The sequence below is a fragment of the Bos taurus genome, chromosome 15 (genome assembly GCF_002263795.3).
Source record: "Bos taurus isolate L1 Dominette 01449 registration number 42190680 breed Hereford chromosome 15, ARS-UCD2.0, whole genome shotgun sequence".
Lineage (NCBI taxonomy): Eukaryota > Metazoa > Chordata > Mammalia > Artiodactyla > Bovidae > Bos > Bos taurus.
In genome coordinates, this window is record NC_037342.1 from 26,228,650 (window position 1) to 27,382,082 (window position 1,153,433).

The 1,153,433-nt window shown below is 46.0% G+C and overlaps 1 long non-coding RNA gene and 1 other non-coding gene across 2 annotated transcripts; one reads left to right on the plus strand and one right to left on the minus strand.

Moving 5' to 3' along the window:
- Positions 1–5,078: 5,078 nt before the first annotated feature.
- LOC101901976 (uncharacterized) lies at positions 5,079–8,718 on the plus strand. The gene is made up of 3 exons (XR_237478.5): positions 5,079–5,306; positions 5,648–5,749; positions 8,302–8,718. It is a non-coding gene; the product is annotated as an uncharacterized lncRNA (long non-coding RNA).
- A 669,103-nt stretch (positions 8,719–677,821) lies between these two features.
- LOC112441716 (Z6 small nucleolar RNA) lies at positions 677,822–677,912 on the minus strand. Its single transcript, XR_003029574.1, has one exon. It is a non-coding gene; the product is annotated as a Z6 small nucleolar RNA (small nucleolar RNA).
- Positions 677,913–1,153,433: the final 475,521 nt, after the last annotated feature.

Here is a 1,153,433-nt window from a genome sequence, read left to right on the forward strand (position 1 = left end):
GAAGAAACAGTAAAAGATGAAGATGGGAAAGAAGGTCTGTCTCACATGTCACCTCCTCCAGGTTGTTGCTGTTCAGTGGCTCAGTCGTGTCTGACTCTTTGTGACCCCATGGACTGCAGCACGCCGGGCTTCCCTGTCCACCATCTCCCGGAGCTTGCTCAAACTCACGTCCATTGAGTCAGTGATGCCATGCAACCATTTCATCCTCTGTCGCCCCCTTCTCCTCCTGCCCTCAGTCTTTCCCAACGTCAGGATCCCTTCTAGTGTGTCGGCTCTCCAACCTCAGGTGGCCAAAGTATTGGAGCTTCAGCTTCAGCATTAGTTCTTCCAGTAAATATTCAGGGTTTATCTACTTTAAGATTGACTGGTTGGATCTCCTAGCTGTCCAAGGGGCTCTCAAGAGTCTTTTCCTAGCACCACAGTCCGAAGACATCAGTTCTTCGGCACTCAGCCTCTTTTATTGTCCAGCTCTCACATCTGTACATGACTGCTGGAAAAACCATAGCTTTGACTATACAGACCTTTGTAGGCAAAGTGGTGTCTCTGCTTTTTAATCTGCTGTCGAGGTCTGTCATTGCTTTTCTTCCAAGGAGCAAGCATCTTATAATTGCATGGCTGCAGTGACCATTCACAGTGATTTTGAAGCCCAAGAAAATAAAGTCTGTCACTGTTTTCATTGTTTCCCCCATCTATATGCCGTAAAGTAATGGGACCAGATGCCATGATTTTCGTTTTTTGAATGCTGAGTTTTAAGTCAGCTTTTTCACTCTCCTCTTTCACCTTCATCAAGAAACTCATTAATTCCTCTTCCCTTTCTGCCATAAGGGTGGTGTCACCTGAGTATCTGAGGTTATTATATTTCTCCCAGCAATCTTGATTCCAGCTTGTGATTCATCCAGCCCAGCATTTTGCATGATGTACTCGGCATATAAGTTAGCTAAGCAGGGTGTCAGTATACAACCTTGACGTACTCCTTTCCTCCTTTCCCAATTTTGAACCAATCCATTGTTCCATGGAGAATCCCAGGGACGGGGGAGCCTGGTGGGCTGCCGTCTATGGGGTCGCACAGAGTCGGACACGACTGAGCGACTTCACTTTCACTTTTCACTTTCATGCATTGGAGAAGGAAATGGCAACCCACTCCATTGTTCTTGCCTGGAGAATCCCAGGGACGGGAGAGCCTGGTGGGCTGCCGTCTATGGGGTCGCACAGAGTCGGACACGACTGAAGCGACTTAGCAGCAGCACCAGCAGTGTTCCATGTCCAGTTCACCTCCTCCAGGAGTCTTTCTCTCACCCTCTCCAGCTTCCGTTTTCCTCATCCACAATTTGAGGTTTTGCGATTAGCTTATTTTCAAGGTCTTTCCCAGCTCTCATATTTGAAGACTCTTGATTCATTACTTCATTCATTCCTTTATCTTTATTTACTGAGCATCTACTATTTGCTAGGTGTTCTAACTACTGTAAACAAGACACAGGAACTCCTTGCCCTCTTGATATTTGCTTTCTAGGGGTGGCAGAAGTGGGACATACACAAAACATGACAAACGAATGCATTATATAATAAGTTAGAAGTCGTCAGGTGCTACGGAGAACTGGAAAGCAGGGTGAAGATGCTGAACACTGGGAGAAGGGTATTTCAGTTTTAAGTAGGGAGGTCAAGGGAGGTTTCCTTCAACAGGCTGCCTTTGGGGCAAAGACTTAAAGGAGGTCAAGAGTAAGTTGTGCTGATAGCTGGGAAAGTCTAGATAGAGGGAACAGCCAGAGCAAAGGCCCTGAGGCTGGAGCCAGGCTGGCATGGCGTTTCCAAGCCCATTCTCACTGAAAAAAAGAGCATGATACAAAAATGCATTCCCCTTGGGTGACCAGGAGAGGACTCCTGCTGAGGTCCATCACCCCTCTATGGACCTGTGTCCCCAGTCTTCCTGTGTCTTATCTTGGCCAAGCTCTCCTGCCTGAGAATAGAGAGTGTTGAGGAAATTTCCTTTTAAATGGAATAATTTAAATGTTATCAAATCCTTTGCTGGGCAGGAAGGATTGAGGAGCAACTGCTAATTATGCATCTTCACCCAGGAGCAAGCAGCAGGTGAGGAAAGTGGCAGGAGCGGGCAAAAGCAAAGCAAGTGCAGTACCGCCTCCCACTCGGCTCCGCCTTGTGGTGGGAGGAGGACTGGACAGGGATCAGGACACCTGATTCTCACTGAGACCCCGCTGCCAGCTGGGAAACCTGGCTCAAAACATTTCACTCCTAACTTCTGTTTCGTCCTCTCAATGGCTTGAGGTATCTGATATTCTCCAAGTCTAGCAGCCATGTGCCTGCCTTTCCCACAAGACTCTAGACTCTAAGAAGGGCAAGTCTGATTCATCTTTAATCCTCAGCATCTATATCGTGGGGACCACGTTTATACACAGATGGAGGGCTTGGTCTTAAAGGAAAAGGCCTGTCTAGAACCTGGGGCCTTTGTCAAGCAGGCCTTTATTGGGAAACAGGCCCAAGCTCAAGCCCTCTGCCTGCTCTGGCCTTAGACAGCCTGCCTGACTGCCCGTTGACCCTTTCTGCCACAGGACCTTCTAGCCAAGGGTAGCTGATGGGAAAAATCAGTTTGTTTACTTTTCATTAACTTCCCTCCAGTGGTCTGTGTAGGGGGAGAGGAGGATGCCGCGAGCTGGTTAGACAGGGAGATGGGGTGCGGCAAGGGGAGGCAAGCCTGGGGTCAGCCTCTTCCTCTGAGAGGCCCTCTTAGGCCAATTCACCCCCTCATTCTCCTCACTCCTCTTGAGTTCAAAGCTCTTCCTGGGAAGATGCCTCCCAGCCCCCAGTCGTGGGTGTCTTCGGTCTTGCTCTGGTGTCACTCTGAGACTGGCTGCCCTAATGAAGGGAACCTCTGCTCCTGCATGCACCCCATGCTCCTCCGGAGGGAGGCCCGGCCAGCTGCATGCAAGGCCCGTAATTGCCCTGCTATTGATCTGTGGATGGTGATTCTGAAGCCACCATGGCTACTCCATAGGGAGGTGGGGGTGGGATATGGTGCTTCTGGAGGAGTGGCTTTGACTGCCGAGGAGCCTCTGGGAAGCTGCAGTGGCCCTCATGTCTGCATGGCTCTGACAGGGCTCTTGGGGCTTAAGCCTGTTCACCTGCTGCTCCCCAGTTTGTGGTAGCCAAGAGGGTGGGGAATTGGGGGAAGGGTCTCATTCCTCATTCTGACTGGCTGGCAAAATGGGAGGGGGTGAACAGGAAGCAAACTCTTCAACCAGGACCTGCTCCGCCTTTTCTCATCAAAGAGCCGAGGTATCGTTGGTGACCCGAAAGTGACATTTCAGGCTGGTGTCTCAACTGAGGTCCTTTCCCATGGGAAAAAAGGCTCCAGACGATGGGGCCACATCCAAGTGGAGATCCAAGCAGAGAGTGCCTGGGCCACTGACTTAAAAAAAAATAATGAAGGTAAAGAAGATAATAAAGCCTAACTTCAGCACCTTATTTACGCGGCCTCAGTCCCACGCAGAGAAATCCTCTTAAGCCCTCACTTGTCTCCCCAAGACAAGGCTCTGAGATTCAGGGTAAAGATACGGGGCCTGGAGCTTTAGGTGTTACAATGACAACTCATGAGACCTCTGGGGAGTTCTTCACATCATCTGGGTCTCTGTTAGTGCGTTTGAAAATGGGGATTCCGACAGAACAGGGTAGGTGAGAGAATTATGTGAGAAAGCAGATGGGAAAACGTTTTATAAACCATAGAGCCTGAACAAAAGTTGGCTATTATTATTTTGTTCGTTTTTAGCAGCTCCCAATAAGCAGCCTTTCAAATCAGGATTTGTAATATGAATAAGGTTTTTGTACCAGGGTTGCAGAAGCCCACCATAATAATCTCTGCCCCCAAAAGGCAATGAGAGTTTAGAAGGTTTCAACAGCTTCCTCAACGCCCCACCCAACACCAGCTCACATTCAGGCCCCTATGCCTTGCAGAGAGCTCCAAAAACCGTGAGCAAGTGACCTGACCTCCATGGGTCTCACCAAATTGAAGCCCTGTGAGCTCTGACATATACTTCACTGGAAGATGCGTTTCTATTATCTTTGCCACTTCTCTTCCCCCACTCCAGTTCAGTTCAGTTCAGTTCAGTCGCTCAGTCGTGTCCAACTCTTTGCAACTCCGTGAATCGCAGCACACCAGGCCTCCCTGTCCATCACCAACTCCCGGAGTTCACCCAGACTCACGTCCATCGAGTCAGTGATGCCATCCAGCCATCTCATCCTCTGTCGTCCCCTTCTCCTCCTGCCCCCAATCCCTCCCAGCATCAGAGTCTTTTCCAATGAGTCAACTCTTCGCATGAGGTGGCCAAAGTACTGGAGTTTCAGCTTTAGCATCATTCCTTCCTAAGAAATCCCAGGGCTGATCTCCTTCAGAAAGGACTGGTCGGATCTCCTTGCAGTACAAGGGACTCTCAAGAGTCTTCTCCAACACCACAGTTCAAAAGCATCAATTCTTCGGTGCTCAGCCTTCTTCACAGTCCAACTCTCACATCCATACATGACCACAGGAAAAACCATAGCCTTGACTAGACGGACCTTTATTGGCAAAGTAATGTCTCTGCTTTTCAATATGCTATCTAGGTTGGTCATAACTTTCCTTCTAAGGAGTAAGCGTCTTTTAATTTCGTGGCTGCAGTCACCATCTGCAGTGATTTTGGAGCCCCCCAAAATAAAGTCTGACACTGTTTCCACTGTTTCCCCATCTATTTCCCATGAAGTGATGGGACCAGATGCCATGATCTTCGTTTTCTGAATGTTGAGCCCCTGCTCCTACTCTTCCCCAATTCAGAACCTTTCCTTCTCCTCTCTGGGGGTCTACCCTGGCCCCGCTGAAGCTTCCCTTTGCTATCCTCACCCACAAGCCCCCTTTCTGCATATTCTTTGGTGTTTGCGCGGAAGAGATTGGTGTCCTTTCCCCAGAGATGTCCCTGAGACTTCTTAAAGTGGCTGGGAAGGGGAAAAGATCTCATGTATTTTTGGTACCAGAGATAATCAGGTAATTGTGCAATTAGCAGTAATTTGATCTCTCCTGTAATTTCCTTTTAACAAGAGCCCCCTTTTAAAAAAATAAGAGGGATTACTTCTTTTTTCCTTGTTGTTGTTTTGTCTGGAGTGTCTGTCATCAGGAATTTGGTCTGACTCCCACGCACTCTGCGAGGCAGCGAGGGAGAAGGGAAAGATGCGGGAGGCAGAACTCCTCAGGGAGACGATGTGCCTGGCGGCCCCGGCTCCCCACCTAGCGCAGGCGGCGGGAGGGACCGCGGGAGGAGGCTACTCAGGTATCCAGAGATTGACTCCCTCTGCCTGCCGCCCCACCCCCTCCACCCGTGCCCCTAGGTCGCTGGGAACGGACCCTCAGGAAAGACACCAGAGGTTGGGAGGGTGCAGCCGGGCTCACGCGGGCTTGGTGAGGAGGCCTTTCTATTCTACGTCGCGGCCAGGGTGCAGGGGCCAGCGCTCCAGGGTCAATCTCTGGCCAGGGCTCAGCACCACTCGCCCCTCACTCCGTCCCCAACCCTGCCCCGTGGGCTGTGGCACAGAGGTGACAAACACCCCAAGGCCTTGTGCCCGGTAATTACCAAGCAAATTCCCGGCGACTTCCTCTTCCCACCCCCGGCAGCGCCCGCCGCGTGTTCCCTGATTCGGGTCCTGCTGTGTATTTAGCGCCCGGGGCATCTGCGGGGACCCGTAATTGCTCTGGATTTGCCCGGGACTTTGCAAGGTAAGCACGCGCCGTGCTGCTCCTCGGCCTGGGGCGCGCTGATCGCTTGGCGCCCGCCCTGCCTCCCCGGGAGGATGCGGTGACCGGAGGCTGCGGAGGCTGCGGCGGCTGCGCGGAGCCAGGTGGGCGAGCTCCGTTTCCGCCAAGCTGAGCCGGCTGCCACGCGCTAATGGGGCCGGGATGCGGGAAGCCGGTGGGGACGGGGTGCCCTGCGGCGGGAGAGGGGCCACCTGGTCACGTCCCCCGGGGAAGATGGTCTTGGAGGACCTGGGCTCCTCCTTGTCCCTTTCCTCCGGTGGAGAGGCGCCTCATTGATGAGGCTTGTCATCATCCTTCAAGTGTAATTTTTTTAAATTGCAAAAATCTTACAGAGCTATTAACCTCAAAAGAGTTTAACATATGGCAGACCGAGTCTCCCTCTTACCCTAATTATAAGGCTTGCAGTAATGGGGCTGTCTTTTACGTTACAGCTGCTGCGCTTTTGGCTTTTGCTAACATTACATCCTATTAAAGAGCTACATTAAATGCATGCAAATTGCCAGAGCGACCGCGCTCTCCCGACCAATGAGGGGGACGGATTGCAGCCGAGGCGGCGATATCGAGGGTCAGACTCACCCTGCTGCGAGCGCCATATGATCTATCAATCAAACTCCTCTCATTAATTAACTAATTCATTAAATATCTTTATATATGAAGGCCCGGCCAGGCGGAACATTGTGTTGACAGGGACGTCCCGTCAGCACTTAGCCCTGCGCGCTCCCCTCCCCTCCCGCACAAATAACCCCATGACTCAGAGAGGTCAATTTCCCAGTGTCTGCAGGGACAGACGCAACCGCTGTGCCGGGGCCCACCCCTGGAGGCGCCCTCTTTGGCCCACCCTGCTACTGACCCTGTTATGAGCCCTCCCTGCCCTCTCCCTGCAGGGTTGTGATGAGCTGTATTTATGGGCCTGCTGTGTTGGCTTCCCTGGCACCCTGGAGGGCTGGGAGTGGACCAGATATGGTTCATCTTGGAGCCCCAGTGCCTAGCAGAGGACCTAACATCTGGAAGATGCTCTAAATATTTGTGGAGGGAAGCCATGCTGTATCAGAGCGCTTTCCTCTCTCCAATAGTGCTGGAGAGGCACTGCTGAGCATTAAGGAGGCTGACAAGCTCTCTGACCAGTTCAGAGCTGGTCATCCACCTAGTCACAATCTCAGACACTGAGGCAAACGCTTGCAAGAAGAATGAAGCAATGTCATTCTGTTAACAAGAGAGAGATGTTTTCGAATGGAGGGTGGGCTTCCTTAGTTGTTCATGAATGTACATACATACGTATTTTGGAGGAAACTATATGGTCACTCCTTTCCCATATTATCTCACTTAATATTGACATCCACTTTGCCGGGTGGTTATTTTTTACTTCCTAGGTTAGGGAAGAAGAAACAGAGACTCAGAAAGAGTAAGTAACTTGTCCAAGGTCAAGCGGCAGAGCCAGAATTCATTCCCGGGCTCGCTGGATCCAAGACCAGCGCCTACTGCTCTGTCACCGGCATGTGAAAAATAACGCTTGAGAGATCAGTGGATGTGCTGCTCTCCTCAGTCTCCCGCTGTTCCCGCTTTGTTCCCACAGTTGTCTTTCTCTCCTTGCTTTGCAGCAGTCACTGTCACCGCTGCCTTCTCTGCTGAACTGGTGGGTCTTTGCTCTGTGTTTGGGGAGATGGAGGTCACAGCACACCCCATGATCAAGGCAGCTGGCTCTTGACTGTGCTTAGAATGGCTTGGAGTGGTTTTCCATATACAGCACCAGGGCAGACAAAGCCTTAGAGCTGTGTTATCTGGCAAAGACCTGGGCCCTGAGCAGCTGGGTGCAAGGAATGGGGGGAGGGGATGGCCGCCCCCAAACCAATTCCTGGAGAACACTTCCCTCTGAGGCACTGGCCTCTATTAGAGAGCGGAGTCACAGGTGAGAGCTGCAGATCGAAATCCAGAGGATCTCTGCAGATTTTAGACTTGGTTCCTGCTCTTCGGCTCATGTAAGTTCCCAAGCCACCCAAATGAAGTGAGCTGTGCCAGGAAACTCCCAAAGCCTAGGAATTCCTGGGAAAGCTCATGCCCAGATTCTTCTCTGTTCCCTCTCGCTCGCCTCTCCCCATCTCATGCACTCTCTTGCCCTCCTGAGGATGGGCTAATGGACTTTGGCTGTTAGCACCCGGGATGTTGGGCACCAACCTCGCTGTGGGTCTCTTGAGCTTCCTCTGGCCCCCTTGGTTCCCAAGAATAGTTTTGGAATGGGGCGTGCTGTGCTAATGGGGGTTAATGGTAACCTCGGAACCAATTTTCCCTCCCAGAAGAAAATTCTCCGGGCTTAGGCGGCACAGACTGTAATAGTGAAAATGGCTCTAGATTTTAAAAATTGGCACGTTGTAGTCCAACAAGGCAATTTTTGAATTGTTCCATGCAGCTGTGTGCCTCTGGATGCTACGCTGCTGGCGTCCTAAAGCTACGGGATAGAGAGCAACTTTCCAGCCAAAAACAGCTCTGATGCGTTTTTTTTTCTTTTCTCTCCCCAGCCTGAATTCACTGTATTGTTCGCCTGCCCCCAGTCCTTGGAACTTTGGTGTCTGCCTTAGCAGCTGCCAGGGCTATTGGGTGAGAGAGAGACATGGCCTTCTGTAGAACCTCTCTTCTCAGGGCAATGGCCTTGGGAAGAGGGTTTCCTGAAGACCAGAGAACTGTGCACAGGCTGTGAGAAGAAGCCTGGACTTTCAGAGCCACAGCTCCCAAGCAGCCTTTCCTCGACCTTGTCAAAGCTGGGTCTCTTGGACCCAGAAGTGGAAATGTCTGCTGTGCATGATACTTGATCTTGATGTGCTGTGTTTCCTGTATTATAGCATGCAAACCATTTTGCCTTGTTTTTATAAACATTAAAATGCAAAGCAAGCCTTCTTAGAATAAAAATATATGATCTATATTTCGAGTAATAGAACAGCAGAATGGGAGAACTGCAAAGCAGCTTACCACTTACTTAGTGAATGTCCTCATTATACAGATGGGGAAATGGAGGTGTCCTAAAGTCACGTATCTGGTTGGTGGTGAAGAACTTGCTCTCATTGTTGGATGCTCCAGGCTTTGGATTATGGTCCAAGTGGCCAGGGAAACCTGTTGTTGTTTGATTTCTCTCTTCCTGGGGCCAGAGCTGTCTACTTTCAGCTTATTCCCCTTCCCATGAGTTCTCCTATTGGCGGGCCTTGTTTGGTGACTCAAGATTAGAACCACATAATGGTTGAAGGCCTTCCCAGGTGGCAGTAGTGGCGAAGGAAACCCGTCTGCCAACGCAGAAGACATATGCGATGCGGATTTCATCCCTGGGTTGGGAAGACCCCCAGAGGAGGGAATGGCAACTCACTCCAGTAGTCTTGCCTGGAGGATCCCATGGACAGAGGAGCCTGGTGGGCTGTAGTCCATGGGGTCTCAAAGAGTCAGACGTGACTGAAGTGACTTAGCATGCTTGCAGGCACGCAGTGGGTTGAAATGCAACTCAGAACGAGTGCTAAACTGGGTCTTGACCTGCTAAGTGGTCTCCTTGCACTGCTCCACCCATACCCACCCACCACCACCCCTCAAGCCCACTTCCCCTGTGACCTCTGCATGCCTGTGGATCCTGTGATCCCTTGACTCCTCCAGCCCAGGCTCCTTCCTATGGCTTTTTGTGCCTGTGTCTCCAGTCTCACATCTCACAACCATTGGCCTTCCTCCTTGTACCACCCTGTCTTCACCCCATCCGTTGCAGGAAGGGGGACCCCTTCTACGGCCTGAGAGCGAGCTCTTGTCTGACACTTGGAGATGAATTGTCCGAGGAGACACACGTGCAGACAAAGTAAGAGACTTTATTGGGAAGGGGCACCTGGATGGAGAGCAGCAGGGTAAGGGAACCCAGGAGAACTACTCTGCCGTGTGGCGCTTAGTCTCGGGTTTTATGTTGATGGGGTTGGTTTCCGGGTTTTCTTTGGTCAATTACTCTAGGGTCTTTCCTGGTGGTGAATGCATTGCTCAACCAAGATGGATGCCAGCAAGAAGGATTCTGGGAGGTGGTAGGACACGTGGCTTCTCCTTTTGACCTTTCCCGAATTTTTCTGGTTGGTGGTGGTTTATTAGTTCCGTATTCCTTACTGGGACATCCTGTCATAAAATAACTCATGCAAATGGTTACTATGGTTGCCTGGCCAGGGTGGGCAGTTTCAGTCGGTGTGCTTCCTCTAATATATCCAAGTCTGAGATGTTGCATCTTCCCCGCGTGCACCTTTACATTCCTTATTTGCTTTCGCACATTCAGTTACAACTCAGTTATACTCTCCTCCTAGAAGTCTCTGTTTTCCCCAACCTGTCTCTCTCCTTCCCACCTGCCTTCACCTGGCTAGATCCAACTCCTCCTTCCCTCTCAGCCGAGACACCAGATTCTCTTCCCAAGCCTGCATCGGGAGCTCTCCCTGTGCACCCCGAAGGCATCCTTTCCTTCCCCTGTGCTGTCGCTCTCCACTGTACACCACTATACGCTATATAATTGTCTGAGTCTTTTCAGTGTGAATCTTCCATGAGAGTAGGAGCTCCAGAAGGGCAGGGCTGTGTTCTGTTTACTGTTTGTGCTCAGCACCCTAAGACTGTCTGGCTCATGATAAGCCCTCCTTGAGTAGTTGAGCGATGTATAAAAATGCTGCTACTACTACAACGAATAACAACCAATGTTTATCGAGCACTTTTTCCTGTGCCGGAAACTATGCAAAGTGCCTTATGTGCATCGCCTAATTTATATTAGTTCTTGTATGAATTGGACGAGGCGAGAAACAAGAGATTGTAATCCTGGCTTTGTCTCCAGCTGCCTATGTGATTTTCAAAAATCCCCATGGTTTCCTCATCTTCAGAATGAAGGCGAGAGAAGGGGGCAGGCAGGCTTCATTTCTCAGTTCTTTTTCCTAGGCAAAAAGGGAATTAAGAGTCAGTCTACGCGGGCCTGGGGGAATCAACACTCAGGATTCAGAGAGCCGGCAGACACAGAGGGTCAACTTTCTAGTGCGGGAGCAGGAGAGTGATCTGGCCGCGAGGCTGGGAAGGGCAGCGGGTTGCTCTGCCATGCTGCGGTAGAGCTTCCACATAGAGAAGCCCGCTGCTAGCTGAGTCATTAACGCTGGTCTCCTCGCCGTCACCTCGGGCATTGTCTGATTTAAGTGTAATAGCTTGTTTGGTGGATTTCGCCTTCTATAGAAATCCCCCCAAGAGTGAAGTGCGCATTCAGCCGGGAGAGCACAGGCCTTTGTGCGCTGATGGCCGGGCCGCGACTCAATGTGTTTGGAGTTGGTTATCAAAGGGGAGGATAAATTAGAGCGCAGGGCTGAGAAGAGAGGAAGAGGGGGCCCTTTCATGAGCGGGGCTGAGCACTTAGGCAGCTGACTTGGGGCTGGGCAGCCCCCGAGGCTGGCCCTCTCGCCTTTTGGCAGTGGCGGTGCTACAGGCAGGCCTGGCTGTACCCTGGAGGAGCCTAAATTCTGATATCTCACCAAGCCTTGGGCGGTGGGGTGGGAGCCGGGCAGGAGGGGGCTGAGAGTGGTGCTGTTACCAGAACAGGCTCCAGGGCTTGGAGGAGGGTTTCTGGGGAGCTGGTGAGCCCAGCACCTTCCCTCCTTGCCCCACTTTCTGCCCCCTGCCCTGCCTCCTCCCTGGATTTATTGAAATCATGTTCTGATGGTACTGAAAACTCCAAAGGGCCTCTTAGTCTTGCAGATGCTGCTTAGGGACTCCACCATCATCTGCCTCCCTCCGGTCCCCAACACACACTTCCTAGCTGGCTCTCAGGACAGTTTTATGGAGTGCAGTGGCCAGCCAGAGCTATGGAGTTCCCAAAATAGGAGATCCTGGGCACTTGACCTTCCCTCTGGTCATGGCTTCTGATGTCCAGATTTGGAGGCCGAGCTGGGCACAGCTGTCAGCTGAGCCACAGGCTGGGCTGCCGAAATAGTAAATTACACCGGGGCCCTGTTTTTGCCTGTGAGAATGCTTCCCTCTGTTCTTCAGTGGGCCTTCCCTCATTAGTGTCCCTGAACCCCTCACTGACAGCTTGTTGCCGTGTGGGATCTTGATCAACAAGCTCACTGCTCAAGGAAGCAGAGAACTTTTGTTTGCCCCTTAGCTCCTAAACCTCAGCAACATCTTAGGTACACATCATTTTCTGGTTGGAAGGAACCCATGACATAAGGTGTAGATGTATTATGAGAACCTGTTTAGAGTTGCAGATATTTTAAAGAATTGTCTGAAACTGACCCCTCGGGCTTCTCTGGTGGCTCAGCTGGTTAAGAATCCACCTACAGTACAGGACACCAGGGTTTGATCCCTGGGTTGGGGAGATTCCCCTGGAGAAGGGAACAGCTACCCACTCCAGTATTCTGGTCTAGAGAATTCCATGGACCGTATAGTCCATGAGGTCGCAGAGTCGGACATGACTAAGTGACTTTTACTATGATGTCTTACCCCAGAAACACACACCTATTCTCACGCATACACAAGTTTAGCTGCCATTTCTAGGGGTTACATCCTCTGAATTGATGTATACACCCCACCCTGGCTGCACATTTGAATCCTCTGGCAGCTTTTATAAAATTCTGAGGCCTGGGCCTTACACATAGAGACTCTGATTTACATGGTCCAGGGTGGGATCTGGGCATCTGTTTTTTCTACAACACGTTAGGAGATTCTAATGCAGTCAGGATTGAGAATCATTGCCCTAGGGCCTCTTAGACTGTCCTCCTCCCTCTGATTAAGAGCCCCAGCTGTGGACAGTCAGAGTCTGTACAGAGAGACACGTCGGAAGACACATGCTGGGGTGCTTGTAGGGATGGGTTAGATGCCATGAACGGATTTATTATTTTGCCCACTGCGTTTAAAATCCTTTCCTTCTTTCCTCACCCCTTGAGGGGTGCTTCCTTGGTGTTCATTTAAAATAATTTTAGCACACCACAGTGGGAAGGGAGCCTGGTTGCCTTGATGTGCTTCTGTCATTTCAAGGAGCTCAATAAAAATTTCGTTTTGGTGTTCATTCAAGGCAACTTCCACATAGAGGTCTTATGTTGCAAACCAGAGTTCTCTTTTCATCTGGTCACCCCTGGGGGAAATTGTGTATTTGAAATTCAAACAATATTTGGGCAAAAAGCAGTTTTCATTATATGCGGTGGAGAAGGCCAATGAGAGGAAAGCACGGGGAAATGATTGAGTGACATTTCTATTTGCTGGTTTGACTTTTCCGCCAGGGGCTGCCGTGCTTTGGGCCGCAGGAGAACTTCAGCTTCCTGGTATGGACTGGAAATGCCAGACCCCTGGAAAAAAGAATTTGGAGGAGAAAAAGTGTGAGTGGGCTGGAAATGGATTTGAGGAGTCAATGTGACCTCATGCTGATGTCTTGATGAGATAGGGAGAGAATTGTGTTTTGCACAAATTCTCTTTAGAAAGAGATTGTTGAAGAGAGCTCAGAGATCATCTGGATCTATCTCCTTTGGTAGGTGGGTCCCCTTTCTAACATTTAAATTGACCCTGGTCAAGCATTTAGATGAATTCGTACCTTTATTCGTTCATTGATGGAGCACCAGCAATGTTGGGCACTTGGCAAGTAGTGCGGGAGAATGCAGAGACCGATGGGTTATCCTTGCCCTTAGATAACTTACAGTTTCCTGAGAATCTGAACAGCTGAAATGCCAGGGAGACATGATGAAAGCTGTGAGGGCAAGAAGCTGGGAGGGTAGGGGGTGGATGTTAACCTTTACTGAGGGTCCACTAGGAGCCAGATGCTCTCCCCAAATCACTTCCTTTAGCTATTGCAACTCTGGAAAATAAAATACTCTTATCACTCCCATTTTATAGACAAGGAAACTGACACTCAGAGAGGTGAATTTGCTTTCTTAAGGTGACGGAACCATTAAGGAGATTAAGTATTTTAACCTGGTAGGCCCCAGGCCAATCCTCCTGCCATTGTAACCACCTAAGAAGAGTTCAAAAAGGGCAAAGCCTGACTTTTGGCTGGGCTGGAGGATGAGAAGGGAGGGATTTGGGCACGCAGAAACGGAGTGATAGAAGGCACACTGAGAACAGGTTTCCCAGGCTCAACAGCACCTGGGGAAGAAGATGCAGCAGCTTGGGCTGGAATCTGGGGGTGAAGAATGAGAGTAGGAAGGTAGGTTAGGACAGGGTTTTGAAGCCGTAGAAGCTAAGGAGATGGATTTGGAGTGAGAAGGCAATGGCAACCCACTCCAGTACTCTTGCCTGGAAAATCCCGTGGACGGAGGAGCCTGGTAGGCTGTAGTTCATGGGGTCGCTAAGAGTCGGACGTGACTGAGTGACTTCCCTTTCACTTTTCACTTTCATGCATTGGAGAAGGAAATGGCAACCCACTCCAGTGTTCTTGCCTGGAGAATCCCAGGGACGGGGGAGCCTGGTGGGCTGCCGTCTATGGGGTCGCACAGAGTCGGACACGACTGAAGCGACTTAGCAGCAGCAGTAGCAGCAGCAGACAGTGAGAAAACCCTGAAAGTTTGCTGAGTAAAAAGAGAGTGTAATGTGACCATTGCTACTCTTAGGAGAAAGAGTGGAGATTTTGATTCCTGGCTGTATCGTTGCTTAGCTTAACTATGCACCTTTGGGCAGGTTATTTAATCTCTCCGTGCCTCAGTTCCTTCATCTGTAAAATGAGAATGATAAACAGTACTTACCTCCATGAAGTTGTTGTAAGGATCAAATAAATCATGTCTGTGGAGTGCTTAGAATAATGCCTGGCACATGGTCAGCTCTTTGTAAATGTTGAGTATATAATAACTTTACCCTTTGTGAATTTAATTCTGATAATGGTATAGGTAGAAGAGGGTGAAGTGGGGGAGAGCTAGAAGTCCCAGAGGTGAGCAAGGGGGCCTTTGTAACAGTCTGGGCAAGATGGTCTAAGGGCTTCTCCTTGACTGGTACCCATGGAACGTAGGGAGACATGGGGAAGGGGAATCAGTGTTACTCAGCTTCTGATTGACTGTGAGGGCGCATCAGGAGTCTCTCAGCTGGAAGAATGCCAGTGTCAGTCCTAGACCTTAAGGCACCTGGAGAAGCTACGGGTGAGCAGAGGAAGATGAGAATGTTGATTTAAACCCGTATAAACCTAGAGTGGAAAGCAACCCCAGAGCCAATAGAGGAGCTGGAGTGGGGGGTGGGTAGCCTAGCCCTGCCCCTGCCTTATTTTACATGGCTGCTCTGCCTCTTTGTCCCCCACGTGGGTCCTAGGAAGCTCCACCCTCATGCCAGCCTTGGTTCTGGTGTTGTCATCTCCTCTGGGCCTTTCCTGAGCCCCCCACATGAACCTCTCCAGCTACTTCTCCAAATGGTCAGGCATGGTGATCCCAAGATCACCTGTTAGGCAGACCATGTTTCCTGCTGTTGCCTTGGGAGACCAAATCTGAGGGTTGGGTGGGCAGAATGCCCAGGCTATGCAAACCAGGAGGAAAAAGGAAGGATTTGGGGGATGGTGGTAAGTAGCAGCAGAAAATATGTATTCAACCCCAGGAGGAGGACATTGATGAGTGACCAGCTCTGGGGGCTTTCAAGGGCTTCCTGCTGCTGCAAGAACCGCTTGATGGGAACCCAGTGCCCTTCTGAATCCCCGGCACCTGTCTTGCTGCTGGGAGGGATATGGGTACCGGCTCAACACCTGGAAAGGATGCTGAAGGAGGCTGGAGGGCCTCTGGTGGGTGTGGGGGCTCACACCTCTCACCCCTGAGCCCCCCCATCCTCCATTCAGTTCCATCCTGCCTGTGGGCACAGGAATTCAGACAAAAGGAGGCTTGCAAACAGAAGGGGGGAGTCTTATAACAAAATTACCAGCCTGCTGTCAGCCAGGCACTCCGCCTCACAGAACAGACTCCAGACAGGCTGCAGCGTATCAGGCCTGGGCCTGCCTGGGCCTGGCAGGGGGTCCTGTGGGCAGACAGAGTCAATTACCCAGAAAGGTTCCACTTAACTTCCCCTGCTGTTTGCACACCCTGCCCCAGCCTCTGTGGCCTCACTGGGCTCGGCCAAAGCCCCATTGGCCTGCTCTGGAGCCGGCTGCCCGCCAGCTTTGTCCTCGGACGTGTCCGGGGACCACCCATCCAGGAGTCCAGGCTCCTGCCCTCTTTGGTCCTAGGGCTGCCTGCTCTGGCCCTGGGCCAGTGGATTTCCCTTTGTCCCCCTGCAGACCCCGCCCGAGCCTCAGGTGGGAGGGGCATCGAGGAGCTGCCTCCTCTCCCGTCCCTCTGCAGAGGCTCAGCACTCCACCTGCCCTCCCACTCAGTCACCTGTCTGAGTTCAGTGGGTGGTGACCGTCTGCCTTCTGGAGTCGGACTGACATGGGTTTGTGGCTGGGATCAGCACCCGCTGTATTGGGACCTGGCGTGTTGATTTAACTTCTTTAAACTACAGTTCCACCATCCGTGAAACGAAAATAGTAATAATAATCTATATCTCGTAGGATTACTATGAGGATCAAAGAAGACAGTGGGTGTCAAGTGCCTGAGATGCTGGCCCAGGATAAATGCTCACTGAGTTTCTTTCCTCCCCCCAGCCCCCGCCTCTTCATCCCCCTCTCACCATTCCCTTCCTCCTCCTCCTCATCTTCTTCCTATTTTTCATTGAAGAGTCTCACTTAACAGGAAGTTTGTTATTTTGGTTCCTCCTTTCTGCTACAGAATCCCAAACTGGGAGAAAAAATCCAGCTTTTAGTCCAGGCTTAGCTATCAATTTCCATCATACACAATCAAGTCTATAACACCAAAATACATCATGAAATTACAGTATGTTTTTTTCCCAGTGCCATTTAACCAAGGTCAAGGACTTTGGGTTAAATTCTAACCATCCCTGGCTTTTGCCCGAAGTTTTGTATTTCACAGACATTTCCTTTCTGTGCAACCCCTCGACCAACCCAATCATCTTCCACATGTTTAGCATTAGTTAGAAATGCCCACTGGAGAAGGCAATGGCAACCCACTCCAGTGTTCTTGCCTGGAGAATCCCAGGGACAGAGGAGCCTGTTGGGCTGCAGTCTATGGAATCGCACAGAGTCGGACACGACTGACGAGACTTAGCAGCAGCAGCAGCAGCAGAAATGCCCATATGATGCGGTTTAGAGCTCCTGCCGGTATGAGATTTCAGCTTCCAACATGTGCCCAATGGATGGAAGGCAGAACACTGTCATTTGGTCATTAAGTCATTCAACAAATATTCACAGACAGCCTACTATGTGCCTGGGAACTAAGGGCAAAGAGACAAGGTAAAAGCAAATAGACAGTCCGGCCCTTCAACAAGTGAGCAGGCTGCTGGGGAGGTGGGTGAGCAAACAGATATTTAGAATCAAATGTACTGGGTGCTAAGACAGGAGTAGGGCAATGTGACGGAAGATGGGTTGGAGAGGTTTCCGGGAGGAAGTGGGAGCTACTTTCTGCAGCACAACTAGGACTGAAATGGAAACGTGGACACCTATACTGGCCTCTCCAGCTCTCAGGAGGACAGCAGTGTTTCAGGATGAAAGTGACCGCTTCCCGTGGGCCCCACTCCAGCTGCCAGCCATCTTTCTCGAGTTGCACTCTTGTGTTGCAATCTGCTCACAAGGCCCTCTGTCTTGAGGGGCCGCGGCTGGAACTGAGGTCCAGCGCCCCCCATCCATCCCCTCTGCCACACAGGTGGGTGGGTGAGGTGGGTCTGACGGATTCTGTGAGCAGTGACTACACCCTGGCACTGCCCTAATTGTGCTAGACAGGACTGTTTAAATACCACCAGACAGAATATTACTCAAATTAAAAATGAGGCCTTAAATGTCATTATTTGTGTCATTATTAATAGCCCCTAATTGTGTTCTCTAATCATCATGAAATTATGTTAGTATTAATATTCACGTCAAAGCTGCCTAGGGAACTCGGAAGATTTTAAAAAAAAATTATACCATATGTCAGTTCCCATGAATGTGAAGCAGAGGCTGGTTTTAGTGCTTTAGTTACTGGAGTGGAGATGGTGGTCTCCACGGCCAGGGGGTAGCCCCCAACTGTAAGGGCCTCCTTACTTTCCACCCCCTGAGTCACTGAATCCTGGACTCCTCTGCCTGGCAAGACCCTTAGAGGCGTGAGTGGGACCTGTCCTCAAGGAATACTCTGCGGGTCTCCTGCCAGCTGCCCTCGCTGGTGAGGGGATTGGAGTCTGCCCTCGCTGGTGAGGGGATTGGAGTCTGCTCTCACTGGGAAGTGTTTGGTGCTCTGGGACATGACAGGTCTTGTCTCCTGCAGCCTCGAGACCCGCCTGTGTCTAGACACCATAATAAGAAACACGAGGCAGGCCCGCCTGTCTTCACTCTCCATCTCGGAGACGCCACCTCCGTGCATTTGGGATTCCGCCCAAACTGCCCTTCCTGGCTCAGGGAAGTGATGCCAAAAAAAACCCCAAAACCCAAAGTTGGAGTCTCCCAGAGAAATGTGTTGTGTAATGTAACACACAAGGAACTTTTGGAAAATATACTTAGGGATTCGGAATTTAAAAGTACCTATGGGGTGTCCATACAATCTGGAAACAGGTGAATTTAGGTCTTCAGGGATATCTTTGTCTTGGAAGGTAGCTGTATTTCTACAGTTTTTGGACTGTCCTGGATTTTGCCTTGTGGTGGTGGCCAGTGGTAAAGAACCAGCCAGCCAATGCAGGAGACGGAAGAGACTCAGGTTCGATCCTTGGGTCGGGAAGATCCCCTGGGGGATGGCAACCTCCACTCCAATATTCTTGCCTGGAGAATCCCATGGACGTAGGAGCCTGACGGGCTATAGACAATAGGGTCACACAGAGTTGGACACGACTGAAGTGACTGAGCACACACAAACAACCTTGCTGGGGCTTCTTTGGGGGGAAGCATTGACCCCCCCAGGATGAGGATGGGTCCCCTCTGGATGTTTCCTTTTCTTATCAGAGGCATCGGGAATGAGAGCCTCCATGGCTGATGAGCTGAGCGTGCTGCTCACGTCACCTGGGACTTGATTCTGCCTCCCCCTCAGACTGACATCAGCTGTAAGAGGTGGGGTGGTTGACAAGGCAGGCGCTATTGCCAATTAAGAGATTCCCTCCCTGTAGGGATGTGTGGGGCGAGTGCCCTGGGACCCCCAGAGGCATCAGCCTCCTGCTGACATCACTCACTGACTCCTCTTCATCGTTTCTACAACATTCCTTTAGGCTGCCTGCTCACTGCCTCAGTCATCCGCTAATGGAGTCCACGTGACCGCGATGTGTCAGACAAATCTGGGGCAGCCGCCTCACTCTCTTCCCGGAGCCCTTGGAATTCTCTGGAACCGAGAATATTCAAATGCCTTTCTTGGTGAAACAGCAGGCTTCCAACCGCACACCCCCCCTCCAAATATTATGACTTGAGTTAAATATAACCCAGAGCATGAAAATAACGGCACAACACGGGGATCGGAGAAGCCGTGGAGTGAGCATCTCACAGTCACACTGTCACCCTGGGGGTGGCGGGGCGTCTGCAGACCCCATGGCCACTCAGGCAGAAAGCCCACAGAACCATGCAGGGGTCTGGTCCCTCCTGGGCCGGTAAGTAGCTATGTTGGCCTGAGTGGGCCTTCATGCTGCTGGTTTCTGCACACATTCTCCTTTTTCCTAATCAGATGTGGTGTGACTTCAAGGGTTGGGGAGGATCTGTCTTAACTGATGTGTGGAAAGGGAGACTTGCCTGCTTTTTCAGACGTGAAGGGAGGATCAAGGTAGGAGGGGGACCCACAGGCGGCAGCAGTTGTGGCTGGCATGCTGATGTGGATATCCAAGGGACACACACGCGCCCCTACTCACTGGCACGTGCACGCTCAGTCATGTCCAACTCTGAGACCCCATGGATTGTACCCCACCAGGCCCCTCCGTCCATGGGATTTTCCAGGCAGGAATACTGGAGTGGGGTGCTGTTTCCTTCTCCAGGGAATCTTCCCAGGCCAGGGATCAAACCTGTGTCTCCTGCATTGCAGGCGGATCCTTTGTCACTCAGCCACCTGGGAAGTCACTGGACCACCTTTTACAATAATTGAGAAGGAGAAGCTTGATCTGCGGAGGGGAGGGAGGGTTAGATGCACATTTGGGCCCATGAACCAGGTTCTCCAGACTCCCTCATAACCTCATGCATGAGTGTATGGTGAAAATTCCGTGGGTTGTAGATAAGCCAAACGTCTTCTGAAAGTTAGACTCTCTGAATTCCAAGCCCAATGATTACCATAGTGGTTGGGCTAGGACTGGATTCAAACTAGTGAACCTAGAGCTAGTTGAATAGGCCTTCTCTCAGAGCCCTTCTGCCACCGAGTTAACCAGCAACCACCACGTGGCTGCCCCTCTCTTTTCTGCTTTGGGTCAAACAGTAAATAGCTCAGGTCAGACCAGAAAAGCAGATACATGGGCATCTTTGCATTACAATGCTTTATACATGTAGGAGAACTTACAGTGTTTGTAATGTGCTTCTACTTAAACTGCCTTTGGGATTTGCTAATTTGGGGAGGGTCTGGGAGAATGAGGAGCAGAAAGCGGTGTTCTTTGATTCCCATAAGGTAAGTAGGACAGCTGTAATGACCCCCAACTTTACAGATGAGAAAACTGAGCCTCAGTGCAGATATCGGCCAAAAGCTAACATGGCTTACAAGTGATGGTGGGGTTGATTCCAAGTCTTCTGGTTGTCAGGGCTACAGAAGAATAGGCCCCTCCCCTCGAATACACCACTCTCTGCCCCCCGCCCTCTCAGGCAGCTTGGAAATTGTGAGAAAAATCAAGGGGCTAGCTAGACCATGAGTTCTATAAAGACAGCAGCAACAATATTATTGAGTTCTCTGCCCTTCCCCAAATCTTTTCTTTTTTTCAGCTGTATCTCATGTATGTGTGAGATGGGGTCCAGAGAGATGCGTGGGAAGGTGTGAAAGGAAGGCAGTGAGAAAGATTTTACCCTCTCAGAGTCTTTGCTTCTTCTCTGTGGTCCTTCCTCGAAGATGAGTCAGTGGAATGAGCCCCCAGTCCTCCCGGATCTGAAAACAAAACCACAGAATGCCTCCTCCTCATTCTCCCAGACCCTCCCCAAATTAGCAAATCCCAGATGCCTTCTTTGAGAGCTTGGGTTGAGGAAGGGGGTTCCAACTTCACTTGATGCTTCATGTGAGGGTCTTAGGAAGATATAAGAGCCATATTGACACCTACTCTGGACTCCTACCCTAGCTGCCTACCTGCTTCTGCTTGAAGAAAAGAGGCATAAAGCCTTGTTGGCGGGACTCTCAATTCTGCACCCTCTTCCATCTTGAGAGCCACTGTCCAGCTTTCCACTTCTGTGCCCTCTGATCCTTCTTCCACCCCCACCTTCCGGTCTACAAAGCCCCCGCTAGAAGTTGACAAAGCTGACTGGCTGCTTAATGTGCTACAGGTGTTGTTGCTAGGCAACCACCCCACTCTGCGGCTCAGGCTCTGTCAGCCCAGCTCAAACCCCTGGTAGCACTTAACCCTATAACTGCTTGCCACCAACGCTAATTACCCAGGCCCACCGAACAGCACATTCATACCCTGTGATCAAGGAGTGGAAGGACTGATTCTTAGCACCTTAGGCCTTCAACCAACATGGCTCACCAGGTCGGGCTGCCCCAAACATGATGCGGAGGTCTTTTGTCTCTAAGTGTCCATTCCTCCTTTCTGGTCACATGCAGTGGATGCTGAATGTAGTGTTGGCCATTTCTCTTCATTGGATGGGCTTCTCCCAAAGTCAGCCAAACACCTTGACTGCCCTCGGTCTCCAGGAAAGAGATGGCAGACTTGTTTCTGCACTTTAAGCTATGTTCAGGTTGACATTTTTGACCCCAAACCTCACAGTGATGAATGACATTCATTCTTTGATGTCTGTACCCAGATGAACCGGGGATGATGAAAAATTCTGGACAATTCTTCCAACTCTCGAGTATTGCATCCTGTTCTTGGCCTTTGCCTCCCTAAATGGACTAACTCATAGTCCTTTAGGTTGATCAGGAGTTACAGGAAGCTTTAAACATGCGTAGATGGACACTTATATTAGCACATTAACCAAACTCCAGAACTGATCTGTTCCTGAGTTGGCCTTCCCCATTCCCACGTGGTCATACTGCTGGACTCATCAACTATCGGTGAACGCATGAACACACCACATTTATATGTCTCTTTTCTAAATCACAGAATGGGGTTGACAGTGATGGAGAGACCACTAAATACCAAAGCAAATTCTCCCTTCCTTTCTAGGAAATTCTAGCAAAGTTCTAGCAAATTCTCCCTTTCTTTTTTTCTCATGAGACTAACCTTGGCCTATGAGCCAGATTATAGGAGATTCCCACATGGGGTCGAATCTCCTTTCTCCTGGTGAGGTGCCTGATTGTGAAGGGCAGGTCTAGGCTTGCTGGGTCATGACAGTGGAGATTCTCACTCATTCCTGAAAGCCATCTCCTCCCAGGCGGTCTGGGCACCACCCCGCGATGCCAGAACCCTGGAAGGGGTTTCCAGGGGTTACTTCTGCTCTCTCTTCTGGGTGGGAAAAGCCCTTAACCCTTTCCCCCCCTGGCAGTTATGTAATTATTCACAGGTGTAGGAGCTGAGAGAACTTACTGCCATTGATCATTTACATTCATTGTGTATTTCGGAGCAAGTATTTCAACCCCAGGGCTCCACTGCAGATTGAATATCCTGCTGCCTGTGGATGGAATGCGTCAGGTGCTGGGACAGTGCTTCTGTGCACATTCTCATCTAACCTTCATCATAGCTCCAGCATATGGACAGAACTATTTCTATCCTATGTGCGAAAAGCTGAGGTTCAGAGAGGTGGAATAACTTTCTCAAGTTTGCACAATTAGTAAGTGGTCCAGCTGGCATTCTAAGCTATGCTGTATCCTGGGAGATTTGAAAACCATGGCTCCGAGAGGTTCGGCGACTTGCCTGAGATCCCACTGCCGGTTGTGGGGTTGGCATTCTCATTGATCTTTCTCTTAAGTCCTTTTCATGTTTGGTCCTCTACATCACACTGTTTTTTTTAGTCATTCCTCCAGTTTCTGTGTTGATGGTGCCTCCACAATGGCGAGAAATCTGTGTCCAGTATGGAGAAGAAGTGGGTTCTAGGGAACAGAAAAGACAGCATCATGAACAGGCAGTATTTTGAAATGAGAGTCCCTGTGTATCTATTTTTTGTTTCTTTGAAAGGACAACATTGGAGAGAGAGAGAGAGAAGGAGGAGGAGGATGGAGGGAGGGAGGAAAAGAGAGAGAGGAAGATAGAAAGACATATACCCAGAGACAAAGACAGAGAGAGGGAGATGGATAAAGAGAGAGAGACAGAGACACAGAGACAAAGAGAAAGGTGCGCGCGCGTGCACGCACACACACACACACACACACACACACACACACAGCCATCTTGTTCCTTCAGCCCCATGGCCCTCAGCTTCCCTCCTCATCCTGAGACAGTGATGGCTTGGCTTTGGGTTAAGCCACTTGTTGCCAGTTGGTGGCATCAAGAGTTGGGAGTGCTAGTCCGGTCACAGGTGACAGGATTTGGAACATCATCGTGGCCCTGGCTCCTTCCCAGTAGACCCAGTGGGTCATGGAAATGGGATTCCCCAGTTGGAGAATTGACTGGGGGTGAAAAGAGATGGCAGATGGTGGGTCCTAGTGGGGAGGGGAGGGGTGAAGGGCTCGCCCCATGAGTTTAACACTTTGATGCAAGTGGTTTCTCCATAAAGTATTAATAATGTTCCTATAATTGATACTTCAGGGCAATAACCTCTGACAAAATGGCCCTGATTAGCAGATAATTGACTGTGTTGGATTGTGTCCTGAGAGAACGGAGCGCCAGGCAAGGCCCATTAGCCCATCATAATGACCCCTTTTGTCAGGTATTAGTGTCATTAAGAGCCTGCTCTCTGAAATCAGTCCCTTTATTTAACTCTTTTCCCTAATTATATGGATCATTTTACAAATCAAAGCAAATGTTTGCATACAGCCCCATCGCGCAGTGGAGTGAGGAGCTCGAAGAGCAGGCTGGAGAGTTCTGAGTGGAGAGTCCTTGCTAAGGGAGGCACTTGTGGTCTCTGAGAGATGGGTCCCTGGGAAAGCGCTGGGCAAGAACGTGGTGTGCCCAGGTACCTGCCAGGGGAGCATCTTGATGCGGATGCCTCGTCACGAGAGCCCGAAGGCCACGCACAAGTCACCACCTGTGCCTCTGAACCCATCTTGGCAAAACATCTGGCCTCCTGGTCTCGGAGTAGTTGGATCCATGACACGGAGGATGCCAGCATGGAGCAGGTTGGCACCTGAGCCCAGCCGCAGAGCCTCAGAAGACACAGACCTCCTGAGCTCATCATCTGCGTTTTGCCCAGAGCTGACTCACATTTCTGTCAGGACACAGGGGCCTCTGGGAGTGGCTGCAGAGGCTAAGTAGGGCCTGAACCCCCCAGGTCTGGGAAAAGGTAACCACCGTGGCTGCACATCCATACTTAGGGCTGGCAGCTAGGTAAGCAGCCAGGGCTGCTGGGACTCCAGGGGGCTTGGTGCCTGATCAGCCCCCAGGCCACACACACAGAAGTTGACACAACAGGAAGCTCAAGGGACAGAAGGCTGCTTCTGTCCTGTTCTCCCAAGCACCTTCTCACTCATTAAAAAGTAGAGACAGTGTCCCATTTCTTCGAATCCACTCGCTGCCTGACACCTCTTCCACCCTCCCAGCTCCGTACAAAGCCTTTTATTCCAGGGCAGGTTCTGTGTGGGTGAATCAGAAGGAGGCCTCAGTCTCTAGAATGAATTGCTTAGAGATGAGGGACTGATAGCTTGTTGGCAGCTACGAAGGGTATATTTTTATAGATACCAAAGATGAAGCTGAAAGGATATCATCTATTACAGGAAAGGCCCAGAGGTTGCTGAGCTGGGGATAATTTATTTATTTGGCAAAGTGATGGGTGAATTTCCCAAGAAGAGTTAGGACCTGCGCTGGGTCCTGGGGTGGAGTGGCTGGACGGTACCTCCTGTTCCTGCCCCATTTCTGCAAAGGGAATAAGGCCTCTTGACTCTGCTTTCCCTTGTTTGAATCATGGAGGAGTTGTGCTCCCGTGATTTGCGTTGGGCCTGGTGAATTTCCCAGCATTGGCCTTGGGTGGAGAGCTGCCAGCCGTGCAGAGAAACTGCCAGGGTTTCTGCCGAGGAAGCAGAATTTTGGTGGTAGAGTGTGACATTCTCTTCTCAAAAATAATACCTTTCATTTAAGGTAGGAGAGGAGGTTTGACATCCCGTGAAAATATGATTTTCAGCCCTGTTCTGCTTGGGGCAGACTTTTTCTGCAGGGCGTAGTTGCTGAAGCAGGGAAGCCCAGAGCTGCAGTAGGAGCGATGGTCAGGAGAGCTGTGCCCCGAGGGTTCCTCTCAGGGTGGGGCCGGACAGGCGGGAAACTTTCTTTCAGGCTGCAGCTCCCTCGCGGATCCAGTTCTGTTCACTTGCCAAGGAATGCTGCTCCCAGGGAAAGAAGTGTTCACCTCACCTATTGGAATATGAATAGAGTAATATTATGCATGCTTAGGGGCTTCCCAAGCGGCCCTAGTGGTAGAGAACCCGCCTGCCAATACAGGAGACAAAGGAATATGGGTTCCATCCCTGGGTTGGGAAGATCCCCTGGAGGAGGGCATAGCAACCCACTCCAGTATTCTTGCCTGGAAAATCCCATGACAGAGGAGCCTGGGGGGCTACAGTCCGTGGGGTCACAGAGTTGGACATGACTGAAGCGACCTGACACACACATGTATGTTTAGACACAGAAATTAGCAAGCATTTTATGTTATGCTAATTTCTAATCAGTAACCTAGAATTCTGTTTGTTCAGTCAATAGACATTCTTTTTTAATATTTGTTTGTATTTATTTATTATTTGGCTGTGCTAGGTCTTGGGTGCAGAGCGTGGGATCTTAGACCTTTGTTGCGGCATGAGCGATCTTTAGTTGGAGCACGCGGGACCTTTTTAGTTGGGGCTTGTGGATTCTAGTTCCCTGACCAGAGATCGAACCTGGACCCCCTGCATTGGGAGCACAGAGTCTTAGCCACTGGACCACCAGTATTGCCGCGGGCCTGGAGTGGGCACCGCGTATATGCCGATGAATGGGGCCTGGAATCTACTTTCAAGTGGCTCAGCCTCCTGCATTTGTGGTGGTGGAGTGGGGTGTACACAGGCACTAAATCAGCCTAGTGTTCTGATGCTGTAACAGACACGCGGGCTGGGTGTTGTAGGAATACACAGGGGAAATAACTAACTACCTCTGGCTGGGAGACACAGAGGAGGCTTTCCTGAAGATGTAATACTTAAGCTGAGATTTGAGAGTTTGTTAGATAAAGGAATGAAATAAAGTGCCATCACAACAAAGAACAGCTACAATTTATTAGGGATTCTGGTGTAATAATCATAATACCCAATCTTATAGAGCAATTACTATATGCCAAAACACTTTGCATAATTTATCTCATTTGATCCTCACTGCACCCTCTAAGATAGGTATTATTGATACCCTCTCTTTACAATTAAGGAAATAGAGGTTTCAAGGGAATTCACAGAGATTAAATACTCTGTTGGGGTCACATAAGTCTTAAGTGTTGGAAATCAAAATTGTAACCCAGACTTCTGAAGTCAGAGCATAAGCTTTTTTTTTTTTAATTCACTGTCCTGACTTCCTAGGCAGTGTACAAATGTTAATACATTTAATCCTCACATGACCCAGAGAAGCAGGCATCTTTCTCCTCATTTTCAGGTGAGAAAATTGGAAGTGACACACAGTAGGAAGAGTTAAAAGAGGCAGAGGATATTAGAGAAATCTTCAGAGATAACTTATGTGATTTTCTGTAGATCCTCATTCCTGAAACCCTGGTTCTTCAGAACAATGGCTCAAAGTCTCGAATTCTTTGTGGTTAAAATGTAGACAGGACCCTACTCTGTGCTCTGTGGTGACCTAAATGGGAAGGAAATTTAAAAAAGGGAGTTCCATGTATACATATAGCTGATTTACTTTGCTATACAGTAGAAACTAACCCAACATTGTAAAGCAACTATAGTCCAATAAAAAAAATTTTTTTTTTTAATGTTGAGATTGGAATAAGAGGTAGAGGGAAGTGAGATTGATGGTAGGGAGAATAATGGTTCTCCAAGGGTACCATTGTCCTAGTCCCTAGAACCTGTGGATAAACTGGGTTATGTGCCAAAGGCATTGCAGATGGAGTTAAGGTTGCTAATTCGTTGACCTTGGGGTGGAAGATTATCCTGGCTTGTCTAGCAGGACCCAGTGAAATCACAAGGGTACCTATAAGTAGAAAGAGGAGACAGAAGAGAGAGAAGCAGAGAGAAGGCAGTATGAGAAGGACTCGACCACCAGGCTTTGACATGACCACATCGTCACATTGTCCTGGCTTTGATGGAAGAATGGGGCTTGACATGAAATATGCGAGTGGCCTCTAACAGCTGGAAAAGGCAAGGAGATAGAGTCTTCCCTTGGTCTTCAGAAGGGAATGTGGCCCTGCCAACATCTTGATTTTAGCCCAGTAAGATCCATTTTGGAATTCTGAACTCTGGAAACTGTGTGCTGTGCTTAGTCACTCAGTCGTGTCCGACTCTTTACGACCCCATGGACTGTAGCCCGCCAGGCTCCTCTGTCCATGGGGATTCTCCAGGCAAGAATACTGGAGTGGGTTGCCATGCCCTCCTCCAGGGGATTTTCCTGACTCAGGGATCGAACCCAGGTCTCCCTCATTGCAGGTGGATTCTTTACTGTCTGAACCAGCAGGGAAGCCCAAGAATACTGGAGTAGGTAGCCTATCCCTTACGCAGGGGATCTTCCCGACCCAGGAATCGAACTGGGGTCTCACATTACAGACGGATTCTTTACCATCTGAACTACCAGGGAAGCCCAGTGTTTCTAAGACAATCAATTATTTTAAGTCGCTACATTTGTAGCAACTGTGTATAGGAGCAGTGAAATTGGAAAGCAGAATGGGTCAGCTTGTGAAAGACTTTACATATTCAACTGAATTTGCTTATTAATCAATTAAAAAAGTAATAAAAAGGCTGAAACCCTGCTGAGTCTGTCTGTGGCCCAGAGCAGGTCAGCCTTAGAGATGCTACCCAAACTCCCCCATGAGCCAGGCTCAGACAGCCCATTCTAGGTGGTCAAGACTTGCAAGTTCTTCTGAGAGTTCAGAAACAAAAGATCGCTGTTACTTGGTCATAACCACATCAGATGGGAATGAAGGGATAGGGAGATGCTAAGCCAGTTTGCTGCAGGCTGCATCTGCTGATCATTGACGTTATATTCTGGGGAAAGTGGTTATTTTTTCATTGGATTGTTCATTTGACGATTATCCACAGTTGATGTATTATATGCCAGATGCTGTGTGCAGGAGATACAATGGTGAGTGGTTGTGTACTCCTCCATGGCTGTCATAGAGCTTATGGTTCTGTGGCAGTGAGATATTAAACAAAAGTCACAGTAGAAGTATATTTACGAACTGTTGTAAGTGCTACAAAACAAAATAACAGAGTGTGATAAGATAATACAACAGGAGGACCTTAATTACATTGGAGGTTTCATGGAAGGTCCCTTGGGAGGTGACATTTAGGCTTGGACCCATGTGTAAGAAAGACTTTGCAGAGTAGAGTGTGAAAAGAACATTCCAAGTAATGGGAACATCACGTCGGAAGGCCTGCGTCTGGTTAAGAGAGTGGCGCAGTGCAGGACCTCCAAGAAGAACTGTGGGGCTGGAAAGTGGTGCGTGAGCAGGAGAGACACAGAGGATGCTGCTGGGGAGGTTGGCAAAGACTAGACTGCAGAGGGTGTTGTACACAACCCTGAGCTCTGTGGGCATCCTTATGGAGAAAAAGGAGTGGCATGCCCAAATGGGCCTTTGTGAAGATGTTCCAGAAGATAAGGAAAGAAATAGAGAGAACAGAAAGGAAGCCACGGGAGAAGTCTAGGCAAGGGACGACGGTGGCTTAGAGAAAAGTCACAGCATTGGCGATAACTGAGTAGATTCAACATTATCTTGAAAACAGACTCATCCAGACTTGACCATAGGTTGGATATGGGAAGCAAGGGAGGGAGCAGGAGTAATTTCTAGATTCCTGACAGAAGTGACAACATGGATGAAATGAGACAGGTTGGGGGAGGAGAGATAGGGTGGTGGGAGAAGAGCTCCAGGGGGTTTAAATTGAAGAAGCTTTAAAAATATATTTATTTTTTCAGTATATTTTTTTCTTAAGAATGTATGTGTGTGTGTACACACACACACATATATATAACTGAATCACTTTGCTGTATAGCAGAAATTAATACAAGTTTGCAAATCAACTGTAAATAAATGTTAAAAACATTATTTTTTGAATGAAAGATTCTTTAAATTCTACAGGGCTTCATACACACATGATTTCATATAACCCCATAATAACCCCTTTTTAACGTCTCCTACGCCTATTTTGCCCCTCCCCCTCCCCCTCCCCCCGGCAGTCACTAGTTTGCTCTCTGTATCTGTGATTCTGCTTCTTTTTTGTTTTACTCACTAATTTGTAGTGTTTGTTTTGATACCACATGCAAGTGCTACCATACGGTGTTTGTCTTTCTCTGTTTGACTTATTTCACTTTGTATGATGCCCTCCAAGTCAGTCTATATTGCTACAAGTGGCAAAATTTCACTCTTTTAATGGCTGAGTAGTATTGTTCTGTATATATATACATAGTATATATATATATATATACACAGTATATATATAAATGCAGTATGTATATATGTATATATACAGCATATATATATATACAGTACAGTACAGTAGTACTGTATTGTACTGAGTTTATTCTACTGCATATATATTATAAATTTATATATATATTATATTTATAATATATATATAGTATATATACACAGTATATATACATATAAATGCAATATGTATATATGTATATATACAGCATATATATATATATATACAGTACAGTACAGATACTATATATGTATGTATATACAGTATGTATATAGGTATATATACAGTACAATACTACTCAGCCATAAAAAGAATGAAATCTTGCCACTTGTAGAAAGATATATATATATATATACAGTAGAATATATACATACATATATATACATATGGAGAAGGCAATGGCACCCCACTCCAGGACTCTTGCCTGGAAAATCCCATGGACAGAGGAGCCTGGTAGGCTGAAGTCCATGGGGTCACTAAGAGTCGGACACGACTGAGCGACTTCACTTTCACTTTCCATTTTCATGCATTGGAGAAGGAAATGTCAACCCACTCCAGTGTTCTTGCCTGGGGAATCCCAGGGACGGGGGAGCCTGGTGGGCCGCCGTCTATGGGGTCACACAGAGTTGGACATGACTAAAGTGACTTAGCAGCATATATACATATATATACCATATACATATATGTATACACCGTATCTTCTTTATCCATTCATCCATTGATGGACATTTGGGTTGCTTCCATATCTTAGCTATTGTAAATTACACTACTGTGAACAATGGGGTGTGTGCACCTTCCTGAATTTCTGTTCTGGGTTTTTTTTTTTTGTATATATATCCAGATATGGAATTGCTGGGTCATATGGGAGAAGGCAATGGCACCCCACTCCAGTACTCTTGCCTGGAAAATCCCATGGACAGAGGAGCCTGGTAGGCTGCAGTCCATGGGGTCACTAAGAGTCAGACACGATTGAGCGACTTCACTTTGACTTTTCACTTTCCTGCATTGGAGGAGGAAATGGCAACCCACTCCAGTGTTCTTGCCTGGAGAATCCCAGGGACGGCGGGGCCTGGTGGGCTGCCGTCTATGGGGTCGCACAGAGTCGGACACGACTGAAGCGACTTAGCAGCTTAGCAGCATGGTACTTCTAGTTTTAGTTTTTTGAGAAATCTCCATACCATTTTCCACAGTGGCTGCACCAATTTACATTCCCACCAACAGTGCAGGAGAGTTCTCTTTTCTCCACATCCTTGACAACATGTGTTACTTGTGGTCTTTTTGATGATAGCCATTCTGACAGGTGTGAGGTGATATTTCATTGTGATTAATTTGTATTTCCTTAGAAGGCAATGGCACCCCACTCCAGTACTGTTGCCTGGAAAATCCCATGGATGGAGGAGCCTGGAGGGCTGCAGTCCGTGGGGTCGCTGGGGGTCAGACACGACTGAGCGACTTCACTTTCACATTCCACTTTCCACTTTCATGCATTGGAGAAGGAAATGTCAACCCACTCCAGTGTTCTTGCCTGGAGAATCCCAGGGACGGGGGAGCCTGTTGGGCTGCTGTCTATGGGGTCGCACAGAGTCGGACACGACTGAAGTAACTTAGCATAGCATAGCAATGATTAGTTGGCCATCTGCATTTCCTCTTTTTGAAGAAGATTTTGAGGTACACTTTTAAACAATATCAAGTAAGCAGACAAGATTGTAGCTCAGAAATGAGGCTGGGGTCTGGGCTGAAACATCCATTTGGGAAGTCTCAGTATGGAGATAACCAAAGCCATGGGAACAGATGAGTACAGAGTGAAGAAAGATGAGGGCCTAAGACTGAGGCTGGAGAAGCTCCAACATTTAAAGTTTATGGTTGCAAGTAGACTTATCTCGGTAAATATGCCATTTGCTCCCCAGTATTCCCCATCCCCTCACAGTTAAGTGGGACCCTGTGACTGGTTCTATTTGAGGAAATATGAGTAGAAACGATGGAGAAAGCCCCAAATATGATTCCCCAGTCTTTTCCTTTCCTTCCTGAAGTTATAAGATGGCAGGACTTTTATTGCCAGGTCCTTGTGGCTGTGTGGAGAAGATCCTTCACAGATGTTTTGGATAAAAACCATGAGATGGAAATAAACTCTCATTCCATTAAGCTACTGAGATCTTGAGGTGGTTTATTGTTGCAGCCTATTCTATTCTGTCCTCATTAATATCATCTGTTAAAGAGACAGCATGATGTAGAGACCAGTAACATAAATCAGATCCTAACTGTCTGTTCAAACCTTGTCTTTTGCAATTCTAGCTAAGTAAGCTAGGGGAAAGTTTCTCTGTGTGTCTTGGTTTTCTCATCTAGAAAACAGGGGAAAAACTATCCATCTCATAGTATTGATTGGAGGATTAAAGAAGTTAAAATATAAAGTGTTTGGAATTGTGTAAATAATAGGGAGTCATGTTCGTTCAAGAAAAGGAAGGCTGCAAAAAGCAACAGCATTAGGAGGAAATCCAGGGGAATGAATGTGACATCATAGGAACTGAAAGCAGAGTGTTTCTAGAAGGAGGGAGGGATTCACTGGTTAGATGCTATTGAAGAGTCAAGAGAATGCAGATACCACAAACTGCATGGGATTCACCCACCTGGAGGTCACTAGTGGTGCTAGTGGTAAAGAAGCTGCCTGCCAACGCAGGAGACATAAGAGACGTGGGTTTGATCCCTGGGTTGGGAAGACTCTCTGGAGGAGAGCACAGCAATCTGCTTGATACTCTTGCCTGGAGAATCCCAGGGACAGAGGAGCCTGGCTGGTAACAGTCCATGGGGTCGCAGAGAGTCAGACATGACTGAAGCGACTCGACATGCAGCTCGCAGGTCACTGGAAGTCCTAGCAAAAGCAGTTTCCGAGGTATGTGTGTTGTGTGGTGTGTGGGGGAGGGAATGTGGAGGACGCAGTGGGAGGGAGGGTGAAGTAAGACAGGGGGAGAAGCATCTGGATCTGAGGCTTTGGGGGCAGTTTGGCTGTGAAGGGAGTAAATACGGAGATAGGACGATAGAGGTGGATGTAGTGTCAATGAAGGATTTGATTTTTAAATGGGGGATTCTAGAGCATATTTGAATAGTGATGGGAAAGTTTGAGTAGGGAAGGGAAATTGACAATTCGAGGGTGAGAAAGCATAATCAGTGCAACAGGTCCCTCACTCAAAATCAGTGTTTTGAGTGAGATCTGAAACAGAGGGAGGGCTGGTCTCTACCTCCACTGGGATGGGAGGGAGGCAGGGAGGGTGCAGGTGCCAGGGAGCTGCTGGGCAGGAAGAAGGGGCAGGGCTCTACTGGAAGTGTGGAAATGTGGTGAATGGGAAAGCTTGCTCCTGCCATCCTTAGGTGCTGGGCATGAAGCTCCAGGGAAGGAGGAGGCAGGGAGATGGCCTCAAGATGGAGGCTGAACAAAGCCCTGCGGCCCAAGGGCCATGGGCAGCCACCTGGGGGGATCTGCCACTAATCCCCATCTGAGCCTCAAGGCTCAACTCAAACCCAAGGTCCCTTTGTCATTACTAGGAAGGTCAAGGACGAGGGTCTCTAATAGGACAGAGTTCAGCCTGGGGCTCTGTAGTGGTTGTTTGGCCCTCAGTTTACATTTGCAAACAGGTTTCCCATAACTCTTCTTTCCAGCCAAATGGTTCTTTTCAGTGGCTCTTGAACTCTTTCTGGGTTTTTCTGACCAGATCTCCTGTCTCAGGGGATTTTACTCACTGCAATGTCTTCTGCACCCATCTCCTTCCAATTCAACCAAATCATCCCAAATCAACCTTCTAAGCTGCACTCAAGCCCCACGGCTTTGGTGAAGGCTTTCCATCTCTTCACCCCACAGTCAGCCCCTCTTAATCTACAGCTCTTGGTGCTTCTCCTGTTGTGAGTAACACTGGCAGGGGGCATGGGCATGGGCATCACCCCCAGAACAGCTGTGCTGTGCTCCATGTGAATGGATCCCCCAGTTTGCACCCGTGTAGCCACCAGTGTCGGAGAAGGCAGTGGCACCCCACTCCAGTACTCTTGCCTGGAAAATCCCATGGACGGAGGAGCCTGGTAGGCTGCAGTCCATGGTGTCGAGCCGAGTCGGACACGACTGAGCGTCTTCACTTTCACTTTTCACTTTCACGCATTGGAGAAGGAATGGCAACCCACTCCAGTGTTCTTGCCTGAAGAATCCCAGGGACAGGGGAGCCTGGTAGGCTGCCGTCTATGGGGTCGCACAGAGTCAGGACATGACTGGAGTGACTTAGCAGCGGCAGCAGCAGCAGCAGCCACCAGTGTGCCCTGGTTATATCTCCTCAAAAAGAAAGTGTAAATTTCTTTAAGTGAGAAGGGGTGTCTCATCTTAGACATCTGTGAGTCTCTGGTGATGCCTCATTCATTTGTAATAGGTGCTTATTAAATACTAGTTGATGGATTTGCTGCAGTCAGTAGGTGTGAAAAAAGCTCAAAGATGAGGATGTCCAGACTCCACTTGGATTTATTCTCTCACTGCCAGCATTTTCCTTAAGCTCTGAGCCCTGGTTGCAACATCTTCTATTTGGGAGAGGAGCAACTCCATTCATACCTGCCCTGTCCAGAGGAGAGGGGCAGAAGAGGATCTTGCCTATGGGGCATATGGTGATCTTGGGCAGAAAGCCTGGGATGACGGAAGATGTTATCAGTCCTAATAAAGTTCCTGCGTGTTGGTCAGGGCTTGCTAATTGCCAGCAAAGCATGGTAATGGGAAGACAGTTCTAGGCAGGAAAAAAAAAAACATGTTTGTTCAGGGTCAGGGGCAAGATGTGGGTCTCTCTGGCTGTCAGGCTGAAATCTTCGTCTCTCTGCTGGTCTCCCTGCCAAGATTCTCCTAGGAGCACTGCGTAGGCATGCAGTTTAAAATAACAGTGTGTTTGTTTGGCTTTGAAAGCAGTACCCTGGAGATGTGTGGCAAGCATGCCCACCTGGAGCTGGTCTGGAGCCTGGCATCATCTCCGGTTGACTGAGTACATGCAAGTGAGCTGGGGTGGCCATCCAGGTCTTCCAGAGCTTAGCCTTCACCTTCAGGGGTGCTAAGGTCACCCAAAGCAGAAGAACCCTCAGAGACTGGCTAATGCTGGGGACAAAACTGATTCAGGCAAGAATCTGAGCACTAGTTAAGACATGGTGTCCATCACTCCTCTTCTTTGCTTCCATTTCTGCTCTTCCCTTTGCGTCCCCACCCACAGCCCCACTCCCACTTCACTCTCCAGAGCCATTGTTCTCCAGAAGTGGAACCCTATTGTGTGCGCATGTTAGTCACTAAGTTGTGTGCGACCTCATGGACTGAGGCCTCCTCCTGTGTCTGTGGAATTCTCCAGGCAAAAATACTAGAGTGGGTGGCCATGCCCTCCTCCAGGGAATCTTCCTGACCCAGGGATTGAACCTGCGTCTCCTGCATTGCAGGTAGATTCTTTACCATCTGAGCCACCAGGGAAGCCTGGAATCCTATTAAAAAAGAAATAGACATTGTTCTAGCAAGGGAAGAGGTCCTAGGGTGGGGGGAAGAAGAAGAAAGCCCAGAGCAGTTGCCCCATGACTTTACTGAAATGAATTGAAAAAAGGCAGGAGCGCTGGGCCCCGGCATCAGAGGGGCACTGACTGGTTCCTTTAGTGGATACTCTGCTTTCAGAAAGGAGTTCCTTAAGACGGAGATAAAAGGAATTGCTGATTGGGAGTTGTAAAACCTCTCTGTCAGTTCTTTTAAAAAGAGAATTTCTTTCTTCTACGGAGACCGCCACTTAGAGTGAGAAGGGCCAGTGTGCAAGGTGACTGGCTCTTTAGCCCTGGCCCTTCGCACAATGATGACGTCATCGCCTGCTGCCACACGCTGCCTTCTAGCCATGCACGTGCCTCTCTCCCCTCGTGCTCCAGAAGGTCTACAGGCTGTCTCTTACATTTTTGTCTGTTTCCGCTAACAGGTCTCTGACAGGCAGGGTCCTTCCTTTGCAGGAAGACTGCCGTGTCCACAGCGAGGCTGCCTCGGATCTGCTTGGAGAGTCCTGAACTCACGAATTGGAGTCAGGTCTAAGGTTAATGTGACCACACCCCAGGGTCCAGCTGCTAGGGAACCTGCTCAGACTTGGAAGGAACAATTTGGATCGCAGATGGAAATTACTTAACTTTCTCTTCTTCTTGATCCCTTGTGTGCATGCTCAGTTGCTTCAGTCATGTCTGACTCTTTGCAACCCTGTGGACTGTAGCCCGCCAGGTTCCTCTGTCTATAGGATTCTCCAGGAAGGCTACTGGAGTAGGAGCCATACCCTCCTCCAGGGGATCTCCCTGACTCAGCGATGGAAGGTGAGTCTAGGTGAGTCTTCTGCACTTAAGGTGGAATCTTTACCTCTGAGCCACCGGGGAAGCCCTCTTGATCCCTTACTTACATGAAAGAAACAGCGAATTTGGAACTGGTCTTTCCTAAGAAGGTGAACTGGCTCCCAGACTGAGAACCAGAGTTCATTTGAAGCTTGGAATTCAATTGCCCCAACAGTGAGGGGCCTTGGGGGAAGGCTGGGGGAATTCTTTGGGGATTTGTAGCCAGTGCTTTTCCCTGACTTGCGGTCGCTGCCAGTCTGGGAGTCTGAAATGTGTTTTGACAGCAGACATCCTGTGTGTCCTGACTATAAGTAGTGATCTGTGGGTCTCCTGACTTTGTCTCTTCCACTGGCAGCTCAAAGAGTGAAGCAGACAGCAGGAGACACGAGGGAAGGGAAGAAGGGGTTGATGGGTGTGTCAGAGTGAGGCCTGAAGTTCCTTTTTCCTCCGTTCCTCTTTCGATGACCTCATTTATTATGGAAAAGGTTTACCTGATATTGAGTCATAACTTGCAAGAAGGAGAAACAGCCCAATCGATACCTCTCAGAGCACCTGGGGAGGCGCATCACTGGAGGTAGGGTGAGGAGGAAGCAGAGAGGGAGGAGAGGAGAGTAGTTAGAAGATGATCTGGCTTAAGAAGTGGCTCTGGACCGTCTGTGCTTTTGTTAACCATGGAACGTGCGCATCTAATCCCAATTAACTTCTGCCACCATCTCCAATCTCAGCTTCTCTGTTCACGCCAGTGACAAGAATTTAGCTGTGGGTTGAGAGTCTAGGAAGACCTCACGTTACCTAGGTGGGAAGAACCAGATGGGCCCTGCCTGCTGGGGCACTGGTGGTGATGGAGACCAGGCAGAAGCAATCACTGGGTTCTCGCTAGTTCTCTGGTAAGAACCAGAAGAGAATCTTTTTCGCAATAGTTCTTAGGCCTTACAAAGGGCCTCTGTCAACATTCCCAGGAGTGAAACCCCCTGACAGGCATTCTGTTTATGTACCCAGAAATCTATACAGGATGGAGTCTTTTTTTTTTTTTTTGCCATAGCGCAAGGCATGTGGGATCTTAGTTCCCCAACCAGGGATGGAACCCACGCTCCTGCATTGGAAGTATGGGGTCTTAACCACTGCCGGGGAAGTCTCAGAAAGGAGTTTTAACATGCTGCCTGTGAAGGCCATTGCATGAGCTTGGGTGATGTCCAAGGGCTACTTCTCTGGTCCTCGGTTTCCTCTGCTGGACCAAGAGAGAATTTGACTAGGTGGTCTATAACTGCACTGTCCAGTATGGTAGCCACTGGCGACGTGTGGCTATTTGAATTGAAATGAATGGATATTAAATACAAAATTCAGGTGCTCAGTCACAGAAGTCATTTCAAATTCTCAATAGTAAGATGTGGCCATTGACTAGTGTATCAGGCAGTATAGATATGGAACATCTCTGTCACTGCTGAAAGTTCTACTCGGGTCTCTGGCAATTCTGCCATTCTGTTCTAGAATTCTCTGCTATCAAGAGTCCTGCAGCATTAGTTCCATTGGCCCCTTGGGTTTCCACCCCACTGGCTGCTGTCATCCGCCACCACTTACACTGCACACAACACATAGCAACGTGTGCACACAATACACAGCAATGTGCATACAGACATGCACACCCAGGCCACATACCCCGGGCACATGGTGCTTTCTTCCATGAAGCAGTGCTGAGAAGTTTGATATCCTGACTTGAGAATAACTGATTAATCAGGTGCACTCCTGACTTCTCCTTACATTTCAGAGACTTTCTTTGTCATCTAATTATTCACTGCACATCGTTTCCTAGATGCCTACTACATGCTGGGTACTGTTCAAGAGTACCAGTGGAAGGTGGAGTTTGGGGATGATCCTTTATGACACCAAATTCTTTTGTGGTAGAGGAGGCATGACCACCATGAGCATCAGATGCTCTCTGTGTCCACTCCTGGTTTTGCCCCTGAAGGGCTTGCATCACACAAACAGCCCTTGCTTTGTAGATACTTGATATAAGCAGATGGGGGCTGGGAGGAGGTAAGGAACATGCTTGTGATCAGTACTTGACCAGAGGCCTGGACAGCACATTATAGGGACAGAGGCGAGACAGTGACATCCCCCTGCCCCTGGGGCCTCGATTTCCCCAGGTGAACAGAGAGCAGGCCTGGCCCTCTCCGAGGTCTCCTCGTAGCCAATACCTTCTCTGCAGGAGTCGAGATCTCTGAGTGCTCTTTGAAGGAAAAGCCTCACTGGGTGAAAAATTCAGGTGGCACAGGTTTTTCTCGATTTCCCATCAGTGCTGCCCTTTATTCTTTTAAATCCTGAGCATGACTGAGGCGCCTTCCCTCCCCCCCACAGCCCTCCCTCCTTCCAGGCTGCACAACCCCAGCCCAGTTCTTGTCATATTTCCTACTGGATCGGGTGTTTAATTAAAATCATAATTAAAATTGATCTCCTCATTAGCATGCACCTGCTCTGCCTCTCACATCCTTGCGTTCCATTATCCACTGAAGATGTCAGGGCTGACAGGCGAGAGCCAGACCCCAGGCCGGCCCCGCCTGATGGGGTTGGCCGACGACAACATCTGGACAGTGAGGACTTTGGGGGAGAGGCTGCCTCAGCTGCAGAACAACAAACAATTAGCAGCAGGTGGGCTCTCTGGGGAGTGACCATGCTGCTGGAGGCCTGCGGGCAGCTGGCTACGTCTGTGGTCCTACTGGAAGGACCCCTCCCTCTTCTACCTTCCCACCCCTATGCTGTGTGTGTGTACACACATGCACATCCCTCGAGTGATTGTGATGAGCCAACAAACTCCTGGCTCCAAGAGTCTGGAGGGGTGAGAACAAGAAGGCCTCTGGTTTCCAGAGGTGAACTGGAGCTGTGCCTTCAAGGAGCCTCCAGTGGGGCTGTGATGACCACTATCCCCCAGGATAGTGGAGGTGATAACTGGCTGTGATAACTCTCCTCCAGGGGTTGCCAGTGAGAGTGAGCAAACAACAGGGGGTCAGGAGAGGAGCTGGCCTGACCCTTCCAGTTTGTTGAGACCTGGAGGCTCTAGTGGTAAAGAACTCGCCTGCCAAAGCAGGAGACTTAAGAGACGAGGGTTCGATCCCTGAGTTGGGAAGATCCCCTGGAGGAGGGCATGGCAACCTGTTCCAGTATTCTTGCTGTGAGACTCCCATGGACAGAGGAGCCTGGTGAGCTACAGTCCATAAGGTGGCAAAGAGTCGGACACAACTGAAGTGGCTTAGCACGCGTGAACACAAAGAAAGTGGGGGTATCAAGTGTGAGTGTGCAGGGCAGGGCTATGAACCTTGGTGGCTGCTTAACTTCCTGCCTGACCCCTCCCACTCATGGAAGGGGAAAGGAAGGGAGAGGTCTGGGAGGAGAAAGTCAGCAGGGCATGCACTCAGTGCAGGAATGGAAGCTCCATGAGAGCGGGGGATTTCTTAAAAAAATTTTTTTTAAATTTTAAATTATGTAAAGGACACATAAAATTTACAGTCTTTACTGTCCTTAAGTGTACAGTTTAGTAGTGTCAAATATATTCACACTGCATCTTTAGAAGTTTTTCATCTGGTAAAATTGATGCTCTGGATCCATTAAGCAATAACTCTGCAGCCCTTCTCCCCCAGCCCCAGGCATCCATCATTCTATTTTCTGTCTCTATGAAGTTGACTACTCTAGGTGCCTCATGTAAGTATAATCATACAGTATTTGACTTTTTGTGACTTGCTTATTTCACTTAGCATAACATCCTCAAGGGTCATCCATATTGTAGCATGAATCATAGTTTCCTTCCTTTTTAGGACTGAATAATATTCCATTGTATGTAAATTCCACACATTTTGTTTGTTTATAGTTGGATGGACACTTGGGTTGCCTCCACCTCTTGGCTCTTGTGAATAATACTTCTGTGAGCATGCGTATGCAAATATCTCTTTGAGATTCTGCTTTCAATTCTTTTGGATAAATACCCAGAAGTGGAATTGATGGATCATACGATAATTCTGTAACAGAACAAACCTGACTCCATGTTGGATATATTGCTTTAGCTCTAACCCTTGTGCTTTGTGGCCTGGGCTTAGTCATGCTGGCTCTGCACCTTTGTAAAAGAATGTTGCCTGTAGCCTGAAATATACAGGGCAGCCTATGCTCAGGGCTCTGACCTTGAAAGGTATAACCCTTTCTCATTCATACAGAGACAAAAAGTTGCAGAATAGAGAATAACATTTGTCTTGATTGAGGAATGTTATGACCAGATCGACATGGACAGCTGCAAGAACAAAGGATTCTGGCACCAAGAAATTGTCACCCACCAACCACACCCCCTACCCTTGTAGTATAAAAGAAGCCTGAATTCTGACTCAGGTGAGATGGTGTTTGGGGATGCTAGTCCATCATCTTCTCTGTCTGCTGGATTTGCAAATAAAGTCGCTATTCCTCGCCCCCCTAAATGTATCTCTCAATTTATTGGCCGGTCCTGTGGCAAGTAGTACAGGCTTGGACTCAGTAACGATTCTATTTTTAATTTTTGAGGAACTGCCACACTGTGTTCTGTAGGGGTTGTACCAGTTTACATTCCCACCAGCAGGACGCAAGGGTTATAATTTCTCCACATCCTCATCTGTTTTTGTTTGTTGGTTGGTTTATTTGGTAATAGCCATCCTAATGGGCGTAAAGTGATTTCTCATTGTGGTTTTGATTTGCATTTCCCTGATGATTAGTGATGTGGAGCATCTTTTCATGTGCTTATTGGCCATTTGTATTTCCTCTTTGAAGAAATATCTATTCAAGTTCTTTGCCCATTTTTTAATCAGGTTATTTGTTTTGTTGTTGTTGAGAGAGTAGGGCATTTTATCTGTCTTGTTCACTGCTGTATTCCTGGCACCTACAGCAGAACCTGGCGTAGTGTATGCACTCAGTTTACTTACTGAACATTTGTTGCATTAGTGAGTACCTTTCACTTTCAGAAATCACTAAGTGAAATGGGATTCTTCCAAAGGGGTGGTGAGGCTATGGATGTGATATGAGATGTGATATCTCACTTGTCTCACATTTTTGTAAATCCTGTGTGAGTTCTATAATAGGAGGGTAGGTCAAGTCAGGGCTTTCTGGGTGGCTCAGTGGTAAAGAATCTGCCTGATGCAGGAGACTCCAGCTTGATCCTTGGGTCGGGAAGATCCCCTGGAGAAGGAAATGGCAACCCACTCCAGTATTCTTGCCTGGGAAATCTCATGGACAGAGCAGCGTAGTGGGCTATAGACCATGGGGTTGCAAAGACTCAGGCACAACTTAGTGACTAAACAACAACAAGGTCAAGTTGACCTCACGTCTAAGGGAGTTTTGACTAAGGTGGACATCCCATAGTGAAGGAAATTTAGGCTTTTGGGTTAGGCCTCAATTCATATCCCAGAACTTTGTTACTTACTGGCTATATGGCCCTGGGCAAATTACCTCTCTAAGCCTCAGTTTGCAAATACATCAAAGTGAAATTGAAAGTGAAAGTTGCTCAGTTGAGTCGGACTCTGCGACCCCATGGACTATACAGTCCAGGGAATTCTCCAGGCCAGGATACTGGAGTGGGTAGCTTTTCCCTTCTCCACGGGATCTTCCCAACCCAGGAATCTAATCCAGGTCTCCTGCATTGCAGGTGGATTCTTTAGCAGTTGAGCCACAGGGAAGCCTAAGAATACTGGAGTGGGTAGCCTATCCCTTCTCCAGCAGATCTTCCTGACCCAGGAATCGAACCAGAGTCTTCTGCATTGCAGGCAGATTCTTTACCAACTGACCTATCAAGGAAGCCCATCAATGGGAATAATAATGCCTACCCAATAGGGTGGTCACAAGGAAGATGTGAGGTAATAAAGTCCTGTCACTGTTCGATCATTCCCTTTCTTGCTCTCCTTCCATGTGATTCTAAAACTCTATAACATCCTACAAATGACCAGAACACCAGGACTCACACTGACCCTCATATTAAGCACATGGTATCTGTTGATTACATTCTCTGTGTGTGATACTGCTCTTAGGAGGGAGGAGGCTCAGACATGTGTGGGGCATGGGTCCTACCCTGGGAACAAGGCTGGGGGGCAGATGAACTTGAGGCCAGAAGAACACTGGAGTGATCCTGAGCTGGCTCTGCAGGAATGGTGGGGATTAGATAGGCCAAAAGGGTGCCCTGAAGTGACAATGACAAGGGCATGGCTATATCAGATTTAAGTTCCTGCCTTTGGACTTCCTCTCACCCACTGGAGGCCACCCAGGAGGTCCGAGCAGGGGAAAAGCCAGGTGAAAACTGGTGAGGGCTGCTGGGCTGCAGAAGGAGGCATGGAAATTATCTAGGGATGCAAATCCTCCTCACAATGAGGAAGTCGTTCCCCTGGGTTACTTAAATGCCTTCTGCTGGAACTGAAGTTTGTTTTTCTCTTCTGCAGCCTTTGGGGGAAAGAGAGAATTGCTAATGACCTTCCTCCATTACCCAACATTGATCTGTGGGAGGGAAGGCCGTCGCCTGGTCTTCCTGCCTTTCCCTGTGTGTATCCCTCTGGATGTACTAACAAGGGCTTAACCAGAGATGAATAAGTGCCAAGGCATTTCCAGCTTACAGCACTTCTCCAAAATCCCTCCTCCCTCTCCTTCCTCTTTTCCCTTTCCTCCCCACCCCTCTATGTCCCCAGCCCTGGTCCTTGGGGGCTCCGGGCAAAAGTCATCCTCCTGGAGGAGATGATCCTGCAGTCCTGCCCAGGTGGGCTCACCTCTGCTCCTCCCTGGGAGCTGCCAGCAGGCAGCCTGGGAGCCCAGGGATGTCAGGTCAAACACAGACGATGTAGGAGCAGGAGCTGGGGGCAGCGAGGCGGGGTGTCCACCAGGGAGGTGATTAGCTTTGCAGCGTCTCTAATAATAATCTGTGAGGCTAACAAACAGCACTGCGGAGGCGGTGAGGGCAGGCTGCGTGCTGACTGTCTCTGTCCTTCTTAAGGTTAGACCAGGAGGGAGACCTTGTTAATTGCAGACTTATCCTGATTACTACCAGCTCTCAGCCAGTGAGCCACAGGAGGCAAAGCCAAGGCTTAGTGGAGACATTTGGAGCAGCTGGAGTCTGCTGGAGTAGGGTTTCCTCCTGACCCTGGGGACCCAACTTGGGAGAAAGCCCTGGGATTCAAAAACTCAGTTCATCTATCGGTCAGTATTGGCTGGCTGCAGTGCGTTCTACAGAACATTCAAAGGAGTCCTGAATTTCATTTTTTGAAAGATACGAGTTGAACCAACAAAGGTAAGTCTCCATCTATCCCCTCAGAGAATCCCTCAACACACACACACACACTCACTCACAGGTTCTGAGCCTTCTGGTGTTAGATGCTCTATAAATATCCATTGCATTGAATTAAACTTGAAATTGGACCCAGAGACTAGGGGTGTGGCTGATCTCCCTCTGGCTTCCTTGGCTTCTTTGCTGCTTGACCTTGTAGCTGCTTGGGAAAAAGGACAACATAGAGTGAGGTGGGGACACCTGCCTCGGCTAGGAGGTGGCTGGGGCCGTGAGGGGCAGCAGCAAAGGCAGCATAGGGGCCGGGCTGGCATCAGGGGCTGCGAAAGCAGACAGAGGACACTAAACCCAGCTGTCCAGCAAATGCAGGGTGGGATCGTGGCCACAGCAGGAGCCCTGGTTAGCAGAACACGCCCAGGCTGAGCCCCATGAACTGGAGCCAAGAGGACAGACAAGGGAGATGAGCCGTGGGCAGGCGGTTTGCCAAAGGTCAATACCAGAAAATCTTTAAAAATGCAGTTTTCTGAGGCTAGCCTTCTGTAAGAACAAGTGGCTCTTACCCCGAGACCACAAAGGAGCTCCTGGAAATAAGCTTTATGGAGGATGCTGGGCTTCTCTGGTGGCTCAGCTGGTAAAGAATCTGCCTGCAATGCAGGATACCTGGGTTCCATCCCTGGGTTGGGAAGATCCCCTGGAGAAGGACATGGCAAGCCCCTCTAGTATTCTTGCCTGGAGGATCCCATGGACAGAGGAGCCTGGCAGGCCACAGTCTATAGAGTTGCAAAGAGTTGGACATGATTGAGCGACTAAGCACAGCACATGGAGGATGCTGGAAAGAAGAGGGTAGAATTTCCTCCCTATTGGGTGGAAGCTTGCCTTCTGCAGAGAGGTCCCAGTTGGTCTCTCATATCTGGGCAACCGCATGGGGACAGCAACCCTGGTTCTGAACTGCCCCATCTTCCGCAACTGTTAGAATTTTCTTTACTCCTGTCTCTTCCTTGTTGCCCCCTCCATTTTCCTCTGAAGACCTCATGGCTATGTGCAGTGGCCTGGAACCCACCCCTTTCCAAGGCACCGTCTCCTGACACCCCTCTAAGATCTGATCTACGGCGGCAGGACTAGTCATGGCACCATGAAATAATAACGATAATAATGAACGATAATAATGAAGGATAATAACACATGGCTGGCCATGTGTTAGGTTCTTTGATGCGCCAGGGCCCTGAGCTCAGTGCATTATTTCATGGAATCCTTTTGTCAATCTCATGAAAGATTGTTTAATCATTTTATAAGACCTGATTTATAAAAGAAGAAACTGAGGCTCAGAGAGGTCACACAACATGCCCAGGGTCACTCAGATAGCAAGCTGCTGTGATGGGATTCAAACTCTGCAGGGGGTTGCTCTTTCTCCCCCAGAGAAGACTAGGGAGTGGGAAGAGCAAAGCCCGCAGCCCCTCCTTCCCCTGCTGCCACAGGGCTCAGGGTGTGCCGGCCCATCAGGCACCCCCTCCCCCACCTCTGTTCCATCTGAGATGGCCAGAAACAGGGTTTCATCCCCTTGGTGAACACCCAAAGGCCCATTGTTAGTTCTTAGACTTGGTCTTTGTCTGTTTTATGTGAAACAAACGAATAGAGACATTGAAGGAAGTCACTTTAATCCCTTGATCCCCTGTGTTGATGGGAAAAAAAGAAGGATCAACTCGGAAAGTGTTTCCTTCAAGGATGTCAGCGGGGCCCTGTGCTCTTTCCTAGTTTCTCTGGAGCATTCCGTCAGCAGGAAGTCCCTCCCACAGGGCACCATGGCAGTGCCCCTGGGGACCAGAGTCCCTTTCCAACTTTTTCCCAGCCTCCTGCCCTGCTGGTCTTGCCCCACCTCCTGAGTCCTCATCAGCTCAGAGCTGGTGGGGGTGGAAGGGGCACTTTCCCACAGCCCTTCTTCTCTGGGTTGGCTTCTATAGTTCCTGCTTATTAGCCCTTGGTGCTGTTCTGAATGCCTTATGGCTACCAATTCATTTCATCCTCCCAGCAATCTGGTAGGGTGTGTACCATTCCCATTTTACTGATGAGCAAACAGAGGCCGGACAAGATGAGTGACTTGTTCAGGGGCACAGCCTAAAAGTGCTGGAGACAGATGTGAACCTCCACAACCCGAGTCCATGGCTCAAACTCCTCCTTCTTGGTACAGGATGCTGGGGACACTTAACTGATTTTGTGTGTGTGTGTGGGCAGGGCGGAGGCTGGATTAGGAAACTTTCTACTGTGAATAACACTGCTTTACATGCCAAGTTCCAAACAGCTGACGTATTAATGAGCATAGCGGTGGCCTGGCTGGTCTTTCGTGTCCCCCTCAGAACTTGAACAAAAGGCACACTTGCCAGGCACTGGGTGGGTGGTTGATTGATTGGAGTTTCAGCCACAGGAAGCTCCACTGGCTTTCACAGTTGCTGGGGTTGCAGCAGGAAAGGAGGGAGGAGGAGCGGTGGTCCAAGGGAATGGGTCCCCCTGTGAGCTACTCAGTCCTGGGGTGCTTGCTGTGCCTCTTCCTTGGGTAGAGTACCAAGCAGACATGGTGGGTACCCATGAAGGTGGCAAAGCAGATGTGTTCCCATCTCCCTCTCCTCCTAGGGGACTCTTCACCCCTCTTCTTCAGCCTGAGAAGTGGGGTGCCCCAGGAGCCTGCAGCGTGAGCTAAATTGGACTTTGCTTACAGGAGGATAATCTGTAGGCCCAGCTGTGCTTGCTTTTCTCAGGCTGCCTTGGGATGAAGGCATGGATCTCCCAGAGGAGGCTTGACTCCTGCCCCCAAACCTGGGAGGGAGGTCAGGCTGTACAGGGAGACACACAGGTTAGTTCTAGAAGGCATCTGCTTTTCGCCTTCAGCTCAGAGTGCCCACATCTGCTGCTACGTGTCCAGGTACCCCACCTGCTTGATCCCCACTGGGGGAGGCTTGGGACAGGAAGACTAGGGGAGAGCTGGTAGGAGGGGAAGAAGATGTAATGTACTGAGCTGAGACCACTCGGGGAAATAAAGGATCTATTTTTTTTCCGTTTGTTCTCAGCAAACATTTGTCATTTAATTTCTTCCTAATTGCACAATTACGTAATTATGTAGTATTAGTAAAATAAAGCCTAAAGACGTTTGAGTAAAGAATTACTTAAGTAAATAATGTCTGACTAAAGTAATTATTTCCCGGGTTTTCTTTTTTAAAGTAGAATTGGATGAAATTAGTTCAGGCATTGTTGCGGAGCTGAGTGGGGGTGGGGGTGCTGCACAGGCAGGGGGCAGAGATAAGGGCCCCCCGGTCCCCCTGGGGTTCGGCTCCCAACATCTTGGAACTTTCCTGTCTCTGTGGATGAGTCTCTGATGGCAAATTCCAGCCCTGCTACTGGCTGGCGGCTTGGGCTGCTTCTGTTTTGAGCTTCACCGGGTCCCTCAGAAAGGCTAGTTCTTACCTCAGTGGGAGGGGAGGAAGTTCAGCGCAGGGGAAGTACTTAGTTACTGAGGGCTGTGACTCGGTATCTCCAGGTTTGCGAAGAGGCAGCCAATCCTGAGACCACCAGGTCCATAAAGAAACCAGCCCTGAGGGCTTCCCTGGTGGCTCAGTGGTAGAAAGTCTGCCTGCCAGTGCAGATCCATGAAGATCCTACATGTCAAGGAGCAACTAAGCCCATGTGCCGCAACTACTGAGCCTGTGCGCTAGGGCTGCGGAGCAGCAACTACGGAAGCCGTAGTGCCCAGAGCCCATGCTCCGCAGCTAGAGAATCCACCACAACGAGAAGCCCACACACGGCAACTGGAGAGTAGCCCCCACTAGCTGCAACTAGAGAAAAGCCCCCTGCAGCAATGAAGACCCAGCATAGCCAAAGAATACATTAAAAAAAAAAAAAAGAAAGAAAGAAACCACTCCCCCACCCCAGCTGCAGGATGAGAGACTAGGTCCTATGAGAGATTGGGGGTGGGGGCGGTTGATGTGATAAGCAGAGGTGGAGCGTGGGTCTCAGGGCTGCGGAGCCACCAGGAGACCTAATGTGGCAGGCCCCTGGGGTCAGGTGCAGCTCACTCTGGGAGTTTCCCTCTTGGCCTGAAAGGTTGCAGAGAGAGCAGGCTCCTTAAAGGTTGGCAGTCAGCTCCCCAAAGCCCTGGTGAACTTGGACCTGGCCGTGTGCTTGAGCGGGGAGGAAGTTGGCCTCCCAGAGGGGGCTGGCCGACCTGGGAGGAAGGGAACCCCTGGATGGGGCTGGTGGTGATGCTGCTGAGTGCCTCCTGGATGCCTGGGACCGTCAGCCCTTGATAAGACCAGAGGTCAGTTCTCCAGACACAAGCCCCTTTCCCCATGCTTCAGGGTTTAGGGATGGACTGACCCAGCAGCTTAGTACAGAAGGTGATTCCTGGGGGAGCAGGCTGCCCTGTGCTCCCTCCATCTCTCTTCTACTCCCGTCCCCACAGTGCTTGTCCATCCTTCAGAAGAGAGTCACTTGTTCCTCTGATCTGGAGGACTTGTGACCCTCTGAGATCCCCCTACCACAACAAAGCCCCAGACAAGGTACGTCCTTAAAGACTTTTTGACTCTCCTTAGGAGAGTAGAAGCAATATATTCCTCCCCTGGAGCTATTTTTGAGCTACTTGAGGACTCACAGCCCCTGCTGAGGCCCCGGGGAAGCCGAGGTACGTGTCGCTGATCTTCTGTACTCCTGATGGTGGTGGGTGTCAGGTTGAGTTGCTTATCACGGCCCCCTGCCTGCTGCACATCTTCGAGAGCTCAAAAGTGACCCGCTTGAACATGAAGCGGGTAAGACTTCTTAGCCTTCTCATTGGGACCTGGCTTTGGGCCTTTGATTGACGGCTCACTGACACCAGCACTCTTTGAGAAAGGAACACAAAAGAGGTTTCTGGAAAGTTACCAGAGACACAGGAGAGTATTGGAAAGGAATGCTGACACCGTCGTTTTGGCCAAAAAACATAAGGTGGGTTAAAAACATTAGCTTTTCTTGAGTGGCTTATCTGTTGCCATTGAACTACAAATGTTTGGAAGTATTTAGTAAAGTTAAAGATACATCGCCCTACAGTTGGGCAACTGTACTGTAGGCATATGCTGTAGAGAAACATACAGGTGCATAAAGAGACACGTACCAGAGACATCATAGCGCTATTGTTTGTAATAGCAAAACAGGCAAACAAAAACACAAAAGATGGAGCAACCAAAATTTCTAACAACAGGACAATGAAATGAATAAGTTGAGTAAGTTGTGAAGTACTCATTCAATGGAGTTCTTCTCAGCAGTAAAAGTGAATGAAGTGGAGTTACATGTATCAACATGGATGATTCTCTGAAACATCACAGAGCTAAGGAAGCATACTGCAGAAGAGTATATCCACTGTGATACCACTTATAAAAGCTGTAAGCTATGCAGAACCAAGCCAGGTACTGTTTATGAATAATGCATAGGAATACAGACACCAAATTCAAAGATGGCCAAACTCAAGAGCCTGGAAATAGGGAATGAGAGGGAGGGTGGGCAGGAATGGGAGGCAGTACAAGGGCATCCAGCCTTATTGGTCATGTTTTATTTATGACACTGGGATGTATGCATAAGGGTGCTTATCATATTATTCCTTAATTTTTTTTGAGTGGTTGAAATATTTTAAGAAATTTTTTATTAAGAAAGAAAAATGTAGAAATCCAAACAAAAATTAAAGGCCCCCTTGGTTTTTCATAGAAGTGCCAGAACATGGTATGCATGTGTGTGGGTGGGTGGGTGTGTGTCCATGAGTGTGTGTGAGTCTCAGATGGTGGAGGCAGGTGGTGAACAGTTGGGGTAGAGAGCGGTGGTGAAGACCTCGGATAGACTAGGTCATATAGCTGGCTCCTGGAAAGTTTTCTGGGTTGAATGCTTATTCAGGAAAGTTCCCCTCTTCACAAAATATTTGCCTATGTAAGAAGCTAAATATTCATTGAGTAATTAGCCAGTTCAAATGTGTGGTATGAAAAGACAATTCCTTCTAATTATAGGGATGTCAGTTAAAAGATGTCACGCTAGGATGCCATTCACTGCCAAGACAGCTTTAATAAAATTCTCACTGTGATTTAGATTCAAAAAGGTAAAAAAAAAAAAAAAAAAGACACTATTATTTTTGATAATTAAATATTTACCAGAGTTGAGAAAATAAGTCACACTAATGTTTCAGGCTAATCAAAAGCTCTTTTTAAAAGTTCCAATAAAGATATTGTTGCTCTCACAGCTCTGCTGCCGGGTTCAAAGATTCTCTGGACTGACTCTACTGGAGCATCCCCAGGCCAGCTCTGACTATTCCTAACTTCACATGTGGGCATCCATTCCTCCTGGAGACATTATTTAACTTGTTGTTCAGTCAGTTAGTCATGTTGGACTCTTTGCGACCCCGTGGACTACAGCACGCTGGGCTTCCCTGTCCTTCAGTAATCTCCTGGAGTTTGCTCAGACTCATGTCCATTGAGTCGATGATGCCATCCAACCATCTCATCCTCTGTTACCCCTTCTCCTCCTGCCCTCAGTATTTCCTATCATCAGGTCTTTTCCAGTGAGTTGGCTCTTCACATCAAGTGGCCAAAGTATTGTCCCACTGCTGTCTGCTCCCTCCCTGCCGATTCCAAGTTCGATTCCAAGTGTCATGACTACAGAGCTGTGTCTTTTTTATGGGGTGGAGGTAGGGATGGGAGAGGAGATATGTCACCTCTAATTCAGTTTTCTCTATAATAAGGGAAGCTCAATAATGAATTGAGCTTGACAAAAAGTTAATGCAACAAAAATTGCACCCTGACTCGAAATTTAGCTCCGATACTCCCTGGTTAGGTGTCATTGGGAAGTGACTTAATCTCCCTCAGTGTCAATTTTGCTTCTGTAAAATGGGGATATTACATAAATACCCTACAGGATTCTTTGTTGTTGTTGTTGCAGTATAATTGACTTACAATATTCTGTTAATTTCTGCTATACAGTAAAGTGATTCAGTTATGTGTGTGTATATATATATACATTCTTTTTTTACGTTCTTTTCCATTATAGATTACCTTAGGATATTGAATATAGTTCTCTGTGCTATACAGTAGGACCGTGTTGTTTATCCATTCTACATATAAAAGTTTACATCTTTTCAAGCTGGTTTTAGAAAAGGCAGAGGAACCAGAGATCAAATTGCCAACATCTGCTGGATCATCGAAAAAGCAAGAGAGTTCCAGAAAAGCATCTATTTCTGCTTTATTGACTATGCCAAAGCCTTTGACTGTGTGGATCACAATAAACTGTGGAAAATTCTGAAAGAGATGGGAATAGCAGACCACCTGACCTGCCTCTTGAGAAACCTATATGCAGGTCAGGAAGCAACAGTTAGAACTGGACATGGAACAACAGACTGGTTCCAAATAGGAAAAGGAGTACATCAAGGCTGTATATTGTCACCCTGCTTATTTAACTTATATGCAGAGTACATCATGAGAAACGCTAGGCTGGAAGAAGCACAAGCTGGAATCAAGATTGCTGGGAGAAATATCAATAACCTCAGATATGCAGATGACACCGCCCTTATGGCAGAAAGTGAAGAGGAACTCAAAAGCCTCTTGATGAAAGTGAAAGTGGAGAGTGAAAAAGTTGGCTTAAAGCTCAACATTCAGAAAATGAAGATCATGGCATCTGGTCCCATCACTTCATGGCAAATAGATGGGGAAACAGTGGAAACAGTGTCAGACTTTATTTTGGGGGGCTCCAAAATCACTGCAGATGGTGACTGCAGCCATGAAATTAAAAGACACTTACTCCTTGGAAGAAAAGTTATGACCAACCTAGATAGCATATTGAAAAGCAGAGACATTACTTTGCCAACAAAGGTCCGTCTAGTCAAGGCTATGGTTTTTCCAGTGGTCATGTATGGATGTGAAAGTTGGACTGTGAAGAAGGCTGAGCACCGAAGAATTGATGCTTTTGAGCTGTGGTGTTGGAGAAGACTCTTGAGAGTCCCTTGGACTGCAAGGAGATCCAACCAGTCCGTTCTGAAGGAGATCAGCCCTGGGATTTCTTTGGAAGGAATGATGCTAAAGCTGAAACTCCAGTACTTTGGCCACCTCATGTGAAGAGTTGACTCATTGGTAAAGACCCTGATGCTGGGAGGGATTGGGGGCAGAAGGAGAAGGGGACGACAGAGGATGAGATGGCTGGATGGCATCAATGACTCGATGGACGTGAGTCTGAGTGAACTCCGGGAGTTGGTGATGATCAGGGAGGCCTGGCGTGCTGCGATTCATGGGGTCACAAAGAGTCGGACATGACTGAGCCACAGAACTTAACTAAACTGAACCCCAACTTCCCACTCAGTCCCTCCCCCAGTCCCTTCCCCCCCTTAGCAACCAGAGTCTGTTCTCTGTGTCCATGAATCTGTTCCTGTTTCATAGACAAGTTCCTTTGTGTCATATTTTAGATTCCATATAGAAGTGATTTCATATAGTATTTGTCTTCCTCTTACTCGTTTACTCCACTTAGTATGATTATCTTAGTATGATTACCAAGATTAAGGTAATTTAAACCCAAGTCTTCTTATAGTAGACTTGCAGACATTGTCTACTTATTTCTGTCTTTACCTCTACGACCTGCTAGCCCTCCCTCTGTGGGCAAAGGTCAGCATGGGACCCATCTTGTCTCCCCCCAGCTCCTGGTTTTCTCAGAATATGCTCCCATGACCATAGCTGCTTGGTTGCAGGGATGGTATCTGACCCAGGTTGGACTGATCTGAGGACTTTCCAAGGATTTTCAATGAAGAGCTGAAAAAGCTAGTCAGACCATCTCTGCTTAAAGTGAGAAGTGAAAGCAAAATAGCTCAGTTGTGTCCTACTCTTTGCCACCCCATGGACTGTAGCCTACCACGCTCCTCTGTCCATGGGATTTTCCAGGCAAGAGTACTGGAGTGGGGTGCCATTTCCTTCTTCAGAGGATCTTCCCAACCCAGGGATCGAACCCGGTTCTCCCGCAGACACTTTACCGTTTGAGCCACCAGGGAAGATATCTCTGCTTAAAGATAATGTAAATAGGAAACACCCTAATTGTGGTATAACAGTTAAGATTGGATTTTGCTGCATTTAACTGAAACCTCCACCACCCATGCCACACACACACAAAAACTAAACTAAACAAAAATAGTAATTAAATAAAATGGACATATATATTGCTCTTCTGCAAAAGCAGTGCAGAAGTAGATTGTGCAGGACCAACTGAGAGCTCCCAGGTCAGGCCCTGATCTTTCTGCTTCTCCATCCTCAGAGCAAATTCCAACCTCCAAGTTATCTCCTGTTCTATTAAGAGTGCAGGAACTTCAGTGACCTTATTTGAATACCATGCAGTTGGAAGGACAAAAGGGAGAAAAAGGCCCTCCTTTTTTAGAAGGCCTAACCCTTCTGCTTACATCTCATTGGCCTGAACCTAGTCACATGGCCAAACCTAACTGCAAAGATAGCTGGGAAATGTAGTCTTTTGGCTGGTAACCATGGCTGCCCAATGAAACCAGGATTCTGTCACTAAGGAAGAAAGGAAAAAAATGCACGTAGGACTAGGCTGTCAGTAATCTCTGCTCCGTGGAGTAATTCTGTCACATGGAGAAATCTGGTCTGTTATCACATCTCTATATTTCCCATGGCTTGGTTATTTAATCTTAGCTCTGATTATGGGAGATTCTTTTAATAAACTCCTTCTTTTCTCCCTTTCATTAGAAAAAATGTCAGTCACAGCCATGAGGATCCTACTATTCCTCTCCTTTAAGATGCCTTTACAGCTCCCTGTGACACTGGAGGGACTCTAATAGCCCTTGCAGGTTTCGTGGTTACTTTAACTAGAGGCTCCCATGTGCATTCATTTGTGAAAATGTGGTGTTTTGCTTTCTCAGTTACTCTCTGCCTCTTTGGTCCTAAATCCGAGACTCTTGGGCTCTCTTCTGGGTTGTGGGTCCCAGAACATTACAGGGAACTTAGAGCTTTCTGCTTTCTTGTTTCTTCCAGTGTTGTCTGAAATTACTTTTGTTTCTCTTCTCCACTCAGAAGTACTGGAAGAGAATTTGAGCTCCAGTGACTCAAGCTATAACACCGCTTCCTCTCCTCCTGCCTGGCAGGACCCCAGAAGAGATCTCCAAGACATTTGTCTGTCTGCCTGGCTTGTGCCAGGACTCAGCACACCCTCTTAGTTGGGCAGAGAGCAAGGTAGGAATTAGGAGAAGAGTCTACCCTTGGTCCTTCTCTGGAGAGTCACTTGTGCCATAATTCTGGTGACATCCAACCATGGGGTTTGGTTGACCTTGGGAGACCCTGGAGGTATATTTTAAGAGGAAGACTAGGCATCCTGAAGATTATTTTTTGACAAACTCAGTAATTGCATAAAAACAGGAACCATTTCACCCCACCCCCACGCCCTATCCCAGAGAGGCTGGAGGTGGAGCTCAGAGCTGATCATGGGATTTGCAAGGGCAGGTCATTGTGGTTAGTTGATGGGCATTTGAGAATGCATTTTGTGCTGAGTCTATGGGTAAAAAATACTCCTCTATGAGCTGATTTTATTGCTGCAATGAACCTCATCTCTGTGAGTCAGAAGGTCGTCCTCTGAGCAACCATGTGACTGGGAGTCAGAGAAAAGAGGAATCAAAGGGCCTCCAGAAGTAATTTTATACACCTCTTGCCTCTATTCTATTAAATCCAATTGCCTAATAGCTAACAATGATTGAGCACTCATTATCTGTAAGTACCATGCTAAGAGTATGTATAACTTATGTAATCGCCCCATAACCCTCTGAATTCAGTAATGTTAACACTCCAGTTTAGCAGATGGGAAAACTGAGGCTCAGAGTCATTCATAAAGTTGTCAGAGCTGGGATTTAAATTCAGGGATAGTTGGATTCACAAGCTTATCCTCCTACACACCACCCTTTACCACCTTCTGCAGCATTTACTGAAGGTCTCCACTGTGCCTAAGCTGGTTTCTAGGTGCCACGGGCAGGACCAGATCAAGATGGAGGCTCCCATTACCATCTCCTATTTCCTGCTTTCCTTTCCATTAAGTGCCCATCTGTCATCATCATGCGGAGCTACTGCTAAACAATTCAATGGAAATATATTGTGAGCCACGTATGTATTTTACGTGTTTTATGAGGTATATTAAATGAGATAAAAAGAAACAGAAATCACTGAAACTCATGCCATCTGTAAAAAATAGTTTAAAAAAAATCACATTACAGTGGTATATCAGTGTGTAGAAAACAAAATCCTTCCAACTAAATCATCCATTGACTCTGACAGCATTGTTTTTCTTTATTTATGTTTATCTGTATCTTCATTTTTCATTGAAGTATAGTTAATCTACAATATTGTGTTAGTTTCAGGTGTACAGCAAAGCGATTCAGTTATATACACATATGTATGTGTATAATATCTTATAAAAACCTATAAGGGAAAAGGATATGAAAAAGAATATGTATATGTATATATAGATATATCTATTTATATGTATATGGAGATATACATATACATATATATATACATATGTGTGTGTATATAGAAAATTATGTATATATATACATAATTTGAAAAAGAACATATGTATATGATACACATGTTCTTTTTCAAATTCTTTCCCATTATAAGTTATTATAAGATACTGAGTGTATTTCCCTGTGCTATACAGTAAGTCCTTGTTGTGTATCTAAGTTATATGTAGTAGTTTGTACATGTTAATCCCAAACTCCTAATTTATCCCTTCCCCTTTTGTGTTGTGTTTTTAATACTAGAAATGATACATGTTGCTGACCCATGTACTACAGTACAGCAATAATATGTTATGGAATATGATGGTTAAAGTGAAATGTGTTTCTACTAAACTTTACAATAAAGCTGTATCTAATGTCAAAATATTTTATACTAATGCTTCTGCCTTTTAATCTAAATCAAATTAAAAATTCAGTTTCTCAGTGGCTTTTGCCATATTTCAGTTGTTCAATAGCCATGTGTGGCTAGTGGCTACCATTTCCGGCAGTTTAGGTCTGGCATCTAATTGAAGTTTTTCGTGATACAAATGCACTTAAAGCATCCTGGCCAGAGAGAAGACAAACCAGGCTGGAGCAGGCATCTGTAAGAGAAGCAGAGGATGAGGCTGGGATGCCATGTGGGTCCACGGGAAACAGAAACCACCATCAGTTTTTGAAACAGGATAATATAATGGGAATGGTGCTTTAAAAAGATTAGTCTGGATGCCCTGGACAGAATGGGGTGTGAGGACACAGATTAGAGGCAGGAAGATCACATTATGGGGAGGGGAGATGGCGGAGCTGTCAACTACAGTGAAAGTTGCCAGGAAAGGAAAAGCTATCTCTGAGAAACATTATGAAGAGTTACTATGAAAAGACAGGCTCTTCAGTAAATAGTGCTGGGAAAACTGGGCAGCTACATGCAAAAGAGTCAAACTGGATTGCTTTCTCATAACATATATAAAAATAAACTCAAAATGGAATAAAAACGTAAATGTAAGACTTGAAAACATAAAAATTCTAGAAGAAAACACAAGCAATATGCTCATTGACAGTGATTTTAGCTGTTTTTTTTTTTTTTTTTCCCCTAATTTGTCTTCTTAGGCGAGGAAAACAAAAGAAACAAATGGGATTATGTCAAACCAAAAGGCTTTTGCACAGTAGTGGAAGCTGTCAACAAAATGAAAAACAGCCTGCTAAATGGGAAAAGATATTTGCAAACAATACACTTGATAAGGGGTTAATATCCAAAATATACAAAGAACCCATACAACCCAACATCGAAAAACCAAATAATCTGTTTAAAACATTGTCAGAGGACCCGAGTAGAAAGTTTTCCAAAAACGACATACAGATGACCAATAGGCATCTGAAAAAAAGTTTAACATTACAAATTATCTGCAAATGTAAATCAAAACCACACTGAGATACCAATTCACATCTGTCAGAATGGCTATTATAAAAAATACAACACATAACAAGTGTTGGCAAGGATGTCTTCCCAGAAGAGAACCCTTGTGCACTATTGGTGGGATTGTAAATTGGTGTAGCCACTATGGAAAACAGTATGGAGTTTCCTAAAAACAGAAAAAATTAAAAAGTGGAATTACCCTACTCTGTCCATGCACAAGCAGCAGAGAAGGATCGCGACAGCACCCAGCAAGATCGCTAGCTGTCTGCAAGCCAGGAAGAGGGCCTTCAGCAGAAACCCAAACTGTCCACACCTTGCTCTTGGACTTTCCAGCCTCCAGAACTGTGAGAAATTAATGTCTGTTGTTTAAGGCACCCAGACTATGGGATTTTGTTACAGCAGCCTGAGCTGACTAAGACGTCCTATCACAGGGGTGCCTTGACTCTCTAACTCTTTCTGAAGGACTGGCTCTTCACAAAGTGGGTGGCTCCCCTGAAGCCTCTGGGAGGTTTTTCCTTCCACAAATGGGGCTGGGGACCAACGAAGGGCTGACTGCCTTCTTCCTCCTGGCCGGCCGAGTGAGAGGCCAGATGGAGGGTGCTCTCCTCCTGCACCTCTCCTCATTGTTAATTGAGCGACTGCTCCCAGGGATCTGTTTTTCTGCTCTGAATGTTGTGTTTTGATGGTGGTGTTCTAATATAGTTACCTACCTGCAAGTACATACCAGAAAAAAAGAAAGAGTGGGGGGCTTTCAAATGGAATAGGAGCCGGAGGAGGCCACGGAGGGGGAGGAGATGGGAAATATTGCCCTGCTCCTGTACAGCAGCTCAAGGGATTTACTCTAGGCTTTCAGAGCCAAGTGAATATTGCTTATTCATGTGCAATCTAATCCTCTACGCGGCCTGGGGCTGAGGGCAGCAGGGATGACCTGGTTACAGAGGGGCAAGGAGGGGCTAGAGTGCCCGTCTCTGGGCGTTGTGGCATGGACCAGGCATCCAGTGCACTGGGAGGGCTGGCATCGGGAGTAGGCCCTTGAATGGCTCTGATACAGGGGCAATGGCTGGGAGGAAGTGAGTACAGGCTGGAGGTGGGATTGGTGATCAGACTCAGGATCCCTTGGTGGATCCAAGGTACAGAGTGTGTGGCACAAATATTCAGGGATCAGAAATGCCTGGCACCCTCCGCCATGCCCCTTGGAAAGGACAGCTGAGCGGCAGATTGATGCACACTCCCGGGCAGAGGATATCTTAATCACCCACTCGGTGGCTGATGGATCATCAGAGGAGGAGCGGCAGAGCCGGGCCACCCCGAAGCTCTGACTTGATAACATGTGATAATTCACTTAGGGGCACAGGGAAGGAAAAGCTTTCCCAACTGTGGCTCACCAGCACTGAAGACCTGAAAACAGCCACTTGGGACGGCTTTTATGTTCAGCTGTCAGCTTAGAAGCAGATGTCTAAGCGAACCTGGACACGGATCAAACAAATATGCTGGGAGCCGCATGCAATGCACAGATCTGCTCTTACATCCTGCTGAGGGCCTGTGTGCCCGGCCTGCGCCACTCCAGCCACACAGAAGGGGAGACACAAGAGAAGGCAAGACCTCTCTGTGACATCTGATGAAGTGTGGGGGGCGATTCTAGTACACAGCCATCATGAAGCAGCAGGCAGCAGCCTCTGCAGGGCACAGGGTTGGAGTGGGGAAGATAAAGTAGGTCCTCTTTCGACCAGTGGAAGCTAAGGGGCTGGTGACCTGAGACCTGTTCTCTGGCCACAGGGGCTTATGACAGTTCAGAGTCTGGTTACAGGAGACTCCTGTTTTCTAAAGGGAAGGAAAACATTCCCTAGGAGCCACTGGGTGGAGGACAAAGACAGCTTCTCGACTTACCCGTCTGTTCTCACTCTCTCTCCACTGCCTGCCAAAGAAATAACCTGCAGTGGTTTTGTTTGAACCAAAAGCTGAATTCCCCTGGGGAGGTGGAATCCTGTAGTTATTCTCATCATGGGAAGAGGTAATGCCACCCTAACTGTGTCCCACCTAAGGGGCAGAATCATAGGTGTCTTTCACCAAGAACACCTGTGCTGTCCTTTAACTGAACAGGTGTAACAATAATAGAAATACCAGCAGGTATCACTACGCAGTGTTTGCCCTGCGTTCAGGCCTGGACTAAATACTCCACGAACGTAGTCACTTCTTCTGATCCCATGTTAGCTCTTCCTGCTGCCCTTCTCCTCTGACCTCAAAAACCCTCACAACCACATTCCCCAGGATTGAAGCATTTGGGAACTCAGACTGAAAATAAACCCCAGGTAATCTCTGAGCAGGTGTGTGTTACCTTGGGTTGACTCCAGGTAAATGATTAATTGGTTGATACCTTTATTGGCTGGACTGTGGCAGGTGGGGATGGGAAGCAAGTAAGTAACTGGACAGGTCAGAGGTGATGAGACATCTGACAGTGAGTTTAGAACTGTAGCCACACTATGCAGTTTGTAAAAAGTGCTTGTCCTTGTGAAAATACTCTAGGGCAGCAAAAGCACATAAGGAGGGGAATGTTCTTAACCTCCATTTTACATACGAAGGAACCGAGGCTGGACGTTGAGGAGTGATTATTCCAAAGTCAAACAGCAAGTAAGTTGCACAATCAGGATTTGAACCCATGTCTGTCTCACACCAAAACCACACCTGTCCCTTTTGAGACCAGCTCAGAGGAAGACATGAACAAGACCATGATGAATACAGAGGAGACATCCAGCCTAGCACAGTTTATATGTGCTAGGTCACTTCAGTCGTGTCCAACTCTTTGTAATCCTATGGACTGTAGCCTGCCAGGCTCCTCTGTCCATGGAATTCTCCAGGTAAGAATACTGGAGTGGATTGTCATGTCTTCTTCCAGAGGATCTTCCTGACCCAGGGATTGAACCCAGGTCCCCTGCTTGGCAGGTGAATTCTTTGAGTGAACTCCGGGAGTTGGTGATGGACAGGGAGGCCTGGCGTGCTGCGATTCATGGGATCACAAAGAGTCGGACATGACTGAGTGACTGAACTAAACTGAACTGAGTGCAACCTGGGAAGCCCAGAGTTCATATCTTTGAATAGATATTGCATGAGGATAAATAAGGATAGAAAGTTCTGTTGCTCTAATAGAAAACACCTTTATAGACTGGAGAGGCATTTCCTACACCAATTTCTCTTTCTCTTGGAGACTCTCGGAGATAGAAGGGACAATGGAAGACATCTAGTTCCATCCTCTTCTTTTACTGAAGGAAAAGGGATCCAGACAGAGGAACCAGGCTGTTCAAGGTCACACAATTTGTGAATGACATGACTGAGCCTAGAATTCAGGAATTCTCACTCTTATTCCCAAGCTCTTTCCATCATTCTGTGAAATTTCATACATCTTTGGGTCCTTCTTACCATGAATAACACATGACAACTTGCTCCAATCTCATTAGTCTGAAGATGAAACTTTTATAACACATTTTTCTACTCTCTCCCTATTCCTTTTCCTCTTCCCACCCAACTAACTGGAAGGATGACTTAGCACCAGCATGATCTACCTGGGACAAGGGAGGGGGCACAGATTTCCTGGTTTGGAAAGATATTGGTATTGGTTTCTTTAAAAGTATCTTGAAGACTTACCTAAAACTGTAATAATAAAGATAGTGTTCTACAGGTGAAATGATAGAGAACTAGACTGTTTGAACATGGCATAGTCTAGAATCAGACCCCCACACATATTCAGTCACCTCATTTATGATAAAGGTGACCTTCATGTCATGGGGGCAAGGATGACCTTTTTCAGTGATGCTAAGTTGACTGGATATCCTTATTTGAAAAAAAAAAAAATTAAATCCCTACCTCACATCAGACAGATAAATTATAATTCTAAATGAAAAAGGGAAAATGAAAGCTTTTAGAAAAAAAAAAAAAACATGGAAGGATATCTTCTGGATCCAGGCTAAATACAGATTTCTTCAACAGGGCACAAAATGCCTAACCATAAGGGGGAAAAATCTGATGTATTAAACTACATTAAAATTAATAACATCAATTGATAATAAAAAGTAAAACCACACAGCTAAGAAAGCAAAAAGGCAAGCTACAGAGTTGGAGAAGATATTTGCAAAATACATATCTCAAAGGACTCATATTCAGAATATGTAAGGATCCCTGTAAATCAGGGAAAAGGCAGATAATTCATTAGAAAAAAGGAAAAAAAGATTTGAACTGGCTTTCTCAAAAGAAGATCTCCAAGTGACCAATAAACATATGAAACAGTGCTCAACTTTGATAATCAGGGGTATGTAAATTAAAATCACTGTGAAATATCACTACATTTTCAGCAGAGTGCTTAAAAGAAAGAAGAGACAATACCAAGTGTTTGGTGAGGCTATGGAACAATCAGAACTCCAACACTTCTAGTAGGAGTGAGAATTGGAACAACTATTTTGGAAAACAGCTTGGCAGTTTCTACTGATGCAAAACATACATTTCTTAGAACTAACAGAAAAACATGTAAGTTTATCAAAAGACACACAGGAGAATGTTCAGAGCAGTATTTTAGTAAAAGCAAAACACTGGAAACAAAACATATTGATCCACAATGGAAATGATAAATAAATTGGGTATATTCACACTCAGGAAACTATATGGAAACGAGAGGACAGACTATAACCGACGCAGCATTGTGGCTGAATCTCATAAATACGGTGAGTGAAGCAAGCAGACACAATGGAGAATATACCAGATGACTCCATTTATTTAAGTCAGAAGCAGGTAAAATGGATCTACAGCATTAGAAGTTAGGATAATGATTACCTTTGAAAGGACATGGTAACTGGGAAGGGAGGGAGAGGGGGGCCCTGGGTGGGATGAGTGGAAATGTCCTTTTGTCTGATTTCAGGGTACATTTTGTGAAAACCATTGTGTTGTACAATTATGTTAAGCTACCATAAAACATAGCTTCAATTTATTTTTCTCTTGTAAAATGGAAGAAAGTCAAGAAAAAGGGAAGTAACATCAATTTATACCATACTTCAAGCCTGCTATCTTGCTAAACTTTACAGGCACTAACTCATGTAATCCTCCCAACCATCCCATGAGATAGGTGTTAGGTCCTCCTTTTCACAGATGAGGAAACTGAGACCCCAAAAGGTTAACTGTCCAAGGCCATGCTATTAGCAAGTGCTGGAACAAGATGTGACCTAGGATTTGAATCTACGTTTGCCTGGGCCAGGAGCCCATCTTCCCTCCACATCATGGTGCTTTCAAGGAAAGAACATGAGTGTTGGGGTTAGAAAATTTAGTTTTGAGTCCTATTGCTGTGACTCACATGTCGTGCGCTGGCAACAGTTGTAGTTTAGTTGCTAGGTGGTATCCAACTCTTGCGACCCCATGGACTGTAACCCGCCAGGCACTTCCTGGGAATGCCAAGGAGTTTTCCAGGCAAGAAACTGGAGTGAGTAGCGATGATTTCTTTCTCCAGGGGAGCTTCCTGACCCAGGTGTCCAACCTGTGTGTCCTGCACTGGCATGTAGATTCTTTACCACTGAGCCACCAGCAAAGCCCCACATGTTGTGTGACCTTGGGTAAATCAATCTAGCTGGTTCTCGAAGTTTGCATCAGTGTTTTGGGGAATTTGGGCAGGGGTGGGGAGGTGATGCTGGTTGAAGGCTCTGGTAACGTACATGAAATCACATTACAGAACCCCACGCTCAGCAGATGCAGAATCCTTTTTGCTTCATCTAAACCCTATGAGGCATTCATGCCCTTCCTGGCAGGGGTGTGGAGCTCAAAGCAAAATTCACCGTGCCCCTCTCCCTGTTGTCACTGTTCTAGTAAATTCAGATGAAAGTGAACATCAAGGGCAAGGTTGGTGGGAAAAAGGAGCCATGTTCAGCCTGAGGGTATATGTGAAAGTGGGCAGAAGGCCTTGCTCTGGTGTTGAGGGAGTTTGCTGGCAACCTTATGAAAATGAGCTTCAGGTCTGTGGTTTTAACACCTGCCGGCAGAGCTGAGTCCACTGTCTCCCCTTGAGTTGCCTCCTTGATAGGAGAGGTTGGAAACGTGGAGAAGGATCTTCCCAAACCTGCTAGCCTCACTCTCTTAAACACAGCAGATTCCGCAACCTCCTTTCACAGCAGAACTGAGTTAAACTTTTTTTTTTTTTGAGTCCCCCCTAAGAATAGTCAGAAAAATGGAAGGAGGGTAAATGGCACCTGTATTTGTTCAACACAATGTCACCTGTCCCCACGTTGTTCAATGTCTGCTGAGGAATCGGAAACTCCTTGGGTTGGGAGGGGGAGTGGGGACCTGAGCTCTGTGGGGTGCCCAGCAGGGCAGGACATATGGATGGATTTTCTAGGAACTTATGATCATGGTCCTGTACTCCACGTGAGGCACATGAAAAGATGCTAGTTCTGGGCAACGTGGAAGAGTTGTCCTTCTGTGTTCATGCCTCAAAGACCTTCTCTCCCTTTTAAAGGCTCAGAGATCAGTGCTACAGGGTGGGTGGGGGTAGAGGGGGAAAGTGAGAGTTTTAAAAGGGAGGGATGGGGGGCAGTGAGTGGGAGCCAAGCACCACCCCCCATCCCCCAGCCTGCGCCCTCCCTACCCAGCTCATCTTCACCGAAGTCTTCATTTCTTTGTTCCTAAATTGCACACATTGATCTGCTGTGTACAAAGTTGCAAAGCAAGTTGGCAGGAGCACTGGAGTGTATCAGGTCTATGAGGGAATAAATATACTTGGGTTTTTAGTTTAAATGAGTTGAGAGCCAGGGAATGGCTTGACAGTCATGGGGAGACCAAGTGTCTGCTTCCCACCATGTAAGGCCCTTTGTAGGTTGCAGCTGTCAGTCAAACACTGCCCCATGGATACCTGCCCTTGGGGACATATGTCCCCCCGACACACACCAGTGGCCTGTCGCTGCAGAGAAGAGGCGTGGGTGGGAGAGAGGCCCGAGTGATTGGTGGCCAGTGGCTGGTGGCTGGGAGGGGTGTCTTTTTAAGGCTGCCCCGACCTCCCTCCAGTCCGGGTCTTGTCCCTAGCGCATAAGCTTTTCTGCAGGGGAGGGGATGGGCTGAGAAGGTCCCAGGCTCTGGGTTCTTGACGCCCAGCCACCTGGGCACAGCCTGTCTGCTCTGCCACCTTTTCTAATATTAATATCTTGATTAATTCCAGACCAATTGTTCTTCTTTTTTCTTTCTTATTTTCTAGCCTTTTCAAACCACCTACTCCTCTGTAAGAGTGACTTTGATTGAAGTTTGAAGTTTTCAGGTTCAGCTGTTTTCTAGTTACTTGTTATTAGAAAATGTAGCAATTTCCCCACCCCCACCCCCCAGAAAAGAGGGAAAAGGTCCTTCTCCCTTCCCCCACGCCCTCCTGGCGTCTCCTATTGTGTCATAACGTAAAAAAAAAGCCTGCGAGATATAGTTATTTATTCTTCTCCATCCTTCCTTCAACTCGATTTTGGTCTGAGGCCAAAGCATGGGGGAAACAAAGGAGCAGCCGTCCGAAGAGTCTCCTTCAAGGCAGAAGTGCTTGTTCCTGTGACCGCTGCCCTCCGGATGCTGCCGTCTGGGGTGGGGGCGCGATGGGGGGCAGATAAGGCGGGTCAGGGGTGCGCTCAGCACCCGCCCCTGCACGGGCCAGCCCTGAGGCTTATGAAAGACCTTCTTGTGTTGGATAAAATCAGCACAGAGAGAGCCTGCTCAGAAGGTCACTGCCTCCTCCCAGGGTCGGCCTTGCTGAAACGTATAGCTCCCCTCAATAAATCTATTGTGCGGCTCCTTAGGAAGCCGTGGGAGTGGGTTAGCGCTTGAGGACCTGGGGAGGTGGAACCCAGGCGGGGAACAGGGGACAGGCAGAGAAGCCCGCGATCCCTCCCTCCCCGCGTCCTCCAGGATGGGCCTCGTTTTGGAAGGAGGACGTGGCTACTTGCTCACTCTCAGGGATGCTCAGAAGCTTGGCTCTGAATCTCTGCTCCAAATGAGATGAGGAGGCCCCAGAAGGGAGGTTTTGCCTGGAGAGACCCTGTGCGAGGCGCTGCTCCCCAAAAGACAGCAGGGATTCTTTCTCCCAAATGAGCCGCACCTCATTAGTGAGTCAAGCCAGAGGTTCTTTCCTGTCCACTGTTACTGGGGCTTTTTTTCCCCCCTCCTAATTTATTTTATTGCTATTCTGAGAAGGAACATACACACGCACCAGCAACTCAAAGGCATAATGAAAAAAAAAGATTGGTTTCAAAAAGCTGAGAAGGTCTGAGCACAGGCCCCAAATCTAACCTAAAATTTCCCTGTGGGGCAGATGAGAGTCGTGGAGCGCCCACCCTCACCGTCCCCAGCTCCCCTGGCTGATCCCAGCCTTTGGCCCTCCCCAGCCTTGCTCCAGTCTTTCTGGGAGAGTTTGAATAGGCTCTGGGAGTTGGTGATGGACAGGAAAGCCTGGTGTGCTGCAGTCCATGTGGTCGCAAAGAGTCGGACAAGACTGAGCAACTGAGCTGAACTGAACTGAGGCTGAGGTCAGGAGGCACTGCCAGAAGCAAGCAGCTGAAAAGGCAGGCTGGGACTCTGCTGGGGGAGGGTGGGGGCCCAGGAAGACTTCAGGCTTGGGTGAGCAGGCTGAAGGCGAGAAGGGCTTGTAGAGTGGGGTGTTTGAGCAGGGGACAGGGAGACTGAGTTTAGATGGAGGGTGGTTGAAGGGCTCAGTCCAAGCTCCAGGCTGTAAGATCCCTGCTCAGAGAGGTCCCTGGGCTGGGGTGGGAGGGGCTGACCAAGGGGACCCAGACCCTTCAGAGAAGCTCTGGGAGGCCCGGAGATGGACAGGTGCTTAGCCTCTCTTCTGCCTTGCCGTGATCAACACATCTTTGTCCTCTGCCTCAACAAGGCTCAAATTAATCACTCCTGCCTCAAAATTAAAAAGGAAAAACTATAAACAGTTCAGCTCACAGCCTCTGCAGCAGCTGCCAAAGGGAAGTCACAGTGTACTCCCAGCTGGGTTTAGGCAGAAGTGACCTGTACATGTAGATGCTGTGTCCCATGGCCGATTTTGGTGTTCTAAGGGGTATATTTGTTAAATTCTTGTCAATATCCAAGGGGCCCTGTGTTGACTCCATTAGGAAACCAGATGGAGCTAATCAATGCTGGAAGGACTGTAGTTAATTCCTGAGGGAAGGCAAATATAAACAGCAGCCTTCAAATCGATGTAAAATCCACCCCCCACCCCCACTACATTTGGTTGGGGGTGGCTGCCAGCAGGCCTCTGCAGCAAGTCTGGGCTGTCACGGGGGACAGGCTCCTCCTCCCTGGAAGGCAAGAGTGGACAGGGGACCTCTTGGGAGTCAGCGCCTGGCTGACTTCTTAATGTGGGTCAGGTTCCATGTTAGCTGTGGGCCTTGGGCAAGTCAGAGAGCTTCTCTGGCCCTCGGTCTCTTCATCAGAAGGGAAGTCACTGATGTTTAAATGCAGTTCACAGCTCATCAAGGGTTTCATCATCTTACTTGATATTCTTCACCCTTGGAGGTGGGCATCATTATTTCTATTTCACAGGTAAAAACAGTACAGCTCAGAGACATTAAATGACTTCACTAAGGCCACGGTCAGATAGAACAATAGAGCCATAAATCCAGGCTCTCTGGCAAGTCCTACATGCTTTCTTCCTTCTAGGCCATACCATTCTGGAAAAACTTTACACAGTATTACCTCATGCTGCTGCTGCAGCTGCTAAGTCACGTCAGTTGTGTCCGATTCTATGCAACCCCATAGATGGCAGCCCACCAGGCTCCCCCGTCCCTGGGATTCTCTAGGCAAGAACACTGGAGTGGCTTGCCATTTCCTTCTCCAATGCATGAAAGTGAAAAGTGAAAGTGAAGTTGCTCAGTCGTGTCCAACTCTTAGCGACCCCATGGACTGCATGCAGCCTACCAGGCTCCACCATCCATGGGATTTTCCAGGCAAGAGTACTGGAGTGGGGTGCCATTGCCTTCTCCGGTATTACCTCATACGATCTCTCTAACCCCATAAGGTGGTTACCATTGTGACCACTACATTATCAATTACGAAATAAAACCTCCAGATTCAGAGAAACAAGAGACTGATTCAAGGTCTTATAGATTATGTAAGTCCCTACAGCCAACACCCCTGCTTGTTCAGATCATCCCAGCCTTGGGGAGGATTGGGAGGAGCTGAGATCTGAGGTCTTTTCTTTGTAAAACACGTTGTGTGACTTTCACCTTCTTTTCCAAGCTCACCTGCTTAGAGAATTCCTTTCTTCATGTATCACCAATTAGCCTGGTGCCTCCAGATGAAAGAGCATTGGGAATGAGATACGGAGAGGCTGGGTCTGGGGGTGGGGGGTGCACTGAGAGGAGTCAGAGTCTCTTCTACCAGCTCCCTGGAACCTTATTTGAATGACAGATCTAGGGCTTTGTGAGGCCGGGGTTACACATCTCACCAGTAGCCAAAGATTCCATTTTAGGGTGGCATGAGTGCTAAGTCACTTAAGTCATGTCTGACTCTTTGAGACCCTATGGGGTTAAACTCTGCCTTTTATTCTTCCAGTTGTGACTGAGCTTATCTGTGCAGTGCTGGATGGTTTGACCCAAGTCTCAGGAGAGGCCCTACAAGATTTACTGGAAAGAAGATTTCTCTCCCTTTTTTGCAAAGGGGTCAGCCAATAGGGACCTCCTTCCCCAGCATCACATCCTAATGTCCATTTCTTTTAAAAAATTGATTTTTAAAAATTTACTTATTTTTGGCTGTGCTGATTCTTCATTGAGGTGCCCTGGCTTTCTCCAGTTGCGGCGAGTGGAGGCTACTCTTTGTTGCAGGACATGCGCTTCTCATTGCGGGGGCTTCTCTTGTTTCGGAGCACGGGCTCTAGGCATGGGAGCTTTAGTAGTTGTGGTGCACAGGCTTAGCTGCTCCTTGGCATGTGGGATCTTCCCAGACCAGAGATCAAACCCAAGTCCCCTGCATTGACAGGCAGATTCTTAACCACTAGACCAACGGAAAGCCCCTAATGTCCAATTTTTTGCCTTACATGGGGAGACTGGAAGAGATAGCTAGGACTCTGGGATTACTATTAATAGTGATTTCTTACATACACGGATTGCTTCACATGTATGTAGTTCACAGACAGTGTTTACCTACATCATCTTATCTAATTTTCAAAATCAATGTAGAGTCCAAGATTACTTTGCTTCCTATCCTTTAAATAAAGAAACTGGACTTGAGAGAGTCTAGGTGATTTGTTCAAGGTCATGAACTAGAAAAGAAGCCGAGCAGGGTCTTCCCAACTCTTGGTCTGGACCTTTATTCACTTAAGTGAAGTTGTTCCTCCAGCTGTCTGTGAAATATGGTGACAGCGATTCTTGAAAGGCAGTGTTGGTGGAGACTGTGGGGTCCTGGTGGTCCACGTCCACGGGATAAGGAACAGGTTGTGGTTTGGGAGGTGAAAAGGTCTAGGAGGCAGTGGTCTCTCTGCTCCCAGGGTGCAGGCAATGCTTCTCAAGGAGAAGCCCCCATAAATGTTTGATGTCTAAATGAAAGAATGAATAATTGAGTGACTGGGTCTCAGTTTTCCCGATTCCTAGTCAAACGTGCCTCCCAGGACACCACTCTCATTCCAGCACTTTCATTGATCTGAAAGTCTAAAAATCAGTTTTCATACCTTAAAAAAAAAAAAAAACCACACATGGGCCTTTTGCTGAGGGGAAACACAAAAAGAAGTTTGAAAGAGGGGAGAGGAAAGAGATTTTTGAAGTGGAGAAACTGAGGCAGGGGCCTGCCCGGGCTTGCGGCTGAAGGGCACCCAGTGCAAGGAGCCACCTTTGACGTCTCTTGATGGCCTCTGGGGTCTGAGAGGCGAGAGCCAACCCCATCCTTGCTGGAGGGCCCTCTGGACACGCAGACTTGGCCTCCAGCCAGAGCCCAGGCTTCCAGCGGAGGAAGACCACTAAGCAGGACATGTGGCTGCCTTGCTCCAAACCTCCTCTGAGTTTCATTTGTGACAAACCACTCTTCATAAACCCCAGAACTGCCCATCGTCACTGGGGTGAGGGAAGCGATGCTGCTGAGAGGGAAAAACAATTAGAAATACAATTAGTGTTATAAAAGCAGGTCATAAATATTTGAGTTCTCTCTCTGGAGAGGAGGGACAAGATGACAGCTCACAATTCCTTGTATTGACAAAAGAGGAAACAGTCCATGAAACTGGTCATTTGCCTGGGCATTTTTATCTATCAGATCCAAGAGTCAGAACAAGGGAAGCATGAATGATTGGATTAGCTGCCCAGCCTTTATGTGCTTCTGCAGTATCAGCAATATGCAATGACTGCAACCCTCAGATGTGGGCTTGCACATGCACACACGCGCGCATGCGTGCACACACACACACACACACACACACACACACACACACAAGCCAACGTGGTGGACACACTCCCACACAGCCAGGCAGAGGTGACCACTGGCTCAGACACTCTCATCCAACCGCAGAAGAGGGTGAACTTCTCCACTAAGGGCAAATGTAGAAAAACACGAGGCTCCTCCCCCAGAGTTCCTCCTCTGCATTCCTGGAGGAGGATGACACAGCCCAAGGCATCCTCTATTACCCTATGTCTCTCTCTCATGGGCCTGACCCTGTGTGATGCCCTCTGAGTTGGTGTGATTCGTGCCTCAGCCTTTCCTTCCAAGCGTCCATTTGGCTGTTCCATGGGTGGTCTTGGCTCCATGGCCTGCTGGATGCGGCAAGGCCTGTTCACTTGGCAGCCCCAGCCCCTCCAGCGCCTGGCTTCTGGGTTAAACTCTCTGTAACTTTGGGGCACCCCCACACCCCAGGTTGGGGAAGGTGGGGGGTGAGTAGGATAGAGGGTGAGCATGGAGACTGCAAGTGTCCTGTGCTGTGTGGGACCCAGGCCTGCTCTGCAGGCATATGCAACCACCTGGCACCTACACCCACCAGCAGGAAGCAGAGCTCCCGTTGCTGGGGGCACTGTGCCAGCATGGCAGATGGGCATGTGTGTCAGCTGCCAAGGGACCTCAGCTAGGATCCAAATAGGTCTGCATTTTTGGAGGGCAGGACATTCTCTCCTTAGCTTCCCTTCTTAATGCAAGGCCAGCTGATGAAACCGACTATCTGTGTATTGCCCTGGTTCCTGGTGCATGTAACTCCACTTACCCCCATTACTGGGGAGGGTGAAAGGATGGAGGGGGCACACGGGCCCTTTCCATGTTCATACACACCTACGTATGTTCTGAGGAGGTGCACCTGTGTGTACTTGTGAAGCACGTATGCTGAGAAGCATGGGATCCCAAAATCGACTTGCTGGGGATTTTCTTTGGCTTTCTGACAAATGACTGCACAGCTTGATCGACCTGAAAGCGCTGGGAAGCCCACTGCCTCATGGGCAGCTCCTCCTTTGCTGGCTAAGAGTGGTTGTTGGACAATTTTATTCCATAATACAAAATCTGCATCCAGATTAATTCTGGTTCTGCCCTGCAGCAACTGAGAACAAATCTACCTTCTCTTCCTATATGACAGCTCTTCAAATATTTTAAACCAACGTTCACATCCCTAAAGAATCTTTGCTTCTCTAGGCTAAGTATTTCCCGTCCCGTCACTTCCTACAGTCATACCTTGAGTGACATAGGACCCAGATTGCTTGTTAGGATTGAGTAGTGGATTGTTAAAAAAAAAAAAAAAAACAGGCGCTGAAATCAGACCTAGCTGAGTGTGAATCACCCTCATTGAGTAGAGTCGACTGAACAGAGACCTGGTGTTTGCAGCTAAATTGCAATTGCCATCTTGCAATCCAATTACCCACACATTTGGATTAAACAGGATTTATTGAGCTGTTACTAGGTGATATGGGATCTATCCTTATCAAACGTACGTATTATCACTTCTGTTTTAGAAACATAAAAAACTGGTGCATAGAGGTGACCTACCTTCCCTTGGGTCATACAGCTAGTCTATAAAAGCAAGGATATGAACCTATTATGGGTTTTGTTTCCAAGTCAAGTACGTGTTTGTATTTGGAGACTGACTGGGATACTGGAGATGCAAATGATTTGCATATGTAAGTATATCTGGGGATTCCCTGATAGCTCAGTTGGTAAGAATCCACCTGCAATACAGGAGAGCCTGGTTCAATTCCTGGGTTGGGAAGATCCCCTGGAGAAGGGATAGGCTACCTACTCCAGTATTCTTGGGCTTCCCTGGTGGCTCAGCTGGTAAAGAATCTGCCTGCAATGTGGGAGACCTGAGTTTGATCCCTGGGTTGTGAAGATCCCCTAGAGAAGGGAAAGACTACTCATTCTAATATTCTGGCCTAGAGAATTCCATGGACTGTGTAGTCCATGGAGTCACAAAGCTCCCATACTTTTGGCTGTGTGGATCACAACAAACTGTGGAAAATTTTTTAAGAGATGGGTATACCAGACCACCTTACCTGCCTCCAGAGAAATCTGTATGCAGGTCATGAAGCAACAGTTAGAACTGGACATGAAACAACAGACTGGTTCCAAATTGGGAAAGGAATACCTCGAGGCTGTACACTGTCACCCTGCTTATTTAACTTATATGCAGAGTACATTATGAGAAATGCCGGGCTGGAAGAAGCACAAGCTGGAATCAAGATTGCCAGGAGAAATATCAATAACCTCAGATATGCAGATGACACCACCCTTATGGCAGAAAGCTAGGAGGACCTGAAGAGCCTCTTGATGAAAGTGAAAGAGGAGAGTGAAAAAGCTGGCTTAAAACTCAACATTCAGAAAACTGAAATCATGGAATCTGGTCCCATCACCTCAGGACAAATAGATGGGGAAACAATGGAAACTGTGACAGACTTTATTTTCTTGGGCTCCAAAATCACTGCAGATGGTGATTGCAGCCATGCAATTAGAAGACACTTACTCCTTGGGTGAAAAGTTATGACCAATCTAGACAGCATATTAAAAAGCAGAGATGTTACTTTGTCAACAAAGGTCTGTCTAGTCAAGGCTATGGTTTTTCCAGCGGTCATGTATGGATGTGAGAGTTGGACTATAAAGAAAGCTGAGCACCAAAGAATTGATGCTTTTGCACTGTGGTGTTGGAGAAGACCCTTGAGAGTCCCTTGGACTGCAAGGAGATCCAACCAGTCCATCCTAAAGGAAATCAGTCCTGAATATTCACTGGAAGGACTGATGCTGAAGCTGAAACTCCAGTACCTTGGCCACCTGATGTGAAGAACTAACTCCTTGGAAAAGACCCTGATGCTGCAAAAGACTGAAAGCAGGAGGAGAAGGGGATGATAAAGGATGAGATCGTTGGATGGCATCACCTACTTGATGGACATGAGTTTGAGTAAGCTCTGGGAGTTGGTGATGGACAGGGAGGTCTGGTGTGCTGTAGTTCATGGGGTTGCAAAGAGTTAGACATGACTGAGCAACTGAACTGAAGTATATCCACCATGGTGGAAGGCCATCTTCTCAACAAGAAAGTTCCTGGAGAAGGGGTTTGGGTAGGGTTTCCCCTCTGCACTCTGCGTCTGCTTGAATGTCTTAAAGATGACAATATTTTCAAATTATTCTCATGTACTTGAAACACAAATAAGATGATTTAGACTGTATCTTCAAGTTGGTTAAAATCCAATGGGTGGGGCAAAATATGCATGCATGTGTGCTAAATCGCTTCAGTTGCGTTCAACTCTTTGCCTGCCAGGCTCCTCTGTCCATAGGGTTCTCTAGGCAAGAGTTCAACAGTGGGTTGCCATACTCTCCTCCAGGGGATCTTCCCGACCCAGGGATTTAACCTGCGTCTCTCATGTCTCCTACATTGGCAGTCAGGTTATTTCCTACTAGTGCCACCTGGGAAGCCCGAGGCAAAACATACTTAAGTATAAATTCCCAAGTGTTGGAGGCAGTATGGCCTGATGGCTAAGAGAATGGGTGCTGGTGCTCTAGAGTCTGGATCCCAATCACAACCTACCACTTATTGGCTCTGTGACTTTCAACAAGTTAATTAATCTTTTTATTCCTCCTTTTTATCATCTGTAAGATAAAGATAATTTTCAGTACATATCTCATAAGTTATTTGTCAAGAACAAAGAGTTCCTTCAACTTTTTTTGGACTGAGGTGTACCCTTGGTAGAGTTTCACTGAGCGTACACCTTTTCCCTGTAGAGTTTTATGAGTTTTGACAAATGCATGAAAGTGTTAGTTTCTCCGTCACGTCCGACTCTTTGCAACCCCATGGACTGTAGCCTGCCAGGCTCTTCTGTCCATGGGATTCTCCAGGCAAGAAGCCATTCCCTTTTCCAGGGGATCTTCCTGACCCAGGGATTGAACCTGGGTCTCCTGCACTGCAGGCAGATTCTTACCATCTGAGTCACCAGTAAAGCCCTGACAAATACATAAAGTCATGTAATCGCTACAACAATAAAGATACAGAACAATTCCAGCAACCCTCCATATGTCTCTTGAGTACCTTTTCATTCAACTGCTCTCCCATCCTCAGCCCCCTGGCAACTACTGATCTGTTTTTGTTCCTACAGCTTGCCTTTCTCAGAGTATCCTATGAATATAATTGTATAGTATGTAGTCTGAGTCTGGCTGTTTCACTTAACATAATATTTGAGACTCACCCACGTTGTCGTGTATGTCAGTAATTCATTTTTCCTCATTGTTGAGTAGGACTACACTGTATGGATATACTACAGTTGGTACACCCATCCACTAGACCTTGAGTTGTTTCCAATTTTTGGTGATTGTGAAAAAACTTTCTTTTAACATTCATATACAAGCTCTGGATACATGTCAGTTCATTTCATATGGTAAATCCTTAGATTGGAATTGTGAGGTCATACGACAAATAGATATTTAAATTCATAAGAAACTGCCAAACTGTTTTCCAAATTGGCTGTATCATTTCACGTTCTCATCCACAATTATAGAGCATCCTCGTTGTCCTGTATCCTCCACAGCCCTTGGTATCATTCATTCATTTGTAACTTTAGCCACTCTAAGAGACACGCAGAGTTATCTCACTTTAGATCATAGAGCATCTTTTCACGTGATTGTTTGCCATCTATGCATCGTTTTTTGGTGAAATGCCTGTTACTCATTTTTTTAAAAAATGGGCAGTTTATTTTCTTATTATTGAGTTTTGAAAGCTCTTTATGTAGTCCTGATTCAAGTTCTTTGGCAGATATGTGTTTTGGAAATAGTTTTTTGTCTGTGACTTGTCTTTTAAGTCTTTCAAGACTGTCTTTTGAAGAGAAGTTTTTAGTGTTGATAAAATCCAATCTGTCAATTTTTTCCTTTACAGGTCGTAATTTTGGTGTTACTTAAAGTCACAAAAGTTTTCTATTTCTTTCTCAAGGTTTTATAACTTTAAGTTTTACTTTAGCTTTTACATTCCTTTTGGTGTGGCATCTTGTATATGGTGTGAGGTAAGGTTGAGGCCTCTGATGCGACAGCTACTGATGGGCTCTTTGGATCTTCCATCTTCCCTTCAGTCAGGCTGTTTGTATCCTTTAGAGACTGAGCTGGTATTTATAACTCTGCTTAACTAGGCTGGCTGCTGCTGCCCTGAGCATTTCTCAAGACTCAAGAAGGATGCAGTTGCAATCTTTCCAAGCCATTCAGTAATTATTTTCCACTCAGAGCACAAGGCATGCTAAGAGTTGGAGATTGCTTAGTGTGCAGGCTGCCTGAGGGTTGTCCTGTGAGAGATGTGCTGGAGATTGCTTAGTGTGCAGGCTGCCTGAGGGTTGTCCTGTGAGAGATGTGCTGGATCTAGCTTAGTCACACATAAGTCATAGACTGCAGCCTTGAAAGTTGGTTAGTCACATTGCGTTCTGGGCTGGGGCTGGATGACTCGTCTCTCCTTCCACCCTGGGCCTTTGGGTGTGACCCTCTGAGCAGAGCTGCCCACCAAGCAATGCTGAGGCTCTGAGACGTGGCCGGGTAGCGCAGGAGGCGAGGGCAGACCAAGTCTCTGAGGCAACGTGTGCTAGTGTAGCAGATACAGGAGTCTCTTGTCAGGAGCTGGCTTTCACTCTCTCCTTTTCCTGATTGTAAAGACAAACAGCAGTTCTAGAGCACCTGGGAAATGCCTGTGGTGTGAACTCAGCAAAGGCTCCAGATGATCACATTTCTACCCAAGGCACCAAAAATAAGTCTCAGCTACCTACATTTGGGCAAAAGAAAATAGAACCATTGGAGTCCCTAGCCTGAAAACATGCCTGGAAAATTCCTTTGTCCCTATCTTCCTGCCTCTGAAAGAAGAGCCCTCAAAGATGGTGCAATCTCCTTTGGTTACTAGCTCAAATGTTGACCTAGATTTTGGCATTTTGGTATTAGTACTGGTATTTAGGCAAATGGGGTCTATGGAAAGGGAGCTAGCTGGTGGGCAGAGGCAGGCTGCTGTGGGATCCACAAGAGACCAGAGATAGGGTGGAGGTGAGGAAGGAGGGATCTGGAAATGGGAGATCCAAGTGCTGATGCTCTAACCCTCTAGGGATTCAAGGAGAGAAGGTCTCACTTTGGAGCAGACAGCTCAGGGGTTCTGCTAGTTTTCTTGGCCAAATTACTACATTCTCCTGGGCTGCTATTTTTCATTTGTAAAACAGGGAAATTACTGCTTTTCCCCCTCAACTACAACACCACTACTAAGGGTCCTTACACAGAACTCACTCTAAGTGATCCAGGAACTAGATTTGGCCTCTCTAGGCACCCTGCTTATTTAACTTATCTGCAGAGTACATCACGAGAAAGGCTGGGCTGGAAGAAGCACAAGCTGGAATCAAGATTGCCAGAAGAAATATCAATAACCTCAGATATGCAGATGACACCACCCTTATGGCAGAAAGTGAAGAGGAACTAAAAAGCCTCTTGATAAAAGTGAAAGAGGAGAGTGAAAAAGTTGACTTAAAGCTCAATATTCAGAAAACTAAGACCATAGCATCTGGTGATGGGGAAACAGTGGAAACAGTGTCAGACTTTATTTTTTGGGGCTCCAAAATCACTGCAGATGGTGATTGCAGCCATGAAATTAAAAGACACTTACTCCTTGAAAGGAAAGTTTTGACCAACCTAGATAGTATATTGAAAAGCAGAAATATTACTTTGCCAACAAAGGTCGGTCTAGTCAAGGCTATGGTTTTTCCAGTAGTCATGTATGGATGTGAGAGTTGGACTGTGGAGAAAGCTGGGCACCAAAGAATTGATGCTTTTGAACTGTGGTGTTGGAGAAGATTCTTGAGAGTCCCTTGGACTGCAACCAGTCCATTCTAAAAGAGATCAGTCCTGGGTGTTCATTGGAAGGACTGATGCTGAAGCTGAAAGTCCAATACTCTGGCCACCTCATGCGAAGAGTTGACTCATTGGAAAAGACCCTGATGCTGGGAAGGATAGGGGGCAGGAGGAGAAGGGGACGACAGAGGATGAAATGGCTGGATGGCATCACCAACTTGATGGACATGAGTCTGAGTGAACTCCGGGAGTTGGTGATGAACAGGGAGGCCTGGCGTGCTGCGATTCATGGGGTCGCAAAGAGTTGGACACGACTGAGCGACTGAACTGAGGCTTCATTTTCATTCCAAGGTCCTTGCCTTCTATGATTTTATTTTTTAAAGAAAATTTTTTAATTGAAACATAGTTGATTTATACCTCACATGATTTTATAATTCTTTTTAAAATTTTTTTAATTCTATGCCTTCAAATTCCTGAAGAGATAGGAGACTGGGTAAAATTACTGGAGATTCACTGGTGCTGAGAGAAGCTTGAGAAGATGCAGTCTTTGGTTATAGTGAAGGGACAGAATTTGGACTGTGGCTACTTCCCCACTTCTTTCTGCTTCTCTATATCTTATACATTTTTCAAGACTCTTAGTTCAAGGCCCATATGGTCTGGGAGGCCTTCCAGTTCCAGCTTGGTAAATGCACTCTTTTGTAAACATAATCTGTGTGTGCAGCGCCATTTGAGCTGTATTAATTAATTCATTAACATACTTAACTTATAGCTGCCTTGAACCAAAGTGGAGTTCTGGCGTCTTACACAGATATGTGAAACAGAGTGAGATAAATATATACTAGAAGCAAATGGGAAAAGAAAATATGACGGCAAAGGAAAGACTGTCACAGGGGATAGGACAGAGGATACTAGAAGCATAAAGAGTTTGAAACTCCAATAACTGAATTAGTTTCACGATTATAGTGCCTCTAAGATGGGAGAGAAGAGATGGCAAGAGTGAATGTCGACATTCTAGGAAGCAGCGAACTGAAATGGACTGGAATGGGTGAATTTAACTCAGATGACCATTATATCTACTACTGTGGGCAGGCATCCCTCAGAAGAAATGGAGTGGCCATCATGGTCAACAAAAGAGTCCGAAATGTAGTACTTGGATGCAATCTCAAAAATGACAGAATGATCTCTGTTCGTTTCCAAGGCAAACCATTCAATATCACAGTAATCCAAGTCTATGCCCCAACCAGTAATGCTGAAGAAGCTGAAGCTGAACGGTTCTATGAAGACCTACAAGACCTTTTAGAACTAACACCCAAAAAAGATGTCCTTTTCATTATAGGGGACTGGAATGCAAAAGTAGGAAGTCAAGAAACACCTGGAGTAACAGGCAAATTTGGCCTTGGAATATGGAATGAAGCAGGGCAAAGACTAATAGAGTTTTGCCAAGAAAATGCACTGGTCATAACAAACACCCTCTTCCAACAACACAAGAGAAGACTCTATACATGGACATCACCAGATGGTCAACACCGAAATCAGATTGATTATATTCTTTGCAGCCACAGATGGAGAAGCTCTATACAGTCAGCAAAAACAAGACCAGGAGCTGACTGTGGCTCAGACCATGAACTCCTTATTACCAAATTCAGACTTAAATTGAAAAAAGTAGGGAAAACCACTAGACCATTCAGGTATGACCTAAATCAAATCCCTTATGATTATAAAGTGGAAGTGAGAAATAGATTTAAGGGCCTAGATCTGATAGGTAGAGTGCCTGATGAACTATGGAATGAGGTTCGTGACATTGTACAGGAGACAGGGATCAAGAGCATTCCCATAGAAAAGAAATGCAAAAAAGCAAAATGGCTGTCTGGGGAGGCCTTACAAATAGCTGTGAAAAGAAGAGAAGCAAAAAGCAAAGGAGAAAAGGAAAGATATAAACATCTGAATGCAGAGTTCCAAAGAATAGCAAGAAGAGATAAGAAAGCCTTCTTCAGCGATCAATGCAAAGAAATAGAGGAAAACAACAGAATGGGAAAGACTAGAGATCTCAAGAAAATCAGAGATACCAAAGGAACATTTCATGCAAAGATGAGCTCGATAAAGGACAGAAATGGTATGGACCTAACAGAAGCAGAAGATATTAAGAAGAGATGGCAAGAATACACAGAAGAACTGTACAAAAAAGATCTTCACAACCCAGATAATCATGATGGTGTGTTCACTCACCTAGAGCCAGACATCCTGGAATGTGAAGTCAGGTGGGCCTTAGGAAGCATCACTATGAACAAAGCTAGTGGAGGTGATGGAATTCCAGTTGAGCTATTCCAAATCCTGAAAGATGATGCTGTGAAAGCGCTGCACTCAATATGCCAGCACATTTGGAAAACTCAGCAGTGGCCACAGGACTGGAAAAGGTCAGTTTTCATTCCAATCCCAAAGAAAGGCAATGCCAAAGAATGCTCAAACTACTGCACAATTGCACTCATCTCACACGCTAGTAAAGTAATGCTCAAAATTCTCCAAGCCAGGTTTCAGCAATATATGAACCGTGAACCTCCTGATGTTCAAGCTGGTTTTAGAAAAGGCAGAGGAACCAGAGATCAAATTGCCAACATCTGCAGGATCATGGAAAAAGCAAGAGAGTTCCAGAAAAACATCTATCTCTGCTTTATTGACTATGCCAAAGCCTTTGACCGTGTGGATCACAGTAAACTGTGGAAAATTCTAAAAGAGATGGGAATACCAGACCACCTGATCTGCCTTTTGAGAAATTTGTATGCAGGTCAGGAAGCAAGAGTTAGAACTGGACATGGAACAACAGACTGGTTCCAAATAGGAAAAGGAGTCCGTCAAGGCTGTATATTGTCACCCTGTTTAACTTCTATGCAGAGTACATCATGAGAAACACTGGACTGGAAGAAACACAAACTGGAATCAAGATTGCCAGGAGAAATAACAATCACCTCAGATATGCAGATGACACCACCCTTATGGCAGAAAGTGAAGAGGAACTCAAAATCCTCTTGATGAAAGTGAAAGTGGAGAGTGAAAAAGTTGGCTTAAAGCTCAACATTCAGAAAACGAAGATCATGGCATCTGGTCCCACCACTTCATGGGAAATAGATGGGGAAACAGTGGAAACAGTGTCAGACTTTATTTTTCTGGGCTCCAAAATCACTGCAGATGATGACTGCAGGCATGAAATTAAAAGACGCTTACTCCTTGGAAGGAAAGTTATGACCAACCTAGATAGCATGTTCAAAAGCAGAGACATTACTTTGCCAACAAAGGTTCGTCTAGTCAAGGCTATGGTTTTTCCTGTGGTCATGTATGGAGGTGAGAGTTGGACTGTGAAGAAAGCTGAGCACCGAAGAATTGATGCTTTTGAACTGTGGTGTTGGAGAAGACTCTTGAGAGTCCCTTGGACTGCAAGGAGATCCAACCAGTCCTCCTCTCTGAAGGAGATCAGCCCTGGGATTTCTTTGGAAGGAATGATGCTAAAGCTGAAACTCCAGTACTTTGGCCACCTCATGTGAAGAGTTGACTCATTGGAAAAGACTCTGATGCTGGGAGGGATTGGGGGCAGGAGGAGAAGGGGACGAGAGAGGATGAGATGGCTGGATGGCATCACTGACTCGATGGACATGAGTCTCAGTGAACTCCAGGAGTTGGTGACGGACAGGGAGGCCTGGCGTGCTGTGAGTCATGGGGTCGCAAAGAGTCAGACACGACTGAGCGACTGATCTGATCTGATCTGATCTGAAGATGGGAGAACAAAAAGGAAGGAAGGAAGGGAGAGAAGGAGGGAAGGGAAAAGAAGGAACAAAGAAGGGAGGGAGGGAGGAAAAAAGGGAGAAGAGGAGGCAAAAAGAGAGGAGATTGTTTAGGAGAAACCCACCTCTGCCAGTGCTGACCCAGGAAGGTGCTTCCCTGGGGTCGTTTCTGAAGGGAGCTCTGTATGACCAGATGGTCAAGGTCCTCAACAACAGCCTCACAGCAGACACAACTCCTCTTTTCTTTAGTCCGCTCCTTACAGCATCGTCCTTCCACACAGGCCAAACTTTAGCTCAGGAAAACAGGGGGCCAGAAGGACCCGGTCCCCTGCTGACATGGCTTAATCCTGAGGCCCTCTGTTTGCATGGAGTGAGTACACATGCTTCAGTCACTTCGATGCATTTTCTTTCTCTCATCTAGGCTTTTGATGGACATTATGTGGCAGTGCGTTGGAGATCATATGCCCTGCCAAATACCTAAAGAGCAGCTATTGGGTTGCCAATTAAGTACAAACCCATACGCCTCACACATACACATACACGGTTAGAATCTGTCAACCCTGGGGTAGGGCTGTCATTCTCTTATGAAAATTGATGCACCTACCCACAATCTGGGCTGGCTCACAGGGCCACCCTCAGCTCTGAGCTGGGCTGAAAGGGTTTTCAGGGTGACTGATCCCCTCCCAGGCCAAGCATGTCTGTACTATAGGATGGAGTGATTTCTCCAGGAGTGGAGACGCTTGGATTCTGCCCTTCCTAAAATGAGAGGCTTTGTCTATATGATTTCCAAGTTCCCTTCTGGCACAAACATTGCTAATTCCAGAAGGAAAATGCTTTGTGAGAGAAGGCTGTTAAACACTGGAGTGGTCTACCATTGGAACGGCAAAATTGCCTGCCTCAGAGATGTGGAGTCCCATGCTGTCTGGGGTAAATTGGAACAGATCTGCCTGGAGGCAGGGGGCTGGACAGGATGGCCTCTGGAATGTTTATCAAGGTGTCCCAGCAGTGGGTATTCAGCTGGCTTATCCATCTCATCTCAGAAGTGTGTAGGACCTGCTTGGGTCATTTACGTTCTCTGGGCTCCCGCCTCCCTCCTCACGGGTCGGGGGCGGGGGGCACATGTGTGAGCTCTGGTCCACGCTGATCTTGCTCCTCCTGCTCCTCCCCCATTAGCAGCTGCGGCCCCGGAGCCCCCTCCACAGAATCTTTCCTGGGAAATGTATTAGGCAGCACAGCACTCCGCTCATAAAAATACAATAAACGGCCCGGCAAGCGGTCGGCAGAGTAATGACTCTAACCCAGTGGCATTCTTGGAAGGGCCTCTTCAGAAGCAAAGCTGAGAAGACGTAAGAAAAATCTCGGGGGGTAATTAGGTTTCTGGAGTGGGGGAACTTCTTAAATCATGAGACCCAGAGAGGCCCTGGTCTCTAAATCATACATCAGGCCAGACTGAGCCCTAGGGCCCCTTCCACGGCCACCCACCCCCTTCCTCAAATGGGGAGCAGCCCCTCTTTTCATGTTCATATGTCACATCCAGCCCTCTGGAGACCCACATGAGAAAAATATTCCTGGTCCCAGAGGGGCTTGGGAAGGCCGAGGTGGGAGGTGGTCTTACTGCCTGAGGTGGGGCCCTACCAGCTGAATAACTGCTTTTTGTCTGGGTGGTGCATAGGTGGGGAGATATGCATGGCAGCAGAAGAAGGTTGGCGGGGATGACTGAACAAAAATGCCTTTCAGCCTCGTGATCCCTTCAGGGGCTGAAAGGAAAACTTGCAACCGACTTCCTTCCAATTCCCCAAGGCCTGGCTGGTACAGAGTGTAAACAGTTGGAGCAATAAGCTAGTTTACCTTCTTTTCTGGTGTGGTTCTCCGGCCCAGCCCACGAGCCCTTCCCCACTTCCTCTTAGACTGAGCGGGAAGTGAACTCACCTCTGTTCTCTGGGCTCCTGGAGTCCTAGCTCCCCCCGCTACTCCTGCCCTTGGGGGCTTCTGTGGAGGGCCAGAGCTGAAAGGCCTATTCCTACCAGCACCGCCTGCCTGCAAGCTGGGTCAGGCAGCAGGGAAGAAGTAAAAAGTAACTGGGGAATTCTGGGGCCTCTGTGGCACGCAGACCTTCAGGGCATTTAGGGAAAGTAGATTAAGAAATCTTTTTCCAGATAAGAGAGGCCTGTAAAGAGGCCAAAGAAAAGGAAAACCACCCCCCTTTGATCACAGGGGATTGTAATTACTCAGATATTGATTGGGATAATAAGTTTGCCAAAACTCCAGAGAAGGAAAGATATTCCTCCAGGTATTTTGCTTTTGCAGGATTTGCTGAGCTCTCCTGTGAAGTCAAAGTCAATTTGAAGGCCTGGCCCTGACCTGGAAGCCAGCAAAATGGGCCTTGGAGGCCTTTTCCTCCAGTAGAGGGCTCAATGCCTGGTGCACCACCGGACCTCCCAGGGCTCTTCCCTTTGTTGTTATTAGCATGATAGGGTATTAACAGGGCTGCTATTAATACCCACCCCCGGGGGTGGCTTAAGGCAAAACAGAGATAAGAACTGAAGCTGTCCCCTCCATCTAGACTCTAGAATCTTCTTCAGTAGTTTCCTACTTCTCTTCTTCAAACTTCCTCTTTCAGATTTACCCCTGCACTAAATGCCTGGCATGTGCACGCACATGCCTACGTTGCAGACCTACGCTTCAGCCACACTGGTCTTCTTCTCAATCCCACGTGTCCCCACCAGGCACACACAGTGTGGGATTGTGAGTTCTGGCTTTGGAGTCAGAACGATCTGAATTCAAGTTCTGCTCGGCTACTTCTAGCCCTGTAATCCTGAGCATGTCCCTTTACCTTTTGGAGCCAGAGGATTATTGATGGAATGGAAATATTAGTAGCACCTGTCTCCACAGAGCTGTTGAGAGAGTTAAGTGAGATAACATGAAACATTGGAGGAAGCAATTAATGAAAATAGAAGCCATTGCTATTGTTTTTATCCAGTTTCTCTCTGAGATTTTGCAGGAATATTTGCTTCTGCAAGATTTTATCATGTCAGAGTTAAGGCTCTTCTCAATCTCACAGGCTCAGCCTGCACCCCAGTTTTGCTCCACCCCAGTGCCATGCACCCTCTCCTTTTTGCTCCTGCTGCAGCTGCCTCTATCTCTTAGAGCTGCTATCATGCTCCCTTTGAGTTCTGATTTTGAACTGGAAGAAGCCAGGGATTATATCTTCTTTATCTTTTCATCTTTAATACCAGAGTTTAATACTCTACATACCTTATATATAGTAGGTCTGCAATACATTTTTGTCTATCTTTTCAAAAAATAGATACCATTTAGTGAGCAATTACTATGTGCCTCTTTCTTTTCCTTCTCTCATTTAAGCTTCACACCAACCCTACGTAATATTGTGATTACGTTTTTATTACAGATGTGGAAAGTAATGATCTGGAGAGATTAAATTATTGGCTGGTTACAGGGCTGATAAGTGGCTGAGCATTGCTGTAGCTCAGAACTGTTTCCAAAGCCTCTCTTTATATCTAGGCAAGGCTAAACCTGTGGCTTCCCAGGTGATACAATGGTAAAGAATCTGCCTGCTAGTACAGGAGATGTAAGAGATGTGGTTTCGATCCCAGGTCGGGAGGATCCCCTGGAGTAGGAAATGGCAACCCACTCCAGTATTCTTGCCTGGAGAATCCCAAGGACAGAGGAGCCTGGTGGGCTACAGTCCATGGGGTTGCAAAGAGTAGGACACGACTGAGCGAGCACGCACACAGGCTAAACCTAGCATGACTTTCACTGGATGTAACCCAACCCCCAGGCAGCCTGCGCACTAAGCAACTTCCAGCTCTTAGCACGCTTTGTGCTCTGAGTGGGAAAAGAGCTACTGAATAGCTTGGAAAGATTGCAACTCCATCCTGCATGAGTCTAAGAAATGCCCAGGGCAGCAGAGGCCAGCCTAGTTAAGCAGGGATGTAAATGTTAGCACAAGCATTATAAGAAAGGTCTTTAAAGAATACAAACAGCCTGGCCGAGGGAAAGATGGAGACTCCAAGGAGTCCAACAGCAGCCGTTGCATCACATGTGCTTTGAAGAATATGTGCCAGGAAGTCTGTCTGTCAGGGAGGGACTCCTCAGATTTATCCAGGCTGACAGAAGGCAGGGGAGAAGATTGGTTCCATTACAAGGAAGTGCTGGTGGGGAGGTGAGGAGCCAATGGAGGCTTGGCATTAGAGCTGCAGAAGACAGGAAGGATGGAGATGAGGGGATATATCCATAAAAGATTGTCATCCATAAGGGCTTGACAGTGTGAATACTGATGCTGATGACCACGCGTGGTGATGATATTGATTGAAGATGTGCTTGCTATATGCCCAGTACTGTGTGATGTACAAAGTGACCAGCTATCTAGTCTCAGCTACGTAAACATGATTCTTTCAGAACACAAGGGCACTCCTTTTCAGTCTTTCTCTACTGCTGACACCCCAGAGATGTCCAACCTTTTCTTATTCTCTCAATGGGCATTTATTCTATGCTCCGTCTGTGTTTGCCCCCAGGATGGACTCTGGGGAGATGAATAAAACCTCTGCTCCAACCTGAAGGACCTCACAGTCTGATGAGGGACAGGACACATAAATAGCTATGATGCAGAGGGATGTCTGTCATTCGGAGGTATATTCAAGTGTTTGGGGAAATTGGAGCAGAAATCCAGAGAAGAGGCAGTATTTGAGCTGGGAAGACTTTTAAGGATGGGAGGATTTAGGTAGGTAAAGTGTGAGGGGAGGACATTGTGAGTAGAAGCAGCAGGCTGGTGAAATCTTGGAGGCGTGAGACTGTATGGTGTGTTCAAGGTGGGTTTCATGGAGGCCCCTGTGTGACGAGGGTTGGATATGTGAGAAGTTGCCATAGATGAGGTCTGAAGGATATGGTGGGTGGATGGTTAATCCACCCAAGATGGCTGTTCTCATGCTGTCTGTACATACCCTGCTCCACCAGTGCCTGCTTCTGCTGCTGCTGCTGCTAAGTCGCTTCAGTCGTGTCTGACTCTGTGCGACCCCATAGACGGCTTGTGTAACAGCTACTGGGGCTCAGCAGATAGCGCCTTTGGGACATGCTGAGGAGTATTGTGCCCCTGCCGCCCGCCTGTTTGCGGGAGGTTTGAGGAAACAAGAAACGAGAGATTGTAAAGGTCCCTCCAGCCATAGGAGCGAGGACCTCTTACCTTAACCGGAGGTCTTCTGGAATCTGAGACTGGGCCACGTGAGCTTTCTGCTGAGTTCGTTTTTCGCTGTCCCGGTTTCCAGCACGATGGGCCTTCCCCTGCGCTGGGTTTCTTCGCCTTTCGCTTCTAGCGCAGGAGCTTCGCTGAGTTGGGCTCCTGCTGTGCTTGGCCTCTTCCACGCAGAGGTTGTTTCAGCCAGGTTAAATCCGAGTCACGGCACCATAGATGTCACGCGAGTGTATGTTCCTCGGTTCTTTGTCTCATCACAACAAAGATTTGGAGCGACGGACATTAAAGCCCTCGGCGCGTCACAGCTCTTGGGTCTTGGACAAACCGTGCTACAACTCTTAGGCAAATCAGTGTTACAGCTCTACTTTATTTAGAAGATAGCAGGAGAGAGAGAGAGATAGAGAGAGAGACAGAGTGAGAGAGAGGGAGAAAAGAGCGCACGCACGCGGGAGAGAGAGTCCCAGAGAAAGCGCTTTGGCTCCTCCTTTTATATGTTTTTTCCTCCACCTGGGCCTGCCCTATGCAAATTGAGTTTAGCCAGGAGTGCTGTTTGTTCTGTTTGTTCTGCCTGAAGTCTTCACTCTGGTCCTCGGACCTTCCTTGTCTTTTAGCCACGGCCATTTTGGACTCCTTTTCCCTATTCTACCTACCTAACAGCTGTTCTCATGCTGTCTGTACATACCCTGCTCCACCAGTGCCTGCTTCTGCTGCTGCTGCTGCTAAGTCGCTTCAGTCGTGTCCGACTCTGTGCGACCCCATAGACGGCAGCCCACCAGGCTCCCCCGTCCCTGGGATTCTCCAGGCAAGAACACTGGAGTGGGTTGCCGTTTCCTCCTCCACTGCATGAAAGTGAAAAGTGAAAATGAAGTCACTCAGTCATGTCTGACTCTTAGCGACCCCATGGACTGCAGCCCACCAGGCTCCTCGGTCCATGGGATTTTCCAGGCAAGAGTACTGGAGTGGGGTGCTATTGCCTTCTCCGTGCCTGCTTCACCTGTACCTTATTCACAACTGACCTTCCTACCTACTTGGCCCACCCTTTCACTCCCATTACTGATTGTTCTAGTCTTTAGACCCAAATGTCTCCACTGTGATAGCTTATCAAAGGGACAGTGAGGGGCGTGCCCCTCTGCTAGTTTCCCCGGTAACTGATGAGCCAATCTGCTGTGAGTTCTCTCCTAAAACCGGTCATGTCCCTCCCCCTGGGAGGGAAGCCTACTCCCATGCCCTCCTGCCTTCTGCTGCACACGGCGGGGGCGGGGGGGGGGGGGGGGGGGGAGGGTGGCTCTTGCTCCAGGACCTTGTCTTAGACATGTGAGCTCTCCCAGCCATTAACCATTAATATCTCTATCGCTGACTCTGGGCTCTTTCTTTAGTCTTGAAGCTGTGCTTGTAGACCTTGTAGGCTTGTGGGGTGCAACCCAACAGTGGGATAAAATTGTGAGAGATCTTCAAAGGACATGTTGCTGAATCAATCAGCAGATTTGTTTATTGAGCATCTCCTACGTGCCAAGTATGGGACTTAGCACTGGGACTCTAACGGCAAGAAAATCAGAGTCAGTCTCTGTTTTCTACGTAGGATGGCCATGTGTCCCAGTTTTGTTCTTGTCCTGGAATAATTATGACTAGCACCTCTTTTGAGTTTCAAAAGTGTTTCTGTTTATACTATAGACTATATGGTCATGTTACCTATAGAGCTTCAGTTCAGTGCAGAAAGACAGATATTAATCAAACAATCTAAATACAATATAGAACTTCAAATTGTGCTAGGTGCTATGAAGAAAAGCTACAGAATGCTGATACTGCAGGCACTGGGGAGCAGCTCGTCTCCAAAGGAATTTAGACTTCTCTTCAGGCAAAACGAAGGCATAGAAGGTTTTTAAGTTGGAGATCAGATCTCAGTTTCAGAAGTCATGGGATTTCTATGTTTGTTGAAGATTTCTCTCTGTCTCTTTTTTTATATCTCCCAGTTATTAACAATAAGGATCGAAACAGAAAGAACACTTTCATCACCTAGTATTTCACATTACAAATGGGTTTTCACAGGTATGTTTTCTCATCAGAGGGGCAGAGTGGAAAGTGCAAAGAGTCAGATGAAGTTAACTTTCTGGCTTTGTTCTGTCTCCCACCAGCTGCCTGCCTGTGCCTCACCTGGCTGTACCTCAATTTTCACAACTTTAATCAGTGTGTGTGTGCTTAGCTGCTCACTCGTATATGACTCTCTGCGACCCCATGGACTGTAGCCCGCCAGGCTCCTCTGTCCATGGGATTTTCCAGGCAAGCATACTGGAATAGGTTGCCATTCCCTTCTCCAGGGGATCTTCCTGACCCAGGGATTGAACCTGGGACTCCTGCATTGCAAGTGGATCCTTTACCATCTGAGCCACCAGGGAAACCCTCTTTAAGCAGGGATGCGTTAATTCAAAGAGCTACACAAACCCCAGGATTCAGAGCAGCACCATTTACAACATCCAAGACATGGAAGCAACCAAAGTCAATTAACAGATGATTGACTTAAGAAGATGTGGTATGTATATATGTATATGTGTCCATTGGAATATTACTCAGCTATAAAAAGAATGAAGTATTGTCATTTCCAGCAACATAGGTGCACCTGGAGAATATTATAATTAGTGAAATAAATCAGACAAAGACAAATACCATATGATATCACTTATATGTGGAATCTGAAAAATAATACAAATATATATCCAAAACAGAGACAGACAGACTTAGAAAACAAACTTATGGTTACCAAATGGACAGGGAAGCTGGAGGGACAAATTAGGAGTTTGGGATTAGCAGATACAAACTATTATACATAAAATAGAAAAGCAACAAGGATGTACTATATAACACAGGGAATTATACTCTATGTCTCACAATAACCTAGTGTTGTTCAGTCACGAAGTTGTGTCCTACTCTTTGCGACCCCATGAACTGTATGTAGCACAGCAGGCTTCCCTGTCTTTCACTCTCTTCCGGAAGTTGCTCAAACTCAAGTTCATTGAGTCAGACATATAATGGGATATAATTTTAAAAAAAAGAGAGAGATAAAAACAGAGTCACTCTGCTGTACATCTAAAACTAACGCAATATTGTAAATCAACTATACGTCAATGGCACCCCACTCCAGTACTCTTGCCTGGAAAATCCCATGGACAGCCTACCAGGCTGCAGTCCATGGGGTCGCTAGGAGTTGGACACGACTGAGTGACTTCACTTTCAAGAATTATTCATAGATGTGCACACCAGAAAAGGTCAGTTTTAATGGTTGACAATTTTTTAATAAAATAAAAAGTTTTTAATTAAAAAAAATTTTTTGGTCTCTCTGAGGATCTTAGTTCCCCCATCTGGGATGGAGCCTGTGCTCCTTGCAGTGGAAGCAAGGATTGTTAACCACCGGCCCACCAGGGAAGCCCTGAAATAAATATTTTTAAAATAAAAAAAAAACAAAGAAGAGAGTGCTTTTTCCCATATTCAAGGGTGACTGAGAATCAGAAGTCATGTAAATAAATGGCTAGCACAGTGTCTGGCACATTGTAGGCTGTTGAAAAATGCTACCAACTATTATACGTTTTCTGAGCTTGAGGACTCTTAAAGGAAGGGGAAAGACTGATAGTGATTTAACAATAGAAGTAAATTGGGCTGGGAAATCCCTGGAGGTCCGGTGTTAGGACTCAGTACTTTCACTGCTACCGGCCACGGATCAGTCCCTGGTCGGGAATCTAAGATCCCATAAGCCATGTGGCCTGCCAAAAAAAGAAGGAAATTGAGCTGAATAACAAGGGAGGCTATGCATATGGGGTGGTAGGGTGTATGGGAAATTTCTGCATGGTCCCCTCAATTTTGCTTTGAACCCAAAACTCATAAAATGTCAATGAAACACACACACACACACACACACACACGCACAAACGAACAGCCTCTCTTTTCAGCCGGACTCTCCTTGTCCCTTAAGGACAAGAACCTGCTTGCCTGGCAGGAGAAGAAGGGGAGAGAGGAGTAAATTTTCACACCCAAGCTGTGCTGCCTTCAGCTGTCCTGAATGTCTGGGAAACCAGACAGTGTGGCCTTGACAAGAGTTTACTTGGTCCCATCTTTTCTCCTTCTCTGGATGGCACGGGACCCTCAGTGGCTGGAGGATGGCTCCTAGGAACAGGGATGCTGGCAGATGCTGTGCCAAGGCAGGGGGCGATGGACGGGCAGGCCAGCCGCCTTGATCAAAGAAGGAACCAGGAGCCTGGCACTGATTCAGAGCTGGAAGTATTTTAACCACATCCATCCAAGTCTGCCTGTTTTCTTGACTGGGAGGCCAGACTCCTGGAGTCTGTATCTCATTTTCCTTGCTCTTTGCCCCTGGTGCTGTTCTGCTGCGTATTTGCTGGGACCGCCTTAACAAAGCACCACAGGCTGGGTGCCTTCAACAATAGAAATTTCCTTGCTCACAGTCCCGGAGGCTGGAAGCCTGAGATCTGAGTATCAGCAGGTTTCTTTCTTCTGCAGCCTCTCTCCTTGGCTGGTAGGTGGCCATCTTCTCTGTGTGTGTTCATGCAGTCTCCGCTCTGTGTGTCTGGGTCCTGATGTCCTCTTTTTATAAGGACACCAGTCTAACTGGATTAGTGCTCACCCTAATGACCTCATTTAACCTTCATTACCTCTTTAGAGACCCCCAAATCTCCAACTACAGTCACATTCTGAGCTGCTGGAGGGAGGGTGGGAGCTGGCCTTCAACTTACGCGTTTGCAGGGCTGGGGTGGGTGGAATTCAGGCTCAAGCATACAACTTGGCAAGTTGCATTTTCAGTCGTAGCCCTTTGGGAGAAAGGAAAGTGGCTTGGATGGCCTTCTGGCCATTGCCCCTCGCAGAGGAGTGAAACTGGGAACCTGCTAGGTTTTTGAAGCAGTGCAAACCCTCTCTAAATACTCTTGCCTTTACCCTGAGTCACTGGGTAATCCACCACCAGCGTTGGGGTTCCCGAACCCCTGCCTCTCACCTCCTGAAGGCTGCCATTAGGATGGGGATCTGTTTCTGTTTCTGGCTGAGAAATAGGTGTCTCTTCTGAGGTTTCCTTTCCTCCGGAACTGTGATGATGTGTTTGTGTTTTGTAGATGTTCCTTTACCTGGAAAGAGCTGTCAGATTCAGAAAGCTCAACGACTGCAGAATGAGGGGGCCGAGGAAGTGACTGTTCTTACTTTCCTTCCACCCCTTCTTCACTCTGTAGGGGAAGGCAGGAGACCATACCTGTGCCTGTAATATCGCAGACCTTCTGGGATCCGCAAATGTGTCATTAGCCCCCCAGGTAGCACACAATGACTGCATCTGAAGGTGATTTAACAAAGGTAGACTTACAGATGGGCAGGGTTCCAAAGACTTGCCTGGAAATTAGTTTCTATGAATTGGGAACACTGTTCTCTCATAGAAAAAAGTGGTAAATGGAGGGAGAGGTTTTCCGGGAACTCCTTGAAAATCTATTTAACTCACACATAACTAATGTACTAACTATGGTCATTTCTATCCCCAGCAACCAAATACCATGCATATTAGCCTTTCAATGGGAGAATATGTTGTGAGTTCCAACTCTGTGTGTCAAGACAAATGCTTCTTCTTCATGATGTAGCTCCCCTGACAGTGGCCTTGTGACAAGGATGTGTTACTGGGTCAGGTAATTTGGAACATCCGTAATGTGTAAAGAGTGTAAAATATTCACATTTAAAAATGCATGCTCACATAATTGATTACATTTAAGTCTCATAGTAACCCTACAAGGTACGTGTTATGATGTCTGCTCCAGAGAAATGGGAGTATGGGACTCAGAGATGTCAAGTGATTTCTTCAGGGTCACACTGCAAAGACAGTTGCAGTTCTCAGAATGCGATGCATCTGATACCTGGGTGAGTGCCTCTCCAGCTCATCTGTGTTGCGAACACAGGCTCTGGCTTTTAATGAGTCTGGTGCTCCCTGGATAGTCCATCCTGGCTGAGGGCATAGGCCCACACTTCACCAGGCATGACCATGACCTTGGGGGGAGGCGCTGGAACAGGGGAGTTGATGCTGCTGTGTGCAGATTAGGCAGAAGTTTGGAGATGGTGGCAGCCCGTGCAGATGGCAGAGTTGTTTGGATAAATGGTGATTTTCTTCCTAGGTGATTTCCCAAGGCCACTGAGGCCTGACAATTCTGGCAGGAAAACCAAATTTAAATGAGTCTCTTTTCAAGTCTGCCCGAGGGGGAGGCATTAGTCAGAGAACTAACCACCTCACCTGACTGTTTCCTGTGTTCTGCACACATAGATGGAGGTCTTGAAGAAGCATAGTCGTCCATTCGGAGCTGCTTTCTATTTCGACAGGAGAAGACAAACAAGAAAGCACAAATCTTGTGCAAACCGATGGGAAATGAAGAGTAAATTCCTCTCCCTGTGAGGACTTCAGAGGGCGCCTGTGGACCTCAGGGTCGGGGACAGCCTCACTCAGGAAACTTCTGGGAGTTGGACGCGCGATAGAACGTGAGAACTGGAACGGTGTTTCGAATTTTAATTCAAGCCGTATATTTTCAGACAGAACACTCAGGCTCAGGGAGGCTCTAGGCTGGCCTGCAGTTCTAAACTCTTGAACCAGAGAGTCAGGAGTAGAATTCAGGTTCCTTTCCTCTGTGTCCAGTGGCTCTTATGATTACACTGGAAGGAAAGGCAGAAAGGACTGATTGAAAACCATGTCAGAGGCAGGGAGTAGGCAGAGTGGACTTTATAGATGGGGTCCATGTTGATGAGGAGAAGTGAAACATCAGGCAGAAATGTTGAAGAGGGCAGGTGGCCAAAGACCCTGAAGGGAACAATTTTTTTTTTTTTTTTTCCATAAATGGCAACATGGGACAGAGGGATAGACTTTCTCTGTCTCCCATGGGTTTTTGCTAATATTATTTGCAAAATGGATTTTTCTACAAATACCCTACCTTTTAATAGAAGCCCAGAATGTTTCAGCCTGTTGAGTTCACTCAGTTGTGAGCTCCCTGCTCCACAGTGAAAGGTAAGGCATAGGGTCCCAGACCTTGTGGACTCTGCAAATAGAGCCTCTTGTTTTGTAGCTTGGCCAGAGCTAAGGACTCTTGCAGAGAACTGAGTTGCCATTGGCCTGGTCTCAGCCGGCCCTTCTTTTTCCCCTGAGTCATGGTTCGGACCCCACAGGGTCCCTTGAAGCTGCAGCCTTGTGTATGTGGATGCCGGACAGGCACAGAGAGGAAAGGAGAGGGTGAGGAGTCTGCAAGGAGGCCAGGAGGATACAAGGCCTGCCGCTGACCTGCCGCTGGCTGCCACTGGCTTGTTGCTATTGCAGAAACAGGGCTCCAGCACCAGGGGAGGATGTCAGGGTCACGAACTGCAAACTGTAAACCACAGTGAAGTGAGATGAATCAATCTGCAGTGACCTAATAGACAGGAGGAAAGCCTGCTAACAGGAGGCTTAAAAAAGGCTCCTAGGATGGGCAGGCCTGCAGGAGATCACTGCCACGCCAGCTCTGTTCGCTTGGACAACTAGGTTCTGGTCTTAGGATTGCTCAGGGTGGACCAGGCAAGTCAGGACCAGAAAGCATCTCTGAAGCCACACCCTAAGAGGTCAGAGGTGAAGAGGGTTCCTTGGTGCAAGTCTGTCTTTTTCACTATCTCAGACCCTGGAGAGGAAAGCATCACTTTCATTTATGTGGTTTTCATTCTTTTCCAACTATAATACATGTTTGTTATTGGAAATATAGCAAACATACAAAAGAAAGTAGGATAACACAATCACATCACTAAAGATAAATTGCTATTCATATTTATCTTTGGAGAAGAGAGAATTGCCCTCCTGTCTGTTTTTTTCTATGTGTACAAATTTCAAATTAAAATTGGAATGACACATTACATTTGCATTTTTATAATCTTTTTTCACTTACGATTACATCACGAGCCTATTCCCATCCTATTAAATATTATTCTAGTAGGTTCATAGTATTTAATTCTGTGGATGATTTAATTCTGGGGATAAATGATTAAATATATTTAACCAATTATCATTGATAGCTTGCAAATTAGCACTATTGTAAATACTACTGCAATGAACATCTTTGCCTCACGATAATATTTGACCACATTTCTGTTGATTTTCTTAGGGTACCTTCCTAGAAGTGGGATCAATGTTTCAAAGACTCTTGTTAAACGTTGGCTAATTGCCTCCCTCACTCCCTCCGGCCCTCCCCGTCCACGGAAATGTTATCCCAATTTGTACTTCCATTAATCAGTGGCTATGACAGTGCTGTCATTTCACTGCCCACTTGCCACAAGTGTGAGTTATTATATTCTTTCAAGTGGAAGGTCATCTCTCCAGAGCCACGCTCGGCTTACTGATGAGCTTCAAACATGGCAGCTGATGCCTTTGTGTTTATTGACAGAATTCAGCCCATGCACATGTGAGGGGAGTCAGAAAACTTGGGAAGAAAAGAACATTTGATCCACAAGCAGCATTAAGTGCTGGGGAGGGAATGAGGGGCCCCCTGTGTGAGGTGGGGCTCAACTCCTGCTTTTCCAAAACTCAGTCTATTGAACTGCCATACATAGCCCCTCCTCCCAGAGCCCCCGCCAGGGAACGCTCCCTGACTGATCAGGAAATGAGAGAACAAAGCAAGCCAGACAAAGGCAGGCTTAGTGGTCTGGAAGGCCAGCGACGGGCAAAGCCCCTGATGCTAAGCAGAAATGAAAACGTTAATGGTGAGACACCCAAAGAAAATGTATTCCATATGCACAGGCCTCTGGCAGCAAAGGAATACAAATGCACCCGGACTTCAGCCAGAGGAGCGGGAGCAGCCGCTGGTAACTTTGGACCAACTTGCTTTCTCACCCTTAGGTCTGTTTCAGCTGAAGGTACTTGAGGTGCTGACTTTGACCTTTTTCCTGACTCCAGTGACAGATAAACCTATCACTATCGTAACTTATTTTAAATAATCGCCAGAGCCACCATTTATTGTGTGAGCCCGATAGAACAGCAGTCCCCAACCTTTTTGGCACCAGGGACCGATTTCGTGGAAGATAATTTTCCCATGGACGGGGGTGTGCAGGATGGTTTTGGGATGATTCAAATGCATTACATTTATTGTTTACTGTATCTCTATTATTATTACATCAGCTCCATCTCAGATCGGGCATTAGATCCCGGAGGTTGGGGACCCCTGCTAGAGGACCAGGTGCCTCCTTTCCACACATGCAAGTTGCTTTTATAAAACATAATTAAGACTCAGACTGGTTTTCTGAAGCAGGAATCATTATCCCCATATCCCAGATGAGAAAACTGATGTACAATGAGATTAAGTCGCTTGCCTAATTCATCCGAGTGGCAGAACCTGGATCTTAAATCAGGCTTCACTGGCTCACTGCCTGTGTTCTGGCCACTCTGTGTCTGAGTGGGGCCTGATTTCCAGATTCTTCGGTGTGGAGATGGGGCATGACGAGCCCTTGCAGTCCATGAGCCAGAAAGGCTAAGCCTAGCAGTCTTCGGGAAGGCTGGCTGCCCAGGCTGGTATGAGGGGACAGGCTTCTTAGGTGGTTTGCCACACCCTGCCTGTAGTGAAGTGGCAGAAGTAAGAGTGAGTGTCCTTAGGGTGATAAATGGCCAATGGGTCTTGACGTGTCCTTCCCGTGACTGTTGAGCCAAGTCCCTTTGGGCAGGACATTCCCAGAAATCACCTTGGTGGTGGGGTGGGTGGCTGGTGAGATAACCCCCACTTTTCCTGCAGTGGTAAGCCATGTGCACAGAATTCCTGGAAGACAGGCTGGCAAGCAGTGTCCAAGGGAAGGGTTACAACCTGGCTGTCCTCAGACTCCAGGCTGCGGCCGGGAGAACCAGTTTTTCTGGAACTGATTTCTCTCAAGTCCTCTGGCCTGTTTTTTTACAGATGGATTCTGTGGGTGGCAGGGAGCAGAGTCAATGCAGAAGGAAAGAGAAGGAATTATTTCTAAGGAATCTCTGGAACACCTGGAAATTGGCTAGTTTCCTAGCCAGTTCTTGACTTCTCTTCTCATTAGGGCCCCCCTCCAACTCCCCCAAATTCCCCCACTGCAACATACGTTTTGCTGACCAAGGAGAATTCTTAGTGCTGACTCGTGCTTTTGCTGGAAAAACACTGGACAGACAAGAATAGGAATTTTTTTTTCTTTCTATTTAAAAAAAACAAAACAAGACAAAAAAACAAAGCACAAAGCTTTTAAGTTAAGTGCTGGGGGACTGAATGCTCAGGGCAAAATGGGGGATGGTTATTGTCTAGCTGAGAAAATCCAGGGTTTGCTGGTGCAGTGTGGGAACAGTCATGGGGAGAAAGTTTTGTATCCATGGTTTTGCTCAATCTCTGTACCTAAATGTCGAGGCTCCAAGGTTTGGGGCACCTAATGTTAGCATTTACTGAGTCCTTTTAGGTCTGAGGCTCATAGGTCTTAGGGCTGGCTTCCCAGGTGGCGCTAGTGGTAAACAACCTGTATGCCAAGGCAGGAGATTTAAGACACCCAGGTTCAGTCCCTGGGTCAGGAAAATCCCCTGAAGGAGGGCATGGCAACCCACTCCAGTATTCTTGCCTGTTCCATGGACAGAGGAGCCCGGCGGGCTACAGTGCATAGGGTTGCAAAGAGTCGGACATGACTGAAGTGACTTGGCACACTGGCATGCTTAGGTGTCGGACATGACTGAAGTGACTTGGCACACAGGCATGCTTAGGTGTTAAGCTCATTTAATTCTCTAGGCATAGGTCCTGGGGTATATGCCCATTTAGCAGATGGAGATACTGAGGTTTAGAGATGTGTCGTGCTTGTTTATGTTTTGTCAGGGCCAGGGGTGGGATTCAAACCAGGCACTCCCAGACCAGAGTACACACTCTCAACCTCTTCCCTGTTATTCTGCTTCCCAGGGATCAAGGGCTTATGTTCCAGAAAGGAACACGTATTTGTTTGTTTTTGCCTCTTGGTCCTTGAGTATTACAAATAAATACTCACGCCAAAGCCCCGGGGAGGGGCTCTCAGTTCAGCTCGACGTGCTTGATAAGGATCTATAGGACAGTTGGTCCAAGGCAGGCTACCACTTCGTCTGCTTTCTGTTCTTGATGAAGAAACAGCCTCAAGAGGGGTGATTCCGGTGGGTACCACATCCACCCTCCCCCTACCACAGAGTCTAACGATGAGTAGGTTTGAGAGGGAAATCCTTGTTTGGCTGAAGTAGGAGGAATCACGAAAACACACTGGGCTTTAGAAATGTAAATATCTGCACAGTTCGATGGATGAGGACGATGGATAGATGCCAGAGGAAGCCTGGATGTGAGAATGTGGCAGACAGAGATGGATGTGAGGAAACACAGGGAGTGAGAGAAAAGCAAAAGGCAAAAAGCCACATGCATGGGTGGAGAGAGATGCTCCAGAGTGGCCGGGAGGTGGGAAAGCGGCAGGAGCTGGGCCGCCGCCAATCGGAGGAGAGGGGGAGGCGAGCCTGCTGGCTTCTGCGGCTGGAGCGGAGGGAGGCACGACCCCTGCGGTGACTCAAGGGTGAGATGCATCCAATATAGAGGGAAACTTGCTTCCTTCACGCCCCAGGCTGCTTGGAGAGGAGTAGGTAAGACGCATGCATGCAGAGTGGTGGTTCTCAAGGTGTGGTTCCGGGACCAGAAGCATCAGCATCACCTGGAAGCTTGTTAGAAATGCAGACTTCAGGTCCCACATCAGACTCTGAATCAGAAACTGTGGCTCAGTCCAACATTGCGTGTTTTCACAAGCCCTTTGGGTGATACACACTTGGGTGATATAAGCCCTTAGGCTTCCCTGGTGGCTCAGATAGTAATGAAGTGTGGGAGACTTGGGTGCAATCCCTGGGTTGGGAAGATCGCTGGAGAAGGAAAGGGCCTTCCACTCCGGCATTCTTGCCTGGAGAATTCCATGGACAGAGGCTCTTGGTGGGCTATAGTCCAAGCGGTCGCAAAGAGTTGGACACGACTGAGTGGTTAACACACAGAGGTTGAGAATCAAGATGGTGTAGAGGGATAGGGAGAATGAGGAGGTGAGATCAAGACGGCATAGAAGTCTGGAGGCAAGTTCAGTGTCAAAGGGAGCAAAAGACAGAGGACAACAGTTTTGTGCTAGCAGGACAGGTGCATGGTGCGTGGGGTCAGAGGAGACTGAAAGGCTGGGAGGAGGCTGGAACATGGAAGAAGAGAGGGCAGGCTAGCAGGAGACAACACGAGCCATCCCAGGATGGAAACAGCCCATTAGAGGGCCAATGAAGGGTGCTGATGGTGCTGGAGCTCTTACCATCCTCCCCAGAAACTGGATGTCAAGCTTCTGTCAAGCTGGGGAGAGCATGACTGCACAGAGGAGACATCACAGGAGGGCACTACAGAGATTCGGGGTCCCCCGCATGGTCTCCACTCCCATTTTCTTGTTGCCATGGTAGAAATTCAACCAGAGGTCAACATGCCCAAAGATCCTTTTGTGTGGATGTTAACTTTTCCTTCTTCCCTCAGCAAGGGAGGCTCTGGTAAGCTCTAATTATGAGGGTCTGGGAGGCCAGAGTTACCGTGTACAGAGTGGAGTGCCACTGAGCCCAGGGCTTTGTGTTGGTGCCAAAAGAGCAGAAGAAGGAGCCGGCTCAGGGGAGGGAGGTGGGCTGACCCCCGGCCTTCCAGGTCTCTGTGTCTACATAACCAGTGCATGAATGCCTCCTCCATCTTCATCAATTTTTATTTTACTTCTTTGTCCACCCTGACATTGGAAGGAGATGGATGGACTGACAGCTGGAGACATTTCTCTCTGAACCCTGACATTTGGTTGCCTTACTTACAGCCAATGCCTCGACACTTTGCACAGACAGGATTCCCAGAGACCCCAGACCTCAGGGCAGCACAGAAAGGCCCAGCTGTGGGCATCTCCTAGTACTCACTTACTGGTACAAAAAAAAACCCCTTATAATGGTCCAGGGAAACCTTTGCCTATAGTAAGTAACCATTAGTATACTTACAATTTTGAAAATGTTCATTTTGGGCCTTTTGAATAGAGATTCAAATCTGCTCTGGAGATTGCACTTGAAGAAAAGGCATTTTCTATGACTTTCCATTTGAATTAGCAGGCAGACCGCCTGGAGGCCTCTTAAGGCCACACTTGGAGACCCTCTGTGCTGGCAGACAGCATGGGTGGAGGTAACGCTGCTGCTCCCGCTAATAGATCAGGAGAAACTAGCTAATGATTTTGAGGAGGAAAAAAAAAAAAAACACTCAGTTGAAAGCAATCTCCATTAGCGTAACACACGCAACACAACCATGAATTATTGTGTTGATTGGAGGAGACAAGCCATAAATTTCTCCCATTAAAGTTCTTGACTCTCAATATCAGGCAGAGACTAATGACTTAAAAATAATATGTGCAAATGTTATCAGAATGCAGATGACCTGGGCTGTGGCTCCAGCAGGGGAAGCTGGTCTGATGTCCTGGAAAAAGAAGAGAGAGTCCATTTAGGGGCTGGGGCAGGATATTTTCTGTAGATAGTGGGAATGTTTTCTTTTCAATCAAAGGGAGGTACTCCAAAGACGTGTGAAGAGACAGTATTTGCTCTTGGGGGCAGTTTGAAATTAAAGCTGAAGCTCCAGGAAAGGAAATGCAAGGAGACCCTCGGTGGAGGGTTCTGGTTCCCACTTGCTCTGAGTTGACATCACTCGCAGGACGGGTTCCAGCCAGGCAAGACCCTGGTGGGAAGGCAGTGAGCACAGCCTGGACTCCGGAGGGGTCCTATCCTCCCCACTTGGCACCTTCTAGGGGGAAGAGCTCCTTTACTTTCTCTGTCTTTATTCTTCTCTGTGGCCGCTTCCTCTACTTCAGAAGGCTCCGACCAGGCTCTGGAGCTGTCCTCGCTGCCTCTCTTTGGACTACTTTTTCTTTCTCTATTAATAAGCTCCCGCATCAGATGCTCTATCCTTTATCATTTAGGCAGCCCTTTAAACCTCACCGAGCTTCCCTGGTGGCTCAGATGGTAAAGAACCTGCCTACAATGCAGGAGACCTGGGTTCAATCCTTGGGTTGGGAAGATTGCCTGGAGAAGGGAATGGCAACCCACTCCAGTATTCTTGCCTGGAGAATCCCACGGACAGAGGAGCCTGGTGGACTACAGTCCATGGGGTCGCAAAGAGTCAGACACGACTGAGCGACTAACACTTTCACACTTTAATCCTCACCTGCTCAGCTTTCCTGGATTAGCAGCCAAGAAGTGTTGTTTTTCCTTACCCCAGTCATCCCTGTCCACACATGAAATCTGGTGCCTCTTCACTCAGCCTCCTGTCAACTCACCAAGGCACTTACCCCCAGATGGGAATCAACCACACGGTATTCTATTTGTATATTTGGAAGAATTAAAATATTTACTACGAAATAGCCTCTGCATATTCTTCCTGCCAGCACGGCTTTAATTTTCTAATGGGAATTCTCACCCCTGTGTTTCTTGGCTCCCTCTGCTCTTTGCTTCACCCCTGCCCCCAGTCACTTTTGTGACTCACAAGGGGCATTAACTAATTTGAGTGAGCAGATGAAGGAACCCTTGGTACTGTCTTTGAGAGAAAGAATGAATGTAACTTCTAGGGATTTGGGGCCCATGTTGGAGAAAAAAATAGCCTTTGATATATCCCAGCCTCATATTTTCTAAGCAACACAGCTACCCGGAGCGACATCTGGCTCTTAGAAAACTGGGCCTGACTCTCTGAATTCCAAACTTGCCTCCTTTATGCCCCCATCCTCCCACCCCTTGATACTCTCCAGGAGGCAGTATCCAGCTGGCCTTGAGGGAGCGCTGTCCACCACTATGCAATCCACAGTGTTTTAGAAAAGAAACATACTTGAGTCTGTACTTACCTGTTCTTGCTTCCGTGGGCTTCCCTGGTGGCTCCGTGGTAAAGAAAAATTCTGCCAACGCAGGAGGCATGAGTTTGATCCCTGGGTCGGGAAAATCCCCTGGAGAAGGGAATGGCAACCCGCTCACTGATCTTGCCTGGAGAATCCATGGACAGAGGAGCCTAGCAGGCTGCAGTCCACGGGGTCACAAAAGAGTCAGACAGTGCCTTAGCGATTATACAACAGCAAAGCTGGTTACAGGTGCCACCGTGGAAGATTAGCCCGGGTTTTCGTGCTATTCCCATTCCATTCCTCATGGAAGTGGGGCCTTGACTCAGATCTTGACACTGCAGGACACATCCCTCCTTTTCACCTCTCTGCCCCAGGCCTCAGAGGCCTCTTGCTGGAGAAGGGAGCATCTAGAAACAGTCTCTCGAGGTTCTATGAGACCATTTTTCCTCCCTCCCTGCCCCCTCCCCACTTTTTTATTTTTTATTAACAAGGATGAAAGTAAATGTGAACTCGAAACAATAAGGCATGGAAAATCACAGAAATAACTTAATTAAGTTTTTAAAGATTTCCATGCTTGAATAAATTAGCCTTCCTGCAAATGTCACAACATTCAGAAAAAAAAATTGTAATCAATGGAGCACAATGCTTGCCTGCTCTTTATTTAAAGGAAAGCTTCATTGGTGCGTTTCCTGTACCCCCTGCTCCTCCCCTGCAGCTGTGGCTCTGGGCCCCTGGCTGCTGGGCTGAGGGCAAGGGCACAGCTCTCACATCAGCATATTCTGGCTGAGGCTCCAAACAAAGGAGGGGAGGATTGACAGTGGGCAGAGGCGGGGAGGAGGGGGGTGGAGTGGGAGGACTGGGAGGGGGAGACTGTTCTTGGCCAGAGTGAGGGCTTGTGATGGTTCTGGTTCTCCTTTGAAAGGTAGCAAAACCTAATCTCTCTTTGTGGGTTGGGAGTGTTCATGAATTCTTCCCTGATGGCTCAGACAGTTAAGAATCTGCCTGCAGTGCAGGAGACCTGAGTTTGATCCCTGGGTCAGGAAGATCCCTTGGAGAAGGGAATAGCAACTTGCTCCAGTATTTTTGCCTGCAGAATTCCATGGACAGGGAAGCCTGGCGAGCTACAATCCATGAGGTCGCAGAGAGTCGGACACGACTGAACAACTAACGCACTGTGTGTTGTTATGAAAGCTGGATTAGGGAGCTCAGGCTTCCCTGGTGGCTCAGACGGTGAAGAATCTGCCAGCAATGTGGGAGACCTGGGTTCGAACCCTGGGTTGGGAAGATCCCCTGGAGCAGGGCATGGCAACCCACTCCAGTATTCTTGCCTTGAGAATCCCTGTAGACAGAGGAGCCTGGCTGGCTACAGTCCATGGGGTCAGAGAGTTGGGCACGACTGAGCGACTAAGTACAGTTCCCTGTAAAGCCAGTAAGGGAGTGTTGATGGGGGATCAGACCACAGGGCCAGCGGGTAGAGGCCAGTCCCCTGCCATTCCCTCCAGTGCTCCCCTCACCCCCACCCCCCAGTCCTTTTCTCATAGCCAGGGCTGCCGGAGACTGTAAGGGGCTGGAGGGAGGCAGGGAAAGAGAAGAAGGATGGAGGGGGAAGGCAAGGGCCCAGGTGTCCTGCCTGCGGCCACACAGACAGCTTTCTATGGCCATCAAGGCCCAGGGTGATCACTGAGCTAATGAGTACGTGCCTGCTGCCGCGCTGCTGCCTCGGACTTGAGTAGTGAGTGATGTCATGCTGGCTGCCCGGCCGGCCCTGCTATAATGCAGCTGTCAGGGCCCCATGGGGAAAACTTGGGGAGAAATACGAGAAGCCTAAAAAGCAGCAAAAGGCCCAGTCAAGTGAAGGGAAATGGAATTACAGTAATGCTGAAAGCCAGCACACTGGAGAATTAAAACACTTTGTTTTGGAACCAGATTCGACTCAACCCAGGTTATTAAATTATTTATTGTTTGCATCTCCAGTAATGGGAGAGAGTAATGGGGGAATGCAGTCAGCCAGGGCAGAACTTGTTTTAATTATCAGGCCTGTTTGGGGGCCAACCTGGATCTAGCCTGGTGCCCCCGTGAGTATGGAGCTGAGTGAGGTGGAAATGGAATGTTCCATGTTTAATCAGATTAATCAGATCTATCGGCTGTAATAACCCAGAGGCGGATTGTTTGTGTGTGTGTGTATCCTCCAGAGTTGCCATGGGGGATGTCAGCCCATTGACAGGGACGTTCTGTGACCCTCAGCTGTTCTGCTTTGGTGAGAATTGGTGTGCACCTTCATCGCTACCCTTGCTGCTGCAGTAACTCGCACCCAGTCAGCACCACTGGGTGTGGAGAGAGCGTGGTGACAGGCCTACAGGAGGCAGGAAGTCTCCCTCGGTCCATCCTGGCCACTCTTCACCTTTTGGCCATCTGGGATAGCGCGATGATGATGATTTCTGATGCCTGGTATGAGTCAAGGCTTGTGATGAGCATTATACATGCATTCTTTGATCTTCACAATAACCCTTTTAAATAGGATGACCATGCATCATGATCTGAACATGGTCATCCTGTGCCTGTTGTTTCTGAGTCAATTTTAAGCCCCTTCCCTTTTATTGTTAAACGAGTTCTTGTTTGGACCATAAATGATTGTACCCAGCTTGTAGATGAGGAGTTGAGGCTTAGAGCTTTGCCTAAGTGTCCCCAGCTGGTCAGGGGCAGACCAGGTTTTACACTGGTTCTGTTTGGAATCTGAACTCTTGATGCTCCTGCTTCTGGGCCGGTAGGGAAGAGGAAAGGCAGGGGACTGATGCTGAAGGGGAGGCTGAAGCAGTTCCAGTGCTCCTCTGATAGGTAGCAAAATGGAATCTCTCTGTAGGGTCCGGAAGGCAGAAGTTGGGGGCACCCAGCTTAGGAAGTAGTTCGAAGATGCCTGTTGACTGACTTGTCAACCTGATCTCTGGGGGCCTTGGCCTGCAGTGGCTCCAAGTAGGGTTTTGGCTCCAAGCCAGAAATTGAGGCCGGGATGCGGCAGTGAGTACCAAATCCTAGCCACTAGACCAGTGGTCAGTGACAAGGCCCTGGCCCTTTGGATCTGCAGAAAAGAATTCCCACAAAGAAGAAAAGTAGTGAAACAAATAAAATATTCATTAGGAGGAAAAAAAGAATACAGTACGTGTGGATAGACACATGGGCAGACTCAGAGAGTGCTGCAGCTTTAGTTTTCATCACTTATACGGGACATTTCTTCCAGGTTTCCTTTGGACCATCCTTTGACCTGCCTGATTCAGAGTCTGTATCTGGTATATCTCAGGATCCTCCCATATGCATACATGCGTCTCTCAGCCAAGATGGGTTCCACGGAGAAGGCCTATGGGCAGCCTTGACACCACTCCCGTTTCGACTTCCAAGGAACTCTCTAGTCAGGAAGGTCTCCTTGACTTCAAGAATGAGAAATACGTGGTCTCGTATCTTTTATCTGTGCAGGGCCCAGCCTCCTCTCTCAATTGTCCTGCTATCTTCATCTCACAGTTTCCATCCACAGGGAATGAACTCCAACTGTTCACCATGGGGTAGATGAGGGCGGGGGTTGGCATCTACCTCCTGCATCAAACCTATGGCAGCTGAGAAAGAGAGTCTGCCCTCTGAAATCCAACTCCTGGATAAACTTGTTCAAGGCAGGTGCCAGGGGAACTTAGATGGGGACTAAGTGTTGTTCTTTGCCAAGAGGTGACCCACATGTGCCTGGCTCTTCTTAAAGTCCAGATGTCTGGGCACAGAACCAAGAATCTGAGTCTCTGTTTCCAGTCTTTGGCCTCTGATCTGAAGCTAGAAGAAGCGACAATAAGAAAATCCCCCTCCAGTTGGCTGCCTTTAACACATCCTGTCCCATCCCATTTGTGGAGGAGGGAACGGCTTGGTGAGCCTGGCTACTGCTCTTGGAGGCTATAAAGTCGGTGCCTGAGAAATGAAAATTGTTGTTATTACCATGCAAACTGTTGATGTAAAGGGCTGGTCTGGAGTACTTTGCTTCCTTAATTAGAGCTGATCTTTCTTTTCCTGCAAATTTGGGGACTATCCTGTTATTAATGACCTTTTTGGATCCATGCCCAGGACTTAGAGATATTGTCTTTGGATCCAGGTAATGAGGTCGCTACTGATCCTGAACAAATGGGGAAGTGATTTAATAATTACTCTGCACTGTCTGTGGGTGACCTTTCATTTGTCAAGATGAGAGGCATCTGTTTATCATCACCCCCATGTGGAAGATTTTGATTTGGGGGGATTAGTTCTCCTGGACGGAATCCATTTCAGTCTCTGCCTTAGTAGAAGTTTGCCTGGAAAGGTACCATGTGCCACAGGCGTGTGCAAGAGCTGCAGTGGCAGAGACAGAAGCGGGCCAGACGGGCTGACCACATGGGTTCAGTGAAGGATTGACTCCCAGGGTGCGCAGACTTGTGCATTGGTGAGGTGGACCAGTGGTTTAAGAAACGATGGTGTGTATCCTCTGCTTTGCACTTTCAGTGTTAAAGTTCTGATACTGAATTCCTGTGTGTGTGTGTGGAGGGGGGTGGTTCCCACTCACCAGGCAATTAGCACAATTCTGACACTGTCTACCTGGGGATAGGGTCAGATCCCACACGCTGAGGGCGCAGTCTCAGTCTCACAAGTCTCTATCCCCCTCTTCAGCGCCGACGGCTCAGTCTCGGTCTCACAAGTCTCTATCCCCCGCTTCATCGCCGGTCTCAAGTCCAGGTTGTCACCTGTGCTTCTGATGGACCGGAGTAGACAGATTCCGAGGACTCCCTCCCTGAGTTCAATCAGTGGCTAGAATAGCTCACGCACTCAGAAACATTTGACTTACTAGAGTACTGGCTTATTAGAAAAGGACTCAGGAACAGCCAGATGGAAGAGATACATGGGTCAAAGAATGGGGAAAGAGGGCTGAGTATCCACGCCCCCTCCAAGTGCCCTCCTCTCCTCAAATCTCCACGTGTTCACCAGAAGCTCTCATCCTTTGGGGTTTTTATGGGAGGTGATTGATATAGACATGATTGATAAAATCATCGGCCGTTGGTGATTAAACTCAGCCTCCAGCCTTCTCCCTTCCCTGTGGGTCAGGGAGGTGGGACTGAAAGTCCCATCCCTCTAATTACATGATTGGTTCCACTGGCAAACAGCCCCCATCCTTAGGTGGTGTAGGGGTTTTCTAAGAGGCAACTCATGAACCTAACTTTTCAGCATTTGTCACTTAGGAAATTCCAAGGGTTTTAGAAGCTTGGTGACAGAAGGGGACCAAGACCAAATGTCTATTTCTTATTGTAAATCACATCGCACAGTGCAATGGGAGAGATGGCCCTGTGTGCCTGGGTGAGATGTGCTGGGTCTAACCAGGGGAGAACTGAGCGTGATCAGGGAGCTTGTGCTTCGAGGAGGGACCAGCTCCGCTCAGTGCTCAGGGAGGCTGAGTCTGTCCTGGCCGAAATCTCTCTATTACTGGATCTTGAGGGACCTCTGGAGGGCTTGCTAGAGAGTCAGGGAGAGGAATAACAAGGACTGAAGGTTGGGGAAAGAAGGCAGAATAATCTGAGATGCACAGCAAGTCAGGCAATGTCAAGTGTGGGCAGTGTCTCAAAGACCTTGGGGCTTGCTCTTTACTCATTTCTCCATGGCTACTAAGTCCATGCTTACATGTCTTCCTTGGGGAACTCACCCTTCCTTCATGTCCTAAAGGCCTCCATTCAATTTCCAGTCATTTAAAAATAAAATTCTTTTTCAAAAATCGAGACAAGAGTATGTTCTTGACCATTTGCCCATTGACTTTCATTCTTATTTTGGGGCCATCAGTTTGTATAGGTCCTCTTCCTTAGGACAATTTTTTAAACTTTGGAAAAGAGCGCTCTTATTTACCCTGCATCTTCTGGTTAAACATCCCATTTCTTTATATGTTCGTCATGAGTTATGGTTCCAAGTATGCCCACCACCCTAGTCACCTGCCTATGACCAAGGCTTGTTTTATGTATCTCTGAATATGTGATGGAACAGGTCTCTCTCCTTTCTTTCAAAAAATACTGTTTTATAATGCAACCTAAGAAATAGAAATTTTTTAAGGGAGTAGAAGAAAGCCTTGGGGTTCCTTCTGAAGAAGAGGTGGAAGAGATCACAGAGAAACATAATGTTTTGGGGAGCAGCTCTGGGTGAGGGGACACAGGCAACAGCTGATGTGGGAGGGACTCTAAACCTCATTGTGTTGATCTCAGAACAAGTCTTGAGGGGAGAAGTTCCCCCCGAGCTTCCTGGTGAGTCAGCACAACTTGATCACACCCCAGAATGTTCTGCATCTCCACGCTTCTCCCTTGCATCCTACGCAGAACCATGTGCTCAGCTCCTGACTTCCTCATGGTCTCTGAAGGCTGGGTCCATGTACGTCTTTCTCATGATCCCTCATGCACAGAGCCTAGTACAGAGTGCAGCAACAATGCGCTGGATGAATGAACCAAGAAAGAATCAGTGGATTCAGATCGTGCCTGCCCTGAGGTTTCTGTTGATGGCTTCCTTTCATTGGCCTGTTGGGAAACTCTTGTTACTCCTTTTCTTAGTTGTGACTGCCTTTCTCCTACTGAAGCGAACTCCCCATTATCCAGCAGTGTTAAGCAATAGGAAAGAATCACAAACACATAACATGATTCCAGCTGAAGAGAGCTTTAGAAATCTCCCCAGTTTATTGAAGAGAAAAAAACTTTTATTTTCTCTGCATTCCCACTCCAATAAATTCCTTCCTTTCCTTTCCTTCTTTCCATAACCCAGCTCTACAAAGCAATTCCCTTGCGAACACCCCTAACTCCCATTATCCTCCCTTCCTCCACTGCACCCACCAGAAAAGCCCACCCACCTGCTTACTTTATATCTTCTTTAAAGTGGTTCAGCTGGAATGCATCTTCCTCCCCTTGAGATAGATCAACTGAACTCCAAGGAACACATCCTTGGCCCCACCTCATACTGTGATCTCTAGTAATGTGGCTTCTGCAATCTGAAGGTCCTGTCCTATTTCTGTTGCCCATTTTAAAAGAATATGTTTTGGAGGACATCTACCTGGGTGAGTTTTCTGCATATCTACTCTCTAGACTTGGGCTGGAGAGAGTCTTAAGGATCAGCTGATCTTGTACATTTCAAGGTGTTGCTACCTTAAAGTGGGAAACCTTTTACATAAAACCATTGGGGGCTTCCCTGGTGGCTTAGACAGTAAAGAATCCACCTGAAAGGCAGTGGACTTAGATTTGATCCTTGGGTCGGGAAGATCCCTTGGAGAAGGGGATGGCTACCCACTCTAGTATTCTTGTCTGGAGAATTCTGTGGACAGAGGAGCTTGGTGGACTACAGTCCATGGGGTCACAAAGCGTCAGACATGTCTGAGCTACTTAACACTTTCACTTTTCATTATTTACAAAAGAGATGAGTGTGAGGTCTTGCTGAAGAGGTGCTGAGGGGCAGGGTCCTTCAGCTTGGACCATCCATTTCTCCTGAAGCTCCATCATTTGAAATTGCTGATTTAGCCTGAGAGGCTTGTTGTCAAGGTGAGGGGACCAAGGTGCAGAGAGGCAAACCACTTACCCGAAGTTACACAATAGACCCAAGACTAGGAATGTTTACTTCGGGGCTCTTTTCACCAGAGCAGGGCGCCTCTTGCTCTGACAGCTGTGCTTTTTAGCCTTCCAAGCCTGACTCTGGCCCATGGTGAGCTGTGCCGTGACCACCCTCACCTCCTATTTGAACCCTGAAGGTCAGTCTTGCTGGCGGACAGATGGGCTGGCCGTCCCGGGGCCATGTTCCACCAGCTCAGGGGTACTGCCACCCTCCCACCTCCGTCCTTTCTAGGGATTGCAGCCAAAGCCTCTTACAAAACTGTCTTCTGAGGGCCCCTTGGCTGTCCTGTTTGTAAAACCATTCACAGTCAGCCTTGCCTTTCATTTCCTTAATCTTAAATTGCATCAAAAAGGGAGAGATTAGAGGTAAAACCTCAATAAAGGACTGAACAAAAGCCGGCTCCCACATTGGATTCTCACACCTAGCTTTGCCTTTTCTCCCCTCCCTCTTGTCTGACAGACAGAGTGTATGAACCTCTATTTTTTTTTTAAACTTAGATTAAAACACTATTTAGCAAAGGCCCGCGAGTTTGAAGTCACCTCTGGTTCATACATTAAACATCAAATGTACATTAGCTGTGAATTATGGTCATGAAAAGTAAATCCTTTAATGCCGTTTTCTGTGTTCCGCTGCTGAAGCTTAGCATTAATGGCCTCTTAGCGACTCTGTCAATGGGTGGACTTCTTATTTTCCAGCTTTCACCACCCCAAAGTCTTCCCTCTCTGGGTACCTGTAAACAGACAGCCGTGGGAAAAGATCCTAGGGCAGGTTAAGCTCAGGAGCAAACCCACCTGGGTGGTATGAGCCATCACTCTCCAAAGGGCAGGTGGCTGCACCTTGCATAGGGCACCACTATAGCTCCTTTACAACTGTCCTGGGCTTAGTTCAGTTCTGTTTGCAACATTAGGTTCTGGGGCTGTAATTGTTAGGAAGGTGTCTAACCAGCATGGAGATCAAGTTGTCGATCAGAAATCCTGGCAGTAGAGAAAGAGAAGTGGTACACAAAGAGCTTCTCTTTCTGTAGAAGAGGCAGATGCAGAAGTCAGGTATGGGTCTTGGTGTGGAAGTCACACTCTTGCCTTTCTGAGCCATCTGTCATTTTCTGCAGGACCAGGGTGAGCCAGACCAGGCAAAGAGTGGGGTGATATATATTCAAAGTTCTTACCCTTAGGAGAAGGACCTTTCCCCTCTAAAACTGTAGGAGCACTCCCTGTAGGAGCAAAGATGCAAGCCACCTACAAAGGCTTTTTCTCTAATCTGATCTAAAGCCTGGGAGGCCAGAAACCTGCTGGAGTTGTGGACAAGCCTTAGCAGGTTTTGAGACAAAATTAGGAAAGTCAGAATGAATTACTTCTCCCAACCTACGTTGCGACCAGATTAGATAAAGTCAAGATAATGATAGAAAATGATTTAAAAAGGCATTGAATTGCATTTCAGTGTTTATGCACCTTTAAAGCTTGCACTAAATTGTACAAGTTATTTAAATACATTCTTTAATATTTATGCTTTGTTGTTTTAATAAAGACTTCTATTTTTAAATAAAATGCATAATTAAGTGGAACGGAATATTTTCCTCTTTGACACGCTTAATCACTCCTCTGGGAAGCTTAAGTTGTTCCAATTATAAAGTCCAGACACTACCATCTACCATGGAGCACCCTGCACTCAGTAGGTCTTCAATAAATATTTAATTATCAGCTATTCTGTGCCTGACACTGTGTTACATTCTGGAGACACAAAAAGAGAGAAAAAAATGATATGGTTCCTACTTTAATGGAGCTTGTATTGTAACACAATGACAGAGTCAGACATTAGTTACACAAACATGGGGAAAGCTTATAAGATGGGATCGTCTCAAGAAGCATGGAAACACTGTCTGCTGACAGCTTATCCCAAACGAACTTGTTGAGTTGGACAGGGGGAGAGATCAAGCAGGCTTCCGTGAGGATGTGATGGCTGAGCTGGGATTCTGGGGGAGAAGTTGGAGATCACTGGGTAAAGAGAGAAGGCAGGAGAATCCCAAGCAGAAGGAGTGGCATGAGCAAAGCCTACTGGTAGGAGGCAGCACGGTGGATTTTGGGGGAACTCAAAAGGCAAGGATGACTGGCCCAGCAGATCAATGCTGTGCTGTGGGCACAGGTGAGTAGTGGGGCTGAGGAAAGTGCATAGGGAGCTGACATGCAGCCCTGCTCCACTTGCCAAGCTAGAGTCCCATGAGCAGCTGTGTCAGCCCACAGGAAAGGGCATCTTTTTTCAGTGGGGCTGCCTAGAAGGAACACCTTTATCTTATCCCGTCCAAAGTGCCCTGAGTGCTTTCAGCCTGGTGTCTGGACCACAGTAAGAGAGAGAAAGAGAGAGACCAGGTAAGGCTGGAAAGGCAGCCAGACTTGAAGCCCCCTTCTGTGGGCCTTTATCCAAAGGACAATGAGAAGCTAATGGGTTTTAAGTGTGTATGTGTGTGATGAACAAATTTGCATTTTGAAAAGATCACTCTAGTTGCAGCATGGCAAACTGATTAGAGGGGCATCAGAGTGGAAGAGGGGTTTGGTTTTGGGCAGAAGATCATGAGTTTGGTCTTGAACTATTGAGTGTGATGTGCTTTGCAAGCACCCTAGTGGAGCCGTCAGGTAGGCAGAAAGCTCAGAGAAATTGCATGTATAAAACTTAGTTTGCAGTTGTCATAATATCCAGGCATTGGCCACAGGGCATGCAGCAACTTAATCTATGGGTCAACAGGGAAAGAAAGAGAAAGAAACTAACTCCAGGCAGGGTAGGGAGTAGTGGAGTCTGCGTCCGTGGTAAGGCAGGCTCTTAAGCTCAGCACAGGGAGACTCCAGGCAAAGTGATGGTCATGCTAAGGTTAGCGTCGACACAGTTCATCTCCTGGTACAGGTGGCGGCGGCACTGTGGACACTTTGGCGATGATCCAGGCCAAGAAGTATTGCTCGGTTGGGCACTGACATAGAGTTCAGTTTATCTGGAAAAAGGACTGGCATAAGATGGATAAATTGGAAGGTTCTAGAACAGAGATTTAGAGGCAAGGTGACAGTTCCAGAAGAGGTTGTTGTTGTTTAGTCATTAAGTCGTGACTGACTCTTTTGCGACCCCATGGACTGTAACCTGCCAGGCTTCTCTGTCCATGGGATTTTTCCAGGCAAGAATACTGGAGTGGGTAGCCATTTCCTTCTCCAATCGTCCTTACCCAGGGATTGAACTTGTGCTTCCTGCATTGCAGATTCTTTACCATTGAGCCACCTGAGGATCAGAGTGTAAATTTAGAAGTGGACAGAATCCAGCCATGCTCGCTGGGAGGACAAGGTGAGCACTAGTGGGAAAGGTGAAGCTCATTGGACTTTAAAAGCCTCATGGGTTTAGCTCTGGGACCACTGGGTACCTGGCTTAATGAAACGAGATCAATTATCTCCTCTCAACTGCAGGTGGAGTTGGTTCCCTAATAAACAACTGGGCTTGGTCGGGACAGGGTTAGGGACATGGCAGGTCTGAGTCTGCCAGCTGAAAATTTTCAGTATCTTTAGGTAGGCAGGGCTGGAGATGGCAGAAGCTCACAGGGATAAGATCAGAAGCTTTGTGAATATAAACCTATAAATTATGAGAAACACGGTTTCCTCTCTCTGTGGGGTTAGTTGCCAGGTGTTCTAGTGGCCTTATCAATTCTGTGAGGAGGAGCAATTCCTTACTAGCCTGGGATAAATGTTGCACAGGTTAAAAAAAACTTGGGGTCAACTAGTCCAGAAAAGAGAAGGCCAGGAAGTAGAATCTCCTTCTTAGCTGGCAAGACTTAAACTAAACATATTCTTATTAATAATAATGTCAGGCACTCTTCTAAACAATTTATGTGGATCGACTAATTTAATTAACTCAATAACCTCACAATACCTCTGGGAGGTCAGCTATCACTCACCACACTTTACAGATAAGGAAACTGCCACACAGCTGAGAGGTTACGCTTCCTGCCCAAGGTCTCATAACTAGTAAGTGTTCTGACCAAGAGTCAATTCCAGATAGTCTATTCCAGACCTTCATGCTTAATGTCTACATCATATTGAACATGATGAGAAAATCACTGCGTCCTCAAGGGCTGTTTCATAGAAATGGCTTTAAAAAATGCTTGACATTCTGGAGCCTAGAATTCAGTGGGATCATTCCTGACTTCCTTTCTTCCTAGGAAGCCATGTAGACCAGGTAAGGGATAGCTGAAGATGGAGGGCAGCTGGAATAATTATTCTGATGTCTAAGAAGTGAGTTTCTGAGGGGATCTAAACTGGAGAAGGGTGGCAGAGTAGGGGGTGAGCATGGCCATGAAATTAGGGCTCCCAAAAGGAAAGATAAAAGCATCTGAATGCAGAGTTCCAAAGAATAGCAAGGAGAGATAAGAAAGCCTTCCTTAGTGATCAATGCAAAGAAATAGAGGAAAACAACAGAATGGGAAAGACTAGAGATCTCTTCAAGAAAATTAGAGATATCAAGGGAACATTTCATGCAAAGATGGGCTTGATAAAGGACAGAAATGGTATGGACCTAACAGAAGCAGAAGATATTAAGAAGAGGTGGCAAGAATACACAGAAGAACTGTACAAAAAAGATCTTCACAACCAAGATAATCACAATGGTGTGATCACTCACCTAGAGCCAGACATCCTGGAATGTGATGTCAAGTGGGCCTTAGAAAGCATCACTACAAACAAAGCTGGTGGAGGTGAAGAAATTCCAGTTGAGCTATTTCAAATCCTGAAAGATGATGCTGTGAAAGGGCTGCACTCAATATGCCAGCAAATTTGGAAAACTCAGCAGTGGCCACAGGACTGGAAAAGTCAGTTTTCATTTCAATCCCAAAGAAAGGCAATGCCAAAGAATGCTCAAACTACCACACAATTGCACTCATCTCACATGCTAGTAAAGTAATGTCAAAATTCTTCAAGCCAGGCTTCAGCAATACGTGAACCATGAACTTCCAAATATTCAAGCTGGTTTTAGAAAAGGCAGAGGAACCAGAGATCAAATTGCCAACATCCCCTGGATCATGGAAAAAGCAAGAGAGTTCAGAAAAACATCTATTTCTGCTTTATTGACTATGTCAAAGCCTTTGACTGTGTGGATCACAATAAACTGTGGAAAATTCTGAAAGAGATGGGAATAGCAGACCACCTGACCTGTCTCTTGAGAAACCTATATGCAGGTCAGGAAGCAAGAGTTAGAACTGGACATGGAACAACAGACTGGTTCCAAATAGGAAAAGGAGTACGTCAAGGCTGTATATTGTCACCCTGCTTATTTAACTTCTATGAAGAGTACATCATGAGAAACGCTGGACTGGAAGAAGCACAGGCTGGAATCAAGATTGCCGGGAAAAATATCAATAACCTCAGATATGCAGATGACACCACCCTTATGGCAGAAAGTGAAGAGGAACTCAAAAGCCTCTTGATGAAGGTGAAAGACGAGAGTGAAAAAGTTGGCTTAAAACTCAACATTCAGAAAACAAAGATCACGGCATCTGGTCCCATCACTTCATAGGAAATAGATGGGGAAACAGTGGAAACAATGTCAGACTTTATTTCTTGGGGCTCCAAAATCACTGCAGATGGTGACTGCAGCCATGAAATTAAAAGATGATTACTTCTTGGAAGAAAAATTATGACCAACCTAGATAGCATATTGCAAAGCAGAGATATTACTTTGCCAACAAAGGTTCATCTAGTCAAGGCTATGGTTTTTCCTGTGGTCATGTATGGATGTGAGAGTTGGACTGTGAAGAAGGCTGAGTGCCGAAGAATTGATGCTTTTGAACTGTGGTGTTGGAGAAGACTCTTGAGAGTCCCTTGGACTGCAAGGAGATCCAACCAGTCCATTCTGAAGGAGATCAGCCCTGGGATTTCTTTGGAGGGAATGATGCTGAAGCTGAAACTCCAGTACTTTGGCCACCTCATCCGAAGAGTTGACTCATTGGAAAAGACTCTGATGCTGGGAGGGATTGGGGGCAGGAGGAGAAGGGGACGAGAGAGGATGAGATGGCTGGATGGCATCAATGACTCGATGGACGTTGGTTTGAGTGAACTCCGGGAGTTGGTGATGGACAGGGAGGCCTGGCGTGCTGCGATTCATGGGGTCGCAAAGAGTCGGACACGACTGAGTGACTGATCTGAACTGAACTGAGCTGTTGAGGAACTGAGTCTTTTGTTTGTGAGGGCTTTTGCTCAGGTGGTATTTCTTTTTATTTTGAATTTTCTCCCTTGTTAGAAGGCTGGAATGGGAGGTGTATTGAAAGCACCTGGCTAGACCCAACCCTCATTTTCCTTACGAAATATACTTGCCCATGAAACATCATGTTTCAAAGGACAGATGAGATCTGCCTGGCTACTGTGAAGCCCTTTAGTGAAGCCAAGAGCAAGAAGTCCAGAACAGAAAACAAGACTATGGTCACTCGCTGAAAATCTTAATCAAGTTGGAAATCTCAGACTGTGATGGGAACCTGGATGATCATTCTCTTCCAAACTCCCATTTCCATTTGTCCTTCATCCTCTCTCTTTTAGATGATAGACTCCATCAAAGATGGGGAATGATGAGCTGGGATTACATATCATTTGGGATACAGCTGAAGAGTTTGATGCTGCCAATTTAATTTCTACTGCCAATAAAAAATCAAAGGAAATCCCCTGGGATAGGAAGGGATTCATTGGTCCCTTACATGAACAAAACACTGTGGAGAAAGTGAAGAAAAGAACTCTGAGAAGGTCCACTCTGGAGGGGCCCCATAGGTGGCACTGGAAACATTTCTCTGAGCATCTCCCTTTTGTCCCCGTCAGGCCCAACACACAGTGCTCCATTTGGGCTCAAGAAAGAAACAAAGAGCATTCTACTTCCTCTTCTTCTAAGTCCTTTATGAAAGAAAAGCTTTGCATTTTTTAAAAGGACCGATTCTAAAACTGAAAGACGCTAAAAGGGAAATGAAGAAAATACAAAGACGCACAGGGGATGAGATGGCTGGATGGTATCATCAACTCAATGAACATGAGTTTGAGCAAACTCCGGGAAATGGTGGAGGACAGGGAGGCCTGGAGTGCTGCAGTCCATGGGGTTGCAGAGTCGAACATGACTGAGCGCCTGAATGAGAACCACGACAATGCACAGTGTATGCAGGCTTCCCGGATGGCCCAGCAGGTGAAGAATTTGCCTGCAGTGCAGGAGACACAGGAGATGCAGGTTCAATCCTGGGTCAGGATGATCCCCTACAGGAGGAAAATGGCAACCCACTCCAGTATTCTTGCCTGAAAAATCCCATGGACATAGGAGTCTGGCAGGCTACAGTCCATAGGGTTGCAAAGAGTTGGACATGACTGAGTGACTGGTGTACCCAGGCAGGCTTAAAATACAAGCATTTGTGCAATAAACCATACTTGTTATTACACAGCAATGTCCAGCTTCACTCCATACCCAATTCTAGGAGTCCCTCTTTTTCGGTACTAGAGCCATTTCCCCTCCCGTTCTGGGATGATGTTCTAGTTAGGTCAGTGTCTGGAGGGCTCTTATAACTAAAAGTGGGAAAGTGAGCTGCCAGCCCTTCTCCAAGGAATAGGGCACCCCTTAACTTCCTCTAGGACCCCACTTACATGGAGCAGATGTGAACAGTCTGGACACACCATCTGCTACCCACAGCGAAGGGCCAAAGCGCTCCTTTTTTTTCCTAGGGACCCTCCACAAATTCCAGCCAAGTATCCACAGCACTGTAGACCATAGCAGTGTAAACCACACATGAGGAAGTTCCAGCTCACGCCAGTAGTTCTGTTTATTTCAGCACCTCCTTTTCTGCAGGCATCAGGTACACTGCAGACAGGGAAACTGGGTTTCAGAAATAGCACCTGTCAGAGAGTGGCAGGCACCGCCTCCCACCCCCGTCACCACCAAATGGTCTTAATTAACTTTGGACACTTCCTCACCTCACACTTTATTTCTGAATGTTATTGAAAGTTGTCAGAACTTGTCTCACTCTTTTCTTTTATTATTAATGTGTAAATACAATGCCTCAGGAGTGTTACTAAAACACAGAATCTAATCCCAGGAGATTAATTTATGAACGCAGCATAGGGTGAAGTTGCATCCTGGTGACTGCAAATTGATGTTGGTAAGAGCCACAAGCATTGGCCTCTCTAAACCCACAGGGATCCAGAGGGCCAAGGTGGCTGGAGGGAAGCAGGGACAAGGGGAGGGCTGGGCTCTGCTGATTTTTGAGACAGCCCGAGGACACAAGACCTTAGTTTACTCCTGTCAGGGAAGAGTAAGGCCATCTTTCTCTCTCTATGGGACAATGCCCCCCTTGCAAGTCCGTGCATCTATTAGCCAAGTCCATGGGCATTTATTGAGTGCTTACGCTACATCAGGGAAGTGCTTAAGCTTCCCTGATGGCTCAGAGAGTGAAGCGTCTGCCTGCAAGGCAGTAGACCTGGGATCGGTCCCTGGGTTGGGAAGATCCCCTGGAGAAGGAAATGGCAACCCACTCCGGTACTCTTGCCTGGAAATCCCATAGATGGAGAAACTTGATGCGGGCTACAGTCCATGGGGTTGCAAAGAGACCTCCACTACTGAGCGACTTCACTTTCACTTTACCATACATCAATCTAAGCTCAGCTTCATGGGAATCAAAACAAGCAAAGCGGTAGTTATTGCTTGTGAGGACCTTACTTTTCCCTGGGGGAGTCACACACAGGCACTTGAAACTCCTGGAGAACAAAGCTAGAATATGCTTGTAGCAGCATGGCCTCCCGTGCAGCAGATCATCAATGCATAGGTTAGGGGAGCATCCCTGCAGACTGCAGTGACCAGGTAAGTCCTCCAGGTGGGGGAGTTGCTGGGGTGGGGTGGACCAGCTGCAAGCATAAGGTAGTGTCCTTAAAGATGGGTGCTCTGGGGCCTTCCTCAAGAGCTGGGAGACCTGGGTAATATTGCAGTGATGCCTTTATTTCTTCAGAGCAGCTGAGGCCAGGCAATCTGGTGGGAAGGTGGAAAGAGGCCTTTAGGTAGAAGCTGTGCTTAACACAAGCTTGAGAAAGCATCTGTCTGTCCTTGTCAAGAACCGTGTGGGACATCACTGATCTGCACCCCCTGGGAACTCTGAGCACGGGGACGCCAGCCTTCGGAATTTGGGGCACAAAGAGGCCATAGCTGCCCATAGGCAAGGGGAGGAGCAGGACGGAGGGGGTCCAACAGGGTGAGCGAGCTGGGAGCCGGGGAGAGAGGAGAGTGGCCTTCCCTTCTGGGCTGCCGTTAATCGGCTGTCTTTTCAGCGGACGGGGAGCAGATGCCGGACTAGACGGCGGAGGTTAGCTCCTGTCCCCTCCCGAGGATGCCGAGGGACCTCCCTCCGGTTTCGCTGTGTCTCTTTCCCCAGCTCGCCTCCCACCTGCTCTTTGGGCTTCGGCTCGCTGCTGCGGCTTCTCCCTGCCCCTCCCGGGAGCCGATCTGTGTGTGTGACGGCGGGGTGGGGTGCAGACCCCGAGGGGAGGCCTGAGGTCGCACGGGGCTCCCCCTCCCAGAGCTGAGGCGGGGGCAGAAGGCGGGTGAAGGCAGCGGGCAGGCTGGGCGCGCGGGTTGGCAAGGGGCTCTCCGCGCGCTTCCCTGGACGCGGCGCCGGGACGGATGCGCCGTCCGCCGGGCGCTCACTACGGCAGGAGGCAGCCGGGCACCGCGGCCGCGGCAGGAGCCGGCGGCCGGGCCCGCACGCCCGTCCGAGGGCCGTCAGTGTCCGCGAGCTGACAGGTCCCCGGGACCTGCCCGAGCAGCGGCCGGTGATTAGAAGCGCCGGCGGAGCCGCCTGCCGGTTCGAGAGGAACAGCCTCGCCGCGGCTGCTCGCCCTGTTCGCGCCGGCGCCCTTTTCTCCCCTTTCCCTCTGCGGCGCTTCTCTCCCTCCCTCGGGGAGGTCCTCGGGGACAGCGGCGCGCGGGCAGCCCCTCCTCGCTACCCACCCGCCCCCTTACCACCTTTGTTGCCCACACCCGCTCCCAGGGCTCCTCCGGGCCTTTGCGGAGATGTGCGGGGCGGGGGGGCGGTCCTCACAAGGGACCCACCAGGGAAAGGCTGGCGTGGCGGTGGGTGTCGAGGGATGGGGGCCGCCCGGCCTGGCAAAGGAGACCCCCCTTCCTTTTAGAAATCGAGCACCCAGGGAAACCAGAGCTTGGTCCTGTGCTTGAGCAAATGGTACATTTCAGTCTCACTTTCCATCCCTGCCCTGGGGGCCCTTGGGATGTGCGTGCGTGTGTGTGTGTGTGTGTGTGTGTGTGTTGTGTGTGTGTGTGTGTGTGTGGTGTGGTGTGTGTGTGTGGTCTCTCAAATGGGATGGGAACTGCTCAGATTCCATGCTCCCTGTGTTCCCAAGCAGGTAGAGACAGACTCCAGTATTTTTGCCTGGAGAATCCTATGGACAGAGGAGCCTGGTGGGCTACCCTCCATAGGGTCACAAAGATCGTTCTCAACTGAAGCCACTTAGCGTGGGCACAGGGCCTCAGGGCTTAGGAGAAAGGGTAGACCGTGTCTTGTCTCTCCTCTCCTCTCACCACTGGGCACCCTACTTCACGGCACCCCCACCATGCATAGAATCTATAGCCCAAATTAATGGCTGGACAAAGGGCTGACTGAGCCTGGCCCCCCAGCCCTTTACCCTGGGGCTGGTGAGAGTGGCAGGAGGCAGGGGAATGAGGAGGTAGGATGTTCTGCACATGGTAGGCGCTGAGGAAACATGCAAGGGGTCAGCCCCACAGACTAGGCGGAGTCCGGGGTCCGGTGGCTGCTGGGGAACTGAGATTCAGAGCAGCAAACCAGCACGGTTAGCCGGGAGACAGAGGTGGTGGCCTCCGCAGCTCAGCCCCATTAGCTGGGCTGGTGGGAGGCGGCTGGCGCGTTTGAGGGCTCAGACAAGCCCAGTGATTGAAGGGCCGGTCTTTGGAGCTGCTGCCAGACTAATCTCAGGCCGGCAGCCCGTGCTTTTCCTTTAGTTTCAGCCCACTCGCTGGCTCTGCCCTGCAGAGGAGGCCCCCACCTCCTCCTGGGGCTGCGGATTAACCCCTAAAAACTGAGTTTTGTTTGCAGAGCTTTCTCCAAAGCCGAGGGAGCCTCTGGAGCCTCCTGTTTTTGCTCCTTGTTGACTAGGGGGATCCGTGAGGTCAGATGCTGCTGGCAGTGGCTCAGTCCCTGGCCCTGGACACACACTCAGTCTGGGAGTCTGCCAGGAAGCCTTTCTCACACGGCCAGCCTGTCGTCCTGCCTTCCCCAGCCCCGCAGGGCGCAGTCACCCAGGCCTTCTCCTGAGGTGCGTCAGGCCTTAACTGGGCTTGGTGGGTACCAGCATCTCCATCTTACCGGCAGGGGCACTGCTGTGCTCAGATGTCTGCCCACAGGCCAGGATCCAGTTCACTGGGGAACAAACGCCCTTCCCTTGATTGTTACTAAAGTGCCCGATTCATACCACTGGGATTCTGCTCAGTTTCCCTCTCAGCTCTCCTGCCCCAGAGCTTCAGTCTCACCCGACAGGTGCTAGGACTGACCTCCTCTCTGACCCTTTACCACCCCCATCCCAAGGAGCTGAGCCTGTTCCTCTCGCCTTCTTGACGCCACTGGGGTCCTGTTCTGACCAGGATGACCATCCGAAGCCATAGCCGTGTTATCCATCTGCCTTTGAGGGTATCTACTGTCAGCTCCTCACTAATTAGGCCTCCCCCTTCCCCATGAATACCAACCTGATCACGAATCAAGTCACATCGCCCCTACCTCACCTCCTTTCCCATTAGCTCAGTTTACATCCTATAGCCTGTTGGGCTCCTTGTATCCTCTCTGTGTCTGCCTGTTCTGTTCCTGTGGTTTGTGTGTTCCTCCAGCTCTGTAAGCCCTCACCTGGACGGGTACCTGCCTTTTCTGTAGCTCTGACCATGAAGCTTTTCTTGAGAATCTGGGGGTAGCTACACCACTTACCAGGGCAGTTTCTTTGTGCCAGATGCTGTTCCAGGTACCAAGGATTGAGAAAATGGAAAGATAAGGTCCTGTTTGCTCCCAGAGATTTTTCTTTTTAGTGGGGAATCTGGAAAACCATATGAGCTACAATATGAGAGAAACTGTAGTAGAAGCACATTCTAGCAGAAGAGGGGGCTTCAGGGAACATTTTGCCTTGAGTTCATTGGGCCACTAGTCTCTATGTGTCTCCCCCCTGCACAGATGTAATGATCAGGGGAGGAAAAAGAAGAGAAGTGAGCCAGACACTGGGAGCCAGTGTGGGTCTGGAATCATCTCCTATGCGAGTGGATGTCCGCTTATGCTCCTGGTGCTGTGAGGGGTATGGAGGTGAATAAGACCTAATCCTTAATCTCGAGAGGCTCTGTTACAATGGAGCAGATAGACACTTGGAGTAGGTAACTCTAATAGAAGGCAGATTGAGAAAAGTGCCATGAAGGGTGTAATCAGTATATTACTAGTATATGGAGAAGGAGATTCTTTGCTGAATAATTTTTTTTCAGGGGGAGGGGGAGAACTTCATGGAGCTTTCCTTTAGTACACATTGCTATCAAATAATCCTTCTCTTGCACACAGAGGAGGATGGAAAATTATTATTTGCAGTGAATAGCTCTATATTTGAACCCCTCATGGGCTCCCTGCCTGCTGCTTCTTCTCTCTCTCTTTTTTTTTTTTTTGGTAATGATATAAATTTCCTTTGGGAAAACATCTTTTATGCAACTCTCAGTGCTTTGACATAGGTAGAGCTCCCTCCCACCCCCACTCTTCCCCTCCAGGTAGAGTTTACCAGTGATCACATTCCAAGTCCAAGGGCATGGTGATTGGCTCAGGAATGACTCAATTCACACGACGTGTGTCCAGCTCAGGACTTAGGTGAGTCATTAAGGGGAAGAACAGCTCCTTCTCTGTTGGGCTTGGGATCCTGAGGGTGCCATTCTGAAGCAGCTGCTGCCATCTTGCTGCCACCAGGTCTTGTATGACATGGAACTAGGACAGAGGAATGGAATGTTGAGGGAGAAACTGTCCTGGGGACAGTCCCCAAGTCCCCCTCTATGTGTCTGAAGCCAGGCTCAGCTCTATGCTTGTCAGTTACACCATCCAGTACATTCCCTCTTTGTTTAGGCACTTTGGTTGGAGATTTGATCCCTTGTAACATGTAGCCAAAATGAAATTAAAAGACTCTTACTCCTTGGAAGAAACGTTATGACCAACCTAGAGAGCATATTAAAAAGCAGAAACATTACTTTGTCAACAAAGGTCCGTCTAGTCAAGGCTATAGTTTTTCCAATAGTCATGTATGGATGTGAGAGTTGGGCTATAAAGAAAGCTGAGTGCAGAAGAATTGATGCTTTTGAACTGTGGCGCTGGAGAAGACTCTTGAGAGTCCCTTGGACTGCAAGGAGATCCAACCAGTCCATCCTAAAGAAAATCAGTCCTGGGTGTTCATTGGAAGGTCTGATGTTGAAGCTGAAACTCCAATATATTGGCCACCTGATGCAAAGAGCTGACTCATTTGAAAAGACCCTGATGTTGCGAAAGATTGAAGGCAGGAGGAGAAGGGGCCGACAGAGGATGAGATGGTTGGATGGCATCACTGACTCAATGGACATGAGTTTGGGTAAACTCTGGGAGTTAGTGATGGACAGGGAGGCCTGGCGTGCTGAGGTTCATGGGGTCACAAAGAGTCGGACATGACTGAGCGACTGAACTGAACTGAACTGAGCTCTGTGCTCACTATTTTTAATTACAGCCTCTATTTTGATAGGTGGCAGTTACTGTTTCCATCTTTCCGATGGAGAATCTGAGGCTCGAGAGGTCAGGACTCAAGGAGTTGGGAAGGCGGGCAAAGATTTAAGAAGCTCAGGCAGGGTCTGAAAGGCTCCTTACCTTCAGGGGAAAAAAATACTAAGTCTCAGTAAAAAAGAGAAAGTTCAATCAAGTGACAAGTTCCTCTTCTAAAATCTCACCCCTTCCTTCCTGCAGTTCTTGGCATGGCTTTTGGGCCTGTCAGTGCATGGCAATAGACATGATTCATTTTGTGGATAGATATACAAATTCTGTGGGCCAGTGGATGTGTGGCTCTGTTTGCAAAGCTGTAGTTATTTCTGCAAGAGGTCAGCATAAGGAGACACAAGGTCATTCAAACAGGATGAGGGGTAGGTGCATAAAGAGGGAGAGATGCTTGGAGTAATCCTGCCAGCCCTGGGAACCTACTGCAGGCTTGGCTGACAGCGGGCGAGCTTTCTAATTCTGCTCTCAACCTGCCCTGGCCATGCCAGGGGATGCTCTGGGCAGGGGAGGGTTAATGACCAACCTCCTTCAGAAAAGAAAAAAGCTCGGGTAACAAAACCCAACAGCATGGAGGGAAGAGACACAAGTTACCAGCCACAGAAGCTTAAAAAGGAACCCACCCACAGCTCCCGCTACAAATGCTTTTAGCCGCACGTTAAATCTTCTCTCTAATGGCACCCCCTGTTAAACGAGATATGTCACCCGACCTGAGGAGGCTGACTTGAAAGGCAAATAGTTGGAAGTGATTCCACACATTATTAGTGAGAGCTATTCTCACATTTCCGGCAAAAATAATGGAGCCGAGGTCTGAAGGGATGACTAATACCTCCCCATTACTGACCCGAGGCCTGGCATTACATTGTAATCCTGGCCACTCAGTGACCCTTCAAGCCTCTTTTTTTGGTGCTTGTCCTCTGAGTTCTTTCTGCTGGTGGCCGTGGTCATGTTAACCTGGGCTCCAGCCTGTTGAAATGAAAAGGCTCCCCTTCACATCTCCTTGGGGGCAGGGGAGGAAGCAGGGGGCCACTCAGAGAAGAAGTGACCTGTCTTGAGATTTGGATTTGTCCTCCGCTTCAAGAAAGGGCTGTGTCCAACCTGTCCCAGACATGCAGGAATCTGTTCTGATCCTAATTTCATCCAGGATTCTATCATCTTCTTTAATAGCTTTTATGGGTGTTTTGCAGGCCTTCCTGTCAGGAAATTCTTTGGGTTTAATCGTAAAGCTCTCCTGTTAAAATGTTAGCCTATGTCTCCTCCCACCCTGCCCCCCTTCAATAGAATAGGAGAATATTAGATTTAAAGACCTGAGAGAGGGAATTTAACAAGAGCCAACATTTATAGAGGTCTGGTTATGTGCCTGGCCAGCTTCCCTTGTGAATCAGCTGGTAAAGAATCCGCCTGGAGTACAGGAGACCTGGGTTCCATCCCTGGGTTGGGAAGATCCCCTGGAGAAGGAAAAGGCTACTCACTCCAGTACTCTGGCCTGGAGGATTCCATGGACCGTATAGTCCATGGGGTCGCAAAGAGTCAGACATGACTGAGCGACTAAGCACATGCGTGTGCCTGTCACTGTGTTGAATGCTTTGATACGCAGCAGCTTAGGCCATGGCCGCTGGTTGGTGGTGTTGTATCTGTCTAATGGATATTTTTTATCCCTTGTTTCCCTTGATGGCTTGGCGAAAGTCCACCCCCTCGATCAGTCTCTCTAGTTGAAGCACACATGGCCCCCATTCCCTGTGATGCTGTGTTCACTTGGATTCTTTCTCCTGCTTAGGGACTTCGCCATCTCTTCTTTGTGCTCATCCTTCCCTGCCATCCCTGCTCCTCAAGACTTGGCCCTGGTTTCTTCTGATTCTGTACTCTATCCAAAGTTGACTCCCCGTGGGATTGGCCTCAGTCATCATCTCTGTGCACTGGCTCCCTCATGGGCCTCCAATCCAGACTTCTCTGTCCTCCCCGCAGCTGTCTTTCCAATGGTGTACTTGGAACTTCCACTTTGCTATCTCAAAGCTGCCTCTAACTCAACATTTTCAAAATTGGAACCCATGTCTTCAGTCTTGGCCTCTCCCACTGCTCTCTTTCTGCACGTACAGAAAAGCTGGGATTCTGTCCATACAAGCTGGGAAACTGGGGCACTCCTCCCCCTCTGAAACCCTCATCCAGTTGATCACCATGTCCTTGCTGATTTGACTTCCACATTATTTCTTTGTTTTCCTTTGCCCTCGGCCACCACCTCTGGTGATGTAACCGCTGGTTTCAACTTCTGCACTCACCTCACACAGGCTGACCCTCCAGTTTGTTCTCCATCCTGTGGTCCAAGAGCAATTTTCAAAGTTCCACTTTGGCCATGCTGTCCTTCTAGGTTGAAATCTTGCATTGGTTTCCCATTGCTCCTAAAATGTAGATCGTAATCCTTACCAAGGCTGTGCACAAGCTGGTTAGACTAGTTCCTTGGTCTTATCATGCACTATTCTCCCCTCACCTCTCAGGCCCCAGCATATGCTCTTCCCTCAGTTCCTTAATCCAGTCTTCCTCTTGCCCCAGGATTTTTGCACAGGCTGTTCTCCTGTTTGCCAAGCTAACCTTCTACTCCAGCTCTTGATCTGCATCAAATTTCCATGATCTCTCAGATCAAATGAGGTCTGTGCCATGCAGCTAGCTTTCCCCCAGTGCGTAGAACTGCTCTGGCCCCTGTATTCCACTCTGCACCATTTGTTGGGTGACCTACCCCTTCATCATGCACTCAACCATCAGCCGTGAGGGTCACACCTCAGGTCCTCTCATGATGCCCTAATTTTCCTGGCTAGAATCGGGGAAGAGGCTACCCTCTCAGTGATCAGGTGAAAGCTCAGGCAAGTTCGGCGTTTTCAGTCCCTATTTTGCCCTTAGGGTGTGGGTCTCTCTACAATTTTCCCTGCTGCCTGAATTTGAGTCTTGTGATCTGTCCTGGCTGTTCCCAACCAGTGCTTCTAGCACTTTGATGCAGATGTTCAGGTCCGTCCTATTGGAGTAAGAAAGGCTCGGAGGCTCGCCCTGTCTGGGGACGCCACACACACTCCCCCCGCTCTTCTGCGCCAGCCACCAGGACCTTTTGTCACCCTGGGTCTGCTGGCCGGGGGGGTCCTCCAAGGACTATGCTGGCAGCCAAATTCTCCTTTTTGGCAAATTCTGGACTCCTTTTGCAGAATCTAAGTTGATTTATTTGTTCTCTTTAGAGCATTTACTTTCTTATATATAAATATTAGGCTGTGGGGTTGGAACTCACGCTCTGCAGACAAGAGTGGTGACAGCCGCGACAGTAGGTTTATTTTTAAATAAAAATTGGGAAGTTACAAGGCTCCTGAGGTTTTCTGCCTTTTTATTTTTCATTCAAAAGAAAAAAAAAAAAGGCAGGGGAGGAGAAAAGGATGAGGGTGGAGGTGGGGAAACATGGCCTGCATCTCTGCTTCCATTCTTCAAGGCTTCCTGTTTTCATCTCTTTCTCCTGCCTCTGTTCCCTGGCATTTGGCGTCTCCATAAAGAAAGGGAAGGAGTGATTACTTCTGAGAAGGGAGTAGGGGATCTGTTCAAGCTGAGCATTAGGCATGCAGCCCCTGAGCAAGTCGCATGCATGGTAAAATATTACCTTAATAACACACTCGCAGAGAGCTATGTGTAAATGGTAACAGCTGCTTTTGTGATGACCGTGTTATAAATGATTGCAGCCCTGGTCATTAATAATGCATTTGAACAATAACAACTTGATTCCGAGGAGGAAGTACAGCCTTTCATTTTTCCCTGGCATGCGAATTCACTCTTGCTCTTGTGCAAAGTAACCGGACCCAAGGATTGAAGGCCCACACTGGGGCTTCAGAACCAAGAGGTTTTCAGCCCATTCCTGGCTCCCAGCCGGGAAAACAGGGCTTCTGGACCCCACCCTACATTCTGCTACATCAACAGTGTTAACCCTGCAGCTGGCCTGCACCCTTTAAGCCTCTCTGCCTCCCCTTGGACCTCAAGCATGTGGAGCCTGCCACTCTGATGGTGGCTGCAGGATGGGCCACAACCCTGCCCCCCCGCCCCGCCCCCGTGAGATATCAGAATCCTGGAAATTTCCCAGCAGGTGATGCTGATTACTCGAGGGTCACTTTTTTTTTTTTTTTTAAACATGTCTGAGATTTCTGTTCTGCCTGAAAGACAGTCTAAACTCCCAGATATCATATTAGGAAACATTTTCACAGTCCAGCTCCAAAGTTGGTCACACCTCCTGCTACTCTTATTCCACACTATTCTAATCATTTCAAACTTCTCATAGTTTCAAAAACATCCCCTTCTTTTTAAGGCCTTTGTACCTTGGTGTTTGCTATTCCCTCTGTTCTATCTGTACAACTCCTACTCATCCTTCAAAACCCTGGCTAAAAATGCCCCTTTCTCTACCTTCCCAGGGCAGGGTTAGTTGTTCCATCCCCTGTGATCTTATCTATACTGTAGCATTTTGTGTAACTCTGGCATTAATCACACCACACATTATAATACTTTGTTTACTCAGAGATTTCCTCCCTGATCTTGGAGCTTATTAAGGGCAAGAAGTATGTGTTAATATCTTTTATATCTCCATTCCCTACTGCAGTGCTCAGTAATCATTAAATATTCAATAAGTATTGAATGAAAAAAGGGACAACCATTCAATAAATATTTTTCTCTTTTCTTATGTTTGATGATATTTTGGGGCCCTGGATTGTGAGCTGGAATCAGACACTCTTATGAAGACTAGTTTATACCCGCTGAGGTGCCTGCATGAAGCATTGTGATCTTGAGTTGGGGCAGCCCAAAGGTGTTTAGCAGTTACTAGTATCTGTGGGAGTGTAGGCCATGGGCCCAGGCAACTTCCATGCTTCACAGGTGATAGTCTGACACTCTCTGCCCTTCTGAAGTCAAGACTTTCTCCTAAGTAAGGGAGAAGGAGAGATAAATTAGGTGTATGCTGCTGCTGCTACTGCTGGAGTATGAGCTTAAGCTTAACAAACTACTATACATAAAATAGACAAGCAACAAGGAATTACTGTACAGCACAGGGAACTATAGTCAATATCTTATAATAACTTATAAAGGAAAATAATCTGCAAAATATATATACAATGCAGGAGACATGGTTTTAACCCCTAGGTCAGGAAGATCCCCTGGAGGAAGAAAATGACAACCCATTCCAGTATTCTTGCCAGGGAAATCCCATGGACAGAGGAACCTGGTGGGCTACAGTCCAAAGGATCACAAATCATCAGAAATGACTGAGTGACTCAGCATGGCATATATATATATATATATGAATTGTTTCACTGTACACCTGAAACCAACACAGTATTGTAAATCAACTATACTTCAATTAAAAAAAAGTTTCTCCTATAACTGCTTTGCTCCCTCTCTCCACCTCTACTCTAGTACTTAAACTTCACACAGTTTATAACTATCCTGAGACGGACCTCAATGTACCAAAGTTACAGGCACACATATTCAATTCATTTGGCGTGCCTTCAATATGGGGCAGATTTCTATTATTGTTTCCGACTCTCCTTCTTGTTTACTCTTATTTTAACCTCCAATTCTAGCCCAGAGGCGTTTCTTTAGTTTTCTTGATCATTGGGAAGGTAAGGTCTTTTTCCCCTGGACCCTAAGTTCATCCCTCCACACAGCCTTCTGAACCCACCAGGAATCCTTCTGTACTGGAGCCTCAGAACTACAGTGCATTAGGACCTCCCTTCTCTGGGTATAAAGACCCCACGGTTAGTTCTCTGTAACTGCCCCTGTTTTAACTACTTCTTCCTGCTCTAAAAGCTTTTCCTTGCCTTCTGCCTTTTATGACTACACTCTAAAACCACTCTCATTTCTTCCTGTTCTAAAACTTCATCATCCTTTCTGAATCCATGTTTTCTCTGCAAGTCCTAATTTTTTACAACTCTGACCTTAGAGCATCACTTACTCCATATGTTCTTTCTGGCCCTGCTTTCTATCAGAAGTGCCAATCCAAGGACTCATCGTTCAACCCAATTTCTCTTCTCATCTTAAAAAAAAATAGTCAGAAAACATTTGCACATCCATAGATTCAGGAATTTATCTTATTTATTTATAACTTGTCTTCTTACCAAAGGATTTAAAACAGTTTGCAAAGATGCAAATGATATGGCAAGATAAAATAAACAAAAAATTGGTTTGAAAAAAGAAAAAGATGCTAAAGTAAAACAAGGTTAGGAGAAGGTGATGAAACAAATGTGAGGTTCCCTGTGGGATCATAAAGTCCCATCTATCTGTTGGTGGTGGCCATGGATTTTGTCACGGGTATCCCATGGTCAACACAAAATGAGATTAATTACAGAATTCGGTATCCAGGATACAAAAATGAATCTAAGTTTCTCATGAAAACTACAAACATTTAAGGTACCAATATTAGAGACAGATTTTTTTCTGAGTCTTGAGCTAGGTTCTCCTAATAAAGTAGGCTCTCCACAGTGATCTTAGACTAAACACTGATGAATGTTCTTTATGAAAACTCGTGCTATTAGAAAAGTTTAGTAAATTTCAACTTAGTAGCAATGTTGAGAGGATAGTCAAACACTGGACTGGTGTTTGAACATAGTGATCTTGGAGCTTCCCTTCCACTTGAGTTTCCAGGTGCGGTGATGTTTATGCAGCCAGGTAAGACATGGTCCTTACCCTTGGGGAAATTACAGTCTCACAGGTCTGCTGCTGTCAGATCTGAATGCACAAGTCACTGGGGTACATGCTGAAAATGTGGGTTCTCTGGGCATGGTGCCAGAGCGTGTTTTGGTTTTTTGCCATGCCACATGGCATGTGGGATTTTGGCTTCCCTGAGCAGGGATCAAACCTGTATCCCCTGAACTGGAAGCACAGGGTCTTAACCACTAGACCCTCAGGGAAGTCCCCAGAGCCTGTATTTCTAGCGAGCCCCTTTGTGATTCTCATACAGATGCTTCAGGTAAGAACTCTGATGATGGGGAATCAGAACACAGGTCACTGATCCACAATGCAAAGCATCAAATCCAAATGCTAAAAACAGGATTCTAAAGGGTGGAGCAATCACTTCTGGCAGGTGTGTTAAGAGGAGATGGTGATCATGTTTGAACTGAGCTCTGAGACATGAATAAGAGCAGACACAGGACAAGTGGGGGGCATTTTCATGCAGAGGAAATGGAGTAGGCAAAAACTCAGAAGTGGAAAATTGCAATGCTTGTTTAAGGAAAAATAAATAGATCAGGTTGACTGGAGTATAAGGTCTATGTAGAGGAAATAGTAGGGAATAAGTCCAGAAAGGTAGGTTGGGGACAAATTATGGAGGACTTTGAATGACAGACTGATGAATGGGAGCTGTACTTAGTGGGCAATGGGGAGCCATTGAAGGCTTTAGCGCCCCAGGATGATGTGATCAAAGTAGTACTTGAGGAAGATGAATTTGGTTATAGTGTTTGGAATGAATTAGAGAATGTGAAGATTGCACAGGGTTTGGTCTATAAAAGGCACCCTGTACTGTAAATGCTTGTTGAATAAAATGTTTGACTGCTGCTGCTAAGTCGCTTCAGTTGTGTTCGACTCTGTGCGACCCCATAGACGGCAGCCCACCAGGCTCCGCCATCCCTGGGATTCTCCAGGCAAGAACACTGGAGTGGGTTGCCATTTCCTTCTCCAATGCATGAAGGTGAAAAGTGAAAGTGAAGTTGCTCAGTCCTGTCTGACTCTGAGCGATCCCATGGACTGCAGCCCACCAGGCTCCTCCGTCCATGGGATTTTCCAGGCAATAGTACTGGAGTGGGGTGCCATTTCCTTCTCCAAATGTTTGACTAGAGCAAAGAAAAGATTGTTGCAAAAGTCTAGGTACAAGGTGATAAAGACATTAAGGAACTAACAGTGAGAAATAAAGAGCCCGGGAAGAAGGTTGTGACATTCACAGAAGAAATTACAGACCAGGATGACCTGCTGTGCAGGGAGAAGGGAAGAAAAGAGTCTTTGTTGGCTCTCAAGTTTGGAACCTGAGTTACTGGGGGAGCTGTGGGTTCACTCCCTGTACCGAGAAATTCAGGGAAGGCTCTGGATGTGATAAAAGGTGACGAGTCTTTGAATTAGGAGTGGGAATTGGAGCTTTCAAGAGGGATCAGGGCTAGCGATTCTCGCTCAGGAGGAGTGGCTTCTGCAGAAACGTAGGCTGGAAGGGAGGATCTGGAGCCGTGCCTATACTTGAGTGTTGGGAGAAGAAAAACAGCCATCCTTGGAGACACAAGAATGGTCCTGGCACTATGGGGATTAGGTTAGCACAGAGTCTGGAATTCAAGGGAGAGGGGCATTTAAAGAAGGAAACACTAGGACTTCCCTGGTGGTCCAGAGGTTAAGACTCCCCATTCCCAATTCAGGGGGTCCAGGTTCGATCCCTGAACAGGAAACTAGATCCCATATGCCACAACTGAAGATCTCACACGTTGCAACTGAGATCAAAGATCCTGAGTGCCACAACGAAAAGTTCTTGTGTCACAATTAGAGATCCCACATGTTGCAACTAAGACCAAATAAATAAATAAATGTATGTGTGTGTGTTACTCACTCAGTCATGTCCGACTCTTTGTGACCCATGGACTGCAGCCTGCCAGGCTCCTCTGTCCATAGGATTCTCCAGGCAAGAATACTGGAGTGGGTTACCATGACTTCTTCCAGGGGATCTTTCCGACTCAGGGATTGAACTTGGGTCTTCTACATTGCAGGCAGTTTCTTTACCATCTGAGCCACCAGGGAAATAAATAAATATTTTTTTAAAATAAATAAAATATTTTTAAAAATAAGAAAAGAAGCACTGAGAATTGTGCTCTAGGATTGTAGACAGGTGGGGACACATTGCAGCTGAGGTTGTGCTGTAGGATTAAGCAGTTAGATCGTCACTGTTGACCTTGGAGAGAGTAGTTTCAATGAGCAGTGGAGTGTTATTTCAGTTCCATTCATCAGACCTCAAATTAGAGTAGGGGTTTTCAATCCTTATGCACCATTTTTGAAGATTTCTCTCCCACCCCCCTTTTTTTTTGCTCTAACTCTACCTGTTCCTTCCATGGTTGGCTCTTGGCTAGACTTACCCACTCCCTCTTCCAATTCCATAGGGCACAAGAGAGCCCTTGGGGCTACTGACCTTTGGTAAAACCTCAAGGAGCAAGAAATCCCATCACCCAAGTAATAAAAGCATATGCAGCCCAGATCAGTTTCTTCTAGGCCTGCTATCTGCTGTCCTCTGTGGTCAGTTCAATGCCAACTTAAACAGCTTGTTTTATGTTTGACAGTCGGCTGTATGATTCTCTCTCACTATATTTATTAGGACTATTTGGATGCAAGTAACAAAACTCAGTTTGAATTATCTTATTTTAACAAAGGGAATTTACTGGCACATGTGTCTGAGAACTTCAGCTTCTACTGGATTAAGGAACTCAGACGGTGTCACCAGGATTCTTTTTCTCTATGTCTACACCCTACCTGTCTCTGCTTGGCTTCATTATTTCCTGCTGCAGAGAGGTCTTTTTCAGGTGTCAGGGAAGGTTCCCATCTCTAGCTACACCCTCCTCCACAATACTTGGACTGGAAGAAATCCCAGGAAAGAACAGTGATTGGCCAGACACGGTCCGAGGCCTGTCCTTGAACCATCGCTATGCCCAAGGGCATGAGGAGCAGTAATTGGCTGGACCTGGATTGCACACCATCTCTGCTCTTTGGGGTTATCAGCAGCCCATTAGAATCACACAGCTGATGTGGCAAGGAAGCGGTTTCTCAAAAGGAGGAGGAGTGATGGTGGTAGGTGATGGTGCTGGGGGGTCAGTTCCAAACAACAGGCTGTCCAACGACACCCCAGCTACTGGGCTTACAGCTGTCCTGTCATCCTAGTGAGACTCTGCCTGTATTTCTCACATTCCCATCACTGCCCCAATTAGTGGGCTGAGACGTAAAGATGAAACCGGATACTGCGGCTTCCCCTCTTCCTCCTCCTCCTCTCTGGGCTCGCTTCGTGACAGCCATCACCTACCTGGGCAGGTGTCTCCTGATTTCCAGAGGCCCCAGGCTGGGGGTGGCAGGGGAGGCTTAGATCAGGGCAGTGATGGGCTGGCTGAGCCGTGTGGGAGCAACGGCAAAGCCAGCCCAGGCTGCTGAGGCAGGCAAGATGAAGGTGCCGTGAGGCAGATGCCCGAGGGCACGTTGCCCACTCGCTGCCTGAATCTGCAGGAGGACTTGGTGCTTTCTGAGGGCCTGCGCTGACGTGCTCCGTGACCTTAGGCTAGACACGTAATTGCTCAGGGCCGCTTCCCCTCACCCTCCATCTGGAAAGCAGAATAATGACACAACAGAGGGGGCAGAAGCTGCCCCTTTGCAGGTGGGAGTTATGCAGGCTCTGGCTTAGAGGTTGGTGCTCTGGGAAAATGGCTCTCCAGCCATGCTGCACCCCTGAGTGTGGGCCCCTTGGGTCTGCCCGCCCCCCACCCCCACACTGCCTGCTCAATAGAGAGCAGGTCTCTGAAGAGCTTTGGTTTGAGGTTCTTTGATTTCAACCTCCTGAACTATTTGCTCTTGGAGCTGGGCTGGGAAATGGATGACCCTTTTCACACTAGGAGTTGGGAGTGGGCGTGTAGATTTCAAGGTGCTTTAAAAACATGTGCTTTCAGAGCCTGTGGTGTCTAGTGTCACAGAGACCTTAAGCAGTGGTGTGGGTTTAAGGGATTGGTGGGGTTTTTATAACTGCTGTTCCCTCTGCTCCTCACCTCTCCATGTTCAGCACCACAAACAGCTACATGAGGCCCCGGAACACAGACGCACCAGAGTGTGTGGCAGGGAGGTGGGTAACAGGTCAGGATACAATCAAGCCAAGGGGAGGATTTCCCTGCCAATCAGGTATGCATCTGTTTTTACCCTTTGTCCTGTCAAGCCATGGAGCATGATGCTCAAACTTCCATGCACTTTGCCAACCACCAAGAGTGGTACAAAGAAATGCATATTCCAGGACACCACCTCTGGAGGATATGAATCAGTGGGTCTGGTGAAGGGTGCTAGAAGCCTGCATTTTCAACAAACAGCTCAGGTGATCCTGATATTAATGGGACCAGATTCTGAGTGAGGGAAGAGGGTAGGTCTCTGGGTCTTCCATCTGTTTGATTGGAATAGCTTCACTTTTATCTACGTTGTACATTGAGGCTCTGGACAAACGTACATTAGAACAAACAGTCTCATGATCTCGAAGTAACTTGAAAGCCACTAAGCAAAAGCTACCTAATCACCTTGGCAAATTTTGAGTCCAGGCTTCCTAGCCTTGCATTCCATGATCCTTACTCTCCTCAGGGAGGTTTTAGCCACAAGCAGATCTGAATCTCCCAAACATGCTTCCTACCTACATCCTTGCCCCACAGTCTTCTTTTTACAGGAAGTCTTCCAGGACTATACTAGAAAGCCAGGATCCCTGAGAGTTCTGGGAAGCACATCTGGAGGACAAGGGATGGAAGGGGTGCTCTCTCAGCACATCCTTCTAAAATGTTACCTTTTAGTGAAATTCACCAAGGTATCATCTTGACATGATGGAGGTCTAGAGGAAATGGTGAAAGTAAGAAACAGGGAGACTGGAAGTTAAATGGTGTAGAAAGACCCTCCCTTCCCCACACCCTGTCCCTGGGTCTCTCCTGGGGACCTCATGATGATTCCGGGCAGGGGGAGTCAGGTGTTTGTCCGATCAAACCATCCAGGAGGGTAGAGCGGGTAGACGCTGCTTCCCTCTGCCCAGCTTTCACACCATGCCACTTCTCCCAGGCACAAGCCTGGGCTCTGCACACTGGCTTTCCCCCAGCAGCATGAACATTGGCTGGGCTGAGTACCGGTGAGTGAGGCTGGAGGGGCCCACCTGCCCCAGTGCTGGGAGAGCTGGGTCTCTGGATCTGTGCCCCTTTCCTTGGGGAGGAAGCAAGGAATGGGAGCTGGGAGCACGGGTTCTCTCATCCTGAGAGCTGTCAGCCTGACCAGAGCAGGCATTCATTTTCAGAATAAATAATCAACTCAAAAAATGTACCAAATTCATTTTCAAATTGGCTTGTCAGATGCACGTTTGCCCAGGACGAGTCGGTTGAATAAAATGTATCTTGGGGAGCAAGGTGAGCCAGCCTGTCTCATTCCCTCAGGGACATCTTGTAAATAAGGGCCATTCTGGAGGCCGGAAGCAGAGAATTCCCCAGAACAGATTGAATTCTGGCTTTGTCTTAATGAACGTCAATATTTATTACCAAAGGCGTTGTGCTCCTTGGAGTGATAGAGCATTTTACCATTTCAGCTCTCGCCGGTTGCCTTCCCAGGTACCAAATGCTATGTAATTGCTGCTCATAAAGGCAGCAGACAATATTGCCAGAGAAACTCACTTCTGGCTGTAAATCTTCATCATCAAAACCAGCAGAGCTTTGCTTGCCGTTTGGACAGAGCGTCCCTGAGGGCAGGGCCCACCCCACCCAGGCTTTCCAGTTGTCCTGCTTCAGCAGGGGAACTCCCGAACCCCTCTGGGGAGAATGGGGTGCTCTTCCTGGGGTCAGAATGAGGACATTAGCCAGAAGGCTGGGAAGGCTGAGAGGTGATGGAAGTTCCAGCCCCCACCCCCACCCAGCATCGAAGGAGAGAGTGTCACTCGTCACATAGTTGGAAGGGCCTGTGAGGTTGTCCCGTCAACACTCTCCTCTGCAGTGAGGATGCTGAGGCTCAGAGAGAGGTGGTTTTTGTCAAGGTCACACAGCTCTCAGACCAGTGCCCTTCACATTCAGCCACGCTGTCTCCTGGGGATTAAACATGGAGTGCCAAAGGACTCCTTGGGCCAGTGGCTGCCTGCTGGGGTCCATGGCTCCCAGTTGGAGATTCTCCTTGACCCCTGGTAGGTCTGGGGCCCTCCTGTCAAGGGGCCTGGCTTCCTGGGTCCTTGTACGGGGGAACTGCTTCTCCTAGTTGGTATATGACTACGACCTGCTCTCACCTGCCCTGGAGAAACCTATGGAAACCAACTTCAAACTGTACCCCTCAGCCAAATTGTTGTTTTGAGCCACAGTCCCACATAGAGAATTTGTACCGGGAAGTAGATTAGCTTCAGCTTTTCCTCAGTGAATAATCCAGTTGTTTCCCGTAGGACCTTCGTCCTACTAAGGGTAGAGGCATATGCCTCTCCAAAATGGGGTTTGGAAGGGCCAAGGAGAGCCTGAAATGCGTGAACCCGGGACACCGGGCCCGGCCAAGGTGCAGCTTCTGGTTCTGCTTCCTTTCCTCTTGCCAACTTGCTGAGGACAGAGAGGCCCTGGGGCAGAGACACAAAATGGGTTTTAGAGAGTGATGTCATGTGGTTCCCAGACACCAGATCGCTCTGCAGAAACTGCCTGGCTGCTGTTATGGGAGTTGTGTTGGAGAGAATTATAACTTTTGACAATGGACATCTCATCTTGCACAGATGCGTCCTTTATAGAATCTGCCAGCAAGATTACAGAGGCATCACAGTGTAATGGGAAGAGGAGTCAATAATTCTGGGGTTATTGATTGTAACCAGACCCATTCTTCTTTTTTAATTTATATTTTATCCACTTTTTTCAATCTGCTTTTTTTTTTTTTTTTAAATCCATACTCACAAAAGCACCTGCTGGATCAAATGCAGTTGATTACATTTTAAAAATGATAGGAGTCATTTGTTGCCCTTAGGAGAGTCTGGGACGTGGCAGTATGTAGCCGGAAGGGGAGGGGACCTGCATTGCATTTGGGGGAGTAGAAAAGAAGGAGGAAAGCATGGTCGGGGAGGGCGCAGAGCAGAGCAGGGGACCCCTCCTAGGCCCCCACCACTATCAGCTGACCCCGAGCTCCCCAGGCCAAGATCTGACGAAGACATCACCAGATGTTCGGATCTCCTGCAGCTTCAGGCCTCACTCGGGTTGAGTGCATCCCAGAGGATAAATGCTCATCTCGCAGGGCTTACTTCCTCCAGGACATTATTCATGACAAGGCAAGTGGAGATACTGGGTGAGTCAGGGCAGGAGGACTGTGCACACAAACATCCAAGCACATGCACTCACGTGTGTACTCTCATGGGCATCTTTTTAAAATTTTATTAGGATATAGTTGATTTACAATGTTGTATTAATTTCTGCTATACAGCAAAGTGACTCAGCTGTGTATATATAGTATATACTGTATATACACAAAATATATTATACATGTATGTATATATACCTTTTTTCATTAGTCTTTCTCATTATGGCTTATCACAGGATATTGAGTATATATTTATATTGATATTCCCTGTGCTATATAGCATGTGAAAGTGTTAGTCGTTTTAGTCATGTTCCACTCTTTGAAACTCCATGAACTGTAGCCCACCAGGATCTTCTGTCCATGGAGTTCTCCGGGCAAGAATACTTGAGTGGGATGCCGTTCTTTTCTCCAAGGGATCTCCTCAACCCAGGGATCGAACCCGTGTCTCCTACATTGCGGGTGGATTATTTACCATCTGAGCCCCAGGGGAAGCCCTGTGCCATATAGGAGGACCTTGTTGTTATCCATTCTATACATAGCAGTTTACTTCTCCAATCCCAAATTCCCAATCCTTCCCTCCCCCACCTTCACGTACATCTTCATTACAAAATATTTACGTATAGGACATGGCAGACAGTTTGATATTTGTGATTCTTGGGTTGGATTGTATGGGGGGAGCTTGTAAGCTCTTAAAAAATTGATTATGCCTTTTTGATGTCCCCAATACCCCTTTTGTCTCCAATCCTTTATGCGGTGTAGCATGATAAAGCCAGTGGGCATTTGCTGAATAATCTGTGGTGAGTTTCATGGTTACTTGAACATTTTCTTCTTGTAGAGAAGGGACCAGGGACTTTCCCACTCATCAAAATAAGCACATCATGACCTTGATTCAGTATGTCTATTACCCTCTGATTGCATTTTCATCGGCTTCTCTTCCAGTCAAGGAGAGCCCAGCCTAATCAGCAGAACAAGATCTGTGATCATGAGCTAGGCCACAGAAGGCCCAAGTTCAGAGACAGCTTAGAGATTGGCTCCTCCACATCTGTCATTGTCCAGAAGAGGAAATTGGGTCACAGAGAGATGAAAATGACCTGTCCAAAGGCCAACACCTGGTTTGGATTTGGGTTAAAATCAGGAGCATTTCAGTGTATTTGCCTCACATACAATCAGTCTCTTTTCTTCCTCTTACATCATTTTCTTCTGTGGGCAACAACAGGGCCTGGTCACCAATGTCTCTCTCCATGTCTCCAAACTTGCTCACAGCTGAGTCTCTCCTGTTTGCTTCTAGATGGATTAGAAAACAGCAGGGGCTGGAGGAAAGTATAAGAGGCCCCAGTGGAGCTAGATTTAGGGTCTTCATTGCCCCCTGACTCATTTTGTGCAAACCTGGACCACTTCTTTTCTACACTGGGGCTCATACTGACATTCTGTGGGATGAGGTTTTGAGGTCAAGTAAAGAGAAAGGATGAAAGGTCATCATGTCAGTTTGTTTTTTGGGGCAACAAAAATACTTCCACAAGAATTCTGGATTGTATTTCCACATGTAGAATGTGGGGGAGGTTTGGGAAAGGATGAGAAAGAAAGAGGGGTACATAGAATTTTTTTTCTCACTCTAATGCTTCATAATATGAAACCTATAAGAATGACCATGAACTGCTGGCTGACCTTGACCTTGACCTTTCATCTGTCCCTATCAACGGCCCCTACTGCCAACTGCTCTGGCTGTTAGACAGAAACCTGCACTGTCTTTTTTCTTTATCCTTGTTCTCTCTGAGATGATAACATTCATTTTAAGTTGAAAGGCCTGAGAATGAAACTAATCTCTTACACTTAATAGCTATGTGATCATGGGCAAGTCACTTAATTTCTCTAAATCTCAGTTATTTCATTTGTAAAGGAAAGGTAAAGATGCCTATTCTCCCTACCTTACTAAGGCATCGAGGACCAACACTGATTGAACGATAACATGGCTTGGGCTGGACTATATCCCATATAGCAAGAGAGTTATAAAATCAAGCTGTTTATTTTAGAGCAGTTTTAGATTTATAGAAAAAGATGGTTCAGGGAGATCTCACATAACCCACACCTGGTTACTTCTATTATTAACATCTTCTATTAGTACGGTGCATTTGTTACAATTAATGGCCCAATATTAACAAATTTTTATTATGAAGTTCACAGTTTATTTGAATTTCCCTAGCTTTTATCTGGAGAAGGAGATGGCAACCCACTCCAGTGTTCTTGCCTGGAGAATCCCAAGGATGGGGGAGCCTGGTGGGCTGCCGTCTATGGGGTCGCACAGAGTCGGACACAACTGAAGCGACTTAGCAGCAGCAGCAGCAGCAGGAGGGTTTCCCAGGTGGCTCAGTAGTAAAGAATCTGCCTGCAGATGCAGTAAGTACAGGACATGCAGTTTCGATTCCTGGGTTGGAAAGAGCTCCTGGAGAAGGAAATGGCAACCTATTCCAGTATTCTTGCCTGAAGAATCCCGTGGACAGAGGAGCCTGGCAGGCTACAGCCTATGGTGTTGCAAAGAGTCAGACATGACTGAGTGACAGAGTGTGCATGCACGCAATGCTGTTTGGAGTTATACTTTGTCATTAAGAAAGGGACCTCCTCATTTAGAACCCTCCCCAGCCATGTCTGGGTCACACCAGCCCCTTCTTGTCCCTGGAATAAGACTCTTGATAGGGTTTTCTTTGAAATGCAAGAGGCTCTTTCCCTCTGGTCCACTGAGTCTGTCTTTCTGGTCATCTGGGCCTGACTCTAATGAGCTGTTAATAACATGACCATTACCTATGCAAATGAAGGAGCTGGACTGGGGCAGGAGGTACTGCAGTGACAGCCGGTTCCCTTCGAGTGCTAAGTAATAAATCATGTTGCTGTGGTTATTAACCGCCTTAACTAAAGTGTCCCAGGAGCTGACCCCCTCAAGGGCCCCTGGGTTCCTGGTTTATTTACATCAACAGCCCGTCTCCCAGGAGATGTTAAGCATGTGGGGGGGTTAAACACCTCAGCTCTGTATGAAGGGAGCTGTGTGGTGTCAGGAGAAGGCAGTGGCATCCCACTCCAGTACTCTTGCCTGGAAAATCCCATGGACCGAGGAGCCTGGTGGGCTGCAGTCCATGGGGTCACTAAGAGTCAGACACGACTGAGCGACTTCACTTTGACTTTTCACTTTCATGCGTTGGAGAAGGACATGGCAACCCACTCCTGTGTTCTTGCCTGGAGAATCCCAGGGGTGGGGGAGCCTGGTGGGCTGCCGTCTATCGGGTTGCACAGAGTCGGACACGACTGAAACGACTTAGCAGCAGCAGCAGCAGTGGTGTCAGGAGCTACAAACAAACGAATCCAACTCTCCACTTGGGTACCGACTCCTGTGTGTTCTGAGACAGTTACTCAACTTCTCTGTGCCTCAGTTTCTCTTCAGGAAGCCTGTATGTGGTGGCTCTTGTGAATTTGCTTCTTCCTTGCTGGGGAATGGTGATGCAGGTGTAGAGTCTGGACTGCCTCATTCTCAGTTAACCTGTTCCTGACTTGTGGGACGGGGTGATAGGTTGAGATTTATGGCCCCAGGAAACGTTGGAGGGTATTGGAGTTGTGACAGACACAGGCGTGCTTGTGGGTGGCACGCTCACGGCCACACACAGCCTAGTCCTCCCTATTGTAAGAAGAGGTGGAGGGATCAAAAAACAAACAGAGACGGAGGGAGTTTATGGTTGGATGGGATATGGAGGAAAAGGCCTTCTTACAGTAATAAATACCCCAGTTGTTTGCTGTAGCAGCTATACCCTTTCCAAAATCAGGGTGAACATGAGGTGTAAAGGAGCCTTTAAATCTCCAAGACAAGTGACACGCTTTGTGCTTTTCCTCCCTTGTATTAAAGTGTCCTAAGTGTCAGGTGCCTGCAACTACCCAAACCAGTTTTCTGTTTCCTCTACATCCAAATTGTCAGGGCATAAGGGAGGTGCACCTTAGGGTGGCTGTCTAACTGAGAGTGGTTTTCACAACTTTGGTGCCAGATCTCAGAATAACAAGTGGCATTTGAGACTCTAATAAATCAGAACTCTCCTCTCTGAGTTCTGAAACAAGTGGAAAGGAATCAGGGATCAATATGTTGGTTTTGTGGGTGGTAAAGTTGAATAGGAAAATAAAGTTTGGATCTGAGGCTTAATGAAGTTTGGAACATGAGTTTTCTTTCCTTCCCTCCTGGATTGAAATTTCCTAGTCATAGGTAGAAAATGGAGCGACGGCTGGCCTGCCCTGGTGAGCTTACTACATGGAGGAGACAAGAAATCTTGTGACCTCTGTGTAGGAAGATGAGAAAAGGTGAGATGTGAGAGAATATGCATGTCAAGAAGGATATCAAAACTTTACTCTCTATCCATCTCATTGGTTCCCAGTCCCTGTGCAGATATACACTAGGATGGCCTCATGATACCCACCCCTTCAGGCTTATGCTCTGTATAACCCTCTCCCCTTAAACGTGAGAAGGACCTGTGACTTGGCTCTGGTCAGTGGAACACGATGAAGGTGAAGGGATTTTGCAGAAGTAATTAAGGTTACAAATCAGTGGATTGGGAGTTAATCAGAAGGGAGTGGTCCTAACTTCAATAGGTAAAAGCTCTTAAAAGAGAGGCTAAGCTGTCCCCATGGAAGAAAAGCTATGGCAAACCTAGACAGTGTATTAGAAAGCAGAGACACCACTTTGCTGACACAGGTCTGTATAGTCAAAGCTATGGTTTTTCCAATAATCATGTATGGATGTGATAGTTGGACCATAAAGAAGGCTGAGCGCCAAAAAATTGATGCTTTTGAACTGTGGTGCTGGAGAAGACTCTTGAGAGTCCCTTGGACAGCAAGGAGATCAAACAAGTCAATCCTAAAGGAAATCAAGGCTGAGTATTCATTGGAAGGACTGATGCTGAATCTGAACTCCAATACTTTGGCCACCTGATGCAAAGAGCTGACTCATTGGGAAAGACCTTGATGTTGGCAAAGATTGAGGGCAGGAGGAAAAGAGAGTGACATAGGATGAGATGGTTGAGTGGCATCACCAACTCAATGAACATGAATTTGAGCAAACTCTGGGAGATAGTGAAGGACAGGGAAGCCTGGCAATGCTGTAGTCCATGGGGTCACAAAGAGTTAGACATGACTGAGTGACTGAACAACAACAATAAGCTGTCCCCTGGGAGAGAGATTTCCCTTGCTGGCTTGATTTCCCTTCCTTCACCACACTGAAGGAAGCTTACAGGGCAAAGTTGTGGGATGGCCTTAACGATATGTGGGCAACTGACGAACAGCAAAAATTCAGGGTCCCCTGTCCTACAGCCACAAAGACATAAATTCTGCCAACAACGTGAATGAGCTTAGAAGCTTGTTTGTCCCCACTTGAACATTCAGATGAAAACATAGCTCAGCTGACACTTTGCTGCCTATGAGATCACTAGCTGAGGACTCAGTGGAGCTGTGTCTCCTGACCAACAGAAACACGTGAATTAACACATGCACTTTGTTTGAGGTCACTAAGTCTCTGATTATTTGTTCTACAACAATAGAAACTAATAGTGCCTCCTTGGAGGGAAGTGAGAAGGGTCACAGTAAATGGTGGAGAATACAAGTTGATGTTTCTGTTATGGAAACAGTTCTTATTTAATGGACCCAAACTGCGTGGGAAGAGAAAAGATATTCTTCCTCTAGTTATACACAGGGATAACTAGTTATACGTAGGGATATGTTACTGACCTCAAGCCATTCTGATTCTTTTTGAATGGGATTTTTTGAAACAAAGAGAAACAGAATTTGATTGGAAATCAGAAACTAGCCATATTAATGTCTGCACCTTGCATAAGGTTCCATCAACTCACATAGTTGAGAATCCTGAGTTTTGATTGCCTAATTTTGCCTTCTGTTCAGTGAGATATCCCAACTATCTTTCTACTATATCTTCCATCCTGTCTTTTAAAGGAAAAAATTTAAATTAGCCAGAGCTGATTGTTCTCACTTGCAACCAAGAGAATTTTAATACCTGGTAGGACTTCCTGCTAGCCTAATTGCCCTAAATTAGTCCCATCAAAGTGCCCATCCACACAATTTCTCTTCTGGAATTAGAACTTCAGAATCTTCTCTGATCTCTTTGGTCCACTAATCCTCTGCCCTCCTACTGTCCTTGTTGCTGATGATCACACAGAGATCATTGCCTGCCTAGTCCTAAATTTTTGGCTGAAGGCTGTTTCCACTGGTAACCCCAAATCTGGCTTAAGTGAGAGGGACATCCAATCTTCTCTTGGCTTCTTCTTAACCATGGGGCTTAGCTTTTCCTAATTCCCATCAGCCCAACTGAGGTCAGACTATGACTTTTAATAAGCATTAATTAAAGCACTCAGTGTAATAGCAGTTCATTGCTTCTAGCATTGGTTGTCCTCAGAATCCATGAGCATGAACCCAAATTCATAGCACTGTTCTCGGCTAGATTCCTGCCCAGCTGTTTTTCTGTTTCCCTGGAAGGTGCATGTCTTTCCCATCTTTCCTGATTCCAGACCAATTGATTCCGATTTTTCAAATGGTAAAGGATGAATTTTCTCTTCCACTTCAGTCTTTTCTTTTTCTTATCCCAAGATTGACTTTCAGAGGAAATTCCCAAGGTTGCCTCTGTCTACATAATCCCAAACACCAATACAATGGTTCCACAAGGCAATAACCAAAGTCTCTTTTGTTCAGTATTATATAATTATATAGGTCCCAGTTCTTCTTCAAGCATCTTAACGTGTCCTTGTTTTAGATTTGCATTGGTAAAGTGTTTCTTTTGATGATTTTTTCCAAACAAAGGTATATTTCCCCCCAAAGTTAAGTTCCAGTCTCCAGTGGATTCCCATTGACATATGGTTGGCTAATTGGTAGGTTGGAGAGAACTTTCTACTGAAAGAAGAATGAATTCCAGTTCTTTCTCTATCAAAGACTAGTCATAATAGCTTGAGCAGTCATTTAACCTTTCTAGAAACTTTGTTTTATCTGTAAAACGAGATGAATTATATGTTATTTTCTAGCCCTCTGCTTACCTAAGAGTTAGTAGACAAGATGTGATGGGGCAGTGACACGAGGTATAAGAAAATCTAGCTGCACTATTTGCAATAGGCAAGACATGGAAACAACCTAAGTGTCCATCAACAGATGAACGGATGAAGATGTGAGATATTATATACATATATATGTATATATGTAATATATACACACATATACATACAATGGAATACTACTCAGCCATAAAAAAGAATGAAATGTTGTCATTTGTAGCAACATGGATGAACTCAGAGATTATCATACCAAGTGAAGTCAGACAGAAAAAGACAAATAGCATATGATATCACTTATATGTGGAATCTAAAAAAATACAAATGAATTTGCTTACAAAGCACAAATATACTCACAAACATACAAAACAAGCTTATGGTTATCATAGGGAAAAGGAGGGGGAGGGATAAATTAACAGTATGGGGTTCAGTTCAGTTCAGTTGCTTAGACGTGTCTGACTATTTGCGACCCCATGAACCACAGCACACCACGCCTCCCTGTCCATCACCAACTCCCGGAGTCCACCCAAGCCCATGTCCACTGTGTTGGTGATGCCGTCCAACCATCTCATCCTCTGTAATTCCCTTCTTCTCCTGCCCTCAATCTTTCCCAGCATCAGGGTCTTTTCCAATGAGTCAGCTCTCCACATCAGGTGGCCAAAGTATTGGAGTTTCAGCTTCAACATCAGTCCCTCCAATGAACACCCAGGACTGATTTTCTTTAGGATGGACTGGTTGGATCTCCTTGCAGTCCAAGGGACTCTCAAGAGTCTTCTCCAACACCACAGTTCAAAAGCATCAATTCTTTGGCACTCAGCTTTCTTCACAGTCCAACTCTCACATCCATACATGACCACTGGAAAAACCATAGCCTTGACTAGACGGACCTTTGTTGGCAAAGTAATGTCTCTGCTTTTGAATATGCTGTCTAGGTTGGTCAAAACTTTCCTTCCAAGGAGCAAGCGTCTTTTAATTTCATGGCTGCAATCACCATCTGCAGTGATTTTGGAGCCCCCCAAAATAAAGTCTGACACTGTTTCCACTGTTTCCCCATCTATTTGCCATGAAGTGATGGGACCGGATACCATGATCTTCGTTTTCTGAATGTTGAGCTTTAAGCCAACTTTTTCACTCTCTTCTTTCACTTTCATCAAGAGGCTCTTCAGTTCCTCTTCACTTTCTGCCATAAGGGTGGTGTCATCTGCATATCTGAGGTTATTGATATTTCTCCCGGCAATCTTGATTCCAGCTTGTGCTTCCTCCAGCCCAGCATTTCTCATGATGTACTCTGCATATAAGTTCAATAAACAGGGTGACAATATACAGCCTGACATACTCCTTTTCCTATTTGGAACCAGTCTGTTGTTCCATGTCCAGTTCTAACTGTTGCTTCCTGACCTGTATACAGGTTTCTGAAGAAGCAGGTCAGGTGGTCTTGTATTCTCATCTCTTTCAGAATTGTCCACCATTTATTGTGATCCACACAGTCAAAGGTTTTGGCATAGTCAAGAAAGCAGAAATAGATGTTTTTCTGGAACTGTCTTGCTTTTTCCATGATCCAGCAGATGTTGGCAATTTGATCTCTGGTTCCTCTGCCTTTTCTAAAACCAGCTTGAACATCTGGAAGTTCACAGTTCACGTATTGCTGAAGCCTGGCTTGGAGAATTTTGAGCATTACTTTACTAGCATGTGAGATGAGTGCAATTGTGCAGTAGTTTGAGCATTCTTTGGCATTACCTTTCTTTGGGATTGGAATGAAAACTGACTTTTCCAGTCCTGTGGCCACTGCTGAGTTTTAACAGGTAAAATTATTATACATAAACTGTATAAACAATAAGGGCTTACTGTAAAGCACAGGGACATATATGCAATGTCTTATAGTAACCAGATAATGGAAAATAATCTGAAAGAAGTTATATATAACTGAATTACTTTACCATATATTTGAAACTAAGACAATGTTGTTAATCAACTATACATCAATAAAATAATAAATACAAAAAAATAGCAAAAATTTAAAAAGAAAACCCAGCTGCTTTCTCAAGCTGTAATGCAATAGGAATCAAAATCTTCTTATGCCAGTTGTTCTGCTGATGCCTGTGGATCTGAATGGAGACTGACATGCACACTCATTGGGATGTTTATATATGGTGGGATTTACCCTCATTGGTGAAGGTACTGCCATTTCTCTTGTTCAGTCCAGTGCCTTTAAATCATCACTATCCAGGCAGGGCTTGTCTGTTATGCAAAAAAAGGCTGGAAGACTCAGCATCAACTGTAGGTAAGTATTGTCCAAAATCACTACAGATGGTGACTGCAGCCATGAAATTAAAAGACACTTACTCCTTGGAAGGAAAGTTATGGCCACCCTAGATAGCATATTCAAAAGCGGAGACATTACTTTGCCAACAAAAGTCCATCTAGTCAAGGCTATGGTTTTTCCTGTGGTCATGTATGGATGTGAGAATGGACTGTGAAGAAGGCTGAGCACCAAAGAATTGATGCTTTTGAGCTGTGGTGTTGGAGAAGACTCTTGAGAGTCCCTTGGACTGCAAGGAGATCCAACCAGTCCATTCTGAAGGAGATCAGCCCTGGGATTTCTTTGGAGGGAATGATGCTGAAGCTGAAACTCCAGTACTTTGGCCACCTCATGCGAAGAGTGGACTCATTGGAAAAACTCTGATGCTGGGAGGGATTGGGGGCAGGAGGAGAAGGGGGCGACAGAGGATGAGATGGCTGGATGGCATCGCTGACTCGATGGACGTGAGTCTGGGTGGACTCCGGGAGTTGGTGATGGACAGGGAGGCCTGGCGTGCTGCGATTCACGGGGTCGCAAGGAGTCGGACACAACTGAGCGACTGATCTGATCTGATCTGATCGTCTGCCCCATTCCAGCCCACCAAACTCTGCATTTGGGTTGTGTCTTTGCCAAACACTCCATGTTGCACATGGGTTCTCTCTGCTCATAGGGTTGTCTGGTCTTCCTGTTTTTCCCTGTCTTTGGGCCCTGGGCTGTGTCCTCTTAGTTTCTTTCTCCACTGTTGGAACTCTCTGAACACTGCTGCCTGGCTCATGGGGCCATTCCAGCCTGAACCCTTCTACCTCCACGCCCTGCTTTCCCAGGTGGCACTTCTTACTTTGCCCCACATTGTTCCCCAGGCAGCAACTCCTAGCTGCAGGCAGGTCCAACTGTGTCAGGGCCCGAAACTGGGGGTCCAAGACCAGCTAATGTCACTCCTGAGTCTGCTCCACAGCCCTTCTGTCACAGGTGGGGTCCCCCGGTATCGTGTTGGCAGAGGCTGGCTTATGAGGGCGTGTCCTTCCTACCTGCCTGTCCAGCTGTGTTTGCATGTACACATGATACAGTGCCAGACAAGCAAGTTCAGAGTCACTTTGGGAGATGATCAGACGTCCCAGTGAGTTTGTTTGAGTCTATCAGGGACGGCAATATCAAACAGAGGGGTTTTTGCCCCAGCAACAGGCCTTGGCATCTATCCAGGTCACTAAAAGGAAACAAACTGACTCATTGGAAAAGCCCCTGATGCAGGGAAAGATTGAGGGCAGGAGGAGAAGGGGACGACAGACAATGAGATGGTTGGATGGCATCACTGACTCAATGGACATGAGTTTGAGTAAACTCCGGGAGTTAGCGATGGACAGGGAAGCCTGGCGTGCTGCGGTTCATGGGGTTGCAAAGAGTCGGACACGACTGAGCAACTGAACTGACTGACAGGTAGTGATGGAAAGAAATGAGATGGTGGACATGTAAGGGGCACACTATTTCTTCCTATTCTCCAGTTGTTAGACTCCCACAAGGAAGGGAGACTTGAATGCCTACTATATGTTGAGTTCTTTACTACACTATTTCCGGTCTAACATTTCTTCTCTCCTCTATGGTACCTTCATTCACCCAAGTCATTATAGAGATTTTAGCTTCATCTCAAACACCTCCTGTTTTCTCATTCCCCTAATAGTCATTCATTTCCTAAGACATATTTATTTTCTTTCTACCATGCTCATAGGTTGTAGATATCAATTACACTTATGGATAAGGAATGAAGCTCAGAGACACAGAAATCTTGCTGAGGCCACAGAGAGATTGTAGAGCAATGTTTTAATCTGGTTTCTCTTCTTCCACTGTCCTTGGCAATTTACTGATCAGTGAAATGCAGGAGACCCTGGTTTGATTCCTGAGTTGGGAAGATCCCTTGGAGAAGGGATAGGCTGCCCACTCCAGTATTCTTGGGCTTCCCCTGTGGCTCAGGTGGTAAAGAATCTGCCCCCAGTGTGGGAGACCTGGGTTCAATCCCTGGGTTGGGAAGATCCCCTGGAGAAGGGAAAGGCTACCCACTCCAGTATTCTTGCCTGGAGAATTCCATGGACTGTAGAGTCTATGGGGTCACAAAGAGTCGGACATGACTGAGCGACTTTCACTTTCAGACACTCATCGGCCAACAGTGGTGCTAGGTGCTGGAGGACAAGCCATGATCTTTACTCAGGGTCCCTGTAGTCCAGGAGTGGGGGGATATATATCCCTCAAAGCCAGAAATCAGTGGAGGAGTTGCATGGTTTTGTGAGAACACAAAGAGGAGCTTGGCTAACTGCCAGAGGAAAGTTAGGAAAAACTTGGTGAAGGAGGTGACTTTGGAGCTGATTGTGAGAAGTTAATCAGTTAGACTAGAAAGGAAGGAGAGAGAACTTGGTTTGGGGAACAAACACAGACAAAGCCATGGACATAAGACAGAGTATGTGAGGAAAACCACAAATTCCGCCATCTGGTGATGTCACGAGGGTGTCAGGAAATCACATGCTGGGTGAGGAGTCTCAGCTTTTTCCTGAAGTCAGTGGAAAGGAGATGCAATCACAAGGTGCTTTAAAAGCAAACTGGAAGGCGTGCAGAGTGTATGCATGTGTATCTGTGTTGTGTCCTGTGCTCAGTGGTGTCTGACTCTTTGTGACCCTATGGGCTGTGGCCTGCCAGGCTCCTCTGTCCGTGAGATTCCCCAGGCAAGAATACTGGAGTGGGTTGCCATTTCCTCCTCCAAGGGATCTTCACGACCCAGGGATCGCACCTGCATATCCTGTGTCTCCTGCATTGGCAGGTGGATTCATTGCTGCGCCACCTGGGCAGCTCTGAGGATTTGTGTATTTCTGAGGAAACACTAAAGCTATGGAGACCAATTAAGAGGCTTTTCCCACAGATTATGGAAGAGATGATAAGGGTCTGGACCAGGCAACAGTAGCAGGGATGGTGAGGAGGGGCCGGAGTTGACAAATCACTGAGTTAGACAACAGAACAGACTGAGTTGAATGCATGGGTGGGTGGGGGGGGGGGAGGGGTGGGACGTGAGGAAAAGGGAGGTGTTTGGGATTATGATGAAGTTTCTAGTTAAATAACTTGGGTGAGTGATGGTACCATTAAGTCAGATAAGGAAAAGGAGAGAAAAATAATGAGGTCAGTTTGAGAGATTTTGGTGAAGAGCTTCATGTGGGTGCCGCTGCTTTCTGAGCATAATGAGAAGGAGGGAAGACAGAGTCGGGGCAGTGGTCAGAAGTGGTGGGGGGCTCCCAGGACATGGTCAGGGCCCGGACTAGTACTCCTGGCCAGGAAGTCAAGGTTTGGATTGGAAGAAGCTGAAACGCCATCTGCAAGACCATTCCATGTTTCTGGGCCTCTGGTCACGTTGACGCCCTCCTCTACTTGTCATGAGTCAGGCCCTGACAGTCTCAATGGTCCGGGCGATTTATCAGTGAGTGGAAAAAGATAATTGACCATCATCTCACCTCGCCTCGCCTCGCCTCAGTTGATAGAGAGAAATTTAACTGCTTCATCCCACCATAATTTTATATAATTCTCCATCTTTTTCTTCCGAGTTTTTACTTAGAAGTTTACACAGGTGATGGATGATTCGCTATCAAATAAAAAAAGAAGAAGAAGCTAAAATATCATTGGACAGTTTAACAGCCTTTAAAATATAATGGTCTCTCAGGCTGGACATCCAGAGTAGCCAGAGAAGCCCAGAAGGTCAAGCTTTAATGAACTGATGAGAATTAGAGGAGGAAAGTGGAAGTGATCAATGCTCAGAGCCAGCTCCACAGTCCACTGACCTTGGGGGAAGAAGAGACCTCGAAATGTATGGACACCCCTTCCCAGCCCTATCCCCAACTCAGAAATGTTCATAGAGTTACCACTGGGGAGGGTGGTGGGCTAGGCTTGTGCTAGGGAGTCGGGGTCCTGGTCATGAGGCTGTTTGCTCTTAGTCTGGTCCTTGTTTATAAACCCTCAGCATCATCCAGGCTTTGAGGTCTCAGACCCCTTAGCCAGACTCCCTCTGAACATCTGCCTTGGAGAAGGCCTGCCTCTGACCCATTCAGAGAACTCAAATGCTCCCCTTGCCTTCAGTTTTGTTTCCTGGGACCCTCTGACTTGCTCACTGCATCCCTTTGCTTCATCCTTGGAAGTGGAGACTTTGTAGCCTCTTTGCACATAAACCTCTAAAGGTATCACTGAGACATGACAGGCTGAGGAGAGGCGGGGCAATTAACTTCTGGAAGTCTCTGACAGTGTGCCGTGCATTCTTCTAAGCACTGATCTCAACACTGTCATTTGACTCTTTCCCCCGGTGCTCCCTTACAGATGAAGAAACCGTGGTCAGAAGATGCTGTGGCTAGCTGCCATAGAGGCTCCCCAGGATCCCTGCTCCCTGGCACTTATGTCCTTGTATAACACCTGTCCCTGGAGTGTGGACTGTACCTTGAAACTTGCTTCTAACAAACAGAATACGGCAGAAGTGATGGGGTGTCACTTCTGAGATTAAGTCATGAAAAGACTGTCACTTCCGTCTCGTCTTCTGCTGGTCCATCCTGATGGAAGCCTGCCACCGTGTTGTGAGCTGCTTTATGGGAAAGTTCACATGGCAAGGGACGGAGGGAGGCCTCCAGGCAATAGCTTGGGAGGAACTGCATCCTGACAGTAATCACGTGAGTGAGCTTGGATGCATGTCCTCCTTGGTGGAGCCTGGAGAGATGACACGCTGATTGCAGCCTGGGGAACCCTGAGCAGAGGCCTAGCTAAGCTGCATCTAGATTCTTGACCCACAGAAATGGAAAGATAATAAAAGCATGTTGTTTTAATCCACTTAAGTTTTGGAGTATTTTGTTATGCGACAATAGATAAATAATACAAATTGGTCAAATAAAAGTTGATAAGTGGTAGAATTCTGACTCAAACTTGGAACTGCTTGATTTTGAAGTGTTGCAATCTTTTCATGACACTATTTTGGCTAAAAAGAAAAAAAAAGAATGACATGCCTGCAGCTCCAGAAGGAGCTAGAATAGGAGGTAAATTACATCTGTTGGGCAGGTGGATCCTGAGATATGCAGAGGGCCAGGCTCTCATATAGGAAATGTGTATTGTCTTTACCTATTGGTGGGCCTGCCCAGGGTTGCTGCAGAGTGACAACCCTCCCCCAAAAAGGTCTTTCCCATTAGACAGATTGCACTTAGGAACGTCTGCCCAGAAGCCCTCCAGTTGATTTAAGCATCTTTGCTTTTAATTTTTGGTAGCTTTCAGGGGGAAAGAGAAAAATAAGGTTAGTTTCCTGAAGTGTAATTGTTTCAGGCAGTTATTTATTGATGAGAAAGAACAACATGCCAAGGAGGCCGGGTTTGGCTGTACAACTCATGTTAGCCAAGGCGCAGGTTAGAGGGAAGGTAAGCCCGCCGTCAGTCTGCATTTGTCCAGCTCCATAATTAACCTGTGCTCCAGGCCTTGGAGTGGGGACAGGCTTTGCTTCCTTCCCACTGAGGGTTGCTGAGCTCCATGGGGCAGGGGGATCACCCTCTCTGACATGATGCCTCCCATGGGGTTCTATGGTCCTTGGAGCTTCCTCTAAGGTTCTAAAAACTCTTGAGCCTTAGCCACAGCACAGGGAAAGGGTAAAGCTGGCGGCTTCCATTGTTGATGATACGGGGTGCACAATTTTAACCTGAGTTGCCACTGAGTTATGTAAAAGTATTGTATTTGGGTGAGTGCATGCATGCTCAGTCATGTCCGGTTCTTTGTGACCCCATGGACTATAGCCCACCAGGCTCCTCTGTCCATGCAAGAATACTGGAGTGGATTGCCATATCCTTCTTCAGGGGAATCTTCCCTACCCAGGGATAGAACTTGTGTCTCTTGAGTCTCCTGCATTGGCAGGTGGATTCTTTACCACTAGTGCTACCTGGGAAGCCCATTGCATTTGAGTGAGATCATGGGAACTCACTTTAAGTTTCCTCATGTACAAAACAGGGGGAATTATAGAACAACAAATCTCACAGGACTGATGGAGGAATCAAATGTGATAATGTACGAGGAAATTTGTGTGATATAAAGCACTCTGCAAATTGTGTGTGGGAGTGTGTGTGTGTGTGTGTGTGTGTGTGTGTATGTATGTGTTCCTGTGAACTTGGTCAAGTTGGAGTTATACTCGTGGAGAGGACCCAAAGGAATCAGGCGATTAATCTGATGAACCCACTTGACTAGAAATTAGATTGGTATGTGTCAGAGAGGTTTTCAGCAAAACTTTCAGCAAAATTCCTGCCTAAATAGGAATTTAAATTCTTGAAGACACAAGAGATTCCTTCACTGAGATGATCTCACAGCTTTATATAGTTCTGAAATATTGTTCCTAAGAATGTGCATGTGTTACTTTTCAATTAAAAAAAAAATCTAGCTAGAAGTGTGTCACGATGTAAACATACTAGTCATATGCAGATCTGGACCCTAGCTGTACGTTCATAATAATGTAAAGAATTAAGGCAGTTCAATTTTTAATTTGGTATTATCATTTAATTAAATATTTCTGTGTCTATGTGTTAACAAGGAATCAGGCACGCCGCTGTCCTTGATATGTTGATCTTTCATCCTCATTCTTGCCTCTTCATTATCATTATATGGCTAACAACTCCTCACTCAAGACAGGAAGAAGAAAGAAATCTGTCCATTTTACATTGGAAAGCAAAAAAAAAAAAATCCCAGAAGCCCCTGTTGAGAATTCGTCACATGTCTGCTCATATTGTGTGAGCACCTGAGAAAATAAGCACAGGTCTTTTTTCTCTTTTTTCAACATCAATAGCAGTTAGAGGGCTAGAGAGAAAGGAGTTAGAAATGTCTGTGTTAGCACACCAACCAGGTTTTCCACAGGGTGTCAGAGGCAACTGGTATTAGAACAGGAAGGATCTGATTTAACCTCATAAAAAGAGACAGGAGGCCCAGAGAGGCTATTGCTTGTCCAAAGTCACAAATGAAGTGAGCAATACCTTCTGTGCTTGAAGTAGGTATCAGTGGATTGTCTCCATCTTTCACATGGGTGATGAGGCATTTGAGGAAAGCTCCCTTACACAGAATGCCTGGAAAGCTTGAGTTTCAAAACACATCTGTATTTTCTTTTTAGATAGTTATGTGGTTTCTAGAATATAGAAGTAAATTAAGTTATAGAGATAAGAGGGGAAATAGAAGCGATTGACTACTTAGGGTTGTCTCCTTGGCAGGTGGTCAGAAAGGTTTAGGGTAAGTAAGCTTGTGAGTGCATGCTCAGTCACTTCAGTTATGTTCGACTCTTTGCAACCCTGTGGACCACAGCCTGCCAGGTTCCTCTGTCCATGGGATTCTCCAGGTAAAAATACCAGATTGGGTTGTCATGCCCTCCTTTAGGGGATCTTCTTATTCCAGGGATCAAACTCGCGTCTCTTGTGTCTCCTGCATTGCAGGTAGATTCTTTACCACTGAGCCACTGGGGAAGTCCGAGTAAGCTTACTGAAGCCCAGAAAACCGTGTGCTTCTTCATTATAAAGTCATGTAACTTTGGCACTGTGTGAAGGGGTTGAGTGGGGGATTGAGGGGTTTAATTCAGGCCCAGCAGCAAATAATTGGTGTGTGCCCACACTTTGCCCAGTATTGAATTCGGTCCTGTGATGGAAAAAAACAAGTGCAGTTCAATTCAATTCTGTTCACCATGACCCAACAAACACGTATTGAATGTGCTTATTCCAGGCATGATAAATATATAAAGATAAATAAATGATGCTTTCCCTCCAAGTGCTCATGAATAGAATGGACAACTGAATAACTCACTAAAACACTGTAAAATACTTGCTGAAATATGACATGAATGAAAGATAGTGAGAGTTCAGTGGACCCAACCAGAGAGGCACTTATAATGATCATTCCAGAGTCCAACGGGATGGAAAAGAGATTTATATCATAATGCTGTCAAGTTCTCCAGAATGAATAAACTTATAGACTGACCAATCTGGAGTAGTTGGATATGGACATTTCAGAGAATACTATGGAAATTAAGAGGAAAAAATGTCAACCAAGACTAAGCTCACTCAAAGGAGACTTCCTGGGATTGTGGACCTTGTGCTGAACTTGGCAGATGGTACTTGAAAGATACAAGGAAGGATAAGGGATCTGTGGGAAGTGAGCTGAGTTAAGGAGGTGGGAATAAGCATGATGTGTTTGGAAGCCTTGCCTGGTCATGAAGAGCCCTGGGCAGCCTCTTTTCTACTTCCTTCAAGATCCCTGGGTTCCATCCCTGGGTTGGGAAGATCCTCTGGAGAAGGGAATGGCTACCCACTCCAGTGTTCTGGCAAGGAGAATTGCATGGACTCTATAGTCCCTGGAGTCGCAAAGAGTTGGACACAACTGGAAACTTTCACTTTCACTTTCAAGCTCCAAGTCACTGAATTCTAAAGTTTTCTCACATAGTCCTAAGCCAAATGATTTCACTTGACCTTTGAGTAAAGGAGTCTATCCTTATGTTCGTTCCTTAGAAAAAAGTAGAATGGTCAGGGACCCTGTGGAATGGCTCAAATCCTGGGAAGTGACTCACTTTAACCCTGATCTCAAATCTGGAAATCACTTACAAGTGATTCTTAGCTTCTTCACTCCACACACACCCAGAAGGATAGATTAGAAACCAGAAAATTAAGACTCTTGCCAGTATGGGGAATATGCCTGTGTCATTCCATACAGAAATCTGCCTCCAAAGAATTTTTCAGAATTCAGTGTTCATATCCTACTCTGTGTAATTTTTAGATTTCTTCTTTCAGGGTATCTCAAGATATTGAAAGTTCATGAAAAGTTCCAGATAAAGATACAGGATGTTGAAGAATCAATAACATTTGTTGAGTGCTTACTAAGTGCCAGGCACTGTTCTCAGGACTTTCCATGTACAACTCATTTAACAGGGAGAAGACACTGTTGATGAAAGTCTTGAGCCTTCATTGCCTGTAGCTTAGAAATAGTGTGCTGATAAAAAAGAAGGAAATCATGCAGTTGGCAGCAACATGGATGGATCTAGAGATGATCGAACTAAGTGAAGTAAGTCAGAGAAAGACACACACCCTATGATATTACTTATATGTGGAATATAAAATATGACGCAAATGAACCTATCCATGAAACAGAAACAGATTCACAGACATAGAGAACAGATTGCTGGTTGCCAAAGGGGCGGTGGGGTAGTGCAGAGATGGAACGGGAGTTTCCGGGTAGCATATGCAAGCTATTATATATAGAATGGATAAACAGCAAGCTCCTACTACATAGCGCAGGAAACTGTAGTCAGTATCCTGTGATGAACCATCATGGAAAAGGAAACGAAAGACAGTGTATGTAGACGTATAACTAAATCACTTGGTTGTACAGCAGAAATCAACCCAACATTGTAAATCAACTATACTTCAGTAAAAGAAATGAAAAAGAAACCAAACAAACAGTGGGCTGGCAAAATGCAAGAAGCTATCTGTGCAAACACAGCTCTTGATAATGGTCAGGAAGAGACATGACCATTGGGCCCATGTCAAAGACTTTATTGATTTCACCCAACATTTTTGTTCCTGCCCCTGTAGCCATTTTCGTTTTCTTTCATATAGAAGCCGAAGCTTTCCTGTCCCCGTGAACCATTTAGGCTGCAGCTTGAAAAACCATCACTCACACCCACTTCCTAGAAAGCTCTTCCCTGGGCAAGTGGCACTGTTTGCTGAGTTTCTGAGCGGAGCATACTGAGGCCAAGGTATGGCCCAGAGCCAAGGGCAGGATGGCAGTCGACAGAACAATGTCTGATTGTCACGATGGCATGTTGGAGTAAAGATACCCTCACTCTGCCAAAAGAGAACCTTCTTCCTGTCTCCAGTAATCATGCAAACTAGACTCTTAAAACAAGATTAGGCTGAAGCAGGACCAAAGTTGGAGTCCCAGTTGTTCTATGACTTCATTGAAAGCTCCAGTGCCAGCAGGAAGAAAAAAGAAATCAATACTACATTTCCTTCATCATCAATTTTTGCTTTTTGCTAAGTGAAAATGCTTTTATTCCCTTTCTTGTTCCCTCTGCCATTGAAGATGTTTTCTCTGCACATGTACTATCCTTACCCCGTACTGTCATGACAGTTGTGCTCATTCAAAGAGCTCCATGGAGGACGGTGTATGGTATGCCTTTCTGTAATAAGCATTTAAACGGCAGAGGATGCCATCTCAATGCCCCAAAGATTTCCTAGTACAATGGTCCTTGCTCGGCAGGACTTTCTGCCACTGCAGCAGGGCCCTAACATGTACTGCTCCATGAAACTATTGGCTGCTCCGATTTTTCTGGAGTCAATAGCGGCACACTTACTCTAAGCAGCTCTCAAGGCCCCAGGGTCCCATCCCAGCCCCATGCACTGTGCCAGGCTGTAGCACTGTGTCTTGTAGAAGGGAATCCAATAGGTGAGGCGGGCCTGTCTTGAACTCATTCATGGGCTTTGGTTACAGGAGCAGCAAAGGGACCTCATTATAAGCTGTTCTCACCTGTTCAGTTACAGAAGAGCTGAAAGGGTTTTGCTGAACAATGCAGTGAACTGGCTTGCGATGCAGTTCCGAAGTAGTGACCTTTATGAGCTCTCAATGAGCTCCCGTTGCTATTGGCTCCAAGACGGTCCCCATCCAAGACTTGACACACTTGGCGAGATTTGGAAAGAAAGAAAGAAAAATTTGCAATAGAGGATAAAAAAAAAAAATACAGCTTCACGGGCTGAAAACTCATTTCCTGAGGAGCCAGGGGCACATCGCAAGCTCTCTGGGACTCACCGAGCTCCAGGAAGCTCGACCAGTCACTTAATAAGTCATTGAGGACGTGTGGTTTAATTAACTCGCCCAAAATTCCTCCTTTCCCTTTCTCACTTTTGCTATTAATATTTTTCGATATCTGATAATGCAGTGTAGTTAATTCTTTCTGGCTCTATAATGAACACTGCCATAATGAAAAAGGTTAGCAGTGCTTCAGGCAGCTTTTAATTATCCAGCCGAGCAGGTAAAAGCACTTTATTCTTCTCTTTTTTCTCCCCCTTACGTAGCAATTAATGGAGGAGCTCAGTGGCACTTACTGTACTTTTTTGTTTTCTAATGGATGATGCTGCATGGAACAGGGAGGCCTTCCTATACCCTTGTTCCTACCAGCTGGGAATGTTGCGGGAGGTATGGCTGTATCTCAGGCCTCTGGCTTGTGGCATGTAAGTGCTTCTGCTGCTGGCTGAAAGTTTATCCAAGTTAAAAAATCAAGTTAACTAGAGTTGTTGTCATTGTTCAGTCCTTCAGTCGTGTCTGACTCTCTGCGACCCCATGGACTGCATCATGCCAGGCTCCCTTGTCCTTTTCATCGTCTCCTGGAGCTTGCTCAAACTCATGTCCATTGAGTGGGTGATGCCATCCAACCATCTCATCCTGTCATCCCCTTCTCCTCCTGCCTTCAATCTTTCTCAGCATCAGGGTCTTTTCCAATGAGTTGGCTCTTTGCATCAGGAAACCAAAGTATTGGAGCTTCAGCTTCAGCATCAGTCCTTTTAATGAATATTCACGGTTAATTTCCTTTAGGATTGACTGGTGTGATCTCTCAAGAGTCTTCTCCAGCACCACAGTTCAAAAGCATCAATTTTTTGGCACTCAGCCTTTCTTTATGGTCCAACTCTCATTTGACTCCTGGAAAAACTACAGCTTTGACTATATGGCCCACATGGACCTTTGTTGTTGTTACCAGCTGCTTGTCTTGCTGTCTTCTGCCTTTGGACCTGTGCCCAGAGATCACCCCGCTTCCACCAAGTACTTTGAGAGCTCACTTGGCTTAGCTTTATGGTAGACGTTTCCTGGTTCTATAATGGGACCATCTTCCTTCTGCTTCCCATGATAACAGCAGACTTGACATTGCTCTCCTTACTTTACAGATAGGGAAACTGAGGCCCAAAGTCAAAGCAACAGAGATTATTACCTCCCTCTTTAAAGCAGTGTTTCTCACCTAGAGAAACACTGATATTGATAACACCTGGAAATATTTTTGTCATCATAACTGGGTGGCCGAGGGGACACAGTGCTACCAGTATCTGGTGGGTAGAGGCTACAGATGTCACCAAACTTCCTATAGCACAAGAGACAGTCTCCCAAGACACAGAATTATCTAGTGTTAAAGTGTGGAGGTTGAGAAAACTCTGATGCAAGGACATTGTCTAGAGGAGGAGCTGGTGATTTTTAAAATTGATGTCACACTACTATTCATGGTAACATCTGCTACTTGTTGAGTATTTACTGAGCACAGTTCTAAGTCATCACACTCATTGACTCAGTTCTCAAAACAACCCTGAGTGGCAAGAATTATTACTCTAACTCAGAATGAGGAAACTGAAACTAAGGAGGTACTGAAATTTGCCAAAAGGCTCCTGGCAGAGGACATTCCTGGTGGCTCAATAGGTAAAGAATCTGCCTGCAATGCAGGAGGTCTGGGTCGGGAAGATCCCCTGGAGAAGCAAATGGCAATGCACTCCAGTATTCTTGCCTGGAAAATTCCATGGACAGAGAAGCCTGGTGGGCTACAGTCTGTGAGGTCGCAAGAATTGGATGGCTTAGCAGTTAAACTACCACCACCCTGGGCTTCCCTTGTGGCTCAGCTGGTAAAGAATCCACCTGCAATGTGGGAGACCTGGATTCAATCCCTACATTAGGAAGATCCCCTGGAGAAAGGAAAGGCTACCTACTCCAGTATTCTGGCCTGGAAAATTCCATGGACTGTATAGTCAATGGTGTTGCAAAGAGTCAGACACAATTGTGTGACTTTGACTTTCACCCTGGCAGAGTGAGTGATGGGACCCGTGTCAGCTCAGCCCTGGGCTTCTCCTGCATCCCCCTCTCTGCACGGCTTCCTGCAGCCCCACTAGACAGGAAACTCTGTCTTGCCTGGGTAGCACCAAGCACAGAACAAGGAACCAGTTACTTTTTAGATGGTCAGAAGCCTCAGTTTCCAGAATTGCCAAAGAAAAGTAATTTCCAAAATCCTGCCATTTGTGACAACATGAAGGAATCATGGGGACATTATGCAAAGTGAAATAAGTCAGGGAAAGACAAATATTGTATGATCTCACTTATATGTGGAATCTAAGAAACCAAACTTGTAGAGACAGAGAAGGGAATGGTAGTTGCCAGGGGCAGGGGTAGAAGGTAGGGGGAATGGGTGGAAGTTGTCAAAAGGTATGTGTGTGTTTATGTAGAGTAGTTTCAGTCATGTCCAACTCTTTGGACTGTAATTTTCCAGGCTGCTTTGTCCATGCAATGCTTCAGGTAAGAATACTGGAGTGGGTTGCCATGCCTTCTTCCAGGGGATCTTCCCGACCCAGGGATCAAGTCTGTGTGTCCTGGTTCTCCTGAATTGGCAGGCAGATTCTTTACTGGTAGCACCATCTGGGAAGCAGATAGTACAGACTTCGAGTTATAAAATAAAAAAAATATCCTAGAGATGTAATGTACAGCATGGTTATTATAGTTAATAATCTCTATTGTACATTGGAAAGTTGCTAAGAGAATAGATCTTAAGAGTTCTCACCATAAGGAAAAAATTTGTAACCATATGGGGTGATACATGTTAACTGAACTTACTATGATGATCATTTTGCAATATATATGTACAGCAAATCATTATGTTGTACAGCTTAGGATAAAACAATGTGATACATCAACTGTGTCTTCAATAAAACTGAAAAAAATAACCTTGCTTCCTTCTTGTTCTCTCCAGGGTTAAATTCAAGATTCGAGTCCAGTGGCTTCAAATATTTCTATTCATTGACATATGCTCTTTCTCCCCTCTTATACCTATGGAGAAATCTCTGACATGCACACACACCATTCATTAATTTATTCATACACTCACTCAAAAATATTTGTCAAGGGTTGAAGATACAAAGGGGAAAGAAATATATATAGTCTCTATTCCAAAGTTACTAACAGTCTATCGGGTCAGAAAAGCCAAAAAAAAAAAAAAAATCATTCTATTACAATGTGCTTAGTTCAATGATGGAGATGTAACCAGGCTATTAAAGAAGTACAGAAAAAGGGCCCCTGGTCAGCTTCTAGGAGCCTGGGAGTCATGCAAGTCTCCCACAAGATGATAACTGTGCAGAGTGTGAAAGGCTGAGATGGAATTAGTCAAATGGAGAGATAAAGAAGGGATCATGTGAAAATTCAGTCTCAGAAGAACATCTGGAAAAAGTGAAGTAGTCCTGTGTTATCAAAAGGCAAGGCACACAGTGAGGATAAGAAGGTAGAGGAGTAGGCTGAAGCCTGAAAGGGGAGCTTACAAATGCTAGGGAGACACTGATGAGCAGAATGGGCTTTAGTGTTCAGGTTATAACCCTTAGGGAAAGCTATGCTTAAACCCTCATGGAAGACAGGCTTGAGGGACATGAGGCTGGAGCCAGGGAGCTGGGCCAGGATGCTGTTGCAGGAGTCCATGTCAAGAGCCTAAACTGTTTTGGAGTTAAAGTCAGCAGACATAGGGTATTTAGATCTAAGAGCTAAAGGAAAAGGATATGTTGTTTTGGGACTGGTTGCATGAGTTATTACCTGAGGCACATCGGGTAGATCTCTCTGTCCAGTGGACCATGGACAAAAATGAACTTGTAGGGAGAGAGATGGGATGGAGACACAGATTTTGGAATCATCAGCAGAGAAGTGGGATTTGCAACAATGGGGCACAGCTGAGTGAATTGGCCCAGTGTCTTCTTCAGTCCACTGGTCTGTGACCAAAGCACTGGGCTGATGTACAGACAAGGCAGTGGGGAGGCCACCCATGGAAATGACAGGAGGGCATTCAGAGAACTCACTGCAAGCTGGCAAGCTGAACAAACAGCACCCCAATAAGGCAAGTGCACATGGCAATCTAGCTTGCTATGCTCTGGATGATCACTGTAGAGGCTCGGTGGGAAGCTGCCATTTGTCCTCCTAATATGAAGGGGATGGCTGTTCATTGCAATACAAGGTCAACTGTTGGCCAGCTTTACAGTGCTCATGGCTTAGACTTGAACTACTGTTAATCGGAATATTTACTGCAGGGCTGTGAACCACGGGAAGCTCTATCTGGCATCTGTAGTCCTGTCCCAGGATGGAAAGTTGTTGGACTTTCCATATCATCCTTCTGTCTACTACGTCCTGCTGCTGCTGCTGCTAAGTCGCTTCAGTCATGTCCGACTCTGTGCGACCCCATAGACGGCAGCCCAATAGGCTCCCCCATCCCTGGGATTCTCCAGGCAAGAACACTGGAGTGGGTTGCCATTTCCTTCTCCAATGCAGGAAAGTGAAAAGTGAAAGTGAAGTTGCTCAGTCGTGTCTGACTCTTCATGACCCCATGGACTGCAGCCTACCAGGCTCCTCCATCCATAGGATTCTCCAGACAAGAGTACCAGAGTGGGGTGCCATTGCCTTCTCCGCTACTATGTCCTGGTCCTTCCTAAATGGCAGAATGTGGTGTCCACAGTCACATGCTCAAGCATGATTGTGATCATGTAAACACATACATGTCCACACCCCCACTAACATACGCACAAGCTTTGAGTTAGAAAAACACGCCCTTCCCTATTAACACCTGGCACCTGGTATGATATAAACCCAGCCTTAGTAATTATTCAAGGGCTTTTCAGCAGCTTTCTTCTGACCAGTGTTGATGGCTGGTGCCAGTCACCATAACTAGGTGTGAATTAACGCAACAGCATTCATGCCTCACAGCCTCCTGGGCTTGTGTTTGAAACACAGGGCTGTGTTTTAGAGCCTTGGATAAAGTTCATTAATAGGTGCGAGCACAGTTCTCAAAGGGCAGTTCTGCCATATTTCCAGTCACTGTTCAGAATTCTCATTAGCCAATTACCCTGCTCCTGTCTTTCCAGCTCCTGCAGTAATGTGTATTTTAAAGCCTCTGATAAGACACAGCATGTTTTAAATATACCTTAATGTATTGGAAATGCACGAGCCCCCTTCGGGTTTATATATCTTAACCACGGCCAATTTTGTAAAGTTATAAATAAATGTTACAGGCATCGGCCGCAGTAGTAGAATCAGCTGGGGATATTTAAAAGCCAGTCCAAAGTCTAACTTACCTCTAATCTGAGGTATAAAGCATGGTGAGCAAAGCAGGCAGGAATATGCAGATGATTTCCTGGTAATAAAATTGACAACCTCGACGTATGAAGTGAGATTGAGTGGGTATAGGCTTGGTGGGGGCAGCAGCTTGGTTGAACTAACAAGCATTTATGCATTGTGGGAATAAAAAAGAAGAGAACCATGGTTCTGACTGGTTTATAAACAGGACAGAAGGGTTGAAGTGAACAGTCCTGCAGGAGGGCAAACTGTTATGGGGGACAAATTGGGAGGATTCAGATGACTCTCTGAAGAGCTGGCAATTGAGGTGGACTTTGAAAAACGGGTCTGATTTCATGGCAGATTGGAAACTAAGCGGTGGGAGACAGGGAAACACAGGACGTTTCAGTGTAGGGTGGACAGTTCAGATGGGTGGGAGGAAGTATCTGGCACATGCAGCCGAGCAACGGAAAATAAGTCTGAAAGGGTGGGTTGGGGTCAAATTGTATGAGGTCTTGAACTTCTTGAAAGAAGTTGTGGATGAATTCACTAGGAAATGGAGAGATAATTCAAAGCTTTTAATCAGAGGAAGAATAAGGTAAGAGTTACATTTCAGGGGAACTAAGTTGGCAGCAGAGTTTACAAAGGACAAAAATGGAGACACGCAGGAATTGAGAAGACCAGTTGGGGAGCTTTTGAAATAAAATACAAGAGAGAGCAGGAAGGTCTGAATTACGGACCTGAATTAGTCTAGCAGTGGGACTGCAGAGAAATAAGTGCCTCTGAGAGATATTAGGAGGGAGGATTAACATACAGGACCGTGGGCTTCTGATTGGATATGATGCATGAATACTGAGGGCCACTAACGCGGGCAGAGTGTCAAAGATGGCACCCACATTGTTAGTCCTGGTAACTGGTACCATGAGCTGAGCCTTGAACAGACCAGAAGTAACACTGCCCCAAAGATAGACTGACTTGAGAGTGGGCCATGGTGTGGAGGATGAATGAAATGTTCCAGTCTCGAAAGACCTACAACTCCTGCAAGGGCCTGAGTCCACAGATAGTCGCTTGTGAGGTAGGAGAGCAGATGAGACCCATAAGGGGCAGAGGGTAAAGCAAAATGAGAAGGCTAAGACGGAGATGCCATTATTCAGGAGGCACCCTGCCTTTTTGCCTCAATGTAGCTCCTGTAAATGGGGAGCTCTTGACCAGCACTGGGAATATCTAGTCATTTTCAAGATCTAATTTTGCCATTGTTGTTCTTCTGTAGGACAAGAGAAGAGAGGAAACAAGGGAGCCAGAGTCCACAGAGAGGTCAAGACAGAATGGAAGCTGCAGGTTGTCCAGGAGGTGGTGAATGGGGAAGCAATGGAAGGGAAGGGATGAAATAATATTTTTCTCTGAGGATTCCTTCTACAGGGCCCTAGGAGTCAGTCTGAAGATATTCCCCACCCCCAGGGGAGGCGAGAGATATATTAGTAGACATGGCTGCTATGTGAAAGAAGATTCTTGAAGATGATGGTTAGCCAGAGAAGTAGACCATTAAGAGGGGTGTGTGTGTGTGTGTGTGTACATACATGCATTTATGTATGCACTTATGTACATGCATATACATATACTTGCATATACTCAGATATATGCACATATATACATATATATGCATTTATATCTACACATCTCTATCTCTCCATCTATTTGTGTACCTATCAACCTACATGTCTAAGTGATTTATTACAAGAGTAGGACCTTACACAATTGTGGGAACTGCTTAGTCTCTGTAAGGCTGCTAAATTTCATCTGATGCTGGAGCCTCATGTCCACAGGAAGGCAGCTGTGAAGGGAAAGAAAGTGAAACTAGCTCGGTCATGTCCGACTCTTTGCAACCCCAAGGACTGTAACCTGCCAGGCTCCTCGTTCCATGGAATTCTCCAGGCAGGAATACTGGAGTGGGGTGTCATTTCTTTCTCCAGGGGTTCTTCCTGATCCAAGGATCAAATCTGTGTCTCCTGCATTGCAGGTAGACTCTTTACCATCTGAGGCACCAGGGAAGCCATGAAGGGAAGAAAGGCATAATGTGGGGAAAGAAGGACAAATCGAACTTCCAAGAAAAGCTGGAATCTGCAAGGATGGACCAGCTGGAATCTGTGCTCATTCTCACCACCTCCAGTCATGAAGAAATAGGTAACCCACAGCAAAGGTGGCTACTCTCATGATGGGGTAAAAAATTACCGGATCCAGTCGCTGGAGGAGCTGAGGGAGGGCCCAGAGGAAGGTGCCCAGAATCAAAGAGAGGTGAGAGCAGATAGCGAGTGAACCCAAAGATCTCCTGTCCCAGTTTCTGAATGTCAAAACCACCATGGCTGTGGCTCCATGCCTGCCCACCAACGCTTTAAGGAAAATCCGTCTCGTGGCTTGTCTAACCAGAGACATACAGAGAGGAGTTCTGGGAAATGAGGCTCATTTGATCTAGCTGATCTGACACGTGCAGAGCCACCATGGCCAAGGGGAAAAGGGGAGCAGTCTGAGAGATGAATAGACTAGTGTTCTGTCTTCTCTAGTCGTCAGGATCCAACTCGCCAGTGTGGATCTGGAGTTTGACTCAAAGCTCCCTAAGTCAAGGTTTACATCCCATCTCCCTTGTTCTCTCCCACAGCATGTAAGGACAGGCTCTTGAGTACTGTTAGTCTCCAGGGACTGTACTATTTTATATGCATATATATTTTCTTTGCGCATGTGCTCAGTTGTGTCCATCTCTTTGCAACCCCGTGGCTTGTAGCCCTCCAGGCTCCTACGTCCATGGAATTTTCCAGGCAAGAATAATGGAGCAGATTGCCATTTCCTATTCCAAGGGATCTTCCTGACCCAGGGATTGAATCCACATCTCTTCCATCTCCTGTATTGATGGGCAGATTCTTTACCACCGTGACACCTGGGAAGCCCTGTATTTTCTTTACTATTCAGCATAACCTTAAATAGAGAGTAGTATTACTCCCATTTTACAGACAGGGAAACCAAGGCTTTGGGTGGTCAAGTAAAGGGTTAAAGACCACACAGCTAGAAAGCCGACAGAGTCTGTATTGCAACCTCAGTTAATCTGACTCCAGGGTTTCTGGTTTTAAACACTACAGACTCGAAAGCATCCCAAGTTTCTAGCAGATTTTCTGATGGTAGGATTTCAATAAATTGTAATTAAATGAATGAGTGGGTTTATGGATGAGTGATGGGCAAATGGAGGGATGAGTGGACAAGTGGTGGGTGGATGGATAGATGGTAGAACTAAGGTATCTGGGAGAAATGGAGATTGCAGGAGAGAGACAGGCTCAGGGGAGAATTTGTGTGGTATTTACGAAAGGTTGTCTTTGATCAGGTAGGGGAGAGAACCAGAGGAAAAGCCAGACAACTGTTGAGCCCAGCTTTCCTTTTGCCACTGAATTAATCCACAGACTCTTCCATGAAAAACTATGCTTCCAGTGGGTCATCACTCGTATTGAATATTATTTACCAGGGCCCATGTAAGTGGTAAACCACGGATCAAAGGCCTGATTCCTAAATCTGCCTTCATAAGCAACTTGCTGTGAACTTGAGCGTCTAATTCTGCCTCTGTTCCAAGTGTTAATGGTGCTTGCCAGGCCATTTTGCTGGGTTCTGGTTTTGACTCTGTGTCCTGAGACTTGACCTGAGGAAAATTAACCCATCTTTTTATTTCTCAGTTACTTCCGAATGACAAGCCATTAATATAGGAGCTGTACCCCTTAGAAGTAGGAGTAGAACCTGGGCCCTTCTAGATTGCTTCCGGAAATGTGTGCATTCTGTAGGACAGGTCTCACTGGAGCCCTTCCTTGGCACCAGCCTCTCCCAGCTGGGGAAGTGGTGCCTCCGCATGGGAGCTCATTGCAGAGAGGCTTAGTCTGCCCTCTGTTAGAAGCTTCCTGGGTATGGGAAGTAAACAGCTCCCATCCACATCCTCCCTCCTCCTTGGCAAGCTGCTGTCTCCTGTCATTGTGAGGTCCCAGGAGCCTGTGACATAATCTGCTCTCTCCCAGGAGAGACTCTGGACCGCAGTTGTGAGCCCTGAGATTCATAAACATGCAGGGAGGGCTCCTGTGCCAGACACGGGGGCTGCTGAGCTAGGATGATGGGCTGGGCTGGACCAGCCTTGCCGGGCGTGGTTAGCCAGGGCCTGGACTGGGGGGATTTTTCCCAGGGTCTGAGCACCCTGGGACAGAAGCCCAGCACAGGGAGACCCGTTAGCCATCCTCAGGAGTGAGGAGCTGTCATTGGTATGTCTGCATTCTCCAGCAGTGTGGACTCCAGAGTCTTAGAAATTCCCCTGGCAGCTGAGCATCCCACTGGCCACAATTAACCTGCTCAAGACTAGGTCAGCAACTTTGCAGGGAATGTTTGCTGATGGCATTCTACTGGGTATGCTGGTAGTACTGACTCTGGTCCCCAGAAAGCCTGGCATGTCTCTAGTGGCAGAAGAAAGCTAGGAGCAAATTCTGCCAGCATCACAGAATCCTTAGGCTAAGTGTGACATTTAGAGGTCACCTGGTCCAGCCATTTGCCCGCAGGCATACTTGGACATAAACCAGCTGAGACAGATGAGAATCTGTTCTCTCTCCCTGCCTTCAAAAACCTTCACACACAGAAGGACGTTTCATGTATAGCCTTAGTATCTAATATTCCTCAACCCTGAGACAGTTGTTTCTGAGCGCTCATCTGTATTCCACTTGCTCCCAAATGATTCTCTCTTTGATTTATATCTCGATAGAGATGGAAGGAAGAACCCTTTGCATGTTGTATGCAGTAGGCCTTGGATCTTGCTCATGAAGACATCTCCAGAATTCACTGTGCTTCTTCTAACTCTGCATTAAGTGACATCACTTTGGTAGCTTGAAATCAGCCATGGTGGACTTCTCAGATGACTCAGTGGGAAAGACTCTGCCTGCCAATGCAGGAGATGCAGCATATACTGGTTTGACCCCTGGGTTGGGACGATCTCCTGGAGAAGGAAATGGCAATCCACTCCAATATTCTTGCCTGGGAAATCCCATGGACAGAGGAGCCTGGCAGTTGACAGTCCATGGGGTCACAAAAAAGTCAGACATGATTTGGTGACGAAACAACAATCAGCCATGGTATTTACACCATGGAAACGGGCGAACACCACAGATTAGGGCTTTCTTTCCTCCCAGAAACAAATAGGGGTTTAACATTTCCCAGCACACAGCTGGTCTTGGAGAGCAGTAGTCCCCGGAACTTGGGGGTCGACGCTTCTGTGTACACGTCACCTTAGTGCTCTCAGGTGAAGCTCACTCTCTGGCACGACTGTAATTTTGCAGCGAGCAGAGGCTGTGACTTGCATTCACCCCCTGCCCAGGACTTTTTCTACAGCAGCTGCACGTCTGCTGTATGCCAGAGGAATGAAGGACACATATCAGATCATCAGGCTGAATGACTCTAGTTTTCATCGTCTTAGTCCTAATGCGATCCCACGGTTGGAGTCAGATTTGCCAAGCAGGAGATATGTTTATCTCAGTTGACTTCAGAGTTGTGCAATTCAATTCGAGCAGGGTTTGAGAGACACCTTCTCCACGTTCCCCGGGTTCTAGGCTCAGGAGGAGGGCGTGTCTGTGAGCTGCTACAGCCCATCACTTCTATTCTCAAATACATTACAATTTGATTTGTAAGTTATGCATACCAGCAGAGAGCGAGGGCTCAATATTAATATTCTGGAAGACTTGCGCTTGAGGGATTTTGAGTGGTCATAAAGCATGGTGGTAAGAATGTGGGGCACTGGGGTCAGATTGCCTGTGTTCTGACTTCAGATCACCACTTAGTATCTGTGCAACCCTGGAAGAGGTGCCTGCCATCCTGCACCCTGCGCCACCCCATCTCAGATTCCTCATTCCAAGAGTACAGTGAAATCTAGCTCACACAGTCATTATCAGTCAGTGCTTTAATGCTTATAAAGCACATAGCACATGGCCTGGGATGTAGCAAGTGTAAAATATACAGCAGTTGACATTTTAATGGCCTCTTTTTAAAAAAGTGAATAAACTAAGGCCCAGAAGTGGAAAAATGACTGTTCACTAGTGGCGGAACTGGGATTAGCAGCAATAACTGATTTAATCAGTAGAGGAAGGTACATCCTTCAGTGACAAACTCCCAGATCTCAATGGCTTGGCATAAGGAAGGTTGTTGATTGTTTATGCAAAGTCAGACGGGGACCAGGGGACTCTGCTGCATTCTGGGGCTGTGTCTTCTGTTACTCGTGGTGTCCAAGGCTACCACGGGGAGGCAGGTAGAGCTGGAGGAGCAAGCTCCTACTGTCTTGGCCAGTCCATTGGTGAGAACCAGCTACATGGCCCTACCCAAGAGTGGCGGGCATCACCGGCTGGCACGGGTCAGTTGGTGAACACAGTGCCTGGCATACCCATAAGACAAAAGCCAACACATAGGGGGAACCTGGTGAAGCGCTTAATTGCAGGACAGATACTATGTGTGATGGTGATTAAGTGTCTACTGAAGGGTAGAGACAAGTGTTATCAGAGATTAGAGGAGGGCAGATAAGAAAGGACGAAAGGGCAAAACAATGCTTGTTGAGAGGGTAATACTATCTCAGGCCCTGGGACAAGAGCAAGTCGGAGAACCATGCGTAGATCAGTTGTGGAGGGGAGAGAGTCCCTGTGAAATCAGCATGGACAAATGGGGGAGCCTTTCTGCAGTGATGGTTGTGATCCCCAGCCTTGGTCACCAGGGTTCAGGGTGCAGGCAGAGGAGGACATCACTGTGAATAATGACAGTTCCCCAAAGCTCAGGCTCCTGCCCCCTACTCTGACACTCATCTGGGGAAACTTCCAGAGAGCTCAGCTTCCTTAATGAAAGTGAGAGTCACTTAGTCATGTCCAACTCTTTGCAACTCCATGGACTATACAGTCCACAGAATTCTCTAGGCCAGAATACTAGAGTGGGTAGTCTTCCCCTTTTCCAGGGGATCTTCCCAACCCAGGGATTGAACCCAGGTCTCCCACATTGCAGGCGAATTCTTTACCAGCTGAGTCACAAGGGAAGCTCAAGAATACCAGAGTGGGTAGCCTATCCCTTTTCCAGCGGATCTTCCCAACCCAGGAACTGAGCTGGGATCTCCTGCATTGCAGAAAAATTCTTTACCAACTGAGCTATAAGGGAAGTTTCCTTCATAGACCCTGAAGTAAGTGCTGTCTGGTGAAGCTCAGTGTGGTGGGAAGAAGGCTGGACATGGCATCAACAAATGCACATCCCACCTTTTTCTGTTCCCACTTTGGCCCCTGACTGCTGTGTGACTCTGAGCAACCTCTCCACCTCTCTGAGCTGTGGTCCCCATTGGTGAAAAGAGGAGTTCCTGCTGGCCTTTTACAGATCTGATTTTCTGGGGCTCTCAGCCTCCCATAGCCGTCACTGATAGGATATTTTGGTGGTAAAATTTTTTGGAGGGCCAATCTGGAACTCTCCTCTGGAGGAGATTCAGAGGAGGGGAAGATCTGACCAGGAGATTCAGAGGAGGTGAAGATTTGACCAGAAATACAGCGATTTAGACGGTGAACAAGATGGAACATGGCATATGCAAATCTTCGGTGAGGGGCCAAGCTTACATCAGAAAAGACTCGGGATAAGGAGACAGCCCTGGAAGCTGGGCCCGGCCTCATAAATCTCAGCACTGACATATCAATCAGTCAGTTCAATCAGTTGCAATATTCTTTTCTTTTGGAAATAAATAAAGATGAAGGCAAGAGATACCACCCAAAGAGGAAACCCTGGAGCAGCTTGCAGAGTCTTACTGCCACTGAATCCTGGAGCTGGGTTCTGATGAATGGCGCAGGCTGCGTTTGATAAATCATGTCCCTCAATCCAGCGGGTTTAGGCTCTTGTTTCCTAAATGGGAACTTAATGCTGTTCACTCATTCATAGGTAGGAGGCTGCATCAGAAAGTTAATATATAAAGCTGTTATTTACAAGGGTCTCCATGTTTGCTTTTTAAAAAATAAACTTATAAATCACTTGCATCTCAGATAGAAACTTTTCTGGTATAAATTGTCTCCCTCTTCCTATAAATCTCACATTTACAATCCTTCCTGATCAATCAGACCTCACACGTCCAGGGAGGGAGAGCTAGAAATAAAGAAGCGGGACTGTGACTGGGAGGCCAGGAGGGGTGGCTTAGAGGGGCTGGAGGCACAGGGCTGATTTGTTCCTCTCTTTGCCTTGGAGTCTTTTTATTTATTTATTTTATATTCTTTCTGGCTCTGGGAGTCCACTGATGAAAAAAAAAATTTCAAGTCAATAAAATATGCAACAGGAGATGGATTCTGGGCTGGTTTATTAGGCAGTTTCCTGTAGAGCTCCCAGGGCGGGGAACTCACAGACCTCCACACCCTGCCTGGTTCTCATCCCACATTAACCCTTGGGGTGCCGCCAGCCGACCTCACGGGGCACAGGAGCCTCCAGCACCCCCAGGGCCCTGCTGTAGTATCCACTGGCTCCTCTTCCCACCCCGGAGGTGTCCGCGGACCTCCCGATGGCTGCAGTGTCACCACCGTCCCCTCCCTTCCTGCCTCTATTTCTTTCAGAAGCCACCTCCTCCAAGAAGTCCTCTCTAACTAACATCACATATAAGAATTTATATTAGGTCGGTGAAAATGTGCATTCAGGTTTTTCTGTAACAGCCTCTGGGAACCCAAATGAACTTTTGGGCCAAGCAATATTAGCAAACAGCAACAGCAAACCACAAAGCAGGTAATTTACCAGAGGATAAATTAATAAAGGAGTGGCTTGTGTTCTTAGGAGTCACTCCCTGCTCATACGTAGACAGACCGGGTCTTTGTGGATGAGGAGGGGCCCGGGACACTGATGTTTCTCCTGGGGTGGACTCCCCGAGGGTTCCCCTGGGTTCTTCCCTCTTTCTCGGGCACCAGACCCTCCAAGGTCCTCGTTGTTCAAAAGGGCTTTTATCTACTTCTGCCCCAACTGCCCCTGTGCCATCCACCTCCCTCTAATCCACCAGCCCTGAGGAGTTCACACCTTCCTCTCTGTCCTGGCTGACTTTTTCAAGAGGGAATTTGTTTCAGAGAATGTCTTCATTGTGGAATTGAAGTGGTGTCATTTTAACTAGGGGGGTGCCTCACTTAACACACTGAATAGATTTCTGAAATGTAAGTGAAATGAAAAAAAAAAAATCCTTTTAAAAGCCCAGAGATGTTCTACTTAAAGCAATCTTATGATAAGTCCTTTCATGAAGAGTTGCTCTAGTCCTGAGCAGCAGATTTGCAGTTCTGTCTCTGCTGGACATGTCCACCTGCTTAATAGCAATACTAACAGTACTGTCAGATTGGCTGTTTGTTGTGTGCCAGGCACACGCATGGGTGGGTGTGCCTGTGTGTAATTTTCCCACCACAAGCTTGTGTATAAATCCTATATTATCCCCATTTAACAGATAAAGGGGGCTTTTCTGGTGGTCAGTGGTAAAGAATCTCCCTACCAACGCAGGAGACATGGGTTTGCCCCCTGGGTCCGGAAGACCCACTGGATAAGGAAATGGCAACCCATTCCAGTATTCTTGCCTGGATAAACCCATGGACAGAGGAGCCTGGCAAGCTGCAGTCTATGGGGTCACAAAGAGTCAGACACAACTTGGCATATAAGCAACAGCAACAGGTAAAGAGACTGAGACAAAGAAATTCACACGGGTCACAAGTGATGAATTAAGATTCAGTTTGACAGCTCAAAGTCAAGGTGCATAAAGTCAGATGCGTCCTATTCCCACCTTAGTCTGTGTAAACCTACCTTTCTCTTACCTGTTTGTCTAGCACAGTTCTCCCATTTGTGGGCAGGGCTAAACCTTAGAGCAGAATGTTTCTTCTCACTTCTTTTCCTGCCCTGCCCACTCAGTCAGTTGTCAAGTCTGTTGATGTGACCACAATTCCACTCTTGTCACTTCCACGTTCCTTTGTCCCTCCTCTCCTCCCTGCAAGGACCTCTCTTGTTTTCTTTTGCAGTAGCTTACCAACCAGCAACCCTACCCAGTCTCCTTGTGCTGTGCCCACCCTGCCCACTGTTTGCAGAGTGGCCCTCCTAAACCATCAAGGCTCCTGTGCCGTGTTCCCTCTTCAAAACCAACCAGGATCCCCTGCCACAAGTAAAGCCTGCCTTCTTGCTCTGGCCTGCAGCGTCTTCCAGTCGGTCCTCCGTATCCACCCCTGCCTCCCCCATGCAGTCCTCACCGTGCATACTCCCTCCACACCCTGCTTCCACCGTTCTTTTTGCTTAAGTAGGGGCAACCATGGCTCTCCCTGTCTCCCATTGTTAACATTGTCCCTGGACTTCCAGGGAATGCTCTACCCCTCTGGAAGACCCATCACTTTCTGCCCTGAATATAAACTTGATCCATGTTTTGTCTCTCTTTGTCAGCCCCCTGGGAGCTGAGATCTGCCTTATCCAATTCGACTGATGCTTTGTGCAGTGCGCATGATAGGTCCTGGGATACTGAGGTGTGTAAGATTGTGACTGGGCTCTGAAGGAGGAAGCCTTTTGTGGGGAAGAGAAGCCAAAAAGGCACAATTACAATCCAGCATATTGGAGTAAAGCCAGAGGTCTTTACATGGATTTGCAGGAAGCACAGGAGGGGAGGTTATTGTGGCCTCGGCCCCTTGTATCCTGTGTGTGGGTGCTAAGTCACTTCAAACATGCCCCACTCTTTGCAACCCCCTGGACTGTAGCCAAGCAAGCTCCTCTGCCATGAGATTCTCCAGGCAAGAATACTGGAGTGGGTTGCCAAGCCCTCCTCCAGGGGATCTTCCTGACCCAGGGATAGAACCTCCGTCTCTTACTGCTCCTGCCTTGCAGGTGGACTCTTTACCACTGAGCCACCAGGGAAGCTGCTTTGTATCCTGTAATACAGACCAAAGTGCCCTGCCTTTATTGCGGCTGCAGGAAATGTTTATTTAATTGAATAAGTCCTCAGTGACTCATTTGTTAAAAGTGATTTTTAAATATTTGGTTGACTTAACTGAACTGGGGTGTATATATATACATATATCAGGTGTTCATGCATTCTATTATGAGCTAAAGAATGATTGTTGGTATATTGTTCTGAAAAGCTTCTCAAGACTGCTAGGTATGTCCCACGTGTACATTATGAACTCCTCAAGGATTTCTCTGTTCCACTTCCTTATTCTCCAGAGAACAGTGAGTGACGGACTAAAATCCCACCCATATTCTTACATCCGAGTAAGGGGGTCAACCCTTACCTTAGTGCGTGTGGGCGTGCTAAGTCATTCCAGTTGTGTCCAGCCTTTTGCGGCCCCATGGGCTGTAGCCCACCAGGCTCCTCTGTCCACGGAATTCTCCAGGCAGGAATACTGGAGTGGGTTGCCATGCCCTCATCCAGCGGATTTTCCCAATCCAGGGATCAAACCTGTATCTCTTATGTCTCCTGCATTGGCAGGCGGGTCCTTTACCACTAGCCTTTACCCTAGATGCTCACCTAAACATGGATGACCTTGGCCTGATTTTCCACTTTGGAGGATAGAAGACTGTAGAGATAACTAAATCTTACTCTTTAAGACCTTTCAAAAGCCAAGATGTAGATGATGATATTGTTTATTCATTGGTGACCTTGGATAGGTCCATTCAAGCTTCCTGAACCCAGTCTGTTTATCTATAAAATAATACCTACCCTCAAGGGTTGGTGTGAGAAGTAGGTAAAACAGTGAGTGTTATTTGCCTGCTACATTTCCTAGTGAAATGAAGTTGCTCAGTTGTGTCCGACTCTTAGTGACCCCATGGACTGCAGCCTACCAGGCTCCTCTGTCCATGGGATTTTCCAGGCAAGAGTACTGGAGTGGGGTGCCATCGCCTTCTCCACACATTTAAATTAAACAGATAACAGGTATTATGGCAGAAATACTATTATTGAGTATAACCATGGACAGAGGAGTCTGGCCAGCTTTGGTCCATAGGGGTGCAAAGAGTCAGACATGACTGAAGTGACTGAGCGCGCGTGCACATGGCAATCACTGGGCTAGGTAGGCAGTGATAATTAAGACAAATTTATTTTTTGCTCTCAAAACAATCACAGTCTAGTATGGGAGAATTAAAGATAAAGGTGATTCGAGTGCAATGTATCGGGGAGGGAGCCCAGGGACCACCCAGAAGGCCATCCTGTAGGAAGTGGCAGTTATACTGAGTTGGAGAGTGGCTGTAAGTTAACCAGTGAAGATGCGAGGGAGGGATCAGCAGGGAGGTGTTCCAGACAAAAGCAGTGGCAGTTTTCCAGCAAATTTTAGTGTTCCTGTAGAAGGAAAGACTTAGGCTAAACTTTTGACCAGGCAGAAAAATGATGGAATTAATGGCGTAGGGAAGTTAAGACATTTCTCTCTTTAGGGCTCTCAGCCAAAGGGATGAGTCGCTTAAGCATGGCACTGCTTGATGTGGCAGGAGTGGCTGGGTGGGGAAAGGCTGGAACACGAATACAGAGTTCGTAGTTTTCAAACTATTTTAAAAAATCCATCATAACCATCTCTTCAGATGAAAACTTTCACAGAAAAAGAAAATGAAAGTAGTGCTTCTCTGGCTGGAAGACAGCACTGTTTCCAGACTCTTGCAGAGGGGCTCCCTTGAGGCCTTCTCTCATAACACAACGGCACTTGGGACACTTCTAATGGATCCGCTGGATTTCTAAAACCAGATCCTGAAAAGCCTTATTTGAAAGGCAAAGAGTTGGCTGGCCAGAGAGTGAAATGATGTTCTCCAAGTCTAAGAACCAATTCTGGCATGAAAGCCAGTGATACTCTGGCCCCTGCATAGTTCTCTGCTACATGTGTCTGCGTGTTTAGTCACTTCAGTCATGTTGGACTCTTTGCGACCCCTGTGGACTGTAGCCCACCAGGCTCCTCTGTCCATGGGATTCTCAAGGCAAGAATACTGGAGTGGGTTACCATGCCCTACTCCAGGAGGATCTGGATCTTCACTACCCAGGGACTGAACCCACGTCTCCTTCATCTCTTGCATTGGGAGGTGGGTTCTTTACACTAGGGCCACTGGGAAGCCCCCTTTACTACACAGAGCTTCCGAAAGTGTCTTCCGTCACAAGGTTGTCTATACCTTTCTAAGATGCTACGGGAGCATCAGTCTTCTTGCTGCTATGGTGCAGTAATTTTTGCTCATCTCAGTTCAGTTGCTCAGTTGTGTCTGATTCTTTGTTACCCCATGGACTGCAGCACGCCTGGATTCCCTATTCATCACCAACTCCCAGAGCTTGCTCAAACTCATGTCCATTGAGTTGGTGATGCCATCCAACCATCTCATCCTCTGTCATCCCCTTCTCCTCCTGCCTTCAATCTTTCCCAGCATCAGGGTCTTTTCCAATGAGTCTGTTCTTCCCATCAGGTGGCCGTTGGAGCTTCAGCTTCAGCATCAGTCCTTCCAATGAATATTCAGGACTGATTTCCTTTAGGATTGACTTGTTTTATTTCCTTGCATTCCAAGGGGCTCTCAAGAGTCTTGTCCAACACCACAGTTCAAAAGCAGCAACTCTTTGACGCTCAGCTTTCTTGATGGTCCAACTCTCACACCCATACACGACTACTGGAAAATCCATAACTTTGCCTTGAACACCCCATGAACAGAACAGTATGAAAAGACATTTTTTGCTCAGGGTCTGTCTTTACTCCAACAGGAGAGACAAGTAGATTGTCCAGGGATGTTTCCTAAAGCTCAGATCACCAGGGAATGAACCAATGACAGCAAGAGCTCCCTTCTTCTAACAGGAGGGGCTGGGTTTTAACTCAACTTCCTATGGGACTGGAGTCCCTGTTCTCCCAGCAGCCCAAATCCACCTTTTCACAAAGTTTTCAGGTGCTAACAACTGGCACTCTTAGATAACTCCCTACACAGCTGGCACTTATACACAGTCTGCCTGGCACCTGGGTCAGCCTGTTTATCCCGTTACCGTGCTGCTCTGCTTGTACTGGAAGCAGCCTCCTTTCCTTAGAGCATGACTCCGTAGTCTGATCCAAGGTGCCTTGACCCGTGGGAACTGCAGGGCTTCTTTTGCTGGCTTTGACTTGTAAGTTTTTCCAAAAAAAGTTGATCCTTCACCTCTATGATGTGATATTATAATGTTTACCTTCTCCCACCTTGACCTCACATCCCATTTCGTTTTCTAGCCTTTCCAGTTAGCATTTCCAGTAGAGATTGGGGGTAAGTATGTGGGGAGATGCAATCAGGGGGTTCTTCACTGGAAAAGTCTTCAGAGTCAGACAGACCTCTCTGTCTCCCTCTTTCTTTGACCTTGTCCATCTTTGGAAACACCATTTGCCTTCTAAGAGGACTCCTCCAGACCACCACCCCCTCTGTCTTTTTGGATCAAAACCATAGTTTATTTGTAAACATATTGCATGTGTCAGTAATCCAATTAACAATGCTTTAAACTTTTCCTTGTATAATATTAACATCATACCAGAAACAAATTCCACCATACTCAGTTACAGTTTTGGTGTTTTAAAATCTTTAAAAACAAATGGTATTGGAAACACTGAACATAAAAGAGAAACACAAATGGCAGAGAAAACTGGAAACAACTAAAAGAAACTGATATTCTCCCAAAAACAAAATCATCTGATTACATATTTTATTATTTAATTTTTAAAAAAGATTTAATATGAATAATTTCTTTTTTTTCCACTTTTTCCTAATTGACATACAGCACTGTATAAGTTTAAGGTATACAGCATAATGATTTAACTTAAGTACATCACAAAATGATTATCACAATAAGTTTAGTAAACACCCATCTTCTCATACAGATGCAAAAATTAAGAAAAAGTTTTTTCTAGTGATGAGAACTCAGGATTTTCTCTCTCAACAATTTTCATATATAACATATAGCAGTGTTGATTTTATTAATCATGTTGTACATCTTACCTCTAGTATTTACTGATCTTATAACTGGAATTTGTACCTTTTGACCATCTTCATGATTACATATTTTAAAAGCAGAAAAGCAATCAAGGAAATCAGAAGATCATATATTTTTTAACAACATAAGGTTACATTTCTTTAGACCAATGTGAGAGGTGAAATTGTACCATATTAAATTCTATGTCCGTTTTTATATTTCTTATTTCTCAAGTTTGTCAATGGTTTAAGCTACATTAAATGCAGAAAGAGGCTTCCCAGATGGCTCTAGTGGTAAAGAACCTGATTGACATATCCTCCTTATGCAGGAGACATAAGAGATGTGGGTTCAATCCCTGGATCAAGAAGATCCCCTAGAGAAGGGCTTGGCAACCGACTCCAGAATTCTTGCCTGGAGAATCCCGTGGACCGAGGAGCCTGGTAAGCTATGGTCCATACAGTGGCAAAAAAGCAGACACGACTGAAGAGGCTTACCTTGCACGCACAAGGGCAGAAAAGAGGGGAGGTCAGATGCTTTTCTGAGTGATGCCTTCAAATAACCAGAGTCTCGCGAGAGAGGTGTCCAGGATGGAGGGCTGGAAGAAGTCTCTTGCCGACTTACCCATCACTCCTGTAAGCACCCCTCCCTCACTTGTGACATTTCCCACACTGCACCTAGTTTGTTGGCCGCTTACAGCTTCACAACCATCGACAGCCTCTGAAAAAGCTGGGACAGTATTTGTTTCATCTGTCCCTGTACAACAGACCTAAGATAGTCCTAAGTCACCACAGTGGCCTACAAGACCCTACCAGTTTGGCTGTCCCATCTCCCATCACCTCTCTGATCTTGCCCCTGTGTCATTGTCCCTTGCTCATCCTCATTCAGCCACAAGTTTCAACTGTTTTCTGAACGTTTGGGTCCACCGCTGCCTCAGAGTCTCTGTACTCGTTGTTCCATCTGCTTCCATGCACTTCCCTCCCACAAGTATCTCCAGAGTTGGCTGTCTCACTGTTTACTGGGCTTTCGTCAAATGTCACTCTTTCTAGAAGGCCATATCTGACTACCCATTAAAAAGAAAAGGTACAATCTCTTTGTAGGAGGTATATTAAGTTAATCTTAATGCATTCCAATACACAGTAGGTACAGACAAACACTATGATTCCATTTATACAAGGTACCTAGAAGAGTCAAATTCATAGAGTCAGAAAGTACCCTGGTAGATGCCAGAGGCCAAGTGGGGGATGGAGTATTGGGGAGGGGAGATTGGGAGCTAGTATTTTACGGGGACAGATTTTCAGTGAAGGAAGGTGAAAAATTTGGGAAATGGATGATGTTGAGTTGCACAACAATGTACTTAGTGTTACTGAACTGTAGAGTTAAACATGGCTAAAATAGTATGTTTTATATTATGTGATTTTCACCACACACACAAAAATCATTAAAAAAATCAGTACCACATTCCATCCCCTGCTGACTAAATTTATTTTTCTCTAAAGCACTTATCCATTAGTGTGCTATATATTTTACTTGTTGATTTTGTCTTCTCGTTACTAGAATGCAGGCTTTCAGAGGGCAGGAATTTTTGTCTGTTTTCTTCTCTGTCCTACCCTTAATGCCAGAACCATGCCTGGCACATAGCACATAGTAGTCTGTTGATCAAGTGCATGAATTCTTCTGAGAATTAGAGTAGACTCCAGGTCTCTTTTCTGTCTCTTTTTTTTTTTTCTTTTCCCCCTGGGGTTTAGGGAACTAGATGTACAAGACTTGCCATGGAAGACCAGAGCCAGCTTGTTTATTCTTCTTCATTTTGGTTTCCTTTCATTTCTTACTAAAACACCCAAATAGGCTCTATGTTTAAGAAGTGCCTTCCCTCCCAGCATCACTTAGTAGAGAAAAATATTTATTTGGGTTTGAGGTTGGCAATACATCAAAATCCAATAATCGTACCCTAGTGCAATTGCACTGAAGGGTGTGAGATCCATAATGTAATAACATGTAATCTGCACATCAGGATCACAAAGGCGAATCTATAATTTCATTTTATTTATTTTCTTAAAATATGACAATCCCACATGTTGCTTGAAATGATGGAAGCTGGGACAAACAGCAATGTGGGAGATTTATGAGCTGTGTCAACTCGGTCTTAGGGATTCCTCCCTGGTCCGTGCTTGGAAGATAGGACTGAACAATTTCCCCTTTTACTGCAGCAATATCTTGTCTGCATTTGGGAGAAAGACCCCCGACCCGTGAACATATTAACAGGCCTGTCTGTTTATAAGCGTGTAAATTTCTCACAGTGTATGCCTCCTGGGTCTTGGGGGTCTGTTTATTGGTGTGAGCTGTTCGGAGGCTCGGGTGTATAGCCTGTGTAGGAGAAATCTTCATTGTGGTTTGGACTTGTGCAAAGTGGAGAGGGGGAGATGGTCTGGAGATTTTAAAAAGCAGCAGACTTTTTTTTTTCCTGAACACGAGGCAGGAGCCTGCTCAGATGAAATAACAAAACAAATTCAAAGGCCTGTGAGCTGTGGTCCCAGATTCAGGGTTGGACAGATTGTATCTCCCAAAGCCATCTGAGAGGGTCTTCACTCCCCAGGGGAGACCTCACCTGCTTCTCCCCACTCTGCTCCTTCATTCCTTCCCCCAAGGATTTGGCTCTGTCTTCTCACTGTTCTAAGCTTTCTGTCCCTTGCTGAGTGACTTTATGTTAAAGGTAGCAATAACCATTGTTATTTGGCAGAAATGTAACACTGTCTTATTAAACACTCTGCAAGGCAGGTGTGCAGTCTCAGATTTGTCCAGGAGGAATCTATGACTGTAAGGGTTAAATGACTAAGACAGCAAGTGTTAAAGCTAGGATTTGAGTCTAGGACTGTGTGGTTGGCTTCTGTTCCAGTGTTTTAGGGTCATCAGACCTTCAATGGTACTGTCATTGGTCCCAAGCCACCAGGACTCTGGGCTCCATGCTCAGAGGGCTCAGCACTGGCTTTTATTACAAGACATGACACACCCCTGGATCTCACACCCCTTCTTCAAGACCAAGTTCCAGATCCTTAAGGCAAGGACTGGAATTTAGATACGTGGTCTGGGATAGTCACATACTTTCATGAGGGCCACTTGTCCTGTAAGTTCAGTTCAGTCACTCAGTTGTGTCTGACTATTTGTGAACCCATGGACTGCAGCATGTCAGACCTCCCTGTCCATCATCAACTCCCAGAGTTTACTCAAACTCATATCCATTGAGTCGGTGATGCCATCCAACCATCTCATCCTCTGTCGTCCCCTTCTCCTCCTTCCATCAATCTTTCCCAGCATCAGGGTCTTCTTAAATGAGTCAGTTCTTTGCATCAGGTGGCCACAGTATTGGAGTTTCAGCTTCAGCATCAGTCTTTCCAATGAACACCCAGGACTGATCTTCTTTAGGATGGACTGGTTGGATCTCCTTGCAGTCCAAGGGACTTTCAAGAGTCTTCTCCAACACCACAGTTCAAAAGCATCAATTCTTCAGCACTCAGCTTTCTTTATAGTCCAAGTCTCACATCCATACATGACTACTGGAAAAACCATAGCCTTGACTAGACAGGCCTTTGTTGGCAAAGCAATGTCTCTGCTTTTTAATATGCTATCTAGGTTGGTCATAAATTTTCTTCCAAGGAGCAAGTGTCTTTTAATTTCATGGCTGCAGTCACCATCTGCAGTGATTCTGGAGCCCAGAAAAATAAAGTCTGACACTGTTTCCCCATCTATTTTCCATGAAGGGATGGGACCAGATGCCATGATCTTAGTTTTCTGAATGTTGAGCTTTAAGCCAACTTTTTCACTCTCCTCTTTCACTTTCATCAAGAGGCTCTTGAGTTCTTCACTTTCTGCCATAAGGGTGGTGTCATCTGCATATCTGAGGTTATTAATATTTCTCCTGGCAGAGAGAAATTTGATTCCAGCTTGTACTTCATCCAGCCCAGCATTTCACATGGTGTACTCTGCATATAACTTAAATAAGCAGGCTGGCAATATGCAGCCTCATTGACTTATAGGATGAACCAAGTGTTGAAAGAGGAGATGGGTGTGCAGCTCAGTAAGGCTCCTTCCTTAGGACTCTTGCTGCAGGGCCCACAGATGCCAGGCTTGCATTTTCATCATCATGACGTCCTGAGTGTGTAGAGCCTCTGGAGCATTTCCATTGCATCCATCCACTCTTTGATATTCACTCCAACTCAATGACCGGAAGAATATGAGGATAAGGGAGAGTTCTACCCCCAGACTTGTCCTCCAACCCCCTCTGATCTCTCTCCAGTGCCCGCTCAGGCCTGTCATGTTCTTTGTGGGCCCTCCTCCTTTCTAGCATCCTCCTTGCACAAGCCATGAAATTGGCCTGTATCTCAGGGATAAGATCTTTGAAACTTGCCCCTACTAATCAGGTCCAGTTTGGCTAAACCGATAGACGTATCCCCAAGAACATGGAGACCTCAGGGGGTCTTCCTCTGCAGGCCAGCTGTATATTGTCTGTGATTTGCTGGTCAGATCACAGAGAAAGTTGGAAGCTGGGGGAAAAGCCATCTGCAGTAACTAGATACCCAGCATCTTCTCACGGCTGTCTTCTCTTTGGTCTTCCCTCTTCTGGGTCCACAATGGCCTGAGCTCTCATGAAGCAATAGGACCTGATTACAAAGACTCCCTGAATCCCAGAGCAGGCTCCTCTTGGAATGACTGAGACTGTTCAGTGTCGGGCATGTGGAGTCTACAATTCAGGCTCTGAGCCTGCCTCCTACCACTCCTCCTGCACCTCCTGCCAACTCCCCAGTTAGACTCAGCCCTAGATAGGTGGATTTCTTCATAGACCAGTCTATATAGTTGGTCTCTCTCAAAATCTACGTCTTGCTTGTACCATTTTCCTTGCTGAGCATGTCCATTCTCCTGTCTCTCATTTTGTGTGAGCTTTGCCCATTTTTGAAGCCCTTGGCAGTTGTAAGTCATGCCATTTTAGGTCAACTGAAGAATCTATAGTTGTTTTGGCAAGAAAAGAAGGACAATTCAGAAGAAATTTGTGGAAAATGATGCAAAATATGGGAAGGAAATCGTCTGGTAGAAGAGGTAGAGGACCTAGCGTATTTGATCTCAGAAGGCAAGTCAGAGCCACCAGAGTTTCACTTCAGCTCAATATGGGAGAGAACCTCCAGGCAGTATCAGAAATCCAGACATGGATTGGACTGACTTGGACAGTATCAAGTCTCTGGTCAGATACTGACTGTGTTCACCAGGGGATCACTTCCTGTGGCTGATGCAGATGAAATATAGGGTCGGTTTACAAGGTCCTACATTTCAATGACTACAGTTCAATGACTCCCAAGGTCCCTTGGACCCTGAGATACAAAGTTTTCTAGCGTCACTTCTGTAATATCTTCTTTGTCCATTGCTACCTTCAGAGATATTTCTTTCTCTGGGCCACTTGGAACCAAGAACTCCATCTTTAGTCCTGATTTTAGTTACCTTGTCTACCATTAGTTACCCTAGGTAGAGCAAAAATTCCTTGAAGTTAAGGACACTTTCTGAGATAACTGTTCTTCTAGAATATAGTAGGGGGCTCAATATACATGTCTTTTTAACTTTTTTGGATGATAAAATATATTTCTGCTTATTAAAAAGAGTCTAGAAACTGCAAAGCATGCAGAATAATATAAAAATGATCCATCATCCCAACATCCAGAAATAACCACTGACAAACATGTTCATGCATTTCCTTCCAGTCCTCAATATGCATTTATTTTTTGAAATGATGAGGACAAACTTGTGGGAGAATTTTGTATTTTTCAAACTCAAAAGCTAGTGGTAACCAAGAAGCTCAGTCAGCCTTCTGGGATGGTGCAGTTCAGTCCAAACTTTCTGTTGTTGGTTCCTCCTTGGAAGCAGGGTAAGGGGGAGGAGGGACTCTCTAATCACTGTGGGCTACTGGCTATTCCAGGCAAAGTGCCCAAGAGTCTATAAGAAGGTGTATTTTTTGGTGCAGACAATGCACCAACCAAAATCCAAGTGTTTGCCTTCCAACCCTAGGATATTCCTCGTGGTCAAATGTGCTCTCATTCTTCACAGTTACCAGGGGGTCTCCGCAGGGAGGATTAGCCTGGCTGGAGATGTCCGTGTGTGGGCGTGTGTGTGTTTTCCTTTCTCCCTAACTCACTGAGAGCTTGGCAAGGCCAGGAGAGAGGCGGCTGATTATTTTTAGCCCCTTGTTCCTCAGAATGGATTGTGCATAACAAAAGAATGCTAATGCTCAGTGTCTTTATGAAAGCACTGGAGTTCATCAGCTTTGCAAAGAAGTGAAATTAAATCAAGATTTAATTGGGATATGCATGTTTTATTCATGCTACTAACCACAGGAGAAGCCAGCAAGCTGAAGGTAAAAAAGAGGGGAAAAAATCTTTTGAAAAGTTGTTTCTCTCTGATTAAATAGAGATAGTTTCCAACTTCAAAGGCAGCAGGCCTTTAATGTATTTTAAATGCTCAACTATGCCTGGTCTGGCCAGTTCAGTTGCTGGTTGGTGATAGCAACCCAGGCATGCCCGGCTCCTGGCTTCAGATTCTGGCACCAATGCAAGTATGTGGCCCCTTGCCCTACCATCTATGCTTCAGTATGGGCCCTACAAACAGCTGTCCCAGGACTCTGGGGAGAAGTGAGCACAACTCAGGGGATCTAGAGTTACCCCTCAGAATATGAGTAGCCTCTATTGCCCAAGTCTGTAGTACTGAAGAATAAGACTTTTCTTCTTCATCAGAAATTTCTCTTCTGGAAGGAGATACTTGGGGTATCAAGCAATGTTAGGTACAAAGATAAGGCAGTCCCAGCTTAAATCTCTTGCACCTCACAATATAGAACAAGAGATTAAAGAAAGAGCCAAATAATATGGGAAAAAGAGAAAGGCAAAGTTAGCTGGAAAGGTTTCTGAAGCTCTGAGAGATCAAAGGAAGGAGCAATCCGGTAGGAAGACCAAGAAGAACTTAACAGAGGAGGTGAGATTTGAGCTAAGTTTGAAAAATATCTAGAATTTCTATGTGTTTAATTGGGAGCAAGTGTTCCAACCAGTGAAACTCTGAATCAAGTTGCTGGAGATGGAAAGCTTGAAAGATGTTTAGGGGAGGACAGAGTCTGATTGACTAAGGCTTGTGGTACATATGGTGTAGCAGCAGGAGAGTCTGGCAGTATCGGTTGGGACAAGACCAGGGAGAGTCTTAAAATCAGACTGAGCAGTTTATAAAATGAGAGGATTAGCTGAAGTTTAGGGGGAAATGGGCTTTTATATTAATAAATTCAGAGGGCCATAGAATTGGAAGAGGTTTTCAGAATTATCTGGCTCAAGGATTTCTCTTCCTGTGGCTAACCACCTCCTGTGACCATGGTAGACATCACTCATCCATATTGGCTCTCTTCTTCTGAGCTCAGAATGAAGCTTGAAGTCTTTTTGAACAAAGCAAACTAGTATCCGCTGCTAGATTCTGGCTCTCTCAATTCTTTTCCCGACACTCATAAATATATCACATGTCAAAATATCTGCATGAAATGGATGGAACTGGTACTCTTAACTCTCTATAATAATGGGCTAGGTTATATGGTTCTAATTACCTGTTGAGAGAAAACTACAAGTCCTCTTAAATGTATCAAGTAGGTAAGAAGTTAGTATGGAACTACTGAGAAAATTAGTTAAAGGAAAATGTGAGAGGTAAAGCCAACACAGAAGACATTTTTTGCCTTAAGAGCATTGGCCAGTCTGGTGAATTCTGAACTTTTCTTTTGAATTCATTATGAAAAGAAGGGGAAAGAAGAGAAAATCCAATATCTGAACAAGATTTGAAGTTTAATAGTTGATATGTTCCTCAACAAGGTGGTATAAATGTGAACCAGAAGGAATCTAGCCCACCTACAGTTATGCAATCTAGTTTCAAATCTCCTGGATGGTCCAAGGAGCCTTTGGGCATAGATTCAGCATAGGGTGGCATATATCCATGGCACTCGAAAGAAGCAATGCAAATTGGCTCCAAAAGAAAGCAACTACTTCCCTTTGTCCTCAAATATTACAAGTAATTATTTCAAGTGTAATGGGTATCATAAAGTCAAAGATAGTCAAATTGCAAAGAACAAAATAAGTGTAGAAAAGCAGAAAACAAACAAACAAAATAATAGAAACATATCAACAAATAATTCAGTATCTTGACCAGACGGAAGTTATAAAACAACAATGTTTAATCTGAATTGCAGCCTGGATTCTCAGGGATGTAGACTCTGAGATGGATATTAAAGTTAGAAAGCTTATTAGGGATCAATGTCTGTGGGGGAAGAAAAAAAGTAGGATTGAGAAGAGGAAGAAGCCAGACTGAAATTCAGTCTCATTAGACTTCAGCAAACACTAGGAGAAACTGAAGGTAGGATGGCTCTTCAGAGATACCCTGAATTGGAGGGAGGAATTTAGGTTGTTAATTCCCATTACAACCAATCCTTGGATATGGCTCACCTGTAGGAAGTACCTCTTTTTAACTGAGGTAAGGAATCTCTTTTCAACCAAAGCAAGTTCCAATGAGATTGTCAGACAACAACATTCTCGTCAACTGGGTAAGAAATCTCTTATTCCTGGAGAGGGAAGTGTAGCATAACATCCATAATGCTCTGTTTAAGGAAATAAAAAAGAATTGTGAACATATTTGTATGAGAAGGAAACTATAAAGACTGACAGAGTGGGGTTTTTTTTTTTAATAGAATTTCTAAAACTGTAAAATCTAACCATTACAATGAAAAAAAATGGGCTTAATTACAGATTAAACACAAATGAAGAAAAAATTAGTAAACTGGAAGATATGTCAGAAGAAAGTAGCCTATGTTTGACATGAAGAGACAGAAAGGTAGAAAATAAAGTAGTCAGATGATACACAGGGTAAAATGAGGCTGCTGCTGCTGCTGCTAAGTCGCTTCAGTCGTGTCGACTCTGTGCGACCCCATAGATGGCAGCCCACCAGGCAAAGTGAAGCTAACATGCATTTAATCAGAATCCCAGGAGAGAAGAGTGAAACTAGGACAGAAGCCATGTTTGAAGAGAGTGTGGCTGAGGATTTTCAGGACCTGATTGTGTATCATTTATGAACGTCATAAATTATACATTCAAGGAGTCTTATAAATCTCCAAAACGCTTAAACACAACATAGAACAACACAAGAGAAAATCTTAATAGAAGATTTAAAGAAATACAGATTATTTTCAAATGGATCAGAGTTAGATTAAGTACTGACTTCTCAACAATAATCAAGGAAACTAGATAGCAAAGAAATAACACTTTAAATACGTTGACAAAATTAATAGCTAGTGAACAATTCTACACTTAGTAAAATATCTTTTAATAATGAAGACAGCAGCTCCTTGAGAATCATGATGGGATCCAGGCGTGGCCACAGTGTCTCTTGTACAGGTCCACGCATGCTCCATGTTCAAAATATGTGAGACACTTTAAAATCATGTGACTTTTTTGGCAAAGGGACAACCCTGCCCCCCCAAGCCCAGGGCACTCGTGGTGATCTCTCTTCTTGGCAGACTCCCATTCCTGTCTTAGAAGGACCCCAAATGTAAAGCCGAGTCCTCTGAGACCCCAGAGATGAAGCAAACCTTTCAGGATGTCTGAGTGACCAGCTGAGGAAGGTGCCCTTGTTCCAGACCCAAGAAGTTGCCCAGCCATCTCTTGGATGCCTTTTACCCAGACTATTGCAGATCAAGCCCTGAACCTTTAGAGTGGGAGCACTGACTCCAAGACCCTAGACTACCAGAGAACTAACCCTGCTGCTGCTGCTGCTGCTGCTAAGTCACTTCAGTCGTGTCCGACTCTGTGCGACCCCATAGACGGCAGCCCACCAGGCTCCCCCATCCCTGGGATTCTCCATGCAAGTACAATGGAGTGGGCTGCCATTTCCTTCTCCAATGCATGAAAGTGAAAAGTGAAAGTGAAGTCGCTCAGTCTTGTCCGACCTTCAGCGACCCCATGGACTATAGCCTACCAGGCTCCTCCGTCCATGGGATTTTCCAGGCAAGAGTACTGGAGTGGGGTGCCATTTAGGGAGTGTCAAATAGTGAGAACTCACAGAAAGGAAGCCACCTGGATACAAGACCCAGCATCATCCAACCACCAGTAGCACCCTGTGCTGGATGCCTCATCTAAACATCAAACAACACAAAAGTACAAACCCAATCATTAGCAGACAGGATTACCACCTCACTCAGCCTTGCCCATCAGAGGCAAACAAACAAACAAACAAAAACTCAGCACAAATCTCACCCTATGCAAAGCTTATACAAACCACTGGACCAACCTTAGGAGGGCAGAAACCAAAAGGAAGAAAGAATTCAACCTTGAAACCTGGGAAAAGGAGACCTCAAACACAATAAGTTAAAAAAAATTAATGAAAAAGTAGAGAAATACTACAAAAATGAAGGAACAAACAAGAAACACAGAAGTCCAAATAAATGAAGAGGAAATAAGCAAACTATCTGAAAAAGAATTTAGAATAATGATAGTAAAGATGATCAAAAACCTTGAAAACAAAATGGAGAAAATGCAAGAATCAATTAACAAAGACCTAGAAGAATTAAAGAATAAACATACAGAGACAAACAACACAATTACTGAAATTAAAAATACTCTGCTGCTGCTGCTGCTAAGTCGCTTCAGTCATGTCCAACTCTGAGTGACCCCATAGACGGCAGTCCACCAGGCTCCTCCGTCCCTGGGATTCTCCAGGCAAGAATACTGAGGTGGGTTGCCATTTCCTTTTCCAGTGCACGAAAGTGAAAAGTGAAGTCACTCAGTCATGTCTGACTCCTCACAACCCCATGGACTGTAGCCCACTAGGCTTCTCCGTCCATGGGATTTCCCAGGCAAAAGTACTGGAGTGGGTTGCCATTGCCTTCTCTGTCAGAATGGCCATCATCAAAAAGTCTACAAGCAATAAATTCTGGAGAGGGAGTTGAGTAAAGGGAACTCTCTTGCATGGTTGGTGGGGATGTAAATTGATACAGCCACTATGGAAGATGGTATTGAGAGTCCTTAAAAAACTAGGAATAAAACCACCACATGACCCAGCAATCCCACTCCTAGGCACATACCCTGAGGAAACCAAAATTGAAAAAGACACATGTATCCCATTGTTCACTGCAGCACTGTTTACATTAGCTAGAACATGGAAGCAACCTAGATGTCCATCAACAGATGAATGGATAAAGAAGTTGTGGTACATATACACAATGGAATATTACTCAGCCATAAAAAGGAACACATTTGCGTCATTTCTGATGAGTTTGGATGAATATAGAACCTATTATACAGAGTGAAGTGAGTCAGAAAGAGAAAGATAAATATCGTATTCTAACACATATATACGAAATCTAGAAAAATGGTACTGAAGAACTTATTTACAGGGCAGCAATGGAGAAACAGACAGAAAATAGACTTATGGACATGGGGAGAGGGGAGGAGAGGGTGAGAAAGAGTAACATGGAAATTTACATTACCATATGTAAAATAGATAGCCAATGGGAATTTGCTGTATGGCTCAGGAAACTCAAAAAAGGGCTCTGTATCAACCTAGAGGGGTGGCATGGGGAGGGAGATGGGAGGAAGGTTCAAAAGGGAGGGGGTATATGTATACCTATGGCTGATTCATGTTGAGGTTTGACAGAAAACAATAAAATTCTGTAAAGCAATTATCCTTCAATAAAAAAATAAACTAAAAAAAAAAAATGAGGACAAAATAAAGACATTTTAGGTAAACTAAACAGAGTTTTTATCAACAAGCCCTCAGCAAAATAAATTCTAAATGATGTCTTTCAGACAAAAAGAAAATTATTCCAGATGGAAGATATGAAATGCAGAAAGGAGTCAAAAGAAAGGAAAGTTGTAAATAAGTGGATAATCCACATGAACAGTGAATATACAAAAGAATAAGTATAAAAATCTTGTAACTTAATTTTAGAAATAAGAAATTAATGGAGTTAGTGTTGTAAGATCTTTGGGTTATGTGATATGAAGATTAGGTTATTCACATTTGATTTTGATAACTTAAACATATATCTTATACATTTTAGAATATATTGTTCATGATTCAGCACAGAAAAACATAAACAAAATATTTCAATAAGGAAAAATATAAATACAAGGAATTAGGAGTTTATTAAATCATTGGAATGATTGAGAACAAAATTTGGAAGTGAAAAAGTATCTGGCTGCTGCAAACTTCAAGATTTTTACAACCTGTACATCAGCCATCACCACTGTCAAAGAAAGAAAAGTATTTTCCTCAGTCTTGCTCTCCAGATTATATGTATTTATTGGCAGAACACAAATTGCATTTCAAAGTCCAGTGTTAAAGAGTTTGAGAAATGTAGGTTATAGGTTTCTAGTCCCTGAGATCTAGAGACAGGCACAGAAGAAGATAGAAATGAAAGATGATTACCACTAAACATTATTCAGCACCAAAAGAATAAAAAGCGTGTATAATATCCAAAGAAGTAGATTTGCCACTATGTTTTATACTAGAATCATCATAGTTTTTACTTTTACATTTATGTATTTGTTGTATACTGTATTTAGGTATATGTTATCGATTTTAAATTATTTTTTACATATTGATTGGAATTCATCTTTTTTTTTTTTTTGCATTGTGGATATCCAATTGTTCCAGTACCATATGTCAAAAGACTATGGTTCTCCACTGAATTGCTTTTGGTATGTGTGTGTGCTCAATTGCTCAGTTGTGTCCAACTCTTAGAAGCCCCAGGGACTGTAGCCCTCCAAGTTCCTCTGTCCATGGGATTTTTCCAGACAAGAATACTGAAGTAGGTTGTCATTTTCTTCTCCAGGGGATTTTCCTGACCCAAGGATTGAATGCATGTGTCCTTCATTGGCAGGCAGGTTCTTTACTGCTAGCACCACTTGGGAAGCCCCCCTCGCTCTTTTGTCAAAAATCAGTGTGTGTGTATGCAACTTTTAGATTCTCCATTCTGTTCCATTGCTAGGACAGTCTATCTGATGCCAACATTACACTGCCTTAATTGCTGTACCTTTATGTTAATTCTAAAAACAGGTAGAGTTAGTTCTCTATTTTGCACTTCCTTCTAAAGTTTATTTTGGCTATTCTACCTTTACAATTCAATATAACTTTTAGAGTCAACTTGTCTAAATCTACAAAAAGAAAAAAAAAAACCTTATGGCATTTTCAGTAGAGATTCTTTTGAATTTATTTGAGGACAATTGACGTTTTAACAATACTGAGCCTTTGAACGTATGAACAAGGTATTGAATAAATGGATTCTGGTCTTCCATTTCTTTTGGCATTATTTTTTTTGTAGTTTTCAGTGACAGATTTGGCATATATTCTGCCAGTTTTATACCTAGTCATTTCATATTTTGGTGATATTATCTCTTAAAAATATTTCAATTTATTATTTTCATTGTTAATATTTAGAAATACAGTTAAATTTTGTATATTGGTCTTGCAACCTGAAGTTCTGCTAAATTCATACATTAGTCTCAGTAACTTTTTTTTAGATTGCATCCCATTTTCTAGATGTACAATCTTATTGTATGTGAATTATTTGTGTATGTATTCGAAAATACTTCTACTTCTTCCTTACCGGTCTGGATGCCTTTTATTTCTTTTTCTCGACTTATTGCACTGGTTAGAAATTCCAACATAATGAATAAAAATAGTGAGACTGGATATCCTTATTTTGTTCTTGATCTGAGGGGGGGAACAAGTTTTCTAAGAGTTTTTTTTTTTTTTTTTTTTTTTTTAATGAAAAATGGAAGTTGGGTTGTCTCAAATGCTTTTTCTTCATCTATTGAGATAATTATGTGGTTATTCTCTTTCAGTTTGGTAATATGGTGACTTATATTAATTCTTTTAAAACGTTAAAGCAACTTTAACACTGATTCATGGAATAATTCATGTGATAAATCCTATTTGGTCAAGACATGTTATTATTGATTTGGTTTTCTAAAATATTGTTTATAATTATGGTATTTATGTTTATGGGGAATATTGTTTTGTAGTTTGTTTTTTTTTTGTAATGTCTTTGCATTGTTATCACTGTATCAACTGTGCTAACTTTCAGATGAGTTGGTGCATATTCCCTCTTTTTCAATTTTTTGAAAGAGTTTGAGTAGAATCATTTTAATGTTTTTGTTCAGTGTTTGGCAGAAATCACAGATGAAGTCACTTGAGCCTGGAGTTTTCTTTGTTGGAAGGTTTTTATTTACAAATTCAATATCTGTAATAGATGTAAGACTATTCAGGCCATTTCTTCTTGAATGAACTTTGATAGTTTGTGGTTTTTCAAGGAATTTTACATTTCATTTAAGTTAATAGATTTATTGGCATAAAATTGTTCATAATAATTCCTTCTGACCCTTTTAATATCTGTAGACTCTGTAGTGACATCACTTTTCATATCTGATACTGGTCTCTTGTATCCTCTCTTTTTTCCCCCTTGATTAGTGTGGTCAGAGGTTTATCAGTTTTATCTTTATTAAACAATATTTATTGTTTATTACTACATTATACATATACATATATTTATTTTAAAAGCTGCTAAAAATTTTTTTTTTTTACTATGATCCTTTGATCTGTATTATTTCTTTTCTTCTATTTGCTTTAGGTTTTTTTTTTTTTTTTCCAGTTTGTGAAGGTGAAAGCTGAGGTTATGTGTTTGAGATCTTTTTTTTTTACTAAAATAGATCTTTAGTGATATAAATTTGTTTCTAAGTACTGCTTTAATAATCCCACAAATTCTGATATATTGTGTTTTCATTCAGTTCAAAATGTTTTTGATTTTGTCTTTTGGTTTCTTCCTTGATTCATAGGTTATTCAGAAATGTGTTATTTGGTTCCCTAATTTTTAGAATTTGCCTTATATTTTTCTGTTTTTGATTTCTATTTACTTCCATTGGGGTTCCCTGGTGGCTTAGATGTGCTCAATGTGGGAGACTCAGGTTCAATCTCTGGTTTGGGAAAATCCCCTGGAGAAGGGAATGGCAACCCACTACAGTATTCTTGCCTGGAAAGTTCCATGAACAGAGGAGCCTGGAGGGCTACAGTCCACGGAGTCGCAAAGAGTTGGACATGACTGAATGACTAACACCTTCACACTTACTTCCATTTTGGTCAAAGAATATACCTTATATGGCTTGAATCCCTTTAAATTTATCTAGATTTATTTTTTTGGCTTTTGGTCTGAATTTGGTCTACTTTGACAATTGTTCCTTTTACATTTAGAAGCAATGTGTAATTTATTCTTGTTGGAGGGAATATCTTATGGATATCAGTTAGATCAAGTTGTTTGACAGTATGTTTAAGTCTTTTATATCATTGTCAGTTTCCTGTTACTTATTTTTTCAAGTATTTAAAGAGGAAAAGTTTCCAAGAGTAATCCCCAGCTATACCTTTGGATTTGTCTATTTCTCTTCTTAGGTTTATTTTTCTTTGTTTCATGTATTTTGAAACTCTATTATTATATTCTAAACGTGAATGTTTAGAATTGTTATACTGTGGATAGATTAGGGCATCTCTGGTAGCTCAGATGATAAAGAATCTGCCTGCACTGCAGGAGACCCGGGCTCGATCCTTGGGTCAGGAAGATCCCCCAGAGAAAGGAATGGCTATCCACTTCAGTGTTCTTGCCTGAAGAATTCCATGGACAGAGGAGCCTGGCAGGCTACAGTCCATGGGGTCACAAAGAGTCGGACATGACTGAGTGATTCCCACAGACATACACACACACACTGATAGATCAACCCCATTAATCATTATGACTTAAAGGTCTATCTCTTATAGTATTCTTTGCTATGATTCTAATTGTCTAATTATAATACAAGCACTCCAGCCTTCTTTTAACTAGTGTTAATTTTTTCCTTTTGATTATTTTTTAAATAAAATTTGCTATCCATTCATGATAAATAAAACATTTAGCAAAATAGAAATGGAGGGGAAACTTCTTTGTCTTGATAAAACATATCTACATCATACTTAGCAAACATAGCAAGTACCATATTTAATGGTAAAGGTCCATATACTTTCCTCTTGAAAGCAAGAACAAGACAAGGAATTCTGTTAACCCCACATCTATCAATTCAATATTGTACTAGAGGTTTTGGCCAACACACAAAACACCTTCCTTCACTACCTCCAGAAAATGATTGAAAAGGAAAAAAAAGTCATCACTTAAATATAACTGTGCATGTAGAAAATTGAAAAAATTTCCATAGATAAAATTTTAAAAAAGAAGAAAGTTCTAACAAGTTTGTTGGGTACAAAATAAATATAAAAACAACATTTGTTAGAATATTTACACCACCATATATCAAGCCCTACTATAAATAATATGTTAATTAGGTTGGTGTTGCACTGATGCAGTGATAGCAAAATGGAGCAATGCCATGAAATAGCAAGCCAAGCAATAGACTCTCGATACAGTGCAGAGGTGATCCTGCAGAGAATTAGATAAAAGACAGACTTTTCAAAAATGGTGCCAAGAAAATTGGATATCCATATGGGAGGAAAAGAAATTAGATATCTGTCTCACATCATACACTAAAATCAATTTCAGATGGATTAAAGACCTGATTATGAAGTCAAAATTATATTGCTTTCTGGAATTTCAGTTCCAGAACAAGATACTATAGACTGACATTTTCTTGCTCCTTCTCTCTCTAAATATAGCTAAATACCCAGGAATTTTTAAACAGACAATGATAAAAGGACTCTGAAAGCTGGAAAGAAAAGTCAGACTGGCTAGAGACCTCAGGACTTGAGGAATAACAATGTGATGAGTTCCCTTGGTGGGGGGTGGGGGAGGGGCTGGGTGGTTTGTTTTTGTTTCATTTGCTTTGTTTTATGTCTCTCATGTATCCTTATACTGGGCACTGGAGAAGCCTACAGCCCAGAGCCACTGACAGGCATAAACAGAGAAAAACAGAAAGACCTTCTCTCTACTGCCAAAGGACCCAAAAGAGGCAAGCCCAACAGAGATCTAGTGGGGAACCTCCACTCCTGCTCCATCACTAGGAAACCAGCAGTGGCAGCAATAAGGACTCAGCCCCCTCAACCCTGCTCCACAACCAGGATGCTGGTGGGTGGGCTACTCTGCTTACAGCAGCAGCAGAAAGTCCCCAGGCCACCCAGCCCTTGCTCCACAAGCCAGGCCCAGTGGGTGACCTAATCCATGGGAAATAGTGAAGCCCTGAGCTGTCTAAGCCACCACCGAACAACTGGAACACTGGCGGCTTATCCCATCTGTCAACAGTGGCAACAACCATGAAGATCTGTGTCTCCCTGCTTTCCCTTTAGAGGTATAGGGAGACCCCGGCTCAGGGATTTTCTTCTCTGTCAAAGGTCTCTCAGTAACAGGTGGCCTAAGGGAATACCTTCTGCCACTGCAAACAGTGCTAGCAGGCCTTGAGCAGGTATTTCAACAGCACTAGAGAAACAAAGCAAGTGAAAACAACATTGCAAGGACCCAGAAAACTGAACTTTTATTAGAAGTAAAACCACAAAAGTAGGGCAGAACCTATATGTTAAACTTCAAAAGCGTAACTTTCTGCAAAAGTAGATTTAGATGAGATCAAAATTTCTTAATTTAATAACCAAAATATCCAGGATGCAATAAAAAAAATCACCCTTCATAACAACAGAAGAACCACAACTTGAAAAAGAAAAGACAATCAACAGACACTAATCCTGAGATGCTGAATTATTTGACAAGACTTTTAAAGCAACTCAGACAAAATGCCCTGTAATCAATTACAACTTCTATCGAAACAATGAAACATAGAAAATCTCAGCAAAAAAATAGAAGTCATAAAAAAGAACCAAAGAGAAATAAACTCAAAAATACAATAACTTAAATGAAAAGCTTGCTGAATGGAATCAATAGCAGAGTGGATATGACAGAGCACTAGATCCATGAACTTGAAGTCAAATCAATAGAATTTATTCAATCTGAACAATAAAGAGAAAATAGACTAAAGAAAAAATAAAAGTATCAGGGATTTATACAACAAATATCTAACGTGTATATCAATGGAGTCCCAGAAGAAATAATAGCTGAAAACTTTCCAAACTGGTGAAAAGCAAAAACCTACAGATCCAAGAAGCTGAGTGAATCCCAAATAGGATAAACCAAAAGAAATATATACCAAGAAATATCACAAACTTCTGAAAACTAGTGGTGAAGGGAAAAAATCTTAAAAACAGCCAGAGATAAATGACATATTATTAAAACCCACCAATTTGAATGACAGAGGATATCTTATCTGAACCCATGAAGCAGACAGAAATGGCATAACATTTTTCAGTTCTTAAAGAAACGGCAACCTTGAATCAACTGAAACAGGTATCAGGGCTTTTTGTTTTCTTTTGTTTGTAGACACATTCAAGTTTATTTTTTTTTTATTTTAAAATTTATTTGCATTGGAGTATAGTTAATTTACAATGTGTGCTAGTTCCTACTGTATAGCAAAGTGAATCATATATATATATATATATATATATATATATATATACACACACACACTCTTTATATCCTTCCCCTATGTAAGTCATTACAGAGTATTGAGTAGAGTTCCCTGTGCTATGCAGTGAGTTCTTATTAGTTACCTGTTTTATAATAGTAGTCAGTTAGTAAGTTCAGTCTCTCAGTCATGTCTGATTCTTTGTGACCCCATGGACTGCAGCTCGTCAGGTTTCCCTGTCCATCACCAATTCCCGGAGCTTGCTTAAACTCATGTCCATTGAGTCAGTGATGCCATCCAATCATCTCATCTTCTGTCGTCCCCTTCTCCTCCTGCCCTCAATCTTTCCCAGCATCAGGGTCTTTTCTAAGGAGTCAGTTCTTCTCATCAGGTGGCCTTGTTAATCCCAATCTCCCAATTTATCCCCCTTATCCTCCTTGGTAACCATAAGGCTGTTTTCTACATCTGTGACTCTATTTCTGTTTTGTAAATCAGCTTATTTTTAAATTTATGAAAAGAGAAAAGCTCTAGAATGGCCAAAACAATTTTGAAAAAGAGGAATTAAGTGCTAGAAATAATTTTTCCCAATGTTAAGTCTTACTATATGGCTAGGGTATTCAATGGGCTTCCTAGGTGGTGTGAGTGGTAAAGATCTCGCCTGCTAATGCAGGAGACATAAGAAATGTAGGTTCGATCCCTAGGTTGGAAAGATTCCCCTGGAGGAGCGCATGGCAACCACTCCAATATTCTTGCCTGGAGAATCCCATGGACAGAGGAGCCTGGCGGGCTACAGTCCGTAGAGTCACAAAGAGTCAGGTTTGACTGAGCACGCACACAGTATATTCAATTAAATGTAATACTAATAGGGGGATAGACATATAGATCAGTGCCATAGAACAGAGAATTCAGAAATAGATCCACACAAAAATACCCAACACATTTTTGATAAAAGAACAAAACTAACTAAAGAAGAGACAGCTTTTTAACTAAGTGGTACTGGGGCTATCCATAAGCATAAAATGGACTTTGATTCTAAACCATGCATTTTATGTGCAAATAAATAAAAATGAAGCATGGGCCAAATCTTAGGGAAAAAAGCATAAGAGAAAACCTTTGAGTTCCAAGATTATGTAGAAAGTTCTTAGACCTGACACCAAAAACACAATCCATAAAGGAAAAATTAGAACTTATCAAAATTAAAAAGCTTTTCTCTCAAAAGATCCTCTTAAGTGGACAAAAAGACTGAAAGAAAGTGTTTGCAGTATTGTGAAGAATTTGTATCTAGACTACATAGAGAACTATCAAAATTCAGCATAAAAAAAAATCCAGTTAGATAGTGGGCAAAAGACACGCACAGACATTTTATCAAAGAGCATATGCAGATGACAAATAAGCACATGATGTCCAACATCGTTAGCCATTAGAGAAATGCAAATGAAAACTACAGTGAGACAGTACTGCACACCTATCAGAATAGTTGATGTGAAAAATCACACCGAATACTAACAAGGATGTGAAGAAACTGGTTCACCTATATATTTCTAGTGCCAATGTAAAATGGTACAACCACTTCAGAAGATACTTTGATATTTCCTTTATAGTTAAAAATTCACACAACAACCAGACAATTAGGCATTTATTCCAGAGAATTGAAAACTTGTTTTCACACAGAAGCTTGTATAAACATATTTATAACAGCTTTATTTGTAATTGCTCCAAAACAGAAACTATCCACTGTCCTCAATTAGCTGAAAGATTAAATAGGCAGTGGTGCATTTATATTCTGGATTACTACTCAGCAGTAAAAAGGAATAAACTTGATAACTGCAACAACTTGGATGAACCTAGAGGAAATTACACTGAGTTTAAAAAGTTATGGTTGAAAGTGTATATGCTGCATGATTCCACTTATACAGCATTCATGAAATAGCATAATTACAGAGATGGAGAGCAGATTAATGCTTACCCAGAGACAGGGATAGAGAGAGGAGGAGGTAGCTATTGGGGTGTGGCATGAAGGGAGTCTTGTGATAACTATACACTTATGTATAGGGATTGTGGCAGTGATTCCATGAAGCTACACTTGTAATAAAACTGCTTGCTGCTGCTGCTAAGTCGCTTCAGTCGTGTCCGACTCTGTGCGACCCCATAGATGGAAGCCCACCAGGCTCCCCCGTCCCTGGGATTCTCCAGGCAAGAGTACTGGAGTGGGGTGCCATCACCTTCTAGTGATACAATACACATTCATGTATGTACAGGTGCGTATATGTGAGTGCAGTGAAATCTGAATATGCTCTGTAGATTGCAGTGATGTCAATTTCCTGGTCCTGGGATTTCACCCCAGTTCTACAACGTGTTAACATCGGGAGATGCTGGGTGAAGGATGCATGTATGGAGATTCCCCATATATTTTTTTTTTTAAAAAAACACTAGCTTTGTTATTTTTCAGTTGCTAAGTCGTATTACTTTGTTATTAATATAATGGTTTTTATTGTTACCCTTTTGCATGTTTAAGAGGCAGAAACATCTACCTGATGGCCATGACTATGGGATAGAAGGGGAGAATGTTCTTTTTGACCCTCTTTTGCTTACAGAGGTGGTTGGTGGGGAGGTTCCTCTTGAAAGTTTGAACTGGTGGCAGAGGAAGAAATACCCTTTACGCCCTGTAATTTCTAAACTGCTGTTTTTTAAAATTTATTTTTAAATGGCGCATAAGTGCATTACAATGCTGCATTGGCTTCTGCCACCCAACAGTGTGAGTCAGCCATGAGTATACCTATGTCCCCTCCCTCCGGAGCCTTCCTCCCCCACTTCCGCCCCATCCCACCCCTCTAGGTAGTCACAGAGCACTGGGCTGGGCTGCCCGCGTCATTCAGCATCTTCCCACTGGCTTAGAGTAGAAAGCCGCTCTATTTTACACATTGTGGTGCATATGTTTCAATGCCACTCTCTCAATTCATCCTTCTTCTCCTTCCCCCTCTGTGTCCGCATATATTTTTTAGTGCCTCTTGTGGCTCTACAATTATTCCAAAATAAAAAATAAAGATTTAAAAAATTATTTTGTTTTTAGATGACAAAATAAAATAACCTCATCACCTCAAGGTAGGGAAGAATTTCTTAAACAAAATACAAAATATACTACATACAAAAGACATTTCCTCAGTTTTCAATCTTACTCAAACTTCTTGAAGCACTTTATATTATTCAATATTATTTACCTTGAAATCTAGCTTTGATTATTTTCTAGCTTGGCTTCTATGGATCTTCAGTTCAGTTCAGTCGCTCAGTTGTGTCCGACTCTTTGCAACCCCATGAATTGAAGCACGCCAGGCCTCCCTGTCCATCACCAACTCCCGGAGTTCACCCAGACTCATGTCCGTCGAGTCAGTGATGCCATCCAGCCATCTCATTCTCTGTCATCCCCTTCTCCTCCTGTCCACAATCCCTCTCACAATCAGAGTCTTTTCCAATGAGTCAACTCTTTGCATGAGGTGGCCAAAGTACTGGAGTTTCAGCTTCAGCATCATTCCTTCCAAAGAAATCCCAGGGCTGATCTCCTTCAGAATGGACTGGTTGGATGTCCTTGCAGTCCAAGGGACTCTCAAGAGTCTTCTCCAACACCACAGTTCAAAAGCAATTCTTCGGCACTCAGCCTTCTTCACAGTCCAACTCTCACATCCATACATGACCACTGGAAAAACCATAGCCTTGACTAGATGGACCTTTGTTGGCAAAGTAATGTCTCTGCTTTTCAATATGCTATCTAGGTTGGTCATGGATCTTAAACTTATCTATAATTTTCTTTTACTTCTCAGAATTTATTCACTTTGTTAAATGACTACTGAGCACCTATCATGTGCCAAGAATTGTTTTATGCTCATTCAGTCATGTTCAACTCTTTGCCACCCCATGGACAGTAGCCCGCCAGGATCATCTGTCCGTGGAATTTTCCATGCAAGAATTCTGGAGCAGGTTGCCATTTCCTCTTTCAGGGGGTCTTCCTGACCCAGGGATTGAACCCACATCTCTTGCATTGCAAAAGAATTCTTTACCACTGCACCACCTGGGAAGCAGGCTATAATAGTGAACAAAAGAGGTTTTTCAAATAGATAGCTTCCTATCCTGATGGGGCTTACAGTTTAGTGCTAGCTGGTGGTTGAGAAGACAAAAAAAAAAAGTATAAATAAATAAGTAAAATATAGTAGTATGTCAGTTGGTGATAAATGTTACAGAAAAACTATAAATCATGAAAAGGGAATAAAGATGCTGGGGAGAGATAAAGTGTGCAGTTTTAAATAGAATGATTAGGGAGTTCCTCACGGAGGTGTCTTCTGAGCAGGGAATTAAAGGAGGTGAAGAATGTGCTGCGAAACTACCCGGGGGCAAGTGTTTAGAAAAGAGGTTTGAGCAGGAAGGTGTATGCTTGGCTCAAGGGTGGGTAAGGGGGCCACGGAATCCAGAACAGACTAAAGAAAAAAGTAACAGGAGCTGAGGTCAGGGTGGTAATGACACCGGATCCCAGTGTAAGGCCCTTACTTTCCCTCTACATCAGTGGTCTTGAAACACAGTCCTCACCCAGCAGCATCAGCATCTCCTGGGATGGTGTTAGAAATGCTCAACATCGCTAGTTATCAGAGAAATGCAAATCGATATTACAATGTGATATCACCTCACACCAGCCAGAACGGCTATCATCAAAAAAGTCTACAAATAATGAATGCTACAGAGATTGTGGAGAAAAAGGAACCCTCCTACACTGTAGGTAGGAATGTAAATTGGTGCAGCCACTATGGAGAAAGCTTTGGAGGTTCCTTAAAAAACTAAAAATAGAGCTACCATATGAACCAGCAAGCCTACTCCTGGGCTTATATCTGGAGAAAACTTTTGAAGAGGTATGTGCAACCCAAGGTTCATTGCAGAAATATTTACAATAGCCAAGACGTGGAGACAACCTAAATGTCCATGGACAGAGGAGTGATAAAGAAGATGTGACACATGCACACAATCGAATAGTATTCATAAAAAGAAGGAAATAAAGCCATTTGCAACAACACAGATGGGGCTAGAAATTATCATAATAAGTTAAGTAAGGCAGACAAAGCCAAATATGATATCATTAAGATGTAGAATCTAAAACAATGACACACATGAGTGGAGGTTGCCATAGCCAGGCATCCCTGGGGAGGAAGCCGCGGCTCCTCCCTGGAGCTCAGGCCACAGCCGCCTACGTTCGCACCGGTGAGTCGCCCGGAGGGCCCGGCTGCTCAGGGCCTCCAGGTGGGCGGGAGCGGGCAGGCCAGGTGTGTGAGGGGGCTGGCCCAGCTTCCCAGGGGCCGCGACTAGAGAGGCGCCCCCATGCCGTTCACTTTCCCTTCACTCTGGTCCAGGCAATGCACTCCCGTCCTTGGCCCGTTGCTGGCTTCCTGGGCCCTGGGGCCTGCCGGGCCTCCCTCCACCAGTCTGGCCTGGGGAGGGTCTGGACATACCAGCAGCCTGATTGATGCCGCAGTTCAGTGCAGTTCAGTTCAGTCGCTCAGTCGTGTCCGACTCTTTGCAATCCCATGGCATCCCACTCCAGTACTCTTGCCTGGAATATCCCATGGGCAGAGGAGCCTGGTAGGCTGCAGTCCATGGGGTCGTGAAGAGTCAGATATGACTGAGCGACTTCCCTTTCACTTTTCACTTTCATGCATTGGAGAAGGAAATGGCAACCCACTCCAGTGTTCTTGCCTGGAGAATCCCAGGGATTGGGGAGCCTGGGGGACTGCCGTCTATGGGGTCGCAGAGTCGGACACGACTGAAGCAACTTAGCAGCAGCAGCAGCAGCAGCAGAACTGCAGCACGCCAGGCTTCCCTGTCCATCACCAACTCCTGGAGCTTACTCAAACTCATGTCCATTGAGTTGGTGATGCCATCCAGCCATCTCATCCTCTGCCATCCCCTTCTCCTCTGCTTTCAATCTTTCCTAGCATCAGGGTCTTTTCCAATGAGTCAGTTCTTCACATCAGGTGGCCAAAATATTGGAGTTTGGTCTCTCCAGGGAGACTGTTAACCACCTGCCCGCCTGGGGCACCTCAGGCTGGAGACCACTGCCTTGCAGTTGACACTGCATGGTCAGGAATTTTTTTTTATTAAAAAAAAAAGTGACACAGATGAACTTATAAACAAAAAACAGAAACAGATGTATGGGTATAGAAAACAAACTTTCACCTGTGTCTCTTTTGCTGTCTTGCATATAGGGTTGTCGTTACCATCTTTCTAAATTCCATATATATGCGTTAGTAGACTGTATTGGTGTTTTTCTTTCTGGCTTACTTCACTCTGTATAATAGGCTCCAGTTTCATCCACCTCATTAGAACTGATTCAAATGTATTCTTTTTAATGGCTGAGTAATACTCCATTGTCTATATGTACCACAGCTTTCTTATCCATTCATCTGCTGATGGATGTCTTAGAACAGTCTTTTGGACTCTGAGGGAGAGGGAGTGGGGGATGATTTGGGAGAATGACATTAAAACATGTATGCTGCTGCTGCTGCTGCTAAGTCGCTTCAGTTGTGTTCGACTCTGTGCGACCCCATAGATGGCAACCCACCAGGCTCCCCCGTCCCTGGGATTCTCCAGGCAAGAACACTGGAGTGGGCTGCCATTTCCTTCTCCAATGCATGAAAGTGAAAAGGGAAAGTGAAGTCACTCAGTCGTGTCCGACTCTTCGAGACCCCATGGACTGCAGCCTACCAGGCTCCTCTGCCCATGGGATTTTCCAGGCAAGAGTACTGGAGTGGGGTGCCATTGCCTTCTCTGGTAAAACATGTATAATATCATATAAGAAATGAATCGCCAGTCCAGGTTCAATGCAGGATACAGGAAGCTTGGGGCTGGTGCACTGGGATGACCCAGAGGGATGGTATAGGGAGGGAGGTGGGAGGGGGGTTCAGGATGGGGAACACGTGTATACCTGTGGAGGATGCATGTTGATGTATGGCAAAACCAATACAATATTGTAAAGTAAAAAAAATAATAATAATTAAAAAATTAAAAAAAAAAAGAAAACAAACTTTCCATTACCAAATGAGAAAGGGGATGAAAGATAAACTGTGAGTTTGAGATTAATATATATATCAGATCATATATATATACCAGTATATATAAGAAATAATCAACAGGAACCCACTATATAGCTCTGAGAACTATACTTAATATTTTGTAATAACCTATAAAGGAAAATAACCTGGAAAAGCATACATACATACATATATATATATATATATATATATATATATATATATATATGTATCAGTTCAGTTCAGTCGCTCAGTTGTGTCCGACCTTTGCGACCCCATGAATCGCAGCATGCCAGGCCTCCCTGTCCATCACCAACTCCCGGAGTTCATCCAGACTCATGTCCATTGAGCCAGTGATGCCATCCAGCCATCTCATCCTCTGTCGTCCCCTTCTCCTCCTGTCCACAATCCCTCCCAGCATCAGAGTCTTTTCCAATGAGTCAACCCTTCGCATGAGGTGGCCAAAGTACTGGAGTTTCAGCTTTAGCATCATTCCTTCCAAAGAAATCCCAGGGCTGATCTCCTTCAGAATGGACTGGTTGGATCTCCCTGCTGTCCAAGGGACTCTCAAGAGTCTTCTCCAACACGACAGTTCAAAAGCATCAATTCTTCGGTGCACAGCTTTCTTTATAGTCCAACTCTCACATCGATACATGACCACTGGAAAAACCATAGCCTTGACTAGACGGACCTTTGTTGGCAAAGTAATGTCTCTGCTTTTCAATATGCTATCTAGGTTGGTCATAACTTTTCTTCCAAGGAGTAAGCGTCTTTTAATTTCATGCCTGCAGTCACCATCTGCAGTGATTTTGGAGCCCCCAAAAATAAAGTCTGACACTGTTTCCACTGTTTCCCCATCTATTTCCCATGAAGTGGTGGGACCAGATGCCATGATCTTCGTTTTCTGAATGTTGAGCTTTAAGCCAACTTTTTCACTCTCCTCTTTCACTTTCATCAAGAGGCTTTTTAGTTCCTCTTCACTTTCTGCCATAAGGGCGGTGTCATCTGCATATCTGAGGTAATTGATATTTCTCCCGGCAATCTTGATTCCAGCTTGTGTTTCTTCCAGTCCAGAGTTTCTCATGATGTACTCTGCATATAAGTTAAATAAGCAAGGTGACAATATACAGCCTTGACGTACTCCTTTTCCTATTTGAAACCAGTCTGATGTTTCATGTCGTTTTAACTGTTGCTTCCTGACCTGCATACAAATTTCTCAAGAGGCAGGTCAGGTGGTCTGATATTCCCATCTCTTTCAGAATTTTCCACAGTTTATTGTGATCCATACAGTCAAAGGCTTTGGCATATCAATAAAGCAGAAATAGATGTTTTTCTGGAACTCTCTTGCTTTTTTCATGATCCAGCAGATGTCGGCAATTTGATCTCTGGTTCCTCTGCCTTTTCTAAAACCAGCTTGAACATCTGGAAGTTCACAGTTCACGTGTTGCTGAAGCCTGGCTTGGAGAATTTTGAGCATTACTTTCCTAGTGTGTGAGATGAGTACACTTGTGCCCTAGTTTGAGCATTCTTTGGCATTGGCTTTCTTTGGGATTGGAATGAAAACTGACCTTTTCCAGTCCTGTGGCCACTGCTGAGTTTTCCAAATTTGCTGGCATATTGAGTGCAGCACTTTAACAGCATCATCTTTCAGGATTTGAAAATATGGAGAAGGAAATGGGAACCCACTCCAGTATTCTTGCCTGGAAAATTCCATGGCCAGAGGAGTCTGATGGGGTATAGTCCATATGGTCGCAAAGAGTGGGACATGACTGAGCACACACATATACATAATGTAATAATATATATATAATATATTGAATAATATATAAATAATTGAATCTCTTTGCTGTACACTTAAAACTAACACATTATAAATCAATATATTTCTTTTTTTTTTCTAATTTTATTTTATTTTTAAACTTTACATAATTGTATTAGTTTTGCCAAATATCAAAATGAATCCGCCACAGGTATACATGTGTTCCCCATCCTGAACCCTCCTCCCTCCTCCCTCCCCATACCATCCCTCTGGGTCGTCCCAGTGCACTAGCCCCAAGCATCCAGTATCGTGCATCGAACCTGGACTGGCAACTCGTTTCTTACATGATATTTTACATGTTTCAATGCCATTCTCCCAAATCTTCCCACCCTCTCCCTCTCCCACAGAGTCCATAAGACTGTTCTATACATCAGTGTCTCTTTTGCTGTCTCGTACACTGGGTTATTGTTACCATCTTTCTAAATTCCATATATATGCGTTAGTATACTGTATTTATGTTTTTCCTTCTGGCTTACTTCACTCTGTATAATAGGCTCCAGTTTCATCCACCTCATTAGAACTGATTCAAATGTATTCTTTTTAATGGCTGAGTAATACTCCATTGTGTATATGTACCACAGCTTTCTTATCCATTCGTCTGCTGATGGACATCTAGGTTGCTTCCATGTCCTGGCTATTATAAACAGTGCTGCGATGAACATTGGGGTACACGTGTCTCTTTCCCTTCTGGTTTCCTCAGTGTGTATGCCCAGCAGTGGGATTGCTGGATCATAAGGCAGTTCTATTTCCAGTTTTTTAAGGAATCTCCACACTGTTCTCCATAGTGGCTGTACTAGTTTGCATTCCCACCAACAGTGTAAGAGGGTTCCCTTTTCTCCACACCCTCTCCAGCATTTATTATTTGTAGACTTTTGGATCGCAGCCATTCTGACTGGTGTGAAATGGTACCTCATAGTGGTTTTGATTTGCATTTCTCTGATAATGAGTGATGTTGAGCATCTTTTCATGTGTTTGTTAGCCATCTGTATGTCTTCTTTGGAGAAATGTCTATTTAGTTCTTTGGCCCATTTTTTGATTGGGTCGTTTATTTTTCTGGAGTTGAGCTGTAGGAGTTGCTTGTATATTTTTGAGATTAGTTGTTTGTCGGTTGCTTCATTTGCTATTATTTCCTCCCATTCTGAAGGCTGTCTTTTCACCTTGCTAAAAAAAATAAAATAAAATAAATCAATATATTTCAATTAAAAAAACCCCACATATTCCCAGGCTTTTCCCACTACCTGCTAAATTAGAAACTCTAGAAATGGGGCCAGCAATCTGTGTTGTAACAGCCCTGTTGGGTGATTTCTTTTTTCTGAGCCCCCATGGTGATTTTCTTTAAACTTATTTTTTAAAATTAATTTTGATTGAAGTATACTTGGCTGACAGTGTTAGTTTCTGCTGTACAGCAAAGTGAATCAGTTATATATATAAATATATATTTATAAAAAAGTCAGTTATACATTTACATATATACCTAAATGTCTATATCTATATCCACCCTTTTTAAGATTCTTTTCCCATATAGGTCATTACAGAGCATGGAGTAGAGTTCTCTATGCTATAAATAGCTTCTTATTATACATTTTTTATGGTATATGTCAATTCTAATCTCCAGATTTATCTTTTCCCCCTTCCTCCTTGGTAACCATAAATTTGTTTTCTACATTTGTGATTCTATTTCTGTTTTGTAAATAAGTTCATTTATCCCTCTTTTTTTAGATTCCACATGTAAGAATGTCACTCATATTTATCTTTCTCTGTCTGATTTCACTCAGTGTGACAATCTCTAGGTCCATCCACGTCACTGGAAATGACATTATTTTATTCTTTTTTTATGGTTGAGTAATGCAACAAAGGTCCGTCTAGTCAAGGCTATGGTTTTTCCAGTAGTCACGTACGGATGTGAGAGTTGGACTATAAAGAAAGCTGAGCACCGAAGAATTGATGCTTTTGAACTATGGTGCTGGAGAAGACTCTTGAGAATCCCTTGGACTGAAAGGAGATCCAACCACTCCATCCTAAAGGAAATCAATCCTGAGTATTCATTGGAAGGACTGATGCTGAAGCTGAAACTCCAATACTTTGGCCACCTGATGACTCATTGGAAAAGTTCTTGACGCTAGGAAAGATTGAAGTTGGGAGGAGAAGGGGACGACAGAGGCTGAGATGGTTGGATGGCATTACCAACTCAATGGACATGAGTTTGAGTAAGCTCCGGGAGTTGGTGATGGACAGGGAAGCCTGGTGTGCTAAAGTCCATGGGGTTGCAAAGAATCAGACACAACTGAGCAACTGAAGTGACTGACTGATATTGTTCTCCATAGTGACTGTACCAATTTACATTCCCACCAACACTGTAGGAAGGTTCTCTTTTCTCTGCACCCTTTCCAGCATTTATTGTTTGTAGAGTCTTTAATGATGGCCATTCTGACCAGTGTGAGGTGATACCTCATTGTAGCTTTAATTCATGCAGCTCAATATAAACAACAACAACAAAAAAAACCAATCAAAAAATGGGCAGAAGATCTAAATAGAGATTTCACCAAAGAAGAGATATGGATGTCGAAAAGGCGCTTGAAAAGCTTCTCAACATCACTACTTATTAGAGGGTGATTCTGATGCACACTAGAGTTTGAGAAACACTGCTCTAAATCATATGGAAACCATCTGAGAGCCTTGAGCAGAAGACTGGGATGGTCTGATTTACCTTCTGGCTTCTCTGTTGAAAATATTTCACAGGTGTGGACACAAGGAGGCCAGCAAGGAGACTACTGCAAAGATCTATGGGAGACTTGATGGTGGCTTTTTCTAAAGTCATAGTGGTGAAGATAGAGAGGGGGTTATCACCACTGATTTCTCAAGGATTGGTTTTCCATGAGTTATTTTCTTTTGAGTTTGGTCACAAGGTTTCACATGTAATTTGCATAAGAAGATGCTCAGATCCGTGTATTCCTGGGCACCTTGCAGGGCTCCCTATCCCCTATATTCAACTCCTTTTAGGATATTTGAAAGGAAATATCACCAAGCCTTCACTCAGTGGAACTACTCTTCATGTTTTGGTATCTGCAGTACATGTGTTTACACTGATAAATTCCCAAAGAATTAAAAATAAATTCATTTCTGGGCTTTATTAACCCCCATAGGACTGAGGTCCCGTCACACCTATGAATTAGGTTACTCTGTCTCCAAAACCCACTAAAAATATTTGACATCTGTGCTTGTGTGCATGTGCTCAGTCACTCAGTCATGTCTGACTCATTGCGAACCCGTGGACTGTAGCCTGCCAGGCTCCTCTAGTCATGGGATTTTCTAGGCAAGAATATTTGAGTGGGTTGCCGTTTCCTCCTCCAGGGGATCTTCCCCACCCAGAGAATCAACCCTCATCTCCCATGTCTCCTGCACTGCAGGCGGATTCTTTGCCACTGAGCCATTGGGGAAACCCATCCTGTCACCTAATATTCTTAAGAACTGATGTCCAGTCTAGGATGACAATTTTGTCATTTTGCAAGGGTTAGGGTTTATGTTCCCAAATGTTGGGTTGGTTCTTGTGGGATCACTACAGCCAAGGAATCTGTAAGCCTCTAGTTGGTTCAGTTCTAAATGTTGATAGTGACAGATGATAAGAATGAGATGAATGTTTGTAAGAACTGCATGATCTCTGAGTGTTTATTTATTTGATCTTATAAAAATTAATCTTAGAATTTGGACTACATGTAATGCTAAACACATGTCACTGATTCCAAACTTAATACGGTGCATGGAAATGTTAACAGGAATTAGAAGTACTTCAGAGTCTGTCACGGGGACAGACTATTGACACAATCTGCTTATGCCTTCTGAAACCTATATTTAGTCACGGACAATTTTATGTAACTCTTTTAAGAGTTTAATGGCTAAAATCATTAGTCTCGTGTCTAAGAAGAATGAGATTGTTAATTGTGTTTACAATGAAAGATGTGAATAAATAAACAGAGTATGTTAATATTTTATTATAACTGTTAGGATTTGCTAGAACAGTATTTAATACATTGGGTACAACTAGTAGATTTTATTTCTCATGCTAGGATCCTATGATTGCTAATGACTGCTTGGAGCTCTGGGCAAAGAGTTCTGAGGCTGAGTATGGTTACCTCAAGAAAGAGGGTCACGTCTGATATAAATTTTCTGCTGTTGGAGTGGGTCGTGGGCACAGGGCTGGTGGGGGGGGTGGCTTTAGAGCCTCATATTGCCTGACTCTTCCACAGAAGCAAAAACTGTCAGCTTTATTTGGATAAAATCAACATTTCCCAGCCTGGATGGGAACTCCCGACTCCTCAACTATCCACTTTGAATGTGCTTATCTTTCTCATCTTTGCATTTTTCTCAAGAGCCCACTGCTCATCCAGCTGCTGTTCTATCTAGCATGAGATTCTCTGTTTAGCTTTGAGGGTTCTTATGATCTCCTTCCTCCCATTCTATGCCTATCATCCTCCTAAGGTCCTTTATGCATACCCTTCTTTCTGGTTAGCCTGGCTTCCTTATTGTCACAAGTGGAAAAATATTGATAATTTTGTCTCTGAACATTTGGTTAAACCTTCCATTTGAGTCTGAAATGTCCACTCTCCTCTCTATTTAATTTCTATCGTCTTTCAAGATGTGTTATAAGTCCTTTGTAGACTGTGGAGTCTTCCCGCATTGCCCTGACCCCTCTCCCCAACACTGCAGTTCTTGATCTAATAGAAGCATGGAGTGTGCTGCAGAAATCATGATATCTTTCTTAAAGCAAAACAACAGAACAAAACATAAAAACCAATGATGAATTACAGAGAATTGGGTAACGTTGGAAAGTTTGGAAGAGCATGCCCTAGGCTGCGCTTTTAGAAAGACTTAAAGAATGTCAAGAATTCGTCCACTTGGGAAGCTGCTTCCTAGATCCAAGAGGAAAGGTTAGGGATTAGGAATAAAAACCCTAGAACACTTGGTTTTAGGGACATATCATTTTAGGTAAAGTCCAGGAATCAGATATTGCCAGTATCGTAACTGTTGAGTTAAGAGCCACATCAGTCCTGCCAGAGTACACTAGGAAAAAGGCTGCCCTGTGCCCAACATTTTGGCATCTGAGAATCGAATGACTGGATGATGGAATACGGGGCACAAATGCCCTGCTTCATGGTCATGCTTGCCAGCGGAAGACAGCAGATGCCTGAAAGGATGCCCACCTCTGCCTTCTAGATCTTGCCTGAGTAGATGTGATTGCCTCAAGCTAAATCTTGAAATCCAGCTGGAAAAGCCTAGGGAATGCAGTTCCTGGCATTCTACCATCTACCATACAGAAAGATACACTAGAAAGAGAGCGGGGTTGACCTTGGTGAGGCAGCAGGGAGTGGTGGTGTGAAGCAAGATCTTAATTTCCTGCCCAGGAATTGGAGCTGGGTGGCCTGGATGAGAACCAGGAATCCTAGCCACCAGACTAGCAAGGCTACTGGCTAGAAGCTATTTTTCCCTGGATCTTTGCCCCCAGTAAAAAAATGTATTTATCACGGAGGCAGAAACTGTAAATGCAGGTAAAGTTTATTATTAGAGACAAAGCGCAACAACAAGTGGGGGAGCGCATAGAGAAATAGTTTGTTTAGATGAGATAGAAGCAAGACAGAGATGCACATGTGGAGAGAAATGGTGTGGGGATCCCCCGTAGTGAGGAGGAGGGCAGTACAGCGGCTATTAAGTCATTTATATAAGGCAGTTCTTCAGGCATAATATCTGGTTTCTTTTTCTACATCTGACCTCCCCTGGGTGTACACTTACCCCTCAGCCTATATAAATCTTGAAGTGAAGGCTTCTGGGAGGAACAAGGCTCACTGCGGCCTGGAATTATCCCCTCGCTTTTGACCGACAAGGATCTGTGCATGTGTAACGTCTCCCTTGTCCCCAAAAGAGAGGGGAGCAAAGATTCCTTAATCCTTTACTCAAACAGGCTTTGGCCCCTCTTTGTCCTTGCCATGATTATTACCTTAGAGACAAACACTGGCTATTTACCCTGCTTCTCTTGTTACTTCCATTTTGGAGGGCAAACAGGAGGCTGATTGTAAATGCCTTAACAGGAGCCCATCTATCTTTTGTCTCAGGAAGTGCTAACGGTTATAAGTATCCAGCCTGAAGCCCACTTCTTCAAGCCCCATGAAATGCAAACAGGAGGCCAGTTGTAAATGTCTAACCTGGAGCCCATCTATCTTCTGCATCAGAATGGGTATGGACAATCTGCCATGTTTGCCATAAGCATCACAAATTGCTATCTCTTTCTAAAAAAATTAATTTATTTTAAATTGGAGGATAATTGCTTTACAATGTTAAGTTGGTTTCTGCCATATATCAACATGAATCAGTCATAGGTACATGTATGACCCCTCCTTCTTGAACCTCTCTCCCTCCTCCCATCACATCCCACCCCTCTAGGTTATCACAGAGCCCCAGATTTGAGCTCCCTGCATTATACAGTAAATTTTCACTGGGTATCTAATTTTACACATGGTAGTATATATGTTTCCAATCTCCTCTCTCAATTCATCCTACCCTCTTCTTCTCCCACTGTGTCTACAAGTTTGTTATCTATGTCTGCATCTCCATTGCTGCCCTGCAAATAGATTCATTAGTACCATCTTTCTAGAGTCCATGCTGCTGCTGCTGCTAAGCCGCTTCAGTTGTGTCTGACTCTGTGCAACCCCATAGACGGCAGCCCACCAGGTTCCCCCGTCCCTGGGATTCTCCAGGCAAGAACACTGGAGTGGGTTGCCATTTCTTCTCCAGTGCATGAAAGTTGAAAGTGAAAGTGAAGTCACTCAGTCGTGTCTCCTCTTAGCGATCCCATGGACTGAAGCCCACCAGTCTCCTCTGCCCATGGGATTTTCCAGGCAAGAGTACTGGAGTGGGATGCCATTGCCTTCTCCGTCTGGAGTTCATATATATCCATTAATATATGATATTTGTTTTTCTCTTTCTGACTTATTTCACTCTGTATAATAGGCTCTAAGTTCATCCCCCTTATTAGAACTAAGTTAAATGTGCTCCTTTTTATGGCCGAGTAATATTCCACTGTATATATGTACCACAACTTCTTTATCTAATCATCTGTCAAAGGGCATCTAGGTTGCTTCCATGTCCTAGCTATTGTAAATAGTGCTATGATGAATATTGGGGCATGTGTGTCTTTTTCAATTATAGTTTCCTCAGGGTATATGCCCAGTAGTAGAACTGTTGGGTCATACGGTGGTTTTATCACTAGTTTTTTTTCCTTTTAAGACATCTCCATACTGTTCTCCATACTGGCTGTATCAATTTACATTCCCACCAACAATGCAAGAGGATTCCCTCTCTCTGCATCCTCTCCAGCATTTATTATTTATAGACTTTTTTGGTAAACTTAAAAGATTTTGCACAGTGAAGGAAACTATAAACAAGGTGAAAAGACAGTCCTCAGAATGGGAGAAAATAGTAGCAAACAAAAGAACTGACAAAGGATTAATTTCCAAAATATACAAGCAGCTCATTCAGCTCAATACCAGAAAAACAAACAACACAATCAAAAGTGAGCAGATCTAAACAGACGTTTCTCCAAAGAAGACATGCAGATGACAAATAGACACATGAAAAGATGCCCAATGCTGCTCATTATTAGAGAAATGCTAACCAAAACTGCAATGAGGTATCATCTCACACGGGTCAGAATGGTCATTAACAAATTGCTATCTTTAAACACTGCTAATCCTGTCCTGCTATTTCCCTCTTTAAAACCACTCGTTGCCTCTTAATAGCCTGAAGCTGTACTCCTTAGCATGGCCATAGGCTTTCTTCTGTGCCCAGGAGTCTAGGAGAGTACAAATGTAAAACAGAGTTTATTAGGGGAAGGTGGCTTAGATAGCTTTTCTAGCTTCTGGGCAGTAGTATCCTCTCCTTTGCTCTTTTGCAAAGTCATAAAAAACACTGCTTTTGTTTTGATTTCATACTTTTCAAAATACGACTGTTTCAACCCCTCCCTTTTCTTTTAAAAAATTGGGGATATATTTGCTTTAGAATGTTGTGTCAGTTTCTGCTGTACAACAAAATGAATCAGCTATACGTGTGTATATGCATATGTATATATCCCCTCCCTCTTGAGCCTCTCTCCAACATTGCCTGTACCACTGCCCCCCATTTAGGTTATCACAGGGCACCAAGCTGAACTCCCTGTGCTGTCCAGCAGCTTCCCACTAGCTATCTATTTTATACTTAGTAATGTATATGTTCGGAGAAGGCAATGGCACCCCACTCCAGTACTCTTGCCTGGAAAATCCATGGACGGAGGAGCCTGGTAGACTGCAGTCCATGGGGTCGCTAGGAGTCGGACACGACTCTGTAACTTTCAAGTAGACAACCTGAGTGACTTCACTTTCACTTTTCACTTTCATGCATTGGAGAAGGAAATGGCAAGCCACTCCAGTGTTCTTGCCTGGAGAATCCCAGGGACAGGGGAGCCTGGTGGGCTGCCGTCTATGGGGTCGCACAGAGTTGGACACGACTGAAGCGACTTAGCAGCAGCAGCAGCAGCAGCAATGTATATGTTACCCAGTCTGGAAGTAATTGACTGGGAGTCCATTCCAGTCTCCCAGTTCATCCCGCCCTCTTCTCTTCTCCCCTCCCAAGTCCACCCTTCCTTTTATTGGAAGCTTCCTCTTCTTATGCCCCTATAGTCCTTTGCTTGCACAGTTTGGATTTTTACTCCCAGAAGTTTCTTGTTGGTGTAATGCTTTGCCTCAGAAGCAAGATTTAGTTGGTTAGCTCCAGGTTTTAGGGTCCAGACTGGTTCAGCACCATCTGTCATGATTGTACTCACCCACGTTGCACAGCCAATATGGCATTGTCTCTTCGCACTCACCCACAAATTGGCTCCTGTACAACTCCTCCCCATTATTGGCCTCTGTTCTCAGACTGGGCCTCCAGAATTCTAGCGAATACTTCTGGCATCTTAAAGTTCTCATATTCTTGGGGCCATGAGAGCTCAACTGGCTTTCCTTTTTACCTTTAGCACAGATGCTAATATCACTTGTTTTGATGATATTAGACTATTCTTTGAAGGTTTGTTCCTACACACTGGGTATATAACAGGATTTCATGATTTCTCCTTTTATTATAGATGTTTTCCATGATTCTTTGATTTTGATATCCCAGTTGCTATGTCGTTTTTTTAAATGGGAAAATTAATGGAAAAAAATGAAGATCATCCCATTTTTGTCTCCATCTTCTTTTAAAAATATTAAATGAATAAATAAAAATCACTGATGACTCTGAATTCACCCCTACTTTTGTTAGAAAAAAAAGGATCTTAGTAAAGTCTTGATGTCATGAAGAATGATGGATTTGCAGGGATTTCGTCAGCAATAAGCCAGCACCCTCACTGAGTTGACAGTTTTGGCTTGGGTCCACCCAAAGTTTCCTTAGTTGGGCCCAACGCAGCCTCTTTCTACTCATTGCCCTTTTCCTGTGGAAACAGATGCCACTTCTGATGCTCTTGAAAAAATTGTAGGTGCTTCCTGTGGCATTACTAAGAACAGAAGCTGGGCTTTGTCATTGATGGTGTAGATGAATTCTAACTACCTTTCATTTTCTTGTCACTTACTCAAGAGTTAAAATCGGGTGGGGAGGTTAGGTGCACCTTACTGGCAAAGTCTAGGCTTGTTCTTGTGATTTCCTCCCTAGGGAAGAGAGGATGAAACTGATATTTCAGTGTCAGTAGTATAAGAGGTTAAGACTGCATAATAGGTGATTCCTTTACAATGAGAAAGGAGTTTGATGTTGGAAAGCAGCGGGAAAAGCTAAATCCCTATTGCAGTCCATCCTTTTGGTTGGTGAAAATCTATTTACTGTTCCTTAAATCTTAAAATTTTGTCAGGAACAATAAAAATAAACAAAGGAGGAAAACAAGAAAGAAAGACAAGCAATAAAACACATCTATCTTTTATACAAATGAAATGTCTACTTTTGATCAAAGATGGACTACGATCTTGCAGTTCTTGCAGAACTTGCAGTTTTAGGTACAGGATTTTGGTGATGCTGTCTTAGTATTGGCTCACCAGGTTGTGAAGTTTACCACCACCAATGCACATTATACCAAATCATGAAAAAAAGAAAAGAAAAATAAAGTGAAATGTATTTTACCACAAATAAAGAAAGGTAAAGGCTATGTCTGTTTTTTCCAAAGCTGATTATGACACTATAGTTAATTTTTATGACTTTCTTTCTCTATTACCAATTCCTGTTTCCATGGACTTTAATTAGAACCTTAACTAGTTGGAATTCCTTCCTGAGTGAGGTGGTGCATATGACATTCATTCCTGAGGGCATGAGCTCTTGATAATCCTGTGTGTAGAGCCTCCTATGAATTTTCACCATTGCAAACAATACTACTGGGAGGAGTACTAGAAGATCCTCTGAATTTACTCCTTTCTTTTTCTTCCTCCCCTTCTATAAGTCACTCGGTCGTGTCCAACTCTTTGTCATCCCATGGACTGTAGCCTTCCAGGTTCCTCTGTCCATGGAATTCTCCAGGCAAGAATACTGGAGTGGGTTGCCATTCCCTTCTCCACCCCTCTTATAGCAGAAACCTTATTTATTTCATCTTGATACTGAGAATTAACCATCCTATCTAACACTACAAAATTATTATTGTTTGCATGTTGTCTCAGGAACATGAGAAACCCAAAACATCCAGGAGACAATTACCACTTCCAACTTGGTTAAATAACTGTTGTATTTCCTCATGGAAACATTCCTCCATCGAGAGGTATTGTAGCATAGTGGGTAAGGGCCTGAGCCCTCAAATTCCAGCTCCATCACTTACCACACTGCAGTCAATTTCCTAATGTGCAAAATGTGGACAATATAGTACTTCAGTGGAGTCGTCATGATGACTAAATGAGATGTTCCATGTAAGTCACACAGAACAGTGCCCATCATACGAGTGTTTTTAAAATACAAACTGTTACCACCGAGGTGCTAAACATGCAGAGTACAGTTACAAGGAGGGGAAACAAACAAAATCAAGATTATGGGTGTAACTGTGAACCTTGAACAGCCCCTCACTACTTTATGTACATATATTTTCACACCTTCATTTCTTCATTATGTTGATAGTAGACATAGCACCATATATTTGTTGCCCACTCAAAGCACCCAATTTACCCTATATCTCGTGCTCTAATCTCCCAAGATTCCCCCACAACTGGCACTGATTTTTATAAAGATCCATATTCTTGTTCCATAAAGTCACCTATTTCTGGGTGATGCGTGTATGTCGTGATCAATGAATCCCATGGGTATCGATCCAGTGTCAATTCTTTTCTGTACAAATATCAATTATTAATACTAGTATTTGAATTATTTGATAAGAAATAGCAATGTGTGACTGTCATTATGATGTATAAGGCAACAATAAGATCATAGATGACATGTTAAGAAGGAAAGAAAATCTTAATCCAGAATAACTTTCTCTTCCAAAGGGGTAAATCATGGCCCCCTTCATAATATAAGTGTTCACTGTAATCAGCCTGCCAACAGGAGGCTAGCTGGTCCCTTTGGTATACCGTATTAGGGGATAGGGATGTTGGTTGCTGCTCTACAAATTGTTGAGGATACATCCTTATTCTTAGTCTGTGTTCCTGTCAGCTCTTGGTCCCATGCTTGTGTGGATCTGGTGTTCCATGTGTGAAATAGCACTCTATCAGTTCAGTTCAGTTCAGTTCAGTCGCTCAATCGTGTCCGACTCTTTGCGACTCCATGAATTGCAGCATGCCAGGCCTCCCTGTCCATCACCAACTCCCGGAGTTCACTCAGACTCACGTCCATCAAGTCAGTGATGCCATCCAGTCATCTCATCCTCTGTCGTCCCCTTCGCCTCTTGCCCCCAATTCCTCCCAGCATCAGAGTCTTTTCCAATGACTCAACTCTTTGCATGAGGTGGCCAAAGTACTGGAGTTGTCCACTTATTCAGATCATCAGAATGTACTCTGTAGAATCCCAATAACAACTTTGCTTTGTTCATAAAAATAATAAGCAATGTTTAATTTTCTAATGCTGTCATAAAAATTACCAGAAATTTAATGGCTTGAAACAACACAAATTTTTAATCTCACAGTTCTGTAGGTCAGAACTCTGACATGGGTCTCAGGTATCTAAAATCAAAGTGTCAACATGTCTGTATTTCTTTTAGAGGCTCTAAGAAAAATCTGTCTTAATGCTCATTCAAGGAGTCAGTAGAATTCAATTCCTTGAGGTTGTAGGACTGAGGCCCCTACTTCCTTGCTGGTTGTCATTTGAAGGCTGTTCTCAGCATTTAGAGGCCCCTGTATTGCCTCCTCTATCCATCTTCAGATCTAGTAATTGTGAGTTGAATTCCTTTCACACTTTGAATCTCTCCTGCCTCTTTTGTTACATCCCTCATACTCTTCTTTCAGGAAATGTTCTCCACTTTTAAGGACTTAAGTTATTTGATTGGGTCCACCAGGATACTACAGGATAATCTTCCAGGCTCAAGATCCAAAGCCTTAACCACATCTGAAAAATTCCTTTTGCTAAGTAGCAAAACATAATAGGGTCCAGGGATCAGGGCATGACCATCTCTGAAGACCCATTATTTTGTCTACCACAAGCAAGCATTGTAGAAGAAAGCTAATATCGTCTGACTCTCTGCAGTAGGAAACTTTGATGATTATTCACAAGAGACATAATACCATCCTTTCAATCCCCAAATGTTGATCCTTCTAACTTATAAATAATTTGGCCAAACCATTAGCAAACTCCTAGTTCCTTAACTCACTTTATCACTCTTTCCAGGCAAAGTGGAAAAAGAGATGTCCTAGTCAAGGAGAGTTGAGACATCTCTGAGAAAGTCATAAAGGTGTACATTTGTCCCATCAACGGAAAGAAAATTGCTTCTAGTGTCCTCCATTTGTTGGAAATTGAGGAGAAAAAAAGCATTTGTCAGATTAATAACTTCATACTCAATATCAAGGGCTGTACTGATTTGTTCTAATAAGGAGACCATGAAAGGAAAAGTACCTGCAGTTAGAGTCATACATTATTAAACTGACAATAACCCACTGCCATTCTCCAAGGTTCATCTACCCTTGGCAGGATAAACCAAAGAACCAAATGGGCCTGTGAATTGGAGTGCTTTTCAAGTATTTTATGGTGACACTGATTTCCATGATTCTCCTAAGGATGTGGTTTATGTTTTGGCTTATTTTTTTGGTAGGAAGCACAAAGTGCAGAGGCTTCCTCTTGTCTCTTTCTGTCATGATCTCCCTCCCTCCACTGGTAAAGGGTACTGATAGAGGATCAATGCTGTGTATATTTATTTCATTTATTGACATATGTTTTGATTACCATTGGCCCACTACCATGATTTAGTTCAAAACTCCACTTGTCACCTGTCTTGTGTAAGCTTCCATTCTGGGTATTAGATCACTGTGGTTTTCTGAGAGCATAAGCAGTAGTGTCAGTTTAGACCTGATGGATAATGTACATAAAAAGTTTAGATACCTATCTATTTCTGAGGATAAATATCCATATCTACCTTTGGAGAAGAATAAGGGGGAAGATTCTAAGTGAACACTTGGATATTTTTGCAGGATATCCCCTCAAGTGTACCCAGTCTTCATTTGCAAGTTTCTGTTTCTTTGAACTTGAGTCTAGGAATTGCATGAAGGATCAGGATCGTCATAACCTGGTGACAGTTGACGTCAGGCCTCCAGTTATTCAGTAATATCCATAATGTAGGACTTCAGTAGGTATGGCAGAAAAAGTAATGCTCACAAGTATTCTATATGGTCTATCCATTTCCCCTTCCCCTTGCAGTTAAGTGCTGCCATGTGATTAGCTCTGCTCAATGGGCTGTGAGCAGAAGTGACATGTGAAACTTCTGGCTGAAGCCCAGAAAAGCAGGCATAAGCTCTTGATACAGTCTCTTCCCCTACCATGGAAGCTAAGAGATCAGATCACAACACGAAACAAGCTTGGCCTCTAGTCACTGTATGATCAAAAGCCCAAGGGAGTCACTCAGACCTATAGCAGACTTATGTACAAGAGAAATAAACTTTTAACTGCTAAACCACTGACACCTGGGGGTCATTTTTATTAGCATAGCATTTTCTCATTCATTGGGGAACCAGTCCTTACAGTCAAAGGATCCCATGAGCAATCAACCATCATCAATGATCTTGTGGTTTAGACCATTTTATTTACCATAATGATACTTCCTTCTGTTATGATAATCAAGCTCATTCTACCTCTGCCGGTTAAGTGTCTCTGCTTTTTTTTTTTTCATTCTGAAATCCTTGCATCACACTGAAACCAGGGGGCCTATTTTAACCGCAACATCTTCCTCAACATCTTTGGGCTACACAGAACAACCATCAGAGTGTTTCTCAAAGGTCTCATACTTCTTTTACCAATATTGATCTCAAGGTTTCATTGAGGAGAGATTTTTTTTTCCTGGGCCCTCCCTAGGGATTTAGGAAGTGGGTGGTTGCATTCTGATTAATTTCAGACTTCCTATATCCCTCCAAATTAAAGTTCCTTTATATACATTAGATCAAAATATTTTTGGTGTTTGAATTTTATTTAGTGAGGGTCAGCTAAGAACATGGAGGCAAATGTAAATTAACCAGATATACAAATTATTACAATACATACCAGCAAGAACACAAAAACTAGGCTGTCTAGTAAGTCAATTCATATTGATAACTTGAGTCCAGTCTAAAGCTATGTTTCTTCCAATTTGGTGTGTGTGTGTGTTCATTTGCTTAGTCATGGTCGACTCTTTGCAACTCCCTGGACTGTAGCCAGCCAGACTCCTCTGTCCATGGAATTTTCCAGGTCAGAATACTGGAGTGGATTGCCATTTCCTACTCCAGGGGATCTTCCCAACTCTGGGATAGAACCTGCATCTTTTGCTTTGCCTACACTGGCAGACAGATTCTTAACCACTGCACCATCTGGGAAGCCTCTTAATTGGTGAGAACCCTCTTAATTCATTTCCACACACATTCCAAAGAACTTTGCAAATAAAATGAAAGTCCTGCAATTCTTTGGAATAGATTCCTCTCTTTGATTTTATTTATCATTTTCTCCTTAGGGTATGCTGTGATCTAATTTAATTGTAACTTTGGAGAAAAGAAGGGTGTGTGAGGGGTTAGAGAGGGTAGATTGAAAGATAAAGTGGTTTGTTGTTGTAGGGTAACTCTCTCATTCATGGGCACAGGAAGATTATTTCCAAGAGCATGGGAAGTTCAGTGATGGGTAAGGGTTCTATATACCAAGATATCTCCTAATCCTGCGACATGCATCTAATCCAGTGTTTCAGTGTTCTCTTTTTTCCTGATACATGGCCCTACTGAAGAGACATTACAAGCTGGTTAATTCAACAGATGTCGCAATTTGGCAGTCCACAGGGGAAAAAAATAATCTCTGATAAATTTGGTATTCACTTATCTCAGTCCTAAAGATGCAACTAAAAATTTATTCTTTCACAGTGTTTGTAGAAAGCCTGAGAATTTAGAAATTTAAATGCTTCATTTTCTTTTTTAAAAAAATCATCAAATGCCAAGATAAGTAATTCCTTTACCCTGTAGTCTTTGCTTTAGCAACAACAATCTCCCAAGCTTTGCCCTCCATGAACACTTAATTCCAGTAACTCTGGGTAATCTTTAACTATTTTGCTGCTGTGTGCCATAAACTAGAATTCCGTCCTGGAATTGTAATAGGATGCTCATTGCTTTCTGCTGTATCTAGGCTAAATACCCAATCCCAGCTTTTCTATACTTTATTGGAGACGTGTTAATTACAACGTGCTCACTTTGTGCCAGGCGCTGTTCCGAGTCGTTCTCACACATTAACTCTTTAAGCATTAAAACAAGCCAGTGAGATTGGCACTGTTATTACCCACACTCAAAAACGAGACACTGATACATCTACAGGCTAGTTCACAGAGCTTGTAAGTGGCAAAGCTGGAGATTTAAATCCAGGCCGTCTGACTCCTCCGTGTGCTTTGCTGCTTCTCAGTTTGAAAGTGGATTCTTATCAGTTAGTTTGCTGTCATCTTGTGAGAAATAGAAACTAATTTTTGCTATCTTAACAAAATGATGTTTTATTGGAATGTCATCAGAATTGACAGAAAAGACAGCAAGAGCAGCCTTGGGTAATAAACAAGACGGAGCTGAGGTCTTATAGTGGGCCAAAGAAAAGGAAGGCAGTAACTATTCTACTGAGAAAACAGTCTGGCCAGGACACCGCTCTTTTCACTACATCTGCCATCACTGCTAACTTCATGACAGAGTTCTAATCACTCCATCATCGTATTGCCACTGACTCGAGTGCCAAACGTCAGAGCAGAAGCCTCTGATGTGCTGAGCTTACTCACCTGCCTGTATTGTGGCTGCCAAAGAATGAAGAGAAGGAGGACTGAAAGTTTTTGGCTTTCCTAATGGGAAAGAGATGAAGCCCAGCTTCACAATGAAACTAAATACAATGAGGAAATCTTACAAATCGTAAAGGGGTTGATTAACAGACATCAAAATACTAACTGATCATTGAGATTTGTAAAGATCTAAAAGGATCGGTACCCTACAATCTCATTTGTGTCTGAAAACCAAGAAACCAAGGAACAGATATTGCTCAGCCTTCCCACTCTTCAAATCTCTCCTGGCTCCACTGTATAGTTGGATAGACTTCACCGAAAAGAAGTAAACCAGCTCTCCCTAACCTCATCTCTGAAACACGGCAAACTAGATTCAAATTCTAGGCTCAGATCACTTAATAGGAGGCTATTTTTTCCTCCCAATTTTGCAAACCTAAGACACACCCTAGTCTATTCTGAGCTTGGGGCTGTTTCTCACATTCCTTTGTAGAATTGGTTACCCACAATCTCAGTAGTCCCAGACCAAGTCCCAAACCACTGAATTTAGCCCATCAGACTTTCAGATAAAATTTGGTATGGTAGAAACAGCCCTAAGCAGTCCAATTTATCAAAATAGGTAAGTCCCTTACACTTTCTTTGCTCAACCCCAATCTCCCAGGAAATACTGTAAAAGGAAACAAGAAGACATAAACTTGATAGGTGAAGCTGTAGATAGATATAAAAAGAAAATGAGGAGAGAGTGAGAAGAAAGAATGCAGCTCCATTCAAAAGAAAAATGCTTCCCAAATTACTCCATCTCCAGAGTGCTGCCCTCTTATTTTGGAAAATTTCACTATTCCTAGCCTGCCTGCTTCAGAGAAGGCAATGGCAACCCACTCCGGTCCTCTTGCCTGGAAAATCCCATGGACGGAAGAGCCTGGCGGCCTGCCGTCTATGCGGTTGCACAGATTTGGACACGACTGAAGTGACTTAGCAGCAGCAGCAGCAGCAGCAGCAGCAGCCTGCCTGCTTGCCTACTCTTTACCCAGAAAGCCTGCAGATAACTGCCTATCAACATTTGCAGTAAATCTTCCCCATGTGCAGTTGCAAACATAAGGATTGGACTCATGAAATCTACATCAGCTTATTAAACAAATGGATGGGGTTCTTCATTCTTAAGTATTAATAAACAAGCACTAGATATATGACTGAAACCTATGATAGGAAATAAATGTGCACGGTGAACAAGCAGAGCTGACCATAGATGAAAGAGAGATGATAATGGAGCAGAAGAGAACTCAATATATCCTTGAGAGGTCATTGCAGCCATAAAAGGATGCAATCAAAAAGCAAAAAAGAGTGAGCAAATCTCTTATTAGTGTTAACTATGAAGGGAAAATCAACGAACCAGTAAATAATAAAATGGACAAAGTCAGTTGGGTACTTATGGATAAAAATTGAGAAGATCAATGATAATATAATAAATGGATTATATTACATTACAGGAAAGTTGAGACTGGGTGAATAGAATTCTGTTCTTAATAAAAGAATTTCTGTGGAAAAAAAGAGTGGAGAAAATATCAAAGATACACAGAAAAATGGTTTCCAGAGCCAAACAGAGACATACACTAGCAATAATTTTGATTTTTCCGTGTTTTCTTTTTTCCTTATTGTGAATGTATCTCATTCCTATTTTCTGTCCCTTTAATTATCTGTTTCTTCTGTGGTTTGTTCTGTTTACTCTGTAAGTGTGAGCAAAATTGATTTTAAAAGACTACACCTGAATTTCTGGTTCCAATCTGGTTGCAGTACCTTCCATAAACAACTTTAAAAGCTAGACAAAAAATATAAAAACTTTTGTTTCTAGGCATTAGAGAACAATTATAGCAGAAGTATAGTATAGGAAGTGAACACTTCATTTATACTCACTTTGTCCCCAAACCCAAAGGCATTTTCTAAACTGAGGTGCAGGGAATCCACACAGAGAGTGGTGGTTTATTCAAGCAGAAGAGACATTCATTGTTTAGATCTGCCAAGAGAACCTTAACTGAAAGATTATAACAGTAAAGGAGAGACCTGCAGTTAAGTCCCCCAAATCTGTATTTTCCTAGTACTTTGAATAATTTCTAAATTATTTGTGCATAAGGAGAACCTCTGGAAAAAGAGCCACAATTTGGGAGGTAAAGATTATAATTTTGACATAAATAGAATGGAAATATCTTGGTAAACTCCATAGACTTTCAGTGAAGAGCTAAGAAAGGTCATATCCTAATAAGTGGCAAATGTTAGGAGTCCTAGCTACATCCTCAGAGTAGTATAAAACTGAAGTAAACCTACTTAACAAATCCTAAAAGGCCTCTACAGGATAAAAGTGATCTTCCAGTAGATTTTTCTCTTTTAAGTTTAAAATAATTTTACTGACATTTAATTTACATACAATAATGCATTTTAGCAACTGGTTTGAATTGTAAAGCTTCATGACAAACGCTTACATCCATATAATCACTACTCCGAAAAAGATACACATGTTTTCTATCACCTCAATTTTCTTTTTTTAAAAAAATTCTATCGATACAGAGTTGATTTACAATGTTAATTTCTTCTGTTTAGCAGTGTTTTGGTTATACATATATATTTAATATATATATATATATATATATATATATATATATATATTCCTGCTCATATTCCTTTCCATTATGGTTCATCATGAGATATTGAATATAATTCCCTGCAGTATACGATAGGACCTTATTGTTCATCCATCCTGTATATAATGGTTTTCTTCTCCTAATCCAAAACCTCTAATCCTTTCCTCTCCTGCCACTGCTTCCCTTTGGCAACCACAAATCTGTTCTCTATATCCGTGAGTTTGTTTTGGTTTCATAGATATTACTTTGGTGGTTTGTATTATATTTCAGATTCCACATATAAGAGATATCATATGCATTTGTCTTTCTCTTTCTGACTTAACGATAATCTCTAGGTCCGTCCATCTTGCTGTAAATGGCACCAAAAAGAATGAAATAATGACAGTTGTATCACCCTAAATTTTCTTTGTGATTATTTGCAGACAATGACCCCTCTATTTCCTCTAGATTCCTCTAGAAAACTACTAATATGCTTTTTATTAGTAGATAAATTTTGCCTTTTAAAAAAGAACATCCTTTTGTGTCTGGTTTATTTGACTCAGCATAATGTTTTGAAATCATATATATTGCTGTGTGTATTAGAACTTTGGTCCTTTTTCTTTCTGAATAGTGTTGCATTATATAAATATACTACAAAAATTTACTTATTGGTAGGCATTTAGGTTATTTTCATTTTTTTGCTATAGTAAATAAAGCAGCTATAAACATTTATGTATAAACTTTTCTTATGAGCCTTTTCATACTAGTCAAAGCTATGGTTTTTCCAGTAGTTATGTATGGATGTGAGAGTTGGACTATAAAGAAAGCTGAGTGCCAAAGAATTGATGCTTTGGAACTGTGGTTTTGGAGAAGACTCTTGAGTCCCTTGGGCTGCAAAGAGATCCAACCAGTCAATCCTAAAGGAAATCAGTCCTAAATACTCTTTGGAAGGACTGATGCTGAAGCTGAAACTCTAATAATTTGGCCACCTGATGCGAAGAACTGACTCATTTGAAAAGACCCTGATGCTGGGAAAGATTGAGGGCAGGAGGAGAAGGGGACGATAGAGGATGAGATGATTGGATGGCATCACCGACTTGATGGACATGAGTTTGAGTAAACTCCAGGAATTGGTGATGGACAGGGAGGCCTGGCGTGCTGCAGTCCATGGGGTCACAAAGAGTCGGACACAACTGAGTGACTGAACAAAGCTGAACTGAATGGGTATGGAATACTTTTCTATTTGGTTTTTAATTTGCATTTCCCTGGTGACTAATAATATTAAGTACGTTTCAGATGGTATTGGTTATTGCATATCTTCCTTTGTGAAGCTCTGTTCAAATATTTTGCCCATGTTTTAAAATGTAGCTGTTTGTGCTTTTATTATTGAGCTATAATGCTTCTTTATATGCTTTTGATGCAAGTTCTTTATCAGATATATATCTGTATCTGTGTGTGTCGTGTGCTTAGTCGCTCAGTCGTATATGACCCTTTGTGACCCCCAGGCTCCTCTGTCCATGGGGATTCTCCAGATCAGAATACTGGAGTGGGTTCCCATGCCCTCCTCCAGGGGATCTTCCCAACCAGGTCTCCCACATTTCAGGCAGATTCTTTACCATCTGAGCCACCAGGGAAGCCCAAGAATACTGGAGTGGATAGCCTATCCCTTCTCCAGGGGATCTTCCTGCCTCAGGAATTGAACCAGGGTCTCCTGCATTACCTATATATATATATATATGTGTGTGTGTATACACACACACACTCACACACACACACACACACACATAAAATATCTTCTCTGAGTGTATAGCTTGTCTTTTAACTTTCTAACTGGAATCTTTTGAAGAGTAGAATTTTAAAATTTTGATGAGGTTATATTCATAATTTTTTATTTTCTCATTTGTTTGTGTTCTATCTAAGAAACTTTTTCCTATACTTGGTTCACAAACATTTTCTCCTCTTTTGTTTCAGAGGTCTATAATTTTATTTTTTACAGAGGTTCATGTATGGATGTGAGAGTTGGACTATAAAGAAAGCTGAGCACCAAAGAACTGATGCTTTTGAACTGTGGTGTTGGAGAAGACTCTTGAGAGTCCCTTGGACTGCAAGGAGTTCCAACCAGTCCATCCTAAAGGAGATCAGTCCTGGGTGTTCATTGGAAGGACTGACGCTGAAGCTGAAACTCCAATACTTTGGACACCTCATGAGAAGAGTGGACTCATTGGAAAAGACCCTGATGTTGGGAAAGATTGAGGGCAGGAAGAGAAAGGGACGACAGAGGATAAGAGTTGCAAAGAGTAGTACACAGCTGAGCGACTGAACTGAACTGAACTGACAGAGGTTCATGATCCATTTTGAGTAAACACTTGTTCATGTTGTGACTTAAGAAATGAAGTTCATTTTTATCCAAACAGATATCCAGTTGTTTCAACACCATTTCCCCACTGGATTATCTTGTTGAAAAATCAATTGAACATGTGTAATTTTTCCCAGTGAACTTTTCATGTTCCATTTGTTTCTATTTTAGAATTTCAATAATATAATTATTATGGTTACAGTTTCTATAAATTCTTGAGCTTTTTAAATAAAAGTGTTTTAAATTGTTTTCTAGTTACATCATTTTTCTTATTCCTGACTATGCTTTGTTAACTGATTTTCTCCTGATTATGAGTTGTATTCTCCTACTTCTTGACATGTCTATTAAATTATGATTGTAGACTAGACACTGTGAATGTTACATTGTTGAATGACTGGATTTTCTTAATGTCCTTAAAGAGCATTTGTTTGGGGCGGGGGGAGAGTGGAAGTAGCTAAATTATTTGTTGTTCAGCTTGATCCTTTTGAGATGTTTCAAAGACTTTTGCATGTACACACCTTTAGTTTACCTACTAACAAATGATTCTATTGGGATCCCTATTTAATATCCTGGGTATTCAATAAATTCTCTCTACTGTGCTTGGCTAGAATATAGATATCTCCTAGTTCTATGTGAATTCTAAAGTTTTTTTTTTTAACTTGTAGAAAACTAAAGATTGTAATTTTCGCAGCATCAAGGAATTTCACTTGATGATATGTAATAAATACTCAGCTAAGAAATCAAGAATACTCCAAGGCAGATATCTGAAGCTCTCCGTCTGCGTAGTTCTCTCCTCTACAGTACTATGCCCTGCAAATTCCAGTCACATTATTCTCCAACAAATCCTGTTTATGTCTTCCCAAGTCAGCAAAACCCCTTTTGTCTGCTTGAGTTTCTTTTCCTTTGAAAAAGTCTAGAAGTCTCTTCCTGGAAGAAGGCTAGAATGAATAGAGTTTAAGAGACACGAAGGTGTCTAAAGTCATATATGTATTTGATTCACCAGAAGTGAGGATATATAGTGAAATGAGGCAATATTTGAAGAAATAGCACTCAGAAATTTCCAAATCTGATGAAAGTCATCAACCTATAAATTCAAAAAAACTCAGAATACAATTTTAAAAAGACTTCGTCTAAGCATGTACTAGTCAAAATGCTGAAAACCAAAAATGAGGAGAATATCTTAAAATATTCAGAGAAAAAAGACAAGCAAAAACAACAATAAACTGATCATTTTTCAACATATACTGTAAAAGCCAGAAGGCACTAGAGTGACATATTTAAAGTGCTAAAATAAATAAATAGAACTGCCAACTTAAAATCATATACTCCATGAAAAACATCCTTTAAACATATGGACAAAATAAAGATGCTTTAATATAAAATAAGATACCAAAATATTAATTTTTAGCACACTCATACTATAAAACCTACAGGAAAATGATAGAGATGAAAGTCCAAAACATAAAGAAGGAATAAAGAATATTAAAGGACTAAATAGGTAGCTCAGTTCAGTCGCTCAGTCGTGTCTGACCCTTTGCAACCCATGGACTGCAGCACGCCAGGGTTCCCTGTCCATCACCAACTCCTGGAGCTTGCTCAAAGTCATGCCCATCGAGTCAGTGATGCCATCCAATCATCTCATCTTCAGTCGTCCCCTTCTCCTCCCTCCTTCAATCTTTCCCAGCATCAGGGTCTTTTCCATGGAGTCAGTTCTTCACATCAGGTGGCCAAAGTTTTGGAGTTTCAGCTTCAGCATCAGTCCTTCTAATGAATATTCAGGACTGATTTCCTTTAGGATGGACTGGTTGGATCTCCTTGCTGTTCAAGAGACTCTCAAGAGTTTTCTCCATCACCACAGTTCAAAAGCATCAATTCTTTGGCATTCAGCATTTGTTATGGTCCAAATCTCACATCCATACATGACTACTTGAAAAACTATAGCTTTGACTATATGGACATTTGTTGGTAAAGTAATGTCTCTGTTTTTTAATATGTTGTCTAGATTGGTCATAGCTTTTCTTCCAAGGAGCAAGCGTGTTTTAATTTCATGGCTGCAGTCACCATCTGCAGAGATTTTGGAGCCCAAGAAAATAAAAGCTGTCACTGTTTCCATCGTTTCCCTATCTATCTGCCATGAAGCAATGGGACTGGATGCCATGACTTTAATTTTTTGAAAGTTGAGTTTTAAGCCAGCTTTTTCAGTCTCCTCTTTCATTTTCATCAAGAAGCTCTTTAGCTCCTCTTTGCTTTCTGCCATAAGGATGGGGTCATCTGCATATCTGACATTACTGATATTTCTCCCGGCTCTCTTGATTCCAGCTTGTGCTTCATCCCACCCGGCATTTTGCACGATGTACTCTGCATACAAGTTAAATAAGCAGGGTGACAATATACAGCCTTAACATGCTCCTTTCCCAATTAGGAACCATGTTCTGGTTCCATGTCTGGTTCTGTTGCTTCTTGACCTGAATACAGATTTCTCAGGAGGCAGGTAAGGTGGTCTGGTATTCTCATCTCTAGAAGAATTTTCCACATTTTGTTGTCATCCACACAATCAAAGGGCTTCCCTGGTGGCAGGTAAAGAATTGGCCGGCAATGCAGGAGACCTGGGTTCGAACCCTGGGTTGGGAAGGTTCCCTGGAAAAGGGAATGGCTATCCACTCCAGTATTCTGGCCTGGAGAATCTCATAGACTGTATAGTCCATGGAGTCGCAAAGAGTCACACATGACTGAGAAACTTTCACTCACACAGTCAAAGGCTTTAGTGTAGTCAGTGAAGCAGAATTAGATGTTTTCCTGGAATTCTCTTGCTTTTTCTATGATCCAAAAGATGTTGACAGTTTGATCTCTTGTTTCTCTGCCTTTTCTAAATCCAGCTTGAACATCTGGAAGTTCATGTACTATTGAAGCCCAGCTTGGAGAATTTTGAGCATTACTTTGCTAGCATGTGAGATGAGTGCATTTGTGCAGTAGTTTGAACATTCTTTGGCATTGCCTTCCTTTGGGGTTGGAAGGAAAACTGACCTTTTTCAGTCCTGTGGCCACTGCTGAATTTTCCAAATTTGCTTGCATATTGAGTGTAGCACTTTAACAGCATCATCTTTTAGGATTTGAAGTGGCTCAGTTGGAATTCCATCACCTCCAATATCTTTGTTTGTAGTGATGCCTCCTAAGGCCCACTTGACTTTGCACTCCAGGATGTCTGGCTCTAGGTGAGTGATCACACCATCGTGGTTATCTGGGTCATGAAGATCTTTCTTGTATAGCTCTGTGTATTCTTGCCACCTTTTTTTTAATATCTTCTGCTTCTGTTAGATCCATACTGTTTCTGTCCTTTATTGTGCCCATCTTTGTCTGAAATATTCCCTTGTTATCTCTAATTTTCTTGAAGAGATTGCTAGTCTTTCTCCTTCTATTGTTTTCTTCTATTTCTTTGCATTGATCACCGAGGAAGTCTTTCTTATCTCTACTTGCTATTCTTTGGAACTCTGCATTTAGATGGGTATATGTTTCCTTTTCTCCTTTGCCTTTTGCTTCTCTTCTTTTCTCAGTTATTTGTTAGGCCTCCTCAGACACTTTTTTGTATTTCTTCATCTTGGGGATGGTTTTGATCACCACCTCCTGTGCAATGTTATGAACCTTCATCCATAGTTCTTCAGGCACTCTATCTATCAGATCTAATCCCTTGAATCTGTTTGTCACTTCCACTGTATAATCATAAGGGATTTGATTTAAGTCATACCTGAATGGTCTGCTACTTTCTTAAATTTAAGTCTGAATTTTGCAGCAAGGTAGTTAAATATAGTCATATTAATTTTTTTAAAGAATTTTTTAAATGAGGACCATTTTTAAAGCCTTTATTGAATTTGTTACAATATTGATTCTATTTTATGTTTCAGTTTTTTGGCTGCAAGGCATGTGGGATCTTGGCTCCCAGACCAGAGACTGTACCCGCACCCTCTGCATTGAAAGGCAAATTTAAAACACATGCCAGATTTAAAACATATAGAACTAAACTACTGGACAACAGTAATACAAAGAGAATGAAGGGGAACTCATTGAATTAAACTGTTGTAAGGGTATTGCATGGTTTAAAAATTCACATAAGCATTAATTTAAATACACTGTAATAAATTAAGGATAAATACTGAAATATTCAGTATTTAAAAGAATATAAAATCATTTTTAAATCTCCATATAAAAGAATAATAAAAGAATATATGAATAAAAGAACAAAAAGGGAGAAAAATTGAAATATGAATAAACTTGATTGATTTAGAAGGGAGCAAGAAATTAAGAATAAAAAACAAATGAAAACATGAAACAGAACACAAAAACCAAAATGACAGTGCTGACTAGATTGGTAAGCTATATTAGGGATAAATAATTTAAAGAGTTACATTACAAATGAAACCATTAAGTAGTATAATTAAAACTGAACTTGTAAGAATGGATAAACAAATAAACTTCAGCTACATGCTATTTATAAATGGTATTCTTCATTAAAAGCCACAAAAATTAAAAATAGAAATATATAAAAGGATATTCTAAGTAATCACTAACTCAAAGAAAGCTGGTATAGTTAACTATATAAATATCAAGTAAAGTAGACTTTAAGGCAAAATATTACATTATAAAATATGTAATATAATATGTAGCGGTGGTGGTTTAGTTGCTAAGTCATCTCCGACTCTTGCGACCCCATGGACGGTAGCTCACCAGGCTCCTCTGTCCATGGGATTTTCCAGGCAAGTATACTGGAGTATATAGTATATATAATTAATGTCATTTCATTTTGTAATAGTAAAAAGTCCACATTAAAAAAAGATGGAAAAATATTGCATAATTTGTGTGCAATCAATAACAATTTCAAAATATTGGGTTGGCCAAAAACTTCACTTGAGTTTTTCCACAACACCTGAATTTTTAAAAAATGTTATTGGATCTAAATGTAAGACCAAAAACTATAAAATTCCTAGGGGAAAACATAGGCAAAACACTCTCTGATATAAATCACAGCAAGATCCTCTATGACCCACCTCCCAGAGCAATGGAAATAAAAGCAAAAATAAACAAATGGGACCTAATTAAACTTAAAAGCTTTTACACAATGAAGGAAACTATAAGCAAGGTGAAAAGACAGCCTTCAGAGTGGGAGAAAATAATAGCAAATGAAGCAATTCACAAAGAATTAATCTCAAAAATACACAAACAGCTCATCCAGCTCAATACCAGAAAAATAAACGATCCAATCAAAAAATGGGCCAAAGAACTAAACAGACATTTCTCCAAAGAAGACCTACAGATGCTAACAAACGCATGAAAAAATGCTCAGCATCACTCACTATCAGAGAAATACAAATCAGAGCCACTATGAGGTACCATCTCACACGGGTCAGAATGGCTACTATCAAAAAGTCTACAAGCAATAGATGCTGGAGAGGGTGTGGAGAAAAGGGAACCCTCTTACACCGTTGGTGGGAATGCAAAGTAGTGCAGCCACTATGGAGAACTGTGTGGAGACTCCTTAAAAAACTGGAAATAGAACTGCCATATGACCCAGCAATCCCACCTCTGGGCATACACACTGAAGAAACCAGAATTGAAAGAGACACGTGTACCCCAATGTTCACCGCAGCACTGTTTATAATAGCCGGGATGTGGAAGTAACCTAGATGTCCACCAGCAAACGAATGGATAAGAAAGCTGTGGTACATCTACACAATGGAGTATTACTCAGCTATTAAAAAGAATGCATTTGATTCAGTTCTAATGAGGTGGATGAAACTGGAGCCTAGTATACAGAGTGAAGTAAGTCAGAAAGAAAAACACCAATAAAGTATATTAATGCATATATATGGAATTTAGAAGGATGGTAAGGATGACCCTATATGTGAGACAGCAAAGGAGACACAGATGTAAAGAACAGACTTTTGGACTCTGCAGGAGAAGGTGAGAGTGGGATGATTTGAGAGAATAGCATTGAAATATGTATATTGCCATATGTGAAACAGATCACCAGTCCAAGTTAGAGGCATGAAACAGGGAACTCAAAGCCGGTGCACTGGGACAACCCAGAGGAACGAGATGGGGAGGGAGGCGGGAGGGGGTTCAGGATGGGGGACACATGTGCACCCGTGGCTGATTCAGGTCAAAGTATGGCAAAACCCACAATGTTGTAAAGTAATTAGCCTCCAATTAAATAAATTAATTTTAAAAAGTTATTTATTTTTAATTGAAGGATAATTGCTTTTCAATATTGTGTTGGTTTCTGCCATCATCAATATGAATCATCCGTAAGTATACATATATCCCCTCTCTCTTAAACCTCCCTCCCACCATTGCCAGGATGAACTTTTTGGTAAACTCAGTATATAAACGGAGAAGGCAATGGCACCCCACTCCAATACTCTTGCCTGGAAAATCCCATGGATGGAGGAGCCTGGTAGGCTACAGTCCATGAGGTCGCTGAGGGTCAGACACGACTGAGCGACTTCACTTTGACTTTTCACTTTCATGCATTGGAGAAGGAAATGGCAACCCACTCCAGGGTTCTTGCCTGGAGAATCCCAGGGATGGGGGAGCCTGGTAGGTTGCCGTCTATGGGGTCACACAGAGTCGGATACGACTGAAGCGACTTAGCAGCAGCAGCAGCAGCAGTAGTATATGAAGCCAAAGTTGACAGAACTAGGAAGAGGTAGATGAACATACAACCAGCTATCAGTGGGAGAGATTATAATCAACAACCTAGCAGGTAAATAAGTCCACTTGAGAGGGTAGCACCACGGCTGGCCACAGACCAGAGGCTCTACGCCTACCATGATTGCCCTGTGAGCCCTGGAAGGTAGATAGTATTGTGGGAGAAGGGTTCAAAAGGAAGAAATCTAGAGTTACTGACCTTAAACCTGAATTACTGAGTGAACCCTAAAATGAGATTACTAGAATTGACAAGCTTATCTTCCCAGTTGCCACACAAATTGAGGAATTGAAATACAGATTACTTAGAGTTACAAAAAATAGTAGTCACTAGTTTTGAATAATCCATTGTGTGGCTATAAAATTCAAACCCTATATAGATCTCTAATTAAAAATGATAGGTTATGATACACTGACAAAAGGGATTACTATAGTAATACAGTAGTTTAAAGAGTAAAATATATCTGTAGGTACTAACACAGGAAAGATGTTGACAAGATATTAAATTTTGAAAAATTTGCATAATGGTATAATATACTAGGATACCTAATATGTAAAAACATACATAGATGTGTATTCATGTCTTTATATGTACACACACATACACAAGCTTTTAACCATGTTGATTCCTGAGGAGAGGTATTTGAGGGGAGGTATGCCAAGACAGGGTATCTTTACTTTTTAATAATGAATTTCTGTACTGTCCCTGTCTCCTGTACAATGTCACGAACCTCATCCCATAGTTCATCAGGCACTCTATCTATCAGATCTAGGCCCTTAAATCTATTTCTCACTTTCACTGTATAATCATAAGGGATTTGATTTAGGTCATACCTGAATGGTCTAGTGGTTTTCTCTACTTTCTTCAATTTAAGTCTGAATTTGGCAACAAGGAGTTCATGGTCTGAGCCACAGTCAGCTCCTGGTCTTGTTTTTGCTGACTGTATAGAGCTTCTCCATCTTTGGCTGCAAAGAATATAATCAGTCTGATTTCGGTGTTGACCATCTGGTGATGTCCATGTATAGAGTCTTCTCTTGTGTTGTTGGAAGAGGGTGTTTGTTATGACCAGTGCATTTTCTTGGCAAAACTCTATTAGTCTTTGCCCTGCTTCATTCCGTATTCCAAGGCCAAATTTGCCTGTTACTCCAGGTGTTTCTTGACTTCCTACTTTGGCATTCCATCCCCCTATAATGAAAAGGATATCTTTTTTGGGTGTTAGTTCTAAAAGGTCTTGTAGGTCTTCATAGAACCGTTCAACTTCAGCTTCTTCAGCATTACTGGTTGGGGCATAGACTTGGATTACTGTGATATTGAATGGTTTGCCTTGGAAATGAACAGAGATCATTCTGTCATTTTTGAGATTGCATCCAAGTACTGCATTTCAGACTCTTTTGTTGACCATGATGGCTACTCCATTTCTTCTGAGGGATTCCTGCCCGCAGTAGTAGATATAATGGTCATCTGAGTTAAATTCACCCATTCCAGTCCATTTGAGTTCGCTGATTCCTAGAATGTCGACATTCACTCTTGCCATCCCTTGTTTGACCACTTCCAATTTGCCTTGATGCATGGATCTGACATTCCAGATTCCTATGCAATATTGCTCTTTACAGCATCAGACCTTGTTTCTATCACCAGTCACATCCACAGCTGGGTATTGTTTTTGCTTTGGCTCCATCCCTTCATTCTTTCTGGAGTTATTTCTCCACTGATCTCCAGCAGCATATTGGGCACCTACTGACCTGGGGAGTTCCTCTTTCAGTATCCTATCATTTTGCCTTTTCATACTGTTCATGGGGTTCTCAAGGCAAGAATACTGAAGTGGTTTGCCATTCCCTTCTCCAGTGGACCACATTCTGTCAGATCTCTCCACCATGACCCGCCCATCTTGGGTTGCCCCACGGGCATGGCTTAGTTTCATTGAGTTAGACAAGGCTGTGGTCCTAGTGTGATTAGATTGACTAGTTTTCTGTGAGTATGGTTTCAGTGTGTCTGCCCTCTGATGCCCTCTTGCAACACCTACCGTCTTACTTGGGTTTCTCTTACCTTGGGCGTGGGGTATCTCTTCACGGCTGCTCCTCACAGGGTCACAAAGAGTCGGACACGACTGAGTGATTTTCACTTACTCACAAGCATTATTTAAATGTACTTTTTTTTTTTGGATTAGTCAGTGTGCATGACATAGAGTGGTGGTGTTGGTTTAGTCATTAAGTTGCGTCTGAATTTTTGGCAGCCAGGCTCCTCTGTCCATGGGATTTTCTAGGCAAGAATATTGGAGTGGGTTGACATTTTCTTCTCTGGGGGATCTTTAGGTCTGAAGGATTGAACCCTCGTCTCCTGCATTGCCAGGTGGATTCTTTACCACTGAGCCACCAGGGAAGCCTGTATTACACAGAGTAGGCAGTCAATAAATGATAGCTACTATTTAAAGAGGGTAAATTTTACCCAGCTTACTATGCGTCAGGAATTAGATAAATAATTTGTACATAAACTGTCTCCTCTAACCCTCTCTAACAGCTAATTGTGAGAACTGACACCAGGATTCCACTTCTGGGCCCTCATCTGATTTCTTCCTATTACATCTTCTTCAACCACAGGCAAACCCCAGATTTCTGTGGCTGCTCTAACTCCGCAAAAAGAGTCCCTTTGACATGACACCAGCCTCTTCTGGGGAGAGAGTGGAAGCCAGAGGAGCACTGGCACTGCCTGGGGGGACAGAGGTGTGCAGGCAGCATGCCCAGTGCAATTAGAAGCGGATTAAGAGGGAAACAGAGTGGGGGCCAGGCGTGATGTGTTTTTGCCGTCTTGTCTGGGATTAGTAGTAATATATCTGCTGGTGTGATGGACACATCTGCTTTCGTTTATTCTGAGCCCTGTCAAGCTCACAAGCCTGGATTAAAGCAAAATCACGCTGAGTGAACATTGCTAATTTAGCTACTTTTTTTTCCTCTCTTTTTCTTCCTCATCTTCAAATTTTAATGTGAATGCTGCAAGAAGTCATTTCTTTCCAACCAAATGATTTGGGAAAGGAGCCTCAAATTCATAGATCCTGAAGGGGAGAGGGATGAGGAGATTTGGACCAGAAGGTGGAGCCTGGGGAATCATGTCCATATTCAGATGAAAAGGGGAGAAAGGAGAGACTGTAGGATGGGAGGGGAGTAGAGGAAATGTGAATTTCCACAGTACTTCCTGGGTTGAATAGATTTGGAACACTTCCCCTTAAAGCGAAAAAAACCCATCTCCTCTTGCAGTGAAGAAGAAAACCCATGTGTATTTCAGTTCACAGTTCTCTTCTACCTCCCAGAGCATCTGACTTTTCCTCTCTGTAGCTCCATCCTTGAGATTGGCTCCTACTTCCTCAGTCTCTTCCTTGCCGGATGCATGCATGCATGCTCAGTCTCTTCAGTCATGTCTGACTCTTTGCAACCCTATGGACTGTACCGGCCAGGCTCCTCTGTCCATGGGCTTCTCCAGACAAGAATACTGGAGTGGGTTGCCATGCCCTCCTCCAGGGGATCTTCCTGACCCAGGGATAGAACTCTCGTATGTCTCCTGCATTGGCAGGCAGGTTCTTTACCACTAATGCCACGTGGGAAGTCCTTGCCTGATACTTCCCTGTAAAAGAATTTCACCGCAGTGTGAGCTGCTCATGGTACCTCAGTTACAGGTCCACTGTCTCATTTCTGAAGCTCAGTTCTCAACAAGTTTGCATTTCTGACTGGCTGCCCAAATGCTGCTTCTAAATGCTGAGTCAAAGAACTCCCTTCGCAACCTTCAGAATATGATCTTAGAGATTCTTTTCTTAGTTTCTGCCCAGAGCCTATACATCAGAGTCATGTCTTCAGGTACTTTTTGTTGGTCTAGACAAGATCTTGGGATTTCCCCTCTCTCCACCCTAGTTAGGTTTTTTTCATAGACAAATAAGCTCCTTTTTGCTATCTTTGGGTGTCTGATTTGCGTCAATTCATTTGGCCGATTCCTCTTCCGTTTCTTGTACTTTTCTCAACTTCCCTTTCCTTTTAACATCTTTGAGACAGCAACATCTTTATTTACCAAGAAGAAACATTATAGGAGAACATATTTCTGGCTTTGAAATGTGATAGCCAGATGCAGAAATAGTAAATAAGCTCTAAGAATAAATGCCAGGATGCCAGATAAAGGGGATTAAGGTATGAACAGTCTTTAAAAGCGTAATAAAATCAAGCTGAAAGTCAGCACAGTGTCTTGGGACAAAGGGAAGGGATGTCAGGGATTAGGCTAAGATTAGAGGTTCAGAAGGAGAGACACAGCTGATCTCAAACCAGGAAGTGGAAGGGAGAGGCAGGAGGCAGGCTGCAGCCTACCTCTCCAGGAATCAGGCAGGTTTTGGGTCAAAGATAGTAACTGAGGGATTGGATCTCTTTTACCCTCTGCAAGGCTTGGGACATCGACAGCCCCAGAGTGCTGTTTGCCTATTCCCCAACCCTGTCTAGGAGGGCAGGGACCGTTTAGTAGGGCAGTCCCTCTGGCTACTGCGCCACGCCATTTCCAGCAAAACAAAAAGCACTTGAAAAGGGCTAAATCAAATTCACCTTCAGAGCTAGAAGAATCTGGCTAATGTGATTTCAAGCTCCCCCTCCCTTCCCCCAAAGCTCACCACCTTCTTACTGAAGTCTCAAATTCTTTTTAACAAGAGAAAAAGTCTTTCATGCCACAATTAGGGATAAAAGACATAAAATGCAAACGCCTGGCTGAGCTCCAGTTGGAGAATAATCAATCAATCCTTGGAATATAAATTACTAATATCAGATTCTTTCCTGGTATGACAGAGGGAGGAGGGTTAAAGACCAGGATGATAGTGACACCTGAAATGGAGGTTGCCAAGGAGATGGGAGCCGAGGAGGAGGGGGCAATCCCTTCTAGGTACACAACACCTTAAGATTTGAAGAGTGTGTGTGTGTGTGTGTGTGTGTGTGTGTGTTTTGAATCACTACTGCTCACAGCCCTGGGAGGCAGGCACGTGTGTCCTTTTCATCAAGCATAAGAGGAAACTGAGGCTCAGAGCTGTCCAGAAACCATTGCCAGGACCAAAGGTTGCCAAACTAGAGATCTTTATCTTATATTTGAACCTAAGGTTCTGATTGCAAGCCCAGTGATCTTTAAAATATATCAAAGCTGCAGAATGAAACTGACAACAGAAGAAATATCCTACCAACTTTCACAATTTTGGCTGAGACTTGTTGACTTTCAAATGGGGGAGGACACATGACTCTGTGTGTGGAGTAATTTTAGGATGGAGCTGCCAAGGCAAGTAGCCTGCTTTGCATGATTTATGAAGACTTTTAAAAAAAGAGAAAGAGGTTGTGTGTTGACTTTGTTAAAAAGGAGCTTCATTTTCTGGGAATTTACTATTTGAAGTACACCCACATCTTCATGAATTTATCCTCTCCTCACAAAACTCCATTGACCTTTTCTTTCCCATCCATGGAGGTAGTCCAGAGTTTAAACTATTTCTAGTTCAGTATGGATATTCATGCTTATTTTTCTTAATTTTTAAAAAATAAGCATGTGAAGTATAATACTCATACAGAAATATGTACACAACATGGAACTATAGCTCTGTAAATGATCATAAAACAAATCTCAGTGAAGCTATTACCCAGATAGGAAAATAAAACACCTGTAGTACCCCAGAAACCTTCTTCTTAATCCCTCCTCATCACAAGTCTCTCTTCTCCCTAAAGGTTACTCTTATCCTCACTTCTGAGATCACAGGCTGGTATTGCTTGTTTTGGGGACTTTAAATGGAATCATACGAAGTATATTAGATGCACTTGACTTATTTTGATCCATATCACACACATGAGGGGCTTCCGGCGCTAGTGGTAAAGAATCCACCTGCCATTGCAGTAGAGGTAAGAGACACAGGTTTGATTCCTGGGTCGGGAAGATCCCTTGGAGAAGGGTATGGCAACCCATTCCAGTATTCTTCCCTGGAGAATCCCATGAACAGAGGAACCTGTCAGGCTGCAGTCTATAGGGTTGCAAAGAGTTGAACACAACTGAAGTGACTTAGCACATGCACATACATGAGAGATTCATTCTCATTGTTGAGTACAGTTGTAGTTGATTTTCATTGCTGGGTAGTATACCATTGTACAAATATACCACATTTACCTGTTCTACTGTTGGTGGAGTTTGAATTGCTTCAGTTTGTGCTGTTATGAGCAATGTCACTGTGAATATCCTTGTGCATGTATTTTTATGCATAATGCATTATTCTACTGTATACATACCTGGAATTGAAACTGCTGGGTCATAAAGTATGCATAAGTTTAAGTTTAGTAGGAAGCTGTTTTCCAAATAATTCTACCAAAGTACAGTCCCATCAACAAAGTATGAGTGTTCCAGTTGCTCCACACCCTTGCCAACACTTGTTATTTATTACCAGTCTGTGTAATTTTAGCTGCTCTGGTGGGTATGTGGTGGTATTTCACTGTGGCTTTAGTCTTTATTTCCTTAATTACTAATAAGCTTGATCATTTTCATTTGTTAACTGGGCATTAAAATATTCTCATTTATTAAGCATCTTTCTCATCTTTTTTTAATAACTGTACTTTCCTTATTGATTTATAAGTTCTTTACATATTTTGGATTGAGTCCTTTGTCAGTTTATGTGACTTGCAAATGTTTCTGACTCTGTACCTGTTTTTTCTCTCTTAATAGTATCTTTTGATGAATAGAAGGTCCAATTTGTGCAGTCTAATTTATCCATCTTTTTCTTTATGTTTAACATTTTTGTGTCCTTTCAGATAATTCTTTTTTTGTTTCTTGCTTTTGGGTCAGGAAGATCCCCTAGAGAAGGAAACAACCGCCCACTGCTGTATTCTTGCCTGGAAAAGCCCATGGACCATGGAGCCTGTTGGGCTATAGTCCACAGAATGGCAAAGAGTTGGACATGACTGAGTGACTAACATTTTCATAGAGGTAATACCTTAGATTGTCATGTAGAAACTTCATGGCGTTGCCTTTTACTTTTAGATAAATAAGCCATCTAAAATTGATTTCTATATACGATATACTATAAAAATCAAGTTTTATTTTGTTCTATATGGATATCCAAGGGTCTAACAGCATTAAAGAAAACATTGTGTTATCTCTACTATTCTGCAGTGTCAGACCCAATGATCATATATACACAGCAGTTTCTGGACTCTTTTCTGTTCCATTGGCCTATTTGTCTATCTTTGTGCTAATACTATGCTGTCTTAATTATTGTCACTTAATGATATGTTCTACTTTTTTGTTCTTTGTCAAGAATATCTTAGCTTCTTGATCTTTTGCACTTCCATATGGATTTTAGAATAATATTTTCCATTTCAAAAAGAAAACAAGAAAGAAGGGAGAATTCACTGGCATTTTGATTAGGATTAAATTGAATATATAGCTAAACTTGGAGATGATATCATTGCACACTTTAGTTTTTAATCCTTGAAAACTTTTTGTATCTCATTGAATTTAGGGGAGCTTCTCTGGTGGCTCAGTACTAAAGAATCCACCTGCAGTCCTGGAGATTGGGAGATGTAGGTTCAATCCCTGGGTCAGGAGGATGCCCGGAGTTGGAAATGGCAATCCACCCCAGTATTCTTGCGTGGAAAATTCCATGGACAGAGGACACTGGTGGGCTACAGACCAGGGGGTCTCAAAGAGTCAGACATGACTGAGTGACTGAGCATGCTTTGGATCTAGGCCCGTTTTCCAATAATGTTTTAATAGGGATTTCTTTTGGTATGTCTTCTGCTTGTTGCTTTGTTGTTGATGGTAGTGCTTTGCATGATATATGTATACGTAGAAGTCTTTCATATCTTTCATTAGCTTTAATCGTAGGTATTTTGTTTGCTGATGCTGTTATGAATGCCTTGTAATTTTCTGAAAAACAATTCATACTCTAACTCTTTGTTTATATTATACAAGCATATAATTGATTTTTGTATATTGTCCTTATATCCAGTCACTTGCTAAATAATTTTAGAATTCTGATTATTTATCTGTATACTCTTTCAGATTACCTATGTACAAAACAGTATTAAATGCAAATGTTATCTCTTTATAGGTTTAGTTATCACTTTATAATTGTGATCTTTTTTTTCTTATCACATTAGCTAGACAATTCTATTACAATTTTTTAAAATTGTTATTATTATTTTTACTTTACAATATTGTATTGGTTTTGCCATACATTGACATGAATCCTCCATGGGTGTACATGTGTTCCCCATCCTGAACCCCCCTCCCACCTCCCTCCCTATCCCATCCCTCTAGGTCATCCCAGTGCACCAGCCCTGAGCACCCTGTATCATGCATTGAACCTGGACTGGCAATTCATTTCACATATGATAATTTACATGTTTCAGTGCCATTCTCCCATATCATCCCACCCTCGCCCTCTCCCACAGAGTCCAAAAGACTGTTCCATACATCTGTATCTCTTTTGCTGTCTCGCATACAGGGTTATCACACCATCTTTCTAAATTCCATATATATGCATTAGTATACTGTACTGGTGTTTTTCTTTCTGGCTTACTTCACTCTGTAGAATAGGCTCCAGCTTCATCCACCTCATTAGAACTGATTCAAACTATTACAATTTTGAACGGACGTAAACCCTTGCTTTATTTCCCTTTCCAAAGGGTCAAAAGGAATATCTTCAGTATTTTCCATGAGGAATGGTGCTTGCTATTTCTGCCTTGCAAATAAGTTAACCTGTATCCTTTTTCTAGATTTCACATATAAGCAATATTTTATGATACTCTTCTTTTCCTGATTTACTTCACCCTATATGACAGTCTCTAGGTCCGTCCACATCTCTGCAAATGGCACAATTTTGTTCCTTTTTATGAGATACAGATATAGAAAATGGATGTGTGGATACCAAGGTGGGCGGAGAAAGGATGGGATGAACCGGGAGATTAGGATTAACGTATGTACACCACTATGTATAAAATAGATAACTAATGAGAACCTACTGTGTAGCACAGGGAACTCTACTTGGTGCTCTATGGTGACCTAAATGAGAAGGAAATCCAAAAAAGAGAGAACGCATGTATATGTATGGCTGATTCACTTTGCTGTACAGCAGAAACTGCAGCAGAAACTAACATGACAGTTTAAAGCAGCTATACTCCAACAAAAATTTATTTAAAAAAGGATGGCGATTGCTATTTTTATAGTTATTTTTTCTCATAAAATAATTTAATTCTGTTTCTGTTTTGCTTAGAGCTTTTATCATCAATATATTTTAGATTTTATTAGTAATTGTTCTTGCTTCTATTGAGAAGATTGTATAAAATTTCTTCTTTTTTTCTGTTATTATTGTGAACTAGAATTGTTTTCAAATATTAAACCAGCTTTTCATTTTTACAGTAAATATCCCTTGGTCTTCCTAGTCTCCTTTGAATATATTCCTGAATTCTGTTTGATGAGGCTACTTAGGATTTTTGTATTGGTGTTTGTGAGTCAGATTAATTTAGACTTCCTCTTTTGTAATATCCTTGTCAGCTTTTAGTATCAAGGCTTGCTAACCTCTTAAATGAGTTAGGAAGTATTCCCTCTATTTAGGGACTTCCCTGATGGCTCAGGCCATAAAGAATCTGCCTGCAATATAGGAGACCTGGGTTCGATCTTTGGGTCAGGAAGATCTCCTGGAGAAGTGAATGGCTACCCACTCTAGTGTTCTTGCCTGGAAAATCGCATGGATATAGGAGCCTGGTGGGCTACACTTCTTGGGGTCACAAAGAATTAAACTCAACTAAGCACACACACACACACACACACACACCCTCTTTTTAAAGTTTCTGAAAAAGCTTTGTAAAATTGTTGCTTTAAATTTGTAGGTTTCAATACAAAAGAGACCTAGGTCTGAAGTGTGTGTGTGTCAAAAGTGTGTGTTTTTAACTATAGATTTGACTTCTGATTAGATGTAGAATTATCATATTCTCCTTCTTTTTGTGTTAGTTTTAATAAGCTATGTTTTTAAGGAATATATTCATTACCTCTATAGTTTCAAATGTATTGGTATAAAGTTTTTATATTAGCTTCATGTTTTTAGTCCTGTAGAATCTGTAATAATAACACCTTTTCAGATACTGTTCTTTTATCAGAAGGAGAGGATTTTTTCAGATCCGAGGCCTTAATAAATGAAGAAATGTTGACTTTGTGTTACTATTCCCAGCACCCAGTTCTGATCTCCTAGCATCATCTTCAGATAGCAACTTCAGGCTGAAAAAGGTAGATGGAGTCTTCCTTAATATTGATGCTCCAGGCCAGCATCAACAATCCCTTCAATTCTAGTATTTTTAGATGAAAATTTATGAAAGCATAATATATATACACAAAAGTGTATATATCACCCAACTCAATGAATTCTGAGAAACACATCTATATAAGTGATTATTCATCTATATAATCAGTGCACATATTAAAAAATAGAACATTACTAGCACCCAGAAATCCTTCCCATGCTTCCTTCAAATTATACTTCCTGCAATCCAGACTTCAAACATCATGAACTGTTTGCTTTCATGTAAATATCTGTTGTCTTTTATTCAAAATTATGAGAATTTTGAATTCTCATAATCTTGAGAATTATTCCTATTGTTACATACATACAATAGTAGAAGATTTATTCTCTTTATTGTATAGTATTGCATTGTCTTAACATACCATAATTTATCTATTGTACTATTGATGGATATTGGTATACTATCCAGATTGGTATCATAGTTCTACGATAAAAACTCTTGTACATATTTTTTGCTGAATATATGTACGCATTTTTCTTGGTTCTGTACTTAGGAGTGGAATTACTAAATCATGGTTTGCCTATGTTTCACAATAGTGTAAATACCATATCTGCCAAAAGGTTTTAAAAAGTGATTCTATGAATTTACTCCTTACTATCAATGGACAAGAGTTACATTTGTTCTTCATCCATGACAACACTTGATATTTTCCATCTTCTTCATTTTACCATTTGGCTGCCTGTCTAGTGGAATTGCACTGTGAGTTTTAAAAGGTGTTCTCTTGATTTCTAATTAGGTCAAGCATCTTTTTGTATGTCTATTGGCTACTTGGAGATCTTCTTTTGTGTTTATTCAAGTATTTTGCTCATATTTCTATTGGGCTGATATTTGTTTTATAATGATAAAATAAGGATATTTTATAACATTTATGTTCATGATAGAAAATTTGGAAAACACAGAAGAGTATCAAAGCGACATTAAAAAACCCTATGAGTCCAATAATATTTAAATAACTCAATATTATAATTTTACCACATTATATCATATAATGTAGTAGTTACAGTTGTAAAGTAGTTATACAATAATATAGTAATGTGCATACTCTTTGAAACAATTACATTGACTCCTATTTTATCTAAGGCTCTCCAAAGCACACAGATGGGACACGAAAGGAGGTACTCCTTTTCTCTCAGCCTTAAAAGGGTTGAAGATATTAACCCCTTAATCTCATCCCTCATCAGAGGAACATCATTAGCTGATCACAAGGTCACTCCTATTCCCAGCATCTCTGGAATCTGAAAAAGGCACATTTGGGGATCATTTATGTCAAGTTTGTTTCCTCTCTGAGTTCATGGCATCACCACCCTCCCTCTTTCCTGAGCCAGACACCCAAGTCAAGTCTTATTCCTTTATTTCTCAAAGCTAAATTTTCACTTAGTCCAAACCCTCTTCTTTCCTGCTGCTAGTTCCCTGGTTTGAGCCTTATCTGTCCCCCGAATTACTTCCATCCCACTTGCCTCTTGTTCTTGTTCTTGCCTCTATTCTTACCCTACTGCTTGCCTCCCCTTCCACTCCAGGCCATTCTTCAGATGCTAGGCAGATTTTCTAAAATGCAAATCTGACCATGTCACTTCCCTGCTTACACCCTCTAAGAGGCTTCCCAATGCCTTCTGATAAGGTCCAACGTCTTTGCATCGATTGCTTGCATGCTTCTAATCTGGTTCTTGCTTTCTTTAGCCTCATCTCCTGCCACTGACAGATCATGCACTTCTAGGCATCAGAGCCTTTGTTCAAAGTCTCCCTGTTAAAATGCCCTCTCCTGGTGTCTCTGTCTTGGAGACATCCTGTGCACACTTTCAAGGCCGGGCTCAAGTGCCATCTGAGCTCCTAGACAGGATTCTTCTGTCCCTCTCAGTTGGTTGTATAAACCACTCAGCTCGTCGAATTGCTATAGTATCTTTCCCATCCTTGCCATACACTGCATTTCTCAAATCTTTCTCTCTTGACTTTCAAGTGCTTGGCACAAGATCCAGCTTATAATGGACGTTCAATAAACATTGAAAGAATACCCAAAGGAATTAATCAAAGGTAAAAAAAAGGAACAACATTTGTTAGAAACTTGCCACATAGCAGACACTTTTCCTATGTTCTCTCTTTTAAACTCCCCCAACAGCCTTATTAATTAGATGGTCTTATGTCCATTTTTAGGAATGAGGAGATAAAGGCATAGATAAATTTAATAATCTTTTGCTCAAAGTTACACAGCTAATACATAGCAGAGCCAAGATTTAAATCTGAGTCTGAAAACAAAGCTGTTTGTTTATGCTTAAACAGGTTATTATAATAATAATCATGATTATTTTAATGATGGTACTAAGAAATGGTCAGAGCCCTTTACATGCATTTCTCAGTGGTTAGTTCATAGATCACTTTCCCATCCATTATTGTTATTGAGTCCCGTCACAAACAGATGGAGTCAGCAGAATTAGCCCCCAACTCTGATAAAGACAGTAAGTATGAGGGTTTAAAGTGCCTCATCTGACTTACTTCACCTACTGTGATAATCTCTAGATCCATCCATGTTGCTGCAAATGGCATTATTTCACTCTTTTTAATGGCTAAGTAATATTTCATTGTGTATCTATACCACATATTCTTTACCCATCCTTCTGTCGATGGACATTTAGGTTGCTTCCATGACTTGGCTAGTGTAAACAACACTTCAATGAACACTGGGGTGCGTGTATCCTACGGTATAGCACAAAGAACTCTGCTCAGTATTCTGTAACAACCTAATGGCGAAAAATTTTTGAAAAAGGATAAATAGATACATGTAAATGTATAACTGAATCACTTTGTTGTACACCCGATACCCAGCCTTGTTAATCAACTATACTCTAAGATAAGATAGCAAGTTAAAAAAAGATAAATCAATTGCCTCACCTAAGGTCACACAGTCTTAGCAAGCAGTGTGGCTGGATCTCAAATCCAGGTCTTCCAGCTCTAAGTCCAGCGGGGGCTGGCGAGGAGGACAGAATCTCAAAGGAAGGAACGCTTTGAAATAGTAAGCTGGCTGCTCACTCTGGCACATATCCTGTCCGTTTCCCTTTGCAAGTCTGCTGGAGCCATGGCAGCTTCTAGAAGGTGGAAAAAAAAAAAAAAAAATCTCAGGCTGAAGTGGTCCACCATTTCGGGAGGATTGGGAATTCTTTGCATGAGAGCCATTGTTTGACTTGGCAAGAAAAAAAAATTTTTTTTTTAATGAAGCGAAGAGAAACCAGTATATATAAACATTCTAAAAAGCTGCATGGAGCCCGGACCAGTACAGCAAGAAGAAAAGCTCTCTTGGGCTGCTGCCCTGTGTGAACCACCCCCAGGTAACCCCCTGTAGGCACTGCCCACCAGGCCTGCCTAGGGAATCTCCAATCTCGGGGAAGAAAAGGATAAAACAACATGAATTCTCCAGGAGCCTCATTATTCAAACAGTTCCAGAGGCAGTGAGAGGACAGCGGTGACTTTGGGAGAAGCACAATCTTATCTCCAGGGTGAATAGGACCATTTGTTGTTTATGTCCAGGAAAGCGGGCCCCGCACAAAAAGAATGGGGGAGAACTTGGAGGAGAAGGGCGCCAAAAGCCAGCGGCTGATCTAAAAATCCTCTGCAGAAACAATGGCTCCTCCCGGGATGAGCCGCAGCCTCTTCAGAAAACAAAAGCTCTCGCGGAGGAAACTGGTCTTTTGCGGCTCTGGCAAGAAGCGACCCAGATAAAGCTAACCTGGCCTGACCCTCTCCCTTGCAGCAGAGGAGACACAGAATTTGTGGGGAAGTGGGGACACTTTGGCGGAGCGTCCTGACTTCTATCTGCTCTTCCAGCTTCCTGGGTCCTTCACAGGGACCTCCACTCTTTTCGCAGCAAGGCCCCAGGACATCCTGGTCACCCACCCCCAGCCCGCTTTCTGTGTCCCTCTGAGGCGTGTGGTTTCTGTCCCTCTCGTTCCAGCCAAAACCAAAAGCTGCTGTTGGCCCTGGAGCCCTTGCGAGTTTTTCTGACAATTTTTTGAGCTTGGGCTAAAAATACACTCTGGCCTGGGACTTCGAAGCCAGCCCAATCTTGCCCTAACTTGAACCCATTTGGCCCTTTTCAGCCGGCCAGCAGAAGCCCCCAAATTTCAAAGGGAGCCCAGCTGGGACACGGAACAGGCTGCCAGCCAGCATCTCCCCCACTCCTCCTGGGTCACCAGGGTCCCTCTGAGGGCCCACGTTCCCCTTTGTACCCTAAGACCTGGCCCTGGGGTGGCCTTTGAGCTGACTCTGCAGAATTGTTTTTTATGATACTTCCCACATTTGGATTTAGATAGGACTTGGAAGAAGTAATCTGTTTAGAAGAGCATCCTGAAGACCTTGTCTTGAGATGATGTTTGCTTCACAAGAGAGTGGTTTTATATTTAGATTGCTGGTCTAATTGGGGAAATTGCTGGGGGATGAAGGCCAGCAGAGGTTTCCAAGCCACCCGTCCGCAGCAGTTTCTATTAATGACCACGTCAGTGGCAGGGAGGGGAAACCACACTCAGGAGCAGAGCAGAATTTATCCCGCCCATAGTCTGGGGGAGGGTCGGGGGAAGCCAGGCTTTTCCTAAGGCTTTTGTGGGGAAGCGCTCAGGCACCTTGATGCCTTGGGCAGCTTTGGAGAAGGGAGAAAGAATCATTTCTTCAAGGAAATGCTGAGGCTGCTTCTCTGCCCTGGGAATGTGGAGGGGAAGCCATGATGGGTGCTGCCTCTGGGCACACAGGACAGTGACCAGACTGAATCAACCAGTGTTTGTCAATAATAGTAACCAACTTGCACCTTATTCTTTGGAGCTAGTGAAGTACTTCCTCATACTTTATCTTATAAAGTTCTTCCATTAAGAACATGAGGTAGTAAGAATATAATCACAGCTGTTTCTTATTGAGTACCTACTATGTACTGGGCAGTGTTCAGTGCTTACAAAAGCAGATTTTAGCATAGTGAAGGATGGACTCCCCCAGTAGAGCTAGAATGGACTTCAGGGTCTCCGTAAAGAGTTGAAATTCCAGGAACAATCTTGCATTTAAGCAAAAATGACTGAACTCATTTCTGGAGTGAAAGGCCATGGCTTCCAGCATGTTCTTAAAGGCATTTAGGAATAATAAATGATCAGAGCCACTGCTTTAGAAACAGGATTTCAGGTTCTATATTGGTTTGATACCAGGGTCAGTCCCTCTTCTGACAGGTTTATAAACCTTATTTCCGTTCTCACATTGCACTTTGCACGTGCCTTCATTGGAACAATAATAAGTGTTTATTGTATTTTAAAGGGCTCTTTTTGAATCCTCACCTTTTATTCATTAGACTACAAATTTTTGAAGTCCGGAATTGCATCTTTTTTAAAAAAGTCTCTATTGAATTTGTTACAGTACTGTTCCTGTTTTATGTTTTGATTTTTTGGCCTCAAGGCATGTGCAATTTTAGCTCCCCAGGAACTGAACCCACACCCCCTGCTTTGGAAGGTGAAGTCTTGACCAATGGACTGCCAGGAAAGTCTCCAGGTATTGTATTTTATTCACAATTTTTATCTTTGATGCCTAAAGTAAGTTCAGGTACTTAGTAAATGCTCAATAAGATTTCAATGCGTAAAATTAACACAACATTATAACTCAACTATATTTCAAAAAAAAAAAAAAGATTTTGGTGCATGAATGACTGAATGAATATAAAGGCCCCGGTAGAGAAGCTGCTTGCTTGTAAGTATGTGAATGTGTAGGAGAGTGCATTGTGGGTGGAGAACGTTGGGCCCTCTCAGACAAGGTGACAGAAGGTGAGTATGTGGAATGACTGGGGCTGGTTTGCGGGAAACCAGAGGCAGCCTCAGTGTTGGGCACAGAGCCAAGGGAAGCTGTGTCCGTGCATCCTGGTGGCACTTGGATTTGGCTCCAGACTGGAACATCTCAAGCGCGCCTCTCCCTGCCAGCACCCCTGTGCCTCCACTTTCCTCGGCATCTATTAATGATAAAAGTCCCTGTGGTTTATAATTACCAGTTTGACAAGTTCAGGAGTTCTCTGTTAATTATTATAATTAGCTTTCACTCAGTGTGACTTCGGGAGTTTAACAACAATATTAACAACGGGAGGATGACGATCAGGAATTGACTACAAAGAATTGACTAGAAAGACTTCCTTCTGCTGTCAGGGAAACTTATTAATGAAGGCAGAACCTGCACAGCAGCTCCCCTCTGTCCGTCTTAACTCAGTGATCAGATCTAAATCTGCCTTGGGGAAATGAAAACAATGGTTGTGGCCAGTGCTTGCAAACCCCAAGTTTAAAAGTAACCAGGGAAGAAAGAAGAAGCCGCTGAACTGACAGCTGTGGGATACTCCTTGAGCAGAAATCGAGCAAAGGCGGCGGCCAGAGAGGAAAGCACAAACCAAAGCTGCCAGCCGTGGCTCCAGATCTGGTTGGTAGGGACTGCAGACGTGTCCAAGGTATCATGGGGGGAAAGGAGGGCAGGGCTGGGCATTCCCGGGGTCAATCAACTTACCCTGACACTGTGACAGGGAAGGCCACTTTTTCTGCCCATCTCTCAATGCTATTCATTCCCACAGCTATTCCCTGAGTTATGACCCTCAGTCTCTTTCACCTGGATGTTACTGGACTTAATTGGTTTCCACTCCATTTTCCAAATCTGCTTCAAGTTCACAGACTTATCAGATTATTCATCCTTAAGGATGGCTTTGGTGACTTCAACTTCTCACCTCCAAAGTCTTTGATGGGTTCTAATTGCTCATCAAATACAACCTAGAGTCCTCATTTTGGCACCAAAGTCTACTCAGTATGGGTCCAACTTGTCTTTCCAATACTGTATGTGTGTTAATTGCTCGGTTGTGTCTGACTCTTTGCAACCCCGTGGACAGTGTAGCCCGCCAGGCTGCTCTGTCTATGGAATTCTCCAGGCAAGAATACTGAAGTGGGTAGTCATTCCTTTCTCCAGGGGATCTTCCCAACCCAGGGGTCAAATTGAGGTCTCCTCCATTGCAGGCAGATTCTTTACTGTCTGAGCCACCAGGAAAGCCCCTTTCCAATACTATCATCTAATTATTCTCAGTCTGTCACTCAGACAATAAACACCTACTCAATATCAGACGGTGTTTCAGATACTGCAGCCTGAGCGGACAACAAGACAGATGAGTATTTGCTTCAACGGCTTTTTAACTCTAGTGCATGACATCAGAAAATAAACAAATACGCTAATAAATAGTGTCATCCAAGGAGATGAAAAGTCCTCCATTGTCATCTTAACCAAAAAGCTAAAGGCACTGAGCCTGAAGCAGGGAGTTCCAAAGAAACCAATGTTTATTCAGCCTCTATCATAGGCCAGATGTGATGATAGCCCTTTGAGGAAGCTATTCCCCTTTAGGTTAAACAGGTATTTTTCTACCTGCTGTTTTCCAGCCTCCTCTCTGGCATGCTCCAGTGACCAGGAAAAGAATAGAATAGAGAAAAAATAGGAAAAGAAGAAATCCATGGCGACAAAGGGATCAGAAAAGTAGGATGGCGGAGCAAAGAATGAAAGATATCAACAATTTTTTGACAATGGATAGCAGGCTGGAGTGTTAATGATGAGCAGACTGAAGAGCTGACATCTGAGAGCCTGCAGAGGGGTTTGCCTCTGAGAAGTGAGAGGCAGTCCCTGGAAGCCTTAGGTGATCGTGAGTACCAGAGTCCTGAGAGCATGGATCAGGATTGAGGTGCACACAGGGAGATGAGTTAAGGAGCATTGGACCCCCAGATCTTCTTTATTCTGTGCAGCCAAATGACTATACTTCTCCAACCTGGCAAAAAGCTTTGTCTTCTGGAGAAATTAAGTGAGGGAAGTGCTATATTAGGGACAACAGGTGAGGGTGAAGGTAAAGAGATGCATTGTGGAAAAAAGATATGATAAAGTACACTCAGAATTCTTCCAGTAGCTACTCCTCTTCTCTATTCCCTCAACTCTGTCAGGAGCTGGGAGGACTGTGCTCTGGGAAAGACTATCCCCAGAGAAGAGCCCTGTGGACACTGACATCTGACAGTCTCAAAGATGTGGGTCCTGCCATACAGACTAGTGGGCCCAAGATGTTGACAACCCACATATATGGAATTTCCAGTCAGATTTTAGTGCCTCATCCTAAAGGACCACCGAGGATCACCACACATTTGGGGAAAACTTAAAAGCAGTGCCCAAACTATCAGGGAAAGAAATTCAGAGGAAAAGAAAGCAACACAGGGAGCAGAAGAAAAATATGAGGGAAAAGAATCCCTGTCAAATCTGTGGAAAGAGAATACTTTTCATTTCTTGTATTTCAGAAACAAGAACAGGATACTATTTTTCTTCCTAAGGAACATTATCGTAACAGGAAAGAACTCTTGAAAGATAAAGTTATTGTGACCAAAATTTTAAAAAGATCAATTGAAGATTTGTGAAATAAAAAATGAATGTATTTCCTATAAAGTGTGAAAGCAGAAGAAAGTGAAATGGAAGGGAAAAGACAAACATATTTGAAGTAAGTGACTGTATTTTATTGAACCATTACAATAGCTGTGTAGGTTAGGTGGAATTTCTTCTATTTTGTCAGAGAAACTGAGGCTTCGGGGAGCTTTAGTAATCTTCTCAAGATCACACATAGTGAAATGGCAGAGCTGGAATGTGACCCAAGTCTTAGGACTCCAAAGCCATGTGCGTCTGCTCAGCTGTCCCTCAGAAAAGCAGTGGAGAAGGCAATGGCAACCCACTCCAGTACTCTTGCCTGGAGAATCCCAGGGATGGGGGAGCCTGGTGGGTCACCGTCTATGGGGTTGTACAGAGTTGGACACGACTGAAGCAACTTAGCAGCAGCAGCAGCAGTATAAAAGCAGACTCAGCAGAGACCTGGAAGGTGGGTTGGGAACTGAGACAGCAGTTTTAGTGAAAGGCATAATATTTACACCTTTCTGCTCCATGGTAACTCTAAGACCCATGCTTTCCCAAAGTTTTTTTGTGATTATTTAAGAGAGATATCACACATAGTGTACAGGGCCCCAAAATATGGTTCTTCTCTTTTCTTACCTGCAGCTGAGCTAGAATCCCAGTAACTCTTTGTCCTGGGATTCTATCTGATAAACTTATGAGCATTCAAAACACACAGTTGTCCTTTGATCAGACTTAGTGGGGCATTTTCATAAAGTGACAGTGGCATCTAGAAGATGGTTCTATATCAGACCTTTCATCCAGGTGGATTAGGCATGTATTCATGCCTTGACATGTATTTTAAGTCAGGGGAAAATGTAGTGTCAGAGGAAGCATAATCAATGACAACTGGGACTGGCATGTCTTCTGATTTACGGGCCCCAGTTCAGCTGCTGATCATGGACAGTGGAAGGAGATAAGACCCTCAGCAGAACTGTCTCTCATTTCCTGGGAGAAAAGAGAATGGAAGAGAAAACTCAGGCTTCTTATGGATCAAAGGAGGCCTAATAAGATAGATGGTGTGAGGTTCTACAGTCCATAGAAGTTTCCACTCTTCTGCCTTTCTTTCCTCTGTCTCCCTTCCTTTACTCCCTCCCTCCCTTCTTCCCACCTTCCTTCCTTCATTTTTTCCTTTCTTCTTTCCTTTTTTCCTCCCTCCTTCCCTCTTTCCTTAAAGGAGGCAGAAGACAGAGCTCAACACAATCACCTTGATTATCAATACAGATTAGTTTGAGGACATGACTTATATACATGACAGCAATGGGCTTCCAGACACTGGCCTAGAAGAGAGAGACGAGATGGATCTCAGAAGGGTTGGCTGGCTGATGTATCATTGAGTCCGTTCCTGGGGCAGAGACGTCATCCACCCCTCCTGTCTAGGGAAGAGTGGGTAAGGAAAGGAGGAGGCATGCTATGCTAGTCAGTGCTCCTCCCCACAGAAGGAAGCCTCAGAAGTGGGGACTACGGTCCCTCTAGGTTACAAGTAAACATTGGCATAAAAGATATTTCATGGGGTGGGGTGGAACATTGTGAAGTACCCGGGAGACAGGGCTTTTGCTGAGGGATGGGTAAGAGCACTGGGGTTTTCGTTTTCTTTTTGCTCTGTTCCTGGGGTATGTTTTGATAAATGCTTGGCAACTCTGAAATGATTAATTTCTACTTCTTTCTACTGTTGCTGCTGCTGCTAAGTCGCTTCAGTCATGTCTGACTCTGTGCGACCCCAGAGACGGCAGCCCACCAGGCTCCCCCGTCCTTGGGATTCTCCAGGCAAGAACACTGGAGTGGGTTGCCATTTCCTTCTCCAATGCATGAAAGTGAAAAGTGAAAATGAAGTCGCTCAGTCGTGTCCGAACTCTTAGCGACCCCATGGACTGCAGCCTACCAGGCTCCTCTGTCCATGGGATTCTCCAGGCAAGAGTACTGGAGTGGGGTGCCATTGCCTTCTCTGTCTTTCTACTAGTAGCTGGGAATCTTGTAGATATCACTATACCATCCCCGGCCATTTATTCTATCATCTTGAGTTCCATCTGGCCTGTCTGGAAGCTGGGCATAGCTCTGGCTGCCTCGTTCACCTTCCAGGGTTGCTGTAGGGATCAAAATGCAACGTTGCTGTGAAAAAGCATCACAAACACTTAATAATGCCGAAGATTGTCCCAGTGGTATCCAGTATGGCTCCAGACTTCTCCTCCACAGCTCTGTTCACGGATACTTCTGCATATGTGCTTCCTGTCTGGTCCACAGAGACTCTCAGGAGAACACCCTCCATGGCCTTCCATGGCCACAGAATAGGCATCCTCTCATCCATGGCCACAGATAGGCATCCTCTGTCCTCCATTCTGCCCCCGCTCTAAATACCTTGTGCTTTGGTAATAGGGAGCAACCTGCCCTGCTACAACCAAAAGGAAAGAAAGAAAAAGAGAGATAAGAAAAACACACAGAGACAAACAAACAAAAAAACCCCATATTCTGTACCTCTAGTTCAGAAATGGCACAGAGAGGGAGGTCTTAAGACAGAGAGATTAACTTTCTCCAAAAGCCAGTGTACCTGGGAATACACAGCAAGACACAATAGGCTGAGCAAATATTAGACAAATATTCCTTTTCTGTATGGCCCACTTTGCTGGAGATGAATGGCTCGACTTCTCAAACACTCTCAGAGCAAACCCAGCCTGCCTGGCCTCAAGATCAATATCACTTGTCTTTCTTTCCTTCCCACCTCTCCCTCCTTTTCTAATTTCTAAAGCAAATGTATACAAAATATTTATCTAGAATAGAGGCACTTAGAAAAGCAAACTGTGCAGAGTTGATGATCTGAGACCCCAGTCTTTATTTCTCTGTGGGCTGGTACCTGTCTGGGCTCCAACCTGGACTTGCAATGCAGAAATACCTGGGGAAGGCTTGTGGCACTTCCCTGGTTCCAAGATGATGCTCTTTGGAGCCCTTTGACTCCTCCAGGCACAGGTGGGGAGGATGGGGTTGGGTAAGGAGCTATGGACTCAGAAGAGCAGAGAGCAGAGATGTGCTCTAAGAAAAAGCTTAGTGGATTTAGGTTGAATGTGAAAAAATGTTGTCCAGTGGATACTGCTTGACTCTGAAATAAAGTGAAATGTGAAGGAAGGCTGTAGAATGACTTCCTGAGGTCCAAAGAGAGAAGGGGGAGGGGAAGGGTCACGGGTGAGAGATGGTGCCTACAAATAAATGAAGACAGGATTGTCTTGGGGCAGGAATACATCCACTGTGACCTTTAGGTGTCCCTGTCTGCTGGAACCAGATCGTGAGAAGCCGTCACTGGATGGTACCTTATGGTCGTAGTGCTTTATCAACAGTTGAGGGAAAAGGCTCAGAGACATAAAGGGAGTTTTCTGGTGTCACATAGCAAGGAAGTGATGCGGCTAGGATTGCAGGCTTGCTCTGAGCCCTAGCCTGCCCAGCTGAGTCCTAACTGCCTGTGCCTTCCCCTTCTGGGCTCAGTTGTCTCTGAGCTCCCAGCATAAGCTGGTTCTGCCCTGAAAAGACTGGTCCCCTGGGTCAGGAGCTAAAGGAATGCTCTAAGTTAGAGCATCCCTATGCATCACCCCAGCCCAACAACACAATGTGTGTTACATGTCTTCATGTATTGAGATGCTGCTGCTGCTGCAACCAAGTCGCTTCAGTCATGTCAGACTCTGTGCGACCCCATAGACGGCAGCCCACCAGGCTTCCCCGTCCCTGAGATTCTCCAGGCAATAACACTGGAGTGGGTTGCCATTTCCTTCTCCAATGCATGAAAGTGAAAAGTGAAAGTGAAGTTGCTCAGTCGTGTCTGAACTCTTAGCGACCCCATGGACTGTAGCCCACCAGGCTCCTCCATCCATGGGATTTTCCAGGCAAGAGTACTGGAGTGGGGTGCCATTGCCTTCTCTGATTGAGATGCTAGTCTCTTCCAAATATGCTCTCTCTGCCCCAATCCTGGTCTTTCATGGTCCTAGCTTCTTCTCTTTTTCCACTGCCTAAGGCAAAGGTCCCAGCATGCCTTTCTGATGAGTCTGTTTGCATTAGGGCAAAAATGGGTGGAAGTAGCATTTTCTCATGGCTCCAGGCCTCATAGGACAGTGGACTCTAGGATGTGACATTCGCATTTTTCCTGCAGGAGGAAGAGGGATTTTCATCTTTTCTCTGGAAGAGGAAATGACAGGAAAGCCACAGCAGCCAGGGCTGGAAGACAGACTGTGGTTTCTCATCATTAGAAAAATTAAAGTATACAGACAGAAATGTGGTTTTGCTCCATAACTGTATCCTGTCAACTAAATATTTCATTTAGACCTAATGCCTGAGCCAAATGAGAATCTCGAGCAAAACTGCACTATTAGAATACACTTAATTATTGATTCAGCCAGGCAAAAAATAAAAAATAAAGAAACCGGGCGGTACTCTAATTCCTCTTATCAAGCATCTCGAGTGCTAATATGCACTTGAACAGCTGCTATTATCCTGGGGAGCCCACTGCCTTCAGCTGCAAAATGTACAACTTCACACCAGCCACATGGAGCCAGACTGAAAGCGACAACGGAAACACATCCTTTTTTTCCAGGCTCAATTCCTCTCTCGGGGAGAGGAGGGGGCAGAGGTCCTATGGTCAGCACCAAAAGGGAAGCCTCCCCTTTCACTTCTTTCTGACTTCTTATCTCATATGTATAGAAAATATCATATTATTTCAGTGGTTCCCAACCCAGAATTTATAGACGTGACCCAAAATACTGCTCCTGTGCTATCTAAATGTCCTCTCTGTCACTTGATTAAAATTAACAAAGACAATGGTTTATGATCCTAGCACTAAAAGGGACTGTGGGCACCATCTGATTCAACCCTTTCATTGACGCAGATGGAATTATTGAGACTAGGAGGCTGAGGTGATGAGTCCAAGGACCCATCGTATCAGTGGGAGTAATAGAACTCATTTAGTTTCATCTAAAACATGTTGTTGGTGATGGGAGAGGAAAGAGAGTAGAGAGGAGTTGGAAGGGGAATATGGAGGTATTGTTAGCTGTGATGTGTGTGTGTGTGTGTGGCTGGATGATGCAGTGTTATATAATGTGTCTGTAAAAAGACATTGCTGGCATGTCAGTTTCAAAAACTCGAAAATGCAACTTTTTTTTATACTTTTTTTTCTAGCCATATTATATAACTTCTCTTCTTATAGCTTTATTATTTTAGCCACTATAATTCCTCTATTTATCCATTCACTTATCCATCATTCCATTCACAAAGCTGCCATTCAGTTTCACCTCTTTTCTCCCTCCCTCCCTCTGGTCCTTCCTTCCTTCCCTCCTCCCTTCCTTCCCTCCATCTGTCTGTCCATCCATCCAGCTACCCATCCATTTATTTATCCCAGAAGCACCTATTGAAGCTTTACCAAGTACAAGATATTGAAGCATAATTCTTCGCAAGTAATACTGCTTTGTTAAGAGTGTCTTCCTACAAGCATCCTGGGGGAAAGCACTGTGTTCTAAGTCACTTAACAGAACCAAAATATGGGGTTTTCTGACGGATATGTGCCCAGTGAGACATTTATGACCAAAACTGAGGAAATTTAAACGTCTCCTGAAGACGGAGGTGGTAGAACTAACAAGTAGGAAGGAGCCTACGAAGACCATCTTGTTCCTACCTCAGCTTTCAGGGTAGCTTTTGACCTAAATCTTACCATCTTGTCAAAATGGCCTCTTTAATGTTCCCATGGATGGTGTGAATTCAAGTTTCCCTTGCTTTGGGGTGACCAAAGGTGTCAGTTTGCCCAGGACTGAGGTTTCCCATCAAATGAGAGTGGCACCTTCTTCCTTTGTTAAAACAGCTCCTTCTATTTATAGGAGGAGCTGTTATCTTGCTTTTATTTATACACATCTTTCTTAACTCAAGTCCTGCCACCTCTACAGAGATGTACGTAGCTCCTTTTCCTTTTTTAAAATGTCATTGCAATTGGACTCCTTGCCAGACCACTCGTATTTGTACAGTGAAGTTACACTGGGCAGTTCTTTTCACTAGTGTATGAACATCACTGTGGAATCTCTAGCTACACTGGAAATGTCTCAGGTGAAGGGACTTGCCTAAATTCTGTCTTGTGTCCTGTTTACTGCAGCTCTTGCAGAAGAAAATTCTCCACTCTGTCTAACCCAATTCCTTCCTGCTGAATTTGGTCTTGAATTTCCTACTTTTTCCTCAGAAAAGATAGCCAGGAAGTCATCATCCCACTGATGCTAGTCTTTCTAAAACATCGAATCAATGACTAAAACCCTTCCTGTCCTTTCTATCTTCTTCATGAGTGTCTTTCCTTTGGTCTGTCCTCCGAGGGGCCATTTCTTTTCCACGTTGTCTCTTGTTTTCCTTTGCATTCTTTAAACAAGGAGTCCAGGCTGGACATGGTGTCTAAAGGGAGACTGGCCAAGGGACGTGGCTGCTGTGATCCCGGGGGGCCAACGGGCCAGGTGCTGACGAGCTCTGTCATACAGTCTTGTGGAGGAAGGAGGAAGGAGGAAGGAAAAGGCCTGGGGAGATCTAAGCCACAGCACTCTGCCTCTCAGAAGGACTGGCATGCATGGACCCAGCTTTCCTTGGGAAATCCCCACCTACTGCCACCAGTAGAGTCTGTGATTGCTGGTCTTGCCCTGACACTCACTTTGGCTGCCTGAGGGAGTGATGCTTCTTCTTTGCGTGCTGATGTAAAAGAAAATGCCCACAGAGGCCTGAGGGACATAGGAAGCAACAGACAGTTTGTAGTGTTAGGAAAACAACACTGGAGATGCAGAGGTTGGGAAAAAGAAAATCGATGGCTTGTGAAGACTATGCTGGGCAATTAGGACTGGGAGCCTGGCTCTTGCCTGTGGCTGTGAGTTGTGGCTGGATTTGTGTTATTTTATGGCTCCTGAAAAGTGTGTTTCTGAACCCCCTCCCATTTCAAACCAGGAGGAAACTATGGAGGCAGTTAAGGGCTCTTACAGGAGTGTGGTAGGTCGATGGCAAAAATGACCACATTTTTTGTATTCATGCCTTTTGCAATGTGACTTTGCAATTCTATCAGTTTTCCTATACCTTAAATCTGGACTGAACTTTAAAGAAACTCATTTGCCAATAAAATGCAGCTGAAGTGACAGGGTCCCAGTTCTAAGTCTAGAACTCAAGAGCTTTCGTGTGCTTCTCTCTCCTGTGAAGACGGCACTGCCATGTATAAAGCCTGAGCTAGCTTGCTGAATGATGAGAGGTATGTGGCCCTGTCACTCCAGTACTACAGCCAACAGCCAACCGCCAGACACAAATGAGGCATCCTGGACAAGCTGTCTCCCAGCCTACGCACCAGCAGACCACAGTCTCATGAGTGAACCCAGCCAAGATCAGCCAAGCCTGGCCCAAATCAGAGCTACCCAGTGGACTTACGGGTTTGTGAGGAATAATAAAGGTTTGTTGTTTCAACTCACTGAGTTTGGGGCAATTTGCTATGTAGCAAGAGCGAACTGGTGCAGGGATTGGGAGGGTGAAGGGGAAAGAGGTATTGTCTATAATAGATCCTAAGGGAATTAGAACAAATCTAGTTCCTAACTGCACACAGGAATCTCCATGATGTGGAATCCTTACATTTTTGACTTTACTTCTTGCTACTAATATCCCCTTCCCTCCCGATTTGCCTAGCTCCTCCCTCCCCAATACACACACTAAGCTTCAGCCTTCCTGGGCTCTTTGTAACAGTTTGAGCTCTGCTTTCAATTCTACCCTTTCCCCTTCCTGGTACACTATCCCATTTCTCACCTTCTTTCCTTTGTCTGATTCTTGCTCAGTCCTCGGGCTTCAGCTTAGCGGTCTCTTCCATATATTATTACCTTGTCTCTGTTCCTTAGCTCTCTTTAATGTTGTCTCTTTTAACACTTGCCACATTATATTGAGGTCTGAATGCCCCTCTGTCCTTCAAGGACCATTGTTCTCTGATTCAGAAAGTATAGAAGCTAAGGTCCAAACTCTGAAAAATTAAATCGTGTGGTTGAGCATCCACATATTTGAAAGCACCAGGTGATTCTGATACGCAGTCAGGGCTGAGAACTACTGTAGGTCTAGTCTATTTGTGAAAGGTGTGTGTGAAGGGGGTGGTCACTGTCATCCAAGTCTGCAGCTACTCCTCCATTTCTCTTCGGTTCTGTTTGGAGTTTCATCTGTGACCAACCATGGTCTGGAATTTCAGGGTTCTTTACTTTCTCAGTGCCATGCTCTGCTGTCATCCTGGTCTCAGCAGAGAAGTAATATGAAGAAGATGAGGTTTCTCTTTGTTGTCCTGTCCAATAATTCACACAAAACCACAAACAGAGGCTATTTTGGTATCACATATTTTAATGAAGGGTTAAAAGGCAAGGCAGAGGGGTAGCACACAGTGAAGAACTTAGGACAAATTCTAGCTTGGCTTGAAAAGTTCCTGGGATTTTCCCACCACCATCACCTTCTCTGACTTTTGCCTCTTCTTGGTGTTGGGTTCTTTTCCCAAATGTGTTTGGCTTTCCCAATTTATATTCCTTCTAGTATCTTTACTCTTTCTGCTTGGGCTACCTAAATGGATTAAAACTCCTCTTTAAAATGCAGAGCAGGGGGACTTCCCTGGTGGTCCAGGGGTTAAGAATTCACCTTACAATGCAGCAAACACAGGCTTGATCCCTGAAGGGAACTAAGATCTCACTCAGAACCCACTAGCAACTTTTGGATTCGCTCCTCCTTGGCAGGTCAGGATCTGGGCCTGACTTTTTTCCACATATGACCCATCAAGGTGTATTGCTAAACAGAAGAGAGCTCTTTACTTTTCATGAATTCTGCCTCAAGCGTGAACAGAAAAGTCATTGTTTTCTCTACTACCTATAATCTTTGCCTGACTACTTATCTATCTCCGCAGTGAACAGTGAGCCACTTAGGGGTTGGTTCAGATGATCGTGTTCACCAATGGGTTCTCAGAGCCAAGCTCAGATCAGCGGAGGCCCTCAAGCAATATTTGTTGCATGAATGATGCTTGAATGAAAGAAGGCAAGGGATTGTATGAACCAATTTAAAGCTCAGCCAAGGAGGGTGTCTGAGCCTGTCAGAGGGGAAACGCTTGATGGGGGGATCCTTGAAGACTACCAAGGGTCAGAAACTGGGGAAGTGCAGTTCAACTGTCAGATCTATTAGGAAAAAGTTGGGATTGAAATAAGCCAAGCTAAAGTGTCCTAAAATGAATAGCTTAGAATGAAGGAGGGAACAAAAGCAAGGGTGAGGGTGGGAAAAAGTGAGAGACAGACTCAAGGACTGAGGGATCCATAAGTCATGTGGACCTTTGCTACAGGGACAGAGGGCAGGAGGACTAGAGCAAAGCTGGGGAGGGCAATGGGTACTTCATCTCCCAAACCTTTATTTCAGAATCATTTCCCTTTTATCTAGTACAAATTTAGATGTGTATATTTGCACATACACATCATACACACACTTATGTATGGATCCCTTGGATCAGACTTTTAAGATCAGATGTGGCTGAGGAAACCAGAATTGAAAGAGACACGTGTACCCCAATGTTTATCACAGCACTGTTTATAATAGCCAGGACATGGAAACAACCTAGATGTCCATCAGCAAATGAATGGATAGGAAAGCTGTGGTACATATACACAATGGAGTATTACTCAGCCATTACAAAGAATACATTTGAATCAGTTCTAATGAGGTGGATGAAACTGAAGCCTATTATACAGACTGAAGTAAGCCAGAAAGAAAAACACCAATACAGTATACTAACACATATATATGGAATTTAGAAAGATGGTAACGATAACCCTATATGCGAGACAGCAAAAGAGACACAGATGCATAGAACAGTCTTCTGGACTCTGTGGGAGAAGGTGAGGGTGGGAAGATCTGAGAGAATAGCATTGAAACACGTATATTATATATGAAACAGATTACCAGTCCAGGTTCCATGCATGAGACAGGGTCTTCAGGGCTGGTGCACTGGGATGATCCAGAGGGATGGGATGGGGAGGAAGGTGGGAGGGGGTTTCAGGATGGGGAACACATGTAAACCCATGGCTGATTCATATCAATGTATGGCAAAAACCACTACAATATTGTAAAGTAACCAGCCTCCAACTAAAATTAAAAAAAAAAGAAATGTATTAAAAAAATATATATATTAGGTGTGAGAATGCATCTGACAGTCAGAGCAATTGTTTTCCCTTTACAGAAGGAGCGTGATGGAGTGCTTAAGAGAACTAAGTTTTGGACTCAGTACCTAGTGCCGGCTCTACCTCTCAGCAATTATAGTACTTCAGGATGGGAAACTGCTGGACTCCTAGTTTCTGCAAGTCTTAAAAGTCGAATCACATCATCTCCTGCACAGGTTTACTAGGAACCTTAGCCAGAGAAAATCTGTAAGGCACTTAGCATAGCCCTTGTCCTCAGTGAATGAAACTATATTTAACAAATGCTCTCTGACTGTTGCTTCTGTGTCTGATGCTTTGCTAGGCTGGAGGCACATGAAGAATAAAGCTGTAGTCAGAGGAGTTGGTGGGTAAAGACACCCTGTATGCATTTCTCTTGTATATACTATCTGAGGCCAGGAGGTAGCCACTGGGGTTTATCCTGAGTCTTGCATCCAAGTATCTTTTTTAAATACTTGGTTTCTGAAGGCACTGGTGACCTTGGACCCAGAGAAGAAAAAGGTACCTCTTTCCAGGAGAGATAGTCATCCACGGGATAGTCCATTCAGTCACATGCTAGGCTTTCCTAGATTTCCCCACCGTCCAAAAACCAGTGAGGTCTGACCTTGCAAGATGGGCTGAGCAGCCCTGAGCAGTGTGACTGCTGCTGAGGACGGGCCCATTCATAACCAGGCACAGACAGACCCGTTAGTGACATTGCTGCAGGCAGGCTATTACTTATAATATACTTAGTGTCGCTTTACCAAAATGGATGGGACGCAGTGTTTGGGAGAGGAGTCCTGAATCTGACCAAGAGGAAAATAAGTTACCGCAGTGGCGGGCTGGTCTAGGGAGTCAGAGAGCAAGGGTAGGGGTTGCCATTGAAGTTGGGTCCTCCCTATGCAGTGTAATTATTTTCCTTTTTTGATAAATGTCCAAGTTTGAAGTTTCCATGGAAGGATCTGATGTGAGATTCAATATTTGCTTGGGGAAAAAGTGGACAGGGTTGCAGTGAAAGTAAGAGTTATACAGGAGAAAGAGCACTGGGGGTTAGAGACAATGGTGGCATGGCCATGTGGAGCAGGCAATGCAAACTGTACTGGAAACTTCTCAAAGTCCTTCTGTCTACATAGCTAGTCTATTTCTGCCAACTTAAGGGTCTAGAGGAGAGTGAAAAAGTTGGCTTAAAACTCAACATTCAGAAAATTAAGATCATGGATCCAATCCCATCACTTCATGGCAAACAGATGGGGAAACAGTAGAAACAGTGAGAGACTTTATTTTGGGGGGCTCCAAAATTGCTGTAGATGGTGATTGCCGCCATGAAATTAAAAGATGCTTACTCTTTGGAAGGAAAGTTATGACCAAACTAGACAGCATATTAAGAAGCAGAGACATTACTTTGCCAACAAATGTCCATCTAGTCAGTTCAGTTGAGTTCAGTCGCTCACTTGTGTCCAACTTTTGTGACCCCATGAATTAACACCATGGCAGGCCTCCCTGTCTATCACCAACTCCCGGAGTTCACTCAAACTCATGTCCATCAAGTCGGTGATACCATCCAGCCATCTCATCCTCTGTCTTCCCCTTCTCCTCCTGTCCCCAATCCCTCCCAGCATCAGAGTCTTTTCCAATGAGTCAACTCTTTGCATGAGGTGGCCAAAGTATTAGAGTTTCAGCTTTAGCATCAGTCCTTCCAAAGAACACCCAGGACTGATCTCCTTTAGGATGGACTGGTTGGATCCCCTTGCAGTCCAAGGGACTCTCAAGAGTCTTCTCCAACACCACAGTTCAAAAGCATCAATTCTTTGACCCTCAGCTTTCTTCACAGTCCAACTCTCACATCCATACATGACCACTGGAAAAACCATAGCCTTGACTAGATGGACCTTCATTGGCAAAGTAATGTCTCTGCTTTTCAATATGCTATCTCAGTTGGTCATAACTTTCCTTCCAAGGAGTAGGTGTCTTTGAATTTCATGGCTGCAATCACTGTCTACAGTGATTTTGGAGCCCCAAATAATAAAGTCTGCCACTGTTTCCACTTTCCCCCATCTATTTCCCACGAAGTGATGGGACCAGATGCCATGATCTTAGTTTTCTGAATGTTGAGCTTTAAGCCAACTTTTTCACTCTCCACTTTCACTTTCATCAAGAAGTGTTTTAGTTCCTCTTCACTTTCTGCCATAAGGGTGGTGTCACCTGCATATCTGAGGTTATTGATATTTCTCCCAGCAATCTTGATTCCAGCTTCTGCTTCTTCCAGCCCAGCATTTCTCATGATGTACTCTGCAGATAAGTTAAATAAGCAGGGTGACAATATACAGCCTTGACGTACTCCTTTTCCTATTTGGAACCAGTCTGTTGTTCCATGTCCAGTTCTAACGGTTGCTTCCTGATCTGCATATAGGTTTCTCAAGAGACAGGTCAGGTGGTCTGGTATTCCCATCTCTTTCAGAATTTCCACAGTTTATTGTGATCCACACAGTCAAAGGCTTTGGCGTAGTCAATAAAGCAGAAATAGATGTTTTTCTGGAACTCTCTTGCTTTTTCGATGATCCAGCAGATGTTGGCAATTTTATCTCTGGTTCCTCTGCCTTTTCTAAAACCAGCTTGAACATCTGGGAGTTCATGGTTCATGTATTGCTGAAGCCTGGCTTGGAGAATTTTGAGCATTACTAGTGTGTGAGATGAGTGCAATCGTGTGGTAGTTTGAGCATTCTTTGGCATTGCCTTTCTTTGGGATTGGAATGAAAACTGACCTTTTCCAGTCCTGTGGCCACTGCTGAGTTTTCCAAATTTGCTGGCATATTGAGTGCAGCACTTTCACAGCATCATCTTTCAGGATTTTAAATAGCTCAACTAGAATTCCATCACCTACATAGCTTTGTTCGTAGTGATGCTACCTAGGGCCCACTTGACTTCACATTCCAGGATGTCTGGCTCTAGGTGGCTATGGTTTTTCCTGTGGTCATGTATGGGTGTGAGAATTGGACTATAAAGAAAGCTGAGCACCGAAGAATTGATGTTTTTGAATTGTGGTGTTGGAGAAGAGTCTTGAGAGTCCCTTGGACTGCAAGGAGATCCAACCAGTGCATCCTAAAGGAGATCAGTGCTGAGTGTTCATTGGAAGGACTGATGTTGAAGCTGAAATTCCAATAGTTTGGCCACCTGATGCAAAGAACTGACTCATTTGAAAAGACCCTGATGTTGTGAAAGATTGAAGGCAGGAGGAGAGGGGACAACAGAGGATGAGATGGTTGGATGGCATCACTGATTCAATGAACATGAATTTGAGTAGACTCTGGGAGTTGATGATGGACAAGGAGGCCTGGCATGTTATAGTCCATGGGGTCGCAAAGAGTCAGACATGACTGAGCGACTGAACTGAACTGAACTGAACTGAAGGGTCTACTCAGCAGTCTTCAAAGGTCAGAAAAGCTTCCCCCCAAAAACCACTATATGCAACTCTGGGTTCTCTGCTAAGACTTTTTAAACTCTCAAGTTCTAAACCCAACTGTGATTTCTTTTCACTCAGGGAGTTCTTTTCCCCATGGGAACCAAGCCAGCCAATCCTAAAGAAAATTAACCCAGAATACTCATTGGAAGGACTGATGCTGAAGCTGAAGTTCCAGTACTTTGCCATTTGATGCAAAGGGTCAACTATTGGGAAAGACCCTGATACTAGAAAAGGAGGCAAAAGGAGATTGAAGGATTGAAGGCAAAAGGAGAAGGGAGTAGCAGAGGATAAGATGGTTAGATAGCATCACTGACTCAATGGACACAAATCTGAGCAAACTCTAGGAGATAGAGGAGGACAGGGGAGCTTGGCATGCTGTGGTCCGTAGGGCTGTAAAGAGATGAAAATGACTTAGTGACTGAAAAACAACACACCATCTAAAAATTCTAGAAAGATATAAGTAGATGGATTTCCCATTCTCCTCCAACCTTGTCCTCATTCTAGGTCCCTTGGAGATCATCAGGAATGTCAAAGGCACAAGAAATATATGTGAACTCTGGCTTCTGAGAAGTATTTTATGGCCAATCCCTGGATAGGCTAAAACTCTAGTGACCAGTTTGAGTCCTACCTCCCCAGTGAAGTCTTCCATGAACTCCTTGACCCGTTTTGTTTTTTCTGTACTTGCTAAGAGGGTGGTAGTTGTGGAGCTTAAGAGTATGGGCCTGTGTGAGGCAAATGGGCTCCAACCTAAGGTCTACAATCTTTGAGTTGTGTAAGCTTACTTATTCTTTAGGCTTCAGATGCTCCATATAAAACAGATTAATCATAGTGTGCTTTTCACAAAGTGGTTATGATTATTGAGAGAAAGTGTGTGTAAGATACTTAGCACTGTGAGCACTCAATAAAGAGTGCTGTTTTTCTTTATTTCTTTATTTTCAGAATCAGGAAGCATCTGACAACTCTGTTCCAGGGATGAAGTGACTGAAGTTTTAACTCCAGCTTCATCACTAAAGAGCAGGGTGACCTTGGATCGGTCATTAACCTTTCCATTTTTAAACTTATAAAAATGAGATGATAATTTCCCAGATTTGCTAGGAGGATCAAAAGATAAAGTGGATGGTGGAGTGCTTTGAAAGGTATTGAGATGGAGGATATTAAAAATTGGGAAGCATCTGCTGAGAGATTGTCTAGCCCAGCCTTCCACCAGTCACTGAGACTTGGTATGGAACTTTCATTAATGGGAAAATCACTCTCAAGCCACACCGTTTTGTTGTTGGCAAATGCATGGATTTTTAAACATTATTTTTAGAATTTTATTTAACTAATATTCAGATCCGATCAGTTGCTCAGTCGTGTCTGACTCTTTGCGACCCCATGAATTGCAGCATGCCAGGCCTCCCTGTCCATCACCAACTCCCAGAGTTTACTCAGACTCATGTCCATCAAGTCGGTGATACCATCCAGCCATCTCATCCTCTGTCATCCCCTTCTCTTCCTGCCCCCAATCCCTCCCAGCATCAGAGTCTTTTCCAATGAGTCAACTCTTCGCATCAGGTGGCCAAAGTATTAGAGTTCCAGCTTTAGCATCAGTCCTTCCAGTGAACACCCAGGACTGATCTCCTTTAGAATGGTCTGGTTGGATCTCCTTGCAGTCCAAGGGACTCTCAAGACTCTTCTCCAACACCACAGTTCAAAAGCATCAATTCTTTGGCACTCAGCTTTCTTCACAGTCCAACTCTCACATCCATACATGACTACTGGAAAAACCATAGCCTTGACTAGGTGGACCTTTGTTGGCAAAATAATGTCTCTGCTTTTGAATATGCTATCTAGGTTAGTCATAACTTTCCTTCCAAGGAGATAAGTGCCTTTTAATTTCATAGCTGCAATCACCATCTGCAGTGATTTTGGAGCCTCCCAAAAATAAAGTCTGACACTGTTTCCACATCTATTTGCCATGAAGTGACGGGACTAGATGCCATGATCTTCATTTTCTAAATGTTGAGCTTTAAGCCAACTTTTTCACTCTCCTCTTTCACTTTCATCAAGAAGTGTTTTAGTTCCTCTTCACTTTCTGCCATAAGGGTGGTGTCACCTGCATATCTGAGGTTATTGATATTTCTCCCGACAATCTTGATTCCAGCTTCTGCTTCTTCCAGCCCAGCATTTCTCATGATGTACTTTGCATATAAGTTAAATAAGCAAGGTGACAATATACAGCCTTGACATACTCCTTTTCCTATTTGGAAACAGTCTGTTGTTCCATGTCCAGTTCTAACTCTTGCTTCCTGACCTGCATATAGGTTTCTCAAGAGGCAGGTCAGGTGGTCTGGTATTCCCATCTCTTTCAGAATTTTCCACAGTTTATTGTGATCCACACAGTCAAAGGCTTTGGCATAGTGAATAAAACAGAAATAGATGTTTTTCTGAAACTCTCTTGCTGTTTCGATGATCCAGCAGATGTTGGCAATTTGATCTCTGGTTCCTCTGCCTTTTCTAAAACCAGCTTGAACTTCTGGAAGTTCATGGTTCATGTATTGCTGAAGCCTGGCTTGGAGAATTTTGAGCATTATAGGGTATCCATTTTGGGGCCAGCTATTATGATTTCTCTGAGAGCAAAGTAGTAAACCAGGGACATATGGTGCCTGTTTTCATGGATCATGTATATGGTGCCATTTGGGGAAGATATTCCATTCATTGAAGTTAATTGGGGTTTCTGTAACTTCCAACAACTGATTAATCCTTCCCTATCAATTAATAACCACCACCATCTCCCCAAACACACACACACACAAGGCTTCTGAGTTTCAGCTTTCTTCAACTGTTCCTCATGACTTATGAGTTAGGATGAGCACCCTCTTCCTCTGTCTTCCACCACCAGAGATTAGAGTGATAATAAATTGGCATTTTGTTCCAGAGTTATTTTTCCAAGTAAATAATATATTAGTTAGGGTAACTCTTGCTGCTGTAACAAATAAGTCCCCCAAATCTGGCTTAGCACAATAGAAATTTGTTTTCTTATTCACTTAACAACTTAATTCTGGAACCCATTGCTGATGGTATTTAGAGTTCAAAGCCCTTTAGTAAGTTTCTGTTCATGCCTAGGGACTTTGAAACCCTCTGCATTTGGCTGGTGAATTAGAAAAAAGAGATTGGAGGATGTACATTCGCTTCTTAAGCTCCAAGACTTAAAGGTGTGGCTATCACTTCTGTTTGCATTCCAGTGGTAAGAATTTTTGTCATATGGTCCTTCCTGGTTTCAAGTGAGGCTAAGAAATTATAACTCCTAATTGGCAAAACTGTTTGCCAGTATCAAATCTCCAGGACAGAAGCCAGCTATCTCTGCAACAAATAAGGTCAAATTTATGTCAATAAGAGCCATATGCTTTTGAGGGTTGATGGGTGGTCTTTGGAAGGGAACTGTCATTGTGACAAACTTAATTTGAGAATCTTCTCCAAGCCTTCTTCCACCATATTTGCAGCATAGAGTTTATCTTTCTCCCCATTGTGGAGCCAGTAAGAACCTGAGCAGAGGAGAATATCTAAGGCTGCAGAATGTAAAAGTCAATGAACTGGAGACTGGCCCTTTTTCAATTTAGTCTCCAGAATAGGCACATGAGACAGAAATACCAGTTCAGGGAGGAATTAGAGGGCAAGGACTATGAGAAAGAAGATGAGCAGAGAGGCGAATGTAGGAAAGTTAGAGCACTTATGTGGGATGCCTTCTGAAGACCTAGGTCCCCACCCCTTTATGTGGTATTAGAGACAAGTAAGCTTAAACCATGCTCTATTTCCCCTTTCCTCTCTACTTTTTCCCTTTCTTCTTTGGGGACGATCACTTAAACCTTTTACAAAAGAACTGTTTAAATGTCCATGGGATCCAATGTATTTTGATTAAGACAAGCTGGCTATGTGGTATTCAGAATGGGTAAAATGTAGACCTACTCTTCGGTCTGAGGACAAGCATCAGCCCACACCCTCGGCTTGAAGTAATCAAAAGTGAGGAATAACTAAGAGCAGATCATTAACTTGAGAGATATAAAGTCAGTTCTCTCAGTGCTTATCTCCCCAAAGCAATCACTATAGATAGGTTCTGAAAGCCATGAGAGTTTCCAGCCCATTGTATTCTGACCATTGTTCCGTGGCTGCTTGCTATTATCTCAACAAAGGCACTGGATGTGTGTGTGTTTCGTTGCTCAGTTATGTCCAACTCTTTTGCGACCACATGGACTGTAGTGGTCTCCTCTGTCCATGGAATTCTCCAGGCAAGAATACTGGAGCGGGTAGTCATTCCCTTCTCCATGGGATCTTTCTTACTCAGGGTTCAAACCCAGGTTTCCTACATTGCAGACAGATTCTTTACCATCTGAGCCACCAGGGAAGCCCATGGCATTGGAACGGAGCACAATTAGCCCTATGTGTGTGGACAGTTCAGTGCATAGTAGGCTGAGATTATCAACTCCATTACTCAGGATACTACATTTCTATTAATGTTACATTGGTTTTGTTGAAAGTCATGTACCATACTATTACATAATGAGCTTACCATCAACTAATCCCCCATGACTTTGTTTTACATGAATTTCTGGAAAACTAAGGCTTCTCATAGGAGAGTGGAATGCAAAAGTAGGAAGTCAAGAAGCATCTGGAATAACAGGCAAATTTGGCCTTGGAGTACAGAATGAAGCAGGGCAAAGGCTAATAGAGTTCTGCCAAGAGAATGCACTGGTCATAGCAAACACCCTCTTCCAACAACACAAGAGAAGACTCTACACATGGACATCATCAAATGGCCGACACCAAAATCAGATTGATTATATTCTTTGCAGCCAAAGATGGAGAAGCTCTATACAGTCAGCAAAAACAAGACTGGGAGCTGACTGTGGCTCAGATCATGAACTCCTTATTGCCAAATTCAGACTTAAACTGAATAAAGTGGGGAAAACCACTAGACCATTAAGGTATGACCTAAATCAAATCTCTTATGATTATACAGTGGAAGTGAGAAATATATTTAAGGGACTAGATCTGATAAACAGAATGCATGATGAACTATGGATGGAGGTTCATGACATTGTACAGGAGACAGGGATCAAGACCATCTCCAAGAAAAAGAAATGCAAAAAAGCAAAATGGCTGTCTGAGGAGGCCTTACAAATAGCTGTGAAAACAAGAGAAGCAAACAAAGGAGAAAAGGAAAGATATACCCATTTGAATGTGGAGTTCCAGAGAATAGCAAGGAGAGATAAGAAAGCCTTCCTCAACAATCAATGCAAAATAGAGAAAAGCAATAGAATGGGAAAGACTAGAGATCTCTTCAAGAAAATTAGAGATACCAAGGGAACATTTCATGCAAAGATGGGCTCGATAAAAGACAGAAATGGTATGGACCTAACAGAAGCAGAAGATATTAAGAAGAGGTGGCAAGAATACACAGAAGAACTGTACAAAAAAGAGCTTCATGACCAAGATAATCATGGTGGTGTAATCACTCACCTAGATCCAGACATACTGGAATGTGAAGTCAAGTGGGCCTTAGAAAGCATTACTATGAACAAAGAAGCTAGTGGAGGTGATGGAATTCCAGTTGAGCTATTTCAAATCCTGAAAGATGATGCTGTAAAAGTGCTGCACTCAATATGTCAGCCAATTTGGAAAACTCAGCAGTGGCCACAGGACTGGAAAAGGTCAGTTTTCATTCCAGTCCCAAAAAAAGCCAATGCCAAAGAATGCTCAAACTACCACACAATTGCACTCATCTCACATGCTAGTAAAGTAATGCTCAAAATTCTCCAAGCCAGGCTTCAGCAATACATGAACCTTGAACTTCCAGATGTTCAAGCTGGTTTTAGAAAAGGCAGAAGAACCAGAGATCAAATTGCCAACATCTGCTGGATCATTGAAAAAGCAAGAGAGTTCCAAAAAAACATCTATTTCTGTTTTATTCACTATGCCAAAGCCTTTGACTGTGTGGATCACAATAAACTGTGGACAATTCTGAAAGAGATGGGAATACCAGACCACCTGATCTGCCTCTTGAGAACTTTGTATGCAGGTCAGGAAGCAAGAGTTAGAACTGGACATGGAACAACAGACTGGTTCCAAATAGGAAAAGGAGTGTGTCAAGGCTGTATATTGTCACCCTGCTTATTTAACTTCTATGCAGAGTACATCATGAGAAACACTGGGCTGGAAGAAGCAGAAGCTGGAATCAAGATTGCCAGGAGAAATATCAATAACCTCAGATATGCAGATGACACCACCCTTATGGCAGAAAGTGAAAAACTAAAGAGCCTCTTGATGAAAGTGAAAGAGGAGAGTGAAAAAGTTGGCTTAAAGCTCAACATTCAGAAAACTAAGATCATGGCATCTGGTCCTGTCATTCCATGGCAAATAGATGGGGAAACAGTGGAAACAGTGGCTGACTTTATTTTGGGGGGCTCCAAAATCAGTGCAGTGATTGCAGCCATGAAATTAAAAGACACTTACTCCTTGGAAAGAAAGTTATGACCAACCTAGACAGCATGTTAAAAAGCAGAGACATTACTTTGACAACAAAGGTCTGTCTAGTTAAGGCTATGGTTTTTCCAGTAGTCATGTATGGATGTGAGAGTTGGACTGTGAGGAAAGCTGAGCGCTGAAGAATTGATGCTTTTGAACTGTGGTGTTGGAGAAGAGTCTTGAGAGTCCCTTGGACTGCAAGGAGATCCAACCAGACCATTCTAAAGGAGATCAGTCCTGAGTGTTCATTGGAAGGACTGATGTTGAAGCTGAAACTCCAATACTTTGGCCACCTGATGGGAAGAGATAACTCATTTGAAAAGACCCTGATGCTGGCAGAGATTGAAGGCAGGAAGAGAAGGGGATGACAGAGGATGAGATGGTTGGATGGCATCACCGACTCAATGGAGATGAGTTTGAGTAAACTCCGGAAGTTGGTGATGTACAGGGAGGCCTTGTGTGCTGCAATTCATGGGGTCGAAAAGAGTCGGACATGACTGAGTGACTGAACTGACTGACTAAGGCTTCTCCCATTGCTCAAATAGTTTTGGATCTAACGGTGGGATAGACTAAGGCTTCTCCCATTGCACAGATAGTTTTGGATCTAAGGGTGGGATCTTAAGTGTCGTTCTGATAAATTTCATCTTGTGTATTCTATCCTACCCTGTTAGTCTGCCTTCTGAATCTAGATTTTGTGATCAGAGTTATTAGCTATCCCTCCCAGCTGAGAGCTATGTGCAACTTTGATAAGCAAGTTTCCTGTATGCTTTAGACAGACTTTGTGATGGTCAAGTTTCATTCAGCAGGCCTCTTTTCTTCATAGAATGTTGCTAAAATGATCTTGCATTCCTCTACATATGTTACTCAATAAAAGGAAAATTAGTATGCCGAATTCAAATCAGCTTGTGGATGAGCTACTACTTGCAGACAAGTTACCTGCAAATTGACTCTATTTTACTTTTTGTGTTTCTCCTGAAAGGTGGAAGGGAATATATATATAAAATTTTTGGTGCTCGTTAAATTTTTTTGTTCTTATTTGAAGGCTGGTAGCTGTCTCATGGCATATTAACTTTTGAATATCCAAAGCAGGGGCTTTCCAGGTGGTGCTTGCAGTAAAGAAACTGCCTGCCAATGCAGGAGATGTAAGAGTCACAGGTTCGATCCCTGGGTTGGGAAGATCCCCTGGAGGAGGGCATGGTAACCCACTCCAATATTCTTGCCTGGAGAATCCCATGGACAGAGACGCCTGGTGGGCTACAGTCCCTGGGGTTGCAAAGAGTTGGACATGACTGAAACGACTTAGCACAGCACAGCACATCCAAAGCAAACCCTTATTTTGCTACTAAGTCAGCTCCTCCCTTAATCTTCCTTATTTCAGAAAATGATGCTTCCAGCCTTCCAATTACCCAGGCCATAAAATTTTGGCATAATCTCTGACTCTTCTTTTGCTTTCCCACCCCAAATTCAAGTCAACAGCAAGTCATTTTGCTTCAACCTTTAGAATATATTCAGGGCTTAATGACTTAACTGCTACCACCCTGTCCAAGCTGCCGCAATCTTTTGCCTGCTGCTGCTGCTGCTGCTAAGTCGCTTCAGTCGTGTCCAACTCTGTGCGACCCCATAGACGGCAGCCCACCAGGCTTCCCTGTCCCTGGGATTCTCTAGGCAAGAACACTGGAGTGGGTTGCCATTTCCTTCTCCAATGCATGAAAGGGAAAAGTGAAAGTGAAGTCACTTAGTCGTGTCCGACCCTCAGTGACCCCACGGACTGCAGCCTTCCAGGCTCCTCGATCCATGGGATTTTCCAGGCAAGAGTACTGGAGTGGGGTGCCATTGCCTTCTCCGGATCTTTTGCCTGGGTTACTACAAAAGCCTCTTCACTTGGACCCTATTTCCATCCCTGCCCAACTGTAGTCAATTCTTCAATTAGCAGCCAAAGTGATCCTTCAGAAAAACTGAGTCAGATCATGTCACTTCTTTGCTTAAAACCCTCCAAAGGCTCCCAGCTCACTCAAAATAAAGTTCAAATGGCTTGCTATGGTCTATTGGTTGTTGTTGAGTCATTCAGTCATGTCTGACTCTTTGCCACCCCATGGACTGCAGCACACCAGGCTTCCCTATCGTCCACTATCTCCCAGAGTTTGCTCAAGTTCATGTCCATTAAGTCAGAGACGCTATTTAACCATCTCATCCTCCACTGCCATCTTCTCCTTTTGTCTTCAATCTTTCCTAGCAATGGTCTACAGTGTCCCAAATGATCAGGCCCCTCTGATGTCTGAGAGCCCTTTCTCAGGCCTCCCCCTTGCTCACTACTCTTCAGCCACAGCTCTGGTCGTTCCTAGAATATTCCAGGCAGGAGCCTTTTCTGCTGGTGTTTCCCTCCTGGAATGCTCCTTTTCTAGTTATCTGCATCACCCACTTCCTCACTTCCTTCAGGTCTTTTTATGCTACCTTACACAAGGTCTTCTCTGAGCATCCCATATAAAATAGCACATCCCATCTGAAGCACATATTTATTTACTTTTAATTTTTATTTTTTGCCCCACATATTTTTCCTCTTCTTACCATATTTTCATTTTGTATAACATTCAGCACTACCTGACAGAGTGTATATTTGGGCTTCGCAGGTGGCTGAGTGGTAAAGAATCTGCCTGCCAATGCAGGAGACAGAGGAGATGCAGATTTGATCCCTGCATTGGGAAGATCCCCTGGAGGAGGAAATGGCAACCCACTCCAGTATTCTTGCCTGGAGAGTCCCATGGACAGAGCCTTGTGGGCTACAGTCCCTGGGGTCACAAAGAATTGGACACAACTTAGCAACTGAGCACAGACAAACACGACCGAGTGTATATTGACATCTGGTTCATTGTCTGTCACCTCCCGTTAAAATGTAAACTCTCTGAGGATAAAGATGGGTTAGTTCACTGCTGTACTCCAGTGCCTAGAACACGCCTAGCACAAGTGGCTCCCCCCAAATATTTGTGGGATAAATGAGCAGATAGCATCGGCATCAGATAGAGACTTAAAGTTCTCTCTCTGGTCTCAGTTTCCCAAGTTATAATATAATGTATATTCAATAGACTTCAAACTCTGTCCACCTTTCCAAGCTAGGGAACTCTTGCTTTAAGTGAACTCTTGAGCAAAAATCAAACAGACAATTTCAACCAGAAAAACTTCACTTTTAATTATATTAATTAGCTGTACTGAGTTCCATGTGACCCAGTATTTCTACTCATGGATATATATCTGGAAAAAGTAAAAACACTAATTCTGAAAGATACACGCACCCCAATGTTTGTAGCAGCACTATTTACAGTAGCCAAGCAAACCAAGTGCTTGTCAATAGATGGGATTAGATGGACAAGATGTGATTAAATGTGATTAGATTAGAGGAAGATATGGTGTATACAATGGAGTATCACTTAGCCATAAAAAAGAATGCTATTTTCAGCAATATGAATGAACCTAGAGAATATTACACATGGTGAAATAAATCAGAAAGAGAAAGACAAATACTGTAAGATATCACTTATATGTGGCATCTGAAAAATAATGCAAATAAAAGCATATACAGAACAGAAGTAGAGAGATACAGGAAACAAAATTGTGGTTATCAAAGGGAAGAGAGAAGGGGGAAGTGACAAACCGGAAGCGGGAGATTAACAGATATAAACCCAAAGTATAAAATAGATAAGCAACAAAGATATACTATTTAGCACAAGGAATCATAGCCATTATCTTGTAATAACTTTTAATGGAGTACAATCTGAAAAAATACTGAATGGCTATGCTGTACATCTGAAAATAACATAATATTTTTCATCAACTATACCTCAATAAAAAATAGAATTCTTCTGGTTCAAACGAGGGTAGAAAATAAGACACTCCCCTTTCCCTGCTCCATCTCTCTGTACACTCCAGAGTTTCCTCAGGGAGAAAGCTTGAAAAACCACAAAACCAAAACATCCTATATCTCTATCACTATTAAGACTCTCAGTCACTTGAATTTATTACCAAGAATAATTATGGTGTATTATCATTCACAATTTTTTAAAAGGGGAATAAATTATTTTTTAAACATAATCTGAGCTTAGTTCTCCCTTCTTACTCACCCCTTTCCCCCCATTACTGAGGCAGCAGCAGGTGGATTGAATCTCTGAAGGTCTTGTTTCAGGATGAAGATTGTATGAGCAGCTGGTGCTACCATAATAAGTGCTCCCAATTGAGAGAGGAAGAAAGGAGCTGTGGAATTCAGGGGAAGGTGAAACTGAAATTTCCAATGTGACTCAACCCATTGCTGAAATGGAGGAACATCAAGTCTTCAAAGTTAAATGCAGATTCAATTAGAAATTTCACTGAAATTTCAAATTACAACCATTTTTCCCCCCTTAAACGACAGAATTATATGGCGTCGCAGAGAAACTGACAGGTAATTTGGGAAACTAAAGGTTCCTTGGACTCTGTAGTTAATGGAGAGTTTAGCACCAATTCCTGTGTAATTTGCACTTCTGAGAAGCAGAATTATTATCAAGTCAGACATCTCTAGCACTTTCAACTCTTGGATCCGCCGGGCTCTAAGATGACCAGGAATGTAGAAGGGCTGAGGTCAGAGGTTGCCATTTCAATATCTGAGGCTGCCCGGCTCCCCCAAACTGGCATTTGAACTGAAGAGTCGAAAATTGGAGGTGACATTCAGAAGTCTCTGAAAATTATAACCCTGACTTCCTCCTTGAAAAGCTTATCTGAATCCTAGCTTATCCTTTGATGAGGTTACTGAAAAAGCACTCCGCTCTGAGCTCTTGAAAGATAACAGTCAGCGCTAGGGAGGCCCGGCTGCGTCCCTTGGGGAGAAACAGTGGCAGATGTAATAAGCTGGGGACACTAATTAAATCGTCCGGGCAACTTTCTGGGGATAAGGGAGTCTGCTCCTTACACCTTTCTCCCTGGGCTCCTCCTGGCAGTGGTGCCCTAAAGGCCTGGGGCCTCAGTTAATAGAGGCAGTCTCTCACTGCTGTCCCAGGAAAAAGGCTTTTGTGCCTAAAATGGGGTCACTCAGGAGAGCGTGGCTTTGCCCCTGCTCCTCAGGTGGCTGCTCTGTTTGTCTTTGCCAAACAGGGATGAAAAGGAAATGAAGAGCTTCAGCACCAAAGATAGTCCTTCTCCATGCATGCGTGCTCAGTTGCTTCAGTCATGTCTGACTCTTTGCAAGCTCATGGACTGTAGCCCTCCAGGCTCCTCTGTCCATGGGATTCTCCAGGCAAGAATACTGGAGTGGATTGCCATGCCCTCCTCCAGGGGATCTTCCCCAACCAGGGATCAAACCTGCATCTCCTACAGCTTCTACACTACAGGCAGATTCTTTACTGCTGAGCTTCTGCGGAAGCCCAGTCTTTCTCCAGGCATCGTTAGAGTCAGCAGTCCTGAAGGCAGAACCACTGCCAATGTCAGAATTAGTGCTCCTGACTCCACCTAGAACTCAACGGGAATCGTCCCTGATTATTGAGCCTGTGCTGGTCTACCCTTTTCTGAACTCCATGCTGCTTAGGGTCTTAGCTGTTTATTTTGGCCCTTCTCATGATTATTTAAATACTTGCTCATGGATAACAAGTCTTTCCAGCTAGGTGCTAAGCTCCATGAAAGCAGTGACTATGTTTTACATTTCTACTGCTCCATAGCTCCTTGTATGTTGCTGAGTATGAAATAGATCCACAATAAATACTTTGTTGATTCAGCAAGTATTTTAGTGAATGCCTTCTTTTCAGAAGACATGACGTGGTAAGTAGATGTCCCCCTGGGCTATGGTCCTGTCTCCTCTGCTTCTTACTGGCTGTGTGACCTTGAATAAATGAGTTTATCCTTGTAGTCTCAGTTTCTTTATCCTTTTAGCCTCAGTCATGAGAGGATAGAAAAACTAGCCTTGACTATTTATTAGTGCCATAATAAACATGTAAGAGGGGCTTCCCAGCTATCAGTAGTGGTAAAGAATCTGCCTGCCAATCAGGAGATGTAAGGGACACAGGTTTGATCAACGGGTTGGGAAGATCCCCTGGAGAAGGGAATGGCAACCCACTCTAGTATTCTTGCCTGGAGAATCCCCATAGACAGAGGAACCTGGCAGGTTACAGTCCACAGTGTCACAGAGTCGGACATGACTAAAGCGACTTAGCAGCAGCAGCAAACATGTAAGACCCTAAGCAGTGTGGATGTCAGAAAAGGGATAGACCAACTCGAGGGCAGTAATCAGGGATGATTCTAGTTGCTAAGTTCTGTCCAACTCTTTGCAACCCCATGGGGTGTAGCCCACCAGGATCCTCTGTCCATGGGATTTTCCAGGCAAGAATACTGGAGTGGGTTGCCATTACCTTCCCCAGGGGACGTTTCTGACCCAGGAATCAGATTGGGGTCTCCTGCATCTCCTGCATTGCAGGCAAGTTCTTTACCGACTGAGCCACCAGGTAAGCCCTTACTTTATTAGTGCAGTTGTCATAAATACTAAAGGATTAAATTAAGGCCTTCAGTTTCATGTTATGATTTTTGTTTATAAATAAGATTTAGATTAGACTTTTAGATACCTCTCTGGTCCTCAGTTTTTTTGAATAGTATTTATAATAATTTATAGTTGTAAAACTCCAGTACTTTGGCTACCTGATGTGAAGAACTAACTCATTTGAAAAAACCCTGATGCTGGGAAAGATTGAAGGTGGGAGGAGAAGGGGACGACAGAGGATGAGATGGTTGGATGGCATCATTGACTCAATAGACATGAGTTTGAGTAGGCTCCGGGAGTTGGTGATGGACAGGGAAGCCTGGCGTGCTGCAGTTCATGGGGTCGCAAAGAGTTGGACACGACTGAGCGACTGAACTGAACTGATAGTTTTAAAAGTTATTCATTGTTTAATAAATATGCATTGAGTACCCACTGTGTGCATAATATAGTGCTATTAGGAATAAAAGTCTGAATCTAAGCCATGGGATGTGCTGTGAGATCTTACCCTTCAGTGAGAGATAAGGTTGGCAGACAACTAACAGATGAAATAAATGCTTCCTTATATAAAGGAAGATATATATTCTATGATAAACACATGTATATAATATATATGACATAAGTTAATCAATTATTGTTATGCATTATATTCAAGTTGCATTAATTCTGCAAATGTATACCTATATAATTTCAAAGCATCAAATAAACCATAAAAATGTGTCTCCTTACCTTGTAAAACACAAATCAACTTGATTTGTAGGTGATTTTTTAATATTAAAGTAAGCTATTGTTTCGGAGAAGGCAATGGCATCCCACTCCAGTACTCTTGCCTGGAAAATCCCATGGACGGAGGAGCCAGGAAGGCTGCAGTCTATGGGGTCGCTGAGGGTCGGACACGACTGAGCGACTTCACTATCTCTTTTCCCTTTCATGCATTGGAGAAGGAAATGGCAACCCACTCCAGTGTTCTTTCCTGGAGAATCCCAGGGATTCGGGAGCCTGGTGGGCTGCCGTCTATGGGGTCACACAGAGTCAGACACGACTGAAGGGACTTAGCAGCAGTAGCACCAGCAGCAGCAGCAGCAGCAGCAAGCTATGGTTTGGGGAATAAAGAGAAGCACCTTTGTTGTCTATCATATGAGTATCTCTACGGGGAAAGGATGGTGTTAGGAGACCCACAGACAAGTTCACAGATAAAGTGGCTAGTGGACAGTTCAATTGATACCACAGACCCAACTTCAATTTTGACTCCAATCCTGAAACAGAATCACTGGCAACTGAGGAGGGGTCACATCAGATGAGCCACCATTTGGCCATAGAAGAGTCCATACTAAGGAAGGGAGGAATCAGTGGGAGCCACCACTGTTCTGGAGCAAAGACTCCTCCAACCTGGGTCCCAACTGAGGAGTAAGCAATCATTGACTTTGCAAACAGTGCTTTCTTTCCCAACCAAAGAATAATTTTACTGTGTGCACGATGTGGAAAGAACAGTTAGTCCCAGGGAGATCTTTTCAGCTGTGGCCAGACACACAGATAAGAGTTACTGTCAGTCTACCATTCTCTAAAGTAAATGACAGACAAATGCAGATCTGCATAGCACACACTATGATGTATGAACTCCATAAAGTCCTTGGGGAATGTAAGTATTTAACAGCCCAGATCATCGGTATGGTAGGAAGAATCTGTAAGTAGTGTTTTAGAACAAATGAACTAAAGTTTGTGGTACCTGTATTATTTATTCACATTGCATAAATTTTAATTTCTTTATGTATGCTACCAATCTGTCCTTCCCCAAAATGCCCAGAATAGTGTCTAGAAACAGTAGGTATCAACAAATTAATTTTATGATATTGTACCCAAATGTTGTGAAAACTAAATCAGTAGGGAAATATTCAGTCTATCTTATTCTGTTAAAAGTCAATCAATTGGATCAGCCATTTGTTTTCCTTTCATTAGAAAATTGTTTCATGAGGGTAGGCTTTTTTCTGTTTTATCCGCTGATGTATTCTGAGTGCCTACAACCGTGTTTGGCATATAGTAGGTACTCAATAAATATCTACTCAGTGAATGATTGAGTGAATAAACATTTGCTGAGTGAGTAAACTGATTTCAAGTCATGGCCAACCAATAAGGAAGCTCATGTACTAGTTGAACTGAAATGCACATTAGCTATGCAAGGAAAGTTCATTTCCTTATTCATTTATTCTCTATTTATCAACTTATTCACTCATTCAAAAAACAACTTTTTAGCATTTCTTATGTTCAAGTTACTGTGATGGGAGACACAAAGATGGACCAGAAGCATTTTCCACCTTCAGAGAAGTTACAATTATGTTTGTGCCATGAAGAGTGGCATAACCAAATAGAGTAATTATGTAAGGGTTGAATTAGAAAGATAATTCAATTATCTTTGAACTCTTATTCTGAGTTTTCATGATTTCTGGTTTCTTATTCTGAGATTTCATGATTCCTTGAGGTCAGTGCTGATTTCAGATAGTTTCTATGACATATAAAACGTGAAGCTACTGAGATTTAAAATTGAAACACTTTTAATGGCAAGGGCTTTATGGAAAACTGCATTTTAAGTGAATTGCTATCCAAAGCTAGATGACCATTGGGCTGTTCTGCATGACTTCCAGATCATGAGGTCAGATGCTGCCTTCTGCATTTTTTTCTTTTTCAATGTACAAGAGGTTTAATACATTAGCATTTACAAAATAAAAACTGTATTCCACATTTTTCATTTTCAATATATATCAAATGCAGTACATTAGTATTTATAAAACAAAAACTTGAAAATTTTCTTGGGACTTCCCTGGTGGTCCTGTGGTTAAGAATCTGCCTTCCAGTGCAGGAGATGTGGGTTCAATACCTGGTCAGGGAACTAAGATCCCACATGCCTCAGTGCAATGAAAAACAGACACAGTCAAATAAATAAAATAAATATAAACAATAAAAGGAGACTTTCCTAGTGGTCGAGTGGCTAAGACTCTGTGCTCCCAATGCAGGGGGCCAGGGTTCGAGCCCTGGTCAGGGAACTAGATCCCTCACGCCAAAACTGAAGACTACGTGCTGCAGCCAAGACCTAGCACAGCTAAATAAATAAATATTAATTAAAAAAAAAACTTGAAATTTTTCTTGTGCTTCCCCTTTATCACTAAACTTGAAAGACTCGAAAAGGGTGATACTTAAGGAAACTGCTTAATGGATTTAACCATGCAGTCTGTGGGGCCCTGAAAGACAAATAAATGTTTGTTGCAGAAGTATGGTATCTTAAAATTTGTTGTTTTTTAAAGTCTATGAAGTCGAACTGTAAGACACACACACAAAACCACCCCCCATAAAATTTCTCAAGATAGACTGCTGTTGCTGCTGCTGCTAAGTCGCTTCGGTCGTATTTGACTCTGTGCGACCCCATAAGACGGCAGCCCACCAGGCTCCGCCATCCCTGGGATTCTCCAGGCAAGAACACTGGAGTGGGTTGCCATTTCCTTCTCCAATGCATGAAAGTGAAAAGGGAAAGTGAAGTCACTCAGTCGTGTCTGACTCTTAGCGACCCCATGGACTGCAGCCCAGCAGGCTTCTCGGTCCATGGGGTTTTCCAGGCAAGAGTACTGGAGTGGGGTGCCATTGCCTTCTCCGCAAGATAGACTACAAGAAATGTTTCATAAAAACTACTGAGATACTAATCAGTTCTATGACTAATATCAAAAATTGAAAAATCCTTTTGACTCATACTCACACTATTTCTACACATAATAGTCCAAAGAGCAGCCCGAGTACAGGATGGCCTTGGCCGCAGTAAGTAGTCATCTTGTAGAGCAGGTCACCCTCTGATGTACCTTACCTGGGTTGAGTCATCATGGTTCTGTGACTAAAACATGGAAGAGGTGTGTAAAAGTCATGGACAGGCTAAGCTGGGGGAGGAGGACAGACACAACTGGAAAGCTTGTAAAAGTCCCCTTTAGCAGAATGATCGCTTCTGTTCTTATGGACCTTAGTTTCCAAAGCTCTTTTCTTATACATCATCTTATTGGTCTTCTAAAATTTTTAATTTCAATTTTCTTTCTTTATTGAGATACAGTCGATTTCTAATATCATATAAGTTTCAGGTGCACAACACGGTGATTCACAATTTTTAAAGATTATGCTTCATTTATGCTTAATATAAAATATCTGCTCTATTCCCTGTGCGGTACAATATGCTTGTAGCTTACTTATTTCATACACAGCAGTTTGCACCTCTTATTCACTGAGCCCTATCCTGTCCCTCCCCACCTCCCTCTCCTCACAGGTAACCACTGGGTTTTTCTGTATATCTGTGAGTGTGCTTATTTTTTGTTATAATCACTAGCTTGTTTCATTTTTAGATCCCACTTATATGTGATAATATATAGTATCTGTCTTTTTCTTTCTGATTTATTTCATTAATACCCTCCAAGTCCATCCATGTTACTGCAAATGGCAAACTTTCCTTCTTTTCGTTCTTTCTTATGGCTGAGTAATATTTCATTATACACACCCCCATATATATGCATGTATATATACATATCATATATATATATATATCTCACATACTTTTTAACCATTCATCTCTTGATGGACACTTAGGCTGCTTCCATCTCTTGGTTATTGTAAATAATGCTGCACTAAACATGGGGGTGCATGTATGCTTTCAAACTAGTGTTTTTCTTACTTTGGATAAATACCTAGGAGTGGAATTCCACTACATATACTATTTCTATTTTCAGTTTATTGAGGAACCTCCCTACTATTTCACATAGTGGCTACACCAATTTACCTTCCCACCAACAGTGTACAGGGGTTCCCTTCCCCCATCCTCACTGACATGGCTTTTTTAGAGTAGCTCTTTTTTTTTTCTCCACCCATCTGATGGAAGAGGTCACTGAGTCTCTAAGAGGGAATGTCACTTGCTCAAGGCAACATGATTTATCAGCGGTGAAAGGGCAGTCTGCTTTTCCCTCTACACTGTGAAGACCCCTGCCTTGGATACTCCGAGTCTGTGGGAGGGTGTAGAGCCCTTTCTCTGCACAGAGTGAGGTTTACTCTCCCCAAAACTGAGGCTGTAAAATAATTCAGTCACAAGTCCCTCCCTCGGTGCCAGCGCTAGACAACATCTCTTCTGGCCACCAGTGTGGCTTGGACCCACCCCAGAGGTCCAGTCAGCTGACAGCTGGAGGAGAGACGCTCCATCTTTTATGCGTGTCAACCCCATGAATGGATTAAGGTATCAAGAGACGACAGCATCAGGGAGACTTTGGGCCACAGCCAAGACCAAAGACATAAATTGAAGGGGCAGATGGGGCTGGAAGATAAGTGCTCTTCTTCAGTTCCCTGGTGGGGTGGCAAGAGCAGCGTTTCTGCCCAAATCAGGCCGCGATGATCTACTTCGGGTACCTATGTCTATCTGGGCCACTTATCTTTTGAAGCCACCACTATGAAGGGCGACTTCAGAGGACATTGCAGGGCGGTGGGGAGGCGCGGTATATGCAGTGGAGTCAGAAATCCTGGACTCAAATTCCACTTCTGCCTTTGGTATTGTGTGTGGCCTTGGGCAGGACACCAGAAGGTATCTGCAAAATTTGCAGATAAAGTGATATACCTGGCTTTTAAAGAGGATAAAATAAAACAGCATTTCTGAAAATTCCTTGTAAACATTTATATTCTGTACAAACATGAGTATTTTCCCCGAGGCAGAAGGGCTCCCTGAGTTGTCGTCAACTTACCCTCCCACATCCCACAGGACCTGGTGTCCCCACCGCAGTCACTGCTCAGAAATTGGACAGGAGCTCAGCTAGGTTACTGCTGAGAGAAGCAGTTTTAAGCTTTTCAACACTGGTTCATAACCCAAGGGCTAGAAGTAGGAACCGATAGGTACAAATTACAGGGAGACCGATTTTGACTTCCCATTAATTATTATAATAATATTAATAACAACCAATATATATTGGATGCTGACTCTCTGTAAAGTCCTCTGCTAAGTTCTTTGTCTATATAAATTTACTTAATATGTTAAACAAGGTTTCAGTCAATCAGTCATTCAATAAATACTTACTAAATACAACCTATCAGGCTCTGAAATAGGAACAAAGCCACAGAGGTGAAAAGATGTAGCTTCTGTCCTCAAGAATCTCATGATACGTGAGGAGAGAAATATACAAATGTAATGCAATGTGATAAAAGATATAATGAGAATATGTGAAGATAAAGTCAGGGGGATGGAGGACTCAGGCTTGCCTGGAGAGGTCAAGCAAAGTCAAAGGAGGTAGCCCTTTTGGAAGGACACATTTGTGACCAAGGCTAGACCTGCTTATATGTGTGACATAGTCAGAATAAATATTGCTCTGTATCATGTGGGCTAAATTAGTTGCTCCAGGGGCCAGATAATGACACAAATATGATTGCACAAAGCGAGATATTATAATGTATTTCATAAGCTGCAGTGATATTTTTGCAGCTCATGAAAAACAAGATAATGTCCATAAAAATAAGATATTATGGTAAAATCGGTATTAATTACTAGGAGCCAAAGTGCACTGCTTGAGGCTGTAAAACTTTTAATATTCCAGAAGAAAGCAGTTCAAGTAACAGGCTAACCACGATCCTTAACGGCTTGGCAGCCTCCCAGCCTATCTTAGCTAACAACAGAGCGGAAGCAGCAGCATCAGCCCCAAACAAACAATCCTGTGAAGCGCTGCTAATTTGGCTGAGATGACTGGGCGGGATGAGGAGGGCTGGGAGCTGAAAAGTGTCCTCCTTGCAATTTACCTTCTTACTGCCAATGGATGAGGCTCAGTAGAAAGCCTCTGGTTTAGCCTCCATGGGGTCTTCTGAGATGCAATGGGCCCTGGGTACCTTAAGATGGACTTTTCTAATTGCTGGTGATAGAGCTGAACTATAGGGGTCCTTGGTGGGGTCAGAAATTTTCTCCTCTTCCCTGCCTCCACCTCCTTTGAGGCCCTAAACACACGCACACATGCACACAAGGACACAGGTGGGCACACACTCGATCTCAGGGCACAGGGCTCCTACCTTATGTAAGGTCAGGATCTCACTTCAGGCTTCTATTCCCACACTTGGAATGCAAGACCAATTTAGCGGCAGCCTCCCATGTGCCATAAACGAAATAGAAACATATGCACATGCAGTGATAAAACAGATCTGAAGCGACATTCCTGCCTCCTGTTGGGTGGCAGCTGAAATCAGACATCTTAATGTATGATATTATGGGAATTACCCACATTAAGATAAAATATCTGGATTTAAGTAACTGTCTTTTGCTCTGAATTAACTTGGAGATTGAACTCAAAAGAAAAAAAAAGGCATATGAGTTGTAGTTAAGGAGTCTCTTTCACAGCCACTATGCCCACTGCCATCCTGGGCATGGCACTGTGCAGGAAAGCCCATAGGAGCAGCGTTGCTTCATCCCTGAGTCTCCAACACATAGCAGAGGCCCCAGGACACAATAGGTCCTTTACAAATATTTGCTGAGTGAGTGATGAGGTATGGCAAGTTGTCTCTCAACCACCAAGTACATCCCATTGCTACTTCCCACTTCCTGTCCCTGGACATTTACGTCAGTATGAACCTCTACTTCCCCCACCTGGTTGGAACCTGTATTGCAGAACCATTCACAGAAGCCAGTGGCAGGAAGATTCCTTCTTCTTAGGGCTTTTGCAAGACTCGACCGTGTTCCTAGTTGCTGCTGCTGCTGCTGCTGCTGCTGCTGCTGCTGCTAAGTCACATCAGTCCTAGTTGCTGGGAGTCCTTTTTCTGGCAGTCTTCTTTGTGGGCTAAAGATGCAGGTCTGAATAGGAAGACTCAGGTGGTTTTGTAAGCTGGTGTGGGGGCAGCAAGTACAAGAGTTTCCAAGGATTCTCTCTGTTGGTTGGCAAAGGACTTGAGTCTCCTGGGCTGGCAATCTGGCCCTAGGGATTGAGGATGGAACCAGGACCACCTCCAACCTAGTAGATGTTGGCTCTTGCAGCATGTGCCCCATGCTCCTGGCTTTGATTTCTTTGGGGGAAGATAAGTAGTTGGTTTCTGCTCCTGAGCAATGTTTCTTCAGCCTCACAAGCTCCACTGTGTTTACTTAGGTCAGAAAAAGATAATTTGTGGTTAAGATATGTAATTCATCTTGAAAGGCCCAAGTGATTGTTTTTTATTCAGGATGGACGAGTCCATTGAGATTTGAAGATCTAAGCTGAGACTGCTCTTTGAATCTTTTTAACAGGTATTCATGACATCTATTGGGGGTCTGGTACCAAGTGATGTTTTGGGGGTGGGTGGGAGCAGGGAGCACATGATACTATTTAACAAATTGTAAACAAATGTAGGGGCTTCACTGGTGACTTAGTAGTAAAAGAATCCACCTGCAATGCAGGAGACATGGGTCCGAGGGTTCAATCTCTGGGTCTGGAAGATCCCCTGGAGAAGGAAATTGCAACCTGAAAAAAAACCTTCAGTATTCTTGCCTGGGAAATTCCATGGACAGAGGAGCCTGGCAGGTTACAGAGTGAAGTGTAGCATGCATGTAGCATCCATGGGGTGGCAGAGTCGGATATGACTTAGCGACTAAACTGCCACCCCCACAAGCAAATGTAGAGGTGAGAGATTGGAGGCGAGGAAGAGGCTGGAAGGACTGAGGCAATGTGGGAAGAGGTGAAAGAGCAGGTGAGTCTGATGAATAGATCAAAGTGTCACTGGGGAGGGGCAGCATGAGCAGAAGGAGATTTTCATGTGATTTTAAGATATTGTGCTATTCAATACAAGAGTAGAAGAATTGACCAATGAATCAGAGAGCTGGCAATGGACACATTCCTATAGGTAAACTTAATGTATGACAAATGGCCTTGCAGCTCCCAGGGGAGAGGAGAGACAACACTGGGGCTGGGATAGCTGCCTGTATTTACTAAAAACAAGTGAAATTGGATGCTGATACATAAATCATAAAAATAACTTCCTCATACACCAAAGACTTAAATGTGAGAGGCCAACCTCTAAAGCTTTTAGAAGTAAATAAAGGAGGCTATCTTCGAGACGCTGAGGCAGGGATGATTTCTTAAACAAAATACAAAATGCATTAATAATGAATTAAAGGACTGATAAATTTAACTACATTAAAATTAAGAATGTGTGTTCACCAAAACAATGGCATAAAGAAAGTGAAAACACAAAGCACAGATGGAAAGGGTACATTTGCAACAAATCGATTCAATAAAGGATTAGCATCCAAAATACAAAGAATTCAGAAAAACCATTAAGAAAAAGACAAACAAGCCAACAGCTAAATGAGGGTGGGGTGATGTGTGAAAAGACATTCCATAGTCGAGAAAATAAGGATCAGCAAAGGGTCAAGAATTGCGTGGAAATTTTTCAGGTTGGGAAAGGGGTCAAGGTATAGATGTTTAGCTAGAGATTCTACTTTGTAAGATGGGAACATCGGTGCAGAAATTAACAACATCCTCTATCTTTTGAAATTCCCTCCAGTAGCCTTGTATTAAAAGCATGATTTTAGTCTGCCACTGGGAGGTCATTGAGGAAGCCTGGAGCATGAAACAAATACCTTATAGACAATATGCAAAATCGTATGCCAGGAAGCCCATACTTAGGCACCCACATCTTGGGCTTCTTCTTGTGATATTAATAGATCTGCAGTGTGTGAGATTTGTGGAGGTGGGGTATGAAATCTGAAACTGGAGACTGGCTGAAGAAGCCTTCTTCTCTGGCTACAGCAGCCAGCATCACTCGGCAGTAGCCATTCTTCAGGAAAATCCTACAAAGGCCCCAACACCTTGAAATGCTGTGCGCTATTTCTGTGGGCTTTCAAACAGAATAATTCATTAGTCAGTGAAGAACAATCAATATCGCACTCCGACAATTACACACTGACTCTGTTTACCCAGTGGACCCTCTCTGATAATATTATTTATGATCCTAAATAACTCCATCAGTGTTCAATAGAGCTGGGGATGCCTCTGGGACCAGGACACAAATCATAAAGACATATGGTTTGCGCAGCCCTGAAAATGTTCAGATGCATTTCATTGTTAGTCTCGAAGTCCTACCTTTCCCCAGCCAGCTCCACAAGCTTCCTGATCGTGCCTACAGGAGGGGTGTCCTCTTTGGGGAGGGGACTCTTTGTAGTCGTATGAGAGAAAGTTGGCTGCCAAGTGAATTTTACTCTGGCTATTTCAGGATTCTCCAAAGTGAAGGACAAGTTGAACAGTTCAGTGGATTCCAGACCAGAGTAGCAACTGGGATGTGGCTCGGCTTTGCCTGTAGAGGAGTGTGGAACAAATGTGTCTGCAAGAGATTAGTGGGGCTGCAGAGAGAGGGGAGATGAGGAAGTGGTGTGCATGTGTATAGGAGTCTATAGTCTGGTTGAGGGGTTAGGTAGAAGCAGAGGATGGTGAGGGCTGAAGGTCAAGGACACTGGGGTTTCAGGGAAAGGTGAGATGATTTACTGAAAAACATCTCTATTATTTGACTTGTTACAATGAGTGTGTATTATTTATGTGATTAAAAATATAAAGAGATGGAAAAACTCCCTCGCCCATCTTCCTCTCCCCATCTCCTTTCAGCCCCCACTCCCTGCCACCTCCATCCTTCTCTTTCTCTCTCTCTCTCTCACTCACACACACCAGATTAGAGAAATAACACCAAGAGAGGCTTTGATGCCACTTCGTCACAATCACAGGCCAGAGTAACGTGAAAATGGTGTGCCTCTTAGTACCCACTCTGAGCCCATTTGACAGAAAGGAGTGTGAAGGCAGAGGGTAAAGGAGGGTGATGGGGGAAGCATTGAATTGTTTTTTTTTGTTTCAATTAATTGACCTTTCTCTCCTTTTTGTTTCAATTAATTGACCTTTTTGTTTCAATTAATTGACCTTTCTCTCCTTAAAAGTGTAGACTGTGAGGAAAGGGAGGGCAGGGTCTCCTAGGCCATCTACCCTGCCGTCTGATCTCTACCTGGTAAGGAAGTCTCCAGAAGCAAGAGAAAGAGACTAACTTCTCTGGCCTGTGACAGCCTTGCAAGGGCAGCTGAAGTGTGGGCAGGTACCAGCACCTGGCATTCACGTTGGAGACCCGCTCTTTCCACGGATTCTTCATAACAGCCCAGAGCAGACAACACCATCCCCTCTTATAAGTTCCAGGCATGCATCCCTGGGCCTAGCACCAGGACTGCAAGACACCCCATCCCAAGATCTCTCCACCAGCCCCGTAGTATTTCCACTCATCTGACCTCAACGACTAGGGACCAGAGGTGAGTCTGCACCAAAGGGTCATCTTGGGAAAGGATTCACAGACCACTGATGCATTCCAAAAGTAGGGAAACTGCCCCTTCAGTTTTATAATAACTTCATGCTTCTCTGGCTCCATTGAAGGCCAATGATCTTTGCTGCATGAGAATCTCATGGATGCTTTACTATCTTTATCTCCTTTCCTTTATTTTATCCTCAGATATTTACTGAGCACTCTGGTAGGACTTATAAGAGACAGATAAAGAAGACACCTGCCTATAAGAGGCTTCCAGCCTACTGACCAGAGAACAGACGTGCCCACAAATGAACCACTACGAGTTAGAGAAGCATCCGTAGGGAGGTACAGATCAAGTGCTAGGGGGCTGTCACCTGGATTTTGAGCAAGCTTCACACGGCCTTCCTTGGTGGCTCAGATGGTAAAGAATTTGCCTGCAATGTAGGAAACTCGGTTTGATCCCTGGGTCGGGAAGATCCCCTAGAGGAGGGAATGGCTACCCACTCCAGTATTCTTGCTACAGAATCCCATGAGCAGAGGACCCTGGTGGGCTACAGCCCATGGGGTCCCAAAGAGTCTGACAGGACTGAGTGAAACTGTTAGTCAACTTTCACTTTTTTCCACATGTGATATGAAATCACAAAGCACTGTGATTTTCATTGTTTCCCACTGTCCCCTGACATTTATTCAAGAGGGATGTTCTTCTACTACTCCTGATCTATGCTTAGAGAGATCCATGGCTTTGATAAATGTTTTCCAGCTTTAAAAGTCCAATGACACTTTAAATAGCATTTAGACTCGACTCCTGCTTAGACTGCCCAATGCCACGTAGTGGTCGAGGCATCCAGCTTCACTTAGAGTTGCATCTTCTCGCCCTGTCCCTGGGTAAGACCTGCTGCAGTGCCCTCCCCGCCTGCTGTCATCTGGAACAGAGGAGTGTGGAGGGTTTCTCTCCCTCTCTCCGTCCCCCAGCCCTCTGTTTGTGACCCACTAGGATTGGGTAGGAGTGGAGGGAAGAGAGGTGAGTGGAACCAGAAAGTCTACACTCTTGGACCCATCTTGGCTCAGGTGAGCACACAATACTGTTACTCTCTCAGGTTCTGGTCCCGGCTTGGAGGGTTAGAGCAGGGAAGGGTTAATTCTGACTGAGAAAACTCCGAGACGCAACCTGTGAGGATGTGCGGCCTCCCACCTGGAGGGAAGAGTGGAGCGTTCCTGGAAGAGTGCCGGGATTAACCCTGTGCTGTGGAGGCAAAGGTCATGAACTCTGGGCTGCAGGCATGCGCGGTTGGGACTCCTGCTGTGGCTGGACCCGGACCCTCTCTGGCTGTTGGCCTTCTCACGAGCACCATGACGCTCTGCTATGGGCTTTTGCAAACTGAGCACCGGTGCTGGGAACATAATTCTGCCTGGGCAACTGTACTGAGGACTTGATATCATCTTACCTTCTAAACTGTATTGGTCTGGGGTTAGAGTTTGATCATTTTTAATGTGCTATTAGTTTTGGGGGCTCTTAAAAATAGAGAGCATAAAAGACTTGGGGTTGAACTTCTTCTCCGAAGAGCTGGGGAGACAGATCGGGATCTAGCCACTTAAGGAACCCCCATTCTGCTCAGACACCGAGAACACTTGTCTGAGACGGAGCTAAGTGAGAAAACAGAAAGGGCCTCCATTGCCTTGAACTTGATTTAAACTTGGGCAGCTTGGGCTCCCTTTGGACTTTAATTCACAGGGGCTAAATACTTTGATTTTGGACTTTAATCTCCTTGGGATTCTACTCTCTAAATTGTTCCCTAGGAGTTTGATAATGGGAAGGGTTTACATCCAAATTTGGGGCATCTTATTTTGGCATTTATTATTGAAGAATCTTTATGCATTTTTTATTAGCTCTTTATGCATTTTATTATTGAAGTATCTTCATGCTGCTATTAAATCTCATTACAGAACCTCTGATGAGTATATTGGGCCATGCGACTGGACATAAATTTGGGTTGGAAAGAGAACAGGCTCTGAACTTTCAGCCTTGGGTGCAGGAGAGCTTTGGAGGAGATTTGATTAACGTAGTGTTCTGACCCATTTCGGGGCCTCCTGGGAGCAAAGCCATCCCTGTCTTACTATGGAACCAGGAAGACACATGAGAGGGCAGACCCTGATGCTGGAGAAGCAGCCTTAGGAAGGCAGAGCAGGACTACTCAGGTGACTGGCACATTCCCTCCCTTGGACAAGCACAACCATACACATGGTTGACCAGAGGCTCAAAAGTTCAGCCCACAGTGGCCTCTCCAAGTCACTGGTTGTGGGCTGGGGCTTCCTGAGCCATGGTGCTGCACTGAGATGCTTCAAAGCCTGATTAAGAACGTTCAGATATCCATGCAGCCCTACCATACTCAGGTTCACCAGGAAATTTGGGTAGGAATGTGATTGGTGGGGGCTTCTCCAGTGGCTCAGTGGTGAAGAATCCACCTGAGATGCAAGTTTGATCCCTGGATTGGAAAGATCCCTTGGAGCAGGGCATGGCAACCCACTCCAGTATTCTTGCCTGGAGAATTCCATGGACAGAGGAGCCTGACTGGCTACAGTCCATGGGGTCACAAAGAGTTGGACATGACTAAAGCGACTGAGCATGCGTGCACAGGGTTGATGGGAAATCATTGTTTATAAAATCAGGAGTATTGAGCACCTGCTCATGGTCATCATTAACCAGCTTTACTTGGATGGGACATTGGTCTGGCTGTGTTGTGGGAACACAGGATATCGTGTACATTTGTAGCAGGGCTGTTGTCCTCAGGCATGAACAGATATACCTGTGAGACTCCCCCAACCCCCTAAAAATGTTCAGTCCAATTGGTTAATTGTCTAGGAAACAAAAATGTGGGCAGTGCTTGTCCCTTCATGTTCTGGCTTCCACATGGAGGGGCCTCCGTGGAGTAACATTCCTGGCCCCTTGCTGTCCCCTTCCTCACCCAGCAGAGTCATTTGTCACTCTCAGGTTTATGCATGACCTGTGCTCTTCCCTCTCCTCTTCCCTTTTGGGATAGGTTTGTCTACAAAGGACACAGACTCTGCTGTCAGCATTGAGGTGAGATTCACGGGGCAGGCTCTGATCCAGCCAGGCAACCCTAACGTTTGAGGGGATCAGATCAGTTCAGGGGTGTGGTGGCAAGTCATCTTGGCCCGACCTGAGCCATGCCATCTCATTTAACAGGATCAGAAATAAAGGTGAGCTTTGGATCCCCATTTCTCTGGCTCTTAGTCTATCCTTCATTCTGGATTGAGAGAGGGAGAAAGTGTGGTGGCCCCCCTCACACCTGCCAAGTAACCCTTTGGACCAAGAGCTCGAGTGGTTTCTCATCTGTGAACTCACCGTTTTCTTTGGGAATGAATCGTGTGTTTTCAATTTTCCACTTCAAAAACACACACTTCAGCAGAAATCACTTTATAGCAAATGAAAAAAGGAATTTCCTGGGGGTGGGAGGAGGGAGGGGTTTGACCCTTAGCCCAGGGCAGAGGGTATGACTTAGGGGCAGGTATTTTTCCCAACTGTGAAGTCATCATGAGGTCTTTTTGATATCATTGCCCTTACAGCCAATAAGGCAGTGGTTTGCAAAATGCTGACAAGCAGCGATCTGACTGGCAGAATTGCGTCCCACTGTCCAACCCGTTGTGGTTAGGGAGCATCTGACTCACAAGGGAGGTAGGGGGATTGGGTGGGTTTTATTGCAGGATAAGAGGATCACCATGTAAGAGGGTCTTCTCTTTAGAGTTTCAGAGAGGAGAACAGCTAATAAGGTGGTATTTGCTCTGGCTGGACCCACCAAGATCCCTCCTTACTAAATGCCTCCCTGCGAGCTCTGTCTTCCTCCTCCTCCTCACCTGAGCGTCTCTGCTGCTTTTACCTCATCACTGTTGTTACTTCCTGAGCACTTCACAAAATGCTGGGCTCTGTGCTTACCCCTGTTCATGCACCTTCTGCTCACAACCACCCCAGGAGATGATTGAAGCCATTATTAACCCTTATTTCTGATGGGTAAACAGAGGCTGGAGGAAGTTAAGCCAATGAACAGTGGAGCCGGAATTCCAACTCAGACCAGTGTCTCTCTGGAGTCTGTGTCCTTTGAAGGTACACTAGGCTACGCAGATGACCATCTGATGACTTCTCGGATGCTGCCAGTGACGGGGTGCTCATCACCTCCCAGGTTCCCATCGAGCTGTCAGACAGAGCCCACATCTCCCTCCCAGGGTCTTTGACCTTCTCCTGTGGTCACCCAGGATGCATTTCAAATGCTAGGACTGCATGTCTGATTGGGGCCAGGCCTGATTAAAGCTCTGTAGTCAAGTGGGAACGTGGGCTGTTGAGATGGGAAAGGCTGACCCATGGAGACAGCATTTCACTGCAGGCAGCGAGGCTTGAAATGGGTGTGCTGCATACACTTTGGCCTTGCCCTCCGGGGGAGGGGGGTGGACCCCGAGGGACCACCTAGGCAGCCCAGCGCATGCCTGTCCTCCCTCTGGCCTTGGTGGGGGCTGCGGTCTACATGCTGAGGTCGCGCTTCCTGCTCAGGGAGGCTCGCCGCCCCCACATGCTGTGTGCAGTATCTTACACCTACCCCTGCAAACCTGCCTGGCGTTCAGGCTGGCCATGCTGATCACATTCCGAAAGCTTGTGTTTACCCACCTCTCCACTGAACAAATTTACAAGGTAAACATTTTGGGACATCTCAGAGATTAAAAAAAAAAAATCACAACACAAAACCAATACAACTGTGTTGTCCTCCCCAACCCCTTGTTTGCAACTAATAAATCATAGGATGGAATTAGCTGAGATTCCAGCTCTCGGCACTGAATCAATTTTGAGATGCCGTCTCCACTCATTCTTGTTCTTAGTCTTCCCCTTAACTCTTATTGGAGCCTCGCTGTCCTGAGATGTGAAGGCACGCAGAACACAGGATGGTGGGTCACCGAGACCTGGCTTGAGATTCCAGCTCAGCCTCCAGAAAACTGTGATGATGGGCAGGTTACGTAGCCTCGCTGAGCTTGTTTTCCCAGGGGAAACCGATAGCCAGTTTGCACTGTTGTGATGAGCTTCAGGCAAAAGGTCTGGGTCATGGATAGTTTTGGTTGTTGGTTGGTCATTCCAGGACTCCATCCTTTCAACTTCGATCAGTTCCACAGTGAGCGATTTTCATCAGTTAAGTCTGGATGAAGGAGAGATGGATGAGCTGTTGGATAGGACAGCTGGACTCAAACCAGACTGAGCTACCATGGGCCAGTCCCTGAGATCTCTGTGCTCTCTTGCATCCATCTGTTGCTGCTGCTTAGCAGGAGGTGTGGCTGAGAAGGAAAGCAGAAGGGAGGAGCTTAGGTCTGTTGAAAGGTGAACAGCCTCTTATAAGCCCCAAGCATTGCTGCCCACTCTTGACAATTGATCTGCGGCCCTACTGGGGAGACAGCCTAGTTCAACTCCCTAACTCCCTCTTTGTTCCTCTCCAGCCTTCTCCCTCTTCTCTGCTCCCACGACACTCAGCAGAGCCTCGCATTGTGAGGTAATTGTCTATTTATGCGGCGGCCTCCCCAGCCAGATTTAGAGCAAGGACCACGGTTATTCTTTCCCTGTGTCCCCATTGCCCAGGCCAGTGCCACACAAATAATAAACACTTGATATTGAATGGCACTCAGAGCTGCACACCCCCAGCTCTCATCCCCCATCTCCCTTCCCAGGGCTCACTTGCATTCTTCCTTCTCCTCTTACTCTGTCCTCCTCTCTTCTCCCCCTTGTCCCATCACTGTCCCTGCAGCCCCCCTAATTCAACCTTTCTTGGAGTAAGAAGGTCAGTGATACCCCACAAAGTCAATACACCCCCTGTAAGTAATCCACAGTCACCACCATTTTTTTAGGCATTTACCTCCCCTTCTTGAAGCATGTTGAGCCCTGGGGAGGGTCGTGGAGGGGACAAAGCAAGCTCCTCTAATTAGGGGGTATCTGGTCCCGAGCCGAGCAGCCAACCTCCCTTCTCCCCCACCTCCTCCCACCTCTACAGGCAGCTCTGGGCAAACAAGTCGGTCTTGATTAAGACAAGGCACACCTGTTACCTGGGTGAACTCTACCCTTCTCCCTGGTGGCAATTAGCGTGGCTTTGGCTGATAGAAAGGCTTTTGCTTCCCGGCTCTCTCCATGAGACTTTCTTAATGGACAGGGCTATCAGAACCGCCCGCCCAGGGATCCGGCTGTCTGGTTGGTACTAGATCTCTGCCCCTGCCATGCCTGCCTCTAAAGCACCCCTTGGAGACGAATTTTAATATGCGCTGAAGGCAGCAGCCAGAGTGGGAGGGGGCCCAGGGAGGTGATGACCTGGGTTTCTGGCCAGGGGAGAGGGACCTGCACTGTGCTGTTTTAAACTTCAAAGAGACAGTTGCGGGAGCCCGGCCTTGATTTATTTCCTACCACCAGCAAATGAGAGGATGGAGGGATGCACTCAATTTGAAAGAGCCAGTCTGTGGCGGAATAGAGCTACCTATGTGGTGGGGGTGCGGCAGGCAAGGGAGAGGGGAGGCGATGTGTTTTGTGAAGTCTTTGGGTCCATTCCCCTGCCTCCATTGTCTTCTGATCCCTGTAGGCCTTCCCTTTCTCTCCAGTAGGGATGGAGGCATGGCAGGACCTAACTCAGCCACTCACATGTGCCAATAGCTATGTTCAGGATCAGGAAGGTATATTTTTTTCTCCCTTTCCAAGCCCATGCCGGCCAGTGACTCTAGGCTTGCAGTGTTTCCCAGAAGTGAAGAAGAGCTAGAGCACGGAAATGGTCTGTCTAGGGGCACTCATTTATATTTGCACACCCACTAGGGACAACAACCCTGTGAAACTGCTGGTATTTTTCTCTAGGTCTTTCTTTTTGAAAAAAAAAATACTATATTGACATTGTTTATTTAAAAAAAAAACTCTCCTTTTCATAAGTTTATTTTATTGCAGACTTATCTGTTGCTACAGAAAACATGGAAAACTTATAAACTCATATTCCGATACACACAAACAAGCACGGTTACCACTTTGGAGGGAAGATGTTCAGCTACGGTTGTGTGTGTGTATAGAAACACCCATAGCCGCGTGTCTAAATCCCATTTTAAAAGTAGGATGATACACATATCTTTTAAATATTTGTGATAAATGCACATACTGTAAAATTTACCACCTTGACCGTTTCAAGTGTACAGTTAAGTATATTCCCACTGTTTTGCATACAGACCTCCAGAACATTTCATCTTGCAAATGATGAACTCTGAACCCATAAACAACCCCTATCTCCCCTTCTCCCAGCTGCCCTGATAAACTTCATTCTACTTTCTGTCTCTTTGAATTTACCTGTTCTAGGTACCTCCTACAAGCAGCATTATACAGTATTTGTCTTTTTGTGTCTGGTTTATTTCACGTGGCATAGTGTTTCCAAGTGTCATTTATGTAACAGCATGTGTCCGCATTTCTTTCCTTTTTCAGGCCAAATAATATTCCACTGTATGCAATTGGGCAGAGGTTTTCAACTTCTCACCTCAGCTTGTCCATCTGTGAAATGGAGCAAATAATAGCAGCAACCTCACAGGGCTGTTGTTAGAATTCCCTTAGTTGATACATGTAAAATCATTGTACTGCTGCTGCTAAGTCGCTTCAGTCGTGTCCAACTCTGTGTGACCCCGTAGACGGCAGCCCACCAGGCTCCCCTGTCCCTGGGATTCTCCAGGCAAGAACACTGGAGTGGGTTGCCATTTCCTTCTCCAAAATCACTGTAAGCCCTTCACAATTGTTACCGTTTATCGTTACAATTCGACTTTCATCCCCTCGCTCCCAAATGACAGTATTCTGGGCTTCATAACAATGATTATTTATTGAGCACCTTTTATGTGCTGTTAGAATTGTGGGATTGTGTGTGCACTCAGTCATGTACGACACTTTGTGACCCCATAGACTGTAGCCCGCCAGGCTCCTCTATCCGTGGAATTTTCCAGGCAAGAATACTGGAATGGGTTGTCATTTCCTGCTCCGGGGGATCTTGCCAACACAGGGACTGAACTTGCGTCTCTCGTGTCTCCTGCTTAGCAGGCAGATTCTTGACCACTGCACCACCTGGGGAGCCTTTATGTGCTAAGCATGTGCCAAATATTTGACATCATCTTATTTAATCCTGAACAACCTTATGAGGCTGGGGGTGGTGGTGGTGTTATCTCCAGGTTTCAGAGGACTTAACTGAGGCTCAGAGAATTTAATTAGCCTCAGGTTATAGAGCTCTGTGAAAGGTAAGTCTGGCATTCAAAGCCAGGGTGCTCTGACTCCCAAACCCATTCATCACTGCCCTATACCGCCTCCCAGAGGAACTTGGTGGGCAGGATGTGTCTGCTTTCAGACAACCCATCTTTGCTTCCTACCATGTGAAGAAGCAGCTTCTCCTTCCAGGGCAACACACTCCCCCAAGTTCCAGCCTTGAAAGACAGAGAGTGAGCATAAAGGAACTCCTTCCTCTCCTTCGTCCCCACCTCCTCTCCCCTCTCCTCTTTCTTCACCTCCAGTTCCTCTGAAGGGGCCACAAGGAGGCGATGACTGCTGCTGCTACTAAGTTGCTTCAGTCATGTCCGACTCTGTGCGACCCCATAGATGGCAGCTCACCAGGCTCCCCCATCCCTGGGATTCTCCAGGCAAGAACACTGGAGTGGGTTGCCATTGCCTTCTCCAATGCATGAAAGTGAAAAGTGAAAGTGAAGTCGGTCAGTCGTGTCCGACTCTTAGCGACCCCATGACTGCAGCCTACCAGGCTCCTCCATCCATGGGATTTTCCAGGCAAGAGTACTGGAATGGGGTGCCATTGCCTTCTCCGAGGCAATGACTAAGATGCACTAAAGGAGAGCTGGCCCTGTGGGATTTCTAGTAATCAAACTGGCCGGGAGACACCTGGGTGCTGGAAGGACTCTGGGCTCCCCTTGTATCACAGAAGGCCGAGTTGACAGTTGTCTGTCCCAAATGCCTACCCATTGGTCAGCAGTGTTAGAGAAAATTGAAGCAAAGAGAGCCCCACTCCTGAGGGGTTTAAACAGGGGCTGGATGACCTTTATCAGGGGCCTTGTAAGAGGAGTCCCTTCTGGGTCTGTCATGGTCTATGCTGAGACTGAAAGAGTTGCTGTGGTTTAAGCAGATGGGAAGGAGCCAAGGGGACACAGAGCACCATGGATGCCTGGAAGGACTCCCGCCGGGGACACAGGGATTTGCAGCCAATCACACACCACTGACATCCAATCTCAAAGTCCATGCCTGTTCCTCCTAGGAGATCAGGCTGAATGGGTTATCCTTTTCCTGGAGGTTGGAACTCTTATCCCCCCCTCTCAGGTCTTTCTCACACACACATTTTATTGACCCAAATCACCGAGAATAGAAAGAGACAGAAGAGAATCATGAGTTTTCCCACCTAACCGTGGGATGTGTGTGTGTGTGTACAAGCCTGTGCTGGAGGGAAAGGATGGCTCTTGGCTGCCTCCCCTGGTTCTTCAAGCCCCTTGCTCTGAAAGACCTGGCTTCAAGGCGGCTGGCCTTGTCCCAACTTTGGACAAAATCTAGCTTCTACAATTTTGAAAATCCAAAGAGAGGTTCACTGGCTTGTGAGCCAGAGTGACCAGGGCAGATTGGTGGGATCTCTGACTTTGGAGTTCCTTCTCAGGCAATGCCCAGGTCAGCCACTCTCTAGTCTTAGGCGAGCAGGCCCCTTCAACTCAGTGCCCCTGCTTTTCCTGAGGCCTGGAGTAATAACAGTATAAAACAATAGTATAAAACAAAAACTATAAATAAACTGTAACAATAAAGCCACAATAGGACCAATTCTGCAAAGACGTGGCAGGACAGCTGAAGGGGGGATGCGAAGCCCTTGTAGACTACATGCCTTGCTTGGGGGAGGCTTACTTTCAATAATCAGGCGCCCTCGGCCAGGAGCCCTGGAGACCAGCATGGAGGAGTGGGCTCAGGAAGACCCCTGTGGGACGTCCTGCCCGGCCCCTGCAAACTATGGGCCTGATCAGTGGATTCCTCAGGGATAAGGAGAAGAGATTGGGATAGCTGTGACAAGTTAATACAGAGTATTCAGTGAACGGTAACTGGCCATTCTCTGCCGGTCTCACATCGGTGCGACTCACAGTGAACCGCCAGTAAAAATCCCACAGCATCTCAATTTCCTTCATTGAGAAATGGGGTGGCAGTAATGCCCCATTGAGCTCAGAGGGTCAAATTGACTTGAAGAACCTGAAATGTTACCTGGAGATGCACTTTTAGGCTCATCCAGGTGAGATTATGCATGTTGACCACATGAGCTTCCCACCTGCCAATACCAGAGACATAAGAGATGTGAGTTCGATCCCTGGGTTGGGAAGATCCCTTAGAGCAGAGCATGGCAACCCACTCTAGTATTCTTGCCTGGAGAATCCCATGGACAGAGGACCCTGGCAGGCTACAGTCCATAGGGTTGCAAAGAGTCAGACACGACTGAGTGACTAAGCATGCACACACACTCACGTGCCTCAGTGGTCTGGCCAGCCTCAATTCCTCTGTTCAGCCCTGCGCCCTGCACTCCCAGCCTGGGGGTCCTAAAGGAAGTGGTTTCTCACTGAGGGAGAAACAAATCTTCTCCCAGGGGAGAACCAGCATCAGGATGCTCAGGGGCCCAACCCCTCCTGCATTCCTCCCTTCAGATGGATGGGGAGTGGGACCCACCACCTCACTCATGGGCCTAGTTTTTAAACAGCTCTGCTTTGGGTTTATGGAGTTTGCTGTTTATCTTCTCAGGATTTGGGAATGGAAAGCAGGGTGCTTCTTCAGCTTGGGGGTTTGCTCATACGCTGGACCCCAGAGACCCACCTTACCTCCTTTCCTTCCTTGGCAACAGAGTCAGGGCACGGGCCTTGGGAAGGGATCACATGCCCTTCTGGAGGCTTCCACTCAAGAATGAAAAAGAGGGGCTGAAGAAGCAGAGAAAGGAAGATGAAAGCCCAGAGATGACGAGAGATCAAGAGGGGGCTATTTAAGCATGAGGCAACTTACACAGGAGCTGGGCTTTAGCGCCCATGTGGGGCTGGTGCTTCTTGGCAGTGGATGCTGAAAAGAAGCTGCATATTCTAGAAGCCAAAGGAAGGTGTCCTTCCAGCAGGGCCCTCCGGGACCCCAGGCAATCCTCAGCTTCCAGAGGGCAGGTCTGGGCCTGGTGGCACCAGATGTTTATCTGAAGCACTTCTGTTGGAGCAGGTGTCTGAGAAGCGTACTGTGTGCACGTGTGTGCATGTGTGTGCACGTGTGTGAGCACACTCATCAGTGCACAGACTGCATGCATTCACATCTGTGTGTGTCTGAGTATGTGTGAGTGTATTCGCCTGCCCAAAAGACATACAGGCAAATTGAAGCCCCCACCGGCTGCCCTCCCCAGGGCACATCATCCAAGCGATGGCCTTCCATCTCCACGTCAGGGCTGACCTGTCCACGCCCCAGCTTACACAGGCTTTGAAGCGGGGCTGTACTTCAAGGCAGACACCTCATCCTCTGCTGGGCTGAATTCATAACTGATGCGTGGCCAGGACTTGGGTGTTCACCAGGAGCTTTATCACCCTCAGGTTCTCACAATGAACGAATGGTGGATGGAGCGGTAGCCTTTAAAGAGCTGGAAACCAAGACTCAAGAGTCTCAGAAATGCCTGCCTTTTGTAGTCAGATCCTGTGGTGTTTCCCCAGTTCTTGAACACCATGAGGTACTCTTTCTGCTATTTGTGGACCCTCTCCTCATATCTGTACCCTCTCAACCTGTAAGGGTCAGATGTGTGCTGCTGCTGCTAAGTCGCTTCAGTCGTGTCTGACTCTGTGCGACCCCATAGACGGCAGCCCACCAGGCTCCCCGTCCCTGGGATCCTCCAAGCACGAACACTGGAGTGGGTTGCCATTTCCTTCTCCAATGCATGAAAGTAAAAAGTGAAAGTGAAGTCGCTCAGTCGTGTCCGACTCCTAGTGACCCCATGGACTGCAGCCCACCAGGCTCCTCCGTCCATGGGATTTTCCAGGCAAGAGTACTGGAGTGCGGTGCCATCGCCTTCTCCATAGATGTGTGCAGGGCAGGCCAAACTGGGGGCCTGGTTCCCCCCATCCATGGCCGTGCAGCTTGACTAATATGGTCAGAGTCAAGGTGGGTCACAAGTCCAGAGTAGGACCTTCTGCAAAGGTCTGGGGGCCCAAATTCCAAATCTCCATACATAAAGGAATTTTAATGTTGGGAAAGATTCTCATGTGGTAGAAGGAAAAGGTACTGCTATCAGGGACTCAGGGAGACTTTTTGGCTTTGGAATCTATTGCGATTGGGTTCAAATACTAGTTACATGACAGAGGCTGATAATTACCCTTTCGGCACCTCAATTTTCTCATCTATAAAATGGGAATAATAACAATAGCTGCCAGTACTTGTAGAATGCCAACAATACGACAGGTTCTGTTTTCAGTTCTTGCATACGTTCTAAGTCGCTCAGTAATGTCTGACTCTTTGTGACCCTGTGGACTGTAGCCCACCAGGCTCCTCTGTCCATTGGATTCTCCAGGCAAGAATGCTGGAGTGGGTTGCTGTGTCCTCCTCCAGGGGATCGTCTCGACCCAGGGATCAAAACTGCATCTCTTAGATCTCACGTTGGCAGCTGGGTTTACCGCTAGCGCCACCTGGGAAGCCCTAAATTCTTAGTATATGTTAAGTTAATCCTTACAACAATCTTGTGAGTGAAGAATTATTTAACCTCATTTAACAGATGAGGAAACCGAGACTCAGAATATTAAGTAACTTGCCCAACCTCACATGGCTAATTCACAAAGCTCATGTGACTTGAGCCCAGGCAGTTCAGTTGCAGTACCTGCATTGAAATACTGCAGCACTTCTGGACAGGGCTGGATAACCCTCCAAACCTAAGAGACGGTTTAACAATAGCTGCCAGTCTCAAAGCATGGCCGCAAACTCCTTGACGCTCTTCCATCAAAACGTAGAGTCTAGATCTCCTCCCCTTGCAAGTCCCGAGAGGACTCTGTACCTGCCTTAGAGAGTCAGGGTGCAGCTAGAATGATACTATGTGATGTGCAAGGCTGTATTGGAAGGCCATTCAGATTCTGCTGGTCTCTCTTGAGATACTCACTCTGGGAGTCTTCAGCAGCCATATAAGAACCCTGGCCTCCTGGAAGCTGCGTGTGGAGGACCACAGAGGAGGGACAAGATCCCTGAGAGCTCCAGTGGTTTGTGTCTCTCCCAGCCCAGACTCCACACACATGGAATGAAGAGCCTGCAGGACGCCCCCAGTCCTAGCTACCTCCTGATTGTAACAGTGAGAGCTCCCCTCACCCAGGATGAACTAGGGGTGCATAAACTTTGAAATCAGGCTGCCCTGGGTTTAAATCCTGGAGTTCCCACTTTCTTGCTCTGTGATCCAGGGCAGATTTCCTAACCTCTCTGAGCTTCAGTTTCCCTGTCTATGATGTGGGTACACTAACCTCCACCTCCCTGCGTGATTAAGAGAATTAAGGGAAGATTAGAACAAGCAGCAGTCGGCTCATGTCGACTCAATGGACATGAGTTTGAGCCAACTCCAGGATATAGAGAAGGACAGGGAAGCCTCAAAGCACGGGTACAGTGGGCTACAGTCTATGAGATCGCAAAAAGTCAGACACGACTGAGCGACTGAACAACAGCAGAGGACAAGCAGCAGTAAGAACTATTTCCCTGAGCCCAGGCAACTCCCAGATCTGTGAACAAAAGGAATAATCATTGTTCTCTTAAGCTCCTGCTGGGGGTGGCCAACACATAACACTTGATTCAAGGTAGTTAACATGGAGAACAATTGACAATGTGTCGTCAGGTCCATGGCAGCGAAGGCCACCTCCTTTAGCCTCATCCATCAACCCTCCTTGGGTCCCCTCTTCACTTGTCTTTAAAACAAAAGCCATTTCTATACAAGCTGAGTAGACAACTCATTAAAACTATGAAAACTAGAGCAGGGGAGTCTCAGCTTTCTCATACATAACTGTGATCTTCAGGGCCCCTTCAAAACCAGAAATGCTGCCTGTGATGCTAGGATCTGGAGGACCCTGGCCGGTATGTCATTCAAGAAATCCCTGTGGAACTTAGGCTGGGCATGCTGTGTTGCCACGCTCCATTCCTTTCCTGGCAAATACCCATGAGGATCACACTATGAGGAGTTCTCCTTAGTCTGGAAGTTTTGTGAAGGTAGAGGCTTAGCTTTATTTTATTCTTCCATACATTTGTGAATAAATTTGTGAATTTCCTCACTGTCTCCACAAGACAGAACAAGGCATATTAAAGTATGATGAGGACTCCAAAGACCTGTCCAAGAGAAGAGAAGAAGGAAATGATAGCAGGAAGGGGAAGGAAGAGAGGAAGGAAGGGAGGGAGAAAATAAGGAAAAAGAAAGGGATAGAAGGGAGAAGGAAAGAGAATCAGAGACAAGGAAAAGGACGGAGAAATGGGAGAAAGGAGAGGAAGGGGCTTAAGATGAAACGTGACCCATAACCCCAGTCTTGTTATGATCCCTCTGCTCTGACTCGTGGAACGGGGAGGCTCCAGTGTCAGACTGTGCCCGCCTCGCTCTGTGCCAGCACTGGCCTCACACACACAGCTCTTGCCTGCAGCTCAACACCCCGAGCTCCTTAAATAGCTCTGAACCTCACTGAGTGGTGGATAAACATTTGTTTCACAGCTCACAAAGCAGGGCTGCTGGCGACCGGCAGGTTTGATGTAATGAGTTCCATTCTGGACCCCAGGGAGCATTTAGAATGGGCTCTTCTTTGCCCAGGCTGCCAGTCCAGCTGGTACCAGGGAGAAGGGGAAAAAAAAAAATACAAAACAGCACTGATCTCTTCCCCACTACCTCATCCTGATCTAGAAACTATTCCTGATCTAGAAACAGAATCAGACTATTCCATTTTCCTGGGATGGAATTAGGGTGAGAGTGCCCAGGGCACCTTGGGTGGGGGTACTTGAAAGAGTGGCTGGGTCACTTCCTTCCTCTGCCTCCTTAGGAAGTGGCCTGGGCTCGTGAGGTGTCCAAAAGACAGCCCTTCTCAGAAGCAGAAAACTGCAGGTAACCTAGGGTCGTTTCTCCCCTCCGATTGCCCCGTAGAATCTTGTGCAGCTGTGGAGCTTCTGAATCAGCAGCCAACCTCCTTGACCACTGCTCTCCACCATCTAGAACTTGCCCAGGGCATCCTGCTTGCCTTGGTACTCTAGCCACAGGGCCTTCCCGGGACCCGAAGTGCCTACAGGCTGCCCAACATCCCCATCACAGGATGGTAGGGCAGTGGGTGGGGAAAAGCTGGCTGATTCTCTTTATTCCCCCTTTCCTCCCAGACTCCCCACTTCAGGATAGCATGACATGCTGCTAGAAGGAGCTGAGGACCAGTTGATATGTTGAATAAGTGGTAATTAGGTTGTTGGCCTTTCAGCATTTCCTCTGTGGATATTAATGGCCATCAGTGCCCCGCTGTTTTGCACTCACTGGAACCTGCCGGCCAGAGCACCCGGGTGGGTCCCTGCCCAGGCCCCCTCACTCATCGGCCCCCTCCTCACTGCCGTTGCCTCATTTGCTTCAGAATTTCAGGAAGGAAATGAACTAGCACAGACGGTAGGTGGGAAAATTAGAAACGGAGAAAAAAAATCCAAGGGGAAGTGATTTAGTCTTCCGGCCAAATTGGTTGTTGAATTGGCTTCGTGGACTCTTCTGATTGGGATCTCCTAAGGGTCATCTTGTTCCTTCTCCAGATTCCAGGCAAGAGTCCCTATGGAAGTTTACATCCTTTTCCTGAAAGTTACTGGGGCTGGAGATGACAAATGAGTTCAGAGGCAGACCTGAATTTCCCCACTAGTGTAAGTGAGGTGGCAACAATGGGAAGAAAATTTAGATGTAAGGTGCATTTCCTTGGATTCTACCCTTTCTTGTAGCAGCAGCCTGTTGCCCTGAAAGACCCTGGAATCAGAGACTAGCCTAAACAAGCTGGCTCCATGCCCTGGATGATGAAAAGAGTGCAACCCATGGGTAAGAAGATTCCACTTCTTTATAGCTCTGTGACCTTGGGTAGGCTACATACCTTCTCTGAGCCCCAATATCCTTATCAGAAAAAAATGTTGCTGGAACAAGATGGTAAGTGTAAATAATACACACTAGTCACTATCTTGTGTTGAAGCCGGTTTGTACCAGCTTATGAGCCATCCGTGTACATCTCTTCCCAAATCTGTGTTCAGGAACATCGCATTGCTGGCTTGAAAGCAGAGTGGGAGTATTTACACTATAGAAATTGGCAAGTGCTATCAAATAGGCCTTATATTTTTTCCTTAAGAGAGCTGCCTCTCACAATTCACCAGCACATCATTGTTCCTGCCCCATTTCAGCTGTCTGGATTCATGGGGTCTTAGGGCAGATCCTCAGGCTCCTGGAAGCTGCAAGCCAGCCCTTCTGATGATCTATCTGCCTCCCATTCACCACAACAAACCGCTCACTTCTAGCAGGGATTGTCAAAATCTCCTTGAGGCCCTATTAGAAAGCTGTGGCTCCTTGATCTATTCAGTACCAAGAGGCAATTGTCGAGGAAGTTGATTGTAGTCCAAATCCAGGTATCAATTCAAAATGTTTTTGCCTCAGACAACTGCGTACGATCAATCAGTAATGTAATCCTCTGCTGGTAGAACACAAAAACAAAGCCCCACCTTGCCTCTTAAATACAGCATCATTAGTCTTAGGATAAACTATAAATTGATGCATAGAGCAAACAGCCAGAGCTGCGTCCCGGGGAATGGGAGCAGATGAAATAGCAGTACTTTATGGTGAATGACAAATCACGGCTCGTTCCGTTCCCTATCAAGTGGAACATCATCCATCACGTGGTGGACTCGTTGGGTTCCAAGACAGATAGGACACCATGAACAGATGCTATGGCTGGGACGGCTGGCCTGGGCAGAGCTGTGATTTTTGCTTTTCCTGGGAGGGAGAGATGAGACCAATCTACTTTCTGTATGGTCCTGTCCTTCATTCTGGTTTATAAGGGTGAGTGAGGCAAGGAATCCCATCAGTTATAATGTCCTTGAGGATGGGGAACTTTATCTTTTTCATGTTTCACACAGAGTCCTGTCTGAATGGTAAGAGAAGGGCCCTGCCTCTGAGCAAGAGAGAAAGAGAAGATGACTGATCTGCTCCTGTTTTGATTTTTGATCACTGAAGTCCTATGTGCCCCACACAATCACCCCTCCTCCTTGCCCCTGCCAGGGTACCCATAATCCCAGCCCTCTGGCTCATGCCTTTATTATGTTTAAAAATTATTTATTTATTGGATGTGCTGGGTATCCATTGCTGTGTGTGGGCCTTCTCTAATCGCAGCAAGTGGGGAATACTGTTTGTTGTGGTGTGTGGGCTTCTCATTGCAGCGGTTTCTCCTCTTATTGCAAAAACAGAACATGGGCTTTAGAGGCGTGTGGGATTTGGTGGTTGTGGTGCTTGGGCTCAACAGCTGTGGCCCACTGCCTTAACTGCCCTGGGGCCTATGGAATCCTCCTGGACCAGGGATCGAACCCTTGTCTCCTGAATTGTTAGGCTGATTATTAACCACTGGAAGACCCAAGGAAGTTCCTGGCTCACTCCCTTAAATGAAGGTATTATGTACAAAACTCTCCTGTGATCACGACTGTCCTAACAGGATGGGGAACCGTCTGAGCCCATTAGAGATGCCCCACATCTATTTGTTGAATGGATAAATGAGTTGGCAGGTGCACAATAACACAGGGTAGGTAAATAAACATTATGGAAGGTGACCTTGCTTTGGGGGGAGAGGGGACTGACGCAAATGATCCCAAATGAAGGACAACCTCATTGGAGGGAAAGGTAGGAGGTCCCGAAGTTAATCTCCACATCCTTTCTAGTTTATCCCTGGCCCTCACTAGTTTTTAATCAAAGTATGTGGAGAGCAATACGCATCATGATCTGTCTCTGGGCTAATGGGAACATGAGGCAAGGAGGAAAATTTAGTTGGTTGTGATTCACTGCAGCTCATGAATAATCCCATGGGCCCTATTCCTGGCCCTCTGCCATTCATGCGGCAGGAACTGAGGAGCAATGGCATCTTCCTGACTGCTGATTTAATTAAGTGTGGCTAGCCTGTGACGGAGGCTGGCTCGGCACACAGCCAAACTCACAGGTGAATTGGCCATGTCATTGATGAGCAAGTCAAGCCTCTTTTTGACCAAAACCACCAGTCATTTGGGCTATCTGAAGACTTCTGGAGAGCAGCTGACTACTATGGTGCAGAAAGACACTGGTTATTTGTTTAAATCCCATCAATAGAGTGACAAATACACTGGTGCATTCAGTCCATCTGACAGCCTTGTGTAGGGACAGCATTTGTGATACCAAGTATTCGACATAATGTAGTCAAAGCAATGTCTGATGGACGGATTTCTTTTTTTTTAAATTTCCCCGGGTTCCTGTGGACATAATGCTGACACAGCTTAGGGGTAGCGTGGAAACAGTTGGCATGCTTCCTTTACATATTTTTCACCTTTGCCACCTGGAATTAGCAAAAGATCTTCCTTCTGCCAGCTCTCCCCTCACCCCACACCCCGAGGTGAAATCTACACAACCTTTACCCAAACATCAGGAGCAGCTGTCTCCGGCAGAAGGAGGTTGACTCCAGGTGGGCACTCAGCGGCAAGGGCAGGTGAGATAACGAGCAACAATAAAATTCTTTTCAAGGAGGTGGGAGTCTGTTGGAGAGGTGGGTGGGTTGGCATATGCCAGACCCTACTTGGCTTGTAACGTTTGCTCTGCTGTGCAGCCTGTTTCTCAGTGGGGGATCGGATTTACTCCCCTCTCTTTCCCTTTCTCCTGATTTCATTTCTCCCTTTATCAACTGTGCATCACATCATGCTTCATCACACCATGCTTCATGCTGTAGAAGAATCAGAGATGATGTAGTTATACCACCCCCCACCCCGCCACCCCACCACCCGGGACCTGGTCACCCTCAACTTGAGAAGCAAGGCAAGCTCAAAATCACTGCACTGTGAAAAGATAAAAGGGAAATCAGATGTAAACCAGAAGAGACTAAGTGTTTGAGGGTGTAGGGAGAGGGGAAGTGGACTTCCCTTGTCTTCAAGGAGGATTAAGGAGCATTTGTGGGCCAGGAAGGACAGATGAGACTGGAACTGTTACAGTGTATGGGGCTCTGGGGGAATCTAGCAAATTATGGGCAGGGAGAAAGAGGAGAAGAAAGACATAGATGAAGAAACTAGGCCAGTGGGATTGAAGAAGTCAAAGAACCTCCTGGACAGAAGATACAGGAAGAAGCGTAATAAGAATGTCATTTTTGCCCTGTTGATGTAGAGTCAGAGCAAAAATGGCATTAAACTCCAAGTTTACGAGATTGAACATATCTTGGCCATTCATTGAGGTTCAGTTCAGTCGCTCAGTCACGTCCGACTCTTTGCAACCCCATGAACCGCAGCAAGTCAGGCCTCCCTGTCCATCACCAACTCCCAGAGTCCACCCAAACCCATGTCCATCGAGTCAGTGATGCCATCCAACCATCTCATCCTCTGTCGTCCCCTTCTCCTCCTGCCCTCAATCTTTCCCAGCATCAGGGTCTTTTCAAATGAGTCAGCTCTTTGCATCAGGTGGCCAAAGTACTGGAGTTTCAGCTTCAGCATCAGTCCTTCCAGTGAACACCCAGGACGGATCTCCTTTAGGATGGACTGGTTGGATCTCCTTGCAGTCACTGAAGACTTATTAGCAGGTTACCGAAGTCAAAACTAATCTTTAGGAAGAATAATCTGGCAAGAGTTGTAAGGAAGTCTGGAAAAGTGGAAGATAGGCAATGTAGATGAATGTTAATATGAGACAGTGTGAAGGATGGGACTCCTGGTGAGAAAGCAATGGGGGAACATCACTGAGAAGCAGGTCTGGTTAGAATCAAGAGGATGAGGTTCTGATGACTGCTAAGTAAAAGGGAGAGGAATAATTGAAAGCTTCTCCACAGTTTTGTACTTCATGCTTGGCTGAGCTGACTTGGGAGAGGTCTGCCTCTGATCACAGTACATTTGGGATAGGTACTGTAATGGAGAGATCCACATGGCCTCAATCACCTTGCACATTGCCTGCATCTCCCCTCAAGGGCCCTCTGGGCTTCTCTCTACTTTGTGCCACACAGCCATCTCCAAACCCTAGTAGTCTTCTTGGCTTGCTCATAGGAGTAACCCAAGAATGAGATGAAAAGGATCCCCTGGACAATTGCCAACCAGTGGGGAAGGGAATCAATGCTCCACCTTCGGTCCTTCAGGAGCACAGTGTGGAGAGCACTCTGACCACTTCTCAGGAGGTTCCAAAGGGATGGAGGCTGTATTGCTCAGAGCACTGATCCTGAGCATGCTCCCTTCTCTGGATGCTCCTCCATCCCTGCCTCCCCTGAACTTGCTATCCTGCTCTGGCCTCCTGGACCACCTCCCACATAAACTTCCTGCTCCCATTCCTTGTCACAAGCTTTGCTTTTGGGATGATCCAAAACAGACATATCATGGGTAAAGTGAGTGTTGGACATTCGGGTGGACCCTTCCTAAGAAAACTGTAGAGCAACTGTGGCAGGCGGGCCGGGCCTGCAGGGGGAGCCAGGACGAGGGCCCCGGAGCATCCAAAAAAAAAAAAAAGTGTAAATGTGAACCAAGAACTCTAATGAGGCTGAGGTTTGAGATCTAGACTCAGGAATCATCTGCAGGGCCAAAGTGCTAGAAATTAGCAAAGTGAATGGAATCATTCAAGAAGAAAATGTGGAGGGGAAAAGAAAAAGGGAAGATACCAGTCCTTGGGGAATTCTCCATCTGGCACATGGCAGGAGGACAAGCCGCAGCCCTTGGGGAATAGTAGGGAGAGGTCCAGGAGGTGTTTGTAGCAAGACTGAAGGGGTCACATGTTCACCAGAGGTCTGGGTTCACACAGAGGCCACAGGAAAAGATGGAATTTCTGAAATTCCTGAAGACCCCCAGAGAGTGGTTTTGGTGATGACAGTGAAAGTTGTTTTTGTAAGGGATAAGTATGTAAGAAAGTGGAAGCCCAGAGCTTAGATTCCAAGCTCTTACACCTGGTACCCAGAAAGGCTTTAAAATATACCAGCATCTCAAAATAGACCTACTGAGTTATAATCTGCATGGTTCCGGGTCTTCTCTCTCAGTTAGATTGTAGGGAAAATGAGGAACTGTGATCGTTTGAAACCCCAGTGCAGAAAGGCAGGGAGAAAAAATGTCCTTTCAAGCAGAAGAGATGTATACCAAGTAGAGGGAATTAAGCCAGTGGAAAGGAAGATATTAAAGATGCAAAAGAAAAGGAATAATATATGGAGAAGGGCTCAGAAAAGGAGTAGGGATCAAGAACTCAAGTGGGGTCAAGAGAGTTTAGTTTTTACAAAGAGGATTCATTCATTCGATCATTCAACAGGCCTGGATTAGGATCCTTCTGTATGCCAGGTTTCACTCCAGGGCAATAGGCATAAAGGGGAGGGCCAGGCATAGCTACTCCCTCTAGAATAGAAGGAGATGGAAAGAAATAATCCCTAGAGACTTGTTAGGTTCTGGAATAGAAACATTTACAGTGAAAAGGAAAGAAATGCTCCTTTAAGGGAAAGAAAGAATATGGTGGTTGAGTGGCTGGCATAGCAATGGGCATGTAGTGGGCCTTCTAGAAAGCTTAGTTTCCTTTCTTCTGAGACAAATGGAATTGTAGATGAAGAAAGGTTTTACGCTGCCCAGAGAACCCAGGAAAGCTTCCCAGAGAAACTATTACTCAAATGAACTTAGGGACTTGCCTGATGGTCCAGTGGTTAAGAATTCACCGTCCAATGCAGAGAATGCAGGCTTAATCCCTGGTAGGGGAATTAAGATCCCACATGCCACAGTGCAACTAAGCTCTCATGCCACAAGGAAGAAGTGAAAGTTGCTCAGTTGTGTCCGACTGTTTGCAACCCCATGGACTATACAGTCCATGGAATTCTCCAGGCCAGAATACTGGAGTGGGTAGTCGTTCCCTTCTCCAGGGGATCTTCCCAACCCAGGGATCGAACCCAGGTCTTCCGCATTGCAGGCAAATTCTTTACCAGCTGAGCCACCAGAGAAGACCTCATGCCACAGTGAAGAAGTTCAGCTGGAAAAAAGTAAAAACAAACAAAAAACCCCTCAGAGCTGAGAGAAAGAAATGGGAAGTGTGTGAAGACAGAGGAATAATCAGAGTCAAAAGCAGGGCAGTTGAGGAAAAAGTCAGAGGGTTCTGATGTTCCAGTAAACAGAAAGCAAATTTGTCTCTTGAGGGTAGGTGTTGTGGGTTGAATTGCGTCTCCCCAAAATCCACAGTTGAAGTCTTAAATCCAGTACTTGTGAATGTGACTATTTGACAACAGGCCTTTAAAGAGGTAATTAAGATAAAATGAGGGCAGGTGGGTGGGCCCTAATCTGGTGTCCTTATAAGAAGTGGAGATGAAAACAGACTCACACTGGAAGAAGATGGCCATGTGCAAGCCAAGGAGACGCCTCTGAAGAAACAACCCACAAACACCTTGATCTTGAACCTTTTGTGTCCATAACTGTGAAGAAATAAATTTCTGTCGTTTAAAACTCTGTTGTTGTTATTTAGTTGCTGAGTGGTGTCCGAGTCTATGTGACCCCAGGGACTGTAGCCTGCCAGACTCCTCTGTCCATGAAATTCTCCAGGTAAGAATACTGGAGCGGCCAGGTTCCATGCATGAGACAGGGTGCTTGGGGCTGGTGCACTGGGATGACCCTGAGGGATGGGATGGGGAGGGAGGCGGGAGGGGGCTTCAGGATGGGGAACACATGTACACCCATGGCTGATTCATGTAAATGTATGTCAAAAACCACTACAATATTGTAAAGTAATTAGAATTAAAAAAATACTCCAATTAAAACAAAAAAATACTGGACTGGGCTGCCATTTCCCTCCTGACCCAGGGATCCAACCCATGTCTCCTGCTCTGGCAGGTGGGTTCTTTACCACTGAACTACCAGAGAAGCTTAAGCCTCCGACTCAGGGAAAATGGTTACCGCAGCCCTTACACATTAAGGGTGAGGGGATAGTACAGGTTTGGGAGGATGCAAATGTTTCAGAAGAGTCACAGTGGGGAAGTCAATAAAAGCTGGATGAATGGGTTCCTGAAGAGAAGACGGTCCAGCTAACTAACGATGAATGCATGGTTGTCTTCCATGCATTTGGTAGGACAGCATGTAACACTTGGCTGTGTTTGGGTTCTGGCACCAGGGGACTGATGGATTAGGAATGTGGAGACTTCTAAGCTGTAAGCTCATAAAGTGGCTGGCCTGGAGCACAGGGTCAGGGGAAGCAAATGTGGCTAGAGTGGACAAATGGACGGAAGGCTAGGGAAGATTCTGGAATAGGAGAAAAATTGGTCAATTAAAGGGGAGAGAGTGGGAGGTAGGAAAGGACAGAGCTTTCTGTTCACAGAGGGCAGTGGGCTTGGAGGTGTGCTCAGGGTTTAAAAACAGTGGACAGACTTTTGTCGCATCATATGAGGACTGAGTAGGCCTGAACAGTGACCAAGCATTATATAGATGTTAGGGAAAGATATTTTCTAGTTACCAGGGGTCCATGTTTTAACAGCAATGTTTTTCTAAAAAATGCCAAGTCCTGGCTTGCAGATCCTCCTTGTCGACCCTAGGATCATAGCTCCTTTATAACGATGGACATGTGACACCTTGGACCCTTAATGTCTTCCTTAAATTATTATGCTCTGATAGCGCTAAAACCTATGTCTTTTAATTCCTCATTTGGGACCTTCTATAACCTGCTCACATTAGCAGGGGCATGATGGTAAGGGTACAGGAGGGACATTGTTTAAAAGTCAGTGTCCCAACATCTCTCCAGAATGAAACCTATGGGTTAGCTGAAAGCAGGTGAGTGCATGAACCAATGGTAGGTTCCCTCTTAGACTCTCACATTCTCCCATCCTGGGACTAAGGTCACAAAATCATCTGTAAGTGCTTGGAATGGAATGGAAGGAAACAGGAATGAAATATCTTGGAATGTCTTTATCCCTGCCTGTTTTCTGCGCTTCTCTGCTTAGATGACTTTTTAAACTATTCTTAAATCCAGACTTTCAGTTGAGGCAGGTGAAAAATTTGGGAGATGGATCATGGTGAGAGTTGCACAACAATGTGGATGTAGTTAGTGCCACTGAACTGTACTCCTAGATATGGTTAAAAATGTTTATATTATGTGACTTATACCACGGTTGAAAAAAAGATACTGGAAAACTCCATTACCCTTGCAAAATAAGCCAGTCATGCCCTCCACCTAGGAGAGAGCCTACGCCAAGTAGGTGCTCATTAAATGTTTGCTGCGTTATTGAATGCTCAACAAGTCTTCCTTCCGAGAAATTCTTTCATCTTCTCTCCTGCTACTCCTGTGTTCCTTATCGTGTGGTTAGGTGTGGGTTTCTGTGTTCCCCAGCCGCACTTCTCAGCCTAGGTGTCAAAACACACTGGCTTGTTTTATCTGCCAGGAGGTACACTGCAAGTAATTTGTTAGCGATAATAAAGCATCAAGTCAGGGAAGGTTTTATTTGTGAAATAGAGAAGATTTAAAAGAGCACTTATCATAATGTCCTTTTACTGGCCTTTCAGTTTGCTTCCTTAGTGGGAAAGAAAGGAGTCAGAGGTGGATTACAGAGGACTCTGTGCAACTCCAGGGACTGTAGCCCACCAGGCTCCTCTGCCCATGGGAATTTTTCTGGCAAGAATACTGGTATGGGTTGCCATTTCCTCCTCGAGGGGATCTTCCCAACCCAGGGACCGAGGGCACCGAGGGCACCGTATATAACCCCTGTGAAGGCAGTGGGTGTGTTTTGAATAGGTAACTTTCATCCAAGCACCCTAATTTGTGGGGGAAACAAGTATGAGATTCACAGTTAGAACATTCATTCACTGTGGAATAGTTGACCAGATCTTCAGCTTTCTCCTCCCCAGACTTCATATTCACAGATCTGTCCAGTGACTGGACACTCAGACACTCCTGAAGAGCATTTTAATTGGCTGTGTGGGCCTCCGAGGACCTGCCCCCATTAACATGAGAGTGATTCCGGAAAGTTGCCCAAACATAGCAAATGCAGCCGTGTCCTAACAACACAGTGCTGGGACCTCTGAACCGTGTCTCTCTCCATAGCCTCGGCTATTTCAAAGAGATCATTAACAAGGTGGAATTGGGTGCCCCCAGGGTCACCGCACAATATACATTGTTACTGTCTTTTAATGGACTTTTCCCAGACACGGTGATTCTTAAACTGCAGTGTCGGCAGCTGCTAAAACCAGGCTAAGCCCTGCCGTCTGCAAGGAGAGCCGGCCTGCCAGTCCTGCCAGAGACGATCTGAGCTTGGGCAGATGGATCGGGCTGGGAGAGGGGAAGGAGGGGAAGTGGGCTTCAGGGGAGGGGGGCGGGGCACGAGTCAAGAAGCGAGGCAGCCCTTGGAGGTTCTTGTTATTGATTTAGCGTGAGGACTGAAAGTGGCAGGTAGGCAGGTGGCTGGGGGCTGGCGGGCGGGGGAGACAGGTGTAGGCAATCGTGGGCAGTGATTAGCCGGGGTGCTGCAGATGTGGCCGGGGGTATCAGCTGGTGGTGATTAGCGTGGGCGCTTCTGAGGGGCGTGGCATCAGATGGTGGTTTCGGAGTCCAGATGTGAGAGGCCGATGGGCCCCCTTCCCCGCTTCCAACCCCTTGCTGGTCTTTCCCCTCTCCTGAGCAGGCGCATTCACCTCCACCCTCTCCTACCGTCCCCTCCACGTGCCTCCTTCTGCACATTCCTCTCCCGGTGAAGGGCATGGATTCGCAGATTGCGCTCCCCCCATTCTTCAGTCTCTTAGCCAATTTCTGAGATGATCACACAGACCGAGCACCTTCAGACACCAGGCAAGACAAAACCTGCAGGATCCGTAAGTGTGATCCTGCTCATTCATGTGAGAAAGGTACCTGGTTGCAGAGGGTGTTTATAGCATTCTGTCAACTTTTCTTGCCCTCCCTTTTAAAACCTAAAAATTTTATAAATAAAGATTTGTATTGGAGTCGAATACACACAGAGAGTAGACATACTAGTGTTAACTCTCCCACCCAGATGAAGTATTAGAAAATTCACAGCACTCCAGAAGCTTTCCTTAGTCCCCATTCTAGTCATTAATACCCTGTTTCCTCTCCAAAAGGGACCTCCCGACTGTAATCACTATAGATTCATTGCGATTGTTTTGGAATTTTTTGTAACTAGGCTCAGACACAAGGCTTTAAGTTTTATTTGTTCAATAACATGTTGGTACGCAGTTTGTTATTTTTCACTGTCGTATACTATTCCACTGCATGAGTAATTCACAATAATCGGTTTCACTGATAATAGACATTTGGGTTAGTTCCATATTTTGATTACTGTGAAGAATGCTATTCTAATTATTTTAGCAGGGATTGTGCTGTATAATGTGTGCATTTCTATATATTTGGGAATGGAATTATTAGAATTACAGGGTGGCTATGTTCAATTAGAGTCAAAACAGTTTAGTAGAAATGGTTTTGTAAAACAACTGTGTCATGCCACAGCTCTGAGGTCACGAGACTAGCCTGCCCACACCACAGAGGCTGGGAGCTCTTGGTAAATTAGCCACCGTCACGGCTGCCTGTCCTGCACATTCTGTTGGACTACTTTCCTGGTCACTCATGTCAGCTTTTGGTGCCCTATATCCAGCCTCTCTATGTCTTGGTTCTTATGAGCTCTGTTTCCCAGTAACCGTTTCAGGTCTTCCTTGCTTCAGTGATCCCTTTGGATATGCTTCTGTAACTTACTGACCAGTTCTTCTTCCCAATTAAACTCTTGACTGCATTTCCACCCCCATCCCCTGGAGCTCTGCCTTGGGCTTCCCAGAACTCATCCAGGCCAGCCCCAGCTTCTGGCCTGTGTATTAGAGAAGGTAAGGTGATCAGAGGTAGAGTCTGTCATCCTGAGAAGAGAAGCAAGTGGACTGTAAGACAGGTAAATCAATGAGATTGGCATTTTCCATTATTAATGGGCCTGATTTGTCTTGGGTTAGTGGCTATTTACAAAATTTCAGGAGGCCCAGTCCTTTGAGCTTCACCGAATCCTAACTATACTTGCCTGATATGGTGTGCGTGTCTGTGTGTCTCTCTGTGTGTCTGTCTCCCAGAATCTGTTATTTCCATGTCTGCAGCAGAGTGTTCTGCACCCAGAGGCGGATGCGATGAAGCCCCGTCACATGGCTGGTGGTGTGCGGTGAGTCAGCTGGGCTCCTCGCTAGATTGCAGGGAACAGGAACCACGGTATTTGGCAACTTGGGCTGTGTCCGCATGATTGGAAACAATCTGTGAAGTGAGTCAGATCCGTTGAGAAAACAATTAAGTCAGTGGGAAAAGAAAATCAGTGAAACTGGTGATTTGGCAAGGTGGAAAAGCAAGCAGCCCGTTGTTTGGCTACATGTTTCGCTCTCCAGCTGGTCATTGTGACACTGAAGCTGGGCTTGCCCACACAGAGGCTTTCAGCAATTCCATCCACGCACTGTCTACACAGCTTTAAGACTCCACAGCAAGATACTCAATAGAATCAAATCATCAACTCTCCCCCTTACTAGTCAGTGTGTGCTCTGTGTGAGCCCGATAGGAAACGATGGTAGACGGGAGAGACAGGACTCTGGGGGGACCAGACCACTTCTGTTAAATTCCAAGTCTGGGGAGCATCTTGGATACTATCTGCTGTCCAGAGGTGGGAGGCAGAGACAGCTGTCAGAAAGAGTTCAAAGCTATGAAATCCAGAGGTAATCCTCCAAAATCATGTTGACCCTAAGTTTTGTTTTCATCTGAGACTGTTGAGTGACCCCAAATAAACAAACTGATTCTAGCCTTTTGGAAATCATGAACCCAACTCCCAGATTTTAAAGATGAGACAAGGGAGGCCAGGAAGGTAGGAGGGCACACCCAGAATTATATGGGTAGAAAGCGTGTTTTTATTTGCCTAAATTCTACTGTGCTCTGCTGTCTCCAGTGGGTGCTGGCGAACGGGGACAGCTGGATACAATGGAGGAATTTGTGATGGGGGATATTCAGAAGGAACGGGCTGTGAAGGAGAATTCTCTACTGAGAACTGGGGAGCTGCTCCTGTCCTTTTCTGGGCACCTTCCCTGTGCCCCAGGTGCTCAGGACCTGCCACAGTTCTCATCAATCTCCAAAGAACAGCAGTGTCCCCAAGCAGGGGGACGTGGACGATGTGGCTTTGGCTGGAGCATATTTATGACCTGAAGTGTGCTCTAATTGTGCAGACATTCCCATAAATGTTATTTTATTAAGTTGAGCTACAGTAAATCTGTCATCTCCATAAGTAACGCCACAGTGAACCTGTAGGTAAGCTCAGAACACTGCCGTGAGCCATGCTGGGCTATTAGCTTCCTTGCTCGATGTTGTTATCTGTGCAGTCACAGCCTCTCAGGGGCACAACTCAGGTGCCAGGTTTATGGAATTTGGTTCCCCACAGGTGTGCTTAGCTCCCAAACACAACAGGAATTGTTACAAAAGATGGAGGCAGGAAGACCAGAGGACCCTAGAAGTGGACTCCCTCTAACCTCTTTAGAAACAGCTTGGGGCCAGTGTGTTGAGAGCTGGAACGGGGAATGAAGAGTCTTGGCTTCTGTTCTGACTCTTACAAACTGTTCAGCCTAAGGAAAATCACTTAGTGTGTTTGGCCTCACTCTTGCCATCTTTAAAATGGTGACATGCATGCATGCCCACATGCATGCCCCTCTAGGTAAACATGGCAGTCTGCAGATTGGGATGTTGAACCCTTAGGATGAAAGCCATGACTATTAAGTATATTCTACCAATTGGTCTGATATCTTATGGCCATTTTGCAAGGTGCAGCACCACCTGCTGAGGGGCCATAATCTACCATCTCCTTTTTCTGGGAAAAGTGAGAAAATAAGGTTTAATGATAGCTCTGACCCAAGAGAAACAGGAAACAAATTGATATCTACATGCATTGTTGATGAACCTGGACGACTCGGTCTCTATTTGTGATGTAGAAGCCAGACTATTGTAAACACAGCACTTCTTAATATATTAGGAAGTTTCCAGCACTGACAATATTTAGTAACAGTAAGATTCATCCCTAGTCATTGCACCCCAAAACTGATCATGGACTACCATGTTGGGGGCAGAACTGAGTGTTCAAAGGAGGCTGTCCCTGAAGAGACAAAATTGGGAGTATTTGCTTCAGCATATAGGGTTGAACTAGCTGTTATGCGCTATAGAAAACATTTCATAGTTCCTAGGAAACAAGGCAAACTTTTTTAAGATTTGATTCCATATTCAGCACAGTCTCTCTCCACAGCTTTTGCAGAGCATCACTGTAAAGTTTTCTCCCATTTTTAAAAATTAACTTGAGAAGAAAATGAACTGAGTTTGGAAAAGGCTGTCAGGGGGTTGTAAGTGAGGGTTTACAGACCCACGAAAAATGTGCTTGAAGAAAAAGCCCCTCAAACTGGGGTCAGCAGACATTAAATTACAGACATGTCCATGGTTTGTCCAGATTGGTTACAGCATGTTTCTCTGCAGCAATAAAAAACTAGAGACATTAACAAGCAATGATGTTAGGTGGAATTAAGTAGCATTCAAATGATGAAAGGGAAAATTAAGTAGCTAACCTTCCACCACCAGGGCAGTTCCCCCAGTCAGTAAAAATAACAGTCCTGTCTTTCCTGCCATCCCTGCCATAAATGGGAGGAAGTAATTCAGATGGTCCGGTGTCCAATGGCGCCATATGCCCTTGTGCAACTGTCCTTTCAGGACCCTCCTGTTGGTTTTGGGTGACTAACTGGCCAACTCGGTGCAATATATTTTGAGCCTGCCTCTTGCCTCTCTTGGTGGTTCCTGACGCGTCCTGAGGCAGGCACTGCCATATATCATCGCCTTTCTGCAAGCGTGCCACCCAGACACTGTCCGTAGGATTGTAAACAGAATGATTCACAAACTGGTGGCAGAAGCTAAAAGCAGTGCAGTTCGCGACCCTAAGCATGACGCCAGGATTCTAAATGGACTGTTGCAACAACAAAGCTGCCTGAAGATTCTAAAATACAATTGTGTCAACTGGGCATTTGTAAGGTGGCATAACCTGTAACCGACAAGCGCACCTGTGGTGATTTTTTGCTGGACACAGCATCCTTACGCTCTACTGGGCCTCCTGTCATGTGGCCATCATTTATTTGCATCCACAGGCATGGGGCAGGGATTCTGCAGAAGGAACTCCAGAGTGGTGTCTGATTCCCATGAGGCTTTGCAGCCAGCTTTAATGAAGTGATTTCCAATATTCAGTTTCTGAGAATTCTGACCATGGTATGTAGACCATGGCACACCTTAACAACAATAATATCATCTCACAGTTTCATCAGCATTCAACAGTTTAGAAATTTAATCCCTGTGAGATAGGTGGTCTCTTCTCCATTCTATTGACAGCTCAGTGTAGTGGAAAGAGCTCTGAAGCCAGACAGACTTAAGTTCAAATCCTGGCAATGACCCCCTTACCTCCACTAGCTCTCCAACTGCAATTTACTTCATTTCTCCCAGTTTCTTTTTTCTTGCCTATAAGATGAAGAATCATCTCTCTGACTTATAAGATGAGGTGTGTGGTAAGAATTAAATAACATATTTAAAGACGCATAGAAGCACTGGATAATCATTAGTTTCTATCCACTTACAGATGAAGAAAATGAGGCTTGAGAGGTTCAGGGAATTGCTCAAAGTAACAGCCAGTAAATGGCAGAACTGAGACTTCATTTATTTTACAAACATTATTGAACACCTACTATATGCCAGTGCCCCAGGCAGAGGAAAGTGGATAAGACATAATTCTGGCTCTTGAACTGTTCACGGTAGAGTGCCAGAGTCTGAAATGCAAATAATCAATTACAATTTAGTGTGATCTGAGAGGTAATGTGTATTGAGGGAATGTCCTGAAGTTATGGGTGCACCCAGGTATCTACACAGGAAATGATTCTGAAGAAGAGCACTCTACAGGGGAAGTGGCAATGGGGTTCAAACTGAAATAGGACTTTAGCAGGTGGATCTGAAGCATGGTGGGGGCAGGCTGGACATGCAAGAACAGGCAAGAGGGGAGAGGGAGGTTCTCGGGAGGTAAAAGAACTGGAGGGGCTCACAAGGAATGCTGAAAAGCATGGATCTTTGTCTAGTCAACACTCCAGTGAAGCCACAGGCTGATTTTACATAAAGAACCGGTGTGGTCAGATTTGCATTTTTGAAACCAGGGCAGCAGTGTGGAAGATTGACTGGAGGAGAGAGAATGGAGCAGTAGTTCAATGAGAGATAATGAGGCTGTGAACTAAGAAAGTGGCAGAGCAGACAATTTGGAGAGATGTAGAGGAGGGGCAATTGATTAGATGTCGAGGCAGGAGAGGAAGAGAGGAGTCAAGAAGGGCTCCCAGGTTATTAGCCTGGATGACTGGGTGAATGGGAGTGTCCCTACTGACACAGGGGGAAGGAGAGTGAATTTGAAGGGACAATAGTGGGTTCATTTGGATACGTTGGATCTGAGAGATATGTGGACACTGTCTAGGAGGAGATGTACAGTGGAGAGTTCAAAACATGGGTCAGGAACCTGGGAGGTGACTGAGGGTGCGATGCATGAATCAGCGGTTACATCGGCTTTTATCTGATGGTCAAATCTGAACTTACGCTAAGATGACAGAACAGGAAGAAAAAAAAGGTCATGAAGAACTCTAGAAAATACCAAAATGTAAGTGCTAGAGTGAGGACTGTCAGAAAGACGGAGGTACCAGGAGAACGCGAGATTTAAAGGGCCAAGGGAGACAAGGGCTTTGTGATGCTAAAAATAGGGGAAGGAACCATATTCTACCAAGAGTCAGAGAAGACAGAGACAGAAACTCACATCGTATTTGGCAATAGAGGGTCATTGTGGCAATTTAGTTTTAGGTAAGGTTGTTAAAAAAGAAATATTCAACTTTTTTCTTTTTCTAAAAAAACTGTAACTCAGAGTAAGAAGAATATCTTATACTGTAACCTGGGACAAAAGTTTCATGAACAATACTCACTTTCTGGTTTTTCATTCTTTTATCGATCTCATCCATCCCATCCCATTCCATTCTGAACGCTGCTTTATTGTTGTTAGGTCATTAAGTTGTGTCTGATTCTTTGCAACCCCATGGACTGCAGCATACCAGGCTCCCCTGTCCTTCACCATCTCCCAGAGTTTGCTCAGATTCATGTCCATTTAGTCAGTGATGCTATCTAACCAAGTCGTCCTCTGCCACCCCCTTCCCCTGCCCTTAGTCTTCCTCAGAATCAGGGTCTTTTCCAAGGAGTCAGCTCTTAGTATCAGGTAGCCAAAGTATTGGAGCTTTAGCTTCAGCATCAGTTCTTCCAGTGAATATTTAAGGTTGATTTCCTTTAGGATTGACTGGTTTGGTCTCCTTGCAGTTCAATGGGCTGTTTGGTACACACTCAATTTATTTGCTGACTAAGTAATGGTTTGCAAGCTGTGGTTTGAAAAAGTGTTGGTTTGGAATTCCCTGGCAGTCCAGTGGTAGGACTCCATGCTTTCACTACCAGAACCACAATGGATCCTTGGTTGGGGAACTAAGATCTTGAAAAAGCACTGGTTTATGTAAATACAATTTTCCCACAGGAAAATCATGTGAAATGTGAGATAGAGGAAGGAACACTGGATTTTGAGTGGAGACACCTAATTCATGGCATGACTCAGTAACTTACTGGCTGTGTGATCTTCAGTTCAGTTCAGTTCAGTTGCTCAGTTGTGTCCGACTCTTTGCGACCCCATGAATCGCAGCACGCCAGGCCTCCCTGTCCATCACCAACTCCCAGAGTTCACTCAGACTCATGTCCATCGAGTCAGTGATGCCATCCAGCCATCTCATCCTCTGTCATCCCCTTCTCCTCCTGCCCCCAATCCCTCCCAGCATCAGAGTCTTTTCCAATGAGTCAACTCTTCACATAAGGTGGCCAAAGTACTGGAGTTTCAGCTTTAGCATCATTCCTTCCAAAGAAATCCCAGGGCTGATCTCCTTCAGAATGGACCGGTTGGATCTCCTTGCAGTCCAAGGGACTCTCATGCCCATTAACCTCTTCCCGTCTCTTTTATTATCTGTAAAATTCAAACAGTACATCAGCAGCAAAGGGATCTTCTGGGGATCAAACCAGATAAAATGTGTGAATGCAAAAACAGTATGTCTAGAATAGTCCTGGTCAATCTATGACTTATTTTGGTCCCAAGCAAAGAAAGAGCAGAATGGCGCCTTCTGTGTCCCACTTGGTTTGGGCTCTCTTACCTGAATCCTGGAGCCAGAACATACCAAGAACCAAAATGGAACAAAAATCTGATCATGTAGAATTGATGCTGTCACCACAACACTTATAAAACACTCTTGTTCCAATACTATTATAGCCATCTTGGTTTTCTGATTCATACCCAGAGTCCTCTCTTATAAGGACTTTCAATAAAGTCTGTTGGGAAAAGAGCCAAACCAGGCAGGTTTTCTCAGCATAGTGTGAAATGACAGCAGACAGGCTGCAGGAAAACATAGAAAATGGGATCCTTCAATACAGGCAGTAATCCACATGAACTTCAGTAGGGCTGGTAGTATCACTGTATTAAGGCATAATATAATCATTGATTTTTATGATTCATTTGACCAACTGCTACACTTGATTACCTAATATATGTACCACCTTAAGTACAAGGAAGACAAAGATGACCAAATATGGTTCCTGACCTCAAAAAGTGTACAAACAAATGGATTAGCACACACACAAATAGATAATTTTCAATTAAGTGGTACATCTAACAGAGATTTGGATCTGGGCATGACAAGATATGAACAAACTAGGTGAGAAAAGGAGAAAAGCAGCCAGCCTGATATGGAGTCCTTAACGGTCACCTATGGACGGAGGTTCGTGACATTGTACAGGAAGCAGTGATCAAAACCATCTCCAAGAAAAAGAAATGCAAAAAGGCAAAATGGTTGTCTGAGGAGGCCTTACAAATAGCTGTGAAAAGAAGAAAAGCGAAAAGCAAAGGAGAAAAGGAAAGATATACCCATTTGAATGCAGAGTTCCAAAGAATAGCAAGGAGAGATAAGAAAGCCTTCCTCAGTGATCAATGCAAAGAAATGGAGGGAAAAAAAAAATAGAATGGGAAAGACTAGAGATCTCTTCAAGAAAATTAGAGATACCAAGGGAACATTTGATGCAAAGATGGGCACAATTAAGGACAGAAATGGTAGGGATCTAACAGAAGCAGAAGATATTAAGAAGAGGTGGCAAGAATACACAGAAGAACTACACAAAAAAGGTCTTAATGACCCAGATAACCTGATGGTGTGATCACTCACCTAGAGCCAGACATCCTGGAATTGAAGTCAAGTGGGCCTTAGGGAGCATCACTACAAACAAAGCTAGTGGAGGTGATGAGATTCCAGTTGAGCTATTTCACCCTAAAAGATAATGCTATGAAAATGCTGCACTCAATATGCCAGCCAATTTAGAAAACTCAGCAGTGGCCACAGGACTGGAAAAGGTCAGTTTTCATTCTAATCCCAAAGAAAGGCAATGCCAAAGAATGCTCAAACTACCACACAGTTGCACTCATCACATGCTAGTAAAGTAATGCTCAAAATTCTCCAAGCCAGGCTTCAATAGTACATGAACCATGAACTTTCAGATGTTCAGGATGGATTTAGAAAAGGCAGAGGAACTAGAGATCAAATTGTTAACATCCGCTGGATCATGGAAAAAGCAAGAGAGTTCCAGAAAAACATCTACTTCTGTTTTGTTGACTACGCCAAAGTCTTTGACTGTGTGGATCACCACAAACTGTGGAAAATTCTTAAAGACATGGGAATACCAGACCACCTGACCTGCCTCTTGAGAAATCTGTATGCAGGTCAAGAAGCAACCTGGACATGGAACAGCAGACTGGTTCCAAATCTGGAAAGGAGTACGTCAAGGCTGTGTATTGTCACCCTGCTTATTTAACTTATATGCAGAGTACATCATGAGAAATGCTGGACTGGATGAAGCACAAGCTGGAATCAAGATTGCCAGGAGAAATGTCAATAACCTCAGATATGCAGATGACAACACCCTTACAGTAGAAAGCGAAGAAGAACTAAAGAGCCTCTTGATGAAAGTGAAAGAGGAGAGTGAAAAAGTTGGCTTAAAACTCAACATACAGAAAACTAAGATCATGACATCTGGTCCCATCACTTCATGGAAAATAGATGGGGAAACAGTGGAAACAGTGACAGACTTTATTTCTTTGGGCTCCAAAATCACTTAAGATGGTGACTGCAGCCATGAAATTAAAAGATGCTTGCTCCTTGGAAGAAAAGTTATGACCAACCTGCTGCTGCTGCTGCTGCGTCGCTTCAGTCGTGTCCGACTCTGTGCGACCCCATAGACGGCAGCCCACCAGGCTCCCCTGTCCCTGGGATTCTCCAGGCAAGAACACTGGAGTGGGTTGCCATTTCCTTCTCCAATGCAGGAAAGTGAAAAGTGAAAGTGAAGTCGCTCAGTCGTGTCCGACTCTTAGCGACCCCATGGACTGCAGCCTAGACAGCATATTAAAAAGCAAAGACATTACTTTGCCAAAAAAGATCCGTCTATTCAAAGTTATGGTTTTTCCAGTAGTCATGTATGGATGTGAGAGTTGGACTATAAAGAAAGCTGAGCACCGGAGAATTGATGCTTTTGAACTGTGGTGTGGGAGAAGGCACTTGAGAGTCCCTGGGCTGCAAGGAGATCCAACCAGACCATCCAAAAGGAAATCAGTCCTGACTATTCATTGGAAGGACTGATGCTGAAGCTGAAACTCCAATACTTTGGCCACCTGATGTGAAGAACTGACTCATTTGAAAAGACTGTGATGCTGGGAAAGATTGAAGGCAGTAGGAGAAGCAGACAACAGAGGATGAGATGGTTGGATGGCATCACCAACTCAATGGACATGAGCTTGAGTAAGCCTCAGGAGTTGGTGATGGACAGTTAAGCCTGGCATGCTTCAGTCCACGGGCCTGCAATGAGTTGGACATGACTGAGCGACTGAACTGACATGAAAGGTCATCTTGACCAAGATGAGTCTTGAAGTAAGAGACTTCATTTCCCTTTGGGAAATGAAGAACGAAATGGGAAATGGGAACGAACTTTTCTGAAAGGCAGAACAGTCTGAGAAAGGCATGAAAGTGTGAAAAATTTTATGTGTGCACAATATATCTAGAGCATAAAAAAAGGGCAAGTACAACCCAGACAATAGAGACAAGTATGGTCCACATCCTTGAGAGTTGTGCTAACCTTATAGAGGTTAGGGTGCTTAGAGTACATTGCATTCAGTCTGGAAGCCTCTGATGAGGACTGATCGCTCTGACAGCTATATGGAGGGGATGATAAGAGTACGACACCCAGGGATAATTGCAATGATACAGGCCAGACATGTAAAAGGACCTGAACAAGAGAAGCAGTGTTAGAAATGGAAAAGGAGAGTTTAATTTAAGAAATATTTTAGATGCTGTATTTATATGTGGGGGTTGAGTTTAAGTAATAAATGCTCTACTTCAGAAACAAAAAAGTGAATAAAACTGCTCTTTCCTGCCCAATAATATTGTCGTCCTCGGGTTCAGTATCTAGTATGGAAAAATTAAGATATATCTATAGACACTAGAATGTGAAGTAGGAGATGCTAAGTGTTGAAAGAGAGGCACAGATACCTAGCTACAGGAATCAGAGGGAAGAGACAAAAGTTCCACGTGGGTGATTCAAGGAAGACTTCATGGAAGAAGTGGCATTCAAGATAGGCTTTGAAAATGGATAAGATTTTGCCACAAGTTGATAAGAGGAAAGGGCATTTCTAGTTGAAGGAGTATCCTGAGCAGTGACTTGGGTGGGAGAGGGTCTAGGCTAAAAACACAGGCTCTGGAGTCACACAGGCTTGGGCTCAAACCTCAGTTCTGTCACATTTTAATCAAATAATTAAGGGCAATCTACTTTGTTTCTTTGAGCCTCTGCTCCTTGTTTGTAAAATAGTTTATTTCTTTACCTTCCAGAGTTGTGAGATTTAATGAGATAACATATTTAGTTGGACTCAATACAAGTGATCAATACAGTTAGCTGTTATCCTATTAGTAAGACAAAGTAACAGGGAGTGAGACTTGAGGCAGGATTTGCCATGTAAAGGAAATGCATATGGTGCTAAACAAAATGGAGAGAATGAAGGTAGGGCAGAGTCTGGGTGGGATTGTGGACGGTCTTGAGTGATAGACTTAGGGCATTTGAACTTTTCTGAGATGGCAATGTTTTTCTTGTTGCTCAGTCTCTAAGTTGTGTCTGACTCTTCAACCCCATGGATTACAGCACAACAGACTTTCCTGTCCTTCAGGATCTCCCAGAGTTTGCTCAGATTCATGTCCACTGAGTGGGTGATGCTGTCTAACCATCTCATCCTCTGCTGCCCCTTCTCCTTGTGCCTTCAATCTTTCCCAGAATTAGAGTCTTCAAATGTGTTGGCTCTTCACATCATGTGGCCAGAGTATTGGAGTATCAGCATCAGTCCTTCCAATGAATATTGAGGGTTGATTTTCTTTAGGATTGACTGGTTTGATCTCCTTGCAGTCCAAGGGACTCTCAAGAGTCTTCTCCAGCACCACAGTTCTGGGTTTAGGCAATAGGGAGCCACAGAAAATGTATGAATAGGGTGAGGAGTTGAGCTGTGTTAATTGAGATTAACAGTACTCTTGCCTGGAAAATCCCATGGACGGAGCAGCCTGGTAGGCTGCAGTCCATGAGGTTGCTAGGAGTCGGACACGATTGAGCGACTTCACTTTCAATTTTCACTTTCATGCATTGGAGAAGGAAATGGCAACCCACTCCAGTGTTCTTGCCTGGAGAATCCCAGGGACGGGTGAGCCTGGTGGGCTGCCATCTGGGGTCGCACAGAGTCGGACACGACTGATTCGACTTAGCAGCATACTGAAGATGGTTTGGAGAAATGAGAAACTGAAAGCATGAAGATTGTTTATGAAATTATTACAAGAGTTCAAAAGAGAGGTAATGAAAGTCTGAATTTGTATAGCATTAGTAAGCATGAATAAATGATCTTGAACATGAGAGAAGTTGCTAAGGGGAAATCAGAACTCTCAAAGCTACCCAAGTTTCCAACTGTGGTACCTGAAATGAGCACCCATAAGTATTAATATAATAACAAATACTAAGAAGATGCTGATGCTGAAGCTCCAATACTTTGGCCACCTGGTACAAAGAGCCAACTCATTGGAAGAGACCCTGATCCTGGGAAAGACTGAAGGCAAAAGGAGAAGGAGTGGCAGAGGATGAGATGGTTAGATAGCATCACCAACGCAATGGATTTTTTTGAGCAAACTCCAGGAGATAGTGAAGGACTGCAGCCTGGTGTGCTGCAGTGCACGGGGTCGCAAAGAGTCAGACACAACTTAACAACAACAACAAATTAAGACAATAAGAGGAGAAGTATCCCAGGAATTATAGGAGTCAGAAAATAAAGCAAAATGGTGGCTTCAGTTCCAGAGATTGTATATGACCCCAGTATCTACTCTGTTCTCTGTTGTGCAGTTAGAGACTTCATTTCCCATCCTACGTTGCAACTGGGTATTGCCATGTGATTAAGTTTTGACTGATGAGTTCTGAGCAGAGCGATGTGTATCTCTTCCAGATCATTCCCTCTTAAAATACACTTGCCTTCCATTCTTTAGTCCTGTTCCTGAAGGTCTGTATAGAAACACAGTCGCGAGGAGCCAGCTTCTGCTATGCAGGCGAGGGCACCACCAAAACGTTACGTCAAAACAACACGAGGCCCCACCAGAACTGCTTCTCTCCTCCCAGACCTCTACCAGCTCAGACTTGCACATAAGTGAGAAATAAACCTTCCACATTGTTTAGACTACTGTTACAGTGCCGGTTAAAACTGCTGAGACTGATGATCAGAAGAGAGTTGAGACTGAGGCATGGTAGCCATAGAGATAGGGCTAGGGGTGAATACTGATGTAGGAGTCCTGTGAATAATGTTCATAACTGAAGCCATCTAGGGAACACTGGAGAGAAAGAGAGGTGAGGACCACAGAAGGCCCGAAGAATACAACGACTGGGGTGGGGGAAGGGAGAAAAGGAACAGAGACTGGGACTGAAATTGAGACAGATTTGGAATGGTGATGAGTTCAGAAGGAAGAAGAGAAAGCAAAAGAGAATAATGGCAAGGCAATTGGGAAATTTTTTCTTTTTTTTTTTTCCATAGTAAAAGGGCTAAGCATGTCAAATTCTGCAGAGAGGTCAAGGAGGGTAAGAACTGAACATATTTGGAAAGGGAGGGATTAGAGTGTACTTAGAATAGGAAATGACCAAGAAAAAGTCAAATCATGTTCAAAATAATGTGTTTAAGAAGGCAGGGGATTTTATAATAAAATTTAAAGAGTTCAATGTAAAATTAATTTTTGATAAGTGCAAGGCAAATAATATATGTAGGAACTTCCCCCTCTGGGAAGTAGAACTTAATCCTCCCCACCCCTCAGTCTAGGCTAGATTTAGTGTCTGGTTTCCAAAGAATAGAGTGCAGAAAGGGGGGAAAAAAAAATAGTAACTTTAGAATGGAGAAACTTGACAAATACCATCCACCTTACCCAAGTGATCAAGGTCAGCGATGCTAGCAATAAGTCACACGGATATAATGTACCCCCTGTATGATGTGATGAGAAGGGCAATTCCACTCTGTGGTGGTCTTTCCCAAAACCCAGACCCCAGCCAAAACGTGAGGAAAACATCAGAGCAACTCAAATTGAGAGACATTCTACAAAATACCTGACCAGTACCCTTCAAAACTGTCAAGGTCATGAAATACCATCACAGAACAGCAACGCAGGAGATGTGATGATTCAATGCAATGTGGGATCCGGCTTAGAGTCTTGGAACAGAAAAAAAGGACATTAATGGAAAAACTGGTGAAATCCTAATAAAGTCTGGAGTTTAATTAACAGTACTATACCATGTTAATTTCTTTGTTTTTGACAAATAGGCCATAGTTACATAAGATGGTAAAATATAGGGGAACTGAATGATATATAATACTCTCTTTACTTTGTAAATTCCTGTAAATCTAAAATTATTCCAATATAAAAAGCCTATTTTTTTTTTTTAATTGGAAGGCAAGAGCAGAAATTGGGGATGGTTCTTACAAGGACTAGGCAAGTTTGAAATATAGAGCATCTGGTCCCCCACCGCCTTACCCTTACCCCTCCCTCCCCCAACTAAATTTTTTTTTTCCATTAGTCCATTATTAGAGTACAATGGAGTGTTCAATTTCACACTGTGTGTGGCATTCCATGCCAACTAGAATAGTTAATGCAACTTTACATTTATGACTCTGCTTGGGTGTGAATTATTGTGTTTATGAAAATCTCCATATTAATGTCTGATTGTAAATCATTCTGCCGACTCCCTTTATTAATAGCTCAATTCCCACGACTCGCTGCTGCAAGCCATTCAGATTACTGCAACCGCACAGGAAAGGGGCTGCTTCCCATTTGGTTGCCATTAAATTCTAACCACCTTGGGCTTTGCTCTAAAGCCCCTGTCCTCTAAATTGTCCAAGCCAGGTACTTTGACTGTTTCTTTGTTGGTGAGGCGCTTCTCTGAGGAGTAGCGTTTATGACTCTCTGTTCACACATTGCCTGCTTTGTGGAAATACCTGCTGGAAAGTGATTCTGGCATGGATTCTGGGGTTGGCTCAAGCCCTGACTCTGTCCCGTATTGGCCATATGATCTTGGTAAGTTATTTAGTCTCTCTCTGGGCTTCAGTTTCTTCATCTAAAGTGGGAATCATAACACGTATTTTCTCAAGGTGGTATGACAGACAAGACGGTGTTCCTAGAGGTGGTATGGCTCCTGGCACATAGGAAGCCCTCAGTGGTCTTTTTGTGGTGGTAATTTACTAACAATAATGATAACATTAATAGTGGATATAGATGAAAGAATTTTGGGCTGAGGTACAGTTTCAGTTTCTCTATAAATGAGAGTGCTGATCTTGGAAAAGTCACTTCATATCTCTGGCTCTCAGATTTCCCATATGTAAAATGAAGACTCTGTATTTCTTAAGAATCTCTCCCAGGGCTAGTTTTATATACCCTATGCAGAGAACAAGTAGTCACCCCTAAAATGTGTATCTATTTTTATCCTTTTTCCATCCTCTCCAGCCCAGCCCCTTCTCCTTGGGTCAGAAAGTGCCTCAACTGGAGCTCACAGAATATTCAGAAAGGGGCCAGCCTTGGCTTGGCTTTTTTACGCTTCTGCACATAACAGCTGCATTAGACCCCCTACCCCAGCCCCCTTACTGGCAGGAGGGGAAATATGAAATCTCAGCAGGCGAGGAGGTTTTCTATGCTTCTGTAAATCATTAAAGTGGCCAATATTTTCCTTTGCTGCACCTCTCTCACCTCACAATATTTTTTTTTCCTGCAGTGAAATCCATTCCCCCAGCCTGGAAATGTGGGCACTTTATAGAAAATCTTTAGCTTGTACCAGCACAAATGGATGGGTCTTATTTCCTGTCTGCAGTTCATGGTGTTACAAAGGCATTGCCAAAAACTATTGACTGAGACATAAAAGCAAAAAATGGATGGACATGAACGTGGCCTCGTTCACATGTACATTTACAAACACGCAGACACGAACATGATCGTGTCTACACTTACAGGAAGAGACTCCGCAAAGGGACCTCCTAATTCATAGCCTTACTTCCAGCCCCCACCCATGCCTAGTACCTGCCTTAGATCTGGAGGAGAGATAGGAGGTTAGACCAGGGGATAGGATCTGAGGGACTGGGAAAGATCACCAGTAGGTCTCCCTGATCTCTGTGTCATGATGCTGGAAACAGCACTCTTAAAGATCCATCCATGATGTCCTTTGAAAAATAGAAGACTTCCCTGGTGGTCTGGTGGTTAAGAATCTGCCTGCCAATGCACGGGACACAGGTTCAATTTCTGGTCCAGAAAGATCACAGAGCAACTAAGCCCATGCACACAATGACTCAACCCACACTCCCTAGAGCCCATGTTCTGCAACAAGAGAAGCTACCGCAGTGAGAAGCCCAGGCACCGCAACTAGAGAGCAGCCCCCACTCGCCACAACAAAAGGAAGCCTGCACACAGCAACGAAGACCCAGCGTGGCCAAAAGCAAATACATAAATAAAATTTAAAAAAAAAATAGAAATTTACATTCTGAATCTTTCCGGAATTCCATTTTTATAATATGATACTTCCGAAAAGCTATTGTACTTTTCCTCATTTTACAGGTGGTGAAACTGAGCTCCAGAGGGATGAGGTGATTCATTCAGTATCACCCAGTCAGCAAGTGGGGCAGCTGAGACTCGAGCACAAGTGCTTGAATTCAGTTCCAACATGTCTTCTGTTCTAGCACATTCTATCCTAGCTCAGGATTCTGAAATAGAGGGGTAATCAACCTTTCTATTTCAGGATCTTGTCTTCTTTCTGATCAGAAGGCTCCTAATATGTGGGAGAAAAGGCAGTGGGGCCTGAGAAGCAGAAAGGAGGAGTCATAGATACATGGGTGGAACACACATTCCATCTGCAGAGCCCAGTGGAATCCTCAGGCTTGTGTGCCCAGCACTGTACAGTCTGCCTGAACACTTACTGACTCCCTGTGTGAACGACGTGTGCCCCATTTCCTTAGCTTTGCATGGGGGGTGAAAATCCTGGTTTCACTAAGGTACCTGAGGATTTCTGAGGCATGTCCACGTTTGAGTAAAATAAACAGATTTTTTTAGCAGTTAGAATGCAGCAAAGGGCAAAAGTTTCAAACACACCTGAAGTCTTTTTTACTCATTACATTTTCTTATTAAAGAATCATTGAGGTACATGATTTCTATACATACTGACTGCTCTACACTTACAAAGCCAACCAGCCTATTCAGGTACCTGGCTACCTTGTGCTCCTGTGATGCAGTTGGGAACAGAAGGTAAATTAAAGATCTTACTGAAAACCAGGGGGAAAAAAGAGAAGCATTTAATTACTACATCCTTCCTTCCTTCCTTCCTTCCTTCCTTCCTTCTTCCTTCCCTCCTTTCTCCCATTTTTTCTTCCTCCCTTCCAACACCCCTTCCTTGCCTCTCTTTTCACTATTTGGTAGCTTCGACCCCAAGTAATCTGAATTCATTCATTCGAGGAGCCTCAATTGTCCAATTGTCCCTTGACCCTCCCCCACCTCCCCTTCCTCCAGAGCAAGTACTGCGGGTGATGTCTTCCGTGGGGCCGCAGGCATCTGCTTGCTGAGCTTAGCCTGCTGTCAGGGAGGCCTTCTGCCCGAGTTCAGCAGGCCCAACAATGGCTCCCTGGCTTGCTCGCACCAGAACTGTGACCTGTCCAGAAAAGGAGCTATGAGCAGGGTGGGAAGGCCCCTGGAGAGAGAGGCAGGGCTCAGAGTCAGCACTTTGAGGGGGTGACAAGATTCCCTTTGTGGAGAGGAAGGGGCAGCTCAGCCCCCAGCACTCTGACACCCCCTTATCCGGCCTGGATGCCACCTCAGCCCCCTGCCCTGCAGGGCATCCCTGGTTTAAATGACGCTGATGCTCTCCTGAGACCACCCCCACCCCAAGTCCCATCCTGCTCTCAGAACTTCTCCTGCCCATCGCCTCCCCTTCCTAGGCTGCATGGACTCTCCGGAGGTTAGGGGAGAGAGGCTGTTTTCTTTTTGTTCCTTCTTAGATGTTCTGTTTGTTGAGCGAATTGTTTTCTTCCGGGCTCCGAGCTGGCGGCTGACATGGGCTCACCCGCGCTAATTAGCTAAGCCAGCTGGTGCGTTGGGAAGGTTTTTTTCTGGGCTCCTCTGTGTGTGTTGCTTTTTTTAAACATGATCAATACCCTCTCCGGCTGGGCTCCCTCACACACTCCCTATTGTTCTCCTGTTTGCATTGTGCCGGAGTCCTGGTCAAGGACTCAGGGAGCCTCAGAAGACACACTTTTCCCGAGGCTGGCATGCAGCCTGGAGCTGGGGAGATCGCTGGGCAGATGGGGCTCGACCTTCCCTGGCGCCTGCGTCCACGGCTTGGAGCCAGGGTCAGTAGCAGGAGACAGAGCCCCAGGGGGCCCGAGGGGACCCAGACAGTGGGGTAAAGACGAGAGACTGCTGTGTGTCTCCAAGGCAGACGCCTTTCCCTTGCTGGGCCTCTGCTTCTTTGTTTGTAAAAGAAGGGGTCAGTTTCTAGTTCTGGTGTGAGTACCCTAGCCCTCTCATCTGGTCTCAAAGGAGCATCCTGAGAGTCAGACTCTCTTAGCAGGAGGGGTACAAGGAAAATACATTCATAAATAGGACCTCACCTGTTCTTGCTTTAGTACTGAAGATGAACAATGCACACCTTTCCCGAGTGGCACCCACAGAGGCCACACCCAGACAGGGCAGGTGTCCTGCCTGACACCTGACCACCTATAGGTGGTCCTGCCCTCCTCTCAGCCCACTGAGATCCATCTGCTTACTTCACACAAGAAAAAAAAAAGAAGTTTCTCTGATGCCCTCTCTTCTCTCATTGGTACCCAGCTGTAGTCACTGGGGATGCCCCCAGGTACAGATTGAGAAAACATCTTCAACGTATTTTTGTGTGTTTTATATATATATTTATATATGTATATATATTCAACATTCAGAAAACGAAGATCATGGCATCCGGTCCCATCACTTCATGGGAAACAGTGGAAACAGTGTCAGACTTTATTTTTCTGGGGTCCAAAATCACTGCAGATGGTGACTGCAGCCATGAAATTAAAAGACGCTTACTCCTTGGAAGGAAAGTTATGACCAACCTAGATAGCATATTCAAAAGCAGAGACATTACTTTGCCAACAAAGGTTTGTCTAGTCCTGGCTATGGTTTTTCCTGTGGTCATGTATGGATGTGAGAGTTGGACTGTGAAGAAGGCTGAGCGCTGAAGAATTGATGCTTTTGAACTGTGGTGTTGGAGAAGACTCTTGAGAGTCCCTTGGACTGCAAGGAGATCTAACCAGTCCATTCTGAAGGAGATCAGCCCTGGGATTTCTTTGGAAGGAATGATGCTAAAGCTGAAACTCCAGTACTTTGGCCACCTGATGCGAAGAGTTGACTCATTGGAAAAGACTCTGATGCTGGGAGGGATTGGGGGCAAGAGGAGAAGGGGATGACAGAGGATGAGATGGCTGGATGGCATCACTGACTCAATGGACGTGAGTCTGAGTGAATTCCTGGAGTTGGTGATGGACAGGGAGGCCTGGTGTGCTGCAATTCATGGGGTTGCAAAGAGTCGGACATGACTGAGTGACTGATCTGAGATATAGATATAGATATAGATATAGATATAGATATATATACACACACACACGTGAGCTCAGTCACTTTAGTTGTATCCAACTCTTTGCAACCCTATGGACTGTAGCCCACCAGGCTCCTCTGTCCATGGGATTCTCCAGGCAAGAATACTGGAGTGAGTAGCCATTCCCTCCTCCAGGGGCTCTTCCAAACCCAGGGATTGAACCCAGGTCTCCCATACTGCAGGCAAATTCTTTACTGCTAAGCCACCAGGGAAGCCCATATAAACAGATGCTAGTTCAAATTCGGTTCCATTGACAGCTCATTCTAGGGTTTAGATTTTTATTGCTGCCTCCTTCAGATTAACAGAATCTTCTGAAAATCTCTGATGGACATGGTGCTATAGAGATTTTCTCTTTCCTGTCCAAGCAAATGGAAACTATTTTCCTCTCAAAATGAAACTACTTTCTCAATAAAAATGAGATAGTGATAGCAATAATATCTCATTTTTATTGAGAAAGTAGTGTGTGTAGATACTCTGCTAAGCACATAATGTAAGCTATTTTGTTCATTCATATGGTGTACTTAGGTCATCCTCATTTTACAAAAGCTCAGAGAGGTTAAGGAACTTGTCCAGGGTCACACAGGTAGTCCGTGGGGGAATCCAGAAACAGGCTGACTCTGAGCCTATTGACCTTTCTGACCTTGGAGCCCCTCCTCTCCTGGATCTGCTTGCTCCTGGACCCTCAGTTTCAACATCAAGAGCCTTGACTGCTAAGATAGTCATCACATCTGATGACAACATGAAAGGGTGGAGAGGACACTGACCTCAATGCCAAGTCCAGGTTCCCGGCCATGACTATATAGTCCAGTAGCAAAAAAACCCAATAAAATCCAACCACAATTAACTCTTCAAGCCTTTATATCCCTACTTCACAAAATTAGCATAAAGATTAAATAAGATGATGTTTATGGAAATGCTTTGGAAACTGTAAAGCACTCTAGGAATAAGACCTCTGAGCAAGACCTTCTGACGCTAAGACCAAGAACTGTGTTAACTCTGCGACTGGAAAAAGTACCCCCCCTCCACCCACCCCGTCCTTAGTAATGCCTGCATTTCCCCACCCTCAGGCCGGCTGCTATTGAGGTGTGAGCATTAAGTTCTCCCTGGCACTGGTCTCTGCAGTAATCTCCATTCCTTTACTCCTGAGGCTCCCTCTGGACCAGAGGAGGCTGGAATGGCTGAGTCAGCTGCATTCCCCCCTGCTTCTGTCTCAGGGCTTTCTTAAACCTGTTACTGAAATTGGCTCCGTGGTACGGCACGTTTGCTTGCCATCCAGCAAGTCTCCTGGGGTGGCCCCATTAATCACATTTGCTCTCTCTCCTCAGTCTGGCTGGCTCGGAGGACAGCAGGTAGGTGCGTGGAGCCTCCGTGTGTCGGTGAGTGTGTGAGAGTGTGTCTGTCCCCTGGGAGCAGCAGGGGACGAAGTTCTCCTGCAATAAAAGTGAATTAGTTGCTGCCTTTCCATAACTGTAATCCATCCCACTTCTTCCAAGGAGTTGACAGGCCCCGGGGTGATGCGTCTCCATGACGGGGAGAAATTGGCTATTTTTGTCCTCCTCTAACAGGAGCAAGCTCTTTGAGCTGTCCTGCAGCAGTCTGCCAGGCCCCTCTGCTGTCGAGAACACTCTCTTCTAGTTTGTTCCGTGGTTCCGAGGCTCCCACAGTCATCCGGGTGGGCTTCGGAGCCCAAGGGACACCCTGCTCTGCTCTGTGGGGCAGGCTGCCCTCTCTTAGAGGTGAGATACACCGATCCTTTCAGATGCTCCCACCTACCCAAGTTCCTCCTGGCAGAGGAGTTGAGAGCACCCCCACCCCCACAGGGGTTCTGGGGGCGGAGCCCGAAGCAGCCCGCTACCAGAGTGACGTTTCTTTGAAGTCTTAAGCTTTATCTCAGGAATTCATGTGAATTTTGCATTCCATGCCACAGTATATATCTGTTTGTTCTATTATAAAAATGTTTAACCCCATATCTTCAAGCAAAACTGATGCCCTGGGAAGATGCATTTGTTTATTCTGTGCCTTTATATCGCCTCGTTTGCCACTGCATACCCCCAGGGGTACAAGCGCTCTAGTTAGAGCAGCATCTGCAGTAGTAACAACAACAAAAAGCATGTGTGTTCACAGCTTCCCCTCCTCTGTCTTCTTTAAAAGATGCTGTCTGTCTGCTAAGCTCTCTCATCTGAGGCGCTGGACACCAGGATGCCAGGGAGAGGCAAAGAACTTGGGAAGCAGCAAAGGCTAAACTGATCCACAATGTCTGGCTGATCTCAGTTGTTTTGTTGAATGAATATTCTCCCTTCCTGCCTTAGCTCAAGCTCACCATGGATGTGGACCATTTTTAAAAATTTTTCAGTGAATTTATTACAATACTGCTTCTGTTTTATGTTTTGGCTTTTTTGGCCACGAGGCACAAGGGATCTTAGATCCCTGAGCAGGAATCAAACCATACCCCCTACGTTGGAAGGCGAGGTCTTAACCACTAGACCACCAGGGAAGTCCCAACATTACCACGGAGAATCCAATCCTCATCAGGCAGAGATAGTCTTTTTCCCAGCACCCCTTCCCCGACTTGAGTAGGCTAGGAAGATCAGGCATCTTTGTTATTTACCTGCTTATTATTTGCACCTGTCTCAAAGAGTGACAAGTAGCTTTTTTGTAAGTTATGAAGTTCTTAGAGGATAGGACCCTGAGAAGTACTGGAGGTGGCGGGGCAGGGAGTGTGAGGAGAGAGGGGCAACAGTTCTTTTTCCAATTTGAACTGTCTCCAGGGGAAGACCAGTTAAGAAGAAAAACTAACATTAGAGTTGAGTAGATGAAAGAAGGGGCTTCCCAGGTGGGCTAGTGGTAAAGAACCCACCCGCCAGTACAAGAGACATAAGAGACTTGGGTTCGGTTCCTGGGTCAGGAGGGTCCCCTTCATGGCAACCCACTCTAGTAATTTTGCCTGGAGAATCCCATGAACAGAGGAGCCTGGTGGGCTACAGTCTGTAGGGTCGCAAAGAGTCAGACACAACTGAAGCGACTTAACACGCAGATGAAAGAAGAGAAGACTTGGAACGTTAGAAAACAGAAATGCGGCTGCTTGATTTGGCCAAGAGGAAGACTTTTGGATGATCAAGGGGATTCCGCTTGGATTGGGCAAATAGGACCTGTCAGTCCCTGGAGGAAGTCCCCAGAGGCCAGGCTACTCTACTTAGAACAAGGTAGAGGCAGGGCCTTGCTCAGAGGCAGGGGGCTGGACCAGGCGATGTGCTCCAGCCTCTCTGTAGCTCCTCTCTCCTTCTCCACCATTTTCTATGGTTCCCAGAAGGTACAGCTATAAGTGAGATGAATGATGGCACCCAAAGGTGCCACCTAATACAATATATGCAGTATTTCTTAGCCAAGGAGAACATTCAGCTCTGTGATTTCACTTGATACAACAAAGCCAAACCTTTATCACACTAGCGGACGCAGAAGCCAAGAGGGAGAGAGCTGTAAACATCTCAGTGCCGCTCTGCAGACAGCCCCGTATGGAGACACATTTCAATGGCAGGGGTGGGGAGGAAAGATGAAGCTTGCCAAGTCGCAGTGCTCTGATTTGCAGGGAGCGTGGCGTGGATATTTCAAATCATTTCCTTTTCGTTAGTACCTAATCTCCCAGCTGTTCGCCGAGCATTGGCTCAAATGCTGCGAAGCAGTCGGCCTCAAATGTACAAGCCACAGGGCTCCTTTAAATTATGTTGTCTTGCTGCATTGGTGTGTCATGTCAACCCAAACTTCTGTACAGCTTCTGGGAGAAGGGAGTGTTGTCTGATGATGAATTTAAAGGAAAATGAGCCTTTTTTTTTTTTTTTTTTATCAAGGCCACTCAGCATTAAATATAGCTTTGGCTCTGGTCTTATTTGAGGATGCTGAAGTACTTGAGGGGAGCTATTTTGGAGCCACCGTCTCTAATTCCTCCTGCATCTCCAGGCTGTGGGGTCTCAAGTGATGCATATGAACATCAGGGAAATTGAACCAGTATCTGACATCAGAGGCCCAGATGGAACTTTGTTTTATTCGTATTAATTGAATGCTGTGCTATAAACGGGTCAATGCCTATTCATACAGATTAACTCATTCATCCCTGTGGAGCACAGGGATGCTCCATGGGCCCCAATTTTGTCAAATGGGGAAACTGAGGCTCAGACCTCCATTGGAAGCAACTCACTCAAGGAACTCAGATTAAAAAGTCATATAACCAGAGTTTGAACAGAGATGCCTAATGTCAGAACTTGGGCTCTTTCTACTCCACCACTCTGAAAGGAAGTCTCATTCCACATTCATGTTATTCCCTTGACTGACTGACAAGTGCTCAGTTGTGTCTGACTCTACATCTCCATGGACTGTAGCCTGCCAGGCTCCTCAGTCCATGAGATTTTTTCCAAGAAAGGATATTGGAGTGGGTTGCCATTTCCTTCTCCAGGGGATCTTCCTGACCCAGGGATCGAATCCGGATCTCTTGCATCTGCTGCATTCCAGGTGGATTCTTTACCACTAGCGCCTTATACACTCAACAGATGCATTGGGCATCTACCATGTGCTAGGCGTTAGGGACACAGAGATGATGTTTGGACAAACCCCCTGTATTGAAAGCTTATAGCATGTAGAGGAACACACTGTCTAGTCCTGAAATATTTATCCAACATATATTTAATGTTTAGTCAAACAAACAGCTGGCCTGATTGCACACACTGCCAGGCAGTTGTTTCCAGGTCCTGCAGGTGTTACGGCTCTTGTTTTAGGAGTGGGTGACATCCTCTGGTACCCACACTCTAGAGGCAAGACTAACTCCTGGTCCAGACCTTGGGGAGGCTTCATCTTGGATTTACTAGGGCTGGAGTGAGGCCCAGACATTGTGGGTTTTTTTTGGAAGTTCTAGAGGTGAAGCATCTGATTGCCATCCTGAGGATGACTGGAGCCCCAAAATGGGAGGAAATACATTCCTTTGATGATCTAAATGTGATTTTGCTTTTCTGATTTTTATTCTTTCATGTGGAGCCCTCCTTAGTTTGAGGGAAATTAATGAAGAAGAGTTTTTGCTTTGAGTGTATGAGTTCTTGCATTATTATATTAAACAGACCCTCAGTCTTGGGCCAGACATTAGCTGGTTAACTTTGAAAGTTGGCCAGTGGCCGAGTTAGTTGTTCGAAACCAGTGTCATTGAACTGGCTTGATTTTCAGCTGAGCTCTTCCCCTGTGCACACCTTTCTGAAGATACTGTCTGGAAGACCTCAGCGTTTGCCTCCCACTGCTTTTGAAACTCTCACTGGTGCTGACCCGTCCCCCACCTCCTCCGCTGCCTGGTCCATTTAGTGGTGCAGAACCTGTGCTTCGGCTCTCACACCTGCTCTTCATCCACTGCCTCCTTCATTCTCATGCTTCACAGACCTGCTCTCACCTGGTGAACACACTCCAGTGTCAGGGACCTGTGGAAATTTGGGGCCATGTGAGGCCTTTTTCACTTGGTCCTGCTTCCTTGAACACCAGGCAGAGCTTTGCTCATGGAAAACTTTCTAAGACTAGAATAATGATGACAAGGAAAGAAAAGAAAAAGAAAGGAAAGGAAAGGAAAAGAGAGGAGGATAGTGGTTAAAAAAATCTCTTTTCTCACCCTGTACACACATGTTTTGGTGATTAAAACTAATAATTCACCCCAGCCTTTAGCATCCTTCTTCTCGTCCCTCTTCCTCCCCTTCTTCCTCTTCTCCCAATCCTCCTCCTTTTCTTCTTTCTCATCCTCTTGCCTTTTTAGATCTAATTTAATCCAAGACAGACAACTATCTGGAAAAAAAATAGAATCAATTCATCTGAGTCTAATTACGCTGTCCAATCCTTTTATTTTGTGTACAACAAAAATGAAGCCCAGAAGAGGGACGTCCCTTGCACAAAGGCACACAGCCTCCCAGTGCCATTAGTATCTGAGCATCTGAGACATCTTTCTAAGGTGTGAAGGAGAAGGCTGTGTATTCTTGTTAAGCCCCATCCTTCCTGAATACACAGCTCCAGATGGCCAGAGATGCCAACTCCCTTCTAAAATGTCCCTCATTCCAGGACAACTTCTCCGGCAGAACCAGAAAGACCACACGTTTCACAGTGGGTCAGGCCTGCAGCACAGCCAGGCAACCAGCAGGGTGTCAGTCAGCCTGAGAAGGGGTCATTGACATTTGGGAAATATGACAAGCCTCTGCTCCCTGTCCTCTGCCATGCATCATGCAATGCATTACGTGACAGAAGTGCCACTGACTGGAGACGGGAATCAAAGGCAGGGCCATCGCCACGGCTGCAGGTTAATAGTGGACGAATTACACACTTGGAAAACAGTCTTCCCCTTGATGCATTATCTGGACCGTTTCAAAGCCCTTTGTCTGGGATAAGCTGGCTGCGGGTGATGTTTGCAGGCTAGGGACTTGCAGAAAAGATGTATTTTCTGACAGGGAGAAGGTCACCCAGGCAAAGGCCGTTACAACGTGCTGCGGTCAGGTCGGAATTTCCTGGATCCCGATCGATGTGGTCTCAGGGCATTACTCAAGCATTGGGATTAGAGCGCTGGCCAAGAAAATGCTCTTCAAATTGGTCGACAAGTCACATGCCATGGAAAGTCACTCTCTCGCTTACCCTCAATCCCTCCGTGCTAAAGCTGGGGCCCTGGGGGTCAGCAAGACTTTAGGGGGTCAGATTAAGGTGCTCAGTGGATGTGGAGCCATGGAGGAATAGTTGGCCCCAGGGAGCTGAGCCCAGGCGGGTGGTGGGAGATGGGGTCTCAGCCCCAGTTTTGCCCTGAACTCACTGAAAAACCCTGAGTAGGTCACTTGGTGCTCTGATGTTCAGTTGCTGAGTCATGTCCAACCCTTTGTGACCTCATGAAATGCAGCACACCCCAGGCTTCCCTGTCCTTCACTATCTCCCAGAGTTTGCTCAGATACATGTCCATTGAGTCGGTGATGCTCTTACATTACGCCATCTGAGTCTCAGTCGACTCATCTATAAAGTGGGACAAACAAAACTGACTCTGATACAACTTTAGTATTTAACTTATTAGACACAATAGACCCAGAAACCCTGAAAACTTAAGTGTTATTACCTTTCAGACATAATTTCAGAAACAAAATTCCTTCTTCAGCAAGCCCCTTAGATGCTGGGAACAGATGGGTTGTAATCGGCCCTTGCAGCAACCTCACCAAATTTAATGCTAGTAAAGCCAATTCAGACCCGGCACAGTACTCTGAGCCTTGCTTCCAGGCGGTCGTTCCCAGGACATCAGCCCAGTCTTGGGAAATGGTCCATGTTGCCCATCCCATCTGCTTTGAGCTGAGTGTTCCAAACGCAAACCGACCCTAAAAGCCGGGCCTGATTTTAGGCAGTAGCAAAGTTGGGCTATTGTAAGGTTTCTTGGTTCCAAAATGCTGCCAACTTGTGCTTTTGTGGTTCACAATTAGACTCTTGATCATATGGAGGCAATGAACTGCTTCTGCTCCAAAAGATTTGGAACCAACTGGCTCATTTAACATTTTAAGAAACACTCTTAGGCCTCAGAGAATCCTTTGTGCATCCTGGGATTTTATCCACAGGGATGTGGGGACGGTGGGGCACAAATCAGGATCCCATATCCCTACGTTGAACACATTGTACTCCTGCCCATAAAGGTGAGGCAGAGGGACTTCCCTGGTGGTCCCGTGGTTAAGATTTCACCTGCCAATGCAGGGAATGGGGGTTCGATCCCTGGTCAAGGAGCTTAAGATCCCACATGCCTCGTGGCCAAAACACCAAAACATAAAACGGAAGCAATATTGTAACAAATTCAATAAAGACTTTAAAAATGGTCCCCATCAAAAAAGTTCTTAAAAAAAAAAAAGGCAAGGCAGATGTCACGATATTCACAACATGGCCCTATGCCCTGCCTGCTCTGTCTTGGGCAGCCACCGCTTTGATTCAGATTCCAGTTCCCATCCAGTTTCTGTGATTCCGATCATTCATTGGCTGATGTGTCCTTTGTCTTTGATGGTCAGGTCTGGCCTCTCCAGCCTCAGGCTTTCTGCTCTCTTTCAGCATCTCTATCTCTGATTCACCCTACCAGCTCTGTCCTGCCAGTACAGATCCGCTTGAGTAATGAGAAGGGTACAGACTCTCCTTGCCCGGTAGAGAGCTGTTTACCCAGCATAAGTCATTTCTGCTGTTTAGTCTTCTGTGACGCGAAACCCGTCAGACAGCAAGTGAGCTCCTTGGGTTCTAAAAGTCATGGCGCCGTCACATTACAGAATGTTCTAGCAGGAAAAGCCTTTAGATGCCACCGCATTAGCACTAGAACTCTTCCTTCTAATGAATTACCCTGCAGAATCGTGATACAGAAACTAGATTTTTTTTTTTTAAAGAGGTTGAGAGTTTTCTGGTAGAAACAGACTCCTGAGATCCACCCATTTTCCAGAAACCCCTGGGAGTCCTTAGAGTCCTAGTGACTCCTCTGAGCCCAGTGTCAAAGCCACTCATCTAGTCCAATCTTTACTTCACAGGGAAGGAAGTGAAAGCTCGGAGAGGTGAAGGAACTCTTGGATGAGTCACACAGCTGTAAGCAAGAGGACTGAGTTGAGTCCCAGAGCACTCGCCTTCTAAGTCAGCACTCTGCCCCTATCCTTCATGTTTACCTTCATCTTCATTATTTTTATCAATCACAATGTCCCCCAGCCTTTAATAAACATGGTCTGCAAGCCAGCTTCCTTTTGTGGCAGTGGGTAACTTCGCACATTATCTGTTGACCCCACCCTGATGTCTCTTCCCATGACAGACAATATAATAGCCCAGGTTCAAAAACAGAAAGGGATAGGGTTAGGAAAAGACCTGAATTGAGAAGCAGGAATCTTAACTTGCTGCCCGATTTTGCTACTCAATAACTCCATTCTCTCTTTGGGTCTCCCTTTCCTCATCTGTGAAGTGGGAGCGGCTACGTCTACTTCAAAGACTTTTTAGGCTTTTTATTTTATATCGGCGGATAGCAGATTAACAGTGTTGTGACAGTTTCGGGTGCACAGCAAAGTGACTCATGCGTGTGAAGTCACTTCAGTCATGTCCGCTGCTTTGTGACCCCATGGGCGCCTCTGTCCATGGCATTCTCCAGGCAAGAACACTGGAGGAGGGTTGCCTTATCTTCCTACAGGGAATCTTCCTGACCCAGGGATCGAACCAGTGTCTCTTATGTCTCCTGCATTGGCGGGTGAGTTCTTTATCACTAGCGCCACCTGGAAGCCTGAGTGACTCAGCCATACATGCACAGGTATCCATTCTCTCTCCAACCCCCCTCCCATCCAGGTTGCCACGTAACATTGAGCAGAGTATACAATAGACCCTTGGTTATCTTTTATTTTTATTTTTGGCTGCACAGGCTCTTCATCGCTGTGTGCAGGCTTTCACTAGTTGCAGTGAGCGAGGGCTACTCTCTAGTTGCAATGCAAGGGCGTCTCATTGCAGTGGCTTCTCTCGTTGCAGAGCATGGGCTCCAGCGTGTGAGGGCATCAGCAGTTGCAGCTTGTGGGCTCTAGAATGTGTGCTCAGTGGTTGCGGCACATGGGCTTAGCTGCCCCACAGCACGTGGAATCTTCCTGGATCTGGGATTCAACCCATGTGACCGCATTAACAGGTGGATTCCTAACCACAGGACTACCAGGGAAGTCCTGGTTATCCACTTTAATATAGCAGTATGTTCATGTTGATCTCAAAGTCCCTAACTATCCTTTCACCCTACCCTTCCCCTCTAGTAACTGTAACTTTGTTCTCTGTGTACACTGGAATGTTACTTGGCCACTAAAAAGAATGAAATAATGCCATTTGCAACAACATGGATGGGCCTAGAGATTGTCATACCAGGTGAAATTAGTCAGAAAAAGAAGAATATCGTCTGATACTCCTCATGTGAGCAATCTAAAAAGAAACAATACTGATGAACTTATTTGCAAAACAGAAACGGTAGATCCTCGTTGGTTATCACAGCCTCAGAGGTTAAAGATTTGTTTTGAGAATCTAGTGAGGAGGCGTTCCTTAAAGTGATGGGCGCTGTGTCTCCACAGGTGGTGGGTGCTCCAATAAATGCCTTCAATTCTGATCAGAGGCCTGCAGGGAAGCAGTTGGAGAAGATTCTGCTTTGCCTGAGTGGAGCGGGCATTTCCATCGAAATAAATTGGCTTCTTCCCTTTGCATTCATGTTGCCTTCTTTGGCTGTTTCTGTGGCCTTAACTGAGAAAAAAATAAATAAACACGAGATGGGGTGAGAGGTTGGGGAAAGGATGTGGCAAAAGACAAAGAAAGGAAGAGAGAGGGAGATTGATTTCTGGGCAGAATTTATACCTTTTTGGCTTTTTCAAAGGTAAATGAATAGATTGTTGTTGTTTTTCTGCCTGCTGCTGGGAGTGTATGTGCCTCTCTGTTATGTATAGACCCTTTTAAAGGCTTCTGGAAGCAATCCCTAACATTTTCTATAGGTGCAGACAGATAATTGAATGCTTTCAAAGACCACGGTGAGGCAGGGAAAGTTCAATTTTGCTGTGTGCTGGTGCCTGCACTGACTGAGCGTGCCGCGTCTGTGTTTTCCTGGGGAAGTTGGATTTGCTTTTTGCTTTTCTTCCCACTGCTGCCCCCTCACCCCTGTCCCCCACGCCCCTATCTCTGATGAAGCACTTAGACAGAGGACAAGAAACAATATATAATCACCCCAAAGTTGCAGCGAATAAACACAGCCAAAGCTCCCAGCCACTTCTCTGGCTGCCAATGAAAAGCGCTGCCTCTTCGCTCCGGGGCCTGAAGGACGGGGGAGCCTCTCTGCTCAGCTATTATTAGAGCCGCCGTGGCAGAAGCCCAGGCAGCTCTGGGCGATGGGGGGTTCTTGTTTTAATTTGTTGCCTGTGCAGGCAAAACAAAGTGACATGGGGAGAAAGGATGTGGGGATTTCCTCCTGCTGCTGTTTCTCTCCATGACAGCCATTGGTGGACATGCGTGCTCACATGTGTGTGTGTGGGGTCAGGGGGAGGAGTGTGTGTGTGTGTGTGTGTGTGCCGCAATATGCCGGGGCTGAGGCCTGAGTGTGCCTGCTGAGCAGAACAAGAATATGCTGCATCCATCGGGACAGGAAAAGGTCCCCGTTAGGGTATAAAGGGGAGATGCATAGGGGTTTGGGGCTTTCCAGGTGGCCCTGGTGGTCAAGAGCCCTCCTGTCATGCAAGAGACATAAGAGATGCAGTTTCACTCCCTAGGTCTGGAAGATCCCCTGGAGGAGGGCATGGCGACCCACTCTGATATTCTTGCCTGGAGAATCTCATGGATGGAGGAGCCTGGTAGGCTGCAGTTCATGGGGTCACAAAGAGTCAGACACGACGGAGCGATTAAGCACGCATTCATGCATAGGGGTTTGAGGTTAGGCAGTAAAGAAAGCCCACCCCCCAGATTCATGGCAAACTCTATGAACACTGGCCATCAGTCTTTACAGAGGATGCCTAGTTTAGTTCTCAAAACTACCCTTTCAAATATACCCTTTCTCTCTTTACAGATAAACAGCAGCAACAACAAAACAACAAACTGAGGTTCAGAGCTGTTGAGTAAATTACCAAAAGTCTAGTTCAACTGACTCTCAGTTCAGCACATTTTCTACTGTATTGGTCCAGTCCCAAGTGGGGGCAGAGAAGAAAGAGACTTGTTAAGGTTTCAGATCCAGGGACTGAGGAAGATTCAGCAAGGTCATTCCTCCTGGTAGAAGAGGGCAGGGCAGCAGACCCATTGCCCTTCCTGGAAGTTTCAGAAAAGAATGTTCCAAACATTCCCATGGCATCCTTGTATGCCTCCAGTACTAATCACCCCTTAGGGACTGTGTGCCAGGCACTGGCCCAAGAGCCCTGTATATTTTTTTCCTGTTCTCATCATGTAAGTCAGAGAATATAACGCCACCTGCTCAAGGTCACCAACCAGTGAGGGACGAGGCCAGGATTCAACCCAGGTCCCTCCCTCCCTTAAGCTCAGTGGTTCTGTCCTCTCCAGGGGTCTGGGCAGGGAAGCACCCATCCTGAGTTCCAGGCACACACACATGATGTCTTCAGATCAGATCAGATCAGTCGCTCCATCGTGTCCGACTCTGTGTGACCCCATGAATCGCAGCACGCCAGCCCTCCCTGTCCATCACCAACTCCCGGAGTTCACCCGGAGTCTTAGTTCCTGCCTAATCCCACGGGTACCCCTCCCAAATGGGACAAGGATGATACTCATTCCAAACTGCATTTACATCCTAAAGAGCCCATTAGAACGCTCAGTTAAAGCTCTTTCACTGGCTTTGCTGTGGTCTTCCCCCTTGGAAAGCAAACTCCCCCCAAACAAAATCCCAGGGACAAGACGTTTTAATTTGCATTTAACTCATGACCCAATCTAAGGGCTTCAGCAACCACGTAGAGTGAACTCATCATGCCCTATACACTGCAAGGACTCCACGTTGTTAAAATCCTCATGGTAGACCCAGGAGCAAGGGATTACTGCTCCCACCATTTTGCAGATGGAGCACTTGAGCTCAGCAATGTTAAGTAACTTACCTGAGGTCAAACCCACAGTAACTATTTGAGCCCAATTTGAACTCAAAGCCCCACGCGCCACTTCCTGTTTTCTGCTTTGTGGTGTGTGTGGTTTAAGTGCCTTTCCTTTCTCCTTTCACCCTGCCTCCCACTGCTCCCCACCTCAACTCTGGGAGGCACTTGGTGCTACACTGTCCTCCCACGGAGCCCTGGCCCTCACTGGCAGGATTTGTCCAATCTGCAAGGAGCCTCATCTATGTAAACTGTCTGGAGAGCTCTCAAGAGAACATCCCTTTGTCTGCTCCTTGTCAAAGGTGGTGGGAGCTTAGAGCTTGGGCTCTGGCACCAGAAGATCTGTGTTGGAATCCCAGATCTACCACTTATGAGGGTGTGACCTTGGGCAAGGTCATTAACGCTTCAAGACTTGATTTCCTTATCTGTAGAATGGGGCTAGTAATAATATGTGCCTCATATGGTTATTCAGATTAGCTATATATGTTGAGTACTTAGAACAGTGCCTGAAACCTAGCAAACATAATAGCTAATATGTCTTTTAATGTTGCTGTTTTCTATAGAAGCATAGATTTTATCTCTAGAAGGAAACTTACAAGTCACTTGTTAAGTTTTGTTACTTTCGATAAAAGTAGATCTGAGCTTTCTATAAACTAAGTCAAAATATCCTCAGGGGTCTTCTTAAGGTTCTAGCATAAGATCTTGGTGGTGAGGAGTGAACAAATGGCCATGTGAACTTCACCCATATGAACTGCCTCTCATTTCTGGACTCTGCTTTGACACTTCACCTCGCCTCCCTCCCCACCTCCCACGCCCCCGCCACACACACACACACACATGGCTCCTCTCTTCTCTCAAACTGACTCCTCTGTTTGGGTGGTCAGCCGCCATGGATACCCAGTCACATTTGCATTCACAGGACACACACAGCTCAGTCTTCAGAGAACTGAGCTGAGATCAAGTAAGAGTTGCTCTAGCCCTTTGCTCTTCTTGGAAAGTCTTGCATATAGACATCTCACTAATTTCGTGATTCTTGGACACAAGCCCCCTTTGCTTCTGCTCTATGATGGTCCCCAGCCCCCACCTTTATGAGTTAGCAATCATCCTCTTTACCTCTTTATCTCACTCTAATGAGACATAGTCTTGGGAAGTAATGAATATCTTTTATGCTAAGAGGTAAATACATTTTAGTGCAGTAATTTTCACTCAGGGTATTAGGGAAGGGAGAGGATATGTTTAATGCTTCTGGTGGATGCCAACTATTATGTATAGAATGCATGAACAGCAAGGCCTACTGTATAGCACAGGAAACCATATTCAATATCCTGTAATAAAGCATAATGGAAAGAATGTATGTATATGTGTAACTGAATCATTTTGCTGCACAGCAGAAATTAACATAACATTATAAACCAACTATGTGTGAAAGTATTAGTCGCTCAGTCATGTCCGACTCTTTGTGACCATATGGACTTTAGCTTACCAGGCTCCTCTGTCCATAGAATTCTCTAGGCAAGAGTACTGGAACGGGTAGCCATTTCTTTCTCCAGGGAATCTTCCCGACCCAGGGATTGAACCCGTGTCTCCTGCATTGCAGCCAGGTTCTTTACCGTCTGAGCCACAACGGAAACCTCTATAAATAACTATACCTCAGTAATAAATTTAAAAAATAAGAAAATAAAAATTTCTGGTGGGCATATTTTTGCATAGTTAGAACATGTATATGCAATACATCAATTGTCTTCATAATATAAAACATGGAAAAAGTTTAGTGTGATAGTTTTACATGGTTTTGGACATGCAGAAGATAGAATGCACATACAATAAGGCACAGACTTTGATGCAAAAAGATTGGGTATCCTGCCACATTTTCTTCTTATTCTTTGAATAAGATTTAGCTTACAAGATCACACATAATAAGGGTACATCTGTAGTGAATGTTTTCCTGTGTCTACACCTATGTAACCAACCACTGGCAAGATCAAGAACATTTCCAATACCCTAGAAGACTTCTTTGTATCCCCTCCCAGTCAATAGCCATCATGACCTCCCACCTCTCAAAGATAACCATTATTCTGACCTGTATTCTAATCAATGTATGCTGTTTTGTGTCTGTCTTCTTTTGTGTGAGATTCACCCATGTTGTTGTGTGACTAGGACCTAATTCTTTTTCATTGCTACATAGCACGGGAGTCACGGATCCTCGTGTAAATACACAACAATTTATTTGCCCATTTCACAGTGAATGGACATGTGGGTTGCCTTTAGTTTGGTCCTATTTGGAATAAGCTTCCATGAACAGTCCTGTGCGTGTCTTTGGGCAGACAGATGCACACTCATTCCTGTGGGATGCATGTCCAGTTGAGCCACAGAGCGTGTGTATGTTTGGCTTCAGTTGTTGTTTAGTTGCTAAATCATGTCTGACTCTTTGGCAACCCCACCAGGCTCCTCTGCCCATGGAATTCTCCAGGCAAGAATACCCGAGTGGGTTGACATTCCCTCCTCCAGGGGATCTTCTTGACCCAGGGATCAAACCTGTGTCTCTTGTGTCTCCTGCATTGGCAGGTGGATTCTTTACCACTGAGCCACCAGGGAAGCGCTTGGCTTTAGTAAATACTGCCAAATAGTTTTCCATAGAGAATGTAACCACTGCCCAATTTAGAATTTGAGTTCATCAAACAGTCTCTGAGCACCTATTATGGGCCAGCAGCCCCACTAGGCACTGGGAACACAGAGAGAGTGAGCACCATCCACGGCCAGAAGAGCTAACAGCCCAGGCACCACACCAACAGCTGACTTTCCTGTTATATAGTCAGTGCTGGGTCAGAAGTCTGCCTTGGGGCTCCAGGGTTGGCGACCTCAACGTCAGATGACCTAACAGAGGCTTAGGCGGGTAAGAAAAGGACAGAGGAGGCTCCTCCAGTCCCTGCCAGGGTAGACCCTGCGGGCCCCTCCAGCTGGGAGTCCCACAGATGGAGCAGCCAGGCTCAGGCCAGGCTGTCAGGAACGAACAAGCGGCTGCCAGCATGAGTAATGATTTAAAGGAGAAGGTTGAGACGTAGCTGAGATGAATACCACTGACTCTGCTGCCATCCTGGAAGCGATCCATCAGGGCAGCTTGGCAAAGAGGGGCATAAATCCTGAGCCAGCGAGGCCAAGTAGGGCTCTGGGAGGAGGAGTGGGATGTGATGGCAGCTTCCAGGGTTGCCTCCAGCTGGGCAGGAGCCAGCAACGTGGAAGGTGTGGGGTTGGCGGAATCCCCAGAGGAGAGTTTTGTAGGGATGGTCCCTGCTTTCCTGAGATGTGCTTCCTCAAGGAGGATGCCTTCTGGTCACGGGCGATGCTTCTTGCCCCATCCTATGTCCCTGCAGGGGGCTTTTCTCAAATGAGGATCTGCTTTCCCTCCCTCTTTCCAGGCTGAATCTTGCCACATCTGGGGTTTGGCTCAAATGATTTATTTTTCAAATGAAAAGGGGTAAGATTTAGAAGTGAGTATGAAATACACACGTACCCCTGTCCTCTGAATCTCCCTACCAGCAGCCGGGGGCCCAGGGGGATGGAGACCTGGGACGTGAACAGGAACAGAAGGCGGAGTGGGAACAGCAAAGCGAGCGAGTGAATGGGAGATTTTTATGAGTGAAATTTGCTCCCGAGCTCCTTTAATAATGTTATTCATCTTTCTGTCAAAGTCGTCACATTAATGTAGCGGGGAGAGATTTAGAGGAGATGAATTAAGACTTAAATACACAAAATGACTTGGGGAATATTTAAATACAATACATTTTATTTTGGTGCTGCATCCTTCATTGTGGGTGTCGCTCATGACTCTTGCCAGCGCACACAGCCTGGGAATCAACAAACCCCCCCTTCCCCTGCCCCACATTCCCTCCCTCCCTCCCAAATCTTCAGTCACCCACTGTTTGCTGGGCACGCAGCACTGTGAATTAATACAGTCTAAATGGAGCACATGAAAAATTGTCTGGGGGTTGGGAGACCAGGGTGCCTGTTCTAGCTTAGACAAGCCACTTTCTTTTGGGGACCTGTTTCTTCACTGGGAAAATGAAAAGAGTTTCCCATGGAATTTCAAAATATGCAGAGAATCCCTAGGGACTGGTTTTAGAGCATGGAGGAGCCCAGGATGCAGAGGTTTGGACCCTCTCCTCTGCCTCCATAACAGTTCATGGCGTTGCTCTTACATATTGGCAGCTGCACACTATGTCATACAGAACAAAGGTACTTCGGCTTAAAAAAAAAAGAAGAGTATATTCAATCATGCATCCATTTGTTTATTCATTTATTCAATGACCACTAATCGAGCCCCTTCTCTGGGCTGGGCACTGTGTTAATTAAGCATTCAGCATGTATCAGTGAACAAGGCTGACATAGCTGCTGTCCTCCTGGTGCTCCCAGTTGGCCAGTCCAACTCTCACATTCCCTGGATAACTCAAAATACAGAGTTTGTCCAGCTGGGAGTAAGCAGAGAAGGCTTCCTGAAGAAGGCAGGCTTCAAAAGCCATCTTCCTCTCTGTTTACCATGGCTGCTGAGTTTCTGGGCACACAAAGCTAGATTTTCCCCCACGGATCAGGGAGGCTCAGCTCCGGCTGCAAAGAGGGTGAAGGGAGGACATCAGACATGAAGCCAAAATTAGAGCAAGGAGGACGGCCCAGACACTGGGCATCCACTTCATCTATCTCCCCACTGTCTGGCTGGGTCTGAGCCAGGAGCTGGGGAGACTGGGATCCTAGGAGTGGAAGACTATTCCTTTATCCCATCCCCCATTCCCAACCTATCCTCACCACCATCACCACCATCCTTATCTCACTGTCTCAACTCTCCCCTTCCTCTGCTCAGAGTGTTTGCAGAACAGGAAAGGGACCCCTTCTTAGGTCAGAGCTTTCCCCATCTCAACAGCCTTGCTTGTCCCTCTCTGAGGCCCTTCTCTCAAATCATCTTCACCCAGAACCCTCCAACCCCCTAGGGTGCATCACCTCTAGAGGCAGGGCCAGAGATACATCTCAGCCTGACCCGGGTGAGCAAATTGATGGGCGGCCAAGGAACCTCTGGTCAATTGTTTTGTTCTGCCTTTTAAATTCAGGCCTCTCAAGTATGTGTTCTGTACAACTTGTATTCTTTTAGGTTCTATAAAAAGAAATAGAATCGGGTTATTGAGATTGTTGCAAGAACACAGGAAAGCAGTATTATGAAAAGACAAGCCTGGGGGCCCTTGAGGTGCCAACCTAGCCTTTGTGCCTGGGTCACTGGTCATGCCTGCAGGAGCAGGCATTCCACCCACCCAGCACCTTCTCTGCCCCCCCTGAGGGTGAGCTACTGCTGGTGTTTCTGGCTTTGGATCCTACCACCCCCACTTTAATCACCAGCCCATTCTCTGTACCTCTAACATTCAACTTCTGAAGCAGAATCTGCCAGATTCAGCCAGTCATCTGAAACTGGCCAGTTCTAAAGGTTTAAAAGCATACCCACTACCCAGGCTGATGGCAGGCTACAGTTGCCTGCCCTTGGGTCCAAGACCCACTCTTGTCTCTTAGCTGTGGTGAGAGGCATGGAGACTGTGTATAAGATGCCCTCCAAAGAGGGCTAGGGCTGTGGGAGGGCAGAGTTGAGACCACCTCCCTCCCCAGAAGGGGCAGTCAACCAGGCAGCCACTGCCTTAATCCCCGGGACATGAGTAGACAAGAAGGTGGGCTAGGGGAGGAATCAGAATATAAGGCCTGGGGCCTTTGGAATCTGAGGCACTCAGAAACCGGGTCTTGTATGATTCCTCACTTGACCTCAAAGCAGCTTTCACAGAGAGGGAATCAGAATGTCTCAAAGAGCACCTCTTTTCCTCCAATATGGCAGTCTGGTCCAGGTTGCAGATGGCCAGATGTAGATGTCAGTAAGATGAGGTTAGGAGGTAAACACAGTCAGAATCTTGCCTTTCCCCAGGTGTAGAAAGGTGCAGAAAAGTCGAGGATAGGACTTGTAGCTTTGTACACAGCCAACAGAACTGTGATTTCTCCAGCCACACAGCATCACTCTAGGGAAGCACCCCAGATGCATAAAACTCTCTGGAAGAGCAAAATGGCCCACAGTGCCCCTCAAGTAGCCCTGGTCATTGCCAAGTTCATTCCCAAACCTTTGGGACCAAGGGACCTGGGGCCAGACTCAAGGAGAACTTGCACTCCTTGCAGGGGCATGTCCCTTCCATCTCATGGCTGTGTCTTGGCTCTTTAGTGGTAGACATGGATTTATGCTGAGCCATCCACATTCTCTTGCTGGTACTTCTTTGCTCCTAAGGAAATATATCTATGATTCAGATGCTGGGGAGAAAGTAGTGGATCCCACAAGCGCTGTTTCCTAGAGTGGAAATTGTGAGTATGTGTGTGTGTGTGTGTTAGTCTCTCAGTTGTGTCTGGCTCTTTGCAATCCCATGGACTGTAGCCCACCAGTCTCCTTTGTCCATGGAAATTCTTCAGGCAAGAACACTGGAGTGGTTAGCCACTCCCTTCTCTAGGGGATCTTCCTGACCCAGGGATCAAACCTGGGTCTCCCACATTGAAGGCAGATTCTTTACCATCCAAGCCATTAGGGAAGTGTTGTATGAAAGCCAAATAAAGGCAAACTGGAAACTCCTATCTTTTCTCTGCATCTCTCTATAAGAAGCCAAGGTCACTCAGCAAGTCTATAGTTCAGTCAGTTAAATGTACAAGGATAGGAAGGGGTCTTTTTCAATGGCTGCCAGGTTTCCCAGACCATCAAGTGTCTGTTCTTTCTGGAGGCAGAAAGGCAGGAGGTGACTGATGGAGCCCAGCCAGGCCTGGATACATGCACTATTGAGCCCCAGACAGATGGTAGCCAGCAGTGAAGACAGGGTCAATCCAAGTGGCTCTTGGAGGCCTTCTCAGACAGCAGATAGATAATTTATATGAAAGCATTGTGCAAAATACTTATTGACACTGAAGCTATTATTTAATTATTCAGATAATTATTGTTGTTTTGTTCACAATATGAGTCTTGCTACTCTCATAATTAACAGTAGGAACGTTCTTTGAAGACTGCAGCCCCCTTGGAAACCAACTTTCTTGCAGAGGTATCTATTTTTAATTCCACTAATGCATTCCTTCTAAGAGGACACAGAAGTACCTCCCCCAAAAGTTTGGAGACTCCTAGTTAGTTGAACTTTTCATTTTAGGAATATAATATGAATGAATTCATGTCTGGGAATAAAATAAATTGAAATAAAAATGTATCAAGCGTAAGAAGTCTTAGCTTCTGGCCCATCTCCTTACTACTAGCCCATGAACCTGTGTCTCTGAGCTCCTGGCAGATTATATCCTAGATGGTAACCTCATGCATTGGAGAAGGAAATGGCAACCCACTCCAGTATTCTTGCCTGGAGAATCCCAGGGACAGAGGAACCTAGTGGGCTGCCGTCTATGGGGTTGCACAGAGTCGGACACTACTGAGCCACTTAGCAGCAGCAGCAACCTCATATAGAACACGTACAATCCATGGATCTTGGGATAGTGAAGAGAGAGCGCTGGGTCAAGAAGGAAGAAACCTAAGTTAAAATCATTATTTGATTCTTACCAGTTTTGTGCCCCTGGAAAACCCTTTGGACTTTTGATTTTCTCAAAAAGTACATGACAATTATCTTAGTCAATTCTGACTACTCTAACAGAATATCATAGGCCACGTGGTTTATAAGCCACAGAAATTCATTTCTCAAAGTTTTGGAGGCTGAGAATTCCAAGGTCAAGCTGGACACTTGATTTGGTGTTTGGTAAGAGCCCACTTTCTGGTTCATAGAACCAGAAGCCCTCTTCTCACTGTATCCTTACATGAAGGAAGGGATGAGGGAGCTCTCTTGAAGTCTCTTTCATAAGGGCACTAATTCTGTTCATGAGGGCTCCACCCTATAACCTAAGTACCTCCCAAATGCCCCACCCTCTAAGACCATCACAGTGGGGGTTAGGTTTCAATATATGAATGTAGCAGGGCACATTCAGTCTATAGCAGCAATATTACCTATTGTTAAAGAATTGTTGGGAAGACCAAATGAAGTAATGAACGTACACTCCCAAGGCCTTAGGCATAGTAAGGGCTTGCTGCTGCTGCTGCTGCTGCTGTCGCTTCAGTCGTGTCCAACTTTGTGCGACCCCATAGACGGCAGCCCACTAGGCTCCCCTGTCCCTGGGGTTCTCCAGGCAAGAACACTGGAGTGGGTTGCCATTTCCTTCTCCAAGGCCTGAAAGTGAAAAGTGAAAGTGAAGTCTGAAAGTGAAAAGTGAAAGTGAAGTCGCTCAGTCATGTCCAACTCTCATCGACCCCATGGACTGCAGCCCACCAGGCTCCTCCATCCCTGGGATTTTCCAAGCAAGAGTACTGGAGTGGGGTGCCATTGCCTTCTCCGTAGTAAGGGCTTAGACAATACTTATTAAGTCACAGTTGAAGGACGGCTGTCCACATAAAGTTGGTAGGATTCTGGACAGGATTGGTGAATGTGCTCTCAGCAGTTCAGGGCAGAGAATGGACAACCACACACTCTGTTTAGACCTACTCAACCATGAATGAAGGGAAATTCAGTTAGAAGTCCAGCCACAGGACTTGTCAAATTATACTATGTGGATTCTGTAAATATCAACATTTTTCTATGGATTCATTAAAACAAACAACCCCTCTTATTTATCAATGCTATTCACCCCAAGTGAAGATGACAACAATCAATTAAATAAACAAATCAAGTTTAAAAAAGCTTAACTCAAGGCAGACATGATTAATTTCCTCATCATTGATTGACATCAACTATATTAGCCAGCTTTGCTATGGTAACAAACGCCCCCTAAAATCTCAGTGGCTCAGAATCACAAGTATTTCTTTCTTGTTCACAGAGCATGTTGGCAGTTGCAGATATTCTCCATGTGTCTTCTCATTCCTGGACTTAAGCTGAACCTAATTTGGGACCTGCTGTTCTGACAGTATAAGGAATGAAGCAAGAGAACGCAAGAGAACCAGTGAAAGCACCCAACTTCTTAGAGCAACACTGTCCAACGTTCCATTGGCCCAAGTAAGTCACGTGATCAAGCCTGACAACGCAGGGTTGGGACTAAAATACATTCCCTCTTTTAAGGGCCTCAGTAAGTCACAGGTAAATAGGCAAGGGAGCATAATGGTCTTACGGGAAGTGGATGCGTAACTGAGATTAGACTACAGTCCTCCCTGGTGGACCCTCTCCACCCCCTCACCCACCATATTTCAATTTTGTAGCTATCTCATTTAGAAGATAATCTGTACTCTTTAATTTCATGCAGCTTGTGCATTTAGAGGCTGTGATATGGGTATGGGCCCTCTCTCTGGGGGACTTTGGTGCAGTTGGCAGTTCTTCCAGTCACGTAGTTTGCACGATCTCTCCTTCCTTCATTCCTGGCATCTGCCCTACCCATCAAGACCTCCCTCCCTCTCAGACTGGGGTAACTGACCTATCTGTTCCTGTGACTGGGCAGCGGACACAAGCTACTTCAATGACCTTGTGGGATCCAGCACCAAAGCTGACCCTCCTCTGCTCCCAAAACACCCAGGGGCCACTGGGCAGGCCATCCAGCTCTACTCCAGCCATCCCTCCAGACTGGTACCTGAAAGACAGAATTTCTGCTTCGGTTAATACAGCTGCTCCTCTCTGAATAATGCATGCCGTGCACCACACTGGACCAAGGACAAGCACTTGAGAAATTGGGGAGCTTTCATTTGATTTCATTATTTTGCTTTTAGACCCAAGCATTTGCTGCTGTCAGGCATTTCAAAGAGGACAAGACAACAAGGTGTTCCGAGACAAACAGGGAAGGTGAATCATTCCTGGGGCCTTAAAGGACTGCAGTGGAGAAGGCAGGGCAGGGGCAGCCCTCCCCTCAGGCGCAGGGCCCGACAGGGGCCACCACGAGGCCTCCAAGGGGATCTGGAGAGACTGAGAGTCTGAGGAAGCAGACTTTCTAGGAGATGCCTCCATGGAGGTAGGGAACTTCCACATGCCTGAAGAGCAGGGCACATGGGGAGCAGTGACCTGGTAACTAGGATTCGGACTCAGAGTCCAGAGCAAAAATCAGTAGAGCAAATGGACCGTGATGCCAGAAGTTTGACTCCTCAAACAAGTACTGTTCAAGGCAATGAATTAGTCCATCTAGAGTCAAACAGCAAAGCCAGGCTAACTACCCTCAGGACCCTTCCCAGCCAGCTCCTTCCTGGTGTAGGCTTCCCAAAGGGGCTGCCATATAAAACCCTACCCTGTATCATCATTCATCTGCCTAAAGAAGTGGCTTAAACCACCCAATGCTCCCTCGTCCACTTCAAACACATGGTCATCTCCAACCAGATGGGCTCTCTCCATGCCCTGCCCTGAGGAGCACAGGTGATATCTCACATCCACCACCCCACTTGGAGTCCCCACCCCACAGCCTCTGTCCCAGCCAGACACCTGCCATCCTTTAAGGATCAGTGCAAGTCCTACTGTTACTTGAACACTTAAGCCCATATTGATCTCTCCCTTCTCTTGATTCCTACAGTCACCTGTACTAATGGCGTTTGTACGATCATTAATAAAAACAATACAGTTTCAAACCATTATCTCACTGGCCTTCAAGTTACACTTCTCAGAGGTATAGTGCTCATGGGTGCCCCAGAAGCCACTCTGGGGGCAAGCAAAGACAGTGTAGGTGGTGAGCTCCACGCCCCTATCCCTCCCAAATCAACAGCTCAGCTTTCATCCACATTTTCACTAGAGTTTCATATATAATTTTTCTTTTGAAAAAGGATAGCACTATTGACTTGAAAACCACTGCATTTTTAATTTCCTCCTCATAAGAAGCTATGGGATGTACTGGACTAGTATCAGCAGAGGAAGTTGAAGTCTCAGAGCAGCCAGCTGTCTTGCCAAGGGAACACGGCAGGTCCTACCTTCTGTCTCCTGAGTTCGGAATCCAGGGTATTTACCTCCCACAACCGGGCGTGGCTTACCTCTGACTGCCTTGCTCACTTCTTTCAAAAGCAAAAATGGTATTTTAGCATTTATTTATTCTGTTTCCTTCCTATTCAGAGCATGGCTGTGGGCAGGTAGTAGGCATTTACCACTTACTTAGTCCAGGCTGTGATGCCCTTGGCTTCGCTGAAGATGCGAGGCCTGCCACCCTCTTGGTCCTCTCTCGGGTAGCACGTGCCTATGTGTGTGTGCTCAGTCCCTAGTCGTGTCTGACTCTTCGCGGCCCCATGGACTGTAGCACGCCAGGCTCCTCTGTCCATGGGATTTCCCAGGCAAGAGTGCTGGAATGGGTTGTAATTTCCTTCTCCAGGGAATCCTCCCAACCCAGGGATTGAACCTGCGTCTCTTGCATCTCCTGCACTGGCAGGCAAGTTCTTTACCACGGAGCCACCTGGGAAGGGCCTGGGAAGCGCGTACATGCCTAGGAGTTGAGTGATTTCTTCAGCTGCACCAGTACCTGGCGTGTTGTAATCAGAAGGATACTTCTTTGCTCCCCTTTTCTCACTGTTGACATGGTTGTGTGCTAAGTTGTTTCAGCTGTGTCTGACTGTGCGACCCTATGGACTGTAGCCCACCAGGTTCCTCTGTCCGTGGGATTCTCCAGGCAAGAATACTGGAGTGGGTTGCCCTGCCCTTCTCCAGGGGATCTTCCCAACTCAGAGATCAAACCTGGGTCTCCCGTGTCTCCTGTGTTGACAGGCGGGTTCTTTACCACTAGCACCAGCTGGGAAGCCCTGCTGTGGTCACCTAATCTTATTGTTAGCCCAGAGGATGGGGTAATACGGTGCAACATCCATACTGACACTGCTTAAAGAGCAGCAGTCAGCTCCTGGAGAGTCATCTGTACACGGTAGCAATAACACCACCGCTGATCAGATGCACCCTCTGTTCTCTGCCCCCGTCACCAGCCTTCCTCCGTTCTGGGAATGAGGTGTTTTCCACCAGGAGGAAAGATGTGGTGTCCTCCAAAGAGTTAAAATGGTGCTGTAGGTCAATTACACCTCAAAAACAAACAAGCAAACTCATAGAAAAGGAGATCAGATATGTAGTTACCAGAGGTGAAGAGGGGTTGGGCGGAACTCAGTGAAGGCAATCAAAAATTGCAAACTTCTAGTTATAAGATAGAAAACATCTAAGGGTATAAAGTACAACATGATTAATGTAATTAATACTGCTGTATGTTATATGAGAGATTTTAAGAGAGCAAACCCTCAGAGTTCTCATCACAAGGAAAAAATATTTATTTTATTTTTTATTTTGTATTTACATGATGGATGTTCACTAAACTTATTGTAGTAATTATTTCATGATGCATGTGAGTCAAATCATCATGTACATCTAAAAGGTATGTAGTACTGTATATTAAATCTCAAACTGGAAAAAAAACCCCACAACAACAAAAAGATGGGGTGTCCTCCTTGGTCTCCCACTGGCCACACTCTGGGGATACAGCATCATTCTTGTCCTCATGGCGACCCCAGGAGGGAGCATGGAGAGGACCGCCTCCAGGTAAGGGAAGGGACAGAAGCAGTGGGCTGACTCACAGATGAAAAAAGAAAAAAGATAGATCGAGGTAAAATTATTTCCAAATTGAATGTTTTTCACTATTTTCAGTGTGGTGTCTGCAGTGTTCTGAGATGATTCCCTCTCGGGGGCTTCAGAAAAGCTGTAAATAGAATGAATTGCTTTTAGGGACATACTCTGATAGTTCACTTCTCAAGGAAATATATGCTAATGCATGTAGACTATTATTATTGGGGAGACCTATGTACTGACTCTTTTTATGTCTATGAAGAGCGGATTTCTGATTGCTAGCATTTTGCCAAAGTCTTTGTCATGCGTGGGCTGAATATCTAGCAGGAAGAGGTGGATTGAGGCAGGACTACATGCTGGGTCTCTCCTAGGCCAGGGTTGGAGGGGGGGTCTTCGTTTACCCAAGAAGTTTCTTATGAAACCAGAAACAGAGAAAGAACATCTTTGTCTAAGGACCTAAATAAAAAAACAAGCCAGTCTGATCTCATCTACAATTCTGGGATTTCAGGGTAGTTTAGAAGCAGAGGACCTCAAGGAGGGGGGAGGGGTACCCACGTGATCCAGCAGGTGTGATGCTACACCCAGCCAGAGGGTGGCAGCACCTTCCACACGCCCTGTGAGCATCTCTTCTGACCATTCCAGGGCGTTTTTATGGGACGGCCTTCCCTTGCTCACCCAGCCTCTTCTTTATTTTCTTCTGCTTTGTGAAAGTGGGTTAAACAGCACTCGGCTTTGTGAGGAACACGGCCAACAAATGAGATATCAAACGCAGCTTCCTGTGTAAGAGATCAGACTCCGCCGGGCACACAGGCCGGGCTCTGCTGGAGCTCCTGGGCTCTGCAGCCAGCTTCATTTAGGATTCATAAATACTTTTGCGCGCTCCCGCACATACAGCCGCCGAAGGAATTTCATTCTGTATCATCTGCTTTCAAATGCAACAAGGTGAGAAAATGTGGCCATTTAAAAGAAGAAAAAGAAGGAGGAAGAGGGGCTGAAGAAAGTCTGAGGCTCTGAGTGGCAGGCATTTAATGGTTGATGACTTGATGAAGGATGCTTCCGTCTTTATGTTCCTACAGAGAATCTTTCCCCTGGATCCTGTTCACCTGGAGCCAGGTGGGTGAATGCAGCCTGGCTGGTGTAGGGCCCTTTGGTCAATGACACTTTAAAAATGCTAAATTGGGTGCCTGTGAAGGTGGGCCTGAACTTTAGATATGAGTTGTCCCTAAGGTCCCTTCTTTGAGGCTTCTAGGGAGCTGGGACATTTTGAACTCCAACTTAGTTTTTAGGTATCAAATTCAAACATCTTTGGGAACCAGGCTGAGGAATCTAAATGTACCAAACTGGTCAGATGGTAACAGAGACACGGCTGCCCTTTCTGAAGAGGGCAACGGCTGTTTGGTTCCAGTGGATTATGGCCAAATGGGAATTGTTACCAACTCTCCTAATCTATATATATGAAAAAAGAAATCTATATTTTTTAAAAATATAAAATCTCCTGAATTTCAATGATATCAGCTAGTTTTAAAAATTAATTACTGTGCTGTCTGAAAAAGAAAATCCAGCAGGGTATACCCTATTTCAGTTCTATCCTAAACACCTTAGTCTATCAAATACTTCCCTTCTCTGATTGTTTGAAATCGTATGATCTGTGCCCCGTAAATTGCCAGGTTTGATTTTTCTGACTTGTTCTCTGGCTTTGCACTGTTTGCTCAGCAAGACTCTACACATTTCAAGGGCAAAGGCATGTCTTTTTTCCCCCAATAGTTCCCAGTCGACAGTAGATGCTCAGCAATTTTTCGTGAGTTATAACCTACTCCATTCCATGAAGGATTCGAAGAATCCTACATAAATAGATGTAGAAAAAGAAAACAAATAAACGAGAGCATCAGGCTAAATATTTAGACTTGACCTATTGACTGGATGCCTGTAAGGTATGGAGCTGTTAGTTTCCTCTGGATAGCACCCAAATGTCTTCTTTAGATTACATGCAGAACCCAGAGGGATGAGAGGGTGCCTGCCACATGTGGAAAGCTCATAGATTCCTGGTGGAGTGAACGAAGGACAAAGCAAGTGAAACGGCCCTGGAGAAGGAGACCTGTGCACTGTGAGGCAGAGAGACCAGAATGTATGATCCAAGCTTGGCCTGGAGCTGGGAGCCTGAATAATGAATTGCAATTTCTTTATTGAACCTCTTTTGGTTGTAAGTGACAGAAATAACAAAAACTGACTTAGGCGAAAAAGAGGAATGTACTGGAAGGATATTGATGGAATATCCTTTCAAGCCATGAAGGAGAGGGGTTTCGTTTGGACCCACAGGAAAATCTGAACGAGATAGATCTCTGTCTGCATTTCATCTCTCCTTTGAGTTCTAGCTCTATTTTCTCCCTCAGCAGTCAGACTTCCTTCACGCATTAGGGAACAAAGCTACGACAATCTCCATGCCTCACATCCAATAGCTTCTACTCCCAAAGGAAACTGCTTCATAATCTTTCTCTTAGCAAGGCTAAAACCCATGGGGAGGGGCTCTCAGTGCCTCACTGGGGTTTCATGCTCCCCTCTAGGGCCATCCCAGTCAACCATGACAGCCACAGAGAGGGTTGCCATGACTGGCTGGGTCTGGGCAGATACCCACATAGAGTAACAACTTGGCAGATTTTTTCATTTTTTTTTTAATTTTTAAGCGTTTAATTTATTGGAATATAGTTGATTTACAATGTTGTGTTCATTTCAGGTATACAGCAAAGTGATTCAGTTTTACATATACATATATTTAATACTTTTTAGATTATTTTTCTCATATTGGTTATCACAGAATATTGAGTAGAATTCCTTTTGCTAAACAGTAGGTCCTTGTTGGTTATCTATCTGATATGTAGTATTGTGTTTGTTTCAAATCACAAGGCTTGTTTTGGGGAAGGAACATTTCCTAGAGATGGAAGATCTGTTCTTAGAAGAAGGGAACAGTCCTGGCATATCAAAGATTCCCTGGAGTTCATGCAGCACTTGGCTACAAGTGTCTCTTTTATGTATCATCTCGTTTACTTGTCCCTCTACACTCTGTTAGGAATGCAGAGTTTTTATAGTTGTTCTCATTTCACTGTTGGGAAAAAAATGAGGTTCAGAAAGATGAAGCAACTTAAGCGAGGATCACATAGCTTCTAAATGACCAGTCCAGGCCTCAGGTATTTTTTTTCATTTTAATACCAGTGCTTATGCCCTTATAAGGGAGGTGAGATGGAAAGACTCTGAGCTTTCTAGAAAAGGAGTCTCTTATTACAAGATCATGACTTTCTAAAATATGTAAATCCTCAGCTTCTAGAACCCTGAATTGGTCGCTGTTCCTCAGCTTCTCCTGGAAGTTTGCTGGGATCCCCTGAGATACATGAATCTGACCTCAGTGGCCATTTCCACATGGTTCAGGAATTTTGTTGTCTACCCAAGATTCATATTCAAAGACCTCCAGCCCCTTCAGCCACTCAACTCTTAATTGTCTAATTTGGGATACTTGGAGGTATTTCTGCTTCATGGATTGTCTGGAGTCCTCTGGACCAGAAGCACTACTGCCCACAGGAAAAGAGGAACTGGAAAAGGGGAGAAAACCCACCTAGGAGATGCGGTGCTGACTGAGACAAAGTGGATCATTTCCATTTCTGAAGTTGGGAGCACCTCCAGCTCACACAGTGAGTACCAAGAACGTGGCAGCAGGGTATTTGGCATCTTCCACCCAAAGATGATGAAGAGAAAAGACCTCCTCAGCTTGTATTCACTTACTAGACTCCCAAGTCTCATGCCTTCTTGTGCTTTTAAGGCAAATTGTGAATATACATCTTTCCTCCTGCATGTCAATGCCCAGAGAAGTACTAGATCGAATTGATTTGAGTTGGATCAGCCAGACCCTGTGTCCAAGCTGCCTTGCCTGACTGTAGTCAGCACAGCCTAATAGAAAGAAGGAATTACTCTTGACACCAGGATTATATTGCTGCCAAAGGCATCAATAACCTATTAAAGATGTGGGATAATATAACACTAATTATCAATTGAGGGAAACCATCACGAGGAGAAGGCAAGTAAAGTTTCGATTTTCCTTTCTGCATGAACCCTGCCCCTCCATCCCACAATGATTTGCTGTTCCCTGGGTTTGCCCTCATGCATAATGCAGTGATCCGTGTGGCAGGAAAACATTTCGAAAACTTCTTTCTCCTTCTCCAGGAGGCTGGGGCAAAGGTGACTTATAGCTATTCAGTCATGTAAGCAAAGCTATCTCTGAGGCAGTCCGCTGGCTGGAAGAGATGGGACCATGGACCCTCTCATCCCCCTTTGGTTTCTTGCCTAAGGGTGACATAATGAATTGCTGTGACCTAGTCAGAGAAGAAAAATACAGATATTTTTATAGATACAGAGATAAATCGATGCCTTCTCTGGCTTTCTAGCACTCCTAGTGGTGAGGAACTCTTCCTGCCTTGGAGACTTCATTTTCTCAGAAGAAAATAGTAGTGTTTTATGTGGCTGCAGTCCCTGGGGCTGCTGGGAGTCGGACACGCCTGAGTGACTTCACTTTTCACTTTCATGCATTGGAGAAGGAAATGGCAACCCACTCCAGTGTTTTTGCCTGGAGGATCCCAGGAACCGGGGAGCCTGGTGGGCTGCTGTCTATGGGGTCGCACAGAGTCAGGCACGACTGAAGTGACTTAGCAGCGTATGTTACTGGTGAAGGCAAAGGAATGGAGTTCTCCATGGTGTTATGTGAGTGTGTGCTCAGTTGCTCAGTCATGTCTGACTCTTTGTGACCCCGTAAACTGTAGCCTACCAGGCTTCTCTGTCCATGGGATTCTCCAGGCAAGAATACTGGAGTGGGTCGCCACTTTGTTCTCCAGGGGATCTTCCCAACCCTGGGATGGAACTCGCACCTCCTATTTCTCCTGCATCAGTAGGTGGATTCTTTGCCACTGAGCCATCTGGGAAGCCCCTAGGGTGTTATAGGGAAAGATAAATGAATTAGATAATCCCCAGTTTTTTCCATCCTGAAAATTCTGGGCACTGTGCTTGGTCCTGGGCATACAATGAAAAACACTCTCTAAATGCTCAGGATGAGAGATACTGTTTCTAGAAAGATCTTGGTGTTCTTATTACTAGCTGCAAGTAATAAAACCTTCCTTCACCACCCTCACCCCCCGCCCCAAAGCACTCAGGATGTATTGCAAGCTATAAACACATATATGCTTTGCCTTTCTAATGCCTGAACTATTGAAACCATTTATTCCTTTTATTCATTCATCAGAGATATTTTGTGAGCACCAACCATGTGTCTGGCCCTTCACTAGATGTTGGGGAGACAACAGTAAACAAGTCAAAACAAGATTTCTAGTGGGTAAGCTGAGCTACAGACCAGTCCAAAAAATACACACACAAGGTAGTTATAGATTGATATAAGTGCTCTGAAGAAGAAGTTGATAATACAATAGAAGGTGGCTGGGGTGGGGGATAAGATCAGATAAGAAGATCTCTCTGAAGAGGTGATATCTGAGCTGAAATTTATGGATTAGAAGCAACCAGTTATGCCAAGAGATAAACAGGAAGCGTGTTGGCATCAGTGGTGTGCTGGTAAGTGTTTTACAGCAGGCTCTCTGGGGGAAAAGAAAGCCCTGATTTGTAGTGTTTGCCAGTTTCCATGGTGTAAATACTTCTACACTGCCAATTTCAAGCTGCCAGCATGATATTGCTGAACACAGACCTGGGGCAAGATGTGTAAAATGGATCCTGCATGAACAGCCTCCAACACACTGCTGGTTCAGGTTACCCAGCCACACAAGTAGGAAATGGGTCCTGGTCAATGTTAAGGGATCAGATAAGTAGACTGATGGGACTAGAGAGAATATTTATGGGGCAATAGGTTGAGGATTCTGGTTGCTACATTCAGATGCAACTACTAAATATTAGCACACTCCACAATTCAACGCAAGAGCCACTGTACCTGATCCCTCAGGATCCCACTTTAAAGCCAGATGTTCCCATATCACTGCCGCTGCTGCTGCTAAGTCGCTTCAGTCGTGTCCGACTCTGTGCGACCCCATAGACGGTAGCCCACCAGGCTCTGCCATCCCTGGGATTCTCCAGGCAAGAACACTGGAGTGGGTTGCCATTTCCTTCTCCAATGCATGAAAGTGAAAAGCGAAAGTGAAGTCGCTCAGTCGTGTCCGACTCTTAGCGACCCCATGGACTGTAGCCCACCAGGCTCCTCCATCCATGGGAGTTTCCAGGCAAGAGTGCTGGAGTGGGGTGCCATTGCCTTCTCCTCCCATATCACTAACCTAGATATTTTCTACTTAAAAACCATAGATGTTTTGATGATAGCCATTCTGACCCGTGTGAGGTGATACCTCATTGTAGTTTTGATGTGCATTCCTCTACTAATGAGGGATGTTCAGCATTTTTCCATGTGTTTGCTGGTCATCTGTATATCTTCTTTGGAGAAATGTCTGTTTAGATCTTCCACCCATTTACCATTTTTTTTGTTTGAGTTGTTTGTTTTTCTGATATTGAGCTGCATGAGCTGCTTGTTACTTATATACATTACCACGTGTAAAATATTAACAGATAGCTAGTGGGAAGTTGCTGGAGAAGACAATGGCACCCCACTCCAGTACTCTTGCCTGGAAGATCCCATGGACCGAGGAGTCTGGTGAGTCCACGGGGTCGCTAGGAGTCGGACACGACTGAGCGACTTCACTTTCACTTTTCACTTTCATGCATTGGAGAAGGAAATGGCAACCTACTCCAGTGTTCTTGCCTGGAGAATGCCAGGGACGGGGGAGCCTGGTGGGCTGCCGTCTATGGGGTCGCACAGAGTCGGATATGACTGAAGTGACTTAGCAGCAGCAGTAGCAGCAGTGGGAAGTTGCTGTATAACACAGGGACCTCAGCCTGGTGCTCTGTGACAGCCTGGAGGAGTTGGGTTGAGGACGGGGTGGGAGGGAGGCTCAAAAGGGAGGGGATATATGTATGCTTAGAGTTGATTCACAGTTGTGGTATGGCAGAAACCAACACAACATTGTAAAGCAATTATCCTCCAAGTAAACTTTTTTTAAAATCGTGAAAAATATCATGTGCCATTTAATATGTGTTTGTATGTGGATAGATAGGTGGACAGGCTTGGTGTGTGGGAACAGAAAATGAAAAACGCAGAGTCCCTGCTCTCATGGCACTTACAGACTGATAGCAAAAAGGGAAACAGGGACAGAAAACTAACATTTATTAAACACATACCATTAATAAAAATTAGCCAGGCTAGGAGGAGGGAAACATGGGAAAATTACACGCATTTTCTATAATATAAGAATAGATTTTTGCCCTTTGATGTGATTCAGAATTTTCCAGAAGGACAGAATATCTGAGCCAGATGGAGGAGTTAAGTGGTTTTCTTTGCTTCAGGCCAGGAAAATGTCATCTGATGATAACTGTGCTAATTGTTCTTCTAGTAAACACATTGTTTATCCATCAAGGAAACTTTGAGAAGGACCCAGGAGTTCAGTTTATAGAATTTGGCCACAGTCACCCTCAAGAATCTAGAACCTAGGACCCAGGGAGATGGGTAACATAAGGGAATTGTCAACCCATAAGATGCCTTGACAATTCAAAAGTTCTTTGGGAGCAGATATCTCCACCTAATGCTTCAATACAGATGCTATAATTTATAGCATGAAGTTTATGTAAAAGATATTGTTTTCTCTGATTGGCATTTTGGGGGTAGTCCCTGATGGTAAGTACAGTCTTTTGCAGGGCTGACGAATAATCATTCAGTGTCTGGCCTTTTCAGACTGCTTTGTCAGGAGAATCTACAAAGATGTATTGATTTACCTTGTATCAACAATGAAGTGTTGAAGAGTCTGGCAGGAAAACCAGATGGAGAAGCCCAGCAGAATTGCAAAGCTGGGACCAAGGCTTGGAACTGGTTACAGACCCAGAGGAGATAGTCAGACACTTAGGAAAGAAATTGTTCCTTTAATTCTAAGTGAAGGCATAACAGTAGAAAATGGAAAAACCTTAATAGGAATGATGCTGTTAGGGGCAGGAAGAGGGTTCAGAAAGGTAACTGGGTAACAGATATCAATTTCCTAGAAACAAATGAAAAAAAATCATGAAAATAAAGAGTTTCACAAAGGACACAGTCAGCCAATTTAAATGTAGCCAAGAAATTATGAGATTGAGACCCGAGGAAAGGCCACTGAAACAAGTGGTTGAGATGTCGTTAGCCATCTTTGTGACTGGTTTCGGTTGACACTAGCATTTTGCATAATGCTTTTCAGTGTGTGTGTGGCGGGGGTCTTCCTTATCTATTAGTTCATCTGATATTCATAAAACTACGATGAAGAAAGTGAGGCTCAGAGAGTAAATAGTTGATCCAGACTCTGAGCTCACATTTTCTGATTCCAGATCTCATCCTCATTCTGTTGCTTTGCACAGACAGCATTCCTCAAGAGAGCAGCTGGGAGCCAGAGCTAGGCCACAAGGAAGGAGTGAGCTGCAAGGAGAGGGTCAGCATTCAGGGCGGCAAGAGTAAAGCACCATCTTTGAAAGTCTGGGTGGTGAAGAGAAACAGAGTGGTCATCAGAGGGAATATGTGTTCCAGCATAAAAAACCATCTTAAGTGCTTTGGGCCAGACAAGGAAGAATTTGGTATAGAAAGAAATGGAACAGTCTCAAGATAATGGGAGAAGGGAAATGGGATCAAGAACATTTGTGGAGGGCACTCATGGCATATCTCTGGGAGAGTGAAAAGGCAGAGGAAATTCTGAGCTGAGGATCTCATTGGATGAAGACATCATGAGATCATCTTTAAGGCTGGGAAGGGACACCTGTGTAGTTGGGAGAGTGAGAAGAGGGGTCAGGGAGAAGGAAAGCTGCTGTGGGTGTTTTCTTGATGACACCCTGACACCCTCTCTTAGTCTCTTCCTGTCTCCCTAGGGCTAGGGAGGATCCGAGATTTCTTTTAACCTGGAGTTGCCACTAGTCTGGGGCCCTAGGAGCCCTTCTTCGTGGTGACTGAGGTTTAGGGCAAACAGCCCTGGGCGTGGACAGCCAACGCTGGCCTCAGGTTTTCCCTGGCTTTTTGTCCAGGAACTCCAGCTGCTGGACAATATACTTGCAGGCCACACTGTCTCCTCAAACTCACCGGGATGAAAACCTTTCTAAAATAACAGACTTTCAAGTGTTGGAAAGGTAACCTGGTCTAATCCTTGAGTTCCTTTTATGACAACTGCACCGAGCGTTCCACTTCATCATTTTGTATGATAAGGAACTCACCACTTTTCCAGGTGCCCTGTTCCTCTTTATGTTTGTCTCAGATCTGACTTCTAGGCAATACAGAACTCAGAAGTGAATTGGCCAATTCCTGCTCCCCTGGGAGTGGTCGTCAAGGATTTGAAGAGAACCATCATGTTGCTTACGTTTTCTATGCCTCAGAAAAGCAAATAAAATCCTTCCTGGTTTTTTTCTGGGATTCTGACAATCGTGCTCACTTTCTGGGTGCGCTCTGGGATGCTCATGGCTGTAGATGTGCCTCAACTGAGCCCACATTCTGCCTCTTTACCTTTTTGCCTGAGGCTCTGATCTCCTTGGATCTGACCACACACTCTCTGCCTCCAGTTTCTCTTCTCACAGGTTCATTCTGCACACTGCTGTCAGACTAACCATCCTAAAACATGTTTTTTTTTTTACAGGTCACTTCCCTTGTCAGAGAAATTGCATCCATTCCCTGTTTACTATGAGATGAAGTTCAAATATGGCATCAAATACCCTCCCAAACAAGCACCTCAGTATTTCTCAAGTTCTTCTCTGTTCTGAATATTCTCCTCCAATGAGGGGTTGCTCATTTATCTTCCCACTTTTCATCTATTTATTCATTAAAGAAACAATTATTGAATGTCAACTGTATGCCAGGTGTTCTGACAGGTAATGGGAATACATATTTGATAGAGACATGATCCTTGACACGAAGGAGTTCACAGTCTGGTGAGGAAGAAAACTACGTATGTACATAAACAACTTGTGTTATCAAATATGGTTTAAAAAAATAAACAAATAATCCCTAGCTCTCATAGCAACAGTGTGCAGTGCTAACAGGGAAGGAAGCGATCTTCTCTGCTCAGAATGGGTAAGAAAGGATTCAAGGAGATGGCACTGTTTAAGTTGAGACTGGAATGATAGGTAGAAGTGTGCATAATTAGTAAGGAAAGACAAAAAATGTTATAGGCAGAAGCAGCAGCATCTGAAAGACCATATTCTAGAAATTTCAAGTTGTATGACAATTCAGTAGAGTATGGGTATGTGGAAAAAGTGGGAGAAAGCAGCAGTGAGCTCCTAAATTTTTAACAATAAGCCCTTTGGGGCTGGGGGATTTTTGTAGTATTTGCCTATTTCTATGATGTAAATGTTTCTGTCATGGCTGATTGCAAACTACTGATGTGACAACATTGAACACTGAGCTGAGAAAAATTGTGTTGAAATTGTTCTCACAAGCCAGTAGGAAGTAGAAAAATATATAATCAGGAAAGGATTTTACAGGTTAAGGAACTGGAATTTTTGTTCTATGGGGTTATGAGGACTCACTGAAGGACAGAAAGCTAGAGAATGATATGACTAGCTTTGCCTTAAGAGAGAAACCCACAAATTTGAAAAGATACATGTACCCCAATGTTCTTAGCAGTATTGTTTATAATTGCAAAGATATGGAAGTAACCAAGTGTACATCAACAGATGAATGGTTAAAAAAAAAGTATGAATGTATATACAGTGAAATACAACTCATCTGTAAAAGAAAAGAATAAAATTTGCAATTTGTAACAACATAGATGGAGCTTGGGGGGCATTAAGCTAAGTGAAATAAGGCAGATAGAGAAAGACAGATACTGTATGGTATTATTATTATGTGGAATCTAAAAAATACAACCACCTAGTGAGCGCTGAAGAATTGATGCTTTTGAACTGTGGTGTTGGAGAAGACTCTTGAGAGTCCCTTGGACTGCAAGGAGATCCAACCAGTCCTTTCTGAAGGAGATCAGCCCTGGGATTTCTTTGGAAGGAATGATGCTAAAGCTGAAACTCCAGTACTTTGGCCACCTGATGCGAAGAGTTGACTCATTGGAAAAGACTCTGATGCTGGGAGGGATTGGGGGCAGGAGGAGAAGGGGACGACAGAGGCTGAGATGGCTGGATGGCATCACTGACTCGATGGACGTGAGTCTGAGTGAACTCTGGGAGTTGGTGATGGACAGGGAGGCCTGGCATGCTGCGATTCATGGGGTCGCAGAGTTGGACACAACTGAGTAACTGAACTGAACTGAACTGAGTGAATAAAGAAACAGACTAAGAGATACAGAGAACAACTCAGTGGTGACCAGTGAAAAGAGGGAAGCAGGGAGGGGCGATACAGGGGCGGGGAAATAAGAGACACAAGCCATTAGGTATAAAATACCGTTCAAGCATATATCGCACAACATGAGGAATACAGCCAATATTTTATAATAGCTATAAATAAAATTATGACTTTTAAAATTGTGAATTACTATATTGTACACCTGTAGCATAAAATTGTACAACAAATTATACTTCAATTAAAAAATTTAAAATAATTTAAATTTTTTTGAAAAGGAAAACAAGTAAAAACTAGGCATGAGTATGAGAGCCTGGAGGAGGGCACGGCAACCCACTCCAGTATTCTTTCCTGGAGAATCCCTTGGACAGAGGAGCCTGGTGGGCTACAGTCCACAGAGTCACGGAGAGTCAGACACGACTGAGCGACTACGAACGCCTGCACACATGGTGTGAGAGAAGTAAATGATGCAAATTAGGGGACTAGTTAAAAGATAGTGGTTCTAAACCCTACCTGTATGCTACACATTAGAATTGCCTGTGGAAATAAAAAATAATAACAATAATATTGTGACTTTAATCCCAAGATTCTAATCAAATCTATCTGGGGCTGTACCTCGGCTTCTGTATGTTTTAAATGCTTCCCAGGTGATAATAATACAGATCATGGATTGCAAAATGCTGGGTTAGGAGGCTATTGCTCTGAAATATGTTTTCTCTTTATCCAATCTCATGTTATGCCTGGAATGTTCCAGTGCCACCTCCATTCTTCATCTGGCTCATCTGTTCCCAGGAGCCAGTTCTTCCCTTCAGACCCAGTTCTTCCTATTTTTCTCTCTTGAGGTTTTCTGGACTTTTTTTTTTTTTTTTTTGCTCCCCAACCTGGCCTCACTCAGAAATCGAATAACCAGTGGCCCCCAGTTTCATGCTTGGTTGCTATGAGCCAGTTCTGACTACTCTCACAGCAAACCCCAACACAGGATCCTAATCATTGAAAAAAAAAGAAGAGACAAAGGCCTTTGTAGGAGAAGATGAATAACTGAGCAGTGCTAAGGCTGTGGAGATGGTGAGGAATGAATGCTGTTGTAACAACGACAGTGGGTGAAGAGTTACTGGATGCTTACTGCAGGCTACTTTTTAGGTGCTTTCCATATATTTGTTTAAATCTCCCAACAGTTCTATGAAGTAGGTAATATTATTAGCCTTCCTCCTTTGATATGAGGAAATTGAAAAGACACAAAATAAGTAACTTCATCAGAGTCAACAGCTGGTAAGTGGTAAAACCAACTTTCAGACTCATGCCGTTTGGCTCAAAGACTCATGTTCCCAATCATCACCTGACTCAACCTCTTCTAAGTAATGCTTAGATCTACCTAAGAGAGGTAGACCTAAGGTTATTACTGATGTCTATGGAGGTTACTACTGATGTCTGTGGAGGGAGCCATAGGAGTTAAATTCCAGGTTGCTAGCACAGGCTTTTGAGAAGACAGGGCTTCCACCAATCAAAAAAGAGCAACAAGAGGAAGAGACATTTTGCAAGATATGAGTCTGAACGTGTTGCTTTTGAAGTCCTGTGGGAGATCACCTGCAAATTGTTATGTTTGAGGATGTGGCGCTCAGGAAAGGAAGTTTGAGTTGGAAATATAGATTTTGGTAGTTGTCAGGATTGAGGTGGTAGTTAAAGCCATGGGAATGGGGACATCACTGCAGTCACCCAGGAAGAGTTTGCTGCCTGAGAAGGGAAGAGGGTCAAAGTCAAGAAGTAAGGATTCGGGTAGTTAATGAGACTCTGGGTGAGCACACTGAATGCAAAGATTGAGAGGAGAGCAGAAGCATCAGGGAGCTTGACACAGAGGAAGCCAGGGCAGTGGATTCTTCCCTGAAGGAAGGGATTTAGAAGCAGAATTCAGTTCTGCAGGAACACGGGTTAAGGGCAGAAAGCAGTCACTGGACTTGAACATAGAAGGTCATTGGTAGGGACTTGGTGGAGGAGGCTGCGGAGGCGGTGGGGTTAAAAAAAAAAAAAAAAAGAAGGTCATTGGTGCCCTTGCTAGAGTAGTTTTAGTGAAATAGTGAAAGCAGTGAGTTCCAGAAATATTTATATGTGTATATAATTATGTTTTTTTTTTTTAGGCATTTTTAAAACTTTTATTTTATATTGGATTCTAGTTGATTTACAATGTTATGTTAGTTTCAAGTATACAGCAAAGTGATTCAGTTATACATATAAATATATATGTATATATTCTTTTGTAGAATTTTTTCCCCATTTCGATCATTATAGAATATTGAGTAGAGTTCTCTGTGCTATGCAGTAGTTTAGACATTTCTTTTTATGATCTTAGAAGCAAAGGTCCATCTAGTCAAGGTTATGGTTTTTCCAGTGTTCATGTATGGATGTGAGATTTGGACTGTGAAGAAAGCTGAGCACTGAAGAATTGATGCTTTTGAACTGTGGTGTTGGAGAAGACTCTTGAGAGTCCCTTGGACTGCAAGGGGGTCCAACCAGTCCATCCTAAAGGAGATCAGTCCTGGGTGTTCATTGGAAGGACTGATGCTGAGGCTGAAACTCCAATACTTTGGCGGCCTCATGTGAAGAGCTGACTCACTGGAAAAGACCCTGACGCTGGGAGGTATTAGGGGCAGGAGGAGAAGGGGACAATAGAAGATGAGATGGCTGGATGACATCACTGACTCTATGCACATGGATTTGGGTGAACTCCGGGAGTTGGTGATGGACAGGGAGGCCTGGTGTGCTGTGATTCATGGGGTCGCAAAGAGTCGTACATGACTGAGCAACTGAACTGAACTGAACTGAAAGGGGGAGAGCAATAATAATGATAAGCCTTGAACAGAAAAATGACATGATTATACAGATTACCAAGTATTCCTCTTGTGGATTTAAACATAGGCAGAGTTCAGTCATACCTAATGACCTTCATATTTTTTATGAAGTAGAAAGTAAGTGCATAGGACAGTGTGCTTGAGCCCAGATCAGTTGGGAATGCCTTCTAAGGAAATATTGGGCATGAGTTGTCTAAGAACCCAAAGGAAAGTGCTAAACAGAATTGAAGATTTGATTCCTTTTGGAAATCCCAAATTTCTAATGATGTCAGCCTGCATGGCTATATAATTTTCTTCAGCCCTACAGTCTAGGGGCAGAGAATACAGATGGTAGGATGTTTTAGAAAGGGCTGTTGTTGTTCAGTCATTAAGTCACATCTTGAGTCTTTTGCAATCCTATGGACTAGAACCCACCAGGCTCCTCTGCCCTCCCAGGCAAGAATACTGGAGTGGATTTCCTTTTCCTTCTCCAGGGGATCTTCCTGGCCCAGTGATTGAACCCATGTCTCCTGCATTAGGAGGCATATTCTTTACCATTGAGCCACCAGGGAAGCCTCCTTAGAAAGGGTTCTATGCAAGAAAATGAGAACAAAAGTTTACAAGTGAATGACTCAAGGAATCAACTGTGGTTTTTATGGATGACAAGAATGAAATTAAAAAGCGGTTAATAGATGATAGGAAAATGGAGGATTCAAGGGCCTTAGAGACATCAGCAGGATTGAAGGGCAAGTGCAGTGAGAATTAGAAAGTAAAAGAGCTGGAATCAAGGCTTTGGCAGAGCAGAAGACATCACATTTGAGGTGTTCACACTAAGGGAAGAACTCAGTGATAGAATGTAGGTAGAGTGCAACTACATAGGATTGGAAGCAATGTTAGCTGGGATTGAGAAGGTCAAATAACTTATAAACTATTGTGCTGAGTCAGCTCTTCAAGAATGCTGAAATATCCCAGAGGGCAGGATGCAAGGAAGTACTAAGTGCTGATGGAAAATGGGTAAGTTAGGGCATCTCAGGAGTCTGTGTAGAATTATAGCCTCTTTCAGGCTTCACCCAGCACACCTCTTCTTTCCCACACCAAGATTACACTCTGCTTCCCTTGCTTCTTTACCTCAGGCCACACCCATTTTTGTGGAAGCTACCATACAACTGCACTCATTTCACATACTAGCAATGTAATTCTCCAAATCCTTCAAGCTAGGCTTGAACACTATGTGAACTGAGAACTTCCAGATGTACAAGCTGGATTTAGAAAAGGCAGAGGAACCAGAGATCAAATTGCCAACATCCATTGGATCAGAAAAAGCAAGGGAATTTCAAGAAATATCTACTTCATTGACTACATGAAAGCCCTTGTGTGGGTCACAATAAACTATGGAAAATTCTTAAAGAGATGGGAATACCAGACCAACTTACCTGTTTCCTGAGAAACCTGTATGTGGATCAAGAAGCAGCCATTAGAACCAGACACGGAATAAACGACTGGTTCAAAATTGGGAAAGGAGTACCTCAAGGCTGTATATTGTCACCCTTCTTACTTAATTTATATACAGAGTACATCATGCAAAATGCCAGGCTGGTTGACTCACAAGCTGGAATCAAGGTTGATGGGAGAAATATCAACAACCTCAGATATGCAGATGATACCACCCTAATGGCAGAAAGCGAAGAAAACTAAAAAGACTCTTGATGAGGGTGAAAGATCAGAGTGAAAAAACTGGTTTGAAACTCAACATTCAAAAAACTAAGATCATGGCATCCAGTCCCATTACTTCATGGCAAACAGATGGAGAAAAAGTGGAAACAGTGACAGATTTTCTTCTCTTGGGCTTCAAAATCAGTGTGGACAGTGACTGCAACCATGAAATTAAAAGACACTTGATCCTTGAAAGAAAAAGCTACAACAAATCTAGACACCATATTAAAAAGCAGAGACATCACTTTGCCAACAAAGGTCCATACAAAGCTATGGTTTTCCAGCAGTCATGTATGGATGTGAGAGTTGGACCATAAAGAAGGCTGAGCACTGAAGAATTTATGCTTTCAAATTATGGTGTTGGAGAAGACTCTTGAGAGTCCCATGGACTGCAAGGTGATCAAACCAATTAATCATAAAGGAATTAAACCCTGAATATTCACTGGAAGAACTGATGTTGAAGCTGAAGCTCCAGTCCTTTGGCCACCTGATGCAAAGAGCTGATTCACTGGAAAAGACCCTGATGCTGAGAAAGATTGAAGACAGGAGGAGAAGAATATGACAGAGGACAAGATGGTTGGACTTGTTTGGACTCAATGGACATGAATTTGAGCAAACTCCAGGAGAAAGTGAAGGCAAGGGAAACCTGGTGTGCTACAGTCCATGGGGTCTCAAAGAGTCAGACATGACTTAGAGACTGAAAAACAACTTCAACAACACCCATTCTATTACTTAAGACTTCTCCCCAAATCTGGGTACAAGATAAACCTCAGTCTTCCCATTTCTCACTCCCTGGTTCCCCTAAAAACAAGCCTATAGGTCCTTTTGGTTTTGAGAAATTCAGCTCCTGTTCAAGACTGCAAATTGCTGTCAGGAACTGAAGTAGAAGTGACAGATACCAAATATAGGAATCTGAACAGCTTCCAGAATCTTACACGATTCTCTCAGGCATGGTCTCTGGGGTGTAGTTTCTCACTCCTCTTTAGGAGACACAATAGAAGCCTCAAGAAACTTGCTTTTCCTATATTCCTAAGAGTGGGGCTCAACAAACGAAATCCCTTTGCTGAGGGCAGGCCAATCCCTCCCTGCTTATGTAATATAAGATAAAAATGAGAAATTTTCAAAATATAATAAACATTAATGTTCCCACAACTGAAATTAAACATAAATTAACACATTGCCATATTTGCTTCCAATGTTTACTTTTTAAAGAAATAAAACACTATGCGTACAGGCGATGCTTCATCTGCATCCTTGCCCATCTCTCTATATCAGATTATCCGCTAATCTGAAGTTGGTGTAATTTCCATTCATGTTTTGTGCTTTGACTATGTATTTGTCTATAAATAAAACACATCTTTTGGTAACTCATTTTTTCATCACTTTTATGTTTTAGAGACTTGTGGATTTGGTTATATATGAATCAGGTGCATTCACTGAAATTTTTTATTGTACAGGATTTCACTGTGTGAATAAATCAGTTTATTAGTCCCCTGGTGAGGGGTGGTTTGTTTCTATTTATTCACTTTTACAAGCAGTGCTGCAGTGAGAATCCTTGCACATTGCCTTGTGCTTATTTGTTAGACATGCCAATCTAGCCGGTCTATAGGATACATGCAAGAAAGGATACTGCTGTTTCTTATGTATGGTACATGCACACATGCTCAGCTGTGTCCGACTCTTGGCTCATGGAAAAGAGGATGATTTCTTTTCTTCCTTCCCACAAGTTTAGGTAAAACTGTTACCTCCAGAACCATGGACAGAATCCACCCTGAGTTGTTTGTTGTGTAGTCTCTCAATCGTGTCTGATTCTTTGCAATCCTGTGGACTGTAGTCTGCCAGTCTCCTCTGTCATGTGATTTCCCAGGCAAGAATACTGGAGTGGGTTGCCATGCCCTTGTCCAGGGAATCTTCCTAACCCGGGGATCAAATCTGCAACTCCTGAGGCTTCTGTATTTGCAGGCAGATTCTTTACCACTGAGCCAACTGGGAAACCCATACATTACTAACACACAAAAAAATAAAATTGATTTCTGTATATATTTTGTATGCTTCAATATTTCCAGACTCACTAATGAGTTCTAGTAGCTTTTTTAGTAGATGCCGTCAGAGTCTCTACATAGGTGATAACATCATATATAAATATAGACAATCTTGTTTCTTCTTTCCAACTTGGATGTCTTTTTTTCTCTCTCTCTCTTGCTGTATCCTGGCTAGGACTTCTAGTTAAATAGAGGTAAAGAGAGTAAGCATCCTTGTGTTGTTCCCATTCTTAGAAGAAAAATGTCTAGTCTTTTGCCATTAAACACCATGCTAGCTGGGCTTCCCTGGAGGCTCAGCTAGTAAAGAATCTGCCTGCAGTGTAGGAGACCCAGGTTTGATCCCTAGGTTGGTAAGATCCCCTGGAGAAGAGAATGGCTACCCACTCCAGTATTCTTGCTTGAAGAATCCCATGTAGCCTAGCAGGCTACAGTCCGTAAAGACTCGCAAAGTGTCGGACATGACTGAGCACATGTACCATGTTAGCATGAGTTTTTCATGGATATTTTATGTCAAGTTGACTAATTTTCCTTCTGTTTCCGTATGTTTTTTTGGATTCTTACCAGAGGTGAACATTGTTGTTGTTCAGTCACTCAGTTTTGTCCAACTCTTTGCAACCCCATGGACTGCAGCACACCAGGCGTCCCTGTCTCAGTATTGGGACTTCGTCAAATGCTTTTAGTGTATCTTTTGAGATGATCATATGGTTTTTTTTAGTTTGTTAACATAAATGTATACTGATTGATTTTCAAATCTTAATTTCACCTGGCATGCATGAGATAAAACTTACTTGGTTATAATATGCTTTGCTTTTTACAAATTATTGGGCTTAACTTGCTAAAGTATAAAGAATTTTTTACTTCATGTTCATAAAGCTGATACCAATATGTAGCTTTATTTCTTTGGATTATCTTTATACAGTTTTGGTATCATGTTAATGCTGACCTTGCAGAATGAATTGAGAAACATTCCCTTCTCTTCCACTTTTAAAAGTATTTTATGTAGAACAGGTATTTTTAAGTGTTTGATAGAAGGAAGCCAATGCAGTCACCTAGGACTGAAGTTTTCTTTGTGGGAAGGTTTTTAATTGAATGACTTTAATAAGTACAGAGCTAGTCACGTTTTCTATTTCATCTTGAGTGAGCATTGATAGTTCTCATCTTTAATTATTTTTTTCATTTCATCTAAGTCATAGAATGTATTAGCATCGTTATTAATAATATCTCCTTATTATCTTTTTAATATCTGAAATATATTTTATTCCTAATATTGCTAAATTTGAGTCTACTCCCATTTTTGTCTATTCAGGCTGCTTCATTGATTTCTGTTCTGATCTTTATTATTTGCTTTTCTTTCTGTTGTATGAGTTTAATTTGCTGTTATTGTTTCTAGTTTCTTAAGGTGAAAGATGAGATCACTGGTTTGATGCCTTCTCCTTTTCTAACATAGGCATTTAGTGCTATAAATTTCCCTATAGGCACTGCTTTAGCAGCATCCTACAAATTCCAGCTCTCGTGTTTTCGTTTTTATTCATTTCAAGATATTTTCTAATTCTTCTTTTAATTTCCTCTTTGACCCATGGGTTATTTAGAAGTAACCAAATATCTGGTGATTTTTTTCCAGATACATTTCTGTTGATGTCTACTGTAATGTTACTTTGAACAGAGAGTATATTTTGTAAATGGTGAATTCTTTTACATTTTTGTGCTTTTATGGCCTAGAATATGGTCTATCTTGTGAATTACCCCTTGGACACTTCAAAAGAATCTGTGTTTTGTTGTTTGAGGGCAATGTGTCCTGTAATTGTCAATCAGGTCAGTTGGATTGATAGAGTTATTCTGGTCTTTCATGTTTTTACTGAGTTTCTGTCTATTTGACCTATTAATTATTGAGAGAGTGGCATGAAAAACTTTTGAGTGTTCTCTGTGTAGATGTCTCCTCTTTAATGCTCTTTCTTGCTAACTCTAGTCCCTCTGGCCTCAAATTCTCAGCTCCATCTTCTCAGGGAGTACCCTCTCCTTGCCTGGATACTCAAAGCAGTAAGCTAGTGCAACATGTGACCACTGGGCTCAGGTCGTTTCTTTCCTGTTTCTTTGAGATCGCTGTGATTTGTTGCCTGATGCCCAGTGTTTAGAAAATGGATGTTTCAGATATTTTGTCAGTTTTTTGACTGTTTCAGGTGGGAGAGTGAATGCAGTTTCTAGTATTCCACCTTGACAAAATGCAGACAACCTATATGTATGCCATTCCTTTGTTTCTGCTTGCCTTATTGCAGTGGCTGAGACATTCAGTATAACATAAAATAGAGGTGGCAACTGTGGTTATGTTTAATTCATCTGCAGCTGAAGGGGAGAAGTATTCAGTATTTCACCATTAAGAAACATGTTAGCTATGAAATTTTCGCAGATGACTTTTGGAGGTTAAGGAAGATTTCCTCTGTTTTTAGTATGCAGAGAGTTATTAATTTTTCATAAATGGCTGCTGAATTTTATCAGATGCATTTTCCTGCATGTATTGAGGTGATTTTTTCTCAATCTGTTATTTTAGTGAATTACCTTCATTAATTATCAAATGATAAACCAATTCTGTATTCATGATGTATTATTCCTGTTATCTGTTGCTAGGTTCAATTTGCTAATATTTTATTAATGACTCCTATTGGTCTGTAGGGTATTTTTCTCTTGAAGTCTTGACTGGTTTTCTGTATCAGGATTATTCTGCCTTATAAAATGAATTGGGAAGTTTTCCCTCTTATAAGTTTTCACTCTTATTCTGAGTCTTAGAATATTGGCATTACTTTTTCCTTGAATATTTGTTTAAATTCACCTGTGAAATGTCTGGACTTGAGAGTATTATTTGTGGGAAAGCTTTTAATTACAAGTTTAATTTCTTTAGTAAATAGCTATTATTAAATATAATTAATTTATTTAAACATAACAGATTTTCTATTCCATATTGGGTCAATCTGGTAATTTTTAATCTTTTAAATTTTTTTTCATTCATCTAAGTATTCAGTTAATTAATAATTTTTCTTTCAGCATCTGTAAGACCTGTACTGTTGTCCTTTCTTTCACACCTAATGTTGTTAATTTGTGTCTTTTCTTATTTTCTCAATTTGTCTAGCTAAAGATTTGTCAATTGCATTGGTTTTTTAAAAGAACCACTGTTCTGTTTCTTGGATTTTTATCTTTTGTTTATCCATTTCCTATTTCATTGATTTCTACTCTTATTTTTAGTATTTCCTTTCTTCTCCCCTCTGTAGGGCTAATTTGGTCACTTTCTCCCTTGATTCTTTCAGCTAGAAGCTGAAATAATTTATTTCAGACTTTCCTTCTTTACTAATTTAAGTATTTAAAGATATATATTTCCCTCAAAGGACACTTAAGCAGTATTCCACAGTTTGTAAATGTTATTTTATTGAGGTCTCATTTATACACCACAAAATCGATACTTTATTGGTATACAGTTGTATGAATTTAAAAAATTTGTATGGTCATGTAACATCACCTGATCAATATATAGAATGTTTCAGTCACCTCAGAAATTTCCCTTGTGCCTATTTATAGTTAATCTTCCTCCTCTACCTTCAGCCCCTGAAAATCACTGATCTGTTTTCTGTCTCTGTAATTTTTGTTCTTTTCCAGAATATCTTAAAAAATTATAGAGCATGCATTTTTTTGAGGTTACCCTCTTTCACCTAGCATAATGCCCGAGAAATTCTCCCATATTAACATGTGTGTCAGTACTTGATTTTTACTTTAAGAAGTGCTGTATGATAGGACTATACCACAATTTATTTATGCATTGACCAGTTGGACACTTGTGTTGCTTCTGGGTTTTGTTGATTATTAATAAAGCTGCTGCAAACATTTAGATACAAGTTTTTATATGAACTATACTTTTTAATGTATTTGGGTAATACTTAGCAGTGAAATTACTGGCTTGTACGCTATGTGTCGTTGTTTTTCAGTGACCCAGTCATGGCTGACTCTTTGCAACCCCATGGACTGCAGCACGCCAGGCCTCTCTGTCTTTCACCATCTCCTGAAGTTTGCCCAAGTTCAAGTCCATTGCATCGGTGATGTCATCCAGCCATCTCATCTTCTGATGCCCTCTTCTCCTTCAGCCCTCAATCTTTCCCAGCATCAAGGACTTTCCCAATGAGTCAGCTGTTTGCATCAGATGACAAAAATACTGGAGTTTCAACTTCAGCATCAGTCCTTCCAGTGAGTATTCAGGGTTGATTTCCCTGAAGATGGACTGACCTGATCTCCTTGCTATCCAATGGACTCTCAGGAGCCTTCTCCAGCACCATTGTTCAAAAGCATCAATTTTTGGATGCTCCACCTTCTTTACGATCCAGCTCTCACAACTGTACATGACCACTGGGAAGACCATAGCCTTGACTATATGGACCTTTGTTGGCAGAGTAATGTCTCTGCTTTTCAACACACTGTCTGGGTTTGTCATAGCTTTCCTGCCAAGAAGCAAATGTCTTCCAATTTCATGGCTGCAGTCATCATCTGCAGTGATTTTAGAACCCAAGAAGAGGAACTCTATCACTACTTCCACATTTTCCCCCTCTATTTGCCATGAAGTAATGGTAAGTGAATGTTTAACTTAGTACCAAAATGCAAACTATTTTCCAAAGTTGCAATACCATTTTGCCTTCCTAACCAATGGATGAGAGATCCAGTTGCTCCATATCCTCCTCAATAGCACTTGGTATTGTTGATTTCATTCCTTTCTAAATGAAAGCCATTTTAATAGGTAGTGGTATCTCTGTGGTTTTAAATTGCCTTCCTGTTATGTCGACGGAGAAGGCGATGGCACCCCACTCCAGTACTCTTGCCTGGAAAATCCTATGGACAGAGGAGCCTGGTGGGCTACAATCCATGGGGTTGCGAAAAGTTGGACATGACTGAGCGACTTCACTTTGACTTTTCACTTACATGCATTGGAGAAGGAAATGGCAACCCACTCCAGTGTTCTTGTCTGGAGAATCCCAGGGATGGGGGAGCCTAGTGGGCTGCCGTCTATGGGGTCGCACAGAGTCGGACACGACTGAAGAGACTTAGCAGAAGTTATGTAGAGCATATTCAGGTTCTTTTTTTTTTTTTTTTTTTTTTTGCCATCTGTGGGCTTCACTGGGCTCAGTGGCTCAATAGTAAAGAACCCACCTTCCAGTGCAGGAGATGCAGGTTTGATCCCCTGGTTGGGAAGATCCCCTGGAGAAGGAAATGGCAACCCACTCCAGTATTCTTGCCTGGTAAATCCCAGGAACAGAGGAGCCTGGAAGGCTATAGTCCACGGGGTCGCAGAAGAGTCAGACATGACTGAGTGACTAAACAACAACATTTGCCATCTGTATCTCATCTTTGGCGTTGTTGTTGTTAAGTCACTAAATCATGTCAGACTCTTGTGACCCCATGGGCCAAGGTGTAGATTGAGATGTTTCTGGTTTTGTTTTTCATGTGGATATTCAATTGTTCCAGTAACATTTATTGAGAATACTAACTTTGTTTCTTTAAATGGCATTGAAACTTTGTCAAAATCTGTTGGCCATAAATTTTGAGTCTATTTCTGGACTCCCCAACCTGATTCATTGATCTGTATTTCTATATTTTTTACTTATATAGATCAAGACTGCATGATCTTGATTACTTAGTGCTTTATAGTAAGCCTTATAAAAGTCTTTTGTAAGTCCTGCAATTTTGTTCTTTCTCAAAATTGTTTTTATTACTCTAAGGATATTACTTGTTTATGACTGCATAACAGTTTACCCAAAATGTAAAAGTTTTAAAAAGTAAACATTTATTATCTCACAATTTCTGTGAGTCAGAAATTCAGAGAAGCTTAGCTGGATTTTTCCAGATAAGGTTCTCTCATAGGTTGCAGTCAAGATGTTACCCAGAGCTACAATCATCTGAAGGCCTGGCTGGATTAGAAGGGTCATTTCCAAGTTCAGTTACATGGCTGTTGGTTAGAGACTCCAGTGAGGGCCTCACCACAAGGGATTCTCCTTAAGTTTGTTCACACATGGCTGCTGACTTTCCCCAAGGTCAATGGAGAGAAAGGGAATGTGTGAGGGAGAAAATAAAGAAAGTGACATGATGCCTTCTGTGACCTACTCTCAGAAGTAACATACAATTATTTCTGCCACATTCTATTGGTCACACAGACTACTCTGAATACCAGAATTATTGGAGGCCATTTGGGAGGCTAGTTACCACACCAGATCCTTTGCCTATAAATACCAACTTGCTGATATCTCAGTTCAGTTCAGTTGCTCAGTCGTGTCCAACTCTTTGTGACTCCATGGACTGCAGCATGCCAGGCTTCCCTGTCCATCACCAATTCCCAGAGCTTGCTCAAACTCATGTCCATTGAGTCAGTGATGCCATTAACAAACAAACAAAAACAAAACCCCTTAGTAGTTTTGATTGAAATTCCATTGAATCTGTAGATTGATTTTGGAAGAACTCACTTCTTCTCAATGTTAACAATATTGAATTCTTCCAAAGTATGAACATATCTCTCCATTTATTTAGGTCTCCCTTGATTCTTCTCATCATTGTCATGATGTAAAGCAACATTGTTTTACAGTTTTCAGCATAGAAATCTTACATACATATAATAAGATTTTACTTTTGTGTTGTTAGTATGTATGAAATTCCTTTTATAAGTTTAAACTTCCACTGGTGCATTGCTAGGATGTAGAATACAACTGATTTTTTTAAAATTATGCTGCAAACTTATAGAATTCACTTATTAATTCTAATAGATTGTAGATTTTATAGATTTCTTTAGGATTTTCTACATAATCATGTTATCTGCAAAGTACAAGATTTTTACTTCTTTCCTTCTAATCTGTATGCCTTTTGTTTCTTTTTCTTGCTTTATCACACTGATGAAGACCTCCAGCACAATGTTTAGTAGGAGAAATATCCTGTAATATTCTATTTTGTCAAATATATTATCATTTGACCACATGATGCTGTGATCACTCACCTAGAGCCGGACATCCTGGAATGTGAAGTCAAATGGGCCTTAGGAAGCACTGCGCCCAATAAAGCTAGTGGAGGTGATGGAATTCCAGCAGAGCTATTTCAAATCCTGAAAGATGATGCTGTGAGAGTGCTGCACTCAATATGCCAGCAGATTTGGAAAACACAGCAGTGGCTACAGGACTGGAAAAGGTCAATCTTCATCCCAATTCCCAAGAAGGGCAGTACTAAAGAACGTTTAAACTACTGGACAACTGCCCTCACTTCCCATGCTAGTAAGGTTATGCTCAAAAGCCTTCAAGCTAGACTTCAGCAGTACTTGAATTGAGAACTTCCAGATGTAAAAGCAAAGGAACCAGAGATCAAATTGCCAACATTTGTTGGATCATAGAGAAAGCAAGGGAATTTCAGAAAAACATGTAATTCTGTTTCATTGACTATGCTCTAGCCTTTGACTGTGTGGATGTGATCCAACCATCTCATCCTCTGTCGTCCCCTTCTCCTCCTGCCTTCAATCTTTCCCAGAATCAAGATCTATTCTAATGAATCAGATCTTCACATCAGGTGGCCAAAGTATTGGAGCTTCAGCTTCAGCATCTGTCCTTCCAATGAATATTGAGGGTTGATTTCCTTTAGGATTGACTGGTTTGATCTCCTTGCAGTCCAAGGAACTCTCAAAAGTCTTTTCCAACACCACAGTTCAAAAGCATCATTTCTTCGGTGCTCAACCTTCTTAATGGTCCAATTCTCATATCTGTAGTTGACTGCTTGAAAAACCATAGCTTTGACTAGACGGACTTTTGTTGGCCAAGTAATGTCTCTGCTTTTTAATATGCTGTCTAGGTTTGTCATAACTTTTCTTCCAAGGAGCAGGAGTGTTTAATTTCATGGTTGCAGTCACCATCTGCAGAGATTTTGGAACCTAAGAAAATAGTCTGTCGCTGTTGCCATTGTTTCCCAATCTATTTGCCATGAAGTGATGGGACTGGATGCCATGATCTTCATCTTTTGAATGTTGGGTTTCAAAAATGTTAGTCAGTCCTAAAGGAAATCAACCCTGAATATTCATTGGAATGACTGATGCTGAAGCTGGAGCTACAATACTTTGGCCACCTGATGCAAAGAGCCGACTCTTTGGAAAAGATCCTGATGCTGGGAAAGATTGCGGGAAGAAGAGGGTATCAGTGGATGAGATGGTTGGATGGCACCACCGATTCAATGGACATGAACTTGGGCAAACTCTGAGAAATGGTTAGGGACAGGGAGGTCTGGCATGTTGCAATCCATGGGGTTGCAAAGAGTTGGACATGACGGCGACTGAACAGCAACAAAAAATTATCATTTTTATATATTGCTGAATCAATGCTAGTATTTTATTAAGGGGCTTTATATCCATGTTCATGAGGAGTATTAATCTGTAGGTTATTTTTTCTTTTTTAGTTTTTCTTTGTTTGGTTTCTTTTTTTTGTTCTTTGGTTTCAGTATCAGGGAACTGCTGACCTCATAAAATTATTTGTAAAGTGTTCTCTCCTTTCATCTTCTGGAGGAGTTTTTGCAGAATTTGTATTTTTTTCCCCTTCAATGTTTAGTTCGAATTAATCAGTAAAATCATCTGAGTCTAGAGTTTTCTTTTTGGGGAGTTTTATAAACAAATTCTACTTCTTTAATAAATATAGAGCTATTCAAGTTATCTGTTTTTTCTTGAGTGAACTTTGCAAATCATGGAATGTGTCGATTTCTTTTATGTTTCCGAGTTTATTTTCGTAACAGTTCAAACCTTCCTTTATTATCATTTTAAGGTCTGTAGGATCTGCATGACGTTTCCTCTTTCATTTATGATATTGTTCTTTTGTATCTTTCTTTTGTCTTTGATCAAGTTTGGCTAGAATTTTTCAATCTTATTGATTTTTACAAAGAACCATCTTTTGCATCTTTTGATTTCATTGTTTTTTTTCCCCTCTATTGCTTTCTGTTTTAAATTTTATTTATTCCTGGTCTCATGATTATTGTTTTCTTTCTCCTTTTTGCTTTGTTTAATTTTATATTCTAATTTGGTTTCTTAAAGTGAACACTAGGGTAATTTAGTTGAGATTTTTATTATTTAATACAAACATTTAATGCTATAAATTTCCCTCTAAGCATTTGCTTTATCTGCAAGTTACATTTTAATTTTTATTAAATAAAAAAATGTTTACTAATTTCCCTTGTGGCTTTCTTTTGATGCAACTAAATATCCAATATATTTGAAAGTATATTGTTTAAAATTTTATTATGTGGGGATTTTCCAGATATCATTCTATTATTGAATTCTGTTTTAATTTCATTATGGACACAGAACATACTTCTCATGATTTTACTTCTTTTATATTATTTGCTTTTATCACTTTTTGTGGTCTATTTTAATGAACATTCCAGGTACACTTGTAAAACACATGTATTCTGTTGTTGGGAAGGATGCATAAATGCCAAGTTAATAATTAGATAATTAAAATAGATTGTGCTAGTTAATAATGCTGTTCAGAGCACCTATTCTTGCTAATTTTTTTTGACTATTCATTCTATTAATAATGACAGAAAAAGGTTTTTTAGTATAATTTTTGACTTCTCTCTTTCTCCTTTCAGTTCTATCAGTTTTGCTTTATGTATTTTGAAACATATTCTTAGACAAATAACATTTAGAACTATTATGTCCTCTTGATAAATTGATCTCTTCATTATTATTTAATGTCTCTATTCCCTGTAATATTCTATGTTTTGAAGTCTCTTTGGTATCAGTATAGCCACTTCAGCTTTTATATAATTATTTTCATAATACCACATTTTTCATTGTTAAATTTCAACTTGTTGTTGTTGTTTTGGTTGCTAAATTGTGTCTGATTCTTTTGCAACTCCATGTACTGTAGCCCACCAGGTCTCTGTTCATGGGATTTCCCAGACAAGAATACTGGAATGGATTGCCATTTCCTTCTCCAGGGAATTTTCCTGACCCAGGGATCAAACTAGCATCTTCTGCATTGGCAGGCAGATTTTTTACCACTGAGTCATCTGGGAAACCCAAATTTTAACTGTTCTATATCTTTGTACTTAAATTGGATTTCTTATAAAGAGCATACCACTTAATCATCCATTTTTTAATCCAGTTTGAGAATCTCTGCCTTTCAGTTGGAGAGTTTACTCTTAATGTATTTGGTTGAGTTTAGATTTACATGGTGGCTCAGACGGTAAAGCATGTGCCTGCATTGTGGAAGACCTGGGTTCAATCCCTGGGTTGGGAAGATCCTCTGGAGAAGAAAATGGCACCCCACTCCAGTACTCTTGTCTGGAGAATCCCATGGATGGAGGAGCATGGTAGGCTACAGTCCACGGGGTCACTAAGAGTCGGACACGACTGAGCGACTTCACTTCACTTACTGTGTTGCTCTTTGTTATCTAGTTGTTCTATCCATTCTTTTATTTCTTCCACTATATGGACCTTTTAAAAATTTTAACTTTTTATTAATTGAGTACTTTTTATGTTTTCATTTTATCTCCTGTTGTGGAGAATTGGTTATATTTTTATATTTTTTAATGATTGCATCATGGTTTGCAGCATACATTCTTATTAATAGCTTATCACAATCTATCTACTGTCATATCATATTATGTCACATATAAATGAGAATCTTGAAACATTAACCACATATAAGTAAGAATTCCATTTTTCTCCTCCATTCTTTATGTTTTTGTTGCTACATATTTTAATCAGAGACATTACTTTGTCAACAAAGGTCCATCTAGTCAAGGCTATGGTTTTTCCAGTGGTCATGTGAATGTGAGAGTTGGACTGTGAGGAAAGCTGAGCGCTGAGGAATTGATGCTTTTGAACTGTGGTGTTGGAGAAGACTCTTGAGAGTCCCTTGGACTGAAAGGAGAGCCAACCAGTCCATCCTAAAGGAGATCAGTCCTGAGTGTTCATTGGAAGGACTGATGTTGATGCTGAAACTCCAATACTTTGGCCACCTGATGGGAAGGGATGACTCATTTGAAAAGACCCTGATGCTGGGAAAGATTGAGGGCAGGAGGAGAAGGGGATGACAGAGGATGAGATGGTTGGATGGCATCACTGACTCAATGGAGATGAGTTTGAGTAAACTCCAGAAGTTGGTGATGGACAGGGAGGCCTTGTGTGCTGCAAGTCATGGGGTCGCAAAGAGTCAGACACGACTGAGCAACTGAACTGATAACTGATTTTAATCTTTCATGTTACAAATCCCAAAATAAAGCATTATGTTTCCTTATACAATCAATGATAGTTAGAACAAATTAAGTGAATAAAAATATTACATTTAGCTCCATAATTGCTATGTCCAGCACTCTACATTCCTTTATGTAAATCTGTTTCATTAACTGTCATTTTTCTTTTCAGCCCATTTCTCCTGACTCATTTTTCTTCTTCCATTTATGGGCCACATTTTCATGATTCCTCACATGTCTACTAGTTTTTAATTCAATGTTGGAAATGGTGAATCTTATATTGTTCAGTTCTGGGTTTTGTTGTATTCCTGTAAAATTATGGGATTTTATTTGACAATTAAGTTACTTGTGAATCAGTTTGATCTCTTTAAAGCTTGTTTAGGAAATTTTTTAAAAGGCAGAGAAATGTTAGTGAGAGGTAAAGAAACTCTTAAACAGTCTTAGGAGGGTAGAGATTGAAAGTAAGTGGGCAATACACATTGTAAACTGAAATGTGAAAACACTTTAGACTGAGAAAATACCTGTACATTTAATTTATGCCCCTAGTGAACCATGACCCTTTTGGTGTCCCTCCTAAGTTTTCTGTGTAAGCAACAAACTCCCTCCATTCTGGCCAGCGGGAACTCAGATGATTCCTGGACTTGTGTGAACTCTGTAAACTGTTCTTGGCTTGTAACTGTCCCCCGCTCCCCACCCCCAGAAGCTGATCTTTGTCCAGTCTTCAGGAGTTTCATGTTGTACCTGTGAGGAATGGTTTTCAGTCAACGATTCAAGGGAATTCCTATGCTGATTCATGGGGTTCTTTATCTGTGTATCTTCCCCTCTCCAATATTCTGCCTCAGGAACTCTCGCCACTTCAGTGTTGCTGGACTCTGACATCTGACTTCTCAACTTATTGGGACCATCAGGTCATTTTGGTCTCCATTCCCTGCAATATCTAGAAATTGCTTCAAGGCAGAAAGGATGGTAGGGTTCACTTGTTTGGCTTCCTTCTTTCAGGGATTACAGTACAGTATGCCTCTTGTTCAAGATCAGAAAAACGTTGTTTCACTTATCTGTCCAGTTTTCTACTTGTTCACCTTAGGAAGCCAAGTCTGGACACTCATACTCCTTTAAAGCCAGAGTGGTTATTGCTTGATTATATGTTCACATTTCACTTTACAATGTGTATTGCCCATTTACTTTCAATCTGTACCCTCCTAGGAATGTTTAAGGGTTTCTTTACCCCCGACTAACATTTATCTTTGTAAATCAAATAGATTTCAAGTTACATCTGATTTTTAAAGTTTGTATTTTATGATTAATAGTGAGGATAAGCACCTTTGCTTCATACGATTTTTTAAATATAAATTTTCCCTGTTTATATGCTTTGGCCGTGGTGACCATGGACTCTTGCTTATCTGACACAGTCCTAGTGTATATGTAAGATGCATAAACAGCATTCGACATAGAATATTATTGTGCTTATTGATTTCTGGATTGAATTGTACTTTTCATTGTTCTATTCCTAGATTCATTTTCCTGCTTTCTCTTGCTTTGATTTGATTGATTACATTTCTTTTAATTTTACTTCTTTTATGTAGTATTTTTCTCCGTGTGTGTGTGTGTGTGTGTGTGTGTGTGTGTGTTTAGCTTTAAATTTTTAACATGCTTGCTGACTTGGAAAATGTAAACTTAATCAATATTTCTATCCTCTTCCTGAACAAAACAAGAATGTTTGAACATTTCAGCTTCAAACTATTATGCTCTGTTTTACTTGATATTATTGTCCACTATTATTTTCCACCTTGTTTTTCAAATCCCAAGTCAGATATTTTCATTATATTCATTTTATACAGTCAAGTTTTGCTTTATGTCACCCACAGGTTCACCAGTTTCTTTATTCACCATTACATTTTCCGTCTTACTCTTTCTTTATGGGCTCCATTCCTTTCTACGATTTTTCTCTCAGTGGGATCCCATGAGTTATAAACTCTCTTAATCTTTGAGTTTTTTAAAGTTATCTTTATTTTTCCTTCACTTGGATCAGGATGGAAGCTGGGGTTGGGAGTTATTTTTCCTCAGCATTTTGAAGACTTGTTCCATTATCCTTTGGGTTAAATATTGCCATTGAGAAGTCTGCTGCCCAAGTAATTATTGTTTGTCTACACAAAACCATCTTCTCTGTTTTGTTTTTGACTTTTGTGTTCAGCAGTTTCACTATGATATGTTTAGTTATAGATTTTTAAATTTATTCTACCTGCACAGTATGCCTTTTTAAAAACACAATTAATCAAGTTTGTCCAGTTCTGGACAGCTTTCCTCTTTTTTTTTTTTTGGTCATAACTTTCCTTCCAAGACAGCTTTCCTCTTATGCATGCTCAATTATTTTCTTCTAAAAATTCTATTAGGCATTTATGGTGGCTCTAATTCCATTCTTTATTTTGACACTTTTCATATTTTCCATCATTTTCTCACATCATATTCTACTTTGGTTAAAGTCTCCTGATCCAACTTCTAATTCATCTTTTCTCTTGTTTCCAAAATGCTTCCATTGAGCCTTTAGTGCCAAAGGCTGTATTTTTAAAAATTTTATTTGGTTCATTTTAATACTTTTTCTGTCTTCATAGTGACTTATGCATGTATTAGAATCTACATTACTTTTTAAAAGTCTTCATTCATTTTAAACATACTTGTTTTGTATTATCTTTCAGACTGCTATCCTGTCAACTTTCTGATGCTCAAATATTCCTGCTGTTGGTGTTTGTAGATTCTCACTCATGGTAGACCATTTCCATGTGTCTGCCTCTGACTTCCCTAGGTCTTGGTTTCTTCTTTCATTTATTCCTTTTCTTTTCTTAAGATTTTAAGTTGTGCTTTACAAGATTGTTTTTACATAAATATCAAACATTTATAGCTTCTTTTAGTGGTGTAAGACTTTCAGGTTGTAATAATTTACCATCTTGCCAGAACCATAATCTCAGCTCTTCTTTCTTATTGACCATGCTTTCTATCATATTGGTAATCAAATGAAATAAAGGGTGTCACCTTGTCTTAACTGGGTCATTTCTATCTTTGCAAACTTCAAAATGAGATGCCAGCCATTTCCTTTGACATCTGATTTTACTTTTAGCAATGTTGTTTTGATTGTGGACATCAAAAACAAGCAAAAAATGGAAACAAAAGCTATGAAGTTTGGCAGGGTGCGGGGATTATTCCAAAGACACAGGGGCATCTTCGACCCTGGGGAGAAGGAGGAGCTGAGCCTCAGGATGGACTAGAAAGTTGTCCAGTGCCTAAGCAGGCTTTGTGCTGGATGTCCGGCCTCACTTCTCTCTGTGCGTCTGCCTTAGCCTTCTCTACTTTCTTTCAGATTGGCTTTTCCTGCCTCACATGTACATGGCCAAATGTGGCTATCAGCTTCTTGACAACCCAGCTCACCAGTTTACTACTCTTTGTTCAAAGGACTAGCCTGGGCTGAAACTAGTCTTTTGGTCTTCTTTCTCAACTCCTGGAGAGAGAAGACTGGATTAGCCCTGCTGGATCATGAGTCTATGCTGGTCCTCTCAAGTATGGACAATGAATGAGGACCATGTAATACAAACATAGCTTCTGGACCACACTCCTATGTCAGGCAGTAACCAAAAGAATTGGGTGACCATGAATTGGTAAGACACCCCCCAGAAGATACTTACTACATCCCTAAACAGAACTGTTCTTTGCATCATTTCTCACAAACTGACCTGGAGGCTCATAGATAATAACAATGAAGAGAAGTAGAAAGGGGTCTTAGCAGATGCTGTGAGCCTCAAGTTGTCATGGGGCTTTTCCACATGAGAGGAAGAATAATGATCTAGCAACAGAAATGGGGAAGTAGCTGAAAGTTGACTCTTTCAATCTCTACATTTTCTAGATGCTATAGAGTGAGTGGAGGATAAAAATCTCCCATTAAGAGGACTCTGGAGGAAGCCATGACCTCTGGGGTATCTGGGTTTTTATTAGAGCCAGAAGACAGAGAGTATTGGTGATGAATTTGAGCACACAAGATTCTTTTTTTTTTTTAACAATACAATAGGACTGAATGGGTTACAGAGGAAAAGACTGAAGGAACAGTAAACAGTGAGAGATCAACTGGCAGGTGGGGTGGGAGGCACAGAGCAGTGCAGGAAGAATTGTCAGGGGCACGTGAGCCGATGCTAAGCGAGGAAGCAGGGATGAGCGTGAGTGCAACTGTCGAGAGCTTGCCACCTGTTGAAGCTGGGGCTCAGGGGTCACTGGATTTCACTGTCTTTGAATGTATCTTGTATGTTCTTCCCCTTTCCTTTTAACGGTTCTGTTCATTAAGTTTTCATCAGCTTTCAGATGCAGCCCAGTTCCACATCCTTTGGCAGGCCTTTCTGGGGGCTCTTTAACCTCTCCTACCTCCTATGTTCCTTCTGGTCACACCATCCATGTGTTGACTCCCTGTGAACCACCTTGTGCTATTGTCCCAAGCTGCCACCTATTCCTATGTTATCATTTAACTAGCCATGGTTTCTGGTGTTTGGATTTACCAGTGAGCCTGGAAAGAGCCGTGAGGGGGGAGCCTGTCTCGCCGTTCTTTGTACCTGCAGCAGCATGGCATGTAGTGACCGTAACAAAGAAGATGAGCAGATGTTTAAGATGTATTTATACTAACTCTCTGGGTTCTTGTTTATGACCTTTGGCACATCACTCTGTGATGTTCAGTTTACTTAACTGTAAAGCAGAGATAATAATCTCCTCTTTCCATTCTTTTGCCTCTCAGTTGGTATTTCTTGAGCACCTACTCTGCATGAGGGTGAATGTGTGGAGTGAAAGCTTATTAACAAGACCACTAGAAGCATCAGATAAGATATTGGACATGAAAAATGCCATGAAAAGCAAGAAGCACTTACAAAGGAAGGCAGGATTTAAACATTCACTTTTAGACATTGGAACATTAACTAAATAATTTTCTAAGCTCCCTCCTGAGTTTCTTTAGCACTCTGAGTCTACAGTACCTGTATTATAGTACTTATTGCATTGTGTGATAGTTATTTGTATATATTTCCATCTCTGCCCCAGACTGTGAGCTTCAACATTGAATCCCCAGTACTTAGCACAGTGCCTGCCACATAATAGGTCTCAATAAATATTTTAAATAAATTAATGAGTGAAAGAAAATCAGCCTGAAAGCATGCTCAGCCTATAAAAATGCATTCAGACAGTAAGCATACTGACAAGAAGTCTGTCCTGAGAATCTTGTGGAGAGGTTTACAAAGAAAAAGAAAAAGTATAGATTTTGCCCTGGAGGAGCTTATAAATGGAATAGAGAAGCAGAGAACATGCATCTGAAAATGCCTTAGATGATTTATCAAATTACCTAAAAGTAGTTGTATTTTTCAACTAGGACACAGACAATGATGGATTTCAAAATAAAAGGCAAGAGGGGTTAATCAGGAGGAGCTTTTGTGAGAAACAGGGAATTATATAGGGAGGCACTGACAATATAAACAAAATTTACAGTCTACTACTTCATGGATGGAGGGATTACGTGGACCACTGGTGATTTGCAAGGGTATTTAAGAGCTCTAGAGTCATAGTGTTTGTGGGAGATGCTCTGTCCCTCTGTTGGACACACATACATGCACACACACACACACACACACACACACACACACATGCATCTCTGTGGCTATAGTGGTGTGGTGATGGGCTTGAAGTGCTTCCTTTCTCTGGAGGGAAATCCTCTGCCCTCAAGTGCTTCTTTCTTTGCTTTCCCGTCGGCCCTTTGAAGGTAGCAGCTTTGCAGTTCTCAAGAGCTCTCTCAGGACAGGGCCTGCTCTGCAAGTGCCACCACTTCCAGGATGGAACACAGAACTCATTGGTGATGAGTCTTTGTTTCAATGCCTTTGATCATCTTAGGAACAGGTAATTTGAGTAAGTCGGCAAAGGGCAGAGCCGGTTGCAATATTTGAGCCACAAGCTTGACAATAATGGCCCCTGGTCTGGGAAGGTCCCACATGCCTTGGGAAAATTAAGCCCATGCACCGCAACTACTGAACCCAAACTCTAGAGCCTGGGCTCCACAACAAGAGAAATCACTGCAATGAGAAGCCCGAGCACTGCAACAAAGAGTAGTGCTTGCTGCAACTAGACAGAGAGCCTGCAAGCAGCAGTGAAGACCCAGCACAGCCATAAACAATAAATAAATACTTTTTTAAAAAAGAATAATGATGAGCCAGCCGTACAGAGAACTAAGGCAAGGCCATTCCAGGCAAAGAAGTGTGAAGTGTAGGTGCAGAAGCTTCTGCGGAGCTTGAAGGTGTGTACATGTGCTCACTCACACACCTGAGCACACACGCATATGTGTGCACATGCACACACACAAACACACACGGGAATTAGAGCTTTTAAGGAATCAAGATAGAAGACAGTAAAGGCCAGATCATGCAGGCTTAGTGCCCCATAGTGATGCACTGGGATTTTATTCCAGGGGCAATAGGAAGCTGGGAGTGATGTGACCCCATAAGAAAGACTTAGTACCTAGCCTGTGTCATGGGAGATGGCAGCTTTTGTGCTATGCCAAAGCCTTTGACTGTGTGGATCACAATAAACTGTGGAAAATTCTGAAAGACATGGGAATACCAGACCACCTGATCTGCCTCTTGAGAAATTTGTATGCAGGTCAGGAAGCAACAGTTAGAACTGGACATGGAACAACAGGCTAGTTCCAAATAGGAAAAGGAGTATGTCAAGGCTGTATATTTTCACCCTGTTTATTTAACTTATATGCAGAGTACATCATGAGAAACGCTGGACTGGAAAAAGCACAAGCTGGAATCAAGATTGCCGGGAGAAATATCAATAACCTCAGATATGCAGATGACACCACCCTTATGGCAGAAAGTGAAGAGGAACTAAAAAGCCTCTGGATGAAAGTGAAAGTGGAGAGTGAAAAAGTTGGCTTAAAGCTCAACATTCAGAAAACGAAGCTCATGGCATCCGGTCCCATCACTTCATGGGAAATAGATGGGGAAACAGTGGAAACGGTGTCAGACTTTATTTTTCTAGGCTCCAAAATCACTACAGATGGTGACTGCAGCCATGAAATTAAAAGACGCTTACTCCTTGGAAGGAAAGTTATGACCAACCTAGATAGCATATTCAAAAGCAGAGACATTACTTTGCCAACAAAGGTCCATCTAGTCAAGGCTATGGTTTTGCCTGTGGTCATGTATGGATGTGAGAGTTGGACTGTGAAGAAGGCTGAGCGCTGAAGAATTGATGCTTTTGAACTGTGGTGTTGGAGAAGACTCTTGAGAGTCCCTTGGACTGCAAGGAGATCCAACCAGTCCATTCTGAAGGAGATCAGCCCTGGGATTTCTTTGGAAGGAATGATGCTAAAGCTGAAACTCCAGTACTTTGGCCATCCCATGAGAAGAGTTGACTCATTGGAACAGACTCTGATGCTGGGAGGGATTGGGGGCAAGAGGAGAAGGGGACGACAGAGGATGAGATGGCTGGATGGCATCACTGACTCGATGGACGTGAGTCTCAGTGACTCCGGGAATTGATGATGGACAGGGAGGCCTGGCGTGCTGCGATTCATGGGGTCGCAAAGAGTTGGACATGACTGAGCGACTGATCTGATCTTATCTGTTCAAGGTCTTAGTCGTGGTACAACTTCCCATACAACCCCAGCCTTTCATCTCTCCCAAACCATGGAAATTGCCATGTGGAGAGATGGTCCATGATCCTCAAAGGCTGCCTTAAGATACGTCGAACTGCAAAGCCCAGAAATTTGAAACTACTTCTCTCTTTTGGGGACCTTAAAAAAAGCCAGTGAGTGGATGGAAGATGGATCAAAACTCTTTGTCTCGCCAGGGATCACCAAAAATCATTGAAGTCACCTTGGAATTATTTCAGACATACCAGCGCCCCTTCTCCATTGAAATATTCCTGAGAAGCATCTTGTTTGTTGGCATATTCCATTATTTTCCTCTCTGGGAACTTTCTATTATCCCATACTCTTTCCCTGATGACTTAGCCTAACTCTTTCCTCACAAACAAGAATGTCTGATCAAGAACACATCTTAGAGAATATCTCATCCAATCCATTTGGTTTGTAAATGGGAAAGCGGAGAGTCAGAGAAGGCGAGTGACTTGATAAAAACCATAAAATCCACATCTTTAGGTTTTAGTCTTTTCCCCTTCAGTATACTTGGCTAGCATGAAAGAAGACACCTTGATTCAGAAAAAGAGCCCGCCCCCGCCCCCCACCCCCACCCCATTTAACAACCAATTCAGTTTGCCAGCACAGAGAGTCTGGGAAGTGAAAACGGAATAGCCATGATTCACCCATTATCTCCTTAAGCTCCAGATTCTATAACTCAGAACTTCCAAAATAAGCAGGAAGAGTGATCCTGGGGGCTGAAAATCTCATCAGTCTTTTCATATCTTCAGGAGGTTGAGGTTTTAGGTAAAGGATCTTGGTGGTGGTAGGGGTAGGGGTTGTTGACAGCAAGTGCATGCTCTTAATTCATGGGTGCCAAGTGGCTCACCTTGGGAACTGGGAAGCCAGGCTGCAGGGCAGGGGAGGGCCAACTCTGTTTGAGGGGTGAAGGGGATGGGCCCTGGTAATCCAATATCCTCTTGGAGCCACTCAGTGCTCCAATCCAAATCCATCACTGCAAATGAACCAGGTGACAGGATTAAATATCCCCTAATTGCAGTCCCCCGGGGAGGGGCTGTGCCAGCTGTCTCATCCACATGCCTAGCCCAGCAGATGGGAGATCAGATATCAAAGGGTCACTTCTGATGGCCCACGAGGGAGCCTGGGTCCTGGCCACCTGGGCTGAGTGGAAGGAGAAGAGGAGGGCAGATTGGGTGCTGTAATGGGTCTGAAAACCAGAATATTTAGTACCATCTGCCCTTCGGCATCTATATAGCAAGGTCTGCACTACTCCATGGCTGCTGCTGCTTTGCCCTCTTCATTCACCAGGACAAGATTTGAGCCACTGCACCCTCTCCTCCTGCCCTCTGAAATTCACTGCAAGAAATGGATTTCTGCCTCAGAAAACCTGATACACCCAAGGGCATGAGGAAGTCTACCTGCCTGGCCCCTGTTCCCAACTTGCTTCTCACTGCCTCAGAGGCAAAGATTTCTCATCATTCCTTCCAGACCTCTTGGAAAAGAGATTCTATAGGGTTGCCAAGTTATGTGTTTTTGCATCCTGGGTTTCAGTGAAGGGCAGGTTCTCCAAATTCCCTGAGGACCAGGAGAGAAGAAGAGGGACTTACTTTTGGGCTCAAGAAATGGACTTGAGCAGCAAGCAAAGTTCCAGGCCACAGGAGGCTTTCTTGGTGCAGTTGACCAGACAGAAAACCTGGAGCAGAGGAAGAGCAGTGTGACTTCTGACAGGCTCTAGACTCTTCTTCTGAGACCTTCCCACTTGGGAGGCTCTGCTGTTGTCTCTCCTCCAGACGGTTCTCACCCAAATCAGCTCCCACCTAAGGGTGCTGGCAGTTCTGTATGAATAAGATGCATTTTCATTGAGCTGAAATCATGATATTGTAAAATCAGCAGGAGCCAGGTACAAGCCAAGAATAGCTCTCCATCCAGGGATGGAGAGACCACAGGCAGAAAGAAGGCTTGTTTTCTGGGGCTCCAGCAAAAGCTAGAAACAGACATCGAAAGTAGTTCTTGGCCCACGATGAGCGGGCTGCAGAAGACTCCAGTGACCTTTGAAACAATGTGATTGTTGAGAAAGACAAGACCTCCACAGATGGGTCAGGACTCAAGTCGGTTTTCTCTAGGGCAGTGGGAGAGCTCTGGGTATTCAGTCCCTGGACTTAGAAAAGGGTCTGATGCTGATCTAGCTCTAACTGTCATTTTTTTTTTAAGGATAGTCTTTTATAGTCTTAGAAATATGCTAAGAGCAAAGGTGACTAAGATAAATACTGTCTTCAACCCCAAGGATCATGCACCTGTTTGACTTAAGAAAGTTACGACATTGCTCCAAACTTCAACTTCATCATCCACCAAATGGAAGTTATCACATCTACCCTAGGTCCTTCAAAGTGTTGCTGAGAAGCTCACATGAGATGACCGAGGGAAAACTGCTCTGGAAAAGCTCTTTGGCAGGTGCTATAAAAGTGAGCAGTATTTGGGAGTCATGCTTCAGCTCAGAGAACAATGTAGCTTTGTTGCCAGGGAGCTGAGGCCTCCTTCCCTTTCTCCCCGGCTTACCCCTCCCCTTACTCTAAACAGAGACGTAGCCCAAAGAGAACAATCCCATGCTTGATGATAAAAGGGACAATGGGATTTCTGAGTGGTCCTCTGGGCCCACACACAGGAGCCCTGCAGTCCAGGATGCCAAACAAACCAGGTGACTTTGGAGCGAGGCGGCAGCTGAGCTATAGGCTAAGAACAAAAGACTTGGCCCATTTCCGCATCTCTGCAGTGGTCACACACCAGCTGAGCATGTCAGTGTCTACTTGTGTCCCAGTTTTAGGAAAACCAGAAACGTGGAGTCTCGACAGAACTCTCCACCCGCTAAAAATGATAGAGAAGGATGATTCCTGATACTGATGTTTGGGGACTAGTAGTGTGTGCTCATATAGGCCAGTGGGCCCTAATGCTGGAATTACCTGGGAAATTAGTCGACATACAGATATCCAAATTCTACCATGAGAGATTCTGATTTTGAAAGTTTGTTGATATAACCTCAGAAAGGATTCTGATCCACCGGAAAGCTTGAGAACCTCACATATAGACAATCTACCCACATCTTGTCTGCTTTTATTATATGCTCAGGATAGACTACAGAATAGATCCTTAGTAAATGTTTGTTTACTAAGTAAATAAATTCATTAAAATATATCCAAATACACTCAAGTAAAAAGCAACGCATGGCAAAAAACCAAAATTTTTTTAATGGTTCAGAAATCTTCTAGGACCCACCTGTATCTGACTTTCTGACTCTCAGTTCTCAGGATACAAAACTGAGAAAACTTCATTTAACTTTTTTGTGCTTTCTATTAAGTTTGTTCTGAATAAATGGAACTTTGCTCCCATTGGCGTAAGATAGAGCTTGATGTAAGAATGGTTTATCCTGTTCCTTCTTTCAAAATATTTTATTATTTTATTAATTCGTTATCAGTAATAATAACAATGTTGTTGCTGTTCAGCCTGCCCACTTGTGTCCGACTCTTTGCAATGCCATGGACCATAACACTGCAGGCCTCCCTGTCCCTCACCATCTCCTGGAGTTTGCCTAAGTTCATGTCCATTGCATTGGTGATGCCATTCAGCCATCTCATCCTTTGATGCCCTTTTCTCCTTCTGCCCTCAATCTTTCCCAGCATCAGGGACTTTTCCAATGACCCGGCTGTTCACATTAGGTGACCAAAATACTGGAGCTTCAGCTTCAGCATTAGTCCTTCCAATGAGTATTCAGAGTTAATTTCCTTTAAGATTGACTGGTTTGATCTCCTCGCTATCCAAGGAACTCTCAGGAGTCTTCTCCAGCATCACAGTTCGAAGGCATCAATTACTTGGTTCTCTGCCTTCTTTATGGTCCAACTCTCACAATAGTACACGACCGCTGGGAAGACCATAGCCTTGACTATACAGACCTTTGTCAGCAGAGTGATGTCTCAGCTTTTCAACACACTATAGTAAATGCTTTACTTCCATCATCTCATTTCCTCATTAAAGATCTTATGAAAGACATAGGGAATTATTATCCCCACTTAACGAGTGAAAAAGCTAATGCATTAAGAGGCCATATAGCTCATCTCTGCACTCACCCAGTTGGAAAACAGCAGGATCAGACTCTTGACTCAAAATCTGATATTCTTCATGCTCTAACAAGCTTTCCCCAAAACACTGCAGATCTGAATCCAGTGACCTCCCACGTATGTCACTCCAAATGTGCAAACCAGGATGACTGTAAGCATCCCCAAAGAACCAGGATAAGTTCCCTTACCAAAGAATTCCTTTCAACAAAACTCTTCATTTTATGTAGGATCATTAAGAGGTTAAGACAGATAATGTAAAGAATCACTCACTGCTAATTGAAATGCAGGCAAATCATCTCTGTAATGATAATGTAAGTTAATAGGAAAGGGCAACTCATTCTTTTAAACATATCTGGCTTATATGTGACCTTTTAGGAGTATACCTGTCACAGGGAAGACAGGTGAATGCACACACTCATATAACAGACTTGCATAGGAAATCCAGTCCTGAACTGAAAATAAATTGACAAATAAGCTGCTTTTCCTTTTTTTCTCCTAGAGCTAGGTTCTAATGCCTCAGAAGGTTCTAGCACCCCAGCCACTGCAATCAGTCAGATCAGAGGCTCATGTATTTTCTTCTGGGCAGCTTGGGCTGAAAGAAGCTTTTCATGGAGTCCAACAAAATCATCAGAGCCTTAGGCTGCATCCAGACAAAGCCCAAAGAATGAAAATGATGGCGATTTTCTGAATACTCTAGAATTCTGGATTTTGAAAATGTCATTTGTTTCAGATACAAAGATAATGACTGAATATTTAATCTGACCCATTATCCTAAATACTTTAAGCAATGCCTACTAAATCCATGACTTTCTTTAACTCCTGGCTTTGGCCATTTTGAGCAGAACTGATCCATTAATTTATCCTAAAGTCAATTTGATTAAATAGTCAATCAATTCAGTTTAACATCTGGCTATTCCAATGAATGGGCTAACTGACAAAATAGAACAATAACCTTGACAATGGATCTTGGAGCCTGTAAGACGTAGGAAGTCACCAGCTTCTCAATATGAGGCCACTTGCTATAAAGCAAGGGCCGAAGCAGACATGACTGGAATAAAGATGCTCTTTATCCTCTATAGATGTCTCTGGGACCCAGAAAGATATAGTTATTCCTCTGGAGAATCCTGGTTGCCATATGGAATAGCCTGGCTCCCCACCAGCTCTCCCATCCATGCCACCCACCCCTGCCTGCCACCTCCAACCAGCTCACAGGCATCTGGGTCCTCTAACAGAGGGTGGGGATTGGTCAGGCCATTCATTGGTTCTGAAGTTTCTTCTACTTAAACCAATTTGTTAGGTGCTTCGTGATTTACGGCCACAGTGGAAAATGGGGCTGGGTATTGATTCTTGGCCTTTTCTATTGCAAATGGGTGTAATGTTTTATAGTATGTCAGAATAATAGCAGTGGGCACTCTATCAATGTCAAATGTTAAAAATGATCAGCTATTGTGATGTAGGAGATTAAATATGAAAGCTTGATGGGTATATAAAAGTGAAATGGCAATAATAAAGGGATTTTTATGTTCAGCTCATTGCTCTCTGGAATCCACCTGGGGAGCTATTAGAAGCAATTGTGCTGATCAGTGACATATCACCATGGGTTAAAGGACGAGACAGGTGTGCCACTCCCCAGGTGATGTTGAGCCTGGCACAGTGGAATGGGAGGACCCAAGTGGAGAGAAAAGAGTTCACTGGGCCCTTTCAGGTCCCTGGAAAGATGGCAATCCCATTCGGTGCAACCATGGAAAGTTACAACTGGAATAACTCTCATAGGTCACTTTGTAGAGTCAATCTTCCCTATTAAAATCCAGGGAATTGAGGCCCAGAGAAAGAAAACTATGCCCAAGTTCACACAGGGCTTCCCAAGAGGCCCTAGTGGTAAAGAACCCGCCTGCCAATGCAGGAGACATTAAGAGACGTGGGTTCGATCCCTGGGTCAGGAAGATCCCCTGGAGAAGGAAATTGCAACCCACTCCAGTGTTCTTGCCTGGAGAATCCCATTGACAGAGGAGTCTAATGGGCTACAGTCCATGGGGTTACAAAGAGTTGGACATGACTGAGCGACTTAGCACACACACAAGATCACGCAAGTAGTAAGTGACAGAGTCAGATCAAACCCAGGTCCAGGCTGGAAATCTCCCCAATGTCTGTTCTCGTCTGCCACAGGCATCTGATGCCCTTGTGTCCTCCAGATCAGCACTACCCAACAGAAATATGATGAAGACTCTATACACGCCTTAAAATATTCTAGTAGCCACATGAGAAAAAGGGAAAAGAAATAGGTGAGATTTAATCTTAAGGCATTTTATTTAACCTAACGTAGTCAAAATATTATCCTTTCAACGTGTAATCCATGTAAAAATTATTGAGGGGACGTCTCTGGTGGTCCGGTGGCTAAAAATCCGCCTGCCAATGCAGGGGACTCGAATTTGATCCCTGGTTCAGGAAGACGCCACTTGCCACGGGGCAACTACTGAGCCCATGCCCTAGGGCCCATGCGCTGCAAAAAGCAGCCCCAGCTTGCTGCAGCTAGAGGAAGCCTGCACACAGCAACAAAGATCCAGCGCAGCCAAAGATAAATAAAAAATTTTTAAAATATGTTGAGATATTTTACACTCATTTTTTCATACTAAGTACCTGGATGTATTTTACGAGTTGGGCACATGTCACTTTGACTAGCACACCCAGTGCTCCATAGCCATATGGGCCAGTGGCCTCAGCTGCAAACTGAGATGCACGGAGCCCCGGGGAACATACCCCTATCCCCTAGGGTGGTACAGAGGGCTTAGAGGAAGGCATATGTACTTTGAAAAAGAAAATAAATACTATTAGTATAATACATTTGGAATTTTTTTAACAAAAATTTCTTTTATAAGCACAGACAGTAAACCTTGACAAAATCAAGCACATTAAAGACAGACCATCAGTCACATATGAGACTTTTCAAGAGGGTTGGAAAGTATATTAGAATTTCCGGGCGTTGTAAGGGACCTGGGAAATTTTTATATATATGCCAAAAAAGAATACGAATTTACAAAGACTAAGAAACTGACTAACCTTTGGGGCAGAGCAATTTCCCAGGTGATGTTGTCATCATAAGTTACTAAACTCATTTTCCGAGAGAAGAACCAGGTTGGAGAGCTGTAGAGTCTCATGTGGAGGTTGCATTAAGTATTTGACTTTGTGTCAGAGACCAGGGAAACTTTGAGGATTTGCCTGAGTCACCAATGCCCTTTTCTCAAACACGCAGTGGAATGGCAACCTTGCAAGGATGCCATTTACCGATAGGTCCATCCACGCCCTGGAACATCCACTGGGTACCCCTAGGGTGGGGGAAGAAGTCATAGTCCTCAGCTCCAACCTGGAGATCAGCCCACAGCCAGAGGGTGGGGAAGCAGGAGCTGGGGCAGAGTGGCCATCAGGGTACCACACAGCCACCTCTGTGTTACCATTCCTGAGAGCAAGCCAGCCAAGTAATGCACACAGAGCCAGCCTGAGAACTAACCCCGGGTCCCTTTCAGCCAGAGACAGGTTGTCATTCTGACAGCTATCAAGCCAATCAGAAGGGTAAATTAAGGTGTCCTTCTCTTTTTTTTTGGAGGGTAAGGGGTGGTTAAAATGCTGATCTCCGAGTGACAGGTTTCTGAGCTGAGAGTGAGCTGCCACTGCTGCCATCCTCACTCTGGAGCTTCTCAGGAAGAGCATGTCAGGGAAACCAGCAGGTTCCTTACAGACCCGCTTGCTCCCTAAGGGCATCCAGGCACAAGTCACGCTGTCTGATCTGTCCCTGGGGACCCAGGGGACGAGAGTGCCAGCCTCCACCCATTTCAAAGGCACTGGGAGCCAGGGATCAACTTTCCACTTTTGGGGGAGAAACGCCTTTTTCTCGCCTTAATTGCTGCATTAATAATTAAGTGGGTGCTTTAACAATGCGGGCATCTTGGGCAGTGCAGGGTGACATTTGGAAACCCACACACACAAATGCACGCACCTTTGTATACTTATGTGAATTCTGGAAGCCAGTCATCAAATCACTTAAAAAATTATCGTAAGCAAAAATTTTAAATAAAAAACAAGGGATGGATGTGTGCTTAATTACAAGAGGACTTTATTAGCTGGTGCTAATTAAAGCGTGTTATGAAGTCTGACAAATGTCTAAAATTACTCACTTTGGTAAATAGTTTTGACTCAAGTAATTTGTTTACAACTAGAACTTGGTGGAAAAGTTCAAGTAATTTTCTTTTTGCCTGGGTAGCACATTATGTGATGTCTAGGGGGGTAATTAACGATTAGTGGTTTAATGACAGAGGCACATTCATTATCCTGTTTTCTGATTCCCGCCAGGACTTCCGTGCTGAGCAATCAAGCCATGCCCTTTCCACCTGCCTGCGAATTGACCTCCTGCTGATGAGCCCATTTCACAGATGGGATTTCCTGAGGCCAAATGAGACACAAGCTCTCAGATGTGTTTAACATGGACACTTCCCACTCTTTACAGAAGAGGGAATCTTCTAGTTGACATGTTCCTTATATGCCCTTCATTATGTGGGTGCCTCTGGGCTGTGGGCAGTCACTACTATGAATCTGCTGCTTTGACTGTCTTCTAGGAGCTCTAGACTGACCCGGAAAATAGCAATTCCATTCTCCGTTCCCAAGCTAGAAAGGCCTTCACTGGCCCCCTCAACGGTTCTTGCCCGTTGGCCACCTTGTCTGTTCTTCCTTCTCCTCACCCCACCAGGGCAAGGGCAGAACTATGTCATTATCCACACACACCGCACTGCCTACATATACAATCCAAAAAGCCTCAAATCATCTTTTTTAATTTTTTTTTTAAGTTGAAGTATGGTTTTGGGCTTCCCAGGTGGCACTCGTGGTAAAGTACCCGCCTGCCAATGCAGGAAACATGAGTCTCAGCTTCGATCCCCAGGTTGGGAAGATCCCCTGGAGGAGGACATGGCAATCCACTCCAGTATTCTTGTCTGGAGAATCCTATGGACAGAGGAGCTTGGCAAGCTACTCTCCGTGGGGTCACAAAGACTCAGACACGACTGAAGTGATCTAGCACTCAGATAGTCAATTTACAGTGTGTCAGATATAGTGCAAAGTTAGTTTCAGGTGTTAGTTTCAGGTGTAGCACAAAGTATTCCTTTTCAGATACTTTTCCACAATAGCTTATTACAAGATATTGAATATAGTTCTCTGGGCTATACAGTAGGCCCTATACAGTAGTACACATATAATGATATGTATCTGTTAATCTCATACTCCTAATTTATCCCTCTCCCCAACCCCAAATCATTTTAATTGTCTGTGTGACCAGGAATATATGCTCCTAATACTGCTCTTTGCCTTGGTTTTTATGTCTGCCTTAGAATGGTTTAATGCCCTGCTCTAAGCAATGTGATTGGGGGACAGGGGAACGGACTAATTGACCTCCTGGGGCTCCATCTAGTCTGTAAATCTGAGACCACGAAAGGTCACTTCTTAGTCTACTCTGAGGCTTGCCTCCCACTGTTTGTAACCTAGGCATACTTCCTGGAGGCAAGAAGACAGACTTGGAAGAAGATAGCACTCAAGAACATTCTCTACTTCGTCATACAGACCCTCAGAGGATTCCCCCTCCTTCTCCTTTTTTTTTTTTTTCTTTTTCTTAAACCAAAGTTTGAAGCTAAATCCACTGTGGGCTCAAGGAGGCACTTTAAACTTCACTCACTTCGAAGTTTAAATGGGAAGACTTGACAGGTATGCTAATGCTCTTCTATTAAGTCTGCAGAAAATGACATTAAAGGTATTGGTTAAAGACACGGCTCAGTGTTTGAGCAATTTAATCAAGTGTTACACACAAGCTGACCTTGTAGAGGGAGAAGCTCGCAGCTCTCTCTGCGTTTCGGGAGGCCCTGGCCACTCTGTTTGACATCTGAGCTTAACACCAACCCCAGACTCATTACTGTCTGCGAGGTTCCAGGAACTGCCAAAGGGGAGACCAGCCTTTGCTTGTAAAGTCCAGTGACAGCAAGGAGAGGTAAAAATAGTGACTCCTGATCCTCGGCGGCGTAAAGCCAGAGGTGCCGATTTGAATGACATGTTCGCTTTTCATAAACATGGGCTGTGGTCCCCTGGGGGAGCCAGAACAGGAGGGGCTCCTAGGGCGGGCAAGGTGGACAGGGTCAGCCAAGTGTGAAGGCCAGAGCCTCCTGCTGGCGTCTGAGCGCCAGGTGAGCTGGTGGAGCTCACAGGGGGGTCTCTGCCAGTAGAGTGGGCAGCCCCACAGAGTCCAGGATGGGGGTCCCTCGAGACTGCAGCAGCACGGGAAAGATGTGAACCCCTAGAAAAGGATGGGATCCCAAGACCCCAACAGAAGCCTCATTCCTTCACCAGCTCGTTCATTCACTCACCATGTGTGTTTGAGCCCCTGTTGTGTATCACTTCTCTCTCCAATGCCCCCGATTCACTGTACTGCAGCATACTATGGTCTGCAGGTTCCTAGAACATTCAAAGGCTCCTCCCTACCACAGGGCCTTTGCACATCCTTTCCCCTTTGCCTGCAGTTCTCTTCTGAGATTGTTTTAAAGATAGCCATTTTAAGCTTTCTGATACCAGCTTACACATACTCTTACCAGAGGGGCAGATGGGCAAGCATTACAGAAGTTTAAGGTCCACAGGTCTTGCTTGGGACATAACAATAATTGTTATTATATTTAAATATAATTGTTATTATATTTATTGAGAATCCTTTGGACAGCAAGGAGATCAAATCAGTCAATCCTAAAGGAAACCAGCCCCAAATATTCATTGGAAGGACTGATGCTGAAGCTGAAGCTAAAGCTCTCATACTTTGGCCACCTGATGCAAAAAGACTCTGATGCTGAGAAAGATTGAAAGCAAAAGAAAAGAAGGGGGTGGCAGAGGATGAGATGGTTAGATAGCATCACTGATTCAATGGACATGAATTTGAGCAAACTCTTCGAGATAGTGGAGGACAGAGGAGCCTGGCATGCTGCAGTCCTTGGGGCTGCAGAGCGGGACATGACTTGGCGACTGAACAACAACAAAAAATTACATATATTAGGCGTATGATCCTTTCCCTTTGCCTCCAAGTGGTTCCTTATACCTTCCAAAATTCCCTCGTATGTTATCCCATTTGGGGTTTCCAGTAGCCTCCTACGGAGAAGGCAATGGCACCCCACTCCAGTACTTTTGCCTGGAAAATCCTGTGGATGGAGGAGCCTGGTGGGCTGCAGTCCATGGGGTCGCTGAGAGTCAGACATGACTGAGCGACTTCACTTTCACTTTTCACTTTCATGCACTGGAGAAGGAAATGGCAACCCACTCCAGTGTTCTTGCCTGGAGAATCCCAGGGATGGGGGAGCCTGGTGGGCTGCCGTCCATGGGGTCACACAGAGTCGGACACGACTGAAGTGACTTAGCAGCAGCAGTAGCAGCAGTAGCAGTAGCCTCCTAAGGCAGGCAGGGGATTTGCTAGCTGTTCTTCTGTTGAGACAAGTAGCCTGAGGGCAGCAGAAGCAGTGAGGATCCGAGGAGACCCGCTGGACTCACATCAGGATCCAAGATACCCGAATCCCAAAGCAGAGCCATGTCCATCACTGCAAATATTCCCCATAGCCCTCTGTCAATGAAGGGGATACACACTTGAGGCCTGGAAAGCAGCTCTCGGAGCCCCTCCTCGTGCGGAGATGTGACAGGTGAATGGGCAGCCGCGTTACCAAGAGCTGGGATTCCTGGGTCAGGCACCATGCTGGCAGGGCAGACACAGATGGCAGCCTTGCCCTCTGGAAGCCTGTGCCCGCAGTCTGAGGGGCAACGAGAGGAGCCTTTGACACATGTCTTTTTGTCCTCTCCCTTCTTCCCTTCTCCTGCCTCCTTAGCTTGTGCTCAGAGCTGGCCCTGCTATAGTCACGCTGGCTTGTTCAAGCAGAATGCCTTGGAGGAGGAGCCCCGTCCAGGCTTTCTAGGGGAGAAATTCATCCATCAGTGGCCATCTGTCGAGCATGACCTCTGTGTCCTCCCCTCTGTTCAGACTCTAAAAATAATGCCTGATGTTATTTGAGCGCCTGCCCAATACTTAGTCACTGAAACATACTACCTCCCTCCACCCTCCCCTCACAGCAACCCTAGGAAAGGGGGGTCCCCGCTGTCCCCATCTTGCAGGTGAGAAAACTGGGATTAGAGAGGTAAATAAGATGTCTAAGATCACAGGGTGATAACAGCCTGGCTGTGAACTCAGGGTTGTTTGACTCAGAATCACCCAGAGTCACGGCCCAGAGGACTCTGCGCAGTTGTAGTTGGTGAGAGTGGCGCCCCCTTGGAGGCGTCGGCGTCCAAGCTGGGCAGCTGCACAGAGGTGCTGGACCAACCACACCAGAGACCGAGGGCTTAACCACCACAAGAGTCTGTCCCCTTCTGGAGGCCCCGCCCCTTAGGAATCCCTTACAAAACCACCAGGGGACAATATGAGGGGATACGTTTTCTCTATGGCTGGGCTGTGTGACACCCTCAAACAAGAGAAATCTTTGGGGTTGGAGCTGTCTCAGAGGGCTTCACGGAGAAAGCAGAGTTGGAGATGCCAGATCTCAGATGGATAGGACTCACCCTGAACTTCACAGTGGCCTAGTTGTAAAGTAATTCCTGTCATTACCATGGATAATTTAGTGCCACGCCCTATTGTAGATATGTTACATTTTTATCTCATTTAATGTTTTAACAGACAGCACTGTATAAGTTTAAAGAGTACAACATAATGATTTGACTTTCATCCATCATGAAATGATTACCACAATAGGTTTGGTGAACTTCCACCATCTCATATAGATACAACATTAAAGAAATAGAAAAGTGTATCTGTTTTCTCCTTGTGAAGAACACTCTTTGTTACTCTCTTAACTTTCGTGTATAATATACAGCAGTTTCTTAATTATATTTATCATGTTGTGCATTATATCTCTAAGACTTATTTATCTTACAACTAGAAGTTTTTATGTTTTGACTGCCTTTATCCAATTCCCCCTCTCCCAAACCCCCACCTCTGGTAACCACAAATCTGATCTCTTTTTCTGTTAATTTGTTTGTATATCTGTTTGTTGTTGAAGCACAATTAACCTACACCACTATTTAGGTCCTGGTATACAACATAGTGATTTGATATTTCTATACATTTCAAAATGATCACCATGATAATCTGGTTACCATCTGCCACCATACATAGATATTACATAATTATGGTCTATATTCTCCACACTCCCACAACTCATTTATTTTGTTCATAATGACCCTGCGAGGTAGGTGAGTGAAGACTTGAGACTCTGATCTTCCCTCTGATGTTCTGACCCCCGTCCACTGTGATCTGGTGGAAATAATAAGGATTTGGGGTCTTGCAGAGCGACATTTGAAGCCTGAGGGATGCTCAGCTGTGCAATTCTAGGGAGGGTGTGGAGGAAGGTGGTTATAAGAAGAACCAGTATAAGCATGGTCAGCACACACACACACACACATAGGGCTAATGAACGGTCTTAGAGTTGGACTATTGAACAAAATAAAATGTCAACTCAGTTGTTCTGGCTGATGACCCTCAGTACCTGGTGAGGCTTTTGAGGACTTTGTGTAGTGGTCAAAACAAGAAGGTTTCAGTCCCAGATGCCAGTTCAAATCCTGGTTTGAAGCCGCATGACCATGGGCAAGTTCAAGTTCAACCCCGGTAGCTCAGTAGGCTCATCTCTGAAATGAGGATGACATAGCATCTCCTCCTGGGGTTGTTGTGAGGATTAGCAGTAACACCATCAAAGGCTACGGAACACTGCCTGTCTTCCCATGGCTCAGGCCATGTTGGGGCACTTAGCAATTCCGCAAGTCTTCCTGTTGAACACCCAGCCTGCACCAAACCCTGTGGGAAATACAAAAAGGAAGTAGACCTAGCCTTCACCTTGGCTGTGTATCCAAATAACTAACTCAGCCCAGAAGGGGATCAGACGCCATTTCTGAAGTATGAGTAAAGCATTTCTAGGAAGACATCAGTCCTTACTGGGCAAGAGGAAAAATGGTGAGCTGGAGCTTGAGGAACTGGCAGGGTTTTAATAGAGGAGGCTCCGGGATAGGAGGGCAGCAGGCAGGTTGCTGTTTTCACCACGTCTGTCAGGCATCAGCTGCTGGGATGTCTGCTGCACCCAAGTAACACCTGCTATAAAGAAAAAGAAGTCAGTCAAACTAGCATTGCCTGGAACATGGCATCACTCCCCATCCCAGTCCAGTAAAGATCTCTCCAGTGGGTTCATGAACACAAGCCCGTCTCTGTTTACTTTTCATCTTTGGAGTCACTGTGCAGACTCAGCCTTACTTCCCTCCACCCAGACCCTTCTGCGCAGGGACGGGCTAAACGAACACTGAAGGGCACCCATGCCCTTGATGTTGAGTCTACAGCTCAGGCGTGATTAGAATGGGACTGAAGGGGACAGGTGCCTGGAAAGCAAGCGTGAGCTGAAACCCTGGGGCCCAGCCACGATTCCCGCATTGCTCCTTAGACTAGGACACTCTTTCCCTTTCCTCCTCACCCATTCTTTTTTTTATTGAAGTATAGTTGATTTACAATGCTGTGTTAGTCTCAGGTGTATAGCAAAGTGATTCACTTATATATGCATTTATATATAAATTTTTAAGGTTCTTTTCATTATAGATTATTACTAGATACTGAATATCGTTCCCTGTGTTGTTTAGTAGGTCCTTGTTATTTATCTATTTTTTATATAGTAGTGTATATCTATTAATCCCAGATCCCTAATTTATCCCTCCCTGATCTGGCCCCTTTGGTAAGCGTAAGTTTGTTTTCTACGTCTGTAAGTCTATTTCTGTTTTGTAAACAAGTTCATTTGTATCATCTTTTCAGATTCCACATAGAAGTGATATCATATGGTATTTGTCTTTCTCTGTCTAATTGACTTTACTTATGATCATCTCAGGGCCCATCCATGTTGCTACAAATGGCATTACTTCATTCCCCCACCAACCATTCTTTTCTTTTTCTTCTTGTTTTCTTGTCTTCTTCCTTCCTTTGCTTTCCTTCCCTCCTTCCATCCCTCTCTCTCTTCTCCCCTTCCTTCTTTCTGACTGAGGGCTATTTTTGGAATTTCATTAAGAACCCCTTTGGTCTCCTACAAATATACACTCCAGCCTCTCTGTCCTCAACCCACATCACAAGGCTGAGACTAGGCTTCGCTTTTGCCTGGAAAGCAGACAGGTGATTCAACTCAGGGCAGAGAAGAGAGAGAAGCAGCAGCAGAAATAATTCTCCGGCCATGAGACAGGCTTGTCTCCTAAGAAGGAAAATAAAGCCAGGAAAGAATTCACTCACAAACAAACCTTTTGAAGGGACATGGAGGAAAGTGGAGAGATTTTCCCCCCCTTCTCTTTCAGGAAAAAAGCTTTTAAAATAAATAGCTGACAGCGTCTCTTATTTGAGTAATTCTTCTCTGGTTATAAATGTGCCACTCTAGAGTGCTTTATTTAGAAGTTTAAAAAAAAAATGTATTCTCCAGGAGAGAGCTCAGTATCACCCAGGAGAGCAAGGCTCACCCTCCCCTGCCCCTCTTGATGCCCAGCTTCAGACATTCATATATTTGCCTATAATCAGATCTAGTTTATACATTAAAAAAAAAAAAAAAAAACAGGAGAGACAGCTGGTTCTCCCACACACATCTGACATTTTCCTTTATGCCTGGTTTAACTTTTTTATGACAGCCTGGGTTCACTCCATTGGAGAATTTCTCTCTTCAAATGAGCTTTGTGTTTTATGTTTGAAATTTTTTCTGTAGACAAACCTGGTAATTTTTCAAGCGAAAATGTGTACACTTGAAGCACTTAGGAAGTTTCAGGATCCATCTGATCGGCACAGAAATCTGAGGTTATTCAAGCTAAAGTCTCCATATCTAACTGCACTCTTAAAAAAATAATCAAAAGTGAGTGACATATTTTAACTTGTTTTTAAGCAAAAACTTCCAGACTGTCAATTGCCTATGTAACTGATGAGTATCTCTGCACACTCCCAATTTTTCCCCTGTGACATGCAGGTATGGAGCCGCACTTGGTGCTTACCAGGTACTCATCTGGAAATGGGAAAGGAAGACAGGCCAACTTGGTGTCCTGTCTCTTCCCAGTGGGGAGATAAATTTTTCCTCTGGTGGCTGGTGTCTGCTGCTTCCCAAGCTGGAGGCTCCTTGCTGGGCCCATGTCCAGACCTCACTGGGTGTCCTAGAAACACGTAGACTTTGGGAGTCCAGCACCCGACTCTGAACCTGATTTGCCCATAACTGACTAAATCACCTTAGGATGCCTGCTTGACCTCTCTGTGCCTCTGTTTCTAACATCTATAGAAAGGAGTTAGCCAAAAGCATTCCACTACACGTTGTACCAAGTGAGGTCACATATGTGCTTGGTAAACAAGCCATCCCTGTGTGATTTTATTTGTTGGTTTAAATTGGAGGGAAACCAGAGTGCTTAACAGTCCATCCCCTTTAGATTCTTAAGTGGTCCGGCCAGAGGTAGAATATAAAGTTCAACCCTTCGTTCCTACCTCATCATACCCTAATTCCAGGGTTAAAGTAAACATGCAGCGATAACAAAGACCCCCCCCTCTTCATGCTTGACTCTGCTCCAAACCCACCTGCTCTGAGATTCAGGTGCATCTTATGATCCATAGTACTGTGTCCTCACTCCAACTATACCTTTCGATTTGGGCACGGTAGTACCATAAAAGGAAACTGATCATCATTTTGGTATGGGTCCTCTTATCTTTTGGTTGTGCTCAGAGCATGTTCTCTAGAACAGCAACACTGGCATCACCTGGGAGCTTGTTAGAGGTACAGGATCTCAGACTCCACCCCAGACCTCCTGAATGATAATTTGCATATTAACAAAACCCCAGGGAATTTGCATGCACTTCAGAGTTTGAGGAACATGGCCCTGGATCACAGTACTATTGCAGGAGCCCAAGCTTCAGCCAAGGAAGGACCTTTCCATCCCTTGTGTCCCCCTGCTGGGGATTTGGAGCACCTAACCCATAAATGTTGTCAGACAGACACCAGCTCCTATAGTGGTTGTCTGGTCATTGGAGACTCTTCAGCCTCTTTTCCTCTAACACTTGCTATCACAAGGCACAAGGTTTGGGTAGAATCAGATATCCAAGGCCTGAGACTAAAGATGGGGAAGTTCAGCTGAGTTCCGAACTGAGAGTCTAAGAGTACTGCTATGATCCCTTCCATCTCTACTGCACTTAACGGTTTGCATATATGACATCATTTGAGCCTCTGAATACCAGGATGGGGAAGGGGGCAGGTAGGTCTTCAGAGAAAGGAAAAAATCTGCTCAGTCCCACTCGTGAGTCAATGATAGGATAGGGGCTAGAGATCTGGTCTGCGTAGTGATTTATAAATTTGTGTCCCTTAGATGAAGCCTGGATAGAATTTGAAGGGTTTCTGCAACCAAGGGATTTGTGGATTCTAGAGATATCAGACAGAGGTTTACAGCCCAATCAGTACTAAATCAATTAATTTAGCCTTCCAAATAGCCCTGTCCACTCACCCAGGAGTAGAGACTCAACTCCTGGTGTGGAGTCAAAACGGCACGCCACTCACCAATCAGCCAGCAGCATTGATTGAACACCCACTGTGGGCAGCACCTCCTGCCAGTACCGTGGTGGAGGGGGAAGGTGCACAGCCAAGAAATGTGTTTTGGGAGCCTCGAAGGAGGCTGGGGTCCAAAATGCTATTCAGTGTTCTGTAGAGAGAGACATGTCCAGTAAACATTTACTCGAGTTTTATGCCAGCAAAAATAAATTCTCTCCACAGTTGAGTTTGCATGCTTTCTTTTGTTAGAAAAAAAAAAAAAAAAACACTCTCAACTCAATGAATATCCCTCTTTTGCCTCAGCTGCCAGAAAACCCAGAGTAATTCTGCCCAAGTCATGTAATTGGCTCATTTCAGAAGCCTGTGAGCACCTACCACTTCTACATCCCTTCCACAGTCTCGCTTCCTTTTTGTTTTGTGCTTTGGTGTGAAAATCACTTTGAAACATTTTGTGATAATAGATAGGGCACAAACACTTACACACAACTTTGAGGAATTTTCCACATCCTTTCAGGGGATGGGGGAAAGGTGGCTGATGTGGGGGCTGGATGCCTGACTTAGAATTAAGAGTCTGAGGTCTCAGATCTCTTGTGATTGGAAGGCTGATGTTGCACAAATCATTTTACCCCTCTGGGCCACAATTTGCTCATTCACAAAATGGGGAGGTGAGAATGATTCCAAAATTCTGCCAAGAAATAAAGGGAAACTACAAAAGAACAGGTACAAGTTAGTAAAAATGCAGAGAATAAGTGACATGCGTGTCGCTGAGTGCTGTGTTCCAGAAGGAAGCTCTGCTAAAGCTTCGAGCCAGGTGCAGAAGTCAAACATGGATGTGTGTGTCTCTACGGGGGCTAGGGGGTTGAGGGGACAGAGGCAACAGGCTATTCTGATAAAAGGAAAAATGGCCACCAATTCCTCTCCTCTGCTTCATGTACAAAAGTGAACTCAGGAGTCTATTTCTCTACTCCTTGACCTGAGCAAGCCCTATGATTTTCTTTGTTCAATGGGACATTAGTAAATATGACCCAAACAGGACCAGATCTATGCTTTTTTGGTGTTGCCTTCTTGGGGCTTTGGGAACCTGGCTACTGAGCTAGCTGCTAGATTATAAGAAGCACCTGGTCTTTACCCTCATAACCAGACATCAGAGGTGTGTTTGGGGCCACCAAGCCAGTCCCCAGCCAACCCATCTGCACGTCAGTGAACCCAGCTGTGATCAGCCAAGACCAACCCAGATTAGAATTATCCAGAAGAATCGTGATCTTAAAAACTGATGATTGCTTCAAGTGGCTAACTCTTGTGGTGGTTTCTTTATTATACAGCAAAGGTTAACTAGTAACACCAAATGAGAGGGCAGGTCTATGTGAAGACATTAGACCTGGGACCAGTAACTCCCAGTTGGGGAGCCTGCTGAGAATAGAGGGTAGCTAGGGCCTTTTTCTCCACATTTGCAAAGCTGGAAGGAAGACTTCACACCCTCCCCACCCTTATATCCCTGTCACCACTCTGCTTTACTCTCTTTATCCATCATGCTTCCAGCAGAGGCAGGAAGCAGGCGTTCTCATTCTTGGCTCCGCACACCTGCTAAAGGGAGAGAGGATTAGCTGTGGTAGACCAGACAGGGGAGCAGGATGCCTGATAATTAACCCATCCTCCTACATATCCTGGCTTCCAACAAAAGAGCTGTACAAATCGACCCAACAAAATTATCGGTGCTAATCTCCCGGCCCCTCCTTAATGCTGTCCCTCTCTTGGCCAGCACCTGGCAGGGCCTGTTAAGCCATCACATTCTCCCCCCTCCACCTCCAGCTCTGTCCCCACTCTCCTTTTCTCTCTTTCTCAAGTTGTTACCGCACAAGCATCACGAAAGGAATCAAACAGGGACAGGTCCTATTGTTCAGCAAAGAGGCAAGAAAAAAAAATAATCAAAAAAGCAGGGGACTTAAAAAAAGACCAGAATTATTTCTCAAATAGAATGGGAAAATCTAACATGCCTTATCACTGCGGAGAACAAGCACTGTGCAAACACCCAGGCCTCTGACTGGCATGCCGGTTGTTTTGAATAGACGCATGACATTGTCAAAGAACCTGCCATTGTGTTGTTGAAAGGCACTTGCAACATTGCATAAAAATCAGGCGTTCGTGTCACCCTCAGACTACTCAAAGCTGCTGTTTTTTCTTTCTTTCTTTCTTTTTTGAAAGAAGAAAGAGGGAAAATAAGAAATGTCCCTAGAATAAGACCTTCAAAGCCAGATAAACGTTATTTCTGAAAGACATCGGAAACTGGGCACCCAAGCAAAGCCATCAACTAAAGAGGTATTCTATTTGGAAAAGATGCCTGTAGGGCAACAAGGAAGCTGGTATGGGGCTACAGTCAAAGATTTTCTCAGAGATTGAATTCCTTAAGATTGACTTGCTGTCCAGTCCTTCTGGAACTGGCCAATCCTCTTGCTGACATCTCTGCTCTCTGTTACGTCCTCTGTGAGCTGTTATGTAATTTACACGTGTTGTTTTCCAAGACCTCTACACTATCTTTCTCATCTCTTTCCCTTCTCAGTGAGGACATGAAATTTCAGATCCTTAGAATTCCAAAGGGATCTGAATTCACCTCCAGGGACTATGCTTATCTCCAGCCACTCTTAGACCTCACTGGGAAACCTAGAGAGAGCTGATCAGGGGTCTTCTCAGATTCAATTCTTTATGGCAAATAGCCTTCAGCTTTCACAGTTTGCCTGGAGCAATCAACGATGACCATAGGTAAAGGGTCTGATGTTCTCTGGGTAAAATAGATAAATTCTCTTCCACAGACTAGAAATACTGGAACTTGGAAAAGTTAGCAGAGAGGGCCATGGTCATTGCATTGAGAGACAACTTTTCCAGTTTCCTTCCTACAGGAGAAGGCAAGATTCAGGAGTCTATGGAGAAGATAAGACATTTGTACATGCACATAAAGCCCGTACTGTGTTTTACTCGATTGCTGTCCCTTATGGTTCCACAGATTCAACCTTTAAGAAGAGGGAAGAATTGAACTCTAATATTGATTTGACTTCCTTTGCACCCATGGGAAAGGGGAAGTCTGGGAAACTAGCTCTGGGTGGACATCTGGCTCATGGATGCTCCCTAATTGCAGGCTTTGATTTGTTCAACTGCTTCAGATTTCTACGTGCTAACAAATGGCCCTTAGCCTGTGCCTGCTTCTTCATACCCAAGGACTGCCCCTACAGGCTGCTGGCTTCCTCTCATGAAGGGCTGGTGCAGGGAAAGAAGCTGGGACTGGAAGGGCAGTTCTCAGGTGTACCCCTGGCATAACACATGCTCTCAGGTTGGCCACTTATCCACTTGGAGTCTCAGCCTTTTCATAGGTAAAATTTACTTTATTTTATTTATTTATTAGTGGCCCACTTGTTCCAGAACAGATTTAAGGTGGCTTATCTGTAAAATGAAGGGATTAGACTAGATGATCCCTTCTAAGTTACCCTCCCAGCTCTTAGGAGGCTCTGATAGTCTTGCTTGCCACTTGACTTTGCAGACTCTGTAGTTCAATTCCAAGTCACAGGGATGCCAGAAGCCCCTCAAGTGTGAGTGGTTCATAGTTACAGAGGGGCTGTGGGACTGATTGGAGAGATATGTGCTTTGTGCTATGATCATACTTTAAAATTAACACTTTCACACCAGCAAACTAAATTCTAGGTACTAACAAAATTCATATTCACACACCTTTAATAGCAAAGCATTTCTATACTGAATTCATCTCCTAACAGTTCCCTACAAAGGGTAATTCATTTTTAGATACTCAGCACAGTAATCCAGACCCTGACCAATTCTCAGTTCTGTGGCATCTTTTCATAACATCTTACAACTCTGCCTCATTCACAATCCACAGGCATTTGAAGCCTGAAGAGTCTATTTGGGGCACTTCACTCTAAGAGAGACCCTGTCAAATGGGAGTTTGTGCTGAGGAGTATGATCAGGGAAATACCAATAGGGATGTCTGGGTTTCCTAGGTGGCACAGCAGTAAAGAATCCACCTGCCAGTGCAGGAGATGCCAGTTCAATCCCTGTTTTGGGAATATCCCCTGGAGAAGAAAATGGTAACCCACTCCAGTATTCTTGCTTGGAAAACGCCATGGACAGAGGAGCCTGATGTGCTACAGTCCACAGGGTTGCAAAGAGTTGGACATGACTGAATGACTGAGCATGCACACACACAAAATAGGGATATTTAGCTCAGAAAAGAGAGGACTTCCCAAGTTTTCAGAGTTGCCATGATGAAGAGGGGCCCATGGAGCTGCCCATAAGTGGGATGAGGAGTCTCGGTGGTTGGTGAGCTTGCACCACAGCAAGTGTCAACCAGAGGCTGAATCAGGGTGCCATGGAGGAGTGGATGCCTCATTTGGTCCAATTTAGCAAATGCTTGCTGAGTGTTTACTAAGAAGCAAGCTCTGAAATGAGATAGGTACAGTGAGACATACAAAAGCGAAAAACCCTTCACTATTAATTAGAATTCTCCTGGCTATAAGCAGCACAAACCAACTGGAAATCTTAGTTAAAAACAGACATTTATTATAAAGATGCAGACTTGACCTTTATACAAAGATACAGAGGTGTTGCTAAAGCCAGAGTCGGGTCCTCAAACACCAGCGAGATTCCTCTTTCCTCCTTTCTGCAGGTCTTTTCACTCTTTTCTCTCCTTCTCTGAGGAACCAGCTTTGTCTGCTTCTCCTGTTCTTGATATCAAAAATATGGCAGTTGACAGGTCCCAGGTCTAACTTCCTGTCTCTCCCAGGTCCTCATTTTTGACAAAAGTACACTAATTGGTCCAACTCGGGTCAGCTGCCCAGGCACTCACTATTGACAGGTACGGTTCCTGGAGGGCACTGCTGACACGTATGGGTTGGACTCAAGTCAGAGAGTTGCCAGAAAGGAGGAAAGATTAGAAAAGAAAGTAAAGACTGTCCACTCTAATGGCACAGTTCTTGGACTTAAGGAGATTGTAGTCCAGAAGGGAAAGCAGACACATTGAGCGTGAACTCTAGTCTAACATCGACTGTGGCACATGCTGGAACAGAGATGTCTGTCCCAGATAGTGCTCAGGAGGGAAGAATCTGACAGACGAACCAGAAGGCTTCACGGCAGAGAGAGCTTTCCCAGAAGGCTAATGGTCTTCTTGTGTTGCTATTGGTGGTAATTAATTTTTTTCTTGAGTAGTAAATAAATACATTCTTCTTATTTAAAAAACTTTACCGTTTCCTCATGGTTAATCATGAGATATGTCCTTTTAAATTATATCCATAAATTTACATTGATGTAGACATCATGTATAAAAATATATGATTTACATATGTTTTACATATGTAAATAAAATACCATGCATATTATGTTATGACTCCCATTTTTCACTCAGTAATGCTTCTTGAAGAAGTACCCATAATAATACCTACTAGAATGAATTCTATTCTTTTAAAATAATTCATATTCTTCTATCATATGACTGTAATAACGTATTTGACTATAACGTGATTTTTTTCTTTTTACTTTAAAAAAAGTTTTTTAAACTTTTCATTTTAAATTGGCATATAGCTGATAAACAATGTTGTGATAATTTCAGGCCAACAGTAAAGGGACTCAGCCCTCATATACATGTATCCATTCTCCCCAAAACTCCCCTCCCATCCAGGCTGCCACATAACACTGAGTAGAGCTCCCTGTGCTATATAGTAAGTCCTTGTTGATTAGCCACTTTAAATTTAACAGCATGTACATGTTCATTCCTAACTGTCCCTTCCATTCATTCTTCCCTGCTTGGCAACCCCGAGTTTATTCTCTAAGTTTATGAGTCTGTTTCTACTTTGTAAATAAGTTCATTTGTATCATTTCATTTTAGATTCCACATTTAAGTGACTATGATCTATCCAGAAAAAAACATGGTCCAAAAGAATACATGCACCCCATTGTTCAGCCCTGTTTACAACAGCCAAGACATGGCAGCAACCTAAATGTCCATTGACAGAGGAATGGATAAAGAAGATATCGTACATATATACAATAGAATATTACTCAACCATTAAAAAAGGTCAAACCTAAATTAAATCGCTTACAATTATACAGTGGAAGTGGCAAATAGTTTCAAGGGATTAGATCTGATAGAGTGCCTGAAGAACTATGGATGGAGGTTCATGACATTGTACAGCAGGCAATGATCAAGACCATCCCCAAGAAAAACAAAGGCAAAATGGATGTCTGAGGAGGCCTTACAAATAGCTGAGAAAAGAAGAGAAGAGAAAGGTAAAGGGGAAAAGGAAAGATATACCCATCTGAATGCAGAGTTCCAAAGAATAGCAAGGAGAGATAAGAAAGCCTTCTTCAGTGATCAGTGCAAAGAAATCAAGGAAAACAACAGAATGAGAAAGACTAGAGATCTCTTTAAGAAAACTAGAGATACCAAAAGAACATTTCATGAAAAGATGGGCACAATAACGGACAGAAACTAGTATGGACCTAACAAAAGCAGAAGATATTAAGAAAAGGTGGCAAGAACACACAGAAGAACTATATAAAAAATATCTTAATGACCCAGATAACCACGATGGTGTGATCGCTCTCCTAGAGCCAGACATCCTGGAATGTGAAGTCAAGTGGGCCTTAGGAATGTCACTACAAACAAAGCTAGTGGAGGTGATGGAATTCCAGCTGAGCTATTTCAACTCCTTAAAGATGATGCTATGAAAGTGCTGCACTCAATATGCCAGCAAATTTGGAAAACTCATCAGTGGCCACAGAACTGGAAAAGGTCAGTTTTCACTCCAATCCCAAAGAAAAGCAATGCCAAAGAATGTTCAAACTACCGCACAATTTCACTCATCTCACACACTAGCAAAGAAATGCTCAAAATTCTCCAAGCAAGGCTTCAATAGTACATAAACCAAAAACTTCCAGATGTTCAAGCTGGATTTAGAAAAGGCAGAGGAACCAGAGATCAAATTGCCAACATCCACCGGATCATGGAAAAAGCAAGAGAGTTCCAGAAAAACATCTATTTCTGCTTTATTGACTATGCCAAAGCCTTTGATTGTATGGATCACAATAAACTGTGGGAAATTCTGAAAGAGATGGGAATACCAGACCACCTGACCTGCCTCCTAAGAAATCTGTGTGCAGGTCAATAAGCAACAGTTAGAACCAGACAAGGAACAATAGACTGATTCCAAATTGGGAAAGGAGTATGTCAAGGCTGTATATTGGCACCCTGCTTATTTAACTTAAATGCAGAGTACATCATGCTAAATGCCAGGCTGGATGAAACACAAGCTGGAATCAAGATTGCCAGGAGAAATATCAATAACCTCAGATATGCAGATGACAACACCCTTATGGCAGAAAACAAAGAGGAACTGAAGAGCCTCTTGATGAAAGTGAAAGAGAAGAGTGAAAGCCAGTGAAAAAACTGGCTTGAAACTCAACATTCAGAAAACTGAAACCATGGCATCCGGTCCTATCACTTCATGGCAAATAGATGGGGAAACAATGGAAACAGTGACAGACTTTATTTTCTTGGGCTCCAAAATCACTGCAGATGGTGACTGCAGGCATGAAATTAAAAGAAGCTTGCTCCTTGGAAGCAAAGCTATGACAAACCTAGACAGCATATTAAAAAGCAGAGACATCACTTTGCCAACAAAGGTCCATCTAGTCAAAGCTATGGTTTTTCCAGGAGTCATGTATGGATGTGAGAGTTGGACCATAAAGAAAGCTGAGCACTGAAGAATTGATGCTTTTGAACTGTAATGTTGGAGAAGACTCTTGAGAGTCCCTGGGACTGCAAGGAGATCAAAGCAGTTGATCCTAAAGGAAATCAGTTCTGAATACTCATTGGAAGGACAGATGCTAAAGCTGAAGCTCCAATACTTTGGCCACCTGATGAGAAGAGCTGACTCATTGGAAAAGACCCTGATGCTGGGAAAGACTAAAGGAGAAGGGGTCAACAGAGGACGAGATGGTTGGATGGCATCACTGACTGAATGGACATGAGTTTGAGTAAGCTCCAGGAGTAGGTGATGGACAGAGAAGCCTGGCATGATGTCCATGCCAGAGAAGCCTGTCCATGGGTCACAAAGAGTCGGATATGACTGAGTGACTGAACTGATTAAAAAAGAATGAAATAATGCCATTTGCAGTAACATGAATAGACCTAGAGATTGTCATACTGAGTTAAGTAAGTTAGACAGGGTATAATACAATTTATGTATTTCTCAACCTATAGGAATCTGGGATTTTTTTCATTTCTCACTCAAAAAATGCTGTAATGGGCATCTTTGTACATACCTCTTTATCTAATAGCACAAGTGTGTCCCTAGATACAGAGAGATAAAATTGCTGGGACACAGTATATGCACACTGAAAATTGAATGGTGATTGAAAAATTAGTTCCAAAGTCTCTGTCCTACTTTATTCTCCATCATCTGTATATAGGAGTATGTTTCACAACACCACACTTTACGAGTATGTACCCCTCTTGTGGGTGACAATGTTTTGATATTCAACTCCTTGATTTCTGGTGTGCTGAATGTCTTCAGTTTGCCTTCCAGGTCCACTCTCCACATTTCTCCACCCTTTTCTCTAGGAAGTTGGCTTGTAAGAACTGTATCAACAAGCTCCTTGCCGATAGAAGATCCAGAGGACTATACGAGAATGAAGTTGGGGAACTTATTTACTCCCTCTCCCTCCCCGCCAGTTCCCAATGGGACAGTGCACCCCCATGCCCAAAGTCACAGTTCCTGTCACCAACCCTCTCCATATAATTCTCCCAGGCTTCTATCCTTTCTCTTGTACCTTCAGATACAAGCTGTGATCATAGTTTGCTATTTATCCAACCATCTGTATCTTTGGTGTTATTTTGCTACTTGTTCTATCACAATTGCTAAGGAAAACTTGTTAAAACCTCTTCTTGTGGATTTTTCTATTTCCCCCTTTAGATTTGTCAGCTTTTCCTTTCTGTATCTGAAACTCTGTTATTAGGTACAAAGACATTTAAGTTTATTAAGTTTTTTTGTTGTTGGTGGTATATTGACCCATTATTTAATTTTTTTTACTTCCAGTAATATTTTAGTTTTAGAATCTATTTTTTCTGATAGAAAATGTAGCGGCACCAGATTTTTTATGCTTATTCTTAGCAGTTTACAACTTTTATTTTTAATTTCTCTCTAGAAAGCTGAGCACCGAAGAATTGATGCTTTTGAACTGTGGTGTTGGAGAAGACTCTTGAGAGTCCCTTGGACTGCAAGGAGATCCAACCAGTCCATTCTGAAGGAGATCAGTCCTGGGTGTTCTTTGGAAGGAAGTTGCTAAAGCTGAAACTCCAGTACTTTGGCCACCTCATGCGAAGAGCTGACTCATTGGAAAAGACTCTGATGCCAGGAGGGATTGGGGGCAGAAGGAAAAGGGGATGACAGAGGATGAGATGGCTGGATGGTATCACCGACTCGATGGACATGAGTTTGAGTGAACTCCGGGAGCTGGTGATGGACAGGGAGGCCTGGCGTGCTGTGATTCATGGGGTCGAAAAGAGTTGGACATGACTGAGTGACTGAACTGAACTGAACTGATGCCTTTATAGTGAATATTTCAAAATACCATATAGTTGATTTTTTAATGCCTTTTTGGAGAGGAAGCATATACATACTATTTATTGTGGTAAATATACATATATAATGCATAATCTAATAATGTAAAATTACTAGCCCATCCCTTGAGCCAGTACCATCCCTTGTTTGTTTATTAAAGGGCAGGTCACGCTTTGTGAATAGTCCCTTCATTAAACTTTCCTCAAATTGCCTAGCTTTATCCTCTGTTTCTTGCTGGATCCTTGATCCTTGAGTGATAAAAATCAGTGAGACTGAGCATCTCCCTAGGCCTCTTTTAGCCATATCAGTATCTTTTTTTTATTTTTTTTATTTTTAAACTTTACAATATTGTATTAGTTTTGCCAAATATCAATATGAATCTGACACAGGTATATTTTTTGTGAATTTTCTGCTCATATTTTCTGCCCTTTGTCTTTGTTATTAGAGTGAACAGTCTTCATATTAATATTACCTCAATACTAATAATCTATGGTCTGTTAACATAAGTTGAAAACATTTTTAAGTCTGTATTTTGCCTTTCAAACTTTGTTCTTGGCATTTTTATAACCAATAAGTTTCCATTTTTGATATAGTTATATTCAGCAATATTTTCACTCTGTGTCAATGGTCAGCCATTTCTGTAAACGGGCAGATAGTAAATGTTTTCATTTTTGCAAATGATGTGATCTCTGTACTCGACACCATCACTGTAGCACCAACGTAGCCAGAGACATACATAAACAATGTGTCCCAATAAATTTTTTGTTTATAAAAATAGGTGGTGAGCCAACCCCTGTTCTATATCCTTTGCATATTTTCATTTATTTAAGAAGACTCTTCCTACCCTAAGGTCATAAACAAATTATTCTATAGTCTCTTCTAAATATTAAGGATATTTTTATGTTAAGATTTTTAAGCTATTTTGAATTGACTTTTGTGACTGGCAGAATCTAGCTCTATTTTTTTTTTCTCAATGAATAGTCAATTTTCCCAGTCCAACTGATGTGAAATGCCACCTTTGTTTATTTCCTCAACAACTATTTATTGAGTGTCTACTATGTGCCAGCAAATACATGTGTTCATTTCTGGAGTTGGTATTCTAGTCTGTCAACCTGTTTGTCTATTTATGAGTCAATAGCACAGAATTTTACTCTTTTAAAGACCATACATTTATAATATGTTTTGATGTCTAAGAGAACAAATCCCTTTTTCTTTTTTTTAATTATCTTGTTTTTCTTGATATTAATATTTCAATCTGGATTTCAAGATTAGCTTGTCAACCTCTATGAAAAATCTTGTTGGAGTCTTGATTGGGAGTGCATTAAATATTTATAGAACCATTTGGGCAGAGTTGACATCTTTGTGATATTGAATCTCATCAGGAATGTGGTAAATGTCTCCACTTTCCAGGTTTCCTTTTAAGGCACTAATGCCTAAAATATTCTTAATATTCTTAGGAGGAAGACTGGATTCTCTGTTTTGTCTGCCCACTGTGTGTCAGAGTGACCCCAGACTGACAGGTGGACTTTGCGCCATCTTAGACTTCCTTTCCCTTTTTCTAGGGCCCTCTAGGAAGTTAGTGTGAAGTTTATTGATGTGTCAGGAGAGACTTCCTTATTCTAGGATTATTCTGCATCTCGAAGAAACAAAGGTTCCAATGGTAATTTTACAACTCCAGGCCAGTTGGTCAAATATTTCTTTATATATTCAGCATCAGGAATCATGCAAAATCTTGGAAGTTAGTTATTCAGGAAGATATGCCTATATATTTATGTCATCAGCTAAACACAGTGATTTAAAGACCTTTAATGAATAGTTAATGAGTGATAACCATGAGCCAGGAAATGTGTTAGCTGTTAGGGCAGGGTGAAAATGATGTATTTTCTATGTAACGAATTTCCATTCCAGGTCTGGAGGGCAGAGCTTGAAGCCTAAGATGTGTGAACAAGTAATTGTCCTCAGGAGTGTACCCAGGGGGCTGTGGATAACAGAACAGGAGACTTAGCCTACCTGAGATTCAGCAAAAGCTTTCCGGAGACAACAATGCCTAGACTGAGTCTTAACGAAAAATTAAGCTGAAGTCTAGCAAAGAAGAGTGGGGAGGGCACTTCAGGGAGAAGGAGAAGCTTACATGAAAGCACTGAGATGGGAAATCTCTTGGTACTTGCATTAGAGGAGTTATGAGCAGTTTAGCATAACTATGCAATATGCAACGGGAAGAGTAGGATCTAGAGCTCAGGAGATAAGCAGGGTCACAGAAGACCAGTGATTCATAGAGAGTGTTGCTGTTGTTGTTGCTGTTTTTCTTGTGGGTAGTTCGGAATTATTGAGTTTTCCTTGGAGCCTGGGAATGGCTTTGTCAGAGATGTTTATTAAGTCACTCGCTGGCTGAGTGTAAAGGACAGATTTAATGGACATAAGCCCCAAATCAAGGAGACCATTAAGGAGGGAGTTCAACAGTCCATTTCAAAGATGAGGTTGATCTGAACTAGGAGAGAAGAAAAGAAGGGACCATATTCCTGGCTGACCTTGGGGCAGAGTGCTTCACAACACAGGCTCTACAGTTAGGGATCCTGGGTTCTAGTCCTTGCTGGAAGTAGACACTTGGAGGGAGGTGGGTTTTGCTCCATTAAGCCCCCAAATAGAAAAATTACTTTCTATTCCCTAAAATAGAAATATTAATAGCCATTTCAGTCATTTATTGTAAGGACCAAATGAGGTACAAATTCCTGGCCCATAACAGGCACTTACTATACATTCATTGTGGGGCTGCTGATGAGGGTGACAGAAGTTACTGCCATATTTCCTGAGTAGGAATAAGAAATGAATCTCTTGGGCTTTATTTTAAAGTAAGGGCCAGGAAAATGAAAGTGGTTTTGTTGGTCCTACAGGGAATAGGTTTGGTAAACCAATGAAAAAAATAAACTCTTGAGAGTATCCAAAATAATCTTGGTTTGCTGGTAGTTAAGAGTTTTGAAACAGTGGCTTTGGTTTATGGTAAAGGACAGAATGGGCTTCCCTCAGATTCTCAGACGGTAGAATCTGCCTGTCAATGCAGGAGACATGGGCTTGATCCCTGGGTTGGGAAAACCCCCTGGAGAAGGAAATGGCAACCTACTCCCGTATTCTTGCCTGGAGAATCCCATGGGCTACAGTCCATGGGGTCACAAAGAGACACGACTTAGTGACTAAGCAACAAATACAGGGTGGATTCTGCCCATGGTTCTGGAGATAATGCTTCTGCCTAAATTTGTGCGAGGGAGAAAAAGGAATCATCCTCTTTCCCATGAGCCATAGGAAACCTGAAGACCCAAGCCCATGTGGTAGTTAGGGTGGGCAGGAAATGGGAGTCAGGTCAGGTTGCAAAGAAAACATGTAATTTGTCTCAGAAAACCTGGATCTTGGTTCTGCCACGATTATCTGTTCCGTTGTCCTGAGTATATCTTATAATCGTCATGTACCTCAGTCTTCTCATTTGTAAAAAGGGAATGATATGTAATGATCTATAGCAGCTTAATGATAAACACTAGTAGTATACAATTGCTTACTCCACCTAGTTGTAAAATTCAAAGGAAATGGGGGTGGTAGAGGCACCATTAACGGGAAAGTGGGGTTTAAACATTAGCTATCATCTTGCTAAGTGAAGGTGGGGCCTGGGGGCAAGGTTGAGTGTCTGGAAACCGCTCCACACCACAGCCCAGCAAGCTTCCAGTCCAGGAAAGAATTCAATTATTGCAGCGTGTAATTTTCTGTTTGCAAAGCTCATATTGTGTATGTAATTGAATCAGGATAAAGAGATCCAAAGGCTGCGGGCTCGGGATAAGGCTTTCAAGCTGGACTCCAGTGAAGCCAGGCTGGAGGGGGATCAGCTGCAGGGTGGGTGGGGGGACCTCGGGGAACACGGCTAACAGAGGGTCCAGCAGGCCTGGGAGCAGGGGCGCTGCTCCTTCTTTGGCTTGGTGCCCCTCAGCCTCCTTTTCCCCCACGGACACAGAGCCCCTTTGGCTGGGAAGGCATCTCTAAGTGCAACCCCCCTTGGCTGGACGGCTCTTTTCTCGTTTGCTGGATTAGAAGGCCACGCTGTTTCAGTCTGAAGGCTCTTGTCTTTCTCACCTCAACCCACCCTCTCGCATCCTCCTCACTGCCCACTGCCTGTTTCAACAGGGTGCATCTAAAGCCAGGAAGGTACCTCTTAAGAAAGGGACTCGGGAAGTCAGGTCAGGAGTTGTGGGGTGATTTGGGTGGCATGACTCAGGGTCCCAGTTTGCACAGGACTGTCCCATGTTAGCCTCAATCCCAGGCATATTGGGTGTTCAGTCCTCCTAATCTGGGGAGAAGATGGATTTCAGAGCAATGAGCTGAGATTCAGAGAACCAGGTAGGGAATCAAACAGCCTCCTCTTGGGTGCAGCGGTCCAGCGTCCTCCCTGAGGCCTGGGAACAGCACCAGACCCTGTGCAGGCTGTGGAAGAGGAGGCTGTGCCTTTTCTGAAGTCGGTGCTGCCGGAAGGACAGAAGCGGGGAAGCACAGAGGGAGGGAGGAAGCTCTGCCCTTGTTCTCTGTACACGTGTCCATCCCAGGCCTGGCCCTTTGTCCCAGCTGGCTCTGACCACTCTCAATGCGCCTGCGGCAGCCAGCACCCCAATACCTCCTTCCCCATTCTAGCCTCTCACCCTCTCTGTCTATCTCCTCGGCCAGCCTGCTCTAGCCCTTCCATTCCTCTCCATCCCTGGGGGAAGTGATTGGGATTTGGCAGTTGGACCAAGCCAGGGAGACTAAGAGATTGAATTCCAGCAAAGAGCCAAGAGCAGGTCGGAGTCCAGCTGCCTAATGACATTTTCTGAGCGCTAACAAATCTGACTCCAAGACAAACAGCCTGGAGCACCTAGGAGAGAAGGAGGCTGGTGGCCAGCGGAGGGGGAGGCAGGGGAGAGAGGAGGAAATGGGGACTGGGAGAAAGACAAAGTGAGGGGGAAAAAAATGGAGCACACCCAACCCAATGGCTCCAAATCTCTCCCACATCTGCAGAATCAGAAACACTTATTAATAGCCAGCGAAAGGCAAAGAGGAAGTGTCTCATTGTCTGCCGCTGTCATCCCTCACTCTGACGAGCACTTAAAATGTCAAGACCCCTTTCAGCAGCTATGCACAAGCAATCAGGCCCTCTCATCGGTCACTGCGATTTCGCAGCCGCTGCATCTCAGTCCTTACGACTTATTTCCACGCTACGTTTGGAGACAAGGCGAGTGTGAGCACATAAACAAGCACTGTCTTGTGGAAGGACAGCTGGTGGGGCGGGGGCTGGGGAGGCTGGAGAGGGAGGAGGAGACCAGATCCTGTCTAGCCGGCTCTGGGAGGTGGGAGAAAAGGTCATCACACACGGACATTTGGAGGATTGAGTCTGGACAGGGGGCGGGCACTGAGCACAGAAGGTTTACCTTGTTTCAGAGAGTGAGAGCCCTCAGCTGTTGCAGCTGGAAAGGAGATTCCATGCGTAACTTTTAGGCAACAAAGGATTGTTTTCGGGAGGTGGGGGCTCTGGTTACTCAGTGCATCTTCTGGGAGGGAGATAAGACAAGGGGGCTGCAGCAGGTGGGATTTAGGTGGGATAGAAGGAAGGACCTCATGACCCATAGCATCAGTTGTAAAGACAAACGGGCCTGGACAAATCACTTTCCCTGAGGATATTGCCCTGCTCTTTCAGGCCACCCACCTGACATACTTATCTGGAGGCCTGGGGTGGGGCTGGGGGTGTAGAGGAGGGAATGGGAGATGCAAGGCTTTCTCCAGCAGCTGTATCTCCTGCTGTGTAAGTTTGCAAGGGCTGCTGTAACCACAGGCTGGGTGGCCTAACAACAGAAATGGATTGTCTCCCAGTTTTGGAGGCTGGATGTCCAAGATCAAGGTATCAGCCGGGTCGGTGTTGAGAATATGTTCCACGTCTCTGCCCTAGCTTTTGATAGTTGCTGGCCATCTCTGGGGGTCCTCGGCTTGCAGAAGCATCATTCCAAGTCTGCCTTCATCTTCTCACGATGTTCCCCTTCTGAGAGTGTCTGTGTTTAAGTTTCTCTCTTTTATAAAGATATTAGCCTTGTGGGATCAGTGGTCCATCCTACTTCAGAATGGCCTCCCCCTAACTAATTACAAACCCTATTTCCAAAAAGGTCGTATTCCAAGATCCTGGGGTGAAGACCTCAACATATGCATTTTAAGGTGACACATTTAATCTGTAACTCTTAACAGTTAGCAATAAAAGATTATCAAGAGGGTCGGTGGGCTCCCCTAGTGGGGGAGGGGATAAGAATCTGCCTGCCAATGCAGGAGACATGGGTTCTATCCCTGGTCCAGAGAGATCCCACATGCTGCAGAGCGACTAAGCCCATGTGCCATGACTACTGAGCGCTCTAGAGCCCATTCTCCACAGTAAGAGAAGCCACTGCAATGAGAAGCCAGCACCTCCATGCTGCAATGAGAGAAAGCCCATGCAAGGCAACAAAGACAATAAATTTTAAAAAATTAAAAAAAAGAGGGTGGGTGACCCAAGAAGTCAGAAGTTGGAGAAAGAATTCCAGCCTCTATAGCCTTTGGCTCCACAAAGGCTCCTCCATGTTATTTCTGTTGGAGGAGCGTGGATCTGCTTCTCAAACTCAGATCTTTTCTTTTCCTTGACTTTTACTCCCCAAAGCAGCAGACGGTCCTGACATTACAAATAAAGGGAGCTCTCGTGGGCTCCTTAGCTTAAAGGGCCGGCTGGTGTCCAAAGTATCCTAACCACAAGAAACTCATAACAGCACAGGCAGCAAACCTCCCAGCTGCCTTCCCACAGGTTTCAGAACAGATTCGATGAACCTGCTCACTTTGGAAAGAGAAGGTAAAATTATTTCACATCTGGCTTTATGCTGACCTGACAATGACACCGCCCAGGGATCCAGTTAATGTTCAAAGAAAAATGACCTGTTGTTCAACATTCTCTATACTGTCCATCCAATTCAATTAGCTAATAGAATCATGAAATGTCAGTGCTGGAAGTGTAGAGATAATTCAATCTAAGCTCCTCGTTTTTTAGTTGAAGAAAGCAACGCTGAGACAACGCAAAACATTGTCTGCATTATCGTTAGGGTCCTTTGTGGGGACACTCAGGTTTGAGGGCTCCCAGGCCAGTTCAGTGTGCATTTCCTGAGCACCTGCTTAACCAGAGTCCAGTGTGGGGCTTTGTCCTGGGGGAGACAGGGATGGGTATAGACTGAAAGTACACAGCAGCTGTCCCCCAGGCCTGGTCTGATGCAGAAGCCAGGGGCATGCTCTTCCCCTCTGGTGGAGGTGACCAGCATATGCCCTTCGCTTGTTGGCATTACTTATGCCCCTCCCACCTAAAGGCTGCAGCTGCAGGTTCAGAGAGAGGCTTGGGATACCTGAAGTTGACTAGCTGATGGACAAAGGGACCCGTGGCTTGGACCTCACTGACCCTGCCTTTAAAGAAAAGAACTAACACAACAGAACACCTGAGCAGATGCCAGCACCCACAGCCGGGCCCGTCTTTCTGCTCTCTCTTGGCAGTTCCCAGGTCCTCCAGCCTGCCCCTCACTCACTCACAATCTGGGCAAGGGGTCAAGAGTGCTGTTTGAGGCAGCATGAAGGCTTCTGCCCGACGCAGCCGGGGACCACAGTCTGTTGTCTCCAGAGCTTTCCAGCCTGGGCTGGTGGGGCAGTTCTTGGGAATCTGCAATTTCCACTCCTGGCCTTATCCTTAGCCTCCCCCTCCCAGACCCTGGCAGCCAGTTAATCAGAGGCTGAGCCAGAAGATTAGACAAGGAGACAAGCAGGAGGTCGTGCATCTTCCCTGGGTGCTCTGGTTTCCCGCTGGGGTCCTGAGCCACTCTCAAACATACCTGGAATTTAGGGAGGCTGATTTCCTCCTACATTCTGACTGTAGACTGGGAAGGAAACAGACTCTCATCCCCTGATCTAAAGGGAAGGAAGTGCCAAGGGAATGGGATTTGAGTTTCAGAAGGGAATGTCGCAGAGATGGAGACTTAAAAACAAACAGAGGTACCAGCAGCAGCATTTTAGTGATAGTCATGGTAACGAACACCACCGGAATTGTAGCCGGCATGGGGCCTGCTCCTGAGGCTCCAAACTGGATGCAGTGTTTGCTGTTTTCCATTCCTCTTTGTCATTATTGTTGCTGTTTTAAATTCTTGGGGTTGTGAACACAGCAAGCCCCAATGCACGATGGCACCACACACAAGCACCCTGAAATTTTCACACGCATACATAGATCCTTCTTTTCCTGGGTTCCCGATAGATATGTGCTCCTGGAGCCCCAGGCACACTCAGGAACATACAAATGTGTGCCAGACACAAAGATACACCCTGGGGTGCTCATGCAGAGACACAAGTGTCCTTTGCACACTCCTACTGCTGCTAAGTCGCTTCAGTCGTGTCCGACTCTGTGTGACCCCATGGACGGCAGCCCACCAAGCTCCCCCGTCCCTGGGATTCTTCAGGCAAGAACACTGGAGTGGGTTGCCATTTCCTTCTCCAATGCGTGAAAGTGAAAAGTGAAAGTGAAGTCTCTCAGTTGTGTCCGACTCTTCGAGATCCCATGGACTGCAGCCTACCAGGCTCCTCCATCCATGGGATTTTCCAGGCAAGAGTACTGGAGTGGGGTGCCATTGCACACTCCTATATCTGCTTAAAAATATGGGACTACTATAGTCAGAGGTCAGCTGGGGACTTGAACGTGGGTCTCCTGCTGCCTTATTTGTGCCCCATAGCGTGTTAACACTCTTACAGTTTACCTGACATGTGCACGTGTGTATCCTTTCTCACTGGCAAGAATATGGTCCATGGAGGTCCTCATACCCAACATCTCGCCCAGGTGTGCCACACTCCTGGATGCCAAGTACATACAACTGACATATGGCTCCTTATTTGACATGCTTGAGCACTCATGTAATTGTGTTCAGCATCTGCTTCCATAAATGTACGTTCTTGACCACAAACGAATGCCTGTTTGCCCACCCCGTCTTATGCTTCCCTGGTGGCTCAGAGGGTAAAGCATCCGCTTGCAGTGCTAGAGAACTGGGTTTGATCCCTGGGTTGGGAAGATACCCTGGAGAAGGGAACAACTACCCACTCCAGTTTTGTGGCCTGGAGAATTCCATGGACAGAGAAGGTGGGCAGGCCACAGTCCATGGGATCACAAAGAGTCGGACACGACTGAGCAGCTTTCACTTCCTTTCACTTTCTTGTGTCCCTGTAAGGATGAAATGGTTAGATAACATCACTGACTCAGTAGACATGAATTTGTGCAAACTCGGGGAGATAGTGAAGGATAGGGAAGTCTGGCATGCTGCAGTCCACAGGGTTGCAAAAAGTTGGACATAACTTAGCAACTAAACAGCCATAACTAGGAGTCTCTCGGTGCCATGAGGGCAGGCTTGGATGATCAAGCAGAGTTGCTCCAACAAAAACTAACCAAGACACTCTCCAGAGTTGCCCTCCTTATCTGGCCCCTCTCTCTCTCTCTCTCTCCATCAGCAAAACACAGAATACAGTTTCACATGCCCCATGCAATGTGGGAGAGGGAACACAAACAGTCAGAGATGGGGTTTTGAGACCTGTGGGCTCCACGGCAGGCAAAAACGGGCAGCAATATTGTACCAGAGCCAGTGTGTTTTTAAAAAATCACGCACATCTCCCAAGGAGGCAGAAAAAATCAAAGCCTCGTCATTTAAAATCCCCACACAACAGAAGGAGAAATAAACACAGAGTTCTCAGAAAAGGCTGAGGCTCCCCCATGCCTCTCTGCCTCCCCAGAAGAAAAGACAAACAGAAAACAAATCAAAAAACAAATCTGGACTGAAAGGAGCAATTGTCGGATGAATAGCTCCGGGCTTGCTTCTCGCCCTGGGAAACTCTCTCCCGACCAGCGGGGCGGGAATGAGAAGCACTCGGGTGGGAGCTGATGAGAGGGCCTGCCTGGGTTAGGCTGATCCAGGTAGTGGGGTCATGATTCCTGGGGAACCAGACGGAAAGGTCACAGGCTTGAGAGGGAAACAGACCTGTAGATGTGGTCATGGTCCGTTCAATGGTGTGTGAACTTGAACAGGGCACTTGGTCTTGGAGTCTCAGTTTTCTCACCTGTAAAATGGGGATAATGCAGGGTTCTTATGCCCAAGCTTGGCTGCGAGGGTCAAATGACCTCAGGATTCTAGAACAGGAGAGGTCTCCAGACTCCTGCCTCCAATCACAAATGCTTGCTTGTGTGCATGCTCAGTCACGTCAGTTGTGTCCTACTCTGTGACCCCATGGATTGTAGCCCACCAGGCTCCTCTGTCCAGGGGATTCTCCAGGCAAGAATACTGGAGAGGGTAGCCAGGCCCTCCTCCAGGGGATCTTCCCAACCCAGGGATCAAACCCACATCTCTATGTCTTCTGCACTGGCAAGTGAATTCTTGACCACTAGCGCCACCTGGGAAGCCCTAGACACCTTTAAAGTACAAAGTTTGCCTTCACTCCTGGGGGAGAAAGATGTCTAAGGGGAGGGGGAGAGTGACCATAATGGGCTCCCTTCTCCACACTTTTGATGGTCTTGTCCGAAGACCCTCCGCTCCTCCTCCTGCCTGTGGAGGTCTCCTCACATAGTTTCTCTTCTCAAGAAATGAACAGATCTTTCTTGTTCACCTACTCCATGCTTAGGAAGTGAAAGTCACTCAGTCGTGTCCAACTCTTTGCAACCCCATGGACTATACAGTCCATGGAATTCTCTAGGCCAGAATACTGCAGTGGGTAGCCTTTCCCTTCTCCAGGGGATCTTCCCAAACCAGGGATTGAACCCAGGTCTCCCTCATTGCAGGCAGATTCTTTACCAGCTGAGCCACAAGGGAAGCCCCAGGATACTAGAGTGGGTAGCCTATCTTTTCTCCAGCATATCTTCCTGACCCAGGAATCGAACCAGGGTCTCCTGCATTACAGGAGGATGCTTCACCAACTGAGCTATCCTGGCCCCATATGAAAGTCCCATGCAGACACATAGGTCTAAGGCTGAATCTCTGCTCCTAGGTGCTGCAGTTTAGCTGGGGAGAGCAGACCCTTGCCTGAGAAATATTAAAGCATCCTTGTATCAGTCATCTTGGGCTGCTGGAATAAACTCCCACTGGCTGGGTGCCTAAGCAACGGAAGTTTATCTTCCCACAATTCCGGAGACGAGAGTCCAATATCAAGCTGCTGGCAAGTTCAAGTCCTGGTCTGGGCTATTCCTGGCTGGCAGACAGCCACCTTCTCCCTGCGTCCTCGGGGGGCTTTTTCTCTGTGAGCTCACAGGAAGAAAGAAAGGGATTTCTGATATCTCATCCTCTTCTTAAGGATGCTAGTCCTATGGGATTGGGGACTCATATCTATGACCTCACTTAACCTCCATTTACCTTTCCATAAGCCCTCCCTGGTAGCTCAAACAGTAAACAATATGCCTGCAATGCAGGAGACCCAGGTTCAATCCCTGCGTTGGGAGGATCCCCTGGAGAAAAGAATGGCTACCCACTCCAGTATTCTTGCCTGGAGAATTCCATGGACAGAGGAACCTGGTGGGCTACAGTCCATGGAGTCACAAAGAGTCAGACACAACTGAACGACTAACACTAACTAAGCCCTCTCTCCAAATACGTGTATGGACCTATATGGACACAATTCAGTCCGTAACATGCCCTGTCCCTGATCCCATATGTCCTTGAAGCTAGATATCATAGAGAGTGGGCCAGCCCAGGAGAGGGTACCCCATGGCATGTGCTTTGGTATGAAAAAGCATAGAGCCTGGCGAGGAGAAAGCACTCAGATTTAATTCTCAGGTAATGTATGCCTGGCTAGCAAATGTGACCAGAGACAGGGGTTAATACCTGGACTCTTCCCCTTCCAAGAAGACTAGACCTCAGTGAGCAGATGACAGAAAAGGCCAACCGCTGGCTTATACAAAGAAGGGTGCTGGAAACCAAGCAGGAACAGAACCTTCCCTTGAAGAACGGAATGTGCAGCCACACAGGTTACCACGCAGGACTGAACGAGACACCAAAAGGTGGCTGTGAGCAAGCCCCCTTACCTACTAGGAGAACTCCTACCGTTCCACTGCCCAGCTCAAACACAATTCATCTACAGACCATTGTTGCTGCTGTTCAGCCACTCAGTTGTGTCCGGCTCTTTGTGACCCCATGGACCGAAGCATGTCAGGTTTCCCTGTCCTTCACTATCTCCCGGAATGTGTCCAAACTCATATCCATTGAGTCAGTGATGCCATTCAACCATCTCATTCTCTGTCACCCCCTTCTCCTCCTGCCTTCGATCTTTCCCAGTATCAGGGTCTATTCCACTGAGTTGGCTCTTCCCATCAGGAGGACTAAGTTTTGGAGCTTCAGCTTCAGCATCAGTCCTTCCAATGAGCATTCAGGATTGATTTCCTTTAGGATTGACTGGTTTGATCCCCTTGCTGTCCCAGGAACTCTCAAGAGTCTACTCCAGCACCACAGTTTGAAAGCATCAATTCTTTAGTGCCCAGCCTTCTTTATAGTCCAACTCTCACATCCATACATGACTACTGGAAAAACCATAGCTTTGGCTATATGGACCTTTGTCAGCAAATGATGTCTCTGCTTTTTAATACACTAAGTTTGTCATAGCTTTTCTTCCAAGGAGTAATCGTCTTAATTTCCTGACTGCAATCATTGTCCACAGTGATTTTGGAGCACAGGAAAATAGTCTGTCACTGTTTCCACTTTTTCCCCATCTATTTGCCCTGAAGCAATGGTACTGGATGCCATGATCTTAGTTATTTGAATGTTGCATTTTAAGACAGTTTTTTCCCTCTCCTCTTTCACCCTTGTCAAGAGACTCTTTAGTTCCTGTTCACTTTCTGCCGTTAGAGTGTTATCATCTGCATATCTGAGGTTGTTGATATTTCTCCCAGCAATCTTGACTCCATCTTGTGATTCATCCAACCCAGCATTTCGCATGATGTACTCTGCATATAAGTTGAATAAGCAGGGTGACAATATACAGACTTGACGTATTCCTTTCTCAATTTTGAACCAGTTTGTTATTCCCTGTCCAGTTCTATCGCTTCTTGGCCTACATACGGATTTCTCAGAAGACAGGTAAACTGGTCTGGTATTCCCATCACTTTAAGAACTTTACACAGTTTGTTGTGATTCACACAGTCAAAGACTTTAGCATAGTCAATGAAGCAGAAGTAGATGCTTTGCTGAAATTCCCTTTCTTTTTCTATGATCCAACAGATGTTGGCAATTTGATCTCTGATTCCTCTGCCTTTTATAAACTCAGCTTGTACATGTAGAAGTTCTTAGTTCACATACTGCTGAAGTCTAGCTTGAAGGATTTTGAGCGTTACCTTGGCATGTGAAATGAGGGCAACTGTATGGTAATTTGAACATTCATTGGCATCACCTTTCTTTGGGACTGAAATGAAAACTTATTTTTTCCAGTCCTGTGACCACTGCTGAGTTTTCCAAATTTGGTGGCATATTGAGTGCAGCACTTTAACAGCATTGTCTTTCAGGATTTGAAATAGCCCAGCTGGACTTTTATCACCCCCACTAGCTTTATTCGTAGTAACATTTTCAAGGCCCACTTGACTTCACAATCCAGGATGTCTGGCTGTAGGTGAGTGACCACATGAACAGAAGAGCCTGGTGGGCTGTAGTCCATGGGGTAGCAAAGAGTCAGACATGACTGACTGACTAACAGTTTCACTTTCTAGAGACCATCCTCTGCCCCAAACACACACACACTCACGCACACACACCAATCATTGTTTTGTATTCTGTGCATTCATGGTAGTTGGTGCCAATCTTTTAACAGCATGCTCAAGTTGCTTTTTTGGTCATTCTCACTTTATAGGGTGTAAGCTCCTTGAGGGAAAGAGCTTGTCCATCTGATTCACAAATTTCACTGCAGTATATAACAAATGGAGCCTGGTAATAAGGTGACCAATCATCCTGATTTGCCAGGGACTGAATGGTTTCCTAGGACAATGGACTTTCAGTTAAAGCCAAGAGAGTACCAGGCAAATGGGAATGATCAGTCACCCTACCTTGCACGTGGTAAGCATTTGGCAAATAGCTAATATGCAAATACTACAATAAAGAATAGAAAGATCCAGGAAATAGTTATAAAATGATGAAAGGGATGAGGGTGGTAATGGGAAGCACCCAAAAAGACTCCCCAGAGATTAGGCTTTATTGGCTTGGGAAGGAAGATGCTAAAAGTAGATAAACCCCAATCTTTAAGATCATCAGCTGGAAACACAAGAAGCTTTAAGAACATTTGAATACATTATGGTTCACGGGGACAAGCCAAAGTGTTTGGGTCTATCTATAACTTTTTTAAGACTGATGTATAAAATGACTATATATTCCCCAAAACCCCTTATAGAGACAGACCCCTGGATTGCCTGGCTCATGGGCTGAATCGCTGTTTCCATTCAGCACATAAATATTATCATAACAGCATTAAAAAGGAATTTTAAGGAAGGAAAATAAATTGCTTCTGTTGACTAAAGCCAGTCCAACAACTAATTTTCTTTTTATATATTCTCTTTTAGTCCTTGCTGATAATTCTACATAATTATAATCAGAGTGAACATACAAATTTGTATACCTTTTCTTAAAAACTATAGATTATGCGGCATTTTCTATGTTGTCGCATTGTCTCCAGTTAGTTTTTTAATGGCAGTAGAATAGTGTATAACTCAGTTAACACATTATTGACCAGAGACGTATTAGGGTCACAGGTGTTAGTTTCTGCGAAAATCCCTCTGTCAATAATGTGTTAACAATTCCGCATGACTGACATTTAGATTGCTTCCAGTTTTCTAATAAAGACAATCCTGCAGTGAATATCTATGTGCACATTTCTTGTTCCTTCTTTTGTAATATTTCCTGAGGTTAAATTCCTGCAAGTGAGATTACTAGGTCAAGGGATAGAATAATTTTAAGGCTTATCCTTTCTTTCACCAGATATTTATTGAACAGGGACTGTGGGCCAGAGACTGTGCCACGCACTGAGGACCCACAGGTGAAAGGAGGAGCCAGTGTCTGCCACCCTGGGGGTCACAGGCAAGCGGGAACACAGTCACTTAAGTGATACAGTTGGATACATGCTGCCACTGTGACAGAAACAGACCTACGGGACCCTGGGGAAAGACTCTTAAGTGCTGAGAAAGAAGGGCCTGGTCAGGGTGGAATTTACTTGCAAATTACTTGGAACTCTTAGGAAATGTCAACCTGGTGGACAGGCTGGGGATGGAAATTCTGAATAGGGAAAACAGCAAGATCCAAATGATGACGACATGAGAAAATGCATTCTAGGACTTACTGGTGGCTTGATAATGCTGGGGTGTAGGTACGGGCATGGAGAGGGTTCCCAGGAGCTAATGAGGGGACAGGAGACCGAACAGGTAGGCAGCCTGTACCATGCCAAGGAGTTTGTATTTTACCCTCAAGGTAGGGAGAAGTCAGTAATGGATTTTAAGCAGACTCTTGATACATTTTTACAAATTGTTCTCTAAATTGTATGCAGTGACATTAGGAAAATCTTTTCTAAAGTTGTCCTGTCCTGATTCATTTTGGGATTCCTCGGGTATCTATTTCTGCCATAGGATGGGGGTGGGGCAGGGAGGGAGGGAACCATGGCCTCTGGCCTGAGGCTATTGTAATGGAATGGCTGTTATAGTTGAATGGAGATGAGCTTTACCCCAGGAGGAAGAGACAGAATTGCTGAAGATCTTCCAGGACTAGAAAAAGAAGCGAAGAGGGGGTTAGAATGAGATGTACGACTTCTGTCACCTCCCACAAAATGAAGCTAACCAGAAATCCAGGCTCACTCTAAAGCCTCTTAAGCAGAGGCTTCCTGGTCCCTTACGCTGCTCTAGAACCTTACCCTGGGTGGTGCAGCTTAGTCACATTGAGCAATGTGGGGAGATGGATGTGACTCCTTTATCTCAGAAGCCTGGAAGCTACTTGAACTTCCTGCCACTTGTTGACTGGGGCCCTAGAGAGAGCATCAGCCGCCAGCCTTTCCTAGTATCCCTTCTGCTCCCGTATCCCTCATTTTCCCCTAAATGCACAAGGCCCGTTAGTGACTCTGGGGCTCTGAACAATGCTCTTCCTTCTACTGGGGTTACCCTTCTTCTCTCTACCTGTCTAGCTAACTCTGCCTTGTCTTCTGGATCTGAGGCCAGGCTCCGTGAAGCCCTCCGAGCCCTCTAAGAACCCAGCCAGCCCTGGACTCTGCACTTAGAGCTTACACTGTACTTGTTGACTAGAGCATCCTTGGTGGGCGCCTTGATCTCTCAGTAGCCTGTGAACATCTTGAAGGCATGGACCAAGCATTACTCATCTCTGATTCCAGCGCCCACCCAGAGTCCGGTACCTGCAGGTTCCAACTGAATTCTTAACTAATATTTGGTCATGTGACAAGCAGACTATGAGAAAGGGGAAAAGGGGAGGAGGGACAAGCACTCTCAGCTACAAAGGCCCCTGCGCTATGTCATTTCATTGGGATGCATAAGAGATATTTGGAGCCCCGAGGATGCTATTTGTCCCTTTTTCTCTTGGCTACATCTTCTTCTCTCTGCCTCCTGTTATCTTCCCCTCAGCTTCTAAAGACGCGATTAGGCATCCACCCCAGGTTCCTGTCTGCTCACCTTTCTCTCCACCCTGGGGCTGGAGCAGGGAGCGAAGAAGCTGGGCCAGCAACATAGAGTTTCCCTGCCGACTCTAATTCCTGTCCCTTATTAAATTCAAGGCTGATTTGGGCTGTGTGAGCTTTCCTGGGCCACCTGCTGTCTGACCAATTCCTTTTCTTTTTCTCCCCCTGGTGACTAATAGCTGCTCTTTCCTCCCTTCGGAGTCTCAGAATCTCCTCTCTCCCTACTCCTCCCTACCTGTTCAGACCCCCATGGCTCCCCAAAGCAAGGATCTGAGAAGCCAGGCCATGCCTTCCAGGCAGCTCCTTTGGGGCCTGGGGTTCCTCTCTCCAGGGAGGGGCTGCTGAGAAAGGAAAGCATGGCTGGGAGGGGGATGGAGGCCAAGGGAAGGAGTAGCGGGAATAGAGAGGCTGGGGCTGCCAAGCAACCAGGGGAAGCTTCTGGAAAGGGAGGTAGAGCCTGAGAAGGACAGAAAGCCCGGGACAGAGAATAGAGCCCCAGAGCAAGAAAGGATGGAAGATGGGAGATGAGACGACAGTGTAAGCAAAGGGCACTGAAGGATGGCAGAGAAGGAGGCAGCTGGGTGAGGCTGGGAACCCAAGACAGCAAAACGGCAACAAAACAAATGTTCACACTTGAAGGTGTGCAACCTCTTGTCGTTTTCAGAGGCGTAGAAGCACCTTGGAATGAGCACAGGAAGCCCTTGCTACGTGGATGAGCAAGGTGGGCATTGGACCAAAGCTTCAGCCACAGAACCCAGTTCTGGGCACTCCCTGGAGGCTGAGTGTGCTGCACACACACACATGCGTGTGCCCATGAGCCCACGGCTAGCTGGGGGGTTAGATCCCAACTCTAACAGGGTCCAGGCTTCAGGTGGGTAACTGAGGAAACACAGATGGTGCTAATACCTTGGGCGCCAGGCCAGGGCATCTGCACACCCACCTCACAGGGAGCTGAGTATCACACCAGGTGTCAGAAAATATGTGTTCAAATCCCAGCCCCTAGCCCTGGCCCTGAAACTAGTCACTGGGCATCACTGAGCCTCTGCCCTCAGCTGTGTTCACAGCCCCAGATCAGCGTCTTGTCATAACTGGCGAAAAACGGGTATAGAAACGTTTCCCAAATGGCAAAGCACTCCAGAAACAGGAAGCTGATTTTCCTCTTTCCAGCCAGGAGATCACAGGACGGGGCGGAGGGAGACCTCGGACACCCCAGGCTGCCTGCTAACTCCGTGTGTGTGGGTCTCCCCCCATTTTTTGCTCCAGTCAATCTGAATTTCTCTCCATTCCAGCGCACCAGCCTGCCCACCCACCACTCTCCCCCCTTCATCTCTCTCCCTCTTACCCCCGGGCCTTGGCGCAGTGCTCCCTGTGCCTGGAATGTAGTCTCGCCTTCTCTTTGCTCAGCTGAAACAACTACTCTGCCTTCTAGTCTCAGCTGAACTGTGGCTTCTTCCAAGAAGCCTTCCCAAACTCACCAGTGCTATGAGTTCAGCGTCGCTGCTGCCTTCATGGAACCCTGTGTTTCTAGGAGTGTGTGTGAGAGAGAGAGACAGTGTCTGCATGAGGGGGAGGTGGCTGGGTCTCTCAGGCCTAATTATAGCCGACTCCAGGCCCCGGGACCAGCGTGAAGGATGGCCACAGCCGCGCGTGGGTGCCCGGCCACCTGGCTACCAGCTGCCACTCTCTCCACACTCTTGGGGAGAAGCTACAGGAGTCTGAAATGTTTTCTGGGTCACCGCCTAGCACCTGGTCTCTCACCAAGTGAGCCCCAAAACCCGCCTTCGCCTATTCACAAGGAACGGTTGCCATGGTGGTGACTCAGCCTTCCGGCCCCACTGAGGGGAGGCCCTGGGCTGCGGGGACCCCAGGCGCCCTGGCTGGGGCACCTCTGCCTTTGTGAGCAGGGCTCTGGGTGGCTCACAGGGGTGGGGGGACGTGCCTGAGCACAGCTCTGCCTTCAGACATGCAGGGCACGCTGAGAACCTGCCTTCCCTGGGGTCCACCTCACTTTCCCAAGTGAGGTACTCTGTCCCCCTGGAACGGGGCTTCCAGGCCCTTCCATGGGGACCGGGTCCAATTTATCTCCTTATTTAGGCCTCTGCATGATGTCACCTCCTCAGAGCACCCCTCTTCCTGCACCCCCTCCCTGCATCATTCTGTTTAAAACAGGCCCCCTTCCACTTCTAAATCTCCACCTGCTCTGTTTTTCTCAAACTACTCAGTGTGACTGGGTCATAACCATTTTTTGGTTTCATGTAGGGGTTTTGGTGTATCCAGTGTCTGTCTTCCTGCAGAATGAAAGCGAGAGGAAGGCAGAGATTTTGTTGACCTTGCTCCCACTATGCTGGCTGGTCTCCAGGAACTCCTGCCCCTCTCTGGTCCCTTCTCTGCTCGGCTCTGGCCTCAGGAGACTGATCTCTGGGCATTGTACCTCCCAGATTCTCTTGATGTCCAGCTCCTGGCTGTGTTGTGGCCAATGTGGGCACCAGAGACAGATCAGAAGGCAGGGCATTCCTTCCCTTTGACACCAGGGATCTGGCAGGTTCGTCCCGCCACACCATGGCTCCCACCAGACAGCCTCTCCCCTGTGATTCCAGGCTCCCAAGCTGCACTCAGCAGCTCTACCACTGCCGGCTGGCCTGCTGTTTCTGGTCTCGGAGCCAAGCTTCGGGGGTTCCCGAAGCTCATATCTCTGTAAGGAGTCCTTCCACTGCAACGTCTTCATCTGAACGACGTGCACTGAAAACATCTCCTGCTGAGACTCGGACCCAGCTCTGGTCCAGCGGAACAAATATTGTTGAATGGATGATTTCAGGCCTTCCCTGGTGGCTCAGTGGTAAAGAATCCACCTGCCAATGGAGGAGATGTGGGTTCAATCCCTGGGTCAGGAAGATCCCCTGGAGAGAGAAATGGCAACCCACTCCAGTATTCTTGCCTGGGAAATCCCATGGACAGAGGAGCCTGGTGGGTTACAGTCCATGGGGTCACAAAGAGTTGGACATGACTTAGTGACTAAACAAACAAACCAAAAGATTGATTCTATGAATGGCAAGTGCCTCAGGATGAGCCTCTCAGAAGCCCAGGCTCTGGTATGGAAGGACAGAATAGAAGGTTATAAGCTCAAGGCAGACATGGGCTCTCTGCATAGAACAGCCCTCCAAATCATTCCCAGACCGAGAGCACCATTCACATTTTTAAAGGTTATGAGTAAGAAAATTCCAGAGTCTCCCTCCCTGGCCTGTTCTTATGACTTATAACTCTCCCTGGCAGAAATATCTTCCTCATGTCTAACCCAAATCCCTTTTATTATAGTTGGAAACGCCTTCTTCTTGATCTAAAGATAAAGGTTGCATCTCTATGATATTATTCTAGGAAATCATTCCACTACATTTGCATACAGCCTTCTAGTATGTTAATATACTAAATGAGAAAGGCAAAGAGCACAAAATTTGAGTCCAGAAAAGCTGAAGTATTGGTTCTGGCACCTTATGCTGAACAACTTCTGGCAACTCATATAAGCTCCCAAATATCTTTTTTTCATCTATCAGCTGGGAATAATAGTGAGCCATGCCCAGCCTACTCCTGCCTTGCATTTATGAGCATCAGATGCAAAGACCGTGTCAATGACAAAGAATCCTATATTCAAATGTTAACTGATACTCTCATCCTCTTCAGAGTATTTAATCCCAGGATCTGGAATTGGGCTTCCATAGTGGCTCAGTGGTAAAGAATCTGCCTGCCAGTGTAGGAGGCATGGGTTTGATCCCTGGAGAAAGAAATGGCAATCCACTCCAGTATTCTTGCCTGGAAAATTCCATGAACAGAGGAGCCTGGAGGCCTACAGTCCATGGGGTAGCAAAAAGTTGGACATGATTTAAAGACTGAACAACTACAATCTGGGATTGTCTTAATGTCATCTTTTTCAAATCCTCCTGAAACTGAGCCACATTTTCCACATGGCTCTTCCTGGTATTGTCTGTACCTGGGGCATGGGACGGGGTGGGGGGATCACAGTTTCTCTTCCATGACATTATTGTATTTGTGGTCCATCTGAGTGTGGTGGGAGAGACAGCAGTCTGATCAGGCAAAAGCCTTGGTTAGAATGCTTGATTTCCTAGGAGAATGCCGATTCTGCCGCCTACTTGGTTGATTTCTGAAGGAGGTATGCTACCTGTGTTGACAACACAGAATGCCAACACTGCACCTTCCCTGGGAAACAAACTCGAATCGTCTGCTGCGGGCTGTTATGAAGAGCCCAGTGCGAGAAATAATCATCATGTGAGATTATCTGAAGGACATGCTGCCCAGCTACTCCTCTAGATATTCTAGATTTTATCCCTGGATCAAGTTAGACAATCCGAGAACTGAATTTCTGGACCAAATGGCTTTGGCTCCTTGTGGAAGCAGATTTATTGACTTGTGTTTAGTCATACGGTTTGAAGTTAGCACCGAAGCAACGCTCGAAGAAAAAGCTCTGAGTCTAGCTATTATATTTAATGGAAGAAGGGTATTTTTTTAAATTGCCTGTGTGATTTCTCGTTCCTTTTTGAAGTCCCATATGGGAAATCCTCAGTTTCAGCTTCTCCAGGGAAACTGGTCTAATTTTGACTAACGGACAATGCAAAATTCATCACCGATGAATTTTTGGCTTTCCTTTTGTCTTTGGTTGTTAGGAAGCTCAGTCCTTAGGGCATGAATTTCTGAGTTCTAGCTTTTCCTCAGTCTCATTTTTTTTTTCTCCTCATCTTCACTTTATCCCAACCATTTATCTATCTTTGTTTCTTACTGTGGTGTATCATCAATTTTTGTAACATTGAAAAAAAAAGACTGGTGGTTCAGATTACTATGAAAATTTGGCAAAGGGGTCAGACTGGTGTAGACAAAAGCAAAATAAAGAAAGGTATCCATTGAGAGGTGGACAGCTGCACTCATTTTTTTCCTTAGCTTTTCATACATCCTTTGTGATTTACTGAAGGCTTACTATAATATTAGGTCCAAGGGTTATAAATGAAAATAATATTCATTAATTTAGCAAATATTTATTAGGACCTGCCAGGTGATAGACATATAATAGGAAACATTATATGCTTATAATATATAAAACATTAATAAATGTTTTATATATTAATAAACATTATAAAACATTAATACACATTGATAAACATTATAAAATATATAATGCATATGCATTATATAATAGGAAACATAACATGCTGAAGGCATGTCTTCAGCCCTTGCCTTCATGAAGCTTTACAGATGGCAGAGAACACTGGCAATTTCACCAAAAACTACCTTCAGGTGTGAGCAACATGTTCACTGGAGAGAGGACCACGTGGGGAACCTAATTCTGTCTGGATTCTGAGTGATCTGCCTAGGGAAGGAGTGTATAATCTATCTGAAGAGGGATAAGGAATTAGAGAAGCAAAGAGGAGGATGGAGGGAGGAAGGGATGTCCCCAAAAGGGACAACATACAAACGTCAGGAGACAAAAGGAGTCATGTCCTCAGGCGAGTAGATAGGCAAACCTATTTTTATTCTGTGAAATGGAATACTACTCAGTCATTGAAAAGAAAAACCTACTGATACACACAACTTGGGTAGAACACAAAGATAATTCTGAGTGAAAGAAGCTGTTCTCAGAAGGTTACATACTATATGTATGATTCCAGAGATATCCCATCTTTCAAAGAAACCCACAGTGATGGAGAACAGATTAGTGCACATTAGGACTTAAAGACAGGGAAGAGTATGATCATTACGTATGAAGAGGTACATTTTATGTAATGTAAAAAGGTAGACTTTACAGGAGTGATGAGATTCTTTTTATTCTGATTGTGATGGTGGTACAGACCATTAGCCATGTGTTACAATTTATAGAACTGTAAACTAAAAATAGAAGTCAGTGTTCCTGTTAGCTTATTTAAACAGTAAAAGTTTAAGTCACAAAAGAAAAGTTCACAGCTGAAGACCTCAAAAAGGAAAAAGGGGGCCAGAGGATGGTAGACAGTGGATCTCGAGAGTATCTGCAATGTTTTGTTTCTTACAGGATCTGAAGGAAAACACAAATCAGCTTCACCAAGGCTATGTTTGCACATTATCCTGTTGATGGTGGGGAGCCATTGAGCTGTTTTGAGCAGGGAAGGACACAACTAGATTTGCTCATTAACACAGTTCCTCCAGCTGTAGTATGTAGAGTGGATTAAAGGGAGCCCCAAGGGGCTGTGGGGTGGCTAGCGAGGGGTGGTCGGGAGATCCTGGTGGGTGAAAGCGGCTTGGAGTAGGAAGATGAAGACAAACAGGTTCATATACAGCAACAGCCTCTGCACAGGTCCAAAGGGAAGGAGAGGGAAGGAGAACAGAGATGCTAATGCTCTGGATGGCATGGAGGTGACCATGGACCATGGGCCTCTCTTAGCAGAGTCCCGTGGCATCGCCAATCTACCAATCAGGATGGGGTGTATAGTTCCCTTTCTAGTCTGGTCACCTGGGTTAGAAACCTGTGGCTCTCCTAGTCACTTGGTCCGTCACTTGGTCCCCTCTCCCCACCTTTGGATAATAGCAACCTCTTAGGGCCGATGGAAAGACCAGTGGAGGCAGTGGGCTTGGCCCTGGGAGAGGAGCAGCTGTTCACTCCAGGGTCTTTTCCATCTCATCCCATCTCCTTCTTCTTCTGGGCCCATTTAAATTTGGGAGAGGCAGGGGTGGGGGTCCAAGGGCAGGAAGGGGAGGAGGAAAGGAAGGTTGTAACGCTGCTCCTCCCAAAACCTGCTGTGTAATGGCTTCCCAGTGCTTTACCTTCCCTGGATATCGGCTGCCAGGATCTTAAACCGTAATTACCCAGCCTGGGTCTGTGCTAATTGGTTCTCTGGAGCAAAGTTACCTCCAATCTGTGTGTTATGGGTGCACAGCGGGAAATGAGTTGAGCTAGGGAGGTTGTCTGTGATGACATGTCAGGGAATCACTGCGGTGGCTACAAGAACGTGGGGCTGGAAGCCGGCTTGGAGGGAAGCAACTGTTCCGTGGGTTCCAATTCTAACCTGAAGTGACCAGCCTCCCACTTCTGTCATCTGACTTCTGTCTCCATCTGGGACAGAAATTCCATTTTCAAAAGCCTCCAAACACCTGGGATGATGGAATCTGAGGACTGAAGAGGATCTTAAAAATCACCCCAAATCCAACATATATCTTCCCTTTGACAGCCTCACTGAGGGGGCACCAGTTCCCACACGCCCTGAATGAGAGACCATTACCCCTTGAGTAGCCCTTGCCATGCTCAGAATGACTCTTATTATTAAAAAGATTTTTGTTGATTTTTTTTTTTTAATATTGAGCTCAAACCTGTCTCCTTACAATTTCGTCTGCCCCTGTGGTGGCATTAAGCTAGCACAATACTTCTTTCTCCTGACAACACTTCAGCTATTTTCCCCTAAAATATTAGAACCCAATACAACAATGCACCCTATACCTCAAGACAAGATCCTGCATGTCACACACAATCCCCTTTTGTCTCCTCCTACAAGCATGACACACCATGTTAGCTGTCTGCCTCCAGAAAGGTCTTTAATTTGGCCATATCTCTCCACCGCTGCTGGTGCCACTCTGATCCAACAAGGTACCATCATTTCTGCAAGACTACGTGAGACCCTCTCCCCCAACCCTGCTGATCTTCTGCTTCTTCCCACTCTCCCCACCCAGCAAGGAACTCCACAATCTATTCTCCACACGATAGCTAGAGTAATTCATTTGCCATTTTTTAACTGTGGTAAGATTTATATAACATACGATTTGCCATTTTGGCCATTTTAACATGTATAATTCAGTGGCATTAAGTACATTTCCAATGTTGCACAAGCATCAGGACTGTCTATCTCCAGAACTTTTTCATGACCCCAAACAAAATTTCTGTACCCATTAAACAACAACCTCCCATTCCTCTCCCCTCGCCCCTGGTAGTCTCTGATCCACTTTGTGTCTGTGAATTTGCCTGCTTCCAGCACAGCAAAAGTGGAAGTATGTAATGTCCATTCTTTTGTACTGTTCTTTTGTGTCTGGGGAGCCTGTTGGGCTGCCGTCTATGGGGTCGAACAGAGTCGGACACGACTGAAGTGACTTTACTTCACTCACTTATCTTACTTAGCATCAGGTTTTCAAAGCTTATCCTCATTATAGCATGTATCAAATTTTTATTCCTTTTTAAGGTTAAATAATATTCCATTGTGCATATATACAACATTGTGTTTATCCATTCAGCTGTTGCTCTGTGTGGTCTTAAGATGGTTACTTGATCCCTCTGAATCTTCATTTCCTCAAATGCAAAGTCAAATGAATAGTATCTTCTTTTTAAGATGATTATAAGAAATCAAAGAATCTGACTTTACAAACTGCCAGAAGACCTGAATAGACATTTTTCCCAAAGAAGACATACAGATGGCCAACAGGCACATGAAAAGATCCTCAACATTGTTAATCATCAGAGAAATGCAAATTAAAACCACAGTGAGATATCATCTCACACCTGGCAAAATAGCTATCATCAAAAAGACCATAAGTAACAAATGTTGGTGAGGACGCGGAGAAAAGGGAACACTTATGCACCGTTGGTGGGAATGTAAATTGTTGCAGCCACTGTGGAAAACAGTATGGAGGTTTCTCAAAAAACTAAAAATAGAACCACCATCCCATCCAGCAATTCTACCTGGGTATATATCCCAAAAAGCCAAAAACACTAATTCAAAAGGTACATGCACCCCAGTGTCCATAGAAGTATTAACTTACGATTGCCAGGATATGGAAGCAAACTAAGTGTCCACCAACAGATGACTGGATAAAGATGTTTTACACACACACACACACACACACACATATGGAAAACTACTCAGCCATAAAGAAGAATAAAATTTGCAACAACATGTATGTACTTAGAGCACATTATGGAAAGTGAAATGTCAGACAGAGAAAGACATATGCTGTGATATTACTTACATGTGAAATCTAAGAAATACAACAAACTAGTGAACGCAACAAAAAAGAAACAGACTCCCTGATACACAGAACAACGTAGTAGCTCCCAGTGGTAAGAGAGAAGAGGGGAGGGACAAGATGGGATAGGGGAATAAGAGGCACAAACTACTAGCAGAAAATAAATAAGCCACAAGGATATATTGTACAATACAGGGATTGTAGTCAGTATTTTATAAAAACTATAAATGGAATATAACCTTTAAAAATTGTGAATTACTATGTTGCATATCTCTAAGCTACACATCAATTATATCTCAATTTTTAAAAAGTAAAAAAAAGTGGGCTTCCCCAGTGGCTCAGCAGTAAAGAATCCGCCTGTAATGCAGGAGATGCGGCAACAGCCACGGGTTCAGTCCTTAGGTTGGCAACATTCCTTGCAGAAGGAAATGGTAACCCACTCCAGTATTCTTGCCTGGAAATCCCATGGACAGAGGAGCCTGGCAGCAACAGTCAATGGAGTTGCAAATAGTCGGACACGACTGAGCGACTAAATAACAAGAGCTAAACAAGATAGAGTAACAGATACAGACTGTCTACAGTAGGAGCTTAACAGATGGAAGTATCATTACAATTTATTGAGTATTCTGTTATCATCTTCAATGTTTTAACACCCTGACTTCTTCCTGGTATCCGCCTAGCACTGTTCTTGGCATATGGTAGGCAGTCAATAAATATTTGCTAAATGAATAAATGAAACTCAACTTGCCCCTAAATGAGCATTTCCTGTCCCCACCCAGCTTCCCTGCTGCATTTCCTTATTTTTATGTCACTATTTCTACTCTTCCAATTAGCCAGCCTCATAAACCTCTATCACTTTTGACCCCATCATTATCTTTATCCTTTAAATCCAAAGAATATGTAAAGAGATAATAGACATGATACCTCCCCATCTATCACTTCAGTTCAGTTCAGTCGCTCAGTCGTGTCCAACTCTTTGCGACCCCATGAATCGCAGCACGCCAAGCCTCCCTGTCCATCACCAACTCCCGGAGTTCACCCAGACTCACATCCATTGAGTCCGTGATGCCATCCAGCCATCTCATCCTCTGTCGTCCCCTTCTCCTCCTGCCCCCAGTCCCTCCCAGCATCAGAGTCTTTTCCAATGAGTCAACTCTTCGCATCAGGTGGCCAAAGTACTGGAGTTTCAGCTTTAGCATCATTCCTTCCAAAGAAATCCCAGGGCTGATCTCCTTCAGAATGGACTGGTTGGATCTCCTTGCAGTCCAAGGGACTCTCAAGAGTCTTCTCCAACACCACAGTTCAAAAGCATCAATTCTTCGGCACTCAGTCTTCTTCACAGTCCAACTCTCACATCCATACATGACCACAGGAAAAACCATAGCCTTGACTAGAAGGACCTTTGTTGGCAAAGTAATGTCTCTGCTTTTGAATATGTTATCTAGGTTGGTCATAACTTTCCTTCCAAGGAGTAAGCGTCTTTCAATTTCATGGCTGCAGTCACCATCTGTAGTGATTTTGGAGCCCCCAAAAATAAAGTCTGACACTGTTTCCACTGTTTCCCCATCTATTTCCCATGAAGTGATGGGACCAGATGCCATGATCTCAGTTTTCTGAATGTTGAGCTTTAAGCCAACTTTTTTACTCTGCTCTTTCACTTTCATCAAGAGGCTTTTGAGTTCCTCTTCACTTTCTGCCATAAGGGTGGTGTCATCTGCATATCTGAGGTTATTGATATTTCTCCCGGCAATCTTGATTCCAGCTTGTGCTTTTTCCAGCCCAGCGTTTCTCATGATGTACTTTGCATATAAGTTAAATAAGCAGGGTGACAATATACAGCCTTGACGTACTCCTTTTCCTATTTGGAACCAGTCTGTTGTTCCATGTCCAGTTCTAACTGTTGCTTCCTGACCTGCATACAGGTTTCTCAAGAGGCAGGTCAGGTGGTCTGGTATTCCCAACTCTTTCAGAATTTTCCACAGTTTATTGTGATCCACACAGTCAAAGACTTTGGCATAGTCAATAAAGCAGAAATAGATGTTTTTCTGGAACTCTCTTGCTTTTTCCATGATCTAGCGGATGTTGGCAATTTGATCTCTGGTTCTTCTGCCTTTTCTAAAACCAGCTTGAACATCTGGAAGTTCATGATTCACGTATTGCTGAAGTCTGGCTTGGAGACTTTTGAGCATTACTTTACTAGCATGTGAGATGAGTGCAATTGTGTGGTAGTTTGAGCATTCTTTGGCATTGTCTTTCTTTGGGATTGGAATGAAAACTGACCTTTTCCAGTCCTGTGGCCACTGCTGAGTTTTCCAAATTTGCTGGCATATTGAGTGCAGCACTTTCACAGCGTCATCTTTCAGGATTTGAAATAGCTCAACTGGAATTCCATCACCTCCACTAGCTTTGTTTGTAGTGATGCTTTCTAAGGCCCACTTGACTTCACATTCCAGGATGTCTGGCTCTAGGTCAGTGATCACATCATTGTGATTTTCTGGGTTGTGAAGATCTTTTTTGTACAGTTCTTCTGTGTATTCTTGCCACCTCTTCTGCTTCTGTTAGGTCCATACCATTTCTGTCCTTTATCAAGCCTATCTTTGCATGAAATGTTCCATTGGTATCTCTAATTTTCTTGAAGAGATCTCTAGTCTTTCCCATTCTGTTGTTTTCCTCTATTTCTTTGCATTGATCGCTGAGGAAGGCTTTCTTATCTCTTCTTGCTATTCTTTGGAACTCTGCATTCAGATGCTTATATCTTTCCTTTTCTCCTTTGCTTTTCGCTTCTCTTCTTTTCACAGCTATTTATAAGGCCTCCCCAGACAGCCATTTTGCGTTTTTGCATTTCTTTTCCCTGGGGATGGTCTTGATCCCTGTCTCCTGTACAATGTCACAAACTTCATTCCATAGTTCATCAGACACTCTATCTATCAGATCTAGGCCCTTAAATCTATTTCTCACTTCCACTGTATAATCATAAGGGATTTGATTTAGGTCATACTTGACTGGTCTAGTGGTTTTTCCTACTTTCAGGGCAGCCGAGAGGAGCTACCCCATGTCCAGGGAGTGGTGGCTGCACAGGTGCAGGAGGGCCTAGAGGAGGTATCCCATGTTGAAGGTCAGGAAGAGTGGCAGTGAGGAGATACCCCTCATCCAAGGTAAGGAGCAGTGGCTGCACTTTGCTGGAGCAGCCATGAAGAGATACCCCACACCCAAGGTAAGAGAAACCCAAGTAAGATGGTAGGTGTTGCAAGAAGGCATCAGAGGGCAGACACACTGAGGCCATACTCACAGGAAACTAGTCAATCTAATCACACTAGGACCACAGCCTTGTCAACTCAATGAAACTAAGCCATGCCCGTGTGGCAACCCAAGATGGGTGGGTCATGGTGGAGAGGTCTGACACAATGTGGTCCACTGGAGAAGGGAATGGCAAACCACTTCAGTATTCTTGCCTTGAGAACCCCATGAACAGTATGAAAAGGCAAAATGATAGGATACTGAAAGAGGAACTCCCCAAGTCAGTAAGTGCCCAATATGCTACTGGAGATCAGTGGAGAAATAACTCCAGAAAGAATGAAGGGATGGAGCCAAAGCAAAAACAATACCCAGCTGTGGATGTGACTGGTGATAGAAGCAAGGTCCCATGCTGTAAAGAGCAATATTGCATAGGAACCTGGAATGTCAGGTCCATGAATCAAGGCAAATTGGAAGTGGTCAAACAAGAGATGGCAAGAGTGAATGTCGACATTCTAGGAATCAGCGAACTGAAATGGACTGGAATGGGTGAATTTAACTCAGATGACCATTATATCTACTACTGCGGACAGGAATCCCTCAGAAGAAATGGAGTAGCCATCATGGTCAACAAAAGAGTCCAAAATGCAGTATTTAGATGCAATTGCAAAAACGACAGAATGATCTCTGTTCGTTTCTGAGGCAAACCATTCAATATCACAGTAATCCAGGTCTATGCCCCAACCTGTAACGCTGAAGAAGCTGAAGTTGAACGGTTCTATGAAGACCTACAAGACTTTTTAGAACACCCAAAAAAGATGTCCTTTTCATTATAGGGGACTGGAATGCAAAAGTAGGAAGTCAAGAAACACCTGGAGTAACAGGCAAATTTGGCCTTGGAATATGGAATGAAGCAGGGCAAAGACTAATAGAGTTTTGCCAAGAAAATGCACTGGTCATAGCAAACACCCTCTTCCAACAACACAAGAGAAGACTCTACACATGGACATCACCAGATGGTCAATACCAAAATCAGATTGATTATGTTCTTTGCAGCCAAAGATGGAGAAGCTCTATACAGTCAACAAAAACAAGACCAGGAGCTGACTGTGGCTCAGATCATGAACTCCTTATTACCAAATTCAGACTTAAATTGAAGAAAGTAGGGAAAACCACTAGACCATTCAGGTATGACCTAAATCAAATCCCCATCTATAGCTTTTCTAAATACCTGGGCTGTGCTTTTTATCAGGTGACCCAGATTCTGACCCCACCCTACCTCTACCTACCATGCCTATCAGACTATTAGCTGATTGGATGAGGAGTGGGCATCACCTGAGCTGGCTGACAACCTACAATATTATAATGTAACAGGTATGGGAAGCTGAGTCAATCAGACCCTTAGAAGTTTGAAGGCATGGATATTAAGCAGCTGAGTCACTTAGCAGTGGGAGAACTGGAGGGTCATGATGCCTCAGAAAAGCTGAAGTTACTGAGAGAAAGGAAAAAATGAATGATCAGAGAAAGCCAGTGGGTAGAAAGAAGAGAGTGGAGAAGCCATGTAAGAAGAATTGTTTCTAGGATTCAGAGAGAGACAAACCAAAAGACCCCAAAGGACAAAGCCCAAAAGGGAAAGAGACAAAGATGGAAAGGGGAGCTGGCTCCATGTGTCTTCCTGGGTCTCTCAGTGACTTCTGGGTTCTGCTCTAATTCCACTATCCCACTGTGGGCCTTAATCCCAGATGCCTTAGACTCTGTGGTTTCTACTCTCTAGTGTCTGGTATCCAGGGGCTTCCCAGGTGGCTCAGTGGTAAAGAATCTGCCTGCCAATGCAGGAGACTTGGGTTTGATCCCTAGGTCAGGAAGATCCCCTGGAGGAGGAAATGGCAACCCACTCCAGTATTCTTGTCTGGAGAGTCCCATGGACAGAGGAGCCTGGCAGGCCACAGTCCATGGGGTCACAAAGAGTTGGATATGACTGAGCAAATGAGAACACATGTATGTACGTCTGGCATCAAATTACATCCTCACTCAAAAGTGTGCTGGGTAAAGTCTAAAAACTTTAGTGCTTGTTGGATAAAGTCTAAACTCAACAGATATTCTAGGTCCTAAATCTCTTGATTCTCAGATAAGTCTGTACTATGTTATCTTCCAACACAAAAACCTCCCCCCACCAGTCAAGATGCCTCCCCATCCCACTGCTCCCTCCTCACACTCTGGTCTTCCCCATCTGTTCCACATCCTTCCCTTGTGTCCTACAATGACCATTTCCCCCCTCTTTATATTTCTTCCTCTGTCTATTCTCCTATGCTCCTCTATTTCCCTCTTTCCCCTTTTCATTCCTCAAAGCTAAGGTCAATTATTCCCTAACTACACCCAGACCGCTTACTTACACGTCAAATATATCCATCTTGTCCTTCCGGGTTTCTTGAAGTTACAGACTACCACTTCTATCTCCCATGGTACCTAGCAGTGTTCCATGTGCTTAGAAGATATTGGAAACATTCTTATTCAATTGAATGTGGGTATAAATAGAGACTTTATTTGAAGAAGTGAATAATGCTGGATGCCAAGCAAATCACTGTGTGTGAGCGAGAGGGAGTGAAATTGCACCTTTTGGCATCCTACTGAGCATACTCAGAATTTTGTTGCCTACTACTCCTCTGCACATCAACAGTTCTAGCTAATGCTATTCTGCATATTCTTCAGCTGAATCTAACTTCAGGACTCATTTTTGAAAAAAGAACTCTTCAGATTAAGGAACTATATCACCTTCTAGTCCTACAAATTCAATTAAAATTCAAAAAGCATTTATTAAGTACACTGTGGGAAATATAAAATTGATTAATAAGACCTAATCTCTTCCTTCAAGATGCTCACAGTCTGGTTGAGGGATAGGACAAGAGCATCAGTGACTGAAGTCAAGGTTGGATAAGATATGTGCTGTAAGAGAGGTGAAAGCACTATCAGAGAGAGGTGGTCTAAGGAAGGGAAGGGTCCACAGAAGAGCTGGAGGAAGAACTGTTTGAGACAGGCAAAAGCATGGAGAAGGCAATGGCACCCCGCTCCAGTACTTTTGCCTGGAAAATCCCATGGATGGAGGAGCCTGGTAGGCTGCAGTCCATGGGGTCGCTAGAGTTGGACACGACTGAGCGACTTCACTGTCACTTTCCACTATCATGCATTGGAGAGGGAAATGGCAACCCACTCCAGTGTTCTTGCCTGGAGAATCCCAGGGACAGGGGAGCCTGGTGGGCTGCCGTCTATGGGGTCGCACAGAGTCGGACACGACTGAAGCGACTTAGCAGCAGCAGTAGCAGCAGCAAAAGCATGGATGCTAAGGCAACACAGTCACATTGGGGAAACTTGAATGGTTCAACTGGGGATTTTTTAAATTTATTTTTTGTTCATTTATTTGTTTGTTTTGGCTACACCATACAGCGTGCAAGATCTTTGTTCTCTGACCAGGGACTGAACCTCTGCCCCCTACAGTGGAAGCAAGGAGTCTTAACCTATAGACCCCCAAGGAAGTCCCTTGAATGGTCCAGTTGGTACTCAGTGCCTGATTATCAGATCTCTGCCATTCATGAAAGAGGAACGTTCCCAGGGCCAGGAGGTCTCATCAATACACAGCCACTAAGCATTTGTTGAGCATGAACTTGGACATGACAGATGGGGAGAAGGCATTTTGTCCATCTGTCCCTTGTCAAACTCACTCGACATGGAATAAACTGTCCACCTTCTCCTTCACAAAGGCACAAAAGCAGGGAAGAGCAGTTTTTTTGTTCAAGGAGAGTTTGAATATATTATTACATTTTATTAATAAATGTTATTCCATATTCATTAAATACTGATATGAATAATGAAAAGAATTGTATTTTACTTTTACCTTATGTTTAAAATACTGTTTCCTTTATTCTTACCCCACCTCTGAGACAGGCAGAAGCTAGATGTTTTTCCTGTTACTTGCCATCTGGTTTTAGATTTAGGAGCTAAGGATATGTGTTTGCCCAGACAGGGAGAGATTGAATGCATTCTGCCTGGCTATCACATTATTATTTGATTTGATGATGGAAGAGAGCTCAACCAGAGCTAGAACCATCCCACGCCAGTTCAGGAGAGTGGGTCATGGGCATTTCTTCCCAATTCCTTATTCAATGTTGGTTTGGCAGCTTGAAATCTGTCATGCTGGGCATATTTACACCATAGAAATTGGCAAAAGCTGTAAATAAGGTCTTTTCCTCCCTGGAGAGCCAGCTACATATTTACCAGCACACCCCTGGATCTCACTGCACAGAAGAGGAACTGGAGCGGAGAGCTAAGGTAACTTGTCCAAGATCATACAACCAGTTGCTGTTGTGAAGCTAGTACCAGTCAGGGCACCAGTATGCCTATGTATCATCACTCTTTTTGCTGGAAGCTACAGAACTGATTAGGATTTAGAAGGTGCCTCTAAATAAGAATGTAGACAACAGCACAGATTATTATACAAAAGAAACAGATGCCATGGTCTTTAAGTTAATAGTTTGCCAGGGCTAAAAGAGGAACATCCCAACTTCTCTTCCCAGATGGCTGATTCGTACCCCTCCCCTCACACTCCTACCTTCCTGGTGGGAGGGCTTCTAGGAGTGGAGAAGCAGGAGGGAAACTTCCATTTTTTCCAGCTTTGTATTGGAGTGAGTGGCAGAAGGCATTTCTCAGCCAAGTGCCTAGACGCTTTGGACTCCACTTTGCTCTGTAATTAGTGTCTATTTGTCTCCTTAAGTTAAACTGGTTTTTAGCAATTTAGAGCCAGGGAGCCCATGTTATTTCAGTGAAGTGATAAAAAAAATGGATATGTAATTGAAATCCCGTTCTACTCCTCTGGGAACCTGGGATGTTGCTTCACTCCACTGAATGATAAAGATTCAGGACCCTGATCACAGGCAGATAAGTAGGCTGGTTGATTAGGATGAATCCCACAGGCAATCCCTAATCTACTAGTCTGTTTGTTAACTATCTGTCTTTTTAGAATATTTGGTTTGCATAATATGATAATATAATAATGCACACGCTCTTTAAAGGTGGAAATGAACCCAAATTGAGGACAAAACAGCCACAGCTGGCATCTCTCCTCTCTGCTGCAACAGATCAATTATCAGTTGGCCACAAGTTTTTATTGAGTGCTTATTGTTTGCTTGGCGCTAAGGGAAGAAGTGACGCCAAATGTCCAGTTCCTGGCCTTCAGGAGCTAGTGAAGGCAACAAGGCTCACCCACAGGAAATTCATAAATACTATAAAAATAGTGAGTGCTTTGGTCCTCAATGTGTGAATTAAAGCAAAGGAGCGGGTGTATCAGGGAATTTGGCTCTTGGCTGAAGAGCCATGGGAAACTGCAGAACCTCACAAACCCCTGGTCCTTGCTTGTAAAAAGCATTGAAGTATCTGGTTCAATGTCAACCTTTGTGGTTAAATGGTCTGTACCAATGTGCAGCACCCTGGATCCAGGGAGTTCCAGCACATCCAGAACCTAGCCTGGCTCCTCCCTCCCTCTGAGATGCGGCTGGCGGAAGTGGTTTGATGGGTGACTCTTCTGCCTTCTGTGTTTCTCCTGCACTTCAGTAAACATACGGAGGATGGCCGCCACCCCCTGAGCTCCTATGCCAGGCCAGACTCCGTGCCAGCTGCTTTACCCGCTCTGTTCCAATGTCACTCCTGCCACAAATGTATGAACATGTTCAATAAAGAAGCTAAGTGAGAGAAACAAACACTGCATGGTCCCGCTTATATGTGGACTCTAAAAGAAAATTCTAAACTCCAAGAAATAGAGAGTAGAAGAATGACTGCCCGGGGCTGAAGGGTTGGGAAAAATGGAAGAAGTTCCTAACAGTAGACAAACTCTCAACTATAAGAGGCATATGGTCTGAGGATGAATGTAAATCATGGTGACTACAGTTGATAACAATGGATCACATGATTGAAATTTGCTAGGAGAGCAGAACTTAAACATTTTCACCAAAAAGAAATAGATAAATAGGTGAGATGATGGATGTGTTAATTAATTAGATGGGGAAATCCTTTCATGGTGTGTACATATATCAAATCATCACGTGGCACCCTTTAAATATCTTACAATTTTGTCAATTGTGCTTCAGTAAAGCTGGGGGAAACAAGAAGAAGCTAAGGCTCAGAGTGAGGAATGGCTTGTCCAGGGTCAACCAGCCAGCAACCTGACCCCAGAGTGCAAGCTTTTCCCACCAGCCCGATCCATGTAAGTCAGTAATCTCTCAATTGCATCATACACCATAGTACACAGATGCCTGGGCATCAACTCCTAAATTCTGACTCTCAAAATCTAGGCCTGAAGCCAGGCATCTGAATTTGTAACTGACTTTCCAGTTAAAAAGTGTCCAGGTGGTGTACAGCTGACACTGTACACCAAGGCAGGAAAATAAGTACTGTTATCCGGTGGCACACTGTCTGTCATCCTGTCCGTCCCCTAGTCCAAGGACACCTCAAGGTCAGGGAGTGGATCTGAGTCACCATTGGGTCTCCAGCCTCAGTGCGAGGCATGGCACAGTTGGAGTACCCAGTGCATTTTTTGTGGCCATGCTGAGTCACATTGCATGGCCTCACTGTCTTGGTGGCTCTTCTACAGGTAGGGGCTGGCTTATCACACTCCCTACTGGTTCCAGAGACCCAACCACAGAGTGCCCGAGGGTGTATGTGTGTGGCTAGTTTGCAATATGTGCATCCTGCCAGCACCTGTGTGCATGCATGCTGAGTCACTTGAGTTGAGTCAGACTCTTTGCAATGCTATGGACGGTAGCCTGCCAGGCTCCTCTGTCCATGGGATTCTCCAAGAAAGAATACTGAAGTAGGTTGCCATTTCCTTCTCCAGAGGATCTTCCTGACCCAGGGATCAAACCTGCATCTCTTATGTCTCTTGCATTGGCAGGTAGATTCTTTACACTAGTGTCACCTGGGAAGCCCTACCAGCACCAGCACGCACCCCCAGCTACCTTCTCAGGGTTCCTGATCTACTGGATACTGTCCACCTGCCTCACCCTCTGTTGGGTGTTTCTGCTCAGAGAAAGCTGACTGAAAGTCACTTGACCAGAAAAGCATAACTGGGGAGAAGGAGATGGCAGACAAACTCTGTAGGACATTCTGAAACAGTGCAGCGTGACCACTGGCCAATCCTTGGTGAGAAGCTGGATGCCCCCCAATCCCCACTGCTCCCACCCCCGTGTGGAATTGCCTTGTGAGAGTCACAGAGACAGAAAAAGGTTAATGAGGACAAACCCAAGAGACTCCTTTGTCACATGCCCCCAGCAGCACGTGCCCGCAAGAATCAATGTCATAGGACGTTATAAGGGTTCTGCAAAATTTGAGCCAAGACAGGTTGAATAGAAACAGTTCTCCTGATTGTAGACCTTTTATGAGACTCATTATGTTCATCTGCCTGCTGATTATCTTTACAGATATTAGGCAGCATTTCTCAAACATTTTCTTGAATTTTTTCTTTCTGGAACTCTTTTTTGAAATTTTTCATTTTTATGAAAAATACTTTGAAAAATGATGATCTGGAATAATGATCTTTGCTCCAACCTCCAACATCCATTTTGCAGATTAGGAAACAGAGTCAAGAAAGGAAAAGAGAGTTGCCAAGACCTCGCAGCTCGTCATGCTGGATGCAGGCCTTGGTCTCAGGGATGCTGAGTTGCTTCTGCTCCTGGGATCTCACCTGAGATCACCCCATGCCCACAGGATGGGCCTTGTAACCAAGGTCAATGTCAGCAACTTTAGACTGTAAGCTTCTGGTGAACACCCTCTCTCTAGCAATCAACCTTTAACTACACCCAAAGGTGAGAAACAAGTTGAGTGGGCATGGAGCGCTCAGTCCTTCACACCCTGTGGCTTGACCAGCTCCACTGCCAGCACCTGTCCACAGCCCAGGGAGGAGAAACATACAGGATTCCTGGGTTTCTGGAACTCACAGGCTGTGAGAGGTTAAGGAATACACCTAAATTGTTCAGCTAGAGCAAGGACAGGACTTGAATCCAAGGCTCCTGACTTATTCTTCATCCACCCTTTGATGACAAGTCTGTCTCTGGTGCCAGGAAGCTAACTCTCAGCTCACTATGTGGTAAGCGAGTACAGGCCCTGGCCGGGGCCCCTTAATAGGCTCAGAAGCTCTTTGCTACCCAGCTCAGGGCAGGGTTCACTCACCTCGCCCTCCAGGGATGGAGAGGCAGTGTGAGTGATACTTTGCCCCTGGTATGACTGTACGTGTCTAATTCCTTCTCAGGGCCTTCTTAAGCCCTTGGCCTCAATTATGTTCTACGACTAGCAAGTGACACAAATTAATTATCTGCTGGGAAAAGAAGGGCTTTCTTTTATCTATTTGAAAGTAGTCACCTTCTCATTTCAAGGATTGGCCTCATAAATTCCAAGGAAGGACAAAGAAGATGGCTGCCAGTATGGTGGAGGGAGAGAGAGAAGGAGGAGAAAAGACAGGCAGAGAGGGAGAGGGAGAGGGCCAAGAGGAGGGTGCCGCAGAGTGTGGAAACCCGCCTGCAATTCGGGAGACCCCGCTTTGATCCCTGGGCCAGGAAGATCCCCTGCAGAAGGAAATGGCAACCCACTCCAGAATTTTTGCCTAGAGAATCCCATGGGCAGAGGAGCCTGGCGGGCTACAGTCCCTGAGGTCATGAAGAGTCAGACAGGACTGAAGAGACTTTCACTTTCAAAGACATTATGCTAGAAGAATGTCGGTGGGGTACAAAGGAGGAGGTGCTTAAGTCTGCTAAGGGAGGATGGATGTCACTGTAGGCTGTACTATTTAATCTGAGGGTTCCATCATTCAGAAAATACAAGCTCCGTGAGGAAGAGAACCATCTTTGTTTAGTTCACCATCATGTCCCCAGTGCCTGTCACAGTGACTGGCACGCAGTGGATGCTCAACAAACATCCGTCTACTGAATGGATGGATAGTCAGTAGGCATTGGCCAAACAGTGGGGCAGGAAAAGCCGTCCAAAGAAGGGCGGCAATGGAGTGAAGACAGCTGTAATGAGCAGCCATTCTCTAGGTCTAGAGCATCACATGTGTGCTGAGGGGTGGAGAGGTAGACGCGAGGTTGGACAGGCAGCCAGGAACTGAAGTTCTGTGCCGGGGGTCCTTGATCATCATGAAATAACAGCAAATTCCTTTTACATAGAAAATCCCATTTCATCCTCACGGTCACTCTGTAAAGGATACAGGGAGGCTCAGAAGGCTTACAAGATCACAGAGCGGGAACCAATACCTGATTTTGAACCCAAACCCTGTGATCTTTCTGTGACAGGTGCTCATTCCTCAGGTATCTGCCTGGGATGATTCACATACCTTAGTGATTTCCTTCTGGCCACTGATTATCCTCTGGGCTGGGTTCAGAGCATGGACATGTGTTTTCACGGCAAATAAAGATGACAAATATGTTAAAAAGAAAATCCATATGACCGTTCCAAAGGCAAGTAGGTGGTCATTTGCTTCATCAGACACTCTTTGCAATTCTCTGTATCCCTGTAACTGCCTGTTTTTTTTTTTTGGCTCAAAGGTGGGTTGTCCCAGGGTAGCTGTAGACAAGGGGGTCGGAGCTTCATGTCATTTCCTAGTTGCCCCAGGTCAAAGGGAGAAAGAGAGAGAAGCGTTGTCGGTAAGTCCATAGACAGGCCCCAAGGATTGGCACTGACCTGGGCATGGCCCACCAGAAAGTGTGTTGAGAACAGGATGCAAAAGGCACAGAAGACACCATTTCTGGCCCCAAGAGAACTGTATGCGCGTGAGGGAGGTGACTAAGGGGCGTGAGAAGAGTGGATGCCATGGGAACTAGCTGGTCTTCGTGGATGCCTCCCACTTGGGCAGCGGGAGGCAGGGACATGGACTGTGAGGCCAGACGAATCTGGGTTTCATCCTAGACCTGCCACTTGCTGGCCAGATGATCTCGGCTATCAGAATAATACCGAATGCACATGGACAGCTGTACAGGTCGATGCATGATCTCATGCGAATGGCAAGCGCTGGGAAACAGCGTAGGATGAAGTACTTTTTGCAAATCCCATTTTCTGGATGAGGAAACTGAGGATCAGAGTGTGATTTAGCTAAAGTCACCCTGAAAGCCATGATCTGAGACCTCTATACCCCAAATCCCAGGGCCTCCCACGGTGCTACACTGAGGAGGAAAAGCCAAGTTCCCCCGAGCAACACAGACAAGGCATCTTAGCAAGAATCAGACAAAAGCAGGGTATGGATCTTAGATCCCCAAGGTCTTGTGCCAAGGGGTCTGGGGAAGGAAAAATGGAGTCTCATTAACATAGAGGTGGGGACCCAGGACTCCTGGGCTGTCTTCCTAGCTTCCTCCATCCTTTGCCCACTGCCCTTTTCTCCCAGGTTGCTGCCTAATTATAGAGCTGTTGATGCAAATTATTCTAATAACGGTGCTAATTTATACACATTTACATATAATTTGCAATTCATTTCCTGTCCACATTTAGTCAAACTTCACTAATTCAGACAGAAGTGGGGAAAGCCTGGTCTGAAATGAAGAGTCTAAATTATAGAATAATTCAATAGTTTCTCACAGGAGAGTCTGCTTCAAAATCAAGCATGCGAAGTAAAAAGGAGGTATTGTCAAAATTTTCTCTGCAAATTCTTAAAATCTCCAAAACATGGACTCTCAGAAACTCAAAAGCCAAAAATTAATTCCTTTTATTTCTCTTTGAATTTGGGCTATGGAAGAAAAGACAATGGGTAAATAAAAGCTCTCTTTCTTCTCTTTCTCTCTGAATTTCTATAATGGAATTCAGGAAGTTCAAGTTCAATTATGTGATATGATTCCACCTACTAACTTAGTCTGAACTAGTAAACTTCTCTGAGTGCAACATTCTCCATCCCTCAAAATATGCAGATTGGAATTACTTAACTGAGACATGATAAATCATAAAGTAAATTGGCCTTTGATATACACGGGTCATATAGTTAATAAACATAATTTAGAAAGTGCAAAATGACAACTGGGTTTGTGCAGTATATACTAAATGATGGCACTGGAAAAGAATCTGCTTTAAAAGTAATAATAAATGCACACAATGTGTACAAAATTAATGTACACATTGGCTTTGGTCGTGTAGTAGAAGCACATGTGAGTAAGAATTCTTGCTCAACTGATTTATTAGGGGGAGCACTCTTAGGAGTGAGGGAAGCAGGAGAGGGCAGGGGGGCTGGAGAAGCAGAGTAGGAAGTAGAAAGTAGCCTCAGGCTGATCTCATGGGAAGGCTCTACTCTAGCACTGAATGCACCAGTTAGTCCCACCTATAGGACATTTGGTCTCCCCGTGCCAGTCAGTCACTGGCTGAGATCATCTCTTAGGATGGAGAGGAGTTGTCGGCTCCCAAGTCAGCTGCCCAACACTCCCAGTGCATAAAGGGTACCTGGGCAGGACACTAAGAACATCTCCTGCAGTCCACCTTTGCTCAGCTCTGACCCCCTCACTTCTCCCATTGTTTACTCCATCCAGACACAGTGTCTCCAAAACCCTGAAGGGTCACAGTTTCCTGGAAAACGTTGTGAAGGAGGGTGACTAGAATGAACCACATCCCTGATATTTGCTCCCGAGGCCATGTCGCTACTCGGTATTTCCCCCTCCATCACCCATTTTAGATCTCACATTTTAGCACTTCCATTGGTCTAAGTAACTCATCTAGGGGTTGACCTACCTGGCACTGTCCAAGCTAGGGGTCTGCTAACATCACCTGATAAATGGGATATAGCAGAATTCCCCAGAGTGGAATATGCTGCCTCCGAAACCCTAAGAAGCTCACTAAGTGTTATCTGTCTTGACAATAAGAGGTACAAGGAGCAATATCTCATTTTGAGGAGGGGCCTCGTCTAGGCTATTAATCCTTTAAAAGCATCAGTGATATGGAATTCTCTAAATTCTCTAAACCTAAATCTCCAGGGTTTCTCGACAACCCTCTGGAATGCATGGATCTTACCAAGGCATCCAAAGTATTTGCTACTTCTCATTGAGTTCAACTAACATGATGGCATTACTACCATAGACCATTGTGACATTTTATCCAATATCCAGATGGTGTAGGACATTTTGGACCATATTAGAAGCAGAGAATTCACATTACCCCTGAGACAGGAAGGTGAATATATGCTGTTGTCTGTTTCATATGAATGCCAACTGCTTTTGATCGTCCTTGCTTATGGATATACAAAAAAAGAATGTATTCATCAGATCAATAGCTACATACCATTTATCCAAGGCCATGTTAATCTCCTCTAGTAAATAAGGATGACTGATAAAGCAGCTACAATACAATTGGGGCCACCTTGCAGTAGTCCACTGTCATTGGTCACAATCCACTTGTGTTTTGCAGGGGCCAGACTGGTAGATTACATGGGACTATGACAAGGAACCACCACCTCAGCATCCTTTAAGTTACTTAGGGTGGCACTGATCTTTGCCATCCTCCCTGGAATGTGATATCCTTGTTGGTCTTCTAGTGGAGGGAGAGAACATTCATGGGGGTCCTACTTGTCTTTCCCATTCAATAGTTCTTACACTACAGGTCAAGGAACCAAGGTTATACCTTTTACTATGTCCATTCCAATTTTATTTCAGCAACCAGAAAAGTGGGCTTCCCTAGTAGCTCAGCTGGTAAAGAATCCGCTTGCAAAGGAGACCCCAGTTCAGTTGCTGGGTTGGGAAGATCCCCTGGAGGAAAGCATGGCAAGCCACTCCAGTATTCTTGCCTGGAGAATCCCATGGACAGAGGACCCTGGCAGGCTGCAGTCCATGGGGTCACAAAGAGTCAGACATGACTGATGAGCTAAGCACAGCGCAGAAATGACCACTTTGTGGACATTTTGAGACACTTGGAAGCCAGAATTTCATTTATTATCTGGCCTCCTCTAACCTCACAGAAGTGTCATAACGACGCTTTGTGTCCCCAGGTACTGGAGTCAACTCAGACCTTGTCTTCAACAAGCCTTACAAGGCTCTGAGTATTAATTTTCCCAGTGCCTGGTTATGAAAGTAAATGACTATAGGTGCTTTGTGGGGTAACTTGGGTAATCAGTTACCCTGCCAAGTGTATACAGGTGTATACAGTTTTCTGCTATATACACTTATCATAGTGTCGCAGGCCCCTTTTTATGAGAACTTGGCCTCTCCTTTAGTCAATGAGCTTTGGGTTTGAGAACTGGTTCACCTCTGAAAGCTAGACAAGGGATCATGTTTTCTATTAGAGAAGCTGAACTTGGCCTTATGTTCATCCATCCTGATCTCTTTCTCTTATTATCTATTAAGCAGTATATCTGCTGGCTTCCCATCTATTTTGCCTCTAGGAACACCATGATCCATGTACCATTTTCAAAAATCCCTGCAGGCCAGGCTCTTCTGATTGCCACCTCAACCTTGTTACCTGTTTCAGTAATCATGTCCACCTTGCCTCTGACAACTGGGTGCTATCACCAGATCTCTGCTACTCTGGAACATTCTAGCTTTTAATAGGGAGCCTGGTGTGTCACAGGATCTCCATCAGTCCTAATGCTGAGTCCTCTGGGGTTGTCAGCCCTTATCACCTTGGTAATCAGAGTGTCATCCAGCCACCTCCCCTGCCCCCCCAAAACCACAGTTAGCTGGCGGATTTTCCAGATTATATAACAGACTCACTCTAGGATGTCTCTTTCTCTGAGCCTTTTGATCCCTCCCTATCCAGTTCAACAAGGCAATTCTGGCAACTCTGTTTTGTTTAATGTGGGCCATCACTTTGGCCAAGCTTCCAAGAGCCATCTTAGCAGTGATTTAAAATAGAAACTCAGAGCCCTTGCCAGGGTTTGTATGCTGTGTCATGGGAGAGTGCCCTGTATTGGAAAACCCTCTGTAACAGCTTTGTATTCTGGCCCCCAACCCAATGCAGGCCCTTCTGGGTCCACTCCTGTTTCCTGCCACTATATTATAGCCAGGTACTCCTGTAGCTCTGGATTCCTCTGACCCCTTAGCCAGGCCCAGCAATTCCTTAGTCTGGCTATGCTGAGATTTAACCCCAATCTATGGTTCTGATGACCAGAGGGGAGGCGGGTGGGGAAATCTGAGGAGGGCAAGCATTGTCCTTCCTTAAAGCCTCACTTGAAGCCTCTGTATCACCTTCAAGCAAGTCTTTTACAAGGAAGAGAAGGCCATTTGTGCAGGCCTAAATGATTCAGGGAATTCTGGGGAATCCACCTTAAGTACGCTGATAAAGATATTCCCACTCCAAGAATCAAGGTCCCACAACTTCCCTAGTAGGGCTCTGGTCTCAGCATAGATGACTGACCTTGGCTGAGAATTTAGTCTCCTTTGAGGTTTTGCCACTCCTACAATTAAGTCCTATGCCTGCCTGGCTTTTAGCTCTGTCTGCTTCTGCTGCTAAGTCGCTTCAGTTGTGTCCGACTCTTTGCCACCCCATAGACAGCAGCCCACCAGGCTCCCCTGTCCCTGGGATTCTCCAGGCAAGAACACTGGAGTGGGTTGCCATTTCCTTCTCCAATGCATGAAAGTGAAAAGTGAAAGTGAAGTCGCTCAGTCGTGCCAGCTTTTAGTGGCCCCATGGACTGCAGCCCACCAGGCTCCTCCATCCATGGGATTTTCCAGGCAAGAGTACTGGAGTGGGGTGCCATTGCCTTCTCCACTGTCTGCTTCTGGCTACAGGTATAAAAATTCTCTTTAAATGCCACAACTTGGCTTTAAATTGTTTATAGATTTGAGCTTATCATTTCCTCTCTCCAGCAAATCAATGGTGCTTAGCAAAAGTCACCCAATTCTGTAGTCTTCCTGGTTGTTATTACCCTCATTCCTTCTGTTATGGATTGAATTGTGTCTCCTCAAAAGTCTTCTGTTGAAACTCTAACCCCCGAGGTGACTGTGTTTAGAGATAGGGCCTTTGAAAGAAGTAAATGAGATTAAATGTAGTCACAAGGGTGGGGCCCTAATCCAATAGGATTGGTGTCTTTTTATAAGAAGTGAGAGACACCAGAGACATGTGAGTACTGAGAAAAGGTCATGTGAAGACACAACAAGGTGGCCATCTACAAGCCAAGGAGAACAGCTTCAGGAGAAACCAAATCTGCCAACACCTTGATCTTGGACTTCCAGATCACAAAATTATGAGAGATGAATTTCTGTTGAACAAGCCACCCAGTCTGCAGCAACCCAAATAGGCTAACACACCTTTCAAATTCCCAAGACACTAAACTGGATAGCGCATCCATTTCCCAGTTCACCAAGATGAAAATCTTAGCACTGATTGTGCTGCAGCCTGCCAGAGACCATTGAAACTCCATGTACCACCAGCAACGGGGGCTCCATTGCAATCCAATTCTAGAATCCCATGCTTAGTGTCTGCTTTTTGTTTGTTTGCTTGCATGCTTTTTTAGGATTACTCTTGATACAAAATGGCTTAGGTTGGGATCTCCAAAAAGCAGAGACTTAGATAAGGACATTCATTGATTTATTGAATTCACCTGCTAATGCATGAGACCTAGGTTCAATCCCTGGGTCAGGAAGATCCCCTGGAATAGAAAATGGCAACCTACTCCAATATTCTTTCCTGGGAAATCTCATGGACAGAGGAGCCTGGAGGGCTACAGTCCATGGGGTGTCAAAAGACTCAGACACAACTTAAAGACTAAACAGCAACAAGCTCAGGAGAGGGGAACGGAGGAAAGCAAAACAGGAGGAGGGGACAAAGCTAAGCAGGAATATGCCCTTGTCTGAAAACTAGCTTCATTCTGATCTCATTAAGAGGTCTTCAGTGCAATTCTACCATAGAAATTGTCCCACTTTGAAGCAAGAGTGTTGTCCTTTTATTCTGTGCCTGTCATTCCCTGATGTCTGTCACTGGGGAAGAGAAGATGGGTGCAGAGACTCTAAGGTGAAACATCTCCTGTTAGACCAAGGGAAATTCTCTGGAAAGAAGGCAGTTGATACATATTATAAGCCAACAGTTACAGCAGCTGGGAGATGGGAGCACCAGCCAGTGAAAGTTATCTGAGTGGGTACCGACAGCATCAACATCTACAAAGAGATAGATGGATGGGGGTGGGTAGATAGATGATAGACAGATAGAGATAAATAGGGATGAATGAATAGTTAGATGGAATGGATGGGTAGATAGAGAGATGGGGTGGATAGATAGATTGATAGATAAAGGAAGGAAGGAAAATAGAAACATATATGATAGATTGTAGGTAAGTAGACAGGTGTGTCGGTAGGTGGTAGATGGTGTTTTTTAGGAATTAATAGAGTAAGAGAAGTCTGGAAAGATTCAAACCAACATATGTCTGCCAGATGAAAAAAACTCAAATGGCCTCATTGCATTCTGTCCTCCTAACATATCTCTTTGGAATCCAGCATACCAGTGCACACTGCTAATGATATGTTAGAAAGGATGCTACAGTCACACAGATGAGGTTCTCTTGTTCCAGGTCAAGTTGCCCAGCAATCAGACCCTGAGATGGAGATTAGTGGGCAGGAAGATAATTTTGGAGTATTCATGGGATTGACCCCTGCGGGAAAGGAAAGAAGCAAGACTGGGCAGAGGGAGGAGCTGGGCTGAAAGGCAGCCTCTTTAAAGGCTGCAGCGACATCACAGGGACCTAAAACTAGAATGGCATCTCAGAGCTGAACCAAGCTGAAGTAGTGACCAGGCCTTGACATCTTTACATGGGCCACTCATCAGATGCAGGCCACCCCACAAAAAAGGCCATGACTTTGGTGAGATGACTCTCTTCAATGATAGCAATTGCTCAGGAGGGTTAACAGGTAAGAGCTGTCAGCTGACAACCCTCCAAACAGCCAGCAGAGTGCCTCCTTCAGTCCTTCAGAAGGTTTGGGGTTGCATCGCACAGCATCCAGGTATAATCACCTAACCTAGTCCAGGGGAGAGGGGAGGTCTCTGTGATGATATGGCACATCAGCTGGACCTTGACAGAGAGTGGGAGTTCAGTGGGGGGCCAGGTACCACCTTGCTCCCCTCTTCAATGCCAGATGAGGAAGCCCTCAATTAGGCTGTTTCACGCTGAAGACTTTGGGGGAAAGAAACAATTAGGAGCCATTAAGTAGGATACCTGTTCTCTCTCTTTTGTTTTCTCTTTTAAAAACAAGCTGGAAAATATGCCTTAATTAACCTGCTTTTCATTTGGAAGACAGCAGCAGAGCTTCTGAACATGTCAGTGGCTTGAAGATGAAATGGAAGAGAGCTTGTCAAACATCTCCCTAAAAGGGCAGGAAAGCAAAATCGGGAGGTGAAAGGTTGGGTGGGCGGATTGCTCAGACTCAAGAAACTCTCCACCAGGCACTAATTGGACTGCCAAGATGCACTGGGGCAAAGAGGAGAGATGCAGAGAAACAGCTTTGCAGCCAGGGGTCAATGATGAAGCCAGAGCGAGGCACAACCAGGACCCTCCACAGAGCAAGCGCCTGAGGACCAAGCAGGGTTTCCAACTGAAGCTGGAGCAGCTCACGGGAGCTGATGCCCATTGAACTCCTCATTTTAGGCTCTAGACCACATTTCTCCCCCTCACCACCCCTGTCCAGCCTATACCCTGCCCATCTGCAGCCTCACTGGGGGGATTGCTGGTGGGTAATAGGGGGAGGATTTCTGAGCACGGCATTTCCAAGGAGGAGGCTGAGGAGGAAGACCAGGGAGGGCAGGCTCCTGGAGGATCTCAAGGGCAAGGTCAGGGTCATGGAAGAAGGGGAGGGATGGGGATGAATGCTGCTAGGCCAAGCAAGGAAATTCACTCACAGCTTCGGGACAGAAGAGAAAGCTTAGTGTAAGAAACAGGGTATGTTCATGCATGCGTGCTAAATCACTTCGGTCATGTCAGACTCTCTGTGACCCTATGGAATGTAGCCCACCAGGTTCTGGGATTCTCCAGGCAACAATACTGGAGTGGATTGCCATGACCTCCTCCAGGGGATCTTCCCTGCCCAGAGGTCGAACCTGAGTCCCTTTTGTCTTCTGTATTGGTGCCTCCTGTAAAGTCCCAGGGGGTGTGTGAAGGTCAAGTCAGGAGCTTGTTTGCCCAGCTCCTTCTCCACTCTCTGTTCCTCTACTTCCCACTTCTCAGCAGAGCTTTCTTAGCAACTTAGGTGGGACTTCCATCCTGATTACCCAGCTCCACTGCTCCCCACTGTTGCCCTGACCTCTACCCAGAATGTGTCCCCAGAGGGCGGAAGGTAAAGATGCAGATCTATCAAGCCTCCCTGGTTAATTTTATTGTCATTCTCCTCCTCCCTGGTTCTTTTTTTGAGAGAACTCTTTGGAATCCAGAGTGTATTTCCTTGATAGCTCGAACATTTTTCTAGAAAAAAGCTCTGTTCGGGGGCCTGGTGTCATTCATTCATCTATGTATTCATTCATCCTCTTCTGTGTATTTATTAATTCCTCAAAGGTTATTCAAGCACCTAGTATGCCAAATATCAGGCTTCCCAGATGGTGCTGAAAATGCAGGAGATATAAGAGATGCCGGTTTGATTCCTGGGTCAAGAAGATCTGCTGGAGGAGGGTATGGCAACCCACTCCAGTATTCTTGCCTGGAGAATCCCATAGACAGAGGAGTCTGGCAGGCTACTCTTTGTAGGGTAAAAGAACTTGTCAAAAAGAATTTGACATGACTGAAGCAACTTAGCACCCTTGCACACATGTCAGATATCATAGTGTTCAAAATGAACACTATGCAATTCCTACCCCTTTGAGCTCATGTCTAGTGGAAGGGAGAAAGTCATAAGCCAGTATGCATACTGTTATAGAACCATCCTGCACAATGAATGGAGAGAGAACTTCTGCCTATGACTAGAGTATGGGGAAGATTTGATGGGAACTGGGGCGTTAAGGGTTAAGTGAGCACTGACCAGGCATAAAAGGAGACGAGAAGGCTTTAAACGTGAACCTAATTGTTTTAGATGCTATCTGACTCTGCTGGGCTACCATAACAAAATACCAAACTCTGGGGAGCTTAAAAAACAGAAATTTATTTATTCAAGTTCTGGAAGCTCAAGTCTGAAATCAAAGTGCTAGAATGACCAGGTTCTTGCAAGACCTCTCTTCCTAGCTGGCAGGTTGTCACTATCCCTGGGTCTGTACATGGTCCTTCCTTGGCATGGGCAGGAAGAGAATGAGAACAAGCTCTCTTATCAAGGCACTAATCTTGTCATGGGGCCCCAACCTCATGATCTCATCTCAACCTAATTGCATCCTAAAGGTCCCACCTGTAAATCCTGTCACACTGGGATTAGGGCTCCAATGGGTGAGTTTTGGAAGTGCACATTCAGTCCATAACAAATGTGGAAGACTAGTGAAGATTTTTAGGCAGATTTTTAGGAAGTGGTATAGTTAGATTGAAATTTTTAGAAATACCCATCTGTTAGCAGAGGGAATCACAAAATGAAAGGGCAGGAGTGAAGACAGACAAGGTAAGAGGCTGCTGAAACAGTCAAAGCAAGAGGTGATGAGGGTTTGGCAGCAAATTCCAACAGTGAACAAACAGTTGTCAAATAAGCACAGAGTGGGATTGGAGAGATTTTTGTGGCTGTCCTCAAGTTGGGTGATGGGACTTCCCTGGTGGCTCAGATGGTAAAGCATCTGTCTACAATGCGGGAGACTGGGTTCAATCCCTGGGTTGGGAAGATCCCCTGGAGAAGGAAATGGCAATCCACTCCAGTACTATTGCCTGGAAAATCCCATGGGCAAGGAGCCTGGTAGGCTACAGTCCGTGGGGTCACAGAGTTGGACACGACTAAGTGACTTCACTTTCACTTTCCAAGGATGGTCATAATATTAATGCTGCAGCCAAAAAGAAATGTTCAGCTTGTGAGGGTCCCCTTTCCTTGCATTCATTGTTTGGTTATTCTCCCTCCAGGAGGAGAGGGGATTTAGGATTTGGGAGCACAAATGGCAAGACATACTATGGTCTGGATTGCAGTCATATTAGATGACCCCTGATAAACCCCTCTCAAATTTTGGCAAGATGTGAAACGCTGATCTTGCCACTGGGTAAGGGAATGAGAAGAAAAGTCCTCATAGAAATCAGAGAAATAAGTCAGAGCCGACATATTCATTGCAGACTGGCAACCTCCACCCGGATACCCAGATCACACTTGATTACTTAATTTAGATGACCGTATGTACTGGTTCAGGAGGAACAGTCCGATTTATACTTGTTGTTCAGTCATAGTAATATAATCCCTTTCACTCTCAAAAGTGTCCAAGTTTGGATGCTAAAATTTAAGTTTACCTTCCACATTAACTGCAGCCTTCCTTCACACTGAGCCCAGATGCAATCTGAAAAATTCTTCTCAACTCTGCCTACTTTCTAAGCAATAGCTATCCATCAGTCAATCAGGTATTGAAATCTACCTGACACCTTCAACAAAAGAAAGGACGTAGGTCCAGTATTATCTGGGCAATCCCGGGCATGCCACTTGTCCTCTGGGAGCCTTCATCTCTTCATCTGACAATTGTAATAATAGCATTACTTACCCTCAGGGCTAGTATGAGCTGCAAATGAGATAGTGCATAGCAAAGGACCACACAGACGATGGAGTCTTTATGATTATTCAAGGGTGAAACAGTTGGCATTGTGGTCTCAGGGGTCTTGGCATCTCCCTTGCTTCTGCTCTAGGAGGAAACCAGGATCCTCCTTGGGAAGGAGGCTGCTGATGCCAGCAACTCTTCCTGGAGCTTAAGCCTCTCCTCCCCTAATCCTCTTCTCCTTTGGAGACAAACAACAAACCCCTCCATCACCCCCACCCCTCAGATCAACTCCATCAAGAAGCAAGGCTTCTCTTTGTACTACAGCAAACACATGTCTCCCCTGGGACCCTCTGCAGCAACACACACAGAGCTTTGAAGTTGCGAGTGTGTTTAATGCGCCAGGGTCCCATCTCAGTTCAAGGACAGTATTTTAAGTCCCTGAGAAGATGGGAATAAAGTTTTGAATGCAGAAAGAAATAGATTCTTAACAGACTTAAATGATAAAACATCACAGTCCCCATCCAATTGCAGCAGCCAGCTCTGAAGAGAGACCAAAGGAAGAAACGATCGATTGGGAAGCCTGACTTCTTTCCCAGCCATGGGCCAGGTGCCTGCCCTAGCTTGGCAGCATCTCCTTGACTTGTGACAGCCATGGACTAAGCTTGAGGATGTGGGCTGCTGAGGAAGGGGGACAGGGAAGCGAACCTAACTGAGGTATGAAGGACAAAGACATCGTGTGGGGATGTGACCCTTGAAAGATTCCTGCCTGAAGGAGGTGTCACCTAGCCAAATCATAAAAACCCAAAGTGGGGAAGTAAATTGCCTGACCTAGAGTCATCCATTAGAGCAAATGCATCTTTTATCCCCCCATCAAATGAACTACATTATATCAGAAAGAAACTGTAAACTTGACTGCTGGTGCAAAAGGAGTCCAGGCTTCAGGAAGGAAGAACAGAGGCAGTCTTCTGAGAGCTCCTAGGAGATAGAGATATAGGCAGATGACTCCCGAGATGGTGGTCTCCTCAAGAATTCTGGAAAGACCTGGCCCAGAGCCTGGGTGAAGAACAGGCTGAGCATCAGCAAACCAACTCCCTCATCTGTGCTGCAGACAGAGGGACCTAGGAGATGTCTGGGCAGGGGAAGGGGTCACATTGGGAGGCCAGGGTGAGCTTATTGGTACCCAAGATTTGGGAAAGACCAATTATTCTGAAGGCGTAAAGCCAACAGCCCATGTTCATCATCAAGGGGTAGATGAGATCATTTCACAGTCTCATCAAGAAGTTTGGGTCTTATCCAACTTTAGTTCAGTTCAGTTCAGTTACTCAGTTGTGTCCGACTCTTTGTGACTCCATGAACCGCAGCACGCCAGGCCTCCCTGTCCATCACCAACTCCCAGAGTCCACCCAAACCCATGTCCATTGAGTCAATGATGCCATCCAACATCTCATCTTCTGTTGTCCCCTTCTCCTCCTGCCTTCAATCTTTCCCAGCATCAGGATCTTTTCCATTGAGTCAGCTCTTCGCAGGTGGCCAAAGTATTGGAGTTTCAGCTTCAACATCAGTCCTTCCAAAGAACACCCAGGACTGATCTCCTTTAGGATGGACCGGTTGGATCTCCTTGCAGTCCAAGGGACTCTCAAGAGTCTTCTCCAACACCACAGTTCAAAAGCATCAATTCTTCAGCACCCAGCTTTTTTTATAGTCCAACTCTCACATCCATACATGATGACTGGAAAAACCATAGCCTTGACTAGACGGACCTTTGTTGGCAAAGTAATGTCTCTGGTTTTTAATATGCTGTCTAGGTTGGTCATAACTTTCCTTCCAAGGAGTAAGTGTCTTTTAATTTCATTGCTGCAATCGCCATCTGCAGTGATTTTGGAGCCCAGAAAAATAAAGTTAAGTTACCCAACTTAACTTGGCAAAATCAGGGATATAGTCCCCCTACTTCTCCCAGGAGTGATCTGATGCAAGGGGGGGGGGGGTTGTTTTACATTGAGCTAAGGGCATCTTAGTCAACTTTTCTGGAAGCAAGCACAATGCTCAACATACACCAGGTCAATATTTCAGCCTCATCCTCTCATTAGAGCAACCTGGGTTGCTTTATAAAAATATCAAGGTATGGGAGTCACTCCCAGTATCTCTGATTTAATTGGTTGGTCTGGGAAAGAATCTGGGAATTTTTTATAACTCTCCAGAAGATCTGGAGTCAAGGCCATGAACTGTTGTACTAGTTCATCTGTGAATGTGAACTGAATGAATGAAAGAACCAGTGAAGGAATGGAAGAATTGGAGGTGAATGCCGGCCCTCACTCACAATGGCGGCACCAACTGCAGGACCACTGGCATTGGCATGGGTCAGTGAATGGGCATGCTCAGGGGGCCAAGTTACCCATCCAAAGGCTCTGGGTAAACCCGACATCAAAGCAGAGGGAAACTGATTGTTGCTGAAAGGATCTTCCCAATAAACCATTGTAACCAGATGTGTTATCCTCTCTTCCCTGCCAAATTCTGTTTAGGGTACTGATATGTGTCTCTCTCCATTTTATTTGCATAACAAACCAGGGTCATCAGAAAAGTGTTTTTAATCTATCTTATAGAATATAGATATATCTATAATATAGAAAAGAGTTTGTATCTATATTTCATGAGTGAATAAAATGAAGTGCCCCCTCTCCAGAGAAGATACATATTGCCCCAGGTCACTCATTTCTCTGGTGTGGAACCAAGGACTCTGCTCTGGACTGGGTTCACCTTTCCAGCTTCCGCTGAGAGTTAAACTGGGAGTCTGACCTCTTCTTCCCAACATCTCTATATATATCACCTTGTTCCCCAACACACAAGGGGTGGGGCAGCACAACCAGCCATCCAATTGGGCAGAAATCAAACTCAAGAGGGTCCCATTACCTCCACTGTGACCTTGTAGTGATGATGAGGAAATGTAGGATCCTGAAGGTTGAGTCACAGTTTAATAAACATCTCCACCATTACGTGGAGCCTGATTTCTGTTGAGGCCCAATGTCTTCTTGAACTAACTTGTTGAGTGATTGCAAATTTATTTGAGTGTCTCATGGGAGACGGTACTCAATGCAGGTTGAGCAAGATGCAAACACAGGCATCTTAGATGGATACCCTACCTCCTTTCCATTCTCTCTCTCCCTCCCTCTCTCTCTCTCCTGTGTGTGCGTGCACACGTCCTCCTCACAATGCCATAATGTCTATGTAAATTGGATCTTTAATATCCTTCAGATAAATGGCTTCAGAAAGAACATGGATACAATAGTCTGTCTCTGAGTTAACATGATAGGCTCTGCCTCCCAAATTGGCTCAGAGAAATTAGCAGGAAGGAAAGAAGGATCAAATGAAATAATAACCTGCTTACCTGCTCATTAATTTAATCTCTGGCCCCCCACCCTCTTTTCGCCTTGTGGTTTCACTACCCATAAAATAACCAGACAACTTCCAAGTCCTAGATGAAAGGAAAACTAGGTCTGGAAGCTCTAAGATTAAAGGAGAATTTTTAGGATTAGTCTTTGATTTTCTCCTTTCTCTCTTTTTCCCCTCTCTCTTATTTTGTTCTTTTTATCTCAGAGGTGACTGCGGAGGCGTCTCCTTCTGTCCTTCTCTCTGCTGAGCTGGTCAACCCAGAGTCTCCTTTGGCAGAGCACACCAGCAACTTGAGACCTAGGATGGAAAGCGGAGGGTGGGACTACTTTCCGGGAAATTGCCCACCAAGGCTCACTGGAGTGTGTCTGTGGTTTGGGTGATGTATGAGTGCAGGAAACTGTTCCCTCCTCAGAGTGTAAGTGGGACCCCTTCTTGCAGATTCTTGGGTACCCTTCTCTATACCTTTCTTTTTTCATAGCTCTAGTGTTGAGGCAGGAAAGACCCCAACTCATCTGGTCTACAGAATCTTAGGAGATTTTGATAATGTCATGATGCCTACACCATCATGGGAGCAGGACTTCGAACAGCTCCGACAGTGCTCAACATGGTGCCCTTAAAACAAGTTTTACGAGTATCACAGGACCCCTCCCGAGGTCAATGCCTTCCCCTTGTTATGGTCAGGAAAGATGAGATACCCTGCTTCTATACTTCAGGTCCTCCCATTCAACGAGTTTGCATTAGGATTGCTCCATTCTTTCTGAAAGCTCCTGGAAGCTCAAGTGGTGAGCCCCTGTCTGAATGTTCTGAGTAACCAGGTCTCCATTCATTACTCTGGCTTCAAGGGTATCTCTTGAATCCTCCCCAAAGTCTAGTGAGAAGAAATCAGATAAGATACATAGATACTACGTTCAGTTAGTGGAAGGTGAAACCTTTTAAAACAGAAGACATTACGGATCGTCATCATCAGACTCTGCTCAGTAGGTAGAAAGCCCAGAGTGATGAAGGTGGAAATATATACCAAGCAGGAGTTTGCCCTGATGCACACATGGGGTTTCATTAGAATGGCTCCTCCAGTTCTACCAAAACCCCTTCATACAAGGGGTTTTGTATCTAAAACTTCCTCTCAGGTCAGAGTTCTTCAAAACAACGTGAACTTCTCCACTGTAAGTGCTAAGGTTCAGCAAAGGCACAAGCACATGAAAACATTAACAGAGGCAAGATTCCAGGGAATTTTGGTCAGCTGGACTGTACTATAAGAAATGAAACAGAAGACATTTCTCTGCTTCTTTCTGAAGCCTGTTTAGGGATCTGGATCCAAATATTTATGATGTTTTAAACTCATGGCTAATATGACACAAGATCTAACCTGTTCTTCACTTTCAAGACCATGGACTTCACATCTGGAAGGAAAGTTACTCTAATCTAGAGCAGCAGATTTTTTATCTTAAGACCTCTTTATGTTTATGTTTTTATATCTATTGATATTTACTACACTAGAAATTATTTATACTCTAGAAAAATCTTGAATGTTTACTAATTCATTTAAATGTACAATAATAAACCATTACATGTGAACATAAATAATGTATTTTATTAAAAATTTTTTCCAAAACAAAATTAATGAGACCAGTGGCATTGTTTTATATTTTCATAAGTCTCTTTAATGTCGGGCAAATTCAAAGTCAGCTGGATTCTCTTGTCTGCTTCTGAATACATCCTAGTGTGACATATTGTTTTGTTAAAATATATGAAGAAATTATGGCTTCACACAGATATGTAATTGGAAATGGGAGGAATATTTTGTTAGCCTTTCTGGTGACTGTGGATATCCTTGGAATTATATCAGAACTCAACAAACAGTATTTTCTTAAAAGTTAATTGCAGTTTGAAATAGAAAACTTTCCACCCTCTGTTATATTAAAATCCATTGTTCTATCTTACAATTTGAATAGACATCATGCATTGATCATTTGGAAATATTGGTTCACTGAGTTATTCAGATCTTGTAAATGTCCATACCTTTCATTACACAATTTTGGAAAGTCTTATTCATTAATATAGGACTTCCCTGGTGGCTCAGTCAGTAAATCAGACTGCAATGCAACAGTTCGATCCCTGGGTCAGAAAGATCCACTAGAGACTGAAATGGCAACCCACTCCAGTATTCTTGTCTGGGAAATCCTATGGATAGAGCCTGATGGACTATAGTCCATAGGGTCACAAGAGTTGGACCCAACTTAGCAACTAAACCACCACCACCAGCATTCATTAATACCATTGCTAATGTCATCAGAAAAATTTTAAAACATTTGGAAGTTCACAATGCAAGAGCCCCTGTGATTCAGATCTCATTGGAGAATGTATGGCTGCCGCCCACCTGTACTCCCTAAATTCTCCCTTTTCTTCTTTAGTCTTCTGAGAAAAAGGATACTCCACAACAGTAAGTGTTATATTTACTGTCATTCCCAGTCATTTAGCTGGTAAAGAATCTGCCTGCCAATGCAGGAGACGCAAGAGACATGGGTTTGATCCCTGGGTCAGGAAGATTCCCTGGAGAAGGAAATGGTAGCCCACTCCAGTATTCTTGACTGGAAAACTCCATGGACAGAGGAGCCTGGCTGGTTACAGTCCATGAGGTTGCAAAGAGTTGGACACGACTGAGCACACATGCCTAATCCCTAATAACACACCCGATAGATAACACCTATTGAGAACTTGTTCCATTCTGGGCATTATGCTTAGTGCTGCATGTATTAGTTGATCAAAAAGTTCATTCAGGTTTTTCTGTAACATCTTATGGAAAATCTCAAAAAATTTTTTGGTCAACCCAATGTATTATTTCTTTTCACCCACCTCCCCACCCCCAAACCACCATGAGGTGGGTACAATTTGAGCTCATCTTAAAGATAAAGGAATTGAGTTACACATCAAATTTGCACAACTGATACATCACTTTGCCAACAAAGGTCTGTCTAGTCAAAGCTTTGGTTTTTCCAGTAGTGATGTATGGATGTGAGAGTTAGACCAAAAAGAAGGCTGAGCTCCAAAGAACAGATACTTTGAACTGTGGTACTGGAGAAGGCGCTTGAGAGTCCCTCAGACAGCAAGGAGATCAAACCGGTCAATCCTACAGGAAATCAACTCTGAATATTCATTGGAAGGACTGATGTTGAAGCAGAAACTTCAATACTTTGGCCACCTGATGCAAAGAGCTGACTCAGAAAAGACTGATGACGGGAAAGACTGAAGGCAGGAAGAGAAGGGGATGACAGAGGATGAGCTGGTTGGATGGCATCATCCATCATCCAAGATGACTCGATGGACATGAGTTTGAGCAAATTCTAGGAGATAATGAAGGACAGGGAAGCCTGGAGTGCTGCAGTCCATCGGGTCGCAAACAGACATGACTGAGCAACTGAACAAACATCAAGTTATGTGTTTACCTGACCCCAGAGTCTGTACTGGCAACACATAAGAGTGAATTTTCCAGTAGCTGAGTGAATTTGCTCCTCTTTTATCGTGGTATTTTGGATCACAATCTTCTTGGTTAGCTCAAGTCTCCCACATTGCAGGCAGACGCTTTAACCTCTGCGCCACCAGGGAAGCCAGCTTCCAATACCATCCCCAGACTGAAAGGTTTTGGTCACTGCCCCTGGTTCCTTGTCAAGGATAGCTTTCTATGTATTCCTCAAATCCAGTCTGACTCCAGAGTCTTTGGAACTCCTCTTCTCTGCTCTTTGGCTCTCTTGACTTCAACTCCTTCTCTTGCAAGTCTCACTCCACGCTGCTGCCTTTCTAAACACACAAGTCCTCCCCTAGCTTAAATGCCCTGAGGGCTGCCCCATTTCCCACTGGATAAAGACTAAATTCTCCAGAATGTTCAAAGTACTTCGTCGTCTGCCTCCAGCTGACCTCTCCAAGCTCGTTGCTTTTTCTCCTGGCCTGTTTGCTATGCTTCAGAGGCCTAGATGGATCCCACGGCCTCCTCAACAAGGACTATGGCTTTTTTCTCTTCGCGTCCCTGGTGCCTGATACTGTTTTTGGCACACAGTTGCTGTAAAGAGCATGTTGTTGAAAAAATGAATGATGTATAGGTGCCCCTTCAATAACTCTTCCCGTATGCATCCTTGAACTCTGCTCATTGAACGTTTCCTGAATGCCAACCTTCAAAAATGTTGGGTTCCCTTTATCTGAGCACCCTATTTCTAGCTGTTAATAGCTAGGATCCCCTAGACATTTTTATTCCTGCCAGCTTTCCTAGGAAATGGGTCACCACCCTCTCACTCATCAAGATCAGCTTTTCATGGGCTCTTCCCCAGGCTTCAAATTTCCCTGTCCCATGAAAATTTTCAGTCCTCTTATACTCAGACCATAGAAGGTCAGATCTGTAGAATGATATAGCTTTCAAATTCTCTGCCATTGGCTTCTCCACAGAGCTCCCTGCCAGAGATTCCCAAGCTTCCCTCTCTTCAGAGACACTTCTTTCTGAGCTACCATCATTCTGAAGGCAGTTTTAACACAGTTCACATACCAGCTTAACTCTACTCCAATCCCCCTGGCTCTAGCTAGGCTGGGAGTGCTCCCAGGTCCACTTAGAAATTTTGTCTTGGATTGTATGCAAGGAAGAAGCAGAGAGGTGTTACTGAAAGGAAAGGCCAAGCAAAAGTAGCAGAACTGCAGGGAGCAGGCAAATCACTTAGCACCACATGTGTTTCTTTGCAAAGTTTTGTGAAGTGCCTCATCTAGAGGCAGCATGGCTAGGGCATTTCTAACCGAGAAGGTTTGCTAGAGCCCTTCAGAATCCCCTGGAATGGATCGTCTGTCTATCAATCTAGCACCAGTCATGAGCCAAGACTGGTACTAGCCTGGGTGGAGATGGATAAAGATGTAAAATTCGTGCTTAAGTACTATTTTACACAAAGTGAACACATCCTACCAGACATGAGAGAGTGAATCATGCAATGGGCATGATTCTGGGAAGAGAGAGACCACTGTGAGCTTTGGTGTTCCCAATAGGGAATCAGAAAAAGGGAGTGGCATGAAGGGACTTGCAGGTAGAGAGGGGGACAGTCTGATCTGAGGCTTGCGCATGCGCCAAGGATAGAAGGTCAGCTTACACTATAATCACAGCTGTCAAATTCTCTTTAGATAGATGGTCTTATCCAGTCTCACTGGCCAAGATACAGCCTAGAATCCCTCTCAACACAGCCCTTGAGGATGTCACTAGCAGGCACTGTGAATTCCAGCCTGAGATTAAATTTATTTACAATCCTTGAACCCATAGCAACAAGAATAGGGGGAAAAAGAGAGAGAGAGTTTGTCAGTTATCCCAAGAGGGGAATAAAGGTGAGTGAGAAAGTGCATTTGGGAGGTAACAGAGTACATAAAACAGATCACTGCTTCTTTTATACCCCAAGTACTCAGTACATTTGCCAAAAAAAAAAACCATTTTAAGTGTTTGCTTTAGATAGTTGCTTGCTGTCTCACTTAAACATAAGTCCTTAGAGGGTGAAAGTGGTAGTCACTCAGTCATGTCTGACTCTTTGTGACCCCATGGACTATAGCCTGCCAGGCTCCTCTGTCTGTGGAATTCTCCAAGAAAGAACACTGGAGTGGGTGAGGGTGAGGAGTGTCTTATTTTTCCTTCTCTCCATGGTATGTCATTCAACATCAATATCAACAGACAAATATCAATAAGCATGTATTGAATGAATAAATGAAGGAATAAATGAATGAATAGTTGATAGTCTTGAAAAAAAAAAAAAAAGTAGAGATGCCACTGAGAGAAATAGAAGATAGTGGGGCCAGTGTAACAAAGAAGTTGTTTTAAAACAAAAACAGTTTTCATCTCAACATAAAGAAGAACTTTATTATAGAGACCAAGAGCTTCTAAAGATGAACTCTGCTTCACTGGGGGGGATGATGGTGAGGATACAGATAGTTATCATTGATATCATGTTCATCTCATGCAAGCCTCACTGCAGCCAGGTGACATGGGAGTCATCCTCATTTGACAGGTGAGATAGCCAAGTCTCAAAGAGTTCATGTAATTCACCCAAGCAACAAAGCTAGGAGGGGTAGAGACAGATTTTAACACCCAGATTCTCATGATTTCTGGAATCTTGATGCACTTGCTGACTGTCAAAACAGCAAAACCCCATTCTCTGGGGATACATATTTGACCAGCTCCAAGCTCTTTATCCCATCACTCCTCACCTGGATGTGTGTACACTCTCAAACCATATTCAGCTTCCTCCCTCAGACTTCCTCTGTGGAGATCAGCCCATCCCCAGGAAGAGAGGTCACTCCAAGCTGTTTCTAGGCTCAGATGCTGGTATTTTCTATGAGGAAATGAGGGGTGGAGAGGGTGTTGGTTTCCTCACAGGCAGGCCTAGACCCCCATGCTGTCTGGAGTCACCTGCTCCCATAATACATCCTCAGCATCTTCTCCGGTATCTTTCCAGGTGCGCAAGGACTAACTTTGCCCTAATAAATGTTTAACTCTTGCCCAACTCCTGGAAGGTAATCTCTTACCCTTTGGAATATCTGCCTGATAGGAGTGTCCTTCACGAGGAGGTCTTGGGCTATTCAGCATCAGTGTGACCTCTGGGGTGGCTGGAAACTAAGGTCCATCATACCAGTTCTCCATGCATCCATGTACAAACTAGGATGATGCCCAGCACAAACTAGACCCAAGGGTACTCAGGCAATCTCCCCTGGCTCCCCTGGCTGCCACACAAGGTTGCTGGGGTGAATGGGCACTGTCTGATGACTCCCCTGGGAGAGGACATCTGGAAGCTCACAGCTGGAACTGTCCTGGCCCTGCCTGTGTACTGTTCCCTGCTGCTGATTGTGCTGTGTCCCTTTTCTGTAATAAGCTGTAACTGTTAGTTTAACAGTCTTGCTGAGTTCTGTGAGTTTTTCCGGTGAATTATTGAACCTGAGTACGGTCATGGGGATCCTTACGATGCAGTCCTCTTGGTTCCCATTGCTCCTGCCTGCTCCCTCTCATCACCTCTGCTTCAGACCTGGGCCTGGCTCTCTACATGTTTTCTTCTACCTAACCCTTTGGACCTCTTTGTCTCCAAGTTTGCATTGTCCAAGGATGGCATATGCAGCATCCCGACCATGCCCATGGCTCAGTCTTGCTTCCAGAGAATGCCAACCCAGGCTGGAGCACTCACTCAACTCTCCCCTCCCCAAGGAAAGGAGGTCAGAGATATCTCACCAAAGCTGAAGAGCTTCTTGGAGGCTCCCTGAAGACAATAGAGAGGAAGGGACGAGAGATGGACCATATGACCTTTAAGCTCCTCTCAAATCCTAATGTGCTGATTGCTAGTTATGCCCATTTGGTTCATATGCTTTCAACTTGAAGCAATAACAAGATTTTCAAGTGGAAGTGTCCTCTTGAATGTCCACAGACAGAATTGGGTAGATGGTTGTGTGTTAGAGAGGGAATAATCTCAGATCTGGGCACCGCTTGGAAGGGGAGAGGCAAGCAGAGAGCTCAGACTTCAGGCAGAAACATAGGAGTCCAGGAAACCAAATAGTCAGGCTTCTTTTCAAAGCTCAGCTTTGGTTTTCCAGAACTTGCTAGGGAAGCCTCCCCTTTCCTCTCTGCCAACTTCTCTTCCCCACCTGGCACCAAAGGGCCTAGCCTCAAAGTCACAATTATGAAAGCTCTGCAAGGATGCTAATTGCTATATCTGACCTCCCTTCAGATAACAAGGGAATCGCTCTCCCTAATTAGCCCTGCCGCCGGTAGACCAGCAAAGCCAAATGTTTATTATGGGATGAATGCACTTACTGCAAATTTTGACATATGCTGTGGAAAGATGTTGGATAAATAAGACTTCAGAGGCATGGGTTGTTTAAATAATGAATACTCATTGCTGTGGGTGACAAGGGCTGAGGAGAGCAAGGCAAAAAAAAAAAAAGGAAAAAAATCCTGGAGCAGTGCTCAGAGTCTAGGAACAGACTGCGCTGGTCAGAAAAGTAGAGGAGGAATTCTGGAAATGAAAGCAGAAGGGCTAAGGGAGGGGAGAGAAGATAGGCTGAGATCCTAGCTTCACGCACTGGAGCCTCTATTCTCCTGCTTTCATGAGAGAAACTCCCTCAGTGCCCATCCCCACTCACCTACTCATAATCCCTTGGGAAGTTTCTTGGGAGACAAGGGCACATGTTCATAAGACAAAGACAGAGGAGGGGTCAGGAGAAAAGTGTCCCCCTTCACCTGTGGACTCTATGTGGGAAGATCCTTATCTATTGTTGAAATCTTGCTTCTTTCCAGCAAAAGGGAGGGTGAGACAATGGGAGCCGGATCCTCTTCCTGGGCTTCCTGGGCTGGATGGAAATATCAGAGGGAATCATTCTGTAACAGAAGGGAAAGGGCTAGGGTACAACTTTTGAAAGAATGACATAGTCCAAGGACACAACAGAAACTGATTAGAATCAAATGTGTCCAAGATGGCAGCCATCTTTTGCCTGAGCCCTTGCTAGGAGGACTCAAAAAAAAACCTTATGCGCACCAGGACCCAGAGACCCCGCAGAGACTGAGCCTTTGAGTGTTTGAGTGTCTCCTGCAGAGGCACGGGTCAGCAGTGGCCTGCTGCAGGGGCAGGGGCTCTGGCTGCAGCAAACCTGGGACATGCAGCCTGTGGCATACGCCCTCTTGGAGGAGGTCACCATTAATCCCACCATAGAGCCGCCAAGCAGATGACCCACAAACTGCAGATCAATTATACCAAATAAATTTTCGTACTGTTAAGAAAGTTCTAGGACCCACAACAGATTTCCCAACCTTGGGATCTGGCAAAGGGACTGAGAACTCCCAGGGAATTTGACTTTGGAGGCCAGTGGGATTTGATTACAGAGCTTACACAGGACTGGGGAAACAGACTGTTGGAGGGCACAAACAAAACCTGTGCGCACCAGGACCCAGGAGAAAGGAGCAGTGACCCCACAAGAGACTGAGCCAGACCTGCCTGCGAGTGTCTAGGAGTCTCCAGTGGAGGTGTGAGTTGACAGTGGCCTGCTGCAGGGTCAGAGGCACTGAATACAAGGGTGCACGCACAAGTCCTCTTGAAGGATATTGCCATTATCTTCATTACCCCTACCGTAGTTTGGTTTCACGTCACACAACAGGGAGGGAACACATCAACAGATAACTGGATTAAAGATTTACTGAGGATTCCCTGGTGGCTCAGACAGTAAAGCTTCTGCCCACAATGAGGGAGACCCAGGTTCAATCCCTGGGTCGGGAAGATCCCCTGGAGAAGAAAATGGCAACCCACTCCAGTACTCTTGCCTAGAAAATTCCATGGATGGAGGAGCTTGGTGAGCTACAGTCCATGGGGTCGCAAAGAGTTGGACACGACTGAGCAACTTCACTTTCACTTGAGCATGGCCCCACCCACCAGAACAAGACCCAGTTTCCCCCAGAGTCAGTCTTTCCCTTCAGGAAGCTTCCATAAGCCTCTTATCCTTACCCATCAGACGGTAGACAGAATGAAAACCACAGTCACAGAAAACTAATCAAACTGATCACATGGACCACAGATTTGTCTAACAGTGAAACTATAAGTCATGCCATGTAGGGCCACCCAAGACAGACAGGTCATAGTGGAGAGTTCTGATGAAATGTTGTCCCCTGGAGAAAGGAATCATAAACCACTCCAGTATTCTTGCCTTGAGAACCTCATGAACAGTATGAAAAGGCAAAAAGATATGACACTGAAAGATGAACTCCTCAGGTCAGTAGGTGACAATAGGCTATTGGAGAATAGTGGAGAAATAACTTCAGAAAGAATGAAGGGATGGAGCCAAAGTGAAAACAATGCCCAATTGTGGATGTGACTGGTGATAGAAGTAAAGCCCGATATTGTAAAGAACAATATTGCATAGGAACCTGGAATGTTAGATCCATGAATCAAGGTAAAGTGGAAGTGGTCAAACAGGAGATGGCAGAGTGAACATCGACATTTTAGGGATCGGTGAATTAAAATGGACTGGAATGGGCGAATTTAGTTCAGATTACTATTGTATCTACTACTGGGCAAAAATCCCTTAGAGGAAATGGAATAGCCCTCACAGTCAATAAAAGAGTATGAAATGCAGTACTTGGGTGCAATCTCAAAAAGGACAGAATGATCTCTGTTTGTTTCCAAGGCAAACCATTCAATATTACAGTAATCTAAGTCTATGCCCCAACAACTAATGCCAAAGAAGCTGAGGTTGAACAGTTTTATGAAGACCTACAAGACCTTCTAGAACTAACACTTAAAAAAAAAAAAAAAAGATGTCCTTTTCATTATAGGGGACTGGAATGCAAAAGTAGGAGGTCAAGACACACTTGAAGTAACAGTCAAGTTTGGCCTTGAGTACAAAATGAAGCAGGGCAAACGCTAACAGAGTTTTGTCAAGAGAACACACTGGTCATAGCAAACACCCTCTTCCAACAACACAAGAGCCAACTCTACACATGGACAACTCTACACCAGATGGTCAATAACAAAATCAGATTGATTATATTCTCTGCAGCTGAAGATGGAGAAGCCCTCTACTGGCAGCAAAAACAAGACCGGGAGCTGACTGTGGCTTGATCATGAACTCCTTATTGCAAAATTCAGACTTAAATTGAAGAAAGTAGGGAAAACCACTAGGCCATTCAGGTATGACCTAAATCAAATCCCTTAAGATTATACAGTGGAAGTGACAAATAGATTCAAAGGATTAGATCTGATAGACAGAGTGCCTGAAGAACCATGGATGGAGGTTCATGACATTGTAAAGGAGGTGGTGATCAAAACCATCCACCCAAAAAAGAAATGCTAAAAGGCAAAATGGTTGCCTGAGGAGGCCTTACAAATAGCTGAGAAAAGAAGAGAAGAAAAAGGCAAAGGAGAAAAGGAATGCAGAGTTCCAAAGAGTAGCAAGGAGAGATAAGAAAGCCTTTCTCAGCAGTCAATGCAAAGAAATAGAGGAAAACAATAGAATGGGAAAGACTAGAGATCTTTTCAAGAAAATATACCAAGGGAATATTTCATGCAAAGATGGGCACAATAAAGGACAGAAAAAATATGGATCTAACAGAAGCAGAAGATATTAAGAAGAGATGGCAAAAATACACAGAACTATACAAAAAAAGATTTTAATGACCCAAATAACCACAATGGTGTGATCACTCACCTAGAGACAGACAACCTGTAATGTGAAGTCAAGTGGGCCTTAGGTAGCATCATGATGAACAAAGCTAGAGGAGGTGATGAATTGAGCTATTTCAAATCCTGACAGATGATGTTGTGAAAGTGTTGTACTCAATATGTCAGCAAATTTGGAAAACTCAGCAGTGGACACAGGACTGCAAAAGGTCAGTTTCCATTCCAATCCCAAAGAAACACAATGCCAAAGAAGGTTCAAACTACTACACAATTGCACTCATCTCACATGCTAGGAAAGTAATGCTCAAATTCTCCAAGCCAGGCTTCATTAGTATGTGAAACGAGAATTTCCAGATGTTCAAGCTGGATTTAGAAAAGGCAGAGGAACCAGACATCAAATTGCCAACATCTGTTGGATCATAGAAAAAGGAAGAGAGTTTCAGAAAAATGTCTACTTCTGCTTTATTGACTACCCAGAGCCTTTGACTGTGTGGATCACAACAAACTGTGGAAAATTCTTCAAGAGGTGGGAATACCAGACCACTTTACCTGCCTCCTGAGAAATCTTTATGCAGGCCAAGAGAAGCAACAGTTAGAACTGGACATGAAACAATGGACTCGTTCCAAATTGGGAAGGGAGTACATCAAGGCTGTATATTGTCACCCTGCTTACTTAACTTATATGCAAAGTGAAGTGAAGTGAAGTTACTCAGTTGTGTCTGACTCTTTGTGACCCCATGGACTGTAGCCCACCAGGCTCCTCTGTCCATAGAATTCTCCAGGCAAGAGTACTGGAGTGGGTTGCCATTTCTTCCTCCAAGGGGTATTCCCGACCCAGGGATTGAACCCGGGTCTCCCGAATTGCAGTCAGACACTTTACCGTCTGAGCCACCAGGGAAGCCCTGTATGCAGAGTACATTATGCAAAATGCCGGGCTGGATGAAGCACAAGCTGGAAACAAGATTGCCGGGAGAAATATCAATAACCTCAGATACGCAGATGACACCACCCTTATGGCAGAAAGTGAGGAAGAACTAAAGAGCCTCTTTATGAAAGTGAAAAAAGAGAGTCAAAAAGCTGGCCTTAAAACTCAATATTCAAAAAACTAAGATCACGACATCCGGTCCCATCAGTTCATGGCAAATAGATGGGGAAACAATGGAAACAGTGACAGACTTTTTTTCCCTTGGGCTCCAAAATCACTGCAGATCGTGACTTCAGCCATGGAATTAAAAGAAGTTTGCTCCTTGGAAGAACAGCTATGACAAACCTAGACAGCATATTAAAAAGCAGAGACATTACTTTGCCAACAAAGTTCCATCTAGTCAAAGCTATGATTTTTCCAGTAAACATTATGGATGTGTGAGTTGGACTATAAAGGAACCTGAGAATCAAAGAATTGATGCTTTTAAACTGTGGTGTTGGAGAAGACTCTTGAGAGTCCCTTAGACAGCAAGGAGATCAAAGCATGCCATCCTAAAGGAAATCAGTCCTGAATATTCATTGCAAGGACTGATGCTGAAGCTGAAGCTCCAATACTTTGGCCACCTGATGCAAAGAACTGACTCACTGGAAAAGATCCTGATGCTGGGGAAGATTGAAGGTAGGAGGAGAAGGGAATGACAGAGGATGAGATGATTGGATGGCATCATTGACTCAATGGACATGAGTTTGAGTGAGCTCCAGGAGTTGGTGATGGACAAGGAAGCTGGGCATGCTGCAGCCCATGGGGTCGCAAAGAGTTGGACACGACTGAGTGATTGAACTGAATTGAACTGAACTGAAGATGACAGACAAGTCGATCTTGATTAGACCTTAATCCTCAATTATCTAACTAAATGACATACCAAGAGATGCCATGAAAGTTCCAAGGCACTGTCAAAAGACCAATTTGCGTGGTGGCCCAAATCCGGGAAATCTCCACCCCTTCCCAAACGTAGTTGGAATAATCCTCCCACTCATTAGCATATGAAATTACTCAGCCTGTAAAAACTAACCATGCCCCATTTCATGGCCACACTCACCCTCTGTGATGACCTATAGTGTGTCTGTGGAGTTTGCTTCTCTCTGAATCTGAATAAATCCTCTTCTTACCTATCACTTTAATTCTTTCTGCAGTGAGACATCAAGAACCTGAGCTCCATTAGGTCCTGAAACAAGGTACCATGCGTTTTGGCTGGGTTTAAGTCCTAACCATGTGAGTTCAAGTTCCAGCCACATGGGTTCGAATCCCAAACTGGGTTTTGGCTGGGTTCAAGTCCCAGCACATGGGTTTAATCGTTGAAGTAAATAGTTTCAATTCTACCCAGTCAGGAATCCCAGGCCCATGATATTCTGATGCATTTCTGAAGGGAGCATGCTGGTATTATGGGTTCCCTTCAGTTCCTGCAGGCTTAGTCCTAGGAGAGCAGACGACACACTGTGAAGAAAGATATTCACTTCTCAATGAGAAAAGACAGGCCCCCCATCCCAAGGGGCTCAGGTCCAGAGGGCTGATCCACTAGCAGATCTCACGTGGTTGCTAACTTCATTTCTTTCAGCTCATCAGGTTCCAACTGACCCAGTAGAGAAACATCCTCTCATCTCAGTGGATGGGGATTTTTTGGACAAGTATGCCTGGATGAAGAGAAAGCAGAGAGGGAATCTCAGTAACTGCATAGACAGTCAGGTCCCATTGAGACCATGTCTATTTAAGACACAGGACCTGCTTGTCATGTCTCTACCTCAGCCCCTGCAAGGGTGCTAAGTCGCTTCAGTCGTGTCTGCCTCTTTGTGACCCTATGGACCACCACCAGGACTCCTCTGTCCATGGGGTTCTCCAGGTAAGAATACTGGAGCGGGTTGCCATGCCCTCCTCCAAGGCATCTTCCCGACCCAGGGATCGAACCTGCATCTCTTATGGCTCCTGCATTGGCAGGTGTGTTCTTTACCACTAGCCCCACCTGGGAAACCCACACCTCAGCCTCTGAGTTGAGGGTGCAAATAGGGTGACTTGCGACCCTCGCCTCTGCTTCTCTTTCTCTTTCACTGCCAAATAAATGACTCTCAGTGCAGGCCTTAAACATGAACTTGAAAGATCTTTAAGCAGTACTGAAAGGAGTTTTCTTTTCACCCATCAGCAGGCACTGGAGAACCACCAAGGACATGTGAATCAGGATGGACATACGGGATCAGTCTACCAGTAGTAATGAGGAAACTGAGCCAGAAAGGGTGACTCTGGTGACGCAAGCGCCCTTTAAGGAAGCTGTTACAATTGGGCTTCCCTGCTGGCTCAGATGGTAAAGAATCTGCCTGCAATGTAGGAGACTTGGGTTCAATTCCTGGGTTGGGAAGATTTCCTGGAGAAGGGAATGGCGACTCACTCCAGTACAACCCACTCCAGTATTCTTGCCTGGAGAATTCTACAGACAGAGGAACCTGGTGGACCACAGTCCATGGGGTTGCAAATAGTCGGATATGACTGGTGTGACTAACACTTTCACTTCCACAGGGGTCTAAACTTTGTTCACACGTCAGAATACACTATGGGCTTCCCTGGTGGCTCAGCTGGTAAAGAATCCACCTGCAGTGAGGGAGACGTGGGTTCAATCCCTGGGTTGGGAAGATCTGCTGGAAAAGGCAAAGGCTACCCACTCCAGTATTCTGGCCAGGAGAATTCCATGAGCTGTATAGTCCATGGAGTTGCAAAGAGTCAGACAAAATTGAGTGACTTTCACTTTCTTTCTTTCAGGGGTCTAAACTTAGTCAGTTCACAAGTCAGAACAGACTAGGTTATGTTTACATGGTTTACAATTCCGAATTAAAGCAAGCACTGAGAAAAAAAAAAAAGCTACAGAGAAATGGAATATTTTCTGGCGTATCAGTAAACAGAAGATGTCACAGTCATCTGTGATTGAAGCCCTCCAACAAAAGCCAGTGAGCCCTGAGGAAACTCAAGGTGTAAAAACACAGGATTTGGTCTAGATTACTAAGGTGCATATCAAAGGAATGATTTCAGTGAGCCCAGACTCTTACATCTTCCCGTACATAGGAAAGTGCTAAATTCCTTAAGTTGGGATATCTGGTTTTCTTTAATTACCAGTAAACTTTTGATGTTTTGACTACCTGCTCTTTGTTGCAAAACTCCCCCTTGGCTCCTCAGAGCAGTTCTCTCAGGGTTATTTGAGTTGCTGCCTCCCAGGCTTGAAGTCCTAAAACTTCTCACTGAATAGCTCTCAACTTTCAGGTTGTGAACGTTTTTTTTTAAGTTGACACCGCCAAAACAAAACATCTCTTATCCATCCCACGTGGGTCAACTGGGGCCTCTATTCCACTTAGTGACTCAGGGACCCAGGCTTCGGAATTTTTGTGTCAGGGAGGCGACAACTGGAAGGTCATTCATCATCTCTTCTACACTTCAGCTTTGAAATGACCCACCAGCTGCTCACAGCTCATTGGCCAAATCTAGCCATGCAGCTCTGAAATGGAAGAGGACCCTGTGGGGCTTCTGGGCACAGAAACCTTTCAAATACTTGCTAATCAGGGAAGGGAGGGGATGCAGAGACAAAGGGGGAGCGGCCAAGGAAGAGTAGTGTGGCCTTGGGACAGGGTCTTGATTCCTCTTAAGGAATGACCATAGCAGTATCTTTGAGCTCTTTTATAGAATGAAAAACCCTAACAAATGGAAGATGTTAGTATTCTTTCCAAAGAACGTCACAGTTTGCTAACCTGGAGAAGCTCATCAGGAGACCACCTGCAGGCCCTACACACCCTGATCCTTACCAGCAACTCCACCCTTGAATCATTGCTATAAGACTCCTCCCCAAACCCTCCTGAGTTGGGCCACACAGTTTTTGAGGTGCAAGCCCACTGTGCCCTCCTTGGCTGGGCAAAGCAATAAAGCTATTCTTTTCTACTTCACCCAAAACTCTGTCTCCAAGATTCAATTTGGCACCAGCATACAGAGACCAAGGTTTTGACATCAGCTCCACCTCAGTCCAAGAGGTGGGACATGTGGAGGGATGTTTGGGAAGCAGATGGTGATTGCAGCCATGAAATTAAAAGACACTTACTCCTGGAAGGAAAGTTATGAACAACCTAGATAGCATATTGAAAAGCAGAGACATTACTTTGCCAACAAAGGTCCGTCTAGTCAAGGCTATGGTTTTTCCAGTGGTCATGTATGGATGTGAGAGTTGGACTGTGAAGAAAGCTGAGCACCGAAAAATTGATGCTTTTGAACTGTGGTGTTGGAGAAGACTCTTGAGAGTCCCTTGGACTGCAAAGAGATCCAACCAGTCCATTCTAAAGGAGATCAGCCCTGGGTGTTCTTTGGAAGCAATGATGCTGAAGCTGAAACTCCAGTACTTTGGCCACCTCATGTGAAGACTTGACTCATTGGAAAAGACCCTGATGCTGGGAGGGATTGAGGGCAGGAGGAGAAGGGGACGACAGAGGATGAGATGGCTGGATGGCATCACCGACTCGATGGAAGTGAGTCTGAGTGAACTCCGGGAGTTGGTGATGGACAGGGAGGCCTAGTGTGCTGCTATTCATGGGGTCGCAAAGAGTTGGACACGACTGAGCGACTGAACTGAACTGAACTATTTATGCCCCAGATTGTCTCAGAGGGGATGGCAGAAAATAGCAATCCTGAACAGCAATCAGGGAAGGGAAGGGCTGAAGAGACAATGAAGGAACAGCCAAGGAATAATAGTGTGGCCTTGGGACAGGGTCCTGATTGCCCTCAATGGATCCTCATAACAATATCTTCCCACACCTGTGCAAACATAGACTCAGAGACAGGGTGTCAGATCTGCAGAGCCCTTCCATTTACAGATGGGGAAACGGAGGCTGAGAGCAGGCTGGTGACCAGCACAGGTGGCCCCTGCAAGGGTGTCCTGCCAGCTTCTTCCCAGCCCAGCCCTGAGCCCCCAGAAAGCTCCGCCTCGGTCTCTTCTGTTTTGTTCACTGGTTCCTTCTCCCTTATAATTTTAATTTCATTATCTTCCTCCCCTTATTCCAGGGAATTTCCAAATGTCATTCTTTCTTTAGTTTTTCACCTCTGCAGAGCCCTCCTTTTCTCTGTCTCCCTCCCTTGAGCAGGCTCTTTTGCTGTGAAGGGCTCTTTCTTCTCCTCCCACGGAGCACGCTGACCTTTTCCTCATCCGTAGGACAAAGCCCGGCCTGGTGCACTCCTAACTGGAATTGGCTCTGCAAGTCCCAGTAATTGCTCCGTCCTTATTATTGAGTCTGGGAGGCCAGTCTTGGCTAGGGTGACCCCTTCCCTTCCCTCACCCCCTACTTCCTAGAATCAGGCTGCAGATGGGCTGCTAATGAGGTGACCAATTAAATAACCCTAAAAGAGTTGTTTTTTTTTTTTCCTGGCCTGATTTCCAGGCCCTTTTGTTTCTCCTTAGGAATCCATCCTCCATGAGAGGACCACAATGGGACTGTTCCCAAGCCTGACCCTGGGAGAAGCTGACCCACTTGATCCATGGTCACAAGACCCCATCACTTGACTCCTTTGCTTTTGGGGGCATGAAAGCAAGGGGGACGGGCATGGTTTCTGCCTCTCAGGAATAAGAATGAAACCACCCCACACCACTGACCACTTACTGTGTGTTATATAAGCCTCATGAAGCCTTTCAGTCACTCATTTATTCAAACAAACATGAATTGAGAACCTCTCATGGGCCAGATGCTGTATTGGGCAGTCCTGACCTGAGACTTGGGCAAAAAAAGACTGGTACCTCCTGACTCCATGCTCTGGAGCATATTCCTGTGAATTTTCTATGTCTCTTTCTGGTGCCTGGTACCTGCTGAACTGGCAATGCTGGCAGGTGGGGAACCATGAGCCCTTCAAGAGCTCCATCCCTGATTCTCCCCTCAGGAAGTCCCCAGACTCTTTACCTCACCTCCTCTCCCTCAACACACACACACACACACACACACACACACACACACACACACACGGGGTTGACCAGATGCTCTGAGGCGAGTCATCTATGGAATCTCCTCCAGGAATGTGGATTGGCAAGCAGGTCACTTGCTGTTGTTGTTGTTCGGTCCCTCAGTCGTGCCTGACTCTGTGAATCCATGAACACCAAGCTTCCCTGTCATTCATCATCTCCCAGAGTTTGCTTAAACTCACATGTACTGAGTCAGTGACGCCATCCAACCATTTCATCCTCTGGCGTCCCCTTCTCCTTCTGCCTTCAATCTTTCCCAGAATCAGGGTCTTTTCCAATGAGTCAGCTCACTGCATCAGTTGGCCAAAGAATTGGAGCTTCAGCATCAGTCCTTCCAGTGACTATTAAGGGTTGATTTTCTTTAGGATTGAGTGGTTTGATCTCCTTGCTGTCTGAGGGACTCTCAAGGGTCTTCTCCAGCACCACAGTTCAAAGACATCAATTCTTCAACTCTCAGCCTTTTTAACTATCCAGCTCTCATGTCCATACATGACTACTAGCAAAACCATAGCTTTGATTAGATGGACCTTTGTTGGCAAAGTAATGTCTCTGCTTTTAATATGCTGTCTAGGTTGGCCATAGCTTTTATTTTAAGGAGCAAGCCTCTTTTAATTTCATGGCTGCAGTCACCATTCCACAGTGATTATGGAGCCTAAGGAAAAAAATCTGTCTCTGTTTCCATTGTTTCCCCATCTATTTGTCATGCAGTGGTGAGATCAGATGCCATGATCTTAGTTTTTTGAAAGTTGAGTTTTAAGCCAGCTTTTTCACTCTCCTCTTTCACCTTCAAGAGGCTCTTTAATTCCTCTTTGCTTTCTACCATAAAGGTGATGTCACTTACATATCTGACATTATTGATGTTTCTCCCTGCAATCTTGATTCCAGCTTGTGCTTCACCCAGCCCCACATTTTTCATGATGTACTCAGCATATAAGTTAAATAAGCAGGGTGACAATATAGCCTTGAGGTACTCCTTTCCCAATTTGGAAGCAGTCCATTGTTCCATGTCCAGTTCTAACTGTTCTTCTTGACCTGCATACAAGTTTTGCAGGAGGCAGGTAAGGTGGTCTGGTATTCCTATCTCTTTAAGAATTTTCCACAGCTTGTGATCTACACAAAGGCTTTAGTATCGTCAATGAAGCAAAAGTAGATGTTTTTCTGGAATTTTCTAGCTTTTTCTGTCATCCAACAGATGTTAACAATTTGATCTCTGGTTCCTCTGCCTTTTCTAAATCCTGCTTATACATCTGGAAATTGTCATATACTGCTAAAGTCTAGACTGAAGGATTTTGAGCATCACTTTCCTAGCTTGTGAGATGAGTGCAATTGTGCAGTAGTTTGAACATTCTTTGACATTGTCCTTTTTGGGGGTTGGAATGAAAACTGACCTTTTCCGATCCTGTGGCCACTGCTGAGTTCTCCAAATTTGCTGGCATGTTGCATGCAGCACTTTAACAGCATCATTGTTTCAGTTCAGTTCAGTTCAGTCCCTCAGTCATGTCTGACTTCGCGACACCAGGCCTCCCTGTCCAAGCATCATTGTTTAGGATTGGAAATAGCTCAGCTGGAATTCCATCACCTCTGCTAGCTTTGTTCATCCTGGTGCTACCTAATTAAGGCTCTCTTGACTTCACACTCCACCATGTCTGGTTCTAGGTGGGTGAACACACCATTGTGGTTGTCTGGGTCATTAAGGTCTTTTTTTGCTTAGCTCTTTTGTGTATTCTTGCCACCTCTTCTTAGTGTCTTCTGCTTCTGTTAGACCCATATCCTTTCTGCCCTTTATTGAGCCTATCTTTGCATGAAATGTTCCCTTGGTTTCTCTAATTTTATTGAAGACATCTCTAGTCTTTACCATTCTATTGTTTGCCTCTATTTCTTTGCATTGCTCACTGAGTAAGGCTTTCTTATTTCTCCTTGTTATTCTTTGGAACTCTGCATTCAGATAGGTATAACTTTCCTTTTCTCCTTTGCCTTTCTCTTTTCTCGGCTATTTGTAAGGCCTCCACAGACAACCATTTTACTGTTTAGCATTTATTTTTTGGGTGGATGATTTTGATTACCACCTCCTATGCAATGCTACGAACCTCCATCCATAGTTCTTCAGGGACTTTGTCAATCAGATCTAATCCCTCGAATCTATTTGTCACTTCCACTGTATAATCTTAAGGGATTTGATTTAGGTCATACCTGAATGGCCTAGTGGTTTTCCCTTTCTTCAATTTAAGTCTGAATTTTGCAATAAGGAGTTCATGATCTGAGCCATGGTTAGCTTTGGGTTTTGTTCTTGCTGACTGTAAAGAGCTTCTCCATCTTTGGCTACAAACAATACAATCAATCTGATTTCAGTATTGACCATCTGGTGATGTCCATGTGTAGAGTTGGCTCTTGTGTTGTTGGAAGAGGGTATTTGCTATGACCAGTGTGTTTTCTTGGCAATACTCTGTTAGCCTTTGTCCTGCTTCATTTTGTACTCCAAGCCAAACTTGCCTGTTATTCCAGGTATCTCTTGACTTCCTATTTTGCATTCCAGTCCCATATGATGAAAAAGACATCTTTTTTGGTGTTCGTTCTAGAAGGTCTTGTAGGTCTTCATAGAACTCTTCAACTTCAGCTTCTTTGGCATTTGTGGTTGAGGCATAGACTTGGATTCCTCTGATATTGAATGGTTTGCCTTGGAAATGAACCAAGATCATTCTGTCATCTTTGAGATTGCACCCAAGTTCTGCATTTCAGACTCTTTTGTTGACTATGAGGGCTATTCCATTTCTTGTAAAGGATTCTTGCCCACAGTAGTAGATACAATGGTCATCTGAATTAAATTTACCCATTCTTGTCCATTTTAGTTCACTGATTCCTAGAATGTTGATGTTCACTCTTGCCATCTCCTGTTTGACCACCTCCAATTTACCTTGATTCACGAACCTAACATTCCAGGTTCCTATGCAATATAGTTCTTTATAGCATTGGACTTCACTTTCACCACCAGACACATTCACATGTTGGTGTTGTTTCCGCTTTGGCTCAACTTCTTCATTCCTTCTGGAGCTATTTCTCCCTTCTTCTCCTGTAACATATTAGACACCTACCAACCTGGGGGGTTCATCTTTCAATGCCATATCTATCACCACAGCAGGGTTGGTCAGAATCAAGTATGATTCTGCTTGATCCAATGACCACATGTGACTTAAATTGATCATTATACACAAAGGCCCCACCCCCAGTTTTTTTCCCCTGGAGTTTATACACCTAAGGGGTGGTCCTGACACTAGAGAGATGGTAAGGAGAAAATCAGACACAATCCTTGCTCCCATGGCAATCCTAATTATAAACATTAATCAAATGAGGACCAGAAGGAATAAAATATTTGTGAGCCCAGGTGGTGCTAGTGGTAAAGAACCTGCCTGCCATTGCAGGAGACATAGAGATGTGGGTTTGATCCCTGGGTCAGGGGAATCTCTTGGAGCAGGGCAAGTATTCTTGCCTGGAGAATACCATGTACAGAGGAGCCTGGGAGGCTACAGTCCGTAGGGTTCCAAAGAGTCTGACATGACTGAAACGACTTAGCATACATGCATGAGACTCATATAGGGACATGGTTTGTTGTATGAGGTAGGTATTACTACCAGATTGATTTTACAAATGAGGCAACTGAGGCACAAAGATGTTGAAGTCCTGCTCAAAGGCGTGCTCAAGTAGAGCAAGAAGTAGATGGAGGAATTTGCTCGCCTGGGAACCCGTGAGGTGTAGGACTTCCCCCATCTACTCAGGCTGAAGGAGGAATATTCTGGCGTGAACACAAAGGGGTGGCAGTTATGAAGACACTTGTGGTAGCAAGAGAGAAAACCTAGCATAAACTTGTTTAAGCTCAAATAAAAGGGAATTAATTGGCTCCTAAGAGGTCCAGGAGTGTTTATCTTCAGGCATGGCTGGATCCAGATGCTCAGATGGTATCACAAGAGTCATTCTTTCCCTTTTATTCACTAGTCCTTTTTTTTTTTATTAAAATTGAGGTATAGCTTACATACAGTAAAGTGTACAGACCTCAAGTGTACACATCAGTAAATTTCTACATACAAAATTACCACCCAAATCAAGATGTAGAATTTCCAGCACCCTGTGAAGCTCTCTTTTGCACCACTGTGATCAATAACACCTTAAGAGTAGCTTCAGTGCTAGACTTCTATCACCACAGTGTAGGCTTTCCTATCTTGCTTTTGTATAAATCAAATCATACAGCAGGTATTCTTGAGTGGCTCACTTTACCCCATCAGGATTATACTTGCTGAATTTGTGCTTCTTGTGTGTGATAGAGCTTGTTCTTTTTCATCACTCTGCAGTATTTTATTATATGAATATATCACAAATTATTGTTGATAAACATATAGATTGTTGTTTATGTTTATGTTTATGTTATGTTATGTTGTTTATGATAAACATATAGATTGGCCACTATGAATGAAGCTGCTATGTATATTTTTATATACATCTTTTGGCAAACAGAAACACTCAATTCTGTTGGGTGTATATACTCAGAAAAAGAGTTTCCAGAAAATAGAGCATATGTATGTTTAGCTTTCGGAGAAGGCAATGGCACCCCACTCCAGTACTCTTGCCTGGAGAGTCCCATGGACGGAGGAGCCTGGTAGGCTGCAGTCCATGGGGTCACTAAGAGTCGGACACGACTGAGCGACTTCACTTTCAGCTTTCACTTTCATGCATTGGAGAAGGAAATGGCACCCCACTCCAGTATTCTTGCCTGGAGAATCCCATGGATGGAGGAGCCTGGTAGGCTGCCGTCTATGGGGTCGTGCAGAGTCGTATACAACTGAATCGACTTAGCAGCAGCAGCATGTTTAGTTTTAATAGACCCTTCAGAATAGGTTTCTGGAGCAGTTATCTCAATTTACACCCCCAGGAGCATTTTTTAATTGGATATGTGTCTTTTGCTTACTTGTTTGTAGGAATTCTTTATATATTCTGAATATTGTAATTCTTTTTCTGATATATGAGTTTCAAATATTTTGTCCTAGTCTTTGGCTTGCTTTTTTTTCTCTCATAATAGTGTCTTTATATGAATAGACATTCTTAACTTTAATAAAGTCTGATTTAACATTCATTTTGATGTTTAATTTTTTGGGGCGATGTGTGTGTATAGCCTGTTGAAGAATATTCTGCCTCTCTCAAAGGCTTGAATATGTTCTCCTTTGTTTTTCTATAGAAACTTGATTGTTTCAGCTTTCATATTTAGACCTATGGTCCTTCATGCATTAATTTATTGTGAATGGCATAAGGTGGAGATCAAGGTTCATTTTTTTCCATATGATATCCAATTAACCCAGCACCGTTTATTAAAAGGTACATCCTTTACCCCTCAGAGCATTGTAGGAAAGCATTTGTTGTAAACGGGGTGATTGTATATATGTTTCCACTATACTTCACGCTTCATTAGCCACTAATGTGGTCACTCCATGTGGTATCAAAATAGTCAAGTGTGGCCCCAGTCTTACCTTAATCAATTTAGCAGCACCAAGTAAACAGAATGCCTCTTCCTCAATCAATAATCTCAGCATCACACTTGAGTTACCATACTAATCCTTGGACCAATCAGTACAGTCAACGTTGATTGACCAGCATTTGGTCATATGCCCACCGCTGAAGGTGGGATGGAGGGTATGGAGAGGTGCCTATCCAAAGCGCTCAACTGGGGTAGGAAACGTGGTCCCTCTAAAGACACTTGGGATTCTGTTACGAAAAAAAGAAAAAGCGAATGGATGCTAAGGTCAGCAAAACAAGGACAGCTTGGAAAGGCTCTGTGGCCTTTGGAAGGCCCTTCGATCTTTTAAGTTGTCATTGTCCTGATCTGACTTATTCATGGGGCTTTCCAGGGTATCAGGCACTCTGTGAAACTCTACAGGTGGTACAGAGATGCTTGAAGATTTCTTCCACACCCCACCTCTGATGATAGGTAAGACTAAGGACGCTTAAAGAAGGATCCACCATTACTGGGTCTCTTGGGTTATCCAGGGAAACCTTGGGCAGGGCCGGGCACTGTGAGGCTGCGAAGCAAAGGCAGGTCTTGAGAGCTGCACATCACGCTTCGTTTCAGCAGGTGTGATTTCCAATGAGACAGCGCTCCACTGGGGACTAATGACACGGGGAGAGCCGAGCAGGGAGGCTGTGATTTCCAATATGCACTGGCCAGTCATTACAAGCAGGAAATGGATTTTTGCTGGGTAATCAAAGTTAAATCTCCCCCTTTCCCCACCCTTAAGTGCCCCCACCACCAGCCCCCATCACACACAAGGTGCCCTGGCTGCTCGTTGCTCTCTGAGTCATCAGCAAACCAAAGCCGAGCCGTGGTCCCTGCCATGCCCCCTCCCAGGGAGACCAGATGGCATCCTCTCCTGGGATACCTGGATTCATGTGGGGGAAGGCGGTGCAGGGAGAAGGACAGAGGAATAGGAGGGGTGAGGTCATAGGAGGGAGGTCTTCACCTGGCAAGAAGTGCAGGAGAAATAAAGCAACAATGTCAGAGGTTTAATCAACCTTTGAAGACTTCACAGTGTTTGGACAGAAGTGTGTGAATAATATTCATTTGGATTGGCACCTGTGCACACCGCTGAAAGGAAAATAGCATTTTGTCGCCCTTGTGATGAGGCGCAAGCAGTCTGTGGAGACAGGCTGTGCATCTCCTGGAAGCTGGGAAGATGGGTTGTTTTCCCCTTTGTTTCCGTCTCAGTGTGACCCTGTGACTCCTTGAAAATCCAGTGGCTCAGAGTCAATGCCTGACATTCCATTTTCTGCTTCTAAAGACAGAGGAGGAACAAGAAAGTCCCTGGCAAGGGCATTCAGCTGGGATGTCAATGGCCAGGTTTCTGGCCATTCAACCCCATTGCTGGCTCACTAAGTGGCCCTGTAATCCAGTGGAATTAGAACTCTGTGCTCAGATGCCCTGCATGCAATGTGCAGACGATCCATCTGTCCCTCCATACTGCTGGTTTGGGTGAGGGTCACAGTGGGAGAGGTGACCCTTGAGTCCAGAGGGTTATGTGATGGTGGTCATTCTCCTTCTCCTGAAAGGTGCCTGAGGGCATTCCATTGTCTGTAAACTGCAAGATGGTCAGATCGCGTGTCATCAAAGGACTGCGCCTTTGATGAGCCCTCCTCTCTTTCTTCTCAGTGTGAGGGCAGCTCTATGTCTTCATATCCTCGTTTCTCTCACCCAGGACCATCCAGTCTCAAAGGCAAAGATTCTGCACACCAACCAAGATCACTGAAAGCTGGAACTTCTCATCCATTGGGCTCCTACTCCTATTCCTCAGGCACAATGGACTCTGGCAAGCAAGGCTGTGCCAGAGCTTCCCCAGACACCCTGAATCCTGTCCCCAAGGACACCCCAACTTCTGTAGATGAGAGCCCTCCTTTCCATGCTTTAGAGACTCCTCCCTGCCATGGCCATGGGGCTGTCTTGGCAAGAGGTGGTGGCGATGAGAACGCCCAGGTGCTTCCACCCTCAGCCCTTGCCCACCACCCCATCAGGTTCTCTTGGGCCCTTGAATCTCCTCCCTCACTCAGCAGCACTCTCTCCTCCCTGGTATCTTTCAGGGCCCTCTGTCCTACTGAGTACCTTCTGTACCTCTCTACCTCCCTCCCTCCCCTACCCCACTCCCTTATCTTCCTTTCTCCTCCCTGTTTTTTCTCCCCTGCCCATGCTCCCCCGTCTTATCCCTCATTCTCCTTTCTTCCTTCCAGCTCTCCTCTTATTCATTTTCCAAGACAGCTCTCCCCAAGGAGCAGGCACACTGCCTACTGCCAGCTGGCTTCCCCAGCAATTCCGGCATGTCGGTCTTTCTGAACTATTGTCGTGGAGTATTTCCTTCACACAGATCTGACAGCACACATGCAGGAGTCACACAGCTGGTGGGGACACAGCTCCCTCACTGCACAAAGGAGCCACCACCCCAGCCACACAGGATGTGTGTCACCAGCCCCTGCTTTCCTTGATGTACCAAAGTGGGGCCACTGACATTTAGAGTAGAAAGGCCCTTGTGCGTGCATGCTAAGTCGCTTCAGTCATACAACTCTGTGTGGCCCTATGGACCGTAGCCCACCAGGCTCCTCTGTCCATAGGATTCTCCAGGCAAGAATACTGAAGTGGGTTGTCATGCCCTCCTCCAGGGGATCTTCCTGAATCAGGGATCGAACCAGAGTCTCTTTACATCTCCTGAATTGGCAGGTGGGTTCTTTATCACCAGCTCCACCTAGAAATCCTAGAAGAGCCCTTAGAAATCTATTTTCTGGCTCTGGAATCCATTGTGATCCCAGTCAATACCAGTAATAGAGCTTGTTTGCAATTCAAAATAATATAGTGTTAGCTATTAATGTACACCTAATTAGATGTACATTAGGTGTACAATAATATCTAATAGGTAACAATATCTAATATTATGTATTGTCTATATTACAGAACCATGTACCTAGTATAAATAATAGAGACAGTATCCACAATATGGTACATATATTACAGTAATAGATAATATCTAATATTGGGTGTTAATGTCTATATGGGACTTCTCTGGTGGCTCAGACAATAAAGAATCTGCCTGCAATGTAGGAGACCTGGTTTGATTTGTGGGTCAGGAAGATCCCCTGGAGAAGGGAACAGCCACCCACTCTAGTAGTCTTGCCTGGAGAATGTCATGGACAGAGGAGCCTGGTGGGCTACAGTTCATGGGGTCTCAAAGAGTTGGACATGACTGAGCAACTAGCATTTTCAATGTCTGTCTGAAAGAACAAAACTGGAAGAGCCACAAAAACTAAACAAAAAGAATGAGAGAGAAGAACTGCTCTAGGAGGTACTGAAAATATTTTAACCCTACTATAATTAAAATAGACCATTATTCTTGTTCAAAGGGAGAGACAGTTCAGTGGGAAAGAATAGAGCCCCTAAATAGGCCTAAATACAAAAAATCCACTTAGCCTCTTTTAGAGGGGACATTTCAAACCAATGCGGGGAGGAATGGACTTGAAGTTACTGGGGTTACCATTTAACACTGTACTGTCCAATATGGGCTAGAAGAGGAAATGGCAACGCACTCCAGAGCTCTGAGCTGGAAGGTCCCATGGACAGAGGAGCCTGGTGGGTTATGGTCCATGGGGTCACAAAGAGCCAGACACAACTTAGTGACTGAGTATGTCCAATATTGGAGAAGGCGATGGCACCCCACTCCAGTACTCTTGCCTGGAAAATCCCATGGACAGAGGAGCCTGGTAGGCTGCAGTCCATGGGGTCTCAAAGAGTCGGACAAGGCTGGGCGACTTCACTTTCACTTTTCACTTTCATGCATTGGAGAAGGAAATGGCAACCCACTCCAGTGTTCTTGCCTGGAGAATCCCAGGGACGGGGGAGCCTGGTGGGCTGCCGTCTCTTGGGTCGCATAGAGTCGGACACGACTGAAGCGACTTAGCAGCAGCAGCAGCAGCACATCCAATATGGCAGCCACTAGCCACATGTTGCTGTGTGCACTGGAAATGTGGCCAGTCCAAAATAGGAGGCTTTTGAAGACTCGGTATGCAAAAAGAAATGTAAAACACCTAATTTATAATTTTTATATCAGTTACATTTTGAAATTTTAGATATGGTATTATAATTACTTCCACTTGTTTCTTTTTACTTATTTTAATGTGGCTAACAGAAAGTTTTAAATCACATGTGTGGTTTACATTATGCTTCTATTGGACATCACAAGTCTGACAATTTGTAAAAGGAAGATTTAATCTTCATCCCCAAAATATCAAATATAAAAGCCAAATCAATAAATTTAATGATAACAAAATGGAAATAAAATCTGTGTAATTAATTTTATTATTTTATTTTATGATCCTGGTGTTGGGAAGATCTTTGAAACCATGACAAAACTCAAAAGCTATTTTTTGAAAAGATAAATTTAATGTCATTAAAAAATAAAATTGCTTATACACAAAATTACATTTTGTGCCTGTATACAAAAGACAAGTTTAATAGGAAAACATTTGTAATTGATAACAGCAAAAAGTTCATGCAAGAAAGCTCTTAAAAAAGATGAATAAACCTGTAGAATTTGCAAAGCATAAAAATAAGCTGTTTAAAGTTTAAAAAGTAATTAAAAATCATCAATACATATATAAAAGAATTCAACTTCACAATTGAGGTATGAAAACAAAAATAAAACACTGTTTTTTTAGCATGTTGACAAAACTTAGAAGATTATGAGGGTAGCAAGAAACGAGCCCTCTCAATGGTGGAAGTATAAATTTGGCACCTCTTTGAAAGTCAGCTCTGACTACAACTATCAAAATGTTAAATGCTTATATCCTTGGATCCAGGAATTCTTCTTCTAAGAATTTAACCTACAAGTCACTTGTAGGAGAGGGCACAAGTAAGTCTATAACAATGTTCACTGCAATATTACGATAGCAAAAGTCAACCAACCACCAACCAATCAACATAAAACAACTTCAAGATCCATCAGTAGAGAAGAGGAAGTACATTTTGATACAGTCATGCCATGGAATACTACATAGCCATAAAAAGAATGAGGTAGGCTTATATATGTTGATATGGAAATATCTTCAATCTGTATTAGTACATGATCAAAGCAAATTATAATTCTATGTGTAAGTTTCGAAAGATATAATTATATACAATGTGATCACATAAAAGACTTCTGGAAGGATCTTTAGTTCATTGAAGGTAGCTATTTCTCAATGGGTGGGACGTATTCAAAAGTAGGAAAGGAAATTGTTTCATTTCTGTTTTTATCCCTTTGTGTTATTTGAACTCTTTTTGAAAATACTGTGTTCACCCACTACTTATAATTTCTAAAATAAAGATTTAAAAATTGTCTGGTCTAACCTATCATTTCAAAGAAGAAAATCAAGATCCAAGAGAGGAAATGTTTTTGTTATTAACAAATTACTCTAGAATTCAGCAACTTATAAAATTATTTTCTGCTGCTTATAATTTTGCTGGTTAGGAGTCTGGGAAGGGCTTGGGGGTGAGGCAGTCTTGGCCCTTGCAGTCAGATGTGGGTTGGACTAGCAGGCATCTGAAGACTCCACCTGGCTGGATGGATGAGAGGACTCATTCTCTTGGCCAGCATTCAGGGCTAACTGTCAGGAACTCAGCTGCACGGTGGCTGAAACACCCCTCCAGCGCAGCAGCCTCAGGGTAATTGAGTTTCCTATATAGTGGCTAGCTTCCCCAAAAGTGAATATTCTAAGAAAATCAAGCAGAAGCTCTGTGACCTTTTCTGACCCAATCTTAAACTTCACATAGCATCAGGGCCACCATTCTATATTGACCTGTTGTTTAGTTGATAAGTCATGTTAGACTCTTTGCGACCCCACGGACTGTAGCCCACCAGGCTCCTCTATCCGTGAGATTTCCCAGGTAAGAATACTGGAGTGGGTTGCCATTTCTTTCTCCAGAGGATTTTCCCGACCCAGGGATTGAACCCACATCTCCCACATTGGCAGGTGGACTCTTTACCACTGTGCCACCAGGGAAGCCCCTCTGTCTTGGTCTAAGCAGTTGCAAACCCACCTATTCAAGAAGAGACACCATAAAGCCTCCCCACACCCTGACATCATCACCTTCATTGGAAGGAGCGTTAAAAGAACTCTGTGGCCGTGTTTTAAAACCATTACAAAAGTAACTTGCCCAATACAATAATAAGAATGTGATTGAGGTCAATGGAGACTAAAGGAGGAATTCTCTGGCTCCATCACTGTTCTGAGCTCATTCTGAATGTGACTCCCTGACCTCCCACACCTGCTTCCCCACCGACTCTCAAGCACCAAGGACTCCCACTGCACACGGCTGAGCTCACTTTTCCCCCTTTTGCACAAATGCCTAATTGTTCTCCAGAGGTGTCCTTGGGGGCAGACACAGGAGCAGCCAGTAATGCCAGAGCCTCCTAATGTCATCTATGTATCCAGTCCAGCTGAGTGAAACTGGGGGCCACTGGGGCCTCCTCTGCTGGCTCACGATGATAGCTTAATTACTGAACCAATTCCTGTCTTGCCCTCCCCCACTCACTCTTTCCCCCTCCTCTGCTGATCTCCACTCACCCCCTTCTCCTTCTTCTTCAAGAGCTTTGGCAGAAATTGTCAGGGAGTTGATCAGATTTATTCAATTTAGACTTAACAGACCTGGGACTCCTATTTCTCCTTCAGGTTCATAAGGTTTTTGATTCCATTTACAGGTTTATTCATTTATCAGATATTCGTTTCAATTCACTTTAAACACCAGGCTCGAGGAGATGAGTTCAAGGGAGCTGCTCATCATTTACTGCGCTGGCTCCTTTGAGAGCTGCTGGGCTGGCCCCATTTTCAAGCCAGCTGTGGCATCAGTGTTTTAAAGGGACAGGAGACCCCGAGTATCCTTTGCCGGGGAAAGCTGAGACTCTAGGATACGCCCCTTTTCTAGGTGGCTTGAGGCACTCTGGGGTGGATACCCTAGGGATGTGCTTCCATTTTCTGACTTAGAGAATGACGCATTTCTAGACTGGGAGCTTCTTCCTAGTCTCATTTTCTTGGAGCTAAAGGTGAAGGTCCCGAGAGTGTTCTCACATTATCCCAGGAATAAAGAACTCACTAGGAGGAGGGCATGGCAACCCACTCCAGTATTCTTGCCTGGAGAATCCCATGGACAGAGGAGCCTGGCGGGCTACAGTCCATGGGGTTGCACAGAGTGGAATGCGACCTAAGCAACTTAGCATTCATGCATGCAAAGAACTCACTCCTTCAGCCACTAGCCGCCTGCCCTCCATCACGATGCCTCTCCCTGCATCTCTGTGAAAGAATGCGGCCCTGGGCCCTTCCAGGGAGCAAACACGCCTCCAAGGGGTCAGGATGGGGCTGGAAGTTTCGAGCAGCCTGAGGGTCTTCCTTTATGCCTCACTCACCACCCTACTGTCTGCTACCCCAGGCCCGGAAGCCCTCTCACTACCAGGAAAGCCCTTCACACATCTCATCCACACTCTCCTGCTGGGATGTAAGCCCATTTCAGTCTCCATTTGCTGTTTGTCCATCATTCTCTGAAAGGAAGAAAGGAAGAAAAAAAAAATCACCTTTTAGTTATTTAAAAGGCATTATTAAGCCTTTTTGAGTTCTGTTACTCCCCTTCATTCTCCCAGCAAAGAACCTCCAGATCCCTGCATCTCTCACGTGGACGTGTCTTCCTGCTCCCTGTCCCATCTCCCACTACGAAAAACCCACCTTTGGGATGTGGTCTGGGCCCAACCGGCCACCTGCTCCCACCTGGGCCCTGGTTCTCGGTGAGTAAAGGAGAGACCATGGCACCCCAGGACCCTGGGCCCTGGAGATGGGGGCACAGGGAGGAAGGGCCATCCAGCAGCAGTGGCGACCCAATGTGGCTGAGGCCGTGATAGCTTCGCGCAACAGTGGGGTAACGTGCTGGCCGCTGTTTTTAACATCTCCTGCTTAAATACCAAGAATATCCCCCTCGTTTTTGCTCTCCAGGACCACTCTAGTAGCCGGCCATTCCTCAGCCTAAGTCAGGCAGCCTTCCAAAGTCTTGGTGAGCCCCTGACATACTTCCAAAAAAAAAATTCCTTTTTTGTTTACTCCACCCAGAGCCAGTTCCACCTGCTTGCTACCTAGAACTTGCCCCTTGCTCCAGAAGGACAGGAGATGGGGCCGTTCTGTCACTAGGGCCTGAGAAAGCAGGTGACAGGGTGGCTCCGGAGCTTCTGGGCCTGGCCCGGAGCAGCTCTCCTGAGAGCTAGGCTGCCCCCCGGGCACAGGTCGGCGGGCCTGGGCACCAGAGGCCAGCGCCCCTCTCAGCAACCTGGGAAGCACCGTTAGCATTCCTGTGGCTGCTCCAGCTGCTTGTGGGCTGACACTGTGACCTCATCGGAGAGGGGCCTGGGGCCTAAAGAGCCTCCAGATTTTTGACAAGATGACACGTACAACGAGAAAGCAGCTACACGGCTCCCCCTCCAAACTTGAACCTGCTTCACATGTCCCCCAAACACACGCACACACACACACACACACACACACACACACACACGTCTCTCCTCAGAGCAGAGACAGGCAAGAGCCCAAGCTCAAGTTACACCAACCTTCCGCTACCACCTTGTCTGGCCTCTGGCAGGCCCTTTAACCTCTTTAAGCTTCAGGCTTCCCAGCTAGAAGGCAGAGGAGGGGTCTTCCTCCATCTTCTCAGTCTGCAAAGAAAGGCTGGGCTGGAGAAAGACCTTCCTTAGTGCTATGTCAGGCAGATACCACACTCAGCCACTGCCTCGCCCACCCCAGGGCTCTGCTGAAGAAAAGGAAAGGCCTTGGAGAGGCTGCCCGTGAATGCGTATGACCACTCCATCTTGCTGACCTGAGGAAACAGGGAAGACATCTTTTTCCTTCTTGTCCCTGAAGCAATATATGTGAGCTCAGAAAGATGTGGAAAGTGATCGTTTCTCCTCTTGAGACCACTTATTCCAGAGAGGCCAAGAAAAGAAAAAAGGAAGAGAAGATGTGACATAGGAAGAGCTCTCTGGAAAGCAACATTTAAGAAGATGGAATAGGAGGGCACATCCGATTGGAATCAGAATGTACTTTCTAGATATGCCTCTAACTGATTTCATGACCGGAAGCAAGTCAGTGAACCTCGCTGACCCTCAGTTTAAACATCCGCAAAATGGACATGATCATTTGCCATCTGACCCACAGGGGCTGGGACGGGGGATGTACTTTGAAGGCTGCCTTCTGTTGTCTCTGCAAAACCCCCCTCACTCCCCATAGTACCCATCAAAGCAACTTGCACCTTGCGGACAGTCAACATGTAAGCATGTATTTATCTAGATCATTCTAAAATTATTCGGAGTGCCTCATGTTTCAGTAAATGTGTACAATGAATGTACCAATAAATGGGCTAATGCTTGTGAAACTGCTGGGAAAAATATTTTTTAAAAAAGGCTTTTGTCATCAGAACAGTGACGGAGGAAGTCTAAGTGGCACTTTCCAGAAGCACAAGCCCTCCTAGGAACTCTCTCCGGAGAGGCAAATTCTCTCTTAAGACCAGGTGATGAGCCAACTGACCTATGAAGGTGACACCCATTCAGCATTACTTTATTTTTTTTTCTTTTTTTTTTTTAATTTTATTTTTAAACTTTACATCAGCATTACTTTAAAAAGGGGGTTCCAATATCCAAGTTTTTAAAAAGCAGCCCTGAGGCTCCTAGCAATATGCCACTGGTGTTTATAGGGCATTCAGCCTCCAGACCCAAGCTTCTTTGTGCCATACTAAGAAAGGAGATGGATTTTTCTAGGTACCTTCCTGCATCCACTTCAGAGGGTCCTGCCGCTCCCAAACATTCTTCGGGGTCACTGCCCATCATCACCTAGACCTCTCAGTTCCCTGTGCGAGACAAGCCCACCCTGGTCTCCCACCAAAATCCCAAAGCCACAGCTGGGGAGGGTCTGCTCTGAGAGAGACTGAGAGTCCCGACTCCAGGGATACAGGGCTGGGGTCTGGGGGCACCAGCGGGAGACGGTTGGGGGGCTGCAGGCAAGGCCCACAGTGAGGGTCAGCTCCTCAGAGCTGGTGTGGTACATAGCAAGGTCAGGCAGACACTGAGCCTCAGCAGGACATCTCAAATGACTTTATAGTCATTGTTCCTTAAATTGGACACCCCCTCGGAGCTCACACAATATGAGATGAAACAGCCTGCGGGGGGCTGCTGAGAAATGGAACAGCGGTGGGGGTGGGGAGGTTATTTCCCCCCTAAGGGAAATGCTGCAGACATCACAACTTTCTTCTCCTCCCCCACCTCCGCTGCTGTCAGCTTGGCTCCAGACATTTTTATCTGGACGGGTTCACAGTGTCTCGAGGATTGAAATGGACTGCTTCCCCAGACACCTGCCCGCATAACTGGTGGGGTGAAACCAGCATTGGTGGAAGAAAGGAGGGGTTAATTACAGAGAAAGGGAAGGTTGTTGCTGCCTGAAACTATGTCTGCAGCTGTATCTACCTGGGTGTATGTCACTGCTCATCCAAACCAGTGTTCATGTGTGTGCATTAATGCTATATATGTGAGTTTGCATGTGTGCATTACACACAGATGTGATTGGATACAAATTTTGGGATGTGATGTGTGTGTGTGAGACAGAGAAAGACAGAGAGACAGAGAGGAGACGGAGCATCTCTCCTGGTACAGTCTGGGTTCTGCCCACAGCTCTGAGCCCTGCTGTTGCGGTTCAGCCAGAGTCCAATCATTACCATCAGCTGGAGACATCATTTGGTGTCATTTGGCTTTGTAGCGCTCCTGTACCAGTGATGAAACCCAGGAGGTGAAGTTCTTTTGGAAAAGAACAAAGGTAAGAGAGAAAACAAAGTGCAGGACGCAGAGGGAAGAGGTGGCAGGCTTCTTGAGAAGAGGCAGAAATGGCACATGTGGGGCGATGGGCAGCAAGCAAACTGAGGCAGGCAAACTGAGACCCGAGCGGATGGGCTGAATTCAGAACAAGAGCCTTCATCTCCCTCAATAAAGGAGGATTTGCAACGTCTTTTGAGCCATTTGAAATCCCTTTCACCTTTTCATTTTACATTTCACTAAACAGTGAACCTTTTGAAAAAGTTCTCCAGAATTGAGGACCAAGGTTGCTGGGGACACTCTCTCAGAAGAGAGTTCTGGATCTGAATCCGATTAACTCCACATTTAGCTTTGTTTCAGACCTGCCTCCGTGCATGGGGTTTGGAGGAGCTGAGGGTGAGGAATCTAAGGGACTCCGCCCTCTCTCGGCATTGGCTTCCCTGGTGGCTCAGACAGTCGAGAATCAAGCAGGAGACCCAGGAAGATCCCCTGGAGAAGGGAATGGCTACCCACTGCAGTATTTTTGCCTGGAGAATTCCATGGGCAAAGGAGCCTGGTGGGCTACAGTCCATGGCGTCCCAAAGAGTTGAACACAACTGAGCGGCAAACACTTTTACCCTCTCTGCTGCTGCTAAGTCGATTCAGTCGTGTTCAACTCTGAGCGACCCCAGAGACGGGAGCCCACCAGGTTCCCCCGTCCCTGGGATTCTCCAGCCAAGAACACTGGAGTGGGTTGCCATTTCCTTCTCCAATGCATGAAAGTGAAAAGTGAAAGTGAAGTCACTCAGTCATGTCCAACTCCTAGCGACCCTCTCTAGGTAGACCTCAAACTGAGAAGGTGCGCCAGTCTTCCCTGGTGAGTTCTGGGTTTCAGGCCACTGGATTCCCTCCCAACACTACCACTCCCTGTATCCAGTTAGAGCAAGGAAGAGATGGGTGGATCTGGAGGTTGGATGGAGGACAGACAGACAGGGATTGGTATCAGTCAAAGCGCACCCACCAGATACAGAGACTGCTGTGCTCTATGATGGATCCAGGGCTAGAAATCATGTCTACATTGCTCTGACTCAAGAAATCTCTCCTGCCCTTGTAAATTCCCAGCAATGGAACCTCCATAACTGCCTCATTAACTTAGCCTTGGCTGCTAGGAATTCTTAAGTCTTACTCAATTAGCTAGCATTAGTACAGACTCTAAGTAAGACCAGCTCTTTACCTTAGTAATACCTAACCTCCATAGAACACTGGTATAAAACATGGGGTTGGTTGTGGTCGTTTATAACATTTGCTGCACACTGAAGGGTATTCTCAATTTCCTGTTTGCTTTCGTTGAAAACAACATGGAATACAGTCCTGCATTAGGAGGCGGAAAATTCATTGAAAATAAAGCAGCAGGGATTAAATCAGAGTTGACTAGGAAGAGCTGTTGTGCATAAACTGTGGCTTGCATATAATTGGGGCCCTATAAATACTGGATAGATGAATGAATACATGTAACCCGGAAGAGGTAATCAAGAAAACACACACACACACACACCCCATTTAAACGCCATGGTGCTGCCTTAGTCCACCTACATCAGAACAAACAAAGCTCTTGATAAATACATGATGGATTCCCTGCCTCAAAGCCAGACCAGTGAAAGCAGAATCTAGGTGATGGGGCAGGACTCATAAACGTGTTTTCTAACCAGCATTGCAGAAGAGTCTGATGAGCCACCAGGTTTGGGAATCACTGGCTTGGATGTCTTAGGTACCATGTGAGACCAGCATAGGCTCACTGAGACCTTCGGATGGCCCTGACGTTGCAGCCAAAGCACTGGGCCCAGAGGCAGGGGACCTTGGTTTGTAGGTGGCGGTCAACTGTGTGTTCACGGGTGAGGACACACAGACAGTTGTTCTTCCTGGATGTGAGTATCGTCTCTACAGAGGTTATAACAGGACAACAAGGCTCCTTCCAGCACAAAACTCCACATTTTCATAACAAATTAGTGGGACAAACTAAGATAAGCTCAAGGGCACGTGGAGGTGACCTTGAGGCGATGAAGAAATTCTCCTGGCCTCTCAGCCTCCCCTGCCTACAAGAGGAAGGGGGCTGAGAGGCAGCAGGTGCCTGGATGCGGGTCTGCTCAGCCGCATCACTCACACAGCCTCTGGTAAGAAAGCAGGAGGACCAAAACCCAGATCTCAGGTGGCCCGAACCTCTGACAGTCACCTCGGTCTCCCGGAAATGGTGCCAAGGGGAAGCTCTAAATCACGTTCGGATTATAGTCGTTCTGTTTGCCTTTTTCCGCAGTAGATCCGATGATTTAAATTAGGTCTCGATTCTTGTTTAAATTATAGTTTACTGTTCTGCACCCCGCTCAGAAGTGAATTACCTTAAGCAGCGGTATTAATAACATGGTTATAATTAAGCCTCATTACTGCAGGCAGTTTGCTGAAACAAATTGCTTCTTCATTATTATTATAGCACCTTTGGTAAAAAGACATTTCCCCAGAATGCGACCTTGATGCTTTATATAGTAAAAGTCGAGATATGATAGAGATGTAAGGATGAATTAGCATCCTTTCCTTCTCTATTCGGCTCGTTAGAAGGAAAGGAACGCAAGTCAAATCCAAACAGCCTTGATGGCAATTTTAATCTGTATGAAATGGATAATGAATAGTTTTGAACTTTCTGCGACATTTTTGTAATAGTGTTTTATTTATATGATGCTACTATTAAAATGAATAAATAAAGAAAGAAATACAAGCCAAGGAGTAGAGACAAGTATAGCCAGGAAGGTCTCACCAGACAGCCAATGGCATTGAACTTGAGCTTGTTATCATCAATTGGTTTGAGAGTTTCTGGCCCAGAGCCTGTTACACTGGGGGAGAAAAAAAAGGGAAGGCTGGTCCGTCTATTTATTCTAATTCTGCTGCCTTACCCTGGCCTCGAGGCCTGGGAAAGAAAGGAGCCTGGAAGGAATGACCTAGAAACTCAGCAAACCACGTTTGAAAGGCAGGCAGACTTGAGAGGATGTGTGGCGCCTCAGGAAAGCTGTGATGCCCACTGGGGCTCTGAGAGCTTTAGCGCCACACGGCCCCTGCGGGGTCCCCCATGCTCCCCACCCAAGTGGTGCTGAGAAGCAAAGCAGATCTTTGAGAACTGAGGGACTCAGCAGGGTCATTTCCTGTTTCGCTTATTAATTACTCTTTCTGGTGATAATTAAGACTCTGAAAACTAATTTTGTTTGGTGATTTACTCTTTTTTTTTCTAATTAGATGCGGTGATTAGAAAGCACTTTGTATCGCATTAGTGCTTTCTTAGAAAGAGGCAAACAGAGGCTCACGTGCGCGCTCAGGCACCCCCACACACGACGAGCAGTCCCCTCCGGAGGGGACAGACACTGCCACCAAGACAGGCCAAGCCCCCACCCCGCCCATCCCACCTCCCAAGGACAAGGGGGCTGAGCTGAGCCCCTGGCTGCCTACCTCCTTTCTCCGCTGGCCGAGATCCTGACAGGATCTAATCCTTCTCTCCTGACTTTATCTCCAGCTCGAGACTCTCTAGTCCCTGTAGCCAGCGGTGCCATTAAGACACTCTTTATTGGCATGCCATGTTTCTGTCACACAGACTGCCCCCCAAAGAATGTGTGGCATAATCAGCAGAATAAATCCTCCCTCTCTCTCCCACTCTCTCTCCCCCATGTGCACACACACACACACACATGCGCACACATGCACTCACACGCACACACACTCACACACACACATGCACACACACACACTCACACGCACACGTCAGATACCCAAACAGTGAGAGCAGCCTTCATAAACAAAATGCATATTCACAGCCCTGGGACCAACGTCTAGGTGACAAGTCTTCCTAAGGAACAGGCAGAGCTGAATGGATACTGTGCCACCAGAGACTGTAAAACGTAATTGATGAGAACGTGGACTCTGGGGTCAGAGAGATCTGGGTCCAAACTCTAGCTCCCTGACTTGCTAGCTGTGTGGTCTCAGGCAAGTTACTTAAGCACTCTGAGTGTCCTGTTCTTACCCTTCCTAAGTCACCATGGTGCTGTGGGTGTAAATGGGAGAGTTACCTGAAGTGCTGAGCTAAGTGTCTGGCACACAGAAGTGCCCATCAAGTGGAAGCTATTACCATGCTTTTTACTCTTTCTCTAGGGAAGCTTAGCTTGTGCTAAGTACGAGGCGATAACTCAGCCTTCAGGAGGCCTGGGGAAAGGTCAGCAGGACAGTCAGGGGACTCTCTTTATGACACGGAAAGCCCCCAAGAATAGCTGGACCCCATTTGGAACGGGCCTCTGGGCCTCCCGCTCTCAGTGGCAGGCCTGCTGAGCTCAGCGTGGCACATGAATAATGTTCATGAAAGAAAAGAGACAGCTAGCTCCTCACTGCTCCTCTAGCACCTTGCCCTTTCTGGGGCGCATTCGTGGTTCATTACCGCTCACCTCCAACGAGGGTTTGCTGCGTCACCAAGCACCGGGGTCTTGCTCTAAGCCTGGCTCTGAACTGGGCGCAAGGATGCTACCAAATGACTTTTACATCATTCTTGGCCTCCACCGGCTTACAGCCTCTTAAGTGTGGCTGTGTCTCCAGCGAAGTTTAGAAGGAGCCAGCAATGCTCAACTGAGATCAGGGATGGCTTCACCTGGCACTTGGACCCTGGGCAGAATGTGGATGGGCAAAGAAGAGAAGACAAATGTAGGGAAGGTCACAGCAGCCAAGGAGGATGGCACAACAGCACAGCACACTCAGAGTGGCAGAGTGTGGGGTGGCTGGGGCTCCAGGTGTGTGGAGGGACATAACAGGAGCCAAGATGTGAAAGGTATGTTGAGCCCAGTTCTTAGATGAGTTTAGAAGCAAATCAACGAGTTTGAACTTATTTTGCAGGCTTTCGAGACTTCCTGAAGGATCTGGGGAAGGTGACATGGCTCCGATTATGTTTTACAAAGGTTGCAGTGACAGCAGTGAGAGACAGCATGGAGGCAGGGAGGGCTGTGAAGGAGCTCGAGCAGGCCCCGCATCACAGCACAAGCCACCGAAGATAGGGACTTGCTCTGTGTTCCCCCAGGGATGTCTCTCAGCTCAGCCTGTTTCCCAGGCTGATGCGGTAAGGACCCTGCCATCTGCCTGCCTTGCTATTTTCAGACTTAATGCTCAGGAGGAAGCCTGACACTTTCCATCCTGCTCTCCATTTCTGTTCTGTCTTATGTGGACCTGTCGCAGGCTCCTCACCCTCTCCTACCTGCCCAGAGTCAACCCCTCAGTTGAAGGCATCCCCCACACCCGGACATAGACTGATGGCTGTTTGGGTTCTAATGCCCTTCTGTGGCAGCTGGGCATTGGGTCCATCCTCAGGGGGCCCTCCCATCCTTCTTCCCTCCTTGCCACAGCTCTGATCCCCAGCACCTCCACTATCAGGGCATTTAGACTTTGCAGCCATGGTGGCATGCTCCTACAGCAGGGGCCTGGGTGGCATTTGAGGCAAAAAGCCATAAAGTCAAGCCCTGAACTTTCACAGCCCTTCAGTCTCTTGTCACTTCCATCCTCTGTAAGAATTGAGTCTTGCTGAAGGACTCCGTGTGTGCAATTAGATCAAAGGTTACTGCAGAGAAGAATCTCTGCCATTGTTAAGTAAGATATAGGCCAGCCAGGGCCCCTTGGTAACTTTTCCTTGGGAGTTTAATGCCTCATGAACCAAACTGTGTAGAAGGCTGGAAGATGCACCTCAGAGATGGGGAAAAGCCTCTCGCAGGGAAGCACCAGGACCACCAACCTCCCTGACTGCCTGTCCCACCAGCCTCCAGGAGCACCACCCACACCAGGGGAGAGGGAAGGGAGGGAGAAGGGTCGTCTGACTTGCAGGAACCCCTGGACCTTCCTTTCTCATTTGTGGGGCAAAGGCCAAGCTGTGTGGTTGTGGGGAAGGGAGAAGAGGAGGTGGTGAGGAACTGGACCGTCTAGTTGGCTTCCTGTGGGCAGCTCTGCCCCACGGTAAGGACAGGGGGCAGGTAGAGTGATGATAATAGGTAGAGAATGATAGCAACTGAAAACCCTGGCTTTCCCAACATAGCTCTAATTGCAAGCAATGGTAGTGTTAAGTATAAATATAATGTTATATATATATATATATAATGTTATAATGTTAAATATAAATAAAATGCCATTTAATATGCATCTCATTGCATTTACACATCAGAAAAGAGAGATCATGTGTTATAATGAATTATACCACTCTGCACACTCTTGGGGGTAGTATTTGTTTATGACTGTCTTCCTCCCTAGACTCTGAGCTAGTAAAAATCAGAAACTATTATATCCATCTTTTATTCCCAGCATCCAGCGTGGTACTGGTATACATGGTAAGCTCCTAATTAATATTTACAGTATCAATAAATAAATCAAACAGGTTTATCTGTACCATTTTTTTTTTTTAGATAAATGGTACAGATGAAGCTTTTTGCAGGGCAGGAATAGAGATACAGATGTAGGGAGCAGACATGTGGACACAGGGTGGCGGAGGGGGTGGGATGGACTGGGAGAATGGAATTGATATATGTGCACTGCCGTGTGTAAAAGAGATAGATAGTGGGAACTTCCTGTGTAGTTCAGGGAGCTACGCTCAGTGGTGACCCAGAGAGGTGGGATGGTGGTGGGGAGGAAGGGAGGGGATATACGTATACATATAGGTGATTCACTTCATTATACACCAGAAACTAACACAGCATTGTAAAGCAACTATACCACAATAAAAAATACTAAATAAATAAATAGAAGGGCAAGGGAGAAGGAAAACAGACTAACATTTTTGTGCATTTATTCTGTACCAGGTGGAAGCAGAGACATTTATTCATTCATGAATCTTACACCAACTCTGTCAACTAGAGAGCATCATCTTGTTACTCTCAGGAGGGAAATGAAGCTCCAAGACATTTAAGACATTTGCCCAAATCATATGTGTATTTGAACCAGTAGTGATAGGCTTCAAAGTCTGTTTTTGCTTTGTCTGTCCCACATAAAAATTGCAATGAATGTTTTTCTGAGTATCAGTTCCCTGTTTTTCAGGAAAAATACTCCATATTTTTTTTTTCAAGAGACACTCTTCTGAATTCTCATTCTGTATACTGGAAAGGAATCTACTCAACTCCCAGCTTTAGAGGTCTTGCGACTCAGGTGGATCCTTAGAACATGGCAGATCCAGGCCCAGTGCTTTGCTGGGGATGCTCACCTCATCCAGCCAGAGCCAACAAAACACAATTAATCATAGCAAGAGAATTATGGAGAGAGGGGCTATTTGTTGATACCTCACTTTTCTGGTGGCTCAGATAGTAAAGAATCTGTCTATAATGCAGGGGTCCCGGGTTTGACCCCTGGATCAGGAAGATCTGGAGAAGGGAATGGCTACCCGCTCCTGTGTTTTTACCTGGAGATTTCCATGGACAGAGGAGCCTGGTGGGCTATAGTCCATGGAGTCGCAAAGAGTCACACATGACAGAGCAACTAACACACACACACACACACACACACACACACGCACAGTTACCTTTCTCAGCTCCTTACTGGTCCATAGAACCAAAAGTCAGGAGATTCTTTTTCCCAGACTCCCTCACCAGGCTGATCTTTAAAAGCTCACCAGTGAGAGTCATGTGTACAGGATGTAGAAGGTGAAGAGAAGAAGGAGCCACGTTTTTCTCCAGCTGTGTGGAGTTTTGCAGGCTTCCAGGCATCTCAGGAGGCACAGTGGTAGAGAACCTGCCTTCCAATGCAGGAGATGTAAGAGTCACTGGTTCGATCCCTGGTTTGAGACGATCCCCTAGAGTAGGAAATGGCAACCCACTCCAGTAGTCTGGAAAATCCCATGGACAGAAGAGCCTGGTGGGTTACAGTCCAGGGAGTTGCAAAGAGCGACTGAGCATTCACGCTCCCTTTATGAATCACTTATTTGTGTGCAAACAGACTTAACACCTTGAGAGCAGCCTCTCCAAGGTCCTGCATTCCAGGTCTCCTGGAGGGCAGTAGCTGTCTCCATGACCTTTGTTCCCCAGTAGTTCCAATGGTTGTATAAGTTTTACTTCCTGTATTGAAAGCATTGTGCTTGCCTAAAGGGGCTCTGGTTTCCTGACCAAACTCTCACTGGCATGTGCAGGGATACTCCCTGCTATCACCGGTCTGCAGGTGTAATGACCATTTGATCCTGGCCTTGTTGGTAGGTGTCCTGGGGAACATGAGAATGGAGCACAGATCTGCGAGATGAAGATGAAATGAGACTGTGATGACATCATTTGAGCCCCTAGCTCCAGCTCTGCCTGAAGCCAGTGCTAGCCCAGGGCTTCTCAAGTGTTTAGTCTAACAAGATTCCTTTTGCAGTGACTTAAACCCATTTCCTCTTGCATTTGACCAGCTAAAGATTCAGACCGAATCACCCCTCACCCTTCCAGCACCTTCTTCAGTCTTCCTCAGTAGATGCCTGCTCCAGCTTCAAGCTACCTCTTGAGTGCCTTCCTAGACCTGTGATTATTAAAATCTTCTCCAACTCCAGAGGCCCAAGCACAGCAATTCTTTATCTAGAACCCTTCAGGGGTTCGCAAAACCCACTTCCTCAGCCCCTTCTTTTCCTGGTTGAGATTTCATCCTTCGAAATCAGTTTAGAACAAGGAGAGTTTATGCTTATGTGTCAGGATTTCGAAACGGTCAGATTTTTTTTCCCTCCCTGTTAAACTTTCACCCTGCCCCTTCCCCTTCCCCAACTCACTCCCTCTTCCTGCTCACTTCTACCCCTACGATTTGACCATTAGATATTCCTAGTTTTCGTGTGAACTCAGGACCTCTCGTCACCATTAAAACACAGTCCCTTGGGAGAGGCAACACAAGCTCTAGCGATAGCGAGAATTCTAGACTTCTGTGCTGAAAGTTTGTTGTTTTTTAATGTTTCTTTGTTTTTGCTGCACGGGGTCTTTATTGTGGTGAACAGGCTTCTCTAGTCGTGGAGGTTGGATTTGGGCAGTATGTGGGATCTCAGTTCCCCAGTCAGGGATCAAATCCTTATCCCCTGCATTGGAGGGTGGATTCTTAACCACTGGACCATCAGGGAAGTCCCCATGCTAAAGGTTTGACTCCCACCTCTCTTTAGCTGTCTTGGGCTAATTTCTCAGAGTCTCAGCTTCTTCAAGGGGCTTCACAGTAGGCACAATAGGGGCTGAAGACCTCTTTTCACAGGATCTTGTGAGGGTTGTGTCAGGCAGTGCCTTTGCTCACTGTCACATGGGCTTACTGTGTGCTAGACTGTAAACGCTTTCATGTGGTATGTCATTTCATTCTGGCCAATCCCTATGCTTGGGTGCTAGAATTGTCTGCATATAACAAATAAGGAGACAACAGCTCCGAGAGGTTTGCTACTTTACTAAATAGAAGAGAAGACAGTATTTGAATCCTGGCAGGCTGATACAAAGCCCACACTGCATATGGTGCACTGGTCAAATATCAATATTTTATTAAAATATTTTTTGTTTTTTAGAAGGCAAAAAATAAGTGGTCTTTGGGAACCAGAGAAGGAGACTTAGCTGGGAGAGAGGGGCTAGGAAGATAAGCTACCTCAGTGCTACCTCCTAATCCCCTCTTAACCAGCCCAATGGACTTGTATATTCCTTTTTTGATTTCAACTAAGTGGAAGTTTGTTGAACAATTACTGCCCTACATTTTTGTGGGAGACATACATGAAAGTCGCTCAATTGTGTCTGACTCTTTGCAACCCCGTAGACTGTACAACCCATGGAATTCTCCATGCCAGAATACTGGAGTGGGTAGCCTTTCCCTTCTCCATGGGATCATCCCAACCTAGGGATCAAACCCAGTTCTTCTGCATTGCAGGCAAATCCTTTACCAGCTGAGCCACAAGGGAAGCTCAAGAATACTGGAGTGGGTAGCCTGTTCCTTCTCCAAAGGATCTTCCCAACCCAAGAATTGAACCAGGATCTCCTGCATCGCAGGCAGATTCTTTACCCACTGAGCTATCAGAAATATACATATGGCCACATAACGGAAAAGGAAGTTTAATAATATTTTTAGAAGAAGGAAATGTATCTATCATACATGTTTAATAGTTCCTAATTTATTTTTCAGTCTGTCTCTGTGTGTGAGCAATCTCATAAAGTACATATACATGGACAATCTTTGCAGTTTTGACCAGAGGGGCAGCCTCCAGAGGAGAAGGGTCACATAGGAAGGAGAAATCCTGGAGATGCTGCTGGCTTTGGGCCCGGGCAGACCAGTCTCCATGTCCTACTTCTGGTTCAGCCTTCCCAGGGCAGGTCTGGGGCTAGCACGGGAGGATGGGAGGATGAAGGGAAGCTGCTCCCTGCATTCATTTCTGGGCCAGCAATGGTTTCAGGCCTCTTCATTTACATTCGTAATTGACAGCTCCTTAGCAGCTCATTAGGAAAGTAGGGCTTTGTGACCAACAAAAAAGAGGAATGAATCCCTGGGGTTGGGATTTGAGAACCTGTTTAAGAATCTCTAAAAGGCAACGACAGATTCCCAGGGAGCAGGAACACAAGGAGCTTAGCAATCATCAGTGGCAATGAGCTTCAGCATTTCAGCACTCTGCAGTGAGCCTAGAACCCGTGTCTGCACCTGCTGTGGAGGCGAGAGAAGCCGGGACAATGGACTGAGGCAGGCAGGCCAGTGCCAACACTCAGGGGTCAGCTAGTGACCGCTCCCTGCCTCCCCTGGACTCAGACTGGGCTCCCAGATCCTCATGGCATCAGCAAGCAAGGGGTAGCCCCTTAAGGTATCCGAACCCAAATGCTGGGGAGGCAGGGCAAGAGAAAACCATGCGTGCTACAACCATTAATCAGGCACCACCTGTTTGTGAACCGTATCCCATATAGCAGGTTGTTTTAGTCCTCACAATGGAATTCTAACAGGATAATCACCTGCATTTATTTTACAAAAAAGGAGTCTGTAGAACAAAAAAGGCTTCTTGATACGTTAAAATTCACACAAGCCAGATATTATGAGTCTGGGAATCATTTCCCCACAGCAGCAAAGTGGACAACCCAAGGACCATGTGCCAAGAGTGAAAGGAGATGCATGCACAACAAATTCTACAGGAATTCAAGGGAGATAGAGGCCCTCCTGAACTAGAAGAGCCAGGGTAGGCTGCCAGGCAGGTGGCCCTTGAGCCGGGTCTCAAAGGCTGAAGTTGGGTTTAGAAAGACAGGAGGGAGAAGAGCCATGGGGTAAGGGTGGAAGGCAAAGGATGCGCCATGCAGCAGTTCCATGCAAGAAGTCTCTGCTTATTCTGGGAGCAGTTAAAGACTGGCACACGTGTAGCACAGGAAGTAGGTGGGTAAAAGCAGACGGCGTGGCCTCAAAGCTGTGCTAGGACCAGAGCCTGGACAACAGCAAACCAGATTAAGGAATGAGGAGCACAGCCTCTGGAAATTGGGAGCCATTAAAGATGCTTGAGGTGCTTCAGGAAGAGATAGTTACAGAGTTTGGGACAGATATGTACACACTGCTATATTTAAAATGGATAACTAACAAGGACCTACTGCAGAGCACATGGACCACTGCTAACTGGTATGTGGCAGCCTGGATGGGAGGGTGGCTGGGGGAGAATGGATACATGTATATCAATGGCTGAATCCCTTGACTTTCACCTGAAACTATCACAACACTGTTAACCAGCTATGAAAGTGAAAGTGAAGTCGCTCAGTCATGTCCGACTCTTTGTGACCCCATGGACTGTAGCCTGCTAGGATCCTCCGTCCATGGGAATTTCCAGGTAAAAGTACTGGAGTGGGTTGCCATTTCCTTCTCCAGGGGATCTTCCTGACCCAGGAATCGAACCTGGGTCTGTAGGCAGATGCTTTACCATGCCCCAGTAAAAAAATAAAAAGTTCAAAAGGAAAGAAAAATATGGTGCTTCAGAAAAATGACTCTCTATAAGGAGGGGAACTTCAAACCCTGGGCAGCCTGACCAGGACTGGGACTGGGCCTGAAGCTGCCCCTGGGATGTTGCAATAAATTCTCTCTCCTCTCAGACTCCTGCCTGCTTAGGCCTCCTTGCCTGGTGGTGCACCCTCTTCTACCTACCACCCTGAGACAGGAGGGAAGGGGGCAGGGCACAATCATTAAAATCATGACACAACCATTGAGGATACACAAAAACTGGTTAAAACCAACTAAGCCCAAGATGACACATCCATAGACCTTGAGCCTTATTATTTGCTCATTGTAATACATTAGCATATGTTAAATGACACACCCACCAGCCCCAGGACAGCTCTGAGGCTGACCATAAAAGATCAAAATGCAGGCAATGGCTCAGTTCCTGGAAATCCTCACCTTTCCCCCAAATAGTTGGAATAATCTTCCCACTTACTAGCCTATAAAATTACCCAGCCCATAAAAACTAGCCATCCCATATTTTGGGCCACTTTCACCTTCTGAGATGGACCCCATTCTGCCTACGAGGTGTTTGTGTGTGCTCTGTCGTGTCCAAATCTTTGTGATCCCATAGGCTGTAGTCTGCCAGGCTCCTCTGTCCAGGCTTCTCTGTCCAAGAATACTGGAGTGGGTTACCATTTCCTCCTCTAGAGGATCTTCCTGACTCAATGATTGAACCCCCATCTCCTGTGGCTCCTGCATTGGCAGGCGGATTCTTTACCACTGAGCCACCTGGAAAGTCCACTGGAGAGTGTCTCTCTCCAAATAAGCCTGCTTTCAGTTTACTATGGCTCACTCTTGAATTTATCACGTCCGATTCTTTGTGACCCCATGGACCGTAGCCTGCCAGGCTCTTCTGTCCATGGAATTTTCCAGACCAGAATGCTGGAACGGGTAGCCGTTCCCTTCTCCAGGGGATCTTCCCAACCCAGGGATTGACCCAGGTCTCCTGCGTTGCAGGCAGATTCTTTACTGTCTGACACACCTGCTGCTGCTAAGTCGCTTCAGTCGTGTCCGACTCTGTGCGACTCCATGACGGCAGCCCACCAGGCTCCCCCGTCCCTGGGATTCTCCAGGCAAGAACACTGGAGCAGGTTGCCATTTCCTTCTCCAATGCATGAAAGTGAAAAGTGAAAGTGAAGTCACTCAGTCGTGTCCGACTCCTAGCGACCCCATGGACTGGAGCCTACCAGGCTCCTCCGTCCATGGGATTTTCCAGGCAAGAATACTGGAGTGGGGTGCCATTGCCTTCTCCGTCTGACACACCAGGGAAGCCCAAATTCTCTCTTACTTGAAGTCAAAGACCCTCACTTGGCGGCCTGTCCCTGTGGCTTACCCGAGACCTGGGACATGTCCATTCTCTCATGCCCCATTCTCCTGCCACAATTCCACCCTTCCTTTCAGACATGCAGTTTCCAGCATGGCACCCAGACACACCCACCCCAGGCCAGAGTCTGGCTTCACATACCACGCGCCCTCCCAGATATGCTTCTCTGCCCACCCCTGATGGATGGAGCAGGTTGCTACTCTTCTCTCCACAAATATTGCCCCCTCCCTCCAGGTTCCAGGTCCCCTCCCTGCAGCCCTGGGCATCACCATTCCTGAAGGTGGATTTTTCTTTCTTCCTCCACCAGAATTTGTGACTCTCTCCACATTTCCTGACAGATTTATTGTTTTAAGTTAGTCCATCATCTTTCATGTGTATCTTCCCTCACTGAGTGGTGATCAGCCTGGTGTAAGCAGAGGCAGAATCTTCCCTTTTCCCTGCCAAGCCTTTTCCAACACCCCCTTCCACAAGCATCTTCCTCAGAACCTCACCTGTTGTTCTCATACTGAAGCTAGCTTGCACAGTATTTTTTTCCTATTCATTCCTTCACTCATGGATTCAGTGGGCATGCATCTCACCATCTTGAGCAGATCACTGGACAACTCCAGACTGCAGTTGTGTCCCGTGTAGGATCAGGGTGATAAGGACAAATCTTGCAGGGAATTGTATAGACAGTACAATAATGTTTGGAAACTCATCTAGCACAGACCCAGGTGTCTGGAGCCAGCAGATAAGTGTCCAGTGATTGTGAATTAGCGAATTCACCTAACGAGCATTCTTTGAGAATCCACGAGGCTGATAGACTCATAAACTCTCATCATGTAACTAAGCAGGACACTAGGACCCTGCCAGGACAGATCCCCTCCCCCATAGTCTCTAGTTCCTCTCTGAAATACCTAGATAATAGTGTCTGATGCACATTTCCTGAGTTGTTTTACAGATGCTAAAATCACCACCTAATGAAAGACTTTAACTCCTTAATGACCATGAGCATGTAGCCCCCAGACCTACTGTCACCCAAGGATTGATAATGTTAACCTCTGTGACACCATCCTGTTACCTCATCAACAACCAATCAGAGAATTGTGCACCATCTGATCATATAACCTGGGATGCCCCTCCCTCACCTAGTCTTTAAAAGTACTTTTCTGAAACACACTGGGAAGTTTAGGCTGTTTTTTGAGCACTAACTGTCCTGAATTATTTGCTCAATTCCCTACAATAAACATTGCACTTTGTTTTATCACAACTCGGTGTCAGTAGATTCCTTTTACTGCACACAGGCCAGTGGACCTAAATTTGGTTCAGTGATGATCATATCTGTTCTTCCTTTTGTTCTCTTTGCCCCCTCACTCCCTTTCTTGCCTGCTGGACTTAGCACAATTTTGGGTACAGGGTAAGCTTCAGTAGACATCAGCCAACTTCATGGAAGTGAATTTGCATTCTCAAGACGGCTTCCGGGGCACTCGATTTATGTTAGTATCAGTTGCGGCAGGGGAGGCACCGGAAGTCCTGACCCAGTTCTCCCTCTTAACGGTCAGTCCCACTCCCTGACACCTGTTATCACAGGACAGGAAATGGTCACAGGCAGGCAGTGACAGATCAGCTTGCCTGGATCCCTATTAGCATTGTCAGCTTCAGTGGCCTGGAGACAATAGGAACATCCCAACCCTTCAACGAGGCAGCAGTGTTGACACTCGGGCTCTAACCAAACATCTCCACATCGGATGGCCTTACAACCAGGCCTAATCCTCCTCCTATGGCTTACACAAGTCTAGCAAGCTGAGGCCTTTCTCCCTGTGTCCCCAAGAAGCTGGTTGTGTCCAAGCCACTTGGCAGCCTCAGCCAGGAAACTAGTTCCCAAAGCCCAGCCCAGGAATCTAAAATTAATCCTGGTGGTGGTAGTGTGTTAGGAGGCGGAGAAGACAGCACAGAACAGGGATGCCCAACACCTGGGCTCCACGCCCCATTCTACTGATAATGAGCTGAGCAACTGTAGACGAGTTACTTCCCTTACCAGGTCTCCCTCTTTTCCTCAAGGTACAGAGTTGTACCAACTGCCTCTGATCTTTTTTCCAAGTTCAAAGATGATCTGTCCCAAGATCAACAAGACTTTTTCTCAACCAGCTTCCAGTCAAAAAAGTATTCCCCTATAAATAACCTCAAGACTTCCTCTTTCGAATTCAACAGCTTCTCTTGGCAGGCCTGTGTCCCCTCTGGAAACCCTAGGAAATCATTCATTTCCTTTCCTTTATATGGAAACCATTTGTATTCCTTGGCTTATGGAACCTTCCTCCATCTTCAAGCCTGCAATGTAGCATCCTCAAATCTCTCTCTGAGTATCATCCTTATTTCCATTGTCAGATTCTGACCCTCTTGCGTCCACCTTGTAAGTACATTTGTGATTACGTCAATTAATTAAAAGCAACTCAAACGGGCATTCATGTTAGAATTAGTACACAAAAATATTAAACCAGTTATTATGACTATATTACATATGTTGAGAAACTAAACAGAGATATGGAAGACACAAAAGAAGGATCCCAACTGAACTTGTAGGAATAAACACTCTAATTGTGTTGTTGTTTAGTCACTTAGTCCTGTCTGACTCTTTGTGAGCCCATGAACTGTAGCCTACCAGGCCCTTCTGTCCATGGAATGTTGAGAAACTAAACAGAGATATGGAAGATACAAAAAACATACCAATTGAACTTGTAGGAATAAAAAATCCAATAAGTAAAATAAAAAATACACCAGATAGGATTCAGTTCAATTCAGTTCAGTTGCTCAGTCGTGTCCGACTCTTTGCGACCCCATGAATCCCATCACGCCAGGCCTCCCTGTCCATCACCAACTCCCGGAGTTCACCCAGACTCCCATCCATCGAGTCAGTGATGCCATCCAGCCATCTCATCCTCTGTTGTCCCCTTCTCCTCCTGCCCCAATCCCTCCCAGCATCAGAGTCTTTTCCAATGAGTCAACTCTTCGCATGAGGTGGTTAGTGCCAGATTAAACACTGCAGAAGAAAAGAATAGTGAATTTGAAGACATAGCAATATAAACTAACCAAAATAAATTTTAAAAATAACAGAGCATCAGTAAGCTATAGGAGAACTTCAAACACCCTAATATATATGTAATCAGAGTTTCCAAGGAGGAGTGGCAGTAAAAAGTATTTGAATAATGACAAGTAATTTTCACTATTTAATGAAAACTACAAAACTACATCGGAGAAGGCAATGGCATCCCACTCCAGTACTCTTGCCTGGAAAATCCCATGGATGGAGGAGCCTGGTAGGCTGCAGTCCATGGGGTCACGAAGAATCGGACATGACTGAGAGACTTCACTTTCACTTTTCACTTTCATGCATTGGAGAAGGAAATGGCAACCCACTCCAGTGTTCTTGCCTGGAGAATCCCAGGGACGGGGGAGCCTGGTGGGCTGCCGTCTATGGGGTCGCACAGAGTCGGACATGACTGAAGCGACTTAGCAGCAGCAGCAGCACAAAACTACATATTGACAGATTCAAGAAGCTTAATGAACCCCAGCACAAGAGACATGAAGAAAACTACAGCATGCCTCATCATAACCAAATTGTTTGAATTATTAGCAGAAGCTACAGAAAAAAGGCAAGTTATATATAAAGAAACGAAGATCAGAATGACAGGAGATTTCTTATTAGAACCAAGACAAGTGAGAAAATGGTAGAACAACATCATTAAAGTACTAAAAGAAAATACTGGCAAGAGAGAATTCTATGCCCAGTGAAAATATCTTTCAAAAACCAAAATATTACTAGAAAGTAAACTGTGGTGAGAAAAAGATATCTAAACCCTAAAGTAATCAATACAAAAATAAAATAAACTTACAGTTAAAGACACAAGGGAAATAAAATGGAATTTTAAAATACATTCAATTTATTCAAAGGACAGTAAAAAGGAGAAATATAGATGGGACAAATAGAAAACAAAGTGCAATATGATCGATTTAAACCTAACCATATCAATACCATCACTAAGTAGAAGATATAAATAATAACCAAAGGGACATTTATGAACAGAAAAACACAAAAACTAAAACAAAACTCAATGAATGAACTCAACAGCAGAACAGGAAAGAAAAAAGATCTATAAACTCTAAGATAGAACAATAGAAATGACTCAGTCTGAAGAACTGAGAGAAGATCAACTGAAAGAAAAGGACAAAACAAACAAAAAGCAGCAGAGCCTCATGAATATGGGAGATAGAAACGAAAGACGTGTGTCTGTGTTATCAGGGTTCCAGAAGAAAGGAGCAGGGCAGGAAAAGTACTCCAAGAAGTCATGACTGAAACTTACCAGATAATGTCAAACAATATAAATCTGTAGAGTCAAAGAGCTAAGAAAATCCTGAACATGATAAACCCAGAGAAATCTGTGAGAAGACATCATAATTAAACTACTGAAAAATAAAGACAAAGAAAAGTTCCTGAAAGCAGCCAGAGGAAAATTACACATTGTTTATTGTAGAGAAACAATTCTAATCACAGCATGTTTCTCATCAGAAACTGTCAAGACCAGAAGGCAGTGGCACTTTATTATTCACGTGTTGAGAGAGAATTACTATCAATTCAGAGTCCCATTGGCCAACTATATATCCCATATCTGACAAAACTATCCTTTATTTATGAAAGGAAAATAAAGGTATTCTCAAAAGGAAGAAAACTGTTTGTCAGAAGGCCTAACCTAAAAGAGTGGTTAAAGAAAGTTCACTAAACAGAAAGTGAATGATTAAGAAAAAAAATTTTTTTGAAACATCAGGAAGAACACAGTAAGCAAAAATATGAATAAATTCAAGAGGTTTTCTTTCTCTAAAATGTTCTAAAACATGATTAGCAGTTAAAGCAAAAATTATAACATTATCTGATTTGGTCCTAAATGTATGCAGAGAAACTATTTAAGTCAATTATCTTACAAATAGGGGAAAGTAAAAGCATGTAAAGGGGGGAAAGATTTCTATATTTCACTCAAACTTGAAAATAATGACATCATAGTTGGTATTTATGTGTATATAACAATTACTAAAAATGCTATAGAGATAGATACATTGAAAAACACTATTAATAAATCAAAATGAAATTCTAAAAATAAAAGAAGCTCAGGCAGCTCAGATGAAAGCAGGAAAAAGAAAACAGAGACAAAACAAAAAAGAGACCAAACATAAAACAAAAAAATAAAACAAAATAACAGATCAATAAATGTAAATGGTATAAATATATAAATTAAAAGAGTGGACGAGACTGACCAAACTAAGCACTGTCTATAAGAAATTCACATTCAGTATAATGATTTAGGGAGGGTGAAAGTAAAAGAATAAAAAATTACATAAATGCAAACATTAACATCTATTCAAAGCAAGAATAACTGTATTAATATCAGATAGAATAGACTTCAGGATAAGGAAAATTACCAGAGACAACAAGAGACACTCTGTAATGATAGAAGAATCAATCTACTAAGAAGACATAGCAATCCTAGGTTATGACCCAAACAAACAGGGCTGAAATATAATGAAGCCAAACATGGAGTACTCAAAGGAGAAACAGAGAAAAAAGAACACACACACAATTATAGCTGAGGATTTCAACACTCTATTCTCAGCAGATGATAGAACGACTAGATAGAGACCCAGCAAGGATATTGAAGAACTTAGTAACACCATCAAATACAATGACCTAATGGGCATTTATAGAACACTCCACTCAACAAGAATAAAATACACTTTTTTTTTTAAGTGCCCTTGCAACATATACCAAATAGACTGTGTCCTAGGATATAAAACAAACCTCAGCAAATTTAAAATAACTAAAATCATACAAACTGTATCTCTTAACAACAATGGAATGAAAAAAATCAATCAACATCAATAATAGAAATAGAAACCTCTCTACAGAGTTGGAAATCAAACAACACATTTCCAAATAATCCATGGGTTAAAGAGGAAGTCTCAAGGGAAATCTCTAAAAAGTATATAGAACTGAGGGAAAATTAAAATACAGCAAATCAAAATTTGTGGGACACAGCTAAAGCAATGCTGATAGGGAAATGTATAGCCCTATATGCATACATTAGAGAGGAGAAAAAGTCTCAAATTAATAATCTAACTTTCCATTTAAAAAATCTAGGGGAAAAAAAGCAAATTAAACTCAAAGAAAGCAGAAAGGAGGAAATAATAAAGAGCATAAATCAATGAAATTTAAAACAGAATGATGAAACAAAGAGCCTATACTTTGAATCGATCAGTATAATTGACAAACCCCTAGCAAAACTGACAGAGAGAGAGAGACGACACAAATAACACAAATAAAAAGAATGTAACAGAGGGTATCATTATATACTCTGCAGACATTGAACGTATAGTAAAGGGTTACAAACATGTATTTGACAACTTAGATGGAATGGACCAATACATCAGAACAAAGACTATCACAAATATAAGGAATAACAATGAATAATCTACAAACATGTATTTGAACCTAGATAAAATGGACAAATACCTCAGAACACAGACTACCACAACTCATCTAATATAAAATAGATCATTTGAATAACCCAGAATGGGCTTCCCAGGTGGCGCTAATGGTAAACAACGTGTCTGCCAATTCATGAGATACCTGAGACAAGGGTTCAATCTCTTGGTTGGGAAGAGCCCCTGGAGAAGAGCATGGCAATTCACTGCAGTATTCTTGCCTGAAGAATCCCATAGACAGAGGAGCCTGGTGGGCTACAGTCCATAGAGTTGCAGAGAGTCAGAAATGACTGAAGCAACTTAGTACAGCATACACCATTTACACCCTTTAAACACAAAAAATCCTTAGATGTAAACCTAACAAAACATGTACAGTGCTTATATGCTGAAAACTACTTAATGTTGATAAAGGTAATCAATACAATCTAAATAAATGGAGAGACACTGGTATTTGTGGGCTGAAAGACTCAACAAAGATAATAAAGGTGTTAATTCTTCCCAAATCAATATACAGGTTTAATGGAACTCTTATCAAAATCTCAGACAATTTTTTTGTAGATATGACAAGATTATTTTGAAATTTAAATAGAAAGACATAGGAACTAGAATTTCTAAACAATTTTGAAAAAAATAATATAGTGAGGGGAATCAGCCTACTTGATATCAAGACATGTAGTTACAGTAATCAAAGCTGTGTAGTATTGGCAGAGGAATAGAGATACAAAAATAAATGAAACAGAATAGATAATCCAGAAATAGACATCCACAAATATGACTAATTGCTTTATGACAAAAGTGAAAAAGCAGTTCAAGGGAGGAAAAATAGCCTTTTCAACGAACAGCACTGGAGCAACTGGACACTGATAGGGTAAGACAAGAACAGCAATAACAAAATAAAGCAAAAGATAATCAACAGAAAGCCAACAGCTTCATATCATAACTTATACATAAATCTTACAGCTGTACAAAAAGTAACTCAAAATGGAGTACAAACTTACATGTAAAACTATGAAACATTTAGGAAAAGATAGGAGAAAATCTAGGGCTGGGCAAAAATTTTGTAGAGCTGACACCAAAGTAAGACTGAAAAAGGAAACTTTGATAAAAATAAGACTTCATTAAAATTGAAAGTTTTTTCTCAATAAAAGACCTTTAAAAAGTTTGAAAAGACAAGCTATAGAGTGGGAAAAAATATTTTGTTAACTACACGTCCGGAAAATGACTATATCTAGAATATGTAAATAACCCTCAAAACTCAACTGTTAAAAAAAAATCAAATTAAAAAGTGGGCAAAAGACATGGAGAAGCATTTCACCAATGAGGATATATAGATGAAAAATAGCACATAAAAAGTTACCCAACAGCATTAGCCTTTAGGGAAATACAAATTCAAACTGCAGAGAAAGATCACTACACACATATCAAAATGGCTAAAATTTAAAAATATTGACAATGCCAAATGCTGGTGATGATGTGGAGAAACTGGATCACGTTCACGTTCCTAAAGAGAGTGGCAATGATATAGACACGCTAGAAAATTGTCTGACACTTTCTTGAATAACTAAACTTGCAACTACAATATAATGTAGTAATTGTACTCCTGGGCATTTATCCCAGAGAAATGAAGACTAATGTTCACATAAAAACCTGTACAAAATAAGTACTAGGGATGTAATGTACAATATAATGACTATAGTTAATACTGCTGTATGATATATGGGAAAGTTGTTAAGAGAATATATCCAAAGAGTTCTTATCACAGAAGAATTTTTTTTTCTTTTCATTGTATCCATATGAGATTGCAGATGTTAATTAAACCTACAGAGGTAATCATTTCATAACATACGTAAATCAAACTATCATGCTGTACACTTTAAACTTATACCACATTGTACATCAATTATTTCTCAATACATTTTTACCTAAATGCTTATAGCAACCTTTAACAATGGCCCAGAACTAGAAACAACCAAGATGTCCTTCAATGCATGAATGGTTAAACGAACTGTGGTGCATCTTATCTTGCAATACTACTTAGCAATAAAAAGGAACAAATTCGTTCCTACATACAACAACCTACATGCACATCTAGAGAATTATGGTGAGTAAAAAAATCCAGTCCCTCTGCCAACCATACATACTGCCTGATTCCATTCATACAATACTTTTGAAATGACAAAATTGCAGGAATGGAGAACAGATTGGTGGTTGCCGAAAGTTAAGGAAGAAGTGGGGATGGGAGGGAAGTTGGTATGACTATAAATGGGCAACATGTGGGATCCTTGTAGTGATAGAAATGTTCTATATCCTGCGTCAATATACATGTCTTCATTGTGATAGTGTACTACAATTTTTTATGATGGGAGACTGCATGAACTCTATACTACTTACAATTGCATGTGATCTACCATTATCACAAAATAAAAATATTAATTAACTTCTATGCAAAAATCGCATAGTGTACAATTCTATTTATATGGAATATCCAGAATAAGGAAATCTATAAGAAGTGAAAACAGTAGCCTAAGTCCCTTGGACTGCAAGGAAATCCAACCAGTCCATCCTAAAGGAAACCAGTTCTGGGTGTTCATTGGAAGGACTGATGCTGAGGCTGAAACTCCAGTACTTTGGCCACCTCTTGCGAAGAGTTGACTCATTGGAAAAGACCCTGATGCTGGGAGGGATTGGAGGCAGGAGGAGAAGGGGACGACAGAGGATGAGATGGCTGGATGGCATCACCAACTTGATGCACATGAGTTTGGGTGAACTCCGGGAGTTGGTGATGGACAGGAGGCCTGGGCGTGCTGTGATTCATGGGGTTGCAGAGTTGGACACGACTGAGCAACTGAACTGAACTGAAGGCTAAGAGAGCAGAACAGAATGTGGGTAAGTGGTAATGGGTATGAGTTTTCTTTTGGTTAATAAAATGTTCTAAAATTAAATTGTGGTGATAGGAAACCTGCAAATATGCGAAAAACTGTTGAGTTGTACTTTTCACATGTGTAAATTTTTGTTGTTTAGCTTACATCTCAATAAAGCTATAAAAAAAGAAAAAAGAAAGCTAGAATGGCTATATTAATGTCATACAAAGTACATTTCATTCAAAAATGAAATAGTAGATATATTTTAAGTTATTTCATGATGGAAAAGGAGTCAATTCATCAAGACAACATAATCAAAACATTTATGTACCTAATGACAGAGTTTCAAATGATATGAAGCAAAAGCTGATAGAACTTTAAAGCAAAATGGGGCAAATCCTCAGTTACAGTCAGATATTAAAAAACTCCTTTCTTCTAATGGATAGAAGAAATAGAAAATTATTAAAGAGAAGATATGAACAGCACCATCAAAAATTGACCTAATTAACACCATAGAACACTTCACTCAACAATGGGAGAATGCAATTTTTTTCAAGTATGCAAAGAACATTTCACAATATGGAACATATTCTGTACCACAAATAAATGTAAAGAGGTCAAGTTATACAAAATATGTTTCTTCAATTTTCTTTGATTAAGTTGGAGAGTAATAACAGAAATATCTCTGGAAAATCCTCAAATATTTGGAAGCAACACACTTTTAAATAACTTGTGAATCAGAGAAGAAATTGTTGTTCAGTCATTAAATTGTGTCCGACTCTTTGCAACCCCATGGATTGCAGCACACCAAGCTTCCCTGTCCTTCACTATCTCCCGGAGTTTGCTCAAAATCATGTCCATTCAGTCAGTGATATATCCGACCATCTCATCCTCTGTCACCCCCTTCTCCTCCTGCCTTCAATCTTTCCCAGTATGAGTCTTTTCCAAAGAACAGACACTTTGCATCAGGTGGGCAAAACATTGGTGCTTCAGCAGCAGTCCTTTCAATGAATATTCAGGGTTGATTTCCTTTAGGATTGACTGGTTTGAGCTCCTTAAAATCTAAGGGACTCTAAAGAGAAGAAATAAGAAAGGAAATGAGAAAATATTTTCAAACAAGGAAATATGAATCACAACCTTATCAAAATCGGGTAAGGCCACAAAGCAGTATTGGGCTGGTGAGATGCTGGGAGGGAGATTTAGAACACTGAGTGCCTATCTTAGAAAATAAGGAACAAGGAGTGTATCAAATCAAAGACCTAAGCTTTACCTTAAAAAACTTGAAAACAAAGAGCAAATTAAATCTAGAATAGAAGGTTGGAATAGAACCTGATAAAGGTTAGAATAGAAATCAGTGAAATTGAAAACAGAAGACAAAACAGAGAAATCAATGAAACCAAAGTTGGTTTTTTGAGGGTATCAATAAAATTGATAAAATTGAACATTTAGCCAGGCTGATCACTAAAAATGGGGAAAAGACACAAATTACCAATATAAATAATATGAGGTATGGCAAGTCTACAGAGTACACATATATTAATGAATAATAAGTGAATATTATAAACAACTGTATGTCAATAGATCCATCTTAGAAAAAAATCAATACACTGAAAGATACAAATTACCAACTCTCTCTAAAGAAGAAATAGAGAACCTGAATAGATTTATATCTACTTAAAGGAACTAAATTTGAAATTAAAATCTTCTGATAAATAAAACTTCAGGCCCATAAATTTTCACTGGAGAATGCTACCATCACTCATAATCAATAAGCAAATTATCAATTGTTTTTGCATATATACTAACAATGAATATTAATAAATAGAAATTAAGAAAGCACAATATCACATCTAATAGTGTTAAAAATATGAAATACTTAGGGGTAAATGTGCAAAGGTTGTGAAAGACAAGTACACCAAAAAACATAAAATGTTGCTGGAAGAAAATTTTAAATATCTAGATAAATGGAAATATATACTGTGTTCATGAGTTGGAAGAGTCACTATTATTAAAATATCAATTTTAATTAATAATTTTTAATTATTATTAATAATAATTATTATTATTAATTATTTTAATAATAATTTAATTATTTAAATTAAATAATTTAAATTATTTATTTAATTAATTTAAATTATTTTAATTAAATTAATTTAATTAAATTTAAATTAATTTAAATTATTAAATTTAATAATTTAAATTAATAATTTAATAATTATTTTAATAATAATTTAATAATCACATTATTAAAATGTCAATTCTATCCAAATTCATTGATAGATTCAGGGCAATCCCAATCAACATGGTAATACTGTTTTTAGTAGAAATTGACAAACTGAGTCTAAAATTTCTATGGAAATCCAAAGGACCTAGAATACCCAAAACAACTATGGAAAAGAAGCACAAAGTTGGAGGATAAGCAGTATCTGATTTTAACAGTTATTAAAGAGTTACAGTAACCAAGTTTGTGTGGTATTGATGTAAAAACAAAACAAAACAAACTCAATGTAACAGAATAGAATACAGAAATAGACCCAAATATATAAATATGTACATATATATGTATGTATGTATATGAAGACCTACAAGACCTTTTAGAACTAATACCCCAAAAAAGATGTTCTTTCCATTATAGGGGACTGGAATGCAAAAGTAGGAAGTCAAGAAACACCTGGAGTAACAGGCAAATTTGGCCTTGGAGTACAGAATGAAGGAGGGCAAAGGCTAACAGATTTTTTCCAAGAGAACACACTGGTCATAGCAAACACCCTCTTCCAACAACACAAGATTCTACACATGGACATCACCAGATGGCCAACACCGAAATCAGATTGACTATATTCTTTGCAGCCAAAGATGGAGAAGCTTTATACAATTAGCAAAAACAAGACCAGGAGCTGACTGTGGCTTAGATCATGAACTCCTTATTGCCAAATTCAGACTTAAATTGAAGAAAGTAGGGAAAACCACTAGACCATTCAGGTATGACCTAAATCAAATCCCTATTGATTATACAGTGGAAGTGAGAAATAGATTTAAGGGACTAGATCTGATAGACAGAGTGCCTGAAGAACTATGGATGGAGGTTCGTGACATTGTACAGGAGACAGGGATCAAGACCATCTCCAAGAAAAAGAAATGCAAAAAAGCAAAATGGCTCTCTGGGGAGACCTTACAAATATCTGTGAAAAGAAGAGAAGAGAAAAGGAAAGATATACCCATTTGAATGCAGAGTTTCAAAGAATAGCAAAGACCCTTCCTCAGTGATCAGTGCAAAGAAATACAGAAAAACAATAGAATGGGAAAGACTAGAGATCTCTTTAAGAAAATAGAGATACCAAGGGAACATTTCATGCAAAGATGGGGCCCAATATAGGACAGAAATGGTATGGACCTAACAGAAGCAGAAGATATTAAGAAGAGGTGGCAAGAAAACACAGAAGAACTGTATAAAAGAGATCTTCACAACCCAGATAACCACAATGGTGTGATCACTCACCTAGAGCCAGACATCCTGGAATGTGAAGTCAAGTGGGCCTTAGGAAGCATCACTACGAACAAAGCTAGTGGATGTGATGGAATTCCAGTTGAGCTATTTCAACTCCTAAAAGATGATGCTGTGAAAGTGCTGCGCTCAATATGCCAGCAAATTTGGAAAACTCAGCAGTGGCCACAGGACTGGAAAAGGTCAGTTTTCATTCTAATCCCAAAGAAAGGCAATGCCAAAGAATGCTCAAACTACTGCACAATTGCACTCATCTCACATGCTAGTAAAGTAATGCTCAAAATTCTCCAAGCTAGGCTTCAGTAATACGTGAACTGTGAACTTCCAGATGTTCAAGCTGGTTTTAGAAAAGGCAGAGGAACCAGAGATAAAATTGTCAACATCCACTGGATCATCAAAAAAGCAAGAGAATTCCGGAAAAATGTGTACTTCTGCTTTATTGACTATGCCAAAGCCTTTGACTGTGTGGATCACAATAAACTGTGGAAAATTCTGAAAGAGATGGGAATACCAGACCACCTGACCTGCCTCTTGAGAAATCTATATGCAGGTCAGGAAGCAAGAGTTAGAACTAGACATGGAACAACAGACTGGTTCCAAATAGGAAAAGGAGTACGTCAAGGCTGTATATTGTCACCCTGCTTATTTAACTAATCTGCAGAGTACATCATGAGAAATGCTGGACTGGAAGAAGCATAAGCTGGAATCAAGACTGCTGGGAGAACTATCAATAACCTCAGATATGCAGATGACACCACCCTTATGGCAGAAAATGAAGGAGAACTAAAGAGCCTCTTGATGAAAGTGAAAGAGGAGAGTGAAAAAGTTGGCTTAAAGCTCAACATTCAGAAAATGAAGATCATGGCATCCAGTCCCATCATTTCATGGCAAATATATGGGGAAACAGTGGCTGACTTTATTTTTTTGGGGCTCCAAAATCACTGCAGATGGCGATTGCAGCCATGAAATTAAAAGACGCTTACCCCTTGGAAGGAAAGTTATGACCAACCTAGACAGCATATTAAAAAGCAGAGGCATTACTTCGCCAACAAAGGTCCGTCTAGTCAAGGCTATGGTTTTTCCAGTAGTCATGTATGGACGTGAGAGTTGGACTATAAAGAAAGCTGAGTGCCAAAGAATTGATGCTTTTGAACTGTGGAGTTGGAGAAGACTCTTGAGAGTCCCTTGGATGGAAAGGAGAGCCAGCCAATCCATCCTAAAGGAGATCAGTCCTGAGTGTTCATTGGAAGGACTGATGTTGAAGCTGAAACTCCAATACTTTGGCCACCTGATGTGAAGAGCTGACTCATTGGAAAAGACCCTGATGCTGGGAAAGATTGAAGGCGGGAGGAGAAGGGGATGACAGAGGATGAGATGGTTAGGTTGCGTTGCCAACTCAATGGACATGCATTTGGGTAAACTCGGAGTTGGTGACGGACAGGGAGGCCTGGCATGCTGCGGTCCATGAGGTCGCAAAAAGTCGGACACGACTGAGCGACTGAACTAAACTGAACTGAATGTGTATGTGTGTGTGTGTGTGTGTGTGTGTGTATAAATGGAAAGTGAAAGTGTTATTTGCTCAGTCATAGCCGACTCCTTGCGACCCCATGGATGACACCAGGCTCCTCTGTCCATGGACTTTTCCAGGCAAGCATACTGGCATCAGTAGCCATTTACTTCTCTAGGAGAGCTTCCTGAGCCAGGGATCAAACCCAGGTCTCCTGCACTGCAGGCAGATTCTTTACCTTCTGAGCCAGCAGGGAAGCCCATACTAATGGAAGTTAGTATCTTCTGAGCCACCAGGGAAGCCCATACTAATGGAAGTAAGTCAAAATAGAAAGACAAATACCATATATCACTTATATATGGAATCTAAAATACAGCACAAATGAACCTCTCTACAAATCAGAGACAGACATAGGGAACAGACTTGTGGTTGCCAAGGGAAGGGCATGGGGAGGGGTGGACTGGGCATTTAGGGGTAGTAAATACAAACTATCACAAGTAGAATAAACAACAGGATAGAATGGATATAGAGTGGATAAACAACAAGGTCCTACTGAATAGCACAGAGAACTGTATTCAATATCCTAGGGTACACTGTAATGGAGAAAGGATGTTTATATGTGTATAACTGAGTCACTTTGCTCTACAGAAGAAATCAACCCAAACATGTACTGAGAACTGATTTTTGACAGATTTGTAAAGGCAGTTCAACAGAGGAAGCATAATATTTTAAACTACTGGTACTTGAAATAACTGGATACCTGCATGAAAAATAGGAACTTTGATCCATTCTTTGTACCATATGTAAAAATTAACTCAAAAAGTAATGTTCAGTTCAGTTCAGTCACTCAGTCATGTCCAACTCTTTGTGACCCCATGAATCGCAGCACGCCAGGCCTCCCTGTTCATCACCAACTCCCAGAGTACACTCAGACTCACATCCATCGAGTCGGTGATGCCATCCAGCCATCTCATCCTCTGTTGTCCCCTTCTCCTCCTGCCCCCAATCCCTCCCAGCATCAGAGTCTTTTCCAATGAGTCAACTCTTCGCATGAGGTGGCCAAAGTACTGGAGTTTCAGCTTTAGCATCAGTACTTCCAAAGAAATCCCTAAAGGACTGAACTCCTTTAGGATGGACTGGTTGGCTCTCCTTGCAGTCCAAGGGACTCTCAAGAGTCATTTCCAACACCACAGTTCAAAAGCATCAATTCTTCAGCACTCAGCTTTCTTCATAGTCCAGCTCTCACATCCATACATGACCACTGGCCCAAATATAAAAACTAAAATTTTAAAAAGTCTAGGAGAGAACCTTTATGACCTTGGGTTCAGCAAAGATTTCTTAGATACAACCACATAAAAGAACAAATTGGTAAACTGGGCTTCATCAAAATTAAAAACTGCTCCTCAAAGAAACCATTAGGAGAATGAAAAGATGAACTATAGACCCCAAGAGAAAATCGCAAATCATATATTTGCTGAAGAAATTGTATTCATGGATATGTAAATAACTGTCAAATTCAATAATAAGAACATAACCCTATTTAAAAATGAGCAAAAGAGTTGGCTTCACTTAAGAAGATATACAGATAGGAAAGAAATATATGAAAAGACCTTCAATGTCATTAGTCATTAGGGAAATGCAAATTAAAACCACAAGGAGATACCCCTGTACCTCGATTGGAATGGCTAAAATTAAGAAGCTTACCATACCAAGTGTTGCCAAGGAAATGAGGCAACTGGGATTCTTATACACTTCTCAAGGGTGGGGGATGAGGAATATAAAATAGTGCAACTAATTTGGAAAACAGCATGGCAGTGTCTCAAAAATTTAAACATCCACTTACTATATGGTCTAGTCATTCCTCTCTTATTTGTCCACAGGAAATGAATGTATATTTCCATACCAAGACTTTTACATAAATGTTCCCAGCAGTATGATATGGAATAGCCCCAAATTGGAAAAAGCCCAAATATCCATTAATCAGTGAACAGGTAAATTGTGGTGTATTCATTTAATGAAATACCATCAGGAAAGAAAAGGAATAAACTATTGATATATACTACAACACAGATGGATCTCAAAATAATTATGCTGAGTGAAAGAAGGCAAGCCAAAAAAGAGTGCATACTGTATACTTCCATTTATATAATTCTAGGAAATGCAAATGAATCTATAGTGACAGAAGATCAGTGGTTGCCTGGGGATTGGGGGTGGGGGGAGGGTACGGAAGACAGAGATTATAAAGGACACAATGAAACTTTGGGGGATGATGGATATATTCATTATCTTTAATATGCATATGTCAAAACTCATCAAATTGTACACTTTAAATATGTTCAGTTTATTGTAAGTCAATTATATTTTGATAAAGCTGAAAAAGAAAAGGATCCATAAAGAAGTACAAGAGCAGTAAGGAAGATGATTGTTTTGTCTCTTCCCTTCCCCTGATCCTAATTTCTCAGTCAGGGCCTGGAGATGATGGAAAGAGACAGAGAGGGTAAATGAAAGGGATGTCTGGGCTTGGACCAGTAACAGGGCACCTAATGTGCCCCTTTACCTCGTACCCTCCCCTGCTGTCTTCCACACTCTCTTTCTTAAATTGACTTTGAGAGTTGGTGGCGACCTAAGAGATGATACACAAGAGTCAGGCAAATATTTACTGAACACTGTTTTCAGGTTCTCTGGAGAAACAGAACCAGGAGTATACATATACATATATATACACAATGTGTGTGATATATATGGAGAGAGAGATTGGCTGATTTTTAAGGAATTGACTCACATGATTCCAGAAGCTGAGATGTCCCAAATCTGTAGTCAGTCAACTGGAGACCTAAGAGAGGAAATGGTATAAATTCCATAATGAAGCTGTCAGGCAAGAAAAGAGAACTTGTAGGAAAGCCTTTTGGCTCAATTCAGATCTTTTTCTGATTAGATGAGGCCCACCTCCGTCGGTGTTGTTCTTTTTCTGTTTAATCACTAACTCATGTCTGATTCTTTTGCAACCCCATGGACTGTAGCCCACCAGGCTCCTCTGTCTCTGGGATTTCCCAGGCAGGAATACTGGAGTGGGTTGTCATTTCCTTTTCTAGGGGATCTTCCTGACCCAGGGACTGAACCCATATCTCCTGCACTGGTAGGTGGATTCTTTACTACTGAGCCACAAGGGAAGCCCACCTACATTAGACAGGACAACCTGTTCCACCCAGCCCATGATTCAAATGCTCATCTCATCCAGAAACACATTCACAGACACATCCAGAATATGCTTGACCCAATGCCTGGGCATGCCATGGCTCAGTCCAGTGGACACATAAAATTAACTGTCACAAACTCCTACTGTATTTTAGATAGCAGAAGCAAAGCAACAACCGAGACAAACTTTGAGTCTCTGCCCCGCTGGGGCATTCATAGAGAGACATTCAGAACATTGTTATAATAACTTGCTGTGGTCAAATGAATTCTAGGACAGCCCCCATGATCTTTCTCCCTCGGTGCTATGCCTTGTATATCCTCTCCTCTTTTGAGTGTGGACAGAACTGATGAACTGCAAAAGTGATGGGATTTCACTCCCTTGATCATATTACTTCAAATAACAAAAGTGAAGAGATTTTTTTTTGCAGATGTAATTAAGGTCCCAAATCAGTTGGTTTTTCATTAATGAAAAGACAGATTATCCTAAATGGGCCTGGCTTAATCTGAAAAAAACCCTTAAAAGAGAAGTTGGGCCCTTCTGGAAAAGGACACTTTCCTAATGGCCTTGAGGAACAAACAAGCCTGTTGTGAACTGTCTATGGTGAGGGACAGCCTCTAGCGGATGTACAGCCTCAGTCTTACTGCGGCAGGAACTGAGTCCTGCCGACAACATGAGTGAAGCTGAAAGAGCCCCCTGAGCTCCAGATAAGAATGCGAGATGGCCAGCCCTTTGATTGCAGCTTTGAGAGACTCAAGCAGAAAACCCAGTTAACTCCATCATGTGGACTTCTGATCCACAGGCTATGGGTGTTGTTCTAGGGTACTAAAATTGTAGAGAGTTGTTACGGAAAAATAGAAAAATACCAGATGCACTCACTCCAGAAGTGTTTTAGAGAAGAGATCCCTGAGGCCCAGAAGAGTAAAGTGACTTTCCTAAGGCCACACAGCTGGCTACTGACAAAGTGGTAACCAGTTCAGTTCAGTTCAGTCACTCGGCCGTGTCCGACTCTTTGCGACCCCATGGACTGCAGCACACCAGGCTTCCCTGTCCATCACCAACTCCTGGAGCTTGCTCAGACTCATGTCCATCAAGTCGATGATGCCATCCAACCATCTCATCAGGGTAATAACTAGCATTTCCTAAAGATTTATACTGTGCCACTGCTGCTCTTGTTCAGTCACTCTTTAGTGTCCGATTCTTTACAACTTCATGGACTACAGCACACCAGGCTTCCTTGTCCTTCACTGTCTCCCTGAGTTTGCTCAAACCCCATTGAGTTTGTTCAAATGTCCACTGAATCAGTGATGTATCCAACCATCTCATCCTCTGTCCTCCCCTTCTCCTCCTGCCCTCCCTCAATCTTTCCTAACATAGAGTCCTTTTCAAGAATCGGCTCTTCGCATCAGGTGGCCTAAGAACCGGAGCTTCAGCTTCAGCATCAGGCCTTCCAATGAATATTCAGGATTGATTTCCTTTAGGATTGACTGGTTTGATCTCCTTGCTGTCTGAGAGACTCTCAAGCGTCTTCTCCAGCACATGTACTGTGCCAAGATCTCAGGTAGCCTGAGTGACAGTGCAGTGCTGTGCACATAGATGACTATATATATAGGCATCCCTTTTTACAGGTGAGACTCTGAGGCTTAAGGAGGTAAGAGAGCTGTCAAATGCCATGTGGGTAAGAAAAAGAGGAGCTGGGATCTGGGCCCAGACCGTCTGGCCACAAAGTCTGAGCTCCTGACTTCTCTCCCTCCTGCTCTAAATGTGAGCTAAGGGGCAGGGAAGAACCGGTGTGGCCGTGTGGCTAACTTCATCCCTCACTAACTGTTTATTGGATGACAGTTCCCAGAGATTATTATTGAAGATGTGCTGAGAGCTGAACTCACATACCTGAGGGTCATGTCCCCAAGCTCTACCTCAGGGAACAAACAGAAAACGCAATGCTCAGGAGAACACAACTGCAACATTTGTCAGGTCTCAAAATTGTAGAGCACTTGGCAGTTTACAAAGCACCTTGACAGAGCCTCCCAATGGCCCAGGGAGGCGGGCAGGGCAGGTACAGATCGAGAGCTGCTGCCAGCAAGCTGGAGAACCAGGTAGAAGTTCCCAGCGGAGAAGCACGGGCTCAAGACCAGAAACAGCCGATGTTCCTGGTTCAGTCTGAAGCCAGGAAAGGACCAACGTCCCAGCTTCAAGGCCCTCAGGCAGGACGAGTTTCCCTCCACTCGAGGAGGGGCAACACTTTTGCCCTGGTCGGATCTTCAACCGATTGGGTGGAGCCCACCCACACTAAGGGAGGGACATGGCTTCACTCAGTGTGTGTTCAAATGTTCATCTCATCCAGAAACATCCTCACAGACACACCCAGAGGAAGCTTTGGCCAAAGGTCTGGGCACCTGTGGCCCAGTCATGCTGACATGTAAAAGTAACTGTCATGTCCACTGAGGGGACTCTTTGCGAAGATGTGGGCAGTGTTAAGGGAAACTGACAAGGAAAAGTGACATACCTCAGTGCTAGAAAGAGCAGAGAGCATTGACACTCCTGGCCTGAGGGGAGCTGAGAGGGAGCAGTGACCAGACCTGGATTCAGTAGCTATAGGAGAGGAACAGGAGACAGGTGGTGAGCTTTGAGAGAAGGATGCAGGTGCCCCATGGCCCAGCAGGGCAGAGTAAGGTTAGTAAGTCTCTGCTCCTCAGCCTCCTCCTGCCTCCAGTCTTTGTTCTGGAGCCTCCAATCAGCCGCAAAGGAGATGAAGGGGGCCCGTCAATGCCGTGCATACAGACCAGCCCCCAGGGTAGAGAAAGGTAGCGCATTGTCTCCAGGGGCCAGAGTGTGCCCACTGCAGGTGAGGATGTGAAGCTTCAGAGCAGAGAGTTTCCTAAGGAACAGTTAACAGAGCCAGAACCAGACTGCTTTTTCTGACGCTGAGTCCGCGAGTCTCCTCCGTTCTTCTTGCAGACAGGTTTGCTCTGCTCCCTCAGGGGTGGGGCGTGGGCTTCTTTAAGACACAAAGCCTGGATATTGAAGGGCCTGCGCCTCTGTGAATATGATCGAGACCCCAGGCTCTGCATCTCCTGCTCAAGGTGACTGCCTGTTGCCCCAAGATCCACGTGTGATGCTCACCTACGTCACCAAACTCACCTCATGTCTCCCTTAGTCCAGCCACTTACCTGCTTTCAGTTCCTCAAAGGCGCCAGTATTTTTCCTGGCCCTGAGCCTTTGAACCTGTGCTTTCCTCTGCCATTAATGCGCGTCCTCTCACTCTTCACCCAGTTCACTCCTTTACTTCTGCCTTTGCTTTCCTCCCAACCATTTAAATTCAGGTCCCCTATGGTTCTCTCTCATTGCCGCCTGCGCCTTTCCTTTCTAACCCTTATTTAGCATGTAACTATGTATTAATTGGTACCGTGTGTTTAATAATTGTCCCTCCCACTAGCTTTTAAGTTCCTGCTCCCTGGCAGCTCAGCTGGTACAGAATCCACCTGCCATGCAGGAGACCCTGATTCAATTCCAGGGTCAGGAAGATCCACTGGAGAAGGGATAGGCTACCTACTCTAGTATTCTTGGGCTTCCCTGGTGGCTCAACTGGTAAAGAATCCACCTGCAATGTGGGAAACCAGGGTTCAATCCCTGGCTTGGGAAGATCCCCTGGAGAAGGGAATGGCTACCCACTCCAGCATTCTGGCCTGGAGAACTCCAAGGACTGCATATCCATGGGGTTGCAAAGAGTCAGATACGACTGAGCGACTTTCACTTGCACTTTTCAGGGCAGGAACAGTGCTCTTGGGCCCACAATGTAAACCCAATGAATGTCACAAATCCTGGCATACAGTAGGTGCTCAGGAAATCTGTGTCAAATGATGAAGCAGCTGGCTCTGTGATAGAGCTTGAATCTGAAATGGACAGTGATGAGAGGCACCAATCATCAGGGTGAATCCCCAGACCCAGCGGTTCTGCAAAGAAGCCATCGCTTTCCAGGTGAGATTTTAGGAGTACCTCTGCTTTATCATAGGCTTACAAGATAACTTCCATTAAAGAACCAAACCTTTAGTTTAAGAGTAATCAAGCTTTTTATCCCCTTTAGAAAATGAAAGTCGACTCAAGAGAAGTAGAATTTTTAAACTCATCAGTCATTAACACCTCAGGGTGAATGGGTTTCTTGGATCCTTAAACAGAAAGCAGGAGACGAAGGGTGACCAAGAGGATGGGGAGGAAGGAAAAGAGAGAATGGAGAGTGAGGAGGCAAGGAAAGGCCCTTACCTGGACTCACTGCAGCCAGCCTTGAGGGTTCCTGTCACCACGGGTAGAGTATAAATGATGTGGCAGACACATAGCTGACGCCTTGCACACGTTACTCCTGATCCCCACAAGCCCCAAGCAGGACAGAAATACTCCCCCCATCTTACCCGAGAGGCACTCAAGGTCCCATGAAGGTAAAGTTGTTGCTGGTATATTTGAGGTTCTTCCTTCATTGTGAAAGAATTTGGAGACAAAGTGATAGGTAAGAAGTAGATTTATTTAGAGACCCAAAATACAGAGTGGTTTTTATGGGCTGGGTAATTTCATAGGCTAATAAGTGGAAGGGTTATTCCAACTATTTGGGGGAAGAGGCAAGGATTTCTAGGAATTGGGCCACTGCCCACTTTCTGGTCTTTTATGGTAGGCCTTGGAACTGCCATGGTGCTGGTGGGTTTTTCATTTAGATGCCAATGTGTTACAATGTATGTATGAGGATCAAAGCCTATTGGGATTCAAATCTTCAGCCATCTTGGACCTAGTCGGTTCTCAGCCATTTTTGTCATGTTTTTTTGGCCATGTCAGAGAAGGTGATGGCACCCCACTCCAGTACTCTTGCCTGGAAAATCCCTGGACGGAGGAGCCTGGTAGGCTGCAGTCCATGGGGTCGCTGAGGGTCAGACACGACTGAGCGACTTCACTTTCACTTTTCACTTTCATGCATTGGAGAAGGAAATGGCAACCCACTCCAGTGTTCTTACCTGGAGAATCCCAGGGACGGGGGAGCATGGTGGGCTGCCATCTATGGGGTTGCACAGAGTCGGACACGACTGAAGCAACTTAGCAGCAGCAGCAGCATGGCCGTCATTCTTTTAAAGATTGTGTCTGCCCCCTTCCCTCCTGTTTCAAAGTGACTTGCCCAAGACCACACAGTAAGTAAGCAGCAGTACTGGGATTTGAACCTTGGTCTGACTGCCTCCAAAATGTTAGGTGCTTTTTCCTTCCAATGCAATGATTCCTTCCCAAAATTATGGAATAATTTATGGATGAAGTCATAAATTTAACCCTCCTCACTGCAAAGGGCAGGATGGAGTCAATCAGATAGTTCCATCAAGATCAGGGACAACCACAGCCAGAAGTCTAACACACCTAAAACTGTCAACATATATAGTAATGGTAATAACAACAGTAATAGCAGCTACTTGCAAAGCACTATGGCTAGGATCACATTAAACACTTTATACAGATCCCCTCATGCATTCTTCCCCTCAGTCCTAGGAGAGTGGGGCTTTTATTATCCTCATTTGATAGAGAAGGGAGCTGAGGTGTAATGATGTTAAGTACATCCCCTCAAATTACACAGCGAGTGAGCTAGGAGGCAGACTCCAGAGTTCAAGCTCTCACTCTCGTCCACCTATCTGTGGAGTCCAGCTTCTGAACTTGCCATGGGCATGCTGCTCCTTCTCTGAGTGGGGCGAGCTTCCTCCTTCTTCCCCAAACAGCTGCCCATTACCTGGGGTACAGCACGGCCCCTGCCCCACTTCTCTGCACCACCCCGCCGGCCACGTGGGCAAACACCCTGCCTCTCCCCAGGCAGGGGACGCCCGATTTGCATAACTTAATTAAATTCTGCATTCTCGTTTTCGAAGGAGCAGGCCTATGAAGGATGCTGAGTGCACGGTCTTAAGGCAAATCAACGTAGATGATGAAAGAGCCTATTTCGGTTAAGCAAATTATGAGGAGGCGGGCGATGTCCTCACTCTAATAATTTCCCGTGAATTATTTATATGGAAACTGCAATTACATCGGGCAAAACAGTGTTGTGTGCATAAAGCTCACTTAATTACCCAACCACCTGTTGGGACACTGGGTTCTCCACGAGCCCATTTCTTCACCCAATAGGTCCTACTTCTGGGAGGGCAGGGGACTTGGGGGCCTGAGGCAGGCGGGGCTGGGAGGAAAACCTTGGGCTGCCGGCAGAAGAGATGGAACCTGGGGTCTCGACTCAGACTGAGTCCCCATCCTGGCTCCTCTGGTCCAGCCTGGAGCTAGAAGCCCATTCTCCAGGCCCTGGGCAGAGCCTGGCCCATCTCTGCCTCCACTTCATCCCTGAAAAGGAAACAGTGAGGAGTAAGAAAGCGGCTGAGAGAAAAAGGAAGAAACCAGCCCCACACCCCTCCCAACAAACCCTTTAACCAAAGCAAACCAGACTCCTTTCATCAGGGCCCGGTTGTTTAACTGGAAATGAGGGTTGCCATGGCAACCATCCTGTCACATAGTACTTCTTACCATTTGCCAGCGGGAGAGGCGTTGATGTGTAGAGTAGAACCCTGGCTGGGTGGGGAAGGTCGGGGAGGTGGGGGTGCGTCGTTGGTGATCCATTTGTTGAAACACAAGTCACATAGGCCTGTCCCTAACCCAGGGTATTTCAAGTTCATCTCTCTCTTTTCCAGATCATGGGGTGGGGTGTGGAGGTGAACCTCTCCTTCTACTCACCCCCACCCTCCCCGGGAGAAAAACATTGTAAATGTCAGAAATCTGATGGCACTGTCAAAAAATACATGAAATTGGCTATAGAAGAAATCGCAAGACATACGTTCTCCTTTGTTCTGTGACTGTAAAAATCATGAAATTTCTTCAAGAGAGGGTAAAAATAAAGAAGAATGATGACCACTGGGAGAGGTTGGACAGGGGGCTTGGGAGTCTGTCCCAAGACTGGGGGAAGTGGCACTCCCTTCACAACAGTGTTTTAACCACGTTGGCCCGGGGCCCAAGCCACAGACAGAGGTCTGGTGAAGAGGTGAGTAGATAAAGAGGGTCAAGGAAGCTCTAGATGTGGGATGGGGAGGAGCGATGGATGCCAAGAGCTGCCTAGTTAGTGGGGGACCGAGAATCCAGGCTTCTCACTCCGTCTGTCACTTAGTACTGGGTAACCTTGAGAAACTGATTAACAGAAAAAAACAGTAGCTGTGAAGTTCAATATGATGATTGTAACACCCTGATTTATTCCACTATTAATGAGAGAAATAATGAATGAATTTATTCCACTTGAAAGTGAAAGTTGCTCAGTCGTGTCTGACTCTCTGCAACCCCATGGACTACACAGTCCATGGAATTCTCCAGGCCAGAATACTGGAGTGGGTTGCCTTTCCCTTCTCCAGGGGATATTCCCAACCCAGGAATCAAAACCAGGTCTCCTGCATTGCAGGCGGATTCTTTACCAGCTGAGCTATCAGTCTATCAGGGAGTTGGTAAAGAATCCACATGCAATGCGAGAGACCTCGGTTTGATTCCTGGGTTGGGAAGACCTGCTGGAGAAGGGATAGGCTACTCACTCCAATATTCTTGGGCTTCCCTTGCGGCTCAGCTGGTAAAGAATCAGCCTGCAATGCGGGAGATCTGGGTTCAACCCCTGGGTTGGGAAGATCCCCGAGAGAAGGGAGAAGGGAAGATTCCCTGAAGAATGGAAATTCTACCCACTCCAGTATTCTGGCCTGGAGAATTCCATGGACTGCGTCCATGTGGTCACAAAGAGTCAGACATGACTGAACGACTTTCACTTCACGTAGTGAGTGAATACAATAACAGTTGTATTTAATAGTTCCAAACAACAAGATAGCCCGCATATTTGGTTGTTTTTGTTCAGCCACTAAGTCGTGTCTGACTCTTTGAGACCCGCATGGACTGCAGCACGCCAGGCTCTTCTGTCCTTCACTATCTCCCAGAGTTTGCCCACGTTCATGTCCATTGATTCAGTGATGCTATCTAACCATCTCATCCTCTTTTGCCCTCTTCTCCTTTTGCATTCAATATTTCCCAGCATCAGGGTCTTTTCCAATGAGTGGAGCATGTGTGGAGCCTTGACTACATGCCAGCCAGTATGTTGAGCTTTATACACATTTATCACAACTCCCATTTCACAGACAAAGAAACTGAGGCTGAGAGCGTAAGTAAGTTGTCCCAGCTACAAAGCTAGAAGTGACAAAGTCAGCATTCAAACCCAGATCTTTCTGACTCAAAACTCGTGCTCTTACCACTGGAAAAAAGTTTGGAGGATCAAAATTCAAGTTGCCTGAGAGTCCAGCTGACGTCACCAATGCCATCCTTCCCCATCTGGTCTAGAACTGGCTGCTAAGCAGGGAAGAAATGGAAGTGTTTTTTCTCCGTTAAAGATTTACCATGTATAAATGTATGAGAATATTAAAGGCAACAATTAACTTTATTGGAAACCTTATATTCTCCAGCCTCATTAGAGCTGCCAACAAGATCTATTATTAGTATTACTATGCAGATACTGTAATAAAAAGGGTATTTAAAGTGGATAGTTTGGCAATGAAATAAAATAGCTTTTCTCTCTCTTTCTTTTCCTTTTTAAGATATATGTGTGTATCAGAGAGGGTCTGGAGCAAGGCAAAAGCCTCATGGGATGCAAGGACTGAAGAGCTCATAAAATGTCCCTCTACAACCATCGCAGATGCTGAGAGAAGGTGGGGGCCCCCTGAAGGTCACTGGAGCCCTGTCCACCTCAGTGGGATTGACCCTAACACTGTGCAGAAGAGGAGTTCTGCGGGGGAGAAGCCCCTGCTTGTTGGAATGGTCACGTGTGATTGGACCCAGCTGCCACCTTTGAGATTGTGAGTGTTTCCCCAAATTCCTCATGGGAGCTTCAGCCTCTTCCATCTCATCCTCTCTTCTCAATGATGGCTTAAACTCAGAGAATGACCCCACCCCCTTCCTCCATCCTCCCCACACCCCTGCCTTGGGTTATGGAAAGAACAGAAATAAGAGGAGCCTGCCTCCCTGCCTTCTTATTCTGGCTTGTGTACCCTCATCAGCCTGCCCTTCTCAGCCACTGTCTCAATGCAGAAGGCTCCCTGGATGGGGGGAGGATTTCTCCTGGGTCTGTTCCAGAAACAAATGGAACATGGGGGGTGCTTAGACTTTCTCATTCCTGGGCTGGCTTGCTCTTGTAGCACAGGGAAGTCACTGCCCTCCCTCCCAACGCCACCTACCTGTTCCCAGTCTCTGCACCAAGCCCAGGATAGGTGAGCCAGGAGGGGCAGGAGACTACCCAATTCCTGACTCACTGGAAGCATCCTTGGATCTGTTAAATGGAAAATTCTCCGCTTAATTAAAGCCTTAGCCCTCCTGTGAGGACCTAGCTGTGTAAGCCCTCATGCTTATGATTATTACTCCTTTTATTACTACTAATAGTCACCATTTTATTGTATGCTATGTGTCTACTCATTTAATCTTCACAATCAGCCTGTAAGGCAGATGATGTTGCTATCTTCATGTTGTGAGAAAACTGAGGTTCAGGGAGCTGGTGGAACTCACCCAGCCATCATCCTTGCCAATCCAGACCTTTGCAATAACCTTCTAACCAGTCTCCCAAGTTCCACTCTCGATCCCCTGCAATTTGCTCTACATGGAGCAACAAGTTATAAACCTGGGGCACAAGTCATCCTTCCTTGTGCCCCAGGGCCTTTGCACTGGCTGTTTCCTGCCTCAGTAGAATGTTCTTGCTCCAGATTTCCTCTTTATCATCATTCAGATTTCAACTCAAAGAGGTCTTACCCGACCACTCTTCTAGACACACACCTTCTTGTCCTCTTCTATACTACTACGTGCCTAGAACAGTACCTGAAACACAGCAGGTACTATTAAATACATAGTAAACATTTCTTGGAAACAGATGGTTCTTGGTCAGCTTTTAAATGAGTCACACAGCTATGTGTGAGCAGCTCAAGGAGAACTTGGCTGAAGGTCATCCACTTTGCCAAGGGCACTTGGGATATTGGTGAAAAAAAATGAATCTGAAGTCAACTTGTGCCTTATAGATAAGCATGCTGCTGCTAAGTTGCTTCAGTCGTATCCGACTCTGCGCGACCCCATAGACGGCAGCCCACCAGGCTCCCCCGTCCCTGGGCTTCTCCAGGCAAGAGTACTGGAGTGGGGTGCCATTGCCTTCTCCAATGCATGAAAGTGAAAAGTGAAAGTGAAGTCGCTCAGTCGTGTCCAACTCTTAGCGACCCCATGGACTGCAGCCCACCAGGCTCCTCCATCCATGGGATTTTCCAGGCAAGAGTACTGGAGTGGGATGCCATTGCCTTCTCCGATAGATAAGCATAGTCAAAAATAAAATTTCTGGGACTTTCCTGGAAGTCTGGTGGTTAGAGCTTCATGCTTCCAGTGCAGGGGGCCACAGGTGTGATCCCTGGTCAGGGACCTAAGATCCCACAAGCTGCTCAGCATGGCCAAAAAAAAAAAAAAAAGAGAGAGAGACAGAAACATCTTATAGAACTCAAGCCTTACCAGTAAACATTCCTTGGAAAAATGTTAGCAAATTTGTTTAAGGCTTCATGTTCTGAGTTGTAGCAGGAAGTCAAATTCAGGTCTGCTACTGCTGCTAAGTCACTTCAGTCATGTCCGACTCTGTGTGACCCCATAGACGGCAGCCCACCAGGCTCCCCCATCCCTGGGCTTCTCCAGGCAAGAACACTGGAGTGGGTTGCCATTTCCTTCTCCAATGCATGAAAGTGAAAAGTCAAAGTGAAGTCGCTCAGTTGTGTCCGATTCTTAGCGACCCCATGGACTGCAGCCCAAGGTTGATCATGTCAGAGCAAAGGAAAGAGTTACATTTGATCTGGTTTCACAAATATTGCCTTCTCTGAAATTCAGGTCTGTCTGACCCTTAATAATGTAGCAGGTATATGTGTGGTTCAGATGTTCAGGTGAAGGACGAGTGGGCTGCGGGCTGCCCAGGACTCTCAGGGACAACTCATCAGTAGTCCAAATATAAATCCTTCACAGGACCTGACTGGCAATCCCAGCAATGAGAAGGCCAGGTAAGGAACAATCTACAACCTAAGGGGAGGAGCAGCTCCCAGAAAGGAGAGGGGAAGGGTCAAGTGTAAATCCCAGGGTGCTGGGAATGTGGTTAAGACACGGCACTTCCAAAGCAGGGGCGTGGTTTCTATCCCTAGTCGGGAAACTAAGATCCCTCATGCCATGCAGGGTGACCAAAAATTTTTTAAGAAAAGAGTGAGTCCTGGGTGCTGCAAAGTGTAGCCTGGAGCCCAGGGCCACCTGAGCGAGCACTGCTTGGCTGTTTGAACCCCTCTCCAGGCTCCCAGGACCCACTGATCCCGGACGCCATTCATTGACTTGTTTCTCTCTCCCACAGAGATCCCTGGATGGGACTGTCTGGCAAACTTCAGTTGTGGGGGGACAGGGGGTTGGGGGCTCAGGACCTGTTCTCATCAGCTGTGTACCTGAGGTCAGTTCGGGACTTCCCTGGCGCAACCTCTTACCCTAAAACAACAGAGGTCAGGCTACATGGGGCTTGCTGTGCTGAGCCCCAGTGCCCGTAAGATTTCACACACTTAGCTCCCAGAAGACCTGACAGAGGTCAACTGTGCCTTCCATCCACAACCAGGGCAGGCGGTCCCAGCCCTCACTTTTAGTATACATGAAAATATCTGGCATGCTGGCAATTGCGTACTTACTACTGAGCCCAGGCCTGAATTGCGGGGAGGTGGAAAGAATGCAGAAAACACAGCCCTCTTCCTTGAACACTGGACAGCTAACCAAGAGAGAGGGCCTGCCTGTGCATGCGCGCGTGCAAGCGTGCGCACGCACGCACACACACACACACACACACTGCTTCACAGGCTACGAGTGTGGGCTGCATCAGACCAACAGGCTCATGTCCAAATCCTGACTCAGCTACTTGCGATTTGGGTGATTGTTTCAAACCATCTAAGTCCCGAGTTTCCCATGTGCAATGCACAATAATGCACGCACACCCCACAGTACTGTTGTGAGAGTGAAAAGCAAAGCCCATCGCAAGGGGCCCGGCACCTGCACGCTCGTAAAGACAACAGGAGCAGCAGTTGCAGTCACAGTAGCTGTGACGGGAAACAGCCCACAGGCCACATTTTAAGAAGTACAAATTAACTAATTAATTTCAGACTAAAGCAGGTCATAAACGCTAAGACGACCGAGATGGTGATACACCTTTGAATGATTGTAGGAGCAGACTTCTCAGAAGAGGTGCATTTTGAAGCTTGGCGATGACTCAGAATATTAGAGATATTATCCCAGCAGACTTCGGAGTTGATTTCTTACCTTTGTACATCATGGCACACAGGGAAATGGTAACATTTGTTCTGCATGCTGGAGCATACAGCTTCGGCTATTCCCAGCTGAAAGAGAGCCGGCCAGGGTCCCAGGGGCCATCCCGGGCCATCCCCACCCACCCAGGCATCTCAGGGCCTAGGGAATCCCCCTTTCAACACATGGGTTACCTGTTTGAGCCCCCCACCCCGCATCGTGTACCACAACACATCTGGGAAACTCAGTTTCAGAATAAGCTCCTTCACTGACAGATGAGAAAACAGATTTGAGGAGCAAAAGTGACTTGGCTGAGGTCACACACTTGGGCCAGCACCAAGTGGAAAACTAAGGTCCCTGGACTATATTGTCTGCTCTTGAAAGATGGGAGGACATCAGGTCACGGGAGGAGGTCAGGGAGCTCATTTCAGGGCAAGGGAGTTAACCTACACTAACAGAGGAGATCTGACCCAATAAATAATGAGGATGGCAGTGGTGAGGCTGAGCATCTGCAGCATCGTGGACATGCTCACTATCCAGTACCTCATCCAGTGCTGGTACCCTGAGACGGCACTGTGATGGCCTATGAGAGGGCAGGTCAACCAGGTCGTACGCCACAGTGGATGAAAGCCTGGAGAGGTCCATCTCCAGAGCTATATCCACCACACTCACCTGGAGCAGGAAGCAGGCGACCCTATGGCCTTGGACCTCCACAGCCAGGGCCAGAGAAGAGGGCCCCCTAGGAAGGAATGACAGACTTGGGCCCATTGAACTGAAGGAAGCCCTCAGTCCTCATTCTCCTCTCCCATCTCCCATCCTTGCTGCGTGCAGGGGAGCAACCTTTGAACCTGGCCCTGCCACCTGTCCACAGGTATCTTCTACAGCCCATCTCCCAGGTAAATAGTGTGTCAGTATTGCCAACACCCCACCTGTTAGTTAGAATTACCAGTCAGGACAGTCAGGGGCACCAGCACATACAGGATAGTGATTTACAGATCTACAGCTCAATCCCAGCCGAAGGCCCAAGTCTGGCCTCTTCCAACAGGAGCTCTCGGTCCTCAGATGCCCCTAGCTCTTTCCAGCTAAACTGGCCTCCCACGGCCCCTGACAGCCTCCTGTGCCAGCCTCAAGGGCCCTCCTCCAGGACCTCTTCGCTTGTGCCCTTGGGAACGGAATTCAGAAGCAGCTCCCATCAGCAAAACAATTTTACTGAATGGAGCTTGAAATGCAGGCAGCCTTGAGACTGGGAGGCCGAGGACAGAGCCCCTGAGGCCCCTGTGGGCCTTGTTGGGGTCCAAAGTTGGGGCCTGTAGGAAGAGCCAACCCCAAGGCCTTCGTCCCATTCAACAGAGTCGCATTCAACTGGACTTCCATTCAGCAGAGCTCAGCACCTCGTGGAGAAAACACCCTAGGATTTGGGAGAGGCACAGCATTTACCATCATAAAAAAGAAGCTATTTAATCTGTATTTTAAATTTTTAAATGACTCCTCCTGAGACTAATTGTCCCTCTCATCTCCCAATCGAGCATTCAATTCCTTCATTCAAATTTCATTTCTGTTCCCTGGAGCCTGAGTCCATTGCTGGGAGTCCTCCATGTTTATTTCATTTGGGGGCTCTCTCTCTCCATCTCTGCAAAGTTTCTTGGCTCAAAGGCAGCTCTGAATGTGGTATGCTGGGATACCACATTCAGTGTCTGGTAGGGATACTTGGCACTCAATAGGTCAGCTCTCAACCCTGATAAAGCATCTAAGGGCCTTGGAAGCTCTCAGGGCTCCCCAGTCTGAGGTCCCCATTGACCTTGGGTGGCAGATGCACCTTTTGTCTCCTCTTTCTGCAGCCTGACTCTAGGGATCCCTTTATCATCCTGAAGTGTGGGGCAGACACTAGCTGTGAGGTGTGTGCTAAGCCTAGAGCCCCACGTCATATCACAAACAAGGCTTCTTCCACCTTTCTTCTTCAACACATGATCCTGAACAGCTGCGATGGTTCCTTTGGGTGGTTTTGCCGCCCATCATCTTAGATAGTTTTGACTCTTCAAAGATTGGGCTTAGTGGTAAAGAATCTGCCTGCCAATGCTGGAGATGTGGGTTTGATCCCTGGGTCAGGAAAATCCCCTGGAGAAGGGAATGGCAACCCACTCCAGTATTCTTGCCTGGAGAATGCCATGGACAGAGGAGTCTGGTGGGCTACATTTCATGGGGTCACAAAAAATTGGACATGACTGAGCACGCAGGCACTCATGCCTACGCATGCTTCAAAGATCTCTCCTTTTTTCTATATTCAGTTCCCACAGCACCCCAAGCAGCTATTCTGCTGTGGCCCCAAGGCCTGGGACCAGATGTTAAGGGTCTGATTCTGCCCCTACTTTCCCCCAAGACCTAACAGGTCACAACCCCTGCTCCCTCCTCTGTAGAATAAGTAAGTTGGGCCAGATCTCTCGGTTCTGATATTCTAGAGAGGCAGAGTAGATTTCAATAATCCCATTTTACAGATGATGAAATTGAGGTTCAAATCTCAAAATCAATGTACCTGAGATTCCAGATGATTGGCTGAAAAACTAAGCTTGAAATTCCTCTCCAGAATCCTTTTCTTAAGTTGTTTCCATGAGACCCCATGTCGCTGGTGGCTACCGCAGCAGACAGCTCAGGTACAGAACATTTCCATGACAACAGAAAGTTCTTTGGGCAGTGCTAGTTTGGAAAGTTTCTTTATCTGCATTTCTCTCTCAGTTAAACTGATTGCCTCAAAGACAGAGGATCAGTATCTGCATCTTTGTTTCTCCGGTACCTGGCACTGTGCATATGTGTGCTCAGTCGCAAGAGTCATGTCCAACTCTTCACGATTCCATGGACTGTAGCCCTGCAGGCTCCTCTGTCCATGGGATTCTCCAGGTAAGAATACTAGAGCGGGTTACCATGCCCTCCTCCAGGGCACCTTCCTGACCCAGGGATCGAACCTGGGTCTCCGTGTCTCCTGCATTGCAAGTGGATTCTTTACTGCTGAGCCACCAGGGATACTTGTCATCAGAAGTGTTCAAATATCCATCAGATGGATTTGTTTGCTGACAGAAAACTTACCACCCAACTAGGGCCTGGGCTCGAAGTTCAGGCTGGAGAAGTTGTGATGGAGAGTGGGACCTGTGTAGGATGGGGAGATCCCGTCCTCAAACCGGGAGGCCAGGAGCCCCGCTGCTGGGACAGAAAGTCTCACTAATCCATCTGTGCTCTGTGGGGACAGGTGAGGGGAGTACCTAGCACCAGTGGGAAAGGATGTGGACCAGAAGGAGCAGACACTGCCCAGGGGTGGAGCCAACAGAGGGTGCCTACTTGCCCACCACCAAAGAGAATTCCAGCTGGGCCGCTTCCTCCTAGGCACCAGGAGGAAATTCTGCTAATTATCAAACCCAAACTTGGGATATGCATTTTTATGAAATGCTCATGCAGGAGGCAAATCATTTTCCTTAAAAAAAAAAAATCAAGATGGATAGGGGGAGAAAAGGCTCATACCAGTACCTACTAATTCAATCTAATCTTGGTCATTTCAGTTTCCATAAGAAAGTGCTTTCATAAAGCTACAAAGCTAACATCCATAACTCTCCAGTTTCCCCAGACAGGATACCTCTGCATTAAGTTTCCCATTTATCTTCGGAGATGGCAAATCATCCATTTATAATGGGATCTAATAAAGCAAGCTCCCATCGCAGTCCCAGCTGCTGGAATGCACCTCTGATCCAGGGACATTACTCTGGGGCCCGAGACTGTCTCAGTCTTTGTGGTGGCCCCTTGACTAGGTTTGTCCGGGTGCATAGTGCCCGGGGCATCATCACACAACACGGTTGTGGAGGCACGTGTGTGGTAAGGGGAAGGGGTGTGGCAGTCAGAGAGGCAGGTACCCTACGCCCACCAGCCTGATCACACACATCCCTTCTTTGAGAAGCTGAGATGAAGCAGTAAGAAAGGAGCTGAACCTGGCTCAGTCTTTAAGGTAGCTAGAGCTTGCTGTAGAGATGACAATTTGGGAAGGAACAGGGTGTAGCAGACCGATTCTAGAGGCTCAGTTAGGCAGGCAGGGATCAGGTTCCACTGTCATGGGGTGGATTCCTTGGGAAGCAACCGCTTGAGATTGAGTGTAGCCAGCAGGGTGTTTACTAAGGAAAGCCCACAGGGCCCACACCAGTGGGGAAGAGAAATAGAAAGCAGAGAGAGGAACGCAGCTTTTATGCAGGCCAGCAGCAGCTGTGGCCAACCCCACAAGGAGTCCTGGAACACAGAATGGTCCTCTGGAGCTGTCCCCAGTCCAGCCGAGATGGCCAGGCCTTCTATCCCCTCATCAATCTGTCACTGGATGTGGGCCACCTCAAAAGGGAGGTATCTTAGGCAGGAAGCTTTCCGCAGCTGAAACAATCTCTGATGGGGCCCAGTTACTGAAGTCTGTCTGCTCATCACCTCCCCAGCAGCTAGGTCTAGTCCTTCACTGAAGGCAGATCTGGGAGGCACACTAGGCTGTCTACCACACCTACCATCGCCCTCCCCTCTCCACGAGAAACTATGCTTTAATCACACTGCCCCTGGGCCTTTGGTGCCCAGGACCTGTGGGGGAAAAGGCAATGAGCCCCACTACCTGCCTGCTCAGGCATAGGCCTAGTTTCCTCTCAGGCTAAGTGACCTAGAAAAGACTGTTCCCATCAATTCCTTGGCACTTCCCAGCTTGCTGAGTGGGCAGCACAGTAGATTCTGGGGGGTCAAAGAAACCGTCAGGCAGACAAACACAGGTGTTGACAGGCAGACGTCTTCCAGTGTGAACCCAAGAGGTAAGGGAAGGGGGTATAGGCAGGCACCTCTGGGGTCTGCTGCACCCCTCTTCTGTATCCCCATATATGCCCAGGGAGCCTCTGCTCAAACTTTTCCAGTGGCAGGGAGCTCATTACCTAATATGGTAGCACACTGCATAGTCAGGCAGGTCTAGTCCTCAGAAAGTTATTTCTTAGATTAAGCTAAAGTCTGACCGTTGCCCAGTCTCGGTTCAGTACGTTCCACTAGGACAGGGGCAGGGAAGTTTGTACATTTCGTGGCTATACCCTCAACACCTAGTAAGAACATGTGGTACATGTTAAGCTCAGTATTTCTTGAATGAATCAATGCTGGCATGCATGCAGGCGTCCCCAGTGGCTCAGGAGTAAAGAGTCCACCTGCAATGCAGGAACCGCAGGGGACGCGGGTTGGATCTCTGCGTCTCCTGGGAAGATCCCCAGGAGGAGGAAATGACAACCCACTGCAGTATTCTTGCCTGGAAAATCCCCTGGACAGAGGCGCTTGCAGGGCTACAGTCCATGGGGTCACAAAGAGTAGGACACGACTGAAGCAACTTAGCATGCACGGATGCATGCATGGCCCATGCCGCCAAGGAGTTTACATCCTGCTTCTGTTTCCAACCTGCTTTCCCACGTATAACCTACGTGATCGGATTCTCATGGGTTTAAGGGCATAACCCCGTGCCCAGAACAAAACTGAGCTGAAGTGCTAGTACTCATTCACTCAAGGAGCCAGCAATGAATTCCTAATGCATGTCAGAATTTCTCTAGGTGCTCTGGGCTCTGGTCTTCGGAAGCAGAAAGTGTTAAGATGGTGGGAGAGGGCAAAAAATTACCAACGGTGAGGATGATTTTAGAAAAAGTGTCTAGGTGTTTCATCAGGCAGAGTGGACAAACACACACACATTCCTACTCAAAACTCATCCTTCCCTTCAACAGAGCCAGCCCTCCCAATACAGACCTTGAAACCTGGCCAGGAAACAAGACCCTCAGGGAAACCCAGCTCCCTCACCCACCCCTCTGCAGGAAACGGGACACGTCACAGCCCCAGCACACCGTTCCTGCTGCCCCTCAGGCCTGGAGGATCTGGGTTCCCACCACCCCTCCCTCTGCCATTTGTATTTCCTTTGAAATGCTTCTGTGTGTGAGTGGGGAGGGGGAGCAGATTAGCTTCCCTTCCTGAAACACTGCTCTGATGCCAGGAAGAGTGAGCTGGAATCAGCAAGGCGAGTTAAGCTTTCTGACTGCAGCCCCGGGCTTAGCGGGGCCGATTACAACAGCAGGTGATGAGCCACGTTACCGCCGCTGTGGAGCCTGTGAAAATCCTGTTACAGGGCAAAGGCGTTTTAGCTACAGCTCCAAATTTCAAAGAATGATTGAGCTGGAACGTGGCAGGCAGTAGGCAACCGGGGACCTAAGTTATTTGACTTAAACTGAGAACAAGGCCCAAGGAGGCTGCAGGGGGTAGAGAATTCCAGACAGGGACCCTAACCTCCCCCACCACCCCTCCCCCAAAGAGCCTTTCCCCACCCCCACCGTGTCTGCACACCCTCCCTCCCACCATCCTCCCCTCCCTTCTCCAGCCCATCTTTAAGCAGAAGGAGCTTCCATCTGCCTTGAATCCTGTCTTCCTCACCAATCTGTAAGCTCCTGGAGATCAGAGTGTGAGGTTTCTTCAACCCCGCGGGGTTTAGCACAGCGCCTGGCTCATATAAATGCTCAATAAAGTTTGCTGAATGATGCATTGGTTACGGCCTCAAAGTCACTTCTTCCTTGCCTTGTTCTGCCTGATTTCTAGATCCACCCAGCCCCTCTCCAACCACTACCACACACACACATACACTTACTCCCACTGAGTGCTTCTGGAAACCCACATCTTTTATGCAGCCCTCCCTGGTTCCTTGGAAAAGAAGTAGCGCCTGGCTAGCAGATCCAAATCTGACTGCAAATGAGACACTTAGGCAGAGGGAAAGACTTTAAAAAACACCCAGGAAAAGGAAGACCCGTGAGTATTTGCTTTGCCCTACTAGATGGGAAGGGCTTCCCAGGTGGCACTAATGGTAAAGAACCCACCTGTCAATTCTGGAGATGTAAAGAGACGCAGGTTTGATCCCTGGGGTCAGGAAGATCCCTGGAGGAGGATATGGCAACTCACTTCTGTATTCTTGCCTAGAGAATCCCTGGGACAGAGGAGCCGGGTGGTTTACATACCGTCCATAGCGTCGTGCAGAGTTGGACACGACTGAAGTGACTTAGCACACATTAGATGGGAAAGAGTAAAATCATAAGATAGAGAGTCTATCCTGGAGCCTTCAGATCCAACATCCCCCCACCACACTTAACCACCTCCTCAAATTGGTGCTTATTTGCATTTAATGGGAAGAAGCCTGGAAGAAACAAGGGACCTAGAAAAGCCATTAGGGGTCTGGGTTCAAAACCTAGTTTTTCAAGTCTCTCAAGATTTCAGACCCTCTGTGGTAAACGACCCACCTCATAAGCTATAGTACCAACACAGCCTATGTAAGGAACGTCTCAATGGCAACACACAGTAGAAATTAATCAAATAATAATGGTGTCATCAATGTGAAAATCAAGATGCCCCACATGCTAGACCTGAGCATTGTCCGTCATGACTAAGGAAACCCAGTGAGGTCCTTGATCTGATGTGATCTTCACAACAGCCCTAAAGTGAGTGGTTATATGCTCCTTGTTGTTTAGTCACTAGGTCATGTCCAGCTATTTGTGACCCCAGGGATTGTAGCCCACCAGGCTCCTCTTTCCTTGGGATTTACCAGGCAAGAATACTGGAGTGGGTTGCCATTTCTTTCTCCAGGGGATCTTCCTGACCCAGGGACTGAACTAGCGTCTCCTGCTTTGGTAGTCGGATGCTTCACCACTGAGCTACCAGGGGAGCCCATGCATCTTGTACAGAGAGGAAACTGGGGCCCAGGAGAGTAACTTGTCCAGGGTTGCCTGGCTGGGAAACACAAAGGCTGGAACTAGAGTCCAGGTACTGAGACCAGAACCTGAAGCTGTTCCCCACAGCAGGCTACCTGCCCCCCGTCCCACCAGACAGGAACAACCAGTTGTCATCAGGATGCACATTCATTGTCCAGCCAGACAAAAAAGATGGGGGCAAAGCTCTCTCTCCTCCCTCCCTCCCTCCACTCCCTCCCCTCCTCCCTCCCTTCCTTCCTTCCACCACACAGTGATTAAATACTCTCCATATGCTCAACCCTCCAGTAGTGAATATGTGGGATAAAAAAAAGACAAGCTGTCCCTACAGAAGGCAGCTTACAGTCCAGCCAAAGAGACAAAATGACTGTCACAGGAAGTAATCTCAGAGTGCGGGCCACATTCCCATGGGGACGCAAAGCCTCTCCAAGCAAAATACGCATGTGTGATCAGAGGACATGCAAGTGCAGAGTAGATGGGGGAGACCCCAGAATGATGAACGGAAGCTACCAGGAGACAGAGTTCCCAGGCAGGAGCTGGGCAAAGATGAAAAGAGCTGCCCTGGAAGTAGGTATTCAAGGGGTATCTGGGTGATTGACTTCAAGCCCCACCCCAGCCCCAAGATTCTCCAAATTAATGACTGTTCCTTCTAGAGTCCACTGTAAGAGAAGCAAAGGGATCCCAAGAGGTCAGCGTGCGTCCTCTCCAGAGAAACTGGAGCTTCCCGGAGCAGGGAGCGGATCAAGCGCTCCCCAGCTCAGCCTAACATGGCCTCAGGCTTCTCATCTCACATAAGCCATTCCCCCTCCAGCTCCTCATGCCTCGTTTTCCAGGCCAAGATTTAGAGTACCCGTGGCAGCTGCCTCTCCCTTCAGGAGAAAACAAAGTAGAAAGCATGCAAAGACCATCTGAAAATCCCTTGTTTGCTCTCTGCTTCCGAGTCACTGCAGAACACGGGCTGGCAGTGTCCCAGACAAACACGGGAGACCGGGCTCTGCCTCTGCTCAGCCCTTTGCAATGGCTCCTATCCATGTCTCCTCCCTCAGCAAGGCCCTGCTCTCACACAACAGGAAAAGGGACAGAGACCCGAGGCTTGCGTGCACCCAGCGTTCCTCCACCTGGCACTGTCCTCAGGGCCACCAAAATGAAGAGAACTCCAGGCTGCCTGCTCTGGAGGATCCTTCTTGTCAGGGGAAAGCCTTTTATCCTTAGGATCCCAGAACTGGAGAAGGTAGTCCTTAGTGGTCATCTCCAGCCTCCTCATTTACTGTCTACTGCAGATGACACTGCACCGCAATGTCAGACCTATAGTAAATCCCTTTTCGCAGCTCCCTGATGGCTGAGCTGCCTGGGGACCTGGGCAGAACTACATCACTATTGTGGGACTTCTATAAACTCAGTATTGTCTCGCATCTGTTAGGCAGTATTCCTTACGGGGCCTGCTGCTGCTGCTGCTGCGGAGTCACTTCAGTCGTGTCCAACTCTGTGCAATCCCATAGACTGAAGCCCACCAGGCTCCTCTGTCCCTGGGATTTTCCAGGCAAGAACACTGGAGTGGGTTGCCATTTCCTTCTTCAATGCATGAAAATGAAAAGTGAAAGTGAAGTTGCTCAGTCGTGTCCGACTCCCGGCGACCCTGTGGACTGTAGCCCACCAGGCTCCTCCATCAGCACATAACATCCTAAGATGTGGCAGAAAGAGGAGGTTTTGAAACCCTCCAAAGCAGGATTCAAATCCTGGCTCCTGCAGTTGGCAGCTATGTGACTCTGAGCTGGTGACATAAAGTCCCCATGTATCAGTTTCCCTGTGGCTAAAATAGAGATGAGATTTGCCTGTGCTAAGTTTTTATGCAGCTTCAAGGATGCAAGGCATGTAAAGCCTTCAGCATTAAGCAGTAGCTCCCTGCTCCTTCCTCCTTAAGATCGCTGGTTGTGGGGGGACAGAGGTGGAAATGAGCTTTCTTACTTCCTCTCTGCAAAGATTGGTAACAGTATATAGTTCCTATTAGCCCCAGACACCACTGCCCATGATTCAGCCACAAGCTAAGAGGGATGAGGCTGGGAGGGGCACGGAGACAGGCACAGGCATGGCAGTTGTGACTTTTGGCCCAGTGAGGCAAGAGGAACTGGCCACTCCACTGTAGGGAGAGGCACTCTAGTGGGAATAAGAGGCATCTTCCAGGTAGGGGTACCCAGGGCCCTTCCCAGGAGCAGTCGACTGGGTTGAACACTCTGAATCCCACTGAGGGGCTGTCCCCTTCCCTCTAAGACCAGATAAGGAGGACTGAGTTAAGGAGGAATGGTAGAAAGAAAGTGTGATGATTAATTTTATATGATCACTTGACTGGGCCACCAAGTGCCAAGACATTTGGCCAAGCATTATTCTGAATGTTTTTCTGAGGGTGTTTCTGACGGAGATTAACATTTGAATCAATAGATGGAGTAAAGCAGATTGCTGTCCCCACGAGGGTAGGCCTCCTCCAATCAGTTAAAGGGCTGGATAGAACAAAAAGTCTGACATTCCATGAGTAACAGAGAGTATCTCCTGCCTTTGGATTAATATATTGGCTTTTTTATGCTTTTGAACTCAAACCAAAATATTGGCATTTCTTGAGTCATGAGCCTTTGGACTGGAACTATACCATTGGTTCTGCAAGTTGCTCACTGACCCTGGAGATTTTAGGACTTATTAGCCTCTATAATTGCATGAGCCAATTCCTTCTAATAAATCCCCTTCCATATATATGTGTGTGTGTGTGTGTGTGTGTGTGTAAATATATTTTTATATATGTATGCTCCTGGAATATGAATGTGGAAATGTATATTCACATATATATGGAAACTATAAGTGTATATGGAAATATATATATGTATACACAGGCACACACACACACTTTCTATTAGCTTTGTTTCTCTGGGGAGCCCTAATATAGCAGAAATCCTACTCATCACTAGAGAAAATGTTCTAACACTCTGAGCTGCCAACCCCTGGATGTATGAAAGCAGAGCCCCACTCAGCATCCACACTCTCAGTAGGAACATGAGTTTGACACGTTCCAAAGACCCTTCTGTCTCTCAAAGTCTGTGATTTTAAGGTAGAAATGGGGAGGGCGTCATGCAGCCATTTTTCTCCCCAGAAGTTGGCCAGGGCAGGCGCAAGTGGGATGAAAGGGACCACATGAAATCTGTCTCCCCTGTGAGCTTCTCCTTTGAGCCCCCAACACCCCCTGAACCACTTAGATCACACAGTGAGTAAAGCGAGTTCTTCTCACTCCCAGCCCTGTGTTCTCCCTTCACTGTGATGCTGAGAGGGGTGTGGAGATGCTGAGGAGGGAGGCAGAGAAGCAACCCAGGAGAGACCCAGGGCTCATCAGGCATGGGAAGGGGTGAGAGCATGTGGTCAGTTTAAGGGGACGGGAGAGGAGCCCCAGCTCCCTGACCGAGGCCCCAGCTCAGAAATTCAGGATCACAGAATCATAGCATAGCCTGGGGGCCTCTTGTCTGCCTTCTCTACCTTCAGAAGGAAATAATCGGAGAACAATAAAGGTATAAAGAATACTTAATCTAGAAAATTCTAATCTTTGTGTACTTTAAATGCAGATTTAAAAGAAAACAGCATTTCTCTTGCTTGAAATGTTTTTGTGATAATCCTATTATGAGGACAAAGTGTGGGGAAAAGGTTTTCTACATGGCTGTGACAGCGAGTTTGGAAGGAAAGAGAATCTAATTCCCACTTCTCTCTTGTCTTACTCCACTTCTCCTCTATTTCTCTGATCCTTCCAAAATACCCCATCCCCATATCCTCTTCAGATAGGCTCCCTCTAACTCTCTGGCTGATTCAGCCCACATATCCCGAAGGAGACTGAAATGGCCACCTGGATGCTGTGGTTTCTCACCTCCTGCTGACCCAGAGCTGAGTCAGCCAGGGTGGTGAGCTGACATCTGGGGACCAGCAGCTGTGAGCAGAGCCGGTGACCATGAGGTGGGGCCACTGGGCAGAGCCTGGGGCGCCCTAGGTGTCAGCCTCAGAAAAGGGAGCCGATGAGGGTGCTATACTCATCTCCTGGCCCTAGAAAAGGCAGGGGAACTTTCTTGAGGAGCCATCCGTCTTTTCTGGGATGGACTTCAGAGTGGGAGAGAGAGTTGAGTGGAGTCCGAGTATCATAGATTGGATTGTGTCCCTTGGAAGTCCTGACCCCCCAGGACCTCAGAATGTGACCTTATTTAGCAACCAAGTCTTTACAGGCTAAGTCACTTCAGTTGTGTCCTACTCTTTGCAGCCCTATGGACTATAGCCCACCAGGTTCCTCTGCCATGGGATTCTCTAGGCAAGAACACTGGAGTGGGTTGCCATGCCCTTCTCCAGGGGATCTTCCCAAGCCAGGGATCAAACAGCCATCTCTTGTGTCTCCTGCATTGGCAGGCGGGTTCTTTACCACTAGTGCCACCTGGGAAGCCCTCAGTAATCAAAGATACCTTCTCAGAGTGGGGCCTAAACCTATATGCTTGGGGATTGATCTGCCTCCCCTCAAAATTCGTAGATTTAAACTCCAACCTTGACTCAAACGGTAAAGAATTCACCTGCAATGCAGGAGACCTACTTTCAATCCCTGGGTTGAGAAGATCCCCCTGGAGAAGGGAATGGTTACCCACTCCAGTATTCTTGCCTGAAGAATTCCATGGACAGAGGAGCCTGGTGGGCTACAGTCCATGGGGTCGCAAAGAGTCAGACACGACTGAGCGATAAACACTCCAATGTGAGCGTATTTGGAGATCAGGCCTGTGAGAAGGTAGCTAGGAGAAGTAAAGCAGAGGCACTCATCTGATAGGGCCGTGTCCTCATAAGAAGAGACATCAGAGCTCTCTACCTCCACCGCGGCAGAATGCAGTGAGAGGAGGTGTCTGCAAGCCAAGAAAAGGGTTCTCCCCAGAAACCAGATCTGCCACGTCTAGATATTGAGTTTTCCAGCCTGCAGAATTGTGAGAAAATTAATTTCTGTCATTTAAATCATAGCATCCGTGCTATTTCATTACAGCAGCCTCACCTGAGCAACACAACTAGTGTCTTCATAAAAAGGGAAATTGGGGTGGGGAGCGGGGTCCTCCTCTCGTGGTCCAGCAGTTAAGACTGTGTTTCCAGGACAGATGGCTCCGGTTACATCCTTGGTCGGAGAACTAGAACAGGCCACAACTAAGAGTTCGCATGCCAAAACAAAACTAAAGATCCCACATGCCACCACTAGAACTGGAGCAGCCACATAAATAAATAAACATAAATTTTTTTGTTAAAAAAAAAAAGGAAAATTTGAGCCCTGAGACACTCACAGGGTGAAGATGATACAAAGACAACCAGGAGAATATGGCCATCTACAAGCCACACAGAGACACCTGCAACAGGTCTCCCTCAGGGCCCGTGGAAGGATCCAGCCCCTGTGACACCTTGATTTTAGACTTCCAGCCTCCAGAACTCTGAGAAAGTACATTTTTAAATTTTAGTTACTTATTTTAATTGGAAAATAGTTACTTTACCATATCGTGATGGTTTTTGCCAGACATCAGTATGAATCGGCCACAGGCACACGTGTGGGTCCTCCATCCTGAACCCTCCTCCCACCTCCCCATCCACCCGATCCGTCCAGGTTGTCACAGAGCGCCAGTGTCCTGGGTCATACATCAGACTCGCACTGGTTGTCTATTTCGCATATGGTAATATATATGTCTCAATGCTCTTCTCTCAAATCATCCCACCCTCTCCTTCTCCCACTGAGTCTGCAAGTCTGTTCTTTACATGAGTTCTTTACATTTCTGTTGTTCAAGTCAGCCAGTCTGTGGTGCTTTATCACAGCAGCCATAGCAGATGAACAGACCGGGCTAGACAGGTCACCACAGGTCTGAGGCTGGGAGGGTCAGGTCTGCCTTCCACGCAGCCCTCTGCTCTGGAACCTCCTCTCAGCCTGGAGCGGGGATAGATTCTCAGACCCCGAGTCCTTCTTTCCTACTGACTGTGTTCTGGATCCCCGGAGCTCCCACTTTCCATTGCATTTAGGGGATGGACTTGACACAAAACCCTGTTCTGCTTTGCAGGAAGGAATCATTTTTCATCAGGCAACAGTGACGCTCCGAGAGAAATCCATGGAGACAGAGCAGGCGCAGTGCCAGAGGGAAGGCCAGTTGCCAGAGCCCAGTTCCCCGCTTGAATTCCAAGGTTCTTGGGGGAGGGCCTCTCTGCCCTGCTGAAGGGTAGGAGAAAGACAGGGGTACCAATCAGCAGAAGAATATACCCTCCCAGAGGCCTGGTAGGTGCCCTTCTCTAGCTGGGCTACCCTGGTGTGATGTGACGCTGGGCTGGAAGGAACTAGAGGCAAAGGAAAGCGGAGGCAAAAGAAGATGCCTCACTTCAGAGAGGAAAGGTAGTGGCCTGGCACCAACAGACAAGCTGTCTCCGGCCATCTCATCAGCCGCTCCCACAGCTCACAGGCAAGGAGTCCCTGCTATGCAGTTGCAGAGAGAGATGAGAGACAGGACACGGGAGGAATCTGGTGGGCATCCAAAGAAGGTTGGCATGAGAACAAGGGACAGAGACAGGAGTGAAACACACACATGCAAAGCGGCCTCCAAAGGCTGCAGAGACGCTTCAGAAAGCAGATCAGACTAGCTTTTCAGTCTTGTCCAGACTGCACCACCAGCCCCTCGGGGATTCTCTCATCACTGGAAATTAGCGACAGCGCAGCAGTCTGTAGCCTGGGCCATCTGCCCCTGCCAGGCGGAAACATTCCTCCAGGCAGCCCTGACTGTGGTCGGTGTAAAAGCAGGAGACAAGAGCCCCTTCCCCAGCATGAGGAGTGAAATGAAGGGGCCACAGCACACATGGATCCCCAAATCAGAGAATGAAAGCTTAAACCATCACGTGGATGTGGGATCCCGGCAGTCAAGCCAATCTGCAAATAAGAAGGTGCGAGGGCAGCTTGACAAAAAAAGTTTGAACCCAGAGAGATTCGCCTTGAAAACAGTTGCTTCCCACAACAGGCTCTCTTAAGAGAGCTTTGAATTCTCAGTGATGAATCCAGAAGACAAATCGCTGTCTCAGTCAGCAGCGGCGGCAGCCCATGTGTTCTCAAATCAGGCATGTCATGTTCAGATCGACAAGCACGCAGAAGAATTTGAAGCTTGGCATGGTCCTTCTAAGTCGTTGTAGGAGGCAGATGAATCTTGGATCAGACAGAGCTGGTTTGGACCCTAGCTCCATCTCTTCCTAGCTGGGTGGCATGGACCAGTTCGATGAATCTCTGAACTTGCTTTCTGTATTCTCAAAATAGGAGTAAGAATGTCTACCTCATGGGTTTTGGTGAGTGGGTTAAATGAGATTATACTGAGTTGGGAACACAGTAAATGCTCAATAAATATTCTTACCACCCCTACCCTTCTTCCATACTAAATACAGCAAACTCCTAGATTGGACTCACCGGGGAAAGGTTCCCAGGCTCTGTTTGAAAATATCCAGTGATGAAAACTCACCCCTTGGGCACAGAGGGCCCTTCCATTTGGACAGCTCTCATGGTCAGATGCTATGTTGCTTATAGCATGGGAAATCAAAATTAGCCTGGCAGTAATGCCTCAATGGTCCTTATTTGGTCCTGCACCCTGTCATAAATGAGACATAAAAAGAGGAGGCTGATGCTCCTCCTGTAGTAACAGGTCCTGTCATCATCTGTACCTTATCCATTCATCCATCACTCACCCATTCACTGGTTCCTTCAAGACACAGCAGCAGGATACAGAGACAAGAGCCTTGAGTTTACTCTGAACCACCAGCTGATCAATATCTCAGCGTAACTCTGTCAACCCTTTTTTGTTTGTTTGTTTCCCCCAGAGAAAACACAAAAAGGAAGGAAAGGAAAGAACTGGCTTTGGGAATGCCTCTGGATGGGAGGTCATGTCCTTGGAGCCTCCAGGGAATCTGAGGATGGAGGCCAAGGAAGCAAGGTGATCCTAATTCCTAGTTCCCAACAGGACCTAAATCCTCCATCCAAGGCCGGAAGCCACTCTTTACTTTGAGATGATCCAGCTCAGTCTTATTTGCAAAGCTGTCCCCAAAGCCTCCACAGGAAGTATAATATCACCATAAAGAATTGTTATCTTCCCAGGTGGCTACTTCTCTCTCTTTAAAGAAATAATCTTGAGTTTGCAGTGAGCGAGATTTCCACTCCCTCCCCCTCCTTTACCTGATATAATTTTGGTTCCTGATAATTACATTAGGTATAGAAAGTGACTTTATGGTGCTAATAATTATACATGCTTACAAAACAGATGGGTCTGGGGATCTGGAGGGGGAGCGTTTATGGACTCGGAAATGAGACATTTTGTTGTAGGAAATGGATAGTTATTTCCAGGTTTTATTGCTGTGTTTTGTAGGACTCTTCTTAAATCTTGTGGATAATGCTTTGCCTGAATTACCTTCGGTTTGCATTTTCTAAGACTTAGCTCACTGGTCCCGCATGTGCTGGGAAGATGACATGAGCTACCCAGAGCAGGAGGGGAAGCTGGAAACCACAGGGGACCAGTGGGTGCCACTGGGCAGAAGAGTACCACACAGGCGATGGGAATTCCACAGAATACTGGAATCAGAAAGAACCTGAGAAATCATCTAGTCAAGCAGTTCTCAAAGTGGGCTCCCCAGACCAGCAGTATCCAATTTCCAATTTCCCTGGTGGCTCAGATGGTAAAGAATCTGCCTGCAATACGGGAGACCTGGGTTTGATCCCTGGGTTAGGAAGATCCCCTGGAGGAGGGCATGGCAACCCACACCAGTATTCTTGCTTGGAGAATCCCCATGGACAGAGGAGCCTGGTGGGCTAGAGTCCATGGGGTTGCAAAGGGTCAGACATGACTGAGCAACTAAGCACACACGTAGAGCACGGGAACCTCTTAGAAATGCATTTGGGATGTCCCTGGCAGTCCAGGGACTTCCCTGGCAGTCCAATGATTAAGACCGCCTTCCAACGCAAGGGGTGCAAGTTCGATTCCTGCTCGGGGACCTAAGATCCCACATGCCTCTCGGCCAAAAAATGAAAACATAAAACAGAAGAAATTTTGTGACAAATTCAATTAAGACTTTTAAAAATAATGGTCCACATCAAAAAAAAGAAAAAAAAAAAAACTCCTAAAAAATGCAAATTCTCGTGACTTCCCTGATGGTCCAGTGGTTAAGACTCGGAGGTCCCAATGCAGGGTGGGTGGATTCGATCCCTGGTTAGAGAACTAAGATCCCACATGCAGTGCAGTGCAGCCAAAAGAAAAGACAAGAAATGCACATTTTCAGGCCCTACACAGAAACTCAGGGTGGCACCCAGGAATCAGCCTTTTCTCCTCAGTGCCCCTGATGATAGTTAAAGTTTAAGTCACTGATCTGCTTCAATCTTTCATATTAAAAGTGAGTAACTATATAAGATAAACAACAAGGACCTACTGCATAGGACATGGAACTATATACAATGTCTTATAATAATCTAATGGAAAAGAATCTGAAAAAGATTATATATATGTATGTATAGCTGAATCACTTTGCTATATACCCGAAACTAACACAACACTCCGTCTAGTCAAGGCTATGGTTTTTCCTGTGGTCATGTATGGATGTGAGAGTTGGACTGTGAAGAAAGGTGAGTGCCAAAGAATTGATGCTTTTGAACTGTGGTGTTGGAGAAGACTCTTGAGAGTCCCTTGGACTGCAAGGAGATCCAACCAGTCCATTCTAAAGGAGATCAGCCCTGGGATTTCTTTGGAAGGAATGATGCTAAAGCTGAAACTCCAGTACTTTGGCCACCTCATGTGAAGAGTTGACTCATTGGAAAAGACTCTGATGCTGGGAGGGATTGGGGGCAGGAGGAGAAGGGGACGACAGAGGATGAGATGGCTGGATGGCATCACTGACTCTGGACGTGAGTCTGAGTGAACTCCGGGAGTTGGTGATGGACAGGGAGGCCTGGTGTGCTGCTATTCATGGGGTCGCAAAGAGTCGGACACGACTGAGCGACTGAACTGAACTGAACTGAACACAACACTGTACATCAACTATAGTTCAACCAAAAGAAAAAAAAAAAAAAAAGGAGTAAACTAAGCCCAGAAGGGTCTTAAGTGATTTTCCCCAAGTCCCCCAGTCAGTTAATGGAGAGTCATCACGAGAACTTCTAATCCACCACACCCTCTCTAAAATACCATGTGGTCCCTTAAGTATTAGGCACGTGATGTACTGACTTGCTCTTAAATTTGGTATGTCTAGAAATCACATGGGGATCTTGCTAAAATGCATATTTGGATTCAGTAGTTCTGGGGTACCGCCTGAGATTCTACATTTCTAACAAGGTCCTGGGTGATAGGATGCTGCTGGCCCAGGGGTCACACCTCAAGCAGCACAGTTCTGCTGCTGGTTGTGGGATTCTAGACAAGTCAGCCCCCACTTCCCCTTTCTCCATCTGGGCAGCAGGAAGGGCTGAGGAGAGGTACTAACTCTTTGTGTTCTTCTTGGGGGACAAATCTAAGCAGCAGTGACTCTGCACCCTTCTGCTCACCGCCTCTTATTCTCCCTGGAGCTTGGTCAGCAGGCCACCGCCCTGCTGGCCCTTTGCCATCTCTGCCCTGTTGACTTCTCCCCTCTGCGGTCTGCCACACCATCATCTTGGGGAGAGGTAGTCTTCTCTCATTTTCTCCAAAACTTGATGTGATAGACAGACCATGGGATCCAGGAAAAAATAAATTGTGTCTCCCTTTCTTTCAAGGAACTCCTGGGTAAAAATCCCAGAACCTTTCTAAGTCTTTCTGGCTTCTATTTACTCATTGGCAATGGGATCCTAACACTATCCCTCTGGCTGCCATAAAAGTCATTTATTTATTCACTCAACAAGCACTTTTTGAGTGCTTCTTAAGTGCAAGTACCAGCATAGACATTATATAAATGGGCTTCATCCATTCCTTACCTTCCCCACCCCCCACCCACATCATTTGTAGCTTAAAGAGAATGAGTTCCCAGGCTAAAAATCCCACAAGGACCACTTGTCGGGCACATTTACTGAATTTCTTCTCACTCCATTTGTCTCACTTCTTGCCCTATCCAACCAGGTAGACATGCCTCATCCTCCTAATTGGGAACACCCCCTTCCCCAACCCCCAAGCACGCCTCTCTGTTAGCTGCCCGCGAGCCTGGCCCTGCCGCTTTCATATCCCGTCCCTCTCGGAATTTCATTCGCTCCCCGCCGGTCCCTCTCGCAGACAAACATTGATAATGAATAAATCTCTTTCAGGGAAGGGAGTGGGCTGGTGTGTCCGTGGGGATGGCCCTGCAGACACAGGCAGGATGGATGGCTGGTGGGAGCAATGCCTTTGGTTCTAATTAACGTATTGTTCTCTGGGCTCTAGCAGGATTATGGATGAGCTCCACAAAGCGGCCCACTTAACCTGAGCACCCTGCTTCCAATCTATTACTTTCTCCACTGGCTTCAGCCTACAGTTTGGCCTGGTGCGGAAGGGCCGAGTGTGGGCAGAGAGCCAAAAGAGCTCAATTTGAGATGCTCCCCGAATGCACATGCCCAGCTCACTTCTACCTGATGGGTCAGCCTGTTTGGAGGACTGGTCTTATCCTTCCCCAGACTAGCAGGAGGAGAAATTCAACCCAAAGTGCCCCAAGTCTCTGGTCTGAGGTCCCACCCATAGACTCTTGCAGATAAATCTAAATAGGTTACCAGCTCACCAAGCTGTGGGAGCTGCCCCTAAATCCCTGGCTGGTGGAAAACAGCCTGAACAACTTCGGTGATGGCTCCTAAGCTAAGCCTTTCATTTGCACATTCCTGAAAGTCTTTGCTATCTTTTGATTATTTTTTTCATGCATAAACTATTGTCCAAGAGCTGTTAAAAGCAAGAGGACAAAATGTACAAGACTTAGTTCTCACTCTGAGAAGGCTCACAATCTGGTGAAGATAAGAAGCATTCTCAGAAGACAAAGGCATCAAGGGTACCTCCGCACACAGCATTGTCTGAGGGCACAGATCTGATGATGTAACAGTGAAGATTAGATGCGCTGATTTAGGTGGTGTGAGGGGTAAAGAATCCATCTGCCAATGCAGGAGAGTCAGGAGATGCAGTATTGATCCCTGGATTGAGAAGATCCCCTGGAGGAAGAAATGGCATCCCATTTTGAAATGGCAGCTCCAGTATTCTTGCCTGAAAAACTGCATGGACAGAGGAGTCTGGTGGGCTACATATAGACCAAGGGATCACAAAGAGTTAGACATGACTGAGCAACTGAGCGCATGGAGAAGGGAGATATGTTAGAAGTGGCAACAGGTAGGCTGGCCATGAAGGTCACCCAGAGAAGGAGATTCAGAGGGAGGGAAAGGGCAGAGTGGCAGAAGCATTGGAGATATTTAGGGTTGTCAAGTGTGCTCCATCTGGACCAGTAATTTCGGAACAGAGTGTAAAGAAATGTGAGGGCTGATTAAGGAGTTTGGACTTTATGGCAGTCAGAAAAGTTGCTGAGTAGAAAAAAGACATGCTGAAATGTGTGTGTGGCTAAGAAAGTTATTCTGTCAGGGATGTGCAGGAAGGATTTGAAGATAAACTATGTGGTGTTGTGGAAACCACTTAGGAGCCTTGACTTCCTGGAATAGTCTAGAAGGAGAGCGGTGGCTACAATCTTCAATTTGCAATGATTTCCTGGAATCATCTAGAAGGAGAGCAGTGGTTTCAACCTTCAATTTGTAAGCAAGGGAGGCTGTTCGTACTAAACCCGAGACTCTACATGAGATGCCCAAAGTAATACAGTTAACTATGGATAGGTTTCCCTATGAATGTCTTTGACTCCTAACCCACAACACTTTGCTGAAGATCATATAACCAGAATTCAATTCCCAGTGCCCCTACTATCTCCAGGCATACGTTTATCAACTAAATTAAGCTACAAAAGCCCTGGCCCTCACATTTTTCTAGATGCTTCCCAGAGCAGAAAGGCAGCAAGAACTGTGCCCACTCCTGACACCATGTGCATCTTACTTAAGCTTCATCAGGGTGTCTGCTCTGCAGGATAAAGAAGGCTGACACTCTACCCACCCAACCTCCATGCCCGTGTCTGGTAGGAACAATAGCAGCATGGGAGGGAGATGGAAGACCAAGGTCAGAAAGCCTGAGACTCATGTTCTCACTCATATACAACCTCAGAGAAGCTGCTAGACTTCCCTGAGCTTCAGCGTGCTCAGTTAGAAGGTAGGGTTATACTATATACTTTATGGGGTGCTGATAAGGGTTAGAGGAGATATCATGTGTAATAGGACAGATAGGAATATATTGTCGTCATTATCATCATATTCTTATAAATGTAAGGACTTCTAGACCTAGAACAAGGACCAAGGAACAGTGCTCTGTTAGTAAAGCTTAATACCTGAAAGTAAAATATTAGAAGGGACAAGCACAGCACTGGAATCAGGAGACCTCAGTCTAAGAACTGACTCCCCCATGGTTAGCTGTGTGATTCTGGGCGTGGTGACTGGCAGGGCGCACCAGTATCTGCATTCTCCTCTTCTTCCTGGATGCCCAGCTAGACTGCCTTCCCCATCGTTCCTGTTATTAGATGTAGCCATGGGACCGTGTTCTAGCCTATGGAGTGTGAGCAGAGGTGATGCATGCCACCTCCAGGCCTGGCCCATGAATAGCAGCCCACGTGAACCCTTCCTGGCTTTTTCTATCCACCTGCTCAATCAAGATACTCCAAGTACCTACAGGACAACAGAGCCTGGGTCTGACAAGGAGCCTGGGACCCAGAAATACTGCATTGATGCAATACTGTAAAGCAATTACCCTTCAATTTAAAACAAATTAAAAGAAATACTGCATCAAGCAGAGAATCCTTGCCAACTCTCAATGAAGAGGGGCATTTTGAGAAACTCTGAGTTAATCCCCTGAGATCTGGGGGCTGTTTGTTATAGCAATGAGCCTAACCTGACTAACACACTATTCTAATCTCTCCTGGAGAAAAGTTTCAATCACTTTACCTGCATCCCCATGTCCACACTTCCCCACTTCAAACACATCCATACAGAGATTTCTTATCTCTGCTGCATGGACCCAGGGCAGGTGCCAGACTGAAGTTTCTACTGAAGTTATTGTACCCACAGACTGGGGGAAGCCACGCTCCCTTGATTGACTTTTGGGGCAAAAAAGCCACAAGGTGCTGTCACCCCCTGAATGGTATGTTTATTGGAAAAGTCGATAGGGGTACAGACCGTCAAGTGCCCCACATTTTCAGGTCAAGAAGTAGAAGCTGAGAGTGGACACGGGTGCTTGGAAAGGTCACTGGCGCAGCTCTAAAAAGTAGGCAAAGTGCATGTGCATCTATCTGTGTGTGTGTGTGTGTGTGTGTGTGTGTCTGTCTGTCTGTCTGTCTGTCTGTGTTTAAGAGGAATGTGTATAGGCATCCATGTCTTGAGGCTGTGCACACATGGGTTTGCCTGTGTTTGTAGGGTGTGTTTGTTTGAAGGCTGATTGTGTGTATAGCTGTGTGGATATGTTTGAGGTGACCACACACACACATCCAGGTGTGCGTGTGGTGCATGTGTGTGTATATCCTTGTGGATGTGTTTGAGGCATGCATTATACATGTGTGTGTCTGAGGGGTGCACATCTGTGTTTGTTTCAGGACTGGGTGCAGGCATGCAGAGTGGGTGTGTTTGCAGTGCTCACACATGTGCAGATGTCCGTGTGTGTGCAACTACAGAACTGTGTGTCCCAGGATGGGAGGTGGCAGAGAAGAGGCAGAGGGACTGTCATTAGGTAAGTCCTCCCAGCCTCAGAGCTCAGTTGGTAAAGAATCCGCCTGCAATTCAGGAGACCCCAGTTCGATTGGGGTTGGGAGGATCCGCTGGAGAAGGGATAGGCTACCCAAGCCAGTATTCTTGGGCTTCCCTTGTGGTTAAGCTGGTAAAGAATCCACCTGCAATGTGGGAGACCTGGGATTGATCCCTGGGTTGGGAAGATCCCCTGGAGAAGGGAAAGGCTACCCTACCCACTCCAGTATTCTGGCCTGGAGAATTCCATGGACATCCATGGGGTTGCGAAGAGGCAGACACGACTGAGCAACTTTCACTTTTCACTTTCACCCAGCCTCATTGTGCTGGAGAATTGACTAGACTACAGGGAATGTCATTGTTAAAAACAGTCTTCATCTCCCCATCTGAAACCTTTTTCCTGAGCAATTTTTGCCCATGCCACATGGCTTGTAGTATCTCAGTTCCCCAATCAGGGTTCAAACCCAGGCCACAGCAGTGAAAGGGCCAAGGCCTCCCCAGTGGACCACCAGGGAATTCCCTTTCCTGGACCTCTCAGAAGGGAGACCTTTTTCCCTCCACACCCCGAAAGAGGCAGAATCATCTGTTGATTCGTCTGTTCCTTCCTGCATTTGTTAAACATTTGTTCTGCTCCTCTCTGCACCCGGGCCTGGGCTGGGCTCTGGGCTCCAGGACCCTGGGCCCCCTACCCCGGCCTGCCTCTCCTTTCCAGCCCTGACTGAGGGAACCATGTGCAAGAGACTTCTCTGAGGAACAAAGAAGCCCAGGTCCGTGCAGAGTGAGGGAGGGAGGATGCCTGCAGCCTTCTGGGAAGGGAGAGGGAGAGAGCCGAGGGTGGCAGGGCCTAGATTGGGGAGAACGGCAGGGGAGGCTCTCAATTCTCAGCCCCGCGGGGCGCCAGGGAGAAGCAGCTCCCAGAGCGTCTGGGCTGCCGGGTTAGGAACAGCCCCTGACACAAGGGGTTCGCACAGCCGCACAAATGAAAGAAAATCAGAGAAGATGAAACCATACAAATTTCGGGTAATAGAAAGAGAGGAAAAAGATGTGCGTGTGGCCTGGGTCTCGGCTCAGAAAGGTCGATTCCAAGAAGACGCTGCCCAACTTTATATTACTTTTCAGAAAGCCAGTGAGCTGAAAAATAACTCTCACCTTTTTTTTATATATGATTATTCGTTTCTTCAGAGTTTCTTCTTCACATTGTTTTGTGCATCTCGGTGGTTCCTTTCTCCCCGGCCTGATTTCATTTGGAGATTTGGCCTGGAGCCTGGAGGGAAAGATGGTCCTTCTTCTTCTTAAAATTGTGTTAATTTCAAATCCTCCACAGCCCCTCTTGGCGGTGGGGGTGGTGGGGATGGGGTAAGGGCACTCCCGCTCCCCTAGTTCACAGATGTATGCGTGTTGCTCTTGGGCAGGCACCTGTGTGCTTACATGTGTGTGAGGAAGCACGAGGGTTGGTGAAGGGGTACACGTGTCACTCTGCACGTGTTGGGGATGTACACAGGTGGGTGTGTGCCAAAGCACATGGGGCCCAGAGCCCCGTCTGGGTGGGTGGGACCTGTGGGGCTGGGTTATTCTCTTTCACGTGAATCTGCCGCAGCAGTGACTAGCTCCCTCACCTTTCGCTGGGCTCGTCAAGGCGCAGATGTTGTTTGAACCAAGGAAAATGTCAGCCCCCAGGAGGAGCCCGGCTGTAACTTAAAGTGAGCCCCCAGGAAGCGGGGCAGTGCATTCTGGGTGTTGTGCTTCCAATCCATTTGCATTTGCTCTTTTCAGTAACTAAGGTCTGGTGGGTGGGTGTGAAGGGAGGGGGGACTCTGCCTCAGTGCCCGCTGCCCACCCCCCTCCCCACCAGCTTTCCAGGGCTCCTGGTAAGGCTGGCACCAAAGACAGCAACAGCGAAGGGAGAGCAGATGCCCTCCTCAAGCCCCGGCTTCTCCTCCATTACCCTGGCTGCCTGGAAAGATTCTTCTGGCCTGAAGAGCTGACTCCTGGGTTTCAGGTGGGGACAACCTCACCGCAGAGGCTGGGTGCTCAGGTGTTCATCCTGGCCCTGGGCAGGCGCCTCCAGAAACAGCCCCTGGGGTTTAGACTGCATACTCCCCTGGGGTGGGGGCAGGGGGAGGGTGGGGGAGGGAGACTCTGAGCTTTGCTGGAGCCAGAAAAGTGAAGGATACACATGTCCTTCCCTCCTTCATTGCCAGCAGGAGCCTTCACCAAGCCCCAGAGGTAGGGGCTCTGTGTGCTGCCTTTGCCTCCCCAGGAAGAGCCCAAGTGGCCAAGCATAAGACACAGCACTCCTAAGGCCCATCCCCCCGGGGCCATGGCTGGCGAGGGCCGCCCCTCCATTTAGGGAGATGGGGAAACATCACCTCAGAGGGGTTAAGGGACTTGTCCAGGGCACACAGCCAGCAAGACAAAGAGCTGAGTCCTCTCCCCCAGCACACGGGCACCTGGCATGCCAGGCTCACTACTGGACAGACCCTGGGAGGAGACAGAATCCAGAGTGAAAAAGAAGAAATGCTTCAAGCTTGAGTTCCACCAGGTCACAAGCAGACCCGGGTCCTGCCCCAGGGAAGCCGAGTGGCCCGTGAAATGGGACCTTCTTGGGAGTTGGGGTCACTGATGCCTAGGCCTCCAGAGGGCCCAGGGAGCTGCTTTCCTTATATTTCAGATATACACGGTTGTGTCATCCAGCTACACCCCGGAGAGCCAAGGGAGGCAGCGGGGTGTGGTGAGAAGGTTCTGTGCTGCCACGTTCAGGTCACTCAGACGATGATGCAGACGGCTGCCTGATGCACAGGGCTGGTGTGAAGTCTGATTAGACCAACAGGTGTGGAAAGACCCCCTGTGTTGCCTGGCACGTGGCAGTGTTCAGATTGGGTCCATTTCCTTTCACTTCAACTGGCCAGAGTCACTTGAAAAGCTTCCCCAGGTGTCCATAGGGGCCTCAGCTCATGGTCACCCCTCTGTTCAGCCCTTGTAAACGTTAAAACGCCTCCACCACCTCCACCATGGGAAGCTAGGGTGTGGCAGCCGTGGAGATGATCCCCAGACCTAAGGTGGGTCACTTTCCCTGCCTTTCCGTGTGCAGTCTGTTAGGTTGTAGGATGAGACAACTTCCACCCTCCCTCTCCACCTTGTTCAGGACCAGGAGTAACTGACTGGCTATAGCAGAGAGGTTCTGGTTTGCCCTAGAGAAGACCTTTGAGAGAGGACAGCCTAGGAACCCTACCTTTTCCTTTGCACCCTGGGTCTCCAACTCACTGAATATGCGTTTCCCCTTTGGCAGAAATCCCAAAAATTCATGGATAATAATAACTAACATTTTCAAGCCCTTTGCAGTTGAAAAGCATCTTTGCAGCCTAGCAGGATGATAAGAAGTGTGGACTTGGTGGCAGAGAACCTGGGCTAGGACTTGCTGCTAGGTTCTGCATAAAGCACATGCAATGATACCAACCCAGAAGGAAGTAATAGGATGATATGAGGTAACAGATGAGTTCAAGTGACCCAGTAGCCTAATTAGCCTAAAGTGAACATAATAGCTCTAGCTATATGACCTTGTGCAAATTGCTTAAACCTTATGTGTCTCAGTTTCCTTATCTGCAAAATGAGGTTCATAACAGGATCTACCTCTTAGGGTTAAATGAGTATTAAGTGAGGATTAATGGAGGCTTAAGTGAGTTAATATTAATAACATATTTAGAGCAGTACCTGCCACATGATGAGTGCTCAGTGAATTATAATTGTAAATCCTTATACTAAGATTATTTTGCCATCACGATTCCCTTTTGAAGTCAGGAGTAGTGTTATTCCATTTCATAGATGAGAAAACTGAGGTCAAAAGGGCAAGATCACTGGCCCAAGGCTTGAACTCCAGGCTTTCTGGTTCCAAGTGAGATTTCCTTGCAGTCCTCTGCCCCCAGCATCTTTGATGGCTTTTCATCTATGGAAAGACTGTCTAGGAGGACTCTGTCCCCCTCAGTGGCCCTTTCAGCCAGCACAAGACAGCCTCTCCCTCCTGATGGAGTCACCACCTTCCAGAGGCTGGGAGCTTTCCCTCCAGGAGAAGGGACATCTGCCTTCTCCCTAAAGGAGCAGCCTCAGGAGAAAGAGGCCATCAGGCTGGGAAAAGACTCTTGAGAGTCCCTTGAACTTCAAGATCAAACCAGTCAATCCTAAAGGAAATCAAACCTGAATATTCATTGGAAGAACTGATGCTGACGCTGAAGTTTCTTTGGCCACCTGATGCCAAGAACCAACTCAACTGGGAAAGATCCTGATGCTGGGTAAGATTGAGGGCAAGAGGAGAAGGGGACAACAGAGGATGAGATGGGTGGATGGCATCTTCGACTCAATGGACATGAGTTTGAGCAAACTCCGGGAGATAGTGAAGGACAGGAAAGCCTGGTGTGCTGCAGTCCATGGGGTTGCAAAGAGTCAAACATGACTTAGCAAGTGAACAACAGGTCCTGCTCGGGTGTTCCAAAAATTCTGCTGTCAGGGGTCCTCCCTGAGTCTCCAAGGATCTCTGCAGATCTGTGTGGCTCTGTGTCAGACACTGTGAAGTCATAGATGTCACGTGTGATGGGTGGGGAGGTGGGAAGTGGGGGGCTCTCTTCCCAAACCAGCCCCCAGGCACCCAGTGGTCACCAGAGCCACATCGAGGATCTAAATGACAAGGTACTTTTCAGAGGTGCCTCCTGACCAACCTGGGCCCCTTTCAGAGGCCCCTTCCCGCACATGCCCCCCCCTCCCCCAACATGCCCCCTCCCCCCACCCCTCCCAACAAACACGCATGTGCAAGCACACAGCCCTACTCAGAGGAAATGATCAAGTGCAGAGAACTCTCCTGTGCTACTTTATATGGCAAATAATTGAGCCATACCCTTGTGGTCTCAGTGAGAAGTTTCATCCATATTCATGCCTCGCATTTACTGTGGAAACGAACACGCGACATTCCAGCACGATGGCAGGAGCAAGAAATCTGAAGCACTAATTCGGTCTCTCCACTCCCCAGCCCGACTCCGGGGAGAGCAGATTTAGCTGGTGTCTAACCAGCCAGGAGGCAGCGTGCTTGCAAGTACGGCTTGTCCCTCTGTGTCTGTCCCATTCTCCCTTTCTCTGGCTTCATCTCATTCATCTTTCTTCTCCTCTCCTCTCCTCTTCCAACCTGTTGTCTTCTTTCCTGTCTTCCTCTCCATACCCATCACCTCCCCTCCGTCCTCCCCCCAACCCCAGCCTTTTCCCTCCCCCCTTGGTCCTTCCACCTGTCCCTGTCTTCAAAGCTTCATGTCCCCTTGCTGCCAAAGTTAAATTCTGTGCTTGGAGTTTCACTTTCCTCCTCTAGTTTGATGGGGGGCTGGAGTTGACGGGGGTGGCGCCTGGGTGCTGGGAAGCGGGTTGGGAGCATGTCTGTGAATACCAAGCATGTTAATAGGTTAAAGTAAATCTAAAGTAACATTTGAAAGCAGAGAGATGAAAGCAGATCACAGGCCAAAGATCAAACAATCTAGAGCCACTTCTAAGCCTTTTACAGCTGGAGATTATTAGCATTTGAAAGTGAAGAGCATTAGAGGGAGAGAGGGAAAAAAAAAGGTTGGAAGGAATTTTTGTTGTGGAGATAAAAACTGAAATAAATGACAGTGGAAAGGGAGAACTAGAGAGGCTGACTTATTTTTAAAACCACATTAAGACAGTGGGGGAGGGGGGACACCGCTGGCTGTATTTTTAGCTCATCAGCCAGCTTCTGGGCTGGATGCTGAGGTACGCCGCCCTCTCTGGCCTTCCTCCCCGCCTCCTTCCTCATTTCCTGGCCTTCTAGGGGAGGAGAGGGGTTTCCAGTCCTCCTCCTCGGCATTCCCTTCCCTCCAGCTGTGAGACACACCTCTGTTCTGGAAGGGGAGGGTGGGGGAGTGGGACTCATACTGGGACTGGAGCCAGTCACCCCAGACCCCTCAGGCACCCACCTCTAGGGGGTATCCACCCAGTCCTTATAATGCTAGAACATCTGAGTCAGTAGAACCAAGAGACCATTCACCTGCGATTCTTTGTTCTCCATCCCAATCACAGTTGATAACCCCCTAGTCCAATCAGCCTCCTGTTTTCCAGAGAAGACTGGGGATTCCCACCTCCAAGGCACTAGACCTTGTTATGTAAGAGAATATATAAAACCTTCCACCTTTCATACTTTTAATTTAGTCAGTATTTGTTTTCTAGGAATCTAGTTAGCTATGAACCTAGTTATGAGCTAGGCACTCTGCTAGGAATCTGAATCTTTCTGTTCAGTTCATCTCTCAGTTGTGTCCGACTCCTTGTGACCACATGGACTACAGCACACCAGGCTTCCCTGTCCATCACCAACTCCCGGAGCTTACTCAAACTCACGTCCATCGAGTTGGTGATGCGATCCAACCATCTCATCCTCTGTCGTCCCCTTCTCCTTTTGCCTTCAATCTTTTCCAGCACCGGGGTCTTTTCATTAAATTAAATTCTGCACACTGAACAGAGAGATCCTCAGCCTTCTTCCAACTGAGTTTTCAAAATGGTAGCAGCCAAGACATATCTCACCTCCCATCCCTCACCCCCCAACCCAGACTGGAAGCAGGAAAATTTTCCTCTGGGAAAACTGAATGGCCTAAGGGGATAAGGGGCAAACAGAATTTGGGGCAGAAGCTCCAAAAAAAAAAAAAAGCAACTCCCTGTCCATCCACCGTACTGTGAAGTCCACCAACCCAGAGAGACCCACCCATACTCAAACAGGGACAACCAGGTTTTTAAAAATGATTCACACTCTTAAATATAGGCAATAATGGATCACCAGACATTCTAGGAAAGCCTCCAACATTATGACCAGATAAGCAAATAGGAAGAAAGAAGAAATTCAGAAGAAATAGACACAGGTCGTGAAATTAAAAAAAAAAAAAGAAAGAAAAATAATTTAAAAATAAGCATGGTTAATATCCTGAGATGTATAAAAGCAGATATTTTACCTAAAATAAGAGCAAATATAGATAGGTAGATAGACAGATATTAAAATATAGATTATCAGGAGCTTCCCTGATTGTACAGTGGTTAAAAATCCACCTTCCAGTGCAGGGGACATGGGTTTGATCCCTGGTCAGGGAACTAATGAGATGGTTGGATCGCATCATCAGTTCAGTGGACATGAGTCTGAGCAAACTCCAGAGATAGTGAAGATAGGGAAGCCTGACATGCAGTCCGTGAGGTCACTAAGAGTCAGACATGACTGAGCGACTGAATGACTGTGAACTAAGCCCAGCGTGACTCAGCATAACTAAGCCTGTGCCCAGCAACTACTGAGGCTGTGCTCTCTGGAGCCTCACAATTAGAGAGGAGCCCACGTGCCACAGTGAAGATCCCACATGCCGCAGCTAAGACCTGACACATTAAACACATAAATAGTGAGAGTGAAAGTCATTCAGTCGTGTCCGACTCTGCGACCCCATGGACTATACACTCCATGGAATTCTCCAGACCAGAACACTGGAGTGGGCAGCAGTTCCCTTCTCCAGGGGATCTTCCCAACCCAGGGACTGAACCCAGGTCTCCCACACTGCAGGATTCTTTACCAGCTGAGCCACCAGGGAAGCCCAAATACATAAATATTTTTTAAAATAAAAAAATAAAGATATAGATTGCCACATACAAAATCAAGGCATAAGGAAGAGCTCTTAGCTATTAAAAATGGTAGCAAAAATTCAATAAAAGTTCTGAAAGAGAAAATAGAAGAAATTTCCCCAAAAGTGGAATAGAATGAAAGAGAAATAGAGATAATGGGAGAGAAAATGAGAATATTAAAGAGCCAGCTCAGGAGGTCCACCATTTAACTGTTAGGAATTCTAGACAGATTCTGAGAAAATGGAGAGGATAATTAGCAAAGAAATAATAGAAGAAAATTTCCCAGAATTGAGTGGTTGGTTTTCAGATTGAAGGGTCATTAAAGGCCTAAGGCATATGATCATGATGTTTCAGACACCAGAAATTAGAGGTTCCTAAATGCTTCTAGGAAGGAAGCAGCAGAGGAGCCACCATCAATGGATTGCATGCAGTCTCCTGGGGAAGAAATTAAGTTATAGATTATTTGATACACTTGCTCATTTGACAAGTAATATTGATAGATGGTCTTCCACTCTGTTGAATCATAAAGAAAACTTATGAGAAGACCTTAGAAAAGAAGTAAAACCAAAAATGAAGAAAAGCATAAAGTTGCCCAGGAAAGGAAACCACCATCCTTGAGTCCCGTTGCAGGTGGGAATGTGTTTTACTTATTGTTGTGGAAATAGAAAATATTGATTTAATTTTCAAAGTTGATATAAGTACATTATGGGGAGGCAAAGCTATGGGCGAAGACATGCCATAATAGGAAGTCAGTAGACAAGATCAAAAATTGCTTTGTCAAAAAGCAGAGTTAAAAAAAGAGAAAGAAAAAACAGAAGCTGTCTGCCTTATGTGGCCCGCTGTTGGTATTTATCGCAAGGACGCCTAAGGGAACGCCCCAGGGGGACGGTGAAGTTCTTATTTGGGGTGGCAGTTTGGTTACATAGTCCCATGCATAGCTCTGAAGTCATGGACTGGTGTGCTGTAAAGCTTTTCTCAAAGGCAAAAAGAAAAGAACCACAAGCAAATCCTGAACTCTAATGATATGCATGGTGAAGTGTTTAGGGATGACTAAAGTGTACTCTTATCTACAACCTGCTTGGAAATGTACTAAAAGAGGGAGTGACAGATGGACAGAAGCATGGAAAATTAGAAAGTGATGTGATAGAGCAGTGTCACGAAATATTAATTGCAGAATTAGATGGTGGGCATATGAATGTCTGCTGTAAATCCAACTTTTTCATATATTAGAATTTTTTGCAATAAAATGTTATGAAAAGAGTGGGAGTATGAGTATGTCGCTTAGATGAAGGGATGTAAACACCAGGAGAAACAGCATAGGGTTGAAAGTGGTTGACGCTGGAGGATGGGAAAGGGTTGTGAGCAGAGCCTGCTGCTTTTCCTATAAAACCTCTTGATGTGATTTGATCTTTAACTTTTGTGTATCTGTCACTTTGGTCAAAGAAACTAATTTATAAAGGAAAGAAAGGACATAGTTACGGATAAGTATTTTTAAGATGAGAAGTACACAAAAGTTGCAGGGTGCGTGAAAGACAAGAACAGCGTGCTCTGACAGTAAGACAGGAGGGTGCTGGGGAGGTGAATGGTCATGAAGGCCTGGGGCAGAAACCCAGAGAAGGTCAGTGGGCCTAGGTGTGTGTGGGGGGTGGTGGGGGAGAGAACGGAGCGGAGGAAGAAGAGGAAGGAGACAAGGGGGAGGAAGAGGAAGGAGGAGGAGGGGCAGGTGGACAGAGAGAGGCAGGATGGGCTGCCCCACATTTGCAGCCTCAGGTAGAAAGCCCTGGCAACCTGGACCACCCGGGCCTCGGGCAGGAGAGGGCTCATAAACTGTTTGCTTGTTGCAGTTGCTGTTCTCTTGTCTCCCACCAGTTTTTTAATGGTCTGTTTTAGGGAAACCCAGGGAAGGTTTTCAGACCTTATATTTTCAGGTTACAAAGGTTGGAGACAGGGCCAATGAGACCTTGGTTATGGTACCTGGGGGAGGGGGCCCCCAGAGGAAGCCTCTTGTCTGCACCACAGCCCTGAGGTCTCCTCGACATTTCACCTTGGAGGGTTGGCTATTTGATGTCTGCTCGGGTGACTGTTGCCCCGCAAAGTTCCACCCACATAGTACAGACTCATCATCCAGGAGCATTAGTCAGAGAACCTGGGAACGTGTGCCCCCGCTACTCTTGAGCAAGACCAAGGTCCTCATCCCTAGCAGCACTTCACAGGTTCCCTCTCTCAACCCAGATGATACCCTGACGGTGGGGACAGGACATCCTAATCAGAGGGAAGAAGAATTAGAAAAGAGGAGTGTGGAGTACATGGGAAAAATCAGACTGAGTCATGCTGGAAACGCAGAATTTTCCCATCCGAAAAGTGGAGGGGACTGGGGCCCTCCTCGAGACAGGGAGAAGCTGGGACAAAGGCAAGGAGTCTCTTTGCCCCGCTGGGGAAGGAGCTCAGGGGTGCCTAGGTGGGCTGCAAGCTTGCTGAGAGAGCTGCTGTGGGAGCTCAGAGAGCAGGAGGTGCTCCGAGTCTGGGAGTCGGGCCTGAGAGACAGCCATGCACCTCTGGCTGGCAGGTGTCCACCCCTGGTGACAGTGAGTGGCACCAGGCAGGGATGCCCAGGGCTCTGGCACAGAGCCGGCAGCTGCCACGGCAAGGTTTTTATGCTAATGCCACTTGTCAGGCTGGCAGCACTCAGGGCAGCTGGACTTGACAGGAAAGCAGCTGGGTCCCCTGGGTTGCATTTCCCCGGAGCCTCTCCCAGGTCCCCAGAGATGCCCAGCAAGAGCTTGGCACCAACTCCAGGAGGCGGAGGGCCGGCAGCTGCAGAGGGGAGGGGGACCGTGGGGCTCCACGAGAGGAAATGCCACCTCCTCGGAATACTGCGCACTCTAAAATGGGGCCCCGATAGCTAGAATGGATGGCACAACTGGGTTTCCCCAGTGAGGAGGGAGCAGAGGGTCCATTCAGTTAGCCTGGCCCCAGGGAACCTGAGAGGAGGCACTGCTGTAGAGGAGAGAACACAGGGCACCGGAGAGAAAGACCTTGTCAGGGTCCTGTTGCTGTCACCCTGTGACTTTGGTCAAGTGATGGCACCTCCGTGTACTCCCCTTCCTCCTCTGTGAACGGCTGGTGAAGGACAAGCTTTAGATGCACTCATTAATTTAGCCTATAACCACTGAATACTGACTTCTTAGGTACCACGCCCTAAGCTATGTGATATAAAGATGAATAGTATATTCCTGACTTCAGATCGATTGGTGTTCTTATAGGGAGGGTGAGACATTCCTCAGATCTCATGGCCCAGGACTTGGGGGCCAGGTCTCTAGGGGATCCCAGGTGAGGGTGTACCTCATTGAACTTGAGCCCAGAATGGCCATCCTGACAGTAGATACTAGGTGCTTAACCTGGGCCTGAGGTCTATGAGATTCCTGAAAATCACCTTCAAAGCTAGTAAAGACTCATCATCAGGGGCTTTAGGCACAGAATCCTAACCGGCACGATCTGTGGGGGAAGCCTGCATTCTGCCTTTTTCCATGAGAGACCAGTCGTTCAGTCATTCAGTCATGTCCGACTGTTTGCAACCCCTTAGACTGCAGCATGACAGGCTTCCCTGTCCTTCACAGTCTCCTGGAGTTTGCCCAAACTCATGCTCATTGAGTCGATGATTTCATCCAACCATCTCATCCTCCTCTGTCGCTCTCTTCTTCTCCTGCCCTCAATCTTCCCCAGCATCAGGGTCTTTTCCAATGAGTTGGCTCTTTGCATCAGGTGGCCAAAGTATTGGAGCTTCAGCTTCAGCATCAGTCCTTCCATGAATATTCAGGGTTGATTTCCTTTAGGATGGACTGCTTTGCCAGTAGCCTTGGCAATCTGAAAAAGCACTGAACTTGGAGTTTGGAGAAGGAAATGGCAACCCACTCCAGTATTCTTACCTGGAAAATTCCATGGACAGAGGAGACTGGCGGGCTACAGTTCATAGGGTCACAAAGAGTCAGACACGAACGAACGACTAACACTTTCACTTTCTGGAGTGCAGAGACCCGTTTCCAGTTCCCAGAAGCAGTATGACTGCAGGCAAGAAGCACTCTTCCTGTCTCTGAGTTTCCATTTTTCCAGTGGTAAAATAAACCCCATCCATCTTAAGAATTCATTGCTCTCTAAATGCAGAGCATGCATCCTGACCCTTTCCGGGAAGTAATCCTGCCCCCAGGTCTGCCTGGCTCCTAAGGACAGAGCCAGCCAGCAAGCCACCAGCAGGTGGGACTCTCAGGAACACCTGATGGGTACAAATATATGCTTACTCATCACCCACCCAGCCATCTACAGCATCCTCAAGACACGTGGGGCAGTTTCCTGTAATTGTTTTATGGATGGTTCTCTCAGCATTGTGTCTGGCCATAAAATATACTCCCTTAATAATCTCCAAGGAACTGCCAGGCCTTCCAGGCTATAACTCCGAACCCCCGGCCCCTCCTGCCTAGCCTGACACCTTGTTTGGTGAATCTGATTTGATTTTGATCTTAAATCTGTTCTAACTGCCTCAGAGCAGTAGCCACAGGGAGGGGGGTGGGTGTGGGGGAGAGGAGGATGGTTGCTGAGAATTATGACTCAAGCCCATTAGGAAGCGATGACCGCTCAGCACAGCGCCTTCTAAATCATGCCCGAGGAGACTGTCACAGAATCCAGAGGAGGCCTGCAGTTGGCAGGCAGGGAAAGTGGCCGGGAGGTGGCAAGGCTGGGGACTGACTCAGCCTGGCCTGGCTCCCCTCCATCCTTAGGGGCCCCCACATTCTGCTTAGGCCTTCCAGTGACTTCTGTGTCCTAGACACTCTCTTTCTCAGCCTTATCTAACAATTTTTCCTCCCTTGCGGAATTTCAAGACGTGTGTGTGTATGCTCAGTCGTGTCTGACTCCTTGTGACCCTATGGACTGTAGGCCCCAGGCTCCTCTGCCCAGGGGATTCTCCAGGCAAGAATACTGGAGAGGGCTGCCATGCCCTCTTCCAGGGGGTCTTCCCCACCCAGGGATGGAACCCATATCTTCTGCACTGCAGGCAGATTCTTTACTGCTGAGCCACTGGGGAAGCTGGAATTCCAAGGAGTTGGTAGCAAAAGGTCAAGAGTTACAGGGGACGAGTATGACAAGGACACAGACTCTAGTCCCTCTGTGAGAAGTTAAGAGTCACTGGCTGCTCCTCTGTGACCTCACCTCCTTTTCTTCGATGAAATAGTTGCTGAAGAAAGATGGCGAGTGGAAACGCTGCTGGCTCTTCTTCTCAACTGTTGGCTAGTGCTGAGGGCCCTGGTCACTCCCTGCTCTGGGAGCTCTTATTCATCCTCTCTGCCTCTCCTATAGCAGCCCCTCCTTTAGCGGACCCTTCCCTGTCCTCCTGGGGAAAAGTGATCCTTCCGTCCCCATCTCTTTTCTCTTAGGCCAAAAGAAAGCTTGGTGCAGTTGGCCGAGGGCCTAAACTCTGAAATCAGCGTGCCTAGATTTGAATCAAGATTCTACCATGAGTGACCTTGGATGGTGACCTCACCTCCCTGTGCCTCTGTGTCCTTCACTCTTAAGTTCCAAGATAATGAAAGTGCATGTCTCCTAGGATCATTGTGAGAATTAATCACATATAGCTCTCAGAGCAGAGCCTGGTACATAGTAGGAGCTTAATAAGTGTTAGCTGCTGCTCTTGTCATGTATTAATATTTCCTGGGGTGGGTAGGGGGGTGGGAGTTCATGGGCCTAGGAAGTATGCCGCATGTTCAATTTCCACCAGATGGTGTCTTTCCATGTGCTGTCCAAGGACTGCGAGGGAAAGAGAAGTGGGGAGGGAAGGAGGGTGGGAAGGTCATTGAGCATGGGGTTATGAGAGACGCAAAGACCCCAAAGCAGCCTGCTGCACGGAGCTTCCATTCTGGCTGGGTAGCCAGGACAGCCTTCACAGGGAGAATGTTCAAGTCAAGCCGCAGAAACTTAAAGACTGGATCCTGGGGGGCAGGGGCAGGGAGGTGGCTCACCAGCATCTGGAGTTCTAAGAGGTAGTAACAAGAGATTAGGGAGGGCCCAGACACCCCCAGACACCACTGTAGGGAGTGCTTGTGGTCCAAAGAGCTATTAATGCAAAGGACTATGTAGTTCACAATTCACTGCATTTACCCTAAACTAATCTTCCCAAGCTCTGACTCATACTTAAGATTTCCTAGGTGACTTTGGTCCCTGAGTATTAACCCATCTTTTAGTGTTAGTGTCTAGAGGTTTGAAAAAGTCACAAAGTTTTTTTTTTTTTCTTTTTCCCTTAGACCAGGAAGAGCCTTAGGAACCAACTCATTTACCCTGTTATCTTATAGAAAGGGAAAAGTTTGGAGAGTTGAAATGGCTTCCCTATGTCCACCGAGCTTCTCTCCAAATGTGTCCCTGTGTCTCTTGCCCTTGAATCCTTATCCCCACGTTGGTGGGGGGATGTGGAAACCATTCTTCCTGTTTTGGGAAATGGAAAGGAAGCATTGAGACCCAGATGGGTGAAGTGGTTTACCCCAAAGCACAAAACAGTCAGCCACAGTACAACCTGAAACAGGGGTTCTGACCCCCTCCACCAGGCCTTTCCCTTCCCCTCTCACCCAAACCCAACCAGCCGCACTGTCAAAAAACAAAAAACACCTCTGACTGTGTGCAGCTGTGACTTCCCAGAGTGGAGTCGGGCATGGTGCAGCCCAAGATGCTCCGCACTCCTGGGATGGAGAGGGATCGGAGGCATCCCTCCCCACCTCCACCATGCACCAGGCAGAGGAGCTGGCCTTCCACACCACCCTCTGTCAGCTGCTCCTCTAAGCAGAACACTCCGCAGCCCGAGAAGGAGCCTCTTGTGCCAGGGAGGCTCCAAGCCTGTATCAGGAGGATTTTCATAAACACAACTGTCTGTGTCTGGGCAGCCATGTGGAAAGTTGCAATATAACCCACTGATGTCATGTGGCAGGGGAAACAAGATTTCCAGAGGAGCCGCGCTGCTCTTTCCAACCTCAGTGTGGAGCAGAATCCCAGACAGGCTTCTGAAAGAAAGGGAAGGAAAAAAAAAAAAAACACCTGCAACAAATTACAAAACAAAACCCCGATTCCAAGGTCTCGGAGGGAGGGTAGGGAGGGGGGCTGGGGACTGTAGGGGGGCTGTAGTTGCTGGGGAGGAACAGCTGAGTGGGGCCTGGGGGCAGTGTAGGGTCACCCCCAGGCTCCTGAGGCCTTCCTGGGATGGCGCAGGCAGCCTGAACCAGGGAAGCTGTGCCATTCTGGGTGCACTGAGTTCTCCCTGCTGTCCGTCACCTCAGATCCCTGGACGTCAGAAATCTCCTGTCACTCCTCTCACCTCAGGCAGGAGCCACTCCTCGCCTCGACAGACACTTCTTTTCTTTTTGGAGTGTAATTGCTTTACATGGTGTGTTAGTTTCTGCTGTATGATGAAGTGAATCAACTCTAAGCATACATATATCTGGGCTTCCCAGGTGGCGCCAGTGCTAAAGAACCCACTTGCCAGCAATGCAGGAGATGTGGGTTTGATCCCTGGGTTGGGAAGATCCCCTGGAGGAGGACTTGGCAATCCACTCCAGTATCCTTGCCTGGAGAATCCCATGGTCAGAGGAGCCTGGCGGGCTGCAGTTCATGGGGTCTCAAAGAGTTGGACACGACTGAAGTGACTTTCCGTGCACGGCCCTCTTGGACCTCTCTCCCACCCCTCCGCCATCCCACCCACCTAAGTTATCACAGAGCTCGGAGCCTAGCTCCCCGGTTCTCTAGATCTCCAGATTTCTGCAAGCCATTCTACACTGATCCCAGGATAGCATCTAAAGTTGAACTCAGATTCATTCTGCTGGGTTTAAACACGGTCCTAGTACTCCCCTAGCCAGGACGCCCCAGAACAGAGAGTGGATGAGGGGAGGGGGTGTTCTCGCCTTCTCTGTTAGCATTTCATATGATGTTACCTTCCTCCTCCCCTGCCTCCAGTGGCTGGCAGACCTTGGCCAGGTCATTTAACTTCTCTGGGTTGCAGTTTTCTCTTTTCTAAAATGCGGAAGCAGAGAGTATATGACATTTAAATTTCCTCGTAGCTCTAGAAGCCACCATCTGCACAGAAGGAGTAGCAGGATAGTGCAGATTACCTGAAGGATATTTGCAGCTTTATTAACACTTACTGGGATTTTTTTCCAATTATAAAAGTAATCATTCTAATTGCAAAAAACTTGAAAACCAAGAATATGCAATAAAAAAAAACTACCTCCCAAGACTTTTGAAAAGTGTTATTTTCATCTTTAGTCTTTGCATCTTCTTATATTAATATTTTTTAATAACGATACTATGCTATAAAAATGCTCTATAGTCTGTACTTTAATCACTTTGGAATGAATTGTAAACATTTTCTTATATTGATATTCTTCTACAACATGACATTTTCTTCTATTTGTGGTTTTTCTTATGATTTCTAATATTGAGGCAAATTGCAAATAAAGAAATACAAAGGGCCAATAAACACACGAAAAACAATTTCACCTCAACAATAGTCAAAGAAAAGAAATGAGATGTTATTTTTACACATCATATTAGCATAGGTTTAAAAAAAAATTGGTAGAACCTACTTTGTTAACTGGAGAAAGAAATGGACAGCATTTTAGACAACTGGAAGGCTGAAAATCTATCTGGATTTTTATGTATCAAAATATAAAATATGTCTGATTATTTACTTGGCAATTCTATTCCTAGGAATTTACTCTGAGAGCAATCACCCATGTGAAAAGATATAAGCAGAAGGATGTTTGCTGAAGCACTGTTTATAATAGCAAAATTTTAGTGACAACCTAAACGAAATGTCAGTCAATGGGGGAATAGTTCCAATGAATGTGAAACATAGTGTTCAGTCATTAAAAATGATAACGCAGCTTTATACAGACTGTAGCCCCCCAGGCTCCTCTGTCCATGGGATTTCCTAGGCAAGAATGCTGGAGTGGGCTGCATTTCTTTTTCCAGGGGATCTTCCCAACCCAGGGACTGAACCCACATCTCCCCTATTGGCAGGAGGATTCTTTACCACTGAGCCACCAGGGAAGCCCCAGCTTTATATGTGTTGACTTAGAACGATGTCTGACATTTTGTGAAGCAAGAAGAAATCACATAACAGAACAGCATACTGGGGACTGAGACTGGTTGTAGGGGAGGGAAAAGCAGCAAAAGGGGATTAGAAAAAAAAAAAAAAGAACAGCATACTAAGTCTGAGTCCATGTATGTAAAGTCACACACACAAATCTGTATGTATCTTAGATAACTAAATGCCTAAAGCATTGTAGTCTTCTGAGAGGAGGGGCTTAAAGGTTGCAATCTGGTTGGAATGGGGGAATGGGCAAAGGATGAGGGTCCACTTTGAAGCCACATTTGCTAACCAACCATCAAGTTTTTGTAGTTGTTTGTTTTGTTTTTCTTATAATGTACGTCCTTTGAGGACGGCAGGGAGAGGGAGCGATGGAGATTACAAACTCTGCCATCTGCTGAGTGGTGTTGACCAAAATATTAATAGTGATTATCTCTTGGAGGTGGGATTTGGAATGTTTTAATTTCTTCTTTGAATTTTTACTATTATTCAAACATTAAAAAAAATATTTTGTAACATTTGCTGTTAGGGGAGGCTCACAAGAGCTGATTTATTTCTTTGTTTTGCAGTATCTAATAGACTGAATTTCTGTGTCCTGCCTATCTAAGTCTGCAACCTGATTAACTTTCCTCTCGATCCTTGAAGAACTTCAGTCACCTTTTCCAGGCACGGAGTATCTTGGTGGACACAAGCCCATGGGGACTCCATACTCACAGTCTACCAGCATTATGCCCTAAGCCCGCAGCCCCCCACCATCAGAAGGAGGCTGTTCAAACCTCTTCCCTCCAGGCTGACCATGGCCCTCTCAGCTTCCTCCACCACTGTTTCTTCAGATTTACCCCTTGGATTCTGATCCCACCACTGTGCCCCATCAGACATGGAAATCCTCACCATCAACTCTGCTGCTCACCTCAGCTCTGTGCTGATAACACCAGCATGGCATCTGACCTTCTTCTGTCTTTCATCTTTGACTTTGCTTCCTCCTGGCAGGTTCAAGTGACCCTACCATGCTGTTGTTTAGTCACTAAGCCATGTCTGACTCTTTTGCAATCTCATAGATTGTAGCCCACCAGGCTTCTTTGTCCGTGGGATTTTCCAGGCAAGAATACTGGAGTGGGTTGCCGTTTCCTCCTCCAGGGGATCTTCCTGACCCTGCTAGCTGTGACAATGCCCCAACCTATCTGATTCACAGTTCCAAAAACATCTACTGAGCACCCATGTGCTCAGCCTGTGGTCGGGGCTTGTGAACACAGAAACCATGAGCATTAGTTCCCTACTCTTGAGGGGCGTTCAGAGGATCAGACGTGACTAAGGGAAAGCTGCTATGATGGTAGCCGACACTGAAGGCTTGTTACTACTTGGTACAGCTCTGTGGGTTCTGTGTGTATCATCTTGCTTTACCCTCAGAATAACCCTATGAAGTAAGCACCATTATTACACCCATTTTAAAGAGGAGGAAACTGAGGCATAGAGGTAGTTTCCTCAAGGTCACAGAGACCTAAGGAGCAGATCATGTAATCCAACTTCAGAGGCATGAGTCTTAAAAACCATGCTCTATGAAAACAAAAAGTAGCCGGTTGCTGAGCAATAGACATTCATAAAAAGGGCTGCTGCACTATGCAAAACAGAATGGAAGTGCCTCAGAAAGCTAAAACGAGAATTACCATATGACCCAGCAGTCTCACTCCTGGGCATATACATGAACAAAACTATAACTCAAAAAGATACACGCACCCCAGTGCTCATAGCAACAGGATTCACAATAACCAAGAAACAACCTAAATGTCCATCGACAGACAAATGGATAAAGCAGATATGGTACATACACAATGGAATACGACTCAGCCACAACAAAAGAACAAAGCAGTGCCATCTGCAGCAACACGGATGCAACTGGAGGGCATCATACTAAGTGAAGTGAGTCAGAAAAGACAAATAACATGACATCACTTACACGTGAAATCTAGAATACAGCTCAAATAAGCTTATCTACAAAGCAGAAACAGACCCACAGACATAGAGGAGAGGTTTGTGGTTGCCAAGGGGAGAGAGGAGGGAGAGAGATGGACTGGGAATTTCAGATTGGTTCAGTTCAGTTCAGTTCAGTCACTCAGTCGTGTCTGACTCTTTGCAACCCCGTGAATCGCAGCACACCAGGCCTCCCTGTCCATCACCAACTCCCGGAGTTCACCCAAACTCACGTCCATCGAGTCAGTGATGCCATCCGGCCATCTCATCCTCTGTCGTCCCCTTCTCCTCCTGCCCCCAATCCCTCCCAGCATCAAAGTCTTTTCCAGTGAGTCAACTCTTCACATGAGGTGGCCAACGTACTGGAGCTTCAGCTTTAACATCATTCCTCCAAAGAACACCCAAGGCTGTTCTCCTTTAGAATGGACTGGTTGGCTCTCCTTGCAGTCCAAGGGACTCTCAAGAGTCTTCTCCAACACCACAGTTCAAAAGCATCAGTTCCTCAGCACTCAGCTTCCTTCACAGTCTAACTCTTACATCCATACATGACCACTGGAAAAACCATAGCCTTGACTAGACGGACTTTTGTTGGCAAAGTAATGTCTTTGCTTTTCAATACGCTATCTAGGTTGGTCATAACTTTCCTTCCAAGGAATAAGTGTCTTTTAATTTCATGGCTGCAATCACCGTCTGCAGTGATTTTGGAGCCCCCCAAAATAAAGTCTGACACTGTTTCCACTGTTTCCCCATCTATTTGCCATGAAGTGATGGGACCAGATGCCATGATCTTCATTTTCTGAATGTTGAGCTTTAAGCCAACTTTTTCACTCTCCTCTTTCACTTTCATCAAGAGGCTTTTGAGTTCCTCTTCACTTTCTGCCATAAGGGTGGTGTCATCTGCATATCTGAGGTTATTGATATTTCTCCCGGCAATCTTGATTCCAGCTTGTGCTTCTTCCAGCCCAGTGTTTCTCATGATGTACTCTGCAGATAAGTTAAATAAGCAGGGTGACAATATACAGCCTTGACGGACTCCTTTTCCTATTTGGAACCAGTCTGTTGTTCCATGTCCAGTTCTAACTGCTGCTTCCTGACCTGCATATAGGTTTCTCAAGAGGCAGGTCAGGTGGTCTGGTATTCCCATGTCTTTCAGAATTTTCCACAGCTGATTGTGATCCACACAGTCAAAGGCTTTGGCATAGTCAATAAAGCAGAAATAGATGTTTTTTTCTGGAACTCGCTTGCTTTTTTGATGAGCTAGCGGATGTTGGCAATTTGATCTCTGGTTCCTCTGCCTTTTCTAAAACCAGCTTGAACATCTGGAAGTTCACAATTCACGTATTGCTGAAGCCTAACTTGGAGAATTTTGAGCATTACTTTCCTGGCGTGTGAGATGAGTGCAATTGTGCGGTAGTTTGAGCATTCTTTGGCATTGCCTTTCTTTGGGATTGGAATGAAAACTGACCTTTTCCAGTCCTGTGGCCACTGTTGAGTTTTCCAAATGTGCTGGCATATTGTGTGCAGCACTTTCACAGCATCATCTTTCAGGATTTGAAATAGCTCCACTGGAATTCCATCACCTCCACTAGCTTTGTTCATAGTGATGTTTTCTAAGGCCCACTTGACTTCACATTCCAGGATGTCTGGCTCTAGGTGAGTGATCACACCATCATTATTATCTTGGTTGTGAAGATCTTTTTTGTACAGTTCTTCTGTATATTCTTGCCACCTCTTCTTAATATCTTCTGCTTCTGTTAGGTCCATATCATTTCTGTCCTTTATCGAGCCCATCTTTGCATGAAATGTTCCCTTGGTATCTCTAATTTTCTTGAAGAGATCTCTAGTCTTTCCCATTCTGTTGTTTTCCTCTATTTCTTTGCATTGATCACTGAGGAAGGCTTTCTTATCTCTTCTTGCTATTCTTTGGAACCCTGCATTCAGATGCTTGTATCTTTCCTTTTCTCCTTTGCTTTTTGCTTCTCTTCTTTTCACAGCTATTTGTAAGGCCTCCTCAGACAGCCATTTTGCTTTTTTGCATTTCTTTTCCCTGGGGATGGTCTTGATCCCTGTCTCCTGTACAATGTCACCAACCTCAGTCCATAGTTCATCAGGCATTCTGTCTATCAGATCTAGTCCCTTAAATCTATTTCTTACTTCCACTGTAGACTCATAAGGGATTTGATTTAGGTCATACCTGAATGGTCTAGTGGTTTTCCCTACTTTCTTCAATTTAAGTCTGAATTTGGCAATAAGGAGCTCATGATCTGAACCACAGTCAGCTCCTGGTCTTGTTTTTGCTGACTGTATAGAGCTTCTCCATCTTTGGCTGCAAAGAATATAATCAATCTGATTTCGGTGTTGACCATCTGGTGATGTCCATGTGTAGAGTCTTCTCTTGTGTTGTTGGAAGAGGGTGTTTGCTATGACCAGTGTGTTCTCTTGGCAAAACCCTATTAGCCTTTGCCCTGCTTCATTCCGTATTCCAAGGCCAAATTTGCCTGTTACTCCAGGTGTTTCTTGACTTCCTACTTTTGCATTCCAGTCCCCTATAATGAAAAGGACATCTTTTCTGGGTGTTAGTTCTAAAAGATCTTGTAGGTCTTCATGGAACCATTCAACTTCCGCTTCTTCAGCGTTACTGGTTGGGGCACAGACTTGGATTACTGTGATATTGAATGGTTTGCCTCAGAAATGAACAGAGATCATTCTGTCGTTTTTGTGATTGCATCCAAGTACTGCATTTTGGACTCTTTTGTTGACCATGATGGCTACTCCATTTCTTCTAAGGGATTCCTGCCTGCAGTAGTAGATATAATGGTCATCTGAGTTAAATTCACCCATTCCAGTTGGGTTGGTAGATGTCTACTATTACCTTTAGAATGGATAAACAGCAGGCTCCTACTGTGGCACAGGGAAGTATATCCAATCTCCTGGAATAAACCATAAATGAAAAGAATATTTTAAAAAAGAATGCACAGATGTGTAGACCTGAGTCACTTGCTGTACAGTAGAGATTGGCACAGCACTATAAATCAACAATCAGATCAGATCAGATCAGATCAGATCAGTCGCTCAGTCGTGTCCGACTCTTTGCGACCCCATGAATCGCAGCACGCCAGGCCTCCCTGTCCATCACCAACTCCCGGAGTTCACCCAGACTCACGTCCATCGAGTCAGTGATGCCATCCAGCCATCTCATCGTCTGTCGTCCCCTTCTCCTCCTGCCCCCAATCCCTCCCAGCATCAGAGTCAACAATACTTCACTTAAAAAAATAAAGTATATGGGAGACCTAAAAAAATGAAAAGGGTTGTGGGAGTTCAGTAAAAATGAGTCATGGATTCTTCTGCTTTCAGACTCTTGGCTGGCATGAGACTGACATGCAACCAGCTTCCTCTTTGCTGCTCACGTAACCACATGTCTGCTTTTATCTCTGTCCAGGTGTGACACCTCACCTATGACTTATACTCCAAGTCTTTCTGAGTGACTGACATCTGCAGGGCTGACCTGCAGCTCTGTGTCCACCTGAACTGGGCTGGCAGGCCCAGACCCTGTTCCATGTCATCTCAGATCCAGCGGGCCAAGTGCCCTCCCCGCCATCTCCAGGGCACAGAGACACAGATGGCCCAGAGTTCTCCCATCTGGGGTCTCACCTTCTTCCCAACGCTCCATGAGCCCTCCAGTACAGGCTCCAGTGGGGGAAGGACTGATGAACGTCCCTCCATGGCCATTCTACTTCTACAAGTAGGCTACGTTTTCTGTAATGACAGTGCTCCAGAAAAGTTTTGTTCAAACAAAATATTTGTACATTGAATCCCATTTAGAATATATTAGAATCATCAGCTACAATGCAAAAATCAGACACAGTGGCACTAACTAGCATTAAGTATATACAAAGTGCCAGGTACTTTGCTTGTAATCCTTACAGCACCCCAGCAAGGAGGTACTATTTGCATTACTGTTGTTGTCCAGTCACCCAGTCACGTCCAACACTTTGCAACCCTACGGACAGCACCCCTAGCACGCTCGGCCTCCCTGTCCCTCACCATCTCCCAAAGTTTGCCCAAGTTTATGTTCATTGCAACAGTGATGCCACCCAGACGTTTCATCCTCTAACGCTTTTTTCTCCTTTTGCCCTCAATCTTTTTCCATTATTGGAGAAAGAAATGGTACCCCACTCCAGTACTCTTGCCTGGAAAATCCCATGGACAGAGGAACCTGATAGGCTACAGTCCATGGGGTTGCATAGAGTTGGACACAACTGAGTGACTTCTCTTTCACCTTTTCCATTATACCCAAATGAAAACACTAGGTCCAGAGAAGTTAGCTGACTTACCCAAGGTCACACAGCTAATGAGCGGCAGAGCCACCACTCTTGGCCAACACGCAGTCTAAACCGTCTAAACTGAGTCTAAACTCAGCGAATTCTTAGGCAAACAGTCTCTCGGGGGTGCAAGCTTCCTAAGTTCCAAGTTGTGTATTGTCACAAGAGGACAAACCTGACTTTCCTGATCATCTTCAGCCACCAGGCTGACGTGAAAGGAAACATGAGTCATGCTGGATAGTTCCAGGGGAGACATAAAAGAAATTTCTCCCCAGCATCCCCCAGAAGGGGAAGCTCTAGAGCTCCTCTATCTCCACCCTATCTTGTGTGCGCACACACACACACACATATACACATGCACACATATACACATGCACACACAAGCACATATGTACCTATGTATCTTCCTGGTCCAGCCCATAAATCTCTCCTTTGACCAGACAGCTGCCTGGGTACACCCAGGGCAGAGCCACTAAGGAGCCAGGGCCATCAAGAGTGAGGGAGCTGAAAAAAAGCAGCTCATGCTATACCTATGATATGCAGCTTTGGTTGTAATAAACACTGCAGCTGAGTATTCCCGTGGGGATTCCCTAATGGCGGAGATGGATACACTCCAGAGCAACCCCAGGGGTTTTACACGCAGCTCTGACTAAACTCCCTATAAAATCAATCCCTCCTTTTCACCACTTGTGACAGGGTGTTCTAATATTAATCCACTCTCCTTGTCAGTCAGCTCCCCCAACAAAGGCTTTAATGATCTTTAACCAGGCATAATCAACGCTACACACTCCAGCAGAGACTTCCTGGACCCAGGCAGCTCCCCCACCCCCAACAACAACTGGCTGGAAGTTCCCAGGGGGACAAAGGTGATCCCCTCAGCCCCCCTGAACCACCTTCTCTCTCCCCGCAGGATGGACTGTACAGGAGGGCAGCCCCCCCATGAGGACAGGGGCGGCAGGCTGCTCGGCGGGTGGGGGGTGCAGGCCCGGCCCCTGCAGTCTTCCCCACAGGCTGCCTATGGTCCTGAGATGCTGATTGCTCCGGGAGCACTGGCTCTGCAAGTCTGCCTCTAACGCTGTCATCAAGGGCATCTCCTCCGGATTTCTGACAGCTCCCATCTCTCTAGGGGAAGCGGGGCCTGGGTGGAGGACCCTAGCAGCTGGAGAAGGAGCACGGGAGCGTGTGGTTTGCCCTCTGTTCCTGATCCCCCCACTACCCCCAACCTGGCCTGCCCAGACCTGGCACCCTCCTCTTCCTCCCCGACCCCGTGCTTTCTCCCCCCTCCTTGTTTCCCTGGACCCTCCATGCTCCTCATGGCCCCCCAGAGGAGAGTGGCAGGAATAAAGGCAGATGGGGGCAGTGTGCAGACACACCGTAGCAGAGCCGGAGGCCCCCGAGCTGAGGGAATACACCTTCTGGGTAGACCAGAAGGGTCTCCCCCCACAAAGGCCTTAGTCGTTCTCGTATAAATCTGTCTCTGCCTCTTCAAAGCTGCACAGTGTTTATCGGAGCCACGCAGGAGCCCTGCACCAGCTCTGGGGCAGCTCTGAGGACTTGTGGCGCACATACAGGCCTGTCAGGGAGGCAGCTGGGCAAGCTGTCTGGCAGCCTCGCTGAAACCTCCCATCAAGTCCCTTGGGCGACATCAGAGTCCCTCGGGCAAGTCGGAGCCTGGAGTTTGGCCTCTGAATTCAGGAAACAAACTGGCCTGAGCTGCTTAATGCAGCCTCCCTCCTGTTCCGGCCCATAAGGAGGGGTTCTTCCCTGCCTGGTGGTGTTTGGCTTCTCTGTGGCCCTGAGGACCCCCGAGAGCTGCGTGAAGTTTAGGGGAGCAGAGAGATGCCTTCACTGTTTTCTCATTAGAATTTAGTTTACTTTGCTCACATTACCAGTATATTGGTACAAGGTGTGTGTGTGTGCTCAGTCGCTTCAGTCGTGTCTGACTCTCTGCAACCCCATGGATTGTAGCCTGCCAGGCTCCTCTGTCCATGGAATTCTCCAGGCACAATATATTGTACTTAACTTGAGAAAAATGGGACGATATTAAAAAGCAGAAGAGGAGGCCGTGACCTCCAGCAAGCACTGCTAGCATCTGAATGCATTGCCTCCCAAAAGTTTTCTTTTCTTACAGTTGTTGAATTCGGGTTTGCCCTTGGACTCGTACCAGAGACCTGCCTGTGTTGTTTTGCCTGTGGGAACCCGCCTCCCGCCCCCACCCTGGTCCTGGATTGAGGAGGGGAGCTTGTGATTCTTGCTCATGATTTATTGGGTGATCAGGGGCCCCTTCATTAATGCTGTGCCTTCGAGTCCTCAATTATAAAAAAGGAGATAATAATGGCATTGCCCTCACAGGGTAGTCATAAGGATTAAATGTTTTTGTATATGCAAAGTACTTAGAATATGTATCTAGCATAAATGTGAAATATATGTGGTAGTAGCATCACCGATAGGATTGTTATTATTATAACTACTGCTGCTATTTGCACTACCTTCCCTGTGAAGAGTGGGGAGTAGGGACCAGCATCGCCTTTTCCCAGTAACTGTGGCTTCCATAGGGGAAGTCCAAGCACCCAGATATGTAACAGGTAGGCAGGTAGCCTGAGAGAACGTCAATCGGGGAGGACAGAAAGCAAAACATCACTGGTCCAGGACTCTGCCTCTCCTGGGGTGACAGGGAGGGGTATGGCTACCACGCCTCATGTGAGATCTTCTTGCTTGCACAGCTGTATGCTGGTACCTAAGTGACCAGCAGGCCTCCTTTCCCACCCTCACTCAGCGCAGATTGTTAATCCAGCATTTCTCTCCTCTCCAGCGAGCCCAGCCCAAGCTGTGGACTATTTCTTACCCCCACAGTCCAGTGGGCTCCTCCCATACACCAGGGCTGGCTTTCCAAAGGATGCCTACTTTCCAGTCCTCCTATAGACCTGAAAGGTTTCAGACTTGGGCCATGAGAATAGAAGAACATCCCTGGAAAGAACCCTTGTTGCTGCTGTTGCTGGTTAGTCACGAAGTCATGTCTGACTCTTTGTGACCCCATGGACTAGCCTACCAGGCTCCTCTGTCCATTGAATTCTCCAGGCAAGAATACTGGAGTGGGGTTGCCATTTCCTTCTCCAGGGGATCTTCCAGACCCAGGGATCAAACTCATGTCTCTTATTTTGCAGGCAGATTCTTTACCACTGAGATGCTAGGGAGGCCCCTCAAATAATAGCTCATGACGATAACAGTTCAGATTTGTTCAGCATTTACTGCGTATCAAGTGACAGTCGCTCAGTTGTGTCCGACTGTTTGAGACCCCATGGCCTGCAGCCCACCAGGCTCTTCTGTCCATGGAATTCTCCGGGCAAGAATACTGGAGTGGGTTGCCATTACCTTCTCCAGGGGTTCTTTCTGACCCGAGCATTGAACCTGGGTCTCCTGCATTGCAGGCAGATCCTTTACCATTGAGCCATACTGTGTGTCAAGCCCTTTGCTAAATAATTTACATGTATTATCTCATTTAATCCTCACAGCAAGACATGAGCTAGGAACCATCTTTATCTCCATTTTATAGCTGAAGCCTCAGCTTGGAGAGCTTGAGTCGTCTGCCCAGGATTGACGCCCAAAAGCCACCGAGGGGACTTAACCTGACTATGGAGAGACTGCTGTTCATTCTGGGGAAACGCTACTATGAACTTTTAAGTTTCCTACATCTATTCTAAGGGGAAGCCCGATGCTATTGTTAATTTGAATGAATGAAGAGTCGGTTTTGATCGTGTAAGGTCTATGTGTATATATATATACACAAATGGAACCCAGAAAGTAAATTACTTTGCATGGCCACATGGTTAGAAAGCCATGGAGCCTGAAGCAGGACCCCAAACACCCCGATCTCATGTTCTTTTTAGCCTATGCTGTTCATCTTTTGTCCCTTCTAGAGAGACCCTGGCCCCGGGCAGACACCAAGCCCCACACTCCGGTGTTCCCTGCACTGTACCCAGCACAGCCAGTGCACACAGTGGGTCCTCACTCAATCTCTGGGAGTGAATGGATGTGAACTTTCTGCAGGAGAGTTGGCAGCACACACTGAACGGTTCCCCCAACCTTCTCCTGATAGCTGGTTGTGGATCATTCATTTGTGAATGGAAACAAGCTTGTGCAGAAGCTGTAGACACTGTGGGCCGAGGCCCAGCCTGGCGCCTCAACTCTGAAAATCTGAGTGTCCCTGGACCCTGTTCTTTCTCTGCCTTCTCCACCAAGCCCACTCACTCCTTTTTCTTCTTTCCCTCCCTGTCCTCCCCCTAAAAGCACAGAACATTCCCGGTCCAAGTCAGTGTCCCTGGAGAAGCGAACGTTGTCTGAAAGAATCCGAGAGAGTCTGATCTTTTTTTTTTTTTTTTTGCGGTGTTGATGCCTGATTTCCTCTGGCCACTGCCTAATTTCTCTCATTCCCAGGTCGGTGACTTCTTGCCTGCTGCCTGACAGAGGATGTCCCTACGACCCTGGACTATAGGCAGGCGGCCTGAGCAAGACTTCCAGCAGAGCATGTCTGGGTGATGGTAACCATGCATTTTTTATTGAGTAAGAGAGTTAATGGGCATGTAAAACATACACAACTTGTCAGCCTGTTAGCTGCTGCGATTGCCACGGCCGCTCTCCCACCTCGGGCTCAACTAAATTGCTCATCGCCTTGCTCTTTTCTGCCCTCTCCCTCTCCTTGTTTTTTTTTTTTTCCCCCCCCCAAAGTCTCTCTCTCTCCCCAACCTGTACCTCCCTCCTTCCCCGAACTGCTGAAGAATCCCATTTTTATTTATTTATTTTTAATCACTTTCAAATTGGGCAACCAATTTGAGAGAAGACTTAACCTTGGAGGCTCGGCTGCCCCTACCAGGCAATGCTCTGTCTTCAGTTTCTGCCCAGGAAGCCCAGAGTGAGCTTCCACCCACGGAGGAGGTAGCTAGTCCAGAGCACTTGCCAGATGCAGGGCATGGATGCCCGCGTGGACATGCCTCCAGTTGTGCACACATGATCAGTTGCCCTCATTGCCACACCACTCCTGCTGCTGGTGCCACCCTCGGCAGCCTGGGTCCTCCACCTGCCCAGACCCCCAAAACCCCACTCTGCATGCACACACACTCAGCCATCCACATCCTCATGTTCAGACCCCAATAGCTTCAAGAAATTCCAAATCCCACACGGGTGCTCCTGTGTATATACATATACACTTGAAAGAGCCCACAGCTGAGTGCTACAATATAGCCCCCTCTCTACATCCCTCCCTGAGGGGCAATCTCAAGCCTGGACACGCTTCTCTCTCTCACACACATACGTGCATGGTCTCAACCGCACATGTCTTTAGGCGCACCCCCAAGTCCACACATGGATTCACTGCCTTCAGACACTCCATCAAAAGGCCATTATTCATGTGCATCCCCACGCATGTGCACGTCCAGAACTGATGAGAACAGCCACATTCCCATAGGTGCCCTCACAATTGTATTTCTGCACACAGTGCCCCCCAACATTTATATACTCTACCGTTAGCTGAAGCTGCCTGCACACTTTCAACACGTCTGCACCTCTAATAGTCACATCTGCATGCTCACCCACCAGATACACTCAGCGTCAACAACCCACACCTGCAGTGTGCTTGCCTACATACACACACAGCGGGCAGGTCGTGTCTGCATGTACACCCCACTCCATACCCCCTGGTATGTCTTCAAACGCTCATGTCTGTTGCATACACATATAAACCAACACTCCCACCAGCCTATATGCAAATGGCCCTTTAATGTATATTTCAGGTATATTTGTACACACTTCATGTACACACATACACATCAAACCCCATTCTGTCTACTTATAACTCATGCACATAAACTCTTAATCCCTATTTGTATGTATGTTCCATATAAACATCCCACAGTGTTCCCACCATATATACCTACAGAAGACCCCAGTTCTGCCCATGTTCATATTCCAACTCCCTGTCTGCATGCACATCTCAAATGTATACCCCCAAATGCCCTGTTTTACCCATAGTAGTAGTAGTGTTAGTCGCTCAGTCGTGTCTGACACTTTGCAACCCCACTGTAGCTGGGCTGCACCCCACTGGACTGTAGCTCACCAGGCTCCTCTGCCCGTGGAATTCTCCAGGCAAGAATATTGGAGTGGGTTGCCATTCCCTTCTCCAGGGGATCTTCCTGACCCAGGAATCAAACCCGGGTCTCCTGCATTGCAGGCAGATTCTTTTCCCATGCATGCAGGTATCTCCTGCAGTGATTCTATATCTGCTTACATAGACCCCAGTCCAAGGACATACACCCAAACTCGCCATTTCCACTTGCAAAGGCAGCCGTGTACAGTCCCTTCTAACACCCATTAACAGCTGTATCAGAAGCTCACCATCAATTCAATTGACTTTAAACTAAACAGTCAAGCCCATATGAAAATGCAGATTCAGAAGAACCGTGGTCTTTACCTTCAGGAGCTTCCTGTTTAGGAAGAGATAGGGACAAGAAAGCAGCCAGTTAGTCTAGCCACAGAAGTAAGTGCACACAGGAGCATACACTCTCAGCAGCTCCACATTTACAGGAAAATTCTACCTGCTCATCTCAGATGCACAAATGTATGCGTGTATGCTTAGTCACTTCAGTTGTGTCCAACTCTTGTGAACTGTATAGCCCACCAGGCTCCTCTGGCCATGGGATTGTCCAGGCAAGAATACTAGAGTGGGTAGCCATTCCCTTCTCCAATGGATCTTCCTGACCCAGGGATTGAACCTGAGTCTTCTGCATCATAGGTGGATTTTTTTTTTTTTTTTGCCATCTGAGCCATAAGAGAAACCTCAGATGCACAAATGGATACAACTTAATTCACATTACCACATATCCCCATTCTGTGCCCAAACCCCCAACTCTAAACATGATCAGTCGTTTCCATTCATTGTAGCGGCTTCCCATGTTCCCAGCAGTCTCCTCCCTAGACGTAGTGCTGCTACTTCACACTGTCATTTCTGGGACTAAGTCCTCTCGGGCTGCTGGCTGAGGACCTAGCCCAGCAGTGGCAGGGCTTCTGCTGCAGGGAGGGTCCCCCAGCAGTCATCCTGCCTCCTTCTCCGCCTGCCCTCAGAGGAGCCGCAGGCCTTGCCGTTAACCTCCTCCTCTTGTCCTCTACAGAGGCTGCTGCCCCCACGATGGGCCCAAGAGCACTCTCCTGCCTACTCCTCCTGTTTGGGTGGCTGGCACTAGTAGCTCTCTGATATGATCATTTAAAAAGTGAATCTGATTCCAGTATGAATTCCTAGGACTCCAGTAAACTGAATTCCAAGAGCTTTGCCTTACGGGCCAAATCTGGCCCACTGTTTATTTTTGTATTACAAGTAAGTTTTATTAGAATGGTCAGGTCCAGTTGTTTAAGAATTGTCTATGAGGGCTTCCCAGATGGCTCAGTGGTAAAGAATCTGCCTGCAGTGTTGGAGACACTGGTTTGATCCCTGGGTCAGGAAGATCCCCTGGAGAAGGAGATGGCAACCCACTCCAGTATTCTTGTCTGGGAAATCTCATGGACAGAGGAGATGAGCAGGGTTGTAGTCCATGGGGTCGCAAAGAGTTGGACATAACTTGGCGACTAAACAGCAGCAACAACTTGGCTGTTTTAGGCTCTAATGACAAGAGTTCAGTAGTTACGATAAGACCATGGCTAGTAGAATATTTACTGGTTGACCCTTTATAGAAAAAGCATCAATCTGCCAGTCTTGCCCATCTGATGTTAAGCATGGAGGTGGCAGTGCCATTCTGGTCTTCCCTGGTCAGGACAGCACAATACACCTTAGAGGTAAATAGAGAAACCACAGAGTGAAGTGGCAGAAGATGGGAAAGGAAAGGAATTCAAACCACATCTTCAACTCATCCCACAGATATTGATGGGTGCCTGCTATCTGCTGACACTATGCTGAGCACGGGGTTACAGCAGAGAGTGGAACATGGCTCCTATCCTCCTGAAGTAACCAGTCTACTGGAAGACATTAAACTGCAGCCTACACACCAACTCCATTGTGAGAATTGTGATAAATATTGACAAGGGAAAACAGGGATCGTTGAAGCCAGGAAAAAGAAACTTAGAGGTACTTTGACAGATGAACTCAAATATGTGAAGGAAGGACAAGGAAGAGGGGCTGGACAAGCCCTCTGGATGTTCAAGGTGGGACCTGGGACCAGGACAACACAGTGAAAACAGGAAGATGTGTGGGAAGAGGAGCTTTGTGTGCTCCACAATGGGCCCTGCACACAGGAGGTCGTGTATTACATTAATATAGTGATGGATAAGAGGGACAGAGACTCACCATGGCTTCTCAAGATGGCACCATGCTAAGCTTTCCCAGTGTTCCCCGCTCCTTCCCAGCATCCTCTGTTCTGCAGTGGCAGGAGTAAGGGACAGCCTCCCCTAACCTGGCCATTGAGCAGACCCTGAACAGTTCCATTCACAGGGGGCTGTGAGGGTGTCCACCACTCCTCTGGTCATTACAAGTTCATACATTAAACACTATTGGCCCTAAAAGTAAGTTTCCATATCAGCTAGCTTCTAGGAAGACCTTCAGAACCTCTGCCTCCCCTTCCCACACTGGACTCCAACCTTACTTCACTTGCTGTCTCCTCCCAAGATCCAGACTTTGAGGCTTCCAGCCCCTCAGGTAGGATCCACAGATTCACGTCTGAATCCATCTTGCAGAGGGTTCAAAGGAGAATGCCAAAGTTCAACATCATCCTTAATCCAGGACTCCTTGTTCACTCCATCCCACCTGGCTCTGCTCCCCACTCTGGACACGGAGGACAGAGAGGAGGTCAAGAGAGAAGCAAAGCTGGCAGCAAGAAGGAAGGCAGGATCAGGAGTGGGGAAAAAAAAGACGGAAGCAAAATGCAAGAGAAAACACAAGGGCGAGTGGGGAGAGCCTTAGGAACCTTGTGTTTAAATGGTCTGATAATTAAATGAAAAGTGTTCGGTAGGGAAGCCCACCTTTCAAAGTCCCCGCTGGTGGTGGAGCATATAAAAACCTGAATAGCAAATATTTACTCAGAATTAACATGGAGCAGATCTCATCAGGCAACCTTGGGGCTGTTTCTGAAGTCTTACCTTAATGTCTTGTGTGGCATAGGGGCCCAGGCAGGCACTAGACCTGGCGTAATACGCTAAACAAATCTAATGGTGTGCTTTATTTCCCCCCACAGCAGAACTCTTAATTATGTATCTTGCAAATGCACAGAGAAAATGGATTAGCCACGGCAGCTGTTACCTGCTGGAGAGGCACCCTCCCCAGAAGCCTTTGCAAGGAGATGGTGGGCCGGCCCCACAGGCTGCACCAGGCAGCTGGCAGGGGTCTGGGGAGCACACAGGTGAGAGGTTGATGAGGATCTGAATCTTCAGCCAGGGACTGTCTGCCCCTTGGCATCCTGATGGGAGAGGTGGGGCATGAGTAAGGCGCTGAATGACAGGGGCCCAGCCCAATCTTTTGGCTGTGTGGGATTAAGCAGGCTCTTGGAAAGGCTTCTCTGCTAAGGCCATTTTTCCTTTCCATCCACCCAGAGCTAAATGACCATTGGTGGTCGGTAGGGTGACTCACTACTGTCCCCTTAGTTCCTCCTAGTAAATTGCAGGGGCCGGTCTGCCAGTTTCCTTGGCACGTATCAGGGTCTATGAGAAAAACTGGAACCCAGAACAAGTTCCACGGAGGAAACGACGTCAGGAAAGTTCAGCTTTGATTAGGGAAAGCGGGCCAACAGAGAAAAATAGAAAGTGATATAAGGATGCTAGGTATAAGGCAGAAACCCTTAACAGTCTGGGGACCGTGTGGCAGAGAAATATTCTGCAAATGGGCAGAACACCAACATAAGCTGGACACTGGTTAGAGACAGAGGCCCACTGAGACCACCTGGCTGCTGAACCCAATGGGTCAGAGATGCTAGTTTGTGTGTATCTTTTTTTTAATTAATTTTCAGTTAGAGTTGCTTTATAATGTGTTAGTTTCTACTGTACAGCAAAGTGAATTGTGTGTGCGTGTGCATGAGTGCCAGGTTGCTTCAGTCATGTCTCACTTTTTGTGACCCCATGGGCTGTAGCCCAACAGGCTCCTCTGTCCATGGGGTTCTCCAGGCAAGAGTAGTAGAGTGGGGTGCCATTTTCCTCCTCCAGGGGATCTTTCCCACCCAGGGATCAAACCCACATCTCTTACACCTCCTGCATTGGCAGGCGGGTCCTTTACCACTAGCACCACCTGGGAAGCTGCACATACAAATATATGTCCTTGTGCGTGTGTTTTGAGGACTCTCTGCCTTGGACATAAAGGTCTTTCTCTGTGATGGCTTTGGCACTGTAATCTTGAGAAGCAGGATATCAAACAGACTAACTATAGGGGGATTTAGTCCTGCATTTGCGTCCCATTCTAACACTCATTAACAACTCTTACATGTAACCTTTCTGGGCATAATTTCCCCTTCTGGTTTGTGTGAAAAACCAGCATGCTGTCTTAAACTTATCAATAATATTATCTGAATCAGAATGTGTTGGATAGCCATTTCATCTGTAGTGGATTTCTCCTAGGGTTGAAGGAGGAGTATTCATTGAAATTTGTGAAGCTGTTTTGTGAATCGGAAAGGGCAAGAACCACATTTATTGAGCACTTACTGTGCGCCGAGCACTGCTCCCTCAGTCCTCACAGAAATCCTGAGAATGGGTCCTATTAGAGTCCTGATTATTCAGATGAGGACATTAAGGCACAGAGAGATGGCCATACACATATTCCCTAAGTTTGCACAGCTAATAAAGCGTGGAGCCAGGATTTAAACCCTGATGTTTTCATTCTGTCTACTCTGGAAGTATTCATCAGTGATGGCCATGTTGTAAGACAGTTCTCCAGAACTGGCTGGGCTCAGCGGAAAACAGGAGGGAGCTGGACCCTGCGCCACCACCCAGCATCATAGGAAATTGAAGACTAAGGTGAAGCACTGGGGTCCGGTCACATAAGCACAAAATGAAGGGCACAGAACGAATTCAAAACACAGAATAAGGCTACAGTGTGTGCTACGAGTCTGGCCTGAAGAGGATATGGCAAAAACAAGCCTTGGGAGCAAGGCAGTACCGCTTCATACACTTTCCAGATGTCACTACACAGTGTCTCTCCAGCATCTATCCCATTCCATTCAGCGAGACCCGTGGGGGATAAGAGGACTGAGAGGCATGATCCCTGCCCTGTGTAGCTCAGAGTCTACCAAGGAAAGCTGACCTTACCCAAGCAATCGCAAGCATGATGAGTTTAAAACAGAAAGAGTTTGGGGTGTACCTTAGCTTGAGTACTGCTAACTGCTAAAACAAGTAGACCCCCAAGTGTATAAGAACAGTACGCCTCACTCAGGTGACAGGAAAATGAATGCTCCTGGTTGACAGGCAAACAGCACCTCCACCATCTCAACACATATCCTCCAAGGCCTCCCTGGGGTCACCATCATCACCGATGGTGAAGAGCAAAAGGGCAAGAAAGAATGTTGGGATGGTTTCCATGGGCCAGGTTGGGAGGAACACAGGTCACCCCCACTTACATTCTAGTGATGGCATCTCAGCCCCTCATCACACATAGCGCCCAGGAAAGAGCGAGGTGCCCAGGAGGCCTTGGGCTAAGTGAAGAGCTAGCTGATGGTCACAGTGGGCCACAGAGGACCTTTGCCCACCCCTGCCCTCTGCTTGCAATGCTTCCTCTGACTTGGCTTCCCCTCTGTCTACTCAGCAAGCTCTGTGAACAATGGCATATAATATTCAGTTGTAATATTTCCTTCTCTTCTTGTACCTATAATCCTCCTCTGTTCCCAAAAGCCCTGTAAAAAATTGTCACTCAGAACACGTCTTTACACTCATGGTGTCTCGGGAAGAGAAGAGGACTTTGATCACGTGTGCGTGAATCTGGGCCAGCAGCAAATAATAGCAGAAAGCAAGACATCAAGAAGGGATCCAGAACCGAGTCAGGGACAGGAATTCAGAACCACAGTAGCCAGCAGAGCACGAGGGCCCCCTGAGCATCCTCAAATTACTGGGGAGAGTGACTCTTTAGAGGGGTGTGGGATGGAAACTCAGATCCTTTTATTTCAAAATTAAGAAAAAGGTGAGGGGCTATTCATAAAGATCGAGAGGAAACCTGGGCGAACTAATGAACAGAACATGAAGTGTTTCACAAATGTTCTTAGATCAAAGACTAACATACACTAGTTACTCCTATGTACCAGCTACTCCGCTTCACAACAACCAAGTTAGATAAGGATTGTTGTTCTTTAGTCGCTCAGTCATGTCCGACTCTTTGTGACCCCACGGACTGTAGCCCAGCAACCTCATCTGTCCGTGGGATTTTCCAGGCAAGAATATTGGAGTGGGCTGCACGTCCTTCTACAGGGGATCTTCCCAACCCAGGAGTCAAACCTGCGTCTCCTACATTGGCAGGCAGACCCTTTACCACTGAGCCACCAGGGGAGCCCCTAGATAGGGATTGTTATGCCCAAATGACAGATGAGAAAATCATCTCAGAGAAAGTCTTGACCCATAAATAGGGGAACTGGATTCAAATTCAGACACTTTTTAAAAAATTTTTATCAAAGTATAGTTGATTTCCAGTGTCGTGTTAATTTCTGCTGTACAGCAAAATGATTCTGTTATACATATACATATATTCTTTTTCATATTCTTTTCCATTAAAGTTCACCACAGGATATTGAATATAGTTCCCTATGCTGTACAGTAGGACCTTGTAGTTTATCCATTCTATATATAATAGTTTGCATCGGCTAATCCCAAACTCCCAACCCACCCCCTCCCCCAACCCACCCCCTTGGCAACCACAAGTCTGTTCTGTCTGCCAGACGTGTTTTTAAGTGCTGTACTCTACTGCCTCCTGCCTGAAGGGAAGAGTAGAAGAAGAGCCAGAGGACAGATGTTAGGAGAAGCTTGGGATGGAGGTAGGCAAGCAGGAGATGCTGTTGTAAAGAGGAAGCAAAGGCTGGTCCACCTAGAGAGATGAGGGCAGGCCAAGGAGGGCGGAGGGCCACAGACACATGTGGAGGGAAGGCTGGTGATGTCCGCCAGCCTCCCCGAAGGATGGAGGGAAGAGTCTCTCACCCAGACAGTGGTGGCTGTTCCTCCCTGCCGGGGCAGAAGGAAAAGAGCTCTTGGCAACGCTTGACTTGCTAAGCCTCAGGGGAGAAAAACCAGGGAGCTGGTGAGAGCAGCTCCCTGAGGTGCCTCAGGCGGGACGCAGTGCTTTCCAGCAGGGAGTAAAATCAGGAGGAAGCGAATCAAGGCCAGATGGAGTTAGTGTTCCAGCAAGTGCATGTGGTTTTAGAAATGAAGGAGAAATGTGGATTGAGGCCAAATCCAGTCCTTGGGCTCCCAGCAACCTGCCGTCTCTCGGGAATCACACAGACAGGATGTTGCAGCTGGGAAGTCTCTTAGAGATCACCCTGCCCGGCTGCTCCTTCTACAATGCTGGAAACTGACACCTGGGGATAGGAGCAGGTGAGTGAAAGGGTCTTGTCCCAGGTCCCCCTCCACCATCACGGCCAGTGCTGAGAAGTTGTGTAAGTGGCAGACATAGGAAGGGCCCCCCTCCTGCTCCCTTCCTCTGCACCAATCCTGTGAGGCACACTAGCTAAGGGGGGTTCCCTGATGGCTCAGACACGAAAGAATCCGCCTGCAATGCAGGAGGCGTGGGTTCGACTCCTGGGTTGGGAAGATCCCCTGGAGAAGGAAATGGCTACCCACTCCAGTATTCTTGCCCGGAGAGTCCCATGGACAGGGGAGCCTCGTGGGCTACAGTCTGTGAGGTCACAGAGTCAGACATGACTGAGCAATTAACACACACAGTAGCTTGCAGGCACGGTGGGCTGCTGAGGTACAGGTGTTTCATGCAAACTTCCCTCCATCCCTCTCCCTGCCCACTGCCTCCATAGATGGTCCCCCATCCAGGGCCTCACGTGTTTCAGTAGCCATGTGACCTTGTAAAGACACTCTGCCTCTCTCTCTAACTCAATTTCTTCACCAATAACACGACACAGTAGGACAAGAAAATCCTTAAATCCCAATGCTTTTCATGATAAGGTTTTCAACCATCGGCCAAACCTTCTGTCTGTGCCTTCAAGGTCTCTGATGTCAGAATAAAGGCTCAGATTGGAAGAAGTCAACCAAGATTGTCACAGGGAATGAGCAGAACCTCTCAACACTGGGGGAGCCCAGGGCAACAGAAGCCAACAAGCATTAGGTCTAAATATTTTAAAAGTACAAATAAACTGTTTGATAAAACATGCTTACCCAACTACCTGAACTACACCTTCATGGTTCAGTTCAGTTCAGTTCAGTCACTCAGTCGTGTCTGACTCTTTGCGACCCCATGAATCGCAGCGCGCCAGGACTCCCTATTCATCACCAACTCCCGGAGTTCAATCAAACTCATGTCCATTGAGTCAGTGATACCATCCAATCATCTCATCCTCTGTTGTCCCCTTCTCCTCCTGCCCCCAATCCCTCCCAGCATCAGAGTCTTTTCCAATGAGTCAACTCTTCACATCAGGTGGCCAAAGTATTGGAATTTCAGCTTTAGCATCAGTCCTTCCAAAGAAATCCCAGGGCTGATCTCCTTCAGAATGGACTGGTTGGATCTCCTTGCAGTCCAAGGGACTCTCAGGAGTCTTCTCCAACACCACAGTTCAAAAGCATCAATTCTTCGGCGCTCAGCTTTCTTCACAGTCCAACTCTCATATCTATACATGACCACTGGAAAAACCATAGCCTTGACTAGAAGGACCTTTGTTGGCAAAGTAATGTCTCTGCTTTTGAACATGCTATCTAGGTTGGTCATAACTTTCCTTCCAAGGAGTAAGTGTCTTTTAATTTCATGGCTGCAATCACCATCTGCAGTGATTTTGGAGCCCTCCAAAATAAAGTCTGACACTGTTTCCACTGTTTCCCCATCTATTTCCCATGAAGTGATGGGACCAGATGCCATGATCTCAGTTTTCTGAATGTTGAGCTTTAAGCCAACTTTTTCACTCTCCTCTTTCACTTTCATCAAGAGGCTTTTGAGTTCCTCTTCACTTTCTGCCATAAGGGTGGTGTCATCTGCATATCTGAAGTTATTGGTATTTCTCCCAGCAATCTTGATTCCAGCTTGTGCTTCTTCCAGCCCAGCGTTTCTCATGATGTACTCTGCATATAAGTTAAATAAGCAGGGTGACAATATACAGCCTTGACGGACTCCTTTTCCTGATTGGAATCAGTCTGTTGTTCCATGTCCAGTTCTAACTGTTGCTTCCTGATCTGCATATAGGTTTCTCAAGAGGCAGGTCAGGTGGTCTGGTATTCCCATGTCTTTCAGAATTTTCCACAGCTGATTGTGATCCACACAGTCAAAGGCTTTGGCATAGTCAATAAAGCAGAAATAGATGTTTTTCTGGAACTCTCTTGCTTTTTCCATGATCCAGCGGATGTTGGTAATTTGATCTCTGGTTCCTCTGCCTTTTCTAAAACCAGCTTGAACATCTGGAAGTTCACGGTTCACGTATTGCTGAAGCCTGGCTTGGAGACTTTTGATCATTACTTTACTAGCGTGCAAGACGAGTGCAATTGTGCGGTAGTTTGAGCATTCTTTGGCATTGCCTTTCTTTGGGATTGGAATGAAAACTGACCTTTTCCAGTCCTGTGACCACTGCTGAGTTTTCCAAATTGGCTGGCATATTGAATGCAGCACTTTCACAGCATCACCTTCCAGGATTTGAGCAGCAGCTGTGCTTTGCTGGAGCAGCCCTGAAGAGATACCCCACGTCCAAGGTAAGAGAAACCCTAGTAAGATGGTAGGTGTTGCGAGAGGCATCAGAGGGCAGACACACAAACCATAAACACAGAAAACTAGCCAATCTAATCACACGGACCACAGCCTTATCTTCATGGTGACAAAGTCAAAAATATCAATGGAAAAGCATGAATTTCTTATCGTATGATTGAGTGTTGGCAAATATCAAAGATATGATGAATTTAATTATTGCACATGTTTGAATGCTGACAATGTTTGTACGAGTAACAGAACAAAGATAAAATAACTTAAAAACTACTGTATATTTATTCCCAAATTATTTTTCTTGCTTTTATTTAAACAGAATCCCTAGTTATGTTGTTATAATCAAGATGTTTATATAATTTGTGTTCTATTGCGATCAATGCCAGCTTAGGCATCTCTTGAGTCACTGTCATTCTCAGATCTTTTTTATTAATTTCAATTTGAAGAAACTTCTCTGCTGAGACAGGAGAGGTTGGAAATGGCAATAAAACTTTTAAAGCTACACTTCTACGTATTCAGAAATGAACACTGAACTTTACTTATTTTTCAAACTTGATAATGTGGTCACATACAGCAAAGTATCACTTCCAAAGATGTTATAAAGCAGTTTATTTTCACCACTGTTTCTCACAACAACATCCAGATCCACACAGTAACAAAGAGAATCTGTATCACACCGAATGCCTGTTATGTCTAGACGTACATTCCCACACATTTAAGAGAAGTGTAAGTTGTTTAATTTTGCAAAATGTTTCTGAGTTTTTACGTGCAGCTACTGCAAATACCTCACTAATTAGCGAATACCTCCACGAATTTGATTTTGAACACAAAGAAAACAAGAAAATGGATGCTCAGCACTCCGGATACTTGATTATGAAAGAATCTATCGCACCGTGCTATCTTAGAGGAACGATTTGACAAGTTAATTAATTGGTCTTATATCTCAGTACTTCCACTGCTTAAATGCCTGTTCCCCCTACCACCCACCCCAAAGCACTGTTTCCTGATGTGGGCAACAGCACGATCCACCAGTCTTCGGGGCATTCTAACCCAGCTGCTTTCTGTTTCAAAAATAGAGGGCAGGGAGGGTGGTTCACGAGCAGGGGACATATGTATACCTATGGCTGATTCATGTTGCTGGATGGCAGAAACCAACACAATATAGCAAAGCAATTATCCTCCAATTAAAAATAAATTGTTGCTGTTCAGTCACTAAGTTTGTGACCCCATGAACTGCAGCACACCAGACTTCTCTGTCCATCACTATCTCGGGTGTTTGCTCAAACTCATATCCATTGAATCAGTGATGCAATCCAAACATCTCATCCTCTGTTGTCCCCTTCTCCTCTTGCCCTCAATCTTTCCTAGCATCAGGGTCTTTTTTTAAAAACAAAACAGAAGGCAAGAGACAGGGAGAAGCACTTCCCTGGGGCCTGCACAGTGATGGTCATGAGAGTGTGGCTCACTGGGACACCCTAATAGAGGCACCCATGCACTCTTTAATAAATTTAATAGTGTAGGTGGTGGAGGGTGGGTAAGGGGGATCTTTAAGGGCCAGAGCCCAGGTAACATCCTCCCCTTACCCAGAGAAGAGTGCTATTAGAAACTGTGAGCTGGAGGGGATGAGGCTGGCTGGCCACCTAATGCTGCCCAGGGGCCAGAACCTCTCAAATCATTTCTGGTTCTTTCTGAGAGCAAGTGATAGCCACCTGTGCCCCACTCTCTCCTGTCCCATCACTTACTTACCTACCATCTCTCCAGACCCCTCAGACTCCTCCACCCGGTGCTCACACCCTCGGTGATTTTGTTCTTGTGGTGGCCTCTGCCTTGCATGTCTTTTTCCATTTTCTTTGTTTCATCGGTTTATTAAATGGTGTATTAAACAGTTTATACTTGTGCTGTGTGCATACATGTTAAGTCACTCAGTTGTGTCTGACTCTCTTTGACCCCAAGGACTGTAGCACCAGGCTCCTCTGTCCATGGGATTCTCTAGACAAGAACACTGGAGTATGTTACTATTTCTTCTTCCAGGGGATCTTCCCGACCCAGGGATCAAACCCACTTCTCTTACATCTCCTGCATTGGCAGGCAGGTTCTTTACTACTAGCGCCACCTGAGAAGCCCAGTTTATAATCAATGGAGCATAAATACAACTTTTTTTTTTTTTCTAGCCATTAACTTTCATCAATTCTCTGGAATCTTTCATTAATAGATACTCTCACTTTCTGGTCACTTTCCAGGATCTGGGTCCTTTGGTGCTAGGGGCAGGGAGCAGGTCAGGAGGAAGGGCTGGAGTCATCATGCATGACTGGCAGCCTGACCCATGAGGAGGGCCCTGGTCTTTAACATCTCAGCCTGGTTTCACCTCCTGCCAGTGGCTCCACCCATGTGCAGGTACCATGGTAATCTTAGATGGGTGTTGGCTTCACTGTCTCGCTCAGTGCTGAAGACCATGTCAAGAAGGGGGACCCATGGTTTCCTTAGGCCCCCATGAGTGGCCTACCCACCAAGCGCCCCCTCTGGGAGGACTATCTCTTCATGTAGCAGACAGCTCCAGAGCACCTACCTCTCCTTCAGATCTGGCTCTCTCACACCCATGAAATCTGAGTTTTCTTTGGAAGCCTTCGAGAGATAGAGAGAATGAGGATGGAGGGGAGACACCCCTGTTTTCCTCCCAGGCTCCCTACACCACAGCTCCTTCTGGCTTTCACCCAAGCTGTTTCAACAAGCCATCCTTTTCCTCACTTTCCATTTCCCCTACCCCAACTTCAGACATCCCCAGAAAAGAAGCAAGAAGAGAATATAAGCCAAGCTCTCCATCCTCAACTCTCTCCAAAGCATGGGGATGTCTTTCGGCCTGGGATAAAGAAGTCCATTTCTTTTCTTACCAGCCATCCCATCTCCAGAAACAATGCCCTGAGAGCCGCCCTCACCTGGCTAGGGGAAGGGTGAGACGAGGGCACAACAGCTTACACTAAACCGGTGGTTTCCCCTCTCTTTCTCCATAGCCTGGGGTGCTGGACACGAGGGTGTGATGAGGGGATATGACAAGACGAGAGCTGCCCCCTTCACAAGCCCTGAAGAAGCCCAGGCATTGCTGTCCCTCTTTTGTGTGGCTTTCTTATCATTTCTTTGTACCTAGCTGTTGACGCCGTTGCCAAATTGACTTCCTGATATGCTGGCCTGACGGAAGACCTTGAAGGTCACACAGATATCACCCTTCCGGATAGTTGACCTTAGCCCCCAAAGCTGCCAGCCTCTCCGCAGGCTCCCATAGTGCTTTGGATTAATTTCTGTCCCGTTATGTTGTCCTTAACCATTTGCAGCCATTTTCCTTGGCTTGACTGTGTGGGCAGGGAATGGGCTTTGCCTCTCTGTACCTGCAAGACCTACCACTGGGTCAAGCACCGCAAAAGCCCACACTCAAAGCTTGTTGAAGGGAGGAAGGAAATGAATGAATTTAAGAAATAATGAATGAATTTAAGAAATAATGAATGAGTCAGTTATCATGGGTAATGGCATGAGTGGGCAATGGCACCCCACTCCAGGACTCTTGCCCGGAAAATCCCATGGATGGAGGAGCCTGGTAGGCTGCAGTCCATGGGGTCGCTAGGAGTCGGACACGACTGACTGACTTCACTTTCACTTTTCACTTTCATGCACTGGGGAAGGAAATGGCAACCCACTCCAGTGTTCTTGCCTGGAGAATCCCAGGGACAGGGAAGCCTGGTGGGCTGCCATCTGTGGGGTCGCACAGAGTCGGACATGACTGAAGCGACTTAGCAGAAGTAGCAGCAGCAGTTATCAAACAAAGAAAGGCAGTCATAAGTGAGTAGAATGGCTGAATGAATGAATGAGCAAACTTGATGCTCCTGCTCCCCAGCCTCCCGGGGGCTCGCAGGAAGCCCACGTGCAGGAGGCCCCTAGCTCATCAGATTCCAGGGGAGCAGGCAGCCCAGCCCACGGTAATGGAACAGTTAGCTCAGGAGGCAACAGCCTCACCGTGTAAAATCACTGTCTATTCTAGTCAAATTAACTAGGTAATACTCTGCATTAGTGTAAAATTCTCCATCAAACCATGAAGACTGGCATTTAAAACATTCAAGGCCCGGGGAGGGGAGGAGAGGGCAGAGAAAGCAAGAATCAGTGCTTTATCCTGACAAGTAAAGTTTGAAAGATTTCCCACCCTCTCCAAGCAGGGAGGAGGCTTCCCAGATGACGCTAGTGGTAAAAGAACCCGCCTGCCAATGCAAGAGACCCAAGGGACATGGGTTCAATCCCCGGGTCAGGAAGATGCCCTGGAGGAGGAAATGGCAACCCACTCCAGTATTCTTGACTGGAAAATCCCCTGGATGGAGGAGCCTGGCGGGCTACTGTCCATAGGGTCACAAAGAGTCAGGACATGACCGAAGTGACTTAGCACAGGCCAATCAGGTAGGAGCCCACTTAAGGTTGCTCAAAGCCCATGCCTGATGCTTCTGGCTGGGCCTTTTCTTGCAGTTTCCAGTGTCTTCTCAAGGTCTCTTTTCTTGTCCCTATATTGGGTCCTTCCTGTGGGGGTTCAGCTGGACAGTGCTGAGGTTGTCAGAGGGAGGAACACAGTAGAAGTTCCCAGGACAAGCATGCATGTCATTTCCTGATGCCCTCTGCTCTACAAGGAAGCCACTGCTGCTCAAATCCTTCATCCTTAGAACCCAAAGGTTCAGTCACCATACTTTCAAGTGCTACCCAGGGGTCCCCCGCCATGAGTGCATGCTAAGTCACTTTAGTCGTATCCGACTCTTTGCAACCCCATGGACTGTAGCCCACCAGGCTCCTTTGTCCACAGGATTCTCCAGGCAAGAATACCAGAGTGGGTTGCCACGCCCTCCTCCAGGGGCTAGGGATTGAACTCAGGTCTCTTATGTCTCCTGCATTTCAGGCAGGTTCTTTACCACTAGTGCCAGCTGGGAAGCCAGGGGTCCCCCAGCAGATCATAATTGAACTGAACAAAGACCACCCCTAGATCTGTCTGGATATTAAGAAGAACATCTTTTTTCTGATAATAACATTTGCTGGGCACCTCCCACAGCCAGATGCTAATGGAAGGGGGAGTTTTTTTGGGGGAGGTCACTGGTTTAGATTCCAGGTAGTCTGTGAGCCTAGGAGAGGGGACTACCTTTCTGACATCCTCAGCGGCACCCAGTCGGTACTTGGCAAATGCTACAACAGACCCTTGCATTCAGAAATGAAAAGTGAAGTAACAGAGCCAGTGATACAGGCGGCTCTTACATACACCCATCAAACTGTCAGCCCCTCATCCCAGCCCCTCGGGGCTTGGTCCTGGAGCCCCCTAGAAGGAGGGGGGGCGGGAAGAGACAGCTTCCCAGGGGATTGTTCCACGCTGAGGTAGCATACTGGCTGCTGTGCCCCGGGGAACCAGCTCCTTGCATAAATGCACAGATAGACAGATAGATCTGATTAAGCATACAACATTCAGGGGCTTCATTTGGGACAGACATTGATTCTAAATGGCTGTTTGCCATTGACAAGCCACAGCACCAAGGCAGACAGCTCTGGGTTATCCAGCTCGTGTCCCCCATACCTCCATCCCCTGTGTGGGCACGCACATTTACCCTGGGGCCCCTCTGCCCTAGCCCTGTACCCAAGCTGATATTGCATTCCAGGCAGCAGACTTGCTTGGCAGAGACCAGATGCCAGCACATCCCTTCCTGTCCCCTGAGGATCTCAGACCCAGCTGTAGCAGCCAGGCAGCCTTGGGACCCTGACGTCCCCACAAGCACCCCCACCCTCAGAGCCTACCGGCACGACTCACCATCTCCTGGTCCCCTTTCCCACTCCATCCTCCCACCTTACTACTTACGCCTGTGTAGGCAGGAGGCAAAGCCATGCGAATACATTAACATTTCCTTAATTCTATCTGCCTGCGCCTCCAAAACTCTGAGTCACAACTGGGTGGGTTTTCGTGCTTGGTGAACTGTCAGCCTCATTCAGAAATGCCGTGTTCTACTTTGCTCCTGGATCAGCAAGGGGACAAGGGGTGGGACTTGTGGGATGGAAACTGGCACACCACACCCTGACTGGTCCTTCACTGACGACAAGACCAGAGCAGGGCCACTTCTAAAAGGAGAAGCCATAGAGGGTTCTACGAAGAAGGCTAAGAGCAATGCCCTGCGTTTGTATTGCGGTTTTCTACATTTTACAAAGTGCATCCACCTTTCTATTTCCTCATTCCCACACCCATTCTGCATACGTGAAAGCTGAGGCACAACGATTTGAAATGCCCATCCCGGATATCATACGACTAGAATCAAGACTAATGCTTGTCTTCTGACTCCGAGTCCATGCTGTGCCACCTGGCCTTGCAGCTGCTGGCAAAACTCCAGCAAAGTCCTGGTTTTCCCAGAGATGGAGAGTTAAGGTTTGACCTTTGAAGCAGCAGTCACACACGGAAGACCTCAGACACACTTTTTCAGCCAGAAGTGTTTTTGAAAGAGGTGGATCTGGATGTCTTAAGCAGAGTACACCTACCCCAGCTACCCCCATCTTCCTCATCCCCTGCCCTGTTACGCTGACCAGTTTACACGTACATCTTCCTCATCTGGCTCTAGAATTTGCCCCTCACATAAGGTTTCTGTCACCTAAGGACAGTTCCACATTTATACAGAGAGAGGAGGACCAATAGTGTGGGGTTCTAGGATGTTAGTGAGCCCCCTCTGCTCTGAAATAGCTCACTCACTTTTAACACTTATTAGACTCTGTGTACCGGAGAAGGCAATGGCACCCCACTCCAGTACTCTTGCCTGGAAAATCTCATGGACGGAAGAGCCTGGCAGGCTGCAGTCCATGGGGTTGCTCAGAGTCGGACAGGACTGAGCGACTTCACTTTCACTTTTCACTTTCATGCATTAGAGAAGGAAATGGCAACCCACTCCAGTGTTCTTGCCTGGAGAATCCCATGGACAGGGGAGCCTAGTGGGCTGCCGTCTGTGGGGTCGCACAGAGTTGGACACGACTGAAGCGACTTAGCAGCAGCAGCAGCAGCAGACTCTGTGTACAAGGCAATCTGTTAGGCGCTGGGTGGATACAAAGATGAATAAGTGTGATCCTTTCCCTCTAGCCATGAAGTCAGTCACAGGACACAGATATAATAATTATATCAGATGCTTTCGAACTGTGGTGCTAGAGAAGACTCTTGAGAGTCCCTTGGACTGCAAGGAGATCAAACCAATCAATCGTAAAGGAAATCAACCCTGAATATTCATTGGAGGGACAGATGCTGAAGCTGAAGTTCCAGTACTTTGGCCATCTGATGCGAAGAGCTGACTCACTGGAAAAGACCCTGATGCTGGGAAAGATTGAAGACAGGAGGAGAAGGGAGCGACAGAGGATGAGATGGTTAGATGGCATCATCGCAACTCAACAAACATGAGTTCAAGCAAACTTTGCGAGATAGTGGAGGACAGGGAAGCCTGGTGTGCTGCAATCCATGGGGTCACAGAGTCAGAAACAACTGAGCTACTGAACAACAACAGCAACAATGGTGTTGGTACAAAGATGCTGTAAAACCATGGCAACCTACGGTGGGGGAGAGGGAAACGGACTGTGAAGGGGTGAGGGTGCTGAAGGGAAGGTGAGAGTCAACTAAAATAAAATATACTTTTTCCCCTGTATCCCTACTGCCAGTCATCCAGAGCTTCCACCTGGCCCAACACCCTGCTCTAGTCAGTCCACCTAGAGAATCCTTGGGCTTCTGATGTCAAGATGCCAGCACAAAATGGCACCGATGAACGTATTTACAAAATAGAAATAAACCTGCAAGTGTAGAAAACAGACCTATGGTTACCGGGGTAGCGGGGAGAGCGAGGGGGGAGGGATAAATTAGGAGTTTAGAATTGACATATACGCACCACTATATATAAAACAGATAGCTAATAAGGACCTAATGTACAGCAGAGGGAATTCTACTCAATACTCTGCTGCTGCTGCTGCTGCTGCTGCTAAGTTACTTCAGTCGTGTCTGACTCTGTGCGACCCATAGACAGCAGCCCACCAGGCTCCCCCGTCCCTGGGATTCTCCAGGCAAGAACACTGGAGTGGGTTGCCATTTCCTTCCCCAGTGCATGAAAGTGAAAAGTGAAAGTGAAGTCGCTCAGTCGTGTCCAACTCTTCGAGACCCCATGGACTGCAGCCTACCAGGCTCTTCCGTCCATGGGATTTCCCAGGCAAGAGTACTTGAGTGGGGTGCCATTGCCTTCTCTGACTCAGTACTCTAAAATGACCTATAGGGGAAGAGCTTCTAAAATAAGGTGAATTATACCATATTCAGAGAAGGCAATGGCACCCCACTCCAGTACTCCTGCCTGGAAAATCTCATGGGCGGAGGAGCCTGGTAGGCTGCAGTCCATAGGGTCGCTAAGAGTCGGCTACGACTGAGCGACTTCACTTTCACTTTTCACTTTCATGCATTGGAGAAGGAAATGGTAACCCACCCCAGTGTTCTTGCCTGGAGAATCCCAGGGACCGGGGAGCCTGATAGGCTGCCGTCTATGGGGTCGCACAGAGTTGGACACGACTGAAGCAACTTAGCAGCAGCAGCAGCATACCATATTAATGTATGTATATATATATATATATATATATATAATGTAATATATATATAACTGATTCATACAGTACAATTTACTATAACATAAAACTAACATAACACTGTAAATCAACTATATTCCAATTTTAAAAAAGTGTCAGTGTGAGCATTTGACCATAGTGACTGTGCTCAGTGAATGCCTGTCCTCTCTTCCTTAGCATCAGGGAAACCTGGAGAGAAGTACCAGATTCTGCCATGAGTCAGTCCTGCTTGAGTGCAAGGAATGTTGGGACTTTGGCAGCAAAGACTGGTAGGAAACAGAAACTAGCTTGAGCCTGAGCGTGGCCAGACAACAAAAATGTATGGTTTGGTTTCCTTCTCAGAAACTCAAGACAGCAGGGAAAGGTTACACCCATCATGCTCCCCAACTTAGTAGGTGGAATTGCCTGCAAAGGGATATTTCTAAAGAAGACCATCTCAATCCTCAGATCTCTAATAGATTCCAAATAATTAAAAAATTGAATTTTTCACATAAATTGAGTAAATCAGAATGGATTCGAGCTGATTCATGGAATTATGTTCATTCATTTATTCATTGGCCATTCATTTATCTCACAAATACTAAGCCTTGATTACATAAGCCAAGCCCTGCACCTCTCATTCTTCAGTGTTGCACTAAGTACTTGCAGTCTCCAATGACAAAGGGAAAGCTAGACAATCACCTCTGGGAATTGTGCACAACTTGGGCATGCCATAGAATTGTCTCGTGTGCACCTGGCATCTGTATGTGTGACAGTGAACACAGTTGAGAAACCCGGTGCTAAAGGCTATCTGGGTACTTCCTGCACCAGCCCATATTGCTCTGTGGCCTGGGATGCAGCCCACAGGCTGGGTGCCCTCCCTTGATGAGACTCCAGGGCCAGAAACTACTGCATAACTGATGTCAACAAACTTAAGCTTATTCAAAGCACACTCCTTCCACTGACCTCCGGACAGCCAGTAACTTCATCTCCAAAAACTTCTCATGCATACATGTCACCTCTTCACCATACTCCTTTCCAGAGCCCTGGCACCATTCCCAGGTACTGTTTTTCATCCCAAAGCAGACAATGCTCTTTCCTCTTTACATGTACTATATTTTCTTCTCATCTTGAGAAGAGCTGATAAACTAATTTCCCCTGGTGTGCCTAGTAACAGCCAAGAGTGTCTGACCTAGAGTCCCTCCTGAGGAAATATCAGACTGGTAGATGCAGCCACATGGTATTTGGGAGCTTTCTCAAGTTGGAAAAACTTTGGGATCCTCTAATCCCAACTGGTTTTGCAGATTTAGGAGGCTAAACCTCAGGCAGGAAGAGGGACTTTCCCAAGGACACACAACTAAAAAATGACCGTCCATTAGTGCTGCTCAACAAAACAGCCCCAAACTTAAGGACCTAAAAGCAACAACCACGTATTTCACTCACAATTCTATGGACTGGAAATTTAGGTGAGCTCAGCCGGGATGACTCACGCAGTCTGAGACCACTTGCAGGTCAGCGAGGTGGCTCTTTTTCTGGGTTTGACAGTCACCTGGGTGGTGGGGACAATTGGACCATGTATTTTTCACCATCTCAGCCAGCCAGCTGGTCTGGGTGGCAGCAGGGAGGCGGGCAAGCCTTCTGAGGACTAGGCTTGGGGCTGGTACGTCATCACTTCTGCCACATTCTATTGGCCCAAGAGAGTCATAGGGGAGCCTATATTTGAGAAGGATGGAAATAGACTCTACCGCTTGATGAGGAGAGCTGGGATGTCACACTGCAAGGACTGGGGGCACTACGGGGAGGAATAAAGGATTGCGAGCACTTCTTACACACTTGAGTTAAGACCGGAACCCAAGTGTGCTGAGTCCTTGCTGAAAGTTCAGCAGCCCCTTCAGATCCCATCTGCATAACTCTTCCCTACTGTCCATGCCAGTCTCCTCCTCTACAATTCAGAAACATCCTCAGTGCTAGAAGAAGAAAAAAAACAATCCAGCATTGGACAGAGTCAAGCTCTTCTGTGTCCTTGAGCAGAGACCATAGGAGCACAGCTTCTATGTAACTAAACCAACATCCCCTCAATGCATCCATCACTCCCAACTCCCACCTCCTCCAAGACACAAGCCAGAGTCCCCCTCCCTCTACCCTCAGCAAAGCCTCAGATTCCAGATTCCATTTTTTTTTTTTTTTTTGCAACTCTTCCACATAAGCTCTCCACTGTTCCACCCTCCTGGAAGGGGAGATGGCAGCCAATTTTCCAACACTGAGCAAGCTAGCCCCTAGAGTCACTTTTGAAACACCAACAAGGTGGTATGCCAACTTCTTTTCTGGGGGAGAACAAAAGCTATTTTTCTCTCTTTTCTTCCCTTGATGGAGAGAATCAAGACCCCTTTTTGAATTCAACTTTTTCTTCTCTGGCATTAAAAAAAAATTTTTTTTTAAAAACAAATCTGTCAAAATTCCCACCCTGCTTTCCTAGTCATATTTTTTAATTCAGCTGGCTCCATGTGGGGGAGTCTTCTATTAATAGGTATACCAGGAGGCTTAGCAACTCAGGCAGAAGAGTACCTAGGAGAAAGCTGCAGAGGGCTGATGCCCAGAACAGTGAGCAGGAATCAAACGGGGCTTAATTAGGAAAACATGACTTCCCTATTAACGCCCCTGTCCGTGTGATGCTGCCGCTAGGAAAAAAAAAAATGCCAAGAAGCTTATTTGTTTTGCAATTATGGATGAAATAAAAAATTACTTGGTCTAATTGGACCTCTTTTACTAAAAGAAGCGTGTAAAATAACCTCAGTTTCATTAGCAACTCAAAATGCACTACTCGGTGTGCTACATATGTTTAAGTGAAATGTGGAGGGTCAATTTGCTATGTAAATTTCCACAAATTTGGCTAAACTAAAACGATTAACCTAATGTGTATGCAAATTAACTTAATTGATAACGACTTTTCTCCAGGAACTTTAAAAGGGGGGAAAATATATTCCGATTCTAACAATCCTCCCAAGTGTTCCGTCACCCAATAGCAAAATGATATCTTGACAAATTAAAGAGAATATAATGAAATCAGATTAATTAATGCCAAGACCAATTAGCACATGCAAAGAAACAAATCTCACTAATAGACAAACTCAGCAATCATTTGAATGAGATTTTGAAAGCTTTCCCTATTTGTCAATTTGTGTGTGTATGTGTGTGTGTGTGTGTGTGTGTGTAATTCCACCTCTGAAATGTTCCCTTTTGTTTGGGGTATAGAATGTAAGCTAGAACAGACCACACACTCTGAAACCTCCACTTGGATTAAGAAACTGAGCCTCAAAGAGATGAATTTATTTGTTCAATGTGAAATGGGCACATTGGCCTTAGAATCCCTGTCTTTCTTCTTCTCTAGCACCCTGTCTGCCAACTACACCTTGGAATGTAAGAAAACATTCCACTGTCCCTTCCTAGGAAGGCCTTGCTCTGCAGAAAAGCATTCACACCCTTATTTTCCCCAGGAGATGGTTGGCTTCCCAGGCCAGGAGGCAGGGAAAGCATTCTAGAAGGCCCCTTCAGCTCTGGGATTACCTGATCCTATAGTCTACAGTGGAATGTTTACCATATTAGAATGCAGTCTACATTAGAATATACCTATATATTTAAGAATTGAAGGGATTTTCATCTTGAGTCTCTTTTCCCTGACTCAGGCCACCTTTTTTTCACACCAAAAGCAATCATCATAACAACCTGCAGAGCTAACCCCAGTTCCCACTGGGCTTGCCTTAAACCCCTGAGCAGTTAACAATGAATTCTCCAGGCTGGTCATTTAGCTGGGAAATTTTCAGCCCATCTCTCCCCTTCCCCACTTCCCCATAGTCAAGGACTCTAGGCTAACAGGCAGAGCTCTGACTTGGGTTTATTATTTTTATTTATTTATTTTCTTGTTGTTCCAGATGGTTATTGCTGAAAGATTGAAGTCGGAATTACCTCCAGTGGGATCCTCCGACAATGGCCGAGTGGAAGGAGAAGCAACTCAGGATGCTGCTGGCGCACCAGAGAGCAGTTAAGCCTCTATCAAGGAGCCAGAGGCGGCAGGAACAATACCAACAGCACCCACTGGGCTCATTCCATGGACTCGGGCAACGGGCTGCCTCCTTTGGTCAGCTCCCAGCCTTGAGGTTCAGTTCTTGCCCAGATTTAGGCAGGGCGATGGCATGGCAAACCAGAAGAATAAGAGCAAGAAAAGAGAAACTGGCTGGGGAGTCCATAGACCCATCACCAGGCCACTGACCTTGCCCAAGCCATTTTCCCTCTCTGACTATCAACTTCCTCCTCTGATAAACAGGAATAGGGAAATGGATGCATAATCTCTTTTGGCTCTGACTCTAAGTATAGCATTAGGCTCAAAAAGGACATCCACCTCATAGAGTTGTTAAGAGGATTCATGACTATATACATAAAGTGCTTAGGATTGTGCATGGGACATAGTAAGTGATCAATAAATGTTAACTTGCATTATTTTTATCCAGCCAAGCGGTCCTTCCCTCCTTGCTTGAACACTAGTGAAAAGGGTTGCTACACAGTGGTGTGTGGGTAGATATTTAACCACCAGTGGAGGCTGTTAGTGGGACTCAACTTCATCAAGTTTGCCAACTGCCTCAGTGTACATAATCCCACTATGGCTGAATGCTAGCTATCAACACTGAGTTAAACAGCTCACAAGATTTCTGAAAATTTAAGTTTGTTTTTGCAGGCCAGTATGAAATAGCTCCGGGGCTTCCCAGGTGGCACTAGTAGTAAAGAACCCGCCTGCCAATGCAGGAGACATAAGGGACACAGGATTGATCTCTTGTGAAGATCCCCTGGAGGAGGGCATGGCAACCCACTTCAGTATTCTTGACGGAGAATCCCATGGACACAGGAGCCTGGCGGGCTGCCGTCCATAGAGTCGCACAGAGTCAGGCACAACTGAAGCGACTTAGCACGCGTGTACACGTGAGACAGCTCCAGGGCCTTCCCTGGTTGCTCAGTGGTAAAGAATCCGCCCGCCCATCCACCTGCCAATCATAAACAATCTGATCCCTAGGTCAGGAAGATCCCTTGAGGAAAGAAACGGCAAATCACTCCAGTATTCTTGTCTGGAGAATCCCATGGACAGAGGAGCCTGGTGGGCTACAGTCCATGGGGGAGCAAAGAGTCAGACTCAATTCATATGTGTGAGCGACTGAGCGCACACACACGAGAGACAGCTCCAGAGCACTACTGAGATGCAATACCTCCCATCCTCATTCTATTTAAACAACGATCTAACTGCTGCCCATCCTGCTTGTGGAGAGACTAGATGATAATCAAATAAAAGGTACTGGTGGCTATCTTCCCACACGGCCCTCTTGGGGGCCACCACAAATTTCCTCCCCATCCACCCACTCCCACCTCCTCCCCTCAACGCTCCAAGCCGAGCAGTCTCTGTGTGTACTCTGGAAGCATAAGCTCACATTATCATTAATCTAAGCCAAGCATCATTGAGAAAGTAAATCTGCTGAAAAGAAACATTTATTCATTTTTAAATTTTGATGATGTACATATTAATCACTGTTGACAATTATCCACTCCACACGCCCTTGGATGAGTCACCTTGTCCCCATCCCCTCTGTCCTCTGCCTTTGACCCCAGCCTCAATTCTCACAGTCATAGCCTCTCTTTTGGGGATGGTTTCACCTAGATCCCAAACTTGACATTCCTCCTGCTCCCAGAAAGTTGGTTATTTACCGACAGAAAATGGAGAATTAAAAGTAGAAAAATAAAACACCTTTCCCAGCGGGGGCCATAAAAGGCTCATGAAGTCATAAAGACAATTACTGGCAGGCCTATATGGAATACCCTCTGCGAGTCATCTGTCTTCTGCTGGCAATAAAGACATGCAGCAAATTAACCATGAGGGAGGCCCGCTCACTTACCCTGTAATTAGACAGAGCTGCAAGATGCTTCCTTTCAAACTTCACGTGGGAGGGTCTGTTCCGGCTCCAGGCGGCCCTCCTCCCAGCCCAGTCAGGCCTGGGCTCCTTTGGCAGCTGCACACACGACCGGGCTTGGAGCGGTGGAGGCAAAGGACAAGGCAACAGCCTCCCTTCAAGGGGGCCTCCCCTCAAGGCCCTGACAGTCTATTTACAGAGGTGGGCAGAGTGCAAAGATTCAGAGAAGTGACCATAAGCTTCTGTAAGTGATAGAAATACCTTTCTTTCCCTCCACAGCTTTCACCATGTACTCTCATGCGATGTGTATTTCAGCCACGTGAAAGGGCCTGTTTCTCAAGTTTGCCATCTGCCTTCTGACCTCCAGACTTTTGAATGTCCTGTTCCCTCTGCCTGGACTGTCTCTATCCCTACAAGGTCTCATCTTCCAGACAGTGTTAGTCACTCTGTAGTGTCTGACTTCTTGTGACCCCATGGACTGTAGCCCTCCAGGCTCCTCTGTCCATGGAATTCTCCAGGCAAGAATACTGGAGTGGGTTGCCATGCCCTTCTACAGGGGATCTTCCCAACCCAGGGATCGAACCTGGGTCTTCCGCATCATAGGCAGATTCTTAACCCTCTGAGCCACCAGGTGCCCCCCCATCTTCCAGAGACCGAATGCAAATCACAAGTCCTCCACAAAGCCTTCCCAGACCCAATCTCTGAGCAGGTTAATGAGCTCTTCACTCCCTGCCCACCTTTGTGCTAAACTTTTACTTTGTACTCATCCCATCGATTATAAATCAGTGTTTTGAAATTATTTTCCTCACCCCAGATTGTGATTTGGAGGCATGGAGAAGGCTGACTAATGTCTTGAAATCCCATTTGTCATCCTACCCCCAATCCCACCTCACAGCCCCATGCTCTCACCCAAGCACATGCCCGATAAATATTAACTGGAAGAATAAAGTCAAAAAAAACCCAAAAAACTACCAGCTGAGTCTGTGATGTATTGAGAAGAAGGGGTAAGAGCCAAGTCCAGACCGTAGGGGGAGGGTTGGAGTTACAAGCCTGGTCCCTGTGTTTGGTGAAGACGGCGCCCACTCCACACCCCGTGTTCTTGGTTCTGAGGTCCTTCCTCTCCACTCCAGACCCTGCTTTTTTGCAACCAACACCTCAATTCTGGCTCTGCACTGAAAACAGGAAAATGAGAAGTGGTCAGGGAGCATCCTTGCATCTCAGGACAATCACCTAAGACATTAAGCTCCCAAGGGCAGAGTCTGGCATGCAGATGAGCATTGGCCCACGGGCCCTATGCTGAAAATAAATCTGCTGGAAGCAAGATGAGTTATTGGTTAAAAATAAAAGTTAAGGTGGTGCTGATGCTGTGTTTTCCTGAGTCCAGTGCATAGGCAGCCAGAATCTTCTCCCAGGATGCTGGTGAGTGGGCAAAGGGCAAAGAATTATAGGGAAGAGGAGAGAATTTGCAGGCTGGTGGCTGGGCTCTTTGAGGAAGGAGGAGAGGAGAGGGGCTGGCAGAAGATCCAGCTGCCCAGGTGAGCATCTCCACCAAGGTGCCTTTGGTGGATTTCTGCCATTCCACCACTTTTGCCCTTTCAGAAGGGCTATTGTGACTTAGAGAATGAATTTACGGATGTCGGGGGAAGGATGAGAGGAAGGGATTGTTAGGGAGTTTGGGATGGACGTGTACACACTGCTATATTTAAAATCTGCTATATTTAAAATCATCAAGTTCCTTCTGTGTAGCACATGGAACTCTGCTCAGTGTTATGTGGCAGCCTGGATGGGAGGGGAGTTTGGGGGAGAATGCATACATGTATATGAATGGCTGAGTCCCTTTGCTGTCCACCTGAAACTATCACAACACTGTTAATCAGCTATACTACGATACAAAATAAAAAGTTGTTTTTTTTTTTTTTTAAAAAAGGGCTGTTGCCAAGTCTTGCCCCAAACTTCCTGCTGAACCAGCAAATCAGAAAGCCTTTCAATCCAGCAACGAATATTTATCAGGTGTCCACCACATGCCAGGCACTGCTCCAAATGCTACAAATACCAAGGTAAACAACATAGCCCCAGCCCTCATGGAGTTCTAGACCAGGTATGAGGTACGGGAGGGGGACAGTGTGGCGGATATACAAGTAACTAATGAAACTGCCTAGGATGACTGTCTGTCACCATAGTGTGTGATAGGGCCCTGTTCCAATCTGAGAACATTCACATGGAGGCCAGTGGTTGGATAGCATCTCCAGCTCCATGGACATGAGTTTGAGCAAGCTCTGGGAGATGGTGAAGGACAGGGAAGCCTGGTGTGCTGGAGTCCATGGGGTCACAAAGAGTGGGATACAACTGAGCAACTGAACAACAATGGAAACCAGCAGATGCGGGTAGGAGCTCGGGGCCAGCAAGGACCCCCAATGAACCCGTGTGGCCACAGCGGGTGGGAGGGAAGGCTGATGGTGGCTAAAACCCAGTGGTTGTAGACAACGCTGAGGAATTGGACTTTCCAAGGGGACTGATGCAGACTGAAGTCCTACCCACTCTCCACTCCCCAAGCCTGCATCCTGGCACAGGGCTGCGTTCCCCAGGGGAGGGTGTCTTTTCCAGCTTCACGAAGGCATCATCTAGGACCAAGCCTGCAGCACTGAGACCACCCAGAGGAGTGCTGGCTCAAATCCACACACACGGGCACTGGCGAGTGTTAGACTAGACATCTCTGAGGCCCCTCCCACACTTGCCTTCTGTAAGTCTTTGAAAGAAGGGGGCAATTGTATCACAGGGGAGGGACGACCTGTGAGGGAAGAGACCTCAAACCTGAAGACCCTTCCTTGTCTTCACTGTTTTGTCTGGACCACCCAGCAGACCTCCAACAGTTTCCTCACTGTCCAAAGCCTTGTGGAGGGGAGGGAGCTGATGGGGGCCTCATGATCTGCGCAGGACACGGGCCAGGGCTGCTGCAGGAAGGGACATCTTGGACGAGCAGCCTTTGTGGGTCAGGTCTTGCAGGCTCAGTGCTCTGGCTTCCTTCAGAGGACAGCCCAGGGAGCAGAGTCCTTGGGGAGAAGGCATTGTTTGCACAAAGTGTCTGTCTTTGCCCGAGGCCTGCAGATCCCCTGGACACGGTCCCCTGCCGGCTGGCACTCATCTTCCCTTTGCTGGGAGGACAGAGGGCGCTCTGTCAGATCCTATCCATCAGGGTGTCAGGGGGGCACCGCAGGCACCACTGGCCCAGGGCTCGGCCTCCAGCCCCAGTGCCTGGGGAGGAGAGGCGGCTTCTTCCCTTTCCCTGCTCTCTGGTCCTGCAGCAGCTGTCCCCCACCTCCTTTCCCTCCATGTCTCACCCCTATAGCAGCCGCCCGCAGCCTCCTTCCCCATCCACATCTCACCCCAGCAGCAGATACCCAAGCTCAAACTTCTGACATCTCCCCGTCCCCACACCTCGCCTTGGCAGGCTGAGCCTCTCAAAACTACCCCCTGGATGTGGTTGCTGGCACAGTAATAATAACTGTGTCCATCTCTGGATGCTATCAGTAGCAAACCCTGTCCCAGGGGGACAAACAGAGCAGGGGAGGAGTCCATGGACAGACATATCCTTGCCTGCTCCCAGCATCATTTAAAAATGATGTGACATCCTACTGTACAGCACAAGGAACTATATTCGATATCCTGGGATAAACCATAAAACCACTCTTTTCCATATGGTTTATATCTATCTATCTATATCTATATACGCTGTGTGCTGTGCTTAGTCGCTCAGTTGTGTCTGAATCTTTGTGACCCATGGACTGTAAACTGCTAGGCTCCTGTCCATAGGATTCTCCAGGCAAAAATACTGGAGTGGGTTCCTATGCCCTCCTCCAGGGGAGTCTTCCCAACCCAGGGATTGAACCCGGGTTCTGCACGCATTGCAATCCTGCACTGCAAGTGGATTCTTTACCGTCTGAGCCACCAAGGAAGCCCATGTATACATGTATAACGGAATCATTTTACCGTCCAGCAGAAACTAACACAACATTGTAAATCAACTATACTTCAATAAAATAAATCTGAAAAAAAAAATCTATGTTACATTTGACAGCTATGTAACATGCTGAGCCTCAGTTTCCTCATTCGTAAAAAAGTGCAAGGGATTATGGAGAGGAACAGATGAGATTAACGTGGAAATAACTTCATATGGTGCCTCGTGCAAAGTGAATCCTCAGTAAATATTAACTATGACCACTGTGCTGTGCTCAGTTGCCCAGTCGTGTCCAGCTCTTTGCAACCCCGTGGACTGTAGCTCGCCAGGCTCCTCTCCATGGGATTTCCTAGGCAACAATACTGGAATGGGTCGTCATTTCCTACTCCAGGGGATCTTCACAACCCAAGGATTGAACCTGCATCTCTTGTGCCTTCTGCATTGGCAGGCAGATTCTTTACCACTGCGCCACCTGGGAAACCCCAACTATTACCATTAGCTACTATTTATTGGGCACCTCTGGTTGCCCAGCTGTGTGCTTTAGGATTTACACTCATGCCATTTGTTCTGCTTCACAGTTGGACCAGGTGTGTGACAATACCCCACATCACACAGGTGGAGACAAAAGCACAGGGAGTAGGATTTAATCTCTTCGGAGTCTGTGTGACTCCAGCACACCACTGAGCGGTACTGCCCATTAGGTCTGGGACCCCCAGGGCGCCATCTGCTTTCTGGGGTGGCATTTTTTCACTCAAGTTCTCTTAGCAATTCCTGAGAGAGGGCTTCAGGAAGGGGAAATGAGACCAAGGAACCCCAGGCTTCCCAATCAATACCGAGGGCAAGAACTGTGACTTTGAAATGTTTGGGGTGGACCTGGGATGCTAACCTTGTCTGTATCTAAACCAACAGGAGGCAAAGAGAGGCTGGAAATGGCAAGAAACCGGAGTTCAGAGTGCAAAGCCTAGCCCACCGTTTATTAACCATGTGACCTCGAGCCTCATAAGAAATGTCTCTGATACATGCATCCCCATCTGTAAAATGGGCTAACATAACACCAGCCTTCTCAGAGATACTCCGAGGCTGACATGAAACATTAACTGTGAAAGTGATCTTTTTCTACCATAAGGTGATGGTCAGTTATAAAGAACTGTCACTGAGGCACACTGGCTTAGAAGAAATAAGTCAAATTGTAAGAAGACTTTGGTTAAATTTAACACACGAATACTGAGCTGTACTGAAAGCACCTATTCAAATTCAAAGATGAGATCAAGGAAATGAATATACTGTCTTATAGTGTTCAATGGGGCTCACAGACCAAGTTCAGAGTAGAGGCAGAATTTCCTGGAGGAATGTTTGCACACTTAGCTTTTGAGAGGAGAATGAGAAGGATGTTGATGCCGAAGGAAGTTGCTCCAGCAGAATACAGATTGATCAAAGGCAGAGGTGGGGAAAACAGAAACAGACAGAGTCCAGGGTGACTGGACTGCTGTGTACCCACAAGAGAGCATAGGAGAGAGGCTGTGAAGTGGGCACAGTTATCCCCATTGAACAGACGAAGAAACTGAGGCTCAGAGCAGTCATAGAGTTCACACAGCGAGTGAGTGTGGTTGCAGTCAGCCAGGGGTCTGGCTCCATGTTCTTAACTATCATCTCAGGGTGGGGCTGTGGGAAGAAAGTGAACAAGGGGCCCTGCAGATGTCTGGGCACTGTGTGGGATGAAAAGATGAAAAATGAGTTGGGAGGCTGCAGTTATTGGGAAACTCAGGTGAATGAGCCCCTTGATAAGAACCAGTCATCCCAAGTCTGGCCAAACGTTGCTGAGGCCTTTTCTGGCCTGCATGTCTAAAGCCTCTCCCGTGCCTGCTGGGTAGCGGTCAGGAGGGCTGATGATACTACTACACCCCAGCCCCCCATGCTAACAGCACCCCGGGAAGGTCTCATGACCCTGGGCCACAGTTTGGTGTCCAGATGCCCTCCTCACCCTTGACCTTTTAGGATGGAAGCGTTCCTCCAATTCCTGCTCTGTCTTCACTATGCAGGTTGGACCAGGTGTAGCCTTGCAGCATCTCTGTGTACTTAATCCAGGATGGGCCACATTCCTTCTCCTACGAGGATACAGCAACCTGGCCTTCTCATTTACTGAGCCCAGGAGGTACACAGACAGAGGGGCATAATGGGGAGAACTTTGCGTTTGTTTTGGAGGCAGAACAACACAGACTTGATTCCTGGATGTGCAACTCACAAACTGTGTGACCTGGAGAAAAATCCCTTAGTCTCTGTGGGCCCCATTTTCCTAGTTTGTAAAATGGGGGCAAATAATACCTGCCATGCAGAATGGAGAAGCACAAAGGTTAATCAGTGCCTATCCCAAAGTGAAGGTGAAGTCGTGTCCGACCCTCAGTGACCCCATGGACTGCAGCCCTCCAGGCTCCTCCATCCACAGGATGTTCCAGGTAAGAGTACTGGAGTGGGGTGCCATTGCCTTCTCCGTAAGGGAACTCTAAATGCCAGGCCTCTTTGATAACCACTCTTACAGGCCAGTGTTTAAAACACCCACTCAGTGGCATTTACTCTTTGCTCAGAGCACCAGCCCAGATAAAGACAGATAGCTCTAGGCCCTGCCCCCAAAAGGCACAGACAAACGGAGGGGCCTCCTGGCTACCTCAGAGGATAACTCCATCACCAGCTCCTACAGAAGCCCTTTGATGTGGATACAACCCAGGCCTGCAGCCTCATTGCTTATGAAGACGCTGGTGAAAGATTTATAGAGGAACTCCATGGGGGACACAGCAAGAGGAGGGCAAGCTGGAAAGCAAGAAAGTGCAGGTGCCTGGGGACAGAGCATCTGAGAGACGTGATTACAGACCTGTCCGTGCTAACGGAGATGTGAGCAGGGCTGCTGTACACACCGGCTAGCAGGCTGCTCTCAGGAAGGGGACGAAACAAAGGCAAGGTGTGCAAGGCCCCTTCCGTAGGTTGGCTCATTTGATCCTCACAGATCCTGCCCTGTAGGCAGGTGAGCAAACTGAGGCCAGAGAGGTTAAATAACTTGCCTGGTGCCACACAGCATCACAGACACCAAAAAGAAGGTGGCATTTGAGCTGGGCCATGAGAAATGTGTAGGGTTTGTACAAACAGGAGGCTGGCCTGGGAGGGGCCTGCCCTCTGAGAAGGGTCATCACATGGGCAGAGGGTATAAAATGAGCAAAGACAGGAGGGGGACAACAAGCTAGGTGCCACTCGGGACAGGGGGCGTGCTGGGAGCACGTCTGGCGGGGAGCCTACACACACTAGGCATTCTTGGGGTCTAAGAAATTCGCTCATGCCCATACAGCTGGGGAGTGATAGAGATGTCAAAATCTACCTCTTTGGGCTTTTTTACTAAGCCAAGATAGGACTTACTCTACCTGAAGAAACAAGATATCAATGCAATACAAAAGATAAAAAAGAACTAAAAACACCCAGTTCAGAGAAGAGAAGACTGAAGCATGAGATGATAAGAATTGTCATCAAAGCTGGTGACCAAAGGCTCCTGTCCTTCCTCCCCAGAGACAGGAAGGGGGAGATGGTAAAAGTAGATGGTAGAAGTGGTCCAGGCCTGACTTCACCTCACTGCCCACTGGCTCAGGCCCAAAATCCATAGCCTGACCCTTTCAGCATCTCCATACTCACCTGGCCCCACACTTGCCCCAAGGCCTGATTGCTGCCTGTTCCCCATCATGCTCTTGCTTTAAGCGGGGTTCTCACCATCCCCTGAATCTCCAAGCCCTTCCTCCAGACACTCTCCATCCCTGGCTAACCCCTCCTCCTCTTCCTTCATTTACAAAATGCAACCAATACCAGCTACCTCACAAGACTGTCTCAGGATTCCATGAGATGACTTGTTCTCAGAATCCACAGATATTTTTTGAGAATATTGAGCACCAAGACTTCCCTGGAGATGAAGTGGTTAAGAGCCCATGTTCCCAATGCAGGGGGCTCAGGTTCAATCCCTGGTCGGGGAACTAAGATCCCACATTTCAAGGTCACCCCCCCCAAAAAAATGCAAAGCTGTGTCTTAAAATATATTAAAAAAAAAAAAAAAAGAATATCAAGCACCTGCTACATGCCAAGCACTGGGCTAAGCACTGGGGACCCTAGGGAACAACACCTGAGTCCTTGCCCTGGGGTTGCTGGTGGTCAGGTGGGGAACAGACCAGTACATCATCCACTTGAGAGCACTGACACTTTGGAAATGCAGTGGTGGGATTAGGGGAGGTTTGCTGGAGAAAGTGACAGTTAAGCTGAGACTTGAAGGATCAGCAGAATTTGGCAAAGGGCAAGAGTGTAGAAAGCAGAAGGAGCAGCATTTGCAAAGGCTTTCAGGCCATGAAGAGCATGACATTTGGAGAAAGTGTCTGCAGCTCAGCGTGGAGTCACTGGGAGCAGGTGGTTGGAGGCGGCCAGAGATGAAGCCAAAGGGTGAAGCAGGGGCTATATCCAAGAGGCTTGAAGACAGCAGTCCTTAATCTTTTGGGGTATCATGGACCCATTGGAAAGCCTGGTGAAGCATTTGGACCTCTTCCCAGAATAATATCTTTAAATGCATAAAATAAAATACTTGGGATTACATAGCAAATAAATTATATTGAAGTGCAGTTAAAGAAATATTTTTTAAAAACTAATTTGTAATATAGTAATGTATGAGATTTTTATTAATGCCGTAAATAATCAGTTCTCTAGTGGCAAGTCTAATTACATAATTTTGAAGTAGTGCTGGGGGAAAACAATATTTCAAGATTAAGTGTAATAACTATAGTACGATATAAAAATATCTGTGATTTCCATTGATGACAAAGTCACGGTACTGCCAAAATTGCTATGGATTAGATGCTATGGATGGTGCTTTCATGTGTAATTAAAGGAAATGCTAACTTCAGTGAGAGTTTAGTAGAATTAAAGACTTTTTTCTTCTCATCCATGTTTATAATCCCTTGGCTTTAAAGACTTGTTAAGGAGCATTTCCTTGATCCCTAGCTCTTGAAAAGTCCCTGCCATGGCCACAGTCATTTGTCCAGTCCTCATCTCCTGCCACCTGTCTGATAGATCCCTCCTTTTCAGCTGATCAGACTCCTTGCTGTCCCCTGAACATCCCAAGCAGACAGCTGCCTCAGGGCTTTTGCACATGCTGTCCTCTGCTTGGACTGCTGCCCCCCAAAATATGGGCGTGAATCCCTTTCTCCTTTCTTTTAGGACTCCACTCAAATGTCACCTTATCAGAGAAGCCTTCCCTGGCCACCCTATGAAAACAGCAACACCTACTTGTCCCCCCGCCCCATACTCATATCCCCCATTCTCTGCTTTATTTTTCTCAATCATGTTTACACTGTCTGGTGTCTGTAAGGTTTTGTATCTTGTCTTCTTCACCCCACTAGAATGGAAGCTGCATAGTAACACAGGCTCAATTTTGCTCACTGTTGTCTCCCTGGCATTTGGAGCAGTTTACACTAGAAGACTTTGCCCCCACTCCCTTCTACTCATCTAAATCCTTCAAAGCCCACCAAGGCCCACCAGCAACATGGAGCACCAACTGCTACTCCAGCCTTCTCTGGATGCCCACTCTCAGGGACACAAGGCGACTGAGGATGGAAACCTCGCCTTGTGGTTTCTGCATCGCCCCCACCCAACATGCCGGGTATGGGACAGGCTTTCAAAAACACATGTGCCATAAAGAAAATGTGGTGTGTATACATATGTATATATGTCTATATATATGTACGTATATATATGTATATATACGTGTATATATATATATATATAATCGAATATTACTCAGCCATAACAAGGGATGAAATTGAGTCATTTGTAATGATGTGGATGAACCTAGAGTCTGTCATACAAAGTGAAGTAAGTCAGAAAGAGGAAACCAAATAATGTATATTAATGCATATATATGGAATCTAGAAAAATTAAATTAATGAACCGATTTTCAGGGCAAGAATAGAGATGCAGACATAGAGAATGAACTTGGGGACACAGAGGAGGAAGAAGAGGGTGGGAGGAACGGAGAGAGTGGCATTGACATACCCACACTATCACATGTAAACAGACGGCTAGTGGGAAGCTGCTACAGAGCACAGAGAACTCAGCCTGCTGCTCTGTGATGACCTAGAGAGGTGGGATGGGGATGGGGGTGGGAGGGAGGCTCAAGGAGGAGGATATATGTATACCTATAGCTGATTCACCTTGAAGTACATTAGAAACCAAACCAACACAGCATTGTAAAGCAATCATACTCCAATAGTAACCAAAAAAAAAAAATGTATGCATCAGCCAGCCTAGGTAGTTTCGTGAATGAATGGAGCTGGCTGGAGAAGACTGTGGAATCCCATCCATAGTGGGCTGAATGGTGGCCCCCAAAGATATATGTTCATGTCATAACCTCCAGAACCTGTGAGTGCTACCTTATTTGGAAAAGGGGTCTTGGTAGATGTAAAAAGGGTAAGGATCCTGAGAAACACAGACCATCTTGGATGACCAGTATGGGCCCTCAGTGTCATCACAAGTGTCATTCTAAGAAGCAAAGGGAGGTGGCACAGATGCTCAGAGGGGAAGGTGATGGGAGGATGGAGGCAGACAGAGGTTGGAGTGATGCAGCCGCAGGTCTAGGGATGCCAGGGCGGCCACCAGAAGCCAGAAGAGATGAGGGGTGCATTCTCCCCTCAGCCCCCAGAGGAACTGCAGGCTTGCTGGATTTTGGAGTTGGGCTGCCAGAACTGCAGGGGAATAAATGTCTGTTGTTTTAAGCCACTAGGTAGTGGTAATTTACTAGAGCAATCACTGAGGAAACTAATGCCCCATCTATAGGCCTGCTGTAGGGAAACACAGACTAACACTAGGCTTTTCCCTCTTCCCGCCGCCCCCCCGCCCCACCACCAAAAGAACCTGGAAATTCAACCTTTAATGTGCAAGCTCCTGGTTTCTAAGTCTGGGTTTTGGTTGTGAATGCCAACTCTGGCTAACATGAGCTAACATGAATGCTGTATTAGAAGGAGTTGGATGAGCTCACAGAACTGAAAAGATGAAACAAAACCTGGAAAATGTGCAGGATCCAAGGGAGACCTGTGGTTTCCGACCGTGGTGACATCTTCTCGAGACACTGATGGTACTGGTCATCCATAACCACACCACTGGCAGCCACCAGACTCCAACCCCGAGGTCACATGTGGGGAGTGGGCTACAAACCCAGGCAGTCGGACTCCAGAGCCTGCACCCTTCCCCACACACAAGGAGCCCACTGAGGGAAGCTCTGTAGAAGGACAAATATCTGAGCGATGGGCACTCCCAGTGGGAGCAGCTTTTAGACTTGTTGTTTGGGACCCACAAGAAGAAATGCATTTTAGATCACAGACCAGCATAAAAACACACCACATATAAACCTGAAATAATATTTACCTTACTGTGTACAATTCCTGAAGACAACCTTCTTTCCTCTTCTTTTCACTTCTTTTATTTATTCTTCTCTGTCTCCTCTCTCCCATCTCATCCTATCCCATCCTATCCTCCTCATTCTGTTCTATTTTCATTCCCAGAGTGATGTTCATTTCTGAAAGGAAGAGAAAATATTCCCCATGCACGGAAATACTCAGAACAGATAACCACTTAAAATTTTACTTAGAGATAAATTTTCCCCCAAATCAAAATTTAAGAATGAACAACTTGGGATCCCTTCTAAGCTGATTTCAAGATCAGCTAAGGGATCATAAACCACAGTTTTAAAAACACTGCACTAGAGCAACTAATTCTACTGAAAAGAAAAATAAAAATACAAACAAACTAAAACAATAAATAACCAACAGTATTGAAAGTCAAAGTCGTTCAGTTATATCCGACTCTTTGTGGATCCATAGACTGTAAGTCCCATGGAATTCTCCAGGCCAGAATACTAGAGTGGGTAGCCTTTCCCTTTTCCACAGGATCTTCCCAACCCAGGGATAGAACCCAGGTTTCCCGTATTGCAGGCGGATACTTTACCAGCTGAGCCACAATGGATGCCCAAAAATACTGAAGTAGGTAGCCTATCCCTTCTCCAGGGGATCTTCCTGACCCAGGAATCGAACTGGGGTCTCCTGCATTGCAGGTGAATTCTTTACCAACAGGGTTATCAGGGAAGCCTCAAAAGTATTGGGGACAAACAAAAAATGGTTTTGAGCTGGACACAGTCATGGGCTGCCAGTGTATGGCCCTTTCATTAAAATCTTGATCAATGGATTGATTGATGCAACTGTAGTAAGAGAATGTGGGGAGTGCTCTCTGTGGCTTAGGGTTTATAATGACAGCTTTAACTCTAAGCATTTAGCACAAGCCTGACACACAATAGGTACTCAATAAATATTTAAGTGCTATAAAGGAAAAGAATTGAATACACACACACAAACACACACACACACACACACACACACACAGGGATAGCCACTTTCCCAGGTGGCACAATGGTAAAGAATCCACCTGCCAGTCTGAAGGAGAAGCAAGAGACCTGGGCTTGATCCCTGGATCAGGAAGATCCCCTGGAAGAGAGCATGCCACCCACTCCAGTATTCTTGCTTAGAGAATCCCATGCACAGAGGAGCCTGGAGGGCTACAGTCCATGGGATTGCAAAGAGTCTGACACGACTGAGTGGCTGAGTGCACATACACACACACACACACACACACACACACACATATAATTCATTTTGATGGACACCTCAAATTAACACAACATTGTAAATCAACTGTACTTAAATTGTTTAAAAGAAAGGAAAAAACAAAATAAATATTTAAGTGCAACTGAAAACAGATCTTAGTTCCCTTGTCCTGTAGCAGTCCAGCTGGAGTTCGGGTGTGGCCATGGGCAGAAAACAGACCCACATCCACAAGTGGCCCAGAGCCCAGAAGCACCTCCGGGCTTGGTACCTGCCTGTCGCTCCTTCCCAGGCTCCATTTGTCACCATCCTCATAAACACCCAGCCAGAGGAGTGCTTTGTTTCACACCAACCAGCATCATCCTCCCCTCCCCCTCTCCTTCTCGCATCTCTCTTTAGGCAGTGCTATTTGTTAAACTGTAAAAAAAAAAAAAAAAAAAAACACCTAAGGAGGCTCTGTGGTTACAGGGCAGGAGGAGAGCAGGGGATGGGACAGGCGGAAAGGAAAGAGGTGCTTTTTCAACTTTGCCTCTAATGTCTTCGTTAATTGAACTCATCAGCTCAAATCATTTGCAGAGATTTTAAAAAAAAGAGAGAGAGAGAGAAAAGGAACTGATCATATGCAGGAGAAATAACTCAGATGTGAAAATCCTTCAGACTGGGAGATTGCACTATTTATTCACCCAAGTGTCCTGCTGTGTCTCTGAAATGCAGTGATTTAATGAGGTGCTGCAAAGGTATTTGTTATTAAGAAATTCTGTCTCTGCTTATTCTCCTCCGTGTGATTAGGACGGAGCCAGCGGAAGCTCCTCACCGGCACGCTATTAAAGATTTAGGAGGCTGTTGCTCTCCCCCTGCTCCCCTCTTACAAGCGCCTTTTGAAATGGTTCCAAAATTAAATATTGTACAAGCCGATCAGCCTTGTTTAACGCAGATGCTGAGTGAGATTTAAAAAGAAATTAGAAAAGCATTTGTGTTAACAGATGTTCTTCCTTTTCTCTCTTGGAGCTGAGATGATTGGGGCTGGGTCCCTCCCGAGCCACGCAAGAGCCAAGAGGGATAAGCCCCAGCTTGCACAGGGGCGGAGAGGGGACACCTGGGTCCTCGATCCCTCTGTTGGTGAGGACCCTGGGGCTCTACAGGAAGGAGAAAAGCAAGCCGCCGCCCTGGCAGACTCTTCCCCAAAGCTCCTGTATCCTCCCAGAGCCTCTTCCAAGGCCAGGTTCAGCAGGTGCTCACTGGAACTCTGCAGCCATGCAAACACCATAACCCAGAGCTTCAGAAAATCAGCAAGTGGACAGAAATCTCTGTCCCCGGACTCGTCCAGCTATTGCCTTTGATGCTAGACACAGTCTTCTTAGAGCCTCTAATCCAGACCTTTCATCCAGGCAACGCCAGCTCTGGCCAGCCCCTCAGTAAGTTAGACACCCTGCTTCCTCAGTCACACGTTTCCTCCCTTGACGTCCGGTTAGATAGACCATACTAACTTGGTAAGCTCTGGCTGGCATCTTAAATCTCTCTTCAACAGACTTTCGGCTCTGTCCTTAGTTAAAACTAATGGGGGCCATCCCTTGAATAAGTAAAACATCCAAGTAGATGGCAAGTCGAGGCTTCTCAAAGTGCTTACCCCTACTCTGTAAATTGATCCCCACGACCTCCCTCGAGGCATGAGGAAAAGGTTCAGTGACTTCAGTGATGGGGGTACTAGTAAGTGGCAGACCTGGATCTAGTGCCAGGTCCCCCAAACTTAGTCAACTGTCTCCTCTGATATGCCACAGAGATGGAGAAACAAACTGTTTCTTTGCAGATTTACATGTTTGTTTATCATTGTTGGGGAAACACAAGGCACAGAGACACAGTGACTTGCTCACAGCCCCACAGAAGCCTCAGGGACAGAATCAGACAAGAATCTGCCTCCCAAGGTCCAACTGAGTGTCCAACCGAGTGTTTCCCCATCGGTCAGTCCATTGCACAATCTACAGATGTTTGTGAAGTGACTGCTGCTTGTCGAGCTCTGTGCAAGGCTCTGAAGACATTTAGGGGAGGGGGTGAGGGGAGGAGCAAACCAGAGCCTCAAGAAGAAACAGACATTGAGCAAATTATTGCAGATATGGACAAAAGAATTTGCAAGGAGGATGGGGGCCATGGGACTATAAATGTAGAGAAGTAGAACCAGTCAGAACTCAAGGGCTCCTAAGGAAAGACAACAAACAAACGACAGCCAAGACACCAACTGCAGGTCTGAGGTCGCCACTATCTGTCCATTTAACCCAGGGGCGTCCTTCGCTGCATTCAACTAGCTCCCCACGGCAGGATCCTGTTCAGTCCCTCCTGCCAACTCTCACCGCATTAGATGTGGAGCGCTGCCCTTCTTTCTCCCATCCCCTCCGGCAACAAGGATGGCAGAGTAATAATCTCCACCCCACCACAACTCACCACTTCCTCTATGAAGTCCCAGCCCCGCACACACACCCCAGAAGCAAGATGAAAGACAAGTCAAAATGAGAACCAGGCAACTTCCTAATTAACACTCTCGGAAACAGCCAGACCTCCTCCCCCGCACACAAACGAAGATCCCCATTTAAAGACTGGGCTGTGGACATCCACGTGGGGAATGAAGATGTCCCTGGGCTGGACTGGCAGTGCCAAGAGAGGGGGTCAGGGGGCAAACGCAGCACTGCTGTGACAAACTGAGCTTTGACAAACGGGACAGAGCTCCCCAGGGCTCTGGGGCCCTGTCTCCCCACCAGCAGGGGGCAGGCGGGGAAGGGCTGAGTCCCGAGTAACAATGAGGTCTTGTGGCCTCCGCTTCCTCTTGGAGGTTCTTCTGTGGAACTCAGCCTTTAACACCCCACAGCTCCTCCCTTAACTCTGAATGTCCCATTTTACATCTGAATCACCCAGGGAGCCTTAAGAAGACAGATGCCTAAGAACCAGTCCTAGAGATTCTGGCTCAGCTGGTCTTTGTCAAGACCCAGGGTTTATTTCAGGCACTCAGATGGCCAAGGATGCTGCCTAGCAAGTTAGTTGCAACTAGAGCTCCTCCCTGGAGGCAGAGGAGACCCTTCTAGGCTTTCCTTCTTTGCGGCCTACTATCAAGTCCTCTGAATCGCAGTGACAACACCCAGAGCAGGGAGCTTTCAGCGAGTGTTATGACTAAGGCTCTGTCTGTGCCCTTCCTCTAATCTACGTTACCTCTCCCCTCAATCTCTGTCCTCTCCAAAGACCCCACCGCGGGGTCTTCCACAATCCCCCACCCCAGACTCTAATCAAGCTGCCTCCACATCATCATCGCTTAGTATCTGTGCAACACTTAGAGCCCAGTGTCTGGCCTTACCGTTTGTTGCTGATGCATCTATAGTCCTCTGTAGATGGCAAATTCTTCGCGAGGAACTGTGTGTTTTATTTATCCTTTTATCCTCCTCACACCAAAGTCTTGCCTAGTGCTTTGAAACATAATAGGGGCTCAGAGTCTTTAGTTGGGGAAACAATAGTAACACATGAAATGGCTAGAGAAGCGTATTAAATATGTATATTTCAGAGAGGCAAAACAGCCTTAGTCTAAGAGTCAGAAAGGTGGGATCCTGGTTACAGCTCTGTCTGTGGGTATGTACGTTAGTCACTCAGTCGTGTCCGACTCTGTGTGGTCACATGGACTGTAGCCTGCCAGGCTTCTCTGTCCATGGACTTCTCCAACCAAGAATACTGGAGTGGGTTGCCACTTCCTCCTCCAGGGGATCTTCCCGACCCAGGGATTGAACACTGGTCTCCTGCATTGCGGGCAGATTGTTTACCCTCTGAGCCACCAGTTACTTTGTCCATAAAAGCAGGTGGTTGGACTCAACCATCTCTAGGCTGTGAAGAACCCCTAATTGCCTCCAGATATTCACAGAAACAGCCCTGACTCCTCGTTACTTAAGGAACCAGCACAGAAGCAAAATCGGTATTTCACGCTTTTTCAGCCTGGGACATGATTGGGAAAACACTAGGACACAAGACAGTGGAGATTCCTTACCCTCAAAAAATATGTGTCCATACTTGACACACTCACGTACATCCCATCTTCCTTTATCTTCAACCTCTACCCTGACGTCTTACAAAACCCAGGAAGGCGCCAAAGCAACGTTGTGCTTGAGTGAACCAAAACAGACATGCACCAAAGGCACTAGGCTAAGTGGCATTATATTAAAACTCTCATGATGCAAACTCTTCCAGAGCTAAGTGCCCCGACTTTATCTGGAAGTGGAAGGAGGAAAAACAACTTGTTTTTCTGCCAGTCAAGATCTGCTGGTTCAGCTTCACTCTCAGCTGGGAATTCCTAGAGCTATAGACTAGGAAGTACAGGGATGGCCTCCAGTTTAGAGACCAGGTTGCTGTAGTAAAGGTTGCTAGCTGCTTTCTGGGAGCCACTCCCTCCTGTTTTCTCAGGAATACAGAAAGTCTCTCTGATTTTTCACTAGGCACCCAGCTAAAAGATGACATTTTCCAGCTTCCTATTTAACTAGTGTGACCATCAACTAAATAGTATCCAGTGAGACAGAAGGAAGGGCCACCTCCTTCTAGCTACTGGGTGTAATGGCTGGAGCTCCAGATGGTAAACTTGGGAAAGAAGCCACACAGTAACAAAGTGTCAAGTAGAGGAAGTCTTGGTCCCTAACTAACACTGCGGATCTGCCATACTTTCTTTTGATTAATTTTATGTCTGATTTGCTTGCTTCTGATATATTTTATATCAAGGAGGGAAATCATTATTTGCAGTGGTGTCTGTTACAGCCAAACCTAATCCTAACTGATACTGCAAACAAAGTGGGCAGACCACTGAACTGAGAAGGAGTGGACAGGTTCTCGTCCTGAGTCTGCTATTAGTAACTTTGGGCCAGTCCCCAAATTCTGTAGGCCTAAGCTTAATCTGCAAGATAGATCCAGATGAGAAAGGGAATGAATTACATAGTCTCAAAGGGCCATTCAGTTTTCAAACCAGATACATCTGTTAAATTTTCAGCTGTCCCAGTGACTTAGTATTGACCAGTTGGAGAATCCAGTCAAGAGTCCCCAGTGTACCAGTGAGGGCATCTTTCATCAATGAGACACCACTCAGTTCAGTTCACTTGCTCAGTCGTGTCCAACTCTCTGCAACCCCATGAATCGCAGCATGCCAGGACTCCCTGTCCATCACCAACTCCCAGAGTCCACCCAAACCCATGTCCATCAAGTTGGTGATGCCATCCAGCCATCTCATCCTCTGTCATCCCCTTCTCCTCCCTCCCAATCCCTCCCAGCATCAGAGTCTTTTCCAATGAGTCAACTCTTCATATGAAGTGGCCAAAGTATTGGAGTTTCAGCTTTAGCATCATTTCTTCCAAAGAAATCCCAGGGCTGATCTCCTTCAGAATGGACTGGTTGGATCTCCTTGCAGTCCAAGGGAATCTCAAGAGTCTTCTCCAACACCACAGTTCAAAAGCATCAATTCTTCGGTGCTCAGCTTTCTTCACAGTCCAACTCTCACATCCATACATAACCACAGGAAAAACCATAGCCTTGACTAGACGAACCTTTGTTGGCAAAGTAATGTCTCTGCTTTTGAATATGCTATCTAGGTTGGTCATAACTTTCCTTCCAAGGAGTAAGTGTCTTTTAATCTCATGGCTGCAATCACCATCTGCAGTGATTTTGGAGCCCCAAAAAATAAAGTCTGACACTGTTTCCACTGTTTCCCCATCTATTTCCCATGAAGTGATGGGACCAGATGCCATGAGCTTCGTTTTCTGAATGTTGAGCTTTAAGCCAACTTTTTCACTCTCCTCTTTCACTTTCATCAAGAGGCTTTTGAGTTCCTCTTCACTTTCTGCCATAAGGGTGGTGTCATCTGCATATCTGAGGTTATTGATATTTCTCCCGGCAATCTTGATTCCAGCTTGTGCTTCTTCCAGCCCAGCGTTTCTCATGATGTACTCTGTACATAAGTTAAATAAGCAGGGTGACAATATACAGCCTTGACGTACTCCTTTTCCTGATTGGAACCAGTCTGTTGTTCCATGTCTAGTTCTAACTGTTGCTTCCTGACCTGCATATAGGTTTCTCAAGAGGCAGGTCAGGTGGTCTGGTATTCCCATGTCTTTCAGAATTTTCCACAGTTTATTGTGACCCACACAGTCAAAAGCTTTGGCATAGTCAATAAAGCAGTAATAGATGTTTTTCTGGAACTTTCTTGCTTTTTTGATGATCCAGTGGATGTTGGCAATTAGATCTCTGGTTCCTCAGCCTTTTCTAAAACCAGCTCGAACATCTGGAAGGGCACTCAAAAAACCCGAGACCACAGGCTTTGGAATTTGATAAACAACTTCAAATCCCAGTGCCACAGCTTCCTAACTCTGAGACCTTGGACACGTCATCTATCCTCATCCTTAAAATGGACAGACAATATCCAATGCTGCAGGGATGTTGAGTGGGTTTGTGGGACTGTGAGTGGCAACCCACTCCACTATCCCTGCCTGGGGAATCCTATGGACAGAGGAGCCTGGTGGGTTATAGTCCATTGGTTCGCAAAAGAGTTGGACATGACCTAGTGACTAAACAACAAAAAACAACAAGCATCAAGCTTACCCAGGGCACCAGAGTGGCACAGTTAATCTCTGTAGATTGTGCCAAAGTTAACTGGATGCCTGGGGAAGAGGCCAAACACCCTGGGCAAACATCCTCTGTCCTCATGGGTCAGCATGGGAACCCTGATCCCCACTAGGCCCACGCTGAGCCACGTGAAAGGGAAAAGACAGCCAGGTCTCACTGCTCTCCATGAAGGAAAGAGGGTGGGGATCACAAGAAGAGAAAGAAAGACAAAATTGAGGAGCTGAGATTTGGGTGTGTGAGCACTTCAGCAAGAAAACAAATATCTTTATTGGCTCTGGACAGTCTGCCAATCAGCCACAAAATTACCAGCTTCTCTCTCCTCCCAGAAGGGCCTCCGCGGCTGTATACAAAAGCTGCCAAAGGAACTTCGGGACCTGGAGAATAAAAGCCCCTCTCTGCCTGGTGCGGGCTGATTTGCAATGCATTGCTTCAGCATAATTTCCCAACTCTGCAGCCACGCAAAGGCATTTCTGTCCCTATCTGTGAATTTAATAATTTCTATTTCCTACACCTTGCATTCATAATGCATCCACCCAACCTGGGTTTGGGCTGGGCACTGGCCTCAGGCCTTGGCCATGTCAGATGCCCTCTCTAGGGCCCCAGGCTGAAAAAAGCATATATTAGACAATTTAGCATCATCGGAGGATGTAGCAACAGAAGGCAGACGGCCTGGCCTCCGTGAAATGTACCTCAAATGTTGTCACCTGGCCCTTCATGGTCCTTTACCCCACTTCATCAATTTATTTATTTTATGCAGCAACTACTAATGGTAGACATTCTCCCGGACACACTAAGAACTGGTTTCCTATCATGGATAGCACAGTACTGACGAGGTGTGATATATATACGGGGTGGGCGTGATTCGATATAAGTGCACTTGCCCATAGGGCTTCCCAGGTCGCATTAGTGGTTAAGAACCTGCCTGCCAGTGCAGGAGACATAAGAAATGCGGGTTCGATCCCTGGGTTGGGAAGATCCCCCGGAGAAGGGCATGGCAATCCATTCCAGTATTCTTGCCTGGAGAATCCCATGGACAGAGGAGCCTGGCGGGCTACAGTCCATAGGGTCACACAGAGGCAGACACTACTGAAGCGACTTAGCACACACACATGCTCTTGACCATAACTCTGGGAAGGTTGGCACCATGTCCGTTCAAGTTCACTCTTGATATCTTTAGTACTTGACAATATCTGTACATAATAAGTCCTCAATTCCATTTGATGAATATTGGGTGAAAATGTAAATGACTATCAAGATCTGCAAGTATAATGAAAAGAGATTTTGCTCTTTAAGTCTTGCTCTGTTTGGCATGACAGGGTGGGGGTGGGGGAACAGGGGGAGGGTACTGGTCCCAGGACATCTAAATGCCAGGGTCACTGTGGAGATGGCCCTGGAGGAGAGCAGAAGTGTGACTGCACGGAAAGAGGCACAGATGAGAGAAGCCGCTCCCTGCCGGGGGAAAGAGGCTGCAGAGACAAGAAGAACATTAGGAGTTTGGGGTGGAACGATAGGCCTGCCGGCTGAAGGAGCAGGTTGGCCTCAGTGATCTAAGGCCTCACTCAGAGGCCAAATTGGGAATGACGTCAGACAAACTCAAGCTTGGGTCCCAGCTTCATCGTTTATCAGCAGTGAGATATCCATCATGACCTCTCACCTTGGGCTTCCCCAGTGACTCAGCAGTAAAGAATCCACCCGCCAATGCAGGAGACACGGGGATTCAGTCCCTGATCCAGGAAGATCCCACATGTCTCAGAGCAACTAAGGCTGTGTGCCACAACTATTGCGCCTATGCTCTAAGAGCCCAGAAACTGCAACTACCGAGTCCACAGGCCACAACCACTGAAACCCAGGCACCCTAGAGCCCACGCTCGGCAAGAATAGAAGCCGCCACAGTGAGAAGCCTGCACACCATGACCAGAGAGTGGCCCTCGCTTGCTGCAGCTAGAGAAAGCCTGCACAGCAACAAAGATCCAGTGCAGCCAAAAACAATAAATAAATATATTATATATACATATACAAAGATCTCTCACCTGCATGTTCTTTTCTAATAAGTATGATCACTGCAAATCTCTCCCTTCTATTATCGCCATGAAGCTGAAAAGCAGTGGTCCTGCACGAGGGAGGGAGCATGGCCAGTTCATGAGGTTTCGGTGGAAGTCATATCTGCTTTTCACAGGAATCCTGACACTTCTGATTGAGGCAGAATCTGAGCCTCTCATGCACTCCCAAGCCCCCCCCTCTCCTCTCTGTTTGGGAAACGCCACAAGATCACTGTACCCCCACCCCTGCAGGGAGAGCTAATTTCGTCAAGCAGAGTGAGAGGCACAGAGAGCATGATGGGCTGGAGCAAACTGTCTGCCGCTGACTCAGGTCAGAGAAGGGTTAGGTGAGTGGCTGATGGGGGGACCATGTGTCCCCCAGATGCTTCCCTGAGCAGGCAGCACTCGATATATGCTGCTTCCTGCAGACAGTGAAGGAGAGCCCTCCTCTTCCTCTTGCCCTCCACCAGCCATATCACGGATGCCTTTCTGTCTGACTCAAGCTTCTTTCCACCTTTCCCTGCAGGATACCTATGCCAGTACTGAGTTCAGAGTAATATCAGAAGAGTTAGATTTGGAATGGATACTTATCCCCACCCTCATTTCACAGATGAGAAGACTGAGGCCCAGAAAGGTAATGAGACCTGCCCAGAGTCACACTGAGTCAATAGTGGAGGCAGTGGCAACTGAGTGTACACACGCTGGCTGGCTGTTTCTGCCTATACAAGTTAGAAAACTTCTAGCTGCAAGTAATAAAATGCCTAGCCCCAAAGAGCTCAACAGTGAGACTACGCATTACCTAATATAACAATGAAAGTGAAAGTGAAAGTTGCTCAGTTGTGTCTAACTCTTTGCAACCCCATGGACTATACAATCCATGGAATTCTCCAGGCCAGAATACTGAAGTAGGTAGCCTTTCCCTTCTCCAAGGGGTCTTCCCAACCCAGGAATCAAACCAGGGTCTCCTGCATTGCAGGCAGATTCTTTACCAGCTGAGCTACCAGGGATATAACAATAGGTACTCTTAATTAAGTTGATCAATATCAAGAGCTGGTTCTTCCCCTCTCTCTGCTCTGCCATGCCCAGCATGTTGGCAGTTGTCCTCAAGCTTATCTCCTCGTGGTGATAAAGTGGCTGCAGCAGCTCTCAGCATATGCCCTCACATAATAATAACCCTCCAAAAATAGAATGCCCCTCTTTTGTGCTCCATTCAGGGTGAGAAATCCAAGAGTCCCTGCAGGCTCTATTGGTTAAAACTGCAAGGCGACTGAAGTGAAAGTCACTCAGTTGTGTCCAACTCTTTTCGACCCCATGGACTGTACAGTCCGTGGCAATTAGACTGAGTGTAATTGCCTGGCTGCCTGTATGACTGACCCCCCGGGCCGGGGAGAAGCTAGCTTTCCCTGAGGTGCATAGGTACAAGAGACCTAGACAAAGTAAAGGTTCTGCCAGTAAAGAACAATGTGGAGGCTGAACAGAGTGCAGGCAACCAATATCTGGCCATGCTGCCCACGTGTGATGCTAAACTTCAGCCTCCCAGGGACAGTGAGGAGACAGTTTTCACAGGAATGCAAGAGTCTGTCAGCATTTGTAGCAGCCTAAGTCTCTGCTTTGCTCCTCTTTAAACTCAGGCACAGGGCTAAGCACCCAGGACTGAATCCGTACTAGCCCTCTGAGATAAAACTGCCAGCTTATCACTGAAGCTTCAGTTCATTCAGCCACTTGAGAGCAGGAGCTGTACTTCTCAACTCTGCACCCCAACATTTACCCTCACACCCTGACACAGAGGAGATGCTCACAAAATGTTTCTGAGCAAATGAATAAAATCTGTAAGTCTAACATAATTATCTGTCGCACAGGGCTATAATTGGAATCCAGTGTAATAATGTAGAAAAAAAGTATTTGGTTAAAAGTACAAGGAAGTGTTACTATTTTCATTATTCCCCTCTCCTCTCTTTCTTCTCCACCTTAGAAAAATCTGACTCTATACACAAAGTTCCCCACTGGAAAGCTCGAGGGTGAGTGAAGAGAACATGAGAAAACAAGTCCTAATTCAAGGTCTGTGTTGGTCAGCTCAGGCTCCGAAACAGAGTAGCACAGACTGGAGATCGGGGTGGGTAGAGCAACTGAAATCTACTTCTTACTGTTCTGGAGGCTAGAAGTCCAAGATCAAAATTCCATCAGGGTTGAGTTCTGGTGAGTGCTGTCTTTCTGACTTGCAGACAGCCACCTGCTCGCTGTGATCTCGCATGGCCTGTTCTCTGTGTTCTTGTGGACACAGAGCACTGGCGTCCCTTCCTCTTCTTATAACTACACCAGTTCTATTGGATTAGGGTCCCACCCATATGATCTCATTTAACATTAATTAGTGCTAGTGCTAGTGTTAGTCACTCAGTTGTGTCTGACTCTTTGCGATCCCATGGACTGTGGCCCTCCAGGTTTGTCTGTCCATGGAATTCTACAAGCAAGAATATTGGAGTGGATTGCCATTCCCTTCTCCAGGGGATCTTCTCGACCTGGGTCTCCTCCATTGCAGGTGGATTCTTTACCAGCTGAGCCACCAGGGAAGCACTAACATTAGTTACCTACCTCTAAATACAGTAGATTAAGAGGTTAGGACTCCAACATATGAATTTTGGGGATGCAACACATTTCAGTCTGCAAGTTCTGAAGAATGTTCTGGGATTGTTCCTCTGGTTTTAGGAACCAAACTTAAACATACCCTGCCCTTCATGAGCTGTGTCACAGCAGAATGAGAGTAACCGTGGCCTCTGTTCTGGTACCTTCTCGGATCTCATCAGCTGATCCTGCCATTCTTAGTATCACTCTCAGACTCAGCCGGCCCATTGTCACTTCCTTCTCTGCCCAGGACACAGGCATAAAGGTCTAATGACCAATTCGGACTCCAGTTTCTGGTGTGCTAACCCTGGCCTTCCGTTAAAGCTAAAAGACCTGCACACTCGTTTGATTCTGGCATCATTCATCAGGATCAATGAGATCAATGGTTGCCAACAATTCCAAAACCACAATCACTCAACAGATTTATTTCTCACTAATCTACATGCTCAATGCTACTGGCCATGGGACTCTGCTCCAGGCAGTCACTCGGGGACCCAGGCAGATGTAGGTTCCTCCAGATTATGACATCACCACCTCAGGATTTTCTAAAGAGAGAGAGAGAAAAAAAAAAAAAAAAAACATGGAGGAAAATGCACACCAACTCTGAAATGCTCACAGGTCATTTCTGGTCATACTCCACTGGTTAAAACTGGTCACATAATAGGGATTAACTCATTCATGCTAAATGGAAAGGGAAGAGATTTTGAAATGTTGGTGAGCATGAGTAATGTCTGTCAAACTCACTCCCTCAAATAACCATGACTTCCCCCTTGCCAAGAAAGTCCACACATTCCCTTCTCCTCCAGGGTACAGAATTTATATGTACTTACATATTCTCAACATATGCACCAACAATAGGCAAAGGGTCACCCATTATTTCTAAGTTAATAATTTCAACATTTTTTTACTAAACTCCCCAGAAATGGGAAAGGATGACTCTCTAGCTTTCATCTGCTCAGAAACTCACAGTGCCTCTGCCCATCCACACAGACCGCCCTGCCCTCTCCTATAGCAAGGTATTCAGGACTGATATCATCATTAGCCCACCGCTGCTCCCAACCCCATGCTGGACTATGCTGGAGAGCACTTACAAGCACCCAGTGCTTCCCCTTCCCCCAGGGCCCCAGTCCCACCCAAAGATAAATAATTCAAGCCAAGACATTCGACCGTGCTGCTGCCGTGCCAGGAATTTAGTGCGTGTGCTCCTTTTGCTGCCACAGGAAAAATTACAACTTGATCCACAGGACCCGACTCCCTGCTCGTACTTCTCCTGGGCTGCCACTGATGCTTCTCTCTAGAAGTAATGGCTGGACTGGTGACAGTAGGATTTAAGTCTGCTGTGGGGGGTGGAGGAGGTGCTAGGGCTGATAAGCTGAAAAGGCGAGAAGGGTGGACCACGGGAGGAGAGCCTGGGCCTTGACAATGATGAAAAATGCTAGATGTCTTCACCTAGAGCCCCCGTGGAGAAATAAGACCAGCCCTTTGCAACTCAGTGGGTAGGATCTTCGTCTTCTGTCTCCTTTAGAGTAAGGACCGAAAATACTAACACAAGCCACAAGTTCTTGAAACTTTATTATGTGCTAAGCACTAAGTGCTTCATATGCAGCAATTCATTTGCATTCATTAGAATTAGGCTCAGCTTGAAGTGACAGTAAATAACAGACCCAAAATAACAGTAATTTAGGTAGGATGTTTATCTTAGCTCCCGAGGTAGGCTGTCCAGGGATAGTATGCACATCACAGTATTCAAAACCCAGGTTCTTTCTGTCTTGTTGCTCTGCTTGCTTAACCTCCACTTCCAAAGTCACTTTATGCCCCAAAATGACTGTTCCAGTTCTAGCCACTGTGCCTGAATTCCTGCCAACAGGATAGGATAAGGGGAGAATAAGAGTTTGACCCCTCTCTTTAAGGGCATGTCCTAGAAATCGTTCATAATACTTCTACTTGAATTCCATTGGCTCAACCTTTGTCATGCAAAGGAGGCTGGGAAATGTAGTCTTGATTCCAGGCAGCCATGTGTTCCAGGCATATTGAGTCTGAGCAAACTCCAGGAGATAGTGAAGGACAGGGAAGCCACGCTTGCTGCAATCCATGGGTTCACAAAGAGTCAGACACAACTGAGCAACTAAACTGAGCTGAACTAAACTGTACAACTCCCAAATGTTGTGGCTGTTGTTCAGTTGCTCAGTCATGTCTGACCCTTTGTGAACCCATGAGGTCCAGCACGCCAGGCTTGCCTGTCTATCACCAACTCCCGGAGCTTGTTCAAACTCATGTCCATCGAGTTGGTGATGCCATCCAACCATCTCATCCTCTGTCATCCCCTTCTTCTCCTGCATTCAATCTTTTCCAGCATCAGGGTCTTTTCCAATGAGTCAGTTCTTTGCATCAGATGGCCAAAGTATTGAAGCTTTAGCATCAGCCCTTCCAATGATTATTCAGGACTGATTTCTTTTAGGATTGACAGGTTTGATCCCCTTGTTGTCCAAGGGACTCTCAAGAGTCTTCTCCAACACCACAGCTCAAAATCTCCAACACCGAAGTTCAGAAGCATCAATTCTTTGGCACTCAGGTTTCTTTATGGTCCAACTCTCACATCCATACAGGACTACTGGAAACACCATAGCTTTGAATACATGGACTTTTGTCAGTAATGTCTCTGCTTTTTAGCATGCTGTCTAGGTTAGTCATCACTTTTCTTCAAGGAACAAGCAAAAAACAAGACCAGGAGCTGACAGTGGCTCAAATCATGAACTCCTTATTGAAAAATTTAGACTTAAATTGAAGAAAGTAAGGAAAACCATTAGACCATTCAGATATGACCTAAATTAAATCCATTATAATTATATGGTGGAAGTGACAAATAGATTCAAGGGATTAGATCTGATAGAGTGCCTGAAGAACTATGGATGGAGGTTCATAACATTGTACAGGAGGCAGTGGTCAAAATCATTCCCCTGAAAAAGAAATGCTAAAAGGCAAAATGGTTGTCTAAGGAGGCCTTACAAATAGCTGAGAAAAAAGGGAAGCTAAAGACAAAGGAGAAAAGGATAGATATATCCATCTGAATGCAAAGTTCCAAAGAATAGCAAGGAGAGATAAGAAAGCCTTCCTCAGCGATCAATGCAAAGAAATGGAGGAAAACAACAGAATGGGAAAGACTAGAGATCTCTTAAAGAAAATCAGAGACACCAAGGGAACATTTCCCGCAAAGATGGGCATGATAGAGGACAGAGACAGTATGGACCTAACAGAAGCAGAAGATATTAAGAAGAGGTGGCAAGAATACACAGAAGAACTATACAAAAAAGATCTTAGTGACCCAGATAACCACGATGGTGTGATCACACACCTAGAGCCAGACATCCTGGAATGCGAAGTCAAGTGGGCCTTAGGAAGCATCACTACAAACAAAGCTAGTGGAGGTGATGGAATGGAGGTGACAGAATTCCAGCTGAGCTATTTCAAATCATAAAATATGATGCTGTGAAAGTGCCACACTCAATATGCCAGCAAATTTGGAAAACTCAGCAGGGCCACAGGACTGGAAAAGGTCAGTTTTCATTCCAATCCCAAAGAAAGGCAATGCCAAAGAATGCTTAAACTACCACACAATTACATTCATCTCACATGCTAGCAAAGTAATTATTGTACAAAAAGGAGAGAAAAGTGACTGAGGGGCCATTAGCAGCATCAGTCACATCATTCATCTCACATCAATTTCTTGAGGCAGTACTGTTATTAAATGTCTTTTTAATAAGGTAACCAGCATACAAAACTTTTGCATGAAATTCCCTGATCAAAATCATTCTTATCCTTCAAGTTTTACCTTGTCAGTAACCTTCCACCTCTCATTAAGTGTTTATCTCTCAGGCCACACAAAAGGGGCTGTGTAATACCCTTGAAAGCAAGGCAGTATATTTAATTTGTCCCTTTCTTCCTGATGCCTGATACCATGCCCGGTATAAAGGGGACATTTAAGAAATATTTGTGAAACCAGATCAAATGTAACTCTTTCCTTTGCTCTGACATGATCAACCTTGGGCTGCAGTCCATGGGGTCGCTAAGAGTTGGACACAACTGAGCGACTTCACTTTGACTTTTCACTTTCATGCATTGGAGAAGGAAATGGCAACCCACTCCAGTGTTCTTGCCTAGAGAATCCTAGGGACGGGGGAGCCTGGTGGGCTGCAGTCTATGGGGTCGCACAGAGTCAGACACGACTGAGGTGACTTAGCAGCAGCAGCAACATGCACTTGGTACTCAATTCAAGATAAACAGATGTGGCATCCACTGCCCAAGAATTAATCGTTCAAATTTGGGAGAATTTGAAATAGAAAGAGTAACATCCACCTCTTCCCCCACCCTCTTCTCTGGATGAAGACCCTGCTTTCCTGTTGGAGGAGCCCTCATGGGCTTTTTGACCAAAGGATAGAAACTCCTGCCTCCCCAGGGGAGAGAAGCAAGGGCTGCACCCAAGAATATGGAACTGCTGATCAGCAGCGCTTGCAGACACCCCCACCCCACCCCCGATGCTGACGAGGCTGAGCAGTTCAGGCAGAGTTCATCTCAAGCAACTCCATCATCGCCCCACTCTCAGCCCACTCTTTGCGGCATTTGCAGTTTCTCTGCTCTGGGGGTCAAGTCTCCAGTGTGCCCTCCCTGAGTAATTGTGAAATTATTATGGTTGGTGATTTTAATTTAAATTGGATGGAGAAATGTCATACTGCGGTCGACTCATTTGCTATGGATTTTCACTTAACCAAATTGATTAGTCAACCAACTAGACTTAACTTGAGAGTTGTAATCATTCATTATTAGATCTCATTTTTTCCAACGCACTTAGATGATGTCAAGAAATTAAAACTGCAGCAAAAACTTCAGCAGTGTCTTCTCATCAAGGAGGCGGGGTCTGATTGAAAGTCTCTGGAGATGAAACAGGCTGTGGAAATCTGTGGGGTGCCCCCGGGGCCAGACTCCTCAGTGTTGCCCCAGAAGAATGGCCAGAAGAAATGAATAGGGAATTCACAGGGGAGGAAGCCAGGCTATCAGAAATTGAGCTTCCCGTCTTCCCCCTCCTGTGTGTCAAACTTCTAGTCATCCTTCCAGAGTCATCTCAAAACCTCCCTCATCTTTGAAGCCTTTCATAACTTCCCAGGTAGAGTAATTTGCCATCTTTTCCATGCCTGTATACATCTCTATTGAAAAAAACAGTACATTTTCATGTAATTATTGTTTAAATATATTTTCTCCTCTAAATTAAAACTCTTTTAAGGCCAGGGTAAAGTTTTAGCCAATACTGTATCCTGCCTGAAAAGGAATAAGGATATAGACATGTTTAACTAAATCATTTTGTTATACACCTAAAACATTGTAAATCAACTATACTTCAATTCTTAAAAAGTATATAGTGTGTGAAATATTGTATTCTGACTCCTTTCACTGTACTAAGCACATAGCGGGCCCTCAGTAAATATTTCCTTGTGGATTGAACCAGTAAATAAATATACTGCCTAGAGGACAATGCCCATATTCAAGCACAGGGAAAGATCCTTATTTAACTTATATGCAGAGCACATACTGAGAAATGCTGGGCTGGATGAAGCACAAGCTGGAATCAAGATTGCCAGGAGAAATATCAATAATCTCAGATATGCAAATGACACCACCCTTATGGCAGAAAGCGAAGAACTAAAGAGCTTCTTGATGAAAGTGAAAGAGGAGAGTGAAAAAGTTGGCTTAGAACTCAACATTCAGAAAACGAAGATCATGGCATCTGGTCCCATCACTTCATGGCAAATAGATGGGGAAACAGTAGAAACAGTGACAGACTTTATTTTGGGGGGCTCCAAAATCACTGCAGATGGTGACTGCAGCCATGAAATTAAAAGACGCTTTCTTCTTGGAAGAAAAGTTATGACCAACCTAGATTTGCCAACAAAGGTTTCGTCTAGTCAAAGCTATGGTTTTTCCAGTAGTCAGGTATGGATGTGAGAGTTGGACTTTAAAGAAAGCTGAGCACCCAAGAATTGATGCTTTTGAAGTGTCGTGTTAGAGAAGACTCTTGAGAGTCCCTTAGACAGCAAGAAGATCCAACCAGACCATCCTAATGGAAATCAGTCCTGAATATTCATTGGAAGGACTGATGCTGAAGCTAAAACTCCAATCCTTTGGCCACCTGATGCAAAGAACTGACTCATTTGTAAAGACCCCAATGCTGGGAAAGATTGAAGGCGGGAGAAGAAGGGAACAGCAGAGGATGAGATGGCTGGATGGCATCACCGACTCGATGAACATGAGTTTGAGTAAACTCCAGAAGTTGGTGATGGACAGGGAGGCCTGGCATGCTGCAGTCCATGGGGTCACAAAATAGTCAGACATGACTGATCAACTGAACTGAACTGAACTCAACTGGGAAGGATCCTGTGTGAGCAAAGCAAAATTCATCACTGTGTATTCTTGCTACTGCCCACAAGTGGGAAGGAGATGGCTCAGCTGCTACAGGTAGGATTCAAACCTAGAGATTAGAGTGGGCAATGTGCTCTGACTGTATGCTCTGACTGCCAATAAAGCTAATGTGATCAATCAATTGCTTCAACAACACTGGAGGATACATCTAGAAACAAAGTGATAGTCACTATGCTTCTGCTCTGAACAGTCTGGTCCTAGAACATCACTTAGAAGGACACTGCAGACTAATATCTGGAAAAAGAGGTACCATATGTTTCGGGCTGGCTTCATGGGCATATAACCCCCATCTTGTTTTAACCATCTTGAAATTCTTAGTCATTCTTGAACAAAGGGCCCCACATTTTTACTTTGCACTGGAGACCCAGGCAAAGTATGTAGCTGGTCTTCACATAGAGGAAGAAACCATGGTATATGAAAAATAGCTAAAGAACCTAGGGTGTTCTGCCTGGAGAAAGGAAGCCTCAGGGAGTGTAGACATCCTAACCGTCTTCAAATGTCTAAAGACAGTCACGGAGGAGAAGAATGAGACTATTTCTGTGCTGACTCAGAAGACAGGACTGGGGCCACAGGGCTGAGGCTCATTTAGGCTTGGGGCAGTGGCACTCTGACTTGACTAGAACAATCTAACGGCAAAAGCCTCCTGGGAGATGCAAACAGTCCACGAGTTATTCAACTCGCAACTACATTTGGCATAGATCACTGTAGAGGCAAATGAGGAAGCATCAGGGTGGGGCTGGATGGAAGGATTCATTAAAGCCCTCCCCGTGCTTGGATCCTATGCCTCCAAGGCTAGGCAATCGCCTCTCTAAAGCAGTGCGGAGAGGAGCAGAAGGGAGTGACAGAGAGAGAATTGCTGTCTGGGTTAAGTGGATGCAGACCACGACCCTGGACTTGGAAGAGCTGCAGCCGCAGGTGAAGAGAGGAGACTTCACAAGCGACCCTCCTCTGAGTCCCGGCAGCCTTCCCTCCTGTCGCTGGAGGAGGTTTAGTTGCCAGGGGCAGCGTTACCCGGGCAACTGGTCAGCATCCTCTCCCCCACTGCCAACAAACACCCTCCCCCTCGCCAAATGGATTCAATCACCCACCCAGGGTGTATCTGAGGGCTGAGAAGGTAGGAGTGACTAACAAGGAGTGAACTTCATGATCAACCCTCCAAGTGGACCTAAGAGGCTTTGATCTAGAAAGATCCAGGGAGTCTCAACACATGAAAAATAGGTTCCAGGCCAATGGCTTCCTTCCTGGCTCCTGGAATTACTTTTCCATCCGTGCTATCTACATACCCCATGGGAGCTATTCATTAATGAGGGTGAGAAATGCCTAAATTATGCCTCTGATTCACATCCAACTCATTCACAAGGTAAGAAAGTGAGATAACTCACTCCTGCACCATTTCAACCATTATCATTGAGTCATTTCCCTTCAGCACAGAGAGCCCATTGACCAAGAGACCCGAACGGCACACACTCCCCCTCGTTTCTGCATCTCACACTGGACCCCAGGGCCCCTCCTTCCCATCGCTATTTTCTTTATCAATGGAAACTTTGTTTTCCTTTCTCTCTGCCCCTACCTGGACACCTGATCTTATCTGTCTCTGTCTGGTTTTGAAAGCAACCACATCGAACCCTTTCAATGTTCTCTTCCCTGGAGAGGAGCAGTTTTACTCTCCCACTCGATGCAAGGGATTGGCAGGGCAACCGGTCCCCTCCTCCACTCCCCGTCCCACCCGCCCACCACCACCTCCTCCTCCAACTTAAGATGGGCTCCGCAAACTGCCACCGCTTTGGGGAGAGCAGAAGGCAGAGAGTAAAGGGCGCCGAACAAAAGCTTTATTCAAAGTCTTGCATGCTAACATCTCCAAAAAGCTTTTAACAGAGACCATCATTTCCCTCCAAGAATCAATGCATTTTAATTCATACGAAGATATTTGTCTGCTGCTCCGTTCCTTCGAGGCGTAGAGACACGTTTAACAAAACAAGTCAGCCTCGCGTGGAGATGAACGCGCCAGCTTCTCCCTGAAATTACTGGAAGTTCATTTTCAAAAGCCGTCCTGTTTTCTGGGAATCAATGCATATCAACTAAAATCAATAGCTTCTCCGTGCGGATGGGCTGAGACACCAAACTGATCTAGCGTTCCAGTGCATTTGTATCCAAATCTAGACGTTCTCAACAAGTCAATGAATTTAAGCGTCTGCCAGTGTCTTTTCACTTAAAACTAATCTGTTTGCTGATCGGACTGCACATTTCCAAGCGCGCAGTAATATACTCTGTCTGTTTACCAGATCCAATGTACATTAGCTCGAATAAAAATATTTCCACTTAACTTAAAATCGAGTTTGTCCCAACTTTAGCAGTGCTCATGGGAATGAACTCCAGCCAATCATCGGGTTCACCCAGCTCTCCTGAAGAACAAAGCTCCCTCTCCTCCACCTGGCACCAAGGATGTGGTCCCTCTGGGGCTGACTGGTGTATTCTGGAATAAAGTCCTTCCTGCTTCTGGGGACCATCAATTCCACGACTAGGAGGAGCACCAAAGGACTTGTTTGGTCACCCTTCCTCCCAAACTGGAGACTTCCCCTAAGCCACTCTGCAAAAGAGGGTCCCTCTTCAGTCCCTAGAAATCATCCGAGTGTAGCTCTGCACTCCCTCATTCCTGCATGGCATGATGCGAAACCAAGGACCAACAGGTTACTACAGAATATTGACATTGCTATACACTTGAAACTAACACAACATTGCACATCAACTATATTCTAATATAAAATAAGAAATCAATTTAAGGGAAGGATTGTCTCTAATGTGTCACTTATTGGGCACCTACTATGTACAAGACTGAATAGAGATTCAAAGAAGTGAAAGAGTGACTGCAGTCTAGAAACCAACAGTCTCAGATGGAGGGGCTGTGATCCGTGTGCAGATGGTCAGTCAGCAGATGTTTCTGGAGCACCACCCTGTCCAGATTCCATGCTAAGCACAGGGAGACAGTGATGGACATATAAGACCAAGCCCACTGCCTGCAAAGTCCCCAAGAGAAAAGTCAAATGAATCAGTACAAGAAACCAGTGATTAATTATATGTGTGTGCAAAGCACTGCTGGGGAAAAAATACAGGCTGCTGGGAAGCGAAGAAGGAGACGACAAAGGATGAGATGGTTGGATGGCATCACCGACTCAGTGACCATGAGTTTGAGTGAACTCTGGGAGTTGGTGATGGACAGGGAAGCCTGGCGTGCTGCAGCCCATGGGGTTGAAAGGAGTTGGACACGACTGAGCTACTAAACTGAACTGGGAAGCAAACAGCAGTATCTAAACTAGTGGTGGGAGAGAGGCAGCAGGGAGCGGCTCCGCCTGCTACTCTTTATACCAGCACGTCATTTAACTCACTTCATCCTCACAAGTTTATAAGGAGTTACAAGCATCCCCAGTTTGCAGGTGAACAAACCGAGGCTCACAGGTTGCTTAGCAGCCCTATGAGACAGCTAGGAAGTGACATTCGTCCAATGGGAGAAAATCAGCAAGTGGCAGAGGAAGGATTCAAGCCCAGGACTGTCAGAGGCTGGACCCGTTCCTCTCCCACCGCCCTCCCTGCCCCTCACATGCCAAGTGATTAACTACACAAGCCATAATGTGTTCCTAGGAGCAAGCTAGACCCAGAGAGGCAGTGGGTGTCTGGATTTAGAAGAAGGGGAGAGCCCTGGGGGTTGAGGTTTGTATCAGGGAAGGCTTCCCAGAGAAGGTGACTCTGGAACCAAGTCAGAAAATTACCAACATAAAGGTCCAGGACAAGAGGACAATACAAAATACAATACAAATACAAAAACCAGTATTTACTGGTTTTTCTGGGGGGAATGGGGAATGAGGAGACCAGACCAGGCTCATGTACCAATTCTGTGTAGAGGAGTCATAGGGGATGAACCTACATGGGGAGCATGAAACCAGATTCTAGGAGACCTTGAATGTGACAATTCAGGTGTGTTCCTTGATTGGATCCCAGGTTCCAAAGCTGCTGCTGGTCTTAAAAGAAGCTGAGGGTCAAGAATACACATACCCCGTGTCCAGGCCAACCCCATCCAGACCTCCTTTGATCCCACTGGGTCCCTCTCCCCACCCATCTCTGATACTAGCATCTCGGGGAGTGCTGCTGAGGGAGGCTGGTCCCCAGCTCTGAGAAGCCTCAAGGCATCACCATGGAGACGCTACAGGCCGCCAGCCACACAAAAGGAGCTGTGAGCTCCCAGTTCACCTGGGACTTGGAGCTAATGAGGAGGTGGCAAAAGTGTTTCATTTTCTCTCTTCTTCTTGCTCTCTCTCAAAAAGAAGAGGCAATTCACACAGGCAAACAAACCCCACCCTGCCCTGGAAGGAAGCTGCTCAGTCCACCCTTCCGTGGTGGCTGGCCTCCTTCTGAGAGAGGGAGGGGGAACCCTGTATCTGAGGGACTGCAACAGAAGGTGCCTGGGAGAGAAAGATGCTGGAAGGACCAACAGGAAACCTAGGGCTGTTCACCTTTTCTCCTACCTATAAGGAGGAGCAACTCAGCCATGTGTGTAAACGTAAGTTGACATCTTCCATTTTGTTGGCTTTGGGGTTCTGAAATGCAGACAACCTCTATTCTTGCCTACAAGCCAAATCGGATGCACTGGGATGGTTTCCACAGCATCCCCACTCAAGACCTGCATATTGGATCATACATCCCACTGCACTCTGTCCCCAAGCAGCCCAGGGAATCCTGCCTGTGCACAAAGGGCAGGAGGACAAGAGATGAGAAGGGATGGAGGTGCTGAGACACCCAAAGGGGGATGGGGAAAGGAAGGCTGTTGCTTCTGAGTCGGAAAGGGAGGAGACCGGAGCGTCTCCAGCCAGGAAGCAATCTTCACACACGCGTTGTCGTTTTCTTCTGCAAAGGGGTGAGAAGAGGGGAGGGGGGAAGTGGCAGCAAGAGGGGGAGCAGGCGGGAGAGGTGAGAAATCCAGCATCTTCAGACTTGCCCACACTGCTGGCTTCTCTGCTGTGTGCAGTACCTCATCTCACAGTCATTAGAGAGCCCACGGGAAGGGTGGAAGCCGGATGCCCCGAAGAGTGGGAAAATAGAAGGGATGCACACACAGAGATGTGTACCTAGACCTCTTGGAGAGAAGGCTCCCAGCCTGAAGCCGTCCCAGCCCCCAAACTCCCAGAATCCTTAGAACACCAAATGGACCTTAGAACAGCAAACACTCTGGTCACTCCAAAAGCCCCAGGAGTACCCAGCGGGCAGAGTCCCCATGTCTGATACACACCGTTCCTCTCTCCTTGCCTTCCTCTGGAGCAAAAAGGGTCTCAGCTTTCCCTCCAGTCTGGCCGAGCCCCTTCCAGCTCACGAGCAAAGAGCAGTAAACTGGAAGGCTGGGGAGCGGAGCGGTCCCCAGAATAGCCCTGGCAAGACAGGACAAGCACTCGCTATTGAAAGGACAGGTCAGTTCCGGACAGCCCTGTCCTCAGAGCTTCCCGAGTTGCCCAACTCCCTCAGGGTAAAAGCTAAAGCTCCTGCATAAACACCCTGAGTAATCTCACCCCTCCGACCCATAACCTTTCTGAACTCCCCCTGAGCGTTGCCTCTTACCTGCTCTGACGGAGTTCACAGCATCTCCTTCTCACTCTCCAAACACATAAGATGCCCTTTGGGCCTCAGGGCCTTTGTACTTGCTGTTTCCCCTGCCCAGGACATTTTCTTTCTTTCTTCAGTCAAGGGCTTTTTAAAAAATTATTTGGCTTTGCAGGATCTTAGCTGCAGCACGTGGGATCAAGTTCCTTGATCAGGATTGAACCCAGGCCCCCTGCATTGGGAGCAGAATCTCAGTCACTGGACCACTAGGGAAGTCCTACAAACATTTTCCTTAGATGTGTTCACATCTCACTCTCTCAGGCCTGAATTTCAACATTACTTTCTCAGTACCTCTCTCTAAATATCCAGCCACCCCAACACTCCCCACTCTTTTTCCCAGTTTTACTTCATCTCACCTTTTATCTGAAGCTGAAACTCCAGTATTTCGGTCATCTGATGCTGGGAAAGATTGATGGCAGAAGGAGAAGAGGGCATCAGGATGAGATGGCTGGATAACATCACCAATGCAATGGACATGAACTTGGGCGAACTTCAGGAGATGGTGAAGGCCAGAGAAGCCTAGCGTGCTACAGTCCATGGGGCTGTGAAGAGTTAGATACGGCTGGGCAACTGAACAACAATACCTTTTATCATCATCTTCCCTGGTGGCTCAGATGGTACAGAATCTGCCTGCAATGCAGGAGACCCAGGTTTGATTCCTGGGTTGGGAAGATCCCCTGGAGAAAGGAATAGCAATCCACTCCAGTATTCTTGCCTGGAGAATCCCATGGACAGAGGAGCCTGGTGGGCTACAGTCCATGGGGGTCACAGAGTCATCGGACATGACTGAGTGACTAACACTTCCACTTTAATTGCAGTACTACTTCATCTAGTTCATTGCCAGGATCCTTCACAGGAGTGCACATTCCATGAAGGCAAGTTTTGACTGTTTTGTTTTCTATTGTATCCTCAGCACCTAGAAGCATCTTGGCAGATGGTAGGTCCTCAATAACTATTCACTGAAGGAAGGAAACATCCCTATGCTGTTGGCTTCTCCCACTTCCCCGGAAGTGCCTGCAGCAATGCTTCTTCCAATACCTCTGAAGATTCCCACAGTCCTGGAAAATTAGTTGTCCTTTGGACTCAGACTGAGCCTACCAGGAGAAGGAGGGCAGGGAAGAACAGAGTGGGGATTTCTGCCAGGTTCAGAGTGGGCAGGATATGGGCAAAAGGAGATGCTTCTGGGTGGCAAATGCCCTGATCACCATGGCCCCAGAGCAAAGTCACCATGATCTCTAGCCTCTACTTTGGTGAGGACACCACACACACACACACACACACACACACACACACACCCTGGTTTCCTCCTCCAGTCATTGAAGTTTAAGAAAAAGACCTCCAGAGACAGAAGATGGATTCCATTCCCCACTGTCACCGTGGGGCTCTGCAGAATTTAGTGTCTGTAGTCACCTCACCAAGCTGCTGAGACAGAGTACCCTTCCCTGTTACAACTGCTCCTCCTCCTACCTGCTCATCACGAGTGAGGTGAGGGTCTCAGGTGTGGCCACCTTTGTAAATACCATCCTACTGAAAAGCATCCTCGGAGCTCACACAACTTTTGCTGCTTTCTACCTACAGTTGATGGGGGTGGGGCAGGGGAGGCTGAAGAAACGAAAACAAAAGGATGAAAACCGATGCCCCTGTTGCAGGCTGTTAGGCAAAGCACCAAACCGTTCCAGCCAAGTTGATTTCCCGCTGGAGCAAAGGCCTTTTGCAAGTTTGCATGCTGAGTCACTTCAGTCATGTCTGACTCTTTGTGACCCCATGGACTGTAGCCTGCCAGGCTCCTCTGTCCATGGGATTCTCCACGCAAGAACACTGGAGTGGGTTGCCATTTCCTCCTCCAATGGATCTTCCCAACCCAGGAATCAAACCTGGGTCTCCTGCATTGCAGGCAGATGCTTTACCATCTGAACCACGAGGGAAGCCCATTTGCAAGTTTAGACTAACAATGAGAATCACAGACAACCCTGTAGCTCTGAGGTACTGTAAGATCCCTGTCTGCCTATCCTGATCTGGGCAGGTGGGACCCAGGGCAAAACACACACTTTTCAGACAGACCAGCCAGGTGCCCATGACACGGTAAAGGTGGTTTGGGACTGGAAGGCCCTGGTCTGGAAGAGGCAGCCTGGCTGTTGCAGCCGGCGTCCTGGCCCCAGCTGGGTGAGCCCGTCATCATTTATAATTGAACTTATCGTGGGCCGTCCTCACTGTCGCTGTCGCTTGAGCCATTTGATGTCGTTGAGCCTTTGGAAAAAGGAGAGGGGTGGGAGGGAAGAGGCAAAGGCAGGAGAAACAAAAGGAGTTTCGTAACAGAACTTCAAAAAAGCCAAGTGTTTGAAAAGATCTTTGCTAAGGTTCTGACCTACTTTACATGCGGATAAGCCATCTCCTTCGCTTGCAAAGGAAAAAAAAAAATCCTGCACAAAGTGGTCGCAGCTCTGTTCAGCAGAGCCCGGGCTGCATTGCAGAAAGGGGCTTTAGTGCTGTAATCAGAAGCCATTTAGGAGCCATGATTTGGGTAACTGTATAAGATTTCAACCTCTCTGGTGTAACCCTGGAACAAGGGGCTGCCAGAGAGAGACGGCTGGGGCTGAGAGAGGAGGTATCCAACAAGTACAGCTGTAGGGAGCACACCTCTTCACTCTGGAACACCCACTAACACCCTGCCCCAGGTGCACACCTGGGCTCTGACCACACCCCTCCCAGCCAGGCAACCTTGTGTTTCCTCCCTGTGCTTACACCTCAGATCATGCGTCAGGGGGCAGCCAAGAGTGAAGGTTCCTGATCCAGCGCCTGGCACACAGCAGGTGCTCAGTCATGGTGACTCTCTTGTCTGTTTCTAGAATGAGCTGGGAGGAACCATCCCATCCTGCTCACAGATTCTCGGGACTCATGAGTGCCATCTGGGGCCTCCAGCACCCAGTGATTAGGACATACATGTGAAGAGTCAAGGCACCAGGCCATCTGAAATCAGAGCAAAGGGGGCACAGAAAGGGCAGGACAGGAGGCACAGCACATGGGGCCAGAGGAACGAGGGATGCTCTGCAGAGAACAGACAGGGACGGTGGCCATGCTCCTTCACCCGCCACCTTGCCCCACGGCTTCAGAGCCCCACTGGTCTAGAGGGTACCACACCCTGACCTTGGTCCCCAAGAGAGAGAAAAAGCATGAGGTGGGGGACATTCTAGGACAGCTACAGTGTTTAAGAGAAATGAGATGAGCTAGGAAAGATCAAAGGGGAGAGAAGGAGAAATTCTTGGGAAGTTGGGCTGTTTGTTGTCATTAAAATAACAGATGTTGTTAATGATTTTATTATATCGTCCTCACATCAATCCTGTGCGGTTGGTACTTCTAGGGAGAGGGGCTTCCCCAGTGGTTCAGCAGTAAAGAACCCACCTGCAGTGCAGGAGATGTGGGAGATGTGGGTTCAATCCCTGGGTGGCGAAGATCCCCTGGAGGAGGAAATGGCAACCCACTCCAGTATTCTTGCCTGGAGAATCCCCATGGACAGAGGAGCCTGGCAGGCTGCAGTCCATGGTGTCACAAAGAGTCAGACACTGAGCGTGCATGCATTCACGTACTGTTAGGAAGCATTGTGACTCCCATTTTAGAGATGAGACGACTGAAGTCCTTTAATATTTATGTATTCATTTGGCTGCTCTGGGTCTTAGCTATGGCACTTGGGATCTTTCTTGTGGCATGTAGGATCTTTTTTTTTTTTTTTTTTAAACCGAAGCACGCATCTAGTTCTGACCAGGGATTGAACCCGGGCCCCCTGCATTGGGAGCGCAGAGTTTTAGCCACTGGACCACAAGGGAAGTCGTAAGAGAAACTCTGAACTGTTCAGAATCTCACAGTTAGTCTGTGAGTCTGTCTGAATCAAAAGTCTGGGCTCTCAAGTTACTTGATATTGCCTCCAGAGCTTTTGTATTCATTCAATAAATACGTAACAAGCACCCGCTGTGGGTGTCAGGCTCTGATCCAGGCTCCAGAGATACAGCAATACACACAAACAAATAAGCCTGCGACCACATAGCACCCACACAGGTCAGCGCTGTGGGTTTCGACACCACACCCCTCCTTTTCCCCGCATGAGAAGGGATACTCCAGGAATGTACGCAAGGGAGGAAAACAAACTCTTCTGATCTCAATCAAATTCAAGCATCTAAGGGTAGGTCAGTGTCTTTTGAAAATCTAATCATTTTGTGAATTCCAAACAAAGACAAAATTAATTGTGGATTATCCTTTGGCTTCAGGTTGCCCTCTGAATGCAGTTAGCCAGCAAGTGAGCCACCATTGGCTCCCTGAGCCTCAGTCATCAGGGCTTTGAGGATTCGTGTGCCCAGTGCCTCCTCCAGGTCCCTCTTCCTCCAGGTCATTGACTGACTGGTCTGGTGGTGGGGGTGGGTATCCTTTGCCTCTCACCCCATTGCTGTTCATCTGTGGGTCATCTAATCCAAGGACATGACAAAAAGGCCAGAGCTCAGCCAATCTCTGCAGCTGCTGCTGCTAAGTCGCTTCAGTCGTGTCCGACTCTGTGCGACCCCAGAGACGGCAGCCCACCAGGCTCACCCGTCCCTGAGATTCTCCAGGCAAGAACACTGGAGTGGGTTGCCATTTCCTCCTCCAATGCATCAAAGTGAAAAGTGAAAGTGAAGTTGCTCAGTCATGTCCGACTCGAAGCAACCCCATGGACTGCAGCCCACCAGGCTCCTCCATCCATGGGATTTTCCAGGCAAGAGTACTGGAGTGGGGTGGCCCTCCCAATTCAGGCAGGACTAAACTCCCAAAGAATGCTCCAACATCTCAGCTCAGGGCAAATGTGCAGAGATCTCATAAGCTAAGAAATGCACATGCTTTTTGGTCTCATCTACCACTCAAGGCGGAGAAGGAAATGGCAACCCACTCCAGTATTCTTGCCTAGAGAATCCTGTGGACAGAGGACCCTGGTGGGCTACTGTCTATGGGGTTGCACAGAGTTGGACACGACCAAAGCGACTTAGGAGCAGCAGCACCACCACCACCACCACTCAAGGCATTATCACATATAATCTTTACACATTCTACACAAAGACATATGCCTAAGGATGTCTGATTCAGCCTTGTTTATGATAATAAAAAATGAAAGCTCATATATATAGATATATAGACAGCTATAGGAATAATGAAATACCCCATAGTACAGCCATGCTGTAGAATACTATATATCTGGCGAAAGGAATCAAGTGGAGAAACAGACACTGCCGTGAAAGATGCAAACACATTCAGTAAAAAGGCAAGCCACAGGGACTTCCCTTGTGGTCCAGTGGTTAAGAATCCCCTTTCCAGCTCAGGGAACCCAGGTTCAATCACTGGTTTGGGAACTAAGATCCCACATGCCTCGGGAGAACTAAGCCCACACACAGCAACCACTGAGCCCATGTAATCTGGAGCCTACAAGCCAGGACTAGAGGAGCCCACAAGCTGCAACAAAAGATTCCATGTGCCACAACTAGGACCCAACACAGCCAAATAATTGTGTTTAAAACAAAAAAGGCAAGCTACAGGACAATGTGTTTGATATTTGTTGTTGCTGTTGTTCAGTCAGTCATGTCTGACTCTTTGCGACCCCATGGACTGCAGCACACCAGGCTTCCCTGTCCTTCCCCATCTCCCAGAGCTTGTTCAAACTCATGTCCATTGAGTCAGTGATACCATCCAATCTTGTCCTCTGTCATCCCCTTCTCCTCCTGCCTTCAGTCTTTCCCAGCATCAGGGTCTTTTCCAGTGAGTCGTCTCATCGCATCCAGTGGCCAAAGTATTCAGTCCTATATTTTTTAAAAACCTGTGTGCCTGTTGGTGGGGTACACAATTTCAAATAAGATAATGCATATATAAAACTTTAGCACCCTGTCTGGCAAATAGCAAGTTCTAAATATATTTGGCTATTATTTCCAAATACATTTTTAAAGGTGGGGCATAGGGAAAGATCTACACCAGGCTCCCACCTGGTGCTTGCCTCTGGGGACAGGAGTGAGATGCGGACGGTTCTGAAATGGAGCGTCCTCCGCAGGCTGTTCTCAGTGTACTGTCTGAATGCCTTACATCAGCATGCATAATTTTTGCAACTTTCAAAACATAAAAGGGGGAGGAATGCACTGAGCTTCATTTTCCCAAATACTGTCAGAAGAGGAGCTTTCCTTGATCCTAGGTCCTTTGGTCTTTGAAAGTTCTTTGTGGTGTGCTCTCTGAGTGCCTTCTGAGCAGCTTCAGGCCATGACTTTGCTTCTACTCGCCTTTGCAGAGGAACTGAGAATGCCTCACCACGCCAAGGAGCTTCAGCCACTCGGCACCGGCCCCCACTGGGATGCTCAGTATCACCCTGGACACTGGACTACAAGGGGCCAAGTGGCGAGAGCTCTTCCCTTCCCCCGGTTCAGGCCATCAGTTTGGTTGAGAAGCCTTTGCTTTGTCTCCCGTGTTCCTGCCTCTGTCCTGACTCTTTTACTTTCTCTCATCCTCACCCTTCAGCTCCGGCTTCTCTGCTTCTTCCTGACACATCCACCCTGGCTCATAAACACACCTTTGCAGAGGAATCCATGCAGAGCCTTTTGACCACTGCTTCCGTGGTCCAGGGGTCCCTTTGCCTAAAGATGGTGGAGAGGGTCAGGCAGTTCCAAGAGAAAGGGATTTCCTGGGCTGTAGCCCTTGACGATGAATGGCCCAGTCCTGGCCACTCCAGCCCCCTGACCTCTTCACCTGCAGAGGGCTGAGAGTTGGGGAGTGAGGGTAGGGAGAGAGGATGGGGAGGCAGGCAGTCCCAAGCAGCCAGCCCACTCCAGCCTCCTGCCCACTGGGAAAAGGTCCCTGCCTGAAGGGGTGCTCCCTGCTGCCTTGGAAGCCTCTCCCGCCCTTGTAGCCTTGGCCCCGCCCAACTCCAAGCATCCATGAGATTCGGGGTGTTTGGGATGACGCTCAGCCATTGAGCACAGTCCTCAGCAGCTGGTGGCACAGCAGTAAAGAATCCACCTGCCAAGCAGGAGACAGGAGTTCAGTCCCTGGGTCAGGAAACAGCAACCCACTCCAGTAATCTGGCCTAGAGAATTCCATGGACAGAGGAGTCTGGCGGGCTACAGTCCATAGGGTCGCTAAGTGACTAACACTTTCACTTTTCACTTTCACTCAACGGCTCAGACCCCAAGGAGACCCAGAAATGGATAAAGCAGATGGATAAGTGGATAAATACATAAATCAGTCATCCTTTGGGAGCTGCCTGGAGTGAGGCAGGGGGAGAATCTTGGAAGGTGCCTGCCATGTGCAGTTCCAGCTTCAGCCCCGGTCCACCAGGACCCTGCGCGGGCGAGAAGACACAGGTCCCGGCTCGGACACGGCAGGATCCGCTCCTAGACGACCTCCCCAGACAGGGGAGACCGGGACCTGTGCTAGCCTGTCTCTGCCCACCCTTCCCTTTCCACCTGGGAGTCAAAGGAACAGTGGGCTTTTAGTCACTGTGAACCAAAACAGAAGTTTCAACATTTCCAAAACCTCACTATCATCTTCACTGGCTCTGAGCGTTATTTCAGGTAAATACAATGTTCCCATTTTACAGAAGAGAAATAGACATCACAGTCGCAGCCACACAAGAGTCAACGGGGGACCAATGACCAATTCTCCTGACTCGCAGCCTCCTTCCATCAGACCGAGCTGGCCTGCCTTACCTAACCCCTGAAGCCAGGCCCTCCACCCGGGTTACCTGTACTGTTATCTGAAAGCACCTAATACCTACCACCCAAGGGATCAAATCATAGACACCCACTAGAAAAACTGTTCCAAAGGCTTAGAATCATAGCCTACTAGAGATTTTCTGGTCCTCTTATTTTACATGTGAGGGAAGTGGGATCCGGAGAGGGGAAGTGCTTTGTCCAAGGCCACACAGCAAAGCAGAGCTAGGATTCGCCCTCCAGCTGCACCCAGAGACTCACCAGGCTCAGGGTGAGACCGTCCTTGCCGTCTCTCCTGGTAGAGCCTAGGCAGGGCCGCTGTTTTCTTCCATCGTAGTATATGGAAGTTTTTCAAGGGCGAGGCAACTTTGCGCTTCCCTTGCTCCTCTCTTGTGCATCACAGAGGCCATGAAGGATTTTCATCCAGAAGATTGTAAGCGTCTCCGGCTGCTCTTGTGATGAATCTCGCCTACCCCGACTCCAGGCAGAGCTGCCCCAGGAAAATGCCAGGATGTGGGGACCTCCGGGAGATATCACAGCTGCTGCCCACAATCTGGGTGCCCTGGAGGTGGGGCTGAAACTCAGGGTTCCCACTTTAGCCTCTTCTCATTGTTCATCACTGCTGCTGCTGCTGCTGCTGCTAAGTCGCTTCAGTCGTGTCTGACTCTGTGTGACCCCATAGATGGCAGCCCACCAGGCTCCCCCGTCCCTGGGATTCTCCAGGCAAGAACACTGGAGTGGGGTGCCATTTCCTTCTCCAATGCAGGAAAGTGAAAAGTGAAAGTGAAGTCTAGCCTAAACTGAAAACTAAAAGCTTTTCCTTGCCTCCTGGGCAGAGAAAGCTCTGGAGTGGGAGTCCAGAGGCCCAGGTCCAGCCTGAGCTCTGAAGCAACTTCCAAGATGCCTTGGGCAAGTCTCCTACACGTTCTGGGTGTTGTGGCCCCACCTGTGCAGTGAGGACATCAGGCCAGATTATCTCTAGCGTCCCTCCAGCTCTGCCAGGCCCAGCTCCGTGGTTTAGGAAGCAGCAGAGAGTCAAGTAAAGCCATTAGGAGTAGCGAAGAGATGGGGGTTGCATAACAGTCATAATGCAATTTTCTGCAAACGGGGACTATGTTCTAGGAACGCACCTAGGAGCTGCACACCTGTTCCTCCTTTTGATCCTCACAAGGATTTTGGAGATCCCACTATAATCTTCTTTATTTCACAAATGAGTCAACTGAGGCTCAGAGAGATTAGGCAGTTGCCTGAAGTCACACAGTCTGTCATCAGTGAGGTCGGAACGGCTGACTTTTCTTTCACCTTTCCCCCCCGACCATACCCACCCCCCCAGGGGGCGGCCGCCTCAGTTCTCAGGGCCTGTCTCTCCAAATTGGCTCTGGGGTTAGTGGGACCTCCCTCGCCCCCCTCTGATGTCATCATCACAGCCCTAACTTTCCAGCACTTTCTCAGCGTCAGACTCTTGTCAGACCACAAGTCCCAAATTTTGCTCCAGAGAAAATGACTCTATCCCACCTCTCATTCAAGCCCTTACTGCTTCTTGCCCCTAGTTTACCCTCCACTCCTTGAGGTCCCTGCCCATGACCCAGCCCCAGCCCCTTTCCCAGGGACCCCACATTGCCTAACTCCTGTGACTTTAATTCCTCCCCAACTGCTTTTCTCAGCTTTGGGGCTCATGACTTCTGGGGTGGGGGTGTATCCAGCCTGCCTCTTTCCTGTGCATCTTCTCAGAGTTATCTGGTATCGGCTGGGTGCAGGAGTGAAGGGAAGGTGCCTGGATGTTCACAGGTGAGATCACTGCAGGAGGGCAGAGGGGGCACCCCAATGGGCTCCACCGCAAGGGGTTTGCGATAGCACCTGATGCTGAGGAGAGGACCTATGAGTCACTGGCGCTGCTCAAGGTGGAGGAGAGTAGGCTGGCCCCCGGGCGTACCCCAGGGAACAGAGGGGAAGGAGAACTGGAAGGAAAAAGCCAGGACTTGCTGATTCATTATAACCTGGAAGACCAGAAGAGGGAGCAACGGAGGATGGCACCAAGGTCTAGGGAAAACGGGGTGATGGGAGAGGTGTGGTGAGCCACATAGAAATCAAGTTGCTAGGAGAAAAATCTGTGTGTGTGTGTGTGTGTGTGTGTGTGTGGTGGTGGGGCAGGAGAGGGTGGAGGATCTTGTTTCAAACACTGGTTTTGAAATGACAGAGGGATTTTCAAGTGCAAATGCCTATTGAGTGATTAGAAAAACAGGACCCAGAGCAGCAGGGAAGGCAAGGGGCAGGTTATATAATTACTGTGCCCTGAACTCTAAGCTGAGCGTGGGGACCCCAGGCTGCCCTCTCCCTGGCCCCACCTGCCCCACCCGGAGCCTGAGTCAGCCAGCTTCAGTGGAAATTTGATGAGTGAAGCCAGGTGACCGCATCCTGAGATAGGGTCATCCTGACCCTACAGAGATGACCACACCTGGGGGCAGCCAGCGTGTGTGGTGTCCACAGTGGCCGCACTGCAGGGGCCAAAGGGAACAAGGAAAGCCAGGGAATCCCTGGCCGTAAGAGGAGGTGAGCCTGCAGAGGGTCAGACGGGCTGGTGGGGGAGGAGGTGAGCCCGCAGAGGGTCAGACGGGCTGGTGGGGTGGGGGCAACACTGGGTTTAGGGGAGAGAGAGAGGCAGGTAAGCTAGACGAGACAGTAGGGTAGGTCAAGACTGGTCCTCTGTTCCAGTCAACAGTGTGGATGTCGGGAGGGACCTGGGCGTGGATCAAGGCCCTGCCTGACGAGGCAGAGGTATGGAGGGCGTGGGGAGAGGAGCCGTGGGCCGGCGGTGACAGCACCAGGAGGCAGAGGCTTTCACCGAGACAGGGAGGAGTTTCGCTCTTGAAACGGGGCTGTGTGTACGTCGGGGTAGAGAGAGGGGGACTAAAGATGGCCGCGCAGGCCCTGGGAGGCAGGGGGTCCCAGCGGTGCCTGGAGACTCAGGTCCCCGGAGACCGCAGCCTCCTCCGGCCAGAATCACAGCTTCAGACAACGCAGCAGCTTCCTAAGACCTCAGGCGTTCTCCCGAACGCCCAGGCAGAAGCAGGAGTGTGGCCAACGTTCTAGCTGTCTCTTCCGGTTCAGTGAATTCTGGTGTCCCCTCTCCAACACACACACACACACACGCAGCAGAGTCCCTTCTGCTTTCAGCAAAGGCCACGCAGCAAGTCACTCTCTGAATCGAGGAGGAGTGGCCAGCACCCCCTTGAGCAGATATTCCCCAGATGGGTAGGGACGAAGGGACCAGATCCCCCAAGGAGCTGCCTTCACTCAGACCTCCCAGAGCCTCCATCCCCTCTCCTAAAGGCACCTTCCCTTCCCTGGCCTTTTCCAAAATCAATCCTGACATCTCCTTAAATCGAAGTCAGCCACAATGAAAGGGTGGTGCGGAATTTTGTTTACCAATCCTGGCATCTAATTAAAATTAGCTGATGGTTCTTCTAGTTGGTTTTTTTGTTCTGACTATTTTTAAGCCGGAGCTGCTAGATCAGTGCAGCCACTAGTAAGCTGTCAAATCAAATTTTCAAAAGCAAATTGCTTTTATAATTAATTTAATTATTATTACGGCTCCCAGTTTTGTGTTGCCTTAATGAACACAAGCAGGTTTCACCCTCTGCTTCTCCCCCACACACTCACTTAGCACCCCCTTGCCTCCCCAGACCCACCTCCCACCTCTCCAATCCGAGTTGGGCAAATGGAAAGGCAAGACGGAAAGCAGACACACGCGCCCAGGCCCCCTCCGCGACCACCCCCCTGCCCACCAGCTACCTCTCTGACTCACGCCCTCACCCTCAGAGTGAGTAATTAAAGTTCTGCTCCCTGTTATGGAATAAATGGTACATGTTTTAATTACCCTGAGCCTACCCAGGCATCCTCACGCCCCCGCCCAAGACTGTGAATCTGGTGGAGTGGGGGAAAAGGTGGGGGGACAGTTCCGAGAAAGAAAGAGCTTCTGTGACAGTGACAGCGGTCTGTCACCCGGGTCTGGAATTCGCTGGGGAACCGTCAGTTACTAAGGAAACTAGGAGGAAGAGAAGAAGGGAGAGAGGCGGTTGGATCCAATTTTGGGCGACAAGTGTGAGGCGTAAAGACGTTGGACCCTCTGCGCATCCTAGGCTCAGTGGCAGTGTCTTCAGGGGTGGGCGGGGGCAGGTCATCAGAGAGGGGTCACCTGGAGGCCACACCCTTCTCAGGAGCCCAAGGTGGGTCAAGGGGATGGAGACACAAAGGCAGGAGCAGCCATGGGCCGGGACAGTGACCAGAAGCTGTGTGTGAGTGTGTATCCACCCACAAGCACACAACTGTTCACACCCATGTTTGTGCATGTCCATGTTTTTATCCTTTTCGGTCTTTTGGGTGTTTTCTTTTTGTTTTCCTCCTTCCCAGTTTGCAACTTATCTCACTTCCATCTTTTCTCCTTTTTCTGGCAAGCATGGTTCTGTCCCCTTCTTTTCACTCTCTCCTCTCTCCATCTCTGTCTTCTCTTCCCATGCTTCTCCATCTGCCACCCTACCCTGCATCCCCCAATCTCTCTTTCTCTGCTTGTCTAGTTAATCCCCCTCCCAGGCCCTCCTTCTCTGCCTCTCTTTCCCTGTCTCTGTGTCTGTCGGACTCTGACTCAGACATGACGCTGTGAACTGTAAGAGCAGGAGACCTCGGGACACTGGAGCATCCCTGCCTGCCCTGACTCCCCTCCAAGGCCCGGCTGATTCCTCCTGCCCCAAGGAGCCACAGCACACAGGGCTTCATCGGATCAGCTCTCAAAATCCAATGCTGTGGGGAGGGAGGAACTTGGCCCATACAGGTCCCCATTGTTTCTGAAACAGAAGCAGAGACCAGGAGAGAAGGGCAGGGCTAGGGGTGGGCCCCGAACCAGCCCAAACAAGGGGGAGGGGGAGCTCCAGCCGGTGAGGGAGACAGGGTTTATTTCTGGGCTTTTGGCTGAAGGACAGACAGGAAGCTGCACAGAATGAAGGGTGTGAGTCAACAGTGCAGTGGGGCTTGGGCCTGGCTGGTGGCAGGGCATTCTGGAAGCCATTCAGGAATCCCACGAGCATGCCAGGTCCTGGGGAGAACCCACCATTCCCCAGAAAAAGCCGTTCCAGGTGAGGCTGGGCCCTCCCTCATCTTCTGATGGGCAGGGGGGACCCACGCCCTTTCTTCAGGAAGTCGGGGCTGGGACTTCTGCGGCCTCACTCCTGCTGCAGGGCCAGCTCCTTCTCCACTTCTCTTCTCATCTCTTCTCGGTCTGCAGCTGACCCAGGCTTGGATCCTTTCCTGTCCCCCCTCCTGGTAAAGAGACGGCCCAGGTTCCGTGTGGCCTGACCCCTGGCTCCCCGGGTCCCTCAGGGAGAGCCCAGTGCTCCGGAGGGACAGAGCACCACACCCCACATCGGGCAAACCCCGACACCAGCTGCTCAGAGGGGCCGGCAGTGGTGGAGGACCACTCAGGCTGCCCTGCCCAGAGCAGGAATAGCCTAAGAGGTGGGTTACCTTTCTCTCCTGGGCCAAGATTTTGGGAGGCCTGGGAAGGTAAGAGGTCCATTTCTGTCCCACCTACACATCCTTACACACACACACACACACACACACACTCATTCAAAGGGTGGCAACTCAGCCCTCCTTACTCTAGGGGGCGCTCTCCAGTCAGATGCCTGACAGCCGCCTGAAGGCACTTGCAGAAGACCAAGGTCCTCTCGGAGCCAGAATCTCAGCAGGAGTTCAAGGCCAAGGTGAGAGGCCTCAGCCCTGCTTCTAAAGCCACCCACAAAGGCCTCGACACCGCGGGCCGCAGGCGGATCTGGCATCCTCGGACACCCCTCGCCATTGCCAGGCAAATGCTCCAGCCAAGGCACGTGTGTAGAGCAAGCCTGCCACCTGGTGGTGAGGCTACTCAACTACAAACCGGGGCTCTGGAGGGGTTCGGTGGGTGTGGGGCCCCCCGGGCTGGGGCCCCTCCAGGGCTGATCCCTGAGGCAGTGCTGTCATGTGGGGGCTGCATGGAGCCCTTCCCAGAACCCTTCCAAAGTAGCTCATGGGGGCAGAAAGCAGAAAGCAGGGTGGGGTGGGGTGGGCTGGGGTGGGGTTCTAGAGCTAAGACAGGGGACCCAAGGGCCAGGCCTGAATGGACCCAGAGGAGAAGAGATTTCATGTGTCTCTGCCCTAAGGAAGCAGCAGCCTGGGGCACTGGGAAGCTCAAAACTCCAGGTTTCTCTCCTGGGTCCACCACCAACACCCAGCTCTTAGGTAGATGGTGGGCCTTTGCGTGGGGGACCTGGCAAGACAAAGCCCTGCTCTTGAGGAGCTGGTGGGCTTGAAGCAGTTCACACCATGAGCCAGGAGCTGACAGTTTGGAGATCAGCTGCGATTAGGACAGGCAGGACTTCGGGGGTCAGCCAGCCCAACAGAGACTGCAGGACAGGTTTTGTGAGCCCCTGCCCCTACGTGCAAAAATGTCCATAATAAAACTGCATTTTATGACTTTGAATAAATACATTTATACTACACAGGTGGTTCAGCAGTAAAGAATCTGCCTGCGAGGCGGGAGCCACAAGAGACCCGAGTATGATCCCTGGGTCAAGAAGATCTCCTGGAGGAGGGCATGGCCACCCACTCCAGTATTCCTGCCTGGAGAATCCTATAGACAGATGAGCTACAGGATGACTATGGAGAGCCCCAGCCCATGGGGTCAAAAAGAGTCAGAGCCAGACACGACTGAAGGGACTTAGCACACATGCACACACACCCTATAACATTTCTACAGCCTAAATTGGGGGGGGGGGAGTTCCTTCTGACTTGAGAAGAAATTAAAACCTTTCAAGATGCCTAATGGAAACATGAACCCTGAGTCCAACCTATTCATTTTGCTGATGAGACAGAAGCCCAGAGGAGGACAAGGTCTGCCCGCCATCACACAACAGGCACTGGCTGGGCTGGGGGGCCACAAGTAAGTCCTCTGAGCCAGACTAGGGTTCTCTTCATTACCCCTTTAACCTCTTTCAGGAGACAGAAGAATCCCTGCTACCTACACTGCAAGCCAAGGAAGAGCGCCCTTGCCCAGCCCCTCCAGGCCCCTTCGATTGCCCACCACGTGGAGAGAGCCTGGTTGGTTTCCACCCACTCCTCCCCACCCTCCCAGCAGAAGCTTTCCCTCCCCAAGTCCTGGCCAGGCAGCCAAGTCACCACCACCACCACAGCTCTTTGGCCTGCTGTCTTATTAATTCCTAATTTCCAATTTGCAAGAGAGAGCCTTAAACCTCCATCTCACCAGCCCAGCAATCACACAGATGTACCAAGTATCTCTGGACAGCCTTTAATTTATCTCCCAGCGCACGCGGGCACTGCTGAGAGACTTGATGGCACCAGCTTAAACATAATAAATTACTCAAGTACCAGAGATTAGTTAATAAAGCTCCAGGCTCCCTCCAAGCCCCTGCTGACTTGGTCGATGACACCAAAGGTTCCTTTGACGCTGCCCAGTGCGGGGGAGGAGCACCTGTGATAGGTGGCCCTGCTCTGAGCCAGCTGTCCAGTCCTCCTCAGAACCCTTGTCGCCAGGCAGAAGTGGTAACGTGGCAGAGAGGAAGGGGCTCCAAGAAACGCCAGGGCAGACTCGCAGTTCCCACTCCAGGCCTCAGTATATCAATGGGGTCATTATCAAATGGTGGCAAGTCTGACCCTTGCTTGGGCACAGCTTGGAAGACCAGGGGTCAGAGGATGCCCAAGAATGAAGCAAGATGTCAGCGACCTTTGGAGCCAGGTGAAGGAATGGAAATGTTTTCTTGAAGACACAAAGGGCCAGAGAAAGTCTGAAGCATTTGAAGGCCCGTCTCTGCCCCTCACTCCAGGTACCTGCCAGGCGTGCCTTCGCTGGGCCTCGCATCCACACCATCTCCCGTCTTCTCATCCCCGATGACACAGTAGTCCTCCAACAGTCCTGCCTCGTCCAGATGGACACAGTCCACCCCCTCTCTCCACCAGCATCATCTTTATATAGCCCAGCTCTAGCCACATCACTCCTCTGACTACAGTGTGGGATGCTCTTCCATTGCTTACCTAATAAAACTGGCTCCATACCTTGGAATGCATTGCCTTCCCCTGTTGGTCATGAAAATTATCAGACTGGGAAAGATGCTTGAGGGAGAGGGTGCAGCTCACCTTCTGGGTGAGATTCTCATTTATTAGATGGTTCCGCAAATTCCTGCAAGAGACAAAGAAATGGGCAAAAACGCTCAAAATTCGTTCCTAGACCAAGATACTGGGAAAAGGGCTTCCAGAGAGGGTTGGGGAGTAGGAAAAGGCTATCTGTAAAGTGCTAAGCATTGCCAGAATCCTGAGCTATCCTGGAAAATCCCTGTTCCTTAAGAATCTCTCCCATTAGCCTCAGCTCAGGCATCCCAAGCCCCAAATGATGTCGAGAAAGATAAGCCAAATAACTACATCTTCTTCGTTTCTCCTGATACCAAAGCCAGAGCTCCTGGCTCCCAGGCCCTGCCCGCCCCAGGCCCCCACTAGGGTCCCGCTTGGTCCCAAGTCAGACCCGAGAGCAGGGAGTGGGGCTTCTTCCCCAGTCCCCTGCCACTGAGGTGCTCTTGAAGCTATATTAAAAAAAAATTGTGATCCATAGTCATCTTTGTTCCCAGGCACTAGTATTACTCATTGTTATCAGCAAGAAAAACCTCTTCAGTATCTCTAATTCTTTCCTTCCATAATGCTCAAAATACTGCCTACACATGCTCTTGTTTGTGCAGAGACGGCCTCCCTCACACAAGAGGTGGTGGCTGAATATGGGGCAAATTGAATCACATTATAAACGTGCAAGGGAATCCTAACATGAATCCTTTAATAAAGAGAATAATCACCCCTTAATTTTTCATTAGTGTAAACCCAGGTGTTCCTGGAATGAGTATGTTGGATGTGAACAGAACCTATATGTGTGTACACACACACACACCTGGGGAGTGCAACACACCATGCCCAGAATAGCCCCAGGCACACAGCAGTCTTAATACTAATAAAAACCTGATAGAGATACTGAGAGTGTATTTTTTGTAGTGACAGTGGTGAACGGGAACACCAAAGATGATACGGTAGGATATAAGATTGCTTCCCCGGAAGGAAAAAGGAAACCGAGGCCCAGAAAGGAGCAATGGCTTTAGTGCGTCACCCACCTGCACAGAGAGACGCTCCACGTGTTTATAAAACTCCTGCGTCCCTATAGCACAGAGAGCTCTGCTCAGTGCTATGTGGCAGCCTGGATGGGAGGGCGTTTGGGGGAGAGTGGGTACATGTATATGTACGGCTGAGTCCCTTTGCTGTTTGCCTGAAACTATCACAGCATTGTTAAACAGCTTTGTCACTGTCGCTGTCGTTTTCACTCAGTCGTGTCCGACTCTTTGCAAGCCCATGGACTGTAGCCCACCAGGCTCCTCTGTCCATGGAATTCTCCAGGCAAGAATACTGGAGTGGGTTGCCATGCCTTTTTCCAGGGGATCTTCAAAACCCAGGGATTGAACCCAGGTCTCCTGCTATACCCCAATACAAAATTAAAAATTTAATAATAAGTAAAAATGAAAAAAAGCATGATGATATTTAAAATGTTTAGAAAAAAGAACTTCTAGGTCCCAAGAAGACAGTATATGCTAGAATTAATTCATTAACGCTATCATTATGGAACTACAAAGGAAAAGGCTGTTTACTCTCAGCCTGGAGCTTGGGATGAAGAGAACTCTCCCAGACCTCTCCCACCCATATCTAATTCAGATAATCCCAACCTTCATCCCGCAAACCTAGTGGTCGATGACCTAGATCCTCAAGCCACTGGCCACTGTTTTATGTGTGGCTCAGATGTCAGCCGAAGACCTGACCCCAAATCCTCAGCCTGTGGGAATCTGGAGCATCTGATTTTCATGCGTCCCCACATCTGGTTAATCCCCATTCTCACTGCCTTTGGCCTGCATCCACTGACCCCTCCATCCTGCTCTGAGCACCCAGGGCACAAAGCTCAGGCTTTCTCTGGAGGGTTCACAAAAGGCACATGTGCACCAAGCCCTCCCTGTTTAGAAGCATTCCTGGGAATGTGGCATCAGGAGAGGGGCCCTGAGGAACAGCACAGTGTTCTGGGGTCTTGCTGCCTCTCTCATCCCTCACTTCCCTGTCCTCCTGGGAAAACAGCTTATTCTGCACAAAATAGTTTCTTTAATACTCAGGTTCCTTAGAGTCTCAGCTTCTCTCCTTTAAAAGCCTAAGAAAATAAAATACCTCAGTGACACAGCTGAGAAAGAGCTCTCAACCCGACCCAACTGTAAGCCCCATGAGGTCAAGGACTGGGTCTTGAGATGGACTGTAAGTAGCCCAGAGTTCACTTTAATAAATGCCACCATTACAGCCGATTCTCATGACCCACAGTAGTCATGTTCCAAGAAATCAGCTCAAACACTGAAGTAGCAAATGCTAAACCTTTGTCCCAAAGGGAAATACAGGGGTAGGTTTTGCGAGCCTCTGGTGACATTTTCATCAACTGATCAACATACCATCTTTTTTTAAAACGCGTTTCTGTTTAAAGACATCTTATTTAATATCACTGTTGATTCATTAACATTGAACTCACGGCCAATGGTGCTATAATTCATGCCTGATCAGAGCTTATCTAACACGTGTTTTCTCCATAAGGCACTTCACAGCCTTCTGCGCTCGGGACCCCAGACAGCACGGTAGCACCACACGTGGGGGCCATTTTGCAAGATCACCAAAAAAAGCACACAGAAAAAATGTACAAAAAGGTGGCACAAAAGAGCCCACGAGAAACACTTGTTTACAGGCTGAGAACTGAAACAAGAAGGCAAAGTGTCGCCTTGTGCCACCTCCACCGAGAATGTGCGCATCAAGCAGTTCCAGTTTCTCACCATTCTGCACATGTCCGAGTACCCTAGAAAGCACCACGAGGATCTGTGGGGGAGTCATGCATTTCAGCAAGCAGGTGAGTTTGAAAACACGGAATGCACCCATAATGAGGATGGACTGTCCCTGTGTGCTGGGGAGCACTACTCAGCCATAAAAAGGAGCAAACAGTGGGCGCAGGCAACTGCCTGAATGGCTCAAAGAGGCCAGTCTCAAAGGTCCCACACCATATGGTTCCAATATATGATACTATTGAAAAGCCTAAGCTGTAGCAATGGAGAATGGATCTGTGGGTGCCAGAAGACAGAGGTAGGAGGCAAGTATGGCTTAAATTAAAGGTTAGCTCAAGGGAATTGGGGAGGGGGTGTGATGAAACTATTCTGTATCCTGATGGTAGCGGTGGTAATGCAAATCTCTGCATTTATTAAAATTCATGAACTGTACATCAAGAGAAAAAAGGTCATGCTACTGTATGGTAATTTAACAAATAAAATAAATATGTAAGCAAATATCATAATAAGGATAACCAGAGAGGCGACACCGCGGCTGCCTTGCTGCAGGGAATAGGGCCTCGGGAGGAGGTGCATGTGGCCATGCGAGGCCCTTCCTAGTGGCCTTGTTGAAGGAAAGAAAGTGACCACACGTGCCCGGGTTATGGTCTCCTGCGCCATGCAGGTGACTCCTACAGCCTGCCAGTCACCAAGAGAGGGCTGCCAGGTCTGGAGGCTTCTCAGCCTCGTTCCGTGCATGGGCTCCTCTGCGAGAGGACCCCACTCCTCCCGGGTCCCCAGGGCACTGGCTTTATACCCAGACGCAGAGATTCCCCCTCAGAAGTTAGTGTTGCCCCTAGCAACCAGCTCTCTCTCCAAAATGCTTTGAATACAGACTGCCTTAGGAAGACTGCTCCTCAGAACTGATTTCTAAAAGACCTCCTATCACTATGTGAACAAAACATTTTTAAACAGAAAATTTAACAAGGTTTTAAAACAAAGATTCATCCTTTTCATCCTCTTCTGACTATGTGGTTGCTGAGTGGCTTGGAGGGGACAGGGGACTTGCTGTTCTTCCCACAGGAAGGAAGAGGGATTGATGGTGGCAGACTGTCAAATGCTACTTGTTCTGGGAGACCGATGAGAGCTAAAATAGAGATAGTGTGATGTCTGTCCAAAATCTGATAGTACAGGTCTTAGCACATAGTAGGTGCTTAGTAAGTCCCATAAAATCAAGACGAATCCCCAAGAATAAAAGAGCTGTACAGTATAATGGTTAAAACACAGACATGCCTATTGAATATCATCAATAAACATTGCTGGTACCCAGTAAAGAGCTCACAACAAAGATGGGCTTCAGTGAATAAATAAGATATGGCCCACACCTTCCAAGGTCTCCAGGTCTAGTAGAGAGAAAGATATGCATAAATAATTGCACTATCAGGCAGAGACACTTGATGCTAGAATAAAATAAAAGAATACGCCATGGGAAAATGGATAGGGAGGAGAGTATTAATCAAGGTTCTTTGGTTGCAAATGACAGAGTCTCAACTTAAATGAATAGAAACAAAACAGCCAATGTGTTGGTTCACATAATTTGAAAAGACCAGAGTATGTCCAGAGACTCGAATGTTGATGTTGATAGAACGATAGGATGTTGATAGAAAATTCTGCTCTTCTGCAATCCTTTGTCCTCTGCCTTCACGAAAGAGGTCTTAAGTTTAGAAATGAATCTGGCTTGAATCCCAGCTCCACAATTTACTAGCCTGAGTTTTTCTGAGCTTCAGCTTCCTCATTTGTAAAGTGAGAATAATAATACCCACCTCACAGATGGTAGTTGAGGGTTAAAGGTAAGCTATAACTGTAATTTTTGTTGAACAAATCTTATATCCCCTTTTCAGCTCAATGATCTTATCTTCTAATCCCAAGTACCCATCCATCCATGCATCCATCCATCCATGCATCCATCCATCCATCCATCCATTCATCCATCCACTCATTATATATTAAACACCTGCTCTGTTCCAGGCAATATGCTATACACTGAGATTAATATGCCTACCCTGATATTAATAAGATAGGCTCCCCTACCCTTCAGTTACTTACAGGCAAGTAAGACTGATAAGACAAACAAATATGAAACACTAAAATGTGAGGAAGTGCATAGAATTAGTACAAACAATCCCTGACATCTATATAGTGCTTTTCATTCTTAAAGAACACGGTTATATTCAGTCACTCCACTCATAACAATCTCATGAGATATTATCATTCCATCTTGCTAATGAGAAAGCTGGGGCAAGTTTTCAGCGATATGACTAAAATGCTCATAGTGGGTGGGAGGCAGGAAAAAGTTCTCCTTTCTGTGATGTTATATTTGTGTGGAACATAAAAGGTTTACTGGGAGGAGAGGGAAAAAAAAAGATTTGTTTTGACATTATTTTGAAATATAGTGACCAATAAAGAAGCCATAACCAGACATCAGCGAACTGAGGATAGAATGAGCCATATGACACAAATACCACCAGCGTGAACAAAGGGGAAAGGGCTGATGCATGCGGACAAGCAGTTTGCCATCTGGCTGGAAATGTCTAGATCAGAGCATGAGAAGTGGAATCACACCAATGTGTTCCCATTTTTCTTTTCAATCTTGAGAGAACTTTTGCAGGACCATAGGGCTCTAGGCACTACTGGTAGAGAACCTGCCTGCCAATGCAGGAGACGTTAGAGATGCGGGTTTGATCCCTGGGTCAGAAGATGCCCTGGAGGAGAACATGGCAACCCACTCCAGTATTCTTGCCTGGAGAATCTCACAGACAGAGGAGCCTGGCGGGCTACAGTCCATGGGGTCACAAAGAGTTGGACATGACTGAAGTGACTTAGCATGCAAGCACAGAACTCTGAGAACTCTGATCTAATATGGACCCTGTGTCTACTGCATCTTCAGATTTCCATATCATCTTTTAGGGACATTAGGATGATCTTTGGCTTCCATCTTCTCAGTCTCCATACTACCTTTATTGGACACAGATACTGTAAGTATTTGTCCAAGGTGACACGGTGAGCAGGCCAAAATCCTGGAACTTGGGCCCAAGTCTTGAGATGTCAGTTCTGGTGGCTAATCGGTCACGTGAGGCTGCTTCACGTACCAGATGCCAGAGGGAGAAAAGGACTCCTGAGAGTCTCTGTGCCCCGCCTGGATCCGACCTGCCTCGAGGAATTTCCCATTGTGATCTGAACCATTTCCCCTTCTTTCCTTTTCTCCCACCAGGGTGAAGCTGACCCACTTCTTCAGGTCCCTTAATGCACAGGTGACGTGTGCCTCCCCACTGTGTTGGATCAGCAAGGGAGAGACTTGGGTGGGGACTTGGATCCCCTAAAAGTCTACCTGCTCCACCTGTAGGCAGAGTGGTGTCTGCTGGCCATGCCAGGGCACCCTGGCCTTGCCAGGATCAGAACACTTCCTGCCAGCGGATGAGGCAGCCACCACCTGGACTGAGGGTAGGGCTTGGAGGGTTGGACTAGTGCAGTACTTTGGAGTCAGTTACCTGGGTTTGAATCTCGGCTCTGCTACTTTCGAGACGTATGATCTCAGCAAGTCCCTTTTCTATACCTCAGTTTTCTCTCCCACAAAATGGGGATGCCAGAGTGCTACACAACGTTTGTGCTACAGGATTGTTGTAAGGCATAAAAGAGTTTATCGTGCAAATTTATTTCTTCAGTTTTGCATATGTGCCTGCTTGCTTAGTCATGTCTGACTCTTTGTGACCCTATGGACTGTAGCTTGCCAGGCTCCTCTGTCCATGGAATTTTCCAGGCAAGAATACTGAAGTGGGTTGCCATTTCCTACTCCAGGGCATTTCCCCCGACCCTTTATGGTTATGTAAATTCTTACCTTTGTTTTACTGCTGACAGGTGAGGGTCAGGGAGAAGCGTGTGAGTGTCCCCATAGATCCCACTGGGAACTTCCAGAAACTTCCTGGGATACAAAGAGCAGGAAAGCTTTGCACAAAGTAAAATCACAGAGTTCTGTAACCAGGGGCAGTGGAAATTTTTGGTCTTTGGGCCTGCTTTTTTTTTAAATCCCAGAAAAAATATAAAATAGTTGTAGAAGAAAGAGTAGATAAAATGGAAGAATAAATGGGACATTTTCCCAGCTGGGCAGGAGGGTGCTGATTGAGTACAATCAATGCCACCAGCCCGCTAACGAGACCCAATCAGGCGGGGCGATTAGAGATATTCTTCAGGGAAAGAAGCCTGACAGCTGCAAGAAAGTTTCTGCTTTTCTAGAAAATAGGGAGTGGGAGAGACAGGCAGAGTGGTGTGGCAGGAGCGGGTAGGGGGTGGGTGGGGGGAAGCAAGAAGAGGGAATCAACAAAGCATCGGCACCACCCAGTCCTTTCCTGAAGTCGAAAAAGAAAGAAGGCAGGATAGAAAGAGAGGAGGATAAAGGTTTTAGGGAGAATCTGCCACTGCCTCCAGTTTCTCAGAGGTTAATTTTCGCAGTCGTTCCAACCAACTTCCCTCCTCTTGCTGGACTAAAGACTTGGGCTAAATACTGAGATGGGTGTGGCTTGAGTCCCTAGCAAAGATCACAGCTCACGTCTGCAAAACCTATTACACGTTACAAAGCTCCCTCATGTACAGAATCTCATTTTGACCTCACAGAAACCTCTGAAGAAGATTTTTTTAAATTAATTAGTTTGTTTACTTTCAGTTTTGGCTGCACTTGGTCTTCACTGCTGTGTGCAGGCTTTCTCTAGTTGTGGTGAGTGGGGGCTCCTCTAGCTGTGGTGCACAGGCTTCTCATTACGCCGGCTTCTCTTGTTACAGGGCTCTAGGGTACACAGGCTTCAACAGTTGTGGTGCATGGGCTTAGCTGCCCCAAGGCATGTGGGATCTTCCACAGCCAGGGATCAAAACCATGTCTTTTGCATTGGCAGGTGGATGGATTCTTAACCACTGGACCACCAGGAAGCCCCTGAAGGATGTATTTTTAATAAATTCCTCACTTGAAGGGTGACTTTAGTACTGCTCATTTTATATGTATTTATTGGGCATCGACTTTGCATGCAGTATTGGTATTAGCTTGAATAAAATACTGCCTGCTTTCAGGGAGCTCTTAGTTTGGTAAGAGAGACATATATCATTTCAATAAAGTCTGGCAGCTATTCTTTTCAGCAGAATGATAACTAATAGATGCAGGAGGAATTACTTATTCAAAAATCATTATTTTGCAAATTTCAAAGGAATAATTAAAATTTTAGGCAAGAACCATTGGGATGCTAAAACCATGGAGTAAAAATTTGGTGAGGACTAGAATATTGACCGGAGAAGGCAATGGCACCCCACTCCAGTACTCTCGCCTGGAAAATCCCATGGATGACGGAGCCTGGTAGGCTGCAGTCCATGGGGTCACTAGGAGTCAGACACGACTGAGTGACTTCACTTTCACTTTTCACTTTCATGCATTGGAGAAGGAAATGGCAACCCACTCCAGTGTTCTTGCCTGGAGAATCCCAGGGACGGGGGAACCTGGTGGGCTGCTGTCTATGGGGTCGCACAGACTCAGACATGACTGAAGCAACTTAGCAGCAGCAGTAGCAGCAGCAGGATATTGACAATCTTAAAGTATCTCCCCATAGATTGCTTATTAATTACAAATGAGGAAATGATATACTTCCAGTAGAGAAACTTGGAAGGCAGCACTTGACAAAGTAATCAAATTAAACAAGACCAAAAACAGGGCAAAGAGGCACCCTATGCCTCTTGATACAATGCACTGAAATGGATGCAACAGAATTTATCTAATACACCTGCCAGAAATGTTTAATCTGAAGTTAACCAGGAAGAAACCATCACACATATCCAAATAGAAATCCAAACAGAAGGACATTCTACACACCAGCTGTCCGGCACTCTTCAAAACTGTCAAGGTCATGAAAGATAAAGAAAGGCTAAAGAACTACTGTTCCAGATTCAAGAAACAGACGCAATCTCACAACTGAATGCAATGTGTGATAATGGCTTGTGTCCTGTGTCAGAAAAAGAATTCCTCTAAAGGACATTTTGAGTATAATTTGGTGACATTTGAATAGGGCTGTACAAGAGCAGAAGCCTGTTGAGAGTGGGTAGATAAGTGAGTGGCAGAATTCAAATGCCTACTTGACATCCACACAATGATGTCTAAAAGATTTCTCATCATTAGTTCTTGATTCTTCCCACCCTCAAACCTGTAACTATCATATTTTCCATGTGAGTTAATGTCCCAGCATCTACTCAGATGCTCAAGCCAAGCATCTAGAAGACATCTCTGTTTCTTTCTGCTACCTTCACAACCAATCTATCAGCAATTCCTGTTGACTGTACATTCAAAGTATACCCCACACTGACTCACTGCTTCTCACCTCTACTGCTGCAACTCTGGTCCAACCCACTACCATCTTATGGGAGGACTGCAACAATAATGTCTTCATTTTCTCCTACAAGTCATCTTTAACACAGGGGCTAAAGAAATTTTCTTTGCTTATAAGTCACTACATGCCACCACCCTGCCTTAACCTCTCCAAAGTTCCTATTGAGCTTAGAACAAAATCCAGGAACATGCTATCTCCTCCCTGAAAGAAACCCTTATCTCCTATATTCTCTGTGCTGAGCTTTCTGAAAATCAAACCCAGAGTGGTATCCTGTGAGTGGCTGAATTACTGTACAAATTGTATTTCCAACCTTGCAGGGCATCCCATGGTAAAACTAGGACATGGATTGAGAAGAAATGAGATCCTGAAAATTGGACTGGGGACATATGAGAAGTTCCCAGTGAAATTAAGGGTCCCTACATTCTGTGAAGTCTTCCTTATAGAAGCAATTCTTACATTTCCTCCTTACATTAAGAAAGTTTGCTGGGTTTTTGTCTGAAGAACCCACAATGGTCTGTTCTAATGTAGTTGCCTTGAAAGGCATTGATGATTCTCCTTAGGACCCCTGCCAAACATCTTTTCTTTCAATCCTATAACCAGTCAATCCTAAAGGAAATCAACCCTGAATATTCATTGAAGGACTGATGCTGAAGTTAAAGCTCCAAATCTTTGGCCACCTGATGTGAAGAGCTGACTCACTGGAAAAGACCCTGATGCTAGGAGAAATTGAGGGAAGGAGAAGGGGGTGACAGAGGATGAGTAGTTGGATGGTACCACCAACTCAATGGACGTGAGTTTGAGCAAACTCCAGGAGTTAGTGAAGGACAGGGAAGCTCGGCATGCTGTAGTCCCTGAGGTCGCAAACAGTTGGACACGACATAGCAATTGAACCACAGAAATCTGGGGGATATGTGTGGAAATGAATATTATGTGTGGGAGCAAGGTAAAAGGAACATAAAGTTGGGTCAGGCCACATTTATTTATTTGGGCCCACTAAGCAGAGATTCTGGATTCTATATTAGCTTGAAGGGCTAGGAAGGGCTCTGTCAGCTTCTTTGGTTAGTTGACTGAAACATGGATGCAAACATGGTCTACATTAAATTAAGCTGAAATGCCTTGGTATACAGTGGAGGAAAGTATCTAAAGACTTAAGGAGATGGGAATATTAAAGTGAATTTATTACTGAATTGGCAAAAAAAATTCATTTGGGTTTTTTTGTAAGGTGTTACAGAAAAACCCTAATGAACTTTCTGGCCAACCCAAAATTATGTAGGACCTATTCACCCACCCCAGGAGGGTCTAAAGGACATGCCTTTCCACACAACTATGAGAAATCCATTTATGAGAAAATCCCAGTGTCATTAAAGAGTTCATTAGTCACCCTTCTCTGTGGTTTGGAAATTACAATGAGAACTGGTACTGTTGAACAAGGATATAATGGAATACTAGGCAGCAGTGGCATTAACTGCCAGAGACCAGGCGGGCATGGTTACTGTGATGGACAGCAAAGTCAAAGCAGCAATCAGAATCTTTCTGACTCTCAGAGACCCATGGCACTAACTAGTTGATCATGATGCCCCTAGAAGAGAAACAGATATATAGTCCATTAAATTCTTATAAGCGGAGGAGTTCTAGGTCTATGAACAGAAGTCCAACATGAAAGACAGAAACATGGTCACAGCCCCTCAGTCAATCCCAGACTTGAGTCAGTTTATAGACTTAGAATACTTTGAATAAAAGGGAGCCTGGGTCCACTTTGCTTCATTGCTAAATACCTATCCTGTTCGTCTTCCTCCCAGTCTTCTCCAAAGGGGCATATAGACATTTACCTGAGTGATTGTGCTTTGGAGGAAGAGAAATAATTGTATCTTTAAGAGATTGCTAGATATTGGCTCTAAATTGACACTAATTTCTAGAGATCCCAAATGTGTGACCCACCAGTAGACTAAGAGCTTATCCATGGAAGTTTAGTTCAGGTCCCTTTCATAGTGGGACTAGTGGGTCTTTGAAGGCTCAGTGAATCCTTGAACCCAGTCTGTGGTTATTTCCCCATCTCTGGAATACACAACTGGAATCCAAGGTCAGTAACTGGCAAAACCCCCATATTGGTTCCCCATCCTATAGAGAGAGGGTTTTTCTAGCAGGAAGTGCCTGGGGGAAGCCACAAGTACTGCCTATACCTACACAAATAGTGAACCAAAAGTAAGACAGCATCCCTGAAGGAAATGCCGAGATGAATGTTACCATTAAGGACTTGAACGATGCAGGTGTAGTGATTCCCACCCCATCCCCGTTTAACTTACCTAAGCAGAAAACAGATGGATCTTGGAGAATGACAGTGGATTATTATAAACTTAGTCAGGTGATGACTCCAATTGCAATTGCTCTTCCAGATGTGGTTTTGTTGCTTGAGCAAATTAATATATCCCCTGGTACCTGGCATGTAGCTATTGAGCTGGCAAAGGCTTTTTTCTCTATACCTGTTAGTAAGGACCACCAGAAGCAATATTTTTCAGCTGGTGTAGGCCAGTCATATACATTTACTGTCCCACCACAGGGGTATAACAACTCTCCAGGAATATGTCATAATTTAGTTCACAGTGAACTTTGATCACCTTTCCCTTCCATAGGACATTAAACTGGTCAATTGCATTGACAATATTAATAGACCTGGTGAACAGGAAGTAGCAACTCTCCTAGACATATTGGTAAGATAGTTGAATGTCAGAAGATAGGAAATAGGGACTTCCCGGTTGGTGCAGTGGATAAGAATCCTCCTGCCAATGCAGGGGACACAGGTTCAATCCCTGGCCTGGGAAGATTCCACATGCTGTGGAGCACCTAAGCCCATGTGCCGCAACTACCACAACTGTGCTCTAGGGCCTGCGAGCCACAACTGCTGAGCCTGTGTGCCACGACTAATGGAGCCTGTGCCCCTAGAGCCTGTGCTCCGTAACAAGAGAAGCCACCACAATGAGAAGCACGTGCAACGTTAATGAAGAGTAGCTCCTGCTCACAGCAACTAGAGAAAGCCTGCATGTAGCAACGAAGACCAAGCATAGCCAATAAATAAAATAAAAATTTCAAAAAAGAACATGAGAAATAAATCCCACAAAAATTCAGAAGTTTTTCTACCAGTAAAATTTCTAGGGGTCCAGTACTGTGAGGTATGTCTACATATCCCTTCTGAAGCAAAGGAAAAATTGTTGCATCCGAACCCTTCTACCACACACACACTAAAAGAATTGGCATAATGTCTAGCAGGTCTCTGGATTTTGAAGCCAAAATATCCCTCATTTGGGAATGCTTTTCTAACCCTCTAACCAAGTGACCCCAAAATCTACTAGTTTTGAGTGGACCCAGAACAAAGGAAGACTCCACTGCAGAACCAAGCTCTTCTGCAGATTGAGCCATGTGATCCAGAAGAGCCAATGGAGGCTGAAATGTCAGCAGGGGACAGAGATGCTGTGTGAAACCTTTGATGGGTATCTGTAAGAGCCTTAAGATTATGGAGCAAAGCCATGACATCTTTTAAGAATAACTATTGTCCTTTTGAGACATCCCTTTTGGCTTCTTGCTGAGCCTCAGTAAAGACTGAGCACTTAACTGTGGGCCACCAGAATAACTGAGGGTTATTATGCATGCCACCTGGCTGCCACGATGAACTGGGTGTTACCTGACTCACCAAGCCATAAAGTTGTGTGTGCCCACTAGCACTCTATTACCAAATAGAAATGGTGTATATGAGATCAGGCTCACGCAGGTGAGAAAGTCGAAAGTAAGTTGCATGAGGTTGGCCCCTATTCCTTCTACATAAATTTCTTTCCCTGGGCCTACACCTTAGCTGCATGGGGAGTATTCCATGGCCAGCTGAGAAAGAGAAAACACAACCTAGTCTACAGATGATTTTGCATGATATACAGGCACTGCCTCAGAATAGACAGGTGTAGTATGAAATGCCCTTTTCTGGAACATTCCAGAAGGACAGTGGTGAGAAGTCCTCCCAGTGGGCAGAACTTTGCACCTGATTGTTCGTGTTGCCTGGAAATAGAAATGGTCAGAGGTACAAGTCTATACCAGTCTTGGGCTGTGGTCAGTGATTTGGTTGGGTGGTCAGCAACCTGGAAGTAACACAATTGGAAAATTAATGGCAAGGAGGTTTGGGAAATAGGTGTGTGAATAGACCTCTCTGAATGGGAGATAATGTGAAGTTATATGAGTGCTCACCAAAAGGCAACCTCGGCAGAGGACATTTTAATAATTTAGTAGATAGGATTATCACTCTGCAGATACCAGCAAGCTTCTTTCCTCATTGCTAAATAGCTCATGAACAAAGTGGTCATCATTCAGGGATGGAGGTGACACATACCCTCAGCAACATGGGCTTCATTCACTGAGGCTGACAAGACTACAGCCACTGCGGAGTGCCCCATCTGCCATCAGCAAAGACCAACACAAGTCTTTGATATGGCACCATTCACCAGGATAATCAGCCAGCTGCCTAGTGGCAGATTAATGACATTGGACCACTTTCACTATGCAAGGCACACCTTTTGTTCTTACTGGAACAGACGCTTACTCTGGACAAGGATTTACTTTCTCTGCCCCCAATGCTTCTAACAAAACTACCATTCATGGATTTATAAAATTCTTATTTACCATCATGGTACTGTACACAGCATTGCTTCTTATCAAGGAACTCACTTCACAGCAAATGAAGCGCAGTAATGGGCCTGCACTCCTGGAACTCACGGGTCTTACCATGTTCTGCATTGTCCTGAAGCATCTGACTTGATGCTTTCCAGCTAAGTGGAAAGACCTTGTGGGGCTGGAGCAAAGGTCTGCAGAAGGCTGTACGTGCTGTAAATCAGCATCTAGTATGTGGTGCTGGTTCTCCATAGTGAGGCTTCATGGATCTAGGAAGCAAAGAGTGGAAATAGGACTGGCTCTATTAGCTATTACCCCTAACGACAAGACCCCACTAGGAGATGCAACAATGATTCCACTGAACTGGACCACTCAGGCACTTGGGGCTCCTCACATCTCTGAATCAACAAGCACAGAAGTGGGTCACCATACTAGTAGGATGATTGATCCTAATTATTAGGAAGAACTAGGTTGCCACTACAATAATGGAGAAAGTATGTCTGGGATACAGGAAATCCTTTAGGGCTGTCTTAGTACTCCCATGTGCTGTGACTAAATTCAATGGAAAACTGCCACAACTTAGTTCAAGCAGAACTACTAATGGCCCAGACACTTCAAGGATGAAGATTTGGGTCACCTCATGAGGCAAAGAAGTCAGACCAGCTAAAGTGCTTGTTAAGGACAAAAGGAATGTAAAATGAGTAGGAGAAGGAAGTTAACATACCACCTATGAGCATATGACCAGTTTTAGAAACAAACACTATTAATAGTCATAAGTGTTTCTTCCTTGTTATGAAATATATATAATATTTGCATAAAATATTTTAATATAGATATTTAATTTTACATTTAAGTGTATTATATTTATAATAAATTGTTGTTTTTCAGTCACTAAGTCATGCCCAACTCTGCAATCCCATAGACTAGAGCATGCCAGGCTTCCCTGTTCTTCACTATCTCTTGAAGTTTGCTCAAATTCATGCCCATTGAGTCAGTGATGCTATCTACATTACATCAATATATACTACATTGCATCAATGCATATTATATTGATTCAATTCATACTACATTGAACCATTTCATCCCTCTGCCCTCTCTTCTCCTTTTGCCTTCAATCATTCCCAGCATCAGGGTCTTTTCCAATGAGTCAGTTCTTCGCATCAGGTGGCCAAATGTTGGAGGTTCAGCTTCAACAGCAGTCCTTCCAATGAATATTTAGGGTTGATTTCCTTTAGGATTGACTGGTTTGGTCTCCTTGCTGTCCAACAGATTCTCAAGAGTCTTCTCCAGCACAATTCGAAAGCATTCATTCCTCAGCACTTAGCCTTCTTTATAGTCCAGCCCTCATATCCATACATGACTAGTGGAAAACCATAGTTGACTATATAGGCCAGCAAAGTGATGTCTCTGCTTTTTAATACGCTATCTACATTTGTCATAGCTTTCCTTCCAAGGAGTAAGTGTCTTTTAATTTCATGGCTGCAGTCACCATCTGCAGTGACTTTGGAGCCCAAGAAAAGAAAATCTGTCAATGTCTTCTACTTTTTCCTCTTCTATTTTCCATAAAGTGATATTTTTATAATGAATTTGGGAAAACTCCAGGAGATGGAGAGGGGCAGACAGGCCTGGCGTGATGCAGTCCATGGGGTCACAAAGAGTCAGACACAACTGGGTGACTGAACAACAACAATATATAATATGTAATTTATATGTAATGTATATATAATATATAAATTATACATATTTATAATATATTATTGTTGTTATGATAAATATAAATAAATATTGATGAAACTACATAAATATGGCATATAATATTTTTCTTTTCTTATTCCCTTATCTCATCTAACAACAGATATATTAATAGTTGCTAACTTTATACCTCAGTATTTAAGATACAAGACAAAGAATGGTGAACAGCATGCAAGGACTTTGAAATCTCTTCTGTGGAAAATATTGGTATGTTTTTGTTTGTTCTCAGGATAGTTCTTTCATGTTAGACAGAAGTAGGACATCATTATTGTCTTTATTTGGATACTAGGTTTGAGGAGCTATGTATGGGTACCAAGTAGGCAGGGGGTGGTCTGTGATGATCATTTCAACATGTCAGCTTGCTAGGCTGCAGTCCCCAGTTATCTAGAAGTTGGTGTAAAGATATTCTGTGGATCCTAGATAATCAGAGTAGTTTTAATTTAATCAGTTGAAAGGCTTTAAAAGCAGGACTGAGGCTTCCCTGAGAGAAGAAATTCCGCTTGTAGACGGCAGCTTTAGCTCGTGGCTGAGAGTTCCAGCCTACCTTTCCTGATAGAATCCCTATGGATTCCAGACTTGCCTAGCCAACCCCTATAATCATGTGTGCCGATTCCTTATAATAAATCTCCTGATATGTATTTCCTCTTATTCAGCTTCTCTGACTGAACCTTCACTAATGCAATTAGGGGGTCATGCGATTTTATATGACATAGGACAAGTATCAACACTTAAACATCAACAGCAAAATGGATGCAATTACCAAAAGAATTTGCAAGGTCTGAAGCCATTGGGGTAGGGGAAGCAGTGAGTGGGTTGAATAGAGGGATCTGTGGTATTGGTTAACTGATCATGAAGAAAAAGAAAGTTCCCTATGGTACCATGCTGCTTTTATACCTTTTTTTTTTTTTTTAATCAAATGTTGGAAAGCAGAAGGCTGCCATCAGCTATCATAGTGGAAATTTCTAGGCCTTCACCCCATTTCACACCCAAACCCGCAGATGAAATGGAGTCTAGATTATACTGTGGAAAGATCCTACAGTGTCATCACAAGTATATACAGTCTGTACTATGACAATCCTTCTCCAGAGTGACATGAGGCGTTTGCCAGGATGATCGCACCCCAGGGAAAAGGAAATACCTTAACTGTTCAAGGACCATTAGATGCAGGATTTGAGCTGACTCTGATACCAGGGAACTCAAAATGCGATCAAAATCTTGATTAGAGTAGAGGTTCTGGGGGTGAGGTGGGGGCCAGGATGGCAGAGTAGGAAGATCATGAGCTCACCTCCTCCCACGGGCTCACCGAAATTACAACTATTAACAGAGCACCTATTGATGAGAAAGACCTGAAGAGTAGCAGAAAAAAAGCTTCTACAACTAAAGATATAAAGAAGGAACCACAACAAGCTACACAGAAGGGGCGAAAATGAGGTACAGTCAAGACCCATAGCCTCAGGTTAAAAACCCACAATGGGAGGATAATTATGATTGCAGAGGCTCTCCCCAGCCCAGGGGTCCTGTGCAGGAAGATGAGCCCTCAGAACCTTTGATTTGAAGGACAGCAGGGCTTACTTTGGGGACAGCCAGGGGACTGTAGGAAATAAAGACCCCACTCTTAAAGTGAAGGGAAGGGAAGTCACTCAGTTGTGTCTGACTCATTGCGACCCCGTGGACTATAGACTACAAGGTTCCTCTGTCCATGGAATTTTCCAGGCAAGAATACTGGAGTGGGTTGCCATTTCCTTCTCCAGGGGATCTTCCTGACCCAGGGATTGAACCCGGATCTTCCGCATTGCAGGCAGAGACTTTACCATCTGAGCCACCAAGGAAAATCTCTCATGTTCCGAGACCCAGGACAGAAGCAGTAACTTGAAAGAAGTCTAGGTCAGACCCACCTGCTGATCTTAGAAAGACTCTTAAAAAGGCAGGAAGTAACTGGCTCACCCTGGGGACATAAACACTGGCTTAAGCCTTTTGGAGGGAGTTTCTTCTACCGTAAGAACACTGGTGCTGGCAAGTACCATTTTGGAATTCTCCTTCTAGCTTAATATCACTAGGACTTGGCCCAACCCACCAGCCTACCAGCACCTATCAGTACTAGGACACCTCATACCAACCAGGTAACTGCGGAGTGGGGAACACAGCCCCACCCACCAGCAAGCAGGCTGCTTCAGAAAATCTGAATTCCAACCACCAGTGGGCCAACAGCAAATCCAGTATCCCAGGGCCCCAAAACCATAGGTCCCAGAACACAACTTCACCTACCAGTGAGCTGGCCCTAGGCCCAGGATCCCTTTGAGCCCTCCTCTGCCCACCACTGGGTCAACACCAGCCCCGGTACCCCCAGGGCCTTGCAACCACCCAGCCCAGGACCCTGCTCCACATACTAGAGGCCAGCAATCATCCCAGAACACCTGGAGCTCTACAGTCAGTTGCCTCATGACCCAGCCCTGTCCATTAGTGGCCAGCAGCCTCAACACAAAACAAAGCCTGGCAACCAACCAGACCAGGAGCCAGCCATGCCCAAAGTAGTCAGCCCACCACAACAGAAGGGTCCACACAGCCCACATAGAGGGCAATCCTAGAGCATATAGTTCAAGTTGCCAGAGGGGAGTGCACTGCTAGGACCCATAGGACATCTCATACAGAAGCCATTTCTCCAACATCAGGAAGTATAATCAGCTTTCCAAATACATAGAAATAAAAATAGCTAGTTAGGCAAAATGAGGTGACAGAGGAATATGTTCCAAATGAAGGAACATGATAAACCACAAAAGAACTAAGTGGAATAAGCAACCTACCTATTAAAGAGTTCAAGAAAATGATCATAAATATGCTTAAATAATTCAGGAGAAAAATGGATAATAGAGTGAAAAGTGTGAAATTTTTAAAAGGTTGAAAATATAAATAGGAACCAAGTAGAGCTGAAGAATGTAATAACTGAAATAAAAACTACAGTAGAAGGAATAAATAGTAGATTGGATGATTCAGAAGACTAGATCAATGAAATGAACTGGAAGACAAGTTGTCAAAACCACTGAAGCTGAATGGAGAAACGAACTTTAAAAATTAAGACACTATAAGATATAGTCAAGGACACCACCAGATGTACTATATTTATATTATATAAGTCTCAGAAGGAGAAAAGAGGGGGAAGGGGGGCAGAAAACATATTTGAAGTGATAATAGCTGAAAACTTCCCTAACCTGGGAAGGGAAACAGATACCTAGGCCTAGGAAGCATGGAGAGTCCCAAACAGGATCAACTCGAAGAGAATCACATCAAGACACAATTGTAATTAAAATGGCAAAAACTTAATGTAAATAGAGAATATTAAAAGCAGCAAGGGAAAAGCAGCAACTTATATACCAAAGAACTCTCATAATTCTATCAGCTGACTTCTCAACAGAAGCTTTGCAGGCCATAAAGAAGTGACATGATGCATTTAAAGTGATGAAGGGGGAAACCTGCAACCAGGTACATTTCCTCTAGTAAGGCTTTCACTCAGATTTGGAGATCCAAAATTTTACACACAAGCATAAGCTAAAAGAATTCAGTACCGCCAAACCAACTTTACAAGAAATGTTAAAGAAATTTATCTAAGTGGAAAAGAAAAGGCCACAACTAGAAATAAAATTATGAAAGGGAGAAAATCTCATTGCAAAAGGCAAATATACAATAAAAGTAATAAATTAACCACATATAAAGCTAGTTGGAAGGTTAAAAGACAAAAGTAATAAAAATCATCTATGTCCACAATAAGTAGTTAAGGGATACAAAAAACAAATAAAATGTAAAATATGATGTCAAAAACAATAAACGTGAGGTAGAGGAGAAGTAAATATGAAGGGCTGTTAAAATACATTCAAACTTAAGAGATTAGCAACTTAATCATATACATGTAAACGGCTATATATAAATCTCAGGGAAACCACAAACCAAAAATCTTTAATACATATAAAAGGGAGAGGAATTCAAACATAATGCTAAAGATAGTCACCAAATCACAAAGGAAGAGAGCAAAATAAGAAGGAACAAAAAAGATACAAAATCAATCTACCAAAATTAACAAACCGGCAATAAGCACATTCTTAATAATTACTCTACATGTAAATAGACTAAGTGCTCCAAGCAAAAGATATAGAGGAGCTGAATGGATATAAAAACAAAACCCATATATATGCCGCCTACAAAAGACAGATCTAAAGACACACACTGTCCAAAGGTGAGGGGATGGAAAGATATTCCATACAATCATTTCATGAAGTATGTAAGTCACATCATTATGCTGTATACCTTACATTTGTAGAGTGATATGTATCAATTATACAATCAATAAAATTGGAAGAAAAAGAGTAGAGGTTTTGGAGGACAGATGATGAATGGAGTTTAGGCTCAAGTCCACCCACAGTGAGTTCACTGAGCTTATCAAGTCATTCTGTAGTTATTCTGACATCTGGCAGAGCCCTTCTATTGTTTCCCTGGCCTATGGATTAAAGGTTATTAAGATGAGGGAAAGGGATCAAGTGGAAACCCATGATTCTCACCTCTGATAAAGATAGTATATCAGAAATAGTGCCGTTAACTGGGATATTGCAGAAGTTCCCACCACCATAAAGGTATGAGGGTGATAGTCCACATCCTATTCCTTTTCAATTGCCTATCTCAGCCCTGTGAAAACACGGCTGATCATGACAGATAATGGTTGATGACTAAACTTAACCAGGTGGTAGCCCCAATTGCAGCTGATGTGGCAGCCAGTTTGGACTAGAGGTTTTGGAGGACAGATGATAAATAGAGTTTAGGCTCAAGTCCACCCACAGTGAATCCACTGAGCCTATCAAGTCATTCTGTTGTTATTTTGGCATCTGGCAGAACACTTATAGCTAATGATTTGGCAAATGTGTTCTTGATCCCCATCAATAGGAAAGATGAAAAAATAGTGTGTATTTACATGGTCAGGGCAGCAATACACAGACATTATATTTCAAAAGGGTTTTATTAACTCTTTGCTAAAGTGTAGTGCACAGTGTCGGAGAAGGCAATGGCACCCCACTCCAGTACTGTTGCCTGGAAAATCCCACAGACAGAGAAGCCTGGTGGGCTGCAATCCATGGGGTCGCGAAGAGTTGGACACGACTGAGTGACTTCACTTTCATTTTTCACTTTCATGCATTGGAGAAGGAAATGGCAACCCACTCCAGTATTCTTGCCTGAGAAACCCCATAGACAGAGGAGCCTAGCAGGCTCCTATAAACCATTTCTATAATTTTTTTAATTGTACAACTCACAGTAAAGGAACCAATTTTATAGAGGCTAGTGGCCAGAAATGAAAGAAGAGATTTTTAAATCATTTCAACTAAGCTCAGGGTATTTATTTTTAAATTTTCTTCAAAATGAAACAAGTGATACTATACTTTCAAAATCACTCTTCAGTTCTTCATGATACAACCCCAATACTCTAATCCCATAAAATTATACTTAAACCGAGATTATCTTTTAATAAAAGAAATACATTTATGATTTATACACAGGAATTACAATTGACTAACTTAAAATATTATAAACCATATACACAAGTTTATGTGAGTTCAAAAACACCCACACTGGTCTAACCTGGTAAAATAAAACACTCCACCAATCATGAACTTAGATATCACAGCAATGTCAAATTGTTACAGAATTTTCTAAAAGCAGACCTCTCAATTTCTGCGTTCATCTAGTTGCATGGCAGTAATAAACAGTTCACAAACTAGCACAAGTCTACACATTTTCAGTAGCCCTACTGTAGATAGCCTAAGGAAAAAATCAGTGCAATAAATAAGAAATTCCATGAAGATTAAGGATTCTGCTTTAATCCTTATATTAAAGTTTTTAATATTAAAGTTTTTACAGTGCTGGTGGTCTGGGGCAGGTTGAGACATTTTCTCTGAGATAAATGATACATTCTCGTGTCTCATTCCACCTACCATTTGCATTGGTATAAGAACTGCCCTTGGGAAGACTGCTTTGATTCATTATCAGGTGACTTGGAAGGCTTTCAAAAAGAACAGCCTCTGTGGCATATATAGACTGTGGGTACAGGTTGTCATGTCCTTAGACCATATAAACCAGTGGCAGAGAGAGGTATCCATAGTGTATAGGGGTATTTAGTGGAATCTTCCACAAGCCCCACCTGGTGAGACATCTGACATGCTCTTAGCTTCCCTCATAGCTCAATTGGTAAAGAATCTGCCTGCAATGCAGGTAGACCTGGGTTCGATTCCTCGGTCAGAAGGATCCCCTGGAGAAAGCAATGGTAACCCACTCCAGTATTCTTGCCTGGAGAATCCCATGGACAGAGGAGCCTGGCAGGCTACAGTCTACGGGATCACAAGAGTCGGACATGACTGAGTGACGAAGCGCAGTGGAGACTGAATCCAGATGAAATCAAGGAACTGTGTTACCACAGTTGCCCATTATGGCATGAGTTTTATCAGAGCCACCAAGTTATAAGGTTGAGTGGGCATAACCGCAACCTATCATGCAGTGCGAATGGCACATTTCAGATTGAGGCGGAGCAGGTCCAGGAAATACAAGTCAATTATACTAAGTGAGCCAGACTGCCATGTCTCTGGACCAAACATGTGTTCACTGATTCCTATATTCTAATTCACATGTATTACCTCATGGGGTAGAAGAGGTCTTAAACCAACCAAGGGGAAAAAAATAAAAAGACCTCAGGCCGGTTTGTAAAAACTGTAGTATGATAGTATTAGCCAAAACTTGCTGCTGCATTGAAGTCCTACTCAAGAGTGACTAAAGGAGATTTTCTCAGTGGTGAATACTCCCAGTGGGCAGACAAGGAATATTATGCTTCATCATCTTCTGTGGGCGAAGGAAAAGAAACCTGGCTGTATATATACATGACTCCTGGGTAGCAGATGGCTTGGTTGGAAGGAGAAACAACTGGAAGACTTGAGACAAGGAGGTCTAGTGAAAAGATACATAAACAGATCCATAGGCACATAGGTGGGCACAAAAGATGCAGATCTTTGTATCTCCTCATGCTCAAAAGGTCATCTACTATAGAAGCAACCCTTAACAGTCAAGTCCTGAGAAATCAGCCAACCCATCTCCTCCTCCAATCAGTGCTGATGCAATGATCCCATGAACAGAGTGTATGGTGAGAATGGAAATGATACAGCGTCCCCAAAGCATAGGCTTCCTCTCATCATGACTGATTTACCTGGTCTCCGTGATGCCTGCCTGGCATGCCAGCAGCAGAGACCTGTCTGAACCCTTGATATGACACAGTTTCTGAAGGAGATCAGCCAGTTACTTGGAGCCCCTCGATTACATCAGATTCTTTGCACTTTGGAGGTGACAGAAATTTGTCTTCACCAAAATTTGTACTCTTCCTATGTGTGCCTCATGCCTATAAAATCTGCTCTGGCACTACTATCCAAGGGCTCACAGTAGGCCTAACCTAACATGGTCTCCCACATAGCACTTGCCTTGGATCAAAGCTCCTATTTTATGTCAAATGAGGTGCACCAATGGACACATGGCCATGATCATGGGATATGTTGGTTTAACCAGGTACTGCATCACCTAGCCAGTTCAATAAAGTAGTAGATTAGTCTTTAATGCTCCAGCTAAAATGCCAGTTAAGGGTCAGTATCTTATGGATTGAGATTAACATATATTATATATGTTAAAATAATGACCTATATGTGTGTGTGCTCAGTTACTAAGTCTATTCTGATTCTTTGCAACCCCATAGACTGTAGCTCACTAGGCTCCTCTGTCCATGGGATTTCCCAACCAAGAATACCAGAGTAGGTTGCCATTTCTTTCTCCAGAGGAGCTTCCAACCCAGGGACAGAACTTGCATCTCCTGCATGCATTGGCAGGTGGATTCTTTATCACTGACCCACCAGGGAAGTCTAATGACCTACATAGAGTGTTGTAATAGCTAGACTTTATGGATTGGGAATCAGATAGAAGTTGTCACCTTCACCATCACTTCCAGTGATCCACATACTGAACTTTTCCTTCACAACATTACAGTAGCTAAATTAGAGGTTTGGATTCCCAGGGGCACAAAACTTTTGTCAGGGATCACAGTAAGGATTCCACTGAACTGAAAGTCATGAATTTGGCCATTTTGAGTTCCTCATGTCAATGAACTAACAAGCAAAGAAAAGTGTCAGTATGATGGCAAAGAGACTTACCTTGATTATCATGAGAAGTTACATAAGGGCAAGGAGGAGGATATTTGGTAACCAGGGTATTTGCAGGTATGTCATTTGGTGCTTTTATACCCAGATAATGCTTAATATGCAATTAAAGAAAACCACAACCCAACAAGGGCCACCAAGGGTCAAGACACCTCATGGATGAATGGCTGGGTGTCCTTACCAAGACCAGTAAGAATACTAGGAAAATCTAGAATAGTTAGTAGGAAAGGAAGATGATGAATATCAATTACAACTTTGGGACCTACTAAACAACAGCAGTCTCCTTTACTAACTGCTTGCTTTGAGTCTTTTCAGAGATTGTGACTAGCCTCTATTCTGAAGGGAACTCTGTAACTTATTGGACTTGTATCTCATCTCAGGTAAGAAAAAAGACATCTTTTTTCATTAAAATGGAGAAGGTTCAGAAAGAGCAAGGCATAGAACCAATTAACATCAAGCAACTGCATGCTGTTCAAGAAGAATATGTGATGGGGAGTGTGCTAAGACTTATTTAAAGTCACATGGAGAAGAGCCGAAGAGGAAGCCTCAAACTTAGGGCTTCTCATCTTAAATAGCAAACTTTTCCCTGCACCTTTCTATTTACTCCACTGAGTAAGAGCCACAGAGTGCGTCTTTGGTGATGTCAAGATGTTCTCACTATGGTTGCTACCCTCAAGTACTAATTTAAACTTGTCTTTAAGCATATATTTTCGAGTAAAGAATAACACAAGGCAGCCAGAGCTAAGTGCCAAAGACATTAATTATACAGTCAGATAGTACTACAGAGACTCTGGTGGAAAAAATACCTCCCCAAGAAGAGCCAGGTAGGCAAACCTCATCTACGGAGCTTGAACTCAGCTTTACCAATTCCCACTTAGACACAGAGGTTAGGGCAGGGCTTTTCTTGCCAATGCAGTGAACATTCATGTGGGGAGGCCCTTGTGCTGACTCTGAAGCTAGGATATTTGTATGCTATATCAATAATCACATTCACTCTTCCCTGCTCCACGCAATGTGTCAGGAAATTTGGAAAACTCAGCAGTGGCCACAGGACTGGAAAAGGTCAGTTTTCATTCCAATCCCAAAGAAAGGCAATGCCAAAGAAGGCTCAAACTACCGTACAATTGCACTCATCTCACACGCTAGTAAAGTAATGCTCAAAATTCTCCAGGCCAGGCTTCAGCAATACATGAACCGTGAACTTCCAGATGTTCAAGATGGTTCTAGAAAAGGCAAAGGAACCAGAGATCAAATTGCCAACATCCACCGGATCATGGAAAAAGCAAGAGAGTTCCAGAAAAACATCTATTTCTGCTTTATTGACTATGCCAAAGCCTTTGACTGTGTGGATCACAATAAACTGTGGAAAATTCTGAAAGAGATGGGAATACCAGACCACCCGATCTGCCTCTTGAGAAATTTGTATGCAGGTCAGGAAGCAACAGTTAGAACTGGACATGGAACAACAGACTGGTTCCAAATAGGAAAAGGAGTACGTCAAGGCTGTATATTGTCACCCTGCTTATTTAACTTATCTGGAGAGGACATCGTGAGAAATGCTGGGCTGGAAGAAGCACAAGCTGGAATCAAGATTGCCAGGAGAAATATCAATAACCTCAGATATGCAGATGACACCACCCTTATGGCAAAAAGTGAAGAGGAACTAAAACGCCTCTTGATGAAAGTGAAAGAGGAGAGTGAAAAAGTTGGCTTAAAGCTCAACATTCAGAAAACGAAGCTCATGGCATCCGGTTCCATCACTTCATGGGAAATAGATGGGGAAACAGTGGAAACAGTGTCAGACTTTATTTTTGGGGGCTCCAAAATCACTGCAGATGGTGACTGCAGCCATGAAATTAAAAGACGCTTGCTCCTTGGAAAGAAAGTTATGATCAACCTAGGTAGCATATTCAAAAGCATAGACATTACTTTGCCAACAAAGCTCCATCTAGTCAAGGCTATGGTTTTTCCAGTGGTCATGTATGGATGTGAGAGTTGGACTGTGAAGAAAGCTGAGCACCGGAGAATTGATGCTTTTCAACTGTGGTGTTGGAGAAGACTCTTGAGAGTCCCTTGGACTGCAAGGAAATTCAACCAGTCCATCCTAAAGGAGATCAGTCCTGGGTGTTCATTGGAAGGACTGATGCTAAAGCTGAAACTCCAGTACTTTGGCCACCTCACGTGAAGAGTTGACTCATTGGAAAAGACCCTGATGCTGGGAGGGATTGGGGGCAGGAGGAGAAGGAGATGACAGAGGATGAGATGGCTGGATGGCATCACCAACTTGATGGACATGAGTTTGAGTAGACTCCGGGAGTTGGTGATAGACAGGGAGGCCTGGCGTGCTGCGATTCATGGGGTTGCAAAGAGTTGGACTCGACTGAGCGAGTGAACTGAACTGAACTGAGGCTCCCTAGGGCTTGCTCAGTGAGCCTAGGTACAAAGTGGCCCTGGTGGCATGGATAGAGGCTACTCGTGGGATTGGCCACATCCACTTTGTGTCACCAAGGCTGACTTGCTTGTCAGTTTTGCTGTGTCCAAACTACCAAAATCAAAGACCAACACTGAGCCTCCTGTGTGGCATCATTTCCCAGGGAGATCAGTGGCAGTTTGAATAATTGAACCCCTTCCATCATGGAGGCGACAGAGAGCTGTCCTCACTGGGATAGACACATATTCTGGGTCTGGATTTGTCATCCTTGCTTGTAACACTTCTGCTAGCACCACCATCCATGTGCTTCTAAAATGCCTTATTCCCCATCATGGTATTCCTCACAACATTGCTTCTAATCAAGGAATTCATTTCTCAGCAAAAGAAGTGCGGCAATGGACTCAAGCCCATGGAATTCATTCTTATTACATAGCTCGTCAGCCAGAAACAACTGATCCTAAAGAATCCTGGAATGAGCTACTGGAGCCTCAGCTGTGGTTCCAGTTGGGAGATGACCCTCTGAAAAAAAAATAGGGTCTGTCTTACACAATGCAATATGTACTTTGATTCAGTGACCAATATATGGTGCTACATGGAAATCAGGGCTTCCCAGGTATCTCAGTGGTAAAGAATCCACCTGCAATACAGGAGACACAGGTTTGATCCCTGAGTCAGGAAGATCATCCCCTGGAGAAGGAAATGGCAACCCACTTCAGTATTCTTGCCTGGGAAATCCCATGGACAGAGGAACCTGGAAGGCTACAGTCCACGGAGTCCCTAAAGAGTCATACACGACTTAGGAATGAAAAAACAACAAAAACATAGAAATCTTCTGTAACTAGGATGCAGGGATGTTAGGCTTGAGGGCAAGAAGCAGGATTAGCTCCTCTCACTCTGACAACTCTCAGAAATTCTGCTTCCTGTCTCTGCAACTTTGAGCTCTGCTAGTTTGAAGTCTTGGTTTCCAAGAGAGCAACACCAATGGCTCCACTGAAAAAACCTGAGACTCCCCCTGGCCATTCCAAGGCCCTTACGCCATGGAAAGTGAAAGTGAAAGTCACTCAGTCCTGTCCAACACTTTGCGACTCCACAGACTATACAGTCCATGGAATTCTCCAGGCCAGGATACTGGGGTGGGTTGTCTTTTCCTTCTCCAGGGGATCTTCCCAACCCAGGAATCAAACTGGAGTCTCCTGCATTGCAGGTGAATTCTTTACCAACTGAGCTATCAGGGAAGCCCATGGAAGCAATGGGCAAAAAATTAGGGAGGAGGAATTACTCTACTAGTTGGGGTGATTAATATCAAAAGGGAATTTAATGGCAGAGAAAATTGTGTCTGGAGCTTAGGGGATTCTCAGGGATCCTTCACTTCTTTTGTGTCCAAGAGCAAAAAGTAAAGGGAAGGTCACAGCAACCACAAAAAAGTAGAATCCCTAAGAATTTGGAATCTTTGGGAATGAAGGTTTGGGTCACTCTAACTCTCCACTGATGGAAAACACTGATCAGATAATACCCTAGATGAGGATGAACAGATAATATACAAAATAATATATATATCTCAATATAATTCATTTACATGTAATGTATTTTTATAATTTACCCAGCCAGACATCCTGGAGTCTGAAGTCAAGTGGGCCTTACGAAACATCAGTACAAACAAAGCATCACTGGAGGTGATGGAATTCCAGTTGAGCTATTTCAAGTCCTGAAAGATGATACTGTGAAAGTGCTGCACTCAATATGCCAGCAAATTTGGAAAACTCAGCAGTGGCCACAGGGCTGGAAAAGGTCAGTTTTCATTCCAATCCCAACCATTCCAATCCCAGTTTTCAATTCCAAAAGGTCAGTTTTCATTCCAATCCCAATCCATTCCAATCCCAGTTTTCAATTCCAACCCCAGTCCATGGGGTTGCAAGGAGTCAGACACAACTGAGCAGCTTAACTGATACATGCATACATACTTTATGATCAGTTATACAAATAGGGACTATGGAAGTTATGCATATTTTCTTCTTCCTGTGTATGAGTATGTATGTGTCTATTATTTTACTTTCCATTCTGTCTCCCTTATTATGTCAAACAAGTTATAAGACTTTGCTAACAAAGTCTTTTATAACAAGTTATAAAACTTTGCTAGTTTACTGTTAAAAGAAGAAAATACTCAGATGATGAAGCTCTCACTTGGAAAGAGTAGTCAACGCAACTGGTAATGGCAAGTGACTGTCCCCACAGATGGCTACAATGGCTATTGAAACTGCATCTCCTTATCTGGAGGATAGAATGAGAATGTGTTTGTACAAAAGATGGTTACATCTTGTTAAGTGAAAGAACAATTCTTTTTATGGTTGTGGGAAGTTCAAATTTGTGCAGAAAGGAATATGTAGATGCTGAGGACCAAAGGAATAACCTGAAATGGCCCAATTGTCTAATTTGAACCCTTTCCTTCCAAACTCCACTTTGTGATACTGGAGCTTCTCCTGTGCACTGGCTCCCTGCCCAGTTCTGTCCTTTGGAGCCACTGGAGGAAGAGCGAAGGTTTACAGGAGGAACAGAGAACTTGGTCCTTCCCGTTGGTGCCTGTCTGCTTCACGCCTTGGTCAGATTAGTCTACTTGGTGTTGGCTCAAGGTACCAGTTAAATACACTTTGAAGTTTTCCCAACACAGCCTCACTGTGACCCCTTAGAGAAACCAATTCTAGGCAGCTGAACAGCCCCAGCTCCTTAGGATTGAGTCCCAACCCCACAGGCCCCGCCTTGGAACTCAGCCATACCAGTCCCAGCCAAGTAGTTTCCTTTCCTTGGCAGTTCGACTTTCAGCTCTGCGGGTCCCTTCTCTCAAGATTCTAGGTGTTAATAATTCCAACCTCTTCTCTTTGTTCCCCTAGTTCTATGGGTGGTGGCTGCTTCCTGCATTTGCTCCTTCCATGACACCCTAGTATTCTCTTTTCAGTGAGTGAGCAATTCTTCTGAGCTAGTTACAGTCCTTTACACTAATTCTTCTCTTTGTTTACAATTTTCAAAATACCTGGTATGGCTTTTATCTCTTGAATAGACCCTGACTAATACATCTCTTAAGGGGGATCTCTACGATGGCATGGCAGACTAAGATGGAAGCCTCACCGGCTTTCCTGATAGCTCAGTTGGTAAAGAATCCACCTGCAAAGCAGGAGACCCTGGTTTGATTCCTGGGTCAGGAAGATCCTCTGGAGAAGGGATGGGCTACCCGCTCCAGTATTCTTGGGCTTCCCTTGTGGCTCAGCTGGTAAAGAATCTGCCTGCAATATGGGAGACCTGGGTTCTATCCCTGGGTTGGGAAGATCCCCTGGAGAAGGGAAAGGCTACCCACTGCAGTATTCTGGCCTGGAGAATTCCATGGACTGTATAATCTTTGGGGTCACAAAGAGCCAGACACAACTGAGCAACTTTTCACTTTCAACCACACTTCATGCTCTGGTAATATCGAAATTGCCTGCAGCTCCCCATTCATAACATGTTTTCTGCTTATGGGCTCTCTCCCTATCCTAGGAATCAGGACAAGACCATCTCTTTGGACCAAAGACTAAAATTAAGATGTATAAACAACACGAAGTGTTAAGTGCCTAAGAGATAAAGCAGTGTGAGACTATAAAAGACAGAAATTCCAACTAGCAGTAGGTGGGAGGGAGCCAGGAAAAGCTTCATGAAAAACAAGGCATTGGATCTGGGTTTGGAAATGTATTGGGTTGGCCAAAAAAGTTTGTTCAGGTTTTTCCTTAAGACAAGTAATGTCTTAGCAAAAAAACATGAATGAACGTTTTGGCCAAACCAATAGGTAGAATATGTACCTATTGGTAGGGGAGAAAGAAGGGAGGGCATGTAGGCAGGAAATGTGTCATAAGCACAGGCCCAGAAATGGAAAATCTTGGAGTATGGGTGGAGAAGAGTGAACAGAATTATTGGATGGAACGTCAGGTGACCAAGGGGATCTTCACCCCTCCATCTCCTCCCCCCACAATCTTTCCTCCAGCCTCACCCCTTTTTGGAGCTCAGCTACCCCTCCAGCTCTTTCATCTCTTGTTACTTCCATTTCCCCGTTCCTGCCCCCAGGGAGCCCTCCGTCAGAATGGAGGGATTTATGAGCAGTAACACTCCCTCACTCAGATCAATGGCCGAAGATCAATAGCTATAATGCAGAAAATTAATCTATATTCATTAGAGTTGAATCGAGCAAGTGATATTATAAAAAACTCCCTTGGAAATCTATGGAAGGGAATTAAAGAGAAAGTTGCTCTAATGTCACTACAGTCTGCCAAGTGACAGGTTTAAGAAATCAGGCAAAGGAAGCTCCTGTTAACACTCAAAGGAAGATTTAAGATCACAAAGGGGCATAGCTATATCGGAGAGTATGGAGATGTTTTCCTTCACATGAAACTGGAGATCTAGGAAGTAAATGAATTCACAGGTCACCTCCAGTCCTAGAAACCTGTAACTCCTGGATTCCTCCCTGATGTGACAAGTAGTCACAGATGAGCTTCAGGATTGTCAAGTGCAATCATTAACTTAGACAATAGCCTTGAAGACTCCCCTGGTCGTACAGTGGATAAGAATCTGCCTGCCAATGCAGAGCACACAAGCTCAATCCCTAGCCTCAATTCCCTAGGAAGATTCCATACGGGCATATGCCCAGTCATTTAGTTGTGTCCTACTATTTGCAACCCCATGAACTGTAGCCCGGAGAAGGCAATGGCAGCCCACTCCAGTACTCTTGCCTGGAAATCCCATGGACAGAGGAGCCTGGTGGGCTGCAGTCTGTGGGTCACGAAGAGTCAGACACAACTGAGCGACTTCACTTTCACTTTTCACTTTCATGCATTGGAGAAGGAAATGGCAACCCACTCTAGTGTTCTTGCCTGGAGAATCCCAGGGACGGGGGAGCCTGGTGGGCTGCCGTCTATGGGGTTGCACAAAGTCGGACACGACTGAAGCGACTTAGCAGCAGCAGCAGCAGCAGCAGCAGAACTGTAGCTCGCCAGTCTCCTCTGTCCATGGAATTTTCCAGGCAAGGATACTGGAGTGGGTTGCCATTTCCTACTCCAGGGGATATTCCTGACCCAGGAATTGAACCCATGTCTCTTGCATCTCCTGCACTGGCAGGCAGATTCTTTACCATTTTGCCACCTGGGAAGCCCAGGAAATGCAACTAAGCTGGTGCACAGCTACTGAGTCCACGTGCTGCGACTACTGAAGCCTGCGTGCCTAGAACATGTGCTCCACAATAAGAGCAGCCACCACAGTGCGAAGCCCGTGCACCACAGCGAAGAGTAGCTCCTGCTCACAGCAACTAGAGAAAGCCCGAACATAGCAATGAAGACCCAGCAGAACCAAAAATAAACAGACAAATAATTTAAAAAGAAAATAACCTTGACTCCTGAAGACTAGGCTCCTTCCCAGTCCCCCTCCTGTCCCAGGGGGTCTCTGGTCATTCCCACAGGCAGAACCCCCAGTCTCTACCCACCATACATCTCACAAAACAAGAACAGGTACAGATTCACAAGAAATCAGTCCAATGTAGCTGTGGAAAGTGGAGCAATCTCAAAGGGCAAGTACAAGCCTGGCCCGGTTTGCAGAGCTCAGGCAGAAGGACTGGTCTCCAGTTCTTACTAGCTAAGGACTGGACTTCACCTCTTACTAGCTATGGGAAAATGACACAATTCTTTGAGGTTCAGTTTCTTTGTCAGCAGAATAAGGACAATAATATAATAATTCCTTCCTCAGCAGGATTACTATGAAGATTAATTAACACAATGCATGGTTAAAGTGCTTTACGAACTGCAAAATGCTATTCAAAAACTTTATTATATTATCCTAAAAGACTAGAGATGTGCTTCTGAGGCAGGTATCTTGTTAATGGAATCTATCTATGATTCCGCAAGGTCCATAAATGCCCTGAAATTGTACGCCAAATTGTCTACGTATGTATGTATGTGCATACACCCCGCCTCCCAGGACTTCCCTTGTGATCCAGTGGTTAAGAATGAGCCTTCCAATGCTAGGCACTCGGGTTTGATCCCTGGTTGGGAAATTAAGATCCTGCATGCCATGGGGCAACTAAGCCAGCATGCCACAGTGAAGATCCCACAGGCCGCAACCAAGACCCAACACAGCCAAATAAATAAACAGAATTAACAACTCCCAATAGAAGGAGATTGAGCAGAAGTGCCACATCTCTGTGCAGATGGGACTAGATTCTTTTATGCATGACAGCAAGAAAGACCTTACCTTCGCAGGAGTCTCTGGAATATGAAGCATCAAAGCTTCATCTTGGTGGTCAGCCACACAAATGGCCTGGGTGCTGGCTTGCCCTGAAGCAAGTGGAATGGTATTAACAGATTCTTAACAGTTCTTCCACCGTCCATGTGTCCAACTCCAGGGAGCCTCTGTTCAGCTCTTTGTAACTGGAGCCCTTTGGAGGAGATCCCCAGAGTCTGGCAGAGAGGAGCCCTTGCCTCCAACTTACCTCCCTCTACCCTCCTTCCAATCTCAATCATCACAGCCAGAGAAATCACAGATTCTATGACTGCCCTTTCTGAAACCCTGGCTGCTTCCTTCTCCCCTGGGCATGCTGGGAGATTCCTGGCTGGGGGTGGGGAGGAGGAAGGGAGCACCTAGATCGTATCTTACTTTACAGTGTCTCATGTTTGGAACCCAGACTCAGGTACAGGATGGTCCCATACTCCCTTCTAACTTGGGCTGTTTGAAATCTCCCTGGTCTCTGGAATCCTCCAGGGGAAAAATTAAACAGGGCCCCAGCTCACTGAAGGCATGATTGGCCAACTGTTGGGTTTTTGTTTTTATTGTTCACATCATTTTATTTCCCACTGACCCCACTTGAAAAATCCTGGAGGCCCCTGACTAATATCTTTTCCAGTGTTTATAGAATGAGGGCATAGAAAATGACCAACACTGGGAAGAAATAAAGAGGTTAGATCTTGTGCTTGCCCATAGCCTCCTTCCCTGAAAGCCTCAAAGGGCCAGGTGGACTATACAAGCTCCTCTCCTCAAAAGACCAGACGCTTCTCCTGGTGTCTCATCCTAGTCCTGTGGATGGTGCTGTGCGGAAAAAGGAAAGCGACCCCACATCTAGACTCAGTCTCTTCCTCTCCAACTGTCTGCAAGTCTCAGGGCCCCGTGAACTACTTTGGGTCTTTTTTCTTCCTCAGTTTTTTTTTTTTTCCTCCTAAGCAACTGCCAAGCACTTGGGGGATGTAGTGTGGACAGAAATGACCACAGAGCTAGAGGGAATGTTTAAGGAGTCCAACAACCATTCAACATGATTTATTGAGCATCTGTCATTTTCCAGGAATGATGCAATTCACACAAAGAGATGGGCTCTGGCCAGGTGAGCTCCTCTAGGATGTCAGCTTCCTTCCAAGGAAGGAAGTTCTACAATTCTGCCTATTTTTGTGGAATTTATTCCAGTCTGTCTAATGGGTATCATGGTGATTTGGATAAATGACCTACTCCCCTACTGGAACACAAATACCTAAAGGGCAGAGGAGTCCAGACAAGTGTTCTGCACTTGTTTGCTGAATTAAATTAAATTAAAACAGAGTTCATGCCCCATTTTTATCTTTTTAGGTGGTAGAGAGCAAAAGGAAATTAAAATAGAACACTGAATACACATAGTGCTCCTGGAGAATTCTCCTCTATTAAACACACACACACATGTGCATATGCGTGCACATGTGCATATCACATTCAGAGGAGACTCTTGGCTCCCCGCCACTTGCTTGAAAAGCCAGGCTTCAAGAGACAATTAAATATTGATATCTTTACATCTTGGTATCTTCTTTTCAAATCCAAACAGCCCCAACAGGAGCCATCACTGACACTTATTTAACTCCTTAAAAATATCCACGAGGGGTTTTAGCCTTTTAAAATTAAGTCGTTAAGAGCAGAGAAGACGCAACAGGCTTTAAGGTGGGAGTGAGCTAACTCCCCAGAAATAAGGCTCATAGAACCCCATTCTTAGACTCAGTCTGGGATCCAGCATTCCTGGATCCAGGGCCCCGTTTCCCAGTCCACACACCCCCCGCATCGTGGTCTGCAAAGGACAAAGCGATACTCTCTTGCCAGCTTTCCCCAACAGGTACTTGAGTGCCCTGCAATCAGGGCTTGGCAGATTATACAAATTGTGCATAATGATGTCCTCACTGAATAGATTAACCCAGCAGGGGCCCTGCACAGGAGCTAGCAGGTGTTGGCTTCCAGGCCCTGAGCACTCAGCCCCAGCCCCAAGCACGGTGATGGTGCTTCTAGACCCAGCTGCCCATGGCCTTCTCACTACCCTACGTGCACCACCTGCCACCAGGCTCCATCACACACACACTCTTGCCTCTTCTCCCTCAGTCTTTCCTTAATGATCTACCCTATGGGATCTCCCAGGTCAGGGCTGAGAGGCAAGGGAACAGAGCACTTTCCCAGGAGTTGTTTGAGCTAAGGGTAGGCAAAGGAGCTTTCCTATGGGCCAAATCTTACCACCTTGAGTCACTGATACAGGCATTCCTGTCTAAGTCCCCGTCTGTGGGCAGGAGTTACCTCCCTGTCCTCTCCAAAAAGCCCAGTCTAGGGCCTGCAACACAATAGGTATTCACTGAATGAATGTTTCTTGGGTAGAATAGAACTCCAAAATCACAGGGCTGGGAAAGCATCTTTGAAATGATTCAAGCAGTCAACAGATATATTCTGATTATGACTCATCTGCCAGACTCTGTGTAAAGACTGACATAGGGATTTTAGCCTTGCTGCTATCAGTTCCTTGAAATTATTTGCAAATAATTATCACAAATTAATTTAAATTATTAAATAGCAAATTAAATGATCACACATTTTTCTGTAGGGAGAGGGCCCATGGCTTTCACTACATTCTTCACTGGGCCCTGATCCATCCTTTAAAAAATGTTAACCACTGCCTGTCCTCCCTACCCCAGAGAAGGCAATGGCACCCCACTCCAGTACTCTTGTCTGGAAAATCCCATGGGCAGAGGAGCCTGGTGGGCTTCAGTCCATGGGGTCGCAAAGAGTTGGACACAACTGAGCGACTTCACTTTCACTTTTCACTTGCATGCATTGGAGAAGGAAATGGCAACCCACTCCAGTGTTCTTGCCTGGAGAATCCCAGGGACCGGGGAGCCTGGTGGGCTGCCATCTATGGGGTCGCACAGAGTCGGACACGACTGAAGCGACTTAGCAGCAGCAGCAGTCCTCCCTACCCAGGTAGCGCTAGTGGTAAAGAATCTGCCTGCCACTGCAGGAGACATAAGAGACTCGGGTTCCATTCCTAGGTCAGGAAGATCCACTGGAGGAGGAAATGGCACCCTACTCCAGTATTCTTGCCTGAAAAATCCCATGGACAGAGGAGCATGGAGGGCTACAGTCAAAGTGTCAGACACAACTGAGCATCTGAGCACACACTGCCTGTCCACAGGAAGGACAGCCATGAAAGCCAACATTCACAACAGGATGATAACACCAGGATGCAGATGAGCAAAGGATGGTGTGGGGCAGAGAAGAAGGTCCAGCCTGTAGAAGACATAGCCCTGAAATCAGCATCACTCCCTTCTAAGGTAGATATTACAAGTCCTATTTCGCCAGTAAGGAAAATGAGGCTCAGAGAGGTTAGGCTACCTGACTAAGGTCACACACCAAAAGAAGCAAAAGCAAACCGAAGTCTCTCTGACTCCAAACTCAGTTCTCTCTTGCTCCCTGCAGCTGCCTTGGCATTCGAGAGCCCGGCTTTGAGACCCCTCATGCTCTCCCAGGCATCCGGGGTTGGGTGGGTGGTACAGAAAAATGGAACCCCTGCGATGTTTGCCTGCATTCTGATCAGCTGAGGTGCAGGCTTGGTGGCAAGGCCTCTGGGTCCCCCGTGTGCACGCCTTTGCATGCCTCAGCGGACTTTGTGGAGTCTATTTACCACATCTAAGACCAATTTCCTTCCCTTCAGTTGCTTTGAAGATAATTGAAGGTACTTGCATTGTCTGCCTGGGAATGTAAAAAGCTAGCTAATGCTGAAATCGATGCTTCCTGCTTAATGCTGGGCCTCCGCCCGCCCGCCCGCCCTGAGCAGCCGCTCACACAGCCTTCAATGACGGCTTCTGCAGATCTTCCCGGCCAGCGACTTTGTTAATCAGAAAGGGGCTGGGGGATGTGGGGGCCCTCAGGATAATGGCAGGCAGATTGAGTTGTTAAGTCCAAATGAAATATTTAGTAGCACCATTTGCAGGATTCAGCTGGTTGGAACAGTACTTCAGCCCTGCTTGGGGAAGGGGGTGGGGGAAGGTACCCTACAGGGGCTCCCCAAACTAGGGGCACTGATTAACTTGTTCTAGCCTGCAGTGAACTAGAGCCTGGGGGAGCAGCACTGGATCAGGCTGAGAAAATGCTGCAGAGACAAGGGAGAGAGGAGGAGAAGACCAGCCCCACATGACCTCCTGGCTGACTCTGGTCCCCAGGGCAGGCTGGGACCACTCAGAAGAGCAGGTGGCCACATTCTGCCAAACCTGGACCTGCAGCCCCCAGAGGGCATGAAATAGGGAGCACCCATCACCAAGGAGTTGGTTCTCAGAGTCTCCGTTTCTCCACACCTCTTCCAGATGCCAGCCGATCCCCTGCACTGAACCTTTGCTTATCATGGCAAGTTTAACTGGGACTTATAGGCCTGGTATCTTCCCAGGTGGCTCGGTGGTAAAGAATCTGCCTGCCAATGCAGGAAACGCAGGTTTGATCCCTGGGTTAGAAAGATCCCCTGGAGGAGGAAATGGCAACCTGCTCCACTATTCTTGCCTGGATAACCCCATGGACAGAGGAGCTTGGTGGGCTACAGTCCCTGGTGTGGCAAGGAGTCAGACATGACTGAGTGACTAAGCGTGCGCACGCACACACACACACACACACACACACACAGGGCTAGCTAAAGCCTGAGGTTGGAGAGGAGGAAATAGAAAAGATGGTGTTTTCCATGTTCTCCCTTCCTGAACTCTGTAAGAACAGCGCATTCTCGTCCTATGTGCTTTGTACCACCCCATCCTGCTAAGGGCTTCGCAGGTGGCACTAGTGGTAAAGAGACCACCTGCCAATGCAGGAGACATAAGAGATGTGGGTTTGATCCCTGTGTCAGGAAGATCCCCTGGAGGAGGAAATGCAACCCACTCCAGTATTCTTGTCTGGAGAATCCCATGGACAGAGGAGACTGGCAGGCTACAGTCCATAGGGTCGCAAAGAGTCAGACATGGCTGAAGCGACAACACACAACACATCCTGCTAAAATCATGGAACCTCAGCCTTAGGAGAGACTTAGTAGATCTTTTGTTCATTCAACATTTATTGAACTCCTCACCTACTATGGTCAGGTATAGTATATACCATGCCATCTGCCCATCCCACATTCAATATTTTAATCCCCTCTATAGCATCCCATTCCAACTTGGCCATCCATTTGAATGACTTCATGGATGGGGAATGAGTTAGTTCCTATTGATCATCCTAACCAATCTTTGTTAGAAATAACCCCATTTATTCAAACCAAAATCTGTACTTCTTCAGCTTTTATTTATACCTTGGCCTTTGCTCCCCTGACCCATTCTCTAGTCTCCCACTCTCCCACCCCCAACACTGCCACAGTGGCATCCTTCAGGTATCTGAACCATCTCCAGGTTTCTTCCAACCCAGCAGGAGGACCAAAATCTAATTATAATCTGAGGAACCAGGTGGACTGTAGCAGTGCTAAGTCTTTTGGATGTCAATTTAATCTTTTCATAACTCTTCTCCCTCACATTTGATTCTTTTTTACTTAATCTCCAGGTCTAGTGCAAAGTAGCAGTCACAAAATTCCTTCATAAGAGCAGGTTACAAAATTTCTGTTCTTATCTATAGTAGATTGGCTTGTATCAGACAAATTTTTCTGCTAATAAAAACTTTAAAAATCAAAAACAAAAAACAACTCTTTAAAAATCAACAGGGAGCTGCCAAGGCAGCCAGGACTTATGAGCCAAAATTCAAAAAAGAAGGGAAATGAACTGAGAAGTTACCCTACACTCATGGTTGCCTTCCCCTGATTCATATGCAGTAGCTCAGAGGCTGAAAGGACAAGCTGAAACTAACAAGACGAGCCTAAGGTAGTAGCTAATACACAGTGAAGCCAAGCAGTACCTAGTCAGCCTCATGAGGCTGAGGAGACATAAATGGAGTTTAGAGCTACCAACCAAAGCATCCAGGATATAAAGGTTAAGATCCTGGAGACAAGAGAAGGTCAAAGAAATGAGCCCCATATTTAATGGCACTTCCCCTTAAGACCTTTGTCATCCATAAGCAATAGCCCAGGGAATGAAAATCCTAAGCAAAAGTGGCTGCGAGGCTAGAAAACTAAAACGAGCTGTTAGCTCTGGGTCCTTGCGGCTGAGATGCCAGAATGGGGCTGAGGTTGGCTGTGTTAAATGCCCTTCCTAACAGATCTTCATCCTGGTGTAAAACCAAGACATAAAAATAGTCGTGTCGAAAAAGGGTTATGGCCACATGTAGTCTAAATGCTGAACTAACTGCAACCAGTGTGTGCCCAAGGCTGTTGAGAAGTTCATCATTCAAAACACAGGATAAGCCACAGTCAGCAGAGACATCTCCAGAATGTCTTTAGCATACATGTGCTTCCCAAGCTCTGTGTGAAACTACATTACCATTCACAGTAAGGCAGTCAGGGACCATTCTCACAAAGTCCAGAGAATCCAAAAACTCTCACCTAATTTAGATCTATGGTGCTGCCCCGTGATCTCTGCCAAAGCCCATGTAAGGAGTTGGGTTCTAAAGACTGAAGGAAAACTATCCTCTGGAAAAAAAAATTAAATGGAAGTTATACTTTAAAAAAAAGAGACTTTAATAATCCCATAGTCTTAGGAATATAAAAATCAAAGGTCACAACTAAGAAGAAGACCTGGTGTACATTCCAGGAATTCATCTGGGATCCCTGAAGTGCTAAAGCAAAAGAGTAACTGCAAGGAGGGAATATACCAACATTCAGAGAGACCTGAACCCAGCTTCAAATACAGGTGACCTTCCCCTATTTTAATTGGTGAAGCAAATCTTAACTGGAAGAAGACATCACCTAGAGACGGTGATTTTCATAACAATGCCTCAATTCAGTTCAGTTGCTCAGTCGTGTCTGACTCTTTGTAACCTCATGAATCGCAGCACGCCAGGCCTCCCTGCCCATCACCAACTCCTGGAGTTCACTCAAACTCACATCCATCGAGTCGGTGATGCCATCCAGCCATCTCATCCTCTGTCGTCCCATTTTCCTCCTGCCCCCAATCCCCACCCAGCATCAGAGTTTTTTCCAATGAGTCAACTCTTCCCATGAGGTGGCCCAAGTATTGGAGTTTCAGCCTTAGCATCATTCCTTCCAAAGAAGCCCCAGGGCTGATCTCCTTTAGAATGGACTGGTTGGATCTCCTTGCAGTCAAGGGACTCTCAGGAGTCTTCTCCAGCACCACAGTTCAAAAGCATCAATTCTTCGGCACTCAGCTTTCTTCACAGTCCAACACTCACATCCATACATGACCACTGGAAAAACCATAGCCTTGACTAAACGGACCTTTGCTGGCAAAGTAATGTCTCTGCTTTTGAATATGCTATCTAGGTTGGTCATAACTTTTCTTCCAAGGAGTAGACATCCAATAAAAAGTGACTAGGCATTCTAAGACACAGAATGAAATAACTAAGAACCAAAATAAAGATCAGATCAGAGAAATAGCTTCATAGCTGAACCAAATATTAGTGTTTTCAGATATAGATTTTAATGTAACTATGATGAATATCTTCAAGAAAATAGATCAAAATGGGGAATTGTAGCAAAAAAGAAAAGGAAAAAAAACCACTCTGGAATATTTAAAGTAAGAACCAAAATTCAAGAACTAAAAATATGTAACACCTAAAATCAATTATTTGGGTTTAATAAGAAATTAGACACTGCTGAAAGAAAGAAGGGGTTGGAATGGTTGAAAGACAATAACCAGACTGACAAAAAGAGAAAATATTATTTAAAAATGGAAATGTAGAAAAGAGTATAAGACATATGGGACACGGTAAAAAGATCTAACATATGTGAAACTGAAGTACCAGGAAAAAAGGAGAAGAATTTAGCATAAACAATATTTGAAAAATAGTGGCTGTGAATTTTCTAAAATTCACATTCTTTTAAACTAAAGAAAGACATTAAGCCACAGATTTTCAGAGAACCTCAAGTAGGATAACTGTGCAGGCATATCATGGCAAAGGTATTGAAAACCCAACCCAGAGAAACATTTAAAGCAAACAGAGGGGGAAAATAACCCACATTACTTTCAAATAAGTAAAAATAAAACAAAAATAACTTCTTAATAGAAATGATAAAAGTAGTAAAAGTAATTACTTCAATTTATTGTAATAAGCCAAAGATGCACATTATAATATCAGGAGTAGTCAATAAAAAATAGAAAGACTATATACAGCTCACACTGGAGATGCAGCTTCAATCCCTGGGTCGGGAAGATCCCCTGGAGAAGGAAATGATAACCCACTCCAGCATTCTTGCCTGAAAAATCCTATGGACAGGGGAACCTGGAGAGCTACAGTCCAGGGGGTCGCAAAGAGCTGGACACGACTTAGAGACTCAGTACACTTGCTTACAACTAACACAATAATAGAAATAATAAAGCATATTTAATTAAAGCAAAGAAGAAAATAAAGGAAGACAAAAATCATTATAAATAAGAAAATACACACTATAATGTGTTTAAGCCCAAACAGACCAGTAATTGCACAAAAGGATAAATATACTAAATTCTTCTATTGAAAACAAAACTTGTCAGACAAGTTTTTAATTTGTCAGATGTTTTTAATACCTATTATTTATTTGTATTATTCTAATAACAAGCAAATATAAGGTGTCTGGATTGAGGCAGACTATTATTACTTAGAGTAATAACTTCATTGGTCCTCCATGCCCAATTCTCCCCCTTAAGGGTGGTATAACAAGAACCAGATGGTTAGAACTGTACAGGCAATGCGTGTTCTGGCACAGAGCAGAGGAATTCAAAAATCATGAACCTGGGAGTTTATATAGGAACAGTCATACAGTTCCTCCCCGCTCTTCATCCTGAGAGTGGGAGAGGAATCTTATCTTTCTAAAGCAAACTATTTTCTCACGGAAGAGAAATGACAAAGTCTCTACTCTGGAATGCAAGTATTTGGCTCTGGGGTTGATACATTTACTTACCCTTTGAATGGGAGCAGATGGCTCCATTATAACGCATAAAAGCAGCTCCAGGTTTACCACCCTTAGAATGTGAGGAGCAAGTGTGACTGGAGGAAAGAGACATCTTTCTTTGCTCAGAAAGACTTAGAAAACTTTAACCATGAAGAAACATAAAAATATTCATATCGCTTTCCAACAAGTATGATGAACAAAAACAACTATATGCTGCTTATAAGCAATGCATCTTAAATACAAGACCAAAGAAAGGGTAAAAGAATAGAAAAAGATACACTATGCTAACACTAACCAAATCTGGAGCAAGAAGAAATAAAGAATTTCTTATGTTTTTCTCAGTAACTGATAGAATGAGCACATAAAAATATAAAGGATATAGAAGATTTGAAATATACACTTAATAAACCTAAACTAATTAAAATTGTGTTACACTAATAAAAAATACACGAAAACAATATACCCAACATCTCTTTAGAGTAACAGATATACCTTCACATCTGAAATAACCAAAAACTTAAACAAAATTTATAAAACAATGGTTCACAAGACTTGGGGCATCAGGTGACAAAGAAGAGTGACCCCTGAGAAATGGGAAATACAGGAGGCGAATGAGCCTTCTTGTCCCAGCAGAAGTCTGCAGGTGTGGTGCAGAGAGGAAGCCCAAATGGAACCCAGTGCTCTCCCTGAGTTAAGAAAGTCAGTCCAAAATTCTAGGGAGTCCTAGGTTACCAAAATCCACTCATACCACAGTTCAATAATTCCCTTATTATTTTTCAGTCTTTATTTCTATGTTTATTTTGAATATTTTCTACTTCATTGTCTTCAAGTGTACTAATTTTTTCTTGCACAATATCTAAACTACCATGATCCCAACCAGTATCTTTTTCATCTAAAACACTGCATTTTTTCCATCTTTAGAAATTCAAATTGGGTCTTTTTCTTTCATGTTTCCATTAATACTTATGCATAGTATAGCTAAATCTTTCCGCCAGCTTTTTGACCCTATATAATACAGTTATAATAACTGTTTTCATGCCCTTATCTATTAATCCTACCATTTGGATCAGATTTGATGGAATAAAAATTCTCATTATAGGTATAATTTTCTGCTTTTTACATATCTGATGTTTTTTTTATTGGATGATAGCACTGGTGGTAAAGAATCCGCCTACCAATGCAGAAGATGCAAGAGACGCAGTTTTGATCCCTGGGTTGGGAAGATCCCCTGTAGTAGGAAATAGCAACCCACTTCATTTTTCTTGCCTGGAAAGCTCCATGGACAGAGGAACCCCACAGGCTACAGTCCATGAGGCCACAAAGAGTCAGAAACAACTAAGCACAGCACAGCACAGGTGCTAAATATGTTTGTATTCCTATAAATGTTCCTTAACTTTGTTCTGGGGTACAGTCAAGTTATTTGGAGGTAGACTGACCTTTTTGAAATTTGGCTTTAGCCTTTATTATGTGGGACCAGAGAAACATTTAACCTAGGGTTAGTTTTTACCACTCCTGAGGCACGACCCTTCTAGTTTCTGTCCCTCAGGCTCCATGAATTATGGTTTCTTTTCTGGATAGTAGGAACAGACGATATTCTTAGTTCAATGAATGCAAGAGATGATTGTTCCATTGAATTCTTTCAGGTGTTTCTTTCCCTGGACTCAGGTAGTTTCCTCAAATGAATTTTCTCTCTCCCTCTCTCTCTCTCTCTTCCCTCCTTCCTCTCCTAAAGTTAGATTACAGTAAGTTTAAACTATATACTCTAAGCCCTTCAGTTCAGTTCAGTTCAGTCGCTCAGTCGTGTCTGACTCTTTCGACCCCATGAACCACAGCACACCAGGCCTCCCTGTCCATCACCAACTCCCGGAGTCCACCCAAACCCATGTCCATCAAGTCCATGATGCCATCCAACCATCTCATCCTCTGTTGTCCCCTTTTGCTCCTGCCCTCAATCTTTCCCAGCATCAGGGTCTTTTCAAATGAGTCAGTTCTTCATATCAGGTGGCCAAAGTATTGGAGTTTCAGCTTCAACATCAGTCCTTCCAATGAACACCCAGGACTGATCTCCTTTAGGATGGACTGGTCGGATCTCCTTGCAGTTCAAGGGACTCTCAAGAGTCTTCTCCAACACCACAGTTCAAAAGCATCAATTCTTCGGTGCTCAGCTTTCTTTACAGTCCAACTCTCACATCCATACATGATGACTGGAAAAACCATAGCCTTGACTGGATGGACCTTTGTTGGCAAAGTTAGGTCTCTGCTTTTGAATATGCTATCTAGGTTGGTCATAACTTTCCTTCCAAGGAGTAAGCGTCTTTTAATTTCATGGCTGCAATCATAATACCACTAAAATGATAAAGAGTTACAGTTAAACCCAAGTGATAAAATGGAATCATAACAAGTACTCAGTATAAATAATAGCAGACATCTTAGGCAAATCTAATACTGTAATATACAAAAAGATAATATATCATGACCAGGAATGCAAAATTGACCTAACATTTTAAAACCAATGTTATTAATTGAATAAACAGACCAAAAAAGACAAAGCATATGTAGAAAAGCACTTGGCAAAATTCAATGTCATTCCTTATAAAAACTCTCAGAAAACTACAAATTAAAGAGAACTTTCTCAACTTGATAAAGATTATCTACCAAAACCTACAGAAAATATCACACTTAAAGAGAACTTCAAGTACAGATGGTTTTTCCAGTGAATTTTAACATACATATAAGAAATACGTCTACACAAATTTTTCCAGAGAATAGAATAACTTTACATTTCACAACTTTATTATGAGACCAGTATAATCTTGATACCAAAACCTGATAATAACACTACAACAAGAAAAATTTCAGATCAATCTATCTCATGAATGTAAATGCAAAATTCTAAACAAATTATCAACAATGGAATCAATGATATATAAAAAGAATAATGTATCACAATCAACTTGGGCTTATTCCAGGAAAGCAAAGTTTGTTGACTATTTGAAAAGTAGTCAACACAACTGATTATAATTCCCCAGTTAATAGAATAAAGGAGGAAAAAAAATTACATGATCTCATCAATAAATGTAGTAAAGTCATTTAATAAAATTCAACACTTATTCATTTTTAAAATTAGAAAAAGAAAGCTTAACAAATTAGCCACATCACTGACTCAATGGACATGAGTTTAAGCAAGTTCAGACAGGTGGTACAGGACAGGGAAGCCTGGCATGCTGCAGTCCACAGGGTTGCAAAGAGCCAGGCATGACTGAGCCACTGAACAACAAAGCTAATAAATATTGATGATCAACTGCCTGACATGAAACTCATGATGCAAATACTTCGTAAGAACTTATTTAAAATTGTGCTCTAGATTTCAGGTTTACCTTTTTCAGGTTTTGGAAAATTGAAATAAAATCATAATTGTATCTAGCTACCTAGAAATCATCTCTAAGTTTGATACCACATTCATGGAATCATAAGATTGAACATTCTCAGTAATATCATGTACAGCATGTATCTAATAGTTCCAAGAGGCCAAGAGCAAGCAAGGTCTAGCAACCATTATTATCTACATATTTTAATTACAAGGTACTCAATCCCTTCCTTTTTAAATCATCATATATAAGAGATTTTGTTGTCCTCTCCTTGGGTTCATTAGATGCATTAAAAATCTGTCACCAGGAAAAAAAAAAAACAACAAATAAGCCACAGAAGAAAACTTTCTTAATTTTATAAAGGATAATTAGTTTTTAAAAATTGCAACAAACACCATTCTTATTAATATTGAAAGATTTACTCCTGATATGAGGAATGAGGCAACGATGTCCACTGTCACCCTCCTATACAACATTATATCTTAGGTCCTATCCAGAGCAATGAGGAAAAGGAAAAAAGTATATAATGTTCTAAAATCAATAGTCACTTTGCAAAGGATGTTAATATGTATTTGAAAACCCAAGAATTTTCAGATAAACTGATAGTTAAAAAATTAATTCAGCCAAGTCAAGCAAGATTACAGTTCAACATGTCAAAATAAATTTTATTTCTATATACAACCAAAATATTAAGAACTATTTTTTAAAGAAAGCACTTTCAAATAATATTTGGATATAGCATCCAATAAAATAGCATAAAATATCTAGAAATAAACCCCACAAAAAAATGCAAAGCCTCAAGGAAAAAAACCTACAAATTTTATTAAGATGAATTAAAGAAGACTCAAAAGAGTGAGGAGATATAACATATTTATGGATTGGAAGAATCAATATTGTATGTAAAATACTGTAAAAAAAAATCAATCCTCTTCAAAATGATATAAAATTCAATGACATCCTAATCAAAATCTCAGCATGTCTTTTATTTTGTAGAGATTGATAAGTTGAATCAAAAACTTATATGAAAATGTAGAGCATAAAAATAGAAAAGACTTGAAGAAGAGTAAAAAATTTGGAGGATATAAACTACACATATTAAGTATATTATTAAGCACCAAATAAGACACTGTTGAGTTGGCACAAGGTGAGCAAATGTGCAATAGAACAAAATAGAGAATACAAAGAGTCTCATGCATGCTTCATTTCTAGCAAAGGTGGTATGACAGAATGGTGGGAAATGAACAGTCTTTTCAATAAGTGGAGCTCAACTAATTGGATATTTATATGGGTGGGGGGGAATGTTGATCCCTACCTCACACTATACACAAAAATTACTTCCAGACTTATTGTAAACAAAAAAGTGAAACAATAAAGCTTCTAGAATATAAGAGAAATATATTAATGACCTAGAACTAGGTAAATATTTCTTAAATTGGGCACAAAATATACTAACCATAAAGGACAATATTGATAATGGGATCAAGTTTAAATGTAAAGCTATGTATCAAATGATATCTTAAAAGACTGAGAAGGCAACTCACATAGAGGAAGAAGATATTTTTTGATATATATTTGAAACAAAAAACTCATATCCAGAATATGTAAATAACCTGCATGCTTGGTCGCTCAGTTGTGTCTGACCCTGCCAAGCTCCTCTATTCATGGGATTTTCCAGGCAAGAATACTGGAGTGGGTTGTCATTTCCTAATCCAGGGGCTTCTTCCCAACCCAGGGATCAAATCCATGTCTCGTATCTCCTGCCTCGGCAGGCAGATTCTTTATCACTGTGCCAACTGGGAAGCCCATATGTAAATAACTCCTACAATCATTAAACACACACACATACACACACAGAAAATCCAGTAGACAAATAGGAAAAAGATGAACAGATATTTCACCCCTGCAAAAAGGGGATATCTGTGTGTCCAAGAGGGCACATCAAAAGGCATTCAATTTCATCAGTCATTGCTGCTGCTGCTGCTGCTGCTAAGTCACTTTAGTCATGTCCGACTCTGTGCGACCCCATGGACTGCAGCCTACCAGGCTTCTCCGTTCCTGGGATTCTCCAGGCAAGAACACTGGAGTGGGTTGCCATTTCCTTCTCCAATGCACGAAAGTGAAAAGTGAAAGTGAAGTCGCTCAGTCGTGTCCGACTCTTCGTGACCCCATGGACTGCAGCCTACCAGGCTCCTCTGTCCATGGGATTTTCCAGGCAAGAATACTGGAGTGGGGTGCCACTGCCTTCTCCCCATTAGTCATTAGGGAAACACAAATTAAAACCACAATAAGTTACTACTATACACTTTAAAATGGATAATTTTAAAGCATTGATAATAATTGTCAGCAAAGATAAAGAGCAAATGAAACTCACAGACTGATGGTGCAGGTATAAGCTAGTTTACCCAAAAGTCTGCTCTTAAGTATATACCTAATAGAAATGTGTACATAAATGCATTAGAAGATGTTTCTAAAAACAACATACTGGGTTTGGGGATGTTGGGGGGAGTATCTATCAATAGCAAAATGTGTAAGTAAATTGTAATATATTCATATGGTGGAATACTATGCAACAAAGAAAATGGATGAACTAATACTACATACAACATGAATGTACCTTACAAATATGATGTGGAAGAAAATTAACACAAAAAAGCATATACTGTATGATTCTATTTGTAAAAATTCAAAAGCAAGCCACTTCTCTCTAGTGACGAAAGTCAGAATAGTGTTTAATTGTGTTTGATATGGTTAATGACTGAGAGAGGCATGGAGAGGTTTTGAGGCGCAGGTAATTTCTTGATCTGAACATTAGTTGTTTACATGCCAGTGAAAATTCATTGAACTATACTTATAATTTGTGCATTTCTCTGTACATATTTTCAGCTTCAAGTTTTTTAATACTTACCAAAAAAATAAGATTATAAACATCATCTGTAGCATGATTTTATATATGTAAACCTCTACTAAGAATACGCTAAATATACATAACTACATATGCCAAAATGCTAACAGTAATTATGTCTGGGTGTTGGTTTATGAGTAATTTTCATTTACTTCTTTATACCTTTTGATATTGTCTGAATATTTTTGACGAGAATATATTACTTTCATGAAAAACTAAAAATAATAAAGCTTTAAAGTTCTAATTTTAAAATGGAAAAAAATGGCATTGTGGCAATATCTAAAGGAGAAAAGAGTCCTAATCTCTTACAAATATATAATTGAAGCATTTACATATGAAATAATACAATGTCTAGGAGATTGCAGGGAGAAGTGGGAAGAAAAGATTTTTTTAATGACCATATATTGGTAATTGTTGAGGCTGAATTATTGTCCACAAAGGTTCATTATACTCTTTTTTTCCACCTATGTGGAAATAATATGTTTGAATAATAAAAGGCTGAAAAACAAACATTTTTTCATAAACAGAGAATTTGTGTATGGCAGATATTACCCATAGCAAAAGCTATGCATAATCTGTATACAGGCAGAGAGGATGAATTATTAAAGATTTCCTCAAAAATCGGATGGAGTCTCAGCAGGAATCCAAAAAGAGTTTGACATGAAGACTGCTTTCATGCTACATGGAAGGTCCACCAGGTCCCACATGTTGGTCAAGAGTTCAACACAAAGAATTACTGCTTCAAAGGAAGGGATGCCAATCTCCCACCAGCCTAGAGAGATCCAAACCCAAAAGGGCACATAGTGACTTAGAAGATGAGCACCCAAAGCTGACCCTTACTCTAGGGTTTCCCTAAAAGGAGACAAGAAGGTGACTTCTTTCATAAGAATTCAGGACCTAACAGAAACATCAGAGAAGCTTCTTGCCCTTGCAGCTTAGGAGAAAGGTATTGGAGACAGCAATTGTGGGGGGAGGTGGGATAAAGGAGAGAGGAATCATAAATTGCCTTAGATGGAAAGGCAGTGGCTGCTGTGAATTCTGGCCAAAGCTGGAGGTGTCTGAGTGCTGTCTGCAATGGTGGCACAGTAGATCCCTTATGGGACATTGTCTGGTGGGCTCTCACCCTGACTTTTGTCTGCTCTTCATCTAAGCCTGATTAGCCTTGATGTGAGTATGACCTGCCTCAATCTGTCTTTTTCACCAATCTGGCCTTGACACTCTAAGATGCTAGTCTTTTCTATAATCTCTTTTTTGTTAATGGATAAAACCACCACTAGCTGAATTTTCAGCAAATTTCAAGTACAGGTCAAAGACCTTAATTTCTTTTGGAGAAAGGTGCTTGGTAGGAGTAGTCAACACAGCAGCTGAGAAATCTAAACGTTGGAGACACTTCCATACTTCTTTATAAAAACCAGAAGAATTACACTGTTACCTAAACATGTATGTTTCACTTTGTTTTTTAATCTGAGTGCAACCTAGAACTTGAAGAGTGATTAAAGACAATAAACTAAGGCATTCTCTAGAACAATGCTGTCCAATAGAAATACAATGCAAGCCACAAATGTGAACCACACATGTAATCTTAAATGTTCTTGTAGATAATTTTTAAAGGTAAGAAAATAAACATGTAGATAATATACTTTATTAAATTTAATGTATTCGAAATATTATTTTAACATATAATAAACATTAAAAATATTAATGAGATATTTTACATTTTTGTGCTACATATTTGAAATCAAGTGTATATTTTACACTTAGGGCACCTTTCAGTTTGCATGTGTGCTCAGTCATGTCCAGCTCTTTGCAACACCACGGACTCTAGCCTATGAGATTCCTCTGTCCATGGGATTCTTCCAGGCAAGAATACTGGAGCCAGTTGCCATTTCCTACTCCAGGGGATCTTCCCGACCCAGGGCTTGAACCTGCCTCTCCTGCGTTGGTTGACAGGTTCTTTACCACTGAGCCACCTGGGAAGCCCTCCTTTCAGTTTAAACTGGTCACATTTCAAGAGCTCAATAGCGACACATGGCCACTTCCTCTCTTATTAAACAAGCACAGTCCTAGAAACCAAGCCCATAATGACTGCTGAAGACTATTACAGCTGAGGGGCTGGGTTTTCAATCATAAGCTGCCCTAACACCCCTAAAGCCCCAGCCATGCCCAATTCCTGGAGAACCCATTGTTCTACTCAAGCCCTAGATCAGACTGGTTCTACAAGGAGCAATAACTGACAATAATTATGAAATTGGTAAAAAAAGAAATGTTATCCTACTTGGCTATATAATCAAAGTGTAAAGGTTTCCTAATATCTCTCAAAGGTCATTGGAAGCCCAGTGGTTCCAACCACATGACCCTCTGATGGTCACCACCAAAGCACTCAGAAAAAAGTACAATCACATTCTTTTTTACTGCAAAACATTCAGCACTAATCCTGGAAAATAAAAAGAGCTAAGTGAAATACTGAAAAGATACATTTGGGGAAAAAATATAACGATGCGAATTAATTGCAGTTTTAAAGAAAGAGGGAAGGGAAAGGATGAGGCGATGAAGAGGCATGAACTTGGAGCCACACTGTTTGCTCTGAGATGTCTCCAGTCTCAACCCACTCCTCTATAACATAGAACAATGATACCTACCTCTCAGCAGCTGTAATGACTAAATGAGAGAAAACCCAGTGCCTAGCATGTGCCTTGCCCAGAGTAGATGGAAAAAAATGTATTTTTTTATTTTTGTAATCAACAAATACTTGTTCAATAGCCAAATATACAGCAGACGCTAAAAAACCCAAGCCTACAAAGAGGTAGTATTATGAACACAGAACAGTGAGTACCACTCAGAGATCTCATCTTTTCTAACAAACAAACAAAAAAAGGCTTGTACCCAGCTCTGCAGCCCAAGCCTTTGCATCTGTTACTTGTGTCTGGCTCATTTATGAAATCTCTAGGGCAACATACTGGCCTCAGGAGCATTGGCTTTTCCAATCTGTTCACCATTATTCTGACTTTTGACAGACATGACACTCAAGGAGAAGGTGGGAAAGTTTCTGGAGGGACTACCAAGCAGATGTGGGCATGTATACCAATCACCCAAAGGTGTAGAATCCAAGGAAACTCTATTACAGAAGTGAAATGATGGCTATGGAGAGTCAGTTACCAAAAATCTTCTTTGCGACTTTCCAGATCACCACTACCTCCCTCATCTCCCACTGCTACTGCTTCAGAGGGCCTGTCTCTTCCCAAGATGCACAAAGCTGAGCAAGGGACACACTGCCATGATGAGCCAGTTATCTCCAGAGAGCTCTGGTTAAGCAGCCTATCGCCCACTGCATCAACAGAAGAGTAAGTCTAGAGAAAGGAAGCATGTGGTCAGGTTACAGGTGTGTGTGCATTGATGCCATGAGGGCTCCACTGCTGCCTACCGATGGAGGGGCTGGTGATGGAGGCACTGGTGATGGAGGGGCTGGTGATGGAGGGGCTGGTGGTGGAGGGGGCTGGTGGTGGAGGGGCTGGTGATGGAAGGGCCTGGTGGTGGAGGGGCTGGTGATGGAAGGGCCTGGTGATGGAAGAAGGCTGGTGATGGAAGGGGGCTGGTGATGGAAGGGCTCTGGTGATGGAGGGGCTGGTGATGGAGGCGCTGGTGCTGAAGGGGGCTGGAGATGGAGGCGCTGGTGGTGGAGGAGGCTGGTGATGGAGGGGGCTGGTGGTGGAGGGGGCTGGTGGTGGAGGGGCTGGTGATGGAAGGGCCTGGTGATGGAAGAAGGCTGGTGATGGAAGGGGGCTGGTGATGGAGGGGCTGGTAGTGGAAGGGCTGGTGATGAGGGGCTGGTAATAAAGGTGTCTAGTAATGGTTGCCGGAGAAGGCAATGGCACCCCACTCCAGTACTCTTGCCTGGAAAATCCCATGGACGGAGGAACCTGGTAGGCTGCAGTCCATGGGGTTGCTAAGAGTCGGACACGACTGAGCGACTTCACTTTTACTTTCCACTCTCATGCATTGGAGAAGGAAATGGCAACCCACTCCAGTGTTGTTGCCTGGAGAATCCCATGGACGGAGGAACCTGGTAGGCTGCAGTCCATGGGGTTGCTAAGAGTCGGACACAACTGAGCGACTTCACTTTTACTTTCCACTCTCATGCATTGGAGAAGGAAATGGCAACCCACTCCAGTGTTGTTGCCTGGAGAATCCCATGGACGGAGGAGCCTGGTAGGCTGCCGTCTATGGGGTCGCACAGGGTCGGACACGACTGAAGCGACTTAGCAGCAGCAGCAGCAGTAATGGTTTCTAATGTGCACAACCTTTTTTTTGGTCCTTGTTCCAGCCCACTTGGCACAGCACTGAGAGCCTCTATTCACTCTATCTTCCCCTGTGTCCTAGGATCTGGAATCTCCCTGCACTGATCACCTGTGGTTATCTTCCTTCACATATCTGCAGAGGGCAGGCCCTGTCCCGAGCTTCTCCAGGCCTGTCCATCTCCTCCAAGCCATGAGTCAGCACCAGCCCCCAGGGTCCTGCCTCTCACACAAAATGGGTACCTGTGACCAGACCACTGATACCAGAGACATCATGTAAATGAGACCTAGGAGGGGACAGTCAAGGGAGCTGATGAGAAAGTCCAGACTCAGGGGAGGTAGAACTATCTTTCATTGAGTCCTACCAGGTCTCACACACACTTTGCCTGACACACAAAGCCTAATTTAGACTTCAGCCCAGCTCTGTGAGAGAAAAATCATTATCCCCATTTCACAGAAGAGAAAATTAAGCAACTCCAGAATAGAAGTAATTTGTCTAAAGTTATCCCTCCAGGATGGCAGAGCCAATATTAGAAACTAGGTCTCTCTGACTTCACTAATTTTTTCACTGCAAATAGTTTCTAAACTTTCTGTGAACATCTGCTTGCGTCCTAGACTCCAGCAAGTGAGTGTGCACATGCTCAGATGCTTAGTCATGTCCATCCCTTTGCAACACCATGGACTTTAGCTGGCCAGTCTTCCCTGGCCATGGGATTTTTCAGGTAAGAATACTGGAGCAGGTTGCCATTTCCTCCTCCAGGGGTTCTTCCCATCCCAGGGATTGAACCCCTGTCTCCTGCACTGGCAGGCAGATTCTTTACCAATGAGCCTCCTGGGAAGCCCCCAGCAATTGGGAGCACCTGAGTAATTCAATAGGCTGTGAATTGCAAGGGCAGTTCTGATGGAATTCTCCTCTTTGTCGTGGGAAAAGTCACTCAGCCAAAACCCTCAACCATGGTGATCCGGTGCCCAGTGCTCTGCCTTACTCACAAGGAACACTCCTCTCCTTGAGACCTTGCCCCACTTCTGTCAGGGAGCCTTCGGGAATCCACTGGGCCCAAGAGTGCCCTGCACGAGCCCCAGCCCAGCCCAGAAGCTAAACCATCCGTGACCCAAATCTTCTCAAAACCGAGAATTTTCTCATTGGAAGGAGCCTCCAAAATCATTTCATCCAACTCCTCAGTTGAAGCTAAGGTCTTCCTGACAGGGACCCCCTGTCTCTCATGCCCCTCCTTCCTCTTGTAGAGATTCTCCCTACTTCTCTGCCTGATGGGGACGTCCTCCAGTGACCGGAACTCGCCTCCTCCCTAGGGTACCAGCATCCCCCTTGGTCAGTGCCAGCCGGAGAAACCTCTTGTGTTGGGCCCCAGGCCGTCTTCCTGAGGCTTCTACACATGTTCTATTTCTACCCTTAAGGATGTGGAGAACAGGGTTTGTCCCCTCTCACTCACAATAGCCCTGGGGAGACAGTCGTCATGCTTCTTTGAGTCCTTGGGCCTACAGACAAGACCTCCTTGTTTCCTTCCACCATTTCTCGTGAGACACTCATATCTCGCGAAACACTCATTTCCCGCGAGAGACTCCTTTCTCGCGAAGCTTTTACCTTCACACCGTCTCCAACATCCTCCACTGAATACACTGCCACTGACAGGCCTCTGATAGTGAAGATACTGTTAAAAGCCGTCGTCATTTGCTGCAGTCCTCTCATCTCCTTTCTCTCTCTCCCTGTTTCTCTTTCTCCCAGGTTCATAATGAAAAAAAAAAAAAAGACCAGGTCCTGCAGCCTCATCCTCAGCAGCCCCGTGGGGCTCCAGCAGCCAATTTCCTAGCATCTGCATCCTGAGCACACCTGGGGCTTCTCATTCCAGCCCCACCACTACTTCACAGAGACTTCTGCTACCAGCCAGCGGCAGAGGAGATGGGCCCATACAAGCAGAAACTTTCATTTGCCAGGACTTGGCAGGAACTCAGAAAACCTTCACAACTCCTTGACTGGCTGTGGGACAAACTGTCTCTTCGATCCAACTGAATAATCCAGTATCCAAATAGCAGGGGACAATCCAGGGCAAACAAGGGTTTCCATACCAATGCCCCTAGAGCAGGGAGGGGCACACGATTTTCAAAGACATTCCTGAAGCTCCCTGCCACAGAACACCTCCTCTTTCTTGGGACACCATAAATGAGGGAATTGTTAAGCGAAGCAGCAGAGACTTGGCCTGGATGTTGAGAAGACACCCTGAGTTACAACCTGGGATGCTGAGACACATGACAAAGTTATCTGAGGACCCCCAGGGAGGCTGTTCTTTGCTCAGAGTTGAGGGGGCAGCGTGGCATTCCATTCCCCATGCAATTTGGGAAGGTCTCTCAGACACAAGTGGGTATCATGAAATGCAGCCTAAACCCACACATATGTATCATTCCTGCTCCCCACAGTTACACAATTAGCCTGCATAACCACTTGGGTGGAGGGAGAGGTAGGAGCCAACCTCATCCCTCCTGTAACCTGGCTGTGATATCACCCCAGTTCTGGCCAACTTTGCCAAGAAGCATGCAGGGGACACCAGGGGACTCTCAATCGGCTGAAGAAGCCCTGGAACCACTGCCTGCCCTATTTGTTTTATATGCTACCTAAGACCTGCCCCTGTCCCCAAGAACTTACAGTCAGTTAGGGGACACCTCATACCTGGCAATAGAATGTTCAGTCACACTCCAGGCAGCTGAGAGTAAGGCATAGACCGGTCCAGGGAGTTAATCACATAGTAAAGGCCGGAGGAGTGATCCTGCAGAGAAAGTGGGATCTTCAAGGAGGACACACGTGGGAGGTCTAATCAATCACTGGGCCAATATATTTGCTCCAGTAATTCCAATTATGTTGGCCCAGATCAGGCTATAATGGCAAACACTGCCCTGGATGGGCCACTCAGGTCCCAAGCACCGCCTCCCTCACAGCCCACCAGCTCATCCCAGCTCCCAACTCTGGGCTCAGTGGCCCAAAGAACACTGTGCAGTGAGGGCCAGCCCTCTTCCGCAGCTGTCTCTCTCTCTCTCTCTCTCTCTCTCTCTCTGTCCCAGGTTTCTCTTTTACTGTATAGTTCCAAGCACTATCTATTCATACCCCAGCTAAAAGCATCAGGAAAGGCTCTGATAAGTCATCCACACCAGTGGTTTGCCTTTTAAAGAACAAACATGTGAAACGTTGAAATGAAAAATTCTTGGGCATCAGAACATGGGTAGAGGATATAGTTCTGGTTCAGAAAGCAGGAGGAGGAGCTTCTAAGGTTCCACGTTTCCCCTGTAGGCGACAGCTTCCTCTGATTCCCAGGAGGCTCTTGCTGCCTCCAAGAGCTGGGAATCTCACTGAATAACAGCAATAGGAGAGAGCAGTGTCCCTCCAACCCCCATTCCTAGGGTGGTCTGTGGGCAGTGCCCGCACTCAGCCATAGGTACCCCTCAGCAGACCCCATCGCTGCCACAGCACGGTTCACTGTGTAACCCTGGGAAGAGACCTTCTCAGACCTGAGAACAAGGTCTCCCTCTCCTTGTTTTCTCACCTGTCAGACACGGGCCTTGAACTGGATGGCTCCTAAGCCCACTTGCTCACAGACATTCTGGTCACTTGGGTCTCTGGGCTGTAGCTGTAGGAAAGATCATATTCATCTTCCCCCTCGCCCTCTCTCTCTGGTGACCCACCTTCATCAAGGAAAAAAGATGCAGAAGGTAGGTGCTTAAAGAACTCTCTTTTCTTCCTATCCCCTTCCTTGCAGGCATGCAGGAGATGGCTGGAGGGACAAGAAACTGAGTGGTAGGAAGAAAACCTGATAAGTCACTTAGATATTCTTTTCCTGGGCTAAGATAAAGGGGAAGGGAAAAGAAGTACCAGAAATTGAACCCAATACCCTAACCCAGTTAGGTCCTAGTTTGAACAAGGGTGCAGTCCTGAGTCTACCCTGGGGCAAAACACATGGACAAGAGGAGGCCAGGATCACACTCTCCTTCTTCTCCAGACTAGGCTGCACCAAAACAGTTTCCACGGAAAATTTGAGATGTCTTGGCAGGAGGGTTGGCAAAGGGGTTAAAGCTGCAGACAGGCCGCTAGACTTGCAGACCCATCGGGCCCCTTCTGGTTCTGGCATTCTGTGAGAAGTTATACCTGGCCTGGGCCATTAGAGGTCCCTGAAATGTCTGTGATGTCCACCTTGCCTATCCCTGCTCAGAGCCCCCTGCCAGCAGAGGACCCAGTTTCCAAGGCTGGATGCCCATGCAGGTCACCGTCAGCATCACTGCCCACCCCTCTGTGCATACCCCTCCAGATCCCTATTTATAAACACGGCAGAGGCAGGCAAGCTGAGGAAACAGCCGTTTCTATGCTAACTGCCCACATGTGACCTGAGGGTTAGATTGCTGCTTCTGCTGCTGCTGCTAAGCCGCTTCAGTTGTGTCCGACTCTGTGCGACCCCATAGATGGCAGCCCACCAGGCTCCCTCATCCCTGGGATTCTCCAGGCAAAAACACTGGAGTGGGTTGCCATTTCCTTCTCCAATGCATTAAAGTGAAAAGTGAAAATGAAGTCACTCAGTTGTGTCCGATTCTTGCAACCCCATGGACTGTAGCCTACCAGGCTCCGTCATCCATGGGATTTTCCAGGCAAGAGTACTGGAGTGGGTTGCCATTGCCTTCTCCGGAGGGTTAGATTATGAAACCATAAAACTGCTCAGAAAGCAGGGGAGCTGGAGTCCCTGAGCCCTTAAGGCAGAGAAGAGCCCAGCCTCCTGGTCTAACCTGGATTTGAGCCTTGGCCTTGGACACTGAAAGCCCACATGGCTATAGAAAGGGCTGCTGGCCCTGGAAACCAGCCACCAGTGTGACTGCACTTAGAACACTGCTGTGCCCAAGCATGGGGCCAGCACGTGACCCCCTTAGCACAGTCAGTACTGCACTCAACCAGCCTGCCCTCGCCCCCTTCTTTCCAACCCAACCCTGTGGCAGGGATGCCCAGTCAAAGAAACATAATCAGGACTCAGGAGATTGAGCTCTGGCAGATGTGGACCTGATCGCCTAGCTCATCCCCCTCTCTGAGCCTCAGTTTTCCCCCAACAGCCTATACAACCCCAAAGGCTCTTCCAACACATTGCCCTTCTAAGAGGAGATCTGGTAGACTCATTCACAGGGAATAGTGTGAAAGTCGCTCAGTCATGTCTGACTCTTTGCAACCCCATGGACTATACAGTCCATGGAATTCTCTAGGCTAGAATACTGGAGTGGGTAGCCTTTCTCTTCTCCACGGGATCTTCCCAATCCAGGGATCAAACCCAGGTCTCCTGCATTGCAGGCGGATTCTTTACCAACTGAGCCACAAGGGAAGCCCAAGAATACTGCAGTGGGTAGCCTATCCCTTCTCCAGCGGATCTTCCTGACTGAGGCTTCTTTACCAGCTGAGCTATCAAGGAAGCCCCATTCACAGTGACGTGCGTGTAAGTGATAATGTATAACAATTTCCTCTTCTTACTTAGAAGAAGAATCTCTCTCAGAAGAATGAAGAGACAGAAATAGAATTTCAGATAGAAAAATAAGCCAGTCAGGGCACCCTCTAGAGACAGAAAATAGGTAAAGATGTCCTGTGACAGGAAGAAAAGATTTGGCCTCATTATTTGGCTGCATGCATGCTAAGTCGCTTCAGCCAAGTCTGATTCTTTGCAACCCTATGAACTGTAGCCCACCAAGCTCCTCTGTCCCTGGGATTCTCCAAGCAAGAATACTGGAGTGGCTTACCATGCCCTCCTCCAGGGGATCATCCAGACTTAGGGGTCAAACTTGCATCTCTTTTGTCTCCTGCATTGGCAGGTGGGTTCTTTACCACTAGAGCCACTGGGAAGCCCTGAGTCCCTCACAAAAATAGGCAGGAAAAGGAGGTGGTCATTAACCCAAGCCCATACCCTTTTGTAGGCAACTCCAGGACTGGACAAAGCAAGTACCACCAGATGCCTTCCTGCCACTCACCCAAAAACTGTTCTCTGACTATTTGGGCAAAAGAGCTGGTTGCTTCTGGCCAACGCCACAGCCTTTGGCAGAGAGGTGGAGAAGGAGTACCTGAATATCCATTTTGTATACAAAGGATACTAGATTATCAGAGCATCCAGTCCCATCACTTCATGGCAAATAGATGAGGAAACAGTGACAGATTTTATTTTCTTGGGCTCCAAAATCACTGCAGATGGTGAATGCAGCCATGAAATTAAAAGATACTTGCTCGTTGGAAGAAAACCTATGACAAACCTAAACAGCATCTGAAAAAACAGAGACATTACTTTGCCAACAAAAGTCCATATAGTCAAAGCTATGGTTTTTCCAGTAGTCATTTACAGATGTGAGAGTTGAACCATAAAGAAAGCTAAGTGCTGAAGAACTGATGTTTTTGAACTGTGGTGTTGGAGAAGACTCTTGAGAGTCCCTCGGACAGCAAGATCAAACCAGTCAATCCTAAAGGAAATCAACCCTGAATATTAATTTGGAAGGATTGATGCTGAAGCAAAAGCTCCAATACTTTGGCCACCTGATGCAAAGAGTCGACTCATTGGAAAAGACCCTGATGCTGGGAAAGATTGAAGGTGGGAGGAGAAGCGGTGACAGAGAATGAGATGGTTGGATGGCATCACGAACTCAATGGACATGAGTTTGAGCAAACTCCAGGAGATAGTGAAGGAGAAGGAAGTCTGATGTGCTGCAATCCATGGGGTGGCAAAGAGCTGGACATGACTTGTGACTGAACAAGAAGAACATGGTGGCTCGGTGGTAAAGAATCTGCCTGCCGATGAAGGAGATGCAGGAGAACTGAGTTCAATCCTTGGGTCGGGAAGACCCCCTGGGGAAGGAAATGGCAACCCACTCCAGTATTCTTGCCTGGAAAATTCCATGAACACAGGAGCTTGGTGGGCTACAGTCCAGGGGTTTACAGAGTGGGACACAGTTGAGTGACTGAACTCACAAATACAAGGGCAGTCTTACAAGACGGAAGTTTAAAAAACAGTAGATGCATACCCACCTGGCATAAGTGGGTAGAAACAAAACCTACCCATGTGCTTCAGTGATTGAGAATAAAGAATTGCAGCTCATACAACCTAGTAACAAGCAAACAAACAACTCAATCCAAAAATAGGCAGAAGACCTAAATAGACTTTACTCCAAACAGGACACACAGATGCCCAACAGGCACATGAAAAGATGTTCAGCATTGTTAATTATTAGAGAAATGCAGATCAAAACTATAGTGAGGTATCACCTCACACCAGTCAGAATGACTATCATTAAAAATCTACAAATAATTAATTCTGGAGTGTGTATGGGAGAAAGCGAACCCTCCTACACTGTTAGGGGGGAATGTGTATTGGTGCAGCCACTGTGGGGAACAGTATGGAGGTTCCTTAAAAAGCTAAAAATAGAGTTATCATGCTGCTGCTGCTGCTGCTAAGTCACTGCAGTCGTGTCCGACTCTGTGCGACCCCATAGACGGCAGCCCACCAGGCTCCCCCGTCCCTGGGATTCTCCAGGCAAGGACACTGGAGTGGGTTGCCATTTCCTTCTCCAACGCATGAAAGTGAAAAAATAAAGTGAAGTTGCTCAGTCGTGTCCTACTCCTAGCGACCCCATGGACTGCAGCCCACCAGGCCCTTCCGTCCATGGGATTTTCCAGGCAAGAGTACTGGAGTGGGGTGCCATTGCCTTCTTCGAAGTCAGAGAAAGACAAATACCATATGATACCACCATTTGCATGTGGAATCTAAAATACAATACAAACGAACTTATTTACAAAACAGAAACAGATCATAGACACAGAAAACAAATCTATGGTTACCAAAGGGGAAAAGATGTAGGGGAAGGATAAATTAGAGTTTGGGATTAGCAGATACAAGCTCCTGTTTATAAAATAGATAAACAACAAGGACCTACTGTGTAATTCAGGGAACTATATTCAATGTCCTGGAACAAATCATAATCAAAAAGAATATATACTACATATAAATATATACATATATATTTGTTACTATTGTTTACTCAGTCGTATCCGACTCTTGGCAATCCCATTGGCTGTAGCCTGCCAGGCTCCTCTGTCCATGTGATGTTCCAGGCAAGAATACAGGAGTGCATTGCCATTTCTTCTTCCAAAGGATCTTCCCAACCCAGGGAATGAACCCAAGTTTCCTGCAAGTCTCCAGCATTGGCAGGCAGATTCTTTACTTCTGAGCCACTAGGAAAACGTATATATATATATAGGCTTTCCTATATATATATATAAAATATATATTTATACATATAAATATATAAATATATATATTCAGATATATATATATATATCTTAATCACTTTGCTCTACACCAGAAACTAACACCACATTATTAATCAGCTATACTTCACTTAAAAAGAAAAAAAAAGAAAAGAAAAAAAAGAAGTACAGACTGATTACACGTGGCGCACAAAGTCCTGGCCTTTTTTGCTTCTGGCTGAACCAGCTCGTGGCCCTGCCCAGCTATTTTCCCCTCATCCTCTCCTCTTTGCTCAGGGTAATAATATTCAACCTAATGAATAGAGACCCCAAATTTCATCCATACCCATTATCTCATTTAAATTTTGTTGCATTTTACTAATGAGAATATTGAGATTCATAAAGGTTAAAAGACTTAGCCAAGATCAGACATTCAATAATTGCACTTGAACCCAGGTCCCCAGAGTCTACAACTGGAACTCTTTGCATCTTGTAACGGCTGCTGGGCAGGGCTGGGAGGAGCAAGGACAGCTTGTGAGTGGGCATCAGTCAACTCCCTGGCGGCAGGAGGGCAGCAGGGCCAGCGCTGATGGAAGCCCAGCAGCCCACGGCAGGACAGGAGAGTTTCCTCACAAAATGGAGCAGGCCGCCAGCATGCTCATTACCCAAGCTTATTCCATTTCATAACAAATGGAGCCCCTGGAGGGCCAGGCATGATGGGTGGGGTGAGATGGGGAGTGAAGACTATTACGGGATTTTAACCTTCGTCTTCTCTTTCCGGGCCTCTGAAACAGCTGTTCGACAAAATGGATCTGTGCAGACAATCATTTTTGCTGCATTACTTAATATACAGTTGCTCTCGGCAAGAGATATAATTGACTTGCTTAACTAATCAATCTTTCTATAAGCATAGCTGCTTTTCCTCTCCCAGTGGGGGAGGAAAGCAGGGGGAAGGCAGGGGAGGAAAAGAGAAATTGCAAGAAGCAACCTTTGGCATGAATTACAGAGCTCCAACACCCAGCTGAGGTTTCAGAGCTAGGGGGTAAAAACTGCTGCCAAGTCTTTCCATCCAGTCTCCTTCTTGGTCCAGATGTGATCTGTGGTCACCTGGAGTAACGATTGCCCCACTGGAAATAGAGGCAGGAGTTCCAGAGGAAGTCAAAGGGGTATGGCCCCAGCAATTCAAAATTCATCTTCAGTGGTCTTTGGAGTGACTTGCTGTATATTTAGAAAAAAATAAAAATGTGCCTGATGACCTGGGACTTGAAACACTCAAATGCAAGGAAGCCATGGATATAGGCTCATTTGGGCTAAGTGTGAAAATATCCAGCCTCCCCCATATGCCACCCACCCCCAAGCTAATTTCTCCATCTCTCCTCTTCTGCAATGAGATCCATCACCCAGCAAATTCCCCTAAAGCACAGGCCCAGGCCACACTGCCCTCTCTCTAATCTCTTCTGCATCTGACTCCCCCTGCCCTCCATTCAAAAGAGAAACTTCAACCCCCTCTGCTCTTCCTTACACACACACACACTCCCCAAGTACTACTGAATTGGGGGTTATCATTCTAAATTTACAGGAAATGAAGTTGAAGAATGAGTCACAAAGTAGAGAGGGTAACTGAGTTAAATATGATGATGACACCCAAGAGGCTACATGACAAAATCAAAAATACCCCCTCAGGGCTCATCCCCACCCCCTCCCAGCACTCCAGTCCTGGTAAGTCTGTCTCCTTCTCTAACTCAAGTATACCAAGCTAAGGGAAGTGCCCCTTGGCTGGCCTCTCACCCCTCTGCATCTAGGTGGACTAACCAGATGCTGTTATTATTTGTCTATGTGTTCATCACTCCAATGCCACAAAGTGTTTTGTGAAAGCAAGATTTTTTTTTTTTTTGCTTGACCACTATTTCTTCCGTGCCTAGTACTTGACCTGAAAAATCGAGGCATTCAATGTAGGATTGATATGAAATCCTGAAGCCCAAAATGACAATGTATCCATTTCAAGGTCCCTCAGTAGAAGATACCTCTCTCTAGAGAAGAGATCCAAGATCCATCTTCTGTCTCATTCAGTGTTTTTTATCAATGGCATGGATGAAGTTTGAGAAGGGGTGATTACCTAATTTGTAGATGACAAAGTTTAGAGAAATTAATTGCATGGCAGACCTAGACTTAGATATCTGACTGTCTAAGCTAGAATACAAGCCAAAACCACACAGATGAAATCCAGGAGTGTTAAGGTTTGCATTTAGGTTCAAAGAATCAATTGCACAAGTCTAAGGTAAGGGAGCTCTGGCTTGGCAGAGATTCTTGAGAAAAAGATCTGCGTTTAAGCTAACCACAAGCTCAATATGGCGCTGCAGCTGTTAGGAAGGGAAAGGAATCTTAAAAGTGCCCAATTAAAAGGGAGAAACAAAAGCCACTCGGTAGTTTGCCCTGATGGAACCCATCTGGCTCATTGGGCTATGTTCTTACTAGGTCATTTTAAAAGGGGCAGTGGAGAGTGACTGGATACCAAGGAGTTTAGAAGCAGTGCAAAGACTCTGGGAGTGTTTTACCCAAAACAAATGACAGGTAGTTTCAAACAAGAGACAGACTGTTCCTTGCAAGAGAAAGGAGTCAAGATTTGCCTGGCAGTGTAGAGGTTAAAACAAATAACTGGTTCAGAAGCCAGAGTTTCCTGGGTTCAAATTTACCTGAGCTCTGCTGTTTACCAGGTGAATGAGCTAGGGCAAGTTTCCTGACTTCTCTGAGCCCAGTTATCAGTAAATAGTTATCATGGTTCTCAACTCATTTAACCTAGAAGCTCAAACACACATATCTTAGAGAAAGGCACAAGGTCAAGTCTCCATAAACAATGGCATGTTACTATGCTGTGACTCTACAACACAGACCAGGAGGGAAGTGCAGAAGCTGGTTACCAGAGGATTATTTCACTGCACTGAGAACTTTTAACAACCAGGACTGCTGCCCAAGTGGGATGGAAGTCCTGGTGAGATGGAGAATTTCTGGTTGTTTGACTACTAGACAGGCTAAGTGCTGTGGATGGGACCGTCTGAACCTGGTAATGATTCCATTTAAGGTCCTTTTAAAGAAAAAAAAAAAACTATGTATTTATTTATTTATGAATTTGGCTGTGCCACATCTTAGTTGTATGTGGTACCTAGTTCCCTGGCCAGGGATTGAACCTGGGCCCCTGGCATCAGCCACCAGACCACCAGGGAAGTCCCTAGGGTCCCTTTCAACTCTAAGACTCTTGGAGTCTCCAGGAAATCTTCCTCCTTCCTTACCCCTTGGGAGAGCTGATCAAGTTTTTCCCTTTTATGTAAGGAGTATAAGAAATGGAGCATTGATAGGATTTCCTACTCCATAGAGGAACCTTCCAACCCTCTCTGGTCCACCAGAGAGCCCTGGATTCCCACCCCATTGAGACAGACAGTCAAGGCCTCACCCCCAGAGGCCCAGAGCACTGAGCTCCCCCAAGGAAGGAGGAGGTACCTTCCTGATGAGCTCCTGAGCCTCACAGAGCAGGCTTAGGTCTTGGCCCCCAAGCCATGAGCGAGCACCAGAAAAGGCCAGGTTCCCAGTGAGACTCAGAGAGGGACTAGAAATGAGATTTAATTACCAGAGCCACCAAGCTCCCCCAGGAACAGAAGCTTTGCAGCCAGGTCCGAGGGTGACATTTCGGGAGGTCCAAGGAAAATGGCTCACTGTCCCCTGTGCCTTGCCTCACAGACAGCTGCCAGCATTATTTCATCAAGAAGGCGGCCATGGCCTGGCCCAGGCCCCAGCGAAAAGGCACTGGCGGGAGGTGTCTATTGAATTACTGACCCAGAAAACGGGGACAGGTAGGAGTGGTTAGCTCTCCTGGTGGCTGCAGCAGAGGTTTTGTGCTAAGGAAATGCTGTCTCGGATCCCCCTCGTCTTGAGATCCTGGCTTAGAATTAACAATAACAATAGTTTCCAGATCTACAATATGAGCATCTGTGCTGGATGACCTCAAACGCCCCTTTCTGATCAAACACAATTTGCCAAAAAAACCCTCACAGTCTTGGGTTATTTAACTCTCCCACTGAGGTCAGCAGGCCAAATTCTGTAGTTTATACAATAGGACCTTTAAGGAGGTAAGTGACTTACCCAAGGTCACAGAACCAGGAAGCAGGAAAAGTGAGACCTATGCCCAAGTCGTCTTCCCAGATGGTGCTAGTAGTAAAGAACCTTCCTGTCAATGCAGGAGACATAAGAGACAGGGATTTGATCCCTGGGTCAGGAAGATCCCCTGGAGGAGGGCATGGCAACCCACTCCAGTATTCTTGCCTGGAGAATCCCATGGACAGAGGTGCCTGGCGGGCTGCAGTCCATGGGGTTGCAGAGTCAGACAGGACTGAAGTGACTTAGCATGACTCCAAAAGGTAGTGCCTTTTTCTTTCTACATCCGGTTTACTTTCTGCACCACACCAGCCCCTGAAATGTGTTTCCATGTCCTTTAGGGTCTCCCCTTTGATGAAGGGACTACAGGGATGCTCAGTGAGCTGGGTAGGGGCAAGGAAGGGGACTGAGCTCATTCCAGACAGAAACTCGAAATTGATCCTCCCAAGGAGGCCGCTTCCTGCCCCCCAGGAGGAGATTGATCAGGGTTTGATGCTGTAAACGCACATCATTGTTTTGGCACCTTAGTGCTGAGCCTTGCTCTGCAAATGGATGTGATTTTTATGGCAGTGTTTATGGAGCTGAATATTCAGATTGATTCTCTTTTCCCTTTCCCAGGGCTCTTCTGGGAAGAAACACAAACACCCCCACCCAAGAGCGGGAAACCGCGCCCCGCCACCCCCACCCCCACAAGCAGACAATGGGCCTGTCTCCCCACTGCCTGTAGGCCCCTGCACAGGTCCCCAGCCACATCAGAGCCAATCCTCAGAGCCTCAGATGCCTCCCAATCCTTATCCGTTTACTCCCTTGAAATCTAGAAGCCTGTGATTAGGAAAACAAGATAAAACAAATACAGCAAAACAGAACAAACAGAACTAGCAGAAGAAAAGGCAGTTCCCTGAGCCATTTCCAGACGGCTGGGTCATCCTGGCTTCTGCTTCTCCGATCCTCCACGGAGCACCTGGTCACCTGCTAATCTCCGAGCAGGTGTCTTCCCATTAAACCAACATGCCCAGTTGCCTTTCCTTTACTCACTAACAGATCAGGGACCAGTCCTTCCTTCCCTAGCACTGGAAGCCCTGCTCCAGGCCATGCTTTAAAAGGGGCACGATTAAAGAATCCACCTGCAATGCAGGAGACCCAAGTTCGATCCCTGGGTCGGGAAGATCCCCTGGAGAAGGAAATGGCAACTCACTCCAGTATTCTTGCCTGGAGAATCCCATGGACAGAGGAGCCTGACGGGCTGCAGTCCATGGGGGTCACAGAGTCAGACATGACTCAGTTACCTGCACTTTCACTTTTCACTTCATTCTCACCCCACAGGCAGAGTTTCCCACCTGACCACCCACTGTTCCTCTGTAGGAAACTGCATCTCTTCACCCACAGCAAAACCCTTCCCATCCAAAACCACAGAATGGCCCCTGGGGCTCAGAGAGGGCCTGAAAGGTCACCCCACCCACTGCTGCCATCAACTAGCCAGACAGGTTCATCCTTTCCCAAACCTTGATCTATGAATGTGCTCATTCCCCTTTACACACAACCAGGAAGGTTCTGGAGCCAAACACAATTTGTTAGGGTTCCTGAAGCATATTAACACTGAAAAGCACCCAAAGACCTATATCTGAAGCAAGGTCTTTTATGCCTTTTATGTCTGATGGCAGAAAGTGAGGAGGAACTAAAGAGCCTCTTGATGAAAGTGAAAGAGGAGAGTGAAAAAGCTGGCTTAAAACTCAACGTTCAAAAAACTAAGATCATGGCATCCAGTCCCATCACTTCATGGCAAATAGATGGGGAAACAATGGAAACAGTGACAGACTTTATTTTCTTGGGCTCCAAATCACTGCAGATGGTGACTGCAGCCGTGAAATTAAAAGACACTTGCTCCTTGGAAGAAAAGTTATCCATATAAGCTTTTATAAGAAAAAGACAGAATATTAAAATTAATTATTTAATAATTAATTATTAAGAAAAAGACAGCTTATTAAAAAGTAGAGATATTACTTGCCAACAAGGTCTGTATAGTCAAAGCTATGGTTTTTTCAGCAGCCATGTATGGATGTGAGAGCTGGACCATAAAGAAAGCTGAGAGCTGAAGAACTGATGCCTTTGAACTGTGGTGTTGGAGAAGACTCTTGAGAGTCCCTTGGACTGCAAGGAGATCAAACCAGTCAATCCTAGAAAAAAATCAGTCCTGAATATTCATTGGAAAGACTGATGCTAAAGCTGAAATTCCAATACTTTGGCTACCTGATGTGAAGAACTGACTCATTAGAAAAGACCCTGATGCTGGGAAAGATTGAAGGCAGGAGAAGGGGACAACAGAGGATGAGATGGTTGGATGGCATCACTGACTCAATGGACATGAGTTTGAGCAAGCTCCGGGAGTTGGTGATGGATGGAGAAGCCTGGTGTGCTGCAGTCCATGGGGTCGCAAAGAGTCAGACATGATTGAGCAACTGAACTGAATGGAACTTTTATGCCTTTAAACCAAAGTTCTCTAAATTTTTAAATCATGGATTCGTTTCTCCTTAGGATGATTATTGACATCTTGGAACTAGAGTTCTATGAAACACAATTCCTGAAACTATGGACTAGCTGGTTCTCTGGGGGCTCTGTAAGCCCTGATAGTTCATGATTTTATAACTTAAACCTCTACAGTATCATTTAATGTGGCCCAGAACCCATCCAGCCTTTGGGTCTCTGTAATTTGCCTCTATCATCCTGTCTGAAGTGATGGACGTTTCCTCTATTCTCAATACCTGCCAAAAAGAGATAGGTTTCAAGGGCTACACTCCCAAATCTCAACACTTTTCATTCATTGCCCCTGCGGCAGCACAGCCACCAAGGGCTCTAAGTAACCAGGTTTCACTCCATCTCTGCAGTTTACAACGGCAGGGCCTTGGAAAAATTACTCAAGTCTCTGAGCCTCAGTGTAGAATTCAGAATTCTAAGATAGCTCCCTAGGGTCCCATGCCTGACACACACACCCCTGTACCCCTACCTCCTCTGGAGCATTGGATCTTCTCCATGAGATTAGATCCCTAATCAGTTGATTTTGAGCTCATCAAAAGGGAGGTTCTTTTAGGTGGATCTAAGGTTCGTCTAGTCAAGGCTATAGTTTTTCCTGTGGTCATGTATGGATGTGAGAGTTAGACTGTGAAGAAGGCTGAGTGCCGAAGAATTGATGCTTTTGAACTGTGGTGTTGGAGAAGACTCTTGAGAGTCCCTTGGACTGCAAGGAGATCCAACCAGTCCATTCTGAAGGAGATCAGCCCTGGGTGTTCTTTGGAAGGAATGATGCTAAAGCTGAAACTCCAGTACTTTGGGCACCTCATGCGAAGAGTTGACTCATTGGAAAAGACTCTGATGCTGGGAGGGATTGGGGGCAGGGGGAGAAGGGGACAACAGAGGATGAGATGGCTGGATGGCATCACTGACTCGATGGACGTGAGTCTCAGTGAACTCCGGGAGTTGGTGATGGACAGGGTGGCCTAGTGTGCTGCGGTTCATGGGGTCACAAAGAGTCAGACACGACTGAGCGACTGATCTGATCTGATCTGATCTAGAATAAGGAGGTCTGGAGCCTCACTTCTATTCTTCTTTTCTCCCTTTCAGGACTCTCCTTGAGTACCTTGGGATTAAGATGGGCTGAATGGGAACAAGCCATAATTTATCACCTGAAAAAAAAAAAAAACCTCTCAAAAGTAGATTAATGGATTTGACCACCTGAAAGTTGATCCTACCAACTTTGCCCTAGGTCTCCCAAACTCCACTCACCAGGTCAATTTTCCAATTTTTTGCAACCCCATGGACTGTAGCATGCCAGGCTTCGCTGTCCATCACCAACTCCTAGAGCTTGCTCAAACTCATGTCTGTCGAGTCATTGGTGCCATCTTATCCCCTGTTGTCCCCTTCTCCTCCTGCCTTCAATCTTTCCCAGCATCAGGATTTTTCTAATGGGTCAGTTCCTTGCATCAGATGGCAAAAGTATTGGAGTTTCAGCTTCAGCATCAGTCTTTCCAATGAATATTCAGGACTGATTTCCTTTAGGATGGACTGGCTTGATTTCCTTGTAGTCCAAGGGACTCTCAAGAGTCTTCTCCAACACCACAGTTCAAAAGCATCAATTCTTCAGTGCTCAGCTTTCTTTATAGTCCAACTCTCACATCCATACATGACCACTGGGAAAACCATAGCTTTGACAAGATGGACCTTCATCACAAATGATGTCTCTGCTTTTTAATATGCTATCTAGGTTGGTCATAGCTTTTCTTCCAAGGAGCAGATGTCTTTTAACTTCATGGCTGTAGTCACCATCTGCAGTGATTTTTGAGCCCAAGAAAATAAAGTCTGTCACTGTTTCCGTTGTTTCCTCATCTGTTTGCCATGAAGTGATGGAACCCAATGCCATGATCTTAGTTTTTTGAATGTTGAGTTTTAAGCCAGCTTTTTCACTCTCCTCTTTCACTTTCACCAAAAGGTTCTTTAGTTCCTCTTCACTTTCTGCCATAAGGGTGGTGTCATCTGTGTATCTGAGGTTATTGATATTTTTCCTGGCAATCTTGATTACAGCTTGTGCTTCATCTAGCCTGGCATGTCACATGATGTACTCTGCATATAAGTTAAATAAGCAGGGTGACACTATACAGCCTTGACGTACTCCTTTCCCAGTTTGGAACCAGTCCGTTGTTCTATGTCCAGTTCTAATTGTTGCTTCTTGACCTGCATACAGATTCTCAGGAGGCAGGTAAGGTGGGCTGATATTCCCATCTCTTCCACAGTTTGTTGTGATCCACACACGCAAAGGCTTTGGGTAATCAATAAAGCAGAAGAAGCTGGAATTCTCTTGCTTTTTCTATGATCCAACGGATGTTGGCAATTTGATCTCTGTTCCTCTGCCTTTTCTAAATCTAGCTTGAACATATGGAAGTTCAAGGTTCACATTATTATTGAAACCTGGCTTGGAGAATTTTGAGCATTATTTTGCTGGCATGTGAGATGAGTGAAATTGTGCAGTAGTTTGAGCATTCTTTGGCATTCCCCTTCTTTGGGATTGGAATGAAAACTGACCTTTCCCAGTCCTGTGGCCACTGCTGAGTTTTCCAAATTTGCTGTCATATTAAATGCAGCACTTTAACAGTATCATCTTTCAGGATTTGAAATAGCTTAACTGGAATTCCATCACCTCCACTAGCTTTGTTTGTAGTGATGCTTCCTGAGGTCCACTTGACTTCACGTTCCAGGATGTCTGGCTCTAGGTGAGTGATCACACCATCATGGTTATCTGGGTCATGAAGATCTTTTTTGTATAGTTCTTCTGTGTATTCTTGCCACCTCTTCTTAATATCTTCTACTTCAGTTAGGTCCATACCATTTCTGTCCTTTATTGTGCCCATCTTTGCAGAAATGTTCCCTTGGTATCTCTTATTTTCTTGAAGAGATCCCTAGTCTTTCCCATTCTGTTGTTTTCCTCTATTTCTTTGCATCGATCACCGAGGAAGGCTTTATTATCTCTCCATGCTATTCGTTGGAACTCTACATTCAAATGGGTATATCTCTCCTTTTCAAAGGTATATCTCTCCTTTGCCTTTAGCTGTCTAGGTTGGTCATAGCCTTTCTTCCAAAGAGCAAGTGTCCTTTAATTTTATGGCTACAGTCACCATCTGCAGTGATTTTGGAGCCAAAGAAAATAAAATCTGTCACTGTTTCCACTGTTTTCCCATCTATTTGCCATGAAGTTATGTCATTCTGTCAATTGTCATTGACAGTAGCCAATTGAACATTCATCCAATAACAAGCACTAACTCTGTACCAACCATGTGTAGGCCTGGAAATAAGACAGCGTCTTTACACTCAAGGGGTTCCCAGTGTGTTTGAGTTGCAAACAGGTAGTGACATTAAGATTTCCATCAGGGTTCCAGCCTTGGATTAGAGTTCCATAAACCAACTTGGCTGTGAGCGTTAAAGGAAAGATAATGACTATTTATTCCATTGTTGGAGGGGGAACTCAGATGCTCACTCATAAGATTTTCAAGCAGTTCTGTTACCAAGTGTGTGTGTGCTAAGTGGCTTCAGTCATGTCCAACTCTTTGTGACGCTATGGACTGTAGCCCTCCAGGCTCTTCTGTCCATGCAAGAATACTAGAGTGGGTTGCCATGCCCACCTCCAGGGGATCTTCCGGACCCAAGGATCAAACCCACTGTCCTAGGTCTCCTGCATTGGCAGGTGAGTTCTTTACAACTAGTGCCACCTGGGGAGCCCTCTGTTACCAAGGCTACCCCCTAATTTTGAGGCAGTGAGTGCCCAGTTAGGGGAAGAACATACACCGAATGGAGACCAAATACCCAAATCAGGTGTAGCAGCTGATCCCTAGAGGATGATGGTTGGTGGGGTAAAAAAAAACATTGAGAGAAGCACTGTGTGTGAGCCTTCACTGTCTCCTACCACTCCTAGCCCTGACAAAAGATAATAAGAAATAAAAAGGAAAGATTTGTATAAAAGATTCAGAAAGTCATCCTGGCAAATTCATTCAACCAGCACCAAGAGACTACATGTGCCTGATCATTGTTCTAGATGCTAGGCATACATCAGAGGACAGATGATAATTCTCCTTTGATAGGGCTTACACATTTTAGCAGAGAGAGGTAAACAAGCAATAGATAAGACTTTTTTAATAAATCATATGTTCTTAATAGAAGGTAATGTGGACTGCAGGTGTAGGACAATTTTGCAATTTTTAAGCAAGTGGTGAGTGTGGTCTCATTGAGAAGGTGAGATTGGAACAAAGACTTGAAAGAAATGGAAGAGTTAGGCAAGAAGATACCTAGAAAAAGAGTTCTTCAGATGAGGAAAGAAGTGAAGCAAAGACCACAGGGCAGGACCTGGGGAGCAGCAGAGTGATCAGTGGTGCTAGATCAGCATAAGGTGCAGTGAGCGTAGTAGAAGGTAAGGAAAGGGGGTGGAGTGAGGTCCTTGTATGACTTCAGCTTTAATTCTGAGAGGGATAGGGAGCGGCTCAGGGCTTTGAGCAGAGGAGTGCCATGATCTTTTATAGTCTCTAAAAGGATCATTCTGGTTTCTATATGAGCAACTGCAGGAAGAGTAGAATCAGGGGAACCTGTTAAAAGGCTACTGGAGTGACTCAGGTATGAGATGAAGGTGGTTCCAGGCAGGGTGGGAGCAGTACTGGTATGAGAACTGATCAGATCTCATACTATTTTCTATAAGTAAAACCAAAAGTAGAGTATTTCCTGGCAGGTTTTTTGGTCTAAACAACTGGAAGATTGGAGTCATCACCAGCTGACATTGAGAAGGCCATAGATAGAGCGGGTTTCCCAGGTAGCTCAGCTGGTAAAGAATCTGCTTGCAATGTGGAAGACCTGGATTCCATCCCTGGGATGGGAAGATCCCCTGGAGAAAGGAATGGCTACCCACTCCAGTATTTTGGCCTGGAGAATTCCGTGGTCTGTATAGTCTATGGGGTCACAAAGAGTTGGACACAACTGAGCGACTTTCACCTTCATAGATAGAGCAAATGTGGAGCGGGGGGGGAAGGGCTGTCCAGAGTTCTGTTTGGGGCATGTTGAATCTGAGAAGTCTACCAGAATTTAATCAAATGCAGGGTGGTTTCATACTTGTAATAGTTCAGAGTAAGTCTGTTGAGGCTATTGGATACATAAGTCTCAAACCCAGGAGAGAGGTCAACGTTGGTATCATCAGTAAACAGTCAGTATCTCAAGTCACAGCACAAGGTAAGATCATCAAAGAAATGAGTATATTGAGAAGGGGACCTAGGAGGGAGCTCAGAATAAGCTCGACATTAACTCATTGCTGACCATGGCATTTTTGCAGAAAATAATGCCTGTAGCCAGTGATTTTTATTTTGGCCAGCCAAATATTGAGTCTCTTATTTCACTAACACTTTATGGGTTATTACATTCAACAGTTACACCTGGCACACCTGTAAAGTCTTCTCCAGCACTGTGAGTTTCATTTTCACTCTTCATATCAGAATCAATCACTAAGGTTTCTTTTTATTGGTCTAATATTCACAGTGTCTGAATCAGAACTATATTCTGAAGAACTATCATCTTCTAGACGCTAGTATATATGTCACTGAGACAATAAGAGAAAGCATCTGAATAAAATTCACTGAAAAATTCTTCACTCAAAATTTCACAATGCATCATTTTTGAAAATTTTATGGTAATAAACTTGCATTTATAATAGACACGAAGTTGGAACAAAATCCTAACGGAGTAAAATGTGAATGATAACAGCAATCATAAGTTGCATAATGAACCCTTGATCAATTTCAAGCTCTAACAATTTTGCACAGTGATGCTAATTGTATCACTCTCTAAAAACGTATTGATACATCTCTGGTCAATAACATTCGGGTAACAAAAGACATATTAATATGCCTCTGGTCAATAATGTGCAGAAAACTAGGAGAAGAGATGAGAAACCAAAGGGAGTGCAGAAGCACCAGCAGCGAGATAGGAGGAAAACCCAGAGACTGTCATGTGTGGGAATTCAAAGCAGAAAGTGTGACCATCTGAATCAAAGCGTCCCTGACAATGTCCAGTCCACATCTCGCTTGACCTGTCCACTTAGCAATTGGAAGTCATTGTTGGCCTTGGTAAGAGCAGTTTCAGTGCAGTAGTGGGTGAAAGGCCTTCCTGGGTGGTACCAACTCTTCTTAGGAGTTTTGATGCAATAAGAAATAAGACGTGGGCAGTAATAAAAGAGAAGTGGCATCAAGAGAGGATTTTCTTAACCTTGGAGAAGAGCATGTTTACATGCAGATGGGAATGGTCTAGTCCAGAGATAAGAATGGATTAAGTGTAAAAGAGGCAAGAATTGCCGCTTGTGCACATAGGGGAGGGGAGGAGGAAAGGGCTCTCATGCACACACAAGTGTAAGAGTTGGCTTTAGCTAGGAGTATGGACTGTTCACCTATGCAACATGTGGGAAAGGCAGACAAGGAGTGGACAGATGCTGGTAGGTGGGTATATGCTGCAGTAGAATTCAGTGGAAGACCTCTCTCGATTGTTTCAATTTTCTCAATGAAGTAGGAAGCAGTCATCAGCTGGGAACAAGGATGGGGGAGGTATCACGTGAGAAACCTGTCATGAAGATACGGTGTTATGACATACACTTATTGAGCTTTTGCTTCGCCCTGTGTACTAAGCTCTTGACATGCATCATCTTCACAACAACCCTCAGAGGTTAGTCACTATATTAATATATCCTTTAAAGATGGAGAAATGATGCTCAGGCATTCATAGAAATGACTAGGCAAATTACTCACGGTCACCCAGCTGATAAGTGCCAGAAGATGCAAACTTCAGCCCGACTCGCTGCAAAGACTTTGCTCTTAACCTGAGTGGGAGTGGAAGGTGGAAGTAGGGAGGGCTCTGTAGAGGAGATTCCCTCCCTTCCTCAAGGCAGTGATGGGTCCAGAGGAAAGGGCTGGCTTGGCTGCTTCAAGGCCCATGAATGAATAAACTGAGTTTATCAGTGAGGTGCTCAGATGTTCCCCACACCTCCATGTCCCTTATTAAGGCTCTCACTGCTTTGCACATACATTTATTAAGGACAGCAGGTTCATGGTCTGTTGTTTCGGTTATTTAGTCGCTCAGTTGTGTCCAACTCTTTGCAACCCCATGGACTGTAGCCTGCCAGACTCCTCTGTCCATGGGCTTTCCCAGGCAAGATTACTGGAGTGGGTTGTCATTTCCTTCACCAGGGGATCTTCCTGACCCAGGGATCGAACCCACGTCTTCTGCATTGGCAGGTGGGTTCTTTATCTACTGAGTCACCTGGGAAGCCCTTCATGGTCTGTTAAAATCCATTATAATGTACCTCAGGCTTCCCTCCATCACATCAGCCATATCAGGACACCTGAGAAACACACACTTTTGTATTTGTTTCCTTTTTCTGCTGTTAACACATTACTACAGACATGGTAGCTTGAGACAACACACATTTTTAATCTTATAGTTCTGGAGGTCAGAAGTCTGGAAGAGGTCTCACTAGCTAAGACCAAAGTGTTGGCCAGACAGTGTTGCCCTCTGGAGACTCTAGGGAATAATCCATTTCCTTGCCTTTCCCACTATTAGAGGCCACCCAGTAGCATTTCTTGGCTCGTGGCCCCTTCCTCCATCTTTAGGGTCAGGAATATAGGCTGAGTCCTTTTCACATGAAATCACTCTGACCTCCTCTTCTGCCTCTCTCGTTCACTTTTAAGTCTTCACTTTTAAGTCTTCTATAATTACTTTGGGCCCCTCTGAAGAATTCAGGCTACTCCCCTTAAGGTAGACACAGCTGATTAACTCCATGTTTGCAGGTTCCGGGGATTAGAAGGGGCTGGGGTATTATTGTGTCTACTACAATGGTAAATTCTGGAACACTAGCCTACAGGTCCTTACCGTCCTCATTCATTCTTTCATTTATTGATTTAGGAATCTGGGCTTTAGGAATCAGCCGTGCTCTGGAAGTCATTCTCCTGACCTCTCTACAATAGTTATTTTACTAACAGATATGTTCTTTGCCCAAGAAATCCCACAGAAAGTCTGAAATGAAGTTATTTTGTATATAATCCAACACAATTTCTGTGCTCTATGGGGTTGGGAGGAATGTGGGGGCATTGCTCAGGAGGATGGAGGGAGTTGTGGAGGGACAGGGAGATCCCCTCCATTTCCCCAGTATGTAGTTTCCACACCTTCCTTGTTCAGGATGCAATACATGTACTGGGGGAGCCTTGATGGGTTATGGGGTTCTTCCTGACAAACTTTGTTAGCAGGGCTATTTAAATCATTCTAATTATTCCAGAAACACTCCATTAGGTTTCCCAGTGAGGGACGCTGCGGTAAAGGACTAGGAGAAATTGAGGAGGGACTGAGAAAGGAAAACAGCAAAACAGCGGCAGACTCATTATTTGGCTCCTGCAACCTCTTCTGCCATTTGTTTCAAATAAGGAAGCAGGAGAGGGAGCCAAGGGCAAGAGAGAAAATAAACAGATACTGTCAGGTCCTGCCATTAGAAATGCAAAATTCATTAGAAAAACATTGATTGCAAAGAATTGATTTGGTAGTGATTTGATTGTCAGGCATACAGTACATCCAAGGAAAATTTTTCATTATGATTCAGAATTCGTTAAAAAGAAGATAATACCAGAAGGTGGTGAGCAGGGACACGCGGGCAGGGCGCCCTATTGTTAAAAACTCAGGCCTGGCCCGAGGGACTGCCCTCCAAGAGGACCATGCCTATTATGTTATGGAGGAAATAGTGATTTACCTGTCACTTCTCCGGAATCTTCAGTCTGGGTACTCTACCGAGGGACTCAGACTTGTTGGACTTGACCCCACCTCCCAGTTAAGGAAGACCCTGTTCCCAGCATCCCTCTATGGTGCTCCCCTGTCCCTCCCGTCCCTGCATTGAGGTTGCACAGCTGATCCTGGGGCAAGTACAGGGGGGTTCAGGGTATCAAGGATGCCCGGCAATGTGGCACCCTGGTCCAACTTCCCAGTCCTCGGAGAACTTTACCAAGCCTCTCTCAATGCACGCCCTGCCTGGTGTTCTGTGCAACCACACCGCCCCCCCCCCACCTCCTTTTTTCTGACTCTTGCTCTGATGCCACCGTCTCACACCTTTATGTCCCTGGAAAAGCCAGGTCCTTTCTGTTCAAGTTCCTGGTATATTCCTTTTGGCTTCTGGTCTTAACTCCATTTTCCTCACCAATGGAACTTCTCTAGGAAAACCTTTACTTTCCTCTGCCCCACCTTCCTGGCCCTTGATAGAAGCTGGGGTTCCTCAGCTGAGTCTAAAGATGGCTTTCCATCCACTAAAACCACTTGGGCATCTTTTAATTTCGTTACCGAGCTCTTTGTTCTAGCCCGCCGTCTCCATCCTGGCATACTCGCTGTCATCTTCTGGCCTCCTGCCTCTGTTTCTGTTCCTGCTCTCTTGTACCCAGTGTTCTTTGCTTCCTCTCTCTCTCTCTCAACCACTAGCTGTTCCCAGCTCTGCTCCTTTAATCCCCTGGACAATCGGCCAAGTGTAGGATCTTCTCCATCACTCGGCTGAGACATCATCTCTCTTTACAAGGTTTCGTGACCTCCTAGCCTATACTCTCTTCTGTAAAATGAGCATGATGATAGTAATGAGCCTTCCTGCCTCAGAGGAGCAAATATAATCACATACTGTGTAAGTGCTTTGCAAACTGAAAGGGCTACTTAAATGTAAATTGTTTTACTTCTCCAATTCAGGGATTCACAACATAATTTGCGTTCTGAAGGCCATCCTCGATGATTAGCATTAAATATTTAAGAAATACTTTCAGCCAGTGACTCTCAACCCTGGACAAAAAATAGTGGTTTCATTGGTCCAGGTTAAAACTCATACAACGTCTGTCTGTTTGTTTTCTGCTGTGCGGGGTCTTTGTTGCTGCACGAGGGCTTTCTCTAACTGCCGCCAGCAGGGGCTACTCTTCCTTGCGGCGCACGGACATATTGTCATGTCTTCTCTCTTGCGGAGCGAGGGCTCTGGGCTCGCAGGCGTCAGTGCTTGTGGCGCACAGGCTTCATTGTCCCATAGCACGTGGGATCTTCCTGGACCAATGATCAAATCTGTGTCCCCTGCATTGGCAGGCAGATTCTTAACCACTGGACCACCAGGGATGTCCCAAAGCAATGTATTCTTGAGAAGTTCCCCCAATAAGGGAAACTGGCAGCCGGGGCTGAGAGCCAGTGATGTGTACTTGACTTTCATATTTCAACACCTGTCACTTATCGCCACCCACACCTATCCAGGAGCAGACTCTTCTCACCTGCCCACTTTCCCCTCTCCTCTCCTTTATTCACAATAGGTCTGTGGAGAGAGATCTGTAAGAGGGACAAAGAGGCCTAGAATTTGGGAGGTAGACAAGAGACCTGGGAGGTGACTGTTGCCCCCATCCACAGTGTCACTTCCTTCTAGGGGTGCTCACTGAGTGATAGGAAAGCTCTCCTCCTTCAAAAAAGAAACTCAGCAGGGGCTTTCCTGGTAGTCCAGGGGCACAGACTCTGCGTTCCCAATGCAGGGAGCCTGGTTTCAATCCCTGGTCAGGGAACTAGAACCCACATAATAACTAAAAACCCCACATGCTGCAATTCAAAGATCCCTGGGCAGCCAAGTAAATAAATAGATAAATATTTTTAATTAAAAAAAATAAAAGAAATACAGCAGCAGTAAGACACCAAACTATACCCCTGCTTCCTGTTTCCTCTGATACCTCACCCACCTCATCCTAGCCCTGGATCTGCTTCCTTCTTATGTCCAAGTCTGATGCCAGTGATGACTTTACTTAGCCACCCTTATCTCAGCCCTGACCTCTGTTCACAGGTAACTTAATCTATTTCAGCAAATCTAAGGTACATCCATTGTAACCTGCAATTTCTTTTCACTAAAAACAATGGCCTTTCATTTTTCATTTTTATAAAAATTTTAAAGATTATTTTTCCCATTTAACAGTTATTAGAAAATAACTGTATTGACTGTATCCCCCGTGTTGTACAATACCTCCTTGAGCCTATCTTATACCCAATCATCTGTATTTTTCACTTCTTCACCCCTATATTGCCCCCCTCCCCTAGCCCCACTGGTAACCACTAGTTTGTTCTGTGAGTCTGCTTCTCTTATGTTATATTCACTGGTTTGTTGTATTTTTCTGATTCCAGATATAAGTGATATCATATAGTATTGGTCTTTCTCTGTCCGACTTATTTCACTTAGCATAAAATGCACTTTGCACTTACCTATCACTAAGAAGGAAAAGCATACTGTCAAATAAACCATGATCAGTTATCCATGGTCAGAACCTTCCTGATTTCAGAGATGCTAACACGAGAACAAATGCAGGAGTGATGAGATAAAGAGCTTCTTCGACTGACTGCATGGGTCACAGATGGAGTGTTCCTGTCACTGACTGATGTTCCCCATCTGGTCCTCTGGGGCTGCCCCTCTTCAGGCCTCTGGTCTCTCACTGTGAAATTCTCACGAGGGCCTGAGGCCATGGGGGGACCTCAGACAAACCCTACTGGGCAGCCTGAGGCCCACCAAGATGAACAAACAGGGCTCTTGCTGTTCAAGCAGTATTTATCGGCACATCCATACTAAGCGCCAAGGACGGAGCTCAGTTCTGGGGCAGGAGGGTGATGGAGATGTGCTCCCTGACCACAAACATTTCATCTCATTACATCTCGAGTGAGGTGTGACCTAAATGGGAGGGTAAGAGTCAAGGAAGGCTTCACGAAGGAAGTGACAAAGGGCCGGGTCCATAAGAAAAAGAGGGATATTAACAAGTCAATAAGAGGGAAAATTTTTTCCAGGCAGAAGAAAAAGCATGAACAAAGAATTCAGACGTGAAAAGTCAAAGCATTCTGAGGAGCTGCTGTGCCCAGGGGCGCTGCTACGAGAGGATGCTTAGACCAGGGAAGGAGTAAAGTGGAGCCTGCTTGTGACAATCCTATGTGTGTAGCAGTTGCTCTGTTGTATCCAATTCTTTGTGACCCCATAGACTGTAGCCCACCGGGCTCCTCTGTCCATGGAATTTTCCAGGCAAGAACATTGGAGTGGGCTGTCATTTCCTTCTCCAGGGGATCTTTCCCACCCAGGGATCAAACCCAGGTCTCCCACATTGCAGGCAGATTCTTCACCGTCTGAGCCCCCAGTGAAAATCCCGAAAGGCAGGTTAATGAATTAAGCCTGACCTCTCTGATGGTCCAATGGTTAAGACCTCACCTTCCAATGCAGCAGGTGTGGGTTTGATCCCTGGTCAGAGAGCTAGGATCCCACATGCCTCGTGACCAAAAACCCAAAACATACAAACACAGAAGCAACAGTGTAACAAATTCAATAAAGATTTTTAAAATGGTCCACATCAAAAATAAATAATTGGATGAATTTATTTAAAAATAAAAGATTTAAGCCTGTAGCCTTAACAATAGGGAGTCACAGTATGGGAGTATGAGTATGGTATATACCTGCAGGGCAGGAGACCCGGGGTCAATCCCTGGGTCTGGAAGATCCCCTGGAGAAGGAAATGGCAACCCACTCTAGTATTCTTGCCTGGAGAGTGCTATGGTCAGAGGAGTCTTGTGGGCTATAGTCCATGGGGTCGCAAGAGTCGAACACGATTTAGCGACTAAATCACCACCACCACCGTGGCATGTCTTCTGTGTATGCTTGCAGGATACTCATTGGCTAAGGACTTCTGCTAAAAGAGCAGGTCTCGGTGATTGTCTGACCTCTGACCTTCTCGCATTACTGTATAGTGTCATAGGCTCTGTCCCTGCCTCTGACTCTAGCAGAACTGAAATTGCAAGGATAGCATAGATGCCATCTCAGAGGTCTCAGCCTGGGGGAAATCTTAGAGGCATTTAATGAGATCATTGGCACTGACCCAGGTTACAGCAACAGAAGCTATTCCCTTCAACTCATGAGGCTGGGGTTGGGGGAGAACTCTTATCAGGACCATTTGGGAAGAGGAAGGGGTCCTGAACTGAGAGGATTTGAAGAAGGAAAATCAAGGGTGAGCTCCTGGTCACTAATGTCGTTTTGATCCGTCCTCCAAATGGCAAGGCCATTCACCCCATGGGCTGAGGTTACAAGGAGATCTGAATCTGTCTACAATTTTAAAGGGTAATTCTCAGGTGTCACAAGTAAGAGCCAGGGATCCTCCTGAAGAGTGAAATTTGCTCAAAGGACAGCCAGAATTACTGTAATGAGTACATCCATTAATTTTATTATACACTGCAGGAATAGTCGCCATGGAGACTCAGGTTTTCCCTCTGGTGCTGTGCTGCTCTGGGTAATCAAAAGGAGCCCCATTTTGTGATTTAAAGACAGTGACAATGAGGAGGAACTTGGAAGGTTTTTCTTAAGGGTCAGTTCCTGAAAAAGAAGAGGTAGTGTATTAATCAAGATGATGCTAGCTGCTGTAACAAATAAACATAAAATCTCAATGGTTTAATGCAACAGAAATTGTATTTCTTCCTCTCATGGGGAAGCACTGCTTCAAGGAGACATTCAAGGACCCAGACCCATATAAACTGTTCCACCAGCAACATGTGGTTACTTCCTGGTCTCCCTGGGCAGTCACTTCCAGCCAGCAAATGGAGGAAGACCAAGAGAATATATGCCTGGGAGGTAACTGTGAACAAGACCCAGAGCTGGCATATGTCAATCACGTCCATTCATATCCCATGCTCAGAACTCAGTCACGTGACCCATGTCCATACAACGGGTGATAGAAATGTGGTCCCTGTATGCATGGGGACTTTTGCACGACAGCTCTCTACACTCTAGAAGGGATACACGGATCTTTGGTGGACCACTACCCATCTGGCCCAGGACATCTGGTATAACCAGGGGAAAGACACTGGACCAGGGGTCCAGCAATCAATGTGCCGGCCACAGTGAGTCATCTTTCTTCCCTTGGCCTCAGTGTTTTCATCCCTAAAATGGGAGGGTTGGACTCTGTGGTCTCCAGCAGACTTTGACCATAATACTGAAGTTGAGACTGTCCTGTGGGAAATAAGCTGTTCCCTGAGCTCATAGAAAGTTCCACCAGTAAATTGCCCTCCCCGGCATCAAGTCACAGTGCTTTGGGAAGACTGTACCAGGCCACAGTCTCACTCTCAACCTGACATCACACAAACTGGACCCCAGAGAGGCTGGAAATTGAGCGATCCCCATAGGAGAGGAAACATTAAAGGTTACATGATTTGAGCCTGCACAGGGGTCCAGTGACCTTTCCTTGAGTGGAAAGACACAGGCTGCCAGTCCAGTGACCAATGAGGCAGACAGCGCCAGGAGCTGGGCTGCCCCCAGGAACCACGCTTGAGCAGAAGGGCTCACGCTGCCTGAGTCACAAAGGTGAGCACGCTGAGTGCAGGCAGGAAATGCTGGAGCTCTATGGAAACAAACGCACAATCCATCTGTTACACAAACACATGCAGCATTTACATGGCTGGATACCGAGGTCAGGTACACAGCAGAAATGCAAGAATGAGGATGTGCAAACACGGAGTTAAGTAGAGATGGATATACGGCCAGCACATACTTGCCCAGGGTAGATAAGGATGTATTGCTCTTGATGAGTGGAGAGACACACTTAGACACACACAGAGGTGCATTTGTATATTATACCAGGACCCATGGTGGATACATAATGAGGTGTATGTAGATGCATACATAAGCTCATTTATACCCAGAATTCACTTCAGGACATTCATAGCATTCACCAAAAGTCCACATAGTTTTCCACATACGGAAACACACCGTACACAGGAGCACACACACAGGAGCACACAAGCAGCTACCCAGGTATGCAGGTACACACACATTTATACATGGAGTCCACACAGAAGAGCATCTCACAGCTAACCGTCTAACCTCAGAGCTGCACACAGAGAAGAGGCTGGGCTTGTCTTAGACCCTGGTGAAGTCTGTTGACCCTCCAGGCAAATCCTTTCCTCTCTTTGGGCTTCAGTGGGCTTCCCTGGTGGCTCAGCAGGGAAGAATCCGCCTGCCAGTGCAGGAGACATAGATTCAATCCCTGGGTCGGGAAGATCCCCTGGAGGAGGAAATGGCAACCCACTCCAGTATTCTTGCCTGGGGAATCCCATGGACAGGGGAGCCTGGCGGGCTACAGTCCATGGGGTTGCAAGAGTCAGACATGACTTAGTGACTAAACGACAACAAATTCGTCAGTATGATATGGGGGCTGGACTCAGCGATCTTCAAACACCAGTTCTAAACTGGCTGACAGAGATTCATCATTAAATGAGAAGGCAGGGTCCCTCTTCACAGGGTTCTTCCAGTCTAAGGAGAAATGGGCAAGCACAATCTGGAAATGCCTGGGAGACACAGAAAGCAACCAGCTTATGATTAATGATGGCATCGGTCTGAGGAAATACAATAAAGGTGGCACCATGACTTCCTTTAAAGAAGACTTGGTTCCCTCCACTGAACAACACCAAAGTGAACCAGATGGCCTCCGGGACTTCCAGGGGGGGCATGCGTGCCAGGGCAGCCTGCAGGGGGCAATCTCAAGGGGGACAGAGAGGGGCGAGGGATGCTTTCTCCCAGGCTTCCGGACCACAGCGGGCAGGCACATCCGTCCGGGAGGCCCCCAAAGGCTGAGAGCCCAGACTCAGGTGACCTGCTGTGAGCAGGAAGAAATGACCAGAGTCACAGGTTGGAGGCCAGTCACTCCACCCACACTCAGCACACACAGCCCTCTGGCTTAAGGAACTCCATAAAGTGGCCTCTGAGCAAATCTGCACATTCTGTCTTATGCTGTGAAATGGCTTACAGATTCCTGCAGGACACCGCTGGCCAAGATCCAGGAAAGAGGGCTACATCCTACGGGCACCTGCATCCAAACTCGCCCACACGTGAAAACCAGCATGCACGCATGTGGGCACGGGCGCTTGAGGCTCCCAGTTTGCACACGCGTGCCTGACAGTGGATACCACACAAACGTGATTGTTTACAGGTAATCTCTGCCCACCTGAACCTGCTGTGTAATGCACATTTGAATATGCAAATCATTGTATGTGAGGGTGTCTGTATCTGTTTTTTCCCACTGACCCCATTCTCGGTGGGCTTCCCAGGTGGCCCAGGGTAAACAATTGACCTGCCAATGTTAGAGATGCGCATTCGATCCCTGGGTTGGGAAGATCCCCTGGAGTAGGAAATGGCAACCCACTCCAGGATTCTTGCCTGGAGAATCCCTTGGACAGAGGAGCCTGGCAGGCTACCCATGGGGTCACAAAAGTCAGACACGACTTAGCCACTAAATAACAACAACCATCAACAACTATTCACAGTACCCAAAAGTATCCATCTCGAAGGGAAACCCATATCCTGTTTTCCTGTCCTGCTCACACAACCAAAAGTTCTGTCCTCCAGGAAACAGTAGGAAGAAGTCTGCCTTCCTCCCTCCTGCTGCCTTCCTTCCCTGACCCACTCCTTTCCTCACTGAATCGGCAAGAATGGGGAGAGACCAGAGCATGGCACCTGCATCGCAGAGTCAGCATGGACCACATACACCCACCCCTCCTCAGCAGGGTGAGTTCTGCCCCAAAGCAGGGTCTGCAGCTGTCTGGGTTCTTGTCTTGTGACTCTGGACCACTGCAACACGAGAGGGAGGGGTGGGAAGTCCATGTGGGCTTCATTTCTTTAAACCGCCTTTGCTAGCAATAGAGTTAGTATTCACAAATCTAGTATGTGGCCAATTGTAAACCCACACCCCAAATTCAGAAATGTGAAACCATGTGTCTTTAAAAAAAAAGAGATGAAAATACAGGAATAATTTCTTGGTCACTATTAGTCTATTTTTTACTTGGTCTAGAAATCGATAGAAAGAGGGATGCAATTAATCATCACTCTCAAATCTCTGGACATTTGCTCACCCTGGACACCAGGTACCTGTGTGTGGGCCACCATTCTAGCTGGCCTGTGGAGCCTGCCCATCTGTGGTTACTGTGCCCACTGATCACTGAGGATCCGCACTGACACGTGTGATTGACTGAGACGGTAACGGCTGCATGTAAAGGTATTTATATGCGGGTGTGGATGATTTCATAGCTGACTTATGTGTCAGTATTCGCGGTCTACATGTGTGAATGTGAATCATAACCCCAGGTCCAGATTCCCCGCCCATCATCCCGAAAGGATCACAGCTCTGAACCAGGAGAGATGAGAAGATGCTGAGCTGTCTTCCTCACTCCTTCGCTCGCCTTGCGCTGGCTTCTCCCTCTCCAGGAAGAGGTCACCCGGAGGCCCCTCCAGAGACAGGCCCCACCTTGCCTGTCTGAGAACAACAGGCGCAAAGCAATCTAGCAATTAGTAATAATCGTGCCTCTCTGACAAGCCATTATTTCTCCAGGACAAAGAAGGCACTTGGGGAGGTGATGAGGGCAGGAACAAGAAGGATGGAGAAATGGCCCCTTCTTGTCTCTGGACTGGGCGGGAGTTTGTGACTCCTCAGGGGAAAGTGGGGACCACACTGACTCCCCTTGATTTCCTCCCTGATTTCCCCCATATCCCCCTCCATCCTCTCCTGCCCTCTTTCTCTCTCTCTCTCTCCTCTTCCTCTCTTTCTTCTCCTTCTCTCCCTTGCCCCTGAGTACCCAGGCAGGCCTCACTTCCAGCCTCACAAAGGGAATTAAATGATTCAGGCTCAGAGGAACCCAGGCCCAGCCTGCAGCTCAGAGAGGAGTGCAGGATGGCTGATGGGGAGGTCAGGACTGACCAGTGTTTTGCAGGACTTGAGCAGGCACAGAATGGCCTTAGAAAACCAGCTTAGAGAGGATATGCCTCAGCATTCAGCCACCGCTGGTCTCATGGACGTTCCCTGAAGACAGGTGGTTCTTTTTTTTTTTTTTTAATTATTTATTTGGCTGCATGGGGTCTTAGTTGCAGCTTGTGGGATCTTTTGTTGCTGCCTGTGGGCTTCTTTCTATTGTGGCAAATGGCCTCTGCAGCACACAGCTTCAATACTTGCTTCATGTGGGCCTAGCTACCCTGGGCATGTGGCATCTCAGTTCCCAACCAGGGATTGAACCCACGTCCCCTGCATTGGAAAGCAAATTCTTAACCATTGGACCACCAGGGAAATCCCCAAGACAAGTAGTCCTGCAGTCACAGAGGCTTCTGGGATATAAGGAACTTTGACAAAGGAACACAAATGTCTAAACAACAGGATCCCTTCCCTTGAGGAGCCTAAACCCAACAGGAAGGAAAGGAAGTCTTCACAAATGGCTGTAATACAGAACTCAGTGTGAAGTACCATGACAAAGAGGTCAGCAAGTACTGTGAGAGATAGAGACTCTTGGTACCCGGGCAGATCGGGCAAACTTACTGGGAGAGAAAATACAAACCGAACCATCCAGAATAAAGAAATAAAGGATTCCCAAGGGAGCAGAGGGGCACAAGGGCATCTGGCAACCAAGAAGTTATGAAGATGAGGAGGTGGACTCTGATGATGTCAAATAACATCAAAACTGTCCTTGTTACTTACTAGCATGTTCTCCTGGGTCCAGGCCCACTCCGCTCATTATTGCCTGACCAAACCCAAGCCTCTTCACCTCTCCAGTGTCTGCTTCCTGGAACTGCTGAAATGCAGAGGTGATCCAATCTGCCCTCCGTAACAGACAGAAGACATAGGTCTTTGGTCCAGGCTTAGTCACAGGACAGTCTGAGAATAGATGCTGCTGCTGCTGCTAAGTCGCTTCAGTCGTGTCCGACTCTGTGCAGCCCCATAGACAGCAGCCCACGAGGCTCCCCCGTCCCTGGGATTCTCCAGGCAAGAACACTGGAGTGGGTTGCCATTTCCTCCTCCAATGCATGAAAGTGAAAAGTGAATGTGAAGTCGCTCAGTCGTGTCCGATGAGAGGATAACAAAAGGAAAGAAAAAGAAATACTTTGCATCTGAATAATATAGCTTTCAAAGCACTTTGATACACACTATCTCACATTGGCAAAAAAAAAAAAAAAAACGGTGATATCGACCACACTGCAAAGATGACAACCAGACTCAGAGAGGTAGGGGGTTAGGAAAGATTGCATAGTTGGCCTGGCTCTATATGTGGCCATACAGCAGTGGGACCTGCGGACCCACTTGGAGGCCATTCAAGAGGAAGTAAGAATATGCTCTAGGATTAATCTCCCCAGCTGTCCAGAAAATGGGAGGAGCCAGATGTCCAGCAAAGCCCATGGCCAAAGAACCCTTGCACCACACCCAGACACTGTTTAACTGGAAACCCACCCCTCGGTCAGCAAACCCTCCAGGAAATGCTGAGAACGTAGCCCTGTGCACACGCTCGGGACAAAGCCACCCCAGAGATGCTCCTCAAAACCAGCAGAGGACTCTCCCCCAAAGCAAAGCTGAGCCTTCCGTGATCTGGCTTAACCCAACCTCTCACTGCTCATCCCTGGCTATGTTTTTCTTTTGTGACACTATTCAGCCCCCGCGCTCCCTGCTTCTGTGCCTTTGCTCTTTCAGTCCTTCCACTTAACACACCCCCCCACATGCCTCTCTGCCGACCTTCACAAGGTCTTTCTCCTCCTCTCATTCACATCAGAATCCACCTCTCCCTCCACCAGCACTTTCTACCTCAATAATGCACTTAACCCAGCCCACCAGGCGGCAGGTTGATTGATGGTTGCCTCTGCCTCCCTCCAGTGGGCTGTGGGCCACAGTGAACCACAGAGCAGACCTCCTTTATTTCTGCACCTCCCCAGTCCCTGCCACACACACACACACACACACACACAGTAGGCACTTGGGTTAAATTATTAACATGTTGCTTCATCCAAAAGTCACAGTGACTCTTACCAGTGCCTCTACTAAACTTAACACAGCAGGACAGGGTCACACCAGGCTGGTCCAGGGGGAAAGCCAGGAAGTTATCCCGGGCTAGACACAGACCCGGCTGCACGAGTGTGGATGAAGAAACGCGCCCAACACACAGGGATGACCCACTGGGAAACCCCCGTCAGCAAGCCCCTCTCTCAATTTGGCTGATCCACACAAAGAAAGACCCTGAGGACCATTCAGATCCCCTGGAAATGTCAACACTCCCTGAAAGAGGTCTCCACTGGCCCAGAAGTCTCCAGGCTGCCTGCACTTGTGATAAGCACAATAAATAAAACAATGAGACCCATTTGAAGGCACTTGTGAGACAGTGGAGCTTTGAGAACTTGACTTTGATGAGTTTGAAAGGCAGAGGAAAGAAAGAACAAGTTTCCTCTTGGGCCCAGGTTTGTTTATCCTGCTTCTCAGAAGCCAGAGCCTACAAGTGCAAGTCTGATGGTTTTAAATGGCTGGATGTGTTTCTCCTACAGGCCCCAAGGCACTTGTCTGCCCTGGGCCAGGTCCCATGTCAGCCCAGAGGAGGCACAGCCACTGGGGTGGGGGTTGGGGGGAGCAGGCCCAGAAGGGGGTAAGAGTCCAGACTTGAGCCCTCCCTTGGGAGAGCACAGAGGAAGCAGGGGAGCCCCAGGTAAGGGGGAATCACAAGGTACAGGTAGCCGAGAGATGCAGCCAGTGACGCCCCCCAGCCCCATGGGAGTAGAGGACAGAGTCGAGGACCAAGGGTCTGGAGCTCAGAGCTTGGGCCTGGATCCACGCCTCCCTTGCCTGGGGCCAAGTCTCTGAGTACCTTATCTTCTATGTCTCTGAATACCTGGCTTCCCTGGTGGCTCAGAGGTTAAAGCATCTGCCTCCAATGAGGGAGACCCAGGTTCGATCCCTGGGTCGGGAAGATTCCTTCCTTGGAGAAGTAAGTGGCAACCCACACCAGTATTCTTGCCTGGAGAATCTCATGGACAGAGGAGCCAGGTCGGCTACAGTCCACCAGTCGGACACCGACTTCACTTTCACTTTCACCTTATCTTCAAAAACAGAGTCCTCTCCGAGGTGCCTTGCCTTGATTCCTTGACTCCCTAACCAACTCCCTAACCAGGTGGCTCCAAGGGGGTTTTCAGCTCCTTCCTGACCCCTCTGCTCCCCAGGTCACACCAGACTCATCTGGACCCCATTCTACAGGGGCCTTGCCCCTTCTCAGCTGTCATTACACTCCCGCCTGAGAAAACCAACGTTTAAAAAGACTCAGTAACTTGCCCTCCTGCTGCCTTTACAAAGGGCCTCGGCACCCGTCTCATTCTCACAACAGCATCTGCCAGGTATTCTCACAATACCAGCTGCCAGGTCAGCAGCCAGGTATTACCATTGTAGCAAAAAGGAAAGAGAGGCTGGGAAAGGTGAAGCCGCTTGCCAAGATCGCAGCTAAGAAGAAGCAGAGCAGAGTATATGGGATGCACCCATGAACCCAGCACTCTGTCGCACCCCTTCCTAGGACGACCAGACAGGCTCCCCTCCCCCACCTCCATCCACCATCTCTGTCACAGTAAGACCATCCCCCGCCCTGCCTCCCCCCTAGATCATTCCAGAGTACGACCAGCCACTAATTGGCTCCGAGAAGTGATTACTTCAAAGAAGTTCCCATCGGACCAAGAATTCTCTAAAACACAAAACAGCACGCGCTCTGGCTGCTCGCAGCTTACTGCTGCTGCAGAGCTGGAATTTCTACGGGCCTGTGAGCTGGGCTGGTGGGCGGGGCTGCTGAGACCGGCTAGGGGCGGGGCCAGCAGGCCCTGTCCTGGCCCCGCCCCGCTTCCCCCTCGCCCACCACCTGACCTGGAAGCATCTGTGCTGTGAGGCACTGAGCAATGTGGGGGCCAACCCCGTACAACTAAGGTTGGAGAGGTGACGTGTCCTCTCAGAGTCATTCAACCAATCATTAGCAGATCTGGGCTAGACCCCACCAGACTAAGGCCCAACCCCACATCACCCTGCGTGAGTGTGTGCTTCAGTCGAGTCGGACTCTTTGCAACCCCATGGATTGTAACCCTCCAGGCTCCTCTGTCCATGGGGATTCTCCATGCAAGCATAGTGAAGTGAGTTGGCATTCCTTTCTCCAGGGGATCTTCCAGACTCAGGGATCAAACCCACATCATCCTCAGTTCAGTTCAGTTCAGTTGCTCAGTTGAGTCGGACCCTGCGACCCCATGGACTGCAGCACACCAGACCTCCCTGTCTGTCACCAGCTCCTGGAGTTTACTCAGACTCATGTCTATTGAGTGGGTAATGCCATCCAACCATCTCATCCTCTGTCGTCCCCTTCTCCTCCGACCTTCAGTCTTTCCCAGCAGAAACTCTTTCTCAGAGCACACCCAACCAGGCAGGATGCCACCTGGAGTGCTGCTTTGTGGGGAGCAGGGGACCGAGGGGGCCGAGCAGAGAAGTCCAGAGATTCTGATTCCCACCCTTGAGTGCCCTGTTCCTTCAGCCCACGTGCTGACCTACTCTGTGTCAGAGCCGGCGCTAGACCCCGGGTCTACAGTGGACGGGAACTGCCCTCCAGAAGGCAACAGTAGCAGTGACGACAAGCAGACTCTCTTGTAAGTGTTCTCCTCTCCCCACCACCATGCCTTCTGAGAAGAAAGGATTTGTGGACAGACATCTGGACAGCCTCTGGCCTTGCCCTTCTGTACTGTTGAAACCAGCACCACAGCACAAAAGTTTGGTCAGAGCTCTTGGTGGAATGTGGGCACCTGACCATGGGGATGTACCCACAATTATAACTCCGATTTCTCTCTAACTTTCAGACTCCTGGCTTCTCTTGATAAACTCAGGAGATCTGGTAATACCTGGCCCATATTCCTTCATTCATTCATCCGTGGGCCTGGTCCCATCCCCCGTGCTGGGAACACGGAGGTGAACAGGGCCGTCCAAGTCCCTGCTCTTGAGAAGAGTCTCCTCAAGGGGCCACAGTCAGCTGATGTTGGTCCCTTTGTAGGGCAAGTCCACTCTAGTTCACTGCAGCCTCCGCCATTCCCAGGACCACTCTTCCCACTTGTGATCTTGCTTGGCTGAAGCAAACATACTGACCTCACTCTAATCTGCAGTGGATGCGGGAGTGTTTGCGGTGTTCTGCATTTATATGAATATTTGAACTTTTGTTTTTAATTGAAAAATAAGAATGAAAGTGAAGAGAGTTACTTGTGAGTGAAAATCTGAAAAAAGGAAGGAAGGGGTGAAAGAGATAAAAGCCAGCCAGGGCTGTGCTTGGGGTGGCTTTAGGAAAGTGTAGGGAAAGGGGAGAGAGAATATGGGGATGTTGCCACACTGGCTGGGAGAGTGTGAGATGGAGAGAAATGGAGGAAGGGTTTTTTTTAAAGTTTTGCTACATGTTAGGGATGAATGTCCCTTTGGCATCTTTCAAGCAACTTTGTGAACATTTAAAATTATTTTTCAATGCTTTTTTGACATCCATCTTCTGATTCTTTTGAATGTAATTCTGCTGGATGGGTGTTAAGAAAAGAATCAATAAAGCATAGTGAAGTGAATAGTGTGAAAGTCACTCTTTGTGACCCCATGGACCATACAGCCCATGGAATTTTCCAGGCCAGAATACTGGAGTGGGTAGCCTTTCCCTTCTCCAGGGGATCTTCCCAATTCAGAGTTTGAACCCAGGTCTCCCACATTGCAGGCGGATTCTTTACCAGCTGAGCTACCAGGGAAGCCCAAAGCATAGTGAGTGCATAATCATGAAGTAGGGGCTCCTGGGAGGAGCATTGCTCCCGATCTGGGAGTCAAGAACAGCCCCCAGGGAGAAGTTCTTTAAACTGTGGATGAGTAGATGCTATGGCAACACAAGAAGAAGGTAATGAGACAAGGAAAGTCAGGGAATCTTCCAGGCTGTGGGGATAGCCCTGGGAAGGCTCAGATGGCAGACTCTAGGATCTGCCTGTGGGTCGAGATAGGAGGACAGTTGACTGGGGGTAGCGATGAAAGGAGAGATAGGGTGAAGGGGTGGGCAGGAACCCTGGCAGGCCTTCTGAGCTCCATGGCAGCTCATCGACCTTGGCTGGTGGGCAATCAGGAGCCACTGAGGGCTGTAATCAGTGGCTTTAAGATACTCCTCTGTCTGTTCTGTGGGAAATGGATTGGAATGAGGCAAAGCAGAGGTAGGCAGGAGGCTATTGTGATAAATCAGGCAAGAGACAAGAGTAGCCTAGGCTGGATTTCTGGCAAAGAAAACAGGAAGCAGGGTTTGATTCTAATGACACATAGGAGATGAAGAATGATGGTCTAATTCAGCGCCATGTCCCTAACACCCAGCACACTGCCTCACACTCAGTACAAATGAAATGAATGTGTATTGAATGCATGAGCAAATGAACCACAGACGTAATAAATTAACAAGCAAATCTGGTAGGTGAGTGTTAGCTTGCTTAAACCTCATCCCTCCATTGCACAACCTTCAAAAAAGAAATGGCTACCACTTCTGGAGGCCTACTACATTCCAGGCAATGGTATTAGGTACTGCATATGCCTCATTTCTGCACAATCTCTAAGCTTCACAGAATTCTTGCACTTAGGTGTTATGATTCCCATTTTGCAGGCAGGAAATAAGAGTTAATGTAGGTTGCTCACGTCCACCCAAGGAATAGGAAGCAGAGCTAAATTCTCATCCAGGGATAGTCTTTCTACACCTCACAGATCCTCAGAAGGGTCCCCTCCATGAGGATTTGATGCCCAGCTCCCCCTTGCTTTCCCCCCACTCCCTACAACTTTGTATTACAGATGAAAGGAAACAGTTATCAAGTGAAATGGAAGGTTGGAAAACATGAACCCCAAGTTCCTAAACATTTGGTTCTGCTCTTTTTCTGTTGCAGGAAGAGGACCCTTTCCAGGGCCCGAAACTCTAACACTTGGGCTGTTGTCTAACACTCGGAAATGCATTGTCCAAGGAGACACATGTGCTGACAAAGCAAGAGATTTTATTGGGAAAGGGCACCCGGGTGGAGAGCAGTAGGGTAAGGGAACCCAGGAGAACTGCTCTGCCATGTGGCTCACAGTCTCGGGTTTTATGGTGATGGGATTAGTTTCCAGGTGGTCTTTGGCCAATCATTCTAATTCAGGGTCTTTCCTGGTGGCGCTCGCATTGTTCAGCCAAGATGGATAGAGCAAGAGGGATTCTGGGAAGTGGACGGACTCGCGGTGTCTCCTTTCAACCTTTCCCAAACTCTTCTGGTTGGTGGTGGCTTATTAGTTCCGTATTCCTTATCAGGATCTCCTGTTATAAAACAACTCATGCAAATGGTTACTATGGTGCCTGGCCAGGGTGGGCGGTTTCAATCAGTGTGCTTCTCCTAACACTTCTAGTTATCTTCATCATCACCAACAGTGAGTGCTTACTGGAGACCAGCTGCTGTACTAGACAATAGGGCTATGAAGGAAAATTGGATTTATTCCCTGGATGGAGGAAAATTGTCCAGTATCTGGTGGGGGAGGGTAGTGAGGAGGAATAAGTGGGGTTTTGTGAGAGCATGTGCAAAGAAGGCTCAGAGAGGTAGACGTGTTGAGACTAGGGTGTAGGACCCTCAAATGAAAAGGTGGCAGATGAGAATGGAAAACTGGTGGACACGCACCTGAATTAGGACAATAACAGGGACTAGGAGAAGAGACAGCAGTAAAAGAGGCTTCAGTGATGGGCCAGACAGGATGGTGAGGCTGGGTTAGGAGATTGAGTGGCCGCTGCCCACCTGTAGGCACTGAGAATCTGGGTATTTCAGCCTGAGCAACTGCCAGCTCCTTCTCCAACCCCAGGGCAGTTGCTGAGACATTTTATTGTTCCCCAGGGTCAGTGCATCAGGAACAGAGAAGGGACTCAATCTCTGCCCCAACTCTCTCTGCAAGCACAGCTTCTGTTTCCAGACACAATGTTGTGCCTGGTGTACAGTGAGGCCGATCAAGCCAAAACGTCAGAATTTGGAGCCAAGAAAGGTGTATTGCAGGGCCAAGCAAGGAGGGGTTTCCTAGGTGGTAAGACCCCGCCTGCCAATGCAGGAGACACAGGAGATATGGGTTGGATCCCTGAGTTGGGAAGATCCCCTGAAAGAGAGCATGACAACCCACTCCAGTATTCTTGCCTGGAGATCCCCATGGACAGAGGACCCATAGAGTCACAAAGAGTCAGACGTGACTGAAGCGACTGAGCTTGCAAGCAAGGAGAATGTGTGGCTCATTCCCCCGCCCCTCAGAAACCTCAGACTCCCCCAAGGGTTTCATCAAAGCATTTTTAAAGGCTACATGAGGGAGGGGGTCGCAGGGTCTGTGATCAGTTCTTGCACAATTCTCTGGTGGGTATTGAGATAACGGGGTTAACATTATCAATCCTTAGGCGCCAGCAGGTCTGAAGGCTACGTGCTCTTGATCATCAAGTAGCTAATTTCTTCCACTTGTGGTGGTTTTAGCATCTGTAAAACAACTCAGGAAGTATGCATCAGATACTGTTATCTGGGTACTTCAGAGAGGAAACTACAGCAGACGACGTGGGGAGGGGTCTGTCCAGGGAAGGCCCCAGCGGGTCCTGCTTGGTTATACTCCTGCTTCTCAGGCTGCTTTCCTTACCTGTCAAAATTCACAAATCTGATCAACCCACTTGCCCTCAAGCCAAATAACTCCGTCTTTGGCTAAATAAAGAAGAGGAGATCAAGGATTTGAAGAGACACTTATTTATCTCTTTACCAGACAGTCTAATGAATAATTTCATGTTTGCAAAAGCTCATTTTGAAATTTGAAGACAAGAGATATATTGCCAAGGCGGCTCTAATACTGCGACATTAATTTTGCACTGAAAGATTTACTCAAAAATTAGATTTTACAATTTTAATGCCTCCATTCTTTTCTTTAAATAAGCTGTGAAATACAGTTAATTAGACTTAAACCCTGGAAGCTTAGACGTTTGAGCTTTGGTGTAAGCTACAAAAGAATGCAAGCTTTTTCACTTGCAAATTAAATCTAAATTCATTGCATGCCTAAACCTATACTACTTGCAGAGATCCTGCTGTTCTGAGGAGGGGTCTTCTTGAAGCTCCAGATGTGGACCCCATTCCGGCTGCAGAGAGGGGTTGTGAAAATGAAAAGTAAGGGACGGAGGTGGAAAAGACAGAGGCCATCTGACAAACTTGGGCAATGTTAGTGTATCCTTTGGAACACCAGCCTTGAGAACTGCTCCTTGGGACATGAAGGTTCCACACTTGAAAAAATCAGGGAGATGTTGCCTCTGATGCTCCCTTCTTAAACAGTCACAAGGTTTGAGGAAGTAGAACAAGCAAGCAAATAAACGAAAAGCTGTTTAATTCTGTTTCATCCAGAATTCCCAAATATATTTGACAGTGAAGCTAACATTCGAGTCTTTCCACTGCTCCACAGAACAGCCTGCTTTGGATTCTGGCATTCCATCCCCACCAGGACTCCTTTCTCCTCCTTAGACCTGGCCTTGGAGACCCAGCCCAAACCGTCTGTTCTCTTCCATGCTGATCTCCTCACTGGGACCTGTGAAAGCATCAATTACCCAGCCAACTGAGAAATACAAAACTGAATTTGCAAAGGGCTGAGGAATTTAGGGGCCCAACCTAGATACAGTACCGGTATCCAGCTAGATGACCGTGTCTTCAATACGCTGCTTAACATTAGAATCAGAGAAATAATCAAAGGTGTAAGAACACAGGCTTCCCTTGTAGCTCAGTCAGTAAAGAATCTGCCTGCAATGCAGGAGACCTGGGTTCGATTCCTGGGTCGGGAAGATCCCCTGGAGAAGGAAATGGCAACCCACTTCAGTATTCTTGCTTGGAGAATCCCATGGACAGAGGCACCTGGCAGGCTACAGTCCATGGGGTCACAGAGTCAGATACAGCTTAGCGACTAAACCACCACCACCTCCTCCCTATGAGACCCCACACTGCCCGGAGGTAAACTTGTCTAGGACCCCATCAAGTAGGCTCCAAATTCACTGGGCTGGGGTCTTTACTCTTGCCAGCCCCTAATACTTCCCCATCCATAACTTCCATTTCTGAATCAAAGGGACCTTCTTTCCAGATACCAGCTTGTGCCTGATTCCATGGGCAAGCCCCTTTCCTTAGGCCACTGCCTCCTCACCCTCTGGGGACCATGGATCAGAATCCAGTGAAATCAATGGATCCTCTTCTCAGAATTGTCCAGTATTGAAAGCTTCACAAACGCCTTGAAGCCAGTCCATCAGCTCTGTCTGTGACTTCTTGTTAAGAGGCATCTTGATCTGATTTAAGGTGTTAGTGAAATCTAACCAATCCTGACAGACTGCATGGAATTTTCCAAACATCCACTGTGTGCCTTTGTTTTTTGCCCTTTGCTATTCGGGACATGACCCTTGCTATCCACTGCCTGTTACTCAACTCAGGGCATCATTCATCTTTGGAGGGTAAAAATGGTATCAACATAACAATGATAACAACAGAATGGGAAAGAGTAAAGATCTCTTCAAGAAAATTAGAGATACCAAAGGAACATTTCATGCAAAGATGGGCTCAATAAAGGACAGAAATTGTATGGACCTAACAGAAGCAGAAGATATTAAGAAGAGATGGCAAGAATACACAGAAGAACTGTACAAAAAAGATCTTCATGACCAAGATAACCACGATGCTATGATCACTCACCTAGAGCCAGACATCCTGGAATGTGAAGTCAAGTGGGCCTTAAAAATCATCACTACGAACAAAGCTAGTGGAGGTGATGGAATTCCAGTGGAGCTATTTCAAATCCTGAAAGATGATGCTGTGAAAGTGCTGCACTCAATATGCCAGCAAATTTGGGAAACCAGCAGTGGCCACAGGACTGGAAAAGGTCAGTTTTCATTCCAATCCCAAAGAAAGTCAATGACAAAGAATGCTCAAACTACCGCACAATTGCACTCATCTCACACGCTAGTAAAGTAATGCTCAAAATTCTCCAAGCCAGGCTTCAGCAATATGTGAACCGTGAACTTCCTGATGTTCAAGCTGGTTTTAGAAAAGGCAGAGGAACCAGAGATCAAATTGCCAACATCCGCTGGATCATGGAAAAAGCAAGAGAGTTCCAGAAAAACATCTATTTCTGCTTTATTGACTATGCCAAAGCCTTTGACTGTGTGGATCACAATAAACTGTGGAAAATTCTGGAAGAGATGGGAATACCAGACCACCCAATCTGCCTCTTGAGAAATTTGTATGCAGGTCAGGAAGCAACAGTTAGAACTGGACATGGAACAACAGACTGGTTCCAAATAGGAAAAGGAGTCCGTCAAGGCTGTATATTGTCACCCTGCTTATTTAACTTATAGGCAGAGTACATCATGAGAAATGCTGGGCTGGAAGAAGCACAAGCTGGAATCAAGATTGCTGGGAGAAATATCAATCACCTCAGATATGCAGATGACACCACTCTTATGGCAGAAAGTGAAGAGGAACAAAAAAAACCTCTTGATGAAAGTGAAAGTGGAAAGTGAAAAAGTTGGCTTAAAGCTCAACATTCAGAAAATGAAGATCATGGCATCTGGTCCCATCACTTCTTGGGAAATAGATGGGGAAACAGTGGAAACAGTGTCAGACTTTATCTTTTGGGGCTCCAAAATCACTGCAGATGGTGACTGCAGCCATGAAATTAAAAGACGCTCACTCCTTGGAAGGAAAGTTATGACCAACCTAGATAGCATATTCAAAAGCAGAGACATTACTTTGCCAACAAAGGTTCGTCTAGTCAAGGCTATGGTTTTTCCTGTGGTCATGTATGGGTGTGAGAGCTGGACTGTGAAGAAGGCTGAGTGCCGAAGAATTGATGCTTTTGAATTGTGGTGTTGGAGAAGACTCTTGAGAGTCCCTTGGACTGCAAGGAGATCCAACCAGTCCATTCTGAAGGAGATCAGCCCTGGGATTTCTTTGGAAGGAATGATGCTAAAGCTGAAACTCCAGTACTTTGGCCACCTCATGTGAAGAGTTGACTTATTGGAAAAGACTCTGATGCTGGGAGGGATTGGGGGCAGGAGGAGAAAGGGATGACAGAGGATGAGATGGCTGGATGGCATCACTGACTCGGACGTGAGTCTGGGTGAACTCCAGGAGTTGGTGATGGACAGGGAGGCCTGGAGTGCTGGGATTCATGGGGTCGCAAAGAGTCGGACACGACTGAGCGACTGGACTGAACTGAATGATAACAATAACCCATCTTGCTTTTGCAGTTTACAAAATGTGGCGTTACCTTAACTTGACCTTCATGGAAGTCTGAGTCATAGGAGTTATGTTTTGCTTTTAACAAAGGGCAAGAACAGGCTCAGAAAAGTTGAGTGATGCACCCAGTAACAGAATGACAGGACAGCGTCCCTAAGTCCTAGTTCTGTATCCTTGTAAGCTACCCTGCTGTCTCCAAATTATAAACCCTGAACCCCACATTTTCTTACGGTACCCATAGCCCTTGGTCACAGAGAAGAGGGGAGGCTATTTTTCCTTTACATAACAAGTACAAAGACCAACAGATCATTTTGTTTACAACAGGGTTCAGAACAATGCTTTGGATTTTAAAATATTGGGTTCAATACCAGTATTGAACTTATAGCTCTGTAACTTTGCACAAAGTACTTCAGACCTTTAGAATTAATAGCGAAGTTGAAGCCACAGAGCTACTGGGGGGACAAAATGAGATAGCAGACATAGAGCGCTTGGTACATGGTACACGCTCGACAGATGTCAGACTAAAAAGGAATGTGGGCTTGGGAAGCCAAAAAGTTCTTCCTGAGAGAGGTAGGATTTAAATTGGGCTCAGGAAGTGAGTTGTAGGAATCAGAAGATAGAATGAGACCTATGAAGAGGTGTCTAGGGAGGAAATTGCAAAGTGCGTTGGGTGGAGGAGGGGAGGGCATTATAAATAAGCTCCAGTCTTGGGCAGGCGAGGGTTCGATCCCTGGGTTGGGAAGATCCCCTGGAGAAGGAAATGGCAACCCACTCCAGTATTCTTGCCTGGGAAATCCCAGGGACAGAGGAGCCTGGTGGGCTACAGTCCATGGGGTCTCAAAAGAGTTGGACATGACTTAGCAACCGAACAACAATAACTTGGGCGGTAAAGTTTGCATGGGTGGAGGGAGCAGAGAGTGGAAAATAAGGTCAACTGGGGCTTTCGAGCTTGGACTTCTTTTTAAAGCCAAGGAGAGTCACTGAAGGTTAGGCACTAGACCGTGATAAAGGGTGATGCTTAGCCAGTTGAGTGATGGCCACAAGCAGAGACGGACTAGAGAGCAGGTAACTTGGGAGGTTATTGCAGTGGCCCGGGTGACAGAGATGTAAACCCATTGCTTCTCTCTTGTGTGACTCTAGCAAGCTGCCCCGCCTTGTTCTCCATCACCAGGTCCCCCTCCCATCCTAACCTGGAGTGCCCAGGTTGAATGACCGGGCCACTGCTGTGGGCCCCGTTCCAGGGTTCTCATTCTAATGGCCTTACTCGTAACACCGTTCTAGCCTTAGTCTGGGATAGTTCTTTTTATTATTATTATTAAAGTATAATTGATTTCCAATGTTGTGTTCATTGCAGGTGTACAGCACAATGATTCAGATAGATGATAGATAGATAAACGGATAGTCAGTAGAAAGACTGATGATTGATAGATAGATATAGAGATCCAGGTATAGTCTTTGTTGGATTCTTTTCCCTCATATGTTATTACAAAATACTGAGTGTAGTTCCCTGGGCTATATAGTATGTCTTTGTTGGTTATCTATTTTATAAAGACTATTAGTGCTTCCTAGGTGGTGGTAATGGTAAAGAACCTGCTCGCCAGTTCAGGAGACGTAAGAGACCTGGGTTCAGTCCCTGGGTGGGGAAGATCAAGATGCCCTGGAGAAAGAAATGGCAGTGCACTCCAATATTCTTGCCTGGGAAATCCCATGGTCAGAGCAGGCTGGTGGGCTACAATCCAGGGGTTGCAAAGAGTAGGACACAACTGAAGCTATTTAACACACACACATTAGTATGCACATGTTAATCCCAAACTCCAGACGTGAAAACAGCTTATAGGATAATTCTTAACTGTTGCCTTTCTGGGAACTGGGCCCCTGTTCTCGGACCCCAACCACCTCTCCTATAACTCAGTGTGTTGAAAACAGCAGTATGACACTGGCTTTCCCTTGGTCTCAAACTCACTCACAGGGATGTTCATCCCCTTGCCTGCCTTAGACAAGGGCCTGTGCTGAGTGCTGTGGAGGGTGCAGAATTGGGTCTAACAAGTTCTCAGCCTGTAGGAAGCTTGCCATCCAGTATACAGAAGGCAAGCCGTATGTAAGAATGAATATGATAGAAGGTCAAGTATGACACACAGAAACAGCTCTGGCTGTTCTAAAAAAAAATGACCCAGAAAAACATCATAGTTCTCCATTTATTTGCCCAATACAATCGGTCCCGTCAGAGCTGTATGCCACCCACGTGTGAGGAAGCAGCTGCCATGGGACGTAGTCAGCATCCCATCCTGACCTGCCCTGTGCCCCTCTCTTCCACCTCACTGCATGCTCCGAATTCCTGCGTTGGCTCTTCTTGACTGTGAGATTATAGCTGATACTCCTTCTAGCCATCGAAGCCTAGTCCCCGCTCAGGTCTTCAAATAACACCCATAGTGAGATTGGAGGGAGGGAAACCTTTCAAGGAAAACAAAGGGAAATTACCAAGGACTATAAAAAGACACATGTTTGCAGAGTTCTTTTTTTCTGATTGCCAATTGAACATGTAGCAAAATATTGACTTGGTGAACACAGCTCAGTGAGGACTCCCAGGCCTTGCCTGGGTCTCTTCTTTTCATTTCACTTTTTTTTTTTTTTTTTCTAAAGGCTTAAGAGATGCTTGGATCTCTTCTCCAGACAGTTTAGGGGTGATCCTGCTCCGAGGTCCTGCAAGATTCTCAGTGACTTCCTGAACCTGCTTTGTCTCTGAACTGGGGTCCTTATTTGTCCCCACTGGGCCAGCGCTGCCGCTCAGACACCTCAGTTCTACCCAACGTGGCCCGATTTGATTGGGGTGCTACCCACTACCCCAGCCTGGGCCTCCCTACAATAAGCTAGCAGATCTTTCTTTGCTTCCTTCCACTCAAGAATCTCCTGGGACTTCCCTGGTGGTCCCGTGGTTAAGAATTCACCTTGCAATGCATGGAATGCAAGTTAAATCCCTGGTCAAGGAACTAAGATCCCACATGCCACAGGGCAACTAAACCCCAGCACCACAGTTAGAGAGATCCTATGTGCCGCAACTAACATCTGATGCAGCCAAATAAATAAATATTTTTTAAAAAGTAAAAGAATCTTCTGACTCGGTCTGGAATAGCCTTCTTGCCCACTCACCCTCTCGGCTATGTGTGCTTGGTTCGCGGGTCACCAGTTAAAACTTGTTTTGTTCCCAGGACAGCCTCTGCAGCCTTTGTTTATCCACACCTCCCTCTCAGCCTTTAGAGCTGACATCGTCTTTCCCTGGCTAAGTCATGCTGCCACCACCAAGGATCAGAAACAGGCACCATGTCCCTTTCTGCCTGTAGAGGCCACTCCTCCTTCACCCCCACCATCCCGTCTTCCTGGGTGTGAAGCAGAGTCAGCCCATCACGACTGCAGCATAGGCATCCTTCCTGCCTCGGCCTCGCCCTCCCAGGTCTGTGTTCCATGGTGCAGCAGAGAACAGAGCTTTCTTCAGTGTCCATTTATGCTGCTACCTGGCTTCAGACTCACAGTGACTTCCACTATCTTCACATAAAACCCACTTCCTTGGCACCACTGACAGTGCCCTGCATGGTAAGCTCATCACCTGTCTTCTGTGTACCACCCCCCCCCATAGCACACCTGCCCTCTAGCCATTTGGGTTGGAGGTTACCTAACATGCCCTGCTCTTCACTCATCCCTCTGCTTCCTGCCTAACTCACCCAGTACACTAGAGAATGCCTATTCAACCTCCAGCTCAAACTTTCCCTCCTCCAGGAGCTTTCGTTGACCGGCTTTGATGGAGGCAGCCCCGTTATTCTCTGTGGATCCCACAGTGCTGTATTTGGACCTATATTATTACAAGACGATGCCATTTCTGTAATTATGTACATTCTGTCTCTCCAAGACATAAATCATGGCCAAGAGCTCAGACTCAGAGTCTAACAGAGCAGAGATCAAATTCTACCTCCATTTCCTGGGATTTCCCTGGTAGCTCAGAAGGTAAAGAATCTGCCTGCAATGCAGGAGACCAGGGTTCAATTCCTGGGTCGGGAAGATCCCCTGGAGAAGGGATGGCAACCCACTCCAGTATTCTTGCCTGGAGAATTCCATGGACAGAGGAGCCTGGCGGGCTACAGTCCATGAGTGAGGTACCCTCATGCAAGAAGAGACTTCATCTCAGTTTCCTCCTGTATAAAATGGTAGACCTGCCTTAGAAGGCTGTTGTGAGGATTAAATGAGGTAATGGTCTAAATATTGCCTGGTACACAGTGAGCAGCCATCAACGCTGGTTGATTCTGTTTTAGACTCTGAGACCCTAAGTTCTTACCACACAGAAACAGTAACTACATTTATTTAGCAATTGCTTGTTTTGCATGCATCAATCCATTTAACACTTGTACAGCTGTGTCAAGATGGCACTTTTGTTATCCCATTTTGCAGATGGAGAAACAGAAGTAGAGAGGCTGCCTAACATGCCTAAGTGAACGCACACAGTCAGCAGCAGATACAAACCCAGGAAGTCTCGCTCCAGAGCCTTCCACCCTAAGGACTATACCAGTGGCTCTCTAGATAGTCACTCAACATTTATTTTTAAAGCTGAACCAATCAGTCTGTTCAGCTTTGTGTCCTTCATGTCCATCATGGACCCAACATGTCTGAGTTCTCATAAGTGGCTGCCCACTAATGAGGAGCGGAGATTACAAGGCAGGGAGTGAGGCCCTTCCCGAAGATTAGGTCTCCCCCTGTCGCCCGTGCATTGACGTGTCCTGACTCAGGAGCCCCAGTGTGTGTGTATTTACCCTCCACCATAGGCACCCCACTCCAGTACTCTTGCCTGGAAAATCTCATGGATGGAGGAGCCTGGTGGGCTGCAGCCCACGAGGTCACTAAGAGTCAGACACGACTGAGTGACTTCACTTTCACTTTTCACTTTCATGCATTGGAGAAGTGAATGGCAACCCACTCCAGTGTTCTTGTCTGGAGAATCCCAGGGACGGGGGAGTCTGGTGGGCTGCCGTCTATGGGGTCACACAGAGTCGGACACGACTGAAGCGACTTAGCAGCAGCAGCAGCATAAACAAGTACAGTAAAGACAGCAGACTTCCCACTGACCAGCTCAGGTGGCCACCACCCCCGGGCCACCCCATACAAATCCCCAACACTGGCAGTTGTCTGCAGAGAGGCAGAAGGGAAAGAGCCAGCCTGGGACAGGGAGAGAGAGAGCATTTGACTCATTAGCTGCATATTCCATTCTGACATTTGAACCTGGCGGAATCCGAGTAGGGCTGGAGTAATGAATTAATCCCAGGGAAGAAGACAGGTCTGCAGCTCCTCAGCTATTAGCATCCCGCTGTGACGGGGAACCCTGCTGAGACGACACGTGCCATGGAGTTTGTTCCCCACCACCTGGCTCCTTTCAGAACCTCTCTGGTCTAAGCCAGCCAACCTCAGAGAGACCAGCCCATGATAGGTGTTTGATATGTATCTGCCAACTAAGGTACTGATTGAAGAGTGAGTCATTCTCCTCAGGTTCACTAGGGCCAGGACCAACCATCCTATGATTCTGAGATTCCAGATAGCAGTCCCTATACTCCTAGAGGTCAGTGTGTCTAGGCCCCCGCCTCTGGGGAGTCTGTTCCCCTTTTCCAGGGTCATAGATCAGGGTATCTCTTATCAACAGTCATAAAGGAAAAATTGTCATCAATTTCCCTAGATTTCTTTTCATTCGTTCATTCATTTGTTCATTTTATTTTTGAAGATTTTTAAAGTCTTTATTGAATTTGTTACAGTATTGCTTCTGTTTTTATGTTTTGTTTTTTGGGCCCCAAGGCACATGGGACCTGAGCATCCTGGACCAGGGATCAACCCCGCACCCTTCATTGGAAGGCGAAGTCTTAACCACTGGATCTCAGGAAACTCCCTCATTCACTGATTTTCTTTCTCTTTCCTTTTCTTTTCTCTGTGTCTCCCTCATACACACACACACCCTTCTCAAATTCACCACTCTCGCTTCCAGTCTCCCAGGCTCCCAGGCTACCATTTGTGCCAGGATGGTGCTGGCACAAATCTTCTTCAAAAGAGAAAGACAAGAGAGAAGGAACAACAGAGAGGGAGAGGGACATCGGTGCACCCCCTGGCTCTCTTCTCCAGACTCGGCTGTCTCTAACCCCAGGCCACAGAATTCATCGCTCACCCTGATTCAGTGGGACAGTTATTTTATATTATTAAAATAAGAGATTATCATCACCACCGATCTCCATCTCCTTTCCAATCTCATCTGAAAAGCAGGCATTGCCTCCTGCTCCCGGACCCCTAATTCTCTCTGCCTCGGCTATTAAATCATTTAACCTAGCAAAGTGTCGGGATATGCATTTTACATGAGAGACACGAGGCAGGATAAATCTGGGCTGGCTGCAGAGGCTGAAAAGAAATATCTGAGGTGCGGACAAGGGTCAAAGAAGCCTTGGATGGGATGCAGAGTCTGGCGGGAGGGGATCCCCTCCCTCTCCTCTCAGGTTTAGGGGATAAGAATGCCAAAGCCTGGTCCCTCTTTGCAGAAAAGCAACAGACACCAGTAACAGGGGCCAGCACATACCATGCAACCAAGTATCTCCTGGACTTTTAAGATGGGACATTACCACCCATGACCTTACCAGGCTCTGCAACTCAGAGCCAGGATCCAGCATTCAACTTGATCCATTCAAAGTCGGGCTGCAGAGTTCAGCACTGCTGGAGCCATCTCAGAATGTCTGGGCTGTAAAGACCCCAAGCACAACTCCCTTCACTTACAGATGAGGATACCAGAGCCCAGAGTGGGTAAAGACTTAGCCAAGGGTACAGGATATTAGCCAACACCAGGACTTGCACCCAGGGTTTGAGCCCAGCGATCCTGGCTGCTCATCCAATGCCTGGTCGAGTGGACTTGAGACTGGTTCTGACTCTGGCCGTGTCTGTACACTTAACCCTCTGTAATTTATAAATGACAAACTCTAGTTACTCAGGAGACTGGGTGAGAACACAGGGGAGGTTCATTTACTCACGAATCCATTTTATTAACTTATACTGAGGGTCTGCCATGTGTTAGCCCTGGGCTGGGTGCTGCGGACGCAAATGTGGACCAGGCACATCTGTGTTATCAGAGTGTTCCTGGTTAGATAATTCTGACAGGGTTAAAAGCTAAAAGCAATGCCAGGTGCGTGCTCTTGGTTGAGAATATTAATTTTCCATACATTTTATCAGTCATATAGAGATTTTGCAAATGACTGTGTAAGAGGCCCATAAACACCTACGTACCCCTGAGTTCAAAGCTGCTTGTTTTCTTGCTTGACCTAGAAAGAAGAAGGAATGCTCCCTAGGAGATCTGACATGTAGATAGGAGGCCCAGGCCTCAAACCCAGGAGCCCCACTTCAGCTATAAGGTCAGGTTACTAAAACAGGGTGGGGGGAGGGTTGCCAGATTTAGCAATGAAAAATACACAAGGCCTGATTACATTTGAATTTCAGGTAAACAAAAATAAAATAATTTTGTAATATAAGAGTGTCCCAAATACTCCTTGAAACAGACATATCAATACTAAAAACAGTATCCACTATATCTAAAATTTAAATTTGACTGGGCATTCTGTGTTTTATCTGGTAGCTCTACAGGGATGGAAGAGAAAACCACTTGGAAATTAGATACACCATAATTCGGATGAGAGATGGTGAGAGATGCTGGGCCTGGGAGCCAGGAGAGGCTTCTGGAGCCCAAAGAGTGTCTCCTTCACTCCCAAGGGAGGCTACCCCCACTCCCCCAGCCCAACGGCAACTTGAGTGGCCTCTGCAGCTGTGCTAATGAGAAGGCTCTTCCCCAAACAACAGATTAATTGATTTAAAACTTTTAATGCCAGATGCTTGGTGGAAGCATTTTAATAATCCTCGAGTCAGAATTAATCATGTCTCCTGATCTTTGAGGAGGGCAGTTATTAAATCCTGCAGAGGCAGGGGATGGGCCCATGAGGGGGGGTTGCTGCTTCTCCTGAGTCCTCTCTCCTGCTGTGCTCTAACCTTGAGCTCTGGGGCCCGCCTGGTGGGATGGGGTGGGACCGGGCAGGCTGTGGTCTGGATTAGCCCCAGAGGGGCAGGAAGTTGGCCTGCTAGGCTCAAATGGGTAAGGAGTCTGCCTGCCAACGCAGGAGACACAGGAGACGGGCTTCCAATCCCTGGGTTGGGAAGATTCCCCTGGAGGAGGAAATGGCAACCCACTCCATTATTCTTGCCTGGAGAATCCCATGGACAGAGGAGTCTGGCGGGCTGCAGTCTGTAGGGTCACAAAGAGACACAACTGAACGAGTCAGCACACGCATACCAAGGCCAAGGTGGACACATGTGGGGGAGGCCTGCTCCAGAGGTTCCCCCACGACCTGACCACAGTTAACTGCAGAGCCAGACACACTTGCTCAGGCCCGGGACAGGGCTGTCTTTCTGCCTGAATCCCTCTCCCTCCCTCCCTTCTTACTTCCAAGGAACTTTAAGAGAGTCTACTTCTTTGAGTCTAGGGATGAAGAGAAGGAAACCAGGGGCTCCTCTATCCCACTTACTGCAAACTCTCTTCCTGCTTCTTGGCAACCTCTCCTGCACAAACTGCCCCTCCGTGGGCTCTGACGCCCTTTCTCCTTTGCCTGTCTGCTCTCTCTGCCTGCGGGCTTGAACCTCCTCCATCCAGAAGCCACTTGAATTCCTCCCCTGTGTCTCCAGACTTCTACCTTCCACCTCTGTCTCCTGTCCATCCAGTTGCTGTTCTCTGTCCCTAGCTCGTGCACGCTCAGTTATGTCTGACTCTTTGCAACCTCATGAACTGTAGCCCACCAGGCTCCTCTGTCCATGGAATTTTCCAGACAAGAATATTGGAGTGGGTTGCCATTTCCTACTCCAGAAGATCTTCCCAACCCAGGGATAAAACCCGCGTCTCCTGCAGCGCCGCCATCGGCAGGTGGATTCTTTACCACAGAGCCACCTGGGAAGCCCCCTTCTCTGCCCCTAATTTCTCTCAGTTCAGCCTCCTAAACTGACACCCATCCCCAACACATGTTCCAGTCTTTATAATCCCCTATTCGGTAGATTATTACTACCCTTTGTTTGCAGAGGGATAAACTGAGGTTGGTTATGTTACAGGGCTTGTCCACAGCCACACAGCTGCATTAGCCTTGAGCCGCACCCCACCCAGAAGGCTTCTTGGCCCCCATTTTGCTCTTGGTTTCAGAGTTCTTAACATCGTAAAGTCAGAGGGACCTGATTTTGCATATCATGGTATCAAATGCTTTGCCCATTCAAAGCTCCTAAAGGTTTAAAGCCATGTTGCATGCTCCTGTGCAGAGTGGCAGCATGTCAGCTCACCTGGAAAGACTTGTTCGATGACAAGAGGAAGCTTTAGCCTGGGGGAAGATGTGTGGGCATGGGCTTCCCTGGTGGCTCAGTAGTAAACAATCTGCTTGCAATGCAGGAGATTTGGGTTCAGTCCCTGGGTTGGGAAGATCCCCTGGAGGAGGAAATGGCAACCCACTCCACTATTCTTGCCTGGAGAATCCCATGGACAGAGGAAACCAGCAGGCTACAGTCCATGGGGTCCCAAAAGAGTCGGATAGAACTTAGCGCCTAAACAACAACAATAGCAGCATGTGTGGGCACCTGGGCCTTCCACTAACTGAACCAAACAACTCCACTTCTCTTGAGAGTTATACCATGGATGGTAGCCTCACTCCATCACTCCCCCTTACCTGAAACCCTCACATGGCCCTCTGCACTATCGTGTACACTCTATGCCCGGAGCAGGCAGGGTCTTGCCCATGGTCTCCACCATGTATGAAGTCCAGTCCCAAACAACACAGCCTAGAGGGTGACACAGTCTGCCTCTATTAATGCTGAGCACCCTTGGGCTCCCTGGTCCCCTGCTGGCCCCCTGTCAAAGCTAAATCAATACTCCCTTTTTTCTCTGCAAGAACATCTCAGTAATCCTAATTGGTCACTATGGCAACCCCATCTGCAGCTCTTCGTGGCCTCAATGAAGAGACAGAAGGATGAGATGGGGTGAGATGGAGGTTAAGCCTACTTATTGTATAATGCTCTGCCTTTGATATCACCTAGATCCACATGCTAAGTACCTGGAAAGAAACAAAATCCCGTGTAAATTAGAATGATACCATCCAATCCCCTGCTTATACCCTCACTAGTAGCAGCCGATAAGGCCATTGTCTGCAGCCGCTGGGCCCGACCTCCTCTGCCTGGCAGCAGATGGGGTTTTGGTGGAGGGTCACATTCATCAGAGAGGGTGGGCGGGGCGGTGAATCCTGCAGGGCAAAATGGCCCTGCCTACCACCGCCTGCAGCATCCCCACCCCACCCCCACCAGGAGGGGGTCCGAGGGAAAAGGAGAGACAGGAAGACCGCTGCCCAGAGCCGGGTCCCAAGTCTCTTCCTTGGCAGAATCTTGACCCTGCTACTCCATTTCCTCAGTGGATGGATCCTCCCCTGCTTGACTGGGGTGCCTTCAAAACCCCAATCCTGCCTCAGGCTCTGGGGTGCGGTCTCCCCATCATGCACTCACGCACACACATGCACATGCATACACGCACACGCCTACACACACACACACACTTGCCTGCAAATGTATCTTCCCATCCAACCACTCTCAGAAAAAGCCTCTGCTCTCTTCACTCCTCCAGGCTCCCTCCTCCCTCTCCCTCCAGCGTCACTGCCACACATGGGCTGGGCTTTCCCTCTGTGACCCCGTCATGTCACTTTTGCCAGGGTGGGGATTGGCTCTGCAGTTGCCCACATTCACCAGTGACCTCCATCGCCCCCCTCTCAGCCCTCCGAATGGTCTTTTCAGAGCCCGACACCTTTCCCATCCCAGGTGGGTTTCAGCTTTCCCTCCTGACACACATTAGGCTGATTCTCCTCCTGCCCCATGGAACTTCCATCCCATTTCCCACTTGCTTCAACAGAAGACTCCTGCGGTCATAATCCACCCTGGCTGGGGCCAGAGCCAGATCAATCCTGCTATAAAGGATGGAATGCATTGCAGTTCAGCTTCTTTTCTTGGCCCAGCTGCCCCAGGTCCATTTGAGCCGAGCTTTGTAATCCTATCCTGTGGACCCCAGAGAGATCTCTTTGCTGGGAGTTCCCCCAAGTTTTTCTATGGTCTGTTTTGGTCCTCTCCCCCTAGGAAATCCATGGCTGGACACTGGATTTTTCTTAATGTTAAACAGAAGGACAGAAAGAAGTCCCGTCCATTCTGCCCTCCATCTGCCCCCTTCATAACTTCTCCTCACTCTGTACATGCATCTGTGATCAAACATCCGTGTCTGAATTCTGATCAGCACCTATGGCTCTGCCTGCCTCCTGACAATTCTCTGTCAACTGTCCATTGTAGGACAATTTAGGGGGCATTTTGCCACATCCCAGGCACAGTTAGAGACACAGAGAACCCCAGAAGTTCCCATTTTCCAATCCAAAGAGGACTAGAGTGCCCACATCTGTCCGTATCTAGTCTGGAGAAGATAAGGGATTTCTCTCTGTATCTGGGAACAGAGAGAAAGAATGGCTGTGGTGTGTGGGGAGGAGACACGACTTTGGAATCAGATCTTGTTATGGAACCTTGAGCAAATTACTCACAGTCTGTGAGCCTAGGACTCATGGAGATCATAATGCCTGGCTTGGAAGGTTACTGTGAGGAGTGAATGTGATACAGCCTAGAAGAAGCCTTTGTGGATGATGAAATATGGTACAAATGTAAGGAGATATCATTATCATGGCAGTGATATGGGACCATAGTTCTCCTGACCTTGGGTGGGTAATCCGTGTCTCCCCTCATGGAGCCTGTTCTGGGACAGGAGGACTCACAAGTCCATATCAGGCTGTGACCCTATGTCTTTCCCTTCTTCCCCCAGGTTGCTTCAGGATAGATGATTGTTCCTAGAGAATATAGGGGGCTTCCCAGGAGGCGCTAGTGGTAAAGAACCTGCCTGCTAATGCAGGAGATGTGAGAGACACAGGTTCGATCCCTGGGTTGGGAAGATCCTCTGGAGAAGGGCATGGCAACCCACTCCGGTATTCTTGCCTGCAGACATCCATGGACAGAGGAGCCTGGCGAGCTACAGTCCATAGGGTCACAAAGAGTTGGACACGACTGATGCAACTTAGCACACAATCATGTGGGTGTAGGCACATTTCAGATATGTCCCTTGAGCCCCAACACCTCCTGTGACACAGATAAAGAAAGCACTGTGCTTGTCCTCCTTATACCAATGAGGAAACTGAGGCAAGAGAGGTGAAATGACTTTTCCAAGGCCACAGAGCTAGCAGGCTGCCTATCTGAGACGTATGATTCCCAAACACAAAACCTGCACTCTTCCACTGCGCAGCTGGCTGCCTCCTGGAAGCTGCTCCCCATGGCCTGCTCATCTGCTATTCTGGCAGGGTAAACACTTGAAGGAGGCCCTTTGCTCAGAGGGCATGTTAAGTGGCATAGCAGGTCAGGGTTCATCTGCATTTTTGGCGACAGAAGGCTGCTGAGATAATAGGAGCCCCTTTGTGCTCTGTGGGCTGGATGGGAGCAAGCGGATGTCTGAAGGAGATTACAAGCAGTTATGGATATTGCTTGTCATGCTACCATCAGCAGACGCCTTTTTCAATTGACTAGTTGCTTGTATTTCCAGAATAGGGAATGCCAGATGTATTTACTGCTCCAAAAGAGAGTGCTGAAGGCCCTTGGAAAGATACCCAGCTGTTGGGTGTCAGTGGAGGCCAGGGTAGTTTAACCCCTCGTGGCCAGGTGATCGGAACTCCTGGAACACCAGGGACAAACAGACAAGACAGCCCACATCTAACAAATGAATGGAGACTTGAAAGTCCTTTCTAAGTTGCTTGCTTGGAATTCAAAATTTACTTTCCCATGTAAACAGTGTTATTCGAACTAATGTTTATTGAGTCCTGTATGCACTACATATGGGGTTCCCTGGTGGCTCAGTGGTAAAGAATCCACTTGCCAGTGTAGGAGACATGAGTTCAATCCCTGGGTTGGGAACATCCCCTAGAGAAGGAAATAGCAACCCACTCCAGTGTTCTTGCCTGGAGAATCCCATGAACAGAGGAGCTTGGGGGGGCTACAGTCCGTGGGGTTGCAAAGGAGTCAAAGATGACTTAGGGACTACTCAACAACAGCACTATGTAGGATCAAGACATTCTTTCTGCTTTCTTCTTTTTTCTCATTGCATCTTTACCTCCTCACAACCTTACAAGGTAGGAGTGGCAGACACTGGCTTGTTCACCATCAGTTCAGTTCAATCGCTCAGTCGTGTCTGACTCTTTGCGACCCTGTGAATTGCAGCACGCCAGGCCTCCCTGTCCGTCACCAACTCCCGGAGTTCACTCAGACTCATGTCCATTGAGTTGGTGATGCCATCCAGCCATCTCATCCTCTGTCATCCCCTTCTCCTCCTGCCCCCAATCCCTCCCAGCATCAGGGTCTTTTCCAATGAATCAACTCTTTGCATGAGGTGGCCAAAGTGTTGGAGTTTCAGCTTTAGCATCAGTCCTTCCAAAGAACACCCAAGACTGATCTCCTTTAAAATGGACTGGTTGAATTGGTAACCTTTTCTTCTTAGAGACACGGTGAGTCCTTCTTCAGTCTTCCTTGCAGTAGGGACAGCCTTGTGACAACAGAGTGCAGATGGAAATCATGTGTAAAAATACCTAAAAATACCTCCTGCCCAACCCTTTCTGTGATCTCTCCTCCTTCATCTATCTGCCAAATGCACAGATCCAGTGAAAGGCTCCCAAGCTCTGGAGAATTATGCAGTCCACTAAATGAATGATTTGTGGTCCCTGAATGATTGCATGGAGCCAAACCCTACTATTGGCCTGTGTTGGACTGTGACATGAGTGTGAAATAAAACTTTACTGTGTTAAGCAACTGAGATTTGGTGGGTTCTGTTACTGAAGTTCACCTACCCAAATGAAATCAGTATCAGACTCTATCAATAGCCTTCATTTTACAAATTAGAAAACAGAGGCTCAGAGAAGGAACGTGATATGCCCAAGGCCACATAGCAAGTGATCTGTAGAGTGAAGATTAAAACCCAGATATCTCAGACTCGAAAGAATCCATCTGCCAACACAGGAGATGCAAGAGTCTCAGGTTTGATCCCTGGGTCGGGAAGATCCCTGGAGGAGGAAATGACAACCCACTCCAGCATTCTTGCCTGGGAAATCCCATGGACAGAGGAACCTGGCAGGCTACAGCACATGGGGTTGCAAAGAGTTGGACATAACTGAAGCAACGGAGCATGCGTGCATGTATATGTCAGACTCCAAAGCCAGTAATTCATTCTCCGTGCTGCCTGCCACAATAGCTGTCACAAAATCTATTTAACCAATGAAATACCCAATGTACTTTCCAACTACTTTTAGTCATTTCTCATAGCAGTTTTTGTGGGATGATTCAGGTGCCAAGCCTGACTCTGAGAACACATCTCATCACCATAACCTCACCCCCATTAATTGTGGACCACACTTAGAGCTCTGCATAAAATAAGATGCTTCTATAGATGTGGAGGCTTCTCAGTCAGTTGTTCCCTAAAGACTCTGAATTAGAGTAAAAGAGCATGTGTCTCCATGGGAATGAGGGGCCCCCACTCAGCCTTCGCCCATGTATTCCATGTAACCCTTTCTGGGGCATTTGTTGGTAGATGAGGAGTTTGCTTGTGACCTAGGACAAGTAGGTCAGTACAGTATACCAGTACTTAATGGGTATATTCTGAACTGATATATATATATATAGGTATATATAGGTATATTCTTATATTGGTCCTAGAACATGGATCCTAGAACCATCTTTTTTGAGCCTGAGATCCAAATGCATGGTCTAACAAGCTGAGGTACAATTATGGTGACAAGGGGAAGGAAGATTTTAAATTGTAAATGACCTTGAAACCCTGAGAACTCTGACTGCTACAGGCACAAGAAAGCTCATGTTTCTTTGCTGAATGGTGCTCAGCCAGAAACAAACCGTCTCTGCAGTGTAGCCTGGGTGTGAGGTGCGGCCCACCAAGGTACCAGTCCAAGGAGGGGCAGGAGGGAGGAGAAGAGGAGGCGTCACGCCTGCCCCGTGAAGGATGATAAACTGACTGGGGAGACGAGCTGAAACACAGGAGACAAACTCTAGGATCTCTCCCCCACCACAGCCAGAGAGAAAACTCTCCAGCCAGCTAATGTTAATCTGCATGTGTTCACATGTGGAACACAGACCTCTGTCCCTTTCAGCCTTCTCTTCAAACCTCAGATAAATCCAGCTGCGCATAGGTCAGTAGTACGGGATTCCTGAGTATTTGGGAGGGAAGATGGAGACTTACTTCACATGCCCCACCGAAACTTTTAAAACTGTTTTCCTAGTTCTTCTGTCTCTTTACCCCAAATCTCCTCTCTGCCTTGCCCACCCTTGGAACCTCTCCTTTCTTACTACCCATATACTTTCTCAGTCCTGAATCCAGTTTACACTGGGAAAGACTGAAGGCAGAAGGAGAAGAGGGTGACAGAAGATAAGACAGTTAGATAGCATCACCGACTCAACGGACATGAACTTGAGCAAACTCCAGGATAGTGAAAGGCAGGGAAGCCTGGCGAGCTGCAGTCCGTGGGATCGCAAAGAGTCAAACAGGACTTAGCGACTGAACAACCACAAATCTAACTTAATTTCTAAATCTCTCACTCCTGCTATACTATGCAGAGCATAGTAGATCTGGGACCCTTTCCCAGATCATGTCGTCAAACCTTTACCTTCAAAGACACCTCCCTTGCCCCAGCATTTGCATACTGTTCCGTCTTTAGCTAGTAGTTAACTAGAATTTTCTAGTTATCAGAATATATTCTAGGGGGACAGGTGGGCATGTTGCAAATAACCCACTCAAAACATTTCTGTACTAGTGAGTTTCATTCCAAGAGCGGGTTTATCAATCCAATTTGTTCATAAGTCCAACAAAGTTAGCCTAGGTACTCAGGCGACACAATTGGCTATATAGTCCTGCACTTTAATAGGGTTTTTGTAGTACTTTTCACACAAATAACATATAAAAAACAAACACAAAAAATAAAACACTTTTAATCTTACAGGACAACACCTTGAAAAGTACGGTAGTACAGTACACCAGCTGGCGCACAGGGACATCTTTGAAAGCTCACAACTTGAAGGCTTGTATGTAAGGGACTTACTGTATTCTGCTTGTGGAATTTTGCCCTCCAGAATCTCATCCAGGGTTTTGCCTGAAAGTGAGTTTTCTCTCCATGGTGCTAACCTGGGAGGCTAAAACAAACAAACAAACAAAAATTCAAAAATAGTAATTCTTTTTTAACTCATCGTTCAGCCAGAGAATTGGTCTTGCTGTCTGCTCCGAGCCTCACTCCACTCATCTCTAAAATGGGATTACTCACAGCACTTACCACATGCAAAGCATTTAGCATCCTACCTGACACAAAGAGATCCCCAAATGGTAGTATTTATTATTGTTGTTATTATTATGTTATTATCCTACAGGCTCTTATATATTCACTGCCACTTCCAAGATACATTCTTTCCTCAAAAACCCAGCAAAATAGAATTTGGATAAGTGATTCCAAACTTTTCTCCCCACACCTTGCTTCAGAACGAACACAATTTTTCCAAGATTTTTGCTTTCACAGTGAAAGAGAAGCAGAAGTTAATAAAACAACTAACTGGCTTCACCGGTTGAAATATGAGTGGAGCTAACTCCAGAATTTTTTCAGCTTTGATTTTGTCCCTTCATTGATTCATCTCCTGACTCCTCGCATGGGAATAAAACCCACTCGAATGCTCCCTTTTTTATTGCTGTTCTTGAAAGCACGTGTTCCCAAGATTCTCTGTGCTTGCCTCTCTCATAGTTCATCTCATGCTCTGCTGAGATTGCCTCTTTACAAAGATTATGTTATTCACCTTTGTATCCTCAACAACTTGCAGAATGCCAGGTACATTGTTTGGATCTGAATGAAAAAACACATTAATAACCAAATAAACAAAAGAAAAAAGGGAAGGTGGTGGTTTGCAGTTGTTTGCCCCAATCTTTCGCTCCTCCTGTATCCACACACCCTTTTTCTTGCGTCTTTGCAATTCTTCCCACTGAAGGAGTGGAGTAAACAATAGTGGGCCAGTTCTAAGCCCAAGCTTTAAGAGGCCTTGCACCTCTAACATCATTATTAAAGAGCAGGCCCTGCAGAGCCCATGGTACCAGGAGGAAGATGAGAGATCTACCAGAGCTGCCACAACCCAAAGCAGAGATGCCTCAGCCACTCATCCAGATGAAGCTCTGAAGTGAAACCACCTAGCTGAGCCCATTCTAAATGAGCCACATCTCAGCTGACCTTCAGAAGCATAAGCAATAATGGTTATAGTTTTAAGCTGCTGAGTCTGAGGATTAATTTGTTACATAGCTTTGTTTAGGCAATAGCTAACAATACATAGAGAAAACACACAACTGATTTAAAAAAAAAACAGAAGATCATAGCTGATGACGTTCAGCAGCTCACGTTCTCCAAGCCTTAATTCTTCTTCTATGAAGTCTGGATAACAATTTCCAACCAAACTAGCTCACACGGTCATGGTTAGTTGAAAATGATATGAGTAGGAGAGCACCGCAGTGAATTAACAGAACAGAGACAAAGGAGTATTATTATTAGGGGCCGGTTTTCATAATTCTCTTTAATATCCTGGTACAACCATAGTCTCTAACCCTGGGTCCTATAAACTCAATGGAAATGAAACACCAGATGGCTAACGATGAGCATCTGGGTCCACAAAAATATTGGTAAAATTAATTCTCTTTCAAGAGGCAACTTGAGACTGCCTCTTTCAAGTTCAATGGGAAATTCAACTGAATTTCTAGATTATTGCATTGGGAAACTCCCATTCTACCTACCCAGTGCTTAATGCACGTTACGATACCCCAACCAGGCCTTCCCAGCCTCCACTAAATGCTTCAGTCAAAGGAAACTCAGCTGCAAACCACCTATTTCAACTTTGGACAGCTATGGTTATAAGAAATCTTTTCTTTATCTTCCCTAACCCCTAGACTAGGTCAATTTCCCTAGCTTCTCATAACACTCTATTCCTTCAGAGCATATAGTAAAGATTATAATTTGAAAGTTACTTGTATAATAATTTCTTCAGTGCCCATCTCCCACATGGCACAGTAAACTTCTCTGCAGGGCAGAGATTGCATCTTCTTTGTTCACTGCTGTATCTTCAGTATCTAGCATGATAACAGTAAATTAATAAGCATTCAATAAACATTTAGTGACTAGATATACAAACAAGTTGCTTTTAATCTTATTTAATAATCTTATATGCATGCATTAATCTTATTTAATGATCTTATATGCATGCATTAATCTTATTTAATAATCTTATATGCATGCATGCTTGCATGTTCAGTTGCTTCGGTTGTGTCTGACTCTTTGCGACCCCATGGACTGTAGCCTGCCAAGCTCCTCAGTCCACAGGCTTCTCCAGGCAAGAATACTGGAGTGGGTTGCCATGCCCTCCTCCAGGGAATCTTTCTGACCCAGTGATCAAACCCAGGGATCAAACCCACGTCTCCTGTGGCTTCTGCATTGCAAGCAGATTCTTTACTGCTGAGCCATGGGGGAAGGCAATAAGCTTATAGAGAATTTACTAGCAAGGATTAAGTCAACAATGAAGGAATGAATGAGCAGAAGACAGTGTCTTCCTAAACTTCCTCCTCATCAAATAGTGTGAACTCTGTCTTTCAAGGGTCTAACACAGCAAGTTTCTTTCCTGTGTCATCCCCTCACATTTCATGGTAGTAGAGCTGAATCCTGGGAGATTTCTGATTAGAAGAGATAAAGGATTAAAAGTGAAGAATTTATAATTTATATAACAAATATTTATAATTCGTAACAAATATCAGATGTCAAACATACTTGTGGGTATCAGAGATATAGCAGTAAAGAATAATAGACCAAAAAAATTCTTCCTTTATAATTTTAGGTCCTAATGGAAGGAGAGAGATAACAAATAAGGAAGTAAAACATATAGCCTACCAGATGGTGATAAGTGCAATGGTGAAAAATAAAGCAGAGAAGGAGAAAAAGGAACCCAAGGGAAAATTGCTATTTTAAGTGAGATGGTCAGGGAAGGTCTTTTGGAGAAGCTATTTGCACAAGAGATCCAAAGATGGTGAGGGAGTGAGCCATGCAGTAAGATGGCTCTGGGCAGAAAAGAGTAGCCAATGGGAAAGGTCCTGAGTGGGAAGACTCAGGATATGAAAAAAGTATGGAGGCCAGCATAACAAGGGAGAGAACAGCATGAGATGAGGTCTCGAGGGTCATGAGGAGCCTTGTCGCCATTGTAAGGACCTTGGTCCTCACTCTGAAGACAATAAAAAGCTATTGAGTGATTTTGAGCAGAGCATTGAAACATTGACTCAACTCCCCTGTCTGGTCTAGTGTGCCACATACAAGGGTAGATGCAGGTCACTTAGAAGGATCTGACAGTAATCTAGTCAGATGATGACAGTCTGGCCCAGGTAGGGTTTTTCCCAGCACCTCACATTTGCAGGCTGTGTGCTCAGCCACTCAGTCATGTCTGACTGTTTGCAACCCCACGGACTGTAGCCCACCAGGTTCCTCTGTCTACGAGATTTTCCTGGCAAGAATACTGGAATGAGTTGCCATTTCCTCCTCCAGGGGGGCATCCCAGATGACACGGTGGTAAAGAATCTACCTACCAATGCAGGATATGCAGGTTCGATCCCTGGGTCAGGAAGATGTCCTGGAGGAGGAAATGGCAACCCACTCCAGTATTCTTGTCTGGAGAATGCCATGGACAGAGGAGCCTGGCAGGCTACAGTTCATAGGGTTGCAAAGAGTCAGACATGACTGAGTGACTGAGCACACGACTGAGTGACTGAGCACATATACAACCTTGCATTTAGACGATGCTGAACAAATCAATGAAAGATTGGATAAATGGAGAAATAGAATATGCTCTGGTTTTGGAGTCAAAACAACTAGATTTGGGCTCAGAATTCCAGTTAAGTCTTGCCAATGTTGTCTGAATAATTATCCCTAGAATCCTGTCTTCGGTCCAAGGATAAGAATTAAAGTTATTAAAGCATGTGTAAAAGTAGCTAGCCCAGCCAGATACAAGAAATCACATCTTATATGATTCCATTTACCTGAAATATCCAGAACAGGCAAATCGATAGAAAGTAGATCAGTGGTTGAAAGGGGCAGGGAAAAGGGAGTCCTGGACAGAAAAAGGACAATAGGCCAAAACTAAGGAAATGTGAATAAAGTATAGACTTTAGTTAATAACAGTGTATCAGTATTGGTTCATTAACTGTAACAAGTGAACAGACTAATACAGAAGGTAAATAACAGGAGAAACTGGATATGGGGGTTATGGGAGCTCTCAGTATTATTTTCATAATTTTTTCATAAAATGGAAGTTATCTAAAACAGAAAGCTTAATTTTTAAAAACTGAGTGGCCATTCAGACCTGGGAAATGGAAGAAAGAGTCTCAGTGATTTACCTGCCAGGGAGCATGAGGTGTCCCATCCCACATGCAGAAATGACCCTTCCCTGGAGGCTTGAGGGTTCAGGGAGGCAGCCTGCCTTGCCCATTCTTCCATAATCCATTCTTAGAGCTGCTCCCTTTGGTGTGTACCATGGGCAGTCACTGATTGCTTAAAATAATAATAATAAGATAAGAAAAGCTTGATGCAGAAAATATTTCTAAATGACTTTAACTAATGTCCTCTGGGCTTCAGGGTGGGTAATCAGGACCCCTTCTGTGTACAGGCAAATGTGATTACAGCGGGGCCTATATTGGTGGGTCTCTGAGCTCCCAGGCCCCCAGGCCACTGCCTGCCCTAACCACATTAGCAGCACCACAGCCATCCATCAGACTAATAGAGGGCCTGGGACTGGGCCTGGCCCTCCTGCAAGCAGCTAGGCTCTGCCATCAAGAGACATCTGGCTCCTACTTCTTCCTCATTGTTACCAGATCAAGGCTGTGGCTATGGGATGGACCTGCCTGTCTTGCCCCTTCCTCCTGCCCGCCTTGGCCACGCCACTGCATCCTCAGAGCTGCTTGGAGGGGGCTGGGGAGGGGGCTTCTTGCTGCCTGCAGACAGACCAAAGCTGGCTGGGGTGAGAGGCCACACTTCTAGCCACCATCTGCCTCCCACCCCCAGTTCAGCAGGCACCCCCCCTCTTCCACCCCTGCCATCAACTCTCCCTGTCTCCCTGGCCCAAGCCTGTCAAAAATAGAACTCGCTGGCAGCAGGAGCAGGAGAGTGGAAGGGGCAGGGGGTCTTGTTTACCTAACACCGTGCTAGTTGCTACAAAGGTCAAGGCCCATCTGCCAGGCAGCGGGTGCCAGGAAACCAGCTGCCTTCATGGCACGGGCACTAAGCATTAGTGAGGGGCAGGTGGACAGACCGAGTAACACACACACACACATACACACACACACACACACTTCAGGCCTAGAACTGACTTGGTAAGCCATGGGTAACACATTTGCTGTATGACTTGTGGCAAATGTTGAGACCTGCATTGGCTTATTGGCTTCTTCCTGTCATTTAAAATGCCCACATGCCACCATCCCCGCTTCTTGGGCAAGCTCAGGGAACGCGTTTTAATATGAGACTAAATTCAAGGTAATTAAGAAGCCTAATCAGCTTTTGTTTTCGCGGGAAGATAACCAACAACACTCTGACTCATTTTAAATCTGAACAGAAATAATTTGGAAGCACTTTGGCTTTGGGGCTAAATGTCAGTCAACTGAGAGTTGCCTTTTCAGGAGCCCATACGCCCTGACTCCCAGTTCTGCCGTTCTTCCTCACTGTGCTGCCTCAGTCCCTGTGGGAAGTCTGCTGAGACAGCTGATGCTGGGCAAGAAGGGAGCCACGGCCCCCGGGAGCATGCCAGGGCAGTGTGAACCGAGAGGAGTGGGCTGCTTCCAGCCTCAGAGTCTCCAACAGAGAAACGGATGGGATACCCCAGCCTGACCCTAAGAGGAAGAACTGGCTTTGAGGAACTTAAGGATGAATCACCCGCGCATGTCCCCTGCCAGCCCCCACTTCCCAGGACCTCACCTGTGGGCTCAGGGAGCTAGGAATTTGAGTGATGTCCCAGCAGGATCGCCCATTTTGGGGGTGTTTTATCTACACATAGGAAGACTGAAGAGCCTATTGTTGTTTAGTCGCTAAGTTTTATCTGACTCTTTTATGACCCCATGGACTGTAGCTTGCCATGCCCCTCTGTCCATGGGATTCTCCAGGCAGGAATACTGGAGTGGGTTGCCATGCCCTCCTCCAGGGGATCTTCCCGACCCAGGGATCAAACTTGAGTCTCCTGCATCTCCTGCATTGGCAGGCAGATATTTTACTACTGAGCTACCTGGGAAGCCCTAAGTGCGCATAGTCCAGGCAAACAGGCCTTTTATTGACAGCAAGGGTGGCTGCTCACTGCCCTGAAGGAAGTGCTTAAAGGTGGACAAAGGCTCACCAGCGTGGACACACGCAGGTGCATGTTAGGAGCCACTGAGACCCACTCACATCCAGAAACATTGGCGACTTCGGGCAGGGGATGAACTAGGGGCTCTGGGAGGCTTGTGCCAACTGTGTGACCCTAACAAGCCTCTTTCCTTCTCTGAATGTGCTTCTAATCTGTAAACTCTCAGACTTTTCCCGAGTGTCAACCTTCACGGTGCAGCAGAATCACTTGGAAAGCATTTTAAAAGTATACGTGTCCAAGGAAGCCCAGAGATCTGGGCTTAAGAAATGCCAGACCTTAAGCCAGGCCTAAGAAATGCCACTTAGCTTGTATTGGCCCAACTGGAGGGCTTATTAAAACCCAGGTTTCTGTGCTTCCCTGGTGGCCTAGTGGTTAAGAACCGCCTGCCAATGCTAGGGACACAGACTCTATCCCTGGTCCAGGAAGACCCCACATGCCATGGGACAATAAGCCTGTGAATTGCTACTGTACTGAACCCCCTACACCAAAGCCTGAGCTCCACAACAAGAGAAGTGACTGCAGTGAGAAGCCCGTGCACCACAATGAAGAGGAACCCTGCTCGTTGCCCCTGGAGACAGCCTGCACAAAGCAACGAAGACCCAGAACCCCATAAATAATACATAAATAAGTAAATATTTAAAATAAGATAAAACACAGATTCCTGGGCTCTGCCTTGAGAACTTACATTTCTAACAGGTTCCCAGATGATGCTGAGGATGCTGGCCCAGGGACCACACTTTGAGGACCACTGTCCTGGACCAGTGCCACTCAAAGTGTGATTCTCCAGAGTGGCAGCAATATTATTCTCTGCAAGTTTATCAGGAATGCAAATTCAGATGCCCTATTACAAATTTCAATATAATATGTCCTTCTAGGACAATGAAGGGCTTCCCTCATAGCTCAGTTGGTGAAGAATCTGCCTGCAATGCAGGATACCCCGGTTCGATTCCTGGGTCAGGAAGATCCACTGGAGAAGGGATCGACTACCTGCTCCAGTATTCTTGGACTTCCCTTGTGGCTCAGCTGGTAAAGAATCTGCCTGCATGAGAGACCTGGGTTCGATTCCTGGGTTGGGAAGATCCCCTGGAGTAGGGAAAGATTACCCACTCCAGTATTTGTTGGAGAAGACTCCTGAGAGTCCCTTGGACTGCAAGGAGATCAAACCAGTCAATCCTAAAGGAAATCAGTCCTGAATATTCATTGGAAGGACTGATGCTTAAGCTGAAGCTCCAATACTTTGGCCACATGATGTGAAGAACTGACTCATTAGAAAAGACCTCAGTGCTGGAAAGATTGAAGGCAGGAGGAGAAGGGGACGACAGAGGATGAGATGGTTGGATGGCATCACCAACTGGATGGACATGAGTTTGAGCAAGCTCTTGGAGTTGGTGATGGACAGGGAAGCCTGGCATGCTGCAATCCATGGGGTCACAAAGAGTCAGACACGACTGAGCCACTGAACTGAACTGAACTGAGGGTGAAGAAAAGAATGGTGATGAGGATGGTGCTGATAAGGAGCTGCAGAGAGGTCAAGGAGCAGGGAGCCTGGGTGAGAGAAGAGAGAAGCTGACCTGAGCCAGCCCCGTGTTGATGTCAGTGGAGTGACTGTTGCCCTTCTCAGGGGTCTCTTCTCTCCTCTTGCCTTTCCATACTATTGTGAAAAGCTTTCATAAGACCTTTCCCTTGCCCTCAGGTATTAAATTTGCATAAATCACTGCTCAGCCCATACCCCCATCATCCACCATTATATCCAAGTCCATCATCTACCTTGCATTACAAATAAAATATATATATACATATATATATGTATATGTGTGTGTGTGTATATATATATATATATATATATGATTTGAATAACTGCCTGAAGACCCCAGGGCAAGGCTTTAATTCGTGTTTGATCCTGGCTGGTTGCTCTGTGCTAGAGCAGCAGATCCTCTCCATCAGCAAGGACTGAGTCACAGACTGAGCATGCCGTGACTGACCCCCTTCCTTGGCCTGCTGCCTGATATCTAGCAACAGCCCTTCCTCAAACCCTGAGCTTCATAAGTGCTGTGAGATGCTAAGAAGAGGAGTAGTACGGGTTGGTTGGGAGAACCCTGGCCTGGGAGACAAGAACCCTCAGGTTGCCTTGGGCTTAAGTCCAATCTACTATGACCTTGACCCAGCCTACTCTCTCCAGATCTTAACATCACTCTCAGCAAAGTAGAAAAAGGCATCCTTGCTGGGTTCCTTCTGATGAGCTTGCAAGCTCCTATACACCAGACTACCCTTTGTTTGAAGTCTTCCTGTCCAGTCGCTATTGGGTTTCCTGTATTTAAAGAATATAGAGCAGACATCACCTGGAATGCCCCCAAGTCCCATTCCTTGTATCTTCACTCTGTGGAATGAAGCTTGGCCATGTGACTGATCTTGACAACATAAACATCAAAGTAAGAATAAGACCTTCTTCCAAGTGTGGTTCCATTACTTACCACATCACTCCGTTCCCATTCTGGGAACTGCCAGAAGAACCTGCTACATGTTACTTTAAATAGCCTCCTTGGTGGCAAATCTTCATCCTAGGAGGGTGGATCTGCCTGTTGGAAACAGCCCAAAGCTATCCAGAGCCAAGAATGGTGAATAGAGTGAGAGATTAAGGCTGGGAAATATCATTTTAGTCTAAAACAAGGTGTAACTGTAATTAAATTGATCCGAGGGTTGGTCTGAATGGCCTCTAATGTCTCTTCAGCTCCAATACACTGTGATTTTCTTATATAGATAGAAAATGGATTCTGAAGGCAAATGAAAACATTCCACGGGTGTCTTGAAGGAAGTACCTTCAAAGGAATCTGTATAAAATTACTCCTCCCAGGATGACTCTTTTAAGGGGCAATTCTCCTTTAGAGGCATACTTTATTTCATGGCTTCAGAGGTTGTTTATTCTCACATTCTATCTCTGAAATCAGGATACAGAAGATGTTTAGGGGAGGGTCATATTTAAAGGGCGACATATTTTCTTTCTTACTGGTACATAAAGTAATTTCTATCAATGGCATCATGGATTCAGTGAAACACTGTAAATCCAAAACTATTCTGATTTTCAGTTATAGCTGCTTTAGAATCATACTTCTTATATCTTTCTCACTTCTCAGATAGTCTTGATTCTCAACTTTGGATGCACCAAAGACCAATTAAATCAAAATCTCTGGTGACAGAAATCAGGCATTATTAGTTTTTAAAGCTCTCCAGTTGTAAAGGTCTATAACACCTTAAGGTAACTACAGCTCTCTGTAGCTCCATAAGAATCCAGGCTTGCAGGGAAGCCACGATCATGGCTGGACAGAGAAATGGAAGGTTTTAGGAATAAATAGTGTTGAGCGCCTGGGTTGAGCCATGTCTAAAGTCTCCTGTTAAACTTTGCCATTTAGTAAGCAATAGATCTTCTGAGTTGTTTAAGCTGGTTCAACTTCTATGTATTTCTTGAGACATCCATAAAATGAAGCGTGTTAAATGCAATTGATTGGGCTGAGAAAGGAAAGCCCTGGGCAATGAGAGTCCTACTATCCTGGGCCAGGAGGTTGGTAATCCTTGTTCTGAGGTTGCAAATAACTGATTAAATGATGACCTTTTTTTTTTCCTTAAGACTCTTACCATCTATTTGCCAAGTTTTCAGCACCCCAGAATTTGTTAGCAAAATTTCAAAATGTTACAGACTGAAAGCTGACTTTTGAAGCCTTCATAAAGGCTTTACAACTAGGCTTTACAGCTATCTGAAAATGGTTCTAGAGAAGAAAATATGGATTTGCTAAGAGAAGCCCTTTTTAGCTTGTGGTCTGCAATATATATTTCTCAGGAGTCTGGCAATTAATAATTAGTCTTGCAGAGTTACAAAAGCCACACTGTCTACTTTGAGCTCAATTTCCTACAGGTTGAGGCAGGAAGCAAGAAACTATTCGGCAAAAGACAGATTAGGGCCCCAAAGAAGCCTGATCCCCCAGGTGTCTCTCAAAGACTCCTGCTAAGTATTTCCCCAAGGAAAGGATTTATCACTTCCCTGGCTAAAATGTAGCTATAAGCCAGACAACTTAGAGAGATGTTCTGACCCCAGTCGGAGGTTTCCAATTGCCCCAAAGTACAGAAAAGTAAAGCACTGATGCCAGGGCTGGTTGAGGGGATAGAAATTTACAGAGGCTGTTCTCAAAAATAATTTCTCTCATTTTAATCGTCCATGGTCCAAAAACAACAGGATCTGTTAGGATTGAGTTTAGTTGGCTCTCTAAAAGACTGACGAGTGACTTCACCAAAATACGTGTTTGCTTTTCCTATTATTCCCCTGAAATAAAAGATGCATCCCAGGCATAGAGCTAATATTTGACATATGATGAATAAATGAGTGACTGAATCAGCCCCAAGCACTATATACAAAGTATGTAGTAGATATAGTGCTACGGTATACAGCAAATAACACAATGCTTTCGAATTGTGGTGCTGGAGAAGAGTCTTGAGAGTCCCTTGAAAGGAGATCAAACCAGTCAATCCTAAAGGAAATCTACCCTAAATATTCATTAGAAGGTCTGTTGCTGAAGCTGAAGCTCCAATACTTTGGCCACCTGATATGAAACTGACTCACTGGGAAAAACCCTGTGGCTACGAAAGATGGAAGGCAAAAGGAGAAGGGGGTGGCAGAGGATGAGATAGTTAGATAGCATCGCTGACCCAGGGGACATGAATTTAAGCAAACTCCAGGAGATAGTGAAGAACAAGGGAGTCTGGCATGCTACAGTCCATGGGGTCACAAAGAGTCAGACATGACTCAGCAATTGAACAGCAACAACATAACTCAAAATGAAGCAAAAGGACAGATGGTGGGAGCAGAGTTCCTCATTTTAGCATGTGAAAAAGGAAACCAGGATGAAAGACTTGGGACTTAATCCTATAGTCCTGAGCTGACCTCTTCTTCATCTCTCACAGGGATCTCCATTTTGCCAGGTAACAAACACCAGGGTCTTCCCTGGGGGTGTGGGTCTATGCTGAGGACCAGGACAGAGTCCTGTTTCCTAGGAATCTTTAATGTATTGGGTGATGGACAAGATGAATACGTCCAAACATCTGAATGCAGAGTCCAAAGAATAGCAAGAAGAGATAAGAAAGCCTTCTTCAGTGATCAATGCAAAGAAATAGAGGAAAACAACAGAATGGGAAAGACTAGGGATCTCTTCAAGAAAATCAGAGATACCAAAGGAACATTTCATGCAAAGATGAGCTCGATAAAGGACAGAAATGGTATGGACCTAACAGAAGCAGAAGATATTAAGAAGAGATGGCAAGAATACACAGAAGAACTGTACAAAAAAGATCTTCACGACCCAGATAATCACAATGGTGTGATCACTGACCTAGAGCCAGACATCCTGGAATGTGAAGTCAAGTGGGCCTTAGAAAGCATCACTACGAACAAAGCTAGTGGAGGTGATGGAATTCCAGTTGAACTATTCCAAATCCTGAAAGATGATGCTGTGAAAGTGCTGCACTCAATATGCCAGCAAATTTGGAAAACTCAACAGTGGCCACAGGACTGGAAAAGGTCAGTTTTCATTCCAATCCCAAAGAAAGGCAATGACAAAGAATGCTCAAACTACCGCACAATTGCACTCATCTCACACACTAGGAAAGTAATGCTCAAAATTCTCTAAGCCAGGCTTCAGCAATATGTGAACCGTGAACTTCCTGATGTTCAAGCTGGTTTTAGAAAAGGCAGAGGAACCAGAGATCAAATTGCCAACATCCGCTGGATCATGGAAAAAGCAAGACAGTTCCAGAAAAACATCTATTTCTGCTTTATTGACTATGCCAAAGCCTTTGACTGTGTGGGTCACAATAAACTGTGGAAAATTCTGAAAGAGATGGGAATACCAGAACACCTGATCTGCCTCTTGAGAAATTTGTATGCAGGTCAGGAAGCAACAGTTAGAACTGGACATGGAACAACAGACTGGTTCCAAATAGGAAAAGGAGTTCGTCAAGGCTGCATATTGTCACCCAGCTTATTTAACTTATATGCACAGTACATCATGAGAAATGCTGGACTGGAAGAAACACAAGCTGGAATCACGATTGCCGGGAGAAATATCAATAACCTCAGATATGCAGATGACGCCACCCTTATGGCAGAAAGTGAAGAGGAACTCAAAAGCCTCTTGATGAAAGTGAAAGTGGAAAGTGAAAAAGTTGGCTTAAAGCTCAACATTCAGAAAACGAAGATCATGGCATCCGGTCCCACCACTTCATGGGAAATAGATGGGGAAACAGTGGAAACAGTGTCAGACTTTATTTTTCTGGGCTCCAAAATCACTGCAGATGGTGACTGCAGCCATGAAATTAAAAGACACTTGCTCCTTGGAAGGAAGGTTATGACCAACCTAGATAGCATATTCAAAAGCAGAGACATTACTTTGCCAACAAAGGTTCATCTAGTCAAGGCTATGGTTTTTCCTGTGGTCATGTATGGATGTGAGAGTTGGACTGTGAAGAAGGCTGAGTGCTGAAGAATTGATGCTTTTGAACTGTGGTGTTGGAGAAGACTCTTGAGAGTCCCTTGGACTACAAGGAGATCCAACCAGTCCATTCTGAAGGAGATCAGCCCTGGGATTTCTTTGGAAGGACGGATGCTAAAGCTGAAACTCCAGTACTTTGGCCACCTCATGCGAAGAGTTGACTCATTGGAAAAGACTCTGATGCTGGGAGGGATTGGGGGCAGGAGGAGAAGGGGACGACAGAGGATGAGATGGCTGGATGGCGTCACTGACTTGATGGACGTGAGTCTGGGTGAACTCCGGGAGGTGGTGAGGGACAGGGAGGCCTGGCGTGCTGCAATTCGTGGGGTTGCAAAGAGTCGGACACGACTGAGCAACTGATCTGATCTGATCTGATGGGTGATAAAAGGAAACGGGGTATCAAATTCATATGAAAACCCAAAGGACTCAAAATAGCCAAACCAATCTTGCAAAAGAACAAAGAGGATTTACATTTACCAGTTTCAAAACTTCATACATGACTACAGTAATCAAGATGGTGCGGTACAGGCATAAAGATAGACATATAGATTTTTGGAATAGAGCTGAGAGTCCAGATATAAACCTCTACAGTTATGGTCAATTGATTTTGGTAAAGGTGCCAAGATAATTCAATGGAGGAAAGAACAATTTCTTCAACAAATGGTGTTTGACCAGTTGGATATCCAGGTGTAAAAGTACCCTTAACTCACAGTGTAGCACAAAAATTAAATCAAAACCCATCATGGATATAAATGTAAGAACTACAACTATAAAGCTCTTAGAAGAAATCACAGGAGTAAATCTTTCTGACCTTGGGTTAGACAATGACTTCTTAGATATGACATCAAAAGCACAAATGGTAAAATAAAAAAATTGGTTAGTTGGACTTCATCAAAATCAAAAACTCTTTCTTTTCAAAAGACACCCAAAAAAGTGATAAGACAAACCATAGATCGGGAGAACATTTGTAAATATATTTACAAATCATGTATCTGACAAGGACTCGTATCCCTATGTGGTAGACAGAATTAGATCAGCCAAAGATGCCCACATCTCAAACCCTAGAATCGTGTATATGTTACCTCACATGGCAAAGGAAGCTTTGCAGATGTGATTAAGGTTAAGGATCTTGGAGAGGTTATTCTGGATTACCCAGGTGGCCTCACTCTAAATCACATGATTCTTCAACATCAGAGACTATTTCTAGGTTGCAGTCAGAAAAATATACAGTAATAGAAAAATGACAACAGAAATGACACATTGCTAGCTTTGAAGATCGAGGAAAGGGCCACAGCCCAAGAAATGCAAACCTAAGACTCTGATGCTGGGAGGGATTGGGGCAGGAGGAGAAGGGGACGACAGAGGATGAGACGGCTGGATGGCATCACTGACTCGATGGACATGAGTCTGAGAATTCCGGGAGTTGGTGATGGACAGGGAGGCCTGGCGTGCTGCGATTCATGGGGTTGCAAAGAGTCGGACACGACTGAGCGACTGAACTGAACTGAAGAAGCCAGAAAAAAACAAGAAATAGGTCATCCTCTAGAGCTTGCCAACACATTGATTTTAGTTCAATGAAACCAGTGTCAAACTTCTGACCTTCAGAACTATTAAATGATAAATTTCTGTTGTTTTAAGCCACTGAATATGTGGTAATTTTTACAGCAGCAATATAAAACTAACACATCAGAATACACAAAATTACAGAATACACAAAAAATTACTCCAACTCAATACTAAGACTAAGAATCCAATATAAACATTGGCAAAAGATATAAATAGACATTTCACTAAAGATACATGAATGATCAGTAAGTACAAGGAAGAATGCCCAACATCATTAGCAATTAGGGAAATGCAAATCAATATAGTTATCCCTCTATATCCATGGGGGGTTGGTTCCAGAACGCCTGTGGATACCAAAATCCAAGGATGCTCAAGTCCTTATATAAAATGTCATGGTACTATCATCCCTCTGTACCCACAGATACAGGACCAGCAGATGCAGAGGGCCAACTGTACCATAATGAGATACTGCTGTACACCCACTGCTGCTGCTGCTGCTGCTGCTAAGTCGCTTCAGTCGTGTCCAACTCCATGCAACCCCATAGACGGCAGCCCACCAGGCTCCCCCGTCCCTGGGATTCTCCAGGCAAGAACACTGGAGTGAGTTGCTATTTCCTTCTCCGGTACACCCACTAGGATGGCTATAATTAGAAAGACATACAGTAACAAGTCTTGGTGAGGATATAGAGAAACTGGAAGGTCATACATTGCTGGTGGGAATGCAAAAGAGGGTGAAATGGCTTGGCATTTTCTTCAAATGTTTATTATAGATTATATGATAAATATAAATATGGAGCATACAAATATGTGGACCAGTAATCCCACTCCTCAGTATCAACCCGTGAGAAACAAAGCCATATGCATGTGAATATTGCATGTGAACATCTATGACAGCATATTGTTATTTTTATTGACGTATAGTTGATTTACAATGTTGAGTTAGTTTCAGGTATACAGCAAGGTGATGCAGATATATAGATATAGATATATGTAGTCTTTTTCAAATTCTTTTCCATTCTAGGTTATTACAAGTTATTGAATATAGCTCCCTGTGCTGTACAGTAAGTCCTTGTTTTTTTTAATCTATTTTATATATGGTAATATATGTCTCTACTCAAGTTCTTTATTTATCCTCCCCTTCTTCCCCTTTGGTAACACTAAGTTTGCTTTCTATGTCTATGAATCTGTTTCTGTTTCATAAATAAGTTCATTTGTATAACTTTTTTAGATTCCACATATAAGAGATAACATATGATATTTCTCTTTCTCCGTCTGATTCACTTAGTATGCAAATCTCTAAATTCATCCATGTTGCTGCAAATTTCATTCTTTTTTATGGATGAGTAATATCCCACTGCTGCTGCTGCTGCTGCTGCTGCTAAGTCGCTTCAGTCATGTCTGACTCTGTGCGACCCCATAGACGGCAGCCCACCAGGCTCCCCCGTCCCTGGGATTCTCCAGGCAAGAACACTGGAGTGGGTTGCCATTTCCTTCTCCAATGCATGAAAGTGAAAAGTGAAAGGGAAGTCGCTCAGTCGTGTCCGACTCTGCGAAACCCCATGGACTGCAGCTCACCAGGCTCCTCCATCCATGGGATTTTCCAGGCAAAAGTACTGGAGTGGGGTGCCATTGCCTTCTCCGAATATCCCACTAGGAGAAGGAAATGGCAACCCACTCCAATATTCTTGCCTGGGGAATCCCGGGGATGGGGGAGACTGGTGGGCTGCGGTCAATGGGGTCGCACAGAGTCAGACACAACTGAAGTGACTTAGCAGCAGCAGCAGCAGCAATATCCGACTATGTTTCTATACCACGTTTTCTTTATCCATTCATTTGTTGAACAGTTAGGTTGCTTCTGTGTTTTTGACTATCGTAAACAGTGCTGTTATGAACACTGGCGCACATGTATCTCTTCAAATTAGAGTTTTCATCTTTTTTCCAGATACGTGCCCAGGAATGAGATTGCTGAATCATATGGTAACTCTATTTTTAGTTTTTAGGGACCCTCCATACTGTTCTTCATAGTAGCGTCACCGATTTACATTCCCACCAACAGTGTAGGAGGGTTCCCTTTTCTCTACACCCTTCCATTTTGGGGTAATTAAACTGTTGTAAAATTAGATTGTGAAGACAGTAGCACAATTCTGTAAATAGACTAAAAATCATTGAATTGTACACTCAAAACGAGTGAAGTTTATGGCATGTAAATTATGTCTCAATAAAGCTAAAGGAGAAGAAGGAAGTGAACTCTGCACTGTGGAGCTGCCAAATCCCGCCTGTGAGCGCTTCCTGGAGGCGGCGGATGGCGGTGCATTGAGAATTCACATCCATGGAGAATTGCCTGGGTTCCTCATTGTATTGATTAAATATAGAGTTTGATTTTATCTCAGGAGCCTACAGCATTGGGCAGGTTGGCCAGAACTTTCCAATGAGAGAAAGGTATCTTTTGGGGGAGCACTCTCTGAGAGAGGAAAGATTGGGGAGTGAATTTGGCCAGAGGGAAGGTTGGCTACCATACCCACAATTTCCAACCAGAAAATAAGCCATAGGCAAACATATTTAGAAAACATGAGACAAATTTTACAAAACCAGGCTGACCCAGAGGGTCCCCAGCCTCTGGGTAGAGCCATATTAACCTCGGTCTGCAGCCTGTCCCCCAAGGGCACAGGGAAGAGAGGCCAGGAGTGGGCTCCAGGGAAAGGATGTTGAGTTGCAGCCCACGTAATGAATGGCACCAACCGAACAGGCAGGAGACTCTTGTAGGAATCAGCCTGCTCTAAAAGCAGGACCCGGACTGCTGCGTTCTGAGTACATGAAGCCCATCCTCATCCATCTATCTTCACACCTGAGAGAGAGAAGGTGCAATAACAAGCATCTTGATATATATGCGTCTACAATCTGGTTATGAGGTTATCAAGCAAGAAAGACGCCCCCAGGGAATGCATATGCTTTTTTTCATGGAGGAATCGGAGAGTAAATAGCTGAAATTTATCTTGAGGGAGATAATAGAAGCACTTTTTTAAATTGTGGAAAAAACAATATTTTTCCCCAGAGCATTCAAGCCCTTCCAGGTTTTGATCATGTTTCTCATTAATGGGCCTCCATGCCAGATTCATCTTAGGTTCATGGGAAAAGAAAGGAAGTGGATCTGCTTTGGCCAGTGGTTTTAATCCAAGCCAAGTATGGGGGTGGGAGAGAAGAGAAGCCCAGCCACCCCAAACCAGGCCTCTGTTTTGCCCAGCCTCAGGGAGTCTAAGAAGGTGGCCCAAGAGCATACACTGCCAGTGACCTCAGGGGCACTGTACATTCTGGAAGAAGGCATGGCTTCTAAGTCTGTCTGTCTGCTGGGATCTCTATATGCCATCACTGCCTTGGTGAGGGACATTGGTCTCTTTGCCTGCATAAATGTAAATACCAAATGTATTTACTCTACTGACCTATTTGTGTAAGAACTATCTTTGCTGGCTGAAACAGTCAATGAGATCATGAATATGGAAGCTTTTATGAACCAAAAAGAACTGGTGGTGGGGGAGGCTGGGGGTGGTGGTTACAAAGGAGGTGGTAGGGATAAGCATTTTACTGAATACAGTCAGGCATCAAGCTCTTTCCTTTTATTTTATAAATATTTATTTTTTAAAAAGCTCGCAAGGTAGACATTTCCACTTACACAGGGAGAAACGGAGGCTTAAAAATTACACATGGCATGTCTGACCCAGTCTATAATTGGCAGTGCGAGATTTGAACCCCAGGTCTGTAGGACTCCAAATCCACAGCTGGTCCTGAAGATTGGCCATGGATGTTATTAGACTAAAAGTACCTTTGGGACCATGACTGGCACTGGACTTTCCTTCCTATTTGGAGTTTCAAGCAAACCACTGTGCTGCCGGGGATGCAAAAATATCCTCCGAGTCACTAGCACAGCAGTCCTGGTATCTTTGACTTGTCGTTTAGAAATCCTCTTTGATCTCTTCTTCCTCTGCTTATCGAGCAAGTCCCTAACTCAAAGCACTCAGATGGTCCCCTCCCCAGGAGAGGTAGGAAGAGGGTGAGGGGTTGGGGTGGTTCCTGTCCCTGGCTTAGCCATCATCTTTTTTCAGAGGTGGCAGATGCTTGTCCAGGCTCAGCACTCAACCTCTCTGAGTCTTGATCTCCAGACTGAAATGTTGGACCAGGTTGATGCTTTTCAAACTTAGGTCACCACAACTCTCAGTAAGAAATATATGTTCTCTGACAACTCAGTTCAAGTGCAGGCATTTTTCTTTCCACAAAACAAAGCTAATCCATGCTACACATGCATATGTACATGCACTCTACTATTTTTCTATTTTACTCTGTTTTTTTAATCCTGGTCACAGTCCATTAATTGGTTTGATTTCACTTCCCAAAGGGATCGAGACCCACAGTTTGGAAGATCCCATTCTAGACACTCTCTAATGACCATTCCAGCTGCGACACTTGATGAATCTTTACCCAGCCTTCCCCTCCTTCAGAGGGGGTCCTTCTGAGCTGATGAGCTACTGTGGAGCCAGCCAGGGCTCTCTCCCTCCCCGTCCTTGGGAATGTTTCTCCTGCAACCTGTTTCTTGTGTACATGTTACCTTCATGAATTCCTCAAAGTAAAAAGACTCACTCAAGGCCACAGCACTAGTAGCTGGAGCAAGGACTTTAACCTGCACAGCCTGATTGCATGCCCCAGCCTTTCACACCAAGACCTGCCTCCTGACAAGCACCCTGTAGTCTGGCAGCACCCAGGCCTTCCAGGAAGAAGTCCTCTACCCTCTGACTTGCATGCCTTCAGACTCCCTTGTGACTCCCATCAGACTCCCTTTGGAAATAATGTGATTCAGATTGAGACTTGAACCTATGGTCTTTTAACTGAGATCACACACCTGGTTCAGAGCTTAATGAAGTTTGGGTTCTTGATGTCTTATCACAGAAAGAATTCAGTGAGAGACAAAGTGATAGGTAAGAAGTGGATTTATTTAGACAGATGCACACTCCACAGAGTGTGAGTCATTTCAGAAGATGAGTGGCCCCAGGGTACAGGGTTGTCAGCTTTTATTGTTGTTCAGTTGCTAAATTGTGTCTGACTTTTTGCAACTCCATGGACTGTAGCCTGCCAGGCTCCATGGGGTTCTCCCAGTAAGAATACTAGAGTTGGTTGCCATTTCCTTCTCCAGGGGACCTTCCTGGACCAGGCATCAAACCTGTGTCTCCTGCACTGGCAGGTGGCTTCTTTACCAATGAGCCACCAAGGAAACTCTTTTTATAGAGATGGGTAATTTCATAGGCTAATGAGTGGGAGGAGTATTCCAGATATGTTGGGGAAGGGGTGGGGATTTCCAGGAATTGGACCACCGCCCACACTTTGTCCCTTATGGTTGGCCTTGGAACTGTCGTAGTGCCTGTGGGTGTGTTATGAAGAGCATATACTGAGGTTCAAGGTCTAGCAGAAGTTCACTCATCTGCCATCTTGGATCTCTTTGGTTCTAATTAGTTTATGTTCTTGGTCTATGTAATCCTTTTAAAGGTTGCACCCTGCCCCCTTCCCTCCTGTTTCACTTCTGAATCCAGCTCTTGTCTTTCTACATCCAGCATCCTCAGCTTTTTGTTGCCTCTCAGCACACACTCTCCAGCCTGTCTCTGATATCTGTCAGTGTCGGGGTATACCTGGGTTGTGTGTGTGTGTTTAGGGATGAGGGAAAGGTAAGTCAGTCCATTTTGATCCATCTTGTCCATGGGCATATTTCTGAATTAGTCCCACGGGAGAAGACATTCTGCATTATGCAGGTTTTAACTGGTCAAATAGAATATGTGTCATTAAAGTTGTATCTTCTAGTTCCCAAGTGGACCTTTGACTCCTCTCATCAAAGATCACCCCCATGCCATTTGTGATGTGGCCAGATTTTATTTTCTTGGAGTCCAAAATCAATGTGGACATTGACTACAGCCACAAAATTAAAGGATGCTTGCTCCTTGGAAGGAAAACTATGACAAATCCAGACAGCATATTAAGAAGCAGAGACATCACTTTGCCAACAAAGGTCCATATAGTCAAAGCTATGGTTTTTCTAGTAGTCATGTACAGATGTGAGACTTGAACTATATAGAAGGCTGAGCACTGAAAAATTGATGCTTTCAAATCATGGTGCTTGAGAAGACTCTTGAGAGCCCCTTGGTCTACAAAGAGATCAAACCAATCAATTCTAAAGGAAATCAACCCTGAATATTCACTGGAAGAACTGATGTTAAAGCTGAAGCTCCAATACTTTGGCCACCTGATGTGAAGAGTTGAATCACTGGAAAAGACCCTGATACTGGGAAAGACTGAAAGCAAAAGAGGAAGGAAGCAGCAGAGGATGAGATGATTAGATAGCATCACCAACTCAATGGACATGAGCCTGAGCAAACTCCAGGGGACAGTGAAGGACACAGAAGCCTATCATGCTGCAATCCATAGGGTTGCAAAGAGTCAAACATGACTTAGCGACTGAACAACAAGCCAGGAGTCTCACAGAGGCAGAGCTAGGGATGCTGGGAGAGGTGGAGAGATGCCGTGTATGGCATCCTGGCTGTGAATACACAGGAGGCCATCACGGACATTGCCACTCAAAACTTCACATGGCAGGGATTTCCCTGATGGTCCAGTGACTAAGATTTTGCACTCCCAATGCAGTGGGCCCAGGTTTGATCCCTAGTCAGGGAACTAAATCCCAGATGCTGCATGTAAGAGTTCACAGAATGCAACTAAAGATCCCACAAGCCACAGTGAAGATCGACGATCCCAAGTGTCCCAACCAAGACTTGGCACAGTCAAATAAATAAATAAATAAAACACTTTTTAAAAAAGAACTTACATGGCAGACATGAGTCTCTCACCCCAGAAGGACATCTGCAAGCAAAGTTCTGGCTTGAGAATTTTAATGGCTATTAATTACTGTGTATGAGAACTTAGGTATCAAGGACAGATGGAGAATGATAGCTAGATAACAGTTGATGGCTGTTAAATAATAGTAGCGGTTAGATGGTAGGTAACTATAGATAGTAGAGAATAAAAAGTAGCTGATAGATTAGAGCACATAGCAGATAATAGATAGTAGCCAATAGTTGATCACAGATAACAAATGGAAGATACTGGATAATGGTTTAAGATAATAGAAGCTGATAGTGGATAATAGTGGATGGTTGATAAGAGCAGCTAATAATGGATAATAGGAGCTGGGTGATAATAGTAGCTAATGGTGGCTAATAGTCCGTAAGTGATAATAGTTGCTAATAGAGGGCAGTGCTAATAGCAGATAATAGTGGCCGGCTGTAGATCACAGCTGATAGCTCACAGGTAGTGGCCTGCTCACTAAATACCGAGCAGCGTGGAGTTCCATTTATTATCCTAAAAGGCTTTAGGACTCTCTTGGACATTCTTGGGTAAGCCTGTTCTGATGTCTCTGTAACTAAGATAGGGGTGGGGTGGTCAGAGATACTCAGCCCAGTTAGTCACAAAAACTGGTTTCCAGTTTAAGTTCCTTCATTAGCCAGCTGCAGGATCTTGGACCCACCATGTAACCCCTATGATTTCTCATGTCTAAAGGAGGAGGCAGTTCCTATTCCTTGTCCAGCCACTGCAGAGGGCAAAATGAGGGTAAATGGTGGTTGCAAGGACACATCATCATTTCATAGTAAGATGCAGAATCAAACGGTTGGCGGAGCTGGCAAAGGCCCAGCTACAAGAGGCCAACCTCTAGGCCCTGGTTTGTGGGCAGGAGGATGACAATGTTTTCCATGCTCACAGTGAGCAGGTTCACAGCCAGGGCAGGGATGGCACATGATTGACAGGCTAACCCAACCGCAGGAGGGCCAGGGATGCCCTTCCCTGGCCTTTCACCAGTGTTCACATTCTGGACGTTCTCCTAACACTGCCCAGTGGATTCTGTCACTTGCTGACGGCGTCCTCCATTCTACTTCAAACAAAATCCAGACACTTCATCGGGACCTACAAGGTCCTTTTTTTTTTTTTGGACTGTGCTGGGTCTTCATTGCAGTGCTCAAGCTTCTCTTGTTGCAGAGCACAGGCTCTAGAGTGCACAGGCTCAGTAGTCGCAGCCCATGGCTTAGCTACTCTGTGGCATGTGGGATCATAGTTCAGGCATCAAACCACATCCCTTGCATTGGAAGGCAGATTCTTAACCACTGGACCAGCAGAGGAGTCCCAGGACCTATCAGGTTCTTTTTAATCTGGTCCTTTCCTAGCCTTCTGACCTCAGTCTAGCCTTCTCCTCCGTCACTCACACTAGCTCAAGGGTTTCTGCTTGTTCCTCAAACATTCCCATGGGGCCTTTACACTTAGTCTCACATCCACATCCCTGAGCTCTGAGCATGGCAGGTTCCTTCTCAACTGCTGCCCCTCAAAGAAGACGTCCCACTTGGAATCACACTCCATCACATCACCCCATTCTATTCCCTGTGTAGCACTTAATCTCCCTCTTAAATCAAATCCCCATCATCTTCTTTGTTGCTGTTGTTCCGTTGCTAAGTCATGTCTGACTCTCTGCGACCCCCTGGACTGTAGCCCGCCAGGCTCCTCTGTCCATGAGATTCCCCAGGCAAGAATACTGGAGTGGAATCCTGCCGTTTCCTTCTCCAGGGTATTTTCCCAACCCAGGGATTGAACCCAGGTCTCTTGCATTGCTTCTGCTTTGCAGATGGATTCTTTACTGATGAGTCACCAGGGAAGCCCATCATCTTCTTTATTTACTCGTTAAGTCACTCAGTGTCTCTCTACCCCATTCAAATGCAACTTTTAAAGTCAAAGCCCTAGGTATCTCTTCATTGAAATCTCCCAGCACCTAGAACAGTTCCTGGCACAAAGCAGTGTATTAATGAGTATTTATTGAACGAATCAGTGAATGAAGAAAAGGCCATTGCAACCACAATGAGATGGCAGCTTTGGAGCCAGAGGGGCTGGGGTTCTGAGAGTGCTTCACTTTAAACTGGTGTTGAGACGTTGAACAAGTTACTTAACCCCTCTATTATCTTTAGTTTACTCAACTAAGAACATCAAGATGATATTGACAATGTTGGACTTGATGTGAGCCCTGTGCTCCCTAAAATTGAGAAATCCTGCCACCCTTCTGAGTTTCTAGACATGAGTAATCACTAAGGACCACCCTGCTCTCCTAATTCTGGGATAAGAGACACTTCTATCCATCCTTCTGACTTCTGTGAAATTTGTGGATGTCTCCCTTGTTTAGCTGCCCCCATAAACCCCTAGGCCCCATATCATTGCTTTGAAACTCTCCTCACTCACCCGCATTTTCCCCATTGCAAATAGTCTTAATGCACTTAATTGTCCAGTGCATTCTGTCTTCCACAAAATGTCTTCCCCTTGCAGAGTTAATATGAGGATTAAATGGAATAACATGTGAAAGTTGTATTGCACAGCACCTTCAGCATAATTTTCCCTCAGTGGGATTCAAATGATCTCCAGCCTTCTCTAGATTGAGGCAGAGTATTGGTCCACTCACAGGTCAGAGAAGAATTAACCACAAAGCATATTCAGTAACTCAGGACTCTAATCCTTATTATCTCTGCTCCCATGAAAAGGACGAGAGCAAAATGCCTACCCTGTTTTATATATATAGTGTTTATATGTCTATACATATACACATATCAATATATATCCATATACATAATTTCCAAATACATATTTTCATATGTATGTACAATGATATGCATTAATATACAAATATAATGCGTGGTACATATTAAATATTAGCCATTTGCTGTCATCTATGTGCTGTGTGACAAGCACTATGTACTAATCATTACTATTCCCATTTTGAGGGTCTGAAAGAAGGTAAGGAATTTGTCCAAGATCTTACAACTAATTAATGACAAAACTGGGAACTGAACCTAGGTCTAGCTAACCCCCAAACTCATGCATTTTTCCGCTACATCATCATCTATTACTCATTTAACATGTATCTTGAGTGCCTGCTCTGGATTTGTCATAAGTAGAATAGAAAAGGGTCGTTCATCCAGGTGTTTCCCTAAGAAAGCTCCTGATCTGCTTCCAAGGCAAGACAGACTCTGGGAACCATGAGACCACACAAGACAGAGTTAGCAAGGCTTGAGGGAGAGGCCCAGAGAAGAGTAAGAGCAGCGAGCACCAAGGAGGCGGGAGGGGCACCGCTTCGTGCGTGTGCTCAGTAAACAGACTGGAGGAATGAATGATTTAATTAAGGTTAAAGGGCGTGATGGGATTTAATTTGATCTGTAAGTATTACTCACCCCAGCATCTCTGGTCCTTTCATTGCCATAAAGATGGGCGTGAGGAGAATCATCCTGACCTCCGTGGACTTCTGTGTGTTTTCCACCTGCCAACACTCCCAGGAGAACTGGCTTTGCCTCCCCGGGGAGAAGACTCTCAGTTAGGGACCCCAGGCCTCTAGTGGGCAGCACTGTGCCTCCTAGTTCCCCCACGTGACCATCTCCTAAGAGCTTCCCCATTCCCGCTGAATATTTTTAAGTTATGGAAATGAAGGAACAGGCATATTCTTCAATTCCCTGCATGGCATGGTGACCATTAACCAATTAATGGCTGGGCAGGTGCCAGCCAGTAGGGTAATTATTAGATGGTAATTACCATATCATTACAAGGTAAATATAGGGTCGGACTGTCATCCACCCCAAAGAGGGCAACTGGGAATTCATTTTATTCCTATTAAGCATAATTATTCCCCAGTCTCTGGGAACCTGTGATTTCCAATATAATTATATAGTGTTTGCCAATTCTATCCACGTGGGAAGGGGGTTCAAAAGCAGACAATGAGGGGCGGCCTGGGGAGGCATGGAGCAGGAGCTGGAAGCTCACAGCAGTGTCAGGGTTTGGAAGCTAAATCAGTTGGGCATATCTGAAGACAAAGGGGCACAGCAAAGAAAGAGAAAAAGAGATTTCATTGAGGTTTAATAGAATGCCCTTCTCTGAACTTCTAGAAAACACATTATAAAGGTCTTCATCACCCCCAGTCTCCCATCGATGAGACCATTCACTCATCCCTTCCATCCAAAGCTGATGAGGGAATATGACCAAATGTCAGAGAGGATGCACAGCCCTGGAGATAGAGAGGAACACAGAGCAGGAAACCGGTTTGGTTTTTTTTTTTTTTTTTGGCTGTTTCAGGTCTTGGGCCACTTGAGATCTTCATTGCCACTCGCAGGCTCAGTAGTCGTGGCAAGTGTGGCTTGCCACATGGCATGTGGGAACTTAATTCCCTGACCAGGGGTCGAACCTGCATCCTCTCCATTGGAAGGCAAATTCTTAACCACTGGGCCACCAGGGAAGTCCCCAGAAACCCACTTTGTTTTGTTCTGTTTGGGGTATTCTTTTTTTTTTTTTTTACATTTTTTAAAATTTATTTTTAATTGGCGGATAATGGCTTTATAATGTTGTGTTGGTTTCTGCTGTACAACATGAATCGGTCACAAGTACACACATATCCTCTCCCTCCTGAACCTTCCTCCCACATCCCCTTCTCACCCCTCTACACTGTCACAGAGCACTAGGTTGAGCTCCCTGTTTTACCCAGCAACTTGCCACTTGCTGTTTTACCTATGGCAATGTAGATGTTTCAATGTTTTGCTCTCAATTTGCGCCACCCTCTCCTTCCCCCGGGAGAAGGCAATGGTACCCCACTCCAGTACTCTTGCCTGGAAAATCCCATGGATGGAGGAGTCTGGTGCACTGCAGTCCATGGGGTCTCTAAGAGTCGGACATGACTGAGCGACTTCACTTTCACTTTTCACTTTCATGCATTGGAGAAGGCAATGGCAACCACTCCAGTGTTCTTGCCTGGAGAATCCCAGGGATGGGGGAGCCTGGTGGGCTACCATCTATGGGGTCGCACAGAGTCGGACACGACTGACGAGACTTAGCAGCAGCAGCAGCAGCTCCTTCCCCCACAGCATCCCTAAGTCTGTTCTCTATGTCTGCATCTCTATTCCTGCCCTGCAAATAGGTTCATCAGCACCATTTGTCTAGATTCCATATATATGTGTTAATATACTATATTTGCTTTTCTCTTTCTGACCTACTTCATTCTGTATAACAGACTCTAGGTTCACCCACCTCAATTCAACTGACTCAAATTCATTCCAGGAAGCCTGTTTTTAAGGAACCAAGTCGAGGCAGAGCTCATGCTATCTTCATTTCTCAATTTATAGGTAGGGAAACTGAGGTTTCCTGGTTGGCTCCACATGCTCAGCTCTCTCCAAGAAATAGAATTAAAAATCCAAAGAGCAGAAGGTTGTCTACAATGCCCAAAAATGCAAACTGAGAACTTTTAATGCTTGACAGGAGCTGCGCAGGTGTGACAATTGAGACATAAAGTTGATAAAGCATCCTAGGTGCTGCAGAGTGAGGTGCTGGAGGCCAGGGTTCCCAGGCATGGAAGATGTGAAGCTCTGACCCAGAGCAATGTGGGAGCGATCCGGAGACACCGCTTTTCATGCTAATGTGGAATAAGGCCATATATCACCTTTAAAGAGAACCTGACTGTAATAAACATTTACACCAAAACTATTTCCTATAAATCAAGCAACAAATCCCTGGTCTATCTGAGACATGCTTTGTGTCTGGGAGTCTTGCTTTTAAATCAAGCGTTATAATTTGCTTCAGAAATGTTTTGCCAAAAGGTTAAAATATACATAGTCATAGCTCATCAATCTCATGGGTGGGTAAGAAAACCCTTTAGGTTTTATTATTCAAGACTTCTTTTGATTTCCTAACTGGTTACCCTGTAGATTCCTACTGGTTATACTGCAGACTCCAGGGCACCGGATTGGGCAGGATGGGTTGCTGGTTGAGTAGAAGAGAAGGCAGGAGAATTAACTAGATCAAAGGCTTTTGAGTACCTACCAGTGATACAACAACAGCAGCACAAAGAATTATAACAGCAACAAAAATATTGTAAATTGCTCAATTGGGGTTGGCCAAAAAGTTCATTTGAGTTTTTCCAAAAGATGTTACAGGAAAAAAAGTCTGAATGAACTTTTCTGGCCAACCCAATACAATGATCTGCTGCTGCTGCTAAGTCACTTCAGTCATGTCCGACTCTGTGCGACCCCAGAGATGACAGCCCACCAGGCTCCCCCGTCCCTGGGATTCTCCAGGCAAGAACACTAGAGTGGGTTGCCATTTCCTTCTCCAATGCATGAAAGTGAAAAGTGAAAGTGAAGTCGCTCAGTCATGTCTGACCCTCAGCGACCCCATGGACTGCAGCCTACCAGGCTCCTTCATCCATGGGATTTTCTAGGCAAGAGTACTGGAGTGGGGTGCCATTGCCTTCTCCAATACAATGATCATTACAGGCATAAACCCATTATAAGTGAGGCACGGAGGTGGCACAAGGAATAAAGTGGAGAACAAGATGGACGGGGTCCTGCCTTCATGGAATCTATAGTTGAGCAATTTACAAAAACGTTTACATTTTGTGTTACACTGAAACTCTGCAACCCGGTAGAATTATCCCCATTGTATTGATGAAGCCACATGAACTGCTCCACTCTGCACAGCTAGAAATGGGCAGAGCAGGGATTTCAACCCAGATCTCTCTGCTTTCAGTGCTTTTCCTATGCACTTCCTACCCCACCCCACCCCCCAGCACTCTCTGTGTACAGAGAAGCACACACAGTTCTTAGAACACTAAAAACCCCTTCACCTCCATTCCCAGGTGGCCCTGCAAGTGTGACGTGTTGTCTCCCGTCTACTCCACCTGCCAATAACCACTCTTCAATTGTGTTTATTAGCTTTGTGGCACACAGTTACCGTAGCAGTAAATTTACCCTCAACAATACAGTACTCCTATGATTTTCGACTACTAATGGAATTACTATTTTTGTTTGTTTTAAAGCTATAGCCATAAAATAGGCTCCCAACAATACTCTCGCAGTTGTTTTTTTTTTTTTTTAACGTCTTTAAAATTTACTGGAAGTGGTAACTGTAATAACAGAATGCCTGTAAACACACAAGTGGTCTTCTCGGAAAAAGAGGGGCGGGGGGCTTTGGTTTCCATCATGAAAGATGAATGGTTGGGAGCACAGAAAGAAAAGATGGAGGTGCCCTTGGAGGTTTAAAGAGGTCTGTGATGTTTGATGAGCCACCCCTTCTCGCTGCCAGGAGCATCCAAGAGGGGATTCATAAAGAGAAAGGAAGCTGAAGGACAATTGAATATGCCAGTTCTGGCTCCTCCTTGGGAAGGTGGGCGTGAACAATGTTGGCCACACCCCCTGTAGTTTCTAGGCATCAGTCCAGAGTCTGGGGACAAACAGGAAGACAAAGGCACACAAAAGCAGAAACCAGGATGGTAGACCTAATCTGCAACCTTCTGTAAGGTTAAAGTGCTAGTTGCTCAGTAGTGTCCAACTCCTTGTGACCCCATGGAGTGTAGCCCGCCAGGCTCCTCTATCCATGGGATTCTCCAGGCAAAAATACTGGAGTGGGTAGCCATTTCCTTCTCCAGGGGTCTCAACCCAGGGATCAAACCTGGGTCTCCTGCATAGCAGGCAGATTTTTTTTTTACCACCTGAGCCACCAGGGAAACCCCTCTCAACTTAAAGGCATGTGAAACATGAGTTGTTTCGGAGAGATGTGCTTCCCAAGAATCTGAATACATGGCTTTAAAATTTTGGCTGAAGTGCTCACCAATTCACGGGTTAAGTCACAGCTTTAGAAGGGCTGTGCCAGGACTTTCCTCATGACCAATGGTTAAGAATCCACCTTACAATGCAAGGGACATGGTTTTGATTCCTGGATGGGGTTGATCTGGGATGTCAAGTTTGATCAAGCTGGGCTTGATGTTTTACGAGTGAGCCATTGGGTCAGCTGCTCAAAAGTGAGTGATTTTGGGCTTGATCCGCTACAGGCTTCCAAAGAAAACAAGGCCCACAGTTTAAAAAGACACATGTACCGCAATGTTCACTGCAGTACTATTTACAATAGCCAGGATATGGATGCAACCTAGATGTCCAATGACAGGTGAACAGATGAAGAAGACATGGTATTTATATACAATGGAATATTACTCAGCCACAAAAAGGAATGGGTTTGAGTCAGTTGTAGTGAGGTGGATGAACCTAGATCCAGAGTGAAGTAAGTCAGAAAGATAAATATTGCATACTAATGCATACATATATGGAATCTGGAAAAACAGTACTGATAAACCTATTTACAGGGAAAGAATGGAGATGCAGATGTCGAGAACACACTTATGGACACAGTGGGCAAAGGAGAGGGTAGGACAAACTGAGAAAGTAACGTTGACTTATATCATTATCATGTGTAAAATAGATAAGTCATAGGAAACTGCTATGCAACAGAGGGATCCCAGCCTGGCGGTCTGTGATGACCTAGAGGGGTGGGATGGGAGCAGGGAGGGAGGCTCAAGAGGAAGGGGATATACGCATAATTATGGCTGATTTATGTTGTTGTACAACAGAAACCCATACAAGACTGTAGAGCAGTTTTCCTCCAATTAAAAAATTAATAATAAAAAAAGAAAATGAGGCAAACTGGGGCCATTGGGTGCATGTCTGAATACACTGGGGTACACATTTGCATCCACTAACGAACTGATTCATGAAAGTAATAGCCAACTCTCTGCAGATCCACGTGGAAAATAACCCATGGCCAATTCCTAACCCCTCCTCCCCTCCACCACTATTCAGCACATTTCTCAGGCTCTCTCCAGATGGTCCAAGTCCCTGCCAGGATTGCCCACCCACCTTCTGTTTCTTTAAACTCCACCCATTCCTTTAAAGCCTACTCCAAGCCTCCCCACCTTCCATGAAACCCTCTCTAAAGGCCCCAGCGTGGGAAGAAGACCCTTCTAAATTCAGGCTGCCTGTCTCCATACAAAGTTTTCTTCATGCCCTCCCTCCCCCATCTTTGAGACAGGTTCACATTTCATGAAACGTAAGTTCCTTGAGGTCAAGGAAGACCCCGTCACGTACTGCTTTAATGGTCCCTATGCTGAAGCTGCAACTCCAGTACTTTGGCCACTTCATGCGAAGAGTTGACTCACTGGAAAAGACTCTGATGCTGGGAGGGACTGGGGGCAAGACGCGAAGGGGACGACAGAGGATGAGATGGCTAGATGGCATCACTGACTTGATGGACGTGAGTCTGAGTGAACTCCGGGAGTTGGTGATGGACAGGGAGGCCTGGCGTGCTGCGATTCATGGGGTCGCAAAGAGTCAGACATGACTGAAAGACTGAACTGAATTGAACTGATGCTCAACAAAAAACTTCCTTTTGAATCTATATCAAAAAGAACAGTGACTTCCCTGGTGGTGAGTGATTAATAATCTGCCCACCAATGCAGGGGACATGGTTTGATCCTTGGTCCAGGAAGACCCCACGTGCCTTGGAACAGCTACGCCCCCATGGGCCACACCTACTGAGCCCACGCTCTAGAACCCTTGCTCTGCAACAAGAGAAGCCACTGCAATGAGAAGCCTGCGCACCGCAACTGGAAAGTAGTCCCCGCTCAGCACAACTGGAAAAGGCCGGCACGCAGCCACAGAGGCCCAGTGCAGCCAAAAATAAATGAGTAAATAAAAGAACAATGATCTCTAACATGTTCTTATAGAGAAGCAGTTGATAACAGTTCAAATTCTGGCTCTCCCTTGCTAGGTGAGCTCAGGAAATAGGTTTAGCTTCTCTGAGCCTCCATTTCCCTGTGGGGACAATGAAGAAATTAAGCCCTACCTCACAGTGTTTTGAATCCAATGAAATATGAGTGTTCAGCTTTGAAAACAAAAATGGAGGTGTTACAGGTACTCGAACAGGGTTTGCCTGGTGCCAACCCCCGCTCCAATTTTTGTTCAGTGCATTTAACAAAACTCTTTCCATTACAGGGGCTTCCCAGGTGGCACTAGTGGTAAAGAACCACCCTGACAAAGTGGGAGACGTAAGAGATGCTAGTTTGATCCGTGAGTCAGGAGATCTCCTTGAAGAAGGCATGGCAACCCACTCCAGTCTTCTTGCCTGGAAAACCCCATGGACAGAGGAGCCTGGTGGGCTACAGTCCATGGGGTTGTACAGATTCAGACATGACTGAAATGACTTAGCATGAACGCACACACATTTCCTATATATCCCTTCCAGAAGCCTTGCAACTACCCCATGAAGTAGCTTCTATTATATTACTATTGTTCAGTCGCTCAGGTGCATTGATTTTTTGTGCCCCCATGGACTGCAGCAGGCCAGGCTTCCCTGTCCTTCACTGTCTCCTGGAATTTGTCCATTGAGTCAATGACACCATATTATATTAGTGTGTTTGTTTTACAGATGAGGAAACTGAGGTCTGGGAAGTTCATGTAACTCTAACCCAAGGCAGGGCCACTAATGAATACTGGAAATAGCCTTCTAATGGGGTCCATCTGACTTTAAAGTCCAGGCAGCCTGGCTGGGGTATGGCGTCTAGACGCAATGGCAGTTAGGTTCAAGCACCTAGAGGTAATGCCAGTTAGGACAGGGCTCAGGTAAGTGTGCAGTGAAAATAAAGATGGAGAGTCAGGTGGGGTTCCAGGGGCTGTGGTGAGGCTCCCTGACCCACCACCCTATGACAGGAAGGGTACAAGGCCAGAAGGACCCAGGCATGGCAGCCCTCTGCATGATCGGCTTTGCCTCCATCGAGATGCTGAAGAATTCAGATTGTGGGCAGTCACCATGGCGATGGCGCTGGAGAAGGCATCAAGCAGAGAGCTTCTCCTGACCCAGCCTTTCTTTTAGGGGAAGAGCAACAAGATTCCCCAGGTACTTCTTGATTCCCAAGCCTCAGCCCACCCCACTCCATGCCCAGAGTCCAAGCCCTCCATGGAACAGCATCATCACAAGACTATGGGAAGGGGGACAAAGTAAGGGAGGAAAATTCAGGAGAGCCAAGAAGGTCTCTGCTGCCCCAGTGTCTCCCCCACCATTATAAATGCCACCAGCAGATGTTCAAGGTAAGGTTTCAAGGAGGTGAGGAGGGGGCAGGAGTAGGGAAGGAAACTCGCGTTGGTGTCAAGCATTGTGCTACACCCTTAAGGTCCAAGATTTGCTTCGATTTCACAATATTTGAAGGTATTGGTATTTCCACTTCTGTTGTTCAGTCACTTGGTCAAGTCCAACTCTTTGCAACCCCATGGACTGCAGCACGTCAGGTTTCCCTGTCCTTCACTATCTCTTGAAGTTTGCTCAAACTCATGTCCATTGAGTCAAGAGATGCCATCCAACCATCTCATCCTCTGTCATCCTCCACTTAACAGATAAAGAAATGGAGATTCAGAGAGGTCAAGCATAAGTCAGGGCTTAGCTCTGCCAAACCTTGAGCCCACCAGACCTGTCTGATTCAAAATCTGTGACTTTAAAGGGTTATCATGTCCATGTTTGGGGAATGATGACTGTTGCCAAAAAAAACACAGCCTCTGTTCACCAATGCAGAATATAAATACAGAGTTTTAGGGGAGTAGAAAGGAGTAGCTTTATTACTTTGTCAAGCAAAAAGGGGACCACAGCAAGTTAATGCTTTCAAGACTATCTCCCTTCCTGGGAAATTGGAAGAGGTCTTATAGTTTTAGGATGGAAAATGGGGCTGAAGGTAAGGATCAGGGTTGATGCGGTCTTACATTCTTCTTCTCCTCTTGGGGGCATTGAGATGGTTAGGGCTGGCATCAGGTGATTCCAGGATAGGTTCCTCAAGGTCATCATCCCATAACATTCTTTCTAGAACAAAGAATGTTCCCAGAGGAACGGAGTGTTAGAGAGTGTTGTCTTGAAAGGGTAAGCGTCAGGTGTAGCTAGAGGGCAATCATTTTCAGAGTGCAATTAAGCCAGAAAGAGAGGGAAAACAAACATCTGTAGGTTAACCGGGTGGCAAGAACAGGGGCTGGATAAGGGCTAACATAATGGAGTGCTTCAATTAGGTTTTGCTACAGCAGGGCTAGTTGAGAGGAAGGCAGAGGAAATGGAATATAATTCAGGGCAGGGCAGGTGGAAGAGGGGTTGCTGTGGTGGGGGTGGGGGTGGGGGAGTCCTAAAACCAAAACTCAGCTAAAGGAGCCTGTCCTTAAATCTAAAGCCTCTCCTTCTCCTCTCCTTTGTCCCCTGAGTCTCCCTATCATATCCCTTCCCTGGGAATGTGACAGGAAGAAGGAGGAGGGTGAGGGAGTTTAGAACACTGGTGTATATGCCCTGGTACCCACTTGGAGCCGGCAGCTGGTGGGGGTGAGGCGGGGATGGGAGGGGGAAGACCCTCGCAAGCAGAGACTGTCCCTGACCCTCCTGCAGACTTGTATTAAAAAGAATCCAGGAAATAATTACAGGATGGAGAGGATTTATTAAATTGGATAAGTCCTGGCTACAGCCTTCTTTTTAGGCTTTGAGTAGTGTATGCATTTTTTTTTCATTAAGGCTGCATAATAAAATAATTGCATAATTAGTAAGGAATTTGTTTCCTCTCAAGGAAGAGTCTTTAATCCCCCTAAAGAACACCTCCCCTCCCCCAGGCTCTGCTTTTATGATGACTGAGGAAGACCTAAAGGTGAGAAGGAAGATTACCTTTCTAATGAACAACCCCTGGAGGCGAGAAACAAAGGTCACTCCCCACCACTACCCTAACTCCAAACTTGAATCACTGATGGCTCAGGCTGGCAGAACCTCTTGGGGGTCATTATATCCATCCTCCTTCTCGACCCAGACCACTCCCGTGGCCCAGCTCATGTTCCCCAAACGTGTAGTTCTCAGAAAATGTGTGGTTCTCAGAATCATCATCAAGTGCAGATCCCTGGGTTCCAGTCCTGTATAACCCAGGAGAGTAACAGAGTTGCAGTTTTCCATATCCAGTGTCACCTAACAATTGTTATTCACATTAAAGTTTGATAACTACCCGTCCATTTGGAACACAGAGAGCGAGGCAGGGAGTCAGGAAGAGGAGGACTCGATGCTGATGGAAAAGAGCTTGTGGAAGAGTTGTGTGCCCTCCTCATTCTCTATACCACAAAGAATTAGGGAAAGGCTCATCTACTGTCAAGTCTAGCTACTGTCCCTTCTCCTACTTGATCCTCACTTTTTCCATCTGTACAATGGGAGATTGTGCCAGAATTTTAAGCTCCCTTCCAACTCTGAGATTCTTTGATTCAAAGACCTGTTATCAACCCACACCTTATGATCTGCCCTCTACTCTGATCAATTATCCCTCCCAGGTACAGGCAGAAGTGACCCTACCATTCCGATGAAAGAATACAGATGTCAGGACAGTTTAATCCTGGAAAGGACTCTCCTCTTCAGATTCCAAAATTAAAACTCTGGTCCCTAGATGAACACAAACATCCCTGGGAAGGGTTGAGTTGTCACGAGCTTCTTTATCCCTCATAGCAGGTTCTACTAGGAAGAAAATGGAGAGAAAAAATGTAAGACTACTCAGCTAAGAAGGAGGTAAGAAGATGGAGAAATGAAGTGACATCAGTGGTCTGGGAGTCCAGGGTCTTGGATTCCAGTCCTAACCCCTTATGCTCCACCCCTGCTCAGCCTGTCTCTGCCCCTGAACCTTCCTGGGTTCCTGTCCAAGTTTCCTGGGGCAGTTCAGCTCCTCAGTCTCCATCCAGAAAGCCACCCCTCCCTTCCCCAGGCACAACCATCCCTCATTCATCACTGTCACATCCCACAGAGGGCTTTTATTTAACAACCAATTTATTTCCAATTTAACTAATCTAGGGATGGGCCATCTCTCTTGCACGCAAACCAACGATGCCTGGGTTGTAAATAGACTTACAAACGGGTGTGCTGGATAATAGAAACTCTCATCACAGCCACATCAGGAGAGAGCGGAGAGGAGGGAGGAGGGGTCACGAGATGGCACGGTGATAAAATATGCAAACCCCCCAGATAAACAGCCCTGGCCTCCCCCACTCCTGGCCTCTGCACTCAGTGCTGCATGATTATTTATTTATTTGTCTCACTGATCTGGCGACTCACCTCGAGCCCAGACAAATGCTTCATAAACAATGCATGAGATGCCAACTCGGGGTTGGGTGGGAGCACACAGGTGCTCAAGGAGGTGGCCAGGATGTGGCCCGAAACCCAGCTCCCCTGACCCACCCTCACCCCTGCTGGCAAAGCTGCTTGTACTTAGGTGAGACCGCTGCCCCAGATGAGAGGAAACTTGCTCTTGGAATGGGACAGCTCATCAGTAGTCTACAAGGCCCAGCCTGCCCAAGGAACACGTATCGATCCACTGGATGTATCCGATGGGCAGAAGGGCTTTGTTTACAAGGCCAGTGAGGCTGCATCAAGGCTCAGGGTATCTCCCGGGCTGGGTGGGCTGCGGTAGGTCACCAACAGGCCTGAGGCTGCCTCCATGCCTCGGCTCCCCTGCCCTCCTGCTCTGCCTCTCTCCAGATTCTCAGCTTCTGTGCAGACCCCTGGTGCCCCATCCAGGACTAGCCCTAGCTGGGGGAAGAGGCATTAGGCCAGGAAACTGGATTTCAGAAAGAATGGAGTCACTTTCTAGCTTGGCAATTTGGAGTAAATCGTCTCACCTCCCACGTCAGTTCCCTTCCCTGAAATGAAGGCCTTGAACCAGACCATCTCCGAGGTCTTTCCAGCTTACCTTCTAAGAGGTGGAGACACAGACAGGGTGGCTATACTGTGAGAACAATTCATCCTCCAACTGAGAGACCATCCAACACGACTCTGAACTACACCTCCTAAGACTCTGCTTTACTCAGCACTTTCCAGAGGTACCTTGGAGGACTGGGCAAGTTTATGCTAAACAAACAGCACTTTGTCATTAGGAACATATATATAGTGGTTATGCCGCTGCGGGAATGGAGAGTCCATCCCAGGCCAGGCCTTTTGGGAGGACGTCCCCACTGAGCAGCCTCTCCAGCCCCCAGGACAGACCCCCTTGCCCATCCCAACCCTGAGTTCTCTCTCTGCAGCTGCCATAATTCCATGCCTATATCATGCTCCCAGCCTCTGGGGAAAACCAGACTGGCAGCCCTACTGATTCCATTTAAAAGGATGAATCATGTGGAAATGATTTTTAGTTGGGTGTCCAACTCAATCCTAAAGCAATTAGGAGAGGGTGTGCTTATTAGGAGAGCCAGGGGCATCTGTTTGAGAGCTGACTTCAGGATGCTGGTTGTGTGTTAGAGATACAGGGGTGTGTGAGGTGGGAACCCTCTATCTTGAAAGCAGGGAAAACCTGGGAACAACAGAGCAGGGAGAGGGCCCTTCCAGCAGAGACATCATTCTCTGAGAAGGGATGCTGAGGACCAAAAGGAGAAAGAAGCGGTAAGGCTTCCTTCCCCTCCCTTTACCCACATCCCACTGTTACATGGCTGGATGCCTCTAGCGGCCAGAAATATTTAATCGAATACTTTTGTTTGGATCTTGCATCCCTGGTAACCTGAAGATGTTACCATGGCAATCACTGAGTAATACATCTCGATTATTTATGGCCTTGCAAATAGGGTGGGGAGCCACTCCAGGCCCCACAGAAACAGCAGGGGGTTAGAGCCTCATTTCCTCCTTTCTCTTTTCCCCATCAGCCCCAGAGAAAGGGGGAAAAGAAGATGTCAGCTTGGTTGGTTGGAAATAGCTCAAGGCAATTTGGCATGGAAAATCTCCACCACCACCCAACACCACTTCCCTTTTATGGCCCTTAGAACTCTCCTGTTCCCCAGCCCTTTCATTCTGGAGTCCCCACACCTCTTCCAGGTCACGCACTCCTCAGGGAATAGCCAAAGATGGAGAGTAGTTAGGAGTATCTGGTGACTTGGGCCCCCAGTGCTAGCAGAAGCTGGGCTAGAATCCTAGTCACCACCTATTACATCTCTGACCTCAGACACAGAACATGGCCTTCCGAAGCTTCTGGTTCTTCCAGTGTCAAATGAAGGTAAGGCTGGGTCTTGTACTCACACAGTTATTGAGAGGGTTAAATGAAATAATGCATAAAGCTCTTTGTACAGCACTTGGCATTTAGTAAGGGCTCAATAAATCATAGCTGCTCTATGGCCATTACAATCAACCATCCTAACACACGTGTGTTCGTGAATAGATGTTGGGGCCATCAAGAGGGCAACAAGGGCAAGAGAATAAAGCTGGGAGCTGACAGGTATTGGGGTGGGGTGGGGGAAGACAATTTTCTTCTCTTGTCTGGAAAGAGGAACAGTAGGAATCTCAGTGGCCAAATTAAACCTGGACTCCCTCAGCCCAGGTCTCAGCAGCCCATCACTCTACTCCTAACAACCAAATCCCTCTTCTCACAAGGTTAACCCCGTATTGGGTTGAATTGTGTCCCAACACAATCCATGTCCACTCTGCCAACAGAACCTTATTTAAAAGTAGAGTCTCTCTTTGCTGTCTACCTGATGCTGTCACATTGTTAATCGTGGGCTTTCCCGGTGGTTCAGTGGTAAAGAATCTGCCTGCTAATGTGGGAGACTCCAGTTTGATCCCTGGGCCAGGAAAATCCCCTGGAGAAGGAAATGGCAACCCACTCCAGTATTGTTGCCTGGGAAATTCCATGGACAGAAGAGCCTGATGGGCTACAGTCCATGGGGTTGCAAAGAGTCAAACATGACTGAGCAACTAAACAAAAAATACTCCAACACAAAATAAAAAGTTAAATAAAAATTAAAAAGTGGGGTCTTTGCAGGTTAAGGTGAGATCATACTGGTTTGTACTGACTCATTGGAAAAGACCTTGATGCTGGGAAAGATTGAGGGCAAGAGGAGAGGATGAAATGGTTGGATGGCATCACTGACTCAATGGACATGAGTTTGAGCAAACTTCAAGAGATAGTGAAGGACAGGGAAGCCTGGCGTGCTGCAGTTCATGGGGTCGAAAAGAGTTGGATACCACTTAGCAAGTGGAACAACAACGACAATACCAGGTTAGAGGACACCCACCCTAATCCAGTGACTGGTGTCCTTACGAGAAGAGGGAAGCTGGGACACAGGCACACTACGTATTACACAGTGTGACAAGAGACAGAGGCTGGAGTGATGCTGGAAGGATGAGATCACATCCCTGATGGTGTTGGGGGTACAGTGGTCATGAACAGTGTGTGTGCACGCATGTGTAACTGAGTTCATGTGTGTGTGTGTGTGTGTGCCCTGGAGGACGGGAAGGAGTGTCATGCTACTTATTCTGTCCCTGGCAGTGGCGGAGCTTGTGGGCAGAGGGGTGTCTGCAGTCCCCTCAGTGGAGAAAAGCTGCCTGAGAAGGTCACAGAGACACCAAGGCCTGAGCAGAGCAGATAAGCAGGGTCTGCAGGATCCAGACCAGTGGCCCCAATCTGCAGTCCTCAGACCCCCACAGGTTCCCACAGGTAGTAATGGGGCCTCAGGAGCTATTTTTAATATTTCTGTATGCCTAGCAGAAACGACACATTCACCAAAGATAAGGCTGCACAGACTGCTAACTGAGACATCATTTCTTTGCTTTTGGCTGGAATCATATCAACTCGGTGTGATAACACTGCAAATCTCACACTGATCTGAACCCCTGATTGGCAGTCATACATGGCTTTGATTAATAAAAAATAGGAAAACAAATTATGACTTGATAAATGCAGTTTGTTTGGTAGACAAAAATCTTTAAAAATACGGGGTGCATAGTGCAGATGGAGGGAGAGATGACGTGACTGTTAAGAATACAGGCTCTGGAGTCAGATGCTCAGAACCAAATCCTGGCTCAATCGCCTGTCACAGAAAGTTGTACTAGTCTTCGAACTCTCTAAGCCTCAGTTTCTTCATCTACAAAATGGGAGTCATAATAATATCCATCTTCTAGGATTAGTGTGTGGATTAAATGAGATAATATAGAGACAGCACTTAGGTCCTTATTTGGCGCATGGGAAGTATGCATGAAATATCACGTCTTTTTATTGTAATCACGATTACCAGTCTTACTCCTAGTAGGGGACATCCCTGGTCGCTTAGGCAGTAAAGAATCTGCCTGCAATGCAAGAGACCCAGGATGGAGCCCTGGGTTGAGAAGCTCCCCTGGAACAGGAAATGGCTACCCACTCCAGTATTCTTGCCTAAAGAATTCCATGGACAGAGGAGGCAGATGGGCTACAGTCCATGGGGTCGCAAAGAGTCAGACATGACTGAGTGACTAGCATTTCACTTTAACTATTAGTGGGGAGAAGAAGTTGGGAACCACTAAGCTAGGTTCTTCTTGAGATTCAAGACACATCTGTCATCAATGTTCCCACAAAGAGGGAAGAACTGGAGGAAATGGACCCTCAGTTCATAGGTCAGAACTCACTCTGACTGCAGGAAGTCTCTCGGGGACTAAAAGATTTGAAGACGATGGGCACCCATTGACCTGTTCCCCACTGATAGGGAATCAGATTTTATCTGCCACCTAAGACCTGAAATTAGGAAGGGTGGAGTCCAGGCCAGGATGGACTTACTGTATTATTTTGTGTTGCTGGGTAACAAACTGCCACACATTTAGCAACTCAGAAGCACACCACATTCACTACTGTCTCACAGCCTGTAGGTCCAAACTCCAGGCAGGCTCATCTGAGTTCTCCGGTCAGAATCTGACAAAGCTGAAATCACAATGTTGGCCAGCCCGTCCCCTTATCTGGAGGCTCTGGGGAAGAATTCACTTGTAAGTTTCTTCAGGTTGTTAGCCAAATTCAGTTCCTGTGGTTGTAGGACTGAGGTCTCAGCTCCTCTTCTGGCCACCAGTCAGGGCTGTTCTCCATTCCCACAGGCTGCCCACAACCCTCCTCCAGGGGGCCCCTCCACCTTCCAATTGGCATGCTTATCAATTCTTCTCTCAACTTTCACTTCCGCCACCAGCCAGAGAACACTCTACTTTTAAAGGAATTGCTTGATTAGATGGGGCCCACCCCAATCATCTCCCAATCTTTAGGTCAAAAGTGTTGTAACACAATCATAGGAGTGATGGCACACTCACAGGTGAGGGTGAGGGTCACTGGGGGTCTCGGGGGGTTATCCGTAGAATTCTGTCTACTTTACACAGGATGCCAGACAGAGGGCAGCTGGCTTAGGATAAGGCACTGAGGGCTGAGTAAGGCACTATTTGCCCCATGGAGGGACTGTGTATTTCTTTCCATTCAAGGGCAGCATAGCCATCATGAAGGAATGTTATTAACACAGGCGAGCACCCACCATTGCCAGTTTGCTCCAACAACTGTTGGATGCCTAGGGTTTCGGGGAGCAGGGCTGGTTTGTGTTCATGTCACCCAGAACCACATGCTGTGAAAGCAGGTGCTCATTTGCCTCCTGACTTCATTCTCCTCCCTTTGTCTTCCTCCAGCTTGGGCTGACCCACTCTTGTCAGCTCCCCTTCTCGCCTGGAGGAAGAAGACCTATTGTAATTCAGCCAGGTTCTTCCTCTCCTCTGCCTGCTTCTGTTCAAAACCTGATGACTCCTCTGAGGCCATGACTCCAGCTCTGTCTCAGGAGAGTGCTTCTGTCCCCTTAACCTGTGGAGTGAGCCTCACATCGACCCTTAGTGGGTCCACGACCCCCATCTTTGGCTGGTCGATCTTGTTCTAGGGCCTTTGTCCCCAGCGTGCACTTCCATCCCACCTGTGCTCAGCAACCAGTGGGCTTCCGCACGGGGGCCTCTGAAGGGTGCTCCAACTCCCCACAGTGCCCCTGGGCCTGGTGTCCTCTGCACAGTCAGTGTCACCTCCACAGCGACCAGTCACCCTCCCAGCACCTGTTCTGCAGGTCCCCAGCACTTGGAAATGACCCGCTCCATCACACTCCACCTTATTCTCTGCATCTGTAACACAGAGGTACAGACAGTTAGATCAGCAGTCTGAATTCTGGCTAAGTAGAAAATCACCTGTGGAACTGCTGAAATACAGATTTCTGAGCCTAACTTCTGAGAGGTGATGTGAAGCAGAGTCTGGGATGGGCCCAGGACGTCCCTCTAGGCTATTCTTGGTGACCAGTTCAGGAGCCCTGGTCCTTCCAGGTCTAACTTCCTGCGCTTCTGAAAACCTCTAGGCTACACATGAGCTAGAAGGCTCGCAGCCCTCCCTCTGCGAGGCCCTTCAGCAGGGCACAAGCCCTCTTGAGGAAGAGGCAGGGGCATTCTACAACATTTTAGGTCACTTCCAATGGCTGTTCCATCTGGGCCACGAGAATACCTGAGTATAGAAACATCCTCATTGTTCTCAGGATAAAGGAAAGGGTCCTGCACCGTCCTTGATGGGGCAGTGTGTATGTGCGCTGGGTCACTCAGTCGTGTCTCTTTGTGACCCCATGGACTGTAGCCCACCAGGCTCCTCTGTCCATGGGCTTCTCCAGGCAAGAGTACTGGAGCGGGTTGCCATTTCCTCCTCCAGTGGATCATCTTCCCAACCCGGGGATGGAACCAGTGTCTCTTGCACTGGCAGGCATGTTCTTTACCGTCGGAGCCATCAGGGAAGCCCTGGTGGGGAGGGGCAGGGGCCATTCCACTGGAGCCAGCCCCCAGGACCAGCCCCCTGCCTGTTTCCAGGGTTCTGGGAAGCAGCGACTTGCCGCCAAAGTGCTCAGAGCAGCGATTGTCTCGTTCACCCGGTTGTTATGGAGAGAACCGACACACAGGCAATCAAACCTCTTAGCTCACCTGCCAGAGGAAGAGAGAGAGCGACAAGTGTAACGGGGGGAGAGAACAGATCTCCCATGTCACTCGGCTCACATTATCCCCCGTAATGAGCTCTGCCCGACAGACAGCTGCTCACACGGCTCACACAGGTACAGCGCTCACTCGCAGCTGCGTGGTGCCAAGGAACCCAGAGAAGGCTTCTCGGCACCCCTGCAAGTCTGGGGGGCTGCGCCAGGCTCCCTCTGGGGCCTCAGCCTCCCCTCCCCGCCCCGCACCCACGCACCTATCCCAGCTCGCTGAGTGGGCGGAAACCAAGCCCTCCTCAAGGCCGAGGCTCAGCTCCCTGTGAAAGCAGACAGCTCACAAGAGCCTTATGTTCTCTAACCCTTCATTTCAGATGCATAGAAACTGAGGCACCTCAGGGGGTCAGATAGGGGCTGTAAAGGACGTGGTTTGAGCCGTGTGTGTGTCAGGGAGGGAAACACAGACAGAGAAAGAGAGGAGGCTATAGAACGCTGTTCTCTGTGTGTTTCCACTGGGGTGGGGAGGGAGGGTGATAATCAAGCTCCCTGACCTTACAGCCCCTGATGAACAATGCACACACCTTGACGGGCTAAACTGTCAGGCAGCACCAAGGCCTGGGTGGAGGCTGCAGGGAGGAAATGAGAGTTATGCTAGGCTCTGGAGGAGAGACGGAGGAAGCGACAGGTGTTAGGTGAGGTTAGAAGGGCATGGGATAATAAAGGGACCCTGGGCTTCCCCTCTGGCTGGGGAAGGGGCAGCCCAGGTCTCCTTAACGAGCTGGCCCCCCACTTAGGACAGGTGAGGGGAGGGAGCAAGATAGAAGTAGAATCAGGTCTCTAAGTTCTCGGAGACCTTGAGATTTTCTAAAAGCCTAGTTGGTGGAGTCAGGAGGGGCCGGCTCCAGGCTTCTGACCAGGATGTGGCAGTGGGCGACCCACTCAGCCTCTCTCCTCTAGTTCTTTCTAAGCCTTAACTGTATGGTGCTGGGTATGAGCCAAGAGTGAGGAAGCAGGCAGGGAGAGGCAGGGGAGTGTCCCTCCTGCATTAATACAGGGTGGACCTGCAGAACTTTGTGTCCCAGAGAAGAGAAACCTCAGCTCACACACAGGGTTTCTCCAGAAGACCTCCCCAGGAGTCTGCAGGCAGCAAAATAAAACAAAACTATCAATTCTTTTTTTTTTTTTTTTTCTCTCCAGGGCATAGTAACCCCATTCTCAGTTAACACTGGGCCTGCTTCCCGCCTCCCGCTCTCTCTGTTGCTGGGGGAAGCCTGAGAAGCCTAGATATCTGAGGGATGCTCGGGCAGGAAGGGTCGGGCCGGGAGGGGAAGCCAACCGCCAATTCTTCCCAGCAGCGGCTCAAGATCTGTCCGCTGCCCTCTCCTCATTGGTTCCTCTCTCTCCTACAGCCAATGGGCGGGCTCCTCGGGCCAGGCTGGACCCAATGAGGCTGAGCCGCAGTCCGGCAGCCTGTCCAGCCCTACCAGTGGCAGGATGCAGGGAAGGGAGAGGGAGGGAGAGAAACAACCTGGGAAGAGCAAGAAGCGGGGGACTTGGAAGAAACCTCAGTGGTTCCTGAGCAGTAAATGAGTTGGTGTTTAAACGAGATGCAAATGACATGCAAATGAGCCTCTTGTACTTTTGAAGAGAAGCATTGCAGTTTGGCTAAGAGAATAGCAGTTAATCTCGCAGCCCACCAGAGACATCCAGAGTGACCCGCTCTTCTCCTGGGGACTCTCCACTGCCTTTAGGAGCTGCCTGAGCTCCCCAAAGCGGTCCTCACCGAATGAGGGCTGCCCACCTCCTCGGTGCTGGGTGCCCCCGACACAGCATCTGCTGGTGATTCTGCTTTCTTCCCTTTTCACAAGCTAAATGGGTAAAGGGTGAAAGAGTACCCCCAGATCTAGAATTTACACCATCAGAGAAGTCCAGTGACTGGTGGGACCCTGCTATCAGTGCCTCCCCCATTCACACGTGCGAGGCCTGACCCATGTCACAGAGCACTTTGTGGCAAAGCCACTCCTGGAATTCAGGGCCCCAAGACCCACCAACCCCCTGCTCCAGTTCACCAGCTCACCCTGTGAGTGCAGCTTTCCTTCTGAGGCCTGCGAGCTGGGGAACTGCTCACAGGAGAGAGGGCCGAGCAGCATCTGAGAGAAAAAGCACCTGTCTCCTGTCTGGAAACAGCCCGAGTCTCCTCCCAACTCCAGAGCCCAGTTCAGAGGAAGTGGGACCACACTGCCCCAAGGATTCCACACAGTTCTCAGAGTCTCTCCAGTCTCCGTGGCCCCCCAGCAACAGTCCCTCCCGCTTTCCCCATCTTTGCCCAGACCGCTGACTTTCCTGGCCCCGGGGCCTCCTCCACCAACTGGGCCCCCTAGTGGTCCACACCTGGGGTGTGGGGATACCAGAGGGAAGAAGGCAGGCAAATGGCAGAGTACACTGTCACGCGAGCAGATTGGATCAGGGGCTTGAGATGTCAGAAACGACCTCCAGAGGGCAAAGGGGAGCTGGCTGAGCACCCCCGCAAAAGGCAAACAGCCTGAGGAGGAGAGGGGAGCCAGTGAGGGCTGCGGTCCACAGGCTCTCCAGACCACAGAATGCCAGGTGCCCAGAGGAGGAGTCAGCCCCCCACTCACATCCCTCAGCCCTTGGCAGGCTTTGGAGCCCACCTTCCTGCCCTCAGCGGACCTGGCCCAGCCCATCTCTGCAGTCAGCCCCAGTCCAGGACGCAGGGCCCTCACGTGAGCACACCCGGGAGCTGGGGGGGAACAAGGAAGCAAGCCTGTCGTACACTCCCTGACAGGAACCCCTGTAGTTCAGAGGCCAGCCCCCTGTGCATAGTAAAATTCTGATAAACAGACATGTTTATTGATTGGCTAATAAATTGATTCGTGTTGGAGACAGCCAGTGACTTCTCACCCCCTCCCCAAACCTTTTCAGATTCAGATAGAGAACCCAAACCCCAGATTACAAGGTCACAGCTGGCCAGGGACCAGATCTGACAAACACTTGCCCTCCCACAGAGGGGCAGTGATTATCCCCACCCCAGGAAGGGTCAAGGTGTTTCCCAGATGGCTCAGCAGGTAAAGTGCATGCGTGCTCTATGGACTGCAACCCCACCAGGCTCCTCTGTCTGTGGGATTTTTCTCAGGCAAGAATACTGGAGTGTGTTGCTATTTGTTTCTCCAGGGGATCTTCCTGACACAGAGATTGAACCCACATTTCCTGCACTGGCAGGCAGATTCTTTACCACTGAGCCACCAGGGAAGCCTCACTCTGAGCCTTAGTTTCCTCACTTATAAAAGGAGAGTGATTATTTATTTTCAGATAAACAAAATAAAATTAGGTAATAAAATGTGTGAAATGCTCTCCACACTGTCTGGCACAAGATAGGTACTCAACAAGTCTTAATCCTTTTTTTCTTTTATCTCTACAGAAAAAATATTTGGCTTTTACTCCTGCCAAATATTCTTTCCTTCCCATTGTCTATGTGGCAAACTCCTATTCATCCTTCAGTGACCAGCACAGCAGCATGAAAGCCAACAAAAAGTAGTAGTTAGGATGATACAGTGGATAAGAATCCACCTGCCATTGCAGGGGATATGGGTTTGATCCCTCGTCCAGGACGATTCCACATACCTTGGAGCAACCAAGCCTGTGCCCCACAGCTACTGGGCTGCTGCTGCTGCTAAATCGCTTCAGTCGTGTCCGACTCTGTTCGACCCCATAGACGGCAGCCCACCAGGCTCCCCCATCCCTGGGATTCTCCAGGCAAGAACACTGGAGTGGGTTGCCATTTCCTTCTCCAATGCATGAAAGTGAAAAGTGAAAGTGAAGTCGCTTAGTCGTGTCCAACTCTTAGCGACCCCATGGACTGTAGCCCACCAGGCTCCTCCATCCATGGGATTTTCCAGGCGAGAGTACTGGAGTGGGATGCCATTGCCTTCTCTGGCTACTGGGCTGGTGCACTGTAATTACTGAAGCCTGCGTGCCTAGAGCCCAGGCTCTGCAACAAGAAAAGTCATCACAATGAGAAGCCCGAGCACCTCAGTGAAGAGTAGTCCCCTTTAGCTGCAACTAGAGAAAGACTTCGCTCAGCAACGAAGACCCAGTACAACCAAATACAAACATTTAAATAAATAGATTATTTTTTCAAGTAGTAGCTGCTGCTGCTACTGCTGCTAAGTCACCCCAGTCGTGTCCGACTCTGTGCGATCCCACAGATGGCAGCCCACCAGGCTCCCCCGTCCCTGGGATTCTCCAGGCAAGAACACTGGAGTGGGTTGCCATTTCCTTCTCCAATGCATGAAAGTGAAAAGTGAAAGGGAAGTCGCTCAGTCGTGTCCGACCAAGTACAAACTGTTGACCCACTGTTCCTGGGTTTGAGTTGTGATTCTGCCAATTACTGTGTGACCTGAGATAAATCACTTAACTTCTCTGTCCTTCAGTTTCCTCCCCTGTTCCACGGGATTATTATTAGGATATAATGTGCATGATGTACTTAGGCCAGTGTCTACTACTTAGTAGGTGTTCTGGTGGTACTAGTGGTGAAGAATCTGCCTGTCAATACAGGAGATATAAGAGATGCAGATTCGATCCCTGGGTGGGGAAGATCCCCTGGAGGAGGGCATGGCAACCCACTCCAGTATTCTTGCCTGGAGAATCTCATGGACAAAGGAGCCTGGGTGGGGTGGGGTGGCGGGGTACCGTCCATAGGGTCACAAAGAGTCAGACATGACTGAAGTGACTTAACACACACACGCTGTGAATTTTTTAAAATTAAATGGCCAGCTCAGATGTCATCTGAAAAATCTGATATGTTACTGATTGAAGCTGAGCTTGTGACACCACTCTTAGCTGTAAGTGATCCTAGGCGTGGGCTCCCCTCCACGTTGCCCAGGGGGGCCTGTGCATCACAGAGCAGAGAGTGAAGGTCAACAGATGAACTATAAACTAAGTGGAGGAACAAGGGCACGAGCTGACCTGGGGACCAGGAGTCTAGAACCAATCCAAACCCCAGACCAAACCCCAGAACCTCTCACTTCTACAAGTACATTTCTGGGGATTTAAAAACCAGACAGATTCTCCTCTCAAATGGCTTAGGCACTGTTCTTTCAGAGATGGTTTCTCAAGGTCATTGCAAACACGGGATCTAACGGCCCCTCCCTGCAGCCTTCCTCTCTGGGAATATAGTGCCACCAAGACCCAACTCTTAGCTTCACAAATGCAAGATGTGTTCTGATCATTTTCAGGCTCCCTCCCACCCACCGCCAGCTCTCTATCCCCTGAGCCAGGCAGCAGCGTAGCCACAGTCAGGAAATCCTATCTAGCCTTGGCTTGACATTTCAACAGTCCAAGACCTGGAGATAAAAGTTGTCACTGAACAAAGTTCATTTCCCCCCACCTTCTCCTTTTCAGAGGCTTGATAGGCATCAGTGTGGGTGCCGAGATGGTCCTTTGCCTCTTGCTGCTGCTGCTGCAATTCCTGCCTTTGAGGGCGGGAGCCTTCACAATTGATGATTACAAAGAAGCGGTTTATCACCTGTGCTATTATGATTGCTGCAACTAAGGGGAAAAAGATGTCCTTTCAGATAAGCATTTGAAGGAGGGGGGAGAAAGATTTTCAAAGCTTCCTTTGTTCTCTTGAAGAGCCATGCCATAGCATTCTGGCAGGCAGCCCAGGAGAAAGGAGAATTTTAAAAACACAATCTGAGCTGACTTCAAGCCACTACACCATCCCTGTCATCAATTAGGGATGTTACTTTACAAGGGGTATGGACCATTGTCTCATCTAGCCTACTCTCCCTAATTGGATGCGAACTTGTGATGAATTCTCCCGAGAAGGGCTCCGTGCTTAGCGGTCCTCTCCTGCCCCTTGGCACTCAAGGCCAGCTTGGACTGGGCTGGCACAGGCCTCTGGGACATGTTGCTGGCAGGCAGATAAGAGAAGGACCTTTCTGAGACCCTTCAGTGCAGACAGAGAGCATAGACCCAGAATTCAGAGAAGGGCAGGCTGCCTGTCCATGCTGGGAACTGAACTTGGGTAGCCAGGGAAAGGATGGAAGGTCGATTCCGTGCTTCCTGCCAATTACATACCTGCCCAGTTGCAGCCTGAAGTCCTTCCCACCTACTCCCTAACCCAGGTTCTGAAGATGGGCCTCATCAGGGTGCAGAGAGCTTTCAGGGCCTCAGTCTTCAAAGGAATGGATTGAGCTGCTACAGATCCAATAAATACTGTGCTCAAGAAGCCTGTATACCCTGAGTCACAGCCTCGCCACTACCAGTGATCAAGGAACAACCATCTTCCTTAGCAAAGTGAAAATTCAATCTGCCACAGTTTGTGATGGAGGAAACTGCTGGGGTGAAAGGGAAGTGGGATCTTGAAGTGTACGGGACCACCTAGGCCTTTGGAGAAGATGGAGCCTGGAGATCAGAGAGCCCTGGAGCACCAAGCCATCTGGAGAAGATGGAGCCTAGAGCTCATGGACCCTGGGACCACCTAGCATCTTGAGAAAGTGAAGCCCAGGGCACAGGTGATCCCCACTTCACCTTGCAACCCCAAATGTAGGGAGGACCATTTTCTTATTCTCTACAGTATAGTGAGATCAAGGTAGAAAGGTATAGAAAACTTTCCCAAAGCTTCAGGAAGAGCAAAAAGGGAATAAACACAGAGTAATACAAAACCAGATCACTGGTTCAAGACCTACTCCTGGCTCATGTTCAACATGGCTCCCTCCTGAGGTTGCTGCCCACCAGGATGGACCCGGATTGAACCCTTGCCAGAGGCCGCCTTTCTCTCAGCCAGGGTCCCGGAGGTCATGTCCAAGCAAGTGAGATGGGATTTACACTACCTCCCACCTTAGATCTGCCTTTTGAGTTCTAGGTTCTGTCCCAGAACCCACCAGGATAATTAAGGCAAGAATATCCAGCAAATATCTCTAGGAGGAGACCTCAGCAGGCCTCGGCATCATGAGCATCGAGAAATGCAATCCTATAGCCTCTCCCATGAGCAAGAAACACAGAATTCAAAAGCAAAGGGCTGTTTTCCTAGTCTAAGAAACCTTAGCCCACTTGAAAACTTGGTCTTCAGCCTAGGTTTCCTGCTTATCCCTCCAGTTCTCTATGGCATTAAAGCCATGCCCTGCATGGCTCTAAGCAATTCCCTGTCCTATGCACAGTTCTGGATGCAATTCCCTAGAACTCTTATTTGCCAGTTGGGTCCCTATATTGACCAGATGGATCATCTGTATCCACGATAAAACAACTACCTGACTTCTAGCACTGACTCCTGACCCCACCCTACTGCTGACCTACTCTCTGATGCCAACTTGAACAAATGCTAAAAATCATCCCACATCTACTTAGAACTTATGAATGGAGGGTCTAGTGGCCCTTTTACCAGCAGCCAGCCATATTGCTGAGAGCAACGATAACCATCAGGGCACCAGAGATAAGAAAACGAGTCAGAGATCTGGAAATGAACAAAACTGTTCTACATGAGGCAGGAATTTACTTGATACTCTGAAGAGAAAAGATGAAAAGAAACAGAAAGAGCTGGCAAGATGGCCAAAGGTTGTATGTCACCCAGTGAACTGAACCATCTCTTCAATCCCTGCCTTCTCTAATCTCCAACAAGTCGACAAAAACTCAGAAAATCTGGAAGTGCTTAGATGGTATATAGAAACCAACAAAGGAGAAGATACAGACCAGCCTGGGAGTGGAGCATCTGAAGTATGAAATACTAAGTGAAGGAGCTCAAGAAATCACAGGGTAATATCACAGACCACAGAACTGAGGTTCCTGCCAACTTCAATAGATCTCTTAAGTGTCAGGAGGTTTCAGTTCATACCTTAAAGTGTAAACATCACAGCTGCCGTTTTATTAAGTACCTACTATGTGACAAATTTTGCATAATTCGCTCTTTTAAGCCTATATAATCCTGTGAAGTAGGTATTATACCTATTTTAGTGATGAGGACACTGAGATTCAAAGTGGTTAAATAAACCCCCCAAGATCATACAACTATTTTGTCAGAGCCAGTCCTTCGGGCAGCTGATTCCAAAACCCATGCTCTTTCCACCACGATGTGCTGGACTCCAGAAGTGTCCTGATTCTCTCCCATCTTCATCTCAGTCTCATGTCATTTTCCTTTAATCTGCTCCTGAAAGCCCAGCTTGGGTCTGTGGCGACATCCACAGAGTTAGACCACGATCAGTCAGCCATTTAACAAAGATTTCTTAAATCTTGCCATTTGCCAGGAATTGTGCAAGAGATTGAGAATTCCAACGCAAGTATGATACAAGCAATGACCAAGTGCTGGGTGCCATGATAGGTATGTACCTATGGTTCTATGGGATAGCACAGGTGGAGCCCAGGTCCTGGCTTGGGGCAAGGAGTGGAGATCAGTGCCAGGAGGTTCTTTGGCTGAAATGGTGAAGTGGACCACATGCAGTCTCCTAATGTCAAACAGCTGAGCCTAGAGATCCCCTAGGGACTGTGACTTTTTTTTTTTTTCCCACTTCATTCCTTTGCCAATCAGGAATGACAGAAAACACAGATGGCCTTAACAGACCCAGTCCTACCTTGAAGGAAAAATCAAGCTAACATTTTCTGAGTATCTATGTTTCAGGTGCCCCTTCAGTCTATACAACTTGATTTTGCTATGAGAGTAACAGAGTGGTTGACTTAACTCAACCTAGGGCGTTCAGCTGGAAAAGACAGAGCCGGGATTCCAGACCCAGCCCCGCCTACTCCGAAGTCCATGCATGAGCTTTACACTATGTCCGGCCTCACTGCCTCTGGGAAGAAGCTGCGGGATGTCCACTTGAATCTACTGGTAGATTAAACGCGAGCACAGCCGGTAGCACGTGCTGTGTGGGTCTGTGCCAACCTGCCTTTGCCCAGACCCGCCCCATGTCAAAGGACACAAAATAATAAAATAAAAGGACCCAAGGGCTTGGGTCCATGCTTGTCCATGCTCTTCAGCCTCTTCTGCACCCTTCCCCGGAGCTGCCATGATTCCCTACATCTCCACCTCCCCTGCCCAGCTGGGAGTCCTAAGCATCAGCCTCAGGAAAATGTCAGCCAGGCCTGGCCAAGCATATGCCTGTGTCATTGGCACCACAGGGAGCTCCAGCAGTCGGGAGGTGGAAGAACCTGTGCCAGGGGCGGGGCAGATGGCTTCTCATCGGCCCCGCCATGGGTCTGAGAACCCTCCAACCTACTCTTGGCTTCCTCTCTGATACAAAGGCTGCCCATGAGCCTTCATCTCCCCCGCCCATGGCAACCCACCCGGCCCTCGGTGCCCTGCCAGCCCACGAGCTGGCAGAGGCTCCTGCGGTGCGATCCCCTCTGCCACCTGCCGGTTGTCACTCTTCATTGAGCATCGCTGCCCTTCCACGGGGCTGCGCTCCCAGGCTCCAAGCTTCCAATCTGCTCTCTGGGAGGCTGACAGAGGACGGGCAGGGCCAGGGGAGGCCTCCCTACCTCACTCCCGCCAGCTCCTTGCCCAGGGCCTGGTTGCTGGAACAAGAGCTAGGAACCCAGATGGTGATTGCTGCCATCTAATTATGCATGCATATGATATTAGCCAAAAGCATTTGATGGTCTCCTGCAGGCTCAGGCAGATCAAATGGAGAGGCACACGGGTTCGAGGATTACTCCAGCAGGGCAAAGGCTGACAAGACTGCCTGCTGCCACTCGAGCAGCCACTGGCATCCCATCTCCTCCCAGCAGACTCCTCACTCTTCACCTGAGGGAAGAGGAAAATCCGGGGCCAGCAGCGGCTGGAGTCCTCCGAGGTGCCTGGCTCTTGGCCTCTCCCTAACCATGACCTGCCAGTCCCATTACTAAAGACCTTGAACTTCACCAGGAGAGAAGCGAAGGGTTGTTGTGTCCCCCAAGGGGCAACCATGGAAGATTCTGTTCATGTCCTGATAATCAGGAAGCAGTCTCATGTCCTTTTGAGATAACCACCTCTGTCTCACCGGTTGATAACCCCTTATCTAGAAGGAAACTTCAGCCCGTGTGGCACTTTTTAAAATGTGTATGTATTTATTTGGCCTCAATAAGTTTTTGGCTGCACTGAGTCCTCATTGCTGCGTGCAGGCTTCCCTAGTTGCAGTGAGCCAGGGTTCCTCTTGGTTGCAGTGCACAGGCTTTAGGCCCTTGGGCTCAGTAGTTGTGACACACGGGCTTAGTTGCCCCCCAGCATGTGGAATCTTATTGGATCAGGGATCAAACCCATGTCCCCTGCATTGGTAGACAGATTCTTATCCACTGTATCACCAAGGAAGTTCACATGCGGCACTTTCTGCAATTAATCAATAATTATTATTGCCTTGGCCTGGCCCAGTTTCCTGAAGCTTAGATACCATTTGGTTTTATTTTCTTTCTGGAACCTAAGAAATGTGCTAGTGTATACTTAGCACATGCTTCGTATACACTAGGGGCCTAAGACAAGTTTCTTGAGCTCAGTTTCACAATTCCAGTCAGCTGTTTTCTGGTTATCTGCTATGATGGGTACCATGCCAGACACTGGGAAACAGACACGAACAAACTGCAGCTCCTGCCCTATAAAACTCTCATCTAGCCTACTAAGATTTAATTGTGGATGACGGCAAGGGAAGAGGGATCCTTAAGAAGGAAAAAGACAGGTGGGAGCTGAAGGCAGAGACTGGAGTGAGTCATGGGAACAGGAAGCGTTTAGGGAAAGTAAAGAAGGACTTGCTGAAGATTTCAACATTTGCATTGCCAGTGTACATTCACTGTACCCATTGTGTATGAGATGGGGGGTTCACAGAGGGTCTCACCTCAAGGGATATACAAGGACGTCAAAGAAACAGGACATGTCTGTATAAAGATAGCATTGTCTCCTGTACTTGTCACTTAAGAAGCAAGAGAATGGCATGGAGAAAGACCTGTAGACCACAGCAGTCAGACTCATCAGCTGCTGGGAGTTACCAGAGCACAGCAGAGAAGAGCCAGTCCTTGGCAGCAGGATGGGAAAGGCAGGATGGAGCAGGAAGCCAGCACTCACATGCCCCTGGGGTGAGCTAGGTGATATGGAAGCTGACCTAGCTGAGGATAATGACATTTGAGGCTCAGTCCAGTGAATAAGCAGGTAACAAGGGACACAGCTGTCTCTGTCTGGACCAGGGTGAGAGTTCCAAGATGTAGAGGCTCATGTTTAAGGACTGAGACTCAACTGAGTCCTGGAATGAGGATTTGTGGATGCACAGGACAGAGTGCTAAGGCCCTGCCAGAGCTAGAATTCAGGCACATAACCAGTGTCATTAGAACGGGCACATGGCATGGAGGTGAGGCCAGCAAAAGGACTGCAGGCGTTCCCACTGGGTCCCTTTGGAGTAGCCCTCCTCACCCATTGATTCCCTCTGGCCTGGGCACAGGGCGAGACTTCCTTTTATAGGAAGGAACAGCACTCCAGCTGTGGGCAGGATCAGCTCGAGGCTGGGCCCAGGAAGGGTCTTCCTAGAATAGGTGGGATTTGACTTGGGTTCTAAAGAATGCAGAAAGAGAGAAGGGCATTAAAGGCAGAGGCATGGAGTTAGAAAAAACACAGAGGTGGAACATTTGTTTAGCGTGCTTCTGGTCCATGTTGGAAAAAGTGTTCTACTGGAGTTTAATATTCAGATTAAAGAATATTACTTATTTCATTGGGGAGGGTGGATTGTGGATAGACCGTAGGAGGGAGTGCCCTGCTCACATTATCTGTGGAAAAATTCAAGAGAATAGCAAATCCTCTCATAAGTTGCTGCGAACCCCAGAGGAGAGTTCTAGGTAGGAAGCAAGGAAAGAGATTGACTCGGGGTGTGCGTGTGCGTGTGTGTGTGCGTGTGTGTGTGCGTGCGTGTGCATGTGTGTGTGCGTGTGTGTGCGTGTGTGCGTGCGTGTGTGTGTGTGCGTGCGTGTGTGCGCGTGTGTGTTTGCGTGTGCGTGTGTGCGTGCGTGTGTGTGTGCGTGTGTGTGTGTAGGACTGGGTGCTGCATGAGCATGGCCGCATTTGCACTGTGCTCGCTAGGTTCACTCCACACCGGGCTTTGGGTCCAGGGCAAAGCTTCAGAATTAGACGTGGGATAAAGACAAGGCGACACCAGCAGCCGGTCCCCACCTTTCCCTCCAGCAGCTTTCTTCTCCTTCCCCCCCTTCCCTCACTCTTCTGTCTCCAAACCGAATTCTTCTGTCTCCCCAACCAGCAGCCTGACTGCCTTCCAGCCACAGGGAGGCTGGCGTGTCAGGTTGTGGATCACCATGCAAGGGCTGATACCTCATGGGTAATGAAGAGAGAAAAAGCATCAGGGGTGGTTAGGGGAGATGACAGCTGATCACAGAGGCCTCCTCCTTGCCCAGATGTATTTTGTCAACTGATCACTCAGCAGACCGGAGAGGGAGCTCAGTCGAGACCCCTGGGTGCTCCGGAGAGACGGGGACTCTTTTGATCCCAGATGCGCTTAACTGTGGTCTGAGCCACACTCCCGCTGCTCCCCTGGTGGGGCAGAATGAGGAGGGGACAGACTCCCTTTGAAGCTCATCCTGGGACAGGGCACAGCTTCCTCTCCCTGTAGAAAAATGAGAGCGGAAAGCTGTGATGTGCTCGGAAGTCAAATCCCCTGAGAGCAGAGAAGATGTTCTGGCCAGGGGTACTAAGGCTTTTTGCATAGTCCTGACTTTCTCACAGCTCCTTCATCCTGCATAGACAACAACAGAGATGTGTGACCTTGAAAACCCACCAAATCTCTCTGAACTTCAACCTCATTATCAGCAAAACAAGAATGACTCTCCATTTTCTTAACTCTGAGATACCATCGATCGTAAGACCCATCATTGTTTTATTTATCACTAAGAAAAAAATAAATGCTACCAATTAAACTGTGACATGCCATCAATTGTAAGACACATTCTGATATCAGAGATGTTAAAGTGAGAAAAAATGTCAGTGCGAAAAATTATGAAATAGGATAATAATAACTCTCACTGCACCGGGTTTTGGAGAGATCAAGTGAGCTGAGGAGCAGTGACTTACTTTATAAACTCTGAAACCCTATGACTGGGAGTGCAGAGACCCAAGACGGACCTAAGCTACGTGCCCCTGGGAGCATTTCTTGACCTCTCAAATTGGGCAGGCCCATCTTTCACAGGTGATCATGAGGCTTACACATAAAGCATGTCACCCAGTACCTGATCATTATTATATTCTACCCAGAATGGTTCTTTATCTGGCGAGGGGCAAGTAAAAGCACCTCCTAGGGTTGTCATGAGGATTAAGAGATAACCTTTGTCGGACTTCCCTGGTAGTCCAGTGGAGCAGTTAAGTATCCACCTGTCAACGCAGGGGACACAGGTTTGCTCCCTGGTCTGGGAAGATTCCACATGCTATGGGGCAACTAAACCCAGGTGCCGCAGCCACTGAAGCCCAGATACCTAGAGCCCATGGTCCGCAACAAGAGGAGCCACCGCAAGGAGAAGCCCGCACACTGCAACTAAAAAGCAGCCCCTACTCACCACAACTAGAGAAAGCTCGCGTGCACCAACACAGTAAAAAATAAATAAACAAATTTTTTAAAAAGAGAGATAATCTATTAATATATTTGTATTGTAGGTATTCAAATGCATTAGTTCCTTCAAGTTCCTTTTGGGGGCTTCCTAGGTGGATCAGTGGTAAAGAATCCACCTACCAATGCAGGAGACCCAAGTTCAACCCCTGGGTTGGGAAGATCCCCTGGAGAGGGAAATGGCAACCCACTCCAGTATTCTTGTCTGGGGAATCCCACGGACAGGGGAACCTCAAGGGCTGAAGTCCATGGGGTCACAAGGAGTCAGAAACAACTGCGCATGAAAACTATAATTCCTTTTTAGGACTTATTCTACAGGGTCGAGTCTAGTTAGTACTTGGATGGGAGAAATTATTCTGCCATTTAGTATATTTATTGTGTACTTACCTCTTTTGCCCTTTATGGTGCAAGGACTGTGATTTATGCTCATTTAGTAGAGGCAGGATAGAACTGTGACAATGGAATGGATTTTAGTGTTGGACAAGAAGACCTAGGTTCAGATCCAAGCCCACCACTTATGCACCAGTGGTGTGACCTTGGCTAAATTGCTTCATTTTGTTAAGTCTCCATTTCCTCATCTAAAAGCATCATCTCTGAAAATACTCCCATGGACGTGCCTGGCTCATTCAACATGATTAGTACTATTTGTTGAGTGTATGAATGAAGAGGCAAGAGGGAAGCTGCCCCCAACTGGACTCCTGTCCAGTTGCCCAAGTGAAACCCTGGTTACCCTTGACTCATCTGCCCTCCTACCTCCTCATCTGATTATCACCAAGTTCTGGTTATGCTGTCTCCTTAATAGTTTAGAATTTTCTCCCTTCTGTCTTGCTGGTAAACTCTCAACCCAGGCCACCAGACTTTCTAGACTGAATTCCCACAAGAGTCATTAAACCATCTTCTGTAGCAGACTCTGTTGGTTGCCTAGACAGAGTTTCTGTTCAGGCGTCCACCTCTCTCCTACATGGAGAAAAGGGAAGTCTGGATTCCTCAAACCAATCATGTAAATTCATTCCCCATGTCAGTGATTCATTTAGGACCAGGCAGGGGACCCACATCTGGCCAATGAGGAAGAAGAGGACATCTGCTGGGGTCATCAAGAAAGGGCTTCCTTGCTGATAAAGAGAGATACCCAGGAAGAGACATGTCCTTCTGTTCTATCAGAGGCTATCCTGTCTGTGCAGGAAGCCATCTCCCACTGAGAGGGATCACAGCCAACATGCTGAGGACTGTGGAGCAGGAAGATGAGAAGGACCTGGGTTCTCAATGGCAGGATGGAGCTGCCCAATGGGCCAAGCCCAGACACTCCATGATACCCTGCTGCTCTCCATGTGAGATGAATGTTTGCTGGCAGTCTTGGTCAATGAATACAAGTACACATCTTACACATCTTCCTAGGCTGAATTCTCACAAGAGTCATTAGACCATCTTCTGTAACAGACTCTGTTGGTTGCCTAGACAGAGTTCTGTTCAAGCGTCCACCTCTCTCCCACATGGAGAAAGGGGAAGTCTGGATTCCTCAAAGCCAATCATGTAAATTCTTTCCCCATGTCAATGATTCATTTAGGACCAGGCAGGGGACCCACATTTGGCCACATCTTAAAACAGTGTCAGAACCAGAGTTGGAACATAATCAATGTTTGTGGAAGGTCCATCCACATCTCTACAAATGACCCAATCTCATTCTTTTTTATGTCTGAGTAATATTCCAATAAAACAGATAACTAGTGAGAACCTACTGTGTAGCTCAGGCAACTCTACTCAATACCCTGTGGTGACCTAGATGAGAAGGAAATTCAAAAAAAAGAGGTGATACTTGTAAACATACAGCTGATTCACTTTGCTATACAGCAGAAACTAACACAGCATGGCAAAGCAACTATACTCCAAAAAGTTAATTTTAAAAAAGAAAGCAAGTTTTTTATACTTTTGAAAAAAATATTTGTGGAAGGAAGGAGGAAAAGGGAAAAGAAGGAATAAAAGGAAACTGCTTTTTTACCCCATGTTCTCTTCCAGACAGTTGTCAGGGGGTTTTATGCTCTGGATATGGGGACAGAGGGCCTCCCCAGGGGCTCAGTGGTAAAGAATCTACCTGCCAATGTAGGAGACATGAGTTTGACCCCTCAGCCAGGAGGATCCCCTGCAGAAGGAAATGGCAACCCATTCCAATATTCTTGCCCAGAGAATCCCATGGACAGAGGAGCCTGGCAGGCTACAATCCACGGGGTCGCAAAGAATTGGACATGACTTATATGCAGATGACACCACCCTTACGGCAGAAAGTGAAGAGGAACTAAAAAGCCTCTTGATGAAAGTGAAAGTGGAGAGTGAAAAAGTTGGCTTAAAGCTCAACGTTCAGAAAATGAAGATCATGGCATCCAGTCCCATCACTTCATGGGAAATAGATGGGGAAACAGGGGAAACAGTGTCAGACTTTATTTTTCTGGGCTCCAAAATCACCGCAGATGGTGACCGCAGCCATTAAATTAAAAGACGCTTACTCCTTGGAAGGAAGGTTATGACCAACCTAGATAGCATATTCAGAAGCAGAGACATTACTTTGCCAACAAAGGTCCGTCTAGTCACGACAATGGTTTTTCCTGTGATCATGTATGGATGTGAGAGTTGGACTGTGAAGAAGGCTGAGCGCCGAAGAATTGATGCTTTTGAACTGTGGTGTTGGAGAAGACTCTTGCGAGTCCCTTGGACTGCAAGGAGATCCAACCAGTCCATTCTGAAGGAGATCAGCCCTGGGATTTCTTTGGAAGGAATGATGCTAAAGCTGAAACTCCAGTACTTTGGCCACCTCATGCAAAGAGTTGACTCATTGGAAAAGACTGTGATGCTGGGAGGGATTGGGGGCAGGAGGAGAAGGGGATGACAGAGGATGAGATGGCTGGATGGCATCACTGACTCTATGGACGTGAGTCTGGGTGAACTCCGGGAGTTGGTGATGGACAGGGAGGCCTGGCGTGCTGTGATTCATGGGGTCGCAAAGAGTCGGACATGACTGAGTGACTGATCTGATCTGATTTGATCTGATCTAGCAACTAAACAATAAGAAGAGAAGACTCCTACCAGAGAGTATTATAAACATGTGCTTGATGCTTCCTCCTGAAAGAGAAAGTGAGTGAAGCCGAGGAACCATTTCCTTCCAATAACAAAATAACATGAGGCTATAAAGTAGAGTATCCCAAAGATCTCATCTATAAATAGATGGTGCATCTGGTGTGGAAACTGTCTTGGTAGGGAGGGTAAAGAATAGGATGATGCTCACTACTTTTCTTTCCTTGCTCCCTTTTCTCCACAAATATTGATCAAGTTCCAATCTGATACTACAGCTACAGGCTTTGCACCTTTACAGATTGGTCCAGACCGTGGAGGTAGGGACATGCTGTGTCAACGAGCTGAGCACTGCGCTGAGTGCCCTGAGAAGGGAGCTGCTGGGGTAGCGGGGAGCAGAGGCCGGATGCTGGGCTGGCTGACCTTCGGGGCGGCAGGAAAAGAACAATCCCTCCCCTAAAGGCAGTGAGGCAGCTGATGGTTCACTGCTCCCCACTGGGAGAGAGGCGAATTGTATTAGCTTCCTATGGCTGCTGTAACAAATGACCACAAATATAGTGGCTTACATAGACTTATTGTCTTACTGTTCTGGATGTCAGATGGTCAAAATGGGTTTCAGTGAGCTAAAATTGAGGTGTTAGCAGAGGCACATTCCCTCCTGGAAGTTTTAGGGGAGGATCCATTCCCTGGCCTCTGGCAGCTTCTAGAAGATGCCCACTTTTCTTAGCTCCTCCACCCTCCAAACAAGTAACATTGGGCCAAGTCCTTCTCATGCTGCCATCTCTCTGGTTCTTCCCTTTCTGCTCTTTCTTCTACCTTTAAGAACCCTGATGGGGGCCTCCCTGGTGGTCCGCAGTTAAGAATCTGCCTGCCAATGCAGGGGACATGGGTCCGATCCCTGGGCTGGGAGGATTTCATGTGCTGCTGGGCAACAAAGCTCGTGCACCACAATTACTGAGCCCATGCACCCTAGAGCCCATGCTTCAGAACAAGAGAAGCCATTGCAACTAAGAGTAGCCCTCACTCACTGCAACTAGAGAAGGAAAGCATGTGGCAACAAAGAACTGGTGCAGCCAAAAATCAATCAATAAAAAACATATTTTAAAAAGAGTCCTGATGATTGCATTGGGCCCACTTGGATAATCCAGAATAATCTTCCCATTCTAAGGCCAGCTGATTAATTCCATGTGTAATTTTATTTCCCCTTTGCCATGTTAGATAGCATATTCACAGGCTCCAGGGATTAGAGTATGGACAACTTTGGTGGCAGTTGGGGGACATTATTCTGCCTACTTTTCTGCCTTCTGATGCCCAATGATATACATCCATCGTACAAGCAAAACACAAATACATTCACTCCACTTCTGGTACCAAACTCTATATTGCGTGGGTGCATGCTAAGTCACTTCAGTTGTGTCCGACTCTTTGCAACCCTATGGACTGTAGCTCGCCAGACTCCTCTGTCCAAGGGACTCTCTAGGCAAGAACTGGAGTGGGTTGCCATACGATTTCTCCGGAGGATCTCCCTGACCCAGGGATAGAACCTGCCTCTCTTATGTCTCCTGCATGGCAGGTGGGTTCTTTACCACTAGCACCACCTGGAGAGCCCACGAAAGTCATACACAAGTCAGGGCTTAACCAGAGAAGCAGAACCATAGGAGGTATGTATATATTAAGAGATTTATTGCAAGGAATTGGCTTACAAGATTGTAGAGGATGGCTAGGCTAGTCTGAAATCAGACTAGAACTCTGGGGCATGGCCTGAAGTTGCTGCCCATGGGTGGGATGTCTTCCTCTCTAAGAGAATCCTCAGCTCTGGCTTAAGTGCCTTTCAACAGACTGAATCAAAACTGCCCAAATTATCTAGGATAACCTCCCCTACTTAAAGTCACCTGATCATGAATTGTAATCACGTCTACATTAGACCTCCACAGCAACACATAGATTAGTGTTTGATTGAATAACTGGGGACGGTAGCCTAGACAAGCTGACATATGAAAGAGACCATCACACAGATGGAGGCAACTTCCTAAGGTCCCTGTCCTCTGCCTCAGGCTGTTCACCACAAGCCCCTATAAACCTGGAATGGATGCTCAGTCCTGAGGATGGTCTTCTGCATGAAGTTAAATAGGCCCAGGGAACTCTAAAAGTTCATTCTTCTGCTCTGCTCCACTGTTCCCTGAGATTAGAAGTTCCTTAGGACAAAGGCCAGGATTTTGTATTTATATCTGCATCTAGCAGGACCTAAGCTAATTCTCCTTGTATAGGTGACACTCAGGGAATGCTGGTTGGAAGAATCTTGTCTTTGTTGAATAACTTTTCTCCCCCGTTTCTAACCAGACAGCCCACTATGGCAGCTATGAATCTGACTGCATTTTCGGCTACTAATTCAGACGATGGTATAATACAGTGTCATATATACCCAGGTGGCATTGGTAATAATGGAAAATCATCCTAGGAATGGCAGTGGGGTGGGTGATACTGAAACACACAAGTAGAGAAAGAGGCCGTGGTATCTCTTTGTAGAGACATTTATAAGCAGGAAAGCCCAGTCTGGCTGCATCAGAATGAATACTGACTTATCCAGAGACAAGCTTCAAAAGTTTGCCCACCTGATGCCAAGAGCCGACTAATTGGAAAAGACCAAAAAGTGGGCGATGACCAACCTCTGGAAATTTCTGCCCTTTTGCCAAAATAGTTGGGATAATCGTCCCACTCATCAGCCTATGAAGTTACCCAGCCCGTAAAAGCTAACCACACATTTCAAGGCTTCCCTTGCCGTCTGTGGCACCCCACTCCAGTACTCTCGCCTGGAAAATCCCATGGGCGGAGGAGCCTGAAAGGCTGCAGTCCGTGGGGTTGTGAAGAGTCGAACTCGACTGAGCGACTTCACTTTCACTTTTCACTTTCATGCATTGGAGAAGGAAATGGCAACCCACTCCAGTGTTCTTGCCTGGAGAATCCCAGGGATGGGGGAGCCTGGCAGGCTGCCGTCTCTGGGGTCGCAGAGTCGAACACAACTGGAGTGACTAGCAGCAGCAGCAGCAGCTTGCCATCTGCAATGGCCCACACTCTGTCTCTGTCGGTGGAGTGTGTTTCTCTCTGAATAAATCCACTTCTTACCTCTCACTTTGTCTCTCACCAAGTCCTGAACAAGGTTTGTAATCTCAGCTTAAAAGACCACCAGTTCAAGTCCCAATATGAGCTACATGGTTTCATGAAGATTCTGGAGGCTGGGTGCCGAGACATCTTCGACCTCTGTTCCCACACTGCTGAGGTGTGATTCTGGAGGACTCAAGCCTTTCTGTAGGTGGTTGGGCAGCCACACTTCTCCCTGGGACTCCTCAGGCCTGTCCGGGCTCCTGTCAACCCTGCAACCTGGGCCCAGTGGATGGCGTGTAAACCCCTTGCCAGGGACCCACTGGTTTTGGTTTAAACTTGCATCAAGTTCCCTCCAAGCCTCCCTCCCCAACTCGTCCCCACCCCCTGGCTGAAATCTTATCTCCTTTGGGGCTGAGAAAGAGACTGTTATTCTCCACAGTCTGGTTTATGATATAAAATCTGTGCTCTGAGCCCTCTGGCTTTGGCTTTTGATATTTAAAGCCAAGCTTTTGAAATTCAAAAATACCCTTTTTTCTCTCAAGCACCTTGCCCTTAGAATTGAAATCCATGGCTCTCAATACCATTGCCTCTACAATAGATTTACAAAAGGCTACTTAAGAGCTCAAAAGCCAGGAAAGGGACTCTTTGTTCTCTCTGTATGGTCCCTACCCTAAGGGCAATGCAGAAAAGCACAGCTGCCACTGGGAAGGTGAGGTGGAGAAGTGAGGGGGTTAAAGGATTGGAAAAGCACCAGTTTAATAGCAAAATTTTACTGTGAGGCATTTATAAAATGCTGAGGTGTGTTTCCCCAAGGCTTAGCTAAGTGTGGTTTTCATGACTCATTCCAGCAAAAGTACTAAGAAAAGCAAGCAATAGTGAATTATAAATATTGACACAAATCGTTGACAGGTAAATTTATTGTGTTCATTTCTGAGCATTTATTAACTTGAACTTTTTGAAGATAATCTTAGAATTTCTATAACGTGCAATTTAAAATACATCACTTATTTTATACTCGGAGGAGTACATTAAAGTATTTATACGAATTCACTCATCTGTGGTCAACTAATTCTTGACAAAGGTGCAAAGACACTCCAGTGAAAAAAGGGTAGTCTTTTCAACAAATAGCGCTGGGACGAGTGGATATCCATATTTAAAAATATTAACCTCTATTCATACACCCACCATTTATAAAAATTAACTCCAAATGAATCGTAGTCTTAAATGTAAGATCTAAAACAATAAAACTTCTGGAAAAAATTATAACAGTAAATCTTTGTGAACTTAGAGTAGGCAAAAACTTCTTTGACATGACATAAAAAACACCATTAATAAAAAAGTGATAATCTGAACTTTATTAAAATTAAAAATTTCTGCTCTTTAAAAGATACTATTGATTGAAAAGACAAGCCAGGGACAGGGAGAAAATCTTAGAATATATCTTATAAAGGACTTGGATCCAGGGTGAATAAGGAGCTTTAAAAATTCAACAATAATACAAACAACACAATTTTTCCTCATGAACAAAAGATGTGAAGACATTCCACCAAAGGAGATATACGGATGGCAAGTAAGCACATGAAAAGATGCTCCACATCACTAGTCACTGTTGTTCAGTCCCTGAGTCCTGTCTCGCTCTTTGCAGACTGCAGCACGCCAGGCTTTCCTGTTCCTCTTTCTATCCCAGGGGTCGAACCCAGGTCTCCCACATTTCAGGTGGATTCTTTACCAGCTGAGCCACAAGGGAAGCCCAAGTATACTGGGGTGGGTAGCCTATCCCTTCTCCAGTGGATTTTCCCGACCCAGGAATCAAACCAGGGTCTCCTGCATTGCAAGTGGATTCTTCACCAGCTGAGCTACCAGGGAAGCCCATTATCTCCCAGAGTTTGCTCAAATTCATGCCTGTTGAGTTGGTGATGCTACCTAACCATCTCATCCTCTGTCATTCCCTTCTCCTCCTGCCCTCAATCTTTCCCAGCATCAGGGTCTTTTCCAATGAGTTGGCTCTTGGCATCAGATGGCCAAAGTATCGGAGCTTCAGCACCAGTCCTTCCAATGAGTATTCAGGGTTGATTTCATTTAGGATTGACTGATTTGATCTCCCATTACAGCAATGTAAATTAAACCCATGATGAGATACCACTAGCAGAACGATTAACATGAGAAAGGCTGACCATGTTTAAAGTATTGGCAGGGAATTCTCATACATTGCTGTTGGGAATATAAAATGGTAGAACCATTGGGGAAAATAGCTTGACAGTTTCTTAAAAAGTTTACACACTTCTTGTTGTATAGTCCCTAAGTCATGTCTTTGCTATCCCATGGACTGTAGCCCACCAGGCTTCTGTCCATGGGATTTCTCAGCTAAGAATACTGGAATGGGTTACCATTTTATTCTCCAGGGGATCTTTCCAGGAATCAAACCCACCTCTCCTGCTTTGCAGGTGGATTCTTTATCACTGAGCCAGCAGGAAAGCTCCAAAATTTATACATATACCTACCATATGGACCAGCCATTTCTCTTAGGTATCTACCCAAGAGAAATGAAAGTAGGTATCCATATGAAGACTCTCACATGAATGTTCAGAACAGTTTATTTGTACTAGCCTCAAACTGCTGCTGCTAAGTCACTTCAGTCATGTCTGACTCTGTGCGACCCCATAGATGGCAGCCTACCAGGCTCCCCCATCCCTGGGATTCTCCAGGCAAGAACACTGGAGTGGGTTTCCATTTCCTTCTCCAATGCATTAAAGTGAAAAGTGAACGTGAAGTCACTCAGTCATGTCTGACTCTTAGCAACCCCATGGACTGTAGCCCACCAGGCTCTTCCGTCCATGGGATTTTCCAGGCAAAAGTACTGGAGTGGGGTGCCTCAAACTGGAAACAACCCAAATGTTCATCATCTAGGAAATGAATAAACAAAGGGTGGTATATCCATACAATGGAATACTACTCAGTAATAAAAAGGGATGAACGATTGACACCGTGGATGAATCTGATGTTGCATGAAAGACACTAGACAAAAAAGAATACATTCTGTATTTATAGAAAATTATAAAATTTCAGATTGATCTCCAGTAATAGAAAGTAGATCCATGGCTTGCCTATAAGGAGAATGGGCAAGAAGGGATAGAGACAGATAAGGGCAGGAGGAATGGGTTACAAATGGGCATAAGGAAATTAGGGATGTGGGCGATGGATATGTCTATTATCCATTTTATGGTGATGATTTCACAGGTAGATAGATATGTCAAAATTTACCAAATTGGACATTTTAAATATATGCAGTTTCTTGCATGTCATTATACTGCAATAAAGCTGTGAAAAAGATATGTTTATAAAAAACAACGTGTGTTTCTGGGTCTGTCACTGTTAGAAGTGACAGACTTCCAACAATTAGGGACAGACTTTTAAGATAATCCAAGCATACCTTCCAAAACCTAAACTTAGCCACACTCAGCTATGTATGGATCTCAAGGATTCACTTGTTACTCTCATTAAATGTTGTACACAAAATAAACATTTTTATATCTGTGCTTTAAATAAAACCCGCTTGCCAATGCAGGAGACGCAGGTTCGATATCTGGGTCAGGAAGATCCCTTGAAAAAGGAAATGGCAACCCACCCCAGTATTCTTGTCTGGAAAATCTCATGGACAGAGAAGACTGGCAGGCTACAGTCTATGGGGTCGCAGAAGAATTGGACACAACTTAGTGACTAAACAACAACAACAAAATAAAACAGATAACTAATTTGTAAACGTTCATAACTTGTTAATAACTGAAATAAAGCAGGATCCTGTGGGGTCCTCCCAGGTACAGATGCTTTCCACTTTCCCCATTTCTTGTTTTCAGGAAAAAGTCTTCAGCCTCCTAGACCTTCCTGAATACCAAAGTGAAGGAAGAAAGTCACACACCCTGTAGCCCTCATCCCAAATTTTGCCTATAAAACTTCTCCCCCGAAACCATCAGGGAGTTCAGGTTTTTTGAGCATGAGCCACCCATTCTCTTTGATTGGCCCTGTGATAAATCTTTCTCTGCTTCAAACTCCAGTGTTTCAGTTTGTTGAGCCTCCCTGTGTGTCATGCACACCAAGTCACAGAGCTGTATGCATAGGGCTGTTAGGGAACCACTGACGGAGATCATTCTCCCTTTCCAGGCAGGATAATAACCACTTGCATGAGTTATCTCACAACAGGAGTTCCTGATAAGGAACACAGAAGTGACAAGCTACCACCAGACACAAGAATTCAGGGGGGGCCGAAAGAAGGGAGGAGATGCCAGCCCATAATATGTCCTGCCAACCTCCCAGAAATCCTCACACTGGAAACAATCTTGACTGAGAGATGCACATGCCACCAGGAAGTCTTGAATTGGCACAAGTAAGATGACTGGCCAGAGACAATCTGGAAAGCTAACCCCATTACAGGAAAATCCAAGACTCTGGGTCCCCTTCCCTGCAGCTCGCCATCCCAGCACCCCTTCCCAATAAAGTCTTCTGCTTTATCAGCATATGTGTCTCCTTAGACAATTCATTTCCAAGTGTTAGACAAGAGTCTACTCTCAGACCCTGGAAGAGGTCCCCCTCCCGGTAACAGAGCCACAGAAGGAGAGTGATAAAGGAGAAAAACTGTACTAAGAAGAGGTCAGGATGGGGAGAGGATGGGAAGAGGAGAGTGGGTTGCAGAGCCCCACACAGCCTGCTGGAATAATAATCCTAACATGCTGAGCAGGTGTGGGTGCTTCACTTGTTATCTCCGTTCATTCTTAAAATCCTATGAGTTGGACTTACCTGGTAGTCAAGTGGTTAAGAATCCACCTGCCGATGCAGGGGACATGGGTTCAATCCCTGGTCAAGGAAGACTCCACTTGCCTCAGATAAACTAAGCCTGTGCACCACCACTACTGAGCCCGCAGCTGCATCTACTGAAGCCCATGCACCTAGAGCCTGTGCTCCACAACAGGAGAAGCCGCTGCAACGAGAAGCCTGAGCATCGCAACAGAGTAGCCCCCATTCGCCACAGCTAGCGAAAGGCTGCTCACAGCAACAAAGACCCAGCACAACCAGAAACAAAATTAATTAATTTTTAAAAAAGAAATCTGAGCACTGTAGACTATTTCTTAAAAAAAAAAAAATCCTATGGGTTAAGAACTACTGTTAAACTCCTTAAAAGGTGAGGGAACTGGCATCTGATAGAAAATTTTAATAACTTGCCTTAGGTTAGAAATTAAACAGCTGAGAGAGTTTCCAACTGTGTTAGTTTCCTAATATTGATTGGTGCCTGTACCAATTTAGTAGCTTAAATCAAAACAAATTTATTCTTTCACAGTTCTAGAGGGCAGAAGTTCAAAATGAGTCTTACGGGGCTAAAGTCAAGGTGGCAGCTGTGTGCCTTGTGAAGGTTCCAGGGGAGAACCTGGTCCTCATCACTTTGAGCTTCTCAAGGCTGCTATCATTCCTTGGTTTGCAGCTGCATCACTCTAACTTCTGCTTCCATCATGCATGGCCTTCTCCTCCCTTTGACTCTTATGAAGACCTATCTCCTTCTTATAAGGACCATTGTGACTACATTGAGCTCTTAAGAAAAACAAACAGCAGGCCCCCAAGAAAGTTGTTGGCACTCATGACAGCCAAAAAAAGTGAAAGTGTTAGTTGCTCAGTTGTGTCCGACTCTTTGAGACCCCGTGGACTGTAGCCCACAGGGGTCCTCTGTCCATGGAATTCTCCAGGCAAAAGAATACTAGAGTGGGTTGCCATGCCCTCCTCCAGGGGATCTTCCCAACCCAGGGATCGAACCCAGATTTTCCGCGTTGCAGGCAGATTCTTTACCATCTGAATCACAAGGAAGCCCATGACAGCCAACCAAGACTTAATTGCAATGCCAATTTCTCCAGGGACGTGGCCTTTAAACAGATGACTTTTTCTTTAAATTTTTTTAAATTGAAGGATAATTGCTTTACAATGTTGTGTTAGTTTCTGCTGTACACCAATGTGACAATCTGAGATTTCCTGATCAGCACTAGCACTAGTGAAGTAATCTGCAGAATAAGACCCCTGTCATTCCCTTCACCTCAAAAAAAGATGACCTGGCCTGAAACAACTCTTTCTTTTCTCTTGATAATAGCTTCCTTGCCCCATCTTCCTTCTGTCTATAAAAAAATCTTCCATTCTATACAGCTCCTCAGAATCTCTCTCTACAGCTTGCTAGATGAGTTGCTACCTGATTCATGACTTGCATAACAAAGCCAATTAAACCTTCAAATTTACTCTGTTGAATTTTTTTTTTTTTAAACAGAGAGCACCTGGATAATCTCTCCATCTCAAATGTTTGATTTAATCACAGCTGCAAGTCCCTTTTACCATGTGAGGTAAGATAGTCCCAGGTTCTGGGGCTGAGGACACAGACATCTTCAGGAGCATTGTCTGTCTACCACACCATGGTTCACATGCCTCCCTCATTCAAGAGGGAAGGCCCTTGCTGACCAGTCCCCAATTCCCCTTCCCCATCCTACCTTCTCTCACTTCCTACCTATAGTTGGCACTGCAGCCAGACCTCACAACCTGCAAGCCTGTGGCATTTGGGTACCACATTCAGCCCTATGCTAGGTTTGTGAAAGCTTTTTAGGCTGGAATCATGTCTCATTCATCTGTGTAGCCCCTACAGCCCATAACACAGAGCTCTGCACACAGGGGGACTCTGTGTTTATTCAGCACCTCAGTGGATCAATGGAGGGAAATAAACCAGGACCCAGGTAAGTCATCCTCTGAACACATTGCTTCCAGAATGCACTAGTCGTCCCAGGGCCCCTAAGCCTGGGGCCAGTGCAGTAGCCCTGCCCCAGATCAGTACTGACTACCCCTGATGCCCATGGCCAGGCTCGGGTATTTGCTCAGAGCTGCCTTAACTTGGATCTTAGGCTCAAATGAACAGGTAACATAAATAGGGCTTTTGATAGCTCAGTTGGTGAAGAATCCGCTTGCAGTGCAGGAGACCCTGGTTTGATTCCTGAGTTGGGAAGATTCCCTGGAGAAGGGATAGGCTACCCACTCCAGTATTTTTGAACTTCCCTGTGAGTCAGCTGGCAAAGAATCTGCCTGCAAGGTGGGAGACCTGGCTTCGATCCCTGGATTGGGAAGATCCCCTGGAGAAGGGAAAGGCTATCCACTCCAGTATTCTGGCCTGGAGAATTCCATGAGCTCTATAGTCCATGGGGTCGCAAAGAGCTGGACATGACTGAGTGACTCTCACTTTCTTTCACTTTGGAGAATTAAAGGAAGAAAGTAAGAGCATCCCCATGGCTGAGAAAGGCAGGGCACAGTTTGGGAATGTATTTTCTCTGACTAATTCAGGCTCCTGGTTAGCCTTCTGCCATTTGGGGCCTGAGGAGTGCCTCTGTAGCTGGAGCCACCAGCCCCCACCCCCATCTGGGAATATGCTGGACACTTACCCAAAATGATTCTCGAGGTCACTGGGGTCAGAACAGGCAGTGACACCACACTGCTATAGGCTGAATGTTTGTCTCTATCTCCCCACCCAATTTATATGTTGAAATCCTAACCCCTCAGTGTGATAGCATTTGGAGGTGGGGCCCTTTAGAGGTGATTAGGTCATGCGGGTGGAGACCTCCTGAATAGGATTAGTGCCCTTATGACAGAGGCCCCAGAGAGCTCCCTGACTCCTTCTGCCACATGAGAACACAGCAAAAAAACAGCCGTCTATGAACCAGGAATTAAGCTCTCACCAGGCACCAAGTCTGCCAGCACCTTAACCTTGGAATTCTCAGCCTCCAGAACTTTGAGAAATAAATGTTTGTTGCATAAGCCACCCAGTCTAAGGTATTTTTGTTATAGCATTCCAAACAGAGCTAACCATAACATACAGAGATAACACCTTTATTTTACCTACAAGGAACCCCAAGCTCAATGAAGGGAAGCCCCCAGGCATTAGAACCATACCACCAATTTCATCAACCAACATTTTTTTTAAATTTATTTATTTATATTTCTTTTTGGCTGTGTTAGGTCTTAGTTGCTGGACGCAGGCTTTCTCTAGTTGCAGAGCATGGGCCTCCTCTAGTTGCGATGCGTGGGCCTCTAATTGCAGTGGCTTCTCGTTGCAGAGCATGGGCTCTAAGTGCTTGGGCTTCAGTAGTTGAAGCACAAAGGCTCATTAGTTGTGGCTCAAGGGCCCTAGAGCATGCAGGCTTCAGTAGTTATGGCATAAGGGCTCAGTAGTTTCGGCTCTCAGGCTGTAGAGAACAGGCTCAGTAGCTGTGGTGCACGGGCTTAGTTGCTCTGTGGCATGTGGGATCTTCCTGTATCAGGGATCAAACCCATGTCTCCTGTACTGGCAAGTGGATTTTCACCACCAGACAAGTCCAGCCAACATTTATTTACACAGTGGGCAAAAGCCACAGAGTTAGACACTGGTTCATCTCCTCCAATGTGTGTATCCTGCACACATAGGTTCAGATAAGTGCATACATGTCTGTGTGTATATGTGTATGTGTGTGCTGTGGCCTCTGGGATTGGAAATAGAGACTCCTAATATTCTTCAAGGCAGCCCTGCATTTCTATTTCTTGTTGATTAAACCCATTACTTCGCTTATTTACCTCCTCTGGAGACAGAGAGATTTGAGGCCAAAGATTTACCCTTAACTTAAACTGTAAGGCAGTGACTCTTAAACAAAAATATTCCAAGATTTCCTCCAAAGAATGTGTGAGTATTGAAACTTCCTGGTGGTCCAGTGGCTACGACTCCAAGCTCCCAATGCAGGGAGGTCAAGGTTCAGTCCCCGGTCAGGGAACTAGATCCCATACGCCACAACTAAGACCTGGGGCAGCCAAACACATTTTTTGAAAAAGAACTTGCGAGTATTGGGAGCCAAGGAATTGGACATTATTCGGGCCAAGTGTTTGGCACATGCCCGAGTGGTGATGCTTTCTGTGCTCAGGATGAAGTAGAGAAAGAAATGGCTAAGGAAGAGGGAAAAGGAAATGAGATGCTCTTGGATTACTTTCCACATCCTCCTTAGTCAGATTCTCACATGTATAATAATAGTATTATATAATAGTATAATGGTATTAATCTCACTCACCTCCATTAGAACTTTAGAAAAATATACTAAAACAAACAAAAGATGGCTTTTGGCATCTCAGGAGTTTGGGACCTGATAGAGCACAGCGTCTTTCTCTTGAGATGTTTGATGGGAGCCACTGTCCTGTGGATCTGCAACATCATTCACACAATAAACAATAGCCCGTGACCACGTGGTAGGCAAGGGCAGTGCTGAGCAAACCTTCGGGCACCATTTACTGTCACCATGCAGAGTCCTACATTCACTGTGACACTTTTCCAGCAGATGGCAGTGACGTGTCTTGAGGAAGAAGCCCTGGTCTATGCCTTACACCAGGCACCATAGGAGCTGGGGATGGTGCTGCAAGACCCAGAGTGTCTGGTTCACCTACTTGACCTTGGGTTCTCTTCTTTAAAGACATGGTGCTGGGAATACAAAGCTGGTCAGAAGGCCGGACCATCCGCACCTGTGCCCCCACCCACAGTGACATCCCACTCCAGTATTCCTGCCTGGAGAAACCCATGGACAGAGGAACCTGGCTGGCTAAAGTCCATAGGGTCAAAAAGAGTCGGGCACAATGGAGCACGCTTGCCCAGAAAGTAGAGCCTGTTATGTGACAATGTGCACTGTGCTAGCCTCTGTTTGGGGTCTGATGAAGACAAACTGCGCAGCTAAGGGGATGCTAAGCTCCATCCTGGGCCATGACCATCCTCAGGTGTGGAATGAGTATCCTTCCCACTGCTGTGTCCCCAGAAGCCATCTGGTGCCTGACTCAGATAGAGTGCACATGACCAGTTAGTCGAGGGAATGAATGAATGAATGAAATCTTCCCAGTCACCCGTGGAGTACCTGGTCTGGTGCACCCTCTCCCTCGGGTCTTCAGATAGACAGCAGAAGCAATGCCCAGGGACTGCTCTGAGGGAAAGCAGGAACTACCAAAATGAACTTACGACAAAGACCTCTCACCAGGAGGCAGCCCCCTGTGAAGGGGAGCAAATCTCGTCCTTCATCACCCTGTGCTGCCCGCACTGCTATAGCTCACTCTGTCCAGCTGTCTGTCCAACTCTCATCAGAGCCGACTCACCCAGCCCATTTGCAAGTCTGAGATGTAATCACTGGCTTCCTCCTCAGAAAACCAATGTTCCAACAGATCTTCCCAGAGCTGGCTGGAGCCCCCAGCTGGCCCGGCTGGGTGTGGCCCTGCCTCTCTCCTCCCATGCTGTCCCCGCTCCCCACAAGAAATCCACAGCTAAGGCAGAAATAGAAATCAGGTGAAAGTCTGGGCTGGGGCCAAGAGACTCCTGCTGGGAATTGCCAAGGGCAGACCGGCCTTGGAACCATCAGCTTGCTGGCTTTAGGGATGAAGGCTAGGGTGCCCCGGGGTCAGGCTTCAGGTGCACAGGGCTCTATCCTGCTCTGCTTGACTCCCTAACAAGTCAAAACTCAGACTGGCAAGAACTGTGAATGGGAGAATAATGACAAGCGAGGGGTATCCCCAAGAGCCTTCCTTGTTAACCAGCATGGAGTCTGCAATTGCCCCGGGGCTGGGGTGTCTGCAGGCAACAGCAACAGGGTTTGCAGGAATTTGTGAGGCCAAAACAAGTTAGGGATGAGACAAGGGGATTGGCAAGGAAGGGACAATGAGGGATTTTGGCAGCCTGGAAACCATTTCTGAGCATTTAAGGCAAAATTCTATCCTATTCCTTCTCCCCTAAGTGATAGACACACTTGGGTATAAAATAAGGTTACAAATAATTCTTCATACTTCACACTTCAGAAAGGATTTTCACATCCATCTCCTCATGTGATCCTATAAAAAAGTGGCAAGTAAGATCATTTTATTCTGCTTTACAGATGAGGAAACTGAGACCCAGGCAGTAAAACGACTTATCGAAAACAGCACAATAACTATAGATGCATCAAGAACTTTCTATTTTCCTAACACTAAGTTTTTACATACATTCTGACACTCTAAGGTTAGGAAATATGCTTGGGGCTCACCAGCGCAGATCTGAGCATCGTTTCACCACATCTCCCCCTCAGCCCAGAAGGAGCAAATGCCAAGTCAGGAGTGGACCCCAGGGTCCACGAGCTGGCCCAGTGCCCTTGGCTTGGCAGACCACACAACCCGAGAGAGACCTCAGAAACCTCCTCCAGAGTCTGGGGGAATCACGCAGAGCCCCCATAACACATAAAACACCGGGGCCTGACATGAGCAGGTGTGGGCATAACATGCCAAGCTGTTAGTATCACACAGAGATCCCTGGGAATTCTAAAACCTGCACTGTTTTCCCATCCCTCCCCACGCTCTGCCTCCCAGCCCTGTGTTTTCTGGCATCCTAAGGGTGTTCACTACTGGAGCCTCCCCTCTGGAAGCTGAGCCTGTCCTGCGGTTGGACACCCTGCTTCTCGTGTCACACCAGGGGCAGGAGCCAGCTCTCTTGGGCATGCCGCTTAAACAGGAAAATAAATAATCCCATTTGGAACAGCAGTGGCAAACAGAGCCCTCTGTCTGAGGACCTTCATGCCATTCTCTCCACTCCTGGGTACCTTCTCGACTAGAGATGTTTTTCTGGGGAGGAGGAAGGGACAGGGGTGTGGAAATGGACTCTATCCTTCTCTTAAGAGGGTCTTTGTTGCTGTTATTTCCATCTTCTTCTGAGGACGGAGGGCCCCCGCAGAGCCGTGATGGTTGCTTAGTGCCATGGAGACAATTGTGATATCAAAGGGAGAGGATTATGGCTCCAGTGGGGAGGGAGGAGCGGAAGCTCCAGCCAGAGCCGGCGACTGACAAGAGAAGATGACAAGTCACTTAGGCCCCAGGTTGAGAGCCGGTGGCAGAGTGTGAGATGCAGAGACAGGCCCTGTCAGTTCTGAAGGATTGCCGATGTCACAGGAAACCAGGCTCTCCACAAAGAGGAGCCGTCCCCCTGAAGTGGGGACACCTGGAAAGCAGCAGCTGGCGGCGGAGCTGGCGGGGGGCAGGACCAACAGCAAGAAGACATCCTGATGCCAGCACTGATGGCAGGGGACCAGACACAGAGACAGAGGGGGGGGGGACCAGACAGAGACAGAGGGAGGGGGGGACCAGAGACAGAGACAGAGGGAGGGGGACCAGACACAGAGACAGAGGGGGGGGGACCAGAGACAGAGACAGAGGGAGGGGGGGGACCAGACACAGAGACAGAGGGAGGGGGGGGACCAGACACAGAGACAGAGGGGGGGGGACCAGACACAGAGACAGAGGGAGGGGGGGACCAGACACAGAGACAGAGGGGGGGGGGACCAGACACAGAGACAGAGGGAGGGGGGGACCAGACACAGAGACAGAGGGAGGGGGGGGACCAGAGACAGAGACAGAGGGGGGGGGACCAGACACAGAGACAGAGGGAGGGGGGGGACCAGAGACAGAGACGGGGGGGGGGGACCAGACACAGAGACAGAGTGGGGGGGGACCAGAGACAGAGACAGAGGGAGGGGGGGACCAGAGACAGAGACAGAGGGAGGGGGGGACCAGACACAGAGACAGAGGGAGGGGGGGGACCAGACACAGAGACAGAGGGAGGGGGGGGACCAGACACAGAGACAGAGTGGGGGGGGACCAGAGACAGAGACAGAGGGAGGGGGGGGACCAGAGACAGAGACAGGGGGGGGGGGACCAGACACAGAGACAGAGGTGGGGGGGGACCAGAGACAGAGACAGAGGGAGGGGGGGACCAGACACAGAGACAGAGGGAGGGGGGGGACCAGACACAGAGACAGAGGGAGGGGGGGGACCAGACACAGAGACAGAGGGAGGGAGAGGCAGGTCTGGCCAAGGCAGAAGGGGGGAATGAGGCCCCCAAAACATGGATGCTCGGGGGCCAGAAGGTTGGGAGAGACATGCATGTAGTTCGGGTTCAATAAGCAATTGCCAGAGAGGATGGTGACCCGGAGACGAGTCCCTGGACTCAATCAACTGATCAAGATGAGTTGTGAGCTTGCCCTATGCCCAGTGACATACTAGACAATGTGTGTGTGTGTGTGTGTGTGTGTGTGTTAGTCGCTCCATCATGTCCGACTCTTTGTGACCCCATGGACCTTAGCCCACCAGGCTCCTCTGTCCATCCATGGGATTCTCCAGTCAAGAATACTGGAGTGGGTTACCATTCCCTTCTCCAGGGGATCTTCCTGACCCAGGGTTCAAACCCAGGTCTCCTGCATTACAGGCAGATTCTTTACTACAGAGCCACCTGGAAGCCGTAGGCAACTTGGAGGACTCAGCAAATATTAGCCATGTCCCTGCCTTCCTGACTGGCAGCAAGTGCTTGTCAATGACACATCCATCTGTCAATGCCTAGGGTTCATGGTGAGTGGGTGCAGGGAATGGGTAAGTGGAGGCACTCTCAGGAGAACTGGCAGCAGTAAAGAAGACAGAAGGGAGAGCCGGGTGGTCCCATGGGAAAAAAAATTACTTAATTTCCCTGGGCCTCACTTTCCTTATCTGTACAATGGAGCACCATGAACTGAAGGCTACTGCATTAAAGGCTGTCTCCCACTTTTCCACCAAGATCCAGCTTCTTCTCCTCTGTGGTAGCAGGGAACCATCCCTGATGTCCATATCTCTCAGAACAGAAATAACTCAGGCCATGATTTATTAAGAAACAGAAGAAGAAAGAAAATCATGGTGGTATCTTTGAGGCAGTGGGTAACATCTCCTAGGAGCACCGACCCCCCCACCCCCACCAATATCCCACCCCATCACACCCAAAATAAATGGGGGAGACACATATTCCAAGCTCCCCCTGACACATCTAACGGATATCAGATGGGACCATCCGCAAAGCAAATAGGAATCTAATCTATCCTCTCGTTCAGCCAAATGGAAACAGCAGGATATCCATGGCTGAGCCTCTAGCTTCTGGCGGGGGACACGAAGAAGGAAAATGGAAACAGATTACAGTCAGTCTGATACCCAAATAACAAATAGGTATCCTGGAGAGAAATTTGTTTTATTGATGTTCGGGAAGAGATCCACTGATTTCCTTGTCTGCTCTGCCTTGCCACTTTAATTGAGGAAGGTGCTAGTTAAAAGTCAAAGTAAAAATAAAATGAAAGAAAGTGTTTCAAGCCTCACAGTCATCTGCTCCCAGGCACATCCAATAAGATGTATGCGCTGCACACGCTCTATAATGAATTCTCCCAACAACCCAAAGCGTCCATTGGAACTGACCGGAGAGTCAGCACAGTTCATTTTCCCAGGGGTTGACAGCTGCCTGGGCTTCGAGGCAGAAGGATTGCACAGGAAGGAATTAGCTTTGGGCCTGGCACTGGGGGCTGGGGCCTGGGGATGTAGGTTTCTATAGGGAGGAGCTGAAATCAGCCTGGGGTTCAAGCAGAAAGGGGATGTGTCCTCCCAGAGGCCAGGGAGGGCAATGGGATCTTAACAACAACCCTCAGAAAGATCTCAGCTCTGAAGCCAAAAAATTGTAGAAGGAAAGGAAAACGAAGCAAAATCGTGGCAGGAAGGCAAATGGTTCAAAGGAAAGGAAAGAAGAAAAGGTATTTAAAAGGGACAAAGTGACTAAAGCCCTAGTGCCACTCCAGCTCGGGAAGCTTCATTATCATCAGGACCACCGTCTACCTCTGAAGATGCCAGGCAGGAGGGAGATTTTTGTGATACTATAAATATAGTTTATAGGCTTTGGTTTATCTTTATGACAGATCCAATAAATAATTTACTGGTCAGTAAAAGATCAAAGAAACTGCTAGAACTGCAGCCCGAAACATCAAAACCTCTAATGTTTATACGAAAGTGATACCGACCCTGCAAATTCACTATTTAATGGGGTAAGTTTATGGTCCTGTGCCCGGGGCCCCAAAAGTGAAAAACTTTTAAGAAAACAGAACAAACAAAACACTGGGCCAAATAGACATAGGAAAAGACATAATAAGGAGAGAGTTAGAATAAAGCATCCGACATCACCACATCACTGTTACCATGGAAAGTTACAGAGATCCAGTCCCACCCTGTCTCCTCAGCTGCCACAGAGGACCTCAGAAGGATGTGGATACTTGCAACAGCCAACAAAATGTATGTGATCAACCTTCTGAGGAATCATTGGAGACAAACCCCAGATTCTGGTGAGTGAAGAGTGAATGGTCCCAAGCTAGGTAGAACTGGATATGATTGTAGTTAAGGTCTGGAAATCCCAGAAGGGGAAGGCTGAACTAAGAGAAGACGCCAGACCTGCCTGAAATCCTTCTTCCTGAAAGCCCAGACACCTGTCAAGCCCCAGGATGCCAGACCTGGTTCCTGGAAGAGAAAGCCCCAAGCAAGTCCCAACCTTTTCCTTCCCATCGCAGTTCTGTCCTAGAGCTCAAGCCATGGGTCCAAGCTCTGTCTTTCCACCTCCTGCAGAACAGCTGCTCCTTGGCCATCCTTTGTCTTAAACATCCACCCAGCCAATGGATCTGGGGTCAAGGTCCTAGGAGCCGGCTTGCAGCCCAGGTAGGGAACTTCTCTACTGGTTCAGTGGATAAGACTCCGTGGTCCCAATGCAAGTGTGTGTGGTGTTAGTCATTTGGTCGTGTCTGACTCTTTGTGACCCCAATGGACTGTAGCCTGCCAGGCTCTCCTGTCCAAGGAATTCTCCCGGCAAGAATATTGGAGTGGGTTGCCATTTCCCTCTCCAGGGGATCTTCCTGACCCAGGGATCAAACCTGGGTTTCTTGCATTTCAGGCAGATTCTTTACCATCTGAGCCACCAATGTGGGTGACCCCCAATGTAGGTGGTCTGGGTTCAATCCATGGTCAGGGACTTCAGATCCCACATACTGCAACGAAGTCCACATGCTGCAGCTACTGAGCCCGGATGCCTCTAGGGTCCACATGCTGCAACTAGACAAGCCTGTGTGTGGCAACAGATACTCAGTGCAGCCAAAACACGTATTTTTTTAAATTATTTATTTATTTTAATTGGAGGCTAGTTACTTTATAATATTATAGTGGTTTTTGCTATATATTGACATGAATCAGCCATGCATGTACATATTTTGTTTTTTAAAGTCACACACAGGAGGAGGGCTGGACTGGGGCTCTCTGAAGCACAAGCTCAGGGCAAGGTCTATGGGTGGCAGGAGCCCCAGAAGCAAGCGGTTGTTGAGGTTTATCCAGCATGGGCTGAAAGGGAGAGACACAGACGCCCATGAGTATTCCAGGCTCTAGAGAGGCATTTGTGACAGTAATGAGAGATGATTGGTTCATAGGGTCTCAAGGTATCCTGGCTTCCACTAGCTCCCAGTCCACGCTCACCTTGGGCCTGATGAATCACTTTCCATATCATCCTGGAACAAGAAGGAGCTCCAAGGAGCAGAGAGAAGTCTCCATCCACGGAAAAGGAACCGCTGCTCTGTAAATTGTTCCAGGGCAATTCTTAACTCTTGTGAGTTAGCATCAGTCGACCCCTTGAGCCCAGTTACCCTGGAGTATCTTTGATCCTCTTGCCCTAGACTTTAAAAAAAATTTTTTTAGTGGAGTATAGTTGATTTACAGTTGTGATTTATAGTTGTGTTAATTTCTGCTGTATATGAAAGTGAATCAGTAATACATATACATATATCCCCTCTTTTCTAGATTCTTTCCTCATATAGGTCGTTACAGAGTATTGAGTAGACAGAGTTCCCTGTGCTATACAGTAGGTCCTTAACTATCTATTTTATATACAGTGTGTATATGTCAATCTGAATCTCCCAATTTATCCTTCCTCCCTTCCCCCTTGGTAACCATGTTTGTTTTATACATCTGTGACTCTATTTCTGTTTTATAAATAGGTTCATTTGTACCTTTTTTTTTTTTTTTTAGATTTTATATACAAGCAATGTCATAAAATATTTGGCTTTCTCTGTCTGATTTACTTCACTCAGTATGACAATCTCTAGGTCCACCCATGTTGGTGCAAATGGCATTATTTTGGTCTTCTTAATGGCCAAGTAATATTCCATTGTATACATTAGGGTGGCCAAGAGGTTCACTCAGGTTTTCCCCTAACATCTTATGGAAACACCCAAATGAACTTTCTGGTCAACCCAGTATATATGCATCTTCACTATCCACTCCTCTGTGGATGACATTTAGGTTTGTTTCCATGTCCTAGCTACTGTAAATAGTGCTGCAATGAACAGGGATGCCCCTAGACTTTTGACTTAGACTTTTAACAGGACCACTATTGGCTTTTGTGGGATGAGCCTTCTTGTGTGGGATTGTCCTACTCATTGCAGGATGCTTAGATGAGCCCTGGTCCAGACCCACGGATTCTTGAGAGCTAGGAGCAGCCCTTAATTATGAAGACAACCAAAGCCCCATTTCCCATGTGCAACAAGGCCTTTCTAGTTGGGAACCATGGCTCACATAGCCAATCGGGAGACGCAGACATGAGAATAGACAGATACAACAGATCAGACAGAAAAGGAGGCAGATAAACCATCCTGGGGGGCAGCCAGGACAGTTTACGATAAACCTGACATACTTCTGCAAGTTGACACAATCAGCAAAAATGACATTTGATTCTTTTCTTTCCATAAGAGAAGTGAAGACACCTTTGAACGCAGCTGCCACCTTGAAAGAGACAATCGGCTGTTGCCCAGTCTACCAAGCCGCCTGCCCCCACCGCCCGCTCCTGAACAACGCTTTGGGGTTTGGAAATCTGAAGAGATGAAACAGACAGAGCTGTCTTTCTCTTTAAGTTCTCTCCCCTAGCTGTCCCCCCATTTCGCCTCACCGCCCACCTCATGGGCTATCTTATCCCTAATGGAAGCCAATTGCTGACAGATTGGTGGCAGGTTGCTCTGCTGTCTTCCTAAGTGGCTTCCCCTCACTTAGAGTAGGAGGCGGCCGCTGGCAGGGCCAGCAAGCATGTCAGGCCATAAATGAGCTGGCCAGCGGCTCCATTCATTAGAGCCACTCAATGCCATGCTTCAGGCCCGGACTGCAGCCCAGGCTGGGGTGCATCAAAGTGGAGGTCTCTGTGCCCCCAGCTCACCCCTTTCCACCTGGCAGGGGAAAGGTCCCTGGGGATGATGCCAGCACTCCAGTCCTTCCCCCACCTACCTATTCATCCAGGACTCAGCCTCAGAAGAGCCCTGCTCAAGACGGGTGCTGAGGCAGGTGTGCTCCGGGGCCCCAGGAAGGACTCTTCCTTCCCATTGCAGAGATGAGACACAGAGCTGCAGAAAGAGAAGCCATCTACCTGCATCCTGCTTCGCCAGCTTCGTCTTTCTGTAGCACAAACCCAGAGTGGTCTCCATACATATCACAGGCTCCCATCCCTGCATCCCAGCACACTATCTGATCTCAGCAATCTGCTGAAGGGTCAAGGGGCCCAGAATTCCCCAAGGATGCTGAGTGGAGGCCCCAGGTGGGGTTTGGTGTGTGACCAGCACATGAGTTGTCTGGTCCCTTCCTCAATGTCACCTAAAATTTAGGGCAAGTTTTTTCTTTGGGACCATGGGAACACAGCTCTGTTTCCAGAGCTGGCCTCTATTCCCCTCCTCTGCTCCAAAACAAATCAGCTCTGGCATTCCGTGAAGTTATTGAGTGCAACAAACCAGTTCACTGACTCGCTGGAACCCTGGGGTATGAACTACATATGCATAGAGAGCACGGAGATCGACAATTACTATCTTTACCATTCGCTGAGCACCTACCACCCGTGCGAGCAGCTGAACCAAGCTCTTCATATACATTAATTTATTAGATGCTAATCACAATCCCATGCTCTCTGTACTTTTATTCTTCTTCATTTTTAAAGCCAAGGCAACTGAGGCTTGGGGAGGTTAAATAACTTGCCGAGGGCCACACGTGTGCCACGCCCTACTCCATGGAGCGCCGCACACAGAACAGACAATTAATAAATACTTGGCAAACCAAAGAGTGAATTAAATACTCAGTTTTGTCTTCAGTGACTCAACGTTCTAACCCCACCCTGCAGCCAAACCCTGGCCAGTTAAGCTATTTGTTTATTCAGTAAAGACTTATTGAGCACTTACTCAATTTTGTTCACTGCTGTGAGTGGGTACCAAAAAGCAGCCACTGGAAAAGTTAATGGAAACATTCAACTAATAAAAAGTTAGCAACATTTAACATTAACTCGAATTCATTTCAAGGTTATCTGTTTCCACTTTGAGCTAATTAAATGTTAGTGAAATGGTGCAGAACTACTCGACTACAGAGTAATGTAGTAAAAAGAACTCTGGATCTGATGACAGGGGTCTGGGGTTCCCAAACCTCACCAGCCCCCTTGGCACATGAACAGAGCAAGACACCACCTTTCCGAGCCTCTATCTACATTTTCAACCTGAGACCGAGAAGCCATCCCACATCACACAGTCACCATCAGAACTCGGGGTGGGGGGATGGGGGAGAAATGCACAGCAGCGAGATTTATAAACCTGAAAGCTCCAGAAACACATGAGATGGCATTCTTTTTTTTGAAGGTTAAAAATTAGTCCACTGACAGTGTTTAAAAATGTTTTTCAAAAGCAATAATGAGCAATTTGTCCATAAGCTCATAAATTAACTTGAAACTTTCCCTGAAAACAATTTGCTCTTTCCACATGATTTGCAGAATGGCACTATAACAATGCAGCTAGACTACCATGTGAAGGATTTTTTAATTTGATGATAGCAGAGAAGGGAAACCATAATTAAAATAAGGCAGGATAGTGACTCGGGTTAGCGCCAACAACCTGATCATTGGTTTTGCATCTCATTTTCGACAGTTTTCACACTTGGTGACGATTTATAGGGATTGGGCACCTTTCTTTCTGTCTGACTGGATGACAAGCTCCCTAAAGGCAAGAACAGAGTGTTCACTACCTTTTCGCGCCCAAACCTCCTACCATCTAGCACAGCTCCTCATTGGAAGGGGACAGGGTAGGAATGTCTGTCGCACAGACCAGAATAACAAAGGAGGCATCCAACCCCCAATCAAGGGTCACATTCAACAGAAAATGCTAAGAACTTCACGGTGAGGTTTGAGTTTTTATTAAGGAATTGATCCTTCAGGGAAGAAAAAGCAAAGGAAGGAAGCTGATGTCCTTGGAGTGAGGTAGTCACAGCAAGTTAGCTGAAGCTGTCAAATCCCTATGGGCAGTTGTGATTCTAATAATAGATGATACCCATGGAGGGCTTCCCTTCTCCAACACTGGGTGCAGCTCATCTAACTCTTTGGACAACTGTGATGTGCAGTGATCAGCCCTGCTTTGCAGATGAGGAAGTAAAACACAGCAAGGTCAGGAAGCCTGATCACGTCGGCAAAACAATACCCACAGCTCAAAAGTGGGCTGAGTTCCTGCTGGCCCTGGAGCCTTCAATTCTGCACCACTGTGTAAACTGCTGCCTCTCAATGCAGCAAGCAGAGCAAAAGTCATTTTGGTTTTCACTCCAAATGAGATCATTCTCCAACTTTCCAAAAATGAGAGAGCCAAAGAGAATGATGATTTTTTTTCATTCAGGTTAAGATCCAGATTTGTGAGGAGACTGACAAAGCAGAGCAGCTCTTGGCTTTTGGCCAGAGTCAGCGTGGTTGTCTTTCTACGGGCTGTGACTGATCCAAGTTGGGGCCTTGATGACTTAATTTTGCACTTAACAAGTGAACTAGAGACCAGGGCCAGCACTGCTGTGCAAACTGGTGAGAGGTATTCCTTGATTGGGAATGTCTCTCCCTCCCAGTCATAAGCAGAGTACAACATAGGAGTTAGGAGTTGAACACGGGAGAAATTACTTGGCTGGTTACCAAGTATTTTTAACAGCAGCATCCTTCAATTTCTCTTCCTTGGCTTGACCTAACCATGGAGGAAATGGATGCTTGGCAAATCTTGGAGCTTGCTAAGAAAGTCACTCTCTGTAGCCCTGGTTGGAACCATGGGAATCAGGACTCTAGTACAGTGACTAGTAAATGTGAAAATGCAGCAAATGGGTCACTTCTGTGCACACACATGACCTGGCAGTCTTTTTTTTTTTTTTTTTTTGCTGGCTGCACTGGGCCTTCAATGCAGCACGCAGGCTTAGTTGCCCCGAGACATATGGGATATTAGTTCCTCAATGAGGGATGGAACCCATGTCCTCTGCATTGGAAGGTAGATTCTTAACCAGTGGACCACCGGGGAAGGCCCCCAGCAGTCTTAACAGTGCTAAGGACCTGTGGCATTGCACTTTCTGATAGACTCAGTCTCAGGATGGGAGACAGGGGAGTGGAATCTAGTGCCCTCAAGCTCTCTCAAACAAGGTTTTCAGGGGGGAAAAAAATTATTCCACACTGAGAATATTGAATGAATGATGAACATTAATCAATTATGAACTCGAAAAAAACCTAATTCTTAAAATATTTTAGGTCTCTAACACACTTTTAAGCAAGTTCAAGCTAAGTCCTTTCAAACTGTTGAAAGTAAACGTTGACCATTATTTAACTACAATGATGTCACAGATAAGACGTTAATCTTTTAGCTATTTTAAACGTTTTACTTCTAAATCTTTTACTGATGTATTCCTATACTCACAGGTAGGAGGGATCACCTCTATCCACAATGAGGTTGTGCCCTACTGGGAAAGAGGAGATATGTACATAAGTAATCTCAATTCAATGCTCCTTGTGGTCAGTGCCACGCGTAAATAAAGAGAGGGAACGTTTGCTTCTAGATGGGCAATGCCAGGAGACTTCATGGAGGAGTTACCTGGGAAAGAACCTGAAGCATGAGCAGGACTTTTACTAAGTAGATTTGGAGGGAAAGGGGAGGACAGGGGAAAGACGCAAAATTGGGTTCGTGGAATGAAAAGTGGGCCAGTTTAACCCCAGCATGAAGTTTATGCAGGGTGATGGGCGGGGCCTGGGATTGAGAATGAAAATGGGGACCAGAGCTGTGCTGAGCTGTGAATGTCAAGATAAGGTTTACAGGGTTTATCTGGGATACAATGGGGAGCCATTGAAGGTTACTGAGCAGGGAAGACAAATGATCAAATTAGTCTGTTCCCAGTCCCTGTTTTCTGAGAACATATGATATTCTCTGGCAGACACTATGTACAGCCTATACTGCAGCCAAAACTCCTCTCTGAGGCAGCAGCGAACCTGGCCATGCTCCCTGCCTGCTCTCCGTGCCCAGAAAGCTCTTGAACGCACCCCCTTTCTGGGCATGTGGCCGGGGTCAGCTTCTCTGAGCTGCTCTCTCTAACTCCTGCTTTACTGAACGTACTCCATGGTTCTTACACGAGGCTCCAGATTCTTCTGCAATGACAGCAAATCTTTCTCTATGCCCAGAAAAATAAGTTAATTGATGATTGCCTTAATTACAAATTTTTCAACTACAAAATTATTTTTAAATGTTGGCCTCTGCTACAGCTTGCCTTTAATAGAATCTAGCATGAGATGCTACTTGATTTAGTACAAAACTGTGTTTCTAATTAGCCTGGGCTTTGAAGTTGGGCCCGTCTGAATGGGAATCCTTGGTCCACCACTTAACCAGCTCTGTGACCTTCAGCAAATCAATTGCCTTTTCTGAGCCTCAATACACTCATCTGCAAAATGTGGGCAATTATGCCTTTCCCACTCAGTGTCAGGAGAACAAAATGAGATTAAACCCAGGTGGAGTCCTGAGCCAAGTAGCAGGGCTTGGAAGGATTCAACAAGAGCTCTGTCCCTCGTTCCATTGCCCACTCCTTCCCACTTCTCCTGCCCTTGGGGGTGAGATGTGTGCTTCATGCCAAGGCTGGACTTAGCAGCATTTTCAGATGCTTCACAAAGAGGGAGGCAGTGCTGCAGGGTGGAACCAGCATGGACTTAAGGTATAGGACAGTCTGTGTGTGTGCTAAATCACTTCAGTCATGTCTGACTCCTTGCCACCATATGGACTGTACGGTCCATACACCAGACTCCTCTGTCCATGGGATTCTCCAGGCAAGAATACTGGAGCAGGTTGCCATTTTCTCCTCCAGGGATCTTCCAGATCCAGGGATCGAACCCACATCTCCTGCACTGGCAGGCAGATTCTTCACCACTGCACCACCTGGCAAGGCCAGGGTATGGGGCCAAACTAGGTTCAAATTCTAGCAGTTCTCACTGGCGGTGTAACTTGGACAAAATGTTTGTTCTTTCCAGGTTTCATCTCCTCCTATGAGAAACAACAGCTCTGCAGTTACTGTGAGGATTCAGTGGGCAGGTACATACAATGCCCCTCGGCCTCTCACTTAGTAGGGCTTCTTGCAGCGTTACTGTGAGGATTCAGTGGGCAGGTACATACAATGCCCCTCAGCCTCTCACTTAGTAGGGCTTCTTGCAGCGTTACTGTGAGGATTCAGTGGGCAGTACATACAATGCCCCTCAGCCTCTCACTTAGTAGGCTTCTTGCAGCGTTACTGTGAGGATTCAGTGGCAGGTACATACAATGCCCCCTCGGCCTCTCACTTAGTAGGGCTTCTGCAGCGTTACTGTGAGGATTCAGTGGGCAGGTACATACAATGCCCCTCGGCCTCTCACTTAGTAGGGCTTCTTGCAGCGTTACTGTGAGGATTCAGTGGGCAGGTACATACAATGCCCCTCGGCCTCTCACTTAGTAGGGCTTCTTGCAGCGTTACTGTGAGGATTTCAGTGGGCAGGTACATACAATGCCCCTCAGCCTCTCACTTAGTAGGGCTTCTTGCAGCGTTACTGTGAGGATTCAGTGGGCAGGTACATACAATGCCCCTCAGCCTCTCACTTAGTAGGGCTTCTTGCAGCGTTACTGTGAGGATTCAGTGGGCAGGTACATACAATGCCCCTCAGCCTCTCACTTAGTAGGGCTTCTTGCAGCGTTACTGTGAGGATTCAGTGGGCAGGTACATACAATGCCCCTCAGCCTCTCACTTAGTAGGGCTTCTTGCAGCGTTACTGTGAGGATTCAGTGGGCAGGTACATACAATGCCCCTCAGCCTCTCACTTAGTAGGGCTTCTTGCAGCGTTACTGTGAGGATTCAGTGGGCAGGTACATACAATGCCCCTCAGCCTCTCACTTAGTAGGGCTTCTTGCAGCCAACCCTGGCAAGTTTGAGGAGTACTGGGCTCAGTGGTCTCCCCTCATAAATCCACTGTTCTTGGTTCCTCTTTCCTTTTCTTTTCTCGCTATTTTACATCCCCTGACAAGTCCATTTGCCCTAGAAAAGTATAATGAGTAATCAGGTCGTCATCCAAGACAGACAGACCTGCAGAGAAATCCTGGCTTCATTATTCAGAAGTCCAGTGACCTGAACCAGAGGCTTTAGATCAAATGAGAAAATGCAGGGAAAGCACCTATATCAGCATTCACTCACGGCAGCCCCACTGAGGGGCAGCCCTCTCAGCACATCTGTGCCGGGTGTCTGTCTGCATAGCCAGAGCCCACAGAAGTCAGCACCCCAGGAGACAGAGGGGGACCCCAGTGGTACCTCATCTCCCCTGCATGTACCAGGGAGGGGTGACTGTTTGTCCTCTGTCCCTGCTGACCCAGGAGAGCTGGGGACTTTATCTTGTCTTCCTAAAAAATCAGAGACATGTCATTTGTTCCTGTGGGCACCCAGTTTCATCGCTCTGCCATCATCGCCTCTTCCCGGTTCCCTGGGCTCCTGTCCAAATTCCCATTTACAAGCCCACAGCAGTATTGATTCTCTTATCTGCAACAGCAAAAACCAGGGTCCCACATATATACACAACTGGGGTGGGGGCTTCATTTCCTGGGGGAGATTAGAGGGGGCGGCAGCCAGCACAGATGAAGGCCAGTGGGGCCAGCAAAGTGGGTGATTTTCTAGTCCTTCTCTGTCCATTGTGCTTAAAGCAAAGCTTATAGCCACCTCCCCGCCTTAGTCAAAGCAACTGTTACTTCTGCCAACTTGCTCTGCAGACATTAATTAACTCTCTGCCAGGCATAGCCAGAGCCCGCAGAATCAGCAGCCCAGGAGACAGTGGGGGACCCCAGTGGTACCTCATCCCCCCTGCATGCACCGGGCGGGGGGGGGGTGACTTTGTCCTCTGTCCCTGCTGACCCAGGAGAGCTGGGGACTTTATCCCCAGAAATTCGGCTTCTGAGAAGGGAATTATCCTGTCTTCCTAAAAAACCAGAGACATGTCCTTGCTCCAGGAAGAATCTAAAGTATTAAAATAATCACTTCCATTTGTATTTGCTCTGCTGTTTACAACTCGTTGACCCACTATATCACCTTACCTCTGAGAGTTGGAAAGACCTTAGGAAAAAAAAGTCATCTGGCTTTTTCATTTCACTGTGAGGAAATGAGGTTGAGAGGCTGTGAGACTTTCAAGGTCATCGGAACTGCATTCGGCTGAGCCCAAATGAGGTCTCAGCCCCAGGGTTCCTTCCACAGCTCCCTACGGTAGGACACAGTCACTGCTCTGGAAGAAGCTCGGGGGCACAGTAGACACAAAGTCTATCCACTTCTCAGTTAGCATTTATATTATATTGAGCACCTACTATGTACCAAACACTGTGCTAGTCACTCTCATGTATATTATCTCACGGGATTAGCTCGCCCAGCTCTGGACCGCTGCCCAGTACTGACTGGCACACAGTGGTTGCTCAACGAGTGTGAGTTTTCTTGTTTGTCTTGGGAGCACTGTTGGGAGTAGAAAGAGAATGGGTTTGCAGTCAGTCTGGGTGTGAATCTCTTCTTTGCCACTTGTCGGCTTTTTGGCCTCTACCCCTGTAAGCCTCAGTTTCCATATCTGTAAAATGGACATAACAGCTAAATTGGAGTATGGTGATAAGTTATCACATGAGAAGGACTCATAATAAGTGCTCAATCAATTGCAGTCATTCCTGTCACTTAGTGTGGTGTTATTGATACTGTTACCTGCCTTTAAGGATCTGATGACCTCAGAAGATGCATATATACATAACCACAAAGCAAAGCAGAGTGGGGATCAGCAGTGGGCTATAAGGGTTCCAGAGATGCCCCTTTTGTCTGGGGATGATGGAAGGGTTCCTAGAGCAGGTGCCATTGTGGGTGAAGGAGCTTAACAGATGGGATGGGCGGGCAATGATTCTGGGGAACTTAACTTGAAAGCAGTTCCTTGCCCACTCACCCCGTTGATGATACCCATTCAGGATCACTCTCCGGGTGGTTCTCTGGGAGATAGCCTAAGACCACAGTTGGAGAAACTGAACTAGAAGCTTGCAAGAGTTTGTTGGGTCAGAGCTGAGATCCCACATTTGCAGAGGACCCAGGCTACATCCTTCATAGTCTCCCTAGAAGTATGGGCGTGAGGCAGTAGTGGGGCTCACCCATCATTGGAATGAACAAGGAAATAGCAGGGGAAGAGAAGCGGGTGATTGTAGGAGTCACTAGGGAAACACTGCATATGGCCCGACTCTGATCTCCATTCGGCTTTGCACGCCCCACAATTCTGACTTCACCTTCCAACTATTCCCAACCCCTTAAAAACCTTTCTAGGAGTTCCAGAGAACTAGACTCCTAAAGTTTCTAGGCTTCCTTCAGCTCTGATATTTAATTACAGTTATACTTAACACATATCAGATCTGTTCAAAGGAGGAGACAATCCTCATGATAATGCCTAATGTTTGTGATGAGTGTCACAGTTTTCAGAGCAATTTCATTCCTATTACTGTACATGATATTACATCAGCTTTCCTCCAAGTGTGATCCATAGACCACCAGCATCAACATCACTTGGGAGCATGGTAAGCATGCAGATTTGTAGGTCTCTGCCCAGACCTGGTATATCAATCACTGGAAAGGCAGTACCCTGAGAGATGAACTTGTAATATGTTCTGGGGTGATTCTAAAGAAAACAATAAACTGGCAATTTATAATCTGGTCTCTGTCCCTAAGTACTGGTACAGAGCTTCAGAGATCCTTGGAATTTTCTTTTGTTACTCATAATGAGAATCTTTTGATCATCCCTGAGTTTATGCTAATTGTGAGCCCTTAGATAGTTCTAAGGGAGGGGCTGGCCATGCCAGAATGACCAAGAACAGGCCCTTCAGTCTCACCCCTTAACCTCTGGGGAAAGGGAGAGGGGTTGGAGACTGGGGTCCATCCTGTAACCACTGATTTAATCAAATGTGCCTACATAATAAAACTCATAAAAACCCTGGACACAAGCTCAGTGGACCTTCCTGGTTGATGAACTTATTATGTGTTTGGAGGTGACTCAACCTGATTCCATAAGAAGAGAGAATGGAAACTCAGGCCAGCGCCCCCCACGATCCCCCCACAATCCAAGACCATTTGGAAGTTCCTGAGCTGTATTCTTTACAGTAAAGGTGTAATTGTAAGCATAGCACTTTGAGGGAGTTCTAACAAATTAATCAACCTAAAGGGAAGTTGTAGGAACACCTAAATTTATAGCCAAGCCAGACAAAAGTGCAGCTAGGATGCGGCCCCGTTTGTGGCTTGCATCTAGGGTAAGGGCAGTCTTGCTGAGGTCTTTAACTCTGAAACCAGACCTAATTTCAGGTAGTGTCAGAATTGAATTGGATTGCAGGACACTCAGCTGGTGTCAGAGAATTGTTGTCACAACACAGGTCCTATACATAAGTCAAACCACAATCTTGTAAGTTACGATCAATATGCCATGTTGCAGCTGAGAAGACTGAGACACAGGGAGGGTAAGTGACTCTCCCATAGGCAGGGAGCTGTTCTGGAGAACAGCAGGAATGTGAAGTTAGGTCCTTGGCCTTAGGTCATGCCTCTTCCCTCCAGGGAACTACTGCCTCATGGTCCACCATGCTCCCAAGATAATAGTAAAATCACAAAGCTTGGGGGCTGGAACCAGCCTTGGGTTTCGGGTGGAAGGTAGATCATTTAACGCAGCTCAACAGAGCCAATTGCCAGGGAGGTAATGAAAAAGAGCTGAGGCTTTGAGACCTTTGAAAATTTAAATCCTGCCTTTCTGACTCTGTGTGTCTTGTGTAACCCTCGAAGATTTGTAATTGTGACAGCCTTGGAAAATTACAGGTGACTTGAAGCAATTTAATGATAATAAAAATAAAATAAAAACAGTAAACAGCACTGCTGCTCCCTCTAATTTCTCAGCATCTTTATCATATAAATGCCTCCCATTCTTTTCCCCACAGACGATTAATGAATCTGCAATTGCCATACTGGATTCTGTGCTCATGTCTCCTTAATTCTCTTTCTGCTGTAGCTCCTGCACCTTCAGTGCCAGGGACGCCCCTCCCAACTCCAATGCCAGGTTGCTCACAGGGCCAGCCAGACTGCAGAGGCAGCCCTCGGAGAGGCACTGGGGCCTCCTCCATGAACCAGACCTTCCTCCCTTGCTCCTCACCCCAATGGCCCAGGGCTGGCTTCTCTCCAGCCAACTTTCTCCAGGAGCCCTGGTGATCTGAACAGCCACAAATTGACCTTCTCTCCGGGTGTCTCCTTGCCTCACTCCTGGTGTTAATATGCCCCTTAAAGAGCTGCAAACTCAACAAGTCTCTCTTATGCAGGTTAATTCAGAGGCAGCCAAGCTGTGATCAAATGACCTTTACTCACTTCCCTGCTAATTTTGATGGGCAGCTCCATTTCCCTTCTCGCTCCCGGTCCCCCCTTGCTCTAAATTGGAAATCTATCAATTTTCTAGGTAAATGGAAAATAAAGACACACAGGCACAAGCAACACACACTCACCCACATATACGCTAACACTAACATGCGCTTGTTGAGGTAGGGCTGGAGTCGGCTTTTTTTTTTTTTTTTAAACCACTGAATTTCCAGATCTTGGAAGAATGCTATAGCTAGATCCTGCTGCTGCTGCTGCGAAGTCACTTCAGTCATGTCCGACTCTGTGCGACCCCAAAGACGGCAGCCCACCAGGCTCCTCTATCCCTGGGATTCTCCAGGCAAGAATACTGGAGTGGGTTGCCATTTCCTTCTCCAATGTATGCATGCATGCTAAGTCGCTTCATTCATGTCCGACTCTGTGTGACCCTATGGACAGCAGCCCACCAGGCTCCTCTGTCCACAGGATTCTCTAGGCAAGAACACTGGAGTGGGTTGCCATTTCCCTCTCCTGAGGGATGTCAAAAGAAAAGGTTCCAAAAGAGTGTTCCTTTTCCACAATGTTATCCCTTGCTTCATCAGTGGGGTACAATAACAATCATAAATAGGGAGAATAATAATAAAAAGTAACATTTAGCAAGTGCTTCCTGCTTGCCAGTCACTTCCCAAAGACTATCTCATTTTTTCAATGCCTCTATGAAATGCGAACTGTTATTATCTCCATGTTATGGAAAAAAGAAATTGAGCCTTCAAAAGATAATGCAAAAAGTTTAAAGATACAGATACAGAAAGAGGCAGAGTGAGCATCTGAACATAGATGGTTTGATTCCAAGGTCAAGTTCTTGCTTTGTTAATCAGCAGTGTGACCTGGGACTATCACATAATCACATTTACCTTCACTTTCCTCATCTGCAACATGAGGATAATAAGAATGACCTAATCAGGCTCCTGGAGGGTCAATTAAGTAGGTGGCACTAGTGGTAAAGAACCCACCCATCCACGCAGGAGATATAGGAGATGCGGGTTTGATCCCTGGGTTGGGAAGATTCCCTGGAGGAGGGCATGGCAATCCACTCCAGTATTTGTGCCTGGAGAATCCCATGGACAGAGGAGCCTGGAGGGGCTAAGGTCCATGGGGTTGCAAAGAGTCGGACAAGACGGAGTGACTTAGCACACACACATCCTTTAAAAGCTGCAAATCACTATCAGTTCACCATTAGAATTACGATTATTAATTCAATTGGTGAATTTCTTGTACAAATATTTCTTGATCGCCTACCATGTGTCAGCCCTGTCCCAGGCCCGGGGATACAGCAGTGATTGAAACGGAGACTGTCCTGTCTCCAAGAAGCATGCATTCAAGTGAGGGAGACAGACTGACAAGAAACAAGTAAAATACATGGTTTATCCAATGAAGCTTAATGCTAAGCGGAAAAAAAGTGAGGAAGGGAGCATAAGACGTGAGGGTAGAGGACTTCCCTGGTGGCCCAGTGGTTAAGACTCCACCTCTGCTACAGGGGACATAGGTTCAATCCCTGGCAGGGGAACTAAGATCCCATGTGCCACACAGAACAGCCAAAAAAAAAAAAAAAAAGTAATAATAATAAAATACAGCCTGGCCAAAAAATTTTTTTAATAATAAAATAAAAAGTGAGGGTAAGGGGGCTGCTCAGGGCTGACCACAGACAGAAGGTGATATTTACACAAGGTTCTCAGGGAATGAGGGGAGCAAGCAGGGCACTTATCCGGAGAAAGGGTGTTCTGAGCAGTGGGAAGAGCAAGTGCAAAGATCCTGAGGCAGAACCAGCAAGGAGGCCAGCGTGGATGCAACAGCGGGGTGGGGTAGCAAGTCCAGAGGCGTGAAGCAGGTGGTGGGTCCTGCAGGGCCCTGATGCTCATTAGCTGTTACTCTACGTGCCATGTCGGGGGCAGGGGCAGAAGACACGGGAAGGTTTTGAGCAGGGCCATGTGAGCTAAAAAGATGCACAATGTGAGAGTCATGTGTTAAGTTTTATCTGGGGCAAAATGAGGACTGTAGCCCAGGAGACAGCACCCCAGATGGCTCTGAGAGACTGCTCCAAAGAGGCAGTGGGGGAAGGTCAATATATAAGATCCTCCTGAAGGAGGAGTTCAATGCAATCAAGCGCTTACTTTACAGAGGGTTTTCTGCTAGGCACGAGGAGCTGATGTCACCATGAAGGGATTTGATGCTTTTCTAGAAATGAGGAGATACAAGGATTGGGGTCGCGAAATCAATTCCTGAAAATTTCTATCTGAAGACCTGTTCTACCAGTTTCCCTGGAGCACAGAGTGCCTCACTCTCCACCTGGAATTCCCCTCAGAGGCTGCTGAAGGTTGGAAGCTGCAGCAGCACAGAGTTCAGTCTCCACAGAGGCAGATGGCAAATGCTCTTGCTGTTCAGTCCCTGGCAAATACTCTTGGCAAGTGCCAATTTGTCGTTGACAGCCATGACGAAGTCTTAACATTTTTAAAGAGTTATTCTGGCTACCACAGGAGGGCAAGTGCAGAAGCAAGGAGATAGTGAGGATGCTGTTGCCTCTAATGCAGGTGACAGAAGACAGCGGTTTGGACCAGGGAGGCAGCAATGGAGGTGATGATATGTATTTGGATTCTGGATCTATTCTGAAGGCTGCTGCTGCTGCTGCTGCTAAGTCACTTCAGTTGTGTCTGACTCTGTGCGACCCCACAGACAGCAGCCCACCAGGCTCCGCTGTCCCTGGAATTCTCCAGGCAAGAACACTGGAGTGGGTTGCCATCTCCTTCTCCAATGCATGAAAGTGAAAAGTGAAAGTGAAGTCGCTCAGTCGTGTCCGACTCTTAGTGATCCCATGGACTGCAGCCCACTAGGCTCCTCTGCCCATGGGATTTTCTAGGCAAGAGTACTGGAGTGGGGTGCCATTGTCTTCTCCGATTCTGAAGGCAGAACCAACCAAATATGCTGATGGATTGGATGTCAGTGGATTAGGAAGCAAGATGTCGCTGATGACACCAAAGTCTTGGACCTGAGCAGTTGGAAGAATGGAGTTTCCATTTAGTAAAATGGGATAAAGTAGAAGGAAGAGGTGTTATGGATTGAACTGTGTTCCTCAAGAATGATAGGTTGAAGTCTTAACCCCCAGAATTGTGAATGCAACCTTATTTGGAAAGAGGGTCTTTACAGATGTAGTCAAGTTAAGGTGAGGTCATCAGGGTGGGTCCTAATCCAGTACGACTGGTAACCATATAAAATCAGGAGATTAGGACACAGATTCACACAGCAGGGACAATGTCATGTGAAAACTGGAGTTATGCTGCCACAAGTCAAGGACATACCAGAAGCTAGGAGAGAGGCCTGGGACAGTCTTTCCTGGTGCCTTCAGAGGGAGCAGGGCCCTGCCAGTCCCTGGATTCAGGACACGGGACAACTTTCTGTTGCCCGCAGTCTTGTGGCACTTCGTCACGGCAGGTTTGGAGGGTAGAGTCATTTCTAGACATCCAAGTGGAGATGTTAACTAAACAGCTGGGTATTGAGTTAACTATCCAGCTGAGTCTGGAGTTCAGGAAGGTAACTGAACTGGACACACACATTTGCCAGTCTTATCTGCTCTGAACTTACAGCTGTGGGACCAGCTGAGCTCACTTAGGGTAGAGAGGAAAGAGGTCCAAGAATGGAACTCTCACATGTTCCACCATTAAGAGAACAGGGAGTTAAAAAGCAGTTGGTGAGTAAAACGGGCAAGATGTCCTGAAAGACCAATGAAGAACATGTTCTGGGCAGGAAAGGGTCAGATGTCAAATTGCTGTCAGATGTCAGTGACAAGTCAAGCCGGATGAAGATGAAGAACTGACCGTTGGATTTAGCGACTCAGAGCTCATTTGTGACCTTGACACTGGCAGTGTCAGAGGCAGGCGTGCTGCTTAATTGGAATGAGTTGGAGAGAGAAGGAGAGGAGAGGTTGGAGGCACAGATATCTCTTCGGAGGAGTCTGCTAAAGGGAGACATGGGGTCAAGAGAGGGCCTTTCTAAAGGTAAGAGAAATAATAGTCTGTTTTATGCAAAGATAAATGGTGCTGCAGATTGGAGGAAATTGATGAGATGAGGAGACCAGGAAGAACTGCGAAGAGATGTCCTTAGGAATCTGTGGGAGTGGGACGGAGCACACACTTGCCCAGGAGAGTGGGTGACGCTCCTGCGGTCACAGGAGAGACGCAGGTGTAAACATGGGCACAGGTGCCCAGGCGGGTAGATGCGGTGGTGGACGCAGGGGGTAAAGTCATCAGCTGCGAGGGGAGGGGGCGCTGCAGCTCTGAGGAGGGAAAAAGGGAGAGACAGCAATGGCGGAGTGACTGGTGGGGAAACACGATAGGGTTGTCAGGCAGAACTCAGGGCATTTGGTTCATGAATGTGGAATAGAATCAGATAAGGATGCATTTTTCTCCAGCAGTGTTGAGTTGCCCACGTGTAAGCTCAAAGTCAACATAGAGTCGGGGTTCTTCTCAGTTGGGGTTTTGCTCCTGGAATGCAAAGACAGGGTGAACAGAGGAGGGATGATCATGAAGGACAGGGGAATTTAAGCTGCACACGGATATTAGGGAGGACCTGAGAAGGACTTTTGGATCAAGGGACTGTGGGTTCCCAGAAGGGGAAGGACTGGTAGAGTCAGGGTACTAGAGCTTGGGAGCTAGAATAAGGGGGGAGCCTTATCATGTACATCCTGGAGAGGTGGCAGTGGTCTGCAATAACAAAGTTTAGGGTGTGGCCATGGAAAGGGTGGTAGAGGGTAGGATCCAGAACATTGGAGGAAGTCAAAGAACTAAGAGGTCAAAGTACTGGAAAGGTCATGGATACTGAAACCAGCAAGAAGTTTTGAGAAGGTCGTATTGGAGAGAGTGACCTTGAGCCAGAAGCTGAAATCCTAAAGGGACGAGAACAAGTCACCCAGAGTCGTTAGGCACCCACGGACACTCCTGATGACCAGTATGTCAAAGCTGGGGCTGCTTAGAGAGGGGACTGAGCATAGCATGCAAGCAGCAAAGACAACCCAGGGACTCAGAAGAGACTGAGGAAAGTGGGGCTTGCTGGCGGCTGGCCGTGTGTTCTAGAGGGCAAGAGTGAAGGCTGGGAGGGGCCAGACACTAAGTCAGAAAAAGAGACGTGCAGCGCCTAATGGAGGGCAGGGCCCGGGGGTGACAGGGCTCTCCTGTGACTGGCATAAAGGAGGGTGAAAGGCATAGGAAGGGTCCAGAGACCAAGCCAGTGCGAGGCGGTGGGGCTGGGGCATGGAGAGGAGAGAAGGGTGAGCAGTCCTGCTGGGAACACTTCCTGGGAGCTCCACGCATTCTAGAATCCTCCATCACTTCTGCCACAGGGGATGCAGAGAGGTTTACAGTTATCCTAACATAAACATTACCGTGACCATTCCTACAGTATCCGTCAGCCTTCTTGGCTGTAAAGAACCCAACTCACTTTGGCTAGTTCTCACACACACACACATGTTTCTATTAAAAACCTATTTATTAATGTATATTAATATTATTAGTGTACCCAGACCTCCTAGTAATGCAGACCCAGCATCTAAGGCCATGCAGACAGGATCGGGGTGGGTGGTCTGTGAGGCCTCCATCAGCCCAGGACTGATGACAGACGCTCTGCCACTGCCACCCTCAGGGTCAGAGACCCAAACGTGTCTACCACTGGGCCGGCCTAAAAACCAACTCCACCCCCTGACCGCCTCCACTTGCTGCTTATTCTCTGGGGACCACGCTAGTCGGCTCTACCTCAGTGGTGACCCAGGCCTCAGCTGCAAGGAAGGCTGAGAGTGAAGCTTCCTGGCCTCCATCTTAGGAAGAATTACAAAGTGTTAACCTCTCAGTCATGTCCAACTCTGCAACCCTATGGATCGTAGCCCTCCAGGCTCCTCTGTCCATGGGATTCTCCAGGCAAGTGTACTGGAATGGGTTGCCGTTTCCTTCTCCAAGGGATCTTCCCAACCCTGGATCGAATCCAGGTCTCCTGCATGGCAAGCAGATTATTTACCATCTGAGCCAACAGGGAAGCCCCAAGAATTACAAAAATTTGGTGCAAATTACCCAGATCTAAGGAGGGTATTTAGAGATTTTAGTAAACCACCAAGGTCAAAAATTTATTAAGTGAAAGCAATAATAATAATTTTATTATCAGTTTGTCTAAGCTTTGCAAGAAAGAGCTGGGAGGATTCTGCACAGCAATGTCACCCTTCAGCTCTCAGAGAAAGTTTCTAAACTTTCAGAGGGCTTCCCTGGTGGTTCAGATGGTAAAGAATCTGCCTGCAGTGCAGGAGGCCCGGGTTCAATCCCTGGGCCGGGAAGATCCCCTGGAGAAGGAAACACAACTCACTCCATTATTCTTGCCTGGAGAATCCTATGGACAGAGGAGCCTGGCAGGCTACAGTCCATAGGGTCACAAAAAGTCAGACACAAATGAGCGACTAACACACAAGCTTTCACCAGCAGTCGAGAATACTGTTCCTATCGATTAGAGCCAAGGCCTCAATAAAACACGTGCATGTTCTCAGGTAGGACCATGGGCCTGAGCCTTCCCAGATAAGATCAGGCCCATTTAGAGCTCACTCCACAGCAAAGCACACTCTTGACCCTTGAAAGACAAGATGATAGTGGCTGCTATTTACTCAGCAGCCCCTGTGTGCCGGACCCTGTAATCTTCACTTAGCGTGCGTGATCTCGTTTAATCCTCAAGGTGACTCTGTAAGGAAGGGAGTGGGATTACCACATTGCGGATAAGGAAATAGAATTCTAAAGAAAATGTTAGTAACTTGTTGTGTTACCACCCCTGCTCCCCACCCCCAGCAGCAACGAGATCCCTGAATGCCATTGTACAGGCCGTGCACTGCACAAGTTCACGGTGTACAGCTGTATTAGACATGGACGGCACCACCTGGAGTTTCACAGTGTGCAACCCACATGCTCAGTGTAGAGCCTTTGCTCACTCTGTTCCGAAGTCCATTTCCTCTATCTTATAGCGTCCAGTAATCAACGTCTTTTAAGTCGGAGCCCCTTCAGGTCAGGGAAGGTTTCTTCTTTGGATGAACAGAGAGTAAGTAGCACAATGCCTGGCACTTAGCAGGTGCACAATAAATGGCTGTGAGATGAAAGGCTATCAGAGACGAGCATGAATGGGCTCATCAACTCCTGAATCGCTGGATCTACAGAGGCACCACTTGAAGCCTGAAATAGGTAGTTTAAAACAAATGAAAGGAAGAACTACTGCTTGGCACAGCTGGTTGTCAGCTTGTAAAACTCATTAACCCAAGAGGTGGTGTAGGCAGCAAACACTAATGGACTCCAGGTGTGTCTAGAAAAGTTCAAGCCTTCTACAACCATCGTGTTCTATTAAGAAGAGTAGCCAAGGAGGGACTAACGTTTGACCATCCGCAGTATCCCAAGCACTGGGCTAGATTGAACACGCTCTATTACTAATCTCTGGGAGTTTATTTCCTTTTATGTAAAATGGAACTGATGTTACTTAGCTATGGGGGTGGGGGCGGGGGGCTCTTGTGATCATTAAACAATAGATGTAAAACCCCTTAGCACAGACTTGCCACAGTTGTTAATGCACAACCCATGTTCACTATTATTCCTAGAAATAATAATAACAAATGAAATTGTGTGGACATTTCATTGGTAGAAAAGAATTTCACAAAACTTGCCCCTCATACCAAGAAACCAAGTTCAATTGCTTTCTTCTGTGGACACTTCAATGATCCAGACTTTAAAAAAAACTAAACTTTAGCCTTTGGGATTTCATATAAGAAGAAGAACAATTTGATTTTCTTTCTCCATCGTGACTTTCAGCCAGGGCAATCTTTAACTAAAGCAGCAACATAATGACAAACTCTTACTTAGGGCATCCCCCACCTTCTATAATTTCTACCAAGAGCTTTCAGGGGACCAATACCATGTCGGGCATCAAATACAATATTCAAATGAGAGTTCTGCCTTTCTATGTAGAGATTTGTGGGCAGAGCTTTGTGGATATTGTTGTACACAGACAAGGTGAAAACAGATTAACAGTACTTGAAGCCAGATCACAGAGAGAATCAGCCCAAATTTTCCTGCTTAAAACCAGCTTCATTTCCTATAAATCTGAATGTAGTCCCTGGAGACCTGTGCACCCCTTGGTCATTCAGTTATGGGCTATTTATTCTCTGGATCCACAAGCCCATGACGGTGCCTGGTACAAACTAGATCTTGCCAGAAAGAGAGAGGAAGACAGACAGAGAGAGAGAGAGAGGCTAGAAAGTTGGATGGAAGAAGCAGCATGGCATAAGTGACCCTAGCATCAGTTCTAAAATAATATTGTTCCAAAATCAGCTCTACTGTTGTTTGGTTTTGTGGCCTTCAAAGTTGCTTAATCTCCCTGCACCTCTGTTTCCTTAACTGAAGGATAAGGTGGGGATGATAATACTCCCTACTCTGTAGGTTTGTTACGTATTAAGAGAATACACATAAAGCACTTACCTATCCATCAACACACGTTTATTGAGCTCCTGCTGTGTGCCAGATGCTGGGCCAAGCACTGGGATGGCCTCAATAAACAAAATATAAAAATTCCTGCTCTGGGCTTCCCTGGTAGTACAGTGGATAAGAATCTGCCTGCCAATGCAGGGGACACAGGTTCGAACCCTGGTCCAGGAAGATTCCACACACTACAGGGCAACTAAGCCCCTGTGCCTCAGCTACTGAGCCTCTGCTCTACAGCCTGTGCTCTGCAACAAGAGAAGCCACTGCAATGAAGAGCAGCCCCCACTCGCCACAACTAAGAAAGGCTGCAAGCAGCAACAAAGACCCAGTACAGACAAAAATAAATAAACTTTCTTCTAATTCCTGCCTTCATAGAGTTTGCATTCTAACTGGGGAATCAGGCAAAACATAATAATTAGACAAAGGAAATCAACCCTAAATATTCATTGGAAGGGATGATGCTGAAACTGAAGCTCCAATACTTTGGCCACCTGATGCGAAGAGCCGATTCATTGAAAAAGACCCTGATGCTGGGAAAGATCAAGGGCAGGGGGAGAAGGGGACGACAGAGGATGAGATGGTTGGATGACATCACTGACTCAAAGGGTATGAGTTTGAACAAACTCCAGGAGATAGTAGACAGGAGAAAGCCTGGCGTGCTGCAGTCCATGGGGTCGCAAAGAGTCAGACATGACTGAGTGACTGAACAACATTCAGTATATTAGAAGGCAAGTGTTTCTAAGAAAAAAAGAACAAAGTAAGGGCATGGGGGAGGATTTACAATTTAAATTGAAATGGTCAGGTAGTCCCTGACAGAGATGGGACTCTTTGGACATGACTGAAAGGAATGAGGGCCTGAGCCAAGCGGGGGTGAGGAAGATAGAGCACCAGGCAGAGAAGCAGATGGTGCAAAGGCCCTGAGGTGGGAGTGTGCCTCTTCCATCCACAGAACAAAGAAGGCCAGAGTGGCTGCAGCAGAGAGCGGGGCAGGAGAGCAGCGAGAGATGAGGAGGGAAGGAGGTCAGGTTCCAGAGGATTTTGGGGGCCACCATAAGGTTTTGGCTCTTTTTTATGTTTTAGTGAAATGGAGATCCCTCTGGAGCAGCAGACAGACATGGTCTGATTTATCCTTTAACAGGATCACTCTGACTGTTTTGCCGAGGACCTGACACCTAATTGGGACACAATGGTAGCTATTATGAATGCCTGGCAGGAACAGTTACCTTCTTGGATCTTAGCAAAGCTGTTTGGCTTTCTAATTGCTTATACCATCTGTTTTCATAGATTGAAGCAAAGAGATCTGCAGCGTTGAATAGGAGGAGTTGGAAGCCGGCACTGCGACTCCGCCTGGCTCTCTGTCAAAATGCTCCCAGAGCAGAGGGCCAGTGCGCATGTGTGTGGACGCGCTGACCCCCCAAGAGGGGAACACTTCAAAATTGCTCCTCTTTTTCTACATCTGCTAAGGGATGCTTCCTCCATAGCTAAAAAGCAGCCTCTTCTGGGCCAGAGAGATGAGCATATTCTCCCCAAAGTTGGTGGCGAGGACGTTTGTAAAGTCTTTCACATGAGGCTTGACCCCTTCTCCTCTTCCACCTTCTTCATCAGCATCACCTTCAATATGTCCATCTCATGATCTTCAGCAGCAGCAGCATCACCACTCTTCATTCCCTGTTCATTCTACCCACGGCTGTGATACGCACTTTATACGCCTTATCCAACTCCATCGCCTCAACAACTATATGAGACAGATACTATTGCTATCTCCATTTAACCCAGGGGGAAATCGAGGCCTAAACAGGTGAGTTGCCCAAGGTCCCACAGCTAGTTCATGGCAGAGAAGGCCTGTGACACAGACAGACAGGCTCCAGAGCCTAAGCCCACAGCCATTATACTGCCTGCCTACAACTTCTTTTTCACTGGAGGCTACCATTCCTCTTTCAGCATATTTGAAGATGCTGTTCACTTGCTCCTCCACATGTACAGAAGAGGGAATGGCAACGTAGAGTAGAAAGGACAAACAGTCACGGAAAAACAAATCAGCATCCCATTGCAGGGTATGTGACTTCAAGCCCAGCTATGTCCTGATACCCATCCAGGTGTGAGCATGTGCAGAAAATGAGAGAGAGAAGGTAGATTAGGTTTGAGTATAGCCATGGATCTGGCCATAGGCAAGGCTTACACTATCCTGGGAGAGGAAGATAGTTAGAAACACCAGCTCTAGGGCTTCACTGGTGGCTCAGTGGCAAAGAATCTACCTGCCAAAGCGGGAGACACAGGTTTGATCCCTGGTCCAGCAAGATTCCACATGCTGTGGAGCAGCTAAGCCTGTGCACCGTGACTACTGAGCCCAAGTGCCTAGAGCCCTTGCTCCTCAGTGAGAGAAGCCACTGCAATGAGAAATCCATGCACCACAAGTAGAGAATAGCCTGCATTCACCACAACTAGAGAAAAGCCTGTGCAGCAACAAAGACCCAGGACAGCCAAAAATAAATAAATTTATTTATTTAAATAAATGAGACAAGTATTAAATTTATTTTATTTAAATAAATGAGACAGGTACTACTGCTATCTCCATTTAACCTAGGGAGAAACTTTATTATTTTTAATAATATAATATAATAATTTAATAATATAATTTTAAAATAAAATTTTATTATTATTAAATTTATTTAAATAAAATCTTATTTCAACAAGTAAATAAAATGACTTATTTTTAAAAATCACCAGCTATAGAACCAGAGCTTAGCTCTGCCCTTCCACCAGCCCAGAGACATTTATCTCCTAGGAAAACGTCATTCCTTCCCATCTCTGTTTTCTCATCTGTAAAATGAGAGTGATAAGAGTACTTATCTCATAAGCTTGCTATGAGGATTAAATGTGCTAAGACACAATGTAATAGGAAAACCACTAACACTTCAAATTACGAAATTTGTAGGCACTGGCTAACTTCAGATATTCAGCCCAGGCATGGCCATTGACTGGCCAGCATCTTAAAGAGAATTTGCATTATGCATCAAAAGGAAAGGATCCCTTGGAAAAGCATGGTACCAACCTTTGGAATTAAAAGGCATAAATGTGGGTGTAAGGCAAGTCCAGGATGCTGGCATCCCAAGTTAGGGGCGTGCAAATTCCCCTAAGTGCAGGCAAGCTCAGGCTTCTGCCCCTGTGTGAGTTCCTCAAGGGAAAGACCTCCCGCTGTACTGGAATTGAAATGGGGATGATTCACTCTCCCCAACAAGATCTGTTCAATCAGGGGAGACACTTACCAATCGTTCAGGGTGGCTGGGTCTGCATTAGAGCCGAGTGGCTACAAAGCATCCTGCAGTCATGGATCCTTGTTTTCTTCACACATGTGAAGAAAGCGTGGAGGAACAGGGTAAACAGAGCCACCAAGCAAGCAAAGGACCAGAAGGGACATTTTTTTCCAAAGACATACAAATGGCCAACAGGTATATGAAGGTTTTCAACAACACAAACCGTCAGGGAAACACAAATCAAAACCACAGTGAGATATCCTTCACACCTGTCAGGATGACTTATATCAAAAAGATAAGTGTTGGCCAGGTTGTGGGGTAAAGGGAACCCTTGTGCACTGTAGGTGGGGTGGAAATAGGTGCAACCGTTATGGAAAACAGTATGGCGGTCCCACAGAAAACTAAAAGTTGAACTACTGCATGATCCAGCAATCCTGCTCCTGGGTCTATTTCCAAAGTAATTGAAATCAGTATCTCAAAGAAACATCTGCACACCCATATTCACTGCAGCATTATTTATAACAGCCAAGGCATAGAAGCAACATAAGTGTCTGTCAGTGGCTGAATGGATAAAGATGTGAGATATATATACATATATATATTTAATATATATGCATGTATATACATACATAAAATAGAATATTATTCAACCACATGAAAGAAAGAAATCCCGCCATTTGCTACAAAATGGCTGGAACTTGAAGGCATTATGCCACGTGAGACAAGTTAGACAGAGGAAAACAAATACTCTATGATATCATTTACATGTGGAATCTAAAAAAGCTGAACTTATAAAAACAGAGAGTAGAATGGTTGTGGGGGCAAGGAAACAGGGGAGATGCTGCTGAAGGGTATGCCCTACAACCAGTAGATAAATTAGTTCTGGGGATCTAGTGCACAGCATAGTGACTTTAGTCCATCATACTGTATCATAAACTTCAAAGATGCTAAGAGACTAAATCTTAACAGTTCTTAACATAAAAAGGAAATGAGAAATATGTGACTTGATAAAGATATTAGCTAATGCTATGGCAGCAATCATAATGCAAATATAAATGTATCAAAACAGCACATTGTTCGCCTTAAACTACACAAACATTAAAGGTTGATTATATCTCAGTTTTTTAAAAAAGCCCTTTTAGGGTTATCCCACTTCATGGAAGAGGGATATTGATCTCTGAAAGCAAGGACTGTGTGTATGGGGTTCTCTGCTGGCCCCCCAGCACCTAACACAGTACCCAGCATGTAGACATCCAATATTTGTAGAAGAAGAGAATAAAGAAATAATAGAAGAAAGGAGGAAAACCTGAATTTTTAATAAATAATACCTTTGGTTTTTTCACTCGACCAAACAACTTTTCCAACCAGAAGAGACACTGATTTCCTGGTCAGGGGGTGTAGCCTTAGGTTCCCTATGCAGGATGGCTCATCTTCCCATCACATCCGTTATCCCAGCCCCTTCTTCAGACAGTTCCTGCATTCTCAGGCGCTCCTCCAGAAACCCACCACTGTCAGTTACAAATACACAAAACCACATTACTTCATGCGCCTCCATCTGTTAATTAACAAATAAATCAGCCCCGTCTCACCAATTAAGAAACAATATCTGGGACTGCAAAACGTGCCTGATTCCTCTCAGTGACAATAAATGGCATTTGTCACAGGCCTGGAGGTGATGGCTGTTGCCCACTGCTCCCACCAGCCCCTGCCTCCATCACAGCCATGACTCTCTCCCTGGGACCTGACAGAAGAGCCTGGGAGGTATGCAAACTGGGGAGCCTCCCCGGTCTTGGGCTCTCGGTGTAGGACCATAACTAAAGCCCCTGAGAGTGGATCCAAACTGCTGAGGGTCAAGTTCAGACAGCTCTTCCTCCAGCCCTCTAGCCCAGCATCTACATTCCATCTCTTAGACGAGGACAGTACGTGAGTCTGGAACAAAAGTCAAAGCAGAGGGCTTCCCCGGTGGTCCACTGGTTAAGAATCTGCATGCCAATGCAGGGGACACCAGTTCAATCCCTGGCCCAGGAGGATCCCACATGCCACCCGGCATCTAAGTCCGTGGGCCACAACTACTGAAGCTTCAAACCTGGAGCCCATGCTCAACAAGAGAAGCCACTGCAATGAGAAGCCTGTGTACAGCAATGAGGAGTAGCCCCCACTGGCTGCAGCCAGACGAGCCCAAGCATAGCAGTGAAGACCCAGGGCAGCCAAAAATTAATGAATATAAAGGTTTTTTTTTTTAAGAGGCAAAGCAGTGTTTCTCTTCCTCCATGTTTATCGAGGTGTATTTGGAGAAGGAAATGGCAACCCACTCCAGTATTCTTGCCTGGAGAATCCCAGGGACGGGGGAGCCTGGTGGGCTGCCATCTATGGGGTCACACAGAGTCGGACACGACTGAAGCGACTTAGCAGCAGCAGTAGCAGCAATCGACGAATTAAAACTGTACATATTTAAGTTGTATGACGATGTTTTGATATACATATGTATCATGAAAGGTGAAATGTCTTAAACTGAGGCCCAAGGACCAGTGGCTTCAGAATCACAGGGAGCTTGTAAAAACACAGTCAGTCCTCCTGGATCAGACTCTCTGGGGGCAGGACCAAAATGTTGCCATGTTATCCTGCTCCCCAGGAAAATCTTAACAGTTTGACGGCGACTGATGCAAACCCTTTCTTTCTCCCTGTTGGGGAATTTAGACTTTCTTTTATTTACATTGGCAAAAACGTGGGCAAGTGTCTGGTGAGTGGTAAAGGATCAACAAAGGTCCACGGTGGAGGGGCCTACTTCGACCTTCATTACACAGGTTAAGCTGGCCACGTTCCATATTCCAGGCAGAACTATGACCCCTCAAAAAGCTATACTCAACTTCTAACTCCCAGCAGGTGTTATTTGGACCTTATTTGGTGACCTTCTTTGGAAATGAGCCTTTACAGAAGTGTTCAAGTTCAAATGAGGTCATTAGGGTGGGTCCTCATGCACTATGACAGGTGTCCTCTCAGAAGGGGGACATTTGGACACAGGGACAGACACACACAGAGGGAAGACGATGTAAAGAGACAGGCGGAATGCCAGGTGAAGGTTGCAGTTATGTTATAAAAGCCAGGGAATGTCCAGAGATACCATAAGCTGAAAGAAGCAAGGAGGGACACTCATTCAGGTTTGGGGTTTCAAAAGGTGCATGGCTTTGCTAACACCTTGATTTCAAACCTCTAGTTCCCAGCACTGTGAAACAGCACATTTCTGTTGTTCTAAGCCACCCACTTTGTGGTACTCTATTAGAGCAGCCAGAGCCAACTAACAGCCCAAAAAGGAAAATAACATGCCCAAGGTCAGGCGGCTAGACAGTGGCCCAGGCAGGGCTCTAAGAGATTTCAGGGGACTTCCCCAGTGGTCCAGAGGTTAAGAATCCAGCTTGCAATGCAGGGGACGTGGGTTCAGTCCCTGATCAGGGAACTAAGATCCATGTCACAGAGCAGCAAAGTCCACTTGCCACAACCGCGTGATGCAACAAGATCTCACGTGCTGCAACTCAGACCCAATGCAGCCAAATAAATGAAAAGAGGTTTCAGGCCCCTTTGGGGCTGCTTTCACTCCAGCATCCTGCCAGAGACTAACTCTCCCCTCCTACCCCTACGAGGCTTGACCCTGAGCCCTCTAGAGAGGCAGAGCGGGTGGCATCTCCCAGGCATTCTCCAAGACAGAAAACAGAGCCAGCCTGCTAGAGGGGAACATTCACCCAGTGTCCAATTCACAGATCCCAGAGTCCATTCGACCTTGCAAAGACCATCAGGCCAGGCAAGTGCCCACAGCGCAGTACACAAAGGGTTAATTATGGGTGCCAGTCTTAGCTGCCACATACTCCTATATTTCTAACCCCATTGAAATCTGAATTGGCAGTTAGCAAACACACCAAGGACCTTTCCTGGATGGGAATAAGGCCCCACCATGGAGTCTTCTCAGAAGGAAAACACATGACTGGCTTATCAGGTTGCCCGAGGAAATTGGTGGCAGAACATAGGAGTTTGCCCAGAACTCAGAAAGTTCCCCTCCCACCTTGCAGTCTCAGAGAGGCCATCTCTGGGGAGACAGTGACAAGAACCAAGGAGACAATGCCTGTTCATGCACAGGACCCTCACCCTCACTCACAGACCCTTCCCCACGAGGCCGCTGGCAGAGGGTCTGAGGCCTCTGGTATGTGGTGATCCCTGCCTCTACTGCCCCCCTGCTATGGTATATGCAGGTTACCACACAGCCCTGATAAGATTGTATCACAAATCTCTGGTCTATGAGAACTGGGTTGGATGGGACAGGAGTCTAGGACCAGGGTGGAGGATTTCATGAGGCTTAAGAATTCTGCATCAAGAGGTAAAGTAAGACTCTTCGGAGCTATGGTCCCTAAACTCTGCTCTGGCCGATGGGAGCAGGACAGGGGATTTCTTAGCTCTCTAGGGAGATACCACCAGACAGAGGCTAGAAGCCTTTAACGATCCTCTCTGACTCAGTGCCCTGAGAGCCGGGAAGCCCGCCTCCAGAAGGGAGACCAGAAGCCCCTGCACATCGCTACCACCGCCTATGAGTCCCTATGCCTGGAAACTTGTCATGCCCAGGGTAAGACATCCATGAGAAGAGTCATCTGTGATGAGGGAAGAGAGAGAGAGAGGAGAGGGAGCGCATGTGATCAAATTAATCCTAATGACATTGATAAGAAGATTTGGAAGCACAGCCAATGACTCCATTAAAGTAATGACTCTGGGTCTCTTCTGTCGTCGCCTAGGGTCCTCTCCCCCTCCCTTGCCCTAGATCTCAAAAGAGTGCTGGCAATAAGTGTGGTGCTGGGAGACAGGAAGGACAACTGGGATGCAGATCGATACCACAGAGAAGGAAGATCGTCTTTCTGTCCGCTGCTGCTGCTGCTGCTAAGTTGCTTCAGTCGTGCCCGACTCTGTGCAACCCCATAGACGGCAGCCCACCAGGCTCCCCCGTCCCTGGGATTCTCCCGGCAACGCCACTAGAGTGGGTTGCCATTTCCTTCTCCAATGCATGAAAGTGAAAAGTGAAAGTGAAGTCGCTCAGTTGTGTCTGACTCCTAGCGACCCCGTGGACTGCAGCCCACCAGGCTCCTCCGTCCATGGGATTTTCCAGGCAAGAGTTTTGTCTACTAATTCTTGATAATCAGTGGTCAGTCCCCTTGGTTGGCAGCAAGGGGGAGGGAAATGAATCCCATGATGACTATGGGAGCAAAAGACACGGATGGAGGAGGCTGACCTGAAGCGTCCACCAAACCCCTCCCTTGGCCAGAAGTCCAGCGGCACACTGTGGTGAACACAAGCCCAGGATGCTCCATCTGCGTGGACCACCATGGCAATGGTGTCCCCTGGATTTGTGCAGGGTGACAGCCTGGGTAAACATCTACATGTATACGTGGGCAGCTTCATGAACAGTTCAGGATGATGAGAAAGACAACCAGCAGAATTTATCCAGATCCCCTAGAAATAAGCCTACAGTCTCTTTTCTGTTTGCCTGTAATTTCTTATCTATATGAAATTCATATAACAAAATTAATCATTTTAAAATGAACAACTGGGGAAAGCTGGAGAGGGGAAGGGATAAATTGGGAGTTTGGGACTGACATATACACACTATATTTAAAATAGGTAACCAACAAAGACCTGGTGTATAGCACAGGGAACTCTGCTCAATATTCTGTAATAACTTAAATGGGAAAAGAATTGGAAAAAGAATAGATAGATGTATATGTATAACTGAATTACTTTGCTATTCACCTGAAACTAACACAACATTGTTAACCAACTATACCTCAATATAAAATAAAAATTTACAAAATAAAAAACACCACACACACACAAAGTAAAGTGAACAATTTAGTACGTTCACAGTGTTGGGCAACCACTGCTGCTGCTGCTGCTGCTGCTAAGTCGCTTCAGTCGTGTCAGACTCTGTGCGACCCCATAGACGGAAGCCCACCAGGCTCCCCCGTCCCTGGGATTCTCCAGGCAATGACACTGGAGTGGGTTGCCATTTCCTTCTCCAGTGCATGAAAGTGAAAAGTGAAAGTGAAGTCGCTCAGTCGTGTCCAACTCCTAGTGACCCCATGGACTGCAGCCTACCAGGCTCCTCTGTTCATGGGATTTTCCAGGCAAGAGTACTGGAGTGGGGTGCCATTGCCTTCTCTGGGGCAACCACTCCCTCTGTCCAATTCCAAAACATTTCCGTAACTCCCAAAGGAAACCCCATACACATACTTCCTTCTCCCAACCCCTGGCACCCTCTGATAAGCTTTCTATCTCTATAGATTCACTCTTCCGGGCATTTCATAGCAATGGACTCATATATGACTTTTGTGACTGGTTTCTTCCCTTTTTTGAGTTTTTGGCTGTGCTGGGTCTTCATCGCCATGCCCGGACTTTCTCAGCTGCAGCGAATAGGGGCTACTCTCTAGCTGTGGTGCACGGCCTTCTCGCTGCAGCGGCTTCTCTTGTTATGGAGCACAGTCTCTGGAGCCTGCAGGCTTCAGTAGTTTGGTCCACAGGCTGAGCTGCATGAAGTATCTTCCTAGACCAGGAATCAACCCTGTGTCCCCTGCGTTGGCAGGTGGATTCTTAATCACTGGATCACCAGGGAAGTCCTGATTTCTTTTAGCATGTTTTTAAGATTCATCACATTGTAGCATGTATCACAATGCAATTCCTTTTTATGGCTGAATACTATTCCATTGTATAGACATACTACCATCTGCTTATCCATTTATCTGTTGAGGAACATTTGGGCTAAACCCACAGTTCTGGTTGGACCCAGAGCTCTCAAAGCCACCTTCCATTTGAACTAGCACACCAGTCCTTGCTTCCTGGCTCTGAATCTGCCTCCCAGGGAGGCCTGTCTAGTTCCCATGCATGCTCTACTCTAGCACAGCCCTCCCAATGCAGGTTTGTACAGCTCAAAGTCAGCATGTGCTCGCCAAGGACAGTCCCTCCTCAGCAGGTGTTCAAGCTGTCTTCAGCTGAGAAAGGTGAAGATGCTTTAACCTGAGCCCTCACATTGGACCTTCAGAAAAGAGAACAGGGTTATCAGCAGAACTTCTGTCTTCAACTTGGTCTCAATTTTGCAATCCCAATATCTTGATCAAGGAGAACTTGGATAAAATTATTATTTAGCTTAAACTACTGTATTAGTTTGAACTACTGAATTAAATGCTTGCTTCTTGGGAAAAAAGCATGACAAACCCAGAAAGTGTATTTAAAAGCAGAGACATCACTTTGCCAACAAAGGTCAATATAATTAAAGCTATGGTTTTTCCAGTAGTCATGTATGGATGTGAGAGTTGGACCATCACGAAGGCCAAGCACCAAAGAATTGATGCTTCTGAATTGTGGTGCTAGAGGAGACTCCTGAGACTCCCTTGGACTGCAAGGAGATCAAAACAGCTAATCTTAAAGGAAATTAACCCTGAATATTCATTGGAAGGATGGACGCTTAAGTTCCAATACTTTGGCCACCTGATGGGAAGAGCCAACTCATTGGAAAAGACCCTGATGCTGGGAAAGAGTGAGGGCAAGAGAAGAAGAGGGTGACAGAGGATGAGATGGTTGGATGGCATCACTGACTCAATAGACATGAGTTTGAGTAAACTCTGAGAAAAAGAAGGACAGGGAAGCCAGGCATGCTGCAGTCCATGGGGTCGCAAAGACTTGGACATGACTTAGCGATTGAACAACAACTACTATACTTGGTGTGTTTGTTGCATCTGGGCGGATAGATAAATGTGCGTGCATTCTGATTCTCTTAACCCCACAGTGAGCCAGGCACATCCCAGAAGGCCATGCCATGGGCCAGGATTCATGTTCCCCTAATATATTCTCACTGGTTACCTGCTTCATACCAGGTACCACAACATACCCAGGGATATAGAGAGATCAGTGAGACACGGCCAGAGGCACTCAGGGGCTGGAAAAGGAGACAGATAGGTGCAGGAACAGAGTAAAACAGGGAAGACAGACCCGGAGTCCTACAGGGGCCTGGGAACACAGAGGAGGGGAGCTGTCTTCTGGCAGAGCTGGGCAGGGCAGGGTTCTCAGAAGATGTGACATCAAGATTGAAGGAAGGTGAGTGGTGTTTGCACAGGAGGAGGAGGGCTTCCTGAGGGCCCCACAGGAGCAAGAGAGGGAGGAGGGTGTGGTCCTCCACTCCCCCACCCCCATCCCAAAGAGGAAGCAGGGGCTCAGAGCAGGTGTGCTAGATGGGCTGAAAAAGCACTTGGGGCATCAGGTTAAGGCATCTGTCCTAAAGCATCTACAGGATTGTGACTGGAGGAGAGGGGTCAGAAGGGGCAAAGGCTGGAGGTGGGAGGCTGTGGCAGTGGGCCCCCAGTCAGACCCAGGATGCTGATGCAGCAGCACCTGCAATGTGGGCACAAAGCCGGCTGAGGGCAGTAATCTTGCTGAAAGGCAGGGAGCAGGCCCCCAAGGATTAACGTGGCAATGTATGCAAGATTAAGAAAACCAGTGGGGGGCCTCCCTGGTGGTCCCAGTGATTAAGAATTCACCTTGCAATGCAGGGGACATAGGTTCGACCCCTGGTCTGGGAGGATGCTGCGGGGCAACCAAGCCCATGCTCCATAACTACTGAGCCACATCCTAGAGCCATGCTCCACAACGGAAGGAGCCAGGGCAACCAAGAGCCCAGCACCACAGCTGGAGGGAGCCCACATGCAGCCACAAAGACCCAGTTCAGTTCAGTCGCTCAGTCGTGTCCGACTCTTTGCGACCCCATGAATCCCAGCACGCCAGGCCTCCCTGTCCATCACCAACTCCTGGAGTTCACTCAAACCATGTCCATTGAGTTGGTGATGCCATCCAGCCATCTCATTCTCTGTCGTCCCCTTCTCCTCCTGCCCCCAATCCCTCCCAGCATCAGAGTCTTTTCCAATGAGTCAACTCTTCACATGAGGTGCGCCAGCACAGCCAAATTTATTTATTTATTTATTTTAGTTTTAAAAAAGAAAAGAAAACCAGTGGGGAATTGATGGAGACTGGGAGGCTAGAACCCTCCACCCACCCCCATCATACCATCTGACTTAGCACCATACCGTCTGAATGTGGGCTTCCCTAGTGGCTCAGCAGTAAAGAATCTGCCTGCAGTGCAGGAGCCAAAGGAGACACAGGTTGGATCCTTGGGTTGGGATGATCCCCTGGAGAGGGGCAACCCACTCCAGTATTCTTGCCTGGAGAATCCCCATGGACAGAGGAGCCTGGCAGGCTACAGTCCATAGGGTTGCAAAGATTCGGACACGACTGAAGTGACTTTGCACGCACACACATCTGAATTTAGGCAGCTGTAGGAGGTGCAGAAAGAAGGGACTATGACAGGAAGACCTATCAGAGGAGCATGACAGCGTGTTCAAAAATAAACTGTTAGGGGTCTTCCCTGGCAGTCCAGCGGTTAGGACTCCATACTTACACTGCAGGGGGCATGGATTCAATCCCTGGTCAGGAAAATAAGATCTGTGTAAAATGCAAAGAAGCAAGAAAAAAGATAAAAGATAAATCAAGTAAGTAAACTGTTGGACACCTTTAGTACCCAGTTTGAAAATTATCAAAAGAACAGTTTCCCATGAAATCCAGACCTGCGAGGGAGCCCCGCCCTGTTTGATTCTTCGTTGCCCTTTGGAGTTTGAGGAGAAACTCCCAACTCAAAACCCAGAGCAGAAGGTGTCCACAGCCCCCGGCTGGAACCCCCATGCCCTCCAGGTCCCGCGCTGCCTGGTCCATCTCTTCCCAGACAGAGCAGCTGAACTGCTCGGACAGGGCCCAGTGGCATCTCCGCCTCCTCCCCGTGCTGCCACTTGTCAGCACCAGGCAAGAGAGATGCCGGGCTCACCCCTAGCCTGAAAGCCCATTCGGGGCGCTAGAAGATGAATTATGTTTCATTTATATCAAAGAAGCAATCTCGGAGCCCATTTGTGATCAAATTTGCTGTCAGAGAAACTTTGCTTTATCTCATTACATCTGATATCTCTTGGCTTCTTGTCCTTGAGACTATTAAAGTTTAATGTCAAATTCAAGATGAAATGAAATCTTTGCTGTATCATCTCATCAGGACCTGAACATTCCCCCTTCCATCTAAAAATTTTTGACAACTAATTACAATGGTGGCTGGGGGGGGAGAGGGAAAGAGAAAGACTTCCTTCCCTCCCATGTGTTGAAAATACCATCATTTGAAGGGGTAGCCTGTGAGCATAGGGGCCACGTGGAGGTGGAGGACAAGGAGATGCCCCTCGCCCTGCAACTCCCCTTGTCATCCCTTCTCCCCAAACTCACCATCCCTGGGACTAACGACATCTGCTTTTCATCCCTGTTCAGACAAGGCACTCCTGCCCAGGGCACACGTCTTGGTGGAGAAGAAAGTGCAGTGGCTGAAAGGGAAGTGAGAACCCGATTCCAGGCTCTAGCAGCTACATGACCATGGGCAAGTCACCCCTTCTCCAGTCTCAGTTTCCTCAGCTATAAACGGATGGGGTGGGACTTGAAGCATGTGGTCCCATCTAGGGACCAAGAGGGAAAGTTTGTGACTGTTAAACCATAGCATAAGGGACTGTGGTAGAGATGAGCGCATTCCCACCAATAGGCATTCAACTTAAAAACAACTTAACAAACACCAGAAAATCATGTCTGTGGGGCTTATTTATCATGACAACTCTGAGACAAGTTGATTTCTGGGGCTTTTGATCACCTCTAACTGGGAAAAGTACCCACAGAAAATGAGCTTTGAGTGGGGAATATGCTTTCCCCAGACTAAAGCTGGTATCTTAATTAATAACACTGATTAAAATCCAGGGCTGTGCAATGCAGGGCTGTCAGAATCTCAGGAGCACACAGGTCAGAACTCCTAAAAAACAACATGCTTTAAAAATAATAAAGGAAGGTTTACAAAAAATAATGCACTTGTAAAACAAAAATAATGAAAAAAATGACAAATAATATGTATATATATGTATAACCAAATCACTTTGCTATACACCAGAAACTAGACATTTTTTTCCTAACACAACATTTTAAATCAACTAAACTTCAATTAAAAATTTTAGTAAATACATTAATGTATTACAAGGTATTAACAAGTTCATTTATTCAACAAACATTAAGCATCTCTTATGCGCACTTCTGCTATTCTAGGTACTAGGGATTCAGTAGTTAATAAAAAAGACAAAAATTCTTCACCTCCCAGAGCCTAGACACTGGTGGAAAGAGGACAAACAATGAATATGATAAGTAATTAATTCATTTGTACTAATCTTTGAATTCTCAGTTAGGGTTAGGGTTAGGGTCAAGGAGTGCTGAGGCTGATGGGCTGCCGTCTATGGGGTCGCACAGAGTCGGACATGACTGAGCGACTTCACTTTCACTTTTCAGTTTCATGCATTGGAGAAGGAAATGGCAACCCACTCCAGTGTTCTTGCCTGGAGAATCCCAGGGACCGGGGAGCCTGGTGGGCTGCCCTTTATGGGGTCGCACAGAGTTGGACATGACTGAAGTGACTTAGCAGCAGTAGCAGCTGGGCCTTTATTTCCTCACCCATAAAACGGGGCCATTATGGTACCCACCTCTAGAGTTAAGTGAGTGGGTTTGTATGATGTGACCATATCTATTACATCATAATCACGTTTCTCTGGGAAAGCTTCTTGGAGAAGTTGAGGTTTGACCAGCAGGCTCCAGTTCCCAATGCCCAGAGGAGTGCAGCTGGGAGAAGGCAGGGCCCACAACTCAGAAGAAGGTCCAAGTGTCATCCAAATAGCTACTGTGCAGGAAGAAGTCAAGCATCACCTTCATGCACACAGCCAAACAAGGATGCTGCTTCTCCAGAAATGATTTCCCTCACGCAACCTTCTCCTTTATTCACACATCCTTTCCCTGGCCTAACCATTTTCCTATAGCAACAAAATGCCAGGCTTCTCCTATTCTCTTCAGAGGAATCTGAGAAAAACTTCAAGCTCAGTCTGTATCTAAGTCTCTGAAAGCTTGAAGGCAACGTTTATTCCTTAGCCCTTTTATTCTCTGGTGGGGGGGGAGGGGCGGGCGGCAGGGGAGACTTATAATCCAAAACATATAGAGATGCTTTAGTCAACATCATCTTTACAACAGCCCTATAATGTAGGCACTGTCCACCACGAGACAGGTGAGAAATCACCAGACACTCTAAATGACTACCCAAGGCAGCCCCGCTGGTAGATGACAGAGCAGGGACATGAACTGCAGCCATCGGCTTCAAATGGAATAATCTAACCACATTGCATTGACTCGTCATTAGTGAGTGACATATACCAGAACAAGGTGTGACATAAGCCAGGGAGACTGAGTCCTTTTAACAAACACTCCAGAGCTTAGGCATCCAAGTTAATGCTGTCCTTTGCAAGCTGATACTTTGGGAGTCTCTGCATTTATTCCAGCAATGTTACTACCACTCACTATGTTTTGGTTTAAGTTTGGGTTTTTTCCTTTTTTTTTTTTTTTTTTTTGCTGTTTTGTATTCCTTGCTTTCATTGTTGTGAGTCTGCTCCAAGATAGTAAATCTTTAATGTTTTGAGGGTAGATTCGATTTCTGGAAAAAAATCAAACTTATTTGGAGCCAAATCTTGCCAATACGGTAGACAAGTCGTTTATATTAAATTTTAAAAAAACAACTAGGTGCCTGGGGCTCAATAAATATTTGTTGACTAACAATGACAACAAAATGAAAATTAAATACACGTTGTTTGAGTCTAAAGAAAAGAGACTAGTTTTATTCTTTGGCTCATAAAATTTCTCTGAGAGCAATTCCAGGAAAGAAATTCCCAAAATATTTTGAACACTGGTAGGGCCATTAGAATAAAAGCAGCATATCAAGGAGGACAAGTTATGATTACAGAAGCTCTAGATTTCAAATTGACAGACATTTAAGGAATCCCAAATACTTGCTGGACAAGATCTAGACTCTTCTGCGTTCTGCCCCCCGAAATCCGACATGGGAGTGGGGTATGGTACCTCAACAAATGACTCTCCAGACACCAGCTGGGTGTCCTACAATTCAACTCACATCTGACACCACCTACCAAGAGACAGCATCAGAATCCACAGGTTAAGGGCTCCATCCCACAAGACTGCTCCCCCACCCCACCCACAGATGTGTGTGCGTGCATGCACACACACACACTCCCCAGTTGAGAAGCCAGTTGAAAGTCCAGGTTGCACCTGTGCTTCTGACTGACAGCCTATAAATCTGTTTGCCGCAACCTCCTCCTCGACTCTGATTAGTTCGCTAAAGTGGCTCACAGAGCTCAGAGTACATTTGACTTACTAGATTACCAGTTTATTATAAATGGGTACGAGTCAGGAACAGCCTGATAGAAGAGATAGATGCACAGGGCGAGATATGGCAAAGGGCACAGAGCATCCATGCCCTCTCCTGCCAAGACACTCCCCAAACTGCCACATTTTCATCTACGTGGAAGTCCAAACCCCATCCTTCTGGGTTTTTACAGAGCCTTTATTACACGGGCAGGATTGATTCATTGATTGGTCATTGGCAGTTGATTCAACCTCCAGCCCCTTTTTCCCACAGGAGGTGGGGGTGGAGAACTGAAAGTTCCAATCCTCTAACCACAGGTTGCTTCCTCTGGCAACCAGCCCCTACCCGAGGAGGACCTAGGGGCATTCTAAACACCATTAACATAACATAACACTATTAACATAACAAAAGACACCTACATCACTGTTTCCAATCCATAGTTCCAACTGTGTGCCTAGTCCTGTCTGACTCTTTGTAACTCATGGACTGTAGTCAGCCAGGCTCTTCTGTCCATAGGATTTTCCAGGTGAGAATCCTGGAGCAGGTTGCCATTTCCTACTCCAGGGAATCTCCCCAGTGCAGGGATCGAATCCATGTCTCTTGAGCATCACCTGCATTAGCAGGAGGATACTTTACCACTAGCACCACCACTAGGAAATTCCTAGGGTTTTAGGAGTTCTGTGCTAGAAACAGGCATGAAGACCAAATATATATTTCTTATTAAAAATCACTGTGTGTAGCTAAACAAAAACAAAAATTACAAAATTCTTCCAATCTCTTGTGGAAAGGGACACAAGGAGGATGCCTATAAAAAGCACTAAACATCCATGATACAGAGCAGGCCATAAGGATTGTAACTAAGATACAAAGTCAATCATAAGGATTGGGTGAGGTATCTGGGGGAGGGATGGAGCCTTCTGATTGGATGGCCCTGGAGGGGGTTTCTGGAGGAAACTGCATTGAGCTGGCCTTTAAAGAAAGCTTTCCAGCCTTTTCACCCTGTGGCACAAACAGAAAATGGGATCAGCTGGCTGGCCCATTGGGAAAAATGGGTAAGGCTGCCCTTGGATGGGAGCACAGGCCAGGAAGGATTCCAGTGGCCCCAGCCCCATCTGGCTGCAACTCAGGGCTAAGGGGAATTAGCACCTCACTACACACCACTTGGGAAGCCCTGCCTTGAAGAGCAGGTGGGTGGGAGAAGGAAAACTGCAAGTTCACAGGCACAGGGCAGACAGGTCTAAGTGTCCGGCGTGTTCTGACAACATGCTAATATCCTGTTTGGTAGGAACCCAAGGGGCAATCAGGGAGTTGTGACTGAGAAGGCAGGCTGAGGCCAGGGAAGTGGGGCCTTGAACGGCATGTTACAGCATAAGGAATTGATTCCACAGTTAACTAAGTGCCTTTCAGAGTTACCGATAGGGAGCTGAACAGTGTGTTGGGGGGTGGGGGGTGTGGAATCCTCACATTTCTAATTGTTTACTTTAAAAAAGCCATAAATAATAAAACTTTAAACAAACAGACATATCCCCAAACCTAGGTTTCAGGCCTCTCTCCTGCTTCGAGCTTAGCAGGGTGCCCTGCTCTCAGAAAAAGGCCCAGGTGATTCAGAAATAAATAAGATGAAAACCTCCAATCCCCACTGTTTTTTTTTAAATGCTGTGAAGCTAAAAAGTAAACACCAATGTTTCCTTGGGAGCTCAGGGACCCCAGGAACTAAAAGCAGGCAGGCTCCTTCATGTATTTTTCTGTTCATCCCATTAGCAGTCTGAGTTGCCACTGCTGTTGTCCACACCAACTGAAATGAGAAAAAATACACACATGACTTGTAAGCAAGCAAACGCCCGGCTGTGTTGGAGATGGCAGAGAATGGAAACGCGGCCTGGAGAGTCCTTCAAGATGGCTGCCGATGTTGCTATGGAAATTTAATTCCCGGCTAGAAGCAAATCATTCAAAAGGCCAAGAGTGGCCATGTTAGGTCAAGAACGAACATGAACTGGGGGAAAAGATTGCTTTTCAAGAGAACCAGATAATTAATTTAGCAGAGGAGCCACCCTACGAAGAGAAAATTACAGATACCTCATGTGAGGGATCTTTATTCTGTGAAAGTTCAGTTTTTGAAAAAGCGCCTACGAGGGATATGGTGCAGAGGACTGTTCTCCATTTCAGTAGAGAAGGTTACATGGCAGCCAGAGGGATGGAGGTGAGGGGGTCAGGAGAAACTTTCCCGGCAGAAGAGCTGTTAAGACACTAATCCGTGTTCCCGAGGAGAGTCAAGAATCTGTTTCTCTAGGAATTCTAAAGAAAAGTGAAATTAGGTACATGTCCCAGGAGGTTCAGGTTAATGCCTGCCAACATTTTTTAGTTTGAAACCTTTGGAAGAGTCCGAATACCATTTGCTGAGGTCTAACTCAAGGTGAGAGACCCATGGTCTGTCCCCTCCCCCCAATCTCATAGGTGTGTGCAACGTAGAACTAGTGTGAGCCACACAAGCCGACTCACGAATAGACGTGAAACAGGAGGGAAGCGGGCAGGGCACACGCTTCAAAGAACGGCATGGCCATAGCACATGACAGAAACCAGTGAAAACCACGATGGTGAAAGATTCTCAATTTCTGACAGACCTTGAGCCTCATCACACACTCATCATAATACATAAGCATGCTGAATGACACTTTCACCCATGACAGTTCCAAGGCCTACCATAAAAGGCCCAAAAGCCCAATTCCTGGAAATCCCTATCCCGTCCCCAAAATAATTGGAATAACACTCCCACTTACTAGCCCATGAAGTTACCCAGCCCAGAAAAACTAGCCACATCGTATTTCCAGGCTCTCTCTCACCTTCTGAGATGCCCCACACTCTGTTGGAATGTGTTTCTCTCCAAACAAATCCACTTCTTACCTATCACTTCATCTCCAAATTCTTTCATGACAAAGCAAGAACTTACACTCACCAGGAACAGATGTAGCAGCCTAAACAGTCAATTCATAGACCATATGTGGAAGTCATCCTCAGACCCAGGCACTCTCTCCTGCTTTTCTCCTCTGTGCTTGCTCTCGCCTCTACTCATCACTCTCCAGCCCACTGTCCAAAACTTTATTAAGGAAACTGACGGTTCAATCTGCAAATATTAACTGGATTGAGTTTGAGGCACTGTGTTAGGTTCCGTGGGTAAAAATGAAGAGGTAAAGACTATTCTTGATTTCAGAGAATTTGTCTGAGGGCTTCCCTGGCGGCTCACTGGTAAAGAATCCACCTGCCAATGCAGGGGCGACACAGGTTTGACCTTTGATCCGGGAAGATTCCACATGCTGCAGTAAGCCCGTGTGCCACAACTACTGAGCCTGTGCTCTAAGAGCCTGGGAGCCCCAACTACTGAGCCCACACGCTGCAAGTACTGAAGCCCACATGCCCTAAAGCCTGTGCTCCGCAGCAAGAGAAGCCATGGCAATGAGAAGCCTGCACACCACAACCAGAGAAGCGCCCTGCTTGTGGCACCTAGAGAAAAGCCTGTGAAGCAACAAAGACCCAGCACAAATAAAAAAATAAAATAAAATAAAACTTATCTGAAAAGAAGCTGGAATGTGAACATACAAAAACATAACAGTTCAGTTTGAGAGGGTAGCTGAGAAAATGTAAGCACATTAAGGGTTCTGTTGAAGGAGAGCTTCTTCCTTGCTGGGCTGGCCAGAGAAGGCAGGAAGAGCCTTCAGCTGTGGTTACAAAATAACATGAATTTTACCATAGTAGCCATTTTTCAGTGTACAGTTCAGTAGTAAGTTTTTTACTTTGGTGTGCCACAGACCCCTGGAACAATTCATCTCACAAAACTATAAAACTCTACATGCATTTAAAAGTAACTTTTTTCCCTCACCTCCAAGCTGCTGGCCACCACCTTTCTGTTTTGTGTCCATGAATTTAATATGTTAGCTACCTCACATAGTGGACTCATATAGTATTTGTCTTCTTGTGACTAGCTTATGTCACTTAACAAAATGTTATTAAAGCTCATCCATGTTGTATCATGTATCAGAATTTTCCTTTTTAAGGCTGAATAATATTTAATTGTAGGTTTATAACACATTTTGCTTATCTATTCTTCCATCTGTTGCAGGAAGAGGGACCCCTTCAGGGGCCTAAGAATAGGTTCTTGTTTAACACTTGGAAATGAATTATTTGATGAGACACACATGCTGACAAAGCAAGAGATTTTTGGGGGGAAGGGGCACCCAGGTAGAGACCAGCAGGGTAAGGGAATCAAGGAGAACTGCTCTGCCACATGGCTTGATATCTTGGGTTTTGCAATGATGGGGTTATTAGTTTCTGGGTTGCCTCCAGCCAATCATTCTGACTCTGAGATCCGTCCTGGTGGTGCATGCATCACTAAGCTGAGGTGTTTTTCTGTGAGAAGGGTTTTGGGAGGTTGGTAGGACACGTGGACTGGCATCTCCTGTCTCCTTTTGATCTTTCCTGGATTTTCTGGTTGATAGTGACTTGTTAATATCCCACATTCCTTGCCAGGACCTCCTGTTTAAGATAACTCATGCAAGGGGTTACCATCCCGTCTGGCTGAGGTGGTCAGCCAGTGGTTCCCCTAACATATCAGTGGATATGCACTGCTTCCCTCATGGACACTGTGAACAATCCTGCTGTGAATGTGAGTGTGCCAATATGTCTTTGAGATCCAGCTTTCAATTCTTTTAGATGCATATCCAGAAGTGGAAAAGTAGAATTGCTGGATCATATGGTAGTTTTTTGTTAATTTTTATTTTGGGAAACCACCATAGTATTTTTCATAGTAACTGGACCACTGTACACTCTCACTAAAAGTACACGAGGGTTCCAATTTCTCTATGTTCACCTCAACACTTGTTTTTGTTTTTGACAGTGGCCATCTGGCTGTGAGGTGATATCTCATTGGGCTTTTGTTTGTATTTCTCTGATTAGTTATGTTGGGCATCTTTTTGTGCTTGCCGGCCATCTGTATACCATCTATTCAAGTCCTTTTCCCACACCTCTGCAGGAGACCCTCACTCACAGGCAGGTCTGGTTCAGTCTGCTGTGGGGGTCACTGCTTCTTTCCCCTGGGTCTTGGTATGCACAAGGCTTTGTTTGTGCCTCCCAAGTGTCTCTGGCAGGTATGGGATTTGATTTTAATACGATTGTGCCCCTCCTACCACCTCGTTGTGACTTCTTTGTCCTTGGACATGGTATCTTTATTTGGTGGGTTTCAACATTCTCCTGTCAATGGTTGTTCAGCAACTAGTTGCAACCTTGATGTTCTCGCAGGAGAAGATGAGCTCACATCCTTCTACTCCACCATCTTGAATCAGAGTTTGGGGTTATGCGTAGGAGGTTGTTATTAAAGCAAGAACATCTTGAGCAGAGTTTGAAGAGGAAAAAAAGTCCAGACAGGTAGAAGGGAGACCGGCTTTGCCAGTTCAGGATGCATTAAAGAAGGTAAGTCGGTGGGCTGTGCTGAGTTAGATGGACGATGCCTGTGGGCAGGGTCTCCAAGCCTGGGTCCTGTAACCCTTTGTTCAGCATTTGGAGAGGCGGCGGGCCCCAGATGTACACCCTACTTAGCTCAACTGAAGTTCTGCAGTTAAACAGGACTGGCTCCCTTGTTACTACCATCTCTCAGGCACATGACTGGGCGGAAAGGACTCCAGGCTCCATTCTCATGCCAAGTGACTGCTGGTGCGGCCCTTTACATTTCTAGCCTTATTATGAGTTTCCAAGTGACTGGCACCTTGGGCAGCTCCCTGCCCTCCACCCCCCCACCCCCCCCACCCCCCCGCTTGCCTGCTGTGTTTGAGGCAAGAACCCAGGCAGGAAGAAAGCTGACGAGGTTAAAGGATCAGCCTGGCACACTCTGGGGACAACCGAGGGACACTGCAGGGTGTACACTGTCCTGCCTCTCGGGCCACCCCTCCAGCCAATGGATTTTAAGGTCCTCTGTCTTCACTGGGAGTGGGGAAGAAGCTGGATCTGTCAGTGCAGAGATCCCCCCACCAACCCTCCCGGGGTTCCCAAACCACCTGGCTACACTTTCTGTATAGCATTTGCTGCGTGGGGAAATGCTCCCCACACACTATGATGAGGCAGTGACAAAAAGAAAAGGATTACTGCGTGAGATTCCCATTGAAAGACAGAGATAAAGAGCAGAGAGAAAGGGGAGGCCTGCGAGGTGACACACCTCCCATATTAATAGTGGCTGCTTCCGGCTAGTGGAATATGGATGAATTTTTTTCCTTTGTGCTTTGCTGTATTTTCCAAATTTTTGACCATGAATATGTATTCCTTTTGTAATCAGAGGAAAGGACAGCACATGGTAATTTTTAAAAGCCTTTGTTGGGCTTCATGCCCACTTGGGCTTGGTGCTGTTACAGATTCCACACAAAACTGTCAGGTCCTTGACCCGCAGTCAGGCTTCCCAGCTGGTGCAGTGGTGAAGAACCCGCCTGCCAGTGCGGGAGGCATAAGAGATCCATCCCTGGGTCAGGAAGAGCCCCGGAGGAAAGCATGGTGACCCACTCCAGTATTCTTGCCTGGAGAATCCCATGGACAGAAAAGGCTGGGGGGCTACAGTCCACGGGGTTGCAGAGAGTCTGACATGACTGAGCGACTAACACATTTCTGACCCCCGCCCCTCCCCGAGCTCCTCAATCCAATCTGCCCAAGAGGCCAAAGACATTCGTGGAGAGCCACAAAACAGCCCTTGACACCAGACGAGTCAGGGAAGAGAACGTTGACCTGGGCACAGGACAAAACATGGTGGATCCATAAAGGGAGGTGGGCTTCCCTGGGAATTGGGCTCACCTTTATCTCTCCTCAGATCAACCCAGAGCACCTTCCTGGAAGAAGGGACAACGAGAAGGGCTCTTTCAGAAGCTAGAAGGAGATGGCCTTGCAGATGAGACCGAAGAAAACCAGGGATGCCCGGATCTCTGCAGCTCAGGAGAAATCACCACACTTTCAAGGACCAACTCTTTCTGGATGGAAACGGGCTCGGTAAGGAAACTGGAATGAGTTCAGCCAGACAGAGAGGAGACTGAAAGACAGTATCTTGATTTGAATCCTTGGTACAAAAACATGGCAAGTCTCTGGATTCTAATATCAGCCATTTCCCTTCCTCCCCCATGGGTCCTAAAGATAGCCCAGAGTGAGAAAGGAACCTGGGAGACAGCACCAGACAGGGTGGTGCTCCGCCTTAGAATATAAGGCTAGGCTGAGGCCTGCTTTCTTGTCTGAGAGAGGAAAGCTATAACTCCTATCCGTGGTGCTTGCAGAGCACCGCACCACCACCCAGAGCTTTGGCACAATACCTCTTGCCAAACGGGAGGAGAAACTGAGGCTCAGAGGAACAAGTGATGTGGGCAAGGCAGCCCAGGGCTGGGATGCAGCCCAGGGCTTCAGACTCTGGAATCAGCCTTCCCACCCCTCCATCCATCAGCAGGAAGGGCTCTCTTGTGGTCTGGGACCTGCTCTCTGAGAGACCAGACTCCGCCTCAGCCTGCTCTCTCCGAAGAGCCCCAGCACCTCCACGTTGCCCATCTTGTCACGTCAAGCTTGACCACAGCCATTCCTCATCATCGGAAAGACATCATTCCCAGGATCGCAAGCAGGAATTCCGTGGCGAGGGTCCTGTTGTCCACAAGCCCTGTAGGACAACGACGACCAGTCCCCACAAGCCTCCAGGGCCTCAGCTTGCACCAGCTGCCTTTGTTAACTTTAGAATAGGGCGCCCCCTCCTGGCGGATGAGTTAGAACACAAGGCTCTTCTGGTGCCCACGTCGCCCACCCAGGGGTCTGTGGATTTCAGCTCCTGTTCGGCGCAGAGCAGGGGGCGACCACTGTGTAGGGCAAGCTATTGACCACACCCTGAGGACCTAAACGCCTACCCTTCCTCTCCCCGACACCCTCTCCCCAGGCAAGAGCACCGACCAGGTTTTCTCTCAAGCTTCCCACTCGGTGATCAGGAAGGCTCCTCATCCCGCACCCGCCCCCTTGCCAATGGTCTGGATTGGATTTCTAACTCCCTCCGTGGAGCTGATGAGATCTCATTCCCAGGAGGAACCCAGCACTTTCCTCATCCTCTGCCCACCCCACCTCCCACCCCACCCCCCACCCCCCACCCCCGCCCTTGGAGAGCTCCTTTATGCTCTATTTTTAGTTTCTTGATTGCAAGTGAGAAGCTGGAATCAGAGTATGCCAGGAAACTGCGGCAGAAACCAACCCAGGAAAAAAATGGTCAGCAACGTGGGGAGGGGGAGGCGCTCCGTGGGAAGGGAGAGGTGGAGCCAGGGGAGTAGGATGCCAAACTTCCCGGGGTAGGAAGCAGGAAGGTGGGGGGTGTGGCATCCACCCACCTCTAGGCCAGCACAGCAAAGTAGTTTCGGTGGAGTCACAGGGCTAGATGGACCCCTAGAGGCCACCGAGGGTAGCCCCCTTTCCAGAGTTGGACACTGAGTCACAGTTGGGTATGACAGGGCCGAGAGAAGCTCCCTGATTCCGGACGCTTCCTGCTCTGGCCCTGTGAGAGGAGATCCGGGCTTGATGCTTTGGACGTTTAGCACCCTTATTCCGAGGGCAGGTGCCATCAGCAAACCAGCCAGCCAGGTCCGGAAGAAATAGGCCGCCGGCGTAGCCCGTGGGCCAGCCCGGGCCAGATCCTTCCCGCAGCCGGCCGGGCCACCCTGAAGCAGACCAGGGCTCCTTTGCCTTCCCGCAGGAGTCAGCGGCGGTCCTCGGCCTCCACCAGATGCCCCATCTCCTCCAGGAGAACAGACAGAAAGGATGCGGGGGCCAGAGCACTTCCCCGATGTGCCGCCGCACTCCCTAAATGAATGAACTGGCAGTTCCAAACGGCGGCGCAATTGGCAGTTATTGCTGGCAGTTTATCAGTATTAACTGATTAGGCCTGGGGATGATGGATCCCCTGTCTTGCTCTGCCTGCCGCCCCGCGGCCCGCGCTCCACCCTCCGCCGTCCCTGGCAGCCCTGAGCTACCCAGCTCCTAGGAGACTCTCCTTGCTCGGTAGCGGCCGCCCGCCCACCCCAGCCCCTCACTCACGGGCTCCCAATCCCCACTCTCCCTCCTCCAAAAGGAGACACATTTAAATAAATAAAACAAAATTCAAATGAGGACACTAAATCTCCCCGGCGTTTAATTGATGATCATTATGCTTGGGAACCTAAACTCTTTTAATTTCACTGCGGTGCAGAGAGATGAATTATAGAATTACAGTCGCCAATTATCAATCACGCCTTTGCTCTGAGTCTGCTGGCTACCCAGCCGGCTCGCCCTCCCTTTCACAGGCCAGTGGGGGAAGAGGTGGGATAATAGCACCGGAAACAGGAGTTCAGCCTAGGGAGGTGGGCTGAACTCTGAGTTTGGGGGTACCCTGCATGTCTGTCTGTCTCTCTCTGCCATCACCCCATTTCTAGCATACCACCTTTCCACTTAATTTTTTTTTTTTGGAAGCAACAGAGAAAAAAAGAAAACCTTTTTCATTTAGAGCTTGGTGTTTAATTCGTTTTGTTCAGGATACGATGTGCTTATAGCTTCCGTTTCCAGAATGGGCAGGGTTCCAACAGCAACTTCTGCCCCAGCCCCAGCAGCTGCTCAGCCTGGTCCCACCCTGCGAGGATTTAAAGACTCCCAGGCAGGCTTGAGAGCACTGCCCACCGCAGGCCGCTCGAGCCTGGCTTCCACCACTGGGATGACTCCGTTGCCCCCTCCTTCCTGTCCTCCGTCAGAGTGAAAATAATAATAATAATCTGAATAATAATTTCCACCAAAGCTGTGAGTGATTTGCATTTGTATAGAGCTCTGCAATTTACAAAGTGCTTTCATGTGCATTATCTCATTTGATCCTCCCAATAATCCTGAGAGAGGTCCAGAGAGCAGGTATTTTTGTTATTCAAACGTTTATTCATTCATTTGCCTAACATTTATTGAGTTTCTACTTTGTGACAGTCCCTCGGGATACAAAGGCAAGAAGAAAAAAAAATAAGAGGAGAGGACTCCTTCCCCTAAAAATTCAGTCAACCGGGGGAAACTTCTAAGTGAACAGAAAAGGAAAAGGCCAAGAAGATGAAGAATTCAGCTTTTTGGGGGGAGGAACAAGGGTTCAGAGAGGCAAGAATTGATGCTTTTGCATTGTGGTGTTGGAGAAGGCTCTTGAGAGTCCCTTGGACAGCAAGGAGGTCAAACCAGTCCATCCTAAAGGAGATCAACCTTGAGTATTCATTGGAAGGATTGATGCTGAAGCTGAAGCTCCAATACTTTGGCCACCAGATGTGAAGAGCTAGCTCATTGGAAAAGACCCTGATGCTGGGAAAGATTGAAGGCAAAAGGAGAAGGGGACGACAGAGGCTCATGGTTAGATAGCATCACTGAATCAATGCATGTGAATCTGAGCAAACTCCAGGAGATGGTGAGGGACAGGAAAGTTTGGCATTCTACAGTCCACGTGGTCACAAAGAGTCAGATAGGACTTAGCGACTGAACACCACCAACAAACAAACACCCTCTTCCAACAACACAAGAGAAGACTCTACACATGGACATCACCAGATGGTCAATACTGAAATCAGACTGATTATATTCTTTGCAGCCAAAGATGGAGAAATTTTATACAGTCAGCAAAAACAAGAACGGGAGCTGACTGTGGCTCAGATCATGAGCTCCTTATTGCCAAATTCAGACTTAAATTGAAAAAAGTAGGGGAAACCACTAGACCATTCAGGTATGACCTAAATCAAATCCCTTATGAGTATACAGTGGAAGTGAGAAATAGATTTAAGGGTCTAGATCTGATAGATAGAGTGCCTGATGAACTATGGAATGAGGTTCGTGACACTGTACAAGAGACAGGGATCAAAACCATCCCCATGGAAAAGAAATGCAAAAAAGCAAAATGGCTGTCTGAGGAGGCCTTACAAATAGCTGTGAAAAGAAGAGAAGCGAAAAGCAAAGGAGAAAGGGAAAGATATAAGCATCTGAATGCAGAGTTCCAAAGAATAGCAAGAAGAGATAAGAAAGCCTTCCTCAGCGATCACTGCAAAGAAATAGAAGAAAACAACAGAATGGGAAAGACTAGAGATCTCTTCAAGAAAATTAGATACCAAGGGAACATTTCATGCAAAGATGGGCTCGATAAAGGGCAGAAACGGTATGGACCTAACAGAAGCAGAAGATATTAAGAAGAGATGGCAAGAATACACAGAAGAACTGTACAAAAAAGATCTTCACGACCAAGATAACCACGATGCTATGATCACTCACCTAGAGCCAGACATCCTGGAATGTGAAGTCAAGTGGGCCTTAGAAAGCATCACTACAAACAAAGCTAGTGGAGGTGATGGAATTCCAGTTGAGCTGTTTCAAATCCTGAAAGATGATGCTGTGAAAGTGCTGCACTCAATATGCCAGCAAATTTGGGAAACTCACCAGTGGCCACAGGACTGGAAAAGGTCAGTTTTCATTCCATTCCCAAAGAAAGGCAATGTCAAAGAATGCTCAAACTACCGCACAATTGCACTCATCTCACACACTAGGAAAGTAATGCTCAAAATTCTCCAAGCCAGGCTTCAGCAATACGTGAACCATGAACTCCCAGATGTTCAAGCTGGTTTTAGAAAAGGTAGAGGAACCAGAGATCAAATTGCCAACATCCGCTGGATCATTGAAAAAGCAAGAGAGTTCCAGAAAAACATCTATTTCTGCTTTATTGACTATGCCAAAGCCTTTGACTGTGTGGATCACAATAAACTGTGGAAAATTCTGAAAGAGATGGGAATACCAGACCACCTGACCTGCCTCTTGAAAAACCTGTATGCAGGTTAGGAAGCAACAGTTAGAACTGGACATGGAACAACAGACTGGTTCCAAATAGGAAAAGGAGTACATCAAGGCTGTATATTGTCACCCTGCTTATTTAACTTATATGCAGAGTACATCATGAGAAACGCTGGGCTGGAAGAAGCACAAGCTGGAATTAAGATTGCTGGGAGAAATATAAATCACCTCAGATATGCAGATGACACCACCCTTATGGCAGAAAGTGAAGAGGAACTAAAAAGCCTCTTGATGAAAGTGAAAGAGGAGAGTAAAAGAGTTGGCTTAAAGCTCAACATTCAGAAAACGAAGATCATGGCATCTGGTCCCATCACTTCATGGGAAATAGATGGGAAAACAGTGGAAACATTGTCAGACTTTATCTTTTTGGGCTCCAAAATCACTGCAGATGGTGACTGCAGCCATGAAATTAAAAGACGCTTACTCCTTGGAAGAAAAGTTATAACCAACCTAGACAGCATATTGAAAAGCAGAGATATTACTTTGCCAACATAGGTCCGTCTAGTCAAGGCTATGGTTTTTCCAGTAGTCATGTATGGATGTGAGTTGGACTGTGAAGAGAGCTGAGTGCCGAAGAATTGATGCTTTTGAACTGTGGTGTTGGAGAAGACTCTTGAGAGTCCCTTGAACTGCAAGGAGACCCAACCAGTCCATTCTAAAGGAGATCAGCCCTGGGTGTTCCTTGGAAGGAATGATGCTAAAGCTGAAACTCCAGTACTTTGGCCACCTCATGTGAAGAGTTGACTCATTGGAAAAGACTCTGATGCTGGGAGGGATTGGGGGCAGGAGGAGAAGGGGACAACAGAGGATGAGATGGCTGGATGGCATCACTGACTCGATGGACGTGAGTTTGAGTGAACTCCGGGAGCTGGTGATGGACAGGGAGGCCTGGCGTGCTGCAATTCATGGGGTCGCGAAGAGTTGGACACGACTGAGCGACTGAACTGAACTGAACTGATTAAAGCTTCTGGTCAAATTTTCACAATTGAATGGTTGGTTGGCTGACTAGTTGGTTGTTTATCATAACCTGTTGTGTTCCAAAAAGAATTTGACATAGACCATGGCAGTGTGTTCTCTCCTACAGGGGTCAAAGGAATAAGCCTGGCCTGCCCACTAGTCACTCCTGTATTCATCTAATGGTCCCATCCCCAGCTTTAGTCCAAGGATGGAGTTCAAGGCCTGACTCTGATCCATGGATTCCTAACCACCCCAGGCCCACTGACTGCAGGATCTGAGGGAAGTGGAATTAATCTTGGCCAGGTCTCTTAGCTCAGATTCCTCCTGCAAAGAGGCTTGGTCCTCAGATTCCCAGAGGCAAGGGAAACAGAGCAAGGGGACTCTCTCAGCAGAGCCAGACCACCCTTCTTACTCTTGGCTGAGCTAAATATATCCAAGAGGAGGTCCTGCAGGGATCATAGGCTGGATCAGAACGCACCAGTAGGCTTGGCCAAAGCCAGGACAGCTCTATTCTGTCACCAGCTGGCTTCCCTGGGCTCTGGGCCACTGGCTTCCAGCCATGGGCCAGGCACCCAGCCACGCCAGGGAGCCAGCAGCGTTGGCATGAAGCAGTCGTGTAACATTCTCATAGGCCTTGGAAGGCTGAGATGGAAACCGGACACTGTGAAAATTATGTCTCCATCCTTAGGTAGGGAGGGCATCCCAGCTTCTCCCTGGTCCTAAGGACTTCCTTCTTCCCAACCACATTCCACTCCCATCTTCATGCTGCAGGAAATGGAAAGTTTACCTTTCAGCTACTGCATTCCTTGGGCCTCCCATCCCCATTACACACCCCAGCTTTTTCATACCTGTGTCTCCAGGTCCTGCCTCTTGAGCTCCATCCCAACCCTCCCTCCACTCCGCCTGCCTTGCAAACATCTCTGCAGCCTTCAATACTTCAGATACTTCCTCCTCTGGGAAGGCTTCCTGGCTACACCCTCATCACCACTAAACCAGAATTCACCCTCCTCCTCCAAGCATCCTAACTTTTGCAAAGGCCTCAGTCTGCCCCCAAATCACATGCTGTAACTGCTCCTTCCTTGTGCTCTGAGCACCTTCAAGGTAAGGCTGGCTTCCGTCATTACCATCTCCTTGTGCCTTGCCCATATCAGAGCTTCAACTAATATTTATAGAACTGAATTTAAGCTTTGTCATAAGCTGAAGCTCCATATTTTGACCACCTGATGTGAAGAGCCTTATGCTGGGAAAGATTGAAGGCAAAAGCAGAAGGAGCTGGAAGAGGATGAGATGATTGGATAACATCACTGACTCAGTGAACATGAATTCGAGCAAACTCCAGGGGATAGTGGAGGACAGAGGAGCCTGGCATGCTGCAGTCCATGGGGTGGCAAAAAGTTGGACACAACTTAGTGACTGAACAACAACAACCCAATTCATCCCAGTTTTAGCACTGGAACTTCTGTATCCTGGGAAACTCAGCAGTCCCCAGCAAACCAAGTGGTCGATGGCCCTGCTCTGCGTGTCCTCACTGAGAGCTGAGGGTTGCAGTCCTCTGTTGATGTGAGACCTGTTTGCAAGGGCTATCCAGTCCATACTGTCTGCAAGGGAGGGTCAAACAGCTCAGCTGTGAGGCCTCCCGGCTTGGTCTCCACCATCCAGGCCCAAGAATCCACAGAGTTCCAGGTGGAGCCATGTGATTTGGCGCTTGTAGAACTGGACCAGCTTGGAGATCATCTCGGCTGAGGACAAGCCGAGTGGCCCACCTGAGGTGGCTCCAGAAGACTGAGACACCAAGCGGGATAGAAGGGACCCTGGACTGGGGGTCCTGGGAGTCCTAGGGTGTCCTAGCCCTTCTCATCTTCTCATCACCTGCCGCAGGCTACCCTGCTGAGTCCACACCTCTGACCCTGAACACAGAACGTGCCAGTTGGACGTTTTCCACTGCCTCCTACCCAAGCAAGGAGAGGGAGACCACGTACTGAGTCCCAGGTTCAGGGGCATAGCTTTACACCCATCATTTATTTAATCCCAACAAGCCTGGGTCATTTTTCAGATGAGAAAACTGAGGCTTGGAGAAGTCAAAGAATCTCCAAGCTCACCCATGATGGAAGTGCTGGGTTTCAAACCCAGGTCTCTGGCTCCGAAGCCCAAGTCCTTTCTACTCCACCACCAAGCCCCTGGTCAATGTGGTCCAGGTTCCCCCAAATCTAGCTTTGTTTTGCATCTCAAGGTAGCAGATGTCCAGGGCTCCACTGCTGCAAAGTCAGGTGCCCACTGTTAGGGAGAAGAAAGGAGATCCTGAGTGGGGCACGGCCAAGGGCATCCAGCCTAGGAAAGACGGGAGTGTGAGCAGAGGGAAGGAGGCCACCGTCCTCACCACGCCTCTGGATCTCTGGGGCAGAACAAAGGCAGGTAGCTGTTTAACAATTAAATCTTCTTGTTTAAAATGACACGTAGAAATGAAAAAATATCCCATGCTCTTGGATTTTCCAGAGAAGACTCTAATTCAAAAAGATATACACAGCCCAGTGTTCATGGCAACACTGTTTACAATAGCCATGGAAGCCAAGGAGGCAAAGGTGAGTGGAAAAAGATGATGTGGTGTGTATATATATATAATGGAATATTACTCAGCCACGAAAAAGAATGAAATAATACCATTTGCAGCAAATGGATGAACCTAGAGATTATCATATTAAATGAAGTAAGTCAGACAAAGACAAATATCATATAATTTATATTGTGGAATCTAAAAAAATTATATAAATGAGCACATCTATTGTACAAAACAGAAATAGACTCATAGAGAGGAAAGGGTGGAAGGGATAAACTAGGAACTTGGTATTAATAGATCCCCTGGAAAAAGAAATGGCAACCCATTCCAGTATTCTTGCCTGGAGAATTCCATGGACAGAGGAGCCTGGCAGACCCCAGTCCATGGGGTCACAGAGTCAGATACGACTCAGTGACTAACACACACACATACACACACATTAATAGATACACACCTGCTATATATAAAATAAACAAGGATTTACTGTATAGTACAGGGAACTATATTCAATATCTTATAATAAACCCTAATGGAAAAGAAATATATATATATTTCCCATGACTTTGCTGTACACCTGAAAAAATATAACAGAATGACATCCAAAGAAATATTGCTGGAGAGGAAAGCATTAAAGAAGGAAGTAAGGGCTTCCCTGGTGGCTCAGTGGTAAAGAATCTGCCAGCCAATGCGGGAGACACAGGTTCCATCTCTGATCAGGGAAGACCCCACATGCCTCGGAGCAGCTAAGCCCATGCACGCATCACAACTATTGGGCCTGTGCTCTGGAGTCCAGGGCCCACAGCTGCTGAGCCCAAGCACCCTAGAGCCTGTGCTCCACAAGAGGAGCCACCGCAATGAGAAGCTGGCACACCGCAACTAGAGCCCCAACTCTCCACAACCAGAGAAAAGCCCAAGCAAAGCAACAAAGACCTAGCACAGCCAAAAATAAATTAATTTATTAAAGGAGACAAAGAAGGAATGGGACAGCCTTCACAGAGGGTTGGATGGAGACAAGGAGGGGCAGGAAGGTCATGGGTGTCCAGGAGGTGAACCACCAACTGCCTACTGATTTCTTCCACCCCACACCCCTTCAACAGTCGCCCTGGGTGCTGCAGGTCCGCAGGTGAATTAGACACAGGTTCTGCCCTGAGGATGCCCCCACCCACTCAGAAGGAGCCAGGACCCACCCTCATCCCTGGACCTCTATTCTTTCTACAGCTAACTCTGTAAGCAGCACAGGACCAATATTTCCTTCTAGCTAAGCCTGTAGAACAGCCTCACCCCAGCTCCCGTCCTGGTCCCTGCAGATGGTCAGAGGCTTCTGCCGACACAGAAGATCACTGCCTGGACCCTCCCCTGCCCCCACCCCTGTAGCCCAGTGCCTGAATTCCCCACCACCCAGCCACCCCGGTTTCCGATGAAGACTGCAGTGGTGGCTACTCAGCAAGGACAGTGGGGTGGAGAGCTGTGAGCTCTTCTCCAGCTCTGAGTCAGCTTCAAAAGTGACAAATGAGCTCATTAACCCCAGGAGCCCCCAGGCTGGGCCCTGCCCCCATCTGGCCCAACCTTACTCTTCTCAACCCTTCCTTCTGGCCCCACCCCACATCTTCCTTGCGGCCTCCAATAGCTGTCTTTACCAAATGTAAACTGTAGTTTCTCTTCTAATTATAAAAATAACAGCTGACAACCACGTGCCAGGGGCCCCTCCTTCCCTCCCGAGCTAACAGTCCCATCAGGACAGATCCTGTGATTTTCAATGCCCTCTGTATATTCCATGAAACAGCCACCAAAGTGCCCTGCGTCTTGCCCTCCCTCCCTCTCTCTTTTTCAAGGCGATGGTTTTGTGAAAGCTAAGGGGAAAAATAAAGCCTTTTACTAAAATGTCACTCTGGGAAAAACGGGGGAAATTTTCTAATAGGCCATCGAAGGCTTGCTTTTTTTTTTTTAAGTGTGATAAATTTGGCCTGTCTTAAAAAGACAGTTCAGTGCTGCTTATCAACCGTGATTTGACCAGATAGCCGTTTCAAAAAACAGACACTGGTCTTCTCATAATAAATGAAAGCAATAAAACCAAGAGCTGGTCCAGAACTATAATTAAGAATCAGGAACTGAAAGCAGTGGAGGGCAGAGTCCAGACTTAGGGCCGGCTGGAGGGAGTGGGCCCGGCGGCTGGGGGTCCTGGGGGCCAACACTCGGTAGGAAGGGGAGGTGTCTTCTCCTCCTTAGTTGTCCCCACCTTCCCCTTCTTTTTCGCCTCTCACCAGGGAGGCTTCCTTCATAGACAGATGGGCGCAGGGGTGGGAAGGATGGCCGAGGAGGGGGCATATCATCCACCCCCAAAGCCAAAGCAAACGCCTATTTGAAATTCAGCCAGAAATCCCTCCTCCTTGCTCTGTCTGTGCACAATAAACACCCCAGACTCGGCTACTCCTAAAGAGCTGTCTGTTTAACACAATCTCCATCTCAAGCGGCTGTTTTGCATTTCCTTTTGGCTTTATTAAAACTGATTTTCTATTTGCACTATAAAAACTGATCTGATTAAATTTCCATTTTTCCCCAAAGAAAAGACTCTCTCCTCTCTCTCTCCTCGTCTCTCTCTCTCTCCTCTCTCTCTCCTCTGTCTCTCCTTGCCTCCTTCTCTTTTCTCCTTCCTCCCTCTCCCTCCTTTTTCCTTTCCCCAGACAAGTCATTGTTGATTATTTTTCCTCCTCATCCCTCTCTTACCACTCCCCGCACTGGATGCCCATCACGGTTTCCATGGGGATGGCCATGGATGGTGCTCCCTGGGAAGGGAAAGGAGGGAGATCTCACCCTGGACTCTGGAAGGGGAGGGGTCATCTGTGACTCCAGCTGTTTCCCAGGCACCCCTTGGGAAGGGTCTCATACTCAGGGAGGCCCACATGACCGGATGATATCAAGGGCTGCCCAGCCACCGACTCTGCAGGCCAGGTTTTAACCTTTGTTCTAACAAAGCCAGGATCATGGGTTCAATGCTTCCTTAGCCATGTAGCCTATTCATTGCATTCAGGGCCCCAAGGCAAACTCATCACCCTGGCCAAACTGTGTGTGACTAAGGCCATTGGAGGATGAGCCAAAAAGGTGCAGAAAAGGGTATGTGAGCCCAGTGCCCTCAGGAAAAGGGACCACAGCTCCTTCTTTGCCTTTTGCATTTTTGCTTCTCTCTGTGCTGACAAGGGAACCCATCATCTTTCCCACTTCTGAATAATGACAATGAAAGCTGTCACTTGTTACAGACTTACTATGGTGCTCATGTAGTCAGCGCAGGACACACCCCACCCTGGTCGTTGGTATACCCACTCCCTGAGGGAGATGCCAGCTCAGAGAGCTTGAGTAATTCGCTCGTGGGGAGAGGCAAACCCGGGCACACCTCTCTCAGCCTGTGTTTGAACCACTCCACGGCACTATTTCATGAAAAGAGAGGACCCTGTTAAAGATAAACCCAGAGCGCCCAGGAGCTTGGCAGAGAAGAGCTCAGGAAGCAGGATCTCCGACTAGAGTGTGGGCTGATGAAGAATTCACCTCTGTGTTCCTAAGGGCCACCCCCTGACACACAGTTCCCTGGCTCACTGCCATTTCCCTGCACGTGTGTGTGTGCTAAGTCGCTTCAGTCATGTCCGACTTTTTGCCACCCCCTGGGCTGTAGACCGCCAGGCTCCTCTGTCCTTGGGATTCTCCAGGCAAGAGTACTGGAGTGGGTTGCTATGCCCTCCTTCAAGGGATGTTTCCGACCCAGGAATCGAACCCACATCTCTTAACATCTCCTGCATTGTCAGGCGGGTTCTTTACCAGTAGCACCACCGGGGAAACCCCACAATCTCCCTGCATCCACGCCCCTAAAACTCCAGCCAAATCTCCTCCCGATGGGGCAGCTGAAGCAGGGAAACCCCACGATCTCCCTGCATCCACGCCCCTAAAACTCCAGCCAAATCTCCTCCTGATGGGGCAGCTGAAGCAGGCTGGCATTTTTTTTTTTTAAGACTTTCATAAATATTCAGGGAAAACAAAAAGTCAATAAAGACAGCAAATATAAATGACAGACACCAGCTGATTTCCCCCTGTACCTCAGTGCCTGGATCATGAGTAATTAATTGTTGAAAGAATGAACGAAGAGTCTGCTTGCTTATTGGACAAAATCAAAAGAGGAATGGGCGAAGCCAGCTCCACACAGCTAGAGCTGTTCCCTCCGTGCTGGATTCTAGTCTGAGGGGTCACCTGGCTCGCTCAGACAGGTGCAATGGCATGTGGAGGCTCTCACCTGTCAGGTGAGACACATCTCATTTCCCCACACTGGACCTGCCCGCAATAATATCTTATCCGTGCATTCACCAAGCATGCATGCATGTGTGCTAAATCGTTTCTGTTGTGTCCGACTCTTTGAGACCCCACGGACTGTAACCTGACAGGCTCCTCTGCCCATGGGATTCTCCAGGCAAAAATACTGGAGTGGGTTGCCATGCCTTCCTCCAGAGGATCCTCCTGACCCAGGGATGGAACCCACGTCTCTTTCATCTCCTACATGGGCAGGCAGGTTCTTTACCACTAGTGCCACCTGGGAAGCCCTCAGTCACCATTTACCATGCCAATAAGAAGAGCTTGTGTGAATCTGTAACAATTCATCCTTGGTTACATCCCTCACTTCCTTACTTCCCTCGGATCCAGATCTACCTGGTTTCCACACACCAGCCTCAGCTGCCATCTCGGCCCCTTGGCTCAGTCTGGCCCCCAGCATCTCCTCTCTTTAAACCACCACTGGCTGCACACAGACTTCACACCAGGCCCAGGGAGTCACTGGGATGACTGGCAAAGGCCCTGCCCTGCAATCCAGCAGAAGAGGCAAGTTATGCTCGAGATAATTATGATACGTGGGAGCTGCAGAGAAGAGTCACAGTCATTAGAGAAAAGTGCGGACACTCTGCCAGGAAGAGACTGCCTGGTGGGAGGGAGGGGAGGAAAGCCTTCACAGGGGGAGGAAGCCTGTGACTCCCTGATCTTGAACAATAGTTATGATCTTGACATTTAGAAACATAGAGAAGGCTCTTCCAAGTGGAAGGTCCACCTGAGTGATCCACGGATGCTGGAAAGCTGCGAGCAGTGCTGTCTGCCTGCGGGCAGAGCATGCACAGCAAAGCAGGACGGCAGGAGAGAAGCCAAGGGCGGGCTGGAGCCAGAACGTGGACAGCTCTGCTGCCACGGCACCCAGGGTGCTCCTGCGAGCTCAGCGCCTTCCTCCTCCATCTCACCAGCGCAGATCCTCCAGGCCTGCAGTGTGGAGCTGAAAGCCCGTCTCTTCCAGGAAGCCTTTGCTGGTCTCTCCAGAAAGGCTCCCTCTGCTGAATGCCTCTGCCCTTCTGGTCACTACCACTCAATGGACATTTCAGTCTTCCTATACACCAGCCTGGCAGAACCACTCGGTTACCAATGCTGCCAGCTCACAGTCTCCCTGTATATTGCATAGATGTTGTTCCCTCTGAAGCACCCCACCACCACCGCCAACTACCCAGCTTCCACCTGCTGACTGATGCCTGCTCATCCTCAGGGTCAGCTCAGCCAGTCCCTTCTCCAGGAAGCCTTCCTTGCCCTCAGCCCCTCATCCCTGCCCCCAGAGCATCCATGCTTCCTGCCTTCATTGCCCACCCTGTTTCTCCTCCATCAGAGCATGGGCTCCTTGAGAGCAGGGGCTGTCTCTTTAATCTCCTCATGCACTGCAACCAGCACAGTGTTGGGTGTCTGTGGGGTCTTCCATAAGTATCCTTTAAATGAATGGACAAATGAATGAGCAAATCCTTCCTTGTGAATGAATATCCTGCATGGGTGTTTCAGTTGCTACTTAACTCCCTGTAGATTTTCCTCCAGGTTGCAAGTTCCCTAAGGGCGGGGGCCCTATGTTCAAACTCTCAGCATTCAGTACAGTACTATGCTTACATGTGTTTCCCACATTTTTGACACACACAAAAAAAAGCTGGATCGCATGGTTTAGACTGAAACCCCTGCTTGAAGACTTGGGAAGCTTCCCAGGAGAGGCAAAGCACTGTGTCTATGTCTGTGGACAAGGCAGCCCAGTCGGAGACCTGTGGCAAAGAGAACCTAGGCCCACCAGAACCTAAGTCCCATGAGGGCACGGAGGCATGTGGGCTTTGTTCACTGCTGATTCCTGCACCTGGCAGATAATAACTGCTCAATACACTTGCTGAAAGAAATATGATCATGCACAAAAAAGTACCGTGAAAGCTGTAAACACCATATAAAGGTTTCTTTTGATTACTGCCTGGACATATGAAATGAAAGAGAGAAGAATGCATTAAAAAGAAAGAATGCTGGGGTCTCGGGAGGGAAGCAGTGATCTGTGAGAGAAAATGTTGAATGTGGTTTGAGACGTTTTATGGTGACAGAAGACATTTAAGGAGAGATGTCCTACAGGCTGCTGGATTTATGAGACTAGAGTTCTGGTAAGAGGTCAAGGCTGGAAATGAAAATTTGAGCATCTTGGAAAAAGAGAGAATAGCTGCAAAATGAGCTCATGTAGGAAGTAAATCTAGCAGCAGGACTAGGCAGCATCAGGAGGGGCCTGAGGGGACAGTCCTAAGGATGTGGGAGGAAGGGAAATGATGGAGACAGAGAAGGCACAGCCAGGGAGGGGAGAAGCAACCAGAGGACACCATGGATAAAGGGAAGGGAGGAGGAGCAAAATCCTACTCACCTTGGGAGATTTTTGGTCTTTCTGGCAGCTTTCATCTCTGCCTCTTCTTGGGACAGTGCAGTCATGTCCTGTTCCAACCTCTGTCTTGGTCCTGGCCAGATTGCCCCTCCCACCACACATCCACTCATCTTTCCCTCTCTTCCTCTTTACAATCAGACCATCAGTAGTGGGGCTGCAGAGTATCATGGGGCCCCTAGCCTGTCACAGGTTTAAAGAAAAGGGTTCCAAAGCATCACATCCTTTGCTTTCATGCAACAGAGGAAGCACAGAGAGGGAAAGCAACCTACTGGAAGTCACACAGCTAGGAAGTAGAGGGCAGGACTAGATGTCAGGCTACTGCTCCTGGGTGTCTCCCACAGAGCATCCTACAGAGAAGCAGAGACCCAGAGGAGAACATCACTTGCCCATGATTCAGGGCAGAGACCTGGCCAGGCTTGGACCAGAATCCAGAGACTGAACTTCCTGTCCACACTCTTCCCACTCCACCACCTGGACAAAAGCAGTCTGCCTGCTGGTCCCCCAGGTCTTCAGGCCAGCCTTGGTACCCACAGTGCTTCTCAGAGCAAGCAGATACAAGCTTGCAAGTTGACACTGGGGGGCAAAGATCTAGGTTCCAAATCCAGGCTGCTCCCTTCACGGGCAGCCCCCTGTGTTCAGAAAGCTGAAGACCAGTCACCTTTGAGATCAAGGCATTTCTGCTCCCCAAGCAGCGACTATTAACCTCCTTTCATCCATACTTAAAATCTGAGGCATTCTAAAGACACAATTACACAGCCTTTACCATCCCAGCAGCCTGTGCTACTAGCTGTTTAGAAACCCCTGGCCCTCCTTGTCCTGAAGCTGCCAATTTCCTCATCAGTATTTTATTTGTCTGTTTTGCTCATTTTTAAGCTGGTGGCAATTGCTATTTAAATTGTTTTGTAAAGTGTCTTTGCATTTACAATGCCGGCTGTCAGCAGCCCCACAATAGGAAATGAGATTTGGCATCAAAGGCAAAGACGCTACTAAAATACATTTTAATAAATATGTAAATCAATTAATCAATCACCCATCCAGCAAAGGAGCTTCGGGAACACAGACAGGCTGGCTGAGAGAGAGGAGCTGGAGACAGCGCGGGGTCCAAGCAGGTGGAGGATGCTCTGTGGGCACTGAACCCGGAGGTTATGAGCACCTGATTATGGGTCCTGGGGTCCTGGCCCAGCCTCCCACCTCCCCACTCCTCCTAAAGAAGCCCCCCTTAAGGTCTTGCCGCAGCAGCTCCAACCAGGAAAGCAGACAGAGTCCCATCAAGGAAAAGAACAAAGTCAAATCCTGGCCTGAGGCTGAGAAACCAGCCTTCTCGCTGAAACTCCCACCTCCCCCGTTATTTTCTCCGCTGATGCTGCTACCCAGAAAACTCAGAGATTAGGAAGTGCCTGCAAGGTTTATGTCTGAAAGTTGGACCAGCCTGGAGGATTAGCATCAGGAAACGTCAGGAAGAAATGACCAGCTGTTCCTCTTTCCTTGAGATGGCAGCAAAGGAAAGGCGCTTAAGCTGTGACAGGCAGCTGCAGTCCGTGGGGACAGAGAGGGCTGCTGTCCACTGGGAGAGGGTCCTGATCAGGGAAGGTAAATACGACTCAGGGGACAGAGAAGAGGTCTACCAGTGACGCGCTTTTGAAACAGGAGCCCAAATACACACGGTAGCTGATGAGCAAGGTAGGAGTGTCTGGTGGCAAGGGGTTGGCCACAGGGTCATAGACCCTTCGTTTGTACCAAAGTGTGTTACAAGTGACTTCCTTGTTATTGTCGTTTAGTCACTAAGTCATGTTTGACTCTTTGTGACCCCATGAACTATAGCCCACCAGGCTCCTCTGTCCATGGGATTTCCCATGAATACTGGGCAAGAATACTGGAGTGGGTTGCTATTTCCTTCTCCAGGGGATCTTCCTGACTCAGGGATCAAACCCACATCTCCTGCATTGGCAGGTGGATTCTTCACCTACTGAGCCACCAAGGAAGCCCTATAAGTTTCTGGCCAACAAAATCTGAGCTTGAGCTGGCACGTATCTCCAAGCCTTGGAGACCCTAAGACAAACCCTGCGGAGTCTCTTCCAGCTCATGGCATGCGGTGTGCTAACGAGGGTGGATCCTCACTCAGCTTCGGTGCGACCTTGGGAACGTCACTTGTCCCCTCTGGACCTCTGTCTGCTCGTCCTGGGGACTGAGCAAAATAAACTCAAGAACTCAGGACTCTCTTTCCCCATCATTGCAGAGATGGAACCAATATCTTTACATTATAGCTGCCAGCCCTTGTGGTCATCAGCAAAGATTGGCCTGACCCTGACAGGGAAGGAACTGACCATCTGGAGCCTGAAGACCAGGGGGGGCCTGTCTCTAAATGTCTCCCACATGAAACCAGGATGTGCGAAGACTGATGCACACCCGCAGAGAAAGCCAAAGGACCAGCCATCACCTTCCCTCCCCATTTCTCAGCACTCCCTCCCCACCCCATCCCCACAGCCCCCCTGGAAGAGCTAAGCCCTATGATTGAAGACCTGCCTGATACCCAAATTACCTCATTTTTTTAAACTGCTGCCACCTGGAACAGAGGGCAAATGTTCCCATTAGGGCTAAATGTATGCACACATGTCCACCCTGGGTGCCTACAGACACATGGGTGGTGTTTCAGTAAGCACATGAATGCATGACTTCAGGTATATCTGTGTGTACTGCTGTGTGCCTAGAAATGTGCAGACCTCTTGCTCAGCGTGTTCACAATCAGGCCCCTACATGTGTTACATGCATGTTACATGTGTGTACACATATATGTTTCAGCAATCTGTGTGCCTGAATGGTGCCTAAGCAGACATGCTTTGAAACACACCTGTGGTCTATATATCCTGTGTGCCAGGCAGGGGTTGGTGGTCATTGTGGCCAGAGATCTTGCTCTTCTTGTTCTCTTCCCTGGGAGCGTCTATTTCACAGTGTTGCCCAAGACCAGTGCCCAGTTGGCTGCCTCTCTCCCCAACCAGGTCCATCAACCTGCATCTGCATCTTCCTAACCCCAGTGAAGCAGAGGCTTGAAGACGGCAGGTCTGAGCATGGATCTGGGGGCTCATTCAGCCAGGGGCCAGCTTTCTGCTCAATTGCCCTGACCCTCTACATGGGACCAGGCACAAGAATCAGAGGAGCATTTGTGCAAGGAATTCCTCTAAGCTCTCTAGAAAGATCCAGGAACCATCCTTAGAGAGCAGCCAGGTGGCATGACCCTGAGCCCTTGCTGCTACCTCTGTCCCCGCCCTGCCAACCTCACACAATGATTAGGATGAACTAGCTCAAAAGCAAACTTGACACCTTCTGTGTTACCCTTATGTGGCTTCCCACTCCCATCTCCAGACGGCTTTGCATGACTCAAATCCCCTAGTGTGATGTGTGTCTGTCTCCCTTTCCAGACTCTTTTGTGGCACCTCCTGCTTTACCCTCGACACACTAGCAGCCCCTGCAACATGTCCCAAGACTTTACACCTCCATGCCCTTGCTCCTGTTGTGCTCCTCTGCCCAAGTGGGACCCCCCTCCAACCTCCCTCCAACCTCTAATCACCCAACTTCTGCTCAGTCTTAAAGACAGGTCTCCAGGAAGCCCTCTCTCCCCCACCAGGTCCTGCTCAGTGCTCTCATAAACCTGGCAGAGCTCTGACGTCGTACTGTACTTTTCTATTACCTGCTTACAGATCTTCCTCCCCTGTTGGACTATAAAGCTCCCATAGCCAGGCACAACATTCTAGTCGCTGTGGAGAAGCAGACAGGAATGTCCATGGAATGACCTGATGGCTCTCTCTAGCTGGCCTTTCACAACAAGCTGGTTGAGATGGGTGGCTCCCCACGGTCTCCAGAAGCTCTAAGTCTGGGCAGTTGACCCGCCTGGCTCTCAGATGCATCCTTCAAGCAACTAGCACCCCAGGCTTAGATGGTTTTGCAAAGTTGTTCGCAAGTTCTCCCTCTAAAACAATGGACCAACTTTAGTGCATGGCGTTCCTCTCCTGGAGCTAACCTGTGATGCATCCTAGATGTCCAGCCCAAGCATGTAATAAACATATCTTTTTATTCTGATGCTTTGACATCCAATTATTTATTATTGTCTTGCTAACAGTGGAGGGACTTCCTCCTCCCAGGCCTAGTTAACTCCTAGAAATAGTCACCAGGCACTGGTATAAATCTTTCACATGCAGATGAACCAATCCAGAGACCATGCCCCAACCACCTCCTTTATTGGGTTCCCACAGGGCTCTTACACTCTCTACCTACCAATCACCCCCAAGGCCAGGTACCATACAACTAAGGAAAACCCCTATGCCCAGGAGCCCACTGAAATTATTTATGCTCAGCCTGCTTACCCTGCCTTGTCCATCCTTTCCCTCGGACACCACGGTTTCCCTGTCACCCTCTCCGCCTCTTAACTGATCCTGGAGCTTCCCCTTGTGGCGGTGTGACATGGCACTGGTCTGCCTCTTCTTGGGACCTGCAACAAACTGTCTTTTCAATGACAGTCATCTCCTGATCTGTTGGCCTCATCACACCTGAATAATAATAAAAGCAACATTTAAGACAAGGCACACCTCTCCATGGGATGCTGAGAGACTGGAGGTCACATGGGTCCTGTATATGTTAACCCTCCGCCCACAGTACAATAGTAGCTGAGATCTGCCCATGACTTTCACTCAAAATCCATCTTTGTATCCCAAGGCACAAAGCAGGATGGCTGGTACCTGAAATGAATAATGAGCTGGGAGCACCCTCACGGTACAGTAACTTGAGGGGTCAGTACTGACATTCTGAACATCGCATCTTCCTCATCTCACTTCAGACTAGTCTGTAAAATGCTAAATATGTCCATGGATGCCAGCCCTGGGAGAGCCATACACAGAGCACCCCCCACCCCCACCACAGGACCAGAGCTCTCTGACCTCAGTCCAGAGGTCTGTCTGTATTTCCAGCTGCCTCTCTGAGGATCAGGAGCTTCAGGGAGAGATGAGGGAAGGGAAAGGTGATGAAGTCACTCCGTGACCACCAGACCAATGCCATCCAACAACATGGACCGACTGTTTTCCTGGATGAAAGATACAAAAGTCCTCGTCCTCTGTGCTCGTTTGTGGGTCCATCTGGGATGATGTCTTCTATTTCTGTTCCCCTAGCGCCTAGCACACAGTAGGTACTCTGTAATGTTTATGCCGGAGAAGGCAATGGCACCCCACTCCAGTCCTCTTGCCTGGAAAATCCCATGGACAGAGGAGCCTGGTAGGCTGCAGTCCATGGGGGTCGCTAGGAGTCAGACACAACTGAGCGACTTCACTTTCAATTTCCACTTTCATGAATTGGAGAAGGAATGGCAACCCGCTCCAGTGTCCTTGCCTGGAGAATCTCAGGGACGGGGGAGCCTGGTGGGCTGCCGTCTACGGAGTCGCACAGAGTCGGCCACGACTGAAGCGACTTAGCAGCAGTAGCAGCAATGTTTATGAATGAAATATTAAGTGTTCTGAAGTCATTTTGTACATGCATATACATCATATTTTCCCAAATATACTGTAAACATCTCAAGGGCATGAGTATATCGTATGTCCCTCTATGTTTTTGGTATGCCCCTCTCATCCATCCCTCACCCCCAGCTCGGTGCTGCCTGGGCACTCAGGGGACCAAACCAGTCACACCTGATGACCACATGACTGTCCAGCTTACTGGTCACCCCACAGCCCCAAACAGGCTGTCCTCCTTCCTCCCTGCAGTTCCATCGTCCCCACCCTGAGGGCGACACCATCTCTGGGGAGACTTCTGAAGCACCAACTTTATTAAGATTGATTTGGCCTGCCCGCCATTCTGACAGGTCCAAAAGCAAACACGGCAGGGCCATGGGGGAGATTTGGTCATAATTACCATCTTTAATTACTGCTAAAACATCAATTGCTCTTGTTCAATTAGCAGTGCGGTTTCAGGCATGGCAAACTTTGCAACAGAAAATAAGCTGAAAATTGATTTCTGAACACTTAATGCAGATCTGAAATTGCTAACCTGATAAGGTTGTCATAGAAGAGACAACGTGGCCAAGGAGGAACTTTGCCGGGCTGTAATTGCTTTGGTAGGAAGATTAATAACTTGTATACTCACATCTTGTTCATCAAGTGGGAGGCACTCATGGGTGGGGGAGGGGTCTCAGAGCGGAGGGTAGGTGTGAGGCAGGAGGCAGAGGGAGGGTGTTAACAAGGACAAGGGCAATTAGGCAGGAGAGAGCGGCAGCCTGCACCCAACGGTCCGTGAACGAGGACATGGCCCTCTGGGATGGGCTGCGGGAGGGGCCGGCTGCCTGGGCTGGCTGCCAGGACATGCGGGCCTCTGCAAGGCAGGCAGCCACCGTCGCAGGCAGGTGGGGAGAGGACGCCCAGGCCCCCACCACCTCCACTTTCTCTCTGAGCCCTGGCTAAGGACTTTGCGGTCAACCCCCACCCCAACCTTAAAAGCTCAGTTGGCCTCTGGACAAGCTTTCTCTGTTTGGGACTCCTTGCAAGAGGAGTTGATGGACAAGAGGAAATGCTGGGCTGCTGCCCCCCTCACTCACCCCACCCCCACTCTCACCATCTCTCATTCCATGGTCTTCCTGCCATGGGCTCGGGTGGATTTCTGGGTGCATGTCACAGAATGGTGGGTGGGGGAGCATTTTATGAGCTACCAGGGGCTCCACAGAGTGTGCAATTGCTATTATTATTATTCTCCTTTGGGCTTAAGGCTAATGTAGGGACACAGGTCAAAAATCTGAACAGCCTTGGAAGAGACCCCTCTCTCTCTGAGGGAAATGAGGACAAGATTACTCCCTCTCACCTTACAAAACGAACATCTACTGAGCACCAGTATGTGCCAGGAACCAGGTAAAGCACTAGATAGAAAGACGGATCTATGGATCAGTAGATTCATAGATGGATAGACAGATGTAGCCAGATAGATGAAGGAGAGCTTGTTGGCATTTAATCCTTTCAATACCACTAGGGGGTATTATTATCTCCATTTGATGAATGAGAAAAGTAGAACGTGACAAGATTAAGTAACTTACTCCAAAGGCATTACTGAGTGGTAGAACTGGGATTCAAACCCATACCTCTTTAAAGAAAGAGACAATACTCCTTATCTCTACTCTCTGCCCCTGAAGCATCCTTTAACCTGTTTGGTTCTGTCACTAGACTATGCTGAGCCCCAGGGCAGACAAGGCTACAAATCAGAATTGTCCTTGTCCCAAGTCACCTAAGCCATAGAAATACAGACAGTCATTCAATGAGCTGCGTTGTGCATACAGCCAAGAAACACACCGCAGCTTCAAGCCCCAGGCAGCCCATCAGACTCTCTCAGGACACTTCCTTGCTAAGGCCGGGCTTAGTTGAAGCCAGGCCCCTCTCTTTTATTTTCTATCTTCTCCCTCTCTTTTATTTTCTACAGGCCCCTGACCCCTGTAGATCCAAAAGTCAACCCAATTCAACAAAAGTTTATTGAGGGCCATCTTGTTTGGCCTGAACCCAAAGAAGAGTAAGACCTTCCAAACACTTACTCTCCAATAGAGGGACAATCATATTGATGTGAGTCATGTAGAACAAATGAATAAGGTGCTGAGTGCATGCAAGAGGGAGCAGTCAGAAAAAGCTGCCCAGGGGAGGTGATGTATAAGCTAGCTTCGCAGCTGGCCACACACAAGTTAGTCAGGCAGACGAGAGAGCCAGAGGATCCTCCAGTCAGGGACATGGAGATGTGCAGGGGCATGGCCTATTAGGGGAAGTAGGATCTGTTTGATATCTCCAGAGCCTAAAAGTCTAAGGCTGGGTTTAGTGTATCAGGGAGAGAAGAGGCAAAGAGGGGGTCAGGGGCCAGATGATGAAAGGGTGGCAGACCATGCTAGACTTTATCTTGCAAGTACTGAAGAGCAAGAGAAAGGCTCTGTATTGCAGAAAGCTCTCTCCAGCTGGAGGGGGAAGAGGGTATATTAGTTTGCTAGGGTTTCCAGAGCCTGGTGTGCTACAGTCCATGGGATTGCAAAGAATCAGACACGACTAAGCACAGTCTAGCTAGCCATACAAACTACCACAGACTGGGTGTCTTCAACAACAAAAATGTATTTTCTCACCATTCTAAAAGTCCAAGGCCTGTGATCAAAGTGTTGCCAGGGGTGGCTGCTTCTGCAGCCTCTCTCCTTGACTTGCAGATGCTTGCCTTCTCCCCGTGTCTTTCCAGGGCCTCCCCTCTGTGCCTGTGTCCTAATCTCCTCTTCTTATAAAGACATCATTGATGTTGGATTCAGTTCAGTTCAGTTCAGTCGCTCAGTCATGTCGGACTCTTTGCGACCCCATGAATCGCAGCATGCCAGGCCTCCCTGTCCATCACCAACTCCCGGAGTTCACTCAGACTCACGTCCATCGAGTCAGTGATGCCATCCAACCATCTCATCCTCTGTTGTCCCCTTCTCCTCCTGCCACCAATCCCTCCCAGCATCAGAGTCTTTTCCAATGAGTCAACTCTTTGCATGAGGTGGCCAAAGTACTGGAGTTTCAGCTTTAGCATCATCCCTTCCAAAGAAATCCCAGGGCTGATCTCCTTCAGAATGGACTGGTTGGATCTCCTTGCAGTCCAAGGGACTTTCAAGAGTCTTCTCCAACACCACAGTTCAAAAGCATCAATTCTTCGGTGCTCAGCTTTCTTCACAGTCCAACTCTCACATCCATACACGACCATTGGAAAAACAATAGCCTTGACGAGATGGACCTTTGTTGGCAAAGTAATGTCTCTGCTTTTGAATATGTTGTCTAGATTGGTCATAACTTTTCTTCCAAGGAGTAAGCGTCTTTTACTGGATTGCTACTGCTGCTAAGTCACTTCAGTCATGTCCAACTCTGTGCGACTCCATAGACGGCAGCCCACCAGGCTTCCCTGTCCCTGAGATTCTCCAGGCAAGAACACTGGAGTAGGTTGCCATTTCCTTCTCCAGTGCATGAAAGTGAAAAGTGAAAGTGAAGTCACTCAGTCATTTCCGATTCTTAGCGACCCCATGGACCAAAGCCTACCAGGCTCCTCCATTCATGGGATTTTCCAGGCAAGAGTACTGGAGTGGGATGCCATTGCCTTCTCCGTTTACTGGATCAGGGCCCACTTATAATGACCTCATTTTAACTTAACTGGATCTTTAACGATCCTACCTCCAAATAAGGTCACATTCTGAGGTACAGGAGGTTAGGATGTCAACATGTGAACCTTGCAGGGACACAATTTGGCTCATAACAGGTATCAAGCAGGTATCAAGACTAGAGAAAAAGAGACCAACAAGAGGCCGTTACTGCAAACGAGGCAAGGAGGGGGAGGCCTAAATCAGCAATGACTATAGTCGCCCTCTCAGGAAGGGGGCTGCGTGGAGAACTGGTATAGAGAGAGAAAAAACAGGACATGTGAATAACTGGATGGAAGGACTTCTTTAAAGGATCAGAGGCCACCTGCCCTAGAAAAGGCCCTCTAAAATGTTGCTTTTCAGGTCTCCTTGAGACAATGTGATGAGCAAATCCAGAAAGTTAACACATATGCAATGTAAATCACTGAAGCTGAGAAAATCCTCCACGTTGATTAGACAGGTGGTCATGCATAGCGGAAAGGCCACCAGACCGGAAGTCAGAGGCCTGGGTTCTGCAGCCCCTTCTCTGTAACATTAAGAAAGTCATTCTCTTTGGGCCTCAGTTTTCTTTTCTATAAAAGGAGAGGGTTGAACTAGACTGTCTTTAGGTACCTTTCATCTCTGACACCTTGTAATCCTGTTATTGCATAATAAGTAGAGTGGGAACAACAGTAGTATGAGTAAAGAGAGGCCAGAAGGAGTCTGGGGTCAAATGAGAGAGAAGCAATCCCTTATTTACCACACTGCCCACCCTTCAGGGACAGTCTGCATAGGCTCAGGTTGGAAGCCACATCCCACCAGTGCCACCCTCAGCTGGCACGAGTGTTTCAATGACTAGTCACTAAAGAGAAAATATTTATTGTAAAAAGTAAAAACCTGTACAACAAACCAATTCATCTTACAATCTTAGCTACTTCAACAATGATCCTAAAAGTTCTTCCCTGCACTGGTGCCAGGCCCTGTATCTCTCCCCTGCTCCAGTTCATCCCTTTCACTTTCTGGTTTGGGTTGGTGGTACCATCTTCAATCGCCCTTCATTTTGCCACTTTACTAATTATCACCTGAATTCTGTGGCTCTGATTTAGCAGAGGATCTTGCCTCCATCCCTCCTGTCTTCCCTTCCCATTCCATCTCAGTCTTAGAATTTTCCAACCTCGCAACCGTTGTAGCTTTTCCTTCTTGGTTTCAAGGACTTGCATCCTCATGTTGAGGGTTGACAGCCTCCTAACTGGACTCTTCCTCCAGCTTCACTTTGTTTAGTACTTCCTAGCATATTTCTACTCCTAAACCACATCCTTCCAGGGCCCTGCCAACTGCTGACTCAATGGGTGCCACCCAGGTCCTGATCCAGTAAGAGTTGCTGCTCCCAGAGGAGCTCTCAGGACAGGGAAGAGATGGGAGGAAGAGACTTGAGGCCCAAGAGTACCCTGTGAGTAGCAGGCAACATCATTCCCATCTATTCCGTAGGACGTGTGCAGAGCCAGATCCAGGGGCTCCAGCCTGGATCTCTGGATTCTCCTCTGAGTCTCAGCTGGGCAAAATCTTAGACCTAAACCTTGGCTCAGTCAACCAGGAGACCTAGAACTGCCTAATTGCCCTCAGTCCTATCCCCCAGGGCCAGAGACATCGTCTGCCAATCTTTGCATCAATTTGTGAGCATTCCCCTAGTCCTGAGCTGGTGCTCTCAGAAGCCTCTCCTGTAGGCCCACTACTCAGATTGAACCTCCCAAATATCAACATTGCCCAGAGCAGATATAAATTCGCTGTGGTCACCTGCACTTAGCGATCTAGAGTCTGCCTATTTGCAAACCCTGCGGAGAATAACCCCTTCAGTCTTGGTTGCCTCTCTTCCACTTTTCAGCGTGATGTGTGTGTGTTCGTGCCAAGTTGCTTCAGTCATGTCCAGCTGTTTTCGATCCTATGGACAGTAGCCCACCAGGTTCCTCTGTCCATGAGATTCTCCAGTCAAGAATACTGGAGTGGGTTTCCATGCCCTCCTCCAGGGGATCTTCCCAACCCAGGGGATCAAACCCATGTCTCCTGTGGCTCCTGCACTGCAGGTGGATTCTTTACCACTGACCCACCAGGGGAGCCCTTCAGTGTGTTAAGGGTCTAGCACCTCTTCTTGAAACGCTTATTTTTGTCATATCATTTTCTCCAGTTTCCAGTGACTCCCTATAGCCTTTGATTCAAGTCCAAACTGCTCAGCACTGAATTTGAGACCTCCCCTAGCCTGCCATGCTCCCGACATATTCAACCTTATCCTGTACTACTCCTCAATTTGTTTTATTCCAGCCAGGCTTCATTTGAAGGCTCCACCCCAAACTTTCCAAACTGAGTTCTAATCCCAAGTCACTGCCAGGGCTATGCTTGTCCACAGAAACCCTCACACTCATAGCCCCGCTAGGAAGACAGTCCAAACATGCATATCTTCTACAGCATTGTTGAAGACCCCTGGTCCACAGCTATTTGACCAGTGAAAAGAACTTGTCCAAGGGTTTTCCCAGGATCTCTGAGAACAAAAACTATCCAAATAGTGATTATGATTATTAGTTGGACCAATCAAATTGTCTCCAAAAGTCTGAACAGGAAAACACAGAGAGAGCATGAGTCATTGGTAGGAAAAGTGAAAAAAAAGGACATGTAGAAATAGGTATTGAGGTAAAAGGGTTATCAGTGTGCTTTGAGTAAGTAGAAATTAAGAGTAAATAGAAACCATAAACTAACAGACCACAAAAAATAAAGAAATAGCATGTGGAATTGCAGGCTGGTGTTTCTCCCTCTAAAAGACAAATAGGTCTCTGGAAAATCACCTAAACGCAAGAAGGAGAATAATAAACAAACCCTATCTTTGACAAAGCTAGCAAAGATCGATAAACTCAGATACAACACATAACTAGGGTGCGGAAAGACATAAAGAGAAAACAGCCATGGCACAGAGGTCAGGTATCGCTGGCCAAACTCAGCTCTCCAAGGTGAGTGCTACACCCCAGGAGCAACAAAATATCACTCTTTTATTAGGAATAATTAGGGTAGGTATGTGGGCTGGAAGGGGGAGCTTTCCTGAATATATTTTGGCATGAAATAAAACAGCAAAGGTGGGGCCAATGATGAATCATACAGAAGAGTCATATTTGCAGAAAGCAGTCTCTCTGTGAGGCGAAATAGAGGAGAGAGGTGCCATGTTACGAGCATATACACAGCTGTCACTACCAACTGACTAGAGAGAAATAAAACTTAAAAGATCTTACACTCATGTCCCCATAGGAACATTTCTTGCAGCCTAGTTCATGGCCATTCCCTCCTTCACTCCAGAAGCTCATGCAAACAACTGGTCCAAGAAGTCACTTCATTCAGAGGTGAATTAATAATCAAAAAGAACTACCAAGCAATCTATACAATGAAGACACTACAGTCCACAGAGGGGAGAAAGAGAAAGGAAAAATAAATAGAAGATAAAAGCCAGTCACCACAAAAATACTGCCATGGAGAAAATGAACAAATATATTATCATGAAAAACTTCTAAACTTTATGAAGCAATTAACTCTTTCAATCAAAAGCACAAAGAAGAGATACAAATACTCAGGAAAAAATGTGGTAAGACATGCAAAGGATATAAGTCATGAGAGGATAAGGGGAAGAACATGTAAATCCAACCACAGACACTGCTGAAAGCATGGGAAGTGTATCAGGGAAAGGATTGTAAAACATGAGAAAAAACTGGAAAAGTAATCAGAGGTTTTAAAAACAAGATGAGAGAGAAAATGGCAGGTATGAAAGACGAATATTCATGCAATTCATGTTTCTACAAAGAGAACAGATATGTAAAGATATGATTTATAGGAACTTTCCAAAATAAAAAAGAACTAAAAAATAAGTGAAGCAGCAATAAAACCAGAAAGTATACAACATAAAACATGATTTAAAAGAAAAAGAAAACTAAGAACAAATATGTTTATCATATTACTTTATGTGAATGGGATCATTTTATCTACTAAAATATATTTTCAGAATGAATCACAATATAAGGCCCAAATTCAATCTATAGATTAAAATACTGTGTCCCAGAAAAATATTTGCAAAGGATGATCAAATCTAGTAAAGAGTCTGGACTTCAAAGACAAAGAATCCTTTGAAATACCCGGACTTAAAAGTCAAGATGCCTTAAAGAAGGAGAAAAAAAAAATCAAGGTGACCTCAGATATCACTACAATATTATCAATACAAAGACATAAAGAGTGTAATATAGGATGCTATATCTAGGCAAACCATCAGTTAAGTACAAAGGCAATGTTGAGGAACCTACAAGAACGTAAGAACATAAGTCTCATGAGCCTGAAGAATCTACAAGAGGATAATTTTCAAGCCAATCAGAAGATGAGCGGAAGACCACCCAGCAGAACTGGGTGACCCTTGACCCGTGTGCCTAAGACTAAGACCAGCCCTACAGCAACATGGAGACCGTGCTTACAGAGCCAAGTGTAAAGGTTATAAACTCTAATAATGGAGACACTTCATAACTAACAAAATCTGGCTCAAGGAAGGGAACAGAAGGTAAAAAACAGTGCAAGTATGCTGACAACATTTTTGTTTATATCCATTTGTCAAGGATATCATTTAAAGCTAATAAAGTGACAGATATACATGAATATTTAAAAATATAAAAAGGAAACATTGAGAAAAACAGTAATAATATAATAAACTAAAATAAAGTGGTGGGGTAGGGAGTTTGGATTTAGTGCAAATGTAGCAATTTTGTCATTCTTAGAGAAAGTAGTTAATAGATACTAAGGAAAAATATATATGTGTGTGTAAAAGGAACTACCGGGGGCAAAATAAAAGCCTTTCAAATTATTAGAAGAAATATACACATAAAAACCAAGCAAATGAAACAGAATATGGAGTAAAAGATTGAAAAAATAAATGAAGCGGCAATAAAACCAGGAAGTATATAACATAAAACATGATTTAAAAGAAAACTAGGAACAAATATGTCTGTCATATTAATTTATGTGAATGGGATCATTTTAGCTACTGAAATACATTAACTCTCAGAATGAATCACAAAATAAGGCCCGAATTTCTAATATATTTTAAAATAAAATATTAAGGTTAGACTGAGGTTGAAAACAAAAGAATGGGCAAAGACAGAATATGCAGCACAAACATAAAGAAAGGAAGAAGCACAATTTAGTAACTGGTAAGATTTAAATTGGGGGCAGGGAGAGGGATGCAGAAGCATATTTAACCAGAAAAAGGGAAATGGTATAACAATAAACAAGACCTTCTGGAAATAACACCCAAAAAAGATGTCCTTTTCATTATAGGGGACTGGAATAAAAAGTAGGAAGTCAAGAAATACCTGGAGTAACAGGCAAATTTGGCCTTGGAGTACAGGATGAAGGAGGGCCATGGCTAATAGAGTTTTTCCAAGAGAAGGCACTGGTCATACACCCTCTTCCAACAACACAAGAGAAGACTCTACACATGGACATCACCAGATGGTCAATACTGAAATCAGACTGATTATATTCTTTGCAGCCAAAGATGGAGAAGTTTTATACAGTCAGCAAAAACAAGAACGGGAGCTAACTGTGGCACAGACCATGAACTCCTTATTGCCAAATTCAGACTTAAATTGAAGAAAGTAGGGAAAAACCACTAGACCATTCAGGTATGACCTAAATAAAATCCCTTGCAACTATACAGTGGAAGTGAGAAATAGATTCAAGGGATTAGATCTGATAGAGCATCTGAAGAACTATGGACAGAGGTTCGTGACATTGGCACGAGGCAGGAATACTACCCAAAGCAATCTATAGATTCAATGCAATACCTATCAAGCTACCAATGGTATTTTTCACAACTAGAACAAATAATCTCACAATTTGTATGGAAATACAAAAAACCTCAAATAGCCAAAGGAATCTTGAGAAAGAAGAATGGAACTGGAGGAATCAACCTGCCTGACTTCAGACTATACTACAAAGCTACAGTCATCAAGACAGTATGGTAATGGCACAAAGACAGAAATATAGATCAATGGAACAAAATAGAAAGCCCAGAGATAAATCCACACACCTAAGGACACCTTATCTTTGACAAAGGAGGCAAGAATATACAATGGAGAAAAGACAACCTCTTTAACAAGTGGTGCTGGGAAAACTGGTCAACCACTTGTAAAAGAATGAAACTAGAACACTTTCTAACACCATACACAAAATAAACTCAAAATGGATTAAAGATCTAAACATAAGACCAGAAACCACAAAACTCCTAGAGAAAAATATAGGCAAAACACTATCCAACATAAATCACAGGAGGATCCTTTATGATCCACCTCCCAGAGTAATGGAAATATAAGCAAAAATAAACAAATGGGATCTAATTAAACTTAAAAGCTTTTGCACAAAGAAGGAAACTATAACCAAGGTGAAAAGACAGCCTTCAGAATGGGAGAGAATAATAGCAAACTAAGCAAATGACAAAGAATTTATCTCAAAAATATACAAGCAACTCCTGCAGCTCAATTCCAGAAAAATAAACGACCCAATCAAAAAATGGGCCAAAGAACTAAACAGACATTTCTCCAAAGAAGACATACAGATTGCTAACAAACACATGAAAAGATGCTCAACATCACTCATTATCAGAGAAATGCAAATCAAAACCACAATGAGGTACCATTTCACGCCAGTCAGAATGGCTGCGATCCAAAAGTCTACAAGCAATAAATGCTGGAGAGGGTGTGGAGAAATGGGAACCCTCTTACACTGTTGGTGGGAATGCCAACTAGTATAGCCACTCTGGAGAACAGTATAGAGATGCCTTAAAAAACTGGAAATAGAACTGCCATATGACCCAGCAATCCCATTGCTGGGCATACACACTGAGGAAACCAGAATTGAAAGAGACACATGTACCCCAATGTTCATCGCAGCACTGTTTATAATAGCCAGGACATGGAAGCAACCTAGATGTCCATAATCAGACAAATGGATAAGAAAGCTGTGGTACATATACACAATGGAATATTACTCAGCCATTAAAAAGAATACATTTGAATCAGTTCTAATGAGGTGAATGAAACTGGAGCTTATTATACAGAGTGAAGTAAGAAAGAAGAAAAACACCAATACAGTATACTAATGCATATATATGGAATTTAGAAAGATGGCAATGATAACCTTATATGTGAGACAGCAAAAGAGACACAGACGTATAGAACAGTATTTCAGACTCTGTGGGAGAAGGTGAGGGTGGGATGATTTGAAAGAATAGCATTGAAACATGTATATTATCATATGTGAAAGAGATCGCCAGTCCAGGTTTGATGCATGAGACAGGGTGCTCAGGGCTGGGGCACTGGGATGACCCAGAGGGATGGGGTGGGGAGGGAAGTGGGAGGAGGGTTCAGGATGGGGAACACCGTACACCCACGGCTGATTCATGTCAGTGTATGGCAAAACCACTACAATATTGTAAAGTAATTAGCCTCCAATTAAAAAAAAAAAAATCCCCAAGGTAAAGAAATGCAAAAAGGCAAAATGGCTCTCTGAGGAGGCCTTACAAATAGCTGTGACAAGAAGAGATGCGAAAGGCAAAGGAGAAAAGGAAAGATATACCCATTTCAATGCAGAGTTCCAAAGAATAACAAAGAGAGATAAGAAAACCTTCCTCAGCAATCAGTGCAAAGAAATAGAGGAAAACAATAGAATGGGAAAGTCTAGAGATCTCTTCAAGAAAATTAGAGATAACATGGGAACATTTCATGCAAAGATGGGCTCGATAAAGGACAGAAATGGTATGGACCTAACAGAAGCAGAAGATATTAAGAAGAGGTGGCAAGAATACACAGAAGAACTATATAAAAAAGATCATCATGATCCATATAATCACGAAGATGTGATCAGCAACCTAGAGCCAGACATCCTGGAATGTGAAGTCAAGTGGGCCTTAGGAAGCACCACTAAGAACAAAGCTAGTGGAGGTGATGGAATTTTAGTTGAGCTCTTTCAAATCCTAAAAGATGATGCTGTAAAAGTGCTGCACTCAATATGCCAGCAAATTTGGAAAAATCAACAATGGCCACAGGATTGGTAAAGGTCAGTTTTCATTCCAATCCCAAAGAAAGGCAATGCCAAAGAATGCTCAAACTACTGCACAATTGCACTCATCTCACACGCTAGTAAAGCAATGCTAAAAATTCTCCAAGCCTGGCTTCAATAGTACATGAAAAGTGAACTTCCAGATGTTCATGCTGGATTTAGAAAAGGCAGAGAAAGAGGTCAAATTGCCAACATCTGTTGGATCATCGAAAAAGCAAGAGAGTTCCAGAAAAACATCTACTTTTGCTTTATTGACTATGCCAAAGCCTTTGACAGTGTGGAAACAAACAACAAACTGTGGAAAATTCTTTAAGAGATGGAAATACCAGACCATCTCACCTGCCTCTTGAGAAATCTGTATGCAGGTCAGAAAGCAACAGTTAGAACTGGACATGGAAAAACAGACTGTTTCCAAATAGGAAAAGGAGTACGTCAAGGCTGTATATTGTTACCCTGCTTATTTAACTTATATGCAGAATACATCATGAGAAACGCTGGGCTGGAGGAAGCACAAGCTGGAATCAAGATTGCCGGAAGAAATATCAATAACCTCAGATATGTAGATGACACCACCCTTATGGCAGAAAGTGAAGAACTAAAGAGCCTCTTGATGAAAGTGAAAGAGGAGAGTGAAAAAGTTGGCTTAAAGCTCAACATTCAGAAAACTAAGATCATGGCATCTGGTCCTGTCACTTCATGGCAAATAGATGGGGAAACAGTGGAAACAATGACAGATTTTACTTTGGGGGGCTCCCAAATCACTGCAGATGGTGACTGCAGCCATGAAATTAAAAGACACGTGCTCCTTAGAAGAAAAGTTATGACCAACCTAGACAGCATATTAAAAAGCAGAGACATTACTTTGCCAACAAATATCCTTCTAGTCCGGAGAAGGCAATGGCACCCCACTCCAGTACTCTTGCCTGGAAAATCCCATGGATGGAGGAGCCTGGAAGGCTGTAGTCCATGGGGTCGCTGAGGGTCAGACACGACTGAGCGACTTCACTTTCACTTTTCACTTTCATGCATTGGAGAAGAAAATGGCAGCCCACTCCAGTGTTCTTGCCTGGAGAATCCCAGGGACAGGGCATCCTGGTGGGCTGCCATCTATGGGGTCGCACAGAGTTGGACACGACTGAAGTGACTCAGCAGCAGCAACATCCTTCTAGTCAAAGCTATGGTTTTTCCAGTAGTCATATATGGATGTGAGAGTTGGACTACAAAGAAAGCTGAACAATGAAGAATTGATGCTTTTGAACTGTGGTGTTGGAGAAGACTCTTGAGAGTCCCTTGCACTGGCAAGGAGATCCAACCAGTCCATCCTAAAGGAAATCAGTCCTGAATATTCATTGGAAGGACTGATGCTGAAGCTGAAACTCTAATACTTTGGCTACCTTATGTGAAGAGCTGACTCATTGGAAAAGACCCTGATGCTGGGAAAGATTGAAGGCAGGAGGAGAAGCAGATGACAGAGGATGAGATGGTTGGATGGCATCACGGAATAAATGGACATGAGTCTGAATAAACTCCAGGAGTTGGTGATGGACAGGGAGGCCTGGTGTGCTGTGGTTTATGGGGTCGCAAAGAGTCGGACACGACTGAGCAACTGAACTAACTGACATTTTACCTAAGATGAAATAGAAACATAATAATAGAGACTATAGTTGACACCCAGCCCATGACAGAGGAAGTAAATCAAAAAAATAATTAAGGATATAAAGGAGAAAACAATCTAATTAATAATGTAATTCTCATTCATATCCTGAAAATAATACTTTCATATCTTTAAATAATAAAATTTTAAAAATTTTGAAAATTTTAGGTTACAAACACTTCCTCAATACTTTCCTCCCCAAAAGAGAAAATAATCAAACAATGTTCTGGAATTATAATGTAATAAAATTAGAATTCTGAAATAAAATCCTTATTACTCAGAAATTTTCATTTTTTCTCTCAAACAGTACTTGGAACAAAGAGGAAATTAAAGTTAAACCTGGAAATTATCTTTAAATAATCCTAATGAAAATATTATATATCAGTTCTTATTCAGTCACTAAGTCATGTCTGATGCTTTGCAACCCCATGGACTGCAGTATGCCAGGCTTCCCCGTCCCTCACCATCTCCTGGAGTTTGCTCAAACTCATGTCCATTGAGTCGGTAATGCCATCCAGCTATCTTGTCCTCTGTTTCTCCCTTCTCCTCTTGCCCTCAATCTTTCCCAGCATCAAGGTCTTTTTATATGTCAGAACATGTGGTCAAAGAATGTTCACAGTTAAAAATAAAAATTATTAAGCAACCAACTAAAGAAGTTAGGAAAAAAACAACAAACTCAAGCTAAGGAAAGCAGAAAGAAGACATTACTTATATGAAAGCAGAATACAATGAATTAAATTAAAGAGTTGGAGAATTAATATATATTGTATCCAGGAGCTGATTCTATTTGAAAAAAAAAAAGCTAATAAAAGAGACAAACCATTAGCTAACATTATCAAGTCAAAGGGAGAAAACAGAAATATCCAAAATAAATAATTGCAATGGGGAAGAAAATAGAAACTAATAACATTTAAAACATAATATGACACTATTTTGCTCACTGTTATGCAAAATAATTTGAATACATGGATAAAAGGATAAAGTTACAGGAAAATATAAATTGCCAAAACTAACCGTAGTGGATTTAGACAATCTAATGGACCAACTGCTATAGAAAACTAAAGACAACTGTCAAAGGAGCACCAAGTCCAGACTGTGTCACAGAAGAATTTTCACAGATCTTTAAGAAACAGGTAAATCTGATGCTTTGTAGATTCCTTCAGAGTATACAAAAAGAAAAAAAAAACTTTCAATTACTCTTTATGTTGCTGAAACTCAGCCTGTGTCCACTGGTGCCAAATAGAAACACGGAAACAGAGTTTTGGGTGAAGTTGAAAAGAGTAGATTCATTGCCTTGTCAGGCAAAGGGGGCCACAGTGGGGTAGTGCCCTCAAGACTGTGTCCCACGCTGGAGAGGGCAGAGAGGGGTCATGTAGTGTTCAAGGAGCAGGGCATGATCAGCAAGTGGACACTCTTCTGGTCAGTTGGTGGTGACGTAAGTGGGAGTCAGCATCATCAAACTGGTTCCAAGTGGTCTGGGTTCTCTGTGCTTGTGGGCAGCATGCAATTAATTTCTTCCACCTGGTGGGGTTTTAGTATCTGCAAAACTGCTCAAAGGACATGGCTCAGAATATTATTGATAGTCCTTAAGAAAGAACTAAAGGTCCTTGAGTTTAATGGCTAAGGTATCATTATTTTGTCTTGCTTGCTTGTTCTCCTTTCTGCATTTTTTTATTTCTCTGATTAAAATTATTTTTTATAATTTTTTATTTTTATGTTTTCATTTATTGTGGCTGTGCCAGGTCTTCGTTGCTGCTCGGGTTTTCCTCTGGTTGCAGCGAGCAGGAGCTACTCTGTACTTGTTGGGCATAGTTTTCTCACTGCAGTGGCCTCTCTCGTTGCGGAGCACAGACTCTAGGGCATGCGGGCTTCAGTAGCTGCGGTGTGTGGGCTCAGAAGTTGTGACTCCCGGGCTCCAGAGCACAGGCTCAGTAGTTGCGGTGCACAGGCTTAGCTGCTCCACGGCACGTGGAATCTTTCCAGACCAGGGATCAAACCTGGCTTCTGCATTGGCAGGTGGATTCTTTACTACCGAGCCACCAGAGAAGACCCTAAATTTATTCTTTGAAGTTTTTTACAGAAAAAAAGCAGGGGGAGAACATAGGTGGGGGTCTATTTGGGGAAGGCTTCATAGGGTCCTGCTCAATTATATTTATGAGAGTAGTATAACAGTGACGTCAAAACCTGACAAATAGCGCATAAAGAAACTATAGCCCTTGTCACTTTGAATGTCACAACAAAAACTTCATTAGAAAACAGAAATCAGCAGCACATTAAAAAAAATAATAACCAAGTAGAGTTTACTCCAGAAATTCAAGAATGACTGATTCTCAAAATATCATTTTGTAATTCAGTATATTAGTAGATCAAAAGAAAAAAATCACATAGATCATTTCATAGAAGCTGAAAAGACATTTGAGAAGCACATATCCATGCTTTATTTTTGTAAAGTGTCTTATAAAATAATAGTGGGATGGATACTTCCTTAATATGATAAAAGATATGCTTGGGCAAAAACCACAAACATGTTTAGTGTAGAAGCACTGTAAGCATTCTCATTAAAGTCAAGAACAAGACAATACATATAATATAACCACCATCACTTTGCGATGCTCCAACAGTGTGAGAATTGGAAAGGAGATGGTAAAATTAGCATCATTTTCAGTTGATGTGATTATTTACCTAGAAAACTCAACGATAATGAAAAAAAGTTACAAATGTTAAGAAAGTTGACTATGTTGGCTGGTTATAAAATCAACATACCAAAACATATTATTCAAACAATAGCCAGTTAGAAGATATAATGGAAGAAAAAATCCATTTATAATAGCCATGGAAGATCAGACACAGAGAATTAAACCAAGAAACGCAGACAATCTAAGAAGGAAAAAACCTTGAAAACAGCAAGAAGCACTAATAGAAGACTGGCATATGATGACTCAATGTCAAAAATATGAAAATTCTCCTTATTTTAATGTAAAGGTTTGATATAATGTTGTCCCCAAATATTTGCTTTTTAAATTTTGTTTATTTATATTTGCTTGGGTGTTTGTAGGGATAACTTACAAGATGATTCTGAAACGAATAATAACCTGTAAAAATAAATAAGCAAGAACCACTAGAAAAAGTATTTTTTCAGGAAGGGTAATAAGTGGTAGAAGCAGAACCAGCATTACCAGATATTAAAGCACATTATGAAATGACAAAGCTGTAATAGTTAAAACACTGTAGGACATGTTGTGAACAGATGGACAAATGAATGGGACAAAAGAGACCTTCCTCTTAAAATGGGACAAAAGGGGTGTCTTTGATACCCCTTCCAAGGGTAGAAGATAGAAATTTAAAATAAATGACATTTAGCCAACTGGGTAGCCATTTGAGAAAGAAAATAACCAAGTTGGATCATCAGATCCCCATCTCACACCTTATACCAAAAATAACTCAAGAAGAATCAGATATTTACATTTTTATAAAATAAAACCATAAAATTCTAGAAAAAGAAAGGGAGAATTTTACAAATATACTCTTGGAATAAGGTGGGCTTTTCTAAATATAACCCAAAACCCAGAGCCCAATATAAAAAAGTTGTCTCATTTGACCACATACAAATCAAATTTACCTGGTTTGGGTCTGATGGAGTGGGAAACAGTTTAAACAAAGCCAAACAACAAATGAAAAACTGGAGAAAGAAGTTTTAAACCATATCATAAATAGTTAATTTTCTGGAAGGAAGAATATCTATAAATCAATGAGAAATTGGGCAAAGGATACAAACAGACAGTCCTCTAAAAGGAGATGCTTCTCAAACACAGAAGAGATGCTGGCCCTCATCTGTAATAAGAGAAATGTTACCATCACAACACCACTGTTCACCTAACAGATGATCAAAGGCCAAAAAGTTCTAAATCTCTGTAGGAAAGAGTATAGAAACACAGCTTTGTTTGTTTGTTTGTTTTGCTGGTAAAAGCATAATTCAGTATTACCTCTATGGTGTTGGTACTTATTAGCTGGGTGTTTGGCCTTGGGCTGGGGTCTTACCCTGAGTCTCATAGCATGCTCTCTTAGAATCATTTTCAAAATCAAAAGGACCTATACATGGAAATGATCACAGTGCTCAATACCATAATATTGCTATACTCACAGCTTGGTCAAGCACCACCTCTGCCCTTGTTGACCCAAAGAGAATGTTCTGTCCACAGCCAAGGTTGTCCAGAGCCTCTGTCCTCTGGGAAAGGGACTTGCTTCCTCTGGAGGCCAGAGGGAACTGATGTATCCCAGAGGCCCAACCATGCCCAAGGAGGAGCAGAGGCCTGGCTCCAACAGGAAAGCCCAGGATTTACCTCCTGAGTAATCCTCAGCCTAGTCCGGCAGCCAGAAGCAATGGGCCGACACACAAAGGATGGGTGTGGTGCAGCCTCTGGACTGTACTTTGAGGCTGCTAAAGTCTGCTAACTAGGCCAGATCCCCAGCTGCTTGGTTCCAGTCCTACCCCTATCCCCATCAGCCAGTGGTTGACTGGACTCTCTGGCCTCATCTAAGGTAGGAGTATGCATGGAAGCTCCACTGGGTGCCATGGCAACCATCTGCTGGAGGCCAGTCTCCCCATGCACCTCCTGACCACTCCCAGCACACATTCAACTTCCCAGGTGGTGCCAACGGCAAAGAACCCACCTGACATTAAAAAATTTGTCAAATCATGTGACAACACCCAACAGATTATAAAAGAGGAGTTATCAGCTTGTGTCTTCCCCGTGAATAACTCAGAACTGATGTTTAATTTTTATCATGTTTGAATGTCCTATGAATGTATTTCCTTTGCAGAATGCAGAAGACAGGTGATAATAATTAGTTTATATAATTATGCTGGCTGTAAATGATGCTCAATATAATATTTTATGCAATTAAAGGCTTATGGGACATATTACCACTTTTTTACTTGTATTGGTAATAAGGAATGTTTGCACCTCCACTATTGTATTGCTTCTGGATGTGAGCTATGTGACGATTTCTGCTATCATATTAAGTGCCACAATTTTAATAAAGCAAATGTACATATGAAAAAAAAAAGAACCTGTCTGCCAGTGCAGGAGATGTAAGAGGCACAGATGTGACATTTGACCCCTGGGTCAGGAAGATCCCCTGGAGGAGGAAATGGCAACCCACTCCATTGTTCTTTTTTTTTTTAACTTAAAAAAAAAATTTATTAATTTATTTTAAATGGAGAATAATTACTTTACACTATTGTGATTTTTTTTTGCCATATATCAACATGAATCAGCCACCCATTTATGATAAAAAACTCTCTAGAAAGTAGGCATAGAAGGAACATACCTCAACATAATAAAAGCCATATATGACAAACCCACGACAAACATTATCCTCAATGTAAAAATTTGAAAGCATTTCCTCTAAAATCAGGAGCAAGTCAAGGGAACCCACTCTCACCACTACTATTCAACATAGCTTTGGAGGTCCTAGCCACAGCAATCAGAGAAGAAAAAGAAAAGTAATCCAGATTGGAAAAGAAGAAGTAAAACTCTCACTGTTTGCAGATGACATGATCCTCTACATAGAAAATCCTAAAGATGCCACCAGAAAATTACTAGAGCTAATCAATGAATCGGAGAAGGCAATGGCACCCCACTCCAGTACTCTTGCCTGGAGAATTCCATGGACGGAGGAGCCTGGTAGGCTGTGGTCCATGGGGTCGCTAAGAGTCGGACACGACTGAGCGACTTCACTTTCACTTTTCACTTTCATGCATTGGAGAAGGAAATGGCAGCCCACTCCAGTGTTCTTGCCTGGAGAATCCCATGGACAGAGGAGCCTGGTGGGCTGCCGTCTATGGGGTCGCAGAGTCAGACACGACTGACGTGACTTGGCAGCAGCAGCAGCAGCAGCAATCAATGAATATAGTAAAGTTTCAGGATATAACATTAATACACAGAAATCCCTTGCATTCCTATACACTCCAGTATTCTTGCTTGAAGAATCCTATTGACAGAGGAGCCCAGAGTCGGACACGACTGAAGTGACTTAGCTCAGCACGCAGCACACACTCAGTTCTTCTTAGGGATAGGTGAGCTGGTATCTACCTGAATTTAAGAGCCTGCTGAATCCACGACACAGCTATACCAGAAAAAGGAGGTCTGGGTCCAGCCGTGGCTCAACTCACTACATTTCTGTGAGCAGATTGCTTCCCCTCTCTGAGCCCATTTCCTCACCATAAAATAAAGAAGTAGGACTAGCAACTTCTGTGGCAACTTCCAGCCATGACATTCCGGGGCTCTAGGATTTCCCCCTAGAGTTAGCCCTGGAGATGAGCAAGGCTGCTCTTTCTGGTAAGTTCTCCAGGGAAAGAAAAGGGATGGGTGGCCTGCGAACTAACCCTGCAAGCTTGGATGAGGGATGGGCCCCTTTCTTTGCAAGAATTTCCATCTGGGAGAAGACCTCCATCCATTCTCAATGGGGTGTTCCATGGAAATTTTAACTGAGGCACTATGATACAATCAATGCCAATGGATCTGTAGAAATGGCAGAGTAGATGTTCAAAAACCAGGTAGAAGGCTCTTCATTCCTCAAAGAGGCTGCAAAGGGTGGAACATGTGGGCCTGGGGAGAGCAGTCTGAGAAGGAAGAACTGCTGTTAAGCGTTCACCCCTTCCCCGGGCAGGAGCAGTCAACAGAGCGTTCCAACCAGAGGGACTTTCAAAGGAGCTTGATAAGGGTGCTCTGTGGCTTGGGGCCCAGGGGACTGGTTTTAGCTCTGCCAGGATATGAAGGAGCGTGAAAGTCAGGCCCATGAGTTGCCTAGGTGGCAGGGGAAGAACTGCTCCTGGGGTGGGAAGGGCTGCACCCCTGGGAATTGTCAGGGACAAATAATTCTTCCTCATTTCCCTGGATCACAAGTAGCTCCTGCGAGAGTTATTTTGGAGCCATTTTGCGTTCTACACAAGGGGCACCTGGGTGGACAGCAGAACTCCAATATTAAGTAGACATCCCCTGGATAAAGGGGGAGCTCTAGGGAGGGGCCAAGAGCTGGAAGATGGCCTGCATAAGGGCGTTGCAGTCAGAGAGGAGCCTTTCGGGGTCCACAAGAGAATGAGTCTGCTTCAAACATCTGCTCAGCCCAGAGAGCACGGGGCCATTGTGCCAGTCAGGGTTTCCTCAGGTGAGTTGAGCTGCTCTGAGTTAAGATGGAAAAGGGACTTGTTAGAGGATTTAGACATCACACAATTGTGTTAGCTGGTGAAGGGGTCTGTGGAAAGCTGTTGCCTGTCTGATATCAGACCTAAGGTCACTATAGGTCATGAAGCAAAGGAGGGTGAAGGCAGGCCAGAGCCTGCACCTGTCTCTCTCCGCCTCCAACCTTGACAAGCTGCAGAAGGTGCTGCAGCCCTCATTTACAGAGCTGCACACATGCCTGGCCTAGGACTCAAAGAAGCTGAGCAGGAGATCCGTGGAAGCTGCAGTCTGGCCCCAGTGTGGCAGCTGGTAGATCATTGACAACTCGTGGGAGCTACGTGGCACCTGGGTCCCTGCACAGCCTTCCCAGCACAATGGCTGCTGCTCCCCTTCCACCTTCCAAATCTTGCCCAAATTTCTCTCGTAGCCAAGCTTAATCCAGACTCACTCGAGGAAGGAATTTCTGAGAAAATAAATTCTAGCTGAGCTACATTGACATAGTAAAAAACCAGCACAGCCATTTTCTGACAGCACCCTTCCAGGTAAGATCTCCAGTCCTCAGCCTCCTTCCCTGAACTCCAGCAGCCCAGGGGTCAGCAGCGGCAGTGGGGACAAAGCTGGAGAAGGAAAGGAGGCTGAACCCATCTTTTGCTCCAGGACAGGTGGCAGGATCCACCTCCCTCAATACTCAACTAGAAATCAAGTGTTAGTCATCAAATCAACCTAAACCATAAACCATCTGGCAACTAACCTACTTAAAAATTCAAGAGGGCTTCCCTGGTGGCTAAAGTGGTAAAGAATCCACCTGCAATGCAGGAGACCCAAGTTTCATCCCCAGGATGGGAAGATCCTCCGGAAAAGGTAACAGCAATCCACCCCAACATTCTTGGCTAGAGAATTCCATGGACAGACTATAGGGTGGCAAAAAATCAAGGGACGTTTACAAAGAAAAAACATAAATGAATAAGGGGTAAAACAGAAGGCCTAAATAAAGGGAGAAAACTATTCCCAAGTGCCTAAGTGACAGGTGTCACTTCTAGGAGGCAACTTTCAGAAAGATGGCAATCATAGAAATGGGCAGTTCCCTAAGGAGGAAATAAAATAACAAAGTAACTAGTATGCAGAAAAGTTATTGAGCTTCACTGATAATAAACTAAAAACTAATTTTTAACAGTCCTGTTGGAATTTTGTTTAAGATTTCTCCGAAACTCAGTGCAATCCTAAACAAAATTCCAACAGGACTGTTAAAAATTAGTTTTTAGTTTATTATCAGTGAAGCTCAATAGCTTTTCTGCATACTAGTTACTTTGTTACTTTATTTCCTCCTTAGGGAACTGCCCATTTCTATGATTGCCATCTTTCTGAAAGTTGCCTCCTAGAAGTGACACGTGTCACTTAGGCTCACATTTCATTGTCCAAATCTAGTCATATAGGGCACATTGAACTCCAGGTGGACAGGGAAATGCAATTCTGCCATTTTCCTGAAAGAAGAGAACTTTACTATTTGTAAACAGTCCTAATGACTATAATAATCATTTTTTTTTAAAAGAAAACTGGAGCACTGGCACAGGAACTAGCAAATCAATGTAATAGAAGAGAAAACCCAGAAATACATAAAAGTTACAAATTGTTATCAAATGATATCACTTATATGTGGAATCCTTAAAAATGATACAAATGGACTTATTTACAAGCCAGAAACCAACTCATAGACATGGAAAACAAACTTATTTTTACCAAAGGGGGAAGGGGTGTAGGGATAAATTACAAGTTTAGGATTAACACATACACACTGCTATATATAAAATAGCAAAACAACAAGGACCTACTGCATAGCACAGGAAACAATATTCAGTATCTTATAATAACCTATAATAGAAAAGAATCTGAAAAAGAATACATGCACACACACATATATACATATACATGTACCTGTATGGAGAAGGCAATGGCACCCCACTCCAGTACTCTCGCCTGGAAAATCCCATGGATGGAGGAGCCTGATAGGCTGCAGTCCATGGGGTCCCAAAGAGTCGGACACGACTGAGTGACTTCACTTTCACTTTTCACTTTCATGCATTGGAGAAGAAAATGGCAACCCACTCCAGTGTTCTTGCCTGGAGAACCCCAGGGATGGGGGAGCCTGGTGGGCTGCCATCTATGGGGTCGCACAGAGTCGGACATGACTGAAGCGACTTAGCAGCAGCAGCAGCATGTACTTGTATAACTGAATCACTCTGCTATACACCTGAAACATTGTCAATCAACTACACTTCAATTTTAAAAGTTTTTTCAAAAAAGTTACAAATATTTTCCTGTCAAGATTATAAGGAATGTCTTTAAATTTGTTGACTGTCCTTAATCCTGCTCATAGTGTGTGAGTATTCAGGAGTTTTATGTTTCTATGCACTGCCTGTCAGTTTGTGTGTACATGACTTCTTCAATTAGTTTTAAGGTTAAAAGCAAAAATCAGATATTTATTCTATTTTTCTATGATTTAATTTTTATAGTTAGCTTCTTTTTCATTGAGGTATAATTGACATGTAAATTATGTTAGTTTCAGGTATATAACATATTGATTCAATATTTGCATATATTGCTAAATGGTTATCAAAGTAAGTCTAGTTAACAGACATACCTGTAAAACTTTTTTCTTATTACGAGAATTTTTAAGACTTACTCTCTTAGCAAACATCAAATGTGCAATACAGGATTATTAACTATATCTCCATGCTGTTCCATCCCCACGATATGTTTATAACTGGAATTTCATACCTTTTGACCTTCTTCACTCATTTTGCTCCCCCAACCCCCTACAGTTAATTTCTTTGAAATATGAAAGTGGTAGTCACTCAGTCATGTCCAACTCTTTGTAACCTCACCAGGCTCCTCTGTCCATGGAATTCTCCAGGCAAGAATACTGGAGTGGGTAGCCATCCCCTTCTCTAGGGGATCTTCCCAACTCAGGGACTAAACCCAGGTCTCCTGCATGGCAGGCAGATTCTTTACCAGCTGAGCCACCAGGGAAGAATTTCTTTATCCATATGAAATTTATTCTTCTTTTATAATATGTGTATCTGAATGTATGTCTGTCTTCCTCTCCCCACATCCAACAGCTATCTAATTTTCCCCAGCATCTCTTATTTGTACTAAAGTGGATCATTTTGTATTAGCTTAACAGCTGGCTTCAGAATTCCTCTTAGGAAACAACTGTCAGCATTTAGAAGATTCTCTTGATAAATGTAGAATAAACAGTAAACCCCCTGAAGTCCCAAATGACAGTGGCACCGAACTTTTGGATAAGGCCACTCTGAATGAGAGTCACATAAATGGGACGGTGAAAGAGAATGAAAAACAGGAGGGGAAGATGGTGAAAAAATAAGCCAGAAAGATGGGAAGAGGTTAGAATGAGTCAGGGGTCAGTGAAGTATGTTGGAAACGAGGCACCCGTACTGAAAACTAGATCTCTTTGCATTTCAGCAGCATAAACCCCTCCCTCTTTTGTCAGACTACTGTTCAAAACTTCTTGTATGGGTGGATTTTTCCAGCTGGGATTTCTTAGAAGATTGACAAATAAATTATAAAATGGGAGAACCAAAAGCCACAGAGAACTAGGTAAAATTTAAAAGAAGAACAGAAAGGCGGGACATGCTCTATCATCTTGGAAATGGCACAGTCGTGGTCATTGTTTTTGCCAGGACAGGCTAGATTTTGCTGCAGAGACAAAAACCTACAAGTGCCATCATTTAAAACAACCACAGTCTGTTCCTCACTCACACTGCATGTCCATTGAGGGTTGCCTGGGAGACCTGGGCTGTCAGCACCTACCTGGCCAGAGCGTGGCAGGTTGTCGTGGCAGGGGGAAGGGGACACAGTGAATTACACACTGGCTCTGAACACTGCCGCCCAGAAGTGACATGTGTCACTTATGCTCACATTTCATTGTCCAATCTACTCATAGAGCCACACTGAACTCCAGGTGGACGGGGAAATGCAGTGCTACCATTTTCCTGAAAGAGAAAAGAACTTCACTATTTGTGAACAGACCTAATGACCACAGCAAACTGTAGCACTGGCACAGGAACCAACACACCAGTGAAACCAGAGAACCTAGAACAAATATGTATGTTATGTATTTATGCGTGTATTAGATGGGGCATGTGATATGGTGAAATCAGAAAGCACCGGGAAAAAAGGTGGTTTGCTTAGTGGGCAGTGCTGGGAAGAGCAGCTTACCGTTTAAATGAAAAACAACTTAAGATATCTCCTTCTACTATATAAAAACTTGAACTCCAGAGGATCGGAACCCTAATATGTGATCTGTAAAACTACAAAACTAATGGAAAAAATATAAAAAGAATATCTTTGTGACCTTGGTGTGGGAAGATTTCTTTAATAAGACCCCAAAAGACTCAAAAGGCAAACGAGAAATGATGCATTTGACTAGAATAAAATTGAGCCTTTCTCTTCACTGACAGGACAGATAGGCAGAGTTAACAGTAAGACGACCAGCCAGGAGACAATATTGCAACAACAAAATAGAGAATAGGGACTTCCCTGCTGGCTCAGCAGTAGAGAAGCCACCTGCCAGTGAAAGAGACATGGGTTCGATCTCTGATCCAGAAAGATCGCATATGCCGTGAAACAACTAAGCCCCGGCACAACTAAGCCTGTGCTCCAGAGCCTGGGAGCTGCAGCTACTGCAGCCCTCATACCCTGGAGCCCGTGCTCCACAACGAAGAGGAGCCAGCACAGTGAGAAGCCCAAGCACGAGAACTAGAGAAAGCCTGTGCTGCCACAAGGACCAGCATGGCCAACAATAAACAAACATATTTTTAAAAAATAAAATAGATAACATATATATATATATATAGTATATATCGTATATATTTGAATTCCTTCAAATCGACAAAAAGGAGAAAACTGAAAAAAGACCAAAACCTATGACTAGGCAATTTACATGAGAAGATAAAATCTGCGGAGTCCTTTCCTTTAACAAGTACACGAAGAAATGCACATCTGCACAGTAATCAGAGAAATGCAAAAACCAGTGACGTCCCCCATAAACCCATCGGCCTGCCGACAGCTAGAAAGCCAGATAACAGCAAGTGTTGGAAAAGAGGTGGGGAGACAGGAGCCCACGGGCACCGCAGGTGGGAGGGTTCACCATTGGAGCCGATCTCAGGAGCCAGCTGGCAGTTCTAAGTAAAATAAAACATACTCAGCAAGCCCTCCCCTGGGTATGTTCCCCTGACACCCATTAGAGGACATGCTTGAAATTGTTCATCACAGCAAGGAATCGAGGCAACCTGGGTGTTCCTCACTAGGAAATCAAAAACAACATTTGTTGGGTCCTTTAGTGTGAAAAACTATGTACCCCTCAGAACAGTGAGACAGGTGTATATACAGATGCAAGAATTAATATGAAAAAAAGAACTGAATGAAACAGATACATATATATATATGTGTGTGTGTGTGTGTGTGTGTGTTGGAATCTGTGTACAAATATATATGTGTGTATATATGTGTGTGTGTATTTTTGTTGTTGTTCAGTCACTAAGTCATGTCTGACTCTTTTTGACTTCGTGGACTGCAGCACACCAGGCTTCCCTGTCCTTCACTATCTCCTGGAGTTTGCTCAAATTCATGTCCACTGAGTCAGTGATGCTATCTAACATATGGTATCTATTGGAGATAGGGAGGGAAGGATGGGGTGAGATGGAAAGAAATTATGAAACAAAGCAAAATAGGGGCCTTTCACAGATGAATGATGACAATTACCACATACTGCAGGATATGATTAACTCAATTCCACGCATCTGCCATCTGATAAATAGAAGGAAAAAAGAAACCAACCACTCAGAATCACTGGGCTCCTGGAGAGTGGCACTTCCACTCCTGTTGACTGCTTACAGCATCTTCTCACAATTCAACCTTCAGGTTTCTGGGCTTGGCCCCCAGAGACGGAGGTTCAGTAGGTCTGAGGTGGGGTTACAGAATGGGGTTCGTTTGCCTGACATGCAGCAAGTAAAACACAGAGACGCAGAGGCTGGCAGCAGAGAAACGGTCTATTCACAGGGTGGCCAAGTGAAGAGATGGGAGAACAAACCTCAGTTCTGCCTCCCGAAGGTGAGGGGCCTGAGGTATTTATGGGATAATGAAGCAGAGTGGTGTTAGGTTGAGGAAAGGGGACTGGAGTTGGGGGAAAGGTGAGGTAATTGGGGTTCTGTGCAGCTGCATGAGTTACATGCTTTTTCTTGGGAAGTACATTCAAAAATGGAGGTGCTTAACATATATGAGGATGGAATTTTCAGCCCTCTGACATCAAAAGGTCATTCAAAAATGGAGGTGCTTGGGAAGTACATTTTTTTTTTCAAAAATGGAGGTGCTTAACATATATGAGGATGGAATTTTCAGCCCTCTGACATCAAAAGGTCACTCATGGAACACCTGTGCAAGCCCAGTTTTACAGGTGGTGTTCTCAACCAGTCCTAGCCAGTTTTAACTGGACAGGAGCCAACCCCAAGTCTTTGGAAAGCAACTGAAGTCCCCCAATTACCATAGTGACCAAATACATCAGAGGCGTTATCTATATGGGTGGTTAAGGAGTCAAAAAGTAATCAAGGTGAGCCTGATCAGTGAAGGAAGGTTACAATGTAGGAGTTTTAAACAACCTGTTCCCTTACCTGCTGTTCTGTAGAACAAACTCAAGAACTGTTAGTCACCAGCTTCTATTTACCCTGCGGGGCATGGTTTCAGGATGGGTTTTTAACACGATGGGGCATGCTTTCAGTGGGGCCTGAGAGTTTGCATTCCTCGCCAACTCCCAGGCACTACCGATGCTACTGCCTAAAGAAAAATACCTGAGCAGCAAGTTAAGACAACCACAGGCCTCTGCAGCATCTGAACTTCTCTCCGGCTCCTTCCCCTCACCTAAATCTGACTTCACTACAAGATTATAAGCTCCACGAGGGCAAGGTCCTGCCTCCTGTGCCCCTTTCCGCTACTCCCTGAACCCAGCTCAATGTCTGAGCCTAGGTCAATGCCTGGCATGTGGCAGAGACTCCATAAGCGTTTGATGGTGCTAGGCTGGGCATTTAAAGTTTTTGAGCAAGAAAGTGACTGATAAGAATTAAGGAGTCAGAATAGAAACATCACCAGCAACGGGGGCAGAGTGGCTCAGAGTGGGAGAATAGTAAGTTTAAGGGGAGGAGGGTCTAGACAAGGGAGGCTGGCATGGAAGGGCAGGCTGCTGTCTGCATCCACATCATCAACTGCCTACTCATCAGAGTCACTCTCCTCTCTCCCTCTGCCACCCTCACCTCCCCTTCCACCTCAATTCAGAAAGAGGACAGCAAGGGCAAGATCAGCGACTGCCCCATGGACTAGCCCAAAACCATGGGAGATGGGCACGTGGGGGGAATCTCATCTGGAATTCATCTCCGTCCTACAAGTCCAGAGTGGATTAACCACACAGGGATGAACAGAGAGTTGGCTGGAGGTAAGGCCATGTGCTGCCTCATATCCAAAGGCTCAGGGCAGGACCATATCTGGGGAAGGGGGAGCATCAGTTGACATTTGTCTCAGCAGCTCTTTCTGCCCCTCCATCACTTTTCCTCTTCTTTTGGTGCCCTGCCCTTGTGCTTCTGCTTGGAGAAGAACACTGATGCAGGGCCTGTTCTAAGGCCAAGCCACCATGTCCACTTTGATCTCAGTCTCCATACCTGTGCTGTGAAACATGAAACACCTTAAGATACATCAAAACGCTGTGATTTATTCTGTTCCCCTTCCCTGAAATAGGGGCAAATCAGTTATTCTAATGGTGAAGCAGTACCTGTAGAGGGAAGAGTCTAGGGACTGACGTGTTGCCTACCTGACCTGGTCCTCTGGCCTTGGGAACCCAACCTGTTCGATTCAGTGGGACCCTCTCCCAGCTTCATGGATTGCTGCAGGCTGGACAGAGAGGAGACGCCACATCTAGACACTGTTCAAAATTTTCCAGTTGTCATCCAGGACCCAGGCAACGGGAAAAGACATCCTTTATCATGCCTGAGAACCTGGGGAAGGGGTGCCTAGACCTGGTAGGGGAGAGGGTCTGTGGTCCATCAGCCAGTCTATCTCTGGGGCTGCAGGCTCCCACACCCCCAGACTGAGAGACTGCCGAGCGCCCCAACTCTGGGGAGCCCCATTCCCAACCCCAGACTGACCTCTCCTGGCCAGATCCCCAAAAAGCAGTTTGAAAGAGAGGGTGAGAAGTCAGCGAGGTCATTTTTTCACTGCCTAACCCCCGAAAAGAGGGGAGAGAGGCAACCAAGAGGAAATCGGAAGAATCAAGTTGGCTCTCCCACCCTCCAGCCTCCTGTCTCTCCCCCAGACTCCAGCTGCGGCCTAAAATCACAAAGCCTTTTCCCTCAAAACCCAAAGGGAAAAAAGAGAGAGAGAGAGAGAGAGGAAAGCACAGGGAAGGGAAGAGGCAGCAGCGAATTTCAAAAGGAGGCTAATTTGTGCAGCGCCGGACAGCCGTATTTGCATAATGAAATGTGCAGAGGATGTTTGGCTCATGTATTTTTTAGAAGGTTTAACTTTAATTTTATTTAGCCTAAGAAGGGCATGTCACTCAAACTCCGCTGGTCATTTATAAAAATATTTCAATTGTGTTTCCAAGGAGCTGTCTTCTGGCCTAAGTGGCTGGTGCCGGAGGTTGTGAATGCTAATGCAGAGGTCGGGGATCCATGGGGAGGGCAAGCGAGGGAGAGAAAAACAGGAGGGGCAGAGACACCAGGAAAGAGACACCACCGAAGACGCAGAGAAGAAAGGACAGGCAGGAAAACAAAGCAAGAAAGAGACAGAGTGTTGCGTGGGACAAGGTCCCCTGGACTCAAAGAAGCGGGTCAGGTAATCATCTACGGCGGGTGTGGGGCTAAGCATTCCTAGAGAACCACACCTCACTCGTGCAGGTGGCCCCAGCTCTCCCAGCCCGTGGCGTTTGGATTTTGAGTATTGCTACTCTAATCACCAACATATACCATTTCCTAGAAAACCACTCTAAGACCAAGCTGTCTTCCTTTCAACTCCAGGGGTCCTGCACTGGAAGCATTTTCTCCTTCTGAACTGGAGTGATGGAGCTTGACTGTGGGTTGTTTGCCTTGAAGGTGGGCATGGGAGGGCAGGGCTGAGTTCGGTTGTGTAACTTCTTTCCTCCTGCCATTACAGCAACAATTACCGTTCTCCTCCCCTCCCAAATTTCCACCACCAACACCCCAGCCTCCTAAATTAAACACTCTTTGATTTTCAAACCACATGTTACAGCATCGGCGCACAGAATAGACAAGAAGTGGGAGAAAGGAGGCTGTACCTGCAGAATCTCTCTCCTTCCCCGGCTGGCCTGAAAGCTCTTCAGAGAAACTGCAGACTCAAGCCAATTTGGGTCTCTGATTTACTGATATAGAAACTGAGCTCGACAGGAGGGGAAATCTCCACCCAAGAGGCATCCAGGATCCCCCCTTCCCAACCTCCACCTCCACCCCCATAATACCTGCTACCCGACCCCCCACTCCCATCCCCCCTTTGAGCTCTCCCCACCACACCTCACTGCCTCTGTCCTTCCCTTGTTAACCCACCCCTGGGTTCCTTCTGCTTCCTCTCTTGGTGTCAAAGGCCAGAGAAGATATTTCCAGTCACTTGCTTCACAAAACTGCACCCCAGCAAAGTGATTTAGATCTCCTTAAACAGTTTTCTTTGATGGTTGCCTCATTTGAATGTTCAGCTCTCAACTTGATCTGTGGACAAAATCTGGGGACCAGGCATTGTGTCTGGGGACATCTCCAAAGGTGCCAGTCTAGGAGCTCACAATATCTGATCCAAAACATGGAGCAGAGGGTCTAGACATCTCCCCCCGCACCGCCCCCGCCCCACCACTCACCCAGAAGTGCCCCAATCCCTCCTGCAAAAAAAAAAAAAAAATGACACAGCCAAGGTAGTCTAGAGCTGGCAGCCCAACTCTCAGAGTCCATGGACTTGGTTGTTGGGGGGTGGGTACAGGGTATGGAAACAGCTCATATGGACTTGGGGGCTACAGGGTGGGAAAAATAGCTCATATGTGACATGAGATGGCAGCCAGAGGCAGGCAGGGGACTTGGAGTTGGGTCGTCTGGATTCAAGTTTGCTTGAATTAATAACTTGAACAAGTCCTTTAACCTCTATCCTCCAGTTCTTCATCTTAAAAAGAGCATGGAGGGGCTGTCTGCCAGACATCCCCCTGGAGAGACCACATGTGCAAAGCCACCAACCCTGGGCAGGTTAGGAGACAGGAACAGAGAGTGGAGAGCAGAGCCAGCTCCTGCCCTTAGAGGAGGCCTCATGCGGTCACTACGACTGATTTCCCATTATTTTGTTGGCCCTTGTTGTCAACAAAAGAGCTTTGACAAAGACTAGAGAATCAGAGATGGCTGGAAGCAGAGCAGTAGAAACAATCAAAGGCAATACTCCATCATACTCTCATTTCCAAGACAAGCAGTCAACAGCCCAGAGAGGGGACTGAACAGCCCTGGGTCCCCAAGCTGGTCATGCAGAGCCCAGACCTGAAGCCACTTCTCCGGGTCCTAGAATCCTCACCCCTTCCAAAGAGAAGACTAACAGCTTCTGGGAGGTGAAACTTCCCAGGCCCCAACACACACACACACGCCAGAAAACAGCATCCAGAGCACCAGTTCCTGATGTGCAAGGGCAAGGGCAGCCGAGACCAGTCCGGGGTGGGAGAGGAGCCGGGGAGGGGCTGGCCCCCGCAGCCCCTCGGGAGGCGCGGGCATCTGGCCAGCCAGGCCTGGCAGCCCAAGCACACTAATCCTGCTGTCAGCCAGGCCGGGCGCCGGATTAGGAAATGTCACGTTTCAAAGGAAATTATTTCCATTTCTCCCCAGGACAGGAAAAGGCAGAAAGACAAGCAAACTCCCAGTGTCGCGTAGTGGGAGACAGGCCAGCATATGGGCCTTCGACAGGCACGTCCCGTCCCCTCCCCCTTCTCCAGCCGCCCCGCCCCGCGCCCCCGCCCCCCGCCCCACCACCCCGGCCACAGGAATGCCCAGAAGTGACAGCCTGACTGAGCTCATCCCGGCCAAGGACAAATGCATTTCACAGCTTATCAAGGGAGGAAGGGGCGTGTCGTGGGCGCATCAACCATGACCCACTCCTGGTCCCTGCTCTCCCGGCCGGGTCTCAGCCACAGCTCTGCACTGGAGCCCCCACTCGGCTTGCTCCCTGTTCCCTGACTCCTGGGATAAGCGAGTCTGAGACAGAGTCACCCTTGACCTTCCATGCAGGCACCGGAACCTCTGCCCCTCTGAGACCTGAGACCCCCACCTCTTGTCTGGGGCTCCTCACTCTGCAGGCAACACAGAAAACTCCAGAACCAGAGAATGAAATCATACATTTTTCCCTCTCTAGATTTCTCTATTATTTCTCTGCTTCTCTACCTCCCCACCCCTCCCCCATCCCCGTCTCATCTGAGACAATAATAAACACTTCTCATTCTCACTGCCACTGAAAATTATGGGGCTTCTTAATTACAAAAGTAATGTCACAATATTAGCAGTTAATTAATTCTAATCTGGCCCAGAAGAGAGGAGGTCGGGCAGACAATCGCCTCGCAGCCTCAGGAGCCGAGGACCACCCCGAAGGGTATTATGATTGAAATATATTTGTATGGAGTTATTAGATACTATCTGCAATCAATCCATTACCATAAACTTAAGCTTCTACGTTCTTTCATATTAAATGAATTTTCATATCACATTTCCCAATAAGTACTGCCTCAAGTCAACCCTTATTTATCTAATAACGCCATGCAAATATTTTATTATATTTCAATGAAATGTGTCGAAAACCATTACCTTGTGCTGCCTTTGGGGTGGGGAGGGAGCAGTGCTGAGTGGGAGCGGGGGAGATTTCCCTCTGTGTCTGCTCACAGAAAGGTAGCCCCCTCCCACCCATTCCTCAGCCCCACCCTGCTTCAGAGAGGAAAGTCTGCAAGCAAAGTGTTTCTGAGCCCCAGACGAACTGAGGACCTACAGGGGCAAACACAAGCCCCTCGAGTAGAAAAGCAGAGACCCCTCCTCAACTCTAAGAACCCTTTGCCCCACCCTCCTTCATGGACCAAGATCAAGTCTAGCTCTGTGGACAGATGACCCATGAAGTCACAAAGAGCCCCACCCTCAGAGGGCCCTGCACTTTATTTAATGGTCTGAAATCCCATGGACAGAGGAGCCTGGTGGGCTACAGTCCATGGGATCACAAAGAGTTGGGCACAACTTAGCAGCTAAACAAGAACAACAGACAACAATCTCTGTTTGGAAATTCTTAATCATTTCTTGAACAAGGGGCCCCACATTTTCATTTGCACAGAGGGATCCCACAAACAATATAGCTAGTCCTGTCCACAGTATACTTCAATTCCACTTCTCCACGTGCTGCACACTCTAGAGCGTTTCCCTACAGTCCAGCAGCCAAACCTTTCCACCCTTCCTGATACAAACCCACTCCCAGAGAGCTCTCCACGGTCCTGAGACCCTGCGTCCAGCAAGTAGAGAATGCAGACTGCATCCCCACTCCCGGACCCCAGAGTTGGGGTGACCCCCTGACATTGCATGGCTGGTGACACTGTCACAGGGCATCCTGGGTGTGGGGACAGGTGGACCAGGTGACAGCCCTAACAGTATCCAGTTCCAGTTCTGCACATGTCTCCCAGGATCCAGCCTCTATCCCACATCCATCTGCGGCTACTCCACTGTGGCTGAGTTAGGGGTGAGTCTGTTCCCACTGTCCCCGCTGTTCACGTCTAACTAATCTTGGAAGGACCAGCCTCTTGGTGGTGGCAAGTCAGGACTCGGCTCTCCAGGACAGCAGAGAGGTGAGAAGGTAGGCTGGGGTGTGAGAAGGTTGATTGGCCAGCCACAGAGTTCTCAAAGATTAAGCTTCCCTCTTTCCAGGCCCATTCCTATTCAGGCTTCCAGCCTTCTTCTCTCACTCCCAATGTACACATTCATTCAGTCTCTGCAAAGCCATTTAACAGACGAGGCCACACACTGAGGCACCACAAACTTGAGGTTCTAACTAGGAGCCATCTGACTCCACCTGGTGCTCTGTCTCTAACCTGGGCATTTGCATTGCTAAAGCGCCTGCTCAAAAAATAAAACCTGGACTCTGAAATCCTGAAAGGTCTTCATCCATTCATTCATCCAAACAATATTAACTCTGCATGGACAGAGTGCCAGGTACAGTTCTGGTCACAAAACAACCAGACATGAGTCTATGCTTCCAGACTAATGTTCCAGCCTTTGAGCACAGCCCTCCAGGTGATTTGGAAGTTGCCCTGGGCCCAGCTCGGAGTCCAGAGCGGCCACCCCTCAGCATCTCAGCTCTCAAATCAAGAGCCACAGGAATAGGAGTCAGGGCCTGTGGCCTGCCCACCTCCCGATCAGGCCCCTGCTCTCTTGGGCATGGCCTGGCCCCTAAGTGGCCAACCTGAGATCTGAGGAGAGTCAGAGCCGCTGGTCAAAGGAGAGGAACTCCAGACACTGGGAGAGAGGAGAGGTTTCGTGATGGAGAATCTTCTCAGAAGGCCCTAAATCGTGCCCTGTAGGAAACCACTCACTGGTTAGGTTAGTTTGTACCCAAGCCTCATGGGTGCGTGTGTGTGTGTGTGTGTGTGCAGAGGGGAGGTGGGGGCAGAGAAACAGACAGACACCCATCACTCAGTCCTAAGCTCCCTGAAGGCAGAGATGCCAGTTCCTGTTACTCAGGCACCTCCACTGGGTTGCATTCAGGGGATCAAAGGCTCTCAGCGCAGCAAGGGGAGTGACCATTGGATAATCCGCCAGCCTGCCTGACAGGGCACAGACCAACCCCAGCCCCCCAGGAGGACACGGCTCCTCCCTGCATTCCATTCCCTCCCCCTCCTCCCTCCTTCCTCTAATCATTCATGGTGACAGATTGACAGAAGTGCCCCCACCATATAAAACTGCCTCTGGGCACAAGTACAAAACATAAAACATTTAGGGAAAATGATCCAAGAACAGTTGGCACCAGTAGTAAACTGCTTTAAACACTCAACTCTAAGCAACCAGTTTAAAACTTTGGCTCCGCTAAGTTCTGGCATCAGCCCGGCCTACTCTGCAGGGTCCCCCATCCTCAGCCCCCGGGGCCCTCCTGATCACAGCTGCCTTCCCCCAGTCTTCCCCACTGACCACCACCAACCTGACCCTCCCTCCTGAAACTGACCAGTAGCCCCTCTTCCTCTGCAGGCACATCCCAGGAAGTCCCAACACTGGAGGGCACAAGAGTGGGGAAATTCCCTTTTACAGAAGCCTTTCTCACCAAAGCCTCAGCTTATGCATCCCGCTATAGGGCTGAGGACTGAACATATCTGCCCAGGATTCATCTTTTGACCAGTGCACTAATTCCACACAGGCTGTCACAAAGCCTGGACTCTCTGATCATTGTGTCCATGTGCACAATATTTATGACACACAGAGAAGTTCCACATCTCACTACAGCATACGTGGTGGGTTTGCAGCTCCAAGCAACTGCCCAGGCCATAGAGTTGGCAGATGCTGGGGCTGGAACAGGAAGCCAGGTCTCTCTTTTTTCAAAGCCTTCCCGCCATTTTTCTCTTCCTGACTTACTTCACTCTGTATGACAGACTCTAGGTCCAGTCACATCTTTGCAAATAACCCAATTTATTTCTTTTTTATGGCTAAGTAATATATGCAGGTCAGGAAGCAACAGTTAGAACTGGACATGGAACAACAGACTGATTCCAAATAGGAAAAGGAGTTCGTCAAGGCTGCATATTGTCACCCGGCTTATTTAACTTATATGCAGAGTACATCATGAGAAACGCTGGGCTGGAGGAAGCACAAGCTGGAATCAAGATTGCCGGAAGAAATATCAATAACCTCAGATATGCAGATGACACCACCCTTATGGCAGAAAGTGAAGAGGAACTCAAAAGCCTCTTGATGAAAGTGAAAGAGGAGAGTGAAAAAGTTGGCTTAAAGCTCAACATTCAGAAAACGAAGATCATGGCATTTGGTCCCGTCACTTCATGGCAAATAGATGGGGAAACAGTGGAAACAGTGTCAGACTTTATTTTTGGGGGCTCCAGAATCACTGAAGATGGTGATTGCAGCCATGAAATTAAAAGATGCTTACTCATTGGAAGGAAAGTTATGACCAACCTAGATAGCATATTCAAAAGCAGAGATATTACTTTGCCAACAAAGGTCCATCTAGTCAAGGCTATGGTTTTTCCAGTGGTAATGTATGGATGTGAGAGTTGGACTATGAAGAAAGCTGAGTGCCAAAGAATTGATGCTTTTGAACTGTGGTGTTGGAGAAGACTTTTGAGAGTCCCTTGGACTGCAAGGAGATCCAACCAGTCCATTCTAAAGGAGATCAGTCCTGGGTGTTCATTGGAAGGACTGATGCTAAAGCTGAAACTCCAATACTTTGGCCACTTCATGTGAAGAGTTGACTCATTGGAAAAGACTCTGATGCTGGGAGGGATTGGGGGCAGGAGGAGAAGGGGATGACAGAGGATGAGATGGTTTGATGGCATCACTGACTCGATGGACATGAGTTTGAGTGAACTCCAGGAGTTGGTGATGGACAGGGAAGCCTGGCGTGCTGCGGTTTATGGGGTCGCAAAGAGTCGGACATGACTGAGCGACTGAACTGACCTGAACTGAATATTCCATTGTATATATGTATCGTATCTTCTTTATCCATTCATCTGTTCTTGGATATTTAGGTTGTTTCCATATCCTGGCTACTGTAAATAGTGCTACAATGAACACTGGGATATATGTGTCCTTTTGAATTATGGTTTTCTCAGCATAAATGCAAATATCATATATTAATGCATATATATGGAATCTAGAAAAATGGGATAAGTGAACCTACCTATTTGGAGGGCAGGAATAGAGATGCAGACATAGAAAAAGAACATGTGGACACAGAGAGGGAAGGGGAGGTGTGATGAACTGGGAGATTAGGATGGACATATATACACTACCATGTATAAAATATACAGCTAGTGGGAACCTGCTATAAAGCACAAGGAATTCATCTGGGTGCTCCATGATGACCTAGAGAGGTGGGATGGTGGGGGTAGGGGAACCAAAAGGGAGAGGATATATGTATGGTTTAGCCGCTCAGTTGTGTCCAACTCTTTGCGACCCCATAGACTGTAGCCCATCAGTCTCCTCTGTCCATGGGATTTCCCTGGCAAGAATCCTGGTGTGGGTTACCATTTCCCTCTCCAGGGGATCTTCCCAACCCAGGATATATGTATACCTACAGTTGATTCACGGGCTTCCCTGCTGGCTCAGCAGTAAAGAATCTGCTTGTAATGCAGGAGATGCAGGAGATGCGGGTTCAATCCCTGGGTCAGGAAGATCCCCTGGAGGAGGGCATGGCAACCCACTCCAGTATTCTTGCCTGAAGAATCCCATAGACAGAAGAGCCTGGAGGGCTACAGTCCATAGGGCTTCAGAGACTTGGACATGACTGAGTGACTGAGCACGCATGCACATAGCTAATTCACTTCATTGTACAGCGAAAATTAACACATTATAAAGCAATCATCCTTCAATTAAAAAAAAAGAAAGCCTTCCTGCCATATAGATCTGCCTCTCCATCCTCACTCAGCTGCTTGTTTATGTTCAGAGGTGTTCTCCTTGGGACTCTGAGCCCAGGATCAAGGGAGGACAGGCGTAGCTCCAGGGAGAAGCAGCACTGGGAGCCTGGTAGGCTCAGAGGGGAGCCTCCCACGGGGACCAGACTTTCCTGCTCCCCGTCATCTCACAGCTGGTGCTCTCTGTCCCATTGAGACCCAGCCCTGGAACCCTAAAGGCGCTGCCCTCCTGCCTGTGTCTGACCAAGCAGGGCTGTCTAAAGTTGCCCTCACCCATGTCCCTAGCAGAACTCAAGGGACCTTCCTCACACTTGCAAAATCCCTAGCACTTCCTGCAACTCTGATCTCACTTCACTCTGACCCCCACAGTATGAGAGTGCAAGAATGACACCACTCAACAAACAAGAAAATCAAGGGCTTGGCAACTTAGACGAGTCATCATGACTTATCAGTAGCTAAGAAATGGCTGAAACAGGGACTTCCCTGGTGGTCCAGTGGTTAAGACTCTGCCTTCCAAAGCAGAGAGCGTGGGTTTGGCCCCTGGTTGGGGAACTAAGATCCCACATGCTGCTCGGTGCAGACAAAATAAGAAACAGCTGAAACATAACCTGAATCCAGGTTCTCTGACCCTGAGTTCACTCCTGCTTCTACCATCACTGGTGCTGTCAAACAAGTGCCAGGCAGCCATCTCTTGATAGTGATGGCCTCACTGACTGCCATACTCTCAGAGCCCTTCTTTGTCCCTAGATGACCTTGTCCACTGAGGTCCTGCTGGACTCTGGAGCAATTAGGGCATCACCTCTCTCCTTGCCTTACTCACTCTTTTACTCAACATACGTATATTGAATACCCACTGTACCAGGCATGGTGTGATGTGCCAGGAATACAAATGATGACCAACACACAACTCCTTCCAAACAGGAGCCTCATGGTTGGAATAGTGAGTAAAGCAGCTATGAAATCACATTGTGGACTTCACGGGTGGTCTGGTGGTTGAGCATCTGCCTGCCAATGTGGGAGACACAGGTTCAATCCTTGGTCTGGGAGGAGTCCACATGCCACAGGGCAACTGAGCCCCCATGCCACAACTACTGAGTTAGCACTCTAAAACCCACGAGCCGTAACTACAGAGTCGGCGTGCTACAAATATTGAAACCCATGCAGCCTAGAGCCTGTGCTCCACAAGAGAAGTCATCGCAGTGATAGCCCCCACTCGTGTCAACTAGAGAGAGCCTGGATGCAGCAATGAAGACCCAGAGCAGCCATAAATAAACAGATGAATAAATAAAATCACATTATCCTGGTTTCCATAACAAAGCAAGCATAGGGTACTCTGGAATAGCTGGGCTGGTCTCAGAAGATGAAAGTCTTCTTGAGAAAGGGGACATCTAAGGCGTTATCTGAACCAGGTAAAGAGGTTTGCCAGGCAAAGAGGGGGAGTCAGGGCACTCTAGGCAGAGAAAGCAGCAAGCACACTCGGGACAGCAAGTATTTCATCCTGATATAGACAGACCGGGATGGAGGCAAACCAGGAGAAAGGAGGCCAGAGAAACAGCAGAGGTCGTGTCCTACAAAGGCAGGTGCCTGGGAGCCTGAGGGCAACGGGGATCCACTAAAGGGTTTGGAGCAACGGAGGAGTGAGAACTCTCTGGTCCTAACAGAGATAAGGGATTACAGGGAGGCAAGACTGGAAACCAGGAAATGAATTTGGGAGCTAAGGTGGTAATACAGGAAGAAGTAGAAGTGGAGTGACAGGGAAGCATTTAAAAGAAACTGCAGAGGTACATTTGGCAGAAGTTGGCGTCGTTAGAAGGTAGAAAGCAAAAGCAGTCACAGCTGACATCAGGGTTTCTGGCTCAGGCAGCCAGGGAGAAGTTATCTAGAGCCTAGTGCACTGCCAGGCACATAGCAGGCACTCCATAAACACGTGTGAAATGAATGACTTCCCCAAGGGGAAGGAATACAGCAGGAAGAACAGGCTCATCAGGGGCAGGGTAGGCGACGAGTTGAGTTTTCTCCAAAAACAAAGCAGCAAAGAGGAGGATACACAGGTGGGTGAGGCAGAGGAGGTAAGATGCCAGAGTCATCCGCTGAGAGATCACAACTGAATCCACAGAGTGGGGTTCCAACATCCAGAAAGAACTGTGATGCAAAAGTGAAGGAGGCAGAGAACCGAATATTAAGAAATATCAAAAAGGTATTTGATAAAGGAAAGGAGAGGAAGAGGAGTGTACAGTGGAGACCACAAAGAAGCAGTCAGAGAGGTAGGGAGAAGACTGAAGAAAAACGGCACTGTGAAATCCAGGAAAAGAGAGCATTTCCAGGGGTAGTCAACTAATGACCTCATGATCTGGAGAAGGCAAGGCCTGCCATCATATTAGTGCCAATGCAGGCCACAGATGACCTCAGCAGAGTGGTGGGGTGAAAGCCCAGTGACACCAGTGGAGTGAATGAGATGAAAACAGGACATTATGACAATGTTTCAGGAAGTCTGGCTGTAAAGGGGAGAAAAGAGCTGGGGCACTAACCAGAGAGGTGTATGAAATCAAAGAGGGGTGTGGGGGAACTCCCTGGTGGCTCAGCAGTAAAGAACCCACCTGCAATGCAGGAGACGCAGGAGACTTGGGTTCAATCCCTGAGTCGGGAAGCACAGATGTAGGATTTCAGAAGGGGCACAGTTCTTAACAATAAGAGCCACATGCCATTGTGGGAGTTGCTGCTGAAAGTAGAGAGAAGAGAAAGACCAAAATACATGTGAAGAGATGTGAAGGCAGCGAGCCCAGGATTCTGGATGAATCTCCCACGTGGATGACATTCCCAGGACCTCAGGAGGCCTTGGCAGGGGGATGAAGATGGAGATAGATGTCATGTGTTTGGTGAACAAGGGAGAGTTACCTTTTGTGATAAGCAGTTGGGATTTGGGGGTTTATTGTTGCTGCAGCATAACCATTCTTAGGTGGTAACAAAGGGTGGCAAGTGAGAAGATGCAGGACTACACCCACCCCCACTCCACTGCTGCGTGGATGTGTGGCTTCCCCCAGAGATGGTTCATTTGAGAAGGCTTTGAGCCTGAACAGCTCTGACCTCCCTGCCTCCCCAAACAAAGCCTAGAGACACACCTCTGTGCCCAGAAGCAAGCTGGGGACTGGAGAGAGGAAGCGTGGAGGCATAGAGGTTTGCAAGTAATGATGTTTTCACTCTTTGGGGCTCTGGCCTCTCGGGGAATTGTTGCTGCCGCCCTCTGGGGTCCCCAACCTGCCCCAATGCCTTCTGTCATCTTCCCTCGCATCGTCTCTGTCCTCTCCACTCCCACTCTCTGGCGTTCTCTATTCTCTGGCTTCCCCTGCTCCTCCTGCTTCACTCTGTATGCCCTCCCCACTCTCTCCTCTCTCAGTCTCTAACTCAGCCTCTGCCTCTCTGCCCCCCTTTCTTTCCTCTCTCCTCTCAAATCCAATCAACAAGTATTTATTGAGTCTGAGCCTTCCAGTCTCTCTCTCCTCTTCCCCGACTCCGTCTCCTCTTGACCTCCACTCCCCACTGGCCCTGCTGCCCGGTGGTCAGTTCCACTCAGCCCAGAGCCAGCCCGCATGAGGCTGTCAGGGGCTGGACCCAGGGGATGAGGGACTAAGTGAGTCCCTCACACATAAACTGAAAACCAAGCCAGAGTCCCCCATGTCCCTCAGCTCCTCCTCCCTCCAGGCAGCCTGGGGAGCATACATTATTTAGAGAAATTATTTAGCATTCTGCTTCTGTCATTCCTTGCCATGGCGCCAGGCCCTGAGATGTGATAAAAATATCAACGTTAAATCGACTCTGACAACTGCTGGTTACTGGCAGTGTCACTAGAGCCTGGAGCCGGGGGCAGAGCCGACAGCTCCTGCAAGACCCGGAGCAGCAGCGGCGCCCGCAGCCGCTCCTGGAAGTCTCCAGGCCCCCTGTCTGGGACGAGCTCTGAGACAGGCAGCCCCCAGGGACAGGCTGCTGCTCACACACCACACCACAGACAACCCACCCCTGATCACCCCACTTTGCTCAAACTCCTCACCCTGGAAAGTGTCTATTTCACCATCAGTAGAAAAGTTCTGATAAAAAACAAACAAGAGAGTCAAGCCACTATATGAGCAGTAGGTCACATGGTGTCTTTTTAAACTTTTTCATTGGTTCTGGCAGATAGAAATTTCATCCCCACAGTACAGATTTTAACACCGAAGCTCAGAGATGGTGAGTAGCCTTCCTGAGGACACACAGCTAACAAGCATGGAGCCTGGGTTAGAACCTGAGTCTGTCTGACTCAAGCGAATTCTGGGAGAGAGTGGGGACAGGTAAGTCTGGCATACTGCAATCCATGGGGTTGCCAAGAGTTGAACGCTACTTAATGACTGAACAACAATTAGGCTACTGATTGAGGCTATGAATATACTCTGAAGGCCAATAACGGATGGATCCTTCTCCCTAGGCTTTGAGCATCAGCTTAGGACGAACTAACTCAACCCATCTGTTAGGGGGGAGGAACATGACCTCCCTTGAGGATGTCAGATAACTCTCATCTTAGGACCCTCCCTTCTCTTTACCCTGCACCATCATGTGGGCTAAGCAAGGCTCCACTGGGCAACTGTAAAGGAGAGAGAGTGCAGAACTGCAGGGAGCAAAGGGCAGGGTACCCAGGTGAGCAGAAAGAAGAAAGGACAGAATAAGAGACCTGGAACCAAAAGCAGGGAGAGCTCTGCCCTCACAGGATGCTCCCAAGACTGCCCTTGCTCTTTCTGAAGAGTGAGGTGGGTCTCCCTCTTCTTGAAGCAGAGCCAATGTCTCCTCCTTCTTTTGAACCAGCCAACGGCTGAGCACAGAAAGACCATGCAGAAAATGCTTGCTAGTTGGGTTTTCTTCACAAAGAGCACAGAGGAGAGATGGTAACAGCTTCTAACAGTCATCTCCAGGGCCATGGAGGATGGTCCTGCCGTATGGTCTCACCTCGTCCTTGTTAAAAGGACTTAGGGCCTCCAGGCAACAGAAAGTCAGTGTGGAGAAGGAGGTTCCAGTCAAGTGAATGGACGTGGGCTGCTTTCTTGGAGACACATTCAAAATGAAGGAGGCCATAACCTTGTTTGTCTCTGCAGAGTAAGCCCCCACCCCTACCCCCACCAGCCCCCACCCCGGAACAAGGCTTAGTGCTAAGCGCTTTAGAGAGATTCAGACAGAGGGGGATGACCAGGATGCAGACAGACCTCAAATGATGGCACAGGAGATGCAGTAAAGGAGTTGGGCATGTTTAGCCAACAGAGGACTTACAGGGACAAACTATTTAAACAGCTGTTACAGAACGGACTTGACCATTTGGCCCATAAAGTGTGAAATTCAGACTGTTGTTGGAAATCGCAGGGCTGGAGGGGGGGATGATATAGGCCCCACGTGAGGACTCAGAAGTGATGGCTTTGAATCGAATCACATAGCAGTGCTTCCTGACCTTGTTCACAGTGTGGCTCACACACAAACTGACCACATCTGTGCCACTCACCATGGGAAAAGGAATGGAGGAGGCTGCCCAAAGTCACAGGTGTCCAGTGATGGGACAGTGACGACCCACATGGGAGCCCTATGGCTGAGGAGAATTCACAAAATGCGCCCAGTGGGAGTACACTGCTGTGGGGTAGTGACCTTCCAGTCACTGGAGGTGTGCAAGCAAAGACTAGACAAGATTAGGGGAGAAAGGCTGCTGCAGAAGGGATTTCGTTATTAGAAAGCAAGGAGGTCCCTTTCAGTTCAGAGCTTCCACGATTCTAGGACTCCTGGGAGGACCCGCAGTGGGAGGCATGGGTGCTCCACGCACATGCCCAGATCGGGGTCCTCCTGCCCCTCATAGAGCAGAGGGTTTCTACATCAGCCAGCCCCTCACGATGACGACCGGCGTCAGCCCACTGGCATGCTGCAGGAGACGCAGGTGACCCTGGGTTTCAACTATCCCATCAGTCCTCTCCAGATGGACTAATGAAAACCCCCAAATTGAGTTCAATTGAGCAGAAGAAAGGAGGATGGATCCCATTCATTATCTCTAGGCGGACCCTCATGCATCATCCCAAACACTGAGCGGGGCCGCTGCAGACAGACAATAGCGGTTAGCAATACCGGACTTGGATGCTGTGCTGTCCACAAAGTGTGAGTTGATGAGATGGCTCTAGGTCTCCTTGGCAAGACTGTCCCAGCTCATGCGGTGGGAGGGCACAGACCGCACAGCCAGACAGACCTGGGCTTCCCCACTTGCTGGCTGTTGTGGTCCTGAGCCAGTTACTTGGCCTCTCTGAGCCTCTGCCTCCTCAGCTGTAAAGCAGGTTGGATAAGGCCCACTTCACAGGCTTGTTAAAGGACTTCATGAGCTATTCTGTGGCATTGCCAGGGACACTTTATGTGACCTTGGGAAAGTCATTGTTCATGAAGGCCCAGTGCCTCCTGTAAAATAAGGAGTTTGTCCATAGATCACTAAGGTTCCTCAGGCCCTAAGGGTTTTTACTCTATGATTTGGGAACTCACAGCCAAGAAAAGTACCTACACCAGTACCTACAAGCTCACCATTCTCCCTCCCTCAACTCTAAATTCACTCCCTCAGGATGAGGGCCCCCAGGTCATCGCCTCCCACTCCTCACCCCCAGTCAGACCCAAACACCAACTCTGCAAATGTCCATCCATCTTACAAGACCCTGACATCACTAGCTTTTGACTCATGAAGCACCTCGGTGTCCCCAGATGCCCTCCACTTCTGTTCTCCACAAAAGACTGCCCACCCTTTGGAAGATAGAAAGTCACTAATTGTTTCCAGTATTGATTAAGAGAGTACACGTTATTGGTGCAGTATTGACAGCCGGCTGACTCTGTTGCTTGGGGTAGATGGTTTTTAACAAGACAGAGAGAAAGAGAAGGAGTGTTGGGTCATGGAGTCAGAGGCCAGGATGGACAGGTGAGGGGCAGGCTGGGTGACTGGATGAGCTGGGTGTATAGTTCTGCATTTCTGGGACAGGGGCTCAGGGGTCACGCCTGCCCACCTCCATGTTAGCCCAGCCAGTGTAGGAGGGGAGGCCTGTGCATTCACACATCTCTTTGAGCTGACACTCTCAGCTCGCCCCATACCTCTACCCTGGGTCTTACCCACTCCCTCCCCTAATCCCAGCTGCACCCTTCTCCACCCTGCCATGTGACCCCAATGGCCCACCTCCACGAACCGCATCACCCAAACCTCCTGGCTCTCTGGCTTCCATTTGAATTCATCAGAAGAAATTCTGGCAAGGGACTGAAAGGTGGAAGGAAAGGGGTTATTTATCCCTGGCTCCCTCCCCCACAGACCCTACCTAATGCCATGACTCCTACAGCTGCAGCTGCCTCTTAGGCCTGGGTGGTAATATCCTACCTGCTGCCATTGCTATGCCCTGGAGTGCTTTAAATCTGCCTGTGTTCTGTCAATAGCCCCTGCATTAGATCCCTTCTTTAGTTACCCCTCTGAAGCAGGGACCAGGACTTGGTCTGCTCCGTGGTCCAGATCCTGGTGGCTCAGACAGTAAAGAATTGACCTGCAATGCAGGAGACCCAGGTTTGATCCCTGGGTCAGGAAGGTCCCCTGGAGGAATGGTTTCCCATTCCAGTATTCTTGCCTGGAGAATTTCACAGACGAGCCTGGCGGGTTATAGTCTGTGGGGTTGCAAAGAGTCAGACATGACTGAGCCACTAATATTTTCACGTCTTCACTGAATGGTCCAGACCAACCAGAGACCCTGTCCTCAGCCCTAAGCTGCTGTGAGGGTGCTGCGACAAGAATACAGTGGGGAGTGTACTATATAGGTGCTTTACAGAGGACAACTGGTATCCTCATGTTTAAGAGGCCACTGTGCACGCACCTCTGCTGACGTCACAGAGTCAAGGTTCTTTTGTCTGGTCCCTTTCTCCAACCAAAATTGTACCCCCAATCCACCCATTCTTTCTCTCATTCAGTATATCTTTAGTGATCTCAATCTATGTTCCAGGCACAGTACTAGATACTGAAGTATAAATTAGACACAGTTCCTGCCCCAGGAAACTCAACAGTCTGGTGGAAACTGGACACGCATAGAATTAGGGATGTAGAGTCTTGGAGGTGCTACGTGAAGGGTCACTGCAGGCACAGGCGCATCATCCATTCTTCTCTGAGACCTGGAAATCAGATGGGAGGATGTTTCTTTAGGCTCCAAAGACAGCTAATTACAACAGACAAACACTAAGTTGAGCAGTCTAGAGCATGGATATAACGTTTCAGGAAGGTCTCCTAGTGCTACTGACAATACATATTAAATAAGTTTAAAAACACCTAACGTGATAAAAAAAATTGAATTTAATTGAATGTTATTATGTAGATTCTACATTTGAATATAACCATATTATAAATCATACTCCAAAAACTTCAGAATCTACATACAACATGCCATCAAGAGAATTCATTTCTGGCAGTAAAAGTTATAGGAAGGTCATTCTCACGTTTAACAAACATTTATCAGGAACCCACCACAGACCAAGCACTGTGTTGGACACTGAGATCCCCAGATGAGCTGAAGATCACCCCTGCCCTGTTTACTCACAAGGCAGAGAGAGCAGGCGTGGAAACAGATAGGGACAGTACAATGGGCCAGCCCAGCAAAGGCTGCGTGCCAGGACACAGCACGGCACAGTGACTCTGCCTGGAAGAATCAGAGAGGGGTCAATAGACAGGGTGACCACCGAGATGGGTCATAACAGGAGGTGTTGACCAGATGGAGAAGGGATGAAGGCATTCTAAGCAGAGGGAACAGCATATGAAAAGATGCAGAGATGTGTGCTCAAAGAGCAGCAAGTTATTCCTGGGCTGAAGCACAGAGGGAGACAGTGAAGACACTGTCAGGAGGGAAGGCTACAAAGGTGAGTTGGGGCCATATGGATTTTGACTGCCAGGCTAGAGAGTGTAGAAGTTGTTCAGTAGCAACTGCCAAGACAACAAGGCTTTAAACAAGAACATGATAAATTAGAGCTGTGTTTTCAAAAGATACATTGGGAGAACAATGACCATGGGGTCCTGGAAGCAGTGAGGGCCATGGAATACCCCTTCCACCAGAGTGGAGTCAGACAGATGCCCTTCTAGTGGGAGCTCCCATGAGTTAAGCCCCATAGGAAGTAGGGCCACAATTACAAGGGTCCTGGTTGGAAATCCCCCCTTTCCATTTCCATTAGTGGTATGCGCCAGGTAGGACTGATAGGCAAATAAGCCCTCAATGGGAAGGATTTCTAGGTCTTGCAATAACTTAACTTGCATGGGGCCTAATCCTCCCATATAGAATGGACAGCAGTGGAGGAGCCAATGGTGGCCCTCAGGGAAAGGAGCCAGGGACCAAGGTAAGCATGAAATCTCCAAAGCAGTTGTTTTGGGAAAAGGTCAGGTCCAGAAGCTCATGAGACACAAAACAGGTACAGTTTAGTTCAGTTCAGTCACTCAGTCGTGTCCAACTCTTTGCGACCCCATGAATCACAGCACGCCAGGCCTCCCTGTCCATCACCAACTCCTGGAGTCCACCCAAACCCATGTCCATTGAGTCACTGATGCCATCCAACCATCTTATCCTCTGTCATCCACTTCTCCTCCTGCCCTCAATCTTTCACACATCAGGGTCTTTTCAAATGAGGCAGCTCTTCACACCAGGTGGCCAAAGTATTGGAATTTCAGCTTCAACATCAGTCCTACCAATGAACACCCAGGACTGATCTCCTTTAGGATGGACTGGTTAGTTCTCCTTGCAGTCCAAGGGACTCTCAAGAGTCTTCTCCAACACCACAGTTCAAAAGCATCAATTCTTCAGCGCTCAGCTTTCTTCACAGTTCAACTCTCACACCCATACACGACTACTGGAAAAACCAAAGCCTTGACTAGACGGACCTTTGTTGACAAAGTAATGTCTCTGCTTTTTAATATGCTGTCTAGGTTGGCCATAACTTTCCTTCCAAGGAGTAAGCGTCTTTTAATTTCATGGCTGCAATCACCATCTGCGGTGATTTTGCAGCCCAGAAAAATAAAGTCAGCCACTGTTTCCACTGTTTCCCCATCTATTTCCCATGAAGTGGTGGGATGATCTTAGTTTTCTGAATGTTGAGCTTTAAGCCAACTTTTTCACTCTCCTCTTTCACTTTCATCAAGAGGCTCTTTAGTTCTTCTTCACTTTCTGCCATAAGGGTGGTGTCATCTACATATCTGAGGTTATGGATATTTCTCCCGGCAATCTTGATTCCAGCTTGTGCTTCCTCCAGCCCAGCGTTTCTCATAATGTCCTCTGCATAGAAGTTAAATAAGCAGGGTGACAATATACAGCCTTGATGTACTCCTTTTCCTATTTGGAACCAGTCTGTTGTTCATGTCCAGTTCTAACTGTTGCTTCCTGACCTGCATACAGGTTTCTCAAGAGGCAGGTCAGGTGGTCTGGTATTCCCACCTCTTGAAGAATTTTCCACAATTTATTGTGATCCACACAGTTAAAGGTTTTGGCATAGTCAATAAAGCAGAAATAGATGTTCTTCTGGAACTCTCTTGCTTTTTCCATGATCCAGTGGATGTTGGCAATTTGATCTCTGGTTCCTCTGCCTTTTCTAAAACCAGCTTGAACATCTGGAAGTTCACGGTTCATGTATTGCTGAAGCCTGGCTTGGAGAATTTTAAGCATCACTTTACTAGCGTGTGAGATGAGTGTAATTGTGCGGTAGTTTGAGCATTGTTTGGCATTGCCTTTCTTTGGGATTGGAATGAAAACTGACCTTTTCCAGTCCTGTGGCCACTGCTGAGCTTCCCAAATTTGCTGGCATATTGAGTGCAGCACTTTCACAGCATCATCTTTCAGGATTTGGAATAGTTCAACTGGAATTCCATCACCTCCACTAGCTTTGTTCATAGTGATGCTTCCTAAGGCCCACTTGACTTCACATTCCAGAATGTCTGGCTCTAGGTGAGTGATCACACCATCGTGATTATCTGGGTTGTGAAGATCTTTTTTGTACAGTTCTGTGTGTTCTTGCTACCTCTTCTTAATATCTTCTGCTTCTGTTAGGTCCATACCATTTCTGTCCTTTATCGAGCCCATCTTTGCATGAAATGTTCCCTTGGTATCTCTAATTTTGTTGAAGAGATCTCTAGTCTTTCCCATTCTGTTGTTTTCCTCTATTTCTTTGCATTATTCGCTGAGGAAGGTTTTCTTATCTCTCCTTTCTATTCTTTGGAACTCTGCATTCAAATGGGCATATCTTTCCTTTTCTCCTTTGCCTTTCGCTTCCCTTCTTTTTACAGCTATCTGTAAGGCCTCCTCAGATAGCCATTTTGCTTTTTTGCATTTCTTTTTCTTGGGGATGGTCTTGATTCCTGTCTCCTATACCATGTCACGAACCTCTGTCCATAGTTCATTAGGCACTCTGTCTATCAGATCTAGTCCCTTAAATATATTTCTCACTTCCACTGTGTAGTCATAAGGGATTTGATTTAGGTCATACCTGAATGGTCTAGTGATTTTCTCCACTTTCTCCAATTTCAGTCTGAATTTGGCAATAAGGACTTCATGATCTGAGCCACAGTCAGCTCCCAGTCTTGTTTTTGCTGACTGTATAGAGCTTCTCCATCTTTGGCTGCAAAGAACATAATCAATCTGATTTCAGTGTCGACCATCTGGTGATGTCCATGTGTAGAGTCTTCTCTTGTGTTGTTGGAAGAGGGTGTTTGTTACGACCAGTGCATTCTCTTGGCAGAACTCTATTAGCCTTTGCCCTGCTTCATTCCGTATTCCAAGGCCAAATTTTCCTGTTACTCCAGGTGTTTCTTGGCTTCCTACTTTTGCATTCCAGTTCCCTATAATGAAAAGGACTTTTTTGGGTGTTAGTTCTAGAAAGTCTTGTAGGTCTTCATAGAACTGTTCAACTTCAGCTTCTTCAGTGTTACTGGTCGGGGCATAGACTTGGATTACTGTGATATTGAATGGTTTGCCTTGGAAACGAACAGAGATCATTCTGTCATGTTTGAGATTGCATCCGAGAACTGCATTTTGGACTCTTTTGTTAACTATGATGGCTACTCCACTTCTTCTAAGGGATTCCTGCCCACAGTAGTAGATATAATGGTCATCTGAGTTAAATTCACCCATTCCAGTCCATTTTAGTTCGCTGATTCCTAGAATGTCGATGTTCACTCTTGCCATCTCCCGTTTGACCACTTCCAATTTGCCTTGATTCATGGACCTGACATTCCAGGTTCCTATGCAATATTCCTCTTTACAGCATCGAACCTTGCTTCTATTACCAGTCCCATCCACAACTGGGTGTTGTTTTTGCTTTGGCTCCATCCCTTCATTCTTTCTGCAGTTATTTCTCCACTGATCTCCAGTAGCATACTGGGCACCTACTGACCCAGGGAGTTCCCTTTTCAGTATTCTATCATTTTGCCTTTTCATACTGTTCATGGGGTTCTCAAGGCAAGAATACTGAAGTGGTTTGCCATTCCCTTCTCCAGTGGACCACATTCTGTCAGACCTCTCCACCATGACCTGTCCATCTTGGGTGGCCCCACAGGGCATGGCTTAGTTTCATTGAGTTAGACAAAGCTGTGGTCCGTGTGATCAGATTGGCCTGTTGTCTGTGATTGTGCAGTCTGTCTGCCCTCTGATGCCCTCTCTCAGTGCCTACCATCTTACTTGGGTTTCTCTTACCCTGGATGTGGGGTATCTCTTCACGGCTGCTCCAGCAAAGCGCAGCCACTGCTCCTTACCTCAGGCCTGGGGTAGCTCCTCTCTGCCACTGCCCCCAGCCTCGAGCCTGGGGTAGCTCTTCTTGGCTGCCACCCCCAGCCTTGGGCCTGTGTAGCTCCTCTCTGCCACTGCCCCCAGCCTCGAGCCTGGGGTAGCTCTTCTCGGCTGCTGCCCCCAGCCTTGCAGGTACAAAGTTCTTATAAAACTTAAGTTGTGCATGTGTGCATGCTCAGTCACTTCAGTCATGTCTGACTCTTTGCAACCCTATGGACTGTAGTCCACCAGGCTCCTCTGTGCATGAGATTCTCCAGGCAGGAGTACTGGAATGGGTTGCCATGCCCTCCTCCAGCAGACACACTGATTCTCCAGGTCTCGAGAATCAGGGTAGTTTTCCAGAGCTAGTGGAAGGCAGAGGCCACTGCATTCCACTAAGTCTCTTAGTGGAAAGACTTAGTAAGTCTCTTCCAGTAAGTCTCTTCCCAAAATCTGGGACAAAACAGTCAAAAACAAAGATAACCATTTGGGGGCTCTGGAAATCAACCAAAGGCAAAACAACAAATTGAGAAGGCTTTGTTTACCAAAAACTAAACTGTTGGTAAGAAAATTGGGAGTCTGGAAAGTTCTGCCTGGGACCGCCCCCATTTCCACACCCAGCTGTGGTTCTTCTTGGGCAGGGCTGACCATAAAAAACAACAACCTTCACCACAGGAGAGGGCTGATTTGACTTGGAGAAGAAGGTGAGGAGTCCATGTCCAGCATTTGGCAGTAAAATGTTTGCTCAGTGTGAAAACAAATGGGTGCGACCTGCAGCTCTGCTGGACAGGGGTTGCCACCCCAGCTGGGGCAAGCAGGCAAGCAGCACACCTGCCAGAAACTCACTAGGAAGCTCCTGGAAGTTAGAGATCCATGGTAGGGCTGGAAGAGCGACCTTGGCTTGTATCCTTGGAGGCTGCCTGCTTTCAGGGAAGACCAGGATGGCCTCAGAAAGTAAAAAGCAAGCAAGACCTGAAAACTGCCTGGACTTGGATTATATACCTCCTCCCCAGAATCTGCACACAGAGGTGGGAGATACATCTCACACAGAGGTTAGTTCTGGCTCACGGTGTTTGTATATACCTCTGACTGACCACTGGCTGACCACTAAGCTATGCAGACCTGGAGAAAATCCTCAGGAAGCCAGGCTAAAATTAAAAAGAATTTTTAAAAAATTGAGTAGAAGTAGCAGTAGTATGTACCACTGGGGAGACAAAGTCCCTAGATTAAGTCCAAATAAGTTATTAAAAAGAATCTAGCAACAACAACCCTCAAGAGTGAAAAATCAGAATCCACAGTTTGTACAACATATTATCTAAAATGTCCAGTGTTCAACAGAAAATACAACATGGAAAGAAACAGACTCACAATCAGAAAAGAAAAAGAAGACAATAGAAAGCAACTCTGAGCAGGCACAGATATTGGATTTGGTAGATGAAGATTTCAAAACAACTATTATAAATGTGTTTTAAAAATTCAAAGAAGCCATGTTTAAAAAATTAAAGGAATGCATATTGACAATGACTTAACAAATGGGACATCTCAATGAAGAAATAGAAACTATGAAAAAAGAGCCTACTAGAAATTGTAGAATTAAATATAGTAACAGAAATTTAAAAACACACCATATGGGCTCAAGAGCAGATTTGAGACGTTAGAAGAAAGAATCAGTGAACTTGAAGATAAATCAATAGAAATTATCCAATCTGAAGAACAAAGAGAAAAATTACTGAAGAAGAATGAACAGAGCTTCAGAGGCCTGTGGGGCCAGATGAACGGTACCAGCATACGTATAATGGGAGGCCCAGAGGAGGGGAGGCAAAGGAAGGGGCAGAAAAAATACTAGGAGGATCAAGTGTTCCAATTTTGAAGTCCTCTTCACCACTCTGCTTTGGATGTGGAAGGTCCGAGGACACAGGGGAGTGAAGAGAGGCCCCGTAAGCCTCAACTCTGAGCTGCCTCTCGGGGAGGGGCAGTTGTACCAGCAACGTACTGGGAACCCCACTCTCAGTACATCCGCCCCCTGGCTGTCAGCCGAAGTCTGCCAGCGGTTCCATAGCCACAGTCTCACAAGGAAGAAAAGGCTCAGAGAGATGAACCGACTGCCCAGCCCACAAAACTGGGACTAGAACTCAGTTCCCTCTCTGCTCCCTCTGCCACTGCACTAGGGCACGCTCACACCCTTGTGGCCTGGGGACTCAGTCACAGGGGAGGCACAGGTGTGACTGCAGCTAGACAGCAGCACTGAGTGGGGTCTGGGGTTCAGGAAGGGGCAGAGACAGGGTGAGCACAGAGGTGTCTCAAGCTTTCAGGACCCTCTCCTCTTTTCACTGCATGGTGGGCCTCTTGCCAGGGGTTGATTGATTCATGGCGGTAGCGGGGAGGCGGGGGTGGTGGAGGGCAGAGCTGGGCCGGATTCCCAAGACCTACAGCCTCCCTTGATTTACAACCTGGAGGGCCAGGCCAGGCAGGCTGAGTCCTGAATTTGGCCAGAAATCAAGCTGGGTGGGCCTGGCCTTTAGAGGGTCAGCATCACTCCCTAAGTTCCTCCCTCTCAGCTCCACTCATGTTCCCATTCATCCTCCCAACTCTCCTGAAAAGAGGAGGCCAGATGAGCAGACAGTTTGAATCCATGCATCTGATGAGCCAGGATTTGTGCCCTCTGCACTGACTCCAAAGCCCTGCTCTCCTCTCTACCTCTCTCTTGGGATCTTGCCCCAAAGAGTCACCCCCAACTCTTCTCCTGAGGGGCTGGGACCAGCAGGGCACATGCTCCATGTGCAAAGCTCAGCTCTGAGAAGAGGGGAAATCTCTCCATCACAAAACCAGCTCCCAAGTCAGCCTGGAGACCCTCACCCACTCCAGTGCCCTTTGCTCATCCTGCATCCCTCAACTGGGGCCAAAACCCAAGGAAGAAGTTGTAACTGCCCTTGGAGGCAGAGCCATTCAAAGTCAAATAGTGACCATTCAAGTGCCCCACCCACAGCCTCCTCTGCATGTTCTCACCCCGCCCGCAGGGCCCTGTGAACAAGAGCTCAGGGGCACATCCCCAGCACCCCAGGGTGCCACTGCTGTGGCTCTTTCCTCTCCTGTCCCCAGAGTGGAGCTCATGGAAGGCACTTGGGGACTGACGGTGGAACCATATAATCCCTGGCCTCCTTTGGTGTCTTCTTTTATGTGAATCAGAAGATCTGATGTTTAGACTTTCTGAGCTTCAACATCCTCATTCTTGAAAGAAATCATTTTTCCCTGGTGGCTCACAAGGTGAAGAATGTACCTGCAATGTAGGAGACCCAGGTTCAATCCCTGGGTCAGGAAGATTCCCTGGAGAAGGGAATGGCAACCCACTCCAGTATTCTTGCCTGGGAAATCCCATGGACTGAGGAGCCTGGCACCAAGCTACAGTCCCTGGAGTCGCAAAGAGTGGGACACGACTGAGCGACTAACACTTTCACTTTCTTCACTTTATGTCTACCTTAGTGGCATGGTAGTAAGAGCGAGGGAAAAGATATAATAAGGAAAAATATCAATAACATTAATTCCCATTAATAATTAACGTCATTAATAAGATCATAATAAGATCATTATTATTGATAGCAAGGATAAATAGTCATATTACAAATAACACAGGTGCCAGAAGAAGGAAGGGCAGGGCCGTAGGGGAGAGAAAGGGGTGAAACCGCAGGACTCACTGAGGACAAAAGGTTGGGAAGGGGACTTTCCCAGTCGTCCAGTGGTTAAGAATGCGCCTGCCAACGCAGGTGATATGGGTTCGATCCCCAGTCCAGGGAGATCCAGTGCTCTGCAGCAAGAGAGGCCAGCGCAATGAAAAGCCCATGCACCACAACACAGAGTAGCCCGCACTCGCCATAACTAGAGAAAGCCTATGAGTAGCAAGGAAGACGCAGCACAGCCAAAAATAAATAAATTCATACTTTTTTTGAAAAAAAGGTTGGGAAGGACCTGAAGATGATGAGAGTTGGGGTTTGAGAGGTGGAAGGAGGCACGAGCAAAGGCTGGGTGGGTGCTGGGCACCCAGGTGGGACATACGGGCTGGAGGGGAGAGGGCTGGAGGAAGGCGGGACCAGCAGGAGGCTACTCAGCCATTAAAAAGAATACATTTGAATCAGTTCTAATGAGGTGGATGAAACTGGAGCCTATTATACAGAGTGAAGTAAGCCAGAAAGAAAAACACCAATACAGTATACTAACACATATATATGGAATTTAGAAAGCTGGTAACAATAACCCTGTATACGAGACAACAAAAGAGACACTGATGTATAGAACAGTCTTATGGACTCTGTTGGAGAGGGAGAGGGTGGGAAGATTTGGGAGAATGGCATTGAAACATGTATAATATCATGTATGAAACGAGTTGCCAGTCCAGGTTCGATGCACGATACTGGATGCTTGGGGCTGGTGCACAGGGACGACCCAGAAGGATGGTATGGGGAGGGAGGAGGGAGGAGAGTTCAGGATGGGGAACACATGTATACCTGTGGCGGATTCATTTCGAAATTTGGCAAAACTAATACATTTTGTAAAGTTTAAAAATAAAATAAAATTAAAAAAAAAAAAAACAAGGGCAGGGGCTCGCCGGGTTTGATGCCCCAGCAGCTGGGGAAACAGCCACAAGTTCACAGGCCCAGCCTTTTCACTGGCATGCTCCAAATTAAATAACTGCAACTCCCCTTTTATTTCCTCTCTGACAGCAACTTATTGCAAAGGCAGCCGCTTCTGACATTCTAATATTCAGAGTCACATCCTGTGGGATAAACCCATCGCTGTTGTCTAAGCCAATGATTTGTACCAGGAGAGGATGAGCCGCGAGGGAGCAGGAGGGGCCGGGAGAGGCTGGTCAGGGGCTGCTGCTGGCGAGGGAGATGAAAAGCCGGACCAGCCCAGGTCCCCCTGCAACAGGCCTCTCTCTGGCCTTGGAGGAGGTGGGGCCATCTCATCACCCCTCCCCTACTCACCAGCTCACTCAAAATGTTTGGGGGCACTCAATACAAGCCAGTCTCTGTCAGGCATGTAGATCCCACAATAAAGAAGCTCACACCCGCCATGCCAGTATGGGCAGCAAGTACACAGCAGAACCCAGAGGTTAGGGACAGGTGCTTTGGAGACAGACGAGACTGGCTTCACATCCTTACTTAGCGGCTTACAGCACACTAACCTCAGGAAACTTTCCAAGCATCAGTCTCCACAGCTATCATCAAATTGAGAATAGCAGTTAGGTTCATCTGTACCATTTTTCTATGCTGTATATATATATATATATATATATATATATATATATATATACACACTAACATATGATATTTTTCTCTCTCTGACTTATCTCACCCTCTTTGACAGACTTTAGGTCCATCTACATATCTACAAATGACCTGATTTCATTCCTTTTTATGGCTCAGTAATATTCCACTGTTGACATTCCACCTAGACAACATATTAAAAAGCAGAGACATTACTTTGCCAACAAAGGTCCATCTAGTCAAAAGTATGGTCTTTTCAATAGTCATTTATGGATGTAAGAGTTGTACCATAAAGAAAGCTGAGCGCCAAAGAATTGATACTTTTCAACTGTGGTGTTGGAGAAGACTCTTGAGAGTCCCTTGGACTGTAAGGAGATCAAACCAGTCAATCCTAAAGCAAATCAGTCCTGAATATTCATTGGAAGAACTGATGCTGAAGCTGAAGTTCCAATACTTTGGCTACCTGATGCAAAGAACTCATTCACTGGAAAGGACCCTGATGCTGGGAAAGATTGAAGGCAGAAGGAGAAGGGGATGACAGAGGATGAGATGGTTGGATGGCATCACCGACGTAATGGACATGAGTTTGAGCAAGCTCCAGGAGTTGGTGATGGACAAGGAAGATTGGCGTGCTGCAGTCCATGGGGTTAGGGTCACCTGTACCATTTTTCTATGCTGCACATATATATATATATACACACACACTAATATATGTATATATATGATGGAGCGACTCACTCCATCATGTCCGACTTTTTGCGGCATAGCAAAAATCATAGCTTTGACTAGACGGACCTTTGTTGGCAAAGTAATGTCTCTGCTTTTTATGCTGTCCAGGTTGGTCATAGCTTTTCTCCCAAGGAACAAGCGTCTTTTATAATTTCATGACTGCAGTCACCATCTGCAGTGATTTTGGAGCCCCCAAAAATAAAGTCTGTCACTGTTTCCATTGTTTCCCCTTCTATTTGCCTTGAAGTGGTGGGACTGAACTGAATATTCCGCTGTATACATGTATCAAGTTTTCTTTATCCATTCCTCTGCATCTGCGGGGCAGGAATAGAGGTGCAGACATAGAGAACAGAAGTGTGGGCACCATTGGGGAAGGGGAGGGCGGGATGAACTGGGAGAGTAGCACTGCCATACACACACTACCCTGTGTGTGAAATAGACACCTAGCGAGAAGCTGCTGCATAGCCCAGGGAACTCAGCTCAGTGCTCTGTGATGACCTAGGGGGTGGGATGTGGGGGGGGGGCGGGGGGAGGGGGGAGGTCCCAGAGGGAAGGGATATATGTACACACATAACTGATTCACTTCGTTTTCCAGCAGAAACTAACACAACTTCGGAAAGCAATTATGCTCCAATGTAAAAAAGTAAAATGCAATGAACTAAAAAAATAAAAAGTGGGAAGAGCAGTGTGACCTACCTCCCCATGTCAGCCAGAAGATCAAGAAAAAAGGCAATAAGGACTGACTGACCCCAACGCAGAGCAAGTGCTGACACTGGCTGTGAAAATGACACCTCAGTGCAGTGCTGCTAAGTGTGGGCGTCCCGCAGAATGCTGTGGCAATGTTGGGGAGCAGCTGCTTCTACTGCAGACAGTCCTGGGCAGCTAAGACCCCCTAGAGTCCACACATCCCTTGCCTGGCTTCAGACGCATGTGGGGACCGCCCCCCCACCCCTGCCAGGCAGCTTTGAGTATAACGGGATGATTCGTGAATTTTGTATGCACACTCCAGCCAAGAACCAGATAGACAAGCTCAGGCAGGAGAGAAGCAGATGAGACAGCAGACCTCACTAGAGGGGGTGGGTCCCTTCCAGGGAAATAGGAACAAGAAAGACTGGGTGACACTAGTCACCAGGCTGGTCTTAAACAGGCAGAATAAGGCAGAAGGCTCCAAGGTAGGAACAGAGAAAGGGTCCTCCTGACAACTGCCAGCTTCTAGCCTATAGCTGCTCTTGCCCTGGGGAATTTCAGGAGGGAAAGGTGGGCTCCCTTAAAGGACCAGCAACAGAGAAACACCGGAGATGGGGCTGGGGGCAGAGCCAAGCCAAGAGCCTGGGGAAGAGGGAGCAGTGGGGAAGGCAGAGAGACCTTGGCGCTTGTGGGAGATGTGAACGGACACAGATTTGGGTCAAGTCTTCCCAATTAGGGACTTCCCGGATAGCTCAGTTGGTAAAGAATCCGCCTGCAATGCGGGAGACGCTGGTTCAATTCCTGGGTCAGGGAAGATCCCCTGGAGAAGGGATAGGCTACCCACTCCAGTATTCTTGGGCTTCCCCTGTGGCTCAGCTGGTAAAGAATCAGCCTGCAATGCAGGACCTGGGTTTGATCCTTGGGTTGGGAAGATCCCCTGGAGAAGGGAAAGGCTACCCACTCCAGTATTCTGGCCTGGAGAATTCCATGAACTGTATAGTCCATGGGGTTGAAGCAAGTCAGACACGACTGAGCGACTTTCACTTTCACTTTTTCCCAATTAGCCTTGAAAGGAAAGAAAAGATTCTCCAAGGCCTGAAAGGAAGAATCAAGCCAAGGAAAAGAGAAGCTCTGCGCATACCCTGAAGAGTTGCTGAGGACCCCTCTGGCCTTTAAAATGCAGGGAGTATGGTAATCTAATAAACATGGCAACAAAGCGTTTGTCACCAAGCTAATCTTATTAGAACAGATCTCAAATGGCTAATTTCCTTTTACTAATGAGCAAATTAGTTGAATCTCTGATCTGCTTTTAAGGCACTTATACTAATAAAACATGAACGACAGCGAAATTTGCTGTGAGATGTGGTGACACCGCACTTGGGTTGAAGGGAATCTCCAAGAATGGAGGGTTGTTCTAACACGGTTTTACCCTCAGGTGCCTCTGGTCTACACAGGCGGGCTTGGAGCCTGGCCCCACCCAAGGGAGGCAGGCGGCAGCTGGAAGCATAGCCCAGGGCTCAGCCCAGGGAGGAGAAGTGGAGGGGACGGGGCCTGGCCTGGCAGCAGAGTGCATGAGGTTTCTGCAGAATCCCCAGGGAGTGGGGGGCAAGATAGCTTCAGTGTTTCTGCACGCTCCCTTGAGGAGGGGTCTGCCCCCTGCCTCCCCCCACCCCTGCCCCCGTGTGTACTAGCAGTGATCCAGGCTGGCTTTCTGAAGCCCTTGCTGCCAGACCATCTTTGCCAGCCCTTATTCCTTCAGGTTGGGTCTGGGGAGTTGCTGCCCCTTGTAGGCCATGCAGGAAGTGTGAGGAGAGCCTTGAGGTGCCAGAGACAGCAGTGGGTGGGAAGTCCCAGGTCACACATATGGGTGCCCACGTAACTGAACTGCAACCTCTAGAGAAGAGAGCATCCCACCACCAGCATCAATCAAGTGTCTGGCAGGGATGCAATTGCAGAGACCCTCCATCCCCTCTGGGGATGGCCGTGTGAGTCACCATTGTCCAGCACCTGCCAGAAGTCACAGGGACCACAACCACCCTCCTGGCTTATGTGGCTCTTCTCCAGATGCCCAGAAAAAGCCTCTGTCCTTCAGCTCTCATCTTAGGACGGGCTCCTTGGGCCCAGCCTACATCCAGCCCCACAGGTAGCTTTTCTTGGGAGAGGTTCAGGGTGGGGGAACAATCAGGATGGCACCAGGAGGTGAGATTGTGACCAACTGGAGGTTTGAGACACAATCTGTGTGCAACACTCATGGCCACTGTCCTCTGTGTGAGTCACAGCTCTGACCTGCAGCGGAAGCCGCAGCCACAGACCTCATCAGGGCTCCTGGTGTCTCTTCACGAGCCGCCTTCCCCACCCCCCAAATCTGTCCGTGCCCCTCCCCCTGCCCGACTGTCCCTGGGGCCACTTCTCTGAAGTGCTCTGGCCTCATTCATTATTCAGCCACTTCCTCTGTTCAGAAGCCCAGGGCCAGAGGGTTGACAGTCTGTGCTCTTTCATCTCCCAGGTTGCACGGGGAATGCAGAAATGCTGGGCTGGCGTCCAGGCTCTCAGTCCTGGGTCTGGGGGAGCCCTCATGCTTTATGTCCTGGGACCCACCCCTCTCAGGGCCAACCCCTGGGATGACCCCTCAGGGCTTTTACTCCCATCCTGGGGAGCCACGACAGGATCCCCCACACCATCCCTGCCTCTAAGTGCAGAGCTGGGACTTGATCCCAGCCTGTGAGTCCAAGCACCAGCTCTTTACAAGTTGCAAGCGGCGAGACTTGCCTGTTCTGTAAATAGCACACGAGTCACCTGAGAACATGGTTGGGGCTGAAGGCAACATAAAAGCCTCAGCAAACGCCTGGGCAGACGGAGAGAAGCCCCTCCTGTCATGGTGCCAAGATACACGCTAAGTCAAATCCTCCCGGAGGACCCACTCCCGAGGTTGTCCCCAACCCCTGCTTGGTGGGCTGCGTGGGAGGTGGGACGGAGTGTGGAGGCCTCTCTCACAGTACCACTTACCTGTGATGTGACGCGGGAGGGTGACACTGCTCTGCTCCCCACTCTCAGACTGAAGGTTCTGCCCTAGTCACTCAAGTTCCCCTCCCAAGATGCACAGCCCAGCAGCTTAGCCTTCCATTACTTGAATAAACCAAGAGGTGGGGGAAGAGGGGACTTCCCTGGAGGTCTAGTGGTTAAGACATCATGCTCCCAATGAAGGAGACATGGGTTCAATCCCTGGTCAGGGAACTAAGCTGCATGGCACGGCTTAAAAAATTAAAAAAAAAAAGAGTTGGGGGAAGAGGAGAGCTATAGGGTCACATCGTGCTAAAATGTGCTCAGTCACTTCAGCCATGTCCGACTCTATGACTGCATGAACTGTAGCCCACCAGGCTCCTCTGTCCATGGGATTTTCCCAGCAAGAACACTGGAGTGGGTTGCCACGTACCCCCTCCAAGGGATCTTCCTGACCCAGGGATCAACCCTGAGTCTCCTGCACTACAGGCGGATTCTTTACCGCTGAGCTACCGGGGGCTTCCCCATAGGGTCACACTGCCTGGTCTTAAATATTTCTTCTCTTTGCTCTCCTGGACCCATCTCCCCCACAGCTTTCACCCTCCCCCAGGTCAAAACTGGAAACCCCTCTAAACACCTGCAGCTACCCGAGCCCAGTGTTGTATTCCTAGGCCAGGCCAAAGGAGACAGAGCAGGTCTGGATTCCCACCAACAGCGGGGAGGGTTAACAGGAAAGCCCCCCTCACCCCCGCATTGCTGCCGATAGCAGAAGGCAGCAAGGGAGCTGGTACGTTCGGAATGGCTTCCATCTCTGCTGCCCTTGCGCCTGGCACTACAGGATCAAGCCAGGAGCCTGGCAGTGAAATGAGTCTTGGTTGCCCCCTCCACAAAGTCCTATTTGAGAAACAATCAAAGGGAACACCAAGGGAGAAGTCTCCAGCGAGGCCACCAAAGGCAGAGTGGAAAGGAAGCAAGATGCCAGGGACAGCGGCCTCCACGGGTTTAAAAATCTGAGGGTGGCTGTTTAGCACCCAGGAAACCAAGGAACCTGTGAGAGGATGAGACCAGATGTCAAAGTAATGACTTTTCATTGACTCCTACAACCCACGTGGCTTTTTAAGTGTATTTTTAATTGAAGGATAATTACAATATTGTGTTGGTTTCTACATTAACATGGATCAGCCATAGGTATAGATATGTGCCCCCTCTCTCTGGAGCCTCCCTCCCACCTCCCACCCCATCCCACCACAGAGCCCTGGTTTGAGTTCCCTGAGTCACACAGCAAATTCCCACTGCCTATGTATGTTACATATGCTAGTATATATGTTTCCAGGCTACTCTCTCCACTTGTCCCACCCTCTCCTTCTGAAGCCTGACTCCCAGGCCTGCACTCCTTCCCCATGCTCTCTGCCGTGGTTCCCATGAAAGGTACCAGCCTTCGTGTAGAAGATGGGGTGAGAGTTCTAGACTGGCCAGAAGAGATGGCCTGTCCAAGACTCTGAAGGTCCTAGCCTTGGAGGTCTAGAGATCTAGATCCTTCTAAGGATCAGGGGTTGGAAATCCGCACCTGGGCCTTCCCAGCAACTCCAGTCTCCAAGCTCCAGAAAAAACAGAGTTTAAAAACATGCTGCAGGGACTTCCCTGGCAAGCCCAGTGGCTAAGAATTCACCTTCTGAGGCAGGGCATGTGGGTTCGATCCCTGGTTGGGGAACTAAGATCCTACATGCCACAGGGCAAACTAAGCTGGCACCCCACAACTAGAGAAAAGCCTGAAAGCCACAACAGAGAGCCCATGTGCCACAGCTAAAACATGACACAGCCAAATAAATAAATAAATATAAAAAACAATAAATAAATAATATTCTGCAAGCACTGTGCCTTCACCAGCTCACCTGACGATGATGGAGCAGGCATTGCTGGGAGCTGGGACATCTGAGCTACAGCCTCCATTATGCACCAGGAGCATGGTCTGTATGATGAGAGGAGCTGACTTTAATTCCTGTGGTCCCCTCCCACTCTCCCACTCTCACACCCTGCGTGTCCTGGACTGTCTGAGGTCCCAGCCTGCTGGGTGGTTTGAGAACCAAACGCAGTGTGGCTGTGGAGGTGGAGGTGGAGGATGGCTGGGGAACGGAAAGGATGACCTTAGGAGCCCCACTAGGAAGGAGAGGACAGACGCCCAGGTGCAGCCTCCGGTGGGACATCAAAGAGCCCTGGATGGCTGAGCCAGGCTTCTCCCAAGGGCCTGAGGCCACCTGCACTATCAGCTCTGTAGCTGTCTCCATTTGAGTTGGAAATGGTGAGGCTTTTTGTAGTTTTGACTTTAAGATCTTCGGACCCCTCCCTCTGCTCTTTTCCTTATGAAAGTTTTCCTCGCTCAGCGTATGTAATATCCAAAAATCAATTGCTTATTTTCCTGTCTATTTAGAAATGAAAGTCGGATTAGAGGGGGAGCCTGCAAGCCGGGAGACAGCCCCAGGCTGAGCCAGAGGCACTGGAAGAGAGAAGGCCCAGGCAGCTGGCTTCTAAGCTGGGTTGTGAAGGAGCAGAGTGCTTGGGGTCTCCGAGGGCCGCGGGGTTGAAAAGGCCCCAGAGCTGAGCTCTCGGTTGACAGGGCCACTCACTTGCCTCCCCTGCGTTCCCCCACCCCCAAACAGGGTCTGGAGCACCAAGCTCCCTTGAGGCCACAGCTGAACTGGTAGCATGGGCTAGATCAGCCGGTTCCAGCAATGTGCACGCATGCTCAGTCGCTCAATCATGTCTGACTCTTTGCGATCCTGTGGATTGTAGCTCACCAAGCTCCTCTGTCCATCGGATTCTCCAGGAGTGGATTGCCATGCCCTCCTCCAAGGGATCTTCTTGAACTCGAGTGCATCTCTTATGTTTCCTACATTGGCATGGGGGTTCTTTACCACTAGGGCCACCTGGGAAGCCTGGTTCCAGCAACAGTTGGTCTTTAAAAGAAAGCAAATCAAACTTGTATGTAGGCTGCCCATACGCCCTCAAACCAGCTCACCAGGAAGCCTGTGTCCCAAGAAATCTGTATGACTGAGTACGGTTGGGTCTAGAGAGCCACGAAGGGAGACTACCCGAAAGTTCTAGAGAGAAGTAAATAAAAGAGCTCTGGAAAAACTGTGGGGACAGTTAAAAGATCAATGGTTGGCAGAGGCTAGGAGGGAAGGAGGGATATATTGAAGCTATTCTATATGATGCCGATATACATTTGCCAAAACCTGGAGGAGGTTCAAAGCCAAGGGTGAACCTTACTGTAAACTGTGAACTTTAGTTAATAATAATAATGTGTCTATACTGGTTCATCAATTGTAACAAATGGCCCACACTAGTTGCGTTATGCTAATAATACAGGCAACTGGGTGAGAAGGAAGTATATGGGAACTGTCTGTACTTTCAACTCAATTTTCCTGTAAATCTAAAATCACTCTAAACAATTGTCTATTAATTAATAATAATAATCGGCAAATCTGGAAATGACCCAATTGTCTATTATCAGGCGGCTAGCTAATGGAACATGCATACCATGGAACACTGCTCACGCAGAAAAGGACTGAACTGTCCCCTCCCCCTGGGGACACACACATAGCCCTGGGTTCTAGGACAAGGCCACTAACATGCTGTGTGGCCTTAGTAGGTAAATCAATTGAAGTTTCTGGGTCTCGTTGAGGCCCCATGCAAACCTCCTCACTCTCACCCATGACCCAGCCTCACTCAATCCGAGATGAAGGATGAGATGAAGCTACATTTGACCCCAAGAAGGAATAAGCTCTCCACAGTGCCTGGCTCCTTGGAGCCCTGAGGGCTTCACCCTCTCAGCCTAGTACTCCGGTTTTCCTCGAGCCCGGCTCAGCCAGCACCCCGCTCAGCAGGACCACAGGCCTGGCGTCAGCAGTAGCAGCATGTGCCCCTCCCCGCAACCCCAAGGCATCAGCCGCTCTGGAGTCCTGGCTCACCTCTCCCTCCCACCCCAGCTCTCCCCCTGCTCTCCCGACTTGTCCATACATCACCAAGAATGCAATACCCTTTAAAAAAACCATTTTGCTCTGAACTAACAGAGTCAGGCCTCATTGTTCCCAATATCACCAAGCAATTTCTGAGCTAGAGGAGTGTTGAATTGGAGCAGGAAGATGGGCAATTGGGCAAGGTCAGCTGACGGGGTGCTGAGTGGGGGTCGAGAGCCCCGGGGAGGTGGGAGGAGGGGCTCAACTTGGAAGGTGGGAAGAAGGACGCTGGGGTCTCCGGAGGTGGAGGCAGAAATGACACCCTCATATTTTCCATTTCTGCCCTTCCAACCCCACTCACTGTGCTCAACTACGGGTTCACCTGGAAAGTAACTTCTTCACCAACTGACAAAATCTCCTTTAAATTATGCCCACCTGCCCTAATAGCTCGACTCTCCTTGCTGCAAGGTTTTATAGCAGAAATCCAGCCAAAGAACCATTTGAGCAACTCCAGATCCTGGAAAACACTGGTCCGGCCCTGCCTACTCAAGGACTACAAGCATCCTTCCGGGAACATCCCCAGGGTCCATCCTCTAACCCAACCCCCCACCCTACCTATCCTGACATTTGGCTCTTGCACAAATTCAGTGTCTCCCACATCCATTTATTTCCTAGATCACATGCTACAAACACAGCATGACGTTCTGTACGTTAACAACCGAACGCTATTACAAACTACACTTATGAACAGGGACCATATCTGTCTTTATATCTTCATTCCCAAATATGGTTCCAGATACACAGTAGGGTCTAAACAAATGTAAAATGAACAGAATACTCTAGAGGTTGTACAGTTCTGGGCACAGAGTTGATTGAATGCCATCAATTATCTAAAGAGACATCCAAAAACTCATAAGGGAAAGAAATCCATTTCCCACATCACAGAGCAGTGCTGTCCAGCAGGATTCTCTGCAATGATGGGGATGCTCTATGTCTGAGCTGCCGCACTGCCTAGCCACCAACTACCCAGGGCTACTGAGCACTTAAAATGTGGCAAGTGTGACCGAGGAACTGGATTTTACATTTTAAATAATTCTAATTTAAATAGCCACAAGCTGGATAGTGCGATCCTAGAAAAAGGTGTCTCTGGAAATGGGCTCACAAATGAAATGAATGTGAAAGCGCCTATTAAGAGCTTGGTGCCATGGCATGGTGTGTAACACAGAGCATGATCTAGGGTTCGAATCCCCGTTCTCATGTTTCTAGTAGGTTATTTAACTCTCTGTGCTTCTGTTCCTTGTCAGAATAACAAGAAACACATTTACCATATAGATTCCTACGAGGGTCAAATGAGTTACTACATCTAAACAGTATTTTGAATACTATGAGTACTCCACAAATAGGAATGGTTACTATTACTGGCATTAAAAACGTTTGTTGAAGATACACCTCCTGGGACTTCGCTGGTAGTCCAGTGGCTAAGACTCCACGTTCCCAATGCAAGGGGCTCAGGTTAGACCCCTGGTCAGGAAACTAGACCCACAGGCTGCAGCGAGGAGTTCGCATGACACACCTAAAGATCCTCCTGCACACTGCCACGAAGACTGAAGATCCTGCATACCGCAACTAAGGCCCAGAGCAGCCAAAAAAATAAGTTTTTAAAAGCTACACACTACTTACATACTATATATAATAGATAAATGACAAGGACCTGCTGTATAGCACAGGGAACTGTATTCAACATCTTGTAATAACCTATAGTGGAAAAGAATCTGAAAAAGAATGGATATAAATATATACGTATGTATCACTTTGCTATACACCTGAAACTAACACAACGTTGTAAATCAACTATACTTCAATCTTTGAAAAGTGTGTTGGTCTGAATGTGCATCTAGCAGAGAATATTTGCTAACACTTATCCATCACTTACCGAGTGTCAAGCACTGTGCTAAGAACTTGACAATCACCCTAAGAGTGAGGTATGATTGTCAACACACTAAAGGTGAGCAAGAGAAGCTAAAAGGAGGTCAAGTGAGGGTTCAGATTCCAATGGACAATATGCCTGATTCCACAATCCCTACTCAACCAGTTTCCTCATCTACAGAATGAGTCTTAGACTAGTATCTGTATCACAACTTCAGCAGGTGGATACATAGGATAATGCAAATGACCTGTGTTACATAAAGAATGGTCCCCAACTAGGAGCAGTTTGACCCCCAGTGTATGGAGATGTTTGCGGTTGTCACAACTGGGGGCACTTGCCAGGGGGGGTGCTATTTTACTGGCATCTAGTGGGTAGAGGCCAGGAATGCTGCTAACATTCCTTCAGTGTGTGGGACAGACCCCACAACAAAGAGTTATCTGACCCAAAATGTCAGTAGTGCCAAAGATGAGAACCGCTGGGTTCGAGACAGTGCTGTCAAGGAGTGGAGAGAGGGCAACTGAATCTGCAGATTTCAGAAGATGCACTTTTTGTTCGGAGCCTGGAACAGCGCTGCTGTAGCAGAGTGGTGGGTTCTGGAAAATGGCTTCCTTCTTCAACTCACAGATGGTTACCGCTGGCCACGTGACAGAGCAATGTGCCTGGCACCATGGGGCTTGTGCTCAAAAACCAAGACCCCCACTCTCTAGACACCCGTGATTAAGTTTTACCAATGCAAGGTAAGGAAATAGAGGAGGAAGAACCAGGGAGCTGTCATCCAAGACTACCGGGGCAGGGGTGTGGGGCGAAACTGTTACTGAAAGGAGTGTGTGGGGTCGGCTGCCACTCCATCCCATGCCCTCATTTCCCCAGTGAGGAGCACAGAGGGTAGAGAAAGGGTCCTGAACCACAGACAACACGGATTAAAAGCATGGGGTTCCCGAAGAGGCCAATCACCCCCCATACCCGTTTTTTTTTTATATATATACAAAGTATGAATGATACATTCTGCCCCTCCATTTGACTGCAAGCTGCCCAATCTCCAACCAGGTGAGCATGTCCACCAAACACCATCATCAACATCAGTACCCTTTACTGACTGTTTACCATGTGTCATGTACTGCACAGAGAGAAAAATCTCATTTAACCTCACAACATCTGGCCCCCAAACAACCAGACTCTAGAGCAACAATCTTAATGCTATATTTAATCTTTACGCTATACTTCCTCTCTTGGCAACAGACTGGAGTCTATACAACCATGGGCCCATTTCACACTCTGCCCCTCCACACAACACAACTGGACCACCAGCCCTTGCTGTGCCCTGACCCACTGCAGAAATCGTAAGGGTCTACCAGGTCCCAACATTATCTCCTGGCATCCAGGATTGACAGGGGAGCTTGGGTCCATGGATAAAAGCCAAAGTCACAGCTTCTCCCCACTGGGCACAGAACCTGTGCATGGCACTCAAAATCCAGCCCAAGGAGATAAGAGGTAATGAAACAATAACAGTGCGTGGCAGCATAAATGCTGGAATTAACAAAACTCTGTGGGAGTTTGGCGCTCTCGACTTAAGTGCTTAGAGATCAGGAGACAGAGAGAGAGCAGAGAGGGTTTCATCAAACCCACACACCTGCCCTGGAACTTGAAGGAAGTTCTTAACAGAGTAAAAAGTGGGGGGAAAGGCATTCCCAGCAAAGTGACTGATGTGAACAAAGGCGGACATGGGCAAGGCAGCAAAAGTGGACAAAGGAGGATTCAGGTTCAGTGGGAACCAGATAGACGCTCTTGTGATGTAGACAAATGAAGAGGGGCTAGACAGTGGGCATCCCAGGGCATCCTCTAGAGGGGGGCGGGTTAGTGTGAGTGATGCTTCAAAAGGGATTTGCGAGTGAATTATTTATGGTGGTAACAAACAAGCATTCATTTAGCTTATATCCCGTATTATACAAACATGGCATTGCGCTGTGCAAGTTAAGGCCCTAATGCCACTCTAAATGAAATTCATCAGTGTCTTAATTAAGATCTATATTTAGTTCTTAATTAAAGGGGAGAGAAAAATCCACGATGTTGCATAGCAGAGATTTGAAATGGAGATAAATCGTCTTTCTGTCAGTATACTGGGCACATGCCCACCCACTCTCAAGACTCAACCCCCTACGGGGGGTTGCAAACCTCTAATCCTTCCTTCTTTCCCTCTTTCCTTTCTTTCTCTTCCAATTCTTTCTTCTTTTATCTCTTCTACATCTAATTATTGAGCACCTACTATGTGTCAGGCACTGAGCTTTGGGAATAAATTAGAGACAGTCCCCGCCCTCATGAACTTGCATTCCAGAGAAGAATGCCAATGGATACATACATGTCTCAGCTTTTAAAACGGCCTGGGTCTCCATTGCTCTCCAAGCTTTTAAGAATCCTGGTATTCAGACACCCTAGGTGACACCATGGCTGATGCTTCCATCCTATCAGGCAGAGAGAGCTGAAGAGTGGCCGTGTGGGTCCTCCAGTCCCCTGTCTCCACCATGCTGGCCAAGCTCCCACGTGGACCAGTGGCCGGGCAGACCTTCAGTACCAAATTCTGCTCTCCCATCTCCTCTAGCAAAGGATGAAGGCTTGTCAGAAGGATGAGGAAGGGGTCATGAGCTTCCCTTCAACCCTAAGATTCTAGGATTCCCTATACCAAGTGGGGCTCTGCCCTGTAGGAGTGGCTTCACTGGACAGGGTTTATGAAGGAAGATCACAGAACACAGATCATTACAACCACACAAACCCATGCACCTTGGTGATATGAGTTTCTGGGAGGTCAAGTGACTTGTTTAAGGAAACAGAGTTAGCCAAGGGCAAGAGCTAGAATTCACATCTGCTTTGGGCCAAGGACTGTATCCAAGGGGACATAAGAGCAGATAAGGTAGGGTTCCTGCCCTCAACACATCGGATAAGGATGGGGGGAGCTAGTGTAAGTTGGAAGGAGGAGACTTGAAGTTGGAGGGGCAGCCATGTGGATCCGCAATCAAATTCACCCATCCTCATCCCCCAGAAAAGGACGGCCTGGGCCATCCCAGGACACAGTGCAGGTCTGCTGGGGAAGGGGGGTCGGATCAGATCATGACGGCACAATGTCAGGATGCCAGGACAGGGGCTCCCCTCGCTGGCTGAACCCACTGGAAGCATGAGGACAGGCTTTCGCCAGGGCAAGAGGCACGTGGGCTGTGCTAAAGATGTCAGAGCTGGTTAGAGAAAAGAAAGGGGGCACAAGGGCATCCCAGTAGGGGAAACAGACTGTACAAACGTACAGAATTAAGGAAGCGGGGCGAGCTAAGCAAACCTCAGCGATTTTTGTGTGGCGGGAGGGGATGAGGCTGGCCAGGTGCAAAGGGTTGGCTGGAGCTGGCCTGGGGAAGGCCTTGAACTCCGGCATTTCACTCCTCGGCTCAGCCTCAGGGCAGCCTCGGAAGGACTGCTCATGGCTCACTCTCAGAGCAGAGATACCAGGAGAAGGGCGGTCCCTCGGCAGAGTCCGGCCCGGGTCCCGCGCAGGCGAGCCCCATAGCTCTCTGCGCCTCCAGAGCAGAAAATCGACAGGCAAGCACTCCGCTTCACAGCACAGCCTCGCGCTGTCACGGAGAAAGGTACCGGTGGATTACGTTAAAGGTAGCGACTTGCTACCCGGGAAACGGCGCTAAAACCCAGAGACTCGGCGGCGGGTGCAGCGACGAGGGCGGGTGCCGAACGCGCCGGGAAAGTGAACTTGGCACAATCGGCGCATCAAAGCGGCGCAGCTGTGGCTCGCGGAGCCCGCGCAGCTTTCTTCTCTCAGCTCTCCTCTCCCCGATTAATCAGCGGCTACAGCGCGGCGCTTTGATCCCCGAAATCAAACCCTCCGTCTGATGGGTGACTTGATGTTATGCTAATCCGAGCTGATTGAGCTGAGATAATTACACTTCATCCAGGTTTCCTGGGAGTTCCGAATAAATATTGATGCACATCTGTCCCCGGCTCAGGTGTAGCAGGGAGCTTTGCGCTGGCAACAGTTTCGGCCGGCCGGGGAGCGCGCGCACCGCTGCCAGCCGCCCGCGGTCGCCAGCCTCCGCCTGCTTTCTCCGCTGCGCGGGGATGCTGCGACCCAGGCGGGATTCCCGGAATCTCGCTGCGCCCGGCCCGTTAGGTGCCCGGGAATAGGGGACGAAGATCTGGCCCCTTGCGGTTCAGGGCCTGGTTTGAATTTCAGCGCCTGCGTGTAGGCTGTGTGGTCTTGGACGCGTCACTTAACCTCACTGAGCCCCAGAACCTACGCATTTCTCTGGATTGCCAGGGAGACTAAATGAGATGCTTGCGAAGAGGCTGCCCTGTGCCAAATTAGACTTGGCCTGTCTGCAGGGCCCTGCCCACCGAGAGCCCGGAGGCGCTCGGAGGAGGCATCCCAACCTGGGTATCCTCCCCGACAACACTCGCGCGCCAAGGCTGCGCGCTCCAGACTATAGAAATGAATAATAAAGCAAGCGTTTCGGTGGCGCCGCTCCTCCCCGCGGGCTAATTAGGTCGTGTTTGTAAAGCACTTCGAAGACAAAACGCGCCCCAAATGTTAATTATCGTTAGCCTCTTCCCAACACGCTTCCTGAGCAGCGCCGGGAGCCGGGAGAGACACCTTTGCCAGGTTGCTCTGCAGGAGCAGGCTGGGCAGGAACCCAGACCCGGATCGCGAGAACCACCGCGGTCCGCAGTCCCCAGCCCCCAACCCTCTGAGCTTTAATCCCTTTCCCAGGCCCTCCAGAGATCTGGACGCAAGAATAAAGACAGGAGGGTGGGGAGTAGGGGGGCATCAGGCCTGGTTGGGGGATGGGAAAGCTTCGGCTCCCCTCTACAGGGGTGGCGTGTGTGTCAGAAGCTGCGCTGAAGACGGGCCAGGCAGAGGGACTTGGCGGGAGGGATGCGCAGAGCTTCCTCAGAACTTCTCAAGCTTCCTCTGAGAACTTCTACAGGGAGGAGCAGCGCTAGGTCCATTGGACGCCCCCTGCCCCCCAACCGCCCAACCCTGACCCGGAGATCTGTCACTAGGTCAGTGGGTCAGTGGGTGAGGAGGTGTGCAGCCAATCAAAAGCTCTGGGGGCGGGTATGACAGGGGTGCCTTATCCATTAGTCACAGGGGGCACAGAGCCCATTATACTTTTAGGGGCCCGAGGAAATGTTTTAATTTCTTTTAAAATAAGAGAACAAATGAACTTTCAAATAGAATAAAATGTTCTAAAACATAATATCATTTTTTTCTTTATAAAATTTTTATCTTTATACCAATACAGTTGTAAAATAGAATGGTTTTTTATTTCTTTTTAATGAAGGAAGAGACCCATGAAAGCAAGAGTGCCAGGGGTCACAAAAGTTGGAGCGCAGCCTGGGCAGGAGGTTAAAGGATGTGAGGGGAGAAGGTGGTGACAGGGCCCGGAGCCTCGGATGCTTCCACCAGGAGATATGACTCCGGGAGCAGCCAGAGCCTGCAGTGGACCTGGCTCCTCACTGGGAGCGCCCAGGGCCCTGTGGAAGCAGCCTCTGAGTCAGCCCTAGAGTTACCATGGTGATCATGATTGACACTGGGGCAAAGCTCCCTAAAGAGATGGAGCCCCACAGGCTGGGCCCTGCCAGGAATTAGCTGGCTGGGCTCAAAATGGGAAAAGGGAAGAGGACCCGCCTCCTGTGCTTTGGATAGAAGTAAATAAATGTAAATGAGATCCAGGTGAGTGCATTTATTTTATAGCCAGTATTTGGGCACTTTTTGATCCCGAGTTGGGAATCTTCATTCTTGTCCAGAAGTGAAGAGGAAGAGAAGAAACAACAGGAGAAAGACCACTCTGGCCAAGGCTCACTCTCCTCCTCTCGTCCTACCTCCCTGCCATTCAGATGTGCTACAAGGTCCCAGACTTTGTGTGTGGTGAGCAAACGGCCCCACCTGTAGTCAGAGGCCACGTTCACTAATCCAGAAATTAAAGCGCCCGGAGAAAACAGACTAATCAAATTATACATTCCTGAGAACCATTTATAAGCCGGGTACATTCTTTAATCTTAATTAGAAATCTGAGCGGCTCCCACCGTCTCTGTAATCAACATTTAAACAGTGCTGACCCCCATGGCGCTAACCTTGAGAGCCACACACCACACGGGTAGGTAAGGAGAGCTGGGGGCTGCTCCTGCCCGCTCTCTAGAGAACGGGTATTTATGGGGCTGCAGGCAAGGTCGAATCACTTGGCTGCCCCCATAACACCCCAAGTCCGCCCCCCAAGAACACACATACACAGAGTCTCAATCCAGTTCACCCCCAATCACCCCCACCCTGAATCAAGACCAGGTTAAATCTCTCACCTATCAATTACAATACCTTTCTAATTGACCTATACACTGGGCTCCAAGCCGATGATCTTTCTACAAAGCACACTTGACCATGGGAATTCCTTCAAAACTCCTCCAACACCTCCAAGATTTTTTGGAGCCTTCAAAACACAATACAACACCTCTCCCTCCCCAGCATAGGCTTGGTGATCTAGCCCCTCCCTACCTCTTTATCCCCATGATACTGAAGGGGTTCAAAGCATACCACCCCAAAGCATGCAACTCTTCCATAAGGATTTTTGCGCTGCAGGTAATTTTTAAAAAGCAGACACAGACTTCCCTGGTGGTCCACTGGTTGGGAGTCTGCCTGTGAACTCAGGAGACACAGGTTCAATCCCTGGTCTGGGAGAATTCCACATCCCACGGAACAATTAAGCCCATGTGTCACACACAAGCCCATGTGTCTGGGCTGATGTCCAGAGCCCAGGAGGCGCAAGTACTAAGCCCACCTGCACACTAGCCTCTGTGCTCCGCAAAAAGAGAAGCCACCACAATGAGAAGCCCACACGTAGCAGCCAGAGTGTAGTCCCTACTTGCCACAACTAGAGAAGACCTGCACACAGCAGTGAAGACCCAGCACGGCCAAAAATAAATAAACAAATAAAAAATTTAAAAAACGAGACATAAGGTAAATTCTCTGGCCTCCCCTTCTCTATCAGGAAAAGCAGGATGATTCTTAATCACTGGAGACAACTCTAGACTCTTATCAGCCCAGAGATGACACCCGAGGAATCTACATAAAAAATCTTGCTAACACAACCTTCATCGTCTATTAGTTTCCTTTTTTTTACCTTTTTTTACCTTTCCTATCTATTTACCTTCCCACAGTTTCTGCTTTCAAAGGGCTAAACCCTTGTTTCTTTCTTATTACTTCTCTACAAATTTATTGGCCCCTGTCAAGATGCTATGTAAGTCCAAGTTCTAACCACCCCTTTGAGTTACTCATCACTGAGTTCTCCTACATGTGGGCATGATGAAAACATTAATAAACTGTCTTTTTTCTCCTTAATCTGTCTTTGGAGAAGGCAATGGCACCCCACTCCAGTACTCTTGCCTGGAGAATCCCATGGACGGAGGAGCCTGGTAGGCTGCGGTCCATGGGGTCGCTAAGAGTCGAACACGACTGAGAGACTTCACTTTCACTTTCCACTTTCATGCACTGGGGAAGGAAATGGCAACCCACTCCAGTATTCTTGCCTGGAGAATCCCAGGGACAGGGGAGCCTGTTGGGCTGCCGACTATGGCGTCGCACAGAGTCGGACACAACTGGTCTTCTGTCAGTCTAATTTCCAGGGTCCCAGCAATGAACCCAAGATGGGCAGAGGAAAAGAGAGTTGTTTTTCTTTCCCTACAATACTGAACTACCATCATTCTCTGTGTATACGGACACTTTAACTTCCTGAGCTTTTGCACGTATTGTGCATCCCACCAAGAATATTTTCCTCCAGTTGTAACAATCTAGTTAGCTGCTACTTGGCCTTTAAAATCTTGCAAAGAAAACATGTATCCACACAAAGGCTTGCACAGGAAGGGTCACAGTAGCATGATTCATAATAGCCCGAAACTGGAAACAATCCAAGTGTCCATCAACCAGACACTGTATAAATGAAATGTGGTATATCAATCCAATGAAATACAATTCAGCAACCAGAAGAAACAAACCACTGTCCTGTGTAACAAGAGTGAGCCTCAACAACATTATGCCAAGTGAAAGAAGCCAGACATACAAGACCATGGATTGTATGGCTCTATTTACCTGAAATTCTAAGATCCTGGATCATCTTCACTACCATTAGTCTGAATTCTTTTTCAGGAAGGTTGCTTATCTCCATTTCATCGTTTTTCTGGGATTTTATTTTGTTCCTTCATCTAGGACACAATCCTCTGCTATTTCATTTTGTTTAACTGTCTGTGATTATGGTTTCCATTCTGAAGGCTGTAGGAATGTAGTTCTTCTTACTTCTGTGGTCTGCCCTCTTACCTGAAATTTCCAGAAAAGGCAAACCCATAGAGGCAGAGAGCAGACTGGTGCCTGCCTTGTCCGGAGGGAAGGGGCAGTCATAGACAGTGTACAGGGACCCTGGGGCTGGTGGAAGTGTTCTAAATGGACTTGCAGAGAGAGTTTCACAACTGCTTAAACTTACAAAAATCACTGAGTTGTACACTTACAATGGATGAGGCTTTATGGTATAAATAAAATTAACAGCAAAGCTGCTAACCAGTCAAGCTAATTGATGGATGGATGCAGAGATGAATGGATGGGTTTGTAATGAAACAAGTATAATACATGGTAAGAGTAGAATCTAGGGCATGGGTGGAGTGCTCACTGAATATTCTTTCAGCTTCTCTGTATGCTTAACATCTTCCATGATACAGTGTTGGGGGTGAGGAGTCCTTGCTGAGGCCTCACTTTTCTAAAGCCTTTCTCTTTTGTCTCTCTTCCCTCCACGCACCCACCCTGGAAAGAACTCATCACTCACTCTCATTACTAACCTTGTTTCCCTTATGAGGTTCTATCCTTGTAAAATTGATCTTTGTCTTGCCCAGGGTCACTGGAGGAATTTGCAAAGATGAAGCCAGAGGATTTCACTGCTTTAGAGATCAGAATATAACAAAACCTGTACTGGGGTTGGGAGTTGGTTTTTTGTTTTTTTTGTTTTTGTTTTTTTAGTGGTTTAGCAAACTTTGCTTTACCCTTTCATTTCTGGGGCAGATGCTGAGTTTTGAGAACAAGGCAGCACCTCCTAGGAGCAAAGAGATCAGTGAACAGCTAAATGTCTACTCCCCAAGATTCAGCAATCAGGAACATCTGTGGCTGGACTCATAGCCTGCAAAATCTAGGTCCCTAAAATAGAATTACCTTAGGATTATCATACACAGGTGTCCACGTGAGTAACCTAGGCCCAAATTAAGGACACAGAAGTGCCCAGGAGAATGCTAGTTTGGGCAAATTATGTAAGTGGTACAGAACTTCCTTGAGATCCTTGGGCAGTTTCTACTTCTGGTAACAACAGCAGAGTGTATGAGCTTGATCCATAAGTATGAAGGGTTGAAGACTAAGTCTGGGGCCACACTGTTTTCTGGCAGGGGCCTGAGGAGTGGAGGACAGGAGCTTGCGGGTTCTGCAGGGCAGTGTCAGCTGTGAGAAGCCACAGCAAGTCACAGCAGTGCTGGCCCCTTGGGATGCAGCTCTCTGCACCTGGCAGTGGAAAGAGGACAACCCTATTTAAACTGAGTGTATCACCAGGATTACTGTACAGTTCAAGGGGCTTGGGGGAACCTCAAGACAGAGGTCTCAGACTAATTGCTAATCAGGAAAGTATACTCTTGGGCAACCAGATTTTAAACTGTGCCCCAAGTGTATGCAGTGGTTCACATCACTGGCAACAGTGCAGACCCCATGCCTGTGTTTCCTCATGTATCTCTCCAACTGGAGAGTAAGGCCTGTGAAGACAGGGACGGCATGTCATTGATCTCTACATTCTCAGCGCAGGTCCTGGCACATGGCCGATGCCAGTCTGGAAGCCAGGAATCCCAGTCTGTGGGCTCTGCTCAGATACCTGCCCACTGCATGGCATCAAGCAAGTTCCTAGAGCCTGGATTTTCTCCATCCTGTGTCAACCATGCCAAGAAGGGAGCAGGGACAGAGTGCTTGTGAATGATCTGACATCTCAGAATGCCACCACATCTCCCAAGCAGTCAGATTTGAAACTCAAGAGGTCCTCATGATACCTTACTCTCCCATGTTCTTCCCATCTAATCAGTAACCAAGCTTTTCAGCTCAGTTCAGTCCAGTTGCTCAGTCATGTCCAACTCTTTGCAACCCCATGGACTGCAGCACGCCAGGTTTCCCCATCCATTACCAACTCCCGGAGCTTGCTCAAACTCTTGTCCATCGAGTCGGTGATACCATCCAACCGTCTCATCCTCTGTCATCCCCTTCTCCTCCTGCCTACAATCATTCCCAGCATCAAGGTCTTTTCCAGTGATGTGAGGTCTTCACATCAGATGGCCAAAGTATCAGAGTTTCAGTTTCAGCATCAGTCCTTCCAATGAATATGCAGGACTGATTTGCTTTAGGATTGACTGGTTTGATCTCCCTGTAGTCCAAGGGACTCTCAAGAGTCTTCTCCAACACTACAGTTCAAAAGCATCAATGCTTTGGTGCTCAGCTTTCTTTATAGTCCAACTCTCACATCCATACATGACTACTGGAAAAACCATAGCTTTGACTAGATGGACTTGTTGGCAAAAAATGTCTCTGCTTTTTAATATACTGTCTGGGTTGGTCATAACTTTCTTTCCAAGGAGCAAGCGTCTTTTAATTTCAGGGCTGCAGTCACCCTCTGCAGTGATTTTGGAGACCAAGACAGTGAAGTCTGTCACTGTTTCCATTGTTTCTCTATCTACTTGCCATGAAGTGATGGAACCAGATGCCATGATCTTCTTTTTTTGAATGCTGAGTTTTAAGCCAGCTTTTCCATGCTCCTCTTTCACTTTCATCAAGAGGCTCTTCAGTTCTTCTTCACTTTCTGCCTTAAGGGTGGTGTCATCTGCATATCTGAGGTTATTGATATTTCTCCCAGCAATCTTGTTTCCAGCTTGTGCTTCATCCAGTCTGGCATTTCACATGATGTATTCTACATATAAGTTAAATAAGCAGAATGGCAATATACAGCCTTGACATACTCCTTCCCAATATGGGACCAGTCTGTTGTTCCATGTCTGGTTCCAACTGTTGCTTCTTGACCTGCATACAGATTTCTCAGGAGGCAGGTAAGGTGGTCTGATATTCCCATCTGTTGAAGAATTTTCCAGTTTGTTGTAATCCACACAGTCAAAGGCATTGGTGTAGTCAATAAAGCAGAAGTAGATGTTTTTCTGGAACTCTCTTGCTTTTTCTTTGATACAACAGATGTTGGCAATTTGATCTCTGGTTCCTCTGTCTTTTCTAAATCCAGCTTGAACATCTGGAAGTTCATGGTTCACATACTATTGAAGCCTGGCTTGGAGAATTGTGAGCATTACTTTGCCAGTGTGTGAGATGAGTGCAATTGTGCGGTAGTTTGAACATTCTTTGGCATTGCCTTTCTTTGGGATTGGAATGAAAACTGACCTTTTCCAGTCCTGTGACCACTGCTGAGTTTTCTAAATTTGCTGGCATATTGAGTGCAGCATCATCTTTTAGAATTTGAAATCCTAAAAATCCTAAAATTTAAAAACTTTTAAATTTAAATAATCCTATAAAGCCAAGCTTTTAAACGCTCACAATTCTGATATTTGTCATGTCTTGACATGAATATTAATGGTTCCCCATCTATCTGTCAATAAAGCTCAAATTCCCCAGCTTGGCATCCAAGGCCCTCTGTGGTCTTCCCTAGCCTCTCCTTTCAGCTCTGTTCACTAGCACTCTTCTCTGGGTACCTCCCCCACTTTGTTCCTGCCACCCTCTTCTCATGAGTGGTTTCTCTCCCCTGAAGAAATTTGTCCATCCTTTGATGACTGTTTCAAATATCAGTTCCCTCGATGGGAACACAAAGAGCCACCAGCTCTAGTGCTGAAAGACTGCATTAGAAACACAGCTTGACTCTGCATCCATGGATGGGCTCTTAATACTTTTGCTTGGAGATGAACTTTGCCCTCCAAACCTAGGTCTTTTCCCTTTTCCCCACTGAGGAAGAGAGGAATGCAGGCTTCCTGCAGACAGGGCAACCCTGACAGCAGAGAGAGGGAGGGTGCCCAAGCCTGTCCTCCCATCCCATCAATTTACTGGGAGAGAAGGAGTGATTGTGAGCACAAAGGGAAGAACAGAAACTACTCTTATCACTGCTGCTGAAAGAGTCACAGTTCCCACACTGCAGGCTGGTAAAATGCTGAGTGAGGGAGAAACCAATTCCTCCCACGCTGCCATATGCTCGTTCCAGGGCAGTGAGCCAGAGCTGCAAGACACGTCAGTCTGTATGGAACTGGGTCCATGAACAGCTCCCTTGTGAGGCGCACATTCATCCATTCTTTGCATGTCATAAACAGCAGCTTCATCTACATGCAAGCTTGGCCATCCTGTGCTATTTCTGTAAAGGTTCTAACTATGACTCAGATCTTTCCCACTCATTCTCTCCCATATTCAAGTTTTCAAAAGAAGATGGCTAGTACCAGTGATTCTAGAGCTGGCTGATTTCCCGTATCTGGTCCTGAATCAGCAGCCAAGACCCAAGGGTCTGGCCTCAGATGATGGTGCAGGACAAGCACCAAGATGCTTCTGCATCTCTGCCCTGAACTCTTCCCCCCTTCAAAAAAAGAGTAATAAACTTCCTAAGAAATTAGGTGTCCTCTGAAGCTACTCTTTTTTAAAATTTTCTAGCTAATAATTTCATTTTTAAAAAAGTTTAGGCCTTTTCTTTCTACTGCTCTCAGCTGAGAAGTTGGGCTCTTCTCCTGGATCATTCTTCCTTCCTAAATTGCAATGTCAGTCTCAACGTGTGTGTTCAAGTTCCTGTGACTTTCTGGGGGTGTTTTGTGGCTCATGCTGACTCTACCTCCACCCCTTAACCAAGCCCAGCATTTAGGTAGTCATGGTGGAACCAGAAGCTCAGCCAAATGATGTTAATCTGCAGTGTGGAAGGGCACTGCATACTAGGTCCAAACCCCCCAAAGATAGCTCCCTAATTGTTACTGTTAACTGTGATCTTACCAGCTGGAAGCAGAGGAAGGTCAACCCATTATCAGAAAAACATCTTCTACATAGAAACAACCTAAATATCCATCAACAGACAAATGGATAAAGAAGATATGGTACACATACACAATGGAATACTACTCAGCCACAGAAAATGAAACAAGGCCATTTGTAGCAACAGTGATGGACCTGGAGACTATTCTACTAAGTGAAGTAAGGCAGAAAGAGAAAGACAAGCACCACACGATACCACTTATATGTAGAATCTAAAATATGACACAAAGGAACATATGCATAAAACAGAAACAGACTCACAGACATAGAGACCGGACTTGTGGTTGCCTAGGGGACAGGGCTGGGGAGATGGATGGACTGGGAGTTCGGGATTAGCAGATGCAAACTATTATATGTAGAATGGATAAACAAAAAAGTCCTACTGTATAGCTCAGGGACCTATATTCAATATCCTGTTCAGTTCAGTTCAGTTCAGCCGCAGAGCCATGTCCAACTCTTTGCGACCCCATGGACTGCAGCATGCCAGGCTTCCCTGTCCATCACCAACTCCCAGAGCTTGCTCAAACTCGTGTCCATCTAGTTGGCGATGCCAACCAACCATCTCATCCTCTGTCATCCCCTTCTCCTTCTGCCTTCGATCTTTCCCAACATCAGGGTCTTTTCCAAAGAGTCAGTTCTTCACATCAGGTGGCCAAAGTATTGGAGTTTCAGCTTCAGCATCAGTCCTTCTGATGAATATTCAGGACTGATTTCCTTTAGGATTGACTGGTTTGATCTTCTTGCAGTCCAAGGGACTCTCAAGAGTCTTCTCCAACATCACAGTTCAAAAGCATCAATTCTTTGGCATTCAGCTTTCTTTAGAGTCCAATTTATAGTCACATCCATACATGACTACTGGAAAAACCATAGCTTTGACTAGACAGACCTTTGTTGGCAAAGTAATGTCTCTGCTTTTTAATATTCTGTCTAGGTTAGTCATAGCATTTCTTCCAAGGAGCATGCATCTTTTAATTTCATGGCTACAGTCACCATCAGCAGTGATTTTGGAGACCAAGAAAATAAAGTCTGTCACTGTTTCCATTGTTCCTCCACTACTTGCCGTGAAGTGATGGGACCAGATGCCATGATCTTCATTTTCTGAATGTTGAGTTTTAAGCCAACTTTTTCACTCTCCTCTTTCACTTTCATCAAGAGGCCCTTTAGTTCCTCTTCACTTTCTGCCATAAGGGTGGTGTCATCTGCGTGTCTGAGGTTATTGACATTTCTCCCAGCAATCTTGATGCCAGCTTGTGCTTCATCCAGCCCGACATTTCTCATGATGTACTCTGCATATAAGTTAAATAAGCAGGGTGACAATATACAGCCTTGACATAGTCCTTTCCCAATTTGGAACCAGTCCATTGTTCCATGTCTGGTTCTAACTGTTGCTTCTTGACCTCCATACAGATTTCTCAGGAGGCAGGTAAGGTGGTCTGGTATTCCCATCTGTTGAAGAAATTTTGTTTGTTGTGATCTACACAGTCAGAGGCGTTGGTGTAATCAATAAGGCAGAAGTAGATGTTTTTCTGGAACTCTCTTGCTTTTTCTGTGATCCAACAGATGTTGGCAATTTGATCTCTGGTTCCTCTGTCTTTTCTAAATCCAACTTGAACATCTGAAAGTTCATGGTTCACGTACTATTGAACCCTGGCTTGGAGAATTTTGAGCATTACTTTGCTAGTCTGTGAGATGAGGAGAAAAGGAAAGATATACCCATTTGAATGCAGAGTTCCAAAGAATAGCAAGGAGAGATAAGAAAGCCTTCCTCGGTGATCAATGCAAAGAAATAGAGGAAAACAATAAAATGAGAAAGACTAGATATCTCTTCAAGAAAATTAGAGATACCAAGGGAACATTTCAGGCAAAGATGGGCACAATAAAGGACGGAAATGGTATGGACCTAACAGAAGCAGAAGATATTAAGAAGAGGTGGCAAGAATACACAGAAGAACTGTACAGAAAAGAGCTTCATGACCCAGATAACCATGATGGTGTGATCACTCACCTAGAGCCAGACATCCTGGAATGCAAAGTCAAGTGGGCCTTAGGAAGCATCATGATGAACAAAGCTAGTGGAGGTGATGGAATTCCAGTTGAGCTATTTCAAATCCTGAAAGATGATGCTGTGAAAGTGCTGCACTCAGTATGCCAGCAAATATGGAAAACTCAGCAGTGGCCACAGGACTGGAAAAGGTCTGTTTTCATTCCAATCCCAAAGAAGGACAATGCCAAAGAATGTTCAACATCCTGTGGTAAACCATAATGGAAAACAATATGCAAATAATGTATAAATATGTATAATGGAATCATTTTGCTACACAGTAGAAATTAACACAACATTGTAAATCAACTATACTTCAATAAAATGAATTTTTTAAAAAAGAAAGAAACCCAGAAGACCCACTTTCCGGCACCACTCATGGGGGTGCCCAAGTCCTTCTGATCGAGGTCCCCTCCCCTCCAAAAGAAAGAAAACTTCTCATCAGACAGTCAAGCACACAGGCTAGAGGTGAGCATAAGGCAGGTTTCTCTTTTGCTCTGTGCCAAGTCCCACTTGACTAACATCTGGGATTCTGCCCTTCTACTTCCCTTCCCCTCTCAGGCTTCAGGCCTCTCTTCTTCCCTCTCAGAGCCCAGCTGCCTCTTCCTCTGACCTCTGGCTCAGAAACTCAGGTAATAGTTGCTATTCAGTTTTCCCCTAGATGGAAATCAAAAGGGGATCCAGGTTCTGCAAGTCTTACATGTAGGATGAAGTAACCAGCCCTCCCAGAAACAATACCCAAGAAGAGAAAGCTTCTCTAGCTCCACAGGTCTTAACCTTCACTATGAATCAAAACCACCCAGGTAGCGTTTCCAGAACAAAAATGATTGAGGTCCAGGCGCCACCTTCAGTCTCCAGGTAATTTTGAAGGGCAACCAGGGTTGAGAACCACTGTGTTGATACTGATCATCATTCATGGTGTAACTGCATAATGCAACTAAAATACACGATTATTGCTAACAGAGTCTCCGTCATTTTCCCCTCTCTAACCAAAGTCCTCTTCTGCTGGATATAGTCCAGGTGCCCAGGATGGAGATAGGCCTCCATCCCAGGAAAGGGGTCCAGATCATCATCAAATAGCCTTCTGTTTCCTGCAGCTATACTAACTTGGAGCTACAGGACTAGAGTTGATGGGTTGGTTCTTTCCAGCTCTCAAAGACAGAAAGTAATACGAGGCAGTGTACAATAAGATGGTAAAATAGAGATCACCACTGCCGGCACCTCCTCTTGCCTCTAGGCCTGTTAGAATTTGGTCAAAGACACCCACTGACCTGGGGGTTTCAGCCCAGCAAAAGGGCTGCCCCTCTGCTGGAATTGGAAGATGGAAGAGGTAAAGAGAAGTAGTTTAGGGCCTGAACAAAAGGCTGAGGAGGCAGGCCTAGAAGGCTAGATTCTCACTCTTCAGAACTCTGCCAGGCCCCTAGGGGAACTCTGGATTGCCCCCTTGGCCCCAGGAGCTCAGGGTTCTCCCATACAGGGTTCTTAAGCCAGCAGCCCTGCCAGGGGCCCCTGTTTCCTGGGAGAGAAGACTGAATGCAAGGGTGCCTTCCTTGGGACCAGCTCAGGCATCCTCCTCCATCCTTCCCACTTACTTCCTTGGTTCTCAGCATCATAAATCTGGTCAAATGAGATGAGTGTGTGTCTATCTAGGGACCAAAGGTAAATACAGATGCTCGGGTTGTGTTCCTTGGTGTACTGACGCTCTTGGGCTGCTTTTCTCTGTAGCAGTTTTGTTCTATTCCCCCAGTTGCCTCTCCCCTTGTGGGGAGGCAGTTGTGATCAGTTCCATTCTACGGACAGAGACTCCAAGAAGCAAGGTCATTCTCCCAGTTAATGGCAGGGCTAGGATGATAATCTGAGCTTCCTGACTCCCATCCCCACACCCTTCTTCATCTTTTCCCTGGAATATTCTACTGAGCTAAAGCGATGAACACCAACACCCAGTCCAGAAGGATGTTTTCCCAGGGCCATTTCTCCCCATGCCCAACTCCAACCCCACCCCCATTCTAACTCAAGGACCTGCCAGACAAAGTCTGCCACCAAAAAACCTGGTCAAGAGACACAAGTCTTGGGTCTCTTTGCAAGAAGGCAGTCAGTGGCAGACCCTGTTCTTTTCCTGCCCCAGCAGTGGGAATAGTCACTGTGCCTTCTACAAACATCTAGTCAGGCTTAAGGAAGCTGCTCAAATGTCACCTCCTCTGGGAAGTCCTCCATGCCTTCAAGTACCTTCCTCTCTGTTCCCTCTGCCCTGGATTCCTACTTCTCAACATTTTATGATTTTTTTTTTCTCCAGTTATTTTTTTACAGATTGACCTCCTCTACCAGACCATGAGCTCATCAGATAGGATACTGCCTTACTCACCCTGATGTTCACTGCAAGATAGGCCAGAAATATCCCCAAACCAGCTCAGATTGGAGGTCTTGGCAGCCCTTCTAGAACACTTGCCCTGGATCTGCCATGCCATCTCCCTGGAAAGCTCAGGATGTGGACATTTCCCAGCGGGGAGGGTGACCCAGGTCTACCCTGAAGCCCTTCTCCATCACTAACAATCCCATCCAAAGCAGACATCCCCAAGTTGAGCCTGTTGGATCTCAAGGTTAAAGGACAACATGAGACAGGAAGGTGCCACCCCCAGGGCCAGCCAGGGAGCTGCCTCCCATCACAGCTTGGGTTAACTCCTCAGTTCAAGGTGAAATGAGGGTAGAGGACCCTGATGGGCAGTGTTATGATGATGGGGTACCATGCATGGTCAGAGGTGCATGAAGAATCAACTTTTGCATATATGTCTACCCAGAGTCTCCCTCTTCCCCCCCTTCCCCCATAAGGTCAAGGGCAGGCTCTGTTTCTAGGTGAAGATAGGGACTCGGCTCTTGGCAGAGGGGCCTGTGTATAACAGATGCTGGACCCTTGCATGCTGAGTAAATGAATGATGAATGGATGAAACCTCCACCCTCACCGAGATCCAGGCTGAGCACCTCAGCAGGGAAAGGAGGTTCAACAATGGGATCCAACCCTGAGGATGCCCCGCCTGGGCTGAGAACAAGAACACCAAGTGGCTTATTGGGAAATCAATAAGGAGGCGGGCCCCGTCTGGGTGGCTGACGCGCTGTATACAGGCCTTGTGCAAACACAATCATCTCCTCCGTTATTAATGGGCCTGCTCACTGCCTCTTCATTAGTGCTCAAATATCAACAGAAAACCGTTTACTTACCATGGGCTCCTGCTCGCGCCGAGCAAATTTGGACAGGGCTAGTCAAATAGGGAGCTTGTTGTTGGGCTAATGACAGAGCCCAGTGTAAAGTTTAGCAGCAGCAGGGGCAAGCAGGGAAGGCACTGGCCCGTGCCTGCCCCCGGGGGCCCCCACAGGAGCTGGCTTGGGGAATGGAGCGGGGCTGGGGAGAAGTGTGAGCCACACAGCCGTGGCTCTCCGGAGCCCCTCACACCACGCAGTCAATTGTGATCTCCTGGGATTGTCACCTTGATCCTGGGAACCAGACTTGGCAGGGATTGCAAGGCACCACAGAGCAGTGGCAGAGGGCACGGGCTTTACAGAGAGTCAGCGAAGCACAAATGCCAGCCCTGGCTGACAGCGTGGCTAACGTGCGGCTGTGTGTGCGAGTGTGCGTGCTCACTCAGTCGTGTCTGACTGTTTGCAACCCCATGGAGTGCAGCCCGCCAGGCTCCTCTGTCCATGGGATTCTCCAGGCAAGAATACTGGGGTGGATTGCCATTTCCTTCTCCAGGGGATCTTCCTGACCCAGGGATGGAACCATGTCTCCTGCGGCTCCTACATTGGCAGGCAGATCCTTAACCACTGAACCACCTGGGTATGGCTAGAAGCAAGTTATTTTCCTGGGCCTCAGTTTCCTCATCTGTAAAATGGGAAATGTGACAGTGCTTTTCTCCCAGAGTTGCCATGAAGATTGTGAGACAGTGCCCAGCTAAGCGCTCAAGCCCCAGCAACCCATTTTGAAGATGAGAAAACTGAGGCTTGAATGAATTTGAGACTTGCCCAAGGTTGTGCGCTTCAGTTCAGTTCAGTTCAGTTGCTCAGTCGTGTCTGACTCTGCGACCCCATGAACTGCAGCACGCCAGGCCTCCCTCACCAACTCCCAGAGTTCACTCAAACTCACGTCCTTCAAGTTGGTGATGCCATCCAGCCATCTCATCCTCTGTCGTCCCCTTCTCCTCCCTGCCCCCAATCCCTCCCAGCATCAGAGTCTTTTCCAATGAGTCAACTCTTCACATGGGGTGGCCAAAGTACTGGAGTTTCAGCTTTAGCATCAGTCCTTCCAAAGAACACCCAGGACTGATCTCCTTTAGAATGGACTGGTTGGATCTCCTTGCAGTCCAAGGGACTCTCAAGAGTCTTCTCCAACACCACAGTTCAAAAGCATCAATTCTTCGGTGCTCAGCTTTCTTCACAGTCCAACTCTCACATCCATACATGACCACAGGAAAAACCATAGCCTTGACTACAGACCTTTGTTGGCAAAGTAATGTCTCTGCTTTTCAATATGCTATCTAGGTTGGTCATAACTTTCCTTCCAAGGAGTAAGCATCTTTTAATTTCATGGCTGCAGTCACCATCTGCAGTGATTTTGGAGCCCAAAAACATAAAGTCTGACAATGTTTCCACTGTTTCCCCATCTATTTCCCATGAAGTGATGGGACCAGATGCCATGATCTTCGTTTTCTGAATGTCGAGCTTTAAGTCGACTTTTGCACTCTCCTCTTTCACTTTCATCAAGAGGCTTTTTAGTTTCTCTTCACTTTCTGCCATAAGGGTGGTGTCATCTGCATATCTGAGGTTATGGATATTTCTCCCAGCAATCTTGATTCCAGCTTGTGCTTCTTCCAGTCCAGCGTTTCTCATGATGTACTCTGCATATAAGTTAAATAAGCAGGGTGACAATATACAGCCTTGACATACTCCTTTTCCTATTTGGAACCAGTCTGTTGTTCCATGTCCAGTTCTAACTATTGCTTCCTGACCTGCATATAGGTTTCTCAAGAGGCCGGTCAGGTGGTCTGGTATTCCCATCTTTTGAAGAATGTTCCACAGTTTATTGTGATCCACACAGTCAAAGGCTTTGGCATAGTCAATAAAGCAGAAATAGATGTTTTTCTGGAACTCTCTTGCTTTTTCGATGATCCAGTGGATGTTGGCAATTTGATCTCTGGTTCCTCTGCCTTTTCTAAAACCAGCTTGAACATCAGGAACTTCACAGTTCACGTATTGCTGAAGCCTGGCTTGGAGAATTTTGAGCATTACTTTACTAGCGTGTGAGATGAGTGCAATTGTGCGGTAGTTTGAGCATTCTTTGGCATTGCCTTTCTTTGGGATTGGAATGAAAACTGACCTTTTCCAGTCCTGTGGCCACTGCTGAGCTTCCCAAATTTGCTGGTATATTGAGTGCAGCACTTTCACAGCATCATCTTTCAGGATTTGAAACAGCTCAACTGGAATTCCATCACCTCCACTAGCTTTGTTTGTAGTGATGCTTTCTAAGGCCCACTTAACTTCACATTCCAGGATGTCTGGCTCTAGGTGAGTGATCACACCATCATGATTATCTTGGTCGTGAAGATCTTTTTTGTACAGTTCTTCTGTGTATTCTTGCCACCTCTTCTTAATATCTTCTGCTTCTGTTAGGTCCATACCATTTCTGTCCTTTACCAAGCCCATCTTTGCATGAAATGTTCCCTTGGTATCTCTAATTTTCTTGAAGAGATCTCTAGTCTTTCCCATTCTGTTGTTTTCCTCTCTTGCTTTGCATTGATTGCTGAGGAAGGCTTTCTTATCTCTTCTTGCTATTCTTCGGAACTCTGCATTCAGATGCTTATATCTTTCCTTTTCTCCTTTGCTTTTCACTTCTCTTCTTTTCACAGCTATTTGTAAGGCCTCCCCAGACAGCCATTTTGCTTTTTTGCATTTCTTTCCATGGGGATGGTCTTGATGGTCTTGGGTGCCTAGGAAGTAGCAAAACCAGCCTGGGGACCACAAGTTTCTGAACTCAGGTTCAGAGAACTGTCCCCAGGCATCTTCCCCAGGCTCTCTGCTGTCGACGTGCACCCAGAGCCCAACCCCAAGACTTCATCCCACCTTGGGCAGCCTGAGCTACCCTGAGTGCTCAGCGTGGACCAATCTAAGCTGATCTTCCCAGACAGCCCCGTTCCCTGTTCTTGCCCCCATTCTGTCTCCCTGCTAGAGCGTTGACTAAGAGTGGGGGTCTCTGGGACTCACCTTTCGTTCTGACTCAGTCCTGGCCTCTCAGCAAGTGTTGTCTCTGCCCAGAATCTCCCCAGAACAGTCCACATTGTTCCTATGAGGGAGGAGCCTTGCAAGCGTCTTGAGTGGCCTGAGTCCCGAGGCCCTCTGCCCAGTGGCCCAAGCTCTGAAGAGGTGTCCCAAGCACATGCTTAAGGTCGCACACCCATTTAATGTCTTCCCTGGTGGCATCAGAGGCTCTCAAGCTCAACCCAGGAGTCACCAGAAAGGATTAATCTCTAATGGCTGCAAAATCAGGGTGGGCGAGGGGAGTGGGCAGGGAGCAGAAGAATCTATTCTTAGAGCTGCACTCTTTCCCCCTCCCCACTGGACCTTGCATCACGTGCCTGCTCACACATCTGCCGAGCGTCTGTTGGGCACCAGGGCACCCCCATGCTAGGTCTTACCCCTGTCTGCGATGTCTGGGTTTGTTCTGGGGGTACGCAAGCAAACATGCCAAGTGCTCAGAGGTATGAGGCCCATAGGAAGGGCTCAGGGGGCAGGGACAAAGCGGGAACTTGGTTCTGCCCAGGGAATTGAAGACAACTTCCTAGAGCTCGAAGGATGAGAATGAGTTTCCAGTCAAGGAGAGAATAACACCGCCACCCGCCCCCCCTCCCCGCCCCCCGCCACCTGGTCACAACAGCAGCAGTGCTGATGAGAGGCATGGAAGAGCATGACACAGACAGCTGTGAGGCTAGGGCAGTAAAACAGGACCAGTCCTCAACGACCCTCGTATCCCACTTCGGTGGTAACTCATAGGTGTGCGAAGCTAACAGCATTCACTCGGGCTTGATTTGAATGCTTTCCATGACAAGGAACTCATCCTCTCACCCGCCAATTTGCTGTGAGTCAGTGTTTTTGCACTGAAGCAATACCAACCCCCACCAAGACCTAAATCAGCCCCTGGGCAGTGCAAGGAAGCAAGTCCTCATTCATTCTACAGAGCAGCGACTGAGCGCCTGCTGCATACTGGTGCTGGGTACAGAGAGGTGAAGAAGAAAGACCAGCCCTGCTCTCAGGGAGCTGCATTCTGCAGGGGACAAAAGGAGACCATCCTCATGAACAGACACACAGCAGGAAAATTTCCATCAGAGAGAATGCTGGAAAAGTAAGGAAGTGTGTGCTGCAGTGGAGAATGCTTGTCGAAGGGACAAGGGAGTGATTTTGGCTTTTGTGGTCATAAAAGGCCCCTGTGAAGAGGAGAAATCTGAATGTGAGGTAAGAGTCAGTGAAAGGACTTCTGGGTTTGGAGGCTTGTCAGCTGGACGTGGGGTGGTACCCAGTACGGAGATGGGAAGACAGTGGGTAGGTAGGGATGAGCAGAAGCACGAGTCAGTTACCACCCACACTTCAGACAGACCACCTGTCCACCCATCCACACACACCTGGGCGCTGATGGTGCCTGCCTGCACACACACGTGCACACGCTCCCATGCACACCTGCTCACTTCTTTGCTCTATGCCCACACTCACACACAGACCTAAGCGTGGGTCTCTGTCTCTGCAGTAAGGCACACACTTGCAGGGCATGTGTGCAGCCCAGGGCTGGCCATCGTCACAGAAAGCAGGCGGCTCAGATGCCCAGCACACAGACACGCATGCTTGTCGTCCGGTGTGTCCTCACGCACTCCCCCTAGTCCTCGCCACGCTCACCAGTTCATCTGCTTTTTTAACCTCGGCTAATGTGAACGTCCACCCCAGGGTGATTGGACTGGGTTTCTCCTCCAGAGGGAAAGAAATCCTGTTGCCTGAGTCATTTGAATCTGTGGCAATGAAAGGTCTCCTGACCAGAAAGAACAAGAAAATGTCACTGGCTGATGAGAACAATTTTAATGCAAAATGCCACCTTCTAACGATTGCACCTCTTGCCGCGGCTGCCAGCAGAAAGACACTCAGCTCTTTCCCAAGGGCCAGGCTCTGATCAAACAGTTTTGTACTTCCCTCTGCCTCCCCTTTCCCCAGAACTGTGTGTGTCTCCAGCCAATCCTGGCTCCTCCCAGCACCAGCCCAGGCCTCCACCCGGAGAAGGCAAATGATGTTCCCTGGATGGCCCGTCATGGGCCCTCTGTCACTCCCCAACCTTCAGATCCCTAGGCAGGGACAAGGGGCTCTGGCTCCATCTACTTTGACCCAGGACCCAGGATGAGGGGCTCTCCTTAGGGTTCTCACAGTCCCCCCACCTCCCCTGACACCACACTCCCCTCTGGACAGAACCTCCTCTCGCTTCCTCTCCAGACTCAGCTGCACTTAGAGAGGGGGGCTGCTTCCCATCTTGTTCACCACTGTGTCCTCAGAACCAAGCCCAGGTCTGGCACACATCATAGGTGCTCCATGATATTTACTAAATGGGTGAAGAATAATGGAATGAAGGAACACAGGAACCACGCTCCTCTTACGCAGGGCAAGGGTGAACACGTCTGCTTTTTCCCAGACTGCTCTGGTTCAATGGGGCCCACGGGGTGCACTCAGTCACTCCCTCTTCCTAAACCATCCCAGGTGGTCCCTCCCACCCTTAAACACTCTCAGAGCCCTCCTCCTCCCCTCAGCTCAGCAGGGAGCTTCATCATTTCCCCTGGTCCCCCGCAGCCCCACCTCACCTCTCATCACAGCAACTCCACTCCACAAACATTCACACTTCTCATTCTGGGTTCTCTACCTGCAATGCCCTTCTTCACCCTGAGAAATCCTGTTTATCCTTCAATCCTCAGGATTGAAGGTATCCTAAGGTATCCTAAGGATACCTCCCATGGTATGCAGTGTTCTAAAATGTGCTCCTTTGATATTTCAATGGCACCCCAACCTAGGTGTCGCTATAAGGAATTTTGCAGAGGTAGTTCAAGTCCCTAATCAGTGACCTTAAAATACAGAGAGTATTCAGGTGGCCTAATCTAATCATTAAGCCCTGTGAAAGTATAGCTCCTTCCCACTCATCCCAGGAGGGAAGTCAGAGAGATGAGAGGCGTGAACGATTGGCTTGACGGCAGAAGAGGTCTCATGGACTGGACCAGAGAGCAGTCCCTGGGAGCTGAAAGTGACCACCAACCAATCGCCAGCAAGGAGGTGGGGGCCTTAGCCCTACAGTTGCCAACAACCTGAATGAGCTGAGAAGTGGATTTTTTTCTAAAGTCTCAGATGAGAACTCAGCCCAGCCAGCACCGTGAGTTCAGCCTTGTGGATACTCTGAGCCAAGCTGGGCTTCCGACCTCCAGATCTGGAGAATCGGGAATAGGTAGGTGGGGGAGGCGCGAGCTTTTCATCATTTCTTTTAACTGTGGTAAAATACAGGTAACATAAAATACACCATCTTAGCCACTTTTTGACGTACAGTTCAGTGGTGTTAAGCACATTTACATTGCTGTGCTGCCAATTACCAGAGCGCTTTCCATCTTGCAAATAGAAGCTCTGCACCCATTAAACAGTAATTCCTGGTTCCCTCTCCCGGCAGTCCCTGGTAACCACCTTTCCCCTTTCTGTCTCTATGAAATCATTTGTGCTGTTTTAGAGGACTCAGCGTGTGTGATTTATCTTGCAGCCAGAGAAGAGCAGTCCACCTCCTCTCTGAAGCCACGCTGATCTCTTTGATGATGCTCATGACTTTCTCCTCCAGGCTCCCCAGCTATGCAGACACTAGGAGGGGCAGCATCCGTGTCCGCGTCCGGGTGGGAGTGCCCTTGAGAGTGGGGCCGAGAATGTAGTCATCATTGGTCCCCCACGGTGCCCACTGCCACATGTGTGCTTAGTCACTCAGTCGTGTCCAGCTCTTACGGACGGTAGCCCACCAGGCACCTCTGTCCATGGGATTTCCCAGGCAAGAATATTGGAGCGGGTTGTCACTTCCTTCTCCAGGGGATCTTTCCAACCCAGGGATCAAACCCACATCTCTTGCATTGGCAGGCGGATTCTTTACCACTGCACCCACCATGGTGCCCATTACCATAAGAGCTAATAAAAAAGACAGCTACCATTTTCCCATTTGTCAGCCATCTATTGTGTTTGGTAATAAGCTCTTATATAAAACCTCACTAGAAAACACCAAGGTGGTAGCATCCATAATGAAAATAATAATCACTGTAATTTACAGCATGCTAGATAAAATGTTTTATATATGTATACACACACATATATTCTCATTTAACTCTTACTGCCATATAATGTCAAATTTATTATTATCCCATTTTAGAGATGATGGGAAAGACTCAGAGAGATTAAAAATAACAGGAATAATCTGCCCAAGATGACACATAGCAAAACCAAGTAGTAACCAGCAGGTTGTGCTCCATGGAATTATACTTGTTGGGACCAAGAGAGCAAGGCTGTGGGGATGGGTCTTGTGGAGTGTGATCAGAGATGCTCAGGGCTGGGGGGGGCCTTGGAATTAATCTCTGGAGATTGGGCAAGACCCAGGGAGGATGCCAGAGGGCACAGCAGGGCGAAATCAGGGTCAGATGCTGAAGCTGGGTCTGAAACGGGCAGGACCTATGGGGTCTTCCCAGGATAGAACCACAAGCTTCCCCATCCTCTGCCTGCCTCTAGTCTGCAGAAAAATTTTAGCCAAAGAATAAGGTTAATCAGAGAAGTAGGAAAAGGCAGAAGCAAATGAAAGCAGTCAAACAAGACCAAATAATAATAGTTTAGTCATTAAGCAAAGTCAAGGACCTTTAGTTCCTCCTCAAGGACTATAGATAACATTCTGAGCCTTTGAGCTGTTTTGTAGATGTTGAAACACCTACTGGGTGAAGAAGTTAACTACAAGATGACCAGACTACAGCTATGACATACACTGCCACAATTCCAAGAATTGGCCTCAAAAAACGGGAACAAACTGACCTTGAACTGAAGATTATGTGCATGTGCTAAGTCGCTTCAGTCATGTCCAACTCTTTACAACCCCAAGGACTGTAGCCTGCCAGGCTACTCTGTCCACTGGATTCTCCAAGCAAGAATATTGGAGTGGGTTGCCATACCCTCTTCCAGGGGACCTTCTTGACCCAGGGATTGAACCCATTTCTCTTGCATCTCCTGCATTGGCAGGCAGGTTCTTTACCACTAGCACCACCTCGGAAGCCCCGAAATGATGAACTGTACTTAAAACAATCACAGTGATGCTGATCATACCGCTGCATGACTAACTTCAAAATGATTGTTGGACCTGATTTGCCACTCTGCATGTAGCACACCCCCCCCCATATATACACCCATGAAACTCCCCTTTAAAAGCTCTTGTCCCCTGGTCAATAGAAGGGTGGTTGGCCTTTGGACACAAGTCCGCCTTCTCCCCCAGTTGCCAGCTTCCAAAGTAAAGCAAACTTTCTTTTCTAGCAACACTTGTCTCTCTAATGTTGACTTTCAAGTGATGAGCAGCTGGACCCGAGTTCAGTAACAAGACCTGTAGTTTCAAACCAGGTGGAGGAAGATGGAGGGAAACTGAGAAGAGGGCCATCCAACTTCCAATCCTCTTCTTCAATCAGAGTAATTCCTTTTTAAACTATCCCAGGTAGCACTAGCTGTAAAGAATCCGCCTGCCAATGCAGAAGACATAAGAGACTTGGGTTCAATCCCTGGGTCAGGAAGATCCTCTGGAGTAAGAAATGGCAACCCACTCCAGTATTCTTGCCTGGAGAATCTCAAGGACAGAGGAGCCTGGCGGGCTCCAGTCAATGGGGTTACAAAGAGTCGGACATGACTGAGTGATTGAGCACATCAACCCAATGTTAGAGTTCCAAATAAGGTTCTAAAACAGTTTCCACTGCTAAAAACATAGTCTGAAAACCACTAAACTGTTTGAAACCTTTTTACTATGAAGATACTATTCTTAATTACCAAGGTTCAGATTGGTGAAGTCTCTCGTCTAAGCTTATAGCCTTTGTGTGATCAAACCAAGACTAGACCACAAGTCTTCTCTCATATCACCTTTGAGTCACCAGGAAGACCTTGCAGTAGACAACCAATTTTCCTAAATTCCATGGGGTTCTGCCACTGGACTTGAAGCTGTCCTTAGCCAAAAAGACTGATAAGCCAAAAGGACCCCATATGCAGAACGAGAAGTGGCCTGGGAGTGAGCACGTGAGGTGCCAGTCTCAACTCTGTCCCCATCCATTTGTGTGACCTAATGTGACTCACTTTTCTTCCTTGGACCTCAGTTTCCCCTTCTGTGAAATGAGGGTGTAGGCTGGGTATTCCTATAATTTTTCCATCATCGATGTTATATGAGGCTGTGGTTCTGTGGTCACAGGAAGGCCAGCAAGGAAGAAACTCAGACCAGCGGCAGTGACTCAGCACTCCCTTCCAGCTCTCTCCATTGCCACCCCGCCCCCACTAAAAAAATGACGAGAGACATTAAAATACAAAGCAGCCTCAGACAGGGAAGTGGGGCGAAAGTACACAGACCCAGGCTGGAGGTGTCAGCACCAAAGGAAGTAATTTAATAAGGGCCCGCTTGGAAATTATATCACCCCAAATAATATAATAAACCCTAATTTACTCACATTTATCTCCCAGAGTTTTTTGGGGGAAGCATAATCTTGCCTGCTCTACAGTGATGGATTAGCGCAATGGAAACTCCACTGGGAAATAAAAAAAATACATCTTGTAGTTTTTGACGCGTTATTATTCAGTGTTATCTCATATGCCTCATTCCAGGCCCATTACTCATGTTCACTTTTTCCCTTCTGTTTTTTCCCCCCTCCCTTCCTTGAAAATCGGGGCCACAGGCACGGCTGTCAGCGCATAGCATCACTCAGCCATTCGCCTGAGCATCCCAACAGGGATTCCTGGGTTGGGCAAAGGGTGGTAGGAGAAAGCCAGGGCCACCTTCCGAAAGATTCCGCAGGGGATGAAGGACATTGCTGGTGGTCTGTGGTGATATGCTGCTTCATCTTTGCCCCCTTCTCCTAGCCTGGAATCAGAGCTGCAACCACAGTTCTCCACCAGCTGACCCCAGCAGTCCGAACGGACACCAAAGCCCTCTAATCTTCAGCTGACCACCAGGGCTGGCCTCAGATGGTTCTATCTGAGCTCACCAAGGGATAGGAAGCTACCTCAAGCAAGTGAGGGGATTTTATCAGAAAGATACAGAAGGAGCCAGAGGGGAGGAAGCAGACCCAGGCCTTGTAAGGAAATTAACCGGGGTAAAGAACCAGGATGCGGACCTTCTGTCGTTCCCCGTTCTCTTTGCTGTGGCTTCACGTTCATATTCTCTCTCTCTCTGCCTCTGTGAATCTATTTCTAGCATCACTCTCTAGAAACCTGCTTTCTTTGTATACGATTTTAACTGGTTCACCATCATCTCCGTGTCCATCCAACCATCCTTCCCCATCTCCATTCAACTAACTGGGTCCTGGCTCTCCATTTCCAGGAAACAGCCTCTGGGTGGCCCGTCTTGGGTCAGGAATCCAGCCTGGTACAGGCAGCTATGGAGGCAGAGAGAGGGGAGGGGTGGGGAAAGGGAATATGGCAGTTTCTTGGCAGCCAGGTCCAAGGTTTCAGGGGGCAGTTCTGTAAGAAGAAGCTGCACACCAGGTGGGCATACTAAGAGGTGATGGCTATTACTTAATCTTTCAAGGCTCACTTTCCTTACCTATAAAATGGAGCTGGTGATAGAAGGAAAGAGGTAATATTGATAGAAGGAAAAGAATACTGTAAGGGGATTGTGCTGTGCAGCTTGCCCCACTCATGTTTTCCCAGTATGTGCTGGAAGGCCCTTCCCTTTCCGCCCTCTGAGAAGAAGCAGATGGCCCTCTTTTCTCCTAAGCAAGTCCAGGCTGGGCTTCCCAGGCGGTGCAGTGGTAAAGAATCCGCCTGTCAATACAGGAGATGTAGGAGACGTGGGTTCGATCTCTGGGTCAGAAAGATCCCCTTGAGAAGGAAATGGCCACCCGCTCCAGTATTCTTGCCTGGGAAATCCCATGGACAGAGGAGCCTTGTGGGCTATAGTCCACGGGGTTGCAAAGAGTCGGACACGACTGAACACGCAGGCAGGGAAAAGTCCAGGCTACAGAGGGAGCAACAGGAACCACCCGTGTGGTTAGTGCTGCTTTTGCAGGCCCCTGAAGGCAGCAGTCCTCAAACCTGCTGTCCCCAGGAGAAGGAAGAAAAACGGGAAGGCCCACAGCACCCTGGGAGATGCCATGCATAATTGCTAATAAGCAGGTGTGACCGAGTCTTAACAATAATTAAAGTTACCAACTGAGAACTTGTCCATTTCGGGGTCTAATGGTTTTTCAGCACATTAAACATTAAAGGAGTAATCACCTCACACACACCGGTGCCTATGCAGCGGTCCTGTGTCTTGCCTGCTGACAGCAGAAACGGCAGACAGAGCCCCAAGCAGAATTTGGTGGGGGTGTCTCTTCACCTACCCGGGGGTTCCAGGAAAAAAAACCCATGAGACTACCCCCTGCAAACCCTGGGCGCTGCCTGCGAGAGCTGGCCTCAGCTTGGATGGGACATCCCCATGTGGTCCTCTGAGGTCTGAAAGAAGTCAAGCCCCCAGGTCATCAAAGACCCTCCAAAGTCCCCTTGCTACCACCTCTCCCCCACTGCCACCACTCCACTGACCCTCACAACCATCTGCCTGGCAGACCTCATCCCTCGTGGAACAGGACAGGGCCTCCTGGACATTCAGATAAACAATCCTCTGTAACTCTGTGCACTGTGTTAGATTCTCACGTGTTTCCTCTTATTTCATACAGTTGGTGGGATAGATTTTGTTATTCCCATCTTGCAGCTGAGAAAATGTTGGCTCAGGGAAGCTGATGAATTTGCCCAAGGTCACACAGCTACGGAGGAGGTACAAACATTCAAATCAAAGTGTAACTTCTCCAAGGTCTGTCCTCTTTAGAGAAATTCTCCCAAATGCATTGGCCAGACTCCCATTGGGCTGACTCTTCATGCGTCCTGAGAAGTACTTCTGGGCCACAGGGGTAAGGGTGCTGGAACTATTTATTGGCTTCATCTGAGGTGCAGTAGAAGAGACTCTTGACATGGAATTAAAATAACTGGGTCCCCCGAGTTCCAGTTGTGCTCCTATTAACATTACAACCTTGGGCAAGTTGTTTAACCCTACTCATGCCTCAGTTTTCTTATCTGAGAAATGGAAAGAATATCTTCTGCCTCATAGGCTTTTTAGGCAGGATCAAAAGAGGAGGCTGGCATGCTGCAGTCCATGGGGTGGAAAGAGTGGGACACGACAATAACAGTGAAAAGAGATAGACCTAGAAAGCTGAAAATCATCACCACTCTTGGTGTCCTTACAGACACCATCCTGTAAGGACAAGACAGCAACACATATGTGTATAAAAGTGCAAATAGGCCCGCCCTCCATACATTGCTCTGCATGTATGTACACGTATGTTCTTCAGTTCTACTGTCTCCTAGCATGTGTATGTACAGCCCTTGCATTTTACGGAATTCCCGGGAATGGGGAATTCAAGACCAAGATTTCCATCCCACCCTGGCTCCAGCACAGCTTCCAGCCAGAGGCAAAAATTCCTCCCCACCCACTCCTGACCTCCCACGCTGCTCCTCAGTTGCCACAGGGCCCCTTACTCCAGCAGACCCCCAGCCCACCTTCCCTGGGTGGTGGGTCTTCAGACCCTTCCTATTTCCCTTCTTAGATGCACCTAACCTATGGTACTCTCCTAACTAATACATTTGCAAGTTACAAGGTCTTTTAAGCTTCTCCCAGACTCTCACAGGCAATATATCTTTGGGAAAATGGGGACAAAATGGCCTGGAATCTCTCAGAAACACTTTTTTTTTTTTCTGGCTCTCTACATGGCATGTGGGATTTTAGTTCTCTGACCAGGGATTGAATCCAAGCCACAATAGTGAAAGCTCTGAATCTTAACCACTGGACCACCAGGGAATTCCCAGAAACACATTTCTTAATCCCCTCTGCTTCAGCGGATCTGTACCCAAACACCATAGTCACAGACCAGCCCAGTGGTCTGTGAGCTGATTCACTGGTACCCCAAATTATATCATCTTAGAAATGATAGTGTCCACGCTGTGGTTCCTGGGTTTTGGAAAGGCCCTGCCCATGGCCCTGGATTACATCAGCAGATACCTGAGTTCTGAACCCTGACTGGGCCCTTGGCCCTATCCAAGGTGCTGGTATTTTTTTTGGTTGCTACAGACCCTTCGTGGGAAACAAATGCCCCTTTGGACAAGAAGACCTATTATCATGAAGCTGTTTCAGACAGTGGATTGAGGTGGGAAAGCCACAGTCCACATTTCCTTTTTAGTTCGGTATTTCCCTCTTGAAATGGGGGCAAGAATGATGACTCAGAAGAGCCACTATGAGAACTGTATCTGATAACATATTGAAGCACACAGCAGACATTCCTTTCTTTTGGAAGAAAACTGACCTATGTCAACCCCCTAGAAATCAATCTCTCAACTCTCTATGGGAGCAATTCCACCTCTTCTGTGAAGCTTTTCCTGGCACCTGTCCCATCATCAGGAAACTAATCAATAGCTTTCCCCCGGAATTCCCACAGTGCCGTGCACATGCCTCCCCCCAGCCCCAGCGCTGACTCACTACATTGCATTATATTCATCCATGTGCTCTTGTGCTCATCTGCCTTCCCCTCTGAACTGCAAGGTCCTCAAGGGTGGGGACCATGCCTTACTACTCGGCATGCCCATGCTGCTAGGTACATGAACACGTGAGTCCAGCCATACAGAGGACAGAGCTCTTTCTTTGCCGAGAATTTCTCATCCATGCCTCCATCTGTCCCACTCCGCTTGTACTGCCCCTGCCTGCCCTAGCGTCTCTGTGCTGAGCCCACTCATCTCCCACCCTTGGAGCCTCGGCCTACCCGACTCACTCGCATTTCTCCAAAGCCGTTTCTTCTGTCATAAGGTGCAACTGATAATAACCTTGGATAAAACCTCTTAGAGTTCTTGGGGATGTAATTTTCAGTTCATAAATGGTATCCAGCATGGCACAGTGGTAAGGAATTTGCCTGCCAATGCAGGAGATGCAAGAGATGTAGGTTCAATCTCCGAGTTGGGAAGATCCCCTGGAGTAGGGAATGGCAACCCACTCCAGTATTCTTGCCTGGAGAATCCCATAGACAAAGGAGCCTGGCGGGTTATAGTCCATGGGGTCGCAAAGAGTCGGACACGACCGAGCACGCTCACACTATATAAACACCAGGTGTCACCCACCCTTTTCACTCTGCGTTCTCCCTTCATCCTGTTCATCTCCTAACGCCTGGAACCCCCACTCCTTTGCCCTGGACATTATGCTTTCCCTATGTCAGGACAGGCTGGATCCTCCTGGAAAATTTGTTGACCAGGCCTCTGCCACCATCCCCTCCACTTTCCCTGAAAATGGGGCAGAATCTCTTGAGAAGTGCCTAGACGTACACTGACTTCTGCGCAGAGAGTGGCATGTCGAAGGTAGCTCCAGGGCAGCCGGAGCCTCCTGGTCTCTGGGAGGCAGAGGAGCTGAAATTGCCTAGCATAATATCCCCTGACTTTCTCAGCAAGCTGCATTCTCAGCCAAGCAGTGCCCGCTTCCAGCCTCGCCCACTCTGCCTTGGCTGCTTTCTGCCACTGCCGTGGCCACTCCTGCCCAAGAAAGCCTTTAACAGGTCTGCCCTAGATCCGAACAGCCTTAGCTCTCTCCCGGTCTCCAGCCTCATGCCTTCCTCCCCCGCCTCTTTCTCTCCCCCTTTCCTCCACCTGTCCCTCCTTCTTATGCAAAATCCCAGTCTTGCTCTTAATGCAGAAATGGAATTATCTACCAGAATTTAAAAGGACAAAGGTATAGAAAGCCAAATGGCAGCAGGCTTTCCTCTCCTTCCTTTGATAAATTCCCTGCCTGATCCAGCAGTCTTTCAATTAGGTGGATTAAACTGTAACGGAGAGCTCTGGGGGATGGGGAGGAGCTGCCTAGAGGAGGCTGTAGTTCTATCAGAGCCGCTGATGGCTCCAAGGGGGCTGCCCCACCCCCAGGAGGCCGGACAACTTCCTTCAGTGTCAGCATCTCATGTACCTCTTATTACCACCCAGCAATTTACAGCCTGCAACCTCTTTTTCATCCTCATTACCTCATTTGCTCTTAACAGGACACTCTGAAGTATCTATCATAATTCCTATTTTATCAATAATAAAGCAGACTTAGAAAGTAGTTGACCAGAAGTCACACTACAGAGCTTAATCCTGGGAAGTCAGGGTACTCCCCCCATTGCTCCCTGCCTTGTCCAGGCTCATAGCCACCCCATCACATGGGCCATGAAGTCCCCAGGGAGCTGGGAGGGCAGAGAGCTTAGAGCAGAGGCATCCTTGGGCATGCATGACTGAAAGTTTGGGCAGGTGACTCCACGAGACTTGAGGAAACAAGTAGAATTCAAAGGCAACAGAACCCTAGACTCCACAGAGAAAGCAGCCTTGGTTTTCCAGGCTCCAACACGAGGGTGAGGCTACAGCCGGCTGAAGGATGATACATGGGGTTAAGCTGAAGTAGGAGATGTTGCTATGGAGGAGGGTTTTTCCATGAGCTCCACCTAGGTCTTTTCTGATGAGACTTCTGCATGGAAAATGATCGCTTGGAAACAGATGGTTGCCACAGATGAGAAAACAAGTCATTACCTAGGTGGAGCGAGGTAACTGGGAAGTGACTTACCCAGGATCAAACAACAGAACTATCAAAGATCTTGGAACAGGATCTAGGTCTCCCAGCATCCAGTCCTGAATCCTTCCCACAGCATCTTATATTGGGTCAAACTGATGAGCTCTGGGGGGGAGTGACTTAGCCAGGACCTAGGAGAAAACTCTGGAAGATTGAGAAATCTTAGAAATGTAGATATTATTTAGTTAAGATCTTTTAAGTATTCTTTATTATATAAAATAAAATACCTTCCAAAATTGCAGGGACAATTTGCACTTAATTAACTTATATGCAGAGTACATCATGCAGAAAGCCAGGCTGGATGAATCGTAAGCTGGAATCAAGATTGCCAGGATCAATATCAACAACCTCAGATATGCAGGTGATACCACTCTAATAGCAGACAGTGAAGGGGAACTAAAGAACCTCCTGATGAAGGTGAAAGAGAATGAAAAAGTTGGCTTAAAACTCAACATTCAAAAAACTAATATCATGGCATCTGGTCCCATCACTTCATGGCAAATAGATGGGGAAAAAATGGAAACAGTGGCAGACTTTATTTTTTGGGCTCCAAAATCACTGTTGATGGTGACTGCAGCCATGAAATTAAAGGATGCTTCCTCTTTGGAAGAAAAGCTATGACAAACCTTTGTTGTCAGTCAATAGTCATGTACAACTCTTCGCGACCCCATGGATTGCAGCACTCCAGGCCTCCCTGTCTTTCACTATATCCCAGAATTTGCCCAAATTCATTTCCATTGAAATGGTGATGCCATCCAACAATCTCATCTTCTGTCACCCTCTTCTCCTTCTGCCTTCAATCTTTCCCAGCATCAGAGTCTTTTCCAGTGAGTTGACTGTTCCCATCAGGTGGCCAAAGTGACAAAACTAGACAGCATATTAAAAAGCAGAGATATGACTTTGCCAATAAAGGCCCATATTGTCAAAGCTATGGTGTTTCCAGTAGTCATGTACAGATATGAGAGTTGAATCATAAAGAAGGCTGAGTGCCAAAGAATTGATGCTTTCCAACTGTGGTGCTGGAGAAGACTCTTGAGAATCCCTTGGACTGCAAAGAGATCAAACCAGTCAATCCTAAGGAAATCAATCCTGAACATTCATTGGATGGACTGATGCTAAAGCTGAAGCTCCAATACTTTGGCCACCTGGTGCAAAGAGCTGACTCATTGGAAAAGACCCAGATGCTGGGAAAGGTTGAAGGCAGGAGGAGAAGGCGGTGACAGAGAATGAGATGGCTGGATGGCATCACTGAATCAATGGACATGAGTTTGAGCAAACTCTGGGAGATAGTGAAGGACAGGGAAGCCTGGAATTCTACAGTTTATGGGGTCACAAAGAGTCAGACATGACTTAGTGACTGATAACAACTGTTGCATGCAGAGTGCTTTATAACAGATATGATGGGAGATAGGGGAAAAGAAAAAGACACTGTCCAGTCCTCACCAAGTATACTCTATAGATGCACACTTAGTCATTCCATAAGCATTCACTGACACCCTGCTGGGCATGTTAGGAAGATCAATATGGATAGGATCCCTGTCTTCTGGGTGTTTTTATTCTGGTGGATAATCATAGCTTACTGGGGCTTCCCTTCCCCGGTGGCTAAGCAGTAAAGAATCCACCTGCCAATGCAGGAGATGCGGGTTCAAGCTCTGGGTCAGAAAGATCCTCTGGAGAAGGAAATGGCTACCCATTCCAGTATTCTTGCCTGGAGAATCGATGGAAAGAGGAGTCTGGCGGGCTACGGTCCATGGGGCCACAAACAGCTGGACACGACTAAGCAACTGAGCAAGAACAATCATAGCTTAATAAGCATTTACTACATGCTGGAAACTCTGCTGAGTGCTTTACCTATAGCATCTTATATAATCTGCACAAGAGATCTGTCAATGCTCATTTTACAGATAATGAAATTTGAGATCCAGAAAACTGAAGAGACATGCTGGAGCGCAGTTACTAGTGAACTTAAACAACCTGGGATTTGAAGCCCGGCAGTTTATCTTCAGTGATCGTACTTTTACTTGCTTTACTACTGTGTTTTATTAGTGTGAAAAAGCTCCAAGGAATGTATATCCTCCCAAACACAGCCATGCAACCCACTTGGCCCCTAGGCTGACGATGTTCCTGGTCATTGGCCCCCGGGGGCCTAATGAACATCATCATATCATCACTATAATTTCTAAGACTGTCACGTTCACCTTTAGAGTCAGCCCTCTGCAGCCCCTTTATCCAGGTAATGATTTATTGTTTTAATTGAGACTTCACTTAGGTAGAACTCATTGTTACAAGCATGAGGGATTCCAAGTGCCCCCACATCCAAGGCCAAATTGGCCCAAGCCAGCCCTCTCTCCCTGGCTCTTCTGACTACAGTCATGGAGTGACAAAGCTGTAAGCAGTCCCAGGGAGGGGGGACGGTGGGGGAGGCGGGGAGAGGTGTCCTTCCAGAAAGACAAATGGCCTTGTATTCTGTAGAGATGGCCCTGACGCTCAGTGGCCTTTGGCTTGAGTGAGTGAGCGCAGCACACAAATAGGTCAGTGCTGTCAGGAGGGAGGGTGGGGTGGCGAGTAAGTGGGGGGCCCAGGTAGGGAGAGGTGAACCTTGTCACCGCAGGGAAGCAGGCCTGTGACAGTAGTTTAGCAGATCTAATGAGCAGCCCAGCTACCCCCCATCAACCCTGACACCTCTGTTTCTGCAGGCAGCAGCACCTGTCTATCTGTCAGGCCGGGCCCTACCCCTACTCGTCTCCCTCCCTGGATGCTAGTGCCAAAGAAGCAGCGTGTGACAGTGAGATGGAGAGCCAAACCGGGGGCTGAGCCAGTCCCCCACCTCAGAAGGGCACTTCTGCACAGTTGCATGGGCCCTGGGCATGACAGAGGCCAGAGATGGGGGGTGGGGGTCCCTTTGATAAGCCAACACTTACCAAGGACCTACTATGTGCAGGCGCTGAGCCAGTCTGTTTCAGGGATTTGGGAGTGAACAAGACTCAATCCAGTCCTATTAGGGCTCCAATACAGTCAAAAGGCGGACTCTGATAACTACAATCTACCATGGGAGTACAAGAGAGAGCCTCCACTCCAAGTTCAGAGACATGGGGAAGGCTTCATGGAGGAAGCAACTCTGAGATGAGCTTGAATAATGGGTAGGATTTTGATAGGCAGAAAAATACCAGAACCAAGGAGGAGAAGCAGGAGAGCGTGGGATGTCTGGGGACGCTAGGACATCAACTTGGTTAAACCACAGGACACAGGAGTAATAACCAGAACGGTAAGTAGGAATCCAGTGATGGAAGGTCCTGTATGCCAGGGGAAGTAATGTTTATTTTTACAAGATAAAAGTATTTGATTTGGGTAATAACTTGGTGAGAACTGGGGGGAAGGACCAGATGCAACCAGGAGGTTGCAAGAGACAGGTTTATTGGAGAAAGAGCCACTGGACTTTACTACTCCCCAGTAAGGGAGCAGAAAACAGAAAGAGCAGTGTATCCCCTAGGATTAAGTATGGCTGAATATAACAGAAACCCAAGATAAAGTACTTGTCCTTAAAAGAAGTCTAGAGGAAGCCAGTCCAGGGTTGACATGCAGCTCAGTAACTATGGACCCAGGCTCCTTCTCTTTCTGTTCTAACATCCTAGCATACAGTGTTCATTTCTAAGATTACTTCATGAACCTGAATAGCTGCTGAATCTTCTCCCATTGTTTCTACATTTTAGGCAACAGGAAGAAGGAAACTGAGAAGGCAAAACTCTCCCTCTGAGCCAATTCCCTTTAAAGAACCCTCACACTTTCCCTTACATCACTTCCTCTTACTCTCATTGACCAGAATTTAGGCACATGGCCAATACTAGCTGGAAAGAAGGGTGGAAAGGGAGTCTTTTGGATGGAGCCACTGTGCCTTGAATACATTTATGATCTGTCACTAGGGCAAAAGGACAGATGGCTATTGGAGGGCAAGCAATATCCTCTAGCACAGGAATCAGCGATACCTCTGAGACTGTCAGAGCAGGGACCTGGGAGTATGATGAGCCCAGGGGCAAAACAGGGGAAAGAAGAAGTTTTGGAGTGATGCTCGAGCCTGGTTTTGATGCTAGAGAAAAGATAGTTGCTTCAGAGTCTCTGCTCAACCCTAGCAGCCAGGGTCTCCTACTGGGCTCCCCACCATTCTTGGGGTCAAGCCTTGGAGATAATCCTCAGCTACAGAGGATGAGTGCAGAAGAATGGGTAGAAATGAGGGCGTGAGAGGACCAGAGTCCCTTGTCCAGACCTGACTGGGGAAAAGCGTAGGCTCTGCATCATCATATGGGGGTTGGCAAGTGGACAGGCTGACAGCACATGTCAGGAGCTACCCAACTGCAGGAGGAAAGCAGGTAAAAGGGACTCAGAACTGAGTCACAGAAGGAGGTAAATGCAGTGCACAGGATGGGAAGCTACCTCCGGGAAGCCTGTACTACAGGGAACTGCCACACAGGGTGCTCGCTGCCTAGCAGATTTGTCCCAGTGAGCCTAGAACAGACAGATTCCCCTGTCCCAGGACACCAGGCCGGCCTTCCAGGGCTTGACTTCTGGACTGAGTCACACCCCATGTGACATCCCTGGGGGAGAGTTGGGACATGGGGAAGGGAAGGCCTGGATAGCTGTCTTCAGTTTGTTCTTCCCTCCCTCAGTCAGGCAAAAGACATGGGGCCACAGGCTGAATGCCTTCTAGCACGTGTGTGTCCTTTAAGTACAAATGAACGCAAGTCTCACCCCTTCTTCCATTCCCATTAGGATCAGCTATTTCTCTTTCCAAACGCACTCTCACCTTGAAATATTTCTGTTCACCCCAACATAAATTTATGTCTTACAACAGAAATCTCTGGGTTTCCCCAAATGTCTAACATAGGGACGGGAAACAGATTTCAAGTCACCTTCCAGTGCCAATAACTCCTTAGCCACTGTCTGAGATGCTGTGTTGAGAAGGCTTCTGAGGACTCTTCTTGACTCAGTGGGGGAACGTGCTGTAATCTAGTTTGATGTCTGCCATGGGAAAGCAAGATGGGACAGTGCGGCAGACTCCAGCTAACTACCACCCCTGGTGTAGCACATAACAGGCACTTAATAAGTGTTTAGTCAATTAATATATGAGCTCCAGAGGGTCAAAGGAAGGGTCATCCTTTCTTTCTGTAACTGCCTCCCCTGGGTTCTTTCTGTAACTGCCTCCAGACCCTCCAACCTGGGTCTGGAGTGACCTCATACCGTTTCGTCCCAAACCCGTCAGGTGTCCAGGCAGAGTGACCTCTAGAAGGAATTTTTTGGACTATTAAGTGCAGGGTTCTGGATAGGCAGCTCAACTTTGTCTCTCTGAGACTTTCTTCCTGCATCCTTGGCCCAGAAATCCATGTCAGTCTAGGGGTGTTCTGAGGCCAGAAATGGTTGTTACAGGACGGGACAGCCAGGCCTCTGTTCCCTGAGACTCTAAGTGGAGTCAGGCAATTCTCAGAAGCCCAAATCTTGAAGGTTCAAGAGGAAACTTCAACTCAGGTGGCCCAATTCTCATGCCCAGATCCAGCCAGCAGGACTATTAGAAGAGGTCATCAGCTTTTCCCCCAGTCCTCTCCTAGCAGACACCCAGACGGACCTCTCTGCTGGCAGGGTTCTGTTCCCCAGCCTCACAGAGCTTCTCAGCACCCCTGGTTCCAATCACCCCGCCCTCCCTTCCCCTGTCCAGGCAGAGCACAGCCTCACGCTCCACCGGGCAGGCTGGCGCCTCTGCCTCAACTCTCCTGAGCCCTCCAACGTTAGCCAGCTAACGAGAACGGATCTGACAGAGCAGGATTACCCACTCGGAGGGAGCCGACTGATTGTGTTTACTCCCAAACCTGGCCCTATTTAGTGGTCTGTGTGCATCATTAATCTTCTTCCACAATCCGTTCCCCATCTGCTCCCACTTTTTAATGAACTGCCACTTGTCGCACTCAATAAAATCAGCCCTTTGCAAGAATTTCAGCAACGATGGACGGACAGGGAAAGGCAGGAGACAACCAGCAACAGGCAACGGGGGAGAGGGAGGGAAAGGAGGCGGCGATAGAGATATCCCCGCGGGTTCGGAAACAGCGTCCAATCTGCACCGGCAAATGAATCATAGCACGCCTGGTGCTCTGGGCAGCCTTGCCCCAAGCAAGGCTCTAATAACCATATCAGACCAGGGCACTGGCAATTCTTGCACCACAACCTGTCGGGCTGGGTTTGATCTGAGCCAGCCTGCTTTACACAATTATTTTCCTGGTCGTGAATGGTGCAGGAGGCATGGGGATGGAATTTTCCAGACGGGGCTGCCAGCTCTAGGGATTCATCCGATACCAGGCTATTACCTCCTGATTACCTGACTTGGCAGTCGACCCACTCTGAGCTGTGAATCAACAGCAGGAAGGGTGCATGGGGAAGCTTAGGCTGCAAATTGCACTTTTCAATCACGTGTCAGAGGTGTAATGAGCGCTTCATCCAGGGGCTCCTAGGATGGGGAAGGGTGGATGGGGAGCATGAAGATGGGTGTCCCTGCTCTGCTTAGGAATCTCAGGGCTGGAGAAGTCACCACCAGGGTCATCTAGTTTGAGGTTCAAGAAGAAAACTGAGGGCTAAAGACGTGCTTCCCAGGTGGCACTAGTGGTAAAGAACCCGCCTGCCAATGCAGGAGACATAAGGGGTGCGAGTTCGATGCCTGGGTTCGGAAGATTTCCCTGGAGGAGGGCATGGCAACCCACTCCAGTGTTCTTGCCTGGAGTAGTCCATAGGCAGAGGAGCCTGGTAGGCTACAGTCCATGGGGTCGCAAAGAACTGGACACAACTGAAGCAACTTAACACACAAAAGGGTGAAGGAACTTGCCCAAGGTCACTGCCTCAGTCCCCGGGGGTGGCTCTAACAAACTACCAAAAACAGCTGCCTGAGAAACAACAGACATTTGTTTCTCACAGCTCTAGAGGCTTGGAAGTCCAAAATCAAGGTTCCAGCAGATCTGGTGTCTGGTAAGGGCCCACTTTCTGGTTTATGCTGCTGCTGCTGCTGCTAAGTTGCTTCAATCCTGTCCGACTCTGTGCGACCCCATAGACGGCAGCCCGCCAGGCTCCACCGTCCCTGGGATTCTCCAGGCAAGAACACTGGAGCGGGTTGCCATTTCCTTCTCCAATGCATGAAAGTGAAAAGTGAAAGTGAAGTCGCTCAGTCGTGTCCGACTCTTAGCGACCCCATGGACTGCAGCCTACCAGGCTCCTCCGTTCATGGGATTTTCCAGGCCAAGAGTACTGGAGTGGGGTGCCATTGCTCTTCTTCTGGTTCATAGATGGCCATTTTTTTCCCATGCCCGAGTGGCTGAAGGAGCAAGGGAGCTCTCTGGGGCCTCTTTCATAAGGGCACTATTCCCTTCATGACCTAGTCACCACCCCCCAAAGGCTCTAATACCATCACCTTGCAATACCATCACATTTGTTGTTGTTGTTCAGTCATGTCTGACTCTTCATGACCTGATGGACTACAGCATACCAGGCTTCTTTGTCCTCTACTATCTCCCAAAATTTGCTCAAATTCATGTCCATTGAGTCAGCAATGCTATCTATCTCATTCTCTGCCACCCTCTTCTCCTTCTACCTTCAGTCTTTCCCGGCAACAGGGTCTTTTCCAATGAGTCAGCTCTTTGAATCAGGTGGCCAAATTATTAGAGCTTCAGCTTCAGCCTCAGTCCTTCCAATGAATATTGAGGGTTGATTTCTTTTAAGATTGACTGGTTTGATCTCCTTGCAGTCTCCATCACATTGGGCGTTAGTATTTAACATGCTGGGCATTTAGAGTCAGGGAATGACCCAAAGAGTCAGTCTGTAGTGGGACACAGTGGCAGTCAGCATGTGGGCCATTGGGGGTGGGGGTTGGATCCCAGGGCTGACCTTCTCTCATATGGGGAGTAAGGCACAGGAGTCAGACTCTGCCTTCTTGGGGACCCTTTCCTTCAATATCAGAAGTTCTAATACCTTCTTCCTGAAGGCTCTTTCCCAAATAGTTTCTGGATATTTGCTGAGCAGGACAGAGAAGTATTGGGATCTAGAAGCAGTCTTGGCCTCACTGGCCCAGGTGTCTAAGAAGCCTGGGCCTCAAGCGCCCACCGAGTCAATGGCTGCCTCACCCTCTCAGTCTGGGCCACAGAGCTCCTGCCTCAGAGTTTGGTCAGTCAGTGGATCTGTGCACAAGTATGAACACGTATCATACCACAAGCTACTGACACATAGGCCAGATGTACAGTCTGCCTGAAGCTCAAGGGGCTTTGGGCTTGCAGTTCAAGGGGTTTCCCATCCAGAACTTCAGTTCCCCACTGGGACCCTGGTCATCCCCTCCCTGACAAATAGGATTCTGCTCCTGGGGCCTGCCAACACTGCATGGCTCTGTACCCCACGCCCCACCACCACCACCGCCACCACTGGACTGCCAGCTCCATCAGGCAGAGTCATGAAGTGTCCTCTTCATGCCTTATCCTCAGCATCCCAAACAGTGCCTGCCAGGTGCCCAAATAAATATTTATTGAGGAAGCAGATGACAAAGGGCTTCCCTGGTGGCTCAGTGGTTAAGAGTAAGCCGACTACCATGACTAATGAAGAGTTCACATAGCAATGAAGACCAGCGCCATGAAAAATACATTATTAAGTTTAAAAAAAAGCAGATGGCCAAATAGATGGATGAATCGAAGGCCCAGAACCACCTCACTTTGCATGTCGCCTGCCTTTGGGGTCTTAGAGACTCCTTCCTCCTCTCTCATCTCCTTGGTCTCTCTAAGGCTGCTCCCATAACCCTCTCAGTATTGAGCTGGGAAAGGCTGGAGCTTGGGGGTCCAGCCCTGAAGCTGCCTCCTTCTCCTGAGCCCAGCCTGCGCCTGGACCACTTTCTCCCATGCCTCACCCACCAGTGCTCCCCAGGTCCCCCTCGCTCAAGGTGGAGTCACCAGGAGTGTGAAAGGAAAATGATCCTACTTACAGCGTTTGCTCTGGTCTCCAGAGCCGCCCTGGCCTGGCTGACACTGCACAGCCCTATTTCTGCTCCAGCCACCCTCCCTCTTCAGCACAGATGCTCTGGGCTCAGAAACAGTGTGCCTACCCCCAGATTTTGCCCACATCTGTGAAAGAAAGTACCACTTGAGACAAAGAGTCCTTTGAAAGTCACAACTGAGAGAGAATAGAAAGGAAAGTCAGAGTGCCAATTTCCCATTTGCAGAAATGCAGGGAAGGACCAGAGACCAGTGGCTCCTTGGTCCTTCCCCAGCCCTGGGGACATCAGAGAAGCAAGAGGGAGAAACGAAGGCAAGATTGAAATAGTGACCATGAGACAGATGGAGAGTGCCCTATGGTGCCTTGGAAAGGAGATGCCAGCTCACCCCATCACCACCATGGGGCAGAAAACTTCAGAGCAAGCCCAGGGTGGGCCATCAGGAGAGTTACATCCAGGTGGACATTGAGAGCCCCCCCACAACCACACACACACACACAAATACACACAACCACACACACCCATACACACACACACATATACACACACCATAAAGACTAGGATTAAAACTTAAGGCAGTTCCCTGGGGGTCAGGGTCACCTAACAGAGAAGGGGATAGTGGTGGTTCCATAAACAGTGATCGGACACTGGCTATACTACCAGGGTTCTGCACATTGCTGTTCACTTATCCATCCTCCCACCACCCCAACAAACCCTAAAGTTCCCTGAAGTGGCACCAGGTGGGGGTGAGATTCATCTGCTCCCTGCTCAGTACGTGTAACAGCCAAGATAACTGACACCTCTGGAGAATATCAGTTCACAAAGGAAAATGATAAAGTATCTGAGGAAGGCAACCCTTTTTTATTTAAAAAAAAAAGATAAGAAAGTACAGCAGACAAAAATTGAATTAAAAGAATAAACAGAACAAGAATTTAAAATAACTTTATAATAATGATTCTCTAAGAGATATGGGAAGGCACTGGTGAATGAAGCAGGAACACACAGCTTCTAAAAAGGGGCAATTGAAAATTCCAGTAGGATAAACATCATGGTTGAAATAAAGAAGCCAGTAGATGAGTTGAACAGCAGAACAGATGCAGCTAAAGAACTAGAAGAGTAGATCAATGCTAAACAGCACCATAAAGGGATAAAGAGTTGTAAAATGTAAAAGTAAAGATATATGAAACACAGAAGTAAAAATGTCAATATATATTTAATAGCAATCCTCCAAAGAGAAAAAAATGAACAGTGGGGAGAAATATTTCCAAGGAATAATGATTGAGAACTCATAATTAAAGGAAGTTGAAACACTTCAGATTGAAAAGGCTTATATAGTGCCTCATACAGGATGAATCTGGGGGGAGGGGGGGTGGAACTCTAGACATTCTATTGAGTAACTTAAGATCAAAAGTAATAGGTAAAAGTTTTAAACCTTCCAAAAGAGCAGATAAACTACATATGAACAAGAATCAAATCAATGTCAGACTTTTCAATAGTGATCCTAAATACCAAAGAAAAAAAGAGCAATACAGTAATATTTTCAGTGTGCAGAAAAAATAAAAAACCTTTAAACCTATAATTTCACATCCAAGTAACTCCTATTTAAAAATAAGATCAAAATGAAGGATAGTAAGAGGCAGGTGAGATCTCAGACTATTCTCTTTAGAAACTCGGAGACGGTCAGTCAGTTCAGTCGCTCAGTCATATCCAACTCTTAGTGACGCCATGGACTGCAGCACTCTAGGCTTCCCCATCTATCAACTCCCGGAGCTTGCTCAAACTCATGCCCATCGAGTTGGTGATGCCATCCTACCATCTCATCCTCTGTCATCCCCTTCTCCTCTTCTCCTGCCTTTAATCTTTCCCAGCATCAGGGTCTTTCCGCAGGTGGACCCTTTACCACTGTGCCACCTAGGAAACCAGAGTGCAACCATCACAATCTAGAAGTAAAATTTTAAGCAAACCTAACATGGTAAGACAGGCTTCTCAGATGGCACTAATGCCAATGCAGGAGACATAAGAAACACAGCTTCAACCCCTGGATCGAGAAGATCCCCTGGAGGAGGACATGGCAACCCACTTCAGTATTCTTGCTTGGAGAATCCCATGGACAAAGGAGACTGGTGGGCTACAGTCCAAAGGGCTGCAAAGAATTGAACATGACTGAAGCTACTTAGCCGGAGAAGGCAATGGCACCCCACTCCAGTACTCTTTCCTGGAAAATCCGTGGACGGAGGAGTCTGGTGGGCTGCAGTCCATGGGGTCGCTAAGAGTCGGACATGACTGAGCGACTTCACTTTCACTTTTCACTTTCCTGCATTGGAGAAGGAAATGGCAACCCACTCCAGTGTTGTTGCCTGGAGAATCCCAGGGACGGGGGAGCCTGGTGGGCTGCCGTCTATGGGGTCGCACAGAGTCGGACACGACTGAAGCCACTTAGCAGCAGCAGCAGCAGCAGCTACTTAGCACGCACGCAGGCAACATGGTGAGACAAGGTGAGAATCATCACTGAAGTTAGAGAAGCCTGTTAAGGACTATATTCAGGGGAATAGAAAAATATGAATATACTTCAGAACTTAAGGGGGAAAGGGTCATTAGAAGTCTTAAAGGGGATTTCCCTGGTAGCTCAGTGGTAAAGAACCAGCCTTCAAAGCAGGGGATGCAGGTTTGATCCCTGGTCCAGGAAGATTCCACGGGGTCCGAGAAGATTTCACGTGCCACGGAGCAACTAAGCCCTCATGCTGCAACTAAGACCCAATGTAAATTTTAAAAATAAATAAAGAAGTCTTAAAAGGGCAACCAACAGAAAAATTAAAAATAGAATGAATTACTTTTGACCACTCAGCTTTTACAAGGTTATGCTACAGTAACAAGCAACTCCATCTCAGTGGCTTGCAACAATAAAGGTTTATTTCTCATTCAGGTGTTGGCTGCAGGCCAGCTACTGCAGGTGTGTTTGATATATCTCCCCATTCCAGAACCTGGCTGACAGAACAAGCCTTATCTCAGCCTCAAGGCAGAGAAAAACGTGCAGTAAAGGAACCACATGATGGTACTTAATGCTTCTGCTCAAAAATCATGGTCAGATCTTTCTGACTCATATTCCATTTGTCAAGTAAATCTCAAGCCATGCTTGATGTTAACAGAATAGGAAAGTATAATCAACTCATAGAGAAAGGCAGCAAGTCACAGCAAAAGGCAGGAATGTATAATCTTCCTGAGGGGAGGATGGGCACATCTTTGAAACCAGGAAAAGAAAATTCACTCTAATTCATGTAAGGCATAAAATGGGAGAGGGGCTAGAAAAGTATATAAGTCATGACATAAGAGAGAAGAAATCAGTACTAAAATAAGTAAAAATTATAACAAAGATAGGGGGCTTCCCTGGTGGCTCAATAGTAAAGAATCGCCTGCCAGTGCAGGAGACACAGGTTCAATGATCCCTAGTTTGGGAAGATCCCATGTGTTGTGGAACAACTGAGGCAGTGTGCCACAACTATTAGCCTGTCTTCTACAGCCCACATGGAGAAGGAAATGGCAACCCACTCCAGTACTCTTGCCTAGAGAATCTCGTGGACAGAGGAGCCTGGTGGGCTGCTGTCCATAGGGTCACACAGAGTCAGACACGATTGAAGCGACTTAGCATGCATGCACGCATTGGAGAGGGAAATGGCAGCCCACTCCAGTGTTCTTGCCTGGAGAATCCCAGGGACAGAGGAGCCTGGCGGGCTGCCGTCTATGGGGTCGCACAGAGTCGGACACGACTGAAGCGACTGAGCAGCAACAGCAGCAGCTACAGCCCATGAGCCACAACTACTGGAGCCCATGCGCCCAAGAGCCCCCTCAACAAGAGAAGCTCCTCAACAAGAGAAGCCACTGCAATGAGAAGCCCACGCACGCCAACAAAGAGTAGCACGGCCCCTCCTCACCACCCACACGCAACAACGAAGACCCAGTGCAGCCAAAAATAAACAAACACTTTTTTAAAAAAGAAGTAAGTGGTAACATTCAACTTTTTAAAAAAAAAATAACAAAGATATGGAATCACATATGTGTTGAATTTTCTTGAAAAAAGCAAAAGCCAGTAATATATTTTCTATAAGAGATATGTTTAAAAACAAAATTTAGTTCTCCAGTCTGGATAAGGTAGTGTAGATCCATTTTCCTGCTCTTTCCCAACTCAATGCTATAAAACCTGGAAATCATGCCAGAAGCAAAGGTGCTGAAAGGCTGAGTTTACATAGGACCCTGAGACTCATAACATAATATATAAAATGTCCAGGAAACAATTTAAAAGTCAACTGTCATACCAAGAATCAAGAAAAATCACAGTTTGAATTTTAAAAGGCAATCAACTATGCCAACACTGAGATGAATCAGATGTTGGAATTGTCTGACAACATATTTCTAAAGAACTATCATAAAATGCTTCAATAATTAATTAGAAATTCTCCTGAAACAAATGAAAACAATAGACAATCTCAGCAAAGACTAAAGTTATTTTTTTAGAAAACCAAAGGACATTATAGGGTTTTAAAATAACAGAAATATTTTAAAATTTTTAAAACCTCAGTGGATGAGCTCAGTGAAAGAGTAAAGATGATAGAGGATAAAATCAGTGAACTTGAGCACAGATAAATAGATTTCACACAACTGAAATGATGGAGAGAAAATACAAAACAAAAAAAAACAAAAAAATGAGCAGAGCCTCCAGGATGTGGGGAATAATAACGAAAGATCCAACATTCAAATAATCAGAGCCCTAATATGAAAGAAGAGAGTGTGTCTGAAAGATTATTTAAAGAAATATGGCTGAAAACTCTTCAAACATGGCCAAGGAAACAAACCTACAGATTCAAGAAGCTGAGCAAACAGAATAAACTCAAAAAAATTCAGGCCAAGAAGCATCATAATTAAACTTCTGAAAACCAAAGACAAATCAAATTTTTGAAAGCAGTCAGAGAGAAATGACACATGACCTGTAGGGGAACACCAATTCAAATCCACCAAATGACAGTGGATTTTTCATCTGAAATCATGGAGGTCAAAAGGATGTGGCACAACATTTTTCAAGTTCTCAAAGAAATGAACTACCAACTACAAATTCCATGTCCAGTGAAAATACTCCTTTAGGAATGAAGAGAAAATAAAGACATTCTCAGACAAAGAAAAACAAAAAGAATGCTTTGCTACCAGAGCTGAGACCTACACTTAAGAGATGGACGAAAGAAATTTCTTCAAACAGAAAGGAAATTATTTTAAAAGAAGAAGAATCTTGGAGCATCAGGAAGGAAGAACAAAAAATAATGGTGCATACAAAGTACTATCTTATTCCTCATACTTGATGACTGAAACAAAAATTGTAACATCACCTGATACTCAAGCTCCTGAAATTTGGAGAATTCATGCAAACACTTCAAAAATAATTAACACCACTTTTACACAGCTCTACTAAAAACAGAAAAGGAGGAAAATTTCCCCAATTCTACAAGGCCAGTTTTGGTAACAAAACTAGACAAAGAAAATACAAAAAAAGGAAAACTATGGACGCGTATCTCTCACAACTAGGAAAAATCCTCAGTAAAATGGCAAACTGAACCCAACAACATATACAAAGAATTATAATATGACTGAGTGGGATTTATTCTAGGTTTGCAAAGCTAGTTCAGCATTCAAAAATCAATGTAGTCCACTATCAATAAGCACACAGAAGCAGAAATTTAAAAGCACAATACCATTTACTCCAAAGAATGAAATATTTAGGCATAAGTTTAACAAAATATATGCAGAATCTGTATCCTGAAATATACAAAATGCTGATGAAACACATTAAAGAAGATCCAAAATAACTGACGGAGAAGGCAATGGCACCCCACTCCAGCACTCCTGCCTGGAAAATCCCATGGGCGGAGGAGCCTGGTGGGCTGCCGTCCATGGGGTCTCAAAGAGTCGGACACAACTGAGCGACGTCACTTTCACTTTTCACTTTCCTGCATTGAAGAAGGAAATGGCAACCCACTCCAGTGCTCTTGCCTGGAGAATCCCAGGGACGGTGGAGCCCGGTGGGCTGCCGTCTATGGGTTCGCACAGAGTCGGACACGACTGAAGCGACTTAGCAGCAAAATAACTGAAGAGACACACCAGGTTCACTGACTGGGAAGACTCAACATAGTAAAGATGTCAATGCTCCTGAAATTGATCTACAGGTTGAATGCAATTCTTATCAACACGTTTTTTTTGTAAACAAAGAAACAGTAAGATGAGAGTGAGAGATTTATTATAAGGAATTGGCTAACATGATTATGGAGGCTGATAAGTCCCAAGATCCACGGCTGAGAGGGAAGCTGAGAGGGGGACTTCCCTGGTAGCGCAGTGGCTAAGACTCCATGCTCCCAATGCAGGGACCCAGGTTTGATCACTGGTCAGGGACCTAGATCCCCCATGCTTTCTCCCAACCTTGGTTTTCAGATGTTTAATTATGATGTTTCTTGTACAGTTCCTGTCTGAGTCCAAGCCTGAAGACAGGGGAAGATTGATGTTTCAGCTTGAACACAGGCAGAGAGAGAACAAATTCTCCCTTACTGAGTCTCAGTTCTATTCAAGACTTCAGTGCTTTGGATGAGGCCAACCAGCTTTAGGGGAGGGCAATCTGCTTTACTCATTCTAGGGATACAAATGTTAATCTCATCTGGAATATCCACACACCCTCACAGACACACCCAGAATAATGGTTAATCAAATATCTGGGCAAGGTGACATAAAAAAAAAAAAAAAAAAGACAAAAATAAAATTTAAAAATTAACCATCACAGTAGACAAGCTTATTCTAAAATTTATAGTTGGCCCTCTGTATGCACAGATGTGGAACCCACAGATATGGAGAGCTGACTGTATGACACCAGTTGATATAAGAGAGGAGCATCTGAGGATTTGGTATCTGCTCTATGGGTGGGGGGTGCAGAACCAATGTCCTAAAGATAATGAGGGATGACTGTATGTGAAAGGGCATAGGCTCTTGAATTGCTAAAACAATTATGACGATGAAGAATAAAGTGAGAGAAATCACTCTTCCTGATATTAAAAATTACTTTATATCCATAGCAATCAGGACAATGTGGTATTGACAAAGAGATAAACTCATAGATCAATGCAACACAAGAGAGAACCCAGAAACAGATTCACACAAATACACTTAACCGATTTTTGACAAATAACAAAAGCAATTCGATGGAAGAAGAATAATGTTCTCAACAAATGATGCTGGGACAAGTGGATGTCCATAAGCAAAAAAATGACCTAAATCTGACAGCTGATACAAATTAACTCAAAATGGATCACAAATTTAAGTGTATAGTTGTAGAACTATAAAACTTTTATTTGGAAAAAAAAGTATGAGAAAAGTCTCCTGGTTCTAGAGCTGGGTAATGTTCTTAGATTTGATACCAAACATAAGATTTGTAAAGGAAAAACCTGATATATTAAATTTCATAGATATTAAAAACTTTTGTTCCGTGAAAGTCTATATGACAAGTTACACAATGGAAAGAATATTTGCAAACCACACCATAATAAAAGAATAGCATCTAGAAAATATAAAGAAAATACACATATACAATTAGAAACAACTAATGTTGGAGAAATTGGATGCCCATAAGCAAATATATAATTAGAAAATGAGCAGACTACATGAACAAACACTTCACCAAAGAGGACAAACAGATGGTAAACAGGCACAGGAAAGATGTTTAACATCATTAACCATCAAACAAACGCAAATTAAAACCACAATGAGATGTCGCTGCCTACCTCTCATTATGACTAAAATAAGAAACAGGAACACCACCAAATGCTGGGAAAGATGTGGAAAACCTGGGTCACTCATACATTGCTGATGAGAAGTAAAATGGTACTGCCACTCTGGAAAGTAGTTTCTTGTAAAACTAAACAAGCAATTACCATATAGCCCAGCAATTCCACTCTTGATCTCAGTGGCGGGGAGGGGGGGCGGGGGGCGGCCGGTAGGGGGAATGTATGTTTACAAAAAAAAAAAAAATTGTACACAAATAACAGCTTAGTTTGTAATAGCCAAACAATGGACATTTCAGATGTCTTTCAATAGATGAAGGACAAACTGCAATGCAGACATACTGTGGAACACCATACTTAGCAATTAAAAACAATGAACTATTGGGACTTCCCTGGGGGTCCAGTGGTTAAGACTCCCCACTTCCACTGCAGGGGGCACAGGTTCGATCCTTGGTTGGGGAACTAAGATCCCACATGCCACATGGTCTGGCCAAAAAACAAATTAGAATATCAGTGTATCATTAAAAAAAAAAAAGAATGAATTATTGATACACAGAACTTGGATAAATCTCCTGAGAATTATGCCAAGTGAGAAAAGTCAGTCTCAAAATTTTACATATTACATGATTCCATTTAAATAACATCTCTTTCAACAACAAATTGGTGGTTGCCAGGGATCAGGAATAGTTGGGGAGGGAAGATGGAGGTGGATGTGACTACGAAAGGACAATAAGGATCCTCGTGGTAACAGAGCTGTTTGGCATTTGACTGTGGTGGTGGATACACAAACCAACAGGTGTGATAAAACTGTAAAGAACTAAATGTGCACACACAAAGATTTAACCATCCACACCCACACAAATGAGCACAAGTAAAAGTGAGAACTTCTGAATAAGGAATAAGATGGGTGGATTGTATCAATGTCAATATCTTGCTTGTGAAATTATACTACCGTTTTATATAACATTATTATTAGGGGAAACTGGTTAAAGTGTACACTGAGTGGATCTCCCCATATCTCATATAATGTATGTGAATCAACAATTATCTCAAAAATTTTAATTAAAAAAACAAAATCTATAGAAAAGTTGAAAAATAAAGATATGATATGGCAGAAATGGAAGACTGTCAATTATATTCATTCTTCCCCTCTTCTATATCTTACAACTTCAACTGGACACATGGGCTTCCAGGAATAGACTCCATTTCCCAACTTCTTTTGAAACTAAGAGTGGCCTGTAACTAAATTCCAATCTTGGGATATAAGCAGTAATAATGTATTCAACTTCCAGAAAGTATTCTTTTTCTTTTTTCCAGGAAGTATTCTTAAAGAAAGGGTGGCACTTCCCTGGTAGTCCAGTGGCTAAGATTCCATGCTCCCAATGCAGGGGACCCAGGCTCAATCCCTAGTCAGGGAACTAGATCCCACACACCGCAGCAAAGACCAAAGATCATGTGTGTGCCATAACTAAGACCCAGCACAGCCAAAAAAATTAAATCAACAGAAATTAAAAGAAAAAAAAAAAAGCAGGCATGCCTTCTCCTTCCCCTTCTTACTAAATCATGAACACAAAGGACATAACCTAGGAAGGACTATGTCCTTGTGGAAAGACTCTGGGTCCCTAAGGACTTCATGTAGTTTCCATAACTGGTCTCATCTGCCTATGTTTAATTAAAAAGAAATAAACTTCTATCGTGTTTAAGCAGTACCAGCCTAGGCTGCTTCTGGCTTTTATGAAATAAATTTCTACCTTTTGGGGACACTGGTATTTTAGGCTTTCTCTGACTACAGTTGAATCTGAACCTAATTAATACAAATAAAAGATATTCCATGGAGAAATAAATCACAGGTTTATTTTAAGACCAGGTAGAATTCCAGGCCAAAAAGAAAACTACAAGAGACAAAGAAGGAAGTTATAAACTATAAAAGAACAATCAGTTCAGTTCAGTCGCTCAGTCGTGTCCGACTCTGCTCATGGATGGCAGCACGCCAGGCTTCCCTGTCCATCACCAACTCCCAGAACTTGCTCAAACTCATGTCCATCGAGTCGGTGATTCCATCTAATCATCTCATCCTCTGTCGTCCCCTTCTCCTCCTGCCTTCAATCTTTCCCAGCATCAGGGTCTTTTCTAGTGAGTCAGTTCTTCGCATCAAGTGGCCAAAGAATTGGAGTTTCAGCTTCAGCATCAGTCCTTCCAACGAATATTCAGGACTGATTTCCTTTAGGATGGACTGGTTGGATCTCCTTGCAGTGCAAGGGACTCTCAAGAGTCTTCTCCAACACCACAGTTCAAAAGCATCAATTCTTCAGTGCTCAGCTTTCTTTATAGTCCAACTCTCACATCCACACATGATTAACAGAAAAATCATAGCCTTGACAAGATGGATCTTTGTTGGCAGAGTAATGTGGCTGCTTTTTAATATGCTGTCTAGGTTGGCAATAGCTTTTCTTCCAAGGAGCAAGCATCTTTTAAGTTCATGGCTGAAGTCACCATCTGCAGTGATTTTGGAGCCCCCCAAAATAAAGTCTCTCACTGTTTCCATTGTTTCCCCATCTATTTGCCATGAAGTGATGGGACTGGATGCCATGATCTTAGTTTTCTGAATATTGAGTTTTAAGTCTACTTTTTCACTCTCCTCTTTCACTTTCATCAACAGGCTCTTCAGTTCCTCTTCATTTTCTGCCATAAGGGTGTTATCATCTGCATATCTAAGGTTATTGACATTTCTCCTGGCAATCTTGATTTCAGCTTGTGCTTCATCCAGCCCAGCATTTCTCATGATGTACTCTGCATATAAGTTAAATAAGCAGGGTGACAATATACAACCTTGACGTACTCCTTTCCTGATTTGGAACCAGTCTGTTGTTCCATGTCCAGTGCTAACTGTTGGTTCTTGACCTGCATACAGATTTCACTGATGGTAAGGTGGTCTGGTATTCCCATCTTTCAGAATTTTCCAGTTTGCTGTGATCCACACAGTCAAAGGCTTTGGTATAGTCAATAAAGCAGAAGTATATGTTTTTCTGCAATTCTCTTGCTTTTTCTATGATCCAACAGATGCTGGCAATTTGATCTCTGGTTCCTCTACTTTTTCTAAATACAGCTTGAACATCTGGAAGTTCACAGTTCATGTACTGTTGAAGCCTCACTTGGAGAATTTTGAGCATTACTTTGCTAGCGTGTGAGATGAGTGTAATTGTGTGGTAGTTTGAATATTCATTGGCATTGCCCTTCTTTGGGATTGGAATGAACACTGACCTTTTTCAGTCCTGTGGCCACTGCTGAGTTTTCCAAATTTGCTGGTATATTGAGTGCAGCACTTTAACAGCATCATCTCTTAGGATTTGAAATAGCTATAGCTCAACTGGAATTCCATCAACATATCAGGACAATAAAGATCATGAATATATGTGTGTTTAATAATACAGTAGCAAAGGCTATAAAGCAACAGCTGACAAGTACTATGGGAAAACGAGACACATGAGAAACTTCAGTTAAGGAATTTAACACAGTCCTCTCAGAAACCAACAGATCAAGAAGACAAAAATGACAAGATAGACTTGAATAATAGAACTGATCATTTTGAACTGAGATACAATGAAGAACTTTACACCCAAGACATGAGGAATGTGTATTAGTTCATATGTGCAGTGCTGTGCTTAGTCACTCAGTCGTGTCCGACTGGTTGCAAACCTGTGGATGGGAGCCTGCCAGGTTCCTCTGTCCATGGGATTCTCCAGGCAAGAACACTGGAGTGGGTTGCCAAGCCCTCCTCCATGGGATCTTCCTAACCCCGGGATTGAACCCAGGTTCCCGCATTGCAGGCAGATTCTTTACTGTCTGAGCCACCAGTGAAGCCCTTAGCTCACACAGGACACTCCAAAAAATACACCTTGAGCTAGGCTACAAAGGATGATGATTCAACTATTTCCAAAGACCATAATAAAAATAGGAATCAATACAAAAGACAGGCTTTTATTCATCTCAAAGGTATAGAAACTGAAAAAGCAAGCTACTTAATAACACTTTATATTAAACAGGAAATAATAGGGGAAATTACAAAATACTTAGAACTGAATGACAATAAAAACACTACATGTCAAAATTTGTAAGACTAAAGAAAGACTTTAGGAAAATTAATGGCTTTAACTACACTTACCAGAAAACAACAAAGATGGAAATAATGAGCTAAGTAACTCAGGAATTTACAAAAAAAAAAAAAGATTACAGAGTAAACTCAAAGAATAAAACTATAAAAGAAAAAAGGGGATAAAAATCAATAAAAATGACTTAAGTTAAAATGTCACCTTATTGCAACTCCTAATGAATTAATTGATCTAGCCATTTATCATCAATGGCTCCTAAAACCAATAAAACAGAGTCAACCAGACACTGTCATTATGTTCCTCTTAAAGGAAGAACATAACCCACTTACAAGGCAGTCATGTAAAAAAATGTGTGTATATATAGATATCAATATGGATAGACAGGTTAAATGTAGATAGAGATAGATTTAGATATACATGTATAGACAGATAGGTCAAATTTTATTCACTCTCTAGATCTAACTGCAAATTTGATGGAAATTTCATGAAAGCTCAATCACCTCTAAATTCAATGAAAGTTCAATCAAAATTCCAGCAATTTTTTATAAAGCTGATAAATTGATTCCAAAATTAATATGTAGAAAAATGAAGGTTTGAAAGTCCACAAATACCTAAATCAATTTTTTGAAAGAGCAAAGCATGCTGATTTGCTGTAGCAGGTATTAGTACATAATATAGAGCTATATAATTTTTAAAATGTTTGCTTATAACTCAAGAACAGACATAAATCCAATGGAGAAGAGAAAATGCCTACATATATATAGGAACTTAATATATGATCAAGATAACATCACAAACAAGTAGGAAAAGGATGACTTATTTAGTTGATAATTTGCCCAAAAAAGCCTCTATCTCATACCATATACAAAGGTGAATTCCAGGAAGAGTAAAGACCTAAAATTGAAAGGCAAAATAACAGGTAAAATAGAATAAAAACAAATAAAACTCTTCTTGTGATCTTTGTCAGGGATGAAACTTCATCATCAAAACCCAAAGAGCAAAAACCATAAGGCAAAAACTGATTGACTTGACTATTAACTACCAAAGATTTATGTTAACTGAAAGGATGCTACATTCATTTCGAAGGGCTGCCATAAGAGAATACCACAACTAAGGAGCTTAAAACCGAAATGTATTGTCTCATCATTCTAGAGGCAAGAAGTCTGAAGGCAAGGTGTCATCCAGGCTTTTTCCCATTGAAACTTTTAGGGGAGAATCTTCCCATGCTTCTTCTCGCTTCTGGTTTTTGCCAGCATTCCTTGGCATTCTTTGATTTCTAGGTGATCACTCCAATCTCTGCCTTTATCACCACAAGCTCATCTTCTCCCTGTGTGTCTCTGTTTTTGTATGGTATTTTCCTCTTATAAGATATAAGTCATATAGGATTTATAATCACAAGACCTGATTTCCAAATAAGGTCACATTCACAGATACTGGGGGTTATGACTTCAACATGTCTTTCTGGGGAATACTATTCAACCCACTATAGTCTACTCTATACCCTCCACCCCAAATTTACATCCTACCCACATGCAAAATACATTCACCCCATCCTAACACTCACAAGTCTTAACTCATTCCAGCAACAATTCTAAGTCTAAAACCTTATTTAAACATTATCAACTCACCAAGTTCCAAATCTCATCATCTAAATCAGGTATAGATGAGATTCTGGGTATGATCCATTTGGGGACAAAATTCCTCTCCATCTGTGGACCTGTGAAACTAGAAAACAAGTTATCTACTTCCAAAATATAATAATGGGACAGACATAGAATAAACATACCCATTCTAAAAGGGAAGAATTTAAAAGAGTAGAATGGAGTAGGAAATGACAACCCTTCCAGTATTCTTGCCTGGAAAAGTCCATGGACAAAGGAGCCTGGTCGGCTACAGTCCTTGTGGGTCTCAAAGAGTTGGATACAACTAAGTACACACATACGGAGAAATAAAAAGGTCACCATTCTCAAACAAGTCTGAATCCCAGAAGAACAAATTCAAGGTCTGAAGTTAGTTCTCTGTGGCTTGATGCCCTGTCCTCTGGGCCTGTAAAGATAGCTGTTGCTTCTTTGGTCTCTGCCTTTGTATCTGTGGATCTGTGATCTCAAAGTCACTCATCTTTTTCTTCAAGAGTAGCACGTGTGTGGTTGAATAGCTCTGTCCCCTACTTTCCTTTCCAGATTAACAGAATCCCAGAAGTCTGGCAGCTTTCTTTGTTTTATCTAGTCTTTGCCCCTTTCAGTGCAAGCTGACAGTGTTTCTACCAGCATAAATTTTCACAAACCTTGTGCATCTCCTGTGTATGTCAAAGACATCTATGCCATTAGACACACCTGGTCCCCACAGAGACTCTCCACATAATCCTGCCCCTATTTCTGGCTTCTGCTGAGATCTGGTTTGACCCATTAGTCATCTACCTAACTCTTTTCAGCAAAATGCTGTTCAAGGCACACCCTTGGTGCACCCTGCAGAGTGTGCTTACTCAACATTGAATTTTCTAATTTTGACAATCAGGAGGAGCCAAGAAACTCCCAAACCATCAAGTTCTGGTTCCTTAATTTTGAACAATTTCTTTCTCAATTTATCTCTTTCTTCTTGGAACTTGCTATCAGCAATAAAGAGAAACCAAGCCACACCCTCCACAATTTGCTTGGAAATCTAAATACCTAAGTTGAGTCCTGATTTTTACCCAACAACAGAACATAAATCAGCCAAATTTTTTACTACTTTATAATAAGAATTGCTCTTTTTCCAATTTCCAATAACATGGTCCTCGTTTTCTTCTCAGGCCTCATCAGAAACACCTTTAATGTTCCTATTTCTTGCACCATTCTATTCAAGATGATGATTGTGTTCTCTAAAATGATAGAAGCTTTCTCAACTGCGCTCTTCTGAGCCCTCACTAGAATAGCCTTTAACATTCATATTTCTGCCAACAGTCTCTTCAATATAGGATTTTTCTATAATGAACCCCAATTCCTTCCAGCCTCTGCCCATTACCTAATTCAAAAGCCACTTCCACATTTTAAGGCTTTTGTTATAGCAAATACCTCACTACCCAGTTCCAAAATCTGGACTAGTTCCCTAGGGCTGTCATAAAATAGTTAAATAAACTAGGTAACTTAAAACAACATAAGTTTATCCTCTCACAGTTCTGGAGACTAGAAGTCTGAAGTCAAAATGTCAGCAGGACCATGCTATCTCTGAAGGTTATAGAAAATAACGCTTCTTTGTCCCTTTCAGTTTCTGAGGGCCCCAGACATCCCGTGGCATATGGCAGCATAACCCCCATCTCTGTCTCTGTTTTCACGTGGTTTTCTTTTACATGTTTTTCTGTGTCCTCTCCTCTTCTTATAAGGACACCAGTCATTAGATTTCATCTTAAGATCCTTAACTAGTTACATCTGCGCAAAGACCCTATTTCCAAATAAGGTCACATTCTGAGGTTCCAGGTGACATGACTTCTTGGAAGACGCTATTCAACCTACTGCAGATGCTATGGACAAAATTAATAAGCAAGTGACTACTGATAGAAAATATTTTAAAGTCTAAAATCATTAAAGATTACTATCTCTAACACGTAAGAAGACTGTGAATCAACAAAACAGAAAACCCTACAGAAAGAGGCAAAGGATATGAGCAGGCAATCCACAGAAGCAGAAACTCAAATGAATAAAACTTTTATAAAGCGCTATTAGATCTCATTAATAATAGGAGAAATTAAATAAATAAAGTAAATTCTACTTTATGTCCATAAATTTGGGTAGAAAAATCAAGTTTGGTAATATGAAGTATTGGCAAGAATGTGGAGGAATGGGACGCTACATAATTTATAGTGACTTTCAATCTTGCTCAGAGTAAGACCCACAAAGCCTTCCATTTCCTGGTCCAACTACTTCTTCAGCTTCATCTCCAACCATCTCCTGTCTCCCTCTCTCTGCTGCAGCCCACCAGCCTCCATGCTGTTTCAAGTGGGCCAAGCACACTTCCATCCCAGGGTCTTGGCACTTGTTTCATATGCTTAGAATATACTTACCCACTCATGGCATGACTCCTCTTTTCCTTGAAGTTTATGCTCTAATGTCACTTCTGAGGGGGGAGGCTTCCTTGACCACAGAGGTCAGAGGCTCCCCCTTTGCCTGATGTATTTCTCTCCATCACAATTCCAACTCTCTGACACTCTATGTTTTGCTTGTTTGTCTGTTTATTGTCCATCTCACTTTACTAGAATGCTCATTTTGCTTTGCTCACTGCTGCATCCCAAGTCTAGAACAGCACCTGGCATATTATAGGTGCTCGATAAATATGTTGAAGGAACAATGAACTATTAATATTTACCGAGTGATTCAGTTCAGTTCAGTTCAGTCACTCAGTCATGTCCGACTCTTTGCAACCCTATGAATCGCAGCACGCCAGGCCTCCCTGTCTACCACCAACTCCCGGAGTTCACTCAGACTCACGTCCATCGAGTCAGTGATGCCATCCAGCCATCTCATCCTCTGTCGTCCCCTTTTCCTCCTGCCCCCAATCCCTCCCAGCATCAGTCTTTTCCAATGAGTCAACTCTTTGCATGAGGTGGCCAAAGTACTGGAGTTTCAGCTTTAGCATCAATCCTTCCAAAGAACACCCAGGGCTGATCTCCTTCAGAATGGACTGGTTGGATCTCCTTGCAGTCCAAGGGACTCTCAAGAGTCTTCTCCAACACCACAGTTCAAAAGCATCAATTCTTCGGCACTCAGCTTTCTTCACAGTCCAACTCTCACATCCATACGTGACCACTGGAAAAACCATAGCCTTGACTAGACGGAGTGATTACTGTGTATCAAATGCTTTCATTTAATCCTTTCAACAGCCATATAAGTTAGTCATTATTACTTCCATTTTACTGACTTGGAGACTGAGGTTTAGAGGGTTTAGGCAATCTATGAGAGGTCAAAGAGCTAGCGAATGATTGGGCTGAGACTTGAGCTCAGCCTGGTTGATTCCAAAACCCAAGTTCTTAAACACTTCACTGTACTTCTGTCAATCACCCACAGGGTTCATAATTCTCACTTGGTGGCCGTGAATGTCCATGGCTCAGATCTCCTGCTGTGGGAAACACAGCTGCCATTCCTCTAGATCCAAAACCACATTCATGCCGAGGGCCTGCCTCCCCCAGACTGCTCCCAGGCAAAGCCAAGCACAGCTGATGGGCTCTTCTCTTGGTAGCTTTGGCTGGGAACTCTCCATCAGCCTAGCCAACACCTTTTTAGAGCTGTGCTGGGTCTCAGATTCTTCCTATCCAATCCTCCTTCCTCCCCCCTCTCCTTTCCCACAGTCACACTACCTACTCCTGCTCTCTCTTCTTTGTCCTTCACAAAGTATCCCCCAGCGAATCTCCTGCACCCCAAATCCCACCTTGGTTTTCATTCCTTGAAGGTCCTGACCTAACATACTCTTGGGGATGATCAGGAGTCAGCCAGCACAGTATGTACCACAGCTGGACATACACCCTCCCCCATGACCCAGCAATTCCTTTCTCATGTATGTGTATATATATATGTATATACACACACACAAAAGAAACGCATAAGGTTTTTCGGAGCAACTGCCAGAAGTGACTGCAGATAAATTTGCAGAGGCTGGGGAGTTTAGAGTGCCTGTGTTAGTTGCTACTTTCAATGTGAAAAATGCTGGGTCTGGCGACCGCAAGCCCTACCTGTCCCATCGGAGTCACAAGAGAAGCCACTGCGCCTGCCCAGAAACCAAGAAAGCACACGATGAGAGCATCATTGAGCAACAAGAGCACTGTGGACAACTGACTGAGGCCCACAGGGAGTGCATGAGAGCCCTGGGGTTAAAGATATGAAATGCTGGGACTTCCTTGGTGGTCCAGTGGTTCAGAATTTGCCTTCCAATGCAGAAGACATGAGTTCAATCCCTCATCAGGGAACTAAGATCCCACATGCCGCATGACAACTAAGCCTGTGAGGCACAACTAGAGAGCCCACATGTTCTAGAGCCCACAACAGAGAGCCTGTGCACAGCAATGAAAGATCCTGTGTGCCACGGTTGAGACTGGATACAGCCAAGTAAATAAATGTTTCTTTAAAAAAAAGATATGAAATGGAGGTCTGCTCTGGAAATTAATAATTCCTGAAAAATGAAGAAGACTCAATATTTGGGGGTTCTTTGATCAACAATGATAAATGAAAAAGTATTTATAATTTATTTCTTTTTAAAAGGAAAATATCCCTGGTCAAAAAAAAAAAAAAAAGAAATGCACATATATTGTCACCAAAAGACATGCACGATAATGTTTACAGCAGCTCTATTATAATAGCTCAAAACTGGAAACTATCCAAATGCTTATCAACAGTCAGATGTGTAAATAAATCGTGGTATATTCACACAATATGACCTTATACAGCAAGGAGAATGGATAATCTACAACTACTCACAACATGGATGGATCTCACAAACAGAAGATTGAGTAAAGGAAGCCAAGGCAAAAGAGTGCAAACCATGAGATTCCATTTGGACTGTAGCCTACCAGGCTCCTTGTCCATGGGATTCTCCAGGCAATAGTCCTGGAGTGGATTGCCATTTCTTTCTCCAGGGGATCTTCCCAACCCAGGGCTCGAACCCAGGTCTCCCGTGTTGTAGACAGACGCTTTACCATCTGAGCCACCAGGGAAGCCTATATAAAGTACAAAACCAAGCAAAATAAATGCCCAGTGTTAGAATTCTGGACACTGCCTACCTTTGGGGGCTGGGTGGGGTGAAGACTAGGAGAGTAACAGGGATTTCTGGGGTGCTGGAGATGTTTTGTTTCTTGATCTGCATAGTAGTTAAGTGGTTTGATTAATTTTTGTGTTTTTTTTGAGAATTCCCCACTTACAGTATGTGTGTTTTTCTCTGTGTACATTATACTGCATTTTAAAAATATTAATGAAAAATAGAAGATAGGGCCAGTGTTGAATAACACTCACCAGAAAGACAAAATCACAAGCCTACTGATAACCTCTAACCCTGTTCCCTGTTCCTGTCAGGGCTCCTCCATTCTTAGGGTCACTTCCAGACTCAAAATGTCCCTTTCTCTTATTCTTGATGGCCAGTCTGCCACCAAGTCCTGCTGTTTATTTCTTCAAAATGTCTGTCGACTTTGACCTGGTATTCCGTGTGTTCCTGCTGTTACTGCTCCATCGGATGCCAAGGCTCAGCAGAAGTTAGCTTCTAACTAGTCTCCCAGCCAGGGCAGGGACTAGGTGAGGCCAGCAAAGCACCCAGGGGGGCAATATTTAAGAAGGCATCATTCTCAGGGTGCGGCAAGCATGCACTTGACAGCAGAAAGTGATGTTTCTTTAAATTCTCCACCCAGGCACCTGGCTCACCTCCCACTAGTCCCTGCTCTGTCATGCTGGATTAATCTTATTTTCGTGTCTCGCCCCTGTCCAAAGATTTGCCATTGTTGCATCCTCATACTAAACTAAGGATGATCCTGGGCAGGTCATACTATCTCCCTTAGCCTCAGTTTCTTTATACATACAGTGAGGAGCCTGGATCTAAAGACAGCAGATAGATTTCCTTATTGAGTACCAAATCAAATTGTTGTAACAGCCATGTGGAGCATTTGATTCAGAAGAATTCTGAGGACAAGTACAGATTCACTGAAGAAAGGCGCTGTGATCAAGTCCTGATATTTGGCATGAGTGAGAAAGAGTACAGTCTTGAGGAGAACTTCTCCGGTGGTCCAGAGGTTAAGAGTTCCCCTTCCAATGCAGGGGATGTGGGTTCGATCCCTGATCGGGGAACTAAGATCCCACATGCCACAGGACAACTAAGCCTACATGTCACAACTAGAGAGTTTGTGCATCACAACTACTGAGCCTGCACTGTAGAGCCCACGCTCTGCAACAGGAGAAGCCCACAAGCACAGCAACAAAAAGCCCACAGGTCGCAACAAAGACCCAGTGAGCCAAAAACAAACAAACAAAAACTAAACAGCTATGATACACATATCAGGCGCTTGCCTTAAGTAACTAAGAACAAAGGTTTTATCCTGGCATTCTAGACCCTCCATGATCTAGTCTCGTCAGACAATGGTCTTATTTCCTAGAGAATCAAGTCTAAAATGTTCAGCCTAGTTTCAAAATACAGCCAAGAGAAGCGCCTGGGGCAGCCGCACTGTGCTGAGTGGCAGCACAGTCATCTGTGGTTGTCACATCACTCTCAGGCCCACTCGGGCAGAGCTCCCATTGGTCAATCCTTGGGCTCCCGCTGGGCTCATCTCCATTTCCAGAACCTAATTCCAAAATATTGTCTGAACTCCCTCCAGAGAGCTGATTTATGCCCTGGTTAAGGGAAAAGGAACCCAAAATATTGTGCCCATTTGTTTGAGCCATGGATGGTTAAACAGGGTCATCTCTCACCTGCTGGCCAGCCTGGTCCGCTCAGCTCCTCCGGTAGCTGGATTTGATAGCTCAGCCCAGAAGACAAAGTCTAGCCTACAAGCCCAGAGAAACGTCAACCCAGGGCCTCTTGAAGGTGCTCCCCGCTGCCCAGGACTTGCTTGCGGAGCTTTCTGAATTCAGAGTGCATGTGCACACACACACAAGCCCGAAGCGCATGACTCACTGAATGGGGAAATCTCCCTAGTCCTAATTTTCTTTTTTTTCCCCCCTCTTTCCACTCAAAATGGTGATGGCTAGGCTCTGCCTGGGCTGGCACACCCAGCACTCTCTGGTCAGAGAGAACCCAGCTCCCCCCAAACCCTTATCTCTCCTGAGTGGACACCTACATACAGCTACCCGGAAGGCAGATATACATATAGACATGTAATTCAGACAGATCTGTGCTCTGCTTAGGCCATATACCAGGAAAATGCAGAACAGAAGTGGTTAATTCTCCACAGTGAAGTCTGGATGGCTTCTCAGAGGAGGTGACTGAGGTGGGTCTTACAGGATAAGTAATAGCTGGCCTGGAAGAGCAGAAAGGGAAGGGAAAGCTTGTGCCAAAGATGTAAGTAGGAATGAAGTCAACATATTACCCAGCACCTACTGGAGCTCAAAACCCCAGGACAGGGATCTCCAGTCCAGGACCTCATTTCACCTGCTTAGGCATGAAGGGCAGAAATCTTAGCTCTGCCTTCACCAATCAGGAATAATTTCCAACTGTTCTAGGAGCTGCCTAGGGTCCACTGTCAGATCCTCTCAGGGACATTCCTAACATCCCTGTTCAGGGCAGACCCATGCAGTACAGCATGGTGGGTGAAACAGTAGGGATATAAGATTTCTAGAGGTTGGAGGCCCCAGAGGAGAATGAGCATCTCTGCATCCCTTTCCCCTGGCCATGCCCAGCAAGTGGCCCTGTCCTGTCTGCTTCCTGCTGAGCTCATCACTGTCCATCCATTCACGGGCCATTCCTGTCTGCTCCTTGGTTGACACCAGGGGATGGGACATGTGATGGAGGAAACAATGGGAAGGAAGAGTGATCCCCTCCTGAGGCCATGTGACTGGTGGGTAGGGGCCCTTGGCCCTCCCAATGAGCAAAGTGAATAACCTGATTCTCAGGAAGAAACTCCAGTGGAGTCAGCTAGAACGAGGAGCCTTGGAAACTGTGTGGAAGCAATGTCTGAGCAGAGAGGGCAAGAGGGACAGCGGGGAGGGATGAGGGAAGGGGAGAGGCAGAAAACTCCTTTACCACCATCCAAGAGTTCTAGCTACTGGCTCCCCACCCCCAGCACACAACTACAGGCACCCCTCAAAGCCCTCCTCCTCCACGGAGCCTTCCCAGAGTACCCCAGCCAGAAGTGCCAGAAGGACAGCCAAGGTTGAGGACCCTGCAGACAGGTATCTTAGGAAGCAGGACCCTGCAGTGGAATTAACAAGGGCTCAGGAGGCTCAATCTGGGTTTCATTTTCAGTTTCACATCAACTAGATGGGTGACCTTGGGCAGCGTACTCATCCTGAACAAGGACAACCTTCGCATCTGCCAGATAACAAGTGACCATGATACGTCTTTCTCTCAATATTGAGGATTACATAAGATATTCGTAAGGCCCCAGAACTCAGTAGATGTTTGATACTTGATACATGTATTTCTCTTGTAATATGCTTCATTTTCAAGCACACACCTCACCTCCTCATCTAAACCGCCAAGCTCCAGGAGGGCAGTTTTATAACACACACACACACACAGCACACACACACACGCACACAACACACACACACACACACAGTGCCAACACAACGCCTGGCACACAGACGGCTCAATATATGCCTTTCAGAAATAACAACTTCCAGAGCCAGAGGGAGGGAAAGGAAGCAAGGAGGCAGAACCTTGAGAAGAGAGCTTTGCTCCCCGCAAGGCTGGGCGAGGCTGAGTCCCATCCTTCTCATCTAGTTGTAAAGCGCCTGTGTTCATTATTTTAACAGTTATTCGTGATCAAACGATTTGGTGTTAATGTGGATCTAATGTATAAATCCATACGGGTCCCACAGTCATTTAGCATTAATTAAACGAGGCCATTATAAGGCTGGGATTCCGCTGGGTTTATTGCGCTTAGCAATTAACGGCAGGAACCACTTGGCCACTCTGCTTTTGGTCTGGTCCCTTTTACCTCCAGAGGGCGGGGCTGGAGCAGAGTCACAGCTGCCCTGGGATGGAGAGTGGCGCCCTGGCTGGGGTGCAGAAAGATGACTGACAGGTGGGGAGTTCCCTAGAGGCCCAGCCTTGGCCTGGAGAAGCTGACATTTCATTAAGAAGAAATGAGGGCTGCACTGGCACAGCACTGGCCTGGGAGCCTGCTCTAACGCTGCTGACTGGCTGTGCAACCTTGTACAAGAAACTTTCCCTCTCTGTTCTGCATCAGTTAATTCAGGAGCCTGGACAAGCCAAGCTCATTCCCTCTGCCTGGAACATATCTCCTGCTTTTCCCTGGCTGCTTCATTCCACCACCTAGGTCTCAGCTCACATATCCGCTTACCCAAGAAGCCTCCCGACCACCTATTCCCAGCCACCCCACTAATCTGTAGCATGTTTTCTCTGTTTTATTTTCTTCATGGGACCTGTACATGCGTGCTCAATCGCTTCAGTCATGTCCAACCCTTTGTGACCCCATGGACTGTAGCCCGCCAAGCTCCTCTGTCCATGGGGATTCTCCAGGCAAGAATATTGGAGTGGGTTGCCATGCCCTCCTCCAGGGGATCTTTCTGACCCAGGGATTGAACCTGTATCTCTTGCCTCTCCTGCACTGATGGGGGGGGGGGGCGGGTTCTTTACCTCTAGTGCCACCTGGGAAGCCCCCAGAGGACCTATAACTATCTAAATTACCTCAGGGGACTTCCCTGGTGGTCTAGTGGCTAAGATGCCTTGCTCCCAGTGCAGGGGGCCCAGGTTCAATCCCTGGTAAGGGAACTAGATCCCACATGCCATAACTAAAGGGTTCACATGCCACAGCTAAAGATCCCACATGCCTCAATGAAGACTGAAAACCTGCGTGCTGCAACTAAGATCTGACGCAGCCAAATAAAGATAAGTATTTTTTTAAGTGTCTCACCATTTGTATTCATTTGTTTGCTTGTATATTATGTCTGTGTCCTCCCACTATAAGCTCCACAAACCAAGGACTTCATTGGTCTTATTTATCACTCTAACACCAGTTTCCCCAATGGTACCTACTCTGTACACAGCACATGTGTCTAGCTCAGAAAATAATTTCTCCATTGACTGAATCATTAGGTGACCACTCGGCACCCTCCGAGACGGGCACTCAATGGCCCTTGACATCTGGGCCCAGGAAGCAAGGGCAGAATTGGGGCAGATAGAGATGGGTTAGCTGGGAAGGCTGGTTGGGGAAGGGTGGTTGGGATAAGTCCTAAGGGGCTGAGCAAAGCCGGCCTGGAGGGGAGGAAAAGACGGATGTTGCCTTCAGCAGAAGTCAAACAGGATCCATGATGGTGGAGAGCGCTGAGTCTCAGCAGCTGCTACCCCTTTGGGCTTCTAGCCAAGACCATTTGGTGAAACTATATTCATAATCACAATAGAGGAATCTTCCGTGGACTGGGACAGTTTCTCTTCAAGGCACCAACCACCACACATATCATTTCACATTATTCTCCTTCCATCCTCTTATTTTCTGTTGCTTACAACACGTAGAAAACTAAAAACATTAGTTTTTGATTTGTATGTCCTAAGTCACTTCAGTCGTGTCCAACCATCTGTGACCCCATGGACTGTAGCCCACCAGGCTCCCCTGTCCATGGGATTTGCCAGGCAAGACTACTAGTGTGAGTTGCCATGCCCTCCTCCAGGGGATCTTCCTGACCCAGGCGTTGAACCCGTGTCTCCTGTGTCTCCTGCATTGGCAGGTGGGTTCTTTACCACTAGAGCCACCTGTGAAACACTTTCCAATTTCCATAAGACCTTTTCCTACAAAAGAATTCAGTACGTTTCCCATTTTGCAGAGGAGAAGACTTAGGGAGATGAAGTAACTTGTCCAAAGTCGCTCAGGGAATAATAGGTAGCCTGAAAAACTCAAAACTCAAAAATTGTCTACAACCCAACATCCTGTTTTCCAGATGAGGAAACTAAGGCAGAGAGTACCTGGTGAGATTACGACCACCCTCACATACACCCAGGGAGGCTAAGCTATTTGGAGGGTCAGGTGAGGCCTGATGAGGACAGGGGGAAGGGAACAATCTCCTTTCAAACTGTAGCATGGAGATGGAGATTAGCCCAAATGAAATATTTCATTATTCTAGTTCAGGGAGAGAGCATCAGAGAATCATGGTCTTACAGATTCCAAGAATTTTTAAGCTGAAAAGGATGATGGAGATGTCTCTTATCTCTTTATACTAAGATCAGATATAGGGCTCAGTTCCCTGTTCTAAGCTCTTTGACTTATCATTTCTGAAATGAAAAACGTGACATCATGCACAAAGTGGGCTGGTGAATATCTGATGCAGGGTCGAGTACTGAAGGGAGATGAGTGAGGCAGACCAGGGCTAGCAAGTCAAACAGCCACCTCCACTCAGTCTCAGTGTTAGGGTCCAATAGGGAGCGGTGGGGACTGTAGTGGAGAATATAAACCTGTCTGAGGTGGGTATTCCTGTAGCCAATCATTGCTATATAGGCATGCAGGCTCAGTGTTACCAATTCTTTTTTTTTTTTTTTTTAAGAAATGCCAGAAATAAAGATCTTTACAAGAAAGAATTTTACATGCAGCATAGCCCAAAATTAAAAAAAAAAAAAAGAGTCTAGAATTTTAAATGTTGGCATGTAAATGCAAAGCACTATGTGGGCCAGGAAAAATACGTCTAACAGCAAGTTCCATCCACTGACACTCGTAGTTAAGGGATAAATCAACCCTGTTCAGACCCTTCATTGTACAGAGGGGACAACTCCAAGACTTAAACCATGGTCCTGAGATCACAAGCAATTAGGGCAAAGCTTAGACCCTACGCCTCCAGATTTCTAAACCAGTTCTTAAACTGTGGACTCAGGGAGCAGACATCTGAGAATCCAGTGGATTTGGAGACACATGACTATGTGGTTTGACGTCCTGAATCCATACATTTCCATCTAGCCCAGTTCCTGGTCCAGAAGTCAGGTCCAATCTCCCACCTGACCTGGAAGGCCTTGTCCACAGAAGATGGGCAAGGGTTGGAGGCAGCACCTCCTGCTCTTCTTCCACCCTACATCTCGGAAGGGCCCCCACCCTCTTCACGATGCCCCATCCTCAGGCCACTTAGGATGCAGTACTGTGGCACAAGCCAGCTGTCACTTAGGCACTTACAGGCAGAACTGTGGAAAAACCAAACCACTGTTATTACACTTAATAACTAGTTTCCACATCATCAACTCATTGGAGTCTGAGAGGCGCTGTTAGGGTGTCAGCTCCCTCAGCCTCAAGTCAGCACTAGTGGGGGACACAGGCAGGCTGGGCACCAGCCTCTGGGAGTTATTCTGTCCCCTCTTGCCCATGCACGCAGAGGACACTCAACCCAAGGGCAGCCTGAGTCTCCATCCTGCCCTCTCCCTCCACCCACAGCGCTCAGAAGCTTGATAGCTATACCAACAGCACCCAGGGTTTGCAGCAAGGCCAGAACCCCAGAGAAGGGGCCTCTGGGCCCTGACCAGGATCTGAACAGGAAGAAGGAGCGAGGCTTGGCACACTGGGGCCCAGGGTCCAGAGGAAGAGTGTCCAAGACTGGGACTTCTGGGGTGGGATCATGACCCTGCTGTGTGGCCTTGAGCAAGTTACTCCATCTTTCTGAGCTCCCGTTGCCCCATTTGTATAAGGTGGTGCCTCAAAGCTTTTTTATAAGGGATCATTGAAATGTATGAATAGTGACCAGGATGATGTCCATACTCAGTAAATGGCAGGTGGCTTTGATGGTAAAGAATCTGCCTCCAATGCAGAAGACCCAGGTTTGATCCCTGGGTTGGGAAGAGCCCCTGGAGAAGGGAATGGCAACCCACTCCAGTATTCTTGCCTGGAAAATTCCATGGACAGAGAAGCCTGGAGGACCACAGTCCATGGGGTCACATAGAGTCGGATACGACCGAGCAACTTTCACTACTATTGCCAAACTATGATTGAGCAGAAAGATGTAGCGTTTGGCTGTCCTGAACCAGGGGAAAAAGGACAAGCACAAGGACTAGTTAGAAATAAGACCACTAAGAAATGTTCCTAAAAAATTTATGTTTCTGAATTTCTAATATACTGACGAGAGGAGGTCTTTTAGAGCTGTGATTAAAACAGCTAGCAAAAATAACACCTAACATTCTTCTCACTGCCTCCTTTCAGAAAGGAGAGAATTCCGAGAGGTTAATTTACTTACCTAAGGTAATCCAGCAAGCAAGTCGCAGAACTGGGCTTGGAGGCCAGGCAGTGAGACCGGGACTGAGATTTTAGCCATCCTTGCCCACCCTCCTCCCCTCTCCCCTCCCAGTCCTGGGAAGACCTGCTGGGATGTGGGGTTGGCAGAGGGAGAGGATGGCAGGTGGGCCAGGCTACAGTTATCCGGGGACTTGAGGTCCTAACCCCAGACTGTTCTGCACTGAAAGAGTAGACGACCCCGGAGGTTTAGGGAACAATTCTGGGATAGAGGCCAGGGCAGAGGCCTCCAGAATGCAATGATCCTCCTGTCGCTCTGGGTCGAGGCCACATGAGCCACACCTTCCGTGAGGCCCAGCCAAAGCAGTAGTCCCCACTGGGAGCCCTGGAGGACAAAGGACCAGCCCCTTCCCAGACCCTGGTGCACACACACCCCCTGCTGGATGGGCCCCTCCAGCAGCCCGACTGTAGTGTGGGCCTGAGGCAGTGTAGTGCTGCCATCTTTTGGCCACACGCTGCACTGCAGCCCTGCATGCCCTATGGGGTGAACTCAGCCAGAACCGCAGCCCCCAAGGGCACAGGGCACCAGCCTGTCTTGCAGGATCCGCGTCTGGAGGGGGATCCTCTTCTGTGAGCCCTGGTAGGATGGCTTCTCAGCCTTAGCCATGGCCCGAGACTCCAAACCAGCCCAGGCAGCCACAACGGGGCCCTCTGCCCTAGGAGAGGGACCAGGTACCCAGGCCCCAAGGGGCCCAGGGCTCCCTGAGGTTGCCCCTGCCCGACCCGATGCCTGGACTTGTGCTGGGAAAGGCTGAGAGGGAGAGAGATCACCTCCGGAGACCTGGGGCAGGGGAGGTTCACGCCAGCATCTCTGAGGTGCCCAGAGAGCCAGGCGCCCTCACCTCTAGAGAAGGGATTGTGGTTAATTAATGAGTATGTTTTTGGTAGTTTGTTTGCCTATTTATTTGTTGGGCTGTGTTTATTTCTTTATCTTCTTTATGCTTAACTGGAATTTTACATTTTTCTACAATGCCCAAGTAAGCCTCAAGAAATAATGTGATATGTTTATAAACTTGTATGTGTTAGTCACTCAGTGGTGTCTGACTCTTTGCGACCCCGTGGACTGTAGACTGCCAGGTTCCTCTGTCCATGGGATTTCCCAGGCCAAGTATTCTTGGCCTGGTTAGCCATTTCGTTCTCCAGGGAATCTTCCCAACCCAGGGACTGAACCCTGATCTCCTGCATTGCAGGTGGATTCTTTACCATCTGAGCCACCAGGGAAGCCCGTTTATAAACTTATCTGAAAGTAAATTGGCTTTTAAGTAAGGACACAATAATTCTAAAGCAAAAAGCAACCTTTATCCAAACCCCTTTCTTTCACAGATAAGAAAAATGAGCTCAGAAATGGTGACTTGCCCGAGGTCACAACAACAGTCTGTGGAGAGAGTCAGAACCGGAACTTCTTTCTCAGGACAGGCTCATTCCTCTTTGAGAGTGAGCTGTAGCTTGTGTGACCCCTCCTGTCATGGTGTGATCCCCTATTAGTCCCACAGCACCCATTTTTCTGTTTACTGTCTGTTCCTTTCATGTAAGGTTTGTGAGGACAGAGACCTCACTTGCATTGCTCACTAAGGTATTCCCAGCATCCATTTTGAGTGAGTGAATGGAGTTAATCAGAGAAGGCTTCCAGGAGGAGGTGAGTTATACACCCATTTTTGCAAAGGCAATGGTAGGAGATCAACAGAGAAGATGGGAAGCATCCCAGGAGGTGGAGGATGGCTAGAGCTGGCCCCCAGTAACTGTGCACTCCCAGTCCTCATGGGGGAGGAGGAAACTGGAGAATGGCATGGACTGTCCCACACACACAGCTGGGCGAGGGATGTTTTTGCTCATTCTGGGAATCTGGGACAGAAGCTGGAAAGAGCTCCTCTCTGGAACCAGGAAGGACTCACGAAGAACGGAAGCCTCAGGGCAGCCCAGCTCTGGGCCTGACGGGGTCTGGCTGAGCCTGCTTGATGGCACTGGATGGGGTCTGACCAGGTCTGAGCAGCTGGGCCTGGCTGAGCTAGCGGCTTCTTCCTTGCTCCTGTGTTCAGGAGTGCCTAGCACCATCATCTCAGTCTCATCTCCCAGGGCTTTAGCTTACAGCAGGGGTCCCCAACCTCCGGCATATAATGCCTGATGGTTTGAGGTGGGGTTGATGTAATAATAATAAAAATAAAGGGCACAATAAATGCAATGCCCTTGAATCATCCTGAAACCATCCCCACCCCACCCTACCCCTCGGTCCATGGGAAAACCATCTGCCACAAAACCAGCCCCTGGTGCCAAAAAGCTTGGGGACCACTGGTTCTGAGACACATGGGAGAGAAGACCAGAAATGCTGAAGCTAAGGGGAAAACATGAAGGGGTCCAAATTTATGCAAGGTCTTGTTTTTAGGGCCCTTTATAATATCACTATTAGTTTAGGAACATAGCTGCATTAAGATGTAACGATCATGTTGAAATATAGAAGCCATTTACTGTGTTTTAGTATGGATATGAAAGTCTGAGAGAAAAATGGAAAATTTTCAACAGAAAGAAATGGACATTCCTAAAGGAGAAAAAAATGATTCTCTTAATTCTTCTGCAAAAGTCCCTCAGCGGGTTCTTTTTTGGAAGAAAGACGCTTTACTTCCCCTCTAGAATGTCACATGACACCTATAAACAAGGAGGCGGAGGGGCCATGCACGTCCCTGCTCGGGAGACACAAGTAGTGGGCACTGCCGTGCACCCGGGCTCTGCGCCAGGCTCGTCCTGTGCACCCCGTGACGTGACAAAAGGGACACCTGCAGACTACAGGCACATGCCGAGCACAGGGAAGGTGGGCCGGCCGGCCTCGCAATCGCCCAGGTGTAGGTGAGTGCACCTGCCAAGGTGGCTTCCTGCCCACGCCTCTCCCCTACTCGCCTGGGGCAACTCTGGGCTTCCACTCTACATATCCTCCCGCAAGGCCCTGCAACACCAAAATCTGAAGAGACGGGGTGCTGGTGAGGGCCCCTCCGGGGGGTGGGAGCAGGGTAACTCTTCTTCTGTTTCTGATTCAAAACCGGAACTCACAGGACGGTACAAAGGCCCAATGATAGAGACTCAAAGATACCCGGAGAAAGATGGAAAGTGAGAGACAGGGAGAAAAGGAAAGATGGAGAGAGAGGATGAGACAGAACCAGGAGAGAAGCTTACAAAGCAGGAGCGACAAGGAAGCTTCTTGCGGGCGGGGGGCGGGGGGGGCGGGGGAGAGCTGCGGCAAGAGAGGCCAGAGAAGGAGACAAAGGGATGAACCAACAGGGAAAGGCAAGGACCAGGGAGGAGGAAGCCCGCACCATCTCTCCAGGAGGCCCCAGCCCCTCTTCCACCCTCCCCGCAGGCACAGAAAGAAACGGGAGGCGGGAAGAGGAAGCAGAGCCGGGCAAAGTCTCTGGGTAACCTTGGAGACGAGAGCCAGGGAGCCAGGCGCAGGGTGGGGCGCCACAACAGGAGGGAGGCAGGAAGACCCGCAACAGGTCCGGGCCTGCGGAGGAGTGGGGCGGGGCGCAGAGGCTGGGGAGGGGCCCTTGCATGAACTGGGGGAGGGGGAGCAGAAGCTCCGGGAACAACCCACAGAGGCCTGAGGAGTGGAACAAAGACAGATTTTGCTGAGAACCAATTTAGGGAAGAAAGCGCAAGGAGTTTTGGGAGCTGCGGTAATAGGAATGGAGGAAACAACGGTGGAGATGAGGCCAGAAGAAGCCAGAGCAGATGGCTGTTGAGCTGGAGCCAGGAGGGGCCAGGGCCCTGGGGCTGGGCAAGAGGGCGCAGGCAAAAACACTCACTGCCATCTGGCCGGGAGGGGCTCCGATTTCTGACCCTTTCAGTGAGACTGACTGGAGGCATCCCTACACATCCACCCCCAGCTGGGGACGCAGGCTCTCTGAATCCCAGCTGGTTGGCTGGGGGACCATTCCACTCACCGTGTCCTAAATTCTTGCTGAGCTCCTACTATGTGCCAGGTGTGAGCGGGGCACTCTGGGGACACAGGGACCATTAGGCAAACATATGCCCTCAAGCACTCTCATTGGCTAACAGACACGGGCGGGTACTGACAGCTGGGGACACATGCCAGAAAGCCTCCCCTGGATGCGCTTGAGCCTGGCTTCAGAGGCTGGAAGGGCCTGGATAGACAGGAAGCGCTTGTCAGCTGGAGGAGCCGCAGGAGGCGCAGGCGGAGGCAGGAAAGAAAAGCCTGCTCTGAATCCACAGCTGCTGGCGAGCTGTGTGTTCTTGGGCAAGTTACCCAACTTTTCTGAACCTCTTTCTCCACCTTGCAGAATTAAGAATTATCGATAACGTCTGTATAGTGCCTGACACACAGATGCTCAATAAATGTCAGCCGTTATAATTATAAAGAATAAATAGGAAACAGCACCAGATTAAAAGGAAACGGCTAGAGGTGGGCTGGAAAGGCAGGTTTAAGCTGTAGCAAGGAGGCCTTGAATGTCAAGAATGAGGAGGCTGGATTGACTAGAGGATGAGGTTGCAGACCCTCCCAGCACTCAGAAGCCACTGGCAGTGACAATGGCGTGGAAGTTCTCCCCCCAAAAGCGGTTTGGTGGAGCCCTGGTTGGTATCTGGTAAAAACTAGGTAGTTATCACCCAGTTTTTACCAGATAAGGGTGGGATGGGAGTGTGGGGCTCAGAGGGACTTCAAGAAGGGATATATGTGTACACACAGCTGATTCACTTTGTTGTACAACAGAAACTATCACAACACTGTAAAGCAATTATACTCCAATAAAAAAGTAAAAAATAATTCATTTTCAAAAACTGGGTGGTTTATCTTTACCAACAAAAAAAGCAGTTGAGAGTGTGGTGATTTTAAAATAGGTTCACAATCTTTTATAACTCTCCTCCCTTCTAAAACTAAAGTCCCCTCCACTCATATGAGGCCAGACTTAGTAACTTGCTTCTAACAACAAAAATGTGGCTCAAGTGACAGTGTGACTTCTGATACTAGGCCACAAAAGACGCTGCAGCTTCCTCTTGGCTCCCCCTTGGGTCCCTCACTCGGGCAGCAGCCACACTGTGAAGGCCCTCAAGCAGTCCTATGGAGAGGTCCACAGAGCAGGGAATCGAGGTATGTGAGTGGGTCTTCAGATGATGCAGCCCGCCTTGTGTGCCAATCTTGGTTTCAGCCGAGAGACACTGGAGAGACCTGGAACCCAAACCACCCAGCTAGGCCTCTCCTGAGCTCCTGACTCGCAGGAAGTGTGAGCTGTATTGTAAGCTCCTGCATTATATGCTAATGTATTACAAAGCAATGGGGCTTACGGATAAGGAGCTTGCGGTTGGGTCTAGAGCCACACTCCCACAGTGGCCCCTGGGGACCTAGGTTATAAACCCGGGAAAAGCAGGTCTCCATCATCCCCTGATTCTTCCCACATTGACACAGCCATGTGGCTTTTCCAGATTAGCAGGCGGACACGACTGAAGCCACTTAGCAGCAGCAGCAGCAGCAGGCAGGTCAGAGTAGAAATAAGAACAAAATGGCATTTGCCTCACCTGGCCTTACCTCAGTCCACCCCTTACTACCTGGCTTATCTTGCATAAATAACCTTGAGTCTTTGCCTCCATTGCTCATCTGTAAAATAATGATAAGCCTGGCTTCTTCAGGTATTATTCTCGTGGCATGGAAAAGAGTTTCACTGCATGAAAATCAAATGAGAAATAAATACATGATATCAAGTTCAAAGCTGAAGTCCTGGAACACCTATCCCTTAAAGACCAGAGAACAGGTCTGGCTGAAGCTCTCCCATTTTTTATTTACCTTCTGACTCCCAAGTTGCCCATTTCCTTTGAGACCTGAAATAATTTGCAGGAGGAGCTTAAAAGAAAAGGTTAAAAAAAAAGAGGGGGAGGGGACTGATCCCTCCTGTCCCATAACAATTCTGAGTTGAGGGCTTGTTTACAGAGCAAACTTTGATCTTTGGCTTTGATCTCACTCATCGTCTCACAACCCTGGGTTACTCATCAGCTGCCTTTGCTCTGCTAACCTCTCTAAGCCTCAGTTTCCTTCTCTGCAAAATAGGGGTAATAACAGAATCAGGTCCACAGTGTTCTGTGAGAGATAAATGGGATGACAGGGGACCAGGCCTGGTGGGCCCTCTTCAAATGTGCAGGATGATTGAGACGATGATGACACTAGCTCCGAGGGGTGCACACGTGCTGAGTCGCTTCAGTCATGTTGACCCTTTGTGACCCTATGGACAGTAGCCTGCCAAACTCCTCTGTCCATGGGATTCTCCAGGCAAGAATACTGGAGTGGGTTGCCATGCTCTTCTCCAGGGATCTTCCTGACACAAGGATCAAACCCGGGTCTCCTGCATTATAGGTGGTCTCCTGCATTGCAGGTGGATTCTTTACCAACTGAGCTACCAGGGAAGTCCCGGCTATGATACCAACTCAGGTCATGTTCTTGTAGCACAGAATTTAAACAGCTCAGATAGAGGCCTTCTCCTCAAGGAATAATTGTAGGGAACCCCAAGAAATTCTGACATGGGGTAGACTCTATCCTCCTCCCTACACACCTGTTGCCCTCACTTTCCAGCATTCATTCATCTCTGTACCCATGAATACACCTCCCACCACAGTGCCTGCACAGAGTAGGGTAAGGACATGTCAGATGGATGTGTGGGTAGGCAGATGAATAAATGGATGGATGGATGAAAAAAATGAAGGGATGGGTGGATGGATGGACGGGTGAATGGGCAAAAAAAATGGATGATTTGATAATGGATGGATGAATTGGTGAATGGATGAATAAATGGATGGATGGGTGGATGGATGGGTGGATGGATGGGTGGATGGATGGGTGAATAGGCAAAAAAAATGGATGATTTGATAATGGATGGATGAATTGGTGAATGGATGAATAAATGGATGGATGGATGGATAAATGGATGGATGAGTGGATGGATGGGTGAATGGGCAAAAAAAAAATGGATGATTAGATAATGGATGGATGAATCGGTGAATGGATGAACAAATGGATAGATGGATGGATGGATAAATGGATGGATGGGTGGATGGATGAATAGATATAAGGATGATTAGAGGATGTCCTTCACCCTAGGCCTCATGCCAGATGTCACCCTAGTCCTTTCTTGGTGCTCAGTGTGGACAGAGAGAATTCCTCTCTTGCAGAAAAGAGACAGAGGAACATCAACCATTCCACAATTTGTTCTCAATCATAATTAAACACATCTCTGATGAGTTCATCACTCATCACCTCACCTACTTAGAGCCGTCTCTGTCTTAGGGTGTGCTAAGGGAGGCTGGGCATTTCTCCCCCAGAAGCAAGGGAGGAAGGACTCTAGTTAGATCTAGAAGCCTGTGCCCTTCACAGTTCAGGGGGCCCAGCAGCCTGAGGGGAAGGCCCGAGCAGCAAAGTGGGAGACTCACACTGTGTCCTCAATCTCCACGGAGTCTTAGGATCCTCTAGGGTGAAGGCTGGGAGCAGGAAGGGAAGCAAAGATCCCTCACTGTGTACCCCAGCACTGCCCTCGGCCCAGTGGTGCCTAGAAGTCACCCAGAGAAGAGATGGGGCTGGTCAACAGCTTTTGGTGTCATGGAAAGAACCTGAACTTGAGAGTCAGAGGCCTTGGCCTGAAGACTCAACCATGTAAATACTGGCTGTGGGCAAGTCGTAGGACCTCTTGGAGCCCCATTTTGGTGAGGAAGTTGGATTGGCTGATCTTGTAAGATCCCTCCCACCTCTCAAGACTCATGAGTCCAGGAGATAAGCTTCAAGGTCACTCAGGAACTCATGATCTGGACACCAGGATGGACTTCCACTCCCTGGCTGGCTGTCCAGGGCCTCAGTGACTCAGTCTTCTGAGCCCCTTCTCCAAACCTGTAACTAGTGTTGGGAAAGACACCCTAACAGAGCCTGCGCCTCAGACCAATGGGAAGGCGGATAAGTTGCAGGTTGGCAAGGAGGCTGTGACAGTGACGGGAGCCTCTGAACAGGCCACACACCCTGCTTTCCCTACAGAGGTGCTGCCCTAGAGGGAGCTGGTACCCTCCCCTCCCAGCCCTGTACCTTCTGGGAGATGGGAAGGCAGGCTGCTGCCTGGTGCCAACAAGGAGCTCCTGGTCACATCCTCCTCCACCAAGTCCTCAAGGGCCAGGCAGAAGCTCCAGCCACAGGGAAGGAGGGCCGAGCTGCCAGTGTAACCCAGTCACCACCTTGAACCCTGAGCCCCGCCCTTCCTGCTGTGAGTGCCACCTGGCCAGCGCAGACAGCCCTGGGAAGGACATGGAGCCAGGCCAGATCCCCAGCATGGACAGCGGCTCAGAGTGCTTCAGCTCCACCAGGTCAGACTCCACCAATCAGAGGACGAGTCTCCCTGAACTGTGCCCCCAACAGCTCTGAAACAGACCCAGGGAGGTGGAATGAACAATGCAAATGGCTAACCCTCACCTTCCGCCAAGCCCAGGGAAGGATGACAGGAGGCCAGCATCACCCAGGCATTTCTGGGAAGGGTGGAGACAGTATCTATTAGGACACGTTGCCTCCTCTGCACGCCAACCCAGGCTTCTCCCTCTGTGGCCGTGAGCACTCCCTGCTGGCCACAGGCACAGCTCCCAAAGCCTGGTCATTGCACAGAGAAAGGGCTGAACCCAGGGAGGGGCAATGGCTTTTTCTAAGAGGCAGCAGTGGGGAGCGGAGAGCTCTTCAAGGCCAACCGGGGTGTGAGCCGCAGGGACAGGGGCTGACATGCAGGCTGCAGGGCACAGCATCAGACTCGCCTTGCTTTTGCTAATCCACAGGAGGGTCTCTAGGCAGACAAGGGATGGTGGCTTGAGCTGTGTCTGGCTTGGGACTGGCACCACCTGCCCTCGTCCTGCTCCTGCCATGAACCCGCCATGTGGTCTTCCACAGGGGATCAAGCCCCTCTGTGTCTAAGTTTCCTGGTCTAATTACGTGGGGCATCATTTCTGCCCCTACATTGCCCTCAGCTCATGGCTTCCTGGGAAGTAATGGCTCTGTGTTAATCAGAGACAGCCAGAGCTGCCAACAAGCCAGGGGAGCACCTGCCCCTCCCAGTTTTGCAGCTGTGGAAGAGGCTCAGATAAGTTAGGTGAATTCTCCAAGGTCACACAGTAGTTGTATTAGAATGTAGATCCAAAAGCTCAGTTCAGTTCTGTCGCTCAGTTCTGTCTGACTCTTTGCAACCCCATGGACTGCAGCACGCCAGGCCTCCCTGTCCATCACCAACTCCTGGAGCTTACTCAAACTCATGTCCATTGAGTTGGTGATGCCATCCAATCATCTCATCCTCTATTGTCCCATTTTCCTCCTGCCTTCAGTCTTTCCCAGCATCAGGGTCTTTTCCAATGAGTCAGTTCTTCACATCTGGTAGCCAAAGTATTGGAGTTTCAGCATCAGTCCTTCCAGTGAATATTCAGGACTGATTTCCTTTGGGATGGACTGATTGGAGCTCCTTGCAGTCCAAGGGACTCTCAAGAGTCTTCTCGAACACCACAGTTCAAAAGCATCAATTCTTCAGCACTCAGCTTTCTTTATAGTCCAACTCTCACATCCATACATGACTACTGGAAAAACCATAGCCTTGACCAAAAGCTTACCACTGTACAAATAACAGAAACAATGGTTCCATAACAGGTATTCGCCCCAGTGGTCATCAGATGCAAGTTACAGATCCTTCTACTGAAAAATACTCATACGCACCAACATGCAGACTGCTCATGTGACCTAAGGCGGCTTGCTCCTAAAGCTCATTCAGGGATTAGCTGGTAGTCGAGGATTCCAGCTCTGCCACTGTGTGACCTTGGGAAATGTACTTAACCTCTCTGTGCCTCATTTTTTCATTTTTTTATAATCAAAGGGGTCAGTAATAGTACATGCCTCCCAGGTTGTTTTGAGGATTGAATGAGTCCTTTACATGTCAATACCTGGAACAATGCCTGGTTCATAATAAATGCTAAATTAGTGTTTGCTATTATTACTCCCTGAATAGTCTCAGTTTCCCAGGAGCAGCCATCCTTCTTGGGGGGTGGGGGTGGGGACGGGGCTCCTTCAAATGTCCAAGTGTAGCTGCTCAGGTCTGTCCCAACTTCCAGCCTCACCCGGGCTGGGTCAGTAAACCTGCGGGGTGAGGATCCCTCCACCACCAGGTAAATCGCATCCCCACAACACCCAGGCCTTGACCATCCCCCACTTGCCCAGTGCCCACCTGGGTAGCTGCTGCCAGCATTTCCAGGAACCCAGCCTTTTTCCTCCCCTGCCCTCCCCACTGCCCAGGAATCAATGCAATCCCCTAAAAGCTCATAACTCGGAGGTAATTATAAGAAGCATCAATTACCCAGCAATGTGGATTTCATGAATTCAATTAATTTGCATGGCGATCGATACGGGAGGGTTTGTTAGGGTCCCCGGGGGAAGTTAGGACATTGTTCTGCACGCTATTGATTTTACAATGTAAAACAAAACCTCTCTCCTCGAATTCATAGATGCCCATTCATCCATATTAACTTTCAGATCATTTATTTTTGTATGTCTTTCAACTCTGTTTGTTGCTATCACACAGATGCAGAGTATTACATTGTAGGGAATAATTGAATCAATATAGTCATGCTACGCCAGGCTTCCCTGACTTGAGGAGATGCTGGTCGGCAAGCTACTCTTCCTCGTACTCCTGCCCTCTGCTGTCCCCAGCCATGCCCTCACCCCACCCCACCCCAACCAAACACTCCCTCTCCCAACAGGCCACTCCCTGAACCTCCATCAGACTTATCTGCTTGATTCAAAATAGAGTGTAGCTAGAGGGATGCGGTCAGACAACAGGCAGAACTTTTCAAGCCCAAGAAGGGTTGGCAGGAATACAGGACTCCCCTTTTCCACAGGATCTTCTAAACCAAAAACATTCAAGCAGGATGGTGGCCTCAGTCAGGGGTATAGACTCAATAACCCCTCAGTGACCTGTGTCTCTGCTATTCAGAGGACAGGCATTTATATCCTGAGAGGGGGAAGAGTATTTCGTCTCCTTCCCCAGAGGCACTGAGGTCAAGGAGACAGCATTTCCCCAAAAGTTATCCCACCCCCATCTCACAGAAGAGGCCAAGTTTAACAGGAGGGGTGGTCATCAAAAAAGTAGCGGGCTGGCTTCCCTGGTGGCTCAGTGGTAAATAATCTGCCAGCCAACGCAGGAGACATGGGTTCCATCCCTGGTCCGGGAAGATCCCACATGCTGTAGAGCAACTAATCCCGTGCACCACAGCTATTGAGCCTGTGATCTAGAGCCCGGGAACCGCAACAACTGAAGCCTGGAGTCCTTGCTCTACAACAAGAAAAGCCACCCTAGTGAGCAGCCCAAGCACCACAATTACAGAGTAGCCCCACTCGCTGCAACTAGAGAAAATCCCCCACAGCAACGAAGACAGCACAGCCAAAATACCAAATAAATACAATTATATATAAAAAAGTAAGGGGCCAATCAATCTTAGCCCCCCAATCTCCCTGACTCAGGTGTCCCCAGCCCTGCTGTGTTCCTGAGACCCGGCCCTCCCTACCCAATGGCCAGCCTCCCCCAGGCCTCCCTGAAAGAGGCCAGGATGTATTCTCAACAGCATCCAGAAACTGACATGAACACACAGGTGTGCACACACGCAAACATGCACACACATACACACCAGTTCCAGATACAAAGCTGGGGGCCCCCAACCCAGTCACACCCTCGCGGAGAGCATGAGCTGAGGCTACCCCACCTCCCTCCACAAAGCTCCAACTCAGCAAAGCGCCCTCAGCACCCCATGTCTGGAGAAGGAGAGAAGCCTTTTTTTAATTTGTCTCTGTCCCCCGCCCCCGTCAGGATATTAGACAGCTAAACAGCCCGGCGCCTGTTTCCTTCAGATAACCAGTTCCTGACGAGCCCCCTAATTGTCCCCAGAATCTCAGCGCCAGTGTATAGAGTAGGTCATTTAACCAACAGTACACACAACTAAATAAAAATCCATTTTCCAAGAGAAAATTCTATTCTTATCAGAGTTTTGCAAGAGGGTTGCAAGCGGCCCATGTTAATTGAAGCTTTGATGTTTGTAGGAGGAGGCCTCTAATCAACGCCACAAAGGAGGCTGATTCACAGCAGTGGGCCCACGGCGAGGACCAGACTCCGGGGAGCCAGGGACGGGGCTGGGGAGAGGGTAGAGGGCTCAGGTCAGTCACCGGACACCACAGGGCCTAGGCAGTGCCCCAGGCCCAGGGCCAGCATGAAGACACCAGGAGGCAGGCGGCTGGGTCAGGAAGATCACTGCGGTTGGAGGTGAGCCGGGGCCCAGGGTCAGACAAGCCGGAGTCAGGAACCACCCTGGGATTATTCACCTGTGGCCTAGGGTAAATCACGCGACCCTTCTGAACCCCAGTTTCTCCTCTGTATGATCAGAACCCTCTTTACCTGCCCTGAAACCCATTTGATGACCATTAAATAAAAATAAAATCCAGAAAAGGAAGTTTCATCTTTGAGGATTCTGTCAGCCAGCTAACCACCACTTTTCAATCTAGAATAGGGGTCCCCAGCCTCTGAGCTCTGAGGTGGAGCTCATGTAATCATAATAACATGCACAATAAACGTAATACTCTTGAATCATCCTGAAACCATCCCCCCTTCCGTGGGAAAATTGTCTTCCATGAAGCTGTCCCTGGTACCTAAAAGGTTGGGGGCTGCTCATCTACAGAATACATAGTCACGCTATGCTCACTGCTGACTGCTCTGTATTTACTCCTTATCTCCCTAAATCTTCAAGGTGGGGACTCTTAACCTTTTTTTGCAGATAAGGAAACTGAGGCTCAGAGTAGCTAAGTGTCTTGCCCAAAACCTCACAGTAGAAAGTGGCAGAGCTGGGATTCAAACCTGCTGTCTTCATCTCCAGCAGATTTCTCTTATCTGAGCTGCTTCTCCTTAAATGAGGTGGGAGGACCCGTCCACTCTTCCCCTGTCTCCCCCACCCTCCCCCGCCACAACCCGCCAGCTGCCCTCTCCTCAACCTGGAAGTGATTAACATAAAGACATGCACATGCATCATTTCCCTTGCTCCTCACAGCAACCTCCAAAGTAGGCAGGAAGTACCTGGAAACAAGAAGAGGAGCCTTGCAGGAACGTGTGCGGGTTAACGAGGTAATATTCACAGGGAGTCAGCTTCGTGTGGACCACGGCAAGCTCGCAAGGACTGGCAGCTCCAGCACTGTGCTGGTGTGACGATGCTGGTGCTGACGCCAATTTTCATACCTAGTAACGCTGGTGGCTCCAGTGTAAACGATCAGCCTGCCAGTGCAGCAGACGTGGGTATGATCCCTGGGTCAGGAAGATCCCCTGGTGAAGGAAATGGCTACCCACTCCAGTGTTATCGCCTGGAGAATCCCATGGACCAAGGAGCCTGGCGGGCTACAGTCCGTGGGGTCACAAAAGAATTGGATATGACTTGTGACTAACAACAACCGAGAGTACCAGGTCCCTTCCACACAAGGTGCAGAGAGCAGTAGCAGCAGTTGTATCACCCCCGTTTTCTGCTTGCAGAAACTGAGTGCAGAGGATGTCAGGGAGTTTCCCGGGCCACATAGGCAGTGAGTGGCAGCAGTGAGATGGCTGGAATCTCAGATTTCAGCCACAAACCCAAGACCAGGCCGCTGTGGCCCTATTGTTCAGTGCCTTACAAGGCTGCTGCTAGTCAGGGTTGAGGAAGGAAGGGGGAGGAAGAAACCCAAACACAGGGCTGCCTGGATGCTATGGATGAAATCATGTCCCCCTACCAAGCCCCAGGCCCACTAGTGTGATGGTATTTGGAGGTGGGGGTCTTCAGGAGGTGAACAGGTGCAGATGAGGTCATGAGGGTGGGACTTTCTTGACAGAATTAATGCCCTTGTAAGAAACACCAAATCTGCAGGCACTCTGATTTTGGACTTCCAGTCTCCAGAACCATGAGAAATAAAGTCTGCTGTTGAAACCACCCCATCTATGGTATGTCAGCATCACAATTCATGCACACGACATGTGACAACTGGTCCTGGGGACTGGCTGAGCAGTCAGGGGTATGGATGGGACAGAAGAGAGGACTATCATCCTCAGGGGCCTCAGGGGCTGGAAGAGGGCAGAGGGCACACTAGAGACCTACAGTCATGTTCAGGCCCAAGCCACAGAGGCAGTGGTCCCTGGGAGGAGAGAGGGTGGGAGAGAAGGAGGAGGCAGGCTGGGGGGGCAACGAGGCGGAAGTGTCTTCAGAAGAAGGAGGAGGGGATTGGATGAATTTTCCAGGCCAGATTCAGTGAACGAGAGTTAACACTCATTCCTTCAACACCGTTTACCTAGGCCCTGCCAGCTGTACACCAGGGGCCGGGGCCTTAGAGATGAATAAGCATTGATGAGCGGCATCCACTCTAGTGGGAGCTGTGTTTAAAGCTGTAAGAGTTTAACAGAGGTCTCCCTGGCCCTCAGGAAGAGGAGGTCACTTTAAGCTGTCATTTCAAGGCTATGTAGGGATACACTAGGCAGGGAATCCAGAGATGAGAGGTTGACCAGGAACCTCCACACCCATGACATCATTTAATGATTTTACCTGCTGGGGTAGACCAACCATGAGAAAACCAAGACCCAGACAGCTCCTGTGACTTGTTCAAGATCATAGGGCTTGCAAGGAGCTAGACTGAGTCCCCAGTCCAGGTCTTTGGACCCTAAGTACAGAGTTCTTCTCTACTGAACCAAGGCTGTTAGGTATGGAATGCCATGTAACATGGCTAGTTTATAATCGGGAGTTAAAACCAGGTGTCCAGACATGGGCACTGGCCTGAGGCTTCCCTACAGGGCCCTGGGACCCTAAATCTCCAGCAGGCAGTCCTGTGCCCAGCTGTGTCTACAGAGTGTTGTGATCCCAAAAGGGAAGGGAGGGGGTGAGGTCAACCATCGTAGGGCGAGCTGAGTGATTCATACAAGGGTAGAGGCCTCTAGCTTCTGGCTGTCCAGTTGCTGGTGGAGGCTGGAGAAAGATGATGGAGATTCAGTGGACCAACTGCTCTGAGTCAAGGCCAAGGTGGGTGAGATGCCTCAGGACACATAAACCTCCTTATGCTTAACCAACTCAGCCGATCGATTTGCTTTGGTAGCAGTGAAACTTTTTGCTACGTGCTGATATGCTGAGAGATAAAGATTGCCCCAACCAGGGGCTTCCCTGATGGCTCAATGGTAAAGAATCCACCTGCGATACAGGAGACGCAGGTTCGATCCCCGGACTGAGAAGATCCCCTGGAGTAGAAAATGGCAACCCTCTCCAGTATTCTTGCCTGGAGAATTCCATGGACAGAGAAGCCTGGTGGGCTACAGTCCATGCGTTCACAAAGGGATAGACACAACTGAGCGATTAACACTTTCAAAGTGCTAAGTACTTAAGAAAAACCCTTATAAAAGCAATGGAGGGTTCACGACCTGGGTCGCCTGATTATGAGATCAGCTCCCAAGGAAGCCTGAGCAGCTCAAAGTCTCCGAACTGGCCTCCTGACCCTCTCTGTGCATCCCCTTCTGTTTCCTCCCTGAAGCCGAGCAGAAAACTCTGGCCGTGTCACTCCCCACTTTAAAATCCATCAGTGCTTCCCTCCTGCCCAGGGGATAACATCCCCAAGCTTTGCCCACAGATAAGACCCTTCCTCATCTCCTCCTTGACGCCTTTCCAGGAGCCTCCAGTTTGTAAGCCCTTCTCATAATCAATGCCCCTACCAGATAGTTCAACGTGTGCCCAACCTGATCCCCTGCATGCTGTTCCCTGACCCCACAACAGCCCACCACCACCACCACCCTTCTCCACCCATGCCTGATAGACTGTATTAAAGGCCACCACTCTAAAAAGGCAGAGTATGATGCGTGTGTGCTCAGTCACTTCAGTCGTGTCTGACTCTTTGTGACCCTATGGACTGTAGCCTGCCAGGCTCCTCTGTCCTAGGAGTTCTCCAGGCAAGAATACTGGAGTGGGTTGCCATGCCCTCCTCCAGGGGATCTTCCCAACCCAGGGATTGAACCCACATCTCTTATGTTTCCTGCACTGGCAGGCAGGTTCCTTACCACAAGCACCATCTGGGAAGCCCAGAGTATAATATTACCCCACTAAAGAGGAAGAATATATTTCTTTTCCCCTTGATCTTGGGTTCAGACGTATGACTTGCTTTGGCCAATGGAATGTTAAAGGGAATGACATGACTAAAGGCATGAAAAGTACTTGTACAATTGAGCTGACTCTCGTGTGCTTTTTCCATCACACCCAAGCTAGCCTGCTGGTCCCAGGAAGAAGATAAGAGACTCACGGAGCAGGACTGCCTGACCAGGTCCAGCCCAGATCAGCTGACTCTCAGCCAGTTCACAGAAGCATGAACTAAATAAGTGGTAATTGTTATATGCCATTGAGATATTATAGATGCTTGTTACACAGCAGATGGTAGTAACAGCTAATTGATACATTGTTTTAACCTGAATCATTTTCATCAGACCTCAGCTGAGGTAGATGTCATTTCTTCTCAGAAGTCTGACCTGAACCCCTCACCAATTTAAGGTCAGGTGCTCCCCCTCTACTCTTGCCTAGAAAATCCCATGGATGGAGGAGCCTGGTAGGCTGCAGTCCATGGGGTTGCTGTGAGTCGGACACGACTGAGCGACTTCACTTTCACTTTTCACTTTCACACACTGGAGAAGGAGATGGCAACTCACTCCAGTGTTCTTGCCTGGAGAATCCCAGGGACGGGGGAGCCTGTTGGGCTGCCATCTATGGGGTCGCACAGAGTTGGACACGACTGAAGTGACTTAGCAGCAGCAGCAGCAGCAGCTCCTGCTCTGGGCTCCCCTGGCACCTGGCATTTACCCTTTTTCCAGCACTTCAGCACAAACTGGGTGACCATTTCCATTTCACTTTCCTGTCTCTATTCCTGAAGTCAGAGACTGCATGCTATCCACAATTTCTGACACAGAGGAATTCAATGACTATTTGCTAAAAGAAAAGGAAAAAAAAAAAAAATGGAGCTGGCCTTTTCTGAGTAGTGGAAACACAAACTTTACACTTTTCTGCCCCGCCCACCATCATCATGGAAAAACTCATGTGAGTTCTCTGTTCCTCGGATGGCCACTTGCCCACAGGGATGTGCATACTCAAGCCCCACAGTTACTCAAACTACGTGTTTCTACCCCTCTATTCGCTTAGTGATGAAGCATTTTCTGAACCACTTTGTTCCATCTTTCTGCAATATCCTCCAGCAAATCAAGCATCCCCTTCTTGGGATGTTTTCAATCTGTTTTATGTTGATTTTAATTAAAGAATTCGAAACTGAACAAACAGTTCCTAGCAGGTGGCCATACAAGTGTGAAATAAGCAAACTGTTTTATCTGCCACAAACTCCACTAGTAAATTTCTTCAAATTAATCCAAGCCTCGGAGAGTCTGCTGATTCCAAGGAGAAAGTTAAGCAATCCCAGCCTCCAAATATTTGCTTTTGTTACAGCTCCTGGAGCCAACGATGAGTGGTGTCCACCTTACTCCATCCTCATCCACCTTGTCTCCCAGGCCCATCACTGGCACTCCATTGGCCCAACCCATCTACCAAGAACAAGGTTGGTGTGCCCACACCACTAGGTTCCACGGCCAGAGCTCCAGTGAGTGGTCAGATGCCCAGGGGAAAGCTCCAAGCCCTCTTTCTTCTGAGTACCAGCACCTCCCAAACAGCCACACCCCTGCCCACCCTCCCACTTGAGCTTGGTCCATCTTATCAAAGCTTGCCCACCCCCAGGAGGAACAGACTTGGGGGCTCAGGACAAGGCTTGCTTTCTTCCTCCTGGTATAGCCCAGGAATAAAAGGAGCCCAGGGAAAATTATATTACCCAGTGCTGACAAGGGCATAAATAGATGGGCCCTCCCCTTCACCACTGATGGAAGTGTAAATTCACCCAGGCTGTCTGCAGACCAGTTTGTTTTTGTGTATCAAAACCAAAATTTTAGGCTTTTTTTTTTTTTTACTTTTGGATCCAAAAATTCCACATGTAGGACTTTATAAAAAAAAAAAAAATCACCAACATGCCGTGGCAAATGCTTACCTCCAGAGCTTTTTATAACAGCAAAAACTGGCAGTAATTTGTTGTTCAACAATTAGAGATAGGTTAAACAAATGATGGTATGGCCATACAAAATAGTGCAAAATAATATTTAATAATATAGAAAATAATCTTGTGATTTTTGTGGGAAAAGCAGTTTACAAGGCAATATGTACAGCATGAATTCATTTTCCTCTTAGTTTTTATGTATATAGACATATATATGTTACACACACAGTATAAATATGTTGCATATATACTATTCCACATATGTAGTGTGTGTGTGTACACAAATACGAAAAAATGATGGAAGGATATAAACTAAAATGTTAACAATGTCTAAGTGTGCAGATAAGAGGCATCTCTCTCTCCTTTTTTTTAATCAGTACTGTTAATTTCCTAATTTGGAGAACCCTGGCTGTGGAGTCAGGAGACCTGGGTTGTGACCAGCAATGACACTAACGCAAATTTAGTGTCATGCCATCTCCTAGCTTAACCTTAAAGCAGACTCTAGTCATTAGTACCTAACTCACTGTGTCAAATTCCTAATCCACATACAATGTGAAAAAGAAACCTGGTCACAAGGCCGCACGGCTTCCGTCTTATAGTTTCACAGTCTGTCTGGCCCCACATCTGGGAGAGAAAGACGGGCAGGGGGCATAGAAGGTACAAGTCCAGCAGCACCGCATCATGTGTAACCTGGTTTCCTGGTCACACCAGCTTCAGGGCCAGCAGCATCTGCACTGAAGAGGCACTCACTCTGCGCCAGGCACTATCCTATTACACACCTAATGCAGAGGGACAGCACCAGCATGGTAACTTCCACTTCTGCCCCACTGCAAGTGCTAGACCACCCCGAGGAGACAGTGGTGTTTCTGACCACCCCCAAGAAATGTGTCACATGTGCTGAGTACAAAGTACTAGTCCAGTCGGCCACCCATGGGCATCCTCTTTGCCAGGTGGTGCCAACCTTTCCCCTAGATTCCTCCCCACTGACCAGTCCTTGGGACCGACACTGGTCCCCTCTGCACTCCAGGCTCTCAACCCAAGAGGGGCCACATCCGCAACACAGTTGACCAGCCAGGAAAGAAAAATCTCTGTATTAGTTGACACTAGCTGCTATGCAGATAAATAACTAAATCTTATGGACCAAACACAATAAAAGTGTATCTCTTGTTCACAGCACAGCCCAAAAGGGAGTTGGCTCCCTGCCAATTCGTAAACCCAGGCTCCTTCTATCTTGTGGTTCCACCCTCCTCTAGGACCCCAGGGTCTTCCCTGTTTTACAGCAAATGGAAGAAGAGAGCAAGGATTGACAAGGGAGGTCCTAAGGGGCCCTGGCTGGAAGTGGCCGCATTACCCCTGTTCATATCCCGTTGGTTAGGACTCAGCCATATGGTCACATCTAGTCACAGTTCAGTTCAGTCGCTCAGTTGTGTCTGATGACCCCATGGACTGCAGCACACCAGGCTTCTCTGTCCATCACCAACTCCTGGAGCTTACTCAAACTCATGTCCATCAAGTCAGTGATGCCATCCAACCATCTCATCCTCTGTCATCCCCTTCTCCTCTGGCCTTCAATCTTTCCCAGCATTAGGATCTTCTCCAATGAGTCAGTTCTTGGGATCAGGTGGCCAAAGTATTGGAGCTTCAGCTTCAGCATCAGTCCTTCCAATGAATATTCAGGACTGATTTCCTTTAGGATGGACTGGTTGGATCTCCTTGCTGTCCGAGGGACTCTCAGGAGTCTTCTCCAACACCACAGTTCATCAATTCTTTGGTGCTCAGCTTTCTTTATAGTCCAACTCTCACATTCAAGGGAGGATCACATCTAATCCAAGGGAGGCTGGGAAATGTAGTCCAGGCACCTGCAGCCCAGAGAAGCGTGGCTGTGGACTCTGGTAAGCAATAGGCAGTTCTGCCCCTCTTCTGTCCCCACTTTCTGAGAGACACTCTTGGGCGCTTCCCAGCAGTGCAGTCTCACATTTCAATGCCATGTGGAGTTTCTCAGAAGTGGCTCTTTCTCACCAGCCTCTTCATTCTTCCCTGGGGCCCAGACACATCCTGGGGGAAATGGGAGACCAAGGGTGCAACGTATCACTGAGGACACAGTGGGCCCTCCAACCCGCCTGCTGAGAAGAATTGAATAAAATGTCCCCCTCAGTCCCTCACATCCCAAATACTTAGAAATCGTAGGTCTCCAAGGACCACAAAATTGCCAGGAGCAATGACTTTGCTTTAGTCTTTCTTCTGGGCTTCCCAGGTAACACTAGTGGTAAAGAACCCACCTGCCAAGGCAGGAGACGTAAGAGATGCAGATTCAGTGCGTGGGTCGGGAAGATCCCCTGGAGGAAGGCATGGCAACCCACTCCAATATTCTTGCCTGGAGAACCCCATGGACAGAGGAGCCTGGTGGGCTATGGTCCACAGGGTCACAAAGAGTCGGACACAACTGAAGTGACTTAGCATGCACGCAGTTTTTCTTCCAGCCTTTCCTCTTCTCTTGGCTGTAGGACTTGTCCTTCCTGGTTTTCCTTCTGCTCCTCCAACCTCACCTCCTCTGCCTCCTGTCAGGGGTCCTTAGCCTCCTCCTTCAATGACAGTGTTTCACAGGCAGCAAGTTCCACCCTCTCTCCCTTCCTTCTCCTTTTCCAGCTCTTTTTCCCTGATAGAGTCACCCACACCCCCACCTCAGGCACTGCCTTTTCTCAAGCCCTCATCTGGCCTGGACCTCTCTCCTAAAATCTGGACCTGAATTTCTAACTACCTGCTTGTTACATGCACCTCCACGTTCCAACACAGCATATCCAAAGTTTGGCTCACCACCACCTTCCTGAAGTCTCCTGTCCTTCCTGTCTTGGTTAAGGAGTTCACCACAGACCCTTGCACCTGGGAGAATCCTGGGAGCCCCCCAGAGTGCAGCTCTGTCTGACCTCACAGCCAGGAGGCAACAAGCTCACCAGGTCTGTCTCCAGCTACCTCTATGTACCATTTTCTCAATACCTCAACCTGCACTTTGACCCAGAACACCCATGAGACTCCTGTCTGGTGTCTTCCCTACCAGCATTCTCCCTCTAACCCACCCCCCTCAGAGAGACCAAAGCACAAATTTCACCATGCCACTCCTTCCAAACATGCAAGATGTGGGGACCTCCAGGAAAGGCCAAACTCTAGTGAGGCAGGAGACGCAGTCACCATCTGGACACCCTCCCCACTTTCCACTCCGCTCACCCTGTCAGCTTCTCCTCCTCTAACTGCATCCTCCACCACACCCTCCCCGACGCCCACTATACCCAAGACCTTTTTAGTCCCGAGCCTCACATCTGCGCTTTCCTGGTGGCTTGATGGTAAAGCATCTCCCTGCCAATGCAGGAGTCACAAGTTTGATCCCTGGAGGGATCAAATTGGGTCAGGAAGATCCCTGGAGAAGGAAATGTCAACCCACTCCAGTATTCTTGCCTGGAAATTCCACAGACAGAGGAACCTGGCGGGCTATAGTCCATGGGATCACAGAGAGTCGGACACAACTGAGCACCTAAACAACGCACCCCTACATTCACACCTCCAGGACTTTGCATGTGGAACTGTTTCCTTTCCACCTGGAAAAATTCTAAATATCCCCCCAGACTCCCCAACTCACCCTAATCAAACAAGGCAAGTACTCCTAGCCCTGTGGTCCCCCCACACTGCTCTCTTCCTTGCAGCCACTGTCATCACTGCTTGTTACACTTGACCATTTCTGGTCTAATTCTACCACTGGACAGCGAGTTCCTGGGGGCCCAGCACAGGGGCCAGTGTTGGAAAGGGCACTTGAGGCTTTCGAAGGAAATGAGGTCCCCTCCTGAGGGCAGGACACTGCTAGGAGCTACACACAAACTGGGAGGTTTAGGGAAGCCTGGATTTCTGCCTGGACCCTGTTTCCCAGTGGGGCCTGGTGAGGCCTAGCTAACACCCCTCTCTGCTTCCCTGCCAAAGCCACCTTGGCCGTAACCTTGAAGGCACAAAGCCAGCAAGGACCCTCTCACAGCAGCAGACCCTGCGTGTTGATGAGCAGCCAAGGGGCAGGAGGGGCAGGTGGCCCACACCCTCCCCTCCTCCTCCCGGGGGAGACAGCAAGAAGGGATAGCAACGAACAAAAGAAATCCTTCCCCTTCATCTCCTGATCCCTGCCCTCTCTCAGAACTGCTCACTGGCATCTCGCAAAGATCACTGAACCAACAGTTTCCAGGACTACTGCTCCCATGTGTAGCTGCAGGCTGAGCTCGGAAGCCAGACCCACCATCCTCCATGAGGTTGCCAGGCTGCATTCCCAGCCCAGGGAGTCCAGACCCTGCACCCAGCCAGGGATGCAGGGCGGGGGTGCTCCTTTCCCAACCTGGGATCAGGGAGGCTTAAGGATCCACTGGGGTGACCCCACAAGTGCCACACAGGTACACAGCATCACCCCCACCTCCACACACCCACACTGGGTCCCAGGTATGGACACATATTACCTCATATATAGGCAGCAAGTACAGAGGCAGACACACACCTCTGCCTAGGATGGAATTCCAATCTCCCCACTCACCGGAGCAAAAGCCTTTCTGATTTTCAGTTTCTTTATCTAAAATATGTGAGTAATCATACCTCCCTTGCCTCAATAGTAAAAGATATTTAAGAAATGAAAGTTGGAACTTCCCTACTGGTCCAGTGGCTAAGACTCCACAGTCCCAAAGCAGGGGGCTTGCGTTCGATCCCTGGTCAGGGAACTAGTGCCCACACGCCGCAACTAAGAGTTCATGTGCTGCAACTAAAGATTCCACATGCTCCAAGACCCAAGGCAGCCAAATAAAATAAGTACATAAGTATTTTAAAAAGTAGATACATATATATGATAAAATCCTATTAAGCCATAAAAAGTGAAATATTGTCATTTGCAACAACATGAACAACAGACCTTGAGGCTATTATGCCAAATGAAATAAGTCAGATGGAGAAGTCAAAGATTGTATGAATTCACTCATATGTGGAATATATTAATAAAAAAACAAACAACAACAACAAAAAATAAAATAAATGGACCAATCAAACCATACATAAACAAACACACAAATACAGAGAACAGAGTAGCCGTTACCTAAGGGGAAATGGTAGAGAGGGTGAAATGGGTAACGAGGATCAACAGGGTGGTGATGGATGGAAACTAAACTTTGGTGGTGAACACACTGTTGTGTATATAGAAGTTGAAATATAATGTTGTACATATAAAACTAATATCTTGCTCTAAGTCAGTGTTACCTCAATAAATTTTTAAAATTTTAATTCAAATGATATAATAGAACATAAAATAAAAACCAAAAGTCCCACACAAGAGAAAATGGAATTGGCAAACAGAAACTCAGAATAATGCAATGTGAGAAGAACTCAACTTCCTTTTGCTGGCTTTGAAGACAGAGGAAAGGACCACAAAGCATGGAATGTGGGTGACCTCTAGGAGCTGGAAAATTCAAGGAAATAGATCCCATACAGAGCTGACAGAAAGGAATGTAGCCCTGTCAACACTTTGATTTTAGCCCAAAGAGACTTGTCAGATTCTGACCTACAGAACCATAAGATAATGAATGTTACCTGGGCTGCCAAGTTTGCAGTAATTTGTTAGAGCAGCCACAGAAAACTAATACAGTCACTCAGACTATGGGGCAAACAGGATCCCAACCCAAATTGGAATAAGTCGACAAGAACTGCTGACTTACAGGATGAGTGGTGTGAGAAAAAGAATGAAGTCAAGGATGACCTCAGGGGTTTTCCTGGGAGCTGCATTTAGGAAAGTAAGAAGACTGTGGGATGAGAGGGTTTGGGGGAGAAAATTAGAAGCTGAGTTTTGGACATGTCAAATTGGCAATGTTAAGTATTGAACTGGAGATATTGAGTAGGCAAGTGGATATAGGAAGCTGGAGGTCAAAGGTTAGAAATATAATGGGAACCATGGTCATGAAGAAGGTGTTTAAAGTCCAGAAACTGAATTAAATCACCCAGAAAGAAAGAGAAGTCCAAGGACTGAGTCTGAGTTTGGGGAGATGAGGAAGAATCATCAAAGAAGACAAGGAGGGGCACTGGAGGGCCAGATGAGGTTCACTGGAGCCTGAAATCCCTCTTCTTTAGAAAACAATCTCAAAATTCTGGAAGCGAAAAGCTGAAAGACAAGGTAAGTGATGAGTGACTTAGTGGACCCAAGAATGCTGAATCCCCAGCTAGCAAGTGGAGAAGCTGAGAATCAACACAATTTACACTGCAAAAACCTCAGGAACTGACACCATCAGATATCTTTGCAACCAGAAGTTGGGGGTAAGGGGTGGGGACACCTAATATAAGAAAGATTAGATGAATGCTGTTTTGAGAAGCACCTAGCTGTGAGGCCATCAGCACATTCATGTAAACCTGAAACTGCTTCCTAAACTCCAAATCTACTCAACAGGGATGACTGCCTATCACACAGGGTTATTTCAAGAGGAATCAATCAAATGGAAAGAATTGTTCACACTCAAGGTCACCACGTGCTCTGCTACCATTCTCTCTAGAACTCATTCCAACCAGGCTCTTGTCCCCGAGTCCAGGAAACAGCTCTCATCAAGGTCACCAATGATGTCTGCATTGCCAGGTCCAATGGTTAGTTCTCTGTGCTCATCTTACTCATCAGACTATTTGTCACAAGTGATCCACTCTCTCTTCCCTAAAACCTCTTCTTCACTTGCTTCAGGGCCACCACTCTCACCTAGCTGTCCTTCAACTTAACTGGGCACTCCTTCTCAGTCTCCTTTTCTGATTCTTCCCTCCCCACCCTATGCTGATATGCTCCTGCCCCATCCCCACCTGTGGCAAAAGACTGGAAGTTTATTCTCTGGAAACGGGGTAAAACACAATCTCTGGACTAGGGGTCAACCAGCACAATTGAGGGGATGAGCACCAGACCGTAAACAATGAAAATTACTTATTGTGTAATGTTAAATATAGGGTCCTGAGACTTCCAGTCCTGATCATCCATGTGGTTCCAGAATGCTGGCAACTTTTATCCTTCAGGCAGAAGTTTGGTAGAGACTCTCTGGGGACCAGCCAGAGGACAGACCTAAGACACTGACATCCCCCAACAAACAACCACTGAAGCTGACAAGCAATTTCCTCAAACTCAAAGCTTCTAATCAGCTCTTTGATTTTGCTACCGGAACCTGAACAGACAGTAAAGGATTATTAGATACTTGAAAGAGGAAAAAGCCTCTAATACAAAAGATAGAAGCCAAAGTCAACAAATGGGAAAAGGTAACTCAGAGGAAACTATGCGGAGGAAGAAAGAAAATGTTTAAGCATTAATATTCTCAGAGATAAGAGAAGATACTGCACCCACAAAATAAGAATAGGATGCTAAAAGAAAAAAATATTGAAAGGGGAAAAAAGACCTTTTGGAAATTTCTGATAGCAAAAATGAGAAATTCAACAAAAAGTATTGAAGATAAGATTGAGGAAACAGCCCAGGAAGTACAGCAAAAAGGATGGAAAGCAGGAGAAAAAATTAAGAAATCTAGAACACTGTTTCAGGAGATTCAACATCAAATAATGAGAGAACAAGGGAAAAAAGGAGAGAGAAATTACCAATAAAAGAATGTATGAAAATTTCCCCAAAGAGTATGAATTTTCAGACAGAAAGGGTATACCATACACTGAGCACAACTGATGAAAATCAATTCACACCAAGACACATAACTGAAATTTTGGAATACTAACGAGGTTAAAGAGAAAACCCAAAACGGAAAAGGAAGGGTGGTCGCAGTAAAAGTATCAGGAATAAGCATGGTTTTAGACTTCAACAATACTAAACTCAAGAAGGCAACAGAGCAATGTGTTTAACATTCTTATTGTTCAGTCGCTAAGTTGTGTCCGACTCTGCAACCCCATGGATGCACGCCAGGCTTCCATGTCCTTCACTATCTCCCAGAGTTCGCTCAAACTCATGTCCATTGAGCAGGTGAAGCCATCCAACCACTTCATCCTCTATGGTCCCCTTCCTCTCCTACCTTCAATCTTTCCCAGCATCAGGGTCTTTTCTAATGAGTCAGCTCATCACATCAGGTGGTCAAAGTATTGGAGCTTCAGCTTTAGCAACAGTCCTTCCAATGAGTATTCAGGGTTGATTTCCTTTAGGATTGACTGGTTTGATCTCCTTGCAGTCCAAGGGACTCTCAAGAGTCTTCTTCAGCACCACAGTTCAAAAGTATCAATTCTTCAGCATTCAGCCTTCTTTATGGTCCAACTCTCATATCCATACATGACTACTGGAAAAACAATGGCTTTGACTATAAGTACCTTTGTCAGCAAAGTGATGTCTCTGCTTTTTATTTAAAACTTAGAATACTGCATCAGTTGGGATGGGCTTAGTTATGCTGTAGTAATAGAAAACTCCAAAATCAAAGATGCTGCATGTCCATTTCAGTCCAGCAGAACCTAGGTTGTTGTAGTTACTACCTATTTCTATGGCAGAAAAGAAAACACGACAAATGGGTCACAACTCTTTAAAGAACTCTATAGTAAGGGCTATACATCATACTTGTTCATGTTTCCTAGGCTAGTTAGCTACATGGATTTGCCTAATTCCATAAAGAATCAGAAAGTGCAACACTACTGTGTACCCAGAGAAAGGACTAAATACACATAAATACCAATCTACTCCCTGGTCACTATCTAGTGAGCAACCTCACACTCCTTACCAAGCGACCTTACTCTCCTTACCAAGGAACATATACAGACCATCTCCTCAAAGGGCAACAACCCAAAAGTTCCAGGTAGAAATAGCAAAAAATACAAAGCTCAAGATCTCTCAAAGTACAACCCCAATATATCACAGGGGTTACAAGATCCTCCTTTCTTAATACATAGGCCCATGAACTAAAGATAAGTTTTATGCTCCACATACCCAATATACAGTGGTGGAACAAGGATAGGATAACCCCAATAACCAGTACCACTCAGAAAGAGAAAGAACGGAATTAGCCAGAAGACACTGGTCCATAGCAATTCTGAAATCCTGCTGGGCAGACACTTTCAGGGCCCCATTCCTGGGAGCAAGGATGTTGCTGGATTAGGCTCCCATTATGCTCCCTGTGAGTAAGTCCTTTGTCCATTATACTCCATTGCTCCTGGCTCTTTCCTCTATAAAATTCTTTTCCATTATTTTCTTTGGCCACAGCTGAAGTAAATGTAGGAGAATATGAACTTTTTGAGAGTTAAGCCTCTTTCTCAGATCACTTCCTACTGATAGAATTATTAAGACAAATACCATATGACATCACTTACACATGGAATCTAAAACATAATACAAATCAATGTACCTATGAAACAAAAACAGATTCTTATGGGGCAGCCAGGATGGGAAGGGAGTTAAGGGAGAGTGGATACATGTATATGTATGGCTGAGTCCCCTTGTTGTCCAACTATTAATATGTTATACTCCAAAATAAAAAAGTCTTTTTAAAAAATGGACTCACAGACAGAGAGCAGACTTGTGGTTGCTAAGCAAAGGGGCAGGGGATAGGTAGGGAAGGGAAGGCATGGGAGTTTGGAATTAGCAGAGGCAAACTGTTATATATAGAATGGGTAGACAACAAGGTCCCATTATACAGCACAGGGAACTGTGCTCAATATCCTGTGGCGAATTATAATGGAAAAGACTGTGAAAAGAATATGAAAAAATAATATATATAACTGAATCACTTTGCTGTGTACAAGAAATTGACATGACATGATAAATCAATTATATTTCAATAAAATTTTTGAAAAACAGTCTTTGAAATACTGGTATTTGAAATACCAGTATAGACTGGTATTCTTTCGGCAATACTCTTTCTTTTTTTAATTTTATTTTATATAAATTTATTTAATTGGAGGCTAATTACTTTACAATATTATGTTGGTTTTGCCATACATTGACATGAATCTGCCACGGGTGTACATGTGTTCCCCATCCTGAACCCCCCTCCCACCTCCTTCCCCATCCCATCCCTCTGGGTCATCCCAGTGCACCAGCCCCAAGCACCCTGTATCATGTGTCAAACCTGGACTGGTGATTCGTTTCATGTATGATAATATACATGTTTCAATGCCATTCTCCCAAATCATCCCACTCTCACCCTCTCCCACAGAGTCCAAAAGACTGTTCTATACATCTGTGTCTCTTTTGCTGTCTCATACACAGGGTTATTGTTACCATCTTTCTAAATTCCATATATATGCATTAGTATACTGTATTGGTGTTTTTCTTTCTGACTTACTTCACTCTGTATAATAGGCTCCAGTTTCATCCACCTCATTAGAACTGATTCAAATGTATTCTTTTTAATGGATGAGTAGTACTCCATTGTGCATATGTACCACAGCTTTCTTATCCATTCGTCTGATGATGGACACCTAGGTTGCTTCCATGTGCTGGCTATTATAAACAGTGCTGCAATGAACATTGGGGTACACATGTCTCTTTCAATTCTGGTTCCTTCGGTGTGTATGCCCAGAAGTGGGATTGTTGGGTCATATGGCAGTTCTATTTCCAGTTTTTTAAGGAATCTCCACACTGTTCTCCATAGTGGCTGTACTAGTTTGCATTCCCACCAACAGTGTAAGAGGGTTCCCTTTTCTCCACACCCTCTCCAGCATTTATTGCTTGTAGACTTTTGGATCGCAGCCATTCTGACTGGCGTGAAATGGTACCTCATTGTGGTTTTGATTTGCATTTCTCTGATAATGAGTGATGTTGAGCATCTTTTCATGTGTTTGTTACCCATCTGTATGTCTTCTTTGGAGAAATGTCTGTTTAGTTCTTTGGCCCATTTTTTGATTGGGTTGTTTATTTTTCTGGAATTGAGCTTCAGGAGTTACTTGTATATTTTTGAGATTCTTTGTCAATTGCTTCGTTTGCTATTATTTTCTCCCATTCTGAAGGCTGTCTTTTCACCTTGCTTATAGTTTCCTTTGTTGTGCAGGAGCTTTTAATTTTAACTAGGTCCCATTTGTTTATTTTGCTTTTATTTCCCATGTTCTGGGAGGTGGGTCATAGAGGATCCTGCTGTGATATATGTCGGAGAGTGTTTTGCCTATGTTTTCTAGGAGTTTTATAGTTTCTGGTCTTACATTTAGATCTTTAATCCATTTTGAGTTTATTTTGTGTATGGTGTTAGAAAGTGTTCTAGTTTCATTCTTTTACAAGTGGTTGACCAGTTTTCCCAGCACCACTTGTTAAAGAGATTGTCTTTTCTCCATTTGTATATTCTTGCCTCCTTTGTCAAAGATAAGGTGTCCATAGGTGCGTGGGTTTATCTCTGGGCTTTCTATTTTGTTCCATTGATCTATATTTCTGTCTTTGTGTCAGTACCATACTGTCTTGATGACTGTGGCTTTGCAATAAAGCCTGAAGTCAGGCAGGTTGATTCCTCCAGTTCCATTCTTCTTTCTCAAGATTGCTTTGGCTATTTGAGGTTTTTTGTATTTCCATACAAATTGCAAAATTATTTGTTCTGGCTCTGCGAAAAATAACCTTGGTAGCTTGATAGGGACTGCACTGAATCTATAGATTGCTTTGGGTAGTATACTCATTTTCATTATATTGATTCTTCCAATCCATGAACACGGTATATTTCTCCATCTATTTGTGTCCTCTTTGATTTCTTTCACTAGTGTTTTATAGTTTCATATATATAGATCTTTTGTTTCTTAAGGTAGATATATTCCTAAGTATTTTATTCTTTTCATTGCAATGGTGAATGGAATCGTTTCCTTAATTTCTCTTTCTATTTTCTCATTATTAGTGTATAGGAATGCAAGGGATTTCTGAGTGTTGATTTTATATCCTGCAACTTTACTATATTCATTGATTAGCTCTAGTAATTTTCTAGTAGAGTCTTTAGGGTTTTCTATGTAGAGGATTATGTCATCTGCAAACAGTGAGAGTTTTACTTCTTCTTTTCCAATCTGGATTCTTTTTATTTCTTTTTCTGCTCTGACTGCTGTGGCCAAAACTTCAAAACTATGTTGAATAATAGTGGTGAGAGTGGGCACCCTTGTCTTGTTCCTGACTTTAGGGGAAATGCTTCAATTTTTCACCATTGAGGATAATGTTTGCTGTGGGTTTGTCATATATAGCTTTTATTATGTTGAGGTATGTTCCTTCTATTCCTGCTTTCTGGAGGGTTTTTTATCATAAATGGATGTTGAATTTTGTCACAGGCTTTCTCTACATCTATTGAGATAATCATATGGCTTTTTATTTTTCAATTTGTTAATGTGGTGTATTACAGTGATTGATTTGCAGATATTGAAGAATCCTTGCATCCCTGGGATAAAGCCCACTTGGTCATGGTGTATGATCTTTTTAATATGTTGTTGGATTCTGTTTGCTAGAATTTTGTTAAGGATTTTTGCATCTATATTCATCAGTGATATTGGCTTGTAGTGTTCTTTTTTTGTGGCATCTTTGTCAGGTTTTCGTATTAGGGTGATGGTGGCCTCATAGAATGAGTTTGGAAGTTTAGCGTCCTCTGCACTTTTCTGGAAGAGTTTGAGTAGGATAGGTGTTAGCTCTTCTCTAAATTTTTGGTAGAATTCAGCTGTGAAGCCATCTGGTCCTGGGCTTTTGTTTGCTGGAAGATTTCTGATTACAGTTTCAATTTCCGTGTTTGTGATGCGTCTGTTAAGATTTTCTATTTTTTCCTGGCTCAGTTTTGGAAAGTTGTACTTTTCTAAGAATTTGTCCATATTCTTCCAAGTTGTCCATTTTATTGGCATATAGTTGCTGATAGTAGTCTCTTATGATCCTTTGTATTTCTGTGTTGTCTTTTGTGATCTCTCCATTTTCGTTTCTAATTTTATTGATTTGATTTTTCTCCCTTTGTTTCTTGATGAGTCTGGCTAATGGTTTGTCAATTTTATTTATCTTCTCAAAGAACCAGCTTTTGGCTTTGTTGATTTTTGCTATGGTCTCTTTTGTTTCTTTTGCATTTATTTCTGCCCTAATTTTTAAGATTTTTGTCCTTCTACTAACCCTGGGGTTCTTCATTTCTTCCTTTTCTAGTTGCTTTAGGTGTAGAGTTAGGTTATTTATTTGACTTTTTTCTTGTTTCTTGAGGTATGCCTGTATGGCTATGAACCTTCCCCTTTGCACTGCTTTTACAGTGTTCCACAGGTTTTGGGTTGTTGTGTTCTCATTTTCATTTGTTTCTATGCATATTTTGATTTCTTTTTTGATTTCGTCTGTGATTTGTTGGTTATTTAGCAGCATGTTGTTCAGTCTCCATATGTTGAAATTTTTAATAGCTTTTCTCCTGTAATTGAGATCTAATCTTACTGCATTGTGGTCAGAAAAGATGCTTGGAATGATTTCAATTTTTTTGAATTTACCAAAGCTAGATTGGCCCAGGATGTGATCTATCCTGGAGAAGATTCCGTGTGCACTTGAGAAAAAGGTGAAATTCATTGTTTTGAGGTGAAATGTCCTGTAGATATCAATTAGGTCTAACTGGTCTATTGTATCATTTAAAGTTTGTGTTTCCTTGTTAACGTTCTGTTTAGTTGATCTATCCATAGGTGTGAGTGGGGTATTAAAGCCTCCCACTATTATTGTGTTATTGTTAATTTCCGCTTTCATATTTGTTAGCATTTCTTACATATTATGGTGCTCCTATGTTGGGTGCATATATATTTATAATTGTTATATCTTCTTCTTGGATTGATCCTTCATTATGTAGTGTCCTTCCTTGTCTCTTTTCACAGCCTTTATTTTAAAGTCTATTTTATCGGATATGAGTATTGCTACTCCTGCTTTCTTTTGGTCTCTATTTGCACAGAATATCTTTTTCCAGCCCTTCACTTTCAGTCTGTATGTGTCCCTTGTTTCAAAGTGGGTCTCTTGTAGACAACATATATAGGGGTCTTGTTTTTGTATCCATTCAGCCAGTCTTTGTCTTTTGGTTGGGGCATTCAACCCATTTACATTTAAGGTAATTATTGATAATGATGATCCCATTGCCATTTACTTTATAGTTTTGGGTTCGAGTTTATACACCCTTTCTGTGTTTCCTGTCTAGAGAAGATCCTTTAACATTTGTTGGAGAGCTGGTTTGGTGGTGCCGAATTGTCTCAGCTTTTGCTTGTCTGTAAAGCTTTTGATTTCTCCTTCATATTTGAATGAGATACTTTCTGGGTACAGTAATCTGAGCTGTAGGTTATTTTCTTTCATCACTTTAAGTATGTCCTGCCATTCCCTCCTGACCTGAAAAGTTTCTATTCAAAGATCAGCTGTTATCCTTATGGGAATCCCCTTGTGTGTTATTTGTTGTTTTTCCCTTGCTGCTTTTAATATTTGTTCTTTGTGTTTGATCTTTGTTAATTTGATTACTTTGTGTCTTGGGGTGTTTTGCCTTGGGTTTATCCTGTCTGGGACTTTCTGGGTTTCTTGGACCTGGGTGACTATTTCCTTCCCCATTTTAGGGAAGTTTTCAACTATTATCTCCTCAAGTATTTTCTCATTTCTTTTTGTCTTCTTCTTCTGGGACTCCTATGATTCAAATGTTGGGGCATTTAACATTGTCCCAGAGGTCTCTGAGATTGTCCACATTTCTTTCATTTTTCTTTTTTCCTCTCTGTTTCATTTATTTCTACCATTCTATCTTCTACCTCACTTATCCTATCTTCTGCCTCCATTATTCTACTGTTGGTTCCCTCCAGAATGTTTTTGATCTCATTTATTGCATTATTCATTATATATTGACTCTTTTTTATTTCTCCTAGTTCCTTGTTAAACCTTCTTGCATCTTCTCAATCCTTGTCTCCAGGCTATTTATCTGTAACTCCATTCTGTTTTCAAGATTTTGGATCATTTTCACTATCATTATTCAGAATTCTTTATCAGGTAGATTCCATATCTCTTCCTCTTTTGTTTGGTTTGGTGGGCATTTATCATGTTCCTTTACCTGCTGAGTATTTCTCTGCTTTTTCATCTTGTTTATATTGCTGTGTTTGGGGTGGCATTTCTGTATTCTGGCAGTTTGTGGTTCCTCTTTATTGCGGAGGTTCCTCACTGTCATTGGGGATGGACAGGTGGCTTGTCAAGGTTTCCTGGTTAGGGAAACTTGTGTCAGTGTTCTGGTGGGTGGAGCTGGATTTATTCTCTCTGGAGTGCAATGAAGTGCCCAGTAAAGAGTTTTGAGATGTCACTGGGTTTGGTGTGACTTTGGGCAGCCTGTATATTGAAGCTCAGGGCTATGTTCCTGTGTTGCTGGAGAATTTGTGTGGTGTGTCTTGCTCTGGAACTTGTTGGCCTTTGGGTGGTGCTTGGTTTCAGTGTAGGTATGGAGGCATTTGATGAGTTCCTATCGATTAATGTTCCCTGGAGTCAGGAATTCTCTGGTGTTCTCAGGATTTGGACTTAAGCCTCCTGCCTCTGGTTTTCAGTCTTATTCTTACAGCAGCCTCAAGATTTCTCCATCTATACAGCACTGATGATAAAACATCTAGGTTAAAGATGAAAAGTTTCTCCACAGTGAGGGACACTCAGAGAGGTTCACAGAGTTACATGGAGAAGAGAAGAGGGAGGAGGGAGTTAGAGGTGACCTGAATGAGATGAGGTGGAATCAAAAGAGGAGAGAGCAAGCTAGCCAGTAACCACTTCCTATGTGCGCTCACAGTCTGGATCCCTCAGAGATGTTCACGGAGTTACACAGAGAAGAGAAGAGGGAGGAAGGAGACAGAGGTGGCCAGGAGGATAAAGAGGGGATTCAAAAGGAGAGAGACAGAAGGAGAGAGACAGATCCAGCCAGTAATCAGTTCCCTAAGTGTTCTCCACAGTCTGAAACACACAGAGATTCACAGAGTTGGGTAGAGAAGAGAAGGGGGAGGAGGAGATAGAGGTGACCTTGTGGAGAAAAAGGAGAATCCAAAGGGGGAGAGAGCAGTCAAGCCAGTAATCTCCCTCCCAAGTAAAAATGGGTACTGAAGATTGGGTTCTTAAAGGTACAAAATTGATAACAAATACCAAAAAGCATAGATTAAAAATCTAGAGTAGAGGTTGGATTTTCAAAAATACAATATTAAAGAAAAAAACAAAGTCACAAAAATTATAAAAAATATATATATGAAGTTTGCTTTTAAAAATAGGGTCTTTTTTTTTGCAAAGTAATAGTAGGTTATAAAAATGAAAATTAAAGGAGTAATAGAGGACTTAAAATTTTTTTTAATTTTTATTTAAAAAATGATAATAGTAAAAATATATCTAGGACTTTCTCTGGTGGTGTTGTGGACAATGTGGGGTCAGTTCATTTTCAGATAGTTCCTTGATCTGGCTTATACTTCTTAAGATCTATAGGCCCCTTCCTATGTAGTCGGTGCTAACTACGGGGTTTTAATCTATTGCACCTGTCTCTTCCAAGGCGGTTCCCTCTGTTTGTTTTAGCTTCTTCTGTTTGCTGGTCTCTTCAGTGTCTAACTTCCGCCCTGACACAAGGGGGCGGTGGTGGTCACTTTTTTAGGCTCACTTGTTCAGTCGTGCTGTGGGGAGGGAGGAACACTGCAAACAAATAACACGGGCGTGGTCGCAGTGTCTGGGCCGCACTGGGTTTGCCCCCGCTCACAGTGTGTGTGCTTTCCCAGTCTACACTGCTTAGGCTCTAGGTTGCTCTGCCAGGAACTGTTTGAGGCCGGCCCGGGTTGTATGCACTTCCCAGGTCTGAGCCACTCAGGTTCAGGTTCTTGGGTACTTCACAAAGATGCAGACTTGGTTGGGCCTGCATTTTGTGCCCCTCCCAGGTCCAAGCAGCTCAGGTGACCAGGTGCCTGGCGAGCGCGATCGCCCCCAATTGAAAGCTGAGACTTACCGCCTCCCCCGTCCCTGCCACTCAGTTTTCTGGGTGTATAACCGGCGCGCCTTCTCAGGTGTGCCATGTGTCTCTTCTGGGGAGCTGATCTCTGGTTATGACCCTCCCAGCGGATGTCGACCGTCCAGAATCCCAAGAAGTCTTGGTTAGCAATGAAGCCTGCTTGCAGTTTGGTACATGATGCCTCTCTGGGGCCGCGATTGCCCCCTTCCGGCTCTGGCTGCCCTCACCTGCCTGTCTCCGGCGGGGGATGGGCCGGTCTGCAGCCAGCTAGCTCTGCTCAGTTCTTTTTTCTGTGAGCCAGCTTGGCTGTGTCTTATGGCTTTTCGTGGGATAGTTATCCCACAGTCTGAGTTGCTATCTCAAGTTAGTTCCCTCAGATTGCCCTTGGGGCAGTCAGGCCCGGTCCTTACCCTAAGCAATGCTGCCCGTGCCTCCCTGTTTAGCCCCCGCTTGCTAGTGGAGGATGCAAGCGTCTGTGCTGCTTCTCCACTGGGAGTTGCCGTTAGACAGGTAATCTGTGGGTTTTAATTATTTATTGTTCCTCCCAGTTATGTTGCCCTCTGAGGTTCCAAGGCTTGCCACAGACTCGCCAGTGAGAGTGTTTCCTGGTGTTTGGAAACTTCTCTCATTTTTAAGACTTGCTTCCCAGGACAGATCTCCATCCCTACGTCTTTGGGCTCTCTTTTTATCTTTTATATTTTTTCCTACCTCCTTTTAAAGACAATGGGCTGCTTTTCTGGGTGCCTGATGTCCTCTGCCAGCATTCAGAAGTTGTTTTGTGGAATTTACTCAGTGTTCAAATGTTCTTTTGATGAATTTGTGGGGGAGAAAGTGGTCTCCCCATCCTATTCCTCTGCCATCTTAGGACCGCCAATACTCTTTCAGTATCTTATATTTTTACCTATTTGATTCTTTCAGCAATAGAATCCAGTAATCATGCCAACATTTCTTTTAGAGACATAGTTTCTAAAGTTTTGGTCTTTGACTTCTCATCTCCATATTTTCTCTCTTTACCTAAAGATTAGTGCACCTTGAGCCTATCCAGATTTCAAGGGAAATCCATGGTTTTACTATTTCCCTTGAGACATTGGTCTTATCAAAGTAATAACTGGGTACCACATCCTTGAAGGATCTTTATCTTAAACATCTTACCCTAGTCAGTTTCTAACAGTGGGAATGATAACCATGCCCTTATTTTGGCCTTTTCCATAACAATCAACTTTAAGTGGCCTTTCTTATTCAAAACTTCTGTTAATTTTATCTCCTACTATTTGGACTCCAAAGTTAAGTGCCTTTTCTGACTATTTCAAGGCTCTAAATTTTTGGAGGGGCTTCCCCTGTGGCTCAGTGGTAAAGAATCTGCCTGCAATGCAGGAGCCACAGGAAACCTGGGTTCAATCCCTGGGTCAGGAAGATCCCCTGGAGGAGGAAATGGCAACCCACTCCAGTATTCTTGCCTGGAGAATCCCACGGACAGAGGAGCCTGGCAGGCTATGGTCCATGGGGTCTCAAGGAGTTGGACATGACTAAGTGATTGAACAGCTGCAACAGCAAATTTTTGGAATTCTCTATTCACTTTTATTTCTGCTTCTATATTGGACAATTCTTTTCTGAGAACACTCTAATGATTTTGCCAAACACTGTCAATAATAAGCAATCATATGCTAACTTACTGTTTTCCCATACCTTCATCTTGAATTTAAATTTCCTTAAGAAAGTGATCTGACTCCCAATTTTATTAAGTATTTCCCACTGCATAATGTAAAGAGTCACCTCTGTACCCTCTAATAAAGTTTTCTTATAGTTCACTGTACAGCCCCTAGGCCAGGTTATTTTTATATAAAGGGTTTTTTTTTTAATAAGTACTCCATTTCTAAGCATCTATATTGATCTGTCAGGATGAGCTAGATTATAACATGACAACAAACAACTCCTAAATCTCAATGGCTTAAAACAATGAAAGTTTTACTTCTTTTTCTACTATATGGTGGGGAGACATATATCTCAATTCATTCTCACTCAGGGACCCAGGCTGACAGCATCTCCAGCATCTCAAATGTATCAGTCACAACAGCAGAAAGGAAACACAGTGAAGTACATATCATCTCTTAAGGCCTCTGTCCAAAGACAATCTTCTACTCACATTTTGTTTTCAAAAGCAAATCACACTGCAATGCCTAACTTCAATAAGATAAGGGTATGCAATCCTGTAATGAATTTGTGAATGACATTAAATGCTAGTGTAAATTCTATACCCAGCTAGGCTATCATTTAATATGAAGTATAACTAAAATGCTCAATTCTGTAAAATCTCAAAAAGTTTATCTTTCTTCTATACTGTTTCATAAGGCTTCAGAGCAAAACAATAGAGTAAGTCAAGAAAGAGGACATGTACAGACAAAGCAAAGGGAATCTCCCAGATGAAGATAAATAGAGATCTAGAATAACAAGTACCCACAACACACAGAGTTCATATTGGAGAAGTATGAATCAAGAGATAAAATGTCCTCACAATACCTTTCCATTTGCACCATGGATCCAAAATTACCAGAGGATGTACTTTATCAAAACAAAGAAGAAAAGCGAGACAGAAAAAGACATGAGATTTGGAAACAATCCAATCCAGGAAAGAGACAAGGAAAACCAGAATGGCAGCAAAAGAAATACCCAGGATGACTGGAGAGTAGCCTGATGACCTTAAGAGTCATCAGCCCAAGAAAAAGGAAAATACAGGTCTTCAGAAGGGATGTCTCTAATTTTTTTTAATGAAAGTAATAGATTGCCTGATGAGACTGGCCTTGTGGTAATAATACTGAGAGGCTATAAGGAGGGGTAGAAGAATTAATAATGAGTAAACATAAAACTGGAGAAGGCAATGGCACCCCACTCCAGTACTCTTGCCTGGAAAATCCCATGGAGGGAGGAGCCTGGTAGGCTGCAGTCCATGGGGTCGCTAAGGGTCGGACACGACTGAGTGACTTCACTTTCACTTTTCACTTTCATGCATTGGAGAAGGAAATGGCAACCCACTCCAGTGTTCTTGCCTGGAGAATACCAGGGACAGCGGAGCCTGGTGGGCTGCCATCTATGGGGTCCCACAGAGTCAGACACGACTGAAGCGACTTAGCAGCAGCAGCAGCAGCAAACATAAAACTAAATAAATTAAAAATCAGGGCAACTTTAGGAGAAATTAGAAGAAAGAAATAAAGTATACCATAATATACATTCAGCTGTGAATAGTTGTATAGATATATGATGTATATACTAAACGTTGATATATTTAAAATTGTAAAATAGTGATATTGGTGAGTTAAGATAAGTAAACATTTATCTATCATAAATAAAAGTGGATAGATGTCTAAAAGTAGTTAATTAAAAGATACTAGTATTTACAGATTACTCAGAAGAATGAATACAAATTTACATAATACAAATATAGTATATGTGTATATATATATATGTATGTGTGTGTGTGTATATATATATTTATCTATATATGGAAAAAGACTTAAAACAGAGATGTTGCCTCTGGGGAGGAAGACTGGGGAGAGGAGAGAGGGATGGAAGAGGAAACCACTATATTTGATTATGAACTTTCTGGTATTATTTCACTTTGTAAACTATAGGCATATACTGCCATCAAGAAAATTAAAATTAAAGCAAAAAAGAATCCCACACATTTAGGTAATTCTGATGTGCAGGCAAATTTAGTCACCACTAGAGTAACCACCGTCCCATCCACTTTTTCTTAATATTTATTTATTTGGCTGTGCCAGGTCTTAGTTGTGGCATGCAGGACCTCAGTCTTCACTGCAGCATGTAAGATTTTTAACTGCAGCATGTAAACTCTTAGTTGCAGCATGTGGGCTCTAACTCTCTGACCAGGGACTGAACTTGGCCCCCTTGCATTGGGAGCTCGAAGTCTTAACCTCTGAACAACCAGGGAAGTTCCTGTCCCATCCAATACTGAAAACTATGCAGCTTTCTTTGCTAAGTAGTTGTCTGACTCCAACCTGAGTATCTCCATAATAAAAAAACAAAAACAAAAAAACTCACTATACAAAATTCTACTTGTACTTCTTTACAACCCTAATTTTTATAATATATCTGTTATGGATACTGGAGGATAAAAATACAGAGATTCTACAAGACTATACTGGCCCAGTCCACTTCCAGGGGTTAAAGTAGTTAGAAAAGTAACAAATGTCTCTTAATTCTCCAGCAGTGAGTGATTATTCAAGAGGGTGGGGATTTTCATTGGGCTAGGGTCCATTGCCCTAGAAATCACAGTGGAAAAGATCTGTCTCTCAGAATGGAAGGGAGGGCTGAGGAGTTCTAGGAATTTCACATTTTAGGTCTGTTCCTCTGGCTTTGACTGATGGCACAGCTTATACTACCCTGAAGACTCCCAGAAGCTAAGGTGGTGAGATGTCTCAGAAGAGAGGGAGCTAGATGAAAGACTCTTAAAATTGTACAGGCTTTTGGATCTAGAAATTAGTTATTTATTTCAAGATGTGAGACCTATTTTTAAGGCATTATTTCCCTTGTCATATCCCCAGGCAGCCTACTCCATCCCCGGGAACTGTTTGAAGGGTTTCATGAGAGAGGGAGTAGTACAGCTATTTAAAGCACTGATTTTCAATACTGCAGATTAATGAATTATACTTCTTAAGACTCAGTCCAAAAGAAAATAGGAAGGTAGTAACAAATAACAGAAATGACAGAAAAAAAAAAATAGCAAGGATGTAGATTTAAACCCCACTGTGTTGACAGTATTAATAACACTAAATGTAAATCATCTAAACACCCAAATTAAAAGACAAAGATCATAAAGCTGGATGAAAAAGCAAAACCCAACACTTGAAACATAAAAGACACAGCTAGGTTAAATGTAAAAGAACGGAAAGAGATATAGCATGTAAACACTATTCAAAAGAAAGCTGAAGTGGCTCTATTAATATCAGACAAAGTAGTTTGTTGGGCAAAGAATATTAACAGGAAAATAAGGACATTTCATAATTATAAAGAAGTCAATTATTCAAGAGAACATAGCAATCCTAAATGTGTTGATCCCTAATAAAGTACATCAAAATATATGAAACAAAAACTAACAGAGATCTATAAGTATAATACACCATATTAACAAAACAAATACAGACAATACCCAACACATAATTCAACTTAAGATTTTTCAAGTTTAGGATGGTGCATAAGTGATATTCATTCAGGATAAACTGCGCTTTGAATTTTGAAGTCTGATCTTCTCTTGGGCTGGTGATATGCAGCATCCTACTTTCTCGTGATTCAGGGTAGCAGCAGCAAGTCTTATCTCATAGTCAGCCATGCAATCATGAGGTAAGCAACCATTTACTACGATACAATTAATCTGTTTCTCATTTTCGGTACAGAATTCAATAAATTAGAAGAGATATTTAATAGTTTATTATAAAATATGCTGTCAGATTATTTTTTCCCAGCTGTAGAGTAATGTAACTGTTCTGAGCACATTTAAGATACGCTAGGCTAAGAAAAAATTCCTTAGAAGAAATGGAGTTGCCCTCATAGTCAATAACTGAGTCCAAAATGCAGTACTTGGGTGCAATCTCAAAAATGCCAGAATGATCGCTGTTCATTTCCAAGGCATCTGGTCCCATTGCTTCATGGCAAATAGATGGGGAAACAATGGAAACAGTGATAGACTTTATTTTCTTGGGCTCCAAAATCTCTGCAGATGGTTACTGCAGCCATGAAATTAAAAGATGCTTACTCCTTGGAAGAAAAGCTATGACCAACCTAGACAGCATATTAAAAAGCAGAGACATTACTTAACCGACAAAGGTCCATCTAGTCAAAGTTATGTTTTTTCCAGCAGTTGTGTATGGATATTAGAGTTGGACCATAAAGAAAGCTGAGCACTGAAGAATTGATGCTTTTGAACTGTGATGTTGGAGAAGACTCTTGTGAGTCCCTTGGACAGCAAGGAGATAAAACCAGTCAATCCTAAAGGAAATCAGTCCTGAATATTCATTGGAAGGACTGATGCTGAAGCTGAAGCTCCAATACTCTGGCCACCTGATACAAAGAACTGACTCATTGGAAAAGACCCTGATACTGGGAAAGATTGAAGGTGGGAGGAGAAGGGGACGACAGAGGATGAGATGGTTGGATGGCATCACCGATTTGATGGACAAGAGTTTGAGCAAGTTGCAGGAGTTGGTGATGGACAGGGAAGCCTGGCATGCTGCAGTCCACTGGGGTCACAAAGAGTTGGACAGGACTGGGCAACTGAACTGAACTGAGGTTAAGCTATGATATTTGGTAGGTTAGAGGTATTTGACCACATTTTCAACTGAAAGTATTTTCAACTTACAATGAGTTTATCTGAATGCATCCCCATCATAAGTCAAGGAAGATCTGTATATAATCATCTCAGTAGATACAAAAAGAGTCATTTAACAAAATTTAAATCTATTTCTGGTATTTTTAACTCTCAGAAAATTATAAATAGAAGATATTTTCCTAAACACAGTAAGGGCATTTTAAAATTCCTGTATTTATATAGTAGTGGAAGACTGAATGATTTTCTATTAAAAACATGAACAAAGCAAAGATGTTAGCTCTCATCACTTCTATTTAACATTGCACAGGCAATCCAAGCCAGTGCAATAAGACAAGAAAAAGGAATACTGGCACTCAGATTTGAAGTGAATATTAAAACTGTCTTTATCACATGGCAAGATAGTCTCTGTAAAAAAAAAAAATTCAATTTACAAAAAAGCTATTAGAACTATAAGTAAATGAGATTAAGAGAGGCAGGATACAAGGCTAAATATAAAATTGTATTTCTTTTTTTGTGTGTGCAATAATGGTCACTAATTTTATTTCTTTAAATCATCACCATGACCCTAAGTGGTACCATGACTGAACTATTATTTGCAATGACCCAAGGCTCAGAGAAATCAATTGTATTTCTATATACTGAGAATAAACAACTGGAAGATAAAATTGAAAAAGTAATTGTGCTAAAAAAAAACTTCAGGGATAAATTTAACACATTGCTGAGAGATATAAAGCAAGCCTAAATAAATAGAAAAATGTAACATGTTCATGGATCACAGTACTCAGTACTGTTAAGATGTTACTCCTCCCCTAAAAGACCTATAGATTCGATGAATGCCTTATCAAAAGACTGTTAAGATGTTACTCCTCCCCTAAAAGACCTATAGATTCGATGAATGCCTTATCAAAAGACCAGTGGGATGTTTTTAGAAATCAACAGCCTAATTCTAAAGGAAATACAGAAGACCTAGGATAACAGGGGGGACATTTGGAGGACTTACACTAATTGACTTCAAGACTTATGATAAAGCTACAATAATCATGGCAGTGTGGTAATAGGGTAAGGATAGACATACAGTTTAATAGAATAGAAGAGGCCAAAAATATCACCAGCACATATGGCCAACTGATTTTTCACAAAGACACCAAGTAAATTCCATGGGAAAAGAAAGTGTTCTCAACAAATTGTGCAGAAAGAGAGACAGGAAGACTGAGGGTGAGACTGTGAAAGAGAACCTCAACACATATCTTATACCTTATATTTACAAAAGTTAACTTGAATCATGGACCTACATGTAGACCTAAAACTATAAAGTTCTAGAAGAAAATATGTATTACCTTGAGTTAGGCAAAGAGTTCTTAGGGCACAAAATCTAACTACTAGAGCTGAAAGACACCTTTAAAATTAGATCAAGGCATGCTTTAGGCAAATGAACTACTTTACACAGTTGATTCCAACGATTTTCGGTCCCTCTCTGCTGTCTCCTGTAACACCCTCCCTCTTCCATTATCCAGACTTTATCGTAACCAACTCTTACTTACTGTCCTGTCTCAGCTTCAGCGTCATTTCCTCCAGGAAGCCTTCCCTGACACCCTAAACTGGGTCAAGCACTCCTCCTTTGATTACCGCTTAGCGCTCTCTATTGTATTGACCTGTATCACTCTCTAGGTTGGAAGCTCCAAAAGGAACTCAGATGGTATTTGCCTTGCTTACTCTTATTCTCAGTGCCCAGCACATGGTAAATCCTCAGTACATTTTATTGGATGAACAATTGTGTGATCATATTCCTTTTTTTAATTTGTATTGTTATAAAGTAAACATAACATAAAACTTACCATCTTAACCATTTTAAGTGTATAATTTAGTGATATTAAACACATTCATAATGTGCAACCATCAGCACCATCCATCCCCATAACTATATATGTATATAGTGATATATATAGATAGACCAGTTTTCATTCACTGATGGATACTTAACATAGTTTCCATATCTTGGCTATTTCAAATAACACTGCAATAAACATAGGAGTGCAAATATTTCTTCAAGACTCTGCTTTCATTTCTTCCAAGTATACACTCAGAAGTGGAAGTGCTAGATCACATGGTACTTCTATTTTTGTTAAGGAGTTTCTGTACCGTTTTTCTGTACCGGCATACCAATTTACATTTCCACCAACAGTGTACAAGGACTCCCTTACTCCACAACTTCACCAACACTTGTTACCTCTGGTCTTCTTGATGAAATCCATTCTAACTGGTGCAAGGTGATGTTTCATTGTGGTTTTGATTTGCATCCCTGATGGTTAGTGATGTTGAGCATTTTTTCACGCACCTCTTGGCCATTTGTATGTCTTCTTTGGGAAAATGCTTCTTCAGTTTCTCCGTCCATTTTTTAATTGGATTGTTTGTGCTTTTGCTACTGAATTGTATCACTTCTGTATGTATTTTGGATATTAACCCCATATGAGATACATGATTTACAAATATTCTTTCATTCCCTGGACTGCCTTTTCATTTTATTCATTGTTTGTTTTGCTGTAAAGAAACTCTTCAGTTTGATGCAGTCCCACTTACTAATTTTTGCTATTATTGCCTGTGCCTCTGGTGTCATATCCAAAAAAAAAAAATTAATAATGGCCAAGACTAATGTGAAGGAGCACATGTCATTTTCTTATAGGGGTTTTATGATTTCAGGTCTTATGCTCAAGTCTTTAATCCATTTAGAGTTAATTTTTATGGATGATGTAAGATGGGAGTCCAATTTTATTCTTCTGCATGTGGGTATCTACTTTTGACCTACTGTCTTCTAGCCTCCAAAGTTTCTTATGAGAAGTCTGCTGATAATCTCATTAAGGATGGCTTTGGATAGGCCATACTTGCTTATTTTTTTGTATGTCTTGTGATTTTTTGTTGTTGTTAAACATTGGACATTTAAATCTAATAATGCTGGAACTCAAAATCAGATTCTCTCCTTACCCCGGGGGTTTGCTGCTTCTGTTATTATTTTGTTTGATCGTCGCGGGTTGTCTCTGTGTCAAGGATCACCTAAGATGTAAACTTAAAGTTTTCTTGGGTCTTTTCTGAGCCTTTCCAAGGGCAGGCACTATTGCTTTCTAATTTTCCCCATATATAGATTTGTTTCCAAATGTCCTCATTTTTAATACCTGGCTCCCAAAGGGTGGAAAAAAGGAAGATTAGAGAAAAAAAGTTGCCAGCCCCTTAAATACCCTGTAAGTCACTTCGGTCAGAGGGAGGGGCCTGAAACAATGGAAGTACAACAAAAATGGCCACCAGTCCTTGTGTTCACACTTCCGTGATCAGAAGCAGCAATCAGAGCACAAATCCCCAGTATGTGGAGGACAGGGTCCTTCTGGCCCACTCTGGCTCCTGCAAGCTGTGTGCAGGCTACTCCAGAAACATGTGCACAGCTGCCTGTTGAGACTCTAAGAAAGGTAAGGTGATTTGCCCAAGGCCACACAGCTAGCAAAAGTTAACCTGACTTCTCATCAGGTTCTCCTTCTCCTTGGTACACCACACTATCTCTCGACTCTGGCACCCCAAGCTGCCTCCAAGATACATAAGGGTGATGGGACGGACACCCAGCCTCTGTCATTCACTCTCTTACCTCTCACTCTCCTTGCCTCACTCACCCTGATCCCCTTCTTCTTCTTCTTAACCAGAATGCCTAAGTAATGTGATGGGTAGGGATAGACATACAGGGTTTGTATTTCATAGTCATTGGCTGTGCGATCTTGGGCAAGACAATCAACTTCCCTGAGCCTCAGTTTCCTCAACTCTCAGATGAGGATCAAATAGTATTTACCTCAGAGGGGTACTGTGAGGACTTAGCACAGTGCCTGGTTATCTGCTTTTTGCTGTTTCCCTAACACATGGTATCTTCACGTCTCTCTTCCTTGGTGCCTTTCTCTCTTTTCCTCCCTCTGTATGCCTGTCTGCCTACCTCCCACACAAGTTGCAGTTTCCTTCAACATGCTGGGCCCTGCCCAGGGGATGAAGATGGGCCTGGAGCCGAGACTTCCTGGATCAGAAAAAGAACTTATTCCAGGCAAGGAACCACAGTGAAACTGTACACATGAACACCTTCCTCACCTGTGCCAGGTAAGGCCTTGGAAGAAAGGTCGGGGGAAGCTGTGCTGTGGGGCAGAGAGAGGCTGAGGCTGAGGGGTGGGGACAGCCCTGAGAAGACCTGATGTGAAGTGAGCTGGGGGTCCCAGACCTGGGTGAGAAGAAATAATGTGGGATGAGAGTGGCCAGCAACCAGGCATCAAGGGCACGACCCTCAGGAAGCAGCAGAGGGTAAAGGTTAGCTCCATCAAGGGTCAGCTCACCCACCAGCAGGCACTAACTGTGGGACCTCTATGCCAGGCTATTATCAGGGTGAACGGCAGCGGCTCCAGGTCTCCTGTAGGTGGAGGGTCATCAGACCACTGGACAGGCATCATGACCTCAGCACCCCAGGGACAAGGAAGAACTAGGATTGGTCTCAGAGGACTGAGGTTTGGAGGAATGCACGGCCATTAGTAGTCAGGAGACCTAGAAATCATACAGTCACTCTGAGCCTCAGTTTCCTTGTCTATAAAATCTAATAACATTTGTCCCCCTGGATTGCTGTGGAAATTCAATATAGAGATAACAGGTAAGAGAGCACTTGGCAAATGACAAGGGGCTCTGTGATACTGGGTGTTATTATTGGGCAGGCTGGGAAGCCGAGCTCCAGAGCTCCTTCTGGATCGCCAGTCCACCCCCATCTCCCTGTCACACAGGACCCATTCTCAACGGTGATGCCAGGAAGACGGACACACTCCAACTCAATGTGGCAACAAAGTCCAGCTGAGCCTCTCGGCAACTTGCTGCCTGACCTCGGGCTACTCCACCTCTGGGCCTCCATACCTTCTTTATACCAAGGTGGCTGGACCACAATATTCAGGACATCTGTCAGCCCATTTTGTCTTCATGTAGACAGCATGAAATCAGCCATGGTGGGAGTCCTTACACCATAGAAATGGGCAAACACTTCAAATCCAGGTACCACTGTTGAGACTGGCGTTCCAGAAGCCCCTCCTCCTGGTGGCTGCACACAAACGGGGCAGCTGGCCCCGACAGCTTGCCTGGCATGCTCGACATCCACGGCTTCCCAGGGACTCGCCCCTGATAAATATGGATGCACACCTGGCAGCAGCAGGCTCACTCCCCTCAGACACCCCCACCCTCCACCAGGTAGATCGCTGGGTGCAGACAAGGAGGGGAGGGAGGGAGGAAGAGAGGCGGCCGTGTGCTTGTCACTTACAAGCTCTGGGCCCCGCCTGGCTGAGTATTACATGAGCCCCTTTCTCCCCCTGTATTCCTGATCTCACCTCTCTTCTCAGCCAGCGTCAAGACAGGAAGGGAGCTGGCCAAGCCTGCAGCATCCTACCTGCTCTGTGACTGAAAGGTGTCACCAAACAGAGCCCTGTCCCCGCCCTGCTGTCCCCCTCAGGACCCCCACACTGTGTACGAGTCGTGCTCAGAAGGCGTCTCCTGCATTGACTGCAGTGTGCCTGCTGCTCCTAGAGCTGGACCAGAGACACTTTGTCCCCCTCGTGTGTTGTCCCACACCCCCCACACACCGTCATACCCCTAACCTGGAAGGCAAACCAGCTCCAGGTGAGACGGCAAAGGGAGGGAACTGCAGCAGGCGGAGACCAGGCTCAGCCTCGACTCTGTTACCTTCCAAGGTTTTGCTGGGGGTGGGGGGGCGGGGTGCGGGGCGGGACTTTGTTCTTGCTGCTCTTTTCTGAATCAAGGCCTTGGGCACTTATTCACTCCCTGTTACGCATTGAACTGTGTCCCTTAAAACTGCTACATAGACATTCCAGCCCCCAGTACCCCCAGAAGGTGACAGTATTTGGAGATAAGCACTTTACATGCATGCATGCTCAGTCACTTCAGTCATGCCAGACTCTGTGCGACCCCATGGATTGTAGCCCACCAGGCTCCCCTGTCCATGGGATTTCCCAGGCAAGAATACTGGAGTGGGTTGCCATTTCCTCCTCCAGGGGATCTTCTCAACCCAGGGATCGAACTGTGTCTCCTGCATTGGCAGGCTGATTCTTTACCACTGAGCCACCTGCTCTACGAGATAAGTTAGAATAAGGTTGCCAGGTGACTTCCCTGGTGGTCTAATGATTGAGGGTCCACCTGCCCATGCAGGGGACACAGATTCGATCCCTGCTCCCACATGCAGTGGAGCAACTAACCCCAGGCACCACAACTCCTGAGCCCGAGTGCTGCAGCTACTGAAGCCCAGGCGCCTGGAGCCGGTGCTCCACAACCAGAGAGAACACGCTGCAGTGAGAAGCCCACACAGCACAACCAAGAGCAGCTCCCCACCCCGCTGCCCCAGTCTCCACAACTGGAGAAAGCCCACAGCCAGCAACACAGACCTAGTGCGGCCAATAATCAGCTAACTAATTTTGAAACACTGAGGTCACTAGGATGCGCCCTAACCCAACAGCACAGGTGTCCATATAAAGGACACAGAGACACACACTGACGAAGAGGCTGTGAAGACACGGGATGAGACGGCGTGGATGTCAGTCGGCCTGGAACGGCCCCCCACACACACACACACACAGCGCCCTCAGAGCAGCCAGCCCTGCCAACACCCTGATCCTGGGCTTCCAGCCTCCAGAGCCGGGAGACAGCACATTTCTGAGTTTAAGCCACCCCGTCTGCATTACCACAATCTTAGGAAACTAATTCACTGCTTTCCTCTGAAAGGGGAGCGAGAGAAACCACGTCTTGGTTTTACGGTTTCCAAGCGTGCTCACTCTCATGTCCATGTCGGATCCTCACGTCACCTGACTCCTTAGGCCCAACAGGTGCTCCTCGGCCCATCTGATGGATGAGGAGTCTGAGGCCAGGAGGCAGGGGGCTTCCCAAAAAGCCTGCACCAAAGTTAACCACCAAGCTGCAAGTACAACCCAGGCCTCCTCACCAACACCCAAAGGGCTTCCCTACATCAAGACAAACATCTAAGTTTATACAGAATTCTGGGAGGCTGCAGGGTTGAGGGGCAGGGAGCACCTCCCTTCACCTGGCCCTCCGGCCTGCACTCACTCTCTGTGGCATCACCCAGGCAGCCTTTAATCACCATGATGCCCGGACACCACCCCAGACCAAGCGAATCAGAACCCAGGGGGTGGGGTTCAGGCAGTGATAGCTTTTACAGCACAGTAACAGGATTCTCATGTGCAGCTGGGGTGGAGAAGCCCAGCCAGAGGGTTCCAAGGTGGGTCCTGGGTCAGGGACCACTGGCTCATAGAGCGGGCAACCAACGATGTGGCAAGGGGGATTTGGACCACTCCATGGCCTCACTCCATCCCAGAGGGGCCCCCGGGGGCCCACTCAGAAAAAGTGAGATAAATTAAGGTTCGAATTTACACTCACTCATTCTGTACAAAGGTGAGAAATGGTCAGGGTTGGTAGAGATTCTTCCAACTCTTTTACTTTACTGGGTCGTGGGGGATCCTTTAAATATCAACAGAAGGAAAAACCGTGTTTTTGCTTTAACTCTGAGGCCTTTACTCTTCCATCTAAATCAAACATAATTGCTTGTTATGAAAATGAAAGAGCTGCACTGGAGTGCATGCTGGGCACGAGCTCAGTGGCCTTACAGTGTCTCTTCCTCCAATAACCCTACAAGTTTGGTACTATATAATCCCCATTTTACAGAAAGGGCAACTGAGGCTTGGAGAGGTTATTTCACCAACCCAAGGTCACTCAGCAATTAGATGGTGGGGCTGGGATTCCAACCAGGAGGTCTGGCCCCAAGGCCCATGATATTGACCACTAGATACATGATATTCTACAGTCTTTTAATGTTCATACCCACTTTCGTAGAAGATACTAAAATAAGTATCATAAGTTTAAACAAAATGCCTTTTTCCCATTTCTTCAAAATTTCCAGAGATTTTTTTCTTCCCTAACTCAGGACTGAGGAACTCTGGCACTAGTAGGACCCAACCCAGAGAGGCAGCAGTACAGGCACCCCCACGCACAGCACTAGGAACCGAGTATGTCACCCCACCAGCCCCAGTTCCCATCCCTACCTGGACCCTTTGCTGTCTGGAAAAGACGGAAACATGGGCTGGCACTGCCCTCTAGTGGCTGTAAGGCTAACTGCAACCAACACTTTCACATTTTCCAGGTCAGGTGCAAGCGCCCAGAACCCCAGGGAAAAGAGGAACCTGCACACCCCACGTGGCAGCACTGGATTCCCCAAGACTCTACTAGGGACTGGAGCTTGGAGGCCTAGATGATGCGGTCCCAAGAGGCCAAACCGCGCCAGACTCCCACTCACCCCATCTGATGTGAGCATTAGAAGTCTGGAGGACGGCTCCCCTGGAGGGCAGGATTCTGGCCCCAGGGCAATGACAGAAACCCTGAAGGGAGGTCCACAACATTCCCCAAAGCGCCTTGCCCTCCGTGCAATGTTCTCAACCACTCTTCTCCAGGAGCAAACTCAACCCCTCACCTAAATCCTGCTGGCCCAGCACTCCCCGCTCCAGGACACCTGCTCTGGGCCCTCCGTCTCCCACCCCCGCCCCCCAGGCTTACGGTTATCTCCAGAGAGGACACCAGGTACCTCTTGGTAGCAGGCCCAGAACACTGTTAATGACATCAGTCTTTCCCACCCCCGAGCCCTCCTCCAGCAGACTGGGAGCCCCTGAGGGCAGGCTTGAGACTTGGATGTCTCTGGTACCCACCTAGCCACAGAGGGGCACACCAGGTCCATGGGCAGCCACACGGGAGGCTCCTGCCCACTCTCTCCATGACCCAAAGCAGGGAAGGAGGGTTCCCAGGAGTGCACACCATGAAGCTGGAGGAAGGGCTGGCTCTCAGGGCTCTGCTCCCTGCTGAGCTGGTTGGGGGGAGCTGTGCCTGGGGGGCAGTCCCCTCACAGTTTCCAGCAGGGGAGGGGAGGAGTCCCAGGCCACACCCAGCCCACCTGAGGCAGTGGGGACCCCCCACCCCAGAAGCAGACAGACTCCCAGAGTGTCCACTCCCACTCGCCAGCCTGAGGTCCCTGCCATCCCACCCCAAGGCCTGAGTGCAGGAGCGGCCTTCAGGCTGTCAGGAGCAATGCCAAAGGCCCCATTTATATTCCTAAGTAGAGGACTTGTTAATACGGAGCCTGCCTCTGGGGACATGGGAATGCTGGGGTGAGAGATGACAAACCGTTGCCCAGTGGCCAGGCTGAGAGCATGATATTCACTTACATCTCATTCATCAGGGCCTCCTCCACAGGCCTCCCAGCCACTGGGGCCCCGGCCATCTTAGGGGCCGTGAGGGTCGGGGGGTGGGGAGGTGTCGTCAGCCCTGAGAGGCCCCTCTGGGCTCCAGGAAGCCCTGGGATGATGGAGGTGGCCAGGGAGTCAGTCCTACGTGCAGCCAGGGACGGGCCCCGCAGAAAGAGGGAACAGGGGTGTGGGGCAGAGTGGGACCCAGGCCCCTACGCAGACATGTGCATGCATGCGTGCTAAGTCGCTTCAGTCATGTCTGACTCTTTGTGACCCTATGGACTGTAGCCCACCAGGCTCCTCTGTCCATGGGATTATCCAGGCAAGAACACTGGAGTGGGTTGCCATGCCCTCCTCCAGGGGATCTTCCCAACTCAGGGATCAAACCCACATCTCTGAAGTCTCCTTCACTGCAGGCGGATTCTTTACCGCTGAGCCACCAGCAAAGCCCATGGAGACAAGAGTGAGGCTCAAACCTGAATACTCCTTGGGACAAAACCCCTGCTTCTGGTTCCTGTGAGAGAACCAAAGAAAGCCACCAGGCCCGTCTTAGGCCCAGCTGCTACCTAGGGAAGGACATCCAGTGTCCTGGGTCTAAAGGGGGTCAGGATGGTTCCTCCTCAGGTCCTGGCCCACAGGACAGGCTCAGAGCTCTGCACACACACTCAGACACACACGAGCACACGCACACACCATAGCTCAGACACTGGGCAGGGCACACAGCCGGGCACTGCAGAGCGGCAGGCGGGGGTGCGGGTGAGTAATGGCGGGTGCAGGATGCACCCGAATCCTGATAAGGGAGAATAATAACTTGTCAAAGATATATATGATATGTGTTTGCTTTCCCGACGGAATATCTATGGGGCTAATTCATCAAGCCGGCGGGCTGGCTGGAGACCCACGGAGGGAAGAGAAGAGAAGCACGTGACCGCAGGCCCCAGAGTGCCGGGTGCTGGGGAGGGGAGCTGGCCTGCCCAGGCTGGACTCCGGCCAGGGCCCTGAGAAGCACTGAAACCTGCCCGTCCACGGGTCCCCCGGGGCCTTAATGCTAACCCCCGGGACATTTGGGGTTGGAATCCAGAGCAGATGTCCTGCACTTGGCAAGCCCACTGTTTCTCCCGCTCTCCTTCTCTCCTCCCTTCCTCTCTCCCTGCTGTGCAGCCTGCGGAAAGCCTCTGGTCTGAGAAGTTGGAAGATGATCAGAAAATGTCTCCATTCTTGGAGAGGAGAAGATAAACAGAAAAAGCTCTCGGGGAAAACAGAGCTGAGAGGGGGTGGTGGTCCTAGCTGGTTCTCCCTGCCCTCCTCATTACCCGCCTCCCAGCCCCACACTCCCCCATAACCCTCACACACCCCCACACCCCACCAACTTCTCTAGGCTCCCACAGAAAGAGATAAAGAAAGAAAGAAGCCCTGCTCCCTTTACCCAGGTCATTTCAAGGACACCGAGGCCAGAAAACCCACCTGGAAACACAGGATGCTGCCCCAGGAGGCAGAAACCTGCTCCCCAGAGAGGTCTTTCATCCATCTACGCCTTCACATCCCTGGGGATTAGGGCTTCCTCTCTAATCCCATCTCTTCCTTTCCTTCCTCCTCTCTGTCACAATAATTTTAAAATCTGAATTAGCATGCCCCATGGAAGGCCTCCCCTGGGCCTCTGCCCAGCCCCTGCCCCCACCCATCCTCTGCCCTGCAGGCCCTGGGGGGGCATCTTCCCTGACTCACTGTCACAGGGCTGCGTTCTGTCATGTCCCACTGAGGTCTGCGCCCTCCCCAACCCCGTCAGCTCCAGGCTGACATTCACCCTCCCCGTGTACCTACTCACTCAACAAAGACTAGAGCAAACAGACCGAGAGCCCGGCCACTGCGGAGCTGCTGCTGTGAAAATACTGAAACACCTCACTCGGGCTGGTGGACGTTTACCAACACCGGCTCTTCTCTCCCCTACCTCCCCACAACCCAGCAACTGAAGGGTTAACTTCTGGTGCCCTCAAGGACCCTGCCCAGCTCCTGGCCTGCATCCATCCCAGCTAGCAGGGCTGCTGCTCAATCCTGGTAAACACTGTGGCTCCCACCCTGGAGAGTGCACCTGTGGTCCATCCTGCGGGGATTATGACCCGAGAGTTCGAGCAAGAATCTCCACTGGCCTCCTCCCTGCCTCCCTCACTCCCTCCCTCCTTCCTTCTCTCCCCCTCCATCACTCCTTTCCTCCTGCTTTCTTCCCTCCGTCTCTTCCTTCCTTCCTTCCTCTGTTTGAAGCCTGAGGTCTTCCTGCTGGCACCCCCTCCTGGCCCTCGGCTGACACAGATCTGAGAGGCCTCCGAACAGTGCTTACAACAGCCCCTCTCCTGTCCTTCCCAGGACCACCCTGGCAGCGGCTGGCATCTCCCACATCCCAGGGGCCAGGAAATATGGGGACCAGGCTCCAAGAGGGCCAGCCCCGCTCCACTTCTCCCTGATGGACAGCGATAGCCGGCCCCCTCTCTGCTCCTCGGACCCACTCCCCAACCCCCAGCCCTGTCCACAGAGGGCAGGCCCTGGGCTAGGGATTGCTGGCCTGTCCCCCTCCCAGGGCGTGGGGAAGGGTGGAAGAAAGCGGGGGGCCAAGCCCTTGCCAGTGCAGCTTGAAGCTGGAGAGCAATTAACTTGGCGTTTTCAAACAAGGGCAGAGGAAGCGGGAGCCACAGGACTGAGTCAGCACATCAGAGAGGCAGGTGCCAAGCGGCTGGCTCAGCTCGTTAGCAGGACAGGGCTGAACAAGGTCAGGGAGGTGGGGGTGGGAGTCCCCCAAATGGAGATGGGGGGGCGAGCGAGGAAGATGGCTGCAGCCCCTCCCTATACCCACCTGCAGCCAGCCTGGATAAGTCCTGGCTGCCAAGGCCCTAAGACGGCCCTCAGCTCCTTTCCCCACCCCCAACCCCCGCAGCCCCGCCCACCATCCACAGATCAGCCAACCTTCTCCATGCACTGTATGCGCCCCATGACTGGGAGTAAAAGCGACAGACACTCCCCTCCATGCTCCCCCAACAACACAAACATACAAGCTGGCTTCCCGGGGGGGTGCCACCAAGGACCTGGGGCTGAAGAGCAGCACAGGGCTACAGAGGATGACTTCGTGGAGGAGGTGGACTTTTTAGCACCTACATTTGAAATAAAGTCTGCATACCCAGTCTTTTTCCGAAAAGGAAACAAAGCTGCCGAATCTGGCCATCTGCTGAGTGCTCTCTCAGATGCCAGGGGCACGTACCCGCATCACCTCTGAGCCTCAGGTTTTCCTGCAAGGTTCCTCTCACCTACGGGGAAGCAGAGGCCAGGGCTTATGAGACTCGCCCAAACTCGTACAGAAAAGGGCAGAGTTGGAGATTTGTACTTGCATTCATCCACTCCAGAGGCTGTTCTTTCTGACTCGGTGCTTCCACAGGTCGGACTCAGTTAAGCTCAACAGAGGAATGTACTGGAGCAAAGGCCCAGATGCAAGAGTGAATAAAGTGAGTTCTAGCAACTAGGCAACCCGATCCAGTATTCTTGCCTTGAAAAACCCCATGGACAGAGGAGCCTGGTGGACTACCGTCCATTGGATCGCAAAGAGTTGGACACGACTGAGTCCTGAGCACACACAAAGCAACTAGGCTGCAGGCCAGGCTGGAAGTGGGGCTGAGCATGTGTGATGGTTGATTTTATGTGTCAACTTGACTGGGCTAAGGAATGCCCAGATGGCAAAACACTGCTCCCGGGTGTGTTTGCAAGGGTGTCTTCGGAAGAGATTAGCATTTGAATCAGTAGACTAAGTAAAGAAGATGCCTCCACCAATGTGCTGAGGACCTGAATAGAACCAAAGCGCAGAGGAAGGGAGAATTTGCTCTTAGCTTGAGCTGGGACATCTGCCAGCGCTCCCGGTTCTGGGGACTAGATGCAGACTGGGACTTGCACCATCGGGTCCCCAGTCCTCTGACCTTCTGACTTGGCCTGAATTACACCACTGGCCCTCCTGGTTCTCCTGCTTGCTTATGGCAGATTGGGGGACTTCTTGGCCTCTGTAAGTACATGAGCCAATAAATACAATAATTAAACAGATACATTTCTATATCCTATTGGTCTGCTTCTCTGGAGAACCCAGACCAACACAGCATCCCCAGGACAGGGTGCAGCTCTCAGAGTTATTGACACTGCCCTGTGGGTGTGTCACAATCTAGGGGGAGGCAGATCTCCTAAGCCACCCAGCAAAGCATCCTTGTAGACAGGATCCAAGAACTTACCAGAACACCACACACGGCCATAGCACCATGACTGCCAATTCTACTGGCCTTGACTAATCTTGACCCTTGAGAGAGGGGCTATTTCCAAGAGACTGTGTGTAGTTCTCTCTGGCCCTGATGCTACTGCTCTTTTCAGGACAAGGAAGGTTTAGGGAGAAGGCTCAGGGGCCACAGCCTGGGGGGGAAGGAGAGGCCAGTGATGGTCAAGAATGGGGCAAAATCTGGAGTCAGCCAGGCCACAGCCATGTCAGCCATGAGGTGCAAGGTCCCAGCTGGATGAAGGAGCAAGAGCCAGGGGGAAGGGGACCTGCTGCTCGGCTGAATTCCTGGCCTGAATTTCCCATTGGCATCAAGCTAAGAAACGGCCTCCTCCAGGGCTCCCAGCAGAGCTGGGCCCCCTGCTCCAACACTGCGCTTGGTCTCATGACTCAACCTGTCCCCACAGCCCATCTCTCCTGATCGAAATGTGGATAGATTTTCCCTTTCCTTCACAGTCTGCCCAGGCAAGGTTAAAACATTCTGCAAAAGACTTTTACTAGAAAGCACAGGGCAGGTAAATACAAAATCATGCAATGGACAAACGCCCTGAACATGTGTTGAATGATGAAGAAATCTCACAGGGTTTTGGCAGAGTAAGTGTCCGTGTCCGGAGCACTGTGAAGGCTGAGTACGCCTTCGCTCAGTGAGCAGGTGCATGAAGCGATGAGCAGGCCACCTGAACATCCTGCCTGATGCCAAGCATGGCTCTCCTCTTCACCCAGGCTCATCCTTCTCACTCTCAGCTCCACACAGCACTGACCTGATGACCCCTCGCTGCCCTCCACCTGACTGACAAACAAGCCTTGCCACAAACCCGCCTGCCCTCCTGCCCTCCACATTCTGCGCTGCACCCCTCCCACCTGAGTGACCATACCACCCAAGCCACCATGTGCTGTGGACTGAGCAGTTCCTGGCATTCACTACGTGCCAAGCACAGTGCTGGGTCCTCTACATGACCATCTCATCTGATCCTCATGTGCTGTACTCAGGCACCAAAGACACTCAGTTTGCAGATGAAAAAACTGGAGATGAGAGAAGGCCAAGGTCACACAGTAAATGCAAGAGCCAGGACTCAGACCCCTACCTGTTTCCAAAACCCATGCTCTCTACCACCAAGAGCAGCGATGGTGGACCCCTGACACCACCAGCCTGCCTCCTCAGATCTTCACCAATCATCAGATTCAATAATACCAATCACATTGAATTTGCCCCAGAGACACTTGTTCAATAAATACTGAGCACCGACCATGTGTTCAGGGCTTCCCTGGTGGTGTGGTGGTAAAGAACCGTCCTGCCAAGCAGGAGACTCGGGTTCAATCCCTGGGTCAGAAAGGTCTCCTGGAGAAGGAAATGTCAATCCACTTCTTGCCTGGAGAATCCCATGGACAGAGGAGCCTGGTGAGCTATAGTCCATAGGGTCACAAAAGAGGTGGACACAACTTAGCAACTAAACAACAACCACCACGTGTTCAGTGCATACACAAATGACAGGCATCAACTCCCTCTCCTGGAGTTGTCATAGTCCTTGAGGTGGACACCACCTTGCCTGGGGCGGGTGGTCTCTGATCGGGCACCTCCCATCTCCAATGCCAGGTTCTCAGCATCAGTCAGGAGAAACCCCTCTTATTTGGCCCCACCTCTGGTAACCTGCCATCCCCAGCTTGCTCACAAAGCTCATCTGCCCACCAGGTCCTATCCACCAAGAACAATCAAACACAAGCAACCCTGCTTCCCCAGGGTCTCTCCAACAAGTCATCATTCAGGCAGCCCCCAGGAAGAAGGTGCTCTGAAGCCCTGACACTGTCCTTTTGCAACATCAAAAGCATTTCACTCACTTCACCACTGAGACACCATCTTCACCAAGACAAAGCAGTATGGTTTCCTGAGAATGGTACCCAGCGGGTGAGGGTCAGAGGTGAGCAAGTCATTCCCCTTGGAAGGGGCAAGCTGTTCTACGTGGAACATTCTTGTGTGATGACTGTTCCACCCCTGACTTTGGAGACAAGGACACCTCAGACCCACCAGAGAAGGCTGGAGACTTGTCCCTCCTCCAAAGAGATGGAGCCAGGATGTGGACCTAGCTTCTCTGTTCCCAAGTTCAGGCCTCCTTCCCTTATCATCATGCACTCAAAGTTACAGGGAACAGGCCAGTGTGGAGGCAGGGCAGGGCAGGGTGAGGCCGTCCTGATGGCCACTAGAGACATCCTGGCCAGCGGTGTCCTAGCCCCGGGAACTTTCCAGAGGGTGTTGCTGCCACACACACCTGTTCTGGCAGCTGGCTGGGATGGGGCTTGTCTGGATATGAGTGTGGGGCGGTGGGTACCTCATATGCCTGCGGCCCAAAGGCTTTCATCTGAGGGAGCATCTTTTTCTCACAGCCTGCCCAATGTAGAGGCCTGGGGCTGGGTGGGAGGGCAGGGGCGGTATGTGGCCCAGATTGTCTTGAGAGGCCCACAGTCTTGAGCAGCAAGGTCTTGTGGACGAAGTGGTCACCTTTCAGGACAGGGCGGGTTAGCAGCAGCACCTGATTCACTCCCCCTCCCTCTGCCCCACCCCTGCCCTCAGCTAGGCCAGCTGTCCTCTTCTCCGGCCCAGTCTGGGGAGTTTCTCATTGTAAATATCATGCCGCGGCCATCCTCCACACACACGCTTCTCCAAGTGCCTCTCCCCTTGACAGCACTGAGCCTCCCCTTCCTCACTTCCTCCTTCCCTGTCTCAGCCACCGGAGACCTGGCCCATCATTTAAGAACCAATTCAAAACACGCTTCCTCCATGGCCATCTCTCCCCCAGCTCTGACCACACCCCCAGAGCCTCTCTCATCATACCGTGCCCTTCCAGGGCACTCACCTTGCTCCATCCTGAGCTTCCGTGACATCTGTCCTCCGAGCACAATGTCCCACACAAAGAAAGCTCAAAACTAATTTTCACTTGAATAAGTCTAATGCATTCATCGTCATGTTACAGACAAGGAAACTGCAGCTGGGAGGACTTGAAAGGCTCCTCGAGGTCACATGTTGGCCAGCCGGTGCTAGAGGCAGCTTCGGAACCCATAAAAGCCTGATTCCCACCCTGTCCTCTTTCCTTGACCCCACACTATCTCTTATTACCTACTCGAATCAAGCCAGGGCCTCAGGCTCAGCATGGGTGATTTGTGATCGTAGGTACAGCACATACAGAAGAGTATAAATATGTATGTGCTTGAAAAAAGCAACAGTCACCTGATTCTCCACCACCTGGGTTAGGGTATACAATGTTATTAGTGCCTTAGAAGCCCTCACTTCCCCAGCCCCCTCTCTTGTGACCCTCCCCACTAACCACTGGAGTTAAGCACTATCCTAACTCCCATATTAATCATCCCCTGGCTTTACTTTATGGCTCTGTCGCTTTCATGCGTCTCCCTAACAATGCACTGCCCTTTGCTTACACAGCTAGGTTTGTGCTTGCTCCTCAGTTTTTCAAAACTAAACAGGATCTGTGATCTCTTCTATGCTTAACAGTGTTATATTCAAGTTCTCCCAATGTGGTGAACTCTGAGAAGATGCCTATTATAAAAGTAGACCACACACACACACACACACACAAAATCAGACCACAAAAGCATGTATAGAGTTCTATCAGATGCATCAGCTCTCTCCTAAAACCCACTTTATTTTAGGCACTGAATTAGTGATATACAAACGACATTCAGAGTAATACGGAATTAGCCTATGTCTTGAATTTTTTTCAGGATTTTGTATGTGTGTGAAAGAGTCAACTGCTCAGACCCTTGCCTAACAGGGCTGTTTTGATCCCAGCTGTCTGACAGCAGGGACCTGCTCTTGTGTTTGGAGACAGAAAAGAGGCTCCAGAAGGATGTCGAGAGAAACAGGCTCAGAGGGTCCCCCAGACCTCTCCTCGCTTCCCGCACAGCCAGCCCTCACCACAGTGGCTTTGGCCCACAGCTGCCCTAGCCCAGGGACCTGGTGGCAGGCAGAAACAGACCTACTTCGGTTTCCATGGCAACTGCAGGCATCGGGAGGCTAACTGAGTGAGCCGCAGCCAACGAGGCAGCTGGTTTGAAGGGTGTTGATCTCTCTGCGGACCAGCAAGGCAGAACCACCAGGGACCAGAGGCAGCAACCAAGCCAGCAGGAGCCGCAGGAGCTGGGCATTCAGAGTCTGCAGAGACCTGTCTTCAGAGCTTGCATATTGGGGAGCACACATGTGTCCACTCACCCGTGACCCTCTCTCACCTACGACCTCTCAACCCACCCACTCAGGCAGAGGCATGTGCTGAGAAATGCACATCCACACTGCACTGTGAACACAGGCTCACAAACTCAGATACCTGTTCACACGAAATACGCCCCACTTCCACCCTGCACCATTTCCACACTCAAAAACATTGACCCCTGCATACAAACGCACATTCGTCCACAATATATAAGCTGTACCCCTGGAAAGATCCAGACTCACCCCAATGCACATTATCTACACATGCACATGTGCACCACATGCACAGATGGCACACACACACTCACCTTTAGACACACATAGACCCACATTTACAGGGAGAAACGCACACTCACCTGTATGCTCGTGGGGACATTCACAGCACGTACATGTGGACTGAGATCAGAGCCTCTGGATGCTAAGACTCAGAAGCTGAGGAGCCCAAACTTCAACTCAGAAATGAGATATGGTTCCAACTCAGCAGCATCACAGAACCCCAGCCACAACTGTCCTCACTTGTTGTCTCCTAAACGGTGCCCCCCACTGAGGAAGCCTCTAATCGTCTCTGTTTATTTACTCAGAGTAGTTCTTTTTTATGTACTCCATAAACACCAAAGGACAGAAACCCAACAATCCTCTCGTCGTGCAGACTTGACATAAACATTCTGATGACAGACTCAGAGATGCATGTTCCTTGTTGTGCTCAGCTCTATGAAGGGGCTGCCCATTCCTGGTTCACTGCCCACTGGCCCCAGAAGGCAAGTAGAAGAGGCCTGCTGGTTGCACTCCTAGGAAAAAGGGACACATCTACAGAAAAAGGGACAAAATCACAGAGCTACTCGGGGCTTAGCTCCTGATCTAGTGGGGAAAACCGACAACCACAGCCTCCATCCACTGAGGCCCTTGACAGCCAGAGGTCATGTGGTCACTTGGGGGAAGGGTGGGGGACATTTTGTTGAGAATTTCTTGAAGTATATGTGAATATTTGTGGCATTATTTCAATACTGTCCTAATGATCATTTAAATAATATAATAGAGAATTGGAAAAATTATATACCTGTGTACATATTTCTGGCTTCCCAGGTGGCGCTAGTGGTATAGACAATGCAGGAGATTTAAGAGACTAGGGGTTTGATCCCTGAGTCAGGAAGATCCCTTGGAGAAGGAAATGGCAACCCACTCCAGTATTCTTGCCTGGAAAATCCCATGGACAGTGGAGCCTGGCGGGCTACAGTTCACTGAGTTGCAAAGAATCAGACACGACTGAAGTGACTTAACACAGCACATATTCCTATTATAATAATGATAGCTAATGCAGGCACAAAATGCCAATAAATGCTAAGCTATTGTTATTATTGTGATTTTAAATTGATACTGAAAATCATCTAGAACTTAAAATTTGGGGGTTGTGGAGATGAACCTCCTTATTTCATAGAGTTTTAAACACTTTTCAGTTTTAGCAGCAGCAGGGTTGGCGCCGTGTGGTACTTCACAAAACAGTTTCACACACACCATCTCCTTTGTGTCTCGGAGCCTCTCCTGCGGGACAGGCATCAAGCTGGAGTGTGCGCAGGGTGTGTGTGTGGGGGCGGGGCGGGGGGAGGGTGCTGGAGGAGGGTCACAGATTAGTAAGACACAGACCCAGATATTGAGAAGCCCACAGTCTGGCAGGGAAGGAGTCGGGGAGCCACATGGAAACTGCAGACTATGCAGCCTTGTGCATCACAAAGGGCACTGAGCATAGGGAAAGGGATCATGTGTTGATGGGGAAGAACCAGGGTGAATCAAAGACGACTGAGGGGAGGAGGTCACACTTGAGGCAGGCTGACCTCACAAGCGGGTTTAGACAAGCCACATTCATGGCTGGAAAGGAGGACTGAGGCCCGGGCACAGTTGTAGAACAGCGGGATGGTCGACCTGGGCAGCTAGACTCAGGGGCCCAGGAGGGTATGGAGAAGAATGGAGCCACAAAGGTGTCAGCAGTAAAGAATCTGCCTGCATTGCAGGAGACGCGGGTTCTACCTCTAGGTCCCAAAGATCCCCTGAAGGAAGAGATGGCAACCCACTCCAGTATTCTTACAGGTAAAAGCCCATGGACACAGGAGCCTGGTGGGCTACAGACCATGGATGGGGTCACAGAGTCAGACAGGACTGAAGCAACTGAGTATGCACAAAAATAGACTCGGGTCAGATTCAAAAAGGCCTTGCACCACAAGCCAAGGAGTCTTCCCAGCGAAGCATTACCTGCATGAACCCTCCAGACCTGCGCAGGTACCTGGGTGTCCAATGCATGTCTGACGCAGGGTTGTGGGGTATGACTGGGAACCTCAGGGCCAAACAGAAGGGTTCAAATTGCACCCTCCCAAGAACAGAGCCAGAACGCAGGTCTGCACCCCCGCACCCAGCGCTGCGCCTGACCCATACAAGGCCCTCCATAAATGTTTGCTGAACTGCACGGCGCCGCGGGTCACGCGAGGAAAATGGAATTAAGAGTCGGGTGACCTGGAGGGCTGGTTCAGGCCCATTATTGACTGGCTCCGGGACCCTGGACCAGAGATTTAACCTCTGGTTCTTGATTTCCACGCTGGTAAAACGAATCCGATAATGCCCTGACCTCCCTGGTTTAGCTGTTCTGAAGCTCACACGCAGGAACCGGCTGAAGGCGCAGGAAGGCGCAGAGCGTGGGCCCAACGGGGGACGATGCGGGCCGCTGCCGCCGCCCGGGAACCATATCCGGGAAGAGCTAGCTCAGCCATCAGCAATTACCTGTGCCCCAAACCCACACCTGCGCTGCATTTCCGTTCAGGCAGATGGTGTGATTTGGCCGCGCGCCAGCGCGTAGCTCCGACCTGGAAGCTTGCGAACGTGCCCTGCAGCCGGATGGGCGCCGATGGGAGGGGCCCCTGCGGGAGCGACTGGGCGGGCACTTGGAGAGGACTAGGACCAGCCAGACCACGGGATGCCCAAGGCACCCTTTCCCTTCCTGGAATAGCGCTCCTCTCCCACGGCCAAAGCAGAGGCAAAGCCAGCCTTTCCCCAATTCTCTGAAAGGTGAGCAGGGAGTGAAGCTCTCCGTTTCCCCCCGGGGGAAACTGAGGCTTGGAAAGATTAGGGGACTTAAGGCTGGACACAGAGCTGTTAATATATGGAGCCAGATGGAAACCCAAGTCTTCCGAGCTCCAGGCCCACCGTTGGCTGGCACTGCCCCAGTTCCTCAGACCACTCTGGCCAATATCTGGTGAGGACAGGAATTCTTCCTTCACCCAAGGCTAGCTTTGCCTCCTTTGAGCACAACTGCCTTGCCGTTTCCCGTGCCACCCGGCCAACTCCTGAACCACCGTACCACCTCACATCCCCCAGGGTTAGTGGGGATCTGAGCCATGGGGTCGCACAGAGTAGGACACAACTGAAGTGACTTAGCAGAGCAGCAGAGCTAAGCATAAATCAATATGTTCCCAGTAAACTACCCAAATATTCTTGTCCTGTTACTGGAAATGATTGGGAGCAACCCTACTACTATGGAATTTTAGACTCTGCTATTTGGAAAGAACATTTAAAGAAATCTCATCTAAATGCCGAGCCTGGGCAGTATCACCACCACCAAGGGCTCAAAGGGCCTCAGCCTACATAGCTCCCAGAACCCTGAGCTCATCTTTTCCCAAGGCTGGTGATTAGAAAGTTCTTGCTTCTCTTTAGCTGAAACCCACCAGTCTCCCTAAGGATCCAGCTGTCCCTCTTTGAGGCCACAGGGCACAAAGCAAATCTCCCTTTCTTTTCACAACCCAGCCTCCATTAGGAGGCCGCCTTCTCTCCTCCTGATTCAGGGGCCCCAGTTCCTTCAACCATTCCTCAAAAGGCATGGTTGTGAGTCTCTTTCTCAGGCTCCAGACATACACCTCTCTGGTCCTGTCCTTCAGAGCTCAGCACAAACATGTGTTCTCATCACATGTCAGACACCATGCTGAAAGGGCTATCAGTGTCTTTCCTACGGCATCTCACTTACTCCATCAGTCACCTCACTAAATCCTGAGGACAACCCCATCATTATCCCCGTCTTTGCAGATGAGGAAACTGGGAAGTGAAGAACTTGCAGACACAGACAACTGGCAGACCAGTCTCTGCTGCTCTCTGTTGTCCTTGCAGCTCCAGCGAACGAGAGCACTGGACCTGGGGTGGGGACTTCTGGCTTTGCGTCCCACTCTCCCACTTAGGACTGTGTGCCCCAGGCAAGCCATGCATATGATTCTCCTGGTCTGTAAAATGGGGGTCATTACAGTGCCTACCTGCTAGGCTGTTTGGAGATTAAAACAGATTTCCAGATGTGATCCTAGGCCTGATACTCCCCACTACTCCCCTCACCCAGGAGTCCTGTGTGGGGACTCACAGGGACCATAGCAAGTGAGGGAACTCATGTCCTATCTGGGGGTGCTGGGGCCGCTCTCCAGGAGGGAGCCAGGTTCAAATCTCCAGGTCCCCCACCCGGCCTGGAGTCACTCTCTAAAATGATTTGTCAAGTGACAAGCAAAAATATATTACCAATTTAAGAGTGTGATTTGCCTGCAACTTTTTAATCCTCGGGCTGTTGTTGAATAGATTAAAGTGTCTGCTTTGATCCATGCATTTAGATGGAAACATAAATATAGCCATCACTTATTCTCTCAGCCGCCAGGATGGGTGTCACGCTGCATCACGCCAGCTTCCGAACCAACCGGGGTAATCTATGAGAATGACCTTTTTGCCATTCAAATCCCTCTTGACTTTTCTGCTCTGACCGACCTGAGCTGGCCGCTGCTGACTACCGTGACCACTGCTCAGCTGGGAAAGGGTGGAGCAGCAGCTGCCCGGACGCCCCGACGCCCAGAGCTTCCCCCAGCTCGGCAAGAATAAATCTCCGGAGAAATAGATTTTGAAGAGGAATTTGGTACATAGATCTTCTGTCAGCAGAGCAGACTCTGGCTCAGCCGTTTTTCAGGCTCGCTGCTTATCCAGAAATACATCTATTTCTATGTGGATCTCTAGCGAGATTTCCTCTTCCCTCCTGGGGTGGGAGGGGGCGCAGGCAACCCAACAGGTCTGGGCGTGTGGGGGCGGGGCCTGCGGTGGCCTCAGGGGGCTGGCCAGGCCCATGATCTGTCTGGGGAACACTGGGGCTCGGGCGGAGGGAAGCAGTGCTGAACCCTGGGCCTCCAGGCCTTCCTCCAGCCATCCGCAGGCATCCTGCCCCAGCCCGTCTTGGAACGTGAGCCGGCCTCCCAAAGCCTCCACCACTGAACCAGCCCCTCTGCACCGCCTATGCCCACCTCCCTGACCCCTGATCCTGAAGTCCACTGAGACCTGAGCTATGGACACCTCCCAGGCCCACAGGTCCGCGCAGACTCGCAAGGACATGCACACATCGAGGGCCCGCAGCCGGCGCCTGCAAAGACTGCACCCGTCCTTTGCTGCTGGTTTATTCCGGGCCTGCCTGTTGGCATCCGGCCACCGCAAACAGTGGGAGCCGGCTCTGAGCAGCCCCGCGGACCAGCGGGTGACATGGCTGGCGGGGGCTCTGAGCGGTGTGCTGTGGCAGGCAATTAGGCCTCAAACAATGGCTCTGGAAATGTCAGAAGTAGCGGGGAGGCTGGGATTCACATGGGCGTTTGGCACATGGAGGGCCCCAGGGGCTGACACTGCACTGACGGAGCTAAGAGGAAGGGGGCTGACAAGGGTGCTCTCCATCTCCCAGAGGACCCTTTGGCTGGGGAGACACCCTTGTGCCTCCTTTCCCCAGACCCCTGGAATCAGATAACTCCTTTCACTCCAGGAGCTTTTGTGCTGTGGAGAACCAACCCCTCACACACACCAGATACTCGGGAGGGAAGATGGTTCCAAAATAAGAAGGACCCCAGGTCCCCCCCCCCCTACTTGGCCTGTCCTCTGTCCCCAAATTCTGTTCTAAGAAGCCCACAGCCCGTGCCCAGCCAGGCCCACCCAAGGCCCCGGCTCTGGACTCCAGCCCCTGCCACTTTGGGGACCTTGTTCCGGAATCATGCCCCTCCCTCTCCTCCAGCAGTGCCAGTTACTTCCTCTGCTGTTTTCCTGGCCTTGCCCCCTCCCTCCATGCTGACATACAGTGCCTGTGGGCCCCACTGAGCCTGGTGGGTGTCCCCACTCTCTCCCTCCACACCACCAAGTCTCTCCTCCCGGTCTCACTGAGAAATACCTGTTCCCCATAGAGAACAGACTTTGGTTGGAAAACGGGAGAGGAGGCAGGGAAGGGAATGGATTGGGAGTCTGGAATTAGCAGATGCAGACTGTTATACATAGGATGGATAAACAAGGTTCTCCTGTACAGCACAGGGAACTATATTCAATGTCCTGTGATAAAACAGAATGGACAAAATATGAAAAAGAATGTGTGTGTGTGTGTGTATAACTGAATCACTTTGCTGTACAGCAGAAATTAACACAGTATAGTATTAGAAATAAACTGTACTTAAAATAATTTCTTTAAAAAAGAAAACACCTGTCCCCATCACCACAATCATCCCATCACCGACTGCCCGGCCTTCATCCCACGCTCCTGCCCACCCTCTGCCCTTTCTAACCCTGAGCACCAGTGCCGCCTGGCCCCACAGATGGGCCCTCTCCTAGCTCGTCTCCTTCCTCTCCAGCTGCCCAGCTGTGCCTGCTCTTTCACTCTCTCCAGCTCTTCTTCCTCCCCCCATCTCTTGTCTGGTCATCCCCCAGTGTTCTAGTCCAGCTTCCTTTCTATCCTGTCTCCCTTAGACACGACAATCTACCCCCACACCCCCTCCCCAAGCCTTCAACCACTGCTTTCATGGGAATCGTTCACAAATGAGTATCACCTGGTCTAACATTGCTGGTGAGTGTTCCCTCCTGCTCACAGGGCCTTCCAAGTGGGCAGGTGCTGTCATCCCTGAGTCACCTGCCGGGAACAAATGCATCATCTGCCCTCCATAACCAGGGCCTCTCCTAGAGTGACCGACGAGTACCACTTTGCTCCTATTTCCTAGGCTGGTGGCTCAGTCGCTCAGTCGTGTCTGACTCATCGCAGCCCCATGGACTGTAGCCCACCAGGCTCCTCTGCCCATGGAATTTTCCAAGCAAGAATACTGGAGTGGCTTGCCATTTCCTACTCCAGGGGATCTCCAAGGATAACTCCTCCTCTCCCCTTCACTCCCTCCCACCCATCCACACACATGCAACCAATCACCAAGCAGCCTCTAGTCTCCTTTGAAATGATATTCCCCTCCCTGCCTTTCCATTCTCATTCCACCCAGGTTCCAGCCCTTATTTCCATTTACCAGGCCTGATGCAGGAACCACCTAATCTGCCTTGCCCCATAGAATAGGTAGAATAACCCCTTCCCCAAAAATGCCCATGCCCTAATCTATGGAACTTGGATGGTACGTTACATGGCAAAAGGACATTGCAGATGTCTAAAATTAAGGTTATGAACCTTAAAATAGAGATTATCCTGGATTATCTGGGTAGGCCCCCTTCTAGTAATATGATCCCTTAAAAGCAGGAAACTACTCAGCTGAGGTCAGAGAGATACAACAAAAGAGAAAGCAGGAAAATGGTCAAAGAGATGCAGCAGAAGGGGAAGTCATTGAGCTTCGGGAACAGAAGGATTTGAAACACTTGCTGACTCTGAGATATAGGGGCCCATGTGCAAGAACTGGGGAGGGGCTTCCAGGACATAAGGGTGGCCCCAACTTACATACAGCAAGGGAATGGAAGGGGGCAGCTCAGTCCTACAACCACAAGGAACAGGATTCTGCCTACCACCTGAATGAGGCTAAAAGTGAATTCTTCCTAAAGCCTCCTCATAGAAGCCCAACCAGCCGACACCTTGATTTCTTGCATAACCCAGAGCAGAGAAACCAGTCAAGCCAACATGGACTTCTGACCCATAGAACCATGACATAATAAGTCTGTGTTATTTTAAGCTGCTGATTTTGTGGTATTTTGTTACAGTAGCAATGTAAAACTTATACACCCCACCATTACCCATTTAGCAAGCCACTGCTATGAGATCACCCTCACACTGGAGTACCTTTCAGGATTCCCAACCAGATATCACATATGTCCCAAATCTTGAGATGTTCAAGAGTCAGCCTTCAACTATACACTAGCCACATTCACATCCTCCAAAACTGCTTCAAGTATTCCTACCTCTGGGCCTTTGCTCACACTGTGCCCTAGTGAGGAATTCCTTCTCCTGTCCTCTCCCCTCTGTTATCCAGATCTGAGTCCCCCTCCTCCATGAAGCCTCTGAAACCCCCCCTGAGAAGCCTTGCTCCCCTGAGGCTCTCTCTCTGCCTCACCCACTGGGCACTGGTACACACTGCCTTGTGTTGGTGTCTGTCCCTCCTCCACAGCCTTCCCAACCTGATGGCAAGACCACACCTGTCCTTTCTCTTAGACCCCCATGGTGCCCGGCGCAGTTCTGAGTATAGAGTAGAGGTCAACAGAAACTTGCTGAGTAACAAATAAAATGGAAATGTTCCAGCCACTGTCCTACTGAGCACTTAGATCCCAGGTGGGAGGACATGAGGGACTGTCCAGCTTGGACCTAACTGCCAGGGACCAGGAGAAAGGGGCAGAGCCCTCAGGCCAGGAGGCGCCTCTGCCTGTGGTGAAGTGGTAGAGGGGCAAGAACAATTCCAAACTGCATAGAGCCAGGCAGAAATGATCCTGTGTCAGGACCAGGTGAGCCAAAAAGAGGTCCCCAGGTCAGACCGGGGAGGTCTAGGGACAGGTGAGGAGAGCAGGAGGGAATATCCAATCCGAGCTCAGGACCTGCAAACTAGCCATCACCTACCTGCCTGGCAGTGCAAGGGGACAGTGTGGGCTGTCACCAAGGGCCAGTCAGACACCCACGGAGACCATCAAAAGGCTGAGGGAGGGAGGGAAAAGAGAAAAGAAGAGATTAAGAAGGCAGGGAAAGAGGGGGCTGCTCAGAGGAGGGCTGGAGAGGGAAGCGGGAGAGAAGACAGGGAAAGGATGTGAGGAGGAGAGAGAAGTGGGAGGAGAGACCTGGCCTTCTCCCTCCATGGCCACTGTGGAAACACCACCATCCCTAGAACACCCCTAGCCCGTGGGGTTAAGGTGAGGTGAGGAGAGGGCAACATCCCACCCCCTTGGCCACCACAACTAAGAAATTATGTGGAGTAATTAATCAAAAGCTAATGAGAAATGTGTTTTCTCTCCAAGCCTAGCCCCACATCATATTCTTATTAGCTGAGGTTATTACAATAGTAATCATGCATGCTCCAGGCGCAAATTGGGTTTTTTGCTCCACTGCCACCAATTTAGAAAACCATTAATGGCAAGATAAAGCCCCCATGGCTCACACCAGGCCAAGCTCAAGGAACTGGCTGCCAGTTCCTGCTCCCACTGCCACACACCCACTGTCCAGAGAGGGTACCCCCCCACCCAGGGGAGCACCAGGAATCAGAAGGTCTGACCCACAGACGGAGCCAAATATTGGTGGGCTGGGAGGGGTTCTGGGCCTGGAATGAGAGGACCTTGGACTTTACACACACACCCTCCAGTACAATCACTAGGGCAGGGACAGTCCTCATGAAACAAAGCATAAATGTGAATTTGCCTCTGGGGTCCAGGTCATCCCAGGTCATCACCATTAACAACTTGTTCTCTAGAAAGGGTTTACCACATTTGTGATTCTGAAACATAGGTAGACAATCAGGTATGGACTGTTAATGAAGTTTCCTCTAGTAAAGACAAGGGTAGTGCCTGGACTGGCTATTTTTCATCACTTACGATTTAAATGTTTGAACCTGTTGTCTGTAGAAGTCCCCTCAAATAATAAACTACCTTAAAACAAATCTGACTTTGAAGTCTCTATCTACTTCTCATTATCTGTTTGGCTTTGAGCAAAAACTCTTTGCCTCTCTGATCCCCAGTTTCTTCATCTGTAAAATACACCTTCAAAGACATTCTTGCATCTTTTGGTGAACTTTGTTGAGCACTTACTAAGTGTCAGGCATAGCGTGATGTGCTATTGATGAAGGGAGTCTCCCTAAGAATGCTGGGAGACAAAAGAAACACCCAACATGTGTGTTTCAAAGGAGAACAGAACGTGTGTCACAAGAGAGGTATGAACCAAGTACTAGGAAGAAGGTACTCCTTCCAACTAGGAGGGAGGCCAGATGTGTTGCAGAAGGTGTCTGCTGTGGTTTGGAAGGACAGATGGAATGCAGAGATGAAAAGATAGGGCATTTCCTGCAGAGGAGACGGCCCAAATAGAAGTCTGGAGACAAAAACACTACGAGTGAAAATGATACAATAGACCAATTGGACTTAATTGGTAACTATAGGGCATTACATCCCCAAACAACACAATACACATTCTTTTCAAGTGCACGTAGAATGTACTCCAGGATAGGTCACACGCTAGGACACAAAACAAGCCTCAACAAATTTAAAGTGACAAAAAGAAATTATATCAAGCATTTTTCTGACCACAACAGTATGAAACCAGAAATCAGCTACTGAAAGAAAAAAGAGAACAGGACAAACACATGGAGACTAAACAACATGCTACTAAAAACCAAAAGGTCCATGATGAAATCAAAGAGGAAATCAGAAAATACCTTGAGACAAATGAAAATGGAAACACAACTTTCTAAAAGCTATGGGATGCAACAAAATCAGTTCCAAGTGATATAGTCCTTCCTCAAGATACAAAAAAATAAAATAAAATAAACAACCTACCCCACCTAAAGGGAGCTTCCCAGTGGCACCAGTGGTAAAGAACCCACCTGCCAAAGAAGGAGACATAAGAAAAGTGGGTTCAATCCCTGGATCAGGAAGACCCCTGGAGGAGGCCATGGCATCCCACTCCAGTATTCCTACCTGGAGACTTCCATGGACAGAGGAGCCTGGCAGGCTACAGTCCCTAGCATCATAGAGATTCAGACATGACTGAAGCAACTTAGCATGCACACATGTATATTACCTAAAAGAATTAAAAAAAGAAGAACACACAAAACCCAAAGTCAACAGAATAAAGATCAGGGAGAAGTAAATAAAACAGAGATCAAAAATAGAAAAAAACCAATGGAACTATGAGCTAGTTTTTTGAAAATTAAACAAAACTGATAAAACTTCAGCCAGATCAGATCAGATCAGATCAGTTGCTCAGTCATGTCCGACTCTTTGCAACCCCATGAATCGCAGCACGCCAGGCCTTCCTGTCCATCACCAACTCCTGGAGTTCACTCAGACTCATGTCCATCGAGTCAGTGATGCCATCCAGCCATCTCATCCTCTGTCGTCCCCTTCTCCTCTTGCCCCCAATCCCTCCCAGCATCAGAGTCTTTTCCAATGAGTCAACTCTTCGCATGAGGTGGCCAAAGTACTGGAGTTTCAGCTTTAGCATCATTCCCTCCAAAGAAATCCCAGGGCTGATCTCCTTCAGAATGGACTGGTTGGATCTCCTTGCAGTCCAAGGGACTCTCAAAAGTCTTCTCCAACACCACAGTTCAAAAGCATCAATTCTTCAGCACTCAGCCTTCTTCACAGTCCAACTCTCACATCCATACATGACCACAGGAAAAACCACAGCCTTGCCTAGATGAACCTTTGTTGGCAAAGTAATGTCTCTGCTTTTGAATATGCTATCTAGGTTGGTCATAACTTAGAGTCACTAAGAAAAAAAGAGAGAATGCAAATAAAATGAGAAATGAAAGAGAAGAAATAACAACTGACACCAAAGAGATACAAAAATCATGCGAATGCTATGAATAGCTATATGCCAACAAATTGGACAACCTAGAAGAAATGGAAAAATTTCTAGAAATATACAGATTTCCAAGACTAAGTCAAGAAGAAACAGACAGTTTGAACAGACCAATCACTAGAAGTGAAGTTGAATTTGTAACAAAAAATTTCCCAGCAAACAAAAGTCCAGGACCAGATGGTTTCACAGGGGAATTCCACCAAACATATAAAGAAAAACTAATACCTATCCTTCTCAGACTATTCCAAAAAATTGAAGAGGAGGGAACACTCCCAAATTTATTCTACAAGTCCACCATTATACTGATACCAAAACAAGACAAAGACACTACAAAAAAAGTTATAGGCCAAATCTTTGATGAATATAAATTATTAGCAAACTGAATCCAACAATACATAAAAAGGATTATACACCATGATCAAGCTGGATTTATTCCAGGGTTACAAGGATAGTTCAACATTCACAAATCAATCAATGTAATGCACCACATTAACAAAAGGAAAGACAAACATCACATGATTATCTCAACAGATCCAGAAAAAGTATTTGATAACATCCATTCAGGGTAAAAATTCTCATCAAAGTGGGTATAGAGGGAACATATCAAAACATAACAAAGGCCATTCATGACAAACCCACAGCCAACATAGTACTCAATGCCAAAAGAGTGAAAGCCTTCCTGCTAAATTTAGGAATGAGATAAGAGTGGCCACCCCCACCGCTTCTATTGAACATAGTAGTGGAACTTCTATCTACAGCAATCAGACAAGAAAAAGAAGTACAAGTATCGAAGTGGGAAGGAAAAAGGTAAAACTGTCACTATTTGTAGATGACAGGACAGACACAGACACTCCTAAAGTCTCCACACAAAAACTATTAGGACTAACAAATGAATTCAGCAAGGTAGCAAAATAAATGTACAGAAATCGGTTGTGTTTCTTTATACTAGTAAAGAAATATCAGAAAGAGAAACTGAAAAAAATCCCATTTTAACATCAAGAAGAATAAAATACCTAGGAATATATTTAACCAAGGAGGTTAAAAACCTATACTTTGAAAACTATAAAACATTAGTGAAGAAAACTGAAGATGATTCAAAGAAACTGAAAGCGATCCTGTGCTTGTGGATTGGAAGAACATTGTTAAAATGGCCATACTACTCAAAGCAATCGACAGATTTAATGCAGTCCCTATCAAAATACCCATGACATTTTTCATAGACCTAGAACAAATAATCCTAAAATTTATATGGAATCACAAAAGACCCAGAATTGCAAAAGCAATCCTGATAAAAGAAGAACAAAGCTGGAGGTATAACCCTACCAGACTTCAGACTATGCTACAAAGCTACAGTAATCAAAACATCATGGTATTGGCACAAAAACAGACACATAAATCAACAGAACAGAATAGACAGCCCAGAAATAAACCTACACACCACACCTATGGTCTATTAATCTATGACAAAGGAGGTAAGAATATATAACAAAGAAAAGAAAGTCTCTTCAACAACTGGTGCTGAGAAAACCTGGCAGCCACATGTAAAACAATGAAATTAAAACACTTCTGGGGGAAAAAAAAATTTTCCTCACATCATATACAAAAATAAACTCAAATGGTTTAAAAACCTAAATATAAGCCCTAAAACTACAAAACTCCTAGAAAACAAGATAGGCACAATATTCTTTGACATAAATTGTAGCAATATTTTCTTGGCTCAGTCTCCTCAGGCAAAAGAATAAAAGTGAAAATAAACAAATGGGACCTAAATGCATTTAAAAGCTTTTGCACAGCAAAGGAAACCATCAACAAAGCAAAAAGACAATCTATGGAATGGGAGAAAATAGCTTCAAATGAAGAGACCAAAAAGGTGTTAATATCCAAAATAGACAAACATTCATACAACTCAATATCAAAAATAAAAAATAAATTAAAAAGGACCCAATTTTAAAAAGGGGCAGAAGACCTGAATAGACGTTTTTCCAAAGAAGACATATGGATGTCTAACAAGCACGTGAAAAGATGCTCAACATCACTAATCATTAGAGAAAAACAAATCAAAATCACAATGAGGCATCACCTCACACCTGTCAGAATGGCTATCATCAAAAAGTCTACCAATAACAAATGCTGGAGAGGATGTGGAAAAAAGGAACTCCCTTACACCGTTGGTGGGAACGTAAATTGGTACAGTCACTATGGAAAACACTATGGAAGTTCCTTAAAAACTAAAAATAGAGCTACTATGTGATACAGCAATTCCACTCCTGGGTGTATACCCAGGAAAAATAAAACCATCAATTCAAAAAGATATATGTACCTCAATAGTCACAACAGCAGAGAAGGCAATGGCCACCCACTCCAGTACTCTTGCCTGGAAAATTCCATGGACAGAGGAGCCTGGTGGGCGGCATCCATGAGGTCGCAGAGTCGGACACGACTGAGCAACTTCACTTTCACTTTTCCCTTTCATGCATTGGAGAAGGAAATGGCAACCCACTCCAGTGTTCTTGCCTGGAGAATCCCAGGGACGGGGGAGCCTGGTGGGCTGCCATTTATGGAGTCGCACAGAGTTGGACATGACTGAAGCAACTTAGCAGCAGTGGCAGCAGTCACAACAGCACTATTTCCATAGCCAAGACATGGAAGCAACACAAGTTCCCATCAACAGACAACTGGATTAAGAAGATGTGGTATGCACATACAATATGGACTGTAAGCCATAAAAAAGAATGAAATAGTGCCATGTGCAGCAACATGGATGAACCTACAGAATATTATGCTTAGTGAAATAAGTCAGACAGAGACAGACGAATACTGTATGTTATCACTTATATGTGGAATCTAAAAAACAATACAAATGAATACATATGCAAAACAGAAATAGACTCACAGATACAGAAAACAAACATACGATTACCAAAGGGAAGAGGGGAGGGGAGAGGGACAAATCAGGGGTATGGGATTAACATATGCAAACTACTATATATAAATATATAAGCACAAAGAATATACTGTATAACACAGGGAATTATACCCACTATCTTTTAATACCCTATAAAAGCAGAGACATTACTTTGCCAACAAAGGTCCGTGCAGTCAAGGCTATGGTTTTTCCTGTGGTCATGTATGGGTATGAGAGTTGGACTGTGAAGAAGGCTGAGCGTCGAAGAATTGATGCTTTTGAACTGTGGGGTTGGAGAAGACTCTTGAGAGTCCCTTGGACTGCAAGGAGATCCAACCAGTCCATTCTGAAGGAGATCAGCCCTGGGATTTCTTTGGAAGGAATGATGCTAAAGCTGAAACTCCAGTACTTTGGCCACCTCATGCGAAGAGTTGACTCATTGGAAAAGACTCTGATGCTGGGAGGGATTGGGGGCAGGAGGAGAAGGGGATGAGAGAGGATGAGATGGCTGGATGGTATCACGGACTCGATGGATGTGAGTCTGAGTGAACTCCGGGAGTTGGTGATGGACAGGGAGGCCTGGCGTGCTGCGATTCATGGGGTCGCAAAGAGTTGGACAGGACTGAGCGACTGAACTGAAGGGAGTATAATTTGCAAAAATACTGAATCATTAGGCTGTACACCTGAAACTAACACAACATTGTAAATCAACTTAATTCAAGTATTAAAAACATTGAAAGTAAGTAGGCTCCCTCCCCTGAATCTGGAGAAGATCACTGTTGGAAGGGTCTTCCCTCTGGACCATCCTCTTCTTCTTCTACCATAGCTCTGCCCTCTCCACTGTGCATTCACAAGTGGCACTGGCTGGACACAGCCAAGAGTGGCATGAGAGAGGGGTTACATCAGGACCAGTTCCTGGAGAATCTATGACACCCTCAGCAAGAGCACCCTCAAACTACACACACACACACACACACACACACACACACACACACACACACACACACCCCTCCCTTCATCTGCCTCTCCAGCTTGGCCAAGGTTCAGTACTGCTCATCAGTATCAATCAGCTCAGCTCTCCCCCATACCCCTCTGCCAGGACTGGGACACAGCTGATCACCAAGGCTTCCTTTCCCTCCCACAGGGACAGCACAGCTGGAGTGGCTCCAGGGCTTAGCTGAGGTGGATAACAGGGTGGGAATGGAGGAGTATGGGACTAAACACTTTGAATCATGGGCTCAATGACCTGAAGGCCTCTCTAGCTCTTGCGCTTCCCTGGTGGCTCAGATGGTAAAGAATCTGCCTATAATGCAAGAGACCTGGGTTCGATCCCTGGGTTGAGAAGTTCCTCTGGAGAAGGAAATGGCAACCCACTACAGTATTCTTTCTTGGAGAATTCCATGGTCATAGGAATCTGACAGGCTACAATCCATGGGGTCACAAAGAGTTGGACACAGCTGAGCAGCTAACACTTTCACTTGCACTAGCTCTTGGCTGGACTGAACCTCTGTAATAACAAGAACTCCTACCAAGAAAGCGCTTCATGATACAAAGCCCCTTCCCACGGTATCTCATTACTTTAGTCTCCAAACAACCTGGGAGACAGACTTTTATCCCCCCCCATGTGTTTCTTCTTTGGTCTACTCTAACATTCACAAGGGAAGGGACCATGGCAGCTCTGTCATTCCTGTATAAGCCCACTGCTGCCTACAGCACCCATCCTAGAGCTGGCATTCAATAAATGTTGCTGCCTGGATGGATGGATGGATGATGGATGGGACAATAATGGGTGGACAGGCAGATGGATGGTGGATGAATGGATAATTATCCCATTTACAGTTTAAAAAACAGAGGCCTTAAAGAGAGAAAGTAACTCACCAAAGACCTATCAGACAGCTACCAGCAGACTAGCACCAAGCCCCAGTTCACCAGCTCCCCATTTGGTACACTTCCCAACACCCAAAACTGTCTCTCTCATTTGGTTTCTTGAATGTGCTTAGCCAAGAAATGCCATCCTTCTGAAGCTCTTATTCTAATCCTTTCTCTGGCAATTTTTCAGAAACCAAGCTACTGCCAACTGGGCACCCACAATAACAGCAGGGTCCCCAAAGCCCAGTGACCATGGATTAGAGACAAGGAAACCCTCTGACCATCGTTCTGAACACACCTGACTGCTGACTGTAGAGGAAAGATAGACAGTGGCATCTGGAGCATGAGGCCCCACGGAAGAACCAAGAACCGAGTACAGACGGTGTAGGGCGGACAGAGCAGGGCTTGCAGTCACACAGACTTGACTTGAAATCCTGGCTCCTTCCCTCCACAAGTGTCTCCCCTACATCTCACTGAATCTGGTTTCCTAACCTCTCCACGTCCATCTACCTGTCCACACCTATTGCACGTTTCTCTGAAGTGTGCATCAGTGAGGAGATGAAGGCATGGTCTTGTCTCAGTTCCCTGGTTCCCTCTAGACTCCTGGCCTCTTCACTCTGAACACTGTAGCCCAGGTATTAACTTTCCAGGCCTTCCCTGCCCCACTCTGGAGGCCTTCTCACCGCAGCCTCATGGCTCTGCCTGGGGTTTCACCACCATTCCAAGATGGGGCATTCTTCCTTGATCTTGCTTCCATCTCCACCCCTGCCCCCACGGGCCACATCAGGGCCCTTTCTCCTTCAGCTCCTGTGTTTCTTCTGCAGCAGCCTGCTTGCCCTTTACCCCCAAGGGCCACTCCTTGGTCTTCAGAGAAAGCTTCTTCCCACGGTGAATTCTGTCCCTCTCCAGACCACTCAGACCCCCACAGAGACCCTGGGCAGGCCCTCTGGCTCCCACTGTACCTGTTGTTCCCTCTGGTTTTCTAAGAACCCCAGATTTTTTTTTGCCAAGACCAGAGTAGAGTCCTTTGCCTCGGGTCCAAGAGCCCCAAGAAGGCCCTCAATATACTTTTGGGCTTACAGGAACAAATACACATTTTGTAGGAATAGAAATCCATAGCTGAAGGGTTCCCTGATCCCAGAAAGCTTGAGATTCACTGCCTGGAAACCCCAAATTCTCTTCCATCTTCCATGATAGCTCAGATTCCATTCTTTGTAACTCAGTGTGAATTTTGCCCTTCCAAAGCCCACTTGACAAGATTCCTCCTACCTGGCCCGACATGTACATGAATTTCGGGGACATCACAGACTCTTGGTCCCTTCTCCATGGCCTTGGCCTCAGCACAAGCCATGGCCTCTACCAGGGGCTTAGTCCATGAACCACACCATTCTTCCTACTATATCTCCCCCAAAACAGAGTCCTCTGGTGTGTGGGTGCAAGGCCCTGGAGGGTCTCCTTGTTGAGGACAGGATTCTAAAATGGTGGATGCTGCATCAATGCTGTGACCATTAGAAGTTAAAGGGCCTTTGGTTACAGCAGGTGGGAATGGGGACTCTGGCACAAGTGGAGATCCCATGGAACCCTGGAGTAACATCTTAAAGAGATCCCAAGATCTGATCCAGCCAATCATTCAAAAACCCACTTCAAGTAGCACTGTTCCTGACACAGGAGATAGACAGACACACGAGATATGGCCCATTGGGGTGGTGTTAATCTGGCTCCCACTTTACAGAAAAGGCAACTGACATCAGAGGGGTTGATGGCTTGTCTAAGGCCAAACAGTTGGTAAGTAAAGGAGAGCAGCCAGGTAAGACCCAAGCACCCCATCTTCTTAGGTTCAAGAGTTCACAGCACATACCCCCACCTGGCGACCCCAACTGTGACCCTGCAATCCAGCCTCTGCCACCCACTGTAGATATGGGGTGATGGGAGGTTGGCCTGGGAGTGGGCAGACACTGGAGTTACCAGGTCTCCCTTTTGCCTGAGACTCACAGAGGGCTCCTGCAGAGGAGGGTGGGAGAGAAGCTGGAAAGCCACAGCCTGTGCATGCAAATGAGGCAGCTGCATAATTAATCAACATCAAACAGTTTCATTAAGAGATGGAGCTTTGCGGCTGTTTGTCTTGAAAAAAAAAAAAAAAAACTGAAACAGCAGGAAGGGGGACAAGAGAAGGGAGGCTCAGACTGTTGAGGCCCTACTCAGAAGATAATGATGCTGCCCTCCAGGGGCCACGGGGTCTGCAGGTGGTGACCAGGTCTGTTGGGAGAGTAGGTTGATGGCCCCCAGGATGGCTTTAGCCCCCAAATCTTAGGGTTGGAGCTCCAAAAAGTCATCTTACTCCTCCTGGACAGGGGTGGTGTCCCTCAGCAGTCAACCTGCTAAGAACTGCACCACCCACCTTCACCCAGACCTCTTGCAGGAGCTAAGGAAAGTGGGTATCACCAGACCAAGCTCAGGGACCCATCTTGGAATAGCAGATTCTCTGGAAACAGAGAGTCCCAATTTCTGAGCAGTGGGTTCCCCAGGCAGGGAGCAGAGGCCCTCACACACCCTGGGACTCACTGTTCAAAGTCTCCAAATGATTGCAAAGCACTGTGGGACAGAGAGAAATCAAACCAGGGGACCTATTTACCCTGAAATCTCTAGCTGTCCCCTCACCCCACGCACCAACCTCTTCTTTAACTCTAAAAAAAAAAAAAAATGGAAAGAGGAGAGCAGGGCAATGAGAACTCCTTGCCAAACCTTCCTGGAGCTAATGTCACAAGGCTGGAGTCTCCCTAGGCATCCAGCTGTGGCTAAGTGGCGCCCCCTGGCTAAGTTCCCACGGGCCAGGAGGTCACCTCTCAGAAGAAATCCTACCAACTCTTCATGATCCGGCTCTGCTTCTCTTTCCAGCCACTTCCTCATCCCTATAGTCACTGTTCCATCCATATCAAAGCATGTTCCCCCAGGAGCCATGCCGTCTCCTTCCATGCTATTCTTTCTGCTGGAATGGTCCTCCTGTTCTCTGTGTTCCCCACCTAGCAGACTCTTCCTCACCCGACAAGGTCCAGTTCAAATACCCTTTTCTCTGTAGAGCCTTCCAGGATTCCCATACCCTTATATACGGTTAGGTATCTTTCTGCCTGCGCTCTACATAATTTATGTTCTAATTATGTGTTTATTTGTCAGATTCTGGCCATGAAACCACAAGGTCCTTAAGGACAGGACTATATCTTTCCTCATCTTTGTATCACCAAGACCTGGGCTGCACTTGGTAAGTTGTCAAATGAATACATCTTTTGAACTGAAAAAGATCACAGATTCCTCATCCAGATGCCTGACTTTTGACAAATGTTTAACCAATCAGAATGAGAAGCTTATTCTCTTTCTGAATAGATCTCAAATCCCTAAGATTGGGAAAAAGTGGAGGTGGGAGAAGAGACCATCACTTAGCAGGTTGTGTTTCCAGGATCACGAGTGACGGTTCCTAAGAGGTCAATGCCTTAGGCTGAGTACTGGACCATAATAAAAGTCCAGTGTGCTGGGCCCTCGAGCTCTCTTCCCAAGCCAAGTGCTGCTTTGGGGTGACACGAGGTGTCATCTGGGAATGTGTTGGGCGGAAGTGATTTCAGTGCCCCTGGACTCCCACGGCCATGAGGCCTCTCCCGGTAGTCTCTCCTCTCCTGCAGGCTGGAGCTCTGACCAGGAACCAGCTCTGTACACCCTCCCAGGTCTTCTTACCTTCTCTTCTGCACCCCCACCACCCAGTCCCCTTTCCTCCAAACCGCTGACTCCTTGTGACTTAAGTCTTCCTGAGATGGCCAAAAGGGAGAGGATCCATTTTAAATTTACAAGGTTATTAGTAGTTAATTACCTGAGATATCATTGTAATTGAAAAGGAAAAGAGAAGCAAGAGGCTCATAAACATTCCCAGGTGCCTGTTCTCCTCACTCTCACTGAGGGGAGGGGGAGGTGGGAGCGGGGAGCAGAGCCCCCTACCTGATGCGGGCCCTGCCCACACCATGGCCTTTCTTTCTCTCAGTATTTCCCCATGTGCTCCCGCCCATTTTCCAGGGGTATTTGGTGAGGGAACCAGACTTGGGGGAAGTAAGCTGCCTGCCCCACATGCATTTCTTCCATTGAGAAATGCTCAGTAGAAGCTATACAGGTACAGAGAGATTTATTTTATATTGAGGGTGTGGGAAGGGGGCACAAATCTGAGGCCCCTGGTCAATATTTTTAACGATTTTTAAAAATAATTTATTTATTTCTGGCTGTGCTGGGTCTCCATTGCTGGGCAGGCTTTTCCCTAGCTGCAGTGAGCAGGGGCTACTCTCTACGTGCAGCACACGGGCTTCTCACTGCCTCAGCTTCTCTTGTTGTGGAGCACGGGCTTAGTTGTTCCACTGCATGTGGGATCTCCCCGGGTCAGGAAGCAAACCCATGACCCCTGCATGGCAGGCAGACTCTCTACTACTGAGCCACTGGAAAAGCCCCTTTTTACTGAATTTTTAATCTCAGATTGTCCTTAGTTATTCTGTAATTAAGCATGGCTGGCATACATCAGTATTATTGATTTTTAGTCCTCAATTCACTGTCACCAGAGATACCACTGTGGTCAGGGATCATCTCCCTTCTCCCCACCTTCTCCTGTCCCTGTCAGGGCAAAAGGCCGCAGGGAGGAGTAGGGCGCAGAGAGGACACAGAAGAAGGAGCCCGTCCCTCAGACTGGCCAGCCAACCCCAGCTCCTGAGGCCAGGATGCCCCACCCCAAAGCCTCTTAGCAGAGAGGCCTCTCCTGCAGAAGCTCCCAGAGGCCATCCTGTCCCTGATACCTCCCGGAAGGGGCAGAGACCCACAGACTCCATCAATGCCTGCCTCACAACTGTCTCCCATTCTCACCAAACTGTTCCCTGTTTAGGGTAAACCAGCTGGAGGAGCTCACCTGAGAGCCCAAAACCCCTCTACTCCTGCCAAAAATCTCCCCCAGAGGCAAGTGGCAGGGCAGACGCCCACACACTCCTGGGCCAGGGCCCTGACAGAGGCACGGCTGGGTCTTCTGCGAGGAGGATGGATGGGTGAGCTCCAGTGGGAAGGCAGCCACCCAAATGCTTCAAGCCTCT